The 1,054,203-nt window shown below is 36.8% G+C and overlaps 1 protein-coding gene, 2 non-coding genes and 1 pseudogene across 3 annotated transcripts; 1 reads left to right on the forward strand and 3 right to left on the reverse strand.

The window, feature by feature from the left end:
* Positions 1–89,395: 89,395 nt before the first annotated feature.
* Positions 89,396–963,506, reverse strand: DACH2 (dachshund family transcription factor 2). The gene is made up of 11 exons (XM_044235297.1): positions 962,998–963,506; positions 474,566–474,678; positions 381,389–381,520; positions 277,977–278,135; positions 257,746–257,918; positions 236,168–236,303; positions 121,943–122,091; positions 121,670–121,817; positions 116,192–116,338; positions 105,880–105,945; positions 89,396–89,881 (listed from the first exon to the last, which is right to left on the reverse strand). The coding sequence occupies exons 1-11, from the start codon at positions 963,504–963,506 to the stop codon at positions 89,832–89,834; spliced, it is 1,782 nt and encodes a 593-aa protein (XP_044091232.1). The 3' UTR covers positions 89,396–89,831.
* On the reverse strand, positions 303,873–303,952 carry LOC122897854. The gene has a single exon (XR_006382684.1). It is a non-coding gene; the product is annotated as a small nucleolar RNA SNORD55/SNORD39 (small nucleolar RNA).
* LOC122897136 lies at positions 327,767–328,317 on the forward strand (annotated as a pseudogene).
* LOC122897847 lies at positions 536,546–536,649 on the reverse strand. Its single transcript, XR_006382677.1, has one exon. It is a non-coding gene; the product is annotated as a U6 spliceosomal RNA (small nuclear RNA).
* Positions 963,507–1,054,203: the final 90,697 nt, after the last annotated feature.

The raw sequence follows: 1,054,203 nt of genomic DNA on the forward strand, positions 1-1,054,203 counted from the left end.
TTCCCTTTGAGATCAGGAACACAAGAAGAATGCCAACTCTTGTCACTCTTGTTCAACATAGTACTAGAAGTCCTAGAAACAGCAATCAGATAACAAAAACAACAACAAAAATAAAAGGTATTCAAATTGGCAATGAAGAAATCAAACTCTCTCTCTTCAAAGATGACATGATACTTTATATGGTAACACCAAAAGACTCCACCCCCAAACTACTAGAACTCATACAGCAATTCCATAATGTGGCAGGATACAGAATCAATGTATAGAAATCAGTTGCTTTCTTATACACTAACAATGAAAATATAGAGAGGGAAATTAGAGAATTGATTCCATTTACTATAAATGGAGAGCCATATGATACCTGGGAATAAACCTAACCAAAGAGGTAAAGGATCTGTACTTGAGGAACTATGGAACACTTATGAAAGAAGTTGAAGAAGACACAAAAAGGTGGAAGACCATTCCATGTTTATGGATTGGAAGAATGAACATTGTTAAAATGTCTATACTTCCTTGAGCTGTCAATACTTTCAATGACATCCCGATCAAAATTCCACTGCCATTTTTCAAGAACTATAACAAACAATCCTAGAATTTGTATGGAACCAGAAGAGACCCCGAATTGCTAAGGAAATGCTGAAAAAGAGAAACAAAAGTGAGGGCATCACGTTGCCTGATTTCAAGTTTTACTACAAAACTGTGATCACCAAGAAAGGATGGTACTGGCACAAAAAAAGACACATAGACCAGTGGAACAGAGTAGAGAGCCCAGATATGGACCCCCAATCTGGTGGTCAAATAAACTTGGACAAGGCAGGTAAAATATACAGTGGATAGAAGAGAGTCTCTTCAATGAATGGTTTTGTGAAAATTGGACAGCTATGTATAGAAGAATGAAACTCGACCATTCTCTTACACCATACACAAAGATAAACTCAAAATGGATAAAAGACCTCAATGTGAGGCAGGAATCTATCAAAATCTTAGAAGAGAACATAGGCAGTAGCCTCTTCGACACCGACCACAGCCACTTCTTTCAAGATATGTCTCCAAAGGCAAAGGAAACAAAAGTGAAAATGAACTTTTGGGACTTCAACAAAATCAAAAGCTTCTGCACAGCAAAGGAAACAGTCAAAAAAACAAAGAGGCAACCCACGGAATGGGAGAAGATATTGGCAAATGACACTACAGAAAAAGGGCTGATATCCAAGATCTATAAACAACTCCTGAATCTCAACACACACAAAACAGATACTTACATCAAAAAATGGGCAGAAGACATGAACAGACATTTCTCCAAAGAAGACTTACAAATGGCTAACAGACACATGAAGAAATGTTCTTCATTATTAGCCATCAGATCAATTCAAATAAAATCCACACTGAGACACCACCTTGCACCGGTTCTAATGGTCAAAATTAACAAGACAGGGGAAAAATGTGTTGGAGAGGATGTGGAGAAAGGGGAACCCTCTTACACTGTTGGGAATGGAAGTTAGTGTAGCCACTTTGGTAAACAGTGTGGAGATTCCTTAGAAAATCAAAAATAGAGCTTCCCTATGACCCTGCAATTGCATTAATGGGTATTTACCCCAAAGATACTGATGTAGTGAAAAGAAGAGCCATCTGGACCGCAATATTCATGGCAGCAATGGTCAGAGTCTTCAAACTGTGGAAAGAACCAAGATGGCCTTCAATGGACAAATGGATAAAAAAGATATAGTCCATATATACAATGGAGTATTATGCCTCCATCAGAAAAGATGAATACCCAACTTTTGTGTCAACATGGATTGGACTGGAAGAGATTATGCTGATTGAAATAAGTCAAGCAGAGAGAGTCAAGTGTCATATGATTTTCACTTACTTGGGGAGCATAAGGAATAACATGGAGGACATTGGGACATGGAGCGGAGAAGTGAGTTGGGGGAAATTGGAGGAGGAGAAAAACCATGAGTGTCTGTGGACTCTGAGAAACAAACTGAGGGTCTTGAAGGGGAGTGTGTTTGGGGTTTGGGTGAGCCTGGTAGTAGGTATTATGGAGGGCATGAATTGCATGGCTCACTGGCTGTGGTGCATAAACAATGAATGATGGAACACTGAAAAGAAATAGAATAAAATAAATAAATAAATAAATAAATAAATAAATAAAATGGAAAAAAAAATAGAAAATTGTGGTTTAAAATGGTGACAATACTCTTTTTGTCTTCATTTAAATGGTAGGACAGAAAATAAAAATTTTACATTACATAGAGAAATGTGATGATGCAAAAGAATATTTTTTAAATAACTTGAGCAGTACAAAAGTGTATTTCCTTTCACTATGCCTTATGCTCCTATTCTTTAAGTAGAAACTTTTAGAGATGCTACACAGGAATTTATGTACTGCTTAGGAAGATTGTATTAAAGCTCTAGTTATTTACTTATTTATTTATTTGAGAGAGAGAGAGAGAGCATCAGTGGGGGAGGGGAAGAAGGAGAAGCAGAATCCTTGCTGAGTGGGGAACCCAACACAAGGGTGGATCAGAAAACCCTGAGATCATGACATTTGTCAAAGACAAAAAAATTAACTGACTGAGCCACAGAGGCATCCCTTAAGCTTTTAAGATTATCCTCTGTGACTCTATAATTTGAATAAAAGGAGATAACTGATTATCCTCAAGCAGAAACTAGGGCGTGTGCTATAAATCAAAATATTGTAGCTTCTATGTCTTCTTGCTTTTAAATTTTATTGGTGAAGGCATCATGCTGGTGTATCTTGTGGCTAGGAGCTATGTCATATATTTAACAGAATAAGTTCCAAATCATCTTAATGAGCTAAATTATGTGGCCTAAACTATCAGGAATAAATATAAAAAATAGAAATCAAATATAAATAAGACATATAAAAGATGTAAACATGGTTCAATTTAAGGACCCCTCAATTGATGCAGAAAAAGCATTTGACAAAATCCAGCATCCATTCCTGATTAAAACACTTCAAAGTATAGGGATAAAGGGAACATTCCTGAACTTCATCAAATCTATCTATGAAAGAACCACAGCAAATATCATCCTCAATGGGAAAAAGCTTGCAGTCTTCCCGTTGATATCAGGAACATGCCAAATATGCCCACTCTCACCACTCTTGTTCAACATAGTATTAGAAGTCCTAGCAACAGCAATCAGACAACAGAGAGAAATAAAAGGTATCCAAATTGGTAACAAAGAAGTCAAACTGTCTCTCTTCGCAGAAGACATGATTCTTTATATGGAAAACCCAAAAGACTGCACCCCCAAACTACTAGAACTCATACAGCAATTCAGCAACGTGGCAGGATACAAAGTCAATGTGCAGAAATCAGTGGCTTTCTTATACACTAACAATGAAAATACAGAAAGGGAAATTAGAAAATCGATTCCATTTACTATAGCACCAAGAACCATAAGATACCTGGGAATAAACCTATCCAAAGAGGTAAAGGATCTGAACTCGAGGAACTACAGAATACTCATGAAAGAAATTAAAGAAGACACAAATAGATGGAACACCATTCCATGTTCTTGGATCAGAAGAATATACATCATTAAAATGTCTATACTGCCTAAAGCAATCTATACTTTTAATGCCATTCCGATCAAAATTCCACTGGCATTCTTCAAAGAGCTGGAACAAATAATCCTAAAATTTGTATGGAATCAGAAGAGACCCCGAATCGCTAAGGAAATGTTGAAAAACAAAAATGAAACTGGGGGCATCATGTTACCTGATTTCAAGCTTTACTACAAAGCTGTGATCACCAAGACAGTATGGTACTGGCATAAAAACAGACACACAAAGCAGTGGAACAGAGTAGAGAGCCCAGATATGGACCCTCAACTCTTTGGTCAAAGAATCTTCGACAAGACAGGAAAAAATATACAGTGGAAAAAAGACAGTCTCTTCAATAAATGGTGCTGGGAAAACTGGACAGCTATATGTAGAAGAATGAAACTCGACCATTTTCTTACACCGAACACAAAGATAAACACAAAATGGATAAAAGACCTCAACGCGAGACAGGAATCCATCAGAATCCTAGAGGGGAACATAGGCAGTAATCTCTTCGACATCAGCCACAGCAACTTCTTTCAAGATATGTCTCCAAAGGCAAAGAAAACAAAAGCAAAAATAAACTTTTGGGACTTCATCAAAATCAAAAGCTTCTGAACAGCAAAGGAAACAGTCAAGAAAACAAAGAGGCAACCCACAGAATGGGAGAAGATATTTGCAAATAACAGTACAGACAAAAGGTTGATACCCAGGATGTATAAAGAACACCTCAAGCTCAACACACAAAAATCAGACAATCATATCAAAAAATGGGCAGAAGATATGAACAGACACTTCTCCAATCAAGACATACAAATGGCTATTGGACACATGAAAAAAAGGTTCATCATCACTAGCCATCAGGGAGATTCACATTAAAACCACATTGAGATATCGCCTTACTCCAGTTAGAATGGCCAAAATTAGCAATACAGGTTACAATATATGTTGGAGGGGATGTGGAGAAAGGGGAACCCTCTTACATTGTTGGCGGAAATGCAGGTTGGTGCAGCCTCTTTGGAGAACAGTGTGGAGATTCCTCAAGAAATTAAAAATAGAGCTTCCTGATGACCCTGCAATTGCACTAATGGGTGTTTACCCCAAAGATACAGATGTAGTGAAAAGAAGGGCCATCTGTACCCCAATGTTTATAGCAGCAATGGCCATGGTCGCCAAACTGTGGAAAGAACCAAGATGCCCTTCAATGGATGAATGGATAAGGAAGATGTGGTCCATATACACTATGGAGTAGTATGCCTCCATCAGAAAGGATGAATACCCAACTTTTGTAGCAACATGGACAGGACTGGAAGAGATTATGCTGAGTGAAATAAGTCAAGCAGAGAGAGTCAATTATCGTATGGTTTCACTCATTTGTGGTGCATAACAAATAGCATAGTGGACAAGGGGAGTTAGAGAGGAGAAGGGAGTTAGGGGAAATTGGAAGGGGAGTTGAACCACGAGAGACTCTGGCCTATGAAAAACAATCTGTGGAGTTTTAAGTGGTGAGGGGTGGGAGGTTGGGGGAACCATGTGGTGGGTATTGGAGATGGCACAGTTTGTATGGAGCACTGGGTGTGGTGCAAAAACAATGGATACTGTATGCTGAAAATAAGTAAATTGATCAATTAATTAAAAAAAGAAAGCGCTCATGTAGTAGAAAGATTAGTTTTAAAATTGATTGTTTATAACAAAAAAACCCGATTTTTATTTCAGATGATTTTTTCTAAAATTATAAATATAATATATTTCTATAATTAGTTCTAAAAATACAAATATATTCTAAAATGAAATAGATAACCTTATGATATAGTAAACTATTTATAATTTAGGGTGTTTACTATGATTCTGAATGAAAATTTTAAAAGATGTTGCTTATGGCATTCATGCATCAGGTATGAGAATCACCAAAGTCCTGGTATCTAATACCTAATATTGGCTCCAAATATAATAGTACCTTATTTAAAGACAAGGGGGTTATTACTTATTTAAATCATGAAAGCATTCCATCTTATTTTATCACATTGTATTTATTTTTAGTTAAAATAACAAATTATACAAATAATATGAATTATAGTTACAATTATATAAATTATATATTTATTATATAAAATAATTCATTCATTTAAATAATAAATTAATTATTTTTCAAGACATGTGTAGTACATATAATTTAAGTAATTAATAAAATATAGAAACAAAAAGTGCAAAAACATATACAGTAGGGTCTGGAGCAAGATGATGGCAGAGTAGAAGGACCATAGGATCATCTCATAACACAAACAACTAGATAACTATCAAATCATCCCATATATCCTAAGAATCAATCTAAAGGCTGACAGAATAAACTGCATAACTAAAGAGAGAGAAGAGGCCACTCTGGGGAAAGTAATAGGTATGGAGACCTGGTTTGGGGGAGAAACAGATTGCAAGGCTACAGAGCAGAGAGAGTCCTGGTCACAGCAAAAGACAAGAGAGGAGTGAATAGGGGATTGCACAAGAATACTTGCTCAAAGTCATTGATTAAGAAAATGAAAGAGGCTGATATTCATGAGATTTTGCAATCAGCATGGCTCAAAAAGTGTGGTTTTAGAGGTGCATAGCATGGCTAGTATAAAGCCCTGAGGGTGCTGCAGTACTCCTGGAGAAAAGGCAGGCAGATAACTCTGGGGGACAGATAGCACTATTCTGAGGATTGGCTAGTACATATTGGGAGAGACCATTCCATTTCTTGGAGTGCATCTGAGAGAGGTGGAATTCCTTCTCTGAGGAAAAAATGTGCTCACAGCTTCTTTTTCCCTCCCCCACTGCTCAGCATAGACAGAGACAATTGCTGAGGGTGATTAACCCACACACTGGCTGTTTAGTATGTTTTGCCCCAATTCCCACATCCTTGTGCTCTGGTGCTACTGCCCTTCTGTGTCAAATCTGCATCAATCCCAGCATGTTGAGACTCTCCCCCAGAAGACCAGAGCAGATCTCTGCCACACAAGGTCTCAAAAGGTTGGAGTTTTAAAACTCAGACAGACTGGCTGGGATAGAGACCAAAGTACTTTGAACTCTCCAGACAGGCAAACACACTGGACACAGACATGTGAAAAGAGAAATCTGAGAAGAGCCAAGAATGTACAAAGAGAAATTATTCACTTCTCTGGGAGGGCATCCCTGAGAGCAGCAAGCATGAACTCCTCTGTCCAGAAAAAAAAGGATATGGTTGACACCGATGCCACTCCAGCCACATGGCATAAACTGGCTTCAGTAAACATCACAGCATCAACATTGATGGCCAACCTGTTTACACCAGGGCCTGCTGCTCTGCATTCTGATGGTACTGCTCTTCTCAGGCAAGTGTGCTAAGAAAGAGCAAAGCTGGTCCCTCCCCAAGAATACAAGCACTAATGCCCACATACATGATGTCTATTGACCATAGATTTCTGCAAAGCTTCAGTTCTATAGGAAACAGTATTGGGTCTATTTTAACAAGCAGAATAGAGCTCTCCACACTCTGCCCAAAGACCAAACTCACCACACTCTGCCCAATCAAGGAGAAGAGAAACTCTACAGATGACTGGCCTAAAGGTTAGAGAACCTAAAACAAGCATCAGAATGCATGCAAAACACACCATAGACACTCCCTGAAGCACTGGGCCCTGGAAATATTATGACCTCTGCTTCACAAAATCATTACTCTCTGGAGCAGAAAATATAACAGGATTTCCTAGCAGAGAGATGACTGAGACCTAGACAAAATGCCAAATGGAGAAATTTATCCCAAAAGAAAGAATGAGAAATGGTCACAGTCAGAGATCTAACAGAAACAGATATAGGTAATATTCCTGATCCAGAATTTAGAGCAACATCTATAAGGATACTAGCTTGGCTTTAGAAAAGTATAGATGACACCAGAGAGATCCATACCACAGAGATAAAAGAACAACAACAATAAAAAAAGAATCAGGCTGAAATGAAAAATTAAATAATTAAGATTCAAAACCAACTAGATATAATAAACCGAAGGATGGATGAAGTAGAGGAACAGGTAAGTGATAAGGAAGATTAAATTATGTAAAAGAATGAAGCTGAACAAAAGAGGGAAAGAGAAATCTTGGATCATGAAAGTAGACTTAGGGAACTCAGTGATTTCATCAGGTATAATAACATTTATATCATATGAATCCCAGAAGAAGAGGGAAAAAAACAGCACAAGATTTATTTGGATATAGCTGAAGTTTCCTAATCTGGGGAAGAAAACAGAAATACAAATCCAGGAGGGACAGGGAATTCTTATCAAAATCAACAAAAGCAGACCAACACCAAGATATATTCTAGTTAAACTTGCAAAATATACAGATAAAGAAAAAATACCAAATTCATCAAGTCAGAAGAAGTCCCTTATTAAAAAAGGGAGACCAATACAGATTTCTCTACAGAAACTTGTCAAGCCAAAAGAGAGGGACATTACATGTTCAACATGCTGAATGGGAAAATCTGCAGCCAAGAATACTATATCCAGTATGGCTATCATTCAGAAAAGAAGGAGAGATAAATTGTTACCCAGACAAACAAAAGCAAAAGGAATTTTTGACCACTAAACCAGTCCTGTAAGAAATAATAAAGGGGACTCATTGAGTGGGAAAGAAAGATCAAAAGTAATAATGAATAGAAAGAAACAGAAAGTCTCCAGAAACAACAACATAGCAAATAACAAAAGTATCTATCATGCTAATGGACATTAAAGAAATGTGGAACAGCCATACTTATATCAGAAAAACTATATTTTAAACCAAAGACTATAACAAGAGATGAAAAGGGGTACTATATCATAATGAAGGGGTCTATCCAACAAGAATATCTAACAAAAGTAAATAGCCACGCCACAACTTGGGAGCACCTAAATATATAAATCATTTGATAAAAAAAAAAATAAACTCATTGATAATAATACAATAATAGTAAGGGACTTTAACAACCTACTTACAGGAATGGACATATCATCTAATCAGAAAATTAACAAGAAAAATATGGCTTTGAATGACACACTGGTTCTGGTGGACTTAATAGACATATTCAGAACATTTCTTCCTGAAACAGCAGAATACACATTCTTTTTTAGTACACAAGTGAGGTTCTCCAGAATAGATCACATTCTAGGTGATGAATCAGGCCTCAACAAATACAAAAAAATTGAAATTATACCATGAACTTTTTCTGGCCATAATGTTATGGAAGTTGAAGCCAACCACAATAAAAAGAAACTGGGACGCTCACAGTTGGGTTAAAAAGTATCCTAGTAAAGAATGTATGTATCATTCAAGATATGATAGAGAAAATAAAAAATACATTGAAAAATGAAAACAAAAACACAACAATCCAAAACCTTGAAGATGTAGCAAAAAGCATTCATAAGAAGAAAGTATAGAGCAATAGAGTCCAACCTCAAGAAGCAAGAAAAATCTCAAGTAAACAAGCTATCTTTACACAGAAAAGAGCTAGGAAAATAACAATAAGCAAGCCTAAAGCCAGTAGGAGAAGGGGAAAATAAAGATTAGAGCAGAAATACATCATATAGAAACTAAAATACAGTAGAAAAAATTAATGAAACCAGGATCTGGTTCTTTGAAAGAATCAATAAAATTGATAAACCCCTAGCCAGACTTATCAAAAAGAAAAGAGAATGGGGGTTCCTGGGTGGCTCAGTGGGTTAAGCCTCTGCCTTCGGCTCAGGTCATGGTCTCAGGGTCCTGGGATCGAGCCCCATATCAGGCTGTCTGTTCAGCTGGGAGACTGCTCCCCCCTCTTTCTCTCTGCCTGCTGCTCTGCCTACTTGTGATCTCTCTCTCTCTCTGTCAAATTAATAAATTAAATCTTAAAAAAAGAAAAATAAAAGAGAATGGAACTAAATAAACAAAATCACAAATGAGAGAGGAGAAATCACAACCAAAACCACAGAAATATAAACAATTATAAAAGAAAAAAAAATTATATGTTAACATATAGGGATAAATTCCTAAAAACATATAAACATTAAAGTTGAAACAGGAAGAAATAGAAAATTTGAACATGTTAATGACCAACAAATGACATACCTGATAATGGGTAAGCATCCAAAAAATTTAAAGAACTTATCAAACTCAAACCCCAAAAAACAAATATTCCAGTTAAGAAATGGGCAGAAGACATGAATAGACATTTTCCCAAAGAAGACATGCAGATGAATAACAGACACATGAAAAGATATTCAAGTCATTCATCATCAGGGAAATACAAATCAAAACCACAAAAAACAAACAGAGAGTGACAAGGATGTTATGAAACGGAAACCCTCTGACATTGTTGGAAATTCCAACTGGTGCAGCCACTCTGGAAAACAGTGTAGAGGTTCCTCAAATAGTTAAAAAAAGAATCACCCTATGATCCAATAATTGCTCTACTAGGTATTTACCCAAAGTATGCAAAAATACTGATTCAAAGGGAGATATGCACCTTGATCTTTATAACAGCATTATCAATAGTCAAATTTTGGAAAGAACACAATGTCCATTGACTGATGAATGGATATGTATATATATGTATATATGGAATAGAATGATATATAGTACATGATACATGGTTATATAGATATATATATATGTCCTATATATATATATATAGATATAGATATAGTTATAGATATAGATATATATATATGTCCACATATATATATGTCTATATAACCATGTATCATGTACCATATATATATATATGTCTATATATGTCTATATAACCATATATCATGTACCATATATCATTCTATTCCATATATCCGTATGTACATCCATATATATATGTATGGAATGCATATTATACATATATATACACACATATATATGTGTGTATATATATGTATATATATGGATCTATGGAATGGAGATATATATATATATATATATATATATGCATGTGTATATATATGTATCTCCATGGATACATATATATACACATATATTTAATGCAATATTACTCAGCCATAAGAAGAGTGATATTTTGTCATTTGCAACAATGTGAATAGAACTAGAGACTATTATGTTAAGCAAAATAAGTCAGTCCGAGAAAGAAAAATACCATATGTTTTCACTCCTATGTTAAATTTAAGAAACAAAACAAAACAAAAGGACTAATGGGGAAAAGAAAGAGATAGGAAAACAAAGAAACAGACTCTTAACTATAGAGAATAAAGTGATGGTTACAAGAGGGGAGGTGAGTAAAGTGGATGGGTTAAATAGGAGATGGGGATTAAGGAGTGTACTTTTTGTGATAAGTTCCAAGTGTATAAAAGTGGTGGGAAGGCTAGCTGGTGCAGCCACTCTGGAAAATAGTATGGAGGTTCCTCAAAAAGTTGAAAAGAGAGCTACCCTATGACCCAGCAGTCATACTACTGGGTATTTACCCTAAGGATATAAATGTAATGATCCAAAGGGTCACATGCACACGAATGTTTATAACAACAATGTTTACAATAGCCAAACTATGGAAAGAACCTAGATGCCCTTCAACAGATGAATGGATAAAGAAGATATGGTCCATATACACAATGGAATATTATGCCTCCATCAGAAAGGATGAATACCCAACTTTTGTATCCACATAGATAAGACTGGATAGATTATGCTGAGTGAAATAAGTCAAGCAGAGAGAGTCAATTAACATATGGTTTCACTATACTTGTGGAACATAAGTAAAAACACAGAGGACATTGAAAGAAGGAGAGGAGAAGGATGTTGGGTGATATTAGAGGGGGAGATGAACCACGAGAGACTGTAGACTCTGAGAAACAAATGGAGGGTTTCAGAAGGGAGGGGTTGGGGGTTGGGTGAGCCTGGTGATGGGTATTAAGGAGGTTACATATTGCACAGAGCACTGGGTGTGATGCATAAACAATGAATCTTGGAATTATGTAGCCATCAAAACCCTGAAATCTTGCCATTTGCAACAATGTGGATGGAACTAAAGGATATTATGCTAAATGAAATAAGTCAATCAGAGAGAGACAATTATTATATGATATCTCTGATATGAGGAGTTTGAGAGGCAGGGCCGGGGGGGGGCAGGGGTAGGGAGGGATAAAAATGAAACAAGATGTGACTGGGGAGGAAGACAAAACATAAGAGACTATTAATCTCAGGAAACAAACTGAGAGTTGCTGGAGGGTGGACGGGAAGTTATAGGGTGACTGGGTTATGGACATTGGGGAGGGTATGTGCTATGGTGAATGGTGTGAATTGTGTAAGACTGATGATTCACAGACCTGTACTCCAAAAGCAAAGAATACATTATATGTTAATAAAAAACTTAAAAACTTAAAAATTAAAAAATTAAAAAAGAAAAAAAAAAAGAAAAGCATAATCAGGGGATGCCTGGGTGGCTCAGTAATTTAAGCATCTGCCTTTGGCTCAGGTCATGATCCCATGGTCCTGGGTTCGAGCCCCACATCAGACTCCTTGCCCAGTGGGGAGTCTGCTTCTCCCTCTGCTTGCTTTGCCTGCCACTTCCCCTATTTGTACCTTCTCTTTCACAAATAAATAAGTAAAATCTTAAAAAAAAGAGAAGTGCTAAAACACTAAATTGTATACCTGAATATGTTATTACACTATCTTTTAACTAACTGAAATTTAGGTAAAAACTTTAAGAAGAAAAAATTAAAATTACAAGGTATTTCTGAAGAATGGAATAGAAAGTTATGCCACAGGAGATGACATCATGTACATCAAAAAATAACATTTGAAGACTAAGAAAAAAAGCACAGTGTTTTACCACCGCAATATATGCACACCAGCTGAATATCATTTCAGGCAAAGAATTAGAAAAATATAAATGTAGATGGGTAGGTAAATAACAGGTGGATAGATAGGCTAATATAGATAAATGATGATACAAAGAGATATGACAGATAAATGGAAATATATATATGCGTGTTATAAATTTATTGAAAATAAAATTGTTTTATAAATATTGGATCCTAACACATGCATTTTAAAAGGTAAGTATTAAATGCAAGTTTATATGAATTTAACCATACAAGAAACTGAAATGAAACTGAAGTAAATGTTGAAGATTCAAATAAATGGTACTTCATCATAAGAAATTATTTCCTTCTACTAATAACTCCCAGTTTCTTTCTCCCCGACCCGCAGCCCCTAGCAACAGTTATTCTATGAGTTTGATTATTTTAGATTCCGCATGTAAGTTGTATCATAAAGTATTTTTCCTTTTTTGTCTGGTTTATTTCACTTAGTCTGTCTTACAGGTCTCCTACACAACATGTGTCCTGTAGTTAACAATACTTCATTGTATTAGAAATTAATTAATAACTTTTAATTAATAAATTTAAAATTGAAAAAATGGGTGGTTCTTCAGTTAAATGTTCTTATCACACAGAAAATTACCAGTAGTAACAACAGTAACAATGGGAGTGGGGGGAAACTTGGGGATGATGAATATATTTAAGCCATAGATCATGTTGATGGCTTTATGGATATATACTTATCTCTAAACTCATCAAATTGAATATATTAATTATGTGCATTTCTTTAAATATTTTATTTATTTTTTTGACAGAGAGACAACAAGAGAGGGAACATAAGCAGGGGGGTGGGAGAGGGAGAAACAGGCTTCCCACCAAGCAGGGAGACTGACGATGGGCTCAATCCCAGGACCCTGGGATCATGACCTGAGCTGAAGGCAGATACTTAATGACTGAGCCACCCAGGTGCCCCAATTATGTACATATTTTTGTGTGTCAGTCATGCCTCAAGAAACTGATTCTTAAAAAATGATTTTTATATTTATCTCTAAATATAAGAGAAAATACTTTTTAAAACTAGTTTTTTCATTTTGTATCTTTAACTCCTCTTTTAAAGTTTACAGAGTACCAGTTGGATCTCTGCTGTAGAAGATAGACTTTGGAATTCTGATATATTGTCCTTCTCTTCCTCTCCTGAGTTGATATTTATGGATATTTTTTACACCAACAAGATTATAACATTTACATTCTCCACTTTGTACCATGATTTTTTTTTCAATTTATTTATTTTCAGAAAAACATTATTCATTATTTTTTCACCACACCCAGTGCTCCATGCAAGCCGTGCCCTCTATAATACCCACCACCTGGTATCCCAACCTCCCACCCCCCTGCATCTTCAAACCCCTCAGATTGTTTTTCAGAGTCCATAGTCTCTCATGGTTCACCTCCCCTATGGAAAGAACCAAGATGCCCTTCAACGGATGAATGGATAAGGAAGATGTGGTCCATATACACTAGGGAGTATTATGCCTCCATCAGAAAGGATGAATACCCAACTTTTGTAGCAACATGGACGGGACTGGAAGAGATTATGCTGAGTGAAATAAGTCAAGCAGAGAGAGTCAATTATCATATGGTTTCACTTATTTGTGGAGCATAACAAATAGCATGGAGAACAAGGGGCGTTAGAGAGGAGTAGGGAATTTGGGTAAATTGGAAGGGGAGGTGTACCATGATTTTGTCTTATAATTGCAAGTTTATTTTCTTTATTTTGATTTATCTCCTAATTCACTTGATTTTATCATCAAGTAGGGGTTTTTCAAGAAGATTTCAGTAGTGTTACTTGTTAAATTATTTTGTATTTTTTTTAAGATTTTATTTATTTATTTGTCAGAGAGAGAGCGAGAGCGAGCACAGGCAGACAGAGTGGAAGGTAGAGTCAGAGGGAGAAGCAGGCTCCCTGCGGAGCAAGGAGCCCGATGTGGGACTCGATTCCAGGACGCTGGGATCATGACCTGAGCCGAAGGCAGCTGCTTAACCAACTGAGCCACCCAGGCGTCCCCTAATTATTTTGTATTTTAGAATGACTATTGCTTTCATGTTTCAACATTTTTTCCTCAGGTAAAAAATTCTTGAGTTACATTTTATTTCCTTAAGAAAAAAAAATTCTTTATCTTGAAGTTCAACCATTTCACCATGAAATATGTTCTAATGGGACCAGTCAGTATCAATTTTTTTCTGTGATCATTTGTAACTTAATTTAATGTAAACTGACTTATAGTAAGTATTTTAATACTTTTACTCATGAATATTTTTTTTAACTATAGAGACATCAATTATTTGCTTAGGAGATTTTCTTTGTCTTCTCTATATTCTTTTCTGATTCCTTGGTCTTTCAGAACTATGTTACCTATAATCTCTAAATTGTCATGTTACTAATTTGTTTTTTTTATCCATACTTGTTTTTTGCTCTTTCCAGTTAATTAATTATATAAATGTTTTGATCCTTGGTTTATTATCTTGTCAACAATCTCATTTTTTCTCTCATTTTTACTTCCTAATTTTATTTAATCCATGTTGTTCTAAAGTGCAAAGCATTTGTGGTGACTTTCTTTGTATTCCTTGGATTACATTTTTTTATTCTAGTATAGTTTCTCTGTTATTTTTACTAAAAGTGTCTTATGGGGAGCCTGGGTAGCTCAATAGGTTAAGCATCTGCCTTCGGCTTAGGTCATGATCCTGGCATCCAGCCCCACTTCAAACTCCCTGCTCAGTGGGGAGCCTGCTTCTCCTTCTGCTTCTCCCTCTGTCCCTCACCCCCCTCATGTTTGCACACTCTCATTCTCAAATAAATAAAATCTTTAAAAAATAAAGAATAAAATTATCTTACTATTTTTTTTTCTTTTGGTGTAATACATTCCCATAGTTTTCATGCCAAATATTTTTAGCTTTTTCACACTATGGAATTCCTGTAACTTTGTCTAAACATTTGTTTTTCTCTCATATAGTGTGAGTTACTTTAACGCCTTGTCAATAGTTCTAAGTATTAAGTTTTCCAAGAAGAGGTTTTTTAAGGATGGCTATTTTTGTTCTATCCATTTTGTTCTTTTCATTTATGTTCCATCCATTTTTTTTCCCATGGAGAGATGAAAGAACAATTTTGAGATTGGCTTTCCTTTCCCAAATTTATTATACCTGCTCTATCAAGATGTACTACCTAGTTGTGAAGTATATTTCATTTCCTTGATGTATATTTCTGTTTTAAATATTTTACTTATTTATTTGAAAAAGACAGAGAGAGAAAGAGAGAGAGAGTGAGTTCAAGCAGAGGAGCAGTAGGCAGAGGAAGAGGGAGAAGTAGGCTCCCCAATGAGTAGAGAGCCTGACACAGGGCTCCATCACAGGACCCCCAGATCATGACTAGAAATGAAGGCAGATGCCCAACCTACTGAGCAACAATTTACTCCAATTGTTCATTTATCTTTAGAAGCTTCACTTCTGTCAGAAAAATTCAGTCTCATAACTTCCTCTGTTTTACAATAATCTCTCCAGCATCTCTTTCTCCTAAGATAGCCAAGGTAAGGATATCCAAATAGTCTGCTTTTACACATTTGGTAAAATTAGTAAAAAACTCACAGGTTTTTGTGTATTCACCATTACACTGTCTAACCTAAAAGGATGAAGTAGGCCTTGTCATGTCCCTTTCTAAGATGTGCCCTGACACATAATTACCTTTTTTTTTTTCTTTTTGAAGCTAATTACATTGGTCTGTGCCTCTTGTTCAGGATTTACTAGACTTTTGTATTACTTTTTATGATTTTCTTATAGTTTTTACTGTTTTTCTTATTAATATTTCCTGTTTTATTAATTGTTCTTTTAATTAAAAATCTGAGCATTAGAGGGGGAATGTTTTCAGGTAGTATTTTCCTTTCCATTGAAAACTGAAAATCTGAAAATTTGCTTTTATATGGTTCAAGTCTAGAATTATTAGGAAGTGAGAAAATAACTTCATGACCCATCACTGAGAGATTTTTTGAAAGTCTAATTGTAAATAATTCCTTCTGGACTATTGTAAATTGTCTGTCAAAACATGTAATTTGTCTGCTATAAAAATAGTGGAAATCTAGATTACACAAAATTATGTGAAAAATGATGATTTTCCCATTGAACATGTTTTATGTATATAAATACTTTCAGAAGCCTTATTTTTTCCCAATTAATTTATTTTCAGAAAAACAGTATTCATTATTTTTTCATCACACCCAGTGCTCCATGCAAGCTGTGCCCTCTATAATACCCACCACCTGGTACCCCAACCTCCCACCCCCCTGCCACTTCAAACCCCTCAGACTGTTTTTCAGAGTCCATAGTCTCTCATGGTTCACCTCCCCTTCCAATTTACCCAAATTCCCTACTACTCTCTAACACCGTTTTTCCTCCATGCTATTGGTTATGCTCCACAAATGAGTGAAACCATATGATAATTGACTCTCTCTGCTTGACTGATTTCACTCAGCATAATCTCTTCCAGTCCCGTCCATGTTGCTACAAAAGTTGGATATTCGTCCTTTCTGATGGAGGCATAATACTCCATAGTGTATATGGACCACATCTTCCTTATCCATTCATCCGTTGAAGGGCATCTTGGTTCTTTCCATAGTTTGGCGACTGTGGCCATTGCTGCTATAAACATTGGGGTACAGATGGCCCTTCTTTTCACGACATCTGTATCTTTGGGGTAAATACCCAGGAGTGCAATTGCAGGGTCGTAGGGAAGCTCTATTTTTAATTTCTTGAGGAATCTCCACACTGTTCTCCAAAGAGGCTGCACCAACTTGCATTCCCACCAACAGTGGAAGAGGGTTCCCCTTTCTCCACATCCTCTCCAACACATGTTGTTTCCTGTTTTGTTAATTTTGGCCATTCTAACTGGTGTAAGGTGATATCTCAATGTGGTTTTAATTTGAATCTCCCTGAGGGCTAGTGATGATGAGCATTTTTTCATGTGTCTGATAGCCATTTGTATTTCTTGATTGGAGAAGTGTCTGTTCATATCTTCTGCCCATTTTTTGATGTGTTTGTCTGTTTCGTGTGGGTTGAGTTTGAGGAGTTCATTATAGATCCTGGATATCAACCTTTTGTCTGTACTGTCATTTGCAAATATCTTCTCCCATTCCGTGGGTTGCCTCTTTGTTTTTTTGACTGTTTCCTTTGCTGTGCAGAAGCTTTTGATTTTGATGAAGTCCCAGAAGTTTATTTCCGCTTTTGTTTCCTTTGCCTTTGGAGACGTATCTTGAAAGAAGTTGCTGTGGCTGATATCGAAGAGATTACTGCCTATGTTCTCCTCTAAGATTCTGATAGATTCCTGTCTCACGTTGAGGTCTTTTATCCATTTTGAGTTGATCTTTGTGTACGGTGTAAGAGAATGGTCGAGTTTCATTCTTCTACATATAGCTGTCCAGTTTTCCCAGCACCATTTATTGAAGAGACTGTCTTTTTTCCACTGTATATTTTTTCCTGTTTTGTCGAAGATTAATTGACCATAGAGTTGAGGGTCCATATCAGGGCTCTCTACTCTGTTCCACTGGTCTATGTGTCTGTTTTTATGCCAGTACCATGCTGTCTTGGTGATCACAGCTTTGTAATAAAGCTTGAAATCAGGTAAGGTGATGCCGCCAGCTTTATTTTTGTTTTTCAACATTTCCTTAGCGATTCGGGGTCTCTTCTGATTCCATACAAATTTTAGGATTATTTGCTCCAGCTCATTGAAGAATGCTGGTGGAATTTTGATCGGAATGGCATTAAAAGTATAGATTGCTCTAGGCAGTATAGACATTTTAACAATGTTTATTCTTCCGATCCAAGAGCATGGAATGAAGCCTTATTTAAAGACAGAAACCAAAAATTATAATCCTTCTTTGCAATCACTTATGTTTATTTTTCATTATTATTTTATTTTAGTCTTATCTATTATATTACTAATATCAAAATACTAAAATTTTTTCATGTGTTATTTTAATCTTCAGATATGATCTAGTATGGCATTAATGTCAGTAAGTAGAAAATATTTATCATATAACCATATAAAGATAAAAAGTCATATTGATTATTTTGTCTAGACTCCATGATTTCTAAATATATATTTGATTTTAATAAGAGTCATGGATTTTCTGTAAAACAGAAAACATACTGATTTGGTTTTATGCCAAAGGTTTAAATAAAAATTTAGCCCTAATGGGAAAATACAAAGTCTTATTCTATGACCCTCAACTGAGTTTATGCATTATTGCATTTGTTTTCGTAGCAGTTATATATGCATTTTATCATTTTTTCCAGTGGAAAAGTATTGTGTATGAGTTAAAAGTTATTTCTTTTTGTTAAAGATTTTATTTATTTGAGAAAGAGAGAATGAGGGAGACAGGGAGTGAGCAAGAGAAAAAAAAGAACACAAGGGGGGTGCATGGAGAGACAGTGGGACAAGCAGACTCAATGCTGAGCAGGGAGCCCAAAAACTGGACTCAATCCCAGGACACTGAGATCATGATCTGATCCAAAGGCAGACACTTAATGAACTAAGCTACCCAGTTGCCCTAAGTTACAATTTCAATGCCACCTAAAACCTAACTTAGTAGGATTTTTGACAGGAAGAGAGTGAGGTATAATTGCATTTGTCAAGAAATTTATAACTAGTAACAACTTGCACTTCTGTCTAATTAATCCATAGGATACATATTCATTTGTTTGTGTTAACAACCAAAAATGTGTAGCTTTTTAACTTCTCTCTCACATTTTTTTTATCAATTTCTACTCTGTTTGCAGTATTTGGAAAACCAGGAATCAATTTACATTAAATTTTCACAGGGGTACATGGATATCTCTGAAATTATGAGTACAAATTATTAATAAAGTCAGAACTAAGAATCTTCATTACAAAGTTATAAGTATGCTTATCCAATGCAGAAATAAAAATAGTCAAGAAGTCACTGGTGAAGTAAGAGATCACTTGGGGCGGTTAAAGCACAGGAACCGAACCAAAATGAAAATGGATAAGGATTGGAACAAATAATGTTAAAATAGATCAGGGAAAATTTGGAAGTAAAAATGTACTGTATGAAAGGAAAATATTCACCTAAAGAGTTAGAAATAATATGGTGGAAAACTGGTTTTCTATGACTTTTATCTCAAAGTTGCCTGCATTCTATAATAATAATAATAATAATAATAATAATTAATAATAATAATTGTGGTTTTGGTATATAAATTCTTGTACTACAAAATTTTTCATTCTTTATATATAACAGAAGCACCAAAAAGGAATGCTTTATGAGTTGTTCTCCTAAATAATAAATTGATTACTTTCTTTGTTGATAATCCTTGATGCTTCTACATGCTGCACACTGGAGAAGTATGCAAATAACTTAATATGATGGAAAATCCTATCTTTTTCTTTAAAAAAAGCAACATTATGAGTCAAAAATATGATAAAACACCACTGTCTGTTTCTAAATGCTTTGCATTTTAATATGGTTGAAGTTAAAACAGTAATTTAAGAGATTTTCCCTTGAGCAATGTATTTCTTTTTATATGCAATTATTCTCTGAATGTATTAGATAATGTTATGGTTCCCTCAGCTGTCTGAACATCTATAAATCATTAATGAGGCAGTAAACTGAAATAAAACTATAAAATATTTGCTTCAGCTGGCAGAGGGCTGCTTTAATTGACTTCTAGTTATTTACAATTTTTTTTCTTTTCAAATAATGATTTTAACTAATTTAAGACTTTTTTATTCACACAGAAATTATATGCTGCCTATTTATGAAGTGTATCTTATCTATGTGACAGAAACTTTCAGTTATGAACATGGGTACAGAGGTAGTATTTTTTTACTAGATCATATCCAACCCCACCTTCCTTGCTACCTTCCCTGTCAACTGAAAGGGCAGGGAAAATTGAAGTCCAGAAATGAAAATAAAACACCTGTGTCCAAAAATGAGACAAAGAGAATGAGCCCAGAGAAACATACATTTGGGGTATATTTATTGATTCTTTATATTTTTGAAGGGCAGTGCTTTATTAAGTATTTTATTTAAATTCCAGTATAGTTAATATGCAATATGATATGACCTTCAGGTGTACAATATAAGGATTCAAAATTTCTATGCATTACTCAGTGCTCTTCATTGATACATGTACTCTTTAAGCATCATTACCTATTTCACCTATACTCCCACCCACCTCCTTTCCAGTTTGTCCTCTGTAGTTAAGAGTCTCTCTCTCTCTCTCTTTCTCTCAACACTTTGCTTCTCTGTTTGGTTTCTTAAATTCCACATCTGAGTGAACTCATATGGTGTTTGTCTTTTTTTTTTTTTTTTGGTCTTTGTCTTTTTCTGGCTATTTTTCTGACCATAACTTAGCTATTGTAAAAAATTGTGCAATAAACATAGGAGTGCATGTATCCCTTTGAATTAACTGTTTCTGTATTTGGGGGGGTAAATATCCATTATTTTGACTACTGGACCATAAGGTAGTTTTATTTTTAGCTTTTTGAGAAAAATCCACATTGTTTTCCAGAATGAAAAAATTATGGTGCAATTGTACATGGGTTTATTTTCTTTAAATTCTTTTTCTGCTTCTTCATTATTGGTGTAAACAAATGTGACAGATTTATTTAAATTGTTTTTGTATCTTGCAACATTACTGAATTCATTTATCAATTCTAGCAATTTTTTGGTGAAGTATTATTAGGATTTTTCTATATAGACTATCATGATATTTTGACACTTGAAAATAGTGAAAGTTTTGCTTCATCCTGAGAAATTTGCATTCCTTTTATTTCTTTTTGTTTTCTGATTGCTATGACTAGGATTTCCAGTACTATGTTGAACAATAGTGGTGAGGGTGGACATCTTGTCTTGTTCCTGACCTTAGGGAGAAACTTTCAGTTTTTCTCTTTGAGTATAATATTAGCTATGGGTTTTTCATATATGGCCTTTATTATATTGGGTTCTATTCTCTCTAAACCTATGTTGTTGAGGGGTTTTATCATGAATGGATGATGTACTTTGTCAAATCCTTTTTCTGCATTCTATTGGAGGGATCATACAGTTAATATCCTTTCTGTTACTGATGTGATATATCACATTGATTGGTTTGTGAATATTTTGCAACTCAAGAATAAATGATTCATTTAACATATTGTTGGAATTAGTTTCCTAGTATTTTGTGGAGGATTTTTCTCTTGTTGCTTCTATTCTCATCAGTGATATTGGCATGGAGTTCTCCTTTTTGTGGTGTATTTATCTGGCCTCATATAATGAATTTGGTCCAGAAATTCCTGAATTTTCTATCTTTTTTGAATAGTTTGAGAAAGGTAGGTATTAACTCTTCTTTAAGTGTTTGGTAGAATTCCCAGGGAATTTAGTCTTAGGAAGCTCAGTGACTATAGTCAGTAATAACTCATAGGAGTTCCAGAAGAAGAGAGGTGGATTTATTTGAGGAAATTATAGATGAAAGTATCCCAAATATGAGGAGGGACACAGACTTCAAATCCAGGAGGCAGAGAGAACTCCCACCAAAATCATCAAAATCTGGCCAACATAAAGACATATCATAATAAATTTGAAAAATACAGAGAAAAGGAAAGAATCCTGAAAGCATCAAGGGAAGATAAATACCTAACTTATGAAAAAAGACAAACAAGGTTAACAACAGATCTCACCACAGAAATTTGGCAGGTAAGAAAAAAGTGGCATGATATATTCAATGTGCTGAATGGGAGAAATATGCAGCCAAGAATACTTTATCCAGCAAGGCTGTCCTCCCGAATAAGAGAAATAAGGAGTTACCCAGACAGAGTACCTTCTTCTCTCAGTCAGTTGAGCATCTCGTTCTTAATCTCAGCACAGTTCTTGATCTCAGGGCCATAAGTTTAAGCCCCTGACAAATAAAATCTAAATGAGTTCATGACCGCTAAGCTAACCCTGTAAGAAATACTAGAGGGGAGGATTTGAATGAGGAAGAAAGACTGAAAGCAATAGAGACTAGAAAGGAACAGGAAAAAATCTTCAGACACACCAACTTTACAGATAACAGCTAACATCTATGTCTCAACTTGTTCCAAAAAATAGAAATGGCACAGAATCTGTATCTATCAATAATGTTTCTGAATTTAAATGAAATAACGCTTCAATTGAAAGACATAGGGTATCAGAATGGATTTAAAAAAAAAAAGACCCATAAATATGCTGCCTGCTGGACTCATCTTAGATCTAAAGGCACCTGCAGACTGAAGGTCAGGGGATGGAGAGCCATCTATCATGCTAATAGACATCAAAAGAAAGCCAGAGTAGCCATACCTATATCACATAAAATAGAGTTTAAACTACTAACTATAACAAGAGATGAAAAAGGGCCTTATATCATAATAAAAATGTCCATGCAACAAGAAGGAAAATATTATGCCCCCAACTTGGGAGCATGCAAATATAAAGAACAATTAATAACAAACATAAAGACACTCATTGATAATAATACAATAATAGTAGGAACTTTAACACCCCACTTATAGTAAGGGACAGATATCTAAACAGAAAGTCAAAAAAGAAGCAATGGTTTTGAATGACACACTGAACCAGATGGCCTTAACAGATATATTCAGAACACTTCATCATAAAGTAGCAGAATACACATTCTTTTTGAGTACTAATGGAACATTTCCACAAATCAGGACTCAATAAATACAAAAAGATTGAGATCATACCACGCATCTTTTCAGACAACAATGCTGCAAAATTTGAAGTCAACCTCAAGAAAAAATTTAGAAAGACTATAATACATGGATGTTAGAGAACATCCTAATAAAGAATGAAAGGGTTAACAATGAAATTAAAGAAGAACTTTTTAAAAATATATAGAAGCAAATGAAGATTAAAATGTGGAAGTCCAAAGCCTTTGAGATGTAGCAAAACTGGTCATCAGAGTGAGGTATATAGTATTACTATAGTATATAGTAATACAGGTCTCTATCAAAAACCAAGAAAGGTCTTAATTACACACACTAATCATACACCTGAAGGATCTAGAAAAAGAAAAAATAATTGAAATCCAAAGCCACAAAAGAAAGTAAATAATAAAGATTAGAGCAGAAATAAATGATACAAAAAACAGTAGAACAGACCAATGAACTAGAAGGTGGTTCTTAGAAATAATTAATAAGATTGATAAACCCATAGCCAGACTTAACAAAAGGAAAAGAGAAAGGTCCCAGATAAATAAAATCATGAATGAAACAGGAGATATCACAACCAACACCCAGAATTACAAATAATTATAAGAGAATATTATGAAAAAATATATGCCAACTAATTGAGCAATCCGGAAGAAATGCATAAATTCCTAGGAACATATAAACCACCAAAATTTAAACAGGAAGAAAGAAAAAAATACGAACAGACCCATAATGAGCAAAAAAAAAAAATTAAAATTAAAATTAAAAAAATAAATCTGCACTAAGAAATCTCCCAAAAAACAAAACTCTAGGGCCAGGTGGCTTCCAAGAGGAATTCTACCAAACATTTAAAGAAGGGCTAACATCTATGTCTCAACTTGTTCCAAAAAATAGAAATGGAAGGAAAACTTCCAAATTCATTCTATGAGGCCAGCATTACCTAGATTCCAAAACCAGACAAAAACCCTAAATTCAAAGACCCTAAATAGGAGAATTATAGGCCAATATGCCTGATGTACATGGATGCAAAAACTCTCAACATGATACTAGCATATCAAATCCAACATTTCATTAAAAGAAGTGTTCACCATGATTAAATGGGATTTATTCCTTTGTTGTAAGAGTGGTTGAATGTTTACAAATCAATCAATGTGATACACATTAATAAAAGAAAGGATAAGAGCCATATGATCCTCTCAACAGATGCAGAAAAAAATTTGACAAAATACAACATCCATTCTTTATAAAAACCTTCAACAAATTAGGGATAAAGGGAATCTACCTCAACATCATAAAGGCCATATAAGAAAGACCCACAGCTAAAATCATACTTAATGGGGGCAAGATGAGAGCTTTTCCTCTACAGTCTGGAACAAGACAGGGAGGTCCACTCACACCATTGTTATTTACCATAGTACTGGACGCCAGCCTCAGCAATCAAAAAATTAAAATAAATATCATCCAAATAGGCAAGAAGAAAATCAAACATTCACTATTCACAGATGGCATGATACTCTAGTTAGAAAAACAGAGAGATTCTACCAAGTAATTGCTAGGAATTACAAAAATTCAGTAAAGTTACATGGTATAAAATCAATGTACAGGACTCTGTTGCATTTCTTAAAAATATATATTTTATTTATTTATTCATGAGAGGCAGAAAGAGAGAGGTAGAGCAGAGGGGGAAGTAGGCAGAGCAGGGAACCCAATGCAAGACTCCATCCCAGGAGTCCCAGGACCCTGGGATCATAATCCAAGCTGAAGGCAGACACTTAACTGACTGAGCCACCCAGGCACCCCTCTTTTGCTTTTCTTTACACCAGTAATGAAGCAGCTAAAAAGAAATCAAGAAATGGATCCCATTTAAATTTGCACCAAAACCACAAGATACTGAGGAATAATTCTGACCAAAGAGGTAAAAGATTTGTACTCTCAAAATTATAGAACATTTATTAAAGTAATTATAGAGGACATGAAGAAATGGAAAAACATGCCATCTCATGGATTAGAAAAATGGAATTGTTACAATGTCTCTATTGCCCAATCTATGCATTTAATGCAATATTTATCAAAATACTACCAGCATTTTCCATAGAGCCAAAATAAACAGTCCTAAAATTTGTATGGATCCACAGTAGACCCTGAAAAACAAAAGCAATCTTGAAAAAGAAAACCAAACCTGGAGGCGTCACAATTCCAGACTTCTAATTATACCACAAAGCTGTAGTAATCAAGACAGTATTGTACTGGCACAGAAAAAGACACATATATCAATGGACTAGAACAGAAAACCCAGAAATGGATCCACAACTACATGGTCAACTAATATTCAAAAAAGCAGGAAAGAATATCCAATGGGGGTGGAGGAAGCTGTCTCTTCAACAAATATTGTAGGGAAACTGGACAGCAACATGCAGAGGAATGAAACTGGGTCACTTTCTACACCAAACACAAAAAATATCAAAATGATGAAAGAGCTAATTGTGAGACAGGAAAGCATCCAAATCCTAGAAGACAGGAAGCAATTTCTTTGATCTAGGCCATAGCAACTTCTACTATTAACAACCTCTAGGCCATAGCAACTTCTACTGGAGGCAAGGGAAACAAAAGCAAAAATGAACTATTGGGACTTCATCAAAATAGTTTACGCAAAGTGAAGGAAACAATCAACAAAACTAAAAGGTAATCTAAGAATAGGAGAAGATATTTGCAAATGACATATCTCATTAAGAGTTAGTATCAGAAATCTATAAAGACTTTATCAAACTCAACACCTAGAAACACATAATCTAGTTAAGAAATGGACAGAATAGGGACACCTGGGTGGCTCAGTGGGTTAATCAGCTGCCTTTGGCTCAGGTCATGATCCCAGTGTCCTAGGATCAAGTCCCACATTGGGCTCCTTGCTTGGCAGGGAGCCTGCTTCTCTCTGTGCCTCTGCCTGCTGCTCTGTCTGCCTGTGCTCACACACTCTCTCTCCATCTCTCTCTAACAAATAAATTAAAAAAAAATCTTAAAAAAAAAGAAATGGACAGAAGACATGAATACACAATTTTCCCAAGAAGACATTCAGATGGCTAACAGACACATGAAAGGATGCTCAACATAGTTCATCGTCAGGAAAATGCAAATTAAAACTGCAATGAGATATCACCTCACACGTGTCGGAATTGTTAAAATTAATAACACCAGAAACAACGATGTTGGCAAAGATGAGGACAAAGGGGGACAACTCTTATACTGTTTGTGGGATTGCAGCCACTCTGGAAACAGTATACAGTATACAGCTTCCTCAAGATGTTAAAAATAGAACCCTATGACCCAGCAATTGTACTACGAGTCATTTACCACCTAAAGAATAAAAAATACTGATTCAAGAGGACATATGCACACTGATGTTTATAGCAGCATTATAAACAATAGCCAAATTATGAAATAAACATAAATATCCACTGATGAACAGTTAAAGAAGAATCAAAAAGAATGAAATCTTGCAATTTGCAAATACGTGAATGGAGCTAGAATGCATTGTGCCAAGCAAGTCAGTCAGAGAAAGACAAATGCCATATAATTTCACTCATATGTGGAATTTAAGAAACAAAACATATGTACATAGGGTAAGTGGGAAAAAAGAGAAGAGGAGACAAACCATAAGAGAGTCTTAATTATAGAGAACGAACTGAGGGTTGACGGAAGGGAGTTGTGCAGGAAATGGATTAGATTACTGACGGGTTTTAAGGAGGGCACTTTTGATGAGCAATCAGTGTTATATGTGATTGATGAATCACTATATCATGAGGTTAAAATCAATGTTACACTATATGTTCATTTACTAGAATTTAATGAAAATTTGAAACAAAAATAAAATAAAATAATGATAAACAGCAACATGAAAGCATATGAAAATATAAAGCTTACTTGTAAATGTAAACATATAGAAATATAAAGAATACTATAATAGTGTGTGAATCACTTTGAATTATAAGTTAATACAAGTATTAGGAATAAGCATAACTTCAAAAATTCCATAATAGTATACACAGAAAAAGATGTAAAATGGCATAGCAATAACATAAAGTGTGTGGAGAGAAACAAAATCATTGAGTTTTTGTGTGTGATTGAAGTTGTTATTATCAATTTAAAATAGAGAGTTTTAACTTATAAAAGATGCTTTGTTTTTTTTTTTTTTTGACAGACAGGGATCACAAGTAGGCAGAGACACAGGCAGAGAGGAGGAAGCAGGCCCCCTGCCGAGCAGAGAGCCCAATGCGGGGCTCGATCCCAGGACCCTGAGATCATGACCCGAGCTGAAGACAGAGGATTAACCCACTGAGCCACCCACCCAGGCGCCCCACTTATAAAAGATGTTTTATATAAGTTTCCTGTTAACCACAAAGAAAATACTTGTGGAAGATAGGCACACATAAAAAAATGAAAGTATATAATGAAATAAAAATAATTGAAATGAAAGTATATCACTACCAAAAGCATACCAGCTTATCACTAAACCACACCAAAGTATATCACTACCAGTCAATGAAATGAAAAGAAATAAAGCAAGAAAGGAAAAGAGAAATGACAAAATGAAGACAGAAAATGATAAATGGCAATCAATATTAAGTCCTTTTGTATCAATAATCACTTTAACATAAATGGATTAAACTCAAAATCAAAAGATATAAAGTGGCTGAATGCATAAGTATATAGTGTATATCACATAACATCTAAAGTTTGTATAAAAGGTGTACTTTATATTTAATGACATAGGCTGAAAATGAACTGATGAAAAAAGATATTCTACTCAAGTGGTAAGCAAAAGATAGCAGCAGTGACTGCACTTACATCAGACAAAGTAGACTTTAAGTAAAAAAAAAAAAGTCACAAAAATAATGTAGGCCATTACATAATGATGACAGGATCTATTCATCAGGAAGATGTAACAATTACAGATATATATATGCACCAAATATCAGAAGACCTAAATTTACAAAGAAAACACTAACAGAAAGAAGGGAGAAATAGTCAAGAATAAAATAACAGTAGGAGGCACCACAACTGATTCATAGAAATAAAAATTATTATAAGTGATTATTATTATAAACAATTATATACTTCCCCCAAATTGGATAACCTAAAAGAAATGAATAAATTCCTAGAAACACAAAACCTACCAAGACTGTATCATGAAAAATAGAAAACTTGAACAGACCAATCATAAATGAGAATATAGAGTTAATGATCAAAAACCTCCCAAGAAAGAAAATCCCAAGCCATATGGCTACAGAGGTCAATTCTACTTAACATTTAAACAAAAAGTAACACCAGTCATCCCCAAACTTCCAAAAAATAGAAGGGAAACTACTTTCAAACATTTTATGAAAACATCATCACCCTGATTGCAAAGTCAAAGATACTACAAGAAACCAAAATAATATTCCTGATGAAAATAAATGTAAAAATCTATAAGAATATATTAACAAAACTGAATTTAACAATACATTAAAAGAATTCTACACTAATAAAACTGAATTTAATAATACATTAAAATAATTATACACTAAGACCAAGAGGGATTAATTGCTGGGTTTCAAGGATGGTTCAAAGGATAAAAATTTTATGATCATCTCAATAGATGAAGCAAAATGTTTGACAAAACTAAATATGCTTCCATGATAAAAATGTTCAGTAAACTTGATTTAAGAGGAATTTACTTCAATATAATAAAGGCCACATATGAAAAGCCCACAACTAACCCATTTAGTGGAAAAACACTGAAAACTTTTCTCATATCAGAAAAAAGACAAGGGTGCCCATTTTGCCACTCATTTTTTAAGATTTTACTTATTTATTTAAGACTGAGCACAGAGACAGAGTGAAAGGGAGAAGCAGACTCCCTGCTGAGCTGAAAGTCTGATGGAAGGCTCTGTCCCAAGAGCGTGAGATCATGACCTGAGCCAAGGGTAGATGCTTACCCACCAGAGCCACACTGGCTCCCCAGTTGCCACTCCTATTCAGTGTACTACTAGAAATCCTAACCAGAACAATTTGGCAAGAAAAAGAAAGGAAAGGCATCCAAATCAGAAAGAGAGAAGTAAAATATCTGTCTGCAGACAACATGAAATTATATGTAGAAAACCTAAAAACTCCTAAAACAAACTGTTGAAACTAATAAATGAATTCAACAAAGTTGAGGATTACAAAATCAACAAACAACAATCTATTGCATTTCTGTACCCTACCAATGAACCCTCCAAAAAGGAAATTGAGGAAAGAATTCCATTTAAAATAGCATCAAAAAGAATAAAGTAATTGGGAATAATCTTACAGGAAGGTGAAACACCTGTATACTGAAAATCATAAAATACTGATAAAATTAAAATAACACACACAAATAAAGGAAATGATACCCATGTTGATATATTGGAAGACTAAATGTTAAAATGTTTATACTATCCAATGCTATTTTCATTAAAATCCCAGTGGCATTTTTTACAGAAGTAGAAAAACCCTTTTCTTAAACTGCAAACTTATAAGGAACCACAAAAGACGCTGAATAGTCAAAACAATCTTTAAAAATATCAAAAAATGGGCATAAGGTATGAACAAACACTTCTCCAATGAAGACATAGCCATACAAATGGCTATCAGACACATGAAAAAATGTTCATCATCATTAGCCCTCAGGGAGATTCAAATTAAAACCACGTTGATATATCACCTTACACCAGTTAGAATGGCCAAAATTAGCAAGACAGGAAACAACATGTGTTGGAGGGGATGTGGAGAAAGGGGAACCCTCTTACACTGTTGGTGGGAATGCAAGTTGGTGCAGCCTCTTTGGAGAACAGTGTGGAGATGCCTCAAGAAATTAAAAACAGAGATTCCCTATGACCCTGCAATTGCACTACTGGGTATTTACCCCAAAGATACAGATGTAGTGAAAAAAGGTCCATCTGTACCCCAATGTTTATAGCAGCAATGACCATGGTCACTAAACTGTGGAAAGAACCAAGAAGCCCTTCAACGGATGAATGGGTAAGGAATATTTGGTCCATATACACTATGGAATATTATGCCTCCATCAGAAAGGATGAATACCCAAGTTTTGTAGCAACATGGACGGGACTGGGAGAGATTATGCTGAGTGAAATAAGTCAAGCAGAGAGAGTCAATTGTCATATGGTTTAACTTATTTGTGGAGCATAACTAATAGCATGGAGGACAAGGAGAATTAGAGAGGAGAAGGGAGTTGAGGGAAATTGGAAGGGGAGGTGAACCATAAGAGACTATGGACTCTGAAAAACAATCTGAGGGTTTCGAAGGTGCGGGGAGTGGGAGGTTGGGGGAACCAGGTGGTGGGTATTAGAGAGGGCATGGATTGCATGGAGCACTGGGTGTGTTGCAAAAACAATGAATACTGTTTCGCTGAAAATAAATTAAAAAAAGAAAAAAAGAATACAAGCATGCCCACTCTCGCCACTGTTGTTCAACATAGTACTAGAAGAAAAAGCAACAGCAATTAGACAACAAAAATAAATAAAAAATATTCAAGTTGGCAAAAAAAAAAAACTCATACTCTCTCTCTTCACAGATAAAATGATACTTTACATGGAAAACACAAAAGACTCCACCCCCAAACTACTAGAACTCATACAGCAATTCAGTAATGTGGCAGAATACAAAATCAATGTACAGAATTAGTTGCTTTCTTTTCTTATATTTAAATAATTTTATTTTTATTTTGTAATTATAATTATTCAAAGCACAAAGGGAAAAATACTTAAGTGCAATATACCTCCATCCAAAAGTGACATGCCACTAACATTTCACAGTGTATATTTTGTGCCTTAGTTTTTTGTTTTTGTTTTTTCTTACAAAATGAACACCATAATATTCAATTCATTTGTTCTGCAACCCAATTAAAAGCTAATATCTTTTTTCCTTTTTCTATTTATTTTTTATTTCTTTCCAGCGTAACAGTATTTATTGTTTTTGCACCACACCCAGTGCTCCATGCAATACGTGCTCTCCCCAATACCCACCACCTGGTTCCCCCAACCTCCAACGCCCCGCCCGCTGCTTCAAAACCCTCAGGTTGTTTTTCAGTGTCCATAGTCTCTCATGGTTCACCTCCCCTTCCAATTTCCCCCAACTCCCTTCTCTTCTCCATCCCCCCATGTCCTCCATGTTATTTGTTATACTCCACAAATAAGTGAAACCATATGATAATTGGCTCTCTCTGCTTGACTTATTTCACTCAGCATAATCTCTCCCAGTCCCGTCCATGTTGCTACAAAAGTTGGGTATTCATCCTTTCTGATGGAGGCATAATACTCCATAGTGTATATGGACCACATCTTCCTTATCCATTCGTCCATTGAAGGGCATCTTGGTTCTTTCCACGGTTTAGTGACCATGGTCATTGCTGCTATAAACATTGGGGTACAGATGGTCCTTCTTTTCACTACATCTGTATCTTTGGGGTAAATACCCAGTAGTGCAATTGCAGGGTCATAGGGAAGCTCTATTTTTAATTTCTTGAGGAATCTCCACACTGTTCTTCAAAGTGGCTGCACCAACTTGCATTCCCACCAACAGTGTAAGAGGGTTTCCCTTTCTCCACATCCTCTCCAACACACGTTGTTACCTATCTGTCATGGCCGGCCTGACAAATCGACCAGGAACATGAGGGTAAGAGGATGAAGAAAAGAACTCAAGAATCAGAGAGATGGGGGCAGGAGGAGCACTGAAGAGGATGTCCAACAGTGTTAAGTTTATTCAAAGCATTAAGGCCATATATATAGTGATATTAAATCTGTGTCTACTTAACCACGAATTCTCATGATACCAGATGGCTGATGCCAGTACAAATACAGCAAACCTGAAAGTAATTTATGGGCTGTACTAGGGCAGCAAGGATCAGCAACGAACTTTTGACCCCAACCAAATTGTTCTCATTTGTTTAGCAAGCGTGTGGGATGTCATGATGGCGAGCGCACAACACATAGCACAGACCCTTTCTCAGTGCTACTCAACTTTTCCCGTCCTAAACCTTTTGTTAGGTTATTCAGACTTTAAAGGAGGCACAAGTCAGGGCCTGGATTGGTCCTCATCTCAAGCCTTATTGCAGCCTCCCACACCCGTTTTGCTAATTTTGCCCATTCTAACTGGTGTTAGGTGGTATCTCAATGTGGTTATAATTTGAATCTCTCTAATGGGTAGTGATGATGAACATCTTTTCATGCTTTTCATGTGTCTGATAGCCATTTGTATGTCTTCACTGGAGAAGTGTCCGTTCATATCCCCTGCCCATTTTTTGATATGAGTATCAGTTTTGTTTGTGTTGAGTTTGAGAAGTTCTTTATAGATCCTGGATATCAAACTTTTGTCTGTACTGTGACTTGCAAATACCTTCTCCCATTCCGTGGTTTGCCTCTTTGTTTTGTTGACTGTTTCCTTTGCTGTTCAGAAGCTTTTGATGTGATGAAGTCCCAAAAGTTAATTTTCGCTTTTGTTTCCTTTGCCTTTGGAGACATATCTTGAAAGAAGTTGCTGTGGCTGATATCGAAGAGGTTACTGCCTATGTTCTCCTCTAGGATTCTGATGGATTCCTGACTTACATTGAGGTCTTTTATCCATTTCCAGTTTATCTTTGTGTATGGCGTAAGAGAATGGTCAAGTTTCATTCTTCTACATATAGCTGTCCAGTTTTCCAAGCACCATTTATTGAAGAGACCTCCTTTTTTTCCACTGTATTTTTTTTTTCATAGTTTGTTGAAGATTATTTGACCATAGAGTTGACGGTCCATATCTGGACTCTAATCTCTTCCACTGGTCTGTGTGTCTGTTTTTATGCCAGTACCATGCTGTCTTGGTGATCACAGCTTTGTAGTAAAGCTTGAAATCAGGTAGCATGATGCCACCAGTTTTATTTTTGTTTTTCAACATTTCCTTAGTGATTCAGGGTTTCTTCTGATTCCATACAAATTTTAGGATTATTTGCTCCAGCTCTTTGAAAAATATGGGTGGAATTTTTATCAGAATGGCATTAAAAGTATAGAGTGCTCTAGACAGTATAGATATTTTAACAATGTTTATTCTTCCAATCCAAGAGCATGGAATGGTCTTCCAACTTTTTGTGCCTTCTTCAATTTCTTTCATGAACATTATATAGTTACTCGAGTACAGACCCTTTACCTCTTTGGTTAGGTTTATTCCCAGGTATCTTATGGTTCTTGGTGCTATAGTAAATGGAATCAATTCTCTAATTTCTGTATTTTCATTGTTAGTGTATAAGAAAGCCACTGATTTCTGTGCATTGACTCTGTATCCTGCCACATTACTGAATTGCTGTATGAGTTCTAGTAGTTTGGGGATGGAGTCCTTTGGGTTTTCCATATAAAGAATCATGTCATCTGTGAAGAGAGAGAGTTTGGCTTTTTCATTGCCAATTTGGATACCTTTTATTTCTCTTTGTTGTCTGATTGCTGTTGCTAGGACTTCTAATACTATGTTGAACAAGAGTGGTGAGAGTGGGCATCCTTGTTGTGTTCCTGATCTCATCAGGAAAGCTGCAAGCTTTTTCCCATTGAGGATGATATTTGCTGTGGGTCTTTCATAGATAGATTTGATGAAGTTCAGGAATGTTCCCTCTATCCCTACATTTTGAAGCATTTTAATCAGGAACGGATGCTGGATTTTGTCAAATGCTTTTTCTGCATCAATTGAGAAGACCATGTGATTCTCTCTTCTCCTATTGATTTGTTGTATCACATTGATTGATTTGTGAATACTGAACCATCCTTGTAGCCCAGGGATGAATCCCACCTGGTCATGGTGGATAATATTTTTATTTTGTTGTTGGATCCTGTTTGCAAAGATCTTGTTGAGTATTTTAACATCCATATTCATCAATGATATTGGTCTGAAATTCTCCTTTTTGGTAGGTCTTTGCCTGGTTTGGGGATCAAGGTAATGCTGCCTTCATAAAAAGAGTCTGGAAGTTTTCATTCTGCTTCAATTTTTTGAAACAGCTTCAGGATAATAGGTGTTATTTCTTTGAAAGTTTGGAAGGATTCCCCAGGGAAGCCATCAGGTCCTGGGCTCTTGTTTTTTGGGAGGTCTTTGATCACTGCTTCAATCTCCTTACTAGATATAAGTCTATTCAGGTTGTCAATTTCTTCCTGGTTCAATATTGGGTGTTTATAGTTTTCCAGAAATGTATCTATTTCATGTAGGTTGCTTAGCTTATTGGCATTAACTGTTGATAATAACTTCTGATGATTGTTTCTATTTCCTTGGTGTTAGTTGTGATCTCTCCGTTTTCTTTCATAATTTTATTAATTTGAGCTTTATCTCTTTTCTTTTGGATTAGTGTGGACAATGGTTTATCGATCTTATTGATTCTTTCAAAAAACGATCTTCTCATTCAATGATAGGTTCTACTGTATCTCTGGTTTCTACCTCATTGAACTCTGCTCTAATCTTGATTATTTATGTTATGTGTGGAGTTGGTTTTATTTGCTGTTGATTCTCCCATTCTTTCAGGTGTAGAGACAGCTGGTGTATTCTGGATTTTTCAATTTTTTTTGCGGGATCCTTGGGTGGCTATGTATTTCCCCCTTAGGACCGCCTTTGCTGTATCCCATAGGTTTTGGACCAAAGTGTCTTCATTCTCATTGGTTTCCATGAATTGTTTCAGTTCTTCTTTGATCTCCTGGTTGATCCAAGCTTTCTTAAGCAAGGTGGTCTTTAGTTTCCAGGTGTTTGAGTTCCTTCCAAACTTTTCCTTGTGATTGAACTCCAGTTTCAAAGCATTGTTTTCTGAGAATGTGCAGGGAATAATCTCCATCTTTTGGTATCAGTTGAGTCCTGATTTATGACCCATTATGTGGTCTATTCTGGAGAAGGTACCATGTGCACTTGAGAAGAATGAGTATTCTGTTGTTTTAGGGTGGAATGTTGTGTATATATCTGTGAGGTCCATCTGGTCCAATGTGTCATTCAATGCTCTTGTTTCTTTATAGATTTTCTGCTTTGATGATCTGTCTATTACTGAGAGAGACGTGTTAAGATCTCCTACTATTAATGTATCCATATCAATATGACTCTTTATCTTGATTAACAGTTTTCTTATGTAATTGGCTGCTCCCCTATTGGGGCCATAGATATTTACAATTGTTAGATCATCTTGGTGGATAGTCTGAATGATGTAATGTCCTTCTGTATCTCTGAATACAGTCTTTAGTTTAAAATCTAATTTATCTGATATAAGAATTGCTACCCTGGCCTTCTCTTGAGGCCCACTGGCATGAAAGATGCTTCTCCATCCCTTTGACTTCTATCTGGGTGTATCTTTAGGTTCAAAATGGGTCTCTTGTATACAACATATGGATGGGTCCTGTTGTTTTATCTAATCTGCAACCGTGTGCCATTTTATGGGCACATTTAGGCCATTCACATTGAGAGTGATTACTGATAGATACGTTTTTATTGACATTGGGTTACCTTTGAAGTCTTTCTTTCTGTAGATTGTCTCCATATATTTCTGTTGAATGATATTCTTAGGATTTTTCTTCTTTTATAGAACCCCCCTTGATATTTCCTGCCTTTTCGGCTTGGTGGTCACATAATCTTTTAAGCCTTGCCAGTCTTGGAAACTCTTTATCTCTCCATCCATTTTGAATGTCAGTCTTGCTGGATAAAGTATTCTTGGCTGCATGTTCTTCTCATTTAGTGCCCTGAATATATCTTTCCAGCCCTTTCTGGCTGGTAAGGTTTCTGTGGACAGGTCTGACATTATTCTGATGGGCTTTCCTCTGTAAGTAAGGAGCCTCTTTGTCCTAGTGGCTTTCAAAAGATTGTATCTACAATTATGACTTCTCAATTTTGTTAACAATTGCCTTGATTTTTTTTTTTTTTTATAATCTATAATCTCGTGGGGAGTCTGTTCTGCCTCTAGTACATGAATATCGTTTCTATTCGCGAGATTGGGAAAATTTTCATGTAGAACTTGTTCCACTATATTGTCTAAACTTCTTTCTTTCTCCTCCCCTTCAGGGATTCCAATAATTATGACGTTGAATGTTTCATGGCATCATTTATTACCCTGATTCTGTTTTCGTGGCTACTAAGCTGTTTTCTCCCAGGCTTCCTCCTGATCCTTTCTCTCTATCTGCTTGTCCTCCAGATGACTAATTCTATCTTCTGTCTCAGTTATCCAGCTTTTGCAGAATTTAGATCACATTGGAACTCATTGAGAACGTTGTGAACATCATCTTTGGATGCTTCAGTTTGGCCCTAGTCAATTCCGTTTGGTCATCCATGGCTTTCTCCAACCTAGCTATTGCCTGGATAATTGTTAGCCTCAATTCCCTTTCCAACACATTGTCTATGTTGATAGCTGTTAGCTCTGTTGCAGAAGGCCCATCCTCTGTATTTTTTTTTTTCTGTTGGGCATTCCTCCTCCTAGTCATTTTGGTGAGAGATGGCTGAATAAATGTAGCTGGATGTATTGATTCTTGTGCAGTCAAAGTGCACCCTGGAATGCTTCTGAGAAATCAAGAGTCCCCACCCAAATAAAAGAAAGAGAAAAAGAGAAAAAAGGGAATAAAAGGGAGGGGCAGAGCGAGAGACAGAGAGACAGGAAAAAAAAGAAACATAAATGAGAAGGCTCAGCCCAAATGGGCCTCAAGGTAAGATTTATGAAGTATACAAACAAAAACAGACAAACAAAAAGACTGGCAAAAGTATATGACAAGAGAAAAAAAATATATATATATAAAAGAAAAAAAATAAGAAGAACTTTGTCAAAAAAGAACCCCAAGTATAAGATTTAAATACTATCAGGACAAACACAAATACACAGAAACACTCGCAAAAGAAAAAGATGGGAGAGTGGTTATAAATTCTCAGCATGGGGGAGGAAGTTTATTTTGATTATTCCTGGATGTATCTTGATATCTTTGTTAAAGGACTCAACTTTCCTAAGATCAAGGGGGATTATAAATTGGTTTACCTATAGGGGTAGCATTGGTTGGGGAGAGGGGATTTCCTTGAAGTTTAACTCTATATGAATATCAGAAAATAAAAATTAAAAAAAGAATAAACTAAACTAAACTAAAATTTTAAAAAATTTAAAAATAGACAAGCAAAAGAAAAACAAGGGTATATGTATCAAAAAGTATAGGCTAAAAGGTTATTATGGAATTTGATGTACTGGACATCTCACTGTAATGGTAAGTAGGTTACAAAATTATCTATCTATCTATCTATCTATCTATATATATATATTAAAAAAGAACCAGAATAGTGGGAACGAATCAAAAACAAAAGTTGTATTTATGAAGTAGTGGTGATTGTTCTCTTGTAGTCTTTTTTTTTTTCTTTTTTCTTTTTTTTTTTTTTTTTTTCCTGGTTGGTTTTCTGGGGGAGGGGCCTGCTGCTTGGGTTTTCAGTCAATGATGTTCCCTGAGTTAAGTCCTCCTGCCCCCCGCAAGGGGGTGGGCTCTGAGGAAACCAGTTTCTCAGGCTTTTGTTCTCTGGGTGTTTTTATGTTTGTTCATTTCTTTTCTCTTGGCTTGACAGCTTTTGATGGTTTTTGGAGGTTTAAACTGCACCCCGACCTCCCTCTCAGAGAGAAGCCTCAGTCTGCTCCCCTGTGAGTGCTTCAGAGCACATAAATTTCCCCTTGGCCTCTGGCAGAGCAGGTTCCAAGTCGCAGTCCCTGGAGACACAGGAACTCAAAACTTGTAATCAAAACTATGGCAGCAGTGGCTGTCTGGGCAGCTCCAGACCGCTAGAGAGGTTCTAAGCAGCAATCGCACACTGAGATTTTCCCACTGGCCCAGGCTGGGAGTGCCTGGTCTTTCTGGGTCTGAGAGCACAGGGCTGACGCCTTGGCGCACCTCTCTCAGGGGAGGGTGTAGGGTGCACACTTCTCAGGCTATGAAAGCACCACGTGGGTCCGAGACCACCAGGCTGGCACCTTTGCACACCTCTCTCAGGGGAGGGTGTGGGGTGCACGCCTCAGGATCTGATAATACAGTGTGGAGATCTGCTGGCTGGTGAGGGTCCCAGCCTCTCATGGGAGCCAGACCCCATGCCTTCTCAGGCGTGCTGGAGGCTCAGGGACCAAGACCTAGCTTCTTTGCCACACTCTCTCTGGCTCAACGTCATGGGTGATTGTCCTTGGTCTGGGGACTTAAGCCTCTGTCCCTAACTGCCTCAAGTCCCACAATTTCCCCCCACAATCCTTTGCTCATTTTGAGTGCTTTCAACCAGACTCCAAATTAATGCTGGTCCCCAGATGCAGGGCACTCTCGGATTGGGGTATTACTTTCCAATGGGTGGCCTCTGGTGGCTCCCTCCCCCTTTTGTTTATCTTTCAATATCAGTCCGACATTTCCACTCTGCTTTACCTGCCCACTGGTGTCTTCTGCTCCCGTAGAGATGCAGACGTGTATAATTCTGATCTCAGGCTGATTTCATGGGTGATCAGAGTTCTTTAGTAGGTAATCAGCTCAGTTTAGGGTATAGGTTGAAATTGCACCTCCTCCTACTTCCCCACCATCTTGTCTCCCCCAATGAGTTGCTTTCTTATACAGTAACAATGAAAATAGATAAATGGAAGTTAGAGAATCAATTCCATTTACTATAGCACCAAGAACCACAAGATACCTGGGAATAAACTTAACCAAGGTGGTAAAATATCTGTACTCAAGGAATTACAGAATGCTCATGAAAGAAATTGAAGAAGACACAAAAAAATGGAAAAGCATCCCATGCTCATGGATTAGAAGAATAAACATTGCTAAAATGTCTATACTGCCTAGAGCCATCTATACTTTCAATGCCATCCTGATCAAAATTCCACTGTCATTTTTCTTAGAGCTGGAACAAAGAATCCTAAAAATTTTTAAGGAACCAGAAGAGACCAAAAATTGCTAAGGCAGTGTTGAAAAAGAAAAAAAAAAAAATCCTGGGGACATCACGTTGCCTGATTTCAAGCTTTACTACAAAGCTGTGATCACCAAAAGAGCATGGTATTGGCAGAAAAACAGAAACACAGACCAGTGGAACGGGTTAGATATCCCAGATATGGACCCTCAACTCTATGGTTAAATAATCTTCGACAATGCAGGAAAAAACATTCAGTGGACAAAAGATAGTCTCTTCAATAAATGGTGCTGAAAAAATTGGATAGCTATGTAGAGAAGAATGAAACTTGAACATTCTCTTACACAATACACAAAGATAAACTCAAAATGGATAAAACACCTCAACGTGAGGCAGGAATCTATCAAAATCCTAGAGGAGATCACAGGCAATCAGCTTTTCAACATCGGCCACAGAAACTTCTTTCAAGACATGTCTCCAAATGCAAAGAAAACAAAAGCAAAAATGAACTTTTGGGACTTCATCAAGATCAAATGCTTCTTCAGAGCAAAGGAAACAGTCAAAAAAACAAAGAGGCAACCCACAGAATGGGAGCAGATATTTGTAAATGACACTACAGACAAAGGGCTGATATACAAATTCTGTAATGAACTCCTCACCTCAAGACTCAAAAAACAGATAATCACAACAAAAAGTGGGCAGAAGACACAAACAGACACTTCTCTAAAGAAGACATACAAATGGCTAACAGACACATGAAAAAATGTTCATCATTAGCAATCAAGGAAATTAAAACAAAACCACATTGAGATATTACCTTACACCAGTGAGAATGGCCAAAATTAACAGGACAGGAAAAACGTGTTGGAGAGGACGTAGAGAAAGGGTAACCCTCTTACACTGTTGGTGGAATGCAAGTTGGTGCAGCCACTTTGAAAAACAGTGTGGAGATTCCTCAAGAAATTAAAAATTGAGCTACCATCTGACCCTGCAATTGCACTATTAGGTATATACCCCAAAGATACAGATGTAGTGAAAAGAAGGGCCATATGTACCCCAATGTTCATAGCCGCAATGGCCACAGTCACCAAACTGTGGAAAGAACCAAGATGCCCTTCAACAGATGAATTGATAAAGAATATATGGTCCGTATGTACAATGGAGTATAATCCTCCATGAGAAAGGATGAATGCTCAACCTCTGTATCAACATGGACAGGACTGGAGGAGAGTATGCTGAGTGAACTAAGTCAAGCAGAGAGAGTCAATTATCATATGGTTTCAGTTACTTGGAGCATAAGGAATAACATGGAGGGCATTGGGAGATGGAGAGGCAAGTGAGTTGGGGAAAATGGGGGGGGGGAGACAAATCATGAGAGACTTTGGACTCTGAGAAACAAACTGAGGGTTTTGGCGCGGAGAGTGTGGGAGGGTGTTGGGTGAGCCTGGTGATGGGTATTAAGGAGGGCACATATTGCATGGAGCACTTGGTGTGGTACATAAACAATGAATTTTGGAACATTGAAATAAATCAAATTAAATTAAAAAACAAAACAAAAAAATGTGATTTTATAGTTATCTGAAAATAAAAAGTTTAAAAAATCTCAATTAATAAGTTAGCAAGAAGCTTAAATAGAAATTTCTCTGAAGGCATATGAAAATATCCACAACATCACTAATTATTGGGGAAATGTAAATAAAAACAACAATGAGATATCATATCACTGGTGTTAAGGTGAATATTATTTAAAAAAGAGAGAGAGAGAGAAATGGTGAGATTGTATAAAACTGGAAACTAGGAACCCCTGAACCTTTGTACATTGTTAGTAGAAATGCAGTATTGTGCTGAATCCATGGATAATTCTAGGGAGGTTCCTAAAAAATTTTTGATATTTTATTGTGAGGCAGGTTTAAATTAATTTTTTGGTTATTCATCGTTGGTGATTGAAATACAATTGATTTATGTATGTTGATACTGCACATTGCAACTTTGCTGAATTTGTTTATCTCCAGGAGCTTTCCTGTACAATATTTGGGATTTTTCTACATATAGGAAAGTGTCATCTTGGAATAGAGATAGTTTTACTCTTTTTTTAATATTTTTACATTTTTTAATAAAAAATATAATGTATTATTAGCCCCATGTGTACAGGTCTGTGAAAAGCCAGGTTTACACACTTCACAGCACTTACCATAGCACATACCCTCCACAATTTCCATAACCTCACCATCCCCTTCCTACCCCCTGCCCCCCAGCAACCCTCAGTTTGTTTTGTGAGATTAAGAGTCTCTTATGGTTTGTCTCCTGATCCCATCTCGTTTCATTTATTCTTTTCCTATCCCCCAAATCCCCCACGTTGCTTCTCCACTTACTCATATCAGGGAGATCATATGATTGTTGTCTTTCTCTGATTGACATTTCGCTAAGCATAATACCCTCTAGTTCCATCCACATCATCACAAATGACAAGATTTCATTTCTTTTGATAGCTGCATAGTATTCCATTGTATATATATGCCACATCTTCTTTATCTATTCATCTGTTGACGGACATCTAGGTCCTTTCCATAGTTTGGCTATTTTGGACATTGATGCTATAAACATTTGGGTGCATGTGCCCCTCTGGACAACTATGTTGGTATCATTAGTGTAAATACCCAGTAGTGCAATTTCTGGGTCATAGGGTATCTCTATTTTCAACTTATTGAGGAACCTCCATGCTGTTTTCCAGAGTGATTGCACCAGCTTGCATTCCCACCAACATTGTAGGAGGGTTCCCCTTTCTCCGCATCCTCACCAGCATCTGTCATTTCCTGAATGTTAATTTTAGCCATTCTGACTGGTGTGAAGTGATATCTCATTGTGGTTTTGATTTGTATTTTCCTGATTCTGAGTGATGTGGAGAACTTTTTCATGTGTCTGTTGACCATCTGGATGTCTTCTTTGCAGAAATGTCTGTTCACATCCTCTGCCCATTTCTTGACTGGATTATTTGTTCTTTGGGTGTTGAGTTTGATAAGTTCTTTATAGATTTTGGATACTAGCCCTTTATCTGATATGTCATTTGTGAATATCTTCTTCTATTCTCTCAGTTGTCTTTTGGTTTTGTTGACTGTTTCCCTAGTTGTGCAAAAGCTTTTGATCTTGATGAAGTCCCAGTAATTCATTTTTGCCCCTGCTTCCCTTGCCTTAGGTGATGTTCCTAGGAAGAAGTGGCTGCGACTGAGGTTGAAGAGGTTGCTGCCTGTGTTCTCCTCAAGGATATTTATGAATTCCTTTTTTCATATTGAGGCCCTTCATCCATTTGGAGTCTATTTTCATGTGTGGTGTAAGGAAATGGTCCAGTTTCATTTTTCTGTATGTGGCTGTCCAATTTTCCCAACACTATTTGTTGAAGAGTCTGTCCTTATTCCATTGGATATTCTTTCCTGATTTGTCAAAGAGTAGTTGACCATAGAATTGAGGTCTATTTCTGGGCTCTCTGTTCTGTTCCACTGATCTATGTGTCTGTTTTTGTGCCAGTACCATACTGTCTTGGTGATGACAGCTTTGCAATAGAGCTTGAAGCCTGGAATTGTGATGCCACCAACTTTGGCTTTCTTTTTCAATATTTCTCTGGCTATTTGAGGTATTTTCTGGTTCCATATAAATTTTAGGATTATTTGTTCCATTTCTTTGAAAAAAATAGATGGAACTTTGATAGGGATTGCATTGAATGTGTAGATTGCTTTAGGTAGCATAGACATTTTCTCAATATTTGTTCTTCCAATCCATGAGCATGGAACGTTTTTGCATTTCTTTGTGTCTTCCTCAATTTCTTTCATGACTACTTTATAGTTTTCTGATTATAGATTCTTTACCTCTTTGGTTGAGTTTATTCCTAGGTATCTTACGGTTTGGGGTACAACTGTAAATGGGATTGACTCCTTAATTTCTCTTTCTTCTGTCTTGTTGTTAGTGTAAAGAAATGCAACTGATTTCTGTGCATTGATTTTATATCCTGACACTTTACTGAATTCCTGTACAAGTTCTAGCAGATTTGGAATACAATCTTTTGGGTTATCCACATACAGTATCATATCATTTGCAAAGAGTGATAGTTTGACTTATTCTTTGCCGATTTGGATGCCTTTAATTTCTTTTTGTTGTCTTATTGCTGAGGCTAGGACTTCTTGTTCTATGTTGAATAGCAGTGGATATAATGGACATCCCTGCCATGTTTCGTGGAAAAGCTCTCAGTTTTTCTCCATTGAGAATGTTATATGTGGTGGGTTTTTCATAGATGGCTTTGATTATATTGAGGTATGTACCCTCTATCCCTACACTTTTCAGAGTTTTGATCAGGAAAGGATGCTTTACTTTGTCAAATGCTTTTTCAGCATCTATTGAGAGTATCATATGGTTCTTGTTCTTTCTCTTATTAATGTATTGTATCACACTGATTGATTTTCAGATGTTGAATCAAACTTGCAGCCCTGGAATAAATCCCACATGGTCATGGTGAGTAATTCTTTTAATGTACTGTTGGATCCTATTGGCTAGTATTTTGGTGTTAATTTTCACATCTGTGTTCATCAAGGGTATTGATCTTTAATTCTCTTTTTGATGCGATCCTTGTCTGGTTTGGGGATCAAGGTGGTGCTGGCCTCATAAAATGAGTCTGGAAGCTTAACTTTCATTTATATTTCTTAGAACAGCTTCAGGAGAATAGGAATTAGTTCTTCTTTAAATGTTTGGTAGAATTCCCCCGGGAAGCCATCTGGCCCTGGGCTTTTGTTTGTTTGGAGTTTTTTGATGACTGTTTCAATCTCCTTAGTGGTTATGGATCTGTTCAGGTTTTCTCTTTCTTCCTGGTTCAGTTGTGGTAGTTTATATGTCTCTAGGAATGCATCCATTTCTTCCAGATTGTCAAATATGCTGGCATAGAGTTGCTCATAATATGTTCTTATAATTGTTTGTATTTCCTGGGTGTTGGTTGTGTTCTTTCCTCCTTCATTCTTGATTTTATTAATTTGGGACCTTTCTCTTTTCTTTTTGGTAAGCATGGCCAGGGGCTTATCAATCTTATTAATTCTTTCAAAGAACCAGCTCTAGTTTCATTGATTTTTCTTTTTTTCTTTTTTCTTTTTTTGTTTGTTTTGTTTCTATTTCATTGATTTCTGCTCTGACCTTTATTATTTCTCTTCTCCTGCTGGGAGAAGGCTTTCTTTGTTGTTCTTTCTCCAGCTCCTTTAGGTGTAAAGTTCGGATGTGTATTTGAGACCTTTCTTGTTTCTTGAGAAAGACTTGTATCACTATATATTTTCCTCTCAGGACTGCCTTTGCTGTGTTGCACAGATTTTGAACCATTGTGTTTTCATTATCATTTGTTTCCATGATTTTTTTTCAATTCTTTAATTTCCTGGTTGGCCCATTCATTCTTTTTTTTTTTTTTTTAAGATTTTATGTATTTATTTGACAGAGAGAGATCCCAAGTAGACAGAGAGGCAGGCAGAGAGAGAGAGGTGGAAGCAGGCTCCCCGCTGTGCAGGGATCCCGATGCGGGGCTTGATCCCAGGACTCTGGGATCATGACCTGAACCGAAGGCAGAAGCTTAACCCATTGAGCCACCCAGGCACCCCGACCCATTCATTCTTTAGAAGGACGCTCTTTTGTCTTCATGTATTTGGGTTCTTTCAAAATTTCCTTTTGTGTTTGAGTTCTAGCTTCAGAGCATTGTGGTCTGAAAATATGCAGGGAATGATCCCAATCTTTTAATACTGGTTGAGACCTGATTTATAACCCATGATGTGATCTATTCTGGAGAATGTTCCATGTGCCCTAGAGAAGAATGTATATTCTGTTGCTTTGGGATGGAATGTTCTGAATATAGCTGTGATGTCCATCTGGTCCAGTGTGTCATTTAAGGCCTTTATTTCCTTGTGGATCTTTTGCTTGGATGATCTGTCCATTTCAGTGAGAGGAGTGTTAAAATCCCCTATTATTATTGTATTATTGTCAATGTGTTTCTTTGATTTTGTTATTAATTGGTTTATATAGTTGACTGCTCCCATGTTAGGGGCACAGATATTTACAATTTTTAGATCTTCTTGTTGGACAGACCCTTTTGAGTATGATATAGTGTCCCTTCCTCCTCTCTTATTATAGTCTTTGGCTTAAAATCTAATTGTTCTGATACAAGGGTTGCTACCCCAGCTTTCTTTTGTTGTCCATTAGCATGCTTAATGGTTTTGCACTCCTTCACTTGAAATCTGGAGGTGTCTTTCGGTCTAAAATGAGTTTTTCATAGATAGCATATTGTTAGGTTTTGCTTTTTTAATCCATTCTAATACCCTGTGTCTTTTGATTGGGGCATTTAGCCCATTTACATTCAGGGTAACTATTGAGAGATATGAATTTAGTACCATTGTGTTGCCTGTAATGTGACTATTGCTGTATATTGTCTCTGTTCCTTTCTGATCTACTACTTGTAGGCTCTTTCTTAGCTTAGAGGACCCCTTTCAATATTTCCTGTAGAGCTGGTTTGGTGTCTACAAATTCCTTTAGGTTTTTCTGTTTGCTTGTTTGTTTGTTTGTTTTGTCCTGGAAGCTTTTTATCTCTCCTTCTATTTTCAATGATAGCCTAGCTGGATATAGTATTCTTGGCTGCATGTTTTTCTCCTTTAGTGCTCCGAATATATCATGCCAGGTCTTTCTGGCCTGCCAGGACTCTGTGGATAATTCTTCTGCCAATCTAATATTTTTACCATTGTATGTTACCGACTTCTTTTCCTGGGCTGCTTTCAGGATATTCTTTTTGTCATGAAGACTTGTAAGTTTTACTATTATATGACAGGGTGTGGATCTATTCTTATTGATTTGGAGGGGGCTTCTCTGGATTTTGATGCTTGTTATCTTTGCCATATTAGGGAAATCCTCTACAATAATTCTCTCCAATATATCTTCTGATCCCCTCTCTCTTTCTTCTTCTGTAATCCCAATTATTCTATTGTTGTTTCATCTTATGGTATCCCTTATCTTTTGAATTCTCCCCTCATGGTCCAGTAGTTGTTTGTCTCTCTTTTGCTCAGCTTCTTTATTCTCTGTCATTTGGTCTTCTATATCACTATTTCTCTCTTCTGCGTCATTTATCCTAGCAGTAAGAGCCTCCATTTTTCACTGTACCTCATTAATAGCTTTTTTTATTTCAAGTTGGTTAGATTTTAGTTCTTTTATTTCTCCAGAAAGGGCTTGTATTTCTCCAGACAGGGTTTCTCTAATATCTTCCATGCCTTTTTAGAGCCTGACTAGCACCTTGAGAATTGTCATTCTGAACTCTAGATCTGACATATTACCAATGTCCATATTGATTAGGTCCGTAGGCTTTGGTACTGCCTCTTGTTCTTTTTTTTTTTTGTGGTGAGTTTTTCTGCCTTTCCTTTTTGTCCAGATAAGAATATATAAAGGAGCGAATAAAATACTAAAAGGGTGGCAAAGACCCCGGGAAAATGTGCTTTAACCAAATCAGTAGAGACCCCAAATTGTGGGGGGAAGAAAGAGGGTAAGAGGAAGTTTAGAAAAAAAAATTAAAGAGGAAACAAATAAAGAAAAATATAAAAAATAAGATATATATATATATATATATTAGACTGGTGAATAGAAGAGGTCACCCACTTAATTTTGGGAGTATTTTGGTCTTTTAGAAGAAACTACCTCCCAAGATTTTAAAGAATGAAATACATATATAAGGGTAAATATCTGAATGTATGGAATATGACTATAAAGATGAAAATTTTAAAAAATTCTAAAAAAGGAGTTGCTAATATAAGTTGGTTGGGAGAATAAAGAAAAAGAAAGTGGAGAGTATTTGCTCAGGCTGGAGACTAGAACAAAGCCCTGTGCTAGAGTTAGGGTCTATGTTGATCTATTAAAAGTTGTACCATAATATTTTTAGAAGAAAAAACCCATGTGTATGCAAATAATAAAGTTAGATACAATGAAAGATATAATATGACTATAATAATGAAGGTTCAAAAAATATTTTTAATGAAAGATATTGTTAATAGAAACTAGTTAAAAAACATTAAAGAGGAAGGAGTAAAAGTTAAAAAAATTAGCAGAAGAAAAAAATAAAATTAAATAAAAATTAATTAATTTTGCAAGACTGAAGAATCATGGGGAGAAAGCCATGAATTCCATGCTTTGCTTTCTCCTCTGGAATTCTGTTGTTCTCCTTGGTAAGTGAACTTGGTCTTGGCTGGATTTCTTGTTGATCTTCTGAGGGAGGGGCATATTGTTGTGATTTTCAAGTGTCTTTGCCCGAGGAGGAATTGCACCACCCTTACCAAGGGCTAGGCTAAGTAATCTGTTCGGATTTGTTTTCAGGAGCTTTTGTTCCCTGAATGTTTTCTGTAGAGTGCTGGAGGATGGAAATGAAGATGGCAGCCTCCCATTCTCCAGCCTGGAAGAGCTGAGAGCTCGGGACCCCACTCCTCAGTGCACTCTTGGAGAAAAGCACTCAATCACTCCCATCTCCCTGGCCTCCGGCTGTGCTCCGAGCTCATGCAGCCTGTGAATAAGCTTCTCTGTCTCTGGCACAGAGCCCCACCTGGAGTCTCCAAACCCTGCAGATCACTGAGTTCTTCTGGGGGGTCTCCCTGGATCTTATGGAGTCCCTGCTCACAGAGCAGTGGTCTGTGCCACAGATCACGAGTTAAGGTAACCCAAGTTGAGAGCTCACTCCTTGGCTCCATCTCTGTAGCCAGCTTCCCCATTCCAATACCTGTGAGTTTTGTGACACTCAGCCCCAATCCTTCTGTGACCCCGCAGGACCTGAGAACACACTATTCCCACTTGGACATCACCCCGGCTTAGTTTTTGGAGAGATGTTCCTCAGTGGAGCAGACTTTTAAAAGTTCAGATTTTGTGCTCCATTCTCTGGCAGTTGTCAGGAGCCAGCCCCTCCCCCTGCAGTCTATCTTCCTGTCACTTTGGATTCACTTCTCCACCTGTCCTACCTTTCAGATAGTGGTCAATTTTCTGCTTCTAGAATTGCTGCTCTTCTTCTCTTCCTTTTATTTCCATAATATTGGCAGCAATGTGCCCACTTACATTTACAAATTTATTTATTTGAATCTTATTTCTGTTTTTTGCTGGTCTAGTTCAATGTTTGTCAGTTTTATTGATGATCTCAAGGAAATAACCATGGTTTCCTTTATTCTATTATTTTTATATTCTCTATTTAATTTATCTTTAATATTTATCATGTTCTTTCTTCTGCTACCTTTAGGCTTAGTTTGTACATCTTCTTCTACTTATTTTAGGTGTAAATCTGGTAATTGATGAGTTCTTCTTTTTCATTAGACATTTATAGATATAAACTTGCCTCTGAATATTACCTTCACTGCATCCTGTATGTTTTGATATGTTCTGTTTTTATTTTCATTTATTTTTGTTTTCAGATGTCTTTTGTGGTATCTTCTTTAATCTATTGACTTTGTTAATAATGCATTGTTTATGTTCCATATATCAGTGAATTTTCCAGTTTTCCTTTTGCTATTGTTGTCTAGCTTTATTCCATTGTGGTTAGAGAAGGCACTTTGTATTATTTCATTGTCATAAAATATGTTGCAGCTAATTTTGTGGCCTCTCACATGGCTTATTGTAGATAATGTTCTATGTGCATTTGAGAATGTGTATTCTGCTGTCATTGGGAGTAATATTCTATATAGATTTGATAAATTTAGCTGTTTTGTAGTGTGTTTTAAATACTCTATTTCCTTACTGACCTTCTGTCTGTGTTTTGTATCTATCAGTGAATGTAAAATAGTGAAGTCTTCTACTATTACTATAGAATGATACCAAAGCCAGAAAGACACTACAAAGAAAAAAAGAAAACTACAGACTGATAGCCCTTGTGAATAAAGGTGGAAATTCTTCTCAAAATTTTAGCAAGTCAAATCTAGCAACATGTTAAAAGAACTACACACAACAACAAGTGGAATATATCTCAAGAATTAAAGGTTGCTTTGACTTATGAAAATCAATAAAAGTAACAGAATATGTTAATGAAACAAAGAGAAAAACACTTCAGATCTTCTTAATAGATGCAGAAAAAGTACTTAACGTGATTTTTAAAATACTTTCATGATTTAAAAAAATCAGCAAACAAAACTGAAGGGAATTTCCTAAATTGTTAAAAAGTATCAGTGAAAAACCCACAAATAGCATCATTCTTGATGGTGAAAATTGAAAACTTTCTCCCTAAAATCAGAAATAATACAATACCCACTCATGCCACTTATATTCAACATTGAACTGGTAGTTCTAACAGTGAAATTCGTCATTAAAAAGGAAAAAAAGGCATCCAGACTGGAAATAAACCATAAACATAACTTTATTTGAAAAGATAATGATCATATATATGGAATATGTAATAAATCCACACAAAATAAAACTTCTAGGGCTACTAAATGCATTCATTAAAGTTGAAGATTCATGATAAGAATAAAAAAAAAAATGTTGTATTCCTGGGGCACCTGGGTGGCTCAGTGGGTTAAGCCGCTGCCTTCAGCTCAGGCCATGATCTCAGGGTCCTGGGATCAAGTCCCACATCGGGCTCTCTGCTCAGCAGGGAGCCTGCTTCCTCCTCTCTCTCTGCCTGCCTCTCTGCCTACTTGTGATCTCTGTCAAATAAATAAATAAAATCTTTTTAAAAAATTGTTTTATTCCTATATATTAGCAATAATCGGAAATTAAATTTGAAAAGAATTACACTTACAATACCATCAAAAGAAATAAAATACTTAGGCATAAATTTAGGTAAGGTAGTTCACATCTTCTTTACTGAAACTACAAAATATTGTGGAATATAACACAATAAAAAAATAAAAATAATAAAAATAAATAAACAAATAAATAAATACAAAAAAAGAAATTAGAGAATATCTAAATAATTAGATATCCCATGGTTTGGGATCAGAAGATTTAAGGTTATTAAATAGAAATACTTACCAAATTAATCTACACAATCAAAACAATTCTTATAAAATTCCAACAGCCTTTTATATATAAATGAAAAAAAAATTCTAAGAATCAAATGCAAATGCAAGCATCCCTGAATGGGCAAAAAAATCTTGAAAAGAAGAACCAAGTTTGAAAATTCACACTTCCTGATCTCAAAAATTATTGAAAGCTATAGTAATCAAGAGTATGGTCTTGACAAAAACAGACATATATATAGACAAATATAACAAAAGATAGGGAACAGAAATAAACACATATATACAGTAAACTAATCTTTGACAAAGGTACAAAATAAAAAAAGGTAAAATATAATCTTTTTAAAAAATGGTGTTGGTAAACTGGATATCCACATGTAAAAATAAAAAAAAATATGTTGGGGTATATGCTTTACAGCATACACAAGAATCAGCTAAAAATTAACTACATACTTAAACATAAGACCCCAAACTCTAAAACTCTTTAAGGAAGCATTGTTGTAGGTTATTATGACCTTGGATTAGGCAATAGGTTCTTAAATATGACCAAAAGCAAAGAAGAGAAAAGAAAAGGAGGAAAGAAAGAAGAAAGAAAGAAAGAATAGGCAGGTGTTCTGGTTCAAGGTGACAACATAGGAAATGAATACACACAGCATAAGGAGTGAATACACATTAGAGGGAATTAACCATAGATTAGAGGTTGTAGAAGAATGGATCAGTGACTTGAAAGGCAGGGTGATGGAAAGCACACAAGCTAAACAGCAAATTTTTTTTAATGAGAATATAATAAGAGACTCATTTATATACTACTTACAACAGACTCACCTCAGATTTGAAGATGTATACAAACTGAAAGTAAAAGGATAGAAAAAACTTACATGCAAATAGAAGCAAAAGAAAGAAAGAAAGAAAGCCAGCCAGCCAGCGTAGAAATAGTTATATCAGAAAAAAAGTAGATGCTTTTAAAAAAATGACTGTAATAGGGTGCTTGGGTGAATCTGTTGGCTAAGCACCAAACTCTTGATCTCAGCCCAGGTCTTAATCTCAGGGTGATGATTTTAAGCCCCCTGTTTGGCCCCATGATGAGCATGAAGCCTACTGAGAAAACAATCTGAAAATAAAGACTGTAAAAGAAGGACATTACATAATGATAAAAGCATTAGTCTGACAAGAGGATATAACAATTATAAATATCTATGCACCCAACACTGGACCATCTAAATACATAAAGCAAATATTAAAAAACATAAAAAGAGAAATTGATGGTAATACTATAATATTTGAGGACATTAACTTTCCATTTACATCAATAGATAGCTCAGACAGACAGAAAAACAATAAGGAAAATATGTCTTTGAATAAAACTGGATCAAATCCCAAGATGAGCAGAGGAAAGGAAATAATCAAATCACAGCAGAAATAAATGATGTAAAGGCTAAGAACAATAGAAAAAATAATGAAACCAAAGTATAGTTCTTTAAAAAGATCAACAACATTGGCAAACCCTTAGCCAGACTCATCAAGAAAAGACTCAAATAAGTAAAATCAGAAACGAGAGAGAAGAAACAGCTAAAACCACATAAATAGAAAGGAGGATAAGAGAATACTATGAAGGGCACCTGGGTGGCTCAGTCAGTTAAGAGGTTGACTCTTGGTTGTGGCTTGGGTCATGATCTTGGGGTCCTGGGACCGAAGCCTGCATTAGACTCCATGCTTGGTAGGGATTCTACTTGGAATTCTCTCTCCTGCTCCCTTTGCTCCTCCCCCCACCCACACTCTCTTCCTTTGTCTCTCTTTCTAAAATAAATAATCTTTAAAAAAAGGATACTATGAAAAATTACAAGCCAAAACACTGGTCACCCTAGAAGAAATGGATAAATTCCTAGAAATGTACAATATCTGAAAACTAAACCAGGAAAAATTAGATAATCTGAATAGGCCAATTACAAATAGCAAAACTGAATTAGTAATATAAAATTAACAAAAAACAAAAGTCCAGGACCAGAAGGATTCACAAGTGAATTCTACCAAACATCCTAAGAAGAATTAATATGTATTCTTCTCAAACTATTCCAAAACATAGAAAACAAAGAAAAACTTCCAAATTCATTCTGTGAGGCCAGCGTGACCAAAGACACCACACATATGCATAACATACACACTACAGGCAATATACCTGATAAATGTCAAAAATACTGAACAAAATATTTGCAAACAGTATACAGTGGTACATTAAAAATCATTCACTACAGTCAGGAGGGTTTTATTCCTGGGATGCAAGGATGGTTCAATATTTGCAAATCCATCAACATCATAAACCACCACAACAAAATAAAGGATAAAAATCATATGATCATCCCAATACATGCAGAAAAAAATATTTATTTTTTATTTTTTTAAAGATTTTATTTATTTATTTGACAGATAGAAATCACAAGTAGGCAGAGAGGCAGTCAAAGAGGCAGGCAGAGAGAGAGGAGGAAGCAGGCTCCCCACTGAGCAGAGAGCCTGATGCAGGGCTTGATCCCAGAACCCTGAGATCATGACCTGAGCCGAAGGCAGAGGCTTAACCCCCTGAGCCACCCAGGTGCCCCCAGAAAAAAAATATTTAACATGACTTAACATTCATTCATGATAAAAACTTTCAAAACATGGAGAAAGGAGGGATATACCTTAAGATAATAAAGATGATATATAAAAAAACCCACAGCTAACATCATCCTCAAAGGGGAAAAACTAAGAACTTTCTTTCTAGGGTCAAGTACAACATAAGGATGCCCACTTTCACCACTTTTATTCAACAGAGTACTGAAAGGTCTAGCAACAGCAGCCAGACATTAAAAAGAAATGAGTCATCCATATTAGTAAAAGAAGGCAAACTATTACTTTTCACAGATGACATGATACTGCAAATAAAAAATGCTAAAGATTCCACCAAAAAGTACTAGACAAAATAAACAAATTCAGTAGTGACAGGATACAAAATTAATACTCAGAAATCAGTAATGTTTTTATGCATTAATAATGAAGTAGCATAAAGAAAATTTAAAAAAGTAAACATCACTACTTACAATTATACCAGAAAGAATAAATTACCTAGGAATAAACTTAATCAAAGTGGTGAAAGATCTGTACTCTGAAAGCTATAAAACATATATTAAAGAAATTGAATGTGTCACATATAAATGGAAAGATATTCCATATCATTAATTAGAAAGAATTAATATTGCCACAATGCCTGTATTATTCAAAGCAATCTACACATTCAGTACAATCCCTATCAAAATACCAACAGCATTTTTCACAAAACAAGAATAAAAAACAGTAAAATGCGTATGGATCCATAGAAGACTCCCAATAGCCAAACAATCCTGAGAAAGAAAAAAGCTGAAGGTTTCACAATTCCAGATTTCTAAATATACTAGAGAGCTGTAGTAATCAAAACAGTATGGTACTGACACAAAAAGGCATATAGATCAGTGGAACAGGATACAAACCCCAGAAATAAACCCACATTTATATGGCAAATTAATCTAAGACAAAGGAGGCAAGAATATACAATGGGGGAAAAAGTATTTTCAAAAAAATGCTGCTGGGAAAACCAGACAACTACAGGTAAAACCATAAAATTCCTAGAAGAGAACTTAGGCAGTAATTTCTCAGACACCAGCCATATCAATTTTTTTTCTAGATTTGTCTCCTAAGACAATGGAAACAAAAGCAAATTTAAACTACTGGGACTACATCAAAATAAAATACATCTGCACAGTGAAGGAAGCCATGAACAAAACAAAAAGACAACCTATGGAATGAGAGAAGATATTTGCCAAAGATATATCTGATAAAAAGCTATTAACTAAAATATATAAAGTATTCAGGGGCGCCTGGGTGGCTCAGTGGGTTAAAGCTTCTGCCTTCAGTGCAGGTCATGATCCCAGGCTCCTGGGACCAAGCCCCACATCAGGCTCTCTGCTCAGCAGGGAGCCTGCTTCCTCCTCTCTCTCTCTGCCTGTCTCTCTGCTTAGTTGTGATCTCTGTCTGTCAAATAAATAAATAAAATCTTAAAATAAAATAAAATATATAAAGTACTCAAATAACTAGACACCAAAAATGTAATTCAATTAAAAATAGGCTAAAGACCAGAATAGTTTTTTTTTTCTAAAGAAGACATGGCCAGCAAACACATGAAAAAATTCTCAACATTACTAATCATCACAGAAATGCAAATCAAAACCACAGTAAGTTATCATGTCATGCCTGTTAGAATGGATAAAATCAAGAAGGAAAGAAACAAGTATTGGCAAGGATATGGAGAAAAAGGAACCCTCACACTATTGATAGGGATGCAAATTAGTACAGCCACTGTGGAAAACAGATTGGAGATTGCTCAAAAAATAATTTAAAAAAAGAGGCACCTGGGTGGGTCAGTCAGTTAAAGCAACTGCCTTCTGCTCAGGTCATGTTCCCAGGGTCCTGGAATCCAGCCCCACATTGGGCTCCCTGCTCAGTGAGGAGCCTGCTTCTCCAGCTCCCTCTGTTGCTCCCCCTTGTTGTGTGCTCTCTCTCTCTCTCTCTCTCTTTCTCTTTCTCAAATAAATAAATACAAATCTTTAAAAATATTTTAAAAAATTAAAAATAGAAATACCAAAGGACTCAGTAATTCCACTTTACCTAGGGAAAGCAAAAACACGAATTCAGAAAGATATATGTATCATTTGTTTATTGTAGCATTATTTATAATAAACAAGACATGGAAGTCAAGACATGAAAGACTTAAGTGTCCTTCAACAGACAAATGAATAAGGAAAATATGGCATCTATGCACAGCAGAATATTACACAGGCATAAAAAATGAGATTGTGCCATTTGAGAAAGATGGAAGAACCTAGAGGGTAAATGAAGTAAGTTAGACTGAGAAAGAAAACTACCACTCTATTTAACTCATATGAGGAATTTAAGAAATAAAACAAAGAAAAATAAGAAACAACTAAAACCAGACTCTTAAAAACAGAGAACAGACTGTTGGCTGCCAGAGGAGACTTAGGTGAGGGGATGGGAGAAATAGTTGGAGTTTAAGAGAACACTTAATGTGGTGAACACTGAATAAAGTATACAATTGTTGAATCATTATATTGCAGACCTGAAAGTAATATAACACTGTGTGTTGATTATACTTGAATTATAAAATAAATCAAGTAAATTTTTTTAAAATTCTGAAAATTCTTCAAGGTAAAACAAAATGGTGCTAATTAGTAATATCGAAATATAGATTACGCTGATAAAGGTAAGTGTACAGTCAGATTCAGAGGTCAAAGAGCTGAAATTACAACTGACCATGGTTTATGTTTGTTTTTGTTTTTGCTTTTGTTTTAGTTTTTTAATATGCTATTGAATTCAGTCTGCTAGTATTTTGTTGAGGATTTTTGCATCTATGTTCATCTGGAATATTAGCTTATAATTTTATTTTATGTCATGTCTTTCTGAATTTAGAGTAATGCTCGCCTTGTAACATTAGTTTGGACGTGTTTCTTCCCTTTCAATTTTTTGAAAAGTTTGAGAATTAGTGGTAATTTTTCTTCAATTGGTATAATTCACCCATGAAACTACCTAGTCCTATCCTTTTATTTGTTTTTTTTAAATTATTACTGATTCAAATTCCTTACTCATAATTGAGCAATTTAGACTTCTTATTTCTTCAATACTTCAATATTGATAGGTTGCATATTTCTAGGAATTTATTTCTTATTTATTTCTAGCAATTCGTATAAATAATTAAATTTATTTCTTAGAAATAAATAATTGGGTTATCTAATTTATTGGTATATAATTGTTGATAGTAGTCTCTGGATCTTTGTATTGCTTGATATCAGTTGTAATGTCTTTTCTTTCATTTATAATTTTATTTATGTAAATATTTTTGCATGTTTAGTCTATCTAAAGATTTGTCATTTGTTCTCTTAGTTTTATTGAGCTTTTGTTACTTTTCTATTTCTGTTGTTTTTAAATTTTCTCCTGTAGCTATTATTATTTACTCCTTTCTGAAAATTTGTTCTTTTTCTAGTTTCTCGTGGTGTAAAGTTAAGTTGTTTATTTAAGATATTTCTGTTTTCTTAAGGTAGGTGTTTATTACCATAAACATTCCTCTTAGAAATGCTTTTGTTGAATCACATAGATTTTGGTATGCTGTTTCCATTGACAAATTTTTTCAAGGTAATTTTGATTTGTCTTTGGCTTTGGTTTTTCAGAGTTAATGTCACTTACTTTTCATGTGTTCATAAATTTTCCAATTTCTAGTTTCATACCATTTTGGTTGTGTAAAGTACTTTATAATATTTAATCTTCTTAAGTTTGTTAAGACTTGTTTTATTGCTTAACATATGATCTATCCCAGCACATATTCTGTGTGCACTTGAGAAAATATGTATTCTGCTGTTGCTAGATGGAATGTTCTGTATGTATCTGTTAGGTCCATTTGGTGTATAATATCCTTGAAGTTCATTGTTTCCTTATTGAATTTCTGTCCGTATGATCTATAAATAGATGAAAGTGTGGTACTGACATACTTCTATTATTGTATTGATCTCTGTTTTTTCCCTTCAGTTCAGTGTTCCAATGTTGGATGTATGTACAGTATTACTCCTTATCTAGGGGATATATGTTTCAGAACCCCCAGTGGATGCCTGAAACCATGAATAGTACCAAACCCTATATATACTATGTATTTTGCTTACACATACAAACCTATGATAAAGTTTAGTTTATAAACCAGGCACAGTAAGAGTTTATCAGCAATAACTAATAATGAAATAAGACAATTAAAACAATACACTGTAAAAAATTTGTGTGAATGGGTCCGTTTCTTTCCCTCAAATATATTATTTTACTGTACTCACACTTCTTGTGATGATATGAGATGATAAAATGCCTGTATCATGAGATGAACTGAAGTGAATGATGTAGGCACTATGATGTAACATTTGGCTACTATCGACATTCTGTTGATACATCAGAAGGAGGATCACTTGCTTCAGATCTGTTGTTGATCACAGGTGACTGAAAACTGTGTAAAGTGGAATAATGGTTAAGAGAGGACTTCTATCTATCATCTATCTATCTAGCTCTATCTATAATTTTTATATTCTCTTGATGAACTGACTCCTTTGTTATTATATAATGGTCTTCCTTTCCTCATGCCATTTTAACTGAATGTCCATTTTGTCAATATAATTATTATCATCCCTAGTCACTTTTGTTTACCCTTTGCATGTAAAATATTTTCTCATCTCTTCACTATCAGCCTAGATATACCTTTAAAGCTAAAGTAAATCTCTTGTGAGGGGAAGAGGAGGAGGAGGGGTCCCTAAGCTGCCTCATCCCTCAAAAAGCTAGATAAATACCAAATCATTCTAAACACCCACGAAATCAATCTGAGGACTGAGAGAAAAAACAAACAAACAAACAAACACTACACCAATACAAGTAGAATTGTAGCAGGTAGGAGCTGAGCAGAGTTGATTTCGGGGACATAAGAACTGCAGGTGCTATGGGAGCTATGGAGGGGAGGCAACATTGCTTGCAGAGACTACTTCAAGATATTATAAGCAATGGAGTGCAAAATCTGAAGTTTTAGAAGTCTTTCACCACTGTGGTCATGCCTAGTTCTTCAGTACTTCTGTATGAAAGGACAATGGAATATGGAAGTGGACAGCATGGTCTGAGGACCCCTTGGGTCACATGGGGAAAAATGTCTCCCCTGCTTGGAGTGCATTTTGTAGTGGTGTCAAGGCTTTTCCTGGGACAGAAGAAAAGGTGGTAACAATGTGTTGAACTCTTCCCAGGCATAGAGGCAGGGATGTCCACTGAAGGCAGTGAGACTTGGTGACAGTTTTCTTCTCCATCTTGCCATAAACTCTGAACTGCTATGTGGTCGTGTGATGGCTTTCTTGGGATAGAAAACAAATAACAAAAGCATGGCATGAACCTCCCTCAGAGGTTCAGCAATGAGCCACACCATGCAAGATCCTAAAATTTGGAGTTTAGAAAACCAGCCATACACTTGAGGTTAAACTGCTCAGACACAGATAGGGTGAAAGCAGTGACATAAGAAGGGTGATTGTATTCTTTTCTGTGAAGGCTTCCTGAAAGAGTAGCAGACTCAAGCTCTGTCCCAGGGACAAGAAATCAGCATGAAACTGTCACCTGGCACCCATCAGCACTGATCTATCCCAGTGAGCTAAACAGAGCCACCAATGGAGACTAAACCTGCTTACACCTTGTCCTATCCCCTGCACACTATAGGCACATCTCCACTAGGGCAAGTTCTCCTGAGAGTCAGAGTAGTAGGCTCCTCCCCCAGAAGACCAGCACAAAACCCTCTCTAGAACCAAGTCTACTGATAATAGAGTGTTGAAAAGCTTCAGCATTAGGGGAAAAATGATCTAATTTATAATTTCCTTTGGGATTTTTGTTCATTTGTTTGTCTTTTTAGCTTGTGTTTTTGTTTTGTATACAGAAAGAGCAATTTTTATTTATTTTATTTTATTTTAAAATTATTTTAAATTTATTATAATTTCTTTTCTCTATCAAGCTTCTCTTAACAAGCAAAATACACTTAGGATCTAGCTTCCTTTATTTATTTTTAATTTTTCATTCTAATTTAACTTAATTTAATTTTAGTTTTTATTTCTTTATTTTTTATCTCCACAATGACAAGAGAGAGGCAGTCACCTCAAAAGAAAGAACTGGAAGAAATTATGGCCGGGATTTTAATCAATACCAATATAAGTAGGATATCTGTACTAGAATTTAAAAACAAAAATTACAAGGTAGTAACTTGGCTTCAAAAAAATTCAAAGATAATAGAGAATGTCTTACTGCAGAGATAAAAGCTCAAAGCTCATTAGACCAAAATTAAAAATGCTATAATTGGGGATGTCGGAAGATGGCGGGGTAGTAGGAAGAGGCGCCTTTTCAGCTGGTACCCCAAAGTGAGCTCATTACCTACCGAAGAACTCTGATCACCCATGCAATCAGCCTGAGATCAGAATTATACATGTCTGGATCTCTACAGGGGCAGAAGACGCCAGTGAGCAGGTAAAGTGGAATGGGAACAGCGGACTGATACCGGAAGATAAACAAAAGGGGGAGGGAGCCACCAGTGGCGACCGGTGGGAAAGTAATACCCCAATACGAGTGAGAGTGCCCTGCGTCTGGGGACCAGCATTAACTTGGAGACTGGTTGAAAGCACTCCAAAAGAGCAAAGGATTGTGGGGGGGGGGAATTGTGGGAATCGGGGCGGCTAGGGACAGAGGCTTAAGTCCCCCATCCCAGACGGCCTCCCCGGCGCTGAGGCAGAGAGAGTGTGGTGGAGAAACCAGCTCCTGGTCCCTAAGCCGCCAGCGCGCCCCAGAGCGCGTGGGTTCTGACTTCTGTGAGGGGATGGGAGCTGCGCCAGTCTGCAGAACGCGCGCTAGCCCTACCACAAAGCTCGAGATACACACGCACGTCCCTCAAGCTCCCCTGAGTTACTGAGGTCCAGCCGGCGCTCCTTGCCCGTGCCATTGTTTCAAAGCCTAAGCCGTGCACGCGAAACTCTTCCCTTGACAGAGGCGCACAAAAGCCCAGCCTGGGGCTTACGGACCAGCGCCCCGTTCTCAGTGCCCCAGACGCGCGCCCGACCCACAGCCGCCTCTGAAAAGAGGTGCGCGCAAGCCGGGCACTCCCAGCCCAGGCCGGCAGCAAAATCTCAGTGTGCGATCGATGCTTGGAACCTCTCTGGCGGTCGGGAGCTCCCAGACAGCCGCCACTGCCTTGGCTTTGGGTACAAGCAAAAGATCCTGCGCCCCCAGGGTCTGCAACTTGGAACCTGCGCTGCCAGCGGCCAAGGGGGAATTTATTCAGCTTCTGCACCCAGACTGAGGCTTCTCTCGGAGAGGGAGATCAAGGTGCGGTTTGATTTCTTCTAATACTACAAAAACCAACAAAGGCGGTCAAGGTGAGAGGGAAAATACTGAACAAGCAAAAAAACTGCCAGAGAACAAAAGCCTGAAAAAAACCAGTTTCCCCAGAGCCCACCCCCTTGAGGGGGGCGGGGGGACTCAACTCAGGAAACATCATTGACTGATAACCCACGTGGCAGGCCCCTCCCCCAGAAAACAAACCAAAAAGAAAAAAAAAGGACTACAAGAGAACCACCACTACTTCATAGGAAAACTTGTATTGTTCACTCATTTCCACTATTCCGGTTCATATTTTTTTTTTTACACATAGGTAATTTTTTAACCTATTACCATCACAGCGAGCTGTACAGTACATCAAATTCCATAATACTTCTAACCTGAACTTTTTGATACATACGCCTATGTTTTTCTTTTGCATTTTTATTTTTTGAATTCCTTTTTTTAAAATTTTAGTTTAGTTTAGTCTAGTATATTGCTTTTTATTTTTATCCTCTAATATTCATATAGAGTTAACTTCAAAGTAATCCCCTTTCCCCAATCAATACTACCCCTATAGGTAAACCAATATTTAATCCCCTTTATCTTAAGAAAGTTGAGTCCCTTAATAAATATATCAAGATACATCCAGGAAGAATTAAAACAACCTTCCTCACACACACTGAGAATTTATAAGAACTCTCCCATCTTCTTCCACCAGTGTTTCTGTGTTTTTTGTGTTTGTCCTGATAGCATATAAATTTTAAAATCCTTAAAGGGACTATCCACCAAGATGACCTAACAATTGTAAATATCTATGCTCCCAATATGGGAGCAGCCAATTACTTAAGAAAACTGTTAATCAAGATAAAGAGTCATATTGATATAAATACACTAATTGTAGGAGATCTTAACACGCCTCTTTCAGAATTAGACAGATCATCGAAGCAGAAAATCAATAAAGAAACAAGAGCATTGAATGACACATTGGACCAGAAGGACCTCACAGATATATACAGAACATTCCACCCTAAAACAATAGAATACTCATTCTTCTCAAGTGCACATGAAACCTTCTCCAGAATAGACCACATCCTGGGTCACAAATCAGGACTCAACCAATAAGAAAAGACTGAGATGATTCCCTGCATATTCTCAGATCACAATGCTTTGAAACTGGAGCTCAATCACAAGGAAAAGTTCAGAAGGAACTCAAACACCTGGAGGATAAGACCACCTTGCTTAAGAATGCTTGGATCAGGGGCGCCTGGGTGGCTCAGTGGGTTAAGCCGCTGCCTTCGGCTCAGGTCATGATCTCAGGGTCCTGGGATCAAGTCCCGCATCGGGCTCTCTGCTCAGCAGGGAGCCTGCTTCCCTCTCTCTCTCTCTGCCTGCCTCTCCATCTACTTGTGATTTCTCTCTGTCAAATAAATAAATAAAATCTTTAAAAAAAATGCTTGGATCAACCAGGAGATCAAAGAAGAACTGAAACAATTCATGGAAACCAATGAGAATGAAGACACTTTGGTCCAAAACCTATGGGATACAGCAAAGGCGGTCCTAAGGAGAAAATATATAGCAATCCAATCTTCACTCAAAAAAATTGAAAAATCCAAAACCACCAGCTGTCTCTACACCTTAAAGAACTGGAGGATCAACAACAAATCAAACCAACTCCACACATAAGAAGGGAAATCATCAAGATTAGAGCTGAGATCAATGAGGGAGAAACCAGAGATACAGTAGAACGTATCAATGAAACTAGAAGCTGTTTTTTTTTTTTTTTGAAAGAATCAATAAGATTGATAAGCCACTGGCTACACTACTCCAAAAGAAAAGAGAGAAAGCCCAAATTCATAAAATTATGAATGAAAAGGGAGAGATCGCAACTAACACCAAGGAAGTAGAAACAATCATCAGAAGTTATTATGAACAGTTATATGCCAATAAGCTTAGCAACCTAGATGAAATGGATGCATTCCTGGAAAAATATAAACTACCAAAATTGAACCAGGAAGAAATCGACAACCTGAATAGACTGATATCTAATAACGAGATTGAATCAGTGATCAAAAACCTCCCAAAAAACAAGAGCCCAGGACCTGACGGATTCCCTGGGGAATTCTACCAAACCTTCCAAGAAGAAATAACACCTATTCTCCTGAAGCTGTTTCAAAAAATTGAAGCAGAAGGAAAACTTCCAGACTCTTTCTATGAAGCCAGCATTACCCTGATCCCCAAACCAGGCAAGGACCCTACCAAAAAGGAGAATTTCAGACCATATCACTGATGAATATGGATGCTAAGATTCTCAACAAGATCCTAGCCAACAGGATCCAACAGCACATTAAAAAGATTATCCACCATGATCAGGTGGGATTCATCCCTGGGCTACAAGGATGGTTCAACATTCGCAAATCAATCAATGTGATACAACAAATTAATATGAGAAGAGAGAAGAACCACATGGTCCTCTCAATTGATGCAGAAAAAGCATTTGAAAAAATCCAGCATCCGTTCCTGATTAAAACGCTTCAAAGTATAGGGATAGAGGGAACATTTTTGAACCTCATCAAATCTATCTATGAAAGACCCACAGCAAATATCATCCTCAATGGGAAAAAGCTTGCAGTCTTCCCATTGAGATCAGGAACAAGACAAGGATGCCCACTTTCACCTCTCTTGTTCAACATAGTATTACAAGTCCTAGCAACAGCAATCAGACAACAGAGAGAAATAAAAGGTATCCAAATTGGTAATGAAGAAGTCAAACTCTCTCTCTTCGCAGATGACATGATTCTTTATATGGAAAACTCAAAAGACTCCACCCCCAAACTACTAGAACTCATACAGCAATTCAGCAACGTGGCAGGATACAAAGTCAATGTGCAGAAATCAGTGGCTTTCTTATACACTAACAATGAAAATACAGAAAGGGAAATTAGAGAATCGATTCCATTTACTATAGCACCAAGAACCATAAGATACCTGGGAATAAACCTAACAAATGAGGTAAAGGATCTGTACTTGAGGAACTACAGAACACTCATGAAAGAAATTGAAGAAGACACAAATAGATGGAAGACCATTCCATGCTTTTGGATCGGAAGAATAAACATTGTTAAAATGTCTATACTGCCTAGAGCAATCTATACTTTTAATGCCATTCTGATCAAAATTCCCCTGGCATTCTTCAAAGAGCTGGAACAAATAATCCTAAAATTTGTATGGAATAAGAAGAGACCCCGAATCGCTAAGGAAATGTTGAAAAACAAAAATAAAGCTGGCGGCATCACCTTACCTGATTTCAAGCTTTATTACAAAGCTGTGATCACCAAGACAGCATGGTACTGGCATAAAAACAGACACATAGACCAGTGGAACAGAGTAGAGAGCCCAGATATGGACCCTCAACTCTATGGTCAATTAATCTTTGACAAAACAGGAAAAAATATCCAGTGGAAAAAAGACAGTCTCTTCAATAAATGGTGCTGGGGAAACTGGAAAGCTATATGTAGAAGAATGAAACTCGACCATTCTCTTACGCCGTACACAAAGATCAACTCAAAATGGATAAAAGACCTCAACGTGAGACAGGAATCCATCAGAATCCTACAGGAGAACATAGGCAGTAATCTCTTTGATATCAGCCACAGCAACTTCTTTCAAGATATGTCTCCAAAGGCAAAGGAAACAAAAGCGAAAATAAACTTCCGGGACTTCATCAAAATCAAAAGCTTCTGCACAGCAAAGGAAACAGTCAAAAAAACAACGAGGCAACCCACGGAATGGGAGAAGATATTTGCAAATGACAGTACAGACAAAAGGTTGATATCCAGGATCTATAATGAACTCCTCAAACTTAACCCACACGAAACAGGCAAACACATCAAAAAATGGGCAGAAGATATGAACAGACACTTCTCCAATCAAGACATACAAATGGCTATCAGACACATGAAAAAATGCTCATCATCATTAGCCCTCAGGGAGATTCAAATTAAAACCACATCGAGATATCACCTTACACCAGTTAGAATGGCCAAAATTAACAAAACAGGAAACAACATGTGTTGGAGAGGATGTGGAGAAAGGGGAACCCTCTTCCACTGTTGGTGGGAATGCAGGTTGGTGCAGCCTCTTTGGAGAACAGTGTGGAGATTCCTCAAGAAATTAAAAATAGAGCTTCCCTATGACCCTGCAATTGCACTCCTGGGTATTTACCCCAAAGACACAGATGTCGTGAAAAGAAGGGCCATCTGTACCCCAATGTTTATAGCAGTAATGGCCACAGTCGCCAAACTATGGAAAGAACCAAGGTGCCCTTCAACAGATGAATGGATAAGGAAGATGTGGTCCATATACACTATGGAGTATTATGCCTCCATCAGAAAGGATGAATACCCAACTTTTGTAGCAACATGGACGGGACTGGAGAAGATTATGCTGAGTGAAATAAGTCAAGCAGAGAGAGTCAATTATCATATGGTTTCACTTATTTGTGGAGCATAACCAATAGCATGGAGGACAAGGGGCGTTAGAGAGGAGTAGGGAATTTGGGTAAATTGGAAGGGGAGGTGAACCAGGAGAGACTATGGACTCTGAAAAACAATCTGAGGGGTTTGAAGTGGCAGGGGGGTGGGAGGTTGGGGTACCAGGTGGTGGGTATTATGGAGGGCACGGCTTGCATGGAGCCCTGGGTGTGGTGAAAAAATAATGAATAATTTTTTTCTGAAAATAAATAAATTGGGAAAAAAATAAAGGTTCTAAAGGAAAAAAATGCTATAATTAAGATGCAAGCTCAAAAGGATGCCATAAAAATGTGGATGGATGAAGCAGAGTAATGAATCAGTGATACAGAAAATATAGTAATGGAAAATAATGAGTGTGAAGAGAAGAGGCAAACAAAGGTAATGGATCAGGAAGGTAGACTTTGGGAACTCAGTGCCTTATTAAAATGTAATAGCATTCATATCATAGGAATCCCAGAAGATGAAAGAGAAAAAAGGGCAGAAGTTTTATGTGCAGAAAAAAGGGCAGAAGTTTTAAGTTTTATTTATTCAGTAAATTATAACTGAAAAATTCCCTAACCTGGAGAAGGACACAGACGTCAAAATCCAAGAAGCAGAGAGAATTCACATTAAATTTGACAAAATCTGGCCATCACCAAGGCATATCATAGTCAAATAGACAAAATACATGGAGAAGAAAAGTATCCAGAAAGTAGAAGGAGAAAAAGTCCTTAACCTACAAGGGAAGACAGATCAGGTTCACAACAGATGTATCCTCAGGAAACTGGCAGGTCAGGAAAAAAGTCTCAGGGTATATTCAATATGCTGAATGGGAAAGATATGCAACCAAGGATACTTGATCCAGAAAGGCTATCATTCAGATTAAAAGGAGATAGTGTTTCACAGGGGAGTTTATGACCACTAAACAGGCCTTGTAGGAAATAGTAAAGGGGATCCTTTGAGAAAAAAAAAAAAAGGACCAAAATCAACAAAGACAACAAAGGAACAGAGAACAACACCAGAAACATCAACTTCATAGGTAAAACAGTGACACTAAATTCTGTCTTTCTATAATCACTCCAAATGTAAATGGACTAAATGACAATCAAAAAACATAAGGTATCAGAATGGATTTTTAAAATTCCATCTAAATTTTGCTTACAAGAGACTCATTTTAGACCTAAAGAAGCATACAGATTGAAAATGAGGGATTAGAGAGCCACTGATGATGCAAATGTACATCAAAAAATTAAGCCAGAGTACTTATATCAGACAAACTAGATTTTAAACTGAAGACTGTAACAAGAAATGAAGAAGGGCATTACATCATACTTAAGGGGTCTATCCTTCAGGAAGATCTAACAACTGTATAGTTATGATCCCAACTTGGGATCACCCAAATATATAAATCAATTAATAACAAATATCTAGAAACTCATTGATAATAATGCAATAGCAGGGGATGTTAACACACTACTTACAGTGATAGAACATTTAAGCAGAAAATCAACAGGGAAACAATGGCTTTGAATGACACACTGGACAAGATGACCTTAACAAATATATTCAGAACATTTCACCCTAAAGAAGCAGAATATGCATTCTTTTCTTTCTTTCTTTTTTTGTTATTATGTAATGTTAGTCACCATAGAGTACATTTTAGTTTGTGATGTAGTATTCCATTATTTATTGTTTGCATGTAATACCCAGTGCTCCATGCAATCCATGTTCTCCTAAATACCCACCTCCAGGCTCACACACACACCCTTATAAAACTCTCATTTTGTTTCCCAGAGTTTCTAGTTTCTCATGGTTCATCTCCCACTCTGATACCCCCCTTCATTTTCCCTTTCCTTCTCCTAATGCACTCCATTTGATTCCCTATGCTCCACAAATAAGCGAAACCATATGGTAATTAAATTTCTCTGCTGGACTTATTTCACTCAGCATAATCTCTTCCAGTCCTATCTATGTTGATGCAAAAGCTGGGTATTCATCCTTTCTGATGCCTGAGTAATATTCCATTGTATATATGGACCACATCTTCTTTGTCCATTTGTCTATTGAAGGGCATTTTGGCTCTTTCCACAATTTGGTTATTGGGACTTCATCAATATAAAAAAAAACTTTTATATAGCAAAGGAAACAGTAAACAAAACAAAGAGGCAACCCACAGAATGGGAGAAGATATTTGCAAACAACACTACAGACATGGGGTTGATATCCAAGATCTATAAAGAACTTTTCAAACTCAACACCCAAAAAACAAATAATCAAGTCAAAAAATGGACAGAAGACATGAACAGACACTTCTCCAAATAGGACATACAAATGGCTAACAGACACATGAAAAAATGTTCATCAGTAGCCATCAGGGAAATTCAAAATAAAACCATATTGAAATACACATTCTTTTCAAGTGCATATGGAACATTGCCCAGAATAGATCATATGCCAGGTCACAAATCAGCTTTCAACTAGTACAAAAAGACTGAGATCATGCCATACATATTTTCAGGCCACATTTTGACACTTGAAGTCAACCACAATACAAAATTTGGAATGCTCACAGATACATGGAAGTTAATAACATTGTACTAAAAAGTGAATAGGTTAACCAGGAAATTAAAGAACAAGAACAACAACAAAACTACATGGAAGCAATGAAAAATGAAAATACAACAGTCTGAAACATTTGGGATGCAACAAAAGTGCTCCTCAGAGGGATATCAAGAAAACAATCACACTTAAAATTGCACTAAAACTAATGAGACACCTAGAAATAAACCTAATGAAAGAGATAAACTAGCTGTACTCTGAAAACAATTGAACACTAATGAAAGAAATTGAAGAGGACACAAAGAAATGGAAAAGCATTCTATGCTCACAGATTGGAAGAACAATCATTGTTGAAATGTCTATGGTACCCTAAGCAATGTACACATTTAATGCAATCCCTATGAATATACCATCAGCATTTTTCACAGTTCTAGAGCAAACAGTCCTAAAATTTGTATGGAACTACAAAAATTCACGAATAGTCAAAACAACCCTGAAAAAGAAAACAAAAAATTCATCATTATTCCAGATTTCAAGCTATATTACAAAGATATAGTCATCAAGACAGTATGGTACTGGCATAAAAACAGACACACAGATCAATAGAACAGAATAGAAAATCCAGAAATTGACCCACAATTGTATGGTCAGTTAATCTTTGACAAACTAGAAAAGAATATCCAATGGAAAAAAGAGAGTCTCTTTCAAAATGCTTTTTGGAAAACTGGACAGTTACATGCAGAAGAATGAAACTAGACCATTTTCTTACACCATATGCAAAAATAAACTCAAAATGAATGAAAGACCTAAATGTGAGACAGGAAACCATCAAAATCCTAGAGGACAGCTTAGGCAGCAACCTCTTTGACCTCAGCTGTCACTTCTTACTAGACATGTCACTGGAAGCAAGGGAAATAAAATCAACAATGAACTATTGAAACTTCAAGATAAAAGCTTCTGTACAGTGAAGGAAACAATCAACAAAAAGGTAGCCTATGGAATGGGAGAATATATTTATTTGCAAATGACATATCTGATAAAGTGTTAGTATCCAAAATCTATACAAAGAGCTTAAAAAAACTCAATACCCCAGAAACAAATAATCCAGTAAAGAAATGTTCAGAAGACATGAATATACATTTTTCCAAAGACTACAACCAGTTGACTAAGAGACCCATGAAAAGATGCTCAACACCACTCATCATTAGGGAAATGCAAATCAAAACCAAGATGAGATACCACCTCATACTTGCCAGAATGGCAAAAATTAACAACATAAAAACCAACAGGTGTTGGCAAGAATGTGGAGAAAAGGGACCCCTCTTCCACTATTTGTGGGAATTCAAACTGGCACAGTCATTCTGGAAGACAGTAAACAGTTCTCCAACAAGTTCAAAATAGGATTATCCTGTAACCCAGCAATTGTACTAAGTAACTACACAAATATTACAAAAACAGATTTGAAGGGGTACATGCAGCCCCATGTTTATAGCAGCATTATCAACCATAGACAAACTATGGGGAGACCCCAAATGTCCATTGATTGTTGAATAGATAAAGATTTGGTATATATACATACAATGGAATATTACTCAGACATCAAAGAAATAAAATCCTGCCATTTGCAAGGATGTGAATGGAGCTAGATGTATTATGCTAAGAAAAAAAAAAGTCAGAGGAAGACAAATACTATATGATTTCACTCATATGTGGAACTTGAGAAACAAAACAGATGAGCATATGAAAAGGGGTAGAAACAAAAGAAAGAAAGGAAAACAAACCATGAGAGACTGTTAACTATAGAGAACAGAGGGTTGATGGAGGGAAGTGGTTGGGAGCATGTGGGGATGGACTAAATGGGAGATGGGTATTAAGGAGAGCACTTGTTCTGATGAGCTCTGGGTATTGTATGTAAGTGATAAATCACTAAATTCTACTCCTGAAACAATATTACACTGTATACTAACTAACTAGAATTTGAATAATTTTTAAATTAAAAAAAATAAATAAAATATTTTTTAAAAAGCAAATCTCTTGTAAGCAACACACTGATGGATCTTGTGGGTTTTTTTGTTTGTTTGTTTTTGTTTTGTTTTTTTAATCCATTCAGGCACTCTGTCTTTTGAGTGGAGAATTTAGTATGATTTTGTAATTATTGATAAGTAAGAATTTATTATTGTTGTTATTTAAATTGTTTTCATATTGGATTATAGTTCTTTTTTTTCTTCCTCTTTTGTTGTGTTTCTTTTTGATTTGATGATATTTTTGTAATGCTATGCTTTGGTTACTTTTTCTATCCTTTGCATATTTACTTGAAATTTTTTCTTTTCTTTGTGGTTACCATGAGGCTTACATAAAACATAATTATAGCAGTCTATTTTAAGGTGATAACAACTTATTTTTATTTATTTATTATTTTTTATATCTTAATTTAATTTTATTTTTTTCAGTGTTCCAAGAGTCATTTTTTATGCATTATTCCTAGTGCTCCATTCAATAGAGCCTTCCTTTTTTTTTTAAAGATTTAATTTATTTATTTGACAGAGAGAGATATCACAAATAGGCAGAGAAGCAGGCAGAGAGAAAGGAGGAAGCAGGCTCCCTGCTGAGCAGAAAGCTGGATGCAGGGCTGGATCCCAGGACCCTGAGATCATGACCTGAGCCGAAGGCAGAGGCTTAACCCACTGAGCCACCCAGGAGCCCAATAGAGCCCTCCTTAATACCCACTAAACAACTTATATTCAATTCCATTCAAAAACTCCACACTTTGACTTCTCCCTCCCTTGCTTTTTATGTGATTGACATAAAAATTTCTTTCTTTTGTTTTAAAGACTTAATTTATTTATTTATTTGACAGAGAGAGAGATCACAAGTAGGCAGAGAGAGAGAGAGAGAGAGAGGAAGCAGGCTCCCTGCCGAGCAGAGAGCCCAACATGGGGCTCGATCCCAGGACCCTGGGATCATGACCTGAGCTGAAGGCAGAGGCTTTAACACACTGAGCCTCCTAGAAATCCCCCAGATTTCTTTCTTTCAATGTAAATCAATTACTAATGTATTGTAGATGCAGCTATATTTTATACTTTTGGGGTTTTTAAATATTTATTTATTTATTTTGAGAGAGAGCACACAAGTAAGGAGAGGGGGCAGAAGGCAAGGGAGAAGGGGAGAAGCATACTCCCTGCTGAGTGCAGAGCCTGATGCAGGGCTTGATCTCTTGACTAGATCATGACCTTAGCTGAAATCAGGAATTAAAGCTTAACTCACTGAACCACACAGGCACAGTGATGGTTTTGTTTTTAAATTGTATGCTAGAGTTAAAAGTAATTTACACTCCAACACACAATGATAGGTTATTCTGAATTTGACTGTGTACTTAGACCTTTACCAGTGAGTTTTATACTTTCATATGTTTTCATGTTGTTACTTAGCATCAGTTTATTTCAATTTGAAAAACTCCATTTAGCTTTTTTTTTTAATAAGGCAAAAGTAGTAATGATAAAGTGCCTCAGCTTTGTTTGTCTGATAATGTCTTATTTCTTTGTCCTAGTCCTAGGTATACTGTTCTTAACTGGCAGGGTTTTTTTTTTTTTTCTTTTAAAACTGAATATATCATTCCATTCCATACTGGCTTGCAAATTTTCTGCTTAGAAAATTGCTGATAGCCATATGAGAGTGTTTCCTTCTCCATGATGAGTTGTTTTCTCTTGCTGCTTTCCATTATCTCTTTATCTTTGAATTTTGACAATTTCCTTATAATGTATCTTGGAGTGATCTTTGGGCTGATTTTCCTTGTACTTTTTTTTTTGGTATTTTGTGTGTTTGTTTGTTTGTTTGTTTTTTAACTTCCATGAATCTGAGTGTCCATATCTCTTCCGAGATTTAAAAGGTTTTCACTCATTATTATTATTTTTTAAAATATTTTTATTTTTATTTATTTTTTTCCAATTTATTTATTTTCAGAAAAACAGTATTCATTATTTTTTCACCACACCCAGTGCTCCATGCAAGCCATGCCCTCTATAATACCCACCACCTGGTACCCCAACCTCCCACCCCCCCCGCCACTTCAAACCCCTCAGATTGTTTTTCAGACACCTTTCTGTCTCTTTCTATCTTATACTTCTGGGAATTTCACATAGAATATATTAGCTCATTTGGTTGTGTCCCAAAGACTGTATGTTTCCTACACCTTTTTTCATTCATTGTTCTTTTTGCTCCTCTAATTTCAAATAACTTCCTTTGAATTCATTGTTTCTTTCTTCTGAATGATTGAGTCTGTTGTTGATTTCTACTGACCTTTTATGTCTCTGTCACTATCCTCTTCAGTTCCATGATGTCTGTTTGGTTCTTTTTCATGGTTTTCATGTCCTTATTAAACTTATCATTTTGTCCGTGCATCAGATTTTTATTTCATTTAGTTATCTGTGTTATTTCTTTCTTTCTTTTTTTCTTTCTTTTTATCATGGAGATTCTTTAAGATAATTATTTTGATTTTCCTGTCAGGTAATTTGTAGATCTCCATTTCTTTGAAGTCAAACACTGGAATTTTATTGGTTTTCTTTGGTGATGATCTATTTGTCTGAATATTCTTGCCCCATGTAGTCTTGTGTTGTTTGTGCATTTGAAAGAACAAATACTGCTTCTTATATTTACAGACTGGTATCAGCAGGTAAATACTTCATTCTGTCAGGTACCTGGACTGATGGGACTGCCCCCAGGGTCACTGTTAATCAGGATTTTAGTCAGGTCACATGGCTGTTACTATGTCTGTAGTGGGGTCTGTGGTTTGTACAACCATTACTTAGAACTTAGGTGGTCTTGTATCTGATATAGTCTCATGTATAGATGAAAAGGACTGCCTCCGGGACATTGCTTAGTAGGGTAAGTGCTATGCACAAGTCTGATTCAGGGAAATTAGGTCCATGGCTGGTAGGCCTGTTTCCAGGTGGGTGTGACTCTCATCAGAACCCTGGGAACAACCCCACTAAGTCACTGTTTAATATCTCTGGGTGACAGGACTAGACCCAGACCACAGCTGAGAAAGACTGGAACCAAATTAGTGAAAAATCAGGGACAACATCTGGGACTAAAGTCTTCAGTCTTCTCTTCAGTGTTATAGAGAGACATGTCTTCTGTCAAGTTCCTGGTCAGGTAAAACTCTCCCTGGACTATGTCTAAAATGGGCTGGAGCCAGGTCACAGGTCTGCCTCATGATCTGCAATCAGACCATGGCCAGAAGGCCTGCCTACTGGGGCATGGATGGGTAGGTGCTTTGCTGAGTCCCTTGATGATCAGAACTGCTCCAAGAACACAGCTGAGTGTGGGTGGAGCCAAGACACAGGCCACTACAATGTCCATAATCAGGACCAAATTCAGCTAGTTTGGCTTCTCCTAGGTCCCATGGCAGATTGTGCTGGTGGCAGGACCAAAGATAAATGGGGCTCTAACTAGGTACACAGGGTTTCTGAGTCTTTATCAAGGGTCACCAAAAAAATGTCCTGTGATCTGGACATGAGACTGCTTTCTAAAATAGCTTTTCTTGGTCTTGGCCTTGATCAGTGTTTTCACAATCTCCTACATGGGTCCCAAAACTCCCACAAAAGCACTTTTTCCCATGAGTAGATGTCAAATTACTGTTGTGGGGGAGTAGTAGGGGACTTTTTATTCTGCCATCTTGATCAAAATGGTATTATTTTACACAACCTAAATGTTTAAAAATATGAGGTAAGTTGAATTATTTGTACCTCTGAACTGTGTGATAGAATGAAGTAATTAAAAATATGCTGTATTGTAAAAAATGATGTAATATATTGTTATATGAAAAAAGCAAGTTCCAAAATAGTATGTACAAGTAAACTTCTGGGTTTTGGTCTGATGTGTTAAGAGCCTGTAAGTTGTCATTATTGTCCTCACAAGAAGAAGAAGGTGGACTGAAAATTAACACCTCTTCTTATATTCATCAGAAAGTTGAGGTCAAAGGACAAAAACTGCCAGTAAAATTGGAGAAATTGATATTGAGAATTACAGCTTGCCAGTAGCAGAAATCCACCACTGAAGCTAGTACTGGTTGGAACACTTAAACTCTAATTAATGAATTGCTGGAGGCTCAGGGTGGACTAACTTGAGAATTAAAAACTTCACATGTGCAGTCATAGTGGGGATCTCAAAACCCTATAAATTTTATCTCCAGGAGCCCTACCAAATCCACTTGATGAAAGTTGGAGAAAAATCCTCTCATGCTTCTGGCACAGGGAGGGAAAAGTATACATTTTGAAAAATAGCCAGAACGTTCTGTTCTCCTTAACTATGGCACATTCTCAAAAGAAACTATTCATTAAAGACTAACCCACTTTTTTTTTCCTACCAGGACTTAAATAACCTGGGGAAAGGGAGATACACAACTTCAGTCCCCTCTGGTTGTTTTGACTGACCTAAGGGAAGAAAAAAGAATCTAAGAAGCACTTGTGAAAATTACAGTCCGGGGACACATCCTTTTAAATGACTGAGGCTAGTCATAGGAGTATAGAATTCTTCCTCTCCCTCACACTATACCACCACATCAGTCTGGCTACTGTCTGATAATACTGGATTACAACTTAAAGAACCACAAGATTCAGACCTTATTTAAAAAAGGACTCTTAGGAAAATCCAAAGATAACAAGGGAAATAAAAACAGCACACTAGAGAAAAATTTAGCCTCCTCTAACTGCAGCTACAGCAAATAGTAAACAGACTATCTCCCAATCAGAAAAACAAAACCTTAACAAATGTATCAGTTCTGAATTTGAACAAAAGATTACAAGACATGCTAAAAGGCAAAAAAAAAAGAAAAAGAAAAAGAAAATACAAGTAAGTATCAAAATTAGACTAAGATATGACAGAAATTTTGGAAGTATCAACTTGATTTAAAATAATTATGATAAATATGCTAAAAATCCAATAGAAAAAGTAGACAACATGGAAAAGCACATAGATTATGTGAGCAGAGATAGACATGATAAAAAAGAATTGAAAGGATATGCTAGAAATCAACAATACTATAAAAAGTAGTAAATAATTTCAGTGGGCTCATCAGTAGATTAAACATGGCCTTGGAAAGAATCAGTGAGTTTGAAAATATGTCCATAGACACTTCTTTTTTTTTTCCAATTTATTGATTTTCAGAAAAACATTATTCATTATTTTCTCACCACACCCAGTGCTCCATGCAAGCCGTGCCCTCCATAATACCCACCACCTGGTACCCCAACTTCTCACCCCCCCGCCCCTTCAAACCCCTCAGATTGTTTTTCAGAGTCCATAGTCTCTCATGGTTCACCTCCCCTTCCAATTTACCCAAATTCCCTACTCCTCTCTAACACCCCTTGTCCTCCATGCTATTTGTTCTGCTCCACAAATAAGTGAAACCATATGATAATTGACTCTCTCTGCTTGACTTGTTTCACTCAGCATAATCTCTTCCAGTCCCGTCCATGTTGCTACAAAAGTTGGGTATTCATCCTTTCTGATGGAGGCATAATACTCCCTAGTGTATATGGACCACATCTTCCTTATCCATTCATCCGTTGAAGGGCATCTTGGTTCTTTCCATAGTTTGGCGACCGTGGCCATTGCTGCTATAAACATTGGGGTACAGATGGCCCTTCTTTTCACGACATCTGTGTCTTTGGGGTAAATACCCAGGAGTGCAATTACAGGGTCATAGGGAAGCTCTATTTTTAATTTCTTGAGGAATCTCCACACTGTTCTCCAAAGAGGCTGCACCAACCTGCATTCCCACCAACAGTGGAAGAGGGTTCCCCTTTCTCCACATCCTCTCCAACACATGTTGTTTCCTGTTTTGTTAATTTTGGCCATTCTAACTGGTGTAAGGTGATATCTCAATGTGGTTTTAATTTGAATCTCCCTGAGGGCTAATGATGATGAGCATTTTTTCATGTGTCTGATAGCCATTTGTATGTCTTGATTGGAGAAGTGTCTGTTCATATCTTCTGCCCATTTTTTGATGTGTTTGCCTGTTTCGTGTGTCTTGAGTTTGAGGAGTTCATTATAGATCCTGGATATCAACTTTTTGTCTGTACTGTCATTTGCAAATATCTTCTCCCATTCCGTGGGTTGCCTCTTTGTTTTTTTTGACTGTTTCCTTTGCTGTGCAGAAGCTTTTGATTTTGATGAATCATAAAAATATTTAATTAAAACCAAAGAAAGGGGTGCCTGGGTGGCTCAGTGAGCTAAAGCCTCTGCCTTCGGCTCAGGTCATGATCCCAGAATCCTGGGATAGAGCCCTGCATCAGGCTTTCTGCTCCGCAGGGATCCTGCTTCCCCCTCTCTCTCTGCCTGCTTCTCTGCCTACTTGTGATCTCTGTCTGTCAAATAAATAAATAAAATCTTTAAAAAAAAACAAAGAAAGATTAAATAGAGTAGGAGACAAAACAAGAGAAAAAATTTTTAAAAATTAATCTAACATAATTATGTAGATTAAACCAAATATTTTAATAATAACATTAAATATGTTCTATATACACTAATTAAAGGACATAAATTGCCAGAGTGGATTAAAAAAAAACCAAACATGTGCTGTATTTAAAATAATATGTACAATATGACTTTAATTTTTAGAAACTTTAGATCCATATCCATATCTTTATTTTAATAACAAAGAAAAACAGGATGAAAAGGATGTAACTCAAAAATTATTATAAAAGTGATTATGGGGGCCCTGGGTGGTTCAGTGGGTTAAAGCCTCTGCCTTCAGCTCAGGTCATGATCCCAGGGTCCTGGGATCGAGCCCCACATTGGGCTCTCTGCTCGGCAGGGAGCCTACTTCCCTTCCTCTCTCTGCCTCCTTGTGATTTCTGTCTGTCAAATGAATAAATACAATCTTAAAAAAATGTAAAAAATAAAAGTGATTATGTATTGGTGGTAAAGTTGTAGGTAGAATTTATTTGATTTGTCTCTACATATTTTGAAAATCATCTACAATGAAATGATATAATTTTTGTAATGAGAAAAGAACAATAAATTTTATGAAAATAGCAATGCAGGGTGCCTGGGTGGCTCAGTTGGTTAAGCATTTGCCTTTGGCTCAGGTCATGATCTCAGGGTCCTAAGATCGAGTCCTGCATTGGGTTCCCTCAATGTGTTTTTTTTTTTTCCAATTTATTTATTTTCAGAAAAACAGTATTCATTATTTTTTCACCACACTCAGTGCTCCATGCAAGCCGTGCCCTCTATAATACCCACCACCTGGTACCCCAACCTCCCACCCCCTGCCACTTCAAACCCCTCAGATTGTTTTTCAGAGTCCATAGTCTCTCGTGGTTCACTTCCCCTTCCAAATTACCCAAATTCCCTACTCCTCTCTAACACCCCTTGTCCTCCATGCTATTTGTTATGCTCCACAAATAAGTGAAACCATATGATAATTAACCTGTCCAATTTTCATTTGACTTTTTCTTATTAATTGGGAATAACTCTTTATACAATAAAAAGTTCCTAACCCTTTGTCAGTCTGTATTGTAAATACATTGCCTGTTTTCATTTTTTATTTTTGTCTATTGTTTTTCTTTAACTTCTGTTTTATAATATGTTTAATATGTAGATATGGTTGTTTAGTAAGATTTAGATTCCTCAATCTTTTCCTTTATAGTTTCTGTCTTAGGGGTTATGCTTATAGAAGCTTTTCTTTTCACAACACAGTATAGATATTAATCAATATTTGTATTGTTTCTTTCAAAAATTAGACTTCCAGATTTAGCAGTCATTACATACAAATTCCATGTAGGCACATTTAAACACATCTTGTAGTAAAAGCAAATGATTTCCAATATTAAAAAGAGTATTTACCAGTATATCTTTTAATATTCTATAACTAGAAGCATAAGTTTTTGCATAGATACAGGTTATATTATATATATTTATATCTGTATATATTTGGGCAAAGCAACATTTTTTCTCTCCTTTAGAAGCATCTGTATTGTCTGTACAGATATATGTGCACACACATGTTAATGATGTAAGTTTTTATCAGGTAATTGATGCTGTAGCCATAATTTTTCACTATATTGTTAGGGCTATATCTTTTTTTTTTTTAAAGATTATATTTATTTATTTGATAGAGAGAGATCACAAGTAGGCAGATAGGCAGGCAGAGAGAGAGAGGAGGAAGCAGGCTCCCTGTGGAGCAGAGAGCCCAATGTGGGACTCGATCCCAGGCCCCTGAGATCATGACCTGAGCTGAAGGCAGCGGCTCAACCCACTGAGCCACCCAGGCGCCCTAGGGCTATATCTTAAAACATCTTACAGCAGAAATTTTTCAGAACATCACTGTATGTACAAATTCAGTATGACTTTAATTCACTTTCATACATTCAAGGAGGAATGTTGATATAAAGTCATAACACTTTTATATATATTGCTATATTCCATGCAGCCAAACTAGACCATGTAATTGGAAGTGTGCTCTTCATAGCTGACATACATCTTTTTTTTTTAAGATTTTATTTATTTATTTGACAGAGAGAAATCACAAGTAGATGGAGAGGCAGGCAGAGAGAGAGAGGGAAGCAGGCTTCCTGCTGAGCAAAGAGCCCAATGCGGGCCTCGATCCCAGGACCCTGAGATCATGACCTGAGCCGAAGGCAGTGACTTAACCCACTGAGCCACCCAGGCGCCCTGACATACATCCTTTATATCAATTTTCAACCAAAATTCCTTTTAATAACTATTTTAATAATGTAGATCCAATAAACCTATCCTTATATCAATGATGCTGATGACTTTTAGCTTTTTAGTTAGAGAAAACTATCATTAAGTAGATGCTTTTGGCTTTTAATATGTACATAACTGGAGCTGTTTTAATTTTCAAAATGGAATCACTTAATACTGGCTAAAGGTAATATACTTTGCCTTCAGTTTTTCATTAGACTTGTTCTGTGAAGATACTCCTTTTATAGAAAAATAAATCTAAATGTATTCAGTAGCAACCCATTGTTGCAATTTGTCATTAGGCACTGTAAGATTGACCATGTTACAAATAAATATTTTAAATAGTAAATTAAATAAGAAGAAATTCTATGGAGGTGGTAATTGGAGTTATGCTTTTATGACATGAATGTTGCTGTAGTGCCTTAGGTCCTCTAAAAATGATATCTCTGGACCACAGTCATCCATATACACTATATATATATAAAATTTGGGGATATTCACCCTGAAAGAAAATCTCACTGAGAAACATTACTATTACAGGGTTCTTTGTCATCCTTGAGATGGAACTATTATTCACCATGTTTTCTTGGCAGCCTGATTCACATGGGAGTTACACAAAGGCACTGTGTGTGTTCTGAGTAGTTCATTTGAATGGCATATTTAAGAACTATTGGTTGCTCACTGATAATTCTAATTTTCTCCTTATAAAAGCATGAAAAAACTCAGCAAAACAGAGTATTGCAAGCCACTTGATTAGGTAAGGCAGAGATATTTGTACTTCAGATTGTGGCCTGTCAATATTTATCAGTAGTAAGAACCTAACAACAGTTTTCTTCTATAAAGCTTATTAATACCCTAAGTGTCATTTGCCAGTAGTTTGATGTTTAAAATTCTCGGAAAGGTAAGTTAGAAAACAATGATATACTTACCAAACTAATATCAGTGCAGTTTAGAGAAATTAAAGTGTTTATTTGAGGGGAAGTAATAAGATCACAGTTATGGGATATTATTTTTTAGTTGATTATCACAGCAAAACAGTGGTGGTTTAGAGATTTTAATATTTTTTTTAGTTTTATTTTATTTTTTCAGTGTTCCAAGATTCATTGTTTATCCACCACCCCCAGTGCTCCATGCAATACATGCCTTCCTTAATACCCACCACTAGGCTCACCCATCCCCCAACACCCCTCCCTTCCAAAACCTTCAGTTTGTTTCTCAGAGTCCACAGTCTCTCATGGTTGAAGATGTAGGTAGTTGGTTCACAAAGTTCTTCAAGAAATGTCTCCCATTAAACTTTACTTTTAATCCTTAGATTATACTAGCATAAATTCACTGGTAGTTTAGTCATAAGAGGAAATAATACTGCTCCTTTTACCATTCAGCATTGTGAGAATTGTTAGACTTATGCCCAGAGGCTTCATGGTAACATTTTTCAGAATGTTAATGAAACAGATGGGCCTGAACTGACCTTTTAGGCATGTTGAAAAAAATGAAGCACAACATTTTCTCTTACCATTTGAGCATAACAGGGACACTGTCAACTTGAAATTCAGAAGGCTGGTTTAAACTTTCTATCCTTTTTCTTTTCTTTACTTTTTCTTTTCTTTTTTTTTTACATTTTTATTGTTATTTTTATTTTCAGCATAACAGTATTTAACAGTATTCCCAGTTTTTGCACCACACCCAGTGCTCCATGCAATCCATGCCCTCTCTAATACCCACCACCTGGATCCCCCAACCTCCCACTCCCCCGCTACTTCAAACCCCTCAGATTGTTTTTCAGAGTCCATAGTCTCTCATGATTCACCTCCCCTTCCAATTTACCCCAGCTCCCTTCTCCTCTCTAACTCCCCTTGTCCTCCATGTTATTTGTTATGCTCCACAAATAAGTGAAACCATATGATACTTGACTCTCTCTGATTGACTTATTTCACTCAGCATAATCTTCTCCAGTCCCATCCATGCTGCTACAAAAGTTGGGTATTCATCCTTTCTGATGGAGGCATAATACTTCACAGTGTATATGGACCACATCTTCCTTATCCATTCGTCTGTTGAAGGGCATCTTGGTTCTTTACACAGTTTGGCGACCGTGACCATTGCTGCTATAAACATTGGGGGTACAGCTGGCCCTTCTTTTCACTACATCTGTATATTTGGGGTAAATACCCAGTAGTGCAATTGCAGGGTCATAGGGAAGTTCTATTTTTAATTTCTTGAGGCATCTCCACACTGTTCTCCAAAGAGGCTGCACCAACTTGCATCCCCACAAACAGTGTAAGAGGGTTCCCCTTTCTCCACATCCCCTCCAACCCATGTTGTTTCCTATCTTCTAATTTTGGCCCTTCTAACTGGTATAAGGTGATATCTCAATGTGAGAATTGATTCCATTTACTATAGCACCAAAAACTATAAGATACCTGGGAATAAACCTAACAAAAGAGGTAAAGGATCTGTACTCAAGGAACTACAGAATGCTCATGAAAGAAATTGAAGAAGACACAAAAAGATGGAAGACCATTCCATGCTCTTGGATTGGAAGAATAAACATTGTTAAAATGTCTATACTGCCTAGAGCAATCTATACTTTCAATGCCATTCTGATAAAAATTCCACTGGTATTTTTCAAAGAGCTGGAGAAAATAATCCAGAAATTTGTATGAAGCCAGAAGAGACCCCAAATCGATAAGGAAATGTTGAAAAACAAAAATAAAACTGGGGGCATCATGTTACCTGATTTCAAGCTTTACTACAAAGCTGTGATCACCAAGACAGCATGGTACTGGCATAAAAACAGAAACAAAGACCAGTGGAACAGAGTAAAGAGCCCAGATATGGACCCTCAACTCTATGGTCAAATAATCTTCGACAAAACAGGAAAAAATATCCAGTGGGGAAAAAAAACAGTCTCTTCAATAAATGGTGCTGGGAAAACTGGACAGCTATATGTAGAAGAATGAAACTCAACCATTCTCTTACACCGTACACAAAGATAAACTCAAAATTGATAAAAAACCTCAATGTGAGACAGGAATCCATCAGAATCCTAGAGTAGCATGGAGGACAAGGGGCGTTAGAGAGTAGTAGGGAATTTGGGTAAATTGGAAGGGGAGGTGAACCATGAGAGACTATGGACTCTGAAAAACAGTCTGAGGGGTTTGAAGTGGCGGGGGGGTGGGAGGTTGGGGTACCAGGTGGTGGGTATTATAGAGGGCACAGCTTGCATGGAGCACTGGGTGTGGTGAAAAAATAATGAATACTGTTTTTCTGAAAATAAATAAATTGGGAAAAAAAAAAAAAGAAACAAAGCAAATGGAAAAAAAAAAAAAAAAAGAATCCTAGAGTAGAACATAGGCAGTAATCTCGATATCAGCCACAGCAACTTCTTTCAAGATATGTCTCCAAAGGCAAAGGAAACAAAAGTGGAAATGAACTTTTGGGACTTCATCAAAATCAAAAGCTTCTGCACAGCAAAGGAAACAGTCAACAAAATAAAGAGGCAACTCATGGAATGGGAGAAGATATTTGCAAATGACAGTACAGATAAAAGGTTGATATACAGGATCTATAAAGAACTCCTCAAACTCAACACACACAAAACAGATAATCATATCAAAAAATGGGCAGAGGATATGAACAGACACTTCTCCAATGAAGACATACAAATGGCTATCAGACACATGAAAAAATGTTCATCATCACTAGCCCTCAGGGAGATTCAAATTAAAACCACATTGAGATATCTTTGTGTCTTTTTTTTTTAAATATTGTTGAACTTAAAGCACTATCCTCAAGAAGAAGAAAAGACAATGTCATCCTTAGAACACCTTGCTCTATGGTATTAAAAAAAAAATCTTGGTCCAATTCAGAAATTCTTTTAAAATGACAGCATCTTCAACGTCTGAAACATGAATGATTACAAACATTTGATAGAGACTCTTCTCAAAATTGGGGTATGAAGGAAAATTTTTTACTCTAAATCCCTCCACCTACATCTCTTGCTTCCTAATTTTGGCTACAACTGGAAATTCTGATTTTACCTAAATCTTTTTTTTTTAAGATTTTATTTATTTATTTGACAGGCAGAGATCACAAGTAGGCAGAGAGGCAGGCATAGAGAGAGAAGGAAGCAGGCTCCCTGCTGAGTAGAGAGCCCAATGTGGGGCTCAATCCCAGGACCCTGGGATCATGACCTGAGCCTAAGGCAGCGGCTTTAACCCACTGAGCCACCCAGGCACCCCTGATTTTACCTAAATCTAATAGGTAAATGACTATTTGCATGAGTTTCAGAAAAAATTGTTTTGAGCAGAAGGAGACTCATTTGGAGTTTATTTTGTATTAGTGGAAGTCAATATCAGCTTAAACTGGAATGTATGTCAAGGTGTTTAAGACATTCATTCTTTCACACGTAATACAATAAACATTAAAAGGGCATTGTGTGTTAGGTGCAGTGCTAAGTGTTCAATAAAAGCATGAATTCAGGGTGCCTGGGTAGCTCAGTTTGTTAAGTGTCTGCCTTCCACTCAGGTCATGATCCCAGGGTCCTGGGATGGAGCTCCACATTGGGCTTCCTACTCAGCAGGGAGCCTGCTTCTCCTCTCCCTCTGCTTTTTCTCCCAGCTTGTGCTCACTTTCTCTTATGCTGTCTCTCTCTCTCAAATAAATAATCGGGTCATGATCCCGGCGTCCTGGGATCGAGTCCCGCATCGGGCTCCTTGCTCAGTGGGGAACCTGCTTCTGCCTCTGCCTGTGCCTGCCATTCTGTCTGCCTGTGCTCGCTCGCTCTCTCTCCCTCTCTATCTCTGATAAATAAATAAAATCTTTAAAAAAATAAAAAAAATAAAAAAATAAAAAATAAAAACACAAACTGGTGATGCAACATGGGGGCTTAAGTGGGTAGGAAAAGAATCCATGAAACAAGATGGGATAGGGAGGGAGACAAACCATAAGTGACTCTTAATCTCACGAAACAAACTGTGGGTTGCTGGGGGGAGGGGGGTTGGGAGAAGATGGGTAGGGTTATGGACATTGGGGAGGGTATGTGCTTTTGGGTAAATTGGAAGGGGAGGTGAACCATGAGAGACTATGGACTCTGAAAAACAATCTGAGGGGTTTGAAGTGGCGGGGTGGTGGGAGGTTGGGGTACCAGGTGGTGGGTATTATAGAGGGCACAGCTTGCATGGAGCACTGGGTGTGGTGAAAAAATAATGAATACTGTTTTTCTGAAAATAAATAAATTGGAAAAAAAACACAAACTGGGAGTTTTGAAGGGGCTGGGGTTGGGAGGTTGGGGGAACCAGGTGGTGGGTATTAGATAGGGCACAGATTGCATGGAGCACTGGGTGTGGTGCAAAAACAATGAATACCATTATGCTGAAAAGAAATAAAAATTTCTAAAAAATCTTAAAAATACACATAGTAAAACAATAAAAATTTATGCTAATAATTTGAATTTTTTCATAGAATAGCAAATTAGAAAAAAAAATGTCAGGATATGAGAGAGACCATGGAATGCAGGAAAATCCTTCATATGTACTTTATTGGCACCTCCTTCCTGCTTTTTGAACAAGAAGTTATGCATTTTTATCTTTCACTTGGGCCCCCAAATTATGTAACTAGCTGTTGGTGTTGATTGTTTTAGACAGAGAGAACATAAGTTATAAGAAAATGGAGACATTAAATACTGTGTCTTGCTTAAGCTGCTGGGTGCATGTTTTGTATCTGAGGGAATGTAGTATGAATTGAGGAGGAAGAATAAACTTTTGTGTGCCATTCTCAATTAAGGAGGAGGCACTGAAGAATTAAGGCTAATAATAGCATGGCCCAAATATAATCTTGGAAGGATCTCTCTAGGTTTATGATGGAATGGAGTCTAATACTTGAAAGACAAGTCAGAATCTGAAACTCTCCAAATAGGAGGCAATAGGGGTCTGAACTAATATGGTGGCAATTTGGAAAGGAAATGACTTTGAAAGTTATTTCTGAAAGAGAACTGACTGTATTTGATGGCTGATTAGACGTTGATAATAAAGAAAATGAAAGATTCAGGAGATCAGGTTTGATCTCTGAAGTATCAGGTTTGAGACACGCATGATAGTTATTTCTTTAAAAAAATGATTTTACGGGGCACCTGGGTGGCTCAGTGGATTAAAGCCTCTGCCTTCGGCTCAGGTCATGGTCCCATGGTCCTGGGATGGAGCCCCACATTGGCTCTCTGCTCAGCGGGGAGCCTGCTTCCCCTCCTCTCTCTCTGGCTGCCTCTCTGCCTACCTGTGATTTCTGTCTGTCAAATAAATAAATGAAATCTTTAAAAAAATGATTTTACTGAAAGGAGCATGTTTGAAAGTAAAGATGAAAGTTTTTGTTTTGAATATATTTCATGTCCTTTATATGTTATGATGAAATGGATATATCCAGAGGACACATGGAAATATTTGTGCTCAGTAAGACAATATTTGCTACTTCAACAATAATTTTGAATTATCTGGTTCTCTAATTTTTGGCCATTCATATTCTTCAGAAGTAGCCTCTAATCCTTTTATTATTTATTTATTTATTTAAAAGATTTTATTCATTTTACAGAGAGAAATCACAGAACCCCGGGACCATGACCCGAGCCGAAGGCAGAGGCTTTAACCCACTGAGCCACCCAGGCGCCCCAGTAGCCTCTAATTCTAGAAATAAGGCAGTCTGAGAATGTAAATGTTTATTCACAAACTCCCTGGACTAAAATCACAGAATGTATTCTTCTAAGTGCTGATCTAAAAACATTCTTACTAACATTTAACCAGCTTCGGTATCTATCCTTGAGAACCATGTCACTCATGAAACATCTATTAGAGAGAGAGTTCTGAAATGCATCAAGGATATATAATGAAGAAAATACAGGAAAGTATATTCCCTTAGAAACATGCTGAATAAATATTAAGTGAAATGATGTATGCAAAGACAATATCTAGATGGTTTTAATTACTGAAGATAAAACTAGTCATTCCTAATAACCAAGAGAATAAAAAACATTTCTTCCCTTCTCATAGTTGCAAATGTCTTAAGAATTAAAGATTGGTGGCTTAACCTTGGTGAGATGTTTGAGCCCCTGAGGCACTGGACATTTTTAGGTGTTTCAAATACCCTCAAGCCCTATAGACTATGGAGAGAACACATTGTATGTGGGGCCATTTCTAATTTTTGAGAAATAGTGGATCACAGAAAAAGGAAAATAAATAATAAAGTAGAACCATTGGTGCTTTAGAAGTCCCAGCTATCAGGTGTTTTGGTGGCTTAGTTGATTAAACACCTGACTTCAGCTCAAGTTATGATCCCAGGGTCTTAAGACTTAGTTCCACATTGGGATCCCTGTTCAATAGGGAGTCTGCTTCTCTCTCTACCCTTCCCCCTACTTGTGTTCTCTCTATATTTCTTTCTTTCTATCTCTCTCTCAAGTAAATAAATAATCTTTAAAAATTTATAAAAAATAAAATTCCCTGCTACCTATCAAACCTAACAATCTTGTCCATGGGAAAAAATTAACCTCATTATGAGTTCCATAATAACCCTAAAGGATATACCAACCAGGGCATCCTTACTACCAGGATATGAAATTATTTCGGTATATGGAATTATTTCATTTCCATTTCAGTGTATTGAGTATGCTTGATCTTATCCAAAAGGCCCAGAAGCAATCCATTTCAGTGTATTGAATGATGAGCATATAATAACCAGGGTATCCTTAGTAGCAAGATATGGAATTATTTCATCTCCATTTTAGTGTATTGAGTGATGAGAGCAAGGAGTTTCATGGGGCTGTGAATGTTGTAGAAGTTTTGACTTTGACATTAACCTGGACAAGGAAGTGTATGTGGCAGAACATGGGTGAGGGTTCAGTGGGAGCATGCCCTCTCAGGTAGCAGAAAAGCCTACATCTAAAAGTAGCAAAAGGAGTGAAACTGGGTGGTAGGAAAGAAGTTGAGGCAAAGTTGAAGCCATAGTTCATATATAAAGTTCATATATAAAGGATGATCCTTTGTTATGTCATTTAGCATTCAAGGATTACCTAAAGGTGAAAGAATTAAGTTAACTGAGTCTTCAGTTGGAATGTTTTATTTCAAATGAAACTTTTTATGGCAAATGATTTTATTGATCTTTGTAGAAGCCTCTCTCTCTATATATATATAGATATATATGTAGATATATAGATATAGATATATAGATATATATGTAGATATATATCTATATATCTATATCTATATATATATATATACCTTGCTAAGAATATTTTCTTCATATTGATCAACCCACAGAATAAGGCACATTTTCTTAAGATTTCAAATATCTATAAAAATTGGTGGCAAGTGTGCCATCCCTAATTATAAGAAAACTGCTTTTAAATTAGAGGAAATTGCAAAAGTGTTATTTTATGACATGTAACTATCTCTTTTCCTATACCATCTCCATTAAATCCATCCCACACTCCTCTCAGATTAATTTCTCAAATGGGTTCCTGTTATGTGCTTATTGCTACATATTATATACTTTTTAGCATAAAATTAACTGTGGATATGATGGGCTTAATTTGTTTCAAAAAAAGCTATCCAAAGATGAAGAAATATCCTCCCATCATAACATAATGAATTACCATGATGTGGTCTGAAAAGTTCTTTAGTTGTGTTTAACCACATTTGCATTATTGTAGTGCATCCTGTTCACCACAGCTCTCTCATTCAAATAGGTAAGGGAAGAGGCTCCTGGGTGGCTCATTTTGTTGAGCATCTGATTTAGGCTTAAGTCATGATCTTGGGGTCCCCTTGGGGGAACTCCTTGTCCCTCTCCCTCTTCCTCCCCTCCCTCTCCTACTCTCAACCCCCTCCTTTGTCCCTCCCCTGCCCCTCATGGTTCTCCTGTGCACACTGTCTCTCAAATAAATAAATAAAATCTTTAAAAAAATAAAATTTTAAAAATAGGTAAGGGAAATTGCTGGTGGGGCATAAATCAATTCCAGATATTTTAATAAATATCCCTGGAAATCCTAGACAACCTTATTATTAGTAAATCAATACATTTGCTTTCCTGAAATTTCTGTCTCCCATATTTCTAATGTATCAGAACTTAAAATATGGTCTCAGGTCTGTATTCTCAGCTCTATTATCATTTAGTTTAAAACTAAAAAAATTAGAGAAAGATTGCAATGTCACTGAGATAAGACAAAAAAAAGGGAACTCTCACAAGGACACTATGAGGTCAAGAGAGGGGACTTTGTTTAAAACGTTAAAGAGCTGAGCTTCAGAATTATCATCAACATCTAGGCATTTTATATATGAAATTACTTCCACCCTTTCCAATGATAACTAATTACCTTTTACCTAACTTTCTTTTATATCTCATAATTTAGCTATTCATATTATTCAAGAGACAATTGAATCATGTGAAATTTAAAAAATGTTCCAATTGAATTTCAATAACTTATTGAGAAAGAAAAGCAGATGTGTTTAGTGTGTATATACAGTGTGTGCATATATGAATGAACATGAGTGCAAACAGGAATGAAACCATGTGGATTCATTTTACATTACCTGTAACACCTGATAGATTGCTACCATTTTTAATGAGGAATCACTTATCTGTGTGTATGATTGGGGCAAGTCTTTTTGTATAGAGTTCAATTTCAAGTGAACAAAATTTGGTTTACTATCAGTTTTACTTTCCTAATACTAAAAGCTGTCCAACAAAAGAAGTGGCTTCTTGGCATTATAATTGTTCAAATCCTAACTATGTGCCTAACTTTGAGATATCAGGTTATTGATGGTCTTCAAAGATCCCCCCACCCACCCATTAATCTAAGATTCTAAGTTATTTTTGGATCATCATCCACAAACACAATTTCCCAGATTAAGAAGGCGCAATGTTGGTGTTTGTTGGTAGAAGGAAGCTTTCATGACCAAATCTCTTAGCACTCATTTATACATGTATCATTTGGAAAGAGTGACAATTTGATCTCCAAAAATGTTAGGTAGTTTGAAAAATATGGGGAGACCCTTAGACTAGAACTATAATTAAAGATGAAGGTCCTACAATTAAGTCTGGAGGTAGGAACAGTTGTGTTCCCCCACCACTACTACATAAGCAGTGAACTTGAGGTCAGAATCCCTGAAGTTTGTATGCAGCTATTCCAGCTCCTCTCACCAGTCTAAGGATGAATGTAAATTACACAATCTCCAAAGAGAGGGGGATGATGTAACACTGATCCTCCCAACCCTAGAAGATAGGTTATACATAAGAAACAATTGATATACAATGAAACCACTGCCCTGCAATGAAGGAATTCTTGTCTTGTGCCAAATCTTTTATCAAGGCTAAGGTTCTTATTTTGTTGGAGGAGGGAAGTAGTGGTGAGGAGGAAGTTGTCGAAGGGTGGTCAAATGGCAAGCAAACCTATCCCCAGCAAGCAATCCTACTCTTCACCTCTGAAGGTGCAGAGTAGGCTTCAATCCCAGTATTTTCCTCTCTCATTTTACCCAGATGGGCCAATGAGGTGAGTTTCAAATAATCAAAAGATTCCTATAGTTTCTTCTACTTCCTAAGAAGTCACAGTTATCCACCAGTCTCAGAATCCAATTGTCCCAACAGTGCTAAGCCAGTGTGCATAACTACTACCAGATGAAGTTAAATCATAGATAGTATTTGGCATCTGGAGTCCTGAGAGTTGGGCATCAAAAGGCACAGGCTTCCTCTGGTCATTACACTATGCTTTGAATAATTCAACACTGCATATCATGTAATTGGTTATTTGGTACACTTCTTATTGTGTTATGGTGTGAGGTCATACTACGAGAGCAGGCCTGCTTAGTTAACAAAAAACCCATAGGGATCGTTCTTTCTTCTCTAGGGCAGAGAAAGAGCTTAAAGTCTTCTCAGGACTCTTAAAACTTCCATAAATAAGGATGGTGAGGAGGTGATGGTGAGAGGAAATTTCTGGAAGTGAGCAACATGGTTCCAGATTAGAAGACCTACAGTCTATGGTGAGCCAGCTGTGGAACACAACACACCTTTTATAAGACAGGGTGAGGCATAGAAGTGACAATGTGTAGGAATAAGTTAGAAGTTCTTTGGTGAACCATATTTTAGATGGACTCAAGGATTTTAGTTGGAATAGACCAAAGAGAAAGTGAAGATATTTTAGATAAACTAGGGCAGAGCCATAGTTTTGGTTTTAGTTTCTCACTGGGCTTTTTTTAAAATCTGGCCTTGGGTTTTCATTAGGTTACAATGAATATCTGGATGTACAGAAATCTTTGGTCCAGAAAAGATGTCCTTTCAACTTTCTTCATCTCTACTAAAGGTGTTTCTCAAGAAGAAACTTCTTAGAAATAACAGATGTTCAGAAACAATTTTCTAGTTTTTGATTCACCACAATCTGTTTCCCAGTGCAACCCTTCCATTTAAAAGCAAGTTTGCTAAGCACACACAGCCAGGAAAAGGCAATCTGGTGTGATTTAATAAAATAATTGAGTGCAAGAATATTGGACTGTCTAAACAAGTGAACTGAAATAAAATATATGTTCATATTTGTTCGGAAATAACTAAACCAGAGGAAGCTTTGCAAATACTGACCTAGTTCCTGAATTTTGATTTGCACTATGACTTTACTTCAATGACCACAGTTGGCAATTTGAAAATAAAAACTCAGTGACAAGTGACAAAGTCAAAATGCTTTTATTTATGCTGAAGTTTAGCAAGTACATATTTAACAAAGAGGGTGTACTTTAACTTAATATATGGCAGAACAGAGAAACAACACATATGTTTCCAGGCTCTAACACACTACTGCATTTTTTTTCCTTAAAAGACAAAAAGCCAAGCTGAGGTGGGCATAGAAGAGCATCACATATGGTCAGGTTACTTTACCCATTAGGATTTAGCTCATATTCTTTTTTTTTTTTTAGCTCATATTTTTAAACTGATCAATCAAATGCAAGGACAAAGTTTACATCATTGCATTTAAACTGTACACATGTTCCTATTTTAATGTAATATGGACTGCATAGATGCTTCATTAAACAAATCTTTGTTGATAAACACAATTGAAATAATTCCATATTGAATAGTTTCAGAGATAAACTGGAATCACAAGCATCTTCATTCATGTAAAGCCAGCGAGGACCTTTCAGGCCGAATAAGACTGTTGTGCCATTGCTAAACAGTAATAGTTACCTCCTTCAAAAAAAAAAAAAAAAAAGAAAACAAGTTAGTTCTTTGAGGAATAATTCTGATATGTGCTTAAAAATATTGAACTTCTGTTTTTTTAAGATTTATTTTATTTATTTGACACAGAGAGAGAGAGAGATCACAAGTAGGTAGGCAGGCAGAGAGAGAGGCAGAAGCAGGCTCCCTGCTGAGCAGAGAGCCCAACATGGGGCTCGATCCCAGGACCCTGAGATCATGACCTGAGCTGAAGGCAGAGGCTTAATCCACTGAGCCACCCAGGCACCCGAACTTCTGTTTTCAAGAACCTAAATGATCTGATATAACGGGTTTGATTTAGTATTGGTAAAATTTAAAAATTTCTTAACATTTCTATAGTTATGTGTCAGTTTTCAAAGATCTTTCCAGCTTTTTGCTACAGCATATGTTCTTCCCACAGCACTGAAGACCTTGAAGACTGATAAGACTGATTTCATAAAATGTGATGTCTACAGTTATCCATATTACTTTTGCTTTTTGTACATATGATATGTTCAAGATCCCTGTGACTTACCACAAAAAGAAGAAAAGAATGTCTGGTTATCATCTAAGGTAATGATAGCTTTGTGCATTTAAAACCCCCTCCCCAATTAACCCTGAGACTGTGTATACTGTGTGAAGGCATACTAGTTCTGAGTATCAGTTTAACCATGTGTTTGGTCAAACTTAAATGTTGGCAATCTTTTTAAATGTTGGCAATGAAAGGAATCCATACCATCCACATTTGATTGTGTGGATAAGATTTATATTTGGTTGCATGGAGCACTGGGTGTGGTGAAAAAATAATGAATACTGTTTTTCTGAAAATAAATAAATTGGAGGAAAAAAAAAGATTTTTATTTGGAAAAAATTTCAAAAAGAAATCCTACCTCTTTTTGTCTAACCTTGCTCTTTTCCATAGCCATGGCTTATGACCTGAGTCTCTATCCAGCTACCTCATAAAAATTTGCCTTTGGTCACAAAAGAAGAACCAGGAAAAAAAGTGTGGATATACAAATCCAACACCTATGCTTAAGAAACAAAGTCTGTGTTTGTGAGTCAAATGTATCAACGTCACACATAAAGGAGAGTACATTATCATTGCTGGACTGATATGCCTAGTTTAAAATATTAATTCAGTCTGATCAAAATTTAGCATTGTCAAGAGGAAAATATACCTTTTTTAAGCCTTGTGTATAAAATCTTTAATATATTTATTCTTTCTCAGTAGAGGTATTATGCTGAGTCAATGGAATGTTCTTGATAACAATTTAGAATGAAAAATAAAGATATGGTAAATTAATAGAAGAACAAAAGTCTGTGTTTTCAGATGACCTAGAGGGTCAAATTTCATTAGAGGGCAACCAGTTATTTTGCCAAAAAGCCTATGGATTCACTTGAAGTTTACCTAGGACTAGAAGAAAAAAAGTTTGAATTTGGGGGGACTGTTTAGTAGTCTGTCACCCCAGCAAATTGCTCTGATTCCTTTGTGATGTCTAAGAATAGTTATTCTGATAAAATTCACCAGATAGTTGCTCACTTTTCCAGTCTATCTCATCTTCTGTATACACATCCAAAATGTCAATGGAAAACTTCAGCATCAAATGGAAAATAAGATTGAATTTTATACAATGTAGCTAACGATTAAATAATGCAATATAAATTGTGAACATTACAAACTTGAAAGCAATAGCAAAACAAAATAATATCTTATAAAAAAGGTCCACAAGCACAATAAGAAATGAAAAATACAATCACCATTTGCCCTTTAGAAAAGTTGTTTCTGAAAAATCACCCTTCTTTATTATGTTTAATAACTGCCTTCAAAATAAAAAGTCAAACATATCAGCCCATACCCTTAATTAAATATGCCAGGTTACAAAACCTATCAGAAGGTATTTCCATAGCAGCTCAAAAATCCAAAGAAAAAAATAGGCTAACAGGAACAAGACAGTATTAATATGAATCAATTTTTTCTACCCAGAATACAGTAAATTAAGATTTTACAGTAGTAAACATTTTTTCTCCTAATTTAGAGGATAGTAGCAAAATAGACTCTTGTGCAGCATGCTCTATAATGTTGACATAGATTCTGTAACTGTTTTACATATACCAGTACTGAGTGATCATAAAGAAGGAGCCAATATTAACCTGCTAATTGACACTGATTCTTGGAGCAATCTCAATGTTTGCCACATTTCAATTTCAAAATGCATTTCAGCTGTAATATGAGTGATTTATCATTTAGTAGTAGCTGTCAAAGTAAACTCCTAGATAAAACAAAAACATCTGGAACCATAAATGGAGGAGAGCAGTAGCTGAATTTCAATCCAAACCAAGCATGCTCACTTCATTACGAACAGAAAACAGCTAATTAGTAATTAAATATTTCATGTTTTTAAGAGTGGTTGTACTTGCATTCCAAAAGAGATGATCTAATATGCATTCTAGATATAAATAAGATTAAATATCAGGAAAAGTAACCAACAAAACCTCTCTAGAAGAATTTTAGGGAGTTTGGGAATTTATAAGGAGCAATAAACACTGACATTTGGGAAGAGCTGACATAGATTATGGCTTTAAGATTTTCCAGATAAATATTTGGGTCCTTTCTCTTTTCTTTTTGATAAGTCTGGCCAAGGGTTTATCAATTTTATTAATTCTTTCAAAGAACCAGCTCCTAGTTTGGTTGATTTGTTCTATTGTTTTTTTGGTTTCTATTTCATTGATTTCTGCTCTGATCTTTATGATTTCTCTTCTCCTGCTGGGCTTAGGGTTTCTTTCTTGTTCTTTCTCCAGCTCCTTTAGGTGTAGGGTTAGGTTGTGTACCTGAGACCTTTCTTGTTTCTTGAGAAAAGCTTGTACCGCTATATATTTTCCTCTCAGGACTGCCTTTGTTGTGTCCCACAGATTTTCAGACCACAATGCTCTGAAGCTAGAACTCAACCACAAGAGGAAGTTTGGAAAGAACACAAATACATGGAGACTAAACAGCATCCTTCTAAAGAATGAATGGGTCAACCGGGAAATTAAAGAAGAATTGAAAAAAATCATGGAAACAAATGATAATGAAAATACAAAGATTTTCCAGATAAATAAAAGGGTGACTCAATATACACAGATGTTGTCCATTTAAAAAATAAAACGGAGGCCCATATAGTCTTCTCTTAACACAGCACTGCCTGATACAGGAATACACCATGGCACAGAAGTATGGTGTGGTCCCCTTCATACAAAAGATGAGCCTCTGCTGATCAGTTGAGTTATCTTTATTTTTTTTTCTTTTTTCAAAGTTTTTTTTTTCCAATTTATTTATTTTCAGAAAAACAGTATTCATTATTTTTTCACCACACCCAGTGCTCCATGCAAGCCGTGCCCTCTATAATACCCACCACCTGGTACCCCAACCTCCCACCCCCCTGCCACTTCAAACCCCTCAGACTGTTTTTCATAGTCCATAGTCGAGTTATCTTTAAAGAACCACACCTAGTTGTTCCGAACTCAAGAAAGTGTGAGTGTTGCCTTCTGTGGTATACATCTGAAGCTTATGAAAGGAAAAAGCTTAAAAGAGGTGTCACAAAAAAGGCAGATATGTGGGAAAAGACCAGAAGAAAACATATGTGGAATTCTTACAGTTTAATCAAAATCAATTAAACATATCTGTTTGTAAAATGACACTAGTTTTCTTTAAAGTGACTTAGTTAATTTGAATATGCTAATGTTAATTGGAATAATCTCTGCTATAGTTTAATACATGCTGTTTGACTATCAAATGATGAGACATTTCTGGATGCTATATTTTTAGTCACACCTCTCTGTTACTCAGTTCAGATATTTAGTATTAGTATAATTTTTTAAAATTGAAATTGCCTCAATCCATGATTTATTTCTTCTTTATCCATGATTTACTTCTAATTTGGCATTACTCACTAAATTAGGTTAAAACAGCACACCTACTCTACACTAGTAGACCTTCTACAGTCTATCAAGAGCACAGGAAGCCAATTCCTGTACCTTAGAAGAAATTCCTTCAGAGCATGAAATGACTGGAATGTCACAATGATATGAATTAATGTTAACATTTTAAAATGTATAGAGTATGTAACCATTCGAACAGAAATTTAATGTACTGTCACAGGGAACTGATTATTGGAGAATGGATTAAAAATTTTGTTGGCCTTTTGCATAAGGTGAACGATGGTTTTGCAATTAATTCTAGGGCAGATATAAAAATAACATTAGATTTTGCTTGGTGTAGGAAGGGCATATTAGGATGAGCCATTAAAAATATTTATCACTAGAGTGACACTTAACACATTGAAATACTGCTCTATTAGATTCTCAAGAGGTATGAAAATAATGGTGACAGGTATTTGCCACTAGCCTTTGGCAAGGCCTCCAATAAATAAACAGCTGAAGATATTTGAGACCATTTCCTGGATAATTCAAGCCAAATGACCCATTTGGTTCTGATTACTGGAACATTTTAGGCATCTGGTCATGTTTAGATCAGAAGGTGAACAATGGAAAATAACCATGATGTGACTGGTCCGTCATATCTGACTTTCTTTCTTATGTCTATAGATTCTCCAGTCTATTTAGTTGTTGATAGTTTAATAAAGAGGAAGAAGAATTGGAGATGGGAGGAGAGCAAAAAAACAATAAAAGGGGTTTATTTATAGTAGCTTGGGTATGTGTTTTTATCATTCACTTCTCTATAAATAAGGAATATGCTAGTAGAAAGGGATTAAATACTTGCTTTACCATCAACAGATCAAAGGGAGAACTATGTATGGTAAAATCTGCAAACTGAATCTGTCATTATTCCCTTAGAGAACACTACAGGCATGTTTTTGTTTGTTTTTATTCTTGTTTTTGTTTTTTAAGAAAAGTGAGCTCTAAATGAGTGGTAACAAATACTGGTCATTTGCACAAATGAGTTACTTCCTCACGTGTTCCCTGTTAAATCCCAGGTCAGCCAAATATAGAGCTATTTCACAGTAATCACAACTTAAAGTAGGTGTGCCTACATTTAAGTTTCTGTCACACCACTTAGAAATAACATTTTCTCTCTAAAAAGTTCTTGTACCTACTTACCCCATTAGGATGCTGTGTAATTAATGTGATAACATTTATGAAACACTATGAACTCCATGGAAGAAAGGGGTTATAGAAGTGTGAAGTATCATGTTCAATCATTATGATTATCCCCTAAAAACTGGTGAAACCTATTCTCTAGCACATTTTCCTTGTACGTGCAAAGTCCTATTTATCAGTAACAAACAAATAGTAATTGAAGTTTCCATATTTTAAGAAATTGAGTATTAATTCTAAAGAATTACAGCATTAAATAAAGCAAGTAAACTGCTACAGCACTCTATTTGTGCCTATGATCAGTTGGAGTTCCGGCATCAGTGTTCAGGCTGCACAGAAAAAACAATAAGACCTGGTCAAAATTTCATTATGACAAAGAAAATCCAAAATCTACTCAATGTACTTCACTGGAAACCACAAAATAGCTTTATAGTATTTTGCTGTGCTACATATGTTCAATATTTGAATAAATCTCTGTGCAATAATTATATTATTTTATTCAGTTTATCCCTGAAAAATATATTCATTGATGTGAGTTTCATTCTATTAAAAATTAAATTATACAAAGGTGAGCAGAACTGTAGGTTTACAGTAGTTTAAAGTTAAATCTTATTCTCTCAGAGTGATATTGACCATATAAAAATAGTGTAAATGATATTTCCTAACTCTAAAATATGCTAATGAGACCCTTGTGCATATTCTACTGTTTTACAACCTTAAGCAAAATGCATGACTAGCTTAAAAGCAAGGCATTAAGAAAGGTTTTCCCCCCCTTCATCATCTAAAATATGAGTAAAGATCCACACTATTTTCCCTGAGTCAAAATCTTTGTTAATGATTGCAATTTCCCCCTCAGGATGAGATTTCTTTCTCTGACAAAATGGATATTTAAAAGTAACTTCTCACTGTGTATTTGTTTGTCTGTTTATTTATTTATTTATTTATTTATTTAGAGTAGTTGACACACAGTGTTATATTAGCTTCAGGTGTACAACATAGTGACTCAACATCTCTATATGTTATTTTATGCTTACCACAAATGTAGCTACCATCTATCACCATACAAGGCTATTACAGTATCATTGACTATATTCTCCATGCTGTGCCTTTTGTTCCTGTGACTCTTTCATTCCATAACTGGAAGCCTGTGTTTTTTTTTAATTGCAAAGAAATAGTTCTATTATGTTTTTGAAGGTTTAATTTATGTTTAGAAAAAGTTATTTTTCCTCCTCGGAGCTCATGTTTTCTTTCAAGTGTTTCCTCACCACTTACTCACTTATATAAACAGTGGGATTAGGGAGTGCACTTGATATGATGAGCACTGGGTGTTGTATGTAAGTGATGATCTGCTGAATTATACTCCTGAAACCAACATTGCACTGTATGTTAATGAACTAGAATTTAAATTAAAATTTGAAGAAAAAAAGGAGTGCACTTGTTTCGATAAGCACCAGGCACTGTATGTAACTGTTGAATCGTTAAATTGTACACCTGAAACTAATATTACACCAATGCTAATACCTGGAATTTAAATAAAAACTTTAAAAAAGGCAAAGAGATTTCCTTAAGAACTGATCAGCTTCACCTGCTAAGTAGTACATTTGATGTTTTCTTTAAGTACTTTAACTAGTGATGTGTTTCTAATCTTCAAATGGGCACTATATTATTTGGCATTAAATGAGATCATATCTGAAAGACCATGTTTTTCTAACTTGAATAAGAGAGAGGTAAAACAATGGGCTGGTTAATGCTCTAATTCAGTCATAGGTTCAATCCAAATTAAATATTCAGTCAATTCTATGAGCTCTACTTCATTGTGGAAACACGTTCAGAATATAGTATCCTCAAATCAATTAAGTGATAACAGTCTGGGGTCCAGTTAGGTATTAGTACAGTAGTATAAATATGGAGCTACTAATTTGAAAACAGGAAAAGTAGAATAATACAAGAAAGGGGCAGATAATAAAGTAGCAAAGCATTTGATTACTCTTCATCTAGGGAAAACCTTGTTTTAGAGTCATTTTTAACAGGGTCTGATGTTGATTTTATAATGTGGCACTTAAAAAAAATAGAAGTTTCTTGAAAATAATAACTACTTTACTTTTTTAGCCCCCCAAATTTCTGATTTATATTTTAATCAAAACAAAAATCAGTACATGTTGTCTTTTCTTTGCAAATGGTATCACAATGGAACATCAACCTCTCTTGCTCACTTTCAACTTACTTTTTTTTGTGTGAACTAATTCTTTAATATAGTCTTTTCCCCTTTATTTACTCTCTGGTCTTTGAAAGACCCACCCTAAAAATGTGGCAAGGATACCCTTCTATTCCCATATGATGGTAAATTATAAAAAATATATTTGCTATGACTGTCTACTGAAAATAATATGTTTAAAGGAAGTTTTATACATCAATTATATGCCAAATATTTCATTCTTACTAAAATCTACACATGTGAACATAAATGCTAACTTCATATGTATTGCATTGGGCGTAGTCATAATGAAATCTTATTATCTGTCATACTTATCAGAAAGTATGGATCTAATGTATTGAAGGGGATGATAAGGCAAATATTATAATTACCATTTTACTAAAACTCAGGAAGGGATAGATTGAATTACTTCTCAAGCTTAGTAAATGAATTAGCCAATTAGTGACTGAAAAATTCTGACTACTAAACCAATGATCTTCCTACATTGTGTCTCCCACAGACCAGATATAAAATGTCAATAAAAGTACATGTGTCCGGTACACAGACCTGCAATTTTTGAGCCACACTAAGAGCTCTAGATGTACTTGAATTCTATTTTCCTGCAGAGAAAAGAAAGGAAAAGAAAGAAGTATAAATAAAAAACTAGTATTTGTGGAACACTGACTATGTTAGGAGCCATACTAAGCCACTCTAAGCACTTGAATCACATATGGAATGTCATATTCTTGCAATACTTCTTATAGATAATGCCAAGGTGAAAAGCGGTAAGTTGTTTATGCCATTTCTTTAAAAGTCTAAAGTTGTATCACCCACTTTCCATAAGTATATAATCTAAAAAATATTTTGTGAATATTTATTTATTTGCACTTTAAGAAGCATACTGTAAATATTTTAATGTAATATTTAAAAAATTTTAAAAATAAAAGTACATTTAGTATATTTAAAGTTACTTTTATGACTTTTAACTATTCCTTTTGTATATTAAACTAATAGAAAGACACTATAATCCTGATGTGTGATCAAAATATAGAAGAAAATGAAAATGAAAGTAATGGGAAAACATTGTTTACTTGAACAACATTAAAAATGACCACATCCAACATTTCCCATAGAAGATTAAAATGCAGTTACCAGGAGATTGTAAAATTTGAGTTGCAGGCTATGCCTCACCCATTTTATATGGATACTTACCAATGCTGAGATCAAGGTGATATTCATCTGTATTTTTTTGAAGAAAGTACAATCACTTAAACATTTATGGGACAGTAGGGAAATAGTGAGGAAATGTTTATAAAAATACTGCTTTCTTTAAAGTTAAAAGAGAAATCATTGAAAATGTCTAAATAACCATTTGCATTATTGAGGTAAAGTAGATTGCATCTTGAGTAAACAGATTATTACTAATGTTAACTTCTAAACATTAGACAAGTAAATTATAAACTGTGGGGATCAACATATTAGGGGACTTCAAGGAGGTCTGGATAAAATCTGAAGAATGTTTTTCTTTAAATTCACTTTAATTTCCAAAATTGATTGTTATATGGTATTATAAATGAGGAAGAAGTTCCCTATAGCAAACAAGTAAGACTTTATGCTAAAGGCCCACGGTAAAGAATCTTGACCTAAGTTACAATACTGAGGATCTGTTAAGGTCTAGTTCTGATAGATGATGTGAGTTTTTGCCACAAATAGAAAAGTTTCTTTCTATTTTTATTTCAGTTTCTCTACACAGTTTTAAATAAAAAAGAGAGCTATATGTTATTTGTGTAGTTTTTATAAGTACTACCCCAATCTCTGCAAAGTTTCAAGGCAGAAGTAATTATTTAATTAGAGTTGGTTTTAGGCTCTTTTGGTTAATTAACTACAAGATGGAGAAGGTTTCTTTCACCTAGGTCCTGCTGGATCCTATTTTTCATAGGATAATATTATAATCTAGTTAAATATACTAGCTAGATGACTAGTGATTTTAACAGTATAGATTGAAAGTGAAAATATCAACACAAATTGACAATGAGGATAACGTGTGAGGGAATTAAGATTCCTATGTTTTAGAGCCCACTATTGACAGCAAGCCAATTAACTTCTCTTAGGCGATTTCCCTGTTTATAAAGTGGAGGCTAATCATATCGTTCTTAATTATCATACAGAAGCAATCCTGGTAGAGGATGTGTGCTAAGAATGGCACAAAAACAAAATCCTCTTTCTGACAGAATTGTTACTAATGAGAGAACTAACAATAAATCTGGGCTTGCCACATTTTGCACAATGGAATAGGAAAACTTAGCCAAATATAAAACAAAAACAAAAACAAACAAAACAAAACAAAAAACCCAAAGCCTTCAAAGGGAAGGGAGACTAGAGGGAACTAGAAGGAGAGACATGTTAAACAGATTTATTATTTGAGTTCCTGGATGCATGCCTGAATCTATCCCTGGAAATTTCAGTTAAGTCACCCGATAAGTTACTTTTTTAAATTAAGCCCTCCCTTACCCTATCTCCTCAAAAGAAAAGAATGGCACAAAGTTCACCAGGCTATACAAACACTAGTCCTTGCCTTTCTTTTTTTCACTCTTCCAGCTTGAGGATTATCCAATAAGCATGTTGGCATAGAACTACAACATATTTATGTGGCTGCAACATCATTCTACCTTTTTTCTTTTATTCAACTTATTTAAAAGAAGTGGTATGACAACAATAACATATTATTACAGTTTTCTATGAAAATGCTGTGTGTTGTACACTAAAACACAAATGTGAAACTGAGAGACTTTTAATCAGAGAAAGCCTTTCCTTTTGCATTTTCCTCAAGCTTATCTGGGTTTGAGGAGGGAAAGAGTGAATTTTAAGCTTAAAAATGTGTTGTACACATACAGAGGATGGAGCATAATGTAACTGGCTAAACAATGATAAAGTTGAGTTAAACAACCCTTCCTGGATAAGAGTCAGAAAGATATTTTGATTGATGAATTAATCTGTAGACCTACAAAATGCTAAGTAGCAGAGAAACCTATTTTGGCTTGCAAATCTCACTATCTTGCTATCATTAAGCTACAATTTCATCTGTTGTATAAGTGAGATATATAACTGGAGTTGTATGTCTTAGATCTGTAGATGGGACTTTATGTTATCTTCATTAATGTGGCAGCCTTTCAGTCACTGCAAATATTCTGTTAACAATGTAGTGGTAGTTGGTTCAAGCCACCTCTTGACAACCAAACTCCAAATTACCAAGTAATGTAACCTCTTTACATCCTCCTTGGAAAGAACTAAAAGCATAATATGCACTATAACCTGGTAGTTATTTCACAGAAAAAGGTATGATATAGTCTGTGAGGTACTATCAATCGAGATAAAAATCCTGTGAAGGATGAAGAAAATGAGAGAGAAATACTTCCTGGGGGAGAAAATAAAAAGATTCGGGCCATCTAATGAATCTTACAGGAAAAAAAAAAAAACTGTTGCCTTAAAGAAAGATGTTAAAATCTTCTCTGTGGGGTGTGTGCTACAGTCTTTTTTCACTCTATGATGACAGTTGCAGCAATGTTTCTCTGAGTAGTAAAAGGCTCCTACTCTCAAAAGAAGCATTTAAGTGGGAAGAAGACCTACTTCCCACAATCTCTCTAATATCTGTCACACTATACACTTCAGAAAAGAACACTTCCACTTTTCAGTGGGAATATTAATGTGTCTATGAATACCTTACAACATAGTATAAGACATAAAAGGGGAGGGCAATTGATGATTCATGAAGATAGAGCAGGAAGTAGTCTGTGGAGCCCCAAGAGAAAGATGTAGAGCACAATGTGGTGGGACTTAGAAAAGCCTATAGAGAAATTCTACCTGCTCTCCTTTTTGTTTTTCATTTCAAATCATATACATGGGAAGTAATCATATATGATTTAATTTTTCCAGTCTCCTTACTTGTTCCTACCATCCCTTTCATTGTTATTCTAGCAGATTCTGCAATGACAATTTTAGATCAAGGGTAATTGTTTCCAATAAATACTAGCATGCCATCTGAAGCTCATTAGAGGAATATTATTCTAGGTAACCAAGTGAGCAACAAAGATAGAATATAAGGAAGTTTCAAAGGTTGAGGAAGGATAGATGTTGCTCAAATTCATTTTCAGAGAGTAGATGAGAATACACATATTCATATGTACTTCATACTCTAAATGTATATTAAAATTTCTATATGTTAATTAAGCACATATTACATTGTAAGATGTAATAAGTGTGTTTTTAGCATAGAAGTGTTAAAATTGTGTCTGTTGCTTTTAGAATCAAATGACACTTTAGTCACCTTGCTTTTAATTCTTCAGTGGCATCTTTACAATGTGCTGCATGGATGAGATCATGCTTTTCATACTTTAGAAAGGTTAGTCTATATTCTATGAACAAGATTTTACATTTTTCTGAACTGAATTTTTCTTTTCCCCCTCAGCAGGAGAAAATTTTTAGTAGGTTTATATTTTGCATCAAATTTTGGTTTACTTTTAAAATGTAGGTTAGATTTAATATCTATTTCCTGTGGTTAGTAGCAAAAGGAAGGAAAATAATTTAAGATTCCACCATATTTATGGAAAAATATATTCCAGTGTTAAATCATTCTGTGTCATGGTCAAACATGTAGGCAAAAAAAAGCAAATGTAAAAATCATTTACACAGATTGACATTCCTCTTACAAAAACAGTTCCTAATTTGTTTGTTTTTTAAATTTTGTTTTGTTTTGTTTTCCCCAAACAAATACAATGGCAGGAAAGGGAGCAATGTGTCAGCCCTTACAATTTATGATGCTATCTCCCTTGAACTTTTCTTATTATTTTATTTTATTTCTAGAAAGTCAGTTTTTGAAGGCTGTTGTGTGTTTTCTAAAACGTAAGAGCTTCGTGTTCTGGGCTTGTTTTATCTGTTATTATTAAGATGATGATGTCAATTCTTAAAATTTTAAGAACATGCACTGTCAACTGTACCAGTAGCCCCTAACAATGAAATATAGTCATATAAGAGTTAACTAAGGTATAAACATGCAAAAGGAGAAGTCTCCCTGTGATCATAAAATGATGTTATTTTCTGTTCAGCAGTTCATGTTACTGCTGTTTATGCTAATTAATTAAAGGAGCTGTTGCTATAATGTGCAAATAGGGAATCTGAGAAACTGAGAGGGCTTTTAGATCTTCAAGTGAAGTTAAGTCAATCTGGGTGCATGCAATCAAATGTAATGAAATCACTTGTCAGTGCTAAGCTTGCAAAAACTGTGAAGTCTGACTAGGGAGTAAAAGGATTATAATTAGATTTCCAATAGGATAATAACTAAATGGCAGAACACAGTAAAGAGAAAATACTACTTTGTTAGATAATGGTACTGCTGTTCAGTTTTGGTGTTTATCAGTGCACTTGTAGTTGTGCTAATTTAATTTGCTTTTATCAGCAGAAAGGCACTACACAAATGGTACTTGAATGTCATTTGAAAGAAATCATTGATCTGAAGGTGCACTTAATGACACCCAGTATGTTTATTTAATGTAGAACAGAGATTGGTTGATAAGATGGTTAATGTGCTGTCTTGCAGACCCTCAACTGAATTATGTGAATCTAGGTGAGACAATATTAGTGTTTATGTTCCACCGAATCCTTCACCTCCACCAACAGTGGACAGAGCCATCAGAGTGAGTATGTATTCATTGTTTGATCACCTTAAAATATTCAGAAGGAGTTGCTATAATAGACCATTAAAATTAGGGTTACAAAAGGTGGTTAATGCATACCTTGTCTGTCAAACAACATTCAAAGCATAAAAGACATGAAATAACCAAGCTAAAGAGATTTAGAATACATGTATGAATCTTAGTACAAAGAATCTTTTTTTTTAGTACAAAGAATCTTTGTAATAAAATCCATGCAATCATTAGCATAAAACTGTATATAGTTTTAAAGATGACCAAACAGCATTCTTCCAAGTCCTCTTTAAACTCTCCTAAGGAGATATCCCATTGAACTAATTTAACTTCAAAAGTGAGAGCACTAGCTGATTGATAGATTTCTATCCAGCAGAGCTATTGACAATAGGAAGAGAAAAGACTTCACATGCTGGAATTGTTTGCTGTGATAAAGATGAGTTTTGGAAATGGCACTGAATTGGCATGAATGAATTGACCCTCATAAACAATGCTAACAAATACTCTTCCAAGGTAAAAAATGGGTAATTGAGGAAAATGGAAAGATGAAATCAGTATCAAAATAAGTCACAAAAGATAAAAACTATAACACACAAGAGCAAATCTATTAGGAAGAATGAAAAAAATAATGGCCAAAGTTGCATTTTATGTTTTCCAGATATTACACATTTTCTGAAGTTCATAAATGCATACAAAAGTAATTTTTCAATATTGAACATCTTAAATAATAAGTAATATTACTGGGATTTTTCAGGTAATTTTTTGAATTGGTTCATTTTGTGAACTACACTCAAAATAGTTCTGATAATATTTTCAGGCACTTATCCCACTGGTTAATGAAACTTATTTTTTGCTCAAAAAATTAACTTACTTTAGGTATTAAATTGTGATTCTACTGTCATATTAAGACAGAGCATTCACTCTAGTTTTCCATAAATTGATGATGGGACATTTATCATTTATATTGCTTAAATGCTATGCTAAGAGAGATGAGAATGTGTACTTTTCCATTTTCATTACATTTATCAAGATTATTTAAATTAACCTAAAAGGCTGACATTCAATAAGTAATTGTTAACACACCGCACTTTACTATATATTCACACTACTAATGACAAATATTAGTCAATTTGATCTGTAATTTGAAAAAAAAATAATGAAAGTTATGTCCCTTGATTTAAAATATATTCTATCTTAATCCTTTTAAAGGTGTACTAATTCCCTCATATTTAGCCAGCAAAAAATAGCAGCAATTACTAAAAGTATGCTCAATGAAAATAAATATTAAATGTGCCCTACCCCAACCACAAGTTAATATACAAAAGCCATTCTCTGCAGACTTTGTTAAAATAAGAAAATTTAAACCAAATCAAAGGCTTTTGATTTATATCATCTAACTAATTCCCATGAATTAGATACCTGTTTTTAGTTGCATGGAAATGAAATAACTTTAGGACAGTAAAAATGTTTGTATATATTTCAGAGTTGGGAAAGATGTTACTACTGCAAATTAAAGACATCATATACATTAAACAAACAGCAATGGATTGAAAGTATAGGATTACAAGATAATAAATGTACAACCCACTGATGGTGTGTTTGCTTTAACCTCTCCAGTTCCAAAGCTGACCTTAAAGCCCATCAAAGGAGGAGCACAATCAAACTCAATGTTCCATAAAAGACTGGGTCTATATTTGTGTGTCACAAATTAAGAAGTCATCAAATGCTTCAAGCTTATTCAACCCTACCTTGTCCCAATATGTGACAGCAAACTCAACTAGTGGTAGCCCACAACTAGTGGAGATTTTGCTCATAAATTTAACTGTGGTGACTTGATCAGACAGACAATGAGTCTTGTCCATATTGGCTTTGGGCGCATAGATGCAACTTTTAAACTGAGGGAAGAAAGCCAGCAAGCATAAAAGGGATAAAAAACATCAAAAGCTTCACTGAATGAACAAAGCACACTTAGCAAAATTAATGCATTAATTAGATCTACTCAACCGCAGCAGAAACAGGCATGATCAGAAGATCCATGAGCTCTGACAATCCTTGTTTTGTAAAAAATGATGGGCAAGTCTACATGAGTGAGGGTTTCTAAATTTTCTGAAACTACCACATAAGTGTGGACACACAAAAGAACCCAAATGGATCTTTTAGTCACATCTAGTTCCGTTACCTTCATGTAGACCTAGTAATTACACAATGAAAAGGCATTGATTAGTTAATCCTCTAGCAAGTAACATCCATGATTGTCTTGCTTTCTGAAGTTAAGAAATCATTTTCTCATAGAGATGCCTTTACTTTTTTTATTAGAGTGAGACATTTTTCCATATTAAATATAAAAATAAAGGTAATCTGCATACAAAGAGCTAGAAAACTGCATTAAAATCAGACAAGAAAAATTCCAGTGGTTAAATTCAATTTCTCCTTTCAGATTGTTTTGCACTCCAGTGAAATTTTAAATTGACTTGTATCATCTATTCTCCTACTACCAAGTATTTTTAAATATTTTAAAGGATCTAAGCACTTATGGGAATCTTGAAAATCATGAATTACAAGTCATGTTCTTATTTCCATATTTAGATGGCTTCTAAAGTTATCTAAACAGCATTGGAATTTAGAGTTTGATAAAAATGTTGTCTAGAACTCATCAAACATATTGATAGGTTATAATTATTCTACCTGTGGTTTTTACAAATAGTAGTGAAATTTTTAAAAGTATATTGTTGTACACTTCAGAAAGGTAAATTATATTCACCATTATGCATTTTTAGAATATGCCTAACATAAGTATACATTCTTTTTAAAAAGTTAAGTGTACAAGAAATTTCCCACATTGTATATGTGAAATTATTAGTCCCTCAAAAAATTCTGAAGACTTCTCCCTCTACCATAAAGTGAGAATAATTAAACTTATTTTTTTATTTATATAGAGAATATCAACATAGGAACTCATGCCCACCCCATATCAGGCAGTTATAGAGAGGAGCTGTTTACTGTACCTTGCATAGTAGTACTATTATGAGGAGTTCCACTGTTTTCTACTTCAGTGTCTGGAATTCCAGTATCTGAAAGAAGTGACATTCAAGATTAAGGTACAATTCTATTTTATCCTGATTCCACTTAAAGTGAAACTAGTAATTTGGTCCTATGGATAGCACAAGATCTTGGATTGCATTCTTGTTATTATTTTCATATGTCTGTTTTTATTTTTTATTTTTTTATTAAAAAATTTTTTAAAGATTTTATTTATTTATCTGACAGACAGAGATCACAAGTAGGCAGAGAGGCAGACAGAGAGAGAGAGGAGGAAGCAGGCTCCCCACAGTGCAGAGAGACCGATGTGGGGCTTGATCCCAGGACCCTGGGATCATGACCTGAGCTGAAGGCAGAGGCTTTAACCCACTGAGCCACCCAGGTGCCTCCATATGTTTGTTTTTAATGGTAGGAGGGAGAATTATAAACTATAGCTGAATTCTAAAATTTGGCATATATTTTCAAGTATATAGTAAACACATCTTTATTTCATTCTCTAGAGATAATTCTTAGGAAAATAATCCTCTCAGACTATCAAGCAATATGACCTGAGTGTAGAATAAGAAAAAGATGGATACAATTGCATAAATGGAAGGTCTCTATTTTTATGCTATATTTTTCATTGTAAAATGAATGAGAGATGATGATGAGATTATCTCTATGCTAAGCACACTGAACACCAAAACACACGTTATGGTTTGTGGTCTTTATGCAGTACTGGTTATAAGGGCAAAGGGATACATGAATTGTTTTTTTTTTTTTTTAATTTATTTTTTATTTATTTTCAGCATAGCAGTATTCATTATTTTTGCACCACACCCAGTGCTCCATTCAATCCGTGCCCTCTATAATACCCACCACCTGGTACACCGACCTCCCACCCCCCGCCCCTTCAAACCCCTCAGATTGTTTTTCAGAGTACATAGTCTCTCATGGTTCACCTCCCCTTCCAATTTCCCCCAACTCCCTTCTCCTCTCTATCTCCCCATGTCCTCCATGCTATTTGTTATGCTCCACAAATAAGTGAAACCAAAAAAATTGAGCAAAAAAGAAATAAGTTGGGTTTTTCTTTTCAATTTTAAATATGAGATGTGATTATCTAAAAGCTATCTATATCCATGAAGCATAGATTTATATGAGCATATATATATATATATATATATATACATTCGCTTGGTCATCCTTGGGTAATGGGATAACAGATGTTAGTGCATCACCCAATGCCAGCAAAGATTAATATAAGAAAATGATTTGAATACAGGTACCCATCATGCTGTAGAAAGAGCGGTTTTTCCCTTATGATAGAAAAACTAGACCAAGGGAGGGGGACAAGATGGCGGGAATAGGAAGAGGCGCCTTTTCAGCTGGTACCCGAAAGTGAGCTGATTACCTACCGAAGAACTCCAATCACCCATGAAATCAGCCTGAGATCAGAATTATACACGTCTGGATCTCTACAGGGGCAGAAGACGCCAGTGGGCAGGTAAAGCGGAATGGGAACAGTGGACTGATATCGGAAGATAAACAAAAGGGGGAGGGAGCCACCAGTGGCGACTGGTGGGAAAGTAATACCCCAATCCGAGCGAGAGTGCCCTGCGTCTGGGGACCAGCATTAACTTGGAGACTGGTTGAAAGCACTCCAAAAGAGCAAAGGATCGCGGGGGGGAAATTGTGGGAATCGGGGCGGCTAGGGACAGGGGCTTAAGTCCCCGGTCCCAGACGGCCTCCCCTGCGCTGAGGCAGAGAGAGTGCGGCTGAGAAACCAGCTCCTGGTCCCTAAGCCGCCAGCGCGCCCCAGAGTGCGTGGGTTCCGGCTCCTGTGAGGGGATGGGAGCCGCGCCGGTCTGCGGAACGCGCGCTAGCCCTACCACAAAGCTCGAGATACGCGCGCACGTCCCTCACTGCCCCCTGAATTACTGAGGCCCTGTGGGCGCTCCTTGACCCGCGCCATTGTTTTAAAGCCTAAACCGCGCGCGCGCGTGAAACTCTTCCCCAGACAGAGGCGTGCAAAAGCCCAGCCTGGGGCTCACGGACCCGTGCCCCCTTCTCAGTGCCCCAGACGCGCGCCCAACCCATAGCCGCCTCTGAAAAGAGGTGCGCGCAAGGCGGGCACTCCCAGCCCGGGCCGGCGGCAAAATCTCAGTGTGGGATCGCTGCTTGGAACATCTCTGGCGGTCGGGAGCTCCCAGACAGCCGCCACTGCCTTGGCTTTAGGGACGAGCAAAAGATCCACGCCCCCAGGGTCTGCACCTTGGAACCTGTACTGCCAGCGGCCAAGGGGGAATTTATTCAGCTCCTGCACCCAGACTGAGGCTTCTCTCTGAGACAGAGATCAGGGTGGGGTTTGATTTCTTCTAATACTACAAAAACCATCAAAAGTGGTCAAGGTGAGAGGGAAAAAAGTGAACAAGCAAAAAAACCGCCAGAGAACAAAAGCCTGAAAAAAACCAGTTTCCCCAGAGCCCACCCCCTTGAGGGGGGCGGGGGGACTCAACTCAGGAAACATCATTGACTGACAACCCACGTGGCAGGCCCCTCCCCCAGAAAACAAAGAAAGAAAGAAAAAAAAAGGACTACAAGAGAACCACCACTACTTCATAGGAAAACTTGTATTGTTCACTCGTTTCCACTATTCCGGTTCATATTTTTTTATTTTTTTTTTTATTTATTTTTTTTTTTTTTTACATATAGGTAATTTTTTTAACCTATTTACCATCACAGCGAGCTGTACAGTACATCAAATCCCATAATACCTTTCTAACCTGAACTTTTTGATACATACACCTATGTTTATCTTTTGCATTTTTATTTTTTGAATTCCCTTTTTAAAAAAAAATTTAGTTTAGTCTAGTATATTCCTTTTTATTTTTATCCTCAAATATTCATATAGAGTTAACTTTAAAGTAATCCCCTTTTCCCAATCAATATTACCCCTATAGGTAAACCAATTTTTAATCCCCTTTATCTTAGGAAAGTTGAGTCCTTTAACAAAGACATCAAGATACATCCAGGAAGAATCAAAACAACCTTCCTCGCACACACTGAGAATTTATAAGAACTCTCCCATCTTCTTCCACCAGTGTTTCTGTGTTTTTTGTGTTTGTCCTGATAGCATATAAATTTTACACTTGTGGTTCTTTTTGACGAGGTTCTTTATTTGCATATATATATATATTTTTTTCTTTTTTTCTCTTGCCATATAATTGTATCGTCTTTTTATCTCTTTTTGTTTGTCCACTTCATAAATCTTACCTTGGGGCCCATCTGGGCTGAACCTTCTCTTTCATCTTCCCTTTCTTTCCTGTCTCTCTCTCTCTTTTTTCTTTTTTGTTTTTCTTTTTCTTCTTTTCCTCTTTTTCTTTTCTTTTGTCTCTCGTTTGGGTGGGGAACCCGGATTGCTCAGAAGCATTCCAGGGTGCAAATTGACTGCACCACAGTCGATACACCCAGCTACACTTGTTCAGCCATCTCTTACAAAAATGACTAGGAGGAGGAATGCCCAACAGAAGAAAAATACAGAGGATGGACCTTCTGCAACAGAGCTAACGGCTATCATCATAGACAATATGTCGGAAAGAGAATTCAGGCTAACAATTATCCAGGCAATAGCTAGGTTGGAGAAAGCCATGGATGACCAAAGAGAATTGATTAGGGCCGAACTGAAAGCGACCAGACAGGATGTTCACAATGTTAGGGCGGAGCTTAAAGCTACCAGGGAGGAGGTCCACAATGCTCTCAATGAGTTCCAATCTAATCTAAACTCTCTCAAAGCTAGGGTAACTGAGACAGAAGATAGAATTAGTGATCTGGAAGACAAACAGATAGAGAGAAAGGATCAGGAGGAAGCCTGGAACAAACAGCTTGGATCCCACGAAAGCAAAATCAGGGAAATAAATGATGCCATGAAGCATTCCAACGTCAGAATTATTGGAATCCCTGAAGGGGAGGAGAAAGAAAGAAGTCTAGAAGATATCGTGGAACAAGTCCTTCATGAAAACTTTCCGAATCTCGCGAATGAAACCAGCGTTCATGTACTAGAGGCTGAACAGTCTCCACCCAAGATTATACACTCCAAAAAAACATCACGACACCTGATAGTCAAATTGAGGAATTATAATTGTAGGTATAATCTCTTGAAATCCGCCAGGGCAAAGAGGCTCCTTACTTACAGAGGGAAGCCCATCAGAATAACGTCAGACCTGTCCACAGAGACCTGGCAAGCCAGAAGAGGCTGGAAAGATATATTCAGGGCACTAAATGAGAAGAATATGCAGCCAAGAATACTTGATTCAGCAAGACTGACATTCAAAATGGATGGAGAGATAAAGAGTTTCCAAGAGTGGCAAGGTTAAAAGACTATGCAACCACCAAGCCGACACTGCAGGAAATATTAAGATGGGGTTCTATAAAAGAGGAATAATCCCAAGAATAGCATTGAACAGAAATATAGAGAAAGTCTACAGAAAGAAAGACTTCAAAGGTAACTCGATGTCAATAAAAACGTATCTATCAATAATCACTCTCAATGTGAATGGCCTAAATGCACCCATAAAACGGCACAGGGTTGCAGATTGGATAAAACGACAGGACCCATCCATATGCTGTCTACAAGAGACCCATTTTGAACCAAGATACACGCAGACTGAAAGTGAAGTGGTGGAGAAGCATCTTTCATGCCAATGAGACTCAAAAGAAGGCTGGGGTAGCGATTCTCATATCAGATAAATAAGACTTCAAACTAAAGACTGTAGTCAGAGATACAGAAGGACACTACATAATCCTTAAAGGGACTATCCACCAAGATGATCTAACAATTGTAAATATCTATGCTCCCAATATGGGAGCAGCCAATTACTTAAGAAAACTGTTAATCAAGATAAAGAGTCATATTGATATGAACACACTAATCGTAGGAGATCTTAACACGCCTCTTTCAGAATTAGACAGATCATCGAAGCAGAAAATCAATAAAGAAACAAGAGCATTGAATGACACATTGGACCAGATGGACCTCATAGATATATACAGAACATTCCACCCTAAAACAACAGAATACTCATTCTTCTCAAGTGCACACGGAACCTTCTCCAGAATAGACCACATACTGGGTCACAAATCAGGACTCAACCGATACCAAAAGACTGAGATTATTCCCTGCATATTCTCAGATAACAATGCTTTGAAACTGGAGCTCAATCACAAGGAAAAGTTCCAAAGGAACTCAAATACCTGGAAGCTAAAGACCACCTTGCTTAAGAATGCTTGGATCAACCAGGAGATCAAAGAAGAACTGAAACAATTCATGGAAACCAATGAGAATGAAGACACTTTGGTCCAAAACCTATGGGATACAGCAAAGGTGGTCCTAAGGGGAAAATATATAGCCATCCAAGCCTTGCTCAAAAAAATTGAAAAATCCAGAACACACCAGCTGTCTCTACACCTTAAAGAACTGGAGGATCAACAACAAATCAAACCAACTCCACACATAAGAAGGGAAATCATCAAGATTAGAGCTGAGATCAATGAGGGAGAAACCAGAGATACAGTAGAACGTATCAATGAAACTAGAAGCTGGTTTTTTGAAAGAATCAATAAGATCGATAAGCCACTGGCTACACTACTCCAAAAGAAAAGAGAGAAATCCCAAATTCATAAAATTATGAATGAAAAGGGAGAGATCACAACTAACACCAAGGAAGTAGAAACAATCATCAGAAGTTATTACGAACAGTTATATGCCAATAAGCTTAGCAACCTAGATGAAATGGATTCATTCCTGGAAAAATATAAACTACCAAAATTGAACCAGGAAGAAATCGACAACCTGAATAGACCGATATCTAATAACGAGATTGAATCAGTGATCAAAAACCTCCCAAAAAACAAGAGCCCAGGACCTGACGGATTCCTTGGGGAATTCTACCAAACCTTCCAAGAAGAAATAACACCTATTCTCCTGAAGCTGTTTCAAAAAATTGAAGCAGAAGGAAAACTTCCAGACTCATTCCATGAAGCCAGCATTACCCTGATCCCCAAACCAGGCAAGGACCCTTCCAAAAAGGAGAATTTCAGACCAATATCACTAATGAATATGGATGCTAAGATACTCAACAAGATTCTAGCCAACAGGATCCAACAGCACATTAAAAGATTATCCACCATGATCAGGTGGGATTCATCCCTGGGCTACAAGGATGGTTCAACATTCGCAAATCAATCAATGTGATACAACAAATTAATATGAGAAGAGAGAAGAACCACATTGTCTTCTCAATTGATGCAGAAAAAGCATTTGACAAAATCCAGCATCCGTTCCTGATTAAAACGCTTCAAAGTCTAGGGATAGAGGGAACATTCCTGAACCTCATAAAATCTATCTATGAAAGAACCACAGCAAATATCATCCTCAATGGGAAGAAGCTTGCAGCCTTCCCATTGAGATCAGGAACAAGACAAGGATGCCCACTTTCACCACTCTTGTTCAGCATAGTATTAGAAGTCCTAGCAACAGCAATCAGACAACAGAGAGAAGGAAAAGGTATCCAAATTGGTAATGAAGAAGTCAAACTCTCTCTCTTCGCAGATGACATGATTCTTTATATGGAAAACCCAAAAGACTCCACCCCCAAACTACTAGAACTCATACAGCAATTCAGCAACATGGCAAGATACAAAGTCAATGTGCAGAAATCAGTGGCTTTCTTATACACTAACAATGAAAATACAGAAAGGGAAATTAGAGAATCGATTCCATTTACTATAGCACCAAGAACCATAAGATACCTGGGAATAAACCTAACTAAAGAGGTAAAGGATCTGTACTTGAGGAACTACAGAACACTCATGAAAGAAATTGAAGAAGACACAAATAGATGGAAGACCATTCCATGCTCTTGGATCGGAAGAATAAACATTGTTAAAATGTCTATACTGCCTAGAGCAATCTATACTTTTAATGCCATTCCGATCAAAATTCCACTGGCATTCTTCAAAGAGCTGGAGCAAATAATCCTAAAATTTGTATGGAATCAGAAGAGACCCCGAATTGCTAAGGAAATGTTGAAAAACAAAAATAAAGCTGGAGGCATCACCTTACCTGATTTCAAGCTTTATTACAAAGCTGTGATCACCAAGACAGCATGGTACTAGCATAAAAACAGACACATAGACCAGTGGAACAGAGTAGAGAGCCCAGATATGGACTCTCAACTATATGGTCAATTAATCTTCGACAAAACAGGAAAAAATACACAGTGGTAAAAAGACAGTCTATTCAATAAATGGTGCTGGGAAAACTGGAAAGCTATATGTAGAAGAATGAAACTCGACCATTCTCTTACACCGTACACAAAGATCAACCCAAAATGGATAAAAGACCTCTATGTGAGACAGGAATCCATCAGAATCCTAGAGGAGAACATAGGCAGTAATCTCTTCGATATCAGCCACAGCAACTTCTTTCAAGATACGTCTCCAAAGGCAAAGGAAACAAAAGCGAAAATAAACTTCTGGGACTTCATCAAAATCAAAAGCTTCTGCACAGCAAAGGAAACAGTCAAAAAAACAAAGAGGCAACCCACGGAATGGGAGAAGATATTTGCAAATGCCCGTATAGACAAAAGGTTGATATCCAGGATCTATAATGAACTCCTCAAACTCAACACACACGAAACAGACAAACACATCAAAAAATGGGCAGAAGATATGAACAGACACTTCTCCAATCAAGAATACAAATGGCTATCAGAAACATGAAAAAATACTCATCATCATTAGCCCTCAGGGAGATTCAAATTAAAACCACATTGAGATATCACCTTACACCAGTTAGAATGGCCAAAATTAACAAAACAGGAAACAACATGTGTTGGAGAGGATGTGGAGAAAGGGGAACCCTCTTCCACTGTTGGTGGGAATGCAAGTTGGTGCAGCCTCTTTGGAGAACAGTGTGGAGATTCCTCAAGAAATTAAAAATAGAGCTTTCCTATGACCCTGCAATTGCAGTCCTGGGTATTTACCCCAAAGACACAGATGTCGTCAAAAGAAGGGCCATCTGTACCCCAATGTTTATAGCAGCAATGGCCACAGTCGCCAAACTATGGAAAGAACCAAGATGCCCTTCAATGGATGAATGGATAAGGAAGATGTGGTCCATATACACTATGGAGTATTATGCCTCCATCAGAAAGGATGAATACCCAACTTTTGTAGCAACATGGACGGGACTGGAAGAGATTATGCTGAGTGAAATAAGTCAAGCAGAGAGAGTCAATTATCGTATAGTTTCACTTATTTGTGGAGCATAAGAAATAGCATGGAGGACAAGGGGCGTTAGAGAGGAGTATGGAATTTGGGTAAATTGGAAGAGGAGGTGAACCGTGAGAGACTATGGACTCTGAAAAACAGTCTGAGGGGTTTGAAGTGGCGGGGGAGGGGGGTTGGGGTACCAGGTGGTGGGTATTATAGAGGGCAGGGCTTGCATGGAGCACTGGGTGTGGTGAAAAAATAATGAATAATGTTTTTCTGAAAATAAATAAATTGGAAAAAAAAGAATAAAAAAACAAAACTAGACCAAGATAAGCTCAATTACTAGGTGGATTTTAAATATGTAAAAAAAAAAATAATGTCAAACCACTTCAGAATGACAAGCTCATGGCCTCAAATAATAATAATAATGAGTACACGAACATAATCCCCATTGCTACTCAAGAGATGTTATTTTTAGAACATTTGATAAGCAAGGAATCTGGCTTTCACTAAGATGTCACATTGTATAAAATATTAATATATAATTATTTTTTCTGCATCTCAACAAGTCATGGTTAGGATGAGTTAATAATATAGCACTGTATTTCTATTGATTGTGAGCATAATAATCCAAGACAGTCACAGTAAAAAAGGAATTTAACTTCTGGAAAAAAAGAATATGACCCATGTTTGTAAAAAATTCTTTAGTCATTCTTGGTATAGGACACTGAAGCACACTTTTAGTTTTATGTGTGTGTCATACATGTGTATGGGGTATGCATACATGTGCATGTAAAATTCTTGGGCTTATACTTGCTATACACACATATTAGTTAATATACATATGTATATTTAACATATCAGTTAAAAATACAAGCTGTCAATGTGCTGTGAAAGTAGAATCTGAATATTCTATGAGAAGAAATGATGATGTGGTGTTTCATAATCGAAAATGTAATAAAGGGGCACCTGGGTGGCTCAGTGGGTTAAAGCCTCTGCTTTCGGCTCAGGTCATGATCCCAGGGTCCTGGGATCGAGCCCCGCATCGGGCTCTCTGCTTGGCAGGGAGACTGTTCCCCCCCCCGCCTCTCTGCCTACTTGTAATCTCTGTCTGTCAAATAAATAAGTAAACCTTTTAAAAAAAAAAGAAAATGTAATAAGAAAAATTTTGGAATTAGGAGATTTCATGACAGAAGCATCTCTTCTCACAGAATCTCCAGGAATGTACTTAAAACATACTTTTTTTTTCATCCAGGCCCTCCTTAAACCCTCAACACTGATGTAATCTACATTAAAGAAGCCAACATCCTATAATTCATTAAAAGAGAGTACAACAATCATCAGCATATTTTAATATGAATGGATATAAAATACTCACGTTTTAGGTGCAAGGAGGTTATCAGTATTACTGCTTCTACAGTAAAAGTCAGTGGGGTTTCCTGTTATTCCTAGGCTATTTGTATCTCTCAGAATAGGGATTATTTTGACACATTTAGTTAATAACTAAAACACTTGGCCTCAAATTGTTTTTCTTTATTCTTGTACAAAGTCTGCCCCTCCCGCTCTTCGTCTTTCCTTCCTTCCTTCTTCCTTCCCTTTCTTCCTTTCTCCCTTTCTTTCTTCTCTCCCTTCCACCCTCTCATCCTCATTCTAGATCTTCCTCCCTTCCTTTCTCCCTTCCCTTCCCTTCTCTTCTTCCCCTCCCTCTCTTCCTTCCTTTCTTCCATCCTTCCTTCCTTCCTTTCTTCCCTCTCTTTTTTAAAGATTTTATTTATTTGATAGACAGAGATCACAAGTAGGCAGAGAGGCAGGCAGAAAGAGGTGGGGGGAAGCAGGCTCCCTGCTGAGCAGAGAACCCACGTGGGGCTGGATCCCAGGACGCTGGGATCATGACCTGAGCCAAAGTCAGAGGCTATAATGGAGGGAGCCACACAGGCGCCCCAAGCCACCCAGGCGCCCCCCTCTCTTTTTTAAATTGGGTTTTTTTCTTTGTATACTTTGAGTGTGAAAGTCCAAATCAGACATTACCTTTCAACATCCTCGGGCCACTGTCACCAGTAGTGGCTTGCTTAAGTGCTTGTTCCACTTGTTCCCGGCGCTTTGATTCAAATTCCAAGGCTTCCTGCAGTTTTCTCTTGGCTTTTTTCTCCTTCTTTAGACGCTTTTGCATGGTAGCTAAAACATGAAAAGGTAAGTAGTTCCCAAAACTTTGGTCAATAAAATAGGTTTGCCAGTTTTTGTGGATTATAAATCATATACAGATACAGAGAAAGACACAAACAATATCATTAGCTTCTTTTGGTTCCAATTCTCATTAGATTCAACAGTGTTCAGACATACAATTTACTTCTTTTTGCTTTCACTTTTGTGGGGCATATGTTTTTTTTAGATAAAATTATTGGGCACTTGCAATATATTGATTCATAGCAGGGTTTTAAGCATACCAATCTTCACAGTTTTTCTGAATCAGTTTTTAGAAATTGAGATAGTTTCATTGTGACAATAGAAAAACATTCAAAAACCACGCAAAATTAAATTTTTATGACATTTAAAAGATGTTAGAAGTGTTCACATATAATTAAAATATTTTATTGAACTAATTATGATGGTAATTTAAGTTTCACTTGTATATATTTCAGAGTTCAAGGTCTTTCACATAAATGACCTTCAGCTACTTCAAAATAATAATGTGCCCAGGTAAATTTATGTTTATGTGAAACAAAAATTCAGAGGTCTGAGGTATAAAATTGGAAAACTTGAAACAAAGAAACTGAGAATATATGGTTTCTGGTTTTTTTTTAATTTTGTTTTAGATATTTATTTATTTTAAGAGGGGTAAGGGACAGAGGGAGAAAAATTTCAAGCAGACTCCCCACTGAGTGTGGAGCCCCAGTGCAGGATCTATCTCACAATCCACAAGATCATGACCTGAACCAAAACCAGGAATCTGGTGCTTAACTGACTGAGCCATCCAGGCACCCCTGAGTTCTGTTATTTTTGGCAAAAAGTTTTAAATTAGGTTCAACATAAAAATATCTTAGTATTTTAATTATACTTTTTATAACCATTCATATAAAGCATTTAACAATTAATTAAATCAGAAATCTAAATTATTTAAATTATTATATAACTTAGGGTTCTTAATAATCCAAAATTTTGCTTCTAGTAAAATTATTGGCTCAAAAATATCCTATATGTTGATTCCCTTTAAATTTATGACTACATATATTACAAACAATATCACAGTGAAGAAAGAAGCAAAAAATCCGCACCTTTAGCTCAAAAGGCTGACCTATAGCCTGCATTGTTCTGATAAGGATGACATATGTGCTAATTGCTACATTCTTAAAGTGTCTCATGACTGCCTATAAATCTTGCTGACAGTTAATATGAATTGAATGATAAGTGCCAGAGAAATATTGTAAAACAATTTTATGAGTAGCTATTTGAAAAAGACATTTATGATGTAATACTCCCTGCACATCCCCTCTCCTTTGAGCATTAAGCATATAACCAACCAGCTTCATGGAATAAAAAGTACAACTCTTTCTGCCTGTGGGTCCTGTCCCTGTGCTACTTAAATAAACTTATTTAGTTGTATTGTAAAACACCTTAAGAATTCTCTCTTGAACATTGTGCTCAACATTTCCACAGCATCAGCATATTGCATTTAAAATTACATAAATAAAAATAATAGCTACTATTTATTTAGGAGTTACTATGTACCTAGCACTTTTTCTGGGACTATATCTCATTACTTTTTTGACTAGAAAAATAATAAGAATTCTAAATATATATACATATATAACTATGTTTTTATGGAATATTTACATATATATATGTGATCTCTCTCTCTCTGTCAAATATTCTTTCTATATACTTGGACGGTGGTTACTTTTGAGCATAAGATTAATTTCGCCCCTCTTTCTTTTCAATCATATGACTTCAGATAAAGAGTTCACACTTCGTAAAAAAAAAGTTGGTTATACTGGATATGAGATATTTAGGGAACTAGAAAGGAATTTAAGTGATTATCCAGTTCAACTATTGTAATAGATGAGGATACTGAGGTTCATAGAGATGAAGTACATAATTTTTTCTTAATCAGTGAGGATGACAGATTAACAGTTTCTTTTTTTTAAGATTTTATTTATTTATTTATTTGACAGACAGAGATTATAAGTAGGCAGAGAAGCAGGCAGAGAGAGAGAGAGGAGAAAGCAGGCTCCCTGCTGAGCAGAGAGCCCAACGTGGGGCTCGATCCCAGGACCCTGAGATCATGACTGGAGACGAAGGCAGAGGCTTTAGGCCACTGAGCCACCCAGGCACCCCCAGATTAACAGTTTCTTATAATTATGTTAGTCATTAGATGTAAGATGTTCAAAGTAGTGCTTAGCACATAGCAGACAGTTGATAAGCATTAGCCAGTAGTAGTACTAGTAGAAGTACTAGTAGTATACTAGTAGTAGTGACAGTAATGATAGTAGTAATGATAATGTGATATGGTAGTAGCAGTGGTATTATTATTATATCATAATAATAATATGCTACATTTATTAAGTACAAATATTTCAGAATAAGTTTGATAGTAGATATAATATTACATCTACCATATCAAGGCCTTTTTATTTTTTATTTTTCTTAAATATCTTATTTATTTACTTGAGAGTGCAAGTGAGAGAGCATGAATGGAAAGGGGGTAGAGCATGAACAGGTGTGGGGAGAACATGAGGAATGTTGTGGAGAGCATGGTGGGGAGGAGAGCTTAAGCAATGAGCCCATGAGCAGGATATGTGAGGGAGTATTATGAGCAGTGGGGAGGGGTAGAGGGAGAGGGAGAAAGAGGGAGAAGCAGCCTCCTCACTGAATAGGGATCCCAGCTCTGGGCTCCATCTCAGGACCCCAGGATCACAACCTGAGCCAATGGCAGATGCTCAACCAAGGGCCACCCAGGTGCCCCTATCATTTCTAGGTCTTTTTAAAATACAATAGATGTGATAGTAGTTAAAAGATAGACCTGAAGAGTCTATGAGAAGTTAATAAACAGAAATTGATATGAGTACAACCCTAAAAGTTAGAAGCCAATTTTAGTCTATGTAGTAGATATGCATAAGTCAATCTAAGACTGTTATTATATTTAACACATGATTATTAGATTCTTTAGTATAAAAAATTATCCTACTAAAATATGTGTCTTTATGACTGCTAGTCATAATAATATTTTGCATACCAAATATAAGAAATAAATGAATTTTTCTAAGTTTCAAAAAGTTAAGTTTTAAGTTTTTGCTTAATAGTATTTAATGAGTTTGTCAAGATAATGAGAGGTTCAATTCTTTTGTTATTTTTTTTTAAGAGTATACTTTTTTTTTAAAGGTTTTATTTATTTGACAGAGAGACAGAGAGAGAGGTAACACGGGCAGGGGGAGTGAGAGAAGGAGCAGCAGGCCTCCCATAGAGCAGGGAGCCTGATGTGGGGCTCGATCCCAGGACCCTGGGGTCATGACCTGAGCCAAAGGCAGACACTTAACCACTGAGCCACCCAGGTGCCCCTCAATTCTTTTGTTTTTAAGATTTTATTTATTTATTTGTCTGTTTATTTATGTAAACTCTACAACCAATGTAGGGCTTGAACTTACAACCTTGAGATCAGGAGTCACATGCTCTACCAACTGAGCCAACAAAGTGCCCCCATTTTTTAAAGATTTTATTTTTTAAACATGTTTAATTATTTTTAAATGCAGTAAGCAAATTTATATTTTGAACCAGACTAATAATGATTCCTAGACTTTAAGGAAAATATACAGTAAGTTTTTTTTTTCCATTTATTTATTTTCAGAAAAACAGTATTCATTATTTTTTCACCACACCCAGTGCTCCATGCAAGCTGTGCCCTCTATAATACCCACCACCTGGTACCCCAACCTCCCACCCCCCCACCACTTCAAACCCCTCAGATTGTTTTTCAGAGTCCATAGTCTCTCATGGTTCATATCCCCTTCCAATTTACCCAAAAGCACATACCCTCCCCAATGTCCATAACCCTACCTCCCTTCTCCCTACAGTAAGTTTTTAATTACTTGCTAAAACTTTTGGAATATAATATAGTACTTTGGAATAACGTAAAGTTGGTGGATTTCAGTAAACTGGAATTACTCTTCCTTTCTTAAGGAGGCATTGTCTACTTTGTGGATTTTCTCTCCCTTTCTTTGCCTCTCCTTCCCACACTTCAAATATTTTATTGAATTTTTACTTTGTGACTCTTCCATAGGAGAGTAAGCAGAGAAGAGAAGAAGTTGAAGTTCATAATCATCACTTTGCTGCTGTTTAGCATTTTAAGGTAAATGTGGAAATTAAAGGCTGAAGTGAAGTTTTAGAAATCTCTGGTTTTGATATGAACTAGTCTTTATCCATACCTGTACATAATCTAATGTCCACCCATGGTTGGAAAGTTAGTTCTATTGTGAACATTAATTCTCCATTCTCTCTTTTGTCTCCATCCCTATTTATGCTATCCTAGTTCAGTCCTCATCACCACTGCCAGGAGCAAACTCTTTTTACTCAAAAGGAGCAAATTCTTTTTACATAATTTCCTTGTTTTTAGTCTTACTCCAAGCCCTTTCTAATCTATCCCCAACACCAAAGTGGTCTAATTGAAATAAGACCAGATCATTCCCCTTGTTTATCTTTGACTACTTCCCATCACCAGTAAGACAAAATCCAAGCTAATTTTTCATATTGTTAAAAATGTCCTTCACAATTTAGCTTCTACCCTCATCTTTCTCCATTATCTCCCACAATTCACTTCATAAAATTTAGAGCCACAGTAATAACAAACTGTTTATAGTTGCCAATGTATGCTGCTTCTTGTTTTCATGCCTATGCTCACTGTTACCTCTATCTAGAATGTCTAAACCACTCAGATACTCTCATGCCATTTCTTAGCCTACTGATCTTCAAGACTCAGTTTCAAGTATCAGCATCAAGAAGCATTCGTCAACTATTCACTTCCCTACCAAGCTGCACTAACTACCTCTCTCTATATAAGCATATATACTGTACATCATTGCTCTTGCCACTTTGTCTTGAAATTAACTGGTTGGTTGTGCTAGCCTTCTAAAATACAAATCTCTCAAGGACAGGTACTGAGTTTTTTTTATCTTAAATCCCCAGAATACAGCACTATTCTTGACAAAAATTAAGCATTTCATCTACAGGAAAGTATTAGATTATCTATATCCAGGAGTATTTTATGAAATTGTGAGAAAACTAAGAATATTCATATTTTCCAAATTGGCAACTGGCCTGAAGTCCAGATCTAGTTCATTATCTTTTATAATAAATAGAAATGGTATAAATATCTTGCCATGTGGATTACACACAGTATTTGATTCTTAGCATGTCATTTTTTTCAGTAGTTCCAAACTAAATCTGAGGATATTTATACTACTCTTGAAAATATCTACAACAAAGTGTTTATTCTGTAATTGAACTTGTCAAACTTACTTCTGCTTTGAATCTCAACTGCAAGTTGTTTTTCAAGGTTTCCTCTAATTTCTCTTTCTCTATAGAGCTCCATTTGCAGTTCTTTTTTTTCTTGTTGAATCTGCTTCTCCTGGAAGTGAGCATTATCCAAAGCCACTTTCAGTAGACCCTGTCAAAGTGCAGCAAATGACATGCAGTTCATCTTATTTGTTTTAGTTTCTCAAATATGAAATAATTTATGTAGATGCTAATGTCTTGTATTACATTTATTTTGTTTATAGAAATATTGTTGACCTGAATGTTGGTCAACAGAGTCTCCACGGAGGACAGACTATCAGCAAAAATGAATGGTCCAGGGAATCCAGGAGACAGTGCCTGCCCAGGAGTCAGTTGGATTTTGTCCAAGGGTGACTTCATCATTGGGATTTGAAATGGTAATTCTTCTGGAAAAAAACAAAATTAATATCAGAATGTTCACAAATTAACAGGTCAAAATTTTCACTGTGTTTCCTTTACCTCTAAAAGTATCTATAAATATTTTGTTTCTAAAACTAGATAATGGAAAACTCTTAATTGGAAGTCATACCTACTCCCCAGTTGTATGTGTTTTTTTTTTTTTTTTCAAAATAAATGTTGGGAAATAATCAGTGAAAATGAAACAACATATACTGGTAAAGATGTATGAGACTTGGAGAAACACATTTATGATATGTTTATGAATACCTATAAATTAAATAATTAAATCACCTCCTTATAAAGCATGCATTGTTTTTTTCTTTTCAAATTTATCTGTCATCTATCATCTATCAACTCCATTGTTTAATAGCTTTATTGAAGTATAATTCATACACAGTAAAATTCACCTATTTAAGTGCATATTTCAATGATTTTGATTAAATATACAGAGTTGTGCAACCATCATCACAAATCTATCTTAGAACATCTTGATCACCCCCAAAATACCCATCATGCCCATTTACAGTTAATCTCCTTCCACACCCCCAGTGCTTGGCAATAACTAATCTACTTTCTGCCTCTATAGGACTGCCTTTTCTGGATATTTTACACAAATAGATACAATATGTGGTCTTTTATGTCTGGCTTCTTTTTCTTAGCAAAATGTTTTTGACATTCATCCATGAGGTAGTTTGTATCAGTGGTTTCTTCCTTTTTATTGCTGTAAACTATTCTATTACATGGATATGTTGCTTTTTGTTTAATGATTCACTAACTGACAAGCATTTGGATTATTTCCAGTGTTACGTTTTATTTTGAAGAAAACTACTGATGAAAAAATATTAGCTGTGATGTAAAAACACCAGTTATATCTTTTCTCCCCATTTATTTTTATATTATCTTTTCTCACATGCTCATTACTTTAACAAGATTCTCTCTTAGCTTCAGGTAAAGAGACACCAATAAAGTTATTGTTTAATAAGATGTTTTGAACCAATATACCTGATTACAAAAAGAATCTTCTCTTACACTGAGAAGCTAACTACTTGACTATGTATTTGAATTCTGACTGAATATCTTTTAGGTGAGATGTACAAATCATCAGACAGCAAATTTCCCCCTGCAATTAGAAATTGGGGCTTTTTTGACAGGGATAAAAATAAACTGCTACAAAGAAGTGATCTTCAAAAGTACCCAAACAAATCATGGCATTCTTTTTTTTTTAATTCATCTATTTATTTGAGAAAGAGAGCAAGAATAGAGGGAAGGGGCACAGGAAGAGGGAGAGAGAGAATCTTAAGCATATGCTCCACCTAGCACAGAGCCCGACAGATACAGTTCTTGACCTTGGAACCTCGAGATCATGACCCGCCCTGAAGTTAATAGTTGGATGCTTAACCAACTGAGCTACCAGGTATCCCCAAACCCTGGTTTTTTTATTATTTAAATTCAATTAGCCAACACATAACACATCATTAGTTTCAGATGTAGTGATCAACAAATCATCGGTTGTGTATTACACCCAATGTTCACCACATCATGTGCCCTCCTTAGTGCTCATCACCCAGTTACCCCATTCCTCCCCCACCTCCCCTTCAGCAACCCTCAATTTCTTTCCTGTATTTAAGAGTATCTCATGGTTTATATCCCTCTCTTATTTCTTCCCATTCAATTTTCCCTCCCTTCCCTTATGGTGCTCTGCACTGTTTCTTATATTCCACATATGAGTGAAACCATATAACTGCCTTTCTTCTATTGACTTATTTCACTTAGCATAATACCCTCCATGTCCATGCTGATGTAAATGGTAAGTATTCATCTTTTCTGATGGTGGAATAATATTCCATTGTAGATATGGACCACATCTTCTTTATCCATTCATCTGTTGAAGGACATCTTGGCTCCTTCCACAGTTTAGCTATTGTGGATATTGCTGCTACACATGTTGGAATGGAGGTGCCCCTTCGTTTTACTACATCTTTCAGAGCCTGGTATTCTTAAATGCCTTCAACAGCAATATAGGATGGCATGAATCATAGCACCTCAAACAAAATTATTCTACTTACTATATCTCTTCATTTCGGTAACTGGGCAAAAGCAAAGTGCAAAAATATGCATCTCCCTGGTCAGAAAAAATTTCAGTGACCCCATATATTATGAAAATAATTTGAGGGAAAAAAAACAAAACATAACTAGCCTTGAATCTGGACCTAACCAATTTTCACAAAAATTTAGCTATTGGTTCTGGTTCCAGGAGGGATAAGAATATGGATTTATCATATAGATAGAGCTAGTTTTTCAATTACAAGAAGCCTATACATGTAATTATGAACCACACAGATTTCATAGTCATCATGGTTTGCTCCATAGTAAATGGTATGCACCATTTACTGTATGGGAAGCTGTGGCATAGAATTGTGGGAAACTTCTATGAGATTTTTAATCGGACAGCATTATCTCTGAATAAAATGCCATTTTTTTGCTTTTTTTAAAAAAATTACTTATTTTTTAAATTTCTTTTCAGTGTTCGGTGTTCCAGAATTCATTGTTTATGCACCATACCAAGTGCTCCATGCAATACATGCCTTCCATAATACCCACCATCAGGCTCACCCAACCTCCCACCTCCCTCCCCTCCATAACCCTCAGATTATTTCTCAGGGTCCACAGTCTCTCATGGTTCATCTCCCCTTCCAATTTCCCCCAACTCCCTTCTCCTCTCCATCTCCACATGTCCTCCATGTTATTCCTTATGCTCCACAAATAAGCAAAACCATATGATAATTGACTCCTCTGCTTGACTTATTTCACTCAGCATACTCTCCTCCAGTCCTGCCCATGTTGATACAAAGGTTGGGTATTCATATTTCTGATGGAGGATGATACTCCATTGTAAATATGGACCATATCTTCTTTATCCATTCATCTGTTGAAAAGCATATTGGTTCTTTCCACAGTTTGGCGACTGTGGACATTGCTGCTATGAACATTGGGGTACAGATGGCCCTTCTTTCCACTACATCTGTATCTTTGGGGTAAATACCCAGTAGTGCAATTGCAGGGTCATAGGGAAGCTCTATTTTCTGAATAAAATGTTTTTAATAGAAATCACCATTTCCAATTTTTTAACAACTTCCATTTTTCTAAAATCTACATGGATAAAAAATGTTAAACAACTATTTTATAGAATTAACAGTTTCATATTATCTGGATCCAAAATGTTATAAAAAAACATTTGTTATTGGTCTTAAATAATTAAATAAAATATATAAATTTACCTGTTAATTTTCTCTAAGCACAAGGAGCGATAATGAACATATTCTCCAGAATTGGTTTTTATAAAACTTAAAAAATAATATTTTGACTATAAATGCATGATGGATGTGCTTTGTACAACTCCCTTAAGTCTAACTCCCTTAAGTCTAAACTCTTCCTCTCTCCCTTCCTCCCATCCTTCTTTTTTTTCCTTCTTTCCTTTCCTGCCTCCTTCTCTCCTTCCCCCCTTCCCTCCTTCTTTGCCAGTGATAGTTTAGGAAGAGGTGGAATATTCCAAAGAGACTGAACACATTAGAAATTCTGTGATCTATTTCAACTACAAAGTCTGAATATTCGCAATATGTAATGTAAAAACTAAATTCTAAAATGTTTTAAGCATCATCTCTAATGCTTTTAAAGTAGATTTCTTAACACCTAACCAAGGAATATTATGTCTTATTTTTATAGTTTGAAGTCTGTATTCAACAAGTATTTTGTTTTCCACACATGACAAGTGGATAGAATAACTTCATAATGATTTATTGATAATAATTGGGAAGGTTTTACATCTTTGTATTGATGTTTATAAATCTTAAAGTATGAATTAATTAGACTGGAAGATCTATTCTTACAAAAATGAACTGCTACAAAATTAGAACATTGACATCTTGCTGATTCAGGATAATATAATGTTTCTCCTGAATAAACATTTTGTATCAGGGGCAGAGTTCTTAAAATTAATGGATTCTTCATTATGTATCTCTCTCTACACAAGTAACTGCAGTGGTAAGAATCTGAGGGATATTCTGCAAACAATATATCCAAAAAGTAAAGCAATATATTCAGTATTCATAAAACAAAATTAAAACTACATCAAAATTGGGGTACCTGGGTGGCTCAGTGGGTTAAAGCCTCTGCCTTCGGCTCAGGTCATGATCTCAGAGTCCTGGGATGGAGCCCCACATTGGGCTCTCTGCTCAGCAGGGAGCCTGCTTCCTCCTCTCTCTCTGCATGCCTCTCTGCCTACTTGTAATCTCTGTCTGTCAAATAAATAAAATCTTTAAAAATTAAAAAAAATACATCAAATTTCCCAGAAATCTTCTATTTGGAGATGAAATAAATGCTATTGAATTGGCTGTAAGGAAGATTGCTATTGACTATGAAGACAGGTTGCATGGTCTATGGTTTGTAATGTTTCTGTACAGTAGATTGAAGTTTCAAAATAACATTACTCTTCTTTAAAGAGATGGACACAGTGAATTAGGTGTTGCTTGCCGCAGTGAGGATCAAATGCAAAAAGAATCATATTTCATCGGACCTAGTCAGCACCAGGAAAATAAATAGAAATATAAGAGGTATGCAGGCAATGATTCATTTTGATAATCTGGCCCAAGAGAGACACATAGAGACAGCACACAGATCTAAGCTTCTACTGAAAGACAAATAGGACACAGAGGGTGGGAATTGGGATGACAGAGGTCACATAGATTTTCAGCAGCAGTTTTCACACAGATGAGATAACCCTGGACTCTATTTGGCCCATTGTTCATATCCTACCTGTCTCACAAGCAATAAATTTCCTAGACCTAGAAAAGGGCAGTAAAGAAGAAGGATTCTACTTATGACTTCTTATGATTAAGTTTCCATGCTAACCAAACATGCTTTTTCAGACCAAGGTCACATTTCATGTTAAGGTCCATAATAGCCAAAATCTAGTTGAAGTGTATTATGTTTTGGTGTAAATGAGTGAAAAGTGTCAAACCATTTTTCATTTTTTTCTGATTTTAAATTACATGCTACCAAAAATGTGTAATAAATGCATTAGAAATCTATTTCAATTTTGTAATAGTTCTTCACATCTGAATGACATTGACATTCTGCTTAGAGTTTAAAAACATTCATTGTTATGTAGGCACTTATTTGGGAGGCTTGAGAAATCCTACACCGCAATGAAATTAAATATGGACAAGTACTAGAACCACCGACTGTCAGTTAAACAAGAGCATCTCTTTGTAAGCCAGGGAGAAAGGGCTTTGACTGAGCACTTTGATTTAAAAGGCTAGTGTTCAAAATGTGTCTATTAAAATCTTTATCAACACACATGATGCAATGGTATAAACTAAAAAATAAAAATAAGACAACTGCTATGTAGCTGAGGACATGAGTAACCTCTTCATTTACTGAAGCACAGTAGAAACTGATTTTACTGAGCCTGTTTGTTAAACTTACTATACTTTGTAATAGCACTTGGGAATCCATTTGCAGAACAAATTCTTATTTTTAATTTCTTCCTTAAGGCCCAGATGAATAGATGTAAAAGTTGACAAGAAATTTATTTGTATAAAAAGATAAACATATGGTAAATGCTCAGGATGAAAAAGTCCTCCTAAAAATTAAAATCAGGACTGCTAGAGATTTTCTGTATTAATGTAATGATTATTTTTCCACTTTTTCATGGAGTTTAGTCTTTCCTCTTTCCTCTGGGCTTTGAGGATTATAATACATAATTAGAAATTGAAGACCACTGACTCACTCAGCATTGAGAAAATGCAGCCACCTGTTATCAGGTCATCAGTTTTTATTCTTTAATGAATAAATTGTATTTCACTATTTAATTTGAGTGCTTTCCCCTAAATGCAGCTGCTCAAGAGTTTCTTTTCTTGGTGCCATCAGTATTACATTTGGCACAAGCATGACACCTGCTTCCATCTTCCAGATGAAGAACAATAACAATAACAAAAATGACCAACTGCTGTGTAATGATGTGACTTGCATGAATATAAGGAAGTATTCATGGTCTTAGTTGAACTATGATTCAACTATTACCCTTACCAAATGTTGAAAGGAAAAACTTGATCCCCAAATTGTTACATTTCTTTAGGGAGATGAAAAAATAAATAATGCTGGCAAATGAAAACTGAAAACTGGTAGCAAAAGGATGAAGAGTCATCAACCTGAGAAGGTGAGATACAGTACTTCTAAAACTAGTATGGCACTGTTTTATTCTGGATCCTTAGATTACCAATTTGGCATAACAGGTTCCTTTATAAATTATGAATTAGAAAAAAGTCATCTTTCAGAAAAATATTATGCTGATAACAAATATTATATCTAGTGAAGGGTTAGAAGTATGATACCCAGTCCTTGTTGTTAAGGAGCTGACACATCTTGAAGAAAAGGCAACAAGTTATAGAAGTGAACAATTAAGTGTGAAATCATGTGACAAATGTTAAGTGCCTCTCAAAAGAGAGATCAAGAGAGATCACTGCAGTCTGGAGTAAGCATTTAAACTAATCCATTTACTCTAGCTGAAAAGTGTTCCTACTGTCATTAAATTAAATCCCATGGGTTTTCTGCAAGATATCAGGTATAGCAACAAGGTTCCTTTCTCATACTAGCATTGAAAAATCTGGGTTAAACAATGATAAACATTTTTAATTAAAACAAGGTTAAGCAGATAAATTATACGGTGTTTGAGTGAAATTTGAATTTCAGATAAACACTAAATGACTTTTCAATGTAAATATGTCCAAAATACTCCATAGGACATAGTTATACTAAAAACATAATTTGTTTTTGGGTCCCCTGGGTGGCCCAGGAAATTTCAGCTCAGGCCACGATCTCAGGGTTGTGAGGTGGAGCCCCATGTCAGGTCGTTCATTCAGCTGGGAATCTGCTTCAGATTCTCTTTCTCCCTCTCCATCTGCCTCTAAACCCCCATTCATGTGCATGCTCTCTCTCTCAAATAAATAAATAAATATTTAAAATGATAATAATAATTTGTTGTTTATCTGATCCAAGTATCACTGGGCATGCTGTTTTCTTTTTTATTTGTTAAATCTATTAAAGCAAGACAACTCAGAGTCTTTAAAAAGCTAGTGCTAAATGTAAGCATATGTTACATATTAATTAAGGCAGCAGAGAGCATAGTGACAAAGAACAAAGGATCCCAAAGCTTGACTGTGTAAGTTTGAAACTCTGCTCTGTGATTTGCTAGCTCCTGAGAGAGTTACTTAATTTTTCTATGCCTCAATTTCCTCATCTTATAGATAATAATAATAATATATTATATATATTACATATATATAATACATATATTACAGATAATAATACCTATCTCATAAGGTTGTTTTAAAGATTAATGAGCTACTACTTGTAAAGTTTGTACAACAATGCCTGACCCAAAGGAAATGTAAAATAATAACAAATTAAATGGCAATTGAAAATTCCCAGGAATGGAAGAGGAGACTATAATAAAATATTTGACCACCTAATCATCCATTAACACCTCATAAAATATGTGGCAAGATTATTTTTTAGGTGGTAATGGGATAAAGGCCTGACTTCACCCTAAATGAATCCAATGTTACTTTTTCAATTATCAAATGTTTGAGGATACTTCTTAAGTCAAAGTCAGTGTTTCTTAACTGGGGTAATTTTGCAGTCCAAAGGACATATGGCAATGGCTGAAAACATTTTTGAGTGTCAAAATTGAGGGGATGGGAGTGTGTGCTACTGGCTTCTTTCTGCACTGAACTTCTACTAGAAAGCTTAATAAGCTTAATAAGATAATATGTTTATGAGTGATTTAGAATTAGCACAATACTCAACAAGGTATGTTTTATAGTTTTTATGCATTGAATTTCAGATCCCCAACTTCAGTTCTTTGCTCAAATGGCAGCTTATTATTGAAAATCTATACTGAACATCCTATTTAATATTGCAACCTGTACTCTTATTTTCACTCCCTTATAACATGTTTTCTTTTCCCTAGAAAAAATTTCACCAATAATATACAATGTAACTCATATATTTACTGTTTTTGTTATGTATTTTATGTCACTACAATATACTCTTCGTGAAAGTGGGAACTTCCTGTTTTTAAAAATTTTCCCACTGATGTCCTCTCTGTATCTACAATTAAAACTATCCCGGGTCTTCAACATGTGTGATAACTTTGGATATGCAGACTGGTAACCTTAAAAGTTGAGGTAAGATTTCTAATAATCAGATTGATTCCATTATTTCTTTCTATTCAAAAAGACAAAAGTATACATGAATATGTGATTTTAAAATAAATTTATAAGTATATGGTTAGAGAAAGGAAGAAAGGGGTGGAGGTAAAGAGTTTCTGGTCAAACTTCAGCCTTTTTAGTAAAATCAATGATTATAGATAATGGGACAAACTGAAATTTTGCAATTTTAAAAAGTAGTTGATACTGTTGTCATAACATGCCTACTTTATATTTATTGAACTTATCTACACATCCTTTGAGCAAAAAAGAGTAAAATATAAATCTTTCTGGCTCACACACATACTTTCTCATCACCTTTGAGATGATGTATTACTGCATCAAAGATAAAGCAAAACTACTCATTTTTTAAAAGTAGATCTATATTTACTAGAGCCTAGAAATTTAGAAGGAAAAAAAAAGGGCTGAGATCCAGAATGGAAAGAAATTTAATACATAGACCAGAGTTTGCTCTAAAAACTGCAAAATAGACACAAATTTCTAATATAAAGAACCAAACAGTACCTGAGGCTTATGCAAGTCCCTTCTCCAGAAAACCACCCTAGCTACTTCTGTGAAAAAGACTACACAGATAACATTAACTGAATGGGGAGTAATAATGTAACAGTCTTCATCAGAAACTGACAAACAAGAGGAAACAATGGGCACAGAGGTAAAGTGGGAAGAAAGCTGCTGTTTAAAGATGTATTCAAGAAAGAGTGGGGAGGGCACACATTTCCATCATTTAACTGACTCTTCCAGGTGATTGGGTTTTATTATGTTGACTTATCTTTAAAGTGGCCACAGGGTTGCAATAGAACCCTGCTTTTACCCTTACTAGGGCCTCCATCATCTGGCTGACTGCAGAGACTGCAAAGCAGATTTCTCATTTTGTTGCTCTGCCAGGAAATGTACAAGCCTTTTCACCAACTAGGGAATAAACCTCTCTTCTTAATCTAGCACAAATAAGGAAGAGAAAAAAAATTTTTTTTTCTGACCTGGAAATTCAAGCGCTAAGTATAAAATCACTGTTGTTGTGTTGCTTTGGGTTCGTTAACATATCTGACTAGAGAGGTTTGGTGGAAGGTACAACGGAACATGATACTAATATCAAACACTTTAACAGCCATAGTTCGTAAACCTTATCATCTGTCAGAATGTCCTGAATGTGTTTTTTTAAAAAGTTCCCAACTCCCAAAGTTTCTGATTCAGTAGGTCTAAGGTAGGGCCTGGCTACTGGAAATTCTAAGTGCCCAATTGATAGTTGATTTTGCTGGTTTGGGGACCACAGTTTGAGAAACCACTGGACTATGTAGAAAGGTCAAATTTTGCTACATTTAAAGATGATTAATATTGTCTCCTATCACAATATTTTTTTAAACTGGTCTGTACAATTTTAAGAAATAATTTCAAAATGATAACTAAATTTTGAGTATATATTTTCAGTTTTGAGAATTTTATAAAGTTAAAGACATAACAACTAGCCTCTTCTATAGATTTAGAGATTCTAAAAATCAATTTACATTGTACTGAAAAGAAGTGTATAATGGAACCTATTTGTAAACATAGAATCAGGAAACAAAATAGTAAAAAACTGTGAGTCCATGCGGATGAAAGCAAAATTCTTTTCCAAGAATGAATTTAACGTAAGCAATTGTTTAATAAGGAAATCCACAGTTCTATTCATTAATCCTTAGATACTATTTCCCTGTATTCAAGAAAGGCAGAAAGTAGGTATTCTGGCAGGATTAAGATTAAAAAATAAAGATGATTCCAAATGAGAATGAAACTTGCATGGAAATCTTGGAAAGAATAGTCTATAGAACAGTTTATAATTTGTCACCGATAAACTCTTCAATAAGAAATGAACAGATACACAGGTTTGATATTTATATATAGATATCCTCACTAATAACTGCAGTTATACCTATTTTATAATCTGTGCATAGTCATTTTTTTTTATTTTACCACCATAACAATGATAGAAAATTAAGAACACTCTTATCGTTAGTTATCTCTTTCTTCTCTCCCACAGACACACAAACCTGCACATGCATGCATGAATGCCTACACACACACACACACACACACACACTGGTGAGATTATATGCTGATTTCTTTGTTTTAGCTAAGAAATAAGAAGCCGAAGCACCAAGGTACCGTATTCTTGTGATAAAAATTATGAAGTGTTTTCCTAATAGATGAGCAATCATAATAGCAACACTGTTATAAACCTAGCCAGTTCAAGATGACACCAGTCATTTAATTATTTTACAAAGCTGAATTTTTTAATATGTGTTAATTATTAAGGTAAAACACTGCAATTTTCACATTTTTCTTTCTTGTGTAATGGAGGCATTAAGACATCAAAACAATTGTTTTTCCTCTGAAAATCTCTCAAGTTTTATCAAAGAAGTAGGCATCTATCAGTAATGCTCCAGTCAACAACCTTTACCAAATACACAATCCTACTTTGAGATGTTGTCTGTTGACATGAGAACATACATTATCCAGTGAACAAGCTCTTTTTTGTTAAAATGATTATAATTTATAAGATACAGCTAAGGGGGAAAAAGGGATAAATAGATCCCTTTTTAAATAAATAGAACATGTTAATGTGCCATTTTATTTCATGTTTTTATTGGTTATTTTATTTTATTTACCTTAAATTATTTTTATTAACATATAATGTATTATTTGCCCCAGGGGTACAGGTGTGTGAATCATCAGGCATACTCATTTCACAGCACTCACCATAGCATGTACTCTCCCCCAAATCCATAACCCAACCACCCTCTCCCTACCCCCCAAACCCCCCAGCAACCTTTAGTTTGTTTTGTGAGATAAAGAGTCTCTTATGGTTTGTCTCCCTCCTGATCCTATGTTGTTTCATTTTTTCCTTCCCTACTGCACACAACTGCCCACCCTGCCTCTCAAACTCCTCATATTAGAGAGGTCATATGATAATTGTCTTTCTCTGATTGACTTATTTCCCTCAGCATAAAACTCTCTAGTTCCATCTTATTGGTTATTTTAAACAAAAGTTACTTAAGAGAAAAAAAAAATAAGGACAGTCAGATCTTCCTCTGTTCCCCCGAAAGCAGGCAATAAATCTCCCCATGTGAAATGTACCCTCCCTGTAGCAGGGGTAAAGAGACACCATTGTCACCAGAGGTGGGAAATTTAGAGTAGAGAAGACTGTATACTTTTTACTAATTTACCACCCCAGGTCCAAACTCTGATTAGAATCCCTTATTAAATAAACTCCTAAAGTTAAGTTTTCCTTGTCTTGTGAATTCCTCACAGATTTTATTGTCTCTCTTTCTAAAAATTATAAAAACTGTCTGTCTTGGTCATTCCTTTGGTTCTCAATTTCCTTATTGGGCTTCCATGTGTGTGGAATAAAACTTTGTGGGTTTTTTTCCCTCCTGTTAATCTATCTCATCTATTTAATATTTCTTTTTTTTCAGCATAACAGTATTCATTATTTTTGCACCACACCCAGTGCTCCATGCAATCTGTGCCCTCTCCAATACCCACCACCTGGATCCCCCAATCTCCCAACCCCCGCCCCATCAAAACCCTCAGATTGTTTTCAGAGTCCATAGTCTCTCATGGTTCACCTCCCCTTCCAATTTCCCTCAACTCCCTTCTCCTCTCTAACTCCCCTTGTCCTCTATGCTATTTGTTATGCTCCACAAATAAGTAAAACCATATGATAATTGACTCTCTCTGCTTGACTTATTTCACTCAGCATAACCTCTTCCAGTCCCGTCCATGTTGCTACAAAAGTTGGGTATTCATCCTTTCTGATGGAGGCATACTACTCCATAGTGTATATGGACCACATCTTCCTTATCCATTCGTCCATTGAAGGGCATCTTGGTTCTTTCCACAGTTTGGTGACAGTGGCCATTGCTGCTATAAACATTGGGGTACAGATGGCTCTTCTTTTCACTACATCTGTATCTTTGGGGTAAATACCCAGTAGTGCAAAATATACAGTAGATACATCTGTATCTTTGGGGTAAATACCCAGTAGTGCAAAATATACAGTCTCTTCAATAAATGGTGCTGGGAAAACTGGACAGCTATATGTAGAAGAATGAAACTTGACCATTCTCTTACACCATCACAAAGATAAACTCAAAATGGATAAAAGACCTCAACATGAGACAGGAATCCATCAGAATTCTAGAGGAGAACATAGGCAGTAATCTTTTTGATATCAGCCACAACAACTTCTTTCAAGATATGTCTCCAAAGGCAAAGGAAGCAAAAGCAAAAATAAACTTTTGGGACTTCACCAAAATCAAAAGCTTCTGCACAGCAAAGGAAACAGTCAAGAAAACAAAGAGGCAACCCATGGAATGGGAGAAGATATTTACAAATGACAGCACAGACAAAAGGTTGAGATCCAGGATCTATAAAGAACTCCTTAAACTCAACACACACAAAACAGACAACCATATTAAAAAAATAGGCAGAAGGTATGAACAGACACTTCTCCAATGAAGACATACAAATGGCTATCAGACACATGAAAAAATGTTCATCATCACTAGCCATCAGGGAGATTCAAATTAAAACCACATTGAGAGGGGCGCCTGGGTGGCTCAGTGGGTTAAGCCTCTGCTTTCAGCTCAGGTCATGATCTCAGGGTCCTGGGATCGAGCCCCACATCAGGCTCTGCTCAGCAGGGAGCCTGTTTCCCCCTCTCCCTCTGCCTGCCTCTCTGTCTACTTGTGATCTTTCTCTCTGTCAAATACATAAAATCTTAAAAAAAAAAAAGAGAGAAAACCCACATTGAGATATCACCTTACACCAGTTAGAATGCCCAAAATTGGCAAGACAGGAAACAACATGTGTTGGAGAGGATGTGGAGAAAGGGGAACCCTCTTACACTGTTGATGGGAATGCAAGTTGGTGCAGCCTCTTTGGAGAACAGTGTGGAGATTCCTCAAGAAATTATTTCATGTTTTTACATTGTTCTTCTTCAGGTGCATTTTGAGTTAATTTGGAGGTCTTGTTTCAATTTTACTCTCTTCTTTTTCAATATTCATATCAAACTTAATGACTTTTTTTATTTTTGGAACTTTGTTTTATTTAGCAGTGTGTCATGGAAATACTTTTGTTCTAAAGGTACATTCATGGTACACAGTATTCTTTTTAGTGACTTCATTGTATTCAATCCTATGATGTAACCTATAAATTCTTAATCCACTTGTCTTAATCTCTGAACATTCAAAGTGCATTTTGGGTACTCTTTATGATATTTTCTACTTATTATGTATTACTATGTACTTGGTTGTGCCTTTATTTCTCTAGACTGCTGTGAGTTCCTATAGGGTAAAAACTGTGTTTCACTAATGATGTACTATATGTTGGCTAATTGAATTTAAATTAAAAAACAAACAAACTGTGTTTCAATTTCTCATTGGTCTCCAGTAATTGCTACCAAATCCACAGGAGTGGTTGGTAAAAATAGATATTATTTTTGCTAAATGTATAAATATTTCAAGCCAGAACAAAGAGTATCAACCAAACTAGTTATAATGTTGTTTCAAATTACTGGGTTTCTTGATACAATAACTTAATGACATTTTTAAAAGATTTTATTTATTTATGTATTTGACAGAGATCACAAGTAGGCAGAGATGCAGGCAGAGAGAGAGAGAGAGAGAGAGAGAGAAGGAAACAGGCTCCCTCCTGAGCAGAGAGCCTGATACAGGGCTCTATCCAGGACTCCTGGATCATGACCTGAGACGAAGGCAGAAGGCAGAAGCTTTAACCCACTGAGCCACGCAGGCGCCCCCTTAATGATATTTTTAAAGATTTTTAAAAATGTTTTATTTATTCATTTGAGAAAGAGAGACAGAGAGAGCATACAAGCAAGGGGAGAGGGAGGGGAAAAGGGAGAAGCAGGCTCCCAGCTGAGCCAGCCTGGTGTCCGATGGGGGGCTCAATCCCAGGACTTGGAGATCATGACCTGAGCAGAAAGTAGATGCCTAACCATCTAAGCCACCCAGGTGCCCCTAACTTAATGACTTTAATCAGAAACATTAGGGAGTACCTGGTGTGCATGGTATTGTGCTGTAAATTAAAATCAGTTCAAGGACTTGCAAACTGAAAAGTGTGGTAGTGATTTCTTCTAATAACTACATTAGACAATTATAAGTTACCTGTATGACAAAGAGAAATAATTCCAAAATATCTCAATCAACTAAATAATCTTCACAATGTATCATTCAGTGTAACTTCAGTGGTTATTCAAGGGTCAATCACCAAATATCCCCACTTTCTTGTTTTAAATCTTTTCCCCTAAAATGTATGAATCTTCTATTCTACTCATAATGCAATGAATATGACTGGTCTTTCTGTATCTTGGGTGGTTACATCTGTAAATTTCCGTGCCCCTATTTTAGTATAGGAAGAACCACCTCAGAGTCTTTATGGGAGGTTTAAATGAGAAAACTAAAGTGGAAGGACCTAGTATTGTACTTAGCATATGGTAGATCCTCAGTAAAAATTGGTTGGATCTCAAGCTATGCTAACCTTCTAGATATGGAATGTTTAAGAAAAAAAAAAAAAAAAGACTGCATTGAGTATACAGTGATCCCAAGATTGGCCCATGGCATTTCTTTTTCTTTAATTTCTTCTAGTAAATTGACTAAAGGACTTAGTTAATGTAGAAATCATTCATTAAGGTTTTATAGTATTTTTTTGTCTTCCTAATAAACAGACAAAAACAAACATGAAATTTTGTAACTAAAATCTCTCATATTAGTTCCAAGGTAGTTGGAAGATTTCAGGCTCACATTATTCGAGTCACATTTTATTTCCTTAAATTTAATTTAGGTGACATTTTTACCCACATGGAGAAATGCAAATTTAAGGAGAGTATGCCTTCTATTGGAAAAATCAAACAAAACAAACAAACAAAAAAAAAAACAGGAAAAATGTATCTTAAGTTTTCCTGACAAATTCAGCCTTACTTTATTAATGTTGAAATTCCTTTACCCATTATTTGTTACAAATATTTATGGATGCATATGTAATGGCAGGTGTTGAAGCAAAATCATTGCAGATATTTTTCCCTTTTACTAATAACTCTAGTATATGAGGATTTTATTTTCATCTTCTATCATAAGGTTTGAATGAAGAATATCAAATGTTTACTGAATATAAAATTTAGAATTATTATAAGATTATGTCTATGCTGACTGTGGGTCTATGCAGACAAAATAGAATTTGATGTTTTATTAGCTTGAAAGCAGTTACATATTTATATATTCCAAAGCTTGAAATGTAAAGGGGAAGATTATTTGGGTAATCCAAATGACTCTAAAACTACAAACTGATCAGAACTGCACATGTAATTTTCCAGCTCACAACTTATAGTGACAGTTTAGGTTACTCTGATTTTCTCCTCTATTCTTCCCCTATCTGATCCCATCCTTATACATACTAATAGTCAATTATATTTCTTTCTTTTTTTAAGATTTTATTTATTTATTTGACAGAGAGAGATCACAAGCAGGCAGAGAGGCAGGCAAAGAGATAGGAGGAAGCAGGCTCCCCACTGAACAGAGAGCCTGACACGGGGCTTGATCCCAGGATCCTGGGATCATGACCTGAGCTCAAGGCAGAGGCTGTAACCCACTGAGCCACCCAGGTGCCCCTATTTTTTTCTTTAGAGGAAAAAATAGTTTTAAAACTTACTTTGCACAAAGCACAACAAAAATCAACAATTAATATAAATGCAGTTATCTCACATTTTCTATTTGCATGAATGTTTAAATATTGTGAACTCAGCCAGAGGAAACTTGTAATGTGAAGAAAGGGAAATAAACAGGAAATTAAGACCTAATATCTAATGTCTTATAATACTAATATATTGTAAACAGACTTGAACAAATCAAACTTCCTGTCTCAGATTCCAATTTTATGAAATTGTTCTTTTTTAATGATTCAGTTATTTGGATAATGGCTTTAAGGATCAATATTATAACTTTGATTCCAGTGAAGTTATATTCAATTTAGTACCATATGTTATTAATTTCTACATTTGACTTGTACTCGTCTTCATGTTCACTTTGGATGACTTTAAGGAAAATGCCTCCACACCCTGAACAGCTGTATCTCTCCAGTTCCCTTAGAGAGAGTCATTTTCCTAATCTGAATTGATCACTAGCGAAAATCACTTTGGTTACTGCCCCTGTGTCCACTGTCACCTCCTAACCATTATTCAGTTACTATTTGGCATTATTCCAGTGTGAAAATACCGTATTTTTTTATTTTTTTAAATAATTTCTTATTTTTTATAAACATATATTTTTATCCCCAGGGGTACAGGTCTGTGAATCGCCAGGTTTACACACTTCACAGCACTCACCAAAGCACATACCCTCCCCAATGTCCATAACCCCACCCCCCTTCTCCTAACCCCCCTCTCCCCAGCAACCCTCAGTTTGTTTTGTGAGATTAAGAGTCTCTTATGGTTTGTCTCCCTCCCAATCCCATCTTGTTTCATTTATTCTTCTCCTACCGACTTAAGCCCCCATGTTGCATCACCACTTCCTCATATCAGGGAGATCATATGATAGTTGTCTTTCTCCACTTGACTTATTTCACTAAGCATGATATGCTCCAGTTCCATCCACGTTGTTGCAAATGGCAAGATTTCATTTCTTTTGATGGCTGCATAGTATTTCATTGTGTATATATACCACATCTTCTTGATCCATTCATCCGTTGATGGACATCTAGGTTCTTTCCATAGTTTGGCTATTGTGGACATTGCTGCTATAAACATTTCGGTGCACGTGTCCCTTCGGATCACTACGTTTGTATCTTTAGGGTAAATACCCAGTAGTGCAATCGCTGGGTCATAGGGCAGTTCTATTTTCAACATTTTGAGGAACCTCCATGCTGTTTTCCAGAGTGGTTGCACCAGCTTGCATTCCCACCAACAGTGTAGGAGGGTTCCCCTTTCTCTGCATCCTCACCAGCATCTGTCATTTCCTGACTTGTTAATTTTAGCCATTCTGACTGGTGTGAGGTGATATCTCATTGTGGTTTTGATTTGTATTTCCCTGATGCCGAGTGATATGGAGCACTTTTTCATGTGTCTGTTGGCCATCTGGATGTCTTCTTTGCAGAAATGTCTGTTTATGTCCTCTGCCCATTTCTTGATTGGATTATTTGTTCTTTGGGTGTTGAGTTTGCTAAGTTCTTTATAGATTTTGGACACTAGTCCTTTATCTGATATGTCATTTGCAAATATCTTCTCCCATTCTGTCAGTTGTCCTTTAGTTTTGTTAACTGTTTCCTTTGCTGTGCAAAAGCTTTTGATCTTGATAAAATCCCAATAGTTCATTTTTGCCCTTGCTTCCCTTGCCTTTGGCGATGTTCCTAGGAAGATGTTGCTGTGGCTGAGGTCGACCTCAGCCAAAAATACCGTATTTTTTACACAACATTGAATTTACCTCCTGTTCTAGGTTACTGACAATGGATTCTGTCTTACCTTCAGTTAAAATGACCGAATTAATGGAGAGTGAAGTGTGCCAGAGTTAGTTTATGATTCTCAAGTACAATATGTATCAAAGACTCTTGAGGGAATTTACCAATAAGCTAAGAAACCACCTAACTTTACCTAACACTGTCTCTGAAACAGTCTGATGTTTTAAGAAAAACTATCAGAGTGTAAAAGCAATGAAATAACCTCTCTGGCGGTCAGGAGCTCCCAGACAGCCGCCACTGCCTTGGCTTTGGGGATGAGCAAAAGATCCTGTGCCCCCAGGGTCTTTAACTTGGAACCTGCACTGCCAGCGTCCAAGGGGGAATTTATTCAGCTTCTGCACCCAGACTGAGGCTTCTCTCTGAGACGGAGATCAGGAAGTGTTCCAGGGTGCACCTTGACTGCACCAGAGTTGATACATCCAGCTACATCTGTTCAGTCTTCTCCCACCAAAATGACTACGAGGAGGAATGCCCAACAGAAGAAAAATACAGAGGATGGACCTTCCGCAATAGAGCTAACGGCTATCAACATAGACAATATGTCGGAAAGAGAATTCAGGCTAACAATTATCCAGGCAATAGCTAGGTTGGAGAAAGCCATGGATGACCAAACAGAATTGATTAGAGCCGAACTGAAAGCGACCAGACAGGATGTTCACAATGTTAGGGCGGAGCTTAAAGCTACCAGGGAGGAGGTCCACAATGCTCTCAATGAGTTCCAATCCAATCTAAACTCTCTCAAAGCTAGGGTAACTGAGACAGAAGATAGAATTAGTGATCTGGAAGACAAACAGATAGAGAGAAAGGATCAGGAGGAAGCCTGGAACAAACAGCTTAGATCCCACGAAAGCAGAATTAGGGAAATAAGTGATGCCATGAAGCGTTCCAACGTCAGAATTATTGGAATTCCTGAAGGGGAGGAGAAAGAAAGAAGTCTAGAAGATGTCGTGGAACAAGTCCTTCATGAAAACTTTCCGAATCTCGCGAATGAAACCAGCGTTCATGTACTAGAGGCTGAACGGTCTCCACCCAAGATTATACACTCCAAAAAAACATCACGACACCTGATAGTCAAATTGAGGAATTATAATTGTAGGTATAATCTCTTGAAATCCGCCAGGGCAAAGAGGCTCCTTACTTACAGAGGGAAGCCCATCAGAATAACGTCAGACCTGTCCACAGAGACCTGGCAAGCCAGAAGAGGCTGGCAAGATATATTCAGGGCACTAAATGAGAAGAACATGCAGCCAAGAATACTTGATCCAGCAAGACTGATATTTGAATTTGAAGAATAGTGTATATTGCTTTATAGCCTCAGCCACAACATCCCAGAGGGTACTTTCTTGTCTGGATTCTTATAATACATGTTCTCTTCCCCCATTTGCTTAAAATATGGGCTCCATGATTAGCAAAATTCCATTAATCACGTTTCACAGTTCTTGAACTTTGTCAGTTCTTCCAGTCATTTAAAATGTATAGAAGCTGTATTTTCAGGTCCCAGATGATTATTTTTACTTTATTTTCCAATGAGATAAAACATATTATAAAAGACAATTCTGCTATTATGTTTTCCCCTGCTTAAACTTCAGATATATTATATTCCCTACCACCCACTGAAGCCAAAAGGTATAGACTCAACATTAGTATTTTCACAGGTATAAAATACTCCTAATAAAATAGAGACATAAAACGGGAACAAATTACTCAGGTCCACTATAATAAAAGAGTAACATTTAAACTGTATCACTCTTATGATATTGACATTCCCATTTGTATGTTGTGCATACGTTTCAAAGCTATATACCCTGTTCAAATAGCATGGTGACTTTTTGCAATACTGCTTGTATCCAAGCAAATACAAGGTTTGTAGAAAATGCATCTAGAGAACCATAAAACTAGTGGAAACCATATATCTCCACAGTATTTTAGTACCATGAAAAATTTAATCACAGGGAAAAATGTTTTGCTATCAACATCTTAGATGCCTTATAAAAGCAATGGCTTAGGAGACAAGATGGCGGGGAAGTAGGAGGAGGCGCCTTTTCAACCTGTACCCTAACGTGAGCTGATTACCTACCAAAGAACTCCAATCACCCATGAAATCATCCTGAGATCAGAATTATACATGTCTGGATCTTTATAGGGGCAGAAGACGCCAGTGGGCAGGTAAAGGGGAGTGGGAACGTCGGACTAATATCGGAAGATAAACAAAAAGCGGAGGGAGCCACCAGAGGCGACCGATTGGAAAGTAATACCCCTAATATAAGAGTGCCCTGCATCTGGGGACCAGCATTAACTTGGAGACTGGTTGAAAGCACTCAAAAAGAGCAAAGGATCATGGGGGGTAGATTGTGGGAATCGGGGCTGCTAGGGACAGGGCTTAAGTCCCCTGACCCAGGACAGCCTCCCCTGGTGCTGAGCCAGAGAGAGTGCGGCGGAGAAACCAGGTCTTGGTCCCTGAGCCACCAGTGCACCCGAGATTGCGTGGGGTCCAGCTCCTGTGAGGAGCTGGGAGCCTCGCCAGATGGCAGAACACCGAGCCATGCTACAGAGCCTGAGACACGCATGCCCCTGACCCTCCCCTGAGAGAGGTGCGTGGAGGCCCACCCAGGCACTCTTAGACCCGCACAGTAGTTTCAGAGCCTGAGACACACATGCTCCCTAAACTCTCCCCTGAGAGAGGTGCGTGAAGGCCCAGTCTGGTGCTCTCAGACCCGCACCCTGCTCTCAGAGCCTGAGATGCACACGACCCACAGCCTCCCCTGGGAGAGGTGCATGCAAGCCTGGTGCTCTTAGACCCAGAAAGACCAGGCACTCCCAGCCTGGGCCAGCGGGAAAATCTCAGTGTGTGATTGCTACTTGGAAACTCTCTGGCGGTCTGGAGCTGCCCAGACAGCCACCACTGTCGCAGTTTTGGGTACAAGCAGAAGATCCTTAGTCCCCAGGGACTGCGACTCAGCACCTGCTCTGCCAACGGCCAAGGGGGAATTTATATGGGCTCTGCAGACACAGGAGAGCAAACTGAGGCTTCTCGCTGAGAGGGAGGTCAAGGTGCAGTTTGCTTTCCTCTAAACCTACAAAAACCATCAAAAGTGGTCAAGGCGAGAGAAAAAAAAAAAAAAAAGTGAACAAACAAAAAAACCACCAGAGAACAAAAGCCTGAAAAAAACGGTTTCCTCAGAGCCCACCCCCTTGAGGGGGACTGGAGGACTTAACTCAGGGTGAAAACCCACGTGGCAGGCCCCTCCCCCAGAAAACCAACCAGGAAAAAAAAAAAAAAAGACTACAAGAGAACAACCACCACTACTTCATAGGACCACTTTTTAAAAAATATTTTATTTATTTATTTGACACAGAGAGATCACAGTAGGCAGAGAGGCAGGCAGAGAGAGAGAGAGGGGAAGCAGGCTCCCCGCTGTGCAGAGAGCCTGAAGCAGGACTCAATCCCAGGACCCCGAGATCATGACATGAGATCACTGAGCCACCCAGGTGCCCCATAGGACAACTTTTATTTTTAATTCGTTCCCACTATTCTGGCTCATTTTTTTAAATATAGATAAAATTTTACCTATTTACCATCACAGTGAGCTGTCCAGTACATCAAATACCATAATAACCTTCTAACCTGAACTTTTTGATACATACACCTGTGTTTTTCTTTTGCATTTCTATTTTTTAAATTTCTTTTTTAAAATTTTAGTTTAGTTTAGTCTAGTTTATTCCTTTTTTATTTTTCTTTTCTAATATTCTGTACATTGACTTTGTATCCTGCCACTGAAATCAAATCGTTGCTGAATTGCTGTATGAGTTCTACTAGTTTGGAGGTGGAGTATTCTGGGCTTTCCATATAAAGAATCATGTCATCTGCAAAGCGAGAGAGTTTGACTTCTTCATTGTCAATTTGGATACCTTTTATTTCTCTTTGTTGTCTGATTGCTGTTGCTAGGACTTCTAATACTATGTTGAACAAGAGTGGTGAGAGTAGGCATCCTTGTGGTGTTCCTGATCTCAACGGGAAGGCTGCAAGCGTTTTCCCATTGAGGATGATATTTGCTGTGGTTCTTTCATAGATAGATTTGATGAAGTTCAGGAATGTTCCCTCTATCCCTAAACTTTGAAGTGTTTTAATCAGGAACGGATGCTGGATTTTGTCAAATGCTTTTTCTGCATCAATTGAGAGGACCATGTGGTTCTTCTCTCTTCTCATATTAATTTGTTGTATCACACTGATTGATTTGCGAATGTTGAACCATCCTTGTAGCCCAGGGATGAATCCCACCTGGTCATGGTGGATAATCTTTTAAATGTGCTGTTGGATCCTGTTTGCTAGGATCTTATTGAGAATCTTAGCATCCATATTCATCAGTGATAGTGGTTTGAAATTCTCCTTTTTGGTAGGGTCTTTGCCTGGTTTGGGGATCAGGGTAATGTTGGCTTCATAGAAAGAGTCTGAAAGTTTTCCTTCTGCTTCAATTTTTTGAAACAGATTCAGGAAAATAGGTGTTATTTTTTCTTTGAAAGTTTGGTAGAATTCCCCAGGGAATCCGTCAGGTCATGGGCTCTTGTTTTTTGGGAGGTTTTGCATCACTGCTTCAATCTTGTTACTAGATATCGGTCTATTCAGGTTGTCAGTTTCTTCCTGGTTCAATTTTGGGAGTTTATAGTTTTCCAGGAATACATCCATTTCATCTAGGTTGCTTAGCTTATTGGCATATAACTGTTGCTAATAACTTCTGATGGTTGTTTCTACTTCCTTGGTGTTAGTTGTGATCTCTCCCTTTTCATTCATAATTTCATGAATTTGGGCTTTCTCTCTTTTCTTTTGGATTAGTGTGGCCAATGTTTTATCAATCTTAATGATTCTTTCAAAAAACCAACTTCTAGTTTCATTGATACGTTCTACTGTATCTCTGGGTTCTACCTCATTGATCTCAGCTCTAATCTTGATGATTTCCCTTCCTATGTGTGGAGTTGGTTTGATTTGTTGTAGATTCTCCAGTTCTTTAAGGTGTAGAGACAGCTGCTTTGTTCTGGATTTTTCAGTTTTTTTTGAGGGAGGCTTGGATGGCTATGTATTTCTCCCTTAGGACTGCCTTTGCTGTATCCCATAGGTATTGGACCGAAGTGTCTTCATTCTCGTTGGCTTCCATGAATTGTTTAAGTTCTAATATTCATATAGAGTTAAACTTCAAAGTAATCCCCTTTCCCCAATCAATACTACCCCATAAGTAAACCAATTTTTCATCCCCTTTTATCTTAGGAAGGTTGAGTCCTTTAACAAAGATATCAAGATACATCCAGGAAGAACCAAAACAACCTTCCTCGCCCATACTGAGAATTTATAACCACTCTCCCATCTTTTTCTTCCACCAGTGTTTCTGTGTTTGTCCTGATAGTATATAAATCTTACACTTGGGGTTCTTTTTGATGAGGTTCTTCCTTTATTTGCATATATATGTATATATATATACATATATAATATGTATATTTATATGTGTATAGAGAGAGAGATAGGAAAGAATATATATATACATATATATGTATATATATTTATAGAAAAAGAAATATATATGTATAGAAAGAGTATATATATGTATTCTATATATATGTATAGAAAGAGAAAAAAATATATATGTATATATATTCACACATATATACATGTATATATTTTTTTCTCTTGTCATATACTTTTCTCAGTCTTTTTGTTTGTCTGTTTTTGTTTGTATACTTCGTAAATCTTACCTTGGGGCCCATTTGGGATGAACCTTCTCGTTTATCTTCCCTTTCTTTCCTTTCTCTCTCTCTCTCTTATTTTCTTTTTCTTTTCTTTTTTCTCTCGTTTGGGTGGGGAATCCTGATTGTTCAGAAGTGTTCCAGGGTGCACCTTGACTGTACCACAGTCGATACATCCAGCTACATCTGTTCAGTCATCTCTCACCAAAATGACTAGGAGTAGGAATGCCCAACAGAAGAAAAGTACAGAGGATGGACCTTCTGCAACAGAGCTAATGGCTATCAACATAGATAATATGTCAGAAAGAGAATTCAGGCTAACAATTATCCAGGCAATAACTAGGTTGGAGAAAGCCATGGGTGACCAAACGGAATTGATTAAGGCTGTACTGAAAGCGACCAGAGATAATGTTCACAATGTTAGAGCAGAGCTGAAAGCTACCAGGGATGAGATTCACAATGCTCTCAATGATTTCCAAGTTAATCTAAATTCTCTCAAAGCTAGGGTAACTGAGACAGAAGATAGAATTAGTGATCTGGAGGACAAACAGATAGAAAGGATCAGGAGGAAGCCTGGAACAAACAGCTTAGAAGCCACGAAAACAGAATCAGGGAAATAAATAAGGCCATGAAACATTGCAATGTCAGAATTATTGGAATCCCTGAAGGGGAGGAGAATGAAAGAAGTCTAGAAGATATAGTGGAACAAGTCCTCATGAAAATTTTCCCAATCTCGCGAATGGAACCAGCGTTCAAGTACTAGAAGCCAAACGGTCTCCACCCAAGATTATACATTCCAAAAAAAGATCAAGGCACCTGTTAGTCAAATTGAGGAATCATAATTGTAGATATAATCTCTTGAAAGCTGCTAGGACAAAGGGACTCCTTACTTACAGAGGAAAACCCATCGGAATAACATCAGACCTGTCTACAGAGACCTGGCAAGCCAGAAAGGGCTGGCAAGATATATTCAGGGCACTAAATGAGGAGAACATGCAGCCAAGAATACTTTAAAAGTAATGGCTTCCCACAGCACTTGTTTAAAATAAAATTAAGAGCTAGAATAGAATAGATCTTATATACTAAACTCAAATTCTTTCAACTTTCTTGATTTTTCACAGGGTTTGCTCTGAAATTTAGAAAGATTTTAAGTTCAGTGCAATCTGTATGCAAGTATGATAATTAATAATCTGACCACAAATTTGTAATATTACAATGTTTACCAAAATGAAATCAGAAAATGCATTTTTCCCTTCAACATAGGCTTTACTATTATGCACAAGATATTGTTTGATGACTGTAACTTAGCAAAGAAAAACGACATTATACATTCTTAACATGCTGTGTATGTTTGGGTAAGTTCCAAATAAACCAGAGTAAGGACAAATGCCCTATATGTTCCTCATGGTAGAGTAGATTAGAATTTAAATTAGAAGCAAAGACAGTAAATCCTAAATTTAGGATTTCTGCAGTAGAAATCTGGGGATATTTGATTTTGTTTTTATGCCTTTTTAAAAATTTTTTAGAAAATATTAGGAATTAAGTAAAAATGAAGTTCCTCACTGTTGTATCGTGCCTACTACTTAGTCCTCATAAATTTCATTTCCATATTTTTGAATGAGAACTTGTGTGTGTGTGTGTGTGTGTGTGTGTCTGTTTTCTCTCCAACAATTATAGATAAAGGGTACTTTCCACCTCCTTGTTCTATACAAAGAGTTTATTCTCTTATATGCATTTCAGTAACCAATGTTATTAACCAGCACCTTTCCTCAAAATGTACTAGTGGTTCCCAATTGTTCTTCCAAATGAATACAGATATAATCATAAAATGTAGTACCTCCACCGATTACTTTTTTATGTATCCTTTTTTTTTCAATTATGTTATGTCTAGCAAAATATTGAAGCATGTTAAACATCTTGTGAACAATGATTCTTTCCTTCATCTTGAAGGGAGAAAGAAAAAGTCTTGAAGAAAGAAAAAGTATAGTACCATCTTTGGTACTATACTATTTTGTATACGATACTATACTGTAGTTACTATGTACAGTATAGATGCAAAATAGTAGACTATACTATTGTGAAATAGTATATGAAAAATAGTATATTATACTATTTTGGTATTATAGCACCATTTTTTTTCTTTGAAAGGGAAGAAATAACTAAAGTCTACTCCAATCTGTGTTTTTAGCAATTACTTTACACTTAGCTACTGTCTTCACTTTCTTCTTTCCATTGGACACTTCCACCAGGATATTTTATCAAGACATGAAACTATTCAGAAAGCAAACCCTCACTTCATTAAGATTACTTATCATCCATATCAACCAAATAGGACTTCATATCATGATTCTTAATCATTTTTAACCATCCCTTACCAAGGTTGGAATCCCCTTAATCATTTAGACTCTTCTCTCTCTTTTGCCTCTCTCATCATATCTAATCTGTAAACAGGTCTTCTTAATACTACCTTTAAAATATGTTCTATTCTAACTACCTCACACTTGGATAGTTAGCTGGAGTCTGTAGCTCTGTTCTTTCCCTATTCTATGTCATTTTGGACACTAACACTAAATAAAAATGCCCAACATAAATTTTATACTCTGTGAACAGCCCAATAGGCCCTCAAGGACCTCCATAATTTTTTCCTACTTTTGTACTTCATCCACAAATGCTCCCTTACAAAAATTTCAGTTGTAACCAACCTGTTTGACATCCTGTTGCCTACTACACATAAAGCTTTCTCATTTCTATAATTTTTCTTCAACAAACATATCTAGAATATTAGTCCATCCCCCATATTTTGAAATATTATCTGTCACTTAAGATTTTAAATTAATGTCCTCCATCAAAGATTTTTCTGATTATCTCAGACCATATACAACTTCCCTTAAATCCTATAGGTAATTTTCATAACTTAATTAATTAATTATTAATAAATTAATATTAGTTAATTTTCTGAAGCTTTTCCTGATTATCTCAGACCATATTCTACTTCCCTTAAATCCTACAGTTAATTTTCTGAACTATATGTGTAGAAGCATATTATCTACTAAAATGTGTCTCTCACAGTGTTATTTATAGCTTTTTAGTAAATTATATATATTCACTAAATATATATAATATATATTATTTATTATATCAATGTATTAATATTAATTGATTATCAATAATTAAATAATAAAACAATAACAAATATTTATATATAAATAATAAATAATATGAATTATTAAATGATCAATATTTAATTAATATTGATTAATATATCGATGTAATAAGTAATATGTTACATATATTTTATGTATTTATATATTTAATTTTATAATCCTAAAATTTGTATGGAACCAGAAAAGACCCTGAATCACTAAGAAAAACAAAGCTGAGGGCATGATGTTGCCTGATTTCAAGCTTTACTAAACATTTATATATTAATGCCTAAGTTCCCTAATTAGACATTTACACATTAAATAATTTGAGAGTAAGGAATATTGTCTACTTATTGTTCTCTTTTTCTTCTGCAGAGACTACTATTTAGCCATTCTACACTGTCCATTTAATACATATTTGTAGTTTGATTTCTAAATTACATAGGATGGGAAACAACAAGAGTGTTTTAAAGATGTCAGGGATATCTACAGAGCACTCAGGGAGACTTAGAACACAGAAGCATAAAAGTAAATAGATACCTAGACTCTAAATCTTTGGAAACTTCCCATGATCCCCAATTTAAGGAAAGAGCACTCAACAGAATAACATCTATTTTTTTTTCTATTTGAATTTTTATTTATTTTTTTTCAATTTATTTATTTTAGAAAAACAGTATTCATTATTCTATTTTATGGATGGAATGAGATTGTTACAACTTGTGGACATGTCTAGTGACCAGAACGTCATCAATGAGGATAGGATTTTGAGATATTGATTCAATCCTGAACAAATCTCAATTTCCTAGGTCCAAACTGAATCAGTTTTTATAGGTGGAAAAGAAAATGTCTGAGTATCTTAGCATTACTTAACATTTCTTTAAACAACATTCTATGCTTGATAGAAACTATTCTCTGACAGTTGATTACATAAGGTTTTTCATACTTAATAACAGCCTGCTATTTATAATTTAAGCTGGAGTTATTCTTCAACTTTTAACATTTTGAAAAGGTGAAGTTTCAATTTGTGGTTTCTAAACTCTTGTGTACTTCTTCTTTATTACATACAAAAAGTATAATTTAATTTTGAATACTACACTTTTAAAAGAGACTAACCATAGTAGTATGGACTTAAGCTGTGTCTATGCATACTACTATTTTGATCCTTTTCACTGAACCAGTTTAGTATATAAAACATTTAGTAAACTGAGAGAAAAAGAAACTGATCAATTATCTGACAGTTGACATATTTCAGATTGAATTGATTTGTCTAATTCAATTTTAATAACAAAACTGTGTGTGAGATAGAATCAAGCACAAAACTTAAAGCCATCTTCTTCATTTCTACCTAGAAATAAGGTACATGTGTGAAATATTCTTTCTACACAAATAAAGGAATTTCTGTAGCACTTAAAATTATTCTAAATTGAATTACAACTGAGGAAATTAGTTCAATTTTTATTTTCCTTCAGTTGATTTCACCCCTCTATTTTTATCAAATTGTATATCATTTGTGAAATATGTGACATCTATTTCTAATACCTTAAGATAAAGGTATGTTTATAAATCCTTTTGGCATTTACTCTTGTATGAAGAAGAAAACATTAATTCTATGCTGCAGTATTTCTGATACAAACAAGGCATTTACACATAAACGTGTAACATTTAACTGCCTTTTGTCTCTTATCTCCAATCAGTGTTGTTCATATAACAATATCTTAAACCTGTTCAAGCTCATTTATAAGAACCAGGGTAGTGCAATTTCAGGGTCATAGGGAAGTTCTATTTTTAGTTTCTTGAGGAATCTTCAGACTGTTCTCCAAAGAGGCTGCACCAACTTGCATTCCCACCAACAGTGGAAGAGGGTTCCCCTTTCTCCACATCCCCTCCAACACATGTTGTTTCCTATCTTGTTAATTTTGGCCATTCTAACTGGTTTAAGGTGATACCTCAATGTGGTTTTAATTTGAATCTCCCTGATAGCTAGTGATGATGAACATTTTTTCATGTGTCTGATAGCCATTTGTATGTCTTGATTGGAGAAGTGTCTGTTCATATCTTCTGCCCATTTTTTGATGTGTTTGCCTGTTTCGTGTGTGTTGAGTTTGAGGAGTTTATTATAGATCCTGGATATCAACCTTTTGTCTGTGCTGTCATTTGCAACTATCTTCTCCCATTCCATGGGTTGCCTCTTTGTTTATAAGAACCAGGGTAGCATGGAGCACTGGGTGTTTTGAAAAAATAATGAATAATGTTTTTCTGAAAATAAATAAATTGGAAAAAAAGAAGGAATAAAGATAATGCGATTATTAAAAAAAAAGTGATAGAATGTCACTTTCAATTTAGATTATAAAGGTCTCTGACTTCCATTTTGGACACTCACACGCACTCTCCCTTGGAGGACTCACCGTGGGGAAGCCAGGTTCCATTTCATAAGAAAACCCTGAGGAGCAACCTACATGATAAGCAACTGACGGAAGAGGTTTCTGGGCTACAGCCAGCAGAAAACGGAGACTCACTTGAATGAATTTGGAAGCAATACTCCCCTGGTCCTCAGATGAGACTCCCACCCCTGCCAACTGCTTTACTCCAATCTCATTAGAGACCTTAAATCAGAAGATAATAAATGTTGGCTGTTGTAAGTCTTAAAAAAAAAAAAAGAACCAGGGTAGATAGAATTGCACACTGTTATTTGGGGCTTAATAGGTATTAGACTGTTTTTTTACACTTTCTGAATAAACATAATAGTTTTCTTAAATTATAACTGAAGATAATTTAAAAACAGGGATATGTTTTCCAAATAGTACATAGCATTTGGAATTGGCTCCATTGCTTTTGCAAATAAAAATTAATAATATCTGATATAGGATTTGGGGCTTCCATAGTTTTTAAAAGGTTGTTACTACCTAAAAATTAGGGGAAATGAGCCCGTGTTAACCATGCAAACAAGACAAAATCAAAATTGTCAACCACCCTTTTAAGACCTAATGTACAATGTGGTCCTTGAATATGGAAAGCCTTGTAAAAATACCCATTAGAGGTAAGGATCTCCTTTTATGAGGAAGATAAAATTGTCTCATGGGAGCCACTGTCCTTTTCTATTACTCAAACCACAGAGAAAGCTAAAATTTAACCATAATTAATAATAATAATAAATTTGTTCTTGTTTTGTGAATCATTAATAATGGTTTTACATATTTTTACATGCATAATAAAAATGATCTAGAGTTATATAAATTGAGAATAAAGATTTGGCCTAGAAAAAGGTAATGTAAATATAAATCCTCAAATATAGATACCTGGAATCTTGAAGTTCTCAGAAGTTGGAAAGTTAGCCCCACATGAAGGGACAAATGAGAGAGGGGAAAGTGTAATTAGATGTACCTTAGAATAGAGTCAGCTTATGTTAAAAAAATAAGTGGCTCCTACATATCCTTAGAATATCATTCAACTTTAATTAAGTAGGTGCTTTATCAAGACGGGAAAAAAACAGAGGAAAAACTTAAAGTGATTCTCCGGTGACTTAAAGGTGACTTCTGTGTGATACAGATATAAATGTATTTCCTTTTAATATCTGTTTCTGAGCTATTTTTCTCCCCTCTTCTCAGTAATACAGGCATTGGTCAAAGAGGGTAATCTCCATTAAGTAAGGAAAAAGGGAAATCCCAATTAGCTTGATGCATGGGCATTACTAATTAAAATAAAGAAATCATCATGGAGAAAATGAAAATGGGAAAGTAGTATAATTTAAAAATTTGCATATCATTGTAGTTCAACAATTGTGTCAAGACATATGACATGTATAAAAACAAATTCAATTCCATTGAGCAGGGTCTCAAATAACATATTCCATAATAACTGTGTGTTTGAAAATCAACAAAACCCTCCAAATACTGTACATTATGTATCATATTCTAGCCAGTGTATCTATATTTATTTCACCTTATAAAATAAACTCTAACTCTTTTTCTAGCCCTGGCAGAAAAAAATAAAAATTTCAATTTTCATTCAAAAGTTTCAAAGCAAAAATTTATTATTTTTTGGATAACTTTTTAATTCATGTATTTATTTTCAGCATAACAGTATTCATTATTTTTGCACCACACCCAGTGCTCCATGCAATCCATGCCCTCTATAATACCCACCACCTTGTACCCCAACTTCCCACACCCCCGCCACTTCAAACTCCTCAGATTGTTTTTTAGAGTCCATAGTTTCTCATCATTCACCTCCCCTCCCAATTTTCCCCAACTCCCTTCTCCTCTCTAACACCCCTTGTCCTCCATGCTATTTGTTATGCTCCACAAATAAGTGAAACCATATGATAATTGACTCTCTCTGCTTGACTTATTTCACTCAGCATAATCTCTTCCAGTCCCATCCATGTTGCTACAAAAGTTGGGTATTCATCCTTTCTGATGGAGGCATAATACTCCATAGTGTATATGAACCACATTTTCCTTATCCATTCGTCCATTGAAGGACATCTTGGTTCTTTCCATAGTTTGGCGACCGTGGCCATTGCTGCTATAAACATTGGGGTACAGATGGCCCTTCTTTTCACGACATCTGTATCTTTAGGGTAAATACACCTATTCTCCTGAAGCTGTTTCAAAAAATTGAAGCAGAAGGAAAACTTTCAGACTCTTTCTATGAAGCCAGCATTACCCTGATCCCCAAATCAGGCAAAGACCCTACCAAAAAGGAGAATTCCAAACCAGTATCACTGATGAATATGGATGCTAAGATTCTTAACAAGATCCTAGCAAACAGGATCCAACAGCACATTTAAAAGATTATCCACCATGACCAGGTGAGATTCATCCCTGGACTACAAGGATGGTTCAACATTTGCAAATCAATCAATGTGATACAACAAATTAATATGAGAAGAGAGAAGAACCACATGGTCCTCTCAATTGATGCAGAAAAAGCATTTGACAAAATCCAGCATCCGTTCCTGATTAAAACACTTCAAAGTTCAGGGATAGAGGGAACATTCCTGAACCTCATCAAATCTATCTGTGAAAGACCCACAGCAAATATCATCATCCTCAATGGGAAAAAGGTTGCAGCCTTCCCGTTGAGATCAGGAACAAGACAAGGATGCCCATTTTCACCACTCTTGTTCAAAAATTTTTTTTTTTGCCATTTAAAGCACGTGTTAAATCTCTAGAGACATGTTTCTACGTTGGCACTAGATTTTAGTGGTATTGTTTGAAGATTCATTTTTCAACCCCTCATTAAAGGCAATGATGATGAAAGAATATTATTTCTGCAGGAAAATATTGTTTACTACATTAGCATTAAATTTGTTCACAGTTCCTGTTCATTAAATAAAAAAGGTTTTCTAATGCAATAGCCACAATGTTGTGTCATAATTGGTACATGAAATACTAATATAAAAATGTTACAAGTATTTATTAGTAGTTTATAAACAATTAACTAAGACTACTGTGAACACTTGAGATGCCATCTTTTTATCACATAATCAGTAAGAATTTTCATCACATTAATTTGGACATGCTGTGTCCATCCATATCCTCATCCATCATTTACAGTAATTAGTTTGGCTGCCTTCTTATCACAGTGATAACCACAACACCAACACTAACTGTTCCTGGCTTGGTCCCTGCGGTTTGCTGATGTATTAGCTGTGATATAATCATTACCAAGCACTCAAAACTTAATGGACAGCAACTTGCTCTTTAAGTCCATATGTGCATGTGCATCTCCACTCCCCTACTTACCACTCCATAAATTTCTGGTACTGCTGTCTGCTCCAGTCTGAAGGGAAAGGAAAGAACCAAGATGCATATTTTGTTTACTTCAAATCTGTCACCTCACTTCCAAGTGATAATCTATCTGCCTTTCTTTTTTTCTACCTCTTCTCTCCTACCCTTCCCCAAAACTCATGACCTAAGTGTATGTGGTAGCCCTGCATTAGGGAATAGTTAATGGTCTATTTTGGTTATAGAAAGGAGGAGGTTTGAACGTTTATCCATGGCTCCTTCTATATATTTCTATAAAAATATACTTCTTAGGATACCACTTATCTTCTTAGCTTTTATAAAAAAAAAATCACTGAAAGAGATGTCTATGTTTGTGGTAGCCAGTTCTCTTACAAAATTACTTCAATTAAGCTTTTGCTCCCACCTGTCCACAGACACTACTCTTATAAAAGCGGCCAATTATTTACATTGCTATATCCAGGAGTCAATTATTAGGCCCAATCTTACTGGACTTAGCAACTACTGACACAATTAATCATGCCATTAAATTACGTATGTCATTTGAATTCTGAAACAGCCTTCTATGAGTTTCCTTCCTACTTCATTTACTGTTCCTTCCAAGTTTCCTCCACAAGTGCCTCTCATCTCCAAGACCTATTTTGGATTCCTGAAGTCTCAGTTCTTAGGTATCCTCTCTTTAAACACTCCTTTACATTCCTAGAACACTTAGAATGGTGTTTTGCAGACATCATAGATTCACAATGATTATTTGTTGATTATGTTTTATTCCATTCTGTCTTGCATATGGTAATAATATAAAAAGGTTGTTTTCTCTAAATTCCATAAGCAAAAAAAAAAAAAAAAACCTGTCTCACGAGTTTATCATCATCATGGTACATAAATATATCTCATATCTCATTTGTGGGCATGTAAGCATGCATATACACACACTTATAAATAATAGTTCCATTAATATAATTTCTTTTTTCAATGAATTTCCCTGGAATAAATCTCAAGTAATGACTCCTACTTACCATTTTCTTTGAAATTACAATTTGTAGCTTGTTAGTGGGAAAGCACTATGTAACGGAGTCCAGCCACTTCATTCAGAAATGCCACTGATTGTCTCTACTACTGGAATAACAAGCTTCCAAAATATAATAGCATGCAGTATGAACATTGCCCTTGGCAACACCATTAAACTGGGCAGTGAACTACTTCAAATAGCTGTGAGTGTTAAATACTAGCTCAGAAATAAGTAGGTTGATTTTAATAGCCAAATGTGCACTGCAGTCTATCTGAATATTCAAAGCACCTTTCAAACTTAGTTTTACAGAAATATTAGTGACCAGAACAAACTATTGAGGAAAGAAAAGAAAAGTAATTATTGCAACAGATGAAAGGAAACAGTAAATGAAGGCTCATGTTTTGAAAGGGTAGCAAAAACTTATCTCTTTTTAAGGAACTATCCTAAGCTCAAAGCACCACAGAGGTATTTAAGCCGTTATTAATATAGGAATTATTTTCATTTGCAAATACAATTCTCAGGGAAAATTTAACAGCTCTTCTAAGCTTGAGTTCTTAATTGAAATACCATAGAAATATTTATTTTCCAAGTAGAACTTAACTAGTAGATAAATGCCTAATTTAGACATTTTCTACAATGATGAAAAATGGGAATAAATCACAAAAAAGATAAATGGACGTGATCAGAAATGGAATAGAAAATTACAAAAGCTGATGCTCAAAGGCTCTTATATGTGGTGGTAGTGTGATGGTAAGTCTATCTGACAGTGAGATGTAAGTCTAATGAGTTTCATTGCCTCTTCCCAGTGACACCAATAAGTGACTGAGAATGTGTCGAAATAGCAAACAAAAAGACAAAGATCATTAATAATGAAACAAAACAACAACAACAACAAAAAACCACTGGTCCTGGAATTGTTCTTATTATTGCTATTGCTATTTCAACGTAGCTCAAGATGGTTCAAGATAGTTCAAGCTGTAAATTTCAATCATAAAAGTGTCAAAATAGTGAAATCATGATATTGAAAATTATTTTGAAAGAAAATGAGAAATTATTTGTTAATAAAATATATTGATCTAAAATGAGATTTGTGGGGGTGCCTGGGTGGCTCAGTGGGTTAAAGCCTCTGCCTTCCACTCCGGTCATGATCCCAGTGTCATGGGATCAAGCTCAGCAGGGAGCCTGCTTCCTCCTCTGTCTCTCTCTGCCTGCCTCTCTGCCTACTTGTGATCTCTGTCTGTTAAATAAATAAATAAAATCTTTTAAAAAATAAAATAAAATGAGATTTGTGGTAAACCAAGCCTAAACCATATTCATTATATACAAATGAAAATTTTCAGCACTTCATTCTATCTGTTTTTCTTTCAGGAACAATGCAATTTTGCTTTACTAAAATGAGTACTTAAATTTTACTCTGAAAATTCCATAAAGAAATTCAAGCAATGAGAACTAAGTTAATGACCTAGATATTCTTGTATCCCAGGTATTTGTATTTCTATCCAAGATTCTTAAACACTATGATAAACTCTTTCAGGTCTTACTGAGTTCGGAAAAAATGGAAACCCTGGGGCTCCTGGGTGGCTCAGTCAATTAAGCAGCTGCCTTTAGGTTATGATTGTATGGTCCTGGGATTGAGCCCTGCATCAGGCTCATTGTTCAGTGAGGCATCTGTTTTTCCCTCTACCCTTTACTCTTCCCCCTGCTTGTTTTTTTTTTTTTTCTCTCTCTCTCTCTTTCTGTCAAATAAAATCTTAAACAAAACAAAACAAATAACTGGAACCCTTTCAGAGCATTAAATTTGTTCTTGAGGCTTAAAAAATAAAAATGAGGTGAGCTGGTTACCCCTATAAATTGGTCCTTTGCATTAAAAAGAATCATTACCATAAGTAGAAACATTTTAAGACTGGATTTTTTAGGGAAATTTCAATTTTATAATATTTTAAGACCCTGGACAGTAGGAGATAGCACTGTGTAGTTCTTATATTTTCACAGAAACATCTGATCAAATGCTCAATGTGTGTGGACTTATATAATGATTTCCTGAGGCAATAAGACTAGAAATACAACTGTTCCATACAGTGGTAAGAAAATCTGTTCTTAGGAATTCTATAAATGTCTTTTACTCATGGTGATGTGACTACTTTAAGGTAATTCAGCCCAGGATTTTATCTCACAATGTGTGTTTAGTGAAGCCATATCAGAACACTAGTTCTATGCAATAGGAGTAGAAATATAACCTGGTATGTTTCTGGCAATCAATAGAGGAACTAGAACTCTGGCAATGTCTTTTTTCCTCTGTATCTCCTACCATTTCCAAATACAAAATTCTATCATCACTATTGCCAGGTGAAGATAAAACAAAGCACATGTGCATCATCTTTATAATAATTTCACAATTTTACTTTAGATTTAAAGTCTGCTTGTATAGCATTAATACTTCTCTAAGGTTGAAATTAGGATCAACAAAATAAAAACTGGTTTGTAAACCTAGAAAAGATAACTGAGACTGATTTCTAGTCAGTCTTGTTAACAGGACAACTAAATACTCTTAAGATGAATAGTTGTTCTACTAATTCAATCATCAAGCATTCTTGGTTGTTTTGGTGAGCCCAATATCATACTAAGCACTATGGTATTCATAATTATTACACCCATGCCAAATATTATCCTAAGCAATTCATTCATTCATTATCTCATTTATTCATTATAACAACATCATAATATTAGTACTATTATATCCTCATTTTCTAGCTGAAGAAATAGACTTTGAGAGATTAAAAACACTTCCCCAAACTACATAGCAAAGCACAAAAGTAATTTCAGTTCTGTTTGATTCTGGATTCTGAGCTCTTAATAATTGTCTCTTAACTACACAGCATAATGCCTGACTTGTACACTGCACTAATATATCAACATTTAACAAACCCATAAAGTGATATTCTGAAGAAGAACAGAAACTCTGACAATAAGGTTTTTTAATTTCCTTACAACAAAGATCCTCAGTCATGATGGCTAATAGGGATATACCTAAACTACGTGTTTAAGGAAGTAAATGGTATCCAGGAAGCCAAGATACAACAACAGCAACAACAAATAATGTATAATATAAATAACATATAAATATTATAATATTATTCCAAATAATAATAAATATTATTTATATATTTATATGTGTATATATAAATAAATAAATGTATTTTTTATTTGTTTATATATAATGTATATACTAAAGGAGAATACAGAGTATATACTTAGAACATACTTAGGAACTCAGCGACACCATCAAGCATAATAACATACATTATGAGGATTCCAGAAGAAGAGAGAAGGGGGGACAGAAAATTTATTTGGAGAAATAATAGCATAAAATTTCCTAAACTTGGATGAGTAAATAGAAATTCAGATTGAGGAATCACAGAGATTCCCCCAACAAAATCAGTCCAAGGAGGTACATAACAAGACACATAGCAATTAAAATGGCAAAAAGCAATGATAAAGAATTCTAAAATCAGCAAAAAAAAAAGACAGTTATATACAAAGGAAACCCCTTGAGGCTATGAGTAGATTTTTCAACAGAAATATTAGATGCCAGAAGGGAATGGCATGATATATTCAAAGTGCTGAAAGGAAAAACAATCTGCAGCCAAGAATGCTCTATCCTGCAAGGCTATCCTTCAGAACAGAAGGACATATAAAGAGTTTCCCAGACAAAGTTTACAGTTCATAAATACTAAACCAGCCTACAAGAAATGTTAAAGGGAATCTGTGCATGAAAAGGAAATAACATAAGAGTATGATAAGTAGGAAGACAAAGCAGTAAAATAAGTGCATCTTTAAAAAATCAGTCAAGGGACTCACAAAAGAAAGAAATAAGTATGACTCCATATAACCTAAAATGTGAGGAGGAGAAGAGTCCAGAATGGGTTCAAACTTAACCAACCATCAACAGAAGATAGACTACCATATGCAGAAGATGTTGTATACAAACCTAATGTTATTCCAAATAAAAAATCAAGAACAGATATGCAAAGAATAAAGAGAAAGAAATCAAAGTATATCACTAAAGAAAGTCAAATTATAGTAAGAGAAGAAAGGAAAAAATGGAACAGAGAAGTTCAACAAAAACAAAAACAAAAGAAATAACAAAATGCTAATGAATACATACTTATTAATAATTACTTTAAGTGTAAATGGACCAAATGCTGACATCAAAAGACATAGGATGATGGAATGAATAAATTAAAAAAAAAAACAACAACAACACAAGATCCATCTATATGCTGCCTACAAGGGACTCACTTAGTACTTAAAACACATGCAGATTGAAAATGAGGAGATGGAGAAACATTTATAATACAAATGGATGTGAAGAGAAAGCCAGGGTAGAAATACTTATATTAGAAAAATTTACTTGAAAACAAAGACTATAACAAAAGATAAAGAAGAACACTATATTACCGTTAACAGGACAATCCAACAAGACATAACATTCTAAATATACACCCAACATGGAAGTACCCAAATACTTAGAACAGTTAATAATAAATATAAAAGAACTTATCCACACTAACACAATAATAGTGGGGGACTTCAACACTCCTCTTACATCAGTGGATAGATAATCCAAATAGAAAATCAACAAAGAATGTACTTGTTGGGGCACCTGGGTGGCTCAGAGGGTTAAGCCGCTGCCTTCGGCTCAGGTCGTGATCTCAGGGTCCTGGGATCGAGTCCCGTATCGGGCTCTCTGCTCAGCAGGGAGCCTGCTTCCTCCTCTCTCTCTGCCTGCCTCTCTGCCTGCTTGTGATCTCTCTCTCTCTGTCAAATAAATAAATAAATAATCTTAAAAAAAAAAAGGAATGTACTTGTTGTGTTGAGCATTGAGTGATGTATGGAATTGTTGAACCCATATACCATACACCTGAAACTAATATAAAACTGTATGTTAACCAGATTAGAATTTAAATGAAAACAAAGAAAAGAAAATCAAGAAAACAGAGGCTTTCATAACACACTGGACCAGATTGATTTAATAGATCTATTCAGAACATTCCACCCTCAATAGCAGAATATACATGCTTTGCAAGTGCACATGGATCATTCTCCAGAATAGAAGACACACTAGGTCACAAAACAATGAATGGGCTAACCAAGAAATGAAAGAAAAAATACACAAAAACAAATGAAAATGAAAATATAAGGATCCTAAATCTTTGGGATGCAGCAAAAACGTTTCTAACAGAAAAGTTTATAGCAGCTTTGAGTTAAGATGATGAAGTAGTAAGGGGACCCAATGCTTGCCCTGTACCTCAAACACAACTAGATAAATATAAATCATTCTGAACACCTAAGAAATCAATCTGAGGACTAAAAGTACAAACTTCACATCTAGAGGCAGATAAGATATTGTGGAAGGTAGAAACTGTGGAGAATTGATTGGGGTAGAAAAGAAATGTGGGTTCTGTGGAGTGGAGGGGGCACTGATTATGGAAATAGGAAAGAGAGAAAGAGATAAAGAGAGAAAGCAGCACACAGGGGGATTACACAAGAGAGACTTCCTCCAAACCACCAACTGGGAAAAGGAGAAGGGCTGATTATTGCAAGTTTTCACAAGAGGGGAGCTCAAAGTCTGAAGTAATAAATTCTGGGCCATTGATGCATAATGCCTGGTGAGCTTAGCAGTGCTCCTATGGAGAAGGAGGGCAGAGGCCTGGGAGCAGACAGCATGGTCTAAGGATTGCCTGGGTCACGTTGGGAGAAACAGTTCCCCATCTTGGAGTGCATTTGGAAGAAGTGGCACTACCTCTCAGGGGATAAAAGAGAAAATGGGCACCATTGAGAAACCCCATTAATTAGCATAGCAGCAGAAGTAACTGCTGGAAGTAGCTAAATAGGAAGTCACATTTTGGCTGCTCTTTACTATAAACTCCCAGGCCCTGCGCAGTCATGCAACTACTGTTCTGGGACAAAGAAACAGCAGCCACAGCAGGGGAAGACCCTCCCTCAGGGGACCAGCACAGGCCTGTACCACACTAAGTCCCTAAAATTCAGAGTATTTGAAACCTAGATGCATCCTTGAAATAAAACACAACAGTACTGAGCCACTAGGCAGGCACATGGCTTGGACACAGGGTTAAAAGCACGGTTCTGCAGGAAGCCTGTGACATGAGAGTGGAGATTGTTTGCTCCTCTGTGTTGGCTTTCTTAACAGTGGCAGGTACGGGGGTGCCTGGGTGGCTCAGTGGGTTAAAGCCTCTGCCTTTGGCTCAAGTCATGATCCCAGGGTCTTGGGATTGAGCACCGAATCAAGCTCTCTGCCCAAAGCAGGGAACAGGGAGCCTGCTTCCTCCACTCTCTCTGCCTGCCTCTCTGCCTACTTGTGATCTATGTCTGTCAAATAAAAAAATAAATATTTAAAAAAATAGTGGCAAGTGAGAACTCTAATTTCTAGGGACCAGAGAGTGGGGTGATCCCAATTTTCTACCTTGCCAATCAGCAAGGATAGACTTCAATGAGAAACACAGCACACCCCAGTGGAGGCTGGAGCCACTTACACTAACCCTCACCCCTTTGTGCCCTATAAGTGTATCTTTACTACGGGAACTTGGCATTAGAACCGGTATAGCAAACACCTCCCCCAGAAGAAAAGCACACACTAAGTCTACTGATCATAGAATATTGCAAAGCTTCAACTCTAGTGCAAATAGGATCAAGTTTATTTTAAGACCACTAATTAACACCACTAATTAAATATTAACACTAATACCAAAGGACACCTAGTTAAATCCAAACATTCCCCCGTCAGGCAAGAAGAAACTCTGCAAAAGACAGACAAGAGGGAAAGAACAGCCAAAATACAACAGCAGAGCACAGACTCCGAAAAACTTTCTGAAGCACCAGGCTCAGGCTCTGAGTATTATACGACCTCTTCTTAATATATCTATTACTCTCAGGAACAGAAAATTTAGCATGCTTTCCTAACAAGAACAGTGACGTAGACAAAATGCCAAGATGGAGTATTTCCCCTCAAAAGAAAGAATGAGATGGCCATGGATCTAATCAAATCAGATATAAGTAATATGCCTGAAACAAAATTTCAAATAATAATCATAAGGATACTAGCTAGACTTTAGAAAGCACAAAAGACAAGACATAAAGGCAGTCTTTTACTGCAGAGATAGAAGACAAAAAAATCCTAGTCAGGCTGAAATTAAAAAAAAAAAAGAAACCTATAACAAGGATATAAAACTGACTATGTAATGCCAAAGAGGTGAATGAAGCAGACAAGGTGTGGTATAGAAAATAAAATTATGGGAAATAATAACTATATAAAGGAGAGGTAAAGTATTGGATCACAAATGTCAGCATAGGGAACTGAGTGACTACATTAAGCATAATAACATTCCTGTCATAGTAGTCCCAGAAAAATAAGAGAGAAAAGGGTTTTATAGCTGAAAACTTCCTTAATCTAGAGAAGGAAACAGACATCCAAATCCAGGAGACACAAAAAATTGCCACCAAATTCAACAAAAACAGGCTAACATCAAGAAGCATTATAGTAAAGTTTGCGAACTATGTATATAAGGAAAAACTCCTAAAAGCACAAGGGAAAAGAAATCCCTAAATTAGAGCAGAAGACAAAGAAAGTGAGTAGCAGATGTCTCCACAGAAACTTGGCAGCAAGAAGACAGTAGCATGGTATATTCAATATGCTGAATGGGGAAAATCTGTAACCAAGAATTCTTTATCCAACAAGGCTGTCACCCAGAATAAAAGGATAGATAGAGATTCCCAGACAAACAAAAAATAAAGCCGTTCATAACCATTAAACCAGCCCTACAAGAAATATTAAAGGGGATATTTTGAGTGGGAAAGAAATAAGAAAAGCAACAAAGGCAAGAAAAGAACAGAGAAAATACTCAGAATCACTAACTTTATAGGTCATCCAGTGGCACTAAATTCTTATCTATTAATAACTATTCTGAATGTAAATGGACTAAATGCTCCAATTAGAGATTCTTTTTTTTTAATTTATTTATTTGACAGAGATCACAAGTAGGCAGAGAGGCAGGCAGAGAGAGAGAGAGGGAAGCAGGCTCCCAGCTGAGCAGAGAGCCCCATGTGGGGCTCGATCCCAGGACTCTGGGATCATGACCTGAGCCAAAGGCAGAGGCTTTAACACACTGAGCCACCCAGGTGCCCCGAAATGCTCCAATTAAATGACATACTATATCATAATGGATTAAAAAAATAAGACACATTTACACTCTACTTACAGAAGACCCATTTTAGACCTAAAGACATCTCCAGAATGAAAGTGAGGAAATGGAGAAATATTTATCATGCTAATGGATGTCAAAAGAAAACCAGAGCAGCCACACTTGTATCAGACAAACTAGATTTTAAGCCAAAGACTGTAACAAGTGATGAAGAAGCGTACTATATCATAATGAAGAAGTCCATCTAAAAAGAATATCTAACAAATGTAAATAGTTATGCTGCAACTTGGGAACACCCAAATATATAAATCAATTAATAAAAAATAAAGTCACTGATAACAATATAATAATAGTAGGGAACTTTAACACCCCACTCATAGCAATGGACAGATCATCTATGACAAACAATTAACAAGGAAACAGTGGTTTTGAATGACACACTGGACCAGGGGGACTTGGCAGATATAATTTTAAAAATTTTTATCCTAAAGCAGAAGAATACACATTCTTTTTAAAGAATGGAAAATTCTCCAGAATAGACCACATACTAGGTCACAAATCAGCCCTCAATAGGAACAAAAAGATTGAGATCATACCATGTATATTTTCAGACCACAATGCTATGAAACTGAAAGCCAACAAAAAAAAAATTGTAAAGACCATAAATACATGGAGGTTAAAGAACACCCTACTAAGGGATGAATGGGTTAACTGGGAAATTAAAGAATAAATTTATAGAAGTACATGGAAGCAAATGAAAATGAAAACACGATAGTCCAGTACCTTTCAGGTGCAGCAAAGGTGGTTGTAAGAAAGAAGTATATAGCAATATAGGCCTACCATAAGAAACAGCAAAAGTCTCAAATACACAACTTAACCACACACTTAAAAGGGCTAGGAAAGTAACAGGAAATAAAGCCTGAAGTCAGCAGAAGAAGGGAAATAATAAAGATTAGAGCAGAAATAAATGATATAGAACAAGAAAAAGCCCCAAAGTAGAACAGATCAATGAAACATAGAGCTGATTATTTGAAGGAATTAATAAAATTGATAAACCACTAGCCAAATGTATCAAAAAGAAAAGAGGAAGGACCTTAATAAACAAAATCACAAATGAGAGAAGAGAGATCAAATTGGGCCACCTAGAAGTGGATAAATTCCTAGAAACATACCAAATACCAAAACTGAAACAAGAAGAAATAGAAAATATGAACATACCCATAACTAGCAAAAAATTGAATGAGCGATCAAAAATCTTCCAACAGACAAAAGTGCAGGGCCAGATCACTTCCCAGTGGAATTCTACTAGACATTTAAAGAATAGCTAATATGTATTCTCCCCAAACTGTTCCAAAAAGTAGAAATGGAAGGAAAACTTCCAAATTCATTCTAAGAGGCCATCATTACCTTGATTCAAAAAAACCAAAGACCTCACTAAAAAGGAAAATTACAGGCCAATATGTCTGATGAACATGGATACAAAAATTCTCAACAAGATACTAGTAGATTGAATTTAATACTATATTAAAAGAATCATTCACCACAATCAAGTGGGATGTATTCATGGGCTTTAGGGGTGGTTTAATATTCATAAATCAATCAATGTGATAAATCACATTAATAAGAGAAAGGATAAGAATCATATGATTCTCTCAATAGATGCAGAAAAAGCATTTGACAAAGTATAGCATCCCTTCTTGACAAAAACCCTCAGCAAGGGCTCCTGGATGACCCAGTTGGTTGAGTTACCGCCTTCAGTTCAGGTCATTAACCTGGAGTTCTGAGATTGAGTCCTGCATCAGGTTTCCTGCTCATCAGGGGGTCTTCTTCTCCCTCTGACCTTCCCCTCTCATGCTCACTCTCTCTCATTCTCTCTCTCAAATAAATAAAATCTTTTAAAAAATTATCAACAAAGTAGGGATGGATGGAACAACCTCAACCTTATAAAGGCCATATAAAAAAGACTCACAGCTAATATCATCAAAAGGCAAAAATGGAGAGCTTTTTCTCTAAAGTGAAGAATAAGACAAGGATATCCACTCTCACTATTATTATTATACTGGAAGTCCTAGCCTCAGCAATCAGACAACAAAAAGAAATGAAAGGCATCCAAATCATCCAAATCTTCAATCCAAAAGAAAGAAGTTCAACATACACTATATGCAGACTACATGATACTCTATGTAGAAAGTCCAAAAGACTGCACCAAGAAATTACTGGAAGTGATATATGAATTCAACAAGTCACAGGATATAAAGTCAACGTACAGAACTCTGTTGCATTTTTTTATACACCAACAATGAAGCAGCTAAGAGAACTCAAGGAATCAATCCCATTTATGATTGCAACAAAAAATATGATACACCTAGACATAAACCTAACCAAATAGGTAAAATATCTGTACTCTGAAAACTCTAAAAATAGAAAGGACACAAAGAAATGGAAAAACATTCTATGCTCATTAATCAGAAGAACAAATATCATTAAAATATTCATACTACCCAAAGAAATTTACATGTTTAATCCAATCCCTGTCAAAATACCAACATTTGTCACAGAGCTACAACAAACAATCCTAAAATTTGTTTGGAACCACAAAAGAACCTGAATAGTCAAAGAAATCTTAATAAAGGAGAGCATAGCTGGAAGAATCACAATTCCTGACTTCAAGTTATATTACAAAGCTGTAGTAATCAAATGACTGCAGTACTGACACAAAAAATAGACACATGTCTGTAAAACAAAATAAAGATCCCAGAAGTAAACCCACAATTTTATGGTTATTAATACTCAACAAAAGAGCAAGAATATGTAATGTGAAAAAGTCTTTCCAACAAATGGTGTGGGGAATACTGATCAGCTACATGCAAAAGAATGAAACAGAACCACTTTTTTTTTACACCAAACATAAAAATAAACTCAAAATGGATTTAAGATTTAAATGTATTACTTGAAACCACAAAAATCCTAGAAGAGAGCACAGGCAGTAATTTCTCAGACATCAATCCTTGCAATATCTTTCTAAATATGTCCCTTCGACATGGGAAACAAAATCAAAATAAATTATTTGGATTACATGACAATAAGTAAACAATCAACATAATGAAAATAAGTTCTACTGAATGAGAGAAAACATTTGCAAATGGCATTTCCAATAAAGAGTTATTATGCAACAGCACATCAAAAAGATTATCCACCATGATCAGGTGGGATTCATCCCTGGGCTACAAGGATGGTTCGACATTCACAAATCAATCAATGTGATACAACAAATTAATATGAGAAGAGAGAAGAACCACATGGTCCTCTCAATTGATGCAGAAAAAGCATTTGACAAAATCCAGCATCCGTTCCTGATTAAAACGCTTCAAAGTATAGGGATAGAGGGAACATTCCTGAACCTCATCAAATCTATCTATGAAAGACCCACAGAAAATATCATCCTCAATGGGAAAAAGCTTGCAGCCTTCCCGTTGAGATCAGGAACAAGACAAGGATGCCCACTTTCACCACTCTTGTTCAACATAGTATTAGAAGTCCTAGCAACAGCAATCAGACAACAGAGAGAAATAAAAGGTATACAAATTGGTAATGAAGAAGTCAAACTCTCTCTCTTCGCAGATGACATGATTCTTTATATGGAAAACCCAAAAGACTCCACCCCCAAACTATTAGAACTCATACAGCAATTCAGCAACGTGGCAGGATACAAAGTCAATGTGCAGAAATCAATGGCTTTCTTATACACTAACAATGAAAATACAGAAAGGGAAATTAGAGAATCGATTCCATTTACTATAGCACCAAGAACCATAAGATACCTGGGAATAAACCTAACCAAAGAGGTAAAGGATCTATACTTGAGGAACTACAGAACACTCATGAAAGAAATTGAAGACACAAATAGATGGAAGACCATTCCATGTTCTTGGATCGGAAGAATAAACATTGTTAAAATGTCTATACTGCCTAGAGCAATCTATACTTTTAATGCCATTCCGATCAAAATTCCACCAGCATTCTTCAATGAGCTAGAGCAAATAATCCTAAAATTTGTATGGAATCAGGAGAGACCCCGAATCGCTAAGGAAATGTTGAAAAACAAAAATAAAGCTGGCGGCATCACCTTACCTGAATTCAAGCTTTATTACAAAGCTGTGATCACCAAGACAGTATGGTACTGGCATAAAAACAGACACATAGGCCAGTGGAGCAGAGTAGAGAGCCCAGATATGGACCCTCAACTCTATGGTCAATTAATCTTCGACAAAACAGGAAAAAATATACAGTGGAAAAAAGTCTATTCAATAAATGGTCCTGGGAAAACTGGACAGCAATATGTAGAAGAATGAAACTCGACCATTCTCTTACACTGTACACAAAGATAAACTCAAAATGGATAAAAGACCTCAATGTGAGACAGGAATCCATCAGAATCCTACAGGAGAACATAAGCAGTAATCGCTTTGATATTAGCCACAGCAACTTCTTTCAAATACGTCTCCAAAGGCAAAGGAAACAAAAGCGAAAATAAACTTTTGGGACTTCATCAAAATCAAAAGCTTCTGCACAGCAAAGGAAACAGTCAAAAAAAACAAAGAGGCAACCCACGGAATGGGAGAAGATATTTGCAAATGACAGTACAGACAAAAGGTTGATATCCAGGATCTATAATGAACTCCTCAAACTCAACACACACGAAACAGACAAACACATCAAAAAATGGGCAGAAGATAAGAACAGACACTTCTCCAATCAAGACATACAAATGGCTATCAGACACATGAAAAAATATTCATCATCATTAGCCCTCAGGGAGATTCAAATTAAAACCACATTGAGATATCACCTTACACCAGTTAGAATGCCCAAAATTAACAAAACAGGAAACAACATGTGTTGGAGAGGATGTGGAGAAAGGGGAACCCTCTTACACTGTTGGTGGGAATGCAAGTTGGTGCAGCCACTTTGGAGAACAGTGTGGAGATTCCTCAAGAAACTAAAAATAAAGCTTCCCTATGACCCTGCAATTGCAGTCCTGGGTATTTACCCCAAAGACACAGATGTCGTGAAAAGAAGGGCCATCTGTATTCCAATGTTTATAGCAGCAATGGCCACAGTCGCCAAACTATGGAAAGAACGAAGATGCTCCTCAACAGACGAATGGATAAGGAAGATGTGGTCCATATACACTATGGAGTATTATGCCTCCATCAGAAAGGATGAATAGCCAACTTTTGTAGCAGCATGGACGGGACTGGAAGAGATTATGCTGAGTGAAATAAGTCAAGCAGAGAGAGTCAATTATCATATGGTTTCACTTATTTGTGGAGCATAACAAATAGCATGGAGGACAAGGGGGCGTTAGAGAGGAGAAGGGAATTTGGGTAAATTGGAAGGGGAGGTGAATCATGAGAGACTATGGACTCTGAAAAACTATCTGAGGGGTTTGAGGTGGCCGGGGGGGTGGGAGGTTGGGGTACCAGGTGGTGGGTATTATAGAGGGCACGGCTTGCATGGAGCACTGGGTGTGGTGAAAAAATAATGAATACTGTTTTTCTGAAAATAAATAAATTGGAAAAAAAAGAAAGAAGAACAAAAAAGAGTTAGTATGCAAAATATATAAAGAACTTACATAATAATACCAAAAAAATAAATAATCCATTAAAAATAGCAGAACACATAAACAGACATCTTTCCAAGAAGACATACAGATGGTCAACAGACAAATGAAAAGATGCTCAACATCATTCGTCATCAAGGTAATGCAAATCAAAACAACAATAAGATACCACCTCACTCTTCTCAGAATGGCTAAAATCAACAACACAGGAAGCAACAGGTGTTGACTAGGATATGGAGGAAGGGGAAACCTCTTGCTTTGTTGGTGGAAGATAGATACCTATAGGCAGATTGATATCTATATAGATAGTATTCAGTTGTAAAAAATAACATCTTTCCATTTCCATTGACATGGATTGATCTAAAGAGTATAATGCTAAGTGAAGTTAGCCAACCAGAGAAACACAAATACTGTATGATCTCACTCATGTGGAATTTAAGAAAGAAAACAAATGATCAAGTGAAGAGAGAGAGAGAGAGAGAGAGAGGAACCAAAAATTAGATTCTTAAGTATAGAGAACAAAGAGATGGTTACCAGAGGGGAGAGGGGTAGGTCCATGTGTGAAATAGGTTAAGGGGGTTAAATATAGACTTACCTTTTTTTTTTAATAGTGACCAAGAAGACCTTGCCTTTTTTTTCAAAGGTTTTATTTATTTATTTGACACACACAGAGAGAGTACAAGCAGGGGAAGCAGCAGGCAAAGGGAAAGGGAGAAACTGGCTCCCTCCTGAGCATGGAGCTTGATGTGGGGCTTGATCCCCGGACCCTGGCATCATGACCTAAGCCAAAGGCAGACGCACAACTAACTGAGCCACCCAGGTGACCCTAAATGTAGACCTATCTTTATGAGCAGTCAGTAATATAAGGGATTTTTTAATCACTGTATTGCACACCTGAAATCCTGAAATCCATATAATACTGTATGGCAAATACACTGGAATTAAAAAAAAAGATACCTGTGGCCTAGACCACCTGTGTGGTCTCAGATTTAAATTTGCCAAAGAGAATTCACAGAATGGCAAGTAACAGAAAAGGTTAAATTAAGATTTAACATCAATGTGCTACCCTATATTTCAATTAATAGTACCTGAAGGGAAAACTCTAAAATTCTGCCAATTATTTATGTAGATAGATTCTCATAGTATGCAATCACCCATATTTCTGGTAAGTGTCTTTCTTATTTGAGGTGTTCTAGGGTAAGTGCAAATATCATCTGAATACTTAAGGAACATTCCTTTCTTTGTGGTATTTTGCTTAATCTAGGGAGGGGGAGAGAAATACACGTTTAAATAATAGCACAAGTAAAATACAAATTAGCATCTTCCTAGGAAATAAATATTGCTTGTGAGATTCTAGCCAATGAATTAACTCCTGTTCACATCTTACATAACCCCAAATTAGATAAAGCACAGGAGTTTGGTGGTATTAATTTTCCCACAATAGTGACTTTCTATAGTCAATTAAATCCTTAAAGTTAAGGTAATTATTAAAGATAATTGTCTACAGTAATGATTCATTGGATATATCTCAAGTCTATACAAGATTAAACTGTTTTTATTGGGGGGGTATGAATGATATGTTTCAGGAAACTTGTTTCTGCTACTTTAACAATGAAAGTTTAAATGTAACACTAGAATACTTTAAATCATATTGACCAGCTGTGATTGAACATTTGATCTGTCCATCAGCCATTAATGTATTTCAAGTTTATGTATTAAGGGCAACCAATACTTTGGGAGAAAGAACTACTTGGAGAAAGAACGAATCCCTGGATTCAAGGTATTTAGAATCTTGGTGGTAAAAACAAAGATACAGAAGTTCACAAATAGTTAATACAACTCACAGAATATAACGCAGAGTAAATTCATATGAATACCAGGAAAATCTTCAAGAAATTGGGCCTAGAAAAGCTTATTAGCATTTCAGTAGATAAAAGCAGAGTGTCAGGTTTTTCTAAATTTAGTCAATGGCATGAACAAAATAACAATGTGTAATTTATACAGGTAGAAATATGTGGCACACATTTAGCAAATAGTTTTAATCTAATTTGGTGCAAAAATACAAGATAAGTCTGGAGATACAATTTGAGGACAGCTGTTAAAGGCACTGGTATATTGGAACTGGCTTCACAACAGGTTCAGAAGGTAACTATTAACATCTCTTTTCATGTCTGTATTCAGTGGCATCATGTTGTTAGCTTGAAACTGCCCATAGTAGGATAATTTTTAAAAAATATTTTATTTATCTATTAGATGGAGAGAGAGAAACAACTAGAGAGGGAATAAAAGCAGGGGGAGTGGGAAAGGGAGAATCAGGCTTCCTGCTGGGCAGGGAGCCCGATGTGGGGCTCAATCCCAGGACCCTGGGAGCATGACCTGAGCCAAAGGCAGACACTTAAAGACTGAGCCACCCAAGCACCCACATAGTAGGAGAATTTACATGATTTTGTCAAATACCACAAATCAGGGCTATTAATTGATTTGCTGATCACCATTTTCAGGGTACTACTATATTTAAGAACCTGAATGCTAGGTTCAGGGAATATCTTAGAAGATGTGTATAAGGTATGGAAGAATTTTAGTAGAAAATGGTATGATTTGAAAGTCGTTTCACTCAGCATAATCTCTTCCAGTCCCGTCCATGTTGCTACAAAAGTTGGGTATTCATCTTTTCTGATGGAGGCATAGTACTCCATAGTGTATATGGACCACATCTTCCTTATCCATTCATCTGTAGAGATTATGCTGAGTGAAATAAGTCAAGCAGAGAGAGTCAATTATCATAAGGTTTCACTTATTTGTGGAGCATAGCAAATAACAGGGAGGACAAGGGGAGATGGAGAGGAGAAGGGAGTTGAGGGAAATTGGAAGGGGAGGTGAACCATGAGAGACTATGGACTCTGAAAAACAATCTGAGGGTTTTGAAGGGGCAGGGGGTGGGAGGTTGGGGGAACCAGGTGGTGGGTGTTAGGGAGGGCACGTATTGCATGGAGCACTGGGTGTGGTGCAAAAACAATGAATACTGTTATGCTGAAAAAAAAATAAAAAATTAAAAAAAAGAAAGTCATTTCACTAGAGCTGTAAGTTAAAGCCACCATCATAGACAGGCTTTCCAAGAGAGTGTTTAGAGAAAGAAGGGTTTTGAGCAAAGACTGTTTGGAAATATCTAAAATTAAAGGAGGAAAAGGAGTTTACCAATGAAATTCATAAAAAGATTAGCCAGAAATGAAACAGAAAGAGCAAAATAAAGCCAATTCACAAAATAAATGTTTCAAGAATGAAAAGACATTAACTTGTAAAATACATTAACTTTCAAGCATCCTTAAGACTTAGAAAAGGTATTAGGAAAAAGAAGAGAAGAAAAATGACATGCTAGGGGTCACATAGAGTATTACTGTACATAGACTACATCACACATAGTTATACAAGCCTATTACACCAGATGAAACAGAAGATCACTGTGGATCAAGTGTAAAAGATGTTTTCCTAGAATGTGATTAAGGTCTAGAATAATCTTATTTTAAATAGCAATCCATATAAAAGAAAGAGGAGAGAATAAAAACTTCAAGATTTAGCACCATCATGTTAATACTATGCATTAAATGTGGTGTTGCTATGGTTTTACCCCGGAACAATTCTTACTACAACATATTTTATTATTGACAATGAGCCATCACCAAGCTTTTTAAAGATGTAAAATTGTTATTTAACATGTGTATAGTACAAAGCACTTTTTAAAAAAGATTTTATTTATTTATTTGACAAAGAGAGACAGAGCTAGAGAAGGAACACAAGCAAGGGAGTGGGAGAGGGAAAAGCAGGCTCCCCAAGGAGCAGGGAGCCCAATGCAGGGCTCGATTCCAGGACCCTGGGATCGTGACCTGAGCCAAAGACAGATGGAAAGCACTTTCATGTACATTTAACCTTCCTACCAACACAGTGTGAATTAAGTATAACTCCCATTTTACCTATGTTGTAACCAAGGCTGAGAAATACTAAATGATTTATCCAACATCAAACATCTGACAAGGAAGAGTGTGAAAACATAACTCATGCTTCTTCTTTCTCTCTCTCTCTCCCTTTCTTTCTTCTTCTACTTCTTTTTCTTCTCCTCCTCTTCCTTCTTCCTCCTACCTTCCTTCCTTCCTTCCTTTCTTCCTTCCTTCCTTCCTTCCCTCCCTCCCTCCCTCCCTCCCTCCTCTCTTTCTTTCTTTCTTTCTTTTTCTTTCTTTTCTTTCTTTCTTTCTCCCTTTCTCCCTTTCTTCTTTCTTTTGCAAGAACATGAGTATGTGGGTCGGGTGGGGCAGAGGAAGATGAAGAATCTTAAGCAGGCTCCACACCCAGTGTGGAGCCCAAAGCCAGGCTCAGTCTCAAGACCCTGAGATCATGACCTGAACCAAAATTAAGAGATGGATGCTTTAACCTACTGAGCTACCCAGGCATCTGTCAGGCCTTCTCATTCCAAGCCCAGAATAAATTCTCCTGCAATATTCCATGTCACATCTTCCCTTTGTCTTAGTACTAATTTAACTGCAAGGTCATAGTCTTTAATATAATTAAACCAAAAATTAATGACTTTAAAAACTTTCTTAAAATGTGAAGAGTGACTGAGACTGACTTCATAAGAATATGATAAGGGGATAAAACCTATCCTTTTTATTTTATTTTATTTTATTTATTTTATTTCATTTTTATTATGTTTAATTAGCCAACATGTAATACACCATTATTTATTGATGTAGTGTTCAAAGACTCATTAGTTGCATATAACCACCAGTGCTCATCACCACACGTGACTTTTACTTTTTAAAAAATATATTTCAATTTTTTTAAAATTTATTTATTTTCAGAAAAAAACAGTATTCATTATTTTTTCACCACACCCAGTGCTCCATGCAATCCGTGCCCTCTATAATACCCACAACCTGGTACCCCAACCTCACACCCCCCCATCACTTCAAACCCCTCAGATTGTATTTCAGAGTCCATAGTCTCTCATGATTCACTTCCCCTTCCAATTTACCCCAACTCCCTTCTCCTCTCTAACACCCCTTGTCCTCCATGATATTTGTTATGCTCCACAAATAAGTGAAACCTTATGATAATTGACTCTCTCTGCTTGACTTATTTCACTAAGCATAATCTCTTCCAGTCCCGTCCATGTTGCTACAAAAGTATTGATCCTTTCTGATGGAGGCATAATACTCCATAGTGTATATGGACCACATCTTCCTTATCCATTCGTCTGTTGAAGGGCATCTTGGTTCTTTCCATAGTTTGGCGACCGTGGCCATTGCTGCTATAAACATTGGGGTACAGATGGCCCTTCTTTTCATGACATCTGTATCTTTGGAGTAAATACCCAGGAGTGCAATTGCAGGGTCATAGGGAAGTTCTATTTTTAATTTCTTGAGGAATCTCCACACTATTCTCCAAAGAAGCTGCACCAACTTGCATCCCCACCAACAGTGTAAGAGGGTTCCCCTTTCTCCACATCCTCTCCAACACATGTTGTTTCCTGTTTTGTTAATTTTGGCCATTCTAACTGGTGTAACGTGATATCTCAATGTGGTTTTAATTTGAATCTCCCTGAGGGCTAGTGATGATGAACATTTTTTCATGTGTCTGGTAGCCATTTGTATGTCTTGATTGGAGAAGTGTCTGTTCATATCTTCTGCCCATTTTTTGATGTGTTTGTCTGTTTCGTGTGTGTTGAGTTTGAGGAGTTCATTATTGATCCTGGATATCAACCTTTTGTCTGTACTGTCATTTGCAAATATCTTCTCCCATTCCGTGGGTTGCCTCTTTGTTTTTTTGACTGTTTCCTTTGCTGTGCAGAAGCTTTTGATTTTGATGAAGTCCCGGAAGTTTATTTTCGCTTTTGTTTCCTTTGACTTTGGAGACATATCTTGAAAGAAGTTGCTGTGGCTGATATCAAAGAGATTACTGCCTATGTTCACCTCTAGGGGAGGTGAACCATGAGAGACTATGGACTCTGAAAAACAATCTGAGGGGTTTGAAGTGGCGGGCGGGTGGGAGTTTGGGGTACCAGGTGGTGGGTATTATAGAGGGCACGGCTTGCATGGAGCACTGGGTGTGGTGAAAAAATAATGAATAATGTTTTTCTGAAAATAAATAAATTGAAAAAAAAAAAAGACCACAACGTGAGACAGGAATCCATCAGAATCCTAGAGAAGAACATAGGCAGTAACCTCTTCGATATCAGCCACAGCAACTTCTTTCAAAATATGTCTCCAAAGGCAAAGGAATCAAAAGCGAAAATAAACTTTTGGGACTTCATCAAAATATTTCAATTTTATTTTAATTTTTGTTACATTATCTTCAGGTGTACAACAAACTGATTAGATAAACTCTGAGTTTTGGTATGCTCACCACAAACGTAGCTACCTCCTGTTACTATGCAACACTAATATACTACCATTGACTATATGCCCTATGCTGTACTTTTTATCCCAATGATTTATTCACTCCATAATTGGAAGCCTGTATCTCCAAGTCCCCTTCACCCATTTTGCATGCCCCCTCACAGCACTATCTTCTGACAACCATCAGTTTATTCTTTATATTTATGGTTTTATATCTGCTTTTTATTTGTTTTGTGTTTTAGATTCCACATATAAATTGGGTTGCTATTGTAGATATTGATTCAATAAACATAGGGGTGCACATGTCATTTCAAAGTGGTCTTTTCATTTTCTGTGGGTAAATACCCCAAAGTAGAAATATTGGATCATGTGATACTTTTAATCTTCTGAGGAACCTCCATACTGTTTTCCACAGTGGTTGCACAAATTTACATTCCCACTAACAGTGCACAAGTATTCCTTTTTGTACACATCCTAACACTTGTTATTTTTTCTCTTTTTGATTCTAGCCATTCTGAATGCTGTAAGATGATATCTCATTGTTATTTGATCTCATTTCCCTGATGACTAGCAATGTTGAACATCTTGTCCTGTGTCTGTTGGCTATCTACATGTCTTATTTGAAAAGATGAAAAGATTTCACTTTATGTCCTTGGTCCATCTTTTAATTGGATTATTTGGGTTTATTTTTTGTTTTGTTTTCTTGTTTTTTTTTTTTTGGTGTTGAGTTGTGCAAATTCTTTATATATATTGAATATTAACCCCTTACTAAATATATCATTTGCAAATGTCTCCTTCCATTCATTATGTTTCCTTTTTGTTTTGTTGGTGGTTTCCTTCACTGTGAGAAATCTTTTCATTTTGATGTAGTTCCAATAGTTCATTTTTGCTTTTGTTTCCCTTTCCTCAGGAGACGTATCCAGAAATGTGTCTCTAAGGCCAATGCCAAAGAGATTACTGCCTATGTTTTGTTCCAGAAATTTTATGGTTTCAGGTCTAACATTTAGGTTTTTAACTGATTTTAAGTTTAGATTTGTATATGGTTAAGTGGTCTAGTTTCACTATTTTGCATATAGCTGTCCAGTTTTCTAGAGCCATGTATTAAATATACTTTTGTATTGTATATTCTTGCTTCCTTTGTCACAGATTAATTGACCATATAAGAATAGGTTTGTTTCTAGGCTCCCTATTCTGTTTTATCGATCTATGTACCTATTTTTGTGCCAGTAACATATTGTTTTGATTACTACAGCTTTATAATATATCTTGAAATCAGGAATTGTGATACCTCCAGATTTGTCTCTCTTTCTCAAGAATGATTGAGCTATTTGTAGTGATTTGGGGTTCTATGCAAATTTTAGTATCATTTGTCTGTTAAATGATCATTGTTCTGTTAAAAATGCTACTGGTATTTTGACAAGGATTACATGATCTGTAGATTTCTTTGGGCAGTATGAACATTTTAACAATATTAATTCTTCCAAACTATTTGTTTGTGTTGTTTTCAATTTATTTCATCAAAGTTTGGTCATTTTCAGAGTACAGGTCTTTCACTTCTTTGGTTAAGTTTATTCCCAGATATTTTATTAATTTTGGCACAATTTATAAATGTCATTATAAATTTGATTTTCTTCTTAATTTATCTTTCTGCTACTTTGGCATGAGCATACACAAATACAACTGATTTTTGTATATTAATTTTGTATCCTGAAATTTTACGATTTATTATTTCTAATACTTTTTTGGTGGAGTATTTAGGCTTTTCTCTATATACTAAAATGTTATCTGCAAATAGTGGCAGTTTTATGTCTTCCTAACAAATTTGGATGAATTTTATTTGTCTCCTCTGATTGCTGTGGTTAGGACTTCCAATAATATGTTGAATAAAAAATGATAAGAGTGGTCAATGTTGTCTTTTACATGATCTTACATGAAATGTTCTCAGTTTATCAACATTGAGGATGATGTTGGCTATGGGTTATTCATACATGGACTATGTTATGTTCAGGCATGTACACTCTAAGCCCACTTCATTGAGAGTTTTTATTATAAGTGGATATTGAATATTGTCAAATACTTTTTCTGCATTTATTGAGGTGTTCCTATGATTTTTATTCTTCATTTTGATAACATGGTGTATCATGTTGATTGATTTGTGAATATTGAACCATCCTTGTATCCCTGGAATAAATCCCACTTGATCATGGTGAATGATATTTTTAATCTATTGCTGAATAGTTTGCTGATATTTTTTGAAGATTTTTTTAACAGAGAATATTCCTATTATTTTTTTTGAATTTATTATTTTTTCCATTTATTTATTTTCAGCATAACAGTATCATTATTTTCTCACCACACCCAGTGCTCCATGCAATCCATGCCCTCTATAATACCCACCACCTGGTACCCCGACCTCCCACCCCCCCGCCACTTCAAACCCCTCAGATTGTTTTTCAGAGTCCATAGTCTCTCATGATTCACCTCCCCTTCCAATTTATCCAAAACCCCTTCTCTCTAGCCCCCCATGTCCTCCATGCTTTTTGTTATGCTCCACAAATAAGTGAAACCATATGATAATTGACTCTCTCTGCTTGACTTATTTCACTCAGCATAATCTCTTCCAGTCCCGTCCATGTTGCTACAGAAGTTGGGTATTCATCCTTTCTGATGGAGGCATAATACTCCATAGTGTATATGGACCACATCTTCCTTAACCATTCATCCATTGAAGGGCATCTTGGTTCTTTCCACAGTTGGGCGACCGTGGCCATTGCTGCTATAAACATTGGGGTACAGATGACCCTTCTTTTCATGACATCTGTATCTTTGGGGTAAATACCCAGGAGTGCAATGGCAGGGTCATAGGAAAGTTCTATTTTTAATTTCTTGAGGAATCTCCACACTGTTCTCCAAAGAGGCTGCACCAAATTGCATTCCCACCAACAGTGGAAGAGGGTTCCCCTTTCTCCACATCCCCTCCAACACATGTTGTTTCCTTTCTTGCTAATTTTGGCTATTCTAACTGGTGTAAGGTGATATCTCAATGTAGTTTTAATTTGAATCTCCCTGATGGCTAGTGATGATGAACAGTTTTTCATGTGTCTGATAGCCATTTGTATGTCTTTACTGGAGAAGTGTCTGTCCATATCTTCTGCCCATTTTTTGATAATGATTGTCTGTTTTATGTGTGTTGAGTTCAAGGAGTTCATTATAGATCCTGGATATCAACCTTTTGTCTGTACTGTCATTTGCAAATATCTTCTCCCATTTCGTGGGTTGCCTCTTTGTTTTCTTGACTGTTTCCTTTGCTGTGCAGAAGCTTTTGATTTTGATTTTTGCATGTATATTCACCAGGGATATTGGCCTGTAGTTTTCTTTCCTTTCTTTTTCTTTCTTTTCTTTCTTTCTTTTTTTTTTTTTTTTGTGGTGTCTTTGTCTCATTTTTGTATAAGGGTCATGTTCACCTTGTAGAATGTATTTGGAAGCTTTCTTTCCTCTTCTAGTTTTTGGAAAAGTTTGAGGATAATAGGTATTAAGTCTTTAAATGTTAGGTAGAATTCATCTGTGAAGCTATCTGGTCCTGCATTTTTATTTGTTGAGGGCTTTTTGATTACCAATCTTATTATAAGTTAATTTTCTATTCAGATCTTCACATTTTTTCCTGACTCAGTTTTGGAAGATTTAATGTTTCCAGATATTTATCCGTTTCTTCTAGGTTTTCCAATTTGCTACCATGTAACTTTTAATAGTAGTCTCTTATTATCATTTGTATTTCTTTGGGTTGCTTGTTAATTCTTTTTCATTTATAATTTTATTTTTGTGTGTCCTTTCTCTTTTTTGAGTATAGCAAAGAGTTTATCAATTTTGTTGATTTTATCAAAAAGCCAACTCTCAGTTTCACAGATCTTTTTCTTCCTTTTCGAAATTTTTATTTTTATATTAGTTAACATACATGTAATATTGGTTCCAGGGGTAGTATTTAGTGATTCATCACTTACATAAAACACCCAGTGCTCATCGTAACAAGTGCCCTCCATAAGACCCATCATCCATTTACCCTATCCCCCACCCACAACCTTCCATCAACCCTCATTTTATTCTCCATAGTGAAGTCGCTTCTGGTTTGCTTCCTTCTCTCTTTTTTCCCCTTCCTATCTGCTCCTCTGGATTGTTTGCTAAATTCCACATATGAGAGAAATCATACAGTATTCATCTTTCTCTTATTGACTGATTTTGCTAATACTCTTATTGACTGACTATACTCTACCCATGATGTTACTGTTGGGGTCGATTCCACATTAAAACATGTTAACCCCCATGGACTGCCTGGGCCTACTTAGCCATAATGACTCCATGTTGCCTAGGTAGACGTTTTGTTGTCTAGAAAAGTTACTGCTCTCAGTTCCAGGTAACTGTTACTAAAACACAACACCTAAAACAAGGTAACTGTTACTAAAACACACACCTAAAACAAGGCCATTGGTAACCATTACTAAAACACACAGTTAGGAGACGTCCAATCAGCCAAAGCCACATATGCAGATGTCTGCGATTGTGCCCTATAAAAACTAGCCTGTAAGACCAAGGGGCGTCGCTCTCTTCAGAGGCGGCCCTGTCCGGTCAGTCTGACTTCTAATGCTTGGCATAGAATAAAACTTTACATAACTTTCACTTTGTCTCAGCCTCATTTCCCTGGCCAGTCAGTCTAATTTCTAATGCTTGGCATAGAATAAGGCTTTGTGTAACTTTGTCTCAGTCTCGTTCCTTTGATAATGGACCCAACATTACTAATGGCAAGATTTTATTATTTTTGATGGCTGAGTAATATCTCATCATATATATGATTCCATATATATAAAATGGATATATATATATATATATATATTCAAATTCATCAGTCAAGGAATACTTGAGTTTTTCTTTTATTTAATTTAATTTTTTCAGTATTCCAAGATTCATTGTTTATATACAACATCCAGTGTTCCATGCAATTTGTGCCCTCCTTAATACCACAGCCAGGCTCACCCAACCCCCCACTAACCTCCCCTCCAAAACCCTCAGTTTGTTTCTCAGAGTCCACAGTCCCTCATTCCCATTTCTAACAGTTCCCATTTCTCTGCATTCTTGCCAACATCTTTTGTTTCCTGTTTTTTAATTTTAGCCCTTCTGACTGATGTGAGGTGGTATCTTGTTTTGATTTTTTTCCCTAATTATGAGTAAATTTGAGCATCTTTTTATGTGTCTGTTAGCTGTCTGGATGTTTTCCTTGGGAAAAAAAAATGTCCTTTCATATCTTCTATCCATTTCTTATCTGGATTATTTGTTTCCTGGGTGTTGAATTTCATAAGTTTGTTATAGGTTTTGGATACTAACCCTTTATTAGATATATTATTTGCAAATATATTCTCCCATTCCATAGGCTGGCTTTTAGTTTTATTAATTTTTTTCACTATGCAGAGATTTTGTGTTCTTTTTGTTTTTTGTTTTGTTTCTGTTTTTAATCTTGATGAGGTCCCAGTAGTTCATCTTTTTTTAAGTATCTATTTCATTTTTTTCTGCTTTGATCTTTATGATGTCCTTCTGTGAAACTTGGCCTTTGTTTTTTTTCCTCTTCTTTGTTTCCTTCAGGTGTATTTTAGACTATATGAGATATTTTGTATTTCTTGAGGTAGGCCTTTATTGCTATAAGCTTACCTTGTGATTTCACTGCATCTCAAAGATTTTTTATTGTTCTCTTTTCATTTTCATTTTTCTCCATGTATTTTTTATTTCCACTTTGATTGCTTCTTTGACCCATTGTTTGTTTACTCTCGTGTTGTTTAGCCTCCAAGTGTTTATGTTTTTCTAAGGACTTGTGTGTGTGTGTGTGTGTGTGTGTGTGTGTGTGTCTGTTTGCTTTCTAGTTTGATAGAGTAGTCAGAAATTTTGCATGGCATGACTTCAATCTTCTTAAATTTTTTGAGACTTATTTTGTGCTCAAACATGTGTTCTGTCCTGTATAATGTTATATGTGTACTTGAAAGAATTAATATTCTGGTGTTTTTAGATGGAATTTTCTGCACATATTAAGTCAATCTGGTCTAGTGCTTTGTTGAAATACTCTATTTCCTTATTGATTTTTCTGCCTGGATGATCTAGTCACTGATGTAAGTCAGGTGTTAAAGCCCTCTACTTTTATTATAATACTATCAATTTCTCTCTTTATCTCTGTTAATATTTATGTATTTAAATACTCCAAAGTTGGGTGCATAGATATTGAAATTATGTTCTCCAATTGGAATTATCCCTTTTTCATCTTGTAATGTCCTTCCTTGTCACTTGCTACAGTCTTTGTTTTAAAGTCTATTTTGTCTGTAGTAAGTATTTCTCCTCTGGCTTTTTTTTCTGTTCCTATTTGAATGGAATATTTCTTTCCATCCTTTCATGGTCATTGTGTACATTTTTAGGTCTGAAGTTAGTCCTATAAATGGGTCTCTCTCTCTCTCTCTCTTTTAAATGCATTTCACCACCCTATGTCTTTTCATTGAAGCATTTATACCATTTACATTAAAGCATTTATTTTTTATTGTTTTCTGGTTGTTTTATAGTTTTTCTGTTCCTTGCATTTCGTCTTGTCCTCTTTCCTTGTGATTGATGACTTTCTTTACTATTATGCTTGGCTTTCTTTCTCCTTATTTTTTTTGTTTATTTATTATAGGTCATGGGTTTGTTGTTACCATGAGATTTATATATAATATCTTATGTACATAGAATTCTATATTACGTTGATGGTTATTTAATTTCAAACACATTCTATAAGAATTTCTGTTACTCTCCCCTTCAATAATTTTGTACACATTGTCAACATCTCTTTATTCAGAATTTTCTTGCTTCTATTTATGACCTCTATTTTTTAACTACAAGAAGCCCCTTTAGGGGTTCCTGGGTGATTAAGTGGTTAATTGGTTGACTCTTGATTTTGGCTCAGGTCATGATCTCAGAGTCATGAGAGCAAGCCCCATGTCAGGCTCCATGCTTGGCATAGTGTCTGCTTGAGCTTCTCTCTCCCCCACCTCCTCCCCTCTGCTCCTCCCCTTGCTCATGTTCTCTCTCTAAAATAAATAAATAAATAAATAAATAATATTTAAAAGTCTCATTAACAGTTCTTATAAGGCTGATTTAATAGTGATAAACTCTTTTAACTTCTTGTCTGAGAAACTCTTTATCTGTCCTTCAGATCTTAATAATAACCTTGACAGGTAAAGTATTCTTGGTAATAGGTGTTTTTGCTTGTTTTTGTTTTTTCCTTCAGTGCCTTGAATATATCATGCCACTGCTTTCTGGTATACACAGTTTCTGTTGAAAAATCAGCTGATAGCCTATAAGCTGTCCTTTAGTTACCTTTTTGCTTTTCTTTTGGTGATTTTAAAATTCTCTCTTTATCTTTAACCTTGACATTTTAATTATGATGTGCTGCTATTATCTTATGTTATTATGACCTCTTTGGGTTCGTCTTCTTTGGAACTGTCTGTGGTACTTGAACCTGGATGTTTTTTTCCCTCTCCAGATTAAGGAAATTTTTAGCTATTATTTCTTCAAGTAAATTTATGCCCTTTTCTCTCTTTTTTTCTCCTTCTGGGAACCTTATAATGCAAAATTTTGGTGGCTTGATTTTGTCCAAGAGATCCTTTAACCTATACTAATTTATTAAAAATTCTATTTTTTCTTTTTGGTCTTCAGTTTGTGTGCTTTTCATTACCCTGTCTTCCAGATCACTTATCCATTCTTCCATATCTGCTAATCTACTGTTGATTTTCTCTAGTGAATTTTTCATTTCAGTTATTGTATTCTTCAACTCTGATTCCTTTCTATATTTTCCACCTCTTTGGTGAGGGTCTCACTATGTCCTTTCACTCTTTTCTTCAGCCTGTGACATCTTTATGGTTATTATTTTAAATTATTTATAGGCATATTGTTTACTTCCATTTCACTTAGTTCTTTTTCTGAGGTTTTGTCTTTGTCTTGTGTTTGGAGCATGTTTCTCTATCTTCTCAGTTTTCTTGACTTTCTCTGTTTCTGTGAATTAGCTGGAACAGCTACTTCTCCTAAACCTGAAACAAATATTATGTATGGTAATCTCCTCTGTAGACTGTGCCTGTTTACCTTGCCTGGATGTTTGGAGCTGTGTTTGGTATGGGTTGGGTGTCTCCCATCACTCTATGCTGGGGTTACTGGGGTTGGATGTGTGGAAATTAAGTGTGTATAGGCTGGGTGGTTCGTGGGGCTTTCTGTGAAGAGTGTCCTGGCAGAACAACTGAAGATGAAGTCAGTGCAACCTGGGGAGTGGAGAGTTCCAGGGCTGTCTGTGTAGATGACATCCTAGCATGTTACCTGAATCTGAAGTGGATGCAAACTAGGGGATCTTGGAGTTTCACACAGAGGGCATCCTGGCAGGAGAGCTGCATCCAAAGTGGACATAGGCTGAGGCATTCCCTAAGCTCATTATACAGACAGTGACATAGCAGGATAATTGAAGCTGGAGTGAGTGCAAGTCAAAGGGTCCCAGGTCTCTACATGCAGAGTGTGCACTGACAGGAAGGCTGAAGCTGAAGTGCTTGCAGTCCATGATGTCTTGTGGTGCTCAGTACAAGGGGTGCCCTAGTGGGGCAGCTTTAGCCAAAGCAGGTGTGAGCCAGGTTGTCCTAGAGCTCTCTCTACATGAGGTACCCTAACAAGTCAGTTGCAGTTGAAGTTACGTGGACTTGAATTATTCTGGGGTGCTTTGCTCCTGTGTCTCCTTGACAAGATAGCTGGAGCTGTAGTGAGAACTGACCAAGGGTATTGCAATATGCATTACATTAAGACTACCTTGTTAGACTAGCTGAGGGTCCCCAAACCCTGCTCCTGTCCATGCTATCAAGGCAGAGGGGGTACATAAATTGTGGAGCTTGCCAGCCCCTCCAACATGGAGAGAGTTCTAGCAGCTCCCCAGTATTTAGTAAGGTTCTAGAGTTGCTTCTTTTATATTCTAGTTGTCTTTTACTGTTGCAGCAGGGTTTTTTTTTGTTTTTTTTTTGTTTTTTTTTTTCTTGTGCTTCAGGGCAGACAAATCTTGTCACAGCCCCTCAGTACTATCTTTCCACACTGCAGTTCACAGCATTGGATGTGATGATTTCCTTTTTACTGTATCTTCATTCCTTTTGCTTTTCTCTGTGTGGTCTCTCTATATTTTGTTGTGCAGAAGCTATTCAATCAGCTCTCAGTTCTTCTTCAGGGGGAACTGTTCTGTAAACAGCTGTAGATTTGATATGCCCATAAGGAGATGAGTTCAGGGTCCTCTTACACTGTCATCTTAGGCTAGAAGATACCTAGTTGTTGTTGTTGTTGTTGTTGTTGTTGTTGTTCTTCTTCTTCTTCTTCTTCTTCTTTTTCTTCTCCTTCTTCTTTTTTAAAGATTTTATTTATTTATTTGACAGACAGAGATCACAAGAAGGCAGAGAGGCAGGCAGAGAGAGAGAGAGAAAGGGAGAGAGGAGAAAGCAGGCTCCCTGCTGAGTGGAGGGCATGACACGGGGCTCAATCCCAAGACCCTGAGATCATGACCTGAGCCAAAGGCAGAGGCTTTAACCCACTGAGCCACCCAGGCACCCTGATACCTAGTTCTTCTTGTGTATGACTTTGGGCAAGACATTTTACCACTCTGGGCCTGTGTTTTTCATATCTAAAAGAGAAATTTAATAAGAGGATTTAATGAAATAATCCATGAAAAGCACTTAGAACAATGCATGGCACACAGTAAGTTCTTAATAAATACTACCTACTTTGTTTATTGCACTGTGGAAAGAAAAGGTCATTTACTGATACTCAACAGTTATTAAATGAGTTTGTAGTGCAGCGTGCAGATCTTTCTGGACTGATGGTACTTTGATAAATAACTGCTGGAATTTACCAAAACTGTTCCATATAATGTAAATCAGTGTTTTTTATGAATTTTATGAATAACTCAGTGATCTGCACTCATTACATACAGTTTCACTTTAACTAAATGTAAATAACCCCTCCTTATAAAGTCTTAATTTTTAGAGATTATTTTGTTCATGTATGCATTTTTTATGCTTGCATTTTTAAAATTTTATTATATTATGTTAGTCACATATTCACAAGTTTTTGAAATAGCTACTAAAGTCAAAATTACAATTAGAAGCCATAATGACAGGAAACAAAATTTCAAATAAAATTAGAAACTTTTTGTGGATATCAATACTTTAAAATGATTAAAAATTTGTTTTACAGGGGTGCCTGGGTGGCTCAGTTGGTTAACCACCTGTCTTCAGCTCAGATCATGATCTTCAGAGTCCTGGGATTAAGCCCTGCATCAGGCACCTTGCTCAGCAGGGAGCCTGCTTATCCCTCTCCCACTTACCCTGCTTCTCCCTCTCCCACTTACCCTGCTTGTGCTCAATCTCTCTCTCTCAAATAAATAAATAAATCTTTAAAAAATAAAATAAAATCTATTTTATAGATGTAAGCAGAGTTATGTTCAATAAATTGAATCTAGCCATTATAAGAAAAAAATATATTCTTTTAAAAATTAATTTTAGCAAACTTGTTCCCATAACAAACATCACTATATGTCAGCTTTGAAAACAGGCCAACTATTAATAGTGAAGATACACTAATCTTGGAACACAATATAGTAGAGACTGTCAATACATCTTCTTTTTGAAAACAGTTTTGCATTACTTTTATACATTTTCAAGTTCTTATCTCAAAGCCCAAGCAGTTAAACATATCTTTCAGAAATCATTATACATTACTTCTAATCATTTTCTAATATATGGTTTTATAAGAGAAATGTAAATATTAGTTACTACCAGATGCTGTTACTTAGACATACCTGTTGATAAACACAAAAAATATATTCAAGGGATAGAAAAAATAGCAGCTACTTCATTTTATTTCCATTTTGTACTTCCTTATTTTGTAGGTACCCTCATTATTTGTCCTTGTTTTTTCAGATGTCCAATTTAATGTCAGGGAGTGGTCGTTCATTTTGACCATTCCTCAGAGCTAAGAATCTTTTTCTCTACTTCTGTGATAAACAGAATAATCCTCCTAGTCAAAAGATTCCCAGATCCTAATTCCTGAAACCCAAGAATATGTGACCTTGCATGGGAAAATATAATTTTCCAGATGTGACTAAGCTTACAGACATGAATGAGATCAGGAGACTATTCTAGATTATCAGAATGGGCCCAGTGTAATCACTTGAGTCATATATGAAGATCAGAAAGATGCAACATGGGAGAATCTAAATCTAGCAGTGCTGGTTTTGAAGATGAAGGAAAAGGGACATGAGACAAGAAACATAGATGGTCTGTAGAAACTGGAAACAGCCCTTAGGGATGGCCAGTAAAAATGCAGGAACCTGAGTCCTACAACCAAACACAAGGAACAGATTCTGCCAGCAATCTGAAAAACTAGGAATAGATTATCCTCTAGAGCTACTAGAAAGTAAAACAGACTGTCAACACCTTGATTTTGGTCTAGCGAGGACCATATCAGAGTTTTGACCTACAAAAATGTATGATAATAAACTTGCATTGTTTGAGCCACTAAGTTTGAGGTAATTTGTTATGATAACAATAGAAACCTAATATACTCTTTATCATTTCATATAGGAAATAACCTCTAAAGATTTTGCTTTAATTTTCACTGAAAAGATGTATAAAGATTAAAAAAAAATTGGACCTCTTAAAGATCATCTCTCTGTTATCTGTGACTATAAAAAATGCAGCCATAAAAAATGTGGCCATTCTCATTTTTTATATACCTCATGGAGAAAATTAAAACATAATCACCTGAGTTGAATCAATTAAAATATAAGAAACTGTAGATATTTTATAATTAGTAGGAGTGTGATCCATATGCCTAAATATAAAGGTTTTCTTTTTTTTCTAAATACCAAATTTAGGCTATATACCTGGAAAGGGAATTTTAGCTAAGTATCTTGAAGTAGAAACAGGTACACTGACAAGACATTGAAGATATTTAATTATAATGTATGGCACATGAAAGATTGAAACAATTGATGTGCATCTGTTTCTATTTTTTTTAGTTCAAAATCTGATTTTAATGGTTTATTTTTACTAATAATTATGAAAGAATTCCAATAATAATAATAATAGTGGAGAAATCAGGGGTACCTGGGTGCTTCAGTTGGTTAAGCATCTACCTTTCATCTCAGATCATGATCCCCTGCTCAGTGGGGATTCAGTTTCTCCCTCTCCCTCTGCCCCTTCCCATGGCTTGTGATTTCTCTCAGTCTCTCTCTCTCTCTCTCTCTCTGTCAAATTAATAATTAAATATTTATAAAATAATGAAGAAATCATATCTTTAGAATTTATTTTTACTTTTGTCAAGATTATTTATTTGAGAAACAGAGAGAGAGGTAGGGAGGGGAGGGGAGAGAGAGAATCACAAACAGACTCTGTTCTGAGTGTAGAGCATGGCTCAATCCTATAACCTATGAGATCGAGATGTGAGCTGACATGAAGAGTTGAGTGTTTAAGTGACTGAGCCACCCAGCTGACCTTAGAACTCATTTTTAAAACAAACAAACAAACAAACAAACAAAATAGTAGTATTTTCCATATAAATAATTCTAAGTTGAAAATATTAAAAAAAAGTCTCAAATTCATGAATACCAATGCTGAGCTCAACAAAACACTGAGACTCCATATATTCCCATTTTACAGATAATGAGACTAAGGTTTAGAGAGATTAATTTGTCTAGTATATTATTGGTTAACTATTTCACCACTTAACTCAATATTATCAAGGTCCAATTATGACTAGATACAATGGCTTGTACGAAGGAAAGCTGCAACAAGTACTTAGACGTAAACTTCCCACCCCACTAGTTTGCTTCCAATAATATTTTTTTTAAGAGGGAGGTTAAGAAAGATGTGTCTTTCTTACTCTAAAATAGCCACATGCAGATAGATCCCTAATCTTTCTAACCATCATAGGGAATAGAAAATACTCAGTTTTCCCAATTACCTTGGAGATGGCTTCCCAATTTCAGTGACTAGCAAAGGACATTATGAATGAAAAGCATTCAAAGAAAGAATATGAAGAGATGGGGAACAAAGTTGGCTCTCTCTTATTTCAGCACCCACTGAGTAACAATATTCACAGGGATTTGTGAATATAACAACTTGTAGATACTGATTTAGAGATATAAGGTATTTTAGTTATTATTTGCACTGAACTAAGTTACAGCTTTCAGGTTATAGTTGTTTAAGGGAGATTTGGTGAGTTCATGAGGTGACATAGTCACTTTCTTTTATCTATTTGTGGTTAAATTATGGTTTGAATTCATGATGGTTGGAGTCTTTCATTTGTTTGTTCATCTGTTTTTGCTTTTAACAAGAGTTTTTTTTTTAACTCCTTTATTTTTAAAAGAATTTTTAAAAATAATTTTTAAAAATCTTAAAGTACCTGGATGGCTCAGTCATTAGGCGTCTGACTTTGGCTGGGCTTATGATCCCAGGGTCCTAGGATCAAAACCCATGTCATGGTCCTTGCTCAGCTGGAAGTCTGCTTCTCCTTGTCCCACCCCCCTTGGTTGTGTTCTCTCTCTCACTGTCTTTCTGTCAAATAAACTTAAAAAAAATCTTTTTAAAAAATGAATTTAAAAATCTTTTGAAAACACTTTCTTTCATTTCCCTTCCATTAAATTCCTCAGTCTCAAATGCTTGAAATATCATGACAAAATTGTCAAAAGATGAATAGCAACTTGCATTTATCCTTGAATATGTATTCCCGTTCACTTCTTTGGAGGGCAGTATATTAGACATATGGGTATAGTTATAGATAGAATGATATCAGGCTTTACACTTATCATACATATCTCTCAAAATGTATCTATATGAGCATTTGTTCTAATAATATGCTATATTTTAAAATAGATAGCTAAATGGAGTCCATATTTAAAGCTGTTCCTGTCTCTATTGACTTTTTATTAAACTACCAATTTCTTTCCTTGAGAGAAAATGCACTTTGTCTCACAAAAAAAAAAATTGTTGTTAAAATCCTGTATATATTAAAACAGAGAGAAAATCAAACAAATTAGGTAATTTTTCAAAGCAGTATGCTGAATACAAATTTAATCAAATGAGTGTACTAAAGATTAAAGTAGTTGAAATAATAATTGGCACTATCGTTTCTGTCTTCAGTGTTTCTCAATTTCTACATCTTTTTTGAAACAGTAAATATTAGATTTTCATATCGTTTTTCATTTTACATCTCTCTCTCTGTATTGTCTGGATTTCAACAAATCTATCCAAGAGAACACATGTTTAACCTGAATTCTGTATTCACAGAAGTGAACCGTTAGTAAACAGGTATATAAAAATATGGTCAACATTACTAATCATCAATTTATTACTGAAATCAGCCAAGATAAAGATTCCAAATGTAGAGGACAGTTAAGGCACTGATGGAAAAATACTCCATCCTCACTTGATATAACCCAATCCCGCTAGGCTCTTAATGAAATGTGGAATTTCTTTTGCACCCAGGATTTGAGTTCCATAAACATTTACTGGGCACACTTACATTAGCTAGATGATTTGATAGAGGATTTCTTCAGAGTGGTTTCTAACCCTCAATCAAGAAACATATTTTGAGGGTGCCTGGGTGGCTCAGTGGGTTAAGCCTCTGTCTTCAGCTCAGGTTATGATCTCAGGGTCCTGGGATCAAGGCCCACATCAGGCTCTTTGCTCAGCATGGGGAGCCTACTTCCCCCTCTGCTTCTGCCTGCCTTTCTGCCTACTTGTGCTCTCTCTCTATTTGTCAAATAAATAAATAAAATACTTTTAAAAAAGAAACATATATTGAGAAATTTTGGATAATCTCTAGTTTCTTGCTCATTAATTTAATCTCAGTTTTTCCTTTCTTAGGGAGTTCATATAAAGTATAACTACATATCTGAAGATATATCTGAAGTCCTTAGGGATATAAATTTTTTTTTTGTTTCTGTGACTCTATTACAGTGGCTTGATTCTTTGGGTATTTTAAGGCTTTTGTCTCCTGTGAGCTCGTATCTGGTTAAATTTAATTGTGAGAATCCCAAGGGCCTAAAATAGAAGATGCTTTTCTTCAGAGAAAAACCGATTGCTCAGGTTAAGATTTGGGTGGTGCTACTGATATGGGGAACCTGGCTTAATGCAGGAGTCTCCAGTTCAGCGTTCTCACCTTAGTTTATCTTGATGTCAACCCAGCTTTCCTTTAAATCTATTACTGCTTAGAGAAATTTTCTTAAACTCTTGGTTTAAATTCCACATATATTTTCTTTTTTCCTTTCATTATTCTTTTCTCCCTTCCTCTTCCCCTTTCTCTGTCTTTCTCTCTCCTTTTTTTCTGGTTCACTAGGAATTAACACTTGTGAGTACAACAATGCATTAAAAAGGATGTTCTTTTAATAAAGATTTAATTATATTGTAGCAGGGAGAGCTGTAATGTATCTAACTTGATACTGCTGAAAGCTGAACTCTCAATATATGTTTAAATGAACCAATAAATTTGTGTCACTGTGAACTTAAGCTCCCTGTATAACACATTTATGCAAAATGTTTCTTTAGAAGACACCTACCAATATACTAGAAAAAGTTTTAAAGATTTTAAAAACACATAACATTAAGTACATCTGTTAGAAATATTCATGTAACTCATGTAAATATGGAGACTCTTATGCTAAATACTAAACTCACAGAAAACAATCTCTATTTAAAGAATATATCACTTGTTTCAGTAGAATTATACAGTATCTGTGAGCTACTTGAGGACAAGAATACCCTTCATCATAACATTTCCAACACCTGAATTAATGTGAGACACAGAAAACATTTACAAAAATTAATAATTGGAATCACAGTAAGGACTCAATTTATAACCCTGAGAAAAGTATTCGTCTGTAAACTATTTTACTTATTTTAACATTGTCATACCAAATGCTAATTAGATTTCTGTAATATTCAATATTACAGTATTTTAACAAGATGAGCTCTGGTCTTTGTGACCATTAAAATCATCAAGATTTTCCTTTTTACGAAAATCTACACAGTAACTAATATATCTAACTACACTTTCATTCATAAAAAATAAAAACATTTGAATAAAATATTTAAAATATTAAAATAAATATTTAATTTTAAATATAAAATACTTAAAAACTTTATCTGGAGACTTGTAAACTATGATTATGTAAACAAATGCACCCATAAAGAATAAATAAAAAATTTGATAAAAATATTTATTATTAGAAGATTAAACCTAAAAAATTGAAGTTTTTAGTTTTAAAAATATGCATGATTAGGGGCGCCTGGGTGGCTCAGTGGGTTAAGCCGCTGCCTTCAGCTCAGGTCATGATCCCAGGGTCCTGGGATCGAGCCCCACATCGGGCTCTGCTCAGCAGGGAGCCTGCTTCCTCCTCTCTCTATGCCTGCCTCTCTGCCTGCTTGTGATCTTCTCTGTCAAATAAATAAATAAAATCTTTTAAAAAAATATGCATGATTATCCCATGATTACAATAATCAACATGTGGTGCTCTTATCTCAACATGAAATTCTTGTCTGAAGGAAAAGAATAGCTAAGTTAGAATAAATAAAAATACGTTGCAATGACTACTTGGTTTGTCACTGAAATTATAAATAAATTCTGTTGGGTCAGAATATACTAGTTTTATAAATATTAACAGCAGTTATTATCCTTACATAACAAATATTGCTAGAAAGCTAAGTAATTATGGAAGTCTTTTATTTTTAAGATTTTATTTATTTATTTGAGAGAGAGAAAGAGCATGAGTGGTGAGTAGGGGTAGGAGAGGAAGAAGCCAACTCTCTACTGAGCAGGGAGCCCAACTTGGTGTTTGATCTCATGACTCCAGCATGAAAATAGTCTGTAGCTCATAGGTCACAACTAATCTAAAATGATAATAAGACTAACATGTTGTCTAAATATAATCTAAAATGATAATAAGACAAACATTACATTTTAAAATCACACTATCTGGATGTTTCCAGTTTAATCCTTAAAAAAAAAACCTTCTAGAGAATTAATCTTCATATCACTTTTGCCTGTTGATGTTTCGGGTGTTGTGTTCCTGTTTTTATCTATCTTACCTTCATAACTGTAAAAAAATTGTTTTCTCAAAGAAGTATGATATACTTCTCAAATTGTATGATATATTTTTCCACTAATGAAATCTTTGAGATTAAAATGAAGGTAGAGAACACTTCCAACTAATTATATAAGATTAGCTTTCCAACTCATTCCATGAGACAATATACCTTAATACCAAAGCTGAAGGCATCATAAGAAAAAATAAAGCTCTACAAAAAAACCCAATTATGAATATTAGTGCAAAAAATGATTAACAAAATATAAGCAATTGAAATTCAACAGCATGTAAAAATGATTATACACCATAGCCAAGAATGTTTTATCTGAAAACAAAAAGTTTAACATACAAAAAATAGTGAAATCTCTTTTTGCAGATGACATGATCCAATGTGTAGAATACCCTAAAAACTTCACAAAACCCTGTAAGAACTAATAAAAATATTCATTAAATTTGCAAGATAGAAAAATCAATATACAAAAATCCACTGTGTTTCCATATACTAATAAAGAACAATCACACAGAGAAATTAAGAAAACAATCCAAATTACAATTGTGTCAAAAAGAATAAAATATCTAGGAATAAATTTAACCAAGATGCTTTAAGAAAAAAGAACTTGTGCACTGAAAACTACACAATGTTGTTGAAAGAAGTTAAGAAAGACACAAATAAATGGAAAGACAACTCCAGTTCATGAATTGGAGGATGTGACATTTTAAAATGTTTATATTTCCCAAAGTGATCTATAAATTCAATGCAGTCTCTATCAAAGCCCCAATGACAGTTTTTACAGAAATAGGAAAAAAGAAAAAAAAAACCTCTAAAATTCATGTGGAACCAAAAAAGATCCCAAATGTATACAGCAATCTTGAGGCAGGAAAAAAAAAACTTAAAGAATAATTTCTGTCTTAAAATCATATTACAAATCTGCAATAATCAGAGCTGTATTGTACTGGCATAAAAACAGACACATAGATGAATGGAACACAATAGAGAGCCTGAAATAAATCCACTCATATATGGTCAACTAATCTTTGACAAAGGTGCCAAGAATACATAATAGGCAAAGAATAATCTCTTCAACAAATGGTGCTATGAAAACTGGATATCCACATGAAAAATAATGAGATTAGACCCTTATTTTACATCATACATACATTCAAAATGGATTAAATGCTTTAACATAAAACCTGAGTGTGTAAAATTCTTAGATGAAAACATAGGGGGGAAGCTTCATGACAGTGGTCTAGGCAATGATTTCTTGGATCTGCCACCAGAAGTACATGAAACAAAGGGAAAAAAAAGACAATTTTGAATACATCAAACTAAAAAGCTTCTTTACCATAAAATGAAAACTCAACATAGTAAAACCACAACCCATAGAAATGAAGAAAATATTTGCAAACTATACACTTGATAAGGAGTATATTCAAAATATAAAAGGAAATCCTACAACTCAATAAAAAGTAAAAAAAAAAATAACCTGTTTTGTTTAAGTATAAGTTATTTAAATAGATATCTCTCCAAAAGAGACATACAAATGGCCTACAGGTATAGAGAAATATGGTCAACACTACATAATCAAGAAAATTCAAATCAAACCCACAATGAGATATAACCTCATACCTTTTGGGATAGTTTTTAAAAACATAACAAGCATAACAAGTGTTTATCTGGTAAAAGGTTAGTATCCGAAATACAGAAATAACTTATAGGAGAGGAGAGGCAAGATGGTGGAGGTATAGGGTACCTCGTTTCAATCAGTTCCCCAAATTTAGCTGGATATCCACCAAATCACCCTGAACACCCACAAAATCAGCCTGAGATGTAAGAATATATATCTGGATCTCTACAAGCAGAAAACATTCCCTGTCCCAAGGTAGGAAGGGTGGAGTCATGAATCTGCAGGCAGATATCAGAAGATAGGAAGAAATGGGAGGGAGTCTCCATAACTTGCTCCTAAGAAGTGACATAACACCAGAACGCAAAAGTGTCTTGCACCAGAACTGGCCAAAAAACCTCACAGAGCAGGGGTCAGGAAAGGGCTTTAGAGCAGTGCTCAAACAAGACCCAGGAGCTGTGGCTGCATGTGCACACACACACACAGACACACAGACACACACACACACACACTCTCTTTCAACTCTGGGACAGCTCGCAATTTTAGAAGCACAAAGGGTAGAGACAAGTCCAGGCCCCTGGGTCCATACCTGAAAATGTCACTGTGGGTGTGCACGACTGCAGAGCTCTATGGTTTTCAGTGGCACATACAGAAACACTGTGTGTTCTGGAGAATTAAAAGAAGAGCAGACTGCAATTTCTCTGCTCTGGAAAGAGGTTTGGGTACAGCCATTTTTGCTCTGACCCTTGGAAGAGTACAGAAAGCCCTCAAAGAGCAAAAATTAAAAAACAAAAAACAAAACAAAACAAAACAAAAAACAGTTTCCATTGAGACCAGGTTCCCAAGAGAGGGCACGACAACTCTGCTTAAGCAAGGTTTCCTGAGAAACAGCCCGGCAGACCCCTCCCCAAGAATATAAGCTGGAAGAACAAGAGGATGACAACCATAAGACTAAAATCCCAACACCAGGGGAAAATAGTATATTGAGCTCTAGTCATTGCCTCACAGCTTGTTTATTATACATATACAACTCTCTTTTTCTTTTTATTCTTTCTCATATGCTTCTTCTCTATTTTTCTTTTTATCTTTTTCTCATTTCAACTAGATTTTTAATATATCATATTTCACAGTGGCTTCTTAACTTGTATTTTTATGACTGTATTTTATAGATATATGCTTCAGTGTAGTCCCTTTCTGGAGGATTAAAAGAAGAGCAGACTGCAATTTACCTTTATGTATATACCAAATTACCTTTATGTATATATGCAAATTACCTTTATGTATATACCACTTTTACTTTCCTTATAATTTTTTAAATTGTATATATATAAATATATATATATATATATATATATTTCTCTAAAAAGCAGAACAAAATACACCCAGGAAAAACTGAAATACCCTACTTTGCCTACACTGAGAGATCATAGTCCCCTTCTCCTAAACTCCCTTTTTTTAAATTTTTTTAAATTTTTTATAAACATATATTTTTATCTCCAGGGGTACAGGTCTGTGAATCACCAGGTTTACACACTTCACAGCACTCACCAAAGCACATACCCTCCCCAATGTCCATAACCCCACCCCCCCTTCTCCCAACCTTCCTCCCCCCAGCAACTCTCAGTTTGTTTTGTGAGATTAAGAGTCACTTATGGTTTGTCTCCCTCCCAATCCCATCTTGTTTCATTTATTCTTCTCCTACCCACTTGAGCCCCCATGTTGCATCACCACTTCCTCATATCAGGGATATCATATGATAGTTGTCTTTCTCCGCTTGACTTATTTTGCTGAGCATGATATGCTCTAGTTCCATCCATGTTGTCGCAAATGGCAAGAAAACATGGATGGAACTAAACTCCCTTTTTTAATTTTTATTTTTTTTATTTTTAAAATTTTATTAATTTTATTCTTGGGTTTAATTCTGCCTTTGATTTTTTTGGTGGTGGCTTCCAACCACTCCAGATTTTCCTAGGGTGCATCTTCTTGGGTCATGGTTGATATTTTGGACTCTGTACATCCCCTCAACCATCTATCAACAGAATGACTAGGAGGAGAAACTCCCAACAAAGAAAAGAAACAGAGACAATGGCCTCTACCACAGATCTAATGGATATGGATATAAGAAAAATGTCTTTTATCTTTAGGGTAGCAATTGTGAAGTCAATAGCTAGGCTTGAGAAAACCATTAGCAACAATATAGAATCTCTAAGGGCAGAAATGAGATCTAATTAGGCTGAACAAAAATGCTATGAATGAGATGCAGTCTAAACCAGATATTCCAACAGCTAGGGTAAATGAGAAAAAATTAGTGATCTAGAAGATAAGCTGACAAAAAGAAAGGACATAAATAAGTATAGGGATAAACAACTAAAAGCCCATGAGATCAGATTTAGATTAATGGTGTCATGAAACATCCCAATGTCAGAATTACTGGGATCCCCAATGCAGTGGAGAGAGAGAGAGAGGTCGAGAAGATATATTTGAGCAAATCATAGCTGATAACTTCCCTAATATGGGGAAGGAAACAAGCATTCATATCCAAGAGGCAGAAAGGACCACTCCCAAGATCAATAAAATATACTAATACCCTGGCATATAATAGCAAAAGTTGCTAATCATAGAGCCAAGGAAGCTATCTTGAAGTCATCTGGGGGAAGAGGTTATTTACATACAGAGGGAGGAACTTCAGAATAACTTCAGACCTGTCTACAGAGAACTGGCAAGCCATACAGGGCTGGCAAGACAAATTAAGTGTACTAAATAGGAAGAACATGCAGCCAAGCACTTTCTCCAGTAAGGCTGTCATTCAGAGCTGACAGAGAGACAAAGAGCTTCCAGGACTGGCAGAAACTGAAAGAATATGTGACCACCAAGCCATCCCTGCAGAAATATTGAGTGGGATTCTAAAAAGGAAGAAAGACCCCAAAAGTAATATAGACCAGAAATTTGCAATCTATAAAAACAATGACCTTATAGGTAATATGATGATACTAAATACATATCTTTCAGTAGTTACTCTCAATATGAATGGCCTAAATGCTCCATGAGATGGCACAGGGTTGCAGATTTGATACAAAGACAGGACCCATCCATGTGCTGTCTTGAAGAGACTCATTTTGAACATAAAGACACCACCAGATAGAAAGTGAGGGGATGGAGAACCATTTATCATGACAATGGACCTAAAAACAACAACAACAACAGCAACAACAATACTGGAGTAGCAATTCTTGTATCAGACAAATAAGATTTTAAACCAAAGACTGCAGTAAGAGATGTAAAGGGATACTATATCATACCTAAAGGGTCCATCCAATAAGAAGATCTAAGAATTTTAAATATCTATGCCCCCAACATGGGAGCAGGTAATTACGTAAACCAAAAAATAACCAAAATAAAGAAACATATTGAAAATACATTAATAGTATGAGAATCCAATATTCCACTCACAACAATAGACAGATCATCTAAGCAGAAGATCAACAAAGAAACTAGAGTTTTGAAGGACACATTGGACTGATGGAATTCATAGATATATACAGAACATCCCCCCCTAAAGCAACAGAATACACGTTCTTCTTGAATGCACATGGAACTTTCTCCAAAACAGATCACATGCTGGATAAAAAATCCGGTCTCAGCCAATATCAAAAGGTTGAGATTATTCCCTGCATGTATTATGACCACAATGCCTTGAAACTGGAACTCAATAACAAGAAAAATTTGGAAGGAATTCAAACACGTGGAAGTTAAAGGGCATCTTGCTAAAGAATGATTGTGTCAACCAGGAAATTAAAGAAGAACAAAAACAATCCATGGAAACTAATGAGAATGATTACATATTTGGTCCAAAACCTATGGGATACTGCAAAGACAGTCCTAAGAGGGACATACATAGCCACCAAAGCCTCTCAGAAAATTAGAAAAATCCAAAATGCACAAGCTAATATTCCACCTAAAGGAGTTGGAGAAGGAATAGCAAGTAAAACCAAAACTAAGCAGAAGAAGAGAAGTAATGAAGATTAGAGCAGAGAACAATGAAATAGATACCAGAAAAACAGTAGGAGAGATGGACTAATAATAATAATAATAATAATCCGGTCAAAAAATGGGCAGAAGACATGAACAGGCACTCTCGAAAGAAGACATACAAATGGTAACAGAGACATGAAAAAAAATGCTCAACATCACTAGCTGTCAGGGAAATACAATCAAAACCACAAGCAATACCACTTTACAACAGTTAGAAAGCCCAAAATGAACAAAACAGAAAACAACAAATATTGGCAAGGATGTGGAGAAAGGGGAACACTCTTACACTGTTGGATAGAATGCAAGCTGGTACAGGAATAAGACAAGAATTTCCATTCTCACCACTACTGTTTAACATTATAATAAAGATCCTAGCCAGGGGAATTAGGTAAGGAAAAAAAAGACATATAATTAGAAAAGAAGTAAATTGACATTTTTAGGAGTCATGGTTTTATAATCAGAAAATCTTAAGGAATCTACAGAAAAACCATTATAACTAATAACCAAGATAAACAAGGTTGAAGAATACAAAATCAATATAAAAAAATCAATTGCATTTCTATACATTAACAGTGAACAATCCAAAATTGAAATTAAGAAAGCAATCCCATTTACAATTGAATAAAATATTGAAAAAATAAATTATTTGGGAATGAATCTTAAAAAATAAAAGTGTAAGAGATATATTTTCTGAAAACTATAAAATACTGTTGTAAGAAATTATAGAGATCCTAAGTAAGTGGAAAGACATTTCATGTTCATGGATCAAAATATTTGGTACTGCTAAGCAGCAATGGCCAAGTCGCCAAACTGTGGAAAGAGCCAAGATGCCCTTCAACGGATGAATGGATAAAGAAGATATGGTCTATTTATACAATGGAATATTATGCCTCCATCTCCAACTTTTGCATCAACATGGAAGGGCCTGGAGGAGATTATGCTGAGTGAAATAAGTCAAGCAGAGAGAGTCAATTATCATATGGTTTCACTTACATGTGGAGTATAAGGAATAACACAGATGACATTGGGAGTTGGAGAGGAGAAGTGAGTTGGGGGAAATCAGAGGGGGAGATGAACCACAAGAGACTGTCAACTCTGAGAAACAAACTGAGGGTTTTGGAGGGGAGGTGGGTCGGAGGTTGGGTGAGCCTGGTGATGGGTATTATGGAGGGTATGTATTGCATGGAGCACTGGGTGTGATGCATAAACAATGAATCTTGGAACACTGAAAAAAGTTAAATTGGATTAAAAAAAAAGATGGCAATATTCCCCAAATATGATCTACAGATTCAGTATAATTTCTAATGAATTCCAGTTGCTTTTTTAGTAGAAATTGATTGTGAAGTTTTTATGGAAATGTAAATGACCCAGAATTTCCAGATAATACTGGAAAAGAAATAAAAGAACAAGATTTGGGGACTCATATTCTGCAATATCAAAACCTACTATAAGCTTCCAGTAATCCAGCCATTGCAATACTGACATAAAGATAGACATATTTGTCATGGAATATAATTGATAGTCCAGAAATCAGCCCGTATTTTATAGTTAAGTGATTTTTTTACATGGGTGCAAACATAATCCATTTAGGAAATAAGTGTTTTCTATAAATTGTGCAGTTGGATATCCAAATGCAAACGAATGAAATCTGTTCCCTATATAACACCAAACAAAAATTAACTGAAAAGTGATAATAGATTTATGTATAAGAGCTAAAATTATAACATTCTTAGATCAAAGAATAGGAGTCTATCTTCAGGTAGTGTGTTTTTTTCCTTCAAGAATCAAAGAACGTATCTTCAAGGAGTGACATTTGGCTTTTGCAAAAGATTTATAGCTATGACAACAAAAACATATGTGGTGGGGCGCCTGGGTGGCTCAGTAGGTTGAGCCGCTGCCTTCAGCTCAGGTCATGATCTCAGGGTCCTGGGATCGAGTCCCACATCGGGCTCTCTGCTCAGCAGGGAGCCTGCTTCCTCCTCTCTCTCTGCCTGCCTCTCTGCCTACTTGTGACCTCTCTCTGTCAAATAAATAAAAATAAAAAAAAAAACAACATATGTGGTAAAAGAAAAAATAAACTGAACTTAGTTAAAACCTCTTGTTCACTGACAAATACTATAAAGTAAATGAAAGGATAATCCATAAATTGAGATAAAATATTTGCAAATCATTTGTCTGATAAGGACCTTATATATATTCAGAATATATAAAGAATTTTTTAAAGCTGGAAACATGGGGTGCTTGGGTGTCTCAGCCTTTAACATTTGCCTTCAGCTCAGGTCATGACCCTGGGGCCCTGATGCTGGGCTCCTTGAGTCTGCTTCCCCCTCTCACACTCCCCTTGCTTGTGTTGCTCTCTTGCTGTCTCTCTCTCTGTCAAATAAATGGATAAAATCTTTTTCAAAAAGTTAAAAACAAAAAAGGCAGACATTTCCATTTAAAAAAGGAAAAAAATGATTAAATAGATATTTCTCCAGAAAAGATATGTAAATAGATAATAAATTCCTCAAAAATGACCTAAGTCATTATTCATCAAGGAATAAAAATGAAAGCCATGTGTCGAGGGCAGATGCTCCAGGGGCCCAGAGATCCGTCAACCGCAGAGCTTTGTAAAATGGCGCCTGGTGATTTGCCAGAAGGTACAAAGGTTACCTGATCATAAACAGGAAGTACTACCTATTGGCTGTTGAACTATTGCTATGCTGTGGGAACTTGTAACAAGCTTAAGATTGGTGGATGCATATCGCTGTCTATGCTGATTGGCTTAGCTCCCCTATATAAGCGATGGCCATACGAAATAAAGGGCTTTTTTGAAACCCAACCGGATGGAGGGTCGTTATTATCGCTGCTGGACGGCAATAAATGGTGGCCCATATGGGGACTGGAAGCTCAGGGTGGGCTTCGTGGGCTTGGACCCCGGCACGCCCGACTCCACCTGGGATGGCGCGCTGCTCATCGCTGGCTCCGAGGCTCCCAAGCGCGGCGGCATCCTGAGCAAGCCGCGCGCGGCAGGCGGGCAGGCGCGGGCGCCGGAAAGGCCCCGAAGCACAACGCCTTCTACCACAAGCTGCAGAATTTCCTGTACAACGTGCTGGAGCGGCCGCGTGGCTGGGCATTCATCTACCACGCCTATGTGTTCCTGCTGGTCTTCTCCTGCCTTGTGCTGTCGGTCTTCTCCACCATCAAGGAGTACGAGAAGAGCTCGGAGGGAGCACTCTACATCTTGGAAATCGTGACCATCGTGGTGTTCAGTGTGGAGTACTTTGTGCAGATCTGGGCGGCGGGCTGCTGCTGCCGGTACCGCGGCCGGAGGGGGCGGCTCAAGTTCGCCAGGAAACCCCCTTTCTCCGTTTCTAATAGTGCACTGAGGTAAGTGACGAATTTATTTAGAAGAAAATTCTGGTCAGAGAAGTTTTAGGAAAGTTCACTGATTATAGTGACGATTGTAACGTAAGCTCACTGGTGTTAGTGACGATCTTGAGAAAGCTCACTGTTTTAGTGACGATAGCAGACTAGTCTTTTCTTTGCTTCTTGACTATTTCTGAAATACTATGGGTTCAGAGGTCTCAAGAATATGTATGGAAGGGCCTCTGCGGGAGTTGCTAAAAGCAAATGGAACTCCTTTGAAAATGAGAACTGCTCGGGCATTCTTGCGCACCATAGAAGGAGTCAGCCCTTGGTTCCTAGATGAAGAATTATTAAACATTCCACAATGGGAACATTTAGGGGAGGATCTTAGGAAGGTTGATAAAGAGAAACCCCTTCCATTTGGCACACTCGCTATATGGGCTCTCATATGATCCTGTTTGCTTAGCCCCAACCCCCCCGAGATTATAAAAGAAAGCCTACAAGCAGGGGAACAGGTCTTGGAGGAAGTAAAAGAGGAACGATCGAAGGCCTCAACTATAGGGGCCTCTTCAGAAGAGGAAGAAGAGCTTTCAGGGGATGAATTAGCAAAAAAATTAAGCAACTTATCTTGTGAACCGTTGCAGCCTTCAGCTCCCCCACCTTATAATCCTGAAATAAATTGTAGCTGCCCAGGAGCCTGCTCGCATGATAGACATGACGTCACTGATTGGAATTCAATAGGACAACAGTTAGACTTAGCCCTACCAGTCTTTCAAGATCAGCAAGGGAATCACATGCATCAGCCATTAGATATTAAACAAGTAAAACATCTAAAAGAGGCAGTCATGTCTTATGGCACTCAGGCTGCTTATACTATTACTTTACTCAAGACTCTCGCAGAACAAAACCTAACACCTTTAGACTGGAGTAATTTAGCGCGAGCTTGCTTGTCTGGAGGGCAATATCTTATGTGGAAAATAGCAAATCAGGATAACTGTACGGAAACTGCTCGCCATAATGCAGGAGCTGGGAATGGAGCTTGGAATTTAGAAATGCTGACTGGTACAGGACAGTTTTCGGGAAATCAAAATCAGATCAATTTTCCACCTGCAGTGTATTTGCAAATTACTACTGCTGCTGCTAGGGCGTGGAAAACCATACAACGCACAGGTGATTTACAGGGTCAATTGTCAAAAGTTATCCAGGGAAATAATGAACCATATGCAGATTTTGTAGATAGACTTATCCAAATGGCATCTAGAATTTTTGGGGATGTTGATCAGGCTATGCCTCTGGTCAAGCAATTAACCTATGAGCAAGCCAATAAATGGTGCAAAGAAGCAATACGACCCTGGAAAAACAAAGACCTAGCCTCCTATTTAAAGGCCTGTAGAGACGTAAACGAATCAGTTATCCAAGCTCATGTCATGGCAGAGGCTTACACTAATTTTACTGGTACAAAGGTTACCAAATCCCCTGGTCTCTGCTTCCAATGTAATAAACCAGGTCATAAAAAACGGGACTGTCTTCAGGTCAATAAAAAACCTGGCCTATGTGTTTGATGCAAAAAGGGAAATCACTGGGCTAGTGACTGTAGATCCACCCAAGATATCCGAGGGAATCCCCTGCCAAAAAACGGAAAACAGGGCCTACAGTCCCGGGGCCCACAAATATACGGGGCCATACAGACAATCCCTCAGAGCTACTATCCCCTTTCCAGCTCTGTAGAGCAACAAAAGGAAGCGCAGGACTGGATCTCTGTGCCTCCACCAGAGCAATATTAACTCCCGATATGGGAGTTCAGCCAATCCCTACTAGTGTCTGTGGACCACTACCCAAGGGAACTGTAGGATTACTACAGGGTAGAAGTTCTAGCGCACTGAAAGGATTACAAATTACACCCGGAGTCACTGATCCTGACTTTACAGGTGAGATTAAAATCCTTGCCTCATTCCCACAGGGTATTGTTTCTATTTCCCCTGGAGACCGCATAGCGCAATTGCTAATTCTGCCCAGCCATCATTCACATTTCCCGGCCAGCAATAAAGAGAGAGGTAATCAAGGCCTAGGATCTACTGGGATTCCATGTGCCTTCCTTACGCTAAATCTAAGAGAAAGACCAATGACCGCTTTACATATTAATGGTAAAGCATTCACAGGGCTCTTAGACACAGGTGCAGATAAGAGTATCATCAAAAGGGAAGATTGGCCAAAAGCATGGCCAATACAAAAGGCTGACCAAGCTTTGCGTGGCTTAGGTATTGCCTCTAATCCTGATAGGAGTGCTACTTTACTAAATTGGAGAGATGATGAAGGACACCAAGGTTTAGTTCAACCATATATATTAGATCGCTTGCCTGTAAACTTATGGGGTAGAGATGTCATGGAAGGCATGGATCTAAAATTAACATCGGACATACCATTTAGCAGCCCGCAAGCTAATACAATTATGCTTGCTCAGGGACACATCTGGGGAAAAGGTTTAGGGAATAATCAAAAAGGAATCACCAACCCGATTGAACCCCAAAAAAAGGAGAACCGGACGGGTCTGGGTTTTCATTAGGGGCCACTGACTATATCAAATTAACTCTGGGTCCCTCAGTGGCCCCTCTCTCAAGAAAAATTACAAGCGGCCCAGCAACTAGTCTTGGAACAATTAGCTGCAGGACATATAAGACCATCCATGTCTCCTTTTAATACACCCATATTTATCATCAAAAAGAAATCTGGAAAATGGAGAGTACTACATGACCTTAGTGATAAATGCTACCATACAACCCATGGGACCTATACAGTTAGGCTTACCATTACTGACCACCCTACCAAAAAATTGGCCAACCATCATTATAGACATAAAGGACTGCTTCTTCTCTATTCCCCTACATCCTGAAGATACCTTTAGATTTGCCTTTAGAGTCCCATCTATCAATCATGCCCACCCAAATCAAAGATATGAATGGACTGTGTTACCACAGGGCATAATACATTTTTGTTTCCCACTACCTCTGCTCAACATGTGGAATTATTAGCAGTCACTGAGGTCTTCAAGGCATTCTCCTTTTGCCCCTTCAATTTATTTTCTGATAGTAAATATGTAGTATATGCACTATCTCTGTTAGAAACAGCAGGAACTATATCTACTAGCTCTTCTGTACATACCTACTTAAGAGCTTTACAAGTTCTTATTTGGAACAGAAAGCATCCTTTATTTATAGGGCATTTAAGAGCACATTCTAACTTACCTGGGCCCCTCTCGTTGGGAAATGCCCTGGTCGATTCTGCTACTAAAGATCCACATATATTTAACTCTGTAGAAGCTGCAAAAACCTTTCATGAGAAATTCCATGTGAATGCTTCTACCTTAAAATTAAAATTCAAAGTAGCTCACGATATAGTTAAATCCTGTGAATGCTGTGTCTCCTTACTCCCTCAACCTTCTTTGGGAGTCAATCCAAAGGGGTTACTCCCTAATCACATATGGCAAATGGACGTAACACATATGCCCGAATTCGGACTCTTAAAATATGTTCATGTTTCCATTGACACTTTCTCTGGATTTATTACGGCCTCTTTGCATTCTGGAGAAAAAAACTAAAGATGTTATCGCACATTGTTTGCATTCATTCTCTGTTCTAGGGATACCAAAACAATTAAAAACAGACAATGGCCCTGGATATACCTCTACTACATTTAAACAATTTTGTGCTACATTTGAAATCACTCATGTCACTGGTATCCCCTACAATCCCCAGGGTCAAAGCATAGTGGAACATGCCCACCTAACTATTAAAAATACCTTACTTGGGGCGCCTGGGTGGCTCAGTGGGTTAAGCCACTGCCTTCGGCTCAGGTCATGATCTCCGGGTCCTGGGATCGAGTCCCACATTGGGCTCTCTGCTCAGCAGGGAGCCTGCTTCCCTCTATCTCCCTCTCTGCCTGCCTCTCCATCAGCTCGTGATCTCTCTCTGTCAAATAAATAAATAAAATATTTAAAAAAATACCTTATTTAAACAAAAAGGGGGAATAGGAGATGCATTCCGATCCCCAAGAGACAAACTATCCACTATCCTCTACATTTTAAATTTCTTGAATGTGGATAAAAACCAGCATACTGCCGCCGAAAGATACTGGTGCACACTAGGCAATTCTCAACCTAAGGTTCTTTGGAGGGACCTTCTGTCGGGTCAATGGAAGGGCCCAGACCAAGTGCTAATCTGGAGCCGAGGCTCTGTTTGTGTCTTTCCAGAGAACGTTCCATCCCCTATTTGGGTCCCTGAACGACTAGTCAAGCCAGTCTTAACACTCGGCACCAAAAGAGGCAGAAGCTCAAAAGGACGACAGCCATGGTGACGATAATCTGGATGATGATGATCCACGCACTCCTGACCATGACATCAGGACAGACCCTTTGGGCCATTGTTAAAGCCTGGCCCTATCCACTCCCTTTAACGTCTTCCTCTGCTACTTACCCCGCACTCTTAACTACTAATTTATTATGTAACTCCTCTTACAAGCACTTTTCCCAAATGTTTGAAACAAGTGTTGAAGTGCAAACTTGTTCTAAAAATATCACGTTTTTGCCTACTCCTGTTTGTATTTGCCCCCCTTTTATGTTTCTTGTCAGTAACAGTACAACCATTTCTAATAAGTTGAACTGTACGTTGAACACTTGCTTCCTTACACAATGTTGGAATGCTACAGGGTTTTCATTTACTATGATAATGCATATTCCAGTGTTTTTGCCTATGCCCATCTCTGTCCCAGAGGGAGACCTTCCAGTTTTGCTGAGACATAAAAGAGACTTTGGTATCACCACTGCCGTGGTGACAGCTGTTGCCGCCTCTGCTGCTGTCGCTGCTACTGCACTTGCCGTTGCTATTCCTACAACCAAGGAGATTAATCAACTGTCTACAAATACCGCAGAAGCTCTACAAACCCAGAGTGAAATTAATGATCATCTCGCTGTGGGTATTCTTTTTGCTAATCAGCGGATTGACTTGCTACAAGAACAAATGGACATTGTAATACAACTACTGAGTGTAGGATGCCTTCGCTCAGATACTGGACTCTGCATTACTCCAGTTGCATATGATAACCTCACTCGAGCAGCTAATTACTCCAGGGAAATATCCAAGATGCTTACAGGCAACTGGAGTGCCAGATTTGAGAATCTAACAATACAGCTTCGTGCTAATATTGTTAACGTTAATGCCAGTAAGGTAGAAGTAGCTTCAGTATCTCAATTTGTTGCCTTTATGAAAAATGTTGTAGGATGGGGGAAGCAATGGTTTGGGTTCATATCCATGGGTGGATTGCTGATATTCACTGTGGTGTGTTGCTTATGGTGCATTTGCCCCATGATGAGGATTCGTAAAAGAGACACCATTGCCATCAAACAAGCTCTGTTATCCATCGAGTCCGGACAGTCACCCCAGGTATGGCTCAGTATGCTGGATCGGTAGTCAAAGACAGGTAAGATTGTAGACGGAATATACCAACCTAAGATAGGACATGATCCTATAAGCATCATGATCCAATGACGGGTAAGGATATTCTTGGCCTTGTGACAACCTAAGACAGGCACGACCCCTGCTGAGTCTTTCCTTCTACCATAAAACAAAAAGAGGGAACTATCGAGGGCGGATGCTCCAGGGGCCCGGAGATCCATCAACCGCAGAGCTTTGTAAAATGGCGCCTGGCGATTTGCCAGAAGGTGTGTCTAGAGTGACTGATCGTAAACAGGAAGTACTACCTATTGGCTGTTGAACTATTGCTATGCTGTGGGTACTTGGTAACAAGTTTAAGATTGGTGGATGCATATTGCTGTCTATGCTGATTGGCTTAGCTCCCCTATATAAGCGATGGCTGTAAGAAATAAAGGGCTTTTTTGAAACCCAACCGGACGGAGGGTCGTTATTATTACTGCTGGACGGCGATAGCCATGAGTTAATACTTCATACCCACTAGAATGGCTATAATCAAAAAGGAAAATAATAGTAAGTATTGAAAAGGATAGGGAAATACTGGAATCCTTACATGGCTGGTAAGACTATAAAATTCTGTAGCCACTTTGGAAAACAGTGTGGCAGTTTCTGAAGGGGTTCAATGTAAGGTTACCACATAATCCAGCAATTCTACTCTTAGGTATATACACAAGAGAAATAAAAATATAAATGAATACAAAAAATTATACAAACATTTATAGTAGTATTATATATAGTAGCAACAAAGTAGAAACATTCCAAATGTCCATCTACTGATGGATGGATTAACAAAAAATAGTATATCCATAGAATAGAATAATAGTAAGACATAAAAAAGAAATAAAGTAGGAATGCAAGTTGGTGTAGCCACTTTGGAAAACAGTAGGGAGTTTCCTCAAAAAATTAAAAATAGAACTACCATATGACCCAGCAATTGTTACTGGGTATTTACCCCAAAAATAGAGATGTAGTGAAAAGTAGGGCCATATGCACCTCAATGTTCTTTTTTTTTTTAAAGATTTTATTTATTTATTTGACAGAGAGAGACCACAAGTAGGCAGAGAGGCAGGCAGAGAGAGAGAGGAGGAAGCAGGCTTCCTGCTGAGCAGAGAGCCTGATGCGGGACTCGATCCCAGGACCCTGAGACCATGACCTGAGCCAAAGGCAGCGGCTTAACCCACTGAGCCACCCAGGCGCCCGCACCCCAATGTTCTTAACACCAATGTCCACAATAGCCAAACTGTGGAAAGAGCCAAGATGTCCTTCAACAGACGAATGGATAAAGAGGATGTGGTCCATATACCTAATGGAATATTATTCAGCCATCAAATTTTGCATCAAAATGGATGGAACCAGAGGAGATTATGCTAAGTGATATAAGTCAAACAGAGAAAGTTAATTATCCTATGATTTCACTTATTTGTGGAACATAAAGAATAGCATGGATGGCATTAAGAGAAGGAAGGGGAAAATATAGGGAGAGAAATCAGAGTGGGAGATGATCCATGAGAGACTATGGACTCTGGGAATCAAAGTGAGGGTTTTAGAAGGGAAGGGGGTAGGTAGATGGGTGAGTCTGGCAGTGGGTATTAAGGAGGGCACAGATGGCATGGAGCACTGGGTGGTATACACAAACAATGAATCATGGAACACTACATCAAAAACTAATGTACTGTACAGTGATTAACACAATGTAATTTTTTTAATGGGAAAAATTGAAAAAAAAAGAAATAAATTAATGATTCATTCTACATCATGGATAGTACCTTGAAATCATATAAGTGTAGAAGCAAGACACAAAAGGACACATACTGTATCATTCTATTTTAAATATCCAGATTAGGCAAATCCATAGAGATAAAGTCAGATTAGTGGTTTTCAGAGGCTGAGGTAAAGGGAATGGGCAGTGAAAACTAATAGGTACAGGATTGGTTTGTTTGTTTGTTTGGTTTGGTTTATGATTATGTTCTTGAGTTAGATGGTAAGGATGTTTGCACAACCTTAATAATATAATAAAAAGAAAAACACTAAATTTCACATGTTAAATGGCGACCTCTCTTATATATGGGGTACATCTCAACTTTGTTTAAAAAAATAAAGGAAAGGTAGAGAGACTTATGCCTCTAAAAGATGGGTCGATATATACTTTTTTTTCCTATTCCTCCCTCTAAGTACCACTAAAAGCTCTGGGCATTTTCTATTAAAACATAAGAGCACTCTGAAAATGTACAGAGAAGGATCAGTTAGTGACACGGGTACCTTAAGAATAACACAGAAGTGATGTCCCTGGCCTTTCCTTTTGTCTCCTATATCCCTGACTGAATAAAAGAAAATATAGCAACTCAGAAAAACCAATTAGCATGCACATGCACATGTGCATGCAAATACACATGTGTGAACACACACACACACACTCCCCAAGAAAAACAAGCTCTCTAGCCAAAAGATCAGGAATGGGTAGTTCAGCAAATACTAAAAACTTTTATATAAGTACCCTACTGCAAACAAATATCCCAGAACAATTTACAGTCCCACCCCCACCATACCTGCAATGGCCAAGTGTAAAACCTAATCTTCAGGCTTGCCATGTTGTAATTAAGTGTGCCAATGACTTTCAAACTCTTTCCCCCCTCCACGCAGCAAGGATGCTGTCAGAGAAGAAGGCTCAGTGGAGATTCAGGCATGCTTAGCAGTAATGAGACCACCCAGCCTCCCCAAACACATAGTGTCAGTGGAGACTACATTGAAAGCTTGGACTTCCATCTTCTAACCAGTAATTTTCACCTTCCTAACTGAGGTGGTATCAGACAAAAAATACTGGAAAATCAAGACTGTCACCACTGCCAAGTGAAAATGAGGCTACCTGCTCTAGCAGTGTGAGGCAAGGCCATGTGGGAGAGTAGTAACCCATTCCAGACAGAGTGGTAACAACAGAATGAAGAGGCTGAACTGCTACTCCCACCCAACACTAACTTAGTACCACTTTATTCCAGGATATCAGTTGAAACAGAGTGTAAAATCTGGGATTCCATCCACACTTGGTAAAAATGAGGTAGTCTTGCCTCCATTACTCCACTGGAGCTGTGTCAATAAAGGTAAAATAAAATGCAAGATTTTAATAAGATCCAGAACCTCATAATACTTAAATTTTCCAGGTGACAATTAAAGAAAATAACTTGTCACACCAAGAAACCCAGAATATCTCAACTTGAATGACAAAAGACAATGAACACCAACACTAAGATTTCACAGGTATTATAACTATCTGAAAAGAATTTTAAAGCAGTCATTATAAAAAATGTTTCAATAAGCAAGTACAAAGATATGTGAACCAAATGAAAGAATAGAAAATATCAGTAAAGAAACAGAAAGTTACAACAAAATTTTTTTTAAAAAAAATGAAGGGGCAGCAAATGAATATTTCACTACTATAAACACAATAACCAAAACTCAATGGGGATAGAGGGAACATTCCTGAACCTCATCAAATCTATCTATGAAAGACCCACAGCAAATATCATCCTCAATGGGAAAAAGCTTGCAGCCTTCCCATTGAGATCAGGAACAAGACAAGGATGCCCACTTTCACCACTCTTGTTCAACATAGTATTAGAAGTCCTAGCAACAGCAATCAGACAACAGAGAGAAATAAAAGGTATCCAAATTGGTAATGAAGAAGTCAAACTCTCTCTCTTCGCAGATGACATGATTCTTTATATGGAAAACCCAAAAGACTCCACCCCCAAACTACTAGAACTCATACAGCAATTCAGCAGCGTGGCAGGATAGAAAGTCAATGTGCAGAAATCAGTGCCTTTCTTATACACCAACAATGAAAATACAGAAAGGGAAATTAGAGAATCGATTCCATTTACTATAGCACCAAGAACCATAAGATACCTGGGAATAAACCTAACTAAAGAGGTAAAGGATCTATACTTGAGGAACTACAGAACACTCATGAAAGAAATTGAAGAAGACACAAAAAGATGGAAGACCATTCCATGCTCTTGGATCGGAAGAATAAACATTGTTAAAATGTCTATACTGCCTAGAGCAATCTATACTTTTAATGCCATTCCGATCAAAATTCCACCGGCATTCTTCAAAGAGCTGGAGCAAATAATCCTAAAATTTGTATGGAATCAGAAGAGACCCCGAATCGCTAAGGAAATGTTGAAAAACAAAAATAAAGCTGGCGGCATCACCTTACCTGATTTCAAGCTTTATTACAAAGCTGTGATCACCAAGACAGCATGGTACTGGCATAAAAACAGACACATAGACCAGTGGAACAGAGTAGAGAGCCCTGATATGGACCCTCAACTCTATGGTCAATTAATCTTCGACAAAACAGGAAAAAATATACAGTGGAAAAAAGACAGTCTCTTCAATAAATGGTGCTGGGAAAACTGGACAGCTATATGTAGAAGAATGAAACTCGACCATTCTCTTACACCGTACACAAAGATCAACTCAAAATGGATAAAAGACCTCAACGTGAGACAGGAATCTATCAGAATCTTAGAGGAGAACATAGGCAGTAATCTCTTTGATATCAGCCACAGCAACTTCTTTCAAGATACGTCTCCAAAGGCAAAGGAAACAAAAGCGAAAATAAACTTCTGGGACTTCATCAAAATCAAAAGCTTCTGCACAGCAAAGGAAACAGTCAAAAAAACAAAGAGGCAACCCACGGAATGGGAGAAGATATTTGCAAATGACAGTACAGACAAAAGGTTGATATCCAGGATCTATAATGAACTCCTCAAACTCAACCCACACGAAACAGACAAACACATCAAAAAATGGGCAGAAGATATGAACAGACACTTCTCCAATCAAGAAATACAAATGGCTATCAGACACATGAAAAAATGCTCATCATCATTAGCCCTCAGGGAGATTCAAATTAAAACCACATTGAGATATCACCTTACAGCAGTTAGAATGGCCAAAATTAACACAACAGGAAACAACATGTGTTGGAGAGGATGTGGAGAAAGGGGAACCCTCTTACACTGTTGGTGGGAATGCAAGTTGGTGCAGCCTCTTTGGAGAACAGTGTGGAGATTCCTCAAGAAATTAAAAATAGAGCTTCCCTACGACCCTGCAATTGCACTCCTGGGTATTTACCCCAAAGATACAGATGTCGTGAAAAGAAGGGCCATCTGTACTCCAATGTTTATAGCAGCAATGGCCACAGTCGCCAAACTATGGAAAGAACCAAGATGCCCTTCAACGGATGAATGGATAAGGAAGATGTGGTCCATATACACTATGGAGTATTATGCCTCCATCAGAAAGGACGAATATCCAACTTTTGTAGCAACATGGACGGGACTGGAAGAGATTATGCTGAGTGAAATCAGTCAAGCAGAGAGAGTCAATTATCATATGGTTTCACTCATTTGTGGAGCATAACCAATAGCATGGAGGACAAGGGGCGTTAGAGAGTAGTAGGGAATTTGGGTAAATTGGAAGGGGAGGTGAACCATGAGAGACTATGGACTCTGGAAAACAGTCTGAGGGGTTTGAAGTGGCGGGGCGGTGGGAGGGTGGGGTACCAGGTGGTGGGTATTATAGAGGGCACAGCTTGCATGGAGCACTGGGTGTGGTGAAAAATAATGAATAATGTTTTTTCTGAAAATAAATAAATTGGGGGAAAAAAATCAATGGGTAGGCTCAATGGAAAGAATGGAGAGTTTAGAGAAAAGAATTAGTGGGTTTCAAGAGAGAAAAATAGAATTTATTACCTAACCTGAAAAAGAGGGAGAAAATACACTTAAAAACAAGACAAAACAAACAACACCACACACACACACACACACACACACACACACACACACACACACAAAACAGCGAAACAAGCTACAAAAGTATGTGGGGCTATATTAAAAATTCCACATTTGTCTCATTGGGGTCTCATGAAAGAAGAAAAAAATGCAAGGCTAAAGAAGTAACATCTGAATTTCCCAAATTTCTCAGAAGATAAACCAAAAGATTCAAGACTCTGAGTAAATTCCCAAAAGAATGTATATCCAAAGAAATCTTCACCAGACACATCATAGTCAAACTTTAAAACTAATGACAAAGAAAATCCTGAAAGTAGCCAGAAGATTATAATCCATTACTTATTGGAGGAAAAGCAGTTTATGCATTTGAGTGTTTCAAGTTCTTATTTAAATTCTAGTTAACATGTAGTGTAATATTAGTTTCAGGATTAGAATTAGTGGTTCATCATTTACATATAACACCTAGTGATCATCACAAGTACCCTCCTTAATACCCATCATCAATTTAGCCCATCCTCCACCTACTTCCCCTCCAGAAACCCTCAGTTTCTTCTCTATAGTTAAGATTCTATTATGGTTTGCTTCTCTCTCTCTCTCTCTCTATCTCTATCTCTATCTCCCTCTCTCTCTTTTTACTTTCCCTGTGTTCATCTGTTTTGTTTCTTAACTTCCACACTTCCACATATGAGTGAAATAAAATGGTATTTGTCTTTCTCTGACTTATTTCACTTAGCATAATCATCCTAGCTCCATTGATGTCATTGTACATGGCAAGATCTCATTCCTTTTTATGGTTGAGTAATATCCCACCACACACACACACACACACACACACACACACACACAGTGTGTATGTATGCAGTACATCAGGGTGCATATGCCCCTTTGAATCAGTATTTGTATCCTTTGGATAAAAATATAGCAGTGCAATTGCTGAGTCTTAGGGTAGTTCTGTTTTCAACTTTATAAGGAACCTCCATACTGTTTCCCAGAGTGACTGCACCAGCTTGCATTACCACCAACAGTGTAAGAGGGTTCCTCTTTCTCTGCATTCTTGCCAATATCTGCTGTGTCTTGTGTGGTTAATTTTAGTCATTTTGACAGGTGTGAGGTGGTATCTCATCATTTTTTTTAGATTTTATTTATTTGACAGAGAGAGATCACAAGTAAGTAGAGAGGCACACAGAGAGAGCAGGGGAAGCAGGCTGCCTGCTGAGCAGAGAGCCTGATGCGGGGCTCGATCCCAGGGCCCTGGGATCATGACCTGAGCTAAAGGCAGAGGCCCAACCCACTGAGCCACCCAGGGTGCCCCATTTTTTTTAAGATTGTATTTATTTGAGAGAGCATGCAAAGAAGGAAAGTAAGGAGAAGCAGACTCCCTGCTAAGCAGGGAGCCTGATCCAGGGCCCAATCCCAGGACCCTGAGATCATGACCTGAACTGAAGGCAGATGCTTAACCAAATAAGCCACCCAGGGGCCCTTCATAATGGTTTTGATTTGTATTTCCTTGTCTACGGCCATACCACCCTGAACGCGCCCGATCTTGTCTGATTTGTATTTCCTTGATGATGAGTGATATTGAGCATATTTATATGCATCTGTTAGCTATTTGTATGCCTTCCTTAGGAAAAAAATACCTTTTCATGTCCTCTGCCATTTCTTAACTAGATTATTTGATTTTGGCTTGAGTTTGATAAGTTCTTTATAGGTATTGAATACTAACCCTTTATCAGATATGTCATTTGCAAATGTTGTTTCCAGTTTTGTAGGCTGCCTTTTAGTTTTGTTGATTATTCCCTTCATTCTGCAGAAACTTTTTATCTAGGAGAAGTCCCAATAGTTCATTTTTGCTTTTGTTTACCTTGCCATAAGGGAATTATATAGAAAACAACTTCCTTCAGTATATGTCAGAGAAGTTATTGCCTGTGTTTTTTTTCTAGGATTTTTATAATTTGGGTCTCACATTTAGGTCTTTAATCCATTCCGAGTTTCTCTTTGTGTATGGTGTAAAAGAATAGTCCAGTTTCATTCCTCTACATATGGCTGTCCAGTTTTCCCAACAACATTTGTTGAGAAGACTGTCCTTTTTCTACTGGGTACTCTTTCCTGCTTTGTCAAAGATTAGTTGGTGATATAGCTCTGGGTGCATTACTGGGTTTTCTGTTCTGTTTTATTGATCTGTTTCTATTTTTGTGCCAGTACCAAACTGCAGCTGATGGCTACAGCTTTGTATAATATAGCTCAAAGTCCAGAATTCTGATGTCTCCAACTTTGCCTTTCTTTTTCAGGACTACTTTGGTTGTTCAGGGATTTTTGTGGTTCCGTTCAAAATTTAGGATTATTTGTTCTAGCTCTGTGAAAAATGCTGGTGGTATTTTGACAGGGATTACATTAAATGTGTAGATTTCTTTGGGTAGTATAGATACTTTAACAATACTTATTCTAATCCATAAGCATGGTATTTTTTTCTATTTCTTTGTGTCATCTCCATTTTCTTTCATAAGTTTTTTACAGTTTTCAGAGTACAGATCTTTTACTTCTTTGGTTAGGTTTATTCCTAGGTATTTTATGGTTTTGGTGTAAATGTAAATGGGATTGATTCATCAATTTCTCTTTCTGATGTTTCATTTTCTGTACATTGATTTTGTATCTTGCGATTTTTCTAAATCTGTATATCATTTCTGGTAACTTTTTGGTAGAGTCTTTTGTGTTTTTTACGTAAAGTATCTTGCCATCTATGAATAGTGAATGTTTGACTTCTTCCTTCCGATTTGGATGCCTTTTATTTCTTTTTGTTGTCTGATTATGAGTCTAGGACTTCCATTACTATGTTTAATAACAGTGATGAGAGTGGAAATCTGTGTCTTGTTTGAGGAAAATCTCTGTCCCCCACCTTGAGGATTATATTATTCTGGTTTTTTTTGTTGTTGTTCTTGTTTTGTTTTGTTTTGTATATGACCTTTATGATGTTGAATTATATTCCCTCTATCCTTATTTTATTGAAGGTTTTTATCAAGAATGGGTGCCATACTATGTGAATTGCTTATTTTGCACCCATTGAGATGATCATACAGTTCTTATCCTTTCTTTTATTTATGTGTATCACATTGATTTGTGAATATCGAACCACCCTTGCTGCCTAGGAATAAATCCCACTTGAATGCTGTGAATAATTCTTTTAATGTATGGTTGGATTAAATTTCCAAGTATCTTGTTGAGAATTTTTGCTTCCATGTTCATTCAGGGATATTGGCCTATAATTTTCCTTCTTAGTAGGGTCTTTGTCTGGTTTTAGAATCAGTGTAATGCTGACCTCATAGAATAACTTTGGAAGTTTTCTTTTTATTTCTATTTTTTTACAATTGTTTGAGAAGTGTGTGTATTAGCTCTTCTTTAAATCTTTAAAGAATTCTTCTGGGAAGCCATCTGTCCCTGGATTTCTGTTTGTTGGGAGATTTGTGATTAGATTCAATTTCTTTGCTGGCTATGGGTCTGTTCAGGTTTTGTATTTCTTCCTATTTCAGCTTTTATATTTTAACATATCTAGGAATTTATCTATTTCTTTCCAGTTGGCAAATATTTTGGTATCTAATTTTTCATAATATTCATTTATAATTATTTGTAGTTCTGTATTATTGGTTATGATTTCTCCCCTCTCATTTGTGATTTTATTTATTTGGAACCTTTCTCTTTTCCTTTTGCTAAGTCTGGCTAGGGTTTTATCAATTTTATTTTATTTTTTTCAGAGAACCAACTCCTAGTTTCACTGATCTTTTTTGTTGGAGTTTTTTCATATTATTTATTTCTGCTCTAATCTTTATTGTTTCCCTTCTGCTGGCTTTAGGCTTCATTTGTTTGCTTTTCTATCTTCTTAAGGTGAAATGCTATGTTGTGTGTTTGAGATTTTTCTTGCTTCCTGAGAGAAGCCTGTATTACTATATACTTCCCTCTTTGGACCACTTTTGCTGCATCCCAAATGTTTCAGACCATCATATTTTCATTTTCATTTGTTTCCATGTACTTTTTAATTTGTTTCCCTTAATATCTTGGTAAGCCAATTCATTCTTTAGTAGGAACTTCTTTACCCTGGATATATTTGTAGTTTTTCCAAATTTTTCTTTTGGTTGAATTCAAGTTTCATACCACTATGGCCCAAAAATAAGTATGGTATAATTCACTCTTTTTTGTGGTTGTGTTAAGGCCTGATTTGTGACCCAGTGTGTGATCTATTCTGGAGAATGTCCCATGTGAATTCAAAAATAATGTGCATTCTGCTGTTTTAAGATGAAATGCTCTGAATACATCTGTTAAGGTGATTTGATCCAGTGAGTCATTCAAAGTCTTCTTTCCTTGTTGATTTTCTGCTTAGATGATCTGTCCACTGCTGTAAGTGAGCTGTTAAAAATCCCTTCCTAGGGTCACCTGGGTGGCTCAGTGGGTTAAAGCCTCTGCCTTTGGCTCAGGTCCTGATCCCAGGGTTCTGGGTTCGAGCACCACATCAGCCTCTCTGCTCAGCAGGGAACCTGCTTCCCTTCCTCTCTCTGCCTGCCTCTCTGACTACTTGTGGTCTCTGTCTGTCAAAGAAATAAATAAAACCTTTAAAGAAATAAAATAAAATCCCTTCCTATTATTGTATTATTATCAGTGAGTTCATTTATGTCTGTTATTAATTGATTTATATATTTGGGGGCATAAATATTTATATCTTTTTATTATTGTTCATTCTAATATTCTATGTCTTTTGACTGGTACATTTAGTCCATTTACATTCATACTGATTGTGGATAGATATGAATTTAGTGTTATTATATTACCTGTAAAGTCAGTATTTCTTGAGATTTACTCTAATTCTTTCCAATCTTAGCTTTTTGTTTTTCTTTACCACTCAAATATTTGCCTTTAATGATTCCTGTAGGGCTAGTTTAGTGGTCATAAACTCTCATTTTTTTGTTTGTCTGGGAAACTATCTCTGCTTGTATTCTGAAGGACAGTCTTGCTCGATAAAGTATTCTTGGCTGCAAATCTTTCCCATTCATCCTATTGAACATACCATGTCACTGTCTTCTGGCCTTCTAGGTTTCTCTGGAAATATCTGCTGCTAGCCTTATTTGTCTTCCCTTGTAAGCTAGGGAATTTTTTTCCCTTGATGCTTTTAAGAGTTTTTCCTTATCTCCGTATTTTGTAAATTTTAGTACAATATGTCTTTGTGTTGGCCTGCTTTTGATGGGTGTTTTCTCTGGCTACTAGACTTATATCTAGAAAATATAAATAACTATCAAATTTCAGCAACATGAAAACAAGCAAAGCATTTAGAAAATGGGGATAAGACATGATGAGATGTTTCAACATAACTAGCCATTAGAGAAATGCAAATTAAAATCACAGTGATATCACTACACCCACCTATGAGAATAACTAAATTAAAAAAAAAAAGACAAGAAAAAATGCTGGCAAAAGATTTGGAAACCTTAGACCACTCATATATTGCTGGTGGGAGTGTAAAAATGGTCCAGCTAATCTGAATGACAACTTGTCAGTTTGTTATAATCTATACATACACTTACTACATGACCCAACAATTGTACTTTTGGGCATTTGTCCCAGAGAAATGAAAATTATATTACATAAGCACTTATAAATTGTCATAGAAGCTTTATTAATAACATGGAAAAACTGGATGCCAGATGTCCTACATTGGATTAATGGTTACACAACTACTCAGCAACAAAATGGAAAAAAATATTGACATATGCAACACTTTGGATGAGTATTAAAATAATTATGCTGAGTAAAATAAAAGTCAATCTCAAAAGTGACATAATGTATGATTCCATTTTTGAAGCATTCTTAGAATTATGGAATTATGAAGTTGAAAAACAGATTAGTGATTCTCAGAAGTTAGGGATCATGGGGTGGGGATAGACAATAATGGAATAGCAGGAGAGAACCCTGTGGTGATGGAACGTGTATAGATTTGTAATGGTGGTTACACAAATCTGTGTATGAGATAAAGTTCCATAGAAAGATACACACACAGACATACACACCAAATAATTGCATGTAAAATTGGTGAAATATGAATAAGGTCTGTATCTACAAAAAATGTAAATTTCCTGACTTTCATATTGTATTATAATTTTATAAGATATTGCTACTGAGAGATTAGTTGAAGGAAATGCAGGATCTTTCTATACTCTTTTTGAAACTTATTGTCAATCCACAATAGTTTCTAAATTTAAAAAAAATTAAATAAAGGCAAGTCAAAGAAAATTTCAAACTTTGCACAGTGAGAGTTATATAGCCAGTGAGCTTTAACTAAGGTGTGATCCTTGCTAAAAGAGAATTTCCAGTGAGATATGTACTTTCTCTCTTTTCTATTTAGAATCACTAAAAAACATAAAATGTGTGAAACTGTTCATTTCACTTTCCTTTATGTAGTTTTGCTTCATCATAAAGTTTATTGGTAATGATGTTTGTATTTTCGTTGGTGCAATACAGTGTATCTCTTATTCAAGATAATATAATATTCAGAAAATAAATTTTCTATTTCAACCAGAGTCAATATTAATTTTCAAATACCTAAATAGTAGCATTTTGTCTGAAAGTTTTGGCATAGTATCTAACATTGTCTCAGAAATAAAGAGAGCAATAGGAGGGGCAATTTGGCAGAGATGTAGAAGACCCTGTTTCAATGGGTCCCCTAAAGTGAGCTAAATATCTACCCATGAGCACTCTGAACACCCATGAAATCAGCCTGATATATAAGATTATACACTTCAGGATCTCCGTCAAGGCAGAAGACACCAGTGGAGAGGTAAAGTGGAGTGGGAACAATCAGACTGATATTGGAGAATAAACAGAAGTGAGAGTGAGCCACTACAAGTGACCCACTGGAAAGTACTACCCCAATACAAAAGTGCCCTGTGTTTGGAGACCCTCATTAACTTTGAGTCTGGTTGAAAGCACTCAAAAAGAGCAAATGATCTTAAGGGATGATTAGTGGAACTGGGTGGTCACAGGCATGGGCCTAAGCCCACAGACCCAGGATGGCCACCGCTGGTGACCACCCATGCCAGAGAGAGTGCTGTGAAGCCCTCAGGCTTTGGTCCCGGAGCCCCCAGTTTCCACTGCTTGCACCACCACTCAGCTAGGCACACTCCCACACACCTGCTGGCACATATGACAAAGTCTGGTGAGGATGCCAGCAAGCAGTCTCTAGAACTATAGCCTTTTGCGCTCTGCACTCACTGTGTGACTGGCATCTGAACTGCACTCCCCACTGGCACCTGAGAAAGCTCCATGCAGGTAATAGCCAGTGGTCTCTAGGACCAGCCAAAAGTCTGAACACTCCCAGCTGGGGCTTGGAAAACTCAGTGCACTATCTCTGATTGGGATCTCTCAGGCAGGCAGCAGTGTGTGAAACACTGAGATCTGGACCCCAGACAGCAGTCCCACCAAAGGCAAGCCACTAGAAGAGGGCTCCCTGAACCAATATCACTCGTGGTTTTAGTGGTACGGGGGTGCAGAGACAAGTGGGCACTTCAGGTGACCCCTGAGACAGTCACTGGGGACATGCACTGCCTGTGTGAGGTTACATGGCTCAGTTGAGTTTGCAGAGGGGGGAGTCTGTGTGTTTTGGACCACTCAGAGGGAAGCAGACAGAGACTTCTCCCTGAGACAGAGTTCTGGGTGCAGTTTGCACCTCCAGATAACAAAAGCCTGAAAAACTGTTTTCCACAGAGCCTAGCCTCTTGATAGGGAGCAGGAGGACTCGACCCAAACAAGACTGACTAATAAACAACTCTGCAGGCCCCTCCTCCAGAAAGCCAGCCAAAAGATGATAACAACAACCAAAGGGTCCCCATGAAACTGTAAAAACCCAGTATCAGGGGAAAACAATATATTAAGCTCCCTAAAACCTATATATTTCATAGATACAACTTTTATTTTAATTTGTTCTCACTATTCTTGTTCTTTTGATTTTTTTAAAATCTACTTACTGTTACAAGAGTTTCAATACAACATATTCCATAATAACTTTTTTCCAATTTATTTATTTTCAGAAAAACATTATTCATTATTTTTTCACCACACCCAGTGCTCCATGCAAGCCGTGCCCTCTATAATACCCACCACCTGGTACCCCAACCTCCCACCCCCCTGCCACTTCAAACCCCTCAGACTGTTTTTCAAGGTCCATAGTCTCTCATGGTTCACCTCCCCTTCCAATTTACCCAAATTCCCTACTCCTCTCTAACCTTTTAACTTGAATTTTTTCATACATATACCTGTGTTTTTCTTTTGCTTCTCTATTTTTTTAATATACATACAGATATAAGCATCAAGGTAATCCTCTTTCCCTAATCAATACTACCACTATATATTAACCATTTTAATCTCCCTTTATCTCTGGAAAGTTGAGTCCTTTAACAAAGATATCAAGATACACCCAGGAAGAATCAAAATAACATTCCTCACCCACATCAAGGATTTATAACCACCCACCCATCCTTTTCATCTGTCAGTGTTTCTGTGTATTTGTTTCTGTTCTGATATTATATAAATCTTATCCTTGGGGCTCATTTTGGCTGGGTTTTTTTTTTTTTTCTTTTTCTTGTCATTAACTTTTGTCAGTCTTTTTGGTTGTCTGTTTATATTTGTATACATTATACATCTTACCTTTGGGGCCCATTCTAGCTGGGTCTTCTTCCTTTTCTCTCTCTCTCTCTCTTTTTTCCTTTTTTTCTTTATTTTTAGTGGTGATTTTGATTGATGAGAAGAATTCAGGGTGCACCTTGTCTGGGTTGTGGTTGATATATTCAGCTACACATCCCCTCAACCACCTCTTACCAAAATGACTAAGAGGAGGAAAAATTCCTCTGTTGGGAGGACCCAACAGAGGAAAAATTCAGAGACTGTGTCCTCTCCTTCGTAACAATTTGATATGTACATAACCAGCATGTTGGAAAGGGAATGTAGGGTAAGAATTATCCAGGCAATGGCTAGGTTGGAGAAAACCATTAATGACAACACGGAATATCTAAGGGCAAAAGAGAAAGCTGCCTGGAAAGAAGTTAAAAATTCTATCAGTCAGATCCAATATAATCTAAATACTCTAACAGCTACAGTAACTGAGACAGAAGATACAATTAGGGATCTAGAGGACAAACTGGTAGAGAAAAGGGATAGGGGGGAGGCATGGAAGAAACAGCTTAGAAACCATGAGAACAGAATTAGGGAAATAAATGACACCATGAAAAGTTCCAATGTCAGAATTATTGGGATCTCTGAGGGGGTAGAGAAAAAAAGAAAACTAGAAGATATAGTTGAAAAAATTCTGGATGAAAATTTCCCCAGTCTGGGGAATAGAACCAGCGTTCATGTCCTAGAGGGAGAAATACCAGCCCCCAAGATCAACAACTCTAGAAAGGCTGTGAGACACTTGATTGTGAGACTAGTGAACGATAATTTTAGACAAGAGCTCCAGAGGGCAGCTAGGGGGAAGAGATTCCTTACATACAGAAGAACATACATCAGAATAATGCCAGACCTGTCCACAGAAACCTGGCAAGTCAGAAAGGGCTGGCAAGGCAAATTCAGGACACTAAATGAGAAGAACATGCATCCAAGAGTATGTTATGCAACAAGGTTTACATTCAAAATGGATGGAGAGATAAAGAACTTCCAAGAACAGCAAGATTTAAAAGAGTATGTGACCCCTGAGCCAGCACTACAAGAAATATTAAGAGGGGTCCCATAAAAGGAGAAATCCAAGAGTGACATAGAACAGAAATTTACAGAGAAAATCTATAGAAACAAGGACTTCACAGGCATCATGATATCAATGAAAATATAACTTAACAATAATCACTCTCACCATTAACAGCCTAAATGCTTCCATAAATGGCACAGGATTGCAGATTGGATAAAATGATAGGACCTGTCCACTTGCTGTCTACAAGAGTCCCATTTGGAACCTAAAGACACATCCAGACTGAAAGTGATGGGATGGAGAAGCATCTTTCATGGAAATGGGCCTCAAAAGAAGGATGGGGTAGGGATTCTTATATGAGATAAATTAGATTTTTAGAAAGAATGTAGTCAGAGATAAAGAAGGACACTACATCATTCTTAATGGGCCTATCCATCAAGAAGATCTAACAATTGCAAATATGTTTGCCCCTAGGAGCAACCAACTACATAAGTTGACTGTTAATCAAGATAAAGAGTCATATTGCTATGAATACATTAATAGTAGGGGATCTTAACATGCCGCTCTCAGTAATAGACAGATCATCCAAGCAGAAAATCAATAAAGAAACAAGAATTTTGAATGACACATTGGACCAGATAGACCTCATGGATATACATAGATCATTTCACCCCAAAAAAGCAGAATACTCATTCTTCTTGAGCTCACATGGAACTATCTCCAGAATAGACCCTATACTGGGTCACAAATTGGGGCTCAACCGATACCAGAAGATTGAGATTATTCCCTGCATATTCTCAGACCACAATGCTTTGAAACTGGAACTCAACTACAAGAAAAGGTATGGAAAGAATTCAAACAGTTGGAAGCAAATGACCACCCTGCTTAAGAATGCTTGGGTCAACCAGAAAATCAAAGAAGTATTTAAACAATTCATGGAAACCAATGAGAATGAAGATACATTGGTCCAAAACCTATGTGATATGGCAAAGGTGGTTCTAAGGGGGAAATACATAGCCATCCATGCCTCACTCAAAAAAAAAGGAAAAATCCAGAATACACCAGGTCTCTTTACACCTCAAAAAACTGGAAAATCTACAACAACTTAAGCTAACCCCACACACAGGAAAGGAAATAATCAATATTAGAGCAGAGATCAATGAGATAGTAACTACAGCTACAGTAGAACACATTGATGAAATGAGAAGCTGGATTTTTGAAAGAATCAATAAGATTGATAAACCACTGGCCAAACAAACCAAAAGAAAAGAGAGAGGACCCGAATTAATAAAATTATGAATGAAAAGGTAGAGATAGCATCCTACACTAAGGAAATAGAAACAATCATTAGAAATTATTATCAACAGTTTTATGCCAATAAGTTAAGCAACCTAGACAAAATGGATGTATTCCTGGAAAATTAATAACTTCCAAAACTGAATCAGGAAGAAATTGACAACCCAAATAGACCAATATCTAGTAATGGGATCGAAGCAGTGATCAAAAACCTCCTAAAAAACAAGAGACCAAGTCCTGACGGATTCCATGGAAAATTCTACCAAACATTCAAAGAAGAAATAATACTTATTCTCCTGAAGCTGTTTCAAAAAAAAGATACAAAAGGAAAACTTCCAGATCTTTTTATGAAGCCAACATTACCCTGATACCCTAACCAGGCAAGGATCTCACCAAAACTTCCAAAATTTCAGACCAATACCCCTGATGAATATGGAAGCCAAGATTCTCAACAAGATCCTAGCTAATAGGATCCAAAAGTACACTAAAATGATTATCCACCATGACCAGGAAGGATTTATGCCTGGGATGCTAGGGTGGTTCAACATTTGCAAATTAATCAATGTGATAGAGCAATTCAGTAAGAGAAGGGAGAAGAACCATATGGCCCTCTCAAAAGATGCAGAAAAAAAAAGACATTTGAGAAGATACAGTTTCTGTTCCTGATTAAAACCCTTCAACATATAGGGATAAAGGTAACATTCCTCAAATGCATAAAATCTTTCTATTAAAAAACCCACAGCAAATCTCATCTCAATGGGGAAAAGCTGACAGCCCTCCCCTTTGAGATCAGGAACACGACAAGGATATCCACTCTTGCCACTGCTGTTCAACATAGTACTAGAAGTCCTAGCAACAGCAGTCAGACAACAAAAATAAATAAAGGTATTCAAATTGGAAAAAGAAGAACTCAAACTATCTCTCTTTGCAGATGACATGATTCTTTATATGGAAAACCCAAAAGAGCCCACCCACAAACTATGACAACTCATACAGCAATACAGTAATGTGGCAGGATACAAAATCAATCTACAGAAATCAGTTGCTTTCCTATACATTAACAATGAAAATACAGAAAGGGAAATTAGAGAATCGATTCCATTTACTATAGCACCAAGAACCATAAGATACCTGGGAATAAACCTAACCAAAGAGGTAAAGGTTCTGTACTCGAAGATCTGTACAGAACACTGATGAAAGAAACTGAAGATACAAAAAGATGGAAGGGCATTCCATGCTCATGAACTGGAAGAATAAACATTGTTAAATTGTCTATACTGTCTAGAGCAATCTACACTTTCAATGCCATCCTGATCAAAATTCCACTGGCATTTTTCAAACAATCCTAAAATTTGAGTGGAACCAGAAGAGACCCCGAAATGCTAAAGAAATGTTGAAAAAGAAAAACAAAACTAGGTGTATCCTGTTGCTTGATTTCATGCTTTACTACAAAGCTGTGACCACCAAGACAGCATGGTACTGGCACAAAAACAGACAAATGGGCCAGTGGAACTGAGTAGAGAGCCCAGATATGGACCCTCAACTCTATGGTCAAATAATCTTCCACAAAGAATGAAAAAATATACAACAGAAAAAAGATAGTCTCTTCAATAAATGGTGCTGGGAAAATGGGACAGCTATGTCCCATTTTCTTACACCATTTTCTTACACCATACACAAAGATACACTTACGACCATTTTCTTACACCATACACAAAGATAAACTCGAAATGGATAAATGACCTCAACATGAGGCACAATTCTATCAAAATCCTAGAGGAGAACATAGGCAGTAACCTCTTCAACATTGGCCACAGCAACTTTTTCCAAGACATGTCCCCAAAAACAAGGGAAACAAGAGTGAAAATGAACTTTTTGGGCTTCGTCAAGATGAAAAGCTTCTGTACAGCAAAGGAAACAGTCAACAAAACAAAGAGGCAACCCATGGAATGGGAGAAAATATTCGCAAATGACAGTACAAAGGGCTGATATCCAAGATCTATAAAGAACTCCTCAAACTCAACACACACAAAACAGATACTTACATCAAAAAATGGGCAAAAGACATGAACAGACACTTCTCCAAATAAGACGTACAAATCTCCCTGATGGCTAATGATAATTAGCCATCAGGTAGATTTAAGTCAAAACCACATTGAGAGGGGTACCTGGGTAGCTCAGTGGATTAAAGTCTCTGCCTTCTGTTCAGTTCATGATCCCAGGGTCCTGGAATTGAGCCCCACATCGGGCTCTCTGCTCAACGGGGAGCCTTCTTCCCTTTCTCTCTCTCTGCCTGCCTCTCTGCCTACTTGTGATCTCTGTCTGTCAAATAAAATCTTAAACACATACATACACACACACACACACACACACACACACAAGTGCATGCACATTGAGATACCCCCTTACACCAGTTAGAATGTTCAAAAGCAAGAAAATAGTAAACAACAAGTATTGGAGAGGATGTAGAGAAAAGGGAACCCTCTTTCACTGTTGGTAGGAATGCAAGTTGGTGCAGCCACTTTGGAAAACCGTGTGGAGACTCCTTAAGAAATTAAAAATAGAGCTTTCCTATGACCCTGCAATTGCTCATCTGGGTATTTACCCCAAATATACAGATATAGTGAAAAGAAGGGCCATCTGTACCCCAATGTTCATAGTAGCAATGGCCACAATCGCCAAACTGTGTAAAGAGCCAAGATGACCTTCAACAGATGAATAGATAAAGAAGAAGTTGTCCATATATATAATGGAATATTATGATTCCATCAGAAAGGATGAATACCGAACTTTTGTAGCAACGTGGATGGGACTGGAGGAGATTATGCTGAGTGAAATAAGTCAAGCAGAGAGAGTCAATTATCATATGGTTTCACTTACTTGTGGAGCATAAGGAATAACACAGATGACATTGGGAGTTGGAGAGAAGTGAGTTGGGGGAAATCAGAGGGGGAGATGAACAGTGAGAGACTGGGGACTCTGAGAAACAAACTGAGGGTTTTGGAAGTGAGGAGGGTGAAGGGTTGGGTGAGCTTTGTGATGGGTATTAAGGAGGGCACATATTGCATGGACCACTGGGTATGGTACATAAGTAATGAACTTTTGAACACACACATAAAAACAAAATAAGTAAATAAATAACAACTAAAAAAAAGAAATAGAAAGAGCAAATCATTTGATTGAATAGAGAATATTTAAATTATTGGTGTCAACTTATAGCCCAAATTCTGCTCTAAACTGAAATTAGTCCATTTGTATAAAAAACAAACATGATAATACTTTAATTCTAGATGATATATACTTTAGATTCTTACAATCAAAGGAAGTTAAAATTATTGCTTTTCGTCTGTATCCTGTGGACTGATTTATACTGTAATGGTTTAGTGGACTCAAGTCTTGGGCTAGTTGTTAAATTTATTTTTTCACTGTTCCTGTAGAATTCCAGACTTGATCATCAATGCTTCTTATACATGTAAAGTTACCAATAAACAAATTCAAGAACACATGCAAATACAAGTACAAAATTCAAAATATCAGTAACCTCTATTCAAGCTAGTGGCTTGAGAGACCACTGGATGCCAGGGGAAGATTATCTTGCTCTATGCCTTTGCTTCCACATGGTTTAAACTACAGTGAATAGTCACAACTGCTCTACTCTAAGGAATTCCAGAACTGGGGTGCCTGTGTGACACATTTGGTTAAGCATCTGCCTTTGGATGAGGTTATGATCCCGGGGTCCTGGGATCAAGCCCTGTGTCAGGCTCACCACTCAGTGGGGAGTCTGCTTCTCTCTCTGCCTGCTGCTCCCTCTGCTTGTTCTTTCTCTTTGAAAAATTAAATTGCATGTGTTACATGGTTTTTAACAACCAATTCTGGAATTCATTTTTTCCCTAATATTTTATTTATTTGTCAATTTGTTTGACAAGGTCTGTGGAAAAATAAAATCAAAGGTTTCTCTTAACTGGTCTGTTTAGTCAAAATACTTGAGTCAAAACTAAAATATCAATTCGGTAAGTCACTTTGTACAGAGTCTAAATGGACATCACTGCCAGGAAATCCCAGACTATAGAGAGGTGGAAATGTCTGCATATGAAAATTCAAGGAGAAATTTAAATTATCGAGGCATGTATTGTTCTATCACCCAGTTTTACTTGAATGATAATTCTTCATTTTTCTAAAGTTTCCACATAATAGCAAAGGTGGCATTTTATAATTTCCAGAGCTATAAATCATTTTAAAAATAATGATGCTATTACTCAAAACAGATGTGAAAACATAGGTTTGCCACAAGTGTATTAACTGCTTACTTGTCATATTTGATGATGTTGAGACTTTTACTTTAACTTTACTTCCTTTTAATAACTCAGATTTATTGAAGAAAATGTATTTTATCTTAATATCACATATATAACTGGTAGGATTTGACATCAAATGTCTCACTTAAAGGAAAGTTTTCCACTATAACCTAGGTACAGTTTAATATGCCACTCCTATCAATGCCCTCATAAGAATGTGTGAACAATCTATTTCATTGAAATGAGTAAAACTGCCATTCCCAAAGCAAGAGATTCAGAAATACCAGTACATACTATTGTGTATTTTATGAAAAACAGTTACTGTACATTTATACTAGCATTCCAGCTTTTTTCTTTTAAGATTTTATTTATTTTTCTTGCATTTTTTCTTATATATACTTTTTTTTTAAACATATATTTTTATCCCCAGGGGTACAGGTCTGTGTATCGCCAGGTTTACACACTTCACAGCACTCACCATAGCACATACCCTCCCCAATGTCCATAACCCCCCCTCTCCCAACCCCCTCCCCCCAGCAACCTTCAGTTTGTTTTGTGAGATTAAGAGTCACTTATGGTTTGTCTCCCTCCCAATCCCATCTTGTTTCATTTATTCTTCTCCTACCCCCTTAACCCCCCATGTCACATCTCCACGTCCTCATATCAGGGAGATCATATGATAATTGTTGTTCTCCGATTGATTTATTTCGCTAAGCATGATACCCTCTAGTTCCATCCACGTTGTCTCAAATGGCAAGATTTCATTTCCTTTGATGGCTGCATAGTATTCCATTGTGTATATATATATCACTTCTTTATCCATTCATCTGTTGACAGAACACATGGCTTTCTCCCCATGATTCTTTAGAAAGATTTTATTTATTTATTTGACAGATAGAGATCACAAGTAAGCAGAGAGGCAGGCAGAGAGAGGGGGGGAGTAGCAGGCTCCCTGCTGAGCAGAGATCCTGATGCAGGGCTTGATCCCAGGACCGAGGTCATGACCTGAGCCGAAGGCAGAGGCTTAACCCACTGAGCCACCCAGATGCCCCAACAAGCTTATTTTTCATAAGACACAGTACTGTGTACTTGAGTGCTGCAGCACACAGGCCAGCCCTAAATGCCATTTTGACTTAAGGGTTTTGCAGTTCTGATAGAATCACATATATCATGTGCAGCTGGAGATTTTCCTAGAAAAGTTGTTTTACTACCACACTGTCCTTCAAATATTCATGACTTCATGGTAAAGAGGTCTCAGGAACAAATTGTTGCTGGGTTGAAATTTCAGCTTTAACTAGAATACCATTACCTGTATAAGAACTTGGGTATTTTAATATATTAAAACTGGCTTCTTCTATTCTGGCAAGTGTTCTTAAATCAATCGTTTACATCTTGGAGCCCCAGAGGGTATAGCCTTTTAGCGTTTGGGTAAGAAATGACTAAACATGTGGCAAGGAAACCAACCATGGATCAATGAAATTAAAATCATACATTATTCCAAATTCTAACTAAAATGCTCATCTATGTAATCAGGAAGAAGTTCAGTCTACAGAAGAAAGAAAAAATTTCTCCATTAACTCTTCTGGTCATGAAGTCATTTTTTCTATATACTGTGACTAGTAGAAATAGAAAAATATACCCTATGCTGAAGTACAAACAGGCCATTTGGTGATCTGATAAATTTCATGTTAGCTTATGCTTTTTAGCTTAGAGTTACTGTTTAATTCACAATGACAGACATAATGTATAGCCTATAACATATGCCAGTATGTTTTCTTTTTTTCTTATCCTTTAGCCTTTAAAACAAAATTATACTCAGTTTTTATATCAAGATAGCATGACTTTGAAATTCTTACTCTCCCTACCTTCTTTAAACTGATATTCTAAGAGAAAACTGAACACTGTGCAGAAATGATACATGTACCTCAGTGGATCAAAAGCTAGATTGGTATCACATCTATCAACACTCAGGTAAATACTTGGTTGGAGTAACTTGCTAGGCTTTCCTTTGAAATGTCCAGATAAGCATATATTTTAAAAATCTCTTTTGATTGTTGGGGGAACATCTTTTCTCCATGACAGCAACATGTTTTTTTCACACGTAACTATCAAATGGTGAGTCATTTAAACTTAGTTAACAAAGTGCATACATAATAACTTAAGAGTCAGATGTTTCTGATCAGGCATTATAAAAGGACCATTCTCTTACACCGTACACAAAGATCAACTCAAAATGGATAAAAGACCTCAATGTGAGACAGGAATCTATCAGAATCTTAGAGGAGAACATAGGCAGTAATCTCTTCGATATCAGCCACAGCAACTTCTTTCAAGATACGTCTCCAAAGGCAAAGGAAACAAAAGCGAAAATAAACTTCTGGGACTTCATCAAAATCAAAAGCTTCTGCACAGCAAAGGAAACAGTCAAAAAAACAAAGAGGCAACCCACGGAATGGGAGAAGATATTTGCAAATGACAGTACAGACAAAAGGTTGATATCCAGGATCTATAATGAACTCCTCAAACTCAACCCACACGAAACAGACAAACACATCAAAAAATGGGCAGAAGATATGAACAGACACTTCTCCAATCAAGACATACAAATGGCTATCAGACACATGAAATAATGCTCATCATCATTAGCCCTCAGGGAGATTCAAATTAAAACCACATTGAGATATCACCTTACACCAGTTAGAATGGCCAAAATTAACACAACAGGAAACAACATGTGTTGGAGAGGATGTGGAGAAAGGGGAACCCTCTTACACTGTTGGTGGGAATGCAAGTTGGTGCAGCCTCTTTGGAGAACAGTGTGGAGGTTCCTCAAGAAATTAAAAGTAGAGCTTCCCTACGACCCTGCAATTGCACTCCTGGGTATTTACCCCAAAGATACAGATGTCGTGAAAAGAAGGGCCATCTGTACCCCAATGTTTATAGCAGCAATGGCCACAGTCGCCAAACTATGGAAAGAACCAAGATGCCCTTCAACGGATGAATGGATAAGGAAGATGTGGTCCATATACACTATGGAGTATTATGCCTCCATCAGAAAGGACAAATACCCAATTTTTGTAGCAACATGGTCGGGACTGGAAGAGATTATGCTGAGTGAAATAAGTCAAGCAGAGAGAGTCAATTATCATATGGTTTCACTCATTTGTGGAGCATAACCAATAGCATGGAGGACAAGGGGCGTTAGAGAGGAGTAGGGAATTTGGGTAAATTGGAAGGGTAGGTGAACCATGAGAGACTATGGACTCTGAAAAACAGTCTGAGGGGTTTGAAGTATAAAAGGCCTTAAAGTGTAGTTTCCAATCACAAGCACAAAAAAACTTCAGGCTGATATGTAATTTATTAATATTAAATAAACAAGCTACAGGCAAACACATTTTTTTTACTACTAAAAGAATTTATCTAAAGCCAGTATAAATATATTCTGTTTAGAATATGCAGATGCAATACACAGCACTGGAATGTTAATTCAGTTGCTATCTAATATTTATATGTCCATCAAATAAGCAAAAATCATATTACCTTTATTATCCCTTTGGAATTTTTTGATGGTTGGTCCATTATCCTGATCAACAATAAGTTCCTCTCTATTGTTGGGCATCATAGCTATAAATGAAACACAAAACTGAGTAACTTCCTTGCAAAATACCCAAAGGAAAGGTAGAAAATATTATATAAATAGATCTCTTACTCCAATAACAACTAACATGAATTGTATACATCCCCATTTCTGAAACAGTGGAATCATTTATGTTGATTTGATGATTATGTAATTTAAAAATCAAGAAGCTGCTCAATCATGTGAATTTTTATTTATTTATTTTTTATTTTTTTTAGTTTTTTTATTGTTTATAAACATATATTTTTATCCCTGATATGAGGAAGTGGTGATGCAACATGGGGGCTTAAGTGGGTAGGAGAAGAATCCATGAGTTTTTAGTTTTTAAAATATTTTATTTACTTATTTGCTAGAGAGAGAGAGAGAGAGCATGAGTAGACAGAGAGGCAGACAGAGGAAGAGAGAGAAGCAGACTCTCTGCTGAGCAGAGAGCTTGATGCAGGTCATCATCCCAGGACCCAGAGATCATGACCTGAGCTGAAAGCAGATGCTTAACAGACTGAGTCGCCCAGGTGTCCCAGTCATGTGAATTTTTAAAGTGGAATTAATACACAATGCATATGTAATTGCTCACATATTTTCTTTAAATCATTTTAAATATTTGCTTTTCTAAAACTCATATGCAAATTAGCTATTTACCTGCATAATTATAATCTAGTTCCCAAAATGTTTCTAGAAAGAATTTTTCACTTAATTTAATGAGTTAAAATAATTACAGATTTAACTCATTTTATATAATTATTTTATAAACACATAGAGCAAAATTAATAGGTAAAGGATAACTTTCTGGTAACTAATTATATAAAGGCCTTTTCAGAAAACATTTATATTGAAAGAGGAAAAACATGCCAATTTTCATAGTTTATCATTTAATTCTCTTTTGTTATATTTTATTAAAATATTATGTTGCTAAGTTAAGCTCACTTGGTTAAGCATCTGCCTTTAGCTCAGGTCTTGATTCCAGGGTCCTGGGATAGAACCCCACGTCAGTCTCCCTACTCAGTGGGGAGCCTTCTTCTCCCTCTCCTCCATGCTTGTCTCTCACCCTCAAATAAATACATAAAATCTTAAAATAATTGTATTTCTCTATAAATATAATATGGTCATTTTAACCCACAAATCCTCAAACTTTTTTTTTTCATTTATAGACAATTTCACTATTATGCTCAAGACACCTGGGAATGTGCATAGACAGACTATTTACTGCCAGTGGAATTGGAAATATTTTATGTGGTTAATATATTTTTTAGGATATTACATTGCTTTAGAAGTATTTGACTTTACTTCTAAGTGTAAGATACCATTCCCTTTCAGTATATCTATCATATAGCATATTTCCTTATGTGTTCTGCTCTTAGCCAGCCCCTAATAAATAATTCTCTCTCTCATTTCTCTCCCCGACCCCTCATCAATACAAAGATTATCCTGACATAATAATGAGTGTTTTTGTTTTTTTTTCAATTTATTTATTTTCATAAAAACATTATTCATTATTTTTTCACCACACCCAGTGCTCCATGCAAGCCGTGCCCTCTATAATACCCACCACCTGGTACCCCAACATCCCACCCCCCCGCCACTTCAAACCCCTCAGATTGTTTTTCAGAATCCATAGTCTCTCATGGTTCACCTCCCCTTCCAATTTAACCAAATTCCCTACTCCTCTCTAACGCCCCTTGTCCTCCATGCTATTTTGTTTCTTGATTCATTAGTGGTCATCTGGCTATATCTGCTTCTCAGACTCCCTTAAATCAGTTGCACACAGTTTTGTTACAACCAGGTCATCTGTGTCCAAAAGCTGTAATAAAGTAAAGCTAGAAAACCATCACCTCTTCCAGGAATTAAACTTACTCCCTTAGAGCCACTAGCCTCAAGTTCTAGCTCAGTGGTTCTTAACTCTGGCTGCAGGTTAGAATCTCGTGAGGAGACACTGAAAATCAAAACAAAACAGTGCTGCCAGGCTCTATTCCAGACTAGGTAAATCAGACTCTGAGCATGTAACCTGGGCATCCAAATTTGTAAATGCTCCATAAATTATTATACTGGGAAGCCAGATTTGAGACTCTTTGGTCTTACTATGAGCCACAAACAATATATAATATTCACAGGCTAAATGAAACCTGGATAAATTTCTAAAAGGCAGAAATAAACTTCACCCTTCCCCAGCACAAATTCAGAAACTAACACCTCTGCTAATCCCTCAAATTCCTCTCCTACCCACAAAAAAACAAACAAACAAATAAAAAACATAATTTTGGAATGGCTTAAAGCAATCGCTGTTATGAACTATAAAACCTTAGATTTTATATAAAGAATGTCTTTACAGAGTAAGACTAAAACAGAAGAGAGATCAGTTTTCCTGGATTCCTGGGTGGCTCAGTTGGTTAAGCAAATGCCTTCACCTCAGTTCATGATCCCAGAGTCCCAGGATCAAGTCCCACACTGGGCTCCCAGCTCCATGGGGAGTCTCCTTCTCCCTCTGATATTTTCCCCTCTCATGCTCTCTTTCACTTTCTCTCTCTCTCAAACAAACTGAATCTTTAAAAAAAAAAGAAATACTTTTTCCTAAGGGAAATAGATATTTAGGAAATTGGATTGTATAGATACAAAAGATTAATAAATATTTTACCTGTCTCACTTGGCTCATAATTATTATATACAAAACGAGAATTTTTGCCCACTTTGCTTTCAGGGGGTTGGAAGAAGGGGGGTAGGGTTATGGACATTGGGGAGGGTATGTGCTTTGGGGTAAATTGGAAGGGGAGGTGAACCATGAGAGACTATGGACTCTGAAAAACAATCTGAGGGGTTTGAAGTGGCGGGGGGGTGGGATGTTGGGGGTACCAGGTGGTGGGTATTATAGAGGGCACGGCTTGCATGGAGCACTGGGTGTGGTGAAAAAATAATGAATACTGTTTTTCTGAAAATAAATAAATTGGAAAAACAAAACAAAACAAAACAAAAAAAACGAGAATTTTTACAACTGAATGCACTCGATAATACCTGTTTACCTAAGGAAAATCACATCAAGGGATGATAAACAATCAAGGTAAATCTACAAAGACAAAAATAGTGGTCATCCTTCACACTTCCTGAGTACTTTAAACTTCTCAAGAGTTTTCCACTAATTATTTCATTTGATTTCACAAAAATCCAGTGCATTAGGCATGGCAGTAATTATTTCCATATATAAAATAAAGAAACTCATGATGATTAAGTGACATACCCATGGTCTCATAGCTACTCAGTTCCAGAACTATGGCTAGATTCAAGTCTCTAACATACTACATCACTGACAATACTGTTTTAGTATTTCTGGGGTAGTGTCTATGGTGTAAGACTTCCAAGATAATTTTTTTTAAAAAAAGGGAAAACATGCTAAATATTTTTACCTAAGTTATTGAGATTGTGGCAAATTGTATCTTTTTTTAAGATTTTTTTTATTTATTTGACAGAGAGCTATCACAAGTAGGCAGAGAGACAGGGAGAGAGAGAAGAAGCAGGCTCCCTGCTGAGCAGAGAGCCTGATGCAGGGCTCAATCTCAGGACCCTGAGATCATGACCTGAGCCAAAGGCAGAGGCTTAACCCACTGAGCCACCCAGGTGCCCCAGAAAATTGTGTCTTGATTTACTTTTCCATCACTCTTAAATGATCAACTGTTTAAAAGATATTTTAATTTTCCTTACTCAAAGATCCTGTGAATATAGCATATGTATTATATCACATGAACTCTTAAATAACAATATGTTGAACTAACATATACTCTTCAAAGATCCCATCATATTGTTCTCAAGGAATCCAGTGACACAGTGAATGAAGACCCTTCCAGAGAAGAAACTTCTAACACTTCAAGTTTCATTTGCTGTTCATATTTCTTCAGCAATTAAAAAAAAAAAAAGACCACTTTAAAAAGTCATTTTTATTAAGGAGGCATCAACTCCTCCACATTCTTTCTCCCACTTCTATTGACTAATGAATAAATTCCCCAAAGAGTATCTTTTAATTTCTTGTTTTAGATTAGATACTTACCCATTCTCTCTGAATGGTGATCCATCTGAGAGGGAGAGCTGGACACACTGCTGCTGGGGTGGGAGGAAATCTGACTTTCAGGATGATGATCCTCTTCCAGAGAGGGAGCAGGAGAAGGACTCTCTGGGATCCGTTCCTGACACAAAAGTAAACACAATAGGGAATTTCATCTGTTCACCAAGTTTTTCAGGTTGGTTGAATCCATAACATTTGAAATTTTGACCTTTCACTTATCCCAAAAGCATGTATGCTCATGATACTTGGTCTTAAACTTGTATCTTCAGACAAATGCACATTTTTTTGTTCTTATAAAATTAATGGGATATTATGGAGGCCAAAAGAGAATGTGAAAGGGCTCAGTACCATACTGGATATACGTAAGAGGTTCAAGAAAGTCTAGTTTCCATTTTCTTTCCTAGAAAATTCATAAAGAATTATGAATATAGGTGTGCAATGAAGATTATTGTTATTGTAAACTCTTATATTTATATAAAGTATATGCCAAAGCCTGGAGAGTGATCTTACTCTCTAAGAAGATCTTCCAAAAATAAACATTTGAGAACTTAGGAATAAAACTCACAAATAGTACCATCTGGTACATATTGAGTGTTTTGGCACAAATAAAAATTATAGAAACAATACACATGAACTCTATCAGACTTTAGGAATTTACGCTAAATTCTGCCAGCAAAATGCTTTGGTAGTACCAGGACACAATGATAGGTTTCCCAAATTAACACTAAAACCTGTCAATATCAATTGCTTAGTATCATTTAGATTTTTATAATTTTAAATATGAATTGCTTAGTATCATTTAGATTTTTATAATTTTAAATATGAATTATAATAAAAATAAAACATATTTCACATATCTCTACAGTAACTGTGACAGGTCTCAAGGCTTCTATGATTATGAATATTCTTACAAAACTTTGAAATTATTCATTATGTTGATATATTGCAATCATTCAACCAATTTGATCACTAGAAAAACCAAATTTCTGTGTTTATGCCTATATGCAATAAATGTGAGAGGGTAATAGACATGCTGGGACAGATAATGTTTAACCTATAAAATATTTAATTCATCCGTAATAATTTCTTAAATATTCTAATTATATGTAATTACAACATCTGTATTCTAATTATCGTAACACTAAGAATTAGTTTGTCAAATATGTGCTTGTACATTTTCACATTGATTTTGCACGAAAGGCCTAAATTTTATTAATTCTGTGAAGAAAACTGTTGTTTATTTAAATACAGAAGTTGTAGCACAAGAGTTAAGGCTTAATTATTTCACTAGTAGAAGTTAACATTTTGCAATGTCTACAATTGTATCAGGTGGAATAGTAATAGGCAAAATAGTGGCCCCCAAAATATCCACTCCACATCCTAATGACTGAGACCTGTGAATATGTTACATCACATGTAAATATTTTATATGACATATGTAAATGGATTTTTCAAATTTGAGTGAGTCCTCTGAGATAGATAAATTACACTTAGAGGGATGTCTGGATCGTTCAGTCAGTTAAGACACTGCCTTCGGCTCAAGTCATGATCGAGTCCTACATTGGAGGGGGTTCTTGCTCAGCAGGGAGCCTGCTTCTCTCTCTGCCTCTGCTTACCACTCTGCCTGCTTGTGCTCTCTGTCTCTCTCTCTCTCTCTGATAATAAACAAACAAACAAACAAACAAATAAAGTCTTTTTTAAAAATTACACTTAGAGGCAGAAAGGGGAAGTCAGTGGGAGATGTTACAGAAGAACAATCAGAGAGATACATTTCTGCCTTTGAAGATGGATGAAGGGAACTATGAGCCAAGAAACAAGAAGCCAAGATGGCTTCTACAAGGTGAAAAAGCAAGGAAACAGATTCATCCCTGGAAGCTACAGAAAGAAATGCAGTCCTGCCAACACCTTGATTTTAGCTCCGTGATACCTATGTTAGACATCCAACTTACAGAACTGTAAGAAAATAAATTTGCATTTTTTAAACCACTGAACTTGTCATATTTTGTTATAGCAGCAATAAAACACTAATACAATTATCAATGTAGTTTTATATTATCATTTAGCATATAACTAATATCTGATCATTTTAACAAAATGATCAGACTTTTAGTATATTAGCTGCAGTATTATATCCTAATTAAATACTGATGATTATAATAAATTTATGTTATATTTAAAGGCTCTATAACTGTTGTCATACCTCAGGAAAAACAAGTCTTAAAACAGAGAAATATACATTCCATTTATATTTACTACACAGATAAATATCTAATTGCAAAAACAATGAATACTGTTACACTGAAAAGAAATTAAAAAAAAAAACATTGAGATAACACCTTACACAAGTTAAAGTGGCGAAAATTAACAAGACAGGAAACAACATGTGTTGGGGAGGATGTGGAGAAAGGGGAACCCTCTTACACTGTTGGTGGGGATGCAAGTTGGTGCAGCCACTTTGGAAAACAGCGTGGAGATTCCTCAAGAACTTAAAAATAGAGCTTCCCTATGACTCTGCAATTGCACTACTGGGTATTTACCCCAAAGATACAGATGTAGTGAAAAGAAGGGCCATCTGTACCCCAATGTTTATAGCAGCAATGGCCACAGTCGCCAAACTATGGAAAGAACCAAGATGCCCTTCAACAGATGAATGGATAAGGAAGATGTGGTCCATATACACTATGGAGTATTATGCCTCCATCAGAAAGGATGAATACCCAACTTTTGTAGCAACATGGACGGGACTGGAAGAGATTATGCTGAGTGAAGTAAGTCAAGCAGAGAGAGTCCATTATCATATGGTTTCACTTATTTGTGGAGCATAAGAAATAGCACAGAGGACATGGGGAGACGGAGAGGAGAAGGGATTTGGGGGAAATTAGACGGGGAGATGAACCATGAGAGACTATGGTCTCTGAAAAATAATCTGAGAGTTTTGAAGGGGCAGGGGTTGGGAAGTTGGGTGAGCCTGGTGGTGGGTATTATGGAGGGCACGTATTGCATGGAGCACTGGGTATGGTGCATAAACAATGAATCTTGGAACAATGAAAAAAATAAATAAAACAAAAATTAAAAAAAAATAATTGTAACACTACTATACAGCACAAAATAAAAGGAAACATATAAGCAAAGCAGAAGAAAAGAATCAAGTTTTTACTTTGTAAAAATGACACTTGTATCCTGGAGTGATGGTCTGGGGATAGACAACAAGTTATATACAGCTCTTATACCACATTCTTTTACTTTATGAGAAGACTAGTAACCCATTAGTTGTGAAAATCAACCTAAACTGTCATGATTTAAAACACATTCTTTTTAGTATATGTACACAAACACACCCCAATGAAAGGATTTTTATATATACGGTCAAAATTATTTTTTTGACTTTCACTGTTGTATAGCCTCAATGATTCTATGCCAAAATATGTATATAAAGTGTAGAACATTCCGTATTTTCTTTGAATTGTAACATTGAAAATTTGTTGAAAAAATATATAATTCAATGAACTACATTTAAATTTCATGGACACCTGAATGGATGGACAGGGACAAAGTACAGCAGTTAATAGGCAAAAATAGAACAGAACAAACAAAATCACTGTATGGTGGCAAACAGGAATCATACACACATGAGAATTCAACTGACAGTGATATTTGTTCTTGTCCACTCTGCCTAATAAAAAATGAAAGTTCATTTTGAATTAAAAAAAATTAAAAGAACATCTACACAAATAGAAATGTTATGAAAATGAGAAAAAATACAATACTGTAAAGGAAGATCTCCCAAATGCTTAAAGTTAGTAAATGATCAAATACTATAAACTCAAATAACTTACTCTTAAACTCCTTCTTTGACATTTTCAACACCATATTTGTTGAAACAATAAACTAACTTTGGGAAAACAGGATTTAGAGTGATAGCAATATTTTGCATAAAGTAATATTTTTGCTTTAAGGTTTTGTAGCCTGCACTTTCCAAATTCAGTTATTGTTTTCCTAAGGGGTCACAAAAATCAGACTTTTTTCACCATGTAAGCTGTATAAGTTTAGTGCCTTATATTGATTAAGAGTTAGGTGGCTATAATATATGTGTGTACACACACACACACACACACACACACACACATAATCTGTGTAGAGCTAGGAATGTTTAATTTCTCTTAAAATAATTAATAGTTCTATGAACAATTTATTCTATGAAAAATTTATTCTTTGCAAGTAGACAGATCCATTTTCATCCCTGTAATCGTATGCATCTATTTAGCTACTTAACTGCAATGAGCTTTGGTTCATTAGGTGGTTACTGTTGTGTCTCAGCCTAGTTAAAATTTCACAGCAAGTTAATCTGCTTTATTATAAATGAGAACACAAGTAATAATGTCCTCATCATTTGCCAAATACAGGGTTAACAGTATTTGCAACAAATCAATAAGGGCATTTAAAAAGGAAAATTACAACTCTAAAACCCCAGTCATTTTTAGTCATTGATGATTTAAATTTATTTGTCATTTATGACTTTTACAACTCTGTTACACTTCATGTAATTCATTTGGGCCCATTGACAGCAGCTGTAGCTCTTCTGAAACACTATAGGTCTTCTCCAGATTCAAAGTAGCAAAGGAGAGACATTTCCAAAACTGATACATACTTAGCCAATCAAATCCCCATTTCCCTTACAATTAGTAAAATTACCTGTAATAATAACTCAGATTCTAGCATATATTTATAGTTCAAGGATTATGCTTAAAAAGAAAGAAATATTATGGAAAATCTTAATTAGTACATACTATCCCCTCTTTTATCATACTTTGCCCCTTTTGGGAACTATATATCACAAATGGATAAAGGAGACATTCGTCATATTAAATCATTTGAAAATACATTTGAACCTTAATAAAGAATAGGGCCAATGCTTAGAAGATTCAGTTTTATACAAAGTTTAATACAGTCAGTTTGGTTTAAGATTTAGTTTATTGACAGTAAAGTATCAACTCTGCCCATTTTCATGCAGATCCTTTATTTCATCTGAGTGTATTTCTTTACATCCTTGGAAATATGGCCGCATACATGGAATGTATGAAGTACTAATAAATACGTATTAAACATGTCTTTATATGTATGTGTACATGTGTGTAGTTGCCTTTTACTAACAACTGTATCAATAAATGCTAAATTGTCACTTCTGACATTGTATTATGTTGTTATTAAGTACTCAGTGTGATCGTGTATTATATAATTTATCTTTTTTTTTCTATTTAATTGGAATTCAACTCACTGTAATTATGCTTCCACATGCTAACCTATTAATGAGTTCCTAAAGGATTTAATGGCATTTCTTTACCGAGGAGTGGCTTTTGGAAGTTTGTCTGAGTGCTAGATATTTTACTCATGCATTTGTCTTGATATTTCAAATTTAATTGATGTGCTCCTTCCATACTGTCACCAGAGTTCTGCAGAAACAGAACAGACTGTAACTTGACAGACTTTAATAATAAAATCAGGGACAGGGAAACATTGTTATGAGGAATTCCTGAGGAATTCTTGAGGAATAATTTGATACCATTCCTGAGGAATAATTTGATACCCAAATTTGGTATCTCTGAATAATAATGGATACATGACAACATATGTATCTTTACAAATCAAAGAATTAGTCTGTGGGGGCTCCTGGGTGGCTCAGCCAGTTAAACGGCTGATGCTTGGTTTTGGCTCAGGTCACAATATCGATGTCCTGAGATCAAGCCCCACATTAGGCTCCATGCTAAGAGGGGAAATCTCTTGATTCTCTCTCCCTTTCCCCTTGTCCCTCCTCTTGCTCATTTTCTCTCTCTCTCTCTCAAATACACAAATAAATATTTGTGATAAGAAAAGAATTAGTCCACTTTCCTTAATCACCAATTTACAATTTTATTAAGGTTAACATAAATGAATATGGCAGGGTTTTCATGAATTAAAAAAAAAAAACATAGGCAGATTGTGGGTGCACCTGGAACATGTAACCATGAAACAGTCCAAAATTATAGACTCAGTCTACATGTGACCTATGTTATATTAGGGCAAAGGATCCTTTCACATCTTCAGTGAGATCAGCTTGTTCTGGAAGAGGCTGACAGCTTAATAGAATCAGTCATAAAACCTGCTCATAGCTATAGGGCATTGTTTTCTTTTTCAGGTTTTATTTAAATTCCAGTTAGTTAAAATAAGGTGTAATATTAGTTTCAGGTGTAGAATTTAAAATAAAGACTCAGCTAGTTATTATTCAGTGAATTTGAAATTCAGTGAATTTGAATTATCATAAAAAAACCTTCTCTGTGTTGATTAATTTTAATACCAGATGTCCACATGCTTATGCCACTGGCCTTGTGTCCATTTCCTATCAGTGCATTAATTGCCAGCTGCTCAGTCAAACAAAAAACAGAGCTAATCAGATGATACTAGTAAACAGCCAAATAACAGCTTCTTACTTAAATTTCTCAGATTTGTTATCAGAGAAAACTATGGTACACTGATATTACAGAGTATCCCATGATGTATGGAATTGTTGAATCAGTATACTGTACACCTTAAACTAATGTAACACTGTATGTTAATTAACTGGAATGAAAATAAAAACTTGAAAAAAAATGTTTCTCCCACACACACAAAAAATAAGATACTTAAATGTCAAATAAGAAATAGGTTTTTATACCAGTCAGGTATTTTACCTATTTTGCTCTCAGGATTTTGTCACACTCAGTAATATAACTGAAGGATGAATAGCCTTGCAAACCTAATAATCATAATGCAATTTCAAGTTGCTGCTATACCTATATTAGTTATTAGATACAAATGTTACCAGCTGAGCTAATGGTGAAGGAATGTGAGGCACAATGAAAGAATATGTGCTTGAAGTAACAATATTCCCAAATGAATTTTTGACAAAAACAAAACCAAACCCCCTAAAAACAAAAGCAAAAAATATTTGTTTACAATTTGTAATGCCTTTTCCAGTTTTGGAATTAAATTCTGTATCACTCATGATCAGTTATGTTATAAATACTCCCCAAGTGTGTATTAAGGAGGGCATGTATTGCATGGAGCACTGGGTGTGGTGCATAAACAATGAATCTTGGAACACTAAAAAAATTAAATTTGATTTTAAAATATAAATAGTCCCCCAATTTTTATATTCAATAAATCATTATTTTTAATTCATTCATACAACAAACATTGTCTAATGTACCTATTGGGGATGGAAGAAGGTCTACAGATATTTTCACATGGGATGTAAATATTCATAGTTCAAACTAAAGACTAAAAAATCCACACATAAACATCCAAAGATGATTTAAAATAAAATACAAATCAGATCAATTATTATTAGAATAGACATTGCTCTCCAATCCCCGCCAGATCCCTAACTCTTTTTTATCTGCATGGAGATCAAATCAGCAATGACAAAAGAAAAAATGCTTTGTAGAGAGAGGGTCCAATGCCTGTATAGGCATCTAATGGTGGAAAAATCCTTGGTTCTGGTACTGATTAGGGTTATACAGAGGAATGTATATAAAGGAAGTTACTTCTTTCTCGGGCTAGTTCTTGTCCATGATATTAGTTTCTACTTATTAGTATCTCTATATGGATCCTTGAGTATAAACATAATACAATAAAACAAACTTTTATAATATACACTGATTATTAAATGCCAAACAGTGCTCTAAATGTGTTGACAAGCTTTGTCTCATTTGATGTCATGTTAGCACTATGAAATAGATAGAATTACTCTCACTGTTTCACTGGAAGATGAGGCAAACTGAGATACAGGTAGATTAATTTGCCTAAAGTCACATAACAAGGAATGGTGAAACCAGAGCTTAAATATCAGCAGGCAGTCTGACTTCAGAGGTCAGGCTCCTACAAATTAGGCCATACTGCCTACAATGAAATCTGCTTCTTCTTTTTGTTTTGTTTTGTTTTTTATTTATTTGACATACAGAGATCACAAGTAGGCAGAGATGCAGGCACAGAGAGAGAGAGAGAGAGGGGAGGAAGCAGGCTCCCCACTGAGCATAGAGCCTAATGCTGGCCTCAATCCCAGGACCCTGGGATCATGACCCAAGCTGAAGGCAGAGGCTTTAAACCATTGAGCCACCCTGGCACTCTTGAAATCTGCTTCTTAATTCATCTAACTTTACTAACAAACTATGATGGTTCTAGCCAGAACCAGTATATAATTCTATAAATTCTTTTGAGGTTGGAACTTATGTCCATTCCTTTTTTTTGCTTTTGACAAAGCAATGTGACATAGTCCTTTGCCCATATTAAACCTTGTAAAATCAGTGAATTCTGTGTTCTTGCCCTCTTTTCTAACAAAAAAGGATGACAATAATAATTTAGTAAGCAAATAGTCAGCAATAACTATACATTTTGGCAAATTGCAAGGCTAATTGCAATATACTTGCTGATTTTTCAGTCTGTATTATCTTTTTCCCCAAAGAATACCAGTGATTCATGACTTTTTGTCCACCCCATTTAATGCTCTAACACATAGTGCTATCCAATAAAGTTTTCTGCAATGATGAAATGTTCTATAATTGTGCTAATATGCTAGCCACAAGTGACATGCGACTATTGAGCACTTGAAATGTGGCTAGTTGCAACAGGGCAACTGAAGTTTTCATTTTCTTTAATTCATTTAAATTGAAATAGCCACATGTGGCTAATGGCTACTGTACTCAACAGTGTTGTTATGGTAGATATATTCTATGTATCTAAAAACTCTCTCTCTTCGCAGATGACATGATTCTTTATATGGAAAACCCAAAAGACTCCACCCCCAAACTACTAGAACTCATACAGCAATTCAGCAACGTGGCAGGATACAAAGTCAATGTGCAGAAATCAGTGGCTTTCTTATACACTAACAATGAAAATACATAAAGGGAAATTAGAGATTTGATTCCATTTACTATAGCACCAAGAACCATAAGATACCTGGGAATAAACCTAACCTCTTTGGTTAGGATCTATACTTGAGGAACTACAGAACACTCATGAAAGAAATTGAAGAAGACACAAATAGATGGAAGACCATTCCATGCTCTTGGATCGGAAGAATAAACATTGTTAAAATGTCTATACTGCCTAGAGCAATCTATACTTTTAATGCCATTCCGATCAAAATTCCACCGGCATTCTTCAAAGAGCTGGAGCAAATAATCCTAAAATTTGTATGGAATCAGAAGAGACCCCGAATCGCTAAGGAAATGTTGAAAAACAAAAATAAAGCTGGCGGCATCACCTTACCTGATTTCAAGCTTTATTACAAAGCTGTGATCACCAAGACAGCATGGTACTGGCATAAAAACAGACACATAGACCAGTGGAACAGAGTAGAGAGCCCAGATATGGACCCTCAACTCTATGGTCAATTAATCTTCGACAAAACAGGAAAAAATATACAGTGGAAAAAAGACAGTCTCTTCAATAAATGGTGCTGGGAAAACTGGACAGCTATATGTAGAAGAATGAAACTCAACCATTCTCTTACACCATACACAAAGATAAACTCAAAATGGATAAAAGACCTCAACGTGAGACAGGAATCTATCAGAATCTTAGAGGAGAACATAGGCAGTAATCTCTTTGATATCAGCCACAGCAACTTCTTTCAAGATACGTCTCCAAAGGCAAAGGAAACAAAAGCGAAAATAAACTTCTGGGACTTCATCAAAATCAAAAGCTTCTGCACAGCAAAGGAAATAGTAAAAAAAAAAAAAAAAGAGGCAACCCACGGAATGGGAGAAGATATTTGCAAATGACAGTACAGACAAAAGGTTGATATCCAGGATCTATAATGAACTCCTCAAACTCAACCCACACGAAACAGACAAACACATCAAAAAATGGGCAGAAGATATGAACAGACACTTCTCCAATCAAGAAATACAAATGGCTATCAGACACATGAAAAAATGTTCATCATCATTAGCCCTCAGGGATATTCAAATTAAAACCACATTGAGATATCACCTTACACCAGTTAGAATGGCCAAAATTAACACAACAGGAAACAACATGTGTTAGAGAGGATGTGGAGAAAGGGGAACCCTCTTACACTGTTGGTGGGGATGCAAGTTGGTGCAGCCTCTTTGGAGAACAGTGTGGAGATTCCTCAAGAAATTAAAAATAGAGCTTCCCTATGACCCTGCAATTGCAGTCCTGGGTATTTACCCCAAAGACACAGATGTCGTGAAAAGAAGGGCCATCTGTACCCCAATGTTTATAGCAGCAATGGCCACAGTCACCAAACTATGGAAAGAACAAAGGTGCCCTTCAACGGATGAATGGATAAGGAAGATGTGGTCCATATACACTATGGAGTATTATGCCTCCATCAGAAAAGATGAATATCCAACTTTTGTAGCAACATGGACGGGACTGGAAGAGATTATGCTGAGTGAAATAAGTCAAGCAGAGAGAGTCAATTATCATATGGTTTCACTTATTTGTGGAGCATAACAAATAGCATGGAGGACAAGGGGCATTAGAGAGGAGTAGGGAATTTGGGTAAATTGGAAGGGGAGGTGAACCATGAGAGATTATGGACTCTGAAAAGCAGTCTGAGGGGTTTGAAGTGGCGGGGGGGTGGGAGGAGGGGGTACCAGGTGGTGGGTATTATAGAGGGCACGGCTTGCATGGAGTACTGGGTGTGGTGAAAAAATAATGAATAATGTTTTTCTGAAAATAAATAATTTGGGAAAAATAAATAAATAAATAAATAAAAGTCATTGTTGGGGTACCTGGGTGGCTCAGTCCACTAATTGTCTGCCCTCAGCTCAAGTCATGATCCTGGGGGTCTTGGAATCAAGCCCTGCTTGGGCTCCCAGCTCAGCAGGGAATCTGCTTTTCCCTATCCCTCTGCTGCTCCCACTGCTCTTGCTTGCTCTCTCACCCTCTCTCAAATAAATAACAAAATTTTTCAAAAAATAAAAGTCATTGTTAACTACAATGGTTACATGGTTTACATCCATGGAGATGGGAAAATTTATTAAACTATAATCAAATATATATATATATATATACACACACACACACGTGTGTATATGTATATGTATAAGCAAATATATATGTACACATATTTGTACATATATTTATATATGTATACATATATGTTTTCAACATAGTACATGAGTTCATTTTTTCTATTTAAATATTTAATAAAAAATATAAAACTTAATCCTGCTTATTATCTATCCACATATATGTATAAATATACATACATAATATAATTTTAGAAGTATAAACTTCTAAAAGTCTCATCACTTGTCAGATCCCTAAAAAGCTATAGTTTTCTCTTCTACCTGTGAAAAGAAAATTTTTAAAAAGATGACAGAGTGGTGAATAGACAGCCATGTCTATTCTTCTTTGTGTTAGTTTTCACTATTTGAGGGCATTTGCAGGAATCCACACCTGATTACTGAACGTTTCTTACACCGAGTTAGAAATATTTACACACTGGTAGAAGAAAAAGGCCCAAATGTAATCATGTTCCTTTCAATTTGACATCAATCTATGTTAAGGTGGTATAATTTCCATTGAGAAACAAACTATGTATTCGTTAATTTTTATAGTTTTCTCAAACTTTTAGTTAATATGTTATTTTGAAGAAATAGAAATTAGCAGATAAACTAGTTTGGAAAGCTTTGTTAGTGGCTATGAAGGGAGATTGGCATGGAGCATTTGATTTGATAAACGTTTCACATTTCATATTATGTTTTAAAAAGAAGGTGTTATTTTGGAGACCGTTCAAATGAGGGCCAATTGTTAAGTATTCAGTAATTTTGTGAGCCAGGTGTTAAAATGATGGTAACTTGAAATCAGCCTTGATGGAAATATTTACAACACAGAATGTGGAAAATGATATAAATCAGAGTTTTCTTTTTTCTTTTTCTTTTCTTTTTTATTTGTTTTAAGAACCAGCTTACAGGCACAGCATTGGATGATGGCCCAAATAAAATAAAATGAAACAAACAATCATTGAATGTTTAAGTACATTAAAGGAATCTGAGGTTTTTATTTCTTTCTAATGTTCAACATTATCTGACTAGGCAAATATTAAGTATAAATAAGTACATAAATACTATATTTATTTGAGTGTCTGAGCATTCAAAGAAACACAAATAGAGTTTCATGTGGTAAAAGTACATATTAAGTACAATGCACTCAATACAGTTATCTGCCTCCCACATATTTCCTTTTGAAGAACCTAAAAATTAGAAATAAATACTGTGCAGTAACAAAACACCTACTATTAAAATATTAAACAGAGAATGTAGGAAAATTCAAATCATTATCAAGGACTAATTATGTACTATGCAGTGGCTAACTGAACATAATAAAAAGTAATGAAAAAGAGAAAGAAAATATTTTTTAAATCATTATATGTACTTTCCATTCTTGCTATGATTCAGGAACCTGGGTCTTACAGAGTATAAAACAAACCTCAAAAACATATTTTCAACATAGTACATGAGTTCATTTTGTCTATTTAAATATTTAATAAAAATATAAAACTATTAATACTGCTTATTATCTGTCCACATTAGATTATAAACCTTAAAAACCACATGATGCATAATAAGGATTCCATCATTGGAAAACAAAAAATATTGATTGACCCACAAACTTTTTAAACTAGGTATCAGTGGCTTATTCTGATTCAATTAGTTAACAAATGCCAATTGGGTCCACCCAAATTAAAATGAGGAGCTGACATGACCTATACATTAACCTAAACAGTTTTCTTATATAGTCTCAATCAGAAGAAATGTAAACATAGAAACAAGTGTAAAAAAAGTGAGATCTATGCTGCCAGAAGGAAAATTGACGTGCAGAAATATTAAAATAGTTGCTTTGATCCCTTTAATCAGAAATGCTAAGTGCTGGAAATTAAATACAATTTGTAGGCCAGTCATTTACTAACTTGATAACCTCTATTTATCATATAGTTCTAATATTCAAATCACATGCTGTAAGACCAGCTTCCAAAGGAAATTGGGATCACAGTCCGATGATCATCAGTGGTAAAGCACAAGGATCAGCTTAACATAAACTATGCTAAAGAAGAGTAGCAGGTGTTTAGAAGGACATGAATCCTTTTAATATCAAAGACTGTTGTTCCCCCCACCATCACATTTTTAAATGATAAGGAAAAAATGTAAAGTTTTACTCAAAAGTAAAAAAAAAAGATACTTATGTAAATAAGAATAATTGAAAATATGAATAAATCTGGTAGCTATTTTTGTGAACCTTCATAAATTTTAATATAACTAAGTATATATTTTGGGCTTCTGTGTAATGTGTCCTAATCTCTTTCTGTATACATTTATGATATAAATTTGTTTTTCTGCTGCTGAGCTTTAAAATGCTGAAAATAGAGGTGCCTATTTTCTCAGATGGTTAAGTGTCTGCCTTCAGCTCAGGTCATGATCTACAGGTTTTGGGATTGAGCCCTGTGTTGTTGGGTTTCCAGCTCTGCAAGGAGTCTGCTTCTCCCTCGCCCTCTGGCTCTCCTCACTGGTTGTGCTCTCTATCTCTCAAATGAATGAATAAAATCTTTAAAAAATGCTGAAAATAAGGATACAATGGAAATAGCAGCAGATCATTAACTATAGAGATGAAAGCACAGGTGACACTATAATCACATTAGATTGTATATTCTGTGGACTATCTCTCTTAATCATATGTTGAAACTCTCTCCTTAATGTGAAAGTATTTGGAAATGGGACTTTTGGGAGATAATGAAGTCATAGGATTAGGGAGCCCTCTGATAGGATTAATGCCCTTTGAAGAAGAGCTATGAGAAAATTTGCTTTCTTTCTATCTTTTCCATGTGAGAACACAGTGAGAAAGTGATCAGCTGCAAGCCAGAAAGAGCGCTCTCACCAGGAATCACAAAGTACTTTGATCTTTGACTTTCCAGTCTCTAGAACTAGGATAAATAAATTTATCATGTTTAAGCCACCTGGTCTATGGTATTTTGTTATAGCAAACCACTGAGTTAAGACAATATAATACACAGCAAAGAGAATGAATCAGGTTATTGTGGTTTTTCCTTAATTCAGAGTGGATTTCTCAGAAAGAAATCAAATTTCATAATTATAACATTTCTTACAAAATGCTCAATGTTAAATTTTCTTTTTTTTTTTTCAATTTATTTATTTTCAGAAAAACATTATTCATTATTTTTTCACCACACCCAGTGCTCCATGCAAGCCGTGCCCTCTATAATACCCACAACCTGGTACCCCAACCTCCCACCCCTCCGCCACTTCAAACCCCTCAGATTGTTTTTCAGAGTCCATAGTCTCTCATGGTTCACCTCCCCTTCCAATTTACCCAAAAGCACATACCCTCCCCAATGTCCATAACCCTACCCCCCTTCTCCCAACCCCCCTCCCCACAGCAACCCACAGTTTGTTTCGTGAGATTAAGAGTCACTTATGGTTTGTCTCCCTCCCTATCCCATCTTGTTTCATGGAAGGCCAATTGACTCTAAATGGTCAATATCATATAAAACATATGGTGACCTCAATTCAAATATTTTGGAAAACAATGAGTAATATTTTTAAAATTTCCTTTTTTTGGTGCTGAACTGCCAGGATTAAAAAAAACAGAAATCTGTAAATGTGAAAGGGAGGAAGATGGTGGTGAAGTAGGAGGACCCTAGGTTCCTTTCATTCCATGAACACAATTAAATAATGATCAAATCATCTTAAATACCTCAGAAATTGACATGAAGACTAACAGAACAAATTCCACCACAACTAAAGGTATAAAAGAGGCTACATCAAAGAAAGTAGGGTGCAGAGATGTGGTTTAGGGGAGAAATGGATCCTTGGTGCTACAGAGGAACTATGATCACAAGGAGGGAGCATGAGAGACACAAAAAGAATATTTCTCCATAGCCATTGTTTTGGGAAATAAGCTGGACTGAATTCAGTGAGTTCTTATGACCAGTGGGGCCTAATGCCCTAAAGCTTGGGGTTTTAAAGGTTAGTGGGCTTGGAGGGGATCGAGTCCTGAGGGAAGAGCTCTTCTCCTGGAGAGAAGGCAGGCACACAATCCAGGGTCAGACATCATGGAAACAGTGATCTGAAGAATGCCGGGAAACACAATGGGGAGATTATTTGCTCTTACTGGGGCATGTCCTGGAGAGTCAGCATTCACAGGGAAGCCTCTCCTGGTGAGCATAGCAAATAGAATGGAGGACAAGGGGAGATGGAGAGGAGAAGGGAGTTGAGGGAAATTGGAAGGGGAGGTGAATCAGGAGAGACTATGGACTCTGAAAAACAATCTGAGGGTTTTGAAGGGGGGGAGGTTGGGGGAACCAGGTGGTGGGTATTAGAGAGGGCACAGATTGTATGGAGCACTGGGTGTGGTGCAAAAACAATGAATACTGTTACACTGAAAAAAATAAATAAATTTTTTTAAAAAAGTCTCCACAGAGGGAAAAAAAAAAAACCTGCTAGAAGTGATAAACAGACTCAGAAAAGTCACAGTAGAGAAAATCAATGTACAGAAATCAGTTTTATTTCTACATAGCAAAAAATGAAGCAGCAGAAAGAGAAATTAAGAAATCAATCCCAATTACAATTGCACCAAAATCCATAAGATACCTAGAAATAAACTTGGCCAAAATGTGTAAGGCTTGTACTCTGAAAAGAAAACATTGATGAAGATGATACAAAGAAATGGAAAGACATTTCATGCTCATGGATTAGAAGAATAAATATTGTTAAAATGTCTATACTATCTAGAGCATTCTACATATTTTATGCAATCCCTATCAACATAGCAACAGCAATTTTCAAGAGCTAGAACAAACAATCCTAAAATTTGTATGGAACCCCAAAATACCCCAAGTAGCCAAAGCAATCTAGAAAAGGAAAAGCAAAAGTGGTGGCATCACAATTCCAGACTTTAAGTTATATTACAAAGCTATAGTGATCAGAAGAGTAAGGTACTGACACAAAAACAAATACATAGATCAAAGAAACAGGAGACAAATCACAAAAATGACCCTACAAACATATGGTCAATTAATCTTTGACAAAGTGGGGAAAAATGAGTAATAAAAAAAGGCAATCTCTTTAGCAAATGGTATTAGGAAAACTGGACAGCAACTTGTGAAAGAAAGAAACTGGACCACTTTCTCACAACAAACATAAAGATAAACATAAAATGAACTAAAGACCTAAATGTAAGACAGGAAACCTTTAAAATCCTAGAGGTAAACACAGACAGTAACTTCTTTGACATAGGATTTATCAAATTCTTTCTAAATATATCTCCTGAGGCAAGGGAAACAAAAGCAAAAATTAAGTATTGGGACTACATTAAAATAAAGGGTTTGGAAGAGATTATGCTGAGTGAAATCAGTCAAGCAGAGAGAGTCAATTATCATATGGTTTCACTCATTTGTGGAGCATAACCAATAGCATGGAGGACAAGGGGCGTTAGAGAGTAGTAGGGAATTTGGGTAAATTGGAAGGGGAGGTGAACCATGAGAGACTATGGACTCTGAAAAACAGTCTGAGGGGTTTGAAGTGGCGGGGGAGTGGGAGGTTGGGGTACCAGGTGGTGGGTATTATAGAGGGCACAGCTTGCATGGAGCACTGGGTGTGGTGAAAAAATAATGAATACTGTTTTTCTGAAAATAAATAAATTGGGAAAAAAAAAATAAAGGGTTTTACACAGTGAAGGAAAAAATGAGCAAAAGTAAAAGGAAACCTAAGGAATTGGGGAAAATATATGCAAATTACATATCGGATAAAGGATTCCTATCCAAAATATATAAAGAACTTATAAAACTCAACACCACCAAAAGGAATAATCCAATTAAATATAGAGAGAAGATATGAAGAGATATTTTTCCAAAGAAGACATACAGATGGCTAACAGATACATGAAATTATGCTCAACATCACTCATCATCAGGTAAATGCAAATCAAAAGCACAGTGAGATATCTCCTCACACATGTCAGCATGGCTAAAATCAACAATGCAACAAACAGCAGTTGTTGGTGAGGATGTGGATGAAGAGAAACACTCTTGTGCTGTTGGTAGGAATGCTAACTTGTGCAGCCACTCTGGAAAACAGTATGGAGTTTCCTCAAAGATTTAAAAATGAAACTTCGCTACACTCCAACAATTGTACTACTAGGTACTTATCCAAGGAATATGAAAATACTAATACAAAGGGATACTTGTACCCTGGTGTTTATAACAACATTATCTACAATAGCCAATTTATGGAAAGAATACATCAACTAATGAATGGATAAAAAAGTGAAAAAAATATATATATACTGTAATATATAATTCAGCCATAAAAAGATAATATATTGCCATTTTCAATTACATGGATGGAGCTAGAGAGTATTAAGTGAAATGTCTTTTGGAGAAAGACAAAATTCATATGATTTCTCTCATATATATGATTTAAGAAATAATACAAATAAGCATATGGAAAAAACGAGAGTAAGGCAAACCAAGAAAAAGGCTTTTAACTATAGAAAACAAATTGGTGATTACCAGAAGAGAGAGTGGTAGAGGGATAAATTAAATACATGATGGGGATTAAGGAGTCCACTTGCTGTGTTAAGCACTGGGTGTTTTACGGAAGTGCTGAATCTCAATGTTGGACACCTGAAACTAATACTATATTGTCTGTTAACTAACTGAAATTTAAATAAAAACTTCAAAAAATCTGTAAATATAAATAGAGAAGACATGTTTTTATTTGAATAATACCCATATCCTCCATGTAATAGTATATGAAAAAGTTTTGATATGTAGTTTTGCCCACTACCTGTAGGATTCTAACAGATGGAACTGGAAAGTGCTCTTCACCAAGAAGCATACTGAAAAATTTCTGCAAAAATATACATCATATGAGGTGTGAATCTTCTGTCCTTATAGCTTAGTATCATATTGATAACTGTTCTTGAAAGGAGTATTAGAAATTTCAATATATGGCGACTGTGGCCATTGCTGCTATAAATATTGGGGTCGCCAAACTGTGGAAAGAACCAAGATGCCCTTCAGGGACGAATGGATAAGGAAGATGTGGTCCATATACACTAAGGAGTATTATGCCTCCATCAGAAAGGATGAATACCCAACTTTTGTAGCAACATGGACGGGACTGGAGGAGATTATGCTGAGTGAAATAAGTCAAGCAGAGAGAGTCAATTATCATATGGTTTCACTTATTTGTGGAGCATAACAAATAGCATGGAGGACATGGGGAGTTAGAGAGGAGAAGGGAGTTGGGGGAAATTGGAAAAGGAGGTGAACCATGTGAGACTATGGACTCTGAAAAACAATCTGAGGGGTTTGAAGTGGCGGGGTGTGGGAGATTGGGGGAACCAGGTGGTGGGTATTAGAGAGGGCACGGATTGCATGGAGCACTGGGTGTGGTGCAAAAATAATGAATACTGTTATGCTGAAAACAAAAAAAAAAAAGAAAAAAGAAAACAGATATTTTCAAGCATAATAAAAAAATTAACAAATCTAAGGAATTTCATCATAAATTTTGTTTGAAATAAATTAGCAAAAGACAAAAAAAAGAAATTTCAATATATGAACATCAAATTGACAATTAGAAAGTTTTAATTATGTAATTTCCTTTGAATTATTTCTAAAACTAATAGTTAATTATGTAATAATATTTTTGCAAAAAATAAACAAAACATGGCAACAATGTTCACAGATATCAACTCCTTAAAAACAGAACAAAAGAAAACATTTTTTATTTCCCTAGCATCATCTGATAGAAAACATTTCCCTAGCATCATCTGATCGAAATCTACTTCTATAAATCCATAGAAAAATTTTATCAAAGAGCATTAAATAAATTGTTTTCAACTGACTTTGGTCAAAATAATTATATGAAAGTAGATCCAACTTTTGTATTTGGTAAGATTTAAATAAGCATGTTATCTAATAACAATTTTTAAAAAGCAGTACACGATTTTATGTTGTAAAAGTTCTGACTCTGCAATTGCACTCCTGGGTATTTACCCCAAAGATACAGATGTCGTGAAAAGAAGGGCCATCTGTACCCCAATGTTTATAGCAGCAATGGCCACAGTCGCCAAACTATGGAAAGAACCAAGATGCCCTTCAACGGATGAATGGATAAGGAAGATGTGGTCCATATACACTATGGAGTATTATGCCTCCATCAGAAAGGACGAATATCCAACTTTTGTAGCAACATGGACGGGACTGGAAGAGATTATGCTGAGTGAAATCAGTCAAGCAGAGAGAGTCAATTATCATATGGTTTCACTCATTTGTGGAGCATAACCAATAGCATGGAGGATAGGGGCGTTAGAGAGGAGTAGGGAATTTGGGTAAATTGGAAGGGGAGGTGAACCATGAGAGACTATGGACTCTGAAAAACAGTCTGAGGGGTTTGAAGTGGCGGGGGGGTGGGAGGTTGGGGTACCAGGTGGTGGGTATTATAGAGGGCACAGCTTGCATGGAGCACTGGGTGTGGTGAAAAAAATAATGAATACTGTTTTTCTGAAAATAAATAAATTGGGGAAAAAAAAAAAAAGTTCTGACTCTAAAGTTGCATATGAAATAGTCAAATTAGCAGTAAACAAAAATATAGTTCTCTTGCTTTAATATGTTAAAATATTTGGATTATTTAAGAAGATAATTATCCTTTCCATTTCCATCATCTTCACCACCAATAATCAAATGCTAGTTATGAGCTCCTCCCTAAGAGCCTCTTCACTCTAAATTCATGGCAAAGCTACCAAATGTCCCAAGCATTCAACCAAAATGTAGCTGGTTCACTCTGAGTAGTTATAATTAAGAAAACTGAATAAATGCATTATTGAAAAGCTATAAACATGTCTCTACTAAAATTACTTTTTCATCATTTCAATGCGAGTACTTTAAACTATACTTGGTTTCTTAATAGTTTTCTAGTTTTGTGTGGGGTCAAATTTACTTAGTAGTCACCCAATTTCAAAATCATGAGATAATTATTCCACCTTTTAAATATGTTGATATTTTTTTTTCTCAAAGATAACTGTGTTTCCTGGTTTAGCCTCTGATCAAATATTCAAACAACAAAATTTTGGATTAGCTATGATAGACTGATCGATTGAGGGCCACAATCTTTGTAAGAAGCATACTTTTACTTGGCCATGTAAATAAGTATGGAGTTCAATAAAAATTATCAATTTTCTTGTCCTTTCCTACAAAGTTTATACCACAAATTTTCCTCATTATTTTAAAAATCCCCAAAAGTGGAAGCTAATTTAAAATGAAACAAAAATATCCAGAATCTTGTATTTCCTCTGCATTTCTTTCACATTCCTACATGTACATCTATTACAATCATACCAGTATTGCCAAGGTCCAGTTCCAATCTAACAACTGTAATGCCTTTCGTGATCCTTTCCCCCTCTTTTTGACAAGCCAGGTATAATAAGTCCCTCCTCTAAATTCCTATAATACTTGTTGATATTCCTTGTCATTCATAACAGTCTATCTTGTTAGTTCAAGTTAAATGGGTACTTGTTGTTAGTGTCGCATTTAGTTTGTGAGTACTGAAAGTGAAAAACCATGTCTTCTTTACCTATATCCCATGTTGCCCAATACAACATGTATATTTCAAGGATATAATATTTCTTTCATAAATAAAAGAACAAAGTTACAAGTTAATGGGTTGCTCTTATTAACTAGACTCTTTTGATCCTACATACACTTATATTATCTCCTTACCAAAAGAAAAATAAATAATAAAGTACACATGATACTTGGAGAGAGGGCAAGAGGCCCTATGCCAAACTATAGAAGACATCATGACAGATTATAAAAAAATTATTTGTTTCATTACCCAATGATCATGAAAGTTTGGGGAAAAAAGTATTCTAATGTTGATAATGATAATTCTGTAAATTATCATAAATATTTGTTTAATGTTTAACAGTATTTAACCTATATTTTACTCAAATTATCTCTGGATATCCAATTAAGTAAGTGGGATAGATTATTACTATAATGTTTAGTATACAGTTGAGGAAACAAGCTCTTCATGCAGATTAAATGTTATATCCAAGGTTGCTGAGATAAAGTGGCAGAATCAGAATTGAAACTTAGGTCTTTCTGACTACAAGTCCTACATAGTACCCCAGAACTGCCTCCTAAACATCATAAAATGTACAGTGTTTACTTTATTTCACTCTAACAATGGTAATCATTTTTGTACACTATTCTACTGTGCCATTAGTCTTGCTATGCCTCCCACCCACTCTGCTTGTGATTGCAAGACATGAAGCTAGAATTAAAGGTGAGAGCTGTAGTCATGGAATAAAAAGAAACAAACAACAAAACACCTAAGCAGGCCAAGTCAGAAATATAATCAATACTATATGCTAATCAATTGAGTCAATGAGCTGTGTGTTTATACTGAAGATTCAGTGGTATTGCTAATATTTCCTAAAAATTTACATGTAACCAAAACCTGTGTCCTCTTCCAAATCATATTTCTTACCTTTATAACAGAAGCCCCAGCTCTGGAGAGTGGACTGTGAATCTGGGCTGCAGCAGCCATGTTGGCAATAGTATTGAGATGGTTCATTTGATTCATTGCCATGGCAACTGATGCAGGAGGTAAGCTGACTGGAAGTAGGGGATGAGGCATCATCATAAATGGCAGATCCAGTCCTAAAAGAGACAGTGCCTTTTAAATTATTACATTTAGAAAAGGGAAATCACATCACAATTGATGCTATGAAATGTTTTTTTTTAAGTATCTGGATTCATTCTTGTTGGCTTTTCTTTTAAATCAAGTTTCATTATATTCTAGTATCTCTTTGGGCAATTAATGGTACTTAGGATTTAATGTTGCTTTATACTTTAAAAAATATTCCTATATCCATCAATTTTCATCTCTTCCTTTTTTTTTGCTCTCACCATCAAAATATTTATATGACACAATTTGTTTTACTTATAAAAATAAATAAAAATCTTTAAACCAAACATCATTTTGTTTAATAGTAGCTTTCTTTTTAATGTTTAGAAGTAGCTTTCTTTTTTTTTTTGTCTTTTTTTTTCCCCAATTTATTTATTTTCAGAAAAACAGTATTCATTATTTTTTCACCACACCCAGTGCTCCATGCAAGCTGTGCCCTCTATAATACCCACCACCTGGTACCCCAACCTCCCACCCCCCCCGCCACTTCAAACCCCTCAGACTGTTTTTCAGAGTCCATAGTCTCTCATGGTTCACCTCCCCTTCCAATTTACCCAAATTCCCTACTCCTCTCTAACGCCCCTTGTCCTCCATGCTAGTAGCTTTCTTTTTAATGTTTATAATATATTGATGTGTTAGGAGCTTCTAATTTAACACCCTCTTTAGAAAATATAGTCGTGGTGCTGGTAAGAAAGGATGTAGATTCTCTAGGCTTCAGAATTATTAATAAGACTTGGAATATGTTCTTTTTAAAAGAAGATTTTATTTATTTATTTATTTATTTATTTATTTATTTATTTTAGAGAGAGAGTGTGTGAGTGGGGAGAGAAGCTGAGGGAGAGAGAATCTCAAACAGACTGCACTGAGTGTGGAGCCCAATGCAGTGCTCAATCTCATGTCCTTGAGATCATTACCTGAGCAGAAACCTAGAGTTTGATGCTTAACTGCCTAAGCCACCCAGGTTCCCCTTAGAATATGTTCTACCCTTTTAGTTATAATCTCTAAAATGAATGCTGTAGCTCTGATTTGAAACCTTTATCAATAAGGAGTAACTCCTCTACCAAAATATTCCACCTATTTTCAGTTTAATAACAAATATCAATATCATTGGCTAGTATCTAGAATTCTGTTTGTTTTCTTATGCAAGGTGAAATAGATTTTTTCCCCAATTTATTTATTTTCAGAAAAACTGTATTCATTATTTTTTCACCACACCCAGTGCTCCATGCAAGCTGTGCCCTCTATAATACCCACCACCTGGTACCCCAACCTCCCACACCCCCGCCACTTCAAACCCCTCAGACTGTTTTTCAGAGTCCATAGTCTCTCATGGTTCACCTCCCCTTCCAATTTACCCAAATTCCCTACTCCTCTCTAATGCCCCTTGTCCTCCATGCTATTGGTTATGCTCCACAAATGAGTGAAACCATATGATAATTGACTCTCTCTGCTTGACTGATTTCACTCAGCATAATCTCTTCCAGTCCCGTCCATGTTGCTACAAAAGTTGGATAGTTTTTACATATTTTTAATTTTTAATGAATATTTTTGAATTACACCTGAATTACACATTACACCTGTGGTAGCTGCAAGATATGTCATTATGAAAAGTGTAGCAAGTTAAAATAGTTGTCAACTTACACTTATGAGGTTCGGATTTGTGAGGACACATCTTTGAGCAGAGGTTAGGAAGGGTTATCCTAACATTATAGATAATAAGATCAAACTGATAAGTAAATGATAGTACTTTACAATGAACTATTACCTCAACAATAATCTTTACTTTATTTGGGCAGAAACCCAGAAACCAGTAATTTTTAACAGATGTTCTGAAACATCTTTGCCTGTAATTTCCCTAAATTATTACAGATTATAGAAATTTACAATGGACAGTGTTTATGTTGATCTCACACACAACTATCCACTCTTAATAATATTCTTTTATCTCTTTGTCATCCCCTCATTTTTTCTTGCTTCGACGACAACTGCTAGTGAACAACAATGAATCAGTAAGAAGTATTTCCAGAGTGCGCCTAAATCTCATTCCTCAAAACAATAGTAACAGTAATACAAATTCTCAAAAAACACAATTTTACGACAAAAAGCAGGCTAGAAAAAAAATGTTGTTACTTGATTTGAGGTCTGTCTCCTGGGCTCAACAATGATGGTTAAATTAATGCCATTAACAACAACAATAACAAAATATCAAAGGTATGCAATAAATAATAATAAAGCTTGTAATAAAGCTTGAAATCAGGTAATGTGATGCACCCGGTTTTATTTTTGTTTTCCAACATTTCCTTAGCGATTCGGGATCTCTTCTTATTCCATACAAATTCTTGGATTATTTGCTCCACCTCTTTGAAAAATACCAGTAGAATTTTGATCAGAATGGCATTAAAAGTATAGATTGCTCTAGGCAGTATAGACATTTTAACAATGTTTATTCTTCTGATCCAAGAGCATGAGGTAGTCTTCCATCTTTTTGTGTCTTCAATTTCTTTCATGAGTGTTCTGTAGTTCCTTGAGTACAGATCCTTTACCTCTATTGTTAGGTTTATTCCCAGGTATCTTATGGTTCTTGGTGCTAGAGTAAATGGAATCGATTCTCTAATTTCCCTTTCTGTGTTTTCATTGTTAGTGCATAAGAAAGCAATTGATTTCTGTACATTGACTTTTGGGACTTCAACAAAATCAAAAGCTTCTGCACAGCAAAGGAAACAGTCAAGAAAACAAAGAGGTAACCCACGGAATGGGAGAAGATATTTGCAAATGACAGTACAACAAAAGGTTGATATCCAGGATCTATAAAGAACTCCTCAAACTCAACACACACAAAACAGACAATCATATCAAAAAATGGGCAGAAGATATGAACAGACACTTCTCCATTGAAGACATACAAATGGCTATCAGACCCATGAAAAAATGGTCATCATCACTAGCCATCAGGGAAATTCAAATTAAAGCCACATTGAGATACCACCTTACACCAGTTAGAATGGCCAAAATTAGCAAGACAGGAAACAACATGTGTTGGGGAGGATGTGGAGAAAGGGGAACCCACTTACACTGTTGGTGGGAATGCAAGTTGGTGCAGCCACTTTGGAGAACAGTGTGGAGATTCCTCAAGAAATTAAAAATAGAGCTTCCCTATGACCCTGCAACTGCACTCCTGGGTATTTACCCCAAAGATACAGATGTCGTGAAAAGAAGGGCCATCTGTACCCCAATGTTTATAGCAGCAATGGCCACGGGCGCCAAACTGTGGAAAGAACCAAGATGCCCTTCCACGGATGAATGGATAAGGAAGATGTGGTCCATATACACTATGGAGTTTTATGCCTCCATCAGAAAGGATGAATACCCAACTTTTGTAGCAACATGGACGGGACTGGAAGAGATTATGCTGAGTGAAATAAGTCAAGCAGAGAGAGTCATCTATCATATGGTTTCACTTATTTGTGGAGCATAACAAATAACATGGAGGACAAGGGGAGATGGAGAGGAGAAGGGAGTTGAGGGAAATTGGAAGGGGAGGTGAACTATGGACTCTGAAAAACTATCTGAGGGTTTTGAATAGGCATGGGGTGGGTGGTTGGAGGAGCCAGGTGGTGGGAATTAGGGGGGGTACAGATTGCATGGAGCACTGGATGTGGTACAAAAACAATGAATACTGTTATGCTTAAAAGAAATTAAAAAAAATTTAAAAAATGGCCTCTGCACGCTCTTTTAAATTACAAGTGTTTCAGTTAGCCTTCCAAAATTACTTTGATGTATATGCATTTTTTTTCCCAATTTATTTATTTTCAGAAAAACAGTATTCATTATTTTTTCACCACACCCAGTGCTCCATGCAAGCTGTGCCCTCTATAATACCCACCACCTGGTACCCCAACCTCCCACCCCCCCGCCACTTCAGACCCCTCAGACTGTTTTTCAGAGTCCATAGTCTCTCATGGTTCACCTCCCCTTCCAATTTACCCAAATTCCCTACTACTCTCTAACGCCCCTTGTCCTCCATGCTATTGGTTATGCTCCACAAATGAGTGAAACCATATGATAATTGACTCTCTCTGCTTGACTGATTTCACTCAGCATAATCTCTTCCAGTCCTGTCCATGTTGCTACAAAAGTTGGATATTCGTCCTTTCTGATGGAGGCATAATACTCCATAGTGTATATGGACCACATCTTCCTTATCCATTCATCCGTTGAAGGGCATCTTGGTTCTTTCCATAGTTTGGCGACTGTGGCCATTGCTGCTATAAACATTGGGGTACAGATGGCCCTTCTTTTCACGACATCTGTATCTTTGGGGTAAATACCCAGGAGTGCAATTGCAGGGTCATAGGGAAGCTCTATTTTTAATTTCTTGAGGAATCTCCACACTGTTCTCCAAAGAGGCTGCACCAACTTGCATTCCCACCAACAGTGTAAGAGGGTTCCCCTTTCTCCACATCCTCTCCAACACATGTTGTTTCCTGTTTTGTTAATTTTGGCCATTCTAACTGGTGTAAGGTGATATCTCAATGTGGTTTTAATTTGAATCTCCCTGAGGGCTAATGATGATGAGCATTTTTTCATGTGTCTGATAGCCATTTGTATGTCTTGATTGGAGAAGTGTCTGTTCATATCTTCTGCCCATTTTTTGATGTGTTTGTCTGTTTCGTGTGGGTTGAGTTTGAGGAGTTCATTATAGATCCTGGATATCAACCTTTTGTCTGTACTGTCATTTGCAAATATCTTCTCCCATTCCGTGGGTTGCCTCTTTGTTTTTTTGACTGTTTCCTTTGCTGTGCAGAAGCTTTTGATTTTGATGAAGTCCCAGAAGTCTATTTTCGCTTTTGTTTCCTTTGCCTTTGGAGACGTATCTTGAAAGAAGTTGCTGTGGCTGATATCGAAGAGATTACTGCCTATGTTCTCCTCTAAGATTCTGATAGATTCCTGTCTCACGTTGAGGTCTTTTATCCATTTTGAGTTGATCTTTGTGTACGGTGTAAGAGAATGGTCGAGTTTCATTCTTCTACATATAGCTGTCCAGCTTTCCCAGCACCATTTATTGAAGAGACTGTCTTTTTTCCACTGTATATTTTTTCCTGTTTTGTCGAAGATTAATTGACCATAGAGTTGAGGGTCCATATCAGGGCTCTCTACTCTGTTCCACTGGTCTATGTGTCTGTTTTTATGCCAGTACCATGCTGTCTTGGTGATCACAGCTTTGTAATAAAGCTTGAAATCAGGTAAGGTGATGCCGCCAGCTTTATTTTTGTTTTTCAACGTTTCCTTAGAGATTCGGGGTCTCTTCTGATTCCATACAAATTTTAGGATTATTTGCTCCAGCTCTTTGAAGAATGCCGGTGGAATTTTGATCGGAATGGCATTAAAAGTATAGATTGCTCTAGGCAGTATAGACATTTTAACGATGTTTATTCTTCCGATCCAAGAGCATGGAATGGTCCTCCATCTTTTTGTGTCTTCTTCAATTTCTTTCATGAGTGTTCTATAGTTCCTCAAGTATAGATCCTTTACCTCTTTAGTTAGGTTTATTCCCAGGTATCTTATGGTTCTTGGTGCTATAGTAAATGGAATCGATTCTCTAATTTCCCTTTCTGTATTTTCCTTGTTAGTGTATAAGAAAGCCACTGATTTCTGCACATTGACTTTGTATCCTGCCACGCTGCTGAATTGCTGTATGAGTTCTAGTAGTTTGGGGGTGGAGTCTTTTGGGTTTTCCATATAAAGAATCATGTCATCTGCGAAGAGAGAGAGTTTGACTTCTTCATTACCAATTTGGATACCTTTTATTTCTCTCTGTTGTCTGATTGCTGTTGCTAGGACTTCTAATACTATGTTGAACAAGAGTGGTGAAAGTGGGCATCCTTGTCTTGTTCCTGATCTCAACGGGAAGGCTGCAAGCTTTTTCCCATTGAGGATGATATTTGCTGTGGGTCTTTCATAGATAGATTTGATGAGGTTCAGGAATGTTCCCTCTATCCCTATACTTTGAAGCGTTTTAATCAGGAACGGATGTTGGATTTTGTCAAATGCTTTTTCTGCATCAATTGAGAGGACCATGTGGTTCTTCTCTCTTCTCATATTAATTTGTTGTATCACATTGATTGATTTACGAATGTTGAACCATCCTTGTAGCCCAGGGATGAATCCCACCTGATCATGGTGGATAATCTTTTTAATGTGTTGTTGGATCCTGTTGGCTAGGATCTTGTTGAGAATCTTAGCATCCATATTCATCAGTGATATTGGTCTGAAATTCTCCTTTTTGGTATGGTCCTTGCCTGGTTTGGGGATCAGGGTAATGCTGGCTTCATAGAAAGAGTCTGGAAGTTTTCCTTCTGCTTCAATTTTTTGAAACAGCTTCAGGAGAATAGGTGTTATTTCTTCTTGGAAGGTTTGGTAGAATTCCCCAGGGAATCCGTCAGGTCCTGGGCTCTTGTTTTTTGGGAGATTTTTGATCACTGCTTCAATCTCGTTATTAGATATCGGTCTATTCAGGTTGTCGATTTCTTCCTGGTTCAATTTTGGTAGTTTATATTTTTCCAGGAATGCATCCATTTCATCTAGGTTGCTAAGCTTATTGGAATATAACTTGATAATAACTTCTGATGATTGTTTCTACTTCCTTGGTGTTAGTTGTGATCTCTCCTTTTTCATTCATAATTTTATGAATTTGGGATTTCTCTCTTTTCTTTCGGATTAGTGTAGCCAGTGGCTTATTGATCTTATTGATTCTTTCAAAAAACCGGCTTCTAGTTTCATTGATACGTTTTACTGTATCTCTGGTTTCTCCCTCATTGATCTCAGCTCTAATCTTGATGATTTCCCTTCTTATGTGTGGAGTTGGTTTGATTTGTTGTTGATCCTCCAGTTCTTTAAGGTGTAGAGACAGCTGGTGTGTTCTGGATTTTTCATTTTTTTTGAAGGAGGCTTGGATGGCTATGTATTTTCCCCTTAGGACCGCCTTTGCTGTATCCCATAGGTTTTGGACCGAAGTGTCTTCATTCTCATTGGTTTCCATGAATTGTTTCAGTTCTTCTTTGATCTCCTGGTTGATCCAAGCATTCTTAAGCAAGGTGGTCTTTAGCTTCCAGGTGTTTGAGTTCCTTCGGAACTTTTCCTTGTGATTGAGCTCCAGTTTCAAAGCATTGTGATCTGAGAATATGCAGGGAATAATCTCAGTCTTTTGGTATCGGCTGAGTCCTGATTTGTGACCCAGTATGTGGTCTATTCTGGAGAAGGTTCCGTGTGCACTTGAGAAGAATGAGTATTCTGCTGTTTTAGGGTGGAATGTTCTGTATATATCTATGAGGTCCATCTGGTCCAATGTGTCGTTCAATGCTCTTGTTTCTTTATTGATTTTCTGCTTCGATGATCTGTCTAATTCTGAAAGAGGCGTGTTAAGATCACCTACGATTAGTGTATTCATATCAATATGACTCTTTATCTTGATTAACAGTTTTCTTAAGTAATTGGCTGCTCCCATATTGGGAGCATAGATATTTACAATTGTTAGATCATCTTGGTGGATAGTCCCTTTAAGGATTATGTAGTGTCCTTCTGTATCTCTGACTACAGTCTTTAGTTTGAAGTCTAATTTATCTGATATGAGAATCGCTACCCCAGCCTTCTTTTGAGTCCCATTGGCATGAAAGATGCTTCTCCACCCCTTCACTTTCAGTCTGCGTGTATCTTTAGGTTCAAAATGGGTCTCTTGTAGACAGCATATGGATGGGTCCTGTCGTTTTATCCAATCTGCAACCCTCTGCCGTTTTATGGGTGCATTGAGGCCATTCACATTGAGAGTGATTATTGATAGATACGTTTTTATTGACATCGAGTTACCTTTGAAGTCTTTCTTTCTGTAGACTGTCTCTATATTTCTGTTCAATGCTATTCTTGGGATTTTTCCTCTTTTATAGAACCCCCCTTAATATTTCCTGCAGTATCGGCTTGGTGGTTGCATAGTCTTTTAAGTCTTGCCGGTCTTGGAAACTCTTTATCTCTCCATCCATTTTGAATGTCAGTCTTGCTGGATAAAGTATTCTTGGCTGCATGTTCTTCTCATTTAGTGCCCTGAATATATCTTGCCAGCCTCTTCTGGCTTGCCAGGTCTCTGTGGACAGGTCTGACGTTATTCTGATGGGCTTCCCTCTGTAAGTAAGGAGCCTCTTTGCCCTGGCAGCTTTCAAGAGATTATACCTACAATTATAATTTCTCAATTTGACTATCAGGTGTCGTGATGTTTTTTTGGAGTGTATAATCTTGGGTGGAGACCGTTCAGCCTCTAGTACATGAACGCTGGTTTCATTCGCGAGATTCGGAAAGTTTTCATGAAGGACTTGTTCCACGACATCTTCTAGACTTCTTTCTTTCTCCTCCCCTTCAGGAATTCCAATAATTCTGACGTTGGAACGCTTCATGGCATCACTTATTTCCCTAATTCTGCTTTCGTGGGATCTAAGCTGTTTGTTCCAGGCTTCCTCCTGATCCTTTCTCTCTATCTGTTTGTCTTCCAGATCACTAATTCTATCTTCTGTCTCAGTTACCCTAGCTTTGAGAGAGTTTAGATTGGATTGGAACTCATTGAGAGCATTGTGGACCTCCTCCCTGGTAGCTTTAAGCTCCGCCCTAACATTGTGAACATCCTGTCTGGTCGCTTTCAGTTCGGCTCTAATCAATTCTGTTTGGTCATCCATGGCTTTCTCCAACCTAGCTATTGCCTGGATAATTGTTAGCCTGAATTCTCTTTCCGACATATTGTCTATGTTGATAGCCGTTAGCTCTGTTGCGGAAGGTCCATCCTCTGTATTTTTCTTCTGTTGGGCATTCCTCCTCCTAGTCATTTTGGTGGGAGAAGACTGAACAGATGTAGCTGGATGTATCAACTCTGGTGCAGTCAAGGTGCACCCTGGAACACTTCCTGATCTCCGTCTCAGAAGCCTCAGTCTGGGTGCAGAAGCTGAATAAATTCCCCCTTGGACGCTGGCAGTGCAGGTTCCAAGTTAAAGACCCTGGGGGCGCAGGATCTTTTGCTCGTCCCCAAAGCCAAGGCAGTGGCGGCTGTCTGGGAGCTCCTGACCGCCAGAGAGGTTCCAAGCAGCGATCGCACACTGAGATTTTGCCGCTGGCCGGGGCTGGGAGTGCCCGGCTTGCGCGCACCTCTTTTCAGAGGTGGCTGTGGGTCGGGCGCGCGTCTGGGGCACTGAGAACGGGGCGCTGGTCCGTAAGCCGCAGTCTGGGCTTTTGCGCGCCTCTGTCCGGGGAAGAGTTTCGCGGGCGCGCGGCTTAGACTTTGAAACAATGGCCCGGGTCAAGAAGCGCCCCAGGGCCTTAGAAACCCAGGAGAGCTGGAGCGACGTGCACGCGCATCTCAAGCTTTGTGGTAGGGCTAGCGCGCGTTCTGCAGACCGGCTCCCATCCCCTCACAGGAGCCGGAACCCCGCGCTCTGGGGCACGCTGGCGGCTTAGGGACCAGGAGCCGGTTTCTCCGCCGCACTCTCTCTGCCTCCGCGCCGGGGAGGCCGTCTGGGACCGGGGACTCAAGCCCCTGTCCCTAGCCGCCCCCGCGATCCTTTGCTCTTTTGGAGTGCTTTCAACCAGTCTCCGAGTTAATGCTGGTCCCCAGACGCAGGGCACTCTCGCTCGTATCGGGGTATTACTTTCGCACCGGTCGCCTCTGGTGGCTCCCTCCCCCTTTTGTTTATCTTCCGATATCAGTCCGCTGTTCCCATTCCGCTTTACCTGCTCACTGGCGTCTTCTGCCCCTGTAGAGATCCAGACGTGTATAATTCTGATCTCAGGCTGATTTCATGGGTGATCAGAGTTCTTTGGTAGGTAATCAGCTCACTTTGGGGTACCAGCTGAAAAGACGCCTCTTCCTAGTACCCCGCCATCTTGTCCCCCCCGATGTATATGCATTTTATACTATACTCTGCATATGCTTTTGTTATAATGATATTACATAACACATATTAAATTAATCACTGTTTATCTTTTCCCTAAACCTTTATTTGATGTTCAACATAATACTAATCAATGGTTTAAATAGGTTTCTATATAAGGCTCTCATTTATCCAAGATAATTATAGATCTCAAGGTTTCTTTGCGTACTCAGAGTTTTCGTAGAAGATTGTTCAAGCTGTCAATTTAAAGTAGCCATTGGTTCCTCCCTTTACCACACAAATGCTTAAATAAGCCTCTATTCAATTTACTAACAGTGTAATAATCTGTCCTCAGTTCTCCAATGATTTTCAGCATCATTCCAACACCAACTGGCCATATCAAGTCATATGACTAATTAAAGTCTAATTGATATGGAAACTAAACAAAGACTACAAAGAGAATTTAACAGCCTGTTGACAGTTTAAAATATGATTAATTAAACATTTCAAAAGACTATGAAGGACCTAAAAGTTACACTTCCAGATCATGACCTGCAATAATTGTCAATTGATTATAATACCCTAGACTCTAAGCTAATATTGACATCACTGGCTAGTTTGAGTGACCTCACATGAGCTCCACATGTAAAGCATATGCAAATATTGAATTATAAGTAAATATTTTCCCAAAGTTGAAAACATTAAATTAAGAGCCATTAAAAGTACAGCACAATCTAACAATCTGGCTCATTTGGTAACATGCCAGAAATGTATAGACTTTTTTTAAATTAACATATAATGAATTATTTGTTTCAGGGGTACAGGTCTGTTAATCATCAATCGTACACAATTCACACCATTCACCATAGCACATACCCTCCCCAGTGTCCATAACCCAGCCACCCTCCCCCTCCCCCTCCCCCACCAAGCCCTAGCAGCCCTCAGTTTGTTTCCTGAGATTAAGAGTCTTTTATGGCATGTCTCCCTTCCCAGTCCCATCTTGTTTCATTTTTTCCTCCCTACCCCCACAACCTCCTTCCCTGACTCTCAAATTCCTCATATCAGAGAGATCATATGATAATTGTCTTTCTCTGAATGACTTATTTTGCTTAGCATAATATCCCCTAATTCCATTCACATAATTGCAAATGGCAAGATTTCGGGGGGTTTTATGACTGCATGGTATTCCTGTGTGTGTGTGTGTGTGTGTACATTAAACACATGTGTACATTAATGTACACGCACACATATACACACACACATATGGATAAAGAAGATTTGGTGTGTGTATACACACATATGTATACATACATACATATACATATATATTCTTTATTCATTCATCTGAAAATTGATATCTAGGTTCTTTCCATAGTTTGACTATTGTGAACATTGCTGCTATAAACATTTGGGTGCACATGCCCTTTCAGATCGCTACATTTGTATCTTTAGGGTAAATACTCGATAGTGTGATTGCTGGATCATAGGGTAGATCTATTTTCAACTTCTTGAGGAAAATCCATACTGCTTTCCAGAGTGGGCTGCACCAGCTTGCATTCTCACCAAAAGTGTAGGTGGGTTCCTCTTTCTCCATGTCCTCACCAACATCTGTCATTTTCTGACTGGTTAATTTCAGTCATTCTTTCTGGTGTGAGGTGGTATCTCACTGTTTTTGATTTGTATTTCCCTCATGCTGAGTGATGTTGAGCACTTTTTCATGTGTCTGTTGACCATTTGGATGTCTTCTTTGCAGAAATGTCTGTTCATGTCTTTTACCCATTTCTTGATTGGATTATTTGTTTTTTGGGTGTTGAGTTTGATAAGTTCTTTATAGATTTTGGATGCTAGCCTTTTATCATTTGAAAATGTGTTTTCCCATTCTGTTCATGGTCTTTTGACTTTGTTGACTGTTTCCTTTGCTGTGCCAAAACTTTTTATCTTGGTGAAGTCCCAATAGTTCATTTTTGCCCTTGCTTCCCTTGACTTTGATGATGTTTTTATGAAGAAGTTGCCATAGCTGAGATCAAAGAAGTTGTTGCCTGTATTCTGCTCAAGGATTTTGATGGATTCCTGTCTCACATTGAGGTGTTTCATCCATTTTGAGTCTATTTTTGTGTGTTGTGTAAGAAAATGATTCAGTTTCATTATTCTGCATGCAGCTGTCCAATATTTCCAACACTATTTGTTGAAGAGACTGTCTTTCTCCATTGGACATTCTTTCTTGCTTTGCCAAGGATTAATTGACCATAGTGTTGGGGGTCCATTTCTGGGCTCTCTATTCTGTTCCATTGATCTATGTGTCTTCTTTTGTGCTGGTACTGTACTGTCTTGATGATTGCAGCTTTGTAATAGAGCTTGAAGTCTGAAATTTTGATGCTGCCAACTTTGGTTTTCTTTATCAAATTTCACAGTGTAGGGATAGAGGGTACATACCCCAAAGCACAAAAGCCATCTATGAAACCCACAGCAAATATCATTCTCAATGTGGAAAAATTGAGAGATTTCCCCCTAAGGTCAGTAACATGCCAGGATTATCACCACTATCACCACCGCTAGTCAACATAATATTAGAATTCCTAGCCTCAACAATCAGACAACACAAAGAAATAAGAGGCATTTGAATCAGCAGAGAAGAAATCAAAATCTCACTCTTTGCAGATGATATGATACTTTATGTGAAAAACCCTAAAGACTCCACTCCAAAACTGCTAGAACTCATACAGGAATTCAGTAAAATGTCAGGATATAAAATCAATGTGCAGAAATCAGCTGCATTTCTATACACCAACAGAAAGAGAAAAGAAAGAGAAATCAAGGAGTTGATCCCATTTACAATTGCACCCAATGCCATAAGATACCTAGGAATAAACCCAACCAAAGAGACAAAGAATCTGTATTTAGAAAACTATAAAGTACTCATGGAAAAAAAAAAAAAAAACGAGGAAGACACAAAGAAATGGAAAAACATTCCATGTTCATGGATTGGAAGAAGAAATATTGTGGAAATGTTTATGCAACCTAAAGCAATCTACACATTTTATGCAATCCCTATCAAAATACCATCTTTTTTCAAAAGAATGGAACAAATAATCCCAAAATTTATATGGAGCCAGAAATGTATAGACTTTTAAAAGTATGGGAATTAAATTATTTTTTAAAATCACCAAAATGGGTCATTGCTTTCCTGTTAACCGCAAGGTCATCATGCTAGCTACTATAAAGCATTATTTCTCAAGCATCTTGGTATTCCAGCAACTCTTATAACTCTTATGTAAGTGAATAACACCACCCCTTCCTAGCTATTAAGGCTACAAACTTCAGTAACAGTCTAATACTCCTAAAATCCCACAGTTATTTGATTTCCAAGTCATGTTGACCTCTATAACATTTTCCCATTTCTAGTTAGGTACCAATCCTGTAATACTTGTTTTGTATGCTGTCTTTCTGGTTGGTTCTCCTATGCCATATAATTTGCCTTTCTACTCCAATTTTAGGACTTTAGTGGCTATTTAATGTCTCCAAAATAAAATACAAACTCTTCAGTTCCATTTGAAGTTACGTTTCTAGCTTTGTTATCTCAGGATATTTTTCTATGTATGCTCTACTCTAGCCTTACTGGACTAATTGCAGCACTCTACAATTTGAATTCACCTTAGCTTACTCTTATTCATGCCTCCATCTGGAACCTACCTCTTTAACCCTCCCTTCAGCAGTTTGAATATATCGTATTATTCCCTTCTGGCTTGCAAAGTTTCTGTTGAGAAATCTCCTGCTAGCTTTATGGGTCTTCCCTTATAAGTTAAGGACTTATTTTGTTTTGCTGCATTTAAGGTACTTTTTAAAAAATCACTATATTTTCCTAATTTAATTACAGATGACTTGATGTTGGCCTGCTATTGATGATTTTGATGGAAGTTCTGTGTTCCTATGGGATCTGGGTATCTCTTTCCATCCCCAGATTAGAGAAGTGGTCAGCTATTAGTTCTTCAATTTTTTTAGAAGATTTTATTTATTTATTTGGCAGAGAGAGCACAAACAGGGGGAGCAGCAGGCAGAGGGAGAGGCAGGCAAATAAAGAGAGCGCCTGAGGCCGGGCTTAATCTCAGGACCCTGGAATCATGACCTGAACTGAAGCCAAATGCTTAGCCAATTGAGCCACCTAGGCACCCTCAAATACATTTTCTGCCCACTTTCTGTCCTCTTCTTTTTCTTGGACTCCTATAATATGAATGCTATTGCATTTGATAGAGTCACTGGTTTCCGTAAGTCTACTCTCATTTTGCATAATTCTTTTTCTCTTCTTGTTCAGCTTAATTGCTTTCTATTACTTTTTCTTCCAGGTAATTAATTTGTTCCCCTGCTTCTTCTGATCAGCTGTTCATTGCATTAAGAATGTTTCTTTTTTTTCGAATTTATTTATTTTCAGAAAAACAGTATTCATTATTTTTTCACCACACCCAGTGCTCCATGCAAGGTGTGCCCTCTATAATACCCACCAACTAGTACCCCAACCTCCCACCCCCCTGTCACTTCAAACGCCTCAGATTGTTTTTCAGAGTCCATAGTCTCTCATGGTTCACCTCCCCTTCCAATTTACCCAAAAGCACATACCCTCCCCAATGTCCATAACCCTACTCCCCTTCTCCCAACCCCCCTCCCCCCAGAAACCCACAGTTTGTTTCGTGAGATTAAGAGTCACTTATGGTGGATAGGGAGGGAGACAAACCATAAGTGCATTAAGAATGTTTCTAATATGATTTATTAGACTCTTCATCTCTGATTTATTCTTTTTAACTCTTCTTTCTCTCTGGTAGAGTCTCACTGATATCTTCTACTTTTTCTCAACCTCATTGAGTTCCTTATCATTGTTGCCTTAAGTTTTCCTTCAGGCATGTTAATTATATATACTTTTTTCACTTAGATTTTAGGCTATGGCTTTATCTTGTCCTTTTATTCTTCTGTCCTGGAAATATTTAAGACTCTGCCTTCTTCTGTGCTAGAAAATGAAGTTATGTCTCCTGTTTCTGAAAGTAATGACCTTATGCAGAAAATGTGGTGTTGTGTGAAGGGCCTAGGAACATCCAGGAGTGTCGCTGGTGTGTGCTGCATGTGCTCTGCCACTGGCTGCTCTTTCCTTAAGGCCATTCATCTGCAGAGATTTTTCTTGCCTGCTGTAGGCAGTGTTTTGTCTCTCATTTGAATATGGTTGGTTTTAATTAGGTGTGTTCTGGTTGGCTTCTGAAATGAGACTTAACACTTTATTAGACTTAACCTTTATTAGAACTGAGCCACTGTAAAACTCTCTGGTAGGGTAGAGTGGTGGGGGCTATAATTTGTGCTGGTCTTTGGCCAAAGGAGCCCTCTGAGCTTGAATGAAGCAAGTGTGACTTAGTAGGACATATCCAACAGAGCACATGGGAGAGGCTTGGTGTAAGCAAGTTAGGTAGCCAGTGTTAGCACTACACTGCTCCCTGTTTATGCTGAAAAACTTGGGAGGGAAATGGTGCCAGCCAGCTCCTTCATTCTCAGAGAGGTATCACAGTGAATGCTGCCAATTAGGAAACTGCTCAGAGAACAGTGACAAATCTCTTTACTATGTGCCCCAGATGCTCTTCAGATCACTCCATGCTGCCTGGCCCTGGGTCATTTTCTTGCCTTCTCTCCAGAAACAAAGCAGTGACCTCCAGGTTCTATTCCAGGCACAGCCCCTGAACTTTCAAGCTCCAGGCCTTAGGTCCTGCTGGTTGCAAGAACTTGCAAAATTCAGTCACTCTTTTTTTTTTTTTCTCCCAAACCAGTGGCTATGGGGAAATATTTTCCTTGTGCGATCCCATTTGCTCCACTCTGTTCTGCCCTTCTCCAGGACCATGACTCCCTCACCTTTGCAGCAGCTGTGATCTGGTTCTTCAATAACCCTCATATTTGCACTTGTTACCTTCTTTGATGTGGCCTTTTCTTTCTTGTTATGGAGGGTTTTTTTTTTTCTGTCACTTTTAATGTGATTTCTGGAGTATTTAGGATGATTTGGTAGTTATATAGTCGTGTTTATGGTATGCGGTGAAACCAAGATCCTCCTAGTTTTCCATCACTTTCTAAGCTAAGTATAAATTCTTTAAATATATTGGATATTTATACCTTATGGAACATATCATTTCTAAATATATTCTTCCATTCAGTAGGCTGTCTTTTGTCTTGTTGAGGTTTTCCTTTGTTATGAAAAAGCTTTTTATTTTGATGCAATCTCAATAATTTATTTTTAAAAATTCCCCTTGCCTTATGAATCATACATAGAAAAATGTCACAACTTATGGCAAAGAAATTACTACCTGTGTTCTCTTCAAAGATTTCTAGTTTCAAGTCTCAAATTTAGTACTTTAATCTGTTTTGAGTTTGATTTTGGTGTTAGGAAGTGGTCCAATTTCATTTTTTATATGTAGCTGTCCAGTTTTCCCAGCACCATTTATTGAAGACGCTCTCTTCCCCATTGTACATTATTGCCTTCTTTGTCATAGATTAATTGACCATATATTCAGGGATTTATTTCTAGTTTTTCTGTTCGTTCCTTTGATCTACAAGTTTGTTCCAGTATCATTCTGTTTTGATTACTACAGCTTTATAATGTATCTTGAAACCCAGAATTATGATACCCCCAGCTTTGTGTTCTTTGTCTCATGATTGCTTTTTCTTTTGTGGCGCCACAAATATTTTAGTATTATTTGTTTTAGTTTGTGAGAAGTGCTGTTGATATTTTGGTAGAGAGTTCATTGAATCTCTAGATTGCTTTGTGTAACATGGACATTTTAACAACATTGGTTCTTCCAATCCATGGGAATGGAATATCTTTTCAATTGTTTGTATCATCTTCAGTTTATTTCCTTAGTGTTTTGTGGTTTTCAGGATATAGGTCTTTTATCTCTTTGGTTAAATTTATTCCTAATAAAACATCTACTTGAGGAAATTGTAAATGGATTTTTCATAAAATTTCTTCCTGCTTCTTTGTTATTTGTGTAAAGAAATGCTACAAATTTCTGGATTTTATTTTTTAGTCTGCAAATTTACTGAATTAATTTATTACCTCTAGTAATTTTTGGTGGAATTTTAAGGTTTTTGTGTATAGTATCATGTCATCTGCAAATAATGAAAATTTTGCTTCTTCCTTAACTATTTGGATATCTATTTCTTTTTTCTTGTCTGATTACTGTGGCTAGGATTTTCAGTACTCACTCGATAAAAATGAGATTAGACATCCTTTTTTGTTCCTAATATTAGAGGAAAAGCTCTCAGCTTCTTTTTTTTCCAATTTATTTATTTTCAGAAAAACAGTATTCATTATTTTTTCACCACACCCAGTGCTCCATGCAAGCCGTGCCCTCTATAATACCCACCACCTGGTACCCCAACCTCCCACCCCCAGCCACTTCAAACCCCTCAGATTGTTTTTCAGAGTCCATAGTCTCTTGTGGTTCCCCTCAGCTTCTTTTGATTAAGATGTTACCTGTGGGTTTTTCATATATAGCTTTTAGTATTTTGAGATATGTTCCCTCTACAATACCACTTTTGTTGAGAGTTTTTTATAATGAATAGGCATTAATTTTTAAAATACTTTTTCTGCGTGTATTTAAATGGTCATATGATTTTTATCCTTGGTTTGTTGATGTGGTGTATGATGGTGATTGATTTGTGGATATTGAACCATTCCTGCATCCCCTGAATAAATCCTACTTGGTCATGTTGAATAATCCTTTTAATGTATTGTTGAATGTAGTTTGCTAATATTTTGTTGATGGTTTTGGCATATATGTTCATCAGGGATATAGATCTGTAGTTTGTTTTTGTTTTTGTTTTTGTTTTTGTTTTAAATGGTTTTTACCTGGTTTTGATATCAGGGTAACTCTGGCCTTATATAATGTATTTGAATTTTTTTTCCTCTTTAATTTTTTGGGACAGTTTGAGGAGAATAAGCATTAATTCCTCTTTAAATGTTTGGTAGAGTTTGCTTCTGAAGCCATCTGGTCTGGGACTTTTTTTAAGGGGGGGTATGTTTACATTACTGATTTAGTTTCATTACGTGTTATCAGTCTGTTCAGATTTTCTATTTCTTCATGGTTCAGATTTTCTATTTCTTCATGGTTCAGGTTTGAAAGATTGCCTATCCTTCCGTTGTTGGATAAAATATTCTATAAAAGTCCATTAGAGCTAGTTGATTAATGTTGCTTTTCAGTTCAATTATGTTTTTCCTGAATTCCTGTCCTGGACCAGATAACCAGGCTCAACTTGGAATTAAGTTATATTTACTGTTTCCTGTAGCTGTTGTGTTAGTGGTAATTTCTTGTCCTCCTTATTATCTTTGGTGTGTCCTAAAGAATCCAAATTCAATTTGGTATGAGGACTTCAGTTTCCTCAGTTGCAATCCACTGTTCTTATATACAGCCTTATTGTGGTGGTGGTAATATGTGTAAGGAGGAGAAACATGATTAGATTTCAGTCTCTTAATGAGTCTGTGTCTTTAGGTTATGATTTTCACAAAGGATTTTTAGCTTTTATCTCTCTTATGTGAGAGAGGAAGACTAGAGGGGGCTAAAGTTGAGTATTTCTCTTTTCACACAGGAAATGTTAAAGGGGCTAGAGAAGTGCATGTCCCTTACCTCACATTAATGATTACAGGATGCTGGACTTTAATATATCCTTTCCCCCATAGCAGTTAGGCTCTGGTAAAACAAACTAGTTTTGGCAAAGCAGTTTCCTTTGAGGGCTGGCCTTTGTTGAGGTGAACAGAACATTTTGAGCATATTTTGAAATAGGTACTTCTGTCTCCCAGCACGAAACATGAAAGGCATTTTCTCAGGTCATCACCATGAGAACCTCAAGGTGCTCCTGGAATTAAGACTTGTGAAAGTGCAGAGACCCACTAAGAATTGGCCCCCAGGGGTTTTTATCTCTCATGGTAGGTCCAAACAGAATCTCTAGCAATTTAAATATTTCTACGAGACTCTAGCTGTGGCTTCTGCTCCCTGTAAGCTCTGATTTTCTGTATCTGCCTATATCTTCAATTTGGGGGCTATCTCTGCCCTGTGAATTCAATCTCTGATGGATTTAAAAGAGTTTTTTATCTTGCTTTGATGAGGAGTGACTTCTAAACTTGTCAGACCAGAAACCAGAAGTCTTCCAAATTTTCCTGCTTTATGAAATAAGTCAACTTTAATCAGTCCTTTTTTCAACTTCTCATAGCACAATGTTTATAACTTTCTTGGCATTTATTTATCTTTGCTTAACATTTCATTTCTATGTACCTTTCACATTTGAGTTTATAGCATTTTTAAAGTAAGACTCATTCTGTATGCTTAAAACTGACAAATTTCATTAAGATTTAAGACATCATATTAAAATATTTCAGAATTTCTCTGTTTTGTTGTTTTAATACTAAGGCTTAGTGAGAGACTGAAAATCTCAGGGAAAGAAATAATGAAAGTTTTCTCTCAGATTCCTGCTTATAAGAAAATTAGGATTTAAAAAGGAAAAGTGGTGTTTTAGTCAAGTAATGCATATAAGGCACACTTTCCTACAGAAAGACTTCTGAGTTTTTGAAGTTCCTAAAAACATTATCTAAACCTGAATTTTTATACATTAGCTAAAATTTGATTAATGAGTAATAATAATACTTATACTATAAAGAGTTCTTACTGTATGCAAGTCACTAACAGCTTTTCTTTTGTTATTTTTAGCACTCACAATAACCTTACATAATAGGCATATTTTTATTCTTCCTTTGTAGTTGTGGACTCTGTGGAGACTTGGAAAAATTAGATAAATTCTCCAAGGTCAAATAATAGCATGGAATCCAAAAGAAGTGGATTTCAAACCCAAGTTTATGTGACTATAGACAACTTTCTTAATTACTCTGTTACATGACTTCCCATGTATCTTTACTCTGCTACATGTCCTCTCAATCTATCTTTACTCTATAAAACCCACAGTTTCAAATAAATCCCTCTAAATCTATCCTTATGACTTCAAAGTGTTGAACACCATGGAAGGAAAATGTACTAATCCTGCTTGACCAAGGTTTGTAGTGGGTCTTGTGTGGTATTTTTCTCAACACACCAACTTTTGAAAGGAAAGAATACATACTGTTGGTCAGTAAGTGGTTCTGCTGCAGTGGATTGAGGGCAGGAGTACCCCCAAGGCCTGGCTGGCTAGCCAGGGCTGCATGAGCAAGTCCATGTTGGGGTCCAGGAGCAGCAAGAGAAGATTGCATCTTATCCTTATCCCAGGAGGATTCACTTCCACCTGAAAAACATTTATATGAATAGATTGTAATTTGGCAACTTTTCATGAGAGGCTTTTTGAAAATTCCCTTTTAGGGGTGAAATTATTAATCTTAATATTTAGAAAATCATTATTAAACATAGGGAACTAATTTTTATAATCTGTTCAAAAAGTTTCAATAACCTTGGATTTAAGCTGCTTCTGAGAACACTAAACAACTCTCACTAATGATATAGTTACAGGTAGTCTAAACAAATCAAGAATAATAATGAATAGTTTTGAAAGCACTAACTTGTTGAAGGCCATTAACTGACCACTATATCCTCCCATTCTGGTGATGCCAATGTGTCTCCCTCTCCCCTGGTTAAGGAACAAAGACACTTATTGAGGGCAGCAAACTTTGGTGCTGGCTCTTTGCTGTGATTTACCATAAACTCTCAACCACTGCATGGTCATGCAACTGCTCTAATGGGACAAACCAACAAATAGCAAAAGCATAGTGACCCTCTCCTATAAGATCACTACAGGTCTGTTCCATGTGGGTCCATAACGTTTAGAGTTTTGAAACCCAGGTTCATGCCCAAGATAAAACACAAGAGTAGTATACCACATGGCAGGCAGATAACTCAAACACAGACAAGGTGAAGACAAGGATCTGATGGAAGCTGGGGACAAAAGAGGGATGATTATTCACTCTTCTGTGAGGGTTTCCTAAAGAGTGATGGGTTCAAACTCTCCACTCCAGGGAGGAGAAAGGGGAGCAAAGCCATTACCCTCCCTGCAGTGCAACACAGACCAACTTCAGTGAATAACAACACAGTATCCTGCAGTGGAGACTGGAGTTTCTTGCATTAAGCCCTACAGGTGTATGTTTACTAAGGCAGATTGGCCTGAAAATCAGCCCAGAAGCTCCCTTCCCCAGAAGACCAACACAAACTCTTCACATGCACCAAATTTACTGATAATAGAGGGCTGCAAAACTTTAGCTATAGGGGAAATGGGATCTAGATTCTTTCTTTAGATCTAACTTCTTTTAAAAAGCAGACCAAACACACCTAGGTAAAACTTGCCACACAGTGGACAAAGCCCAAACACCTCCCAGTACAGACAAGAAGAAACTATGCAAAGGATTTACCTGAGGATAAGGGCAATCAAAACATAACATAAGAATGCATATAAGACCTCTGCCCTAGTTTCGGGACCTCTTCTTAGTATAGTCATTACTCTCAGGAACACAAATATAACAGGCTTTCCTAACAATTACACACACACACACACACACACACACACACAAAGAACAGTGACCTAGACAAAATGACAAGATGTGGGAATTCACCTCTAAAGAAAGAACAGAAAGAAGTAATGGCCAGGAATTGAATCAAAACTGGTATAAGATGTTTGAAACAGGGATGCCTGGGTGGCTCAGTTGGTTAAGCAGCTGCCTTCGGCTCAGGTCATGATCTCAGCGTCCTGGGATCGAGTCCCGCATCAGGCTCCTTGCTCGGCAGGGAGCCTGCTTCTCCCTCTGCCTCTGCCTGCCTATCTGTCTGCCTGTGCTCGCTCTCTCTCCCTCTCTCTCTGACAAATAAATAAATAAAATCTTTAAAAAAAAAAGGATGTTTGAAACAGATGTTAAAACAACAATTATAAGGATAGTAGCTGGGCATTCAAAAAAAAAAAAAAAACACATAGAAGACACTAAAGAATCCCTTACTGCGGGGTGCCTGGTTGGCTCAGTGGGTTAAGCCACTGCCTTCAGCTCAGGTCATGATCTCAGGGTCCTGGGATCGAGTCCCGCATCGGGCTCTCTGCTCAGCGGGGAGCCTGCTTCCCCCCTCTCTCTCTGCCTGCCTCTCGCCTACTTGTGATCTCTCTCTCTGTGCAAATAAATAAATAAATAAAATCTTCTTTTTAAAAAAAGAATCCCTTACTGCAGAGATTTTAAAAACCTAAAAAACTAGTCAGGCTAAAATTAAAAATGCTATAACTGAGATGCAAACCCAACTGGAGGCCATGAAAATGAGGATGGAAGAGGCAGAGGAATGAATCACTGGTTTAAAAGATAAAATTATGGAAAATAATGAAGCTAAACAGGGAAGGAAAAGTATTAGATCACAAATGTAGACTTAGAGAGCTCAGGAACTTCTTAAAGCATAACATTACTATCATAGGAGTTCCAGAAGAAGAGAAAGAAAAAGTGGCAAAAGTTTTATTCGAGTATATTATAGAAGAAAAGTTGCCTAATATGGGGAAGGAAACAAATAGCAAAATCCAAGGTTCATGGAGAACTCCCATTAAATTCAACAGAAGCCAGCCATCACCAAAACATATCATAGTCAAATACACAAGATATATGCAGAAAAAGAAAGAATGTTGAAAGCAGCAGGAGGGGTGGGCCCTTAACATAAGTGGGAAACACATTAGTTTCACAACAGATCTATCCACAGAAATGTGGCAGGCTGGAAGAGAGTTGCATGATACATTTTGTGTACTGAATGGGAAGATATGCAGCCAAGAATACTTTATCCTGCAATCCTGTAATTCAGAATAGGAGAGATAAAGGTTTTCCCAGACAAACAAAAAAATAAAGGAGGTCATGAGCATAAAATGAGCTCTACAAGAAATATTAAAGGGGGCTCTTTGAGTGGGGAAAAAAGACAAAAGCCAACAAAGAATAGAAAGGAACAGAGAGCATCACCCAAAACACGAACTATACAGGTAACACAATGACACTAAATTCATATCAACAATTATTCTGAAGGTAAATGGACTAAATGCTGCAATCAAATGACAGAGGACATCAGAATGGATTAAAAAACAAGAACAAGGGGCACCTGGGTGGCTCAGTTGGTTAAGCGACTGCCTTCAGCTCAGGTCATGATTGCAGGGTCCTGGGATGGATCCCAACATCAGGCTCGCTGCTCAGCAGAAAGCCTTCTTCTCCCTTTCACACTCCTCTGCTAGTGTTCCTTCTCTTGCTGTGTGTCTCTCTCTGGCAAATAAATAAAATCTTGGGAAAAAAAAATCTATACGCTGCTTATAAGAGACTCATTTTAGACCTAAAGTCACCTGCAGAGTGAAAGTGAGAGAATGGAGATTTCAGATAGGAGATTTCAGATAGGAGATGGCAGAGTTAATAGGGAGACCCTGGGCTTGTCTCATCCCATGGATACTGCTAGATCAACATCAAATTATTTTGAACAACTAGAATATCAGTCTTAAGGTTAAGAAAACATTTTGCAGAGGGGTGCCTGGGTGCTCAATCATTAAGTGTCAGCCTTTGGCTCAGGTCATGATCTCAGGGTCTTCGGTTTGAGTACCCATCAGGATTTCCACTCAACAATACTTCTCCTTCTCCCTCTTCCTATGCCTGCTGCTCTCCCTGCTGTGCTTGCTCTCTCTCTATCAAATGAGTAAATAAAATATTTTTTTAGAAAAGAAATCATTTTTCACAAAAAGAAGGAGAAAGATAATGTGACAAATGCAAGGCTCAGAGACATGAATTGGATGAGAGAAAAACCGTAGTGCTGTGGAGGGGAGGGAGCCCTTTTGGGGGAAAGAAATCAGGGAGAGAGGGAGAGAGTGCGAGAAAGAGCAATGTATGGATCATGAAAGATACTGCATGTGAGGATTCCCTGGGTCATAGTGGGATATGATGGTCCCCTTCCTAAAGAAGAAGGTATTTGCCTTTTCAAGGACAAAGAGGGTATATTGCCTCTCCAGTGCCATTCAGTGGCTGTTGAACAGCAGGGAACGAAGGCATACACAGAGGGCAGATATCCTGGTTTCACAATAGATTCTAGGGACCTGCACAGTCATGAAATTGCTTTTCTGGGACAGGATGGTGTCAGGTGCAGGGCTGTGAGGCTCTTATGGGGGAGGGAGATGGGTCTGCATGTTGTCAGGTCTTTCATATTTGGAGTTTTGAATCCCAGCCACGGACCAGAGATAAATACAGAACTGTGGTACTGGGCAATCTGATGGCCCAGGCACAGACAGGTTGAGCGCAATGATCTGACAAAAGCCTGGGACATTGGAGGGAAGATTGTTTGCTGTTTATGAGGGTCTCCTGAACAGTGGTGGCCCCCAAATTCCTCTCCCTGGGGATGAGTGCAGATTGACACGATCTTCCACCCCCACCAACCAGGCCAACAGTGTGGTTGGACTTCAGAGAAAAAACAGCCCCCCCCCACCAGTGGAGGTTGTAGTCACATACACCAAACCACTCCTCCCTGTGCCTGGCAGGGGCAACTTTACTAGGACAGGTCTGACTGTAAGCCTGAGCAATGAGCCTCTCCCCAAGAGGACCAAATAAGGTCACCCACATGTACCAAGTCTACTGATAATAGAGTGCTCCAAAGCATCAGCATCAGTTATGGTAGACAAAAGATCAGATTTTTTAAAATTCTTATTTATTTATTTTAAAAGTTTTTTTTTAATTTATTTTTTTATTTTCAGCCTAACAGTATTGATTACTTTTACACCACAGTTTTTTTTTTAAAGATTTTATTTATTTATTTGACAGAGATCACAAGTAGGCAGAGAGGCAGGCACAGAGAGAGAGAGAGGAGGAAGCAGGCTCCCTGCTGAGCAGAGAGCCCGATGTGGGACTCAATCCCGGGAGCCGAGATCATGACCTGAGCCGAAGGCAGTGGCTTAACCCACTGAGCCACCCAGGCGTCCTTTGCACCACAGTTTTTAATTTATTTTTTTTTCCTTCTCTCTCTCTGTCTCTCTCTCTCCCTCTCTCTTTCTTCTTTCTTTGGAATCAGTCTTATAGTTTTTTGTTCATTTGTTAGTCTGCTTGTTTAAGCCTCTCCTTTTGGGACAAGATCCTTTTTTGTTCCCTCTTCTTTATTCTGTCTTTGTTTTTCTTTGGAATCAGCTTATACTTGTTTTGTTTGTTTGTTTGCTTTTTTTTTTCCTTTTCCTTTTCACCTTTCTTGGATCAGCCTTTTTTTTTTTTAAGTCTTATATTAGCAAACAAATCAAAGCACACCTAGTTAAAAGTCCAAACACTTCCCACTGCAAGCAAAGAGGAATTCTGCAGAGGACTGGATCTGTGGGAAAGAGCAGCCAAAACACAAAAACAGAGTACAGCATACACCAGAAACACTTCCTGAAGTGACAGGACCACACGGTTTATGACCCTTTATTAATACAATATTACTCTCAGGAGCAAGAAACAAAAAGCTTTCATAACATGCAAGAGAGAGAAACCTAGACATAATGACAAGATGGAGGAATTCTCTCCAAAAGAAAGCTCAACAAGAAATGACAACTAGAGACTTGTACAAAACAGATATAAGCAATATATCTGAACAAGAATGCAGAACAATAGTCAAAACAATAGTATCTGGACTTGAAAAAAACATGGGGAAATAATAGAATGAAATTGGACCACTCTCCTATATCATACACAAAACGAATTCAATATGAATGAAAGACTTAAGTGTAAGACAAGAATCAATCAAAATCCTAGAGGAGGATATAGTCAGCAACCAGTTTGACATGGGCTGTAGCAACATATTGCTAGACACATCACAGAAGACAAGGGAAACTATTGGTACTTCATCAAAATAAATGAACTATTGGGACTTCATCAAAATAAATACCTTTTGCACAACAAAGAAAACAATCAAAAAAACTAAAAAGCAACCTCTGAAACAGGAGAAGATATTTGCAAATGATTTATTTGATAAAGGGATAGAATCCAAAATCTATAAGTAACTTATCAAAGTCAACACCTCCAAAATAAATAATCTGGTTAAGAAATGGGCATAATACATGAGCAGATGTTTCTCCAAATAATACATACATATGGCTAACAGACACATGAAAAAATCCTTAACCTCACTCATTAGCAGGGAAATACAAATCAAAACCATAATGAGTTATCACCTCACACAGTGTCAGAATAGCTAAACTCAACAACACAGGAAACAACAGGTGCTGGCAAGGATATGGTGAAAGGGGAACTGTCTTGTACTGTTAGTGGGAATGCAAACTGGTGCAGCCAGTCTGGAAAACAGTAGGAAGGTTACTCAAAAAGTTAAACATAGAACTACCCTACAACCCAGTAATTGCACTGCTAGGTATTTATCCAAAGGATACAAATGTAATAACTCAAAGTCACATGCACCCCAGTGTTTGTAACAATAGTATCAACAATAGTGAAATTATGGAAAGAGCCCAAATGTACATTGTCTGATTAATGGGTAAAGTAGATGTAGGATATAGATACTAAGGAATATTACTCAGCCATTAAAAAGAATGAAGTCTTGCCATTTTCAATGACATGAATGAACTAAAGTGTAGTATGCTAAGCAAATAAGTCAGTCAGAGAAAGACAAATGCCATAGGGTTTCATTCATATGTGGAAGAAAACAGATGAACATATGGGAATAGGGAAAAAAAGAGAGGGAAACAAACCATTAAGAATCAGAGACTCTTAATGATAGCAAACTGAGGGTTGTTGGAACGTGGTGGGTGGGTGTTAGGTTAAACTGGTGATGGGCATAAAGGAGGGCACATGTTGTGATGATCTGAGTGTTATATGTAATTGATGAATCATTAAGTTCTACTCCTGAAACTTTAACTGACTAGAATTTAAAATTTGAAACAAAAAGAAAAGAAAATGGATCTTGGATATCAGCACTTTATCTGTTGCACCATTTGTGAATATATTCTCCCATTCTGTGGTTTGCCTCTTTGTTTTGTTGAGCAATGTCCACAATTGACAAACTATGGAAAGAGCCAAGATGCCCTTCAACAGATGAATGGATAAAGAAGATATGGTCCATATATACAATGGAATATTACTCAGCCATCAGAAAAGATGAATAAGCAACTTTTGTATCAACATGGACAGGACTGGAGGAGATTATTCTGAGTGAAATAAGTCAATCAGAGAAAGTCAATTATCACATGGTTTCACTTACTTGTGGAACTAAGGAATAACATGGAGGACTTTAGGAGAAGTATAAGAAAAGTCAGTTGGGGGAAATTGAGGGGGAGATGAACCATGAGAGACTGGGGACCCTGAGAAACAAACTGAGGGTTTTAGAGGGGATGGGTTTGGGGGTATGGGTGAGCCTGCTGGTGGGTATAAAGGAGGGCATGTATTGCATGGAGCACTGGGTGTGGTACATAAACAACAAATCTTGGAACACTGAGAAAATAAAATAAAATTAAAATTAAATAAAACAAAATAAAATAAAATACATGGTAAAAAAAGAAAGAAAGAAAGAAAATGGTTGTGTTGGCTACCCCATCTATTTGTGTGATGTGGTTCATTCATTCAGAGGTCAGTGGTCCTGATCCTATTCTCTTTGTGGAAATGTGACATTACCATGTCCACCTGGATTACTCTATCTCATATACTGCCTAAAACACTGACTCTGTTTTGTGAAGAGGTATGGGTCTGGGTATATTGGACACTGTGTAAAATATGCACATTTACTCATTTATAAAAAATATAGAAATCACATGCTCATATTCTTAACATTCAACTTCATAAATACTTTCTCTTCTTTGAGATATTTCCAATGATTTGCTCATATGGATACCAATTTTTACACTCTGCTTTGTTACTTTAGATATCACATTTACCAAGTAAATATGCAATGGCTAAATGTAAAGACTACATAATAGTCTACTGAGTTATTATGCTATAATTTATTAAACATTGGATTTTGAGTGTGCTGTAAATTTGTCAGTATTCTGAATTATGCAGAGATACCAGGGATGTGTGCACACAGAGGAAAGACCATATAATGACAAGGGTAGAAGTTGGTTTTCTGCAAGACAAGAAAAGAGGCCTCAGGAGAATCCACACCTGCTGACATTTTGATCTTAGACCATTAGCCTCCAAAACTATGTGAATATAAACTTGTTATTTAACTTACCACTCTGTATTGTCATTGTCCTTTTGGGCTGTCATAGCAAAAACAACATAGTAAAAATAGCATAGACTGGCCAATGTAGTGTATATTGAGGAGCCACATTCTGATTCTTAGATATCCATATTCTCACTGTGACCTCCCATGGCATAAGGGATCTCTGGAGTTCCTTGAGGTCTATTTTATGAAAGTATTTATCACACTCATGACCTCTTAAAGGCCCTCCATATAAATACTATCACATTGGAGATTAAGATTTAACACATGAGGAGTACCTGGGTGGCTCAATAGGTTAAGTATCAGCAGAGTGGGAGAACCCTGTGCTAATCCAGCCCCATGTTTATGACTAGGTATCATCCACATCCAAGTCAATAAATCAGAGAGTGATTCAAAGACTGGCATAATAAACTCCACAACTAAATACAGAGAAGAAGCTGCATCTTAAAGTTTAGGGAAGTCTGAAAGGTGGAGGAAGGTTGTCTACAAAAGGGAAGTAGCTATGTGTAGGAAGAAGGCAGGGAAATTAACTCTCACACAAGGTAGCTCATATGGGGAGGATTAATGCAGATAATTTGGCTTTGAAAACCAGAGGGGCTGAATCCCATGAGTTTCTATAACCAGTGAGACTAGGACCTTAGAGCTTTAAAAGTCAGCTGATTCAGCATTGGGCTACCTGGGAGTGTGAGTGGTAACAGGGTCACCACCTTTAAAGACACAGCAACCTGCACAAAAGGACAACATAAAAAAAAGTAACTTACACAACACTGGGAACAAATGGGAGACATATCTGTTCTTACTGATTTTGGAGTGTGTTGGGGGACTTCTTTGAAAATGAGGGATCTGGCAGGCAACTTTCACTTCACCTGCCCTCTTGCATAAACAAAGGGCCACCTGTGGGCATCTGGGCAGCATAGACACTTTCTACCTAACACACTAGCAATGCACAATGTCCACAAATTCTCTGGAGGACTCACCCACTCCAAGCCTGTTAACTTCAGCTCTGAGCTCACAGAAATTTTTGTTAAGTTGCACATGCATCACATGCAGCTGCCAGGTACACAGTTGTGGCAATGTACTATGCCAAGACAACTTGCAGCACCAGCCCACATTGCTGAACCATGCTCAGTTGTGTCCAGCCATTGCCAAGCTGAGTGCCCAGCCTCACACCCACAGCCACACTGGTGTGCAAACCCAGCAGTCACACTTCTTGGGGAGATACAGCATAGGACTAATAGCTCAGAAAATTTTTTTTTTTGGTAAAAATGCTGCCTCAATCCCAATTTCTCAAGCAGGCATGCCCTCTCAAAGTTGGCCTTCGTGGGTCCCACTAACACCATAGACAGAAAGCATTAGGCAGAGTCAGTGAAGATGATTGCACTGGAAGGAAAAGTGACTCAGACACAAGAGCAGGAAATTAACAACATGCATAGGATACTCTCCTGAAGCATCAGGTTCTGGTGAAGAGGGGACACTGCACTGCAGGTCATTCCAGGACCTCTTCTTCATAAAGTCTCTACTTTTGAAAGCAGAAGACATAATTGCCTGTCTTAACACAGAGAAACAGAGAAGCAGAGAAAAAGAGGAAACTGAGAAATTTATCCCAAATGAAAGAGCAAGATAAGGCATGGCCAGATATCTAAGTGAAACAGATTTAAATAACATGTCTGAGAATTTAAAGCAAGGACTATAAGGATACTCACTGAACTTGAGAAAAGTGTGGAAAACATGAGTGAGACCTTAACACAAAGATCAGGAATAACATAGGAGAGATAAAGGACTCAATAAACAAAATGAGAAGCACATTTCCTGGAGTGAACAGCTGGCTGGACTAAGAAAGAATTAATAACATAGAGACACAACAATGGAAAGTTACCAAGCTGAACAAAAGAGACAAAAAAGCATTATACAAAATGAGAATAGACGTGAGGAACTTAGTGACTCCATCAAACATAATAAGATTAATATTACATGGGTATCAGAAGAAGAGAGAGAAAAGGGGGCAAAAACTATTTGAAGAAATAATAGCTGAAAACTTCCCTAGTCTGGGGAAGGAAATAGACATCCACATCCAGGAGACAGAGAACTCCCCTCAAAATCAACAAAAACAGACACGACACCAAGACATATTGTAACTAAATTGGGAAAATATAGTAACAAAGAAAAAAATTAAAATCAGCAAGACAAATGAACATGGTAACTTACAAGGGAAATCCATAAGGCTAGCAGGACTTCAGCAGAAGCTTGGCAAGCCAGAAGAGAGTGGCAAGATATATTCACCGTGCTGAATGGGAAAATTCTGCAACCAAGAATACTTTATCCAGCAAGGTTATCATTCAGAATAGAATAGGTAGTTTATCAGACAAACAAAAACTAGTTCATGAGCACTTAACCAGCCCTGCAAGAAATATATAAGGGGACTGAGTGGAAAGGAGAACCCAAAAGTGACAGTATCAAGGTAGGAAGCACAAAAGTAGTAAAAATGAATATTTATGAAAAAAACTAAAATCACAAAATTAAAATATAAATATATATATTTTTTTAATTTTGTGATTTTCTTAATTGATTTATATATAATATATATTTTTTAATTTTGTGACTTAAGTGATTTTTTCATAAATATTCATAATTTCAAAAATATTCATTTTTCATAAATATTCATTTTCATAAATATTCATTTTTACTACTTTTGTGATTCCTACCTTGATACTGTCACTTTTGCTCTCTCTCTCTCTCTCTCTCTCTATATATATATATATATATATATATATATATCAATATATACCTAAAACATGGGGACGAGAGGGTAAAAAAATGGATTTAAAATTGAATGACCATCATGTATATTGAATATAGACTGTTATATGTAGAAGGGGTTATACACAAACCTGATGATAACCATATTTCAAAAACCACTAATAGCGTGCAAAGAATAAAGGAAAATAAATGCAAATATATCACTAAAGAAAATCAGCAACCCACAAAATAGAGAAAGACGAAAGGATCAGAGAAAATCTTCAGAAACAGCGACAAAACAAATTATAAAATGGCAATAAACATGTATCTATCAATAATTACTTTACATGTAAATGGGATAAATGCACCAATCAAAAGTCTCCAATGGATTTAAAAAACCAAGAGGATCTATGTACTGCCTACAAGAGACTAATTTCAGATGTAAAGACAAAGACTGTAACATGAGACAAAGAAAGACACTATATAATAATAAAGGGAAAAACCCAACAAGAAAATATAACAATTGTAAATATTTATGCACCCACACAATAACAACCCAATGCATAAAAGAGTTAATAACAAACATAAGGGAACTAATCAATAATAATACAGTAATACTATGGGGCATTAACACCTTACTTATATCAGTGGACAGATCATGCAAACAAGAAATTAACAAAGAAAAAGTGACCCTAGACAGGTGTATTGAACAGATATATTCAGAGCATTCCATCCTAAAACAGCAGAACATTTTTTTTCAAGTGGCCATGAAACATTCCACAGAATAGACCACATATTAGGACACAAAACAAGCCTCAAAACATTCAAGATGATTGAAATCATACAATGTGTCTTTTTTGACCACAACATCATGATACTATAATTCAAACACAAGAAAAAATCTGGAAAGAACACAAATACAAAGAGGTTAAATAATATGCTACTAAACAATATATCAACCAGGAAACTGGTCGACCAGGAAATAAAAGAAGAAACTTTTTAAAACTCTGAGAAACAATCTGAGGGGTTTGAAGTGGCGGGGGGGTGGGAGGTTGGGGTACCAGGTGATGGGTATTATAGAGGGCACGGCTTGCATGGAGCACTGGGTGTGGTGAAAAAATAATGAATAATGTTTTTCTGAAAATAAATAAATTGAAAAAAAAATACATGGAAACAAATGAAAATGAAAATGCAATTGTCCAAAACCTCTGGGATAAAGCAAAAGTGGTTCTAAGAGGGAAGATAATACCAATAAATGCTTACCTCAAAAACCAAGAAAGATCTCAAATAAAAAAACCTTACCTTATACATAAAAGAGCTAGAAAATAAACAACAAAATATAAAACCATTGGAAGGATGAAAATAACATTTGATTATAGCAAAAAGAAAAGATTTAGAAACTTGGGTGAGGGGAGGAGAAAGGACCCAAATAGATGAAATCACAAATGAGGAGAAATAAAAACCAACACCATAGAAATACAGTTAGAAGAGGATATAATGAAAAACTGTATGTTAACAAACTGTACAGTATAGAAAAAAATGGATAAATTTCTAGAAACACATAAACTACCAAAACTGAAACATAAAGAAATAGGAGATGTGAACAGATTGATAAGCAGCAAAGAAATTGAATCAGTAATCAAAAAACTCCCAACAAACAAAAGTCCATGATCAGATGATTTCACAGGACAATTCTATGAAATGTACAAAGAAGAATTAATACCTGTTCTTCTCAAAATATTCCAAAAAAAAAAGAAAAGGATGGAAAAATCCAAATTCATTCTATGAAGCCCACATTATCCCAATATCAAAACCAGATAAAAACATCATTAAAAAATAAAAACTGTGGAGGAGGGGCAAATGGTGGAGAAGTAACAGACCCTGTTTCAATTAGTCCCCTAAAGTGAACTAAATATCTACTAGAACACTCTGAACACCCATGAAATCAGGCTGAGATGTAAGATTATACACTTCTGGATCTCTATGGGGGCAAAAGACATCAGTGGAGAGGTAAAGTGGAGTGGGAATGCTTGGTCTAATATTGGAGGATAAACAGAAGGGGGAGGGAGCCACCATAAGCAACCCATTGAAAAGTAATACCCCAGTACAAAAGACCAGCATTAACTCAGTGTCTGGTTAAAAGCACTTACAAAGAGCAAAAGATCTTAAGGGGTAACTGGTGGAATCAGGCAGTCATGGGCAGGGGCCCAAGCCCATGTTACCAGGATGGCCACCACTAGTGAATACCCATGCCAGAATGAGCCCGGTGGGTCCTTCAGTCGGTGGTCCCTGAGCCCATGGCTTTCCACTGCTTGCACCACAGCTTGGCTGGGCACCCTCCCACCTGCACCTGAGAGAGCATGGTATGGGCAACGGGTAGCAGTCTCTAGGACCACAGCATTCCATGACCTGTGTGACTGTGGGGTCTGAGTGTACCCAGTGAGGGCCTGGACTCCAGACACCAGTCTCTGCAAAGGCAGCCACCAGAAGAAGGCCCCCTGGACCAATATCACTTTAGTGGCACGGGGGTACAGAGGCAAGCAGGGCGCTCAGGTGAACACTGCGACAATGGTTGAAGTGTGCACCACCTGTGGAATGTTGCACTGTTCAGCAGAGTTTGCAGTGGGACAGTCTGTGTATTCTGGACCACCCAGAGAGGAACAGTCTGAGGATTCTCTCTGAGGCAGAGGTCTGGGGGCAGATTCTTTCCTTGCTCTGACGCTCTGAAAAGCCACAAAAATCCACCAAAGAACAAAAATCTCCAGAGAACAAAAGCCTGGAAAAAGTTTCCACAGAGCTCACCCCCTTGATAACCTGAAGAGCAACTCAAACCAAGCAAAACTGACCAGGGAACAATGCAGCAGGCCCCTCCCCCAGAAGACAAGCCAAAATAGCAAGAGGACAACCACCACAGGGTCCCCATAAAACTGTAAAACCCCAGCATGATTGGAAAACAATATATTAAGTTCCTGGTATTGCCCTAAAACCTGTGTATTTCCTAGATACAACTTTTTTTTTTTTAATTTCATTCTCACGATTCTTGTTCTTTTCATTTTTTTAACCTACTTACCATTACAACTAGAGGTTTAATACAACACATTCTATAATACTTTTTAACTTGAACATTTCTCTTACCTATATCTGTGTTTCCTTTTTTTAAATATACATATAGATATAAGCTTCAAGGTAATCCATTTTCCCTATTCAATACTACCCCATATATAAACCAGTTGTAATCTCCCTGTATCTCTGGAAAGTTGAATCTTTTAACAAAGATATCAATACACCCAGGAAGAACTGAAATAAACTTCCTTGCCCATATGGAGGATTTATAACCACCCTCCCATCTTATTCTTCTGTCAGTGTTTCTGTGAATTAGTTTTGTTCAGCTATTATATTAATCTTATTCTTGGGTTTCATTATGACTGAGTTTTCTTTTTTTTTTCTACTTACTCTCTCTCTTTTTTACTTATTTCTTTTTGGTGGTGACTTCCAATTGCTCCAAAACTTTCCAGGGTGTTCCTTGTCTGGATTATGGTTGATATATACAGCTATTCATCCCTTCAGCCACCTCTCACCAAAATGACTAGGAGGAGGAACACACAACAGAGGAAAAATCCAAAGACTGAACCATTAGTAACAACATAACATCTCTAAGGGCAGAAGTGAGAACTGATCTGGCAGAAGTTAAAAATTCTATCAATGAGATCCAATCTAATCTAAATACTCTAAGAGCTAGGGTAACCAAGGCAAAAGATAGAAGTAGTGATCTAGAGGACAAACTGACAGACAAGAAGGATCAGGAGGAGGTCAGGAAAAAAAAAAGCTTAGAAGCCACAAAAACAGAATTAGGGAAATAAATGATATAAAAATATAAAAAATATAATAAAAATACCTGAGAGAACATATAGATAGTGAGATAGATCTATTTATAACAAAGAACACATCTTTTTCATAGCTGCATTATTTTGATATTATATTATATTAATCATAGTATATGCTTTCCATATAATAAAGAAACAAATTCAAGAAAACAATGCCAAAGCATGATGGAATGTAATCAGACATGGATACAGATTTATGAGTGTGAAACACATGATCTCAACTCTCTATGAATTGAGTCCTCTGCCTTCAGCTTAGGTCATGGTCTCAGGGCCCTGGGATCAAGCCCCACATCAGTCTCTCTGCTCAGCAGAAAACCTGCTTGCCCCACTCTCTCTGCCTGCCTCTCTGCCTACTTGTGGTCTCTCTCTCTGTCAAATAAGTAAATAAAATCTTTTAAAGAAAAGAAATATCCTGTTTTAAAACCAAGAGAAATGAGTCATTATGAGTTAAATAATTAAAATAAATTTACTTGGAAAAACCACTAAAAGAAAATAATGATGAATGTAGTTAAGATATCCACTAAAATTTTATGTGGTCAAGGAGAAGCAATATTTATTTGCTTTCTAAATGGCCATTCAGTGCACCATAGGCAGGTTAGTAATAATAAAAAAGTGTCCCATAGTTGGACACAAAATATTCCTTTGAATACATTTTTCGAAGAAAGAAATATAATATTGTGTAAAATTATTTAATGTTAATCATTTAACTGCTGTTTTTTTACTGTATCAGGCAAATGTTTCAAAAACATGATTATACATTCTACAATAAGAGCTAGATGATCCTTAGTCATCTTTAACAAGTTTTATTTTATGAGGAACAGTGCAATAGTTAAAAAAGTTTTAGAACCTTTTAGTTATGTTTCAGTATTCATTTTCAAAATTTAGCAATAGATGGAGGTACAAAATTGATCTTAAAAATAATACAATTTATGTTTGGAATTTTTAATTACAATTGAATTTTTACATTATTGAATTATTTGAATTGCTCTCTTCATGGTATGTATGATATGCTCAGAAAAGAAGAATAGAATTTAAACAAATTAATCTACTTTGCCCATTCAGTTGCATAATTCAATTTATCTTTAGAATGGGATTCTCTATTGTTCTTAGCCTACTAAATCACAACACAAAACCAGCATTAAGCTCAGACTCATTCTTGTAAGAATGAAAGGTTAAATATGCACTGACACACCACACATCTTACCTTTTGAAGGTTGGCAGTGCCGCAAAGTTAGCAAAAGATGTCTGGTACTTTTGGCCAATTTGCAAACTTTTGTTTCCAAGGGTGACAATTGGTCATAATGAATACATATAAAAAATAATATCACCTATGCCTCACACTGAAAGCGAAGTATTTATGTTACATTTTAATAGTAACTTTTCAAAGATATATAAAATAATATTAGCAACAGAGTTATTGACATTATAATATTATAAATGTTTGGAATTGTCTACAATACTTTTTTGCTTTAAGCTGTCGACAGTAATAATGTTTTTCCCAGGCTGTAGAACAGAAAACAGCACAGATCCAAACTCTAAAAGTGGGAAGAACTTTTGATACATCAGTGTGGGGACAATTTATCCTATGCTTTCACACAAATTTCCTAAACTGCCCCAACCTAATGGTGCACAATACAAACTAGCCTTGGAATTTGAGTTTGAAATAAGGAGCCTCAAGAGTAAGCTTGGGAAGAAAAAGCTAGATACTATTATTTTCCAATTCAATTAACAACTCAACACATACATTTTTACTTCATATACCCCTGATACATTTTATAAAGTAAATATGAAAAATTAAAACTATTGAAGAAACTGAGATGAAAAGAAATATTTCTGGGACATCACTTGGATAAGTGTAGGAGATAGATGATGATGCAAGATACAGTTACCCAAGAGTACTCAAGAAGAGAAAGATAAAAGGACATAGAGATCTGGAAGTAAGAATGCCATGGAAGCGTTAGCTTCATAGTTTTGTCCACTTTCCCCTTCTCTGTCACTGACCAAAGGGATCAAATTTGTGGTCATTCCATTGAATTCAGCATCTACTGTGTATATGACAGAGATATCCACTCCCTATGCAGGGATATGTTATAGAAAAGGTCAAAGATAGGGGCACCTGAGGGCTCAGTGGGTTAAGCTGCTGCCTTCAGCTTGGGTCATGATCTCAGGGTCCTGGGATACAGCCCCACATTGGGCTCTTTGCTCAGCAGAGAGCCTGCTTTTCTCTCTCTCTCTCTCTCTCTCTCTCTCTCTCTCTCTCTCTGCCTGCCTCTCTGCCTACTTGTGATCTTTCTCTGTCAAAAAATATATAAAATTTTTTAAAAAAAGAAAGAAAACATCAAAGTTAAATCCACTAGCTCTTCTAAGAAACTCTTTGGCTTGATGGTAAGATAAACTAAAGTGGCCTATTTTATTATTTTATATTTTACTTTAAAGGTTGCTATTTATTCATTATTTATTTCACCCATTGAATCTTTGTAATAGTATCTATGGATCATACGCTTCCAAAGAGAAAATTCATAAAAACATACTTGTTATGTAAATATTTTGGAAACCAACAAATTTGTTGATCAAATGAAAAAGAATTTCAGATTTCTAATATTGATATTTTGTAAATGATGCAAAGAATGCTTTTTATTCTGTTTTATTTTTCCCAAATAATTTAAATGTTTCCTCACTCATGTGTTTCTTTTTTTTTTGATGTTCACTTTGTTTTCCAATTTTAAAAACATATTTTCATTTCAGAGATAGACACAATAAGTACTGCACAGTCTGTCACTTGATAGAAAAGAAAAATGGTATTATATCTTTGGATACAGAATATGTGTTCCTTGTTTCAAATTAAAATAGGCCATTTATTATCCTAAATATCATGACAAAAAAGGATTTCATGGCTACAGTGCTCAGTGGGAATACACTCTCTAAAAATATATTAATCTTTTGAGATGTGAACACCTGCACCTTTGTATTTTTTCTTTAAAATATGCATTACATTTTTACTCTGTACCACCTTGATTATCTTTATAAAAATATTAACAGCTTGCATCCTTATACCAATGGCCAGTTACAAATTCCAAATATTTTGTCACGTTTCTTATGAGCAATGCCATCTGTTAGAGGTGGCATTTCATGCCTATTTACCCTGACTCCCTCCAAGAATTCATCTGCCACTATCTAATGCTGCCTGAATAAAGCAGATTAAGACTCTGATACAACAGAGACTATTGATAATTTGGTATAATTGGGAAGAAATGAAGATAAATGAGGCTGAGGATGGAGAGGCAATTAGTTGAGCTGCCTGTACAGCTGTGTTCTCAGCCTAGCTCCCCTGGCCTTTTCTTCAGTGAGGTATGTGCAAATTAACCATAATGACAAATACACACTTCCCAAAGCTCTTGAACTTTGTAAAACTTGAGAATTCACTTTTCACTTCTGATAACTGAGTTGTTTGGTAAAGTTGCTTTAACATGATCTCTTAAATGTCCACATCACACAAGACTATTGCACCTGCTATATTTTAGGAATAATCCACCTTATTTCCTTGTTTTCGGTTGATGCCAGGCTACTGTTTACAACCTTAATACATTGAGGATCTAGAGCCAATTTTGCCTTAATTGTGGTCCAGTGTTTAGGACAGAATGGCAATGCTTTCTTTTTTACATGATTAGAAGCCAAGAGACAATGAAAAGAAGCTTCTCTTTTAATTTTAGGAATATAGTCTGCATATAGCATCCTTTTTGAGGGTGAAAATGTAGGGCCAGCTATACTAACCAACTCTAATGGATCTTTAGATATTGGCAAAACGAATATTTTCATGGATTAAATTTACATATTTATATTAAGGTCATTATTATTATGCTTCCTAAATGAAAATGGCAACTCAGTAAAAATTAACTACAAAAAATATTAAGGCTCTGAGTAACTTAACCCTAAGATCCCTTTTCCTAACCACAAAAATAGTTATACCAGGTATTCGGTTAAGATGTTATCATAGGAGGGGCGCCTGGGTGGCTCAGTGGTTTAAGCCTCTGCCTTCGGCTCGGGTCATGATCTCAGGGTCCTGGGATTGAGCCCCACATCGGGCTCCCTGCAGGGAGCCTGCTTCCCCCTCTCTCTCTGCCTGCCTCTCTGCCTACTTGTGATCTCTCTCTATATATCAAATAAATAAATAAAAATCTTAAAAAAAGATGTTATCATAAGAACTAAATATTTTGAAGTCTGTCATTTTAGTTGGTAGATTTTCCTCTATTTTGTCATTGAAATTATTCTTATTATTTCTTGTGTTTAATAAAAAATTATATCACTATGTGTCTCTCTATTGTCAGTCCTTGTGAGAAAACAATAAATCTGCACTAACAGATTTTGAATATGTAACTGTACTAATAGACTGTAAGGTGATGGATTTCTCCCCACATTACAAAAAGGATGCATCAAGAAAATAAACACTTCCTCAATTTTGATTTGTTTCACTCAAATAAGAAACTAGCCTAAAATTATTTATGTCAAAACAAACAGCATACTAATTTCAAATGCTTGTCAACTCAGGCAAACGTGTCTAGTATGATGACTATATTTATATCCTTATTTCTTGAATATAGCCACATTATCCTTTTGATACTTTCTATCTGATCCTCCCAAAATGGTAGCCATTAGTCAAATGTAGTTATTTATATTATTTAAACAAATAAAATTAGTAATTCAATTCCCCAATCACACTAGCCACATTTCAAGTACTATATTAGTTACATAGTGATTATCATATGGGACAGCATGGAAAACAATTTTTATCATTACAGAAAATTCTGTTGGTCAGTACTGGTCTCTATTTCAGACTTACTATTTCCCCATTAACACAGATTAGTGAGATTGAGCTTTGGGCAAAACTACAAATTTAAGAACAGATAAATCAAATACTGAATCTTCAATTTATAAAAGAGTTCAGGAGATGACTGAACGGCTCAGTTGGTTAAGAGTCTGACTCTTGATTTTGGCTCAGGTCATGATCTCAGGGTCATAGGATTCGGCCCTGTGTTGGGCTCCACCCTCAGCACAGAATCTGCTTGTCCCTCTCCCTCTGCCCCCCCCATAAATAATAAAATCCTTTTTAAAAAGAATTCAGAATTCCTTTAATTTCTTCAGTAGGAGAGAAAGAAACTCCAGTTTAAATAACCTCAGTTGATAAACAATTAGAAACATATTATGGTGTGTTCACAAACCAAAAATGTATTTTTGAGACTTTAGAAAACATTAGCAAATGTTATTCTTTTTTTTCCTTATGCTGTGTCTTTTATTCCTATGAGTTACTCATTCCATTACTGGAAGCCTGTATCTCACTTTCTCCTTCACATATGTTGCCCATCCCCTGACAACCATTATTTATTCTTTTTATAGGTCTGATTCTGCTTTTTGTTCACTTACTCATTTTTTAGATTCTACATGAGAGTGAAATCATATGTTTTTTCTCAGTCTGACTTATTTCACTTATCATAATAGCCTCTAGGTTCATCCATATTGCCACAAATGGCAGGATCTCATCCTTTTTATGGCTATGTAATGTTCCATTGTAATATTCCTTAGCTAAATCAGTGCCATTTTATCCACAATTTACCTCAAATGAATCCATTAACCAATATATATAGTGTGACAATGACAAGCCCTCAAAAAGAAGTCTTAGGTTATCAGTTCTGATATTCTGTGATAGCAAAACAATAATACACTAAAATTTCTAGGGACAGTTTTAGAAAAAAATAATCTGATTTGGTGGACCCAAAATATTATATGTATTAGTACACTAGTTCATCATACTATTTAATGTATGCAGTAATATAATTCCAAAGAAAATCAGAGCACATTAATATTTTCATCAGAATTTTTTAAATTGAGATGTGCCTTTTAAAGGAATTTACTGAGCATTTAATTTTTTTTTTCATTCAATAGGTCTTAATTCTTTCATACAGGATTATGTTTGTGAGATTCATTTGTGTTGTAGGGAATAATTAATAGTTAATTTGTTTAATTTTATTGCTGTATTGTATTCCATTATATGATTATGCCATTATGTACCCATTCTTCAGATGATAAACAGCTATGAAAATTTTTGTATGTGTATCCTTTTTTTTCCAATTTATTTATTTTCAGAAAAACAGTATTCATTATTTTTTCACCACACCCAGTGCTCCATGCAAGCCGTGCCCTCTATAATACCCACCACCTGGTACCCCAACCTCCCACCCCCCCGCCACTTCAAACTCCTCAGACTGTTTTTCAGAGTCCATAGTCTCTCATGGTTCACCACCCCTTCCAATTTACCCAAATTCCCTACTCCTCTCTAACGCCCCTTGTCCTCCATGCTATTTGTTATGCTCCACAAATAAATGAAACTATACGATAATTGACTCTCTCTGCTTGACTTATCTCACTCAGCATAATCTCTTCCAGTCCCATCCATGTTGCTACAAAAGTTGGGTATTCATCCTTTCTGATGGAGGCATAATACTCCATAGTGTATATGGGCCACATCTTCCTTATCCATTCATCCGTGGAAGGGCATCTTGGTTCTTTCCATAGTTTGGCGACTGTGGCCATTGCTGCTATAAACATTGGGGTACAGATGGCCCTTCTTTTCACGGCATCTGTGTCTTTGGGGTAAATACCCAGGAGTGCAATGGCAGGGTCATAGGGAAGCTCTATTTTTAATTTCTTGAGGAATCTCCACACTGTTCTCCAAAGAGGCTGCACCAACTTGCATTCCCACCAACAGTGGAAGAGGGTTCCCCTTTCTCCACATCCTCTCCAACACATGTTGTTTCCTGTTTTGTTAATTTTGGCCATTCTAACTGGTGTAAGGTGATATCTCAATGTGGTTTTAATTTGAATCTCCCTGAGGGCTAATGATGATGAACATTTTTTCATGTGTCTGATAGCCATTTGTATGTCTTGATTGGAGAAGTGTCTGTTCATATCTTCTGCCCATTTTTTGATGTGTTTGTCTGTTTCATGTGGGTTGAGTTTGAGGAGTTCATTATAGATCCTGGATATCAACCTTTTGTCTGTACTGTCATTTGCAAATATCTTCTCCCATTCCGTGGGTTGCCTCTTTGTTTTATTGACTGTTTCCTTTGCTGTGCAGAAGCTTTTGATTTTGATGAAGTCCCAGAAGTTTATTTAAGGAGACTAATGTTCCGAGTTTATAATGGAATTCAGAGACTAAGTTACAGTATAAACAATTTTGATTTATAGACAGTTTTTTTCTATAAATACATTATTACATAATTTTATATATTTTTTCCTTTTTTATTTCTTTTTCTTTTAATTTATTTATTTTCAGAAAAACCGTATTCATTATTTTTTCACCACACCCAGTGCTCCATGCAAGCCGTGCCCCCTACAATACCCACCACCTGGTACCCCAACCTCCCACCCCCCCGCCACTTTAAACCCCTAAGATTGTTTTTCAGAGTCCATAGTCTCTCATGGTTCACCTCCCCTTCCAATTTACCCAAAAGGACATACCCTCCCCAATGTCCATAACCCTACCCCCCTTCTCCCAACCCCCCTCCCCCCAGCAACCCACAGTTTGTTTCGTGAGATTAAGAGTCACTTATGGTTTGTCTCCCTCCCTATCCCATCTTATTTCATGGATTCTTCTCCTACCCACTTAAGCCCCCATGTTGCATCACCACTTCCTCATATCAGGGAGATCATATGATAATTGTTGTTCTCCGATTGATTTATTTCGCTAAGCATGATACGCTCTAGTTCCATCCATGTTGTCGCAAATGGCAAGATTTCGTTTCTTTTGATGGCTGCATAGTATTCCATTGTGTTCCAAAGTAACTGATTTGTAATTTGTGCAGTGTCATTCCTAAGCCAGCATCTTGATCCATTCCTCTGTTGATGGACATCTAGGTTCTTTCCATAGTTTGGCTATTGTGGACATTGCTGCTATAAACATTCGGGTGCACGTGCCCCTTTGGATCACTACGTTTGTATCTTTAGGGTAAATTCCCAGTAGTGCAATTGCTGGGTCATAGGGCAGTTCTATTTTCAACATTTTGAGGAACCTCCATGCTGTTTTCCAGAGTGGTTGCACCAGCTTGCATTCCCACCAACAGTGTAGGAGGGTTCCCCTTTCTCCGCATCCTCGCCAGCATCTGTCATTTCCTGACTTGTTGATTTCAGCCATTCTGACTGGTGTGAGGTGATATCTCATTGTGGTTTTGATTTGTATTTCCCTGATGCCGAGTGATATGGAGCACTTTTTCATGTGTCTGTTGGCCATCTGGATGTCTTCTTTGCAGAAACGTCTGTTCATGTCCTCTGCCCATTTCTTGATTGGATTAGTGTCCAAAATCTATAAAGAACTTAGCAAACTCAACACCCAAAGAACAAATAATCCAATCATAATTTTTATATTTTTAAGTTACAAAGACATCTGATTTAAGAACTACAGCACCTAGTTTTATTGTTATGTATTTCAACATCTATCATGATTGCAGTTATTATTGACTAGATAGTAGACTCATAGAACATTAATATATATCATTCCAACCTCCCAACTGATGATTAAATTCCCACTGAAAGGTCAGCCATCCTCGTTCTGCCTCCCTTAAGTCTCAGTTTCCCTTTATGTAAAATGATGGAGTTGAGCTGGATGATCTCACAGGTACATTCCAGCTCTGACATTCTATAATTCTGTAAGTTGTTTCTAAAATTAAATATTTATTTTCAAATAAGTAGTGTGAAAAAAAAAAACAAGAAGTTAAACACAAAATTTTGGGGAGTGCTTACCTTTGGTGGAGAGGCAGAAGTATAGGAAAAGGGATGGACACATAAATAGATGCAAGGTTTTGATAATGTTTTATTTCTTGAGTTACATGGTATGTTCACTAAAAATTATTACTATACTTTATAGCTTACATATGTGTTACCTATTTTTTATACTGGAAATATTTTTAAAATTATAATAAAGGGAAAAATACATACAATAGCCTTTGGATACTCCATTGGGTCCTAAGAAGCAAATTATGTAATAGTACATTGTGTTACATGAGTATGTAGAGCAAGACTTCTTTAAGCAAATACTGATGGGATAGGAGTAGATGATGTGTCCAGATTCTGAGAGTGTACAAAACTAACTTGAAACTGCAATTTCTTTATGAGATAGAAATCTTGTACTTTCAAATAAGACAAACCTAAATCCAGAAAAGTAACTGATTTGTAATTTGTGCAGTGTCATTCCTAAGCCAGCAAAGATAAACACTGAACACCCAAAATATTTCTGCTGAAACTGATACTATTTATCCTCAATTAGCTCAACATCTTAATGAGTAAACTTGATTTATATTGAACATCACTGTAGTATTGTTTTATACTGAACATCATTCTAGTCTGCTCTTTTGACCATTTAGCTGTAAAAGATGAAAAACAACCACACAGGGGCACCTTGGTGGCTCACTCAGTTAAGTGTTGAGTTAAGCCAAGGCTTTGGCTCAGGTCATGATTTCATGGTTTGTGGGACTGAGGCCCACAACTGGCTCCATGCTGAGTGGGGACAGTCTGAAGATAGTCTCTATTTGCCCCTCCCCCCACTTGCATACATTCTGTACACTCAAATAAATAAATCTTTAAAAAATACATATACACCTGCAAAAATCAGTTCAAGATAGAACAAGTTCAACGATGGAGCCTTTACAACCTTCTTTTCTGATGGAACACATGGACATTTACAATGAATTGTGACTTTCAAAGTTGACAGATGAGATTGTGTCTAGTAGGGATGAGTGATTTCGCTCTCTCTCTTTTTTTAATATTTCAGGGGATGTTCTGTCTTTTTTTAAAGATTTTACTTATTTATTTAACAGAGAGATAGAGGGAGAGAGGTCATGTAGGCAGAGCAGCAGGCAGGGGGAGAGGGATAATCAGGCTCTCGGAAGAGAAAGGAGCCTGATGCGGGGTTTGATCCCAGGACCCTGGTATCATGACCGGAGTGGAAGGCAGCCACTTAACTGACTAAGCCACCCAGGAACCCCGGTTTCTCTTTTGAGAGTATGTAAAGGTGACTTTTAAATAACAGTAATAAATTATGCCCTCTGAATGCATACGTAAAAATGGACCAATGATGAATTTTGGCTGTCACTGAGAGTGCAAAGAAAAAAGCAGAAGGTCGCAAGAAGTCTTTACAGTTCTGGGGAAATTTATAAGGAACAAAATGATTCAAATATTCTTCCACTTTTTGTGTCAATATTAATAAGCTAAAACTAGCTAAAATGGTATTTCTAAGTTAATGTATTTTTCCTAATACAATGCACAGATTTTAACAGATAAGCTAATGTGGAATATAGCTGATCCTAATTGAATTAGAAACTATCACGTATATACAACTAGGATCATTGAGAACAGTGGTGCTAGAAAATAATTCCATCTGTTTCTATGTTTTTTTAATTTTTTTTTAATTTTTAAATTTTTTTTTTTTAGAGATTTATTGAGAGAGATCACAAGCAGGCAGAGAGGCAGGCAGAGAGAGAGGAGGAAGCAGGCTCCCTGCTGAGCAGAGAGCCCGACGCGGGGCTTGATCCCAGGACTCCGAGTTCATGACCTGAGCCGAAGGAATCTTATCCAACCCATTTTATACTCATATAGTATATATGAAATAGTTTGTCACTGTACTAAATAAAATTCAATTATGTCACTAAAAATTAAACATTCAATGCAAGTGAATATGCATTAAACATTTGGATTATGAGGCTGTTACTATTCACATCTTTAATACGTCTTTTTGAAAACACCCTATTCCCATTTTTGTTACTACCAATTCTATCTACACCAAATGGCTAAATAGCATTGACTCCACAACTTAACCACAATAAGGGGTGAATGAAAATATGCTGGTTAGTTTGGTCATCACAATATTGTCCATACTCTATTCTTTCATGTTATACATAAGAAGAGAAACAGATTCTAATTTGTGCTTATAGTAGCAGTATATTTCAGCTGAAATTTCTTTTTTTTAAAGATTTATTTATTTATTTATTTATTTGGCAGAGACAAGTATTTGACAAGTGGGCAGACAGGCAGGCAGAGAGAGAGGAAGAGAAGCAGGCTTCCTGGTGAGCAGAGAGCCTGATGTGGGGCTCAATGCCAGGAGCCTGGGATCGTGACCTGAGCTGAAGGCAGAGGATTTAACCCACTGAGCCACCTAGCGCCCCTCAGCTGAAATTTCTTAAATGATCTTTTTTCCCCACATGCTCAGATCTCCAAGGTTGGCTCCCCCATTGCACATTCAGGAGTTTACAGCATTACCAAGGTATCATCACCAACTAAATGATCATTTGTTGTTGTTATTTTTCTTTTTTTAATTTAAATTTGATTAGCCAACCTATAGTACATCATTAGTTTCATATGTAGTTGTCAATAATTCATCAGTTGCCTATAACAACCAGTGTTCTTCACATCGTGTTAAAAGATAATTTTTTAGATGGACAAAACTGAGATTCACACAGATGAGAATTAAAATCATACCATCAATTAGTGGCTGAACTGCTAAAACCTGCTTCTCTTCATCAGTCAGAAAGATATACAGAAAGGTGTGTTCACACTAGGACACAGGACCAGGATAGGGATCAAGCTCCAATTGGAAACTAGGGTAGATTTTATAGGGGATATGAAGGGGGCACCTCTCCTGTGAGAGAAAAACAATCTCCATTCCTTTTTTTAAGTTTTTTTTTATTATTATTAACACATAATGTATTATTTTCTTCAGGGGTACAGGTTTGTGAAACATCAGTCTTACATAATTCATGCACTCACCATAGCACATACCATCCCCAATGTTCATATCCAGCCACCCTATCCCTCTTCCCCAGCCCCCAGCAACCCTCAGTTTGTTTCCTGAGATTAAGCATCTCTTATGCTTTGTCTCCCTCCCTGGTCCCATCTTGTCCATATCCATTCTTAAAATAAGTGATCACATCTAACATTTGATTTTCAGAGCATGACATCGTGAGAGAATGATATAAAATTTCTTTGAAACAAAAAGGTCCATGTAATCTGTGTAAATATTACAATTTTCGGAAAATCTTTCTCCTTTTCCTCCCACACACATTTCCCATAATTAAGTTAAAAATTAAGTAAAAGATGGGCACAGGTCCTAATTTACTCTATCTATACACTATCCAAGGTTACTAAATAACCATTACACATACTGGGAGTTTATAATAAAAATGTCTAGTATTCTGTACAACATTTTTAACTTTTGAAAGTGCTTTTGAGCCATTATTCCATTTTATCTTCACAATAGTTCTGTAAGTATCTCCAGGGAAAACACTATCTTATTATCCTTAACATTAGTGTCACAGAGAAGGCAATCAATAAATGTTTATTGAATGACCACATGAATTAAAGGAAAAAAGAATAGATAGGGTGGATCTATACATGAGTAAACATAACACTTATGTTACTTATTTTTAGGGTATTTTTGACAATATATCTATAATGTCTCTCAAAATCTATATTTGTACTGATGTCTTAAATGGCTAAAAGTATAATCTCACACTTATACTTCCTTAGTATTAGAGTTTTAAAGTTGTTTCCCTTCTGTCTTACATTGAGTTCTTATCTTTAGGACTCTCCTAATTCAGTATAGTTTGTATAACTAAATTCAACTAAGCCTGATGAGATTCCCCGAGTATTTCCACAAATAGTTGAAAAAAATGTAGATATGCCTAGGCTTTTTCTTTAATTGTTTATTTTATAGACTATTCTAATCTGGCATTTCTGTATTTTATTTTATTTGAGCTTTTTTATATTTGCTATCATGACTTTCCACAGATTCCCAATGACTCCATTCCAGCCATTACTTGAATTTTGCTTGTGGTATATCTAGGCTTTTATTGGCTTGGTTTATGTTGTTTCAATTTCTTCTAGCTTTATATCTACTAACCAACACCCACTACTGCCCTCTTTCATTTATCCCAACACATGATATCAAAAACTATTAGCAACATATAAAAATATCTTATACTCAAAAGGAAGAGTTAAGATAGTAGACCCTATTCTTTTTTTTTATTTATTTTTTATTTATTTTTTTTTAGTAGACCCTATTCTTGCATCATCACTTGAACACAGCTAGGTAAATATCAAATTATTCTGAACAGCCAATAAATTGATCTTAGGACTGACAGAATTAACTTCAAAATTAGAGGGAGATAAGGTATCATATCATTAAAGATAGTAGATGTGGAGATGTGATTTGGGGGAGAAAAGGATCTCAGATGCTGCAGATGGGAGGAAGCCCTGGTCACAGAAAGAGGCAAGGAAAAAAAAAGAGACAGAGTTAGAGAAATATCAGTGCACAGGGGATTTGCACAGGAGATCACACAGGGGAGACAATTCCCCAAAGCCACTGACTGTGAAAACAAGAGGTTGATTATCATGAGTTTTTATGGGCAGCAGACCACAAAAACAGGAGTCTTAGAAGTCTGCACCATGGCTGACATTGAGCCTTCTGGGCACAGCACTGCTCCTGTGGAGGAGGGCAGAGGCCCAGGAGCAGATGTTTTCATTAGAGACTCCCCTGGGAGGTACTGGGAGAGACAGCTCCCCCTTCTATGAGTGTATTTGGGAAAGATAGTATTGCCTCTCAGGAAAAAAAGAATGGATGGGCACCATTGTGCTACCCCACCCCTTAAGTTTAGGAGTAGAGACACCTGAGGAGGGCTGCTAACCTGCACTCAGACATTTTGCTATGCTTTACTCTAAACTCAACTCCTGCACACTGGTGCAACTGCCCTTCTGGAATAAACTGGCACCAGCTCCAGTGTGGCAAGTCCCTCTCCTAGAAGGCCAGCATGGATCCTCACTGCACCAGGTCCCTAAAGCTTGGTGTTTTGAAACTCAGTCTGTGTTTCTGAGATAAAACACAGGTGTACAGTGATGCAAGGTGGGCAGATGGCCCAGACATAAAAAGGGTGAAGGCAGGGATCTAAGATGTATGTGGGAAACATGAGTAAAGATTATTTAATCTTCTATGAGGGCTTTCTGGACAGTGGACAAAAGCAAAAGATGAGGGAGAGGGCTGGTGTGATTTTTCTCTCCCACCCATCAGCACAGACTGACTTCAGTGAGCAGAACAGCACCAGAAGAGAACAGTGGAGTTTGCCCCATCTGTGCACTGCAGGTGTTTCTTTACTAGGGCAAGTGTGAGAACCAAAGCAACAAGCCCCTATCCCAGAAGAACAGCACAAACACCCTGCACACATGAAGTCTACTGACCACAGTGAAACACAGCATCAGAGTGCACACAGCATACACCAGAGACACTTCTTGAAGTACTGGGTACTGGACAATATATGGCCTCTTCTTAATAAAGTCATTAATCTCAGAAGCATGAAACATAACATACTTTCCTAACACAGAGAATAAGACAGAAACCTAGAAAAATATCAAGGGAGGAATCATCCCAAAGGAAAGATCAATAAAAGGTCATCACCAGGGATCTAATTAAAATAGATATAATATTTGTGATCCAGAATTTAAATCAGCAATCTTAAGATTATTAGCTGGCTTGAGAAAAGCATTCAGGATAAAAGAAAAAATGCTATAACTAAGGTGAAACTGACTAGATGTAATGACCATAAGGATGGAAGGAGAAGAGAAAAGAATAACTGATATAGATTATAGGATTAGGCAAAATACTGAAAAGAAGATGGAAAGAAAAATATTAGATCCTGAATGTAGACTTAGAGAAGTCAATGACTCCATAAAGATTAATAGCATTTAGATCATAGGAATCTCAGAAGTAGAAGAGAGGGAAAAAGAAGTAGAAGGTTTAGTTGAACAAAATGTAGCAAAAAACAAATCCCTAATATGGGGAAGGAAACAAATATTCCAATCCAGGAGGAAGAGAGAACTCCCATCAAAATCAAGAAAACAGGACAACATCAAGAATATCATATTAAAACCTGCAAAATACAGAGATAAGGAAAAACTCCTAAAAGCAGCAAAAGAAAAGACATACCTAAATTACAAGGGAACACAATTAAATTACCAGTAGATCTTTCCACAGAAACTTGGCAGGCAAGAAGAAAGTGGCATGATATATTCAACACGCTGAATGGCGAAAATATGCAGACAAGAATATTCTCTCCTACAAGGCTGTCATTCATAATAGAAAAAGAAATAAGGAGTTTCCCAGGCAAACAAAATCTGAAGAAGTTCATGATTATTAAATCAGCACGTCAAGAAATATTAAAGGTAGCCCTTTGAGTGATAAAGACCAAAAGCAACAAGGACAAGAAAAGAACAGAGAAAATCTCCAGAAAAACCAACTTTACAGGTAATACAGTGACAATAAATTCATATCTATCAACAATCACTCTGAGAGTAAATAGACTTAATCTTTCAATCAAAAGATGTAGGGTATCAGAATGGGGAAAAAAAAGAACAATCTATATGCCATAATAGACTCATATTAGACCCAAAGACACCAACAGATTGAAAGTGAGGGAAGGGAAAACCATTTTTCATGCAAATGGACCTCAAAAGAAACCTGAAGTACCAATACTTATGTCAGACAAACTATATTTTAAATCAAAGACTGTAATAGGAGATGAAGAAGGGCACTATATCAAAATAAAGGGATATATCCAACAAGATCTAACCATTGTAAATGTGTATGCTCTCAACTTGGGAGCACCCAAATATATAAAACTAATAAAAAACATAAAGAAATGCATTGATAATAATACAATAATAGTAGCTCTTTAACATCACACTTACTTCAATGGGCAGATCATCTAAAAAGGAAATCAACAAGGAAACAAGTGCTTGGAATCACATGCTTGACCAGATAGTCGTAACAGATGTGTTAAGAATACTTCATCCTAAAGTGGCAGAATACACATTATTTCAGAGTGCACATTATCCAGAATAGATCACATATTGGGTCACAAATCAGGCCTCAAGATATAAAAAAAGATTGAGACCATGACATGCATATTTCCAATCACAATGTTATGAACATGAAGTCAGGCTTGAGAAAAAAAAAAATTTGGAAAGACCACAAATAAATGGAGGGTAGGGAACATCTTACTAAAGAATGAGTGGGTTAACCAGGAAGTAAAGAAGAAATTTTAAAAGGACATGGACATAAGTTAAAGTGAAAACTAATGGTACACAACCTTTGGAATGCAGCAAAAGTGGTCCTAATAGGAAGGATATAGCAATACAGTTCTACCCCAAGAAGCAAGAAAAGTCTGAAAATGCAACCTTAGACTTAAAGGAGCTAGGAAAAGAACAACAAATGAAGCCTAAATCCAGCAGAAGGAGGGAAATAATAAAGATTAGAGCAGAAATAAAGATGTAGAAAAAAACCACTAGAACATATCAGTGAAACTAATTCTTTGAAAGAATTAATAAAATTGATTAACCCATAGCTAGACTTGTCAAAAGAGAGAGAGAGAGAGAGAGAGAGAGAGAAAGGACACAAATAAATAAAATCACAAAAGAGAGAAGAGAGATCACAACCAACACCACAGAAATACAAACAATTATAAGAGAAATTATGAAAAATTATATGTCAATGAATTGGATAATTTGGAAGAAATGGACAAATTCCTAGAAACATACAAACTACCAAAGCTGAAACAGGAACACATAGAAGAATTAGGCAGACCCATAACCAGCAAAGAAATTGAATCAGTAATCACAAACCTCCCAACAACCAAAAGGCCAAGGACAGATGGATTTACAGGGGAATTCTATCAAAAAATTAAAGAGTTATTGTCTATTCTTCTCAAATAGAAAGAAAACTTTCATTGGAGAAGTGGAGACATATGGCTATCAGACACATGAAAAAATGTTCATCATCACTAGCCATCAGGGAGATTCAAATTAAAACCACATTGAGATACCACCTTACACGAGGTAGAATGGCCAAAACTAGCAAGACGGGAAACAACATGTGTTGGAGAGGATGTGGAGAAAGGGGAACCCTCTTACACTGTTAGTGGGAATGCAAGTTGGTGCAGCCACTTTGGAGAACAGTGTGGAGATTCCTCAAGAAATTAAAAATAGAGCTTCCCTATGACCCTGCAATTGCACTCCTGGGTATTTACCCCAAAGACACAGATGTCGTGAAAAGAAGGGCCATCTGTACCCCAATGTTTATAGCAGCAATGGCCACAGTCGCCAAACTATGGAAAGAACCAAGATGCCCTTCCATGGATGAATGGATAAGGAAGATGTGGTCCATATACACTATGGAGTATTATGCCTCCATCAGAAAGGATGAATACCCAACTTTTGTAGCAACATGGACGGGACTGGAAGAGATTATTCTGAGTGAAATAAGTCAAGCAGACAGAGTCAATTATCATATGGTTTCACTTATTTGTGGAGCATAACAAATAACATGGAGGACAAGGGGAGTCAGAGAGGAGAAGGGAGTTGGGGGAAACTGGAAGGGGAGGTGAACCATGTGAGACTATGGACTCTGAAAAATAATCTGAGGGTTTTGAAGGTGCAGGGGGTGGGAGGTTGGGGTAACCAGGTGGTGGGTACTAGAGAGGGCACGGATTGCATGGAGCACTGGGTGTGGTGCAAAAACAAGGAATACTGTTATGCTGAAAATAAAAAAGAAAGAAAGAAAGAAAGAAAGAAAGAAAGAAAGAAAGAAAACTTTCAAACTCATTCTAAGAGAATAGCATTATCGTGATTCCAAAACCAGAAAAAGACCCCACTAAAAAGTAGAAGTACAGGCCAATATCCAGGATGAATATAAATGCAAAAATTATTAAAAAATACTAGGAAATCAAATCTTAACTGTAAATTAAAAGATTAATTCACCATGATTAATTAGGATTTATTGTTGGGCTGCAAGGATGGTTCAATATGTGTAAATCAATCAATATGATACATCACGTTAATAAAACAAAGGATAAAAATCATATGATCCTCTCAATAGATGCAGAAGAAGAATTTGAAAACATACAGCATCCATTGTTGATGAAAACCCAAACAAGTAGGGATAGAGGGAATATATGCAACACCATAAAGGCCATATACAAGAGACCCACAGCTAATATCCTTATTGGGGAAATATTGAGAGCTTCTCCTTTATGGTCAAGAAGAAGACAGGCATGTCCACTTTCACCAATGCTATTTAACAAAGTACTGGAAGTCTGAGCCTCAGCAATCAAACAAAAAAAAGAAATAAAAGGCATCCAAATCCAGACTATGGAAAGAACCAAGATGCCCTTCAATGGATGAATGGATAAGGAAGATGTGGTCCATATGCACTATGGAGTATTATGCCTCCATCAGAAAGGATGAATACCCAACTTTTGTAGCAACATGGACAGGACTGGAAGAGATTATGCTGAGTGAAATAAGTCAAGCAGAGAGAGTCAATTATCATATGGTTTCACTTATTTGTGGAGCATAAAAAATAGCATGGAGGACAAGGGGCGTTAGAGAGGAGTAGGGAATTTGGGCAAATTGGAAGGGGAGGTGAACCATGAAAGACTATGGATTCTGAAAAACAATCTGAGGGGTTTGAAGTGGCGGGGGGGTGGGAGGTTGGGGTACCAGGTGGTGGGTATTATAGAGGGCACGGCTTGCATGGAGCACTGGGTGTGGTGAAAAAATAATGAATAATGTTTTTCTGAAAATAAATAAATTTAAAAAAAAGGCATCCAAATCAGCAAGGAAGAAGTCAAAGTTTCTTTTTTCCTTCCTTCCTTCCTTCCTTCTTTCCTTCCATTTTCTTTCTTTCTTTCTTTCTTATTTACATTAGTGAGAGAGAGAGAGAAAAAACACACAAGCAAAAGGGGATGAAGGAGAGGGAGAAATAAACGAAGTAGATTTCATATTGAATGCAAAGGCTGGCACAGAGCTTGATCTCCCTATCCTGAGGTCATGGCCTGAGCTGAAATCAAGAGTTGGTCACTTAACAAATAGAGCCACCCATGAGCCCCTCAAATTTCAATTATTTACAGATAACATGTTACTCTACCAACAAATTGTTAAAACTGATACACGAATTCAGTAATGTCACAGGATACAAAGTCAGTATACAGAAATCTGTTGCATTTCTATACACCTATAATGAAGCAGCAGAAAGAGATTTCAAGGAATCCATCCCATGTACAATTGCATCAAAACACATAGAATACTTAGGAATACATCTAACTACAGAGGTAAAAGATCTGTACCTTAAAAACTACAAAATATTTATAAAAGAAATTGGAAATGACACAAAGAAATGGAAAAATGTCCCATGTTCATGGATTGGAAGAATATTGTTAAAATGGCTACACTTCCCAAAGCAATCTATGCATTTATTGTAATACCTGGGGCGCCTGGGTGGCTCAGTGGTTTAAGCCTCTGCCTTCAGCTCAGGTCATGATCTCAGGGTCCTGGGATCGAGCCCCATGTCGGGCTCTCTGCTCAGCAGTGAGCCTGCTTCCCCTTTTCTCTCTCTCTGCCTGTCTCTTTGCCTACTTGTGATCTCTCTCTATCAAATAAATAACCTATAAAAAGTCATTTAAAAAAACAACAAAATATTTATAAAAGAAATTGGAAATGACACAAAGAAATGGAAAAACCTCCCATGTTCATGGATTGGAAGAATATTGTTAAAATGGCTACACTTCCCAAAGCAATCTATACATTTATTGTAATACCTATCAGAATACTACCAGTATTTTTCACAGAACTCTAACAAATAATCATAAACTTTGTATGGAACCACAAAAGACCTCAAACAGTCAAAGCAATCTTGAAAAAGAGAAACAAATCTGGAGGAAAAACAAGGTATATTACAAGCTGTAGTCATCAAGACAGTATAGTACTGGCACAAAAAAAGATACACAGATTAATGGAACAGAAAAGAAAATCCACAAATTGACCAACAATTCTATGGTTAACTAATCTCTGACATACCAGAAAGGAATATCCAATGGAAAAAAGATAGTCTCTTTAACAAATGGTGTTTGGAAAACTGGGCAGCCACAAGAATGAAACTGGACTTCTTACACAATGCATAAATTGAATTCAATATGGATGAAAGACTTAAATGTGAGACATGAAACTATCAAAATCTTGAGGCAGCAACCTGTTTGACATAGGCTATGGCAATGTCTTACTAGACACATTGTAGAAGGCCAGGGAAACAAAAGCAAAAATGAACTATTGGGAGTTCATTAAAATAGATTTTGCATAGCAAATGCAACAATTAAGAAAGCTTAAAGGTATTGGAAGAGATTTTGCTGAGTGGAAGAGATTTTGCTGAGTGAAATAAGTCAAGCAGGGAAAGTCGATTATCATATGGTTTTGCGTATTTGTGCAACATAAGGAATAACACAGAGGACATAGGGAGATGGAGAGGAGAAGTGAATTGGGGGAAACTGGAGGTGGAGATAAACCATGAGAGACTGTGGACTCTGAGATACAAACAGAGGGTTTTGAAGGGGAGGGGGTAGGAAGTTGGATGAGCCTGCTGGTGGGTATTGCATGGAGCACTGGGTGTGCTGCATAAACAAAGAATTCTGGAACACTGAAAAGAAATTTTAAAAATAAATAAATAAAAATTTAAAAATAATAAGAATGAAAGTATAGATTGCTCTGGGAAGTATGGACATTTTAACAATGTTTATTCTTCCAAGCCATGAACATGAAATGGTCTTCCATCATTTTGGGTCTTCTTCAGTTCCTTTCATGAGTGTTCTGTGATTCTCTAATTTCCCTTTTATAGATTCCTTGTAGTGTATAAGAAAGTAACTGATTTCTATGCATTGATTCTGTATCCTGACACATTACGGAACTGCTGTATGAGTTCTAGTAGTTTGGGGGTGGAGTCTTTTGGGTTTTCCATATAAAGTATCATGTCATCTGCAAAGAGAGAGAGAGAGAGAAAGAGAGAGAGAGAGTTTGACCTCTCCTTTTCCAATTTGAATACTATTTATTTCTTTTTTTTCTGATTGCTATTGCTAGGACTTCCAGAACTATTTTGAACAGTGGTGAGAGTGGGCATCCTTGTCATGTACCTGAGAGCGGGAAGGCTCTCAGCTTTTCCACATTGAAAATTATATTAGCTGTGGGTTTTTCATAGATGGATTTTATGAAGTTGAGTAATGTTCCCTCTATCCCTGTACTCTGAAGAGTTTTAATCAGGAACAGATGCTGTAGTTTGTCAAATGCTTTTTCTGCATCAATTGAGAGGACCATGGGTTCTTCTCTCTCTTATTGATTTTTTTTTCTATCACATTGATTGATCTTCAAATGTTGAACCACCCTTGCATTTCAGGAATAAATTCCACTGGGTCATGGTGGATAACTATTTAATATACTATTGTTGGATCCTATTAGCTAGGATCTTGTTGAGAATCTTGGCATCCATATTCATCAGGGATATTGGTCTGAAATTCTTTTTGGTGGGATCTTTGCCGGGCTTGGGGACCAAGGGAATGCTGGCTTCATAGAAAGAGTCTGGAAGTTTTCTTTCTGTTTCTATTTTTTGAAGCAACTTCAGGAGAATAGGTAATATTTCCTCTTTGAATGTTTGGTAAAATCCCCCAGGAAATACATCAGTTCTGGGACTTTGGTTTTGGGGGAGGTTTTTGATCACTGCTTCAATCTCGTTACTAGATATTGGTCTATTCAGGTTGTCAATTTCTTCCTGTTTCAGTCTTGGAAGTTTATCGGTTTCCAGGAATACATCCATTTCTTCTATGTTGCTTAAAGTATTGGCATATAACTGTTGATAATAATTTCTTATGATTGTTTCTATTTCCTTGGTGTTAGTCATGATCTCTCCCCTTTCATTCATAATTTTATTAATTTGGGTCCTTTCTCTTTTCTTTTGGTTTATTCTGGTTTATCAATCTTATTAATTCTTTCAAAGAACTAGCTTGTAGTTTTATTTATGTATTCTACTATATCTATGGTTTCTAACTTATTGATCTCTGCTCTAATCTTAATTTATTTCCCTTCTTGTTTATAGGGTTGGTTTAATTTGTTCTCGATTCTCCAGTTCCTTAAGGTGTAAAGGGAGTTGGTGTATTCAGAATTTTTCAATTTTTTTGAGTGAGACTTGGATGGCTATGTATTTCCCCCTTAGGACCTCCTATGCCATCCCAATGAAAATACCATGCACATTTTTCAAAGTGCTAGAACAAACAATCCTAACATTTATATGGAACCAGAAAAGACCCTGAGTCATTAAGGAAATGTTGAAAAAGAAAAATAAAGCTGGGGGGTATCATGTTGTCTGATTTCAACGTTTATTACAAAGCTGTGATCACCAAGACAGCCTGGTACTGGCACAAAAACAGACCCATAGACCAATGGAGCAGAATAGAGAGCCCAGATATGGACCCATAACTCAATGGTGAAATAATCTTTAACAAAGCAGGAAAGAATATTGAAAGGAAAAAGTCTTTTCAATAAATGGTGCTGGGAAAATTGGACAGCTATGTACAGAAGAATGAAACTCGATCATTTCCTCTTTCCATACACAAAGATAAACTCAAAATGGATGAAAGACCTCATTGTGAGACAAGAATCTATCAAAATCCTAGAGGAGAACATAGGCAGGAACCTCTTTGACATTGGCCACAGCAACTTCTTTCAAGACACATCTCCAAAAGCAAAGGAAACAAAAGCAAAAATAAGCTTTTGGGACTTCATCAATATCAAAAGCTTCTGCACAGCAAAGGAAATAGTCAACCAAACAAAGAGGCAACCCACGGAATGGGAGAAGATATTTGCAAATGACACTAGAGACAAAGGGCTGATATCCAAGATCTACAAAGAACTCCTCTCCTACCCACTTAAGCCCCCATGTTGCATAGTATTCCATTGTGTATATATACCACATCTTCTTGATCCAGAATCCATGAAACAAGATGGGATAGGGAGGGAGACAAACCATAAGTGACTCTTAATCTCACGAAACAAACTGTGGGTTGCTGGGGGGAGGGGGGTTGGGAGAAGGGGGGTAGGGTTATGGACATTGGGGAGGGTATGTGCTTTTGGGTAAATTGGAAGGGGAGATGAACCATGAGAGACTATGGACTCTGAAAAACAATCTGAGGGGTTTGAAGTGGCGGGGGGGTGGGAGGTTGGGGTACCAGGTGGTGGGTATTATAGAGGGCACGGCTTGCATGGAGCACTGGGTGTGGTGAAAAAATAATGAATACTGTTTTTCTGAAAATAAATAAATTGGAAAAAAAAGAAAAAAAAAAGAACTCCTCAAACTCAACACCCAAAAAACAGATAATCACATCAAAAAAAAAAATCTGAGGGGTTTGAAGTGGCGGGGGGGTGGGAGGTTGGGGTACCAGGTGGTGGGTATTATAGAGGGCATGGCTTGCATGGAGCACTGGGTGTGGTGAAAAAATAATGAATACTGTTTTTCTGAAAATAAATAAATTGGAAAAAAAATGGGCAGAGGATATGAACAGACACTTCTCCAATGAAGACATACAAATGGCTAGCTGACACATAAAAAATTTTCATCATCATTAGCCATCAGGGAAATTCAAATCAAAACTGCATTGAGATGCCACCATCCACCAGTTAGAATGGCAAAGATTAACAAGGCGAGAAGAAAACACATTCTGGAGAGGATGTGGAGAAAGGAGAACCCTCTTACACTCTTGGTGGGAATGCAAGTTGGTGCAGTCACATTGGAAAACAATGTGGAGATTCCTCAAAAAATTAAAAATAAAGCTACCCTATGACTCTGCAACTGCACTAGTGGGTATTTACCCCAAAGATACAGACGTTGTGAGAAGAAGGTCATCTGTACCCCAATGTCCATAGCAGCAATGATCACAGTCATCAAAATGTGGAAAGGGCAAAATGCCTTTCAACAGATCAATGAATAAAGATATGGTCCATATATACAGTGAAATATTACTCAGCCATCAGAAAGGATGAATACCCAGCTTTTGTATCAACATGGAAGGGAATGGAAGAGATTATGCTGAGTGGAATAAGTCAAGCAGAAGAAGTCAATTATCAAATGGTTTCACTTACTTGTGGAACATAAGGAATAACATGGAGGGCATTAGGAGAAGGAAAGTAAAAGTGAATTGGGGTAAATCAGAGTGGTAGATGAACCATAACAGACCATGAAGAAGACATCCAGATGGCCAACAGACACATGAAAAAGTGCTCCATATCACTCGGCATCAGGGAAATACAAATCAAAACCACAATGAGATATCACCTCACACCAGTCAGAATGGCTAAAATCAACAAGTAAGGAAATGACAGATGCTGGCGAGGATGCGGAGAAAGGGGAACCCTCCTACACTGTTGGTGGGAATGCAAGCTGGTGCAACCACTCTGGAAAACAGCATGGAGGTTCCTCAAAATGTTGAAAATAGAACTGCCCTATGACCCAGCAATTGCACTACTGGGAATTTACCCTAAAGATACAAACGTAGTGATCCAAAGTGGCACGTGCACCCGAATGTTTATAGCAGCAATGTCCACAATAGCCAAACTATGGAAAGAACCTAGATGTCCATCAACAGAGGAATGGATCAAGAAGATGTGGTATATATACACAATGGAATACTATGCAGCCATCAAAAGAAACAAAATCTTGCCATTTGCGACAACATGGATGGAACTAGAGCGTATCATGCTTAGTGAAATAAGTCAAGCGGAGAAAGACAACTATCATATGATCTCCCTGATATGAGGAAGTGGTGATGGACTTTGAGAAACAAACTGAGGGTTTTAGAGGGGAGGGGGTGGAGGGATGGATGAGCCTGGTGGTGGGTATTAGGGAGGGTACGTATCACATGGAGCACTGTGTGTGGTACATAAACAATCTTGGAACACTGAAAAAAAAATAAAATTAAATTTTAAAAAAAGGATGCTGAAAGGTAACCTAAGGAATTGGAGAAAAAAATCACAAATGACATATTTGATAAAGTGTTAGGATCCCCCAAACATATAAAGTACCTATAAAATTCAACACCCATACAATAAATAATTCAATTAAAAAAATGGGCAGAAGCAATGAATATATATTTTTCCAAAGAAGACATACAGGTGGCCAACTGACACATGAAAAGATGATCAACATCACTCGTTATCAGTGAAACAGAAATCAAAACTACAATGATATATCACCTCACACCTATTAGAAAGGCTAAAATCAACAACACAAGAAACAACAGGTGATAGTTAGGATGCAGAGAATAGGGAAACCTATTGTACCATTTGTAGGAATGCAAAGTGGTGCAGCCACTCTGGAAAATAGTATGCAGATTCCTCAAAAAGTTAAGAATAGTACTACCCCATGACCCAGCAATTGTCCTAGTAGGTATTTACCCAAAGGATACAAAAATACTGATATTTAATAGCAGCATTACCAGCAATAGCCATATTATGGAAAGAGCACAAGTTCCTTTTGATAGAAGAATGGATAAATAAGTAGTATACATATACAACTGAGTATTATTCAGACAACAAAAAGAATGAAATCTTGCCATTTACAGTGACATGGATGGAGCTAGAGTGTACTATGTTAAGTGAAGTTAAGTCAATCAGAGAAAGACAAATACCATATGATTTCACTCATATGTGGAATTTAAGAAACAAACAGATGAACATAAGGGAAAGGGAAAAAAAAAGAAAGGGAGACAAGCCACACTTGTTTTCAAGTGTAGAAAACAGAGGGTTGTTGGTAGGGAGGTGGGCAGGGGGTATGAGCTAAATGTGTGATCTGTATTAAGGAGGGTAGTTCTGATGAGCACTAGGTGTTTTATTTAAGTGAAGAATCACTAAATTCTACTACTGAAAATAATATCACACTGTTAACTATAAACTTAAATACAGACATGAAAAATAGAAAGTACAGATCTTATATTCCAGTACTTTCAGCTTTTTAAAAAAAAATTTCTCCAAATTCTCTATGATCACTTTTTTATATTACCTGTCATGCCTAAAACCTGAATTTCCCTGTACTAATAATGCTCCATCACTAAGACAAATCTATCTTTTAAATTAGAAGTTACCCAAAATAATCCATTGTTAAGAACTACTGTAATAGACTGACTTTTCTTGGAATAGTTAATCACAGTAACAAAGTTAATGTTTTCCTTTGAAATTTCTAAGTCAAAACTTACTACAGAACTTTTCATTTTAACTATATATATATGTGTATATATACACGTGTGTGTGTGTGTGTTGATATTTATAATATATTACAGAAAGGGAGGTAAACTGCATATCTTTTGTTTTTAATCTTAAACACGGATTTTATAATTGTTGCTTTGCCACTGATATGATCTTTGTTTTTTTTGTTTTGTTTTGTTTTTTGTTTTTGTTTTTTTGCAAAGAAGGAGTAGGAAACTCAGTAATGGGCTAACGTTTCATCAAAAAAAAAAGCTAGTTATCATAGCAAATAAAGATTTTGTTCACCATTATCAAACTGAAATCTACTTCATTGCTTTGCAATGTGAGCAGAGTCATGAACCCACCGTTTGGGGAGATTTCTTTTCTAATTGCATTGTGTTCCTTACCCACTATGAAGTCACCAAAATCTATTAACCTGTATACTGATGAAACCATATGTGTTATTGCTTTAATTTCTTTACCATGAGTTATTTTCTCATGGAATAATGTTGGCTTTGGAGTTTAAAGTATTTTATTTGACTATATAGTATCTATTTGAACTTAGCCAAATTGCTGAGCCTCTTTGGGCTTTGGTTTCTTCAATTCCCAAGAATGTAATAATACCTGTTCTACTTACCTTGCAGAATTTTTATGATTATCAAAGGAAATAAATAGGTGAGAAACTGCTTTGTGAGCCAAATTGCTAAACAAACTTGGGTTTTCAAGGAAGTTCCTCACAATATGTTTTTATCTTTTGCCAAGTCATGGATCTACTAAAAAGAGTCCAACGCATGAATTAGAAAGCAAAGGAATACAATAACAACTGAATTGATCATTATATACTATTGAGTATGTACAATCAAAATCTTCAAGAATGTGTTCAAGCATTCTTGCTACCATAAATGTCAGTAATACATATGTTTTGAAGGGAAGATAAAACCTATCCATAACACATTTCTTTGTAAGATTTTTGTAGCTCCTGGAGTCCATTAGCATTAAACAGAAAAAGATCTAAGACCTGCAAACATTATTAAATCTTTAGTGACCAGAATGATTTGTGACAGTAGCATTTACTGATAATGAAGAAAATGATGTACAGAATAGCTATTGCACTCAGTCTGTATAGTATTCAAATTCTTTGGTTTGTGAAGATAAAACTGTTATTTAAAAGAGAGTATTATTTTGTATGATCATACTAATGTATAATACATACTTCAGTAATATGGTCTCTAGCACTTAATTAAACTTCTTAATTTAGTCTTTGTAATAATGTTCAAAGATCATTATCAGGAACAAAGCAACAAATCTAAAACCTTTGTTTCCTAAAATTAAACACAAGGTACATGTTCTTTCCTTCTGCCACTCAAGTCAGAATATTGAAAGTAACACCAAAACATTTGGATAGGAAGTTTTTATTAGATCTTATTTTCCGTCTTTTTAAAATCAATTTATTTGTTCTTGCACACATCTCCTGTCAATAAATAGAAAAATGATATAGATTTAGGAAAATAGTGGTCTCAGTGTAACATCTCTCATGTTATTATTCCAGTATCATCTGTTACAAAGTAAGAACAATTCCCACATCTAATTACAAACAGGATTTCAGAGTCATTAAAGAAAATACATTTCCATTGGTGCTGCCATCAGATGATAGAGAAAAACTGAAGATTAGTTCATGTTCCACCTCTGCTTTTCAAGCTTTAAATATTTAGACCTCTGTACTCAGACACCATAAATTTGTGGAAGATCAGCAAGGTGATAGACATGTAAAAATGCTTCATTCTAAATAGTTTAACTGTGTTACTTGCAATTTGTCATTAGTTTTTCTTCCATTGCCTTTAGTTCTGATAGTAAAAATAACAAGAAATGGAAAGATTTCTACCATTTTACATGGCAGGTGCCTGGAGGTATGTCCTTGCATTCTACAAAGAATTGTTCTAAATACTTCTAAGTAAATTAGGTACAAGAAGACTTACATATGAAAATGGATTACTTGAAAGTAGGTAATTTTGATTCAATAAGACAAAGTTTTTTTTTTTTTCCCTGCTATTAAAATGCAGTGCCAGGATGACATGATTCTTTATACAGAAAAACCAAAAGACTCCACCTCCAAACTACTAGAACTCATACAGCAATTCAGCAATGTGGCAGGATACAAAGTCAATGTACAGAAATCAGTGGCTTTCTTATACACTAATGATGAAAATACAGAAAGGGAAATTAGAGAATCAATTCCTTTTACTATAGCACCAAGAACCATAAGATACCTGGGAATAAACCTAACCAAAGAGGTAAAGGATCTGTACTTAGGAACTACAGAACACTCATGAAAGAAATTGAAGAAGACACAAAAAGATAGAAGACCATTCCATGCTCTTGAATCAGAAGAATAAACATTGCTAAAATGTCTCTACTGCCTACAGCAATCTATAGTTTTAATGCCATTCTGATCAAAATTCCACCAGCATTTTTCAAAGAGCTGGAGCAAATAATCGAGAAATTTGAATTGAACCAGAAGAGACCCTGAATCACTAAGGAAATGTTGAAAAACAAAAATAAAACTGGTGGCATCACGTTACCTGGTTTCAAGCTTTACTACAAAGCTGTGATCACCAAGACAGCATGGTACTGGCATAAAAACAGACACATAGACCAGTGGAACAGAGTAGAGAGCCCAGATATGGACCCTCAACTCTATGGGAAAATAATCTTCAACAAAACAGGATAAAATATACAGTGGAAAAAATACAGTCTCTTCAATAACTGGTGCTGGGAAAACTGGACAGCTATATGTAGAATAATGAAACTCGACCATTCTCTTACACCGTACACAATAATAAACTCAAAATGGATAAAAGACCTCAACGTGAGACAGGAATCCATTAGAATCCTAGAGAGGAATATAGGCAGTAACCTCTTCAATATCAGCCACAGCAACTTCTTTCAAGATTTGTCTCCAAAGGCAAAGGAAACAAAAGCGAAAATAAACTTTTGGGACTTCATCAAAATCAAAAGCTTCTGTACAGCAAAGGAAACCATCAAGAAAACAAAGAGGCAACCCACAGAATGGGAGAAGATATTTCCAAATGACAGTAAAGACAAAAGGTTGATATCCAGGATCTATAATGAACTCCTCAAACTCAACACACTCAAAACAGGCAATCATATCAAAAAATGGGCAGAAGATATGAACAGACACTTCTCCAATCAAGACATACAAATGGCTATCAGACACATGAAAAAATGTTCATCATCACTAGCCCTCAGGGAGATTCAAATTAAAACCACATTGAGATATCACCTTACACCAGTTAGAATGGCCAATATGAGCAAGACAGGAAAAAACATGTGGTGGAGGGGATGTGGAGAAAGGGGAGCCCTCTTACACTGTTGGTGGGAATGCAAGTTGGTGCAGCCTCTTTGGAGAACAGTGTGGAGATTCCTCAAGAAATTAAAAATAGAGCTTCCCTATGACCCTGCAATTGCACTCCTGGGTATTTACCCCAAAGACACAGATGTCGTGAAAAGAAGGGCCATCTGTACCCCAATGTTTATAGCAGCAATGGCCACAGTCGCCAAACTGTGGAAGGAACCAAGATGCCCTTCAACAGATGAATGGATAAGGAAGATGTGGTCCATATACACTATGGAGTATTATGCCTCCATCAGAAAGGATGAATATCCAACTTTTATAGCAACATGGATGGGACTTGAAGAGATTATGCTGAGTGAAATAAGTCAAGCAGAGAGAGTCAATTATCATATGGTTTCACTTATTTGTGGAGCATAACAAATAGCATGGAGGACAAGGGGAATTAGAGAGGAGAAGGGAGTTGGGGGAAATTGGAAGGGGAGGTGAACCATGAGAGACTATGGACTCTGAAAAACAATCTGAATGGTTTGAAGTGGTTGGGGTGGGAGGTTGGGGGAACCAGGTGGTGGGTATTAAGGAGGGCATGGATTGCATGGAGCTCTGGGTGTGGTGCAAAAATAAGGAATACTGTTATGCTGAAAATAAAAATTAAAATAAAGAATGAGTTCTTGAACAAAATACAAATAAGTAAATAAATAAATAAATAAATAATGCGGTGCCAGTTTTTAGAATGCAAGAAAGGTTATAAACTAAATAAATAAAGTAGATCATACAGTATGCCTAAATGGTTTAAATGCAAACTAAGAGATACATATTTTCTTCTAGTGAAAGAAAATATTAATGCTTCAGGGAGGACTATATCCTGAAGGAAGTATTTAGAATGACTGAAGTACACAATCAATAGCATTGTATTTTGTTACAGCTTTTCTTATGGAAAGTCTGTTTAGATAGTCCAAAGAGACTTTTAATGTTTTGCTATTCATAGTATGTTAAGCCATACAGTTCATAGAGACCAGAGGTTTTCTACACTGAAGGAAAATAAATATAACTGATCTTGTTCTATATGTATAGGAGAGAGAAATCTTCTCCTTTCAGTTTTAACTCTTTTAAGACCAATGATAAGCCCAATTCACCTTCCATCATATATTAATGATTTTACCATTTTATTGTGGGGTGGCTGTGGACCAGGGCTACTTTTTTTTTTGACATGTGCTGTTGAGATGCATCATATAGCATTTCAGCACTATCTAATGTGTATTAATAAGTGTATTCTAGTTAAACTAGAACTCTAGAAAAGAAGCAGAGGGTTGACAATGAAACAGTATCTGGATTATTAGTTTTTTTAAATTTATTTATATGTAATCTGACCTAGATGGCCACTCCTACGTATGTAAAGAACACTTCTCTTGCTCCCTTCTGAAATTAAAGTGCCAAAATAACCATTTACTTTATACACAAAGGAAGAATTACCATATTTGTTACTGACCTTAAATGTCATCCACTTCTTATTTTGATATGTAAAAAGAAACAGAGGGTTAGCTACAGGAAGAGAATTGCTTCTTGGCAGGCATGTTTCTAGCACCCAGATTTTCTAACATCCAATAATCATTTGGCTTATTCTGCAACCTTGTAACTTAGTTTCAAATGCATCCCCTTATTTTTCCTCCTTTCCAAACCATCCTGATAGTTCTTTTTTCTTGCTTGACAGAAAGGATTCAGCCTGATCAAATGTAATCTAGTTATCTACAATCTACACAAATACTTTATAAATTGAAGCATGTACCAAATGCATTTTATAAATAATTATAATGGATATTGATAACATCCAAGATGGGAAATAATCAGAAATAGGAAGATTTTGGCTAGGAGGCACATGTCTCTCTTCATTTTCTCTTTTCTCTCTCTTTCTCTGTCTCACACTTCCAGAAACATTATTATAGTATTTGAATTCTATTAATATATCCAGCAGTTAATTCCAAAAGTAGACACAGATCATAAATGCAGTAAAAAGAAGATGGTGACGAGGAAAAGGAGAAGATAGAGTTGGAAATATCATTAAGAAACAGAAGCTAGGCACAAGTGGTGATTTAGACCATTTCACAGGTCAACTGAAAATATCAGTTGAGCTCCTTGAGTGTTTCACTTTCTGTCATTTTGTCAATAGGTCTTCCAGATAATGGTGATGATTATGAGTTTTATGAAAATTTTAAAATCTTGTAAATCGATACTCCTACCTAAGCCATCCCCTATGGAAAACAAACACACAAGATTTTACAAAAAGAAAGTTTAACCATCCATGTGCCAAAGTAGGCACATCTGTCTCCATAGAAAGACTAGAGACCCAGAAATCAGGGGTGTTTTACAAATTACTCATGGGGTGCCTGGGTGGCTCAGTCAGTTAAGCATCTGACATTTGGTTTCAGATTAGGTCACAGTCTCAGGGTTATGAGACCAAGCTCCATGTTGGACTCTGCATTCAGTGCAGAATCTGTTTGAGAGTCTCTCTCTCTCTCTCCCTTTGTCCTCCCTCAAATAAATAATTTTTTAAAAAATTACTCCTATACATTATTTCCAGTGGTAATATCAAAATTTTATGATTATTTACTGAAGTAAGGTGCAATTTTAAATTGGACCACCTCAGTAGGAATCCAACTTTTACAACCTATCTTGAGACTTTTTAGAAATATAGTGACACAAGAAAACTTATTTCCAATTCTTGCCATTATTCCCAGTTAGCTAGTTATGTGATTTTTCCTTCACTGACTATAAATTAGCAGCTAAAATAGAATAGAAACTTTTATTAAAATAGAAGATTTTATTAAGCTAATATGGAATAGAAGATCTTTATTAAATGTTCTGATACAGAGAAAATTAAACTTATAAATACACAGGGATTTACAGAGAAAAGTCAGTGTATAACCATAGCATAGAAAACACTAAGATCACTAGACTGAAGGCATAGAAGTTTTGTTTCTATTACTACTAATTTTCTACTATTATTAAATTGTGTAACTTTAAGGAAGGCACTGGATCTTTTTTTACCTTTCTTTTCTATAACAATAGGAAGAGTATTGGCTTCTTACTTGCCTCACAAGTATATCATAAAGGCATGAGGAGGTCAATAATTATATTTTGGCAATATATATATTTTAAAATAATTAAAGTGCTGATATGTATATATCATTTTTATATTAGTAAAGAATAAATTTCTCCATGATTATAAATGATATGCTATTGTAGTTAAAGCACTTAAATGAAGCGTTTTCTCCTGTTTGCCAAAAAGAAAATACTTTGTTCATTGGATAAATGTGTAAAAATAATACATATCTTAACACCCCAAAACACTCCTGGGAAACCTGCGCAGCACACACAAAGATGAAAAACAGTCTTTCTTTGGTCTTGTCATCTTTAACACTAAAATAATAGCCTATACATTTTGCTTATTTAGAATAAAAGACCTACTTCCTTTGCCTTTTGAAGCACTTGAAAATTAAAAAAAGAAAAACTAAAAATGCTGACCGCATAATAGCTGGCTATTCATGGTGGGTATAGAACATGAAAGGTTACAGTATGGATCTGTGCCTATGCATTTCTTTCAACTTCAGCAGCAATCTCCTGCTTCTGCTAACTTGGCAATCATACAGCTGACAGATTTCTGAGTTTTCTAAATAATACATGTACTTTTCTTCTAACACGTCAGTGCACAAGTATCAGTTCTGCCCCAGTGTTGTTCATGATGCTGATTCGACTTGACAGCATTCCATTAAACCAGTGAGTTGTTTCTTCTTCTTCTTCTTCTTCTTCTTCTTCTTCTTTTTCTTCTTCTTCTTCTTCTTCTTCTTCTTCTTCAGGGTTCCTTAAATATTCCTCTGAATGATGTATTTGTGGTTTTTTAAACAGATTATGAAGGAATCACATTTATAAGAAAACTTCATGGCAGATACAATCAGAAAAAAAAAGTTAAAAAACAGTAAAACTTTATAACAAAACACTTTTCCATTTCTCTTGATTCCTCAAATGTCACCCTTTTCCCTCCCTCAGCCCTAAAATAAAATCTCTACATTTCAAAACTCTGAACTTCTAAGGAAATACCACTGAAATATATAGTACTGCTTAGTATCTCTCTTGGGAAAGCAAAAACACATTCATTAAATCATGCATGTTAACTTCAGTGTCTACACAAGGAAAACAAATGCTTTTTTCCTTATTCAGTCCTTTATGAAATCAGGACTTTATGAAAGTCCTTTATGAAACCAGGACAATCCACTGATGCTCCATTGATTATGTGCAAGCAGTATAAAGCAGTCTAAAGCCAGAAAGTATGAAGAGAAGTGCATTTGTGCTCTATTTTTAGAATAAGGTAAATATTTTTTAGAGCAGTTGCTGCCCCATAAAATGTAAACCTTAAACATCTGGAGAAAAGAACTTTTGCCTCATGGTTAAAATGATTGAGATGTAAATAAGTCCAAGGGGGTTTTAAAGGCTTCTTTCAAATTTCTACAAGCCATTTAAGATAAATACTAGGATCTTATAATGCTCTCCTAGAGAAGGAACTTGTAACTATTCATGACCCAGCTGGTGAGACTTGACAATTTGATTCAGATTGAAAAAGAAACCTGGTTTGGGAATGCATCAGGTAAAGTAGACAAGGACGCTGTTTGCACGTGGAGAGTAATACTTACGAAATGTCTTTAATTTTGTTGGCAAGAAAGAGAAGTCAACAATCTTCAATAAAATTTAGAAATACTTTTCCTTATAAAATGTTCTGGGTTCAAAAAAGAGGTAAAATTTGAAACAAGCAGAGTTAAGTATTTGGGTCCCCAGATCCCCTCTTTTGTACTAGTTGTACACAATCTCTATCCATTAGGCTTTGTCCAAGGAACTCCCTCCTTTCATCAGCACCAACTCTCACACTTTCATTCACACTAATATGTAAACAACTAATAAATGTGAAAATTATAATACCCTAGGGAAATTTAAAATGAACTTTGTACTTTGCATTAGAGAAATACTAAGAGAGTTGACAATACCAGAAATATTGTGTTTTCCCAGATATCATTAAACATTTTTACTTACAGATAGAATCACCCCTGGTTAAGTTTCTTATACTAATTGATTAATTAAATCTGAATTTGCTAAAGAAAATATGTTTTTTGAGAATCCATGCCCAATCACCTTCCCTCAGTACGTCAGAAACCAAAACCCTGACACATGAGTGAAATATTTCCTACAGTGAGTGTCTACATTAAGGTTCTATATTGGGTTTCTACACTGAAGTCAGTGGCCTTAACTGAGATTTCTAGAAAGTTTCTCCATCTCTATTTTTTTTTTTATTCCTGGAGAGAAACTGATTTTCACTGTGTGCACTCAGGCATTTTTTTTTTCTCCCATATATACTTACTGCTGATTTATTAATAAAATTTAAGCATAAATATAGTCAGAGTATTTTGATAAATAATTACTTATGGTTAAGCATTATCCTTTTATTAACATAATATATATGTTTATATGTATGTGTACATAACAAATATTTATAAATGTTTGTGTGTGTCCTCTAGCTGCCATCTTATATCCCCATGTGTGTGCACCTTATCTCAGCTGGTCCTCCTATGACCACCTGAGCACCAATCCTAGTGCCACAGGTGGTCCCATTTTCATGCCAAAGAGATGAAAGAAACTATCATAAACCAGGAGAAACACACCAAACTTCAAGCACAAGTGTGCATTGGTGGGAAAAGAACTGCTCACCAAAAGAGGGGGTTCATAAAACAAGTACAAGAGATGATAAAAACAAAACAAAACAAAAACAAAAACTTCAGTCCTTCCTAAAGAAGTTTGGGGTAATATCTCTGGTATTGAATATGTTCATAAACCAAGGAACAGTGATCCACTTTAACAACCCTACCGTTCTGGCATCCCTAGCAGCAAACACTTTCACTGTTACAAGCCATGCTGAGAAAAAGCAGCTGACAGAAATGCTACCAAATATCTTAAGCCAACCAGATACAGACAGTCCAACTAGTTTAAGAAGACTGGCTGAAAAAAAAAAAAAAAGAAGACTGGCTGAAGCTCTGCCTTAGTAATCTGCAGATGGAAAAGCACCACTTGCTACCAAAGAGAAGGATGATGATGAAGTTCCAGATCTTGTGGAGGATTTTGATGAAGCCTCCAAATGAAGTAAACTGAATTGAGTCAACTTTGGAACAAGATAAAACTTGAAGAAGTTACTAGGAGCTGCTATTTTATGACTGCTTTTTAAAATCTTGTTCATAGATCTGATAAAATCCAGATTTCTATTATTTTTAAACCCAAGCCCCTTGGACACTTAAGTTTTTTTTCAGTTTTTGGCTTATTCACAATTCATTCTTTGCAGTTAATTAAGCAGAAGAACCCTGGGAATAAAGTTTGAAACAAAATTTAAAAAGTTATTTGCCTGTACTTGAGGAACTACAGAACACTCATAAAAGAAATCGAAGAAGACACAAAAAGATGGAAGACCATTCCATGATCTTGGATCGGAAGAATAAACATTGTTAAAATGTCTATACTGCCTAGAGCAATCTATACTTTTAATGCCATTCCAATCAAAATTCCACCGGCATTCTTCAAAGAGCTGGAGCAAATAATCCTAAAATTTGTATGGAATCAGAAGAGACCCCGAATCGCTAAGGAAATGTTGAAAAACAAAAATAAAGCTGGCGGCATCACCTTACCTGATTTCAAGCTTTATTACAAAGCTGTGATCACCAAGACAGCATGGTACTGGCATAAAAACAGACACATAGACCAGTGGAACAGAGTAGAGAGCCCAGATATGGACCCTCAACCATATGGTCAATTAATTTTTGACAAAACAGGAAAAAATATACAGTGGAAAAAAGACAGTCTCTTCAATAAATGGTGCTGGGAAAACTGGAAAGCTATATGTAGAAGAATGAAACTCGACCATTCTCTTACACCGTACACAAAGATAAACTCAAAATGGATAAAAGACCTCAAGGTGAGACAGGAATCCATCAGAATCCTAGAGGAGAACATAGGCAGTAATCTCTTTGATATCAGCCACAGCAATTTCTTTCAAGATATGTCTCCAAAGGCAAAGGAAACAAAAGCAAAAATAAACTTCTGGGACTTCATCAAAATCAAAAGCTTCTGCACAGCAAAGGAAACAGTCAAAAAAACAAAGAGGCAACCCACGGAATGGGAGAAGATATTTGCAAATGACAATACAGACAAAAGGTTGATATCCAGGATCTATAATGAACTCCTCAAACTCAACACACACGAAACAGGCAAAAACATCAAAAAATGGGCAGAAGATATGAACAGACACTTCTCCAATCAAGACACACAAATGGCTATCAGACACATGAAAAAATGTTCATCATCATTAGCCCTCAGGGAGATTCAAATTAAAACCACATTGAGTTATCACCTTACACCAGTTAGAATGGCCAAAATTAACAGAACAGGAAACAACATGTGTTGGAGAGGATGTGAAGAAAGGGGAACCCTCTTCCACTGTTGGTGGGAATGCAAGTTGGTGCAGCCTCTTTGGAGAACAGTGTGGAGATTCCTCAAGAAATTAAAAATAGAGCTTCCCTATGACCCTGCAATTGCACTCCTGGGTATTTACCCCAAAGACACAGATGTCGTGAAAAGAAGGGCCATCTGTACCCCAATGTTTATAGCAGCAATGGCCACAGTCGCCAAACTATGGAAAGAACCAAGATGCCCTTCAACGGATGAATGGATAAGGAAGATGTGGTCCATATATACTATGGAGTATTATGCCTCCATCAGAAAGGATGAATACCCAACTTTTGTAGCAACATGGATGGGACTGGAAGAGATTATGCTGAGTGAAATAAGTCAAGCAGAGAGAGTCAATTATCATATGGTTTCACTTATTTGTGGAGCATAACAAATAGCATGGAGGACAAGGGGCGTTAGAGAGGAGAAGGGAATTTGGGTAAATTGGAAGGGGAGGCGAACCATGAGAGACTATGGACTCTGAGAAACAGTCTGAGGGGTTTGAAGTGGCGGGGGGGGTGGGAGGTTGGGGTACCAGGTGGTGGGTATTATAGAGGGCACGGCTTGCATGGAGCACTGGGTGTGGTGAAAAAATAGTGAATAATGTTTTTTCTGAAAATAAATAAATTGAAAAAAAAATTAATTGCCTAGTTTTAAAAAAAGTGTGTGTGTAATTTTGGGTGTGATAATTCCCTTGAAAGGGCTTTTATTTAACTATTTTAAGGTTTAGGATTAAGGCTTTTGTCTTTCCATACTGTAAGCCAGAAGATAAAGGAAAAGTCCTAAGAATATAATAATTTCCCTGAGGACATACCTGAATCCATAAACAATGTATTTTTTAAAGGACATGTACTGTGATGATCACTGGGTGTTATACTTACCTAATAAATCACTGAACATTGCATCAAGGACTAATTATGTACTATACAGTGGCTAACTGAACATAATAAAAATTTTAAAAATTAAAAAATTTAAAAAGATTTTGTTTATTTGAGACAGACAGAGAGAGAGAGCACAGAAAGGGGGAGGGACAGAAGGAGAAGCAGGCTCAGATGTGGGACTTGGTCCCAGGACACTGAGATCATGAACTGAGCTGAAGGCAGATGCCCAACCAACTGAGCCTCCCAGGCACCCCCATAACAATGTATGTTAAGAAAGTTCAGTCACTGACAAACTTCCCAACATGTAACTCCGCTTCTTGTTCTCCTGTTCATGATATTTCAGCAGGAAAGTCTTGTGAAAGCCTCTCCCCACACCTGGAGTCAAATAGTCATGTGTTTATCTCTGGTAGTAAAACTCTTTGCACTCTTCTTGGACTCAATTTTTGTCCCTTAAACAATCTTACCTCCACCTGACCAGTAAGTAGGCAAGGGTTGGAATGCTAGGTTAATTCTAGAAAGAATGTTCAAAATCATTGGTTTTGATGAAATGCTGCTATAATGAACCCTTTGTGGTATGATTTATTTCTCTGTTCCATATCAATATACTATAAAATTTTAAAAAGTCAGAAGTCAGTTCTTCTCTCCCTACCTCAACTAAAATATCATATATCATTTCTTACTCCTTGAAGTAACAATCTTTTCTATTTTCAACATTCGTGGGGGCACTGGAGTTTCTGCTATCCAGCAGGATCAGCTTTCCTGTTAAAAAGGGAATTGTAATGTTGGAATATCATGAAATCTGCACAACAAAGGACAGAGTTCAGAGTAGCTAGGATATGTATGATCAATTACAATCTATTTTTTGAAACTATCTCTGAATATGTAATCCAGGAATTTCACTTTGGGAATATAAAATATTACAGACACTTCAGAAAATAATTTGGCATTTCTTTAAAATAGTAAACATAGAGTTACCATTTGACCCAGAAGTTCCACTTGTAGTTATATACCCAAGAGACATGAAAACATATGTCCACCTAAAACCTTGCACGTGAACATTTATAGTAGCATCATTTATAATAAGCAAAATGTAGAGACAACTTAAATGTTCATCAACAGATTAATGGTGAAACAAAATATACTCTCTTTATATGATGGAATATTATTCAAGCATTAGAAACCAAGACATAATATTTTCAAGTTTCATCCATGTTGTAGCATTTATCAGTACTTCTTGGTTTCTAATGCTTGAATAATATTCCATCATATAAAGACAGTATATTTTAAAAAATACATTGTTTATGGATTCAGGAATTTCAGAAAGAGAATTCAGGCTAACAATTATCCAGGCAATAGCTAGGTTGGAGAAAGCCATTGGTGACAAAACAGACTTGATTAGGGCAGAACTGAAAGCCACCAGGGATGATGTTCACAATGTTAGGGCAGAACTGAAAGCCACAAAGGATGATGTTCATAATGCTCTCAATGAGTTCCAATCTAATCTAAATTCCCTAAAATCTAGGGTAACTGAGACAGAAGATAGAATTAGTGATCTGGAGGACAGACAGATAGAGAGAAAGGATTAGGAGGAAGCCTGGAACAAACAGCTTAGAAGCCACTAAATCAGAATTAGGGAAATAAATAATGCCATGAAACATTCCAATGTCAGAATTATTGGAATCCCTAAGGAGAGGAGAAAGAAAGAAGTCTAGAAGATATAGTGGAACAAGTTGTCCATGAAAATTTTCCCAATCTTGCAAATGGAACCAGCGTTCATGTAGTAGAGGCAGAACAGTCTCCCCCCAAGATTACAGATTCTCGAAAGTCCTTGAGACACCGGATAGTAAGAATGAGGAATTATAATTGTAGAGAAACTTTCTTGAAGGCAGCTAGGACAAAAAATCTTCTTACGTACAGAGGAAAGCCCATCAGAATAACGTCAGATCTATCCACAGAAATGTGGCAAGCCAGAAAGGGCTGGCAAGATATATTCAGGGCACTAAATGAGAAGAACATGCAGCCAAGAATACTTTATCCAGCAAGACTGACATTCAAAATGGATGGAGAGATAGAGTTTCGAAGACCAGCAAGGCTTAAAAGAGTATGCGACCACCAAGCCAACACTACAGGAAATATTAAGGGGGGTTCTATAAAAGTGGAAAAATCCTAAGAATAGCATTGAATAGAAATATAGAGACAATCTACAGAAAGAAAGACTTCAAAAGTAACACAATGTCAATAAAAATGTATCTTTCTATAATCACTCTCAATGTGAATGGCCTAAATGCGCCCATAAAATGACACAGGGTTGCAGATTGGATAAAATGACAGAATTCATCCATATGTTGTCTACATGAGACCCATTTTGAACTTAAGGATACATCCAGACTGAAGGTGAAGGGATGGAGAAGCATCTTTCATGCCAATGGGCCTCAAAAGAAGGCCGGGGTAGTGATTCCCATATCAGATAAATTAGATTTTAAACTAAAGATTGTAGTCAGAGATACAGAAGGACACTACATAATTCTTAAAGGGACTATCCACCAAGATGATCTAATAATTGTAAATATCTACGCCCCCAATATGGGAGGAGCCAACTACATAAGAAAGCTAATAGATCACATACTGGGTCACAAGTCAGGACTCAAGTGATACCAAAAGACTGAGATTATTCCCTGCACATTCTCAGACCACAATGCATTGAAACTGGAGCTCTATTGCAAGGAAAAGCTCGGAAGGAACTCAAACACCTGGAAGCTAAAGACCACCTTGCTTAAGAATACTTGGATCAACCAGGAGGGCAAAGAAAAACTTAAACGATTTATGGAAGCCAATGCGAATGAAGACACGTCACTCCAAAACCTATGGGATACAGAAAAGGCAGTCCTAAGGGGGAAATACATTGCCATCCGAGTCTCCCTTGAAAAAAATTGAAAAATCCAGAATACACCAGCTGTATCTACACCAACTGGAGAATCAATAGCAAATTAAACCAACTCCACACACAAGAATGGAAATAATCAAGATTAGAGCAGAGATCAATGAGGTAGAAACCAGAGATACAGTAGAACGTAACAATGAAACTAGAAGATGGTTTTTTGAAAGAATCAATAAGATCGATAAACCATTGGCCACACTAATCCAAAAGAAAAGAGAGAAAGCCCAAATTCATAAAATTATGAATGAAAAGGGAGAGATCACAACTAATACCAAGGAAGTAGAAACAATCATCAGAAGTTACTATCAACAGTTATGCTAGTAAGTTAAGCAACCTAGATGAAATGGATGCATTCCTGGAAAACTATAAACTCCCAAAATTGAACCAGGAAAAAATTGACAACCTGAAGAAACCAATATCTAGCAACAAGATGGAAGCAGTGTTCAAAATCCTCCCAAAAAACAAGAGCCCAGGATCTGACGAATTCCCTGGGAAATTCTATCAAACTTTCAAAGAAGAAATAACACTTATTCTTCTGAAGCTGTTTCAAAAAATTGAAGCAGAAGGAAAACTTCTAGACTCTTCCTATGAAGCCAGCATTACCCTGATCCCCAAACCTGGCAAAGACCACACCAAAAAGTAAAATTTCGGACCAATAACACTGATGAATATGGATGCTAAGATTCTCAACAAGATCCTAGCAAACAGGATCCAACAACAAACTAAAAAAGATTATCCATTATGATCAGGTGGGGTTCATCCCTGGGTTACAAGGAGAGTTCTACATTCGCAAATCAATCGATGTGATAGAACAAATCAATAAAAGAAGAGGGAAGAACCACATGATCCTCTCAACTGTTGCAGAAAAATCATATGAAAAATCCAGCATCCCTTCCTGATTAAAGTGCTTCAAAGTATAGGTATAGAGGGAACATTCCTGAACCTCATCAAATCTATCTATGAAAGACCCACATCAAATATCATCCTCAATGGGAAAAAGCTTGCAGCCTTCCTGTTGAGATAAGGAACACAACAAGGATGCACAATCTCACCACTCTTGTTCAACATAGTATTAGAAGTCCTAGCAACAGCAATCAGACAACAAATACAAATAAAAGGTATCCAAAATGGCAATGAAGAAGTCAAACTCTCTCTCTTTGCAGATGACATGATTCTTTATATGGAAAACCCAAAAGACTCCATCCCCAAACTACTAGAACTCATACAGCAGTTCAGCAACGCCAGGGATGGGGGAGTTGGAGAATTGCGGAGTGACTCCTAATGGTCACAGGATTTCTTTTGAAGGTAATGAAAAATGTCTGGAATTAGATAATGGTGATAGTTACTATGAATATAGTAAAATAACTGGGTTGTACAATAAAAAGGGTAAATTTTGTTACGTGTGAATTGTATTTTAATAAAACTCATAAAAATTTCACTTTGTGACAAAATGGATGGACTTTGATGGCATTATGCTAAGTAAAATAAGTCAGATGGAGAAAGACAAATACTGTGTGATTTCACTTTATGTGGAATCTAAAAAACAGAACAACTAAGCTCATAGATACAGAAAACAGATTGATGTTTGTGAGATGAAGGAATACAAAAGGTACAAACTTCCAGTTATAAAATAAGTCATAGTGATGTAATGTACAACATAGTGCCTATAGGTGATAACAGAATACTTCATATTTGAAAGTTGTTAGATGAGTAAATCTTAAATGTTCTCATCAAAAAAATGTAACGATGTATGATGACAGGTGTTAAATAGATTTATTGTGGTGATCTCACAACATATATAAATGTCAAATCATGCTCTATAGTTAAAACTAATATAGTTATATGTTGATTACATTTCAACAAAGAAATGTTATATAATTGTTTTCTAGTCCCAATGTGCAGAATATTTGGAGCTGATAGATTAACATTAACCTGAGTCACAAAAGAATAGAAACTTTTGAACAATTTACAAGATTTCTGTATAATAAAAGCTGATTTTTCAAGACAAAAATCCCCTCACTTTAGATACTTAAAAACTTTTAACTTCCCACTAAAGACACAAGTGTTAATTGAACTTGAATTCAATGCATGCAATAGGTCATCACATACACTGGTCATATTCATACAGCAGTAATAATGATATCCAATATCATAGAACCAGAGGGAATTACAGTTTAGAAAAAAAAAGTTTATTTCTATATTCCTTACACTAATATGTTCACTAACTGTGAACATTCACTAAATGTGAAAGAATGTTTAATGTTCCCAGGTGTAAAAGTTTATGCATATTAAACTGCCCTTTATAAAGGAAATATAAATTAAAAAGTGCATAACGACTATTTTAATTTTTATACACATATACACTCTTAAGAGGTAGATATGTGTTGTAAATCAGGTTTTGAAATCTGGCATGGTAGTAAGCTAAGCAATTTACTATTGAATTTCTTTCAAGTTCAACTCATTTACAAAATTTTATTTTTAAAATAAAATATAGCAATAATCAGCTATTGTAAACCCCATTTATGAACACAATCTCCCAAGTAACATATACATGACAACTCATTTACAATAATTTCTCCAAAGGTTTCAGAGGAAGGAATTAAAATTCTATTTTTCTTGGTCTAGTTTAAGAGCTATTCCTTATATTTTCCCTTTCTGTTTTTTGTCACCTGTTTGTTTAATCTTTAAGCAAAATATGTGTTTCTTAGAAGATACTGCAAATCGATTTGCAAATACCTTGTAGAGAACAGTATGGTGGGTAACACTTAGCATAACTTCCTAAAGATCAAGACTTGTCAGATGAAACTAATCTCCTTCTGTGACAGAATTACAGCCTGAGGATAAAGGGAAAGCAATAGATATAATTTATTTTGACTTTAACGAGCTTTTGAGACCAGTCTTAACAAGTGGCTCATCAATAAAGTGTGAAAATCCAGGCAGGTCACATGGCTAGAGAGAGTTCCCAGAAGGCAGAAGGGGAGCACTCAAAGGTGGTCACCCCTGAATTAATGTCAGTATGGGGCAATGATAAAAATATCTCATAGATCCCAAAGGGAGTCAAACATTTTTATCAGTGTCCTTAACACAAATATAGGGTATTTTGATCAGGTGACACTAGAATAAAACTTCTGATAATGGGTTCAGAATCCAAAGTGACATTGCCACATGGAAGACAAAATAAGAGAAAAATTATATGGAATTTCAGAGCACTGGATTCAGGAGAGTACCCATTAAATAAACATAAGTTAAACAGATAAAGGAGACAGAAAGATGTTCATGTATCATAGAAATGAAGATTAGAATTCAAAAACAATAAAAATTATTTCAAACTCCCTCATTTTAATTAAGGCACAAAAATAGAACAGGACTTGTTCAAATCATAAACAGAACAAAACTGTAGCAGAAATACATGTTTAGAATTAATGTGCAAAAACTTAAAAATGCTTAAAGAGCTTAACATGTAGAAATGAAGACAGGAGATCCAACAATGGCTAGATTCTCCCTCAGAAGTGGATTTCTGCCCTTTGCTCAATTAATAGTCTATTTGGGGGAAGGAGGAAAGAGTAGTATTAAGAATAAAGACAAAGAATTATTAATGTCTGAAAACTAAGATCAATAAGGAAAGATCACATTGTTTTGAATTATTCATAATGAAAAAAGATAATGCTTAGGCTTAACTTGGAGGTGTTTTTATGCAAACTACCTTAATAACACTGACAGAACAAGTTCTTAATCCACTATATCAGTTTTTAAGAGTAGACATAATAAATAATTCTCCATTAGTCAGAGTTTCTTATGCCTAGGGTAAGTTTTTGAAAGATCTTTAAAAACACAATGGATTCTGGGAGACCCTGGCTGGCTCATTTGGCAAAGCAAGCTCTTAATCTTTGGTATTGTCAGTTTGGACCCCACATTGGGTGTAGAGACTCTTAACTTTAGGAAATAAACTGAGGGTTGCTAGGGTGGAGGTGGATGGCGGCATGGGGTAATTGGATGATGGGCATTAAGGAGGGCACATGATGTGATGAGCACTGGATGTTATATGCAACTGATGAATTACTGATGTCTATATCTGAAACAAATGAAACTAAATGTTGGCTAATTTTATTTAAATTAAAAAACAGTGGGAAAGCAAATAAACAAAAGAAACCAATTGGTTCTTCTGGCCTACATTCCTTTTTAAAGGGCTATAGGCATGAAAGTAAGATGGATAAAGTGCCCAATTCACAATTCTATAAGAAAGACATCTAAAACCAGTTCTCAGCATCAGGATCCAAAAAAAAAAAAAAAAAGCATGTTTCACTGGATTCTCTAGAACCATCTTGTTTCTTATCTAAAGAAGTGTTTGGATGACATGAAGAATGAAGGTAACTTTGGGATTTTCTATTTCAACTTTGGAAGTTAATCAACCTTATATAATTTGATTCTTTTCACTATAGGCTATATTGTCTAAAACATAAAGTGTTCAACATATGCTCAGAAGATAAACCAACACAAAAGTCAGAACAAGCAGGGACTCAGAGGATAAAAATTTACATGATTAACATCTTGGGTTCTCTAGAGGAAGTCACCGTGCACAGTTCTTACTGAAAAATAAACAATATAGTTGAAAAATACTTTGCTTATTTCTACTTCCATTTATTTCTAAATGGGCAATCCTTGAAGTCTTTGTTATATTAAAAAAAAAGGATCTGCTTCTGTATAATTATATTTCTGATTTGACAGCTACAATTATAATCATTCCAGCATCTATTTCCTACAAACTCCCCACAGCCATTACATTTAATGATTAATTATAAAGCTCCATGAGCAATAAGACATATACTAATTTCCTAAAACAATAAAAGACAGAATTTCTCATTTGGAGCTAAATGAAACATGAACACATTGTTATTCATGCTGAAATCTTGATGCAAAGTCATGGTGCAGCCATTACAGAAGCTATTAAACAAAATCTCAATCAAAGAAACTATAGGTATGCCTTCAAAAGAGAAAATACTGTTTTGCCTAAGAAATTTCTAACATCTAAGCTTGCTTCCTGCCCCCTCCCCCACGATTTGGTGTCCCTTCTGATTTGGTTAAAGCACATTTTCCTGGGATCTGTGCCACCCTTTTAGTATTTTATTTACTCCTTCATATTCTTATCTGGAAAAAATGACAAGGCAGAAAAATTCATCACCAAAAAACAAAACAAAACAAACAAACAAACAAACAAACAAAAAAACAAGAGGGAGTACTGAAGACTAGGGACCTAATCAATACAGACATTGGAAATATGTCAGATATAGAAATATGTCAGAATGACAATTCTCAAGGTTCTAGCCAGGCTCAAAAAAGGCATGGAAGATATTAGAGAAACCCTCTCAAGAGATATAAAAGCCCTTTCTGGAGAAACAAAAGGACTAAAATCTAACCAAGTTGAAATAAAAAAAAAAAAAGCTATTAATGAGGTGCAATAAAAAATGGAGGCTCTCTTCAAGCTCTCTGCTCAGCAGGGGGCCTGCTTCCTCCTCTCTCTCTGCCTGCCTCTATGCCTACTTGTGATCTCTCTCTGTCAAATAAATAAATAAAATCTTTAAAAAAAATAAAATAAAATAAAATAAATGGAGGCTCTCACTGCTAGGATGAATGAGGCAGAAGAAATAATTAGTTATGTAGAAGACCAAATGGCAGAGAATAAAGAAGCTGAGCAAAAGAGAGACAACTACTGGACCATGGAGGGAGAATTCAAGAGATAAGTGATACCATAAGATGAAACAACATTAGAATATTTGGGATTACAGAAGAAGAAGAAAGAAAGAGGGGAGCAGAAGGTATATTGAAGAGAATTTTTATAGAGGATTTCCCTAATATGGCAAAGGGAACAAGCATCAAACTCCAGGAGGTGCAGAGAACCCCCCTCAAAATCAATAAGAGTAGGTCCACACCCCGTCAACTAACAGTAAAATTTACAAGTCTTAGCGACAAAGAGAAAATCCTGAAAGCATCCCGGGAAAAGAAGTCTGTAACATACAATGGTAAAAATATTAGATTGTCAGTTGACTCATCCACAGAGACCTGGCAGGCCAGAAAGAACATGCATGTTATATTCAGAGCACTAAATGAGAAAAACATGCAGCGAAGAATACTATATCCAGCTAGGCTATCATTGAAAATAGAAGGAGAGATAAAAAGCTTCCAGAACAAACAAAAGCTGAAAGAATTTGCAAACAACAAACCAGCTCTACAGGAAATATTGAAAGGGGTCCTCCAAGCAAAGAGAGAGCCTAAAAGTAGTAGATCAGAAAGGACAAGAGACAATATACAATAACAGTCACCTTACAGGCAATATAATGGTACTAAATTCATATCTCTCAATAGTTACCCTGAACGTAAATGGGCTAAATGCCCCAATCAAAAGACACAGGACATCAGAATGGATTTAAAAAAAAAACCCATCAATATGCTGCCTACAAGAAACTCATTTTAGACCCCAAAACACCTCCAGATTTAAAGTGAGGGGGCGGAAAACAATTTACCATGCTAATGGACATCAGAAGAAAGCTGGGGTAGCAATTCTTATATCAGATCAATTATATTTTAAGCCAAAGACTATAATAAGATATGAGGAAAGGCACTACATCATACTCAAAGGATCTGTCCAACGAGATATAGCAATTCTTATATCAGATCAATTATATTTTAAGCCAAAGACTATAATAAGATATGAGGAAAGGCACTACATCATACTCAAAGGATCTGTCCAACATAAATATCTATGTCCTCAACATGGCAGCAGCCAACAATATAAACCAATTAACAACAAAATCAAAGAAACACATTGACAATAATACAATAATAGTAGGGGACTTTAACACTCCCCTCACTGAAATGGACAGATCATCCAAGCAAAAGATCCACAAGGAAATAAAGGCCTTAAATGATACACTGGACCAGATGGACATCACAGATATATTCAGAATGTTCCATCCCAAAGCAACAGATTACACATTCTTCTCTAGTGCACATGGAACATTCTCCAGAATAGATCACATCCTGGGTCCTAAAGCAGATCTTAACCAGTATCAAAAGACTGGGATCATTCCCTGCATATTTTCAGACCACAATGCTCTGAAGCTAAAACTCAATCATAAGAGGAAATTTGGAAAGAACCCAAATGCATGGAGACTAAACAACATCCTTCTAAAGAATGAATGGGTCAACTAGAAAATTAAAGAAAAGTTGAAAAAATTCATGGAAACAAATGATAATGATAACAGAATCGTTCAAAATCGGTGGGACACAGCAAAGGCAGTCCTGAGAGGAAAATATATAGTGATACAAGCTTTTCTCAAGAAACAAGAAAGGTCTCAAATACACAACCTAACCCTACACCTAAAGGAGCTGGAGAAAGAATAAGAAAGAAACCTTAAACCCAGCAAGAGAAGAGAAATCATAAAGTTCAGAGCAGAAATCAATGAAATAGAAACCAAAAAATAATAATAATAAAATAAAATAATAGAACAAACCAATGAAACTAGGAGCTGGTTCCTTGAAAGAATTAATAAGATTGATAAAACCCTGGCCAGACTTATCAAAAAGAAAAGAGAAAGGACCCAAATAAAAAAAAATCATGAATGAAAGAGGAGAGATCACAACCAACACCAAAGAAATACAAACAATTATAAGAACATATTATGAACAACACTACGCTAACAAATTTGACAATCTGGAAGAAATGTATGCATTCCTAGAGACATATAAACTACCACAACTGAACCAGGAAGAAATAGAAAACCTGAACACACCCATAACCAGTAAGGAGATTGAAACAGTCATCAAAAATCTCCAAACAAAAGACCAGGGCCAGATGGCTTCCCAGGGGAATTCTACCAAACATTTAAAGAATCAATTCTATTCTCCTGAAACTGTTCCAAGAAATAGAAATGGAAGGAAAACTTCCAAACTCATTTTATGAGGCCAGCATCACCTTGATCTCAAAATCAGACAAGGATCCCATCAAAAAAGAGAATTACAGACCAATATATTTGATAAACACAGATGCAAAAATTCTCACCAAAATACTAGCCAATAGGATCCAATAGTACATTAAAAGGATTATTCACCACAACCAAGTGGGATTTATTCCAGGGCTGCAAGGTTGGTTCAACATCCACAGATCAATCAATGTGATACAATACATAAATAAAAGAAAAAACAAGAACCATATGATACTCTCAATAGATGCTGAAAAAGCATTTGACAAAGTACAGCATCCCTTCCTGATCAAAACTCTTCAAAGTGTAGGGATAGAGGTCACATACCTCAGTATTATCAAAGCCATTATGAAAAACCCACCACAAATATCATTCTCAATGGAAAAGAACTGAGAGCTTTTCCGTTAAGGTCAAGAACTCAGCAGAGATGTCCATTATCACCACTGCTATTCAACGTAGTACTAGAAGTCCTAGCCTCAGCAATCAGACAACAAAAAGAAATTAAAGGCATCCAAATTGGCAAAGAAGTCAAACTATCACTCTTTGCAGATGATATGATACTATATGTGGAAAACCCAAAAGACTCCACTCCAAATCTGCTAGAACTTGTACAGGAATTCAGTAAAAAAGGGCTAGCATTCAAAATCTATAAAGAGATTAGGAAACTCAACACCCAAAGAACAAATAATCCAATCAAGTAATGGGCAGAGACATCCAGATGGCCAACAGACACATGAAAAAGTGCTCCACCTCACTCGATACCAGAGAAATACAAATCAAAACCACAATGAGATACCACCTCACAACAGTCAGAATGGCTAAAATTAACAAGTCAGGAAATGACAGATGCTGGTGAGGATGCATAAAAAGGGGAGCCCTTCCATACTGTTGGTGGGAATGCAAGCTGTTGCAACCACTCTGGAAAACAGCATGGAGGTTCCTCAAAAAGTTGAAAATAGAGCTATGCTACGACCCAGCAATTGCACTATTGGGTATTTACCCTAAAGATACAAATGTCATGATCTGAAGGGGCACATGCACCTGAATGTTTATAGCAGCAATATCTACAATAGCCAAACTATGGAAAGTACCTAGAGGTCCATCAACAGATGAGTGGATAAAGAAGATGTGGTGTATATATATACAGTGGAATACTATGCAGCCATCAAAAGAAATGAAATCTTGCCATTTGTGACAACATGGATGGAACCAGAAGGTATTATGCTTAGCAAAATAAGTCAATCAGAGAAAGACAAGTATCATATGCTCTCCCTGATATGAGGAAGTGGAGAGGCAACGTTGGGGGTTTGGGAAGTAGGAAAAGAATAAATGAAACAAGATGGGATTAGGAAGGAGACAAACCATAAGAGACTCTTAATGTCACAAAACAAACTGAGTGTTGCTGGGGGGAGGGGGGAGGGAGAGGGTGGTGGGGTTATGGACATGGGGGAAGGTATGTGCTATGGTGAATGCTGTGAAATGTGTGAACCTGTTGATTCACAGACCTGTACCCTTGGGGCTAATTATAAGTTTATTTAAAAAAGTACTTGTCAGTAAGATTGTAAATAATACATGCTTTATAGTTAATCTAAGAATACAATTAATTAAAACGTTCCAGTTATGAAACATAGTATTTCCTCAAGCCAAATCCTCAACTCTTACCCATGTTCTAGAGGCAGGCTGAGAGTTCTGAGAACCACTATTTCAAAATGACCATCCTGGGAAATTCATTGTACAGCCTCCTTACATCGTTTAAGGCCATCCATTTTCTCATTTCATTTTCAGATCATTTAAAGACCACTTGGATTACTACACGCTACACCTGAATTTCTTTCTGATTCTCTTTATTCATAAGAAATTTCCTCTTTCTCTATATTCCCATAGTACTTTGTTCCTTTCATTGATTTTAATACATTCCATTTCAGAATACAGCCATTCATAAATTTAGTTTTTTTAATTTCTTCTCCTAGGTCACAAGCATCGAAAGGCAGTTAATTTTGTCTTTTCTCACCATTGTATCCACATATTGCCTTTTTATTATTGAAATATTATAACTTGTGTATGAAAGCTGAATTTAGTAAAGAATCATATTCAAGAATTACTCTAACCTCTTAAAGAGTATCTTATTAATGGTCATTATCCACACTGATCATTTCACTCACATACTGGACCTTTATGAAATATGAAATATGAAATTTCTATCATTTGCTAGTCACTTCAACTACACCACTGGAATTAAGTGCAACCAAAATAAACTAAAATAAAATAAAATAAACAATAGACCATAATCTAATGCTCAGCATCTAGGTCACCACACAAGTCATATAGAACATTCAATATATTTTCCTAATATAATATTTCACAACCTAATTGACTGAATATTATCACTGCATTGACCTAATTGGATCTAGTACTTATCTGTAAATAGAGACTTAATGATTCTCCTTACCTTTGGTGTGAGTGTCTGACTTTCCATTTCTACTTGAACCACAAACATTCAGAAAGACTATGCCCGGGGCGCCTGGGTGGCTCAGTGGGTTAAGCCTCTGCCTTTGGCTCAGGTCATGATCTCAGGGTCCTGGGATCAAGCTCCACGTCAAGCTCTCTGCTCGGTGGGGAGCCTGCTTCCTCCTCTCCCTCTGCCTGCCTCTCTGCCTACTTGTGGTCTCTCTCTCTCTGTCAAATGAATAAATAAAATCTTAAAAAAAGAAAGACTATGCCCATTAATAGTAATCAGCCCCTAAATGCTGTTAATTGATATCCTCCTTGTCAATATCTACCTGCTTCTTTCCCTTCTTGGAAGGCACTAAAAACATTTATAACCATGGAAATCAAAACAAGAGAAATTGAGCACAGTGTTTGATCTCAAACAAATTAAAGAAAATCACCAATTTAAATCCTGTGTTAGAATACCCAGAGAGTATCAAAGACACACTAGTCCTTTGGAATATCAAAAAAAAAAAAAAAAATCAGGGAGGGGCGCCTGGGTGGCTCAGTGGGTTAAGCCACTGCCTTACACTCAGGTCGTGGTCTCAGGGTCCTGGGATCGAGCCCCACATTGGGCTCTCTGCTCGGCAGGGAGCCTGCTTCCTCCTCTCTCTCTCTGCCTGCCTCTCTGCCTACTTGTGATCTCTCTCTGTCAAATAAATAAAATCTTTAAAAAAAAGTTTATAACCATGGAAATCAAAACAAGAGAAATTGAGCGCAGTGTTTGATCTCAAACAAATTAAAGAACATCACCAATTTAAATCCTGTGTTAGAATACCCAAAGAGTATGAAAGACACACTAGTCCTTTGGAATATCCAAAAGAAAAAAAAAATCGGGGGGGGGGGGCGCCTGGGTGGCTCAGTGAGTTAAAGCCTCTGCCTTTGGCTCAGGTCATGATCCAGCATCTGGGATCCAGCCCCGCATCAGGCTCTCTGCTCAGCGGGGCTGGATCCCAGAGAGAGATCTCAGGCTCTCTCTCTCTGCCTGCCTCTCTGCCTACTTGTGATCTCTTTCTGTCAAATGAATAAATAAAATCTATAAAAAAATTCAGGGCACATATTGCATGGAGCACTGGGTGTGGTACATAAACAATGAATTATGGAACAATGAAAATAAATTTAAAAATATAAATAAAAATTTTAAAAAAAACAATTCAGATCCAAAATTCTTAATATGAGTTTCCATTTGCAGATAATCACCTGTGAAACTAGCTTATTTTTTTCAATGAGCAGAGATTTCATTTTCCCACAATTTTCCCACATTCATTGAAGTGGAATGACAAATAAAAATCTTATATATTTAAGGTATACACTTAATAATTTGATATAAATATACATTGTGAAATAATCTCTATAATCAAGTTAATTAACATATCTATCACCTCACATAATTAGCATTTTTTTCTTCTTTTTGGGTAAAAACATTCAAGATATTAGCAAATTTCAAGTAAACAAGTATCTTTAACTACAGTCACATTGTACATTAGATCCCCAAAACTTATTCACCTTGCATGACTGAGACATTGTATACCTTGACCAACACCTCCCATTTCTGCACTCTCCAGCCCTTGGTAACCGCTATTCTCTGATGTTGACTATTTTGGAATTACATGTAAGAGAGATCATGTAGTACTTTGCCTCTCTGCCTCAAGGTTTTTGTTGTTGTTGTTGTTGTTGTTGTTGTTGTACACTTAGTATAACATCCTTGAGATTCAGCTATGCTATTGTAAGTGGAAAGATTTGCATTTTTATGGCTGAATAATATATTCCAGAATATATCATATTTTCTCTACTGATTCATCTTTAGAAAGACATTTAAATTGCTTCCACATCTTGGTTATTGTGGACACTACTGAAATGAACACAGGAATGCAGATGTCATTTTGAGGTCCTGATTTCATTTTCTTCAGATTCATACCCAGAAGACAGATTGCTAGATCTTAAGGCAGTTTTATTTTAAATTTTAAATTTTAATTTTAAAATTTTGAACTACTATACTCTTTCCCATAGTGATTGTACCAGTTTACATTACCAACAGTATGCAAGAGTTTCCTCTCTCCACAACATTGTCAGTACTTTCATCTTTTTGTTTTTCTGATAAGAACAATTCTAACAGGTGTGAGATGATATCTTATGGTGTTGATTTGCATTTCTGCAATGATTAGTGAAGTAGGGCACCATTTTAAATACCTGCTTGTGATGGTATGTCTTCATTTGAGAAATGGTTATTTAGCTCCATTGTCCATTTTTAAAATGGATTATTTGGGGTTTCTTTTGGCTATTGAATTGAGTTCCTTATTTATTTTGAATTTGAGCCCCTCATTAGATATATAGATTACAAATATTTTCTCCCATTCCATAGGTTTCCTTTTCACTCTGTTGATTGTTTCCTTTGTTGTGTAGAAGCTTTTTAGGTTTAGGAAATCCCATTTGTCTATTTTTTACTTTTGTTGCTTCTGCTTTTTCTATTATAACAGCAACAACAGCAACAAAAAATCATTGTCCAAGTCAATGTCAAAAAGCTTTTCTTCTTATATTGTATCCTAGTAGTTTTTTTCAGGTCTTGCATTTTAGTCATCCTCCATTCTGAGTTGATTTTTGGATACGATGTGAGATAAGGTTCAATTTTATTATTTTTCATAAGGATACACTGTTTTCCCAGCACACTTATTGGAGACTATCCTTTCGCTGTTTTGTGTTCTCAGAAGCCCTGTCAAAGACCCACTTATTGTAAATACATAGATTTATTTCTGTGCTCCTAATTGTGCTCCAATAGTCTATGGGCCTGATTTTATGTCAGTATCATACTTTTTTGATTACTAAAACTTTGCTGTTTATTTTAAAATCAAGCACTGTGATGCCACTAGCTTTCTTCTTTCTCAATCATGGTTTTGCTATTCAGGATATTTTGTGGTTCCATAAAAACTCTAGAATTTCTTGTTTTATTTCCATTAAATATGCCATTGTAATTTTGATAAAGATCACAACTGAATTTGTAGAATACATTGTGTAATATGGATATTTTAACAATATTTTCCACTATGACTGTGGGATATTTTCCCATTTATCTATGTCTTAATTTTCTTCACTAATATTTTGTAATATTTGGTGTACAAGACTTTCATCTCTTTCATTAAGTATATTCCTAAGTATTTAATACTTTTTGTTGCTATTGTAAATGAAATGGTTTCATTAATTTCCTTTTTAGATAGTTTACTATATGTGTATAGAAACACCACTAATTTTTTTTAAAGATTTTATTTATTTATTTGACAGAGACAGATCACAAGTAGGCAGAGAGGCAGGCAGAGAGAGAGAGGAGGAAGCAGGCTCCCTGCTGAGCAGAGAGACCGATGCGGGACTCGATCCCAGGACCCTGAGATCATGACCTGAGCCGAAGGCAGCGGCTTAACCCACTGAGCCACCCAGGCGCCCGAAACACCACTAATTTTTTTAAAGAATTTTTATTTTATTTATTTGACAGACAGATCACAATTAGGCAGGGAGATAGGCAGAGAGAGGAGGAAGCAGGCTTCCTGCTGAGCAGGGAGCCTAATGAGCGGCTCGATCCCAGGACCCTGGGATCGTGACCTGAGCCAAAGGCAGAGGCTTTAACCCACTGAGCCACCCAGGTGCCCCGAAACACTACTATTTTTTATATACTGATTTTATATACTGAAACTTTATTAAATTCATTTATTGGTGATATTTTTGTTATTGTTCACTCTTTAGAATTTTCTACATATAAGACCATATCATAGGATTACATATAAGATTATCTCAAATAGAGGTAATTTTACTTCATCTCTGCAATGGTATTTTTTTATTTATTTCTCTTCCCTAATTGCTCTAGCTAGGACTTCCAGTATTATGTTGAACAGAAGTGTTGGAAGTAGACACCCTTGCCTCCTACCAGAATATAGATGGAAAGCTTTATGATTTTCTGCACTGGATAAAGTGTTAGCTGTGTGCTTTTTTTTAAGATTTTATTTATTTATTTGATAGACAGAGGTCACAAGCAGGCAGAGAGGCAGGCAGAGAGAGAGAGAGGAAGGGAAGCAGGCTCCCTGCTGAGCAGAAAGCCTGACGTAGGGCTTGGTCCCAAGACCCCGGGATCATGACCTGGACTGGAGGCAGAAGCTTTAACCCACTGAGCCACAGGTGCCCCAGCCTTGTGCTTTTAATGTATAGTCTTTATTTTGTGAGTTAAGCTACTTCTGTACCTCTTTTGTTTAGAATTTTCATCATGAATGGCTGTTGAGCTTTGCCAAATGCTTTTTCTGTGTCTATTAAGATAATCATGTGGTGCTTTCTTTCATTTTGGCCTTTTATCACACTCATTGATTTGCATTTCTTAAATTTACCTTGCATCCCAGGGATAAATCCTTCTTGGTCATGGTGTATTCTCCTTTTAGTGTACAATTAAATTTGGTTTGCTGCTATTCTATTGAGAATTTATGCATCTAATTTAACTGAGATATTGACCTTTAATTTTTCTTGTATTTTTTATCTGTTCTCTTTTAAATGTAAGCTTTATTTTATTTTTTCAGTGTTTTTTATAAAAGATTTATTTTTTTCCAATTTATTTATTTTCAGAAAAACAGTATTCATTATTTTTTCACCACACCCAGTGCTCTATGCAACACATCCCATCCATAATACCCAGAAGCAGGCTCACCCAACCTCCCACCCCACTCCCCTCCAAACCCTCAGTTTGTTTCTCACAGCCTGCTGTCTCTCATGGTTCATCTTCCCCTCCAATTTCCCCCAACTCACTTCTCTCCATCTCCCCATGTCCTCCATGTTATTAATTATGCTCCACAAATAATCAAAACCATATGATAATTAACTCTCTGCTTGACTTATTTCACTCAGCATAATCTCTTCTGGTTCTATCCATGTTGATACAAAAGTTGGGTATTCATCTTTTCATCTTTTCTGATGGAGGCATAATTCTCCATAGTATATATAGAACATATCAGCCTTCCCTTTGAGATCAGGAACACAACAAGGATGCCCACTCTTGTCACTCTTGTTCAACATAGTATTACAAGTCTGAGCAACAGCAATCAGACAACAAAGACAAATAAAAGGTATTCAAATTGGCAATGAAGAAGTCAAACTCTCTCTCTTCACAGATGACATGATTCTTTATATGGAAAACCCAAATGACTCCACCTCCAAACTACTAGAACTCATACAGCAATTCAGTAAGGTGGCAGGATACAAAGTCAATGTACAGAAATCAGTGGCTTTCTTGTACACTAATGATGAAAATACAGAAAGGGAAATTAGAGAATCGATTCCATTTACTATAGCACCAAAAACCATAAGATACCTGGGAATAAACCTAACCAAAGAGGTAAACATCTGTACTCAAGGAACTCATGAAAGAAATTGAAGAAGACCCAAAAAGATGGAAGACCATTCCATGCTCATGGATCAGAAGAATAAACATTGTTAAAATGTCTATACTGCCTAAAGCAATTTATACTTTCAATGCCATTTTGATTAAAATTTCACCAGCATTTTTCAAAAAGATAAAGCAAACAATCCTAAAATTTGTATGGAACCAGAAGAGACCCCAATTTGCTAACGAAGTGTTTAAAAAGAAAAACAAAACTGGTGGCATCACGTTGCCTGATTTCAAGCTTTATGACAAAGTTATGATTACCAAGACAGCATGTCCTGGCACAAAAACAGAAACATAGACCAGTGGAACAGAGTAGAGAGCCCAGATATGGACCCTCAGCTCTATGGTCAAAAAATCTTTGACAAAGCAGGAAAATATACAGTGGAAAAAAGATAGTCTCTTCAATAAATGGTGTTTGGAAAATTGGACAACTATGTGTAGAAGAATGAAACTCAACCATTCTCTTACACCATAGACAAAGATAAACTCAAAATGGATAAAAGACCTCAACGTGAGGCAGAAATCCATCAGAATCCTAGAGAACATAGGCAGTAACCTCATCAACATCGGCCATAGAAACTTCTTTCAAGAAATGCCTCCAAAGGCAAAGGAAACAAAAGTGAAAATGAACTTTTGGGACTTCACCAAGATCAAAAGCTTCTGCACATCAAAGGAAACAGTCAACAAAGAAGCAACCCACCGAATGAGAGAAGATACTCGCAAATGACAGTACAGACAAAAGGTTGATATCCAAGATCTACAAAGGACTCCTCAAACTCAACACACACAAAACAGATACTCATGTCAAAAAATGGTAAGAAGACATGAACAGACACTTCTGCAAAGAAGACATACAAATGACTAACAGACCTATGAAAAAACGTTTATCAACACTAGCTCTCAGGGAGATTCAAAACCACATTGAGATACCACCTTGCACCAGTTAGAATGGCCAAAATTAACAAGACAGTAAATAACATGTGTTGGAGAGGATGTGGAGAAAGGGGAACCCTCTTACACAGTTGGTGGGAATGCAAGTTGGTGCAGCAAATTTGGAAAACAGTGTGGAGATTCCTTAATAAATTAAAAATAGAGCTACCCTGGGGCGATTGGGTGGCACAGTGGGTTAAAGCCTCTACATTTGGCTCAGGTCATGATCCCAAGGACCTGGGATTGAGCCCTGAATTGGGCTCTCTGCTTAGAAGGGAGCCTGCTTCCTCCTCTCTCTCTCTCTCTCTCTCTCTCTCTCTCTCTCTCTCTGCCTCCCTGCCTACTTTTGATCTCTGTCTGTAAAATAAATAAATAAAATCTTTAAAAAAATAGAAGTACCCTATGACCCTGAAATTGCACTACTGGGTATTTACCACAAAGATACAGATGTAGGGAAAAGAAGGGCCATCTGTACCCCAATGTTCATAGCAATAATGGCCACAGTCGCCAAACTGTGGAAAGAACCAAGATGCCCTTCAATGGAAAAATGGACAAAAAATATTTTATTTATTTATTTGAGAGGAAGACCAAGAGCGCACAAGTTGTGGGGAGGTACAGTTGGAGAGGAAGAAGGTAACTCCCTGCTGAACAGGGAGCACAACAATTCATCCCAGGACCCTGAGATCATGGCCTGAGCCAAAGGAAGAGGCTTAACCGGCTTAACCAATTTAACCACCCAAGCACCCCATTTAACTCGCTTTTTTTAAAAAATTTATTTTTTTATTTATTTTCAGCATAACAGTATTCATTATTTTTGCACCACACCCAATGCTCCACGCAATACGTGCCCTCTATAATACCCATCACCTGGTACCCCAACCTCCCACCCCTGCCCCTTCAAAACCCTCAGATTGTTTTTCAGAGTCCATAATCTCTCATGGTTCACCTCCCCTTCCAATTTCCCCCAACTCCCTTCTCCTCTCTAACTCCCTATGTCCTCCATGCTATTTGTTATGCTCCACAAATAAGTGAAATCATATGATAATTGACTCTCTCTGCTTCACTTATTTCACTCAGCATAATCTCTTCCAGTCCCGTCCATGTTGCTACAAAAGTTGGGTATTCATCCTTTCTGATGGAGGCATAAAACTCCATAGTGTATATGGACCAGATCTTCCTTATCCATTTGTCCTTGCAGCCTTTGGAGACATATCTTGAAAGAAGTTGCTGTGGCTGATATCAAAGAGATTACTGCCTGGAGCGCCTGGGTGGCTCAGTGGGTTAAAGCCTCTGCCTTCAGCTCAGGTCATGATCTCAGGATCATGGGATCAAGCCCTGCATTGGGCTCTCTGCTCAGCAGGCAGCCTGCTTCCTCCTCTCTCTCTCTCTCCCTCTCTCTCTCTCTGCCTGCCTCTCTGCCTACTTGTGATCTGTCTGTCAAATAAATAAATAAAATCTTAAAAAAAAGATATTACTGCCTATGTTCTTCTCTAGGATTCTGATGGATTCCTGTGTCACCTTGAGGTCTTTTATCCATTTTGAGTTTATCTTTGTGTACGGTGTAAGAGAATGGTCGAGTTTCATTCTTCTACATATAGCTGTCCAGTTTTCCCAGCACCATTTATTGAAGAGACTGTCTTTTTTCCACTGTATATTTTTTCCTGCTTTGTCGAAGATTAATTGCCCACAGTTGAGGGTCCATATCTGGGCTCTCTACTCTGTTCCACTGGTCTATGGGTCTGTTTTCATGCCAGTACCATGCTGTCTGGGTGATCACAGCTTTGCAGTAAATCTTGAAATCAGGTAGCATGATGCCCCAGTTTTATTTTTGTTTTTCAACATTTCCATAGCGATTCGGGTCTCTTCTGATTCCATACAAATTTTTGGATTATTTTCTCTAGCTCTTTGAAGAATACCGGTGGAATTTTGATCAGAATGGCATTAAAAGTATAGATTGCACTAGGCAGTATAGACCTTTTAACAATGTTTATTCTTCTGATCCAAAAGCATGGAATGGCCTTCCATCTTTTTGTGTCTTCTTCAATTTCTTTCATGCGTGTTCTGTAGTTCCTCGAATACAGATCCTTTACCTCTTTGGTTAGGTTTATTCCCAGGCATCTTATGGTTCTTGGTGCTATAGTAAATGGAATCGATTCTCTAATTTCCCTTTCTGTATTTTCATTGTTAGTGTATAAGAAAGCCACTGATTTCTGTACATTGACTTTGTATCCTGTAACATTGCTGAATTGCTTTATGAGTTCTACTGGTATAGGGGTGGAGTCTTTTGGGTTTTCCATATAAAGAATCATGTCATCTGCGAAGAGAGAGAGTTTCACTTCTTCATTGCCAATTTTGGATACCTTTTATTTCTCTTTGTTGTCTGATTGCTGTTGTTAGAACTTCTAATACTATGTTGAAAAATAGTGGTAAGAGTGGGCATCCTTGTCGTGCTCCTGATCTCAATGGGAAGTCAACAAGCTTTTTCCCATTGAGGATGATATTTGCTCCGGGTCTTTAATAGATAGATTTGATGAAGTACAGGAACGTTCCCTCTATCCTTATACTTTGAAGCGTTTTAATCAGGAACAGATGCTGGATTTTGTCAAATGCTTTTTCTGCATCAATGGAGAGGACCATGTGGTTCTTCTCTCTTCTCATATTAATTTGTTCTATCACATTGATTGATTCGCAAATGTTGAACTATCCTTGTAGCACAGGGATGAATCCCACCTGGTCATGGTGGATAATCTTTTTAATGTGCTATTGGATCATGTTTGCTAGGATCTTGTTGAGAATCTTAGCCACCATATTCATCAGTGATATTTGTCTGAAATTCTCCTTTTTGGTAGGGTCTTTGCCTGGTTTGGGGATCAGGGTAATGCTGGTTTCATAGAAAGAGTCTGGAAGTTTTCCTTCTGCTTCAATTTTTTGAAACAGCTTCAGGAGAATAGGTGTTATTTCTTCTTTGAAAGTTTGGTAGAATTCCCCAGGGAATCCGTCAGGTCCTGGGCTCGTTTTTTGGGAGGTTTTTGATCACTGCTTCAATCTCATTACTAGATATCGGTCTATTGAGGTTGTCGATTTCTTCCTGGTTCAATTTTGGGAGTTTATATTTTTCCAGGAATGCATCCATTTAATCAAGGTTGCTAAGCTTATTGGCATATAACTGTTGATAATAACTTCTGATGATTGTTTCTACTTCCTTGCTGTTAGTTGTGATCTCTCCCTTTTCATTGATAATTGTAGATATAATTTCTTGAAAGCCGCTAGGACAAAGAGGCTCCTTACTTACAGAGGAAAGCCCATCAGAATAACATGAGACCTGTCCATAGAGACCTGGCAAGACAGAAAGGGCTGGCAAGATATATTCAGGGCATTAAATGAGAAGAACACACAGTCAATAATACTTTATCCAGCAAGAATGACATTCAAAATGGATGGAGAGATAAAGAGTTTCCAAGACCAGCAAGGCTCAAAAGACTATGCAACCACCAAGCCAACACTGCAGGAAATATTAAGGGGGGGGTCTATAAAAGCAGAAAAATCCTAAGAATAGCATTGAACAGAAATATAGACACAATATACAGAAAGAAAGACTTCAAAGGCTTCAAACACGATGTTAATAAAAACGTATCTTTCAATAATCACTCTCAATGTGAATGGCCTAAATGGACCCGTATAATGGCATAGGTTTGCAGATTGGATAAAACGACAGGACCCATCCATATGTTGTCTACAAGAGACCCATTTTGAACCTAAAGATACATCCAGACTGAAAGTGAAGGGATGGAGAAGCATCTTTCATGCCAATGGGCCTCAAAAGAAGGCTGGGGTAGCGATTATCATATCAGATAAATTAGATTTTAAACTAAATACTGTAGTCAGAGATACAGAAGGACACTACATCATTCTTGAAGGGACTATCCACCAAGATGATCTAACAATTGTAAGTATCTATGCCCCCAATATGGGAGCAGCCAATTACATAAGAAAACTGTTAATCAAGATAAAGAGTAATATTGATATGAATACACTAATAGTAGGAGATCTTAACATGCCTCTCTCAGAAATAGACAGATCATCGAAGCAGAAAATCAATAAAGAAACAAGAGCATTGAATGACACATTAGACCAGATGGACCTCATAGATAAATACAGAACATTCCACCCTAAAACAATAGAATACTCATTCTTCTCAAGTGCACATGGAACCTTCTCAAGAATAGACCACATACTGGGTCACAAATCAGGACTCAACCTATACCAAAAGACTGAGATTATTCCCTGCATATTCTCAGATTACAATGCTTTGAAACTGGAGCTCAATCACAAGAAGTTTGGAAGGAACTCAAACACCTGGAAGCTAAAGACCACCTTGCTTAAGAATGCTTGGATCAACCAGGAGATCAAAGAAGAACTGGAACAATTCATGGAAACCAATGAGAATGAAGACACTTCGGTCCAAAACCTATGGGATACAGCAAACACAGTCCTAATTGGGAAATACAGCACCATCCAAGCCTCTCTCAAAAAAATTGAAAAATCCAGAACACACCAGCTGTCTCTACACCTTAAAGAACTGGAGAATCAACAACAAATCAAACCAACTCCACACATAAGAAGGGAAATCATCAATATTAGAGCTGAGATCAATGAGGTAGAATCCAGAGATACAGTAGAACGTATCAATGAAACTAGAAGTTGGTTTTTTGAAAGAATCAATAAGATCGATAAACCACTGGCCACACTAATCCAAAAGAAGAGAGAAAGCCCAAATTCATAAAATTAACTTGCTTTTTAATCAGTGTAATGCTGGGAACATAAAGTGAGTTTGGAAGTGTTCCCTCTTCCTCAATTTTTGGAAGATTTAAGAAGGATTGGAGTTAATTCTTATTAATTCTTCAGTAGAATTCACCAGAGAACCCATGTGGACCTGGGATTATTATTTTTTTTATTTTTGTTATTGTTGGGAAGTTTTGGATTACTGATTCAATATTCTTACTAGTAATTTATCTAGTCAGGATTTCTCTGTCCTCTTCAGATTTGGCAGGTTATGTATTTCTTTTTTTTTTTTTTTTAAAGATTTTATTTATTTATTTGACAGAGAGAGATTACAAGTAGGCAGAGAGGCAGGCAGAGAGAGAGAGGAGGAAGCAGGCTCCCTGCTGAGCAGAGAGCCCGATGCGGGACTCGATCCCAGGACCCTGAGATCATGACCTGAGCCGAAGGCAGCGGCTTAACCCACTGAGCCACCCAGGCGCCCCAGGTTATGTATTTCTAGAAATTTATCTGTTTATTCTAAATTATCATTGGTTAATGTGTAATTGTCCTGTATAATCTCTTGTCGTCCTTTATATTTCTGAGGCATTGTTGTAATGGCTTATCTTTCATTTCTGATTTTTGTATTTGATTCTTTTCTCTTTGCTCCTTAGTCTAGCTAAAGTTTGTTGATTTTGTTTTTTTTTCAAAAAAACAACTTTCAGTTTTGTTGATTTTTCTATTGTTTTTTAATCCTCCACTTGATTTCTTTCTGTTGTAATCTTTATTTTATCCTACCTTCTGCTAACTTTGGGTTTAATTTGTTCTATTTTTCTACTTCCTTCAGGTGTAAAATTGGGTTGAGGTTTTTTTTTTCTTTTTTAATGTAGGCATTTATCACTATAAACTTCCTTCATAGTACTACTTTTGCTATATCCCATAGTTTTTTTAATGTTTTATTTCATTTTCCTTTGTCTAAAGGTATTTTTTAAGTTGCACTATTTTTGTTTTTTTAATCTTTTTTATTTCTTCTTTGACTTAATGGCTATTCAAGAGAGCATTGTTTATTTTCTATATAATTACACATTTTCCTTCCTCCTTGTTGTCATTGATTTTGAGTTTTCATTCTATTGTAGCCAGAAAGAATACTTGGTATGATTTCAAATTTTGTAAATTTGTGAAGATTTGTTTTGTTATCTAACATGGGATCTATCAAGAATGTTGCAAGGGCACCTGGGTGGCTCAGTGGGTTAAGTCTTTGCCTTCAGCTCGGGTCATGGTCTCAGAGTCCTAGGATCGAGCCCCACATCAGGCTTTCTGCTCAGTGGGTAGCTTGTTTCCCCCCTCTCTCTCTGCTTACTTGTGATCTCTCTCTCTCTCTCTCTCTGTCAAATAAATAAGTAAAATCTTTTTAAAAAAGAATGTTGTAAATGTACTTAAAATAATGTGAATTCTGCTGTTGGGTAGGCCATTCTGAATATGTCTGTTGTGTTCATTTGTCCATACAGTTGCTCAAGATGACTTTAATAGCTTTTTATTTATTGATTTTTGGTCTAAATGCTCTATCCATTATTGTAAGTGGAGTATTGAGGTCCCTTGCAATTATTGCATTGCTGCAAATTTCTGACTTCAGGGCTGTCAATGTTTGCTTTATATACATAGGTGCTCTGATGTTGAATGTACATATATTTATAAATGATATCACTCCCTGTGGAATTGACACTTTTAATAATTTGAAATACCTTCTTGTTTCTAGAAACAATTTAAGACATAGTCTATTTTGCCAGATATAATTATGACCACTCTTGCTTTCTTCTGGTTACCATTTGCATTGTATGCCTTTTTTTATCTCTTTGTTTTCAACCTATGTCTGTCATTAAAACTTAATTGAATCATTTGTCAATGGCATATTGTTGGACCTTATTTTTCATTGCAACACTTGTCTATTCATGCTTTACATTTTCCAATTATATACAATTACCGTGTAGTATTTTTAAAATTTTATTAAAGTATAATTAACACACAATATTATATTAGTTTCAGGTGTATGATACAACGATTCAAAAATTCTATACATTCCCCAGTGCCCATCAAATAACTGTATCGTCCTAACACCCACTTCTCTGCTGGTACCTAATTGTACTCTGTATTTAAAGGTCTAATGTTTGTCTCTTTTTTCTTTGTTCATTTGTTTTGTTTCTTAAATTCCACATATGGGTAAAATCTTATATTTGCCTTTTTTTTGGCTTACTTCATTTAGCATTATAAACTCTAGGTCCAACCGTGTCTCAAATGGCAGAAATTACATTCTATCTATGACTAAGTAGTATTCCGCTATACAACTATACCACACATTCTCTCTCCAACCATCTTGCATTTAACATGAGTTGCTTCCATATCTTTGATGTTATAAATAATGCCCCAGTAACTATGGGGGTATGTATATTTCTTCAAATTACTGTTTTTGTGTTCTTTATTAAATGCCCAGCATTGTGTTTACTAGATCATATGGTAGCTATTTAAAATTTTTTGAGGGACCTCCATATGTTTTCTGTAGTGATTGCAAAAGTTTGAATTCCCACCGACAGGGGTCCTTTCTCTCCACAGTCTCACCAATACTTGCTGTTTCTTCAGCTTTTGATTTTAACCACTCTGACAGATGTGATATCTCATTGTGCTTTTGCTTTATATTTTCCTGATAATGAGTGATGTTAAGCATCTTTCCATGTGTATGTTGACTATCTGGGTGTCTTCTTTGGAAGAATGTCCATGTCTTCTGCCCATTTTTTAAATTTTTAAAAATATTTTTATTATGTATTTTAGAGAAAGAGAGACAGAGACAGATAGAAAGCGCACACATGAGTGCAGGGAGGGGCAGAAGGAGAGACTCTTCAGGCAGACTCCCCACTGAGTGTAGAGCTCCACATAGGGCTCAATCCCATGACCCATGAGATCTCGACCTAAGGCAAAACCAACATTCAGATGCCCAACGAACCGAGCCATCCAGGCATCCCCTGCCCATTTTTAAAATGGATTTTTTGTTTTCCTTGTGTTGAGTTGTACACATTATTTATATAATTTGGATACTAACCCTTTATCAGGTATGCCATTTGCAAATAACTTCTCTCATTCTGTAGGTTGCTTTTTAGTATTGCTGATTGTTTCTTGCACTGTACAGAATTTTTTTTTAATTTTTTATTATTTAAAACTTTTTATTTTGATACAGTCCCAATAGTTTATTATTGCTTTGGTTTCGCTTGCCTCAGGAGACTTATCTAGAAAGATCTTGTTACACCTGATGTCAGAGAAATTATTGCCTGTGCTCTGTTAAAGTATATTTTCAGGTGTCACATTTAGGTCTTTAATCTATTTTCAGTTTCCTTTCATGTATGGTGCAAAAAAGTGATCTAGTTTCTTTCTTTTGCCTACTGCCCAGTTCTCCCAGCACCATTTGTTGAAGAGTCTTTCCCATTGGATATTCTTGACTCCTTTGTCGAAGATTAATTGACCAATTAATCATGGGACTGTTTCTAGGATTTCTATTCTGTTTCATTGATCTAGGTATCCATTTTTGTGCCTGTACCTTAGTGTTTTGATTACTACAGCTTTGTAATATAATTTGAAGTCTGGAATTGTAGTACTTCCAGCTTTGCTTTTCTTTGTCAAAGTTGCTTTGGCTCTTCATGGTCTTTTGTGGTTCCATACAAATTTTAGAGTTGTTTCCTCTATTTTTGTGAAAAATGCGTTTGGTATTATGGTAGGGATTTCATTAAATCTATAAATTGCTTTGGGTAATATAAACATTTTTAAATATTTTTTCTTCCAAGATATGAGCATAGACTGTCCCTCCATTTCTTTGTGTTATCTTCAATTACTTTCATCAATGTTTACATATTTCAGAGCACAGGTAGTTCTCTTTGGTTAGGATTCTTCCTAGATATTTTTTTTTTTTGGTGCAATTGTACATGGGATTGTTTTCTTAATTTCTCTTTCTCCTGCTTCATTATTATAGGAATGCAACAGATTTCTGTACATTGGTTTTGTATCCGGTAGCTTTACTGAATTCATTTATAAGTTCTAACAGTTTTTCACTTGAGCCTTTCAAGTTTTCTATATAAGGTATCATGTATCTGCAAACAGCAAAAGTTCTACTTCTTTCTTACCAATTTGGATGTCCTTTATTTCTTTTTATTGTCTAATTGTTGTGGTTAGAACTTCTGATACTACGTTGAATAAAATTAGTGAAAGGGAAGATCCTTGCCCTGTTCCTGATCATGGGAAAAATCTCTTAGTTTTTCACCATCATGTATGATGTTAGCTGTGGGTTTTTCATGTACAACCTTTATTACTCTGAGATATGCTCCTTCTAGACCTATTTTCTTTATGATTTTTTTGGTATGTTGCATGTATTATATACTTTATTCTTATGAAGAACTGAGCTAGAGAAAATAAAATGTTAAAAAAATCATAAGGAAAATAAATTTACAGTACTGTATTAAAAAAAAAAAAAAAGCAAACAAACCGGCATTTAAGTGGACCCATGCAGTTCAAACCTGTGTTGTTCAAGGGTCAACTAGATTTATTCCTTGAATGCATGTTTTACTTTGCCAAATGTTTTTACGCTTCTACTGAAGTGATCTTATGGTTTTAATCCCTTCTCTTGTTGATGGAATATATCATGTTGATTGATTTGTGAATACTAAACCATCCTTGTAGGCCAGGAATAAATCTCAGTTGATTGTGAATAATGATTTTTAATGTATTGTTGGATTCAGTGTGCTTGTATTTTGGTGAGGATTTTTGCATCTATGTTCATTAGAGGCATTGGCCTGAGTTCCCTTTTTATTGTGATGTCTTTATCTGGTTTTGGTATGAGTGATACTGGCCTTATAGAATGAATTTGGCAGTTTTTTCTCCTCTTATTTTTTGGGGAAAAACGAGGAAAATGGGTATTAATTCTTCTTTAAATGTTTAGTAGACTTGACCTGTGAAGTCATCAGGTCCTTGGTTCTGTTTGTTGGAGTTTTTGGATTATTGATCCAATCATTGTTGGTTATTGGTCTGTTCAACTTTTCTATGTTTTCCTGCTTTAGATTTAGTAATTTATGTATTTCTAGGAATTTATTGATTTGTTCTGGTTATCCAGTTTACACACATATAATTCTCCAAACTATTTTCTTACCATCCTGTTTTTCTGTGATGCCAGTTTATTTCTTCTCTTTTCTTCTTATTTTGTTTATTTATAAAGTCTTCTCTTTCTTTTTATGAGTCTGCTAAAGGTTTATTGATTTTGTTGATCTTTCCAAAGAAATAGATCCTGGTTTCATTGATCTGTTTTACTTCTATTTTAGTTTCTGTATCATTTATTTCAGCCCTAATCTTTATTATTTTCTTCTTTCTGCTGGTTTTGGGTATGTTTGTTCTTGCTTTTTTTTTCTTTTAGGTGTAAGTTTAGTTATTTCTTTGAGTTTTCTGGGTTCCTGAGGTAGGCCTGAATTGCTATAAACTTCCCTTTTCTCATTGCATCCCCCAAATTTTGGAACTCTGTCTTTTCATTTTCATTTTTCTCCATATATTTTTAAATTTATTCTTTTTTTCCAATTTATTTATTTTCAGAAAAACATTATTCATTATTTTTTCACCACACCCAGTGCTCCATGCAAGCTGTGCCCTCTATAATACCCACCACCTGGTACCCCAATCTCCCACCCCCCCACCACTTCAAACCCCTCAGATTGTTTTTCAGAGTCCATAGTCTCTCATGGTTCACCTCCTCTTCCAATTTACCCAAATTCCCTACTCCTCTCTAATGCCCCTTGTCCTCCATGATATTTGTTATGCTCCACAAATAAGTGAAACCATATGATAATTGACTCTCTCTGCTTGACTTATTTCACTCAGCATAAACTTATTCTTGATTACTTAGTTGACCTATTCATTGCTTAGTACAATACTATTTAACCTTCATGTATTCATGCTCTTTCTAGATTTTTTTCTTGTGGTTAAATACTACCTTCATAAAGTTATGGTTAGAAAACATGCATGAGGGGCACCTGGGTGGCTCAGTGGGTTAAAGCCTCTGCCTTCAGCTCGGGTCATGATCCTGGGATTGAGCCCCATGTCAGGCTCTCTGCTCAGCAGGGAGCCTATTTCCTCCTCTCTCTCTGCCTGCCTCTCTGCCTACTTGTGTTCTCTGTCTGTCAAATAAATAAATAAATAAAATCTTTAAAAAAACATGCATGATATACCTTTGATGTTTTTAATTTTTGAGACTTGTTTTGTGGCCCAATATGTGATCTATTCTGTAGAATTTTCTGTGTGCACTTGAAAAGAATGCGCCTTCTGCAGTTTTAAAGTAGAATGTTCTGAATATATTTATTAAATCCATCTGGTCTATTGAGTCATTCAAAGCCACTCTTTCTTGGTTTTCTGTTTGGATGATCTGTCCATTGATGTAGGTGGGATGTAAAAGTATCCTACTATGATTCTGTTACTACCGAATTAGTTAGATCCTTTATATTTGTTGTTAGTTCTCTTATACATTTGGGTGATCACATGTTGGGTGCACAAGTATTGACAATTGTCATATCTTCTTGTTGGATTGTTCCCTTTATTATTATATAATGTCTTTGTCTCTTTTTTTTAAAAAAATTATTTATTTATTTATTTATTTATTTATATTTTCAGCACAACAGTATCATTATTTTTTCACCACACCCAGTGCTCCATGCAATCCGTGCCCTCTATAATACCCACCACCTGGTACCCCGACCTCCCAACCCCCCGCCACTTCAAACCCCTCAGATTGTTTTTCAGAGTCCGTAGCCTTGTTACAGTCTTTGTTTAAAGTCTAGTTTGTCCAATATAAGTACTGATACTCCAGCTTCCTTTTGCTATCTATTTGGATTATAGTGCTTCTCCATCCCCTCACTTTCAATCTGCAGGTGACTTTAGGTCTGAAATGAGGCTCTTTTAGGTGCTATACAGATGGGCCCATTTTTTTAATACATCCTATCTGTCTTTGTATTTCAATAGGAGCATTTAATCAGTTTATATTCAAAGTAATTATAAATATGTATTTATTGCAATTTTAAAATTTATCTTGCAGTTGTTTTCATAGAACTTCCCTGTTCCTTTCTTCCATTGGTTTCTTCTCTCACCATAAGTTGGCTTTCTTTAGTGATATACTTGGATTCCTTTCTCTTTAATTTTACAATATCTATTACTGGATTTTAATTTGTGGTTACCACTAGGTTTGTATATAACATCTTCTGCATATAGCTGTCTTATTAAGCTGATGGTAACTTAAATTTGAAATAATTTTTCAGATTTCTTCTCCCTACCCTTTAGGTATATGGTGTCATACCTTATATCAATTTATTATGTGAGTTCATTGACTGATTTTAACAGATATATTTATTTTTACTGATTTTATGTTTCTTGCTTTTCTTACTCTTATTTATGGTCTTTCCAATGAAAGTCTTCTTTAATATTTCTTGCAGGGTTGGTTTAGTGGTCATGTATTCTCTTAGCTTTAGTTTGTCCGGAACACTTTTTTTAAAGATTTTATTTATTTTTTTGACAGAGAGATTCACAGCAAAAGAGAGAACACAAGCAGGGTAAGTGGGAGAGGGAGAAGCAGGCTTCCTGACAAGAAGTGAGCCTGATGCAAGGCTCTATCACAGGACTCTGGGATCATGACCCGAGCTGAAGCAGACACTTAATGACTGAGCCACCCAGGCACCCTGTCTGGAAAATTTTTTATCTCTCCATTTATTCTGAATGATGGTCTTACTGGATAGAACATTGATTTAGCTGCAGATCTTTTTTTTTTTAATTCAGCACCTTCAATATATTATGCCACTGCCTTCTGATCTGCAAAGTATCTTTTGAAAAATCCACTGATAGCCTTATGAGGCTTATGAGAGTTCCCTTCTAGGAAACTCTTCTGCTGCTGCTTTTATTTTATTTTATTTGTATTTCTTTGAAAGTTTTTTCTTTTTAAATGTATTTTTTATGTTTTTATTTTTTTATTGTGCTATATTAGTCAAAATAAAATACATCATTAGTTTTTGATGTAGTGTTCCAAGATTCATTGTTTACATATAACACCCAGTGCTCCATGCAATATGTGCCCTCCTTAATACCTACCACCATGTCGCTTTTAATATCCTCTCTTTATCAGTAAATTTTCCATATTAATTACTATGTGTCATGGTGTGAAACTCCTTGGGTTGGTTTCTTGGGGGATCTCTGTACCTCCTAGAATCTGATTTCTTTTTCTTTCACCAGATTAGGAAAGTTTTCAGCTTTTATTTTTTTGAATAAATTTCCTGTCCCATTTTTTATACTCTTCTTTTGGGAAACTGTAATGTGAATGTTGTTACACTGGATAAAATTGCTGAGTTCTGCAAATCTATCCTCATATTCCATAATTTTTTTCCTTTCACCTACTCAGTTTGATTGCATTCCATAACTCTTACCTGCAGGTTGCTAATTTGTTCTTCCATTTCCTCTACCATACTATTTATTCCTACTAGTTTTTTTTTTAATTTTTATTTTTTTAATTTATTTTCAGTGTTCCAGAATTCATTGTTTATGCACCACACCCAGTGCTCCATGCAATATGTGCCCTCCATAATACTAGTATGTTTTTACTTTTATTCTTATTTACTGTGTTATCCATCTCTGATTTGTTCTACCATTTTTTCTATCTCTTTGTTAAGAGTCTCATTGATGTTCTCCCCTTTTATCTTAAGTCCAGTGAGTATTCATATATTCACTTTCCTTTTTTAAAAATTTTAATTCAAATTCTGGTTAGTTAACATACAGTGTAATATTAGTTTCATATATAAAATTTAATAATTGTGGAACGCCTGGGTGGCGCAGTTGGTTGGACGACTGCCTTCGGCTCAGGGCGTGATCCTGGAGTCCCGGGATCGAGTCCCACATCAGGCTCCCAGCTCCATGGGGAGTCTGCTTCGCTCTCTGACCTTCTCCTCGCTCATGCTCTCTCTCACACTCTCTCTCTCAAATAAATAAATAAAAATCTTAAAAAAATATAAAATTTAATAATTGAATATATAGAACACCTGGTGATTATCATAACAAGGGTCCTTCTTAATTCCCAGCACATATTTAACACATCTCCCCCCCACCCTCCATCAGGAAACCATCAGTTTGTTCTCAATACTGAAGAGCCTGTTTCTCGATTTGCATCTCTCTCTTCTTTTTCATATGCTTGTTTTTTTTCCTGATTTGTACATTCCATATATGTGTGATATCATACTATATTTGTCTTTCTCTTACTGACTTACTTTGCTTGGTATAATACTCTCTAGCTCCATTCATGTCATTGCAAATGGCAAGCTATCATCTTTTTATGGCTGAGTGATATTGCATTGTGTATATATAACATTTCCTCTTTATTCATTCATTAATTGATGGACACGAGCTGTTTCCAGATTTCAGATACTGTAAATAATGCTGCTATAAACATTATGGTTTATTTCCTCCTTCAATTTTGTATTTTGTATTATTTGGGTAAATATCTAGTAGAGCAAATGTTGCATCATAGGGTAGTTCTATATTTAACTTTTTGAGCAACATCCATACCGCTTTTCCATAGTGGCTGCACCAGTTTCATTTCCCACCAACATTGCAGTTGGTTCCCCTTTCTCCGTATCATCACCAACACATACTGTTTTGTGTTCCTGGATGTTGATTTTAGCCATTATGACAAGGGTGAGGTAATATCTCATTATAGTTTTGATGTGAATTTCCCTGATGATGAATGATGTTGAGTATGTTTTCATGTATCTGGTGGCCATCTGTATACCTTCTTTTGAAAAATATCTACTGATGCTTTCTGCCTATTTTATTTTATTTTTAATTTGGAAATATCTTTATTTTTTTAATGTTCAGGGATTCATTAGTTGCATATAACACTCAGTGCTGATCACATCACATGCCCCATTTAACACCCATCACCTAGCTGCTCAATCTACCTACTCACCTCCCTTTCTACAGCCCTCAGTTTGTTTCCCAGTGTCAAGAATCTCTCATGATTTGTCTCCCTGTCTGATTTCTTCCCTTTCAGTTTTCCCTCCCTGTCCCTATGATCCTGGGTGCTATTCCTTATATTCCACATATGAATGAAACCATGTGATAATTGTCTTTCGCTGATTGACTTACCCTCTAGTTCCATCTGTGTCAATGTAAATGGTAGGTATTCATCCTTTCTGATGGTTGAATAATATTTCATTGCATATATGTACTATAGCTTCTTTATCCATCCATCTGTTGAAGGACATCTAGGTTCCTTTCGTAGTTTGGCTATCATGGACATTACTGCTATGAACATTGGGGTGCATGTCCCCCTTTCTTTTTACAATATCTGTATCTTTGGTGTAAATGCCAAGTAGTGCAATTGCTGGGTCATAGGGTAGCTCTATTTTTAAACTTCTTGAGGAACCTCCATACTCTTTCCCAGAGTGGCTGTACCAGCTTGTATTCATACCAACAGTACAAGAAGGTTCCCCTTTATCCACATCCTTGCCAACATTTCTTGTTTTCTGTCTTGTTAATTTTAGCCCTTCCAACTGCTGTAAGGTGATATCTCATTGTCTTCTGCCTATTTTTTAAAAGATTGTTATTTATTTGACAGACAGAGACCACAAGTAGACAGAGAAGCAGGCTCCCCACTGAGCAGAGAGCCCAAAGCGGTGCTCTATCCCAGAACCCAGGATCATGACCTGAGCTGAAGGCAGAGGCTTTAACCCACTGAGCCACCCAGGTGCCCCATCTTCTGCCTATTTTTATTTGGATTATTTGTATTTTGGATGTTGAGTTTTATATTTCTTTATATATTTAAGATATGAAAATCTTAATGTCAGATGTCATTTACAAATATCTTCTCCCATTCCATAGGTTGCTTCTAGTTTTGTTCATTGTTTCCTTTGCTATGCAGTACTTTTTATTTTGATAAAATCCTAATATTCTATTTTTGCTTTAATTTCCCTTTCCTTAGGAGACATATCTAGAAAGAAGTTGTTATAACCAATGTCAAAGACATTACTGTTTTTGTTCTCCTCTAGGATCTTAATGGTTTTCTACCTCGAATTTGGGTTTTTCATTCATTTTCAATTTATTTTTTCTGTATAGTGTAAGAAGGTGGTCCAGTTTCATTCCTTTCCACATAGATGCCCGGTGTTCCTAACACCACTTGTCAAAGAGACTTTTTCCCACTGGATCTTCTTTCCTGCTCTGTTTAATATTAATTGAATATATAGTTGTAGGTTCATTTCTGGAATTTCTATCCTGTTCCACTAATCCACGTGTCTATTTTTGTGCCAGTACCATACTGTCTTGGTCACTACAGATTTGTAATATCACTTGAAGTCTGGAATTGTGATGCCTTCACATTTGATTTTCTTTTTCAAGGTTGCATTGGCTATTCAGGTCTTTTGTGGATCCATACAAATTTTAGGATTGTTTTTCCTAGCTCTGTGAAAAATTCTATTGGTATTTTGATAGAAATTGCCTTAAATGTGTAGATTGCTTTGAGTAATATAGACATTTTAACAATGTTGTTTCTTCTAATCCATGAGCGAGGAATGTTTTTTCCATTTCTTTGTGTCATCTTCAGTTTCTTTCATCAGTGTTTTAAACTTTTCAGAGTATTAAAGTTTTACCTTTTTGGTAAGGTTTATTATACCTAGGTATCTTGTTGTTTTCAGTGCAATTGCAAGTGGTATTGATTCCTTGATTTCTGTTTCAGATGCTTCATTATTTATATACAAATGCAGCATATTTCTGTAAATTAATTTTTTATCCTGCAACATGGCTGAAATCTGGTATCAGTTCTAGCAATTTGTGGTGGAGTCTTTTGGGTTTTCTATATATAGGATCAGGTCATCCTCAAATAGAAAAAAATTTCCTTTCTCCCTTGTCAATTTGGATAGCTTTTATTTCTTTTTGTTGTGGGATATCTGAGGCCAGGACTTCCACTAATATGTAAATAACAGTGGTGAGAGAGGTTATCCCTTTCTTATTCTTGACTTTAGAGGAAAAACTCTCATTTTTTCCCCATTGAGGATGATATGAGCTGTATTTTTTGGGTTTTTTGTTTGTTTGTTTGTTTATGGGCTTTATTATTTTAAGATATGTTTGCTCTAACCCTACTTTGTTGAAGGCTGTTATCATGAATGATGTACTTTGTCAAATGCTTTTTCTGCATCTGTTGAAAGGATCATATGGTTCTTACCCTTTCTTTTTTTAATACAGTGTATCATATTGATTGATTTGTGAATATTGAACTACAATTGAAGCCCAGGAATAAATCCCACTTGATTGTAGTGAGTGATTGTTTTAATGTAGTATGGGATTCAGATTGCTAGTATTATTGAGAATTTTTACATCTATGTTCATCAGGGATATTGGCCTGTGTTCTCTTTTTTAGTGGGGTCTTTATCTGATTTTGTATCACAGTAATGCTAGTTTCATAGAAGGAATTTGGAATTTTCCTTCATTCATTTCCTGTTTTTGTTTTGTTTTTGTTTTTGTTTTTTGGAACAGTTTGACAAGAATAGGTATTATGTCTTCCTTAAATGTTTGGTAGAATTAACACTTCAAGCCATCTAGCCCTGGACTTTTGCTTTTTGGGAGTTTTTGATTACTGATTCAATTTCTTTACTGGTCTGTTCAAGTTTTCTCTTTCTTCCTGCTTCAGTTTTGGTAATTAATATGTTTCTACGAATCTATCTGTTTCTTCCATGTTGTCCAATTTGTTGGCATTTAGTTTTTCATAATATTCCCATAAGGGGGCATTTTTTGTGGTATTAGTTGTTATTTTTCCTCTCTTATTTGTGATTTTATTTTTTTAAAGATTTTATTTATTTGACAGAGAGAGAGAGAGATCACAAGTAGGCAGAGAGGCAGGCAGAGAGAGAGAGAGAGAGAGAGAGAGAAGCAGGCTCCCTGCTGAGCAGAGAGCCCCATGTGGGGCTTGATCCCAGGACCCTGGGATCATGACCTGAGCCAAAGGCAGAGGCTTTAAGCTGAAAGACCCCGCGTATAGACACCCTTCCCCCAGCCATTGATTAACTAACTGCTTTCTTGCTTTTCTGTAATCGCTTGGCTTCACCCTTCCCCTGTTAGACCCTTCCCCCAGTTGTTAATTATTTAACCGCTCTTTTGCCTTTCTGTAACCGCTTGGCTTTTTTTTTTTTTTTCCCAATTTATTTATTTTCAGAAAAACAGTATTCATTATTTTTTCACCACACCCAGTGCTCCATGCAAGCCGTGCCCTCTATAATACCCACCACCTGGTACCCCAACCTCCCACCCCCCCCCGCCACTTCAAACCCCTCAGACTGTTTTTCAGAGTCCATAGTCTCTCATGGTTCACTTCCCCTTCCAATTTACCCAAATTCCCTACTACTCTCTAACGCCCCTTGTCCTCCATGCTATTGGTTATGCTCCACAAATGAGTGAAACCACATGATAATTGACTTTTAAGGTGTGACACTGGTCTCCTGTTTGAACAAGATACCTTCTGCTAATAGCCGAAGCATAGGCAGGGGGCCACATAGTCACGTAGGCAGGAGGCAGGGGGCCACATAGTCACGTAGGCAGGAGGCAGGGGGCCACATAGTCACGTAGGCAGGATGCATCTTTGCTGAGTAATAAGGTCCAACTCCCCCTCCTCACTCCCCCTTCCCGCCTTTTTCTTCGCACGCGGGTCCTCCAAAGCCAATCCGCAAACACCAAGTATGCCTTTTTCAAATGTTCAAATTGTCAGCCAATCAGCCCTGCCCCATCCAAAACTTGTTTGTACCTGTCTATAAAAATCCTGCACCACCCCAGCCTGGTGTGCTCAGCTAGCAGGAGCTGCTGACCACCCGCAGGCGCCTGCGCTACAATAAAGAACCTCTTGCTGCTTGCATCCTGTGGCAGTGTTGAATTCTTGGGTAAGGGGATCCGCGGGTCTTAAAAACCCACTGAGCCACCCAGGTGCCCCTGTGATTTAATTTTTTGGGTCCTTTCTCTATTCTTTTTCGCAAGTCTGGCTAGGGGTTTATGATTTTTTAAAAAACTTTTTACAAGGAACTAACTCCTCTTTTCATTGATCTTTTTTACTATTTTTTTGTTTGTTCCTAGAGGATTTTTTATGCACTAATTTTTATTATTTTTTCCTTCTGACAGCTTTAGGCTTCATTTGTTTTTCTTCTTCTAGCTCCTTTAGGTGCAAGTTAGGATATTTGAGATTTTTCTTGCTTTTTAACATATGCCTGTATTGCTATATATGTCCCTCTTATAACCACTTTTGCTGCATCCCAAAGGCTTTGGACTACTGAGTCTGCATTTAATTTGTTTCTTTTTTTTTAAATTTCATCTTTTATTTCCTGGTTGACACATTCATTACTTAACAGGAGGTTGTTTAACCTCCATGTATTTGTGGTTTTTCCAGTTTTTCTTGCAGTTTACCTCAAGTTACATAGCTTTGTGAACAAAAAATATGCATGGTATTTTTTCAATCTTTTTATAGTTTTTGTGGCCTGATTTGTGACCTAGGATGAGATCTATTTGGAGAATGTTCCATGTACACTCAAAAATAATGCATATTCTGCTGCTTTAGGATGGACTGTTCAATTATATCTATAAAGTTCAACTGGTCCAATGTTATTCAAAGCTATTGTCTCTTTTTTGATTTTAGGTGATTGTCTATCGAAGTAAGTGTAGTGTTAATGTCCCCAACTATTTTTGTATTATTATTCTTTATATTTGTTATTAATTATATATATAATAATGTATATACATGTATATTATATATATTATATATATGAAGATTTTATTTACTTATTGGACAGAGAGAGAGAGAGAGAGTGCATAAGTAGGGGGAGGAGAGAGGGGGAGGGAGAAGCAGGCTCTCAACTGAGCAAAGAGCCCGATGTGGGACTCAATCACAGGACCCCAGGGTCATGACCTGAGCTGAAGGCAGATGCTTAACTGACTGAGCCACCCAGGAGCCCCCTTAATTAATTATATTTGTTCTTTGTTTTATATTTGTTATTTGTTTATATTTGTTATTTATATTTGTTTTAAATTTCTATATATTTTAATTTATACTTATTTGTTATTAATTGTATATTTGTTATTAATTGTATATTTGTTATTAATGGTTTTTATATTTGTTTTTAATAATTTTATAGATTTGGCTGCTCCCATGTTGAGTACATAAATATTTATAATTATTGAATCATCTTGTTGGGTAGTCCCCTTTATTATGATACAGTGCCCTTCTTTATCTCTTTTTATAGAGTTTATAGTATCTCTTTATAGAGTTTAGTTTCTCTGATATAAATATGGCTACTGAAGCTTTCTTTTAATGTCCATTTTTATGACAAATGTTTCACCATTATTTCCCTTTCTATCTGCAAGTGGCTTTAGGTCTAAAATGAGTCTTTTGTAGGCAGCACATAGATAATTCTTTTTTATCCATTCTGATACCCTATATCTTTTTATTGGAACATTAATTTCATTAAAATTCAAAGTAATTTTTTTAATAGAGAGTCATTTGGGGAGGAACAAAGGGAGATGTAGAGAGAGAATCTTAAGCAAGCTCCACACTCAGCACAGAGCCCAACATGAGGCTTAATCCCACAACTCTGAGATCATGACCTGAGCTGAAATTAAGAGTTGACACTTAAACAACTGGGCTACCCAGGGGCCCCAACATTCAAAGTAAGTATTGATAGCTATGTATTTAGTGTCATTTTATTACTTGTTTTGTCATTGTTTCTGGATATTTACTCTGTTCTTTCTTGTCTTTGTCACTTTTGGTCTCTCTTTTCCACTCAAAGAGTCCCTTTAATATTTCCTGTAGGTCTGGTTTAGTGGTGATAAACTCCCTTAGATTTTGAGTGTTTGGGAAACTCTTGCTCTCTTCTTTTATTATAAATTATAGCTTTGCTGACTGTAGAAGATTATGCTGAGATTAAACCTTGCTGGATAGAGTAATCCTCACTGCAGTTTTTCCCATTCTGCACTTTGAAAATATTATGCCACTCCCATCTGTCTTGCCACGTTTCTGTTGAGAAATCTCCAGCTAACTTTATGTGTCTTCCCTTCTTTGCCTTGCTGCTTTTAATATTTTTTTTTCTTTATCAGTATATTTTGCAAATTTAATTACCATATGTTTTGTTGTGGGTCCACTTCTGTTGATTTTGTTTTGAGTTCTCTGTGCCTCCTGGATTTGAATGTCTTTTTCCTTCCCCAGATTAGAAAGTTTCAGCTATTGTTTCCTCAATTAAGTTTTGTGTCCCCTTGTCATTCTCTTCTTCCTATGGGACTCCTGTAATATGGATGTTATTACATTTGAAAAAGTCACTGAATTCCCAAGGCTGTTCCTGTGTTCCATACTTCTTTCTCGCTATTGTTCAGCTTTATCATCCTCTGTTATTTTATATTCTTCTATATCACTATTTATTCCTCGGCTTCTACCAGCCTTGTGTCCTTTGCATCAAGCTTTTTTCCAAACTCAATTATCACATTTATCATTTCTGAATATTTATTTTTTAACTCTTATTTTTGTGGTAAGTACCTCCCTGAAGTCTCCATTCTTTTCTCAGTCCCGATGAATATCCTTTTGACAGTTGCTTTAAATTCTCCATCAGACATGTTACTTACATTTATTTTGCTTAGATTTCCTGTTTCATTTGGGACAAATTCTTCCCTCTTGACATTTTGTCTAAATTTCTGTTTTCTTCTATGTGTTAGAAAAGCCCATAATGTGTCCTTTTTGTGAGATTAGTATCTTTATGGAATGAAGGCCATATAGCTTCCAGGGTCCGGTGCTTCAGGAATCATCTTTGTTATGTGTTGCATACACACTGCTATTGTATTTTGACTGTTTTATCCTTCAGGCCCATTGTTTGCAGAATTTCTTATTGACTGAAGTGGGCAATGTTTGGTTCCTGGGTAGAATGTGGAGAGTTTTAATTAAGTGTGCTCTTGTCTGCTTGTGGAATTAGAACTAATACTATTTTCATTAGAACTGAAGTCCTGCAGAATTCTCTGGTCAGGAAACGTGGTGTAAGGAGGGGTTTCTGCTCGCCTTTTGGTGACAGAACCCACTGCACTGAGAATGAAGCAGTCTTTACTGAGAAAGGCAGTCCAACCAGAGCACAGGGGTATTGTTCTTGAATTAAGCAAGTTAGGCAGCCATTGAGGGTGCTACATTGGTTCTGTCATGTGGCTCCTGCTTTATGCTGAGGGGCGGGCAAGGAAAAGATACTGCCCAGCTCCTTTGTCCTTAGAAAGACTTCTGGAATGCTTCCTTTCAGGGATGCACTCCAACATGGGAAATAGTCTCCCCAGTATGTGTCCTAGGTGTTGGTTTGGCAGGATCTGGGAGTGCAGGAGTGCAGGAGAAACAATAGAAATGACCCCTGGGTCCGAGGTCTTCCAGCCTCCTCCCCCTCCCTTTCCTTAACCCTTGAATCTCCTGCCAAAAGGATATATGCCCAGGTCACATCTCCATAGGTAACCTGATACCTATGCAGGAAACAGAGGTATCAGGAACCCCCCACCCCATACCCTCTGATCACCAAATACCCTACCATATATGGATGTGAGCCCATGCCCTACCTTGGTCTGATAAAAGACCCCCACCAACTCCCTCTCAGTGCGATTTCCTCAACTTCTCCTTTCCAAGTCATGGAACCTCACCCAAGAGTGCCAACCTCCTCCTGGCACAACTTTCCTGGCTCCCCTTCTCCCGAGCCCTGAAACTTCACTGGAGAGTGCCTTTAATAAATCTTGCCTTGCACTCACCTTGCCTGGTGTTGTGCTTACCTCACCTGCGAAACTTTAAACTAGGCACACATCAGATAGCTGTTCCCATGGCTTCTGCCACAGGTTGTTTGTTTTCTCTCCAGGAATATGGCAGTGCCCTCAAGGCTCTGTCACAGCCATGTCCTCTGACCTTTAAACCTCCAGTCTTTAACCCTGCTGGTTTCAAGAACTTACAAAAATCAGCACCTCTTTTTTGCCAGCCAACAGCTTTAGGAAAATATTCTCCTTGTGTGTTCCCCTGTGTGCTCTTCTGTCTTCCCTGTGACCATGGATCCCACCTCTCCTCAGCACCTACTATATCCTCCCTATACTATGTCTTCACACTTCCTACCTTCTTCAAGGTGTATTCTCTCTTTAAATGTGTAGTTTATTCTGTCCATCCTCAGGTTAATTTCTAGGGTATTTAGAATGATTTGATAGTCATCTTATTGTGTTCATAGGACAAGAGGAGCATAGGTTCCTCCTACTCCTCCACCATCTTCTCTTTTCTCCCCTCTTATGATCATTACTTTAAATTATCTATCAGACATATTACTTATATCCATTTCACTTAGGGCTCTTGTAGTTTTGTCTTGTTCTTTCATTTGGGAAATATTCCTCTGTCTCCTCATTTTCTCTGACTCTTTGTGTCTGTTTCTCTGTGTTAGGAAATATTAGCTATATCTTCTGCTCTTGAAAGTAGTAGCTAAGATTTACACTTTTAATAAGGTGGTGCTGGTCCTTTGCCAAAAAGGACCTTGTATCTGCTGCAGATACAAGGGCCAGCCTGGTCTACTCTGCAAACTACACAGAAATGGAGCTCACTGTGCTGCTAGTTTTGTGCACTGGTCTTCTTCCACAGGGGACTCACATCAGCTGTGTATGTACACTGAGGCCAGCTGGGGCCACTAAGTCAGGGCACATAGTGTCTACATATTTTGTACACCTGTCATATTTCATAGAGAATGCACAACTGCTGATGAGCTTGGGGAAGCTGGTGGATGCTCTGCAAATTGAGTTTGGATGGGCTGCATAATGCCTGCAAGTTCTGTGCAACAATCCTGTTCCACAGGGATCAGGCCACCACTATGAAGGTCTGGGTTAGCTGGGGTCTGATTCACAAAGTGTGTGAGTGAGGCTCACGATTTTAACAAGTTGCAAAGTGACTGGGCACTGCTGAAGGACTGAGGCCCCACAAAGCATGCAGTTGGGAGATGTAGTGTTGGCAAAGTTTGCATGGGTCTTCTGGGGGAGAGGACCCATAGCACTGGTACCGAGGCAGGCCAGGATAAGGGATGGGGGTGAAGTGTAACTGAGTTTCCATGTGAATACCTATGCTGTGCTAGTTCCCACAGGTAGCTGTGTGTGTATGTGGAAGTTTGAGGAGGGAAATGGAGCCTACCAACTTCTTTGTTCCTGGAGGAGTCTCCCAAGTGAAAACTGGCTCTGGGACCATGCTCTGTTATTAGTAAATAACTCTACCATATATTCTACGTATTATTCCAAATTGCTAGTTCTATGCTGCATCTCACAGGCAGTTTTTTGTGCTGTCTCTTAAGATGTAGGAACTCAGTTTCTTCTGGTTCCCCCAGAGCAGAACTTGCTGATTTTTAACATTCCAGGATTTAATTCCTGCTGCTGTATGAACTCATGAAATTCAGCCTCTCTGGTTTTTAGAGTCAATTCTATGGGTATTTTCCTCCCTGTGTAGCTCCGTGGTGTGAGGGTCTGTTTCTCTCCCCTCCCTGAAGCCATGGCTGCCACCCAGAAATGGCCCACAAGTTCATTTATCTCCCCACTGTGTCGCCACCCTTCCTACACTCTTTGATGTGGTCTCTTCTCTCCATTTAGTTGTAGAGTTTGTTCTGCCAGTCTTTGTGTTGTTCTCTGGGTTATTTACATTGATCTGAGTGTTATCTAGCTGTATTCATGGAACAAGACAAGCTTAGGGTCCTCCTGCTCCACCATCTTGCCCAAAAGTCTGTATGTTCTTCTTCTGTCAAAAATGCTGTTGGCATTTTGATAGGGTTTGCATTAAATGTGTATATTGCCTTAGGTAATACAGACATTTTAACAGTATTGGTTCTTGCTATCCATGAGCATGGAATATCTTTCTACTAGCTTGTGTCATCTTCAATATCTTTTATTAATGTTTTCTGGTTTTCAGAGTACAGATCTTTCACCTAAGGAGCTCAAGTTTATCCCCAGATATTTTATTATTTTTGGTGCAATTTTGTATGGGTTATTTCTTAATATATCTTTCTCAATTTCATTATTAATGTATAGAAATACAACAGAATTCTGTTTATTATTGCATGCTGCAACTTTACTGAGTACATTTATAAGTTCTAGTACTTTTTAAAAGTAGAACCTTAGAGTTTTTCTATGTATGGTATTGTCATCTGCAAATAGTGGGAACTTTGTTTATTCCTTACCAATTTGAATCCTTCTTATTTCTTTTTCTTGTTTGATTGCTGGGATTATGACTTCCAGTACTACACTGAATGAAAATAGAGAGTGGTCATCCTTGTCTTGTTCCTGATCTTAGAAGAAAAACTCTGTTTTTCACCATTGAGTAAGGTGTTAGCTGTGAGTTTTCATATACAACCTTTATTATGCTGGGGTATATTGCCTCTAAACCTACTTTGTTGATGGTTTGTACCATGAAGGAATATTGTACTTTGTCAAATGCTTTTTGTGCATCTATTGAAATGGTCATATGGTTTTTATCATTTCTTTTGTTAATGTGATGTATCACATTGGTTGATTTTATATTGAACCACCCTTGCATTCCAAGAATAAATTCCCACTTGACTGGACTTTTTAATTTTACTCTTTAAGGCAGTTGGTGCATTTTAATTGGTTGGTTTAATCCATTTATATTTAAGTAGTGAATAGGTAATGACTTACACTTCCCATCTTGTGAATACTTTTTTGGTTTAAACTTTCTCTGTCCTTGTCTTCTATTGTGGCCTTCCATTGTTATTTGTTAAGTTGTTTTGATAGTGATTTGCTTTGATTCTTTTGAATATCTATCATAGTTTTTAACTTCCTGTTTAACTTGGGTTTGTATACAATATGTATATTATTTATATATTTATTTATTTATTTAGGTAGAAGCAGACTCCCCAGTGAGCAGGGAGCCTGATGCAGGACCCTCTGAATATGACCTGAGCTGAAGGTAGATCCTTAACTGACTCAACCATCCAGGGGTCCCTGCAATGATGTTATTTCTAAACAAGTTCACGTTCTGGGGTGTTAGGGGTGAGGATTTCAATATATCTTTTTTTTAATTAAATTTAATTTTTTTTCAATTTTCAATATATCTTTTTAAGGGCACAATTCAACCCATCAGAAAAAGTGAGTTAAAAATATTACAGATGCCAAATGCTGGACCCAGACTCATTTGGTCCCTTCTTTCCTGAGTTGTTCTCACACTACCTGGGTTGATCAGTTTCTCAAATTACTTACAGAACTCTGTAGTGTTTAGCAACTACTCAACTGCCTTGCACTTCAATAAAATTTTTATTTTAAGTAGATAATAATTTTACTTCTTTTTTTCCCCTTATATTCAGTTAGCAGGTATACAGTACACCATTAGTTTATGAAGTAGTGTTCAACTAATGAATCATTGAAAAATTTAACTTCTATTACATACAAAAATTCTCCACTTTTACTTTCCTACACACCTTTTTTGTTTTTGTAGTCAGAATTTGCTTCTTATATTGTGCATTCATTAGCAAATTTTTGTCTTTTCATTTTTATTTTTATATTTTATTTATTTTGTTTTTTAAATTTCTTTTCAGTGTACCAGAATTCATTGTTTATGTACCACACCCAGTGCTCCATGCAATATGTGCCCTCCATAATACCCACCACCAGGCTCACCCAACTTCCTACTCCCTGCCCCTTCAAAACTCTCAGATTGATTTTCAGAGTCCATAGTCTCTCATGGTTCATCTCCCTCTCCAATTTCCCTCAACTCACTTCTCCTCTCCATCTCCCCATGTCCTCCACGTTATTTCTTATGCTCCACAAATAAGTGAAACCATATGATAATTGACTCTCTCTGCTTGACTTACTTCACTCAGCATAATCTCTTCCAGTCCTGTCCATGTTGATACATAGTTTAAAATTTTCTTTTTTTTTATTATGTTCAGTTAGTTACTGTATAGCACATAATTAGTTTTTGATGTAGTGTTCAGTGATTTATTAGTTAAGTACAATTATTTATGCACCATTACAGTGTTACATTAACCTGTATTTATCTATCCATTTACCTTTTCCAGTGATATTTATGCATTCCTGTGATTTAACACTGCTGTTTTTATTGTGTTTTCATTTTATTTTAAGAACCCCCTCAAGCATATCTTGTAAGGGAATTCTAATGGTGACGAAGTACTTCAATTTTTGTTTATCTGGAGAAAACTTTTTTCTATATTTTTGAAATATTTTTCCAGTTACTGTATTTTTGGTGATGTTTTAGTGCTTTAAATATACCATCCTATTCTCTTCTGCTCTGCAAAGTTTCTGCCAAGAAATCTGCTTATTGTCTTATGGTGCTTTCTTCATATGTAACAAATTGACTTTTCCCTTGATACGTTCAAATATTCTCTCTGTCCTTGATCTCTGACAATTTGATTGTAATGTATCTCAGTGTAGTCTTCTTTGGATTGATCATATTTGAGGATTTTTGAGCCTCATTAACCTAGTTATCAATTACCCTCCCTAGATTTGGAATTTTTCAGTAATTATTTCTTTAAAAAAGCTTGTTTCCCCCTTTCTCTCTCTCCCCCCCAAAACTCCCATAATGCATATATCAGTGCAAGAGAAACAATATAACCTGATATTCTGTAAATCCTGTAGGCGTACTTTCCCCTATTTCATTTTTTTCCTATTTCTACTCTGAAAAAAATTAAATTACCTATTTTCAAGTTTGCAGTTTGTTCCTTTTTGATTGACTGTGTCTTAAAGTTTCTATCATATTTTCTGTTTCTTTCATTATATTCTTCAACTCCAGAATTTCTTCCAGAATCTCTTATTGACTTCTATCTCTGTTGAACTCCTCATTGTGTTCATGTATTGTTTTCCTGATTTCCTTGAGTTATGTTAAATGTGTTCTCTTATAATTTATTCAGCTTGCAGAAAACAATTATTATGTAATTATTATTTGAATTCTTTGTCAGGCAATTCACCACAGATCTTCATTTCATTAGGGTTAGTTTATTTTAAAAAAAATTGTTCCTTTTGCGTGATGTTTTATTGATTGTTTTTCTTCTCTCTGACTTTGCATTGCTATCTGCATATTTGAGACAGTAGCATCTCTTTCAGATTTTATGGACTCACTTCAGTAAGGAAAGACCTTCATGTGCAGGTGGATACAAAGACATTGACTGGGTGGGGTGTGGCAGCTCTGGTTCTAGGACAGTGAAATGACAGCTCCAAATTTAGAAATGGGAAGGCACAACATTGTTGACTTTGTGCAATTCCATCAGCTGAGATCGCCATTGGCAAAGACTGCCAGGTTCTTTGACAGACAAATCTGTGGTTGTCTGTGGTGGCAGTGAGGGCTGCTGGAGTTGTTGGAGGCCATGGCATGGTTGGAGTCAAGGATCAAACCAGGCCCTGTCTTGTGCCTCCTTTAAAGGCTGAATAGCTGACCTAAAGGCTTAGGTCGATATAGTCGAGTAACACTAAGGAAGGGTCTGTGCTATGTGTCATGTGCTTGCCTACGTGACTTCCCACACACTCTCCCTACAGAAGGGAACAATGTGGTCAGGGTCAAGAGTTCTTAGTTGGTCCTTGTTGTTCCTGTACCTCCCATAACCCACTCTCTGGTTGATTGTCTTGCTAATGGCATTAGCCGAGACTACCTGGCATCACGAGATTTGCTTGTAGTTAATGTAAACTTGTTATAAGAACTTGCAGTCATCTGACTAGATACTGATGTATTGCTCCTTCTATTGTGGTCTGCCTTATAAATGCTTGTAAGATGTGGAATAAAATTGGCACTGTTGGACATCATCCTCAGTGTCCCTCCTGCCCCCATCTCTTTGTCTCTTAATTTCTTTTCACCATCCTCTTACCCTCATGTTTCCTGGTCAATTTGTTGTGCCAGCCGCAACTTGGAGTCCTCAGTGGAGAAGACTGCTGAGGTCTACCTGTTCTCCAATAACCCATGAGGGGAAGTTATGACGAAAGGGATCTCTCCTGATAACACACTCTAGTGTGCATATACACACAAGACAGTAGTGCTCATTTATAGACTTCAAAAATCTCAGGGACGTCATATAAATATGTATTATTATTATTTTCATCATTATAATTATTTTTATATTTGCTTATCTTCAGTACATCAAGATAAGGATAAATTGCCATCTTCAAGCTCAAACACAGTGGCTACTCTACTTTCATTTCTACACCAAATATAACATTATACACAGATGGAAACCTAATACTTTATTTTATCACAATGATGGATGGATGGAGTTATGACAGATTATATTTAGCCAGGATAATTAACTACTTAGGTAATCAGTACATCTCTCAAAATGTCTTTATTGTCCTGTTATAAAGTAACAACTTAGAAATTTTGTACAGTTTTTCATAATCTGGTATACCTAAGAAAAATATGACAGAAATTACTGCTTGAACTCCCATTAATTTTTATTGGTAAAAAAATATTTTTATATACAAGAGGTTTCCTGTCAAATGTGGTTATTTCTAAGACACTATAAGATTTGAAACCCGATATGAACTAAAAGGTGTTAGGACTAGGAAACTGATCATCAGTTTATTAGTGTATCCTCATGATAAAAACAACTTTTATTTGAAGGGTTTGATAAAATAAAATTTCTGCTACAAAACAGCATTAAAGAGGAGGAAGAATGTAAATAAAACAGACTCTGGACTTAACCAGATATGGGATTGAAATGTACCTCTGCCACTTACTAGCTCTGGGACTATGAGCAAAGCTGAACCACACTGTACCTTTGTTTCCTTATTAGCAAAATAGAGTATTGAAAATGCCTTTTTTTTTCTGGAAATTTGGTAATAATTAAATATGTTAGCACAAGAGATAGATGAATAAATGCTGCACAACATTGAGATTACAATTAATAATTCTGTATTATATACTTGAAAGTTGCTAAGGGACTAGATCTTATAGGTTCTCACCATAAGAAATAATAATTTGATGTGATGGTGGTGTTAGATTAACGCTATGGTGCTATCATATTACAACAGATAAGTGTAACAAATCAACACATTTTACACTATAAAATTACACAGTGTTATGTGTCAATTATATCTAAATTAAAAAAAAACATAACTAAAGAACAAACATGGGAGACAGTACATAATAACTGGTAACTTACTGTTATTATTCTTTGCTTAGTACCAATTTTAGTATTACCTATGTGTTGCTTACAGTTGCCACAAATTAAATAAAATAATGCATTTTTCCATTGATTTCCTGCTGTGAACACTGGTTGAAGCCCAGCCCTCATTCCATAATTCACTCTGAATATTTTAATTTTAGATGAGGAGAGCTACACTGTATTAAAGTCAGAGTATTTTATTATACTGAACTGAGTCAGTTATTTCCCTCTTTAATTACCCTGCTTTTTTCTCTCTAAAATAAAGTCCCACTGTGCTTGAAATTCTAGGAACCTAAAAGAAGAGAGATAAGACTGCCACCAATCTACCTATCACATTATATTTAATTTAGCTACAGAATTAGATCAGAAACCTATGGCTTCTAAGACTATCTTTGGTTGCCCTTTCTTATGTCCCAATAAAATTAAGCCATAATTATTTATTTAATTATTTATGTATCCATTAATGTATGTTGATATCTATAATCCAAGTTACTTTCAAAAGAGATCTGAGGGGTAGTCTTATGATCAAAACCAAGGTAAAATTATCACAAGATAAAGGAGAAAAAACAACGGGCAAGAAGGGAGAAGATATTCTATTCCACAGGCATCTTTCTCTTCCTTTCTTCTGTCTTTTTCTTTTCTTTGATTTCTCTTTGTTCTACTTCTTTTCATTAGCCCTTGCCAATGACCTGAGTATGCCAGCACCTTTGCTTAGCTAAGGAGGTGGTAGGCCACCTAAAATTACTGCAGGTAAGCCAAGGTGGATTTTCAGAACTCTCAGTGGTACAGTGTTGAGAGAAAGTTAAAGAAGCCTGAGGTGAAACTGAAGGGGACAACTTTTTACAGGCAAAAGGTAAAGTAGCTAACACTATAAAAATTAGAAATTGATTCCACTACAAAAACAATGAAGGTAACTGATTCCTGAAATTTAATTCTGATTTTAATGGTTTTCTAGTTTCACTGTACTAGTTAGAGGTAGGGTTAACCATCCTTATGCAATAACTGCTCAAAATCAAAGTATACAAATTATTCTCTCCTCTCCCTCTCATACTTTCTCTCTCCAATCTCAGAATACATTAGTGAGAGTCACCTATATTGTAGTCCTGAAGACACTCACCAGTATTAGAATTAAGATCATCAGGCTCTGACTCAGTCCCATTTTGGTTTCCATTTCCCTGAAGAGTGTTTATTGCCATAAGCTTCATCTTCTGCAGCTTCATTGCCTCAGCCATTGCTGCAGCTGTTATACCTAAAACCAGAACAATCCCTTTTAAAATGAGGACCATTTCTTAATGTAATTTAAAGCTGGATACATTTCTTTAACAGACCTATGATTCATAGAACAAACCAAAAGAAATACCTTATCTAATCTGTGAACAATGTTCTTTACCAAGTAATGTTCAAGTAATGTTCAACTCCTGTTTTTTTTTTTTTAGTTTGTCTTACAATGGATAGTTTAAAAATCTACAAAATAATTAAATAAATATTAAATTCCATATAAAATAACATTGTCAGAGAAAGCACTGTGCAATACTTGAAGAAATTACTTTCTAGTGAATGTATTGTTGGGACTTCTGCAAAAGGATGAGCTGTCTTCCCTGTGAGAATTACCTTAGAAGGGAGGGGGAGAGAGGAGGGAGAAAATGATTTCAGATTTTCTTTGTACCTTTTACCGTTCTCTTGCTTATACACTGAGGAACTAAATAAATGAAAATATGACAAGTAATCTCTGAAAATATGCCAGCCCCCACAGTATAATTACATTCTTTTGTATTAATATAAATTAGTGTACCCCAATGTTTATGGCAGAAATACCCACAATGACCAAAATACGAAAAAAAGTCCAGATGTCCATCAACAGATTAATGGATAAAGATGTGTGTGTGTGTGTGTGTGTGTGTAGATAGATAGATAGATAGATATGAAGAATATTATTCAGACATAAAAATGACATGTTGTCATCTGCAACAATGTAGATAGAGTGTAGATAGAACTAGAGGGTATTATGCTAAGTGAAATAAGTCAGAGAAAGAAAATACTATATAATTTCATCCATATATGGAATTTAAGAAACAGAACTGATGAACATAAGGAAAAGGAAGGAAAAATAAGTTAATATAAAAACAGAGAGAGGAAAACTATGAAACTCTTAACTATAGGAAATAAACTAAGAAGGGTAAGCCATAGCAGGACTGCCACCCATAAGAGCACAGCAGCATATGTGGAATCGCAACATGAAATTGGCAGTTTACAAAATGCTGGGGGAAAGCAAGAAACAGATCTTTTCATACTGATTTAGTAGCATATTGGGGGACCTTGAAAATGAGAGAACTGGGGAGAAAGCAAGATGGTGGAAGAGTAGGGGACCTAATTTCATTTGGCCCCTTGAATTCAGCTAGATAACTATCAAACCATTCTAAACATCCATGAATTCAGCCTGAGATGTACGGAAAAAAATATCTGGAACTCTAGAAGTAGAAAAGTGTCTGCTTTTTGCAAGGCAGGAGGGGTGGAGAAGTGAATCTGAAGGGAGATATTGGAACATAAATGGAGAGGGGAGGGAGCCTCCAAAAGTTGGCTACCAGAAAGTGATGTAGTCCCAGATGACAAAATCAGAACTGTTAGAAATATGCTCCAGTGAGAGACATCCCTGTATGAAAGGGGCTCATGGGATGAAAGGGGCAGAATTCTAAGTGGGTCAGTGTGGTTTCAGCATCCCAGGGGTCACAAAACTAACAGGGGTGACTGAGCCAGTAAGTGCCCATCAGTAGAGTGAGGAGACTGGTTACTGTCAGTTAGCTGAGTAGGGGGTAGGGGTGGAGGTGGGTAAGGGCTCTCAGCTCAGTCACCAAAAACTGCAAGCCTAGCCCAATTGGATGGCCACTCTCTGCCTGTGCACCGAGAAGTAGAATGATACTCAGGGACCCTCCACAATCCCCTGGGAGTAGTGGAGCAAGTATGTGCATCATCCCATGACATCTCTCAGTGCCAAGGCCCTACAAAGGGCATTAGCGCAGTATCCTCAGATTCCCCCCAGAAGGACAGCCATGGGTACACACCACAGGAGTCTGCAGAGGTTAGCACAAACAAAAGTGAAGATTGTTTGTCTCAGAGTATTTACTGAGAAGGAGAGACTGTGATCTTTTGGTTCTGAGGCTAGAGATCAGGGCACGGTCATTTTTATTTTGATCCTCTAAAGAGGCACAGAAAGCCTTCAAGGAAAAAAAAAAAAAGCCACACAGAAGACCAGCATAACCTGAATTCAACCCTCTGGCAAGGGGTGGTGCAACTCTGCCCAGGCAAAGAAACCTGAGGAGCAGAACAGCAGGCCCCTCCCCTAGAAGAGCAAATGCACAAGTTTACAGATCCCACAAGACTGTAAATCTCCAGTGCGGTGCAAATAGTATACAGAGCTTCATGACTTTTCTCATGATTCATTTATCTTTTAGTCTAAATTTTTCCAATTCTTTTTTTCCCTTTTTAACTAGTTTCTTATTTTATCAACTCTTCCTTTTTAAGACAATTTTTAATTTTTTCAAAGATTTTATTTATTTATTTAACATGGAGAAAGCACAGCAGGCAGAGCAGCAAGTACAGGGAGAGGAAGAAGCAGATTTGCTGAGCAGGGAGCCTGATGCAGGGCTCTATCCCAGGATGCTGGGATAATGACCTGAGATGAAGGCAGATGCTTAATGACTGAGCCATCCAGGCACCCCAGAAGCTTACAAATTATAGAGAAAAAGGGAATCTTGAGAGAAGCTCAAAACAAGAGGATCTTTAGAGAGGGAAGAACATCAGACTGACATCATACCTATCCACAAAAACCTGGCAGGCCAGAAAGGGATGGCATGATATGTTCTAGGTACTAAATGGGAATAACATAAATCAAAGAATACTTTATTCAGCAAGGCTATCATTCAGAATGGAAGGAAGGATAAAAATCTTCCAGGATACACAGAAACTGAAAATTTGTGATCACTAAATGAACCCTGCAAAAAAAATTAAAGGGGCTCTTGTAAGTGAAGAGAGGACCCAAAAGTAACATAGATGAGAAAAAAGAAAAAAAAAAAAGACAATCTACAGAAGCAGGGACTTTACAGGCAATACAATGACACTAAACTCATATCTTTCAATAGTTACTCTGAATGTAAATGGGCTAAATGCTCCAGTCAAAAGACATAGGATAGAAAATTGGATGAAAAGGCAGGACCCATCCATATGCTGTCTATAAGAGACTCATCTTAGACCTACAGACACTTCCAGACTGAAAGTGAAGGGGTAGAGAAATATTTACCATGTTAATGCACCTCAAAAGAAAGCTGGGGCTGCAATCCGCATATGAGAAAAATTAGATATTAAACTGAAGACTGTAGTAAAAGAAGATAAGTATCATACTTGAAGTGTTTATCCAAGAAGAAGGTCTAACAATTATAAATATTTATGCCCCCAACACGGGAGCAGCCAATTATATAAACCAATTAATAACCAACAAGAAGAAACACATTGGTAATAATACACTAATAGTAGGGGACGTCAACATCCACTCACAGCAATTGACAGATAATCTAACCAGAAGACCAACAAAGAAACAAGGACTCTGAATGACATATGAACCAAATGGACTTCACAGATATATATAGAACATCCCATCCTAAAAGAACAGAATATTCATTCTTCTCAAGAGCACATGAAACTTTCTCCAATATAAATCACGTACTGGGTCACAAATCAGTTCTCAGCTGATAGCAAAAGATTAGGATTATTCCCTGAATATTTTCAGACCACAATATTTTGAAACTTGAACTCAAACACCAGAGGAAATTTAGAAGGAACTCAAACACTTGGAGGTTAAAGAGCATCCTACTGAAGAATAAATGGGTCCACCAGGAAACTAAAAAATAATTTTTAAAAAATCATGGAAACTAATGAGAATGAAAACACATCTGATCAAAACCTATGGGCTATAGCAAAGGCAGTCCTAACAGGGAAGTACATTGCAATATGAGCCTCTCTCAAAAAATTAGAAAGATCTCAAATACACAAACTAACATTATACCTAAAGGAGCTGGAGAAATAACAATATATAAAGTTTAAATCAAGAAGAAGAAATAGTAAAGATTAGAGCAGAAATCAATGAAATAGAAATCAGAATAACAGTAGAACAAATAAACAAAATTAGAAGTTTCTTCTTTGAAAGAATTAAAAACATTGATAAACCTCCTGCCATACTTACTTGAAAGAAAAGAAAAGGACCAAAATTAATTAAATCATGAATGAAAGGGGAGAGATCATGACAAACAGAAGGAAACAGACAATTTTAAGAATATATTATGAGCAAAAAATATGTCAACATATTAGGCAATCTGGAGAAATGGATGCATTCTTGGAAACTTACAAAATACCAACACTGGAATAGGAAGAAATAGAAAATCTGAGTAAACCAATAAATAGCAAACTGAAGCAATAATAAAAACCTCCCAAAAAAATAACAGTCCAGGACCAGATAGCTTCACAGGGGAATCCTACTAGACATTTAAGGAATAAATAAAACATTCTACTGAAGATGTTTCTAAAAATACAAATGAAAGGAAAACTTCCAAACTCATTCTATGAGGCCAGCATTACCTTGCTCCCAAAACCAGGCAAAGACTCCATCAAAAAGGAGAATTACATACCAATATCCCTGATGAATATGGTTGCCAAAATACTCAACAAGATACTAGCCAATAGGATCCAACATACCTTAAAATATTTTTTCATCAAGACCATGTGAGATTTATTCCTGGGATTAAGGGTGGTTCAACATTTGCAAATAAATCAACATACTAAAGCACATTAATAAAAGAAAAGATCCTCTCTACTGATGCAGAAAAAGCATTTGACAAGATAGAGCATACTTTCTTGATTAAAACTTCAAAGTATAGGGATAGAGGGATCAAACCTCAATATCATAAAAACCACCTATGAAGAGCCCACAGTGAATATAATTCTCAATAGTGAAAAATTAAGAACATTTCCCCTAATGTCAGAACATGGCAGGGATGCTCACTCTAACCACTGTTGTTCAACATAGTACCTAGCCTCAACAATAAGACAACAAAAATAAATAAAAAATATTCAAATTGGCAAAGAATAAGTTAAACTCTCACACTCCACAGATGATATATAATACTTTATGTGGAAAACCCAAAAGACTCCACCCCAAAATTGCTAGAACTCATACAGCAATTCAGCAAGATAACAGGATACAAAATCCATGCACAAAAATCAGTTGCATTTATATAAATAATGTGACAGAAGAGAAATTAAAGCATAGATCCCACTTACAACAGCACCAAAAACCATAAGATAATTAGGATAAACCTAATCAAAGAGGTAAAAGATCTATACCCTAGAAACTACAGAATACTTATGAAAGAAATGGAGGAAGACAATAAGAGATAGAAAAACATTCCATATTCATGGATTAGAAGAATAAACATTGTTAAACTATCTTTGGTACCCAGAGAAATCTACATATTCAATCAACCCCTATCAAAATACCATCAACATTTTTACAGAAGTATAACAAACAATCCTAAAATTTGTATGGAACCAGAGAAGACCCTGAATAGCCAGAGGAATGTTGAAAAAAGAGACAAAACATGAAAGACTGTGGACTCTGAGAAAAAAACGGAGGGTTTTGGAGGGGAAAGGGGTGGGAGGTTGGGTGAGCCTTGTGGTGGGTATTATGGAGGTCATGTATTGCATGGAGCACTGGTTGTGGTGCATAAACAATGAATTATGCAACACTGAAAAGAAATCATAGCGATTCGGGGTCTCTTCTGATTCCACACAAATTTTTGGATTATTTGCTCCAGCTCTTTGAAGAATACCGGTGGAATTTTGATGGGAATGGCATTAAAAGTATAGATTGCTCTAGGCAGTATAGACATTTTAACAATGTTTATTCTTCCGATCCAAGAGCATGTAATGGTCTTCCAACTTTTAGTGTCTTCTTCAATTTCTTTCATGAGTGTTCTGTAGTTCCTTGAGTAGCGTTCCTTTACCTCTTTGGTTAGGTTTATTCCCAGGTATCTTATGGTACTTGGTGCTATAGTAAATGGAATCGATTCTCTAATTTCCCTTTCTGTATTTTCCTTGTTAGTGTATAAGAAAGCCACTGATTTCTGCACATTGACTTTGTATCCTGCCACGTTGCTGAACTGCTGTATGAGTTCTAGTAGTTTGGGGGTGGAGTCTTTTGGGTTTTCCATATAAAGAATTATGTCATCTGCAAAGAGAGAAAGTTTGACTTCTTTATTACCAATTTGGATACATTTTATTTCTCTTTGTTGTCTGATTGCTGTTGCTAGGACTTCTAATACTATGTTGAACAAGAGTGATGAAAGTGGGCATCCTTGTCTTGTTCCTGATCTCAATGGGAAGGCTGCAAGTTTTTACCTATTGTGGATGATATATGCTGTGGGTCTTTCATAGGTAGATTTGATGAGGTTCAGGAATGTTCCCTCTACCCCTATACTTTGACACACTTTAATCAGGAACGGATGCTGGATTTTGTCAAATGCTTTTTCTGCATTGATGGAGAGGACCATGTGGTTCTTCTCTCTTCTCATGTTAATTTGTTCTATCACATTGATTGATTTGCGAATATTGAACCATCCTTGTAGCCCAGGGATGAATCCCACCTCATCATGGTGGATAATCTTTTTAATGTTGTGTTGGATCCTGTTTGCTAGGATCTTGTTGAGAATCTTAGCCACCATATTCATCAGTGATATTGGTCTGAAATCTTCCTTTTTGGTAGGGTCTTTGCCTGGTTTGGGGATCAGGGTAATGCTGGTTTCATAGAAAGAGTCTGGAAGTTTTCCTTCTGCTTCAATTTTTTGAAACAGCTTCAGGAGAATAGGTGTTATTTCTTCTTTGAAAGTTTGGTAGAATTCCCCAGGGAATCCGTCAGGTCCTGGGCTCGTTTTTTTTGGGAGGTTTTTGATCACTGCTTCAATCTCATTACTAGATATCAGTCTATTGAGGTTGTCAATTTCTTCCTGGTTCAATTTTGGGAGTTTATAGTTTTCCAGGAATGCATCCATTTCATCTAGGTTGCTAAGCTTATTGGCATATAACTGTTGCTAATAACTTGTGATGATTTTTCTACTTCCTTGGTGTTAGTTGTGATCTCTCCCTTTTCATTCATAATTTTATGAATTTGGGCTTTCTCTCTTTTCTTTTGGATTAGTGTGGCCAATGGTTTATCGATCTTATTGATTCTTTCAAAAAATCAGCTTCTAGTTTCATTGATATGTTCTACTCTATCTCTTGTTTCTACCTCATTGATCTCAGCTCTAATCTTGATGATTTCCCTTCTTATGTGTGGAGTTGGTTTGATTTGTTGTTGATTCTCCAGTTATTTAAGGTTTAGAGACAGCTGGTGTATTCTGGATTTTTCAATTGTTTTGAGGGAGGCTTGTATGGCTATGTATTTCCCCCTTAGGACCGCCTTTGCTGTATCCCATTGGTTTTTGACCGAAGTGTCTTCATTCTCATTGGTTTCCATGAATTGTTTCAGTTCTTCTTTGATCTCCTGGTTGATCCAAGCATTCTTAAGCAAGGTGGCCTTTAGCTTCCAGGTGTTAGAGTCCCTTCTGAATTTTTCTTTGTGATTGAGCTCCAGTTTAAAAGCACTGTGATATGAGAATATGCAGGGAATAATCTATACTGCCTAGAGCAATCTATACTTTTAATGCCATTCTGATAAAAATTCCACTGGTATTCTTTAAAGAGCTGGATCAAATAATCCAAAAATTTGTATGGAATCAGAAGAGACCCCGAATCACTAAGGAAATGTTGAAAAACAAAAATAAAACTGGGGGCATCACGTTACCTGATTTCAAGCTTTATTACAAAGCTGTGATCAACAAGAGAGCATGGTACTGGCATAAAAACAGAAACATAGACCAGTGGAACAGAGTAGAGAGCCCAGATATGGACCCTCAACTCTATGGTCAATTAATCTTTGACAAAACAGGAAAAAATATACAGTGGAAAAAAGACAGTCTCTTCAATAAATGGTGCTGGGAAAACTGGACAGCTATATGTAGAAGAATGAAACTTGACCATTCTCCTACACCATACACAATGATAAACTCAAAATGGATAAAAGGCCTCAATGTGAGACAGGAATCAATCAGAATCCTAGAGGACAACATTGGCAGTAATCTGTTCCATATCAGCCACAGCAACTTCTTTCAAGATATGTCTCCAAAGGCAAAGGAAAAAAAAAAAAAAACAAATAAACTTTTGGGACTTCATCAAAATCAAAAGCTTCTGCACAGCAAAGGAAACCATCAAGAAAACAAAGAGGCAACTCAGAGATTGAGAGAAGATATTTGCAAATGACAGTACTGACAAAATGTTGATATGCAGGATCTATAAAGAACTCCTCAAACTCAACACACACAAAACACGCAATCATATCCAAAAATGGGCAGAAGATATGAACAGATACTTCTCCAATCAAGACATACAAATGAGACACATGAAAAAATGTTCATCACTAGCCCTAAGGGAGATTCAAATTAAAACCAAATTGAGATATCACCTTATACCAGTTAGAATGGCCAAAATTAGCAAGACAGAAAACAATGTGTTGGAGGGGATGTGGAGAAAGGGGAACCCTCTTACACTGTTGGTGGGAATGCAAGTTGGTGTAGCCTCTTTGGAGAGCAGTGTGGAGATTTCTTAAGAAATTAAAATTAGATCTTCCCTATGACCCTGCAATTGCACTTCTGGGTATTTAACCCAAAGATACAGATGTCATGAAAAGAAGGGTCATCTGTACCCCAATGTTTATAGCAGCAATGGCCATGGTCACCAAACTATGGAAAGAACCAAGATGCCCTTCAACGGATGAATGGATAAGGAAGATGTGGTCCATATACACTATGGAGTATTATGCCTCCATCAGAAAGGATGAATACTCAACTTTTGTAGCAACATGGACGGGACTGGAAGAGATTATGCTGAATGAAATAAGTCAAGCAGAGAGAGTCAATTATCATATGGTTTCACTTATTTGTGGAGCATAACAAATAGCATGGAGGGCAAGGGGTGTTAGAGAGGAGAAGGGAGTTGGGAGAAATTGGAAGGTGGGGTGAATCATGAGCGACTATGGACTCTGAAAAACAATCTGAGGGGTTTGAAGTGGCGGGGGGTGGCAGGTGTGGTACCAGGTGGTGGGTATTATAGAGGGCACGGCTTGCATGGAGCACTGGGTGTGGTGAAAAAATAATGAATACTGTTTTTCTGAAAATAAATAAATTGGAAAAAAAAAAGATATGTCTCCAAAGGCAAAGGAAACAAAAGCAAAAATAAACTTTCGGGACTTCATCAAAATCAAAAGCTTCTGCACAGCAAAGAAAACAGTCAAGAAAACAAAGAGGCAACTCACGGAATTGGAGAACATATTTGAAAATGACAGTAGAGACAAAAGGTTGATATTCAGGATCTATAAAGAACTCCTCAAACTCAACACACACAAAACAGATAATCATATCAAAAAATGGACAGAAGAAATGAGCAGACACTTCTCTAATCAAGACATAGAATTGGCTATCAGATACATGAAAAAATGTTCATCATCACTAGCCATCAGGGAGATTCAAATTAAAACCACATTGAGATATCACCTTACATCAGTTAGAATGGCTAAAATTAACAAGACAGGAAACATGTGTTGGAGGGGATGTGGAGAAAGGGGAACCCTCTTACACTGTTGGTGGGAATGCAAGTTGGTGCAGCCTCTTTGGAGAACAGTGTGGAGATTCCTCAGGAAATTAAAAACAGAACTTCCCTGTGACCCTGTAATTGTACTACTGGGTACTTACCCCAAATATACAGATGTAGTGAAAAGAAGGGCCATCTGTACCCCAATGTTTATAGCAGCAATGGCCACAGTCGCCAAACTGTGGAAGGAACCAAGATGCCCTTCAGCGGACAAAAGGATAAGGAAGATGTGGCCCATATACACTATGGAGTAGTATGCCTCCATCAGAAGGGATAAATACCCAACTTTTGTAGCAACATGGACGGGACTGGAAGAGATTATGCTGAGTGAAATAAGTCAAGCAGAGAGAGTCAATTATCATATGGTTTCACTTATTTGTGGAGCGTAACAAATAGCATGGAGGACAAGGGGAGATGGAGAGGAGAAGGTAGTTGAGGGAAATTGGAAGGGGAAGTGAACTGTGAGAGACTATGGACTCTGACAAAAAATCTGAGGGTTTTGAAGGGGTGGGGGTTGGGAGGTTGTGGGAAACAGGTGGTGGGTATTAGAGAGGGCACGGAATGCATGGAGCACTGGGCGTGGTGCAAAAACAATGAATACTGTTACACTGAAAAGAAATAAAAAAGTGCTAGTTATGGAAAGAATGTCATAGGAAGAAAAGGGACAGTATAGTCAATGATACTGTAATAGCACTGTATGATGACATATAGTAGCTACTTTGTGGAGAGCACAGCATAATTTATAATTTTGTCAAATCACTATGTTGTACATCTGAAACAAATGTAACTGTCACCTCTACTCATAAAAATAGAAAAAAAGTAAATGTTGAAGGAAAAATACTGTATTAATTTTACAGTCTTGACCACTTATCTGGGTATATTGCCATCTTGAAAGTTCTAATTATTATAAAGTTTGGCTAAAAAATAACAGTTGTGTATGAGTCAGTCAAGTTTGTCATTGCAAACAAGTGTCATATTAATTTGAAAGTTAATATTAAAAGTATAACAGAAAAGGTTTTCACACTTCCTTGGGATATAAAATGTCACATACAATAAAATGTTTGTTAATTGCAAAGAAAGCCAAAACTAATCTGAGAAATAAATGGGACATAAATGTTGAACCAAAAGTCCGTATGTAGTTGTTTAAATAGCCCTATGTTTTGTCTTATTTCAGTCACTAGCTCTATCTTCACAGACAAGTCTTTTATTTTCTTTAGACTTCAGTTTTCAGTATGCACTGTTATGTCCAAAGTCCTTCCTAAGTTCATTATCTATTGGTCCACTTCTATAACACACCACTCAAACATCACATATTATTATTGTTGGTGTTATAAGACAATTAAAAATGCCGGCATCATAACCAATTTCAAAAAATATATTCGTCATATAAATACATTTGCTTATTTCAATTTGTTTTACCTTAAAGGAATCTGCACCTCTTAAGTTTCAAATTTTCTCAGTTAACCCTTTATGTGTATTAAATCATCTATACTTGTCATAGCAGCCAGTGATATTCAAGAGCAGTCAACAAACCTTAAGACAATAGAAGGAAGAACACTTAGATAATTAATCATTTTTCCATTCTGAAATATGGTACAAAATCCAAGTTATTGCCTCATTGGCATAGCTTTTCTATTTGTTATCAGTTATAAATGTTGGAATTACCTGAGTGATTGTTTTCTCAGAAAACCATAATGTAATCTCAAACCTAATACTTCAACAATCATGTGCTAATTAAAACTGCAATTATATTTTTGCTCAAACAAAATGACTTAATAAACATTATCACAAACTGTTTACCCTTCCCAAAAACAATTTATGCTCACTAATACAATTTCCCATTAAAACTGCTGCCAGGTAAATTAAAAACTCTTGAAATAGTAAGTAAGTGGGAAATTAATTCAACAGTTTAATCTAGACCTAATAACAGTTGCAAGCTCAAAAGAAAAAAAAAAAGATTGCTACAGCAGGGAGTTAATTAACAGCTTATTCCCCATTTGATAAAAGTAATTCTCTCTAATTTCAGTGTAATTTACCTCAATGTAATATAAAACCACAAGCTGCTTCTTGTGCTGTTAAATATTAGGTTTGTCCTGTGGCCACAATGACAATAAAAGTCAGCAATATCTTAATAATAAGAAGCTATCTGCTAAATGCCCACAATTAAAGATGTAATATGAAATCTCCAAACAGCAGCAACCATGTATATTGCCACATAAGCAGGGGTTGCAGTTTAAATTTCAACTACATTTAATTGCTCCACCTAGTTCGAGGAAACAAGTGTGCCATGTAAAAAGTAAGCAGTTTATTGGTTTCATATATAGGGAAGCACGAGAATATGGGTGATGAATTTATCTAATTCTTTCCATCCCTTCCACCACTGACTTAGCATGATTATCATCTTTCTATTTAGACTATTGCACAAATCTACGTAGTATCTCTGTCCCCGGTCCACACTCCAATCTATCTTCTCTATGGCCACTTGCACAAATCTTGTCTTGAAACTTTATTGGTTATAAACTTCACTTACTATTATTCATGGGATAAAGTTGAAACTATCTAGCATGGTATAAAATTCCTTTCATGTACTGACCCTAATCTATCATTAAAACCTTGTTTATCAACTTCAAAGATAAAAAAAAGACAGATTCTGCTGCCTGTAGTAACTTTTCCTGGTTTATCCAGCTTTTCCTGCTTATCTACTACCTCTTCTGTGAAGTTTTCTTTGACACTTGCTATGAAAATTTAGTCACTCCCTTTTTCTATTCTGTTACAACACTTCAGATTCCTCCATCATTCTACTAATTGAGTTATTTTTTATTTCTGTTAATATGCGTGTCTCTATTAGGCTAGCAGTTTTCAAAGTGGAGTCCCTGGACTAGCAGTTTCAGCATCATCTGGGATCTTGTTAGAAATACAAATTTTCAGATATCATCCCAGAACTACTGAATCAGAAACTCCATGGGTGGGGCCTAGTAGTGTGTTTTAATGAGGCTGGTGGACAGGACACTTAGAATTATTTAGATTGTGAGCATCTTGAAGACATAGGAAAAAAGCTTATTCAATTTTTAAATCTTCATTTGATGTATTATAGCACATAGTACTGAAAAGTACATTTTGAAAGATAGAGTTATAGGAAGATGAAATAAATGGTATTCAAAAATGAAATCTTTGAGAAGCTATGGAAATACAAATAACTTCCATACTGCCCTTTTATCTAACTAAAATTCGAAAGCCATGTTTCTCTGAGTAGATTCTTTATTTTAAATAATGAAAATTAAATTACAAAATAATGAAAAAGCAAGGAAATATCAATATATTCATTCCTCTTTTGCAACAAAAGATAAATCCCACAGAAGTATTTTTGTATGTTACTGATATTCTTAAAAAGTTAATATAGTTAACCTTTCAATATAATTAATACAGTTAAGAGTTATTATACTTATTTTACTGTTGAAGAAAACAAGACTCAGGTAGCTGAAATGATTTCAAGATAGAATTAGAACCCAGGTTGCCTGAAAGCCATATGCTTCTTCCACTTTATTATTCTTCTCCCATGCTTGTACAGATTCAGTTCCATTTACTGTGTGTATTAACTTCTGTCCTTGTACAGATTCAATTGCATTTTAGTGTGTATGGACTTCTTTCAGACACTATGCTTGGGTGTATGTACTAAAGAATGGGTAGCATTTGGATACTTGATAAATTAAAAAAACAAGTCACTCTAGGTTGGGGTGATAACACAATAAAAACAGATGTGGTTTAAGCCAAGACATATTGAAGAATGAGTAATTGATGAATAATTCACTTTGGACAAGAATGGGAGATGAGACTGGAAAGATAGACTGGGATTGGATGTAATTACTATCCTATTCCAAAGTGGAGTTTGAACTTTACTCAGTAGGAAGCCAGTTTGTCTCTTTTGGAACAGAGGTTGCCAAGATAGGAATTTTAAACAGATTTATCTGGCAACTATAAGCAATTGTACTGAAGGAGAGAGGGAGGCGTAAAAAGTGTCTAGAATTTTGGCTCTAGTTAGAGGTTGTAATAATCCCAGTTTGAGGATGTAAGGGCTAAGCTAGAATATCAGCATTGACAAAAGAAAAAAGTGATATATGAGTTCCTTGTCTGCACATAATTAGAGTGTGCTGACTCTCTCCATTGTTTATAAAATCTTTGCTAATCATTTTGTGCAGGGTTTTTTTTTTATTTTAGGTTTTTTTTTAAAGATTTTATCTATTTATTTGACAGAGAGAAATCACAAGTAGGCAGAAAGGCAGAGAGAGAGGAGGAAGCAGTCTCCCTGCTGAGCAGAGGGCCCGATGCGGGACTCGATCCCAGGACCCCGAGATCATGACCTGAGCCGAAGGCAGCGGCTTAACCCACTGAGCCACCCAGGTGCCCCTTTTTTAGGTTTTTATTTAAATTCCAGTTAGTTAACATGAAATGTAATATAAGAGCCAGGTGTAAAATATAGTGATCCAGCACTTCCGTACAACACCAGGTGCTCATCACAAGTGCCCTCCTTAATCCCCATTACCTATTTAACTCACCCCCCACCTCCCTTCCCTCTGGTAACAATCAGTTTGTTCTCTATATCTAAGAATCTGTTTCTTGGTTTCCCTCCCTCTTTTTCTCCCTTTGCCCATTTGTTTTGTTTTTTAAATTTCACTTATGAGTGAAATCATGTGGTATTTGTCTTTCTCTGAATGACTTATTTAATGTTGCATAATACTCTCTAGCTTGATCCATGTCATTGCAAATGGCAAGATTTCATTCTTTTCTTGACTGAGTAATATACCATTGTGTGTGTGTGTGTGTGTGTGTGTGTATCTATATATCTATATCTATCTATCTATCTATCTATCTCTCTCTCTATATATATATATACCATATATATACCACTTCTTTATCTGTTAATCAGTAGTTGGACACTGGGCTATTTCCATGTGGCCATTGTAGATAAGGCTGCTATAAACATCAGGGTACATGCATTCCCTTGATTTAGTATTTTTGAATGCTTTCAATAAATCCATAGTCATACAATTACTGGATCATAGGGTAGTTCTATTTTTGACTTTTTGAGGGACATCCATATTGCTCTCCTAAGTGGCTTCACCAGTTTGCATTACCACTAACAATGTAAGAGGGTTCCCCCTTCTCCACACCCTTGGCAACACCTGTTTTTTTCTTGTGATGTTGATTTTAGCCATTTTAATAGGTGTGAAGTGGTTCCTGAGTAGTTTTGTTTGTATTTCTCTGACATTGAATAATGTTGAGTATCTTTTCATGTGTCTGTTGGCCATCCGTATGTCTTCTTTGGAAAAATGTCAATTCGTGTCCTATGCCCATTTTTTAAATTGGATTATTCTTTTTGGGAGTTTTGAGTTTTATAAGTTCTTTATATATTTTGGATACTAACCCATTATCAATTTTGCCATTTGAAATTATTTTATCCAATTTTGTAGATTGTCTTTTTAGTACTGTTGATTGTTTCATTTGCTGTGCAGGGTTTTTGTTTGTTTGTTTGTTTGTTTGTTTTTGTTTTGTTTTTTAATTTTGATGAAGTTGTAATAGCTTATTTTTTGCTTTTGTTTCCCTTGCATCAGGAGACATACCTAGAAAGAAGTTGCTATAACCAATGTGAGAAGAGTTTATTTCCTGTGTTCTCTTCTAGAATTTTTATGCTTTCAAGTCCCATATTTAGGTCTTTAATCCATTTTGAATTTAGGATTTAATCCATTTTGAATTTGTTTTTGGTTATGGTGTAACAAATGGATCTAAATTGATTCTTTTGCATGTTGCTGTCCCATGTTCCCATCACTGCTTTTTGAAAAGACTGTCTTTTTCCCATTAGATATTCTTTCTTGCTGTGTCAAAGATTAAATGTCCATATAGTTGTGGGTTCTTTTTTTCTGTGTTTTTGTTCTATTCCATTGAACTATGTGTCTGTTTTTGTGCCAGTAACATACTATTTTAATCAATAGAGCTTTGTAATGTAAGTTGAAGTCTGGAATTGTGATTCCTTCAGCTTTGCTTTGCTTTTTCAAGATTGTTTTGGCTATTCGGAGCCAAATACAAATTTGGTGTTTCCATACAAATTTGAGGATTGTTTTGTTCTAGTTCTATGAAAAAAATGGTGGTATTTTGATAGTGATTACATTCAATGTGTAGGTTGCTTTGGATGGTATAGAGCTTATCATTTGTTGAAAAATAATAGTTTTTAAAGAAACTAATGATTGAAGACTATTTACAATATCAGTCATTTATTAAAGGTAGGTGCTGATTGCTTAATAGCTATTTTTAATTAATGTATTTCTATACTCCAAAAATTACACCTGGAAATTAAGTTACAAAGTGAAAGTTTAAATTAAACATGCTTTTTAAAAAATGATTTTATTTATTTATCTGACAGAGAGAGAGAGAGAGCACAAGCAAGGAGAGCAATAGAGGGAAAGGAAGAAGCAGGATCTCCCTAAGGAGAGATCCCCATGCAGGGCACAATCCCAGGACACTGGAATTGTGACCTGAGCTGAAGGTAGATGCTTGACCAACTGAGTCACCCAGGTGCCCGAAACATCTTAATATGAAAGTACATTTTACTCCAATTAACTGTTCTTAAGAATATACTAGCAATGTCAAATATAGACTTAATAAAATATAAGTGTTAGTTTTGACTACACTTCATTAAAAAAGCCCTCATACCTCAAAAAATAAATGAAGAAAAGCTGAATGAATGTTTGAATGAATGAATGTTTTTAACATTCACCTGAACAATATAAAAGAGCAAAGAAGCTTTTACTTCTGAATCAACTTTTTTTCTTAAAGATTTTATTTATTTATTTAACAGAGAGAGATCACAAGTAGGCAGAGAGGAGGCAGAGAGAGAGAGAGGAGGAAGCAGGCTCCCTGCTGAGCAGAGAGCTGGATGTGGGTCTCATTCCCAGGACTCTGGGATCATGACCTGAGCCAAAGGCAGAGGCTTTAGCCACTGAGCCACCCAGGTGCCCTGAATCAACTTTTTTAAATATATATTTTTTTAACTCATTCACTGTATACTTAACAGAATTCAAAAAATTTTTTTAAATGATTGTTAAATCACACCCTGCCAGACACTATAGGCAGTCTCAGCCAAAACCCATGCCACCCCCAATGCGGCTCCCAGAGTGGGGGGTTGGGGAGAAACAGCCCTACCCACCAGTGTGCCTGTGACCATTACAATTAGGTCTCAAAATCAGGCATGCTGGGGAATAGTGGTGCCTACCACCACACCCAGAACAGTCAACCCAGCCAAAGCCAGAAGTCACAAGCAGTCCACAAAGAGGACACCCCTGGAATACCTGGTCCTGGTAACTAAGCAGGGGTTCATTTCTGGGCCCCACGGGACCCCTCCTACATAAGGCCACTCTTAAATCTCACCAGGAGATTTAGCTTATGATTCACAGAAACACAGAGCATGAGAAAAAGGAATATGCTCCAGATGAAAGAACAAGATGCCACCTCAGAAAAAATAAATAAAAATAAAAATAAAAACAAAAACAAAAACAAAACAAAACAAAAACCTAAATGAAATGAAGATAACAATCACCCTGATAAAGAGTTCAAAGTAATGGTCATAACAATACTCACTAAGCTGGTGACCAAAAGAGATGAACTTCAACAAAGAGTTAGAAAATAAACAACCAAAGATGAAGAATACTATAATTGAAATGAAAAATACACTAGAGGGAATTAGCAGCGGATTAGATGATGCAGAACAGACCATCAGTCTGGAATACAGGGTAAGGGAAATCACCCAAGCTGTCATCAGAAAGAAAAAAAAATTAAAAAATGGGAATAGTTTCAAAGAATTCTGGGCCAACATCAAGTGTACTAACCTTTGCACTATAGGGGTTCCAGAAAGAGAAGAGAGAGAAGAGGCAGAATACTTATTTGAATAAGTAATAGCTGAAAGCTTTTACTCTAATATCAGGAAAAAGACAAGGATGCTCATCTTTTTTGACGATTTTATTTATTTATTTGAGAGAGAGAGAGAGAGAGAGAGGCAGACAGACAGGGAGGAAGACTCTGAAGCAGACTCAGCTCTGAGCACAAAGCCTAACACTGGGCTCAATCCCACGACCATAAGATCATGACCTGAGCCAAAACCAAGGTGGGTGTTCAACTGATTGAGCCTGCCTGGCACCTCAGGGATGCCCACTTTTGCACTTCTATTCAACATAGTACTGGAAGTCCCACCCATAGCAATCAGACAATAAAAAGAAATAAAAGGCATCCAAACTGATAAAAAAGAAACAAAATTGTCACTATTTGAAGATGACATGACTCTATATAGAAATCCCTAAATACTCCTCTTAAAAATCATTACAACTAATGAATGAATTCAGTAAAATTACATGACACAAAATTAATATACAGAAGTTTGTTTCATTTCTGTAAACCAATAACAAACTATCTAAAACAAATGTTTTTAAACATCTCATTTACAATGACATCAAAAGAATAAAATTACTGAAATTAAACTTAAGAAGATAAAAGACCTATACTCTGGAAATGGAAATGGATAAAAGAATTTGAAGATGACACAAATAAATGGAAATATTTACTTTAATATTAATATTATTTTATTAATTAATTATGCTAAGTTAAACAATTCATAAGACAAATACCATGATTTCACTTAATATGTGGCATGTAAAAGACAAAACAAAGATATAAAACAGAAACAGTCTCATAAATACAGAGACAAACTGGTGGTTGCCAAAAATAGGGGATGGGTGGGTGAAAAAAATGAAGAAAATTAAGAAGAATAAACTACAGTTACAAAATAAATAAGTCATGGGGATTAAAAGTAAAGCATAAGTAATATAGTCAATAAGATTGTAGTAACTTTGTATGGTGACATTTTATAATGTATAGAAGGTCTAATCACTATGTTGTATACCCAAAACTGATATAATATTATATATCAATTATACCTCAAGTGAAAACAAAGGATTGTTATATCCAGGTACATCTTAAGCAAAATTCATACATATTATTTTGTTTCAAAGATGTCAAAATTTGAATTGGCAATTTTGAAATAATGAGATTAAACATCATTGTCATGTTTACTGGTATACTTCTATAACTAGCCAATGTGTGTCATTTGTTCATTTTCCTATTCTAGACATTCATATTTTTCTAGATTTCTATGACCTCATAATACATTATTTTTCACACCTTCTTATCATATTCTTAAATATTTATCTGCAATTATGTTTTTAAAAATTTATTTAAGTTCCAGTTAGTCAATGTACAGTGTAATATTAGTTTCAGGTATACAATATACTGATTCAATCCTGCCATACAACATCTGATGCTCAGGTTAGCAAGTACACTTCTTAATCCTCATTAACTATTTTACTCATCCCCCATTCACCTCTCCTCTGGTAACCATCAGTTTGTTTTCTACACTTAAGAGTCTCTATGTTGACTTGCCTCCCTCTATTTTTCTCACTTATTGTTCATTTGTTTTGTTTCTTAAATTCCACATATGAGTAAAATCATGTGGTTTTTGTCTTTCTCTGACTGACTTATTTTCTTAGTATGATGCTTTCTAGCACCATCAATGTCATTGTAAATTGTAAGATTTCATGCTGTTTTATGGCTGAGTACTATTCTGATGAATGTGTGTGTGTGTGTGTGTATTTACCACTTCTTTACCAACTCATAAGTCAATGGACACTTGGACAGTTTCCATAATATGGCTATTGTAGCTAAGGTTGCTATAAAGGTCCATGTATCCCTTTGAATTAGTATTTTTTAATTCTTTGGGTAAATACCTAGAAGTGCAATTGCTGGATCATAGGATAGCTCTATTTTTAGCTTTTTGAGGAACCTCAGTACTGTTGGCCAGAGTGGCTGCACCAGTTTGCATTCCCATCAACAGTACGAGAGAATTCCCCTTTCTCCACATTTTCACCAGCACCCAATGTTTCTTTGGTTGCTGACTTTAGCCATTCTAATAGGTGTGAAGTGATATCTCACTGTAGTTTTGATTTGTGTCTCATTGATGATGGATGATACTGATCATCATTGCATGTGTCAGTTGTCCACCTGGATTTCTTCTTTGGAAAAATATATATTCATGGCTTCTGCCCATTTTCTTGGATTATTCATTTTGAGGCAATGAATTATATAAGTTCTTTATATATTTTGAATACTAAGCCTTTACCAAATATGTCATTTGCAATTATTTTCTCCAATTCCTTGGGTTGACTTTTGGTTTTCTTGATTATTTCACATGCTATGCAGAAGCTTTTTATTTTGATGAGGTTGTTAATAGTTAATTTCTCCTTTTGTTTCCCTTGACTCAGGAGACATAATTAGAAAGAAGTTGTTATGGTCAATGTCAACGAGTTTCCTGCCTGTGTACTCCTGTAGGATTTTTATGGTTTCAGGTGTCACATTTAGGTCTTGAATCCATTTTGAATATACCTTTGGAGTAGGGGGTAAAAAAGTGGTCCAGTTTCATTCCTCTTCATGTTGCTGTCCACATTTCTCAGCACTATTTGTTGAAAAAACTGCCTTTTCCACATTGGATATTATTTCTTGTTTTGTCAAAGATTAATTGACCATGGAATTGTGAGTTCCTTTCTGTGTTTTCTATTCATCTATGTGTTTATTTTTTCCATCAGTGTTATACTGTTCTGATTATTACAGCTTTGTAACATAGCTTGAAGTCCAGAATTGTGATGCCTCCAGCTTTGTTTTACTTCTTCAAGGCTGCTTTGGATATTTGGAGTCTTTTATGATTTAATATAAACTTTAGGATAGTTTCTTCTATTTCTGTGAAAAATATTATTGCTATTTTGATAAAGATTGCGTTAAACCTGTAGATTACTTTGGATAGTATAGACGTTTTAACAATATCTGTTCTTCTAGTCCATGAGCCTGGAATGTCTTTCCATTTTTTTTGTGTGTCATCTTCAAATCCTTTCATCAGTGTTTTGTACAGATCTTTCACTATTTGGTTAGGCTTATACCTAGGAATCTTATTGGTTTTGATGCAATTGTAAATGGGATTGATTTCTTAATTTCTTTCTGCTGCTTCATAATTGACATATAGAAATGTAACCGATTTCTGTATGTTGATTTTGTATCCCGTGAGCTTTCTGAATTTATCAGTTGTAGCAAATTTCTGGTGGAGTATTTCAGGTTTTCTACATAAATTATCATGCCATCTGCTATTAGTAAAGGTTTGGCTTTTTCCTTGCTGATTTTGATGTCTTTTTTGTTTTTTTCTTTTTTGTTGTATGATTGTCATGGCTAAGATTTCAAGTACTACATTAACTAACAATGGTGAGAGTGGACATTTTTGTCCTATTCCTGACTGTACAGAAAAAGCTCTCAGTGTTTCCCCATTGAGAATGATATTAGTAATGTTTTTCTGTATATGGTTCTAATGATGTTGAGGTATATTCCCTCTACACCTACTTTGTTGAGGGTTTTTACCATAAATGGATATTGTACTTTATCAAATAATTTTTCTGCATCTATTGAAAAGATCTTATCATTTTTATCCCTTCTTTTATTAATGTGGTATATCATGTTGACTTATTTGTAAATATTGAACTATACTTGCAACCTAGGAATAAATCTCATATGATCATGGTGGTTGGTGTTTTTAAATGTATTTTTGGATTCAATATGTTACTATTGAGAATTTTTGCATCCATTTTCATCAGAGGTATCAACCTGTGGTTCTCTTTTCTCATGGAGTCTTTTTGTGGTTTTGGTGTCAGAGTAATGCTGGTCTCATAAAATGAATTTGGGTTTTCTTTCCTTTTCTATTTTTTGAAATAATTTAAGAAGAATATGTATTAACTCTTCTTTAAATGTTTGGTAGAACTGGCCTGTGAAGCCATCCAGTCTTAGACTTTTGTTTATTGGGTGTTTTTTTGGTTACTGATTTTCTTTTTTTTTTCCCAATTTATTTATTTTCAGAAAAACAGTATTCATTATTTTTTCACCACACCCAGTGCTCCATGCAAGCTGTGCCCTCTATAATACCCACCACCTGGTAGCCCAACCTCCCACCCCCCTGCCACTTCAAACCCCTCAGACTGTTTTTCAGAGTCCATAGTCTCTCATGGTTCACCTCCCCTTCCAATTTACCCAAATTCCCTACTCCTCTCTAATGCCCCTTGTCCTCCATGCTATTGGTTATGCTCCACAAATGAGTGAAACCATATGATAATTGACTCTCTCTGCTTGACTGATTTCACTCAGCATAATCTCTTCAAGTCCCGTCCATGTTGCTACAAAAGTTGGATATTCGTGGATAAAGTATTCTTGGCTGCATGTTCTTCTCATTTAGTGCCCTGAATATATCTTGCCAGCCTCTTCTGGCTTGCCAGGTCTCTGTGGACAGGTCTGACGTTATTTCTGATGGAGGCATAATACTCCATAGTGTATATGGACCACATCTTCCTTATCCATTCATCCGTTGAAGGGCATCTTGGTTCTTTCCATAGATTGGCGACTGTGGCCATTGCTGCTATAAACATTGGGGTACAGATGGCCCTTCTTTTCACGACATCTGTATCTTTGGGGTAAATACCCAGGAGTGCAATTGCAGGGTCGTAGGGAAGCTCTATTTTTAATTTCTTGAGGAATCTCCACACTGTTCTCCAAAGAGACTGCACCAACTTGCATTCCCACCAACAGTGGAAGAGGGTTCCCTTTTCTCCACATCCTCTCCAACACATGTTGTTTCCTGTTTTGTTAATTTTGGCCATTCTAACTGGTGTAAGGTGATATCTCAATGTGGTTTTAATTTGAATCTCCCTGCGGGCTAATGATGATGAGCATTTTTTCATGTGTCTGATAGACATTTGTATGTCTTGATTGGAGAAGTGTCTGTTCATATCTTCTGCCCATTTTTTGATGTGTTTGTCTGTTTCGTGTGGGTTGAGTTTGAGGAGTTCATTATAGATCCTGGATATCAACCTTTTGTCTGTACTGTCATTTGCAAATATCTTCTCCCATTCCGTGGGTTGCCTCGTTGTTTTTTTGACTGTTTCCTTTGCTGTGCAGAAGCTTTTGATTTTGATGAAGTCCCAGAAGTTTATTTTCGCTTTTGTTTCCTTTGCCTTTGGAGACGTATCTTGAAAGAAGTTGCTGTGGCTGATATCAAAGAGATTACTGCCTATGTTCTCCTCTAAGATTCTGATAGATTCCTGTCTCACGTTGAGGTCTTTTATCCATTTTGAGTTGATCTTTGTGAACGGTGTAAGAGAATGGTCGAGTTTCATTCTTCTACATATAGCTGTCCAGTTTTCCCAGCACCATTTATTGAAGAGACTGTCTTTTTTCCACTGTATTTTTTTCCTGTTTTCTCAAAGATTAATTGACCATAGAGTTGAGGGTCCATATCAGGGCTCTCTACTCTGTTCCACTGGTCTATGTGTCTGTTTTTATGCCAGTACTATGCTGTCCTGGTGATCACAGCTTTGTAATAAAGCTTGAAATCAGGTAAGGTGATGCCGCCAGCTTTATTTTTGTTTTTCAACATTTCCTTAGCGATTCGGGGTCTCTTCTGATTCCATACAAATTTTAGGATTATTTGCTCCAGCTCTTTGAAGAATGCCGGTGGAATTTTGATCGGAATGGCATTAAAAGTATAGATTGCTCTAGGCAGTATAGGCATTTTAACAATGTTTATTCTTCCGATCCAAGAGCATGGAATGGTCTTCCATCTTTTTGTGTCTTCTTCAATTTCTTTCATGAGTGTTCTATAGTTCCTCAAGTATAGATCCTTTACCTCTTTAGTTAGGTTTATTCCCAGGTATCTTATGGTTCTTGGTGCTATAGTAAATGGAATCGATTCTCTAATTTCCCTTTCTGTATTTTCATTGTTAGTGTATAAGAAAGCCACTGATTTCTGCACATTGACTTTGTATCCTGCCACGTTGCTGAATTGCTGTATGAGTTCTAGTAGTTTGGGGGTGGAGTCTTTTGGGTTTTCCATATAAAGAATCATGTCATCTGCGAAGAGAGAGAGTTTGACTTCTTCATTACCAATTTGGATACCTTTTATTTCTCTCTGTTGTGTGATTGCTGTTGCTAGGACTTCTAATACTATGTTGAACAAGAGTGGTGAAAGTGGGCATCCTTGTCTTGTTCCTGATCTCAACGGGAAGGCTGCAAGCTTTTTCCCATTGAGGATGATATTTGCTGTGGGTCTTTCATAGATAGATTTGATGAGGTTCAGGAATGTTCCCTCTATCCCTATACTTTGAAGCGTTTTAATCAGGAACGGATGTTGGATTTTGTCAAATGCTTTTTCTGCATCAATTGAGAGGACCATGTGGTTCTTCTCTCTTCTCATATTAATTTGTTGTATCACATTGATTGATTTGCGAATGTTGAACCATCCTTGTAGCCCAGGGATGAATCCCACCTGATCATGGTGGATAATCTTTTTAATGTGTTGTTGGATCCTGTTGGCTAGGATCTTGTTGAGAATCTTAGCATCCATATTCATCAGTGATATTGGTCTGAAATTCTCCTTTTTGGTAGGGTCCTTGCCTGGTTTGGGGATCAGGGTAATGCTGGCTTCATAGAAAGAGTCTGGAATTTTTCCTTCTGCTTCAATTTTTTGAAACAGCTTCAGGAGAATAGGTGTTATTTCTTCTTGGAAGGTTTGGTAGAATTCCCCAGGGAACCCGTCAGGTCCTGGGCTCTTGTTTTTTGGGATATTTTTGATCACTGCTTCAATCTCGTTATCAGATATCGGTCTATTCAGGTTGTCGATTTCTTCCTGGTTCAATTTTGGTAGTTTATATTTTTCCAGGAATGCATCCATTTCATCTAGGTTGCTAAGCTTATTGGCATATAACTGTTCGTAATAACTTCTGATGATCGTTTCTACTTCCTTGGCGTTAGTTGTGATATCTCTCTTTTCATTCATAATTTTATGAATTTGGGATTTCTCTCTTTTCTTTCGGATTAGTGTAGCCAGTGGCTTATCGATCTTATTGATTCTTTCAAAAAACCAGCTTCTAGTTTCATTGATACGTTCTACTGTATCTCTGGTTTCTCCCTCATTGATCTCAGCTCTAATCTTGATGATTTCCCTTCTTATGTGTGGAGTTGGTTTGATTTGTTGTTGATCCTCCAGTTCTTTAAGGTGTAGAGACAGCTGGTGTGTTCTGGATTTTTCAATTTTTTTGAGCAAGGCTTGGATGGCTATATATTTTCCCCTTAGGACCACCTTTGCTGTATCCCATAGGTTTTGGACCAAAGTGTCTTCATTCTCATTGGTTTCCATGAATTGTTTCAGTTCTTCTTTGATCTCCTGGTTGATCCAAGCATTCTTAAGCAAGGTGGTCTTTAGCTTCCAGGTATTTGAGTTCCTTCGGAACTTTTCCTTGTGATTGAGCTCCAGTTTCAAAGCATTGTGATCTGAGAATATGCAGGGAATAATCTCAGTCTTTTGGTATCGGCTGAGTCCTGATTTGTGACCCAGTATGTGGTCTATTCTGGAGAAGGTTCCGTGTGCACTTGAGAAGAATGAGTATTCTGCTGTTTTAGGGTGGAATGTTCTGTATATATCTATGAGGTCCATCTGGTCCAATGTGTCATTCAATGCTCTTGTTTCTTTATTGATTTTCTGCTTCGATGATCTGTCTAGTTCTGAAAGAGGCGTGTTAAGATCTCCTATGATTAGCGTATTCATATCAATATGACTCTATATCTTGATTAACAGTTTTCTTAAGTAATTGGCTTTTCCCATATTGGGAGCATAGATTTTACAATTGTTAGATCATCTTGGTGGATAGTCCTTTTAAGCTTTATGTAGTGTCCTTCTGTATCTCTGACTACAGACTTTAGTTTGAAGTCTAATTTATCTGATATGAGAATCGCTACCCCAGCCTTATTTTGAGTCCCATTGGCATGAAAGATGCTTCTCCACCCCTTCACTTTCAGTCTGCGTGTATCTTTAGGTTCAAAATGGGTCTCTTGTAGATAGCATATGGATGGGTCCTGTCGTTTTATCCAATCTGCAACCCTGTGCCGTTTTATGGGTGCATTTAGGCCATTCACATTGAGAGTGATTATTGATAGACACGTTTTTATTGACATCGAGTTACCTTTGAAGTCTTTCTTTCTGTAGAATGTCTCTATATTTCTGTTCAATGCTATTCTTGGGATTTTTCCTCTTTTATAGAACCCCCCCTTAATATTTCCTGCAGTGTCGGCTTGGTGGTTGCATAGTCTTTTAAGCCTTGTCGGTCTTGGAAATTCTTTATCTCTCCATCCATTTTGAATGTCAGTCTTGCTGGATAAAGTATTCTTGGCTGCATGTTCTTCTCATTTAGTGCCCTGAATATATCTTGCCAGCCTCTTCTGGCTTGCCAGGTCTCTGTGGACAGGTCTGACGTTATTCTGATGGGCTTCCCTCTGTAAGTAAGGAGCCTCTTTGCCCTGGCGGCTTTCAAGAGATTATACCTACAATTATAATTTCTCAATTTGACTATCAGGTGTCGTGATGTTTTTTTGGAGTGTATAATCTTGGGTGGAGATCGTTCAGCCTCTAGTACATGAACGCTGGTTTCATTCGCGAGATTCGGAAAGTTTTCATGAAGGACTTGTTCCACGACATCTTCTAGACTTCTTTCTTTCTCCTCCCCTTCAGGAATTCCAATAATTCTGACGTTGGAACTCTTCATGGCATCATTTATTTCCCTAATTCTGCTTTCGTGGGATCTAAGCTGTTTGTTCCAGGCTTCCTCCTGATCCTTTCTCTCTATCTGTTTGTCTTCCAGATCACTAATTCTATCTTCCTTCTCAGTTACCCTAGCTTTGAGAGAGTTTAGATTGGATTGGAACTCATTGAGAGCATTGTGGACCTCCTACCTGGTAGCTTTGAGCTCCGCCCTAACATTGTGAACATCCTGTCTGGTCGCTTTCAGTTCGGCCCTAATCAATTCTGTTTGGTCATCCATGGCTTTCTCCAACCTAGCTATTGCCTGGATAATTGTTAGCCTGAATTCTCTTTCCGACATATTGTCTATGTTGATAGCCGTTAGCTCTATTGCAGAAGATCCATCCTCTGTATTTTTCTTCTGTTGGGCATTCCTCCTCCTAGTCATTTTGGTGGGAGAAGACTGAACAGATATAGCTGGATGTATCAACTCTGGTGCAGTCAAGGTGCACCCTGGAACACTTCCTGATCTCCGTCTCAGAGAGAAGCCTAAGTCTGGGTGCAGAAGCTGAATAAATTCCCCCTTGGACGCTGGCAGTGCAGGTTCCAAGTTAAAGACCCTGGGGGCGCAGGATCTTTTGCTCGTCCCCAAAGCCAAGTCAGTGGCGGCTGTCTGGGAGCTCCTGACCGCCAGAGAGGTTCCAAGCAGCGATCGCACACTGAGATTTTGCCGCCGGCCCGGGCTGGGAGTGCCCGGCTTGCGCGCACCTCTTTTCAGAGGCGGCTGTGTGCTGGGCGCGCGTCTCAGGCACTGAGAACGGGGCACTGGTCCGTAAGCCCCAGGCTGGGCTTTTGCGCGCCTCTGTCCGGGGAAGAGTTTCGTGCGCGCGCAGCTTAGACTTTGAAACAATGGCGTGGGTCAAGAGGCGCCCCCGGTCCTTAGAAACCCAGGAGAGCTGGAGCGTCGTGCGCGCGCATCTCAAGCTTTGTGGTAGGGCTAGTGCGCGTTCTGCAGACTGGTGCAGCTCCCATCCCCTCACAGGAGCCGGAACCCCCGCTCTCTGGGGCGCGCTGGCGGCTTAGGGACCAGGAGCTGGTTTCTCCACCGCACTCTCTCTGCCTCCACGCCGGGGAGGCCGTCTGGGACCGGGGACTTAAGCCCCTGTCCCTAGCCGCCCCGATTCCCACAATTTGCCCCCGCGATCCTTTGCTCTTTTGGAGTGCTTTCAACCAGTCTCCAAGTTAATGCTGGTCCCCAGACGCAGGGCACTCCTGCTCATATCGGGGTATTACTTTTGCACCGGTCGCCTCTGGTCGCTCCCTCCCCCTTTTGTTTATCTTCCGATATCAGTCCGCTGTTCCCATTCCGCTTTACCTGCTCACTGGCGTCTTCTGCCCCTGTAGAGATCCAGACGTGTATAATTCTGATCTCAGGCTGATTTCATGGGTGATCGGAGTTCTTTGGTAGGTAATCAGCTCACTTTGGGGTACCAGCTGAAAAGACGCCTCTTCCTAGTACCCCGCCATCTTGTCCCCCCTGATTCAGTTTCTTTGATGACTGTCAGTCAGTTCAAGTGTTTTATTTCTTCCTATTTCACTTTTGGTAATTTAAATGTGTCTAAGAATTTTTCCATTTCTTCCTGGTTGTCCATTTATTTCCATATATTTTTTCATAATATTCTCTTATAACTGTTTATATTTCTGTGATGTTGGCTATTTCTTCTCTTTAGTTTGTGATTCTATTTATTTGGGTACTTTATCTTTTTGATAAGTCTGGCTAGAGGTTTATCACTTTTATGGATTTTTTCAAAGAATCAGCTCTTAGTTTTATTTATCTGTTCTATTTCTTTGTTTTGTTTTGGGTTGGTTTCTATACCATTTATTTCTACTTTAATCTACATTATTTTCTTTCTTCTGGTTTTTCCTTAGTTTCTCTTCTTTTTTCTAGCTGTTTTAGGTGTAAGATTAGATTGTGTATTTGAGATTTTTCTTGCTTCTTGAGATAGTCCTTTATTGCATATAATTTCCCCTTAGAACAGTTTTTGCTGCATCCAAAAGATTTTGAACCATTTTGTTTTCATTTTAATCTGCTTCCACATATTTTTTATATCATCTCTGATTTTCTGGTTGACCTATACATTGTTTAGTAGCATGCTCTTTAGCCTCCATCTTTCCAAACATTTTCATGTGGTTGACTTCTAGTTTCATAGTATTGCATAGTATTATAGTATTGCAGAAAAGTTTCATGGTATTATTTCAATCCTTTTGTATTTGATGAGGCCTGATTTGTGACCTACTATGTGATCTACTCTGGAGAATTTTTATGCATATTAGAAAAGAATGTATGTTCTCCTGTTTTAGGATGGCATGTTCTGAAGATTATATATATATATGTGTATATACACATATATATATAAAATCTCATCTGGTCCAGTGTGTCATTCAAAGCTATTGTTTATTTGTTTTTGTTCTTTTTAGATGATCTGTCTATTGATGCAACTGGGTTATTGAAGTTCCCTACTATTATTGTGTTATTATCCATTTATTCCTTTATATTTATTATTAATTGTTTTATATATTCAAGTGATCCCATGTTGTGTGCATAAATACTTAACAATTGCTAGATCTTCTTGTTGGTTATCTCCTTTAATATGATATACTGTTCATCATCTCTTGTTACAGAGTTTATTTTAAGATAGTTTTATCAGTATTAAGTACTTCTACTCTGGCTTTCTTTTAGCATCTGGTGGCATGAAAAATGTTTCTCCACAACCTCACTTTAGAAGTGCAGTTGTCTTTAGGTCTAAAATGAGTCCCTTGTGGACAGTATATAAGTGGGTTTTGTTTTTTCATCCATTTGACACCTTATCTTTTGATTGCAGCATTTAGTACATTTACATTCAAAATAACTTGATAAATATGTATTTAGTCTCATTTCCTTATTTGTGTTGTCATTGTTTCTGGAGATTTTCTCTGATCTTTTCTTATTTTTGTCACTTTCTATTTCTCCTTGCATTCAGAGTCCCTTTTAATATTCCTTACAGGGCTGTGTAGTGGTTACGAACTCCTTACTTTTTGTGTGTCTGGGAAACTCTTTATCTTTCCTTCTATTCTGAAATACAGTTTTCCTGGGTAAAGTAATCACGGCTGTGGATTTTTGCCATTCAGCAGTTTGAATATATGATGCTCCTCTCTTCTGGCTTGCCAAGTTTCTGTTGAAAAATCTCCAGCTAGCCTATGGGTTTTCCCTTGTAAGTTAAAGACTTTTCTTTCTTGTTGCTTTTTAAATTTTTCTTTTATCACTATATTTTGAAAGTTTAATTACAATATGTCTTAGTGTTGGCCTGCTTTTGTTTATTTGATGGGAGTTTTCTGCGCCTCCCAGATCTGGATGTTTGTTTCCTTCCCCAGATTAGGGAAGTTTTCTTCTATTATTTCTTTAAATAAATTTTCTGCTCCTTTTTCTGTTTTTTTTTTTTTTCTTCTCACAGTTGATGGAGTCACTGAATTCCCTAAGTCTATTCTAGTGTTCCCATATTCTTCTATATATTGTACAGCTTCAGTATTTTCCATTATTTTTTTATGTCACTAATGCAGCTACCTACTTTTTCCAGCCTGTTCTTCATTGCATCAAGCCTATTTCCAATCTCATTTATTGTATTTTTTATTTCTGACTGATTCTTCTTTAACTCTTTTCTGTGTAATTGTCTCTTTGCATGTCTTCTATTCTTTTCCCAAGCCCAGTGAGTATTGTTATGTTTGGTGCTTTCAATTCTCTATCAGAATGTCTAATTATCTGTTTTGATTAGATCTCTGACTATGGCCTTATCTTGTCATTTCATTTTAAATAAATTCCTCTGCTTTTGCATTTTGTCTAAGACTCTGCCTTCTTCTCTGTTAGAAAGGCCAGTTATGTCTCCTGCTTCTCAAAGTAATGTCTTTATGAAAATGAAGTCATGTAGTGTACAGGGTCTGGTGCTTTACAGAGTGCTTCCAGGGTGTGCTGCATGTACTCTGCTATTGCTATGGCTTTGTGGCTGCTCTTTCATACTAGTCATATGCAAAGGCTCTCCTTGACTACTTTGAGCAATGTTTAGTCCCTGGCCTGAATGTGGAAAGTTGTAACTAGGTATCCTCTGATCTGCTTGTGAAATGGGAACTGTCAGCACCTCCACTGGAACTAAGGCCCTGCAAAACTCTGGTTCAGAGATAGGGACTAGGCAGGTAGTTGGGCTTGTCTTCTGGGGGAATGGCTTGCCACTTTGGAAATGAAGCAAGCTTGATTGAGAAGGACAGTCTGCCCCATGGCAAAGGGTGGGTGAGGCTTACTGTAGGTAAGTTAGGCAGGCTACTAAGCTGCCTAAGCTGCTAAACTACTAAGTGCTAAGCTGATTCCCTTAGGTGGTTCCATATGTATGCTGAGGGGTGGGGGAGGAAAAAGATGCCATGAGCTCCTTTATTCCTGGAGAGACATCTCTGTGAATGCTGCCTCTCAAGGAAGTGCTCTTAGAATAGGGAATAATCTTTCCTCCTGTATGTCCCAGGAATTTTTCAGATTCCTATTCACATGCTGCCTGCCTCTGCTCATTTTTCTCTGCCTTCTTTCCAGGAGAAACATAGTACCTTCTTATCTCTATCCCACCCAAGCTTGCAGACCCTTAAAACTCCAGTCTTTAGAAGTTGTGTGGAAAGGGACTTGTGCTGGTCTTCTTGGAGAGGGGCCAAACACATTGGGAGTGAGGCAAGTTTGACTAAGAAGGGAAGACCCACCAGAGTACTGGGGCACAGGTTTTGGTATAAGCAAGTTAGGCATCCAGTGTAAGAACTGAGCTGATTCCTTCCTGTGGCTGTATGTTTATGCAGAGGGGTAAGGGAAGAAAATGGCATTGTTTCCTTTGTTCCCTGGGAGGAGTCTCCCTGAACACTCCCTCTCTGGGAAGTGCTCCTAAAATAGTGAATAATCTCCCACCCATTCTCCAGCTCTTTTTCAGATGCTCTTTCCATGATTTCTGCCCCCAGGGTTGTTTGCCTTCTCTCTTTCTAGGAGCAGTGCAGTGCCCTCCAGGCTCTATGCCAGTCAAGCCAGCTGACCTTTAAAACTCCAGACGTTAAGCCTTGCTATTTACACAGGTCATGAAATTCAGCCCTTCTCACTTTCCAATCCAATGGATTTGAGGATATGTTCTTCTTGTGCATTCTGCTAGTTGTTTTAGTCTTTTTTGCCCTTCTCCATGACTATGGCTCCTTCCCCTCAACAGCACCCACAATCCATTTCTCCTCCAAACCATATCCCCATACTTTCTACCCTCTTTGATATGGACTTTTCAACCCTTTAGTTTTGGAGTTTGTTCTGTAAGTCTTTAGGTTGATTTCTTTGTTGTTAAGATGATTTGATAGTTATCTAGTTACATTTATGGGATGAGGTGAGCCTTGGGTCCTCATACTCTTCTTCCATCTTTCTCTCTTCTATTCATACATTTTAAGTAAGACTTCAAATATTTTTTTACATGTTATCAAAATCCCATGAAAACTATACTTCAAAATTGTGGAGAACATTATGAAACCTGTCTGAGACTATTTCCTAGTAATTGCCTTACAGAAATTAAAAAAAAAATTCTACCAGGAACACTACATACATTATGGAATTAAACTTTGCTGTATTAAGGGAAAAGGTTATTGTGATTATTACAAATATATCACATATAATTTGAATATAATGTTCCAAAAGAAAAGGACTCATACCTGTATATCACAAAATATACAAATGCCTCTTAAGATGTCTAACAAAATATGTAGAACATGAGATTTTGATTTCCAACTGTCAACATAAAGAAATGCAAGTGTGTGGCATCTGATATCTGACATCTTACACTATAGCTCATCCAGTTCTGTAGGTACAATCTAATCTTATTAAATGAATGTGTGTAAGCATACATATCTCAGCGATTCCACTGCAATTTCCTAACAAAATTTAAGGGACATTCTGTAATAGGATAACAACTCCTGAAGGAGGTTACCAAATCACTAAAAAGATGCTCCCAATTACAGTAATATATGCAAATACTAGTTATTTTTAAAAATTTTTATCTTAATTTCAGGTTTTTATTGCTGCATAAATATATAATTTCATTATTAAATATTTTAAGATGGTAAAACACTTTGTCCCATTCAAATGACAAATAAAATTCAATGTGCATATAAAGATTCTATTGTGCACCTTCACTGTCCACATATATGCACAATGATAAAAATGATTCTGTTAATATTAGTTAAATCTGATTCAGAAATTTAAAATTTTGTAAGGAACTGCACAGGGATTTGTTTCAGAGATGGACAGAAGAAACTATTTGTTTAAACAAAAGTGAATAATCTCTCATTTAAGAATTTTCATTTAACAAAAGATATGTCCCATTTATAAAGCTTTAGTGTTTGTACTTCTATTAAGAAAGATTTAATAAGAGGAGTAAAATTTCATTAAAGCTCATCTTATTTGATATTTCTTCATTTGTGTCTCATTTTTAAATCATAATAATTGTTTGGTACCTGTTAAATATGTGGATTATAATGTATTTTGGATGTTTCCTAAATGGATTGCAACATTGAAGTATTTCAGAACTTCAGAATCAATGGATGTGGAGGTTGCTAACCTAAACCCACCCAAGCACAGTTGCTTATTCACATTCACTAAATGTATTAGCTGAAATAAGCATAATAAATGAAAGAGAATAAAAAAAAAACAATTTCACACTAAGTGATGGCTTGACTTATAGGAAGTGGTCGTTCTGATGGCCTAAGGCATAGCATTAGTTTTGCCACTCAATAATTTGACTGATTCATTTGAGTAGCCAGAAGAGGACATTTTCTGCCTGATTTCAGTGTAATCAAGTCACCTGCTCAGCAATTGCTAGGGCCAAGTCAGTTTCATTCCACTAAGCACTGAAACTGTGCAGGGAGTAAACAGAGCATCCTTCTGCATATATGTGCAGAACTACTGAGCATTAATGATAGTAGCAATCAACTCTTGTGCTTTCCTTTCTATGTAATATATAAAGCGAAAAAGTTAGTCATTTCCTTCCTCAAGTAACCACTTATTCCAATCAGTGAGTGCTAGTGGCAGGTTTACTTCCTTTACTAATAGATTTTAAATTTATGGTTTTAAAAAATAAACTAGTAAAATAAAATCAACCAGAAAATGTTCAAAGAAAAACATTGTGACACCATATATCCTTCAAAATTAAATCGTGTCAATAATGTATTTTATTCTAAGCAGCTATGATGTATATGGGTGTGTGTGTGTGCTCTGTGGCACTTTAGGTTTCATTTATTCTAAAAGGTGACTAAGCTGGCACCATCCCAATATAATGCAAGACAATACATCAAATCACAAGATCAAAATGATCTTAGGAACAATAAAAAAATAATGACTTACAAATACAAACTTTAACTCATAAATGGTAACCTTTATAAAATGAAGTTCCATTTATTACCAATGAGTAATAAACATTCCCACTGACCAATAAAATTATAAGTACCATTTAAGGAAACTCCTATAGTTCATTTTAATTTTCATGCACTTAGTAAGTCTCACTTAAAGTTTCATTGAATGCATATACATTTGCTTCCACGAGTTGACATTTTTCTTCAACATACTGGAGATTCTTTCTGGAATGTCAAATGAGCATCAAACAAAACTACTAGATTAGAGTATTGGAGAAATCTACATTGCTTTTACTACTTCACTAAAAACAAGTGCATCTAATCTATAGGCACATAGTCCAAATTTTTCTATCTTGAGGAAAAGATAGTTCTATGGGCCCAGTGTTCAGGTAAAGTGGCTTGAAGAGTGAGACTCACACAAAAAGGACAAGGGAGAAGAGGGTCAAGTATTACATTGCTAATATTAACACTATGTAAAACTGGACACAGTTCAACTGGTTTATAACTTACCAAAAAATGTAGATAGAGATGGCAGACTATTAGTAGGACTCTAGACTTGCCTCACACCCTGAAACACAGCTAAATATCAAATCATCTTTAATATTTAATAAATTGATCTCAGGATTGACAGAAAAAACTACACAACTAGACAAAGAAGAGATGACCTTATGCAGATACGTGAGGAGAAAAGAATCATGACTGCTATAGAGAGGAAGGATGCTTGGTTACAGATAGAGGTGAAAGAGAGAACTTCACACAGGAAAAACACTTGCCCCAAAACACTGATTGAGAAAAAACAGGGGTTGATTTGCATGACTTTTTGGAAACAGAAGGGCTTAAAGACAGGAGTTTGAGAGGCACTGCATGACTGATGTGGATTCTGGCAGGTGCTGCAGTGCTCCTGTGGACAGGTAGGGCAGATAGCCCAGTAGCATACAATGCAATATGAGGATCCTCTGAGATGCAAAGAGAGACACAGTTCCCCCTAGTTGCAGTACATGTGGGAGAGGTGGCATTGCCTCTCAAGGGACAAAAGTTCAGGCAGGAGACATTGCATTCCCTTCCCCTTAAACACAGGGACAGAGATACTTGCTGAGGTTGACTAACCTGGATTCAGGCTTTTTTCTGACTTTAGACTAAACTCAAAGATCCTGCATGTTAGTGCAACCACCCTTCTGGGAAACCAGCACCAGTTCCAGTGGGGTGAGACAATCCCCTAGAAAACCAGCATGGGTCTGAAATGTGCCAGGTCCCTAAAGTTTGGAGTTTTGAAACTTAACCAGTTTGCCTGAGATAAAACATTACACTGCAGAATAGGCAGATGGCCCAGACAAAACCAGGGTGAGGGCAAGGATCTGTTAGACAGCAGAGGGGAGATTGCTTATTCTTCTCTGAGGGTTTCCTGTACAGTGGCAGGTATAAACTCCCCTCTCCAGAGATGAGCAAAAGGGCTGGTGTTATTTCCTTTCACTACTCTCACCATAAACTAACTTTAGCTAACAGCTCAACACCAACAAGATCATCCTAAACCACTTACACCAAGACCTGCCCTCTGGCACTCTGTAGGTGTTGCTTTTTTTTTTTTTTTAAGATTTTATTTATTTATTTGAGAGAGAGAAAGCACAAGAGAGAGAGAGAGAGGCGGGGGGAAAGCATGAGAAGAGAGGAGCAGAGTGACATGGAGAGGCAGAATCCCTGCTGAGAAGGGAGCCAGAAATGGGGCTCAATCCCTGGACCCTGAGATCATGACTTGAACTGAAGGCAGATGCCATGCTGGCACCCCACATGCTGCTTTACTGGGGTAAATGTGTGTGAGAACCAGAGCATCAGGCACTTCCCCCAGAAAACAACCACAGACCAACTGCACACATCATGTCTACTGACCATAGAGTGCTATAAAACGTCAGCTCCAGTGGAAATAGCATCAGGTGTTTTCTTTTTCGTTTTTTTAAAGATTTTATTTATTTATTTACTTACTTGTCAGAGAGATAGAGAGAGAGAGAGCACAGGCAGGCAGAGAGAGAGGGAGAAGCAGTCTTTCTGCTCTGCAAGGAGCCCAATGTGGGGCTCTATCTCAGAACCCAGGGATCATGACCCAAGCTGCAGGCAGCTGCTTAACTGACTGAGCTACCCAGTTGTCCCAGCATTGGGTCTTTTCTAACAAGCAGACCAGAGCACACCTAGTTACAACTTCCTACACTCACCAAGTTCCAAACACTCTCCACTACAGCAAGAAGAAACTCTGCAGAGGGCTGACCTGAGGGAAATAGCAGTCAAAACACAGCAAGAGAGAATACACAGCATACATCAGAAACAATTCCTGAAACATCAGACCCTAGATAATATAAGAACCATTCTTCATAAAGCCAATACAATCAGGAACAGGAAACATAACAAACTTTCCTAACACATAGAGGAAGACAGACACATTAAAAAAATGTCAAGACTGGGGAATTCACCCAAGAAGAAAGAACAAGAAATTGTGATGTTCAGGGATACAACTGAAATACATATAAGTAATAAGCTTGATCCAGAATTTAAAACAAAAATCATAAGGATACTAGCTGGGCTTCAGCAAAGCATAGAAGACACCAGGAGCTCCTTTACCTCAGAGACAAAAGACCTAAAAACAAGTAAAATTGAAATAAAACTTGCTATAACCAAGATGTAAAACTGATTGGTATAATGACTACAAGAGTGGAAGATGCAGAGGAAGGAATAAGTGATATAGAAGATAACGTTGTGTAAAGGAATAAAGCTTAAAAGAAGACAGAAAGAAAAATATTGGATCACAAATGTAGACATAGGGAGCTGAGTGATTCCATAATGTGTGGTAACATTCATATCATAAGAGCCCCAGAAGAAGACAGGGAAAGAGAACAGGAGGTTTACTGGAGGAAATTAGAGTTGAAAACTTCACTTCCCAATATGGGGAAGGAAATAGGCATCCAAATCCAGGAGACACCGAGAACCCCCATCAAAATCAACAAAAGCAGGCCAACAAAAAGACACATTGTAGTGAAATAAATAAATAAATAAATAAATAAATGGAAAAAATCATACAAGCAGCAAGAGAAGAGAAGCCCCTACTTACAATGAAAGAAAAATCAGGTTAGCTGATCTCTCCACAGAAACATACCAGGCCAAAAAAAGTGACATGGAAATTTTCCATTGCTTTCTATTCTTTGAAACAGCTTAAGTAGAATTTAAACATTTCTTCTTTAAATGTTTGGTAGAATTCCCCTGGGAAGGCATCTGGCCCTGGATTTTTATTTCTTGGGAGGTTTTTAATTATTGCTTCAATTTTGTTACAGGTTATTGACATATTCAGATTGTTTATTTCTTCCTGTTTCAGTCTTGGTAATTTATACGTTTCCAGAAAGGAAAACACTTCCTCCAGGTTGTTTAATTTTTTGGCTTATAGTTCCTGGTAATAATATCTAATAAGTGCTTCTATGTCCTTGGTGTTAGTCAGGATTTGTCCACTTCCATTCATGATTTTATTGATTTGGGTCCTTTCCTTTTTCTTTTGGATAAGTCTGGCCAGAGGTTTATTGATCCTATTAATTCTTTCAAAGAACCAGCTTCTAGTTTCACTGATGTGTTCTACCTTATTTCAGGTTTCTAATTCATTGATCTCTGCTCTAATCTTTATTTCTCTTCCCCTGCTTGGTTTAGGTTTTAATTGCTGTTCTTTCTCCAGGTCCTTTAGGTATAAGTTTAGCTTGTGCATTTGGGATTTTAATACTTTTCTGAGAGAGGTTTGGGTGGACATGTATTTTCCCCGTAGGGCTCCCTTTGTAGTATCCCATGGGATTTGGACAGATGTGTTTTATTCTCATTAGTTTTCATGAATTGCTTAATTTCGTTCTCAATTTCCTGCTTGACACAATCACTTTAGCAGGATACTCTTTTACATCCAAATGTTTGAATTCCTTCCATTTTTTTTCTTGTGGTTGAGTTCCAGTTTCAAAGCAATGTGGCCTGATAACAGGCAGGGAATAATCTCAGTCTTTTACTATGGGTTGAGACTTGATTTGTGACCCTGTATGTGGTCTATTCTGGAGAAGGTTCTGTGTGCACTCAAGATGAATGTGTATTCTGTTGTTTTATGGTGGAATGTTCTGCATATATCTAGAAGTCCATCTGGTTCAATGTGTTATTCAAAGCTCTTGTTTCTTTGTTATATGCTTAGATGATCTGCCCATTGCTGAGAGTGGGATGTTGTGGTCTCCTACTATTTTATATTATTATCAATATGATTCTTTATTTTGGTTAATGGTTTTTGTAGTTGGTTGCTCCCATGTTGGGGACATACATATTTACAATTGTTAGACTTTCCTGTTGAAAAGACTCTTTAAATATGATATAGTGTCCCTCTATATATCTTACTACAGTCTGATTTAAAATCTAATTTGTCTGATATGATAATTGCCACCCCAGCTTTCTTTTTTTTTAATATTTTATTTATTTATTTGACAGGGAAAGAGATCACAAGTAGGCAGAGAGGCAGGCATAGAGAGAGAGAGGGGAAGCAGGTTCCCTGATGAACAGAGAGCCCAAGGCAGGTCTTGTTCCCAGGACCCTGAGATTATGACCTGAGCCAAAGGCAGAGGCTTAACCCACTGAGCAACCCAGGCACCTCACTAACCCAGCTTTCTTTTGAGGTCTATTGGCATGATAAATGGTTCTCCATCCCTTCACTTTCAATCTGGAGGTATCTTTAGGTTCAAAATGAGACTCTTGTAGACAGCATATGGATGGGTTCTGTCTATGTATCTAATCTGTGGCTCTGTGCTGTTTCATGGGAGCATTTAGGCCATTTACACTGAGGGTAGCTAATGAAAGATAGGAATTTAGTGCCATCATATTGCCTGTAAAGTCCCTGTTTCTATAGATTGTCTCTGTAAATTTCTGGGCTATATTACTCTTGGGGGTCTTTCCTTATATAGAAGCCCTCCCTTAAAATTTTCTGTAGGGCTGGATTGGTGGTCACATATTCTTTCAGTTTCTGCCAATCCTTGAAGCTCTTTGTCTCTCCATCCATTTTGAATGACAACATTGCTGGATTGTAGTATTCTTGGCTGCACGTTCTTCTCATATACTACCCTGAATATGTCTTGCCAGCTCTTTCTGGCTTGCTATGTCTCTGTGAATAGGTCTGAAAGGATAAAGAAGTGGTTTATATATATGATGGGATATTACTCAGCCATCAGAAAGGATGAATGCCTACCATTTGCATGGACATAGATGGAATTGGAGGAGATTATGTTAAGTGAAATAAGTCAAGCAGAGAAAGACAATTATTGTATGGTTTCACTCATATGTGGAGCATGATGAACTGCATGGAGGACCATAGGAGAAGGGAAGGGAAACTGAATGAGAAGAAACCAGAGAGGGAGACAAACCATGACAGCCTCTGGCCTCTAGGAACCAGACGGAATTACTGAAGGAAGGGGGTGAGGGGAGATGGTAACTGGATGCTGAGTATTAAGGAAGGCATGTGTTATGATGAGCACTGGGTGTTATACACAACTAATGAATCACTGAACACTACATAAAATGATGTATGCTGGATAATAAAAAAAAAATAAAGTGTCATGAAAAAATTAAAGGAAGTGGCAAGATATATTCAATATGCTGGATGGGAAAAATCTGCCCCCAAGAATACTTATCTAAAAAGGCTTCTATTCAGAATAGAAGATAAGATATAGATTTTCCAAAACAAACAAAAACTGAAAGAATTCATGACCACTGAACCAGCTTTCCTAGGAATAGTAAAAGGGACACACTGAGTGAGAAAGACAAAAAGCAACAAAGAATAGAAAGGGACAGACAAAATCTCCAGAAACAACTACATAACAAGTTATGCAATGGCACTAAATTCATATCTTTCAAAAATCACTTTGAATGTAAATGGACTAAATGCTCTAATAAAAAAAATCATAGGGTGTTAGAATGGATAAAAAAGAAAAGTAAGACCCATCTATATGCTGCCTGCAAGAGACTGATTTTAAACATAAAGACACCTGAAGATTGAAAGTGAGTGATGGAGAAACATTTATCATGTTAATGGACATCACAAGAAATCCAGACTAGGCACACTTATATCAGATAAACTAGGTTTAAAGCACAGACTGTAACAAAAGATGAAGAAGACCAGTACATCACAACAAAGGGATATATCCGACAAGAAGAACAAACAATTGTAAACATTTATACCTCCAACATGGGAGCACACAAATATATAAAACAATAAAAAATACAAAGAAAATCATTGATAATATAATAGTATTAGGGGACATTAAAACCCCACTTATGACAATGGATACGTGGTCTAAGCACAAAGTCAACAAAGAAACAACAGCTTTTAATGACAGACTGAAACATGGACTTAACAGATATATTCAGAATATTTCATCCCAAAGCAGCAAAATAAACATTCTTTTCAAGTGTGGATGGGATATCTCAAGTACAAAAAGGCTTGAGATCATACCACACATATATTCAGATCACAACATTGTAAAATGTGAATTCATCCACAAGAAAAATTTGGAAAGACCACAAATATAAGCAGGTTAAATATAGCCTAGTGAAGACTGAGTGAGTCAACAAGGATGCCCTACTTTTAATGTATTCATAACAATATGACTACCTTGATTAACAGTTGGCTTATGTAGCTGGCTGTTCCTGTATTCAGGGCATATATACAACTGTTAGATCTTCTTGGTAGATAGACCCTTTAAGAATGATGTAGTGTCCTTCTTTATCTCTGACAATAGTCTTTCTAATTTATCCGACATAAGAATTGCTACCCCAGTTTTCTTTTGAGGCCTATTGGCATATCAACATGAATGGGACTGGAGGAGATTATGCTTAGTGAGATAAGTCAAGCAGAGAAGGTCAATTATTGTACAGTTTCACTTAGTTGTGGAGCATAGGTAATGACACGGAGGACATTGGGAAATGGGGAGAAGTGAGTTGGGGGAAGTCAGAGGGGGAGACAAACTATGAAAGACTGTGGACTCTGAGAAACAAACTGAGGGTTTTGGCGGGGAGAGAAGAAGTGGGAGGTTGGGAGAGCCTGGTGGTGGATATTAAGGAGGGCATGTATTGCATGTAGCACTGGGTGAGGTGCATAAACAATGAATTTTCAAATAAATAAATAAATAAAATTTAAAAAATAAATATATAAAACCTAAAGCCAGCAGAACAAAGGAAATAATAGATACCAGCAGAAATAAATGATACAGAAAAAAACAAGCAAACAAACAAAAAATGAAACAGTAGAACAAGCCAATGGAATCAGGAGCTGGTTAATTGAAAGAATTAACAAAATTGATAAATCCCTAGGCAAACTTATGAAAAAGGAAAGAGAAAGGACAGAAATAATTAAAATCATGAATAAGATAGAAGAGACCACAACTAAGACCACAGAAATAGACACAAAAGAGAAAATTATGAAAAATTATATAGAAACACATTGGGCAATCTGGAAGAAATGGCTAAACTACTAGAAACACAAAAATTACCAAAACTGAAACACGATGAAATAAAAAATTCAAAGAGACCATAACCAGCAAAGAAAGTGAGTCACTAATTGAAAATCTCCTGAAAACAAGTCCAAGATTGGATATCTTTCCAGGGGAATTGCACCAAACATTTAAAGAAGAGTTAATACTTATTCTTTTCAAACTGTTCCTCAAAAGAGAGAGAGAGAGAGAGAGAGAGAAGAGAAATGGAAGGAAAACTTCCAAATTCATTATATGAGACCAGCATTGCCTTCATGCCAGAAACAGAGAACAACACTACTAAAAAAGAGAATTAAAGGTCAATGTCTCTCATGAACATGGATGCAAAAATTCTCAACAAAATACTAGCAAATCAAATCCACCAGTACATTGAAAGAATCATCCCCTTTAATCAAGTGAGATTTAGTACTGGCTTGCAAGTGTGGTTCAATATTCAGGAATGAATCAACATAATACACCACATTAATAAAAGAAATGATAAGAACCATATGATCCTCTCAATACACGCACAAAAAACATTTGATAAAATATAGCATTCATTCTTGAAAAAACCCTCAAAAAAGTATGTTTAGAGAGAACATACCTCAACATTATAAAGGCCATATATGAAAGACTCACAGCTAATACAGTTATCAATGGAGAAAACTGAGAGCTCTTCCTCTAAAGTCAGGAACAAGAGAGAGAAGGCCACTCTCACCATTGTTATATAACATAGTAGTAAAAGTCCTAGCATCAGACAAAAAAAAAAAAAAAAAAAAGAAAAGAAAAGAAATAAAAAGCAGCCAAATTGGCTAAAAGTCAACCTTTCACTATTTGTAGATGACATGATACTCTGTGTAGAAAACCTGAAAGACTACTAAAAATTTTCTAGAACTAATGCACAGATTCAGAAACACTGCAGAAGAAAAAAATGTACAGAAATTTGTTGCATTTGTATAGAACGATAATGAAGCAGCAGAAAGAAAAATCAAGAAACTGATTATATTTACAATTACACCAAATACTACAAGATAAAGAAGAATAAACCTAATCAAAGAGGTATTGAATCTGTACTCTGAAAACTATAGAACACTGATGAAAGAAATTGAAGATGACACAAAGAATGGGAAAAACATTCCATGCTCATGTATTGGAAGAGTAAATATTGTTAAAATGTCTATACTACATTGGGGCACTTGAGTAACTCTGTTGGTTAAATGTCTGACTCTTGGTTTTGCCTCAGGTCATGATCTTGGGGTCACGAGACTGAGCTGCACATCAAGCTCCATGTTCAGCATCACATCCGCTTCAGATTTTAACTCTCCCTCTTGCTCTCTCATTCTTTCTCAAATAAGTATTTGTTTTAAAATGTGTATACTACCCAGAGAAATCTACACATTAAATGCAAACCGTATCAAAATACCACTAACATTTTTTACACATTTAATGCAAATCCTATCAAAATATCACTAGCACTTTTCACAGAACTAGAACAAACACTCCTAAAGTTTGTACATAATCACAGAAGTCTCTGAATAGCAAAAACAATCATGAGAAAGAAAAGCAAAGCTGGAGACATCACAATTCTGAACTTCAAGTTATATTCCAAAGCTGTTGTGATCAAAAGAGGGTGGTATTGGCACAAAAAGAAATACATAAATCCATGGAACAAAATAGAAAACCCAGAAATAGAGCCACAGCTATATGGTCAACTAATCTTCGACAAAGCAGGAAAGAGTATCTAATGGAAAAAGACTGTCTCTTCAATAAATGTTGGGAATTCTGGACTGAAACATGCAAAAGGAAGAAGACTTTCTGCAAAAGTCCAGAAAAAACTGGACTTACAGACCACACAAAAATAAATTCAAAATGTATGAAAGGCATAAATGTGACAGGAGACCATCAAAATCCTAGAGAACACAAGCAGCAACCTGTTTGACATCTGCCATAACAACTTTTCACTATATACATCTCTAGAAGCAAGATAAACAGAAGCAAAAATTAGCTATTGGGACTTTAACAAGATAAAATTTTCTGCACAACAAAGGAAAAAATCAGTAAAAGTAAAAGGCAACATTTATAATGGGAGAAGTTATTTGCAAAATGACATATCTGATACAGGGTTAGTATCAATGGAGGACAAGGGGAAATGGAGAGGAGAAGGGAGTTGAGGAAAATTGGAAGGGGAGGTGAACCATGAAAGACCATGGACTCTGAAAAACAATCTGAGGGTTTTGAAGGGGTGGGGGTGGGAGTTTGGGGGAACCAGGTGGTGGGTATTAGAGAGGGCACAGATTGCATGGAGCACTGGGTGTGGTGCAAAAACAATGAATACTGTTACGCTGAAAAAAATTTTTAAAAAGTATATAAAAACTTAACACCCAAAAAACCAAATAAGAAATTAAGAAATTGGCAGCATACAGGTTGTCTGGATGGTTCAGTCAGTTGAGTGCCTGACTCCTGATTTCAGTCAGCTCAGGTCACAATCTTATGGTTGTGGGATTGAGCCCAATATCAGGCTCCTTGCTCAGCAGGAAGTCTAGTAGGCATTCTCTCTCCCTCTTCCTCTGTCCCTCTCCACCTCCCTATAATAATTAATTAATTGATTAATTAATTGGAAAAAGAAATGGGCAGAAGACATGAGTAGACATTTTTCCAAAGGAGACATCTATATGGTCAACAGACACAAGAAGAGATGCTCAAAATCACTCATCATCAGGGAAATACAAATCAGAACAAGGAGATATTGACTCACACATGTCCAAATGGCTAAAATTAACAACAGAAGAAAAAAATTGCTATCAAGAATGGGGAGAAAAGGAAGCCCTCTTACACTGTTGGTGGGAATGCAAACTGGTACAGCCATTCTGGAAAACAGTATGGATGTTCCTCAAAAATTTAAAAATAGAACTCTCCTACTATCCAACAATTACACTACTAGGTATTTGCATAAAATATACAAAAATACTGATTTGAAGGGACACATGAAAGCTGATGTTTATAGCAACATTATCAACAATAGTCAAATTATGGAGATAGCCCAAATACCCATTGACTGGTGAATGGATAAGAAAGCTGTGGTGGGAATAGATTTTATTACGCTAAGGGAAATAACTCAGCCAGAGAAAGACAAATACCATGTGATTTCATTTATATGTGCAATTTAAGAAATGAAACGGATGAACATAGTTGGGAAAAGAGAAGAAAACCATAAGACAAACTCTTAACTATAGAGAACAAACTGAGGGTTGTTAGAGGGGAGGTAGGCAGGTGGATGGGTTAAATGTGTGATGAGGAGTAAAGAGGGCACTTGTGATGACCACTAGTTGTTGTATGTAAATGATGAACCACTAAATTCTACTCCTGAAACTAATATTATGTTATATGTTATCTAATTGGAATTCATATAAAAGCTTGTAAATAGAAAAAAAAACAGGAAGAAAGAGAAAAAAACTAAAGGGTATACTAGTTATTGGCAAAGAATAGCTCAGAGGCATATTTCCCCATCATTCACAGTTTAAATTGGAGATGGTAAAGAGGTTTCAGATGAAAGAGGATAATTCACTAACCAAGACACTGAGAATTGACTATTTTAGGTGGATAAACCTACTGGCAGAATTCTGGAAAAGCTGTATTTGAAAGGCATAGAAAATCAATCTTCATATGATTTATTCCCACATTAATTGATCCATTCAAGGGAAAATAAAACTGCTACAAAAATAATTGAAAAATAGCACATATTATTAAATTCCACCTTAAATACTGCTATTTTAGCCAATGTTTTATTTCACAGTCTGTGATATGATTATCTTCTTTCCTCTAGACATTAAGTACATAATCTTACAAACTATCTATATTAATAAAATGAAATGGTGATCTTGTTTAATGTCATTAGACAGTGTAGAAATACTCTTTGAACATGCTAAGACTTATAAAACGTCTTTCCTTTATTGAGGTTATTCTTTCCTTTCAGGATTCGTTTTTTAATTTGTTCATACTCAGTTACAAAAATATTATGCAATATTATATGCTTTTAATAAAATTTATTTTTCCAAATAAGTGTCTCATTCTTAATTTAAAACATAGGTGTGGAAAATTAAAAAGAAACCATGAATCTAACTTACTAGAATAGACTGAGATTTGACAAAGAATATTGTTATTTACAAAAAAATGTCTCTAATTCATGTAAAATTTTTGCTCTTTGTTTTGTTTTTAAGACTGGAGGGATTGCATTAAATTTTAAGTTATTTTTGTTGTGTAGAAGAGTTATTGAAATGGCAAGATAAATCTGACATCTTATTCTTGCTCTACAGAATTTGGCTTTCTTTTTCTTTTTACACGTCCAGTACATAAGAAAACAAGGAGAAAGAAACAAAAAATAATAATAATAATAAGAGTGAAGCTCGGGTGACAGAGTGTCCTACATCTTTATATCACTGTCTCTGCAAACAAATTTTTCAAAGTGAAATAATGAGGCAAGTATTGGATGGATATGAGGATTTTATTCTAACATATAAATATTTCCAGAAGAAGAGTTAAGATGGCAGAGTAATAGGAGGTCCTTATTTTTGCCTTTTCTCTCCAACACAGACAGATAAATATCAAATCATTCTGAACACCCAGGAAATTGATCTGAAGACTGAGAGACCAAACTCCACAACTAAAAGTAGGAAAAAAGTCACAACCTGGAAGCACAAATGGACTTTAGCAAGTGGGACAGCATCCTCATTAGAGGCCTGAACTGCTTAAACCAAGCCCCTCCCCTTCATGATCTGTATGGGCTTTTATTACAAGGGCAAGTGTGCCAGAGAACCAGAGCAGCAGGCACCTTGCCAAGAATACCAGAACAAATGCACCAGGTGTATTGATAAGAGAGTGGTACAAAGCTCTAGGAGAAACAGGACCAGGCCCAGGTTTATCTAACACAAAAAGACAGAGACCTAGGCAAAATTCCAAGATGGAAGAACTAATCCCAAAAGAAAGAACAATAGGTCATGGTCAGGGAGCCAATAAAAAACAGACATAAGGGGGGCGCCTGGGGGGCTCAGTGGGTTAAGCCTCTGCCTTCGGCACAGGTCATGGTCTCAGGGTCCTGGGATCAAGCCCCGCATTGGGCTCTCTGCTCAGCAGGGAGCCTGCTTCCCTTCATTACTCTTTGCCTGCCTCTCTGCCTACTTGTGATCTGTCTGTCAAATAAGTAAATAAAATCTTAAAAAAAAACAGATATAAGTAATATGCCTGAACAAGATGTTAAAAGAACAACCATCAAGGATACTAGCTGGACTTGAGAAAAGCATAGAAGACACAAGGGAGTCTCTCTTACCACTAAGATAAACGACCTAAAATCTAGTCATGCTGAAATTAAAAAAAAAAGTACACTATAGCCAAGATGCAAAACCAACTGGTTGTAATAAAAACAAGAATCGAAGAAACATAGGAATGAATATGTGATGTCGAAGATAAACTTAAAGAAATAATGAAGCTGAAAAGAATACAGAAAGAAAAATATTGGATCATGAATGTAGACTTTGGGAACTGAGCAATTCCATAAAGTATAGTAACATTCATATCATTGGAGTCCCAGAAAAAGAAAAGAGGGGAAAAGTGGCATAAGGTTTGTTTGGACAAATTATAGCTGAAAACTTACCTAATGTGGGGAAGGTAACAGTTATCGAAATCCGGGAGGTACAAAAAACTCCTACCAAAATGAATAAAAGCTGGCCAACATCAAAATATATTGTAGTAAAATTTGCAAAATACTGAGAATAGAAAAGAATCAAAAAAGCAGGAAGGGAAAAGAAATCCCTAACCTAAAAGGGAAGACAAATCAGGTTGCCAGCAGAGCTACTGCCAGAAACAAGGTGGGCCGGAAGGGACTGGCATGATATATACAACATACTGAACGGGAAAAAGAATATGCAGGCAAAGATACTTTAATCAGCAAGACTGCTATTCAGAATAGAAGGTTACATAAACAGTTTCCCAGAAAAACAAAAATTAAAGGAATTCATGACCACTAAACAAGCCCTGCAAGAAATATAAAAGGGGACTCTGAGTGTGAAGAAAAGACCAAAACCATCAAAGATTAGAAAGGAAAGGACAAAATCTCCAGAAACACTGACTTTACAGGAAATATAATGGCATTAAATTCATATCTATCAGAAATCACTCTGAATGTAAATGGACTAAGTGCTCCAATCAAAAGACACAGGGTTAACAAAATTAAAAAAAAATCTACATGATGCCTACAAGAGACTCATATATATATATATATATATATATATATATATATATATATATATATATATATATATATATATATATATATATATTTTTTTTTTTTTACCTAGAGATACCACCATATTGAAAGTGAGAGGATGGAAAAACTTCTCTCAAGCAAATGGATGTCAAAAGAAGCCAGAGTAGCCACACTTCTATCAGACAAAACAAGGAATGTAAAAAGTAAGGAAGAATGGCATTATATCCTAATAAAGTGGTCTATCCAACAAGATCTAACAATTTAAGATAGTAATTACCCTAACTTGGGAGCACCCAAATATATAAATCAACTAATAACACACATAAATAAACTCATTGATAACAATACAATAATAGTAGGGGACTTTAACACCCCACTTACAGCAATGGAAAAGTCATCTAAGCAGAAAATCAACAAGGAGACAACAGCTTTGAATGACACACTAGACCGGAAGAACTTAACAAATACATTCAGAACATTTCATCCTAAAGCAGCAGTATATGCATTCTTTCTCAGTGTATATGAAACATTCTCCAGAATATATGACATACTGAGTCACAAAACAGCTCTCCTAACAAATACAAAATTATGGAAATCATACCAGGCATATTTTCAGACCACAATGCTATAAAAGTTGAAGGCAATAGCAAGAAATAATTTGGAAACACCTCAAATACATGGAGGATAAAGAACATTCCTACTAAGGAATGAATGGGTTAACCAGGAAACTAAAGAAGAATAAAAAATACATGAAAGTTAATGAAAATGAAAATATGACAGCCCAGAAAATTTGAGATGCAGCAAAAGTGATCATAACAGGGAAGTATATAGCAACACAGGCCTACCTCAAAAGCAAGGAAACTCTCAAATATATAAATTAAACTTATACCTAAAGGAGCTAGCAAAGAAACAGCAAATAAAACCTAAATCCAGAAGAATATAGGAAATAATAAAGATTAGAGCATAAATAAATGATATAGAAACAAATATATATTTTTTAAAATTTTATTTTAAAATTTATATATATATATATATATATATATATATGAACAGATCAATGAAACTAAGAGGTGGATTATTTGAAAGAATTAATAAAATTGATAATACCCAATGCAGATTTATGAAAAATAATGAAGAAAATATCCAAATAATTAAATGAGACAGGAAAGATCACAACCAACACCACAGACTAGAAACAATTAAAATTGAAAATTATAAAAAATCATGTGACAACAAATTAGACAAGCTTGAAGAAATAGATAAATTCCTAGAGACATACAAGGTACCAAAACTGAAACAGGAAAAAAAATAGAAAATTTGAAAAGATCATAACCAGCAAAGAAATTGAATCACTAACCAAAAATCTCCCAAAAAACAAAAGATCAGGACCAGATGGCTTCCCAAGGGAATTCTATCAGAAATTTAAAGAGTTAATATGGTTTCCAAACTGTTTTTAAAAACAGAAACAGTTCCAAACTGTTCCAAACTTTTCCAAAAAATAGAAATGGAAGGAAAACACCTAAACTCATTGTCCAAGACCAGCATTACCCTGATTCCAAAACCAAAGACCCTACTAAAAAAAGAGAACTAAAGGCTAATCCCCCAGATGAACAAGGATGCAAAAAAACAAAAACAAAAAACCGCAACAAGATGCTAGCAAATCCAATCCAATAGTACATTAAAATAATCATTCACAGGCACCTGGGTGGCTCAGTGGGCTGGGCCTCTGCCTTCAGCTCAGGTCATGATCTCAGTGTCCTGGGATCAAGCCCCGCATGGGGCTCTCTTCTCAGCAGGGAGCCTGCTTCTCCCTCTCTCTCTTTGCCTGCTTCTCTGCCTACTTGTGATCTCTCTGTCAAATAAATAAATAAAATCTTTAAAAAAAAATCATTCACCATCAAGTAGGGTGTATTCCTGGGATCCAAGGGTGGTCCAGTATTTAAAAAATCAATCAAAATGATATACCACATTTATCAATGAAAGGATAAGACCCATATAATCCTCTAAATAAATACAGAGAAATCATTTGACAAAGTGCAACATCCAGTCTTGTTAAAAACCCTCAACAATGTAAGTTTAGAGGAAACATGGGAACGTACCTCAATATTTTAAAGGTATTTATTGCAATCACATAACTAATATCATCCTCAATTGGAAAAAAAAATTAGAGTTTTTCCTCTAAGGTCATGAAAAAGACATCAATGTTTACTCTCACCATTGTTCTTTAACATTGTACTGGAAGTCCTAGCCTTAGCAATCAGGCAACAAAAATGAGGAAATGGCAGCCAAAACTGGCTAAAAGTCAAAATTTCACAATGTACAGATGAGATGGTACTCTGTGTAGAAAATCCAAAAGACTGCACCTAAAAATTTCTACAACTTTCACATGAACTCTGCAAAATCCCAGGATATAAAATCAATATATAGACTATGTACTCTGAGAAACAAACAGGGTTTTAGAGGGGAGGTGGATAGTGGGATTGGTTAGCCTGGTGATGGGTATCAAAGAGGACACATATTGCATGGAGCACTGGGTGTTATTCGCAAACAATGAATCATGGAACACTATATCAAAAATTAATGATGTATTGTATGGTGACTAACATTACATAATTTTTTTAAAAAATCAATATATAGAAATCTGTTGCATTTCACTACAGCAACAACAAGGCAGCAGAAAGAGAAACTAAAGAAGTGATTCTATTTCCATTTGCACCAAAAAAACCCCACAAGATATGAGGAAGAAACCTAACCAAAGAGGTAAAAGATTTGTACTCTCAAAACTATAGAACAATGATGAAAGAAAGTGAAGATGACACAAAGAAATTGAAAAATATTGCATGATCATGGATTGGAAGAACAAATATTGTTGAAATATCTTCATGACACAAAGCAACCTACACATTTCATGTAATCCTTATCAGAATGCCAAAAGCATTTTTCACAGAGCTAGAACTAACAATCCTAAAATTTGTATGGAACCATAATATACTCCAAAGAGCCAAAATCATCTTCAAATAGAAAAGCAAAGCCAGAAGCACCACAATCCCAGATTTTGAGCTATATTACAAAGCTCTAGTAATCAAGACAGTATGGTACTGGCACAAAAATAGAAACAGAGATTAATGAAACAGAGTAGAAAACCCAGAAAAAGACACACAACTATATGGCCAACTAATATTTGACAAAGCAGGAAAGCATAGCCAATGGGAAAAAGCAACAACAATCTCAAAAAATGTTGTTGCGAAAACTGGACAGCAACATACAAAAGAATGAAACTGGACCACTTTGATACACAAAAATAAACTCATGAATGAGGATGAAAGACCTAAACATGAGATGGGAAACCATCAAAATCCTAGAAGAGAACACAGGTAACAACCTCTTTGACCTCAGCTGTGGCAAGTTCTTGCTAGACATGTCTCTGAAGGCATGGGAAACAAAAGCAAAAATGAACTATTGGGACTTCAAAATAAAAACTTCTGCACAGTGAAAAGAACAATCAACAAAACTAAATGGCAACCTTTGGAATGGGAAAAGATATTTGCAAGTGAAATATCTGATAAAGGGTTAGTGGCCAAAATATGTAAAGAACTCTTCAAAATGAACACACACATGCACAAAATAATTCAGTATAAAAATGGGCAGAAGATATGAATAGACATTTTTCCAAAGAAGACATCCATATGGCCAACAGACACATGAGATATTCAATATCACACAGAATTAGGAAAATCTAAATCAAAACTACAATATCACCTTACACCTGTCAGAATGGCTAAAATTTATCACCCATTTGTTGGCAAGGATACAAAGAAAGAATACTCAAACTATTGGTGGGAATGCAAACTGCTGCAGCCACTCTGGAAAACAGTATGAAGGTTCTTTAAAATTTTAAAAGTCGAACTATCTTATGACCCAGCAATTGCACTACTAGGTATTTATGCAAAGTTTGTAAAAATACAGATTCAAAGGGGCACATGGAAGCAGATTATTATAGTAGCATTATCAATAATAGCCAAGTTATGGCAAAAGCCCAAATGACCATTGACTGACTGATGAATGGATAAAGAATGGATGAAGAAGTTAGATATAGATATAGATAATACAACACACACACACACACACACACACACACACACACAGAGGAATATTACCCAGCCATCAAAAGTAATGAAATGTTGCTGTTTGTGGTGACATAGAATTATGTGACATAGATAGATAGTATTATGCAAAGTTTGAAATAAGTAAGTCAGAAAAAGACAAATACCATATGATTTCACTCATATGTGGAATTTAAGAAACAAGACAGATGAACATAGGGGAAGGAAAAAATGGAGAAGCAAACAGACTCAACTATAGAGAACAAACTGAGGACTGATGAGTAGAGGTGGGAAAGGGATGGGCTATATGGGTGATAGTATTTGTTCTGTTGAGCACTGGGTGTTACATGTAAGTGGTGAAAAACAAGATTATACTCTTGAGATCAATATTACACTACATGTAAACTAATTTGAATTTACATAAAAAATTGAAAATAAAATGAAAAATTAAAAACACTTCCAAATTCATCAGATATTGATTAGTTATCCCCTAACCCTGAAAAAAAAAAAAAGCTTTTTTTTTGTTTTGTTTTTTAACCTCTCTGGGGTTGATTATAAGCTCCTGAGCCAGGACTCCTGAGCTGAAATCTTATGGCTAATATTTATAGAAGATTGATTCTTGAAAATGTCACATTACCTTCTAAGTCCTGTGGCACAATTCTTTTATCTATAACAGAATATTGGAGCACCTGGGTTAAGCATCTGTCTTCAGCTTGGGTCATGATCCCAGACTCCTGGGATTGAACCTTGTATTGGACTCTCTGCTTATCAGGGAGTCAGTTTCTCTCTCTCTCTCTCTGCCCCTCCCCCTGCTTGTGCTTCTCTCCCTCTCACTCTCTCTCAAATAAATAAAAAATCTTTAAAAAAGTTTAGAATATTAAGAATACCTATCTCCATAAATGGCATCCATAAGATTTCAACTCAGGAGTCCTGATTTCAGAGTTTTTACTATTAACCTGTGTGTGTTTAAAAAAAATAAATGAAATAATGTATGTACAGCACATTATCAGGCATATAGAATATTCAGTAAACTTTGTCTATCACTTCTTTCTCCTAAATATAATTGGAAATAAACATTATTATTATTATTATTGAGTTCATCTTTGACTTATTTTTAATAATAATTTTAGAACAAAATCACAGTTTTCTCTTTTGCATTTTCCAAACTAAGGTGAGTAATTTTAACCCAGCGAGACATGGGTTCTTCCTATCAAGGACAAAGAATTAGTAAGTGACCAATTTTACTTCTTCTTTTTAGTCTATCTTATTTAATTACATATTTCCATATGCATATTTCAATTTAACAAACACATACACAGAATATATTAAAGGCAATAAACCATGTTAGATAGAAGCAGGGAAGAGAAATAGGAGGGATTCTGACTATGAGACTATAAAGTATGGTGGTAGGAAAGTAAGCATTATTCAGAATAGATCTAAAGAAGCACTATTACAGAAGACAAAACTGCATGGAATGGAGCACACATTCTAATGTCATCAAGTAACAATTACATATTCTCATGCATTTTGTAAACTCAATACAATAAAAATGAGAACCTGAAATGTTTTTAGTTAAAAATTTTAATACAAGAAAGGTGCAATTGTAAGTGAAATTGATTCTTTAATTTTATCTTCTGCTGCTTCATTATTGATGTGCTGAAATGGGTTATTATAAACAATCTATGAAGAACTTTCAAACTCAACACCCAAAAAACAAATGACCCAATTAAAAAATGGGCAGAAGCCATGAATAGACATTTTTCCAAAGAAGACATCCAGATGGCCAACAGACACATGAAATGATGCTCAATTTTACTCATAATCAGGGAAACAGAAATTAAAACTACAATGAGGTATTACCTCACACCTGTAACAATGGCTGAAATCAATAATACAATAAAGAGGTATTGGTAAGGTTGTGAAACAAAGGATAGTCTCTTGCACTACTTGTGGGAATGCAAACTAGTACAGCCACTCTGGAAAACAGTATGGAGACTCCTCAAAAGTTTAAAAATAGAAGTACCATATCAGGAGGAGTCAAGATGGCGGAGAAGTAGCAGGCTGAGACTACTTCAGCTAGCAGGAGATCAGCTAGAGAGCTCATCTAAAGATTGCAAACACCTGCAAATCCATCGGCAGATCGAAGAGAAGAAGAACAGCAATTCTAGAAACAGAAAAACAACCACTTTCTGAAAGGTAGGACTGGCGGAGAAGTGAATCCAAAGCGACGGGAAGATAGACCCCGGGGGGAGGGGCCGGCTCCCGGCAAGCGGCGGAGCAACGGAGCACAAAATCAGGACTTTTAAAAGTCGGTTCCGCTGAGGGACATAGCTCCGGAGGCTAAACCGGGGCGAAGCCCACGCGGGGTTGGCGTGACCTCAGGTCCCGCGGGGTCACAGAAGGATTGGAGGTGTCTGAGTGTCGCAGAGCTTGCGGATATTGGAACGGGAAAGCCGGCTGCAGAGACAGAGCCGACAGAGCCGACAGTAAGCTCGCAGCTTGGAGTTGCCTTGAACCGGTCGCAAGCTTGGTGAGCTCGGAGCGCGGCCGGAGGTTAGGCAGACGTGAGTTACTAGGAGCTGTTCGCTGAGGGCGCACTGGGGAGCGGGGCCCAGGGCTCTCGGCTCCTCCGGGCCGGAGACCAGGAGGCCGCCATTTGTATTCCCGTCCTCCGGAACTCTATGGAAAGCGCTCAGGGAACAAAAGCTCCTGAAAGCAAAGCCGAGCAGATCACTCAGCCCGGCCCCTGGTAAGGGCGGTGTAATTCCGCCTGGGGCAAAGACACTTGAGAATCACTACACCAGGCCCTTCCCCCAGAAGATCAACAAGAAATCCAGGCAAGACCAAGTTCACCTACCAAGGAGTGCAGTTTCAATACCAAGGAGAGAGCAGCAGAATTCCAGAGGAGGAGAAAACAAACCACGGAACTCATGGCTTTCTGCCTGTGATTTTTTAGTCTTGCAGTTAATTTAATTTTTTTCTTTTTCATTTTTTTTCTCTTCTTCTGCTAAAATTTTTTATAACCTTTACCCTTTTTTTAACGTTTTTTTAACTAGATTATCTAATGTATATATATTTTTTTCTTTTTTATACTTTCTTTATTCATTTTCTTTTTTTTAATTCATTATTTTTCTTTTTTTCTTTCTTTATTTTTGAACCTCTTTTTATCCCCAAATCAGAAGAGATCTTAATCTCTTCAATCTTTTTTTTTAATTCTTTTTTAAATTCTTGATTGAATTTTTAATTCAATCTCTTTTTTTAATTTTTTTTTCTTTTTTTTTTCTTTCTTTCTTTTTGAACCTCTTTTTATCCCCAAATCAGAAGAGATCCCAATCAGAAGAGATTTGGAGATCCCAAACAAAGGAGATCCCAATCAGAGGAGATTCCTCACTCAATCGTGAGAGGGGAGAAATCCCCCCTCACGATTTGGGATCTCTTCTGATTTGGTTAAAGCATATTTTCCTGGGATTGTTGCCACCCTTTTAGTATTTTACTTCCTCCTTCATATACTCTTAGCTGGACAAAATGACAAGGCGGAAAAATTCACAACAAAAAAAAAGAACAAGAGGCAGTACCGAAGGCTAGGGACCTAATCAATACAGACATTGGTAATATGTCAGATCTAGAGTTCAAAATGACAATTCTCAAGGTTATAGCCGGGCTTGAAAAAGATATGGAAGATATTAGAGAAACCCTCTCCAGAGATATAAAAGCCCTTTCTGGAGAAATAAAAGAACTAAAATCTAACCAAGTTGAAATCAAAAAAGCTATTAATGAAGTTCAATCAAAAATGGAGGCTCTCACTGCTCGGATAAATGAGGCAGAAGAAAGAATTAGCGATATAGAAGACCAAATGACAGAGAATAAAGAAGCTGAGCAAAAGAGGGACAAACAGCTACTAGACCATGAGGGGAGAATTCCAGAGATAAGTGACACCATAAGACGAAACAACATTAGAATAATTGGGATTCCAGAAGAAGAAGAAAGAGAGAGGGGAGCAGAAGGTATACTGGAGAGAATTATTGGGGAGAATTTCCCCAATATGGCAAAGGGAACGAGCATCAAAATTCAGGAGGTTCAGAGAACGCCCCTCAAAATCAATAAGAATAGGCCCACACCCCGTCACCTAATAGTAAAATTTACAAGCCTTAGTGACAAAGAGAAAATCCTGAAAGCAGCCCGGGAAAAGAAGTCTGTAACATACAATGGTAAAAGTATTAGATTGGCAGCTGACTTATCCACAGAGACCTGGCAGGCCAGAAAGAGCTGGCATGATATTTTCAGAGCACTAAACGAGAAAAACATGCAGCCAAGAATACTATATCCAGCTAGGCTATCATTGAAAATAGAAGGAGAGATTAAAAGCTTCCAGGACAAACAAAAACTGAAAGAATTTGCAAACACCAAACCAGCTCTACAGGAAATACTGAAAGGGGTCCTCTAAGCAAAGAGAGAGCCTACAAGTGGAAGATCAGAAAGGAACAGAGACAGTATACAGTAACAGTCACCTTACAGGCAATACAATGGCACTAAAATCATATCTCTCAATAGTTACCCTGAATGTAAATGGGCTAAATGCCCCAATCAAAAGACATAGGGTATCAGAATGGATCAAAAAACAAAACCCATCTATATGTTGCCTCCAAGAAACTCATTTTAAACCCGAAGACACCTCCAGACTTAAAGTGAGGGGGTGGAAAAGAATTTACCATGCTAATGGACATCAGAAAAAAGCAGGAGTGGCAATCCTTATATCAGATCAATTAGATTTTAAGCCAAAGACTATAATAAGAGATGAGGAAGGACACTATATCATACTCAAAGGGTCTGTCCAACAAGAAGATCTAACAATTTTAAATATCTATGCCCCCAATGTGGGTGCAGCAAACTATATAAACCAATTAATAACAAAATCAAAGAAACACATCAACAATAATACAATAATAGTAGGGGACTTTAACACTCCCCTCACTGAAATGGACAGATCATCCAAGCAAAAGATCAACAGGGAAATAAAGGCCTTAAATGATACACTGGATGAGATGGACATCACAGATATATTCAGAACATTTCATCCCAAAGCAACAGAATACACATTCTTCTCTAGTGCACATGGAACACTCTCCAGAATAGATCACATCCTCGGTCCTAAATCAGGACTCAACCGGTATCAAAAGATTGGGATCATTCCCTGCATATTTTCAGACCACAATGCTCTGAAGCTAGAACTCAACCACAAGAGGAAGTTTGGAAAGAACACAAATACATGGAGACTAAACAGCATCCTTCTAAAGAATGAATGGGTCAACCGGGAAATTAAAGAAGAACTGAAAAAAATCATGGAAACAAATGATAATGAAAATACAACGGTTCAAAATCTGTGGGACACAACAAAGGCAGTCCTGAGAGGAAAATATATAGCCGTACAAGCTTTTCTCAAGAAACAAGAAAGGTCTCAGGTACACAACCTAACCCTACACCTAAAGGAGCTGGAGAAAGAACAAGAAAGAAACCCTACACCGAGCAGGAGAAGAGAAATCATTAAGATCAGAGCAGAAATCAATGAAATAGAAACCAAAAAAACAATAGAACAAATCAACCAAACTAGGAGCTGGTTCTTTGAAAGAATTAATAAAATTGATAAACCCTTGGCCAGACTTATCAAAAAGAAAAGAGAAATGACCCAAATAAATAAAATCATGAATGAAAGAGGAGAGATCACAACTAACACCAAAGAAATACAAACTATTATACGAACATACTATGAGCAACTCTACGCCAACAAATTTGACAATCTGGAAGAAATGGATGCATTCCTAGAAACATATAAACTACCAAAATTGAACCAGGAAGAAATAGAAAGCCTGAACAGACCCATAACCAGTAAGGAGATTGAAACAGTCATTAAAAATCTCCAAACAAACAAAAGCCCAGGGCCAGATGGCTTCCCGGGGGAATTCTACCAAACATTTAAAGAAGAACTAATTCCTATTCTCCTGAAACTGTTCCAAAAAATAGAAATGGAAGGAAAACTCCCAAACTCATTTTATGAGTCCAGCATCACCTTGATCCCAAAACCAGACAAGGATCCCATCAAAAAAGAGAGCTATAGACCAATATCCTTGATGAACACAGATGCAAAAATTCTCACCAAAATACTAGCCAATAGGATTCAACAGTACATTAAAAGGATTATTCACCACGACCAAGTGGGATTTATCCCAGGGCTGCAAGGTTGGTTCAACATCCGCAAATCAGTCAATGTGATAAAACACATCAATAAAAGAAAGAACAAGAACCATATGATACTCTCAATAGATGCTGAAAAAGCATTTGACAAAGTACAGCATCCCTTCCTGATCAAAACCCTTCAAAGTGTAGGGATAGAGGGCACATACCTCAATATCATCAAAGCCATCTATGAAAAACCCACCGCGAATATCATTCTCAATGGAGAAAAACTGAAAGCTTTTCCACTAAGATCAGGAACACGGCAGGGATGTCCATTATCACCACTGCTATTCAACATAGTACTAGAAGTCCTAGCCTCAGCAATCAGACAACAAAAGGAAATTAAAGGCATCCAAATCGGCAAAGAAGAAGTCAAATTATCACTCTTCGCAGATGATATGATACTCTATGTGGAAAACCCAAAAGACTCCACTCCAAAACTGCTAGAACTTGTACAGGAATTCAGTAAAGTGTCAGGATATAAGATCAATGCACAGAAATCAGTTGCATTTCTCTACACCAACAACAAGACAGAAGAAAGAGAAATTAAGGAGTCAATCCCATTTACAATTGCACCCCAAACCATAAGATACCTAGGAATAAACCTAACCAATGAGGCACAGAATCTATACTCAGAAAACTATAAAGTACTCATGAAAGAAATTGAGGAAGACACAAAGAAATGGAAAAATGTTCCCTGCTCCTGGATTGGAAGAATAAATATTGTGAAAATGTCTATGCTACCTAAAGCAATCTACACATTTAATGCAATTCCTATCAAAGTACCATCCATCTTTTTCAAAGAAATGGAACAAATAATTCTAAAATTTATATGGAACCAGAAAAGACCTCGAATAGCCAAAGGGATATTGAAAAAGAAAGCCAAAGTTGGTGGCATCACAATTCCGGACTTCAAGCTCTATTACAAAGCTGTCATAATCAAGACAGCATGGTACTGGCACAAAAACAGACACATAGACCAATGGAACAGAATAGAGAGCCCAGAAATAGACCCTCAACTCTATGGTCAACTAATCTTTGACAAAGCAGGAAAGAATGTCCAATGGAAAAAAGACAGCCTCTTCAATAAATGGTGTTGGGAAAATTGGACAGCCACGTGCAGAAAAATGAAATTGGACCATTTCCTTACACCACACACAAAAATAGATTCAAAATGGATTAAGGACCTCTATGTGAGAAAGGAATCCATCAAAATCCTTGAGGAGAACACAGGCAGCAACCTCTTCAACCTCAGCCGCAGCAACATCTTCCTAGGAACATCGCCAAAGGCAAGGGAAGCAAAGGCAAAAATGAACTTTTGGGATTTCATCAAAATCAAAAGCTTTTGTACAGCAAAGGAAACAGTTTTCAAAACCAAAAGACAACTGACAGAATGGGAGAAGATATTTGCAAATGACATATCAGATAAAGGACTAGTGACCAAAATCTATAAAGAACTTAACAAACTCAACACCCAAAGAACAAATAATCCAATCAAGAAATGGGCAGAGGACATGAACAGACGTTTCTGCAAAGAGGACATGCAGATGGCCAACAGACACATGAAAAAGTGCTCCATATCACTCGGCATCAGGGAAATACAAATCAAAACCACAGTGAGATATCACCTCACACCAGCCAGAATGGCTAAAATCAACAAGTCAGGAAATGACAGATGCTGGCGAGGATGCGGAGAAAAGGGAACCCTCCTACACTGTTGGTGGGAATGCAAGCTGGTGCAACCGCTCTGGAAAACAGCATGGAGGTTCCTCAAAATGTTGAAAATAGAACTGCCCTATGACCCAGCAATTGCACTACTGGGAATTTACCCTAAAGATACAAACGTAGTGATCCAAAGGGGCACGTGCACCCGAATGTTTATAGCAGCAATGTCCACAATAGCCAAACTATGGAAAGAACCTAGATGTCCATCAACAGATGAATGGATCAAGAAGATGTGGTATATATACACAATGGAATACTATGCAGCCATCAAAAGAAACGAAATCTTGCCATTTGCGACAACATGGATGGAACTAGAGCGTATCATGCTTAGCGAAATAAGTCAAGCAGAGAAAGACAAATATCATATGATCTCCCTGATATGAGGAAGTGGTGATGCAACATGGGGGCTTAAGTGGGTAGGAGAAGAATCCATGAAACAAGATGGGATAGGGAGGGAGACAAACCATAAGTGACTCTTAATCTCACGAAACAAACTGTGGGTTGCTTGGGGGAGGGGGGTTGGGAGAAGGGGGGTAGGGTTATGGACATTGGGGAGGGTATGTGCTTTTGGGTAAATTGGAAGGGGAGATGAACCATGAGAGACTATGGACTCTGAAAAACAATCTGAGGGGTTTGAAGTGGCGGGGGGGGTGGGAGGTTGGGGTACCAGGTGGTGGGTATTATAGAGGGCACAGCTTGCATGGAGCACTGGGTGTGGTGAAAAAATAATGAATACTGTTTTTCTGAAAATAAATAAATTGGAAAAAAAAAAAAAAGAAGTACCATATCATCCATCAATCACACTACTGGGTATTTATCCAAGGAATAGATAAATACTAATTCAAAGGGATACATGCACCATGATGTTTATAGCAGAATTATCTACAATAGTCAAATTATAGAAGCAGCCAAGTGTCCATCAACTGATGAATGGATAAAGAAGATATGGTATATATGTATGCACATATGTGTGTGTATTAAAATATATGTAATCATGTATATACATATATAATCATATATGATGAGAGAGATCTATGGTGGAATATTACTCAGCCATCAAAAAGAATGAAATCATGCCATTTGCAACATTGATGGAGCTAGAAAGTATTATGATAAGCAAAATAAATCAATTAGAGAAAGAAAAATACCACATGATTCCACTCATATGTGGAATTTAAGAAACAAAACAAATGAATAAAGGGGGAAAAAGAGAGAAGGAGGCAAACCAAGAAACAGACTCTTAACTACAGAGAACAAACTGTTACCAGAAGATGGGTTAAATAGGTCGTGGGGATCAAGGAATGCACTTATGGTGAGCACAGTGTGTTGAATCACTATATTATACACCTAAAACTAATATTACATTATATGTTACCTAACTGGAATTTAAATAACTTTTAAAAAATGCAAGAAATGATATATGTTTTGCCCATAATTAGGTTTAACAAAACACTGTAAACATTTTTGGAATACATGTCTTTTTCACAGGTAAGCATTTGGTCATGAATATTTCAGTGCTTTGGCTCAAAGACAAAAAAGAGGGAGATGATATTCATTGTTGAATGGAATCTTTGTTTGGTCCTAACATTCCTGGATGTCAACCAGGCATCCCATCAGCATTCATAAACATATGGACTATTACTTCTCTATCACAGTAGTTACCATTAATTTATTGTATTTTTATGTGTGAAGACCCACATCTTTTTCACAGCCTGTCAGAATAGCAACAAATTATAGCAATCATAACACTAAAAATTACAACATAAAGCAAATATTTATCTAGTTTAGATTTTATAATTTTGAGACCAAATGAATCAGCTCTATGCTACATTAAATAAACTAGCAAACTCTTGCCATGTTCCAGGTAAGGAACAGCTATCCATCCAGTGACTTAATTTCCAGATCAGCAGGTATAATTTGGATATTCACCAGAAGATGTGACTCTACTAAATTAGCCAGCAGAAGAGATCAAGACACATATCATCATTCTTCATATTTGACAATGATTGTGCTGATGGCGCTACTTTTTATGCATACAAATGTGGTTACAAAAATGGATCTGAAGCCAGTACTGGCTTTCACAAAAGTTAAGTGATGCAGATTTTCTTTACATCACGGTTACAGCATTTGTCATCAGAATCGTTCACATTTAACATCCTGTTTCTCAGTTTGTGATCTTCCTGGCATTTTATTTCAGATACTAGACTTTGTGTAGACTGCTAAATGATTTACAGGTACTGCCTGCTCCTGATTTTCTTCAAATGTAAAAAAGAGAGGGCGCCTGGGTGGCTCAGTGGGTTAAGCCTCTGCCTTCGGCTCAGGTCATGATCTCAGGGTCCTGGGATTGAGTCCCACATCAGGCTCTCTGCTTGGCAGGGAGCCAGCTTCCTCCTCTCTCTCTCTGTCTGCCTCTCTGCCTACTTGTGATTTCTCTCTGTCAAATAAATAAATAAAATCTTTTAAAAAATGTAAAAAAGATGTCAATTGAGAGACATTTAGGATTATCTGAAAATTGGCAGGTAACAACTACCCAGTCACAGAAAAATGATGAATCAAACACATTCTCTAAAATACGAAGAAAAAAAGCAAATAATATTACGTTCAAACATAGATTTTTTTTAAAGATTTTATTTATTTATTTGTCAGAGAGAGAGGGAGAGAGAGCACGAGCACAGGCAGACAGAGGCAGAGGGAGAAGCAGGCTCCCCGCCGAGAAAGGAGCCCGATGTGGGACTCGATCCCAGGATGCTAGGATCATGACCCGAGCTGAAGGCAGCTGCTTAACTAACTGAGCCACCCAGGCGTCCCTCAAACATAGATATTTTTAAAGAAGTTGCTGTGGCTGATATCGAAGAGGTTACTCCCTATGTTCTACTCTAGGATTCTGATGGATTCCTGCCTCACGTTGAGGTCTTTTATCCATTTTGAGTTTATCTTTGTGTACGATGTAAGAGAATGGTTGAGTTTCATTCTTCTACATACAGCTGTCCAATTTTCCCAGCACCATTTATTGAAGAGACTGTCATTTCTCCACTGTATATATTTTCCTGCTTTGTTGAAGATTATTTGACCATAGAGTTGAGGGTCCATAATTGGGCTCTCTACTCTGTTCCACTGGTCTATGTGTCTGTTTTCATGCCAGTACCACGTTGTCTTGGTGATCACAGCTTTGTAGTAAAACTTGAAATCAGGCAACGTGATGCTGCCAGTTTTGTTTTTCTTTTTCAACATTTTCTTAGCAATTTGGGGTCTTTTCTGATTCCACACAAATTTTTGGATTGTTTGCTCCAGCTCTTTGAAAAATGCCAGTGGAATTTTTATCAGAATGGCATTGAAAGTATAGACTGTCTCCAAAGGCAAAGAAAACAAAAGCAAAAATGAAGTTTTGGGACTTCATCAAGATCAAAACTTCTACACAGCAAAGGAAACAGCCAACAAAACAATGAGGCAGCCCACAGAATGAGAGAAGATATTTTCAAATGACAGTACAGACAAAAGCCTGATATCCAGGATCTATAAAGAACTTCTCAAACTCAACACACACAAAACAGATAACCATGTCAAAAATTGGGCAGAACATATGAACAGACACTTCTCCAATGAAGACATGCAAATGGCTATCAGACAAATGAAAAAAATGTTCATCACTAACCATCAGGGAGATTTAAATCAAAACCACATTGAGATACCACCTTACACCAGTTATAATGGCCAAAATTAACAAGACAATAAATAACACGTGTTAGAGAGGATGTGGAGAAAGGGGAACCCTCTTATACTGTTGGTGGGAATGCAAGTTGGTGAAACCACTTTGGAAAACAGTGTGGCGATTCCTCAAGAAATTAAAAATAGAGCTTTCCTATGACCCTGCAATTGCACTATTGTGTATTTAACCCAAAGACACAGATATAGTGAAAAGAAGGGCCATCTGTACCCCAATGTTCATAGCAGCAATGGCCACGATCACCAAACTGTGGAAAGAACCAAGATGGATAATGATGTTGAACATTTTTTTCATATGTCTGTTAGCCATTTGTATGTCTCTTTTTTGGGGAAGTACATGTTCTTGTCTTTTGCCCATTTTTTAAATAGAGTAGTTGTTTTTTGGGAGTGTTGAGTTTGAGAAGTTCTTTATAGATTTTGAATACAAGCCCTTTATTTATAATGTCATTTGCAAATATCTTCTCACATTCTGTGGGTTGCCTCTTTGTTTTGTTGACTGTTTTCTCTGCTGACCAGAAGTTTTTTATGTTGATGAAGTCCCAAAAGTTCATTTTCACTTTTGTTTCCTTTACCTTTGGAGATGTATCTTGAAAGAAGTTTCTGTGGCTGATGTCTAAGAAGTTACTGCCTATGTTCTCCTCTAGGACTTTGATGGACTCCTGTCTCACAATGAGGTCTTTCATCCATGTAGAGTTGATCTTTGTGTATGGTGTAAGAGAATGGTTGAGTTTCATTCTTCTATATAGCTGTCCAATTTTCCCAGCATCTTTTATTGAAGAGACTGTCTTTTTGCCATTGGGTTTTTTTCCTTGATTTGATTTGTCAAAGATTATTTGACCATAGAGTTGAGGGTCCATTTCTGGGGACTCTATTGTGTTTCACTGGTCTATATGTCTGTTTTTGTGCCAGTACCACACCGTCTTGGTAATCACAGCTTTTGCATGAAGTTGGGTAACATTATGCTCCCAGCTTTGTTTTTTGTTTTTTTCTTTTTTCTTTTTCTTTTTCAAGATTACCTTGGAAATTCAGAGTCTTTTCTGATTCCCCACAAATTTTGGGATTGTTTGTTCCATCTCCTTGAAAAATGCCAATGATATTTTGGTAGGGATGGCGCTGAAAGTGTAGATTGCTCTGGGAAGGATAGATATTTTAACACTGTTTTTTCTTCCAATCCATGAGCATGCAATGTTTCTCCTTATTTTTGTTTTCCTCAATTTCTTTGATAAATGTTCTGCAGTTTCTAGAGTATAGATGTTTTACCTCTTTGGTTAGGTTTATTCCTAGGTATCTTATGGTTCTTGGTGCTATTGTGAATAAAATCTACTACTTAATTTCTCTTTATACAGCTACACAATTAGTTTATAGAAAAGCAACTGATTTCTGTGCATTGATTTTGTATCCTGCCATATGGCTAAATTGCTGTATGAATTCTAGAAATTTGGGGGTAGAGTCTTCTGGATTTTTCATATCAAGTATCATGTCATCTGCAAAGAGGGAGTTTAACTTCTTTTTTGCCAATTTGAATGCATTTTCCTTCTTTTTGTTGTCTGAATGCTGAAGCTAGGACTTCTAATACTATGTTGAACAATAATGGTGAGACGAGATCCCTGTTGTGTTCCTGACCTTAAGAGAAAAGATCTCAGGTGCTCCCTATTGAGAATGATATTCACTGCAGGCCTTTCATAGATGGTTTTTATGATATTGAGAAATATTCCCTCTATCCCTACACTCTGAAGAGTTTTAATCAGGAACAGATGTTGTATTTTGTCAAATTCTTTTTCTGAATCAATTGAAAGGATCATATGGTTCTTTTCTTTTCTTTTTTGATGTGCTCTATCACATTGGTTAATTTGGGAATATCAAACCACCCTTGCAAAACTAGAATAAATTTTACCTGGTTTTGATGGATAATCCTTTTAAGGTAATGTTGGATCCTACCAGCTAGGATCTTGTTGAGTATTTTGACATCATTGTTCATCAGGGATATTGGTCTATAATTCTCCTTCTTGAAGGGGTCTTTGCCTGGTTTGGGGATCGGGTAATGCTTTTCTCATAGAATGACTTTGGAAGTTTTCCTTCTGTTTCTATTTTTTGAAATAACTACAGTAGAATAGGTAATATTTCTTCTTTCAATTTTGGTAGAATTCTCCTAGGAAGCCATCTGGCCCTGGATTCTTGTTTCTTGAGAGGTTTCTAATTACTGCTTCAATTTGTTACAGGTTATTGGTCTAGTCAAATTGTTAATTTCTTTTTGTTTCAGTCTTGGTAGTTTATAAGTTTACAGAAAGGAAAACACTTCTTCCAGGTTGTTTAATTTGTTGGCATATAGTTCCTGGTAATAATCTCTAATAGGTGTTTCTATGTCCTTGGTGTTAGTTAGGATGTGTCCACTTCCATTCATGATTTTATTGACTTGGGTCCTTTCCCTTTTCTTTTGGACATGTCTGGCCAGAGATTTATCAATCCTATTAATTCTTTCAAAGAACCAGCTTCTATTTTCATTGATGTGTTCTACCTTATTTTGGGTTTCTAATTCATTGATCTCTACTCTAACCTTTATTTCTCTTCCCCTGCTTTGTTTAGGTTTTATTTGCTGTTCTTTCTCCAGGTCCTTTAGGTATAAAGTTAGCTTGTGTATTTGAGATTTTTCTACTTTTTTTTTTTTTTTGAGAGAGGCTTGAATGGCTATATATTTCCCCCTTAGTACTGCCTTTGCTGTATCCCATAGGTTTTGGATCAATGTGTTTTATTCCCATTAGTTTCCATGAGGTATTAAGTTCTTCTTTAATTTCCTGATTGACACTATTATTATTTAGCAGGATGCTCTTTAACTTCCAAGTGTTTGAATTCCTTACAATTTTTTTCTTGTGATTGAGTTCCAATTTCATAGCATTGTGGTCTGAAAATATGCAGAGTATAATCTCAGTCTTTTGATGTCAGTTCAGACCTGATTTGTGACCCTATATGTGGTCTATTCTGGAGAAGATTCCATGTGCACTCAAGACAAATGAGTATTATGTTGCCTTAGGGTGGAATATTCTGTATATATCTAGAAGTCCATATGGTCCAATGTGTCATTAGAAGCTCTTGTTTCTTTGTTGATCTGTTTAGATGATATGCTCATTGCTGAGAGTAGAGTGTTGAGGTCTTCTGCTATTAATGTATTATTATCAATGTGATTCTTTATTTGGTTAACAGTTGGCTTACGTAGTTGTCTGCTCCCCTTTTGGTGGCATAGATATTTACAATTGTTAGATTTTCTTGTTGGAAAGACACTTTAAGTATGATATAGTGTCCCTCATGTCTCTGACTACAGTCTTTGGTTTAAAATCTAATTTGTCTGATATGAGTATTACTACCCCAGCTTTCTTTTGAGGTCTGTTGGCATAATAAATGGTTCTCTATCCACTTACTTTAAATCTGGAGGTATCTTTAGGTTCAAAATGAGTCTCTTAAAGACAGCGTATGGATGGGTCCTATCTTTGAATCTAATCTGTGGCCCTGTGCTGTTTCATGGGAGCATTGAGACCATTAACATTGAGGGTAGCTATTGAAAGATAGAAATTTAGTGCCATCGTATTGCATGTAAAGGCCCTGTGTCCATAGATTGTCTCTGTAAATTTCTGATCTGTATTACTCTTGGGGGTCTTTCTTCTTTTATAGATTCCCCCCTTAATACTTCTTGCAGGGCCATCTTAGTGGTCACATATTCTTTCTGTTTCTGCCCATCTTGGAAGCTCCTTGTGTCTCCAGCCATTCCGACTGACAGCATTGCTGGATAAAATATTCTTGGCTGCATGTTCTTCTTATTTAGTACCCTGAATATGTCTTGCCAGCTCTTCCTGGCTTGTCAGGTCTGTGGAAAGGTCTTAAATTATTCTGATGTTCCTCCCTCCATTCTTAAGAAATCTATTTCCCCTAGCTTCCCTCAGGGAAGCTTTTTTGCTCTAAGATTAGCAAGTTTTACTATTATATGTTGAAGTGTTGATCTATTTTTATTGATCTTGAGCAGGGTCTTCTCTGCCTCTTGGACATGAATACTTTTCCTTCCCCAGATTAAGGATGTTCTCAAATATGATTTGCTTAAATATACCTCCTAGTCTTCTCTCACTCTCCATCACCCACCCCCAGGGATCCCAATAATTCTGACATTGGAACATTTCATGGCATCATTGGTCTCTCTAAGTTTAATATAGGGCTTCAAGCTCCTTATCCCTATCCTCCTTGGCTTCCTTCCTTCCCTCTTTCCTTCCTATCAGCTTATCTGCTAGATCACTAATTCATTCTTCTGCCTAATACACCCTGGCTTTTAGAGTACCCAGTTTAGACTACATCTCATTCATAGCATTCTTAAGTTTGGCCTGATTAGAACTCATTGCTGCCCTTAGAGATTCTATATTGTCACTAATGGTTTTCTCAAGGCTTGGTTTTGACTTCCTAATTGGTACCCTGAAGTCTATCTCTGGCATTTTACTTATATCCATGTCAATTAGGTCTGTGGCAGAGACCATTTTCTCTGGTTTATTCTTTGTTGGGAGTTCCCCCTCCTAGTCATTCTGCTGAAGGATGGTTAATTAATGTACACAGCCCAAAATATTAACCACAACCTAAGGAAGATGCATCCTAGAAAAATCCAGAGTGGTCAGAGGTCACTACAAAAAAAAAAAGCCAAAACAAAGCCAAAATGGAACACAAGTATAAAATTTATAAAATTAAGGAAAAAAAATAAATTATCATAATTTTTTTTAAAAAAATGGGATGAGGGAAAGGGTGGCTATAATCTCTCAGTGTGGACACAGTAGGGTGTTTCAGTTGTTCTTTGGCATATTTTGTTCAGTTTGTTAGAGGACACTATCCAAAATTACAGGGAAAGTAAAACCTGTGTAAAACCACTGTTTCTCAGGCAACCCTGCTTGGACAGAGTAGCCCTGAGTAGCCCTGCCCCCTGTGTAGGGAAAGCTTTGCTCAGTGGAAACCAATTTTTTGAGCTTTTGTTCTGAGTAGCTTTCTGTGCCTCTTCTGAGGGTCAGAGAACAATGGCCCCACCCAGACCTCTCTCCCAGAGTGTAGAAATTGCAGTCTGCTCTCTTCACAAACCCTCCAGGACACAGTCTCCATTTTTGTATGTGCTATTGAAAACTAAAGCCTCCCATGGTGCACACCCACTGTGACTCTCTCAGAGGTTGTCCCAGGGGCCTGAATGTATTTCTGTCCTTTATACTTTTAATACTTCAAGTGGCCATGAGTTTGTGTTGCACACCTGCAGCTCCTGGATCCTGTCTGGGTGATATTTTAAAGCCCTTTCCTGGCTGTTGATGCTCTGTGAGTTTCTACCTGGTCCCTGGTACAGGACACTTTTATGTTCCAGTGTTGTACAACTTTCCAGGAGGCAGCTTAAGAGGCTCCCTCCACCTTCTGTTTATCTTCTTGTATCTCCCTTTAGAGGCCCTTCCTACCTCTGGACAGGCAGTGTTTTTCTGCTTGTAGAGATCCAGATATATATTCTTACATCTCAGGTTGATTTCGTGGGTGTTTATTATGGCTTGGTAGCTATCCAGCTAAATTGAAGGGACCAGTAGAGACGAAATCCCCTACTTCCCCACCACCTTGCCTCTCAGACTGAACTGTTTAATATACTTAGATCATATTCCCTTTTAAACTTTATCTATCTTGCCTAAAGTGTGCTATTCATTTTTAACTTGCTTCATATGCAAGTCTCTTGATGTTCTTGGTCATTTTAGTTATCTTTTTCATGATCCAACAGATATTCTGATCCTAATATAAGACAAATGTACATATATCAAACATCAGGCCGGGGCACAAGTTGTTGTTGTTGTTGTTTTGAAAGGATATAAGCATAGAAATGAAAAGTCCACTTCCATAAATCATACATTCTTCACTAAAATACACACCAGAAAATGTTTAAATTGAAACTTCATTTTTATGTTGACAGTGTGATGGAATACCATGCCTTTTTCACAGTTTAAGGACAATATTTTTTGACATTTATTAATCCATTCATCTAATTACTTTAATTATGCTTTTAATCCAACTCACACTTTCACAATGGTGTAATATCTTATTAATTTTTCCTGGGAAAGCAGATTAAGTCTTTTATCCCTTGTGACCAAAGTATCTAAGCCCAAGCGTGTATGCTCTTTTCATAAATCCCTTCACATAAGTGAATTCAAAGAAAAACTATTGAAGTTGCTTTTTTCCTCCAGGAAAAAATCTACTTCAGCGTTCAAGTGTGACCCTTGATTAAAAAGCCAATTGTGTAAAACAACAAAATCATAAACAGTATGATTGCAACTTTTAGCTTGCAAATATTTATCTACTTCTAGCTTAGGCTCACCTTAGAAGAAATTGTGAACTACTGAGAGTTCATTTCGGTCACATTTCTACTTTCTCTATTATTGGCTTCTTTCTTCCTCTTCACAATGCCAAGGTCAACAATGCCACACAGAACCAAACCATTAATCACCCCCCAAAGGATATGTCCTTCACCTGGTGCTCAGTCTCCATTCCTCATTGACTATTAACCTACACTTATATAAAAATGGGTATCCATTTTTAAAAAGGTCACATGATTAAATAAAGTATAACTTATTTTAATTCAAAGATTAACCTTTAAACAGGGGGCAATATTTGGTGCAAATGCTTGAATTCAGGATTCAGGGATAATTTCTTAAATGATGCATTCCTTTACATTCTAAGACCAACCAAACCGAGTGATAGCAATGATATGGGACACCTGGAACTCCTGTATACTACTGATAGTAATGTAAAAAAATACTAACAACTTTGTAAAACAGTTTTAAAGTTTCTTATAAACTTAAGCATATTGTTATTAGGCAAACAAATAGTCCCACTGCTATAACTATTCTAGAGAAATGAAAACATATCCACAGGGGAAAAAATGTGCAAATGGAGGCTTAAAGCAGTGTCATTCATTACAGCCTAAAACTTGGCAACAACTCAACTGTCTACAAGAGGGAAATATATGAGTAAATTATGGTATATTTATACCATGGAATACTACTCAGCAATAAAAATGAAAGAACTGTTAATATGCACAACTTGGAATCTCAAAATAATTGTACTAAATATAATAAACCAGACAAAACATAGTGCATATTCTAAGATTCTCTTCACATAAACTTTAAAAAATGCAATTTATAGTGACAGAAAGCAGGTCAGTGATTGCCTGGGAAGCAGAGGAAAGAAAAGATGCTAAGAAAGTTTAGATAATTGTCCTGATGGTTTTGTGGCTATGCACATATGTCAAAATATCAAATTGTACATTTAAATGTGTACGTTTATTCTATGACAGTTGTGCAACAAGAGACAAAAAAATATATATCCTAGCCCCTTTGGATCACAAAATTTGCATCTTTAGGGTAACTACCCAGTGGTGCAATTGCAGGGTCATAGGGTAGCTCTATTTTCAACTTTTTGAGGAACCCCCATACTGTTTTCCAGAGTGGCTGCACCAGCTTACATTCCCACCAACAGTATAGGAGGGTTCCCCTTTCTCCACATCCTCGACAACACCTGTCATTTCCTGACTGGTTAATTTTAGCCATTCTGAAGGAGCATAGATGTCCATCAACAGATGAATGGATGAAGAAGACGTGGTACACACACACACACAAACACACACACACATTCACACACACACACAGGAATACTAGCTACTAGCAGCCATCAAAAAAAGGGAAATCTTGCCATTTGCAACATTGTGGGTGGAACTAGAGGGTATTATGCTAAGCAAAATAAGTCAATCAGAAAAAGATAATTATCATATGATCTTGAGTATATATACTCAAGAACTGTCACAGGAACAATTTATTACTTTCTCTGCAGGAAAGGTGAGTTGTAGTCATTCAGAAGATTGTGTTTATGTTTAATGGAATGAAAAAATTATAACCATATCTAATTATATTAGCTACCCCACATTGTAAAACAGTGTAAGAAAAAAAAGGAAAGGAAAACTTTAAGGTTTTATTTCATGGAAGTTATACAGTCACCAACACTTAATTACATGAATTGACTTCTGAAACACCAAATATCTTACCTATCATATTTAAATAGTTCTGATATAACCCTGAAGATTTCTAGCCTAAATTTTCAATACTAATATTTTTCTTGAGATATATAATTCAATATATTTGTAAAATTATGTTATTAATGGTCCAGAGGCCTGGAATTTGAAATTAATGGCCAAGACTCTTAACTATAGAGAGCAAACTGATGGCTACCAGAGAGGAGGTTTGTGGGTGGTAGGATAAATGGTGATAAGAAATAAGTGATGAGAAATAAGGAGTGCACTTGTGGTGAGCATGGGATACACTATGAAAGTGTTGTATACTACACACTATGTTGTACAGCTGAAATGAATATTACACTGTATAGTAACTAACTAAAATTTAAAACTTAAAAAAATAAAATATATATTGTAAAGGGAAAAAAAGAAATTAACAGTCAGGAGACCTGGGTCCACACTTCGCTGTCTCTGAGATTTGGGCCAAGTCAGTTACCTTATTGAAAACTCATTTTCTTCATCCATTAGTTGGAAATATTAATGCTAAGTTTACAGGACTGCTGAGAAGATCAAATAAAAAAAATTGAAAATAATTCTTTCTAAACTTAAATTTTAGCTACATGCATACACATAGAGACCTCATAAAGTACTTTTGAAAAGTACTTTTTACTTTTTATTTTTTTACAGATTTTTAATTTATTTATTTGACAGAGAGGAAATCACAAGTAGGCAGAGGCAGGCAGAAAGGCAGGCAGATAGAGAGGGAGAAGCAGGCTCCCTGCTGAGCAGAGAGTCTGATGTGGGGCTTGATCCCAGGACCCTGGCATCATGACCTGGGCTGAAGGCAGAGGCTTAACCCACTGAGCCACCCAGGTGCCCTGAAAAGTACTTTTTAAAAGCACTATATAGATTATCATCATTATCATTATCATCATCCTCACCTCCAACACCACCATTGATAATGCTGTAAAGTTTGCTTAAATTCTAAGTTTTCTCCTCTACTTACATTTGAAATAAGCAATGGGTTCTACTCTATGGAACATTCATGCAAGACAAAAGTAATTGACAGGAGTCTAAAAAAATTGGGTACAGACATTTTTATGTTAAGAGATTTATAACACATACAGAAAAAACCCATTAGCACAGAAATTGAAATTTAGGAAAACCAGATTTAATTAAGAGAATGAATGGGGTTCTTATTATCAAACTGGTGTAGTTAAGCTTTTTATTTAGTGGAGAAACTAAAATTGAATACTAAATAGAAACTCCACACTACATTAGAAAATATTAGTAATTAGGGCAATTGTCTTACTACACAATAAATAACTTAAAGAAATGTAATAACATAAAAGCAGTTAGTATTTGTGTGACATGAACTATGCTTTATAATATCCCTCATTCAAAAACCTAAAGGCAGTCATAGAAACAGACATGTTTTAAGTTAACCATCAAAAAGGGTTTTTTTTTCCCCCAAGTTGATCTCTCCTTTTTATATTCACCAAAGAACAGCAGCCTAAGACGTTTCTGTTCTCTTCAAGACCACTTCTTAACACCTAAATGGAGAATATGAAATCCATCATGAAAAAGAAGGGACACTGTTTCCAGCAATGTGATCAAGCTAATGGGCATTATTATTATACCATAAAGAGGACATCACACTGCCAAGACTTGGTATGGTTCTACTTATGGTTCTGTCAATTCTGAGTTGAGTGTTGTAACTACTATTAAGGCATTGTACCTTCACTGGTTTAAGGACTGGTATCTTCACCAGGGATTTGGAGGACAACTGAAATTCATAAAAATATTTTGCCACAATTGAGCTAGAATAAAAAAGAAAAACAGCTGAAGAATCTGCTACCTTTTAAGAAAGGAACACTACATGAATTTCACCTGAAGCACTATATTACTCCCTTGTAAGCTGTCAGTTTATATCTCTCTCAAGCCAAATTCCAAATCTGTCTATTTGAAATGCTTTGTAAGTTGAAGAAAGGGGAGCAGTCATCTTTTGGGAAATTCAAAGGCACACACAGCTAATCCATCTCTTCAGTGTGATCCAAGGATATTAGCACTTCTACAGAGCTGCAGAGAAAGATGGTGATAATATTCCCTCTTCTTTTTCTCCCTAAAGACCAAAAGATTTTACCCCAAAAATACCAGAAAATTAGATTATTATTTATTAATGTGCTATCAGTAATTAAGATATGAATTCAACAATAGGAACAGAGACTGAGACATGAGACATTCAGAATATCAAGCAGTTCAATATATGAAGGCAAAACACAGTCAAATTTCATCATTTTTTAATAAGTAAGGAAAAGGTAGGATAAAATTTGGGAAAACTCTGACTCACAAAATGAATTTTATTTTAAGGTGTTATAATGTTCTTTCATATTGTTTGATGCAAAATAAAAAATATATGTTAAATAAAAAAAGAATGAAATGAAATATATGTTAAATAAAAAGAAATGAAATAGAAAAATATATATCAATAGATATATATATGTATATGTATAGTATACATATGTATATATGTATGTATAGTATGTATATGTAATATACTGTGTATATACTACAGGTAATTACTATGTATATATATATATATATACTATAGGTAATTACTTATTACATTATTTACAATTAATTATTACATATTATATACATATATAATACATTATATATGTATATACTATAGGTAATACTATACTATATGTATATATGTATATACTATAGTAATTACCTATAGTTAGTTGTTCTCTCTCTTTAGCTCAGCTTCCTTCCTTTCCATCAACTTGTCTTCTATGTCACTAACTCTCTCTTCTGCCTCATCTACCCAAGCTGTTAGAGCATCCAATTTAGACTGCTTCTCCACTGTAGCATTTTTATAGTAATTACCTATATTTTTATAGTAATTACCTATAGTATATATATATACTATATATACTAAATATGCTATATACTATTTCAACTGATATATATATATATATATCTATAGATACAGATATATGATATATCTATATAGATATATATCAGTAAAATAGAGATAGATACTATACCTATCTATAGTTACATAGGTGTAATAAGTAAATAGATATCAGGCAATATTTTCAAGAATAGATCCTATGTGTCCTATTTTAGTGAATAAAGGCCTCTCATCAATAATTAGTATCTTGACTACTTGTATAGAATCAGATCTTGCCTTTTGGGTCCCTAAGTAAATTTAAACCTCTCCAGTATTTTAACCCTACACCAATGCACACACTCGTGTACTTTTCTTTATTGTTTATAGTTTTGCTTTGCTAAGTCAAATATTTTTATTAATTCTAGAGACTTTAGCATAGCCACTGTCTGAATTATTTCAAATTCTGAATTAGTGGAGTTTGAATGAATCAGGTTTTGTTATATAAAGATGTACATGAAAAACTATATGGATAATTAAAGAACTCTTCTTAAATCAAAGGATAATAATCTCTGTGCAGAAATGAGATCCAATCAGACCAAACATCAAAATGCTACAGTGGAGAAGCAGTCTAAATTGGATGCTCTAACAGCTTGGGTAGATGAGGCAGAAGAGAGAGTTAGTGACATAGAAGACAAGTTGATGGAAAGGAAGGAAGCTGAGCTAAAGAGAGAGAACAACTAACAGCCCATGAACAAAGACTATGAGAAATTAATGATGCCATGAAACATGCCAACATCAGAATTCTGGGGGTGCCTGAGGGTGAAGAGAGAAAGGGTCAGAAGGTGTATTTGAGAAAATCATAGCTGAGAATTTCCCTAATTTGGAGAGGGAAACAGGCATTCATGTTGAAAAGGTAGAGAAGACTCCTCCCAAGATCAACAAAAATAGATCAACAACACCAAATATAATGGTGAAGCTTGCACATTTCAGAGATAAAGAGAAAATTCTGGAAGTAGCTTGAGACAAGAGGTTCCTAAACTACTGAAGCAGAAACATTATACTTACATCACACCTAAACACAGAGAACTTGAAGGCCAGAAAGGGCTGACATGACATATTCAGGGTACCAAATGAGAAAAACATGCAGCCAAGAATACTTTATCCAGCAAGGCTGTCATTAAAAATGGAAGGAAAAATAAAGAGCTTCCAAGACAGAAAGAATTTAAAACAGTATGTGACTACCAAGCCGGCCCTGCCAGAAATATTAAGAGGGATACTATAAGCAAAGAGAGAGCCCCAAAATAACATAAAGCAGAATAAAACAGAGACTATCAACAGAAACAGGAACTTTATCATTAATACAATGGCATTAAATTTACATCTTTCAATAGTTACTCTGAATGAAAAGGAGCTAAATGTTCCAATCAAAAGACACAGGGTATCATGTTGAATAAGAAAAGCAAGAACCATCCTTATGCTGTTTACAAGAGACTCACTTTAGACCTCAAGACACCTCCAGACTGAAAGTGAGAGGATGGAGAACCATTTACCATGCTAATGGACTCCCCCCCCAAAAAAAGAAAAAAAAAGCTGGGTAGCAATTCTCATATCAGACAAATTAGATTCTAAATGAAAGGCTGTAGAAAGTGATGAAAAGGACACTATATCATATTTAAAGGGTCTATCCAACAAGAAAAATCTAGCAATTATAAATATTTACATCCCTAATTTAGGAACACCCAATTATATAAACATATTATTAACCAAAGTAAAGAAACACAGAGATAATAATACAATAATAGTAGGGGACTTCAACACTGCACTCACAGAAATGGACAGATCATATAAGCTGAAGATAAACAAGGAAACAAGGGTTTTGAGTGACACATTGAACCAGATGGACTTTACCAATATATACAGAGTATTCTGTCCTAAAAAGCAACCAAATGCACATTCTTCTCAAGTGTTCATGAATCTTTCTCCAGAATAGACCACATACTGGGTCACAAATCACATTCCAATTAATGCCAAAAGTTTGGGATTATTCCCTGTTTATTTTCAGACCACAATGCTTTGAAACTTGAACTCAATTACAAGAAGAAATTTGGAAGGAACTCAACACTTGGAGATTAAAAAGAATCCTACTAAAGAATAAATGCGTCCACCAGGAAATTTAAAAAAAAAATCATGAAAGCTAATGAGAATGAAAACACAACTGTTCAAAACCTTTGGGATACAGCAAAGGTGGTCCAAAGAGGGAAGTGCATTGCAATACAAACATCTCTCAAGAAATTAGAAAAATCTCAAATACACAAGATAACTTTACACCTAAAAGAGCTGAACAATAATGGAAAATAAAGCCCAAGCAAGCAGAAGAAGAGAAACAATGAAGATTAGAGCAGAAATCAATGAAATAGAAACCAAAACAACAGTAGAACGAATCAACAAAACTGGAAGCTGGTGCTTTGAAAGAATTAATAAGATCAATAAAACCCTAACCAGATTTATCACAAAGAAAAGAGAAAGGACCCAAATTAGTGAAATCATGAATGAGGGAGGAGAGATCATGATGAATGCAAAGGAAATACAAACAATTTTAAGAACATTTTGTGAGTAAGCATATACCAACATATTAAACAATTTAGAAGAAATGGATGGATTCCTCGAAGCTTATAAATTACCAAAACTGAAACAGAAAGAAACAGAAGATCTGAACAAACACATAACCAGAAAGGAAATTTAAGCAATAATCAAAAACCTCCCAACAAACAAGCGTCCAGGGCCAGATGGCTTCCCAGGGAAATTCTCCCAAATATTTAAGGAAGAAATGATACCATTCTAGGAGCTGTTTCAAAAATAGAAATGGAAGGGAAACTTCCAAACTCATTCTATGAGGCCAGCATTACCTTGTCCCAAAACCAGACAAAGTCTTCATCAAAAAGGAGAATTACAGACCAATATCCCCTATGAATGCAAATATACTCACCAAAATACTAGCCAATAGGATCCAACAGGACATTAAAAAGATTATTCACCATGATCAAGTGGGATTTATTCCTGGGCTACAATTTGAAAATCAATCAATGTGGTACATCACATTAATAAAAGAAAGGACAAGAATCATACGATCTTCTCAATTGATGCAGAAAAAGCATTTGACAAAATACAACATCCTTTCTTGATTAAAATTCTCCAAAGTGTATGGAAAGAGGGACTATACCTCAATATCATAAAAGCCATATATAAAAAGCCTACAGCAAATATCATTCTCAATGGGGAAACACTGAGAGCTCGTCGCCTTAAGGTCAAGAACACAACAGAGATGCCCATTCTCACCACTTTTGTGCAACATTATACTAGAAGTCCTAGCCTCAGCAACAGACAACAAAAAGAAATAAAATGAATTCAAATAGACAAAGAATAAGTCAAACTCTCACTCTTCACAGATGACATGATACTTTATGTGGAAAACCCAAAGGACTTCACCCAAAAATTGTTAGAACTCATACAGCAATTAAGGAACATGGCAGTATATGAACTCAATGCACAGAAATCAGTTGCACTTCTATACATAATAATAAGACTGAAGAAAGAGAAATTAAGGTATGGAGCCCATTTACAATTGTCCCCAAAACCATTAGATACCTAAAAATAAACTTAACTGAAGTGGCAAATGATCTGTACTCTAAAAACAACAGTACACTTATAAAAGAATTGAGGAAGACACAAAGAGATAGAAAAACATTCCAGGCTCATGGATTGGAAGAGTAAATATTGTTAAAATGTTTTTGCTACCCAGAGAAATCTATATACTCAATGCAATCCCTATCAAAATAACATCAACATTTTTCACAGAGCTGGAACAAATGATCCTAAAATTTGTGTGGAACCAGGAAAGACCTCAAATAGCCAGCGGAATGTTGAAAAAGAAAGCCAATGCTGGAGGTATCACAATGCCTGACTTCAAGCTCTGTTTCAAAGCTGTGATCATCAAGACAGCACAGTACTTGCACAAAAACAGACACATGGATCAATGGAACAGAATAAAGAATCCAGAAATGGACCCTCAAGTCTATGGTCAACTAATCGTCAACAAAACAGGAAAGAATAGTCAATGGAAAAATAACAGTCTCTTCAATAAACTGTGGTGGGAAAATTGGACAGGCACATGCAGAAGAATGAAAATGGATCATTCCTTTTCACTACAAAGACAAATTCAAAATGGCTGAAAGACCTAAAGAGACAGTAATTCATCAAAATCTTAGAGAAGAATACAGATAGCAACCTCTTCGACCTCACCCACAGCAACTTCTTGTTAGATACATCATCTCCAAAGGCAAAGGAAACAAAAGCAAAAATGAACTATTGGGACTTAATCAATATAAAAAAAAAACTGCACAGCAAAGGAAACATTTAGCAAAACTAAAAGACAACCTACTGAATGGAAGAAGTTATTCACAAATGACATATCTGATGATGGGCTAGTATCTAAGTTCAATAAAGAACTTATCACACTCAACACCAAAAATCCAATCCAGTCAAGAAATAGGCAGAAGATATGTACAGATATTTCTCTAAAGAATACATATGAATGACTACAGACACATGAAGGAATGTTCAACTTCACCAGCCATCAGAGAAATACAAATCAAAACCAAAATGAGATACTACCTTACACTAGTTAGAATGGCCAAAATTAACAAGACAACAAAACAGCAAATGTTAGTGAGGATGTGGAGAAAGGGGAACACTCTTACACTGTTGGTGGGAATGTAAGTTGGTGCAGCCATTCTGGAAAACAGTATGGAGAATCCTTAAGAAATAAAAATAGAGGGCACCTGGGTGGCTCAGTTGGTTAAGCAACTGCTTTCAGCTCAGGTCATGATCCTGGAGTCCCAGGATTGAGTCCCACTTCAGGCTCCTTGCTCAGCAGGGAGTCTGCTTCTCCCACTGATCTTTCTCCACTCATGTTCTCTCTCTCTCTCATTCTCTCTGCCTCTCTGTCAAATAAATAAATAAAATCTTAAAAAAAAAAAGAAATAAAATAGAGTTACCCTATGACCCGGCAATTGCATTACTGGGTATTTACCCCAAGGATACAGATGAAAGACAGCCACATGCCACCGTGTGTTGAAGAGACTGTCTTTTCTCCATTGGATATTCTTCCCTGCTTTGTCAAAGATTAGTTGAGCATAGTGTTGAGAGTTCATTTCCAGGCTTTCTATTCCGTTCCACTGATCTATGTCTATTTTTGTGCCAGTACAGATATTTCTACAGAGAAGACATCCAAGTGGCCAACAGATACATCAAAAAAGTGCTCAACATCACTTGTCATCAGGGAAATAAAAATAAAAATCGCAATGAGATACCAATCTACACCAGTCAGAATGGCTAGAATTAACAAGGCAGTAAATGTTGGTAAGGATTTAGCAGAAGGAGACCCTCTTACACTGTTGGTGGGAATGCAAGCTGGTATAGCCTCTCTGGAAAACAGTATGAAATTTCATCAAGAAGTTAAAAATAGAGTTTCCTACAACCCAGCAACTGCACCACTAAGAATTCACCCCAAAGATACAGATGTAGTAAAACAAAGGGTCACCTGACCCCAATGTTCATAACAACAATGACAAAATAGCCAAACTGTAGAAGGAGTTGAATGTCCCTCATCAGATGAATGTGTATGGAAGATATTTTACATGCACACACACACACACACACACACACACACACACACACACTGGAATATTATTCTGCCTTCAGAAAGGAAGAATACTTACCTTTTACATCAACGTGGATGGAACTCAAGGGTATCATGTTAAGTGAAATAGGTCAGAGAAAGACAATTATCATATGGTTGCATTTATATGTCAACTATAAGTACCAGTACAGAGGACCATAAGGCAAGGGAGGGAAAACTGAATGGGAGGAAATCAGAGAGGGAAACAAACCATAAGAGACTTTTAACTCTGAGAAACAAATTGAGGATTGCTGAAAGGGAAATGGGTGGGGGCGTTGGGGTAACTGGGTGATGGGCATTAAGGAGGGCACATGATATGATGAGCACTGGGTGTTATATGCAACTGAGAAATTGTTGAATACTACATATGAAACTAATGATGTGTTACATGTTGGCAAATTGAATTTAAATATTTAAAAAAGTTAGAACAAGTTCTTTAACTTAGGCAAATTTAGAAGAGTTCAGAGGGGCTTCTCCTCATATATGACTCAGGAGCAGGAGGTACTAGCAAAAACTGTCCAGTAATTAGTCAGTTGTATGCAAAATTATACACACAGCTATATAACATTATCTCTTTCTGTTCAAATATATATATTGGAACAAAATGTATTTGTGAACAAATATATATTTGAACAAAATTTGATAAATATATCAAATTTTGTTTTCCATATATATATATATGGAAATATATATATAAATATATATATATATATATATATATATATATATATATGTGTGTGTGAGACACCATCACCTGAAACCAAATAGTACCATAAAACATTTCAATAATCATTTGGTAGAATAATGGACAAACCTCAACCCATATAGACCATATTAAAAAATCAACTGGGTGTGATAAGCAAAGGGTGTAATATATAAGTGAAGAATCACTAAATTCTACACCTGAAACTGATATTATATTATATGTAACTACATGGAATTTAAATAAAAACTTGAGGGGTGCCTCGGTGGTTCAGTCAGTTAAGGATTTGGCTCTTAATTTGGGCTCAGGTTGCAATCTCAGGGTCATGGGATCAAGCCCTGAGTTGGGCTCCACACCCAGTGTCAAGTCTGTTTGAGAGCTTCTCTCTCTCCCTCCCACTCTGTTGCTCCTGCCACTCAAGCTCTCTCTCTCTCAAATAAAAAAAAAAAATTCTTGGAACAACAACAACAAAAATAATCAACTGGAATTTGAATAAAAACTTAAATATATCAACTGAATTCTTCATAATTATTTTTAAACAAAATTAATGAAAGTTAGGTTTAAAATGTTTAGTAAGTATCATGTCAAATGTGAAACCTTCTGATAACTAAATTGAGAATTGATTCTCAATTATATTTATGAATAAAGGAGTAAAGTGGGATGTCTAATCTTAAAAATAATGAAAAAACAGAATTATTCCTACTTGGTTTTACAGAACATTTTTCTTCTTACATTTGACTATAGGTGAGCAGGATATTCTTGGGCATGTAAAATAAATTCATGTAAATTAAGGAGAGGAATTACTATAGAGCTGGGCATGTTCCTCTTGCTCCTGTTTAACTTTTTTTCCACTTTATATCTTTTAAACAGAAGCCCCCATGCCTTTTCCCACTTAATACCTTATCTATTTCTATCATCTCACTCTGGGCACAAGCAAAGACTTAAGAACTGAGGATTTTTCCTTCGATGTCTCTCATTGTGATAAATCCAAGTTGTAGGAGGGTAGGCCAAGGCCTTAATCCAAGGAAGGAGGCATCAAGGAAAGTGAAATATATGTGCCAAGTAAATTAGGAGGAGGGGAAAGCTTCAAACTGGGTTTTTACATTGTAGTATAAGACATCATAATGTCGAGGAAAGAGTATGGACTCTGGAGTTCAAAAGAACCGTGTTTGAAACCCAGTTCTGCCATTCAATTGTTTTGTGACCTTATTCAAATAATTTAAACTCAATAAGCCATAAAGTTCTCACTTGAAAAATGAAAACAATATCCAAAAGTCTACAATGAAGATCAAATGAAGTGCATAAAAAATATAATAAAAACACAGATGGAGGCAAACCATAAGAACCTCTTAAAAATAGGGAAGAAAATGAGAGTTGTTGGAGGGCAAGTGAGTAGGTGGATGGGGTAACTGTGTGATAGGCATTAAAGAGGGCACTTATTGTAATGAGCACTGGGTGTTGTATCCAAGTGAGGAATCACTAAATTCCACCTCTGAAACTAACACTTAACTAGAATTTAAATAAAATCTTGACGTCTTTTATCAATTTCGAGTTTATCTTTATGTACGATGTCAGAGAATGGTTGAGTTTCATTCTTCTACATATAGCTGCCCAGTTTTCCCAGCACCATTTATTGAAGAGACTGTCTTGTTTCCACTGTATATTTTTTCCTGCTTTGTCGAAGATTATTTGACCATGGAGTTGAGGGTCCATATCTGGGCTCTCTACTCTGTTCCACTGGTCTATGTGTCTGTTTTTATGCCAGTACCATGCTGTCTTGGTGATCACAGCTTTGTAGTAAAGCTTGAAATCAGGTAATGTGATGCCTCCAGTTTTATTTTTGTTTTTCAACATTTCCTTAGCGATCCGGGGTCTCTTCTGGTTCCATACAAATTTCTGGATTATTTGCTCCAGCTCTTTGAAAAATACTGGTGGAATTTTGATCGGAATGGCATTAAAAGTATAGATTGCTCTAGGCAGTATAGACATTTTAACAATGTTTATTCTTCCTATCTAAGGGCATGGGACTTCATCAAGACCAAAAGCTTCTGCACAGCAAAGGAAACAGTCAACAAAACAAAGAGGCAACCCACGGAATGGGAGAAGATATTTGCAAATGACAGTACAGACAAAAGGTTGATATCCAGGATCTATAAAGAACTCCTCAAACTCAACACACACAAAACAGACAATCATACCAAAAAAATGGGCAGAAGATATGAACTGACACTTCGCCAATGAAGACACACAAACGGCTATCAGACACATGAAAAAAAATGTTTATCATCACTAGCCATCAGGGAGATTCAACTTAAAACCACATTTAGATACCAACTTACACGAAGTAGAATGGCCAAAACTAGCAAGACAGGAAACAACATGTATTGGAGAGGATGTGGAGAAAGGGGAACCCTCTTACACTGTTGGTGGGAATGCAAGTTGGTGTAGCCACTTTGGAGAACAGTGTGGAGATTCCTCAAGAAATTAAAGATAGAGCTTCCCTATGACCCTGTAATTGCACTACTGGGTATTTACCCCAAAGATACAGATGTAGTGAAAAGTTGGGCTATCTGTACCCCAATGTTTATAGCAGCAATGACCACGGTCACCAAACTGTGGAAAGAACCAAGATGCCCTTCAATGGACGAATGGATAAGGAAGATGTGGTCCATATACACTATGGAGTATTATGCCTCCATCAGAAAGGATGAATACCCAACTTTTGTAGCAACATGGATGGGACTGGAAGAGATTATGCTGAGTGAAATAAGTCAAGCACAGAGAGTCAATTATCCTATGGGTTCACTTATTTGTGGAGCATAATAAATAACATGGAGGACAAGGGGAGTTAGAGAAGAGAAGGAAGTTAAGGAAAATTGGAAGGGGAGGTTGAACCATGAGAGACTATGGACTCTGAAAAACAGCCGGAGGGTCTTGGGGGGAGGGGGGTAGGTTGTGGGAACCAGGTGATGGGTATTATGGAGGGCACGTATTGCATGGAGCACTGGGTGTGGTGCAAAAACAATGAATACTGTTATGCTGAAAAGAAATAAAATAAAATCTTGATAGAAACGTAAGAATAAAAACCACAACACTTAACACCCATGCCTTGTATATAATACAACCTTAACATATATTATATATTTTCCTCAATATAAGACACTAAAGTTTACTTAAGAGTAGGTTAACTTCAAAGCAATTTTTAAATATTTTTTCTCTTTCATCTACACATTCCCTCAAAATCAGGACATGGATCTGATTATTTACCTGGTACTATTTCTAGGCTCTGTCAATGCATTTCATAAGTTAAGAAATAAATTACCATTTATTGAGCACCAAGATATATTTCCAGCACAATTACCCCCTCAATATTTTTTTATATGCACAGGACTACTTTATTCTTGTATCAGAATTTGTTTATATATATTTAGTCTAAAAAATCATTTTCTCCCTTCAATAGGTAGACATGGGACATGCATGCTTAAAAAACTTGACCTAAATCTCACAGCAAGCAAGAAGCTATTCGTTCACCTAAAATGAGGGTTATAGCATCACAAACATTTAGAAAGGGACAGACATGTGGAGCCAAGAACGTGTCTTTCTTTTTTTTTTTTTTTAAGATTTTATCTATTTGACAGAGATCACAAGTAGGAAGAGAGGCAGGCAAAGGGAGAGGGGGAAGTAGGCTCCCCACTGACCAGAGAGCCTGATGCGGGGCACGAACCCGGGACCCTGAGATCATGATGTGAACCGAAGGCAGAGGCTTAACCCACTGAGCCACCCAGGCACCCCAAGAATGTGTCTTTCTGATCTGAGATGGGTTCACTTACATACATTAAAGAAGGCAATAAATTAAATTACTGCTTAACGGAGTGAGCTCCAAAATATGGAGATTCTTTTAATGGTCATCAGAGTGAAAAGGAAAGGTTGGTTGGATCTCTCTACTGATGACAACTTCTAAGGTACTGTGGGAAACAAACTCAGGGAAATCCTGAGGGGTTTTATACTTTTTATCCTCTAGCCATTAATCATTTTTTTTTACATTGGGTGCACCTTGCCTGGATTGTGGTTAATATATTCAGCTATACATAACCTCAACTACCTCTCACCAAAATGATCAGGAGGAGGAACACCAAAAAGAAGAAAATTAAGAGACTATGACTTCTGCCACAGAACTATTGGATATGGACATAAACAATATGTAGAAAATAGAATCCTGGGAAATAATTATCCAGACAATGGCTAGGTTGGAGAAGACCAAAAGGACAACATACAATTTTAAGGACAGCAGTGAGAGCTGAACTGACAGAACTTAAAAATGCAATCAATGAGATCCAATATAATCTAAGTACTTTAACAGCTAGGGTAAATGAGGCATAAGATCAAATTAATGATCTAGGAGACAAACTGATAGAAAAGAAGGATCAGGAGGAGGTTTGGAGCAAATAGCTTAGAAGCCATGAAAATAGAATTAGGGGAATAAATGGCACCATGAAACATTCCAATGTCAGAATTATTGGGTTCCCTGAGGTGGGGGAGAGAGAGGACTAGAAGATATAGTTGAACAAATCCCAGATGAAAATTTCCCTACTCTGGGGAATGGAACAAGTGTTTGTGTCCTAGAGGCAGAGACGCCACTCCTGAGGTCAAAGAAGGTAGAAAGACTTCCAGACATGTAATTGTGAAATTCACCAACTATAAATTCAAAGATGTCTTAAGGAAAGCCAAGGGGAAGACATTCCTTATGTACAGAGGGAGGATCAACAGAATAACATCAGACATGTCCATAGAAACTGTCAAGCCAGAAAGGGCTGGCAAGATATATTCAAGACACTAAATGAGAAAAACATGCTGTCAAAAATACTTAATCCAGCAAGGCTGACATTCAAAGTGAATGGAGAGATAAAGAGCTTCCAAGATCAGCAAGGTTCAAAAGAGTATGTGACCACCAAGCCGGCACTACAAAAAATATTAAGGGGGGTATACTATAAAAGAAGAAAGAGCCCAAGAGTGATATAGAACAGAAATTTACAGAGACAATCTATGGAAGAAAGGACTTCACAGGCAAAATGATGTAAATAAAAACTTAATCATTCAATAATCACTGTCAACGTGAATGGCCTAAATGCTCCCATAAAATGGCACAGTGTTGCAGACTGAATAAAATGACAGGACCTGCCCATATGTTGCCTACAAGAGACCCATTTAGAACCTAAAGATACATCCAGACTGAAAGCAAATGGGTGGAGAACAATCTCTCATGCCAATGGACCTTAAAATAAAGCTGGGGTAGCAATTTTCGAATCAGATAAATTATATTTTAAGCTAAAGACTGTAGTCAGAGATACAGAAGGACATTATATCATTTGTAAAGGGTTTATCCACCAAGAAGATCTAACAACTGTAAATATTTATGCCCCCAACATGGGAGCAGCCAACTACATAAGACAATGGTTAATCAAAATAGAGACATACTAATAAGAATACATTAATTATAGGGGACTTCAACACTCCACTTCCAGCAATAAACAGGACATCTAACCAGAAAATCAACCAAGAAACAAGAACTTTGAATGACATACTGGACCAGATGGAACTTTTAGATATATACAGAATATTCCACCCTAAAACAACAGAATACTCATTCTTCTTGAGTTCACATGAAACTTTCTCCAGAACAGACCCCATACTTGGTCACAAATCAGGGCTCAACTGACACCAAAAGACTGAAATTATTCCCTGCATATTCTCAGACCACTATGGTTTGAAACTGGAACTCAACCACAAGAGTTTGAAAGGAATTCAAACACTTGGAAGCTAAAGACCATTCTGCTCAAGAATGTTTGGATCAACCAGAAAATCAAAGAACTTAAACAATTCACGGAAACCAATGAGAATGAAGACACTTTGGTCCAAAACCTATGGGATATGGCAAAGGTGGTGCTAAGGGGGAAACACATAGCCATCCAAGCATCACTCAAAAAAATGGGAAAATCCCAAATACACCAAATCTCTCTATACCTTAATGAACTGGAAAATCAGCAACAAATTAAGTCTACCCCAAGAAGAGAATGCTCAAGAAGGGAAAATAATTAAGATTGGAGAAGAGATCAATGAGTTAGAAACTAGAGATACAGTAGAACACATTAACAAAACTAGAAGCTGGTTCTTTGAAAGAATCAATAAGAAAACCATTGGCCAAACTAATCCAAAAGAAAAGAGAGAGGGCCCAAATTAATAAAATTATGAATGAAAGGGGAGAGATCATGACTAACACCAAGGAAATTGAAAAAAATCATCAGAAATTATCATCAACAGTTACAAGTCAATAAGGTAAGCAACCTTGAAGAAATTGATGTATTTCTGGAAACCTATAAACTTCCAAGAACGAAAAAGGCAGAACGAAACAGGCAGAAATTGACAACCTGAATAGACCAATATATAGTAACAAGATTAAAACAGTGATCAAAACCTCCCAAAATACAAGAGTCCCAGACTTAATGGATTCCGTGGGGAATTCTAACAAACATTCAAAGAAGAAATAATGCCTATTCTCCTGAAGCTCTTCAAAAAAAAAAAAAAATAGAAATAGAAGGAAAACTTCTAGACTTTTTCCATGAAGCCAGCATTACTTTGATCCCCAAATCAGGCAAAGACCCCATCAAAAAGGAGAATTTCATACCAATATCCCTGTTGAATATGGAAGCCAAGATTCTAAACAAGTTCCTTGCTGATAGGATCCAACAGTACATTAAAATCATTACCCACCATAGCCAGGTGGAATTTCTCCCTGGGATGCAAGGATTGTTCAACATTCGCAAATCAATCAATGTAATAGAAAAAATCAATAATAGAAGAGAGAAAAACCACATGGTACTCTCAGTTGATGCAGAAAAAGCATCTGTTCCTAGAGAGGACCTATAGAGCATCTGTTCCTCATTAAAATGATTCAAAGTATAGGGATAGAGGGAACATTCCTAAACTTCATAAAATCTATCCATGAAAAACCCACATCAAATATCATTCTCAATGGGGAAAAGCTGAGAGCCTTTCCCTTAAGATTAGGAGCACAAGAAGGATGCCCCCTGTGGCCACTGTTGTTCAACATAGTACTAGAAGTCCTAGCAACAACAATCAGACAACACAAAGAAATAAAAGGTATTCAAATTGACAAAGAAGAAGTCAAACTCTCTCTCTTCACAAATGACATGATACCTTATGTGGAAAAGCCAAAAGACTCCACAATCAAATTACAGAAAGGCAGGAATTTGGCAGGACACAAAACCATTGTACAGAAATTGGTTGATTTCTTATACCCCAAAAATGAAAATATAGAAAGGGAAATTAGAGAATCAATTCCATTTACAATAGCACTAAGAACCATAATATACCTTGAAATAAACCTAACCAAAGTGGTAAAGGATCTGTACTCGAGGAATTACAGAACACTGAAAAAAGGAACCGAAGATTCAAAAAGATGGGGGAAAAAATTCCATACTCAGGACCAGAATAATAAACATTGTTAAAATGTCTATGCTTCCCAGAGCAATCTATACATTCAATGTCCTCCCAATCAAAATTCCACTGGCATTTTTCAAAGTGCTGGAACAAAAAAATGCTAAACTTTGGATAGAACCAGAAGAAGCCCTGAATCACTAAGGAAATGTTGAAAAAGAAAAACAAAGCTGGGGGCATCACATTGCCTGATTTCAAGCTTTACTACAAAGCTGTGATCACCAAGACAGCATGGTATTGGCACAAAAACAGACACATAGACCGGTGGAACAGAGGAAAGAGTCCAGATATGAATCCTCATTTGTATGGTCAAATAATCTTCAACAAAACAGGAAAGAATATCCCCTGGAAAAAAGACAGCCTCTTCAATAAATGGCACTGGGGAAATTGGATAGCTATGCATAGAAGAATAAAACTCGACCATTCGGGCACCTGGGTGGCTCAGTGGGTTAAGCCACTGCCTTCGGCTCAGGTCATGATCTCAGGGTCCTGGGATCGAGTCCCGCATCGGGCTCTCTGCTCAGCAGGGAGCCTGCTTCCCTCTCTCTCTCTCTGCCTGTCTCTCCGTCTACTTGTGATTTCTCTCTGTCAAATAAATAAATAAAATCTTTAAAAAAAAATCAAACTCGACCATTCTCTTACACCATACAGAAAGCTAAACTCAAAATGGATGAAGAACCTCAACGTGACACAGAAATTCATCAAAATCCTAGAGGAGAACATAGACAGTAACCTCTTCAAATCAGCCACAGCAACTTCTTTCAAGACACTTCTCCAAAGGCAAAGGAAACAAAACCAAAAAAGAACTTTTGGGACTTCATCAAAATCAAAAGCTTCTGCACAGCAAAGGAAACAGTCAACAAAACAAAGAGGCAACCCACGGAATGGGAGAAGGTATTCACAAATGACACTACAAAGGGTTGATATCCAAGATCTATAAGGAACTCTTCAAACTCAACACCCAAAAAACAGATAATCATATCAAAAAATGGGCAGAAGACGTGAACAGATACTTCTCCAAAGAAGACATACAAATAGCTAACAGACACATGAAAAGATGTTCATCATTAGCCATCAGGGAAATTCAAATCAAAACCACATTGAGATACCACCTGACCAGTTAGAATGGCAGTCACAAGACAGGAAATAACAAATATTGGAGAGGATGTGGAGAAAGGGGAACCCTCGTACACTGCTGGTGTGAATGCAAGTTGGTGCAACCACTTTGGAAACCAATGTGGAGATTCCTCAAAAATTAAAAATAGAACTACCCTATGACCCTGCAATTACACTACTGGGTATTTGCCCCAATGGTACAGATGTAATGAAAAGAAGAGCCATCGTACTCCAGTATTCATAGGTGAAATGGCCATAATAGCCAAACTGTGGAAAGAGCCAAGATGCCCTTCAACAGATGAATGGATTAAGAAGATGTGACCCATATATACAATGGAATATTACTCAGCCATCAGTAAGGAGGAATATCCAACTTTTTTTTTTTTTTAGATTTTTTATTTGTTTATTTGACAGAGAGATCACAAGCAGGCAGAGAGGCAGGCAGAGAGAGAGAGGAGGAAGCAGGCTCCCTGCTGAGCAGAGAGCCCGATGTGGTTCTTGATCCCAGGACCCTGAGATCATGACCTGAGCCGAAGGCAGCGGCTTAATCCACTGAGCCACCCAGGCGTCCCCACCAATTTTTGTATCAGCATGGGCAGGACTGGAGGAGATTATGCCGAGTGAAATAAATCAAGCAGAGAAAGTCAATTATCATATGATTTCACTTACTTTTGGAGCATAAGGAATAACACTGAGGACATTAGGAGCAGGAAAGGAAAAGTGAATTGGGGGAAATCAGAGGGGGAGACAAACCATGAGAGACTGTGGACTCTGAGAAACAAACTGAGGGTTTTAGAGGGGAGGGGGGTGGGGGGATTGGTGAGCCTGTGGTGGGTATTAAAGAGGACATGTATTACATGGTGTACTGGGTGTGGTACATAAACAATGAAATTTGGAACACTGAAGCAATAAAATTAAATTTAAAAATAAATAAATAATAAATTAAAAATTAAGAAAAATAAAAAATCATTTCCTGACCCTCAAAGCCTTAACAGTAATTCTTTTTACCTATAGCAGCTTTTATAGTTTTTATTGGGGCACCCAGGTGGCACAGTTGGTTAAGCAGCTGCCTTCAGCTCGGTTCATGTTCCCAGGGTCCTGGGATCAAGCCCCACATCGGGCTCCCTGCTCAGGAGGTAGTCTGCTTCTACCTCTCCCTCTGCCTTTTGCTCTTCCTACTTGTACTCTCTTTTTGTCAAATAAGTAAATAAAATCTTTAAAAAAAAAAAAATATATATATATATATATATATATAGTTTGAAATAGAGAGAATGTGATCATGTGGAGGGTTGGAGGGAGAAAGAGAAGCAAGCTCCCTGATCTGGAGCTTAATTCCAGGACCCTGAGATTATGAACTAAACTGAAGGCAGATGCTTAACAGACTGAGCCACCCAGGCACCCCACATAGCATTCCTTTAAAAATTAAACAAAATACTGTGTGAACTGGGATATATAAATTTTTGAAGCAGAAATGGGGAATCTGGGAGAAGATACTTGCAAATGACAGTACAGATAAAAGGTTGATATCCAGGATCTATAAAGAACCCCTCAAATTCAACACACACAAAACAGACAATCATATCAAAAAATGTGCAGAAGATATGAACAGACACTTCACCAATGAAGACATACAAATGGCTATCAGACACATGAAAAAAATGTTTATCATCACTACCCATTAGGGAGATTCAAATTAAAACCACATTGAGATACCACCTTACACGAAGTAGAATGGCCAAAACTAGCAAGAAAGGAAACAACATGTATTGGAGAGGATGTGGAGAAAGGGGAACCCTCTTACACTGTTGGTGGGAATGCAAGTTGGTGCAGCCTCTTTGGAGAACAGTGTGGAGATTCCTCAAGAAATTAAAGATAGAGCTTCCCTATGACCCTGAAATTGCACTACTGGGTATTGACCCCAAAGATACAGATGTAGTGAAAAGAAGGGCTGTCTGTACCCCAATGTTTATAGCAGCAATGGCCATGATCACCAAATTGTGGAAGGAATGAAGAAAGATGCTCTTCAATGGATGAATGGATAAGGAAGATGTAGTCCATATACACTATGGAGTATTATGCCTCCATCAGAAAGGATGAATACCCAACTTTTGTAGTAACATGGACGGGACTGGAAGAGATTATGCTGAGTGAAATAAGTCAAGCAGAGAGAGTCAATTCTCATATGGTTTCACTTATTTGTGGAGCATAACAAATAACATGGAGGACATTGGGAGATGGAGAGGAGAAGGGAGTTGAGGGAAATTGGAAGGGGAGGTGAACCATGAAAGACTATGGGCTCTGAAAAACAACCTGAGGGTTTTTAAGGGGTTGGGGATGGGAGGTTGGGGGAGCCAGATGGTGGGTATTATGGAGGGCATGTATTGCATGGAGCACTGGGTGTGGTGCAAAAAACAATGAATACTGTTATGCTGAAAAGAAATAATAAATAAATAAATAAATAAATAAATAAATAAGAAACGGGGAATCTGATTTACTTCCCCAATTCCATGTGGTGGGAAGATACAATTCCATGTCAGCAGGTAAGGAAAGTCCTTTAACGTCACTTCAGAAACCACTGGTCTACAGGGAAAATTCTAATCTTCTAAACTTGATAAATAAAAAGCTAAGTTCACAAGTTTGCTTTTCTGCACCCTTTCTATTCTAAACATATTGCCTATGAATCTCCTACCTCAAATAGATTCTGTAGTCTCTTCAGCTTATTTGTTATTCCCCCTAACACACTAGGCTTTCTCATGAGTGTTTATCTGCCTGTAGTTTTCTCTATGCCTAGAATGTTTTTCACTGTTTCTCCTCCTGTTCAACATTCAGTCTACAAAACATAGATCCAAAGTTTCCATCTCTCTGTGTATTATCCAACTTACCAAACTGACTTAGTTGTTCCCATCTCTGTGATCTTAGAGCTACTGGTATGTACTTTTATTATAGTCTGTATCACATTTTAGTGCAATTATTAGTTTATATGTTCTCTCTACTTCTACTGTTGACAAAGACTGCTACTCATATAATTTTTCATTACTTTAGACAAAATCCCAATACAGCGGGTGCTTTATAAAATTTTGTAAGGATAAAGGTATAAAGATCTCACTGTCATTAAATTCCTTTTCATTTTCTACCATGTAGTAACTGTAATAATTTTTAAATTTCAGTTAGAGAAATAGTAAGCTTTTTTAATCATTTCATGCACTTTTAATTTTTTTGCAGAGAATAAAAATGTTCAGTTCTAAAGTATAAAACTAGTATTTTTAGGGGAGCACTGTTTATCACAGTGTTGATAAACACTGAATTATTATTTAAGACAATGACCATTTGGACGTTCTTCTTTTCTAATCATAAGGCTTCTTTACCAAGGGTACATCTTCTTTGTGCTTTTTAGCCTAGATTAAAACTGGACAAGATACACAAATGTTTAAAACCCTTGTAAAGAAAGAAAAATATACATTACTGAGACATATAAGTAAGTAGATGCTCTGTATTCTATAGAAGGCTTTGAGACAAAGTTGGTTTGTCTAGCGACCCTCATCCCTGCCCCCAGCATACAAAAATACACATACAATAAGGCCTTGAAAGTGATTTCTTGCAAGGAAATGACATTTTTTTAAAGAGTCATGTCCACTTGATTTGAGTCACTAGAGTAACAAAACTGTTTTCAAGAATACTTTAAAAATTCAATAATGTAACCTTTAGTACAGCTTGAAAGGCTCTGAAGGACAAGGCAATTAGATCAATATTAGTTTATTTCTAATGCTGGGCAGCATGAACAGACAAGGCTGATCATCAGATGGGTTTTATTACCTGTTGGAGTGGTAAGTCCTGGTGATAAAAGGCTGGGGACTGAATGGGGCAGAAGGCGAGCATTGTCCTGCAACACTCCCAAAGAACGCTTAGGAGGCCTGCCAGGCCTGGAACTGTTGAAAAAAACAAACACAAAAACAGACAAAAACAAAGATTAGGTTAAAAACATGCTCCTTTTGGAAATATCATCAGTTGCAGTATTTGCTTCCTCAACTTTGTTTAATTACCAAGTGATAGAATTTTATTTTAAAGACTATTTTCATTGAGTACCAGAAGACCAATACCTTCCTTCTTACTAAATTTCCCAACATAGTTATGGCAAACATTTAAACCATAAAAGATTAATTTTATTTTAGATTACATTTCAAGGCAGCACTTTGCAATACAGATTACTTGTTTGAGAAACCCAAAGTTATCCCCTGTCCTTAAAGCTACATTTGATCCCAAGTATTAATACATGCTACTGAGACCTGAGATAGTGACTAACAGAATTCAGATAGTATAGAATGGGAAATGATTCTCTGCACAGAGAGGTAAAGAGGTAAAGAGCTAAGAGACGGAGAATAAGATGTGATTTTTTATTATTATTCTTTTTTTTTTTTTTTTTTTAGCATTTCCACAGCTGCCAGGAGACCACCAGGAACAAAGGGCTCCCACTCTCAGTAGATTTTTTAAAATCTACCTACTTTTTAAACCAGGCTGTATAACCAGTGTTAGGGTATGGAGTTGACGACCCCTCAATTAGACAGAGAACACTCTCGATAATGCAAGTCACAGAGCGAGGCTCATTTCCAGCTAGCTGGTGTCCAAGTATCTGCCCGGCGCAGCAGGTTTCAACAAGGACCCCGAGTTCTCAGAGCCAAGGGTTTATATAGCATTTTCAAGGCACTTTTTCATAGCTATAGCCATCTCTTGCACCACACTTTGAGAGTTTAACTTTGTTTAGCTTTTCGCCACCCTGGTGTCACCCTGGCAGTTAGGTGAGATTTAGGTTTAGAAGAAATTTAACTTCATTTACATTTCCCTCCGCCTCAGCCTCCTTCAGTTTTATGGTGGGGAGGGCAAAATCAGGCCTCAAGGAACTGAGCCATTTGTCCCTGGAAATTAGGCTATTAAGAAGACAGCTTCTTTGTTGTAAATCACTGGGACATTTGTAAACCAAGGGAGACTCCTGTCTTGCAGGATTGTGATCTCTGCAAGTTAACTATTTGTTTTTCATTAACATCTGGTCCCTGTGGTGTACCACCTAACCGCCCTGGTGGTAGGTGATTAAGTTGTTTTTTCAGGTTTTAGCTAGTTCCTCTTATCTCAAGTCATGCACGCAGTGTTGGCCAGTTAGGGACACTTAGTAAAATGGCTTCCTGGCCTTGAGGATGTCCATTCTTATGCTAACCCACTCTTACAGTGCAAGGTGCCAGGTTTTGCTTTGTCAAGACCACTGTACTTATGTCAGGGCTAGACTTGAGGTGGGTACAGCCTTGTTTTTCTTGGCCTCCACACCTGGAGCTGGTTTCTGGAAGTTGTTTTTAAGTCCCCTGGGAGAAGGGGAGCAGGGACAGTTTAAGGGTTAAACAACAAAGTTATTGTTTAACCTTAATGGAAGCCTCTGGCTAAAATAAAAATATAAAATAGGACCTTACACCAGCAGTGCACTCCCCTGGAGTGGCTGTACTAAAAAAACCTGCCATGTTTGTTATGTAGGCTGTTTTTTCTCACCGATTTTTAGTGCTTTTAGCTGATGAGTTGAGGCTAAACTTAGAGCATTAACCTGATCTATTCCATTTGCACATTTTTCACCGTGGTATGAGCAGCTCAGGAATTGCAATTACAATTGTTAATCCATAAAATAGAAAGTCAGTGTCTGGCTTCTGTGACTTTAGTACAGTCAGTGTACTGACTGTATTATTTATATCATTTGGACACTGTCACCACAATGAAGAGACTTAAGTCATTGAACATTAGGATCAAGTTTTTCTCAACTCATCCATTATGTCTCCTATATTACTTTCTAAAGTTCTCCAAGATATTTCCATTGCTTTTTGTAAAAATGCAGTTTAAAAGCTGAATAATGGGGTTTTTGACAAAATACTAAACCACTATTTTAAATAACCCAAGCCACATAAAACTGTAAGACTCAGATAGAGAACACATCCAAAAATGACCTTTGGTTCACAAAAAAGTTTAAGTTAAATATTACTCTATCAATTTTACAGTAGCAAAGTGCTCCATCAATGTAAGACAAACACAGCTTTTTAAATGAAGACTACTTCTAGCACTCTTACACAGAGATACCATTACCCAATTCATTTTTCACACACTGTGCTGGTGTTATTTTCTTTTATTGTACATCAATATTGTATATCAGTCTAGCATGAAAGATTCTGTTTTTCTCATTCAATGTTTCAATTTTATAAACTGACTCTCCCCTGCTTCTTTCTACTTGATTCTGAGCCATAACTTATTTTATTTAATTCAGGATTGTTATCCTGTTTGCCCTTACCTTGTTTTATGGCTTCCACTTTTAAGGAAGAGATAAGAGAAGAGCTATTTACTTCAAATGCCCTAAAGGATCCCAAGATTATTGAACAATGTTCATCAATGTATATACAGTCATTAGAAGTTAAATAATCATCACCAAACCTGTATACTAAGTGGTTCTTTGTCTTTTCATTTGACAGAAAACAAGCCTACCAACTTTATTCAAGTCTACCCTATTACTTTGTACTTTTTCCAATGTAAACATTGCAGCACTGTCTTCATACCCAGCATCACTTTCAGACTGAATCCTGAGTTAGGCAGCTTGATGTTCCTTATATTTCCATATAATGAGCCAGTTGTTGACAGTGCACATTGAAATTTGTTCCAAATTTCTAGGTAAGCTCACAATTTGAAGTAGCTCTTTTCTAATAAGCTGACTCAGGTTTGAGAGGCATTAAAGATTTCTCAGGTGGTTCTACCTTGAATTGCAAGATTTGAAAAAAAAATTGGTAAAATTTCCCACCATCAGATCTATATTGGAAAATTCATAGCTTATGTTATAAATGGCTTGGTAGTATTGACCACATATGTTATAAACCAATAGGACCATATTCTCCATCCTAACATCTTTTTCAGTTGGTTGGTTGGTATGATTAATTGAGTCTTCCCAGCAAGAACGTATGCTCTGAGAAGGTTGTTTATATCTCTGGGTTTGTCACTGCATCCTGAGCAATTCTAATGGTATCTACACACATCAGGGCTCAGTAAATGGTTAATTAACTCAGTTAATAAGATATATTTCACTGTTGCTACAGTTTCCAAATATCCTTAAATTGCTCTATTCTCCCTGACTACATGAATAGCAAATTGGTTGCATCATTTAATCATCAGATAATCGTTTTTAAGTCTTGGACTCCACAATAATTATAGGAGCTTCAAAATATGATCCACTTGAATCTGACTATGTACAAGATTAAAGAAGGTTAGATGTCACTATGTACAAGGTTAAAGAAGGGTAGGTGTCAATACCACTTCAAGAACCACTTGAGGACTAAAGGTCCCTGGAGTTATACATATGCAGTGACAATATCACTTATTCAATCATCCAGTAAACACTTTATCATTCAGTAAACAAACATGCTCTAGGTGCCCAACCACTGTTTGTCTGGCATGGTATTAAATATAAGGATTATAGAGATTAAAATGGAAGCTTGACAAAGGCAGCAGTTTTGGTCTCTTTGTTTATTGATATAATGTGAACACCTAGAACAGCTTCTATTTTTTAGGTGTTTATGGTCTAGTGATAGAGATGTGTTTCTGACCTGTTGTTTAAAATTTTGATTAACTCTTTAGTTTGATATCCAAACTTAAATTTATCAGTGAGAAAACATCACATTCAGATGCTTTTGTTTCTATTCTTGGAAAGAATACTTGGACCCCTAGAATAAATTAATTAGAATCAAATTTCCAAAACTGTTTTATAATCAATAAAGTTCCATACTAATAGAAGATAGTTTTGTTAAAAAAAAGAAGACAGTTTTATTTTTATCTTTAGGCCTAATGATCCTCTCTAGTAAGAAACTCCTAGCACTCCTAGCACAAGTTCCTGTATTTTTTTAATTTAAATTCAATTAGCTGACATATAGTACATCATTAGTTTTTGATGTAGTGATCAGTAATTTATCAGTTGCATATAACACCCAGGGCTCATCACATCTCGTGCCCTCCTTAATGCTGCATTTTTTTTTCAAAGAACATAAGCCTAACATGATGCAAGACTATGGAGGACACTGTAGAAAGTTGGAAAAGATCATTCATAATGTATGATCCTCTTATACTTCTTATCTTTAAGAGCTTTATTAGCATCAGGCAGATATTTACTTATTAATCAAGACAAACAAATAACAAACAATGAGAAAATTGTTATTTGGATGACAATTTAATCAGCATAGGCTGAAAGGTCCATCATTGCAGCATCCTATCTCTGCTGAAATATTTACTGTGTTACTGATTTCAGTAATGCTTTATTTTACAGGAAACAAATAACCATGTAATTACTCTTTGATTGAATGATAATTGCTTGTTGGCAATTATTTGTTTTCTGTTTAATTACAAAGTTATTTGCACTCTGTAAAATAAAACATCTTTAAAAAATTTCCCACTCAAATGACTCAGTGGTTGTATCACCCTTGAACACCATAAACAAAACTTAAGGTACAAGGCACACAACCCAATAAAGCCAAGTTTTTACTAAATAACTCAGGTAAATCTTTAAGAGTTTCAGATTATAAAGTCAACATTAGATTACACCTAATTAATGAGTGGTTTGTAGGGAAATTATATAAAAAAATCAAGATTTTCTTTCAGTCCAGGTCATTCTTTAAGATAATTTATCCTGATATGTATTTCCCCTTTATTCTGTAAACTTCTTTAGAAGAAATAAGTCAGCTTCCTGAGATAAAAGATAAACCAACTCGAAATATATATCTGCACTATTTCATATTTATGCACTTGAAGTGGATTACCAACAGAGCATTACCTCACAGTTTATAAACTTCATAGACTTGATGGTTTCCTAAGAGGGAAATTCAACAGGTCTTCTGGTATAAATAAGATATATCCAAGATATATCTGTTCCATGGGGTAATAGATAATGTAACTAATACTTTGTTCATTAAGATTTTGCAGTTTCACTGTTGGAGTTATTTTTCCAACATGTTAGCTGCCCTTTTGTATATGAATCAAGGAATAAGCAACAGAGTAAGGTGATTTTGTTTTTCAAAGAAAAAAAGTCTTATTAATAAATTAGTGATGACAAGAGCTTACAGGATATTTAATACCAAACATATAGTCAGTATATGATATAGTGAGGAATCACAAGTCACGTCATCCTTTCCAATGAAAGCTTAGCTTACTACTTTTTTTTCCAATTTATTTATCTTCAGAAAAACAGTATTCATTATTTTTTCACCACACCCAGTGCTCCATGCAAGCCGTGCCCTCTATAATACCCACCACCTGGTACCCCAACCTCCCACCCCCCTGCCACTTCAAACCCCTCAGACTGTTTTTCAGAGTCCATAGTCTCTCATGGTTCACCTCCCCTTCCAATTTACCCAAATTCCCTACTCCTCTCTAACGCCCCTTGTCCTCCATGCTATTTGTTATGCTCCACACATAAGTGAAACCATATGATAATTGACTATCTCTGCTTGACTTATTTCACTCAGCATAATCTCTTCAAGTCCCGTCCATGTTGCTACAAAAGTTGGATATTCATCCTTTCTGATGGAGGCATAATACTCCATAGTGTATATGGACCACATCTTCCGTATCCATTCATCCGTTGAAGAGCATCTTGGTTCTTTCCATAGTTTGGCGACTGTGGCCATTGCTGCTATAAACATTGGGGTACAGATGGCCCTTCTTTTCACGACATCTGTATCTTTGGGGTAAATACCCAGGAGTGCAATTGCAGGGTCATAGGGAAGCTCTATTTTTAATTTCTTGAGGAATCTCCGCACTGTTCTCCAAAGAGGCTGCACCAACTTGCATTCCCACCAACAGTGGAAGAGGGTTCCCCTTTCTCAACATCCTCTCCAACACATGTTGTTTCCTGTTTTGTTAATTTTGGCCATTCTAACTGGTGTAAGGTGATATCTCAATGTGGTTTTAATTTGAATCTCCCTGAGGGCTAATGATGATGAGCATTTTTTCATGTGTCTGATAGCCATTTGTATGTCTTGATTGGAGAAGTGTCTGTTCATATCTTCTGCCCATTTTTTGATGTGTTTGTCTGTTTCGTGTGGGTTGAGTTTGAGGAGTTCATTATAGATCCTGGATATCAACCTTTTGTCTGTACTGTCATTTGCAAATATCTTCTCCCATTCCGTGGGTTGCCTCTTTGTTTTTTTGACTGTTTCCTTTGCTGTGCAGAAGCTTTTGATTTTGATGAAGTCCCAGAAGTTTATTTTCGCTTTTGTTTCCTTTGCCTTTGGAGACGTATCTTGAAAGAAGTTGCTGTGGCTGATATCAAAGAGATTACAGCCTATGATCTCCCCTAAGATTCTGATGGATTCCTGTCTCACGTTGAGGTCTTTTATCCATTTTGAGTTTATCTTTGTGTACGGTGTAAGAGAATGGTCGAGTTTCATTCTTCTACATATAGCTGTCCAGTTTTCCCAGCACCATTTATTGAAGAGACTGTCTTTTTTCCACTGTATATTTTTTCCTGTTTTGTCAAAGATTAATTGACCATAGAGTTGAGGGTCCATATCAGGGCTCTCTACTCTGTTCCACTGGTCTATGTGTCTGTTTTTATGCCAGTACCATGCTGTCTTGGTGATCACAGCTTTGTAATAAAGCTTGAAATCAGGTAAGGTGATGCCGCCAGCTTTATTTTTGTTTTTCAACATTTCCTTAGCGATTCGGGGTCTCTTCTGATTCCATACAAATTTTAGGATTATTTGCTCCAGCTCTTTGAAAAATACCGGTGGAATTTTGATGGCATTAAAAATATAGATTGCTCTGGGCAGTATAGACATTTTAACAATGCTTATTCTTCCGATCCAAGAGCATTGAATGGTCTTCCATCTTTTTGTGTCTTCTTCAATTTCTTTCATGAGTGTTCTATAGTTCCTCAAGTATAGATCCTTTACCTCTTTAGTTAGGTTTATTCCCAGGTATCTTATAGTTCTTGGTGCTCTAGTAAATGGAATCGATTCTCTAATTTCCCTTTCTGTATTTTCATTGTTAGTGTATAAGAAAGCCACTGATTTCTGCACATTGACTTTGTATCCTGCCACGCTGCTGAATTGCTGTATGAGTTCTAGTAGTTTGGGGGTGGAGTCTTTTGGGTTTTCCAAATAAAGAAACATGTCATCTGTGAAGAGAGAGAGTTTGACTTCTTCATTACCAATTTGGATACCTTTTATTTCTCTCTGTTGTCTGATTGCTGTTGCTAGGACTTCTAATACTATGTTGAACAAGAGTGGTTAAAGTGGGCATCCTTGTCTTGTTCCTGATCTCAACGGGAAGGCTGCAAGCTTTTTCCCATTGAGGATGATATTTGCTGTGGGTCTTTCATAGATAGATTTGATGAGGTTCAGGAATGTTCCCTCTATCCCTATACTTTGAAGCGTTATAATCAGGAACGGATGTTGGATTTTGTCAAATGCTTTTTCTGCATCAATTGAGAGGACCATGTGGTTCTTCTCTCTTCTCATATTAATTTGTTGTATCACATTGATTGATTTGCGAATGTTGAACCATCCTTGTAGCCCAGGGATGAATCCCACCTGATCATGGTGGATAATCTTTTTAATGTGCTGTTGGATCCTGTTGGCTAGGATCTTGTTGAGAATCTTAGCATTCATATTCATCAGTGATATTGGTCTGAAATTCTCCTTTTTGGTAGGGTCCTTGCCTGGTTTGGGGATCAGGGTAATGCTGGCTTCATAGAAAGAGTCTGGAAGTTTTCATTCTGCTTCAATTTTTTGAAACAGCTTCAGGAGAATAGGTGTTATTTCTTCTTGGAAGGTTTGGTAGAATTCCCCAGGGAATCCGTCAGGTCCTGAGCTCTTGTTTTTTGGGAGGTTTTTGATCACTGCTTCAATCTCGTTATTAGATATCGGTCTATTCAGGTTGTCGATTTCTTCCTGGTTCAATTTTGGTAGTTTATATTTTTCCAGGAATGCATCCATTTCATCTAGGTTGCTAAGCTTATTGGCATATAACTGTTCGTAATAACTTCTGATGATTGTTTCTACTTCCTTGGCGTTAGTTGTGATCTCTCCCTTTTCATTCATAATTTTATGAATTTGGGATTTCTCTCTTTTCTTTCAGATTAGTGTAGCCAGTGGCTTATCGATCTTATTGATTCTTTCAAAAAACCAGCTTCTAGTTTCATTGATACGTTCTACTGTATCTCTGGTTTCTCCCTCATTGATCTCAGCTCTAATCTTGATGATTTCCCTTCTTATGTGTGGAGTTGGTTTGATTTGTTGTTGATCCTCCAGTTCTTTAAGGTGTAGAGACAGCTGGTGTGTTCTGGATTTTTCAATTTTTTTGAGCAAGGCTTGGATGGCTATATATTTTCCCCTTAGGACCGCCTTTGCTGTATCCCATAGGTTTTGGACCGAAGTGTCTTCATTCTCATTGGTTTCCATGAATTATTTCAGTTCTTCTTTGATCTCCTGGTTGATCCAAGCATTCTTAAGCAAGGTGGTCTTTAGCTTCCAGGTGTTTGAGTTCCTTCGGAACTTTTCCTTGTGATTGAGCTCCAGTTTCAAAGCATTGTGATCTGAGAATATGCAGGGAATAATCTTAGTCTTTTGGTATCCGCTGAGTCCTGATTTGTGACCCAGTATGTGGTCTATTCTGGAGAAGGTTCCGTGTGCACTTGATAAGAATGAGTATTCTGCTGTTTTAGGGTGGAATGTCTGTATATATCTATGAGGTCCATCTGGTCCAATGTGTCGTTCAATGCTCTTGTTTCTTTATTGATTTTCTGCTTCGATGATCTGTCTAGTTCTGAAAAAGGCGTGTTAAGATCTCCTACGATTAGCGTATTCATATCAATATGACTCTTTATCTTGATTAACAGAGTTCTTAAGTAATTGGCTTTTCCCATATTGGGAGCATAGATATTTACAATTGTTAGATCATCTTGGTGGATAGTCCCTTTAAGGATTATGTAGTGTCCTTCTGTATCTCTGACTACAGTCTTTAGTTTGAAGTCTAATTTATCTGATATGAGAATCACTACCCCAGCCTTCTTTTGAGTCCCATTGGCATGAAAGATGCTTCTCCACCCCTTCAACTTCAGTCTGCGTGTATCTTTAGGTTCAAAATGGGTCTCTTGTAGACAGCATATGGATGGGTCCTGTCGTTTTATCCAATCTGCAACCCTGTGCTGTTTTATGGGTGCATTTAGGCCATTCACATTGAGAGTGATTATTGATAGATACGTTTTTATTGACATCGAGTTACCTTTGAAGTCTTTCTTTCTATAGACTGTCTCTATATTTCTGTTTAATGCTATTCTTGGGATTTTTCCTCTTTTGTAGAACCCCCCTTAATATTTCCTGCAGTATCGGCTTGATGGTTGCATAGTCTTTTAAGCCTTGCCGGTCTTGGAAACTCTTTATCTCTCCATCCATTTTGAATGTCAGTATTGCTGGATAAAGTATTCTTGGCTGCATGTTCTTCTCATTTAGTGCCCTGAATATATCTTGCCAGCCTCTTCTGGCTTGCCAGGTCTCTGTGGACAGGTCTGACGTTATTCTGATGGGCTTCCCTCTGTAGGTAAGGAGCCTCTTTGCCCTGGCAGCTTTCAAGAGATTATACCTACAATTATAATTTCTCAATTTGACTATCAGGTGTCATGATGTTTTTTTGGAGTGTATAATCTTGGGTGGAGACCGTTCAGCCTCTAGCACATGAACGCTGGTTTCATTCGCGAGATTCGGAAAATTTTCATGAAGGACTTGTTCCACGATATCTTCTAGACTTCTTTCTTTCTCCTCCCCTTCAGGAATTCCAATAATTCTGACGTTGGAACGCTTCATGGCATCATTTATTTCCCTGATTCTGCTTTCGTGGTTTCTAAGCTGTTTGTTCCAGGCTTCCTCCTGATCCTTTCTCTCTATCTGTTTGTCTTCCAGATCACTAATTCTATCTTCTGTCTCAGTTACCCTAGCTTTGAGAGAGTTTTGATTAGATTGGAACTCATTGAGAGCATTGTGGACCTCCTCCCTGGTAGCTTTAAGCTCCGCCCTAACATTGTGAACATCCTGTCTGGTCGCTTTCAGTTCGGCCCTAATCAATTCTGTTTGGTCATCCATGGCTTTCTCCAACCTAGCTATTGCCTGGATAATTGTTAGCCTGAATTCTCTTTCCGACATATTGTCTATGTTGATAGCCGTTAGCTCTATTGCAGAAGGTCCATCCTCTGTATTTTTCTTCTTTTGGGCATTCCTCATCCTAGTCATTTTGGTGGGAGAAGACTGAACAGATGTAGCTGGATGTATCAACTCTGTTGCAATCAAGGTGCACCCTGGAACACTTCCTGATCTCCGTCTCAGAGAGAAGCCTCAGTCTGGGTGCAGAAGCTGAATAAATTCCCCCTTGGACGCTGGCAGTGCAGGTTCCAAGTTAAAGACCCTGGGGGCGCAGGATCTTTTGCTCGTCCCCAAAGCCAAGGCAGTGGCGGCTGTCTGGGAGCTCCTGACCGCCAGAGAGGTTCCAAGCAGCGATCGCACACTGAGATTTTGCCGCCGGCCCGGGCTGGGAGTGCCCGGCTTGCGCGCACCTCTTTTCAGAGGCGGCTGTGGGTCGGGCGCACGTCTGGGGCACTGAGAACGGGGCGCTGGTCCGTAAGCCGCAGGCTGGGCTTTTGTGCGCCTCTGTCCGGGGAAGAGTTTCGCGTGTGAGGCTTAGACTTTGAAACAATGGCGCGGGTCAAGAAGCGCCCCCGGGCCTTAGAAACCCAGGAGAGCTGGAGGGACGTGCGCGTGCATCTCAAGCTTTGTGGTAGGGCTAGCGCGTGTTCTGCAGTCCGGCGCAGCTCCCATCCCCTCACAGGAGCCGGAACCCACGCACTCTGGGGCGCGCTGGCGGCTTAGGGACCAGGAGCTGGTTTCTCCGCCGCACTCTCTCTGCCTCCGCACCGGGGAGGCCGTCTGGGACCGGGGACTTAAGCCCCTTTCCCTAGCCACCCCGATTCTCACAATTTCCCCCCCAATCCTTTGCTCTTTTGGAGTGCTTTCAACCAGTCTCCAAGTTAATGCTGGTCCCCAGACGCAGGGCACTCTAGCTCGTATCGGGGTATTAGTTTCGCACCGGTCGCCTCTGGTGGCTCCCTCCCCCTTTTGTTTATCTTCCGATATCAGTCCGCTGTTCCCATTCCGCTTTACCTGCTCACTGGCGTCTTCTGCCCCTGTAGAGGTCCAGACGTGTATAATTCTGATCTTAGGCTGATTTCATGGGTGATTGGAGTTCTTTGGTAGGTAATCAGCTCACTTTGGGGTACCAGCTGAAAAGACGCCTCTTCCTAGTACCCCGCCATCTTGTCCCCCCCCTTAGCTTACTACTTTTAAAGAAATATTTGTAACATTCTGGGACAAACTGAGAAAATTGCTGAAGATATGAGAGTACTCCTCTGACCTTCAATGTGCTTTTCAAATTAAATAAGACTCTTTTTGCCAGAACAGTAAAACTTTTAATTGCATCACGGATTAATAATAATCTCTTAGGACTGACATTTATTACAACATTTCAAGGATGCCGGTAGTAGTTAAACTCTACCTGACCTTTCAGTGTTTATGAAGAGAAACAAACTCTGACCTCACAGCAACCTGAATCCATCTTCTCTCAGTGTTGGCAAACTGATAATTTGTCTAACTATTGCACTGGATTGTATTCCCCACCAGATCAAAGGCAGCAGCAACCAATTCATCAAGTGGGATAAAGTCATCCATGAAAAATGAGCAATTAACATTAATCATATATAAAATTGTTCAAGTTGATAACTAGAACCTGGTCACTATAGTAACTCTCATAAAATGGTCCTCATGTTAAGCTGGGCATCAACTGGCCCTTGGTTCATGGGAACTTAAAGTGTGGCTCATCATTTCTCTAGGAGCTATCAATATACAAAGAACAAAAAACAAACAAACAAATAACAACAGCAAAAAAAAAACCCACCAACCAGAAGCAAGACCACTTATATTCCATTATCATTTACTTTTTTTTTCAGTTGTTTGTTTGTTTTAGTGTAGTTGATACATAATAGTCTAAGGTATACCTTTTTCAGTTCTTATAGGCAATCCAAAATTCAAATTTGTATATGTTAAACTCATCATCACCAGCACTCCATTAGAGTTAGGGAAGCTATGGAAGTTATCTTTAACATAAGGGTGTTCAAGGGAAGAAGAAAACCTCCACTTGTGAGTGGGTCAAATATTACAATATCGGGGATCATGTAGATCAATCTGTTTATGCATTTATATTATAATTGTGATTAATTGAATTATTTATATCTATTATCTTAAATTATAATCTTTAATTTCCTTGCTAATGCTGAGTTTCTGTTTTTCCTTCAGTAAAAAAAGAAATCTGATGTAATAGACAATTTAAGAGTTGACTACTCATTTGATAGAAAGTATGACTGTGAAGCTATTTTATACTTAATTTACCTGACTTTGTTCCCTATTTAAATTAAATGGGCCCCAGGCCTGGTTTTTAGCACCTTTAAACAAGTTTAATTTTTGTCATAAATTAAGTGAATTCTAATAAAGATTTTAATATAATTAATAAAGACTATATAACAGAAATGTTGGCATATGGCTTTAATTCTTAGTGGCTTCCTTTTGTTCCACTTGTGTAATTTCTATTAACTTCAGTGAAATGAATATACCTTAGTAAATCTTAGAGTAAATCAAATTAAATAAACATTTCCCCTTCTAAAGTGTATCATATCCCTGTCAAATACTTTTTTTCCTAAGGAAAGGCATTCTTGAATTCAAAAAGTATATCACTGTGCAAAACCTTTGATATTAAGAGAATGGATAAGAAGTTAACATTCATATTTGGATATATTCTGCTAGTATTTCAAATTCAACATATGTCTCCCCAAATCCAACTCTCTAATCCTCCCTCTCTTGTCATTAGTACAGGCATGCTCTCCTATTGATTGCTGAAACTACAAACATGAGGGCAATTTTGATCCTCCCTCAAGACACCTGGGAGATTCAGTCAGTTAAGCATCTTCCTTCAACTCAGGTCATGATCCCAGGGTCCTGGAATCAAGTCCTGCATTGGGCTCCTTGCTCAGCAGGGAGTCTGCTTCTCCCTCTGCCTGCTCTGTTTGTTCTGCCTGCAGCTTTCCCTGCTTCTGCTCTCTCTCTCTGACAAATACATGAATAAATACATCTTTAAAAAATTGTTGATCCTCCCTCTTCTTCTCTCTTATTTTTCAGTCTCCAATATCTTTGCTGCATTGCAATATGTGTTGCAGATTTCCATCTCCATCTATTGCTAATTCCCTAATTTAGGCCCTCATCACTTCATGCCCAGGTTATTTTTAATGGTTCACTTCATTGTTATAATTCATTCCTTGTAAACTATCCTGTGAAATTTGGTGAAACGTTCCTTTAATTATGTCATCTTTTGCTCTAGAACCTTCAATACTTCCAGACCGCATATAAAACAAAGTCTAAATGCCTAAACCAGGCAATCTCCTCAAATATATATTTCTTCCCTTTCTCTAATTACTTCTTAAATGAGTCTTCTATTCCAACTGGAAGAGTTGTTTCACTGTCTGCTAAACATAGTATTTGGCTCTAGAACCCTTTAACTGTGAAACATTTTCAAGGTATCAGTTTCTTGGAGACCTACTTTAAGTTCCACTGCCTTGGGAAAGTTTCAGTATAACCTGCTGTAACTGCTGCTGCTTTTCTGAAAGGCCACTGGCTTTTACTTTATATCATCATTTATAGGTATTCTTAAATGGTTAACACAAAGGGCACTTTAGTGAACCTGTTCCAAATAGCCAAAATACTGTTTTATTTTGTTTTGTTTTATGTCTGGCAAATGAAGTCTCATTGGTTATTGTCTCAGTCTGTATATAATCCTACAATGATCTCAGTAGTTAACATTTCAAATTTGAATGTCAATCAGAAAATAGAGGAACATGACCTTAATATCACAACTCAGGAGAGCTTAGGAAGTTGAGCAAGACCTTTAGGAATGCAATCACTATTAACCTGATTGCATTAGTCTCTACAGGTAGGGATATAGCCTGGAAGTACACATTCAACTGATAAACAAAAGTGCCAGGGGTTTTTTTTGTTTGTTTGTTTGTTTGTTTTTGGTTTTGTTTTTGGGGTTTTTTTTGCTGATTTTTTTAAAATTTTGCATGAACAAATATTAACAAATCATACAAAATAATAATGTAAACAATCTTAGATATTCAGTGTTTTGTAGTAGAAAGCACTAGAAGTGAAATCTAAGTTCTAATTCCAGTTGTGGTAGGAAGAATTCTAAAATTCCCCTCCATCCTGAGAGACTTCTAGGCAAAATCACCAGAACTGTGAATGTATTATAGCTGAGGTCATTACAATTACATGGCAAAAGGGATTTTGCACATGTGATTAAGTTAACTAACCAGGTGATTTGATTTAATCAAGGAGAAGATTATCTAGATGGATCCAATCCTTTAAAAACAGAAAGGAAGTGCCAGAACATACCATTCCTGGTTTGAGGATAGAAAAAGCCATGTATCAAGGAATGCATGTAGTTTCTAGAAGCCAAGTGCAATCCTGGGCTGACAGTCAGCAAGAAAATAGGCATGCAAACCCTAAAATTGAACTACATTCTGCCAAAAACTTCAATGTGAATAGATTCTTACCAAAATCTTCCAGATTAAGAGCCCAGCCTATCAGCCCTTGATTTCAACCTTCCAACACTCTAAGAACCCACTCAAGCCTCTCTAGATTTCTGATATATAGAACTGTGAGATAATAAATGAATGTTGTTTTGAGTTGCTAAATTTGAGGCAACTGGTTATACAACAGAAAACTAGTTCACCAGTTCTGCCATTATTGAGATAAGTGATCTCAAGCAAATTACATGACTATTCTAGATGTGCTTTCTCACTTTAAGATTAGAGATGTAAACTAAATATGAATCTGATCATTAGAACTATGTTATATTTCTGGTCTAATTCAGATAATTCATTAACTTCAAAGTATGCACAGTTTTCCTCTTTCTCGTCTGTATATTTTAGCTTATATTTTAAGTTATATTAAGTTTCTGGATTGATTCTATGGAAAATTACCCAAAAAAAGAACAAAATGTGTGCATAATGTCATAGTATTATCTTCACCTGATAGTTGTGTGTAATTGGTCAATATATATGAATACTGGTTTGGAAAGCTGAAAGTGCTGTACAACTTGAAGAAAATTCTGATACTGCAACATGGATGATCCTTGAGGACATTATGCTGTGAGAAATAAGGCAGTCACAAAAAGACAAATATTGTATAATTCTACGTATATGAGGTAAATATAGTAGTAAACTTATGAAAATAGAAAGTAAAAAGGTGTTTTCCTGGGGCCAGGGAAGGGGTGGGAGGTGGGGGATGCGTAGTTATTCGATAGGTATAGAGTTTTAGTTTTGCAACATGAAAAAGTTCTAAATGGGAACTGGGGTTCGGCTCAGGTCATGATCTCAGGGTCTTGGGATCAAGGCCTGCGTTGGGCTCTCTGCTCAGCGGGGAGCCTGCTTCCTCCCCTCTCTCTCTCTCTCTGCCTGGCTTTCTGCCTACTTTTGATCTCTGTCTGTCAAATAAATAAATAAAAATCTTAAAAAAAAGAAAAGTTCTACAAATCTGTTGACAACAATGTGAATATAGCTAGCACTACTTCATTGTACACTTGAAATGGTTAATACTGTACTAAAATGTATTTTACCACAATTTTTAAGGTGCTATACAAATAAAAGGAATATTGTTACTCTGCTTGCAGTTATTAATACTTAAAATTTCCATGGAAATCATTTTGAATGTCAAAAAAATTCTATCCAAAGAAACATACTCTGTCATTTACATATCAGAAAAGTAGAATTCTCATCTGAATGTTAGTACTAAAAGAATTACCAACTCTCCCAACCATCTCCTACCACATACTTTATTTACATCCCAAGAAGTTCTTACTACTAAAGCATTAATTCTAGAGTTCAAGCTTTATATTTTAATTTCACAATTCTAAGTATTCTTAAGGCAACTGAAATACATGTTTAGATATACATAGATTTCATTCTCATTATTTTCCCTTTCCCATCCCTTACTTTGGCAGGAAAACATTTTTTAGGTATTTCTTATCACCACAAAAAACTTTGCCCCACATCTCTTTACTGTTTTGAAATAATTACAATTTTCATCAAAGAAAGAATAGATAAGTTCACAGGAAATAGAGAACTCAATTCTAATTTTTGTTATAGATTGTGGCACGATTATGAACAAGTTGCTAGATTTTAATAAATGGGATGGAGAGTTTTAAGTTTTCCATGGCAGTGGACATGTTTATGACTAACTAGATGGTCTCATAACGTTCTCTGCCCTCCCTCACTTTCATTTTGAAGTCAGGTAAGTTTGGATAGTTTCAAATGCAACAAGTAAATCTTGAGACAGAGCTGCCTGGTTACAGAAAAACATACTTTTCCAAAAAGTCATTTTTCTCCCTAAATCATGGTTTCCACAAGGCAGCACAATTTGATAGGCCAGCAATGTACTGTGAAATCAGTTTGTGACTCTGAGAAACTCAACCTCTCTATGCTTCAGTTTCATCATCTGCTAAATGTGTTCTGAAATGATTTGATTGAAGGAATTAAGAGGAATTAGAAATTCTTTTCTCTAAAATCCTCCATAATTAAGTAATGTGCAAGAAGGGGAAAAGAAACAGCCAATGTGTGAACTTCTTTATGCAGAATTTTCCAATATAAATAGATTCTTATTTTATAAGTAGTGGTGTGTGACATCATACAATTACTTTGATAATGTTTTAATAGGAGTATCCCTGAAGCCATTTTATCCTTTTTTTTATATTTTTTCCAATTTATTTATTTTCAGAAAAACAGTATTCATTATTTTTTCACCACACCCAGTGCTCCATGCAAGCCATGCCCTCTATAATACCCACCACCTGGTACCCCAACCTCCCACACCCCCGCCACTTTAAACCCTTCAGATTGTTTTTCAGAGTCCATAGTCTCTCATGGTTCACCTCCCCTTCCAATTTACCCAAAAGCACATACCGTCCCCAATGTCCATAACCCTACTCCCCTTCTCCCAACCCCCCTCCCCCCAGCAACCCACAGTTTGTTTCATGAGATTAAGAGTCACTTATGGTTTGTCTCCCTCCCTATCCCATCTTGTTTCATGGATTCTTCTCCTACCCACTTAAGCCCCCACTTCCTCATATCAGGGAGATCATATGATAGTTGTCTTTCTCCACTTGACTTATTTCGCTAAGCATGATATGCTCTAGTTCCATCCATGCACGGCAAAGGAAACAGTTAACAAAATCAAAAGACAACTGACAGAATGGGAGAAGATATTTGCAAACAACATATCAGATAAAGGACTAGTGTCCAAAATCCATTTTATCCTTTTTTTAAAGCTGTTCTAAGTCAAAAACATTATCACGTTACTTAACTCCTAAAAAATATCCTTTTACCTCACTGTCTTCAAGCAAACAAAATTGCCAAATCCAAGAGCTGGCAAAGATTATTTTCCTATTTTCCTCTAGATTCCCCTCTTCCCTATAAGAGAGAAACTTCTCGTAAAATCATGGTATTTTCCTCCATAATCATAACTTCTGTCTTTAACCATAGAAAAAAATTAAGTCAATGTAATTTGCATAACTGACAGTCTGCTTTTTAATATTCCTTCATAAGTGCATTTGATTCCCACAAGAATGTTTTACCACTTTCTGAAGGAAATGAAATTAATAACACCTACAAGTAATGTGAGTCTCCATTTCAGGTGAGAATCTCTTTGATACTACTAATGATGAGTTGATCCTATAGTTCCTACTAGCAACAAGACGAGGTTGCAAAAAGGGCAATCCTTTTTTTTTTTCCCCTTGAGGTAGATCCTTTATCTTATAATTCAACTGTCAATACCCTAAAGGTTACTATTTTTTTTCTTTTCTCCCTCTGATAGGACTTCACAACAACCTAAACCCTAATCCCAGTCCTAGACTTAATATTGAAATTTAGTTGTGAATTGAATACCCTGCCAATCCTGATAATATACAGAGTTCCCTATTCTGGCCATAGATGGCCACTTTCCCAACCTTATTCATGCACAGAACCCTAAGTCAGGCCACAGACAGCCATGTGTATGGCCACAGTCCCCACTATTAAGGATAACTTAATGTTCACAGTACGAAGCAGAGGAAAGGAGAAAAGGAGAAAGGAGAAGTGGGAGGTCAACACAGGCCTGCTCCACATGGGGCCTCAATTCATTGTGCATATCTTTTCAAGGATGGGTAGGAGGCATTTTTATTATGAAATACAATACATTCATTTCCGGTTCCTAACAACAGGATGCCAATCAGCAGACTATAATTCAAAGATCCATCTTCTTTGTTATAAAGGAATTGGGAACAGTGGGAGGCAGGAAGAGTTCCCAGCAAGAGGTGGAACTGGCAGTGTGGTTTGAGGATGAGGAAACCAAACCTATAGAAGGAGGAACCTCAAAAAGTCTGCCTTTCTTCTTACATTTTCTCTGAAGCAGGGATTTATCCTACTGCAACAGTTGCTGTTTTGTTTGTTTGTTTGTTTGCTTGCTTCTGTTTTAACTCCTAGTGTCAGAGGGAAAAAATTCAAATCATACTTCATGTTCTTGAATTAAACAAAGCTTATTCCATACACAAAACATTGACAGTAGAAAAATAATCAGGACAGACAGTAGAAAAATTAATCAGTCCAGAAACAAGCTTATCTCTATGTTATCTTTGGATTCAAATATTGTACAGGCCTTTAAGAATAGGATAGGCTTTTATGTACACATTCTGGAGGGCTAAACCCACAGCACAGTTCAAGGTTAGAAAATGTACTGCTACAGCTCAATGTGGAAAACCATAGTTTTACTGTGAGAAAATGAACATATACTAACTCTAATGTTCACTGTTTAATACTTGATGTCATAAAATGTATCCCCACATACAGGGAGGGAAAGGGAGTAAGAAATTTAAAAACCTTTTCAACATTTAGATGAGGGAATTGTATTTATAAATAAGAAATAAGTGTATGTGTTTATTCTGTGTTTTTGTTTTTTCTTTGTATCATTCCTTTATCTAGTCCATTACTCTTATATTAATATTATTATAATTATTTTACTAGAAAATACATTCTGTGAAATAATCTCACAGTGTATGTACTCATTGTCTTTGGACTTTCTGGGTGTTATTTATGCTATGTTTTGAGGAAATGCTATTTTCTGGCTTAACAGACCTAAACAATAACAAATATACTGTTAAATAATACCCCCTCAAGGCAGGAGAAGTTAGATAGAAATAAACATTTCTACTCTAAAATTGAAAGTTTTTCATCACTGATAACTTTTTCTAAGATATATTCAACTGACATACTCCCATTATTAATTGCTAAATACAATTGAAAGACTATCCTAAGCAGTAAAAACTTGTTAATTATTTCACCTTTCTGAGAAAAAAAATAATTTCAAGGTCAAAATCATGGAAGATTAAAGTTCTTAAACACTTTTGGCAATTTAACCCCATCAGTGGGGCATACAGAGAACACTGTAACATTCACCTCCAGAAAGAGCTAGTGATGACCCTCACTCTAACACTCCTTCCATTATCAGAGCAGCAAGACATTCCCTGCAAGTGTACAGCAATTTCCTCCTTTTAGGTATCACAGGAATGTAAATTAAATTCATCTCAGCACCATAGTTAAGTGAGCAGTTTGTCCCACTCTGCCTATTGTAAAAACTTAGAAGTAAATAAACTATAGTTACTTGTCTAGACTCTACATTTCTTGTTGATGGAGACTGTATCTTATTGTATATGTATCGCATGTTTGTTTCTAACATAGTTCTTGGTACAAAGTAAACATCAACTAGGAGGGAAAGAAGGAAGGAAAGAAGGAAGAAGGAAGTGATGGAAGGAGGGATAAGAGAATTATTTCTAATAATTTTAATAATTTTTTGCCAAAATACTTTGTACCATGCCATTTAAGCATTTTTGTGAATTTCCTTTGAAACTTTGGAGGTAGAAATAAGATCTAAATACATTGATTTTTCTCCTGAACTCTCCCAGAACTGGATTAAAATATCAAACTTAACAGTTGGCAAGGTTACTAATTAGTGCAACAAGAGACATGCATACTGAATATTTTTGCAATCTGAATTTAGAAAGGAAAATTTTTGAAAAGTGGCAGAACAAAAACTGAAAAAAATGTTTTTCCTTAGTTTCCTATTTAAATGACAAGATTGATTCTGTTTCAAATGCACTTGGTTAGAAAAGTCAACCACAAGTTTAGCGTAAAAACTGGGGAAGCAAGTGCAGCAAGGTAACAGTCTCTATTTAATTCCCAATTCACATTAAGCCACAGGAAAATTAATCATTCCAAATAAGCATCATCATAATAGTAAAAAAGGAAGAGGTTTTTAATTTCCCTAAACTCTGCTGAGCAGCTATTGTATCCTTTATCTCCCTGCCTTCCAGAAAGTTAGTGGTTCTGTTTAACTTCAACTATTCATTAACCCTTCAGTTACAAAATATTTGAGATGATTTTCAGTGAATATTAGCTGCTAGAGAGTACAAACTCTCTGGCAGCTTACTTTAAATTCCTGCAGTAACATGAGCATTTCACAAAACAATCTTTACAACTGAATACATTATAATTTACACATTACATACAACAGGGTTTTGCCTTAGGCCTGTTGCCAAGAATAATCATTATACATTTTTTGTCCTTTTGTAAAAGAATCATTATAAATGTGAAAGTGGGAGGAAAGTAAAAGTGTTAAAAAAGCATTTAAAATAATCTCCATTTAAATACAGGAAGGCCAATGAAGAAGAGAATTTGGTGAAGGTGGCAAATCAATATTTGGAGTGAAAGGTAATACATCATGTGCAAAGCATGACATAGTAAACTGAAGGTGTGATAGTCTAACTGTCCTAAGCACAACCAGCCTGCCTTTGTGCTGAAAGAAAAGGAAAATTCCTCAATGGATTTTATTGGCAAAAAGCCAGCAATGAAATACACATGCAAAAGGTTACTAACTGCTTCTACTTCCCATGAGTTGGAGCTATCTAACAATTCAGCAACTATATTTTCCCAGAAGATAAATAGTATGCTCATTTAATTTGTCTTTTGTTACAGCCTGAATGTGTAGTCTAATCTTGGAGTGGCTTCCTCCACATTACAGGTGTTTCCCTTTTGCTAATTACAATTAACAGTGCAATTGTTGGTGCTCTAAAATTGGTGGTTAATCACCTCTGACTAAGAGTACTACAGAAAATCTAAGTAAGCTGTATTTCAGATAAATTGCAATGAATACAAGATATTTCCATTCTCTGTTGAAACATTACACTGGAAGTTTGTGGCCTATTTTTCAAGATTTCTGCTTTTTAAAAACAATTTAATTCCTTAAAGGAGTAAGCTTGAGTATTAGATAGGAATAAAGGATGTTCCTAAAGGAAGTATGTCATATTATTTAGAACCTCAAGTCAAAATCAAAGACATTGGGATTTTGCCCAAGTCTTGCTGCTTGTATTGTTGGGCATTTCTTTAGTTGTTGTTTTTCTCCTCCTGAAAGGTGCTGATTAATGTTAAAGTTTACAACCTCCTGTGAATAAGCATCTGTAACTCAAAACAATACTTTGAGTATATAGAGAAATATTATCTATTACCAAAGCAATGAATATTGGGTTTAAAGAGAATACAGACAAAAACATGAACTCCAGGAGTCCATCCTGTATGTATGTGTATGTATATATATGTACATAAACTGAAAATAAGGACCTAAGTGAGATAAAAAGACCCTGAATTAGATCCCTTGTCTGTCATGTGTGCATTGAAAGCAGTGATGTGCTCGGACTAACATGTACTAGCTTACGAGCATCAATTGTGTGTGTTAACTCCTAATTTCTCATTGAAGATCTCATATTGGTAGCTCGAAATAGGCCATGGTAGAAATCAGCAAATACTACAAATCAGGGCTCTACTCCCATGCTAACCTCCAGCCAGTTGTTAAACATTTACCAGCACACAGCTGTCTGAAGGGAAAGCATTGATGTCATGTTTTCTAAATCAAGTAATTCATTTGAAGTTTGCATTTTCATTTTTTATATAATTGAAGATGAAACCATTCTATCTGCAATGAAAGATCATGAAGGCATTATAAAGTACCTTAAGTATAGGAAACATATCTATGTACCAAAACATACGGAAAGCTGTTTTCCTCACATTTAGTAGCCATGAAAATGAGTATAGGGGCATGAATCAGATTTGGAACTGCCATTATTATCACTCCAATCTTGAGCAAATCACCTAATTTCCCTGGGCTCTATATTTGAAGATGAAGATGCCAGTTTAAATAAATTCTATTCTTTATGTTTAATATTATAAGATCTTTGTGATAATAACATAGAACCTTCACTTACCTCCATACAGGTCTATTTTTCCTGTCTTTTTGTGGGCGGAGATACCAGTCAAGATGGCTTATAGAGAACTCAATAGCAACTCCCACCCATTTGGCATCTTAATTTTTTCTTTTGATCTTCCTACATTATCAATAATTCTCTTCTGTACATTAACTACCCACAAAAGCAAATGGAGTAAATGCTCAGCACACAGAACAAATAACGTTATGAGCAACAATGTCCTTAATTCCAGTTAAGATTAGCTATTTCAAATTCAAAATTATTTTTTTTATAATCTGGGTAGGATATTTCAAAAGAAATAAGCTGTGGGGCACCTATGTAGCTCAGTCAATTAAGCATCTGACTCTTGATTTCAGCTGAGGTCATGATCTTGGGGTCCTGGGTTTGAGCCATGTTTGGGCTCTATGCTCAGCAGGGAGTCTGCTTGGGATTCTCTCCTTCTCTCTCTTCCTCTGCCCCTCTCTTTTCTCATATGCCCTCTCTCTATCCCTTTCTCTCTCTCTCCCCCCACAAAATAAATAAATATATTTTTTTTAAAAAAGCAAAAGAAGTAAGTTGCCTATGTGTATCCTGATAGTTAATGCACATTGTTACTAAGTAAGGTTTTTTATATCATGCAAACATTTAAAATGTTATCCAATTTTTAAAGCTATTAATGTATCATCAAATAAATACAAAACATATTATAGGCTTCTATAACCAGGGACAAATATTTATAAGAAACACATAAATCAGAACTGCTTTCAGAGTGACAAAAGCAAGAATTAATTTTTTTCAAGATTTTATTTATTTATTTAACAGAGAGAGAGGCCACAAGTAGGCAGAGTGGCAGGCAGAGGGATAGGGAGAAGTAGATTCCTCACTGAACAGGGAGCCTGATGTGGGGCTGAATCCCAAGATTCTAGGATCATGACATGTCAAGTGAATAAATAAAATCTTAAAAATAAAAAAAGAATTGAGTCTAGATGGCAGAGAAGTAGCAGCCTGAGACTACTTCAGCTAGTAGGAGATCAGCTAGATAGCTTATCTAAAGATTGCAAACACCTACAAATCCAACCGCAGATCAAAGAGAAGAAGAACAGCAATTCTAGAAACTGAAAAACAACCACTTTCTGAAAGGTAGGACTGGTGGAGAAGTGAATCCAAAGCGAAGGGAAGATAGACCCCGGGGGGAGGGGCCAGATCCCGGCAAGCGGCGGAGCAATGGAGCACAAAATCAGGACTTCTAAAAGTCTGTTCTACTGAGGGACATCGCTCCAGAGGTTAAACTGGGGGGAAGCCCACATGGGGTCAGCATAGCCTCAGGTCCTGCAGGGTCACAGAAGGATCGAGGGTGTCTGAGTGTAGCAGAGCTTACAGGTATTAGAACAGGGAAGCTGGCTACAGAGACAGAGCCGACAGTGAGCTCACAGCTCGGTGTTACCTTGAACTGGTCACAGGCTCAGTGAGCTCAGAGTGCAGCCAGAGGTCAGGCAGAAGGGAGTTACTGGATGCTGTTCTCTGCGGGCGCACTGAGGGGTGGGACCCCAGGCTCTTGGCTCCTCCGGGCCAGAGACCAGGAGGCGGCCATTTGTATTCCCATCCTCTGGAACTCTATAGAAAGTGCTCAGGGAACAAAATCTCCTGAAAGTAAACCGGGCGGATTAGTCAGCCCGGCCCCTGAAAGGGCAGTGCAATTCTGCCTGGGGCAAAGACACTTGAGAATCACTACAACAGTCCCCTCCCCCAGAAGATCAACAAGAAATCCAGCCAGGACCAAGTTCACCTACCAAGGAGTGCAGTTTCAATACCAAGGAGAGCAGCAGAATTCAAGAGGAAAAGAAAGCAAAGCACAGAACTCATGGCTTTCTCCCTATGATTCTTTAGTCTTGCAGTTAATTTTTTTTTTCTTTTTCATTATTTTCTCTTCTTCTGCTAATTTTTTTTTAATTTTTACCCTTTTCTTTTTTAACAATTTTTAACTAGTTTATCTAATATATATATATATTTTCTTTTTTATACTTTTCTTTATTTGTTTTCTTTTTTTAATTATTTTCTTTTCGTTTTGTTTTGTTTTTTCTTTCTTTCTTTCTTTCTTTCTGAACCTCTTTTTATCCCCTTTCTCCCCCCTCACTATTTGGGATCTCTTCTGATTTGGTTAAAGGATATTTTCCTGGGGTTATTGCAACCCTTTTAGTATTTTACTTGTTCCTTCATATACTCTTATCTGGACAAAATGACAAGGTGGATAAATTCATCACAAAAAAAAGAACAAGAGGCAGTACCGAAGGCTAGGGACCTAATCAATACAGACATTGGTAATATGTCAGATCTAGAGTTCAGAATGACAATTCTCAAGTTTCTAGCTGGGCTCAAAAAAGGCATGGAAGTTATTAGAGAAACCCTCTTGGGAGATATAAAAGCCCTTTCTAGAGAAATAAAGAACTAAAATCTTACCAAGTTGAAATTAAAAAAAGCTATTAATGAGGTGCAATAAAAAAATGGAGGCTCTCACTGGTAGGATAAATGAGGCAGAAAAAAGAATTAGTGATATAGAAGACCAAATGACAGAGAATAAAGAAGCTGAGCAAAAGAGGGACAAACAGCTACTGGAATACGAGGGAAGAATTCGAGAGATAAGTGACACCATAAGAAGAAACAACATTAGAATAATTGGGATTCCAGAAGAAGAAGAAAGAGAGGGGAGCAGAAGGTATACTGGAGAGAATTATTGGGGAGAATTTCCCCAATATGGCAAAGGAAACAAGCATCAAAATCCAGAAGGTGCAGAGAACACCCCTCAAAATCAATAAGAATAGGCCCACACCCCGTTGCCTAATAGTAAAATTTACAAGTCTTAGTGACAAAGAGAAAATCCTGAAAGCAGCCCAGGAAAAGAAGTCTGTAACATACAATTGTGAAAATATTAGCTTGGCAGCAGACTTATCCAGAGAGTCCTGGCAGGCCAGAAAGAGCTGGCATGATATATTCAGAGCACTAAACGAGAAAAACATGCAGCCAAGAATATATATCCAGCTAGGCTATCATTGAAAATAGAAGGAGAGATTAAAAGCTTCCAGGACAAACAAAAACTGAAAGAATTTGCAAACACCAAACCAGCTCTACAGGAAATATTGAAAGGGGTCCTCTAAGCAAAGAGAGAGCCTACAATTAGTAGATCAGAAAGGAACAGAGACAATATACAGGAACAGTCACCTTACAGGCAATACAATGGCACTAAATCATATCTCTCAATAGTTACCCTGAATGTTAATGGGCTAAATGCCCCAATCAAAAGACACAGGGTATCAGAATGGATAAAAAAACAAAACCCATCTATATGTTGCCTACAAGAAACCCATTTTAAACCAGAAGACACCTCCAGGTTTAAAATGAGGGGGTGGAAAAGAAGTTACCATGCTAATGGACATCAGAAGAAAGCGGGAGTGGCAATCCTTATATCAGATCAATTAGATTTTAAGCCAAAGACTATAATAAGAGACGAGGAAGGACACTATAACATATTAAAGGGTCTATCCAACAAGACGATCTAAAAATTTTAAATATCCATATCCCCAATGTGGGAGCAGCCAACTATATAAACCAATTAATAAAGTCAAAGAAACACATTAACAATAATACAATAATAGTAGGGGACATTAACACTCCCCACACTGAAATGGACAGATCATCCAAGCAAAAGATCAACAAGGAAATAAGGGCCTTAAATGACACATTGGACCAGATGGACATCACAGATATATTCAGAACATTTCATCCCAAAGCAACAGAATACGCATTCTTCTCTAGTGCACATGGAACATTCTCCAGAATAGATCACATCCTCGTTCCTAAATCAGGTCTCAACCAGTATCAAAAGATTGGTATCATTTCCTGCATATTTTCAAACCACAATGCTCTGAAGCTAGAACTCCACCACAAGAGGAAGTTTGGAAACAACCCAAATACATGGAGACTAAACAGTATCCTTCTAAAGAATGAATGGGTCAACCAGGAAATTAAAGAAGAATTGAAAAAAATCATGGAAACAAAAGACAATGAAAACACAACGGTTCAAAATCTGTGGGATACAACAAAGGCAGTCCTGAGAGAAAAATATATAGTGGTACAAGCCGTTCTCAAGAAACGAGAAAGGTCTCAGGTACACAACCTAACCCTACACCTAAAGGAGCTGGAGAAAGAACAAGAAAGAAACCCTAAACCCAGCAGGAGAAGAGAAATAATAAAGATCAGAGCAGAAATCAATGAAATAGAAACCAAAAAAACAATAGAACAAATCAATGAAACTAGGAGCTGGTTCTTTGAAAGAATTAATAAAATTGATAACCCCCTGGCCAGACTTATCAAAAAGAAAACAGAAAGGACCCAAATAAATAAAATCATGAATGAAAGAGAAGAGATCACAACTAACACCAAAGAAATACAAACTATTATAAGAACATACTATGAGCAACTCTACGCCAACAAATTTGACAATCTGGAAGAAATGGATGCATTCCTAGAAACATATAAGCTACCACAACTGAACCAGGAAGAAATAGAAAGCCTGAACAGAACCATAACCAGTAAGGAGATTGAAACAGTCATTAAAAATCTTTAAACAAACAAAAGCCCAGGGCCAGATGGCTTCCCAGGGGAATTCAACTAAACATTTAAAGAAGAACTAATTCCTATTCTCCTGAAACTGTTCCAAAAAATAGAAATGGAAGGAAAACTTCCAAACTCATTTTATGAGGTCAGCATCACCTTGAACCCAAAACCAGACAAGGATCCCATCAAAAAAGAGAGCTATGGACCAATATCCTTGATGAACACAGATGTGAAAATTCTCAGCAAAATACTAGCCAATAGGATTCAACAGTACATTAAAAGGATTATTCACCACGACCAAGTGGGATTTATTCCAGGGCTGCAAGGCTGGTTCAACATCCACAAATCACTCTGCTCAGTGCAAAGCCTGCTTCTCTTTCTCTCTCTGCCTGCCTCTGTGCCTACTTGTGTTCTCTGTCAAATAAATAAAGTCTTAAAAAAAAAAGAGTTGGATGCTTAACATCCACAAATCAATCAATATGATACAACACATCAATAAAAGAAAAAACAAGAAACATATGATACTCTCAATAGATGCTGAAAAAGCATTTGACAAAGTATAGCATCCCTTCCTGATCAAAACTCTTCAAAGTGTAGGGATAGAGGGCACATACCTCAATATTATCAAAGCCATCTATGAAAAACCCACCACAAATATCTTTCTCAATGGAGAAAAACTGAAAGCTTTTTTGCTAAGGTCAGGAACATGGCAGGGATGTCCATTATCACCACTGCTATTCAACATAGTACTAGAAGTCCTAGCCTCAGCAATCAGACAAGAAAAGGAAATTAAAGGCATCCAAATCGGCAAAGAAAAAGTCAAACTATCACTCTTCGCAGAGGATATGATAGTATATGTGGAAAACTCAAAAGACTCCACTCCAAAACTGCTAGAACTTGTACAGGAATTCAGTAAAGTGTCAGGATGTAAAATCAATGCACAGAAATAAGTTGCATTTCTCTACACCAACAAAAAGACAGAGGAAAGAGAAATTAAGGAGTCAATCCCATTTACAATTGCACCCCAAACCATAAGATACCTAGGAATAAACCTAACCAAAGAGGCTAAGAATCTATACTCAGAAAAATATAAAGTACTCATGAAAGAAATTGAGGAAGACACAAAGAAATGGAAAAATGTTTCATGCTCCTGGATTGGAAGAATAAATATTGTCAAAATGTCTATGCTACCTAAAGCAATCTACACATTTAATGCAATTCCTATCAAAGTACCATCCATCTTTTTCAAAGAAATGGAACAAATAATTCTAAAATTTATATGGAACCAGAAAAGACCTCGAATAGCCAAAGGAATATTGAAAAAGAAAGCCAAAGTTGGAGGCATCACAATTCCGGACTTCAAGCTCTATTGCAAAGCTGTCATCATCAAGACAGCATGGTACTGGCACAAAAATAGACACATAGATAAATGGAACAGAATAGAAAGCCCGGAAATAGACCCTCAACTCTATGGTCAACTAATCTTCAACAAAGCAGGAAAGAATGTCCAATGGAAAAAAGACAGCCTCTTCAACAAATGGTGTTGGGAAAATTGCACAGCCACATGCAGAAAAATGAAATTGGACCATTTCCTTACACCACACACGAAAATAGACTCAAAATGGATGAAGGACCTCAATGTGAGAATGGAATCCATCAAAATCCTTGAGGAGAACACAGGCACCATCCTCTTCGACCTCAGCCGCAGCAACATCTTCCTAGGAACATCACCAAAGGCAAGGGGAGCAAGGGCAAAAATGAACTATTGGGATTTCATCAAGATCAAAAGCTTTTGCACAGCAAAGGAAACAGTTAACAAAATCAAAAGACAACTGACAGAATGGGAGAAGATATTTGCAAATGACATATCAGATAAAGGACTAGTGTCCAAAATCTATAAAGAACTTAGCAAACTCAACACCCAAAGAACAAATAATCCAATCAAGAAATGGGCAGAGGACATGAACAGACATTTCTGCAAAGAAGACATCCAGATGGCCAACAGACACATGAAAAAGTGCTCCATATCACTCGGCATCAGGGAAATACAAATCAAAACCCCAATGAGATATCACCTCACACCAGTCAGAATGGCTAAAATCAACAAGTCAGGAAATGACAGATGCTGGTGAGGATGCGGAGAAAGGGGAACCCTCCTACACTGTTGGTGGGAATGCAAGCTGGTGCAACCACTCTGGAAAACAGCATGGAGGTTCCTCAAAATGTTGAAAATAGAACTGCCCTATGACCCAGCAATTGCACTACTGGGAATTTACCCTAAAGATACAAATGTAGTGATCCAAAGGGGCACGTGCACTCAAATGCTTATAGCAGCAATGTCCACAATAGCCAAACTATGGAAAGAACCTAGATGTCCATCAACAGATGAATGGATAAAGAAGATGTGGTATATATATACACAATGGAATACTATGCAGCCATCAAAAGAAATGAAATCTTGCCATTTGCGACGACGTGGATGGAACTAGAGCGTATCATGCTTAGCGAAATAAGTCATGCAGAGAAAGACAACTATCATATGATCTCCCTGATATGAAGAAGTGGTGAAGCAACATGGGGGCTTAAGGGGGTAGGAGAAGAATAAATGAAACAAGATGCGATTGGGAGGGAGACAAACCATAAGTGACTCTTAATCTCACAAAACAAACTGAGGGTTGCTGGGGGGAGGGGCGTTGGTAGAAGGGGGGTGGTGGGGTTACGGACTTTGGGGATGGTATGTGCTATGGTGAGTGCTGTGAAGTGTGTAAACCTGGTGATTCACAGACCTGTACCCCTGGGGATAAAGATATATTATATGTTTATAAACAATAAACAATTTTAAAAAAATAATAAATTGTACTTGTATTATAATAATAGTTATAACAAAAACATGGAAGTCTATACATCAAAATATGATTTAATTTAAAATATTATGTAATATACAACAATGACAATTATTAAGAATCTTTTCTAACACTGAAAACATATTTGCCAAGCACTGTTTGTATCTTTATACAAATTCACTCCATTTAATCCCAATTTTATGAAATAGGTACTATTAGTGCCCCATTTTCCAAAAAAATAAACATGAATCAAAGTTGTTAAATAACTTACATGATGTCACACAGCTTGAACTACTATTTGCCTATGTAAGTCTAGAGCTGTGCCGCTAAGGTAACCACCAGCCCCATGCGGCTGTTGAGCATTTGAAATGTAGTGAATCCAAACTGAGATGTTGGGATTTTGAAATTTTGATACAAAATAATGATGCTAAGTATATCATTAATATTTTATATACTAAGCATTGCAGTGATATTACTTTGTATATACTGGGTTCAATAAAACATGTTGCTAAAATTATTTTCACCTACTTCTTTTTCTTTTTAAATGTTGCCACTGGAAATAATAAAATTAGGGATGCCTGGATGGCTTAATCTGTTAAGCATCAGACTCTTGGTTTTGGTTGGATTCAGGATCTCAGCGGTCATGGGATCAAGCCCTGCATCAGTCTCCATGCTCAGTGTGGAGTCCCTTTCCCTTCCCCTACTTGTGCACACACACTCTCTCTCTCTTGTTTTTAAATTAATTTTATTTTCTTTGTGTGTGTTCCAAAATTCATTGTTTATGCACCTCACCCAGTGCTCCATGCAATACATGCCTTTCTTAATACCCACCACCAGGCCCACCCAACCCCCCACACCCCTACCCTCTCTTGATTGCTCACTGTCACTCTAAAACAAAGAAATATTGTATCAACAGGGACAAGACTGGAAGAGACTATGCTGAGTGAAATAAGTCAAGCAGAGAGAGTCAATTATCATATGGTTTCACTTATTTCAGGAGCATAAGAAATAACATGGAGGACATGGGGAGATGGAGAGGAGAAGAGAGTTGGGGGAGATTGGAGGGGGAGATGAACCATGAGAGACTGTGGACTTTGAAAAACAATCTGAGGGTTTTGGAGGGGCAGGGGGTGGGAGGTTGGTTGAGTCTGGTGGTAGGTATTATGGAGGGCACATATTGCATGGAGCACTGGGTGTGGTACATAAACAATGAATTCTGGAACACTGAAAAGAAATTTTAAAAATATAGATTTTTTAATAAAAAGGGTATAAAATGAAAATGGCACATAGGGATCATATTTGTGGCCTACATATTTCCTTGGGACTATACTGGTCTAGCATATATTTTCTTACATCTGTAAATATTAGTGCATCAAATGATGCTTTTGTTTTCTAAATCTTATTTCATTGACATAAAATGAAAGAATAGTTACCAGAAAAGGTGAGATAAAATGAATACAGATAATGGTAGTACTAGTAATTCAGAGTCAGAAAAGAAATATGCATAATGGTTTATATCTGAAAAAATATGAAATTAAACATATTGATTAGAAGATATCAACAATAGGAGTCAGGTACCAATCACAGCTCTGTTACAATACTTAATTTATTCCACTCATCTTCATTGTGACATTTCTTATATGCTAGTCTGATGATCTCATGTAGCTCTCCAATTTAAAATTTATATGAGGTGTTATTTTCTTAACCATATTTGTTATTTTCTTAATTGACTGCATCTTTATACTTACTTACATATTCATTGATGCTTTAAAAAAGTGTTGGGCATTTAGTAGGCATCCATTAACTATTTGTAAGTTTTAAAAGTTGATCCAGAGAGGAAAACATCTAATTTAGGATCATACACAAATCAAGAGCAGTTCTTAAAAATAAACAAATAAATTCTACTCCTTTATGCCTTTCTTCATTTGATAAAGCCTTTTTTCATGTATTCAAAATTTCACAGCAATGTCTTCCTGTAATGTTGTTATACTATTTGCTCACTTAAACCCATATGGGTTTCACTGCCATTCAGAACTGGGCAGAAATCAGCAGCTATGGTCAGGCTAGACCAGGGCCAGCACTCTCTCTGTTTAGGTCACACTAATGGGCTGAAAGCATCTTATAGCTTTCTAAGTCAAATGGCACAAAATAGACCTCCAAGAATTATGACCTGAGTTTGATTTTGGGGCCTTGCTTTAGAGATTGTTTGTCAAGGCAATGAAGATGCTCCCAACTTAGTCTCACTCTAAAGTCCAAATGAAAAGGTCTCTAGGAACTGATGAAATTGTCCAGCTTATACTCTTAGACTATCTATTGCATTAATATTATAAAGGCCATTATGTTTAAGTAAAATTCCTTAGAACTCCATAGCAGTCTAAAGTTTTGAGCCACAGATGACAGTAAGGGGAAAAAAAACACTACTCATGGTTCACTTAGTGTTTATATTATATTATATTTTTCCTCATTATAAAACTAAACTCAAGATAAATATATTTTTACTTGCACAGTGAAACTGAAGCAAACAGGGAAATTATTTAAATTTGTTGTAGAGATGATTGTGTTGTAGCAGAAAAAATTTGAATACATCATAATTGCTGGAGGATACAGTACACATACCTGGCAATATTTAATTCAGGTTAAAATAACATGATTGTTTTGTTTCTTTTTATTCAAATAAAATTAAAAATTAAGATAATTTGCTATTAGAAAAATAAAAATAGAATATGGGTCATCATTTTGATGTTTGAAGACACATGTATTCAATTTATGTTTTACTGAAATGCAAAAGGTAGGTTATATGACACTTAGTAAAACTTTGTCATCTTGTAGATTAATAAACTGAAAGCCAAGAGGGGTGAGATGATCAGTTAAAAGTTACTCGACAAGTAAGCTATAAAGTCAAGGCTAAAATCTATTTCTATTTCTTCTAGTGTTCTTTCAACTGCACCACACTATCATTTCTATTTAGTCTTTTTTAAACTTTGAGGGCATCATTTTAACACTTATAAAGACAACATTTTCAAAATGTTTTCACTGTTTTCATGGTCAAAATACATTCTCAAAATATTTCCATAGGGAGATGGGTGAGAAGGAGAGACACTCTTTCTGTGAAAATAAAGTGTGGAAACATTTTGAAATTGCTGTGAGAACATTTGACTGCCTTAACAGCCTTAAAGAAAACATATATTTTGGCCACAGTGACAAAACCATTTGTTTCCTTTGGAAATGCTTGCTACCAAAATAAAACTTCATTTTTTCATATAGAAGCAAATATTTTCTTCAATAAAATATTTTATATGTTTGTATAAATTACTTTAATACAGATTATGACCACTCTTAATAACATCATTGTATATAGAAGTTGTTTTGTAAATAAATTAGGATCCTTGTACTTTAAAACTTCCCTTACTATACAGATTTAATATTCTTAAGTAGCACCTGTATTGGAAAAAAACATCTACATGAGTGATTAGAAACTCAGTCACCCTGTTAAAGAGCTTGTTCCATACAATGATTATGTCCACACAAGTGAAAACATCTGGAGTAAAAGACAATGTACACATCAAATAGCCAGAGGATAGACTGGCTGATTAAACTTCACATTTCAGGTTACAATTATATTTTCTTGTGGAATTATTCTAAGGATTCCTATCAAATGAGTGCATAAGACATATTAAGAAACTCAATTTGCTTCTATATGGAGTTTCTATCTGATATCTAGGCTGATTTCAAGGTGTTTTATGTAGGCATTTTGGCTAATAGATGTAACTCTAATCCTCCAAATCCAGTCACATGTAATTATGCTAATGAATCCACACATATATTGATTGAATGGACCTGCTTATGTCTACAAAAGATGAGCACAACTCTATTTTAAGAGTCCACTGAGGAGCTAAGGTAGTGGAGTCCTAGGAGGACCCTAGGCTTGCCTTGTCCCTAGAGCACAGCTAGATAATTGTCAAATCATTCTGAACACCTAAAAAATCCATCTAAGGGCTGATAGAACAAACTGTACAATTAGAAGGAGAAAGGAAGCCACATTGTGAAAGATAGGAATGCAGAGATGTGGTTTGGGGAAGAAAGGGATCATACATACTATTAAAGGGAGGGTGTCCTTGGTCACAAAGAGAGGCAAAAGAAAGAAAGAAATACACAGGGGATCACACAAGGAAAACACATCCGCAAAGCCATCAACTTCAAAAATGAGAAGAGTTGATTTTTGTATTTGCAACTATCAGGGCTTAAAAACTACAGTTTTAGAGGTCCATGGCATGGCTGGTGGACCCTAAGGCATTGCATTGTTCCTGTAGACACGGCAAGCAGGTAACCTGGGGGCAGAGGGTGCAATCTGTGGATAACCTGAGATGCACTGGGAGAGATGGTTCCCCCTTCTTCGACTCCATCTGAGAGAGGTGGCATTGCCTCTCCAGGGACAAAGTAGCTGAAGGATGCCATTTCCCTCCCTCACCCTTTGCCCCTCAGCATACGTGGAGAGACACCTCCTGAGGGGAGCTAACCTGGATACTGGCTCTTTAGTGTGCTTTGCTCCAAACCCCATATTCCTGAAGTCTGGTGCAACCACCCTTCTGGGTCAAACCTGCATTAACTGTGGTGTAGTGAGACCCTACCTAGAGAAGACCAGTATAGATCCCCACTACCAGATCCCTAAAACTTTGAGTTTTAAAACTTAGTAGATCTGACTGGGATAGAAGATAAAGCAAGCAACCTAGACACATACAGTGTGAAAACAGTGATCTCAAAAACACCTACAACACGGAGGGGAAATTATTTGCTCTTCTGGGAGGACTTTGCTGACAATAGTGAATACCAACTCCCCTCTCCAGGGACAAAGGAGCTGGCTGGTACCATTTCCCTCCCCTCATATTCAGCATAAACTATCTTCAGTAAACAACACAGAGCCAACGCTAGGTACTTAAATTGCTTTCACCAAGACACAACCCTCTGTACTCTGCTCATACTGCTTTTATTGGGCAAATGTACCTGAAAGCCAGTGCAGTGGGCCCCTCTTCCTGAAGACCAGAAAAAAATGACAAAACACACCAGATTTATTAACCATAGAGTTCTGCAATGTTTCAACTCTACTGGAAATACCGTTTATAACAAGGAGCTCAGAGAACACATAATTAAAACACACCACACTCTGAAAAAGGTCCAAACACTCCCCACTGCAGGCAAGGAGAAACCCTGAAGAGGACTGACCTAAGGAATAGAGCAGCTATAATATAGCAGTAGAGTTCCTGCAGCATACACCAGAGAAACTTCCTAAAGAACAAGGCCAGGACATTTATTAAAAAAAAAAAAAAAAAAAAAAAAAAAAAAAAAACTTTTTTTTTTTTTTTTTAAAATAAAGCCATTACTCTCAGGAGCAGGAAATTTAATTGGCTTTCTTAAGAAACACAAGAATACATAGACCAAGAAAAAAAAATGACAAGATGGAAGAATTCATCTCAAAAGAATGAACAACAAAAGGTTACATACAGAGATCTCGTCAAAACAGATATAAGTAATACATCTGATTTAGGATTTAAAGCAACAATCAAAAGGATACTAGCTAGGGGCACCTGGGAGGCTCAGTGGGTTAAGCCTCTGCCTTTGGCTCAGGTCATGATCTCAGGGTCCTGGGATTGGGTCCTGAATTGGGCTCTCTGCTTAGCAGGGAGCCTGCTTTCTCCTCTTTCTCTCTGCCTGCCTCTCTGCTTACTTGTGATCTCTTGCTGTCAAATAAATAAATATTTTCTTTTAAAAAAAGGATACTAGCGGGGCATGAAAAAAGCATAGAAGACATCAGTGAGTCCCTGGCCACAGAGATAAAAGAGCTAAAACCTGCCAGGGTGAAATAAAAAATGCAGTAACTGAGATTCAAAACCAAATGGATGTACTGGCCACACAGATGGAAGAAGCACAGAAACAAATAAGTGATAGAGAAGATAAAATTATGAAAAATATGTACCTGAATAAAATAGAGAAAGAAGAATGACAGATCACAAAAGTTGATTAGGGAATACAGTGATCCCATGAAACATAATAAAATTTGTATCATAAGTGTCCCAGAAGAAGAAGAGAGAAACTGAGGCGGAAGGATTATTTCAAGAAATTATAGCTGAAAAATTCCCTACTGTGAAGAAGAAAACAGACTTCCAAATTGAGAAAGCACAGAGAACTCCCACCAAAATCAAAAAAAGTCAGTCAACACCAAAACATATCAGAGTTAAATTTGCAAAATATTCTGATAAAGAAAACGTTATAAAGGCAGCAAGACAAAAAGTCCCTCACAAGAGAAGACAAACAAGGTTATCAACAGATTTCCCCACAGAAATGTGAAGAAAGTGGCATGAGATATTCAACATGCTGAATGAGGAAAATATGCAGCCAAGAATACTATACCCAGCAGGGCTATCATTCAGAAGAGAAGGAGGGATAAAAGGTTTTTTAGACAAACAGAAACTAAAGGAGTTCAGGTCCACTAAACAAACCCTGCAGGAAATATTAAAGGATAATCTATGAGTAGAAAAAAGCCTAGAAAGGGACAGAAAATCTTCAGAAACAATGACGATACAACCAAATAAAATGGAACTAAATTAATCTCTATCAATAATTACTCTGAATGTAAATGGACTCAATATTCCAATCAAAAGACATAAGGTTACAGAATGAATTAAAAAAAAAAAAAAACAGGGGGCGCCTGGGTGGCTCAGTGGGTTAAAGCCTCTGCCTTCAGCTCGGGTCGTGATCCCAGGGTCCTGGGATCGAGCCCCACATCGGGCTCTCTGCTCAGCAGGGAGCCTGCTTCCTCCTCTCTCTCTCTGCCTACTTGTGATCTCTCTCTGTCAAATAAATAAATAAAAATCTTTTAAAAAAAAAAAAACAGGAAGGAGGGGAAAGATGGCAGAGGACTAGGAGGTCCTATTTCAACCAGTCCCCTGAATTGAGCTAGATATCCACCAGGGCACTCTGAACACACATGAAATCAGCCTGAGATGTAAGATTATGCACTTCTGGATCTCTTTGAGGGCAGTGGATCCTCAGTGGAGAGGGTGAACCTTGCCTGGATTTTGGTTGATATTTTCAACTATACATCCCCTCAACCACCTCTCACCAGACTGATTAGGAGGAGAAACCCCTAAGGAGGAAAAATTCAGACTGTGACCTCTGCCACAGAGCAATTGGATATGGATATAAGCAAGATGTCAGAAATAGAATTCAAGGTAACAATTAACCAGACAATGGCTAAGTTGGAGAAAACCATTAGTAGGACAGAAGTGAGCTGATCTGACAGAACTTAAAAATGCAATCAATGAGATCCAATCTAATCTAAATTACTCTAACAGCTATGTTAAATGAGGCAGAAGATCAAATTAGTGATCTGGAAGACAAACTGATAGGAAAGAAGGATCAGGAGGAGGCCTCGAACAAACACCTTAGAAGACATGAAAACAGAATTAGGGAGACATATGATGCCATAAAACATTCCAACGTCTGAATTATTGGGATCCCTAAGGGGGTGAAAAGAGAGAGAGGACTAGAAGATACAGTTGAACAAATCCTAGATGAAAATTTCCCTAATCTAGGGAATGGAACAGTGTTCATGTTAAGGCAGAGAAGATGCCCCCAAGATCAAAGAGGGTAGAAAGATCTTCAGACATGTAATTGTGAAATTCACCAATCATAAATTCAGAGATGTCTTAAGGGCAGAAGGGCAGAAGAGACTCCTTATGTACAGAAGGAGGACCATCAGAATGACATTGGATCTGTCCACAGAAACCTGAAGAGCCAGAAAAGTCTGGCAAGACATATTAAGGGTACTAAATGTGAAGAATTTGCTGCCAAGAATAATTAATCCAGCAAGGGTGACATTCAGAATGGATGGATAAATAAAGAGCTCCCAAGATGAGCAAGGTTCCAAAGAGTATGTTACCACCAAGCCAGCACTACAAGAAATATTAAGGGGGGGTATACTATAAAAGAAAAAAGACCCCAATAGTGATATAGAACAGAAATTTACAGAGAATCTATGGAAACAAAAACTTCACAGGCAAAAGAATGTCAATAAAAACTTATCTTTCAGTAATCACTCTCAACATTAATGGCCTAAATGCTCCTGTAAAATGGCACAGGGTTGCAGACTGGATAAAATGATAGGACTCATCCATACACTATTTACAAGAGATGTATTTTGAAGCTAAAGATACATCCAGACTGAAAGTGAAGGGGTAGAGAACCATCTTCCATGCCAATGAGCCTCAACAGAAAGTGGAAGCAGTGATTCTCATATCAGATAATTTCGACTGTAGGCTAAAGACTGTACTCATAAACACAGAAGGACACTACATCATTCTTAAAGGGTTTATCAAACAAGAAGATCAAACAATTATAAATATTTGTGCCCTCAACATGGGAGCAGCCAACTACATAAGCCAACTGTTATTCGAAATAGTCATATTGATAAGAATATGTTAATTGTAAGGGATCTTGATATGCCACTGTCAGCAATAGACACATCATCTAAGCAGAAAGTCAAAAAAGAAACAAGAGCTTTGAATGACACATTGGACCAGGTGGATCTCATAGATGTATAAAGAATACGCCATCCTAAAACAACAGAACACTCATTCTTCTTGAGCGCACATGGAACTTTCTCCAGAATAGACCACATACTGGGTAACAAATCAGGGCTAAACTGATACCAAAAGACTGAGGTTATTCACTGCATATTTTCAGACCACTATGTTTTGAAACTGGAACTCAACCACAAGAAAGAGTTTGGAAGGAATTCAAACACTTGGAAGCTAAAGACCATGCTGCTCAAGAATGTTTGATTAACCAGCAAATCAAAGAAGAACTTAAACAATTCACGGAAACCAATGAGAATGAAAACACTTTGATCTTTCCAGGATGCACTCCTGGAAACCAATAATCTTCCAAAACTGAATCAGGAAGAAACTGACAACCTGAATAGACCAATATCTAGTAACAAGATTGAAGCAGTGATCAAAACCTCCCAGAAAACAAGAGTCCCAGACTTGACAGATTCCCTGGGGAATTCTACCAAACATTCAAAGAAGAAATAATACCTATTTTCCTGAAGCTGTTTCAAAACAATAGAAATAGAAGGAAAACTTCCAGACTCTTTCCATGAAGCCATCATTACTTTGATCCCCAAGCCAGGCAAAGACCTCATCAAAAAGGAGAATTTCAACCCAACATCCCTGATGGATACGGAAGCCAAGATTCTCAACAAGATCCTAGCTTATAGGATCCAACAGTACATTAAAATGATTATCCACCATGACCAAATATGATTTCTCCCTGGGATGCAAAGGGGTTCGCAATGCAAGGGTGGTTCACAGATCAATCAATGTGATAGAACCAATCATTAAGAGAATATAGAGAAGAACAACATGATCTGCTCAATAGATACAGAAAAAAACATTTGACAAGATAGAGCATCTGTTCCTGATTAAAACTCTTCAGAGTATAGGGATAGAGGGAACATTCCTCAACTTCATAAAATCCATCTATTAAAAACCCACAGAAAATTTCCTTCTCAATGGGAAGTCCTAAGAGCTTTCCCATTGAGATCAGGAGCATAACAAAGATGCCCACTCTGACCACTGTTGTTCAGCAGAGTACTAGAAGTCCTAGCAACAGCATTCAGACAACCAAAAGAAATAAAAGGTATTCAAATTGACAACAAAGAAGTCAAACTCTCTCTCTTCGCAGATGACATGGTGACTTATGTGGAAAACCAAAAATACTCCACACCCAAATTACTAGAACTCATGCAGCAATGCAGTAATTTGGCAGGATACAAAATCAGTACACAGAATTCAGTTGCTTTCTCATACAATTACAATGAAAATATAGAAAGGGAAATTAGAGAATCAATTCCATTTACAATAGCACCAAGAACCAAAAGATACTTTGGAGTAAACCTAACCAAAGTGGTAAAAGATCCATACTCCAGGGATTACAGAACACTTGTGAAAGAAATTGAAGACAGAAAAAGATGGAAAAACATCCCATGCTCATGGATCTGAGGAATAAACATTGCTAAAATGTCTATGCTGCCCAGAGCAATCTATACTTTCAATTTCATCCTGATCAAAACCACCAGCATTTTTCAGAGAGCTGGAACAAACAATTTAAAAATTTGTATGGAGCCAGAAAAGACCTTGAGTCTCCAAGGAAATTCTGAAAAAGAAAAAAAAAAGCTGGCAGCATCACATTGCCTGATTTCACAGTTTATTATAAAGCTGTGATCACCAAGATAGCATGGTACTGTCACAAAAACAGACACAAAGACCAATGAAACAGAGTAGAGAGCTCAGATATGGACACTCAACTCTATGGTCAAATAAGCTTCAACAAAGAAGGAAAAAAATATCCAGTGGGGGAAAAAAGACAGTCTCTTCAATGGGTGGTACCAGGAAAATAGGGCAGCTATGTATAAAAGAATGAAACTCGACCATCTCTTACACGATACACAAAGATAAACTCAAAATGGATGAAAGACTTCAACATGAGACAGGAATCCATCAAAATCCTAGAGGAGGAATCCATCAAAATCCTAGAGGAGAACATAAACTGTAACCTCTTTGCCATTGATCACAGCAACTTCTTTCAAGACATGTCTCCAAAGGCAAAGGAAAAAAAATCGAAAGTGAACTTTTGGGGCATTATCAAGATAAAACAGTTCTACACAGCAAAGGAAACAGTCAACAAAACAAAAAGGCAACCCATGGAATGGGAGAAGATATTCGCAAATGAAAGTACAGACAAAGGGCTGATATCCAAGATCTATAAAGAACTTCTCAAATTCAATACCCAAAAAGCAGATAATCATGTCAAAAAATGGGCAGATGACATGAACAGACACTTCTCCAAAGAAGTCATACAAATGGCTAGCAGACACATGAAAAGATGTTCATCATCATTAGCCATCAAGGAAATTAAAATCAAAACCACATTGAGATACCATCTTACCAGTTAGAATGGCAAAGAGTAACAAGACAGGAAATAACACGTGTTGGAGAGGATGTGGAGAAAGGGGAACCCTCATACACTGTTGGTGGGAATGCAAGTTGGTGCAACCACTTTGGAAACCAGTGTGGAGGTTCCCCAAAAATTTAAAATAGAGCTAGCCTATGACCCTGCAACTTCACTACTGGGTATTTATCCTAAGTAGTGAAAAGAAGGGCCGACTGTACTTCAATGTTCATAGAAGCAACATACACAATAGCCAAACTGTACAAAGAGATGATATGCCCTTCAACAGACAAATGGATAAAGAAGATGTGATCCATATATACAATGGAATATTACTCAGCCATCAGAAAGGAGGAATATCCAACTTTTGCATCCACACAGATGGGACTGGAGGAGATTATGCTCAGTGAAATAAGTCAAGCAGAAAAAGTCAATCATCCTATGGTTTCACTTACCTCTGGAACATAAGGAGTAACATGGAGGACATTAGGAGAAGGAAAGGAAAAGTGAAGGGGGGGAGTCGGAGTGGTAGATGAACCATAAGAGATTGTGGACTCAGAGAAAAAAAAACTCAGGGTTTTAAGGGAGGGAGGAGGGGGATAGGTGAGGCTAGTGGTGGGTATTAAGAAGGGCAAGTATTGGGGCGCCTGGGTGGCTCAGTGGGTTGGGGCCTCTGCCTTCAGCTCAGGTCATGATCCCAGGGTCCTGGGATCAAGTCCCACATCAGGCTCTCTGCTCTGCGGGGAGCCTGCTTCCTCCTCTCTCTCTCTCTCTGTCTGCTTGTGATCTCTGTCTGTCAAATATATTAAAAAAAAAAAAAGAACCTGGATCTTTAAAAAAAAAAAAAAAAAGAAGGGCAAGTATTGCATGGAGCACTGGCTGGTATACATAAACAATGAATGTTGAAACACTAGATCAAAAACTAATGATGTATGTTGACTAATATAACAATAATTTTTTTAAAAAAACCACTAGATTGACTTATATGTTAATTACAAGAGAGTTAGTTTTGATTTAAGGACACCTGCAGATTGAAAGTGAGGGGGTGTAAAACAATTTACCATGCAGATAGACATTAAAAGAAAGTCTGACTTTCCATATTTATGTCAGAGAAACTAGATTTTCAACCAAAGACTGTAACAAAAGATCAAGAAGGTTACTACGTCATAATAAAGTCATCTATTAGACAAGAAGATCTAACAATTGTAAATATTTATACCCCTAACTTAAGAGCACCCAAATATGTAAAACAATGATAAACATAAAGGATTTCATTGATAATAATACAATCACAGTAGGAGACTTCAACACCACACTTACAGCAAATACACATATCATCTAAGCAGAAAATCAATGAGGAAACACAATCTTTGAATGCAATACTGGACCAGACAGACTTTAGAGATGTATTCAGAACATTTCATCCTAAAACAGAAGAATATATATTCTTCTAGAGTGCACATGGAACATTGTCTATAACAGATCATGTACTGTGTCACAAATGAGGACTCAATAAATACAAACAAACTGGGATCATGCCATGCATGTTTTCTGACTTGAAGTATACCACAATAAAAAATTGGAAAAACCACAAATACATGGAGGTTAAAGAACATCTTAGCAAAAAAGGAATGGGTTAACCAGAAAATTAAAGAAATAAATGAAATAAATGGAAAAATGATAACAAAAATATGACATTGCAGAAACTTTGAGATGAAGTAAAAGCAGGCATAAGAAGGAAATAAATAGCAATAAAAACCTACATCAGAAAGCAAGAAAAGTCTCAAATACATAACCTAGCCCTATACCTAAAGGAGCTAGAAAAAAACAAATGAAGAATAAAGTCAAAAGGGGAAATAATAAATATTAGAGCAGAAATAAAAGAAAAAGAAACAAAAAACCCAGCAGAACATAACAAAGAAACTTAGAGCTGGTTCTTTGAAAGAATTAATAAAGTTGATAAAACTCTAGCAAGGCTTATGAAAAAGAAAAGACAAGGCACCCAAATAAATAAAGAGGTAAAGGATCTATACTTGAGGAACTATAGAACACTCATGAAAGAAATTGAAGAAGACACAAAAAGATGGAAGACCATTCCATGGTCTTGGATCGGAAGAATAAACATTGTTAAAATGTCTATACTGCCTAGAGCAATCTATACTTTTCATGCCATTCCGATCAAAATTCCACCGGCATTCTTCAAAGAGCTGGAGGAAATAATCCTAAAATTTGTATGGAATCAGAAGAGACCCCGAATCGCTAAGGAAATGTTGAAAAACAAAAATAAAGCTGGCGGCATCACCTTACCTGATTTCAAGCTTTATTACAAAGCTGTGATCACCAAGACAGCATGGTACTGGCATAAAAACAGACACATAGACCAGTGGAACAGAGTAGAGAGCCCTGATATGGACCCTCAACTCTATGGTCAATTAATCTTCGACAAAACAGGAAAAAATATACAGTGGAAAAAAGACAGTCTCTTCAATAAATGGTGCTGGGAAAACTGGACAGCTATATGTAGAAGAATGAAACTCGACCATTCTCTTACACCGTACACAAAGATCAACTCAAAATGGATAAAAGACCTCAACGTGAGACAGGAATCCATCAGAATCTTAGAGGAGAACATAGGCAGTAATCTCTTTGATATCAGCCACAGCAACTTCTTTCAAGATACGTCTCCAAAGGCAAAGGAAACAAAAGCGAAAATAAACTTCTGGGACTTCATCAAAATCAAAAGCTTCTGCACAGCAAAGGAAACAGTCAAAAAAACAAAGAGGCAACCCACGGAATGGGAGAAGATATTTGCAAATGACAGTACAGACAAAAGGTTGATATCCAGGATCTATAATGAACTCCTCAAACTCAACCCAAACGAAACAGACAAACACATCAAAAAATGGGCAGAAGATATGAACAGACACTTCTCCAATCAAGAAATACAAATGGCTATCAGACACATGAAAAAATGCTCATCATCATTAGCCCTCAGGGAGATTCAAATTAAAACCACATTGAGATATCACGTTACACCAGTTAGAATGGCCACAATTAACAAAACAGGAAACAACATGTGTTGGAGAGGATGTGGAGAAAGGGGAACCCTCTTACACTGTTGGTGGGAATGCAAGTTGGTGCAGCCTCTTTGGAGAACAGTGTGGAGATTCCTCAAGAAATTAAAAATAGAGCTTCCCTACGACCCTGCAATTGCACTCCTGGGTATTTACCCCAAAGACACAGATGTCGTGAAAAGAAGGGCCATCTGTACCCCAATGCTTATAGCAGCAATGGCCACAGTCGCCAAACTATGGAAAGAACCAAGATGCCCTTCAACGGATGAATGGATAAGGAAGATGTGGTCCATATACACTATGGAGTATTATGCCTCCATCAGAAAGGACGAATATCCAACTTTTGTAGCAACATGGACGGGACTGGAAGAGATTATGCTGAGTGAAATAAGTCAAGCAGAGAGAGTCAATTATCATATGGTTTCACTCATTTGTGGAGCATAACCAATAGCATGGAGGACAAGGGGCGTTAGAGAGGAGTAGGGAATTTGGGTAAATTGGAAGGGGAAGTGAACCATGAGAGACTATGGATTCTGAAAAACAGTCTGAGGGGTTTGAAGTGGTGGGGGTGTGGGATGTTGGGGTACCAGGTGGTGGGTATTATAGAGGGCACAGCTTGCATGGAGCACTGGGTGTGGTGAAAAAATAATGAATACTGTTTTTCTGAAAATAAATAAATTGGAAAAAAAATAAAATAAAATGATGACTGAAAGAGGAGGCATGACCAACACCAAAAATATAAACAATTATAAGAGTATATCATGAAAATTAGTGCCAAAAAACTGTGCAATCTAGAAAAAAATGGATAAATTCCTGAAACATACAAACTACCAAAACTGGAACAGAAAGAAATATAAAACATGATCAAACTGATAACAAGTAAAGAAATTGAATCTGTAATCTAAAATCTGCCAACAAAAAAGTCCAGCACCAGAGGGTTACCCTGGGGAATTCTATCAAAGAGTTTAAGAATTAATAACTATTCTTATCAAACTGTTCCAAAAAGTAGAAATGGGAAGAAAATTTCCAAACTCATTTGATGTCAAAAGACCCACCCATAGAAAAGAGAATTTCTTAAGAATATCCTTCAAAACAGGGATGCAAACATTCTTAACAAATTACTAACAAATTGAATCCAATAGTACATGAAAAAAATCATTCACTTCAATCAAGTGAGATTTATTGCTGTGCTACAAGGGTGGTTCAATATTTGGAAATCAATCAATTTCATACACCACATTAATAAAAGAAAAGATAGAAACCATATGATCCTCTCAATAGATGCAGGAAAAGCATTTGACAATATACTGCAACCATTCTTGATAAAGACCCTCAACAAAGTAGGGATAGAGGGAATATACCTCAACATCATAAAGGTCATATACCAAAGACACACAACGAATACAACTCTCAATGGGGAAGAACTGAGAGCTTTCCCTCTAGTCAGGAGCAAGATAGGGATGTCCACTCTCACCACTGTTATTTAACGTACTGGTAGAAATCTTCATCTCAGCAATCAAACAAAAAGAAATAAAAGCAACGAAATCTGTAAGGAAGAATTCAATCTATTAGTATGTACAGATAACCTGAAATTCTATATAGAAAAACCAAAATAGAGAGAGACAAGATGGCGGGGAAGTAGGAGGAGGTGCCATTTCAACCTGTAACCTAAAGTGAGATGATTACCTACCAAAGAACTCCAATCACCCATGAAATCAGCCTGAGATCAGAATTATACATGTCTGGATCTCTACAGGGGCAGAAGATGCCAGTGGGCAGGTAAAGCAAAGTGGGAACGTCGGACTTATATCGGAAGATAAACAAAAGGGGGAAGGGGCCGCCAGAGGCGACCCATTGGAAAGTAATACCCCTAATACGAGAGTGCATCTGGGGACCAGCATTAACTTGGAGACTGGTTCAAAGCACTCCAAAAGAGCAAAGGATCATGGGGCAGGGTAAGTTGTGGGAATTGGGGCAGCTAGAAACAGGGGCTTAAGTCCCCAGACCCAAGGCAGCCTCCCCTGGTGCTGAGCCAGAAAGAGTGCAGCTGAGAAACCAGGTCTTGGTCCCTGAGTTGCCAATGTGCCCAAGATTGCAGGGGTCTGGCTCTTGTGAGGGGCTGGGAGCCATGCCAGACAGCAGAAGGCCGAGCCCTGCTACAGAGCCTGAGACACGTGCGCCATTACCCTCCCTGAGATAGGTGCACAAAGGCCCACCCGGTGTTCTTAGACCCGCACCATTGTTGTAGAGCCTGAGACACGTGCCACAAACTCTCCCCTGAGAGAGGTGCGTGAAGGCCCAGCCAGGTACTTTCGGACCTGCACCCTGCTCTCAGAACCTTAGACGTGACACGAGCCACAGGCTCCCCTGAGAGAGGTGTGTGCAAGCCAGGTGCTCTTAGACCCAGAAAGACCAGGCACTCCCAGCAAGGGCCAGCGGGAAAATCTCCGTGTGCAATTGCTGCTTGAAACCTCTTCGGTGGTCTGGAGCTGCCCAGACAGCCGCCACTGCCAAGGTTTTGGATGCAAGCAGAAGATCCAATATCCTCAGGGACCGCGACTTGGAACCTGCTATGCCAGCGGCCAAGGGGGAATTTATATGGGCTCTGCAACACCCACAGAGGAACAGACTGAGGCTTCTCTCTGAGAGGGAGGTCAGGGTGCAGTTTGCTTTCCTCTAATCCTACAAAACCATCAAAAGCGGTCAAGGCGAGAGAAAAAAAAAAAAAAAAGTGAACAAACATAAAAACCTCCAGAGAACAAAAGTCTGAAAAAACCGATTTCCTTAGAGCCCACCCCCTTGAGGGAGGCGGGATGACTTAACTCAGGGAACATCACTGACTGAAAACCCACATGGCAGGCCCCTCCCCCAGAAAACCAACCAGGAAAGAAAAAAAAAGACTACAAGAAAACAACCACCACTACTTCATAGAACAACTTTTATTTTTAATTTGTTCCCACTATTCTGGCTCATTTTTTATATAGATAATTGTTAACCTTTTTACCATCACAGTGAGCATTCCAGTACATCAAATTCCATAATAACCTTCTAACCTGAACTTTTTGATACATACACCTGTGTTTTTCTTTTGCATTTCTATTTTTTAAATTTAATTCTTTTTAATTTTAGTTTAGTTTAGTCTAGTTTATTCCTTTTTGTTTTTATTTTCTAATATTCATAGAGAGTTAAACTTCAAAGTAATCCTATTTCCCCAATCAATACTACCCCTATAGGTAAACCAATTTTTAATCTCCCTTTATCTGAGGAAAGTTGTGTCCTTTAACAAAGATATCAGGACATCCAGGAAAAATCAAAACAACCTTCCTCACCCACACTGAGAATTTATAACCACTCCCCCATCTTTTTCTTTCACCAGTGTTTCTGTGTTTTTGTGTTTGTCCTGATAGTATATACATCTTACAATTGGGTTTCTTTTGATGAGGTTCTTCCTTTATTTGCGTATATATATATATATTTTTTTTGTTATATACATTTATCAGTCTTTTTGTTTGTTTTTGTTTGTATACTTCATAAATATTACCTTGGGGTCCCTTTGGGCTGAACCTTCTCTTATCTTCCCTTTCTTTCCTGTCTCTCTCTCTCTTTTTTTTCCCCTCTTTTTCTTTTCTTTTGTCTCTCATTTAGGTGGGGAATCCTGATCGCTCAGTAGTGTTCCAGGGTACACCTTGACTGCAATATGGTTGATGCATCCAGCTACATCTGTTCAGTCATCTCTCACCAAATGACTAGGAGAAGGAATGCCCAAAAGAAGAAAAATACAGAGGATTGACCTTCTGCAACAGAGCTAACGGCTATTGACATAGACAATATGTCGGAAAGAAAATTCAGGCTAACAATTATCCAGGCAATAGCTAGGTTGGAAAAAGCCATGGATGACCAAACAGAATTGATTAGGGTCGAGCTGAAAGTGACCAGACAGGATGTTCACAATGTTAGGGCAGAGCTAAAACTACCAGGGATGAGATTCACAATGCTCTCAATGAGTTCAATCTAAACTAAATTCTCTCAAAGCTAGGAAAACTGAGATAGAAGATAGAATTACTGATCTGGAGGACAAACAGAGAGAGGAAGGATCAGGAGAAAGCCAGGAACAAACAGCTTAGATCCCACGAAAACAGAATCAGAAAAATAAATGATGCCCTGAAATGTTCCAACATCAGAATTATTGGAATCCCTGAAGGGGAGGAGAAAGAAAGAAGTCTAGAAGATATAGTGGAACATGTCCTTCATGAAAATTTTCCCAGTCTCACGAATGGAACCAGCGTTCATATACTAGAGGCAGAACAGTCTCCGCCCAAGATTATAGATTACAAAAAAACATCAAGGCACCTGATAGTCAAAGTGAGGAATCATAATTGTAGATATAATCTCCTGAAATCCGCTAGGACAAGGAGGCTCCTTACTTACAGAGGAAAGTCCATCAGAATAACGTCAGACTTACCCACAGAGACCTGGCAAGCCAGAAAGGGCTGGCAAGATATATTCAGGGCACTAAATGAGAAGAACATGCAGCCAAGAATACTTTATCCAGCAAGACTGACATTCAAAATGGATGGGGAGATAAAGAGTTTCCAAGACCGGCAAGGCTTAAAAGACTGTGCAACCACCAAGCCAACACTGCAGGAAATATTAAGGGGGTTCTATAAAAGAGAAAAAATCCTAAGAATAGCATTGACAGAAATATAGAGACAATATACAGAAAGAAAGACTTGAAAGGTAACAAGATGTCAATAAAAACGTATCTATCAATAATCACTCTCAATGTAATTGCCTAAATACACCCATAAAATGGCACAGGGTTGCAGATTGGATAAAATGACAGGATCCATCCATATGTTGTCTACAAGAGACCCATTCTGAACCTAAAGATACACCCAAACTGAAAGTAAAGGGAAGGAGAAGCATCTTTCATGCCAATGGGACATAAAGAAGGCTGGGGTAGAGATTCTCATGTCAGATAAATTAGACTTTAAACTAAAGACTGTAGTCAGAGATACAGAAGAACACTACATCATTCTTAAAGGGACTATCCACCAAGATGATCTAACAATTGTAAATATCTATGCCCCTAATATGGGAGCAGCCAATTACATAAGAAAACTGTTAATCAAGATAAAGAGTTATACTGATATGAATACATTAATAGTAGGAGATCTTAACATGCCTCTCTCAGAAATAGACAGATTATCAAAGCAGAAAATCAATAAAGAAACAAGAGCATTGAATGACACATTGGACCAGATGGACCTCATAGATATATACAGAACATTCCACCCTAAAACAACAAAATACTCATTTTTCTCAAGTGTACATGGAACCTTCTCAAGAATATACCACATACGGGTGACAAATCAGGACGGAACCAAAACCAAAAGACTGAGATTATTCCCTGCATATTCTCAGATCACAATGCTTTGAAACTGGAGCTCAATCACAAAGAAAAGTTCAGAAGGGACTCAAACACCTGGAAGCTAAAGGCCACCTTGCTTAAGAACGCATGGATCAACCAGGAGATCAAAGAAGAACTGAAACAATTCATGGAAACCAATGATAATGAAGACATTTCACTCGAAAACCTATGGGATACAACAAAGCCGGTCCTAAGGGGGAAACACACAGCCATCCAAGCCTCCCTCAAAAAAATTAAAAAATCCAGAACACAGCAGCTGTCTCTACACCTTAAAGAACTGTAGAATCAACAACAAATCAAACCAACTCAATACATAAGAAGGGAAATCATCAAGATTAGAGCTGAGATCAATGAGGTAGAAACCAGAGATACAGTAATATGTATCAATGGAATTAGAAGCTGGTTTTTTTGAAAGAATCAATATGATTGATAAAACATTGGCCGCAGTAATCCAAAAGAAAAGAGAGAAAGCCCAAATTAATAAAATTATGAATGAAAAGGGAGAGATCACAACTAATACCAAGGAAGTAGAAACAATCATCAGAAGTTATTATCAACAGTAATATGCCAATAAGCTAAGCAACCTAGATGAAATGGATGCATTCCTGGAACATATAAACTCCCAAAATTGAACCAGGAAGAAATTGACAAGCTGAATAGATGGATATCTAGTAACGACATTGAAGCAGTGATCAAAAACATTCCAAAAAATAAGAGCCCAGGACCTGATGGATTCCCTGGGGAATTCTACCAAACTTTCAAAGAAGAAATAACACCTATTCTCCTGAAGCTGTTTCAAAAAATTGAAGCAGAAGGAAAACTTCCTGACTCTTTCTATGAAGCCAGCATTTCCCTGATCCCCAAACCAGGCAAAGACCCCACGAAAAAGGAGAATTTCAGGCCAGTATCACTGATGAATATGGATGCTAAGATTCTCAATAAGATCATAGCAAACGGGATCCAACAGCACACTAAAAAGATTATCCACCATGACCAGGTGGCATTTATTCCTGGGCTGCAGAGATGGTTGAACATTCGCAAATCAATCGATGTGGCAAAAAAAATAATAAAGAAGAGAGAAGAACCACATGGTCCTCTCAATTGATGCAGAAAAAGCATGTGACAAAATCCAGCGTCTGTTCCTGATTAAAACGATTCAAAGTATAGGGATAGAGGGAACATTCCTGAACTTCATAAAATCTACCTATGAAAGACCCACAGCAAATATCATCGCAATGGGAAAAAGCTTGAAGCCTTCCCGTTGAGATCAGGAACAAGACAAGGATGCCCACTCTCACCACTCCTGTTTAACATAGTATTAGAAGTCCTAGCAACAGCAATCAGACAACAAAGAGAAATAAAAAGTATTCGAATTGGCAATGAAGAAGTCAAACTCTCTCTCTTTGCAGATGACATGATTCTTTATATGGAAAACCCAAAAGACTCCACCCCCAAACTACTAGAACTCATACAGCAATTCAGCAACGTGGCAGGATACAAAGTCAATGTACAGAAATCAGTGGATTTCTTATACACTAACAATGAAAATACAGAAAGGGAAATTAGAGAATCAATTCCATTTACTATAGCACCAAGAACCATAAGATACCTGGGAATAAACCCAACCAACGAGGTAAAGGATCTGTACGTGGAGAACTAAAAAACACTCATGAAAGAAATCAAAGAAGACACAAAAAGATGGAATACCATTCCATGCTCTTGGATCAGAAGAATAAACATTGTTAAAATGTCTATACTGCCTAGAACAATCTATACTTTTAATGCCATTCCGATCAATATTCCACCGGTATTTTTCAATGAGCTGGAGCAAATAATCCTAAAATTTGTATGGAATCAGAAGAGACCCCGAATTGCTAAGAAATGTTGAAAAACAAAGATAAAACTGGGGGCATCACGTTACCTGATTTCAAGCTTTATTACAAAGCTGTGATCACCAAGACAGCATGGTACTGGCATAAAAACAGACACATAGACCAGTGGAACAGAGTAGAGAGCCCAGATAGGGATCCTCAACTCTATGGGCAAATAATCTTCAACAAAACAGGAAAAAATATACAGTGGAAAAAAGACAGTCTCTTCAATAAATGGTGCTGGGAAAACTGGACAGCTATATGTAGAAGAATGAAACTCGACCATTCTCTTACACCGTACACAAAGATCAACTCAAAATGGATAAAAGACCTCAATGTGAAACATCAGAATCCTAGAGGAGAACATAGGCAGTAATCTCTTTGATATCAACCACAGCAACTTCTTTCAAGATACGTCTCCAAAGGCAAAGGAAACAAAAGCGAAAATAAACTTCTGGGACTTCATCAAGATCAAAAGTTTCTGCACAGCAAAGGAAACAATCAAGAAAACAAAGAGGCAACCCACAGAATGGGAGAAGATATTTGCAAAAGACAGTACAGACAAAAGGTTGATATCCAGGATCTATAATGAACTTCTCAAACTCAACACACACAAAACACATAATCATATCAAAAAATGGGCAGAAGATATGAACAGGCACTCTCCAGTGAAGACATACAAATGGCTATCAGACACATGAAAAAATGTTCATCATCACTAGCCATCAGGGAGATTCAAATTAAAACCACACTGAGATACCAACTTACAGCAGTTAGAATGGCCAAAATTAGCAAGACAGGAAACAACATGTGTTGGAGGGGATGTGGAGAAAGGGGAACCCTCTTACACTGTTGGTGGGAATGCAAGTTGGTGCAGTCTCTTTGGAGAACAGTGTGGAGATTCCTCAAGAAATTAAAAATAGAGCTTCCCTATGACTCTGCAATTGCACTCCTGGGTATTTACCCCAAAGATACAGATGTCATGAAAAGAAGGTCCATCTGTATCCCAATGCTTATAGCAGCAATGGCCACGGTTGCCAAACTGTGGAAAGAACCAAGATGCCCTTCAACGGACGAATGGATAAGGAAGATGTGGTCCATATACACTATGGAGTATTATGCCTCCATCAGAAAGGATGAATACCGAACTTTTGTGGCAACATGGATGGGACTGGAAGGGATTATGCTGAGTGAAGTAAGTCAAGCAGAGAGAGTCAATTATCATATGGTTTCACTTATTTGTGGAGCATAACAAATATCATGGAGGACAAGGGGAGTTAGAGAGGAGAAGGGAGGTGGGGGAAATTGGAAGAGGAGGTGAATCATGAGAGACTATGGACTCTGAAAAACAATCTGAGGGGTTTGAAGCAGTGAAGGGTGGGAGGTTGGGGGAACCAGGTGGTGGGTATTAGAGAGGGAACAGATTCCATGGAGCACTAGTGTGTCTCAAAAATAATGAATACTCTTATGCTGATAGTTAATTAATTAAGAAAAAAAGAAAAGAAAACCCAAAATATCACCAAAAAACTGCTAGAACTGATACATGACCTCAGTAAAGTTGCAGGATACAAAATCAACATATAGAAATCTGTTGCATACTTGGTGTATAGTAACACCAAGAATGAAACAGCAGAAGGGGAACATAAGAAAACGGTCCCATTCTCAATTGCACCAAAACCAGTAAATTACCTAGGTATGAACCTGACCAAATAGGTCAAATACCTATACTCAGAAAACTATAAAAACACTAATGAAAAAAATTGAAAGAGGCCCAAAGAAATGGAAAGATATTCCATGCTTATAGATTGGAAGAACAAATAATTTCAAAATGTCTATACTACCCAAAACAAGTATACAGTTAATGCAGCCCTAAGAAATCACAAGCAGCATTTGTCACAGAAGTAAAACAATCAATCTTAAAATTTATATGGAACCACAAAAGACTCTGAAGAGCCAAAGCAACCTAGAAGGAGAAAAGCAAAGTTGGAGGCCTTGGAATTTCAGACATCAAGTCATGAAGCTGTGGTGACCCAAACAATATGGTACTAACACAAAATTAGACACATAGATCAATATAACAAAATAGAAATACCAGATATGAACTCACAACAAATTGGCCAGTTAATTTTCAACAACGTAGGAAAAGAATAAAGAGTCTCATGAATAGTAGTTTTGGGAAAACTGCACAGCAAGATGTGAAATAATGAAACCAGACCACTTTTTTACAACAAACACAAAAATAAATTCAAAATGCATTAAAGACCTAATTATCATTCCTGAAACCACTATAATCCTAGAGGAGAACACCGGCAGTAACCTCTTTGACATTGGCCACAGCAACTTCTTTTTAGATATGTCTCCTGTGGCAAGGGAAATGAAAGCTAAAATAAACTAATGGAACTTCACCAAAATAAAAAATTCTTTGCATAGTAAAGGAAATAATCAATAAAACTACAAGGCAACCTATGTAATGAGAGAAGATATTTGCACATATCATATCTGATAGAGGGTTAATATCCAAAATATGCACAGAACTTATAAAACTCAACACCAAGTAAACAAATAATCCAATTAGTAATGGGCAGAAAGCATGAATAGACATTTTTACAAAGAAGACATACAGACAGCCAACAGACCTTGAAAAAATGTTCAACATCACTAATCAGGGAAATACAAATTCGAACTACAGTCAGATATCACCTCACATCTGTCAGAATGGCCAAAATCAACAACACAAGAAACATCAGGTGCTGACAAAGATATGGAAAAAGAGAACCCTCTTGCATTGGTGGGAATGTGAACTGGCACAGTCATTCAGGAAAACAGTTATGGAGGCTCATCAGAAAGTTAAAAATAGAACTACCCTATGAGCCAACAATTTCACTTCTAAGTATTTACCCAGAGATTACAAAAATACTGATTCAAAGGGATATATGCACCTTACTATTTATAGCAGCATTATATATACAATATCCAAATTATGATAAAAGCCCAAATGTCCACCAACTGATGAATGGATAAAGAAGTGTGTGTGTGTGTGTGTGTGTGTGTGTGTGTGTGTAGTGTGTATGTGTGTTTGTATGTGTAGAAATTTTGCCATTTTCAATGACATAGATGGAATTAGAGAGTATTATGCTAAGTGAAATAAGTCAGAAAAACAAATACAATATGATTTCATTCATATGTGGAATTTAAGAAACAAAGCAAACAAGCAAAGGGAAGAAAAATTAGAAAGAAAGTAATGGATTCTTAATTATAGCAAACAATTTGATGTTTACTAGATGAGAGGTGGGTGGGAGAATGACTTAAATAGGTAATGGGATTAAGGAGTACACTTGTAAGCACCAGGTGTTGTATGGAAGGGTTTTATCACTATATTATATACATGAAACCAATATTACCTGTAGGTTAATAAACAGGAATTAAGAAAAAACTTGACAAACAAAGCAATATGGAAGCCACCCCTATGTCCATCAGTAGATGAATAGAGTAAGAAGAATTGTATATATATATATGATGGAATATTGGTAAGCCATGAAAAAGAATGAAATCTTACCACTTATTACAACACGAATGGACCTAGAGGATATAAAACTAAGTAAAATAAGTCAATCAGAGACAAATGCCATATGGTTTCACTTATAAGTGTCAAGAATCAAAACAAATGTACAAATAAGTAAAAAGAGAGACAAACAAACAACAACAACAACAAAACCCAAAGTTTAAAATATAGAGAACAAACTGGTGGTTGCCAGAAGGGAGGTAGGAGAGGATGGGTTAAGTAGACAAAGGGGATTAAGACTATACTTATCTTTTTTTTTTTAGATTTTATTTATTTATTTGATAGATCACAAGTAGGCAGAGAGGCAGGCAGAGAGAGAGGAGGAAGCAGGATCCCCACTGAGCAGAGAGCCCGATGCAGGGCTCGATTCCAGGACCCTGGGATCATGACCTGAGCCGAAGGCAGAGGCTTTAACCCACTGAGTCACCCAGGTGCCCCATGACTATACTTATCTTGATGAGCACTAAGAAATATAGAATTATTGAATCATTATGTTGTATACTTGAATCTAATGTGACACTGTATGTTAATTATACTCCAATTTTTAAAAGTACATGTTAAAATTTGGCATCCATACATTCTGGTCCGTACAGAGAAGAAATTAGAAAATTTTAGTCTCACAATTTTCCAAGACAGCTCTTCACTATTCCTCCCATTTCAGATCTCGGTTAAGGAAGAGCTTTATTCCATTGTATAGCCCTTTACTATAAGTTTTGTTACTGTTGCTGGATGATTAAAAGGAAAGAATAATACTGACAAATTAACAACTGTTATATGTCAAGCATTATGCTAGGGTTTACATCAATTTCATTTAATTCTCTGAATAGTTCCATAGCTATTATCCTTATTTTAAGATGAGAAATTAAGCCTTAGAAAGGCTTATTTGCTGAAGGCCAGCCAGCAGGTCCAGACTTATAGCCCTCATCTGTCTGACTCTAAATCTACTCTATAGTATGCATATATTTCTCTATCTAGTTTAAGACAAATGACTTTTCCTTCCTTAATTTCTATAAATAGAAGAGCACATCCTCAGAGTTGAAGAAATAAACTCAACCATAACAGAACAAAATAGGCAAGAGACTAAAGGGAAAATTGTTCATAGTAACTTCATTTGGGGCTTGAAACATTTTATATCTCCATGATTTACCAAACTTGGATGAAGGCAATTCAGACAAAGGGAGCTAGGACTTCACTCTAGAAGTAATTTTTAAGTTACATGAAAGATACCAAATAAGTGGCCTAAAAGTTCACAACTATGAGCTTAGCACAAATAAAAGGAAAGGGGAGATGATTAAAAAGCAAAGACTGTAATAGAAGAAAACTAAGGAAAAGTGGAACCAGTTCAGAGGGAATCAGTGAAGTCTATGGAAGAAAGGAGCCCTTAGCCAGGTCTCAGATTGGGTGGGACCCAGACAAGAAGATACATGACAGACACATTCCGGACTAAATCATGGAGGTGGAAATGAAGCTGTCTTGGGATCAGAGAAGATATAGGCCTGCCTGTTAAAAATGAGGTGATAATGGGAACAGTGGAAATAAATAACAGTAAGTTTCATAGGGCCTTATAAGTGCCAGACACACTTCTAAGTGCTTTATATTAACTCACCTCATTCTAGCAAAAATCCTGAAGCTTAGGCACTGTTAAACAATCTGCCCAAAATCACACAAATCACACAACAGGTAGGGACACAACTGAGATTTAGAACCCATAAAGCATGATTCCAAAGTTTACTAACCACTACAATGAACTACTACAATGATACATTAGAAGATACATAGAAAATACATTAGAAGAAATATATATTCAAGTGAAGAGGTATAGGTAGTCATTTTTTATGTAGTCAAAAATTGAGCTTTACAATGTAAGTTATGAAGAAGCAAATATATGGGAAATACAAGTAATACTAAGCAAAGCCTGTAACTGGTCAAGATAGTTATATATATATATATATATATATATATATATATATATCTTATGGGCAATGTGATTTACTATAAACTATAAATAATTTCAAATACATTTTAGAAGAATTAACAGTATTTACAGAACACTTTAAGTATATCTATTGAATTTATGTTGTTAATTTATAATCTGTTCACATAAATTAAGTGGAAGAAGTATTCATAAATTTAAAAGATTTTTAATTAGCTTCTTTTTATCCTAATCTGCATATTACATAAGGTTTAAAATACTATTCTCAAACAGAAGTCATAACTACTTACACAAATAGCTACATCTATACACACTACATATTTAAGAGCAAAAGGGGATTGCTTTATCTCCATCAACTCTATTTTAGCTATTTTGAAGGTAATAATATGTAGAATGTCATATACAATATTAAAGTTTCAACAATATGGGCTAAGAAATGTGATTTACAGTTAACCATTGTTCAACATGGCATACTAAAATATATGGTTTTATCTGAAATATGTTTAAAAATGTTGCTTAAAGTTTAAGACATAAATTTTCAAACCACATATATTTTCTCTATCATATATGACAAAGTGCAGACATTGTAATATAGCAGTAGTATTTTTATAATTAAAGATAAATGTCTTTCTTCTTTAAGTACATTGATTTTTCCATTAAACAATGAACACTTATTAGGGAAATGTGAATGATGTGCATAAAATTATGATTTAAACCTTCCCCCACTTCTTACTAAAGATAGCAGCCAAAAACTGGAAAAAGTCAGGGTACCTTTAAGGATATTTAATTAAAATCTAATCCCACATTCTTAAAAGCTCACATAAATTAAGCTGTCATTCAGGAGATTTATGCATTCACATTTACATATTACATACAATCCATCAATTACTCACGTTTGAAAGCAATGCCTTTCCCAGGGTGCTGAACTGCCAACAGTTCCAACAGGCACAAGCAACCCACAAAACCATACCAACTGGTACCTTGGAGAAAGCTATTTCCATTTGGCTTTTCGTTCGCACATTCAGAGTTCCAAGCATGCTTAGAAAACAATGACTATGGACTCTGAAAAACAATCTGAGGGGTTTGAAGTGGCGGGGGTTGGGAGGTTGGGGTACCAGGTGGTGGGTATTATAGAGGGCACGGCTTGCATGGAGCACTGGGTGTGGTGAAAAAATAATGAATACCTTTTATTTCTCTCTGTTGTCTGATTGCTGTTGCTAGGACTTCTAATACTATGTTGAACAAGAGTGGTGAAAGTGGGCATCCTTTTCTTGTTCCTGATCTCAATGGGAAGGCTGCAAGCTTTTTCCCATTGAGGATGATATTTGCTGTGGGTCTTTCATAGATAGATTTGATGAGGTTCAGGAATGTTCCCTCTATCCCTATACTTTGAAGCGTTTTAATCAGGAATGGATGTTGGATTTTGTCAAATGCTTTTTCTGTATCAATTGAGAGGACCATGTGGTTCTTCTCTCTTCTCATATTAATTTGTTGTATCACATTGATTGATTTGCGAATGTTGAACCATCCTTGTAGCCCAGAGATGAATCCCACCTGATCATGGTGGATAATATTTTTAATATGCTGTTGGATCCTGTTGGCTAGGATCTTGTTGAGAATCTTAGCATCCATATTCATCAGTGATATTGGTCTGAAATTCTCCTTTTTGGTAGGGTCCTTGCCTGGTTTGGGGATCAGGGTAATGCTGGCTTCATAGAAAGAATCTGGAAGTTTATATGGAAAACCCAAAAGACTCCACCCCCAAACTACTAGAACTCATACAGCAATTCAGCAACGTGGCAGGATACAAAGTCAATGTGCAGAAATCAGTGGCTTTCTTATACACTAACAATGAAAATACAGAAAGGGAAATTAGAGAATCAATTCCATTTACTATAGCACCAAGAACCATAAGATACCTTGGGATAAACCTAACTAAAGAGGTAAAGGATCTGTACTTGAGGAACTATAGAAAACTCATGAAAGAAATTGAAGAAGACACAAAAAGATGGAAGACCATTCCATGCTCTTGGATTGGAAGAATAAACATTGTTAAAATGTCTATACTGCCTAGAGCAATCTATACTTTTAATGCCATTCCGATCAAAATTCCACCGGCATTCTTCAATGAGCTGGAGCAAATAATCCTAAAATTTGTATGGAATCAGAAGAGACCCCGAATCGCTAAGGAAATGTTGAAAAACAAAAATACAGCGGGCGGCATCACCTTACCTGATTTCAAGCTTTATTACAAAGCTGTGATCACCAAGACAGCATGGTACTGGCATAAAAACAGACACATAGACCAGTGGAACAGAGTAGAGAGCCCTGATATGGACCCTCAACTCTATGGTCAATTAATCTTTGACAAAACAGGAAAAAATATACAGTGGAAAAAAGACAGTCTCTTCAATAAATGGTGCTGGGAAAACTGGACAGCTATATGTAGAAGAATGAAACTCGACCATTCTCTTACACCGTACACGAAGATCAACTCAAAATGGATAAAAGACCTCAACATGAGACAGGAATCCATCAGAATCTTAGAGGAGAACATAGGAAGTAATCTCTTTGATATCAGCCACAGCAACTTCTTTCAAGATACGTCTCCAAAGGCAAAGGAAACAAAAGCGAAAATAAACTTCTGGGACTTCATCAAAATCAAAAGCTTCTGCACAGCAAAGGAAACAGTCAAAAAAACAAAGAGGCAACCCACGGAATGGGAGAAGATATTTGCAAATGACAGTACAGACAAAAGGTTGATATCCAGGATCTATAATGAACTCCTCAAACTCAACCCACACGAAACAGACAAACACATCAAAAAATGGGCAGAAGATATGAACAGACACTTCTCCAATCAAGGCATACAAATGACTATCAGACACATGAAAAAATGCTCATCATCATTAGCCCTCAGGGAGATTCAAATTAAAACCACATTGAGATATCACGTTACACCAGTTAGAATGGCCAAAATTAACAAAACAGGAAACAACATGTGTTGGAGAGGATGTGGAGAAAGGGGAACCCTCTTACACTGTTGGTGGGAATGCAAGTTGGTGCAGCCTCCTTGGAGAACAGTGTGGAGATTCCTCAAGAAATTAAAAATAGAGCTTCCCTATGACCCTGCAATTGCACTCCTGGGTATTTACCCCAAAGATACAGATGTCGTGAAAAGAAGGGCCATCTGTACCCCAATGTTTATAGCAGCAATGGCCATGGTCGCCAAACTATGGAAAGAACCAAGATGCCCTTCAACGGATGAATGGATAAGGAAGATGTGGTCCATATACACTATGGAGTATTATGCCTCCATCAGAAAGGATGAATATCCAACTTTTGTAGGCACATGGACGGGACTGGAAGAGATTATGCTGAGTGAAATAAGTCAAGCAGAGAGAGTCAATTATCATATGGTTTCACTTATTTGTGGAGCATAACAAATAACATGGAGGACAAGGGGCGTTAGAGAGGAGTAGGGAATTTGGGTAAATTGGAAGGGGAGGTGAACCATGAGAGACTATGGACTCTGAAAAACAGACTGAGGGGTTTGAATTGGCGGGGGGGTGGAAGGTTGGGGTACCAGGTGGTGGGTATTATAGAGGGCACGGCTTGCATGGAGCACTGGGTGTGGTGAAAAAATAATGAATACTGTTTTTCTGAAAATACATAAATTGGAAAAAAATAATGAATAATGTTTTTCTGAAAATAAATAAATTTAAAAAAAATTAAAAAAAGAAAACAATGACTACAGTTTGATGGATTCCACTGAACTAAATTTGTTTGAGAGAGACCATCATTTTACTTAAATTTGGCGCAACTGCATAGTAGCAGCAATTCAACAGCCCTTCTTGTATTCATGGCAGGTTTTAAAATTATGCTAAAGATAAAGAATGATTCCTGAACTTCAGCACCGTCAGACAAAGCAATTAAGTTCAAAATATTCTCCTGAAGTTAATAGAAGGTAACCATTTATTTAGCATGGCATATTTTAATAAAGTAAAAAAAAAAAGTAAAAGATATATACCTGTGTGTGTATACATACATAATACATGTATACACGTATACATTAGGAGAGGGGAGGTGAAAATACCAAAGTGCAGTGGTTCATTCAGAACACTTGGAAGGATTTAAGATATGGCAAAAATAAAATGCCCATAACTTTTCCAAACTGCAGTTTTTCCTAAATACTATTTTTGGGAAGAAAATGGCAAGTCTTTATTTCATAATATCATATCTACAAACAAATATATGCAAAGACACATTTTCTCCATGAGCTATAAGCTGTTACAAAATACCTTTAACTTTTCATACATACTGAGAAGAGAGGTCACTCCACTTGTTCCAAAGGGAAAATGGCATGCTTATAAGACACCACATATAAGAAAAAGAAGGAAGCAATCTAAATGACATAACAGGGTAAGGTATTTCCAGCACAGATCAACAACTACCACAATATATTGCATGAGTATATGTCTTAATGTTTAATGTATTTGTTTTAGAATTCCAAACTGGCTGTAAAAAGTGACCCTTGAGCTCAGGGATCTATCTCCTTTCATACATAATCACTCCCCCTCCCTTTCTAAAATTTGCCACCAATCTCCTTATCAGTTGGATGTCCAGAAAACTCCCAAAACCAATAGCAACTGGAAAATTTAAATGATCTTCTCACAGTTATTTTATATAAGTTGTAAGCCTATGTATTAGTGAGAATGTATACTGCAGTAATAGTCAGCAAATGATTTATAGAAATTCAAGTCCATAAAGATATTTTCAGTGCCCACTATTAAAAGGATTTGTGCTAGATGTTGTCAGAAATATAAGGTACATTATACATGGTTGGAGCTCAAGGTCTAATAAGAAAGATATACACATATGCTAAGGACTAAAATACTGACATAAACAATGCATGTGGAGCACAAAAGAGAACTATTCAACCTGAGATCAAAGGAGGTGGCATTTGATCTGATCTTTAAGGATGAGAAGAATAAATATGAAGACAGTTTTATAAATATACATGCCTTGTAGAGGGACCATGCAAATAATTCTCTATATCATTCCAATTTCAATATGTGTGCTGCTGGAAGAAACACAAAATCAAAACTAACTTGAGGATCTCCTAATGTTCAAAGCAGAAAAAAAGACCAATAAGTATATGTGAAATAAACATCATACTTGTAGTTTTCTACTGTTTTCCATGGTATACAGATAGTTTAGTATAAACTGCTTGTATGTATATAACATTGACCATTAACCAATCTTGAAGTCCATTGGGTATTAGTTTGTTGCTGGACATTAGTTAGAATATTAAGATAGCAGTAACAGTGGGTTTAGTCTATAGGAAAATAGTATTTGCTTTCTATTTCAACTTGAAAATCCTGCTTTCCTCCTAACAGATAATACTAATAGGTATATATTACTTTTGTCATATAAATTTAATGCAAAACTTTAGGCAGAATTTTTACTATCTGGAATGGGAATAGATAGTACTATAGAACAAAATATTAAATGTGTATGTGTAATGATACTCTCCTGGCTATAATTTAACCCTGAGGGAAAATATTTGAACTTGGTTCTGCACAAAAGAATCTCTCACAGGTTATCAGTTTCAATTAACAGTGTTAGCAAAATAATTGATACTCAATGTGTCCAGTGTTCCAGCATTCAGTACTAAGTTCTTTTTTATTATTTTTTATTTTTTTAAATTTATTTGACAGAGAGAAATCAAAAGTAGGCAGAGAGGCAGGCAGAGAGAGAGGGGGAAGCAGGCTCCCCGCTGAGCAGAGAGCCCGATGCGGGGCTTGATCCCAGGACCCTGAGATCATGACCTGAGCTGAAGGCAGAGGCTTAACCCACTGAGCCACCCAGGTGCCCCCAGTACTAAGTTCTTTACGTCTTCTTCAAATCTTCCACTTCTAAATCCTATTAAACCTAGATGAGTTTTAATTATGATTGAGGAGCTAACTGTAGTTGCATTATAGTCAGAAAAAAATGTATGCAGATTTTCAGAATAATTATTCATTACAACAAACTGATTCAATAATATCTAAAGTATTTTATTTTAAAAAATTAAGATTTTTATTTATTTATTTATTTATTTGACAGAGAGATCACAAGTAGGCAGAGAAGCAAAGGCAGGGGGGGAGCAGACTCGCTGCTGAGCAGAGAGCCTGATCCAGGACTCGATCCTAGGACCCTGAGATCATGACCTGAGCTGAAGGCAGAGGCTTAACCCACTGAGCCACCATGGTGTCCCTAAAGTATTTTATTTTAACTAATGCAGTGTAATAGGGGCACATACAACATAAGGATACTATACCTGAACAGCTAGTGTCCATTTACCACTGTAATTTTTTTTTGCCTTACAAAACACAGGTCTTAAATCATAACTCCTATTTACAGCTAAAAATTGTCTTATATTAGCTTACCCTAAGTGAAGAATAATGTATTATACCAGCCAAATGTCCTTCCTCAAAAAAAAAAAAAGACACGTTTCCCCTTTCTTTCAGGAAAAGTAAATGTTAAATGCTATACCTTCAATAACTTTTTTTTTGTTGTGTTTTGATCTTCAGAGGCACACAACCCTAATATAGAATTGGGTTTTATTGAATCATTACAGAAGAGACTGTCATTTCTTATGCTTACTGTGGTAAGTTCCTAATTTCTTAAAGAAAGGAAAATGTTTCCTTGTTGAAAAACCATAGCAGAATTCAAACCAAAGAGAATACAAGTTCTGTTAATAATAAAACTTCCATAATTCAAATAACAAGACTGACATTTTACCAGATATAGATCAATCCATTCTAAGTTATCATTATACTAAACATTAATTAAAACCATCAAAATCCTAGAGAACACAGGCAGTAACCTCTTTGACATCATCTGTAGCAACTGTTACTGGGTATGTCTTTGGAAGAAAAGGAAACAAAAGCAAAAATAAACTACTGAACTTCATCAAGAAAAAAAGCTGCACGACAAAGAAACAAATCAACAAAACTAAAAGTCAACATTTTGAATGGGATAAGATATTTGCAAATGACATATCTGATAAAAGGTTATTATCCAAAATACATAAAGAATTTATAAAACTCAATACCCAAAAAAAACAAATAATCCAGTTAATTGGACAGAAGACACAAATAGACATTTTTCCCAAGAAAGCATTCAGATGGCCAACATGAAAGAACATGAAAGAAGGTCAATATCACTCATCATCAGGGAAATACAAATGAAAACTACAATGAGCTATTACTCCACACTTGTCAGAATGGCCAAAATTGGGGCACCTGGGTGGCTCAGTGGGTTAAAGCCTCTGCCTTCAGCTCAGGTCATGATTCCAGGGTCCTGGGATCAAGCCCCACATCGGGCTCTCTGCTCAGCAGGGAGTCTGCTTCCTCCTCTCTCTCCCTGCCTCTTCTGACTACTTGTGATCTTTGACTGTCAAATGAATAAATAAATAAAATCTTAAAAAAAAAAGAATGGCCAAAATTAACAACAAGGAAACAGCATATGTTGGTGAGGATGTGGAGAAAGGGGAACCCTTTTGTACTCTTGGTGGGAATACAAACTGGAGTATCCACTCCAGAAAAACAGTATGGAGGTTACTCAAAAAGTTAAAACCAGAACAACACTATGACCCAACAACTGCATGTCTAGGTATTTACCCAAAAGATACAAAATACTGAATCAAAGGAACAAATGCATTCCAATGTTTATAGCAGCATTATCAATAATAGCCAAATTATGAAAAGAGTCCAAATGTCAACCAATTGATGAATGGTTAAAGAATCTGTGGTGTGTGTGCGTGTGTGTGTGTGTGTGTGTGTGTGTATTTCCTCAGCCACAAAGAATGAAAACTTTCCACTTGCAATGATGTGGATGGAGCTAGACAGTATTACACTAAGTGAAATAAGTCATTCAGAGAAAGACAAATACTGTATGATTCCACTCCTATGTTGAATTTAAGAAACAAAACAGATAAACATAGGGGGAAAAAGAGAGGCAAACCATAAAAGAGACTCTTAAATACAGCGAACAATCTGAGGGTTGCTGGAGGGGAGGTGGGTGGAAGGATAGGTTAACTGGGTAATGGATATTAAAGAGGGCACTTGTAATAAGCACTGGGTGTTGTATGTAAGTGATGAATCAGTAGATTCCACATCTGAAACTAATGTCACACTCTTTGTTAGCTAATCAGAATTTTAAAAGGTAACTAGTGAATTAAAAAGCTATTGTAAGTCAGAAATAAAAAGGAAAAAATTCTCTCACTCATTATAAATAAATTATATTAAGGTGGAAAAGCTCACAATGTTTTCACCATTCTGAGTTTATTTCTAAATATTTTATTTATTTATTTGAGAGAGAGTGACAGAGATAGTGAAAAAGAGCACAAGCCAGGAAGATAAGGAGAAGCAGACTCTGGCTGAATAGGGAGCCTAACTGTAGGGTGGGACCTGACCTGAATCATGACCTAGGACCTAGGACCCTGGAATCATGACCTGAGTTGAAGGCAGACACTTAACCAACTAAGCCATCCAAGTGCCCCTATTTTTAAACATATCTTATGGATAGAGATAGTGTAGACTATTTTATGCTAAGAATGTATGAACTGAATTAGATAACTGCTCAGTTTAGAGAATATTTTAGCTTTGTTCCAGTTCAATAGGTATAGAAAAAAATCTGTAAATTCAATTCCATTTCTAACCACATCATTGGATTTAAAAAAAACTAGCTCATCTTATGGTTTAGTAAAATAATAATGATAATAATATGGATGATTAGATCCTAAAAATTACTGAGGCTTACTGAGTTTTTTACATAATCAGTTGGCTTAGGTCAAACCCTTGTTTTAGATAAAAACTAATCTAAACTAATAACTAATGACTAAATTAAACTAATGACTAAATTACAGCACTGTGCAAAAATGTCTTCTTCTCATATTTAACATGCATTTTAAGCAGAGCATCCTTCCACACTGTATTTTCATTTTATTTCCTCTCTATATTTTATATCTAACAAAAGTACCCTAAAATTAACTTACACAATTAATATGCTGTATAATATTTGTCTTCCAGAAAATGATGAACTTATATGACATATCACTAGATGCACAACTTCAGTGTTGGAAAAGACATCACCTAATAAGAAAGATAAATGCTTATCAATGGTGAAACTCTATCATATGTTGTTTAGGCAAGAAGATAATTGAAAATGACAAGAAGCATGTCAATCAAAATATAGAGATATTAAAAGTGCTCAGATACATCTATTGATAGTCCACATTGTGCTAAAGGAAGCACAATAAGCAAAGTATTTTTCTAAATTACAACTTTAAGGAATGTCATAATTCTTTCCCCAGGCACAACTAAATGTGAAGCCTTTTACCACTTGTTTGGCAACAGTCTCACCTTAAGCACCCATTAATTTTACCATCCATAATTCTGTTTCAATCAAAATAAGATTAACAGTGTTATAAAATAAGATTAAATCTGTAACTTACAGAAAGCATCTGTCAGGCTAGAGAGACAGAAATTAGGTAGGAAACTGATATTGTTAAATTCCCATTGTCAAAATTGGAGGGTATGGCAGTAAAAATCTCAATTCATTTATTTGATATGGCATATGTTTATTGAATTATTAATATTTGCTGTTGATTAGCACTCAGTATAGATATAGTAGAATTTGGAAACTGTATACACACACACATGCACACACAGATAATATGTATATATACACACTTCTATATCAGCAGAGCCTAGTAGAATGCATGGCACATGGTAAGCAAATGAACATGGAGGACGGGAAGGAAAAATAAAATGGGATAAAAATAGAAAGGGAGATGAACCATAAAAGACTCTTAATTATGGAGAACAAACCGAGGGTTGCTGCAGGGGAGGTATATAGGAGATAGGGTAACTGGATGATGAGAAGTAAGGAGGGCACTTTATGTAATGAGCACTGGGTGTTATATGTAACTGATGAATCACTAAATTCTACCCTGAAGTTAATAATACATGACATGTTAACTAACTTGAACTTAATAAAACAAAAAAAAAATAGGATAAAGACAAATGTCAGATGGTATGCCAAGAAATAATAACAAAAAAAAACAAGATGAATAAAATGGGGAATGTTTTACAAAATCTCAAATATAGTCAAATAAAGAGGAGAGCACCCTAAATTATATTTAAGTATATAGAACATTACTGTAGTCAGCAATACTCCAACACCAAAATTTAAATTAGTGGCTTTGTGTATTTCATAGTATTTTGCCTATATTCTATTCTATTTCATTATCTAAGCACTGATGAACTTGACCCATAACCTTTCAACAGTTACTGTACATTTTTAGATTGAAGATACTGTCCAAATAAGAATGCAGTAACCGAGAGTTGCTCTGGTAATTCTTTTACATTTTTCTTTTTTTTTTTCTTTGAATATAATTTACATACAATGTTACATTCATTTCAGGGGTACAACTTAGTGATCTGGCAAGTTTATATATTATACTATTTAACACAATTGTAGCTACCATTTATCCTGTTACATCGATATTATACTATCATTGACTGTATTTCTTTTTTTTTAATTTATTTTTTTCCAATTTATTTATTTTCAGAAAAACAGTATTCATTATTTTTTCACCACACCCAGTGCTCCATGCAAGCCGTGCCCTCTATAATACCCACCACCTGGTACCCCAACCTCCCACCCCCCCCGCCACTTCAAACCCCTCAGATTGTTTTTCAGAGTCCATAGTCTCTCATGGTTCACCTCCCCTTCCAATTTACCCAAATTCCCTACTCCTCTCTAACACCCCTTGTCCTCCATGCTATTTGTTATGCTCCACAAATAAGTGAAACCATATGATAATTGACTCTCTCTGCTTGACTTATTTCACTCAGCATAATCTCTTCCAGTCCCATCCATGTTGCTACAAAAGTTGGGTATTCATCCTTTCTGATGGAGGCATAATACTCCATAGTGTATATGGACCACATCTTCCTTATCCATTCATCCGTTGAAGGGCATCTTGGTTCTTTCCATAGTTTGGCGACTGTGGCCATTGCTGCTATAAACATTGGGGTACAGATGGCCCTTCTTTTCACGACATCTGTATCTTTGGGGTAAATACCCAGGAGTGCAATTACAGGGTCATAGGGAAGCTCTATTTTTAATTTCTTGTATTTCTTATGCTGTGTTTTTATTCCTGTCACTTTTTCATTATAACTGAAAGACTGTATCTCCCCTGCCTCAACATCTGCCCCCTTCCTGTCTTACAACCATTAGTTTCTTCTCTGTACTTACAGGTCTGATTCTCCTTTTCCTTTCTTAATTTTTTTTTTTTTTAGATTTCACATATGAGTGCAATCATGGTTTTTGTACTTCTCAGTCTGATTTATTTCACTTAGCATAACACCTTAGATCCATCTATGTTGTCCCAATGGCACAATCTCATCTCCTCTATGGTTACATAATATTCTGTTGTGTATATATTACATATTTTCTTTATCCATTCATATATTGATGTACATTTAGGTTGCATCTATATCTTGGCTCTTTTAAACAATGCTGCAATAAGCATAGGAGTGTATATATATTTTTTGAATTACTCTTTTCATTTTCTGTGGGTAAATACCTAATAGTGGAATTATTAAATCACATGGTATTTGTATTTTTAATTTTTTGAGGAACCGCCATATTGTTTTCCACAGTGACTATACCAATTTACATTCCTACCGACAGTGTACAAGTGTTCCTTTCCCCCACATCTTTACCAACACTTGTTATTTCTTGTCATTTTGATTCTAGTCATTCTAACTGGGGTAAGGTGATATCCCATTGTGGTTTGGATTTGCATTTTCCTGATGATTAGTAATATTGAGCATTTTTTCATGTGTTTGTTGGCCATCTCTTTACCTTCTTTGGAAAAATGTCTGTTCAGGTCCTCTAATCATTTTTTAATTTGATTGTTTGCTTTCTTGGTATTAAATTGTATAAGTTCTTTATGTAATTTTGATTATGAACACTTTATCAGTTATAATTTGCAAAGTTATATAATTTCTCCCATCCAGTACTTTGCTTTATAGTTTTGCTGATTTTACTTCACTGTGAAAAAGCTTTTTTTAAAATTTAAATTCAGCTAACCAAGGTAACAACATTAGTGTTTGATATTGATGTACTTCCAATAGTTTTTTTTTTTACTTGCTTAGGAAACAGATCTAGAAAAATATTGCCATTGCCAGTGTCAGAGAATTTACTGCCTGTCCTGTCTTCCAGAATTTTCGGTTCATGTCTCACATTTAGGTTTTTAATCCATGTGGACTTTATTTTTGTGTATAGTGCCAGAAAGTAGTCCAGTTTCATTCTTTAACATGTATCTGTCCAGTTATCTCAGCTCTCTTTATTGAAAAGACTGTCTTTTCCCATTTTATATTCTTTCTTCCTATGTCATAGTTCAATTGGCCATATAATCATAGATTTATTTATGGGCTTTCTCTTCTGTTCCATTGAATGTATCCATTTTTGTGCTAATACCATGCTGTTTTGATTACTACAGATTTGTAGTATATTTTGAAATCTGGTATTGTGATATCTCAGCTGTGTTCTCTCTCAGGATTGCTTTGGCTATATAGGGTCTTCTGTGGTTCTATACAAATTTCACTGTTACTTGTTCAAGTTTTTGAAAAATACTGTGGCATTTTGATAGGGATTGCATTGAAACTTTGCAAATCAATCAACATCTTACACCACATTAACAAAATGAAGGATAAAAATCATATAATCATCTGAATAGATGCCTAAAAGCATTTGACAAGAATCAACATCCATTCATATTGAAATGTTGAAAATCAGCAAAGTGGGGTTAGAAGGAACATATCTCTACATTATGGACTCTGAAAAACAATCTGAGGGGTTGGAAGTGGTCGGGGGGTGGGAGGTTTGGGTACCAGGTGGTGGGTATTATAGAGGGCACGGATTGCATGGAGCACTGGATGTGATGAAAAAATAATAATAAAAAAATATATGAAGAACTCACAGCTAACATACTCAATGCTGAAAAACTAAGATCATTCCAGCTAAGTTCAGGAACAAAACAAGAATGTCCACTCTCACCACTTTTATTCAACATTTTACTGGAAGTCCTAGCCACAGCACTCAGACAAGAAAAAGAAATAAGAGGCATTTGTATTGGTAAAGAAGTTAAACAGTCACTAAATTCAGATGGCATCATACTATACACAGAAAATCCTAGAGTCCATAAAATAACTACTAGAAGTAATAAACAAGTTCAGTAAAGTGGCAGAATACAAAATTAATAGCCAGGAATCAGTAACATTTCTAGACACTGATAATGAAGTAGCAGAAAGAGAAATTAAAAAAACACACACACACATTAACAATTGCACCAAAAGGAATAAAATACCTAAGAAAAAACTTAACCAAAGAGGTGAAAGACCAGTGTATGTAGTCCAAAAATCACAAACCACTGATGAAATAAATTGAAGATGACACAAACACATAGAGATATTTAATACTCATGGATTAGAAGAATTAATATTGTTAAAATATTACATTACCTGAAACAATCCACATTTTTCATTCTTAAGCAGAACTGGAATTTTATAATCACTTCTGTTTGCTGATAACAAGAAACAATATCAAGTATCTGATTCCAGTTTCCCCAACGTGTAAAAAGTTACAGCTGTATGACCTTGAAGAAGACTCATTAACTATAATCTATCATTGTAAAGTACCTACCCCACTTCTACCATCCAACAGTTCACCCATGTAGCCTGCTATTTTTGCCTGAAATATTAGTTTTGCATTTAGAATGTGCAGCTATGGGGAACCACATAGCACAGTCTTCAGCACTTCCAACCCTCTTGCCCCAAATTGGCAAAATAAAATGTGTCTCTCAAGGTCTTCATGGTTACCTTCAAGGATCATGGTATAGGAAATCAATGACATATAGGCAAATCAAATGTATTATTTCATATTTGTATTCAACTATACTGATAGCCCCAACTGCAAAGTTTTTCAGGTCATCTGTCCTGAAAAAAAAAAAAAACATTGTAAAGGAATATATTAAAGCAAAGCTTCTATTGAGATTAAAAACGGAAAACTCCTTCTGAGGTAATCAATACTTTAAACCATCTTTTAAAAACCAAAAGGAATCAAGTTAGGGTATGGAAGCCTTAACACATTAATTTTCATCCACAATATTATATACATATCTCTTTCAGGCTGTCAAAATTATGACAAATTTCACTGGATCTGCTGCCCCTTACTTCAAGGAGCCTATAGGTATCTGTCAAAATTTATGGTATCTGAATGTGGACTCCACAACTTAGGAATATCACAAGTTCAAAACCATCCTTTTGGGTGCTCTGAGCATCTAAAAATGACAAGATGGACACCAGAGGCTCCTTTCAAACATGAGCTGCTAGGAACATGCAAGTATCCCTATGAGTATCAGGACAGAGGGTTCACAAAGGAGGCAGATGTAGTTCCTCTCTGTTTTGGACATGAATATCCACATGCAAATATTTACCTCTACCTTTTTCCTTGAAAAGATAGAAGAGTTCCAAGTATATTCACAATCCCCATTTACAGTTTCTAATTTGTTGGAGTTTTATGACATTATCAAATATTTGGCTATTTGTCTATGTGAACTTTAAACTGTACTATATTTCAAGTTTTGTATTTTCACTAGAGTAAAAATCAAATACTGTCATGGAAAATCCCTGAGAAAAACTATCCATATTCTTTCTTACAGAGAAAAATGGCAATATAAATTTATTAAAATTAGTTTTGAATTATGACTGGTAGATACTTACAAGCCAAAAACATACTGAATCCAGTTCTATTCTTAATAGTATATATTTCTGCAGTGCCTGAGTGGCTCAGTCCATTAAGCAGCTCCCTTCAGTTCAGGTCATGATCTCAGTGTCCTGGGATAGAGCCCCACATCAGGCTCTCTGCTCTGTGAGGAGTCCACTTCTCCTTCTTCCTCTACCCCTCCCCCCAATCTTGTGCTCTTTCTCTCTCTCAAATAAATAAAACCTTTGAAAAATACTATATTTTTTTATTAAGAGATTTTGACTTTCAATCATTTCAATTCATTGTTGGTCTTCCTATTCTTTTTTTTTTTTAATTTTTTTTTTAAATTTATTTGACAGAGAGAGATCACAAGTAGGCAGAGAGAGAGAGAGGAGGAAGCAGGCTCCCTGCCGAGCAGAGAGCCCGATGCGGGACTCGATCCCAGGACCCTGAGATCATGACCTGAGCCGAAGGCAGCGGCTTAACCCACTGAGCCACCCAGGCGCCCTCTTCCTATTCTTAACAGCCAAAAGCTTTGTCCCTCTATGACCTCTCTACTATTATCCCCCATCTTTATCTATACCTGTCTTAAGGCATTTGTACTTCTTCTGTTTTATTGAAGTAACAAATACATAAAAGCATGTGCCATTTCTCCCACTAGATTCATCAAGAGCCAGGGAGGATCTAATTCTGTGCCTACATATATTCCCATAATGCCCAGTACAGTTCTTTGAATATTATCATATACATGAAAATATATTTATAGATATATAATGGGTTCAAAGATAGTTAACAATTTTCTCAAAGTACAATAGGTAACAGGATTGTTCAAGGAATAGGATATTACGGCTAGTGTCTGTAACTGAGTCTTACCATCAGAATCTGCTCAAAAGTGACAATTTAAATAATTCTTAAAGTCTTGTCATTTAATATTGTTCCAAAATATGAACAATTTCCTAGTTTGTAAATACAAGTTTATAACAAAACGGGATTTTTCTCAGATGAACAGAAATCTTGCTATAGCTTATAGTCATACTCTGAACATAATTAACCATTATGCCATTCTAGAGATGCAGAAAACAAATAAAATTGGAATGAAATGAGTACTGATTTCAAGATATTTCTTGAATTATCTTATCATGCCATGTCCTTAAAGATAAATAGAATTCCACAGAGAAATTTAACTGCAGATTTAAAGTATTTTTCAGTTAATCATGGCTTTATTTTACCATTACCAAGCATTTCCTGCCAGCCCTATAAATGAACAAGACATCCAAATATCATTTAAATATATATACTATGTAAAAGTGTGTATATAGGGGGGCGCCTGGGTGGCTCAGTGGTTAAGCCGCTGCCTTCGGCTCGGGTCATGATCTCAGGGTCCTGGGATCGAGCCCCAGATCGAGCCCCGCATCGGGCTCTCTGCTCGGTGGGGAGCCTGCTTCCTCCTCTCTCTCTGCCTGCCTCTCTGCCTGCTTGTGATCTCTCTCTGTCAAATAAATAAATAAAATCTTTAAAAAAAAAAGTGTGTGTATATATATATATAAAAATGTGTGTGTATATATACATAAACATATATATTTTGTATATATAACCATTGTGATAAGAAACAATTTACAATAATAAATAGGCATTGTTCAATTCTTTATGAAAATTATTGACTTGTACAATTATTTACAAAAAGGCATAAAGAATGTATTAATTAGGTGGACAATATGTGTGCAAACCCCCTCTTGCAAAAATGTTCTCATTGCAATGGGAAAATCATATGATGCCAACTGATTTTCTAATTTCAGTTTTGTATTCTCTGTGGTCATCATCTGCACTGATTTCACCATATGCATTCTTCTTTTGTGTCAATGTAATGCAAAAATATGACAACCAAATCATCACTCCCAAGGAAGGAATGTGCTCTATTCTAAATGAAAATGCTTATATTATGCAAAAATACACCAAAGAGAAATGAAAAGAAACTATTCAAATCCTCAGATGGGTGCCAGGAAGATGGAAGAGTAGAACACTAAATATCCTATGTTTACAACTAGATATCATTAATATACAAGTTAATAAACCAGAAAGCAATCCAAAGACTAGCAAAACAAACTCCAAACTAAATGTAGAGAGGAAGCCACATCAGAGAGATTTGGAAGGTCAGAAATGGTGCTGCATGTAGGAAGGAGAGAACTGCCATCCCTGAGAGGAAAAAGCACCAGGGAACCCACACAGGAAAAACAAATATCGAGCCTTGAAAACCAGAGGGGCTGGATTCTGTGAGTTTTTATAACCAGTGGGACTTGAGGCTGGAGCTTTAAAAGTCAGTGGAATCAGCACTGGGTGAGCCATGAGGGCTTCTTTTCCAGGTCTCCACCATTAAAGAAACAACAGCTCAAAAAGAGACAACAGAAAGAACAGCTTGCAAAATGGGAGGGAGATCTATTTATACAGATTTCAATGTATGTTGGGGGACTTCTCTGGGAACAAAGAGCTAGAAGTCATCATTTTTACCCCCCAACCCCCAGCATAATCACAAAGTCACCTGCAAAGGCAGCACAGCAGACACTTGCTACCCAAACTGCTGGCAGAGGGCCATGCCCACAAGTTCTCCTGAATTGTGGGATCAGCACAATTTTTGTTAATGCTGCACACCACACCCAGCAGCTGCACACAAATGTGGCTTTCCTCAACCACTGCACTCCATGCCTAGCTAACATGCACACAGACACCACACAGCACGACCACCCACCAGGTGTAGACACTGGGCTCAGCCACTGTGCACAAAAGTCTGTAGGCCCCTGGCCTACTGTGCAATATGCCTGCACCTGCTGTGCTTTAGGGAATCACCTAGGACTAACAGTTCATTGTAAATTTTCAAAATACTGGCACCCCAACCCAGAGCCCTTCTACTGTCATGCCCTAACAGAGCCATCCTGCCTGAATCTCACTAACATTGCAGAGAGCAAACACAATGCCTAACAGGCAAAGTCAGTCTAGACATCTAGACTGAAAGGAAAAGTGACTCAGACACAATAGCATGACATAAGCAACACACATGGAAAGCTCTCATAAAGTGACAGGTTCTAGTGAACAAGAAATACTGCAATTCAGGGCATTACAGGACCTCTTCTTCATAAATCCATTACTTTCAAGAGCAGAAGACATAGTTAACTTCCCTAAACCAAAGAAACACACACAAAGAAGTAGACACAATGAGGAGACAGAGGAGTATTTCCCAAATGAAAGAACATAACAAAATCACAGCAAGAGATTTAACCAAAGAGAAATAGGTAATATGCCTCATGCAGAATTTAAAGTAATCATCATAAAGACACTCACCGGAATACTGAAGGAATAAGAGAACCCTAGGATCTTCTAGGCCTATGGACACAACGAGATAACTATCAAACCATCCTAAATGTCCCCCAGAAATCAATCTTAAGACTCACAGAACAAACTCCACAACAAAAGGGAGAGAAGATGTCACATTGAAGAGCTTAGGTAGTGCAGAGACATGGTTTAGGGCAGAAATGGATCATGGGTGCTGCAGAGGGGAGGAAGCCATAGTCACTGAGAAGGGTGAGAGAGAGAGAGAGAGAGAGAGAGTGAGAGAGAGAGGGGAGCACATAGGGGAACACAAAAAGGGGATGTGTCCTCAAAGCTACTGGCTTGGAAAATGAATAAGGATGAATTTTGTGAATTCCTGCAACCATCAGGGCTTAAAGTCTAGAATTGTAAAGGTCAGCAGGCTTGACTGAGATACACCTGGAGGGCACTGTCCTCTTCCTAGAGAGAAAGCAGGAAAACAACTCAGAAGCAGACAGTGTGGAAACAACAATTTGAAGAAACAACTCGGGCACATAGGCAGGAGATTATTCACTCTTCTTGAAGCATGTCCCTGAGAGATACCATTTATGGAGATGCCTCTCCAGGAACAAAGCAGGTGGCTGGCACAACTTAAGTCGCTTACCCCTCAGCATAAGTACAGAGCCACCTGCAGGAAGCAGACCAACACTCTCACTGGCTGCCTACTTGTTTAGACCAAGCCCTACCTTCCTGAGCTCAAGCTGAACTATCTTTCTTTGTCTTCTTCTTCTTCTTCTTCTTCTTTTTTTTTTTTTTTTGATTTATTTGACTGACAGAAATCACAAGTAGGCAGAGAGGCAGGCAGAGAGGGGGAGGAGGCAGGCTTCCCACCAAGCAGAGAGCCCAATGTGGGGCTCGATCCCAGGACCCTGAGATCATGACCTGAGCCAAAGGCAGAGGCCCCAACCCACTGAGCCATCCAGGCGCCACTAGACTACCTTCCTAAGTCAAGCTTGCCTCAGTCCCAGCCCGGAAAACCCATCCCCAAGAAGACAAGCAAAAACTCTTGTCCACACCACCTCAGCCAACCAGAGAGTTCTGAGGGCCTTAGTTTCTTGTGGAAGAGGTAGTAAGTCTCATTTACAAGCAGACCAGAACTCACCTTTTTAAAACACACCACATTCATACAAGTTATCAGAAAGTATTGACAGCAAGCAATGAGGATCTCTGCAGAAAACTGGCCTGAAGGAAAGAGCAGCCAAAAACACAACAGCACAGGGCATGCAACACACACTGGAGGCACTCCTTGAAGTGCCAAGTCCTGGGTACTACAGGAACTCATCTTCCAAAGGTCATTACTTTCCAGAGAAGCAGATATAACTGGCTTTTCTAACACAGAGAAGAAAGCAGAGACAGAGGAAATTATCCCAAATGAAAACAAAATAAGGTCATGGCCAAAGTTCTAGGTGAAACAGATATTAGTTACAAGCAAGATGGAGAATTTAAAGCAATAATCGGAATGTTACTAACTGGCCTTGAGAGAAGAGTATAAGAAATGAATTAGACCCTTACCACAGAGATAAAAAAGCTTAGAAATTACTAATCAGAAATGAAAAATGCAATAAATAAGATTAGAAACAAGCTTGATGCAATTAACAGGATGCTGGAAGAAGCAGAGGGAAAAAAATCACATAAAAGAAAACAATGGGAAATAATGAAACTGAACAAGAGAGAAGAATTGTGCAACATGAGAATACACTTAAGGAAATCAGTAACTATATTACATGTGATAACGTTTGTACTGTAGGAGTCTAAAATGAAGAAGACAGAGAAAATGGGGTAGAAAATGTATTTGAAGAAAAAATAGCTGAAAAATTCCCTAATCTGGGGAACAAAAAGTCGTACAGATCCAAGAGGAATAAAGAACTCCCATTAACATCAACAAAAGCAGGCCAACACCACAACATATTGTAATTAAATTTACAAAATACAGTGATAAACAACAAAAAAAATTAAAAGAGGAAAAGAAAAGAAGTCATTAACTTACAAGGGAAAACCCATAAGTCTACCCAGAGATATCTCAACAGAAATTTGAAAAGATAGAAGAGAAAGGCATAATATAGCTGAAGTGCTGAAAGAGAAATATATGCAGCCAAGAATCCTCTATCCAGCAACATTATCATTTATAAAATAAGGTGAGGTAGAAAGTTTCCCAGACAAAAACTAAAGGAGTTTATGACCCCGAAAAGCCCTGCCAGACATATTAATGGGAGCTCTTTGAGTGGAAAGGAGAGGCCAAAATTGACAAAGACATGAAAGGATCAGAGAAAATCTCCAGAAATGATAAAACAAGTAACAAAATGACACTAAATAACTATCTATCAATAATTATTTTGAATACAAATGAGTTAAGTGATCCAATCAAAAGGCATAGGTGTCAGAATGGATTAAAAAATCAAGACTCATCCAAATTCTGCTGACAAGATATTCATATCAGACCTAAAGACACCTGTAAATAGAAAGTGAAGAAATGAAGAAGTTTTTATCACACAAATGAATGTCAAAAGAAAGCCAGAGTAGCAATATGTACATGGGACAAACTAGACTTTAAAATGAAGACTATATAACAAGAGATAAAGAAGGGAACTACTGGGGTTCTTGGGTGGCTCAGTCATTAAGCATCTGCTTCCAGCTCAGGTCATGATCTCAAGATCCTGGGATCAAGCCCTGTATCAGGCTCCCTACACATCAGGAAACGTGCTTCTCTCTTTCCCACTCCCCCTGCTTGTATTCCTTCTCTCACTGTTTCTCTTTGTGTGTCAAATAAATAATAAAACCCTAAAAAAAGGACATATATTATAACAAAGGGGACAATCAAGCAAGAAGATCTAACAATTGTAAATATTTATCTCCCCAATACAGAAGCACACAAATATACAAAACAATAACAGACATTAGGGAACTAATTGAGGATAACAAAATAATAGTAGGAGAGCTTAATACCCCAGTTTCATCAATTGACACAACATCTAAACAAAAACTCAAGAAGGAAACAATAGCTTTAAATGACACACAGGATCAGATGGACTTAGTAGTATCCAAACATTAGGGAGCTAACTGAAGATAACACAAAAATAGTAAAAGAGGTTAATGCCCCAGTAACATCAATTGACACATCATCTAAACAAAATAATCAAAAAGGAAACAATGGTTTTGAATGACACATTGGATCAGGTGGACTTAATAGATATATTCAGTACAGTCCAGCTTAAAAACCGCAGAATACACATTCTTTTCAAGTGTACATGGGACATTCTCAAAAATAGAACAAATGTGAGGTCACAAATTAGGCCTCAACAAATACAAAAAGACTGAGTACACACCATAAAACTTTTCTAACCACAGCATGATGAAACTATAAGTCAACCACAAGAAAAAAATTAGAAATATCACAAATACATAGATGTTAAACATACTACTCAACAATGAATGGATCAAGCAGAAAATCAAAGAAGAAGTTAAAAAATACCTGGACACAAATGAAAATAAATATGCAATGATCCAAAATATATGGGATACAGCAAAAGCGGTTCTATGAGGGAAATATAGAGCAATAAAGGGCTACCTTAAGAAGCAAGAGAAATCTCAAATAAACATTCTCATGTTGTATCTGAAGAACTATAAAAAGAAACATGAAACCAGTGAAAGGAAGGAAGTTCAGAGCAGAAATAAATGATATAGAGGCTAAAAGACTAATAGAACAGACCCATGGAATCAGGAGATGGTTTTGTGAAAAAGAATTAATAAAATTGATAAACCTCTAGCTAGAATTATCAAAAAGAAAAGATAAAGGACCCAAATAAATAAATTCACAAATGAGAGGGGAGAAATAAAAACCAACACCACAGAAATACAATTATAAGGAAACATTATGAAAAACAATATGTCAACAAATCGAACACATGGAATAAATGGATAAATTCCTAGAAGCATATAAACTACCAAAGATGAAATAGAAATAAATAGGAAATTTGAACAGACAGATAACCAGCAAAGAAATTGAGTCAATAATTAAAAACTCCCAAAACATAAAAGTCAAAGGCCAGATAGCTTCAAAGGAGAATTCTACTAATCACTAAAGAAGATTAATAACTATTCTTCTCAAAATGATGCAAAAAATAGAAATGGAAGTAAAACTTCCAAACTCATTCTATGATGTCAGCATTACCTTGATACCAAGGCCAGAAAAGGACTACATCAAAAAAAAAAATAATTACAGGCTAATATCCCTGATGTGCATGAATGCAAATATTCTCAATAAAATATTAGCAAAGTGAAGCCAACAGTACATTAAAAGAATCACTCACCATAATCAAGTGTGATGTATTCCTGGGCTCCAAGTGTAGTTCAGTATTTGCAAATAAGTGTCATACATCACATTAATAAAAGAAAGGATAAGAAAGTTATGATCCTTTCAATAGATGCAGAAAAAGCATTTGACAATGTATAACATCCATTCATGATAAAAACTGTCATACAAAATAGGGTTAGAGGAAACATACCTCAATATCATAAAGGCCATCTATGAAAAACTCTCAGCTAACATCATTCTCAGTGGGGAAAAATCTAAAAGTTTCACCTCCAGGGTCAGGAAAAAGACAGGAATGTTCACTCCCACCACTGTTGTTCAACATAGTACTGGAAGTCCTAGACACAACAATCAGACAATAAAAAGAAATAAAAGACATCCAAATCTCTAAGGAAAAAGTAAAACCTTCACTATTAGCAGGTCACATGATATTTTATATAGAAAGCACAAAAGACACCACAAGAAACTTCAAGAAATGATGAATAAATTCAGTAAACTCATAGGATATAAAATCAATGTGCAGAAATATGTTGGAGTTCTATACACTAATAATGAAAATGTAGAAAGAAAGTTAAGGAATAAATTCCATTACAGTTGCACCAAAAACAATAAGATACCTAGGAATAGGAATAAACCTAACTAAAAAGATTAAAGAACTGTACTCTGACAACTGTAAAACACTAATGAGAGAAATTGAAAATGAAGCAAAGAAATGGGAAAACATCCCATGATCATAAATTGGAAGAAGAAATATTGGTAAAATATCTATACTACCCAAAGCAATCTACACATTTAATGCAAACCCTATTAAAATACCACCTGCATTTTTCACAGAGCTAGAAAAAACAATCCTAAAATTTATATGGAACTACAAAATATCCTGAATCAGCCAAAGCAGGTTGAAAAAAAAGAAGAGAAGTTGGACACATTGCAATCCGAACTTCAGGTTATATTAAGAAGCTGTAATGATAAAAACAATATGGTACTGGCACAAAAATAGACACATATTAGTGGAAGAGAATACAAAACTCAAAATTAAACCCACAACTATATAGTATAGTATAATATAGCATAGTATAGTATAGTATAAAGAACAAAGCAAGAAAGTATATCCATTTAGAAAAAGAGAGTCTCTTCAACAAATGGTGTTGGGGAAAATAGGACAGCAATCTGCAAAAGAATGAAACTGGACCACTTTGTTACATGATACATAAAAATAAATTCAAAATGGATAGAATACCTAAATGTGAGACCTAAAACCATAAAAATCCAAGAGAAGAACACTGGCCATAACCACTTTTACCTAGGCCATCATAACTTCTTCTAGATATGTCTCTGGAGACAAGGAAAACAAAAGCAAAAATAAACTATTGGGATTTCATCAAAATAACAAGATTCTGCACAGTTGAGAAAAAAAATCAAACTCTAAGGTAACCTGTAAATGCGAGAAGATATTTGGAAATAGCATATCTGATAAAGGATTATTATCCAAAATATAAAAAGAACTTATAAAACTCAATACCTAAAAATGAATAATTCAATTAAAAATGTGCAGAGGATATGAATAGATATTTTTCAAATGAAGATGCTCAGATGACCAACTGACACATGAAAAGATGCTCAACTTCATTCATCATCAAGGAAATAGAACTAAAGTGAGACATCAGCTCACACTTGTCAGAATGGCTTAAATCAACAACACAAGAAACAAGAGGTGCCAGCAAGGATGGGGAGAAAGGGAAACCCTCTTGCACTGTTAATGGGAATGCAAACTGTTGCAGTCACTCTGTAAAAGAGTATGCAACTTCCTTAAAAAGTTAAAAATACAACTACCCTATGGCCCAACAATTGCACTACCACATATCTATCGAAAGGTTAAAAAACACTGATTCAAAGAGACACATGCACACTAATGTTTATAGCATCATTATCAACAATAGTCAAATTATAGAAAGAGCCCAAGTGTGCACCCATGATGAACTGATAAAGAGTAAGTGGCAAATCTATATCTATATCTAATCTATATCTATATATCTATATAATACACATATATAGAATATTATATATGTATTATATATATATATGCATAATATGTATATAGAATATTACTCAGCCATAAAGAAAAAAGGAATTAATCTTGCCATTTGCGATGACATGGATAGGGGTAAAGTATTATGCTAAGTGATAAAAGTTGATCAGAGAAAGACAAATACCATATGAAAATACCATATGATTTCACACATATGTGGAATTTAAGCAACAAAACAAACAAGCAAAAGGGAAAAATAAAGAGAGAGAGGCAATCCAAGAAACAGAATCTCAAGTATAGAAAGCAAAGTGATGGTCACCAAAAGGGAGGTGGGCTGAGAAATAGGTTAAATAGGTGATGGGGACTAAGGGGTGCACTTGTTATGATGAGCGGTGAGTGTTTTATGGAAGGGTTAATCACTGTATTGTAAGCCTAAAATTAATATTTCATTGTATGCTAACGAACTGGAATTTAAATTACAACATAAGAAAACATGGAAAAATAAAGATACTCACTGGACTTTAGTAAAGGGTGGAGGACATCAATAAGACCCTTGACAAAGAGATAAAAAATAACATATCAATACTTTTAATGCCATTCCAATCAAAATTCCACCGGTATTCTTCAAAGAGCTGGAGAAAATAATCCTAAAATTTGTATGGAATCAGAAGAGACCCCGAATCGCTAAGGAAATGTTGAAAAACAAAAATAAAGCTGGCGGCATCACATTACCTGATTTCAAGCTTTATTACAAAGCTGTGATCACTAAGACAGCATTGTACTGGCATAAAAACAGACACAGAGACCAGTGGAACAGAGTAGAGAGCCCAGATATGGACCCTCAACTCTATGGTCAATTAATCTTCGACAAAACAGGAAAAAATATACAGTGGAAAAAAGACAGTGTCTTCAAGAAATGGTGCTGGGAAAACTGGACAGCTATATGTAGAAGAATGAAACTTGACCATTCTCTTACAGCGTACATAAAGATAAACTCAAAATGGATAAAAGACCTCAGTGTGAAACAGGAATCCATCAGAATCCTAGAAGAGAATATAGGCAGTAACCTCTTTGATTTCAGCGACAGCAACTTCTTTCAAGATATGTCTCCAAAGGCAAAAGAAACAAAGGTGAAGATGAACTTTTAGGACTTTATCAAAATCAAAAGCTTCTGCACAGCAAAGGAAACAGTCAACAAAACAAAGAGGCAATTCATGGAATGGGAGAAGATATTTGCAAATGACAGTACAGACAAAAGGTTGATATCCACGATCTATAATGAACTCCTCAAAATCAACACACACACAAAACAGACAATCATATCAAAAAATGGGCAGAAGATATGGACAGACACTTCTCCAATGAAGACATACAAATGGCTACGAGACACATGAAAAAATGTTCATCATCACTAGCCCTCAGGGAGATTCAAATTAAAACCACATTGAGATACCAACTTATACCAGTTAGAATGGCCAAAATTACCAAGACAGGAAACAACATGTGTTGGAGAGGATGTGGAGAAAGGGGAACCTTCTTACACTGTTGGTGGGAGTGCAAGTTGGTGCAGCCACTTTGGAGAACAGTGTGGAGATTCCTCAAGAAATTAAAAATAGAGCTTCTCTATGACCCTGCAATTGCACTACTGGGTATTTACCCCAAAGATACAGATGTAGTGAAAAGAAGGGCCATCTGTAACCCCAATGCTTATAGCAGCAATGGCCACGGTCACCAAACTGTGGAGGGAACCAAGATGCCCTTCAATGGATGAATGGATAAGGAAGATGTGGTCCATATACACTATGGAGTAGTATGCCTCCATCAGAAAGGATGAATACCCAACTTTTGTAGCAACATGGATGGGACTGGAAGAGATTATGCTGAGTGAAATAAGTCAAGCAGAGAGAGTCAATTATCATATGGTTTCACTTATTTGTGGAGCATAACAAATAGCATGGAGGACAAGGGGAGATGGAGAGGAGAAGGGAGTTGGGGGAAATTGAAAGGGGAGGTGAACCATGAGAGACTATGGACTCTGAAAAACAATCTGAGGGGTTTGAAGGGGTGGGGGGTGGAAGGTTTGAGGAGCCAGGTGGTGGGTATTGGAGAGGGCGCAGACTGCAAGGAGCAGTGGATGTGTTGCAAAAACAATGAATACTGTTACGCTTAAAATAAATTTTAAAAAAATTATCCCCCTTTCTTCTCCCACTGGTATTGGATCTCTTCTCATTTGGTTAGCATCATTTTATGGGGTCTTTTCCACTCTTTTAGTATTTCATTCTCGCTTTCAGATATTCTTATCTGGGTAAAATGACAAGGAAGAAATCTCCCCACAAAAAATTTTAAAAAATAGAACAGGAGGCAGTACTGATGGCTAGGGACCTAATCAATATGGACATTGGTAATATGTAAGAACTAGAGTTCAGAATAGTGATTCTTAAGGTGCTAGCTGGGCTCAAAAAAAGCATGGATGATATTAGAGAAACACTTTCTGGAGAAATTAAATCCCTTTCTCAAGAAATAAAAGAAATAAAATCTAACCAAGTTGAAATAAAAAAGTCTATTAATGAGGTGCAATAAAAATTGGAGGCTCTTACAGCTAGGATAAATGAAGCAGAAGAATTAGTGATATAGAAGACCAAATGATGGGGAGTGAAGAAGCTGAGCAAAAGAGAGACAAACAACTACTGGAACATGAGGGTAGAATTCGAGAGATTAGTGATGCAATAAGACAAAACAATGTATTTTTTAAAGATTTTATTTATTTTTTGACAGATAGAGATCACAAATAGGCAGAGAGAGAGGAGGAAGCCCTGCCGAGCAGAAAGCCCGATGCAGGGCTCGATCCCACGACCCTGGGATCATGACCTGAGCTGAAGGTAGAGGCTTTAACCCACTGAGCCACCCAGGCGCCCCGAGACAAAACAATATTTTAATAATTGGGATTCTAAAAGACTAGGAAAGAGAGAGGGGCAGAAGGTACATTGGAGTGAATTAGAGTAGAGAATTTCCCTAATATGGCAAAGGGAACAAGCATCAAAATTCAAGAGACACAGAGAACACCCCCAAAATCAATAAAAATACATCCACAACTGTCATCTAATACTAAAATTTAGAAGTCTTAGTGACAAAGGAAAAATCCTGAAAGCAGCTCGGGACAAATAGTCTGTAACATACAACAGTAGAAATATTAGATTGGCAGTTGACTTATCCACAGAGACCAGGCAAGCCAGAAAGAAATGACATGATATATTCAGAGCATTATATGAGAAAAATGAACAGCCAAGAATACTATATCCAGCTAGGCTATCATTGAAAATAGAAGGAGAGATAAAAAGCTTCCAGGTCAAACAAAAATTAGAAGAATTTGCAAACACCAAACCAGCCCTACAGGAAACGTTGAAATGGGTCCTATAAGCAAAGAGAGAGCCTAGAAGTAGTATATCAGAAATGAACAGAGACAATATACAGTAATAGTCACCTTACAGGCAATACAATGGCACTAAATTCATTTGTTTCAATAATTACCCTGAATTTAACCCACTTAGGGTTAAATGCCCCAATCAAAGGACACAGGGTATCAGAGTGGATAAAAAAAAAAAAAAAGCCCACCTATATACTGTCTTCAAGAAACTCATTATAAATCTAAAGATACCTCTAGATTTAAAGTGAGGGGGTGGAAAAACGTTTACCATGTAAATGGACATCAAAAGAAAGATAGGGTGGCAATCCTTATATCAGGTTAATTATATTTTAAGCCAAAGACTATAATAAGAGATGAGGAAGGACATTATATCATACTCAAAGGGTCTGTCTGACAAGAAGATCTAACAATTTTAAATATCTATGGCCCTAACATGGGAGCAGCCAACTATATAAACCAATTAATAACAAAGTCAAAGAAACAAATCAACAATAATACAATAATAGCAGGGGACTTTAGCATCCCCCTCACTGAAATGGACAGATCATCCAAGCAAAAATCAAGAAGAAAATAAAGGCCTTAAATGACACACTGGACAAGATGGACATTACAGATATATTCAGAACATTCCATCTCAAAGCAATAGAATACACATTCTTCTCCAGTGCACAGGGAACGTTCTCTAGAGTAGATCACATCCTGTGTTACAAATCAGGTCCCAACTGGTACCAAAAGATTGGAATAATTTCTTGCATATTGTCAGACCGCAATGCTCTGAAGCTAGAACTCAATCACAAGAGGAAAGTTGGAAAGAACTCCAATACATGGAGGCTAAAGAGCATCCTACTAAAGAATGAATGGGTCAACCCGGAAATTAAAGAAGAATTGAAAAAAATCATGGAAACAAATAAAAATGAAAACACAACTGTTCAAAATCTGTGGGACACAGCAAAGGCGGTCCTGAGAGGAAAGTATAGAGCAATGCAAGCCTTTCTCAAGAAACAAGAAAGGTCTCAAGTACACAGCCTAATCCTATACCTAAAGGACCTCAACAAATAACAACAAAGAAAGCCCAGATCCAGGAGGAGAAGATAAATAATGAAGAGCAGAGCAGAAATCAATGAAATAGAAAACAAAAGAACAAATCAACAAAACTAGTGTAGGGATAGTGGGTATATACCTCAATATCATTAAATCCATCTATAAAAAACTCAAAATGAATACAATTCTCAATGAAGAAAAACTGAGAGCTTTTCCCCTAAGTTCAGGAACATGGATGGGATGTCCATTATCACTACTGCTATTCAACATAGTGCTAGAAATCCTAGCCTCAGACAACAAAAAGAAATGAAAGGCACCCAAGCCAGCAAAGAAGTCAAACTCTCACTCTTTGCAGATGATATGATACTTTATGTGGAAAACCCAGAAGACTCCACTCAAAAACTGCTAGAACTTCTACAGTAAAGTGTCAGGATGTAAAATCAATGTGCAGGTGTGCCTAGGTGGCTCAGTGGGTTAAAGCCTCTGCCTTCGGCTCAGGTCATGATCCCAGGGTCCTGGGATTGAGCCCCACATCGGGCTCACAGCTCAGCAGGGAGCCTGCTTCCTTCTCTCTCTGCCTTCCTCTCTGCCTACTTGTGATCACTGTCTGTCAAATAAATAAATAAAATCTTTAAAAAAAATAAATGCGCAGAAATCAGTTGTGTTTCTATACACCAACAGCAAGACAGAAGAAAGAAATTAAGGATTCAGTCCTATTTACAATTGCACCCAGAACCATAAGATACCTAGGAATAAACCTAAACAAAGAGGCAAAGAATCTGTACTCAGAAAACTATAAAGCATTCATGAAAAAAATTGAGGAAGACACAAATAAATGGAAAAATGTCCTATGCTCATGGATTGGAAGAACAAATATTGTGAAAATGTCTATGATACCTAAAGCAATCTACACATTTAATGCAATCCCTATCAAAATATTATCTTTTTTTAAAGAAATGGAACAAATAATCCTAAAATTATATGGAACCAGAAAAGATCCCAAATAGCCAGAGGAATGTTGAAAAAGAAAGCCAAATTTGGTGACATCACAATTTCAGACTTCAAGCTCTATTACAAAGCTGTAATCATCAAGAAATTATGGTACTGGCACAAAAACAGACACATAAATAAATGGAACCGAATAGAGAGCCCAAAAATAGACCCTCAACTCTATGATCAGCTAATCTTCAACAAAGCAGGAAATAACGTCTAATGGAAAAAAAGACAGTCTTTTCAAAAAATGGTGTTGGGAAAATTGGACAGCCACACACAGAAAAATGAAACTGGACAATTTTCTTACACCACACACAAAAATAGACTCTAAATGGATGAAAGACCTCAATATGAGAAAGGAATCCATCAAAATGCTGGAGGAGAACATAGGCAGCAACCTCTTTGACATCAACTGCAGCAACATCTTCCTAGGAACAGAGCCAAAGGCAAGGGAAGCAAGGGCAAAAATGAACTGCTGGGACTTCAACATCAACAGCTTTTGCACAGCAAAGGAAAAAGTTAACTAAACCAAAAGATAAGTGACAGAATGGAAGAAGATATTTGCAAATGACATATCAGATAAAGGGCTAGTATCCAAAATCTATAAAGAACTTAGCAAACTCAACACCCAAAGAACAAATAATCCAATCAAGAAATGGCAAAGGATATGAACAGACATTTCTGCAAAGAAGACATCCAGATGGCCAACAGACACATGAAAAAATGCTCCATATCACTCAGCATCAGGGAAATACAAATCAAAACAACAATGGCTAAAGAAATCAAAATGAGAAAGGCTAAAATTAGCAAGTCATGAAAGGACAGATGTTGGAGAGGATGTGGAGAAAGGGAAACCCCTCCTAAACTGTTGGTGGGAATGAAAGCTGGTGCAGCCACTCTGGAAAACAGCATGGAGATTCCTCAAAAAGTTGAGAATAGAGCTACTCTATGACTCAGCAGTTGCACTACTGGGTATTTCTCCTAAAGATAGAAATGTAGTGATTTGAAGGGGCACATGTATCTGAATGTTTATAGCAGCAATGCCCTTAATAGCCTAACCATGGAAAGAACCTAGATGTCCATCAACAGAAGAATGGATGAAGAAGATGTGATATAGAGATCTATCTATCTATCTATCTATCTATAGATACATAGATATCTACACACACACACACACACACACACACACACAGGGAATACTATGCAGCCATCAAAAGAAATGAAATCTTCCTTTTGCAATGACATGAATGGAACTGGAGGGTATTATGTTGAGCAAAATAAGTCAATCAGAGAAATACAATTATCATATGATCTCCCTGATATGAGGAATTTGAGTGGCAGAGTGGGGTGTTGGGAGGGTACGGAAGGAAAAAATGAAATAAGATGGGGTCAGGAGGGAGACAAACCACAAGAGACTCAATCTCACAAACAAACTGAGGGCTTCTGGGGAGGGTGGTTTGGAGAGGGTGGTTGGGTTATAGACATTGGAGAGAGTATGTAATATGGTGAGTGCTGTGAAGTTTGTAAGCCTGATGGTTCACACACCTATACCCCTGTGGCTAATAATACATTATATGTTAATAAAAATATTAAAAAAGTAAAATTGAAAAAATATTTTGAACTAAATGAAAATGAAAATACAACTTATCAAAAGTTGTGGAACATATTTACCCCAAAGACACAGGTATAGTGAAAAGAAGGGCCATACACACCCCAATGTTCATAGCAGCAATGTCCACAATAGCCAAACTGTGGAAAAGAGCCAAGATGTCCTTCAACAGATGAATGGATACAGAAGATGTGATTGAGGGCGCCTGAGTGGCTCAGTGGGTTAAGCCGCTGCCTTCGGCTTGGGTCATGATCTCAGGGTCCTGGGATCAAGTCCCGCCTCGAGCTCTCTGCTCAGCAGGGAGCCTGCTTCCCTCTCTCTCTCTCTGCCTGCCTCTCTGTCTACTTGTGATCTCTGTCTGTCAAATAAAAAAATAAAATCTTAAAAAAAAGAATATGTGATTGATATATACAATGAAATATTACCCAGCCATCAGAAAGAATAAATACCCAACTTTTGCATCAACATGGATAGGACTAGAGGAGATTATGCTGAATGAAATGAGTCAAGCAGAGAAAGTCTATTATCATATGGTTTTGCTTACTTGTGGAATATAAGGAATAACATGGAGGACATTAGAAAAAGGAAAGGAAAAATGAAGGGGGGAAATCAGAGGGGGAGACAAACCATGAGAGACTGTGGACTCCAAGAAACAAACTGAAGGTTTTAGATGGGAGGGGAATAGAGGATGAGTGAGCCTGGTGTTGGGTTATATGGAGGGTACATATTGCATGAGCACTGGGTGTGGTGCATAAAAAATGAATCTTGAAACACTGAAAAAATAAAATTAAATTTAAAAAAATGACTTTACTGAGAACACAATGGTACTAAATTCACACCTATCAACACTCCAAATGTCATGGACTGAAAGCTACAATCAGAAGACATAGTGTGTCAGAATGGATGAAAAAATCGACACCCATCTATATGCTGCCTGCAATAGACTCATTTTAGATCTAAAGACACCTGCATATGGAAATAGGAAATGGAGAACCATATATCGTGCAAATGGACACCAAAAGAAAGCCGTAGTAGCCATACTTACATCATATAGATTTTTTAAAAATATTTTTTTCCAATTTATTTATTTCAGAAAAACAGTATTCATTATTTTTTCACCACACCCAGTGCTCCATGCAAGCTGTGCCCTCTATAATATCCACCACCTGGTACCCCAACCTCCCACCCCCCCGCCACTTCAAACCCCTCAGATTGTTTTTCAGAGTCCATAGTCTCTCATGGTTCATCTCCCCTTCCAATTTACCCAAAACCACATACCCTCCCCAATGTCCATAACCCTATCCCCCTTCCCCCAACCCCCCTCCCCCCAGCAACCCACAGTTTGTTTCGTGAGATTCTCCCTCCCTATCCCATCTTGTTTCATGGATTTTTCTTCTACCCACTTAAGCCCCCATTTTGCATCACCACTCCCTCATATCAGGGAGATCATATGATACTTGTCTTTCTCCGCTTGACTTATTTCGCTAAGCATGATACACTCTAGTTCCATCCATGTTGTCGGATTTTTTAAAAATATTTTATTTATTTATTTGACAGACAAATTTCACAAGCAGGCAGAGAGGCGGGCAGAGAAAGAGGAGGAAGCAGGCTCCCTGCTGAGCAGAGAGCCCAATGCAGGGCTCGATCCCAGGACCCCAGGATCATGACCTGAGCTGAAGGCAGAGGCTTTAACCCACTGAGCCACCCAGGCACCCCCATCAGATAGATTTTAAACCAAAGACTGTAACAAGACATGAAGAAGGGCACTATATCATAATAAAGGGATCTATCCAACAAGAAGATCTAATAATTGTAAATATTTATGGTCCCAAGTTGAGAGCACTGAAATATAGAAAACAATTAATAACACAAGTAAATAAACTCATTGATAATAACACAATAATATTAAGGGATTTTAATAGCCCACTTACAGCAATGGCCAGATTATCTAAGGAGAAAATCAACAAGGAAACAAAGGTTTTGAATGCACATTGGGCCAGATGGACTAACAGATATATTCAGAACATTTCATCTTAAAACAGCAGAATACATATTCTTTTTAAGTGTATGAGAGAACCTTCTCCAGAATAGATCACATACTGGGTCACAAATCATTCCTCAACAAACACAAAAATATTGAGGTCATACCACACATATTCTCTGACCATAGCACTATGAAACCTGAAGTATATCACAAGAAAAAATTTGCAAAGAGCATGAATACATGGAAGTAAAGTAATATTCTACTAAGGAGTGAATGAGGTTAACCAGGAAATTAAAGAAGAAATAAAAAATACAAATAGAAACAAAGGAAATGAAAATATGACAGTCTAAAACATTTAAGCTGCAGCAAAAGTGATCCTAAGACAAAAGTATATAGCAATAAAAGCCTATCTCAAGAGGTAAGAAAAAACTCAAGTTCACGACCTAACCTACACCTCAAGGAAGTACAAAAACAACAGGAAATGAAGACTAAATCCAACAGAAAAAGAAAATAATAAAGATTAGATCAGAAATAAATGATATAGAAACAAACAAAAACAGTAGAACAGATCAATGAAACTAGGAACTGCTTCTTTAAAAGAATTAAGAGTATGTGCTATGATGAGTCCTGTGAAATGTGTAAGCCTGATGAGTCACAGACATGTAACCTTTGGAAAATAATACATTATATGTTAATAAAAATAGTTTTAAAAAATGTCATCAATAAAAAATTCAATAGATGAGCAGCCTTTGCCAAAGTAAAACTTTAAAAACTAGTTCATTTACAGAATTAGAGATAATGTTTGTTCACGAATTAGTATGTAAGTGGGACAAACACAAGGTTATGTGACTTACAGGACACTAAACTGCTAATCTTTATAATAAAAGATTTTGTTCATAAAAAAAAAAATTGATCACCCCTAGCCTGACTTATCAAAAGAAAAGAGAAAGGACCCAAATAAATAAAATCATGAATGAGAAAGGAGAAATCACAACCAATACCACAGAAATACAATCAATTATAAGAGAATATTATGAAAACTTAAGTGCCAACAAATTAGGCAATCTGGAAGAAATGGATGAATTCCTAAAAACATATAAACCAAAACATAAAGACATAGAAAACATGAACAGATCCATACTCAGCAAAAAATTGAATTGATAATAAAAAAAATCTCCAAGAAAAAAGTCCAGAGTCAGATGGCTTCCCAGAGAATTCTACCAGATAATTAAAGAAGAGCTAGTACCTATTTTTCTCAAACTGTCCAAAAAATAGAAATGGAAGGGAAATATCAATTCCTCATTCTCTTAAATAAATAAATAAATAAATAAAATTTTAAAAAATAATTTATCAAACTCAACACCCAAAAAACAAATAATGCAGTTAAGAAATGTACCCCATAACAAAAGAGAAAGGACCCAAATAAATAAAATCATGAATGAAAGAGGAGAGATCACAACTAACACCAAAGAAATACAAACTATTATAAGAACATACTATGAGCAACTCTATGCCAACAAATTTGACAATCTGGAAAAAATGGATGCATTCCTAGAAACATATAAACTACCAAAATTGAACCAAGAAGAAATAGAAAGCCTGAACAGACCCATAACCAGTAAGGAGATTGAAACAGTCATTAAAAATCTCCAAAAAACAAAAGCCCAGGGCCAGACGGCTTCCCAGGGGAATTCTACCACACATTTAAAGAAGAACTAATTCCTATTCTCCTGAAACTGTTCCAAAAAAAAGAAATGGAAGGAAAACTTCCAAACTCATTTTATGAGGCCAACATCACCTTGATCCCAAAACCAAACAAGGATCCCATCAAAAAAGAGAGCTATAGACCAATATCCTTGATGAACACAGATGCGAAAATTCTGACCAAAATAATAGCCAATAGGATTCAACAGTACATTAAAAGGATTATTCACCATGACCAAGTGGGATTTATCCCAGGGCTGCAAGGTTGGTTCAACATCCACAAATCAGTCAATGTGATACAACACATCAAAAAAAAGAAAGGACAAGAACCATATAATACTCTCAATAGATGATGAAAAAGCATTTGACAAAGTACAGCATCCCTTCCTGATCAAAACTCTTCAAAGTGTAGTGATAGAGGGCACATACCTCAATATCATCAAAGCCATCAATGAAAAACCCACTGAAAATATCATTCTTAATGGTGAAAAACTGAAAGCTTTTCCACTAAGGTCAGGAACACGGCAGGGATGTCCATTATCACCACTGCTATTCAACATAGTACTAGAAGTCCTAGCCTCAGCAATCAGACAACAAAAGGAAATCAAAGGCACCCAAATTGGCAAAGAAGAAGTCAAACTATTACTCTTCGCAGATGATATGATACAATATGTGGAAAACCCAAAAGACTCCACTCCAAAACTGCTAGAACTTGTATAGGAATTCAGTCAAGTGTCAGGATATAAGATCAATGCACAGAAATCAGTTGCATTTCTCTACACCAACAACAAGACAGAAGAAAGAGAAATTAAGGAGTCAATCCCATTTACAATTGCACCCCAAACCATAAGATACCTAGGAATAAACCTAACCAAAGAGGCTAAGAATCTATACTCAGAAAACTATAAAGTACTCATGAAAGAAATTGAGGAAGACACAAAGAAATGGAAAAATGTTCCATGCTCCTGGATTGGAAGAATAAATATTGTGAACATGTCTATGCTATCTAAAGCAATCTACACATTTAATGCAATTCCTATCAAAGTACCATCCATCTTTTTCAAAGAAATGGAACAAATAATTTTAAAAATTATATGGAACCAGAAAAGACCTTGAATAGCCAAAGGGATATTGAAAAAAAAAAGCCAAATTGGTGGCATCACAATTCCGGACTTCAAGCTCTATTACAAAGCTGTCATCATCAAGACAGCATGGTACTGGCACAAAAACAGACACATGGATAAATGGAACAGAATAGAGAGCCTAGAAGTAGACCCTCAACTCTATGGTCAACTAATCTTTGACAAAGCAGGAAAGAGTGTCCAATGGGAAAGACAGCCTCTTTAATAAATGGTGTTGGGAAAATTGGACAGCCACATGCAGAAAAATGAAATTGGACCATTTCCTTACACCACACACAAAAATAGACTCAAAGTGGATGAAGGACCTCAATGTGAGAAAGGAATCCATCAAAATCCTTGAGAACACAGGCAGCAACCTCTTCGACCTCAGCCACAGCAACATCTTCCTAGGAACATCGCCAAAAGCAAGGGAAGCAAAGGCAAAAATGAACTATTGGGATTTCGTCAAGATCAAAAGCTTTTGCACAGCAAAGGAAACAGTTAACAAAATCAAAAGACAACTGACAGAATGGGAGAAGATATTTGCAAACGACATATCAGATAAAGGACTAGTGTCCAAAATCTATAAAGAACTTAGCAAACTCAACACCCAAAGAACAAATAATCCAATCAAGAAATGGGCAGAGGACATGAACAGACGTTTCTGCAAAGAAGACATCCAGATGGCCAACAGACACATGAAAAAGTGCTCCATATCACTCGGCATCAGGGAAATACAAATCAAAACCACAATGAGATATCACCTCACACCAGTCAGAATGGCTAAAATCAACAAGTCAGGAAATGACAGATGCTGGCGAGGATGCGGAGAAAGGGGAACCCTCCTACACTGTTGATGGGAATGCAAGCTGGTGCAACCACTCTGGAAAACAGCATGGAGGTTCCTCAAAATGTTGAAAATAGAACTGCCCTATGACCCAGCAATTGCACTACTGGGTATTTACCCTAAAGATACAAACGTAGTGATCCAAAGGGGCACGTGCACCTGAATGTTTATAGCAGCAATGTCCACAATAGCCAAACTATGGAAAGAACCTAGATGTCCATCAACAGATGAATGGAACAAGAAGATGTGGTATATATACACAATGGAATACTATGCAGCCATCAAAAGAAATGAAATCTTGCCATTTGCGACAACATGGATGGAACTAGAGGGTATCATGCTTAGCGGAATAAGTTAAGCGGAGAAAGACAACTATCATATGATCTCCCTGATATGAGGAAATGGTGATGCAACATGGGGGCTTAAGTGGGTAGGAGAAGAATCCATGAAACAAGATGGGATAGGGAGGGAGACAAACGATAAGTGACTCTTAATCTCACGAAACAAACTGTGGGTTGCTGGGGGGAGGGGGGTTGGGGGAAGGGGGTAGGGTTATGGACATTAGGGAGGGTATGTGCTTTGGGGTAAATTGGATGGGGAGGTGAACCATGAGAGACTATGGACTCTGAAAAACAATCTGAGGGGTTTGAAGTGCTGGGGGGGGGGTGGGAGGTTGGGGTACCAGGTGGTGGGTATTATAGAGGGCACGGCTTGCATGGAGCACTGGGTGTGGTGAAAAAATAATGAATACTGTTTTTCTGAAAATAAATAAATTGAGAAAAATAAATGTACCCAAAAGAAAACAAAAACAAAAACAAAAACAAAAAACAAAATTACATTTCTTTTTGAATAAAAGGTTCTATGTCAAAAAAAAAAGAAATGTACCCCATAATATGGGGTGTCTGGGGTGACTCAGTCAGTTAAGTGTCCTACTCTTGGTTTTGGCTCAGGTCTTGATATCAGGGTGATGAGATCAAACCATATTTTGGGTCCTGCATTCAGCCTAGTGTCTTCTTAAATCTGTATCTTCCTCTCCTTATTTTTTTAAGATTTTATTTTATTTTATTTGACAGAGAGAGAGATCACAATTAGGCCGAGTGGCAGGCAGAGAGAGGAGGGAAGCAGACTCTTCGCCAAGCAGAGAGCCTGATGTGAGGCTAGATCCCAGGACCCCAAGATCATGACCTGATCCGAAGGCAGAGGCTCAACCCACTGAGCCACCCAGGTTCCCCTTCCTCTCTCTTTGTCCCTACCCCTGTTTGCTTCTCTCTCAAAAAAAATGAATAAATCTTTTTAAGAAATAAGCCAAAGACATAAATAGACATATTTTTTTCCAATTAAGACACCCAGATGGTCAACAGACACATGAGAAGAGCTTAGCATCACTCATCATAAAGGAAATACAAATAACACCAGACACGTGTAAGAGTGGCTAAAATTAACAGCACAGGAAACAATAGATATTGTCCAGGATGCAGAGAAAGGGGAACCCTCTTACATTCCTGTTAGGAATGCAAACTGGTGCAGCCACTCTGTAAAACAGTATGAAGGTTCCTCAAAGAGTTAAAAATAGAATACACTACAATGTAAAAATTACACTACTAGGTATTTATCCATAGGATATAAATGTTGTGACTCAAAAGGGCACATGCACCCCACAATGTCCCCAGTATCCAAAATATGGAAAAAGCCCAGATGTCCATAGACAGATGAGTGGATAAAGAACAGGTGGTAATAATAAAAATGAACTTTTGGGACTTCATCAAGATCAAAAGCTTCTGCACAGGAATGGAATCCATCAAGAAAACAAAGAGGCAACCCACGGAATGGGAGATATTTGCAAATGACAGTACAGAAAAAAGGTTAATATCCAGGATCTATAATGAACTCCTCAAACTCAACACACATGAAACAGGCAAACATATCAAAAAATGGGCAGAAGATATGAACAGACACTTCTTCAATGAAGACGTACATATGGCTATCAGACACATGAAAAAATGCTCATCATCACTAGCCCTCAGGGAGATTCAAATTAAAACCATATTGAGATATCACCTTACACCAGTTAGAATGGCCAAAATTAACAAAACAGGAAACAACATGTGTTGGAGGGGATGTGGAGAAAGGGGAACCCTCTTCCACTCTTGGTGGGAATGCAAGTTGGTGCAGCCTCTTTGGAGAACAGTGTGGAGATTCCTCAAGAAATTAAAAATAGAACTTCCCTATGACCCTGCCATTGCACTCCTGGGTATTTACCCCAAAGATACAGATGTCGTGAAAAGAAGAGCCATCTGTACCCCAATGTTTATAGCAGCAATGGCCATGGTCGCCAAACTGTGGAAGGAACCAAGATGCCCTTCAACGGACAAATGGATAAGGAAGATGTGGTCCATATACACTATGGAGTATTATGCCTCCATCAGAAAGGATGAATACCCAACTTTTGTAGCAACATGGACAGGACTGGAAGAGATTATGCTGAGTGAAATAAGTCAAGCAGAGAGAGTCAATTATCATATGGTTTTACTTATTTGTGGAACATAACAAATATCATGGAGGACAAGGGGTGTTATAGAGGAGAAGGGAGTTGGGGTAAATTGGAAGGGGAGGTGACTCATGAGAGACTATGGACTCTGAAAAACAATCTGAAGGGTTTAAAGTGGCGGGGGGGGGTGGGAGGTTGGGGTACCAGGTGGTGGGTATTATAGAGGGCATGGATTGCATGGAGCACAGGGTGTGTATGCATACACACATAATGGAATATTATTCGGCCATCAAAAAGAATGAAATTTTATCATTGCAATCATGTGGATGGAACTAGAGCGGATTAGGCTAAGCAAAATAATTCAGAGAAAGACAAGTATCATGATTTCACTTGTATGTAGAATTTAAGAAAAAAAAAACAGATGAAGATAGAGAAAGAATAAAAAAAGAGAGGCAAACCATAAAAGAGACTCAACAATACAGAACAACTGAGGGTTGATGGACGGGAGCTGGGCAAAGTGATGGGCTATATGGGTGATGGGTATTAAGGAGGGCATTGTTGTAATGAGTTCTGGATGTTATCTTTAAGTTGTGAATCACTAAATTCTACTCCTGAAAGGAATATTACACTATACATTAATTAAATAGAATTTAGATAAAAACTTGAAACATTAAAAATAATAATAAAATTATATAAAATAATAAATATAAGAATAACATAATCTGTCAATACTCTTAAAAGAAATAGCCAATCTGAAGACATATATCTATTAAAGAAATTGGTCAATAATTACTAAACTTAGAAATAGACGGCACAAAGCCTGAGGTGGGTTTACTGATGAATTCTACCAAGCCATTAAGGAAGTAGTTATATCAATTCTCTAATACATGTTTCATAAGATAGAAGCAAAAGAAATACTTCTTAACTCATTCTAAGAGGGCAGCATCACCCTAACATCAAACTAGACAAAAACTTTATAAGAAGACTACAAACTATATCTCTCATGATATCTCAGCAAAATATTAGCATATAAAACTCAATAATGTACAATAATAATTTTACCCAAGACCAGGTGTGTTTTATTCTGGATCTGATTCAACTTTTGAGAATTCAATGTACTCCATCACATCAACAAACTAAAGAAGAAAACTGCATGTGTTGTATTGTACTCAAATGTTCTCTACTAAAAAAAAAATAAGCAGAAGAAAATGTAACTGGTCTCAGTTCCATTTTGCCATGGGAATTTATTCTTGAACAAGATGAAAACAAGAATTAACTGCTTTTGAGAAAAAGTTGAACACTACTGAAGGGTTCCACATATATCCTTAATTTAAAATGGTAGTTGATAAAAGGTTGTTTTTTTGAGAAAAAAATCTTTTTAAAGAGTTTATTTATTTATTTATTATACAGAGAGAACAAGCAGGGGGAGCAGGAGGGGGAGAACCAGGCTCCTGGCCAAACAAGGAACATGATGTGAGGTTTGATCCCAGGATCCTGGGCCTTGGCATCCAAGTACCCAAGATAAAAGTGTTCTTATGAATATAAATTCTGAATCTTTAATATTGCATCAACAGAAATTTTAGAATTATCATATAATCCAGTCGAAAATCTATAATTCAAAGGACTGCTCATATTTCATAATACATGGTAAACTAATTAAGTATTGACTAATTGCCCTGATCTCCCTCAGGGTAATTATGAAAGATATCATAGCAAGGTATTTTGAAATATATTTACTAGTATGTCAGGTTCATTTAAAAATCAGGTAGTACTCATAAATTATTATGGAATAAGAATATTAATAAATGCAAAATGCCACAAACTTAGTGGAGACAGATTTCTCTTCTTTGGATCACTAATACCTTGTTAAAACACAGGCATAACCAACTTAGTGTTATTTTGTATATTCAGAGTTTCATTTATTTGTAAAAAGGGTAGCTAAGCCACTTTAAGAACAAACTGAGAGTTTTGGAGGGGAAAGGAGTGGAGGGATAGGTAAGCCTGGTGGTGGGAATTAGGGAGGGCACGTATTGCATGGAGCACTGGGTGTGGTGCATAAGCAATGAATCTTGGAACATTGAAAAAATAAAAAATTAAAAAAAAGAATGAGGACACAACCCTGTTCTGTCATTTCTGGGCAAATTTCTGTAAGTAGAGTATAAAAACTGGCATTCTACTAAATGCAAACACATTTATGTATACTGAGACAGTGTCATAGGCCTTTAGAAATAATATAAATTCAACCTTCTCTCTAAATCTGCAATTGTATTTTCCTTTCATAATTAATCCAAAATAGTCCCTATTTAGGTGTACCAAACCAAACCAAAAAAAAAAAAAAAAACCACAACTGGGATATTTCTTTGAAGTCACCCTTCACAGGTTTTTGAGAACTTAATATTGAATATTAATCATATTTGTTCTGATTCAAGTCAAATTCAAGTATTAATATTTTATTTTTAGGAGCTGCTAAAAGACAAACAGATTTACTAAAAGTTCAAATTAATATAAGCTTGGAAATACACAAGTTTTCAATATAAGCTGCTGATAATTTCTGAAATACCCATATCTAATCACAATTTAGAAACCTTGCTGCTGAAAATCCTTGACAATTATGGAAAGTAACTGTCACAACAAAGGCTAGAATTGAGAAGTTAGAAGTTTTTCAGAGATGTGTACCAATCATCACATTATGAGTCACAGCTCATTTATGGCACATATTTATGGCACACTCATTTATGGCACAACTTATCACATGACACACCTTTAATTTAGCTCTGATGAATGATAGTTTTTTCACGAAATTCCATTTGAAGAGAATTCAAGGAAAAAAACAGTGATAGGAGGAAGGGAGTTTTATGGATACACATGATAAAGACAAAACAGAACCTGGTCATATATGATATAGATAGGTTAGATATTTCTGCAGCTGTACTTTAATCTTGTCAGATTACAAAGTGAGTTTACATAATAAAATATCTTTCTATATTTCTACTTGAATCACAGAGTTATATGTGTTTTTTATGATAGATAAATGAAACATCAAGATAAGTAATTTTTTTATTCTGGGAGAGATTGAAAAAATATTATACAGTTATCAATCAGAATGTCATAAGTGAAAAATAACTTAAGTTTTGTAAAGGCACAACTTTTAAAATAAGAATAAAATTGTATGCATGCATATAAGCAAGCAAAAAATATTATAAAAGTAGCTTTCGGGGAGGAGTCAAGATGGCGGAGAGGTAGCAGGCTGAGACAACTTCAGCTAGCAGGAGATCAGCTAGATAGCTTACCTAAAGATTGCAAACACCTACAAATCCAATCGCAGATCAAAGAGAAGAAGAACAGCAATTCTAGAAACAGAAAAACAACCACTTTCTGAAAGGTAGGACTGGCGGAGAAGTGAATCCAAAGCGATGGGAAGATAGACCCTGGGGGGGAGGGGCCAGTTCCTGGCAAGCGGCAGAGCAAGGGAGCACAAAATCAGGACATTTAAAAGTCTGTTCCGCTGAGGGACATCATTACAGAGGCTAAACCAGGGTGAAGCCCATGCAGGGTCAGCATGGCCTCAGGTCCCACAAGGTCACAGAAGGATCGGGGGTGTCTGAATGTCGCAGAGCTTACAGGTATTAGAATGGGGAAGCCAGCTACAGAGACACCGACAGTGAACTCAGAGCAAAGGGTTACCTTGAACGGGTCGCAGGCTCGGTGAGCTCCAAGCGTGGGCAGAGGTCAGTCAGACGGGAGTTACTGGGCACTGTTCTCTGAGGGTGCACTGAGGAGTGGGGCCCCGGGCTCTCAACTCCTCCGGGCCGGAGACCAGGAGGCCGCCATTTATATTCCCGTCCTCCGGAACTCTACGGAAAGCACTCAGGGAACAAAAGCTCCTGATAGCAAAACCCAGCAGATTACTCAACAAGAAATCCAGCCAGGACCAAGTTCACCTACCAAGGAGTGCAGTTTCAATACCAAGGAGAGCAGCAGAATTCCAGAGGAGGAGAAAGAAAAGCACGGAACGCATGGCTTTCTCCATATGATTCCTTAGGCTTGCAGTTAATTATTTTTCTTTTTCATTATTTTCTCTTCTTCGGCTAATTTTTTTTAACTTTTACCCTTTTCTTTTTTAACATTTTTAACTAGCTTATCTAATATATATATTTTTCATACTTTTCTTTGTTTTCTTTTTTAAATTCTTTTCTTTTTGTTTTGTTTTGTTTTGTTTTTGTTTTGTATTGTTTCTTTCTTTCTTTCTTTCTGAAGCTCTTTTTATCCCCTTTCTCCCTCCTCACGATTTGGGATCTCTTCTGATTTGGTTAAAGGATATTTTTCTGGGGTTGTTGCCACCCTTTTAGTATTTTACTTGCTCCTTCATATACTCTTATCTGGACAAAATGACAAGGCAGAAAAATTCACCACAAAAGAAAGAACAAGAGGCAGTACCAAGGGCTAGGGACCTAATCAATACAGATATTGGTAATATGTCAGATCTAGAGTTCAGAATGACAAATCTCATGGTTCTCGCCGGGCTCGAAAAAGGCATGGAAGATATTAGAGAAACCCTCTCGGGAGATATAAAAGCCTTTCTGGAGAAATAAAAGAACTAAAATCTAATCAAGTTGAAATAAAAAAAGCTATTAATGAGGTGCAATAAAAAATGGAAGCTCAGGATATAAGATCAATGCACAGAAATCAGTTGCATTTCTCTACACCAACAACAAGACAGAAGAAAGAGAAATTAAAGAGTGAATCCCATTTAAAATTGCACCCAAAACCATAAGATACCTAGGAATAAACCTAACCAAAGAGGCACAGAATCTATACTCAGAAAACTACAAAGTACTCATGAAAGAAATTGAGGAAGACACAAAGAAATGGACAAATGTTCCATGCTCCTGGATTGGAAGAATAAATATTGTGAAAATGTCTATGCTACCTAAAGCAATATACACCTTTAATGCAATTCCTATCAAAGTACCATCCATCTTTTTCAAAGAAATGGAACAAATAATCCTAAAATTTATATGGAACCAGAAAAGACCTCGAATAGCCAAAGGGATATTGAAAAAGAAAGCCAAAGTTGGTGGCATCACAATACCGGACTTCAAGCTCTATTACAAAACTGTCATCATCAAGACAGCATGGTACTGGCACAAAAACAGACACATAGATCAATGGAACAGAATAGAAATCCCAGAAATAGTCCCTTAACTCTATGGTCAACTAGTCTTTGACAAAGCAGGAAAGAATGTCCAATGGAAAAAAGACAGCCTCTTCAATAAATGATGTTGGGAAAATTGCACAGCCACATGCAGAAAAATGAAATTGGACCATTTCCTTACACCACACACGAAAATAGACTCAAAATGGATGAAGGACCTCAATGTGAGAATGGAATCCATCAAAATCCTTGAGGAGAACACAGGCACCCACCTCTTCGACCTCAGACGCAGCAACATCTTCCTAGGAACATCGCCAAAGGCAAGGGAAGCAAGGGAAAAAATGAACTGTTGGGAATTCATCAAGATCAAAAGCGTTTGCACAGCAAAGGAAACAGTTAACAAAATCAAAAGACAACTGACAGAATGGGAGAAGAGATTTGCAAACGACATATCAGATAAAGGACTAGTGTCCAAAATCTATAAAGAACTTAGCAAACTCAACACCCAAAGAACAAATAATCCAATCAAGAAATGGGCAGAATTATTTGCTCCAGCTCTTTGAAGAATGCCGGTGGAATTTTGATTGGAATGGCATTAAAAGTATAGATTGCTCTAGGCAGTATAGACATTTTAACAATGTTTTTCTTCCGATCCAAGAGCATGGAATGGTCTTCCATCTTTTTGTGTCTTCTTCAATTTCTTTCATGAGTGTTCTGTAGTTCCTCAAGTACAGATCATTTACCTCTTTGGTTAGGTTTATTCCCAGGTATCTTATGGTTCTTGGTGCTATAGTAAATGGATTCGATTCTCTAATTTCCCTTTCTGTATTTTCATTGTTAGTGTATAAGAAAGCCACTGATTTCTGCACATTGACTTTGTATCCTGCCACGTTGCTGAATTGCTGTATGAGTTCTAGTAGTTTGGGGGTGGAGTCTTTTGGGTTTTCCATATAAAGAATCATGTCATCTGCAAAGAGAGAGAGTTTGACTTCTTCATTACCAAGTTGGATACCTTTTATTTCTCTCTGTTTTCTGATTGCTGTTGCTAGGACTTCTAATACTATGTTGAACAAGAGTGGTGAAAGTGGGCATCCTAGTCTTGTTCCTGATCTCAATGGGAAGGCTGCAAGCTTTTTCCCATTGAGGATGATATTTGCTGTGGGTCTTTCATAGATGAATTTGATGAGGTTCAGGAATGTTCCCTCTATCCCTATACTTTGAAGCGTTTTAATCAGGAACGGATGTTGGATTTTGTCAAATGCTTTTTCTGCATCAATTGAGAGGACCATGTGGTTCTTCTCTCTTCTCATATTAATTTGTTGTATCACATTGATTGATTTGCGAATGTTGAACCATCCTTGTAGCCCAGGGATGAATCCCACCTGATCATGGTGGATAATCTTTTTAATATGCTGTTGGATCCTGTTGGCTAGGATCTTGTTGAGAATCTTAGCATCCATATTCATCAGTGATATTGGTCTAAAATTCTCCTTTTTGGTAGGGTCCTTGCCTGGTTTGGGGATCAGGGTAATGCTGGCTTCATAGAAAGAGTCTGGAAGTTTTCCTTCTGCTTCAAATTTTTGAAACAGCTTCAGGAGAATAGGTGTTATTTCTTCTTTGAAGGTTTGGTAGAATTCCCCAGGGAATCCGTCAGGTCCTGGGCTCTTGTTTTTTGGGAGGTCTTTGATCACTGATTCAATCTCATTATTAGATATCGGTCTATTCAGGTTGTCGATTTCTTCCTGGCTCAGTGTTGGTAGTTTAAATTTTTCCAGGAATGCATCAATTTCATCTAGGTTGCTAAGCTTATTGGCATATAACTGTTCGTAATAACTTCTGATGATTGTTTCTACTTCCTTGGAGTTAGTTGTGATCTCTCTCTTTTCAATCATAATTTTATGAATTTGGGCTTTCTCTCTTTTCTTTTGGATTAGTGTAGCCAGTGGCTTATCGATCTTATTGATTCTTTCAAAAAACCAGCTTCTAGTTTCATTGATACGTTCTACTGTATCTCTGGTTTCTCCCTCATTGATCTCAGCTCTAATCTTGATGATTTCCCTTCTTATGTGTGGAGTTGGTTTGATTTGTTGTTGATCCTCCAGTTCTTTAAGGTGTAGAGACAGCTGGCGTGTTCTGGATTTTTCAATTTTTTTGAGCAAGGCTTGGATAGCTATATATTTTCCCCTTAGGACCGCCTTTGCTGTATCCCATAGGTTTTGGACCAAAGTGTCTTCATTCTCATTGGTTTCCATGAATTGTTTCAGTTCTTCTTTGTTGGAATCAGAAGAGACCCCGAATCGCTAAGGAAATGTTGAAAAACAAAAATAAAGTTGGCGGCATCACCTTACCTGATTTCAAGCTTTATTACAAAGCTGTGATCACCAAGATAGCATGGTACTGGCATAAAAACAGACACATAGACCAGTGGAACAGAGTAGAGAGCCCAGATATGGACCCTCAACTCTATGGTCAATTAATCTTCGACAAACAGGAAAAAATATACAGTGGAAAAAAGACAGTCTCTTCAATAAATGGTGCTGGGAAAACTGGACAGCTATATGTAGAAGAATGAAACTCGACCATTCTCTTACACCGTACACAAAGATAAACTCAAAATGGATAAAAGACCTCAACGTGAGACAGGAATCTATCAGAATCTTAGAGGAGAACATAGGCAGTAATCTCTTTGATATCAGCCACAGCAACTTCTTTCAAGATACGTTTCCAAAGGCAAAGGAAACAAAAGCGAAAATAAACTTCTGGGACTTCATCAAAATCAAAAGCTTCTGCACAGGAAAGGAAAGAGTCAAAAAAACAAAGAGGCAACCCACGGAATGGGAGAAGATATTTGCAAATGACAGTACAGGCAAAAGGTTGATATCCAGGATCTATAATGAACTCCTCAAACTCAACCCACACGAAACAGACAAACACATCAAAAAATGGGCAGAAGATATGAACAGACACTTCTCAAATCAAGACATACAAATGGCTATCAGACACATGAAAAAATGTTCATCATCATTAGCCCTCAGGGAGATTCAAATTAAAACCACATTGAGATATCACCTTACACCAGTTAGAATGGCCAAAATTAACAAAACAGGAAACAACATGCGTTGGAGAGGATGTGGAGAAAGGGGAACCCTCTTACACTGTTGGTGGGAATGCAGGTTGGTGCAGCCTCTTTGGAGAACAGTGTGGAGATTCCTCAAGAAATTAAAAATAGAACTTCCCTATGACCCTGCAATTGCACTCCTGTGTATTTACCCCAAAGACAGAGATGTCGTGAAAAGAAGGGTCATCTGTACCCCAATGTTTATAGCAGCAATGGCCACAGTCGCCAAACTATGGAAAGAACCAAGGTACCCTTCAACGGATGAATGGATACGGAAGATGTGGTCCATATACACTATGGAGTATTATGCCTCCATCAGAAAGGATGAGTACCCAACTTTTGTAGCAACATGGACGGGACTGGAAGAGATTATGCTGAGTGAAATAAGTCAAGCAGAGAGAGTCAATTATCATATGGTTTCACTTATTTGTGGAGCATAACAATTAGCATGGAGGACAAGGTGCATTAGAGAGGAGTAGGGAATTTGGGTAAAGTGGAAGGGGAGATGAACCATGAGAGACTATGGACTCTGAAAAACAGTCTGAGGGGTTTGAAGTGGCGGGGGGGTGGGAGGTCGGGGTACCAGGTGGTGGGTATTATAGAGGGCACGGCTTGCATGGAGCACTGGGTGTGGTGAAAAAATAGTGAATAATGTTTTTTCTGAAAATAAATAAATTGGAAAAAAATATTAAAAAAAAAAGAAATGGGCAGTAGACCATGAACAGACATTTCTGCAAAGAAGACATTTAGATGGCCAACAGACACACGAAAAAGTGCTCCATATCCCTCAGCATCAGGGAAATACAAATCAAAACCACAATGAGATATCACCTCACACCAGTCAGAATGGCTAAAATCAGCAAGTCAGGAAATGACAGATGCTTACGAGGATGCGGAGAAAGGGGAACCCTCCTACACTGTTGGTGGGAATGAAGCTGGTGCAACCACTCTGGAAAAGAACATGGAGGGTCCTCAAAGTATTGAAAATAGAAGTGCCCTATGACCCAGCAATTGCACTACTGGGTATTTACCCTAAAGATACAAACGTAGTGATCCAAAAGGGCACGTGCACCCGAATGTTTATAGCAGCAATGTCCACAATAGCCAAACTATGGAAAGAACTTAGATGTCCATCAACAGATGAATGGATAAAGAAGATGTGATATATATACACAATGGAATACTATGCAGCCATCAAAAGAAATGAAATCTTGCCATTTGTGACAATGTAGATGGAACTAGAGCGTATCATGCTTAGCAAAATAAGTGGAGAAAGACAACTATCATATGATCTCCCTGATATGAGAAAGTGGTTATTCAACATGGGGGCTTAAGGGGGTAGGAGAAGAATAAATGAAACAAGATGGGATTGGGAGGGAGACAAACCATAAGTTACTCTTAATCTCACAAAACAAACTGAGGGTTGCTGGGGGGAGGGGCGTTGGGAGAAGGGGGTGTGGGGTTATGGACATTGGGGAGGGTATGTGCTTTGGTGAGTGCTGTGAAGTGTAAACCTGGCGATTCACAGACCTGTACCCCTGGGGATAAATATATATGTTTATAAAAAAATTAAAAATTAAAAATTAAAAAAATTTCTTCTAATGGCAGCTCTAGTACATTGTGCTTTTCAGATAACATTTTTTCCATTTCATCTAAGTTGCTGAATTTATTGCCATAATTTTTTCTTATGCTAACCTTCCTCTTATTATTCTTTTAATGTTTCTAGGATTTGTGATGATGTCTTATCTTTCATTTCTGACATTGGTAGTTTATGTTTCTATCATTTTTTTCTCAATCAATCTTGTTATGCTTTATCAATCTTATTAAACTTTTCAAGGAATAAAAAAAGTAGCTTTCCATACATGAAAGCATTAAAAGCTAATTAATCAAATCCTGCACACTAAAAGGTACGTTTTTTCTTTCATACAGGTATGAAATTAATCAAAATAGCAAATGTGTTAAAAAAATTACAGCCTGATAGCACAGCTATAATTAATGTCCTCCTTTAGGCTGTGTTACCTGATGCTGCTGGTTACCTTCCATGAGCACTGCATCATTCACACACCTGTTCTCACAAAGTTTTCACCCAAGAATATATGTGATATTTTTCTGCATTGTTTGAATCTTCTTTGATAAATACAGTAAACTCTTGATAATTTTCCCTGTCTTTTGTTCTTATTTCTTATCACAGTAAGTACCTGATAATATGCCACCATTGAGAAATTAAATGTAGGGTGAACTTACTAGCCTGATTTTACAGAACCGTTCAACTATCTAGCTACATACTTTAAAAAAAAGACATAAAAAGTGAACTTAAACCATGCATTTGCTACCACAACTGCAGCTTGAGTGATTCTTCCACCCAAACCATCTATTAAAGCTACCAATAACTTGAAAAATGATGTTTTATCTCCTTTTATTTTCTCTACCTATGTGCTAGTGAAAGCCTAGCACACTGCCTGGTATATGGAAGGTATATGAAAAAAAAATTAGAAAAGGAAAGTTAAAACTACTCTGGATAAATCTGAAACACCCAGTAAATTTATCAAAGAATTTGTAATACTATATGAAAGGTTTACATATTTAACCATGTGGACCTAAGCAGGCAAGGTTTGTCTAGATACCTCTATAGGAGATAGCAACCTATAATCTCATGGATTAGGGCTGAAATTATTTCTTTAACTGACATGTATATATACTCTTCCTGTTTGCCAGATATTGTCCTAAAGGCTTTACAGATAATAACTCCTTTAATTCTTAAGACATCCTTAGAGGTAAGTTTTATTATTATCACTATCCTTATTTTACAGATTAAGAAACTGAAAGACATACAGTTTAAGCAACTTGTCCAGAATCATAACACTAACAAATGATGAATCTAGGGTTAGAGTCTCCCCAGTCTGGCTCCAGAGCCTGTGTTCAACCACACACTATGTGCCTTCTAAGAATAATTTTACTGATATTCTTAAATTCTCCAGTGACAAAATTTATCCTGTGGTATTAACAGTTTCATTTTTATAATGTGATTCAAAATCCACAAGCACAACTTTAAAGTAGGGTAAGGCTCTTATCTAGCCATATAAGTATAAAATTTTGTAAAACTAAAATAAAATTCCAAGTGGAAGTAATTTCATAGATTGTGTTCTTTAGATATTTACAATAATAAACCCACAGGATAGAGAAAAACAAGTCTAATAAAAAGTTTCATTCTAGGGCACCTGGGTTACTCAGTGGGTTAAGCCACTGCCTTCAGCTTAGGTGATGATCTCAGGGTCCTGGGATCAAGTCCCGCATCGGGCTTTCTGCTCAGCGGGGAGCCTGCTTCCCTCTCTCTCTCTTTCTCTGCCTGCCTCTCCATCTACTTGTGATCTCTGTCAAATAAATAAATAAAATCCTTTAAAAAAAGTTTCATTCTATAAATATATGTAACATTTTGAGTCTCCAATGTACACCTTTATGTGTAAGTCACACACAACTAAAATATCTGTAATCAAGATATTTGCCTAAAGAAAAGATATTTGCCTGGATTGTGCTAAGTGAAATAAGTCAGACAAAGACAAACACTGTATGGCCTCACTTATATGTTGAATCTAAAAACAAATTAATTGAAACAAAGAATAGAATGTTGTTTACCAGAGGCTAAGTGATTGAATAAATGTGGAAAAGTTGGTCAAAAGGTACAAACTTTCAGTTATAAGATGAATAACTTCAAGGGATTCAACATATAGCATAGTGACTATAGTTAACAGTACTATATTATATAGTTGGAAAATGCTGAGAACAAAGCTTTAATGTTCTCACCATAACAAGTAATAAGATAGTAATTAAATGAATTGAAGGATGTATTGACTAATCTTACTATGGTAAACATTTCCCAATACCTATGTGTGTTAAATCATCATACTGTACACCTTAAATTTACAGTGTTATACGACAGCTCTATCTCACTAAAGATGGAAAGAATAGACATTTACCTGGGATGTCTGAACACCTAAATGTTCTTCCAAGTTTTACATGAATGACATTTCTTCTGAGTCTGATATTCTGATCCTTCTTATCTTTCTCAATGTACATTACAGGCTATAGAGGGAACTACATAACGACTTTCAATAATGGCAGAAATTCTCTTTTATGAGAGAGGATTACTGTCACTTAGTACTAGGGGAAACAGAACGCTGAGCTCATTTGGTGGTTTTTTACTTAATATTCTATTCTAATTTGTTCAAAACTGTAGCTGTGAAAATATCATGGGAAGATGTAAATACTCATTGAATTCTTTTTTTCTATAAACAAAATGGAAAACAAAACCCTGTTTATTTCCTGTCACTCAAATTTTTCCAAGTTATTCAAAGTTATTGAATATTTCAGCTGACTTTAGGGACTTTGTGGACTTCTCTGATGGAGCACATTTCAGTGGCAGCCAACAGAATACCCTCAGTGTGCTTGTCAATCCAAATAAAACTGGAAGATAGATTTCTTTTTTGTTAAAATTCATTTTCTCTGGACCTTAAAACTTTTTATTACAGACTTGACAATCTAGAACAAACGATTTTTCACCAAGACTGTAAAAGCTCAAACTAAATATGGAAAATTCTTTTGTTAATTCAAAGCGTTTTTAAAGTTTTTAATTCTACTTATTTAATATACAGTGTTATATTAATTTTAGGTGTACAATATAGTAATTTAACACTTATGTACATCACACTGTGCTCATCACAAGTGCACTCCTTAATCCTTATCAACTATTTTATCCATCCCCCCACCCACCTCACATCTGGTAACCAGCAGTTTGTTTTCTATACTTATGAGTCTTATTCTTGGTTTGACTCTCTCTTTTTTTCCCTTTGCTTGTTTGTTTTATTTCTTAAATTCCACATATGAGTTAAATCATATGGTATTTGTTTTTCTCTGACTGACTTATTTAACTTAGCACACTACATTTGAGCTCCATCCATCCACATCATCCAAATGCCAAAAGTTTGTTTTCATGGCTGAGTCATGTTCCATTACACACACACACACACACACACACACACACACATATACCACTTCTCTGTCCACTCATCAGTTGATGGACACTTGGACTGTTTCCATAGTTTAGATATTATAGATAATGCTTCTAATAAACATTGGGGTACATGTATCCCTTTGAAATAGTATTTTTGTATCCCTTGGGTAAATACCAAGTAGTGCAATTAATAGATAGTATGGTAGTTCTATTTTTGAATTTTTCAGGAATCACCATACTGTTTTCCAGAGTGGCTGCACCAGTTTGCATTCCTATCAACAGTGCATGAAGGTTCTCTTTGTTCCACTGCCTTGTCAACCTATTGTTTTTTGTATTACTTGATTTTAGCCATTGTGACAGGTGTGAGGTGATAACTGATAGTTTTGATTTGTATTTCCCTGATGATGAGTAATGTTAAGCATCATTTCATGTGTCTGTTGGTCATTTGGATATCTTCTTTGGAAAAAAATGTGTATTCATGTCCTCTGCCCATTTTTTAATTGGATTATTCATTTTGGGGGATATTGAGTTTCATATGTTCTTCATGTATTTGGATACTAACCCTTTATCAACTATGTCAGTTGCAAACATGTTCTCCGATTCTGAAGGTTGCTTTCTAATTTTGTTATTTGTTTCCTTTGTTATGTAGAAGCTTTTTATTTTGAGAAGTCCTAATAATTTATCTTTGCTTTTGTCTTCCTGGTCTCAGGAGACATACGTAGAAAGAAGTTGCTATGACTGATGTCAAAAAGGTTACTTTCCTGTGTTCTCCTCTAGGACTTTTATAATTTCATGTCCACATTTAGGTTTTTAACCCATTTTTAATTTATTTTTGTATCTGGTATAAGAAAATGATCCAGTTTCATTCTTTTGCATGTTTTCCCAATGTCTTCTTAGGTCTATCACAAAGAGAACAGTAAGTGGTATCTTTAAAAGTTCAACTTTATGAGTTGTTTTAAAAAGTTTAAGAAAAATGTATGACCTGTGCAAAATTCAAAACAGCCACTGTTCAGGCACTTGTGTGGCTCTGTCAGTTAAATGTCAGACTCTAGATTTCAGCTCATGTCATGATTTCAGGGTCCTGGAATCAAGCCCTACTTTGCGTTCTGCTATCAGCAGGGAATCTGTTTGTCTCCCTATCCTTCTGCTCCTTACCCTGCTTGCTGTCTCTCTTTCCCACTCAAATAAATTTTTAAAAAATGTTCAGAACATCCACTGTCTACTTATAGTACTAATTATACAACTCGTCTTACGCAAGTAATCTAATCATTAAAAGCCTTAAATTTTAAGAGACTGCAGAAATGAGTTCTGGTATTATTCTCATTACACTGTTCTTGTGTAGTTTCTATTACATTTGTTATGATTTTGTGGTGATGTAATGATTTTATAACAGAGTTGCTGAGTCACTCTCTATAGCGCATTGACTCATACATTTAAATAATTCTACCATTTCATTCACTATGCTACTTATGACAATCATCACATTCACATTTTCTGTCTGTTCTTCCATATTCTCAGTTGGATACAAGTCTTCAAAAGCTCACATTATTCTTCCCTGTAATTGGTGACTATATATTATGAAAAATATTGTAGGATTTAAAGACATTTGAACACAACATTCTAAATGAGACACTATTTGTTTCATTTTTCTTTTTGGCCTCTTTTCTTCAATTTGTTCTACAAATTATTCTGAGAACTACATAACCCAGTACTTCATCCTTAAATAATTCCATACAAATTTGGCTAAATAATAATGATCCCAATTTTCTCAGGCACACAAATTTATGTAAGTCTGGCCATACACTTTTTTAAAAACCATCATGAGGAGAATGTAATTTTGCCTTCTGCAGCTTCTGGTCTTTCCTTGGAGAAGCTATCAACCCATTTAAAATTTACTATATATGATTGCTATGCCTATATTATTCACTCTTGAGCCTAAATAACAGAGGAATTTACTCAATGAAATCAATAGTTAAAATTGAGACAACTTTAAGGTAGCAAACTGCAGAGTTTAGTCATTCACAACAGAATGAATGTTTACACAGAAAGCAACAAGCACAGCAGCTGCAACTTTGAATAGGATGACAGGCAAAGTTTTCTAGGTAACAAAAATCAGGCCATATTTTCACCATTTTTTTAAGACTTCAACATCCCCTAAATTGACTTTTGGCTAAGATCAAGTGTAAATTGACTTTTAGTATGTCTCTTATCATTATTGGTTGGAACAGATGAATAGATTTTGAGTTACACTGGGACACTGTCTGTCCTGTGTGTGAATGGGGCTGAAAGATGAGAAGCAGCAAGAGAAAGGTGTTTTTTTCTGGCCCTTGGCCTTCCATGTTTCATTTTTAGAGAAGGTGAATCAGGACAAGATAATCTTTCAATCAAATATGACCAGTAAAATAATAGGTATTTTCATTTCTTGGGCTCCAGGAAGTGCACTGATGGATTAGACACTTAATGATCAGTTCTCTTCTATGAGGACAGTCCCTAACTACCACACACAGAATAATTGCCAGATTTAGAAATAATTGAATTAAAACAGTTTGGAAAATCACTCTTAGATAAAAAGAAATACAATGTGAGTTATATATGTAATTTTAAATCTTCTAATAGTCACATTTTTAAAAAGACAAAGAAATCAGTGAAATTAATTTTAATATTTTAGTTAACCCCATATAAAGTCCACCATATAATCAATACTAAAAGTTATTAATGACATATTTATATTCCTTTTTTCATATTAAGTCTTTAAAACCTAGTGTTTTAAAGTGTGTGTGCTTCACCCTTACAATACATTTCAGTTTGGGCTAGCTACACTTTAAGGACTGAAGAGCCACATAAAGCTAGTTACTACCTAGTGCTGGGACACAGCAGGTTTAGAGCCACACAATATAAAACTATCATACAAACTATAAAATGTATTACACAAAATATAATGCAAACTATAAATAATTTTAGTAATACCAGATAAGTCAGCCTACACTTCCTCAAACCTTGCCACAGTATTGCATAAATTGAAAGTAATCTGTCACTAGAGTTCATTGAAATCAGATGAATTCTACAGTAGCCTGTTTGAAAATATTCTGCATTTTGTTGCAGTACTGACACAAAGAAAATTCTTTTTCTTTTTTAAAATTTTTATTTTATGTATTTGACAGACAGACATCACACAGAGGCAAAGAAACAGGCAGAGAGAGGGGGGGAATCAGGATCCCTGCCGAGCAGAGAGCCTGATGTGGGGCTCAATCCCAGGGCCCTGAGATCATCACCTGAGCCAAAGGCAGAGGCTTCACCCACTGAGCCACCTGGGTGTCCAAAAATTCTCATTTTCATCTCCAAATGTTTTATTCCTTTGTCTGATTTATCTTTATGAAATTCTAAAAGTTCTATGTTTCAAAAAAGAAACAACATCAATCTAGAAATCCACTTCAAAAGTCATTTTATTGACAACAATGGAGGCATTTAGAAGCCTTGTCTTTTTCCTTTGAATTATATTATTAAAGATTAGAACTTCATCCTCCAATACATCTGTAGATTACATTTGAAATCACTGTTTATTTCAATACCCCAAGTGTTTTTCTTTTCTCAAATCAAAATAAGATTTTGCTTACTTGAATCTCAGTGGACACAATTTATAGAAAGTATAAGAGAGGAATGCAATGGGTAAAAAAATAAATAATAGGGCTAAGTGAAAGTCAATTCACAGAGAGATTTTTCACACTATTTATATAACTTTGTTAATATCCCAATTTTTGTATTCATCAGAAAAGAATATAAAGTCTGCTATGCATTTTTCCAAGTTCACAAAATCTAAAGTTTTATGGAGCACAAATTGAGAGACAATCTAAGCTACATATTCAACAGCCTGTATATGCAATATACCATGCCAGGTGCTAAGGGATACAATGAAAAGCAAGTAGATCTGGCCCTGAATTAATGGAGTCTCCAAGCTACCCTTCATTGATATAAAGGGGGAGAATTACAAATTAATATTAGTTTCAAATTATAAAATACATTAATAAAAATAATAAGTTTAAGGACTAGTTCTGATAATACTGATACATGAATTTCTAAACAAGTCTAGTTAATTAAAATATTGATATAGTTTTTAAAAAAGTAAATAACAAGCTTAAGAATAGAAATTTAAAGAATATATTATATATCCTTCTCTGACACAAAAATTTTATATCAATATTTTTTTCCAATTTATTTATTTTCAGAAAAACATTATTCATTATTTTTTCACCACACCCAGTGCTCCATGCAAGCCGTGCCCTCTATAATACCCACCACCTGGTACCCCAACCTCCCACCCCCCCGCCACTTCAAATGCCTCAGATTGTTTTTCAGAGTCCATAGTCTCTCATGATTCACCTCCCCTTCCAATTTACCCAAATTCCCTACTCCTCTCTAACGCCCCTTGTCCTCCATGCTATTTGTTATGCTCCACAAATAAGTGAAACCATATGATAATTGACTCTCTCTGCTTGACTTATTTCACTCAGCATAATCTCTTCCAGTCCCGTCCATGTTGCTACAAAAGTTGGGTATTCATCCTTTCTGATGGAGGCATAATACTCCATAGTGTATATGGACCACATCTTCCTTATCCATTCATCCATTGAAGGGCATCTTGGTTCTTTCCATAGTTTGGCGACTGTGGCCATTGCTGCTATAAACATTGGGGTACAGATGGCCCTTCTTTTCACGACATCTGTATCTTTGGGGTAAATACCCAGGAGTGCAATTGCAGGGTCATAGGGAAGCTCTATTTTTAATTTCTTGAGGAATCTCCACACTGTTCTCCAAAGAGGCTGCACCAACTATATCAATATTTTTAATGCTAAAAAAGTTTGTTTAAATAACTAAAGAAGAAAGTGCTAAGATATCTTTTCACTCTAGGCCACTCATTTCACTGTTTCCCACGAAAATGTAACAGACATTTTCAGTTGGCTGCAGAAATTGTATTTCCAGAATTAGACCAGCCCATAAACTCATAACATCATCAATAGTAATTAGTCACCCATTGCTAGTAGGCCAGCAATCAAAAAGGCATTAGCAGTGGTGGCTTTTATAAAAATAAAAACCAAACAAAACAGCACTTTAACATGTGAATTCAATAACATCATGAAAATACACAACTATAAATTATCATAAACTTAATGATCTATATTTATGTTTGTTGTTTTATTTGAATTTTTCTACTGACATTTCTTGAGAGAATACACATGATATCAACTTCAGTGGTTGTTATTTAATCTTAAATTTTCTAGTTTTATTCAGGATTTTATGCAGTATGTTTACATTATATTTAAGCTCTTGTCTTTTTAATGTTTAGGTTGTGTAATATGGGAACTAGTAGTTCTATTTTATCTCTCTTGATATATATGCAATATACCATGCCAGGTGCTAAGGGATACAATGTAGTTTGTAGTTTTACTATAGTTTTATTTTATTATGTTATGTTGGTAACCATACAGTACATCACTAGTTTTTGATGTAGTGTTCCATGATTCATTGTGTATAACACCCAGTGCTCCATGCAATACATGCTCTCCTTAATGCCCATCACTGGGCTAATCCATCCCCCTCACTCTCCCCCAAAATCCTCAGTTTGTTTCCCAAATTCCATAGCTTTTCATGGTTTGTCTCCCCCTCTGATTCTCCCTCTTAATTTTCCCCTTCCTTCTCATAATGTCCTCCATGCTATTCCTTATGTTCCACATGTAAGTAAAACCATATGATAATTGTATTCTCAGTTTGACTTTTTTCCCTTAGCACAATCCCACCCACTTCCAGCCATGTTGATGCAAATGGTGGGTATTCATCTTTTCTGATAGGTGAGTAGTATTCCATTGTATATATGGACCACATCTTCTTTATCCATTTGACTGTTGAAGGGCATCTCATCTCCTTCCACATCTTGGCTATTGTGGACATTGCTGCTATGAACACTGATCTGCATGTGGTCCTTCTTTTCACTGTGTCATTGTCCATCTGTATCACTGGGGTAAATACCCAGTAGTGCAATTGCTGGATCAGGAAAAATATCCAATGGAAAAAAGACAGTCTCTTCAATAAATGGTGCTGGGAAAATTGGACAGCTATATACAAAAGAATGAAACTGGACCATTCTTTTATGGCATACACAAAGATAAAGTCTAAATGGATGAAAGACCTCAATGTGAGATGGGAGCCCATCAAAATCCTAGAAGGGAACATAAGCAGTAACCTCTTTGACATCAGCCAAACTGACTTCTTTCAAGACATGTCTCCAAAGGCAAGGAAAACAAAAGCAAAAATGAGCTTTTGGGACTTAAAGATAAAAAGATTTTGCACAGCAAAGGAAACAGTCAACAAAACAAAAAGGCAGCCCGAGGGATGGGAGAAATTTGCAAATGACACTACAGATAAATGGCTGGGTCCAAGATCCATAAAGAATTTCTCAAATTCAACACTCAAAAAACATACAATCAAGTCAAAAAAGGGGAAGAAGACATGAACATACACTTTTCCAAAGAAGACATCCAAATGGTTAACAGACACATGAAAAAAATTTTTATCATCCTTAGCCATCAGGGAAACTCAAATCAAAACCACATTGAGATACTACCTTACAACAGTCAGAATGGCAAAAAATGACAAGGTAAGAAACAACAAATGTGGGAGGGGTTGTGGAGAAAGGGGAATCCTTTTACACTGTTGGTGGGAATTCAAGTTGGTAGAGCCACTCTGGAAAACAATAGAAGTTAAAAATAGAACTACCCTATGAACCAGCAATTGCACTACTGGGTATTCACTATACTTTTGAAATAAACAAGTAGTCTTCTGGTGGCTCAGTGGGTTGGTCCGCTGCCTTCGGCTCAGGTCATGATCTCAGGGTCCTGGGATCGAGTCCCGCATCGGGCTCTCTGCTCAGCAGGGAGCCTGCTTCCTCCTCTCTCTCTCTCTCTGCCTGCCTCTCTGCCTACTTGTGATCTCTCTCTGTCAAATAAATAAAATAAAATATTTTTAAAAAATAACTTTTAAATAATGTACAAAGTTCTGTTTAGGTGACTTGGGGTTTGAAGAACCCTATAAATCTTTCCATTGCTTAACCCAGAAAGCTTTCAACATCCGTTTCTGAAATTCAAGAAATATTGACACCACCTCAATCTTTTGCCTTCCAAACTAAACTCCTAACCATTATCTTTCCTGGATGTAGAACAAGGAAACTTAAGTCCAAACATGTACATAAAAATTTCCTTTATATTGTAAATTAGGCCATTTGATTCTGATTTTTCTAGCTTTGGTTCTTTTTAATTTCCATTTCCTGAACCAAGTTAGTAAATATTTTATGGTATTTGTTTCTTACAGATTATACATTTAAAACTTCATTTATATTTGAAAGTTATTATTATTTAATGACAAACATGGTTAGAATAACATTTCTTATAAACAAACTTTTCTTAGGGATCTAAAATCAACTTCATTTTCTGCAAAGAAAAATCTAAAGTTTAGAGCATTTCCAAGTAACAAGCAAACCATAGTCTCTGAACCTGTGGATGCATTTCCAAGACACTGCAGAACAACTGCTGTTCCTAACTGTTATAGTCCCAGAATGGATTTTTTTCACAGACAATCCACAGCATACTAAAACCAAATTTATTTCATAGAAATAAAACACTGATTAAAAAAAAAAAAAAAACTATCGGGCGCCTGGGTGGCTCAGTGGGTTAAGCCGCTGCCTTCGGCTCAGGTCATGATCTCAGGGTCCTGGGATCGAGTCCCGCATTGGGCTCTCTACTCAGCGGGGAGCCTGCTTCCTCCTCTCTCTCTCTCTGCCTGCCTCTCTGCCTACTTGTGATCTCTCTCTGTCAAATAAATAAAATCTTTAAAAAAAAAAACTATCAAAACTCTTTCCCTAAAGTAGTACTAATCCTCAACAATTTTCTATTGATTGGAGCCTCTCATCCTGAATTTATAAACTATTTTACCCAATCTCCAGCCTTATTTCTAGAAAAAAATCTAAAATCTACATCTCTCCCTTAAACATAAAACAGTACTTTGTGAACCAGTTAACATGTATGATGCATTTCGAACATACAACCAAGCTTAGACTTCAATCCACAACATAGCCTGTCTTTAAAGTTAAAGGACAGACTAAGGTAAGAGTAAACTGCTCTTGCAAGTTATTAAATATAACAAAGAGCTCCTATCATCTGGATTGAATTCTTTTGAATGATATAAATGGAATCATCAGGCAAAAAAAATAACTAAAGAAAATTCAAAAAGGGATGTAGTCTACATATTTTACTACTGCTTCTGCATTTGGCTGATAGGCACTCTACAAATGAAATCTATATAAAAATCAAATACATCAACTCTTCTAGAGGATCTAAACTGGATTTAACTTATTCTTATTAAATGTTTTTCTAGTTTCTTATTTACTTATTTCTGCTTTGTTCTCATTGGCTTTAATCCTGTTTTGTAAATAAAAGCAAATGAAAATATTCAGAATGCACAAATACCTTGGGGAGATGCTATACCTAGTCTTTTTGTTTTGTTTTTTTACCTTTTTTTTACCTTTTTTTTTTTTTACCTAGTCCTTTTGAAGTCAGTCTGAGGAATGAGAGTTAGACTGACAATACTAGTTCTATAAGCCAGCATTCTGATAAGCATAATGAATTAAAATATTTTAACCATGATGACAGGAAATTATCTTCTCTCTGAAAGAGAAACCTGGAGGCAGAGAAGGAAATATAGGCATACTCTTTAAAATTTTGCAATTAAAAAAAAGGACCACATCTAGAAATAGAGGGATTATATAACTGCATAAATTTAGCAAAGTTTTCCAGGGTTAAGAATACAATACATTACAAAGTTATCTAATAAATTTTCTACAAAAAACTTTTCTTTACTAATTATAGCTTCTAAAAAAATTCCTTCTGGTGATTAAATTTTTTTTTAGAGAAACATCCTCAACAATATAGCCAAATCAACCCTCAGAATTGGTGTGACTTGTTCTTAAGTAGAGATAGAAAGCAAGTCCGAGTTTAAGGAAAGGCTATAGTTTAAGAGTTTAAGGAAACTCTTATAGTCAGAGTTTAAGGAAAACCCACAAGGGAGAAAGAGGGCACACATGGAGTGGGGAAAAAACTGCTAGGAACATGTGGATATACACCCCCCCACATACCCACACATATAAGCAATGTCACCCCCATCAAAAGATGGAAATTGCAGCAGTACCATCAAATTTAGTACGGTAATAAATGTGATTTTGCCTAGCTAACTTCGTCCACACACCAAGTCTATATAGAGATGAAATATTAGCTCAAGATTCATCATTCAGTTTCATCACTAAAGTATCTGCTATTTGAAAGTCAGCATTATTACATGATATTTCCAATATACCAGTCTCCTAAGCATGCAGTTTCAAAATATTAGCATTCCTTAGTGTAAATTTATTTTTTATCTTAAACCAGTCCACTTTCTGCTCATGCCAGTTCTTATAATCTCCAACTTGTTCTTTCACCCTTTAGCACCACTGAGCTTAGTTATTTGCTGCTGTCAGGAAAGCTGTCATCCTAGCACATTATCTAGGTCACACTGTACCTTAAACCTTTACCTAACCCTAATTTATCACTTTGTTTAATAATGTGTGCTTCATAATTCTTAACCAGAACTCTTTAGACTAACTAAAGCTGATATTTTAATCCTGAACCCTTAAATATAACAGGTTCACTATGACAACTTCCTCTCCTCTTCTTTAAGGGCCTCACCCAAATTCCACAAGAAAATCTATTGCTAGGATTCCAAAAATTTCCAAACCATTCCATTGATATTCCTACTAATAATTCTTAAATATTCTTCCCCTTCCTTATAGGAAGAAAAAGGAGAAATCATTTTCTTATATCCAGATGAAATCAGCAATTAAACTCTCAAAATTAATTGTACCTCTTTCTACTCCCAAATGAACTTACCTACTATTTTCATATCTAAAATACATTTTTCCTTCCCAAGCATGTAATGTAAACATTTTACCTATTTGCATACTTCTTCAATGTTTTTATACTTTCTCATATCCTTTAGGTGTTGACATACATCAGATTTGTCTTCAATTTCAAAATCCTTCAGGAAGATATCACTGTATTCAGATTATCTACACAACTTCTAGCGAGCATGTAAATATAGCAAACACAGGCATACTGGATGGTGTTTGATATGATAAAGATGATGAACCTAATCCTTATGATTATTTTCTATTATATATCATTCTTAGCAGTATGACATTATTTTTAATAGTTGCATGAAATCTTTTTATTTTATTTTATTATGTTATGTTCATCACCATAGAATACATAATTAGTTTTTAAATTTATTTTTTATTTTCAGCATAACAGTATTCATTATTTTTGCACCACACCCAGTGCTCCATGCAATCCGTGCCCTCTATAATGCCCACCACCTGGTACCCCAACCTCCCATCCCCCTGCCACTTCAAACCCCTCAGATTGTTTTTCAGAGTCCATAGTCTCTCATGATTCACCTCCCCTTCCAATTTCCCCCAACTCCCTTCTCCTCTCTAACTCCCCATGTCCTCCATGCTATTTGTTATGCTCCACAAATAAGTGAAACCATATGATAATTGACTCTCTCTGCTTGACTGATTTCACTCAGCATAATCTCTTCCAGTCCCCTCCATGTTGCTACAAAAGTTGGGTATTCGTCCTTTTTGATGGAGGCATAAGGAAACAGTCAAGAAAACAAAGAGGCAACCCATGGAATGGGAGAAGATATTTGCAAATGACAGTACAGACAAAAGGTTGATATCCAGGATCTATAATGAACTCCTCAAACTCAACCCACACGAAACAGACAATCATATCAAAAACTGGGCAGAAGATATGGACAGACACTTCTCCAATAAAGACATACAAATGGCTATCAGACACATGAAAACATGTTCATCATCACTAGCCATCAGGGAGATTCAAATTAAAACTACATTGAGATAGCACCTTACACCAGTTAGAATGGCCAAATTTAGCAAGACAGGAAACAACATGTGTTGGAGGGGATGTGGAGAAAGGGGAACACTCTTACACTGATGGTGGGAATGCAAGTTGGTGCAGCCACTTTGGAGAACATTGTGGAGATCCCTCAAGAAATTAAAAATAGAACTTCCCTATGAACCTGCCATTGCACTCCTGGGTATTTACCCCAAAGATACAGATGTAGTGAAATGAAGGGCCATCTGTACCCTAATGTTTATAGCAGAAATGGCCATGGCTGCCAAACTGTGGAAAGAACCAAGATGCCCTTCAACGGACGAATGGATAAGGAAGATGTGGTCCATATACACTATGGAGTATTATACCTACATCATTAGTTTTTGATGTAGTGTTCCATGATTCATTGTTTGCATATAAAACGCAGTGCTCCATGCAATGTATGCCCTCCTTAATACCCATCACTGGGCTAAGCCATTCCCCTCATCCCCCTCCCCTCTAAAACCCACAGTTTGTTTCCTAGAGTCCATGGTTTGTCATGGTTTATCTCGCCCTCTGATTTTCCCTACTTCATTTTTCCTTTCCTTCTCCTAATGTCCTCCATGCTATTCCTTATGTTCCACATGTAAGTGAAACCATATGATAATTTTCTTTCTCAGCTTGACTTATTTCACTTAGCATAATCCCAACCCATTCCATCCATGTCGATGCAAATGGTGGGTATTTATCCTTTCTGATGGCTTAGTAATATCCTATTGAATATGTGGACCACATCTTCTTTATTCATTTGTCTTTTGAAGGGCATCTTGGCTCCTTCCACAGTTTCGTTATTGTGGAGATGACTGCTATGAACATTGGGGTGTATGTGGTCCTTCTTTTCACTACATCCATATCTTTGGAGTAAATACCCAGTAGTGCTATTGCTCAGTCATAGGGTAGCTCTATTTTTAACTTTTTGAGTAATCTTTACACTCTTTTCCAAAGTGGCTGTACCATCTTGCATGAAATCTTTGAGGGCAGTAGAGCAGTATAGTAACTACTCAAGTCTAGTAATGGTTGGCTGGTGATTTGAAAAAAAGTTATTTGCAATTTAGCATTTTACTTATCATTAATATAGACTGTTTTTTAGAACATTGTATTAAGCCAAAGCAAAGGTGTTTGTTTGTTTGTTTGTCTGTTTGCTTCTAAGATTTTATTTATTTATTTATTTGACAGAAAAAGAGAGAGCACAAGCAGGGGAAGTAGCAGGCTGAGAGAGAGTGAGAAGCAGATTCCATGCTGAGGAAGAAGCCCAATGAAGGGCTGGATCCCAGAACCCTGGAATCATGACCTGAGCTGAAGGTAGACGTTTAACTGTCTGAGCCACCCAGATGCCCCAAAGCAAAGCTTTTGATCACTATATGGGCCAGCAATTACAGATTGTCTCCCAACACCAGTCAGCTTTGAGGTAATATAAACATAGATAAACCAAAACAAAATAATTCTTTAAAAAACATTAAAGCATGACTCAAAAGGGTGATTTTTGTCAAAAAAATGGGCATAAGACATGAACAGACACTTCTTCAAAGAAGACATACAAATGGCTAACAGACACATGAAAAAATGTTCATCATTAGACCTCAGGGAGATTCAAATCAAAACCACATTGAGATACCACCTTACACCAGTCAGAATGGCCAAAATTAACAAGACAGTAAACAACAAGTGTTGGAGAGGATGTGCAGAATGGGAAACCCTCTTACACTGTTGGTGGGAATGCAAGTGGGTGCAGCCACTTTGGAAAACCGTGTGGAGATTCCTTAAGGAAATAAAAATAGAACTACCCTGTGACCCTGCAATTGCACTACTGGGTATTTACCCCAAAGATACAGATGTCGTGAAAAGAAGGGCCATCTGTACCCCAATGTTCATAGCAGCAATGGCCACAGTTGCTAAACTGTGGAAAGAACCAAGATGCCCTTCAGCGGATGAATGGATAAAGAAGATATAGTCCATATATACTATGAAGAATTATGCCTCCATCAGAAAGGATGAATACCCAACTTTTGTACCAACATGGATGGGACTGGAAGAGATTATGCTGAATGAAAAAAGTCAGGCAGAGAGAGTCAATCATCATATGGTTTCATTTATTTGTGGAGCATAAGGAATAACATGGAGGACATGGGGAGATGGAGAGAAATGAGTTGGGAGAAATTGGAGCGGGGTACAAACCATGAGAGACTGTGGACTCTGAGAAACAAACTGAGGGTTTTGGAGGAGAGGGGTTTGGTGGTTTGGGTGAGGCTGGTGGTGAATATTAAGGAAGGCACATACTGTGTGGAGCACGGGGTGTGATGCATAAACAATGAATCTTGGAACACTGAAAAAAATAAAGTTAAAAAAATGATGCTTCTAATGTATAAAGGACCATCAATTATGGGGTAGCCTTTCCCCATATGTATCACAAAAGTTTCAAATATGAAAATGCTATTCTATCAACCTCTTCTAGAAAAGGAAAGAAAACTATAGTCAAAGAAGGCAAATAATGGATTCAAAATATAAAACAAACCAAGCAGAAACAGTGTTTTAAAACTATCCTGTCAGTTGATTCAGGGAAAAGGCAAAGAAAAAGATCAAGTAGAAACTTGGATCTGTAGCCTTTTCCCCATAGAATATTTACTTGACTCATTCTACAAATATACTATATATGTCAGTTCCCTTCCATTCTATGCTAACTTAACAAAAAGTCTCTTCATTTTAAGGATGTCATATTATTAAATACGAATAAAAAATGAACTTTATGTACACAGTGAGAGTTTATTCCTTGAATTTTCATTGTAGTTCCTACATGCACAGTATTGGTATAAATTTAACTTCTTCAGCTTTATTCTGACCCATTGTCTCAATCCTCTCCAGGGGGTTTACCTCATTTTGTGTTTTCCATTAAACTCTGAAGCTATTTACATGGCTATAATGTCAATGATGTAAGAATTTATGTATTATAAATGTTATCCTCTATGGCTAAGCAGGTTTTGTTTTCAGTACAACCAGCTGGAATAAACAAATTATAAGCAATTCTTCCACATGTCTAAGACTTTTCCCCCTCCAGCTAAAAGCTAAGTAGCATTCAAAACAAAGAATTATTTTTATAAGTTGATTTCACAGAAGGTGATACCAGTATATTCATACTACAAAATATATTTTAATTACTTTAGAAATTAGTTATGTAAATTAATACTCTGAAAAAAACTTCCACTAATTAACCCTCATTTCCAAATAATAAATTTCTGTTTTGAGAATTTGGGTTTATCTTCAAAGGGGTTAAGAAGGCAAATAAAATTATTTTACCAGGTCCTCACTCAAAAAATTCTAACCTGTTTCTCTTTCTCACCAGACAGAATTGGTCTTCATTTCTCAGACACATCCTGTGCTTTCTCATTAGTTCACTCAGTGCAATTCCCTTCATCTGGAATATCCTTAATCTTAATTTCCACTCAATACAAATCAATCATCCTTCAAGGTAATACTCAAATGTTATGTTTTAAATCTTCCCTCAGCTATTAATAACCCTGGCATCCTTGACCTGTCAATCTAAGGAACTCTACTGAGAACCACCTAATTCCTGGGCCTGCCTTAAAGATCCATGACATAACCCATGTTAAACTACTTATTAAATTATGAAGCACTATGCAGGTGTAAACTATTGTTGTAACCACTCTAGAAATACTTGCTAGATACATGAATAAATGCATCTGTGTATAACCATGAACTATTTTCTTAATTTTCAAGCTATACAAGGAGATACCATAAAGTTTACATTCATAATTTACTTGCATTGGAAGTCTGGGTGCAAGTATACATTATGAAGTATTGTGTGCTTTGGTACATGATAAATTGTGAGAAAGGGAAAGTCTAGAAAAGAAACATACAGTTTTATGCTTGTATAAGTAGATGAAGATTAGCTTCCACCATCAGTTCCTAAAAACTCCTACATAATAAATAATTATTTATATTTTTCTTTGGGTTTGATTCATTATATGAAAAAGTCATTGAAAAAATTTAAGGGCAGCATACAATATACTAAACTTCTTTAAAACTGTTCAAGACATTTTATTAAAAACATTAAAATATGATCAAATAACATGGAGGACATAGGGAGATGGAGAGGAGATGGGAGTTGAGGGAAATTGGAAGGGGAGGTGAACCATGAGAGACTATGGACTCTGAAAAACAATCTGAGGGTTTTGAAGGGGTGGGAGGTGGGAGGTTGGGGGAGCCAGGTGGAGGGTATTAAGGAGGGCACGTATTGCATGGAACACTGGGTGTGGTACAAGAACAATGAATTCTGTTATGCTGAAAAGAAAAAAAAAGAAAGTCTAGTTAATGGAATGTATTGATGAAGAAAAACACAATTCAGTATGTTGTCAAATTGTTCTGAACTTGTGATAATGGCTTCAGAGGAACCCTTGACTGAACTCTAATCACTGTAATTCTTGTGTTGGATTTGTCAATGTAGGCATGCTCTCTTATGTAAGCATGAACTGCCACACAAACTCTCCATGCTTCTGTTACCCATATTCTGTATTTTGTAAACTTGTTGTGAGACTTTGAATATTTATAAAACTTTTATGTATAACAAAAAATGATCAAAATTATTGAAATCTAAGAGAGAATTTATAGACTGAAAACTTTGATTAATTTATGTCTTACTGAAGCAAATGACTTTAAACATTTACAATTTCTTTTGTTCTTTCAGTTTTAAATAAATGTAAATGAAAAATATGTTTATTAATTTCTGATATTAAGCATTATGCTTTAGGTGCATGTGAATATGATTGAGGGTTATACAGAGGTTAAATTTTCTGTAATGCAATTATAGCATAAGATAAGTGTCTGGAAAAGCATCAAGTTCTTTTTTATGTAAATGTGTCCTATTACAAAAAGAAAATGTTTGGGGACAAATACATGTACAGTAGTTGTGATTTTATTAGGCAAGGCAAAAACTACAAAATATTTTAATGAAGCCTTCCCTAAATATTCTAATTTATAATTCCATAAGGAAAAGAAAGTGTGCATGTCTGTGTCTATTACAAAAATTAGGGCACCTGGCAGCTCAGTTCAGTTAAGCAGCTGACTCTTAATTTTGGCTCAGGTCATGATCTCATGGTCGTGGAACTGAGCCCCAGGTTAGGTTCAATGCTCAAAGTATAGTCTTCCTGTATCTCTCTCACTGCTCCTCCCTCTGCTCTCTCACACACACGTTCTCTCTCTCTCTCAAATAAATAAAATAAATAAATATTTCAATAAATTTATTAATGGGTGCCTGGGTGGCTCAGTCAGTTAAGCATCTGCCTTCAGCTCAGTCATGATCTTGGGGTCCTTGGATGTAGCCTCACATCGGGCTCCCTGATCAGCAGGGAGCCTGCTTCTCATCTCCCTCTGCCACTCCCCCTGCTTGTGCTCACTTGCTCTCTCTCTCTATATCTCTCTCTTTCAAATAAATAAACAAAATTTTGGAAAAAAGGTATTAACAGTTAGCCTCCTCATTTATGCATTACAAGACCATAAAGTCATCAGTGATGTTTATTACTAGCCAAAAGCAAACTATCTTATTCAGACACCTAGAGAATAAAAAAATAAAGACACATAAATTGCAGTTGCTTATTTAACTGGTATATGGTACTGGTATCATGCATTTACTGGCAGGCCTTCCTCTCATTGAGATAAATACGATTGACTAGCCACTTTGCCTTATTTGTTAACTGTTTTCATTTTCTATCAGGAACTGAAGCCAATAGGAAAACTATATAACTAAAAATGCTCACTGCTAGTGAGACTGCCACTTATTGAACACTGATTTATGTCAGGTCCCACTTAATCTTCACATAGGTACCCTTCAAGATACGTACTATTTTCATTTTGCAGCTAAGGAAACTGAGCTCAGAGAGTTTAGGGAACCTGCCCCACCACAATAGCTAGATGAAATAGTGCAGGGATTTTAACAAAGAATTCTCTGATGCCAAAGACTGTGCCGTTTGTACAGACCATGCATCTTTTTGCCACTATTATAACTAGAAATGCAACTGGAAGAGTCTCAAGTTTTTATCAAGTAACAGAAAGCTCATTTATAATAAATGCACACACACACACACACACACACACACACACCCCTCAGCCAGACTCTTTATCTATTTTTAATTAAATTTATTTATTTTCAGCATAAAAATATTCATTATTTTTGCACCACACCCAGTGCTCCATGCAATCCGTGCCCTCTATAATACCCATCACCTGGTACCCCAATCTCCCATCCCCCTGCCACTTCAAACCCCTCAGATTATTTTTCAGAGTCCATAGCCTCTCATGATTCATCTCCCCTTCCAATTTACCCCAACTCCCTTCTCCTCTGTAACTCCCCATGTCCTCCATGCTATTTGTTATGCTCCACAAATAAGTGAAACCATATGATAATTGACTCTCTCTGCTTGACTTATTTCACTCAGCATAATCTCTTCCAATCCCGTCCATGTTGCTACAAAAGTTGGGTATTCATCCTTTCTGATGGAGGCATAATACTCCATAGTGTATATGGACCACATTTTCCTTATCCATCCGTCCGTTGAAGGGCATCTTGGTTCTTTCCATAGTTTGGCGACCATGGCCATTGCAGCTATAAACATTGGGGTACAGATGGCCCTTCTTTTCACTACATCTGTATCTTTGGGGTAAATACCCAGGAGTGCAATTGCAGGGTCATAGGGAAGTTCTATTTTTAATTTCTTGAGGAATCTCCACACTGTTCTCCAAAGTGGCTGCACCAACCTGCATGAAGGGTACCTATGTGAAGATTAAGTGGGACCTGACATAAATCAGTGTTCAATAAGTGGCAGTCTCACTAGCAGTGAGCATTTTTAGTTATATAGTTTTCCTATTGGCTTCGGTTCCTGATAGAAAATGAAAACAGTTAACAAATAAGGCAAAGTGGCTAGTCAATCGTATTTATCTCAATGAGAGGAAGGCATGCCAGTAAATGCATTTATTCCCACCATCAGTGTAAGAGGGTTCCCCTTTCTCCACATCCCTCCAACACATGTTGTTTCCTGTCTTGCTAAATTTGGCCATTCTAACTGGTGTAAGGTGATATCTCAATGTAGTTTTAATTTGAATCTCCCTGAGGGCTAGTGATGATGAACATTTTTTCATGTGTCTGATAGCCATTTGTATGTCCTCATTGGAGAAGTGTCTGTTCATATCTTCTGCCCATTTTTTTATGTGATTGTCTGTTTTGTGTGTGTTGAGTTTGAGGAGTTCTTTATAGATCCTGGATATCAACCTTTTGTCTGTACTGTCATTTGCAAATATCTTCTCCCATTCCGTGGGTTGCCTCTTTGTTTTTTTTTTGTTTTTTTTTTTTTTTTTTTGACTGTTTCCTTTGCTGTGCAGAAGCTTTTGATTTTGATGAAGTCCCAAAAGTTTATTTTCACTCTTGTTTCCTTTTCCTTTGGAGACATATCTTGAAAGAAGTTGCTGTGGCTGATATCAAAGAGATTACTACCTATTTTCTCCTCTAGGATTCTGATGGAGTCCTGTCTCACGTTGAGGTCTTTTATCCATTTTGAGTTGATCTTTGTGTACGGTGTAAGAGAATGGTCGAATTTCATTCTTCTACATATAGCTGTCCAGTTTTCCCAGCACCATTTATTGAAGAGACTGTCTTTTTTCCACTGTATATTTTTTCCTGTTTTGTCGAAGATTAATTGACCATAGAGTTGAGGATCCATATCTGGGCTCTCTACTCTGTTCCACTAGTCTTTATCTATTTTTAAAATAGATATAAAATGTAGCAAGAAACACATTATATGTATATATATATATATATATATATATATATATATGTGTGTGTGTGTGTGTATACATGTAAGTATATTTGTATTTGATATATAATAAACATATAAATAAATAAACAAATATAAATAAATATGTATATAATAAATCCAATTGAGGCATTAAAAATGCCTTAAATGAAGATGCCTTAAAATTAGAGGATAATCTCTTCCAGTCCCGTCCATGTTGCTACAAAAGTTGAGTATTCATCCTTTCTGATGGAGGCATAATACTCCATAGTGTATATGGACCACATCTTCCTTATCCATTCAGAGAGTGTCAATTATCATATGGTTTCACTTATTTGTGGAGCATAACAAATAGCATGGAGGACAAGGGGCGTTAGCAAGGAGAAGGGAATTTGGGTAAATTGGAAGGGGAAGTGAACCATGAGAGACTATGGACTCTGAAAAACAATCTGAGGGGTTTGAAGTGGTGGGGGGGTGGGAGGTTGGGGTACCAGGTGGTGGGTATTATAGAGGGCACGGATTGCATGGAGCACTGGGTGTGGTGAAAAAATAATGAATACTGTTTTTCTGAAAATAAATAAATTGAAAAAAAATTAGAGGATAAATTACTTGAATCCATTCACAATTAAAGTCAATTTTCTGAGCTGTATTCCTCTCACTCTACCTAATCAATATACCCAGCCAATCTCAAGAACTTAAACTGACTATTCATTTCTTTAAATAATTTCAAAGTCACATTTATCTTCATCTCTTTTTGGAATTTCATTCCAAAAGGTTTTCTGGGGGACATAAGGGTTTCTGTACATACAATCTTGTTAAATTCTTAAAACTATGTCCTTTGCTCTCCTATCTTTTGTTTGATTTTTCTGTATTTCCCAGTTATGACTCCCATTTTGGTCCATCTGCTTCTCACTAGGAACCAGCAAACAAATTTGACTACAAAGAATATAAGTAAAACCAGACTGAGAATCTTCAGAAGAGGAATGAAACTAATGAATTTATTTTCTTCCTTCTCCTCAGAAACTTGGTAGTTTCTAGAGGCAGTAATAACCTCTTTAGATACATCAAACATTTTGGTAGAGTTTCTCAGTGCATCAGGTGGATAACTCTCCCAAACAACCTCTAATAATTTCCTCCTAGTAGAGAATATATTATAAATACCCCTTGTTGGAAAATCTAACTAGAGTCAATGTACAATGGCAGCCACACATTTTCTCCAAATAAAGTTTTGTACTGAATACAAATCACTCTGGTGACATGTTATTTTTTATAAATCTTAGGGAAACCTTAAAAGTATTTTCATATGACACAGAAAGTTGAATGTCAGTACCAAGAATGAAGTGGAAGGGAGACAGTGAATGAGGAAGTATTTTAAGAAAAACCTACATCAAGCCAAACCCAAAAGCAAGGTGATCTCCTGAACTAAAATTAAAAAATTAATGATGTCCTGTTGTCTGAAGTTATGATGGTATTAAAATAGAAAGAATATAATGGGAAATCATAATTCATTTTTTTCTTACCACAGGAAAAATCAAAGAAAAGATAATTTGGAATTACACAAATGAAAACAAATATGAAGTGATTTTCTTCCAATAGGATTCTGTTCTCCAGTGACAGATGCATACCATAGAGAGCAATGAGGACACTACATAACTTCATTAAGTATTTCTAAACAAGTTCTCCATAAATGAGGTCTGGGTTGAAAAGGGGTGGCTTAGTCGTTAAGCTCAGGTCACAGTCTCAGCGTCCTGGGATCAAGTTCTGCATTGGGTTCCCTGCTCAGCAGGAAGCCTGCTTCTCCATCTCCCACTCCCCCTGCTTGTATTCCTTCCCTCACTGTCTCTCTTTCTCTCTCTCTGTTAAAAAAAAGGGAGGGGGGAAGAAGATAAAAATCCCAGCTCTGATAATCTCGATCTGCTTTGCCTCAACTTTTCTATCAATGCTAGCCTATTTAATAAGACACATGTGCTTAATACATATTGGCAATGAATCTAAACAAGAAGGAGCACATTGTTTTCTTAGAGACTAATACTTGATACACTTACCAAGGCATACCAAGCTCATGAAACCATTTTCATGCACTAGCACAACTTTAACAATAAACTGTATGATTAATATAAATGGATAGACCCAGAAAGTGTGGCAGAAAAATGGGTTGTACCATAAGTTAAAGGATCTCCAAAACAAGACACAACAGGGACACTGTGGAGGTTAGAATAACAAATATGTTGTCAGGGAAAATACAGTAAATTTGAACATTCTTTGGGAAAGAAAAAGGTGAGAAAAATAAGCATAATCAGGGTCTGCATCCCAGTTCCAAACTCATTTGGTTTGGGATTTGAGGCAACAAATTTCATATTGATATCAGGAACTAATCAAATGACTTATATGAACTCAATAGAAGGAAATCCATCATCAAAAAATCCTAACTGCCGAAAACTGTACTAGAAGACTATTTTTTCTAATTCCCAGACATAGTAGGATGAAACTGATTTAGTTTCCCATGTTTTTCTGGAAGTTTGTGTAATCCCCACTATATCCACAGAGTAGAAAACTATTAGAAAAGCAAGTAGTCAGTTCCAACTGGGAACAGCTGTTATTTTCCAATTAAAATTCACAAGACCAAAATATTAATTTATTAAACAACAATGTTTAATTTAGGCAACCAAAGCAACATTTTCTAGCAAAGCATTATTTTTGAAAGGAGGCTGTCATGATTATTTGGCATAAATAATTTAAAGTGACAAAACAGGGGAGGTGAATCACAAGAGACTATGGACTCTGAAAAACAATCTGAGGGGTTTGAAGTGGCGGTGGGGTGGGAGGTTGGGGTACCAGGTGGTGGGTATTATAGAGGGCATGGATTGCATGGAGCACTGGGTGTGGTGAAAAAATAATGAATACTGTTTTTCTGAAAATAAATAAATTGAAAAAAATTAAAAAAATATTTATGTTCATGCCTTTTACACTGAAAAAAAAAGGTGACTTGATTTGCATTTGTAATATGTGCTCAAGTTCATATCCTGATAAGTCCAGCTAAGTAAAAAAAATAAAAGTTTACTGTTGATATGCAAACAACTTCATCCCATATTTAGAAATAGCTATGTAATATGAATCCAAATATAAAGGATTGTTCCTTAGTAAAAACTGAACTTCATTGGCAGCTTCCCAAATATTTCATTTAGTAAAGTACTGTTGTTCTAGACAGTGGGAAGATTATCTTTTGTTATCAAAGAAACAAGTTAATAAATTGACAATAACAAAGTGACGTATCTGTCAAAGTTTATAGATAAGAATTTCAAGCTATGGGTTATCAGCCTAAAGTACTGACACTGTTCATATATCATAGCTCCCCAACACACTCTGTCAGCATTGTTTATTTTCAGTCAGGGGTTAAATAATGACCATTACTAAGAAAGTCTTTGGGCAACTACCTGTTTATATCTGAGCAAGTTTTCAGTTGCTTTTGTTTGTTTGTTTTTGTTTGGACAGATGATATTTGTCAAGTTGAAACGTGCTTTACATCAACTATATGAAAAATATCAGTCTTATTCCCTTTCTTATATTTTCTATATTACTCTCAGTACATCCATATGAAGTGCCACTCTGCATAGCTACTGCTGTAAATGCTTTAGTCATCAGTGGTCATTTAATTATGAATAGTCTTTTAATCAGCTACCTCACACATTATATCTATGTAACCTGAGATGAATAATAAAATGTGTAATGGTCTATAAAATCAATTAAAATTATTCAACCTGGTATGAGTAACTTGATGAATCCTCAGCAAGGAAAAGTGATGTTCAGTTCCCTTTATTCAACAGATAATTAGCCAAATATTCTTCTCCCTTACTAATCTCAAAATTTAAACTACTTACCCAGAGCATCCTGGAGGAATAAAAGAAGGTAGCCTCTTACAGGACCTATAAAGACTCAATATATTTCTAATTAATTTAATATCACCTCCTGCCTCAGTTCAAATATTTCTTTTGCTCAGTTCATATTTATTCAATGATTAAGTTATTTATTTTAGTTATTTATTAGGCATCTACTAATATATATGCACAATATTGGACTTAGTCCTTCAGAAGGTTATAATACAGTGAGGAAAATAAAAGATATATGGTGTATGTGACTAATTGCAGTTCAAAGGCTGTCTTGTGTTTAGGTCCTAATAGGAACAGCTAGAAAGTGCACATCCCAGGAGAACTCTACCCAGATACATTCTTCCTATTCTACTTCAACTGGACTCTTATTTCTCAAGTCCCAAGATCCTCACACAAATGCAGCTAGTTTACTTGTGAGGTTATCATAACTAATTTTTAATTAAAGCCCCTATCACAATCCCAGTAAAATGATCTAATATGCTACTTTCAGTATAAAATACAGTATCTATATAAGAATAATACTTTTTGAGAATTTGTTCCCTCATCTGAAAAAGAGAAAAACAATATCTATTATTGTCCTTTTCACATGGATAGCCTGAGAAATAGATGGATTGGGAATTACAGAAAGCTGTATAAAAGAAAAAATGCAAGTCAAAGAAGAAGCATCATTGTCAATTGTTCAACCAGTACTCAAGAACTCTTCAAATCTGCTGAAAAATCCACATCCATCCTTGAGATGGAATATTCTGCCTATCCTTCTCATACATAATGCTCACTTTCTTAAAACTTGGGGCCTCAAGGCCCCAGAAAAAACTGTCTCAATTGACATCACATTTGTCTCCCTTTCTTTCTCTGCACCTTTGCGTACGGTATACCCTCATTTAGAAGCATATAAACTATGGAGTATTATGCCTCCATCAGAAACGATGAATACCCAACTTTTGTAGCAACATGGATGGGACTGGAAGAGATTATGCTGAGTGAAATCAGTCAAGCAGAGAGAGTCAACTATCATATGGTTTCACTTATTTGTGGAGCATAACAAATAGCATGGAGGACAAGGGGTGTTAGGAGAAGGGAGTTGGGGTAAATTGGAAGGGGAGGTGACTCATGAGAGACTATGGACTCTGAAAAACAATCTGAGGGGTTTGAAGTGGTGGGGGGGTGGGAGGTTGGGGTACCAGGTGGTGGGTATTCTAGAGGGTACGGATTGCATGGAGCAGTGGGTGTGGTGAAAAAATAATGAATACTGTTTTTCTGAAAATAAATAAATCAATTTAATTAAAAAAAGAAGCTCTTCCCCACTCATTAGCAATTGAATACAGTTCAACATTCAACAAAATCTCAATGCCATTTCCTTTTCCACGGTGTTACAGGGAGTTATAGAACACAATGATCTCTCTTGCCTCAAAACTTTTGTCTGTACTAATCGTGTCAAATTTGTAATCCCAAACAATGGATTGAAATTTATAGGTTTTATGTTATATTAATAAGAAATGCCACACCTTGAGACACCTGGGTGGCTCAGTTAAACTTCCTACTCTTGGTTTCCTCTCAGGTCATGATCTCATGGGCGATGGGATGGAGCTCAGCATGGGGCTCAATGCTCAGTGGGGAGTCAGCTTGAGATTCTCGCTCTCTCTCTCTCTGCCCCTCCCTCCACTCTCCACTCAATTTGTCTCTCTCTCCTTCTCTCTCTAAAATAAATAAATCTTCTTTAAAAAGGAGAAGAAAAGAAGAAAAGCCACCCTTGGTCAATTGAGTACTGAGGGATAGGCACTTTGATTGCATTATATCTTCTCACAACAAGGCAATAATGTAGATAATATTATTATTATTTTATATAAATAAGAAAATTGAGGCTCAATGAGATTATGTATGTGGCAAAAGATCACAAAGCAAGTGGCAGAGCTGGGGATATAAATCTGGACCTATCATGCTCATTCAAGTTTGGTAGGTTGTTTTCCCGGGTAGATTTCTAACCTTCAAGCTTTATTCCCTGCACCTACCAGTGCATTATCAGTTCTCAATACTGTTGATGAATGAATGGATAAATGCACTTATTTATCACATTAGTATAATAACTAAAACTTTTCAGGCTAAATCATTTTAGTTCAAGATTCTGTGCACAAGTAGCTTTACTCTAGGTGGCCAGAAAAGAAGAAAAAAAGTACCTATACATCTGAAACCAATTCTAAAGTTTATCTTTCATGAGTGGATTCACATGTATTTTCCCCCTCTACAGTTGCTTTCTGGGTCTTTGAAATTCTTTGGAAGAATTTCAAGTTCAGAAGTTGTCATTAAAAACAATCTAGAGTAAATAATTTTAATAAGATTTTAAAATCAGGATCTAAAACTCTTCTTTTGACCATGGGCCAGATATATATGCCATTCTCTTCAGAAAATATAAATAGGGATATAGATCTGTTTCTGGTGTTGGAACGTTAGTAAAAATCTGAAACATATTTTTCCCAGCTCTTGACCAAAGTTTATTATATGAAGCAATCATTCTCTCATATCTTCTGGACATATCTTACCATTTCTGTACTAACATAAAGTATGTCTATATCTTAATCCATGTTGATGTGAACTAAAACCATGCCAATTTCATGAGCAGCACATCAAACAAACTTCTTAATTAAATTTACAATACCAATAATACCATGTTTTACTGTTATTTTAGTAATGAAAGTTCTATAAACATCTTTTATTCCTATAATTCTATTATTTTCCCTTGTTATAAAAACTCAAAGTGCTTTTTGGATAAAGCATTTTCTTATTTAAGGAGAAATTATAAACCCTACATTTAACATATGTCTTATTACTTAAACTTGTTAAAAACTCATATTGCCTGCAGGAACATAAGACATTTTTACATTTATTTTTAATTGCTTAAATAACTCATGGCAAAATTATTCCTTTTTTTTTTTTTTTTTTTTACCAAACACAACTTGTCCTATACTAATAGATTGTCAAAATGGAGTTAAGTATAGCATTTTGGAATATTTTCATTATATCATTTAGTGCACTGGGTAAAAGAAGTTCTCTTTCAGGGTCTTAGGATTCATTCTGTTTTAACAGAATAAAGTTTTCTTTTCTTCTTTTTTTTTCAACCTATACTACTAAACTTTTTTAAAAGCAATCTTGCTCCTCTGAAGAATAAACCAGGGATGTTATGAATCATCACTTTTTAAAAGATTTATTCATTTATTTGAGACAAAGAGACAGAGAGAAAGAGAGAGAGAGAGAGAGAGAGAGAATGTTGGGGAGGGGCAGAAGGATAGGGTGAGAGAAACTTAAGCAAAGTCCACGCTGAGTGGAACCTGATGTAGGGCTTGATCTCACAACCCTGATACCACAACCTGAGCCAAAACCAAGACTCCACCAGTTAACCAACTATACGACCCAGACACTGCTGATTCATCATTTTAAAAGGTGACTATTTGTGAAGTTTTTCTGCCTATACAAAGAACTTCTGTACATTGACCTTACCCTTGCCCCAGGAACTTACAAATACAACAAGGCAAATACATACAAAACCTGAAGAGTTAATGCATTCCCACACTCTCATTCAGTCCTACTTATTGGACTTGCTACTTGAGTGAATAAGACCACAGTTAAAAGCATTATTATGTGGCTAAAATGTATCAGCCTACTAAATTGTTATCTTTTTACTCCCCCACACTCCTCATGCTACTGGACTATAGACTAAGTAAGTATTTTCCTTGCTCCTCATTATTCACTCCAATCTATTTTCACTATCTCCATAAAACAATCAGCTCTGAATCCTATATTATCAAAGTATATTCTCAAACAGTGCTTTTTAGAAGTCATCTACTGATTTATAGGTGATTCCTTCTAATTCTTTGAAATTTCACAACCAGGGTCATTCTCTAATTTTATAACTATTCTTATTATAACCCTTGATTTATTTTTTAAATATCTATTTATTTGAGAGAGGAAGGCAAATGGAGAGGGAGAGAAAGATGGAGAGAGTCTGCTTGACTCCCCACTGAATGTGAAGCCCAATGTGGGGCTCAACGCAGGGCTCGATCTCAAAGGGCTTCATCTCATGAGGCTTGATCTCACAACCCTGAGATCATTATCTGAGCAAAACTCAAGAGTCAGACACTTAACCAACTGAAACACTCAGGCACTACTGTAATCCTTGTTTAGTTATTGTAATAGATGAGGTCCTTCTACAGTATAATTCTGTTAAAACGAAGTAACATCATGTCACTGCTATTTTCAAAACCCTTCAATGATTTTTCATTTCTTTAAAAGTAAAAGCAAGAGTGTATATATTCTGGACCCTTGTCACTTTTGTCTAATCTTCTAACACTGGATCCCTTATTCACTTTGCTCCAGTCACACTGCCCTTCTTGCTGTTCTTGAAAAAGTCTGTCAAAACTCCTGCCTCAGGATATTTGGGCTTACTATTCCTATGTGTGGAGGGTTCTTCTACTAGATGTCCTCATGGCTGATTCCCTCCCATCTTTCGTATCTTTCCTTAAAAGTCACATCTATAAAGGCTTCCACCAAAACTTCAATTCATTCCCTTTCTCAAACTTCAAATCTGCCTTTCCACCTTTATTTTTCTCTTTAGGACTTATTACTATATAATATTATGTATATTTTACTAGTTTATCTGTCTGCTGTTTTTCTTCACCCACTAAAACAAATTCTTTGTGTAAAGGGATTTTCTTCTGTCTGCTTTGTTCATACTGTATGTTTATTACCTACACTAGTACTTGGGATGTATAGGTACTCAAATGTTTTTTAATAAATTTAAAGAAAGACTAAATATGAGTGATGCACAAAAAGAGTATAAGAAGAATTCAAAAAAGAGAGAATATTTTCGGGTATTCCCTTCCCTTCAAGGAAGGGTCCATGAAGGAAGTGACTTATAATCTAGACCTTAAAACATGAAGGAAGCAGAGAATACAGTTACAATAAAAGGCATTTTCCTCTTTATATTTCAAGAAACTGAATTTAGCTTTGTTTAAATACCAAGTTGTTTAAATAAAAGGTTTAATAATAGGATGTTTTCTCTTTTATGATGTTTTCCATATGTTTAAATTACATCTATTTTTATCCCTTGTCCCTCACCTCTTCTAAAAAGTCAACCAAATATTGATAGATATTTATGGAATAATACTGCCTTACTAGTTTATCTTTTTTGGTTACTTCTAGCCAACCAAATATCACTGCTTATTGATGCATGTTCATGAATGGCGCAATAAATATCTACTTAAGTGTCTGCCTTCAGCTCAGGTCATGATCCCAGGGTCGTGGGAATGGGCCCTATGTTGGGCAACCTGCTTCTGACCTTACCACCTGCTTGTACTCTAGCACTCTCTCTCTCTCTCTCAAGTGAATAAATAAAAAATCTTTCAAAAAAAATAAAGCATTTCTCAACTTCATGTGAAAAATGTTCACATGCCTAATAACTAGTCAAATCAAAAAAATTATCTCAAATGCCAAAAAATAACTTGATTAATTATTTATACCTTAATTAAGGCCACTGAACACTTGGAAAGGCTCTGCTTTTATAAGATTAGAGTGAAATTACTTAGAAGGAAATATTGTAATATATTAGAAGTTATTTCTTCCAAATGGGGATTCATTTGTCCTTTGACACTATATGCTAGAGCTTGTCATTATAAATCAGAAAGTAGGCTCGTGAAACCTTTCAGTTAAGATTCACTTATTATACTGCTCTGCTTATACATGTAGACCAAAGCCAAAATATGTCCTTAAGATGTACACGTGAAGTCCCCATTGAATCCAGGAGCAGTTACATTCACATCTATAGTAAAACAAGGTTAGTCCAACCAGAGATCATGCCCACATATAATAACTAAATTACAAATATAAAACACTTCCCTAACCACAATGCAGTTTATTGAATTACTGAATCAAAGCAGAAGTTCACACTGTAGTCCTTAAGTTATATAATGTAACTATAATAATTTCCAAACATTCTTGGGATATATTTTTTAAAGATTTTATTATTTGACAGACAGAGATCACAAGTAGGCAGAGAGGCAGGCAGAAAGAGGAGGAAGCAGGCTCCCTGCTGAGCAGAGAGCCTGATGCGGGGGCTCGATCCCAGGACCCTGGGATCATGACCTAAGCCGAAAGCAGAGGCTTTAATCCACTGAGCCACCCAGGTGCCCCTTGGGCTATATTTTCTGAACTTAATTCTGAATACTTAACTACAGGATGTTTTACACCTTACATCTCAAGGGAAGCCACAAGGAATGTGTATTCCTGGAAATTCATGGATGTTGGTTATTTTTTAAAAATCATCTTTTATGAGATCTTTTAATGAATGTTTCTTCTGTGGTTTGGCATTAAAAGAAAATATTCTTTCATAGTTTATAAACAACAGACTTTTCACTGTTACTCAATAACTTGAAAATATCTAATTATTCAAAAAAACCCTTTAATCAAGTATGCTTTCCCATAATAATGAAATCTGACTAGCATGAACTACATATACTTTTTACTTAAATTCAACTTTTTATTTTGAGATAACTATGGATTCGCATGCAATTATAAGAAATATACAGGGAGACTCAGTCTCTCACCCATTCATTCTTTAGTAGGATGTTCTTTACCTTCCCTGTATTTGCAGTCTTTTTTTTCTTGTGGTTGACTTCAGGTTTCATAGCTTTGGGGTCAGAAAATATGGATGGTATGATCTCAATCTTTTTATATTTGTTGAGGCCTAACTTGTGACCCAGTATGCAATCTATTCTGGAGAATGTCCTATGTACACTTGAAGAAATGTGTATTCTGCTTCTTTAGGATGAGAGGTTCTGAATTTATTTGTTAAGTATCTGGTCCAGTGTGTCATTCAAAACCATTGTTTCCTTGTGTGATTTTCTGATTAGGTGATCTATTGCTTTAGGTGGGGTGTTAGAGTCCTTTATGATTATTACATTATTATCCATGAGTTTCTTTATGTTTATTATTATGTGATTGATTTATCTATTTGGTGCTCTTAAATTGGGGGGCATAGCTATTTATAACTGTTAGATCTTCCTGCTGGATGAACCCCTTAATTATGATATAATGCCCTTTATCATCCCTTGTTACAATCTTTAGTTTAAAAATCTAGTTTGATAAAAGTATGGCTATTCCAACTTTCATTTGATATCCATTAGTATGGTAGATGGTTCTCCTTCCCGCACTTTCATTCTGGAGGTGTCTTTAGTCTAAAATGAGTCTCTTATAAGCAACATACAGATGGGTCTTGTTTTTATCCATTCTGCTACACTATAATTTTAATTAAAGCATTCAGTTCATTTACATTCAGAATAATTATTGATAAATAAGAATCTGGTGCCATTGTATTACCTGTAAATTTAGTGTTTCTGGAAATTTCCTCTGTTCCTTTCTAGTCTTAGTCACTTTTTGTCTTTCTTTACTACTTAAAAGGTCCCTTTTAATATTTCTCTCAAGGCTAGTGTAGTGGTCATGAACTCCTTTAATTTTGTTTGTTTTGAAAGCTCTTTATCTCTCCTTCTTTCTGAATGACAGTCTTGCTGGATAAAGTACTCTTGGCTACATATTTTTCCCCAAGAGTAAGTTGAAAAGTTGAATATATCATGCCACTTTTTTAAAAATTTATTTTTTACTTATTTTAAGCATAAAAGTATTCATTAATTTTTCACCACACCCAGTGCTCCATGCAATTCATGCCCTCTAAAATACCTGCCACCTGGTACCCCAACCTCCCACCCCCCACCACTTCAAACCCCTCAGATTTTTTTTCAGAGTCCATAGTCTCTCATGATTCACCTCCCCTTCCAATTTCCCCCAACTCCCTTCTCCTCTCTAACTCCCCATGTCCTCCATACTATTTGTTATGCTCCACAAATAAGTGAAACCATATGATAATTGACTCTCTCTGCTTGACTGATTTCACTCAGCATAATCTCTTCCAGTCCTGTCCATGTTGCTACAAAAGTTGGGCATTCATCCTCTCTGATGGAGGCATAATACTCCATAGAGTATATGGACCACATCTTCCTTATCCATTCATCCATTGAAGGGTATCTTGGTTCTTTCCATAGTTTGGCAACCATGGCCATTGCTGCTATAAACATTGGGGTACAGATGGCCCTTCTTTTTACATCTGTATCTTTGGGGTAAATACCCAGGAGTGCAATTGCAGGGTCATAGGGAAGTTCTATTTTTAATTTCTTGATGAATCATGACACTTTTTTTCTGGTCTGCCACATTTCTGTAGAGAGATCTACTGCTAACTTCATTTCTCTTCCTTTGTAGGTTAGGGGTTTATTTTCCTTTGCTTCTTTCAGTATTCTTAACCAACTGAGCCACCCAGGCACCCTGCTTTCAGTATTCTTTCCTTTTCTCTATATTTTGCAATTTGTACTTACAGTATGTCTTGGTGTTGGCCAGCTTTCGTTGAATTTGATGGGAGTTCTCTGTGCTTCCTAGATTTGGATAATGGTTTCCTTCCTCAGATTAGGGAAGTTTTCAGCTACAAAGTTCTCAAATAAGCCTCCTTCTTTCCCCTGTCTTCTTCTGGGACTCCCATGATATGAATGCTAGTATGCTTTACGGAGTTGCTGAGTTCCCTAAGTCTACATTCATGATCCAATACCTTTCTTCCTCTCTTCTTTTCAACTTCATTTTTTCCACAACGTTATCTTCTACCACTGATTCATTCTTTCACTTCATCCATCCTCATTGCCATTTCATGCATTCATTTTTGCATTTTGGTTATAGCATTTATATTTCAACCTGACTAGTTTTTACTTCTTTTATCTCTGCATAAAGGGATTCTGTAGTGTCTTCTATGTTGTTATAAAGCCCTGCTAGTATTTTTATGATTGTTTCTTTCTATTCTGGTTCATACATATTACTTATATCTGTTCTGATTAGATCCCTGGCTGTGACCTCTTCCAGTTCTTTGTTTTGGGATTCTTTGTTTTCAGGTCCTGGCATCTTCCCTAGAACTCTATCTACCCTGTGTTAGGAAAACCTGTTACATTTTCTGCGCCTGAGAGTAATGGCTATACTAAGAAGAGGGCATATGCTGTCCTAGGCCTGGCACTTCAGGAAGTTTTTGCGGTGTATGTTTTTTTTACTCTGTTGTTGTGGTTTGGCTGCCTTTTCCCTCAGATCAGTCTTCTGCAACATTTCTCATTGCCTTCATTGTGTTTTGGACCTGGCTCTGTGTATGGTAAGTTTCTTGCTTTGGTTTTCTTGTTAGAAACGTCTAGATCCTTTTTCCTCTAGAGCTGAAGCTTTGTGGAACTCTGTGACCAATAACTTTTGGTGCATGTGGGGTATCTGTGCTGGTTTTCTGGGGGAATGACTTAATGCACTGTTTCTTGGGCCAACTTGCCTTTGTAAAGATACACCTGAAGGACCACATCTTCGTTATCCATTCGTCCGTTGAAGGGCATCTTGGTTCTTTCCATAGTTTGGCAACCGTGGCCATTGCTGCTATAAACATTGGGGTACAGATGGCCCTTCTTTTCACGACATCTGTATCTTTGGGGTAAATACCCAGGAGTGCAATTGCAGGGTCATAGGGAAGCTCTATTTTTAATTTCTTGAGGAATCTCCACACTGTTCTCCAAAGTGGCTGCACCAACTTGCATTCCCACCAACAGTGTAAGAGTGTTCCCCTTTCTCAACATCCTCTCCAACACATGTTGTTTCCTGTTTTGTTAATTTTGGCCATTCTAACTGGTGTAAGGTGATATCTCAATGTGGTTTTAATTTGAATCTCCCTGAGGGCTAGTGATGATGAACATTTTTTCATGTATCTGATAGCCATTTGTATGTCTTTATTGGAGAAGTGTCTGTTCATATCTTCTGCCCATTTTTTGATATGTTTGCCTGCTTCATGTGTGTTGAGTTTGAGGAGTTCATTATAGATCCTGGATAAGGAAGATGTGGTCCATATACACTATGGAGTATTATGCCTCCATCAGAAAGGACGAATACCCAACTTTTGTAGCAACATGGATGGGACTGGAAGAGATTATGCTGAGTGAAATCAGTCAAGCAGAGAGAGTCAATTATCATACGGTCTCACTTATTTGTGGAGCATAACAAATAGCATGGAGGAAAAGGGGTGTTAGAGAGGAGAATGGAGTTGGGAGAAATTGGAAGGGGAGGTGAATCATGAGAGACTATGGACTCCGAAAAACAATCTGAGGGGTTTGAAGTGGTGGGGGGTGGGAGGTTGGGGTACATGGTGGTGGGTATTATGGAGGGCACGGATTGCATGGAGCACTGGATGTGGTGAAAGAATAATGAATACTGTTTTTCTGAAAATAAATTAATTTATTAAAAAAAAATGATACACCTGCAGGGTTTGGTGTAAGCTACTTCAGCTTCCACTGGGGGTGCTATGTTTCTCATTGAAGTCTGTTGATGCTGATGGGCAGGAGGAAAATGACATCACCTCACTATTCATCACCAGAGAGGAGAGTTCATGCCCACGACTATTCAGGAAGCTCTCACTGAAGAGTGAAAAATCTCCCTTCTTTTATCCCTGGATTTCATCTATGTCCAAGCCATCCATCTGCCTGGCAGCACAGTATTTCTGTGTTTTATATTGGGCATATGGCTGGGTTTCAAAGCTCCAAATTTCAGGGACTTGTCACAGCACAGATGCATGTCTATTCTCTGGTGGAGGGTCTCACTGCACTGTGGCTGGTGCTGGTTTGTCCCAGAAGAGTAGTTGCATGACTGCACAGGCCTAGGATTTTATGGTAAAGCACAGCCAAAAGCTGGCTTTCAGGTTAGCTGCCTTCAGCAGACACCTCTGCTGCTGTGTTATTTAATGGAGCTGCTCAATTGTGCCCACCTTCTCTTTTGTTCCCTGAGAGGCAGTGTCACTATTCCCAAATGCACTCCAAGGCGAACTCTTTCTCCCCATGGCATCCAAGGCACCCTCAGACCATGCTGTCCTTTCCTGGACCTCTGCCTTCTCTCCCCACAGGAACACTGTTAAGCCCTCCAAGCATGACCCCAGTGATGTTGTAGACCTCTAAAACTTCAGACTTTGAACTCTACTGCTATAAAAACTTGTGATAGTCAACTCCAGTCCCTTTCCCAGTCAATGATTTGGGAAAAGTGTTTTTCTTATTCAATCCCCTGCACACTGTGTGCACTCTCTCTCTCTCCTCTGTCCATAATCAGGGCTCCCTCCCCTCTGCAGTACCTGCAGTTCTGTTCTCCCCCACATCAACTCTCTGCAGCTCCTACCTTCCACAATGTGACCATTTTTCCTCCCTCTAGATGTGTAGTTTTTTCTCTCAGTCCTCAGATCAACTTCTTGGGTATTCAGAATGATTCAATACTTATCTGGCTATGTTGCAGGGAAAAGGAAAGCACAGAATCCCCCTATTACTCCACCATCTTAACTCCTCCCTCAAATACATTTTAAATTATTCAAATTACTTACTACTTACCCAGTTTAAAATGATTCTCTGTTCCATTTCATAAAACACAATTGACATTCTTTGAAAAGATTAAGAGCACTAATACTGAATATAAGTGGGAGAACACATTAATTCTGAGTCAATTACCACACCTCTGTTGATGATTCCCCAAATATAACAGAAATAATAATAACTAATTATCATGACTTAATGTTTATTTAATAATTTCTACATGACAAGAAAGGATGAGTAAGCCACAGACCTACCATCAAGGAACTTACAATGTAAATACATATGCAACTATGGGCAGTATGTGAGAGATGTCAGAAGTGGCTAAATTATGATACTATAGGAATTTAGAGGAGGAAGGTGATAATCTTTCCCTGGAATCATCATAAAAGGCTTCATGGGAAAGGTGGTAGATGTATCACATTTCATTTCAAAAGGCAGAGGCCAAGGAATGAAGGACACTCATAGCAATGCAAATAATAAAAATAGTAATAATAACAACTGAATTTATTAAGTGTTAACTATACATCAAACTATGAGATAAGTGCTTAACATATATTAACTCATTTAATGCTTACAACCACCCAATCAGGTAGATACTCCTACTTTCCCCATTTTACAGATAAATTGAGGTTAAATTATCACAGAATTAATACATTCACCCAGACTGAAGTCAATTTCCAACTGCTTATAGTCATTACTAAGTCAATGAATATAGGTTCTCATGATCTGACTCGAGATTAACCTTCCTTCCTAAATCTGTCATTTCTGTCCCCATTTCCACACTCTACCTGGTTTGTAGAAATCTTCTGTCATGATCCCCATCAAATAATTTACCTAGAATTTTCCCTTTGTTGTCATCCCCAAATATGTGTCTTCCTCTTCATTCCCATGGCTATTATAATCACCCAGATCCTTACCATCTTTGTTTAGCTAGGTATCCAAATCCTCCTCTAGTCTAGGTACTTCTTTAGCAAGCATTTATTGCATCTTGAATAATATGCTGAGCAATAAGGATACAAAGATGAATAAAACATGCTTCCTATACTCAAGGAGTCTAGGTGATAAGCATATATAGGAGAGTAAGCAGGTGAAGCAGAATGGTCAGAGATATGGGGGGAAAGGGGAACAGAGTGTGTTCCAGGTCGAGAGAACAGTGTTAATAAAAATCTGAAAGTGAGAAAGAAAATGGAATGTTCAACAACACCAAAGTAATTGAATTGATAGTAAGGGAACAAATAGCAGAGATGAGATTAAAAAGTAGGCAGTGATTAGATTCTTAAAGGGTAGCATTTCTCATTTCTCTACCTCAACAATATTGATGTTCCAAGCTGGGTAATTTCTTTGTATTTGGGGAACTTCCCTGGGCATTATAAGATTTAGCAGGATTCCTGTTTTCTACCCACTAGATGGCAGTAGCACTGCCTCCTCCCCCACCCAACCCTCAATCCATGACAACCAAAAATGTGTCCAAATATTGTCAATTGTTCTATCAGAGCAAAATCATCTTCAGTTGAGAACCACTGGTATAAGGCCTTTGAAGTCACATTTAATATATTTGGACTTTTCCCGAAGATCAGGAGGAGTAATGGTGTGCCACAGTGTAGAGGAGGGAGAAATTCTCACCATCAGTTAAGAATGGAGGTAAAGATGTAAATAAGGTGAGTATTCAATATCTAATGTTGTTCGTATTATTCCCCAGTGTTATCACTTCAGTGTAAGTGGGACAGAGTTCTACAAAATTCCCATAGTATGCTGTAATTATTTGTATCTGTGTACCTTTGTTCACATGGGCTCTCAAAACCAAGAATAATGCACTTTTTTGACAATTCAAATTTCCTAAACTCATTTATGGTCTGAGTTGGAATTTTATTACCTCCTGCCTTATTGTCCTTTATGCAACAATTTCAAGATTTTCACCTTATCATAAATAGCTTTAATTCTTATGCCTTAAGTCTATATATATAATACTGTATCACACTTTTTTTCTTTTCTTCCAATTTTTATTTAAATTTAAATTAGTTAACATATACTGTAGTTTTGGTTTCAGGAGTTAGTGATTATTTACACACTTTCTTAATTTAGTACTTTGGGTTTATTCTCAATTGATTCATGTTTATAGCTAGTCAACTGAATTATAAACTCCTGGAAAGTAGAGAAAATGTGTTCTCCATCTTATATATATTAAAGACCACTGAGTCTCTCGGAGGGGGGGACAAGATGGCGGGGTAGTAGGAAGAGGCGCCTTTTCAGCCTTACCCCAACGTGAGCTGATTACCTACCAAAGAACTCCGATCACCCATGAAATCAGCCTGAGATCAGAATTACACACGTCTGGATCTCTACAGGGGCAGAAGACGCCAGTGGGCAGGTAAAGCGGAATGGGTACTGCGGACTGATATTGGAAGATAAACAAAAGGGGGAGGGAGCCACCAGAGGCGACCGGTTGGAAAGTAATACCCCAATACGAGGGAGAGTGCCCTGCGTCTGGGGACCAGCATTAACTTGGAGACTGGTTGAAAGCACTCCAAAAGAGCAAAGGATCACGGGGGGAAATTGTGGAATCGGGGTGGCTAGGGACAGGGGCTTAAGTCCCTGGTCCCAGACAGCCTCCCCGGTGCTGAGGCATCGAGAATGTGTCGGAGAAACCGCTCTTGGTCCCTAAGCCACCAGCGCACCTGAGAATGCTTGGATTCTAGTTCCTGTGAGGGGATGGGAGCCGCGCCAGTCTGCATAACGCGCACTAGCCCTACCAAAAAGCTTGAGATACGCGAGCACGTCCCTCATGCTCCCCTGAGTTACAAAGGCACGGCCGGCGCTCTTTCACCCACACCATTGTTTCAAAACCTAAGCCGTGTGCCCGAAACTCTTCCCCTGACAGAGGCGCACAAAAGCCCAGCCTAGGGCTTATGGACCAGCGCCCCGTTCTCAGTGCCCCAGATGTGCACCCGACCGATAGCCGCCTCTGAAAAGAGGTGCGCGCAAGCCGGGCACTCCCAGCCCGGGCCGGTAGCAAAATCTCAGTGTGCGACTGCTGCTTGGAACCTCTCTGGCGGTCGGGAGCTCCCAGACAGTCGCCAATGGCTCGGCTTTGGGTACGAGCAGAAGATCCTGTGCCCCCAGTGTCTGCAACTTGGAACCTGCTCTGCCAGCGGCCAAGGGGGAATTTATTCAGCTTCTGCACCCAGACTGAGGCTTCTCTCTGAGAGGGAGATGAGGTTGCGATTTGATTTCTTCTAATACTACAAAAACCATCAAAGGCGGTCAAGGTGAGAGGAAAAAAAGTGAACAAGCATAAAAACCGCTTTTTATGCCTGAAAGCCTGAAAAAAAAAAAAGCAGTTTCCCCAGAGCCCACCCCCTTGAGGGGGGCGGGAGGACTCAACTCAGGAAACATCATTGACTGACAACCCACGTGGCAGACCCCTCCCCCAGAAAACAAACCAAGAAAGAAAAAAAAAAAAAAAAGGACTACAAGATAACAACCAATACTTCATAGGAAAACTTGTATTTTTCACTCATTTCCACTATTCCGGTTCATATTTTTTTTTACACATAGGTAATTTTTTTAACCTATTTACCATCACAGCGAGCTGTACAGTACATCAAATTCCATAATACCTTTCTAACCTGAACTTTTTGATACATACACCTATGTTCTTCTTTAGCATTTTTATTTTTTGAATTCCTTTTTTAAAATTTTAGTTTATTTAGTCTAGTTTATTCCTTTTAATCTTTATCTTCTAATATTCATATAGAGTTAAACTTCAAAATAATCTCCTTTCCCCAATCAATACTACCTGTATAGGTAAACCAATTTTTAATCCCCTTTATCTTAGGAAAGTTGAGTCCTTTAACAAAGATATCAAGATACATCCAGGAAGAATCAAAACAACCTTCCTCGCACACACTGAGAATTTATAAGAACTCTCCCATCTTCTTCCACCAGTGTTTCTGTGTTTTTTGAGTTTGTCCTGATAGCATATAAATTTTACACATGTGGTACTTTTTGACGAGGTTCTTTCTTTATTTGCATATATATATATATTTTTTTCTTTTCTTCTTTCTCTTGCCATATAATTGTATCAGTCTTTCTATCTCTTTTTGTTTGTCTACTTCATAAATCTTACCTTGGGGCCCATCCAGGCTGAACCATCTCTTTCATCTTCCCTTTCTTTCCTGTCTCTCTCTCTCTCTCTCTTATCTTTTTTTCTTCTTCTTTTTCTTCTTTTCCTTTTATTCTTTTTTTTTCTTTTCTTTTGTCTCTCATTTGAGTGGGGAATCCTGATTGCTCAGAAGTGTTCCAGGGTGCACCTTGACTGCACCAGGTTGATACATCCAGCTACATCTGTTCAGTCTTCTCCCACCAAAATGACTAGGAGGAGGAATGCCCAACAGAAGAAAAATACAGAGGATGGGCCTTCTGCAACAGAGCTAACGGCTATCAACATAGACAATATGTCGGAAAGAGAATTCAGGCTAACAATTATCCAGGCAATAGCTAGGTTGGAGAAAGCCATGGATGACCAAACAGAATTGATTAGGGCCGAACTGAAAGCGACCAGACAGGATGTTCACAATGTTAGGGCGGAGCTTAAAGCTACCAGGGAGGAGGTCCACAATGCTCTCAATGAGTTCCAATCTAATCTAAACTCTCTCAAAGCTAGGGTAACTGAGACAGAAGATAGAATTAGTGATCTGGAAGACAAACAGATAGAGAAAAAGGATCAGGAGGAAGCCTGGAACAAACAGCTTAGATCCCACGAAAGCAGAATCAGGGAAATAAATGATGCCATGAAGCGTTCCAGCGTCAGAATTATTGGAATTCCTGAAGCAGAGGAGAAAGAAAGAAGTCCAGAAGATATCGTGGAACAAGTCCTTCATGAAAATTTTCCGAAACTCGCGAATGAAACCAGCGTTCATGTACTAGAGGCTGAACGGTCTCCACCCAAGATTATACACTAAAAAAAAAAATCACGACACCTGATAGACAAATTGAGAAATTATGATTGTAGGTATAATCTCTTGAAAGCCGCCAGGGCAAAGAGGCTCCTTACTTACAGAGGGAAGCCCATCAGAATAACGTCAGACCTGTCCACAGAGACCTGGCAAGCCAGAAGAGGCTGGCAAGATATATTCAGGGCACTAAATGAGAAGAACATGCAGCCAAGAATACTTTATCCAGCAAGACTGACATTCAAAATGGATGGAGAGATAAAGAGTTTCCAAGACCGACAAGGCTTAAAAGACTATGCAACCACCAAGCCGATACTGCAGGAAATATTAAGGGGGGGTTCTACAAAAGAGGAAAAATGCCAAGAATAGCATTGAACAGAAATATAGAGACAGTCTACAGAAAGAAAGACTTCAAAGGGAACTCAATGTCAATAAAAACGTATCTATCAATAATCACTCTCAATGTGAATGGCCTAAATGCACCCATAAAATGGTACAGGGTTGCAGATTGGATAAAACGACAGGACCCATAAATATGCTGTCTACAAGAGACCCATTTTGAACCTAAAGATACACACAGACTGAAAGTGAAGGGGTGGAGAAGCATCTTTCATGCCAATGGGCCTCAACAGAAGGCTGGGGTAGTGATTCTCATATCAGATAAATTAGACTTCAAACTAAAGACTGTAGTCAGAGATACAGAAGGACACTACATAATCCTTAAAGGGACTATCCACCAAGATGATCTAACAATTGTAAATATCTATGCTCCCAATATGGGAGCAGCCAATTACTTAAGAAAACTGTTAATCATAATAAAGTGTCATATTGATATGCATACACTAATCGTAGGAGATCTTAATACGCCTCTTTCAGAAATAGACAGATCATTGAAGCAGAAAATCAATAAAGAAACAAGAGCATTGAATGACACATTGGACCAAATGGACCTCATAGATATATACAGAACATTCCACCCTAAAACAGCAGAATACTCATTCTTCTCAAGTGCACACGGAACCTTCTCCAGAATAGACCACATACTGGGTCACAAATCAGGACTCAACCGATACCAAAAGACTGAGATTATTCCCTGCATATTCTCAGATCACAATGCTTTGAAACTGGAGCTCAATCACAAGGAAAAGTTCCGAAGGAACTCAAAACCTGGAAGCTAAAGACCACCTTGCTTAAGAATGCTTGGATCAACCAGGAGATCAAAGAAGAACTGAAACAATTCATGGAAACCAATGAGAATGAAGACACTTCGGTCCAAAACCAATGGGATACAGCAACGGTGGTCTTAAGGGGAAAATCTATAGCCATCCAAGCCTCGCTCAAAAAAATTGAGAAATCCAGAACACAGCAGCTGTCTCTACACATTAAAGAACTGGAGGATCAACAACAAATCAAACCAACTCCACACATAAGAAGGGAAATCATCAAGATTAGAGCTGAGATCAATGAGGGAGAAACCAGAGATACAGTAGAACGTATCAATGAAACTAGAAGCTGGTTTTTTGAAAGAATCAATAAGACCGATAAGCCACTGGCTACACTAATCTTAAAGAAAAGAGAGAAAACCCAAATTCATAAAATTATGAATGAAAAGGGAGAGATCACAACTAACGCCAAGGAAGTAGAAACAATCATCAGAAGTTATTACGAACAGTTATATGCCAATAAGCTTAGCAACCTAGATGAAATGGATGTATTCCTGGAAAAATATGAACTACCAAAATTGAACCAGGAAGAAATCGACAACCTGAATAGACCGATATCTAATAACGAGATTGAAGCAGTGATCAAAAACCTCCCAAAAAACAAGAGCCCAGGACCTGACGGATTCCCTGGGGAATTCTACCAAACATTCAAAGAAGAAATAACACCTATTCTCCTGAAGCTGTTTCAAAAAATTGAAGCAGAAGGAAAACTTCCAGACTCTTTCTATGAAGCCAGCATTACCCTGATCCCCAAACCAGGCAAGGACCCTACCAAAAAGGAGAATTTCAGACCAATATCACTGATGAATATGGATGCTAAGATTCTCAACAAGATTCTAGCCAACTGGATCCAACAACACATTAAAATGATTATCCACCATGATCAGGTGGGATTCATCCCTGGGCTACAAGGATGGTTCAACATTCGCAAATCAATCAATGTGATACAACAAATTAATAGGGGAAGAGAGAAGAACCACATGGTCCTCTCAATTGATGCAGAAAAAGCATTTGACAAAATCCAACATCCGTTCCTGATTAAAACGCTTCAAAGTATAGGGATAGAGGGAACATTCCTGAACCTCATCAAATCTATCTATGAAAGACCCACAGCAAATATCATCCTCAATGGGAAAAAGCTTGCAGCCTTCCCATTGAGATCAGGAACGAGACTAGGATGCCCACTTTCACCACTCTTGTTCAACATAGTATTAGAAGTCCTAGCAACAGCAATCAGACAACAGAGAGAAATAAAAGGTATCCAAATTGGTAATGAAGAAGTCATACTCTCTCTCTTCACAGATGACATGATTCTTTATATGGAAAACCCAAAAGACTCCACCCCCAAACTACTAGAACTCATACAGCAATTCAGCAACGTGGCAGGATACAAAGTCAATGTGCAGAAATCAGTGGCTTTCTTATACACTAACAATGAAAATACAGAAAGGGAAATTAGAGAATCGATTCCATTTACTATAGCACCAAGAACCATAAGATAACTTGAAATAAACCTAACTAAAGAGGTAACGGATCTGTACTTGAGGAACTATAGGACACTCATGAAAGAAATTGAAGAAGACACAAAAAGATGGAAGACCATTCCATGCTCTTGGATTGGAAGAATAAACATTGTTAAAATATCTATACTGCCTAGAGCAATCTATACTTTTAATGCCATTCCGATCAAAATTCCACTGGCATTCTTCAAAGAGCTGGAGCAAATAATCCAGAAATTTGTATGGAGTCAGAAGTGACCCTGAATCGCTAAGGAAATGTTGAAAATCAAAAATAAAGCTGGCGGCATCACCTTACCTGATTTCAAGCTTTATTACAAAGCTGTGATCACCAAGACAGCATGGTACTGGCATAAAAACAGACACATAGACCAGTGGAACAGAGTAGAGAGCCCAGATATGGACCCTCAACTCTATGATCAATTAATCTTCGACAAAACAGGAAAAAATATACAGTGGAAAAAAGACAGTCTCTTCAATAAATGGTGCTGGGAAAACTGGGCAGCTATATGTAGAAGAATGAAACTCGACCATTCTCTTACACCGTACACAAAGATAAACTCAAAATGGATAAAAGACCTCAACGTGAGACAGGAATCTATCAGAATCTTAGAGGAGAACATAGGCAGTAATCTCTTTGATATCAGCCACAGCAACTTCTTTCAAGATACGTCTCCAAAGGCAAAGGAAACAAAAGCGAAAATAAACTTCTGGGACTTCATCAAAATCAAAAGCTTCTGCACAGCAAAGGAATCAGTCAAAAAAACAAAGAGGCAACCCACGGAATGGGAGAAGATATTTGCAAATGACAGTACAGACAAAAGGTTGATATCCAGGATCTATAAAGAACTCCTCAAACTCAACCCACACGAAACAGACAAACACATCAAAAAATGGGCAGAAGATATGAATAGACACTTCTCCAATCAAGACATACAATGGCTATCAGACACATGAAAAAATGCTCATCATCATTAGCCCTTAGGGAGATTCAAATTAAAACCACATTGAGATATCACCTTACACCAGTTAGAATGACCAAAATTAACAAAACAGGAAACAACATGTGTTGGAAAGGATGTGGAGAAAGGGAAACCCTCTTACACTGTTGGTGGGAACGCAAGTTGGTGCAGCCTCTTTGGAGAACAGTATGGAGATTCCTCAAGAAATTAAAAATAGAGCTTCCCTACGACCCTGCAATTGCACTCCTGGGTATTTACCCCAAAGATACAGATGTCGTGAAAAGAAGGGCCATCTGTACCCCAATGTTTATAGCAGCAAAGGCCACAGTCGCCAAACTATGGAAAGAACCAAGATGCCCTTCAACGGATGAATGGATAAGGAAGATGTGGTCCATATACACTATGGAGTATTATGCCTCCATCAGAAAGGATGAATACCCAACTTTTGTAGCAACATGGACGGGACTGGAAGACATTATGCTGAGTGAAATAAGTCAAGCAGAGAGAGTCAATTATCATATGGTTTCACTTATTTGTGGAGCATAACAAATAGCATGGAGGACAAGGGGCGTTAGAGAGGAGAAGGGAATTTGGGTAAATTGAAAGGGGAGTTGAACCATGAGAGACTATGGACTCTGAAAAACAGTCTGAGGGGTTTGAAGTGGCGGGGGTGTGAGGTTGGTGTACCAGGTGGTGGGTATTATAGAGGGCACGGCTTGCATGGAGCACTGGGTGTGGTGAAAAAATAATGAATACTGTTTTTTCTGAAAATAAATAAATTGGGAAAAAAAATGACCACTGAGCAAAATCTTTTTTTTAAATTTTATTTATTTATTTGACAGACAGAGATCACAAGTAGGCAGAGACACAGGCAGAGAGGAGGCAGTGATGAGGAAGCAGACTCCCCGCCGAACAGAGAGTCCGATGTGGGGCTCGATCCCCAGACCCTAAGATCATGACCTGAGCCGAAGGCAGAGGATTAACCCACTGAGCCACCCAGGTGCCCCAAGACCACTGAGCAAAATCTTGAGCCAATGTAATTTTAATTAAATTAAGAATCATGTACTCTTGTGTATTTCTCCACCACCTAGAAGAAAATTCAGAATCAAAATTAGTTAACTTTTTACATTAACTGAGGTAAATCATTATGACATTGAATGATAGACGGTATTTTCTTAACTATTAATTGAGAACAAAATTATAATAGTCAGAGGTAACTAAGGATTTTACATCATTTCATTAAATGTATAAATAAAAAATATTAATGCAAAATACCAGCGATCCTTCTTTATATAATTGGCTTATCCTGGAAATGAGTATATGGATTTTTATTCTCACAAAGACTAAAATTTGATAAGAAATAAATGCTTGGAAAATTCCTTACATGCATATTTTTTAAGACCTCATGTATAAAAGCTAGGCTAATTTTGATATTCATGCTTATGTTATATTCATATCATTTAAGTTGGGTAGTTTCAGTATTTTACACCCAATACCTCCAATTGTTGATGTTTTTACAACTCCTTATAAATCATGGACGAATTCCACCAGAAAGGACCTCAAAATGACTATCTAATCTAACCCTTTGTTTCAATCAAGTAGGTGGCCAAACAATCCAGGATACTTTCAAGGTCCAATGACAAAATTTTTCATTTTTGATAAATTGACAATAAAAGCAAGGCAGGAAGTTCATTTTATTTCCAATATTTTAAATAACCTCAGATTGTTTAACAGAAAAACTGATAGAGAATCTCCTACAAGTAACACTAACATGTTATTTCTTAGCCTACCAAACATACAAAAGTCATTCTATAATATCCAATTACCTATTTATTCCACTTTTAAAGACCTCAGCATTAAAATCAAATTTTAAAAATCATCTTTCCTCTGAGCTTAGAGCTAGTCAATATACAGTCCACTCCCTTTCTCCTTCTCCCACCTTTCTTTATAAGGGTATTTTCAGACACTGTAACTTTAAAGAACCTAACAGCTTATGCTCAAACTTAAAAGAAGCATTACAGATTTTCTTTGAAAACTTAAGTGACAGAAAAAAATCTGTCCATTTTCAGCTACTGAACATATTTACTAGTTTAACAGAGATTTTTTTTTTTAACCAAAGACTTTGCCAGCCTTCACTTTGTCAGATGAATTTAGAATCTACAACACTTCTACCCTGCATGGAATAAGATCTAATGGATTAAGATACAAGTAGGCTTTCATGTATGTCATGTTGGAAACTTTTTACAGGCACCCACATGTCCCTGATATAAAAGTAACCAAGGGGTACCAATGATGAAAGACTTTATTGCCATGGTGTCATCACATAAATCATCAACTATTGTCTGTTATTATGAGTGTGACAGCCACATACAATCATAAACGGATTTGCATTTTCACCTAGTTTGAAATCTTTTTTTCCAGATATCATTTGCTTTGTAAAATAAATGTCATGATAACCATAGACTACGTAAGCTTGTTATGATATGTTCAAGCATTCTCTCAGACTTTGTCAGTTTTGCATTTTGGCATCCCAACCTCTTTTGCATTATTGAGTTGTTTATCCTTATGTGTCATAAATGTATTTCTAAACATGAGTATATAGCATAATAGGCTAAAGCCAACAGAAGAAGTGCAACTCTTTGGTTGCTATGACAACCTAAACTGATCAATTTCCTGTCACTGTTTTAAAAGAGGCACTCTCCTGTGGGCATAAATACTAATTACAAATGCAAGCCATTTGCTAACATGTTCAGTTTACAGATTTAAGCAGCTCATGCCCAATTTATCATTTAACATGTCCTCCCACATTTGTAGTGTGGTACAGAATGAATAATAACTTCACTTGTTTACAGAATTTTCAATTTAATTTCACTAATTATTTTTGCAGTTGCTGGAACTTAGCTGTGATGCTACAAGTTCAGTAAACTTAATGGATTTTCAAAGCACAAGTAGAGATTTATAAATATAAAGTTGAAATATTTTGCTTAAAACTCCTTCCTATAAATAGTTATTTTAAAGAAGGAGTTTATATTTTATGTAGGAAACTTGCAAATCTTTCAAGAGCGGATGAGTGTCTTGTACCACAATTTATTCATGTCAATTAAATTAAGAGCTAATATATTTGGCTAAAACCTGCAATGAATAATTTTATGAAAGTTGATACGCTGAATGGGAAATCTCACTTTTAAAAGAAAGTAGTAGATTCAGGAAAAAAAAATAAAAAATTCCATCATGCAATGCAGTCATAGTACTATATGATCTTTTTTTTTTTTTGAGAGAGCACACATATGTGCAAGCCTGAGTGATGGGGGGAGCGGTGGAGAGAGAGAGAGCAAGAGAATCATAAGCAGGCTCCAGGCTCAACACAGAACCCCATACAGAGCTTGATCTCACAACCGTGAGATCATGACCTAAGCTAAAATCAAGAGTTGTATGCTTAATTAACTTATCCACACAGGGACCCCCATAGTACTATATAATATAATATTAAGTGCCCCCCTTCTCTACCCACACACATATTTTATACAAGCCTAAAATTAAAATTTATACTTCATCTTTTGAGAGATGGAGAAGGAATAAGAATAGGAATAAGAGCAATGCTACAAATTGTTAAAGTATCTTTGCAGAATTTCTACCTCTGACCAACATCTAGAAAATGTAGGATACCATTATCCTATATAGCTTTTTGAAAGTAAAGCACTTCTATTTTTCAGCACCCATTAATTTCATGACAAAGCTTTGCTATATGTATCATTATGATTTATATATTAAGAGAACAAAGACCTCTAAACTAATCTTTTCTATTTTCTCACTAACTTATAAGCCTAGAATTTGATTTAAATATTTATTTTTACATTTTAAATATTAAACTTAATTTAAGCATTGAATATTTAAATAATTAAATAGTTTTACAAATTCCAAAACTGAATGGGTTCTTCCTTAGGTGACTTCAAATAATCACCTAACATTTCTAGAAACGCTGACAATTTCTCAAAATCAAATATAATAAGATGTTCTAATTGTTTCTCTGAAAAAAAGAAGCTGATACCTAAAAAGTTTACGTCTGGGAATACCTACAGAATGCATTACTTTGTGAGGGATTAGACAAAATGAATGATGTGAGATCCCTGTTCCTGTTATTATCTGTACACTACTCACCAAAATATATTTCTTAACAAGGCCTGCCCTGCCACCCTCATCGCAGGTCTACCCAATAACTACTGTTAACCAACACAAATTAAACATCCAAATAAGGTAAAAATTCATTAGTTGGTCCCCTGTGGTTTCCCAGAAAAGACAAAGCACTTCCAATTGATTCTAAACCCAGCAGCTGTAGCCTCCAAACTCTAGGGCTCTGAAGGCTTTCTGACAGCCTGTGCTCACAGGTGCTTCTCTTCTTATAGCACTAGCTCACTGACTCTGCAGCAGGAATTTCACATCACCACAGTGTTGAGGTGAAAACTCCAGTGCCCTGATTAAAAAAAAAAAAAAATCTGCTGTGCTTGAAGTAATGAAAACTAATCTGAATGCAGCCAGTAATTGGCTGTGAGCACATTCTCGGCAAACAAAGGCTGGCATCACAAAGTTTTGTTTTTGTTTTTGTTTTTTTTTGCATATATAGAGCCACTTCAACTGTGTTTCTACCTGCATTTTTGTTAAATGGACACCTAATTTCAAAAAAAAATTTATAGAATATCTTAACTGCTATTTAGCACTTGGTGAGAAACAAAATAAAGTAAGAAATAGTAAATACCATTTAATTGCTCAATAAATATTTATTGACTATTGAAGATTAAATGTCAGGAAAATATGCTAGATACTGGAGATAAAAGTAGACAGTAAAACAAAGGCATGGTTCCTACCTTCATGGTGCTTATGACATTTTCACAACATTTTAGCATTTCCAAAACATTTTTACATAATTTTGCTCAAGTTTTGCTCTTCACAATAATTTCATGAGGGACATTCACAGATCCATTTTACAGACAGGAAAACAGAGACTTACAGATGTTAACTGATTTGCCTGTGATCATAGAACTAGTTGTTGGTACAGTAAGGAATCAAACACAAGATATCTGACTACAAATTTAGGGCTCTTACCACTATAGCAGCATTTCCAAAAATGTTTCATAGAAGGCTGTGTCTGAACAAAAAGTTTCCTTTAATGAAAAAAGACTGAAAAGTCTTGTGTATTATACTTCTGCCTACAGGTTCATAGAGCAGATTAACAAATTATAGGCTCTGAGAAGAGCTGTGATGAACAAATTTTTATTTGTATTTAACAGCATGTTTTCTGATCTTGTTTGACTACAAAACCTCTCTGAGGGAAAAAAAAAAAGAATCCGTGGTGACGCAGGAACTGATGATAAACTACTAGATTGGATACAGAGTGGGGGTGGGTTGCAGAAAGGAGGTATTTTGGAGAGTTGCACAATACATTTCTAAATCCATACCTAACTATGAATGTTTGTGACTGCAGAACACTGCGAGGTATTTTATTTTTTTTAATTCTCTCCTCACTAAATATTATGAAAGAAAGGGCAGATGTGTGTGGTGAAAGAATGAAGCCTGTATGCATTATTAAAATGATAGAAATTCAGGGTACCAGCAAGAAAATGGAACTGAGAGAGTTCCCCTAACCCTCTTTCTTAGCCACCTCAAGTACTTGCTCAGAATTGAAATGATCAAATTGTCCCTTAACCAAAACTTCCTGTAATGGCTGGTTCTATGACTAGGGCAAAAAATATACAAGATGAGCCTGAAGCATTTTGTAGTGGTAGAAAGCAAGAAAATGCTAAAAAAAAAATCCATGATGATGAGAGGAGGTAAAAAATACACACAGACAACTGAAAGAGCTCCTACTGGTCAAACCTAGAAAAACTTAAGCAATAAAATAAATATCATAGTATTGGATTATAATCCAAAGTACAAAATAAATACCTGAGTCCCTACTGAAATAAATGATTAAATAAATAAATAAATCACAAATTATAAATAAGGAAGAAGGAACAACTCTCCCATGCAGAACTCTAAATAAATTCTACTGATACTCTGTCCTTAGGAAAGTGAAGCAAGGGTACCATGAATCTCAGTCAGTCAAGTCTCAACTCCTGGTTTCAGCTCAGGTCAGGATCTCACAGTGGTGGGATTGAGCCCCAAGTAGGCTCTTCGCTTATCATGAAGTCTGCTTGAGATTTCTCTCTCCCTCTGCCCCTCCCCCCACTTATGGTCTTTCAATCTCTCAAATAAATAAATAAATCTTAAAAAAAAATGTGAAGCAAAACTCCCTATCCTTTAACTGTGGGCTGCACATAGTGATGTCCTTCCAAAACTTCCAGAGCAGTATAAAGAGGGAAAGGGAATAAGTAACTTTACAGTAGAGAAACCTAACAAATACTACATGAGCTGGGTGATCAAGGCCAACTGCAACAATAATAAGTTATAATGATAGTGTGTACCCTTGTTATGATGCAATGATGTGATGAAAAGTCCTCTTTACCTCTGTGGTCTTCTGCCCCCAAACCCAATTTCACGATGAGAAAAACACCAGACACATCCCAATTGAAGGGCATTCTACAAATACCTGACCTATACTCCTCAAAACTGTCATGGGCGTCCAAAACTAGGAAAGTCTAAACTGCTATAACCAAGAGGAGTCTAAGTAGACATGATGACTAAATGTAAGGGTATCCTACTTCCTGGAACAGAAAAAAATTAAGAAAACAGTGAGGAAGTCTGAATAAAGTCTAAATTTAGCTAATAATGGTGTATCAATATTTCTTCAATAATTGTGACAAATTGATTCATTAATTATAATATGTTAACAATATGAAAAATGAGTCCAGAGTGTATGAAGATTCTCTGTACTATTTTTATAATTTTTGTGTAAATTTAAACTTGTTCTAAAATTAAAATTTGATTAAAAAAATACTGCTTTTAACCACCTTGTTTGTGCCCAGTCCAACTTTATTAAAAACTCCTTTATCTCTACATGAATTGGAGTTTAATGTATCTCCAAAAAACACAAGCAGTGATTTCTGAAGCAGGAGAACTGAACAAATACAAATTAAGGAAAGCACAGTTTGTTTTTTAAGCAACCAAAAGTAAATATGTATACACCTTTTGCAAATGTGCTGCCTGAAATAGATGTCCTAAATCCTTTCAGGTAATGTTCAGTAGGTGCTTTACTGCCAAATGTAAATCATGATCAAAAACTAAAAACCACTTTATACTTAATATTTTAGATATATCAAGATGTGATTTAATGAGTATTTGTAAAACTCTTATAGCATAAAGAATATAAAACTACAATTAGCCTAAATAAAAAAATAGTGATTTTTGTTATTTAATTTTACTTTAAAGCATCATAACTGTATGGTAATATATTATTTGGCTAGAACTAGCCATTTAAGATGAAAATGTCCAGGGCACCAGGGTGGCTCAGTCTGTTAAGTGTTCAACCCTTGGTTTTGCCTCAGGTTATGATCTCAGGGCCCTAAGATGGAGCCCAAGTAGGGCTCTGCATTCATCATGGAGTCTGCTTGTCCCTCTCCCTCTATTTGTCCCCCTGCTCTCTCTTTCTTCCCAGAATGAATAAATAAAATCATATTAACTAAATGAAAATGTCCAAATCATTTGATTTTCAACAAATAAAAATAAAATAATTTTATTTTATTATCTAAATAAAAATATTGTCTGTAGGGAGAATATTTTATAATGATGTATCAATTCAAAATGCTTTAAATTCTCCTACTTGCAACAAATCAAAGCATGTCTGCTGTTACTAAAAGCCTTCAGTATTTTATATGTTTTAACAGCTTTTATGTATTTTTTTTAAAAATCTGGAATACTGTATATATCAGATGATCTAGCACTTTACATATTGTAGATTATGAATAATATATCATTTACATAAATCACTTGATTGAGTTACATATTTTTTACATCTCAGTTTTCTAACAGATTTATTTAAAAACAATATTTAATGTTTTATGGCTTAATCATTTTTTACTTGCCTCTTCTTGAATGTTAGAATTAGTTAAACAACAAAAATTCCAGATGAAAATCCAAAGTTAACAGTAAATCTTCGGAGTCTTAATATGCTGAGAGAACTCTTTCAGCAAATATATTCATGGTATTGAAAACTTAGTATTAACAAAAATACTAAACAGGACTAGTCTTCAAAGCACGTCACATGTGTCTATCTGCAAGACTGTAGAACACATCGCCATGGAACATAATTCCTTCAAGGACTACAAACCAAAGAACGGCCATTTTGACATAATAGTCCCATTTCTTAACATTATTTTGCAGCATTCATCAAGATGTATTATAAACCCTAACAATTTAGGAACAATACAGTGCCTTTTTAAATGCATTCATACTGAGTCTTAGAATCAACTCCGTTTAAGCAACTAGTAAATTAACACTGACAAACTTAAGATTAGGGCTATACAATTTTAGAAAATGTCACCACTATCTTTGTAAAATAATGATATGTTCCCCATTGCATAATAATAGGTGGTTATCAGCCTTTCTTTTTTATCCTGTCTCAGTCATTTAGTTGAATCCAACCAGCACCCTCCAGAGAAATTCATGGTCTGTCACCTTACCCATTGGTGTCTAGATTTATGGATATTTTAGCAGTCCTTCATTTTCACATCACTAGGCAACTCTTCTAAGTTAAAAAAAAAAACAAAAACAGACTTCACCTGAACATTCAGACAAGTATCCTACTACAAAGTCCATTTTCCTTTTATAATTCCACTTTCTTTTCATTTATGTTAAAGAAACTACAGCCTGAGACCTAATGTATTATACCTTCACATTACTAAATGTAACACACAAAAAATTACACATTATTATTCTATACATGGCCAAGAAATGTTAGTATTCACAGGATTATGGTAATTAAGTCTTCCTTCACTTTGGGTGATGTGACACTTGCTTGACTATAATGTCAATCCACTTAAAGTCTGGTAAACAACATTTTCTGAGTCACTCTGCATTACATTTCCAACTGTGAGCAAAATTACAATGTCAGAGTGGACAAGAATGTAGGTATTCCCAAGGAAACTTCAAGGAAATGACTTGCTCAAGGTTTAAACTGGGTTTTCAATAATACCCATACTATATTATAGTATTATTATTTAGATACCATCCATGGAAAAACACATGGGGATTCTTGGAGAGAGAGACAAAGATAAAAATGCCCATTATTTTGAAGTTTTGTAGATGAAAGATAAATGTTGCTTGCCAAGGGTTTGTTTAGGCTAACAAAAGTGTAGTAGTCCATTAAAAAAGAAGGAATATGGAGGAGTCAAGATGGTGGAGAAGTAGCAGGCTGAGACTACTTCAGCTAGCAGGAGATCAGCTAGATAGCTTATCTAAAGATTGCAAACACCTGCAAATCCATCGGCAGATCAAAGAGAAGAAGAACAGCAATTCTGGAAACAGAAAAACAACCACTTTCTGAAAGATAGGACTGGCAGAGAAGTGAATCCAAAGCGACGGGAAGATATACACTGGGGGGAGCGGCCGCTCCCGGCAAGTGGCGGAGCACAAAATCAGGACTTTTAAAAGTCTGTTCCGCTGAGGGACATCGCTCCAGAGGCTAAACCGGGGCAAAGCCCACGTGGGGTCAGCGTGGCCTCAGGTCCCACAGAGTCACAGAAGGATCGTGGGTGTCTGAGTGTCGCAGAGCTTGCAGGTATTGCAACGGGAAAGCCAGCTACAGAGACAGCCGACAGTAAGCTCGCAGCTCGGGGTTACCTTGAACCGGCCGCAGGCTCAGTAAGCTCGGAGCGTGGCCGGAGGTCAAGCACACAGGAGTAACTGGGAGCTGATCTCTGAGGGCGCACTGAGAAGTGGGGCCCCGGGCTCTCGGCTCCTCTGGGCCAGAGACCGGGAGGCCGCCATTTGTATTCCTGTCCTCCAGAACTCTACGGAAAGCGCTCAGGGAACAAAAGCTCCTGAAAGCAAACCCCGAGCGGATTACTCAGCCCGGCCCCTGGTAAGGGCGGTGCAATTCCGCCTGGGGCAAAGACACTTGAGAATCACTACAACAGGCCCCTCCCCCAAAATATCAACAAGAAATCCAGCCAAGACCAAGTTTACCTACCAAGGAGTGCAGTTTCAATACCAAGGAGAGCAGCAGAATTCCAGAGGAGGAGAAAGCAAAGCACGGAACTCATGGCTTTCTCCCTGTGATTTTTTTTAGTCTTTCAGTTAATTTAATTTTTTTCTTTTTCATTTTTTTCTCTTCTTCTGCTAAAATTTTTTTAACTTTTACCTTTTTCATTTCTTAACGTTTTTAAACTAGTTTATCTAATATATATTTTTTTTCTTTTTTATATTTTTCTTTATTCGTTTCCTTTTTTAAAATTCTTTTCTTTTTTTTCTTTCTTTTTGAACCCTTTTAATCCCCTTTCTCCCCCTTCATGATTTGGGATCTCTTCTGATTTGGTTAAAGCATATTACCTGGCGTTGTTGCCACACTTTTTGTATTTTACTTGCTCCTTCATGTACTCTTATCTGGACAAAATGACAAGGCAGAAAAATTCACCACAAAAAAAGAAAAAGAGGCAGTACCAAAGGCTACAAACCTAATCAATATGGACATTGGTAACATGTCAGATCTAGAGTTCAGAATGACAATTATCAAGGTTCTAGCCGGGCTCGAAAAAGGCATGGAAGATATTAGAGAAACCCTCTCGGGAGATATAAAAGCCCTATCTGGAGAAATAAAAGAACTAATATCTAACAAAGTTGAAATCAAAAAAGCTATTAATGAGGTGCAAAAAAAATGGAGGCTCTCACTGCTAGGATAAATGAGGCAGAAAAAAAGAATTAGCGATATAAAAGACCAAATGACAGAGAATAAAGAAGCTGAGCAAAAGAGGGACAAACAGCTACTGGACCACAAGGGGAGAATTCGAGAGATAAGTGACACCATAAAACGAAACAACATTAGAATAATTGGGATTCCAGAAGAAGAAGAAAGAGAGAGGGGAGCAGAAGGTATACTGGAGAGAATTATTGGGGAGAATTTCCCCAATATGGCAAAGGGAACGAGCATCAAAATTCAGGAGGTTAAGAGAACGCCCCTCAAAGTCAATAAGAATAGGCCCACACCTCGTCACCTAATAGTAAAATTTACAAGTCTTAGTGACAAAGAGAAAATCCTGAAAGCAGCCTGGGAAAAGAAGTCTGTAACATACAATGGTAAAAGTATTAGATTGGCAGCTGACTTATCCACAGAGACCTGGCAGGCCAGAAAGAGCTGGCATGATATATACAGAGAACTAAATGAGAAAAACATGCAGCAAAGAATACTATATCCAGCTAGGTTATCATTGAAAATAGAAGGAGAGAAAAAAGCTTTCAGGACAAACAAAAACTGAAAGAATTTGCAAACACCAAACCAGCTCTACAGGAAATATTGAAAGGGGTCCTCTAAGCAAAGAGAGAGCCTACAAGTGATAGATCTGTAAGGAACAGAGACAATATACAGCAACAGTCACCTTACAGGCAATACAATGGCACTAAATTCATATCTCTCAATAGTTACCCTGAATGTTAATGGGCTAAATGCCCCAATCAAAGACACAATGTATCAGAATGGATAAAAAAACAAAACACATCTATATGTTGCCTCCAAGAAACTCATTTTAAGCCGGAAGACACCTCCAGATTTAAAGTGAGGGGGTGCAAAAGAATTTACCATGCTAATGGACATCAGAAGAAAGCAGGAGTGGCAATCCTTATAACAGATCAATTAGATTTTAAGCCAAAGACTATAATAAGAGATGAGGAAGGACACTATATCATACTCAAAGGGTCTGTCCAACAAGAAGATCTAATAATTTTAAATATCTATGCCCCCAACGTGGGAGCAGCCAACTATATAAACCAATTAATAACAAAATCAAAGAAACACATCAACAATAATACAATAATAGTAGGGGACTTTAACACTCCCCTCACTGAAATGGACAGATCATCCAAGCAAAAGATCAGCAAAGAAATAAAGGCCTTAAATGACACACTGGACCAGATGGACATCACAGATATATTTAGAACATTTCATCCCAAAGCAACAGAATACACATTCTTCTCTAGTGCACATGGAACATTCTCCAGAATAGATCACATCCTCGGTCCTAAATCAGGACTCAACCGGTATCAAAAGATTGGGATCATTCCCTGCATATTTTCAGACCACAATGCTCTGAAGCTAGAACTCAACCACAAGAGGAAGTTTGGAAAGAACCCAAATACATGGAGACTAAACAGCATCCTTCTAAAGAATGAATGGGTCAACTGGGAAATTACAGAAGAATTGAAAAAAATCATGGAAACAAATGATAATGAAAATACAACGGTTCAAAATCTGTGGGACACAGCAAAAGCACTCCTGAGAGGAAAATATATAGCGGTACAAGCCTTTCTCAAGAAACAAGAAAGTTCTCAGGGACACAACCTAACCCTACACCTAAAGGAGCTGGAGAAAGAACAAGAAAGAAACCCTAAACCCAGCAGGAGAAGAGAAATCATAAAGATCAGAGCAGAAATCAATGAAATAGAAACCAAAAGAAAAAACAATAGAGCAAATCAACGAAACTAGCAGCTGGTTCTTTGAAAGAATTAATAAAATTGATAAACCCCTGGCCAGACTTATCAAAAAGAAAAGAGAAAGGACCCAAATAAATAAAATCATGAATGAAAGAGGAGAGATCACAACTAACACCAAAGAAATACAAACTATTATAAGAACATATTATGAGCATCTCTACGCCAACAAATTTGACAATCTGGAAGAAATGGATGCATTCCTAGAAACATATAAACTACCAAAATTGAACCAGGAAGAAATAGAAAACCTGAACAGACCCATAACCAGTAAGGAGATTGAAACAGTCATTAAAATCTCCAAACAAACAAAAGCCCAGGGCCAGACGGCTTCCCGGGGGAATTCTACCAAACATTTAAAGAAGAACTAATTCCTATTCTCCTGAGACTGTTCCAAAAAATAGAAATGGAAGGAAAACTTCCAAACTCATTTTATGAGGCCAGCATCACCTTGATCCCCAAACCACACAAGGATCCCATCAAAAAAGAGAGCTATAGACCAATATCCTTGATGAACACAGATGTGAAAATTCTCAGCAAAATAGTAGCCAATAGGATTCAACAGTACATTAAAAGGATTATTCACCATGACCAAGTGGGATTTATTCCAGGGCTGCAAGGTTGGTTCAACATCCACAAATCAGTCAATGTGATACAACACATCAATAAAAGAAAGAACAAGAACCATATGATACTCTCAGTAGATGCTGAAAAAGCATTTGACAAAGTACAGCATCCCTTCCTGATCAAAACTCTTCAAAGCGTAGGAATAGAGGGCGCATACCTCAATATCATCAAAGCCATCTATGAAAAACCCACTGCAAATATCATTCTCAATTGAGAAAAACTGAAAGTTTTCCGCTAAGGTCAGGAACACGGCAGAGATGTCCATTATCACTACTGCTATTCAACATAGTACAAAAGTCCTAGCCTCAGCAATCAGACAACAAAAGGAAATTAAAGTCATCCAAATCAGCAAAGAAGAAGTTAAATTATCACTCTTCGCAGATGATATGATACTATATGTGGAAAACCCAAAAGACTCCACAAAAATAGCACAAAACTGCTGTTACTTATACAGGAATTCAGTAAAGTGTCAGGATATAAAATCAATGCACAGAAATCAGTTGCATTTCTCTACACCAACAACGAGACAGAAGAAAGAGAAATTAAGGAGTCAATCCCATTTACAATTGCACCCCAAACCATAAGATACCTAGGAATAAACCTAACCAAAGAGGCTAAGAATCTATACTCAGAAAACTAGAAAGTACTCATGAAAGAAATTGAGGAAGACACAAAGAAATGGAAAAATGTTCCATGCTCCTGGATTGGAAGAATAAATGTTGTGAAAATGTCTATGCTACCTAAAGCAATCTACACATTTAATGCAATTCCTATCAAAGTACCATCCATTTTTTTTCAAAGAAATGGAACAAATAATTCTAAAATTTATATGGAACCAGAAAAGACCTCGAATAGCCAAAGGGATATTGAAAAAGAAAGCCAAAGCTGGTGGCATCACAATTCCGGACTTCAAGCTCTATTACAAAGCTGTCATCATCAAGACAGCATGGTACTGGTACAAAAACAGACACATGGATAAATGGAACACAATAGAGAGCCTAGAAGTAGACCCTGAACTCTATGGTCAACTAATCTTTGACAAAGCAGGAAAGAATGTCCAATGGAAAAAAGACAGCCTCTTCAATAAATGGTGTTGGGAAAATTGGACAGCCACATGCAGAAAAATGAAATTGGACCATTGCCTTACACCACACACGAAAATAGACTCAAAATGGATGAAGGACCTCAATGTGAGAAAGGAATCCATCAAAATCCTTGAGGAGAACACAAGCAGCAACCTCTTCGACCTCAGTCGCAGCAACACCTTCCTAGGAACATCGCCAAAGGCAAGGGAAACAAGGGCAAAAATGAATTATTGGGATTTCATCAAGATCAAAAGCTTTTGCACAGCAAAGGAAACAGTTAACAAAATCAAAAGACAACTGACAGAATGGGAGAAGATATTTGTAAACGACATATCAGATAAAGGACTAGTGTCCAAAATCTATAAAGAACTTAGCAAACTCAACACTCAAAGAACAAATAATCCAATCAAGAAATGGGCAGAGGACATGAACAGACATTTCTGCAAAGAAGACATCCAGATGGGCAACAGACACATGAAAAAGTGCTCCATATCACTCGGCATCAGGGAAATACAAATCAAAACCACAATGAGATATCACCTCACACCAGTCAGAATGGCTAAAATCAACAAGTCAGGAAATGACAGATGCTGGCGAGGATGCGGAGAAAGGGGAACCCTCCTACACTGTTGGTGGGAATGCAAGCTGGTGCAACCACTCTGGAAAACAGCATGGAGGTTCCTCAAAATGTTGAAAATAGAACTACCCTATGACCCAGCAATTGCACTACTGGGTATTTACCCTAAAGATACAAACGTAGTGATCCAAAGGGGCACGTGCACCGAATGTTTATAGCAGCAATATCCACAATAGCCAAACTATGGAAAGAACCTAAATGTCCATCAACGGATGATGGATCAAGAAGATGTGGTATATATACACAATGGAATACTATGCAGCCATCAAAAGAAATGAAATCTTGCCATTTGCGACAACATGGATGGAACTGGAGCATATCACGCTTAGCGAAATAAGTCAAGTGGAGAAAGACAACTGTCATATGATCTCCCTGATATGAGGAAGTGGTGATGCAACATGGGGGCTTAAGTGGGTAGGAGAAGAATAAATGAAACAAGATGGGATTGGAAGGAGACAAACCATAAGTGACTCTTTTTTTTTTTAAAGATTTTATTTATTTATTTGACAGAGAGAGATCACAAGTAGGCAGACAGGCAGGCAGAGAGAGAGAGGAGGAAGCAGGCTCCCTGCTGAGCATAGAGCCCGAAGCGGGACTCGATCCCAGGACCCCGAGATCATGACCTGAGACGAAGGCAGCGGCCCAACCCACTGAGCCACCCAGGCACCCCCATAAGTGACTCTTAATCTCACAAAACAAACTGAGGGTTGCTGGGGGGAGGGGCGTGGGGTTATGGACATTGGGGAGGGTATGTGCTTTGGTGAGTGCTGTGAAGTGTGTAAACCTGGCGATTCACAGACCTGTACCCCTGGGGATAAAAATATATGTTTATAAAAAATAAAAGATTTAAAAAAGAAGGAATATAAAAAAACTAAAAAATAAATAAGAAGGAATATTACAAAGAAAAAGAGCAAATTATTTTGTAAATAAAGATACATTTTCATCTCAAATATAAAGAGCACTTTTTAGAAACACACATAATAAAGGCAATACAGCAATGCTTATATTACCACCTTTCTGGGTTTTTTTTAAGATTTTATTTATTTATTTGGGAGAGAGAAAGAGCTTGCACTGGGGAACATGAGCAGGGGGAGGGGTAGATAAAGGAACAGACACCACCCTGAGCAGGGAGCCCAGAACCCTGGGATCATGACCTGAGCTGAAGGCAGACACTTAACTGACCAAGCCACCCAAGAATTCTCCCCAATTTATTTTTTAAATAAACACTCAGCAGCCATAATACTTATTTTCTTAAAGTAATGATCTTTCAATAGTTGTGTTAAGCACCTAGTGTGTTATGTCCAAAAAGTGCTGTTGAAAACTAGCTTAAAGGCTTTATGATATCTTGTGTTTTAATTGACTTATTTAATGTTTATTGAAAAAGTTAGATAACCTAATTAAATCTCCACATAGGATAGGTAGGATCTAGGCAATTTGGCACAAGTTTCTCTGAACTTGTGGAAGTAACAGAGAAAGCAAAATAGTGGTTTTTCAGGGTATGCTTAAACTGTAAAATTGGGTGTTCCAGTTAGCAAAAATAGCAATGGAAGTTCTTAAATAGGAGTCTCACAGTCAGTTCACAAATAGGCTAAAGTAGGTAAAAGCCCTCAAAAGCAACACATGTGGGATTCTCCAGGCTTATTATCACATTTGAACAATGAGGTACACATGTGTGAATTGTATTAATCTGGAGATCATCTGAACAAAGTGTATGAACCACAGTTTTCTTGTAATATCTGATTTGAAACACTGTAGGAAGTCAGTTCACTTCCCAGGAATGCCATTATCAAAAGTTTTTCCCAGGATTGCTTACAGAGAAGTCCCTAAAATGTCATCATAAGAGATTAACTGATTTAGATTTTGTTTGCCAGAATTGTCACCTTCCACAAGTAGGAGCTTCACTAAAAACATAACTATATTCATTCATAGATTTCATTTTTAAAGTAGTTATAAATAATAGGTATTCTGTGATAGAGGTAAGATATACTTGTATGTGTAAATGTGTGATGATACTTGGGTGTGTTTGTGTAGTACATTGGTAATTCTTGAAGTTTAAGTAGAATCAGTTTCAACTAACTATCTTTTTTTTTACACTGTATTTATATGTTGGTCAGAGAGAGAGAGAGCACAAGCAGGGGGAGCAGAAGGTAGAGGAAGAAGCATGCTCCCCATTGAGCAAGGAGCCTGATGTGGGACTCAATCCCAGGACCCTGGGATCCTGACCTGAGCTGAAGGCAGATGCTTAACTGACTGAACCACGCAGGAGTCTCCCAACTTGCTACCTTTTATAATTTAATCTCATACAGTATTAGACAGGTTTCTAACTGGACATTCTTTCCAGTACATGTGGAATCTAAGAAACTCCAAAAGCTCTTTGTTAAACTCCAGGGTACAGATCCAGCTCATTCTAAAAAAAAAAAAAAAAAAAAAAAAACTCCCCAAACACAAAATCCAATTAGTTACCCTCCATCCAAAAAGAAGCACAGAATATATGGAATAGTGAATCTGAGTCCTCCTTCTAAGTAGCTATGTACAGGACCATAAAAGAATACTTGGAATCAAATCTTAGGTAAGTTGAAAATATTGAAGACCCTTTTCTCTGAATCTGAAATATATGTAAAAAGAACTTGAGAAGAAACACAAAACCATAATAAATTGTAGTTGGACTTTCATTGTATGTCAGCATTTGTAACGTGATGATTCAGAATGAGAAACATTGAAGATTAACTCAAGATGGTGTGTGACTAGTGTCTAGTCATAGTGCTGAGATCCTGCTCCAATCTTCTATCCTACCTCCTACCTCCAACTGCCCTTCAATTAAGAGAAACACAAAGACAAGTAGGATAAATAAGATAAATATGATCTTAACTATGACAGAGAGTGCTATAACACTTCACAAATTGATAAAATTCAATTTTATCTTTATGTTTTATGTAAGTAAACTATAGCTTCAGGAAAAAGGGAACATACGCATTATAGATCAAATGTTATAATATGTCTTTAAGAGACTGTTTAGTCCAACATCCTAATTTTACAGATATGGCAACTGAGGTCCCCAGCCACAGAGTTATTTTCAGTGTTGTTTTAAGTCCATGGAGTTCTGACTCTTTCCAGAGCTCTTCCTGCTATACCACACTCTCATCAAATGAGTCTTTATGGGAAAGTTCTTTGTAACCTAGAAAACACTTCACAAATTTTAAATAGTATTTTAGTCATATCTGAACTACGTATCTTTTTAAATGAAGAATAAAAACACAAATAGTTTCAGTAAGCATTGTCATGTGCCTTAAGTGATCAGAATTAGTGTTTCATCTCTGGATATAATCATGAAAGAGAATCAATAAAAAGAATTCTTTTTTCTTCAGAGAAATTTTTTCTTAAAAATATCTACCACAGGGGTGTCTGGGTGACTCAGTCAGTTAAGCGTCTGCTTTCAGCTCAGGTCATGATCTTGGGGTCCTGTGATAGGGCCTTGAGTCAGGCTCCTTGCTCAGCAGGGAGTCTGCTTTTTTCTTTCTCCATCTGCCCCTCCCCCACACTTGTTCCCTCTCTCTCTTTTTCTCTCTTTCTCGCTCAAATAGATAAATAAAATCTTTAAAAATAATTCTACTACATTGGTAAAATGTGGGGAAATAGGAGTTCTTGTTTAATACTAATGGGAGTGTAAGTCAGAACAATTTTGGAGAGCAATTCAGCAATAACTACTCAATTATAGCCCACAACTCAATGATTTTACTTCTAGGTTTATTCCCCAGAGAAATTCTCCCACAAGGGGACAAGAAAATATGACGTCCATTTACAACACTGTACGTAATAACAAAAATTTAGGGAAAAAACCCTAAATATCTATCAATATAGTAAAGAATAATCAAACTGTGGTATACTAATGCAACTAAATAGTAGAATGGGTGATTAAAATATAAATGAACTAGATCAGCATGTATCAACATAGATAAATCTAAAAAACATAATGTAAAAACAGTGATTAAAAAAGGATAGTATAGTACCAAACCATTTAGGTACATTTTAAAAACAAAACAAAACAAAACAAAAAAACTGACACTGCATATTGTTTGTGCATAAATAACACATGCAATAAAAAAAAGAGCGATAATTCACACAAATTTTAAAACTGTAGTTAACTCTAATGAAGGGTGGAGGAGAAAGGAAATTAGTGTTAGTTAAATCAATAATGCCTTACAGATACATATTTTTTTAAATAATGTGCTCTGAATGAAATGTAATGTAGCAAAATGTAGACTTCGTTATTGGTCCACAAATGTCTCTATTTCTTGCTCTTTCCATTTGAGCTATTTTATAATCAAACTTGCTAATTTATTACACAATCAAAATGATGCTACCAAAATTGATTTCAGAATAAGAATGTCATTTTCCAGTAAATCAGAATATACATACACACACACACAAACACACATATACATACATATGTCCATATGTCCATATAAAATGTATTGATCTAACATATATGATCTTTGTAATCAGACTGCCTTGATTCAAATGCTGGCTCTGGTATTTGTAGGTTTTGTGGCCTCAGATAAGTCATTTAACCTTCTCTGTGCTTCAGTACAATCTTCTATAAAATAAGGATCACAATAATAGCATCTAGGGGCGCCTGGGTGGCTCTGTGGGTTAAGCCTTTGCCTTCGGGTCAGGTTATGATATTTGGTCCTGGGATTGAGCCCCATATCAGGCTCTCTGCTCAGTGGGGAACCTGCTTCCCCCCCCGGCTCTCTGCCTATGTGTGATCTCTCTCTGTCAAATAAATAACTAAAATCTTTTAAAAATATAATAGCATCTACCTTATAGGGTTGTTACGAAGATTAAATGAACAAATAACCTGGGATATAATGTCTGAAAAATGTTAGATATTATTATGTTCTGGTAAAAATAAGAATATCAGTTGTTGATCAAAATTTTTCCTGAATTACATTATTTATGTCTATACTGGTTAAATGTATCAACTAATCATTCATCTCTTAAATTCTCTACCTCAAGGACTAACCAATTAACTAAGAATTTCCAGTTGTTAGGGTTTTTAGGCAACAGATTTAATTAAATAGTATATTTAAAAATGGTTCATCCCTATCACACTACAGATTACTTGTGGTCAAAACTACCTGGTGATCCAAAAAGGGGAGTACTGACTACCCAAATTTTATTTAGGTAAACATCACCTGTTTTGCACATTGTCATATGTATTGATCATTTGTCCAACAATTTCTTATCTTTCATATATGTCTGTTTAAATACACAACTAGAATAGTTTGTTGACCAATGGGAGGTTTTTTTTTTTTTAAGTTAGTACTTGAGATTGTGCATTCTTTTCTTTCTTTCTTTTATCACTTTTCCCTTTTTTTAAAAGTCCTCTGATAAGCTTCTCATCAGAAAGGACAATGTTAACTGACTACCCTTTTTAAAAAAATATTTATTTATTTATTTGACAGAAAGAGATCACAAGCAAGAGGAGCAGCAGACAGAGGAAGAGGGAGAGGCAGGATCCTCGCTGAGCAAGGAGCATCATGTGGGGTTCAATCCAGAATCCTGGGATCATGACCTGAGCTGAAGGCAGGTGTTTAACTAACTGAGCCATGCAGGCTCAGACTAAGGATTTATGGTGCAGATCGTAGGGGCCTTTAAAGCAATGAAGTGTTTTTTTTTTTTCAAGATTTCATTTGTTTATTTGAGAGGGAAAGAGAGGGAGAGAGTGTGGGCACACAAGTGGGGTGGAGCAGGGGTAGGGGCAGAGGGAGAAGGACAAGTCAACTCCCCTCTGAGCAGGGATCCAAATTCTGGGCTTGGTCCCAGGACCCTGAAATCCCACCTGAGCTGAATGCAGCCACTTTAACAGAGTGAGCCACTCAGGCACCTCTTCATGTGGATTGTCTTAGGTCATCTTCACAAGGACCTTGTGGAGCAATTATTTCAATTTTATTTATTTTTATTTATTTTTTTTATCAATTTATTTATTTTCAGAAAAACATTATTCATTATTTTTTTTTCACCACACCCAGTGCTCCATGCAAGCCGTGCCCTCTATAATACCCACCACCTGGTACCCCAACCTCCCACCCCCCCGCCACTTCAAACCCCTCAGATTGTTTTTCAGAGTCCATAGTCTCTCATGGTTCACCTCTCCTTCCAATTTACCCAAATTCCCTTCTCCTCTCTAACGCCCCTTGTCCTCCATGCTATTTGTTATGCTCCACAAATAAGTGAAACCATATGATAATTGACTCTCTCTGCTTGACTTATTTCACTCAGCATAATCTCTTCCAGTCCCGTCCATGTCTCTTCGATATCAGCCACAGCAACTTCTTTCAAGATACGTCTCCAAAGGCAAAAGAAACAATAGTGAAAATAAATTTTTGGGACTTCATCAAAATCAAAAGCTTCTGCACAGCAAAGGAAACAGTCAAAAAAAAACAAAGAGGAAACCCACAGAATGGGAGAAGATATTTGCAAATGACAGTACAGACAAAAGGTTGATATCCAGGATCTGTAATGAACTCCTCAAACTCAACACACACGAAACAGGCAAACACATCAAAAACTGGGCAGAAGATATGAACAGACACTTCTCCAATAAAGACATACAAATGGCTATCAGACACATGAAAAAATGTTCATCATCATTAGCCCTCAGGGAGATTCAAATTAAAACCACATTGAGATATCACCTTACACCAGTTAGAATGGCCAAAATTAACAAAACAGGAAACAACATGTGTTGGAGAGGATGTGGAGAAACAGGAACCCTCTTACACTGTTGGTGGGAATGCAAATTGGTGTAGCCTCTTTGGAGAACAGTGTGGAGATTCCTCAAGAAATTAAAAATAGAGCTTCCCTATGAGCCTGCAATTGCACTCCTGGGTAGTTACCCCAAAGATACAGATGTCGTGAAAAGAAGGGCCATCTGTACCCCAATGTTTATAGCAGCAATGGCCACGGTCGCCAAACTATGAAAAGAACCAAGATGCCCTTCAATGGATGAATGGATAAGGAAGATGTGGTCCATATACACTATGGAGTATTATGCCTCCATCAGAAAGGATGAATACCCAACTTTTGTAGCAAAATGAAGTGTTTTTTTTTCTTTCTTTTTTTTCCTAGAAAGTTTGGAATTTAATTCTTTTCTTTTTAGACAAATACACTTTTGGATTGCCAGTAATGAAAGGGGCATAAAAATGTTAAAAGCACTGTAGCACAGCAGATTATGTGCTAAAATCCAGGGCAAGACAGATAAACAAGTGAAGTCTCAGACCAATCAGTTACCTCAAACAAAAATTTCAGAAGACAAACTTTTGTTTTATTTTTGCCAATGCCAACCAAAACTTCAAATGAAGTTTTGTTGTGTTAACTACTTACATTTCTTTTATTTCCTTAACCATTTTTAAAAATCAAGGAATTTTGCTAGAAGAAATTGGGAATTTGTTGAAAGGCAAGTCAACTTAAAATTAAATGAACACATGCTATGTATATGGCGTTTTTCCTATTAAAGCACCATGAATTAGGCTTTAAATAGAAGCCTTAATTATGTTATGTGACAGAACCTATATTTAAATGCTCTCTTTGGACATGGCAGTAATGATCTTTTATGCTTTATTTCACTGATAAATAGGAAAGTAGAAAATTCATAATTTTATCTTAATTTTCCAAGCAAGTTAAGGGAAAATTATCTTGGCTATTTCCATGTAGTAAAGAAAAATCACGAAGCACATAATCACAATTTTGAGTATCAGGAAAATTGTTTACAAACATTCTACTTATTTTTAATCCACTTTACATGAATTTTCCATTGGATAAATTTATAATATACTGTGATTTTTTTTTTAAATTCCAATACCTAGAGTACTTACAATTTAAGACAGAGATCTCTGGAAGAGATTATGCTGAGTGAAATAAGTCAAGAAGAGTCAAGTATCATATGGTTTCACTTACTTGTAGAGCATAAGGAATAACATGGAGGACATTGGGAGACGGAGCTGAGAAGTGATTTGGGGGAAACTGGAGAGGGAGACAAACCATGAGAGACTGTGGACTTTGAGAAACAAACTGAGGGTTTTGGAGTAGAAGGCGACAGGGGATTGGGTGAGCCTGGTGATGGGTATTATGGAGGGCATGTACTGCAGAGAGCACTGGGTGTGGTACATAAACAATAAATGCTAGAACACAGAAAAGAAATAAAATAAAATGGAAAAGTAAATAAAATAAGATAAATAAAATAAAATAATAGAGATAGCACAACTGGCAGGGAATTAGCAGGAATTAGGGAATTTCGTATAAAAGTCTGCATTACTGGCTTGTCTTAAAAACTCAGAGTTTATCAGTATTGGGCCTACATTCCCACATGGTGGCAATCAGCTACACTGGTGGGAATGCAAGTTAGTGCAGCCTCTTCGGAGAACAGTGTGGAGATTCCTCAAGAAATTAAAAATAGAGCTTCCCTATGACCCTGCCATTGCACTCCTGGGTATTTACCCCAAAGACACAGATGTCGTGAAAAGAAGGGCCATCTGTACCCCAATGTTTATAGCAGCAATGGCCACGGTCGCCAAACTATGGAAAGAACCAAGATGCCCTTCAATGGATGAATGGATAAGGAAAATGTGGTCCATATACACTATGGAGTATTATGCCTCCATCAGAAAGGATGAATACCCAACTTTTGTAGCAACATGGACAGGACTGGAAGAGATTATGCTGAGTGAAATAAGTCAAGCAGAGAGAGTCAATTATCATATGGTTTCACTTATTTGTGGAGCATAACAAATAGCATGGAGGACAAGGGGCGTTAGAGAGGGGTAGGGAATTTGGGTAAATTGGAAGGGGAGGTGAACCATGAGAGACTATGGACTCTGAAAAACAATCTGAGGGGTTTGAAGTGGCAGGGGGGTGGGAGGTTGGGGTACCAGGTGGTGGGTATTATAGAGGGCACGGCTTGCATGGAGCACTGGGTGTGGTGAAAAAATAATGAATAATGTTTTTCTGAAAATAAATAAATTGAAAAAAAAAACAGCTGACACCTTTAGAAAGAATACATACTCTCCAGGTCACCCACCACTCTCTGCTGCTTATGGCCTTTTATTTACAGCCTTGTGTCAGTAGGCATTAGAGTTTGCTACTCTCCTGTTTCTCTGTAGTTAATGTGAATGAATCAGTGCATATACTTTTAAGAACATTTCATGATTTTTCTCAGATTACAACAAATATAAAAATTCATAGCATACATATGTACATATGTAATGTATGTTCTAATTTATCTAAAATAAATCTATACAGTTATAATCTACTATTATAATTAATTAAGTGAAGAGAATATTGCATTAATTTGTATGTCATTTAACCAGGAAAATCGAAATAAAATGAAAGTCATTTCCAATGTCTGAATTCAATTGCATTCATTTAAATTTTTTTAAAAAGCATTTACTTTCAATATCCCAAACCTAAACTCAAAACTCAAACCCTGTAAACTTTTTTAGTTACAATCATTCATTAATGAAATCTAATGGGTTCTTGTCTCCCCCAGCACTAAAGTTACAGTGTAATAGAAAGTTTGGCACTTAAGAAGGCACAACCACTGCTTCAGGTCACTTGGGTATTATTTAGTGTGCATGATATTTAAAAGTAATATCTAGTATAGGAAATGTTCCGGATATTACAAACATCATCATAGTGGTTTTTAGTTTCTACATTGAAAATTCATATGGTGTGGTCCCCATATCTCCCATAATCTTATGTTATTTTTGTTGTAGAAAAATATGGATAAAACATTATCAAGGGCAGCCCTGAATAAATTGGAAAAAAGTCACCAAAGGGTGATTTAACCTGAGAATTGTATATGGAAGAGAAGAGGGGCACTATTGGCCAGCAATATCAAATACACTTTTGTACTTTATTACCATGGGTTGTCCTTTTCCCTTGCTTCTCTGAGTTAGTCCATTATTTTCCTCATTACAACCTAAAAGGTATAAAGCCTAGAGCAATATGGTATTGCAATTCAACTGAAATTGTCATAGATAATTTTTGTCATAGATAATTTTAAGAAGTTTCAAGCATAAATCTTCTTAGACTTCCAAATTTTTTTAAAAATGTATTTTTAGAAAAAATAGTTTTGAATATTTTACAACTACTAGCATGCTTACAAAATATATCCATGCCTAATGCTTAGAACAACTCCACAAAATTAGATGGCCTATGTTTTTTTCTTTATTGCTATAGCACACTTAATAACCTGCGCTGCCCTGCAAAAGTGAATGTACCTTCCTAAGCACTCGGAAGTTATGCAGTGAGTGAATCACCTTCTTGTTATTTTACATAGGTGTCATGGTTTTTGTGCCCGTGACACTTACTTGACCCACATGAACTTTGCAGACTTTCCCTAGCTTCTGCCTTAGTTCCCAGGAAAGGAGTTGTTCCCTGTGGGTGGAAATCACCTCTCTACTGCATGAACCTAGGATCTATTCCCAGTTAATAGATATGAATGATTACCGTCAATAACGAAACTGTGGATACCAAATTAACTAGTGCCCACAAATGGATAGATAGGGTCCAATTAGCTATTTGGATTTCATTTTTCTTATTATTAACTAAGGATAAAGAAAGATTCGACATTTGTTCTGAAAATTCAAATGGCTCTACTTTCGTACCTTAATAAGTACAGTACAGGGAACAAAATTATTGAAGTTGGGCTGAATCTGTACAGGCTCCAGGACATTCCCAGGAAGTTGATTTATAAAAAAATACATAAATACCTGTTAACAGCTTGTTTTCTTGTCATTTGCCTCTTCCTTCTAAAAGGAGAGTATAGCAAAAAATAAATAAATAAAACTGGTTAATTGAGATTTCTGGTTAGTAAGCTTCCAATTAATCAAGGTTTTATTATATTTCACAAAAAAGCTTCTTCAATTCTTCAAGAATTTTAGATAGGTTACACACAATGAAACACCAGCAGGGAAGAGCACAAAGAAGGTAAGAAAGCCTGAATTGTTATTATATAGTGTTTTAAATATATGGACAATACTATTGTATTTCTGGTCTAATACCCACTAAGTAAAGAATAATTTGAAATGTCATGTGATTTATGGCTTTGCCATATATGAAGGCAAAGAAATAAGGTTATAGATTTCTGTTCCAAAAAAAAGTGGCCTTGGGTCATAACAATTCCTAAAAAAGATTCAGCAGTATTATGTCTTCTTCCTTTCTCTCAAGAGCCTTCTTCCCATCCTAATGGGTATTCCAATATATTTAGGAGGAAAAAAATCCTAGGACAGAATCCTGTCCTAGGATTTTTTTTTTCTATTTTCTATTTGGCCAACAGGATGATTAAAATGAGCCAATATCACTGCTATGCCTTAATTTTCTAAACATGGAGATATTAATCACACAGCTCATTATATACTTATTTCTGGAACAATAATGAACCATCTTACATCCTTCCCAAAAGGATTACACACACACACACACACACACACACACACACACAGAGTCATACACACACCACACAAAATAAATACTTAAAAATGAGATTAATAAAAACCCACAAAATTTTTTCCTCCCATACCCCCCAAACCCCCCATTCTGCCTCCTATCAGGGAGATCATATGATAATTGTCTTTCTCTGATTGACTTATTTCCCTCTCTCACAAAACAAACTGAGATTTGCTAGAAGGAGTGGGGGTATGGAGAGGGTGTTTGGTTATGGACATGGGGGACTGTATGTGATATGGTGAGTGCTGCAAAGTGTGTAAGCCTGATGATTCACAAACCTGTACCCCTGGGGCAAATATGTTAATAAAAATAATTTAAAAAAAATTAAAAACCCACAACATTATCTTAATTAACAAAATAAACATTATTTCCAATAGCACAGTATTTCCTAGTGAAGAACAATAAAATCTAAACTAACATACTGCTTTTGGGGAAGATAGCAGAGTAGGAGGATCCTTGTCCCCTACTTGTCACTTCATCCTGTGATTACACCCAAATAACATCTGCATCAGAGTTAATAAACCAGAAAATGAGTGAAGACTGGCAGAATAGACTCTCCAGAGCTAAATGTAAAGAAGCCACCTCAAAGAGGGTAAAAAGGTAAAGATAAGGTCAGGAGGCAAATTGACCCCCAGGATTGTTCATGGGTGGGAAGGATACCTTGAGCGAGGAAAAGAGAGAGGAACAGTACCACAGGCATTAGGAACCCACACTGAGAAGATGAATCCCCATAATATTTGGCTTTGAAAACCAGCAGAATCTGTTTTGTGAGTTCTTACAATTAGTGAGGCTTATCATCTGGAACTTTAAAATTCAGCCACTCCACTCTGGGAGAGCCAGAGGATGACTGGAACCTTAGTTTTTGCCCTTAGGCAGTACTATAAACAGACCCACTGAAAAGTAGCACTAGAAAAACAGTTTTTAAAATGTCTAGGGAATACAGGAAAGATATTTATTTACTAATCTCAGAGCATGTGCTGGTGGAGGGATCTTTTGACGACTCATAGAATGAAAGAGCTGGTAGGTGTCATTTCCCTCCACTTCCCCAGAGCCTATGTACCCAGACAACCGTGGGAACAAGTGCAGGATGAACACTCTCCACAAATCTTGCCTGATCCCTGTCTTCTACAGACCATCCACTCCATCCCAGACTGGGCAGTTTTCCCAGGGTGGCTGGAGGTCTCCTCCTTCAGTGTAATGGCATAGACCTTGTTGGCACTATGTGCCCCACTGCATTTTCCCCCTTGGACATGCCCCTTCCAACATGCCCTTGGCAGGAAACCATCCAAAGGAGTGCCACAAGCCTGGCAGAGTGAAGCAAACCTGACGGAGTTCAAAACCACTCCAAAGGGACTCCTGCCCCAAGGAAAGACGAAGATAATCACAAATACCATTCTGACTGCAAATTCAGTAGTGGGCTGGGGAACACACATCTGGACTGACTGAAGGGCCTGCCCATCAATGACAGTTTTTCAGGGGACAAGACAGGGAGAGCACCCTGTAGTTTGGTGCTGCCACAGCTCTGGTAAATACCTGGTCTGATTAAACTCAAGCCTAAGGTGGCCCAGACTTGCTCCCTAACAACAAAGGGACCAAACACTTACCATGAGACAAAGAGAGCCACTGCAGACAACTGTGATAAAGGCAAAGTAGGGTACGTGCAACAAACATAGAAGACATGCCTGAAGTGCCAGGTTATGGTGAACAAGGAACATTGTATTGCAGGCACCACAGGACCTCTTCTTCATATGGCCACTTTCAATAGGAGACATAGCTGACTTTCATAACACATAGAAACAGACACAGAGAGTTAGACAAAATGAGGAGACAAATATGACATGAAAAGGGGGAAAATCACAGCAAGAGAACTAAATGAAACAAAGACAAGTAACATACCTGATAGAGAATTTAAAGTAATGGTCATAAAGAGATACTCACTAGACTTGAAAAAAGAGAGCCTTAGTGAGACCCTTAAACAAAAAGATAGAAAACACACACACACACACACACACACACACACACACAATCAGAAATGAAGAACTCTGCTGCTCTCCTTGCTTGTGCCCTCTCTGTTAAATAAACAAACAAATAAATAAAATGAAGAAATGAAGAACTCAATAACTAAAATTTAAACACACTAGAATAAAGACTAGACTAGAGGAAGCAGAACAGAGCAGAGACATTGAGGACAGAGTAAAGGAAAGCAATCAAGCAGAATGTGAGAGAGAAAATAATAATAACAAATGAAAATAGACTTAGGGAACTCAATTACACAATAAAGTACAAAAAGATGACCATTATACGGATCCTAGAAAGAAAAGAGAGAGAAAAGGGGACAGAAAATGTATTTGAAATAATAAGTGAAAATGTCCAGAATATGGGCAGGGAACAGAAATCCAGATATAGGAGACACAGAGAGCTCCCAATAAAATCAACCCAAGGAGGTCCACACCAAGATGCACACTTATTAAAATGGCAAAATGTGGTGATAAGAAAGAATTTTGAAAGCAGACAGAAAAAACATCACATTCAAGGGAAACTCCATAAGACTATCAGTCTTGTTTTGTTTTGTTTTTAGCAGACACTGCGGGGTGGGAGGTTGGGGTACCAGGTGGTGGGTATTATAGAGGGCACGGCTTGCATGGAGCACTGGGTGTGGTGAAAAAAAATAATGAATAGTGTTTTTCTGAAAATAAATAAATTGGAAAAAAAAAGGCATGTCATGATATATTCAAAATGCTGAAAGAAAACAAAACCTGCAAACAAGAATACCCTACCCAGTAAAACTATCACTCAGAATAGAGGAAGAGATGAAGAGTTTCTCAGATGAAAGGTAAAGGAATTCATCACCACTAAACCAGCCTTCAAGAAATGTTGAAGAGGACTCTGAGTGGAAAGGAAACCTCTGGGGAGGAAGGAGTGGAAAGTAAGAGTAATAAAAGTAGGAAGCACAAAAGCACAAAATTAATTATAGCTATAAAAATCAGGCAAAGAATTCACAAAATAAAAGGATATAAAGTATGACACTATCTATCTAAAATGTTCATGGAAGAGGAGAAAAAATGTAATGATTTTAGAATGGGTTCAAACTTAAGCAACCACCAACTTAACATAGACTGCTATATGCATGAGATGTTATATACAAGCCTAATGGTAATAATAAAAACTGGTAATAAGTAAAAAATAAAGGGAAAGGAATACAAATATATATCACACACACACACACACACACACACAGCCAGCAATGCATGAGAAAACAGTAAGAGGAGGAAGAGAGAAAAATCACAACAAGTAACAAGCAATAAATACATACCCATCCATAATGACTTTGAAAGTTAATTGACTGTATGCACCATTCAAAAGACACAAGGTAAATGGATAAAAAAGCAACATCCATTTATGTGCTGCCAATAAGAGATTCATTTCAGACATAAAGACAGTTTGCAAGTGAAAGGATGGAACATTTATCATGCAAATGAAAGTGAAAGGAAAGTGAGGGTTATAATGCTTATATCAGACAAAATAGACTTTAAAACACAGACTTTAACAAGACAAAGAAGGACACTACATAATCATAAAGAGAAGAGTTCAACAGAAGATATAACAGTTGTATTTTTGATCCAACATGAGAGCACCAAAATACATAAGGCAGCTGATAACAAACATAAAGGAAGTAATTGATCGTAATATAATAAAAAGGTATCTTAATGGCCCACTTACATCAATGGACAGATTATCCAAGAAAATAAAAAAGGAAACAGTAGTTTTGAATGATACATTGAACCAAATGGATCTAACAAATACATTCAGAACATTCCATCCCAAAACAGTAGAATACATATTCTTTTCAAGTGCACATGGGACATTTTCCAAAAAAGATCACAAAACAAGTATCAACAGATTAAAAAGACCAAAGTCACATTATGCATCTTTTCTAATGACAATGCTATGAAACTAGAAATCAACCACAAGAAAAAACCTGGAAAGAACACAAATACATGGAGGTTAAATAACATACTACTAAATGATGAATGGGTCCACCAAGAAATCAAAGACAAATGAAAAATATATGGAAAGAAATGGAAATGAAAACACAATGGTCAGAATAATTCCAGATGCAGCAAAAATGATTCTAAGAGGAAGTTTCTACCAATACAAACCTGTGTCAAAACACAAGAAAAATCTTGGGGCACCTGGATGGCTCAGTGGGCTAAACCTCTGCCTTTGGCTCAGGTCAGGATATCAGGGTCCTGGGACTGAGCCCCACACTGGGCTCTCTGCTCAGCAGGGAGCCTGCTTCCCCATCTCTCTTTGCCTCTCTGCCTACTTGTTATCTCTCTCTCTCTCTCTCTCTCTCTCTCTGTGTGTGTCAAGTAAATAAATAAAATCCTAAAAAAAGGAAAATCAAGAAAAATCTCAAAGAATCTAACCTTACACCTAAAGAAACAAGAAGAACAAACAACAACCAAAAAGAGTAGAAAGAAAGAAAAAATAAACAGAGCAGATATAAAAGAAATAGAAACAAAAATCATTGGAACCAGGAGCTGGTTCTTTAAGAAGATCAACAAAATGGATAAAATTTTAGTCAGACTCATCAGGGGAAAAAAGGGAGGGGGGCTCAAATAAAACCAGAAATGGAAACAACAAATAGAAATCAACACCACAGTAACACAAAGGATCATAAGATTATGAAAAATTTTATGCTAACAAATTGGACAACCTAAAAGAAACAAATTCCTAAAATATATGAGCTTCCAAAACCGAATCAGGAAAAAATAGAAAATTTGAATAGACAACTATTAGTAATGAAATTGAATTAGTAATCAAAAAATTCTTAACAAATACAAGTCCAGAACCAGATGGCTTCACATGTGAATTCTACTAAACATATAAAGAAGAGTCAATACCTAGTCTTTTCTAATCTTCCAAAACAAAGAAAAGGAAGAAAGATTCCAAATTCATTCTATGAAGCCACCATGACTCTGATTATCAAAACCAGATAAAGAGAACTATAGGCTAATATCTCCAATGGACTTAGATGCAGAAATCCTGAGAAAAATGTTAGCAAGCCAAGTCTGATAATACATTTTAAAAAATCATTTACTTCGATCAAGTGGAATTTGTTCCTGGGATACAAAGTTTGTTCAATATTCATGAATCAACATGATGTATCACATCAATAAAAGGATATATAAAAACAACTTTGACACTTCAATAAACGCAGAAAAAAAGTATTTCAAATCCATTCATGATAAAAATACTCAACAAAATAGGTTTAGATCAAACATATCTCAATGTAATAAAGGCTTTCTATGAAAAAGCTGCAGCTCACATCATACACAATGGTGAAAAACTGAGAGCTTTTCCCCTAAAGTCAGGAACAAGACAAGTATGTCCATTCTTATCACTTTTATTCAACATAGTGCTGGAAGTCCTAGCCACATAAATTAGACAACAAAAAGAAATAAAAAGCATTGAAATCAACAAGGCAGAAGTATGATACCATATATAGAAAACCCTAAAGATTCTACCAAAGAAACTACTAGAACTGATAAATAAATTCAGTAAGGCTGCAAGATACAAAATGAATATACTGAAATACATTGCATTTCTGTACACTAATAATGAAGTAGCAGAAAGAGAAATTAACAATCTTATTTATATTTTCACCAAAAGGAATAAAATACCAAGGAATTAAACTTAATCAAGAAGGTGAAAGACCTGTACACTGAAAACTAAAACACTGGTGAAAGAAATTGACGATGACAAAAATGTCAAGTCTATAGGGAAGTATATACTTCCTACAGATTTAATATGTCCCTAACAAAATATGAACAAAATTTCTCACAGAACTATAACAATCCTAAAATTTGTATGGAACCAAAAAAGACCCTGAATAGCCAAAACAATTTGAAAAAGAAGAACAAGACTGGAAATATCACAATCCCAGATTTCAAGATATACTACAAAGCTGTAGTAATCAAATGGTATGGTACTGGCACAAAAATAGACACATACATCAACAGAACAAGATAGAGAGCTCAGAAGTAAACCCATGGTTATGTGGACAATTAATCTTTGACAAAGGAGGCAAGAACATAAATGGAAAAAGGCAAATTGTGGTGGGAAAACTGGACAGCATCACGCGAAAGAATGTAACTGAACCACTTTCTTACACCACAAAATAAACTCAAAATGTATGAAAGACCTCAATGGGAGAACTGAAACCATAAAAATCCTAGAAGAGAGCACAGGCTATAAATTCCCTGACACTGGTCATAGCAACATTTTTTCTAGATATATCTCCTGAGGTGAGGAAACAAAAGCAAAAACAAACTATTGAGACTACATCAAAATAAATAGCTTCTGCACAGCAAAAGAAACATTGAACAAAACTAAAAAGCAACTTACAAAATGGGAGAAGTTATTTGCAAATGACATATCCAATAAAGGATTAGTATCCAAAAGATACAAAGAACTTATAAAACTCAACACCCAAAAACAAATAATCCAAATAAAAAATTGACAGAATACATGAAAGACATTTCTCCAAAGAAGCATCCAGATGGCCAACAGACACATGAGAAGATGCTCAAAATCACTCATCATCAGGGAAATGAAAATTAAAACCACCATGAGGTATCATCTCATACCTGTCAGAATGGCTAAAATCAACAACAAAAGAAAAAACAGGTGTTGGTAAGGATGTAGAGAAATGAGAACACTTCTCTTGGTGGGAATGCAAACCAGTGCATCCACTGTGGAAAACAGTATGCAGGTTCCTCAAAAAATTAAAAATAGAGGGATGCCTGGTTGACTCATTCAGTTAAGCATCTGCCTTCAGCCCAGGTCATGATCCCAGGGTCCTGGGATCCAGCCCTGCATTGGGCTCCTTGTGCAGAGCAGAGCCTACTTCTCTCTCTACCTGATGTTCCCCCTGCTTTGTGGGCTCTCTTTCTCTCGTTCTCTCTCTCCCTTTCTCTCTGATAAATACATATATAAAATATTTTTTAAAAATAGAATTACCATATGATCCAGTAATTCCACTGCTTGGCATTTATCCAAAGACTACAAAAACACTAACTCAAAAAGATATTATGCACCCCTATGTATATTGCAGCATTATTTACAATAACCAAATTATGGAAGCAACCCTAGTGTTCATCAATAGATTAATGGATAAAGAAGATAAGGTATATATAGATATTGGAATAGTACTCAGTCATGAAAGGGAATAAAAGAGAAAGAGAATAAAATCTTGCCATTTGCAACAACATGGATAGGTCTAGATGATATAATGCTTAGTGAAATAAGTCAATCAGTGAAAGACAAATATAATATGATTTCCTTCATATGTGGAATTTTAGAAACAAACAAAGGAAAAAGAGGGAAAAAAAAACCCGAAACTCCACAAACAGATGGTTACCAAAGGGGAGGTAGGTGGGGGAATGAGTGAAATAGTTGAAGAGGTTTAAGAGTACACTTATCCTGGGGCACCTGGGTGGCTCAGTGGGTTAAAGCCTCTGCCTTCGGCTCAGGGCCTGATGTCAGGATCCTGAGATCCAGCCCCGCACTGGGTTCTCTGCTCAGAGGGGAGCCTGTTCCCCTTCCTCTCTCTCTGCCTGCCTCTTTGCCTGCTTATGATCTCTGTCTGTCAAATAAATAAATGAATAAATAAATATGTTTAAATAATAAAGAGTACACTTATCCTGATGAGCCCTGAATAACGGAGAGAATGGTTGGATCACTATATTATACACCTGAATCTAATATATCACTCCATGTTAAGTGTACTGGAATTAAAATTAAAAATGAAAAAAGTACATAAAAATAAAACAACACACTTAAAAAATCTAAGGACTTTAATTTGGTTCTTTTGAGCTCTAGTGCACTTTTTAGTAGTACAGAAACAGGAACCTCTCTAAAATGCCCACAACAAATACATATGGTTTGTTCATCACCCCTCTGTAATCTCTTGCAGTAGCATTTTTTTAAGTCTCCTTTCAGTAAGTCAGTCAGGGAAAGACAAATACCATATTATTTCACTCATATGTGGAATCTAAGAAACAGAACAAATGAACAAACAAAAAAAAGAGACAAAGAGATTCTTAACTAAGAGAATAAACAGATTGGTTACCAGAGGACAGGTGGGTGGGACAACGGTTGATAGGTGAAAGGGATTAGGAGCACTGGGTATGGTGAAAAAAATAATTAATACTGTTTTTCTGAAAATAAATAAATTGGAAAAAAACGTAAAAAAGAAGAGTATTATAGAGGGCACGGATTGCATGGAGCACTGGGTGTGGTGAAAAAATAAATACTGTTATGCCAAAAATAAATTTAAAAAATTTTAAAAAGAGTATTCTTATTATAATGAGTAGTGAGTATAGAATTGTTGAATCACTATATTGTACGCCTGAAACTAATATAACACTGTATGTTAATTTTATTTGAATTAAAAAAAATTAAACTGAAAAATGTCTCTCTCTCTCTCTTTTTTTTTTTTTTTTTTTTGCTGTTTGCTTGTTTTGAAAGGCAACTGCTTTTCTGCTTAAAGGTCTGCAGAAATATTTCTAAATAAACCATAAATGCAAACATGTATCTGGGGTTGCTAGGAAAAGGGAGGCAGGAGTGAAAGAAGGTGAAACATTTTTTCACTTCTTATGTTCTTCAGCTTGACTGCTAGAACCATTTGATTTTGCTTTATAGTTCATTCACTCAAACTGTTTTGAAATGACTCTTTTTTTGAGAGAGAGAGATAGAGGGCAAAGGGAGGGGCAGAGAGAGAGGGAGAGAGAGGATCTCCAACAGGTCCCAGCATGGAGCATGTCATGGGACTTGATCTCATGACCCTGAGATCATAACCAGATCCGAAATCAAGGGTTGGATGCTTAACCAATGGAGCCACCCAGGCACTCCAAAATGACATTTTCTTAAGGTAAAATATACTCATACATACCAAGTCAAAGGTAAAGTGTACTTTCTTAACACAATGGGATGCATAATATTGGACTGGAGGACTTATATTTCCTTTTTACCAGAGATCCCCCCTTTTTTCTATATGTAGAAAAAGTTCTGAACTCAAGAGAATTTTTTTGGCTATTACCATATATATATATATATATATATATATATATAAAGTCAAAAAATCATTTAAATATTCTGTGACTCGAGATTCATAGATTAAGTTTAGACTTTACAATTACCAAATACTAAAACATTCTTGTTAGAATTATCTGACAAATATATAAATGCCCATGAATTAACTGCTCTTTTATTAAGAATTTAAAACTTTCTTGGAATTTTTGGAATTTTTTGGAATTAAAACTTACTTGACTTTAAAAATTGTTTCATGGGGCGTTTGGGTGCCTCAGTCATTAAGCATCTGCCTTCAGCTCAGGTCATGGTCCCAGGATCCTGGGATCAAGCCTGGCATTGGAATCTCTGCTCAGCGAGAAGCCTGCTTCTCCCTCTCCCACTCCACCTGCTTGTGTTCCCTCTCTCACTGTATCTCTCTCTGTCATTTAAATAAATAAATAAATCTTTAAAAAAATAAAATTGGGGGCACCTGAGCAGCTCAGTGGGTTAAGCCTCTGCCTTCCGCTAAGGTCATGATCTCAGGGTCCTGGGATTGAGCCCCACGTTGGGCTCATGGCTCAGCAGGGAGCCTGCTTCCCCCTCTCTCTCTGTCTGCCTTTCTGCCTACTTGTGATCTCTCTCTGTCAAATAAATAAAATCTTTTTAAAAAATAAAAAAAACTAAAAATAAAGAAAATAAAATTCTAAAAAATTCTTTCATTTGACTTGTCAAGTGTAAGAACGTATTTTACAATACTACCTAACTCTAGTTATGGTTCTAGGACTTTAGGGTCTACAAGTTAAACTCACATAATTTACTTTTAACATCTACTTGTGATTTCTCTCTGTCAAATAAATAAATAAAATCTTAAAAAAAAGAACAAAATAAAATGTGATTTTTATACTTCTGAATTTGTTCATTCTGCATGTCAATTTATTTATTTTAGATTTCCTTATACTTTGACAAGTAATTAACATTTTGGAAAACTTCACTGAACAAGCAGGTGATGCTACAAAATACCAGATCAGTATAAACAGTATAAACAGTTCCCATCTGTGTTTCCTGGAGTTGGCCTAGAATGTTTCCTATCCCCGTCTAATATCTCTTAGCCTCTTCTAATTACCTTTTTGCTTCCTCTCCTCACTTCTAAGTCTGGCTGTAAAATTTAAACCATGAATAAAGGGCCTGAAATTCCCTAGAACTTATCTTTGTGGCTGAAGTATGCATATGATCATATTCTTGTGAAAATACTGACAAAACGGGGCTACACAAGTTCAAGAACACTGGGCCAGATACCATACTCAATATGTAACTACTGCCAATAGAATTATTACTTTTCCACAACATATGGTGATAAGTAGTAAGGGTATCTACACAGCTTACCAGCTTCAATAATCATCAATATTGCACAGCATTAGAACACCAATTTTCCTGACTACAGAAAGACTGTCCCCCACATAGAAGTTATAACTAGATGTTGAGTCAGCACTGGCTTAGACACAAGAATTAAACAAATGAAAGAAGGCTATATTTTGGATTTGTCAGGATCATTTTTACCCCATACAACTGATAAATACATTTTCATACTTTGAGTCTTTTAACTTGTAGTGTGTGATGCAAGGCAATAAAGTTAATGGCAATGACTGTTACCCAGTACCCCTCTCTGACTGAAGTTAGTTTAGTAGAATCAGAGATACAGAATTCTTACTTTTGAAACCAAAACTTAGACCACAGAATCACATTTATCAATTGAGAAACAGCATACAAAACACATGACAAGAGGCAACAAAATATCAGAAAGTGAGAACACCAGCTAAGAACTCATAGAATCATTGGATTTAGGTTTTTTAGTCATTTTGAATATAAATTGAAAATTCGCTATCAAATACCACTAGTAAGTCCTATCTCTGATGTGAGAGTAACTAAATAAAGTGCTATATTCACTAATACTCAAATAGGGAAAATTACTTAGAGTCTGAGAAAGAAACTGAGGGTTTTGGAGGGGAGGGGGTTGGGCGGTTGGGTGAGCCTGGTGGTGGGTATTATGGAGGGCACGTATTGCATGGAGCACTGGGTGTGGTGTATAAACAATAAATTTTGAATCACTGAGAAGAAATAGAATAAAATAAAATGAAAAAAAGAGCATTTTACAGATATGGCCATCCTTTGAGATAAACTACTCCAGTGGATTTGAATCTGGACTCTAAAGAAAAGTAAAGTGCAGGTGGTTAGTAGAAGGAAATAGAAGAGGGAGCCATTCCTTTTCATCCCTTCAATTAGTAGTGAAGCCCTTCTTTTCCCTACATGATATATTGGGAGTCTGAACTGTTACACTTTACTACCCACCACCACCACCACTTGACGGCTTAGAAAATTAGCCCCTGAGATTTTAAATTTTTTGGCCAACATTACATAGAAAATTAGTGTCAGAAATCTCCTGACTCCTAATTCAAGATACTGCCCCTGAATTCATCACCCTGCTTCCCCTATATATTAGGGGAACCACATTTTGAACTCTCCACCAAATATTATCATATCTGTTTTATTCTCATGGGAACATAATAAAATTGACAAATGTGCTATACATTTAGATAGTAGAAGAGATAAGACAAGATCTGTGCCCCTTGATCTCTAAGCAAGTGCTTTTTCTATACCACACTACTTTTAAAGCAAAGCCTGGAAACTGAAAAACCAAGGCTGCCAAATGTATTTTGCTTGGTCTGCCCAGAGCTATGAAAATCTGAGAAATTTATATAAAATCTGAATTTCCAGCAGACTCTAAAAGAATCTTCTGAAATATCTGGTCCCACATATTTACTGGCTCATCACAACTATATGAAGTAGAAAAGCAATGGCTACCCACAGACAGAACATGCCCTCTTCTGTCCCCTGCATAATTGAGGTCCCACAATGTCCTGTGATCTTACATGTGGCCCTCTTAATTAATTTATGTTATTTCCCTGGTTCCAGTAGGAATTTGAGTTTTACGGCCACTATTTTTCTTAAAGATTTTATTTATTTATTTGACAGAGATCACAAGTAGACAGAGAGGCAGGCAGAGAGAGAAGGGAGGAAGCAGGCTCCCCACCGAGCAGAGAGCCAGATGTGGGGCTTGATCCCAGGACCCTAGGATCATGACCTGAGCTGAAGGCAGAGGCTTTGACCCACTGAGGCACCCAGGTGCCCCTTATGGCCACTATTTTAAAGTTCATAGATATAATTGACTTCAAACATCACTCAATTTCCTCATAGAAAATATGAGATATCTGGAAACTTCCATACATGTGTACACTATTGATGGAGGGTACACTAAAAGTGCTAGATTGTTTATCTACCTAGAGTCATATGTACTTTCTTTAATTAGGAAAGACAAGCCTTCAATCCTTGAAGTAGAACCTTTTTACTATTTTCTCATATACAAAAAAAAACCTAAAGCAAGCTGTGTTAAATTAAAATAGATTTAATTAGAAACCCTTATTATACTCCAAGAAACCTTATCATTCAATCAGAGTAATAGTCATATATTCAAAATTCTAGCAAATCAATAACATGTTTCTTATGTTTTGATATATGTATACATTATGAAATGATTGTATACCTCAAATATATACAATTTATGTCAATTATACCTCAATAAAGCTAGAAGAAAAATATTTCTTGTGCTTTGAAATAGGAGCCAGCTGTTAACCTGGAATGTATTTTGCTATATTTTGGGGATTACTAAATTACCCTTTACATGGTTCCTTAAACATACAAGATCTTTTAGTCATGTAACTTCTTTTTCTGGCCCAATATGATAAACAAAATATTGGTTGGGAACAAATGTAAAAAATAAATAGAACATAAGTCAAACAATGCTTTGTCCATCCTCCCAACTTCATCCGTAATATACAAATGGCCAGTAAAGATAAATTGATAAAACATTTTTAAGTTCTCTTTATAGATGTGATTAAATGCAACAAATCAGCTGTTGCATTTCCACAGTTGGAGATTTTAGGGAGCTTTTCTCTTACTCTCTTAGCTAATAACTTTATTCATTTTATATGTCAACTCTCACTCCATAGCAGCAGTTATAAAGCTATTTAATCTCTTTAGTAATCGCAGAATTTTTTAGAAGTATGTAGGCTAAGAAATATTACTGAAAATGTATTTTATTATAAAAGTATAAAAATAAAGGCCTGGATATGTTAGGCTTATTTAAGTTGTTGGAAGACATCCAAGCAAAATCTGTATTACTTAATTCCCCAAAGACACATTCTTCTCATTCAAGACCCAAACAATTAAAACTGACCATTTTCTTTCTTTCAGGAATTTATTTTTCCTTGAACGATTTAGGAATAATAAAACTCTTGGTCATATTAAATATCTGCTTCTTTTGAAAGACTTTGGTGCATAAACTTGACTCTTTTAAACATCAGTGAGTTTAAAATCAGAATCTAGAGAAAAAAGAAAAAATGAATATGGGATGGGGTAATAGCAAAGATAAATAAACCTATGACATTTTAAAAAAATGTATACAAAAGGACGCTTCAGGATATATATTGTATTAACAAAGGCTGTCAATATAATTTTAAAAATACAAAACTCTATGCCAATTGTATCTCACAGATGATCTTTTACACGAACAGAACTTTGTCAATCCAGTCTGTAGAGTCTCAATAGATTCAGTGATATTTCCCATATTACCTATGATAATAAACAATCTCAGAATTACAGTTGAGAATATCAATTGTGTTTTTCATAGCAATGATCGTAAAAATAAGAATAACATGTTCTTTTCACAATACAGTAATAATTATAGTCCGTATGCACAATATGAGTATATGTTCTATCAAGGAAACCAATTACATATCTTTAGTGGTACTATAAATGCATCTGAAATGGGTTTTTAAATAATATATTTCCACATATTCAAACTCAAAAAATCAGTCACATAAATGAATTGATTATTGAATAGCTTACCTGAAATCATTTATATTGTATAAAACTATAAACATCCCTCAGAATCTTCATATATTTTTAATCTCTTAATACTGTGGCATCTTTGTCCACAAAAATTCTGTTGGAAATTTTTTCTTTCATTGTCTTGCTATCCATGTTTGTAGATTTGGCTAAAGACACAAAGAGAGACCCTTTGAATCTTGTCTTTGATCTATGGGCCTTCTACCCAGTCTTTTATTTGGGCTTTTTAAAACACTGAATACTAGTTATAGCTCATGTCTTCTAGTTGATCATCATGTCTTGTTATTGCATGTTCAGAAAAACTCACAGAAAGCACTAAGGAAATGTTCCAGAAGCCAAACAAAACATTTATTGTAGATATATATTAAAATCCTTAAAACATTGGACAAAATAACTTTTTTACAAGCCTCTAGTTGGCTTTAGGCTTGATGGTTTGATATCATACTGATATGATAATAAGTTGAGCCACTTCCTAAATAGTATGCTGCCTATGTAGAGAAATCAGTAGCAGCCTCCAATTTGGAATTGCTAAAATGGTGTTTCCTTCATAGCATTTATAACAATGTGTAAATCTTTTATCTATTTCATTGTTTTAGATCTATCTTCCCTATGAACATGCAATCTCCATCTAAGAATGTGTCCACTGTTTCACTCCAAAACCTAAGAAAGATGCTGGCACAGAATGGGCAGCCAGTAAATATTTGTCAAATAAACTGAATGTTTATTTCAGGTGTATGAAGGGACATTTTATTCATTCAAATTCGTTATTGTAGAGTCTTAAAACTCATTTTCATAAAACATATTTTAAGAACCTATTTCCACTATGCAGCATAAATTTAATCATTGATGGTGATGCTTAATTTATATAAGAATAACCATGGTGCTTTAGAATCTGAGTAAACTTTCCCTGAGCACCTAAAATTGATCAGAAACATCATGAACCCAAACTTAGCTAATGACATCAAATATACTGAATTATTGATGAAAAAATATATATTCATTATAAAGTTACTCAGAGAGAAAAATATTTTAAAAATTTATTTTAATTATACCTTGACTTTTTTTAACATTTGGATTGTTTAGTGACACTTAAATTAGATGTAAAATGCTGACCGTTCTGTAAGTAGAACTCAGCTAAGCTGTTCCTAAGAAAATGATTTCATATGCCAGTTGATCATTCTTGGTCATCCTATCTGGTTTAGTCTAGCACAGATCAAGACAATCAAGCAAAGGAATCTTGGCCTAGACATACTTTCAGTGTATTACTAAAAGGCAAGAGTGGAAATGAAGAGGATTACTTAAAGTCTATTAAATCCCTTAATATTCATCCCCCTTAATGTAATCCCCAATGAGGGCTACTCTACTATCTAAAATAAAATAAAAATTAAAATAATAAAATAAAAAGCATGTTCTACATGAATTAAGATCCCAGTGGTGTTACTTAAAGCTACAAATGATTATCTTTTGAAAAAGTAGATCTCATTTATGTGTCTAAAATCTTATGTTAAATAACATCTTACTGTTACACAGATTTACAGTTAATGAAGCATTTATTCTTTACTAACGAATGAAGTACAACTATTCTGTGTACAAAGTGGGTTTGATATATTGTTCCACTTTTAAATACCTAGAAGCTGAAACTGGAGTCTTTAAAGTCTGATTCCATGCCTTCCACTTTTTGTTGTTTACAATATTTATCTATGAGAATATGACTGAAATACTGTTTTGATAATTTCTTTGATCATCTTGTCACTTTCCTGGCATGTAAAAAACCAACTTCTTTAAGAATTAAAGAAAGCTCTTTAAACATATTTATAACTGATATATAACAATTTGTTTACTGATCCCATGGAGGTCACATTTATCTCTTCATCCTATGAATATCAACTTCTTAGCTTAGTATTTATTCTACAAATACTTACTAATCAACAACTATGTACAAAAGGTCTTTGCTATGGGCTCAGTAGAATACAAAGATTTTTAAGCATGATTCTCAATATCAAGAATATTATAACCTAAAAAAAGTGATAAATCATAGTCCCAAATTATCACACTGAAAGCCTGTGAATGATAAACCACACATTCCTGAATAGAGTAGGCACCCAAGAATATATAATGAACAATTGTTGAATGAATGGTTGATATAAACTAAGTGATATGAGAATTTAGAAGAAGGTATCCCTTTTACCTGAAGTGGTAAGTCATTGTAGAAGAGAAGAAATTTGATTTGAATCTTGAAGATAGATTTGAAAAACAAAGACAGAAAAAGGACAAAAACACTTTAAGAAATTGCAACTGACAAGATGTGAAGAATGAATTGTTACAAAAGAGTTTGAAGGTGAGACCAGAGAGGAGGTTACTACAATGTTCTCAGCATGAAATGACCAAGTTGATAGAGAAGAAGATCCGATAGAAGGGGTATGTGTAGCAGAAGTCTAAAGCTAGCATTAATATGATTGGAAGCCTAAATTTACATGGAAATAGCATATAGAATAGAGCAAAGAACTTGGAGTTTATGACTTTTTTCCATGACAAATTATTTTCCAACTTGCATAAAACCAAGTTAAAAATTAATTTTCAAATAACCACCTTCTGGAAGCAATAGTGTTAACAGAAAGAACACCGAACAATGCATAAGGAGACTTGGGTATTAGTCTCAACTATGAAACTAACTAGCCGTGTAACCAGGAACAAATGACTTCCCTTCTTACATACCAGTATCCCAATTTGCAAAGCCAGGGTTGTACAAATTGACCTCTGTGGACCATTATAACTCAATACTCAAATAACTCAATAACTCAAATACCCTATGGTTCTCTTATTCCTAAGTTGTTGCTATTTTCTTAAATTATAGGTAGATTAAAATGAAATCCCTCTAAAAAGTTAGTGGCAACTGCAGATTAGTTGCCACTCTTTAGATATACTATTTTTATAAACAGTTATTGGAATGTCTGTTACTGGTATTCAGTTAAAGGCATGTCCTTTCTATGTTTCAGAAAAACATTGAAAATTCTTCAGACATTTTACTTCTTTTTAAAAAAAAAATCCAGAATACACCAGCTGTCTGTACACCTTAAAGAACTGGAGAATCAACAACAAATCAAACCAACTCCACACATAAGAAGGGAAATAATCAAGATTAGAGCTGAGATCAATGAGGTAGAAACCAGAGATACAGTAGAACGTATCAATGAAACTAGAAGCTGGTTTTTTGAATCAATAAGATTGATAAGCCATTGTCCACACTAATCCAAAAGAAAAGAGAGAAAGCCCAAATTCATAAAATTATGAATGAAAAGGGAAAGATCACAACTAACACCAAGGAAGTAGAAGCAATCATCAGAAGTTATTATCAACAGTTATATGCCAATAAGCTAAGCAAACTAGATGAAATGGATGCATTCCTAGAAAACTATAAACTCCCAAAATTGAATCAGGAAGAAATTGACAACCTGAAGAGACCGATATCTAGTAACGAGATTGAAGCAGTGATCAAAGACCTCCCAAAAAACAAGAGCCTTGGACCTGATGGATTACCTGGGGAATTCTACCAAACTTCCAAAGAAGAAATAACACCCATTCTCCTGAAGCGATTTCAAAAAATTGAAGCAGAAGGAAAACTTCCAGACTCTTTCTATGAAGCCAGCATTACCTTGGTCCCCAAACCAGGCAAAGACCCTACCAAAAAGGAGAATTTCAGACAAATATCACTAATGAACATGAATGTTAAGATTCTCAACAAGATCCTAGTAAACAGGATCCAACAGCACATTAAAAAGATTATCCACTATGACCAGGTGGGATTCATCCCTGGGCTACAAGGATGGTTCAACATTCACAAATCAATCAATGTGATAGAACAAATTAATAAGAGAAGAGAGAAGAACCACATGGTCCTCTCAATTGATGCAGAAAAAGCATTTGACAAAATCCAGCATCCATTCCTGATTAAAATGCTTCAAAGTAGAGGGATAGAGGGAACATGCCTGAACTTCATAAAATCTATCTATGAAAGACCCACAGCAAATATCATCGCAATGGGAAAAAGCTTGCAGCCTTCCCGTTGAGATCAGGAACACGACAAGGATGCTCACTCTCACCACTCTTGTTCATAATATAGTATTAGATGTCCTAGCAACAGCAGTCAGACAACAAAGAGAAATAAAAGGTATCCAAATTGGCAATGAAGAAGTCAAACTCTCTCTCTTCACAGATGACATGATTCTTTATATGGAAAACCCAAAAGACTCCACCCCCAAACTACTAGAACTCATACAGCAATTCAGCAACGTGGCAGGATACAAAGTCAATGTACAGAAATCAGTGGCTTTCTTATACACTAACAATGAAAATACAGAAAGGGAAATTAGAGAATCGATTCCATTTACTATAGCACCAAGAACCATAAGATACCTGGGAATAAACCTAACCAAAGAGGTAAAGGAACTGTACTCAAGGTAACTACAGAACACTCATGAAAGAGATTGAAGAAGTCACAAGAAGATGGAAGACCATTCCATGCTCTTGGATCAGAAGAATAAACATCGTTAAAATGTCTATACTGCTTAGAGCAATCTATACTTTTAATGCCATTCCGATCAAAATTCCACCGGTATTCTTCAAAGAGCTGGAGCAAATAATCCAGAAATTTGTATTGAACCGGAAGAGACCCCGAATCTCTAAGGAAATGTTGAAAAACAAAAATAAAACTGGGGAGATTAAGAGTCACTTATGGTTTGTCTCTCTCCCTATCCCATCTTGTTTCATGGATTCTTCTCCTACCCACTTAAGCCCCCATGTTGCATCACCACTTCCTCATATCAGGGAGATCATATGATAGTTGTCTTTCTCCGCTTGACTTATTTCGTTAAGCATGATACGCTCTAGTTCCATCCATATTATCTTTGAAAATAGAACTGCCCTATGACCCAGCAATTGCACTACTGGGTATTTACCCTAAAGATACAAACGTAGTGATCCAGAGGGGCACGTGCACCAGAATGTTTATAACAGCAATGTCCACAATAGCCAAACTATGGAAAGAACCTAGATGTCCATCAACAGATGAATGGATAAAGAAGATGTGGTATATATACACAATGGAATACTATGCAGCCATCAAAAGAAACGAAATCTTGCCATTTGCAACAACATGGAAGATTTCGTTTCTTTTGATGGCTGTATAGTAAACTTTTGAAAATCAGTTTGAATTATATTAAACTGCGGTTATGCAAGCCACATTGTTATCACATATGGAAATTTACCTCACCACCTTGCTGCATGAAAATATCAACAGGATCATGTATATGACCAAAATATTTTAAAGCTAACCATATCATATTCTAGTGTAAATTTTTAAAGGATATGGAGCTGTCAGAAGGATCTTGAGACAGAAAATTTTCTTTGCAATCTATTTGAAGCTCTAAGAACACCTTCAAAAAAAAATGAGGTCTGATGTCAATTTCTTCTTTCTATTACCTTTTAAAAAAATGATTTAAAAAATCTGATTCTGAGTAAAGCAGTTAAATTTGATGTTGAAATCCTAGATTATAGGATATACTTAAAATATAATCTAAACATACACATGTCTAGTTAGAAAATTTTATTAACATAATATTGTGCTATTGAATAAGAATACATTTTAAATAATCTACATTAAATATTTATTAATTAAATATTTTTAAATTTAATTTGACTTAGTTTAATTTTTTTTAGTTTAATTTTTTAATTTTAATTAAATATTTTTTCTCAGGGCACCTGGGTGGCTCAGTCATTAAGCAACTGCCTTCAGCTAAGGTCATGATCCCAGGGTCCTGGATTGAGCCTTTCATCAGGCTTTCTGCTCAGCAGGAAGCCTGCTTCTTCCTCTCCCAGTCCCCCTGCTTGTGTTTTCTCTCTCTCTCTCTGCCAAATAAATAAAATCTTTTGTGAAAAAAAAGGTTTCAAATATTTTTTTTTCCTCTGGAACCCATTTTGTTTTGGGTTGAAAATTGACCAATATCACATACTAGTTTCTGGGCTTATTTTCCTATATTTGATGCAACCAAAAAGTCAGGGAAAAAATGAAGTGCTAAGTGTCAAGCTTCTGCTATCTCACCAAAGGATTTTTGCTAAATATCACTGGACTGCTCTCAACTAAGCTATTATTGTGATTTTTTAGTATACAAATATTGTCAAAATTAAAAATAAGTCCAACTGTACAATACAGAAAATACTACTGAAAAATCATCTAGTTATATACAGTATTTTAGAGTCACTGTCTTTTTAGAGTTCAGCAACTTCATAACATGTTAGAGTGATAAGCAATTCTGTTTTTATTGGTTCTAGAAAAGGAGAGATTACATATGTTAGAAAATATGGAAGTATATGTTTTCTTTTCATTTAAGAAAATTATTAGAATGAAGTGGGGAAATGTACGAAAATTAAGACTTTTCTGTCCTTTGTAAACAAATACCCTCAAATTATCCATATGTTTAACTATGTAACTCTTATGAATATTTTTTTCAAAACAATTCTTCTATTTGAACTTACTTGTTTTATTTAATATATCATCTTAAATTTACTTTAATTTCTTTTAAAGGTTTCGGTTAAAACTCATCACCTTTACACTTTATTTTTTTCAAGTACGGTTAATCAAAATTTCCTTTTGTTAATTTTTTTTAAAAGTTCAGTATTGCTAACATACACTGCTATATGAGTTTCTGATGTACAATACTGTGATTCAACAATTCTATATATTGCTCAGTGTTCATCAGGTTAAGTGTGCTCTTAAATCCCTTCATTATTTCACCCATTACCCCACCCACTTCCCCTCTGGTAACCATCAGTTACTCTCTATAGTTAAGAGTTTGTTTCTTGTTTTGTCTCTCTTGCCTTTTTTTTCCCCTTTGTGCATTTGTTTTTTCTTAGAATTCCACATATGAGTGAAATTATATGGTATTTGCCTTTCTCTGTCTTATTTCAGTTAACATTATACTCTAGTGTTATCCTTGCCAATGCAAATGACAAGATTTCATTCTTTCTGATGGCTAAATAATATTACATATATATTATATATTATAATATTATACATATTACATTATTTATATATATATGTATATGAATGGAGACAGAATATGTATATTCTGTTGATGGGCACTTGGGCTGCTTCCATAATTTGTAAATAATTGTAAAAACTGTAAAAATGCTATGGTAAACATAGAGGTGCATGTATTCCTTTGAATAAATGTTTTGTATTGGGGGATAAATGCCCAGTAGTGAGATTACTGGATCTTAGGATAGTTCTATTTTTAACTTTTTGAGGAACCTCCATAATATTTTCCACAGTGGCTATGCTGATTTACACCCCTGTCAAAAGTGCACAAGTGTTCTTATTTTTCCACATCCTTGACAACAATTGTTGTTTCTCGTGTTCTTGATTTTAGCAATTCTGACAGGTGTAAGGTGATAGCTCATTGTAGTTTTGATTTGTATTTTCCTGCTTATGAGTGATGCTGAGCACCTTTTCATGTGTCCATTGGCCATATGGATCTCTTCTTTGGAGAAATGTATGTTCATATCTTATGGTTATTTTTTAAATGACTAATTTATTTTGGGAGTTTTGAGTTTTAGAATTTCTTTATATATTTTAGATACTATCACTTTATCAGAAATGTCATTTGTAAATATCTTCTCCCATTCCAGAGGTTGTCTTTTAGTTTTGTTGACTGTTTCCTTTCCTGTGCAGAAGCTATTTATTTTGATGTAGTCCCAATAGTTTATTTTTGCTTTTGTTTCCCTTGCCTCAGAGATATATCTATAAAAAAAAAAGGCTGCTATGTCCAATGTCAGAAAAATTACTGCCTCTGCTTTCTTCTAGGATTCTAATAGTTTCAGGTCTACATTGAGGTATTTAATCTAGTCTGAGTTTATTGTTGTGTATGGTGTAAGGAAGTGGTCCAGTTTCATTCTTTGCATGTAGTCATCCAGTTTTCCCAGCATCATTTGTTGAAGAGGCTGTCTTTTTCCCACTTCATATTCTTTTCTTCTTTGCCAAAAATTATCTGACTATATAAAGGTCAGTTTATTTTGGGGCACCTGGGTGGCTCACTCTGTTAAGCATCTGTTTCTGGCTCAGGTTGAGATCCCAGTATCCTGGGATCAAGCCCCATTTCAGTCTCCCTGTTCAGCTCAGTCATGTATTTATCTATAAATAAAATCTTTTTATAAATGGGTTTATTTATGGGCTTTCTATTCTGTTCCATTGAATTATGTGCCTGTGATTGTGTCAGTACCGTAATGTTTTGGTGACTACAACTTTTTAGTATAACTTAAAATCTGGAATTGTAATACCTTCAGCTTTGCTTTGATTTAGCCTTTTTTCTTTAAGATTTTTTTTATTTATTTGACACAGAGAGAGAGAGAAAGAAAGCAGAAGCAGAGGAGCAGCAGAGGGAAAGCGAAAAGAAAGCTGTCTGCTAATTAGGGAGCCCAACTCAGGGCTTCACCCCAGGACCCTGGATCATGTCCTTAGCTGAAGGAAGATTCGTAACCAAACTAAGACACCCAGCTGCCCATTTTGCTTTGTCAAGATTGTTATGGCCATTCAGGATCTTCTGTGATTCCATACAGATTTTCAGATTATTTGCTCTAGTTCTGTGGAAAATGTTTTTGGTATTTTGATAGGGATTGTTATAACTGCATAGATTGTTTTGAGTAGTATAGATATTTTAACAATATTTGTTCTTCCAATTCATGAGCATGGAATATCTCTCACCTTATTAAAAAAAGATTTATTTGTTTATTTGAGGGAGAGAGAGAGAGTGGGGTGGAGGGGCAGAGGGAGAGAATCTTCAAGCAGACTCCCCACTGAGTGCAGAGTCCAACTTGGAGCTGGATTCCATGACCCATGAGTTCTGAGCCAAAACCAAGAGTCAGAGACCTAACTGACTGAGCCACAGAGGCACCCCTTGTTTGTGTCATCTTCAATATCTTTCATCAGTGTTTTCAGGATACAGGTCTTTCATCCCCTTGGTTAAGTTTATTCCTAGGAATTTTGTTATCTTTGATGTAATTATAAATAGAATTGCTTTCTTAATTTCTCTTTCTGTTGCTTCATTACTTGTGTATAAAAATGCCACAAATTTCTGTACATTCATTTTGTATCCTGCAAACTTAATGAATTCATCAGTTCTGGTAGTTTCTTTGGTACAGTCTTTAGGAATTTCTATATATAATATCATGTCATATGCAAATAGTAGAAGTTTTACCTCTTACTTGCAAAGTTACTGCCTTTTACTTCTTTTTTGTTTTCCAATTGTTGTGGCTAGGACTTCCAATGCTGTGTTAAATAACTGTGTTGAGAGTGGACATTCCAGTCTTGTTCCTGACCTTAGGAGAGATGTCCTATTTTTCACCATTGAGTATGATCACCTTTACACTTTAGACTTTAGCTAGTCTTGTTTTTTTAAGTTTATTTATTGGCGATCTACATTTTTTCTGTCAATTCTGTATATATATTCATATTTTAATCATTTCCATTATTAAAATTAATGCCTTGAAGTTGTTCTCTTTCTGTCTCTGAATTTATACCTCACAGTATAACTAAATTCTTGGATTATAAATTCTATGTTCATCTTTCCTGGATCATAATGACTTCTTTTTAAGACTCCCAACAGGACTCATATTTGAATATTTAGGTTTAAAGAGTAACTAGCATTGTTGTAAAGAGTAGCACTTCTTAAACACAATAGATATTTGCTGAATGAAAAGCAAGAGAAACCTGAGGATTTTTGTGACATAATTTCAGTATGCCTTGTTATAGGTATAATCATTTGTAGAGAAGGAGATTTATTAAAATGGATCAGATGTTTATTTACTTTTTCAAAATTATTGCAATTATAACCATCAAGATAATATCTCATAAGTTAATTTTTTATATTTGAATTTAAAATGAAGGTTTTTTTTAATTCTGCAAAATAAATCCTTTTTTCTGCCATATTTAAATGAATACCTAAAGGGAAAAAAATGGATATAATTTATTCTGTGTTCTTCTGTTCAACTGAATTTTCATTTTAAAATATTAATCATTCTGTTAAATGGTATGTTAAGCACTGTGTCTAGAACATTTTACAAAAAGGAGCAGTTCATTAAATTCATATATTTTCATAATACATAAATATGCTTGTATCTGATGAATAAAAACATTATAAAGCCTTAGTGCACCAGTTTAGTTCGCTGTATCTCAACACCTTACAAATGAAGCCCTTAAACTGTACTTAATTATAATATTAACTTGTTTTATAGAAAGGAAATGTTAACAAGATGAATAATAATCTTGCTATGATTATATAGACTGAAACACCATTAAATCTCTTTAAGGGGTGATCCTGTCATAAAATATCAAGGAAACTATTAGAGTTCTCCTTTTGAAACATTAAAAACAAATACTAAAATTTTCAAAACCAAAAATTCATATGTAAACTGAAAAATGTGTCATTATTCCAATAACCACCACACTTAGATATTAATCACATTTTAAAAAATGAATATTAGGTAATATTCACAATTGCCTGTGGGAACCTTAAATACTCCAATTAAAACAGCAACAATAAAGATAAGCAGTGGGACTACACAGAAAACAATAAAACTATGTACTATTTTACAAATTACATATTGTTGCTGAAAAATGTTTAAAAAGCAGGTATAATTTTTAGAAAAAAGGTTTATTTATTTGAGGGAGGGTAGGGGCAGAGGGAGAGGGAGAAAGAGTCTTTTATTAATTTTTATTGTGTTATGTTACAGATTCCTCAAAAAATTAAAATGGAGCTACCCTATGACCTGGCAATTGCACTACTAGGTATTTACCACAAAGATACAGATGTAGTAATAAGAAGGGCCACATGCACCCCAATGTTCATAGCAGCAGTATCCAAAATATTTAAACTGTGGAAAAAGCCGAGATGCCCTTCAACAGACAAATAGATAAAAAAGATGTGGTCCATATATACAATGGAATATTACTCAGCCATCAGAAAGGATGAATACCCAACTTTTGCATCAACATGGATGGGACTGGAGGAGATTATGCTAAGTGAAATAAGTCAAGCAGAGAAAGTAAATTATCATATGGTTTCACTTACTTGTGGAATATAAGGCATAACATGGAGAACATTAGGAGAAGGGAAAAAAAAGTCTACTGGGGGAAACTGGAGGGGGAGACAAACCATGAGAAACTGTAGAGTCTGGGAGAAAGAATCTTAATTAGACTCCCTGACACCTATTGTTTCTTGTTTCATTGATTTCAGCCACTCTGACAGATGTCAAGTGGTATCTCATTATGGTTTTGATTTGTATTTCCCTTTTGATTTGTATTTCCCTTCTTTCATGCGTCTGGTGACCATCTGGATGTCCTTTTTGGAAAAATATCTATTCATGTCTTTTTCCTATTTTTTTAAAGATTTGTTTATTTGGGAGAGAACAAGAGAGGAGGGGGGAGGGGCAGAACTATTCACAATAGCTTGAGAGTACACATTTTGTTGATACTATAGAATGTAAAGGTATGCTTTTACATAATAGGTTTTTAAAAGATTTTATTTATTTATTTTAGAAAGAGAGGGAGACTACAGTGGGTAGTGGCAAAGGAAGAGAGATAATCTCAAGCACACTTTACACTGAGCATGGTATCCAACTTGAACTCAATCTCATAACCCTGAGGTCATGACCTGAGCTGAAACTAAAAATTGGACACTTAACTGACTGAGCCATACGGGCACTGCTCCTTATAGGTTTTTGAAATGCTGAAACTTTTGTTGATATATATTCTTGAGGAAAAAAAGAAAACACGTGTTGAGAAGAAATGTCCATTTTAATCCATGTGCTCTGTGTGTTTGTGTGTGTGTTTGTGCTTATTTCCCCCTTATATTCTATCTCTCAGTCCATTGTTTTATAGAAAGATGTTAACAGAATAGACGTGTAAAGAACAGGGGGACTATCCTTGGGAAAAAGATCATTCTGCAGGGTGACAGTGATCATGATACTGAAACATCTGATTGAACATTATTATACTATAAATGTTTATATTGCCTAAAGGAATAGAAGACATACAAATATATAACACATTGGATGCCATTATATGGGTGTTATATAAACAATGAATATTTCATTAGAGGAAAAAATCTTAGAGAACCCACAAATAAAAAATGAACAGAAGAGTCAAATGCATTCACTAGATAGGCAGAAGTAATCATTCTGGTCAGCTAAAATCAGAATTTAACACTTTCTTACCTTCCTCTTAGTTTCAATATAATCACACAAGTTTATGCTTTCTTTCCCTGGTCTAAGGATATTAGAAAATTTTGTGTTCTAGGGTAATACAAAATGTCGTAGATTACAGAAAATGGGATGTTTTAAATGTATAGTATCAGAATGTGTCTCAGCTCACAGGTGACATTTCTATATGAAACTAGTAATGGCAATATATTCCATCTTCACTTCTCTTTTGACTTTGCCAATTCTTTATTTTAAGTACAACTCAAGCCCTTGTGTGGGACTTGAAGTCAAGACCACAAGAACAAGTGTCACATGCTGTACTAACTGAGCCAGCCAGGTTCTCCTGCACTTTTTTTTTTTAAGTTGATAATAGCATTTTGTTTTTCCTGACAGAAGATGGTGGAAGAATAGGGGACCTATGATTCATCTGGTACCTTGAATTCAGCTAGTTATCTATCAAATCATTCTGAACACCTGTGAATTCAACCTGAAATCAAAGAAAAGAACCCTTGCAACTCTACAAATAGAAAAGTGACCACTTTTTGCAAGGCAGAAGGTGTGGGATGATAAACTGAGAGGAGAAGGAGCCTCCATAAGCCAGGTACTGGGAAGTGAAATAGCAGTGAAGTGAAAATCAGAACTTTTATAAGTCTGCTCCTGTGAGGGACAGCATTACCTGAAAGGTGCTCAGATGGCAAAGCAGTGAAGAAATTTAGGTGGGACAGTGTGTTTTCAGGATCCCCAAGGTCACAGAAAGAATGGGGGTGCCTGAGCATGGCAGAGTTCCCAAGCATTGAAGTAGGGGTAACCAGCTACAGTTAGTGAGCCATGGAGTGACCTCCCAGATAGGTGTTGCCATAAGCTACGGACCAACCCAGCATTGGGCAGGCAACCAATCTCCAAGCAGGGGCTCAGCAAGTAACAACCACTGGGAGACCCTGTACCTTCCCCTGGGAGGAGCAGCACAGGAGCACACACAATCAGGAAACTGTTCCCTGAGCAGGACCCCAGCAAGCTTGGGGTGCAGTGAAATCCCTCTCCCCCAGGAGGATTGGTGTGGGTGTGAACTGCAGGAGTCTGCAGTTTGGCACACAAAAAAGGGACTGGTTTTTATTCCCACCACTAAGGAGTGGGGCAGTAATCATTCAGCTCCAGGGCTGGAGATAGGGGTGCTGCCATTTTTACCTATTTTCATCCTTTAAAGTGGCATGAAAAGACTTCAGGGAAGAAAAGCCACATAGAGAAACCAGAAGCAGTGTATACTGAGCCTAGCCCCTGGCAAGGGGTGGTATAACACCACCAGGCAAAGACACCTGAGACTCAGTACAATGGGCCCCTCCCTCAGAATACCAGCGTGAACGTCAGTTGAATACCAACTTTTTGGATCACTCATAACTGAAAATACCCTGGGCTAGGGGAAATATTATATAGAATGCAAGCTTTTTCTCATGAATCTTTACTCTTTAAGATTGAATTTTTTTTCATTTTCCTTTTTTTCCCTTTTCAACTGGTTTCTTATTTTATCAACTCTTTGATTTTAAGTCTTTTTTATTTTGTATTTATTTTTTTTAATTTAATTTTTTTAATTAAATTTATTTCTTTTCAGCATAACAATATTCATTATTTTTGCACCACACCCAGTGCTCCATGCAATCCGTGCCCTCTATAATAACCACCACCTGGTACCCTGACCTCCCACCCCCCCACCACTTCAAACCCCTCAGATTGTTTTTCAGAGTCCATAGTCTCTCATGATTCACCTCCCCTTCCAATTTACCCCAACTCCCTTCTCCTCTCTAACTCCCCATGTCCTCCATGCTATTAGTTATGCTCCACAAATAAGTGAAACCATATGATAATTGACTCTCTCTGCTTGACTTATTTCACTCAGCATAATCTCTTTCAGTCCCATCCATGTTGCTACAAAAGTTGGGTATTCATCCTTTCTGATGGAGGCAAATACTCCATAGTGTATATGGACCACATTTTCCTTATCCATTCATCCACTGAAGGGCATCTTGGTTCTTTCCATAGTTTGGCGACCATGGCCATTGCTGCTATAAACATTGGGGTACAGATGGCCCTTCTTTTCACTATATCTGTATCTTTGGGGTAAATACCCAGGAGTGCAATGGCAGGGTCATAGGGAAGTTCTGTTTTTAATTTCTTGAGGAATCTCCATGCTGTTCTCCAAAGAGGCTGCACCAACCTGCATTCCCACCAACAGTGTAAGAGGGTTCCCTTTTCTCCACATCCCCTCAAACATATGTTGTTTCCTGTCTTGTTAATTTTGGCCATTCTAACTGGTGTAAGGTGATATCTCAATGTGGTTTTAATTTGAATCTCCCTGATGGTGAGTGATGATGAACATTTTTTCATATGTCTGATAGCCATTTTTATGTCTTCACTGGAGAAGTGTCTGTTCATATCTTCTGCCCATTTTTTTATATGATTGCCTGCTTTGTGTGTGTTGAGCTTGAGGAGTTCATTATAGATCCTGGATATCAACCTTTTGTCTGTACTGTCATTTGCAAATATCTTCATTTTTACATTTACATTTTATAGATACATTCTCCATTTTGGACTTCCTTTCACTATATTTAATTATAAAAATAAATTTATATACATATATAAGTCTACATTTTTGGGATTTAATGTCTTCTAACAAAGAGACCAAAATATGCCCAGGACCAAGTGGATTACCTTGTTTTGTCCACCTGTGAGATTATAATGCCTTTTTTCATCTGTTTTCTTTTCTTTTTTAATTTCTGACTCTGCAGATTTGTCTAGTGTGTATTTTGCTGGGGTCATGGTTGATATTTTTTATTTTGTTCTCTTGTTCTTCTGGACAAAATGACTAAGATGAAAAATTCACAGCAAAGAAAAGAGCAAGGGCTAATACTCTTCTCCTATAGATCTAATTGGTATGGATATAAGTAAAATGTCAGAGTTGGAATTCAGGATAATGATTATAAAGTTATTAGCTGGATTTGAAAAAAGGTCTAAAAGATACTAGGGAATCTCTTAGTACAGAAGTAAAATCTAATCAGCCCAAATTTAAAAATTCTTTAACTGAGATTCAGTCCAAAATGGATGTTCTAACAGATATGGTAATTGAGGCAGAAGAGAGAATCAATGGCATAGAAGACAAGATGATGGAAAAGAAGGAAGCTGAGGAAAAGAAAGAAAAACAACTATGAACCATGAGGAGAGACTTCAAGAAGTCAGTGATATGATAAATCATATATTTAATAAATCAATATTAAATATTAATTTAAATATTAAATAAATTTAATAAATCAATATTAGGATTTTTGGAGTCCCAGAGGAAGAAGAAATAGAAAGGGACAGAAGGTATATTTCAGAAAATCATCCCTGAGAACTTCCCTAATTACCTAATCTGGGGAAGGAAGCAGGCATTCAAGTTCAGGAGGTACAGAGAACTCCCCTCAAAATCCATACAAAAAGATCAATACCTGTACATATAATAGTGAAGTTTGAAAATTTCAGAGATAAAGAGAAAATTCTGAAAGCAGCTTGATAAAAGAGTGCCTTAACCTACAAAAAGCAGAAATATTAGACTGGCAGCAGACCTATCCACAGAGAACTGGCAGGCCAGAAAGTGCTGGCATGATGTATTCAGTGTACTAAATGAGAAAAAGATGCATCCAAGAATACTTTATCCATAAAGGCTGTCAGTCAGAATGGAAGGAGAGATAAAGAGCTTCAGGACAAACAGAAACTAAAAGAATTTGTGATCACTAAACAAGTCCTGCAAGAAATATTAAAGGGAATACCGTAAGAAAAGAGAGAGCCCAAAGTGACATAGACCAGAAAGAAACATATAGAATCTACAGAAACAGGGACTGTATAGGTAATACAATGACACTAAATTAATATCTTTCAAAAGTTACTCTGAATCTATATGGGCTAAATGTTCCAATCAAAAGACACAGGGTATATGATTGGACAACAAAGCAACACCCATCCATACGCGCACTCGACAAGAAACTTGTTTTAGACCCAGAGACACCTCCAGATTGAAAGCTAGGGGGGGTGAAAAATTTATAATGTTAATGGCCATCAAAAGAAAGCTGGGGAGGGGTGCCTGAGTGGCTCAGTCTTTAAGCATCTGCCTTTGGCTCAGGTCATGATCACAGGGCCCTGGGATCAAGTCCCACATCACACTCTATGACCTGTGGGAAGGCTGCTTCTCCCTCTTCTACTCCCCCTGCTTGTGTTCCCTCTTTTGCTGTGTCTTTTGCTGTCAAATAAATAGAAAAGAAGAGAAGAGAAAAGAAGAGAAGAGAAGTGAAAAGAAAAGAGAAAAAAGAAATCTGGGGAGGTAATCCTTCTATCAGACAAATTAGGTTTTGAAGACTTGAAACCTAAGATCGTCCTCCTTAAGAAGGTTTGGGTCAGGGACGCCTGGGTGGCTCAGTGGGTTAAGCCGCTGCCTTCGGGTCAGGTCATGATCTCAGGGTCCTGGGATTGAGTCCCACATCCAGCTCTCTGCTCATCAGGGGGCCTGCTTCCCTTCCTCTCTCTCTGCCTACTTCTCTGCCTACTTGTAACCTCTGTCTGTCAAATAAATAAATAAAATCTTTTAAAAAAAATAAAAAGAAATTTTGGGTCAACCAGGAAATCAAAAGGAACTTAAACAATTCATGGAAATCAAGGAGAATGAAAACACACCAGTCCAAAACGTATGGGATACTGTGAAGGCAGTCTGAAGTGGAAAATACATAATGATTCAAGCCTTATTCAAAAAACAAAAACAAAAACAAAACAAAACAAAACAAAAACAAAAAAACAAAAAAACACTCCACAAACAAAGATCCTGAATTCACCAAAGAACTTTACACCTTAAAGAACTGGAGGAAAAAAAACAACAGATGAAGCCTAAGCCATGCATAAAAAGAGAAATACTTATGATTAGAGCAGAGATCTATGAATTAGAAACTAGAAATACAGTAGAGCAAATCAACAAAACTAGAAGTTGGTTCTTTGAAAGAATTAATAAGATTAATAAACCACTGGCCAGACTTATCCAAAAGAAAAGAGAAAGGACCTAAATTAATAAAATTATGAATGAAAAAGGAGAGATCACGACTAACACCAGGGAAATAGAAACAATCATCAGAAATTGTTGTCAATAGGAGACAAGATGGCAGGGAAGTAGGAGGAGGCGCCGTTTCAACCTGTACTCTAAAGTGAGCTGATTACCTACCGGAACTCCGATTACCCATGAAATCAGCCTAAGATCAGAATTATACACATCTGGGTCTCTACAGGGGCAGAAGACACCAGTGGGCAGGTAAAGCAGAGTGGGAAGGTTGGACTGCTATCGGAAGATAAACAAAAAGGGGAGGGAGTCACCAGAGGTGACTGATTGGAAAGTAATACCCCTAATATAAGAGTACCCTGCATCTGGGGACCAGCATTAACTTGGAGACTGGTTGAAAGCACTCAGAAAGAGCAAAGGATCACAGTGGTGGGGGAGGGAATTATGGGAATCAGGGTGGCTAGGGACAGGGGCTTAAGTTCTCAGACCCAGGACTGCCTCCCCTGGTGCTGAGCCAGAGAGAGTGTGGAGGAGAAACCAGGTGTTGGTCCCTGGGCCGCCAGCGCCCCCGAGAACACGTGGCTCCTGTGAGGGGCTGGGAACCTCTCCAGACAGCAGAATGCTGAGCTGTGCTACAGAGCCTGAGATCCAGGAGTGCCTCATCTTCCCCTGAGACAGGTGCAGGAAGGCCAAGCGTGGAAATTTTAGACCCTCGCCATTGTTTCAGAGCCTCAGATGCATGCGCACCCCAAACCCTCCCCTGAGAGATGTTCGCGAAGGTCCAGCCTGGTGCTCTCGGACCTGCGCCCTGCTACCAGAGCCTGACACCCAGGCAAGACCCACAGCCTCCCCTGAGAGAGGTACGTGTAAGCCCGGTGCTGGGTCCTGCCTGACACACAGGCAGGACCCACAGCCTCCCCTGAGAGAGGTACGTGCAAGCCCGGTGCTCTTTGACCCAGAAAGACCAGACACTCCCATCCAGGGCCAGAGGGAAAATGTCAGTGTGCAATCACTGCTTGGAACTTCTCTGGCGGTCTGGAGCTGCCCAAACAGCCACTGCTGCTGTGATTTGGGGTACAAGCAGAAGATCCTGTGTCCCCAGGGACCATGACTCAGAACCTCCTCTGCCAGCAGCCAAAGGGGAATTTATACGGACTTTGCAGCACCTACAGGGGACCAGACTGAGGCTTCTCTCTGATAGGGAGGTCAGGGTGCAGTTTTCTTTCCTCTAAAACTACAAACACCATCAAAAGCGGTCAAGGTGAGAGGGAAAAAAAAAAGTGAACAAACATAAAAACCTCCAGAGAACAAAAGCCTGAAAAAAAAGTTTCCTCAGAGCCCACCCCCTTGAGGGGGGCAGGAGGGCTTAACTCAGGCAACGTCATTGACTGAAAACCCACGTGGAAGGCCCCTCCTCCAGAAAACCAACCAGGAAAGAAAAAGAAAAAAAAAAATAAAAGACTACAAGAGAACAACCACCACCACTTTATAGGAAAACTTTTATTTTTAACTTGTTCCCACTATTCTCAACCATTTTTTAATATATAGATAATTTTTTAACGTATTTACCATCACAGTGAGATGTCCAGTACAACAAATTCCATAATAACCTTCTAACCTGAACTCTTTGATACATACACCTGTGTTTTCCTTTTGCATTTCTAAATTTTTATTTCAAAATTTTAGTTTAGTTTAGTCTAGTTTATTCCTTTCTTATTTTTATTTTCTAATATTCATATACAGTTAAACTTCAAGGTAATCCCATTTCCCCCAATCAATGCTACCCCTATAGGTAAACCAATTTTTTTAAGATTATTTATTTATTTGACAGAGACACAGCAAGAGAGGGAACACAAGCAGGGGGAGTTGGAGAGGGAGAAGCAGGCTTCCCAAGAAGCAGGGAGCCTGATACAGGGCTCGATCCTAGGACGCTGGGATCATGACCTGAGCCGAAGGCAGACACTTAATAACTGAGCCACCCAGGTGCCCCAGTAAACCAATTTTTAATTTCCCATATCTTAGGAAAGTTGAGTCCTTTAACAAAGATATCAAGATACATCCAGGAAGAATCAAAACAACCTTCCTTGCCCACATTGAGAATTTATAACCACTCTCCCATCTTTTCTTCTACCAGTGTGTCTGTGTTTTTGTTATTGTCCTGATAGTATATAAATCTTATACTTGGGGTTCTTTTTGACAAGGTTCTTTCTTTTTGTTTGTCTGTTGTTGTTTGTATACTTCATAAATCTTACCTTGGGGCCCATTTGGGCTGATCTCTTTTATCTTCCCTTTTTTTCCTATCTTTCTCTCTATTTTTTTTTCTTTTTCTTTTCTTTTTTCTCTTGTTTGGGTGGGGAACCCTGATAGCTCAGAAGAATTCCAGGGTGCATCTTGACTGCACCACAGTTGATACATCCAGCTATACCCATTCAGTCTTCTCTCACCAAAATGTCTAGGAGGAGGAATGCCCAGCAGAAGAAAAATACAGAGGATGGGCTTTCTGCAACAGAGCTAATGGCTATCAACATAGACAATATGTTGGAAAGAGAATTCAGGCTAACAATTATCCAGGCAATAGCTAGGTTGGAGAAAGCCATGAATGACCAAACGGAATTGATTAGGGCCGAACTGAAAGCGATCAGGGATGGTGTTCACAATGTTAGGGCAGAGCTGAAAGCTACCAGGGATGAGGTTCACAATTCTCTCAATGAGTTCCAATCTAATCTAAATTCTCTCAAAGCTAGGGTGACTGAGACAGAAGATAGAATTAGTGATCTGGAGGACAAACAGATAGAGAGAAAGGATTAGGAGGAAGCCTGGAACAAACAGCTTAGAAGTCATGAAAACAGAATCAGGGAAATAAATGATGCCATGAAATGTTCCAATGTCAGAATTATTGGAATCCCTGAAGGGGAGGAGAAAGAAAAATGTCTAGAAGATATAGTGGAACCAGTTCTTCATGAAAATGTTCTCAATTTCACGAATGGAACAGCCTTCATGTACTAGAGGCCGAACGGTCTCCACTTATGATTCTAGATTCCAGGAAAACATCAAGGCAACTTGTAATCAAATTGAGGAATCGTAACTGTAGATACAATCTCATGAAAGCTGCTAGGACAAAGAGGCTCCTTACTTACAGAGGGAAGCTCATCAGAATAATGTCAGACCTGTCCACAGAGACCTGGCAAGCCAGAAAGGGCTGGAAAGATATATTCAGGGCACTAAATGAGAAGAACATGCAGCCAAGAATACTTTATCCAGCAAGACTGACATTCAAAATGGATGGAGAGATAAAGAGTTTCCAAGACCGGCAAGGTTTAAAAGACTATGCAACCACCAAGCTGACACTGCAGGAAACATTAAGGGGGGATCTATAAAGGAGGGAAAATCCTAAGAATAGCATTGAACAGAAATATAGAGACAATCTACAGAAAGAAAGACTTCAAAGATAACACGATGTCAATAAAAACGTATCTATCAATAATCACTTTCAATGTGAATGGGCTAAATGTGCCCATAAACAACACAGGGTTGCAGATTGGATAAAACGAAAGGACCCATCCATATGTTGTCTACAAGAGACCCATTTTGAACTTAAAGATACAACCAGACTGAAAATGAAGGGATGGAGAAGCATTTTTCATGCCAATGGGCCTCAAAAGAAGGCCAGGGAGGCAATTCTCATATCAGATAAATTAGATTTTAAACTAAAGACTGTAGTCAGAGATCCAGAAGGACACTACATCATTCTTAAAGGGACTATCCACCAAGATGATCTAACAATTGTAAATATCTATGCCCCCAATATGGGAGCAGCCAATTACATAAGTAAACTGCTAATCAAGATAAAGAGTCATATTGATATGAATACATTAATAGTAGGAGATCTTAACACGCCTCTCTCAGAAATAGACAGATAATCAAAGCAGAAAATCAATAAAGAAAAAAGAGCATTGAAGGATGACACATTGGACAAGATGGACCTCATAGATATATACAGAACATTCCACCCTAAAACAACAGAATACTCATTCTTCTCAAGTGCACATGGAACCTTCTCCAGAATAGACCACATACTGGGTCACAAATCAGGAGTCAACCGATACCAAAAGACTGAGATTTTTCCCTGCATATTCTCAGATCACAATGCTTTGAAACTGGAGCTCAATCACCAGGAAAAGGTCAGAAGGAACTCAAACACCTGGAAGTTAAAGACCACCTTGCTTAAGAATGCTTGGATCAACCAGGAGCTCAAAGAAGAACTGAAACAATTCATGGAAACCAATGAGAATAAAGACTCTTTGGTCCAAAACCTATGGGATACAGCAAAGGCGGTCCTAAGGGGAAAATACATAGCCATCCAAGCCTCCCTCAAAAAAATTGAAAAATCCAGAATACACCAGCTGTCTCAACACCTTAAAGAACTGGAGAATCAACAACAATTCAAACCAAATCCACACATAAGACGGGAAATAATCAGGATTAGAACAGAGATCAATGAGGTAGAAACCAGAGATACAGTAGAATGTATCAATGAAACTAGAAGCTGTTTTTTTTTTTTGAAAGAAAAAATAAGATTGATAAACCATTGGCCACACTAATCCAAAAGAAAAGAGAGAAAGCCCAAATTCATAAAATTATGAATGAAAAGGGAGAGATCATAATGAACACCAAGAAAGTAGAAGCAATCATCAGAAGTTATTATCAACACTTATATGCCAATATGCTAAGCAAACTAGATGAAATGGATGCATTCCTGGAAAACTATAAACTCCCCAAATTGAACCAGGAAGAAATTGACAACCTGAATAGACCAATATCTAGTAACGAGATTGAAGCAGTGATCAAAAACCTCCCAAAAAACAAGAGCCCTGGACCTGATGGATTCCCTGGGGAATTCTACCAAACATTCAAAGAAGAAATAACACCTATTCTCCTGGACATGTTTCAAAAAATTGAAGCAGAAGGAAAACTTCCAGACTCTTTCTATGAAGCCAGCATTACCTTGGTCCCCAAACCAGGCAAAGACCCTACCAAAAAGGAGAATTTCAGACCAATATCACTGATGAATATAGATGCCAAGATTTTCAACAAGATCCCAGTAAACAGGATCCAACAGCACATTAAAAAGATTATCCACCATGACGAGGTGGGATTCATCCCTGGGCTACAAGGATGGTTCAACATTCGCAAATCAATCAATGTGATAGAACAAATTAATAAGAGAAGAGAGAACCACCACATGGTCCTCTCAATTGATGCAGAAAAAGCATTTGACAAAATCCAGCATCCCTTCCTGATTAAAAAGCTTCAAAGTAGAGGGATAGAAGGAACATGCCTGAACTTCATAAAATCTATCTATGAAAGACCCACAGCAAATATCATCGCAATGGGAAAAAGCTTGCAGCCTTCCCGTTGAGATCAGGAACACGACAAGGATGCCCACTCTCACCACTCTTGTTCAACATAGTATTAGAAGTCCTAGCAACAGCAATCAGACAACAAAGAGAAATAAAATGTATCCAAATTGTCAATAAAGAAGTTAAACTCTCTCTTTTCACAGATGACATGATTCTTTATATGGAAAACCCAAAAGACTCCACCCCCAAACTACTAGAACTCATACAGCAATTCAATAATGTGACAAGATAAAAAGTCAATGTACAGAAACCAGTGGCTTTCTTATACACTAACAATGAAAATACAGAAAAGGAAATTAGAGAATTGATTCCACTTACTATAGCACCAAGAACCATATGATACCTGGGAATAAACCTAACCGAAGAGGTAAAGGAACTGTACTCAAGGAACTACAGAACACTCATGAAAGAGATTGAAGAAGACACAAAAAGATGGAAAACCATTCCATGCTCTTGGATTGGAAGAATAAACATCGTTAAAATGTCTGTACTGCCTTTCAACGGATGAATGGATAAGGAAGATGTGGTCCATATACACTATGGAGTATTATGCCTCCATCAGAATGGATGAATACCCAACTTTTGTAGTAACATGGACGGGACTGGAAGACATTATGCTGAGTGAAATAAGTTAAGCAGAGAGAGTCAATTATCATATGGTTTCACTTATCTGTGGATCATAACAAATAGCATGGAGGACAAGGGGAGATGGAGAGGAGAAGGTAGTTGAGGGAAATTGGAAGGGGAGGTGAACCATGAGAGACTATGGACTCTGAAAAACAATCTGAGGGTTTTGAAGGGGTGGGGGGAGGAGTTTGGGGGAACCAGGTGGTGGGTATTTGAGAGGTCGCAGATTGCATGGAGCACTGGGTGTGGGGTAAAATCAATGAATACTGTTACGCTGAAAACAAAAAAAAAAAAATAAAGAAATTATTGTCAACAACTATATGCCAATAAATTAAGCAAGCAGGAAGAAATGGATGTCTTCCTGGAAACCTATAAACTACCAAGACTGAAAAAGGAAGAAACTAACAACCCGAATAGACCAATAACTAGTAACGAGATTGAATCAGTGATCAAAAACCTCCCAAAAAACTACAGCCCAGGACCTGATGATTCCTTGAGTATTCTAGGAAACTTTCAGAGAATAAATAGTACTTATTTTCCTAAAGCTATTTCAAAAAAATAGTAACAGAAGGAAAACTTCCAGACTCATTCTCTGAGGCCAGCATTACCTTGATCCCCAAACCAAGTGAAGATCCCATCAAAAAGGATAATTTCAGACCAATATCCCTGACAAATGTGATGCCAAGATTCTCAACAAGATCCTAGCTAATAGGATCCAACAGTACATTTAACGGAATATGAATCATGACCAGGTAGGATTTAACCCTGGAATGCAAGAGTGGTTCAACATTCACAAATCAATCAATGTGATAGAACACATTAATAAGAGGAGAGAGAAGAACCATATGGTCCTCTCAATTAGGCAGAAAAAGCATTTGACAAAATACAGCATACTTTCCTGATTAAAACCCTTCAGAGTGTAGGGATAGAGGGAATATTTCTCAACTTCATAAAAACAATCTATGAAAAGGCCACAATGAATATCATTCTCAATGGGAAAAAGCTGAGAGCCTTTCCCTTAAGATCAGGAACACAAAAAAGATGCTGACTCTCACCACTATTGTTCAACATGGTACTAGAAGTCTTAGCAACAGCAATCAGACAATGAAAAGAAATAAGAGGTACTCAAATTAGCAAAGAAGTCTCTTCACAAATGAAAACCCAAAAGATTCCACCCTTAAATTATTAGAACTCATACAGCAATTCAGTAGTGTGGCAGGATACAAAATTAATACACATAAATCAGTTGCTTTCCTATATTCTAAATCAATACACAGAAATCAGTTGCTTTCCTATATCCTAACTATACTATATTACTATATACTAACAATGTCACTGCAGAGAAATTAGGTGAAGTTTTCTATATTTTAGAAACTACAGAAGGCTTGTGAAAGAAATTGAAGAAGACATGAAAAGATGGAAAAATATTCCATATTCATGAATCAGAAGAATAAACATTGTTAAAATGCCCATCCTCTTCAGAGCAATCTATTCTTTCAACACCATCCTGATTGAAATACCCACGACATTTTTCAAAGTGCTGGAACGAACAATCTTAAAATTTGTATGGAAACAGAAAAGAATCTGAATCCCCACGGAAATGTTGAAAAAGAAAAAGCTGGAAGCATCACGTTGATGAGCTGAGGGAAGAAAGAGCTCCCAAGAGGGATTTTTCCCTAATCATTTTTGCTATCAAACTGCTGGGTACTCTTTTTGACTGAGATTCTCAGGGTGTTTCTGCGACAGCATTTGATAAGCCAAATGACAAGAGGATATAAAGAAGGGGATTATCAGTTAGCAGTAAAGTAGGAGGTGCCTTGCCACAACTCCATATTTGCTACCCAGGTCTGATGTGTGTGTGTGTGTGTGTGTGTGTGTGTGTGTGTGTGTGTATGCTTAAAGGGTTAATTTGGAAAACACATTTCTGTTTCAACAAAATCTACTCTGGCTAGTACTATAAATAAGTCCATTTAACAAATGGAGAAAGTGATTAGAAGAACCACACATACTCAGAGAACATTAGTAATAACGATCTAAAGTGAATATTTTCTATCTCTTACAATTTGATTAAAAGTTAGGATTACTTCTAATGATATGTTTTATATGTAGAAACATTGGTATTAAGCCAATATTAAATAACGGACTATACTGTAACTTGACAAAATTCTGCAGAGGAAAAACAAGGGAGTGGGGTGGAGGGAAAAGAGAAAGGGAGGATAAGGAAATATAAAATAGAATGTGTAAAGGAGAAAGCAATCCATAAATCTAGTCTCCTTACTATCTGTAATTCCTATCACGACACCCACACAAACCTTCTGTCCAGTAAACTCCTATTATCCTTTAATGCTCAGGTCAGGTGTTACCTCCTCTGTAACTGTTCTAAGGACTGTTCTAAGTCATTTGTTTTGGACTGAAGGAGAGAAGATTGCTATCAATACTTTTGCCTGATGGATGTGCAGAAAAAAAAAAAAAACAACGGGAATTCGTAAACAGGATCTCTATTGGTATTAGCCAATCAATTCATTCCATTTAATCAAGAATACATAGGTCTAGCAATTCAGTTTCACCCATTTCTTTACAGGCAAAAGCAAGAATGAGTTTAAGAAGAAGGATGAAATACTAAAGCATTACCTCATTAAAGCTATGTGCTTGGAAAAGCCATGAAAAAGCTTGGTAAAAATGGTATTGCTCCATTGTGTTTATTTAAATACATGAAGAATGTCACATAATACAATTTTTCTCAAAAAATAAGAACATTGGGGTACCTGGGTGGCTCAGTCTTAAGCTTCTGCCTTCAGCTCAGGTCATGATCCCAGGGTCTTGGGATCGAGCCCCGCATCGGGCTCTCTGCTCAGCAGGGAGCCTATTTCCTCCTCTCTCTCTCTGCCTGCCTCTCTGCCTACTTGTGATCTCTGTCTGTTAAATAAATAAATAAAATCTTTTAAAAAATAAAATAAGAACATTACTTTTTGGACCTAATCCTGTAAGTCATACTGGCTTCTGTAAGAGGAACACTAACCTATATGATTCCTTAGATTCCTAGAGAAATCAGGTTGCTTCCCATGTGTAAATTATTGAGTGCCCAGACAGTTTAAAGCTCTAAAGGAAGGAAGAAATTTTCTTTTTACTATTTCCTAAAACTAAAACACAGAACCAAGTGACTAATGATTTGTAATACTGCTCATATATAGAAAATAATAAATGCAGGGACTTTATAAATACAGATTTATTTATTAAACATAATAAAAACAAGTTAATGTAACTAAGAAAAGGCACTAAGAAAATCAACTCAGAGGGCCACCATTCAGCTTAGCTTCCATGGTTCATTAGCTCTGGGTTACATTTATAAAAATAATACTGGGGGAAACGATGCAGAAGAATCTCAATAAGAAGATTTCACAGAAAAACAAAGATTACTGTGAATACTGTAAAAAAGCAGCTTCCCACTCAAACTTAACACCTTAATCACAATGAAATCAATTTGACATGTAAAAATATTTAACCAAATATCTTGGAAAAGTCAATTTGCACCTTTACATTTAAAAAAAATTAACAGGTACCAAAATTCAAAGCTGAGCAGAATAGAGCTATGTTTATAATAATAAAAATGTTAAAGATGGGAATGCTTTTTTTTAAAGATTTTATTTATTTATTTGACAGACAGAGATCACAAGCAGGCAGAGAGAGAAAGAGGAGGAGGCAGGCTTCCCACTGAGCAGAGAGCCCGATGTGAGGCTCAATCCCAGGACCCTGGGGTCATGACCTGAGCGAAAGGCAGAGGCTTTAACCCACTGAGCCACCCAGGAGCCCCCAGAATGCTTTTTTGAAAAAGTCCAAATTCTCAGGTTCACAGGAGCTAATATAAGTTATGTTCACCTTATTAAGTAAATGTTTCCTTTATTCTATCTTTGAAAGCCCATTTTGTTAGATTTCACAAAAAGAAAATGTTACCTCCACCTAAAAAATCTAAAATACACTACAATTTACTTTATTAAAAATTAGTAAACATGAATTTTGCAGCCATGATATGCACAAATGATTTTGTTAAAAGAAAAAACAAAATACAATGAACTTATGAGTATAGAAGTGACATAAAAAATGAAATATGCCTTTTTACCCTTGTAAGACTTATTTTACTGGTAATAGCAAGGTACACTGAAAACAAAGGGTAAACAGTTTTATAATCAATGGCTTTCAAAGGAACATTTTAAACAATAAAAAATCATTGGACTGTTTAGGTCAAATGAGAACCTTAAAGAAGAATTGAAACTGAGGCTACATCCATGTTACATCTGATTAAACTATGGTGATGGCATTCACAATATTGGTTTGATGACTCATGCCTATTACCCAACAAATGCACTTCTAATACTCAAGGTTAAAAACCTAAATATCCTGAGTCAATACCACAAAGTGTAGATCTATCATGCTAAGTAAAGAAAAATAAGAAATAGCATTACTCATAAGTCCAATGACAAAACATGTCAATTTTATCAACATTCCAAGATGATAAAGGTCTGAGTAAGTTTATTCCTAGATTCTGTCTATACATAATATAATCTTCAACTAAGATAAAGACAGATGATGGCACTCTGATATGTAGAGTTCTTTTGCATTAGATGCCATGAGCATAATTCTCTCTGGAAATACATCTGCCATGAGTGTGATTCTCTCTTGAAGTACATCTGTATTAATCATAATGGATGGTATTATGAGTGTATCTGGAGTACTTTCCTGAATATATGTTCAGAAACTGTGTATTTATAAAAATTAGATTTCAAGAGCATGAAGTGGTCTTCGATCATTTTGTGTCTTCTTCAATTTCTTTCATGAGTGTTCTGTAGTTCCTCGAGTACAATACCTTTACTTCTTTGGTTAGTTTATTCCCAGGTATCTTATGGTTCTTGGTGCTATGGTAAATGGAATCAATTATCTAATTTCCCTTTCTGTATTTTCATTGTTAGTGTATAAGAAAACCACTGATTTCTGTACATTGACTTTGTATCCTGTCACATTATTGAATTGCTGTATGAGTTCTAGTAGTTTGGGGGTGGAGTCTTTTGGGTTTTCCATATAAAGAATCATGTCATCTGTGAAGAGAGAGAGATTGACTTCTTCACTGCCAATTTGGATACATTTTATTTCTCTTTGTTGTCTGATTGCTGTTGCGAGGACTTCTAATACTATGTTGAACAAGAGTGGTGAGAGTGGGCATCCTTGTCATGTTCCTGATTTCAATGGAAGGCTGCAAGCTTTTCCATTGAGGATGATATTTGCTGTGGGTCTTTCATAGATAGATTTTATGAAGAAGAATAAACATTGTTAAAATGTCTATACAGCCTACAGCAATCTATACTTTTAATGCCATTCCAATCAAAATTCCACCGGTATTTTTCAAAGAACTGGAGCAACTAATCCAGAAATTTGTATTGAACCAGAAGAGACCCCGAATCGCTAAGGAAATATTGAAAAAAAAATAAAACTGGGGGCATCATGTTACTGGATTTCAAGCTTTACTACAAAGCTGTGATCACCAAGACAGCATGGTACTGGCATAAAAACAGACACATAGTCCAGTGGAACAGAGTAGAGAGCCCAGATATGGACCCTCAACTCTATGGTCAAAGAATCTTCGACAAAACAGGAAAAAATAGACAGTGGAAAAGAGACAGTCTTTTCAATAAATGGTGCTGGGAAAACTGGACAGCTGTATGTAGAAGAGTGAAACTCAACCATTCTCTTACACCGTACACAAAGATAAACTCAAAATGGATAAAAGACCTCAATGTGAGATAGGAATCCATCAGAATCCTAGAGGAGAGCATAGGCAGTAATCTCTTCGATATCAGTCACAGCAACTTCTTTCAAGATATGTCTCCAAAGTCAAAGGAAACAAAAAAGAAGATCAACTTTTGGGACTTCATCAAGATCAAAAGCTTCTACACAGCAAAGGAAACAGTCAAGAAAACAAAGAGGCTACCCACGGAATGGGAGAAGATATTTGCAAATGACAGTACAGACAAAAGGTTGATATCCAGGATCTATAAAGAACTCCTCAAACTCAACACACACAAAACAGATAATCATATCAAAAAATGGGCAGAAGATATGAACAGATATGGACAGACACTTCTCCAATGAAGACATACAAATGGCTATCAGACACATTTAAAAAATGTTCATCATCACTAGCCCTCAGGGAGATTCAAATTAACACCACATTGAGATGTCACCTTACACCAGTTAGAATGGCCAAAATTAGCAAGACAGGAAACAACATGTGTTGGAAGGGATGTGGAGAAAGGGGAACCCTCTTACACTGTTGGTGGGAATGCAAGTCAGTGCAGCCACTTTGGAGAACAGTGTGGAGATTCCTCAAGAAATTAAAAATAGAACTTCCCTATGACCCTGCCATTGCACTCCTGGGTATTTACCCCAATGATACAGATGTCGTGAAAAGAAGGGCCATCTGTACCCCAATGTTTATAGCAGCAATGGCCACGGTCGCCAAACTGTGGAAAGAACCAACATGCCCTTCAACGGATGAATGGGTCAGGAAGATGTGGTCCATATACACTATGGAGTATTATGCCTCCATCAGAATGGATGAACACCCAACTTTTGTAGCAACATGGACGGGACTGGAAGAGATTATGCTGAGTGAAATAAGTCAAGCAGAGAGAGTCAATTATCATATGGTTTCACTTATTTGTGGACCATAACAAATAGCATGGAGGATAAGGGGCGTTAGAGAGGAGTAGGGAATTGGGGTAAATTGGAAGGGGAGGTGAACCATGAGAGACTATGGACTCTGAAAAACAACCTGAGGGGTTTGAAGCAGCAGGGGGTGGGAGGTTGGGGGAACCAGATGGTGGGTATTAGAGAGGGCACGGATTGCATGGAGCACTGGATGTGGTGCAAAAACAAGGACTACTGTTATGCTGAAAATTAAAAAAAAATTAAAAATTAAATAAGTAAAAAAAGGCTTAAGTATCAATCCTTTATACTTGGAAGCAAAAGGTGAGGAGTTAAATAAGATCTTCAACAGAAAGCTTAGATTGTAAATATTAAGGAAATTTTCTCTGTAGTATAAACTAGTGAGCGATGGGGGAAGCATGCAGTATTCAAAGTGTTTCATTCATATAATGAAACCTGTATTAGTGTTTAAATCCAAAATGCTGATATCACAGCTGCAATAAGAACACTTATGTTTCTTTGAAAGATGATGGTAAGTCTTTAGTTATTATACCAATCATAATTAGCAGATGGTCAAAGAAAAGTACGTTTAAAAAGTTGCCCAGAGGGTTATATAAACCAACAAGCCAAACAGCTGGCAGCTGGTCCATGAAATCAATAATGAGAAAATGAATTCTACTGTATTTTTGTCTTCATTGTCTAGTTGAAGACAGCAAAGACAAAATAAAGCAAGAGGGAACTTATGAACTTCTCTAATTAGAAAGAGACAAACTTCCTGCAGTGAGTCTGTAAAACTACAGAAATGAAGTGTGTGTGTGTGTCTGCAAGTGTACCCACGTGCTGAGTGGAGAGAAGTATGGAGATAAAACTGCCCTTTCTGACTACTTCAGTAACTGCTGGGGGTGATTCATTTTATATTTTATGGCCTAAAAAAATCTGAATTACAGTTAATCAGAGGAAAATATTCAAGAGATGAAATAAACAATACTAATGGAATAATGATCATTTTGATATTGAGGGTTTTCCTTCACTTGTTATTTTTCTAATTAATTTCAGTAGAATTTCTTAAATTAAAACATTCCCACAGACCATCACAGATACCTCCAAAACTGGCTAGTAACTACTTCTACCAGAGGGATCACTCCTCTAAAGTTTTTCTTATTCTTTTCACTGATAATTCTTCATTATTTAAGGAAAATTGCAAATGAAGCTGTGTCTTTTCAATTACAAACAAGTTCTCCCTGAAAACACTATGTCTGAAGAGCAATAAACAATTAAGACAGGGCATTAAAACAATCTGAGGGGTTTTAAGTGGTGGGTGGGTGGGAGGTTGGGGGAACCAGGTGGTGGGTATTAGAGAGGGCACGGATTGCATGGAGCACTGGGTGTGGTACAAAAACAATGAATACTGTTATGCTGAAAATAAATAAAAAATAAATTTAAAAAAAAGACATGACATTAAGATAAGAAAAGTAAATAAAATTATGTTCATGTTTATAACTCTATATTATACTTAAAAACTATTATAAAAATTATTTGTAAAGTCACAGAGAATATCCTGAACTCTAACATGGAATAGTCTATGTGCCCAATGATTGTATTCAGTCAAGTATCTCCCATAAATTCTGGGCATAAAACCACCACTAGGGGCGCCTGGGTGACACAGTAGTTAGGTTAGAGCCTCTGCCTTCAGTTCAGGTCATGATCTCAGGGTCCTGGGATGGAGCCCTGCATTGGGCTCTCTGCTCAGCGGGAAGCCTGCTCCCCCCCCTCCTTCTCTGCCTGCCTCTCTGCCTACTTGTGATCTCTGTCTGTCGAATAAATAAAATCTTTAAAAAAAAACCACCAAAAAATTCCTCAATAGAGAATCTGAATTTTAATTTATATTTACCAAGGAAAATGTTATTTGAATGGGGAAAAGGGAAAAACAATGTTAAAACTTTACAAAGGTTGATATCCAGGATCTATAATGAACTCCTCAAACTCAACCCACACGAAACAGACAAACACATCAAAAAATGGGCAGAAGATATGAACAGACACTTCTCCAATCAAGAAATACAAATGGCTATCAGACACATGAAAAAATGCTCATCATCATTAGCCCTCAGGGAGATTCAAATTAAAACCACATTGAGATATCACCTTACACCAGTTAGAATGGCCAAAATTAACACAACAGGAAACAACATGTGTTGGAGAGGATGTGGAGAAAGGGGAACCCTCTTCCACTGTTGGTGGGAATGCAAGTTGGTGCAGCCTCTTTGGAGAACAGTGTGGAGATTCCTCAAGAAATTAAAAATAGAGCTTCCCTACGACCCTGCAATTGCACTCCTGGGTATTTACCCCAAAGATACAGATGTCGTGAAAAGAAGGGCCATCTGTACCCCAATGTTTATAGCAGCAATGGCCACAGTCGCCAAACTATGTTAAGAACCAAGATGCCCTTCAACGGATGAATGGATAAGGAAGATGTGGTCCATATACACTAGGGAGTATTATGCCTCCATCATAAAGGACGAATATCCAACTTTTGTAGCAACATGGACGGGACTGGAAGAGATTATGCTGAGTGAAATCAGTCAAGCAGAGAGAGTCAATTATCATATGGTTTCACTCATTTGTGGAGCATAACCAATAGCATGGAGGACAAGGGGCGTTAGAGAGTAGTAGGGAATTTGGGTAAATTGGAAGGGGAGGTGAACCATGAGAGACTATGGACTCTGAAAAACAGTCTGAGGGGTTTGAAGTGGCGGGGGGGTGGGAGGGTGGGGTACCAGGTGGTGGGTATTATAGAGGGCACAGCTTGCATGGAGCACTGGGTGTGGTGAAAAAATAATGAATAATGTTTTTCTGAAAATAAATAAATTGGGGAAAAAAAAACTTTACAAACTGATGTTTCAGATATATAGACAGAAAATAAGAAAGAGCTTTGTAGTATAGAGATAGTACAGCCCTTTCCAACTCCAGTCAGTGTTTTTATTTCATTGGGTTTTATTTTAACATGAAAGTCTAACATACCCCTCCAACCTACACTGAATGTTCTATTTTATAAGATTTTGTCTTCAGAAACTAATGATACTCAGAGATCTACCTTATTTCATTTTTATGACAAGTAATGAATAGTTTTATTATGCACACAGGGACTCTATTTGTCCTGAGATATGGAAATGACACTTCCTGTAGGTATCAGGGATAGGATAATAGAATTAATGTTAAGTTATTTGTTTTTGGCCAAGGAATGTTTTCTATAGGAAATGAAACTTTGGCCTTCAGCCTGCACAGAGGAAGATATGGAAACAAGATGAATTTATACCCTAACTAGGGTTTGGGCAGATTATTGTGCTCTATATACTACTACTCAAGCAAACATGTTTTACCATAATAACAATTTTGACATAGATTAGATTAAAAGGAAAAGGGGTGTCATTTTTTTATGTTACTTGTACTTGAGTTTCAAAGTCATCACAATCTGGTTTACATTTAAAAATATATGTAAACAAGGTATTTTCAGTACCCCAATATACCTTCTGTTATTCATATAGATTCTACATAAATAAAGCACAACTATCATTATTTCTAAGTTTTTACTTAAATTCCAGTTATTTAGTATAAGTTTTAAGTATACAGTATAGCGATTACACTTCCAAACTCCACCAATTGCTCATCACAAGAAGTACAATCCTTCATCCACATGACATATTTAACCCATATTAAATCCAGAGTGGCTGCACCATGTTGCAAACCCACCAACAGTGAAAGAGAGCTCCCTTTCTCCACATCCTTGCCAACACCTGTTTCTTGTGTTGTTGATTTTAAGCATTCTAACAGGTGTGACGTGATATCTCATTGCAGATTTGATATGCACTTCCCTGATGATCAGTGACATTGAGCATCTTTTCATGTGTCTGTTGGCCATCTGTGTGTATTCTTTGGAAAAATGTCAATTGATGTCATCTGCCCATTTTAATGGGATTATTCCTTTTTTGGATGTTGAATTCTTTAAATATCTTGGATACTTACCTTTATCAAATATGTAATTTACAGATACCTTCTCCTATTCCAAAAGTTGCCTTTTGGTTTTGTTGATTGTTTACTTTGCTCTGAAGAAGGTTTTTATTTTGATGTAATCTTAAAGTTTATTTTTGTCTGTGTTTCCCTTGCTTCAGAAGACATATCAAGAAAGAAGATACTACAGCAGCCATCAAAGAACTGACTGGCTCTGTTGTCTTCTAGGATTTGTGTGGTTTCAGTTCTCCCATTGAGGTCTTTAACCCATTTTGACTTTATTTTTCTGTATGCTGTTAGAAAGTGGTCTTGTTTTTTTTTTTTTCTTTTGAATGCAGCTGCCCAGTTTTCCCAATACCATTTGCTGAGGATAATATCTTATTCACACTGAATATTCTTTCCTCCTTTGTAGAAAATTAATTGACCATGTAGTTGTGGGTTCATTTCTGTGTTTTCTGTTCTGATCGATTCATCTAGGTGTCTATTTTTGTGCCAGGAACATACTGTTTTTGATGACAACAGCTTTGTAATATAACTTGAAGTCTGGGATTGTGAAGCCCCCAGGTTTGCTTTTCTTTTTCAAGGTTGCTGTGATCATTCAAGATCCTCTGTAGTCAAATACAAATTTTTAGATTATTTGTCCTAGTTATATGAAAAATGATGGTGGTATTTTGATAGGGATTGCATTAAATGTGTAGATTGTTTTGTGTAGTATTGACATTTCATTAATATTTGATTTTACAATCCACAAGAATATAATGTCTTCCCATTTCTTTGTGTTGTCTTCAATTTCTTTCATCAGTGTTTTACAGGTTTCAAAGATAGGAGTTTAATTCTACCTTGATAAGGTTTATTCCTAGGTATAATATTGTTTTTGGTGCAAGTGTAAATGGGATTGATTCCTTAATTTCTCTTTCTGCTCTTTCATTATCAGTGCACAGAAATGCAAGAGATTTCTTTTTGTTGATTTTCCTATCCCATGACTTTCCTGAATTTGTGTATCAGTTCTAGCAATTTTTGTCTTTCAGGCTTTCCACATAGAGCATTATGTCATCTGTGAAGAGTGAAAGTTTTCCTTCTTCCTTGCTGATTTGAATGCCTTTTACTTATTTTGTTGTCTGATTGCTGTAGGTCGGACTTCCAGTACTGTGTTGAATAAAAGTGGTGGGAGTGGATATCCATGACTTATTCCTGACAGTAAAGGAAAAGTTCTCAGTTTTTCCCCATTTAGGATGATATTTACTGTGGATTTTTCATCTATGGCCTTTATTATGTTGACATATGTTTTCTCTAAACCTACTTTGTTTTTTGAGAGTTGAGTTTGAAAAGATCTTTATAAATCTTGGATACTAGCCCTTTATCTGTAATGTCATTTGCAAATATCTTCTCCCATTCCATGGGTTCCCTCTTTGTTTTGTTGACTGTTTCCTTTGCTTGCAAAAGTGTGTTTTTTGTTTGTTTGTTTGTTTTCTTTTGTTTTTGTTTTATCTTGATGAAGTTCCAAAAGTTCATTTTCACTTCTGTTTTATTTCCCTTCGGAGCTGTATCTTGAAAGAAGTCACTGTACCTGATGTCAAAGAGGTTACTGCCTATATTCTTCTCTAGGATTTTGATGGATTCCTGTCTCACATTGAGGTCTTTCATCCACTTAGAATTTATTTTTGTGTATGCTGTATGAAATCATCCTGTTTCATTCTTCTGTATATAGCTGTCCAATTTTCCCAGTACCATTTACTGAAGATACTGTCTTTTATTGGCTGGATAGTCTTTCCCAATTTGTTGAAGATTTGTTGACCATACAGTTGAAGGTCAATTTCTGGAGTCTCTATTCTGTTCCATTGATCTGTTTCTCTTTTTGTGCCAATACTATGCTGCCTTGGTGATCACAGCTTTGTAATATAGCCTGAAATCAGGCATCGTGATGCCCCCAGCTTTGGTTTTCTTTTTCAACATTCCCCTGGGGATTCAGGGTCCTTTCTGGTCCATACAAATTTTAGAATTATTTGTTACAGCTCTGTGAAAAATGCCCATAGTATTTTGATAGGGATTGAACTGAAAGTGTAGATTGCCCTGGGCAACATAGACATTTCATAATGTCTATTCTTCTAATCCATGTGAATGAAATGTTTTCCATCTCTTTGTGTTTCTCAATTTCTTTCTTAAGTATAGCTCTTTCACCTCTTTGGTTAGGCTTATCCCTAGGTATTTATGGTTTGAAGTGCTACTGTAAATTCAGTCCAAAAATGGGCAGAAGACGTAAACAGACCCTTCAATCCAGTCAAAAAATGGGCAGAAGTCCTGAACAGACATTTCTCCAAAGAAGATATACAAATGGTAAACAGACACTTCAATCCAGTCAAAAAAATGGGCAGAAGACCTGAACAGACATTTCTCCAAAGAAGATATACAAATGGCAAACAGACACTTCAATCCAGTCAAAAAATGGGCAGAAGACCTGAACAGACATTTCTCCAAAGAAGATATACAAATGGCAAACAGACACTTCAATCCAGTCAAAAAATGGGCAGAAGACCTGAACAGACATTTCTCCAAAGAAGATATACAAATGGCAAACAGACACATGAGAAAGTGTTCAATATCACTAACCACAAGAGAAATACAAATCAAAACCACAATGAAATATCACCTTATACCAGTTAAAATGGCAAAAATTGACAAGACAGGAAACAACAAATGTCAGAGAGGATGTGGAGAAAGAGGAACCCTCTTACACTGTTGGTGGCAATGCAAGGTGGTACAGCCACTCAACAAAATACTAGTAAACCAAATCCAATGTATTATTGGATAAATTTTTATTGTATTAATAAAAAATTCACCATGACCAAGTGGGATTTATTCCTGAGTTGAAAGGGTGTTTTCTCATTAGTCAAGTGGTACAGTATTTTCTCATTAGTCAAGTGGTACATCACATCAATAAGAGAAAGGATAAGAACCATATGATCATTTCAATAGATGTGGAAAAAAATTTTACAAAGTACAACATACATTCATGGTGAATCACAAGAGACTATGGACTCTGAAAAACAATCTGAGGGGTTTGAAGTGGCGGGGGGTGGGAGGTTGGGGTACCAGGTGGTGGGTATTATAGAGGGCACGGATTGTATAGAGCACTGGGTGTGGTGAAAAAAATAATGAATACTGTTTTTCTGAAAATAAATAAATTGAAAAATTTTTTTAAAAAAGCACTCAACAATTTTTTTTTTTATTTTTTATGATTTTTTATTATGTTCAGTTAGCCAACATCCTTAGCCATCATTAGTTTTCGTTGTAGTGTTCAATGATTCATTAGTTGTGTATAACACCTGGTGTTCATCAGCACACGTACCCTCCTTAATACCTATCACGTGGCTACCCCCATCTCTCCACCCCTTCCCTTCAGTAACCTTCAGTATGTTACCCAGAGTCCGGAATCTCTCCCTTCTCCTATGGTCCTCTGTCCTGTTTCTTATTTTCCACATATGAGTGAAATCATAAGATAATTGTCTTTCTCTCCTTGACTTATTTCCCCTAGCATAATCCCCTCCAGTTCCAACCGTATCAATGAAAATGGTAGGTATTCATCCTTTCTGATGGCTGAGTAATAGTCCATTGCATATATGTACCAAATCTTTATGCATTCATCTGTTGAAGGGCATCTCATCTTCTTCCAAAGGTTGGCTATTGTGGACATTTCTGCTATGAACATTGGGCATGTTGCCCTTCTTTTCACTACATCTTATCTTTGGGGTAAATATCTAATAGTGCAATTGCTGGGTCATAAGGTAGCTCTATTTTTAAGTTTATGAGGCACCTCCATACTGTTTTCCAGAGTGGCTGTACCACCTTGCATTGCCAACAACAGTGTAAGAGGGTTCCCCTTTCTCCACATACTCTCCAACATATGTTGTTTCCTGTCTTGTCAATTTTTGCCATTCTAACTGGTATAAGGTGATATTTCATTGTGGTTTTGATTTTTATTTCTCCTGTGGTTGGTGATATTGAACACTTTCTCATGTGTCTGTTTGCCATTTGTATATCTTCTTTGGAGAAATATCTGTTCAGGTCTTTTACCCATTTTTTGACTGGATTATTATTATTATTATTATTATTATTATTATTATTTTGGTTGTTGAGTTTGAGAGGTTCTTTGTAGACCCTGGATACCAGCCTTTATCTGTAATGTCCTTTGCAAATATCTTCTCCCATTCCATTGGTTGCCTATTTGTTTTGTTGACTGTTTCCTTTGCTGTGAAAAAGTTTTTTTTTTTTTTTATCTTGATGAGGTCCCAAAAGTTCATTTTTCCTTTTTTTTCCCTTGCCTTTGGAGAGGTGTCTTGAAAGAAGTCACTGTGGCTGATGTCATTGAGTTTATTGGCTATGTTCTCTAGGACTTTGATGGATTCCTGTCTCACATTGAGGTCTTTCATCCATTTCGAGTTCATCTTTGTGTATGGTGCAAGTGAATGGTCAAGCTTCACTCCTCTGTATATAGCAGCCCAATTTTCCCAGCACCATTTGATGGGAGTTCTCTGTGTCTCTTTGACCTGGATGTCTGTTTTCTTCCCCAGATTATGGAAGTTTGCAGCTGTTATTTCTTCAAAGAAACTTTCTCTTCCTTTTTTCTCTATCTCTTCTTCTTCTGTGACTCTTATGAATATTATTATGTTTGATGAGTCACTAAGTTCCCTAATTCTCTTCTCATATTCTGTAATTCTTCATACTCTCTTTTGTTCAGCTTCACTACTTTCCATTACTTTATCTTTTAGGTCATTAATTTATTCCTCTGTTTCTTCCATCCTGTTGCTCATTGTATCAAGTGTGTTTTTAATCTCACTTATTGCACTCTTAACTTGTGATTGTTTCTTTTTATACACTTTCATCTCTGTGGTAAGGGTCTCCTGATGTCTCCTATTACTTTCTCAAGTCCTGTATCTTTGTTGCTTTAAATTCTTCGTCAGGGATGTTATCTTTATCTGTTTTCCTTATGTCTCTGGCCACAGACTTATCTTATTGTTCCATTTCGAATGAATTCTCCTGTCTTTGTATTTTGTTGAAATCTCTGTACTCTCTGTGCAAGAAAGGCCAATTATACCACCTGCTCCTGAAAGTAATGGCCCTGTGAAGAAGAGATAGTGTAGTGACTAGAGCCTGGTGCTTCAAAAATATCTCTAGTATGTGCTGCATTCCTTGTGTTGTTGGGTTTTGACTGCCCTGTCCATCAGTCCGGTCACCTGCAGAGGCTATCCTTGCCTGCAGTGGGTAGTGTTTGGTCCCTGGCTTAAATGTGGCAAACTTTAACTAGGTGTGGTCTTGTCTGCATGTGAAATGAGACATCTCACCAACTTCACCAGAAGTGAGGCCTTGCAGAGCTCTCTGGTCATGAGCTGTAATGTGGGCAGGGGTTTGTGCTGGTCTTCTGGGGGAGGGACACACCACTCTGAGACTGAGGCAAGGTTGACAGAGAAGGAAAGTCCCATCATACAGCAGAAGGCTGTGTCTTGGTGTATGCAAGTTAGCCAATGTCAGCACTTCACTACTTTCAGCAGGTATCTCTGTGCTTATGATGAGGGGTAGGGAAAGAAAATGACACTGCCATCTCCTTTGTTCCCAGAGAGGTGTCTCCATAACACCTTTTCCATGTCAATGGCTCTGGGGAAACATTCTCCTTGTGAATTTCCCTGTGTGCACCAGTCTCTCTCATCCTTCTCTGTGCCCATGGCCCCTCCCCTCTGCAGCATGCATGATCCATTTCTCCCCTTAAACATGTCTCCACACTTCCTACCTCCTTCAATGTGTCCTCTTATTTTACATCAGTTGTAGAGTTTGTTCTGTCACTCTTCAGATCTAGTTTTGTGGTATTTAGGATGATTTATAGTTATCTAGTTGTGTTCATGGTAATAGACAAGCCTAAGGACCTCCTACTCTGCCATCATCTTCCTCACAACTATCAGTTTGTTTGTTTGTTTTCCTGTTCAGAAATACTTTCTTTCAATCATGCAATATATAAAATGCAAATTACCAGCACCGAGCATTATTCATTCCTGTTCATATATTTAGAAATCTTGAAATATGCTTCTGAAACAGTTTGCAACAAACTCATAAACTAAAATCCATTAGACTAATAGCAACAAAATGTCTCATATCATAAGGGAAAGGTCCACATCCTTGGTTAAGCAGGAGACTTGCATAAATACAGTTAAATACAGTTTTGCCTTTGGCAGTTGGTGTGAGTTGAGGCTGCATAGTCCATTACGCCTCCTAATAAACTTGGCTAATTCCTTGAATTCTACTGAAGAATTCATTTTAACTCTAGAAAGTTGAAATTTTCATTGAAAAAGAATTTATTCCTTTTTTTGTTTCTTAATCATGTTTTTTCTTTACTCTTCTTCCTTATTTCCTTCACTTTTTGCTATCTCCTTTCCTCTATCTTTTCCTTATCTTCTTTCTTTCCTTTCTTCTTCCTTCTACTTTTATTTCTGCAGTGAACCAAAAAACACAACTTAATCCTTGTCAGGAAATCTATCTGTCATGTATGAAATAGTAAACTCACAGCACAGGGCTATTAAAATGTGGTTACTGGAAATGGAGTAAGTGTGACAAAACCACAACACTTCTATTTTCGTGAGCCCATAAGAGTAAAGAAACCACAACTGATAGAGCAACTACATCAGGATACAGACATCAATATCCACCTACCATGGTTGAAAAATTAAAGTAAAATTCAGCCTCTGAATTGACTCCATTTCAAAGAAAGATGGGAGAAACTTTATAAAAAATAAGAAACAGCTTGAAAAGTTAAATGATTTCAGATGAAAGGAAGGGTAACATCATTGTAATACTGCTCACTCATGTGAGTCTCTAGGATTCCTAATCATAACTATGCTACAGTCTCCAAAAGACAGCATCAGCAGCAGAAAATACTTTTAAATAGGTCAATATCAATAAAACCTTGATTTTTGTTGCTCCTTTCCATTGCGTTCTTCTGCTTTAATAGCTTTTTTATGCTTTTTTTCAATTTATTTATTTTCAGAAAAACAGTATTCATTATTTTTTTCACCACACCCAGTGCTCCATGCAATCCATGCTCTCTATAGCAACCACCACCTGGTACCACAACCTCCCACACCCCCGCCACTTCAAACCCCTCAGATTGATTTTCAGAGTACAGAGTCTCTCATGATTCACCTCCCCTTCCAATTTACCCCAACTCCCTTCTCCTCTCTAACACCCCTTGTCCTCCATGATATTTGCTATGCTCCACAAATAAGTGAAACCATATGATAATTGACTCTCTCTGCTTGGCCTATTTCACTCAGCGTAATCTCTACAAGTCCCGTCCATGTTGCTACAAAAGTTGGGTATTCATCCTTTCTGATGGAGGCATAATACTCCATAGTGTATATGGACCACATCTTCCTTATCCATTCGTCCATTGAAGGGCATCTTGGTTCTTTCCACAGTTCGGCGACTGTGGCAATTGCTGCTATAAACACTGGAGTACAGATGGCCCTTCTTTTCATGACATCTGTATCTTTGGGGTAACTACCCAGGAGTGCAATGGCAGAGTCATAGGGAAGTTCTATTTTTAATTTCTTGAGGAATCTCCACACTGTTCTCCAAAGAGACTGCACCAACTTGCATTCCCACCAACAGTGAAAGAGGGTTCCCCTTTCTCCACATCCCCTCCAACACATGTTGTTTCCTGTTTTGTTAAATTTGGCCATTCTAACTAGTGTGAGGTGATATCTCAATGTGGTTTTTTTTTAATTTTTTTTCCAATTAATTTATTTTCAGAAAAACACTATTCATTATTTTTTCACCACACCCAGTGCTCCATGCAAGCCATGCCCTCTATAATACCCACCACCTGGTACCCCAACCTCCCACCCCCCTGCCACTTCAAACCCCTCAGACTGTTTTTCAGAGTCCATAGTCTCTCATGGTTCACTTCCCCTTCCAATTTACCCAAATTCCCTACTCCTCTCTAATGCCCCTTGTCCTCCATGCTATTTGTTATGCTCCACAAATAAGTGAAACCATATGATAATTGACTCTTTCTGCTTGACTTATTTCACTCAGCATAATCTCTTCCAGTCCCATCCATGTTGCTACAAAAGTTGGGTATTCATCCTTTCTGATGGAGGCATAATACTCCATAGTGTATATGGACCACATCTTCCTTATCCATTCATCCGTTGAAGGGCATCTTGGTCCTTTCCATAGTTTGGCGACTGTGGCCATTCCTGCTATAAACATTGGGGTACAGATGGCCCTTCTTTTCACAACATCTGTATCTTTGGGGTAAATACCCAGGAGTGCAATTGCAGGGTCGTAGGGAAGCTCTATTTTTAATTTCTTGAGGAATCTCCACACTGTTCTCCAAAGAGGCTACACCAATTTGCATTCCCACCAACAGTGTAAGAGGGTTCCCCTTTCTCCACATCCTCTCCAACACATGTTGTTTCCTGTTTTGTTAATTTTGGCCATTCTAACTGGTGTAAGGTGATATCTCAATGTGGTTTTAATTTGAATCTCCCTGAGGGCTAATGATGATGAGCATTTTTTCATGTGTCTGATAGCCATTTGTATGTCTTGATTGGAGAAGTGTCTGTTCATATCTTCTGCCCATTTTTTGATGTGTTTGTTTCGTGTGGGTTGAGTTTGAGGAGTTCATTATAGATCCTGGATATCAACCTTTTGTCTGTACTGTCATTTGCAAATATCTTCTCCCATTCCGTGGGTTGCCTCTTTGTTTTTTTGACTGTTTCCTTTGCTGTGCAGAAGCTTTTGATTTTGATGAAGTCCCAGAAGTTTATTTTCGCTTTTGTTTCCTTTGCCTTTGGAGACGTATCTTGAAAGAAGTTGCTGTGGCTGATATCAAAGAGATTACTGCCTATGTTCTCCTCTAAGATTCTGATGGATTCCTGTCTCACGTTGAGGTCTTTTATCCATTTTGATTTGGTCTTTGTGTACGGTGTAAGAGAATGGTCGAGATTCATTCTTCTACATATAGCTGTCCAGTTTTCCCAGCACCATTTATTGAAGAGACTGTCTTTTTTCCACTGTATATTTTTTCCTGTTTTGTCAAAGATTAATTGACCATAGAGTTGAGGGTCCATATCAGGGCTCTCTACTCTGTTCCACTGGTCTATCTGTCTGTTTTTATGCCAGTACCATGCTGTCTTGGTGATCACAGCTTTGTAATAAAGCTTGAAATCAGGGAAGGTGATGCCTCCAGCTTTATTTTTGTTTTTCAACATTTCCTTAGCGATTCGGGGTCTCTTCTGATTCCATACAAATTTTAGGATTATTTGCTCCAGCTCTTTGAAGAATGCCGGTGGAATTTTGATCGGAATGGCATTAAAAGTATATATTGCTCTAGGCAGTATAGACAATTTAACAATGTTTATTCTTCCGATTCAAGAGCATGGAATGGTCTTCCATCTATTTGTGTCTTCTTCAATTTCTTTCACGAGTGTTCTATAGTTCCTCAAGAACAGATCCTTTACCTCTTTAGTTAGGTTTATTCCCAGGTATCTTATGGTTCTTGGTGCTATAGTAAATGGAATCAATTCTCTAATTTCCCTTTCTGTATTTTCATTGTTAGTGTATAAGAAAGCCACTGATTTCTGCACATTGACTTTGTATCCTGGCACATTGCCGAATTGCTGTATGAGTTCTAGTAGTTTGGGGGTGGAGTCTTTTGGGTTTTCCATATAAAGAATCATGTCATCTGCGAAGAGAGAGAGTTTGACTTCTTCATTACCAATTTGGATTCCTTTTATTTCTCTCTGTTGTCTGATTGCTGTTGCTAGGACTTCTAATACTATGTTGAACAAGAGTGGTGAAAGTGGGCATTCTTGTCTTGTTCCTGATCTCAATGGGAAGGCTGCAAGCTTTTTCCATTGAGGATGATATTTGCTGTGGGTCTTTCATAGATAGATTTGATAAGTTTCAGGAATGTTCCCTCTATCCCTATACTTTGAAACGTTTTAATCAGGAACGGATGTTGGATTTTGTCAAATGTTTTTTCTGCATCAATTGAGAGGACCATGTGGTCCTTCTCTCTTCTCTGGTTAATTTGTTGTATCACATTGATTGATTTGCGAATGTTGAACCATCCTTGTAGCCCAGGGATGAATCCCACCTGATCATGGTGGATAATTTTTTTAATGTGCTGTTGGATCCTGTTGGCTAGGATCTTGCTGAGAATCTTAGCATCCATATTCATCAGTGATATTGGTCTGAACTTCTCCTTTTTGGTAGGGTCCTTGCCTGGTTTGGGGATCAAGGTAATGCTGGCTTCATAGAAAGAGTCTAGAAGTTTTCCTTCTGCTTCAATTTTTTGAAACAGCTTCAGGAGGATAGGTGTTATTTCTTCTTTGAATGTTTGGTAGAATTCCCCAGGGAATCCGTCAGGTCCTGGGCTCTTGTTTTTTGGGAGGTTTTTGATCACTGATTCAATCTCGTTATTAGATATCGGTCGATTCAGGTTGTCAATTTCTTCCTGGCTCAATTTTGGTAGTTTATATTTTTTCCAGGAATACATCCATTTCATCTAGGTTGCTAAGCTTATTGGCATATAACTGTTCGTAATAACTTCTGATGATTGTTTCTACTTCCTTGTCGTTAGTTGTGATCTTTCCCTTTTCATTCATATTTTTTTGAATTTTGGATTTCTCTCTTTTCTTTCGGATTAGTGTAGCCAGTGGCTTATCGATCTTATTGATTCTTTCAAAAAGACAGCTTCTAGTTTCATTGATACGTTCTACTGTATCTCCGGTCTCTCCCTCATTGATCTCAGCTCTAATCTTGATGATTTCCCTTCTTATGTGTGGAGTTGGTTTGATTTGTTGTTGATCCTCCAGTTCTTTAAGGTGTAGAGACAGCTGGTGTGTTCTGGATTTTTCAATTTTTTTGAGCAAGGCTTGGATGGCTATATATTTTCCCCTTAGGACCGCCTTTGCTGTACCCCATAGGTTTTGGACCGAAGTGTCTTCATTCTCATTGGTTTCCATGAATAGTTTCAGTTCTTCTTTGATCTCCTGGTTGATCCAAGCATTCTTAAGCAAGGTGGTCTTTAGTTTCCAGGTGTTTGCGTTCCTTCGGAACTTTTCTTTGTGATTGAGCTCCAGTTTCAAAGCATTGTGATCTGAGAATATGCAGGGAATCATCTCAGTCTTTTGGTATCGGCTGAGTCCTGATTTGTGACCCAGTATGTGGTCTATTCTGGAGAAGGTTCCGTGTGCACTTGAGAAGAATGAGTATTCTGCTGTTTTAGGGTGGAATGTTCTGTATATATCTATGAGGTCCATCTGGTCCAATGTGTCATTCAATGCTCTTGTTTCTTTATTGATTTTCTGCTTCGATGATCTGTCTATTTCTGAAAGAGGCGTGTTAAGATCTCCACGATTAGTGTATTCATATCAATATGACTCTTTATCTTGATTAACAGTTTTCTTAAGTAATTGGCTGCTCCCATATTGGGAGCATAGATATTTACAATTGTTAGATTATCTTGGTGGATAGTCCCTTTAAGGATTATGTAGTGTCCTTCTGTATCTCTGACTACAGTCTTTAGTTTGAAGTCTAATTTATCTGATATGAGAATCGCTACCCCAGCCTTCTTTTCAGTCCCATTGGCATGAAAGATGCTTCTCCACCCCTTCACTTTCAGTCTGCGTGTATCTTTAGGTTCATAATGGGTCTCTTGTAGACAGCATATGGATGGGTCCTGTCGTTTTATCCAATCTGCAACCCTGTGCCGTTTTATGGGTGCATTTAGGCCTTTCACATTGACAGTGATTATTGATAGATACGTTTTTATTGACATCGTGTTACCTTTGAAGTCTTTCTTTCTGTAGACTGTCTCTATATTTCTGTTCAATGCTATTCGTGGGATTTTTCCTCTTTTATAGAATCCCCCTTAATATTTCCTGTAGTATCGGCTTGGTGGTTGCATAGTCTTTTAAGCCTTGCTGGTCTTGGAAACTCTTTATCTCTCCATCCATTTTGAATGTCAGTCTTGCTGGATAAAGTATTCTTGGCTGCATGTTCTTCTCATTTAGTGCCCTGAATATATCTTTCCAGCCTCTTCTGGCTTGCCAGGTCTCTGTGGACAGGTCTGACGTTATTCTGATGGGCTTCCCTCTGTAAGTAAGGAGCCTCTTTGCTCTGGCGGCTTTCAAGAGATTATACCTACAATTATAATTCCTCAATTTGACTATCAGGTGTCGTGATTTTTTTTTGGAATGTATGATCTTGGGTGGAGACCGTTCAGCCTCTAGTACATGAACGCTGGTTTCATTCGCGAGATTCGGAAAATTTTCATGAAGGACTTGTTCCACGATATCTTCTTGACTTCTTTCTTTCTCCTCCCCTTCAGGAATTCCAATAATTCTGACGTTGGAACGCTTCATGGCATCATTTATTTCCCTGATTCTGCTTTCGTGGGATCTAAGCTGTTTGTTGCAGGCTTCCTCCTGATCCTTTCTCTCTATCTGTTTGTCTTCCAGATCACTAATTCTATCTTCTGTCTCAGTTACCCTAGCTTTGAGAGAATTTAGATTAGACTGGAACTCATTGAGAGCGTTGTGGACCTCCTCCCTGGTAGCTTTAAGCTCCGCCCTAACATTGTGAACATCCTGTCTGGTCGCTTTCAGTTCGGCCCTAATCAATTCTGTTTGGTCATCCATGGCTTTCTCCAACCTAGCTATTGCCTGGATAATTGTTAGCCTGAATTCTCTTTCTGACATATTGTCTATGTTGATAGCCGTTAGCTCTGTTGCAGAAGGTCCATCCTCTGTATTTTTCTTCTGTTGGGCATTCCTCCTCCTAGTCATTTTGGAGGGAGAAGACTGAACAGATGTAGCTGGATGTATCAACTCTGGTGCAGTCAAGGTGCACCCTGGAATACTTCCTGATCTCCGTCTCAGAGAGAAGCCTCAGTCTGGGTGCAGAAGCTGAATAAATTCCCCCTTGGCCGCTGGCAGAGCAGGTTCCAAGTTTCAGACCCTGGGGGCTCAGGATCTTTTGCTCGTCCCCAAAGCCAAGGCACTGGCGGCTGTCTGGGAGCTCCTGACCGCCAGAGAGGTTCCAAGCAGCGATCGCACACTGAGATTTTGCCGCCGGCCGGGGCTGGGAGTGCCGGGCTTGCGCGCACCTCTTTTCAGAGGCGGCTGTGGGTCGGGCGCGTGTCTGGGGCACTAAGAACGGGGCGCTGGTCTGTAAGCCGCAGGCTGGGCTTTTGTGCGTCTCTGTCCGGGGAAGAGTTTCTCGCGCGCGGCTTAGAGTTTGAAACAATGGCGCAGGTCAAGAAGCGCCCCGGGCCTTAGAAACCCAGGAGAGCTGGAGGGACATGCGCGTGCATCTCAAGCTTTGTGGTAGGGCTAGCGCGCGTTCTGCAGACCGGGGCAGCTCCCATCCCCTCACAGGAGCCGGAACCCCCGCGCTCTGAGGCGCGCTGGCGGCTTAGGGACCAGAAGCTGCTTTCTCCGCCACACTCTCTCTGCCTCCGCGCCGTGGAGGCCGTCTGGGACCGGGGACTTAAGCCCCTGTCCCTAGCCGCCCCGATTCCCACAATTTGGCCCCGCGATCCTTTGCTCTTTTGGAGTGCTTTCAACCAGTCTCCAAGTTAATGCTGGTCCCCAGACGCAGGGCACTCTCGCTCGTATTGGGGTATTACTTTCCCACCCGTCGCCTCTGGTGGCTCCCTCCCCCTTTTGTTTATCTTCTGATATCAGTCCGCTGTTCCCATTCTGCTTTACCTGCTCACTGGCGTCTTCTGCCCCTGTAGAGATCCAGACGTGTATAATTCTGATCTCAGGCTGATTTCATGGGTGGTCGGAGTTCTTTGGTAGGTAATCAGCTCACTTTGGGGTACCAGCTGAAAAGACGCCTCTTCCTAGTACCCCGCCATCTTGTCCCCTTCCTTTTTTTTTTTTAATTTTAATTTTTTTCCAATTTATTTATTTTCAGAAAAACAGTATTCATTATTTTTTCACCACACCCAGTGCTCCATGCAAGCCGTGCCCTCTATAATACCCACCACCTGGTACCCCAACCTCCCACCCCCTGCCACTTCAAACCCCTCAGACTGTTTTTTCAGAGTCCATAGTATCTCATGGGAGATTTAAATTAAAACCACATTGGTGGATTTAATTTAAATCTCCCTGAGGGCTAATGATGATGAACATTTTTTTATGTGTCTGATAGCCATTTGTATGTCTTTTTTTTTAAAATTTATTTGACAGACAGTGATCACAAGCAGGCAGAGAGGCAGACAGAGAGAGAGGAAGGGAAGCAGGCTCCCTGCTGAGCAGAGAGCCCGATGTGGGCTCAATCCCAGGACCCTGGGATCATGACCTGAGCCGAAGGCAGAGGCTTAATCCACTGAGCCACCCAGGAGCCCCCATTTGTATATCTTGATTGGAGAAGTGTCTGTTCATATCTTCTGCCCATTTTTTGATATGTTTGCCTATTTCATGTGTGTTGAGTTTAATGAGTTCATTATAGATCCTGGATATCAATCTTTTGTCTGTACTGTCATTTGCAAATATCTTCTCCCATTCCGTGGGTTGCCTCTTTGTTTTTTTGACTGTTTCCTTTGCTGTGCAGAAGCTTTTGATTTTGATGAAGTCCCAAAAGTTTATTTTCACTTTTGTTTCCTTTGCCTTTTGAGACATATCTTGAAAGAAGTTTGTTGTGGCTGATATCGAAGAGATTACTGCCTATGTTCTCCTCTAGGATTCTGATGGATTCCTGTCTCACATTGAGGTCTTTTATCCATTTTGAGTTTATCTTTGTGTACGGTGTAAGAGAATGGTTGAGTTTCATTCTTCTACATATAGCTGCCCAGTTTTCCCAGCACCATTTATTGAAGAGACTGTCTTGTTTCCACTGTATATTTTTTCCTGTTTTGTTGAAGATTCTTTGACCGTAGAGTTGAGGGTCCATAATTGGGCTCTCTACTCTGTTCCACTGGTCTATGTGTCTGTTTTTATGCCAGTACCATGCTGTCTTGGTGATCACAGCTTTGTAATAAAGCTTGAAATCAGGTAACGTGATGCCCCAGCTTTATTTTTGTTTTTCAACATTTCCTTAGCGATTCGGGGTCTCTTCTGATTCCATACAAATTTTAGGATTATTTGCTCCAGCTCTTTGAAGAATACCGGTGGAATTTAATCAGAATGGCATTAAAAGTATATATTGCTCTAGGCAGTATAGACAATTTAACAATGTTTATTCTTCCAATCCAAGAGCATGGAATGGTTTTCCATCTTTTTGTGTCTTCTTCAATTTCTTTCATGAGTGTTCTGTAGTTCCTCGAGTACAATTCCTTTACCTCTTTGGTTAGGTTTATTCCCAGGTATCTTATGGTTCTTGGTGCTATGGTAAATGGAATCAATTCTCTAATTTCCCGTTCTGTATTTTCATTGTTAGTGTATAAGAAAGCCACTGATTTCTGCACATTGACTCTGCTTTTACAGTTTTAAAAAATAGTTATTTGTGTTTCCATTATCTATCCTCTACATAATATATTGAAGAATTTTTTTAAATTATAGCTTCCATGAACATCAATATAATGGATTTATTTCATAAATTTAACTTGTTAATCCTTGTGATGTACTCTTAATCTACAGCTAAATCTTTAAAGATTTATCAGTTTTCTTGAAGCCTCTAAGCCCCAATTCTAATGCCTAAGTGTATTATTAATGCCCAGGGTAGTATTATCAATTTAATTGTTATTCTTGACCTTTATTATTTGGGCTACATTCTTTCTTTTCCTCTAGATAATCAGTGACTACAGCAAATGCTTTCTTTTGAAAAAATGGATAGTTCTTCCATTGAATATGATTACAAGCCTCTATGCATTGTAACTTACTAAGATTTGAATCATTCTACAGTACTGAACACAGAGGATGCAAATTGGAACTGAGACTAGAAACACACTCAGATCAGTTGAAAGAACCTAGTCTCTAATTTCCCAAACAAGAACTGCTGTTGGAAGCTTGGTATGTGAACTACGTGAAGAGATGTCAGACAGTTTCCTTCCTAATCAATCTCCCACAGCTCCCTTTACAATCTCTTCCCCCAACACAACCACTTTTCGTTACTTGTAAATTAAATAACTCTCCAACAGAAGTAGATTCTCTTTCCATTCAGTAATGGATGTTTGAGGAGTTAAGATTGTGGAAAGTAAGAGGATCCTATGCTTGCTTCATCCCCCAAACACAGCTAGATAAATACCAAATCATTCTGAACACCCAGGAAATTGATCTGAGGACTGAAAGAACAAACTACACAACTAAAGGGAGAAAAATGGCCACACAGTGGAAAGTAAGAGATGCAGAGATGAGATTTGGGAGAGAAAAGGTATGCCAGTGTGCAGAGGGGAGGAAGCCCTGATCAGGGAGAGAGGAGAGAAAGAGAGGGAGAAAGAGTGAACAGAACACAGGGCATTACACAAGAAAAATACATCCCCAAAACTACTGATAAGGAAAAACAGAGGCTGATTATTGTAGGTTTTTACAAGCAGTAGAGCTCAAAGCCTAAAGTTTTAGAAGTCCACACTATTACTGGGTGGACCCTGATGGTATAGATTTGCTACTGTGAAGGAGAGAAGAGGCCGATGATCTGGGTCACACTGGCAGAGAAAGTTCCCCTTCATGGAGTGCATTTGGAAGAGGTGGCACTGCTTCTCCAGGGACAAAAAAGCAGGCTGCCACAATTGAACTACTTTGGTCATTAGCATATGAGCAGAGATGCCTGATGAGTAAAGCTAACCTGGACTCCAGCTCTTTATTGTACCTTACCATAAAGTCCAAGTCCATGTGCTTTCATGTGACTCCTTTTCTTAAACAAAACAGCACTAGCCCCAGTGTGGTACGACCCTCTCCCAGAGCATTAGCATGGGTTTGTGTCATACCATGTCCCTAAAACAGGAGTTTTAAAACTCAGACAACACACCTGAGATAATATGCAGGAGTACTGCCTTGCCATGTGGGCAGACACCTTAGACACATACAGGGAGAAGGCAGGAATCTGAGGGATGTCTGGGACAAATGAGGGGAAATTATTCACTCTTCTATGAGAGTTTGCTGAATAGCAATAGGTGCAAACTCTGCTCTCTGGAGATAGCAGAGACACCATTTCTCTCTCACAAATCAGCAGAGGGACTTCAGTGAGCAGCACACCACCTCACAGTGAAAACTTGATCTTCTTTCCACCAGGCCTCACTCCCATGTGTTGTTGCTTCTGAACTACAGCAAGTACTCTTAAGAGTCAAAGCAGCAAGAGGCCCCTCCCCAGAAGACTAGCACAATCTCCCTACACACAACAGATCTGCTGATCATAGAGTGTTGCAAAACCTCACTTCTAGGGGAAATAGGACCTAGCCTCTTGTAATAAGCACACCAAAGCACACCTAGATAACAAAACTTGCTACACACTGGATGAGGTCCAAATACTCTCCACCACAGGCAAGGAGAAACTGTGCAGAAGACTGATCTGAAAGGAAAAGGAAGAAAAACACAATAGAACAGTGCACACAGCATATATTAGAAACACTTCCTGGGTTCCAGGCACTGAATAGTGAAAGACCTATTCTTAATATAGCCGTTACTTTCAGGATCAGAAAATATACAGGCTTTCATTGCAAACAGAAGACACATCCCTAAACAGAATACCAAGATGGGGGTAATTCACTCCAAAATAACAAGTACAGATCATTTCCAGGGGGTTAATCAAACAGATATAAATATTATGACTGAACCAGAAATCGAAACAATCATACGAATATTATCTGGGCTTCAGAAAAGCATAAAAGACTCCAAGGATTCCCTTAGGGAAGAGATAAAAGATCTAAAACCTAGTCAGGCCAGGCAGCTGGGTGGCTCAGGTGGTTAAGCGACTGCCTTTGGCTCAGGTCATGATCCCGGAGTCCTGGGATTGAGTCCCGCATTGGGCTCCCAGCTCCATGGGGAGTCTGCTTGTCCCTCTGACCTTCTCCCCTCTCATGTTATCTCTCTCACACACTCTCTCTCAAATAAATAAATAAAAATCTTTAAAACCTAGTCAGGCTGAAATTTTTAAAAATGCTATTACCAAGATGCAAAACCAACTGGATGGAATGACCACAGGATGGAATGAAGCAGAGAAATGAATAGGTGATATAAGAAACTATGGAAAAGAATGAAGCTTAAAAAAAGAAGGAAAGAAAAATATTAGATCACCAGGGTAGACTCAGGGAATGCAGCTATTCCATAAAGCATAACATTTATATCATAGGAGTCACAGAAGATGAAGAGAGGAAAAAGGGGGAAGAAGGTTTATTTGAACAAAGTTTAGTTGAAAACTACCCTAATGTAGGGAAGGACACAGACAACAAAATGTAGGATATACAGAGAAATCTCATCAAAATAAACAAAATCAGGGCAAAAACAAGATATATCATAGTAAAATTTGCACAACACAGAGATAAGAAAAGAATCCTGAAATCTGAAAAGAAAATACTAACCTAAGGGAAGATAAATGAGATTAGTAGCAGTTCTAGCCATAGAAATTTGGCAGGTCAGAGGACAGTGATATGATATATTCAGGTGTTGAATGGCAAAAATATGCAGCCAGGAATACCTTATCCAGCAAGGCTCTCATTCACAATAGGAGAGATAAAGAGCTTCCAGACAAACAAAATCTAAAGGAGTTAGTGACCACTAAACCAGCTCTGCAAGAAACATTAAAGGGGACTCTTTGCATGGGAAAGGAAGAACAAATTCAACAAAGAGTAGAAAAGAAGAAAGAAAATTTTCAGAAATACTGACTTTATGGGTAATACAATGGCACCAGCTTTGCATCTCTAATCATTCTGAATGTAAATGGACTAAATGTTCCAAAGAAAAGACATAGGGATAAAATCAAAATGGATTAAAAAAAAAAAAACCATCTATATGATGTGTACAGGAGACTCATTTTAGAGCTAAAAACACCACAGATTTAAAGTGAGGGAATGGAGAAACATCAATTATGTAAATAAACATCAACAGAAAGCCAAAGTAGCAATAGTTATATCAGAAAAACTATATTTAAAACAAAAGACTGTAACAAGCAATGAATTAGGGCACTATATCAAAATAAATAGGTCTATCCAATAAAAAGATTTAAAAATTATAAATAGTCATGCACCCAACCTGGGACCACTCAAATATGTAAATTAAATTAATAGCAAACATAAAAAAAAAAACTCATTGATAATAATATAATAATAGTAAGGGACTTTAACACCCCACTTACAGCAATGGAGAGATCACCTAAGCAGAAAATCACTTAACGAAACAATGGCTTTGACTGACACATTGGACCAGATGGACTTAACAGATATATTCAGAACATTCCATCCTAAAACAACAAATTTACAAATTCTTTTTAACAGCACATGAAACATTCTCCCGAATAGATCACATACTGGATCACAAATCAAGCCTCAACAAGTACAAAGACCGAGATCATATTATGCATATTTTGAGACCATAATGCTATGAAACTCAAAGTAATCACAAGGAAAAAATTGTAAAGACCACAAATACATGGAGGTTAAAGAGTATCTAACTAAATAATGAATGGGTCAACCAAAAAACTAAAGAATAAATAAAAGAACACATGGAAGCAAATGAAAATGAAAACATGACAGTCTAAAACCTCTAGGATGCAGCAAAAGCAGTCTTAATGGGGAAGTACACAGCAATGAAGGCATACCTCAAGAAGCAAAAAAAGTTTCAAATGCACAACTTAACCTTACAACTAAAGGAGTTAGAAAAGGAATAACAAATAAAGCTTAAGGACATCAAAAGGAAAATAATAAATATTAGAACAGAAATAAATGATATAGAAACAAAAAATACACAGTAGAACAAATCAATGAAACTAGGAGCTTGCTCTTTGATAGAATTAACAAAATTGATAAACCCCTAGCCAGATTTATCAAAAAGAAAAGAGAAGGATCCAAATAAATAAAATCAAAAAAGAGGAGATATCACAAGTAATACCAAAGACATTCAAACAATTAAAAGGGAATATTATGAAAAATTATATGCCAGCAAACAAGGCAATCTGAAAAAAAATGGATAAATTCCTAGAAACTTATAAACTACCAAAACTGAAATGGGAAGAAATAGAAAATTTGAACTGACACTTAACCAGCAAGGAGTTGAATCAGTAATCAGAAATCTCCTAACAAACAAAAGGATAGTGTCTGATGACTTCCCAGAGGAATTCTAGCAAGCATTTAAAGAAGAGTTAATACTTATATTTCTCAAAATTTCCAAAAAAATAGAAATAAAAGGAAAACTTCCAAACTCATTCTACAAGACTGATATCACCTTGATGCCAAAGCCAAAGACATCAGTAAAAAAGAGAACTGCAGGCCAATATCTCTCATAAACAAGGAAATCAAAAATTCTCAACAAGATGCTAGCAAATAGAACTCATAGAACATTAAAAAAAATTACTCACCATGATCAAGTGGGATTTATTCCTGGGACACAAAGTTAGTTCAGTACTTGTAAATCAATCAGTGTGATACACCACATTAATAAAAGAAAGGATAAAAATGATATGAGTCCCTCAATACATGCAGAAAAAATCATTTGACAAAGTAAAGCACACATTCTTGATAAAAATCCTAAACAAAGTAAGGATAAAGGGAACATACCTCGAGATCATAAAGACCATATAGGAAGCACCCACAGCCAATATCATCCTCAATAGGGAAAAACTGAGAGCTTTTCCTCTAAGGTCAGGAAAAAGAGATGTCAACTCTCACCATTTTTATTTAACATGGTACTGAAAGTCCTAGCCTCAGTAATCAGAAAACAAAAAGAACTAAAATGCATCCAAATCATCAAAGAATAATTCGAACTTTCACTGTTTGCAGACATGATACCTTATGTAGAAAACACAAAGTCTCCACCAAAAAAATCCAAGAACTGATTCACAAATTCATCAAAGTTTCAGGATACAAAATAAATGTGCAGAAATATATTTCATTTCTATACACCAATAACAAAACAGTGGAAAGAGAAATCAAGAAATCAATCCCATTTACAATAGCACCAAAACCCATAAGATACATAGGAGGTGAACCAAAAAGATGAAAGATCTGTACTCTAATAACTATAGAAATAACACTTATAAAAGAAATGGAAAATGACATGGAAATGGAAAGAAATGGAAAAATTGTCCATGCTCATTGATTGGAAGGACAAACATTGTTAAAATGTCTACACTACTCAAAACAATCTATACATTTAATGCAATCCTTATGAAAATAACATAAACATTCTTCAACAGTCCTAGAATAAACAATCCTAAAATTTGTATGGGACCAAAAAAAAAAAAAAAAGAACCCAACTGGCCATAACAATCTTGAAAAAGAAAAAGCAAAGCTGGTGGCATCACAATTCTGAACTTCAAACTATATTACAAAGCTGTAATCATCAAGACACTATGGTACTGCAACAAAAACAGACATATAGTTCAAAGAACTGAAGAGAAAACCAAGAAATGGACTTATAAACATATGGCCAATATCTTCTCCCATTCCGTGGGTTGCCTCTTTGTTTTGTTGTCTGTTTCCTTTGCTGTGCAGAAGCTTTTGATTTTAATGAAGCCCCAAAAGTTTATTTTTGCTTTTGTTTCCTTTGCCTTTGGAGACATACCTTTTTTTTCCAATTTATTTATTTTCAGAAAAACAGTATTCATTATTTTTTCACCACACCCAGTGCTCCATGCTAGTCGTGCCCTCTATAATACCCACCACCTGGAACCCTAACCTCCCACCCCCCCACCACTTCAAACCCCTCAGATTGTTTTTCAGAGTCCATAGTCTCTCATGGTTCACTTCCCCTTCCAATTTACCCCAAAGCACATACCCTCCCCAATGTCCATAACCCTACCCCCCTTCCCCCAACCCCCCTCCCCCCAGCAACCCACAGTTTGTTTCGTGAGATTAAGAGTCACTTATGGTTTGTCTCCCTCCCAATCCCATCTTGTTTCATGGATTCTTCTCCTACCCACTTAAGCCCCCATGTTGAATCACCACTTCCTCATATCAGGGAGATCATATGATAGTTGTCTTTCTCTAAACATGATACGCTCTAGTTCCATGCATGTTGTCGCAAATGGCAAGATTTCATTTCTTTTGATGGCTGCATAGTATTCCATTGTGTATATATACCACATCTTCTTTATCCATTCATCTGTTGATGGGCATCTAGGTTCTTTCCATAGTTTGGCTATTGTGGACATTGCTGCTATAAACATTTGGGTGCACGTGCCCCTTTGGATCACTACGTTTGTATCTTTAGGGTAAATACCCAGTAGTGCAATTGCTGGGTCATAGGGCAGTTCTATTTTCAACATTTTGAGGAACCTTCATGCTGTTTTCCAGAGTGGTTGCACCAGCTTGCATTCCCACCAACAGTGTAGGAGGGTTCCCCTTTGGAGACATATCTTGAAAGAAGTTGCTGATATCGAAGAGATTACTGCCTATGTTCTCCTCTAGGATTCTGATGGATTCCTGTCTCATGTTGAGGTCTTTTATCCATTTTGAGTTTATCTTTGTGTATGGTGTAAGAGAATGGTCCAGTTTCATTCTTCTACATATAGCTGTCCAGTTTTCCCAGCACCATTTATTGAAGAGACTTTTTTCCACTGTATATTTTTTCCTGTTTTGTTGAAGATTCTTTGACCATAGAGTTGAGGGTCCATATCTGGGCTCTATACTCTGTTCCACTCATCTATGTTTCTGTTTTTATGCCAGTACCATGCTGTCTTGGTGATCACAGCTTTGTAGTAAAGCTTGAAATCCAGTAACGTGATGCCCCAAATTTTATTTTTGTTTCTGAACATTTCCTTAGAGATTCGGGGTCTCTTCTGGTTCCATACAAATTTCTGGATTATTTGCTCCAGCTCTTTGAAACATATGACCAAATAAACTTTGATAAATCAGGAAATAATATCCAATGGAAAAAAGTTTCTTCAATTAATGGTGCTAGGGAAAGTGGACAGCAACTTGCAGAAGAATGACACTGGACCAGTTTCTTACACTATACAAAAAACAAAGTCAAAATAGATGAAAGACCTAAATGTGAGACAGGAAAACATCAAAATCCTAGAGGTGAACATGAGTAGCAACCTCTTTGACCTTGGCCCTAGCAACGTCCTACTAGACACATCTCTCAAGGCAAGCGAAACAAAAGCAAAAATGAACTACTGGGAATTCGTCAAGATAAAAAAACTGCACAACAAAGGAAACAATCAACAAAGCTAAAACGCAGCCCATAGAATTGGAGAAGACATCTGCAAGTGACATATCTGATAAATAGTTAGTATCCAAATTCTATAAAGAAATTAATCAAACTCAATACCCACAAAACAAATAATCCGGTTAAGAAATGGGCAGAAGACATGAATAGACATTAGGAATTTTTCCTAAGAAGACATCCAGATGACCAAAAGACACATGAAAAGATGCTCAATATCATTCATCAGCAGGGAAATACAAATCAAAACCACTATAAGATATCCCCTCTTATCTGTCAGGATGGCTAAAATTAACAGCACAGAAAACAACATATGTTGGTGAGGATGTGGAGAAAGGGAGATCTTTCTCACACTTCTGGTGGGAATGCAAGCTGGTATAGCCAATATTGAAAATAGTATGGAGGAATCTCAAAAAGTTAAAAATAAGACTACCCTGTGATCCAGCAACTGCACTACTAAGTATTTACCCAAAGAATACAAAAATAAAGGTTTAAAAGAGCACATGATGTTTATAGCAGCATTATCTTCAATAGCCAAATTTGTAGAAAGATCCCAAAACAAATAATGAACTCTTGCCATTTGCAATGACATTGATGGAGCTTGAGAGTATTTTGTTAAGCAAAATATGTCAGAGAAAGACAAATACCATATGATTTCACTCATATGTGGATTTTAAGAAACAAAATAGATGAACATAGAGTAAGGAGGGAAAAAAACCAGAGCGGGAGGCAAACCATAAGGAGCTTATAACTATAGAGATCAAACTGAGGGTGGCTTGGAAGGGACAGGGCAGGTGAGGGACTAAATGGATAATGGCTATTAGTGAGGGCACGTCTTGTGATGAATACTGCATGTTATATGTAAGTGATAAATCACTACATTCTACTCCTGAAGCCAACATTACACTATATGTTACCTAACTAGAATTTAAATAAAAACTTTAAAAATAATAATGGATACTTGACATTTACCTCCTGGATAAAGAATGATCCAATACTCAAATCCAGCAGTAGTTTAAGGCATCCTAAAAAAATCACTCAAGCCAAAAACATTTGCTGGATAGAAGTTAATGTTTTTACTGAATTTTATTAAGTGTGCAGGTGACAAGGTGATAAAAACATTTCAAAAACTTTTTTAAAGGGATTTATAAGGGTTGGCAATTACGTAATTAGGTAAAGATAATTTACAATGTTTATTAAAACATTTAATCCTGTCAACAAGTTCCTGATATAACATGCATTAAAAAAAAGAAAGAATTTAATGTTGTGATATCAGGGCATTTCATTAACTATGTTCTAGAGTTTCATTTAACCTCATGAAAGAAAGAAAGACAGGTACATATAATGAATCTGTACCATATTGACATTTTTTATAAAAACTTTCAGAGATAATTTTTTAAATTATTGCAGATCTTCAAATTCTTTCCTTCCTTTTTTCTGATTTCCTGTCAGTCCTGCATCAAACTTATGAGGCTGTGTGGTACAGGGATAAAGGGTATGGACTATGAAGCCAGAACTGGAAATCAGGAAATTCCATTACTTATTAATCATGTAACTTTGAGTACACAAATGCACCTTCTTGTGCCTCATATTCCTTATCTATAAAATAGGAATAATAATAATAGCATTTATTTCATAGACCTGTTGCTTACATTCAACAAGCTCAAAATACGCAAAAGCACTCAGGTTAATGCCTGGCAAATAGTAAGGAATGTAAGTGTCTGCTAAAATGATTATTCTTATAACCCGACTATCATTGCAATAACATCAAAAGGAATTTGTTTTCATTTGCTTTTTGGGGATAGAAAATCTTTAAAATCTACTTACAAAATGAAACTTCAAAATTTAGAAGTTTGCACAGGTGAGTTTCCGTGCTCTGATTTCTTTTGAATCAATGTAAAAAGGAATAAGTTCTTGCTCTGTCAGATACTGTAATTGCTCTGAGAAATAGTACCAGATTTAAAGATACTTCTGGTTTCATATTGTGCCAGCTAATGAAATTCATATTAATGCTAATTTCAAATTAATTTTAAAATACTTATCAAAGGGCTGGCATTTGAGCAAGATTAAACTAACAGAATCTTATACCTCATTAATTTCTCCAAAATATGTGTTGTTCTTTGATATGTATTGGTAAAACAGTGGTACATCAAGAAGTGGTCAGGCTTTTAATTTAAGTCATCCTGGGCCCTGTTGCCTATGTTTAAAATTGTCTTCTTTTTTACTAATTCTTATTGTAAGCTTTTAGCCTCTCTTCATAACCCCCTTGCTTCCAATTCAGACTAAATGATCACACTTGCTATTGTTAAGAGTATGAGAAGGTCAGCAAGGTCATTCCTTCCCATAGACGCACTAGAGAATTCATGCAAATATATGAAGTAAAGCCTTTACTGCATTTTCCCTCAATAAAATGCAATCTTTTGATGACACAGCCTTTTGAAATTATCCAGCAAGCTTACCTTCTTTCTTACGTGTGCATAGTTTTTGCAAATGCAATTACTTCACCTTTGAAGGTTTATTTCATTTGAGATTTAAGGAATGAGATTAAATGATTCTTTGCTAAGTATAAATTCAAAAATTGGAGATCAACAGAATGAAAAAAGAGAAAGTGAAAATAGGAGTCTAAACTAGAGATACTAAATCATAGAGTGGTTTATTTCTGGACTTTGAATAGTTTAAATTAAAAAGTACTTTCTGTATTGTGTTTCCTTTTTATTGCATGAGTTACTGTAATATTAATTTATAATTTATTAGTGAGCATAAATTACTAAAAGCATAATTTAATAAGCATAAATTAATAAATTAATAAGTATAAATTACTAAATAAGCAAAAATAGTAAATAAGCTTAAGGATAAATTACTAAAAGTTTGTTTAAAACTGTAGCATTAAGCAAAATATAACCCATGCACAAACACAAACATGCTTTTCTTATCCTCATTTATTTCCTATGATACAATTGTATAAATTTGATGGGATGAAATGAATAGATTATGGTATGTTGTATTGATAGAATTATCAGATAGAAATTACCATTATGCAATTTTAGTCTTCTCTTAACCAAATGCAAAAATACAAAGAAATATTCAGAATTTAAATCTATCTTTTAAAAAAATGTTCAGCTCATCATAATTGCTAAGACCACAGCTAATCCTCTGATGAGAACAGTATAGTAGTTTCCATTTTTATTTATTTATATTTATTTTAGAGATGCCAGTGTTATGTGACTACTGATAACATTTCTTTACAGAACTAAAAATGACTCGATACATTATCTTAAGACACATATCCAAAAATAGTAGCAAACACAGATGCTATAATCATTAATTTGCAGATCAACTAACTCATTCAGAAGTTGTGTTCAGTAGTTAAAGTGGAATTATAATCAAAATTATCTTCATTTTACTCATTAGGTATTAAAGTACTTATTGAAATACACTGCTAAGTATTAAATCTGATCATACACAAATAGAATGAATAGCTGGTAGTGTGAGACCACACCAATAATTGTGATATGTAGATACAATTTAGTATCCTGGAAAAAGTATTTATTGGAAAGTGGTATTTATTAACTGGATACTACTGAACTTGAAGAACCAAAGCATTTTCAAAATAAAATCATATTATTATTATTTTTTAAAATTTATTTTTTATTTATTTTCAGCATAACAGTATTCATTATTTTTCTACCACACCCAGTGCTCCATGCAATCTGTGCCCTCTATAGTACCCACCACCTGGTACCCCGACCTCCCATCCCCCGCCCCTTCAAAACCCTCAGATTGTTTTTCAGAGTCCATAGTCTCTCATGGTTCACCTCCCTTCCAATTTCCCCCAACTCCCTTCTCCTCTCTAACTCCCCATGTCCTCCATGCTATTTGCTATGCTCCACAAATAAGTGAAAACATGATAATTTCTCTCTGCTTGACTTATTTCACTCAGCATAATCTCTTCCAGCCCTGTCCATGTTGCTACAAAAGTTGGGTATTCATCCTTTCTGATGGAGGCATAATACTCCATAGTGTATATGGACCACATCTTCCTTATCCATTCATCCACTGAAAGGCATCTTGGTTCTTTCCACAGTTTGGCGACCATGGCCATTGCTGCTATAAACATTGTGGTACAGATGGCCTTTCTTTTCACATCTGTATCTTTGGGGTAAATACCCAGTAGTGCAATTGCAGGGTCATAGGGAAGCTCTATTTTTAATTTCTTGAGAAATCTCCACACTGTTCTCCAAAGAGGCTGCACAAACCTTCATTCCCACCAACAGTGGAAGAGGGTTCCCTTTTCTCCACATCCTCTCCAACACATGTTGTTTCCTGTCTTGCTAATTTTGGCCATTCTATCTGGTGTAAGGTGATATCTTAATGTGGTTTTAATTTGAATCTCCCTGAGGGCTAGTGATGATGAACATTTTTTCATGTGTCTGATAGCCATTTGTATGTCTTCATTGGAGAAGTGTCTGTTCATATCTTCTGCCCATCTATCAAACCATTCTGAACGCACACACATTCAACTGAGATGTAAGATTTATCTGGATCCCTACAAACAGAAAAACAACTATTTTTTACAAAGTAGGAGATAAAGAACTTTGGATCTTTGGGTGAAATATCTGGTGATAGGATAGATGAAGGGGGGACAGAGCCTCCATAAACTGCCCACTGGAAAGTGATATAGCACTGGAGCCAAAAATCAGGACCCTTGGAAATCTGCTTTAGGAAGAGACACCCCTTTCTGAAAAGGGCACAGGGGATGAATAGGGCAGAAGTCCATGTGGATCATTCTGGTGTCAGGATTCCAGGAAACTCAGAAAGAATGGGGGAGTCTGAACTGATGGAATTGTCCAAAGAGTGGAGCAAGGAGACTGGTTATGGTCAGCAAGCCCAGAAGGGACTCTCAGCTCTGGTTACCATAAATCACAAGTGGATCCAGTAGGGAAGACTGCTGTCTGCCTGACCACGCTGAAAAGGACTAGAAGGTGAGGGTTGTTTAACATCCTATGGGAGATATAAAATGAATTGCAACCATGACAGGCCAACAGCTCTCAGGGTGCTTTGGCCCGTAAAATGGCAATGGGGCATCTCCCACCATGACCTGGGAGCTATGGAAACCTGGGATCTGCAGAAAAGGGTGCACATGAGAGCCAACAGCTTCCAGCAATTTGTAGTCACAAAGTGCAGAGACTCTCAAGGGTCCCCATACCTCCCCCAGGAGAGGGGCAGCAAGTGGGACCCACAGGATTTGGTGGTTTGGGGGCACAAGTAGGCCATGCTTATGATTGTTCAATAGCTCTCAGAGCAGCGTGACCACTGAAGGGACATTGGTACAGCATTCTTTCTGAATACTGTGAACTGTGGAAGAAGGTGCACCTGTGAGCCCAGGGTCACTAGCAATTCCCAAAGTAACAAAGCATAGAGATGCTTGTGGGTCCCAGTAACTCCCCCTGGAGAGGTGCATGGGCACGAATAGTGAGTGTCTGTGGAGTTTTGTACACAAAGAAAAGGAAACAGACCTGGAGGATTTATTGGAGAAAGGGGGCCAAGAACATGTGGCTCAAGACTAGAGATTCTCTCACAGCCATATATTCTCTGACCATCTAAAGAGAAGTGGAAAGCCCCAAGGGAAAGAAAATCCACACAACTGACCAGCTCACATTAAGCCCATGTCCCTGACAAGGCATTAGAAAACTCCACCCAGGAAAAGAGACTGAGAAGCCAGGCAGCAGACCCCTCCCCCCAGAAGACACATTGGAAGAACAGGTGAATGATAAGCTTATTTCCCAAATGCTGCAAAATTCCAGAACAAGGGGAAAATAATGTATGGAGTACCAGGTGTTCCTTCATGACTCATTTATACTTCAGGCTAAAATTTTACATTTCTTTTTTTTATATTTCCTTATTCTTACTTTTTTTCTTCTTTTTCACCCTGTTCCCATTTCAGATAGATTATTTCCCAACTTATACCTTTAAGTCACTTTTAACTTTTTTAATATCTACAGTTTATGTATTTATGACCCATACTGGCCTATTTTCCAATCTATTCAATTTTATTGAAAATATATATACATATGTATGTATATATATATTCTGATTTCTTTGCAATTTGCAGATATATTACCTTTTAACACACTGACGAAAAATCAAGCAGGAATAGGTAGATCACCCTGCTTTGTCCACCCTGAAATATTATAATCTCTCCCTGCCATCACCCTGTATTTTTTGTTTTGTTTTGTTTTAGATCATCTTGCTTTGGTTGTGTACTTGTGGTAGTTTTCGACCACTTTGGATTTTTTCTAGGGTGCATTTTGCTTGGGTAATGGTTGATATTTTGAATTCTGTTCACTCATTGAACTATCCCTTGACAGAATGACTAGGAGGAGGAACTCTCCACAAAGAAGAGAACCAGAGACAATATCCTCTGCCACACAACTAATGGATGTGGATATAAGAAAGATGTCAGAGCTATACTTCAGGGTAGCAATTATGAAATCAATAGCTAGGCTTAAAAAAAAGCATTAGTGATGATATAGAATCTCTAAGGACAGAAATGAGATCTAATCATGCCAAACATAAAAATCCTATGAATGAGATGCAGTCTAAACTGGACACTAACAGACAGGGTAAATGAGGAAGAAGAGTAAATCAGTGATCTAAAAGATAAGCTTATAGAAAGGAAGGAAGTTAAGGAAGCTAGGCATAGGCAGCCAGTAGCCAATGGAAATAGACTTACAGAGATCAAAGACTTACTTTTATGACATCATTCATAAAAGTTCCAATGTCAGAATTATTGGGATCCCTGACAGGATAGAGGGAGAGGACTCGAAGTTATATTTGAGCAAGTCATAGCTGAGAACTTCCTTAGTCTGGGGAAGGAAACAAGCATTCATTTCCTAGAGGTAGAAAGGACTCCTTCCAAAATCAATAAAAATAGATCAACACCCTGACATATAATACTGAAGCTTTCAAATCTTACAGCTAAGGAAGCTATCCTGAGAGCAACAAAGGGGAAGAGATTTCTTATGTATGGAGGGAGGAACATCAGAATAACATCAGACCTGTCCACAGAGACCTGGCAAACAAGAAGGGCTTGACAGGATATATTCAGGGTACTAAATGAGAAGAACATGCAGCCCAGAATACGTAATCCAGGAAGACTGTCATTCAGAATGCATGCAGAGATAAAGAACCTCCAGGACAGTCAGAAATTGAAAGAATGTGTGTCCACCAAGGCAGCCCTGCAAGAAATATTAAGGGGAATTCTATAAACAAAGAAAGACCCCAAGAGTAATATAGACCAGAAATTAACAGACACAATCTATAGAAACAGGGGCTTCGCAGGTGATACAATGACAGTGAATTCATATCTTTCAATATTTACTCTCAATGCAAACAGGCTGAATGCTCCCATGAAAAGACACAGGGTTTCAGATTGGATAAAAAAGCAATACCCATTCATATTCTGCCTACAAGAGACCTATTTTGAACCTAAAGATAACTCCAGATTGAAAGTAAGGGGATGGGGAATCATATAACATGAGAAAAGACCTCAAAAGAATGCCGGGGTAACAATCGTCATATCTGACAAATGAGATTATAAACCAAAGATTGTGGAAAGAGATGTAAAGGGACACTATATCATACTTAAAAGGTCTATTCAACAAGAAAACCTAACAGTTGTAAAGATCTAGGCCCCAAAACGGGAACAGCCAATGACATAAACCAACTAATAAGCAAAACAAAGAAACATATTGATAAGACGCTAATAGTAGAAGACTTCAACACTCCACTCACAGCAACAGACAGATTGTCTAAGAAGAAGCTCAACAGAAGCAACAGTTTTGAAGGACACATTGTACCAGATGGACTTTATAGATATATCCAGAACATTCCATCTTAAAACAACAGAATAATCATTCTCGAGTGCACATGGAACTTTTTCCAGATCACATACTGGGTCACAAATCACTTGGAGGTTAAAGAGCATCTTGTTAAAGAATGAATGAATCAACCAGGAAATTAAATAATAATTAAATAAGAAATTAAACAACTCATGCAAACCAATGAAAACGAAAATACACTGTTCAAAACCTATGGGATATTGCAAAGGCTGTCCTTAGGGGGATGTACATAGCCATCCAAAAAGAAGAAAAATCCCAAAAGCATATGCTAAGCTTACACCTAAGGGACCTGGAGGGAAAAAAAAGCAAATAAAGCCTAAACCAACAAAAAGAAGAGAAATAATAAAGATTAGAGCAGAAATCAATGAAATAAAAACTAGAAGAGTAGAACATATCAACCAAGCTAGACACTTGTTCCTTGAAAGAATTAATAAGATCAATAAACCTCTGGCCAGACTTATCCAAAAGAAGAGATAGCAACAACCAAATTAATAAAATCATAAATTAAAGGGGAGAAATCACAACCAATATCAAGGAAATAGAGACAATAATTTGAACTTATTACCAGCATCCATATGCCAACAAAACAGGCAATTTGGAAGAAATAGGTGCATTCCTGGATACTTATAACTCTAAGACTGAAACAAGAAGTAGACAATCTGAACAGACCATAAGCAGAAAAGAAATTGAAACAGTAATAAAAACCTCCCAAGAAAAAAGAGTCCAGAGCCAGATGTCTTCCAAGGGGAATTCTACCAAACATTAAAAAAAAAGAAATTAAACCTAGTCTACTGAAGGTGCTTCAAAAAAATAGATATAGCTGTCCAGTTTTCCCAGCACCAGCTATATGTGGAAGAATGAAATTTGACCATTCTCTTACACCATACACAAAGATAAACTCAAAATGGATAAAAGACCCCAATGTGAGACAGGAATCCATCAGAATCCTAGAGGAGAACATAGGCAGTAATCGCTTCGATATCAGCCACAGCAACTTCTTTCAAAATATGTCTCCAAAGGCAAAGGAAACAAAAGTGAAAATAAACTTTTGGGACTTCATCAAGACCAAAAGCTTCTGCACAGCAAAGGAAACAGTCAACAAAACAAAGAGGCAACCCACGGAATGGGAGAAGATATTTGCAAATGACAGTACAGACAAAAGGTTGATATCCAGGATCTATAATGAACTCCTCAAACTCAACACATATGAAACAGGCAATCATATAAAAAAATGGGCAGAAGATATTAACAGACACTTCTCCAGTAAAGACATACAAATGGCTATCAGACACATGAAAATATGTTCATCATCACTAGCCCTCACGGAAATTCAAATTAAAACCACATTGAGATATCACCTTACACCAGTTAGAATGGCCAAAATTAACAAGACAGAAAACAACATGTGTTGGAGGGGATGTGGAGAAAGGGGAACCCTCTTCCCACTGTTGGTAGGAATGAAGGTTGGTGCAGCCTCTTTGGAGAACAGTGTGGAGATTCCTCAAGAAATTAAAAATAGAACTTCCCTATGACCCTGCAATTACACTCCTGGGTATTTACCCCAAAGATACAGATGTAGTGAAAAGAAGGGCCATCTGTACTCCAGTGTTTATAGCAGCAATGGCCACGGTCGCCAAACTACGGAAAGAACCAAGATGCCCTTCAACGGACAAATGGATAAGGAAAATGTGGTCCATATACACAATGGAGTATTCTGCCTCCATCAGAAAGGATGGATACCCAACTTTTGTAGCAACATGGATGGGACTGGAAGAGATTATGCTGAGTGAAATAAGTTAAGCAGAGAGAGTCAATTATCATATGGTTTCACTTATTTGTGGAGCATAACAAATAGCATGGAGGACATGGGCAGTTAGAGAGGAGAAGGGAGTTGGGGGAAATTGGAAGGGGAGGTGAATTATGAGAGACTATGGACTCTGAAAAACAATCTGAGGAGTTTGAAGTAGCGGGGGGGTGGGAGGTTGGGGTACCAGGTGGTGGTTATTATAGAGGGCACAGATTGCATGGAGCACTGGGTATGGTGAAAAAATAATGAATACAGTTATGCTGAAAATAAATAAACTAAATTTAAAAAAATAGAAATGGAAGGAAAACTATTGGAGCCAGCATTACCCTGATCCCAAATGCAGACAAAGACCCCATCAAAAAAGGAGAATTACAGAACAATATCCCTGATGAGCATGGATGCCAAAATACTGAACAAGATCTTAGCAAATAGGACCCAACAGTACATTAAAAGTATTATTCACCATGACAAGTGGGATTTATTCCTGGGATGCAAAGGTGGTTCAATATTCACAAATCAATCAGTGTGATACATCACATTAACCAGAGAAGAGACAAGAACCATATAATCCTCTCAATTAATGCAGAAGAAAATGACAAAATACAGCATAATTTTCTGATTAAAATGCTCCATAGTGTAGAGAGCGGAACATACCTCAATATCATAAAAGCCATCTATGAAAAACCCACAATGAATATAATTTTTTAAAAGATTTTATTTATGTATTTGACACAGAGAGAGAGATCACAGGTAGGAAGAGAGGCAGGCAGAGAGAGGAAGGGAAGCCGGCTCCCTGACAAGCAAAGAGCCTGACGTGGGGCTCGATCCCAGAACCCTGGGACCATGACCTGAGCCGAAGGCAGAGGCTTTAACACACTGAGCCACCCAGGAGTCCCTGAATATCATTGTTAATGGGGAAAAATTGAGCAATTTTCCCCTAAGTTAGGAACATGACAGAGATGCCCACTATCACCACTTTGGTTCAAGATCTTCCTAGAAGTCCTAGGCTCAGCAATTAGAAAACAAAAAGAAATAAAAGGCATTTAAATTGTCAAAGAAGAAGTCAAACTCTCTTCACAGATGACATGATATTTTATACAGAAAACCCAAAGATTCCGCCCCCAAATTACTAGAACCCATACACCAATTCAGCAATGTAGCAGGATAAAAATAAGAGCAGAGAAATCAGTTACATATCTATACACTAACAATGTTGCTGAAAGAAGAAAAATTAAGGAATCAATTCCATTTACAATAACACCAAATACCATAAAATACCTAGGAATAAACCTGCAAAGAGATAAATGATCTATACTCTAGACACTACAGAACACTTATGGAAGAAATAGAGAAAGACACAAAGAGATGGAAAAACATTACATGTTCAATGGATTGGAAGAATAAACACTGTAAAGGTATCTATCCTCCTCAGAGCAATCTACACTTTCAGTGCAATACTTATCAAAATACCATCAACATTTTTCACAGAGCTGGAACAAACAATCCTACAATATGTATGGAATGAGAAAAGACCCCAAATCTCCAGGCAATTGTTGAAAAAGAAAACCAAAGATGGGAGCATCTTTATTCCTGACTTCAAGCTATATTACAAAGCTGTGTTCATCAAGACAGCATGAAATTGGCACAAAAAACATATATGTAGATCAATGGAACAGACTGGAGACCCCAGAAATGGACTCTATCATCAAATAATCTTTCACAAAGTAGGAAAAAATATCCAATGGAAAAAAGACAGTCCCTTCAATAAATAGTGCTGGGAAAATTGGATAACCATATGCAGAAAAATGAAACTGGATCATTCTCTTACACCATACACAAGGATAAACTCAAAATGGATGAAAAACCTAAATGTGAGACAGGAATCCATCAAAATCCTAGAGGATAACACACACAGTAACCTCTTCAACACTGGACACAACAATTTCTTTCAGTCTTCAAAGGTAAGGAAAACAAAAGTGTAAATGAACATTTGCCACTTCCTCAAGATAAAAGGCACAGTGAAGGAAACAGTCAACAAAACAAAGATGCAACCCACAGAATGGGAGAAGATATTTGCAAATGACTTTGAGGATTAAGGGTTGGTATCCAAGATCTATAAAGAATTTCTCAAATTCAACACCCATAAAACAAATAATCTAGTCAAGAAATGGGCAAAAGACATGAACATATACTTCTCCAAAGAAGACATATGAATGTCTAATGAACACGTGAAAAAATGGTCAACATCACTAGCCATCAGAGAAATTCAAATCAAAACCACAATGTGACACCACCTTACACCAGTTAGAATGACAAAAATTAACAAGGCAGGAAAAAACAAATATTGGCAAGGATGTGGAGAAAAAGGATCCCTCTTAAACTGTTGGTGGGAATGCAAGTTGGTACAGCCACTCTGGAAAAGGGTATAGAGATCCCTAAGACATTAAAAATAGAACTACCAGTTTGTTGAGGAGAGGGGCAAGATGGCGGAGAAGTAGGAAGTGCTATTTCAACTGGTCCACTAAAGTGAGCTGATTATCTACCAAAGCACCCTGATCACCCATGAAATCAACCTGAGATTAGAATTATACACTTCTGGATCTCTACGGGGGCAGAAGATGGCAGTGGACAGGTAATGCAGAATGGAAACACCAGACTGATTTCAGAAGATAAACAATAGGGAAAAAGAGCCACCAGAAGCGACCCATTGGAAAGTAGTACCCCAGTATGAGAGTGCTCTGTGATTGGGAACCAGCATTAACTTGGAGTCTCGTTAAAAGCACTCAAAAAGAGCATAAGATCTTAAGGGGAAATTGGTGGAATCAGGCAGTTAGGGACATGGATTTAAGCCCATGGGCCCAGGACTGCCACCACTGGCGCTGTGCCAGAGAGAGTACAGTGAAGAAGTAAGCCTTGGTCCCTGAGCTGCTGGCACGTGTGAGAGCATTTGGGTGGCGGCAAGTGTGAAAGAGTCTGGTATGAACGCCAGCAGGCAATCTCTAGAACCACAGCCTTTTGCATTCTGCATGCACACTGCGCAACCAGGGTCTGAATTGTGCTCCAAACCCTACCCTGAGAGAGGTCTGTGCAGGCACTAGCTGATGCTCTCTAGGACCAGCGAGAGTCTGAATACTCCCAGCCCAGGCTAGCATGAAAATCTCAGTGTGCTATCTCTGGTTGGGAACTCTCTGGTGGTCTGGATCTGCACAGACAGCCTCTGGAAGCCAGCTCTTTGGACTAATATTCTCATGGTTTTGGGAGCACCAGGGTACAAGTGGGAACTCCTGCAACCCCTGAGACTGTGGCAGGAGACCCTTCTGCTGATGGCAGAGGGGGATTTTACGTGCTCTGGAGCACCCAGAGGGGAATAGCCTGAGACTTCTCTCTGAGATGGAGGTCTGGGTGCAGTTTGCTTTTCTATAAAAAAAGCAAACTCCAAAGAACTGCCAAAAGCCACCAAGAGGAGGAAAAAGAAAAGAAAGCAAAACAAACAAACAAACAAAAAACCTCCAGAGAACAACAGCCTGAAAAAACGGTTTCCTCAGAGCCCAGCCCCTTGGATGGGGGAGTCGGAAGACTCAACTCTAGCAAGACTGCATGAAAAACCACGTGGCACAACATTCCCCCAGAAAGCCAGCACCCCCCAGCACAAAAAAAAAAAAAAAAAAAAAAAAAAAAAAAAAACCAAGAGGACAACCACCACAGGATCCGTATAAAACTCTAAAACCCCAATATCAGGAAAAAAGAAGATATTAAGCTCCCAGTATTGACCTAAAGCCTATATACTTCATAGATACAACTTTTATTTTTAATTCGTATCCACTATTCCATTTCTTTTTTAATTTATTTATAATTTATTAACCTATTTACCCTCAGAATCAGAGGTTCAGTTCAACAAATTCCATAATAACCTTTGAACTTAAAGTTTTTGGATACATATAGCCATGGTTTGTTTGTTTGCTTGCTTTTCTAGTTTTTTTTTAATATTCATATAGAGATAAGCTTCACCGTAATCCTCTTTGCCCAGTCAAAACCACCCCTATATATAAACCAGCTTTAATCCCCCATTAACTCAGGAAAGTTGAGTCCTTTAACAAAGATCTCGAGATACACCCAGGAAGAATCAAAACAACTTTCCTTGCCCACACTGAGAATTTATAACCACCCTCCAATTCTCTTCTTCTGTCAATGTTTCTGTATATTTGTTTTTGTTCTGGAAGTATGTGAATCTTATACTTGGGGTTCATTTTGCCTGGGTTCATTTTTTTCTTGTCATTTACTTTTGTCGGTCTTTTTGTTGTCTGTTTTGTTTTGATTTTTTTTTTTTTTGTATACTTTATAAACCTTACCGTTGGGGCACATTCAGCTGGGTCTTCTCTTTTCTTTTTTTTTTTTAATTTTTTAAATTTATTTTCAGCATAACTGTATTTATTGTTTTTGTACCACACCCAGTGCTCCATGCAATCCGTGCCCTCTATAATACCCACCACCTGGTACCCTGACCTCCCACCCCCCGCCCCTTCAAAACCCTCAGATTGTTTTTCAGAGTCCATAGTCTCTCATGGTTCACCTCCCCTTCCAATTTCCCTCAACTCTCTTCTCCTCTCCATCTCCCCTTGTCCTCCATGCTATTTTTATGCTCCACAAATAAGTGAAGCCATATGATAATTGACTCTCTCTGCTTGACTTATTTCACTCAGCATAATCTCTTCCAGTCCCATCCATGTTGCTACAAAAGTTGGGTATTCATCTTTTCTTTTTTCTTTTGTAATTTCTTTTTCCTGTCTCTTGCTCTCTCTCTTTTTTGTTTTTTTTTTCCTTTTTCTTCCTTTTTGGTGGGGACTCCTGATTGCTCAAAAGCCTTCCAGGGTGCACCTTGCCTGGACCACAATTGATACATCCAGCTACACATCCCCTCAGCCATCTCTCACCAAAGTGACTAGGAGGAGAAATGCCCAGCAAAGGAAAAGTTCAGAGACTGTGTCCTCTTCATCAGAGCTATTGGATGTGGACATAAACAGTGTGTGAGAAAGGGAATTCAGGCTAACAACTATCCAGGCAATGGCTAGGTTGGAGAAAGCCCTTAATGACAAAATGGAATTGATTAGGGCAGAAGTGAAAGCCACCAGGGAAGATGTTAACGATGCTATGAATGAGTTCCAATCTAATCTAAATTCTCTAAAAGCTAGGGTAACTAAGGCAGAAGATAGAATTAGTGATCTAGAGGACAAACTGATTGAGAAAAAGGATCAGAAGGAGGGCTGGAACAAACAGCTTAGAAGCCATGAAAACAGAATTAGGAAAATATATGATGCCATGAAATGTTTCAATGTCAGAATTATTGGAATCTCTGAGTGGGAGGAGAAAGAAAGAAGACTAGACAATATAGTTGAACAAATTCTCCATGAAAATTTTCCCAATCTGGGAGATGGAACCAGTGTTCATGACCTAGAGGCAGAAAGGTCCAAACCCCCCCCAAGATCAAAGAATCTAGAAAGACCTTCAGACACCTGATTTTGAAAATATGAATTATAATTTTAGACAGGAGCTCTTGAAAGCAGCTAAGGGAAGAGATTCCTTACATACCAAGGAAGGTCCATCAGAATAACATCAGACCTATCCACAGAAACCTGGCAAGCCAGAAAGGGCTGGCAAGATGTATTCAGGGCACTAAATGAAAAGAATATGCAGCCAAGAATACATTATCCAGAAGATTGACATTCAAAATGGATGGAGAGATAAAGAGCTTCCAAGACTGGCAGGATTTAAGAGTATGTGACCAACAAGCCAGCACTACAAGAAATATTAAGGGGGGGTTCTATAAAAGAGGAAAAAACCCAAGAATATAACTGAACAGAAATTTATGGAGATAATCTATAGAAAAAAAGACGTTACAGGTAAAACAATGTCAATAAAAACGTATCTCTCAATAATCAGTCTCAATGTAAATGGCCTAAATACTCCCATAAAATGGCACAGGGTTGCAGATTGGATAAAACGATAGGACCCATCCATATGTTGTCTAGAAGAGACCCATTTTGAAACTAAGGATAGATTCAGACTGAAAGTGAAGGGTTGGAGAAGCATTTCCCAATGGGCCTCAAAAAGAAGGCTGGGGTAGTGATTCTCATATCACATAAATTAGATTTTAAACTAAAGACTGTAGTCAGATATAGAAGGACACTATATCATTCTTAAAGGGTCTATCCACCAATAAGATCTAACACTTGTAAATATTTATACCCCCAATATGGGAGCAGCCAACTACATAAACCAACTGTTAATCAAGATAGAATCATATTGGTACGAATACATTAATATTAGGGGATCTTAACACACGACTCTCAGTATTAGACAGATTATCCAAGCAGAAAATCAATAAAGAAACAAGAGCATTGAATGATACATTGGACCAGATGAACCTCATAGTTATATACAGAACATTCCACCCCAAAACAACAGAATACTCATTCTTCTCAAGCACACATGGAACTTTCTCCAGAATAGACCACACTGGGTCACAAATCAGGACTCAACTGATACCAAAAGACTGAGATCATTCCCTGCATATTTTCAGATCACAATGCTTCGAAACTGGAGCTCAACCACAAGAAGAAGTTTGGAAAGAATCCAAATACCTGGAAGCTAAAGATCACTTTGCTTAAGAATGCTAGGATCAACCAGTAAATCAAAGAATAACTTAAACAATTCATGGAAACCAATGAGAATGAAGACACTTCAGCCCAAAACCTATGGGATACAGCAAAGTTGGTCCTAAGGGGGAAATACATAGCCACCCAAGCCTCACACAAAAAACTGAAAAATCCAGAATATACCAGCTCTCTTTACACCTTAAAGAACTGGGTAATCAAAAACCTCACACACAATAAGGGAAATAATCAAGATTAGAGTAGAGATTAATGAGATAGAAACTAGAGAAACAGTAGAATGCATCAACGAATCTAGAAACTGGTTTTTTTAAAAGAATCAAGAAGATCAATAAACCATTGGTCAAACTAATCCAAAAGAAAAGAGAGAAAACCCAAATTAATAAAATTATGAATGAAAAGGGAGAGTTTCACAACTAACACTAAGGAAATAGAAACAAACATAAGAAATCATTATCAACAGTTATATGCCAACAAGTTAAGCAAACTAGATGAAAAGGATGCATTCCTGGAAAACTATAAACTTCCAAAACTGAATCAGGAAGAAATTGACAACCTGAATAGGTCAATATCTAGCAACAATATTGAAGCAGTGAACAAAAAACCTCCCAAAAAACAAGAGCCCAGGACCTGACAGATCCCCTGGGGAATTCAACCAAACTTTCAAGGAAGAAATACTACCTATTCCCTGAAGCTCTTTCAGAAAATTGAAGCAGAAGGAAAACTTCCAGACTCCTTTTATGAAACCAGCATTACACTGATCCCCAAGCCAGGCAAAGCCCTCATCAAAAAGGAGAATTTCAAAGAAAGCCGAAGTTGGTGGCATCACAATTCCAGACTTCAAGCTCTTTACAAAGCTGTTATCATCAAGACAGTATGGTACTGGCACAAAAACAGACACATAGATCAATGGAACAGAATAGAGAGCCCAGAAATAGACCCTCAACTCTATGGTCAACTATTCTTTGACAAAGCAGGAAAGAATGTCCAATGGAAAAAAGACAGCCTCTTCAACAAATGGTGTTGGGAAAATTGGACAGCCACATGCAGAAAAATGAAATTAAACAGTTTCCATACACCACACATGAAAATAGACTCAAAATGGATGAAGGACCTCAATGTGAGAAAGGAATCCATCAAAATCCTTGAGGAGAACACAGGCAGCAACCTCTTCGACCTCAACTGCAACAACTTCTTCCTATGAACATCGCCAAATGCAAGGGAAGCAAGGGCAAAAATGAACTATTGGGATTTCATCAAGATCAAAAGGTTTTGCACAGCAAAGGAAACATTTAACAAAACCAAAAGACAACTGACAGAATGGGAGAAGATATTTGCAAACGACATATCAGATAAAGGGCTAGTATCCAAAATCTATAAAGAGCTTAGCAAACTCAACACCCAAAGAACAAATAATCCAATCAAGAAATGGGCAGAGAACATGAACAGACATTTCTGCAAAGAAGACATCAAGATGGCCAACAGACACATGAAAAAGAGCTCCACATCTCTCGGCATCAGGGAAATACAAATCAGAAACACAATGAGATACCACCTCACACCAGTCAGAATGGCTAAAATTAACAAGTCAGGAAATGACAGATGCTGGCACTGACAGATTCATATTGTGAAAATATGAATGGATGCAGAGAAAGGGGAACCCTCTTACACTGTTGGTGGGAATGCAAGCTGGTGCAACCACTCTGGAGAACAGCATGGAGGTTCCTCAAAAAGTTGAAAATAGAGCTACCCTGTGACCCAGCAATTGCACTATTGTGTATTTACCCTAAAGATACAAATGTAGTGATCCAAAGGGGCACGTGCACCTGAATGTTGATAGCAGCAATGTCCACAATAGCCAAACTATGGAAGGAACCTAGATGTCCATCAAGAGATAAATGGATAAAGAAGATGTGGTGTATATATATACACAATGGAATCTATGCAGCCATCCAAAGAAATGAACTCTTTCCATTTGTGATGATGTGGGTGGAACTAGAGGTTATTATGCTTAGCGAAATAAGTCAATCAGTGACAGACAATAATCATATTATCTCCCTGATATGAGTAAATTGAGAGGCGACGTGGGTGGTTTGGGGGGTAGGAAAGGAATAAATGAAACAAAATGGAATCTGGATGGAGAGAAACCACAAAAGACTCTTAATCTTACAAAAGAAACTGAGGGTTGTTGGGGGTAGGGAGGTAGGGAGAAGGTTGTGGGGTTATGGACATTGGGGAGGGTATGTGCTATGGTGAGTGCTGTGAAGTGTATAACCTGGAGATTCACAGATTTGTCCCTTTGGGGCTGAGAATACATTATATGTTTATTAAGAAATTTAAAAAATTAAGAAAAATAATTTCAGACCAATATCCCTGATGAATATGGATGCCAAGATTCTCAACAAGATCCTAGCTCATAGGATCCAACAGTACATTACAACGATTATCCACCATGTCCCGGTGGGATTTATCCCTGGGTTGTGAGTGTGGTTCAACACTCACAATTCAATCAATGTGATAGAACAAATCAATAAGAGAAGAGAGAAGAACCACATGGTCCTCTCAATTGATGCAGAAAAAGCATTTGACAAAAGCCAGCATCTGTTCCTGTTTAAAACACTTCAACGTATAGGGATAGAGGGAACATCTCTCAACTTCATAAAATCTATCTATGAAAAACCCACATCGAACCCACATCCTTTCCTTAAAGGAAAAAGCTGACAGCCTTCCCTTTGATATCAGGAACACGACAAGGATGCCCACTCTCACGACTCTTGTTCAACATAATATTAGAAGTCTTAGCAACAGCAATCAGACAAAAAAGAGAAATAAAAGGTATTCAAATTGGCAAAGAAGTAGTCAAATTCTCTCTCTTCGCAGATGACAAGATACTTAAATGGAAAACCCAAAAGACTCCACCCTTAAACCACTAGAACACATACAGCAATTCAGTAATGTGGCAGGATACAAAATCAATGTACAGAAATCAGTTGCTTTTTATATACTAACAATGAAAATACAGAAAGGGAAATGAGAGAATAAATTCTATTTACTATAGCATCAAGAATGATGAGACACCTGGGAATAAGCCTAGCTGAAAAGATAAAGTATCTCGAGGAACTACAGAACACTCATGAAAGAAATTGAAGAAGACACAAAAAGATGGAAGACCATTCCATGCTCATGGATTAGAAAAATAAACTTTGTTAAAATGTCTATACTGCCCAGAGCAATCTATACTTTCAATGGCATCCCGATCAAAACGTCACTGGCATTTTTCAAAGAGCTGGGGAAAACAATCATAAAATTTGTATGGAATCAAAAGGGACCCCGAATTGCTAAGAAAATGTTGAAAAAGAAAAACAAAACTGGGGGTATCATGTTGCCTGACTTCAAGCTTTACTACAAAGCTGTGATCACCAAGACAGCATGGTACTGGCATAAAAATAGACACACAGACCAGTGAAACAGAGTATAGAGCCCAGATATGGACCCTCAACTCTGTGGTCAAATAATCTTTGACAAAACAGGAAAAAATATACAGTGGAAAAAAGACAGTCTCTTCAACAAATGGTGCTGGGAGAATTGGACAGCTATGTGTAGAAGAATAAAACTTGACCATTCTCTTACACCATACACAAAGATAAACTTGAAGTGGATAAAATTGAGGCAGGTATCCATCATAATCCTAGAGGAGAACATAGGCAGTAACCTCTTCAAAATCAGCCACAGCAACTTCTTTCAAGATATGTATCCAAAGGCAAACGAAACAAAAGCGGAAATGAACTTTCGGGGACTTCAACAAGATCAAAAGCTTCTGTACAACAAAGGAAACAGTCAACAAAGCAAAGAGGCAACTCACAGAATGGGAAAAGTTATTCGCAAATGACAATACAGACACAGGGCTGATATCCAAGATCTATAAAGAACTCGTCAAACTGAACACAAAACAGATAATAATGTCAAAAAATGGGCAGAAGTCATAAAAAGACACTTGCCAATGAAGACATACAAATGGCTAATAGACCCATGAAAAAATGTTCATCATCAATAGCCATCAGGGAGATTCAAATCAAAACCACATTGAGATACCACCCTTACACCAGTTAGAATGGCCAAAATTAAAAAGGTAGTAAACAACATGTATTGGAGAGGATGTGAAGAAAGGGGAATCCTCTTACGCTGTTGGTGGCAATGCAAGTTAGGGCAGCCACTTTGGAAAACAGTGTGGAGATTCCCTAAGAAATTAAAAATAGAGCTTCCCTATGACCCTGCAATTGCACTACTGGGTATTTACCCCAATGATACAGATGTAGTAAAATGAAGGGCCATCTGTACCCCAATGCTCATAGCAGCAATGGCCAAAGTCACCAAACTCTGAAAAGAACCATGATGCCCTTCAATGGATGAATGGATAAGGAAGATGTGGTCCATATATATTATGGAGTATTATGCCTCCATCAGAAAGGATGAATACCCAACTTTTGTAGCAACATGGACGGGACTGGAAGAGATTCTGGTGAGTGAAATAAGTCAAGCAGAGAAAGTCACTTATCATATGGTTTCACCTATTTGTAGAGCATAAGGAATAACACGGAGGACAAGGGGAACTGGAGAGGAGGAGGTGGGGAAAATTTGAGGGGGAGAAGAACCATGAAAGACTGTGGACACTGAAAAACAATCTTAGGGTTTTGGAGGGGAGGGAGGAAGGAAGGTTGTTGAGCCTGGTGGTCAGTATCATGAAAGACATGTATTTCATGGAGCACTCGGTGTGGTGCCTAAACAATGAATTCTGGAACACTGAAAAGAAATTAATAATATAAAAAATATTTTAAAAAATTAAAATTAGGGGGGGACAAGATGGCGGGGTACTAGGAAGAGGCGTCTTTTCAGCTGGTACCCCAAAGTGAGCTGATTACCTACCAAAGAACTCCGACCACCCATGAAATCAGCCTGAGATCAGAATTATACACGTCTGGATCTCTACAGGGGCAGAAGACGCCAGTGAGCAGGTAAAGCGGAATGGGAACAGCGGACTGATATCAGAAGATAAACAAAAGGGGGAGGGAGCCACCAGAGGCGACCGGTGGGAAAGTAAACCCCAATACGAGCGAGAGTGCCCTGCGTCTGGGGACCAGCATTAACTTGGAGACTGGTTGAAAGCACTCCAAAAGAGCAAAGGATCGCGGGGCCAAATTGTGGGAATCGGGGCGGCTAGGGACAGGGGCTTAATTCCCCGGTCCCAGAGGGCCTCCCTGGCGCTGAGGAAGAGAGAGTGCGGCGGAGAAACCAGCTTCTGGTCCCTAAGCCGCCAGTGGGCCCCAGAGCGCGGGGGTTCCGGCTCCTGTGAGGGGATGGGAGCTGCGCCGGTCTGCAGAAAGTGCACTAGCCCTACCACAAAGCTTGAGATGCGCGCGCACGTCCCTCCAGCTCTCCTGGGTTTCTAAGGCCCGGGGGCGCTTCTTGACCCGCGCCATTGTTTCAAAGTCTAAGCCACGCGTGCGCGAAAATCTTCCCCGGACAGAGGCGCACAAAAGCCCAGCCTGCGGCTTACGGACCAGCGCCCCGTTCTCAGTGCCCCAGACGCGCGCCCGACGCACAGCCACCTCTGAAAAGAGGTGCGCACAAGCCGGGCACTCACAGCCCGGGCCAGCGGCAAAATCTCAGTGTGCGATCGCTGCTTGGAACCTCTCTAGCGGTCGGGAGCTCCCAGACAGCCGCCAGTGCCTTGGCTTTGGGGACGAGCAAAAGATCCTGCGCCCCCAGGGTCTTTAACTTGGAACCTGCACTGCCAGCGTCCAAGGGGGAATTTATTCAGCTTCTGCACCCAGACTGAGGCTTCTCTCTGAGACGGAGATCAGGAAGTGTTCCAGGGTGAACCTTGACTGCACCAGAGAGGATATATCCAGCTACATCTGTTCAGACTTCTCCCACCAAAATGACTAGGAGGAGGAATGCCCAACAGAAGAAAAATACAGAGGATGGACCTTCTGCAACAGAGCTAACGGCTATCAACATAGACAATATGTCGGAAAGAGAATTCAGGCTAACAATTATCCAGGCAATAGCTAGGTTGGAGAAAGCCATGGATGACCAAACAGAATTGATTAGGGCCGAACTGAAAGCGACCAGACAGGATGTTCACAATATTAGGGCGGAGCTTAAAGCTACCAGGGAGGAGGTCCACAATGTTCTCAATGAGTTCCAATCCAATATAAACTCTCTCAAAGCTAGGGTAACTGAGACAGAAGATAGAATTAGTGATCTGGAAGACAAACAGATAGAGAGAAAGGATCAGGAGGAAGCCTGGAACAAACAGCTTAGATCCCACGAAAGCAGAATTAGGGAAATAAATGATGCCATGAAGCGTTCCAACATCAGAATTATTGGAATTCCTGAAGGGGAGGAGAAAGAAAGAAGTCTAGAAGATATCGTGGAACAAGTCCTTCATGAAAATTTTCCGAATCTCGCGAATGAAACCAGCGTTCATGTACTAGAGGCTGAACGGTCTCCACCCAAGATTATACACTCCAAAAAAACATCACGACACCTGATAGTCAAATTGAGAAATTATAATTGTAGGTATAATCTCTTGAAAGCCGCCAGAACAAAGAGGCTCCTTACCTACAGAGGGAAGCCCATCAGAATAACGTCAGACCTGTCCACAGAGACCTGGCAAGCCAGAAGAGGCTGGCAAGATATATTCAGGGCACTAAATGAGAAGAACATGCAGCCAAGAATACTTTATCCAGCAAGACTGACATTCAAAATAGATGGAGAGATAAAGAGTTTCCAAGAGTGGCAAGGCTTACAAGACTATGCAACCACCAAGCTGACACTGCAGGAAATATTAAGGGGGGTTCTATAAAAGAAGAAAAATCCCACGAATAGCATTGAACAGAAATATAGAGACAGTCTACAGAAAGAAAGACTTCAAAGGTAACTCGATGTCAATAAAAACGTATCTATCAATAATCACTCTCAATGTGAATGGCCTAAATGCACCCATAAAACGGCACAGGGTTGCAAATTGGATAAAACGACAGGACCCATCCATATGCTGTCTACAAGAGACCCATTTTGAACCTAAAGATACACACAGACTGAAAGTGAAGGGATGGAGAAGTATCTTTCATGCCAATGGGCCTCAAAAGAAGGCTGGGGTAGCGATTCTCATATCAGATAAATTAGACTTCAAACTAAAGACTGTAGTCAGAGATACAGAAGGACACTACATAATCCTTAAAGGGACTATCCACCAAGATGATCTAACAATTGTAAATATCTATGCTCCCAATATGGGAGCAGCCAAGTACTTAAGAAAACTGTTAATCAAGATAAAGAGTCATATTGATATGAATACACTAATCGTAGGAGATCTTAACACGCCTCTTTCAGAAATAGATCATCGAAGCAGAAAATCAATAAAGAAACAAGAGCATTGAATGACACATTGGACCAGATGGACCTCATAGATATATACAGAACATTCCACCCTAAAACAGCAGAATACTCATTCTTCTCAAGTGCACACGGAACCTTCTCCAGAATAGACCACATACTGGGTCACAAATCAGGACTCAGCCGATACCAAAAGACTGAGATGATTCCCTGCATATTCTCAGATCACAATGCTTTGAAACTGGAGCTCAATCACAAGGAAAAGTTCCGAAGGAACGCAAACACCTGGAAGCTAAAGACCACCTTGCTTAAGAATGCTTGGATCAACCAGGAGATCAAAGAAGAACTGAAACAATTCATGGAAACCAATGAGAATGAAGACACTTCGGTCCAAAACCTATGGGATACAGCAAAGGCGGTCCTAAGGGGAAAATATATAGCCATCCAAGCCTCGCTCAAAAAAATTGAAAAATCCAGAACACACCAGCTGTCTCTACACCTTAAAGAACTGGAGGATCAACAACAAATCAAACCAACTCCACACATAAGAAGGGAAATCATCAAGATTAGAGCTGAGATCAATGAGGTAGAAACCAGAGATACAGTAGAACGTATCAATGAAACTAGAAGCTGGTTTTTTGAAAGAATCAATAAGACCGATAAGCCACTGGCTACACTAATCTTAAAGAAAAGAGAGAAATCCCAAATTCATAAAATTATGAATGAAAAGGGAGAGATCACAACTAACGCCAAGGAAGTAGAAACAATCATCAGAGTTATTACGAACAGTTATATGCCAATAAGCTTAGCAACCTAGATGAAATGGATGCATTCCTGGAAAAATATAAACTACCAAAATTGAACCAGGAAGAAATCGACAACTTGAATAGACCGATATCTAATAACGAGATTGAAGCAGTGATCAAAAATCTCCCAAAAAACAAGAGCCAAGGCCCTGACGGATTCCCTGGGGAATTCTACCAAACCTTCAAAGAAGAAATAACACCTATTCTCCTGAAGCTGGTTCAAAAAATTGAAGCAGAAGGAAAACTTCCAGACTCTTTCTATGAAGCCAGCATTACCCTGATCCCCAAGCCAGGCATGGACCCTACCAAAAAGGAGAATTTCAGACCAATATCACTGATGAATATGGATGCAAAGATTCTCAACAAGATCCTAGCCAACAGGATCCAACAGCACATTAAAAAGATTATCCACCATGATCAGGTGGGATTCATCCCTGGGCTACAAGGATGGTTCAACATTCGTAAATCAATCAATGTGATACAACAAATTAATATGAGAAGAACCACATGGTCCTCGCAATTGATTCAGAAAAAGCATTTGACAAAATCCAACATCCGTTCCTGATTAAAACGCTTCAAAGTATAGGGATAGAGGGAACATTCCTGAACCTCATCAAATCTATCTATGAAAGACCCACAGCAAATATCATCCTCAATGGGAAAAAGCTTGCAGCCTTCCCATTGAGATCAGGAACAAGACAAGAATGCCCACTTTCACCACTCTTGTTCAATATAGTATTAGAAGTCCTAGCAACAGCAATCAGACAACAGAGAGAAATAAAAGGTATCCAAATTGGTAATGAAGAAGTCAAACTCTCTCTCTTCGCAGATGACATGATTCTTTATATGGAAAACCCAAAAGACTCCACCCCCAAAATACTAGAACTCATACAGCAATTCAGCAACGTGGCAGGATACAAAGTCAATGTGCAGAAATCAGTGGCTTTCTTATACACTAACAATGAAAATACAGAAAGGGAAATTAGAGAATCGATTCCATTTACTATAGCACCAAGAACCATAAGATACCTGGGAATAAACCTAACCAAAGAAGTAAAGGATCTATACTTGAGGAACTATAGAACACTCATGAAAGAAATTGAAGAAGACACGAAAAGATGGAAGACCATTCCATGCTCTTGGATCGGAAGAATAAACATTGTTAAAATGTCTATAATGCCTAGAGCAATCTATACTTTTAATGCCATTCCGATCAAAATTCCACCGGCATTCTTCAAAGAGCTGGAGCAAATAATCCTAAAATTTGTATGGTATCAGAAGAGACCCCGAATCGCTAAGGAAATGTTGAAAAACAAAAATAAAGCTGGCGGCATCACCTTACCTGATTTCAAGCTTTATTACAAAGCTGTGATCACCAAGACAGCATGGTACTGGCATAAAAACAGACACATAGACCAGTGGAACAGAGTAGAGAGCCCAGATATGGACCCTCAACTCTATGATCAATTAATCTTCGACAAAACAGGAAAAAATATACAGTGGAAAAAAGACAGTCTCTTCAATAAATGGTGCTGGGAAAACTGGGCAGCTATATGTAGAAGAATGAAACTCGACCATTCTCTTACACCGTACACAAAGATCAACTCAAAATGGATAAAAGACCTCAACGTGAGACAGGAATCTATCAGAATCTTAGAGGAGAACATAGGCAGTAATCTCTTTGATATCAGCCACAGCAACTTCTTTCAAGATAGGTCTCCAAAGGCAAAGGAAACAAAAGCGAAAATAAACTTCTGCGACTTCATCAAAATCAAAAGCTTCTGCACAGCAAAGGAAACAATCAACAAAACAAAGAGGCAACCCACGGAATGGGAGAAGATATTTGCAAATGACAGTACAGACAAAAGGTTGATATCCAGGATCTATAATGAACTGCTCAAACTCAACCCACACGAAACAGACAAACACATCAAAAAATGGGCAGAAGATATGAACAAACACTTCTCCAATCAAGAAATACAAATGGCTATCAGACACATGAAAAAATGCTCATCATCATTAGCCCTCAGGGAGATTCAAATTAAAACCACATTGAGATATCACCTTTCACCAGTTAGAATGGCCAAAATTAATAAAACAGGAAACAATATGTGTTGGAGAGGATGTGGAGAAAGGGGAACCCTCTTCCACTGTTGGTGGGAATGCAAGTTGGTGCAGCCTCTTTGGAGAACAGTGTGGAGATTCCTCAAGAAATTAAAAATAGAGCTTCCCTATGACCCTGCAATTGCACTCCTGGGTATTTACCCCAAAGATACAGATGTCGTGAAAAGAAGGGCCATCTGTACCCCAATGTTTATAGCAGCAATGGCCACAGTCACCAAACTATGGAAAGAAGCAAGATGCCCTTCAATGGATGAATGGATAAGGAAGATGTGGTCCATATACACTATGGAGTATTATGCCTCCATCAGAAAGGACGAATATCCAACTTTTGTAGCAACATGGACGGGACTGGAAGTGATTATGCTGAGTGAAATCAGTCAAGCAGAGAGAGTCAATTATCATATGGTTTCACTCATTTGTGGAGCATAACCAATAGCATGGAGGACAAGGGGCGAAAGAGAGGAGTAGGGAATTTGGGTAAATTGGACGGGGAGGTGAACCATGAGAGACTATGGACTCTGAAAAACAGTCTGAGGGGTTTGAAGTGGCGGGGGGGTGGGAGGTTGGGGTACCAGGTGGTGGGTATTATAGAGGGCACATCTTGCATGGAGCACTTGGTGTGGTGAAAAAATAATGAATACTGCTTTTCTGAAAAAAATAAATTGGAAAAAAAATAAAATTAATTAATTAATTAATTAATTAAAAAAATTTACCCCCCCAATTTTTCAAATAAATAAATAAATATAATAAAAATAGAACTACCTTGGGGGCGCCTGGGTGGCTCAGTGGTTTAAAAATAGAACTACCTCATGACCAGGGAATTTTACTTCTAGGCATTTACCCCAAGCTACAGATGTAGTGAAAAGAAGGAGCACATGCACCCCAATGTTCATAGCAGCAATGTCCACAATAGCCAAACTGTGGAAGAAGCCCAGATGTCCTTCAATCGATGAATTGAATAAGGAAAATGTGGTCCATATATACAATGGAATATTACTCAGCCATCAGAAAGGATGAGTAACCACCTTTAGAATAAACATGGTTGGAAGTAGAGGGGATTATGCTAAGTGAAATAAATCAAGGAGAGAAAGATAATTATCATATGATTTAACTCATATGTGAAACATAAGGAATAGTATGGAGGACTACAGGGAAAGGGAAGGAAAACTGAATAAGAGCAAATTAGAAAGCAAGACAATCCATGAGAGACTCTTAATTCCAGTAAAGAAACTGATGGTTACAGAAGGGAGAGGTTGGGGGGATGGAGTAAGTTCAAGATGGGCACATGGTGGTGGCACATTATAAAGGAGGGCACATGGGGTGTTATATGCAAACAATGAATAACTGGACACTACATCAGAAACTAATGATATACTATATGTTGCTTAAATGAACATAATAATAAAAACATTTTTAATTAAAAAAGTAGAAAACACAAAAACAGTGAAAATAAACACTTGTATAGGAAATGTCAAGAACTCACGAAAGTAGATATAAAATATAATAATATATACAAAAACATGGGCAGGAGAGGAGAAAAGAATGGGTTCAACCTTAAGCAACCATCCACTTAATATAGGCTGCTATATGCAGAGAAGTTTATATACAAACTTAAGTGTAACCATATAGGAAAAAAAACACTAATGAACATTTTAAAAATGAAGAGAAAGAAATCCAAATATAACCGTTAAAACATGAAAAAGAGAAAGGCTAGAAAGAATTACAGAAAACTTTTTTTTAAGATTTTACTTACTTATTTTGGAGGGAGAGAGAGTGAGTGACCATGCAAAGGCAGGGATAGGGAGATCCAGAGAGAGAGGAAGAAGCAGGCACCCCACTGAGCAGGGAGCTTGACATGGGACTTGATCTGGGATCATGACCTAACCTGAAGGCAGACACCTAACTGACTGAGCCACCTGGTCACCCCAGGATCACAGAAAATCATAGAAATAACCACGAGAGACTATGGACTCTGAAAAACAATCTGAGGGGTTTGAAGTGGCGGGGGTGTGGGAGGTTGGGGTACCAGGTGGTGGGTATTATAGAGGGCACGGATTGCATGGAGCACTTTGTGTGGTGAAAAAATAATGAATACTGTTTTTCTAAAAATAAATAAATTGGAAAAAAATAAATAACCACAGAACAAGAAACAAAATGGCAATAAATACATATCTGTCAATAATTTCTTTGAATATAAATGGACTAGTTTCTCCAATCAAAAGACATAGGGTGAAAGAGAATGGTCAAGATTCATTCTTCTACATATAGCTGCCCAGTTTTCCCAGCACCATTTATTGAAGAGACTGTCTTTTATCCACTGGATACTTTTTCCTGTTTTGTCGAAGATTCTTTCACCATAGAGTTGAGGGTCCATATCTGGGCCTCTACTCTGTTCCACTGGTCTATGTGTCTGTTTTTATGCTAGTACCATGCTGTCTTGGTGATCACAGCTTTGTAGTAAAGCTTGAAATCAGGTAACGTGATGCCCCCAGTTTTATTTTTGTTTTTCAACATTTCCTTAGCGATTCGGGATCTCTTCTAATTCCATACAAATTTTAGGATTATTTGCTCCAGCTCTTTGAAGAATACCGGTGGAATTTTTATCGGAATAGCATTAAAAGTATAGATTGCTCTAGGCAGTATAGACATTTTAACAATGTTTATTCTTCCGATCCAAGAGCATGGAATGGTCTTCCAACTTTTTGTGTGTCTTCTTCAATTTCTTTCGTGAGTGTTCTGTAATTCCTTGAGTACAGATCCTTTACACTTTGGTTAGTTTTATTCCCAGGTATCTTATGGTTCTTGGTGCGATAGTAAATCGAATCGATTCTCTAATTTCCCTTTCTGTATTTTCATTGTTAGTGTATAAGAAAGCCACTGGTTTCTGTACATTGACTTTGTATCCTGCCACGTTGCTGAAATGCTATATGAGTTCTAGTATTTTGGGGGTGGAGTCTTAATGGATAAAAGACCTCAATGTGACACAGGTATCACCAGAATCCTAGAGGAGAACATAGGCAGTAATCTCTTTGCTATCAGCCACAGCAACTTCTCTCAAGTTATGTCTCCAAAGGCAAAGGAAACAAAAGCGAAGATGAACTTTTGGGATTTCATTAAAATCAAAAGCTTCTGCACAGCAAAGGAAACAATCAACAAAACAAAGAGGCAACCCACTGAATGGGAGAAGATATTTGCAAATGACAGTACAGACAAAAGGTTGATATCCAGGATCTATAATGAACTCCTCAAACTCAACACACACAAAACAGACAATCAGATCAAAAAATGGGCAGAAGATATGGACAGACACTTCTCCAATCAAGACATACAAATGGCTATCAGACGCATGAAAAAATGTTCATCATCACTAGCCATCAGGGAGATTCAAATTAAAACTACATTGAAAAATGGGCAGAAGATGTGAACAGACACTTCTCCAATCAAGACATACAAATGGCTATCAGACACATGAAAAAATGCTCATCATCATTAGCCCTCAGGGAGATTCAAATTAAAACCACATTGAGATATCACCTTACACCAGTTAGAATGGCCAAAATTAACAAAACAGGAAACAACATGTGTTGGAGAGGATGTGGAGAAAGGGGAACCCTCTTCCACTGTTGGTGGGAATGCAAGTTGGTGCAGCCTCTTTGGAGAACAGTGTGGAGATTCCTCAAGAAATTAAAAATAGAGCTTCCCTATGACCCTACAATTGCACTCCTGGGTATTTACCCCAAAGATACAGATGTCGTGAAAAGAAGGGCCATCTGTACCCCAATGTTTATAGCAGCAATGGCCACAGTCGCCAAACTATGTTAAGAACCAAGATGCCCTTCAACGGATGAATGGATAAGGAAGATGTGGTCCATATACACTATGGAGTATTATGCCTCCATCAGAAAGGATGAATACCCAACTTTTGTAGCAACTTTTGTAGCAACATGGAAGAGATTATGCTGAGTGAAATAAGTCAAGCAGAGAGAGTCAATTATCATATGGTTTCACTTATTTGTGGAGTATAACAAATAGCATGGAGGACAAGGGGCGTTAGAGAGGAGTAGGGAATTTGGGTAAATTGGAAAGGGAGGTGAACCATGAGAGACTATGGACTCTGAAAAACAGTCTGAGGGGTTTGAAGTGGCGGGGGGGTGGGAGGTTGGGGTACCAGGTGGTGGGTATTATAGAGGGCACGGCTTGCATGGAGCACTGGGTGTGGTGAAAAAATAATGAATACTGTTTTTCTGAAAATAAATAAATTGGAAAAAAAACAAGGATCAATAAAAATATGACTGTATGAAAAAAAAAACTACATTGATATATCACCTTACACCAGTTAGAATGGTCAAAATTAGCAAGACAGGAAACAACATGTGTTGGAGGGGATGTGGAGAAAGGGGAACCCTCTTTCACTGTTGGTGGGAATGCAAGTTGGTGCAGCCTCTTTGGAGAACAGTGTGGAGATTCCTCAAGAAATTAAAAATAGAGCTTCCCTATGACCCTGCCGTTGCACTCCTTGGTATTTACCCCAAAGATACAGATGTCATGAAAAGAAGGGCCATCTGTACCCCAATGTTTATAGCAGCAATGGCCACAGTCGCCAAACTGTGGAAAGAACCAAGATGCCCTTCAACGGACAAATAGATAAGGAAGATGTGGTCCATAAACACTATGGAGTATTATGCCTCCATCAGAAAGGATGAATACCCAACTTTTGTAGCAACATGGACGGGACTGGAAGAGATTATGCTGAGTGAAATAAGTCAAGCAGAGAGAGTCAATTATCATATGGTTTCGCTTATTTGTGGAGCATAACAAATATCATCGAGGACAAGGGTTGTTAGAGAGGAGAAGGGAGTTGGGGTAAATTGGAAGGGGAGGTGAATCATGAGGGACTATGGACTCTGAAAAACAATCTGAGGGGTTTGAAGTGGCGGGGAGGTGGGTGGTCGGGGTACCATGTGGTGGGTATTATAGAGGGCACGGATTGCATGGAGCACTGGGTGTGGTGAAAAAATAATGATACTGTTATGCTGAAAATAAATAAAATTTAAAAAGACATAGAGTGAGACAATGGATAACAAAATAAGACCCATTTATATGTTCCCAAGAAGGGATTCATTTTATATATAAATACATCTCCAGATTGAAAAAATACCTGTCATTAAAGTGGATGTCAAATGAAAGCCAGAAGAGCAATATTTGTTTCAGATGAAATAGGTTTTAAAACAAAACCGTAACAGGAGACAAAGAAGACTACTGTGTAATAAAAAAGGAAACAATCCAACAAGAAGACAAAACAATTGTAAATACGCCCCCAACACAGAAGCACCGAAATACATAAAACAATAACAACATAAAGGAACTTATCAACAATAATACAATAATAGTAGGAGACTTGAATACACAACTTATATCAAGACAGAGCATCTTGTGCTCGCTTCGGCAGCACATATACTAAAAAAAAAGACAGAGCATCTGAACAAACAACAAGGAAACAATGGCTTTGAATGACACACTGGACCAGATGGACTTAACAGATACATTCAGAACATTCCATCCTAAAACAGCAGAATACATATTCTTTTCAATTGCACAGAGAACATTCGTGAGAAGAGATCACATATTAGGTTAAGAAAAAAAAAAAAAAAACAGCCTCAACAAATTCAAGAAGACAAAAGGCAGCCATGAACCTTTTCTGACCACAATGCCCTGAAACTAGAAGTCAAACAAAAGAAGAAAAATTTAAGATGTTATTTATTTATTTGAGAGAGTGAGAGATACATAGAGGGAGGGAGAGAGAGAGAGAGAGCATGAGCAGGGGGATAGGTAGAGGGAGAAACAGATTCTGCTGAGTGGGGCGCCTAACTCAGGCCTTGATCCCAGGACCCTGAAATTATGACCTGAGCTGAAGGCAGATACTTAACTGAGCCACCCAGGCACCACAAAAAATTTTTGAAATAACACAAGTACTTGCAGATTGTATAACATGTCACTAAACAACAAATGGCTCAAACAAGAAATCAGAAAACAAATTTTTAAAAAATACATGGAAACAAGTGAAAATAAAAACACAATGGTCCAAAACCTCTGAGATCCAGCAAAAGCTGTTTTAAGAGGGGTGGTTATACCAATACAGGCCTATCTCAAGAACCAAGAAAAATCTTAAATAAGCAACCTAACCCTACACTTAAAGGAGCTAGAAAAAAGAAAAAACCTAAAACCAGAAGGAAGGAAATAATAAAGACTACAGCAGAAATAAATGGTACAGAAACTAAAGAAGCAATAGATCAATGAAACCAGGAGATGGTTCTTTGAAAAAAAATCAATAAAATTGATAAAACTGTAGCCAGAGCTATCAAGAAAAAAGGAGAAAAAACTCAAATAAAAACAATCACAAATGAGACAGGTAAAATAAAAACCAACAATAGAAAAATACAAAAAAGTATTAAAGAGATGAAAAACTAAGGAGAATTTCAGACCAATAAAACTGATGAATATGGATGCAAAGATTCTCAACAAGATCCTAGCCAACAGGATCCAACAGCACATTAAAAAGATTATCCACCATGATCAGGTGGGATTCATCCCTGGGCTACAAGGATGGTTCAACATTCGTAAATCAATCAATGTGATACAACAAATTAATATGAGAAGAGAGAAGAACCACATGGTCCTCGCAATTGATGCAGAAAAAGCATTTGACAAAATCCAACATCCGTTCCTGATTAAAACGCTTCAAAGTATAGGGATAGAGGGAACATTCCTGAACCTCATCAAATCTATCTATGAAAGACCCACAGCAAATATCATCCTCAATGGGAAAAAGCTTGCAGCCTTCCCATTGAGATCAGGAACAAGACAAGGATGCCCACTTTCACCACTCTTGTTCAACATAGTATTAGAAGTCCTAGCAACAGCAATCAGACAACAGAGAGAAATAAAAGGTATCCAAATTGGTAATGAAGAAGTGAAACTCTCTCTCTTCGCAGATGACATGATTCTTTATATGGAAAACCCAAAAGACTCCACCCCCAAACTACTAGAACTCATACAGCAATTCAGCAGCGTGGCAGGATACAAAGTCAATGTGCAGAAATCAGCTTTCTTATACATTAACAATGAAAATACAGAAAGGGAAATTAGAGAATCGATTCCATTTACTATAGCACCAAGAACCATAAGGTACCTGGGAATAAACCTAACCAAAGAGGTAAAGGGTCTGTACGTGAGGAACTACAGAACACTCATGAAAGAAATTGAAGAAGACACAAATAGATGGAAGACCATTCCATGCTCTTGGATCGGAAGAATAAACATTGTTAAAATGTCTATACTGCCTAGAGCAATCTATACTTTTAATGCCATTCCGATCAAAATTCCACCGGCATTCTTCAAAGAGCTGGAGCAAATAATCCTAAAATTTGTATGGAATCAGAAGAGACCCCGAATCGCTAAGGAAATGTTGAAAAACAAAAATAAAGCTGGAGGCATCACATTACCTGATTTCAAGCTTTATTACAAAGCTGTGATCACCAACACAGCATGGTATGCCAACAAATTGGAAACCTAGAATTGGAATAAATGGATCAATTCCTTGAGAACTGAAAGGAACATATAAACTACCAAAATTGAAAAAGGAAGAAATGGAAAATTCAAACAGACTGACCACCAGCAATGAACTTGAATCAATAATTAAAAAATTTCTAAAAGATAAAGTCCAGGACCAGATAGCTTTGCAGCCAAATTCTACCAAACATTTAAAGAAGTGTTATTACTTATTCTTCTCAAAATATTCCAAAAAAATTTTTAAAGGGAAGGAAAACTTGCAAAATCATTTTATGAGGCCAGCAATAACCTGATACTAAAACCAGATTAGGACTACACTACAAAAGAAAACTACAGGATAATATCCCTGATAAACATGGATGCAAAATTTCTCAACAAATTACTAGGAAATGAAATTGAACAAACATTAGAAGAATTATTCACCATGACCCAGTGGGATTTATTCTTGGGTTGGAAAGGTCATTCAATATTCACAAATCATTTCAACACAATACACTAAATCCATAAAAGAAAAGATAAAAACCATATGAACCTCTCAATAGATGCAGAAAAAGCATTTGACAAGGTACAATATTCACTCATGATAAAAGCTCTCAGTATCGTAGGCTTAAAGAAAACATACCTCAACATAATAAAGGCCATATATGAAAAACCCACAACTAACATTATCCTCAATGGGGAAAAACTAGGAGCTTTCTCCATAACGTCTGGAACAAGATAAGGATGTCCAGTCTAACCACTTGAACTCAACATAGTACTAGAAGTTCTAGCCACAGCAGTCAGACAACAAAAATAAAAGGAATCCAACTTGGTAAGGAGGAACTAAAATTTTCACTATTTGCAAATGACATGATACTATATAGAGAAAACTGAAAAGACTACTCCCAGAAGCAGCTAGAACTGATCAGTGAATTCAATAACGTCACAGCATACAAAATCAATGTACAGAAATTTCTGTACACCAACAATGAAGTAGCATAAAAAGAAATTAAGAAAAAAATCCCTTTTGCAATTGCATCAGATGCCATAAGATACATAGGAATAACCAAATCAAAGAGGTGATAAACTTGTACTCAGAAAATGATAAAACACTGACGAAAGACATTGCAAACAACACAAAGTAATGGAAAGAAATTTCATGTTCATGGATTGGAAGAACAAATATTGTTTAAATGTCTATACTACCCAAAGCAATCTACACAGTTAATTCAATCCCTACCATAATGCCAAAAGAAATTTTCACAGAGCTAGAACATTCCTAAAATTTGTATGGGACCATAAAAGGCCCCAAATAACCAAAGCAATCTTGAAGCAAAGCAAAGCTGGATACAATTCCAAACATCAAGTCACAAAACTGTAGTAATCAAAACAGTATGGTACTGGCACAAAAACAGACATATAGGTCAACAGGTCAGAATAGAAAATCTAGACATAAACCCATAAGTATATGGTCCATTAATCTTCAACAAAGCAAGAATATCTGATGGGGAAAAGATAGCCTTTTCAACAAATGGTGTTGGGACACAGGACAACAACATGCAAAAGAATGACACTGTACCACTTGCATATACCACACAGAAAAATAAATTCAAAATATATGAAAGATCTAAATGTGACCTCAAACCATAAAAATCCTGCAAGAGAACATAGGCAGTAACTTCTTTGACAATGGTCATAGGAACTTCTTTCTTTATGTGTCTCCTGAGGCAAGGGAAACAAAAACAAAATAATTGGAAGGGGAGGTGAACCATGAGAGACTATGGACTCTGAAAAACAATCTGAGGGGTTTGAAGTGGCGGGGGGGGGGGTGGGAGGTTGGGGTACCAGGTGGTGGGTATTATAGAGGGCACAGCTTGCATGGAGCACTGGGTGTGGTGAAAAAATAATGAATACTGTTTTTCTGAAAATAAATAAATTTAAAAAAAAACAAAAAACAAAAAAACAAAAAAAATAATAATCTATTGGGACTACTTCAAAGTAAGAAGCTTCCGCACAGTGAAGAAACAATGAATAAAACTAAAAGGTAACCTACAGAATCGGAGAAGATATTTGAAATTGACATATGAGATAAAAGATTAGTATCAAAAATATATAAAGGATGTATGAAATTCAACACCCCCCAAAATAATCCAATTTAAAAATGGACAGAAGACATGAACAGAAATTTCTCTGAAGAAGACATCCAGATGACCAAAAGACACATGAAAAGATAACCATCATCACTTGTCATCAGGGCAATGCAAATCAAAACCACAATGAGATATCCCCTCACACCTGTCACAATGGCTTAAATCAACAACACAAGAAAAAACAAGTGTTGGTGAGGATATGGAGAAAACCCTCTTACACTGTTGATGAGAATGCAAACTAATGCAACCACTCTAGAAAACAATATGGAGTTTCTTCAAAAAGTTAAAAATAGAGGGTATCTGGGTGGCTAAGTTGATTCAGCTCTGGACTCTTGGTTTCAGCTCAGCCAGGCCCTCACAGTTGTGGGCATGAGCCCTGTGTCGGACTCCATACTCTGCATGCAATCTGCTTAAGATTCTCTTTCCCTCTCTCTGCCCCTCCCACTTGTGCTCTCTCTCTTTAAAATAATTAATAAGTCTTTTAAAAAACAAACTTAAAAACAGAACTACTGTATGGTCAAATAATTGCACTGCTGGGTATTTACCCAAAGAATACAAAAATACTAATTCAAAGGAATACATGCACCCCAATGTCTATATCAGCATTATTTACAATAACCAAGATATGGAAGCATCCTATGTGTCCATTTGTTGGTGAATGGATAAAAAAAGATGTGGTATATGTATACTGTGGAATATTATTCAACCATAAAAAATGGAATATTGCCATTTACAACTACATGGATGGATCTGATGAGTATAATGCTAATGGGAATAAGTCAGTGAGAGAGAAATACCATCTGATTTCACTCATATGTGAAATTTAAGGAACAAAACAAATAAGTAAAGTGAAAAAAGAGAGAAATAGGCTCTTAATTGTAGAGAAGAAACTGATGGTTACCAGAGGGGAGGTTGGTGGGGTGTTTGGTTAAATAGGTGATGAGGATTAAGGAATATAGTTGTGATGAGCACAGGGTGATGTATGAAAGTACTGAATTACTTTACTGTACACCTGAAACTAATATAACACTGTAGTTAATTAATTAGAATGAAAATAAATAAAATAAATCAATAATAAATAAATATATACTCTGCTTAATCAATTCCTATAACAGAACTACTTTATTGTCCCAGATTTGTTCTCTTACTTAAAATGGGGGTTAATAACAAGAAGTTTCTCACCTGAACCAACTGATCTGCTTAATATATTGGCAGGTACCTGCTCAGGAATGTTCTGTTTTTCTTGCTCTTACCTGAGTCACCAATGACCACTATTCTAGTTGTTCTCTCACAAAACATAAAATTTTCTCTATTTTCTAAAGAAAATCACTTCCACTCAGGTCTCAAACCCTAGATCAAAGTAAAACCATCTCAAGAATGTTCCTGAACATAGTAATTCCACACCAACTACAATGCTATAAATATCTTCTAAACACTCAGATCAATGTTAACAGTGGTTGCAATAAATGAGTCCTAGTGAATTCTAATGTAGCTCAAAATCCCTCTGGCTGTTGACAGGTTATCATCAAATAAATATCCCTTAACGTAATCCAAAATAATTTTATAATTCTCTATTGTCCTTGAAGACAGCCTCCTCTTCAGTAATTTTTCTGTAAACAGAATTCTCACACAGACTCACAAAGCCCTCTACACCACAATCAAATCAAAAGCTCACTAACCCATGGAATGGGAGAAGATATTTGCAAATAACAGTACAGACAAAAGGTTGATATCCAGGATCTATAATGAACTCCTCAAACTCAACACACACAAAACAGACAATCATATCAAAAAATGGGCAGAAGATATGGACAGACACTTCTCCAATCAAGACATACAAATGGCTATCAGACACATGAAAAAATGCTCATCATCACTAGCACTCAAGGAGATTCAAATTAAAAACACATTGATATATCACCTTACACCAGTTAGAATGGCCAAAATTAGCAAGACAGGAAACGTGTTGGAGGGGATGTGGAGAAAGGGGAACCCTCTTACACTGTTGATGGGAATGCAAGTTGGTGCAGCCTCTTTGGAGAACAGTGTGGAGATTCCTCAAGAAATTAAAAATAGAGCTTCCCTATGACCCTGCAATTGCACTCCTGGGTATTTACCCCAAAGATACAGATGTCATGAAAAGAAGGGCCATCTGTACCCCAATGTTTATAGCAGCAATGGCCATGGTCGCCAAACTGTGGAAAGAACCAAGATGTCCTTCAATGAACGAATGGATAAGGAAGATGTGGTTCATATACACTATGGAGTATTATGTCTCCATCAGAAAAGACAAATACCCAACTTTTGTAGCAACATGGACGGGACTGGAAGAGATTATGCTGAGTGAAATAAGTCAAGCAGAGAGAGTCAATTATCATATGGTTTCACTTATTTGTGGAGTATAACAAATAGCATGGAGGACATGGGGAGTTAGAGAGGAGAAGGGAGTTGAGGGAAATTGGAAGGGGAGGTGAACCATGAGAGACTATGGATTCTGAAAAACAATTTGAGGGGTTTGAATTGGCGGGTGGGTGGGGGGTTGGGGTACCAGGTGGTGGGTATTATAGAGGGCATGGATTGTATGGAGCACTGGGTGTGGTGAAAAAATAATGAATACTGTTATGCCGAAAATAAATAAAAAATAAATTAAAAAAATAAATAAATACAGATATGCAACATTAAAAATAACAATAATAAAATAAAATAAAATAGCCTAGCTGAGGAAAAAAAAAAAGCTCACTAATACTCAAAAAAAGCAAGGTCAGAATTTTTTTAAGAAAAAATTCCCTGATTAATGCTGAGAGCTACACTACGTTTAGACAGGGTCATGTCCCCAGGCATCCATTTAATCAAATTTCTCTGCTGTCTGTCCCAGTGGAGCCATCACAACAAGAAACTCTCTCAATGAAAAAAGGTGGGGGTAAGGGGGAATAACCATACTTCACATCTCACATTGTTTACACAATGTTAAGTAATTATTTCACTCATCCACCATTACTGGCCATGGACAGACAAGTTACCTCCTTGGAGATTCTGAAAAGTCTATTCAGCTATATATAGCCCATTTTGGTTTTTTTCCTTTTGAAGTGAAGCTAACTGCTTAATTTAGAGACTTATTCGTGAATACTAAAGTATTCTAAAGTATACTTTGTCTGTGCTAAGGATTTCACTAATTATATTTATCATATAGATATACTCAGTTTCTCATTATGAATGTCACTGTTTCTCAAGTATTCTAGAGCAATACTGTATAATTTCTCCAACCTCATCAAACCATTTTAATACTTAAAGATGAATAACCTTACCCATCCATACCTACATAATAAACCTATTTTCCCAAAGAATTGTGTCTGTGTTTGAGTGGCCAAATTATTATTTTCCAGGAGTTTTTGATAACACTCTGATCTTTAATGCAGCTCTTCTCCATGGCAAAGAGCAGGAATGTGGCAGGCAGATAATAAAGAATTACAGTCTGCTTTTATTTAATAGCTCTATCAGTCAGAGTAGTAGAGATGGATAAAATAATAAACTAATCACCCAGTCCTTCCTAATTGCTGCCCTAAAAATCAAGAAGAGAAATAAAGGCTAGAAAAAAAATTACATCTAATTTCAGTTCAAAAATTGAAAGCAAATGATTTGAAATTTAAGTATGAGCAGAATCCTCTAAAATCCAAATGGAAACAGACTACAAAACATGCTGTTTAATGACTGAAAAGAAATCTGAGAAATGTTTTCCCATAATTTTGGAGAAGTAAACATATTCATACCACTTTATTCATGTTTGGAGGTAAAGAGAAAAAAGTTCAAAGAATTTTTCTCATTAAAAGCAAAGCTACAAAGGAATTTGATAAACTTCCTAGAATTTTTGTTTGAAAACTCAATTTTAAGTGAGTACATTTCTCCTTATTTTATCTACAAATTTCACTTGGTTAATGGTCATCTACGAAAATAAAATGCAAGTGAATGTTTCTCCCAATGAGATGCTCAAAATATCACATTAGATAATTATAATCTCTCAAGTAAAATACATCCTTCTCTTCTAAGAAACTTAAAACACAGGGTAAAACTGAACCAGAATATCTATATTTCCACTCTGGTACAACTTCCATTACCAAAATGGAAAGAGTGCCCAACTTTATTCATAGAGGCAGATTAAAACTACAAGGTTAATGTAGCTGGGTGTGAATGCAATATTTTTGTGTTTTTGCATGCGGCTACAGTAAATATTTCCAATGAGGAAGGAAAAAATAAAGAAGAAACCCAGCTAAAGTCGTGAAGGAGGAAGAAAAAAAACCCAAGGATTTAAATATGGGGAAAGGCAGGGAATTTTAAGGAAAACTGAAAAAAATAAAAATGTAGGAAGGAAAACAAAAAATACTGAAATATTTATTTAATGTGATTTTGAAAAGAATTATTTGTTCCAGTTACCCTTACAGTGATGAAGATAAATGAAATAATAAAGGAAAACTGAGAATAACCTTGATACACCAGAAGGAATACTGGGATGAATCTCAAAAACTAGGTTCCAATGGCTGTTGCCAAATAGCTGAGCTATCAAAGGCAAGTCATTTCACTTTTCTAGATTTTGTTTCCTCGTCTACAAAATGAAAGGTTGAACTAAATGATCTCTGAAGTCCCTTCTGTCCCTTAAACAGTAAAAATTCTGAGATACCTGAAACTACTGAAAAGCTTTAATGTTTTCATTACTGACTTTTCCCTATCTTTTTTCTTACACTCATGATAACTTCATTCTGTAATAGGAGCAGAGGAAAAATAATCCATTCTTAACAACTTCACTATTTGATATTGTCACTTAGTAAAGAACATCGATTAATCAAGAATTATTAATCAGTGGGAAATTAACAGGAGTCTCAATCTAATATTTCTTTTTCTCTCAAAGTGTAGGATGAAATAATAGCTTGAGAATAATATATGTGTCATGAAGGAAAGAAAAGCCAGTGATGGGGAAATCACAAAAATATGAAAGTGACTAGAAAGAGGGTATTTATATTTTACATTTCCTTTCCTTTCAAGTTTCACCATCCATTTTTTTAATTGCCAAATATTTCATAGTTTCAACTGGAGGAATATTGGGCAGATGTCTAGAGCAAAGGGTCAGTACAAAGAATACCAAGTCCCTTATCTAGTTTGTATCTAATAGTAGAGAGTCCTTATTTTAAAAAGGCAATTGTGTTATTTTATCCCTCAGGGTGTTTACTTATTCAAGTTGCAATACATATTTCATTTTCATCCACTTACACAAATTTGATTAGCTATGGTGGTGTCTGGCACACAGCCCTCTCTTGAAAAATATCTGTTAAATGAATGAATGGATGAATGGACCAGTTGATGGATATATGGATGGATTGATCATGATTTCCTTCATTTGGCTCCTTGATTACTCACAAAGGATATTGGAATTTTTCTGAACACACCCAACCTGAAATTTATTACTTCATTATCCAGAAGAAAGGTCCCTTAGGGAATAATTTTTTTTTAATTTAAACAAGGGCCAAAGATTGTACAGCTTGACACTTCCTGTCATTCACATTGCATTTTGTGTAAATAATGATCATAAAGTATTTCGAGGAAGTAGCATGAAAATATGGGGAAGTTAAATTCCTCAGAAGTAGTCATTCACATACTTACATTCAGTAGATATTTTACATACATTATTTTTTAAGGATTTATTTATTTGACATACAGAGATCACAAGTAGGCAGAGAGGCAGGCAGAGAGAGAGAGGGAAGCAGGCTCCCTGCTGAGCAGAGAGCCTGATGCAGGGCTTGATCCCAGGACCCTGGGATCATGACCTGAGCCAAAGGCAGAGGCTTTAATCCACTGAGCGACCCTGGTGTGCCTTACATGCATTATTTAATGAAGTTCTCCAACTCTAAGGATTAGATCCACATCTATCTACTACAAAGCTTCCATTTTTCTACTGTACTATAAAAGTCTGGGGGGAAAAACCCTGCTCACCTTGTTTTAATTAAAGAATTTAATTGAAGAATTAAAGAATAACAAAACATTCTCTTATTTTAAACCTGAGATTTCCCTGAGCAGTTCAAATAAATTACACTTCTTCTAAAGTTGGAAATGCCTTGTGAAAGATTTTACTTCTCATGCCCAGTTGCAAATGACAAAATACTGAAAAGTAGTAATTGGCCTTAATAAAATGGCACCAACTTGATTATATAACATCCTTACTATACCAAATGGTTATAAGGAAAGTTGTTTTTTTTTTAAGATTTTATCTATTTATTTGACACAGAGAGAGAGATCACAAGTAAGCAGGGAGAGAGGCAAAGAGAGGAAGGGAAGCAGGCTCCCTGCCTAGCAGAGAGCCCGATGCGGGGCTCGATCCCAGGACCCTGGGATCATGACCTGAGCCGAAGGCAGAGGCTTTAACCCACCGAGCCACCCAGGTGCCCCGGTTATAAGGAAAGTTTAATGAAAATAATAAAAATCAACATTTATGAAAAGATGGTTTCATTAAAAATACATTCAAATTTATTATTCATTTGACTAAAACATAATTCAGTCTTCAATAAAAACTAAGCCTCCAATATTATATCACAATTCAGTAAAAGCATTTCCAAGGACAATCAGATAATACATTATAGGTACACTCTTGAGTCATTAAGTGGTATTGAAAGAATCTAGGTATTACATCTCCCTCTCTCCCTCTCTCTCTCTTTCTCTCTTACTCTCACTGCTGCTCTTTCTTCATTTCACTCATTTTATTGAGATTTTGGTGGCAGCAATAGAATACAGAATTGAACATGAGGTCTCTGGCCAATGCCTAGAGTGCAGATAGCTAGTGTATATTGACATGAAAACCATATTCTTCAGATACCAGAAATTCTCACAGCAATACTGACATTATATGAGCTTTAAATATACCATCAATCTTCTATCATATTTTTTAAGTCAACGTTGAATCATTTTAGGTAGACAGATTCTCCTTTGCTGTTCTGCCCCCTTTTCAGTGCTGTATATTCAATAAACTTCTCTATTTTGTTCTTCCTTGGGTGAATTCTTTCACTGCCCCTGTACTTCTTTCCACCCAATTGATTGTCCCCATATTCTGTGCCCTATATGGGACCCTCTTGGCTCAGGACTCTCCCCGGATTCTCCACGTATTTCTTGGGAATTTCCCTCAGTAGACTGACTCTAGTATTCCTTGTGGAACTGATAATGTCCACTGAGGTCATCCCTTGGTGAGAATCCAAAGCCCCAGGGGAAGTCTGCCAAAAGGGTGAGGGATTTCCACTCTTGCCCTTCAGAGGGATCCTTTTTTCCCTCTCCTTTCTCTTTTCAGCTTTTCAGTCTATCCCTAGTACACTTCAGACAACAGAAGATGTCTGGCCAGGGTGGATCCCTGGTGTGGTATGAAAGCAAACAATTTGGACTGCCTGTGCTAGTGAGGGTGAAGAACCCCTTTCTTCTCCTCTCTCACTCTGTCTCTTCTGAGGTCTTCATTTGCAATGTGCTTCTTTTGGAAAGCAGTCCCTTTGCGTATTCCCAGAATCTAGCTGCCATCTTGATATATAGGCAAAACCTGTTCTTGCGGTCTGAGTGTTAACTCATCCTCCTCCTTTTTTTTGACCCAGCTTGGCCAACCACTGTCCAACTTTCCTTATTGCAGGGGATGTCCCAGAATGGCTTGTTTTTGTATTTGCCACAACCCTCTCCTTGGTGGGATGCCTCAATACAGTCAGTTGCCCTGAATTAAGTCCTGCCTTTCCATCTCAGTGGGATACCCTGATTGAAATTGTGACCACGAATCAGACCTCCATTCCTTTTGGTGGGACGCCCCTTTGGGAATTGGCAGCTGGTCTTTCCCACCATGGGACAAATCCCTTCTATTACTTTGGACTCACCCTTGGGCTATATTCTTAAGAAATAGAACTAATTTTACCCCCCTCCAAGGCCTGAGGAAACACATGTCTTATTTTTAGGCAAAGTTTCTTGACCTCAGTAAAAACTCCAAGATCATGGCCCCTCCAAGGAACCCCCTTTTTTTATAGTACTATTTTCCAGCTTGATCTTTTTCACTGGAACTAATCCAAATGGTCAGAAGTCCCATATGTGCAAGACTCCATGGCATTGTTCCAAAAGTCCTAACCTCCAAAAAACCGTATAATGTGTCTTGCTTGGTTCCATGGCCCATCTGACCCTATGAATAGCTATAGAACCTGAAACTTGGAAGTTTTGCTAAGTTAAATGAAAAATTGGGTCCAATTCATCGGATATCTAAGTCTATTCCAAATAATATAAAATACTAAAGCACTGATTAATAAAGAGAAAGTTTATCTGCTTTTGACTACTTATTGCAGAGAAATTAAAGATAAATGGGTCTGTTGAAAAACATGCTTTCTGTCTTATTAAAAAATTGTACTATAAAAATGCATGTTCCGGGGAGGAGTCAAGATGACGGAGAAGTAGCAGGCTGAGACTACTTCAGGTAGCAGGAGATCAGCTAGGTAGCTTATCTAAACATTGCAAACACCTACAAATCCAACAGAAGATTGAAGAGAAGAAGAACAGTAATTCTAGAAACAGAAAATCAACCACTTTCTGAAATGTAGGACTGGTGAAGAAGTGAATCCAAAGTGACAGGAAGATAGACCGCAGGCGGCGGAGCAATGGAGCACTAAATCAGGACTTTTAAAAGTCTGTTCCGCTGAGGGACATCGCTCCAGAGGCTAAACCGGGGTGAAGACCACGCGGGGTCTTCATGGCCCCATGTCCCGCAGGGTCACAGAAGGATCAGGGGTGTCTGAGTGTCGCAGAACTGCAGGTATCAGAATGGGGAAGCCAACTACAGAGACAGAGCCGAGGAGTGAGCTCTCAACTCAGGGTTACCTTGAACTAGTTGCAGACTCGGTAAGCTTGGAGGGCAGCCAGTGGCCAGGGAGACAGGAGTTATTGGGCACTATTCTCTGACGGCACACTGAGGAGTGGGGCCCCAAGCTCTTGGCTTCTCTGGGCCACAGACTGGGAGGCTGCCATTTTCATTCCAATCTTCCCAAACTCTACAAAAAGGACTCAGGGAACAAAAGCTCCAAAAGCAAACCTGAGCAAAATTACTCAGCCCGGCCCCTGGTAAGGGTGGTGCAATTCCACCTAGGGCAAAGACACTTGAGAATCACTACAACAGTCCCCTCCCTCAGAAGATAAACAAGAAATCCAGCTAGGACCAAGTTCACCTACCTAGGAGTGCAGGTTCAATACCAAGGAGAGCAGCAGAATTGCAGAGGAGGAGAAAGCAAAGCACTGAACTCATGGCATTCTCCCCATGATTCTTTAGTCTTGCAGTTAATTTATTTTTTTCTTTTTCAATTTTTTTTCTTCTTCTGCTGGATTTTTCAACTTTTACGCTTTTCATTTTTAACGTTTTTTTAACTAGTTTATCTAATATATATATATTTTTATATTGTTTCTTTATTTGTTTTCTTTTTTTAATTGTTTCTTTTTTTTCTGAATCTCTTTTTATCCCTTCTCCCCACCACGATTTGGGGTCTCTTCTGATTTGGTTAAAGCGTATTTTCTTGGGGTCTTTGCCACCCTTTTAGTATTTTTTTAAACATTTTATTTATTTATTTGACAGAGAGAGATCACAAGTAGGCAGAGAGGCAGGCAGAGAGAGAAGAGGAAGCAGACTCCCTACAGAGCAGAGAGCCCAATGTGGGACTCGATCACAGGACCCTGGGATCATGACCTGAGCTGAAGACAGAGGCTTTAAACCACTGAGCCACTCAGGTGCACAGCCCTTTTAGTATTTTACTTTCACATTCATATACTCTTATCTGGACAAAATGACAGGGCGGAAAAATTAACCACAAAAAAAAAAAAAAAGAACAAGAGGCAGAACCGAAGGGTAGGGACCTAATCAATATAGACATTGGTAATATGTCAGATCTAGAGTTAAGAATGACAATTCTCAAGGTTCTAGCAGGGCTCAAAAAAGTCAAGGAAGATATTAGAGAAAACTTCTGGGGAGATATAAAAGCCCTTTCTGGAGAAATAAAAGAACTAAAATCTAACCAAGTTCAAATAAAAAAAGCTATTAATGAGGTGCAATAAAAAATGGAGGCTCTCGGGGCACCTGGGTGTCTGAGTGAGTTAAAGACTCTGCCTTTGGCTCAGGTCATAATCCCAGGGTCCTGGGATCGAGCCCCGCATCGGGCTCTCTGATCAGTGGGAAGCCTGCAGCCTCCTCTCTCTCTCTCTGCCTGCCTCTCTGTCTACTTGTGATCTCTGTCAGATAAATAAATAAAATATTCTTTTTAAAAAATGGAGGCTATCACTGCTAGGATAAATGAGGCAGAAGAAAGATTTAGCAATATAGAAGACCAACTGACAGAGAATAAAGAAGCTGAGCAAAAGAGGGACAAACAACTACTGGACCACGAGGGGAGAATTCGAGAGATAAGTGACACCATAAGATGAAACAACATTAGAATAATTGGGATTCCAGAAGAAGAAGAAAGAGAGAGGGGAGCAGAAGCTATATTGGAGAGAATTATTGGAGAGAATTTCCCTAAGATGGCAAAGGGAACAAGCATCAAAATCCAGGAGGTGAAGAGAGCCCCCGCAAAATCAACAAGAATAGGTCCACACCCTGTCACCTAAGAGTAAAATTTACAAGTCTTAGTGACAAAGAGAAAATCTTGAAAGCAGCCCAGGAAAAGAAGTCTGTAACATACAATGGTAAAAATATTAGATTGGCAACAGACTTATCCACAGAGACCTGGCAGGCCAGAAAAAAACTGGCATGATATATTCAGAGCACAAAACGAGAAAAACATGCAGCCAAAAATACTATATCCAGCTAGGCTATCATTGAAAATAGAAGAAGAGATTAAAAGCGTCCAGGACAAACAAAAACTGAAAGAATTTGCAAACACCAAACCAGCTCTACAGGAAATATTGAAAGGGGTCCCCTAAGCAAAGAGAGAGCCTAAAAGTAGTAGATCAGAAAGGACCAGAGACAATATACAGTAACAGTAACCTTACAGGCAATACAATGGCACTAAATTCATATCTCTCAATAGTTACCCTGAATGTTAATGGGCTAACTGCCCCAATCAAAAGACACAGGGTATCAGAATGGATAAAAAAACAAAACCCATCTATATGTTGCCTACAAGAAACTCATTTCAGACCCGAAGACACCTCCAGATTTAAAGTGAGGGGGTGGAAAACAATGTACCATGCTAATGAACATCAGAAGAAAGCAGGAGTGGCAATCCTTAGATCAGATCAATTATATGTTAAGCCAAAAACTATAATAAGAGATGAAGAAGGACACTACATCATACTCAAAGGATCTGTCCAACAAGAAGATCTAACAATTTTAAATATCTATGCCCCAAACGTGGGAGCAGCCAACTATATAAACCAATTAATAACAAAATCAAAGAAAACATCAACAATAATATAATAATAGTAGGGGACTTTAACACTCCCCTCACTGAAATGGACAGATCATCTAAGCAAAAGATCAACAAGGAAATAAAGGCCTTAAATGACACACTGGACCAGATGGACACCACAGATATATTCAGAACATTCCATCCAAAAGCAACAGAATACACATTCTTCTCTAGTGCACATGGAACATTCTCCAGAATAGATCACACCCTGGGTCCTAAATCAGGACTCAACCGGTATCAAAAGATTGGGATCATTCCCTGAATATTTTCAGACCACAATGCTCTGAAGCTAGAACTCAATCACAAGAGGAAATTTGGAAAGAACCCAAACACATGGAGACTAAACACCATCCTTCTAAAGAATGAATGGGTCAACCAAGAAATTAAAAAAGAATTGAAAAAATTCATGGAAACAAATGATAATGAAAACACAATGGTTCAAAATCTGTGGGACACAGCAAAGGCAGTCCTGAGAAGAAAATATATAGCGGTACAAGCCTTTCTCAAGAAACAAGAAAGGTCTCAGGTACACAATCTAACCCTACACCTAAAGGAGTTGGAGAAAGAACAAGAAAGAAACCCTACACCCAGCGGGAGAAGAGAAATCATAAAGATCAGAGCAGAAATCAATGAAATAGAAACAAAAAAAAAAAAAACCAATAGAACAAATCAATGAAACTAAGAGCTGGTTCTTTGAAAGAATTAATAAGATTGATAAACCTCTGGCCAGACTTATCAAAAAGAAAAGAGAAAAGACCCAAATAAATAAAATCATAAATGAAAGAGGAGAGATCACAACTAACACGAAAGAAATACAGACAATTATAAGAACATACTATGAGCAACTCTACACCAACAAATTTGACAATCTGGAAGAAATGGATGCATTCCTAGAGACATATAAACTACCACAGCTGAACCAGGAAAACATGAACAGACCCATAAGCAGTAAGGAGATTGAAACAGTCATCAAAAATCTCCAAACAAACAAAAGCCCAGGGCTAGACGGCTTCCCAGGGGAATTCTACCAAACGCTTAAAGAAGAACTAATTCCTATTCTCCTGAAACTGTTCCAAAAAATAGAAATGGAAGGAAAACTTCCAAACTCATTTTATGAGGCCAGCATCACCTTGATCCCCAAACCAGACAAGGATCCCATCAAAAAAGAGAACTACAGACCAATATCCTTGATGAACACAGATGCGAAAATCCTCACCAAAATACTAGCCAGTAGGATTCAACAGTACATTAAAAGGATTATTCACCACGACCAAGTGGGATTTATTCCAGGACTGCAAGGTTGGTTCAACATCTGCAAATCAATCAATGTGATACAACACATTAATAAAAGAAAGAACAAGAACCATATGATACTCTCAATAGATGCGGAAAAAGCATTTGACAAAGTACAGCATCCCTTCCTGATCAAAACCCTTCAAAGCGTAGGGATAGAGGGCACATACCTCAATATTATCAAAGCCATCTATAAAAAGCCCACTGCAAATATCTTTCTCAATGGAGAAAAACTGAAAGCTTTTCTGCTTAGGTCAGGAACACGGCAGGGATGTCCATTATCACCACTGCTATTCAACATAGTACTAGAAGTCCTAGCCTCAGCAATCAGACAACAAAAGGAAATTAAACGCATCCAAATCAGCAAAGAAGTAGTCAAACTATCACTCTTCGCAGATGATATGATACTATATGTGGAAAACCCAAAAGACTCCACTCCAAAACTGCTAGAACTTGTACAGGAATTCAGTAAAGTGTCAGGATATAAAATCAATGCACAGAAATCAATTGCATTTCTCTACACCAACAACAAGGCAAAAGAAAGAGAAATTAAGGAGTCAATCCCATTTACAATTGCACCCAAAACCATAAGATACCTAGGAATAAACCTAACCAAAGCGGCTAAGAACCTATACTCAGAAAACTGTAAAGTACTCACGACAGAAATTGAGGAAGACACAAAGAAATGGAAAAATGTTCCATGCTCCTGGATTGGAAGAACAAATATTGTGAAAATGTCTATGCTACCTAAAGCAATCTACATATTTAATGCAATTCCTATCAAAATACCATCCTTTTTTTTTTTCAAAGAAATGGAACAAATAACCCTAAAATTTATATGGAACCAGAAAAGACCTTGAATAGCCAAAGGAATATTGAAAAAGAAAGCCAAAGTTGGTGGCATCACAATTCCAGACCTAAAGCTCTATTACAAAGCTGTCATCATCAAGACAGCATGGTACTGGCACAAAAACAGACACATAGATCAATGGAAAAGAATAGAGAGCCCAGAAATAGACCCTCAACTATATGGTCAACTAATCTTCGACAAAGCAGGAAAGAATGTCCAATGGAAAAAAGACAGCCTCTTCAATAAATGGTGTTGGGAAAATTGGACAGCCACATGCAGAAAAATGAAATTGGACCATTTCCTTACAACACACATGAAAATAGACCATAATGGATAAAGAACCCCAGTGTGAGAAAGGAATCCATCAAAATCCTTTAGGTGAGCACAGGCAGCAACCTCTTCGACCTCAACCACAGCAACATCTTCCTAGGAACATCGCCAAAGGCAAGGGAAGCAAGGGCAAAAATGAAGTATTGGGATTTCATCAATATCAAAAGCTTTTGCACAGCAAGGAAACAGTTAACAAAACCAAAAGACAACTGACAGAATGGGAGAAGATATTTGCAAACGACATATCAGATAAAGGGCTAATGTCCAAAATCTATGAAGAACTTAGCAAACTCAACACCCGAAGAACAAATAATCCAGTCAAGAAATGGGCAGAAGACATGAACAGCCATTTCTGCAAGGAAGACATCCAAGATGGCCAACAGACACATGAAAAAGTGCTCCACATCACTCAGCATCAGGGAAATACAAATCAAAACCACAATGAGATATCACCTCACACCAGTCAGAATGGCTAAAATTAACAAGTCAGGAAATGACAGATGCTGGCGAGGATGAGGAGAAAGGGGAGCCCTCCTACACTGTTGGTGGGAATGCAAGCTGCTGCAACCACTCTGCAAAACCGCTTGTAAGCTCCTCAAAATGTTGAAAATAGAAGTGCCCTATGACCCAGCAATTGCACTACTGCATATTTACCCTAAAGATACAAACGTAGTGATCCAAAGGGGCACGTGCACCCAAACGTTTAGAGCAGCAATGTCTACAATAGCCAAACTATGGAAAGAACCTAGATGCCCATCAACAGATGAATGAATAAAGAAGAGGTGGTATATATATATATATGTATATATATATATATATATATATACACACACAATGGAATACTATGCAGCCATCAAAAGAAATGAAATCTTGCCATTTGTGATGACGTGGAAGGAACTAGAGGGTATCATTCTTAGCGAAATAAGTCAATTGGAGAAAGTCAACTATCATATGATCTCCCTGATATGAGGAACTGGAGATGCAACATGGGGGGGTTAAGTGGGTAGGAGAAGAATGAATGAAACAAGATGGGATTGTGAGGGAGACAAACGATAAGTGACTCTTAATCTCACAAAACAAACTGAGGGTTGCTGTGGGGAGGGGGGGTTGGGAGAAGGGGGGTGGGGTTATGGACATTGGGGAGGGTATGTGCTATGGTGATTGCTGTGAAGTGTGTAAACTTGGTGATTCACAGACCTGTACCCCTGGGGATAAAAATATATTATATATAAAATATATCTTTTTTTTATATATTTTTTTATTTTATACATTTTTTTTATAAATATATAATTTTTTTTAAAAAAGCATGTTCCTAAAAACTATGAAGTATATTCATAAATTTACCAGTCTAAAGAATCCTAATGTAATGCGCCACAAGTGGTTACTACTTAGTTTTCCCAGGAGACTAAGCTTTGTAAGAGTTAAAATTCTGCTAAGTGTAATTAAGACTGATCTAAATGATAAGGAAAGCATATAGGAAAGTATGTATGTAGGAAAGTAGGACACGTGTAAGAAAGGTATAGGAAATGAGAATACGTTTTGTTGAGGGAGAAAGAAAATAATATTGTCCAAAAATGAGACTGGTTATTTGGAGAGAAAAGGCTTGGGACAAAATCTGAATGCAAAAGAAACATATAGAAGGTTTGTGAAGGGAAAGCCTTAGAAAAGAATTTTATGTGGTCAAGATGGACTAAGATTGAATGGTTTTAAAAGTACACTGGTAGGAGATTAAAATTCTTCTTTACTCTCTGTTAAAAAGACAAATTTTTTTAGATTGTTGGTCTGCTCTTGAAAAGAAAATGTAAATATAGTTTTTTTTTTCCTTTTTCTGTCTGGATAACCAAGGTTTCTGTTTTTTCTTTATCAGATCTTTGATTACTTATGTTAAAACCTCTCAATAATAAAGAAGCAAAGTTTTGCTAACAGGTGTGTAACTTCCTGTATAATCTCTTATTGCCACCTTGGTTAACTTATAGAAAATATATGAAATTCCTGAAGTTTCACTATGTTCTGGTAGAAGGTCATTACTTAAATTATTGAAATGTTATGTGTCACAGAAATAACTGGATTTCCTTGTCAGCTACATTATAATGAGCTACCATATCAGAACTTTAACCATGTCCATCTCTGAGGGTTTTGGTTTCCTGCCATTTAAGTTATTATTGTTCTGATGCTCTTGCAAAGTGAGTTTTGTCTTCAAGGGGATTCATGAAAAGGACTTTTAATTTTTTGACAAATACATGTATTTGATATCTTTAAGATCATAAAACTGAACTGGGTAAAAACTTCCACAACTAATGAAAAAGTTGTATCCAAACAATTAGAATTGGTAATATGGGATTAAATTAATTGAGAAAGATGATTATAGTTTTTGGCTCTTGTTTGAAACATTGCTGCTTCTCTAATGTTTTGTTCCTGCAGATTAAGGAAATTTACTCTTAAGATATCCATGATATATAGAAATGTGATAAAGTATTCCTTTGTGAACAAATTGAAACATTTAACATTTCTCCCTACCTGAACCCTCCAAAATTTAGAAACTCTCAATGAGTATTCTTTCTTCCATGGCAATTATAATTATTTATATAAGTTCAAAAAGAATCTGTTTTCCTTGCAACAGGACACCATTGGAAACATTGGTTATTTTACCAAGACTTTGACTGGAATGTCATATTTGAGAGTCATGCATTGACTCAGATATGATTAGACAGCTCTAAGGAATTAAGGCTGACTTTGTGGAGCCAATAAAGCCCCTTGGAAACATTGGCCTGATGCCTTGCTTACAGGGTTCCCACCAGCCTTATCAGATGAGTAAAGAATGTCAATTCCTGGGGTGACTGAGTAGCCCAGTCAGTTAGGCATCTGACTTCAGCTCAGGTCATGATCTCAGGATTCTGGGATCAAGCCCCATGTGGGCCTCCATACTCAGTCAGGAGTCTGCTTGTCCCTCTGCCCCCACCACTCTTGTTCTCTTTCTCTCTCTTTCAAATAAATAAATAAAATCCTCAAAAAAAAAAAAGAATATCACTTCCTGACAGGTGCAGGAATCAGGATATTTTATTTTGGGAACGTTGAGAAAAGGAATTCTGCACACAAAGGACATAGTCAACAAAACTGAAAAACAACCTACTGAGTGGAAAATATATTTGCAAATAACATGCAAATAACATGTATAAGTATATTAAAACATCATGTGGTGCACCTTAGAAAAACACTGCATTGTACAACCTAAAATTATACAATTTTTACTTGTCATTCATAACTCAATAAAACGGGGGAGGAGAGGGAATCATCCAGTCTATTTCACTGCCCAACTGACACTTGAATTCTCTCTTAAACATCCCATAAATTGGTCATTCAAATTTTATTAAAATAAGATTAGCAATCCAGGTCTCCTGATTCCCATCCCAGTGCTCTTTTAAGTATATTGTCCAAGGATATCCCTTACTGATTCAAGAATATGGACTCTAAGGATGGGCTGGGTTTGAATCACACATTTACAACATACTAGTTGCATACTATAAGCATGAGGAAGAAAGTGTCAAGGGAGAACAACTTATTGTTTAACCTAAGGCAAGCTACTTAACCTCTCTCTGCCAAATTTCCTATCTGCAAAACACAGATAATACTGGTACCTCTTTCATATGATTTTGGGTGAACTATATGTTTTAGTATACGTGATATTCTTAAGGCAGTGCCAGGAACATAGTAAACTTTTTTTTAGTAATTATTACTTCTTCTTCTTCTTATTATTATTATTATTATATTATTATTATTATTATTATTCTTTCAAACTTGCATAACACCACCAACCCAGAGCCATATTACCAGTGAGTAATATGTGACTCTTTAATATCCCCTAAAATATATTTGAATATAAACATTCTTTCTCTCTACTCAGGAAAAAAAATATGAACATTCTTTCTCTCTATGTAGAAAAAAAAAAACTACATAAGACAATATAAGATATATATAGATGTATCTATATATGTATAGATATAGATAGAGATAGCTATATATCTATATATGTACCTTATATTGATATATCCTGATATATATATATATATATATATCAGGAAAAAATAAAACTATATATCTATCTATCTATGGAGATATATATATATATATCTATGGAGATATATATATAGATATTTAAAGAAATCTGATTTCTTTAAAAAATAAAATTTCTTTAAAAATAAAACTATATATATCTATCTCCATATATATATATATATATCTCCATATATATATATATATATATATATATTTAAAGAAATCTGATTTTTAACAATTCATTGATCTTATAGCCTGGGCAGTAACTTGGAATAAACTTTCTGACTCTGGGAACCAAAGAGAAAAACTTCTCCCCAGCACAACTGGGAGTTTTTAAGCACATTCAAAAGAAGATATAAAGAATGAGATGCAAGAAAATATAAAAAGAAAAAGACCAAATCACCATTATAAAAGTCGTGCTCAGATCCCAGGAGAAAGTTTCAAAAGTACACAATTAATTGTCTGAAATTCAGGCCAATGGAAGCAGTAGGCATCTAAACATTTTTTTACAGGTTTTTTATATAAGTAAATATCAACTACCAAGTGCAAACTCAAGGCTAGATCACTCCACACATAAACCTATTAATAATCTATTTGTAGAGAAGTCTGTCCTTTCCTAAATTACATAAACTGGGAAGTTTCACAGCAGGAAGAAGTCAAATACTGAAGAGATCTACTTTCTAATTTGGGCAAAGTTATGAAATCAAAGATTTTGTCTACAGCTATTTAGATTAATCTAAATACTAAAGTTGTAATTACAGCTGTTTGGAAGTAATTACTGGTTTTATCATTCATTTTAACATAAAAAGTTCCTCTACTCTATAGTACATCTGTGCAAAATGTTTGACTAAATACATTGTGCTCCCCCAGAGTATGGAGAGGGTTATGGAATTTTTAAAAAGAGAGAGAGAGAGATAACAAAAATGTAAAACCAGACCCTTTTCCCTTCATGTATCCAAATGAATTAAGTAGAAGACATTTCAGAAATATATAAATAAATAAATAAATAACAAAGCTTGGTGAAGTAATAAGGATGTTATCTATATATTAACACTAGGTCAGGTGGTAGTTACTAATTCTTATGTATTTTAAAGCTTTGTAAAATATGAGGGAAGAAAGAAGAGAGTAGAGGATAAGTGGGCTCAAATAAATATGGATACAGTGATCTCCTGTAAGCATAGACATAGCTTTTAAAAATTTCAGAAATCCTTTTTTTCTATGCTGTATTGGGAACAATTAACATAGTGCAGGTATGCTGATAAAATAAAAATTCCAACCATGTAACAAAAATGTACTTGACAACTTGTATATTATGTAATTATCACTGTCATTTTATTACTGTTATTAATTTATTAGTATAATTGCAATTTTTTCAATGTCATAATGTGATAATAAAGGACTTGTCATTACTAAGTTAACCTCTGACAATCTCTGACATCAGGGGAAGTAGTTGCACACTTTCAGTCCAAAATGAGCTGTCAGTTACCACAATGACATTTTGATGACTACATTAGCTTGTAATTAAATGTCTCAACAAACTTCTGCTTTTGATTGACAGGTAGTTAAGACTATCGTTGTCCACAGGGCAGTTTCTTTATATTTCAAGAACAATTTTCTTTATATTTCAAGAATAATCTTTAACACTGAAACAGGAAGACAAGATTTTAAAAATCAAAATGTCTTTGATAATGTTTTTATTAATGTATAGCTAGCATTGGTAAAAGCATAGAAAATTATGCTGTTCTTTATATCTACTGCCCAGTCCATTGTGTTGGAGTGAAAACTACAATTAAGAAATTTCTACGGTGTTCTTAGCTAACAGTTTTGAAGTATAGAATAATTTCATTACTCCTCTCTCCCATGTCCAATTTTTCCATGATTGAAATAATTGAAAACCACAAGCAATGGATGCCTGTAAATGCTTGATGATCATTATTCCTCTCAACCATTCTCAAGTCCAGTGTGTTAGTTCAATGTGCTAAGGGTAAGAGAGATTAAATATAACACATACATTGAATTCCTTCTTTTTTCTGTTACCTTCCTTGATATATGAACCACTAAAGGAATCCATTGCATACAACATTGCTCACAATACCAACATTAACATTTGCATTGTTTCAGATTGAAGGAAAACATTTTCTAAATTAGGTTAAATATTTGCTCCGTTTTAATAATTCTAAAATCATAGGAAAATAAACGGCAGAAAAGCTATCAAAATAGAATTTTTTTGTACTATACCCAAAGATTATTATAAATTGTATAGTCAAGAATCCAAGTACAAAGTGACTGAGAAGTTAAATTAAGACAAGCTAGTTGAGGGGCGCCTGGGTGGCTCAGTGGGTTAAGCCTCTACCTTCAGCTCAGGTCATAATCCCAGGGTCCTGGGATGGAGCCCTGCATCAAGCTCTTTGCTCAGAAGGGAGCCTGCTTCCTCCTCTCTCTGCCTGGATCTCTGCCTACTTGTGATCTCTGTCAAATAAATAAACAAATAAATCTTAAAAAACAAAAGACAAGCTAGTTGGATTTTGGTTATTTTCATTATACCATTAAAACTTTTTTTATTTAAAACCTGGTATATTCATAAAGGAAACTTTTTAAAAATAAGGATCTCTCATAATAAAATAAAAGTAACATAATATGAGAAATCCTACCAGTAAAGTGAAATCCCATTAAAACTAAACATTATCCAAACTGAATTAAAGATATCTTTTTTTCAATTAACAAAATACAATTTTCTTCCACAAAGAAGGAAACTTTAGTTCCTTCAAGTTTCTTCATTAAGTGTTCTATTTAGGGTTACTGCATTTTTTTTAAGATTTATATTCTATTTAGGATTACTGCATTTTATTTTTTTTTAAGATTTTGTGTATTTATTTGACAGAGACACAGCAAGAGAAAGAACACAAGCAGGGGAACCGTGGCCATTGCTGCTATAAACATTGGGGTACAGATGGCCCTTCTTTTCACGACATCGGAAAGAACCAAGATGTCCTTCAATGGACAAATGGATAAGGAAGATGTGGTCCATATACACTATGGAGTATTATGCCTCCATCAGAAAGGATGAATACCCAACTTTTGTAGCAACATGGACAGGACTGGAGGAGATTATGCTGAGTGAAATAAGTCAAGCAGAGAGAGTCAAATATCATATGGTTTCACTTATTTGTGGAGCATAACAAATAGCATGGAGGACAAGGGGTGTTAGAGAGGAGAAGGGAGTTGGGGTAAATTGGAAGGGGAGGTGAACCACGAGAGACTATGAGCTCTGAAAAACAATCTGAGGGGTTTGATGTGGCGGGGGCGTGGGAGGTTGGGGTACCAGGTGGTGGGTATTATAGAGGGCACGGATTGCATGGAGCACTGGGTGTGGTGAAAAAATAATGAATACTCTTTTTCTGAAAATAAATAAATTGGGGAAAAAAAAAAAAAAAAAGAACACAAGCAGGGGGAGTGGGAGTGGGAGAAGCAGGCTTCCCTCTGAGCAGGGAGCCAGAGGCAGGGCTTGATCCCAGGACCTCGAGATCACAACCAGAGCTGAATGCAGTTGCTTAATGACTGAGCCACTCAGGTTCCCTGGATTACTGCATTTTAAAAAAATATAGATGGGAATTTTTTTTAAAGATTTTATTTATTTATTTGACAGAGAACACAAGTAGGCAGAGAGGCAGGCGGAGAGAGAGAGAGAGAGAGAGAAGCAGGCTCTGCACTGAGCAGAGAGCCCAATGCAGGGCTCAATCCCAGGACCCTGGGATCATGACCTGGGCTGAAGGCAGAGGCTTTAACCCGCTGAGCCACCCAGGCGCCCCTAGATGGGAATTTTTTTTTTATCTTTTTTTTCCAATTTATTTATTTTCAGAAAAACAGTATTCATTATTTTTTCACCACACCCAGTGCTCCATGCAAGCTGTGCCCTCTATAATACCCACCACCTGGTACCCCCAACCTCCCACACCCCCGCCACTTCAAACCCCTCAGACTGTTCTAGATGGGAATTTTTAAAATAGGTTTTATGTTGTTGCTCTCAGCAAACTGAAAATTTCAATAGAAAAAGCTACTTGCATGCAAACACATACACCCTTCTCAAAATGCTAACAGATGGAGGAGGCCAAATGGAGAGAAATGCTACAAATAACCATGATTTTAATCTGAGCTCTATGTGGATGCACATTGTCTGGAAACATTTGCTTCTTCCTTTGAACAAGTAATGACATCTTTTTCAAGTTATGGAATAACCTGACTTCTCAGAATGTGAAACAAATTTTTGGGAGGCAATTACCCTTTTCCCCCACTATGTGTAAAAACTAGCCTAAAGCAACCATCACAACTCCCAGTTGTCTTGAATATTCTTTTGGTAATCATAGCACACAGATCTTTGTGAGTTACCAAAGTTAAATTAATGCCAATATTATATTCAACAAAAAGTACTAAGCAACGATTTTGTGCATAATACTTTCATAGTCACCACAGAGTTTAATATATGCACATTAATCATTGTATGTACATGTCACTGAACCTGAAAAAGCAGAAGTAGAATAAAAATTCCCATGTGGGGAGGTGAAAAGTAGAGAGAGGCAAACTCAACTGCAATATAACATAAGAATCATAATAAAACAATTGAAAATGGGATTGATTCACTGATTTCTCTTTCTGCTGCTTCATTATTGGTGCATAGAAATGCAACAGATTTCTGTACCTTGATGCTATATCTTGCTACTTTGATGAACTCATATATTAATTCTACCAATATTTTGGTGCAGTCTTTCAGGTTTTCTACATAGAGTATTATGTTATCTGTGAAGAGTGATATTTTGACTTCTTCCTTGATTTGAATGCCTTTTGCTTCTTTTTGTTATCTGATTAGTGAGACAATGACTTCCAGTACTATGTTGTTTTTTTTTTTTTTAATTTTGTTTTATCTTTTCAGTATTCCAAGATTCATTGTTTAGGCATCACACCCAGTGCTCCATGTAATACATACCCTCTGTAATACCCACCACCAGGCTTACCCCACCCCCCAACCCTTTCCCCTCCAAAACCCTCAGTTTATTTCTCAGAGTCCACAGTAGTCGCTCATGGTTTGTCTCCCCCTCCGATTTCCCCCAACTCCCTTCTCCTCTCCTTCTCCCAATGTCTTGCCTATTATTCTTTATGCTCTGCAAGTAAGTGAAACCATACTTTCAGTACTATGCTGAACAGTGGTGAGACCTGATATCCCCGTCATGTTGCTGACCTTGGGGGAAAAACTCTCAGTTTTTCCCCATTAAGGATGATATTACTGTGGGTCTTTCATATATGGCCTTTATAAAATTGAGGTATTGATCACTTTTACAACTGTATCAAAACCATAAGATACTTGGGAATAAACCTAACCAAAGAGGAACAAGATCTGTACTCTGAAAACTATAGAACTCTTACGAAAGAAACTGAAGATGACAGAAAGAAATGGAAAAACATTTCATGCTCATGGGTTGGAAGAAAAAAATACTGTTAAAGTATATATACTACCTAAAGCAATCTACACTTTTGATATATTCCTTATCAAAATAAAACCAGCATTTTCCACAAAGTTAGAACAAACAATTCTGAAATGTGTATGGAACCAGAAAAGATCTTGAATATTCAAAGGAATATTGCAAAAGAAAACCAAAGCTAGAGACATCACAAAGCTGTAATCATCAAGAGAGTATGGTGCTGGCACCAAAAGAGACACATAATTCAATGGAAGAGAATAGAGAACCCAGAAATGAACCCTCAACTCTATGGTCATCTAATCTTTGACAAGGTAGGAAATATTATCCAATGGAAAAAAGACAGTCTCTTCAACAAATAGTGTTGGGAAAACTGGACAACAATATGCAAAAGAATGAAACTGGACAATTTTCTTACATCGCATACAAAAATATATTCAAAATGGATGAAAGACCTAAATATGAGACAGGAATCCAACAAAATCCTAGAGGCAAACACAGGAAGCAACCTCCTTGACCTTGACTGCAGCACTGTATTACTAGACACATCTCCAGAGGCAAGGGAAATAAAAGCAAAAGTGAGGACATCATCAAGAAAAAAAAAATCTTCTGCATAGCATATGAAACAACAAAACTAAAAGAAAACCTACAACATGGGAGGATTTTTGAAAATGACATATTGGATAAAGTGTTAGTTTCCAAAATCTGTAAAGCACTTATCAAACCCAACACCCAAAAAATAAATGATCCAGTTAAGAAATGGGCAGAGGAGAAGGGAGTTGGGGTAAATTGGAAGGGGAGGTGAACCACGAGAGACTATGGACTCTGAAAAACAATCTGAGGGCTTTGAAGTGGCGGGGGGTGGGAGGTTGGGGTACCAGGTGGTGGGTATTATAGAGGGCACGGATTACATGGAGCACTGACTGTGGTGAAAAAATAATGAATACTGTTTTTCTGAAAATAAATAAATTGAAAAAATTTAAAAAAAAGAAACGGCCAGAAGGCGTGAACAGACATCTTTCCAAAGAAGACATACAAATGGCTAACAGACATATGAAAAAATCAACATCACTCATGATCAGGGAAATACAAATCAAATACAAATCAAAGCCACAATGAGATACCACCTCACATCTGTCAGAATGGCTAAAATATATTGGGGAGGGTATGTGCTATGGTGAGTGCTGTGAAGTGTGTAAACCTGGTGATTCAAAGACCTGTACCCCTGGAGATAAAAATACATAATATATTTATTTTTAAAAATCAATCAATAAATAAATAAATATTAAAAAAAACATTAAAGAAGGAGAATTCAAAATAATAACCTAAAAAAAGAATGACTAAAATTAACAGTATAGTAAAGAACAGATGTTGAGAAAGATGCAGAGAAGGGGAAACATTCTTAACACTGTTGGTGGGAATGCAAAGTGGTATAGCCACTCTGGAAAAGAGTATGGAGGTTCCTCAAAAAGTTAAAAATAGAACTACCTTACAGCCCAGCAATTACATTAGGAATTTATGCAAAAGATACAAAAATAATGATTAAAAGGGGAACATTGCACCCTAGTATTTATAGCAGCACTATCATCAGTAGGCAAATTATAGAAAGAGCCCAAATTTCCATCGATTGATGAGTGGATAAAGATGTGAGATATATATAACATAGGAGAAGGAGACAAAAAAAAAAAAAGAGGGTGAGGCAAGCCGTAAGGCACTCTCAAGTCTGGAGAACAAAGAGTGTGGCTGGAGGGGAGGTGGTTAAGGTGATGGTCTAAAATGGGTGATAGACATTAAGGACAGCATTTGTTGTGATGAGCTGAGGGTGTTATATATAAGTGATGAATCACCAAATTCTACTCCTGAAACAAATATTATATTAACTAATGTGATTTTAAATAAAATCGTGGAAGAAAAAAAAATGACATTTTTATCAGTTCTAATTTGCTTTTAAAATAAACATGGATTTTTTTTAAATCATAATAAAGCTGCCTCTTATTTATGGTAGAAAATTTGATCCAGAATAACTTAATTATTAAATGTACTGACATCACCCATTCTCCTTTAATAAAAGATACTGTTTATTCATGAAAAATAGCTGTCTAGATTATAAAAGTAAAGCTTGAGGTCATTAAAATACGTGAGTACAAAGTGGACAATTATTTAAAAAGAAAGACGTTGACAGAGCCAAGAGGAACTTTCTAAACTCACCAGATCTCAGAACGTATAGATACAAATTAAGAAATAATGCACCTGGTTATCTGAACTTTCTGATTAGCATTTATTTCAGAAAAGGGGGCATTTGCTATATATTTGCCAAAAAATTACAAGAATCACAGAATCCTAGAATTGGCAGCATAGGGTTGAAAAGTCAGGTTGTTTGGAAATATTTGGGAGATACTTTGGTTTGTCAAAAAGATTAGGAGTTGTTATTAATTAGAGGCCAGATGTGTGTCCTGCAATGTGCAAGGCAGTCTCACACATGGAACAATTGCCCTGCCTCAAGGTCAATTGCTCCTCCATTGAAAATCATCTGGTCCAACCACTTTTAAAAATTAGTAAATTGTTGGGAGGAGTCAAGATGGCAGAGAAGTAACAGGCTGAGGCTACATCAGGTAGCAGGAGATCAGCTAGATAGCTTATCTAAATGTTGCAAACACCTACAAATCCAACGGGAGATGGAAAAGAAGAACAACAGCAATTCTAGAAACAGAAAATCAACCACTTTCTGAAAGGTAGGACTGACGGAGAAGTGAATCCAAAGCGATGGGAAGATAGACCGCAGGGGGAGGGGTCGGCTCCCAGCAAGTGGTGGAGCAACAGAGCACTAAATCAGGACTTTTAAAAGTCTATTCCACTGAGGGACATCGCTCCAGAGGCTAAACTGGGGTGAAGCCCACACGGGGTCAGCGTGGCCCCATGTCCCGCAGGGTCACAGAAGGATCGGGTGTCTGAGTGTCACAGAGCTTGCAGGTATCAGAACGGGAAAGCGGGCTATAGAGACAGAGCCGAGGAGTGAGCTCTGAGCTCGGGGTTATCTTGAACCGGTTGCAGGCTCGGTGAGCTTGGAGCGCAGCCAGAGGCCAGGGAGACAGGAGTTCTTGGGCGCTATTCTCTAAGGGCACACGAGGAGTGGGGCCCTGAGCTCTTGGCTCCTCTAGGCCAGAGACTGGGAGGCTGCCATTTTCATTCCCGTCCTCTAGAACTCTAAGGAAAGCATTCAGGGAACAAAATCTCCCGAAAGTGAACCTAAGGGGATTGCTCAAACTGGCCCCTGGTAAGGGTGGTGCAATTCTGCCTAGGGCAAAGACACTTGAGAATCATTACAACAGGCCCCTCCCCCAGAGATCAACAAGAAATCCAGCCAGGACCAAGCCCACCTACCTGGGAGTGCAGGTTCAATACCAAGGAAAACAGCAGAATTCCAGAGGAGGAAAAAGCAAAGCACTGAATTCATGTCATTCTCCCCATGATTCTTTAGTCTTCCAGTTAATTTGGGTTTTTTTTTCTTCAATTTTTTTTCTTCTGCTACTAGATTTTTTTTAACTTTTACCCTTTCATTTTAACTACTTTATCTAATATATATATATATAATATATATATATAATATATTTTACCCTTTCTTTTTTAACTACTTTATCTAATATATATATATATATATATATATATTTCTTTTTTATATTGTTTCTTTATTTGTTTTCCGTTCTTAAAGGTTTGTTTGTTTGTTTGTTTTTCTGAATCTCTTTTTATCCCTACTTCCCACCACGATTTGGGGTCTCTTCTGATTTGGTTAAAGCGTATTTTCCTGGAGTCTATGCCACCCTTTTAGTATTTTACTTGAACCTTCATATACTCTTATCTGGAAAAAATGAAAAGGCAGAAAAATTAACCACATAAAAAAGAACAAGGGGCAGAAGCGAAAAGTAGGGACCTAATCAATATAGACATTGGTAATATGTCAGAACTAGAGTTAAGAATGACAATTCTCAAGGTTCCAGCCGGGCTTGAAAAAGGCATGGAAGATATTAGAGAAAACATCTGGGGAGATATAAAAGCCCTTTCTGGAGAAATGAAAAAACTAAAATCTAACCAAGTTGAAATTTAAAAAGCCCTTAATGTGGTGCAATCAAAAATGGAGGCTCTCACTGCTAGGAGAAATGGGGCAGAAGAAATAATTAGTGATGTAGAAGACCAAATGACAGAGAAAAAAGAAGCTGAGCAAAAGAGGGACAAACAACTACTGGACCACGAGGGGAGAATTCGAGAGATAAGTGACACCATAAGATGAAACAACATTAGAATAATTGGGATTCCAGAAGAAGAAGAAAGAGAGAGGGGAGCAGAAGCTATATTGGAGAGAATTATTGGAGAGAATTTCCCTAAGATGGCAAAGGGAACAAGCATCAAAATCCAGGAGGTGAAGAGAGCCCCCGCAAAATCAACAAGAATAGGTCCACACCCTGTCACCTAAGAGTAAAATTTACAAGTCTTAGTGACAAAGAGAAAATCTTGAAAGCAGCCCAGGAAAAGAAGTCTGTAACATACAATGGTAAAAATATTAGATTGGCAACAGACTTATCCACAGAGACCTGGCAGGCCAGAAAAAAACTGGCATGATATATTCAGAGCACAAAACGAGAAAAACATGCAGCCAAAAATACTATATCCAGCTAGGCTATCATTGAAAATAGAAGAAGAGATTAAAAGCGTCCAGGACAAACAAAAACTGAAAGAATTTGCAAACACCAAACCAGCTCTACAGGAAATATTGAAAGGGGTCCCCTAAGCAAAGAGAGAGCCTAAAAGTAGTAGATCAGAAAGGACCAGAGACAATATACAGTAACAGTAACCTTACAGGCAATACAATGGCACTAAATTCATATCTCTCAATAGTTACCCTGAATGTTAATGGGCTAACTGCCCCAATCAAAAGACACAGGGTATCAGAATGGATAAAAAAACAAAACCCATCTATATGTTGCCTACAAGAAACTCATTTCAGACCCGAAGACACCTCCAGATTTAAAGTGAGGGGGTGGAAAACAATGTACCATGCTAATGAACATCAGAAGAAAGCAGGAGTGGCAATCCTTAGATCAGATCAATTATATGTTAAGCCAAAAACTATAATAAGAGATGAAGAAGGACACTACATCATACTCAAAGGATCTGTCCAACAAGAAGATCTAACAATTTTAAATATCTATGCCCCAAACGTGGGAGCAGCCAACTATATAAACCAATTAATAACAAAATCAAAGAAAACATCAACAATAATATAATAATAGTAGGGGACTTTAACACTCCCCTCACTGAAATGGACAGATCATCTAAGCAAAAGATCAACAAGGAAATAAAGGCCTTAAATGACACACTGGACCAGATGGACACCACAGATATATTCAGAACATTCCATCCAAAAGCAACAGAATACACATTCTTCTCTAGTGCACATGGAACATTCTCCAGAATAGATCACACCCTGGGTCCTAAATCAGGACTCAACCGGTATCAAAAGATTGGGATCATTCCCTGAATATTTTCAGACCACAATGCTCTGAAGCTAGAACTCAATCACAAGAGGAAATTTGGAAAGAACCCAAACACATGGAGACTAAACACCATCCTTCTAAAGAATGAATGGGTCAACCAAGAAATTAAAAAAGAATTGAAAAAATTCATGGAAACAAATGATAATGAAAACACAATGGTTCAAAATCTGTGGGACACAGCAAAGGCAGTCCTGAGAAGAAAATATATAGCGGTACAAGCCTTTCTCAAGAAACAAGAAAGGTCTCAGGTACACAATCTAACCCTACACCTAAAGGAGTTGGAGAAAGAACAAGAAAGAAACCCTACACCCAGCGGGAGAAGAGAAATCATAAAGATCAGAGCAGAAATCAATGAAATAGAAACAAAAAAAAAAAAACCAATAGAACAAATCAATGAAACTAAGAGCTGGTTCTTTGAAAGAATTAATAAGATTGATAAACCTCTGGCCAGACTTATCAAAAAGAAAAGAGAAAAGACCCAAATAAATAAAATCATAAATGAAAGAGGAGAGATCACAACTAACTAACACCAAAGAAATATAGACAATTATAAGAACATACTATGAGCAACTCTACACCAACAAATTTGACAATCTGGAAGAAATGGATGCATTCCTAGAGACATATAAACTACCACAGCTGAACCAGGAAAACATGAACAGACCCATAAGCAGTAAGGAGATTGAAACAGTCATCAAAAATCTCCAAACAAACAAAAGCCCAGGGCTAGACGGCTTCCCAGGGGAATTCTACCAAACGCTTAAAGAAGAACTAATTCCTATTCTCCTGAAACTGTTCCAAAAAATAGAAATGGAAGGAAAACTTCCAAACTCATTTTATGAGGCCAGCATCACCTTGATCCCCAAACCAGACAAGGATCCCATCAAAAAAGAGAACTACAGACCAATATCCTTGATGAACACAGATGCGAAAATCCTCACCAAAATACTAGCCAGTAGGATTCAACAGTACATTAAAAGGATTATTCACCACGACCAAGTGGGATTTATTCCAGGACTGCAAGGTTGGTTCAACATCTGCAAATCAATCAATGTGATACAACACATTAATAAAAGAAAGAACAAGAACCATATGATACTCTCAATAGATGCGGAAAAAGCATTTGACAAAGTACAGCATCCCTTCCTGATCAAAACCCTTCAAAGCGTAGGGATAGAGGGCACATACCTCAATATTATCAAAGCCATCTATAAAAAGCCCACTGCAAATATCTTTCTCAATGGAGAAAAACTGAAAGCTTTTCTGCTTAGGTCAGGAACACGGCAGGGATGTCCATTATCACCACTGCTATTCAACATAGTACTAGAAGTCCTAGCCTCAGCAATCAGACAACAAAAGGAAATTAAACGCATCCAAATCAGCAAAGAAGTAGTCAAACTATCACTCTTCGCAGATGATATGATACTATATGTGGAAAACCCAAAAGACTCCACTCCAAAACTGCTAGAACTTGTACAGGAATTCAGTAAAGTGTCAGGATATAAAATCAATGCACAGAAATCAATTGCATTTCTCTACACCAACAACAAGGCAAAAGAAAGAGAAATTAAGGAGTCAATCCCATTTACAATTGCACCCAAAACCATAAGATACCTAGGAATAAACCTAACCAAAGCGGCTAAGAACCTATACTCAGAAAACTGTAAAGTACTCACGACAGAAATTGAGGAAGACACAAAGAAATGGAAAAATGTTCCATGCTCCTGGATTGGAAGAACAAATATTGTGAAAATGTCTATGCTACCTAAAGCAATCTACATATTTAATGCAATTCCTATCAAAATACCATCCTTTTTTTTTTTTCAAAGAAATGGAACAAATAACCCTAAAATTTATATGGAACCAGAAAAGACCTTGAATAGCCAAAGGAATATTGAAAAAGAAAGCCAAAGTTGGTGGCATCACAATTCCGGACCTAAAGCTCTATTACAAAGCTGTCATCATCAAGACAGCATGGTACTGGCACAAAAACAGACACATAGATCAATGGAAAAGAATAGAGAGCCCAGAAATAGACCCTCAACTCTATGGTCAACTAATCTTCGACAAAGCAGGAAAGAATGTCCAATGGAAAAAAGACAGCCTCTTCAATAAATGGTGTTGGGAAAATTGGACAGCCACATGCAGAAAAATGAAATTGGACCATTTCCTTACAACACACATGAAAATAGACCATAATGGATAAAGAACCCCAGTGTGAGAAAGGAATCCATCAAAATCCTTTAGGTGAGCACAGGCAGCAACCTCTTCGACCTCAACCACAGCAACATCTTCCTAGGAACATCGCCAAAGGCAAGGGAAGCAAGGGCAAAAATGAAGTATTGGGATTTCATCAATATCAAAAGCTTTTGCACAGCAAAGGAAACAGTTAACAAAACCAAAAGACAACTGACAGAATGGGAGAAGATATTTGCAAACGACATATCAGATAAAGGGCTAATGTCCAAAATCTATAAAGAACTTAGCAAACTCAACACCCGAAGAACAAATAATCCAATCAAGAAATGGGCAGAAGACATGAACAGCCATTTCTGCAAGGAAGACATCCAAGATGGCCAACAGACACATGAAAAAGTGCTCCACATCACTCAGCATCAGGGAAATACAAATCAAAACCACAATGAGATATCACCTCACACCAGTCAGAATGGCTAAAATTAACAAGTCAGGAAATGACAGATGCTGGCGAGGATGAGGAGAAAGGGGAGCCCTCCTACACTGTTGGTGGGAATGCAAGCTGCTGCAACCACTCTGCAAAACCGCTTGTAAGCTCCTCAAAATGTTGAAAATAGAAGTGCCCTATGACCCAGCAATTGCACTACTGCATATTTACCCTAAAGATACAAACGTAGTGATCCAAAGGGGCACGTGCACCCAAACGTTTAGAGCAGCAATGTCTACAATAGCCAAACTATGGAAAGAACCTAGATGCCCATCAACAGATGAATGGATAAAGAAGAGGTGGTATATATATATATATATATATATATATATATATACACACAATGGAATACTATGCAGCCATCAAAAGAAATGAAATCTTGCCATTTGTGATGACGTGGAAGGAACTAGAGGGTATCATTCTTAGCGAAATAAGTCAATTGGAGAAAGTCAACTATCATATGATCTCCCTGATATGAGGAACTGGAGATGCAACATGGGGGGTTAAGTGGGTAGGAGAAGAATGAATGAAACAAGATGGGATTGTGAGGGAGACAAACGATAAGTGACTCTTAATCTCACAAAACAAACTGAGGGTTGCTGTGGGGAGGGGGGTTGGGGAAGGGGGTGGGGTTATGGACATTGGGGAGGGTATGTGCTATGGTGATTGCCGTGAAGTGTGTAAACCTGGTGATTCTCAGACCTGTACCACTGGGGATAATAATACATTATATGTTTATAGAAAAATAAATAAATAAATAAATAAAATTGATAAATTGTTTGCAAGGAAATTGAGTGCCTTGCTTTTTTTTTCCATTTATTTATTTTCAGCATAACAGTATCATTATTTTTTCACCACACCCAGTGCTCCATGCAATCTGTGCCCTCTATAATACCCACCATCTGGTACCCCATCCTCCCACCCCCCCACCACTTCAAACCCCTCAGATTGTTTGTCAGAGTCCATAGTCTCTCACGATTCACCTCCTCTTCCAATTTACCCCAACTCCCTTCTCCCTTGCTCTTGATCCCACAGATAGTGGAGTTGTACTAAAATCCACTTCCCCAGACATGGCATAGGATGTTAACTGGCACCTGGGTTTTAAATATATTTGTGCTGTTGTTCTTTAAGATACACTTAGTTATTATGAGAAGTAAAGAAATACATAGCAAAAAAAGAGATATAATGCAACTTTACAATGGACTGAACTGGCAATACATTTATGATTACATATCCTCTTGCCCAATGAAGAAGGATTGCCCTTATCTTTGAACATCAGTTACACACTCACAAAAAAATTTAAGCTGAAATTCTTTTTCTTCAAAAAATTATGGAAATTAAGTAAATCTATTTATATACTGAAGGTGCATAAAGACACAAAAAATATGAATTAGCCAAGCATCCCTCAGCTAAAATATTTTTTGCCATCATTTTACAACTTGAACCTCCACTTGATACCATTCCTATGAAAATAAATCAGACACTGGAACCATTGATACAATTAAGTGTTTTCAAATTGAAAAAAATATTTACAGAAACATTTTGAACAAAGAATTCAAGAGTTTTGGACGACTGTTTCATCTGCAAAGGGATCATTTTGTAGTTCTATTGAGATAATACTACTCCATGTAGTTATATTGTCATTCAGCTAAAAACCTAAGATACATAAAATGGACTCACACATATCATTTTATTATAAAACTTTATAAAGACATTAAAAAACACTTGGGCAAAGAGAGAATCAAAAATGTCTCTCTGAAGCCTCTCTTTTATCTATAATATATTAGGTGTGCAGAAAAAATAAGGTTCAAAGAGGAAGCAAGTAAAATATACCATGTTTCATTAGACTGTAAATCAGCCTCAAATGAAAATTCTTAGGAGAAAGAAGCAGATACTAGAAGTAGGCCAAAAAAGTCAAAACACTAGTGGAAATTATGGAATTATATCATTTTGGATGACAGCCACTGTATCAGGCAGTTCCATCTAATAACGCTGCAATATGCTACCACATTCAAAATTTTTTAGGGCTAAGAAGAAATTCCATATATGTAACATGTTCAGGAACCATACTATGACTTGTTATGAAATGGATATTTATTATATGGATATTTAATTTATACAAATATTACTTTTGTACTAGGCTAATGACAATGAGTTTCACTATGGACTAATCCTGGATTACCTGTGGAACTATCTTGTAAAATTTTTTTTCTTATTCATAGGGCATTTACACATCTCAGTTTATCTGAAACACTCCTTTCTGATTTATGCCAGCTGTACTGATGTAATTATTAATGGTAACCCCTTTTAACCTCATAAGTACTCTGGTAGGAAGATAAATCATATGCCCGGCCACTGGCGAAAAATAAATATCTAGAATTATCTACTACAGGAAAAATATTCACTTCCTCCTTTATCTAGAGATTGTTCTTCACACAGCAGTATGAGTACAGTATGAAACATTTTCTAAGCCATAATATGGCATTACCGCTGAGGATTATCACTCACATTTCAACTACCACCATTTCACACACTTACCCTGATTCACTTGCAGCAGAGTAATTTAACAGCCTCCTACATTCTGACTGAATTCCAATAAATTTTCTGTCATTAATCTTGTCAGAAGAAGGTTTCATTTAGAAGGCTTCTGAAATGTTCCACATAAAATGAAATCATATAATCACAGGGCTACCTATTCCTAGTACAACTAACTTTCTGTGATAGGGTTGCGATATACTTTAGTGTTCAGGCAGCTGCTCATATACCAATACAACTGACAAATTAATTTTTTATACCAGAAAGCAGAAAGGCACTTGCTATCACTGGGTGGTAATACAGGTTGTCAAATCATATTGGGAGCCAGATGTGACTCCCAGGCTGTGGAACATGGTGTTGTTTGTTGTTTGGCCTTTAGAAGGATTTATCTAAGGTCAGAGTGCTTTTTTTTCTTAAAAAAAAGTCTGTAATATTCTGAAAATTAGCCTACTTATCACCCTATTATGAGGTTACCAGATTAACACAGTGTGTGGGTAAAACTGAAGGGTTTTCATTGGCTTAACTTCTCAAATTATTTGTTTCCATATATGACTGTATATGTTTCTGTATAGGACTCTGAAGCCAGTAGTTTGTAAATGGGTGTGTGTATTCTGCAATGTATGTGTATGTATGGGCTACGTCCCTTTCCCTTAGTTTACTGTCTTCCAACATGATACTGCCAGTAACATCTGTTTTAGCTTCTGTCTGTACATATTCCTCACAACCTGAACTCTTAAGAAGAAACTCAAGTTTATAAAATTACTAAACCCAGTAAAATATTGTGATAATTCTGTTATTTATGTAATTAATTTTCCTAGATCCCTCTAAGAACTATTTTTAAAGTTTTTATTTAAATTGTAGTCAGTTAACATACACTATAATATGAGTTTCAGGTGTACAATATAGTGATTCAACACTACCATACAACACCCGGTGTTCATCACAAGTGATATCCTTAATGCCTATCAGCTATTTCAGTGATCTGCCCCCCACCCCAGTAACCACCAGTTTCTTCTCTACAGTTAAGATGATTTTTGGTTTGCCTCTTATATCCTTTTTCTCCCCATTTACTTTTTTGTTTTGTTTCTCAAATTCCACATTTGAGTGAAATCATGTGGTATTTATCTTTCTTGGACTGACTTATTTTGCTTACCAAAATATTCTCTACCACAATCATGTCATTACAAATGGCAAGACTTTATTCTTTTTAATAGCTAATTTTGAGGAATTTCCATACTGTTTTCCAGAGTGGCTGTACCAGTTCACATTCTGACCAATAGTGAACAAGGATTTCTTTTTCTCCACATCCTTGCCAATACTTCTTGATTCCTGTATTGTTGATTTTAGCCATTCTGACTGGTGAGAGGTGATATCTCATTTTAGTTTTCACATGAATTTCCCTGATTATCATTGAGCACCTTTTAATGTTTCTATTGGCAATCTGTATGTCTTCTTTGGAAAAAAATGATTATTAATGTAATCTGTCCATTTTTAAATGGATTATTTGGGTTTTTTTGGTTTTGAGTTTTACAAGTTCTTTATATTTTTTTAATACTAACATATTATGATATATCATTTGCAATTACCTTCTCCCATTCCATAAGTTCAGGGTTTTTTCTCTTTTTTTTTGTTTCCTTCACTTTGCAGAAGCTTTCTATTTTGATGAAGTCCCAATAGTTTATTTTTGTTTTTGTTTTCCTTCCATCAGGACATATATACAACAATAACAAAAAAGTTGCTATGGTTGATGTCAAAGAGGTTACTGCCTGTGTTCTCCTCTTGGATTCTGATGGTTTCTTGTCTCACATTTAGGTCCTTAATACATTTTGAACTTATTTTTGTGTATGGTAAGGAACACATACACATATTTTGTGTATGGTAAGGAAGTGACCTAGTTTCATTATTTTGCATGCTTTCCCAATGTCTTCTTAGATTTGTCACAAAGAGAATAATAAATGGTATATTTATAAGCTCTAGTCATCAAGATATTATGGTAATCATACAAAAATAGAAACATAGGTAGATAGAAAAGAAAAGAAACACTAGAAATTTAACCTAGAAGTTTATGCTCAATTATTCTTCAACAAAGCATGATGGGAATTATTGCCTGCATATTTTCAGATCACAATACTTTGTAACTTGAACTCAATCACAAAAGGAAATTTGGATGGAATTCAAATACTTGGAGGTTAAAAAAATCCTACTAAAGAATGAATGTAGGGGGTTGTCTAGGTGACTCAGATGGTTAAGTGTCTGCCTTTGGTTCAGGTCATAATCTCCAGGTCCTGGGATCAAGCCCCACATTGGGTTCCCAGCTCAGTGGGAAGTATGCTTCTCTCTCTCTCTCTCTCTCTGCTTCTCCCCATTGTGCTCTCTCTGTCTCTCTGTCTCTCTCTCAAGCAAATACATAAAATACTAAAAAAAAAAGGAATGAATGGTTCAACCAGGAAATTAAAGAAGAATTAAAATAATTCATGGAAACAAGTGAAAATGAAAACACAACTGTTAAAAACCTTCAGGAATGCAGCAACGGTGGTATAAAGAAGGAAGTAAGGGGGCACCTGGGTGGCTCAGTGGGTTAAAGCCTCTGCCTTCGGCTCGGGTCACGGTCTCAGGGTCCTGGGATCAAGCCCCGCGTCGGGCTCTCTGCTCAGTGGGGAGCCTGCTTCTCTGTCTCTCTCTCTGCCTGCCTCTCTGCCTACTTGTGATCTCTCTCTCTGTCAAATAAATAAAATCTTTAAAAAAAAAAGGAAGTAAGTATATAACAACACAAGTCTTTCTCAAAAAGTTAGAAAAGTCTGAAATATACAAGCTAACATTCCACCTAAAGAAGCTGGAGAAAGAACAGCAAGTAAAGCCTAAACCAAGTAGTAGAAGAGAAATAATAAAGATTAAAGTAGAAATCAATTAAAAAGAAATGAAAAAAACAGTAGAACAAAACAATAAAACTATAAACTCTTTCCTTGAAAAAACTAATAAGATTGATAAACCCCTAGCCAAACTTATCAAAACCCCTAGCCAGACTTATCAAAAAGAAAAGAGAAAGGACCCAAATTAATAAAATCTTGCATGAAAAAGGAGAGATCACAACCAAGACTAAAGAAATACAATTTTAATAACATATTATGAGCAACTATATGCCAAAAATTAGGCAATCTGGAAGAAATGGATGCATTTCTAGGAACTTATAAGCTACCAAAACTGAAACAGGAAGAAATAGAAAACCTAAATAGACTCATAATCAGCAAGGAAATTGAAAAAATAATTTTTAAAAAATTCTCCCAAAAATAAGACTCCAGGGCCAGATTGCTTCCCAAGGAAATTCTATCAAATATTTAAAAAGGACTAATACTTACTGTCCTGAAGCTGTTTCAAAAAATAGAAATGGACAGAAAACATCCAAACCCATTCTATGAGGTCAGCACTACCTTGATCCCCAAACCAGACAAAGACACCATCAAAAAAGAAAATTACAGACCAATATCCTTGATGAACATGTATGCCAAAATTGTCACCAAAATATTAGCCAACAGGATCCAATAGTACATTAAAAGAATTATTCACCATAACCAAGTTGGTGTTAACTCTGGCCTGCAAGATGGTTCCACATTTGCAAATCAATCAGCATGATACATCACATTAATAAAAGAGTACAAGACCATATGATCCTCTCAATTGGTGCAGAAAAAACATTTGAAAAGATACAGCATTCCTTCTTGATTAAAACTTTCCACTGTGTAGGGATAGAGGGAATATGCTTCAATATCATAAAACCTAAATACAAAAAGCCCACAGCCAATCATTCTCAAGAGAGAAAAACAGAGATATTTTACCCTAAGGTCAGGAACACAAGAGAGATACCCACTCACACCACTGCTGTTCAGCATATTATCAGAAGTCCTAACCTCAGCAATCAGACACAAAAGGAAAAAAAAATATGCTTTCAAATTGGCAAAGAAGAAATCAAACTCTCACTCTTCACAGATGACCTGATGCTTTATGTGGAAAACCCAAGACTCCACCCAAAATTGCTAGAGCCCATACAGTGATGGCATACACCATGGCAGGATACAAAATCAATGCACAGAAATCAGTCGCATTTTATACACTAACAATGAGAGAGAATAAAGAGAAAGTATGGAATCAATCCCATTTACAATTGCATTCAAAATCATAAGATACCTAGGAATAAATCTAACCAAAGAGGTAAACAATCTGCATTCTGAAAGTTACAGAAACACTTATGAAAGAAATTGAAGAAGAAACAAAGAAATGGAAAAACATTCCATGTACACTGACTGGAAAAATAAATATTATTAAAATATCTATGTTACCCAGAGCAATCTACACTTTCAATGCAATCTCTATCAAAATATCATTGATTTTTTCAAAGAGCTGGAACAAATAATCATAAAATTTGGATAGAACCAACTGAAACCCTGAAAAGCCAGAGGAATGTTGAAATAGAATACCTCAGTTGGTGGCATCACAATGCTGGACTTCAAACTACATTACAAAGCTGTGATCATCAAGACAGTGTGGTGCTGACACAGGAGCAGACACATAGATTAATAGAATAGAATAGAGAACTCAGGGCGCCTGGGTGGCTCAGTGGGTTAAGCCGCTGCCTTCAGCTCAGGTCATGATCTCAGGGTCCTGGGATCGAGTCCCACATCGGGCTCCCTGCTCGGCAGGGGTCCTGCTTCCCTTCCTCTCTCTCTGCCTGCCTCTCTGCCTACTTGTGATCTCTCTCTGTCAAATAAATAAATAAAATCTTTAAAAAAAAAAGAATAGAGAACTCAGAAATGGACACTGAACTCTATGATCAACTGATCTTTGACAAAGCAGGGAAGAATATCCAACAGAAAAAGGGCAGTCTCTATAATAAATGGTGCTCAGAAAATTGGACAACCACATGCAGAAGAATGAAACTGGGCCATTCTCTTCCACCACACACAAAAATAAATTGGAAATGGATGAAAGACCTCAATGTTAGACAGGATTCCATCAAAATCCTAGAGGAGAACACAGGCAGTAACCTCTTCAACTTGGCCACTGCAGCTTTTCCTAGACACATCTCCAAAGGCAAGGAAAACAAAAGCAAAAATGAACTATTGGGACTTCATCAAGATAAATAGCTTCTGCAAAGCAAAGAAAACAGTCAACAAAACTAAAAGGCAACAGACAGAATGGAAAAATATATTTTCAAATGATAAATCAGATAAAGGGCCAGTATTCAAGATCTAAAAAAAATACTTATCAAAATCAACACCCAAAAAACAACTCAGTCAAGATACGGGCAGAAGACATGAACAGACATTTCACCAAAGAAGACGTGCAGATGGCCAAGAGACACAGGGAAAAAATGTTCCTCATTCCTCAGCAACAGGGAAATACTAATCAAAACCACAATGAGATACCACATCACACCAGTCAGAATAGCTAAAATTAATAAGACTGGAAACATCAAATGTTGGTAAGGGTGTGGAGAAAGGAAAGCCCTCTTACACTGTTGGTGGGAATGTGAGCTGGTATAGCCATTCTGGAAAAAAAGTATGGAGGTTCCTTAAGATGTTAAAATTGAACTCCCTAAAACCCAGCAATTGCACTACTACCCCAAAGTTAAAAATGTAGTGATAAAAACAGATCCTGCACCCCAATATTTATAGTACCAATCAATGTCCAAAATAGCCAAACTGTGGAAAGAGCCCAGATATACATTGGCAGAGGAATGGATAAATATGTGGTATATAGTGTATGCATGTGTGTGTGTGTGTGTGTGTGTGTGTGTGTGTGTGTGTGAAAACTCAGCGACCAGAAAGTTTGAATACTTACGATTTACATTGACATATATGAAACTGGAGGGTATTATGCTAAGCAAAATAAGTCAGTCAGAAAAAGAAAATTATCATACAGTTTTACTCCTATGCGGAATATAATAAAAAGCACAGAGGATCATAGGAAAGGAGAGAAATTGAATGGGAAATCAACAGAGAGGTAGACAAACCATGAGAGACTCTTAACTATAAAACAAACTGAGCATTGTTGGAGAGGAGGTGTATGGGGGAATGGGGTGATTAGGTGATGGGCATAAAGGAGGGCATATGATGTGGTGAGCAATGGGTGTATACACAGCTGATGAATTATTAAACACTACCTCTGAAACTAATGATATACTATGGATGTTGGCTAATTGAATCTAAATTAAAAAAAAACAAAAACAATCTTTCATAGTTTGCCTCTTTTTCCCACTGTGTTCATTTATTCTGTTACCTAAATTCCACATATGAGTGAAATCATATGGAATTTGTCTTTCTCTGACTGACTTATGTCACTTACTATATACTACACTCTATCTCCAACCAAAGATTTCATTGTTTTTTATGGCTGAGTAATATTACATTTTTTATATATACCACAACTTCCTTATCCATTTATCAGTCAATGGACATTTGGGCTCTTTCCATAATTTGGCTACTGTTAATAACGATGCAATAAACATTGAGGTGCATGTGTCCCCATGAATCAGTATTTTGTATCCTTTGTGTAAATACCTAGTAGTTCAATTTGCTGGGCCTTAGGATAGTTTGGTTTTTTGTTTGTTTATCTGTGGGTTTTTTTTTTAAGATTTTAGTTATTTATTTGAAAGAGAGAGAGAGAGATCATGAGTAGGAGGGAAGGGCAGAGAGAGAGGGAAAAGCAGACTCTCCAATGAGCAAGGAGCCCAATGTGGGACTCAATCCCAGGACCCTGAGATCATGACCTGAGATGAAGGTAGACACTTAACCAACTGAGCCACCCAGGTGCCAAGGGTTGCTCTATTTTTAACTTTCTGAGGAATCTCCATAACATTTTCCAGAGTGGCTGAATCAGTTTGCATTCTCACCAACAATATAGAGAGTGCTCCTCTTCCTCTACATTCTCCTAAACATCTATTGTTTCCTATGTTGTTAATTTTAGTCGTTTCGACAGATGTAAGGTGATAGATATCTCATTGTAGGCTTGATTTACCTTTCCCTGATGATGTGTGATGTTGAGCATCTTTTCTTGTGTCTGTTAGCCATCTGTAAGTCTTCTGAAAATTGTCTATGTCTTCTGCCCATTTCTTCAGGATTTTTCTTAGGAGGGGATGTTGGGTTTGATAAGTTCTTTATAGATTTTGGATACTAGCCCTTTATCAGTTATGTCATTTGTAAGTATCTTCTCCTATTCTAAAGGTTGCCTTTTAGTTTTGTTGATGGTTTCCTTTGAAAAAGGAGCTTTTTGTCTTGATGAATTTCCAGCAGTTAATTTTGCCTTTTATTACTGCCTCTGGAGATGTATCTAGTAGGAATTTGCCTTGGCTGTTGTCATAGTTGTTACTGTCTCTGTTCTCCTCTATGATTTTCATGGTTTCCTGTCTCATGCCTTTCATGCATTTTTATTTTCACTCATGGTGTAACAAAGTGGACCAGTTTCAGTCTACGTGTTGCTGTCCAGTTTTCCCACACCATTTGTTGAAAAGACTATACTTTTTTCATTTAATATACTTTACTCCTTTGTGGAAGATTTGACCATATAGTTGTGTGTCCATTTCTGGGTTCTCTATTCTGTTCCATTGCTCTATGTTTTGGTTTTTGTGCCAGTACCATAATGTATATTGGTGACTACAGCTTTGTGATATACCTTTAAGTCCAGAATTGTGACACCTCCATCTTTGCTTTTCTTGTTTAAGATTTCTTTGGCTGTTCAGAGTCTTTTCTGATTCCATAGAAAGTTTTGGATTTTTTTTTTCTAACTCTGTCAAAATTACTGATGGTGTTTTGATAGGGATTGAATTAAATGTGTAGATTGCTTTGGGTAATATATACATTTTAACAATATTTGCTCTTCCAACTCATGAATATGTGATGTTTCTCCATTGTGTTCGTGTGTGTGTGTGTGTGTGCATGTGTGTGTGATCTTCAATTTCTTTCAGTGGTGTTCTACAGATCAAAAGATCTGTACTTTTCAGAGTACAGATCTCTTACATCCTTGGTTAGGTTCATCCCTAGGTATATTATGGATTTTGGTGCAATTATAAATGGAATCAATTCCTTAATTTATCTTTCTGCTGCTTCATTACTGTTTATAGAAATGTAAAGAATTTCTGTACATTAATTTTCTATCCTGTGACTTGGCTGAATTAGTGTAACAGTTCTAGTAAATTTTGTTGCAGTCTTTTGGGTTTTCTAAATACACTATCATGTCATCTACAGGTAGTGAAATTTGACTTCTCCCTTGTCAGTCTGGATGCATTTATTTCCTTTTGTTGTCTGATTGCTGTGCCTTGGGCATCCAGTAGTATGCTAAATAACAGTGTTAAGAGTCAACATCCCTGACTTGTTCCTGACCATAGAACAAAAGCTCTCAGCTTTTCCCCATTGAGGATGGTATTAGCTGTGGGTTCTTCCTATATGGCCTTTATGATGTTGAGGTATGTTTCCTACTTTGCTGCGAGTTTTTATCAAAAACAGACTTGCTTCTCAAATGCTTTTTCTGCATCTACTTTTATTAATGTAGTATATCATGTTGATTGATCTGTGAATATTGAACCATCCCTGCAACCCAGGAATAAATCCCACGTGATCATGGTGAATGATTTATTTGGATTCAATTTGCTACTATCTTGTTGAGATTTTTTTAAATTTTTTTTTCAATTTATTTATTTTCAGAAAAATATTGTTCATTATTTTTTCACCACACCCAGTGCTCCATGCAAGCCGTGCCCTCTATAATACCCACCACCTGGTACCCCAACCTCCCAACCCCCCGCCACTTCAAACCTCTCAGACTGTTTTTCAGAGTCCATAATCTCTCATGGTTCACCTCCCCTTCCAATTTACCCAAATTCCCTACTCCTCTCTAACGCCCCTTGTCCTCCATGCTATTTGTTATGCTCCACAAATAAGTGAAACCATATGATAATTGACTCTCTCTGCTTGACTTATTTCACTCAGCATAATCTCTTCCAGTCCCGTCCATGTTGCTACAAAAGTTGGGTATTCATCCTTTCTGATGGAGGCATAATACTCCATAGTGTATATGGACTACATTTTCCTTATCCATTCATCCGTTGAAGGGCGTCTTGGTTCTTTCCATAGTTTGGCGACCATGGTCATTGCTGCTATAAACATTGGGGTACAGATGGCCCTTCTTTGTTGAGAATTTTTATATCTATGTTCATCTGGGATATTGGCCTGTAGCTCTTTTTAGTGGAGTCTTTGTCTTGTAATTCTGGCCTTGTAGAATGAGTTTGGAAGTTCTTCTTCCATTTTTCCTTTTTGAGAGAGTTTGAGAATAGCTATTAATTCTTCTTTAAATGCTTGGTAGAATTCCCATGGGAAGTCATCTGGTCCTGGATTTTGTGTGTTGGGAGATTTTTTTATTGTTAAAATTTCTTTGCTGGTTATGAGTCTGTTCAAGTTTTTTTTTTTTAATTTCTTTCTGTTTCAGTTTTGATAGTTTATATGTTTCTAGGAATTTACCCATTTCTTCCAGATTGCCCATTTTATTGACAAAGAGTTTTTCATAATATTACCTTAATAATTCTTTGTGGTGTTGGTTGTGATATCCCCTCTCTCATTTATGATTTTATTTATTTAGGTCCTTTCTCTTTTATTTTTGATAAGTCTGGTGTTAGTCTTCATTTGTTGTTCTTCTTTTAGCTCCTTTAGGTGAGAGGTTAGGTGGTGTATTTGAGATTTTTTTTTGTTGTTGTTGTTGTTATCGTTTCTTAAAGTAGGCCTGTATTGCTATATAGTATCTTCTTTGGACAACTTTTTCTGCATCCCAATGCTTTTAGATTTTTGTTTTCATTTTCCTTTATTTCTATGTATTTTTAAGTTTCTTTTTTAATTTCCTGGCTGGCCCGTTCATTGTTTATTAGCATATTGTGTCATCCCCATGTCTTTGTAGTTTTTACAAAGTTTTTCTTGTAATTGGTTTATTGTTTCATGGTGTTGTGGTCAGAAAAACTGCATGGCATGATTTCAATCTTTCTGTTTCTCTTTAGGCCTATTTTGTGACCTGGTATGGGAACTGTTCTGTAGAATATTCCATGTGCACTTGAAAAGAATGTGTATTCTTCTGTTTTATGATGGAATGTTCTGAATATATTTCTTAAGTTCTTCTGGTCCAGTGTGCCATTTAAGCCATTATTTCCTTGTTTATTTTCTGCTTAGATGATCTGTCTGTTATGTAAGTGGGGCTGATACTGACCCCCTACTATGTGTTATCAATGAGTTCCTTTTCATTTGTTACTATTTGTTGTATATATTTGGGTGCTCCCATGTTGGATGTATATTTACAATTGGTTTATTTTCTTGTTGGATTGTCCCCTTTATGACTATATAAAATGCCCTGCTCTGTCTCTTTTTCTAGTCTTTACTTTAAAGTCTAGTTTGTCCAATATAAGTATTGCTACTCTGGCTTTCATCTGACATCTATTTGTGAAATAAATGGTTCTCCATACCCTCATTTTCAATCTGCAGGTGTCTGCAGGCCTAAATTGAGTCTCTTGTGGAGCACCTTGCTGGTTCAGTCAGTGGACCATGCAACTCTTAATCTCAGGGTTGTGAGTTTGTGGGCTACATTGGGTGTGGAGATTACTTAAAAAATAAGCTTAAAGAAATAAAAAAACAGACAGGTAAGTAAATAAAATTAGTCTCTTGGTGGAAGATGGGTCTTTATTCCTTTTCCTTTCTGACACCCTATGCCTTTTGTTTGGAATGTTTCGTCTATTTACTTTCAGAATAATAGTTGATAGATATGTATTCAGTGCCATTTTATTACTTGTTTTGTCTATTTTTCTGGAGATTTGATTTAATCTTTTATTGTCTTTGTCATTTTTGGTATCTCTCTTTCATTCAAAGAGTCCCCTGTAATATTTCTGGCAAGTCTGGTTTAGTGGCCATGAACTCCTTTAGATTTGTTTGTCTGGGAAACTCTTTATCTCTCCTATTCTGAATGATAACCTTCCATGATAGAGTGTTCTTGGATGAAGATTTTCCCATTCAGCACTTTGACTATATCATGCCACACCCTTCTGGCCAAGTTTCTGTTGAGAAATCTCTAGCTGGTTTTATTGGTTTTCCCCTGTAAGTTAAGGATTTCTTTTGCTGCTTTCAAGATTTTTGTTGTTGCTGTTTATTATTATATTTTGGAAATTTAATTACAGTATGTCTTGGTGTTGGTCTGCTTTTGTTGATTTTGATGGGAGTTCTCTGTGTCTCTTGGATCTGGATGTCTGTTTCCTTCCTCAGATTAGGAAAGTTTTCTGTTACTATGTTTTGAAATAAATTTTCTGCCCACTCTTCTCTCTTTTCTTCTTTTGGGACTCCTATAGTACGAATGTTAAAATTTTTGATGGGGTCACTGAGTTCCCTAAGACTAGTCTCATTTTCCATAATTCTTTTCTCTCTGTTGTTCAGCTTCATTATTTCCCATTATTTTTTCTCCTAGGTCACTAATTCATTCCTCTACTTCTTCCAACCTGCTGTTCACTACATCAAGCTTGTTTCCAATGTCATTTACTACATTATTTTTAATAGAGTCTCTTTAACTCTTTTATATCTATGGGAAGGGTCTTCCTGAGGTCTTCTTTTCTCAAGCCTGAGTCTTCTTATGACTATTGCTTAAATTCTCCTTCAGGAGGTGCCCGAATGGCTCAGTTCGTTACACATCTGCCTTCAGCTCAGGTCATGATCCCAGATCTTGGGACTGAGCCCCACATCAGTCTCCCTGCCCAGCAGAGAGTATGCTTCTACCTTTGCCTCTGCTGCTGTCACTGCTTGTGCTCTGTGTGTGTGTCAAATAAATAAAACCTTTTAAATGAATAAATGGATGGATGAATGAATGAATGAATGAGTGAATGAATGAATGAATTCTCCTTCAGGCATGTTATTTACATCTGTTTTGATTGGATCTCTGGCTGTGGGTTTATCTTATTCTTTCATTTGAGATAAATCCCTCCATCTTGGCATTTTGTCTAAGTCTCTTCTTCTCTGTGATAGAAAAGTCATTTCTGTCTCCTGCTTCTGGAAGTAATGGCATTATGAATAAATCATGTAGTGCCCAGGGTCTGGCACTTCAGGGAATGTCTCTGGTATATCCTGTGTGTGCTGTGCTATTATGCTTTTGCTTCTCTAACCATCTGGCCAGTCATCTGCAGAGGCTCTCACTGCCTGTAGTGAGCAGCATTTGGTCCCTGGCCTGAATGGTGCACATTTTTAGAAGTGCTCTGATCTGCCTGTGAAATGAGCCCTGACACCAACTCCACCAGAACTGAAGCCCTGCAGAACTCTCTGGTCAAGAGACCTGGTACCCAGATAAGGGTTTTTGCTGGCCTTCTGGGGGAGGAGCTTATTACAATGGGACTGAGGTCCCATTGACTTATAAAAGCAGTCCTGCCAGAGCAGGACTCTGTTCTAGGGGGTGTGGCTTGGCGAAATCAAGTTAGGCAGCCACTGCTGGTGCTGAACTAATTCCTGTAGGTGGCTCTGTGTTAATACTGAGAGGTGGTGGGAGAAGGGGGCAAATGGCTCTTGCCAGGTCCTTTGTTCCTGGAGAGGAACACTGCATCTCAGGGACATGTTCTGAGAAGAGCAATCTCCCCGTCATTGTTGTGTGCCCTAAGTGTTTTTCAGATTACTGCTTCCAAGCTGTCTATCCCCAGGCTGTTTGCCTGCCTTCTCTTAAGGTCACTGCAGTGACCTCCAGGCTCTATCCAAGGGAATACTGTTGATCTTTAAACCCCAGGCTTTAAACCCTGCTCATTGCAGGAACTCACAATATTCAGCCCCTCTCATTTTCCAAGCCAAATTGCCAGGGGAAATGTTCTCCTTGTGTGTTCCGCTGTGTGTTCCTCTCTAAGAAATATGTTTAATCACTGTGAAATATATTTATAAATTTCAACATCTCCATTTTAAATAAAAAAGATTCCAACTTCATGAAGCTTATCGTCAAACCAAAGGAAATCACAATACAATGAGGGTCTAATAACAAATTGCTTAATAATAAGAAGTGAGAATATTCTTCGAATATAAATTTATGGAAGACTCTGCCATTGATTCTTACATTTTATAGGCAAACTTGGACATATGATGTACTATTCAATTTGACTAATATAATTGAGGTGTTACATTTGTAACAAATTATATCAAATACATCATGAACTAAGATATTTCACAAATAATTTTCACAAATAATTCTGTTTAAAAAGTTATTTTAAATTATTATTCCACCTAGGAATATGGGGGCATTTTCGATTTATTTTTATATATTTTTATTTTTTTAACTCAAGTATAATTAACATACAGTGTTATATTAGTTTCAGGGGTACAATATAGTAATTCAAGAATTCCATACATTACTCAATGTGTTCATCAATGTGTTCACTCAATGTGTTCACAATAAGTGTATTCTTAATTCACTTCACCTGTTTCACCCATCCCCTCTGGCATCCACCAGTTTCTTTATATTTAAGATCTGTTTTCTGTGTGTCTCTTTTCCTTTGTTAATTTGTTTTGTCTCTTAAACCCCATATATGAGTGAAATCATACTATATTTGGCTTTGACTTATTTCACTTAGCACCTCTAAATCTATCCATGTTGTTGTAAAAGGCATGATTTCATTCTTTTCTGTGGCTGTAATTAAATGATTCTGAGTATCAAACTATAATTAAAATTCCTGTCATTAAACATAAAATCATTTTTGAAAGGACAATATAAAACATTGTTATGATATTAACTTTTTTAATGGAAAGTTTATTGAACTACAAAAGTTTTAAGTTACACAATAATGTTTGTTGTATAAACCATTTATGTATATTACTTTATTATGTGCAAATCAGGAGGAAAATATTCAGCAACTGCGATGCATTCTTTATTCGGCCTATTTAGTTCTCTCAACCCTGACCTGCAAGGATCACATTGTCTAAAATATGCCAATAGAAATGCGCAGTCAAGTGTCTCATTTAGTTTTACTATATCCTGCTGTGCTGCTTTCAATACACTATTACATGATTACCTCAAGCCTCAAATAATTTTGTATTCATTGAAGATGATTTTTATATTTATATTTTTATGATGTCCTTTATTATTTTTATTAATTCTTCCCCCAACACCTCTAGCCTTTTCAATACTATATGCCTTCAGTATCTACATAATTTAAAATGTTAACTTGATTGAAAATTTAAAGTGCCAGCTCATTTTTAATTTAAATTTAGTTATTTAACACACAGTGAGCGCCTGCTTATTTTAAAACTGATCCTAAAACAATGTTACAACTCAGGTTTGCAAAAGAAAGTGTACCCCTAAATCTTTTTTTGTCCAGTACATTCAGCCTGAGTGGTCAGTTTTATAATTGTTTCCATCAAGTTTTGGAACTGGATTGGATTGAAATTGCTTTCCATCTTGTTCAAAATTATACCAAGAAAAAAGACACTATACATCAGGTTTCCTTCCAAACAATGTAGGTTTCCTCTGTTTAGAAAAGTGTGATAATTCATCAGTAATTTAACCTATGGACATTTGAAGGTTGGAGAGTACCTCTAAGGGGCTGTTGACCTTCAGCAACTGAAAGAATTAGCACTTCAGCCACAGTCAATATATATTTATATTTCTGTTGGGACTATTACAACTTTGCAAGTAATGCTGACCTTGAAACTTCTAGTACAGGATGCACATGAATAATGTTTCCTAAAGGAAAATACCAAAATAGGATACTTAGATCCAAAATGCACATTCTGTAAATGATCAAAAGAAAGTATTTTGAACATTAAAATCAATGCTGAAAGAAATAAGCATATTATTCCTATGACCTGGTGGGTTTCTCCTAAATATGTGTCTGACTAGAATACCAGTAGGCCAGAATCATAAAATTTGGAAATGCCATATTTCTGATATTCCCAAAGTTTACTGACGTCAAGAGCTTGGCTTGTTTTCATGTGAACTGATCTTATTTTTATTTCTTAAAGTACCATAATACTATAGATCTCACAAAAATCATTATATCCCTTATTGACTATATCAAAAGCATGTTTTTTTTGTTTTTTAATCTGGATAAAACTTAAATAGTGAAATGCTAAAAGTTTTTTTTAGTAATTTTCCATTATATCTGATAAAATATTTGTTTTGGAGACTTTTTTTTCCTACTAGCTATAGTGTGCATCCTGATCAGGGACCAATGGGAATAGGTATATTCCTTTAGAATGCTGAGGAATTACTTAATATATAACAATTTAGGTGTGCTAAATAGAGTACACAAAGAGGAAATTAACATGTAACTAACACCTAGTAAGTAATGGAAATCCTAGGAGAATTGGCTGGGCATCCTGTTCAAATAAAGCAGGAGATTAAAGAAAAAAAAATAAAAGAAATGCTCATTCTTTTAAAAACAAATAGGAGTGCAATTGCAGGGTCATAGGGAAGCTCTATTTTTAATTTCTTGAGGAATCTCCACACTGTTCTCCAAAGAGGCTGCACCAACTTGCATTCCCACCAACAGTGGAAGAGGGTTCCCCTTTCTCCACATCCTCTCCAACACATGTTGTTTCCTGTTTTGTTAATTTTGGCCATTCTAACTGGTGTAAGGTGATATCTCAATGTGGTTTTAATTTGAATCTCCCTGAGGGCTAATGATGATGAGCATTTTTTCATGTGTCTGATAGCCATTTGTATTTCTTGATTGGAGAAGTGTCTGTTCATATCTTCTGCCCATTTTTTGATGTGTTTGTCTGTTTCGTGTGGGTTGAGTTTGAGGAGTTCATTATAGATCCTGGATATCAACCTTTTGTCTGTACTGTCATTTGCAAATATCTTCTCCCCTTCTCCCATTCCGTGGGTTGCCTCTTTGTTTTTTTGACTGTTTCCTTTGCTGTGCAGAAGCTTTTGATTTTGATGAAGTCCCAGAAGTTTATTTTCGCTATTGTTTCCTTTGCCTTTGGAGACGTATCTTGAAAGAAGTTGCTGTGGCTGATATCAAAGAGATTACTGCCTATGTTCTCCTCTAAGATTCTGATGGATTCCTGTCTCACGTTGAGGTCTTTTATCCATTTTGAGTTGATCTTTGTGTATGGTGTAAGAGAATGGTCGAGTTTCATTCTTCTACATATAGCTGTCTAGTTTTCCCAGCACCATTTATTGAAGAGACTGTCTTTTTTCCACTGTATATTTTTTCCTGTTTTGTCGAATATTAATTGACCATAGAGTTGAGGGTCCATATCTGGGCTCTCTACTCTGTTCCACTGGTCTATGTGTCTGTTTTTATGCCAGTACCATGCTGTCTTGGTGATCACAGCTTTGTAAAAAAGCTTGAAATCAGGTTAGGTGATGCCGCCAGCTTTATTTTTGTTTTTCAACATTTCCTTAGCGATTCGGGGTCTCTTCTGATTCCATACAAATTTTAAGATTATTTGCTCCAGCTCTTTGAAGAATGCCAGTGGAATTTTGATCGGAATGGCATTAAAAGTATAGATTGCTCTAGGCAGTACAGACATTTTAACAATGTTTATTCTTCCAATCCAAGAGCATGGAATGGTCTTCCATCTATTTGTGTCTTCTTCAATTTCTTTCATGAGTGTTCTATAGTTCCTAAGTACAGATCCTTTACCTCTTTAGTTAGGTTTATTCCTGGGTATTTACCCCAAAGATACAGATGTCGTGAAAATAAGGGCCATCTGTACCCCAATGTTTATAGCAGCAATGGCCACAGTCGCCAAACTATGGAAAGAACCAAGATGCCCTTCAACGGATGAATGGATAAGGAAGATGTGGTCCATATACACTATGGAGTATTATACCTTCATCAGAAAGGATGAATACCCAACTTTTGTAGCAACATGGACGGGACTGGAAGAGATTATGCTGAGTGAAATAAGTCAAGCAGAGAGAGTCAATTATCATATGGTTTCACTTATTTGTGGAGCATAACAAATAGCATGGAGGACAAGGGGCGTTAGAGAGGAGTAGGAAATTTGGGTAAATTGGAAGGGGAGGTGAACCATGAGAGACTATGGACTCTGAAAAACAGTCTGAGGGGTTTGAAGTGGCGGGGGGGTGGGAGGTTGGGGTACCAGGTGGTGGGTATTATAGAGGGCACGGCTTGCATGGAGCACTGGGTGTGGTGAAAAAATAATGAATACTGTTTTCCTGAAAATAAATAAATTGGAAAAAAAAAAGTATTAAGGAGCACTTGGGTGGCTCAGTTGGTTGGCCGGCTGACTCTTGACTAGGCTCAGGTCATGATCTCAAGGTGTGAGTTAGAGACCTGAGAGGGGCTCTGTGCTCAGCATGGAGCCTACTTGAGACTCTCATTCTTCTTTTCCCTCTACCTCTCTCCTTGCTCACATGTTCTCACTCTTTCTAAAAATGAATGAATGAATGAATGAATGAAAGACTAAACAAACAAATAAATAAATAAATAAAATCTTTTTTAATAAAAAGTATATATTAAGCTTCAAAAAAAAACAAATAGGAAATTAATGTATAAGGCTAATAGAAACTAAAAGTAAAGTTAGACCTTCTCAAAAACAAACATATCTATATATTATTGGTAAAAATACATAACTTTTTACTTCTACAATTTCATTTTCCTAAAATACACATACAGATAACTGAGGCTTTTCAAAAAGTCTATGAATGGTAACAGAGACATGAATGCATAGTTTTTTTAAAAAGAAAATAGAAATATCTCTATTATCAAAATATTTGTTTATCTGTTGAGTGGCATTGAGTCATTTGTATGTCTCTCATTGGGATGCTATCTTTGCTAGAAAGAGAGACAACCACTTGTGATGACTCTTTTGTGGTCCTGTCAACATTAAAAATCTTTAGTCTCCCACCTCACAAAATGATTTTAACACAGTCAACACATACACCAAATTAAGAGAGCCACAGACTTGGTATATTGATACAAGCCACATTGTTCCATTGAGAGTCTGGCCATATGTACAATGTTAGGGAAAGATTTTGTTTATTCAAAAAAAGATTTTCAACTAATTTTATGATATGGAATCATTAAATAAATCTTTACAGGTACTTTTCTCTACTGTGGACGAGCTTGCTTGAGTTGACTTCTGAATTGATCCACACAAGTCAACTCAACAGCAATCTAAACCTAGTTGCTCTTCAGTGGTACTGGTTTATGCCATTTTTGCAGTACCTCAGAAAAATCTAGAGATCTCGCCAACATTTTAAAAGTGTCTAATCCATGTCAATCCAAATTATCTTGGTAATGTTCACACAATACTGTTTTCTTTTTTCTTTTCTCTTTTTTTGGTTGCTATTTAATCTCTAGCTGATTTCAGAGTGACATCTACAATGAATCTAATAACCTTTTTACTGTTTATTCTTCCATTCTCTCTGAATCCAAGATAAATTTTATCACCATTTACTTCTTTCATAGCTTCCTCAAAATTTTCCCTTCTTTTAAAACAATATATTTAACATGGTAAGCATTATTTTAAGGATAATTGGAAATGTGCCAAGACTTTTATATAACTTGTAACAAAATCATGATAAAATTCAAGGTAGCATATATAAGTTCTTGCATTTAAATCCATTGGTTCTGGAGAATAGAATGTAAGATTTTAAAATGTCATTATTCTACTCAAATCATGTAGTTTTTGTCCTCCTTATAAACTGAAAATTTATTTGCACCCCAGAGCTGTGTACCTTACTTTTCTCTGCCTAACCAACTCCTACTCATCTCCCATGGCTTAGATTCTATACAGTTCCCATCTTTAATAAAAATTCCATTGTCAAATAAATTGAATAAACATATATTGAGGTTCCTATTATGAGTGAAGCACTATGGATAGGCATTAGAGGTAAATAAAATAATAGAAACATTGTGTTACAATATTCTGTGCATATAAAAGGGAAAAATCAAATCTAACCATAGGGACCCATCGAAAGAGTAACATTTGAATTACTCTTGAAATATTACAAGCAGAAATTTGAGCAGGGAGTGGGTCAGGGAACACTGACAAGGTGAACTATAAAGCTTAAAGAACAGCATCAACAGCATTAACAAGTCAGAGCATCAGATGAGCTTCAGGGGCCTTAGTGGAACTATTTCATATCAAGCTCTTCTCTGGCCACCTATAGCACTTATTTGCTGTAGGGCTGTCATGTATTCTTTTTTGTATATCTTGATGCAAAACACTATAAGCTCAGCAAATGCCAAAATATCTTATATTTCTTATAAATTTCCCCTACAGTATCTATTATGGAGTGGGCACATAGTAGACAACCAAGAAATAGCTATTAATTGATTCCAATGGAAGGCTTTATAGATATCTCTCTAAATATTAATTTATTTTGTTTCTTTTTTTAAAAGAAATTATTTTTCCCTCTTCAGGGAGCCCATAAGCACCCAGAAAGGATTTTCATGTTAAAAGTGAAGCACAGATGAAACCTGCACACTATCAAAAAAAATGGAAAACTGTATTTTAAATACTATTGACTCTATACCCTGTCTTCCTATTACTCAAATATAATAATGCATTTGGGAAGCTAATCAGTGAGTTAAAAGAAAAGCTGCTAAAATATGTACAAGTGTAAAGAATGAAAAGATTTTATTATCTGCTTATGCTCCTAAAGTATCAAAATCAATGGCTATTGAGGAATTAACCTTATAAATTTATAGAAAAATCCAACATGTAACTAATCCCTCATCTAACTAACCATTTATTGCAATCCAAATGATTTCTAGAGATGCTGGTGAATTACGTTCAACTCATGATGCTTTTATATAGAGTTATTTTATATACATAAAATTTGGAGAAACTCAATAATAATTGTCTCAGTTTCCCTTTGAACTTGCTCCATTATCAGAGGCCCCTGCTATAGTCTCAAAAAGAAATCTATGTGTTGTTTCTTTTCTATTTTTAATGTCTGTGTAGAAACAATGGCTTTAATATTTAAAATCATATTTTGTATCAAAGTCAAAGAAACAAAGTATTAGATTAGGAATCAGGAGACTTAGGTTCCAATATCAGCCTTCAGAACTCAACAAGTTCTTTGCTCATTTGTTTTGCTTCTTAAATTCTACATATGAGTGAAAGCATCTGGTACTGTCTTTCTCTTATTATTTCCCTTAGCACTGCATTCTCTACCTCCATCCATGTCACTGTAAATGGTAAGATTTCATTTTTTATGGCTGAATAATATTTCATTGTGTATATGTACTACATCTTCTTTTTTCCATTCATCTATTGATGAACACTTAGGCTGCTTCCACAATTTAGCTATTGCAAATAATGCTGCAATATATAGGGGTGCACATATCCCTTTGAATTACTGTTTTTGGATTTTTTGGATAAATACTGTTTTTCAGCTGAGGCACTGAGAAGCTAAGCAACTTGACGAATGTCACTTGGTAAGTAAAAGGTGAAGCTTAATTGAGGGCTTAATACTATGCCAGTGATAAGCAGTACTCTTTAGTGACTGTTACTATTAGGTACAAAGTTACTTAGTGTGATTACTGGATTGTAGGTTAGATGTATGTTTAACAATATGATTTCACTCATGTGTGGAACTTAAGAAACAAACAAGTTAGTGAAAGAAAAAGAAAGAGAGAGAAACAAACTAAGAAACAGACACTTAACTATAAGGAACAAACTGATGTTTATCAGAGAGGATGTGGGAGGGGAGACAGGTGAAATAGGGGATGGGGATTAAGAAGTGTACTTGTTGTGATGAGCACTGGGTAATATATGGAATTGTTGAACCACTACTGGAATTAAAATTAAAAAAAAAAACCCTCAACAAGTCACTCAACTTTGTACTGACCAAAATACACCCATTTGGAAACATGAATTTCTGCAATCGGCATGCAGCCCTACTCCTAACACAACTTGACCCCCATTTGAAGAACCTTCTGATTATAAATTAGAAAATAGATGTGAAATTTGGTTAAGTCTTCAGGAAAAAAAAATCTAATTAACTGATGGATTTCATCTTGGTTTGTTTCCAGACATTTTGGGGAGTGGGAGGAGAACTGATTTTCTTCACTTTTCTGAAAAGTCTTACATTTAGAATCAGCCATCCCATTCAATTAAGATTCAAACCTAATAGAAAGTAATACTGAATATATAAAACCAAGGAGAAAAGCCCTAAAGTCTCAGAGTAACTTTTAGCACAAAATGGCAATTCTCAAAGAATCCAATCAGAGAGAAACAATAAATGCTGTGGTTTCAGCTCATTCTACTCTAGTTAAGCAGGTTGGTGCCTAACATGTCATTTCTATATAAATTTTGTCCCACTGTAATATACTTCTAAGCTTTAGTTGTGCCTTCGGTAAAAGAAAATGCCAGGTCCTGTGGATGGGAGTTAAAGAAAATAATGCACCCAGTAAACTGCTGAGGGCAGAAAATTTTCTCCCTGCCCTAACAGGAGGAGACCAGTATATTCCCTGAATCATGAGATTTGAGTATCTGTATTGTCAAGAGCTTTCATTTTTTTAAAAAATAGGCAGACTACTGTCTGAGTCACTAAAATGCATGGCAGTAGAGTTTATCTACTAAAAGCTCAAGCCAAATATGGTAATGTAACAAAAAGAGCTCTCATCAACACTTAAAACTGTCCAAAGACAGCAGCAGTAGAATGCACAACACAAGGCTATAAGACAACTTAACCACAACTTCAAATAACCTCTTGGATAAAATCTACATATTAAGCAATCATCATTGTTTGTAACATTAGTCCTTAGAAAATTATCTCTAAGATAAAGAGTTTCCAAGACAGGCGAGGCTTAAATGACTATGGAACCACCAAGCCGACACTGCAGGAAATATTAAGGGGGGTTCTATAAAAGAGGAAAAAAATCTACAAATAGCATTGAACAGAAATATACAGACAATCTAAAGAAAGAAAGACTTCAAAGGTAACATGATGTCAATAAAAATGTATCTATCAATAATCACTCTAAATGTGAATGGCCTAAAAGTACCCATAAAACATCACAGGGTTGCAGATTGGATAAAACGACAGGACCCATCCATATGTTGTCCACAAGAGACCCGTTCTGAACTTAAAGATACACCCAAACTGAAAGTGAAGGGATGGAGAAGCATCTTTCATGCTAATGGGCCTCAAAAGAAGGCCAGGGTAGCGATTCTCATATGAGATAAATTAGATTTTAAACTAAAGACTGTGGCCAGAGATACAGAAAGACACTACATAATTCTTAAAGGGAATATCCACCAAGATGATCTAACAATTGTAAATATCTATGCCCCCAATATGGGATCAGCCAATTACATAAGAAAACTGTTAACCAAGATAAAGAGTCATATTGATATGAATACATTAATAATAGGAGATTTTAATACGCCTCTCTCAGAAATAGACAGAACGTCAGAGCAGAAAATCAATAATGAAACAAGAGCATTGAATGACACATTGGAACAGATGGACCTCATAGATATATACAGAACATTCTACCCTAAAACAACAGAATACTCATTCTTCTCAAGTGCACATGGAACCTTCTCAAGAAGAAACCACATACTGGGTCACAAATCAGGACTCAATGGATACCAAATAACTGAGATGATTCCTTGCATATTCTCAGATCACAATGCTTTGAAACTGGAGCTCAATCACAAGGAAAAGTTCCGAAGGAACTCAAACACCTGGAAGCTAAAGACCACCTTGCTTAAGAATGCTTGGATCAACTGGGAGATCAAAGAAGAACTGAAACAATCATGGAAACCAATAAGAATGAACACACTTCAGTCCAAAACCTATGGGATACAGCAAAGGCGGTCCGAAGGGGGAAATATATAGCCATCCAAGCCTCCCTCAAAAAAATTGAAAAATCCAGAACACACCAGCTGTCTCTACACCTTAAGGAACTGGAGAATCAACAACAAATAAAACCAACTCCACACATAAGAAGGGAAATAATCAAGATTAGAGCTGAGATCGATGAGGTAGAAACCAGAGATACAGTAAGAACATATCAATGAAACTAGAAGCTGGTTTTTTGAATCAATAAGATCGATAAACCATTGGTCACACTAAGCCAAAAGAAAAAAGAGAAAGCCCAAATTAATAAAATTATGAATGAAAAGGGAAAGATCACAACGAACACCAAGGAAGTAGAAACAATCATCAGAAGTTATTATAAATACTTATATGCCAATAAGCTAAGCAACCTAGATGAAATGGATGCATTCTTGGAAAACTATAAACTCCCCAAATTGAACCAGGAAGAAATTGACAACCTGAATAGACTGATATCTAGTAACGAGATTGAAGCAATAATCAAAAAACACCCCCCAAAAAAAACAAAAAAAAAAAAACAAAAAAAAAAAACAAGAGCACAGGACCTGAGGAATTCCGTGGGGAATTCTACCAAACTTTCAAAGAAGAAATAACACCTATTCTCCTGAAGCTGTTTCAAAAAATTGAAGCAGAGGGGCACCTGGGTGGCTCAGTGGGTTAAAGCCTCTGCCTTCAGCTCAGGTCGTGATACCAGGGTCCTGGGATCAAGCCCCACATCGGGCTCTCTGCTCAGCAGGGAGCCTGCTTCCTCCCCTCCCTCTCAGTGCCTATCTCTCTGCCTACTTGTGATCTTTGCCTGTCAAATAAATAAATGAAATCTAAAAAAAAAAAAACTTACAAAACAGGAAACAACATGTGTTGGAGAGGATGTGGAGAAAGGGGAACACTCTTCCACTGTTTGTGGGAATGCAAGTTGGTGCAGCCTCTTTGGAGAACAGTGTGGAGATTCCTCAAGAAATTAAAAATACAATTTCCCTATGACCCTGCAATTGCACTCCTGGGTATTTACCCCAAGGATACAGATGTCGTGAAAGGAAGGGCCATCTGAACCCCAATATTTATAGCAGCAATGGCCACAGTCACCAAACTGTGGAAAGAACCAAGATGCCCTTCAACAGATAAATGGATAAGGAAGATGTGGTCTATATACACTATGGAGTGTTATGTCTCCATCAGAAAGGATGAATACCCAACTTTTGTAGCAACATGGACGGGACTGGAAGAGATTATGCTGAGTGAAATAAGTCAAGCAGAGAGAGTCAATTACCATATGGTTTCACTTATCTGTGGAGCATAACAAATAGCTTGGAGGACAAGGGGTGTTAGAGAGGAGAAGGGAGTTGGGGTAAATTGGGAGGGGAGGTGAATCATGAAAGACTATGGACTCTGAAAAACAATCTGAGGGGTTTGAAGTGGCAGGGGACAGGGAGTTTGGGGTACCAGGTGGTGGGTATTATAGAGGGCATGGATTGCATGGAGCACTGGGTGTGCTGAAAAAATAATGAATACTGTTTTTCTGAAAATAAGTAAATTGAAAAAATTTTTAAAAAATTGAAGCAGAAGAAAAACTTCCAGACTCTTTCTATGAAGCCAGCATTACCCTGATCCCCAAACTAGGCAAAGACCCTACCAAAAAGGAGAATTTCAGACCAATATCACTGATGAATATAGATGCTAAGATTCTCAACAAGATCCTAGCAAACAGGATCCAACAGCACAATAAAAATGTTATACACCAGGGGCGCCTGGGTGGCTCAGTGGGTTAAAGCCTCTGCTTTAGGCTCAGGTCATGATCCCAGGGTCCTGGGATCGAGCCTCACTTTGGGCTTTCTGCTCAGCGGGGAGCTGGCTTCCTCCTCTCTCTCTGCCTGCCCCTCTGCCTACTTGTGATCTCTGTCAAATAAAAAAATAAAATCTTTAAAAAAATATATTATCCACCATGATCAGGTGAGATTCATCCCTGGGCTACAAGGATGGTTCAACATTTGCAAATCAATTAATGTGATAGAACAAATTAATAAGAGAAGAGAGAACAACATGGTCCTCTCAATTGATGCAGAAAAAGCATTTGACAAAATCCAGCATCCCTTCCTGACTAAAAGGCTTCAAAGTATAGGGATAGAGGGAACATTCCTGAACTTCATCAAATCTATCTATGAAAGACCCACCCCAAATATCATCGCAATGGGAAAAAGCTTGCAGGCTTCCCGTTGAGATCAGGAACACAACAAGGATGCCACTCTCACCACTCTTGTTCAACATAGTATTAGAAGTCCTAGCAAAAGCAATCAGACAACAAAGAGAAATAAAAGGTAATGAAGAAGTCAAACTCTCTCTCTTTGCAGATGATATGATTCTTTATATGGAAAACCCAAAAGACTCCACCCCCAAACTACTAGAACTCATACAGCAATTCAGCAACGTGGCAGGATACAAAGTCAATGTGCAGAAATCAGTGGCTTTCTTATACACTAACAATGAAAATACAGAAAGGGAAATGAGAGAATCAATTCCATTTACTGTAGCACCAAGAACCATAAGATACCTGGGAATAAACCTAACCAAAGAGGTAATGGAACTGTACTCCAGGAACTACAGAACACTCATGAAAGAAACTGAAGAAGACACAAAAAGATGGAAGACCACTCCATGCTCTTGGATCGGAAGAATAAACATCGTTAAAATGTCTATACTGGGGGAAGACAAGATGGCGGTGAAGTAGGAGGAGGCACCCATTCAACCTGCACCCTAACGTGAGCTGATTACCTACTAAAGATCTCCAATCACCCACGAAATCAGCCTGAGATCAGAATTATACATGTCTGGATCTCTACTGGAGCAGAAGACGCCAGTGGTCAGGTAAAGCGGAGTGGGAAAGTCGTACTGATATCGGAAGATAAACAAAAGGGGGAGGGAGTCACCAGAGGCGACCCATTGGAAAGTAATATCCCAATACGAGAGTGCCCTGAACCTGGGGACCAGCATTAACTCGGGAGACTGGTAGAAAGCACTCAAAAAGAGCAAAGGATCACCGGGGAGGAAATTGTGGGAATCGGGGTGTTAGGTTCGGGGCTTAAGTACCCAGTCCCAAAACAGCCACCACTGGTGCAGAGCCAGACAGAGTGTGGCAGAGAAACCATGTCTAGGTCCCTGAACCACCAGCGCGCCTGAAAGTGCGTGGCGCAGGCTCCCGTGAGGGGCTGAGAGCCTCGCCAGCCAACAGAAGCACAGCCTTTTTGCAGTCCCCACGTGAGTGCCCTGCTGTGCCATCAGAGTCCGAGTCGTGCCCCGCGCCCTCCCCTGAGAGAGGTACACACAAACCCCAGCCCGGTGGTCTTGGACCTGAAAGAACAGGCACTCCCAGCCCAGGCCAGTGGGAAAATCTCAATGTGTGATCACTGCTTAGAACTTCTCTGGTAGTCTGAAGCTGCCCAGACAGCCGCGGCTGCCACTGTGGTTTTGGGTACAAGCAAAAAATCCTGAGTCCCCAGGGACCGTGACTGGGAACCTGCTCTGCCAGCGGCCAAGGGGGGATTTATATGGGCTCTGCAGCGGGACTGAGGCTTCTCTCTGAGAGGGAGGACAGGGTGCAGTTTGCTTTCCTCTAAACCTACAAAAACCATCAAAAGCGCTCAAGGCCAGAGAGAAAAACAAAAGTGAACAAATATATAAACCTCCAGAGAACAAAAGCCTGAAAAAACCAGTTTCCTCAGAGCCCACCCCCTTGAGGGGGGCAGGAGGACGTAGCTGAGAGAACTTCAGGGACTGAAAACCCACGTGGCGGCCCCTCCCCCAGAAAACCAACCAGGAAAGGAAAAAAAAAAAAAGACGACAAGAGAACAACCACCACTACTTCATAGGACAATTTTTATTATTAATTCGATCCCACTATTCTGGCTCATTTTTTATATAGTTATTTTTTACTATTATATAGATAATTTTTAACCTATTTACCGTCACAGTGAGATGTCCAGTACACCAAATTCCACAATAACCTTCTAACCTGAACTTTTTGATACATACACCTGTTTTCCTTTTGCATTTCTATTTTTTAAATTTCTTTTTTTTGTATTTGAGTTTAGTTTAGTTTATTCCTTTTTTTAATTTTTATTTTCTAATATTCATATAGAGTTAAACTTCAAGGTAATCCCCTTTCCCCAATCAATGCCACCCCTATAGGTAAACCAATTCCTAATCCCCCCTTATCTTAGGAAAGTTGAGTCCTTTAACAAAGATATCAAGGTACATCCAGGAAGAATCAAAACAACCTTCCTCACCCACACTTGAGAATTTAAAACCACTCTCCCATCTTTTTCTTCCACCAATATTTCTGTGTTTTTATGTTTATCCTGATAGTATATAAATCTTACACTCAGGGTTCTCTTGACGAGGTTCTTCTTTATTTGCATATATATATGCAAATATATATATACATATATATTTTTTTTCTCTTGTCATATACTTTTATCAGTCTTCGCTTGTCTGTGTCTGTTTGTATACTTCATAAATCTTATCTGGGGGCCCATTTGGGCTAAACTTTCTCTTTCATCTCACCATTCCTTCCTGTCTCTCTCGTGCTCTCTTTTATTTTATTTTCCTTTTCTTTTTCCTCTCATTTGGGTGGGGAACTCTGATTGCTCAGAAGCATTCCAGGGTGTACCTTGACTGCACCACAGTCGATACACCCAGCTATACCCGTTCAGCCATCTCTCACCAAAATGACTAGGAGGAGGAATGCCCAACAGAAGAAAAATACAGAGGATGGACCTTCTGCAACAGAGCTAATGGCTATCAACATAGACAATATGTCGGAAAGAGAATTCAGGCTAACAATTATCCAAGCAATAGCTAGGTTGGAGAAAGCCATGGGTGACCAAATGGAATTGATTTGGGCCGAACTGAAAATGACCAGAGATCATGTTTTCAATATTAAGGAAGAGCTGAAAGCTATCAGGGATGAGATTCACAATGCTCTCAATGAGTTCCAATCTAATCTAAATTCTCTCAACGCTAGACTAACTGAGACAGAAGATAGAATTAGTGATCTGGAGGACAAACAGATAGAGAGAAAGGATCAGGAGGAACCTTGGAACAAACAGCTTAGAAGCCACGAAAACAGAATCAGGGAAATAAATGATACCATGAAACGTTCCAACATCAGAATTATTGGAATCCCTGAAGGGGAGGAGAAAGAAAGAAGTCTAGAAGATATAGTGGAACAAGTTCTTCATGAAAATTATACAAATCTCGTGAATGAGACCAGCATTTATGTACTAGAGGACGAAACATTTCCCCCCAAGATTACAGATTCTCGAAAGTCCTTGAGAAACCTAATAATGAGAATGAAGAATTATAATTGTGGCAGAATCTCTTGAAAGCAGCTAGGACAAAGAAGATCCTTACTTACAGAGGAAAGCCCATCAGAATAATGTCAGACCTATCCACAGAGACCTGGCAAGCCAGAAAGGGCTGGCAAGATACATTCAGGGCACTGAATGAGAAGAACATGCAGCCAAGAATACTTTATCCAGCAAGACTGACTGTCAAAATGGATGGAGAGATAAAGAGTTTCCAGGACTGGCAAGGCTTAAAAGACTATGCAACCACCGAGCCGATACTGCAGGAAATATTAAGGGGGCTTCTTTAAAGGAGGAAAAAGCCCAAGAATAGCATTGAACAGAAATATAGAGACAATCTACAGAAAGAAAGACTTTAAAGGTAACACGATGTAAATAAAAACGTAGCTATCAATAATCACCCTCTATGTGAATGGCCTAAATGCACCCATAAAAAGGCACAGGGTTGCAGACTGGACAAAACGACAGGACCCATCCATATGTTGTCTACAAGAGACCCATTTTGAACCTAAAGATACACCCAGAATGAAAGTGAAGGGATGGAGAAGCATCTTTCATGCCAACGGGCCTCAAAAATAGGCTGGGGTAGCGATTCTCATATCAGAAAAATTAGATTTTAATCTAAAGACTGTAGTCAGAGATCCAGAAGGACACTACATCATTCTTAAAGAGACTATCCACCAAGATGATCTAACAATTGTAAATATCTATGCCCCCAATATGGGAACAGCCAATTACATAAGAAAACTGTTAATCAAGATAAAGAGTCATATTGATATGAATATGTTAATAGTAGGAGATCTTAACACGCCTCTCTCAGAAATACACAGATCATTGAAGCAGACAATCAATAAAGAAACCAGAGCATTGAATGACACATTGGACCAAATGGACCTCATAGATATATACAGAACATTCTACCCTAAAACAACAGAATACTCATTCTTCTCAAGTGCACATGGAACCTTCTCAAGAACAGACCACATACTGGGTCACAAATCAGGACTCAATGGATACCAAAAGACTGAGATTATTCCCTGCATATTTTCAGATCACAATGCTTTGAAACTGGAGCTCAATCACAAGGAAAAGATCGGAAGGAACTCAAATACCTGGAAGCTAAAGACCACCTTGCTTAAGAATGCTTGGATCAACTGGGAGATCAGGGAAGAACTGAAACAATTCATGGAAACCAATGACAATGAAGACACTTCAGTCCAAATCCTATGGGATACAGCAAAGGCGGTCCTAAGGGGGAAATATATAGCCATCCAAGCCTCCCTCAAAAAAAATTGAAAAATCCAGAACACACCAGCTGTCTCTACACCTTAAAGAACTGGAGAATCAACAACAAATAAAACCAACTCCACACATAAGAAGGGAAATAATCAAGATTAGAGCTGAGATCGATGAGGTAGAAACCAGAGATACAGTAAGAACGTATCAATGAAACTAGAAGCTGGTTTTTTGAAAAAATCAATAAGATCGATAAACCATTGGCAACACTAATCCAAAAGGAAAGTGAGAAAGCTCAAATACATAAAATTATGAATGAAAAGGGAGAGATCGCAACGAACACCAAGGAAGTAGAAAAAATCATCAGAAGTTATTATCAACAGATATATGCCAATAAGCTAAGCAACCTAGATGAAATGGATGCATTCCTGGAAAAATATAAACTCCCAAAATTGAATCAGGAAGAAATTGACAACCTGAATAGACCAATATCTAGGAAAGAGATTGAAGGGTGATCAAAAACCTCCCAAAAAACAAGAGCCCAGGACCTGATGGATTCCCCGGAGAATTCTACCAAACATTCAAAGAAGAAATAACATCTATTCTCCTGAAGCTGTTTCAAAAAATTTAAGCAGAAGGAAAACTTCTTGACTCTTTCTATGAAGCCAGCATTACCCTGATCCCCAAACCAGACAAAGACCCTACCAAAAAGGAGAATTTCAGAGCAATATCACTGATGAATATGGATGCTAAGATTCTCAACAAGATCGTAGCCAACAAGATCCGACAGCACATTAAAAAGATTATCCACGATGACCAGGTGGGATTCATCCCTGGGCTACAAGGATGGTTCAACATTCACAAATCAATCAATGTGATAGAACAAATTAGTAAGAGAAGAGAGAAGAACCACATGGTCCTCTCAATTGATGCAGAAAAAGCATTTGACAAAATCCAGCATCCTTTCCTGATTAAAAGTCTTCAAAGTATAGGGATAGAGGGAACATTCCTGAACTTCATCAAATCTATCTATGAAAGACCCACAGCAAATATCATCCTCAATGGGAAAAAGCTTGCAGCCTTACCGTTGAGATCAGAAACACGACAAGGATGCCCACTCTCACCACTCTTGTTCAACATAGTATTAGAAGTCCTAGCAACAGCAATCAGAAAACAAACGGAAATTAAATGTATCCAAATTGGTAATGAAGATGTCAAACTCTCTCTCTTTGCAGATGATATGATTCTTTATATGGAAAACCCAAAAGACACCACCCCCAAACTACTAGAACTCATACAGCAATTCAGCAACGTGGCAGGATACAAAGTCAATGTACAGAAATCAGTGGCTTTCTTATACACTAACAATGAAAATACAGAAAGGGAAATTAGAGAATTGATTCCATTTACTATAGCACCAAGAACCATAAGATACCTGGGAATAAACCTAACCAAAGAGGTAAAGGATCTGTCCTCAAGGAACTACAGAAAACTCATGAAAGAAATTGAAGAAGACACAAAAAGATGGAAGACCATTCCATGCTCTTGGATCAGAAGAATAAACATTGTTAAAATGTCTATACTTCCTAGAGCAATCTAAACTTTTAATGCTATTCCGATCAAATTCCACAAGTATTCTTCAAAGAGCTGGAGCAAATAATCCTAAAATTTGTATGGAATCAGAAGAGACCCTGAATCGCTAAGGAATTGTTGAAAAACAAAAATAAAACGAGGTCATGACGTTACCTGATTTCAACCTTTACTACAAAGCTGTGATTACCAAGACAGCATGGTACTGGCATAAAAACAGACACATGGACCAGTGGGACAGAGTAGAGAGCCCAGATATGGACCCTCAACTCTATGGTCAAATAATCTTCGACAAAACAGGAAAATTTACAGTGGAAACAAGACAGTCTCTTCAATAAATGGTGCTGGGAAAACTGGGCAGCTATATGTAGAAGAATGAAACTCAACCATTCTCTTACACCATACACAAAGATAAACTCAAAATGGATAAAAGACCTCAATATGAGACAGAAATCCATCAGAATCCTAGAGGAGAACATAGGCAGTAATCTCTTCGATATCAGCCACAGCAACTTCTTTCAAGATATGTCTCCAAAGGCAAAGGAAACAAAAGCGAAAATAAACTTTGGGGACTTCATCAAGATCAAAAGCTTCTGCACAGCAAAGGAAACAGTCAAAAAACAAAGAGGCAACCCACGGAATGGGAGAAGATATTTGCAAATGACAGTACAGACAAAAGGTTGATATCCAGGATCTATAAAGAACTCCTCAAACTCAACACACACTAAACAGACGATCATATCAAAAAATGGGCAGAAGATATGGACAGATATTTCTCCAACCAAGACATACAAATGGCTATCAGACACATGAAAAAATGTTCATCATCACTAGCCATCAGGGAGATTCAAATTAAAACTACATTGAGATATCACTTTAAACCAGTTACAATGGCCAAAATTAGCAAACAACATGTTAGGAAACAACATGTGTTGGAGAGGATGTGGAGAACGGGGAACCCTCTTCCACTGTTGGTGGGAATGCAAGTTGGTACAGCCTCTTTGGAGAACAGTGTAGAGATTCCTCAAGAAATTAAAAATAGAACTTCCCTATGAACCTGCCATTGCACTCCTCGGTATTTACCCCAAAGATACAGATGTAGTGAAAAGAAGGGCCATCTGTACCCCACGTTTGGGGGGGTACACAGCAATGGCCACGGTCGCCAAACTGTGGAAAGAATCAAGACGCCCTTCAATGGATGAATGGATAAGGAGGATGCGGTCCATATACACTATGGAGTATTATGCCTCCATCAGAAAAAATGAATACCCAACTTTTGTAGCAACACGGACGGGACTGGAAGAGATTATGCTGAGTGAAGTGGGTCAGGCAGAGAGGGTCAGTTAGCTATGGCTTCACTTATTTATGGAGCATAACAAAAAGCATGGAGGACATGGGGAGATAGAGAGAAGGGTGTTGGGGTAAATTGGAGGGTGAGGTGAATCATGAGAGACTGTGTACTCTGAAAAACAATCTGAGGGGTTTGAAGTGGCGGGGGGGCCGGAGGTCGGGGTACGAGGTGGTGGGTATTATAGAGGGCACATACTGCTTGGAGCACTGGGTGTGGTCAACATATAATGATACTGTTATGCTGAAAATAAATAAATAAATAAATAAATGTCTATACTGCCTAGAGCAATCTATACTTTTAATGCCATTCTGATCAAAATTGCACTGGCATTTTTCAAAGAACTGGAGCAAATAATCCAAAAACTTGTAAGGAATCAGAAGAGATCCTGAATTGTTAAGGAAATGTTCAAAAAGAAAAATAAAACTGGGGGCGTCACATTACCTGATTTGAAGCTTTACTACAAAGCTTTGATCACCAAGACAGCATGGAAGTGGCATAAAAACAGACACATAGACCAGTGGGACAGAGTAGAGAGCCCAGATATGGACCCTCAACTTTATGGTCAAAGAATCTTTGACTTATCAGGAAAACATACACAGTGGAAAAAAAGACAGTCTCTTCAATAAATGGTGCTGGGAAAACTGGACAGCTATATGTAGAAGAATGAATCTCGACCATTCTCTTACACCATACACAAAGATAAACTCAAAATGGATAAAAGACCTCAAAGTGAGACAGGAATCCATCAGAATCCTAGAGGAGAGCATAGGCATTAATCTCTTCGATATCAGCCACAGCAACTTCTTTCAAGATATGTCTCAAAAGGCAAAGGAAACAAAAGCAAAAATAAACTTTTGGGACTTCATCAAGATCAAAAGCTTCTGCACAGCAAAGGAAACAGTCAAGAAAACAAAGAGGCAACCCACGGAATGGGAGAAGATATTTGCAAATGACAGTACAGACAAGTTGATATCCAGGATCTATTAAGAACTCCTCAAACTCAAAACACACAAAACAGATAATCATATCAAAAAATGGGCAGAAGATGTGAACATACACTTCTCCAATGAATACATACAAATGGCTATCAGACACATGAATAAATGTTCATAATCACTATCCCTCAGGGAGATTCAAATTAAAACCACATGAGATATCACCTTACACCAGTTAGAATGGCCAAAATTAACAAAACAGGAAACAACATGTGTTGGGGAGGATGTGGAGAAAGGGGAACCCTCTTACACTGTTGGAGGGAATGCAAGTTGTTACAGTCTCTTTGGAGAACAGTGTGGAGATTCCTCAAGAAATTAAAAATAGAACTTCCCTATGATCCTGCCATTGCACTCCTGGGTATTTACCCCAAAGATACAGATGTCTTGAAAACAAGGGCCATCTGTATCCCAATGTTTATTGGCCACGGTCGCCAAACTGTGGAAAGAACCAAGATGCCCTTCAACAGATGAATGGATAAGGAAGATGTGGTCCATATACACTACGGAGTAATCTGCCTCCATCATAAAGGATGAATACCCAACTTTTGTAGCAAGATGGACGGGACTGGAAGACATTATGCTGAGTGACATAAGTCAAGCAGAGAGAGTCAATTATCATATGGTTTCACTTATTTGTGGAGCATAACAAATAGCATGTGGGACAATGGGAGTTGAGGGAAATTGGAAGGGGAGGTGAACCATGAGAGACAATGGACTCTGAAAAACAATCTGAGGGTTTTGAAGGGGCGGAGGTTAGGAGTTTGGGGGAACCAGGTGGTGGGCATTATAGAGGGCACAGATTGCATGGAGCATTGGGTGTGGTGCAAAAACAATGAATACTGTTACGCTGAAAAAAAAATAAAAAATTTTAAAAAAGAAGAAGATTAGGAATTCCAGTAAAGCTACAGAGTCTGATAAAAAAAAATCAAAAAGAAAAAAAAGAAAATTATCTCTACTATTGTCTATATTTGGCTCAGATAAGTAACTTTGTACATAATAGTAACAGTCACTAAGGAGTACTGCTTATCACTGGCATAGTATTAAGCCCTCAATTAAGCTTCACCTTTTACTTAGCAAGTGACATTCATCACGTTGCTTAGCTTCTCAGTGCCTCAGCTGAAAAACAGGGATAATGATAATACCTTCTTCAAAGGATGTTGTGAAGATAAATGTGTTAATAGATATAAAGCACTAAGAAGAATCCTTGGCACATGGTGACTATTCACTAAATGTTAGCTACTATTTACTAAGATTACTTTTAATTTGCACAATGGCTTTTCTAAAGGAACTAAGAAATTTGAGATTATTATATTTCTATTTCATGAATAAAGCAATGAATTACGTCTATTACACTATAGTGCTTTGGTACATAATAAAACAAATTTAACAAGGCTCTTTTCATCCACAGAGCTGGAATCATTACTTTCTTTGAAGAAAAAATTTCTTTATGTTTTCTAATGATTTTTCTCCTCTTCCAATTATCCTCATCCACCAATATTCTCCCAACTATAAACACAAAGAAATGAACAATTTGCATGTAACGGCTGACCTCAAAATTTGGAGTGTTAGAATTTAGACTGGCAGAGTGAAATCTGTAACATTCATGTAATAAGTAGTTGTGTGCTACTTATACTACCCATGAAGCCAGTGTATGGTAAGATTTTGGTCTACAATGAATTGAACTATAATATTTAGGGCCAGAAAATGGGGGAAGTTATTTAACATACTAAGCCAGGAATGCTTTTTAAATATTGAGATAATGAATATGAATAATTATTTGGCGCACTACCATAATGGCTTTCTTATAGTACAAATAGTATAAGAACTGGAGAACATTATGGCTGAAAGGGATCTTAAAACCACTGATTCTGACCACATTTACAATTGAGGTAAAGAGGCCTAAAATGATTGAAAGAATAGTACAGTGACACATAAATAGTGGGGACATGAAAAAACATACTAATTAATCTTTGAGAAGGCATTCAATCAGTCTTCATTTTAGGTACTGATTTTCAAGAAACTTAAAAAACATTTTTCAAAACAGCAGCTTTTGAAATTTTTAGATTTCAGATTTTCAGATGTCAATCAAGAAAGTCTTCAGATGCTTATTTATATTTAAATAGATTATCTTTGCTGGTCTCTATATGGACACATATTTCAACAGCAGAAGTAGTTCTGTTGAATAAGGTTGGTTCACTTATCTCAGTTTTCTAGCACTTACTGTAATACTCTCGAACATTTAGATACTGAATACTCAGTATATGTACACAGAAGATTTCATCCACAGTAATAACTGATATATTCCTTTCAAAAATTATAAATCAACAGTGAAGCTAATCATTAGTATAAATTCATGATCATTTATCAATATAAACATAATTAAGCAAGTAAATTGACTTAAATTTGGCTTTAAAGATTTAGAAAAATATAATTTAGAATGTAATCAGAGATGCATCATTATAATTATTTAAGACTACTATCAATTTTTTCATCCACAGAAGATATGAATATCACAGACAAAAAAAGAAAAGTGAGGTCAATATTCTGTAAAACATTTTATAGAGATAAATTTATATCATTGGCAAACAATATTATTAACTGATTATTAAATGCAATATAACTGATTGTTATAATCTTGGTCAGGAACATGTTTTATGCACTTTTACAGGGATAATATAGTTCATTCTTTATAATTCCATGAGGCAGGAACCATATAACATGTTGAGAAAACTGAAGTACAGAAAAATTAAGTACCATGTCAAAGCTCACACTCCAACCTAGTGGCAAAGCCAGGATTCAAATCCAGGCAGTCTGTTTCAGCACCTACATTATTAACAGCTATGCTATGCTGTTTCCAAATCATGCTAAAAATTTACATGCAATGCACTGCATGAAATACTGCATGAAGCCATGTAATGGAGTAAAATTATATACTTTGTTATTATCAATTGTCATTATCTTATTTTATTTTTTAGAATTCCAGTGTTGTAATGGACTTCAAAATTATTCAAGTTTAATCTCTTCATTCTATGGATGAAGAAACTAAGGTTCAAGGAGGTTCTGAAATTTTATTGTTTAAGATCATTTCATTAACTAAGAGTGAGCTGACAATAGTACTCACCCTTGTTTCCTACACAGTTAATATAGACTACGTATGAAAGTGAAATCTAGGAGACTGACCCTAGAATAGTGGTGCTTTTCAGTGCACTCCCCAGACCAGAGGCCTCAGCACCACCTGGGAACTTCTTAGAAATGCAAATTTGAAGACCTACAGAACATCTACCAAATCAGAAACTTAGTGGTGAATTCCAGCAATCTGCATTTCAGCAAGACCTCCAAGGTTCTCTGATGCATGACAAAGTTTGAAAACCACTGGTCTAGAACCTGGTTTTCCTCTAAACTGAAGCTATAGATTTGGACAACTTCATTTTTTAGTTGAAATCCCTTCAGTTATACAAACAGAATGAGAAAGTATCCCTTTCATCTACTCCTATACACACAGATTTTATTTTTATGTATAGAGATATATGTAAAGTACTGTTTACAATATACACATACATAACCTGATCATGCTTACAAACACAATGACTAACACATAATTAAAACTATCTATATACTAACACATAAATTTGTATAACCATGTTATTTATATGTATTAAGTAGATAGTTCTGCCATACCCAAGACATATTTCCATTCCAATGTCCATGCTCACCTACCTTTAAAAAGAAAACCTTTCCCTCTACCAAAGTGCCTCTTTTAGACAGTAAAATGCCTCCTCTTTTCTCTCTGATCTTAGCATCTGCAGACTACACTGTAATAGGGACACTTCTTTCATAACATGCAAAGTTTCTAAAATAGCAGTGACTCCAAGAAATGTGCTAAATAGGGGGTGCCTGAATGGCTCAGTCAATTAAGCATCTGACTGTTGATTTTGGTTCAAGTCTTGGGATCAAACCCTGTGTCAGGCTCAGCAATGAGTCTGCTTCTCTCTCTCTCTCCCCCTCTCCCACTGCCCCTCCCTCCACCTGTTTGCACTCTCTTTCTCTCTAAAATAAACAAATAAATCTTTTAAAAATGTGCTAATTAAAAGAAACAAGAATGTATGATTCAAGCTTTAACTGTTTATTCGTTCATTTTATATTAGGTACAAAAGTACTGATTCAACCAACATTCAAAATGTTGATTCAAAGACAGAGTGTGCCCATCAGATTTCCTTTATTCAGACAGTAATTCTTAAAAAGACAAAGCAGTAATGTTACTAGAATTCTGTTTCAAGGGTTTAAAGATCCTAATTACCAAAACAAAAATTAATGTTTTTGTTTTCAGTAAACTTTACCTTTGGCCTTTGCTCTATGAAAATCTATCAGCAACTGAAAAAGGGAAAAAGTGATGTATTTCAAAACACAAAGCTTGAACCTAGTCATTTAGAAAGTTAATACAACATGAATTATTGGATAAATATAAATTTTTCCTTAACAAAAGGAGATCTCTATACTCAAGGAAGACTGGGAGCATGTGTTTTACCACTCATTCATCTCACACTAGTGTTGCCTATGTACATTCATTTATAAAAGGAACTGCTTCTATTGAAACATGGGAGCATAAGGAACTGTTACACTCTCTCTCCAAAATGCACTGATTTTCTGTATATTTCAATGCTGAGCATATATATTAAAAAGATTTTAATCTAAATATTTATTTATTTTTCCTATTTAAAACTATTTATTTATTTTAGGTTTTTATTTAAATTACAGTTAGTTAAGATGCAGTATAATATTGTTTCAGGTGTACGATATAGTGATTCAACACTGTTATACAACCACCAGTGCTCATCTCAACAAGTGTCCTCCTTAACACCCATCACCTATTTAACCCATCCCCCACTGTCCTCCCATCTGGTAACCACCAGTTTGTTCTCTAGTTAAAAGTCTGTTTCTTGGTTTGCCTCACTTTTTTTTTCTCCTTTGTTCATTTGTTTTGTTTCTTAAATGCCACATATGAGCAAAGTCATATGGTATTTGTCTTTCTCTGAACTGAATTATTTTGCTTAGCATAATACTCTCTAGCTCCAACCATGTTATTGCAAATGGCAAGACTTCATTCTTGTTTATGACTGAGTAATATTCCATTGTCTATAATAAAACCTTTAAGATGGCTTTTAATCTAATGGCCATGGACATTACCACCCCATTTCAAATCCCCATGTATCTTCATGACTAGAGATACTAGTTCAGCCCTCTTGTTACCGTATCCCCAGGTTTGTATTTCAGGAAAAATCATGATAAATATCATGGGAGTTTTTCCCACAGAGAGCCAAGAATTTGGGAAATCTTTTTCTCCAGTCTAAAAGAAACCAATTAACTGGCCTTCATAGTGAGGGACAAGTCTACATAGAATAGTGCCATGAGCTGTGAAACAGAATGCCAAGGTTCTAGTCCCAGTTTCAGGCAAGTAACAGATTGTTAAGAGTTAAAGGTAATAAGCCACTCTCATATTACAAATAAGACAACTGAGGTAAGCAGGTTAGCTTACTGGAGCCAAATGACCAGATTAGCAGCAGAACTCATTTCCTGATGTCTAGCTCATCAATACTTTTTATAACACCATAATACTTCTCTTTAAACAATATTATTTATAATATTCCCAACTCTTATAAAAATAGAAATCTTGAAAAGATTTTGGATTGTTACACAAACAGATACACATAGTAACTCATTGGTTCAAACATAAGAGAACAGTTGTGCAGTATTTTCAGGTTCTTAAAAGTTCATGAGTTTGACTATTTAACATAGATTGGAAAAAACTAGTGGAGATATTGGACTTTAATATCAAGTATTTAATCTGCAGTTTCACAGATAAAATGCTGAATATCTTTGTACTACCTAGCAAAAACGGAGTTTGCAAAACTGCAAAAAAATGGCAGGTGGAGGGGGGGACAAGAAGGCGGGGGAGTAGGAAGCGGTGCCTTTTCAGCCAGTACCTCAAAGTGAGCTGATTACATACCAAAGAACTCCGATCACCCATGAAATCAGTCTGAGATCAGAATTATAGACGTCTGGATCTCTACAGGGGCAGAAGACGCCAGTGGGCAGGTAAAGAGGAATGGGAACAGCGGACTGATATTGGAAGATAAACAAAAGGGAGAGGGAGCCACCAGAGGTGACTGGTTGGAAAGTAATACCCCAATACGAGCGAGAGTGCCCTGCTTCTGGGGACCAGCATTAACTTGGAAACTGGTTGAAAGCACTCCAAAAGAGCAAAGGATCACGGGGGGAACTTGTGGGAATTGGGGCAGCTAGGGACAGGGGCTTAAGTCCCTGGTCCCAGACAGCCTCCCTGGCGCTGAGGCAGAGAGAGTGCGGCGGAGAAACCGCTCTTGGTCCCTAAGCCGCAAGCGTGCCCGAGAATGCGTGGGTTCTAGTTCCTGTGAGGGGATGGGAGCTGCGCCGGTCTGCAGAAGGCACGCTAGCCCTACCACAAAGCTTGAGATACATGCGCACATCCCTCGTGCTCCCCTGAGTTACAAAGGCCCAGCCGGCGCTCTTTGACCCGCGCCATTGTTTCAAATCCTAAGCCGCACGCCCGTAACTCTTACCCTGACAGAGGCGCGCAAAAGCCCATCCTGGGGCTTACGGACCAGCGCCCCGTTCTCAGTGCCCCAGAAACACGCCCGACCCATAGCCGCCTCTGAAAAGAGGTGCGCACAAGCCAGGTACTCCCAGCCTGGGCCGGCGGCAAAATCTCAGTGTGCGATCGCTGCTTGGAACCTTTCCCGCGGTCGGGAGCTCCCAGACAGCTGCCACTGCCTTGGCTTTGGGTACCAACAAAAGATCCTGTGCCCCCAGGGTCTGCAACTTGGAACCTGCTCTGCCAGCAGCCAAGGGGGAACTTATTCAGCTTCTGCACCCAGACTGAGGCTTCTCTCTGAGAGGGAGATCAGGGTGCAGTTTGATTTCTTCTAATACTACAAAAACCATCAAAGGCGGTCAAGGTGTGAGGAAAAAAAGTGAACAAGCATAAAAACCGCCAGAGAACAAAATCCTGAAAAAAACCAGTTTCCTCAGAGCCCACCCCCTTGAGGGGGGTGGGAGGACTCAACTCAGGAAACATCATTGACTGACAACCCACGTGGCAGGCCCCTCCCCCAGAAAACAAACCAAGAAAGAAAAAAAAAAAGGACTACAAGAGAACAACCACTACTTCATAGGAAAACTTGTCCTGTTCACTCGTTCCCACTATTCCGGTTCATTTTTTTTTTTAAACATAGGTAATTTTTTATCATATCAGCGAGCTGTACAGTACATCAAATTCCATAATATCTTTCTAACCTGAACTTTTTGATACATACACCTATGTTTTTCTTTTGCATTTTTATTTTTTGAATTCATTTTTTAAATTTTTAGTTTAGTTTAGTCTAGTTTATTCCTTTTTATTTTTATCCTCTAATATTCACATAGAGTTAAACTTCAAAGTATTCCCCTTTCCCCAATCAATACTACACCTATAAACAAATTAAACCAATTTTTAATCCCCTTTATCTTAGGAAAGTTGAGTCCTTTAACAAACATATCAAGATACATCCAGGAAGAATCAAAACAACCTTCCTCGCACACACTGAGAATTTATAAGAACTCTCCCATCTTCTTCCACCAGTGCTTCTGTGTTTTTTGTGTTTGTCCTGATAGCATATAAATTTTACACTTGTGGTTCTTTTTGACGAGGTTCTTTCTTTATTTGCATATATATATATTTTTTTCTCTTGCTATATACGTGTATCAGTCTTTTTATCTCCCTCTGTTTGTCTATTTCATAAATCTTACCTTGGGGCCCATCTGGGCTGAACCTTCTTTTTCATCTTCCTTTTCTTTCCTGTCTCTCTCTCTCTCTCTTTCTCTCTTTTCTTTTTCTTTTTCTTCTTCTTTTCTTTCTTTTTCTTTTTCTTTTCTTTTGTCTCTCATTTGGGTGGGGAATCCTGATTGCTCAGAAGTGTTCCAGGGTGCACCTTGACTGCACCAGAGTTGATACATCCAGCTACATCTGTTCAGTCATCGCCCTCCAAAATGACTAGGAGGAGGAATGCCCAACAGAAGAAAAATACAGAGGATGGACCTTCTGCAACAGAGCTAACGGCTATCAACATAGAGAATATGTCGGAAAGAGAATTCAGGCTAACAATTATCCAGGCAATAGCTAGGTTGGAGAAAGCCATGGATGACCAAACAGAATTGATTAGGGCCGAACTGAAAGCGACCAGACAGGATGTTCACAATGTTAGGGCAGAGCTTAAAGCTAACAGAGAGGAGGTTCACAATGCTCTCAATGAGTTCCAATCTAATCTAAACTCTCTCAAAGCTAGGGTAACTGAGACAGAAGATAGAATTAGTGATCTGGAAGACAAACAGATAGAGAGAAAGGATCAGGGGGAAGCCTGGAACAAACAGCTTAGAAACCAAGAAAACAGAATCAGGGAAATAAATGATGCCATGAGGCATTTCAACATCAGAATTATTGGAGTCCCTGAAGGGGAGAGGAAAGAAAGAAGTCTAGAAGATATGGTGGAACAAGTCCTTCATGAAAATTTTCCCAATCTCGTGAATGAAACCAGTGTTCATGTACTAGAGGCTGAACGGTCTCCACCCAAGATTATACATTTCAAAAAAACATCACGACAGCTGATAGTCAAATTGAGCAATTATAATTGTAGGTATAATCTCTTGAAAGCCGCCAGGGCAAAGAGGCTCCTTACTTACAGAGGGAAGCCCATCAGAATAATGTCAGAGCTGTCCACAGAGACCTGGCAAGCCAGAAGAGGCTGGCAAGATATATTCAGGGCACTAAATGAGAAGAACATGCAGCCAAGAATACTTAATCCAGCAAGACTGACATTCAAAACGGATGGACAGATAAAGAGTTTTCAAGACCAGCAAGGCTTAAAACACTATGCAACCACCAAGCCGACACGGCAGGAAATATTAAGGGGAGCTCTATAAAAGAGGAAAAATCCAAAGAATAGCATTGAACAGAAATATACAGACAGTCTACAGAAAGAAAGACTTCAAAGGTAACTCGATGTCAATAAAAATGTATCTATCAATAATCACTCTCAATGTGAATGGCCTAAATGCGCCCATAAAATGGCACAGGGTTGCAGATTGGATAAAACGACAGGACCCATCCATATGTTGTCTACAAAAGACCCATTTTGAACCTAAAGATAAACCCAGACTGAAAGTTAAGGGATGGAGAAGCATCTTTCATACCAATGGAACTCAAAAGAAGGCTGGGGTAGCGATTCTCATATCAGATAAATTAGACTTCAAACTAAAGACTGTAGTCAGAGATACAGAAGGACACTACATCATTCTTAAAGGGACTATCCACCAAGATGATCTAACAATTGTAAATATCTATGCTCCCAATATGGGAAAAGCCAATTACTTAAGAAAACTGTTAATCAAGATAAAGAGTCATATTGATATGAATACACTAATCGTAGGAGATCTTAACACGCCTCTCTCAGAAATAGACAGATCATCGAAGCAGAAAATCAATAAAGAAACCAGAGCATTGAATGACACATTGGACCAGATGGACCTCATAGATATGTACAGAACATTCCACCCTAAAACAACAGAATACTCATTCTTCTCAAGTGCACACGGAACCTTCTCCAGAATAGACCACATACTGGGTCACAAATCAGGACTCAACCGATACCAAAAGAGTGAGATTATTCCCTGCATATTCTCAGATCACAATGCTTTGAAACTGGAGCTCAATCACAAGGAAAATTTCCGAAGGAACTCAAACAACTGGAAGCTAAAGACCACCTTGCTTAAGAATGCTTGGATCAACCAGGAGATCAAAGAAGAACTGAAACAATTTATGGAAACCAATGAGAATAAAAACACTTCGGTCCAAACCTATGGGATACAGCAAAGGCAGTCCTAAGGGGGAAATACATAGCCATCCAAGCCTCCCTCAAAAAAATGGAAAAGAATCCATCAGAATCCTAGAGGAGAACATAGGCAGTAATCTCTTCGATATCAGCCACAGCAACTTCTTTCAAAATATGTCTCCAAAGGCAAAGGAAACAAAAGCGAAAATAAACTTCTGGGACTTCATCAAAATCAAAAGCTTCTGCACTGCAAAGGAAACAGTCAAAAAACCAAAGAGGCAACCCACAGAATGGGAGAAGATATTTGCAAATGACAGTACAGACAAAAGGTTGATATCCAGGATCTATAAAGAACTCCTCAAACTCAACACACACGATACAGGCAAACATATCAAAAAATGGGCAGAAGATATGAACAGACACTTCTCCAATCAAGACATACAAATGGCTATCAGACACATGAAAAATGTTCATCATGATTAGCCCTCAGTGAGATTCAAATTAAAACCACATTGAGATATCACCTTACACCAGTTAGAATGGACCAAATTAACAAAACAGGAAACAACATGTGTTGGAGAGGATGTGGAGAAAGGGGAACCCTCTTACACTGTTGGTGGGAATGCAAGTTGGTGCAGCCTCTTTGGAGAACAGTGTGGAGATTCCTCAAGAAATTATAAATAGAGCTTCCCTATGACCCTGCAATTGCACTCCTGGGTATTTACCCCAAAGACACAGATGTCGTGAAAAGATGGGCCATCTGTACCCCAATGTTTATAGCAGCAATTGCCACGGTCGCCAAACTATGGAAAGAACCAAGATGCCCTTCAACAGATGAATGGATAAGGAAGATGTGGTCCATATACACTATGGAGTTTTATGCCTCCATCAGAAAGGACGAATACCCAACTTTTGTAGCAACATGGACGGGACTGGAAGAGATTATGCTGAGTGAAATAAGTCAAGTAGAGAGAGTCAATTATCATATGGTTTCACTTATTTGTGGAGCATAACAAATAGCATGGAGGACAAGGGGCGTTAGAGAGGAGTAGGGAATTTGGGTAAATTGGAAGGGGAGGTTAACCATGAGAGACTATGGACTCTGAAAAACAATCTGAGGGTTTTGAAGTGGCGGCGGTTGGGAGGTTGGGGTACCAGGTGGTGGGTATTATAGAGGGCACGGATTGCATGGAGCACTGGGTGTGGTGAAAAAATAATGAATACTGTTTTTCTGAAAATAAATAAATTGAAAAAAAATGGCAGGTGGATATAAAGTGGTAGGTGAGCTGACAATCCACATCAGAAAACAAGCTACTTAAGAACATTCCCACAACAAAAGTGTGTAAATATCTATTCATTAGAATAGTTTATGATAGCTGCCAGAAAAGAGCCATTCATGTTATTGAGTGTGCCTGAACAATTGCAGTTTTTTTGTTTATTATTCTATAATGGGTTTTATTTTTGGCTTTTTATTATTGAAAAAAAATGTTATAATAAATTAACTTAATATTCACTGTCCACATAATATTTTCACTTGAGATTTAATTTTTTAAAAACATTTAGCATAATTACCAATATCTTTGGAGTCACTTTGTAGTCAGACTTACTAATTCTGACCAGATAATATTATAATTTTAAAGAAAATTTTTTGTCAACAGAAATAGAACTAATATTTGATATTGTGCTTATAAGAAAAATCATATCCAAAATTCATTTGGAAAGATCAAAATTTTAACAACATCACAAATGAATATGGTGAAATGAATAGTATATTTTATATTTATATTCTCATGTTGCAATAGATTTCATGTGAATATTTGTTTCTGTTTGAAGTACGTAATTTATTTTCCCTCAGCTGTCAGGTATAATTGGTATACACAAACTACACATATGTATATTATGTATATAATTTGTATATATGTATATAATTTGATATGACTGGACATATGTATACACTCAAGTTACTATCACCATACTCAAACTTATCCATCACCTCCAAGTCTCTGTGTCCCTTTGTTGTTGTTTTTTAACAATTTCAATTTTTAGAAATATCCTATAACTCATTAGTTCAGAATGTCCTCTCCCAGGTGCAAATTGGTAATTTGACTTTCTGAAGTCTTATTTTAGTCCCAGTTAGTTAACACACAGTCTTATATTCATTTCAGGTGTACAATATAGTGATTCAACAATTCGATACATCACCCAGTACTCATCACAAGTGCACTCCTTAATCTCCATCATCTATTTCAACAATCCCCCCACCCACCTTCCCTCTAGTAACCATCAGTTTCTTCTGTGGTTAAGACTGTTGTTCTTATTTTGTCCATCTCTCTTTTTTTCCCCTTTGCCCATTTAGTACATCTGAGTTTATCTTTTCTTTTTTCTACAGATTTGCTAGCTTTACTAAAATCTATGTGCTTCTATCTAGATGAATCTAGGTTTTCAAGTTGCTACCAAATTCTAAATCACAGAAATATTTAAGCATATATTACATATAAATCATATTCAGAAAATTGTTTTGTTTTCATGTGACAGAAACCCAAGAGAGAAGCATATTCTTTTGCTTTTTAAAATATTATTCAACCACTTATGACTTCTTTATAAAATTATGCTCCACTTAATCTGTAACAATCAACTGTCCTTTTAATTTTGTATCTAAAAAACCTAAAAGAGATGGAAGTTTTGCAGCAATGGGGAAGAAAATAAGGCTCCTTTTATCCAAACCAAAAGAGCTGTACCTAATTGTTTCTCACATGTCTTAAAAAGGTCCCAACCTTGGTTCCTACCTGATGCAAGCACATGTGATCTGTGTTAGTGCGTAGTCACTGGTAATAAGTGGTTAGATTCAGATAATGAACAGCAAAGACAATGGTATCCTGCTGGCAGCCTGGAAGGGAGCTAAACATTCTTATTCAATGACATATCCCAAAGTAAGGACACCATTTTTAGTAGCTTGAAATACCCCCCAAAATGGGGTTTCTCTTTTACTCAACTTAATTCTTAAAAAAGAAAAACCTTAGTATTTATTTTAATAAAATCGGAGAAAAAAGCATATCAAGTTCCTATAAATGATTTTCATTTATATATATCTACATAAATCTATATAAATGATCTCCTTCATGGATGCAATCTGAATTCACAGACATGCTGCATTTAATCCAAATCAACCTAAAATTAAAATAATTAAGACAAAATAGTCTTGCAATGCATATTCTTCTAACATCATTCTTTAAAGCTATTATAGGTAAGTGAGATAAAGCCCATTTTAAAAGCATCGGCTATGTAGATGTTGAACATAAGCAGTAAATCCACTTTTCTAAATTGCCCCATTTATTTTATTTAATCCTTCTTTCTGTAATTAGGAGGACTGAAATACACATGCATAGTTGCTTTCCTTTGACACCATTCTTTTATTACTGTCTCTTTCTCTTACATAGTACCCCACAGCAGCTGGCCTATTATTGTGATGCTTTTCCTCCTATCTTTTTCTTTACTGGTTTCCCTAGAACAAATAATTAAAATGTACTTACCTTCCACTGCTTTGACTACAACTAAGGGTGCTTTGGGTGCATATATCTGGGAGTGGGGTTGGAGGGGACTATTACTGTAGAGGGGAGCGGGGATTGTTTGTTTCTTTTTATTTTATTTCTGAAGTGACATATTGATGTTTCAGATAATAAATCATTCCAATTTGTTCATCCCTGCAAGCAATGGTTTTAATCTTCATTTATGACTTGCAAAGTCCATTTTGTTAGAAGCATTTGATAAAATACTGAATTACCTTTTTTTTTTTTTTTTTTTTTTTTTTAACGCTGTAGTTCAACTGCTGTGCTGATAAAAGGCTCTGGCTCAGAAGATAAACTGAAAATAATTCCTGAAGAACAAATGTCAGAGGCGGTATACGATGAATGGGATTTTTTTTTTTTGGAGCAGATTATTCCCTCACCAAAGTGACAGGGTGGTTCAATATTTATTTTGTTGAGAATGTCATTTAGATATTGTTTGACACCTGCTCCCTCTAGTCAGCTACTCACCACATTACAATTTCAAGGGACTTAAAAGTGATATTTAACTTTATGTCTACTAAGAAAAAAGAAACCAGTCTATAAACTGAGACTATGCTCCTTGATAGAATGCAAATTATTTAAATAAAAGGAAATAAAATCTATTCACTTTTGTTGGTTTATATGGGAGATGAATATTTAAGCCTTGGCACTCATTCCTGCCCTTAGCTTTCAAGTATTTATTTTTGAGATCATATTTGAAACCTTGCCAAGAACAACTACTTGCTCATTCATTAAATTGCCTTTTTCTAGCAATCTACTATTGAAAATGACCACTTTACCCATCCTACTTCTTCAATTTTCCTTCATATGCATACTTTAGGTGGCATTGCTCATTGGCTAAAAAGACAGCTCACAGTGCAGAAGGATATAATAAACTAACTTTCTTTAATAGGAAAAGTCTTATTTTATTTAACTTCATTTGCTCAAGCTGAAAAGTTCCTATTAAGTACTCAGCAAATGGGAATAGTTATCATTTCAAGTATGGGCCCCAGAATGCAAAATATTCCACTACGCATCATCTTCTCAGGAATTCCTCTCCATCCTCCACTCCTAGTCAATCACTTTAGACAATTTCAAATCCAGCACTTTTTGCTGTGAATTTCAAGTAGTCAGAAAGTGTCTTCAGATGAAAACAAGTCTTAATCCCTGAATCACTCTTCAGAAAGTTGCATGGCAGTAAAAAACAAAAAAAAAATGAATTAAGAAGAAAGGGGATAAAAAAATCATTAGAAGAAGAGGAACTAAAGAATTAATTTGTGAAGTTTTCTGTTTGCTTTAACACCAATTGTTTTGATGCAATTGCTTTATTTTCCACTAAATCTCCCTGTATTAAATCATTAAACTACCCCAGTGACAAAACACGTCACAGATTTGTATATTACCTCTACTGGAAACTACTACATTCAAGAAAAACACAGAGACATTACAGAGTGAAGAGGTGTGAACATTTACTTACTAGACATGTAACTCTTTGGCTCTTAGAACACTTCTGAAGAATATGGGTGCTCTGAGCAGGAGAAGTAGTTGAAATTGAATCAACAAAAGGCAATGCAGATGACAGAAGCAATCAATTTTTTTCTACTAAGTACATCCACTAAAATTACTGGAATCATCAAAGACGCTGTTATGCAAAGATAAGTATGAGTGGAACCAATATTGCCAAGAATGAAGATTGAGCATTCTGAATTATATCCTCTATTTTTACTTGCTGGAATATTTTAGGTATATTTGCAAACACATTAACTCCTTCCCTTAATAGAAGACAGCATACTGTGAAAAACAAAATGTCTTTGAGCCCCTTTATGGGTTCAAATCTTCATAAGCTGGCCATGAAACAAGCCAGTTATTCTCTCAGAGGCTTTAATTTTTAATCAGCAAAACTGAATTAATAATAGCTTATCCAGGGGTATACAAGCATTAAATGAGATTTTATGAGTATGTAAAAGGACCCAGCATAAAATAGCAACTAAATAAATTCATACTGAACAGATTTATTTTATTAAATTAAATAAATGGTGCATGGTTTATTTTTTAGAATTTAATTTCAAAAATTGCAATCCTTATACTAAATGTTAACTCTAGTGGTTTGAAAATATGCTTACTGCAAAGATTCCCAAAGGAGTTTACTTATTGGGAGAACCTAGCTCAGTGACTAGTATAAGCATTCCACAGTTCTTGCTAAGCATTAATGGGTTTTACATCTGTTATCTTCACATAGGAGAGGGTCTTGAGAATATGAAGTTTGTGGGGCATGATCTCATTCTCAAGAACAAAACAACTTCAATCCTCTATCACTAAGTTAAAGATTCTCCACACTAATGTGATTCCCATTTAAAAGGAGAAAAATAAGGTCAGTTTGAAGTCCATAAGCTGTTCCAAAAATATTACCATAACTATTAAGTTTTGTCTGGTTTAAACTGCTTAATCATAAGGTTTGATATGCAAAAAGAGAGGTATACAAAGAATTTACCTATCTGAAATAGATCTTTTTTGAAATATATTGAAAAAATAAGTAGATCAATTTAAAGCTGACCTATGTCCACTTCAAACTTGAGAGATTTTTTAATAATATATTTCCATACTTCAGATATATCAAAATTTCAAATAAAAATAAGCAGGGGGTGCCTGGGTGCTTTAGTCAGTTAAGCATCTGCCTCTTGATTTTGGCTCAGGTCATGATCTCAGAGTCATGGGGGTGAGTCCCACATCTGGCTCCATGCTCAGCTGGGAGTGTCTGCTTATCTCCTTCTCCTTCTGTCCCTTCCCTGCCCCCCTCAAATAAATAAATTAATTAAAAAATAGAAAGGAAAATGAACAGAAAGAAAATCTCTTATTTACTATAATCTATACTTAATATTGCATCAATATGATCATGACTATCAAATAAAACTACATGAATGGATAAGAGGATTATTTAAATATAAGGGTGTTTGTCATGAAGAAACAAGGTTAATTAGCAGAATTCAGATAAAATAAATTGCTTTAAACTTCTTAATGTTTAACTTGAGTTTTATCCAGACTTAGAAATACAGAATGATCCCACAACATCAAGTCATTGGACTTAACAAATGTTGCAGTGCTTATTATGAACAAGACACTGGGCTAGCAGTTAACTTCCCTCCTCCTCCACACTCAGTATTGTCAGATGTGGTCCTTTAAAAGATCTGTTATTGCTTTTCACTTGCCTCTCAGAGAGCATTAAAGATAATGAATCATTGTGTTTCCAAATATTTCTTATTTTCCCTTAAACTTCCTGTAGTTCACTACAGACATCATTACTTCTCTGCTAGTATAGTGATTCTGTTCATCATGCCTGAACCAACTACAGAACAGAGATTAAATGCAACCTATATCCACAGAAATCATTGAATAAATGAATCATGAAATTAATATGTAAATTGTGTGTTTAACCTCTATTTATATAGCACTGTCTGTCACCATGTTGTAAATCTAAAACTAATTGCAAATTCACAACTCTGCAAAAAGAACACCATGGTAAAAGCTTGACATATTTATTAACTAAATGTTGAACTACACTAAATAAGTAATTAACAGTAATACCAGAACAGGGCTAGAAAATTATATTTAAGTACAAACGTCACCTGTATGAAATGGCTAAAACTATTTCAGAATAGATTTTGATATCAGTCAAAGAATACTGCTATTTAATTTTTGACATACAAATTTATTTCCATTTATTCATAATTCCATTAATGTGCTTGTCACAATCATCCACAGAAATAAAAGTTCCTTTTGATTTGTTTCCTTAAAGAAAAGAAAGATTCCCAAAAGATTAAGTGACAATAAGCCCATTCAAAGATTAGCCTCAACTCAGCACATTAATAACATTTCATATTTGATATACAGATAAACAACCAAAAATAAGTAATTTTTAATTTTTTTTAATTTTATTTATTTTCAGCATAACAGTATCATTATTTTTTCACCACACCCAGTGCTCCATGCAATCCATGCCCTCTATAATACCCACCACTGGTACCCCGACCTCCTACCCCCCCGCCACTTCAAACCCCTCAGATTGTTTTTCAGAGTCCATAGTCTCTCATGATTCACTTCCCCTTCCAATTTACCCAACTCCCTTCCCCTCTATAACACCCCTTGTCCTCCATGTTTTTTGTTATTCTCCACAAATAAGTGAAACCATAAGATAATTGACTCTCTCTGCTTGACTTATTTCACTCAGCATAATCTCTTCCAGTCCCGTCCATGTTGCTACAAAAGTTGGGTATTCATCATTTTTACATGCATTTTAGTGATGTATTGAATAACATTATTTAAATTTTTAATGGATATTACCACAACCAACATAAGTACTTATGAAAAAGCATTTCATTCTATAAATAACAAGTTACTAAAAAAATACAACTTCGAAGTTAAACATGGCACAGAGATATGTACACAAGAAAATGTATTAGAATAAGTATTCTTATCCCTTCATGCATTTTGTTCATTGATTTTAAGAGGATATTCTCATTGTTAGCTGCTATACTTCTAATCTGAGTTTCTATTAAAGTGCTATATTTTTTTCTTTTTTTTTCTTTTTTTTTGTTTTTAAGAAAGTATTTATTTAGACTTGTTCTCTAAGGCTTTTAAAAATGATAAGCAGTGATCAGTGGTGAATTAAACACATTTCTTTTTATATTCACTGGCCTGATCACATGGTTTTTTTATTTTATTTTATTTATTTTATTTTTTTATAAACTATTTATTTCAGAAAAACAGTATTCATTATTTTTTCACCACACCCAGTGCTCCATGCAATCCGTGCTCTCCACCCGGTACCCCAACCTCCCACCCCACAACCACTTCAAACCCCTCAGATTGTTTTTCAGAGTCCATAGCCTCTCATGGTTCACCTCCCCTTCCAATTTCTCCCAACTCCATTCTCCTTTCTAACACCTCTTGTCCTCCATGTTATTTGTTATGCTCCACAAATAAGTGAGACCATATAATAATTGACTCTCTCTGCTTGACTTATTTCACTCAGCATAATCTCTTCCAGACCCGTCCATGTTGCTACAAAAGTTGGGTATTCATCCTTTCTGATGGAGGCATAATACTCCATAGCGTATATGGACCACATCTTCCTTATCCATTCGTTCATTGAAGGGCATCTTGGTTCTTTCCATAGTTTGGCGACCGTGGCCATTGCTGCTATAAACATTGGGGTACACATGGTCCTTCTTTTCACTACATCTGTATCTTTGGGGTAAATACCCAGGAGTGCAATTGCAGGGTCATAGGGAAGTTCTATTTTTAATTTCTTGAGGAATCTCCACACTGTTCTCCGAAGAGGCTGCATCAACTTGCATTCCCACCAACAGTGGAAGAGGGTTCCCCTTTCTCCACATCCTCTCCAACACATGTTGTTTCCTGTTTTGTTAATTTTGGCCATTCTAACTGGTGTAAGGTGATATCTCCATGTGGTTTTAATTTGAATCTCCCTGAGGGATAGTGATGATGAACATTTTTTCATGTGTCTGATAACCATTTGTATGTCTTGATTGGAGAAGTGTCTGTTCATATCTTCTGCCCATTTTTTGGTATGTTTGCCTGTTTCATGTGTGTTGAGTTTGAGGAGTTCATTATAGATCCTGGATATCAACCTTTTGTCTGTACTGTCATTTGCAAATATCTTCTCCCATTCCGTGGGTTGCCTCTTTGTTTCCTTGACTGTTTCCTTTGCTGGGAAGAAGCTTTTGATTTTGATGAAGTCCCAGAAGTTTATTTTCACTTTTGTTTCCTTTGCCTTTGGAGGCATATCTTGAAAGAAGTTGCTGTGGCTGATAACGAAGAGATTACTGCCTATGTTCTCCTCTAGGATTCTGATGGATTCCTGTCTCATGCTGAGGTCCTTTATCCATTTTGAGTTTATCTTTGTGTATGGTGTAAGAGAATGATCTAGTTTCATTCTTCTACTTATAGCTGTCCAGTTTTCCCAACACCATTTATTGAAGAGACTGTCTTTTTTACTAAAGTGCTATATATTTTTTAAGATTTTATTTATTTATTTGTCAGAGAGAGAGAACAAGCAGGCAGAGAGGCAGGCAGAGGGAGAAGCAAGTTCTCCACTGAGCAAGGAGCCCGATGCGGAACTTGATCCCAGGACCCTGGGATCTTGACCTGAGCCAAAGGCAGCCACTTAACTGATTGAGCCACCCAGGCATCCCAAGGTTCCATATTTAAAAAGCATGCATGCATGAACTATAGGATATGGTACTTAAAATATTCATAATAGATAATCTTGACTGTAATGAAAAATACCCACACTTCAGTTGGTATGGGAACATGCAGATAAGAGACAAAAACTGATCTAATTAAATCAGATTCACTGATTACATTTACAAAGGGCAAAATAGAAAAAAAAATTCATCTAAAGAAAATTGTTTCCTAAGAGTTTTACACTTGAATAAATGTGTCCTCTGTTTCCTTATGTCTGGGATGCCCAAATACTTTTAAAAATCTAATGTGCAAAGTCAAACTAAAAAATATGAAAAATTTCTGAAAAAATAATTTAAGTCATGAATTTGAAGCAATTAATGAAATGAAGCAATTAATGAAGTATGAAAATGAAGCAATTAATACTAAGAATTCTTAAGTTGGCATCTTGTCTTAGAAAATACTTTTTGTTCAAAATACAATAAATGTCATTAGTATTCCCCGATCCTTGTAGATAGCCTGTACTGAGATATCCAGTCTCTATTGCATAACTGTCATCATCACCACAGGCATGCATTCTTAACAGTTAACTGGAATTAGCAGGATACTGCATATCTGTAAGGTAGAGTTTCTCCGGGTTTAAGGCTACGTAGCTCCTATCAGAGCTGAACCCAAATCTGTACCATTTCTAACCAAACAATAAAGTAAAGCAAAGTCCCTCATCCCAGGAATCCTAAATAGAAGAGAGTGAGAGAGAGAGAGCAAAGAAGAAAACATCATAGCTAATCACTTCAAACAAGCAGAAAAAAAAACATAACCACAGCATTTTTAATATAGTGTTCATTAGAATGAAAATGCAATAATTGGTGTTATTTTCCTTGGTTTTCTATATTAAAAGCAAGAGATGGTCCAATATATCATATTCTGTTTCAAGTATAATCTATCAACTAGATGCCATGATGGACAGAATTGAAGGAACAAAAGAAAGAAGACCATTTCTTAGAGAATACAGATAACACAAAAGTGGAGTAAATGTGCTAAGGCAAGTTAAGAGTTTAGCACATTGCCTAAAACATGACTAGAACCTAATAAATATTAGATATAATGACAGAAGTGATAAGATAACAACAATATCTAAAACTACAGTATAATCTATATGCCTATTAATAAAATACTTAAGGACTACATCACACCATCATTTAATAGCATGTTTCTGAAAATTATTAAAAATGTGGCAAAAATATTCATAATATGAAGTTAAAAAAGAAAAAGAATGGAGAAATATGTATATTTTATAATCCCAATTTTGTTTAAATAAACATGTATGTTCCTCTTCAAGGAGTTAGAATTTGGCATTTTAGAGCTAACAAATATGATACGAAATCCCTACATAGATCAATTAGTATCCTTACTGATGCTCTTCTTATTCCCCTAAAAGGGGCATATAAGTCTGGCATACATGATTTTTTCCTACTAGTTTTGTCTTCTCTTAACTTATTTTTTTAAAGAAAATCACTATGTGAGAGAGAGGTTAAAATGGTGGAGGAGTAAGGTGACCCTAAGGTTGCCTTCTCCCTTGAACACAACTAGATGAATATCAAAAATAATTCTGGGGGCGCCTGGGTGGCTCAGTCATTAAGTGTCTGCCTTCGGCTCAGGTCATGATTCCAGGGTCCTGGGATCAAGCCCCGCATCTGGCTCCCTGCTCAGCAGGAAGCCTGCTTCTCCCTCTCCCACTCCCCCGTTTCTGTTCCCTCTCTCGCTGTGTCTCTCTCTGTCAAAAAAATAAATAAAATTAAAAAAATAATAATAATTCTGAATGCCCAGGAAATCAAACAGAAGTCTTCAAGAACAAAGCTGCATCTCTACAGAGAAAATGACCTACAGAAGATGGAAGAATTTGCCCCCAAAAGAAAGAACAAGAAGAAATGAAGGCCAGGGATTTAATCACTTCAGATATAAGTAAGGTGTCTGAGCTAGAATTTAAGCAACATTTATTAGGAAAATAGATGGATGAAGAAGAGGAACAAATCTGTGCTATAGATAGTAAAATTATGGAAAATAATGAAGCTAAAAGGAAGAAGGAAACAAAGGTAATGGATCATTAAGATGGACCTAGGGAACTCAGCCACTTATTAAAACAGACTGCCATTCCTATCATAGGAGTCCCAGAAGATGAAGAGAGAGAAAAGGAAGCAGAAGGTTTATTTGAGCAAATTATAGCTGAAAACTTCCCTAATCTAGGGAAGGACACAGACATCAAACTCCAAGCAGCACAGAGCACTCCCATTAAATTCAACAAAAACCAGCCATTACCAAACCATATCGTACTCAAATTCACATAAAAACACAGACAAGGAAAGAATCCTGAAAGTACAAAGGGAAAAAAGTCCTTAACCAGGGTACACAGATCAGGTTCACGGCAGAACGTGCTGGAAACTTGACAGGCCAGAAGCAGGGGCAGGATATATTCAACATGCTGAATAGGGAAAAAATGCACCATGAGTACTTTATCCAACAAGGCTGTTGTTTAGAGGAGAGATAGAGGATCTTAGACAATCAAAAATTAAAGGAGCTCATGACCAGTAAACCAGAACTGAAAGAAATATTAAGGGATATGGTTTAAGTGGAGGAGAAAAAGACCAAAAGCAATGAAGACTGGCAAAGAACAGAGAATATCAGCAGAAACACCAAGTTCACAGGTAATACAATGGCACTTAATTCATATCTTTCAATAATCGCCCTGAATGTGAATGGACTAAATGCTCCAATTAAAAGACACAAGGTACCAGAATGGATAAAAAAATAAGATCCATCTATATCCTGCCTACAAAAGACTCATTTTAGACCTAAATACACATGCAGATGGAATCTGAGGGGATAGAGAACCATCTTTCATGCTAGTGGACATCAAAAGAACCAAGATGCCCTTCAATGGATGAATGGATAAGGAAGATGTGGTCCATATACACTATGGAGTATTATGCCCCATCAGAAAGGACGAATACCCAACTTTTGTAGCAACATGGACGGAATTGGAAGAGATTATGCTGAGTGAAATAAGTCAAGCAGAGAGAGTCAATTATTATATGGTCTCACTTATTTGTGGAGCATAACAAATAGCATGGAGGACATGGGGACTTAGAGAGGAGAAGGGAGTTGGGGCAAATTGGAAGGGGAGGTGAACCATGAGAGGCTATGGACTCTGAAAAACAATCTGAGTGTTTTGAAGGGGTAGGGGGTGGGAGGTCGGGGTACCAGGTGGTGGGTATTATAGAGGGCACGGATTGCATGGAGCACTGGATGTGGTGCAAAAATAATGAATACTGTTATGCTGATAATAAAAAATAAATTTTAAAAAGTCCATTATAAAATCTGAATTATATTTTAGCTGAAACATACATAACAGTAAAGAAGCCACCAAAAATAGAATTTACAGATATTTCTAGGGAAAAAATTCACAAATCCTAAAAACAAAAAAAGAAAGAAAGCTGGAATACCCATATTTATATCAGACAAACTAAATTTTAAATGAAGGACTATAGCAAGAGATGAAAATGGGCATTGTCATAATAAAGGGGTCCTTCCATCAAGAAGATCTGACAATTGTAAATATATATGCCCTCAACATGAGAGCAATCAAATATAAAAATCAAGTAAAATAAATGTAAAGAAACACACTGATATAAATAGAATAATAGTAGGGGACTTTAACACCCCATGTATAGCCATAGACAGATCATCTTAGCAGAAAATCAACAAGGAAACAATGGTTTTGAATGACACACTGGACTGGCTGGATTTAACAGATAAACTCAAGAGATTTTATACTAAAGCAGCAGAATACACATTCTTATTGAGTGCACATAGGACATTCTCCAGAATAGATCATATACTGGGACCAAAAAAACAAAACAAAACAAAACAAAAACAAAAACAACTGCCCTTAACAGGTACAAAAAGATTGAAATCATACCATGCATATTTTCTGACCTCAATGCTATGAAACTTGAAGTCAACCACAACACAAAATTTTGAAGTGGTGGGGGGGTGGGAGGTTGGGGTACCAGGTGGTGGGTATTATAGAGGGCACGGCTTGCATGGAGCACTGGGTGTGGTGAAAAAATAATGAATACTGTTTTTCTGAAAATAAATAAATTGGAAAAAAAATTTTTGAAAGACCATAAATACATGGAGGTTAAAGAACATCCTACTAAAGAATGAATGGATTGACCAGAAAATTAAAGACAAAATACAAAGGTACATGGAAGCAAATGAAAATGAAAGCATATCAGTCAAAGACCTTTGAGATGCAGTAAAAGTGGTCCTATGAGGCCTACTTTAAAAAGGAAGAAAATCTCAAATACACTAACTATACTTAAGAGGTTAGAAAAGGAATAGCAAATAAAGCCAAAAGCCAGCAGAAGAGAAGGAAATAATAAAGATTAGAGCAGAAATAAGTGATACAGAAACAAACAACAACAACTCAGTAGAACAGATTAATAAAACCAGAAGCTGGTTCTTTGTAAGAATTAATAAAACTGATAAATTCCCAGCCAGACTTATCAAAAAGAAAAGAGAAAGGAGCCAAGTAAATAAAATTACGAATGAAAGGGGAGAGATCACAACCAACACCACAAAAATACAAACAATTATAAGACAATATTATGGAAAATTATATGCCAACAAACTGGGCAATCTGAAAGAAATGTACAAACTCCTAGAAACATGCAAACTACCAATACTGAAACAGGAAGAAATAGAAAATTTGAGCAGACTCATAACCAGCAAAGAAATTGAAACAGTAATCAAAAGTCTCCCAGCTAACAAAAGTCCCGGGCTAGATGACTTCCCAGGGGAACTCTACCAGATATTTAGCAAACAATGAATCATGGAACACTACATCAAAAACTAATGCTGTACTGTATAGTGACAAACAAAATATAAATAAATAAATAAATATATAAAATAAGAGGTTAAAAAAATAAAATTTAAATTTAAGAAATTAATTTAATTAAGTAAATAGAGGAAAGTTAATACCTATTCTTCTCAAACTGTTCCAACAAATAGAAATGGAAGAAAAACTTCCAAACTTAGTCCATAAGGCCAGCATTACCTTGATTACAAAAACGAGACAAGGGTCCCACTAAAAAGAATTACAGGCCAATAACCCTGATGAACATGGATGTAAAAATTCTCAACAAAACACTAGCAAATTAAATTCAACAGTACAATAAATAAATTATATAGCATGGTCAAGTGGGATTTATTCTTGGACTGCAGGGGTGGTTTAATATTTGCAAATCAATTGATATAATACACCACATTAATAAAAGAAAGGATAATGAACCATATGATCCTCTCAATTAGATGCAGAAGAAGTATTGGACAAAACAGCACCCACTTTTTTTTCCAATTTAGTTATTTTCAGAAAAACATTATTCATTATTTTTTCACCACACCCAGTGCTCCATGCAAGCCGTGCCCTCTGTAATACCCACCACCTGGTACCCCAACCTCCCAACCCCCCACGACTTCAAACCCCTCAGATTGTTTTTCAGAGTCCATAGTCTCTCATGGTTCACCTCCCCTTCCAATTTACCCAAATTCCCTACTCCTCTCTAACGCCCCTTGTCCTCCATGCTATTTGTTATGCTCCACAAATAAGTGAAACCATATGATAACTGACTCTCTCTGCTTGACTTATTTCACTTAGCATAATCTCTTCCAGTCCCGTCCATGTTGCTACAAAAGTTGGGTATTCATCCTTTCTGATGGAGGCATAATACTCCATAGTGTATATGGACCACATCTTCCTTATCCATTCATCCATTGAAGGGCATCTTGGTTCTTTCCATAGTTTGGCGACTGTGGCCATTGCTGCTATAAACAGTGGGGTACAGATGGCCCTTCTTTTCACGACATCTGTGTCTTTGGGGTAAATACCCAGGAGTGCAATTGCAGGGTCATAGGGAAGCTCTATTTATAATTTCTTGAGGAATCTCCACACTGTTCTCCAAAGAGGCTGCACCAACTTGCATTCCCACCAACAGTGTAAGAGGGTTCCCCTTTCTCCACATCCTCTCCAACACATGTTGTTTCCTGTTTTGTTAATTTTGTCCATTCTAACTGGTGTAAGGTGATATCTCAATGTGGTTTTAACTTGAATCTCCCTGAGGGCTAATGATGATGAGCATTTTTTCATGTGTATGATAGCCATTTGTATGTCTTGATTGGAGAAGTGTCTGTTCATATCTTCTGCCCATTTTTTGATGTGTTTGTCTGTTTCGTGTGTGTTGAGTTTGAGGAGTTCATTATAGATCCTGGATATCAACCTTTTGTCTGTACTGTCGTTTGCAAATATCTTCTCCCATTCCGTGGGTTGACTCTTTGTTTTTTTTTACTCTTTCCTTTGCTGTGCAGAAGCTTTTGATTTTGATGAAGTCCCAGAAGTTTATTTTCGTTTTTGTTTCCTTTGCCTTTGGAGACGTATCTTGAAAGAAGTTGCTGTGGCTGATATCAACATGGTATTTGAAGTCCTAGCAACAGCAATCAGACAACAGAGAGAAATAAAAGGTATCCAAATTGGTAATGAAGAAGTCAAACTCTCTCTCTTCGCAGATGACATGATTCTTTATATGGAAAACCCAAAAGACACCACCCCCAAACTACTAGAACTCATACAGCAATTCAGCAACGTGGCAGGATACAAAGTCAATGTGCAGAAATCAGTGGCTTTCTTATACACTAACAATGAAAATGCAGAAAGGGAAATTAGAGAATCGATTCCATTTACTATAGCACCAAGAACCATAAGATACCTGGGAATAAACCTAACCAAAGAGGTAAAGGATCTGTACTTGAGGAACTACAGAACACTCATGAAAGAAATTGAAGAAGTCACAAATAGATGGAAGACCATTCCATGCTCTTGGATCGGAAGAATAAACATTGTTAAAATGTCTATACTGCCTAGAGCAATCTATACTTTTAATGCCATTCCGATCAAAATTCCACCGGTATTCTTCAAAGAGCTGGAGCAAATAATCCTAAAATTTGTATGGAATCAGAAGAGACCCCGAATCGCTAAGGAAAAAACAAAAATAAAGCTGGCGACATCACGTTACCTGATTTCAAGCTTTATTACAAAGCTGTGATCACCAAGACAGCATGGTACTGGCATAAAAACAGACACATAGACCAGTGAAACAGAGTAGAGAGCCCAGATATGGACCCTCAACTCTTTGGTCAATTAATCTTTGACAAAACAGGAAAAAATATACAGTGGAAAAAAGACAGTCTCTTCAATAAATGGTGCTTCCCTGTTCTGATGCCACTTCAGTAGTGATCCATCAGTCCCAACAGCAGGGCTAACGGCAACACCTGCTTCTATGCGCATTTTTCATCTTTATCACAGAAAAACGTCTTGCACAGATTCTTCTTTAGACAAACTGTGAAAATATATTTTCCACATTTTTTGTTTTACAAACCTCTTCCCTCACATATATATTTGAATGACCTACCACATACTTGGCAGTAGAACTTAAGTTGTACTTACTTTTCTTCCTTCTCTTTTTTATGAGTTCCTCTTTAGTTCTTGTGAAATATCACAAAAAGTAAGTAGAGAAGCTACATTTGCAGAGTATGACAGATACAGTGAATCAAGAAATGATTTAATTACTATTAGAAGGTCACTGAAATAGATGCAGGGATCCTCTTTTAAAAGCCTCCTTGCCAGAGTCGAATTTTATTCCTACCTATTTTATTCCTAAAGTTTGGCCTCTGATGCAAATTACTGAAATAAGCCTTTTAATTACTCTGCAAAAATATTTAAGAGCAGACATAAAAGAGGGAGAGAGCATCATATGAGAATCTTCAGTTTTTAGAAAGGCAATGAATAAAATAAAGAAAAGTTTAACAAATATAATCCATGTTTAGGTAGTCAGAAATAATTCTGAAGATTAAACTTGTCTTACTCTGTTATAAATGGAAGAATATTAAAATGATGCTGTTATACATCTCCGTTTATATGATCATTTATAATACATCCTCAAAAATCATTTAAACATGTTAGAAAAAATAAATCAATTGTCAGAAACTTCCAATTTACTGATGTTCTGAGATGTAGATACTATATTCAAAGTAGAATATATTTGATAAAACCTGATCTAAACAGTAGGTTTGATGTCCCCTTTATACTCAAGGTTTGTTCTTGGAGCTAATTCTTTTTAACTTAGTATTCTCTTATTTATAATATTCATAGAGAAATTTAAAAATCCAATAAATCACACAAAATGTTTTAATAGATTTAATAGATTTAATAGATTAATAGGATTTAATAGATTTCTCTGTAAATACTAGATTTAATAGATTTAATAGGATTTAATAGATTTAATAGATTTCTCTGTAAATACCAGAAGCATATTTATTAGTGTGTCAAAAATAGAGATAACATAATTTAAAATTATCTGTGTCACCCTTTCTTCTGGTATCATCTCCATCAAATCAAAGGATGTCAAGGTGAGAGAAAAAAAAAGTGAACAAACATAAAAACCGCCAGAGAACAAAAGCCTGAAAAAAAACAGTGTCCTCAGAGCCCACCCCCGTGAGGGGAGTGGGAGGACTTAACTCAGGAAACATCATTGACTGACAACCCACGTGGCAGTCCCCTCCCCCAGAAAAAAAACCAAGAAAGAAAAAAATAAGAGAAAAAAAAAAAGGACTACAAGAGAACAACCACTACTTGACACTACTTGTACTGTTCACTCGTTCCCACTATTCCGGTTCATTTTTTTTTTTTTTTACACATAGGTAATTTTTGTAACCTATTTACCATCACAGCTAGCTGTACAGTACATCAAATACCATAATACCCTTCTAACCTGAACTTTTTGATACATACACCTATGTTTTTCTTTTGCATTTTTATTTTTTGAATTCCTTTTTTTAAATTTTAGTTTAGTTTAGTCTAGTTTATTCCTTTTTATTTTTATCCTCTAATATTCATATAGAGTTCATATATTCATAACTCTATTCATATAGAGTTAAACTTCAAAGTAATCCCCTTTCCCCAATCAATACTACCCCTATAAACAAATTAAACCAATTTTTAATCCACTTTATCTTAGGAAAGTTGAGTCCTTTAACAAACATATCAAGATACATCCAGGAAGAATCAAAACAACCTTCCTCACACACACTGAGAATTTATAAGAACTCTCCCATCTTCTTCTTCCACCAGTGTTTCTGTGTTTTTGTGTTTGTCCTGATAGCATATAAATTTTACACTTGGGTTTTTTTTTTTTTTTTGACGAGGTTCTTCCTTTATTTGCATATATATATATTTTTTTCTCTTGTCATATACTTGTATGAGTCTTTTTGTCTCTTTTTGTTTGTCTACTTCATAAATCTTACCTTGGGGCCCATCTGGGCTGAAACTTCTCTTTCATCTTCCCTTTCTTTCCTGTCTCTCTCTCTCTCTCTCTCTTTTTTTTTTCTTTTTTCTTTTTCTTTTCTTTTGTCTCTTGTTTGGGTGGGGAATCCTGATTGCTCAGAAATGTTCCAGAATGCACCTTGACTGAACCAGAGTTGATACATCCAGCTACATCTGTTCAGTCATCTCCCACCAAAATGACTAGGAGGAGGAATGCCCAACAGAAGAAAAATACAGAGGATGGACCTCCTGCAACAGAGCTAACAGCTATCAACATAGACAATATGTTGGAAAGAGAATTCAGGCTAACAATTATCCAGGCAATAGCTAGGTTGGAGAAAGCCATGGATGACCAAACAGAATTGATTAGGGCCGAACTGAAAGCGAACAGACAGGATGTTCACAATGTTAGGGCTGAGCTTAAAGCTACCAGGGAGGAGGTTCACAATGCTCTCAATGAGTTCCAATCTAATCTAAACTCTCTCAAAGCTAGGGTAACTGAGGCAGAAGATAGAATTAGTGATCTGGAAGACAAACAGATAGAAAATATCAGGAGGAAGCCTGGAACAAACAGCTTAGAAACCAAGAAAACAGAATCAGGGAAATAAATGATGCCATGAAGCATTCCAATGTCAGAATTATTGGAATCCCTGAAGGGGAGGAGAAAGAAAGAATTCTAGAAAATATAGTGGAACAAGTCCTTCATGAAAATATTTCCAATCTCGCAAAAGGAACCAGCGTTCATGTACTAGAGGCTGAACAGTCTCCACCCAAGATTATACATTTCAAAAAAACATCACGACAGCTGATAGTCAAATTGAGCAATTATAATTGTAGGTATAATCTCCTGAAAGCTACCAGGGCAAAGAGGCTCCTTACTTACAGAGGGAAGCCCATCAGAATAACTTCAGACCTTTCCATAGAGACCTGGAAAGCCAGAAAAGGCTGGCAAGATATATTCAGGGCACTAAATGAGAAGAACATGCAGCCAAGAATACTTTATCCAGCAAGACTGACATTCAAAATGGATGGAGAGATAAAGAGTTTCCAAGACCAGCAAGGCTTAAAAGACTATGCAACCACCAAGTCGATGCTGCAGGAAATATTAAGGGGGGGTTCTATAAAAGAGGAAAAATCCTAAGAATAGCATTGAACAGAAATATAGAGACAGTCTACAGAAAGAAAGACTTCAAAGGGAACTCAATGTCAATAAAAATGTATCTATCAATAATCACTCTCAATGTGAATGGCCTAAATGTGCCCATAAAATGGCACAGGGTTGCAGATTGGATAAAACGACAGGACCCATCCATATGTTGTCTACAAAAGACCCATTTTGAACCTAAAGATACACCCAGACTGAAAGTTAAGGGATGGAGAAGCATCTTTCATGCCAATGGAACTCAAAAGAAGGCTGGGGTAGCGATTCTCATATCAGATAAATTAGACTTTAAACTAAAGACTGTAGTCAGAGATAAAGAAGGACACTACATAATCCTTAAAGGGACTATCCACCAAGATGATCTAACAATTGTAAATATCTATGCTCCCAATATGGGAGCAGCCAAGTACTTAAGAAAACTGTTAATCAAGATAAAGAGTCATACTGATATGAATACACTAATCGTAGGAGATCTTAACATGCCTCTCTCAGAAATAGATCATCGAAGCAGACAATCAATAAAGAAACAAGAGCATTGAATGACACATTGGACCAGATGGACCTCATAGTTATATACAGAACATTCCACCCTAAAACAACAGAATACTCACTCTTCTCAAGTGCACACGGAACCTTCTCCAGAATAGACCACATACTGGATCACAAATCAGGACCCAACTGATACCAAAAGACTGAGATAATTCCCTGCATATTCTCAGATCACAATGCTTTGAAATTGGAGCTCAATCACAAGGAAAAGTTCAGAAGGAACTCATCTCCTTAATACAGTAAACATGAAGAATCCGACCAGGCCTCTGGAGGGCTTACATGGCATTTATGAATTTATCTTTTCTTTAACTTTCTGTTCATCTCAGAGCTTTCTGTGTTTCAAAACCCATCTGGTTCTTAAACTAAATATGAATGTAAATAGAGAATAAAGGAAAACATTTTTCTGTAGACATTTCTCTAAGAAGATTAAACTTGAATCAGATGTTTATAAAAAGTTCCCTTAGAATTTTTTTTTAAAGATTTATTGTTTATTTGAAAGAGAGAGAGAGTGGGAATATGAGCAGAGGGAGGGACAGAGGGAGAAGGAGAGCATCTCAAGCTGACTCCTTACTGAGCATGGAGCCCAAAGCAGAGCTTGATCTCAGGACTCTGAGATCATGACCTGAATGGAAATCAAGAGTCAGACACTTAACCAGTTGAGCCGCCCAGTTGTACATCCCTTAGAATTCTTAAACTGACACCACAAAGGCCTATTATTTGTGTCAAACTGTGTCAAAATTGACTTTGTGTCAAAACTGGTTGATAACTTTATTTTCCAGAGATATTTACATGTTAAACTTGAGCTCACTAATCTTGTTTGAAGGGTTTATCTAAATTTCTCAGTTTGCACAGCATACAAAAAAGCAATATATGTTGATCGTTTGGACAATAACAAGATAATAGAAGAGAATTTTGGAAGTAGGCATTTAAGAGGAGATAAGATTGCCAATAAACAATTGACAATAAAATTGTCAATTTCAAACAGGTTAAAGTATTTCTTCATTAATGTGACTTAGATGAAATCTGCTTTTACATCTTTGATATTTTCATGAGGCTATGAAGGCAGACCACCTCCAAGTCTCATTTAATGTATTTGTCTATTTTTAATGGACATTTTATATGCTTTACATATGTTGTTTTAATAACTTTTTTAATACACAGCAGGTGAGGGGTATTTTAATTTTAATACTCAGAAGGTGAGCCTGGGTGGCTCAGTTTGATAAGCTTCTGCCTTCAGCTCAGGTCATGATCTCAGGGTCCTGGAATCGAGTCCTGCATCAGGCTCTCTGCTTGGCAGAGAGCCTGCTTCCTCCTCTCTCTCTCTCTGCCTGCCTCTCTGCCTACTTCTGATCCCTCTCTGACAAATAAATTAAAAATAAAAAAATAATGTTTAAAAAAATACACAGGGGATGTGAATACACTGTATTACTGTGAAGACAATGCAAGCAAATAATTATCTGATGCCTGTAGCATCTATAAAGTTAGGAGTCAGAACTCCTACAGGAAACATGCTTTGTTGAAATGAACTGGAAACCTCATGTTGCGGCCAGTAAGTTAATCATCTGATTTCCAAGGTAGGCTATCCTTTATTTTATCTTAGAAATAAACCGACAGCAGTGAGGCATTCACAATGATGCTATTATGATTAATCCTGCAGTCTCAGATGTTAATGCCTCATTTACCTTTAAAAGCAGATCTAATAACCCAGAAAGATCAATATTATAATCTCTTTATTTGGTGTTAAATTACTGTGGACTCATTGAATTATTATATTGCAGAGGTTTTAGAGTGACATTAACTTAAACATGAAATACGTATTATTTGGCACAGTATATCCTAATTTTCCTGATCTTGAAACTCGATGGTTATCTGTAAAGGCAGTTTATAGTAAGAATGTGTACTGATCACTGAGATAATATTTTCAAAGCTTGTAATGACTTAAAATGAAGAAAATAAGAAAAAGATGTATAAAACACTTTGATACTGTTCAACATGCCTAAAATATACAATATTATTAATTGTTTTTATAACTCTAACTAATTTTATGTATATCCATAAAAGAATTTGAACCTATTGCCCAAGAACAAATCAATACTCTGACTGGGGTAGAAATATCCAAGTGATAGGCAAGTATTTGATATTCCTCCTGAACTAGTACCAAAGCAACAGAATTTCAGTTGTCAAATATAACTAGCTAGTACACATACATGATCTCACTGCTGACATTTTAATTAGCTTTTCTTTAATAATCCTTAATAGTCACATTTACTTTTTTAATTCCTTTGTCATGGAGAAGAAGAATGGATGGTCAAAAATTCATAGTGAGGGACGCCTGGGTGGCTCAGTTGGTTAAGCAGCTGCCTTCGGATCAGGTCATGATCCTAGCGTCCTGGGATCGAGTCCCACATCGGGCTCCTTGCTCGGCAGGAAGTCTGCTTCTCCCTCTGCCTCTGCCTGCCATACTGTCTGCCTGTGTTTGCTCTCTCTCCCTCTCTCTCTCTGACAAATAAATAAAAAAAAAATCTTTAAAATAAATAAATAAAAAGAATTCATAGTGAGTTTTTTTTCAATTAGCAATAATCGAGCCTCGGATAAACCCCATTGGCTACGATACTGCCACTATTTCCTCAAAGTAAGAAAATAAGTAACTAATTGGGAGCAGCCAATTACTTAAGAAAACTGTTAATCAAGATAAAGAGTCATATTGATATGAATACACTAATCGTAGGAGATCTTAACACGCCTCTTTCAGAATTAGATCATCGAAGCAGAAAATCAATAAAGAAACAAGAGCATTGAATGACACACTGGACCAGATGGACCTCATAGATATATACAGAACATTCCACCCTAACACAACAGAATACTCATTCTTCTGAAGTGCACACGGAACCTTCTCCAGAATAGACCACATACTGGGTCACAAATCAGGAGTCAACCGATACCAAAAGACTGAGATGATTCCCTGCATATTCTCAGATCACAATGCTTTGAAACTGGAGCTCAATCACAAGGAAAAGTTCCGAAGGAACTCAAACACCTGGAAGCTAAAGACCACCTTGCTTAAGAATGCTTGGATCAACCAGGAGATCAAAAAAGAACTGAAACAATTTATGGAAAACAATGAGAATGAAGACACTTCAGTCCAAAACCTATGGGATACAGCAAAGGCGGTCCTAAGGGGAAAATACATAGCCATCCAAGCCTTGCTCAAAAAAATTGAAAAATCTAGAACACACCAGCTGTCTCTACACCTTAAAGAACTGGAGGATCTCCACACTGTTCTCCAAAGAGGCTGCACCAACTTGCATTCCCACCAACAGTGGAAGAGGGTTCCCCTTTCTCCACATCCTCTCCAACACATGTTGTTTCCTGTTTTGTTAATTTTGGCCATTCTAACTGGTGTAAGGTGATATCTCAATGTGGTTTTAATTTGAATCTCCCTGAGGGCTAATGATGATGAGCATTTTTTCATGTGCCTGATAGCCATTTGTATTTCTTGATTGGAGAAGTGTCTGTTCATATCTTCTGCCCATTTTTTGATGTGTTTGTCTGTTTGGTGTGGGTTGAGTTTGAGGAGTTCATTATAGATCCTGGATATCAACCTTTTGTCTGTACTGTCATTTGCAAATATCTTCTCCCATTCCGTGGATTGCCTCTTTGTTTTTTTGACTGTTTCCTTTGCTGTGCAGAAGCTTTTGATTTTGATGAAGTCCCAGAAGTTTATTTTCGCTTTTGTTTCCTTTGCCTTTGGAGACGTATTTGAAAGAAGTTGCTGTGGCTGATATCGAAGAGATTACTGCCTATGTTTTCCTCTAAGATTCTGATAGATTCCTGTCTCACGTTGAGGTCTTTTATCCATTTTGAGTTGATCTTTGTGTACGGTGTAAGAGAATGGTCGAGTTTCATTCTTCTACATATGGCTGTCCAGTTTTCCCAGCACCATTTATTGAAGAGACTGTCTTTTTTCCACTGTATATTTTTTCCTGTTTTGTCGAAGATTAATTGACCATAGAGTTGAGGGTCCATATCAGGGCTCTCTACTCTGTTCCACTGGTCTATGTGTCTGTTTTTATGCCAGTACCATGCTGTCTTGGTGATCACAGCTTTGTAATAAAGCTTGAAATCAGGTAAGGTGATGGCGCCAGCTTTATTTTTGTTTTTCAACATTTCCTTAGCGATTCGGGGTTTCTTCTGATTCCATACAAATTTTAGGATTATTTGCTCCAGCTCTTTGAAGAATGCCGGTGGAATTTTGATCGGAATGGCATTAAAAGTATAGATTGCTCTAGGCAGTATAGACATTTTAACAATGTTTATTCTTCCGATCCAAGAGCATGGAATGGTCTTCCATCTTTTTGTGTCTTCTTCAATTTCTTTCATGAGTGTCCTATAGTTCCTCAAGTATAGATCCTTTACCTCGTTAGTTAGGTTTATTCCCAGGTATCTTATGGTTCTTGGTGCTATAGTAAATGGAATCGATTCTCTAATTTCCCTTTCTGTATTTTCATTGTTAGTGTATAAGAAAGCTACTGATTTCTATGTGTTGGAGAGGATGTGGAGAAAGGGGAACCCTCTTCCACTGTTGGTGGGAATGCAAGTTGGTGCAGCCTCTTTGGAGAACAGTGTGGAGATTCCTCAAGAAATTAAAAATAGAGCTTCCCTACGACCCTGCAATTGCACTCCTGGGTATTTACCCCAAAGATACAGATGTCGTGAAAAGAAGGGCCATCTGTACCCCAATGTTTATAGCAGCAATGGCCACAGTCGCCAAACTATGGAAAGAACCAAGATGCCCTTCAACGGATGAATGGATAAGGAAGATGTGGTCCATATACACTATGGAGTATTATGCCTCCATCAGAAAGGACGAATATCCAACTTTTGTAGCAACATGGACGGGACTGGAAGAGATTATGCTGAGTGAAATCAGTCAAGCAGAGAGAGCCAATTATCATATGGTTTCACTCATTTGTGGAGCATAACCAATAGCATGGAGGACAAGGGGCGTTAGAGAGGAGTAGGGAATTTGGGTAAATTGGAAGGGGAGGTGAACCATGAGAGACTATGGACTCTGAAAAACAGTCTGAGGGGTTTGAAGTGGCGGGGGGGTGGGAGGTTGGGGTACCAGGTGGTGGGTATTATAGAGGGCACAGCTTGCATGGAGCACTGGGTGTGGTGAAAAAATAATGAATACTGTTTTTCTGAAAATAAATAAATGGGGAAAAAAAAACTGGAGGATCAACAACAAATCAAACCAACTCCACACATAAGAAGGGAAATCATCAAGATTAGAGCTGAGATCAATGAGGTAGAAACCAGAGATACAGTAGAACGTATCAATGAAACTAGAAGCTGGTTTCTTGAAAGAATCAATAAGATCGATAAGCCACTGGCCACACTAATCCAAAAGAAAAGAGACAAAGCCCAAAACATAAAATTATGAATGAAAAGAGAGAGATCACAACGAACGCCAAGGAAGTAGAAACAATCATCAGAAGTTATTATCAACAGTTATATGCCAATAAGCTAAGCAACCTAGATGAAATGGATGCATTCCTGGAAAAATATAAACTACCAACATTGAACCAGAAGAAATCGACAACCTGAATAGACCGATATCTAATAACGAGATTGAAGCAGTGATCAAAAACCTCCGAAAAAACAAGAGCCCAGGACCTGACAGATTCCCTGGGGAATTCTACCAAACCTTCAAAGAAGAAATAACACCCATTTTCCTGAAGCTGTTTCAAAAAATTGAAGCAGAAGGAAAACTTCGAGACTCTTTCTGCGAAGCCAGCATTACCCTGATCCCCAAACCAGGCAAGGACCCTACCAAAAAGGAGAATTTTAGACCAATATCACTGATGAATATGGATGCAAAGATTCTCAACAAGATCCTAACCAACAGGATCCAACAGCACATCAAAAAGATTATCCACCATGATCAGGTGGGATTCATCCCTGGGCTACAAGGATGGTTCAACATTCACAAATCAATCAATGTGATACAACAAATTAATATGAGAAGAGAGAAGAAACACATGGTCCTCTCAATTGATGCAGAAAAAGCATTTGACAAAATCCAGCATCCGTTCCTGATTAAAACGCTTCAAAGTATAGGGATACAGGGAACATTCCTGAACCTCATCAAATCTATCTATGAAAGACCTACAGCAAATATCATCCTCAATGGGAAAAAGCTTGCAGCCTTCCCATTGAGATCAGGAAAGAGACTAGGATGCCCACTTTCACCACTCTTGTTCAACATAGTATTAGAAGTCCTAGCAACAGCAATCAGACAACAGAGAGAAATAAAAGGTATCCAAATTGGTAATGAAGAAGTCAAACTCTCTCTCTTCGCAGATGACATGATTCTTTATAGGGAAAACCCAAAAGACTCCACCCCCAAACTACTAGAACTCATACAGCAATTCAGCAACGTGGCAGGATACAAAGTCAATGTGCAAAAATCAGTGGCTTTCTTATACACTAACAATGAAAATGCAGAAAGGGAAATTAGAGAATCGATTCCATTTACTATAGCACCAAGAACCATAAGATACCTGGGAATAAACCTAACCAAAGAGGTAAAGGATCTGTACTTGAGGAACTACAGAACACTCGTGAAAGAAATTGAAGAAGACACAAATAGATGGAAGACCATTCCATGCTCTTGGATCGGAAGAATAAACATTGTTAAAATGTCTATACTGCAATCTATACTTTTAACGCCATTCCGATCAAAATTCCACCGGCATTCTTCAAAGAGCTGGAGCAAATAATCCTAAAATTTGTATGGAATCAGAAGAGACCCCGAATCACTAAGGAAATGTTGAAAAACAAAAATAAAGCTGGGGCATCACGTTACCTGATTTCAAGCTTTATTACAAAGTTGTGATCACCAAGACAGCATGGTACTGGCATAAAAACAGACACATAGACCAGTGGAACAGAGTAGAGAGCCCAGATATGGACCCTCAACTCTATGGTCAATTAATCTTCGACAAAACAGGAAAAAATATACAGTGGAAACAAGACAGTCTCTTCAATAAATGGTGCTGGGAAAACTGGACAGCTATATGTAGAAGAATGAAACTCGACCATTCTCTTACACCATACACAAAGATAAACTCAAAATGGATAAAAGACCTCAACGTGATACAGAAATCCATCAGAATCCTACAGGAGAACATAGGCAGTAATCTCTTCGATATCAGCCACAGCAACTTCTTTTAAGATATGTCTCCAAAGGCAAAGGAAAGAAAAGCGAAAATAAACTTTTGGGACTTCATCAAAATCAAAAGCTTCTGCACAGCAAAGGAAACAGTCAAAAAAAAAAAAAAGAGGCTTGCAAATGACAGTACAGAGAAAAGATTGATATCCAGGATCTATAATGAACTCCTCAAACTCAATCCACATGAAACAGACAAACACATCAAAAAATGGGCAGAAGATATAAACAGACACTTCTCCAATCAAGATATACAAATGGCTATCAGACACATGAAAAAATGCTCATCATCATTAGCCCTCAGGGAGATTCAAGTTAAAACCACATTGAGATATCACCTTACACCAGTTAGAATGGACAAAATTAACAAAACAGGAAACAACATGTGTTGGAGAGGATGTGGAGAAAGGGGAACCCTCTTACACTGTTGGTGGGAATGCAAGTTGGTGCAGCCTCTTTGGAGAACAGTGTGGAGATTCCTCAAGAAATTATAAATAGAGCTTCCCTATGACCCTCAATTGCACTCCTGGGTATTTACCCCAAAGATACAGATGTCGTGAAAAGAAGGGCCATCTGTACCCCAATGTTTATAGCAGCAATGGCCACAGTCGCCAAACTATGGAAAGAACCAAGATGCCCTTCAATGGATGAATGGATAAGGAAGATGTGGTCCATATACACTATGGAGTATTATGCCTCCATCAGAAAGGATGAATACCCAACTTTTGTAGCAACATGGACGGGACTGGAAGAGATTATGCTGAGTGAAATAAGTCAAGCAGAGAGAGTCAGTTATCATATGGTTTCACTTATTTGTGGAGCATAACAAATAGCATGGAGGACAAGGGGTGTTAGAGAGGAGAAGGGAATTTGGGTAAATTGGAAGGGGAGGTGAACCATGAGAAACTATGGACTCTGAAAAACAATCTGAGGGGTTTGAAGTGACGGGGGGTGGGAGGTTGGGGTACCAGGTGGTGGGTATTATAGAGGGCATGTCTTGCATGGAGCACTGGGTGTGGTGAAAAAATAATGAATAATGTTTTTCTGAAAATAAATAAATTGGAAAAAAAAGATAGAAAATAATACTAATATCTTTGCTTTACTGATTTTATCACATTATATCCTATATTATTTCTATAATTAATTTTGTTTTATAGTCCTGCCTTAAATCCTTTATCAGACTATATCTTACAGATACTGTAAAACTACATTAAATAAGATTACATAATATACATAACATAAAATATGAATGTATTTCTTGTTTCATGTTCAGTTATTCACTGGTTATCATATAGTGTTACCCAACAGAAACTAAGATTTCCTTTCTTCCTGTAATAATTTTTAGTGGTAATCTCACTATCTTACATTTGTAAAATCCTAATAATACTGTACTATGTTTACAGAGCATTTTAAATTTACAAATTATTTTAATGCTTATGATGAATATGTAAGGTGGTAACAGTGAATATTTCTCCTCATTTTACAAATAAAGAAGCTAAAATCAAGAGAAGTTAAGTGATTTGTATAATATTACACAAATAGCAATTGACCCTGCCATCTAAGAACTAGAAATTTTCTGCCATTTATTCCATTCTTCCACCAAAATACACTGCCTCAACAACAGTCTAATCCAATGTATCTCCTTATTCCATCTATAATCTAGTTATAACTCTGTCTTTTCAAAATATTTATCCAGTATGAGAAGTAGTATTAATAGTATTACAATAATCAATTCACTCCGAGGTTGATTACACAATAGAAAGGCGTTTGTCCTCTTTTTAAATGCTTTGTAGACATGCAATAAACCCAGATTGATGTAACCAGTGCTCTTGAGTGACTTTGCAATGTGGTCTCTCTTCCAACCTAATGACAGATTAAGTCCTTGAAGGAATAAACCCCACCTCTTATTATGAGATAATCAATTCTTAAAATGCATTACAGTGTAGATATGACCTACAAATACTGCTTTGTGAGTATAGAATATTCATTGAATTTCCCATATAGTCAAATATTGACATACAGTAATATAAAAAAATGAGTAATTCTACACTGTCAACTCAAAAATTCTAATGAATATTAAAATATCAAATATAATTCTACAAAAATACAGCCAACTGCTTAAAATTAGGGTAATGGGGTAGAAATGTAAATAATGTCATGGTTTCAGAGAGAAAAATCTAAATGGATTCCATGACAATGTCACCCCACAGTTAATTTATGACCTAATTGAATATTCTATTACAAATTAACCTTCATAAGCAATGACCAGATATCTCCCAAACTCTCTTTCTATGTTTTAAATACAGATTTACCATGATGAACTGAAAAAGATATAACCAGAGAACATGGAAAGCACACATTTCTTTGAAGGATCCCTGAGTTGCGAACACCAAAGAAAACATTCTCTACCTCTACAAATCTACTTTCTTTGAGTAGTGGGCAACTTACCACACTGAGGCAAACTGTTTAAGAGTCTCATGCTCTACCTATGAGCTAGCCGGACACACGAGGCAAACTGTTTAAAGCTGATGAAAAATTATCTGTCCTAAAGAGGTACTGATCAGAAAAGATGGTTGACAGAGTATCTATCTCTTCACTGCCATCTAGTCTGAAAAACAATCTGAGGGGTTGGAAGTGGCGGGGGCGTGGGAGGTTGGGGTACCAGGTGGTGGGTATTATAGAGGGCACGGATTGCATGGAGCACTGGGTGTGGTGAAAAATTAATGAATACTGTTTTTCTGAAAATAAATAAATTGAAAAAAAATAATATAAAAATAAAAAAATAAAAAAAATTCGGGAAACAGGGTGCCTCAGTGGCACTGTTGGTTGAACATTTGACTCCTGGTTTCAGCTCTGGTCCTGATATCATGATTCTGAGATCAAGTTCCACTTTCCACTCTGCTCAGCATGGAGTCTGGCTGAGTTTCTCTGCCCCCCCCCGCTCATGCTCTCTCTCTCTCTCTCTCAAATAAATAAATTAATTAAAAAATTTGGGAAGGGATAAAGAACAAGAAATAAAATAACAATACTCTGACACAGCAGCCACAATGATGAATGTATTCTCTCAGTACATTTAGTTGCAAAATGTCTTTAGCCCGAAGAACTTCAGTTTGATAATAACCAACTGTAACATTTCCTAAAAGTTTCACAGACTTTCCAGATATATAGCATACTTGTTGATCACTTAAAAACAACCTAAACTTGAAAACTTTCTGGTGTGGTGCATGTATGCTTAAAATTAAGAATTGGGTTTAATCAGGTTAATCTTTCAAGACTATTAAAGATTTCATTTCCAAGACAAACACTAGCTTACAGGGCTGGTTTAAAATGACAGTTTAAATAGAATCAGTTTTGGAAGTTGCTTGTTTTGTTTGTAATTAGTCTGATGAAAAGACTGAAATGAAGTGAATGGCATTGAGTTACCCCATGGAGAAATGACAAGACCACGCAGTGGTTCTTTCCAGCCAGGGGACTCTACAATTAATATCAGATTATCACTTACAGATGTTCACTGAATATAATTTTCTTTATTTAAAAACCCCTTTGCAGACACATATTTTCCCTTCTGATAATTTTATTTTTTTAAAGATTTATTTATTTATTTATTTGACAGAGAGAAATCACAAGCAGGCAGAGAGGCAGGCAGAGAGAGAGAGGAGGAAGCAGGCTCCCTGCTGAGCAGAGAGCCTGATGCGAGCCTCGAACCCAGGACCCTGAGATCATGACCTGAGCCAAAGGCAGCGGCCTAACCCACTGAGCCACCCAGGCGCCCCCTTCTGATAATTTTAAAAGACTCCATTACACACCCATAAGAATGTTTAAAATGAAAAGATGGATAATACCAGATGTAAATAATAAAGTAAAGAAACTGGAACTCACACTCTGCTTGCTGGTGAGTCATAAAGCTCTATGGCAGTATCTATAATGCTTAAAATCAGAATATCCTAATATAGATATCAAATGAGTGCTTATGTCCACCAAAGACAGGAGGACAAACACATGAATGCTCATAGAAACACTATTCATTACAGCCCTAAAATGGAAACAACCTAAGAGTCTATCAATAGTAGAATGAATAAATTTTTATATATTCATATAATAGACTATTATTCACCAATAAAAAAAGAACAAACTAATGTTACACATAAAAATATGGATTGATCTTACAGACCTAATAGTAAATAAAAGTAGCCAGATACAAAAGACTAAATACACTGTGATTCTATTTAGATGAAGCTCAATATAGACAAACAAATACATGAGGATAAATATCAGAATACAGCTGATTCCTTGGCATAGTGGTGTTATCTAAAATGGAGTAAGAATGGGACTGCTGGGGTGCTGCTGATGTTCTAATTCTTGATCTGGGCGCTGGCTTCACAAACACAGGTATGCTCCTCTTGTGAAAATTAATGAAGTTGTATACTAATGATCTGTGCCCTCCTCTGTATGTATATTACATTAAAAGGAGGAGAAAGAAAAAGAAAACTAACAACCTGAATTAGTTACTTCATAGTTCACACCAGCAACCATGACTGCTTTATTCCATTTCTCTGACATACATTAATACAGTATTAATTATGATATAAACTATGATGGATAAGATCTGGTATTGCAACCTTACTCTTTTCTCTATTGCAGAAAAGAGAAATGGCTCACTGGTAACGAAAATGCAAATCCTAATGATTTCTCTTTGTTTTCCTTTGATTTTTAGTACTTCCCAATTTCTAGCAGTCACCACATTAAACCTCATAAACATACACACACTAAAGTCACTTTGTCACAGCTGAATTATCTTATCATGATTTACATTTGCTTGTTTTGTTTAAAGAACAATGTTAATATTTTTCAAATGAAAACCCTCTTATTGAATTTTAATATAAAATTCAGTTATCCCACTAATCAACTGAACTCAAGATGAAAGCAAACATCCAATATTGGAAACTTTTAAAAAAATGTATATTTTGATTAATTTTATGTTGTTGCTTTATGTACTGTAGGGACACACATTTATTATACCATACAAACTATTATTATATCTGAATTATTCTTTTATCCAAAGACAGATAAAATCAGAAGCAGTGAGCAATTTTATTAAAGTCAACACTTTCCAAATGTTGAGTTTTCATTATGTAAATACAGTACTGTTGTAGTAGTTTAATAAACAGGCAATGACTTTTGCTGGAACATTATATTTTTCAAAGTTTAAGAACAGGTTTCATAACCATAAAAACCTGCTATTTGGAATCTGCTTCTTTGCTATGAAGGACTTGATTACTTCCTTGCAAGAATGTATCACATGCATCTAGTGACACCAGAAAGCCATGAAAATATTTGAAGGCTTTCAAAAGAGGCAATAAAACTATATTTTAAAATTGATAGGAAATTTTTGGAGAAGCATGGAAAAATGGTGGAGTAGGAGGACCCTGACCTCAGCTTGCCTCCTGTTTTCAACTAGATATCATCCACATCCAAGTCAACAAACCAGAAAGCAATCTAACAACTGGAAAAACAAACTCCACAAATATAAAGAAGCTGCAGCTGAAAAGTTAAGAGGGTCAGAAAGGCAGAGGAAGTCTACTACTCAAAGGAGGGAGGGAGCTCTGCAAACAGAGACAACAGAGAAAGGCCCATGTACCAGGGAGCTCACAAGGGGAAAACTAATCCCTATAACATTTGACTTTGAAAACCAGGGGGGCTGAATTCCCTGACTTTATAAACCCATTGGTACTTGGAGACCAGAGATTTAAAAGTCTGCTGACTTTGCACAGGGTGGGGAAGCCAGGAGGGTGAGTGATAGCTGAATCACCACCATTAAAAAAAGGACAGCAAGAGTGGTGAAAGTGGGCATCCTTGTCTTGTTCCTGATCTCAATGGGAAGGCTGCAAGCTTTTTCCCATTGAGGATGATATTTGCTTTGGGTCTTTCATAGATAGATTTGATGAGGTTCAGGAATGTTCCTTCTATCCCTATACTTTGAAGCGTTTTAATCAGGAATGGATGTTGGATTTTGTCAAATGCTTTTTCTACATCAATTGAGAGGACCATGTGGTTCTTCTCTCTTCTAATATTAATTTGTTGTATCACATTGGTTGATTTGTGAATGTTGAACCATCCTTGTAGCCCAGGGATGAATCCCACCTGATCATGGTGGATAATCTTTTTGATGTGCTGTTGGATCCTGTTGGCTAGGATCTTGTTGAGAATCTTTGCATCCATATTCATCAGTGATATTGGTCTGAAATTCTCCTTTTTGGTAGGGTCCTTGCCTGGCTTGGGGATCAGGGTAATGCTGGCTTCATAGAAAGAGTCTGGAAGTTTTCCTTCTGCTTCAATTTTTTGAAACAGCTTCAGGAGAATAGGTGTTATTTCTTCTTTGAAGGTTTGGTAGAATTCCCCAGGGAATCCGTCAGGTCCTGGGCTCTTGTTTTTTGGGAGGTTTTTGATCACTGATTCAATCTCCTTATTAGATATCGGTCTATTCAGGTTGTCGATTTCTTCCTGGTTCAATTTTGGTAGTTTATATTTTTCCAGGAATGCATCCATTTCATCTAGGTTGCTAAGCTTATTGGCATATAACTGGTCGTATAACTTCTGATGATTGTTTCTACTTCCTTAGCGTTAGTTGTGATCTCTCCCTTTTCATTCATAATTTTATGAATTTGGGATTTCTCTCTTCTTTCAGATTAGTGTAGCCAGTGGCTTATCGATCTTATTGATTCTTTCAAAAAACCAGCTTCTAGTTTCATTGATACGTTCTACTGTATCTCTGGTTTCTCCCTCATTGATCTCAGCTCTAATCTTGATGATTTCCCTTCTTATGTGTGGAGTTGGTTTGATTTGTTGTTGATCCTCCAGTTCTTTAAGGTGTAGAGACAGCTGGTGTTCTGGATTTTTCAATTTTTTTGAGCAAGGCGTGGATGGCTATATATTTTCCCCTTAGGACTGCCTTTGCTGTATCCCATAGGTTTTGGACTGAAGTGTCTTCATTCTCATTGGTTTCCATGAATTGTTTCAGTTCTTCTTTGATCTCCTGGTTGATCCAAGCATTCTTAAGCAAAAAAAAAAAAAAAAAAAAAAAAAAAAAAAGGACAGCAGCCTGCATGGAGATGCAACAACAACAACAAAAAAAAAACCAACAGTTTGCACAACACCAGGGGTAGAGAGAAGACAGATTAGACTGAAAGTTGATGGTCTTTTAAATTTGAACCCATTCTTTCCTTCTGTCCTCCACATTTTTGTTATATGTTATTGATTTTATATCCTTTTTTGGAGTTCCCTGACTGATTTTTTATAGAAATACTCATTTTCACTGCTTTTCTTTTTCCTACATCTATACTCTCATTTTTGGTGTCCCCCTTCCATTTAAAGTGTTCCATTTAAAGTGTTCCCTTTAGTATTTCTTGCTAGTCTGGTTAATGGTCATGAACTTTTTTAGTTTTTGTTTGTCTTGGAAACTCTTTATCTCTCATTTTATTCTGAATGGTAGCCTTACTGGATAGTAAGTAATACTTACTATGACAGAGATGGCCAACAGACACATGAAAAGATGCTCATCATCACTCATCATGAGAAATGAAAATCAAAACTACAGTGAGGGGGAGGAGGGGCAAGATGGTGGAGAAGTAGGAGACGCTGTTTCAACTGGTCTCCTAAAGTGAGTTAATTATCTACCAGAACACTCTGAACACCCATGAAATCAGCCTGAAATGTAGGATTATATACTTCTGGATCTCTACGGGGCAGAAGATACCAGGGAGAGGTAAAGTGGAGTGGAAATTTCAGACTGATATTGGAGGAAAAACAGAAGGGGAAGGGAGCCACCAGAAGCGACCCATTGGAAACTAATACCCCAATACGAAATTGCCCTGTGATTGGGGACCAGCATCAACTTGGAGTCCAGTTAAATGCACTCAAAAAGAGCAAAAGATCTTAAGGGGCAATTGGTGGAATCAGGCAGTCATGGGTATGGCCTAAGCCCATGGACCCAAGACTGCCACTGCTGGTGACCACCCATGCGGGAGAGAGTGCAGTGGAACCTCCAGTTCCTGGTCACTGAGCCCCCGGGGTTGCAGGGCTTGCACCACCTCTTGGCTGGGTGCACTCCCACCTTCTTATGAGGGAGTCTGGTGTGGGTGCCAGCATGCACTCTCTAGAACTATAGCCTTTGCACTCTACAAGCACACCGCAACTGGGGTCTGACCCACTCCCCACCCGCATCTGAGAAAGCTCCATGTGGGCACTAGCCAGTAGTCTCTAGATCTGGCCCAGGGTCTGGATGCTCCCAGCCTGGGCCTAAAGGAACTTAGTGTGATCTCTGGTCAGGATCCACTGGCAGTGACCTGCGCAACCATGAGGTCTAGACCCCAGACAGCAGTCCCGGCAAAGGCAGTCACTAGAAGCAGGCTCTCTGGACCAATATCACTTGGGTTTTTAGTGGCACTGGGGTGCAGAGACAAGCGGGAGCTTCAGGTGACCCGAGACGGTGGCTGGAGAAGTGCACTGCCTGTGAGAGGTCGCATGGCTCAGCAGAGTTTGCGGAGGAGGAGTCTGTGTGTTCTGTACCATCCGGAGGGGAGCAGACTTAACCTTCTCTCTGAGATGGAGGTCTGGATGCAGTTTGCTCTCCACTAAACCCATGAAAAGCCACAAAAAGCAGTCAAAGAACAAAAACCTCCAGAGAACAAAAGCCCGAAAAACTGGTATCCATAGAGACCAACCTCTTGATAGGGAGCAGGACAACTCAATCTAAGCAAGACTGACTGAAAAACAACATAGCAGGCCATTCCCTGGAAAGCAAGCCAAAAGCATGAGAGGACAACAACCATAGGGTCCACATAAAACTATAAAACCCCAACATCAGGGGAAAACAATATATTCAGCTCCCAATATTGCCCTAAAACCTGTGTATTTCATAGATACAACATTTATGTTCAATTCGTTCTCACTATTCTTATTTTTAATTTTTTAACCTACTTACTGTTACAAATAGAGGTTTAATACAACATATTCCATAATAACATTTTAACTTGAACTTTTCTCATACATATACCTGTGTTTTTCTTTTCTCTTCTATTTTTTAAATATGCATATAGATATAAGTTTCAAGGCAATCCTCTTTCCCTAATCAATACTACCCCTATATATAAAACAGTTTTAATCTCCCTTTATCTCTGGAAAGTTGAGTCCTTTAACAAAGATATCAAGATACACCCAAGAATAATCAAAATAATCTTCCTCACCCACATTGAGGATTTATAAACGCCCTATCATCCTTTTCTTCTGTCAGTGTTTCTGTGTATTTGTTTTTTATGGTATTATATACTTATCCTTGGGGTTCATTTTGGCTGGGTCCTTTTTTTTCTTGTCATTTACATTTTTAGGTCATTTTGTTTGTCTGTTTTTGTTTGTATACCTTATAAATCTTACTTTTGGGCTCATTCTGGCTGGGTCTTCCCTTTTTTCTCTCTTTTTTTTTCTTTTTTTTTTTTTTTTTTTGTCGTGACTTCTGATTGCTCAGAAGCATTCCAGGGTGCACCTTGTCTGGATTGTGGTTGACATATTCAGCAATAAATCCCCTCAACTACCTCTCATCAAAATGACTAGGAGTAGGAACACCCAACAGAGGAAAAATTCACCTCTGCCACAGAACTATCAGATATGGACATAAACAGTATGTCATAAAGGGAATTGGGGTAGCAATTATCCAGGCAATGGCTAGAATGGAGAAAACCATTAGGAACAACATAGAATCTCTAAGGGCAGGAATGAGAGCCGATCTGGCAGCAGTTAAAAATGCTATCGATCCAATCTGATCTAAATATTCTAACAGTTAGAGTAACTGAGGCAGAAGACAGAATTAGTGATCTAGAGAAAAGAATTAGTGATCTAGAGACAAACTGACAGATAAAAAGGATCAGGAGGAGGCATGGAAGAAACAGCTTAGAAGCCATGAAAACAGAATTAGGGAAATAAATGACACCATGAAATGTTCCAATGTCAGAATTATTAGGATCCCTGAGAGGGTGGAGAAAGAGAGAAGAATAGAAGACATAGTTGAACAAATTCTGGATGAAAGATTTCCCAGTCTAGTGCATGGAACAAGTATTCGTGTCCTAGAGGCAAAAAGAACATCCTCTAATGAATACAGAAAGACCTCCACGCACTTGACTGTGAGACTGATGAATCATAAATTTAGACAAGAGCTTCTGAGGGCAGCTATGGAGAAGAAATTCTTTACATACAGAGGAAGGTCCATTAGAATAATATCAGACCTGCCCACAGAAACCTGGCAAGCCAGAAAGAGCTGACAAGAAATATTCAGGGCACTAAATGATAAGAACATGTAGCCAAGAATACTTTATCCAGCAAGGCTGACATTCAAAATGGATGGAGAGACAAAGAGCTTTCAAGTCCGGCAAGGTTTAAGAGTATGTGACCACCAAGCCGGCACTACAAGATATACTAAGGAGGGTTCTATAAAAGAAGAAAGAACCCAAGAGTGACATAGACCAGAAATTTACAGAGACAATCTATAGAAACAGGCAACGTGATGTCAATAAAAATGTATCTTTCAATAATTGCTCGCAACATAAATGGCTTAAATGCTCCCATAAAATGGCACAGGGTTGCAGACTGGATAAAAAGACAGGACACGTCCATATGCTGTCTACAAGAGACACATTTCAAACCTAATGATACATTCAGAATTTAAGTGAAGGGATGGAGAAGCATCTTTCATGCCAACAGGCCTCAAAACAAAGCTGAGATAGTGATTCTCATAGTAAACAAATTAGATTTTAAGGTAAAGACTGTAGTCAGAGATAAAGAAGGACACTACATCATTCTTAAAGTGTCTATCCACCAAGAATATCTAACAATTATAAATATTTATGCCCCCAGTATGGGAGCAGCCAACTACATAAGCCAACAACTAATCATGATAAGGAGTCATATTGCTTTGAATACATTAATAGTAGGGGATCTTAACATGCCACTCTCACTGATGATCCAAGCAGAAAATCATTAAAGAAACAAGAGCATTGAATGACACATTGGACTGGAAGGACTTCATAGATAAATACAGAATATTGCACCCTAAAACAACAGAATACTCATTCTTCTCAAGCACACATGGAACTTTCTCTAGAACTAACTACATACTGGGTCACAAATCAGGGCTCAACCAACACCAAAAGATTGAAATTAGTCCCTGAATATTCTCAGATCACAATGCTTTGAAACAGGAACACAACCACAAGAAAAAGTCTGGAAGGAATTCAAACACTTGGAAGCTGAAGACCACCCTGCTCAAGAATATTTGGATCAACCAGGAAATCAAAGAAGAACTTAAACAATTCATGGAAACCAATGAGAATGAAGACACATCGGTCCAAATCCTATGGGATACAGCAAAGGTGGTCCTAAGGGGGAAATACATAGCCATCCAAGCCTTGCACAAAAAAAATGAAAAATCCAGAATACACCAGCTCTCTTTACACCTTAAAGAACTGTAAAACCAACAACAAATTAAGCCAACCCCATGTACAAGAAAGGAAATAATCAAGATTAGAGCAGAGATCAATGAGATAGAAACTAAAGATACAGTAGAACACATCAATGAAACTGGAAGCTCGTTCTTTGAAAGAATCAATAAGATCAATAAGCCACTGGCCAAACTTATCCAAAAGAAAAGAGAGAGGACCCAAATAAATAAAATTATCAGTGAAAGGGGAGAAATCATGACTAACACCATGGAAACAGAAACAATCATCAGAAATTATTAAGAACAGGTATATGCCAATAAGTTAAGAAACCTAGACGAAATGGATGCATTCCTGGAAACCTATCAACTTTCAAGACTGAACCAGGAAGAAACTGACAACCTGAATAGACCAATAATCTAGTAATAAAATTGAAGCACTGATCAAAACCTCCCAAAAAACAAGAGCCCAGGGGGCTCTTGGATGGCTCAGTGGGTTAAGGCCTCTGCCTTTAGCTCAGGTCATGATCCCAGGGTCCTGGGATCGAGCCCCGCATCGGGCTCTCTGCTCAGTGGGGAGCATGCTTCCTCCTCTTCTCTCTGCCTGCCTCTCTACCTACTTGTGATCTCTGTCAAATAAATAAAATCTTAAAAAAAAAAAAAAAAGGACCCAGGACCTGATGGATTCCCTGGAGAATTCTACCAAAAATTCAAAGAAGAAATAATATCTGTTCACCTGAAGCTGTTTCAAAGAAATAGAAGCAGAAGGAAAACTTCCAGACTCCTTCTAAGAAGCCAGCATTGCCCTGATCCCCAAACTAGGCAAAGACCCCACCAAAAAGGAGAATTTCAGACTAATATCCTTGATGAATATGGATGCCAATATTCTCAACAAGATCCTAGCTAAAAGGATCCAACTGTACATTAAAAAGATTATCCAACATGACCAGGTGGGATTTATCCATGGGATGCAAGGGTGGGTCAATATTTGCAAATCAATCAATGTGATAGAACAAATCAATAAGAGAAGAGAGAAGAACCACATGGTCCTCTCAATTGACACAGAAAAAGGATTTGACAAGATACAGTATCTGTTCCTGATTAAAATGCTTCAACATATAGGGACATGGGAAACATTCCTCAACTTCATAAAATCTATCTATGAAAAACCCACATCGAATATCATTCTCAATGGGGAAAAACTGACAGCCTTCCCTTTGGAATCAGGCACAGGACAAGGATGCCCACTCTTGCCACTGTTGTTCAAAATAGTACTAGAAATCCTAGCAACAGCAATCAGACAACAAAAAGAAATAAAATGTATTCAAATTGGCAAAGAAGTAGTCAAACTCTCTCTTCGCAGATGACATGATACTTAAATGGAAAACCCTAAAGACTCCACCCCCCAACCAATAGAACTCATATAGCAATTCAGTAATGTGGCTGGATACAAAATCCATATACAGAAGAAAACAGTTGCTTTCTTATATAGTAACAATGAAAATACAGAAAGGGAAATTAGAGAATCGATTCCATTTACTATAGCACCAAGAACCATAAGATACCTGGGAATAAACCTAACCAAAGAGGTAAAGGGTCTGTACTTGAGAAACTACAGAACACTTATGAAAGAAATTGAAGAAGACACAAAAAGATGGAAGACCATTCCATGCTCATGGATCAGAAGAATAAACATCTTTAAAATGTCTATAATGCCTAGAGCAATCTACACTTTCAATGGCATCCCAAACAAAATTCCACCAGCATTTTTCAAAGAGCTGGAGCAAACAGTCCTAAAATTTGTATGGAACCAGAAGAGACCCCAAATTGCTAAGGAAATGTTGAAAAAGAAAAACAAAACTGGGGGCATCACGTTGCCTGACTTCAAGCTTTACTACAAAGCTGTGATCACCAAGACAACATGGTATTGGCACAAAAACAGACACATAGACCAGTGGAGCAGAGCAGAGAGCCCCGATATGGACCCTCAATCCTATGGCCAAATAATCTTCGACAAGGAATGAAAAAATATACAGTGGAAAACAGACAGTCTCTCCAATAAATGCTGCTGGGAAAATTGAACAGCTATATATGGAAAAATGAAACTCAACCGTTCTCTTATTCCATACACAAAGATAAACTCAAAATGAATAAAATACCTCAACATGAGGAAGCAATCTATCAAAATCCTCGAAGAGAACATAGGCAATAACCTCTTCAACATCGGCCACAGCAACTTCTTTGAAGATATGTCTCCAAAGGCAAAGGAAACAACACCAAAAATTAACTTCTGGGACTTCCTCATGGTCAAAAGCTTCTGCACAGCAAAGGGAACAGTCAACTAAACAAAGAGGCAACCCACAGAATGGGAGAAGATATTTTCAAATGACACTACAGAAAAAGGGCTGAATATCAGATCCATAAAGAACACCTCAAACTCAACACCCACAAAACAGATAATCATGTCAAAAAATGGGCAGAAGACATGAGCAGACATTTTTCCAAAGAAGATATACAAATGGCTAACAGACACAGGAAAAAGTGTTCATCATACTAGCCATCAGGGAGATTCAAATCAAAACCACATTGAGATACCACCTTACCCCAGTTAGAATGGCCAAAATTAACAAGACAGTAAACAACAAGTGTTGGAGAGGATGTGAAGAAAGGGGAACCCTCTTACACTGTTGGTGGGAATGCAAGTTGGTGAAGCCACTTTGGAAAACAGTGTGGAGATTCCTTTAGAAATTAAAAAATAGGGGCACCTGGGTGGCTCAGTGGGTTAAGCCTCTGCCTTTGGCTCAGGTCGTGGTCTCAGGGTCCTGGGATGGAGCTCCACATTGGGCTCTCTGCTCAGCGGGGAACCTGCTTCCCCCTCTCTCTTTCCCTTTCTCTCTGCCTTCTTGTGATATCTCTCTCTCTCTCTCTCTCTGTTTAATAAGTAAATAAAATATTTTTAAAAAAAGAAATTAAAAATAGAACTACCCTATGACCCTGCAATTGTACTACTGGGCATTTACCCCAAAGATACAGATGTACTGAACAGAAGGGCCATATGTACCCCAATGTTCATAGCATCAATGGCCACAGTAACCAAACTGTGGAAAGATGAAAGATGCCCTTCAACAGACAAATGGATAAAGAAGATATGGTCCATATATACAATGGAGTATTGTGCCTCCATCAGAAAGGATGAATACCAACTTTTGTATCAACATGGATAGGACTGGAGGAGCTTATGCTGAGTGAAATAAGTCAAGCAGAGAGAGTCAATTATAATATGGTTTCACTTACTTATGGAGCATAAGGAACAACACGGAGGACATGGGGAGATGGGGAGGAGAAGTGATTTGGGTGAAATCAGGAGGGGAGACAAACCATGAGAGTCTGTGGAATCTGAGAAACAAACTGAGGGTTTTGGAGGGAAGGAGGTGGGTGGTTGGGTGAGACTGGTGGTGAGTATTAAGGAGGGCATGTATTGCATGGAGCATTGGGTGTAGTACATAAACAGTAAAATTTGGAACGCTGAAAAAAATTAAATTAAATTAAGAAAAAAAAAACACTACAGTGAGATATCCCATCACACCTGTCAGAATGGCCAAAATCAACAACATAAGAAACAAAATGTACTGGTGAGGATGTGGAAATAAAGAAACTGTCATGAATGTTCTGTTGGTGGGAATGCAAACTCTTGCAGACACTCTGGGAAATAGTACAGAGGTTCCTCAAAACCACTAAAAATATAATTACTGTATGATCCAGCAATTGCAATACTGGGTATTTACTCAAAGAATAGAAGAACATTAATTCAAAGATATAACATGCACTTGTATGTTTATAACAGCATTATTTACAATAGCCAAGATATGAGAGCAGCCCAAGTGTTCACTGATTTATGAATGGATAAAGAAGATGTGGTGTATATATATACTTGGAATGTAATTCAGCCATAGGAAACAATGAAATCTTGCCATTTCCAGTGACATGGATGGAGCTACGAAGTATAATACTAAGCAAATAAATCAGTCAGGAAAAGACAAATACCATATGATTTCACTTGTATGTGGAATTTAAGAAAGCAAAGAAAAGAAAAATAAGAGAGTCAAAGCAAGAAACAGATTCTTAATTATAGAAAACAATCTAATGATTACTAGATGAGAGGTAGGTGTTGGGGTTTAGGGAGTGTGTTGGTTGTGATGAGCACCAGGAGATGTATGGAAGTGAAGTACTATATTGTACACCCGAAGCTAATATAACACTATGTTAACTGCAATTGAAATAAATACTTTAAATTTAAAAATAGTGTAATTTGAAATAATAAATCACATTGACACTGTAATACATATTCAATTAATTGAAATAAAAATAAGTAAACTGTTTCTCATATGGAATTTATGATGAATACACACATGTAAGAAACACATAGTATGAACACTCATAATTTATTTGGAATACTCTTAGCACATCCATTTGTAAGAATACCAAAAAAGAAAGAAAAATGAGAATCCCAAACAGACTTGTGATTTTTGTAAAGAAATTTGGACCTCTTTTGACCTTCATTTTTCTCTTGCAAAAATCGCCTTACATGAAAAATGTATAAAAGTAATGCAACTCCATACTGGGGCTTTAATCTCTAGTCACTTCCATAAAAGAAAAGCAGATCAGAGAGTATAACTTTCCCTTATCATACAGATCATCTCCTGTGTTGACAAAAGAAATCCTGTTAGTTTTTCTTAGACAAATGTGACCCCAACCTATTATGACATTTTATTTTTTCAGCTGTGCTACAACCATGAAATCTAGTACTTTTTAAGCTGCACTATACCAACCCATAAAACTTTTGCATTGAAAGCTGCAAGCTTCCAGACATTTAAAAGCACAATTTTTCTTCACTGCAAGACCCAAGTCACCTAACTGATAAATTTTTTAATTGAATTATAACTCACTTGACTGTCTTATCTATTCAAAACTGTCTTGGTCTTTATAGAGTTCTCAGGAACTTTTCAACCCTTCTGAAACGAATAGCAATTCTGACTTTGGTGGTACTTGGCCTTCTTATGTCTGTATTCATTACATGTATTTTTTAAATAAGGCATTAGTTCTTTCACTTCTAATATGATGTTTCGGAGAGGGGGGAAATCGTGCTTGCTCTTTTCTTCAACTATGAATATTCATCAGTTAAAACAATTTGAGGACTGGAGTCTTTGGTATCCTGTTTTAGGACCTGCTAGCCCTAGAATCTTTGCACCTTTAGCCTGGATTTATAGCTCTAATTCAGCTATCATGTTATTCAAAACCCTAGCTTTAAATATCTGCCACATAGATAATGAGTAACAAAACGAGAGTATAACTATTGTGCCTTAAAAGAAAAGCAATAAACCATTCTGCTTGCTCTTCTTCATGTTCTTTAATTCATTTCATTTCATTTTAACTACCCAGAACAATTTCACCAGCCATTAGCCTGGAATGAACCTTACAAAGGCTGATTGTTTTTATCAAGATGGGTCCCACCTGAAACTAATACAACACTGTATGTTAACCAATTGGAATTTAAATAAAAGCCTTAAAAAAAAGATGGGGGAGCCTGGGTGGCTCAGTGGGTTAAAGCCTCTGCCTTCAGCTCGGGTCATGATCTCGGGGTCCTGGGATCGAGCCCCGCATCGGGCTCTCTGCTGGGTGGAGAGCCTGCTTTCCCCTCTCTCTCTGCCTGCCTCTCTGCCTACTTCTGATCTGTCTGTCAAGTAAATAAATAAAATCTTAAAAAATATATTAAAAAAAAAGATGGGTCCCAACACTCCCTCCTGTTCCTTTTCATAAGTTTTGGCACAAAATGTGTTACTTTAGAGCTCCAGGCTTGTTTTTTTCAAAGGAGAAAACTTGTGAAGCAAAGGACAGACAAAAGTCAGATCCAGATTCAAAAACCCCAGAATAATATCGACTAAGAATTTTGAATTTTGTGTCACATTTTATAAATTAAGACCCCCCCCCACACACACACTTTATGAAAAACAACAACAACAGGGGGAATCTCTTTGGTAAATTCTAAAACTAGGTAATTCCCAGTTTAAATCTGAAATAAAAACACCCCAAGCCGCTAATTACCAGTCATGAAAATAAGCTAGTTCAAGAATTTTCTTTAAAGAACACTAGCATTGGACTTCTCGCTCAGTGGGGAGCCTGCTTCTCCCTCTTCCTGCCACTCCCTCTGCCTGCAACTCTCCTTGCTTGTGTGCATGCTCTCCCTCTCAAGAATAAATAAATAAAATCTTTAAAAATCATTTATTGTATTTTAAATCCAGAATGATATATTTATACTTCTGGAAGCAGGTGATCAGCATATTTGGAAATACAAACTGGCTCTCATTTTAGAGTGTTCATGGATTGCATGCAAAATTAATAATTTTATTGGAGAAATATTAAGGCTAGGAAGTGAACTAAAAAGTGAACAGCAAGTTATTGCTGCTTTTGTTTACAAATATCTCCATGCCCTCTCAGGACTGCCAGCTCTCACCAATCATTTAGAACCTCACTGAAGGCTTTTGCCACATGCACAAACTGATTATCCAAATATAGGGGTGAATATGGAGCTGGGTATTGCATTAGAAACAACAAACAGCTTTGTGGAGTAAACATATTCATTATCTGTAATGCTAGTAACAAGAGAACTCTTTAGACTTTCTTGAAGACCATGCATTTTCCTGTTTTTGAACTCCAAAAAATGGTTGTACATTAAATCATTATTTCAGAGGGATGAGTAACAGAATGCTGAACATGTTGGAAAAAATTCCAGTTGTTTCCAACATTTGAGGAAATTAGACTCTTAAATTCTTTATTAATTATATTTGCAAATTTTGTCACCCAAATAATGCAAAAAGAAAAATTCTAACTTTTCATGAGCCACCTCACTTTTTAAGTTATTAACTATCATTTTAAATAGAAAAATAAGGATGGTTATTAATCTTATCCTGGAATTTCTAGGTAATTTGTAACATCTACTGGTATTTGTACAATTCAATGTGGAAAGGTGCTGGTCTGTGATTAATAAGGTACAGAATACACATACATCAGTGTTAACCACCAGATATGTATGGAGTATATTTTTCAGGCAAGATACAGTGAGCACACCAGCAAATACAGGACAAGAATCAAATAAGTTCTCATGATAATTCTCAAGACTGGTTTTGTTTTGTTTTTGAAAGATTTTATTTACTTATTTGACAGACAGAGATCACAAGTAGGCAGAGAGGCAGGCAGAGAGAGAGGAGGAAACAGTCTCCCCACTGAGCGAGAACCCAATGCGGGGCTCGATCCCAGGACCCTGGGATCATGACCTGACCCAAAGGCAGAGACTTTAACCCACTGAGCCACCCATGTGCCCCAAGTTTTTCTTTTTTTTTTAAATGACCAAAACTTAACCAAAAAATGCACATGTTCTTAAATAACTTCTTTGATTCATCCTTAGATAAATGGGCATATCTCAGCCCATTTTCACTTCCTAAAAGGAAAAAAATAGAATAAAGACAGAAATTCACATTATTTCTAAATGACAGCTTTCTTTCCTATGGGAAAGGGCAAAAACAAGATCAATAGTGCCAAAACAAAAGAAACACTACTCCAAACATGCAGAGAAGACTGACCGAGAAAGCTATGAAACTAGAATTTCAAAGAGAACCCACTTTGATAAATGAAGACACATCTTACTACATCATTAAAACATACAAGCTACACAGCAATACACCAAGTCCCTACTTCTCAACAGATGGTCAAGCACCTGAAAATGGGAACATCAGTCCAGCATTCAATGCTTTACAATGCATGCACAATGAAAGATAAATAACTACAACCCCAACAGTCAAATGAACAGCAAAAGGCTATTTCTCCTTAAAGCACAGGTCTCTCTTTCCCTTTGAGAGACAAACTGTGATATCTCTTTCTGTTGGACCTTCCCTTGAAAACAGAAGCTGTCAGGATGGTCTATGAGCTGATAGTAAACTTGTCATTATAAGACCTCCCAATTCTATTTTCTGTATAAGAAAAAGGTTTTTGTCTCACCTAACATTAAATAAATGATTGGAAGAAAAAAATATGTTCTTTACTATATATACATATAAAAATAACATATACTTACTTACACAATATACATAATTATGTAAGGTTAATCATAGGCATCATATTCAGAGTATACTTGAGCTCCAGGAATGGAATTCATTGCTGGAACATCATGCTAATGTAGATTTAACAAAAAGATATCAGGCTAAAATTTTAAAAGGCACCAACAGAAACCACTCCAGAGGTAAAAAACAGTTTTTGAGATGTGAAAGGAAACTGTTCTAGGACATTAGGTTATACATGAAAAAGTATGAAGTTCAACAAGGTGATTATACTTCAATCCCTTATTATGTATAGAATAAATGGCTATCATGAAAGACCTGTGATTATCAGGGAGGTATTATTGAAGTCTTACGGTTTACAAAGCAATAAATTACTAGTTCATCCATGAGTTACATTATGACCATTTAATAAGGCGCTTTCTTTTGAAATAGCCTCCACTTAGTAAGCAGGAGCTTGTAGGAATGCTGACAATACTAACTCCATCTTTAACTCTCCATCTTGTTCATGGCCTCTCTTGAGGCTATGTATTCTGGGTCCTGAGGAGATTAATATACATACTTTAGAAATGCCCACCAAGGCATGTGGCCCTCCATAAATTTGTTAAAGGTAACATAGTCTCTAGCCTTTCTGACACACAGGTATTCCATGAGATCTAATGAAAGGTTAGCTGTTAGGTTGCAAGCAAACCCTGTGAGGTGCATGCGAATCCTTTGATCCCACTATAGTGCCTTTCGGCACCTTCTCTCAATCTATAAAATCTGTGGACTAAGGTCTGAACTTGGCAGAGAATAGCTGCCTTCCCAATCCTCCATCAGTAAATTACACTAAATAAAGTTGTGTAAACTGTATATAGTTGCCTGCCTGGTTTTCTGGTCTCAAACTGCCTTTTCAGTGGGGAGGACAGTCTCTCCTCCCCCACTCCCTTTGAACAGAGCTGTAGGTATTTGGTGGTGTGGTTTTTGAGGAAGTTCACATTACATCATAACACAAATTTTGTATGCTCTTTCCTAGACATTAAACTTTTCTCCCTGCTCCCACACATATCACTTTTTTATTGTACATTCTGAAGCATTTTCTGCTGTTTGTCATTTTCAACTTTGGCTCTTATAAATTCACCTCCCTTCATATAGAAATGTTGTAATTTCCCTTCCTTCTTTCATGTTATGTTCTCGGACTTTTCCTTCCAATGCTCTCCTGGTTAGTGGCCATTTTCCTTGACCCAACTCTTTTGGTTAAGTAGCTTGCTTTGTGTCCCATTTGTTAGTGCTGCATTAATTCTCCTTTTAGCATCCGGTTAAAATTGTGAAATTAAGTCTACCTTTTGAGACTCTCTAACTACCATTCTATTGCCACCTTCTCACTCCTAGTATCAGTCCCAGTGTCTTTCTGTTATCGCTGATGGCCTAAACCCTCTCACCCAATGACTGAGCCCATGTGCCAGAACTCGCTTCAATATCTAGTCCCAATATGGTTGCTGTGTATCCAATTCCCAAAGGAATCTACTCACTACTTACTGATACTTACCTTGATCTCCTTCTCATATTTATTGTTGGCTATTAGGTCATCTATTTATGTGTTGTTGTTAAGGTTGATCTCACCCATCTTTTATTTCCAGAATAGTATTCTGAATATATGTGCAGATTCTTGCTTTTAGGAATCACAGTTCATCTTCTAGAACTAACCCATTACACTAGCCTCTCACAATTTGAAGCAATAATTTCTAGAGACCCACCCATCCTGTTAATATTTGAGAGGATTGAGAGATTTCTCTTCCTATATTTTAATAAAGTTAATGTACTATTTTCATATACAGCAAATTATTTCTTATATAGCATAGTCTACCTGATATTATGGGCTGAATTTTGCCCATTAAAAGTCATATGTTGGGGCACCTGGGTGGCTCAGTGGGTTGAGGCCTCTGCCTTCAGCTCAGGTCATGATCCCGGGGTCCTGGGATCAAGCCCCACATTGGGCTCTCTGCTGGACAGGGAGCGTGCTTCCCTTCCTCTCTCTGCCTCTCTCTGCCTACTTATGATTTCTCTCTCTCTCTCTCAAATAAATAAATAAAATCTTTTAAAAAAAAGTCATATGTTAAAACCCTAAGCCCCAATGTATCTGTATTTGGTGATAGGGCCTTTAAAGAGGTAATTAAGGTTAAATGAGGTCATAAAAGTGGGATCCTAATCCAATACAACTGGTGTCAATATAAAGGGAGGAAGAGACACCAGAGTTCTCTGTCTTTAGCAGAGCAAATACACAAAGAAAAGTCCATTAGAGAACATTAGGGAGAAACTAGACATCTGAAAGCCAAGGAGAGAGCCTAAAGAGAATCCAGACTTGCTGACACTTTGATCTTGGATATTCAGCCTCCAGAAGTGTGAGAAAATTAATTATTGTTGTTTATGCCACCCGGTCTGTGGTATTTTGCTATGGCAGCCTCGGTAGACAAATATACCTGATTTTATGGATCAAAGTATTGCTCTACTTTGCTATTTATGTTAAAATATTAATATAAATATACCAACTATTGAAGGGCAAGGATCATAAATTGTTACCCTCAAGAAATAAGAACTAAAACTCACTACAGTGTTATATTCTCATTTAATTTTTATTTTAATGTAATGGCATTCTATACCTGAACTTTGTTCACAAATTGTGTTAAAGATAATTATTTCCACTATTCATGCTTTAACTTACCAAATATTTTTATTCAAGGGTAGTTTGGTTACAAGCCCTTTTTCACTAAACAACATTTTATATATATATATATATATATATATATATATATATATATATGATTCTGTGGAAGATTCCCTAGAGATCAAAAATCTTCTCTCAGCAATTGCTACCAAGGGAATCCATTTCATATGAGTGCTATCCCTTGAAAATGATGCATAAACTCAGGCCTTACATTCTAAATACATTAACTCACATTCTGAGTTTGTACAGGTGTTTCATTAGAAAACTAGCATTAAGTAGTGTAACAGTGCCAGTTATTACTAAAATCATGTGTTAAAGGAAAACATATGAAAGTGGAACAGCCATGAGTTCCGTGGTTTGGACAGCTTCCCCGGTGAATTCTACCAAACATTTAAAGAAGAACTAATTCCTATTCTCCTGAAACTGTTCCAAAAAATAGAAATGGAAGGAAAACTTCCAAACTCATTTTATGAGGCCAACATCACCTTGATCCCAAAACCAGACTAGGATCCCATCAAAAAAGAGAGCTATAGACCAATATCCTTGATGAACACAGATGCGAAAATTCTCACCAAAATACTAGCCAATAGGATTCAACAGTACATTAAAAGGATTATTCACCACGACCAAGTGGGATTTATCCCAGGGCTGCAAGGTTGGTTCAACATCCGCAAATCAATCAATGTGATACAACACATCAATAAAAGAAAGAACAAGAACCATATGATACTCTCAATAGATGCTGAAAAAGCATTTGACAAAGTACAGCATCCCTTCCTGATCAAAACCCTTCAAAGTGTAGGGATAGAGGGCACATACCTCAATATCATCAAAGCCATCTATGAAAACCCCACCGCAAATATCATTCTCAATGGAGAAAAACTGAAAGCTTTTCCACTAAGGTCAGGAACACAGCAGGGATGTCCATTATCACCACTGCTATTCAACATAGTACTAGAAGTCCTAGCCTCAGCAATCAGACAACAAAAGGAAATTAAAGGCATCCAAATCGGCAAAGAAGTCAAATTATCACTCTTCGCAGATGATATGATACTATATGTGGAAAACCCAAAAGACTCCACTCCAAAACTGCTAGAACTTGTACAGGAATTCAGTCAAGTGTCAGGATATAAGATCAATGCACAGAAATCAGTCGCATTTCTCTACACCAACAACAAGACAGAAGAAAGAGAAATTAAGGAGTCAATCCCATTTACAATTGCACCCCAAACCATAAGATACCTAGGAATAAACCTAACCAAAGAGGCTAAGAATCTATACTCAGAAAACTATAAAGTACTCATGAAAGAAATTGAGGAAGACACAAAGAAATGGAAAAATGTTCCATGCTCCTGGATTGGAAGAATAAATATTGTGAAAATGTCTATGCTACCTAAAGCAATCTACACAGTTAATGCAATTCCTATCAAAGTACCATCCATTTTTTTTCAAAGAAATGGAACAAATAATTCTAAAATTTATATGGAACCAGAAAAGACCTCGAATAGCCAAAGGGATATTGAAAAAGAAAGCCAAAGCTGGTGGCATCACAATTCCGGACTTCAAGCTCTATTACAAAGCTGTCATCATCAAGACAGCATGGTACTGGCACAAAAACAGACACATAGATCAATGGAACAGAATAGAGAGCCCAGAAATAGACCCTCAACTCTATGGTCAACTAATCTTTGACAAAGCAGGAAAGAATGTCCAATGGAATAAAGACAGCCTCTTCAGTAAATGGTGTTGGAAAAATTGGACAGCCACGTGCAGAAAAATGAAACTGGACCATTTCCTTACACCACACACAAAAATAAACTCAAAATGGATGAAGGACCTCAATGTGAGAAAGGAATCCATCAAAATCCTTGAGGAGAACACAGGCAGCAACCTCTTCGACCTCAGCCGCAGCAACATCTTCCTAGGAACATCGCCAAAAGCAAGGGAAGCAAAGGCAAAAATGAACTGTTGGGATTTCATCAAGATCAAAAGCTTTTGCACAGCAAAGGAAACAGTTAACAAAATCAAAAGACAACTGACAGAATGGGAGAAGATATTTGCAAACAACGTATCAGATAAAGGACTAGTGTCCAAAATCTATAAAGAACTTAGCAAACTCAACACCCAAAGAACAAATAATCCAATCAAGAAATGGGCAGAGGACATGAACAGACGTTTCTGCAAAGAAGACATCCAGATGGCCAACAGACACATGAAAAAGTGCTCCATATCACTCGGCATCAGGGAAATACAAATCAAAACCACAATGAGATATCACCTCACACCAGTCAGAATGGCTAAAATCAACAAGTCAGGAAATGACAGATGCTGGCGAGGATGCGGAGAAAGGGGAACACTGCTACACTGTTGGTGGGAATGCAAGCTGGTGCAACCACTCTGGAAAACAGCATGGAGGTTCCTCAAAATGTTGAAAATAGAACTGCCCTATGACCCAGCATTTGCACTACTGGGTATTTACCCTAAAGATACAAACGTAGTGATCCAAAGGGGCACGTGAACCCGAATGTTTATAGCAGCAATGTCCACAATAGCCAAACTATGGAAAGAACCTAGATGTCCATCAACAGATGAATGGATCAAGAAGATGTGGTATATATACACAATGGAATACTATGCAGCCATCAAAAGAAACAAAATCTTGCCATTTGCGACAACATGGATGGAACTAGAGCGTATCATGCTTAGCGAAATAAGTCAAGTGGAGAAAGAGAACTATCATATGATCTCCCTGATATGAGGAAGTAGTGATGCAACATGGGGGCTTAAGTGGGTAGGAGAAGAATCCATGAAACAAGATGGGATAGGGAGGGAGACAAACCATAAGTGACTCTTAATCTCAGGAAACAAACTGTGGGTTGCTGGGGGGAGGGGGGTTGGGAGAAGGGGGGTAGGGATATGGACATTGGGGAGAGTATGTGCTTTTTGGTAAATTGGAAGGGGTGGTGAACCATGAGAGACTATGGACTCTGAAAAACAGTCTGAGGGGGTTGAAGTGGCGGGGGGGTGGGAGGTTGGGGTACCAGGTGGTGGGTATTATAGAGGCACAGCTTGCATGGAGCACTGGGTGTGGTGAAAAAATAATGAATACTGTTTTTCTGAAAATAAATAAATTGGGGGGAAAAAAAGAAAGTGGAACAGACATCTTATTTCTACTAATGTGTATATGTGTATTTGATGGACATTCAAACTATTTTTCCAAGTTCTATCAGGATAACAAAGAAGATATGAGAGCAGATCAATCCTGTATGTATTTCTTTAAATATCCTTCTATCATGTTTCTAGTAATTACAACCTAGGGATGAAGACTGAGGTTTTGTGGGACTGGGGAAGTGTTTCCCTTTAAGCATATTTTTTTTAAATAAAATGGCATTTTAACCTATATTATATGGGCTACAAATAATATAAAAATACTTGTTCTTATTCAAATCTCAGAATTTATATAATGTGTAGATAGTAATGTGAAAACACAAAAGGAGTAAAAAGGGAGAGAAAATGGAAGCCCTTACAAATGTTACATCTCACAATTAAACTACATCTTGTGATCCACAGAATTTTGCTTTATTCCCCTGTAGAATTCATGCAATTACAGACTTCAATTTTACCATCAACATCACACTTTAATACAAAGGATAATCAGAAAGCATTAACCATGTGATAAATGTGATAGTGCTGATAACTATCATAAGTTAACCAATACTGCTGAATTTCCTAATTCTCATATTAAATGACAAGGAAATTTGCTACTGATAACCAATTTTAGAAAATCAGTAACTAGGTAAACAGTTTCCAACAATCGAGGGGAAATTAATAGGCAATTCATCAATTATTTTAAGGATACCATTTGTAAAATCACTAAATATAATTCAAAAGTTAGTATAACAAGACAAATACTTATCAAAAAATACTTTTTCTATAAAATTATCAAAAAAAAACTAAAACCAAAAAACTTAAGATTTAAATGTTTTCAAGGTGCAATAAATTCATATATTCCCCTTGGATGTTTTATTTACACACTATCTTAGGTATAACATACTGCATAATGTTCATGGCTTCTCATACTAGTTGTGATACTTTGGGCAAACCACCAGAGCAAGAGTGAGAGACAGAGATAGAGAGAGAGACAGACAGAGAGACAAGGACAGAGAATAGGAGAGAGACAGAAAGAGATTAAAGAGATGCACCACTCTATATTTTATCTAAATAATCCTACCTGGAAACCCAACATGAATAGAATTGCTCTAACTGATATGCTTTATAACAGTCAGACCCAACCCTGATGGACCCTGATGTACATGACCTTGGAACTCCAAGAACAACAGTTGTAAAAACATTAGATCTGTCCACGTATGGCTATGTAATATGAAAGTTTTCATGACATCATATTTATTTTTTGTATCCACTCTGTTTACAATTCCTAAACAGACTCTTAACTATAGAGAACAAACTGATGGTTACTGGAGGGGAGGTCAGTGGGGGGATGGGTTAAACAGGTAATGGGGATGAAGGAGTACACTTATTGTGATGAGCAGCAGGTATTGTATGGAAGTGTTGAACCACTATATTGTACACCTGAAATTAATATTACACTGTATTTTTATTAATTGGAATTTAAATAAAAACTTTTTAAAAATTTACTAAAGGGCTTTTAAATTTTTTTTCTTGGGGTGCCTGAGTAGCTTATTCAGTTTAGTGTCTGCCTTTGGCACAGGTCATGATCTCAGGTCCTGGGATCAGGCTCCACTTTGGGCTCCCTGCTCAGCAGGGAGTCTGCTTCTCCCTCTGCCTGCCCCTCCCCCTGCCTGACCCTCCCCCTGCCTGTGCTCTCTTTCTCTCTGTGTCAAATAAATAAGCAAATTAAATTTTAATTTTTTTTCTTTTTCTTTTTTATTGAAGTATAATAAACATATAATGTTGTATTAGTTCCAGGTATACAATTTAATGATTCAATGATTCTCTACATTTCTCGGTGCTCATCAAGATAAGTATACTCTTAATCTCCTTTATCTATTTCACCCATCCCCCCACCCATCCTCCCCTCTGTCAACCACCAGTTTGTTCTTTGTTTGTTTATTTTCAACATAACAGTATTCAATGTTTTTGCACCATACGCAGTGCTCCATGCAATTGGTACCCTCTCTAACACCCACCGCCTGGTTCCCCCAACCTCCCACCCCTCACTGCTTCAAACCCCTCAGATTGTTTTCCAGAGTCTAAGTCTCTCATGGTTCATCTCCCCTTCCAATTTGCCCCAACTCCATTCTCCACTCTGACACCCCTTATCCTCCATGCTATTTGTTGTGCTCCACAAATAAGTGAAACCATATGATAATTGACTCTCTCTGCTTGACTTATTTCACTCAGCACAATCTCTTCCAGTCCCGTCCATGTTGCTACAAAAGTTGGGTATTCATCCTTTCTGATGGAGGCATAATACTCCATAGTGTATATGGACCACATCTTCCTTATCCATTCATCTGTTGAAGGGAATCTTGGTTCTTTCCACAATCTGGCGACCGTGGCCTTTGCTGCTATAAACATTGGGGTACAGATGGCCCTTCTTTTCACTACATCTGTATCTTTGGGGTAAATACCCAATAGTGCAATTCCAGGGCCATAGGGAAGTTCTATTTTTAATTTCTTGAGGAATCTCCACACTGGTCTCCAAAGAGGCTGCACCAACTTGCATTCCCACCAACAGTGGAAGAGGGTTCCCCTTTCTCCAAATCCCCTCCAACACATGTTGTTTCCTGTCTTGCTAATTTTGGCCATTCTAACTGGTGTAAGGTGATACCTCAATGTGGTTTTAATTTGAATCTCCCTGAGGGCTAGTGATGATGAACATTTTTTCATGTGTCTGATAGCCATTTGTATGTCTTCATTGGAGAAGTATCTGTTCATATCTTCTGCCCATTTTTTGATATGATTATCTGTTTTGTGTGTGTTGAGTTTGAGGAATTCTTTATAGATCCTGGATATCAACCTTTTGTTTGTACTGTCATTTGCAAATATCTTCTCCCATTCCATGGGTTGCCTCTTTGTTTTCTTGACTGTTTACTTTGCTGTGCAGAAGCTTTTGATCTTGATGAAGTCCCAAAAGTTTATTTTCGTTTTTGTTTCCTTTGCCTTTGGAGACATATCTTGAAAGAAGTTGCTGTGGCTGATATCGAAGAGATTACTGCCTATGTTCTCCTCTAGGATTCTGATGGATTCCTGTCTCACATTGAGGTCTTTTATCCATTTTGAGTTTATCTTTGTGTACGGTGTAAGAGAATGGTTGAGTTTCATTCTTATACATATAGCTGTCCAGTTTTCCCAGCACCATTTATTGAACAGACTGTCTCTTTTCCACTGTATATTTTTTTCTTGTTTTGGCGAAGATTAATTGACCATATAGTTGAGGGTCTATATTTGGGCTCTCTACTCTGTTCCACTGGTCTATGTGTCTGTTTTTATGCCAGTCTATATTTAAAAATAAACTTATTCTCTGGTTTTTTAATCTCTTTTTTGTTTGTTCTTTTGTTTTGTTTCTTAAATTACACATATGAGTGAAATCATAAGGTATTTATATTTTTCTGACTTATTTCACTTAACATTATCTCCTCAAAGTCCATCCATATTGTTGCTAATGGTAAGATTTCATTTTTTAAATGGCTGAGTGATATTCCATTATGCCCATGAGTGATTGCTGAAGCTGTTAGAATGAAAACTCAGAAAGCCATATAGGTTTTATAGGTAGGTGGTAATCAATTAATGGAAAAGAAATTATTATTAGTGCAGGAGTTCAAGTTTAATACTAAAGACAATTTTAAAATCACTAAAATAGTCACTAAAGACTGTTAAGGAAAATAAAAGCATGCCATACAATTTTCTGAAATGATTATCCTAGAAGCAACAGGAAGGGTACACCAGAATAATAAGGGAATCAAAAAGCCAGGAGGCTATTTTGACATTGTAGTTACTAGGTATTAGGAATGGCTGTAAATAGAAAGTAAGGAAGGGCAAAAAATTGGAGGAAAGGTGTCAAAACACAGCAAAGGGTGAATGAGATGGAATCATAGAGGTATTATACACAATTATAAAGAATACATACAAAAATTATATCTAAAACTAATATTAATATACACAGTTAAGAAAGCTGATTTAGAGAAGAAAATTCTAAACCCTGTCTGGGGATATGAGAACAGGACTAAAGGCAGCCAAGTTTTTAAACAGGAAAAACGAAAACTTTTGTTTCTGGAATTTGAGGATCATTTTAAACAAGTAATAGTTTAAGTCATGATCTCTTCAGGGCAGTGAATATTGAGGTAGAAAAACAGAGAGCCAACAACAGAATTTTTTATTCATTAGGTATGGAGGTACAGTGGGACCAGAAAATGATGAAGAATAATCAAAGAGATAAAAGAAAACCAGAAAATTGTATTGTCACAGAAAGCAAGGAAGAAAGATTTTTAAGCTTTTCAAAAGCTGCTGAAAGGAGAAAGGAAAATGAGATTAGAAAAAAATTACTTGAGTTTTTCAGTTTTCCACTAATATGTAAATGTTATGGTGCTATAATGAAAAATAATTCATTCTGAAGGATAAAGACTGTCATTACTGATTGTATTTAGAAAAATGAAATACATGATTAGAATTTAATTCAAAAAAGTGTGATTTGAAAATGTTATGAGTGGAAGCAATGTTATTTGGAAAGGTCTTTATCTAAATAACTAGTTTAGATACATAAATTCTTTTTTTTAAAGATTTTATTTATTTATTTGTCATAGAGAGAGAAGCGAGAGCAAGCACAGGCACACAGAGTGGCAGGCAGAGGCAGAGGGAGAAGCAGGCTCCCTGCCAAGCAAGGACCCTGCTGTGGGACTTGATCCCAGGACCCTGGGATCATGACCTGAGCCGAAGGCAGCCGCTTAACCAACTGAGCCACCCAGGTGTCCCAGATACATAAATTCTGATTAAATATCACATTGTAGATAAACTTCATAGGCAAGTACGTAGTCTACCATTATCCTTTGTTGATCAGTAGCACCTTAATTATGTTCATTTCTTTTCTGAATCAACTTTTTTAATGTATTTAATTTTGATTCCTCAATCTCACCACAGAAAATGTAATTTAGGTCACTTACTTCTACTTTCTTTAGAAATTGGCCTTGGAGATTAACAAAATGCTATCAGGAGATTGCAGTGAAGAATATAAAGAGCGTGTGTAAAGGTGTATAAATAAATTTTTTTTTGTATGGAACTAAGTCGCATACTTTGAAGTAGGTACAACTCTATTATCTCCTGGTAAAATCTGTGGCAAGTAAACTGTAACTTCAGCCATTTGACACTTCATTGTGTTCAAGATTCCCAAAACACAGATCTTCCTACCCTGAGAGCATTTATTCATTACTGAAAGCATACATTTGACATTTGTTTAGTGGAATTTAACCTACTTAAAATTATTACAATGAGAATTGAATCTTCTAGTTGATGGGAAAATACAGAGGTCTATATATAGTTTATAATGTTAAAACCACAATAGAAAAAAGCAAAAGGAAAAACAATGTTTCCTCCTAAAAATACCAAACAACAAAATGTGAGGGGGATGGTAAATCCTGCTTTAACTGTTAATCTCTATTAACTTCCAATTGTAAAATTTCAAGTCATGATACTGAGGTATATTCTCTCTAACACTACACTTTGAAGAGTTTTAATCAAGAAAGGATGCTATACTTTGTCAAATGCTTTTTCTGCATCTATTGAGAGCATCATATGGTTCTTGTCCTTTCCTTTATTAATGTATTGTATCACATTGATTGATTTGCAGATATTGAACTACCCTTGCAGCCAGGAAAAAATCCCAAATGGTCGTAGTAAATAATCCTTTTAATGTACTGTTGGATACTATTGGCTAGTATATTGGTGAGAATTTTGGCATCAATCTTCATCAGGGATATTGGTCTGTAATTCTCCTTCTTGGTGGGGTCTTTGCTTTGGGGATCAAGGTAATGTTGACCTCAAAGAAAGAGTTTGGAATTTTTCCTTCCATTTCTATTTTTTGAAACAGCTTCAGAAGAATAGTTATTAGCTCTTTAAATGTTTGGTAGAAGTCCCCTGGGAAGCCATCCAGCCCTGGCCCTGGATTCTTGTTCGTTGGGAGATTTATGATTACTGCTTCAATTTTTTTTTGCTGGTTATGGGTCTGTTCAGGTTTTCTATTTCTTCCTGTTTCAGTTTTGGTAGTTTTTAACTTCCCAGGAATGCATCCATTTCTTCCAGATTGCCTAATTTTTTGGCATATAGTTATTCATAATATGTTCTTATAATTGTATTTCTTCAGTATTCTGATCTCTCCTCCTTCATGATTTTATTTATTTGTGTGCTTCTTTTTTCTTTTTGATAAGTCTTGCCAGGGGTTTATCAATCTTATTAATTCTTTCAAAGAACTAGCTCCTACTTTCGTTGATCTCTTTTACTGTTCTTTTGGATTTTATTTCATTGATTTCTGCTCTAATCTTTATTATTTCTCTTCTCCTGCTGAGTTTAGGCTTCATTTGCTGTCCTTTCTCCAGCTCCTTTAGGGTAATGTTAGCTGGTGTATTTGAGACCATTCTTGATTCTTAAGAAAGGCTTGTATTACAGAGGGCATGGCTTGCATGGAGCACTGGGTGTGGTGAAAAAATAATGAATACTGTTTTTCTGAAAATAAATAAATTGGAAAAAAAATTTTAAAAAAAGGCTTGTATTACTATATACTTACCTCTTAGGTCTCCCTTTGCTGCATCCCAAAGGTTTTGAACAGTTGTACTTTCATTTTCATTCGTTTCCATGATTTTTTTTTTTATTCTGCTTCAATTTCCTGGTTGACCCATTAATTCTTTAGTAGGATGGTATTTAGCCTCCATGTTTTTGTGTTCTTTCCAAATTTTCTCTTGTGATTGAGTTCAAGGTGAAAGCATGGTGCTCTGAAAATATACAAGGAATGATCCCAATCTTTGGTTACCAGCTGAGCCCTGATGTGTGATCTAGTATGTGATCTATTCTGGAGAATATTCCATGTGTACTTTAGAAGAAAGTGTACTCTGTTACTTTAGGATGGAATGTTCTGAATATATCTCTGAACTCCATCGGGTCCAGTGTGTCACTCAAAGCTCTTACTTCCTTGTGGATCTTATGCTTAGATGATCTGTCCATTGCAGTTACAAAGGAGTATTAAAGTTCCCTACTATTATTATATTATTATCAATGTGCATCTTTGATTTGGTTGCTAATTGGCTGCTCCCAGATTATGGGCATAAATATTTACAATTATTCGATCTTGCTGTTGGATAGACCCTTTAATTATGAATATAGTGTCCTTCCTCATCTCTTACTACAGTCTTTGGTTTAAAATCTAATTTTTCTCATGTACGGATTGCCACTCCAGTTTCTGTATGATGTCCATTAGCATGAAAAATTGCTTTCCTTATCCATTCGTCCATTGAAGGGCATCTTGGTTCTTTCCACAGTTTGGCGACCATGGCCATTGCTGCTATAAACATTGGGGTACAGATGACCCTTCTTTTCATGACATCTGTGTCTTTGGGGTAAATACCCAGTAGTGCAATTGCAGGGTCATAAGGAAGTTCTATGTTTAATTTCTTGAGGAATCTCCACCCTGTTCTCCAAAGAGGTTGCACCAACTTGCATTCCCACCAACAGTGGAAGAGGGTTCCCCTTTCTCCAAATCCCCTCCAACACATGTTGTTTCCTGTCTTGCTAAATTTGGCCATTCTAACTGGTGTAAGGTGATGTCTCAATGTGGTTTTAATTTGAATCTCCTTGAGGGCTAGTGATGATGAACATTTTTTCATGTGTCTGATAGCCATTTGTAAGTCTTCATTGGAGAAGTGTCTGTTCATATCTTCTGCCCATTTTTTGATATGATTATCTGTTTTGTGTGTGTTGAGTTTGAGGAATTCTTTATAGATCCTGGATATCAACCTTTTGTTTGTACTGTCATTTGCAAATATCTTCTCCCATTCCATGGGTTGCCTCTTTGTTTTCTTGACTGTTTACTTTGCTGTGCAGAAGCTTTTGATCTTGATGAAGTCCCAAAAGTTTATTTTCGTTTTTGTTTCCTTTGCCTTTGGAGACATATCTTGAAAGAAGTTGCTGTGGCTGATATCGAAGAGATTACTGCCTATGTTCTCCTCTAGGATTCTGATGGATTCCTGTCTCACATTGAGGTCTTTTATCCATTTTGAGTTTATCTTTGTGTACGGTGTAAGAGAATGGTTGAGTTTCATTCTTATACATATAGCTGTCCAGTTTTCCCAGCACCATTTATTGAACAGACTGTCTCTTTTCCACTGTATATTTTTTTCTTGTTTTGGCGAAGATTAATTGACCATATAGTTGAGGGTCTATATTTGGGCTCTCTACTCTGTTCCACTGGTCTATGTGTCTGTTTTTATGCCAGTCTATATTTAAAAATAAACTTATTCTCTGGTTTTTTAATCTCTTTTTTGTTTGTTCTTTTGTTTTGTTTCTTAAATTACACATATGAGTGAAATCATAAGGTATTTATATTTTTCTGACTTATTTCACTTAACATTATCTCCTCAAAGTCCATCCATATTGTTGCTAATGGTAAGATTTCATTTTTTAAATGGCTGAGTGATATTCCATTATGCCCATGAGTGATTGCTGAAGCTGTTAGAATGAAAACTCAGAAAGCCATATAGGTTTTATAGGTAGGTGGTAATCAATTAATGGAAAAGAAATTATTATTAGTGCAGGAGTTCAAGTTTAATACTAAAGACAATTTTAAAATCACTAAAATAGTCACTAAAGACTGTTAAGGAAAATAAAAGCATGCCATACAATTTTCTGAAATGATTATCCTAGAAGCAACAGGAAGGGTACACCAGAATAATAAGGGAATCAAAAAGCCAGGAGGCTATTTTGACATTGTAGTTACTAGGTATTAGGAATGGCTGTAAATAGAAAGTAAGGAAGGGCAAAAAATTGGAGGAAAGGTGTCAAAACACAGCAAAGGGTGAATGAGATGGAATCATAGAGGTATTATACACAATTATAAAGAATACATACAAAAATTATATCTAAAACTAATATTAATATACACAGTTAAGAAAGCTGATTTAGAGAAGAAAATTCTAAACCCTGTCTGGGGATATGAGAACAGGACTAAAGGCAGCCAAGTTTTTAAACAGGAAAAACGAAAACTTTTGTTTCTGGAATTTGAGGATCATTTTAAACAAGTAATAGTTTAAGTCATGATCTCTTCAGGGCAGTGAATATTGAGGTAGAAAAACAGAGAGCCAACAACAGAATTTTTTATTCATTAGGTATGGAGGTACAGTGGGACCAGAAAATGATGAAGAATAATCAAAGAGATAAAAGAAAACCAGAAAATTGTATTGTCACAGAAAGCAAGGAAGAAAGATTTTTAAGCTTTTCAAAAGCTGCTGAAAGGAGAAAGGAAAATGAGATTAGAAAAAAATTACTTGAGTTTTTCAGTTTTCCACTAATATGTAAATGTTATGGTGCTATAATGAAAAATAATTCATTCTGAAGGATAAAGACTGTCATTACTGATTGTATTTAGAAAAATGAAATACATGATTAGAATTTAATTCAAAAAAGTGTGATTTGAAAATGTTATGAGTGGAAGCAATGTTATTTGGAAAGGTCTTTATCTAAATAACTAGTTTAGATACATAAATTCTTTTTTTTAAAGATTTTATTTATTTATTTGTCATAGAGAGAGAAGCGAGAGCAAGCACAGGCACACAGAGTGGCAGGCAGAGGCAGAGGGAGAAGCAGGCTCCCTGCCAAGCAAGGACCCTGCTGTGGGACTTGATCCCAGGACCCTGGGATCATGACCTGAGCCGAAGGCAGCCGCTTAACCAACTGAGCCACCCAGGTGTCCCAGATACATAAATTCTGATTAAATATCACATTGTAGATAAACTTCATAGGCAAGTACGTAGTCTACCATTATCCTTTGTTGATCAGTAGCACCTTAATTATGTTCATTTCTTTTCTGAATCAACTTTTTTAATGTATTTAATTTTGATTCCTCAATCTCACCACAGAAAATGTAATTTAGGTCACTTACTTCTACTTTCTTTAGAAATTGGCCTTGGAGATTAACAAAATGCTATCAGGAGATTGCAGTGAAGAATATAAAGAGCGTGTGTAAAGGTGTATAAATAAATTTTTTTTTGTATGGAACTAAGTCGCATACTTTGAAGTAGGTACAACTCTATTATCTCCTGGTAAAATCTGTGGCAAGTAAACTGTAACTTCAGCCATTTGACACTTCATTGTGTTCAAGATTCCCAAAACACAGATCTTCCTACCCTGAGAGCATTTATTCATTACTGAAAGCATACATTTGACATTTGTTTAGTGGAATTTAACCTACTTAAAATTATTACAATGAGAATTGAATCTTCTAGTTGATGGGAAAATACAGAGGTCTATATATAGTTTATAATGTTAAAACCACAATAGAAAAAAGCAAAAGGAAAAACAATGTTTCCTCCTAAAAATACCAAACAACAAAATGTGAGGGGGATGGTAAATCCTGCTTTAACTGTTAATCTCTATTAACTTCCAATTGTAAAATTTCAAGTCATGATACTGAGGTATATTCTCTCTAACACTACACTTTGAAGAGTTTTAATCAAGAAAGGATGCTATACTTTGTCAAATGCTTTTTCTGCATCTATTGAGAGCATCATATGGTTCTTGTCCTTTCCTTTATTAATGTATTGTATCACATTGATTGATTTGCAGATATTGAACTACCCTTGCAGCCAGGAAAAAATCCCAAATGGTCGTAGTAAATAATCCTTTTAATGTACTGTTGGATACTATTGGCTAGTATATTGGTGAGAATTTTGGCATCAATCTTCATCAGGGATATTGGTCTGTAATTCTCCTTCTTGGTGGGGTCTTTGCTTTGGGGATCAAGGTAATGTTGACCTCAAAGAAAGAGTTTGGAATTTTTCCTTCCATTTCTATTTTTTGAAACAGCTTCAGAAGAATAGTTATTAGCTCTTTAAATGTTTGGTAGAAGTCCCCTGGGAAGCCATCCAGCCCTGGCCCTGGATTCTTGTTCGTTGGGAGATTTATGATTACTGCTTCAATTTTTTTTTGCTGGTTATGGGTCTGTTCAGGTTTTCTATTTCTTCCTGTTTCAGTTTTGGTAGTTTTTAACTTCCCAGGAATGCATCCATTTCTTCCAGATTGCCTAATTTTTTGGCATATAGTTATTCATAATATGTTCTTATAATTGTATTTCTTCAGTATTCTGATCTCTCCTCCTTCATGATTTTATTTATTTGTGTGCTTCTTTTTTCTTTTTGATAAGTCTTGCCAGGGGTTTATCAATCTTATTAATTCTTTCAAAGAACTAGCTCCTACTTTCGTTGATCTCTTTTACTGTTCTTTTGGATTTTATTTCATTGATTTCTGCTCTAATCTTTATTATTTCTCTTCTCCTGCTGAGTTTAGGCTTCATTTGCTGTCCTTTCTCCAGCTCCTTTAGGGTAATGTTAGCTGGTGTATTTGAGACCATTCTTGATTCTTAAGAAAGGCTTGTATTACAGAGGGCATGGCTTGCATGGAGCACTGGGTGTGGTGAAAAAATAATGAATACTGTTTTTCTGAAAATAAATAAATTGGAAAAAAAATTTTAAAAAAAGGCTTGTATTACTATATACTTACCTCTTAGGTCTCCCTTTGCTGCATCCCAAAGGTTTTGAACAGTTGTACTTTCATTTTCATTCGTTTCCATGATTTTTTTTTTTATTCTGCTTCAATTTCCTGGTTGACCCATTAATTCTTTAGTAGGATGGTATTTAGCCTCCATGTTTTTGTGTTCTTTCCAAATTTTCTCTTGTGATTGAGTTCAAGGTGAAAGCATGGTGCTCTGAAAATATACAAGGAATGATCCCAATCTTTGGTTACCAGCTGAGCCCTGATGTGTGATCTAGTATGTGATCTATTCTGGAGAATATTCCATGTGTACTTTAGAAGAAAGTGTACTCTGTTACTTTAGGATGGAATGTTCTGAATATATCTCTGAACTCCATCGGGTCCAGTGTGTCACTCAAAGCTCTTACTTCCTTGTGGATCTTATGCTTAGATGATCTGTCCATTGCAGTTACAAAGGAGTATTAAAGTTCCCTACTATTATTATATTATTATCAATGTGCATCTTTGATTTGGTTGCTAATTGGCTGCTCCCAGATTATGGGCATAAATATTTACAATTATTCGATCTTGCTGTTGGATAGACCCTTTAATTATGAATATAGTGTCCTTCCTCATCTCTTACTACAGTCTTTGGTTTAAAATCTAATTTTTCTCATGTACGGATTGCCACTCCAGTTTCTGTATGATGTCCATTAGCATGAAAAATTGCTTTCCTTATCCATTCGTCCATTGAAGGGCATCTTGGTTCTTTCCACAGTTTGGCGACCATGGCCATTGCTGCTATAAACATTGGGGTACAGATGACCCTTCTTTTCATGACATCTGTGTCTTTGGGGTAAATACCCAGTAGTGCAATTGCAGGGTCATAAGGAAGTTCTATGTTTAATTTCTTGAGGAATCTCCACCCTGTTCTCCAAAGAGGTTGCACCAACTTGCATTCCCACCAACAGTGGAAGAGGGTTCCCCTTTCTCCAAATCCCCTCCAACACATGTTGTTTCCTGTCTTGCTAAATTTGGCCATTCTAACTGGTGTAAGGTGATGTCTCAATGTGGTTTTAATTTGAATCTCCTTGAGGGCTAGTGATGATGAACATTTTTTCATGTGTCTGATAGCCATTTGTAAGTCTTCATTGGAGAAGTGTCTGTTCATATCTTCTGCCCATTTTTTGATATGATTATCTGTTTTGTGTGTGTTGAGTTTGAGGAATTCTTTATAGATCCTAGATATCAACCTTTGTCTGTATTGTCATTTGCAAATATCTTCTCCCATTCCATGGGTTGCCTCTTTGTTTTCTTGACTGTTTCCTTTGCTGTGCAGAAGCTTTTGATTTTGATGAAGTCCCAAAGTTTATTGTCACTTTTGTTTCTTTTGCCTTTGGAGATGTATCTTGAAAGAAGTTGCTGTGGCTGATAGCGAAGAGATTACTGCCTATGTTCTCCTCTAGGATTCTGATGGATTCCTGTCTCACATTGAGGTCTTTTATCCATTTTGAGTTTATCTTTGTGCACGGTGTAAGAGAATGGTCGAGTTTCATTCTTCTACATATAGCTGTCTAGTTTTCCCAGCACCATTTATTGAAGAGACTGTCTTTTTTCCACTGTATATTTTTTCCTGTTTTGGCGAAGATTAATTGACCATATAGTTGAGGGTCCATATCTGGGCTCTCTACTCTGTTCCACTGGTCTTTGTGTCTGTTTTTATGCCAGTACCATGCTGTCTTGGTGATCACAGCTTTTTAGTAAAGCTTGAAATCAGGTAGTGTGATGCCCCCAATTTTATTTTTGTTTTTCAACATTTCCTTAGTGATTCAGGGTCTCTTCTGATTCCATACAAATTTTTGTATTATTTGCTCCAGCTCTTTGAAGAATACCAGTCCATATATACGATGAAGTATTATGCCTCCATCAGAAAGGATGAATACCCAACTTTTGTAGCAACATGGACGGGACTGGAAGAGATTATGCTGAGTGAAATAAGTCAAGCAGAGAGAGTCAAGTCATATGGTTTCACTTATTTGTGGAGCATAACAAATAGCATGGAGGACATGAGGAGTTAGAGAGGAGAAGGGAGTTGGGGGAAATTGGAAGGGGAGGTGAACCATGAGAAACTATGGACTCTGAAAAACAATCTGAGGGGTTTGAAGTGGTGGGGGTTGGGAGGTGGGGATACCAGGTGGTGGATATTATAGAGGGCACGAATTGCATGGAGCACTAGGTGTGTTGCAAAAATAATGAATACTGTTATGCTGCAAATAAATAAATAAAATAATTTTTAATAAATAAATAAACATATGACAAAAAAAAATAATAACTGCTTTCCATCCCCTCACTTTAGGTCTAAAATGAATCTCTGGCAGACAGTATATTGATGGGTCTTGCTTTTTATTTAATTTGTAAACCTGTGTCTTTTAGTTGGGGCAGTTAGGCCCCTCACATTCAGAGTAACTACTGAAACATGTGAATTCAGAGCTAATGTATTACCTGTAATATGACTTTTACTGTATATTGTTTCTGTTCCTTTCTGGTCTATATTATTTTGGGCTCTCATTGCTTAGAAGATCCCTTTTAATATTTTTTCTAGACTGGTTTGGTGATCACAAATTCTTTTAGTTTCTGTTTGCCCTGGAAAATTTTTATCTCTCCTTCTATTTTGCATGGCATCCTAGCTGGATAACGTATTCTTGGCTGCATATTCTTCTCATTTAGCACCCTGAATATATCATGCCAGTCCTGTCTGGCCTGCCAGGTCTCTGTGTATAGATCTGCTGCCTCTAAGATAGGAATACAGCAGGGCTGTCGACTATCATCACAGCTGTTCAGCATACTACTAGAAGTCCTAGCTTCGGCAATCAGACAACAAAATAAATGTAAGAAATAAAAGGCATCTGAATTGGGAAAGAAGTCAAACTCTCACTCTTTCCAGAAAACATGATACTCGATGTGGAAAATCCAAAAGACTCCACACTAAAGTTGCTAGAACTCATACAGGAATTCAGGAATGTGGCAGGATATAAAACCAATGCACAAAAGTCAGTTGCATTTCCATACACTAACAATGCAACAGAAGAAAGAAAAATCAAGGAATCCATCCCATTTACAATTTCACCAAAAACAGTAAGATATCTAGGAATAAACCTAACCAAAGAGGCAAAGGATCTGTACTCAGAAAACTCTACAACACTCATGAAAGAAACTGAGGAAGACACAAAGAAATGGAAAAATGTTCCATGCACATGGATAGGAAGAAAAATATTGTTAAAAAGTCTATGCTACCTAGAGCAATCTATACATTCAATGCAATCCCTAACAAAATACCATAAAGTTCCTTCACAGAATTGGAACAAATAATCCTAAAATTTTTATAGAACTAGAAAAGACCCTAAAGAGCCAGAGGAATGTTGAAAAAGAAAATCAAAAATGGTGGCATCACAATTCTGGGCTTCAAGCTCTAGTATACAGCTGTAATCATCAAGACAGTATTGTACAGGCACAAAAACAGACACATAGATGGATGCAACAGAACAAGGACTCCAGAAATGGACCCTCAACTCTATGGTCAACTAATCTTCAACAAAGCAGGAAAGACTATCCAGTGGTAAAAAGATAGTCTCTTCAACAAATGGTGTTGGGAAAATTGGACAGCAGAAGAAAGAAACTGGACCATATTCTTACACCATACAGAATGATAAACTTAAAATGGATGGAAGATCTACATGTGAGATAGTAATCCATCAAAATCCTGAAGGAGAACAAAGACAGCAACTTCTGTGACCACAGGCACAGAAACTTCTTGCTAGACATATCTCCAAAGGCAAAGGGAAATAAAAAACAATAATGAACTACTGGGGTGTCATCAAGATAAAAAGATTTTTCACAGCAAAGAAAACAAAACAAAAAGACAACTGACAAAATGGAAGAAGATATTTGCAAATGACATATCAGATAAAGGGCTAGTATCCAAATCTATGCAGAACTTATCAAACTCAACATATAAAGAACAACCAAATTAAGAAATGGGCAGAAGATATGAACAGACATTCCTCTACAGAAGATATCAAAATGGCCCACAAGCACATGAAACAATGCTTCACATCACTTGGCATCAGGGAAATTCAAATCAAAATCATGATGAGATAGCAGCTCACACCAGTCAGAATGACTAAAATTAACATGTCAGAAAATGACAGATGTTGGTGAGGATGCAAATAAAGGAGAACCCTCCTACACTGTTGGTGGGAAGACATGGTGTTATAGCCACTCTGAAAAACAGTATGGAGGGTCCGCAAAATATGATGAAAATGGAGCTATCCTATGACCTAGCAATTGCACTACTGGGTATTTACCCTCAAGAAACAAATGTAGTGATCCAAAGGGGCACCTGTACTCCAGTGCTCATAGCATCAATGTCCACAATAGCCACAATATGGAAAGAGCCCAGATATCCATTGGCAGATGAATGGATAAAGAAGATGTAAGATATATAATGGAATATTACTCAATCATCAAAAAAATGAAATCTTGCCATTTTCTATGACGTGGATGGAAGTAGAAGGTATTATGCTAGTGAAATAAGTCAATTAGAGAAAGACAATTATCATATGATCTCACTAATATGTGGAATTTAAGAAAGAAAGCAGGGGATCATAGGGGAAAATAGGAAAAAATCCAAAAGGAGGAAGACATAGAGGGAGACAAACCATAAGAGACTCTAAATCATAGGGAAACAAACTGAGGGTTGCTAGAGCACAGTGGAGGAATGGGTTAACTGGGTGATGAACATTAAGGAGGGCATGTGATGTTATGAGCACTGGGTATTATATAAGACTGATGAATCACAGACTTATACCTTGCAACCGATATATTATATGTTAATTAATTAAATTAAAATTTAAGAACATGTTTAAATTTAAAAAAATTCAAGTCAACCTGGTTTGATAAATCAAAAACTATCATAGTTTAGGAATACATACATTAGTTATACATTATAACAACACAATTTAGGGTGCTGTTTAAGTCATAAATACATAATAAATTATCACATTTGTCTTAAACAATAAAATTCCCCCACCTAAAATACTCAGGACATTAGTTAATAAAATCCACTATAAATAAAATAATTTTAATTTAATAACACAATTTATTCAGTACTCAATGGGAGAAGGTAGCCATATTAGAAATGTAAAAGATTAAACAATGTACATTTTTTCTTTTTTTTAAATTTTTTAAATAAATTAATTTATTTATTTTCAGAAATACAGTATTCATTATTTTTTCACCACACCCAGAGCTCCATGCAATCCGTGCCCTCCATAATACCCACCACCATGTACCCCAACCTCCCAACCGCCGCCACTTCAAGCCCCTCAGATTGTTTTTCGGAGTCCATAGTCTCTCATGGTTCACGTCCCTTTCCAATTTCTCCCAACTCCATTTTCCTCTCTAACACCCCTTGTCCTCCATGCTATTTGTTATGCTCCACAAATAAGTGAAACCATATGATAATTGACTCTGCTTGACTTATTTCACTCAGCATAATCTCTTCCAGTCCCGTCCATGTTGCTACAAAAGTTGGGTTCTCGTCCTTTCTGATGGAGGCATAATACTCCATAGTGTATATGGACCACATCTTCCTTATCCATTCATCCGTTGAAGGGCATCTTGGTTCTTAACATAGTTTGGCGACCGCGGCCATTGCTGCTATAAACATTGGGGTAGAGATGGCCCTTCTTTTCACGACATCTGTGTCTTTGGGGTAAATACCCAGGAGTGCAATGGCAGGGTCATAGGGAAGCTCTATTTTTAATTTCTTGAGGAATCTCCACACTGTTCTCCAAAGAGGCTGCACCAACTTGCATTCCCACCAACAGTGTAAGAGGATTCCCCTTTCCCCACATCCTCTCCAACACATGTTGTTTCCTGTTTTGTTAATTTTGGCCATTCTAACTGGTGTAAGGTGATATCTCAATGTGGTTTTAATTTGAATCTCCCTGAGGGCTAGTGATGATGAACATTTTTTCATGTGTCTGATAGCCATTTGTATGTCTTCATTGGAGAATGAAGATATGTCTGTTCATATCTTCTGCCCATTTTTTGATATGTTTGCCTGTTTCGTGTGTGTTGAGTTTGAGGAGTTCATTATAGATCCTGGATATCAACCTTTTGTCTGTACTGTCATTTGCAAATGAAGAAGTCAAACTATCTCTCTTCGCAGATGACATGATTCTTTATATGGAAAACCCAAAAGACTTCATCACCAAACTACTAGAACTCGTACAGCAATTCAGCAACGTGGCAGGATACAAAGTCAATGTGCAGAAATCAGTCGCTTTCTTATACACTAACAATGAAAATACAGAAAGGGAAATTAGAGAATTGATTCCATTTACTATAGCACCAAGAACCATAAGATACCTGGAAATAAACCTAACAAAAGAGGTAAAGGATCTGTACTTTAAGAACTATAGAACACTCATGAAAGAAATTGAAGAAGACACAAAAAGATGGAAGACCATTCCATGCTCTTGGATTGGAAGAATAAACGTTGTTAAAATGTCTATACTGCTTAGAGCAATCTATACTTTTAATGCCATTCCGATCAAAATTCCACCGGTATTCTTCAAAGAGCTGGAGCAAATAATCCTAAAATTTGTATGGAATCAGAAGAGACCCCGAATCGCTAAGGAAATGTTGAAAAACAAAAATAAAGCTGGCGGCATCACGTTACCTGATTTCAAACTTTATTACAAAGCTGTGATCACCAAGACAGCATGGTACTGGCATAAAAACAGACACATAGACCAGTGGAACAGAGTAGAGAGCCCAGATATGGACCCTCAACTCTATGATCAATTAATCTTCGACAAAACAGGAAAAAATATACAGTGGAAAAAAGACAGTCTCTTCAATAAATGGTGCTGGGAAAACTGGACAGCTATGAGTAGAAGAATGAAACTCGACCATTCTCTTACACCGTACACAAAGATAAACTCAAAATGGATAAAAGACCTCAACGTGAGACAGGAATCCATCAGAATCCTAGAGGAGAACATAAGCAGTAATCTCTTCGATATCAGCCACAGCAACTTCTTTCAAGATATGTCTCCAAAAAAAAAAAAAAAAGATATGTCTCCAAAGGCAAAGGAAACAAAAGCAAAAATAAACTTTTGGGACTTCATCAAAACCAAAAGCTTCTGCACAGCAAAGGAAACAGTCAAAAAAACAAAGAGGCAACCCACGGAATGGGAGAAGATATTTGCAAATGACAGTATAAACAACGTACCTTTAATTGTAGAGTTTATGAAGTGTTTTTTTTTTAAATTTAAATCCAATTAGCCAATTTATAGTACATCATTAGTTTCATGTGTAGTATTCAATAATTTATCAGTTGCATTTAATACCCAGGGCTCATCACATCACATGCCCTCCTTAATGCCCATCACCCAGTTAACTCATCCCCCTACTCACCTCCTATCCAGCAGCCCTATTTGTTTCCTATAGTTAAGATCTTGTCTCTTGCAGTTTGTGTCCTTTTCTGATGACTTCCCATTCAGTTTTCCCTCCCTTCCCCTATGATCTTGTGCTTCTTATATTCCACATATGAGTGAAACCATATATTAATTGTCTTTCTCTGATTGAAGTATATCACTCAGCACAATACCCTCCAGTTCCATCCATGTTGATGTGAATGGTAAGTATTCATCCTTTCTGATGGCTGAGTAATATTCCCTTGTATATATGAACTACATCTTCTTTATCCATTCCTCTGTTGATGGACATCTCAGGTCCTTCCACAGTTTGGCTATTGTGGACATTGCTGCTATGAAGGTGCCCCTTTGGATCACTGCATTTGTATCTTTGGGGTAAATACCTAGTACGGCAATTATTGAGTCATAAGGTAGCTCCATTTTTAATGTATTAAGGAAACTCCATACTCTTTTCCAGAGCAGCTGTACCAGCTTGCATTCCCACCAGTAATGTAAGAGGGTTCCCCTTTCTCTACATCCTCACCAACATTTGTTGTCTCTTGTCTTGTTAATTTTAGCCATTTTGACTCCTGTGAGCTGGTATCTCATTGTGGTTTTGATTTGTTAAATGAAATAGTTTAATTATTGAGTTATACATGCATACAAATGCATATATAAAAGCCTTGGCTTATTTATGCAAAGATTTTCAACATTGTAGCCTATTTAATACTGTACATAAAACATTAAAATCCTCACAAAAAATGCATTGCCACTGACTATTAGCTCTTCAGAAGTAAAAGTAAAATAAGAAGGGCACCTGAGTAGCTCAGTCAGTTAAATGTCTGACTCCTAATTTCAGCTCAGGTCATGATCTCAGGGTCATGAGGTGGAAGCCTGGCATCAGGTGGAGAGTCACCTGAGTTTCTCTCTCTCCCTCTCCCTCTGCTCCTCCCATGTCCACTCATGCACTCTCTCTCTCTCAAATTATAAATAAATAAATCTGTTTTATAAAGTAAAATAACAACAATAAGGTATAAAGTTTCAAAAGAAAATCGGTTGCTACCTTGCAAATTGACTTGATCCTTGACCTTCTCCCAAACAAACTAATAACAAGTTTATACACATAAATACTGCTAGGTCTCTTCTAGGAACTTTTGAGATCCAAATGTTTTCTTGATTTAGTAATTTTTTTTAAAATACCTTGTAATCAATTAACTGTATCTATAAACTGGACAGAGTCAATGTTATTTGCAAACAAGTCTAGCAACAGAAATTACTGTGTTTGCCATACAATCACTACAAAATCACTTCTGTAAACTGCTGCTTAAAATAAAATAAAATAGGTAAGTGATGCTTTGGAACTCACAGTTTTGAGTATATACTTTAGATGAAAGCCTAAAAGTCCTACATTTAAATTCTTAAAAAAATGTGTAGAATTGGCATTCTCAACGCTACTTTGCCAAAATAAAAGGCATACAAATAACACTACAAATATTCAAAAATTGTCATTTAGTTAACTTGAGGCAAATTCTGGAACTTTAAAGAGGGGAGTTAATACAATGACTACAAATGATCACTGTTCTTTTGACCTTCTTCCCTTTAATGTTGATTTTCTGTATCATTCATAAAAACAAGAAACTGCTGATTCCCATCAGAACTATGTCAGAGCCATAAACTCCCCTCTGATTCCCAACTCATATGAAACAAATTAGCTATCATTTAATGAAGCAGCTATGCTAGGATCCCAGTGTTCCAAAGAAATCTGCCTCAATAGTATATACTCACGACAGAAGCATGCTAATAAATGCCAACACCTAGTCTCAGAGTCAAGACTTACTTAAAAGGAAAAAACTATAAAAATATGCTTGAGTCAAAATCCGCAGTAATTTATAAGGAGCAAATAACCAGAACAGCAAACTTTTTGTATATAGAAAGAATGTAGCTACCACCCCAACAATGTATCTCAAATGACTTCATTGTGTGCTAAGTAGAGATAAAATACTTTATGTTTGATCATTTCTTTTAAAAGCTCCTTTTTTGGGATTCATCAGAAGGGAAAAGCCCCAAGGTCACCTGTCAATAACAGAACAAACCCTCAGTAAATCACAGTGCTTCACAAATAAATTCCTCATCAGTAATTAAAACCAGGCCTCTCTGGCCCTGTGTTATCAGCTCATCAAATTCATTGCTCATCTAGAATAACAGATCCACATCTGCAGTCATTACAGCATGCCAGATAAATCAATCCTCTCAATGATGCTTTGAGCCATCTCTTCTCCCTCTTAACCAGCCTGATATTTATTTCCCCCTGACACTTCTGACATTCTATTTACTGTAGGCAAATGGAACTCATACAGCACCTTGTAATGGCTTTACCAAATCCCATTGTGGGGCATATCTTGAAAGACTGATGGTTGCAATAAACAAGGTTTTATGGTGTAAGTGTGTGCTTCCAACTTTTTTTTCCCCTAGAATTTGACTTTTGCTGTGAAGGTTTATTATACTTGATTGCAGGTGCAAGACTAGTAGCCATTTAGAGCTTTGTTAACTAAAAGTCAGCAAAAAATTTTTGAGCTGAAGTCAGTGTTTCTTGTCTTTCTTTTATTTTCTTTTAAATTAATTCTCTATCAAAGGAATCTTAAACAGAAGTTTGCAGAGTCCAAGTCCATAGACTAACAACAATAGAGATACTATTAATTCACTCTTTTGTTTTTTGAGATTTTTTTAAAAAGATTAAATATCACAAGGTTAAAAGAAGGAGGTGTTTAAATTATTATTCTTAAAAGGATAGAATTACACTGAGAAAAATGATACACATCCTATGTGCAAAAAATTCAGGCATTTTAATATCAAATAGCTTTTATGAACACAACATAACAAGCAATTCAAGGAAATCTAAATAGGAATCATGCTTTTGAATAAAATGGGAATTTTTAGAGAGCCCCCCCTTTTTATATTCACAAATGAACCAGTACTGTGACAAAAAATAAAACTAGAAATTTTAATAGTTGTGTTACTCTAGTCAGCTAGACAAATTTTGGGTGGCTCTGCACAAACTACTCCTCACTGAGCTGCACTACTTTTCTTGACAGCAATTACAAAGGACTCAAAGAGACTTGCATTAAATTAATGAGACTCACATTAGACACCATGTTAGTGGAGCTCCCCATTGGCATATATTAAACTCATTTTGTTACACCACAATAATATTTGAAAGAAGAACTATCAACTTCTCTGTTCCTTCCTTTTCTTCATGAGCACAAAACTAAAGCACATAGTAGGTTGTGAATGCTGAGACTACCTTCTGAAAATTGATTTAAAAGGACATGATATAGTATTTTCCTTAATGAAAATTCTGTGTTTATCACTCTATCATTTATGTGTACTGATTCTACTGTTCTCAGAAGCCAAAGTCTGAATATATTGTATTTTAAAATAATATCTAAAGTATTGAGTTGCTGGGCCAGGATACACAAGTGAGAGGAGGCATGCCCCTCCTTTGTAGGCCTTCTGCCACTGAAGTCAAGCAGGGGAAAAAAAAGACACAAATTCTAGGTTAAAACTTTAAGGAAGCGTGTGTTATCTGCACTAAAATGGAAATTATGCCTGAGTTTTCTTCGTACTCCAAGGAGTACAAACAATAAGGATATTCTGAGTAAGACAAATCTGCCTTCTAGAGTTAATCACATAAAGCCCTCCAAAAAATAAAACGTGTAATTTCTGCCTTCACTTAACACTGCACATAGCATTAACCTCAAAGCAAAGTCCAATTTTGACTGATCCTCCAAATTAGGGAAATGTCCAAGAAAACAACAAACTTGGCTTGAGAGTTTATTTGTATTTATGGTGGGATAGATTGGGTCACCAAACTCATCAAATCCCTTTACACACACCTTGCAAGGTGTTATTCATTCAAAGGCTGGTAGGGGACCTTTCATCCTAGACATTCTTTCCCAATCTTGATTGGCTAAAGAAGTTAATCAAAAGAAACAAACTCCCTGTCTTTATATGCTGTTGTCTTACCTATAGCTAGAAGACAGAAACCAAAGAAACCCTGGACTAAATGAGGTCTTAAAAATTACAGATGAGAAAACTGATATGCCAAGGAGTGGAACTGATGTGCCTGAGGTCACACAGCTGGATAACAGAAGAATGATGGAAACAAAGAGCCAGCACCTGGAGCCTCACTCCTATGAAATAGTAGATGTGATCTTTAATAGCTTCAACTGTCATGCTTTGTGTTGGTCCATGTCAGCATCCTGCTTTCTTACACTATACCTGAAGAAATGGCAGGACTCAGCTAAAGAAACTTGTGATCCATTCTTCCAAGCCTTCTGAAAGAAGGAACAGGGAAGTACCACTTTTGAATTTTCAGCACTAAACCCAATTCCTGGCACACAGTTGGTGTTCAATAAATATCTGTTTAAGGAGGAGGGAATATAGGAAAAAGATATATGCCGAATTCCTTAACTACATACTAGAGAGAAGACTTCACCTCTCTAATTTATTTATACATGATACGCTAAGACTGTCCACAAAGATGTCAATCAGAATAAAGAAGTGCTAAAAAAAAATAATAAAGTAGTGCTAATAATCATTATGGTTCTTTATATTTGAGAATATCAAAAAAAAAGAAAGTGACAAACCATAAATGACTCTTTTTTTTTTTTTCCCAATTTATTTATTTTCAGAAAAACAGTATTCATTATTTTTTCACCACACCCAGTGCTCCATGCAAGCTGTGCCCTCTATAATACCCACCACCTGGTACCCCAACCTCCCACCCCCCCGCCACTTCAAACCCCTCAGACTGTTTTTCAGAGTCCATAGTCTCTCATGGTTCACCTCCCCTTCCAATTTACCCAAATTCCCTACTACTCTCTAACGCCCCTTGTCCTCCATGCTATTGGTTACTCTTAATCTCACAAAACAAACTGAGGGTTGCTGGGGGGAGGGGGGTTGGGAGAAGGGGGTGGGGTTATGGACATTGGGGAGGGTATGTGCTTTGGTGAGTGCTGTGAAGTGTGTAAACCTGGCGATTCACAGACCTGTATCCCTGGGGATAAAAATATATATTTATAAAAAATTAAAAAAAATTATTAAAAATAAAATAAAATTAGGAGGATAATAGCAGTAAAATAGCTGTATAGTCAACCTCACCAACCATCTCCTGGTTATTGGGTGACACTCTTTGCAGGTGTTGCATTATCTTTCTGCTGTGTCTGAAGTTTTATAAATATATTAGGCTATTAGTACAGTCTTCTTTATCTTATAGGCTATTCAAATTCTTGTACTTCAAAAATAAATCATTTTTTAGAAAAGAAAAAAAAAGAAAGTAAAGTTTCATAACATCCTGTATGATAATTAAATATTATCATCTACATTTTATAGAAGGTAAATTCAGGAACAAAAGTGTGAAATTGGATATTCACAGTCAAATAGGAAGTTTATGACAAAATTGACAATGTAATCCATGAACCCTGATCTTATATGCTTAACACAAACAATTGTACCAGTTATAATGGCTGTGTGATGATAATAAAAGCTACCTTTTATAATACTTTTCCTGGTAGAAGTTCAAAGTCCTCCACAAAGACACAGTCTGCCCAGTAGTTTTGTAAATACCAATCTATAGATGGACAAAGAGAAGTAACCCTGTCTTTTTCTAAGTGAGGAAAGAGATTTGGAAAAACTAAATGACTTTGCCATGGCTACATGTTTGTAAATTCCGGGGTCATAACTTCAACTGTGTCTCCTCTTATTTGGCTTCCAGTGTCTTTCATTATGCCTTTCTGGTGAGGGAATGCATATACTTATATTTTAATCATTCAGAAGACAAGGGTGCAAATCATTTTCTATTTTACAAATGCAGTGAGTACTTTACCAACAACGTTCATTAGACAGGCAGTACAGGGACTAGACAGACCCACACAACCATCATCTGGTGCCAAAGATTCTCAGTGAAGTGCATTCTTCAGCATGTGCCAACAGAACACTAACTAGGAGAGGATTTAAAAAACAAGTCAGTCTACTTTCTTCCTTTTGGAACATGCCCCACTGAAAATAACTTAAGAACAAGTTGAATGTATATACCAAGGAGTGAAAATTCATATGTAACATTGACTTAACAGAATGATAAAATGGGTGTGGTTCATCAGGAACCTAGCAAGGGATTGATTAGGATTTGGTTTTCTACACATGTAAGACAGACCACATTAGCTTTTCTACCATTTATCAGCAGTAGAACCGCAGGCAAGTTATTTTCCCTCCCTATAAAAATTAGGGAAAATCCATTTTACATAACAGTTTTATGAAGATTCAGTGAGAGAATAGATGTAAAAACACTTTGTAAAGCATGAAAGCTATTGATTTGGAATAGGCAGCAGATAAGAGCTGATAAACTCCATTACAAACTTTTAGGGATAAGGAACCACATCTTAGTGATCTTCAAAATTTCAAAATTCCTTGTTCAGAAGGAACATTATACACAGTTTGCATCTATTCATTCATACATTTTTCATTCACTCAACAAACCTATTTATTGAATTGCATTGTTAAATTGAATGAAATAAAATATAGAAAGAAAACTTATTCTCTATCCCCTAAGGCTATCACTCTGGTACCTTTCAAATCATTTTCAAATGATTGTTTTAAAGTATCCAAGGGCTAGAGTATATAGTTCTGCTTTTATTGTAAGCAAAAGCATAAATCATTTATGAATTGCTTTCCTTTTTAATAAGGAGGGAAATTGCTGTAATATGTGTCATATCCTCATGCAAAAGCCTCATTTCTTTTTTTTTCCCAATTTATTTATTTTCAGAAAAACAGTATTCATTATTTTTTCACCACACCCAGTGCTCCATTTCTTTATCACGGTCAGCTACATAGGGCTTCCTTTCAAGTATATGGAATAGGTAGTTGTTTATATCGCACAATTTGAGGGGCACTTAGGTTATGATTCCTGCCCCCAGACACCTCCCACAGCTTCTTGGTCTTATTTAAAAAAAATCTTTGCATTAAGGACTCTTTTCTGGACCTTGAAAACTTCTATCTTCAAGATTCCTATGGTAAAATTCAAATAACTCTAGAAGCTACACCTTGAGCTACAATGCTTTTTGACTTTCATGGCTGACAGCAAAGCCCTGAAATAGCATTTCCCAAAGGAAACTCTGAGAAACATGAATTTTAGGAAAGGCTCTATGAAAAGAAAAACATTCTACAATCAAAAAATTAGAAAAGTCTGATTTTTGTATTTTCCACTTAGATACACAAAAACATGATACAAATTAGGATTTTACAGGCTAAAGATTGTAAGTACTACCACTCAGAAACTTATTTAGGTTTCCTAGACATTTCAAAATGAAACTTCCTCTCATTTGCAGGGTCAGGGTCAGGGTAGGGGAGGAGATAGTTCTTTAAAACCTTCAAAACTGGGCACCTGGGTGGCTCAGTCAGTTAAGCAGTTAAGCATCTGCCTTTGCCTCAGGTCATGATTCCAGGGTCCTGGAATCAAATCCCATATAGGCTCCCTGCTCAGCAGAGAGTCTTCATCTCCCTCTCCTGCTTGTACACGCTCGCTCGCTCTCTCTCTCTCAAATAAATAAATAAAATCTTTAAAAAAAAAAAACTCTGAGACTCATTTTTTGCTTACAGACATAGAAATATATTTTATAAAAGTGGAACACAACTCTTACCAGCTAGGGACCCCTGGATAAGTCACTTATTTTCTGTTGAGTTTTGGTTTTCTTGCTTATAAAATAGGCACTGGATTTCAAGAATCCAGTGAAATAAGGCATGTGAAATTCGCCTTAGAATTTACAAATGATTCCTCATTCTTGTTACCTTTTATTTTATTGTAATATATATATATGTATATATACTATATTTATCATATAAGGTCTTGTGCTAGGCAGCAAATTGTTCTCTCTAACTGTACTCTTACATATTGCTTTAAATCCAATCCAAAAAGTTTTCCTGCACTGATTTTTGCTGCTTTTAAATTTTAGTGTAAATTAACCATTGCCAAGGTGTGAACACTTTTTTAGATTAGGTCACAATAATACCCTGGACATCGATTCCCTACTTTCCTAAATTTTAAGTTTTCCTGAACTCATTCAAAAAATTTAATGTCCCTAGGCCAACACACAAAGGCCTATTTAATGTATCATGTACCTGAAGTAATAGTTCTTTTTCTAATAGACCCAAATACTACTGAAATCGGGTCTTTAGACACTGTGTGGCCCAGTCCTGGGGAGTACTTGGGGGCAGTCCTATAAAGAGCAACACAACCAAACACTATTGCTTTTATGTCATAGATTGTAACCTATTGAGACTTCAATTACAGAAAGAGCATCATTGCTTAACAACAACAGAGGTTTGAAATTACAACGTTTTTCCACAGGAAAATTGATTCAATGAAGGTTTTTGGCATATCTAGTCTGTGGCATACACAGTTCTAGGTTCTGGGGAGAGAACAATGAACAAAGCAAACAAAAGTCCTATCTTCCTGGAACTTAAATTTTAACGCAAGAAATTCTTTCAGCCAAAGGAGCCATGAACACATCTTCAGTTAGGTCTCGGCAAGACAGGGCAGACACTTTAAGAAGTAACTTAAATATGCTCCACATCAGCTTAAATAAGCTGCTAATAATAATAATAACATTAAATACTAGTGGAAGGAGCAGCAACAACAACCATCACCACAAGAACCACTGCTCCTCATTTCTGAAGCCAGGAATTAGACTAAGGGCTTAGAAATGGGACTGTTTCCCTAGCTTTCCTGGGCTCTACACCACCCTCCTTCATAATCCCATTATAGCCCCTTAGACACCCACTTCTCTTTTAGACAATCCCCCTCCCCAGTCCATTCTCATTTCACAACTCCAGTTTGATTAGTAAAACAAATGTGTGACTCTTAAATACTATCTGCTGAAGAATAACTCAAGGAATTCAATAAAAATACATATTCCTGGGTCTTGCTAAGAAATTGAAATCAGAAATGAAGGGAATTCCTGACACTAAAATAAACTAGCTGTCATCCTTAGAGAAGTTAAAGTTTTTCTTCCTCAAGTATCAGTGTCCTCAGCTACAAATCTGAGTGTAATAATATATTTTCTGTCAACTTCAGAGGGCTTTTTTGAGGACTACCTAGGGTAATTAAAAGCTTTTCCAAATGTAATATTTTAATTAAGAATACTATAAATCTGTCTAGCAAATCCTTTTATCAGGCATATTGAAAAGATAAACATCAATCCAGTTCTGTTCATATGATAATAATTAGAAAATTTCTGAATATCTCTACCTATTTCTTGTTGTCAGTAACAAGAAGCCAATGTATAAATTCTTTATGGTTTTACGTGAAAAACAGAATTGTTTTCTTGCCCTTTGAAGCATTAAAAATCATTTAATAGTGAATCTAATAACTCTTTAAAGTTACTGGAATGGCAGCTATGGAAATAAGAAAATAAAGCCTATCTCTATGATGATATTAATATCTTCTAGTCAGGAGCTTTAATCAATCCCATCAGACAACAATTTAATGACGCCTTTCTATGTATAAGGCACTGTGCACACTTCTGAGTCACAAGACCTAAAATGGCTTATTTTCTTTACCTAAAAAGGCTCTCCAGTTTTTCATTCAGTCACCAAATCCTGTCGATGTTAGTTCTGGGATGGTTGTCCAACAAATCCTTACTCCATTCTCATTGCCACTGCCAAGTCTTCAAAATCTCTTCCTCATGGCAATCTCCTAGATACCTTTCCGGGCTCTAGTCTCCTCTTCATCCCAATCTTTCTTCTTAGAATACATTTTTCCAACTTCTTTAGGATCTGTAGGCAGTTTCCCCATGCATTTACTCTACACCTCAATTACACCAAATTACTCAGTCTCTCTCGAACACATAAGGTACTTCCATAAATCTGTACTTTCTCTGGCTTCTTCTTTCTCCTTGCAATGCCCACTCTTTCCAAATCTGACTGAAAAAAAAATCCTACCCATACTTTAGGAATAGCCATTTTTGGGAAACTGAATATCCCAAGTTGGGATCAGTAACTTCCCCATCACCGTTGCCATGGCACTTCCTATATCATTACTATGCCTCTATCACATAACTCTGTAGCATCATAGTTAAGTACTTATTTACTGCTCCCACTTAATCTAATCCCATCCTCTCTCCCTCCATAAAATAAAGTATATGCTCCTTCAGCATAGGGATTATATTTCATTAACCTTTTTATTCCAAGTAGCTAGAACAGAGCATGCAGTTGGTACTTAGTAAATGAAAACTAGGATGAGAAAATAATATGTAGTTTCTGTCTTCAAGTTGCTTATAATTTAGTGAAGGGAAGGATAAAACAAATGTAAAAATGTATATTGATGTTTTGAAAACCTACAGTCAAATTTTTAATTCAATTTTTCCAATCACTCAGAGAAGTAAGTAAAATGGTCGTTATCCCTCTATTACAAATAAACAGGGCTGACAAAGGATAGGTGACTTGCCCCACACTACACAGTGAATTAGAGAGGGACAAGAGTTTACTTTTCTCCACATCCTCACCAACATTTGTTATTTCTTGTCTTTTTGATTATAGCCATTTTAACAAGTATATGGTTATATTTCACTGTGATTTTTATTTGCATTTCCCTGTTAATTAGTGATGTTGAACATCTTTTCATGTAACTGTTGGCCATTTGTATGTCTTCTTTGGAAAAATGCCTATTCAGATTCTTATATATAGTTGCTGGAAATTTAAATTGATTTGAATCAGTGATCAAAAACCTCCCAAAAAACAAGAGCCCAGGACCTGACGGATTCCCTGGGGAATTCTACCAAACCTTCAAAGAAGAAATAACACCTATTCTCCTGAAGCTGTTTCAAAAAATTGAAGCAGAAGGAAAACTTCCAGACTCTTTCTGCGAAGCCAGCATTACCCTGATCCCCAAACCAGGCAAGGACCCTACCAAAAAGGAGAATTTTAGACCAATATCACTGATGAATATGGATGCTAAGATTCTCAACAAGATCCTAGCAAACAGGATCCAACAGCACATTAAAAAGATTATCCACCATGATCAGGTGGGATTCATCCCTGGGCTACAAGGATGGTTCAACATTCACAAATCAATCAATGTGATACAACAAATTAATATGAGAAGAAATAAGAACCACATGGTCCTCTCAATTGATGCAGAAAAAGCATTTGACAAAATCCAGCATCCGTTCCTGATTAAAACGCTTCAAAGTATAGGGATACAGGGAACATTCCTGAACCTCATCAAATCTATCTATGAAAGACCCACAGCAAATATCATCCTCAATGGAAAAAAGCTTGCAGCCTTCCCATTGAGATCAGGAACAAGACTAGGATGCCCACTTTCACCACTCTTGTTCAACATAGTATTAGAAGTCCTAGCAACAGCAATCAGACAACAGAGAGAAATAAAAGGTATCCAAATTGGTAATGAAGATGTCAAACTCTCTCTCTTCGCAGATGACATGATTCTTTATATGGAAAACCCAAAAGACTCCACCCCCAAACTACTAGAACTCATACAGCAATTCAGCAACGTGGCAGGCTACAAAGTCAATGTGCAGAAATCAGTCGCTTTCTTATACACTAACAATGAAAATACAGAAAGGTAAATTAGAGAATCGATTCCATTTACTATAGCACCAAGAACCATAAGATACCTGGGAATAAACCTAACCAAAGAGGTAAAGGATCTGTACTTGAGGAACTACAGAACACTCATGAAAGAAACTGAAGAAGACACAAAAAGATGGAAGACCATTCCATGCTCTTGGATCGGAAGAATAAACATTGTTAAAATGTCTATACTGCCTAGAGCAATCTATACTTTTAATGCCATTCCGATCAAAATTCCACCGGCATTCTTCAAAGAGCTGGAGCAAATAATCCTAAAATTTGTATGGAATCAGAAGAGACCCCGAATCGCTAAGGAAATGTTGAAAAACAAAAATAAAGCTGGCGGCATCACCTTACCTGATTTCAAGCTTTATTACAAAGCTGTGATCACCAAGACAGCATGGTACTGGCATAAAAACAGACACATAGACCAGTGGTATAGGCATTATAGAAGGAAGTACAGTATTTTTTTTGAGATTTTATTTATTTATTTGACAGACAGAGATCACACATAGGCAGAGAGGTAGGCAGAGAGAGAGAGAGAAGCAGGATCCCTGTTGAGCAAAGAGCCTGATGTGGGGCTCAATCCCAGGACCCTGAGATCATGACCTGAGTCAAAGGCAGAGGCTTAAACCACTGAGCCACCCAGGCACCCCTGAAAAGGACATTACTTTAACATTAGTCTTGCTTATAGTCAGCAGACCAGTCTTCCTCTAACACCGTTCTGATCCTCAAATTACAGATTTGTTATTATTACTTGCTTGACAATATTCTATGTCTTTTCACTGACAGCAAAATAAAGTTCAAATTCCTTAAAATGGAAAGAGTTTCTGGTCCTCCTTCAATGTAACTTTCTTTCATCACTTCCCACAAGTCTTTCCTCAAATACCATGTACCATACAACTCATTAAATTTCTCTCTATTCTTCAGATAACCCATGCTCCTTCACACATCCATGATTTTGTATATGCTCTTCTCTCTGGTTTACTCTACTTATGAAGATGAGGAAAACTTATTATCAATACAGAATCTCTATTGACATGGGAACTTCTGAATTAGTATAGCAGGACATTGATTATACACGATTATTATATTCTCTTTAAAACAAAAATAAAATACTTGAATAGTGTGAATATGTCTGTCAATTTGCTATGAGTATCAAATTCAACAATTATTTTATGAATAATTCTTGAGCACCATTTACATTTAGACTCATGGGCTCATTGGTGTTACTAATTGTATGCCATTTTAAGGTTTTTGATTTCAGAAAGGCAGGGTCAAGTATGTAAGATAAAGCAAATGGTATCTCTGACATATCAAATGTATGCAAAAACAAGAACTTCTATGATGGCATCTCTATCAATTTGATTACATGATAAAGACACTGCCAACCTTTGTGGACTCCTAAGAATTTACTACATAAATTCTTGCTACCCATAAAAATTGACTGTCAACTTGAGATGGTTAAAAAGTACTCTAGTATAGTGATCCATCTGTTAGTGGATTCCCTTCAGCTTGATTATTTTTAATTTAGTAATTTGAAACCTCAGTCACTTGTTTGCAATATCTCCTGAAGGAGTTGGCGAGTTATTGGAAGGCAAGTAGAAATCAAAGATGGTGGAATGGAAAGTACCCCAAGATTAAGCTTCGTCACAGTAAGGCTACAGTGTATGGAGTTTTGGAAGGGACAAAAGTAGATTGACCACTTGTATTTGTCTATTTAGGAAAACTGTGGGTTTTATGCAGTGTTTCTGTTCACAGGATAGAAAGCTGAAAAATTATTTATGATTTTTATCACCTGTATTGGGTATAGAAAGATGATAAATGAATAGGTGAGGAATTAACAATTTTTCAAAAGGTACAGTGTATCTTCTCTTTCATTAATATTCTTCTATAACAATGAAACAAGCTTTAAAAGCCCATATGCATTGATGTCCGCACTGCTCAAGAGTTTGCCGTCCTAACGGTCAGACAATATCCTACTCGAGCTATATCATGCATTAGATTGTTCTTATCCTTCTTCCCAGACTCAGAAATACTCCCTTTCCTTTCTATGGTTGATCCATCCAAGAATGACATAAAGCTGTATTTCATGTCATGCCACAACTTTATTAAAATGCATTCTCTTTTTAAATTGTTTATTTTCCTTTATGGACCTTCATTAATTATGCCTTTCTTCTTGAAAACCTTATGTGCTTTTAGTTTTATGATTGTATACTGTTCCTAATTTTTCTCCTAATGTGTCCCATTTTCTCTCTACTTAATTTTGTTCATTTTAAATGTGATTTCAAGCAACTTAATAACTACTTGTTTGTTTAAATGGAATTCGTCTTTTTTTTTCAAAACACTTTTTAATTCGTCCTACCAAATTTACATTTATCCTTAACTAAATATAAAACAAACAAATCCAATTATGTGATTATACTAAATATGCTTACAGTTTTCCCACCAGGTACAAATTTCCTTAGTATACACAAAGAGATGGAAAGGACAGCCAATATGTAGATATTTCTCAATTAATTGTGATATCCCAAATAATGCGCAGTTAAGAGTTATTCATAGTTCTATTTGGAAAGCATTGTTTTAATTTTTATGTTTTTAAGGTGGAAGTAATACGTTTATTTGTGTAATGTACATTCAGCTCGTTTATTAAGTATTTAGTCAGCATCTGTTATGTGGTTAGAAATAAGAATTCAAAATTTAATTTGAAATGACCCCTGCCTTCAAAGAACTCATCCTTCAGATTGGGAGAGTGTCCCAATAGGTAAGCAGTTATGAGATAATTTTGTTTATCTCTCTGCCTATGTAAAATCATCATGTTGTATACTTCAAATATACACAATTTTTATCAATTATTCTTCTTAAAACTGAAAAAAATTAAAGAAAATGAGAAAGGAACAAACTAGAACCTCAGTCACTTGGCTCAGTGTAAGTACATATTTAGTCTAAAGAAGATAAAATCATAGCAAATTCACTTGCCCAAGTGAATTTGGACTGATTTTAGTAGGTATCATGCTAGACCTACTCTCAGCCTGCCCAAATAAAAAATACTTTAATCTATTAAAACTAAATACTACTAAGTAAGTTATTTATCTTATTTAGTAGTCAATAATTTCTCATTGTCATTCTATAAAATTATTCATGTTACACATTTAATAGTTGCTTCCCTAAAGAGTAGTTTAAGAAAGTACAATAGCAGAGTATTTTAGAATGAACAACCAACTGAAATAAATAACTTAAGCTAAGTGCATAAAATAGTATTTTTCAAATTTTTCTACTTAGTTATATCTTAAAGGGAGACTATATTTTAGTGAGTTTATACACTTCTTTGTGAAGAATATGCAGGGTTTTTCCCAAGATGTTCTAAATTCCCCAACATAAGATGGGTATTCACTCTAACCAATTTTAACCATGGCTTTTATACTTTTACAAAACACAACTCAATGCTAATTAGTTTCCCTCAGTCAAATTTGCTGAATTGGGGCAGTCTGGTTTCTTTCCATGGCACACAGAATTGTAAACAATTCCATCAATTTGCCAGTTTCAAGTGATATACATGAGATTACTAGTGGGGCAAGAAAATCACTTCACAATGATGCTAACAACAAAGTTTGTTATGAATAATTAGCAGAATTCAGTCTATTCCCTTTGACCTATATTCACTTTAAAAACAAATTCAAAATTAGTATCTTTATAATATGAATGTCGTATACAAGCATTTAAAGAAAACAGTCGGGGCCGCCTGGGTGGCTCAGTGGGTTAAAGCCTCTGCCTTCAGCTCAGGTCATGATCCCGGGGTCCTGGGATCGTGCCCCCACATCAGGCTCTCTGCTCAGCAGGGAGCCTGCTTCCACCTCTCTCTCTACCTGCCTGCCTCTCTGCCTACTTGTCATCTCTGTCTGCCAAATAAATAAATAAAATCTTTAAAGAAAACAATCGGGCCCCTGGGTGGCTCAGTCAGTTGAGCAGCTGCCTTCTGCTCAAGTCATGAGCCCAGGGTCTAGGACTGAGTCCCACATTAAGCTCCTTACTCAGCAGGGATCCTGCTTCTCCCTCTCCCTCTGCCTGCTGCCCCTTCTGCCTGTGCTCGCATGTGCATGTGCACACGGGCTCTCTCTCTCTCAAATAAATAAAATCTTTTAAAAAATTTTTTAAAAAGATAAAGAAAACAATAGAGTCATTCACAAATGGTAGATGGAATCTGCAGTTGTCTTGTGACTAGCTTCACATACCTCTTAGCATATAAACTGTCTAAAGGAGTTCTTAGTACCTAGAAAAAATAATTAGTAAGGATATTACTGTTCTTTTAGTGTATTTACTTCTTTTTTCTGGTGAAGTTTGGTTTACTCCTTAAGAATAGTCAAGAATTGGGCTGAGGTTATAAAGTGAGCAGAATTCTCCAAATACAGCTGTCTAAAACAGCTATCTACCCTAACTTAACTATATTGTTACAAACCACATTAAACATAAGATAGCTTCCCGTTACATCCAGAAAAAAATAGTATCTACCTCCTAAGCAAGAATGTTGTAAAGAAAGGGTTAAGAATATCCACTGTTTAAATAAGGAGAAAAAATAATGCAGCCTCGTTTTGACCTATGATATTTGAGCCTACAGATTAAATGCTTTCCCTTGTAGATTAATACCACCACTTATTTTGTTGTATTTCATTGAAGTATCAATATTAGTACACCATCTTTGTCTTTAAGGAATGCAAAAGTAGGAACTGGCAACACTATCAATAAATGCATGGATTTTAATTTATTTCTCACATAGGAGGTAATGGAAAAAAGAAGGCAGGCAAATTTTTAGTGTACTGAGTAAAAAAATCTACATGAGCTTAAGTTACAATTATGTTAGATGTTTAATTATATATCACAATATTGTCTTTCTCTTATTCAACAGATCATTATTTTCTGGAAAGTAATGAGCAAATAGGATTTATTTTCCACTAATGTTTCATGGAATATCTGATTTTACAAAGAAGTCAATGAAATAGAATTCTTACTCTGAAATGAAATTTCACCAGAGGGCACTATACTGCATAAAAAAAGATAAGTCAATTTTTGCAGTGCATAGTTTAAACATATAAGATAAAAGAGACTGATTCTCCACGCTATCCCAAAATAAATGAAAAGCAGACTCTTCATAAATAACTTAAAACATCCTTTCCTTTTATAAATGTCTATATAATCTAAAGAGTGTATTATATGTTTAGACAACAAATTCTATTCCTTTGTTTCCTTTGTGTGCACATATTGCTTACCAAATAGGATTCTTTGAAGGTAGGACACAGGAACAGGTCATTTACTAAATACATTAGTGAAAACTTCTTGGTAAATATATTTTAGAAGGTCATGGTGGTGTTAACCAGGACAATTTATAGCAGCAATCCACCAAATCTCTACTCCATGTCCCATAAAGGAAGACTGCGTCTTTTTCAAATATTACTCTGGTTAAGTACCGTTAACTGAACACCCACTATGTATAGGTCTTGTGCTAGGCTATACACAATACACACACATACACACACACACACATTATATAAAATACTGAATTTTTCACTATATCACATGATTTGGGAAATATTTCTCACTGTTAAACTAAAGCTGGTTGCAAACAGATTGAATAGTAAAAACTAAAAGCAGCTAGTCTTATCACCTAATTTTTAATAAATTATTCACCATAATGTTCCAATCAAACTTAATACTTACTAAGCACTTCCTATATGTAAGGCATTGTTTTGTGGAAAAAAATCAAAACGCACAAGGCTTATACTGATTTCCAGGAGATAATAACCTAGAAAGCAGCAATCAGATGCACAAAGTGCTCTTTTCTCTGGCTATGTTTTTGGGGGATTTTTCTTCAAATACAATTGTTTATGTCAACACTACTCATAATAATGAGGATATGGAGTAATACTTTTGACCATTGTTCTATGAAACTTGCCTATGTATAAATCTGAGAGTGCAATGAATAGATATTACACACATATTGGATACTGACAGAGGCAAGGCAAAATGAGACCCTAGCAATAACAGTGCCATTGTGAGTATGGGCCAACATTGCCTCACACACAAAACCCAAGTCAGGAAGTCAGGAAGTGTTGAAAACCACAGTAAGAATAAAGAGGAATCAAAGTCAAGTAATACTAGTGAAGAGACATTTAAAACATAAGTTTTGAAGTAGTTTTGCTAGGGTAACAGACACGTCTTAGTGCAAAGGAACGGGGAGGAATTTCCAGAAATGAATGCATCTTGAGTCAAGCAAATTGAAGCAGATTAAAATGTCTGCAGAATAGGCTCCATGATGCAGAATAATGAGTAATGACATTGGTCAAATATGCAGAGGTTGAAAAAAGGAGGAGTTTTACAGGGGTTTATGTTATGAGCATAAAAGAACAAAATGGTAGAGATCTACATAAGAGTCTAGAGAAGAGATGGTTATCTCGGGTTATCTCAGAGAAGAATCAGCAGGATTTGGTAGTTTGGGTAGTTTGGATATGAAAGATGAATAAGTGAAGGGTTTTTTTAAATTACCGTAAGTTTAAAAGTCTAGGGGGTTAGGTGACCCTATTACTAAGATGGAAAAATTAGAAAGAGTGACCACCTGGTAATGGGAAAATGATAAATTTCATTTGTATTATGTTTCAATGCCAGAAGCACATTAAAATATGAATGTGGAAAGTATATGAATGTTTTAATATTTTGTATATTCTTACTCCAACCATAAGCTATATAATATTTTTTTGTAAAAAACAACTGGATTTTATATTTATTTACCAGATCTTCTCCACTTTAATCATAAACTTTTCTCTTACTTGAAAAACCCTAGGCATGTGATACTATACTTTTATCTACTTATATCATTAGTATTGCTTTTATTTTTTTTAATTTTTTTTCCAATTTATTTATTTTCAGAAAAACAGTATTCATTATTTTTTCACCACACCCAGTGCTCCATGCAAGCCGTGCCCTCTATAATACCCACCACCTGGTACCCCAACCTCCCACCCCCCCGCCACTTCAAACCCCTCAGATTGTTTTTCAGCGTCCATAGTCTCTCATGGTTCACCTCCCCTTCCAATTTACCCAAATTCCCTTCTCCTCTCTAACGCCCCTTGTCCTCCATGCTATTGGTTATGCTCCACAAATAAGTGAAACCATATGATAATTGACTCTCTCTGCTTGACTTATTTCACTCAGCATAATCTCTTCCAGTCCCGTCCATGTTGCTACAAAAGTTGGGTATATAATATTTTTACTGAGAATTCTGGCACCATAGCCTAAGAAAATTCTTATCTATATTCTTTTCATTTTCTTACTTGATGAATAATGCATGCTATTTAAGGGCCTTCAGACTAACTAACATACATAATACTTTATGTAACTCATTCCAAAGCTGTTAAAGAGCCATGCAGGCTACTATTATTTTAAACATGCTTAGCTATAATGTGCACTTGTCCATTATTTTAACCAATCAGTATGATATTCTTTTTTAAGAAGATTTATTTATTTATTTTAGAGACAGAGAGTGCAAATGAGTAGGGGGAGGGGCAGAAGGAGAAAGAGAGAGAGAGAATCTCAAGCAGGCCCCATGCCCAGTGGAGCTTAAAGCTGGGCTTGATCTTACAACCTCAAGGTCACGACCCTAGCCGAAACCAAGAGTCAGATGCCCAACACACTGAGCCACCCAGGTGCCCCAATATGATAGAGTATTAATAAGCAATTAAGTAAATAACATTTGTTCACTGACATGGTTTAAAGGTGAATGCAACCAAAGCCCCCTAACAGTCCAAGTTTTCTTCCTACTTAGATTCTAATTCCAGTGACAAAAATAGCAATGAGGATGGCCTACTGCACTTAGACATTTCTGCTCAAGCTAAAAGATAACAAAATCAAAATGTCTTGACTAGTAGTTTTGTATAATTTCTAAATATTTGCATATGAATATGGAGTAGGTCTCCATAGTATTTTGCACAGAATTCATCTACATTAATCCTTAATCTTCTCAGAGCAAATTTCAGCATTTTACAGAAATGTTGAAGACTTTCCTAGTCCGTTATAACAACTGTCCACTGATCATACAAAGAGTCTCAGAATCACTTCTGTTAATCATTTCCTAGGTTTTCTGGTAAGAAAGCCAAGCGAAAAATGTGTACTGTCTACCAGGTACTCAGTCATATGACATATACTGTGGGAGAGACAACAGAGCTTAAGGCATGTATTAGTTTCCTATTGTGACTATAATAAGCTACTACACATTCAGTGGCTTAAAAGAACACAAATGTCTTCTCTTATATTCTGGAGGGCAAGCTCAAGGTATCTCCCCTGGTTCCTTCAGGATTGAATCCATTTCCTTGCCTTTTCCAGTTTCTAGAGGCTACCTGCATTCCTTGGCACAAAGCTCTTTCTTCACATTACTCCAAGCTCTTGCTTCCATTGTTGCATCTCCTACCTCCAACCTCAGTTTTATAAGGACCCTTGAGATTATAGCAGGTCCCCTCAGATAATTCAGGATAATCTCTTCATTTTAATTTTAAAGTCCTGAACCTTAATCACATTGGCAAGGTCCTTTTTGTCATGTAAGGTAACATACAGGTCCAGGGAATAGGATGTGGACATCTTTGGGAAGCCATTATTCAGCCAACCACAGGGTACATAGTTATTAAACACAAATTGATGCCAAATACCTTATCTGGTAGACTCAGTGGTGTAGCCACAGAAGAACACTTTATCATAGGCACCATCAAAGAACAGTTCCTTACCTGTAATTAGACCAAAGTTTGAGAGTAGAGGGCAACAGAATTCTTCCGACCTACTGATTCACCCTGAGTTTCAATCACTATCTTCTCAGCAATTATACAGCGAACCAGAGAAAAGAGAATGGACTTAACAACTCATGCCAGTTATACTCTCAGGAAAAGATGGATAGTCTGAACTTACTACTGAGTGTCCCTTTCATTTTATCAATCATACAGATATTTTAAAAAGCCTAAAACGTGTCAGACCACACAAAATTTCATAAGACCCTATTCATTGGGGTTAAATGGGCTATCTAACCAGGGGTGCTTGGGTGGCACAGTCCATTAAGTAACTGACCCTGGTTTCAGCTCAGGTCATGATCTCAGGATTGTAAGATCAAGCTAGCATCAGGCTCTTCCCCTGCATCAAGTTCCTTGCCCCACATGGGGATCCACACTCAGCATGGAATCTGCTTAAGACTTCCTCTACCTCTCCCTCTGTATTTCCGTGCCCCTCCTCCATAAATAAATAAGTAAATCTTGAAAAAAAATGTGCTATCGATCTTTTACTACTGGCATACCATTTCCTTACTAACAGTTGCTGGAAGATAGGTCAGTAGCTATCTGAAAACCTTTGTAGAAATGTGGGACAAAAATTCAAACCTGGGAGCTCATTATATATTTTATCTGATCTCTTTGGTATATCTTGCCTCTAACCCTACTACTACCCTTTTGATATTCTATGTCCTAGAGTTTCCTTCTTCCTCATAGTGGAATTTCATATACATTCTGGTAGCCTTAGTCTACATTGGAAAAGTTTTATAAAAGTGTTCCCAAAATCCATCTAAAACTCAGTAAGTTACCTTATTAGTTACTACTGAATAGGATTACACATCAACTAAAACACTTTGCAGTTTCCTATTTATATTGTAAGATTTGAAGTAGAGACCGTATCTAAACCTTTTTCTACACACTCTCATAGTGTTTTATGCTATGCCAAAAATTTAGGAGAAATTTTCCTCTCATGGCACCAATTATAATCTCAAGGTAGTTGGCACCTCTGACCATGTTTTCCCAATACTCAGTCAAACATCTCACTCTGCTCATGAAACACCTCTCATTAAATTTTATTGTTACCCTATATAACCATGATACTTTATTAACTATTGCTAATAAGCTATTCCAAGATCCCTAAGTAAATTGAGCTACACAGCAATGAAAATTATATAGGAAATATTGTCCAAGTGATTAGAGGACTCAAAGTCAGTACATTGCCATTTCTTTTCTACTACTGCCAGTTTGGTTTTGATAAGACATTTTAATCTTTCCAAGATTTGGTTCCTCCTCCATTTGCAAAATAAGTTGACAAAGGTATATAAAATAACTTGACAAAGGTATCATAAAAAGATATGTGTGAGCAAGAGAGTTCATATATGCCCTACAATTTAGATTCACCACTATTATTAAGAAAATGGTAATTGACTTACCTATCCTATACCCCAGCCTGGGGTCTAGACCCCAATTTGTATGGATTCTCATTATTCCTCTCCCCAATGTGCTTCCTTTGCAATATTGTACAAAACAATTCTCTCATTCTCCTTGAAGTCATAGCAAATTGCATAATTAAATCCTGTGCAGTGGAGACATAAGACTTTTTCCAGTTTATAGCTACCTATAAATATTCTACTAAACATTCAACAGTCTAAATTATTTTTTGGAGAACTATTACCACCTGTCTTCAAAAGCACCATTTTATCTTTTAAAGGCAGTGGACAAGAGAAACAGAACAGTGGTAGGTTCAATGACTTTGTTTCCCTCTGAAATATATTCTTCATTATTTGGGATGTCCACTGATAAGTCCAACGAATAAGTTTATCTTTATTTATCAAAATAAATGGATATTCATCTTCCAGATGACAGTCTCTATCCCATCTGTAACCAGAGCTTGAATATTTCTGAAGAAAACTAGTGTTTGCCAATACTAGCACCCCTTTAAAATGTAAAAGTAGATACCAATGATCAAGATGTGTTCCATATTCTAAGAAACCAAGAGCAGATACTTCAATTTTATGTCCTTACCTCAAATATCCTTTCCTCAAGCCTGATCCAGTTGATGCCATAATTTAAAGATGTTTAATTAATGTATTTTTTTAGTTAGGATAGGATTATGTAATCAAAAGAGCCAGGGTTCAGTGTCAGTAAATTCCTGGCTCTGCACTAGTTCTTTTTACCTAATTTCCCTTAGCTTCAGTTTTCATAACTGTAAAAGAGACTAGCAATAGCAAACTCCTATGATAGCTATGAGGATTAAATTGGGTAATGATCAAAAAGATCCAAGGACAGTGCCTGGCCCACAGATGCCACTCAATAAATAGAAATTATTATTATAACTTCAAACCTATAAAAAGATGGCAGGTTTCCTTCTTTCTAGAAACTTTAATCTACACATTTTCATTTAATAATAGTATAGCAGCCATGTCGATGTTTGAGCATAGATACATGGTAATGGATGCCATTTATTAAATCAGATTTTAAAATAATGTTATTGGCACTTAGAAAGTTATTCAAAATTAATTTAGTAACTGCTATATATAGCATATATATGGAAGAAAGCTATATAATGTTCTATCTTTAACAAATGTCACCCTGGATAGTTTATTAGAACTCTGAAAATGCTTCAAGCAAACCTCAAAAGCCCCCATAAAAAAGATAGAAATTAATCACTACTACCAAACTTGTATCAACTAAGAGCAGATTCTAAAGAGCTGAGTATGCCAGAAAGTTAAGCATGTATTGGGTAAGGAATCAGGTTCTTCAGAAAACTAAGAGACACATTCTTCCTTGTCTCAGCCTCTTAAACTAATTCCCTAGAAATTACAGGCTGGGGTTATACTCTGTTGCATCTCATTAAGATTGCCTACCTCTACACAGAATAAAGGACTGGAGAAAAAGGAAAAGTCAGATAAAGGAGAAAATCATTGAGAAAAGCTATTGATTGTACTTCCCTATACTCTTAGAAAGTTGAGAAGGTTGCATCTTACAGGTAAGGTTCATCAGAGACATATAGTCTTTATTGCCAGATCATATACCAAGTTGCCATATATGTATGGCAATCTTGGGTTTTTCACTCAACATTCCCAATTACTGAAGAGGAGGAGAAATAAAACAGAAGCAGATTAATTTTTCATACTTCCTATTCCTGTAAGTCCTTCTGAGGCATATCACAAGCTTAGCTTTATAGTTTGGAATTTTAAGCAAGTGATGTTATAATTCTGACTATAATAAAACAGTTGATAAACATCTCTGAGTTTTTTTTTTAATTCTCACAGAATATAAGCCTCCTGCATAGAGAGTACTTAATTTCTCATTTGGTGAATAATCACCTATTTTATTCCTCCTTATTCTAGTCCTTGAATGAAAAAAATACATATAGTGGAAATTTAGATTCAAATTATTCTGTAACTTTCTTGAAAATATTTAAAAATTACTTAATTGCTCGATACTATGTTTTATAATCTATTTCTCATAACCTTAGGATTCTGTAGAAGTGCTCTCAGAACCCAGGAGGTGTGGGTAGCACTTAATGATGTGACTGAGTTAATAGAGATGTGGAGACAATAAAAGGAGATCTCTTATTAAACTTTAATGTAAATGATAAAATGATAAACCTTAAAGATATTTATTTTAGTATAATAAAATAATAAAAATGAGTGTGAATACAAATGTTCTATCATTGTTATACAAATGACATATTGTGGAAAACTTAAGAAGTAAGGGATTATAAAATCAATTACTACTATTTCCAAATATTTAAACCATTCTTCTTGGTCTCCTTTAAAACAAAAGCAATATCTGTTTAATTTATTTTGACATTTTGGAAAACCTTAGCAATGACTTTCAGGATTAACTCAATCTCAAAAATAGAAGTATTAACAGGGACATATTCAGTTAATTGTTTTTTTATCATATGATATAGCACTGCACCACTTTTTCTGGGTGGGTGGGATGTAATAATCATGTTAGTTTCCAAAGGAAAAAGAGAGATAATGCTTCATAGGATAGCAATGGAATAAGTTTTAAAGGACTCACCCTTCATCTCCACAAGATAACCTGGCCCTTCTGAATTTGGTGCAATCCTTAAGGCAGTGGTCTCTTCACTGTAGAAATCTATAAATCTATATTCCTGTCTTCTACAGGGATACATGTCAAACCTCCAGAACAAAGTCCCAAAAAAATCAACCTTAGAATCAATAAGATCGATAAACCATTGGCGACACTAATCCAAAAGAAAAGAGAGAAAGCTCAAATACATAAAATTATAAATGAAAAGGGAGAGATCACAACGAACACCAAGGTAGTAGAAACAATGATCAGAAGTTATTATCAACAGTTATATGCCAATAAGCTAAGCAACCTAGATGAAATGGATGCATTCCTGGAAAACTATAAACTCCCAAAATTGAACCAGGAAGAAACTGACAACCTGAATAGACCAAGATCTAGTAATGAGATTGAAGCGGTGATCAAAAACCTCCCCAAAAAACAAGAGCCCAGGACCTGATGGATTCCCTGGGGAATTCTACCAAACTTTCAAAGAAGAAATAACACCTATTCTCCTGAAGCTGTTTCAAAAAATTGAAGCAGAAGGAAAACTTCCTGACTCTTTCTTTTTTTTTTATATTTTTTGTATTTTTAAATTTTTTTTCAATTTATTTATTTTCAGAAAAACAGTATTCATTGTTTTTTCACCACACCCAGTGCTCCATGCAATCTGTGCCCTCTATAATACCCACCACCTGGTACCCCAACCTCCCAACTCCCCACCACTTCAAACCCCTCAGATTGTTTTTCAGAGTCCATAGTCTCACATGGTTCACCTCCCCTTCCAATTTACCCAAATTCCCTTCTCCTCTCTAACGCCCCTTGTCCTCCATGCTATTGGTTATGCTCCACAAATAAGTGAAACCATATGATAATTGACTCTCTCTGCTTGACTTATTTCACTCAGCATAATCTCTTCCAGTCCCGTCCATGTTGCTACAAAAGTTGGGTATTCATCCTTTCTGATGGAGGCATAATACTCCATAGTGTATATGGACCACATCTTCCTTATCCATTCATCCGTTGAAGGGCATCTTGGTTCTTTCCATAGTTTGGCGACCGTGGCCATTGCTGCTATAAACATTGGGGTAGAGATGGCCCTTCTTTTCACGACATCTGTGTCTTTGGGGTAAATACCCAGGAGTGCAATTGCAGGGTCATAGGGAAGCTCTATTTTTAATTTCTTGAGGAATCTCCACACTGTTCTCCAAAGAGGCTGCACCAACTTGCATTCCCACCAACAGTGTAAGAGGGTTCCCCTTCCTGACTCTTTCTAAGAAGCCAGCATTACCCTGATCCCCAAACCAGGCAAAGACCTTATCAAAAAGGAGAATTTCAGACCAATATCACTGATGAATATGGATGCTAAGATTCTCAACAAGATCCTAGCAAACAGGATCCAACAGCACATTAAAAAGATTACATGACGAGGTGGGATTCATCCCTGGGCTACAAGGATGGTTCAACATTCGCAAATCAATCAATGTGATAATTATTAATTTTAATAAGAGAAGAGAGAAGAACCACATGGTCTTCTCAATTGATGCAGAAAAAGCATTTGACAAAATCCAGCATCTGTTTCTGATTAAAATGCTTCAAAGTATAGGGATAGAGGGAACAAGGGCACCTGGGTGGCTCAGGCTGTTGAGGGATAGAGGAAACAACCTTAGAATATCTGATAAGTTAAACTCATTGGCTTCAATTACCTAAATAAAGAGCTTAAACATTTTTTTCCCAATAAAAGCAAATAAACTGTATTTTGTTGCCTACAGTCAACAAGCAATGATATTAGAGGTGTCTGGGTGGCTCAGTCAGTTAAGCATCCAACTCTTGATTTCAGCTCAGGTCACAATAAGAGTTGTGAGATTCAGCACCAGATCAAGCTCCACACCCAGCATAGGGCCTGCTTTAGATTCTGTCTTGGCAAACCATAAGAGACTCTTGGCTACAGGGAATGAACTGAGGGATGCTGGAGGGGAGGTGGGTGGGGCGATAGAGTAATTGGGTGATGGGCACTGGATATAATGACCACTGGGTTTGATACTGCAACTGATAAATCACTAAATTCTACTCCTGAAATTAGTAATAAACTATATGTTAACAAACTTGAATTTAAATTAAAAAAAAAACTCTCTCTCCCTCTGCCCCTCTCCCCACTCTCTCCCTCTCTAAAACAAAAGCAAGGATGTTAAATAAATGCCTATAAACAGTTGTCATCAATATAGTAAGGACATGCCATGTTCCAATAGATAATAGCAGCTGCTGGTGATCAGTCGGTCTTCTCAGTGAACTAAAGTAGCACATGCAGAAGAATAAGCTCAACAAGAAATAGTAAAAAAAAAAAAGAAACCAACAGCACTGGTCTCAAGAACTTGAGAAAAATGATCAGGTGTGATCCACAAATGTTTATGTTCTATTTAAAACACATTTCTTAAGATTTTGTTCTCAAACACATGGGAAATGGTTTACATTATATAAAGAAAATACCTCAGAGTTCACCACAATGACCAGTTAAAGGACAGAATGCAAATCAATAAAAGACCATAGTAAAAGGACATAAATGTTATGATTTCTGACTCCTACAAATGGACCTATAGGAAATAATTTTAGGAAGCTCTAAAATATACACAGTAAGCTTATTTTCTTTCATTTCTACAACATGATTTATTATGTTTTTACATTATTATAAGAACTACATCAATGTATAATGTTTGACATGGTTGCTAAGGAACATGGATAATATGATTTATTATTAACATAGTTATTGTTAACACAATAAGTATTTGTTATCAAAAAAGAGATAATATCTATATTGTATAGAATAACTATGGCCACAACTAAATAGAACTACTGTGCTAAAAACTATATACAATCAATGTCTGGAAGCAGAAGCACAGAGCCACAGTCAGATTTTGCAAATACATATCTAAAGATCACGTTGGAATTTAAACTTCAATTCCCCACTTGGAAGACTATATTCATTCTGGGTTTGTGTATATCTTGACTTTGTTTAATTTTTCATGGAAAAGGGAACTGCTTCTGTTAAAGTAGTCCGAAAAATCTAATGCATGTTCCAAGTCAAGGTGCAGTCCCATTTCTTTGCTGCAAATTATCCTCCCTGGATTAAAAGAGTAAGCCAACTCCTTCACTGAGTGAAAAAAATAAAAACCCTAGGTCCCTTAAATGTTCAAGAATTAAGGAAACCTAACACTTGACTTACTAAGAATTTGAGGTTAATCTCAAAAAAGATGTTATCAGAGATAAGGAATTAAATCTCCTGTCAAAAGATGGCACATGTCAGGTCTATGTATAGTATATATATGAGACTTCCCACCTCTTTTCATACCAAATACAAAGACTGATCTAGTACACATTACTGTACCTTCAGTGGTTTCACTGTCCGCTCCCATTTTCTGCTTTGTGCATTTGTCCCTCTCCTGATTTAAAACCATCCCTTTAACACATCATTCCTAATTAGATGATTAGTGCTTGGAAGGGCAGAAGATAAGTCATTTGCATAATTTAATCATAAAAAGAAGTTAAAGATACAGATTTTGCTGTTAGTTTGTACAATTATCTTCTTCAGCCTGGGGGGCTGAGATATTAATGTGATTAAACAGTATTTCTGCAAACAGGCAACTGTGTGTCCTCTATTAAAGGAAGGCTGGAGGCAAATGAAAAATTAATTTTAGAAGACAATCAATTTCATTCTACATGACTGTAATAAATAACAGCCCATCTGCAGATGACTCATTAAGCCTAGGGTGGGTACATGTGTCACAAACTCTAAATGACACAGAAGGCTGAATTTTCCACCAAAATAGAACTAGTAATAAATGGCCTACCAGCTGCCGTATCAGCCTAGAAAGTCAACATACAAGAATTTCCTAGAAAATAAAGTGCATACAGTGTCACTCACAGTCAACCAGTTAATTTAGTACTGGTTGCCAAAATTTCTGAAAACTGGATAATTTTATTCTGAGGTTTGACCTTTTTCTTAAGTTCTGAAAGTACATATACATGTGGGTTCACGCATATTAGTGGGATACCACATTCAGTAATGAAAGTTAATATTTACTGAACTCATATTTTATGAACATAATCTCATTTAATCTTAACAACCCCATGAGTGATGTAACTAATAGTATCCCCATTTTTAGAAGAAAAAACTGAGGCTTGAATGGTCATAAGTTTAGAAAGTACTGGAATTAGAACAGATGGGGGTATCTGAGACAGAATAGGGATTCCCTAGGTTTCTGTTGTTCAAGAGGAGCTTCAGTCAGAATCAGAAAAATAAACCCTTTCAGTATAACAATAACTTTCCTTAAAATATGAATATTTCCCAAAGCAAAAATTATAATAAATCATACTTACACTGTCTAACAAACTGAAAATATTTTGAAATTTACATCCGTGTACTATATCAGGCATTATGAGTGATAAAATGACATACATCGGACTATTGCTGAATTTGAGGAATTTAGAAACTAGTAGGGAGAAAGAGAAAGCATATGCGGCTTAAAACATAACAATTTGGAGAAAGAAGAAGAACAGGAGTAGGAGAAAAGTTACTTGCAGATAAAATTTCATAGAAGCAAGAGATCACTGCAGGTGATAAGGGAAGTTCTCATGGAGAGGTAAGACTTCAGCTGGATCTTTATTTTTTTTTAAAGATTTTATTCATTTGTCAGAGAGAGAGAGGGAGAGCGCGAGCACAGGCAGACAGAATGGCAGGCAGAGGCAGAGGGAGAAGCAGGCTCCCTGCCGAGCAAGGAGCCCGATGTGGGACTTGATCCCAGGACGCTGGGATCTTGACCCGAGCCAAAGGCAGCTGCTTAACCAACTGAGCCACCCAGGCGTCCCCAGCTGGATCTTTAAAGATGGTTTTCAGTTCTTGAGGGAAGGCAATTCCTCTTGGAATCTCAACCTTAATGTTTTCTCCTATCATTTTCCTTAGGCACTTCATATTACACCAGTGCACTTCCATTTAGGTTTTTTTTTTTTTTTAAGATTTATTTATTTATTTGTTAGAGAGAGAGAGAGAGAGAACACAGTCAGGCAGAGGTAGAGGAAGAAGCAGGCTTCCAGGTGAGCAATGAGACCGATGCGGAACTCGATCCCAGAACCCCAGGATCATGAACTGCGCCAAAGGCAGACACTTAACCAACTGAGCCACCCAGACATCCCACTTCCACTCAGTTTTAATAAGCCTGTCAATGATTCACACTTGAATAAAATAGTCATCTGAAGTTTAATCTCATCCAATTTGAAATGTCAGGCAGGATCAGTAATCATTTGTTTCTCTGCTTTGCTTTTGTATAATAGATACTATGATCATAGTGCCTAAAACAGTCTTTCTACAACACCTTGGACAGCCTATCCTGATGGAGATAATCCAGTATCAAGTATATGTACATGCTTCTTTACAGTGCTATATAAAGAAGGGAAACAGGCTATTTTTTTTAAGATTTTATTTATTTATTTGACAGAGAGATCACAAGTAGGCAGAGAGGCAGGCAGAGAGAGAGGGGGAAGCAGGCTCCCTGCCAAGCAGAGAGCCTGATGCAGGGCTCAATCCCAGGACCCCGAGATCATGACCTGAGCCGAAGGCAGAGGTTTAACCCACTGAGCCACCCAGGTGCCCCAAAACAGGCTACTTTAAATCAACCCAACAGAGCTAAAATCAAGTTTTAACCAGGGAACCGCTTTCCCCCCTCTCAAATAAGAGTCTTCATAGCAGATGTTACTACATCTGGTTTCCCTTGCTTTGCTCCAGCTGTGGAAACTAAAACTCACTCAGAATCAGTGACAGAATATAATGGGAGTTTGCAAATGCTGACAAAACCCTTCTTCCCAACCACTTTATTAAGATGCCAAGTGAATGGTTTGGCAAAAGCTCCACCAGAGAAACTTCATTTCCCAGATACTTAGCAAGGAGTTGCTATTGATATCACCAACTTCTTAGCTTTACTCTGCAATTATTTCACATGAGCACCTGATTTAAAGTTTAACACTTTCTTCATCACCAAACCTGCGATGTCACAGAAATCCAACCAGTAGTCAAAGAATAGCTACAAAGAATAGCTAGAAGTAGTAACTACTGCAGGAGCTGTTTAGGTAGCTTAGGTAAATAATGCATGAATCAGAGAATAGCAGATGTCAAAAATAGATATTGATTGGGTTTCTGCAATTCTGAATGCATTATGAACCATCTATAGGTAAAGAAGCATGACTGCTAGTTCTGTGCTGTACCTAGCAGATTGTTATAAAATACCAATGTACTGAAATGAAAGTGGGAAGTTAATTTACTCTTCATGAATATATGACATAATAATAGCAACAAACACATGTCCTGGGACTGATAATGTTCCTGATAGAAAACTCAGTTCATTGCTAAAATTAACAATATAGGAAAGAACAGGTGTTGGCAAAGATGCAGAGAAAGGGGAACCCTCTTTGCACTGCTGGTGGGGATGCAAACTGGTGCAGCCACTGTGGAAAACAGTATAAGTTTCTCAAAAAGTTAAAAACCGAGGGGGCACCTGGATGACTCAGTTGGTTCAGCACTGGACTCTTGGTTTCAGCTCAGGACATGATCTCAGGGTCGTGAAATTGAGCCCCGTGTTGGGCTCCACACTCTGCATGGAGTCTGCTTAAGATTTTATTTCTTGCCCAAAGAATACAAAAATACTGATTCAAAGGGGATACATGCATCCTGATGTTTATAGCAGCATTATCAACAATAGCCAAATTATGGAAAGAGCCCAAATGTCTATCAACTGGTAAATGGCTAAAGAGTGTACACATACACACATACACACACACACACACACACACAGACACACACACACACCATGGAATACTGTACAGCCATCAAAAAGAATGAAATCTTGGCATTGCAATGAGGTGGATGGAACTGGAATGGGTTATGCTAAGCAAAATAAGTCATAGAAAGACATATACCATATGGTTTCACTCATATGTGGAATTTAAGAAACAAAACAGATGAACATAGGGGGAAAAAAGAGGCAAACCAAGAAACAGACTCTTTTTTTTTAAGATTTTATTTATTTATTGGTCAGAGACAGAGAGAAAGAGAGAGCGAGAGCAAGCGAGCACAGGCAGACAAAGAGGCAGGCAGAGGCAGAGGGAGAAGTAGGCTCCCTGCCGAGGGAGAAGCAGGCTCCCTGCCGAGCAAGGAGCGCAATGCGGGACTCGATGCCAGGACCCCGGGATCATGACCTGAGCTGAAGGCAGCTGCTCAACCAACTGAGCCACTCAGGCGTCCCAAGAAACAGACTCTTAACTACAGATAACAAACTGATGGTTACCAGAGAGGAGGCAGATGGGAGGATGGGTTAAACAGGTGATAGGCATTAAGGAGGACACTTGCTGTGATGAGCACTGGGTGTTGTATATAAGTGATGAATCACTAAATTCTACACCAGAAACTAATACTGCACTGTAGGTTAACTAGTTAGAATTCAAATAAAAACTTGGGGGGAAAAACTTAGTTCATAATAAAAATGAATTGTCTTATCTATTATAAAAAATGTTTAAAAAGATTAAATAAACCAAACACAATTTAAATTAAAGAACATTATTTTTCACCATATTCTTTTTTTAAAGATTTTTATTTATTTATTTTACAGACAAAGATCACAAGTAGGCAGAGAGGCAGGCAGAGAGAGAGAGAGGAGGAAGCAGGCTCCCTGCTTGAGCAGAGAGCCCAATGCAGGGCTCAATCCCAGGACTCTGAGATCATGACCTGAGCTGAAGGCAGAGGCCTTAACCCACTGAGCCACCCAGGCGCCCCTATTTTTCACTATATTCTTAAGACAGTTTAAGTAAAGTACAGCATTCTCATGGCAAAATGGGTATTGTTAGAGTAAATATTCAAACTTTCATAATACAATGAGGAACACTTTTTAAATTTTCATCAATTTGAGTTTGCTAAGTTCTTAATCCCAATAACTTTAATTTAAAAATTTGAGAAATTAAGTTAAAATAGTTTTTTAACAAAGTAAACTCTGATAGCATTACTATGTGTACTACAAAATTTGAAATGCAATACATTGACTCCTCTCTTAATCCTTAGCGATTTCAATGTACCACGTATAAATACATGATATGACCAACGTGCTGGCCTTTCAGTTTCTTGACTTCCTTTCCTCTAAATATCTTGCCCTCTTTACTTCAGCCACTCATGCCCATGGTCATACTCTAAACCTCATAATTTACCAATAACTGCAACACTTGCGTACTTTTTAATTTTGTGCATCCTACTCTCTGACACTCACTACATCTCTCTGGTTCACACCTTCTAGTACTCCTACTCCAACAATCCTTTGACCTTTTCTTGGAACCTCCAATTCATTGAAACTACCATCTTTTCACTGTCTCTCACATCCTTGATGTCCTCTTTTTTCCTTAGCAGTTTAAAAAGCATTGTCACCCATTATAATCACTTTTTGCATAAACCTTCAACTCTCTGGCCCCCTCTGGTTTTGTTATATTCATACCACTTAGCAAAATCATAAATCTCATTAAAACCAATTTTTGCCTACTTTGTACCAGTACTGATGCAGCTTTGTATAAGTGGAATTAAAGCACACCACCACACCAACCATTTTGAATTTATGATCATACATCAGAAGGTGTTTGATTTTTCCTGGGAATCATACCAAACCTCTTTAAATAGTTCATTCTCCTCATATAGATTGCTATTTTGTACTCTCTTTTTCTCCTCAAACCTCCAACACTGCTTTTCCAGTCATCCCAACTAATAGAAGGGACTTCCACAGAGTCCCAAAACCAGATCAACCAGAATTTCCATTTACATACTCAGGCTTCCCATCTGTAGATGCACTAACCTTGCTCTTATCTAAAACTAATGACTTCACCTGTGCACTGGAGCCTATCCACTCTCTCTTACTCAAGAATATCATTTCAGCAATACTCCTCTCTCTTTCCTACATAATTTTTTTAAAATTTCTACTGGAAAATTGCTGACTGCACAATGCTATTATGTCTTCCATCTTGACCCACTGATCCCTGCTTTCAAGCTACTCCCTCCCACCTTGAGTTGTATGCTATCTTTGCAGCAAATCCCCAGCAAGAGTTGTCTATACTCTGTCTCCAATTCCTCTCCTTCTATTCTCTCTTAAACACATGTCACTCGACTTTTCATTCATGTATTTCCACCCATACTGCTCTTAAGATCACCAGTGACTTCCATTGTCACATCTAATGGCCAAATCTTGGTCCTCATGGCTTTTTGCTGATTCACAGCATTTGATATGGTTGATCACTCCTTCCTTTTTGATACATTTTCTTTGCTTAGCTTCAGGACACCATTTTCTCTTATTTTGTTTTGTTTTCCCATTCTACTGGATTTTCTTTCTGAGGCTTTTGCTGATTCCTCCTCTTCTTCATCATCTTTGAGTTGATGTGACTCAGGACTCAGTCCTTGAAACTTGCCTCTTTTCTATTTACTATCACTCCTGTCCTATGTTTATACTGTCTCTTCCAAATACCAAACTTCTTTAACCAATGGCCACTCTATATCTGTGCTGAAAAAGCAAAATCATCATCATCATCATCATCATCATCATCTAAAAGCTAACAAGTATAAAACTGAACTATTGAACTTTCTCCCCCAATCTGCTCCACATATAGCCTTCCCCTCCTGAAATTATGGAAACTGAATCTTCTCAGTTGCTCATACCAAAATCTTGGAGTTATTCATGACTGTTTTCTTTCTCTCACACTCAGTGTCTAATTCATCAGGAATCCTATTGGTTTTACCTTCAAAACCTACCCACAATCTAATTCTAACTACCCCTACTCTACCACTATGGTCTAAGCCACCACCATCTCTCTCCCAGTTCATTGCAAAGGCATTCTGACTGCTTGCACCCTTGCCCTACTTTAATTAATCTTATTCTTAACCTGCAGCCAGAGTGATCCTTTAAAAACCTAAGTCAAATCTTGTTATGGCCTTGCTCAAAACTCTGCAGTGACTCCTTATTTCATTCAAAATTTTTAAAAAATGGCTTAAAGAGTCCTGTATGACCCCCACCATTACCATTATAATCTTATTCCTACTCTTCATCCCCTCAACTCATTCCACTCCAGCTCACTAGCCTCCTTACTGTTCCTCAAAACTGCTAGTTATGCTTCTGCTTTAGGACTTTTGATCAAACTGTTTCCTCAGTCTAGGACACTCTTTCTTCAGATTTTGCATAGTTAACTTCCCTCCCTTTCAAGTCTGTTAACAAAGCTCATATTTTCAAAGAGGGCTGTAACTCATTCTATTTAAAACTTCAACCAACTTCAATTTTCCCCATATCCTCACCTAGCTCTATTTGTTCCATAACACCTCCACCTTACCACCTTCATACAATATAATTTAGTTCTTTATCACGCATAGGGTTTATTGTCTTCCTCCATCCACATTACCATACCCTAGAATATAACCCCCTTTCCAAGAGCAAGGAACTCTATTTTTTTAAGATTGTATTTATTTATTTGACACAGAGAGAGACAGAGAGCACAAGTAGGAGAGAGGCAAACAGAGGGAGAGGAAGAAGCAGGCTCCCCACTGAGCAGAGAGCCCAATGCGGAGCTGGATCCCAGGACCCTCAGATCATGACCTGAGCCCAAGGTAGATGCTTAACCAACTGAGCCTCCCAGGTGCACCAACTTTGTTTATTTTTAATAGATGTATCCCAAGCACCTAAAAGATGCCTGACACAGAATAGACATGCAATAGCTATTTTATGGATGAATTAATAAATAAATGAATGACATAATCTTTATGTGTGTATGCCCTGCTCTACAATAAAATTTAAAGCTCTCAAAAGGTACCCACAGATCCTAGCACAGTATTCTGAACACAAGAGACAATTTATATTTTTTAGTAACTAGTTCCTGGGTTTGTTTTTTGTTTTTTGTTTTGTTTTGTTTTGTTTTAAGAAGAGAGCACAAGCAGGGGCATTGGCTGAGGAAGAGGAAGGAGCAGGCTTCCCGCTGAGCAGGGACCCCCCCGCCGGGATCTCAACCTGAGCTGAAGGCAGATACCACCCAGGTGCCCCTAGGTCCCAATTTCATCAATTCCTTCAACATTGTGCTTTGATGAACTACCACAGTCTCTATACACTTTCTGGAATTTCTATTATTCCTTTCACTTTTCCATTCAAAAATGCTAAGTTTTTATTGGTTCCTAAAACTCCCTGTACATACATATCAAATTAAGTCACCACCCAGAGAGTCTAGTCACTGCATTTCTGAAAACTTCATCATTAAGCGGCAGAATACCTAAAGACATTCTAGGGAAGCTCCTGTGTAGTGCTTGTCTCTCCTACTAGTTTGCTTATTTCTAATTCCCCCTCCTAGTTTTTCCATAATTCTATGAATAACTGGAACAATTCACTACCTAAGTAAACCTGTTTGCTCATATTCATCTAGCAAGACTTTCCGTTTCAGAGTCAGCATACCAAGTACAGCATACCAGAAGAGGTACAAAAGAAGACTTAGAATCAGGAATGGCCCTGCCTGTACTAGATTATATGGCCTCAAGTAATTCCCTTTAGTTGCCTACAGTTCAATTTTCTCACCTAAATTCACGATCAGGGGACTTGCCTCATTGAGTTGCTTTGGGAATAAATGCAGATAGTATATGAACAAGCTCTGAAGCCTGTGAGCTTCTGCAGAAACAAGAGGTACTATTATTCCCCAGAAGCACTGTAAGTTTCATTATAACAATAGATGATACTGATTTAGCATGGAGTGAAAAAAATCTAAATAAGATTAAGTGATCCCCAGAAGTACCATGTTGTAAAATGATCAGCCATCTGTTTACAAAAATTCAGAAATTTCAAAACAAAATTGTAAAAGCAGACTATCCTAATGATCAGATGAAACAAGCTAACATATATGAAAGCACTATATAAACTATGTACCAGTATATACATGTAAAGGTTTTACTATTATACCAAGCTAGTAATTTTAAACTTCCAGATATATTTTCAGGCAGAAGGCATGGAGGAAATATTTAAACTTTACTGTTCTTATTAAATACAAAAATGACAAAAATGCCACTTTGATGTTCTTTTTTTTTTCATTTTTTTCCAATTTATTTATTTTCAGAAAAACAGTATTCATTATTTTTTCACCACACCCAGTGCTCCATGCAAGCCGTGCCCTCTATAATACCCACCACCTGGTATCCCAACCTCCCACGCCCCCGCCACTTCAAACCCCTCAGACTGTTTTTTGATGTTCTTTAATTCAAATTTTAATGTTCATTAAATAAATCTTGAATGCAGTGTTCAAATTACTTCTTAAAATGCACACTTAGCTACTATTGAATACAATAAAAACTTCACACACATACCCAAAGGCAAAATGTAACCCTTTTTAAAAAATTCAGTCAACATGTGCTTTTTTTTTTGACTTTTATTTTTTTATTTATTTTTTTTAAATTAAATTAATTTATTTATTTTCAGAAAAACAGTATTCATTATTTTTTACCACACCCAGTGCTCCATGCAATCTGTGCCCTCTATAATACCCACCACCTGGTACCCCAACCTCCCACCCCCCCCCCGCCACTTCAAACCCCTCAGTTGTTTTTCAGAGTCCATAGTCTCTCATGGTTCACCTTCCCTTCCAATTTCCCCCAAATCCCTTCTCCTCTCTAAGACCCCTTCTCCTCCATGATATTTGTTATGCTCCACAAATAAGTGAAACCATATGATAGTTGACTCTCTCTGCTTGACTGATTTCACTCATCATAATCTCTTCCAGTCCAGTCCATGTTGCTACAAAAGTTGGGTATTCATCCTTTCTGATGGAGGCATAATACTCCATAGTGTATATGGACCACATCTTCCTTATCCATTCATCAATGGAACTAAATCTTGGTTCTTTCCATAGTTTGGCGACCGTGGCCATTGCTGCTATAAACATTGGGGTACAGATGGCCCTTCTTTTCACGACATCTGTGTCTTTGGGGTAAATACCCAGGAGTGCAATTGCAGGGTCATAGATATGCGCGCACGTCCCTCATGCTCCCCAACATGTGTTTTAAAAATGTGCTATGGCAAGCTAAATTCAGGCTAACAGACCAGTAACAGTAATGGAACTTACAGAAGAAATCTAAATGGATGCTGTATAAAATATTTTTGAAATTAAATTAACATTTACTAGCATAGTGAACAAATATTTTAGTGACAAGATGTATTCAAATATTTTGCTATGGTTTCAAATGCCACCAGCTTACCTCAAACAGAATGACATTTCCACATTTGCCTTTAGTGTTTACATATGTATTTACAGCTAATATTTTTTATGCTTTCTGTGCCTGTTCATGAATCTGCTTAAAATACCCACTAAAATAATATGAATTCAATTAAAGGGGATAATTCATTTAAAAACTCTTGTGAAAGGTCTTCATCAGTCCACACTATACTGCCTACCTCTCATCTGTCAGCTAGTTCCTGATCCATTCAATATTTCCATGAGAAATATTTTTTCATCAAGTTTTCTCCACCCTTATTTAGCTTCATTCCTTTGTCCATGCCCACATGCAACTGCATCAATGCTAATGTGACCCAAATTACAGTACTCCTATCTTTAAAGCAAGAGCCTTCCTAATCAGGGCACCTAGCTGGCTCAGTCAGTGGAACGTGCCACTCCTGATCTCAAACTTGATCTTAATGTACCCCACACTGGGTGTAGAGATTACTTAAAAATAATAAAATCTTAAAAAAAAAGCCTTCTTTACCGGACAGAAAACATTAAACGTGTGAGCTCCACTGTGTCTATTTTGATGGAACAATAATCCATGAGACAAATACCACTATTAAAGAAAAATATCTAAAAGGGGCATTACTTGAGTTTTATGTACATTTAAACACTGAAAGCACTCTTGAAAAAGAAACAACATTTGGAAGAGCAATTATTCAATTCAATGGAACTAAATCATAAAGATTAAGAAAAGCTTTAGACCCTGGCAGCATGGAGATTAGGGAAACTTCACACAACCTTATGAAAAAGAACATGTCCCTAAAATAACAAAAACTTGTTAGTCTTTTGGTATGACAAGGACACATCTAAAACAACTGAAACATAAGAAAGTAGATATGTGGGGTGCCTGGGTGGCTCAGTGGGTTAAAGCCTCTGCCTTCTGCTCAGGTCATAATCCCAGGATCCTGGGAACGAGTCCCGCATCGGGCTCTCTGCTCAGCGGGGAGCCTGCTTCCTCCTCTCTCTCTGCCTGACTCTCTGCCTACTTGTGATCTCTGTCTAACAAATAAATAAAATCTTAAAAAAAAAGTAGATATGCCACACATACTTCTATCAGCTAAGCTCTGGAGTGGTTACTACACTCTTCAGAAGAGGTCAAGGTGTTCAACATATGCCCATCATGTGCCCATCATCAAAGTGACCATTCTTGCAGGACGTGACCGGCATTAAGAATATGATGTTCCGGGCACCTGGGTGGCTCAGTGGGTTAAGCCACTGCCTTCGGCTCAGGTCATGATCTCAGGGTCCTGGGATCGAGTCCCGCATCGGGCTCTCTGCTCAGCAGGGAGCCTGCTTCCTCCTCTCTCTCTTTCTGCCTGCCTCTCTGCCTGCTTGTGATCTCCCTCTGTCAAATAAATAAATAAAATCTTTAAAAAAAAAGAATATGATGTTCCATTTCTTAAAACTGTAAGTTGAAAATCGATTAAAGGTTCTCGTCACAGAATAGAACACTTTACATAAATGATTTAGGGCTACACTCATCAATGTGCTTTAACCCAAAAGCCATTTTCTCTGTCAACAAATGCTGGTTTAGCTTATGGAAGACAGTTATTTAGGGTACCTAAGCATAGGAAAGCATGTTGAAATCAACAATTGGCTCCATGCAGTTTTCCAGGTTTTGATCTGCTAATAGCTGTAATGACTAATATATCCATTAAGTATACAGAACTTTCCACAAATAACGTAAGAATAAATTCAAGCCAAATATACTGCTTTAGTTAATGAACAACATGATCCAGTACACTGCTGTTAACTGTAACATGTATGTTCTATGTCTGCTTGTGTTTTATTCACTTTAGGTATTTCCTATATGAAGCATTTAATTTCAGATTTAATTCAACCTTAGCACGTTTTGAGGCTATCTCCCCACCAGTAAATACTTATAAAACATAAATACAATTTGATAGTAGAATAAGCAAAATATATTTAGACAGGTAAATATGCCATAAACATTTTAAAATGCACTTCAAAGTCTAATTAATGTTACTTTACTTTTCCATAATTTTGAATTGCATACATCATTTGCTGTTCTTTGCATTAATGTAGATTAGCTGAGAGTTAACCACGTAACAATAAAACTCTCCCCACATAATCTGGAGATAAGAAAAATAAGAATTTGTCTAGTTCTTAAGATCACTACTTTCCCTTTGATAAGTAGCCTTGTACAGATGAAGAGTATGTACTTACTAAATATTTGTTGAAATGAAGTGACAAATGAAATAACTTGGAAGATATTCTATACATATATGTATGTATGTTTATAATGTTTGTAATACTTATATATGTGTATATAATAATGCATTATATGTGCATATATAATGTATATAATAACACATAATACATAATTATATGTAAATTAATCTATTATCAGTTAACTTTATATATATACACATATATAGTGTGTATGTTCAAACTGAATATTCTAATTGGCTTATAAAATGAGACATAAAATCTGTGTACTATGCATAAAATGAACTATGCAGTAATTTTTTTTCTATGAAAAAATTCCCCTTTTGTCTTCCTCAAATAAAAACCTGGAGGCTACTCATTAATTCTTTTACAAAATAAATTTAGAAGTTTAGCAGATCATAGGCTATTTTCAAAGCAGCAGGCTTATTTTTAATATTAAACATTTAATTAACACATGTTTGCAAATAATCTTGCAAAGCAAAGCAAACTCTAAGCTTCAGGATCTACTTAAAACTCTAACACAAATGAAAGAATGCATTTTAACATGGGGGAAAACCTTGTTTTTTAATCCACAACTGCACATTTTACTACAAAAACATGTCTCACGGAATGACTAATTTAATGAATTTTTAAGGGCTCATATCGTAAGGACTCAGCAAATATGTCAGAGAAAAGATACTAAAGTCTATTAACTATAGCCATTCTTGAGCAGAAATACCTGTTTTATTCCAATCTCCTCTTGCTATGTATTGTATTTATAACATGAGTAATTCTATACATTCATAAAACTAAAATATTTTATTTTATATCTCAGTAACTATTTTTAGTTGATTTTTTCTGGTATTATTCTAAAAACTAAAAAAAAAAAAAAAATCTATCATTTACCGATACAACACAAGGCAGATACAAGAAAGGAAATTGAAGTGTTCAACAATGGGTATGTGGCAAAAAATTTGTAACCACAAAGATTTCACAATTTAGCAAATGTAATAAAGGGGACAGATATATGGTTTAAGGACCCTAAGCTAAAAACAGCAGGATTCTAGAATGTAAGCCCCATGACAGAAGAGACTGTTGTCTTCATTCTGTTTGCAGCAACTAAAACATTGGCACCACATAGTATACACTACACACACACACACACACACACACACACACACACAGAGTAATGGCAGGTCTAATCATAAGATCAAAATGATTGTGAAGAGGTTTTTATTTTATTTTGAATCCAATAATTAAACTGATAAACTGAGTTTTCCAAATGTCTACAGATTGAAGACAACACTGCAAAAAAGATGTCCTGTGGAGAACTGTTTCAGTTGAAGTACTGAAGTTTCTGTAAATAAATTTCCTTGGATTGAATTCAAAAGGGGAATCATATTATACCCTTTTGTTCATAGTGTTATATGGAGCAAGCCTTCAGGGTCTATATGGCTATTATCCTTCCAGAAGGATCAAGGCCTAACATACATAAATAATAACATTTTTTAAAAATAACATTTTATGGATGGTCATATTAAAGTTTTTATATAGTTTTTGTGAATTTGGTGTGCTTTAATATGGCACTAAACTCAACATTCTTAAAATGAGTAATATGTAAGTTGTACCTATGTAGCCTATTACCTAAAGCCAGTAAGAGAAAGTATAATTAAATGATAATTATACATATGTTTCTAAATGTTTTTACTTCAGTATAGCAGAGTATCTCACAATTGATACATAATGTAGATAATGCATTCAGTAAATATAATAAAATAAATTTATTCCAATATTGTTTGTGATGTTATTACTATGCTCGTTTAGACAACTAAGTAAGAAACAAGACTTCTTCCAAAATAACTAAAAGCTCAGAATCTAACATATTGCTGTAAGCTATAACAGTTATAACTGTTAATCCAATACACCTTTTATACAAAACAATAAACACATGAGTGGAAAAATAGCACAGATGTTCATCTCTAATGCAATTTCCATTCAATTTCCTAAGTGTGGTCCCTGTGTGCAAACTAGCTTAACATTATGTTTAGCTTGCAAATTCTTTTAATAAATAATGAATGCAATAAAAAACTAGGAGATCAATGGCAAGCTGAGAAATCATAAAAAAAAAAGCCTTTTGTGTTCAGGCTGTTGCCCATTTTCAAACTTTAATCCAGAGACAGATCAATATCACTTTTTTCTCCTTTTTAACTCATCACATAAATAGCAAATATACTAAATGTAGCCTAAACGCTGTTACAAGTTAACAGTTGCCAGCAACCTAATAAGATCATTAGCCACAATGGCAACTGAATGTTTTATACCTTAACATACACACTACATTATACACTATTAAGCAGTCAACTTGTTTAAGAATAAAATGTTTACGGCTTGCATGGAGCACTGGGTGTGGTGAAAAAATAATGAATACTGTTTTTCTGAAAATAAATAAATTGGAAAAAAAAAAGAATAAAATGTTTATATAGCAATAAAAATACTGTATTTCATTATTTTTTAACTTTCCTACACTATAAATATATACATATATATATATATATATATATATAAAATTTCAGTAGCATAATTACTTCAGTAGTATAATTACAAAGTAGTATAATTACAAAGTTTTCACCATGATTTGCTCTAATAAAATAAATAATTTAAATGGGTCAAGACAGTACATATATATGAGCAGTTTATACCTCAGGGATCCTAGATGAAAGGAAATTTCATTCTTCAAAATTAATTACATCTGAAAGTAATAAGTTATTCCTTTAAATGGATGGGGGGATACATCATGTAAATTCATGTTGCACTGAATGGCTCTTTAGATTGTCCAGGAAAAAAGTTCATCATAATACTTAGGTATTTGTGTTGTGTTTCTATTCCTGAGCTATACACAGGGAAGGAGGAGAACCCTCTTCTTACCAACCCTTATTGGATAAATATGCATTTTCTATTCCTGAGCTATACACAGATAAGGGAGGAGAACCCTCTTCTTACCAACCCTTATTGGATAAATATGCATTTTCTGTTTGAATGATCAAAACTAAACTGTTAATAGGGGTGGTACTGATATCAAATAGTATAAATCCAAATAGCTGGGAATAATTTTACGGTAGTAGGCTTGTCTTACTTACTAATTCTTGCCTATTCATAATATTAGAGCATATTCTGTGGGTTTTCACTAAAGGAAATATCAAGAAGTCACTCTTACTTTAAAGATATATTTCAGTTCAAAATCTTAATTTCATATTTTAGATTTTGATAGCTTTATATGTATACTTATACATATGTATACTTAGTGAAAAGTTTATGGCCTGGTTACAAATGGTTTTATAATGGAATTAAAATTTCAAGATTAGTATCTTTAATAACTGCATACCCTATGTAACTATTTCCTAGCTTTTCAAAGGAATGGCAATTTGTGCAAAGAGTTCTGATGAGGAATAAATGTGTGTTTGTACATGACTGTACTCATTTAACAAATGTGAATTAAGTGCCTAAAATATACACAATATTGGGCTTAATGAAGTTTTGCAATGAATATTACTAAAGTTAAAATTTACTCCTTAGAAATTATTATTACAAATTGAAGCTTTTTTATGTAATAAATTCAGTTCTTTTTTAAAGATATCATTATAGGTAGTGAAAATATGTCCATTTGCTCTTTACTTATATCCAATTTACCTATATTATATTCACATTCTCAATATAATAATTCCATCAATGCTAATAAATAAGTTAAGCTCTAAAGAAAGATGTGGCTAAAAATGATCATGAATACATTCCCATGTTTCAAGCAAAATTTGAAAAAAAAACACTCCTGTACATAACTTCATTAAACTTCATTATAAATTTCTCTTTAAACTTAAACTATAGATCATAGCCTATATCTTAATCTTCCAAAAGTAGCCTAACTTTGGAGATAAAATTTCTCCTGAAGAATTTGAGACCTCAAATAGTATCAATTAACAGTGTTTCCTGTTTTCCTATTTTAATAAAACTGAAAACATTATGATGGAAAAAATATTATAAATGCTGCAAAGAGGAACTACCTCTAAAAGCTGGCTTATTTTAATATATATATTCTTCAGAAACTTGAACAAGAGAAAAATTGAATCTCCTTTTAAAAATTTGTATTTTCAAATATAATAGATTAACTAAAAAGTTATAACACCCACAACATTCAATTCAAAATATTTCACAACCGACAGAATTGACTGTCTCCTAAAACCAAGGTAATGAATCTTTGGGTTAAATGATATAAATTATGGTCACCATATTTAATGCAGGTAGGTAATAAATTTCACTAGAGTTATAATAAAGTTCCTTTTTGTGTGCCTATGCTTTTCTACAGTTCGAGAAATTAAATTATAAAAGTAGCATTTATGGGCGCCTGGGTGGCTTAGTGGGTGAAGCTTCTGCCTTTGGCCCTGATCTCAGGGTCTTGGGATTGAGCTCTGCATTGGGCTCCCTGCTCAGCTGAGAGACTGCTTCCCCTCCCCACAACTCTGCCTGCCTCTCAGCCTACTTGTGATCTGTCTGTCAAATAAATAAATAAAAATCTTTAAAAAAAAAACACCCTTCTGTAATCAATTTGGATATAGCATTATTCTATTTATAGTGACACTTTCAATGTCACTAATCATAATTTCCAATCATATATTACTTATTCTCATTTTTCCTACCATGATTAAATATTAATGTGGGGGCACTTTTAAGCAACTACACTATACTTAGGTTTTAACATATTAATTTCCACCGTTTTGGAATAGCTAATATAGCATGAAAATTAAGAATCTTTCCCATGAAGAAACTCATGGGATGATATTGATTTGATATTTTTCTCTGATTCCTACATAAAATAAAATGAATTTAGTTGTTCTAGCAGAAAATGGAAAAAGGGATGCTGCCATTTTAAAAGCTTCAATCTCTTTGACATTGCTGGCAGTGTATGGGAACATTAATGCATCTGTCATGATAACAAGCTAAGAATAACATCTAGACATCAAACCGAGCAGAGAATCCATCTGAAGTGATTCATTCAGATCTGTCTCATTGATTTATTAAACACAGGGCAACATCTGCAGCCTCACACAGCCGCTTGGCGAAATTAATGCAAGATCAATTCAAATGGAAAAAAGTGTAAAAGAGATAAATCAAAACACAATTTGCATGCAGTTCCACAATCAGGCTTATTGGGTGCAAATGCTCAATTTCCCTTCTAAAGCAAATGTGTTTAAATGTTGTTTTATCATTTTAGAATTGTATGATCTGAAGTGACAGTGAAGAGTTTTGCAGGTTGAGATGGTGAAAGGGAAGAAAAGGAGGGGAAAAAAATGCTACCGAAGACCTTTTGAACATGCAACAATAATATCATTAATACCTAATTGTTTTGCTTTTGGGGAAAGGTTTGATGTCCTTTCTCCAAAAACAATATTTTTAGTTTTGGTCCATTAGGGTGGTTTCAATACATATTTGAAATGTATAACGTGGATAAACCTAAATCATTTGTATCTCTAAGCACACCACATGAAGTGACCCTGAAGATCTAGATTGTCAAATGAAACATAATATATTGTGATTAAGGTTTCTCACAATTATATTTGCCTGCTAGAAGCACTTTTAAAGCATGTAAGAATTTCATTCAGACAGAATCAGATTACTTAAGAAAGCATCAAATAATTCAGACAATATTTTCGACAGGTATTAGGGGTTTCTTGTGTGAAACCACATAAAACAATGTCTGAAGATCATCACTTCCTAATTATTGGAATACTATATATTGAGGATAATAGTACACATAAATATCCCAAGAAATTCTCCATCATAATGTGCATAATATCTTTAATATAATATCTATCACCTAATAAATGAGTGCTTGGACAAATATTAAATCCAACTCAAGTATTTAGATAAATACAAGTATTTAGATAAATTGCTTATGTAGAAGTGTGCATTTAAAATGGATGTACAGGGGCGCCTGGGTGGCTCAGTGGGTTAAAGCCTCTGCCTTTGGCTCAGGTCATGATCTCAGGGTCCTGGGATCCAGCCCCGCATAGGGCTCTCTGCTCAGCAGGGAGCCTGCTTCCCCTCCTCTCTGTCTCTCTCTGCCTCTCTGCCTACTTGTGATCTCTGTCAAATAAATAAATAAAATCTTTTAAATAAATAAATAAATAAAAGTAAAATGGATGTACATGTGGAAGTTCTGTGCACTGGCATAGGACTGAACCATTTTAACTATAATCTTTACATCATTCTAATAAAAGACAACAATGACGACTAAGTAACTGCTTTTAATAGACAAACCGACCATCCCCTCATTATCCTATGAAATAAAATGTCTGCATTTACCGCCCAGATTAATTTCTAAAATCTTTTTATTCTGCAAATGTTGTCATAAAAATTATAGCCCAAGAAAGTGATGCAAGTTCTTCAAAAATTTGACTTTGTGTAACTCTCCTATGAATGAAAACATCAATTTTTAAAGTAAATTGCTATTCTGTGTGGATTATGAACTATATTCACCGAGTGTCAATACAAAGCCAAAATCGTTGAGGACTTACAAAAACTGTATTTCTTGTATTTGAACGTATTTTTAAATTATTTTAAAGTCAGAGTTCACATAAAGTTATTCTATGAATGATGCCCATTTTTATTCTGTTCACATGGTCAAACTAACAATCACAATTGGATAATTTAAATTTTAATTTAAAAACACTGAATTTTACTCATTTGAATATATGTTGACTCATGTCTCCAAATACATTTAAATGTTTTCTTAATCATACATTCTTGTTTCTCTAAGCATTCATTTACACATAAATGACTGAATAACATTTAATCAGTTGATCCTCAAATACTGATCATGAAATCTAACAATGTTACTTTTATATAGATAGGTAGATAAAAAGAGATAACACTAAAATGTGCTGGCTGATTTTTCACATTTACTGAATACCAATTTTTAATTGAATATTACTGAATACCAATTTCTTTAAAGATTTTATTTATTCATTTGACAGACAGAGATCACAAACAGACAGAGAGGCAGGCAGAGAGAGAGGAAGGGAAGCAGGCTCCCTGCCAGGCAGAGAGCCCAACGTGGGGCTCGATCCCAGGACCCTGGGATCATGACCCGAGCCGAAGGCAGAGGCTTTAACTCACTGAGCCACCCAGGCACCCCTGAATACCAATTTTTAATTGAATATTTTATTGTTGCATTAAACTTTGAAGAATTTAGTAAGAAAAATCCATTGCATAAGAGTGAGATTTTTAGGCATTTGCTAAAATGCCTAAACCTGCCTTCTCTGATGTCAAGAATTCCAAGTTTTGTTCCACAAGACATTAAATAGAAAAATTACAGTGCCTTAGCTGAAAAAAAAAAAAAGACCTAAAACAAGATAACTTTTGCCACTTGGTTTTGGTCTTTTCTTTCATTTTCTTAAAAATCTTCAGAATAATCTCCCTACAATTAGTTTCTGAAGTAAAAAAAAAAAAATCAAGGAAAAAATATTGCATAGCCCTTTGGAATTGCAGGGATGAAAAGTTTGATTTATTTAATAGAACAATGTATAGTCAAGATTTTTTTTTCATCTTAACTATTCTCTAGTAGCAAAGGCAGGTATTATTTTCCAACTTCTTTTCTAGGAAGACAAGTTTGAATATTTTGAAAATTAGCTAATAACAAAACAGTATAAAGCACTGATAGAGTTCTTGTGACTCTCAGTATTTTCAAAGAAACAATCATGAATGTATTTTATTCATTCACCTTTCTTCCATGCACATTAATAAAAATATGTCCCCAGTCAAATGAACCCAAATACCACTTAGTGGCAATACATTAAGGTCTTTGAAAATGACCAATTTGAAAATAGTCTATTTTGTGTCTTCTGGAATAGTGTAGGAAGCATTCCAAATTAGAATACCCTAAGTCAGGACTTGTACTCTCCCTTAGTTAACTGACAGAGAGGGGAAGAAATGCTTATTATTATTATCACTGGGTGTGGTGAAAAAATAATGAATACTGTTTTTCTGAAAATAAATAAATTGAAAAAAAAAAGAAATGCTTATTATGTAGGAAAAGAAAATTGCCAATGACACCATTACAAAAAGGCCTCCCATTGAACAATACATTATGGAAATTCATTCATCGGGAGATAAAGATGAATCTCTTTTCTCAAATAAGAATAGGATATGAGAGTTTCCAGTCACTGAACATATATATACTTTTTCCTTGCATCCCCCTTTAGCCAGAAGAGTTAAGTCATGAATCCTCAGTGACAATCCTCTTTAGCCAAGTCTCCATTGATTCATCGCTCATTCCTTTGAGCATCTCTTCAGGCTCTTCTGATCCATCTTTCACCTCTTCTCATAGCATCATTCTGCTCATATCCTACATCTCTTTTCTCTTACTGGCTTCATGTCTTATCTAACTTATTTTGTCTCTCTTGAGTCTCATTCCTATTTACATTCCTCACCTTTCTTTTCACTGACAAGAAAAGTCATAGAAATGCTGAGCTAAATAATAATTTCACAATTTTATAAAATCATTCAGATGTTGAGAATGATTTAAGGTACACATTTCTGTAAATAATGTTACCTAAAGTCATAAAGCATCCATTATAAGCATTATCATGTTTTGAAGTTTTTAACATGGTTATGAGGGCATTTTGCAGTGATAAAATTTGGTAATGTTATTTTACCATTAAGAAGATTTCTCCCAGATATTGTGGAGTGTTCGTTGTCCTTGTTGTTTTTCCTATCTAGAAATAGCAATATAGGTGTATTTCTGGTAGTTTTCCTCATCTCCATTCATGGGCTGCATTCTTAGAATATATTTCTAATATTTCTAGAATAAATTTTTACAATCATATACTGTAACACTCGTAACAAACCTATAGAAAATGCATGTTAATCACCAACATACCCATAAAGAAATAAATGCAAAAGGAGACACTGGCATCGTATCTTATACATATTTCTTCTTATATTTTTAATATTCTCCTATTGTCTTTATATATGCATATACACAAAAGCAATATAAGCCCTCCAAAAAAGTTAGCATTGTAAATGCTATGATAAGGAGTAAATAAAACTTAACTGAATTAAAATAATAACCTAAAAACATATCACACAATAGGGTCCAAAAATACTATAAGAACACCTCCCTCTTGATATAGAGTAATTTATCATTTTTCCCTTCAGCAAGTAGCTCTTATAAAAATTAATTAAAGAAAACTTTCTACTTAGAGGAAAGCATCAAAGTCACATTAAAATACTAATCTATTTTTAAAAATGAAAGTCATAGATTTTGCTCAAGGATGTGTAAATTAGTTATTAAAGTAGGACAAATTTCCTGTGTGTAGTAATTGTCCCACCTTAATAGTGGGTGTTTGTAAGAGAGAAGCAGGAAGGGAGTGAGGAGGAGAGAAAGGGGGGAGAGAAGGAGAGGGGAAAGATAGGATTTCAGTTCTGCAGTTGTTTAAATGTGTCTTTTTGAATTGGCAACACATAAATTAGATGGCCCTCATCTGAAGGTCCTGGTAACTTTCTGAGTTTCTGTATTTGTAAAGTGCTTTGTGGTCAAAATAAGATTTCTGTTCTACTCTTACAACTTATAATTGTTTATTTTATCAAGGGAGCAGTTATCCTTTCTGTTTTAAGACCATCTATCTACCTTAAGAAAATTTTATCTAAATAACCAGGTTTGTAAACCCCAGATATGAATCACTTAGAAGTTCTCATATAAACAGTTTTCTGTTTAATTGCCAGAACACAGGACACTGTGGAGGAAAAAAGGTTACCTTGTAAGTTCTGTAGCATTACCTTATTGTAGCAGTCATCAACAGTTTGTCTACAACGTGTCAGTATACTTGAACTCTACATAGTAATTTGGATTTTACCACAGATGTTGACAACTGAGTTCCTTTAAGTTGGTAAAAAGGGGTTCCTATGATTTAAAGTTGCACTGTGAGAAAGTCTACCTCTGCAGAAGTTTTCTGCAAAATGATCAAAAGTCGTGCTGTTTTACAACAAAACCCTTTGCTCCCTTTAACCTGATGATGGTTTGTTTCTTGGTTTGTACGCCAAATGTGTACACACCTACCAGATGTCACCACACTGGAGATGGAATAAACAGTACAAAACTAATTCACAGGTCCTTAAAAAATCAAATAATCTTGAATATAGTTTATTTTACTTTCTTTTTTAAACTTAGAAAGATTGAATACAATTTGCTTATGGACATATGCCACTGAACATTTATTCTACTGTCCTATGAAGGAAGTACACTTACAACCACAGAAGCTGGTCATCATCACTTAAGAAATCCTCTCTTTGGGGAAAAATATTCCTATCAACTTCTGGCCTGGGGAGAAGAGCTGGAAGCATCCTCTCCAACTTCTCCTTCAACCCTCATCCAGTTCCCAGCCCTAGGTTTTCATGCCCCACATTGCCCCCCTGCAGATGACCCAAAAGGGACGATCCCAGGAGCGTGATATCTGTCGTCGTTCTTTTTTAAAAAATGGGATCCATTGACTTTACTGTATTGTGAACAGGGGAGCTTTGCACAACGGGCATATGCACACGTCCTCATAGGCACGCTCTCTCTTGAACGCGCTCTCTTGCTCTCTCTCAATCTCTCTGTCTCTGTCTGCTCTCACTCACAAAAACACGCGAGCGCGCGTGCGCGCGCACATTTATCCACACACCACCACAACCACCACCATCACACACCCCACCTACTCTCACAACAAACACACATGATGGGGAACGAATCACCCTCTGGGATGGATCCTAGACTTCCGACCCTATCCATCCCCCAAATGCTGTGTTCTGGATTGCTAGCTCAGAAGCCCAGTTTACAGCTCTGCCAGCTTTCTCCCCTAGAAAGTCCCTGGTGTCTGTGTTCAGGAGAAAGAGAAAACCTATTCGACCCGTACGGCCACAAAAGAGTAATGAAAACCACGTAGAGAAATTAACAAATAACCACAAGCAGCCAGTGACCCACGCAAGATATGGGCAAAAAGCTGTAAAGCTTCAGTAGAGGAGAGCAAACTGAAGTTTGTGCGGGGCTTATCTTGGACCCAAGCCCTGCCACTGAGCGAGGACTAGACGGGATGGGCAATTAGTTCTTCTAGTCCTCTTTCCCCACCGACTTACAGTAGAGGCAAGCTAGTTAAGACACTCTGCAAAGTTGGATGAGAGTGATGAAACATGCAAAAGAAGGCAAAGGGGAGGGGGAGAACAAACTAAAAAATGAACATCTCACCTGGCATTGGTGCAATCGGTGAACAAAGTTTCAAAGTCTTTTCTGGTGATGAGTTTGCAGCGGTTCACCCCAGGCTGGATGGCCCCCAGACCGCGGAGGATCCGGACCTGCTCCACAGTACACACCACGGGGGATATGTCCAGTCTTTTGAGCTTGGTGTATACCGTGTGCAAGCCTCCCACCAGGTGCTTCAGGAAGAGATCAAAGACTTGCGGCAGGCAAATCAGTTCCTGACCGTCCATCAGGAATGAAGCCACCTTAACACCGTGCATGTCGACCATCCTGCACTCGTTGGTATTAGTGTTGCCGCTGCCTCCGCTGGCTCCACCGATCCCGCCAACACCAGCGCTGCCGCTGTGGTTATTGGCCATGAAACTGTTGATCATATTATGTGTGAGACGAGAAGGCTCTCCAGGAGTCGAGTACGAGGTTTCTGCCCGAAATAAGCCCCCTGGGATGCTGGCTCCGCTAGAAGTTGCAGAGATCACCGGGGGTGCGGAGACAGCCATGGTCATTCAGTCTCAAACCGTAGGTCTTCGGGCCCTGTTTTTTCGCCCCGTTTCCTGTAGGTCGGCTCGCACTCGCTCCCTCAGTCTCTCGCGCTCTCTCTGGCGCGCTCTGCTCTCTCCAAACTGTTCTCAAGTCTACAGGAGCCAGTCTCACACGCTCACGCTCACCCACCACCCAAGGAACAGCGAGTAGCCCAGACGCGCGGCTGTCCAAGAACCCACCCCCAACACACCCCCTTCCGAGACTGGCAGCATCCCCCAGCCAATGGATCCCAGCCCCTTCGGCTCCCTAGCGCACCGAATGGCTGCTCCCCTCAAGGAGGTGGAGACTCCCTGGCCGGCCTCCCAACTACCTGAGGCCTTTCTGGGTTCGCTGGTTAGGGAGGATGGAGCCTGAGAAGGGGGCGGTACAGTTCCTCGGCTTCTAGCCTAGCCGTCAGACTGGAGAACGGCCAATTATCACGCAGAGCTCTCCAAGTGGCGGAGGCTACAAGCCCCTCCCCCTCCATGCCCCACTGGCTTTGAGGTGGGAACACAAAAGCGGGATTCCAGTACGTCCTTCTCGCAACCCTGTGCCACCCTGCACCTGGGTTCAATTCAAGAAAGGGTGGTGACCGCTCCAATTCCTTTTGCACATTGCTCCCAAACTCTGAGGGGCTGAGATAGCTTCGCCCTGCTTCCAGGAGAAGCACGCGAGTGAGTTCAGAAGTAAACAGTTCCGGCCATCTAGAGCTCTTAGTGTGAGTTCTCCGATACCGGCGCACAGAGGAACCAGCATCCAAAAACGCGCTCAAATCGGAGTTGCAGGTTGCTAACCCGCTCCTGCGCACTATTAGCAGGCGCAGTGAACCTGTGATCACATGGGAAAACAGGCTGAGGGACTTCGGTTTGGGGTGGTGGACAAATGCCTTATTTTACAAGTACTTCCATCACTGTCCTGGAATAAACTCAGTCTCCATTCCTTACTTTCAAGATGATCCTGCCCCATCCCTGGCTAAAATTGAAAGGAAAAGTTCCCACATGACTCAAAACAGTCATTACAGAATATGAGAGAAGAACAAGGGTTTGCGCTCTTTAATACTGCATTTTCCCCCTTGTCTGTGGGCTTTGACTGTCCAGTAATTAGAGCTCCACGTCCTGCACTGTAGCTCAAGATTCCTCTTCCCCCACATGTCAAGTGCCCCTGAACGCACTACTAGAGCTAATGATAAGCAAAATGTCTAGGCAAGGTACATTCCAGGGAAAAGGCATGGTCTTTCCCACAAAGCATATGGCAGTTAGATCACTGTAGCAAAATTGTTTTAAGACTCCTTTTCCAGGTTTTGATTCTCTGAAATCAAGGTATTTCCTTTCCTGTGTTTCTTTCCTTTACAGGCTGTTATCAGATAGTGAAATCCATGCTTGGTTTTAACCAATGATATAGCCAAGGCAACTTCTCCAATATCTTTCCAAAATGTACATAATTTTATATCCTTACTAAATTCTTTCTAGATCTCTTTGTACTTAGAAGTATCAAGAAATAGGAGTGGGTGAGCTTCCCCCTCCCCTCAATAAGACATAAATAATAAATAATTATTTATTATTATAATAAATAATAATAAATAAAATAATATAAATATATTATATATAATATAATATAACATATATAAAATATAAATAATATAATAAATAAAAATAAATAAAACATAAATGTCCTAAATTGGATTTTTCTGCCTCTCCCTTCAACATATTTTCTCCTTTTGTCATTTCATCACCAAGTAGTAAAGAACTACCCTTTGAATTGCTTCATACTGTTATAATGTTTAAAAAGACTTTATTATTTTTTAATTATTATGTTCAATTAGCCAACATATAGTACATCATTAGTTTTTGATGTAGTGTTCAACAAGTCATTAGTTGCATATAACACCAAGCGCTTTATTTAGAGGGAGAGAGAGAGAGAGAGAGCACTAGCAGGAGGGGAGAGGGAGAGAGAGAGAGAATCTCAAGTGGACTTCCTGCTGAGGGTGGGGCCGGGCTAGATCTCATCACCCTGAGGTCAGGACCTAAGTTGAAATGAAGAGTCAGATATTTAACTGACAGTGCCATGCAGGTGCCCCTACCATTATAACTTTAATTGTATGTAGTTAAAATGCTAAGAAGTTGTAATAGTTGCTTTAGGATTACAGTGATTAGTGACTGTAACATAATAGAATAGAATGCATGCAACCACAAAACACTTTTAAAAGGGAGTAAATCATTTTTGCTAGTTTGCTATTGTGGGAAGAAAATAGGAGCAAAAAAAGTACAATTGAAAAGGGATATCAGAGGCAGAAAAATCTTCCACAAAAAGTACAAGTTTTCAAAAAGAATAAAAAAGCACTGGCAGAAATGTTTTTATTTACCAGTTTTTAAAAAGATAAATCCTAAGCTGTGTTCAACAGGCATTTTGACAGAAATGGCTATTAAGCTGTTTGTTAATATAACTTACCTCTGATAACTGTAATTGAAATTGTTGGATAAGTGTGAGTTAATAGGAAAGTTGTTTTCCCATTTTTTTTCTTTTTTTGGAAATTCCTCTAAATGCATTAAAAATCCTAAGACCAAGCTACTCCCCGTATACAGCTGCACTCACAAATCCTTTTTATTTGCAAAGTGATTTGGATTTTTCAGCAATAGGACATTTATACATATATTATGATGTTTCAAATTTATAAAATGCTGAAATATAAAAAGGAAAGGTAAAACATTTGGCTGCAATCCCTATTTGCAATATTGAAAAACAAATGCACTTTGACAACTTTAAAAAAGACTCAAACTAGATACGTCTTACATGTTTAATGTGATCTTTCAGATAGGTAGTAATATTTTATATTCTTTTATTTTTTAGATAAAGAGAGCACAAGTGGGGAGAGGGGCAGATGGAGAGGGAGAGAGAGAATCTTAAGCAGGCTCCATGCCCAGCATGGAGCCCAATGTGGGGTTCAATCTTACAACCCTGAGATCACCACCTGAGCCAAAATTAAAAGTCAGATTCTTAACTGACTGAGGTACAGGTACCCCTGTAGTAATATTTTAATTATTACCAGAGATTAAGATTCAAATTCTAGTAAAAATACTAGCAAGTAAAATTGGCCATTGATCATTTAAGGGTTAAAGTCCCTCGGAAGTCTGTCAATACTCAAAAGACCCTTGGCTTCATTATTCAAATACCCTCCCATTAGCAGTCTTCTAGAAAATAAACTTGGTAATTGTCTTCAGGGATACTTGAAATTTAAAGATTTAGTCATTTAGATCTAAGAAGCCAGATGATGTCTCCTTGGGTTTTCTTGATATTTTGATTACTCTCTTTCTGTTACTACTACTTCACCTCTTATTATCTATGCTTTGAGACTGAGATGAATTCCACATGGAGAGTTTGTTTTTATCACTGACTTTCATGTCTTTCATAGGTCTAACACTTTTCTAAATAAGGCTGGGTTTCTACAAGGCCAGAGGAATCCTTGTGCATCAACACCCTGGAAGTTGGAATTTCTTTTTTTTTTTTAAATTTATTTATTTATTTGACAGAGAGTGAGAGAGAGCACAAGCAGGCAGAGCAGCAGGCAGAGGGAGAGGGAGAAGCAGGCACCTTGCCAAGCAAGGAGCCCAACATGGGGTTTGATCCTGGGACCCTGGGATCATGACCTGAGCCGAAGGCAGTTGCCTAACCAACTGAGCCACCCAGGCACCCCTGGAAGTTGGAATTTCATGAAACAATATAAAATCATAAAAGCTGGGGCACCTGGGTGGCTCAGTGGGTTAAGTCTCTGCGTTCAGCTCAGGTCATAATCTCAGGGTCCTGGGATAGAGCCCCTCATCAGGTTCTATGCTCAGGAGGGAGCATGCTTTTCCCTCCGTCTCTGCCTGCCTCTCTGCCTACTTGTGGTCTCTGTCAAATAAATAAATAAAATCTTTAAAAAAATCATAAAGGCTGCAGGAAGCAGAGTACCCTTGGGAGATGACTCTCCATGGAGAGAGGCACTGCACCAAAACTAAGAAAATACTCAAGGGGGTGTGAATTATTTCCAGACAAGAGCAGATCACCCCAACAAGTAAGAACAAAATTAGTACAGATATCGTATCTCATCAGAACAAGTTCTATATGCTCCTATTCCAGTGGAATGATTTGGGGCCTAAATGTGGCTTCTCAGACTCTGAAATGTTATAATCTCCCAAGATTTAATTAGCAATTTACATGTGCTATTAATTCATATTTGATTTGGAGGAAAGTGTGCTCATTTGTGACTTTTAGATCAGATATTCCATTTTGACATTATCAGTGAGATGCAGATGCTATTTTAATTAAAAATAAATATATTGGCGGGGGGGGGTGGGAGGTTGGGGTACCAGGTGGTGGGTATTATAGAGGGCACAGCTTGCATGGAGCACTGGGTGTGGTGAAAAAATAATGAATACTGTTTTTCTGAAAATAAATAAATTGGAAAAAAATGACATTTAAAAAATAAATAAATAAATAAATAAATAAATAAATAAATTGGCAATCTTACACAGGATTACAAAATGTCCAGAACCATTTAAAGGAGCTGGTTTTCAGAATGGGCATTCAAGCAAAACCCAAGGTCATAAATAGAATTATTTTAAACCCTCAGCCAACTGACATCACAGCCTCTGATATGGGCTCTAATCAGAATCTCTTAGGAGCCCTCTGAGGTTCATTTTTAGGCAAATAGAAGGAAATGGATTAGAATTGTCAAATCACTATGTTGTACACCTGAAACTAATATAACTTTGTATATCAACTATACTTCAATTAAAAAAATTGATTTAGTAAGGCAATAAATGTGAAATGAAAACATTCATATAACTGAGAATTTAACTGGCTAAAGCCTATAGATATAGCCCTATTCAATGGAATATATGTTCTCTTAGGAAAGTGGCTATAAACTGACCTTCTATAACATAAATTCTTTTTCTCATTCCATTCAGTGTTAAATTAAAGATGTGTTCCAAGGAAGCAAAGATGGAATATGGGGATCTCTGGAGCAAGAAGAAGACTGGTCAAAACCCAAGGAATAACAGTTAAAATCAGATGCTTAGAAAAAAATCAGATGCTTAGAGGAAAAATGGACGTTTAGTAACTGAAATATAAAAAGGGAACTCTCAAAGCATCTCAGAAAGTATAAGGGCTTGCCAACTTTTAAGATATCGTACCCCAAACTGCACTGCTCTAGGGGAGAAAATGAGTCTCCTTTAAATTCCATCTATATCTCTCACTGTATTGTTCCCCTTTAAACCTTCGGCTTTTAAACTGTTCAAATTCAAGCCATTCTAACTTCAGCTGGACTCCCACTGCTACTTAGTATCCTTTTATTCATTTTGTGGACTCCCTATTGAATTCCCTGAGGCAGCTACTCCAACCCTTTCTTACTCTTTGCAAATCACCCTCCCCCTTGCTCATCAGTTATCTCCCCCTACTTCTCTATGATTTTACCACAAAAGTATTCAGTGGGAGATGCCTCATCCTCCCTTCTCTCCTCCCACAGAGGTTGTCCCCCCCCCATATTCTCTCTTATATTCTCCTCGTTCATCCTTCAGAAAATAAAAAAAAGTCTCCTCTACTCCCCTCACTGATGCTCTTGACCCTTCTTACCTCCTCCAAGTCATGAATCAGGCAGTTTTTTCCCTACCACTCTCTTTGGCATCTCTAATATCTCTCCCTCTCTACTTCTTCTTTCCCCATTTACTATAGAAAATGTGCAAGGCTAGGAAACTTAAGACAAAAACTTTCCTCAAACCTAAGGTTCTCTGCCTGGTTCTCTGGACCACCAGCATCAACATTAGTGAATACTAGATAGAAATGCAAATTGCTGGACTCTACCCAGGAACTCCAGAATGGGATACTCTGGAAGTGAGGCCCCCAAAATCTGCATTTTAACAAGCCCCATGATTCTGATGTGGTAAAAGTTTGAGACCTACTTGCTCTGGAGTTACCAAACATTCAAGTACTTTTTGAAAAGCTAAAATTGTTTCTCTTCTTCCTTAACAATAAACTTTCATGCTTTAACCTTTTACAATTTGTTTTATGCTCACCACTTGGCTGAAACTATTTAAACAAAGGTAATTACTGGTCTAAATGCCAAATACAGAATTTTTTTCTGAATCCTCGTCCTTTGATATTCTACAGCTTTTTACATTACTGGCATCATTCTTGAACACCTATACCTTGGCTTTCATGAGTCTCCAACAATCTGTTTCTTCTCTTTCCTACACCCCTTTTCTTTTTCATGTCCTCACTTTTGACCCTGAAATCTTAAAATTCCTAATGTCTATACGCTTATTTGTGGCAATTGCATCAACTTTCTATAGTTGCAACAACCACTGCTTTACAGATTACCCCAAATCTTATTTCTAGCTTTCTTAAAACTCTCCTGGAGAATTGGGCATTTCCATTTGAGTGTCGCATGGTCACCTCAATCTCAGCATGCCTCAAACTGATGATCTTGACTTCCTTCAAATCTTTTCTTTGTTTTTCATTTCCAATATTTCTTAATGCTCTCTCCATGCTGCTAGTCACCTAAAATAGCAACTCGGGAGACAACTTTGATTTCTCTGTATCCATTATGTCCCCATCCAATTAGTCCCTATTTTTTGTGAATTCCCTCTCAGCAATAGCTCTCTCTTCTATTCCTTTCCATTCTCAGTGTTGCCACCTTAATTTTGTCCATTGATTGTACCATCACAACAGTTAACTTCTTAATCTCTTCACTTTCAGGTCCTTCTTCCTCTGATCTAGTTAGCATACCAGGTTATTTTGTCTAAAGTTTCACTTTACAGTTTAAAAATCTTCATTACTACACTTCTGGCCACCAGATAAATTACAAACTCTTTAAAATGATGTTTAACTCCTTTTTTAATTTACCTTTCATCCTTTCTTCCAATACTCAGACATGTTGCATTGCACTGGTAAAGGGATATTTCTTTCCTCTACTCTTGAACATCTTATACCTTCCCACCGTGGGGCTAATGTTTGTCATTCTTTCCACAAGTTGCTGCACACTTTCTCATCTCCATTCATCCAAAACTGAGTCATCCTTTAAGACTACTCCAGTTCATCCCCCCAGACTTCCCTCATTCCTTTTTCCCAGATAGAAATGGACTCTCTCTTTTCTGAGCTCTTTTAACATGTTGTGTCTTTCTTAACACAATTAGGACATGTGCCTTGTATCAGTTTTTTATATCTTACAGTCTTGGGTCCTCTCCCAGAATAAGGTTCAGTCAAGTTAGGAATCACAAGTATCTTAGCCAAAATGCTATTTCAAGTGCCAACCACAGTGCCTGGCACATTAGAGGTTCAGATAAATATTTATTAAATGAAAGAGTATGTGAGTGAGGCAGGTTGGGAAAGCCAGGTGGTGGGTATTAAGGATGGCACGTATTGCATGGAGCACTGGGTGTGGTGCAAAAACAACGCATCCTGTTATGTTGAAAAGAAATTTAAAAAAAAAGAGTATGTGTGTGATACTCATTTATAAACTGTTAAGCAACAAAAATATTTATTATTACAAATTCTTAAGTAGTCTAAGAGGTTAGTGTGCATTAAACAGTTGTGTTTTTTGTTAAAAGACTGATTATTTTGCCTATTAGTAGTTTCTGGATCCTTTTAGTGATGGTTGTCTTCTCATATTACTTAAGAATTATTTCAATTTTTATCTATCTAAAAAGTAATTTCCTCACAAAAGCTTCAAGTGTGATAAATTTGTATGTTGTGTTTGTTTCTATGAACTCTAAAAAGTTTATGTTATACATTTGTAATGAATATGTAACAAAATTTCAATAAAATACATTTAAATCTCTGTTTGAAGCCTTATTAATTTTTTATAGTCTATATGTTTTGTTTTATTAAGGATATATTCATAGAGGAAGTATGTCATCTCCCAGCTATTTCAAATCAATGCTGGGGGATGCTAAACAACCCAGAGCTAATGTATAAATTTGCTACTATATGCAAAATAACCAGCTCTAACTTGAGGGAAAAAAGTCCTCCTCTTGAGTAGAAGAGAAATCAGTACCTTTCTCTTATCTGGGGAAAATATTAACATGAGGGAGTATTTGTAATTCCAGCAGCATCAGAACACCAGGCAATTGTTGCCTTTTGTTGTTGTTATTTTTCTTCTGGAAAAGATGAGTAAAGAAAGCAAGAACTCTTAAGTGTTGTTATTGAGAACATAGCAAAAAGGCTTTCCCTGGGTTTTGCTGGAACTATCCAGACATATGACTGAACCATTTTTGGCTGAATTCATATAGCTAAGAAGCTCCAGCACTTCATCACCAAGCCAGCGTAAAGTTGAAAATCAACTCCCAGTAATATATCCACATACCAGCTAAGGGTTGGGTTAGTTGTGTAAAAATTTAGTCATAATAAAATTACTATATTGCTATTTATATAATTAACATTTATTGAATGTTTTCTTTGTGCAAGCTTTTTGTTAAAAAACCTTTTGTGCATCATTTTATTTAATCTTCATGACCGCTCTACAAAGCAGATTCTATTATTATCCCCATTTCTCACATGAGGAAACTGAGTCTTAAAATGACTAACTTGTCCAAGGTCACACTGATATGAAGTGGCTGAGCTTCTAGAAACCCAATTCTTAACCACTGCACTATTTCTTTAAAAATATTACTCTACACTAAATTTAAAGTTAGGACATTTTAAATATAAAATTGCATCTTTAATAAATAAGCTAAGAAAATGATTTTAAGAATTAGGGGGAGGTTTATAGCATTGGAAAAAATACCTATCTGAATCTTAGACAAAGCTTTCATCTTAGAGTTTAAGCCATTCTCCATATGGTGGCATAAACTATAAATTGCAGCTTTCAGCTTATTTTTTTGAAACGTTAATAGAACAACTTTCAAAGTTTACATTTGAAACCCCTAAGTTCTGAGGTGGTAGAAAATGGCACAAAAATGTATACACACTTTCCAGACTGTAAGGGCCTATTTAGCCAGAGTGATTTCATCTCGGTTAAACAGTGCTTTTGTTGTTTATGCAGTAAAACTTAAACTGATCCTGCTGCCCCGCAGGGGAACTTACTTAAAAGCAAGTCCAGGAAACCAGTAAAATGTGGTTGACCAGTCCCTGATAACAGAGCCCAAACACAAGGGCAGGGCAGGTCAGGTGGAGATAACAGAGCCCGAATGCAGGGATGAGTCAGGCCAGGTGGAGACATCCAATCAGTTGAGCGCGCATACTGTCTCCCTAGCTGCCAAGGAGTGTGGGCCCCGCCTTTTGGGCGCCAATTCTGACCAAGGTGATAGGCTAGTTCAAATAGCTACTATGGGGTGAATTGTAATTCAATTGGCCACCCGTGTGTGACCTAGCATGACTGTGCAGCTTTCTCTGTGTGTTTCAATCTCATTGGCCACCTGTGTGTGGCCAGACTCAACCACATGGCCTTTGCTCTATAAAAGTTAGTCTGTGAGGCTGGGGGTCATCACTCTGTCTGTAAGAGGCAGCCCCGAAGGGTCAGTTTGATTCTCAATGCTCGGCGCGAAATAAAGCTTTGCTTGACCTTCGCTTTGTGATCAGTCTCACTCCTTTGATCAGGGACCTAACACAGACTACTGAGAAACTTTCAGTAAGTCTAAAACTTGCCTTATATTCAGCCAATGAAGAGGAACACTTCATGAAAATGAACATAAACCCAAGACATACCATTGCAGTAGGAGGAGTACCTGTACTTGTTACTTTACAATTTGGTGCTTTATTCACTGAGTGTTGCCTAATTAGGGCGCCACAGTACAGTAATCCCTCCACAACTATAAAATCCCTTCAGGTCAAAACTTGGTTATTCCTCTGTGAGAAGGCTAGGAAGGGGAGTAAGAAAGTGGAGTCTGCAACCAGACTCCCTCTGTCCAAACTCGGGCTCCACAATTAAGTAAGTTGCAATTATTTGGGACAAATTATTTGACCTGGTTGTACCTTGGTTTCCTTATCTGTAAAATCAGAAAAATAATAATTGTGCTTCTTCACAGGGTTTTGGGAGATAACAAGAGTTCATGTACACAATGAATGTAAAGTGCTTAGAATAGTGCCTGTCACATAGTTAAGTATTATTCCTGTTAACTATTATCACTTATCTTTGAACTTTTTTTTCAAAATTTCAGTTTCAGTATATACAAACTGTGACTCCCTCAACTTGGAATAATTAGTAAAGGCAGGAAAGAGGTAGGCCAACAAGTAGTAACAGAAAAGGAAAATGAGCAGAAAGCAAAGTCAAAGTATACAATTCTGCACTGCAGGCTGCGAGAGATACAAGAAGCAGAGGGAAAGTAACCCAAGCCATAGAATTGCATTCAGGTATCTGAGGAAGGAGGGAACTGAGATATAGGCAAGATCTGACAACATGTTTTGTGGGAAGAACAGTTGAAACATAACTAACTCAGCTAAATGAAGTCATTTAAAAAAAAACTCCCATAAAGATTCTTTTCATCTCAAACTTCCAGGGGTCTATACTTCTCTGGTATCTGCAGCTTGGGAAAACAATAGGGAGTCAGGACACCTGAAAGGCCTTGAACACTTGCATGGGGAGGAGACACAAAGGAGCACTATTACCATCTACTAATGTGAATACAACCATCATTAAAGTGAAACAAAGTGGTAAGCTGCTCCTTGAAACCACAAGAGTGGAGGGGAAAATAAGGAAATCCTGAACCATTTCTTATGAGCAAAGTATGACAAATGAACACTGATTGTCCAATCCTTGGTATTTGTCATTTATAATGTAAAAAAAAAAGGCCTTGTAAGTCTGTCTCCTAATGTGCCAGAGTCATTATCTCAGTTTAGTACATTTAAAATTAATTTTTAAAGGCTTTTAGGTGCACCTGTGGGGTCAGTTCTTTTAAATCTGGATGCTTAAAGTTGTAAGTTCCTCAAATATGACTTCTACTAAAGAGATTTTGAGGAAATTTGCCCTCATGGTTGGAGAGGACTTAACTGTTACACTTCTTGCCTACTTTTAACTCCTTATTTGTGATTTCCAGGGATATCAGAAGAGAAGATGGTAGCACTGTGTATGCATTCACAATAAAGCACACATGCTGCTTGATTTTAAATTATGATAAAAATGTGAATAATATATTCTCCAGGAACATATTATATGAAAAAGGGAACCTACTTATATTCTTCATTTATTTGTTGACTGAACCTCATCTTGTCCATTTATCCTTAAACTACTTAGTTCTAATGGGTCTTATGCATGAAAATAACTGGTACTGTACTCCTCTCTGTTGTCTGGATTCCAGAATCATGCTGATTTCATAGTTGTGACAGAATGATCAGTTTAATCTGTGAAGGTCCACTCATACATTAGTTTTCACCAGTTCCTATCTCCACCATTTCTTCTCACAGTCACACTTAACCCAATCTCAAAGCTCCCAAAACGCAGGAAAGGATAGGAGACATATTTGCCAGAGAGACCCTTTGCTTATACTCCTGCTTCTTCTCAACTCTGTTGCAATATTGCCATCAGTTCCATCAAGTGGATAAATTTGTTGGTAGAAAAAAACAAGCCATACCTTTGCCTTGTCCATTAAGGAGCAATTCTCAGTTAATTTCCAAGTTAAATGTAGACATGGAATATTGTTTTAATGTCTTAATTTGCCCGGGTGCTGAAGTCGAATTGAGAATACTGACAGTGGACTGGAAGTCAAGGAGAGCCTGAAGTATATACATTATAGTCTTCATTAGAGTTTTCTCTAAATGCATACATGTTCTATGTTTTTGTAGATAATAATTTATATAGGTTGTAAGGTATATGGAAAAACTAACAGGCAATAGGGCTCTAGAAAGAAGATTATTCAAGTATGAAAACCCAAACAGTACACGTTTACAATTAAGTGAGATTTACACCTCCAAAAACAAGGGGAAAAAATAGGAAAATGAGGCTGTCATTTCCCCCACTCTAGAGTGTTGAGTGATGATGATTTCTTGTTTGCTTATACTTAATGCAATCTGTTGTATGATTCTAAAAATAATTATGAAAATAATTTCCTCTCAGAACTAAAAAGAAAACTATTGCTTGTGGTGTGGAATTCAGGTGATGGTGATGCGAACAGTTTCACTGTGGTTTTGGTTTTACTAATATTATTGGAATCAAATTAAATTTAATGGAAACCTTCAAAGTAGAAAAAATAGTGTCTTATGTTATAAGGAAAATAAGCACCCTACCATCTCCAGGGACCTACATCAAATACAATGGTTTGCTTTTTAAATTCATTTATATATACAAGTCTAGGTTGAGCCAGATACCAAGCCAATGGACTACGTGGAGCCTATGGGAAAGTAGGAGGAATAATTACCTAGGGTAGCCCTAAGTAATGGAACTTGTTTCCATTATGAACTTCCCTCTACCAGTTACCCTGATCACTCCATCCTGCTCCCTGGGCCTGGCCCCAGTGAACCATTACATTCTGTTCTCACTACTCTCCTACAAGTCAAACTGTTACAGTCAATATCCTCTAAGCCCACCTTTCTCTTCCATGCCTCCAATCCTTTATGGATGCTGTTTCTCTGCCTAAAATTTTATTTCTCAGCTTATGAAAATATACATTTCAAAATATTTAGTCTGTCTTAAAGTCTTCCCTGACTGCCACAGGGAAAGGTGATACTATCTTCTCCAGAAACCCATAGAATGTATTTTAATCATAATTTTTTTTACATTTTCCTCAAGATCAGCATTTAGACAACAAATACTTGTTTTATTCCTACTAAGCACAAAGTGTTCTATTAGGCATTATGCAGAGTATGTATTTAAGGGCTGAAAGCTGTGCAATTCTAGGAAGTGAAGAATCATTGGCTGCCTGAGAGATAGATAATTGAGCAGTGTATTAAAATTAATGCAATCTTGCTCAAAAGCTCATATTTCTTATGCATTCTTTTAAAGAAGACTTAAAATCAGCTTGATATTAATATTCTGATTGCATTCTTATTTCAGTCTGGATCAACTCTTATTACTCAAACTTAATTTTGTTTTTAAATAACACTGATGAACTCAAATGTCTGCATATCAACAGAAAAATGATCCAATCTTCTGTGTAATTAAGTGCATTGTATTTATGTGTGCATAATGTAAAATCAATAAATAATGAATTACCACTGATTGTAATTGAATGTTTCCATAATTTTATTGTCAGCTATGATAAATAATCAGTACACTTATGGAACATTAAATTAATTAGTGTGTCATTTCTATTACATACATCAGCAGTGAAGTAATGCAGTGACATATGTTTTTAATGTTTTAAAGATGGAATATCATTTAAGTAGAAGAAGGAGTTACTAGAGATATTTTCAGTAACTGGCATTTTTCGTAATATCTTCAAGGAGATCTAATAAAGGCAATCATACTTCTTACAGTAAGTACATTTTAATCCACTATCAATTATGAGTAACAATACTTGGGCATAAACCCTTTCTTTCTGTGGAAGTAAATTGAGGAATTCTTTTGTTACATTGCCCTATAAATTTGAAAGTTTATCGATTAGTAATGGTTGGCTATTCTTCGGCCACACTTAGAAGCTGCAGAGTAAAGATATAGGTATAGTATAATAAAGCCAAAAAAGAACTGGAGAATTTTATATTGAAAGCCAATTTGTAACATTTTGTAATCAGTCCTTTCACAAAAGCTATACTGATTTATATTGTTAGTATACAAAGCAAACAATGACAAAGGAAAGCTCATATGGGATTATTGGATAAGGTCAATTAAACACTGCATTTTGCAAGTGAATATAAATAAAAAGCTCTTATCTAAGGTAGGATTGCTGGATTTGGCAAGTAAAACACACTGAAATATTTAGAATATACTTATAGAAAACCTTATTCATTGCTGATCTGAAATTCAAAATTAACTATGTTTCCTGTGTGTTTGTTTTCTAAGTCTAGTAACCCTTACATAGGGTCAATCAGAAAAGGCTGCTCAGGTGAGGTGATACTTGAGTCATCATGAAGGATCATTTGAGGTTGGCTAGGTAAAAGTGGGTGGAAGGATGGGCAAGGAATTTGAATCAGACACATGAAATTAATAATAAATATGGCTGAGAATAGGAGTGTGAGAGAGTGATGAAAAGTGGAAGTGAGCCCCACAGTTTATTTAGAAAATTAACTTCTAATACCACAATGATAACCAATAAGAGGGACATTACTTAATTTGAATCTCCAACCCTTTTCTCCAAGTTCACAGAGAAGTCCAAAAGTTCAAAAATGAATATACCAACTCTGGAAGAAGTCTGTAGTCTATCATATAGCTGCCACAGCAGCAGTTGTACAAAAAAACAGTTGCTTACAAGAGTACAAAGCTCTTCTTTGTCCAGAATTCTTTCTCTTCTTTCAGAACCTTCAAAAGGTTTCACCTTGCTCTGTGGGAGCTAATCAGCCTTTGATTTTCTCCAGTAAGGAATCCTATTGCTTCTCTTTTCTTTCAACATGTCACATTCCACATTCTATGCAACTGTTTCCACCTGTCAGGATGTCAGGTCTCAATGTAATTTTATGGCTGGAGTAGGAAATTTGAGTGCTCCAAAAGGAAAATTTTCACCAATAACTGATGGTTGATGAAAGAACCAAATGTTCTTTAATGTAAACCGATGTTTGTATCTTGCTTGCATATTGCCTTCTGAAAAGTTTTGCTTTGAGCAGGAACTGTTGTTCATCTCTCCACTCACTAAAATCTCTCAGTATGAGGCCTTTATTATGGCACATCACACTTGTCTCCATTGTCCTGGGAAGACTCTTCATACAAAGTATAAATTCCAACTGATATCACTCATCATGAGGTGTCTCAAAAATTCATTTCAAACTCAGTAAGACATGCATTTACAAATAGCTTATCTAAACTCCCTACTTCAAATATAGAGACAGAGGGATGCATTTTGAGCCCAAAATGTCTGAAAAGAAAGAAAACATCAAGTGGAAGATGCGACCTCCTTTTAAGTAAAAATCATGTGCTTCTATCATTAACAATGACTTTAAATCATTCTGTTTGGAATTCAGATACTAAACATCTGTATACAAGGATGATGTATGAATATGAAAATGCCCTGTGTTTTATTATATGACATTTTTATATTCTTCTAATTCATTATTTGGTTCTAATTCCATACATATGCAAAAAAGGGATCTAAAACAGTTTCAATTCTCTTGTAAACCATGGACTATATCTTCAATACAAATAAAAACAGTCACACACACACACACACACACTCTCCTCCATCCTCCCTTTCCCAACAAATACACAGTCATTCTACCACTACCACTAAAATCTTGATCATGGGTTGCTATGTATCTTTATCTTTGGTGAAAGCAAACAAAAATTTCCATTTTACTGCTTACTGAAAGAAACCCATCCTGGCGTTACCACCATCTAGTGACAAGCAGGGGTATTTAATCCTTTGATTTTTCAAAACTAAATTGCCAAAATTTTAAAAAGTAAAATAAAGTGGAAATAAACAAGAAAATGAATATACAGACTCTGGAAGAAGTCTGTAGTCTATAATACAGCTGCCACAGTATTGTTTGACTGTAAATTAAGGTAATTATTTTTGTTTTCAAATAAATTGGACTCCTTCCAGGTTTCTAACATGTTAACATTTTACTTTATGACAAAAATGTAACTATACAGATTATGTATTCTTTTGCATCTTAAGCTTATTGAAATTCTATGCTGAAATAATATTTTTATTGACTAATTGTTTTCAGTAATAATGATTTGCTATTTTTAAAGGATGTGCTTACATCTGTAGCTCTTATCCTGAGAAGTATGTGTGTGCGGGTTCCTGAGATGTTGTCACAAACGATTTCCTTGCATTCATTACTACATAAATATTGCCTTGAAGGAAAAGAGTGTTAACGTTTGGTAAAATACTTTAGAATTCTTTCAGAAATAGGCTATTAAATAACTTATGCTAAAAATATCTGTAAAAAATCTGTAAAATATTCTAAAAATATCTGTAAAAAAAGCTATGTAGGTGTCACAAAACTTTTTTTAAAACAGTGCCTACTATCGGTTTTAAGAGTCACGTGCATAATAAACTCCATCTGGAAAGTGACCTCTTGTTTAAACTAGGAAACACAGAGATACTGCAGAATTTCTGTTCAGTCTTTTTACAAATCAAATGCAGCCCTATTGACTACAAATAGTATCTTCCATGTAGATGTCCAAATTTTATATAGAACTAGTTTTTAGTATCAAATAGTGCCTATTTAAAAATCATCTGTCCTGACAATTAAAAATACAAAGAATTACATACAATATCTTTGATTAGTTCACTTTTCCCTAAGGAACAAAATAAAAATATCTGCCTTGGATACTGATCACTTCAAAGGGGAATTTAATCACTTCGTCCAATTGAAGAACTGCTTGGGGTGCCTAGGCCAGTTCTTTTGTCTCTGCCTGTATGGAAAACCCTTAAATATGAATGTGCAAGTTATGGGTCTTTAGGTTAGCAACCACTTTTCATTCCCAGTCACTAGGACCAAGTCTCATTAATCTATGTCTTATAAAAAGTTACAGAGGTCACATTAAAATGTGTGTAATGTAATGGTTTCTCCATCTGGGCTAGAAAGGAAAACAAAAGTAAACAGTGGATTTCTGAGGTTTAGCTAGTTCATAATTTAATATCAAAACTGAATTTAGGGGGCACCTGGATGGCTCAGTGGGTTAAGCCGCTGCCTTCGGTTCAGGTCATGATCTCAGAGTCCTGGGATCGAGTCCTGCATCAGGCTCTCTGCTCAGCAGGGGGCCTGCTTTTCTTCCTCTCTCTCTACCTGCCTCTCTGCCTATTTGTGACCTCTCTCTGTCAAATAAATAAATAAAATCTTTAAAAACAAACAAACAAACTGAATTTAGAAAGTATCACAATATTACTAAGTCATAATATTAGGAATGTAAAATCAGCTGCTGCCTTAGAAACAGACATCTACTAATTGATTAGAATGTTTAGTCTATGGTTAGATTTTATTTTAAATTATTTCAAATTGAATATATACAATATGATTCAATTATGTGGCTATTTGAGAATTATAAAACTTTATTTCCCAGATTTAAGAGGCAATCTATTTGGACCATATAAAATATTCAAAGCAATATAAAGTGGTCTTTGTTCCTGGTCATTTTTCTCTGTTCTCAAATTTGTGATTTTGCCTCCTAAGTGGAATCTAAATTGAAAAATAGTGAGTATCTGTGGTGTACCCTGGATAGTGTATAACACTGCTTTAATGTATGCAAATAATGTGATGGGAATTATGTAATGGTTTCAACATTAGGAAAATCCAAATCTGTTATGTTTAATGTGAAAATGAACAGAGCATTAAAATGATTAAATTGAACAAGTACAGATACCTCAAACATCAGAAGCACCTCTTCTCAGCTTGATTTTTTAAATGACCATTGTCTCATCTGTATTATGAGAATGTTAATTTTTTGGAAAAGTGAAATTACCTAAGTAAGATATTAATATAACAAGAGGAATCATAAGAAGAAACGTTTTTCTTTAGGTATATAGACACAAATCATTTTTTTTCAGGTATCCAAAAAGCATCACTGAGAATGCTATAGTAGTAATTTAAAGGACAGCAAAATGCTCATTTCTCCAAATATTTATGTTAGTTTCTTCACTTCTAAGCTAGACATTTTGCTTTCAATTTAAAAGGCATATTTTGAATCTACTCAGCATTTCTTATTTAAAATCAGCCGTGTAGGTCAGGGGTTGGGCCTACAATAATACATCAGAGGGAAACCTCCCATGTGTTAACTCTGGAGTAGGACATTTTGTTTTAGTATTCTGAAAAACTAGTGAAAACTTTATTATTGTAACCTATGGCACCATAAGGCAAGAATTAGACTGAGTGTTAATTCTTAAATTTAAGACAAAGACAATAAATTTAAAATCAGTCAACTCTGATTGTCTAAGTAATCTGAGGCAATTACGCTCAGAGAAAATGTTCTGAACCCACTGACTGAGATCCTAATAGAGAAACCGTATTAAGAGGATAGGAAGTCTTGGGGCACCTGGGTGGCTCAGTGAGTTAAGCCTCTGCCTTCGGCTAGGGTCATGATCTCAGGATCCTGGGATCAAGCCCTGCATTGGGCTCTCTGCTCAGCAGGGAGCATGCTTCCTCCTCTCTCTCTGCCTGCTGCTCTGCCTACTTGTGATTTCTCTCTGTCAAATAAGTAAATAAAATCTTTTTTTAAAAAAAGAAGATAGGAAGTCTTAAAAATGAAAATTTCTTTATATAACTAAAAAAAAAAATCCTCATGTAAAAGAAGAGTGAATATAAAGATGATGTGACCGAAGAGGGAGATTTCAGATGAGCTCCAATTATAAAAGGAGGCACACAAAAGATGGAAAAATATACTTGACAAATATTTTTAGAAGGCACATATATGCTATCTATACACTATCTGGAAGGTTGAAGCCAAGGAAGGGATGAGAACTACAAAATTAGAAGAAAAACTTAAAACTACCAAAAGTGCCTTTTAAAAAGTTCTATTTGGAGTAAGAACAAAAAAGGGCTACACCAATATGTTTCTCAGAGTTGGGATGTTTACTTAAAATGCAGATTCCAAATTTCAGGAATTGACCCAGGACCCAAATGTCCAGGAATGGACACATTTTAATTAATTTCCCGGGTGAATTTGTTTAAATTTTTCAAAGCAGAAAGTGAATACTGGTTTAAAGTCAAGTAATGCTAAAAGACATGCAGTAAATAATAGTTACCTTAGCCAATCCATTCCCAAAACCTTCAAAATTCCTCCTTAAAGGTACTACCTTTCAAATGTTTTGGCATTTACCTCCACATTTCTAAGTAATACGCCATATTGGGATTTCTTATTTTTTTAAAGACTTTATTTATTTATTTGACAGAGAGACAGTGAGAGAGGGAATATAAGCAGGGGGAGTGGGAGAGGGAGAAGCAGGCTTCCTGCTGAGAAGGGAGCCCTATGTGGAGCCCCATATAGGGTCCCAGGACCTCGGGATCACTACCAAAACCGAAGGCAGACGCTTAATGACTGAGCCATCAAGGCATTCCCATATTGTGATTTCTTGATTAATCACGTTTATATATTACCTTTGACTTCTTCTGATAGTAGATAAAGATTTAGGTCTGTTACACTACCACCTATATACTTCCCCTCCTCCATACTCTCTTTAGTTATATCTCAATTTAGGGAAAAATAATATTCAGTGTTTACATTGACATGATCATATACATCTTATTTGTAGTTGAGCCCATTAGTATACTATGATTACATTCCTTTCTCTAACAGTTTCTTGTTTTCCCAAATATTAGTAATTGTCTCATATATGCTTGGATCTTATGCAAATATTGCTAATGCTACCCAAATATTCCAAAATTGTCTCAATACTATTTTCCACATAAGCAAATACATCAGGTAATTCCTCAATACCTATTTTCCCAGAAGTCTTCCCTCTTGAAGCCTTTTGCCTTTATGCTCTGCTTCAGGTTATCTTGTCTCCACTGTTGCATGTCTATCATTCTAGGAATTCCCTTTACCATTATCCTGTGTTGGATCCCTTGTTCCTTTAATCTTCCCATTTATTGATTTACTTCTTCTTTTTTTTTTTTTTGGTAGGCTGTATCTTCTAGTCACTTTTTGAGTGCTACATAGAAGGTACTTTTTGAGTCCTGTCATGTCTGAAAATACCCTTATAGCTAACAATCAGCTTTGCAGCTTCTCATTTTTAACATGAATGGCAAGCCAAATATTACTAGCTTTTTAAGTAATACCCTTGCTGTAAGAAAAACAGAGGCCAAAATAAACAGTGAAAATTTGGAGAAAGAAAAAAAAATGAGAGTCAAGGCTAGGAACAAAATAAAACTTAAAATATATCAGTAATATGCTCAGACAAGTGAGAGACATTGCAGCTATGAAACAAGAACAAAATAACTATAAAAACAGTATTCAGCACACAAGACTTAGATCCCTGAAATTTAAAATATGGCGAAAAGAGGATCAGCCCTCTCTGGTTGGTTAATATCACATTACTGGATATAGCCTAGTGTTCTCAAAGTGTACCTGAAAATTACCTGGAGACTGTAGGTTGAACATGGTGGAAAGCTCAAAGATGGTTATCCATTCTTCCCTCCCCAAATCCTATTAAAATATAGTGAGAAAAGATATTTAAGCCTTAATTGTGACAAAGACAAAAACAGAGAAGGGAAATAGAAGAAAAATAAAGACCGGGCTAGGAACAGAAGAAAACTACAAAAATCATAATTACTATCCTCAGAGAGATAAAGGAAGATGTAAAGTAGATAGAGGTATGGTAAACAACTTAGCCTATGGCAGAGAATGACATACACAGGCTCACTTTTCACTGGACTATTTCTGAGCAATCATTTCGGCTTCCTCCGAAAGCTTGTTAACACCTCTTCTCTGTTCTTTGTATCCATGGGTAAAGTTTGTAGATGCATAAGCCTCAAGGCCAGCTGATTAAGAAGTTAGACAAGCAGAGCTCTAAAATGTCACTATTTAGAAATCTTGAAAAATAGACATCTTAATCTTGATGGTCTAATTTATTAATCTTTTCCTTCATGGTTTGTGCCTTTTGTGTTCTGTTTAAGAAATCTCGGGGCGCCTGGGTGGCTCAGTGGGTTAGGCCGCTGCCTTCGGCTCAGGTCATGATCTCAGGGTCCTGGGATCGAGTCCCGCATCGGGCTCTCTGCTCAGCAGGGAGCCTGCTTCCCTTCCTCTCTCTCTCTGCCTGCCTCTCCGTCTACTTGTGATTTCTCTCTGTCAAATAAATAAATAAAATCTTTAAAAAAAAAAAAAAAAGAAATCTCTGCCCACTCCAAGAGGTCATGAAGATATTTTCCTATGTTATATTCTACAAGTTTTATTGTTCTACCTTTCACACATATTTATATTTTCAGTCCTCTGAGAATTGATTTTTTTATGGTGTGAAATAAGGGTCTTTTTCATGTGGCTATCAAAATGACCTACTTAACATTCTTTACCCATTGCACTTCGACATTGTCATAAATCATGTCTGTCTTTAGATTCTCTATTCCTTTCCTTACTCTACTTGTCTAAACATGTGCCAATGCCATACTACTCTAGTCAATATATATTAATGGTAGGTCTTGATAAATGGCAGTTTTGTTTTCTTAATCCTCTTTGAGGTTGTTTTTCTTGTCTATTCTTGGCTATTGTTTGGCTTTTGCACTTCCAATATAATTTTGAGATTCAATTTGTCAGTTTCTACATAACACTTACTGGGGTTTTCATGAGAGTCAGATATATCAATTTGCAATGAGTTGGCTTCTTTACAATTTTGAGTCTTTCAATTCACGGACATGCATATCCCACTATTAATTTTGGTCTTTATTTTTTTTCAATACTATTTTATAGCTTTCTGTGTAGGATTTTTGCAATCCTTTGTTAGATTTCTTAGGTATTCAATGCTATTGTAAAAGATGTAATTTCCCCCATATTTTAACAATGAGATTTGTATATTCACCTTGTATCAAGAGAACTTATTAAATTCAATTACTACTTCTAGCATATGTGTGCAGGTTTTCTGGGATTTTCTACATACATAAGAGTGTCATGTACAAATAATAATGCCCTTATTTTTTCATTTCTGACTCTTACCTTTTTACTTATTTTTCTTGCTTTATTGCACTGATTTAGGACATCAGTACAATGTTGAATGTAAGAGTGATAGCAGTTAATCTTGTCTTATTGCCACTCTCAGGAGGAAAGCTTTCAATATTTTACCATGAAGCATGATCATTGCTGTAAGGTTTTATACTATTGATCAGATAAAGGAAGTGCTATTCTATTCCTGTTTTGGTAAAAGTTTGTGAGTTCTTTATTACAAATAGATGTAGAATTTTAACTTTAACCCATCAATTGAGATTATCACAGGGTTCTTCTAATTTCTCTTTTGTCATTTCTCCTTAATTAATTTTTATGAATTTAATTTATAATAAATTGATTTTTCTTTACAAAAGTTAATTTTTATCATTAAAATAGATTCAATATTCAATAAGCTCATGTTAAAGTACTTTGAAAAAATATTAAATGCACTATTGGAAAAGATAGCACTCTTAAAACTAGAACTATCGAAACTTTGATATATTGAGTAATTACTATTTTCTCTACACTTGCTAAGAATGAATTTGTTGAATTCCAAGTCAAATGTGGATTGGTAATTTTCTTTAAACCTTAGTAAGAAAGCTTACTAATGTTTATTTTTTATACCTGCCTTTAAGCATTTCAGGATTTTTAAATTTTAGTTCTTTTCATCACAGAAAGTTGATAAATGAAAACATGTTTTAGACTACTTTATGGATTTATCCTACCTTATTAAATGACATAAATACTAAAAATAAATATGTCAAGGACAATGATGCAGAAATTCAGTTCACCACAAAAGCAAGGATTTGTAGCTCTATCACTTGGTATACTGAAAGTCATACAAATGCCCCTGTTTTCAACTTAAGAAAAACAATGTTGGGGTGAAGGAAAGCAGGCACACCATCCTTATTTCAAGATTGATGATTCTTTTAATTGCTTCATGTATACTCATCACATGATCAAAGTAGGACCTCCCTAGTTGGCAGCCCTTTTTTAAATTTAACTCAACAACTCATAGAAGTTGTAACTGTTTCTCAGTGCACTCTCAGTACAGCAGAAGCAAGTGTATAGCATGCTTATGTTAAAGGGCCATCTAACGTTTCTTTGTGGGAACATCAAAACCCATCATGGACGGGACTGGAAGAGATTATGCTGAGTGAAATAAGTCAAGCAGAGAGAGTCAAGTATCATATGGTTTCACTTATTTGTGGAGCATAACAAATAGCATGGAGGACATGGGGAGTTAGAGAAGAGAAGGGAGTTGGGGGAAATTGGAAGGGAAGGTGAACCATGAGAGACTTTGGACTCTGAAAAACAATCTGAGGGGTTTGAAGTGGCGGGGGTTGGGAGGTTGGGGTACCAGGTGGTGGGTATTATAGAGGGCACAGATTGCATGGAGCACTGGGTGTGGTGAAAAAATAATGAATACTGTTATGCTGAAAAAAAACATTCAGGCAGACAATATGGAAAAACTGCTCTCTATACAAAGCTTTTAAACATAAGTTGTCTCAAAGGAACATCTATTAGAATATTAGAGTATTATTTTATTTACATATGGTTTTACACATCATTTCCACCCTCATCAGACTCTCTAAGTATACTCTCATAGTGTAACCTTTATGGAGTTTTAGTTATTTGTTCTATCACCAGGAATGTGATGTTCCCAATAATGGTGTGAAAAAGCACTGACAGGTGAAATGTCCAAATCATGTTTTATACCTGCTATATTATTTGGTCTGGCTTATTATTCAGGAAAAATAATTAAGACTGTGAAATAGATACTATATAAAAAAAGGAATCAATTTACACCAGAAAATTTAATGATGCTTTCTCTTTAATAATGTCCTTCCTCATTCTTTTTTGTTTGGTACATATGAAGATTTACCAATAGATACCATATAATACTGTTAGAAACTTAAGACCTAACAAAACATTTTCAGTCTATGAAAAGTGTCAACAGTGTCAAGCCTAAAGCTGTAAAGAAATCCTGTCAGTCCTTCAGCTTTATTTATGGGTCACTGAGATGAGTCTTAGTTTTATTTGGAACACCTAACTGGCATGTTACATACTGGTACAAGCTATACTAAATTGCATTTGCTTAGAGAGAGATATTGGTTCTTCAAATTAAAATTCCAGGTGAAAAAGTGCTATGTTCCCTTCTCATAAGGAATATATACTAAGGGCCTTTTTGTTCTCCACAGTGACTTCAAGCTTTTAACATTGTTGGCAAAATTTAATTGTATACATTTAAAAAATACATTTTTATGATAACACTATCATGTAAAGGTCAATTTTCCAAAAATGTTTGTGAAGGAATTTGTAATTTTATAAATAGTTCAGCTATGTATTACCCTGTTAAGTTTAGTTATCTTCCTATAATTAAAAGTGATCCTTTACATTCTACTGGAGATGTAATATTACAAACACTGATAACTGTACCCTTGTTACCTGGTTCTCAAGTGAAGGGAGAGCTTGTAATTGCTTGATATGTTTACTCAGCTCCTACTAATGTGAATAAGCATTCTCCGAGGATAAGGAAAAATATTATAGGTTGAGCATATGAAATACTTACTCGATAAGTTTAATCTGCAAAGAGATGTGAAATTCTTCCTGATACTACAAGAACAGCAATTATAAGAGGCTTTGGTAAACTAAATATAGAGGGAAAGAATTGAAGATTGGAGTAAACAATCTCTCCATCACATCCCAGCAATAAAAATCACCACTATTTTGGTAATCTAGCTTGAAAAGTTTTGATACTTTTAATGTAGTGCAATGTTGTCACAATACTAAAACACAATAAAACATGTTGCCAATTAAATTTAAAACTGATAAATACAAAGATGATAATTGAATTTTGTGGAGGAGCACTTGTAGAATAGGAAACATCTTTTGAACTCCCTTCTTCCCCTATTTATTTCAGGTTTTTAAAATAAAACTTGTTGAGTATCTTTGGGACTCATTTTTTAAAACTCTGGAGTAATTTTTGGGCACCTGGGTGGCTCATTCAGTTAAGCATCTGCCTTTGGCTCAGGTCATGATCCCAAGGTCCTGGGATGGAGCCCAACATTGGGCACCTTGCTCAGCGGGGAATCTGTTCTCCCTCTCCCCCTTCCTCTGTCCTTTCCCCTGCTTGTGTTCTCTCTCAAATAAATAATAATAATAATAATAATAGTAATAAAATCTTTAAAACTCTAAAGTAATTGGATTTCCAAAATCATCTTTAGAAAGAGGGACCTAGGTAGATGGATAAAATCTCTGCACAATTCTCTTCTACTCACATGGTGAATGACTGAATAGGTCAACCTTTCCATGGCCCTGAATGCAGGATAATATCATCAACCCATGAAAGCCTGAGATAGAGCATATTCACCTACAGGGCCTTGCTTAGCCTTGGAGCAGTCACGTTGTAGCTATTCCCAACACCTCTAAAAGACATCACAAGATAGACTTTTTTTTTTTTATCATTCATGCATCAACTCCTTTCTTTTCCTTCTATCACTGTATAAACTTTTTTCCCATGAGAAAGATAAATAGGAGTTAATTATGCTCCTAAATGCTATAATATAGACATTTATATATCCTAGATCAAAAAAGGTAAATTACATGCACTCCCAAGGTTACTTCTTTTTACACTACAGTCTTTTCCCCCCTAAATAACCAACTTCCTTTAATTTTCAACTATGTCCAAAACTTCCTTAATCCTCATACTAAATTAATGCTTAAAGATTTAAGAAAGTTATTCCACCACCTCTTGCAATGTATTTGAAATGGAAAAACAATTGCATAATTAAAGTTTTTTTAAACAAAATCATAGTGAAGTCTCAATTTGCAACTAGATTTAGCTGGGGTCTCCATTGAGAATTTAGGCTATGTATTTTCTAGATATTAAGCATGTCTGGAGATATGATGGAAATGAGTTGCCTATGGATCTATTACATGCAAGTCTTGGGGAAAAATTCAAATCAAAAGAGGAAAGAATCAAATCACATAAAGACGGTACAAAGGAATGGATGGGGAGGTACAATTCTAAATATAGCCCCAAGATTGTCTCAGCATGGTCCCCTGGCTTAATTCCTTGTGGACCCAGGGCCAAAGTTTCACATATGGAGAATGCAATAAAAGAATAAAAGAGCTGCTTCTGTAAATGCTTAAGAGGGCTGAACAATACTTCTCTGTACCCTACTTAGTAGGATATCACACCAATGAAAGCAGAGGGCACTTTCTCTTGTGGGGTTAACTGCCAAACCACAGGATGGACAAAATATTGGTGTTTTGGTTGGCTTCAGTGGGTATGGGTGCCTGAGGAGGCATTGGGATAAACTTATGTGTTGTAAACGTGCATATAAAGCACTTAGTGAAGTTTCCGACACAAAATACATATTCAGAAAATGGTTGTTTAATACAGTAACAGCACTATCAGTGAGTGTTATGGGCCAAATTCACATCAGAATGTGATTGTATTTGGAGATAGGGTCTTTAAAGAAGTAATTAACTTAAAATGAGGTCATTAGGGTAGATCCTAATTCAATATGACTGCTATTCTTATAAGAAGAAGAAATTTGGATACAAACATATGGAAAGGGAAGATATGTAAAGACACATGGAGAAGACCTACAAGCCAAGGAGAAAAGCCAGGAATAAATCTTTCCTTCATAGCCCTCCAAAGGAACCAACCCCACTGATGTTTTGATCTTAGACTTTGAAGTCCCCATAATTATGAGAAAATAATTTCCTGTTGTTTAAGCCACCCAGTCTGTGGTATTTTGTTATAGATGTTATTAATTCACTGGGCATTGGCAGCAAAAGGATACATCATGCAAAGATAAAGGAAAAGAAGAAAATGTGATAGCTGATATGACCAGTTCCTAAGCATTCATTCACTCATATTATATTAATTCAATAAATTTTGTTTGGTCATTACTATATGCCAGACATTATTCTAAGTGCTAGAGATTCAAAGCCCAACAAAACATTGCCTCTACTGGCAAGGAACTAATAGTCTTGTGTGTGTGTGGTCATTTGGAAGTGAGAAAATAGGAAAGGCAGAAGGAGATGATGAGATGAGAGAAATGAGATGATGGAAAGGGCATAGGGCAGTAAATAAGCAAATTAATGATTATAAGTCCATAATCAGCATTATGGGAAGTAGGGCAATGTTAGGCATAAGGTTTTATGGATGTATAAAGGCAGGCCATCCAATCAGGATAGGTCAGGAAAAGCTTTCCAAAGGAGATGTCTCTTGAATTAGGCACTAATGTGTGAACAGGAGTTAGATAGACAAAAATAGAGAGGAAGCGAATTCCTATTTAAGATATACCACCCCTAAACATTCTTCTCAAACTCCTTAAACTACATAGGGAGGTTCTGTAATAGTTATAAGGGAAATATCAGAAAAAAATAGTTTTATTGCTCTTCTGATGATATGACTTTTATCCTCAGGCTGGAATGGCCTAGAAAATTCAGGGAATTTACACATGTGCGGCAAAGTTCAGTTTTTTATTCAAATTAATTGAAAGCTCCACAAACATTTGTGTATGCTGAGAAGGCTCAGTTCATGAAGTGTAATTTTTGCTTTATAATTAGTATATTGAGCCCTGAAAAAAAGAGACTAAAAATAAATTTTAACTAATATTCCAGTGACATAAAATTATTTTTTATGATTCTTTTGCCAATCTCTATGTAAGAGTTCATTTATCCTCCTCTGGATTTCAGCATCTGATTTGTATCTAATTCAGTCACTTTTCAAAATAGTCTTATTGATGAGATCTGAAGTCATACTGAATAATACATGCACCAACATTTTCTAGTATCTTATTTTGTGTACAAGTAGCACTCCTACATACTCAAGAACCAACTAATATCTCTATATATCAGTTTTCTGTCTATAAGAAAGTTGATATTTTTTCCAAGCAAAAATGGCAAAATATATTTCAGCACAAAATAGCTGTTCTAGTTTTATATTATATCTAAAGAATGAATAATGTGTACCTAGGAGCTGAAAAGAATAACAGCATCTTTGAATAGTTCAGAGGTGAAAGAACACGACTTTCATTTCATTTATTTTTTAAGTTCCATTATAGCTGACATATAGTGTTATATTAGTTTCAGGTGTACAATATAATGATTCAATAATTCTGTACATTACTCAGTGCTCATGAAGATAAATGTAGTCTTTAATCCCCCACACCTATTTCACCTCCTCACCCCTATAACCATCTGTTTGTTCTATATAGTTAAGAGTCTGGGTTTTTAATTTTTTTTTCCTTAGTTCATTTTGTTTCATATATCCCACTTTAGAAATAATTTTGTATTTGTCTTTCTTTTTTTAATTTTTTTTTAGTCAGAGAGAGATCACAAGCAGGGAGGAGGGTCAGAGAGAGAGGGAGAAGTAGATTCTCTGCTGAGCAGAGAGCCTGATGTAGGGCTTGATCCCAGGACCCTGAGATCATGACCTGAGCCCAAGGCAGACACTTAACTGATTGAGCCACCCAGGCGTCCCATGTATTTGTCTTTCTCTGTCTCACTGATTTCACTTAGCATAATGCTCTTCAGGTTGTCAAAAATGGCACTATCTCATTCTTTTTATGGTGGAGTAATATTCTGTTTTATCTATCTATCTACCTATCTATCATCTATCTATGTCACATCTTCTTTATCCATCCATCTATCGATGGGCACTTGGGTTACATCTATATCTTGGCTATTGTAAATAATGTTACTACAAACATTGGAGTGCATGTATCTGTTTGAATTAGTGTTTTTGTATTCTTTGGGTAATTACCCAGTAGAGCAATTGCTGGATCATATGGTAATTCTACTTTTAAGGTTTTGATGAACCTCCATATTGTTTTCCACAGTGGTTACACCAGTTTGCATTCTTACCAACAATAGGATGGTTCCTTTCTCTCCACATCCTTCCCAACACTTGTTTCTTGTGTTGTTGATTTTAGCAATTCTGACAGGTATGAGAAACCACTGTGGTTTTGGTTTGTATTTCCCTGATGATGAGTGATGTTGAGCATCTTTTCTTGTGTGTTAGACACCTCTGTCTTCTTTGGAGAAACGTCTGTTCATGCCTTTGACCATTTTTTAATTGGATTACTTGGGGTTTTATTTGTGTTGAGATGTATACCTTTTTTATATATTTTCTATAGTAACTCTTTACTAGATATGTCCTTTGCAACTATCTTCTCCTATTCTATAGGTTGTTTTTTAGTTTTTTTATTGTTTCCTTTGCTGTGCAAAAGCTTTTTATTTTTATTTTTAAGATTTTATTTATTTATTTATTTGGGAGAGAGAGAGAGAGAATGGGAGCAGGGAGAGGAGCAGAGGGAGAGGGACAAACAGACTTCATGCTGAGTGTGGAGCCCAGTGTGAGGCTCAGCGTCACCACCCTGAGATCATGACCTGAGATGAAATCAAGAGTTGGACACTAAACTGACTGAGCCACCCAGGCATCCCAGAGGCTTTTTACTTTGATGTAATCCCAGTGTTTTACTTTTACTTTTGTTTCTCTAGCCTGAGGAGGCATATCTAGAAAAATGTTGTTACAGCCAATGTCAGAGAAATTACAGTGTGTGCTTTCTTCTAGTATTTTTATGGTTTTGCATCTCACATTTAGGTCTTAAAGAAGACAAATTTTTTAAAAGATTTTATTTATTTATTTGACAGACATAGATCACAAGTAGGTAGAGAGGCAGGTAGAAAGAGAGAGAGAGAGAGAGAGGAGGAGGAGGAGGAAGCAGGCTCTCTGCTGAGCAGAGAGCCCGATGTGGGGCTCGATCCCAGGACCCTGAGATCATGACCTGAGTGGAAAGCAGACGCTTTAACCAACTGAGCCATCCAGGCACCCCAAGAAGACAAATTTTAAAAAGGAAAGCATGAAAGAATTAAGGTGACAGGTGCTCCTTGCTGTCTCAGTCATAGAACATGTAACTCTTTTTTTAATTGAAGATTTTATTTATTTATTTATTTATTTGAGAGAGAGAGAGAGTCTGAGCAGGGGAAAGGGCAGAAGAAGAGGGACAAGCAGACTTCTTGTTGAGCAGGGAGCCTAATGCAGGGCTTTATCCCAGGACCCCAAGACCATAATCTGAACTGAAATTAGATGCTTAACCAACTAAGCCGCCTAGGCACCCCAGAATGTGACTTTTGATGTTGGGGTTGTGAGTTCAAGACTCACATTGGGGCCTGTAGAGATTACTTAAAAATAAAATCTTTTTTAAAAAAGGAATTAAGGTGACATGCAAAATAAACTAACATTTTATTCCAAATCAGTCATTTAGGCTCATAAAGGTAGTGATGATGATTACGATGGCAAAATTATAGTTAGCTAAGATATCAATTTTAATTCATTCAATTTATTTTACAAATAGAAAAAATCATTTTTCTTTCTCTTCCTCATAGAAATGTGACCATTTAAAAATAGGTCTTGCCAGTCTCCTTCTAATAAACTGCTTCAGGATGAAAAACTGAATAGTCATTGTTTCAGTGTCAAAGTTTTCATTGGATGTTTTGACTTCTCTGGAAGACTCATGATGCTTGGCACAGTTAATCTTGGAACTTCTGGAATTAGGCTTATCGTATATTCCATTTTTGTTTTCGATATAGCCTTGCAAGATGTTTTTCCTTACTTTACCAGGTCCTAACCTACCATAATAATTTGCCCTTTTATTTGGACAGACACCATTCATTCTGAAAGGATAGAGGATGAAAACAGCTGAACTCTCGAAAATCAGTCTATTTCAGACAAAATTCTGGCAGCTTGAGACTCTTCCAAAACTCTGTCAAAGACCTAGAAACAAAACAAATGCTGGCTTCAATTTGATTAGACTTAGTATATGAAACAGAAAATAATGCAAATAAGAGCTATAATAAAATTCTAAATTATATGAGAGGGAAAAAAAGATGACTTTCAAGCTTCTCCAGTTCAGGTGATAGAAGGATAGATTTTGGGATATCTGAAGAAATGCAAACAAAATTCAAAGCATAGGACATAAAATGATTATTGAGGGACAATGTTATATTCTTTTAAAGAATTAGCTTTTGGGGCACCTGGGTGTCTCAGTTGGTTAAGCAACTGCCTTCAGCTCAAGTCTTGATCCTGGAGTTCCAGGATAGAGTCTCAGGTTGGGCTTCCTGCTCTGCAGGGAGTCTGCTTCTCCCTCTGACCTTCCCTGCTCTCAAGTGCTTGTGCGCTCACGCGCGCTCTCTCTCTCTCTCATTCTCTCTTTCAAATAAATAAGTAAAATCTAAAAAAATTTAAAAATAAAGAGATAACTTTTAAAGGGTTCTCCTCCAAACCACAAAATAAAAAATCTTGTTTTCATAGCTAAATTGGAAATATTGGGAGAGAGTCCAGAATGATAAGCTTTGTCTTACTGTTTGTTATGGAAAGCAGACACATAAATGCCTGGCATGAAAGGAAAACTTGGTTCAGTCAAATACATTCTGTTCAGGAAGAGTGCATCTGTGTGAAAATATGACCCTTATGCTGCCAAGTTTAGCAAAATCTAAGGTAAGCTGTCAAGGAAGTGCTAAAAGCAGCTTTAACTTACACACCCAGTTGTTAAAGGCATTCAAAAATAATCTAAAGGAGACAACTTATAATACATTCTTTAGTTAATTCCCCACTTTTTCTGACTTCCTTTGTCTCAATTTAGACACTAGATAAATGTATTTTTCCTGAAAGAACTGGAAACATGATGTCCAACTTGAAACTTCTGTTTTCAACATTCTGGTCTGCATGTCCCGGGGTTCTAAAGTTTTAATATGTGTTTATATCCTTTGTTAGTTTAAAATAATTGTCTTCTTCAACAAATCTGAGTTTGCAAGAACTCGTTTCATATGAGGTCTTTATGGCCTTTTGTTTGTGGCTTCCCTTGAAGGAGTCCAAGTGAAGATATTGCACATGGAAGACATCAATGATTTAGCTTTATGAACCACTTTAAATTCTTTTAAATTTCGTGATGAAATGCATGGGAAAAATTTTTAAAGAGTATAAATAGTTTCAAAACTTTAGGGATAGCAAAGATCATTTATGGTCCTGGATAATTTTATTTTTCAGGATTAGAGGAAGGTTAAAGATATTTTTAAAATTTCCCTAATTTTCTCATTTCTTAAAAAGCAGACAATGTAAACTTCAAATTGGAGATTAGCTATGAGTCATACAGAGTTTTCAGTACAACAAAACTAATTATATATGGTTTGGGTAAATGTTAGTTGATTACTAAGGGTGGATTCAATACTTGTGATCAGAGTTTTGGTGTACTTGCTGTGATGGGTTGGAGAAAAAATATAGCAGCAGTCACAAACTCATGTGTTTACAGGGGTCTGGCAGGTAATAAAAATGAATAGAGATGTCTAGTATAAGAACAAATTATATTGAAACAGAAAGCAATTGTGTTCTTCCTATTTACTACTTTTGATTAAGATACAACTACGGGTTTTATGTTTGTTTTCCTTTGAATTACTTTAGGAAAAACAACAATGCAAACAAAACAAGAAATAGCAACTAACATTTAGATACAAATGTGTTAATGTACAAGATTTGGTTATGCATTACTAGTTTGTGATTTCTGGTAGAGTAAAACACAAAAATTGTCAGGCAATCCAGACACTGTAATATTAGGCACACAGCACCATCTGCAAAGGACACTTGCCAAGAAGTTGACCTTGAACCTAATTAAATCTCTAGAGTTAACTTCCATTTTTAGAAATATAAAGCATAGAGGAACAAACAAATGAAATGACACCTCAAGGAAAAAGATAAATCTACAGTGTGGAATATTCCATACAAATAACTAAGGTGGTTATTCCAACAAGTCAATGGCAGGGAAAACAAAGGTGAAGAGAACATAACTGCTCTAGATTTAAAGAAACCACACAATTATCATTCCAATGTAATTGTGGATCTTATTTTTATTCTAATGCAAACATCCATTTTTAAACAATCAGGACATTTATTTATGGGCTAGATACTAGATAATATGAAAAAATATTTTTAATTTTCTAGGCATAATAATGGCAATGTGGTTATATAAGAGTGTCCATGATATTTAGAGATATATACAGAAGAATGTAGAGGCAAAATAATGGGATGTCTGGGCTTTGCTTTAAATATTTAGGAAAAAAGAGAAAAGCAAAAAAGGTAGATGAAACCAGTGAGGCAAATCTTGATAATAATGGAGTCTGTAATGGGCATATGGGGATCCATTGTACTATTTTTTATTTTTTTATTGAAATTTGACATTTAAAAATTTAAAACTACAGAAAGTTCCACTTTCAGGTGTGATAAGACTCCACCTAACTCTCCACCTCCATCCACTGTATAAAATAATTATAAAACCTGGGTATACAACAAAGAACAGATACATGAATGTACTGGAGAATGAAGAGAAGTGTCTGCTGGGTTTGCAGTACAAGTTCACTTGGAGGAGGGTGACTAGTAAATTCCTATTGCTGAGGTTTTTAGCCTGAGGCTAACTGCAGTCTACAACTGGCTGGGATTCATGCAGGAAAAAAACCAAAACCAAACCAAAACAAAAAACCACAATCAGTCTCTCTTTGGCCTATAAAACATGAAAATTGAACCCAGGAAAATTTGAGTGCTGAAGAGAATGGAAGACTCCTACAAGGAAAAGAACCATACTGCAGATCCCCAAACTCTCCACCCACATTTCTGACTGAATTCAGGATTAGGCATGTATGGGACAGCCTGAAAGCATCTCAGCTAAAGACCATCTAATTCTAACGAGATGACCCCATTTTATTTTTGTTTTTCAACATTTCCTTAGCAATTTGGGGTGTCTTCTGATTCCATACAAGTTTTTGGATTATTTGCTCCAGCTCTTTGAAGAATACCGGTGGAATTTTGATCAGAATGGCATTAAAAGTATAAATTGCTCTAGGCAGTATAGACATTTTAACAATGTTTATTCTTCCGATCCAAGAGCATGGAATGGTCTCCCATCTTTTTGTGTCTTCTTCAATTTCTTTCATGAGTGTTCTGTAGTTCCTCAAGTACAGATCCTTTACCTCTTTGGTTAGGTTTATTCCCAGGTATCTTATGGTTCTTGGTGCTATAGTAAATGGAATCGATTCTCTCATTTCCCTTTCTGTATTTTCATTATTAGTGTATAAGAAAGCCACTGATTTCTGTACATTGACTTTGTATCCTGCCACGTTGCTGAATTACTGTATGAGTTCTAGTAGTTTGGGGGTGGAGTCTTTTGGGTTTTCCATATAAAGAATCATGTCATCTGCAAAGAGAGAGAGTTTGACTTCCTCATTACCAATTTGGATACCTTTTATTTCTCTTTGTTGTCTGATTGCTGTTGCTAGGACTTCCAATACTATGTTGAACAAGAGTGGTGAGAGTGGGCATCCTTGTCATGTTCCTGATCTCAACGGGAAGGCTGCAAGCTTTTTCCCATTGAGGATGATATTTGCTGTGGGTCTTTCATAGATAGATTTGATGAAGTTCAGGAATGTTCCCTCTATCCCTATGGAAGAGATTATGCTGAGTGAAATAAGTCAAGCAGAGAGAGTCATTTATCATATGGTTTCACTTATTTGTGGAGCATAACAAATAGCATGGAGGACATGGGGAGATAGAGAGGAGAATGGAGTTGGGGAAAATTGGAAGGGGAGGTGAACCATGAGAGACTATGGACTCTGAAAAACAATCTGAGGGTTTTGAAGGGGCGGGGGTGGGAGGTTGGGGTACCAGGTGGTGGGTATTATAGAGGGCATGGATTGCATGGAGCACTGGGTGTGGTGCAAAAATAATGAATACTGTTATGCTGAAAATAAATAAAAAATAAATTTAAAAAATACCATCTAATTCTAGACCAGAGATTGCAAACTAGCAATTCACGGGTAATCCCTACATACAGACTCATTTAAATCCAATCTGAACAGACTTTGAAGTGTGAAGTTCAAGCCCAAGCCTCACTTCAAAAAAATCACCTGCTAAAACAAAGGAAACAACATTCAATAGGGAAAAATAACAGGATCCAAAATCTCCACAATTTAACATTCAAAATATTTAGAATAAAGTAGAAAATGATGAGTCATATAAAGAACCAAGAAAATGGAACACATCCAAAAAAGAAAAAAATCAATTAGATCTGACACCAAGATGAATCAGTGTTGGAATTAATATACAACAATTTTTGGTAAAAATGAAAATCTTCTTTGTATTTCTTTCAGTTAGTGGAAACAGATACCAATATAGGTCTTCCCTTAGAGCAAAGTGCTAGAATGTGAACTTTCAAAAAGTGGGGATACCAGTATTATTTGTTCTTTATACTTCACATTAGATCATTTTAATCAATCTAACTTTAAGTACATCCACTCATTCCTTTGCCATTTACATTTAGCTATTAAGTCTATTCTGAAATTTTAATTTCTGAAAATATATTTTTCAATTCTAACATTTCCATTTACTACTGTCCTATTGTTTCTCCTTCTCTGCTGGAAGTTTCACTTACTGAAACCATATTTTACTGACTTCATTGAGGATGGTTATTAAAACCAGCTAAAAATTGTTTTTCAGTATTCATTTGTAGTCAGCTGTTGTAGAAGCAGCACATGCCCAGAGGACTGAGAGTGGCACTACCAAGCTCTTTTCCTGAAGACCTGTACTCAGCCTCTCAGCACCAAGCCATCATAGCTTTGCACTATGTCTATGAGCATCTGAGTTTTGTCTTGATTTATTTTGTACATCAGTTAGTATGATGTGTCCCAAAGTGTCAGAAAAGCTAACGTTTTTCTTTAAAAAGAGGTTATTCTGGGCATCTGGAATGCTTAAAATATTGCCATATGAATTAATGGTAATTGCTTCTTCATTCCATGTTATTTCAACTTACAAAATGTTTCATAGGAATACTCTACCTTTGGGTAGTGGGGGAAATCTATAATGTAATACTAAAAAGCTCAAATAAATCAATAAAAGGCAAGATAAGGGGGAATGAGAAATGAGAAACAGAGGCAGCAAGTTGAAAACAAAAAACAATGGTAAAATCCAACACATGCCAATAATTACTTTAGAAATTACTGAATGAAACACTCCAAGTAAAAGGTATAAACTGTCAAAGTGGATAAAAAGAAAATAATACCCAACTATACACTGTCTGAAAGTGATAAAAATTTCAATAAAAAGACATAGGTTGAAAGTAAATAGATGTAAAAAGATATACTTTACAAACAGTAAGCCAAAGAAGACCAGAAGGGCCATGTTGATCAGATGAAACAGTTTTCAGGATGAAATATAAGTGAAAAAGAAAGACACTTCATAGTGCTGAAATGTCAGTTCATCAGGGAGATATAAAAATTATAAATCCATGTGCCCCCATGGAACAGCTTCAAAATACAAGAAGAAATAAGTGACAAAAATAAAGGGCAAAATAGATCATTCCACAATCATAGTTGGATAATTTAATAGTCTGTAGTAGTTATCTATTGCTGCATGACAAGTTACCTCAAAATTTATTGGCTTAAAACAACAAGCATCTATTTCAGAGTTTCAGTGGATGAAGAATACCTTCTTTGGTATTTAATGCTGCTCATGACCTCAGGAAAGGCACACTAGCATGTCCAAAGCTGTCTAAATAAAATACCAAATAGAAGAGAGGAATAAAAGACTATAAACCAGCTAACCATTCTATAGTCAATTCATGAAGTTTAGAATTTGGATAGTGACAGCTAACTATATTAGGATATATTTCTAAGAATAATAAAGGAAGTGGCACTTGAATTAATGGCTCCAGGTACTTTGAACTCTTTTCTTTGTATATATAATTGTGTTATAGAAGGGAGCTAGGTCTAGCTAACAATATGAAAGGGGATAGTGAATTCTCATCCAGCTCTACTCATTGGAAGATGCAAGATGGCAGTATAAGAACCACTTGAGTCTCCGTTGCTTGAGAAATGAAAATACAGTCTCTGAAGTAAACTCTCCTCTACCATTAATGGATTTTCTATACCAGAGTTTCTTAACCTGTGAGCATTGACAATTGGGATCAGATAATTCTTTGCTGAGGGAGGTGGGGCAGTGACTGTCCTATGCAGTGTAGATTTAACAGCAATCCATGGCCTCTACCCACTAGATAGGCCTCAATAGCTTCCCACTCAGTTATAAGAAGCAAAAGTGTTTCCAGTGTTTCCAGACATTGCCAAATGTCTCGTGGGAGAGTAAAATAATCTCTCTTTGAGAACCACTTCCTTAGACAGTACTTTTCAAACTGAGAGTCACAACCTTTACTGGGTACTGAAATCAATTTAGTGAGTACCAACTAGCATGTTTTAATAAAATCAAATTGAATAGAAAATATCAAAAAAGAAGAAAATATCAGAGTATTTAGAGTGTAGTACATGAGTGTACTTATTTATATATTGTATGTGTACTGTGTTGCTATGTGAAATCTAATTTTTTTTCTTAACCTCGATGTCTCTCTATAAAAAAAACCAATATGCTTATTATATGCCTAAGTAAAAAGATATGAATGAGTCGTTTCTTTTAATATTCAGAAAAAAGTCATTTTTTTTGAAAACTCTAAAGGAATTATAGAAATTCTAAGACATTAGATGAGACATCAAAACCCAGTTTACTGTGACTCTCATTATTCATATCAGAACTAAAGGATTCCTCTGGACTCTTATCATTATGCTGTTCTTTCTCCTTTCCAATTGACCCCTTCTATTCTACATGATTGTCCTTAATTTTTCTATATAGAGTTAATCCTTGAACAACAAGGGGCTGAGAGGCACTGATGTCCCCACCTCCATGCAGTCAAAAATCTGAAAATAGCTTTAGACTCCTCAAAAACTTAACTACAAATAGCCTGCTATTGACCCGAAGCCTTGCTGATAATATAAACTATTGATTAACACATATTTTATGTATGTATTATATACTGTATCTTACAATAAAATAAGCTAGAGAAAATAAAATATGATTAAAAAATCACAAGGAAGAGAAAATATATTTAGAGTGTACTGTAAAAAAATTGACACATAAGTGGACCTGCACAATTCAAACCCATGTTGTTCAATGGACAACTGTAGTTTCAATAGAAACACACTGTGGGTTGCTGCCAGAAAAAAGTTTGAAAGCAACTTTTCCCAGAGCACAGCTGAGAGCACTCAATCAGAATGGCTGCTTTAAGGTCATAGACTTTATCCTAGCTAATCTAATAGTGTATGATCCTAGTATGAACTTCCATCCAAGCTTGAACAGGCTTCATTATGCCCTTCATAAATATGCTCTTGTTTCACTCTCTTTATGTCTATTCTCTTATGGTTCTTCCTGAATTCATTTACTTATCAATAACATCAATCTTTTAAGGTCTCTGCAAGTCATCTGTAGTATAATATCTGACATTCCAGTATAAAATAATCCCTCCTTTTGAGGCACCTGGCTGGCTCAGTTGGTTAACTGTCTGCCTTTGGCTCAGGTCATGATCCCAGGGTCCTGAGATCTAGTTCCACATCAGGCTCTTGGCTCTGTGGAGAGCCTGCTTCTCCCTGTCTCTTTCCCTCTGCCTGCCACTCTATCTACTTGTGTTCTCTCTCTCTGTCAAATAAATAAATAAAATATTTTTAAAAATATTTGTTCCCTTCTCTGAATACTTTTGTACTTTTTGTCTGTACCATAAAAGTTCTCTTAGATGATGTGATTGGGAACCATGTTTTGGAGGTTATTATTTAAAAATTAGTGAAAGATGTGACATATTTTAAACATTTTTTGAAACATAAATAATACAAATGCACTTTTTTTCATTTATTTATTTTCAGCATAACAGTATCATTATTTTTTCACCACACCCAGTGCTCCATGCAATCCATGTCCTCTATAATACCCACCACCTGGTACCCCGACCTCCCACCCCCCTGCTGTTTCAAACCCCTCAGATTGTTTTTCAGAGTCCATAGTCTCTTATGATTCACCTCCCTTGGCAATCTTTTGACATAAGTGCCAAGGTTTTTTCTATGAGAATATGTCTGCCAACTGATGTTCTGTACAGTCAGTTACTATTTCAGTTTGTTTCTTTAAAATAAAGAAAAAAAACTAAAGGCATGTGTAAATAAGTCTATATGTAGAATTCTTCAGACTACAATGATTTTTCTCACTCTGACACTTTTCCCCTAATTCAACAAGTTTTTTTAAAGCAACTAAACTTTATTCAGTCCTTATGAAGTATTTGACTTAATTTTCATAAACTGACTCTCGATAAGTATACAACCAGTAAAGCAAAATTGTGTAGGTAACCCAGAGCATTCTAGCTGTGAGGATTCAGTATGCTGTGGTCATTAATGCATGTGTCAGGAAATGAATGGCAAGAGAAGGACAGGTTTTCATAGTCGATTACCATCTTCATCTTTTCTAGACTTCTACTATCCCAATACTGCCCCAAAGAGAAGTATGGATAGAGAAAGAGCAGAGTAAATAGTTGCTCACACATGAAGTCTCTCTCCCAAAGTAGCACCTTAAAGGTAGTAACTGTACATTGACCTAAAAATTGCTTAGACTAGTGTTTTTCAAACCATCTGTTAAGTAATTTAAAAAAAAACTATTTATATATATTTATTTTATATTTACATATACTCGTATATATTTATATATCATATATTTATATACATGTATATATTATTACATTCATCATACATAAAATTACTCTGCTAAATTACTACAAAAGTTTCTAAATATTTACTCTTAATTTCTGTACATATCCCAGGTTGGTAATGGTTCAGGGACAGGAACTAATCAAAGGACCTCACTTTGAGTAGCTTTAGAATAGAAGCTAAAGAAGAAGAGAAGGGTTGGGAAGATGGTAGAGTAGAAGGATGGCTCTAGGCTTGCCCCATCCCTTGAACACAGCTACATAAATACCAAATCATACTAAACACCCAAGAAATCATTCTGAAAATGGAAAAAACAAACTGCACAACTAGAGGAAGAAAAGAGAACACATTGTGGAAGGTAGGAAGTGCAGAGCTATGATATGGGGGAGAAATGGATGAAAGTTTCTATGGAAGGGAGGGAGCCCTGATTATAGAGAGGTGAGAAAGAGAGAGAGAGAGAGAGAGAGAGAGAGAGAGAGAAGTGCACAGGGGATAGCACAACGAAAACACTGGGAAAAAGAGAGTGGCTGATTATTGTGAATTTTTACAACCAGCTGAGATGAAAGACTGAAGTTTTAAAAGTCCCAACCATGGTTTGTGTTGAGTCATGTGAATGCTGCAGAGCTCTGGTGGAGAAGGAGGACAGAGGCACAGAAACAGAAGGTGCAATGTAAAGATCCCCTGCACACACTGAGAGAGACAATTCCCCCCACTTAGAATGCATCTGGGAGAGGTGGCTTTGCCTCTCAGGGGACAAAAGACTGGGCCCCACTGTGTTCCCCCACACCTTAATCAGAGGGGCAGAGACACATGCTGAGGGTGGATAACCTGGATTCAGGCTTTTTGCAGCACTTTATACTAAACTCCAAGTTCCCACATGTTGATATGACTGCCCTTCTGGGGCAAATGGGCACAAACCCCAGCACAACAAGACCCTCCCATATAGGACCAGCACAAGCTATCCCCAAAGTTTAGAGTTTTAAAACTCAGCCAGCATGCCTGGGATAAAAGACAGGTTCACTGCACTGCCAGGAAGACAGATGGCTCTGACACAGACAGGGTGAAGACATGGACCTGAGGGACACCTGAGACACATAAGGGGGGTATATTCACTCTTTTCTGAAAGCTTCATGGACAGCAGTGGGCATGAACTCCCCTCTCTAGGGATGAGGGAGAGGGCTAGTGCCATTTCCTCCCCCACCCCCACCTACTAACATCAGTAGACAGCACAGCACCAACAGTGGCAGCTTACACCATTTACATTAAGACCCATCCCCCTGCACTCTTCAGGAGTTGCATTACTACAACAAGTGTTCTGAGAACAAGAGCAGCAGGCATCTCCCCCAGAAGACCAACACAAACCACCCCATACCGTAGAGGTACCACATCTACTGACTATCGAGTGCTATAAAGCTTCAGCTCAAATGGAAATAACATCAGGCCTTTTTAAACAAACAGAGTAGAGCACACCAAGTTAAAAATCACCACACTCTGGCCAAGGTCCCATCACTGTCCACTTCAGGCTAGTAGAAACTACAGAGGACTGACCTGAGGGAAAGAGCAGCCAAAACACAGTGGCAGCATGCACACAACATACACCAGAAACACTTTCTGAAGAGCTGGGCCCTGGATAGTATATGACCTCTACTTCATAAAGCCATTGCTCTCAGAAGCATGAAACATAACAGGCTTTCCTAACACAGAAGAAAACAGAAACCTAGATGGAGAACAGAAACAAGATGGAGGAATTCATTCCAAAAGAAAGAACAAGAAAAGGTCACAGCCAGGGATCTAAAGGAAAAAGATCTAAATAATATGCCTTATTCAGAATTTAAAACAACCATAAGGATATTAACTTGGGAAAATCATAGAAGACACCAGGGAGTCCCTTATCACAGAGATGAAAGACCTAAAAACTAGTCAGGCTGAAATTAAAAAATGCTATAACTGACATGCAAAACTGACTAGATGTAATGAGCATAAGGATAGAAGAAGCAGAGGAATTAATAAGTGACAGAGAAGATAAAATTATGGAAAATAATGAAGCTGAAAAGAAGGAGGAAAGAAAAATATTAGGTTATGAATGTAGACTTAGGGAACTCAGCAAATCCACAGGTGTAGTAACATTTGTATCCTAGGAGTTCCAGAAGAAGAGAGGGAAAAAAGAGTAGGTTTATTTGAAGAAAACTTAGCTGAAAACTTCTCTAACCTGGGGAAGAAAACAGACATCCAGATCCAGGAGGGTGAGAGAACTCCCAGCAAAGTCAACAAAAGCAAGCCATCGTGAAGATATATTATAGTTAAATATGCAAAATATAGAGACAAAAAAAAAAACCCAAGAGGAACAAGGAAATGAAGTCCCTAATTTACAAGGGAAGACACATAAGGGTAGCAGCAGATCTGTCCACAGAAGGGAATGACATGATATATTCAACATGCTGAATGAGGAAAAAAAAATGTAACCAAGAATGCTTATTCCAGCAAGGCTTTCAATGAGGATAGAAAGAGAGATAAAGGGTTTACAGACAAACAAAAATATACCACTAAAGAATGAATGGACCAGGGGTGCCTGGGTGGCTCAGTGGGTTAAGCCTCTGCCTTCAGCTCAGGTCATGATCTCAGGTTCCTGGGATAGAGTGCCACATCAGGCTCTCTGCTCAGCAGGGATCCTGCTTCCCCCTTTCTCTCCGCCTGCCTCACTACCTACTTGTGATCTCTCTCTCTGTGTCAAATAAATAAATAAAATCTTAAAAAAAAAAAAAAAGAATGAATGGGCCAACCAGAACTCTAAAGAAGAAACAAAAAATACATGGAAACAATTGATTATGGAAACATGACAGTTCAAAACCATTGAGATGCAGCAAAAGACATCATTAGAGGGAAGTATATGGCAATAAAGGCCTACCTCATAAAGCAAAAAACAAACAAACAAAAACTCAAATATGCAACCTAAGTTGAGACCTAAAGTAGCTAGAAAAAGAACAATAAATTAGGGCACCTGGGTGGCTCAGTGGGTTAAGCCACTGCCTTCAGCTCAGGTCATCATCTCAGGGTCCTGGGATCGAGTCCCGCATCGGGCTCTCTGCTCGGCAGGGAGCCTACTTCCTCCTCTCTCTTTCTGCCTGCCTCTCTGCCTACTTGTGATCTCTCTCTGTCAAATAAATAAATAAAATCTTTAAAAAAAAAAGAACAATAAATTAAGCTTAGGGCCATAAGAGGAAAAATAATAAAGATTAGAACAGAAATAAATGATGTAGAAAAAAACAAACAAAAGAACCCAGTAGAACAGATCAATGAAACCAGGAGCTTGTTCTCTAAAAGATTAATAAAATTGATAAACCTCTAGCCAGACTTAGAAAAAAAGAGAAAGGACTCAAATAAATAAAATCACCAACGAGAGAGGACAGATCATAAACAACACCACAGAATACAAATAATTATAAAAGAATGTTATGAAAAAATAAGTGTTAACAAATAGGGCAATATGGAAGAAATACATAAGTGTCTAGAAACACTCAAACTATCAAAACTGAAATAGAAAGAAATAGAAAACTTGAACAGACTGGTAACTAGCAAAAAAATTTAATCAGAACTCAAAAATTTCCCCAAAAAACAAAAGCCCAGGGCCAGATGGCTGCCCAGGGGAATTCTACCAAACATTTAAAGAAGAATTAATAACTATTCTTCTGAAACTGTTCCAAAAATAGAAATGGAAGACAACATTCAAGTTCATTCTATGAGGTTAGCATTACTTTGATTCCAAATCCAGAAAAAGACCATATTAAAAAAAATTACAGGCCAATACATTGATGAACATGGGTGCAAAAATTCTCACCAAAATACTAGTCTATAGGATCCAACAGTACATTAAAAGGATTATTGACCACGACCAAGTGGGGTTTATTCCCAGGCTGCAAGTTTGGTTTAATCAATGTGATATAATACATCAATAAAAAAAAGAAGAACAACCATATGATACTCTCAATCAATCTTGAAAAAGCATTTGACAAAGTACAGAACCCTTTCTCTTTTCTTAAGACTTTATTTACTTAATTTGACAGAGAGAGAGACAGTGAGAGCAGGAACACAAGCAGGGGGAGTGGGAGAGGCAGCAGCAGGCTTCCCACGGAGCAGAGAGCCTGATGTGGGGCTCAATTCCAGGGCCCTGGGATTCATGACCTGAGCTGAAGGCAGATGCTTAATGACTGAGCCACCCAGGTGTCCTAGAATCCTTTCTTGATCAAAATTATTCATAGTGTGGGGATAGAGGATACATACCTCAATATCATAAAAGCCATCTATGAAAAACCCACAGTGAATATCATTCTCAGTGGGGAAAAACTGAAAAATTTTCCCCTAAGGTCAGGAACACAGCAGGGATGTCCACTATCAATACTGCTATTCAACATAGTACTAGAAATACTAGCCTCAGCAATCAGACAACAAAAAGAAATAAAAGGCATCTGAATTGACAAGTCAAACTCTCATTCTTTGCAGATTATATAATACCTTATCTGGAAAACCCCAAAGACTCCATCCAAAACTGCTAGAACTCATACAGGAATTCAGAAGAGTGTAAGGATATAAAATCAATGCACAGAAATCAGTTGCATTTCTATACACCAACAGCAAGGCAGAAGAAAGAGAAATTAAGGAGTCAATTCCATTTACAATCACACCCAAAACCATAAGATACCTAGGGATAAACCTAACCAAAGAGGCTAAGAATCTGTACTCAGAAAACTATCAAGTACTCATGAAAGAACTTGAGGAAGACACAAAGAAATGGAAAAATGTTGCATGCTCATGGATTGGAAGAACAAATATTGTGAAAATGTTCATGCTACCTAGAGAAATCTACACATTTAATTCAATCCCTATCAAAATGCCATCAACTTTTTTCAAAAAAATGGAACAAATAATCCTAAAATTTATATGGAACCAGAAAAGACCCCAAAATAGCCAGAGGAATGTTGAAAAAGAAAGCCAAAGTTGGTGGCATCACAATTCCAGACTTCAAGCTCTATTACAAAGCTGTAACCACCAAGAAAGTATGGTACTGGCACAAAAACAGACACATAGATCAATGGAACAGAATAGAGAGCCCAGAAATGGACCCTCAACTCTATGGTCAACTAAGCTTCTATAAAGCAGGAAAGAATGTCCAATGGAAAAAAAGACAGTCTCTTCAACAAATTCTTTTGGGAAAATTGGATAGCCACATGCAGAAGAATGAAAGAGGACCATTTCCTTACACCATGCACAAAAATAGACTCAAAATGGATGAAAGACCTAAATGTGAGACAGGAAAACACCAAAACCCTTGAAGGGAACACAAGCAGCATCCTTTTCCACCTAGCCCCAGCAACTTCTTCCTAGGAACATTGCCACAGGCAAGGGAAGTAAGGGCAAAAAGGAACTATTGGGACTCTATCAAGATCAAAAGCTTTTGCAAGAAATTAAAAATAGAACTTCCCTATGACTCTGCAATTGCACTCCTGGGTATTTACCCCAAAGATACAGATGTCGTGAAAAGAAGGGCCATCTGTACCCCAATGTTTATAGCAGCAATGGCCATGGTTGCCAAACTATGGAAAGAACCAAGATGCCCTTCAATGGACGAATGGATAAGGAAGATGTGGTCCATATACATTATGGAGTATTATGCCTCCATCAGAAAGGATGAATACCCAACTTTTGTAGCAACATGCACGGGACTGGAAGAGATTATGCTGAGTGAAATGAGTCAAGCAGAGAGAGTCAATTATCACATGGTTTCACTTATTTGTGGAGCATAACAAATATCATGGAGGACAAGGGGTGTTAGAGAGGAGAAGGGAGTTGGGGTAAATTGGAAGGGGAGGTGAATCATGAGAGACTATGGACTCTGAAAAACAATCTGAGGAGTTTGAAGTGGCGGGGGTGGGGGTTGGGAGGTTGGGGTACCAGGTGGAGGGTATTAAAGAGGGCACGGATTGCATGGAGCACTGGGTATGGTGAAAAAATAATGAATACTGTTTTTCTGAAAATAAATAAATTAATTTAATAATAAAAAAAAGCTTTTGCACAGCAAAGTAAACAGTCAAGAAAACCAAAAGACAACCCAAAGAATGGAAGAAGATATTTGCAAATGACACATCAGATAAAGCACTAGTATCTGAAATCTATAAATAACTTATGAAACTCAACCCTCAAAGAACAAATAATCCAATCCAGAAATGGGCAGAGGACATGAACAGACATTTCTCCAAAGAAATGGCCAGTAGACATTTGAAAAAGTTTTCAGTATCACTCAGCATCAGGGAAATACAAATCAAAACCTCAATGAGATACCACCTCACACCAGTCAGAATGGCTAAAATTAACGAGTCAGGAAACAACAGGTGTTTCCAGGATGCAGAGAAAGGGGAAACCTCCTACACTGCTGGTCGGAATGCAAGCTGGTGCAACCACTCTGGAAAGTAGTGTGGAGGTTCCTCAAAAGTTGAAAATATAATCTCAGGAAACAAACTGAGGTTTACTGGAGGGTTGGGGGGAAGAGTAAGTGTGGCTGGGTTATGGACATTGGGGAGGGTATGTGCTATGGTGAGTGCTGTGAATTGTGTAAGATTGATAAATCACAGACCCGTACTCCTGAAACAAACAATACATTATATGTTAATAAAGAATTTATTTTTTCAAAATCACAATATTCCTTCCTAAAAAGAAAACAAAACCATTGGCCCAAGATGGAGTCACTTATGTTAGGCCAACTCACCAAACAAGGGCTCAATGCCTAAACTGCAGTTTCAATTTTCCCCAGAAGTATAGTATCACTGGTTAGGACCTAGGAGCTAATCTGCCTCAAGGGCCCTCTCAATCCCCTACCTCCCCTAAGGAAGATGAGGTAATCTGCATGATAAAACCCCTGCTCTTCCCCCTAAGGGAAGGTGACCTGCTGGAAGCAATCCTTTCTTTTCTTTTGCTAATAACTTTTTGCCCAGCTTCCTTCTTATAAAAATCTTCCATTCTGTACAACTGCTCAGAGCATGTCTCTACTTGCTAAACCGGATGCTGCCCTTTCATGAATCGCCAATTAGATAATTAAACTTAATTGGCTAAATTTTGTTTTTTTCAACACCACTGTGCTTATAAAGATAATTATTAGGAATGTTCTTCATTATTTTGAGTTTTAAAGAGTTTATGCTCTTTGCTGCTAATGTTTTTGAGATACTTTTTGAACAAAGGATTAAGTGAAACCACTCACATTACAGTTATTTCTTTAAAATTCTGTAAGCTCCAAGAAGGTAAGGGCTGTTTTTCCAGCTCATTGTTATATCTCCAGCATATGTTACAGTTCTTGACACATGGAAAATATTCAGTAAATGTTTGTTAAATAAATAATACCACATTTTTTAAAAAGATTTTATTTATTTATTTGACAGACAGAGATCACAAGTAGGCAGAGAGCCAGGCAGAGAGAGAGTAGAATCAGGCTCCCCATCCGGCAGAGAGCCTGATGCAGGGCTCGATCCCAGGACCCTGGGATCACGACCTGAGCTGAAGGGAGAGGCTTAACCCTCTGAGCTACCCAGGTGCCCCAGTACCATACAATTTTTAATGGGATAGCTATAATTTGTTTGTATTTAGAATGGAACTTCTTAAAAGCAGGGTGTGTGGATTTGGGGGTCCCTAGTGTATTTAACCTTATGCACATATCAGTACCCACTATCACTTGTAGGCAATGGAATGCTGGTAAATGTGCATGGTGTAAATCTCCCACCAAGGTTGGTTTCACACTACAACCTGACATCTCTGAATGTGGAGTTGGGAAGAGATGTGTTTATTGGCTCTCAGGAGCCAATAAGTACTGGCTCCAGCATATCACTGCCCAGGAGATGTTAATCCCCACTTACTCTGTCCTAACAAGCTTTGAATATTGAAACCTCCTAATTGTAGATTTAATATCCTCCCTTCCCAAAACAATCCTGAGCAAGTCTGGTGTTTTACCAGGAGCTCTATTTCCACTAGAAGATGCGAGTCTGTTATTAGTATTCTTTTTTTAAAAGATTTTATTTATTTATTTGACAGAGATCACAAGTAGGCAGAGAGCAGGCACAGAGAGAGGGGGAAGCAGGCTCTCTTCTGAGCAGAGAGCCTGATACCAGGCTCACTCTCAGGACTCTGAGTTCATGACCTGAGCCCAATGCAGAGGCTTAAACCACTGAGCCACCCAGGCACCCCTGTAATTAGTATTCTTGCTGTGTCCCAGTAGTTTTCAAAGTAAAATCCCAAGACAAGCAGCATCAGCATTACATGGGAACTTTCGACAAAATTCCAAGGCAAATTATTTGTCCCCACCCTAGTCCTATATATCCAGTTAGAAACTCTGGGGATTAGTGAAATCCATCTTTTAAGCCCTTCAGGTGATTCTGATACTCAAGTTTGAGAACAACTGCCCTAATCCAATATTCAGTAGGGCTGAAACAAGCTCCTCACACACCTGCTTTTTAAACCAGGTGCAATCTTTTCCACCTATACCCACATGTAATTTCATTCACTTTGACTTTATTTCTGCTCCTTTCAATGATCTTTAGTCCACTTATCTGAATGGATTAGTGTTTTGGCCTAAACCACAAATAAAACACTTGAGAATTACGTACAGATGCCAGCAGAGACGGAAACAGTTATCTATACCAAGGACAACAATGTTAGTCTTCTTAGCCCATTGCAACTCCTTCTCCTGTAGCCTTCCAGTAAACTTCTACACTCCACAGATTTTGCCTCTAGGTTGAAACATCTGGAAAACTTACACAAACATGATAGTATTTTTTTTCTGTTGCCTACTTTTCCTCACAAATCCTCTAAACAGGTAATCTAGGTATGATTTTATCTTTGAGAGCCTCTAAAACAAAATGTAGACTTAAGAAGGATCCCTAAAACAGTTGTACAAAGATTAAAATATAATGAAGCTGTGTCTCCAATGATGACTTTATTAGTTGTCATCCTATTCAAGCACTAAATCCTGGGACCTCATCCTAGAAAAGGCACTTCTCAGGGGCTTCCTCTTTATCCTGTCCAGGTCTACTATAGAAGTATAGGATATATTTTAATAGGATTTATAAATACAAAGCACTAAAAAAAAGAGAAAATATTTAAAATAAGATAAAGATATATTTTAAGTCTACCAGAAACTACCAATAATAATATAAATCAGTAAAGGCCTTCAGTTCTGAAATATGAAAGAAAATAAGAGTATATTAATAGAAATTGAATTTTAATGTAAGTTTAAAATGCCAACAAAGGATCTAAGATGGTGGAATATTAGGAGGACTCTAGGCTCATCGTGTCCCTCAAACATAACTAGATAACTATCAAATCCTTGTAAATACTTCAGAAATCAACCTGAAGGCTGACAGAACAAACTCCACATCTAAAGAGAGAGAAGAAGACACACAGAAGAAAGCAGGAAGTGTGGAGACATGGCTCAGGAGAGATAGAGATTGCAGGTGCTGAGAAGGGATAGGAGCCATGGTCATAGAGAAGGGCAGGAAAGACAGGAGCACATAGAGGAGTACACAAAGAGAACATTTCCCCAAAGCCAAAGGCTGGGAAAACAAAAGGGGCTTATTTTTGTGAGTTCTTGCAACCAGCAGGGCTTAAAGCCTGGAGTTTTAGAGGTTGGCAGGCTTGGCTGGGATAGAGCCTTTGGGTCCGTTATCAAAGGAATGAGACTGAGACAAAGTTATGCAAAGCCTTATTCTATGCCAAGCATTAGAAGTTAGACTGACCGGCCCAGGGAACGAGGCTGAGACAAAGTGAAAGTTATGTAAAGTTTCATTCTATGCCAAGCATTAGAAGTCAGACTGACCAACCAGGGCTGCCTCCAAAGAGAGCGACCCTCCTTTGGTCTTACAGGTTAGTTTTATAGGGCACAACCTCAGACCTCTCTGTATGTGGCTTTGGCTGATTGGATGTCTCCTACCTGTGTGTTTTAGTAATGGTTACCCGGAACCGATACTAGTAACTGCTGAGGTGTTTATTAAACAACAAAATGGCCTTGTTTTAGGTATGTGTTTTAGCAATGGTTACCCAGAACTGGTATCAGTAACTGCTGAGGCATTTATTAAACAACAAAATGGCTACCTAGGCAACATGGAGTCACTATGGCTAAGTAGGCCCAGGCAGGCCCTAGGGGTTTAACAGGTTTTAATGTGGGATTGGCACCAACAGAGCCCTGCAGGTGCTGTCCTATTCCTGGAGAGAAGGCAGGCAAACAATCCAAGGGCAGAAGGCCTGGGAATAGAAATTTGAAGAATGCTTGGGGGCACAAAGTGGGAAGATTTTTTGCTCTTCTTAGAGCTTATCCCTGAGAGGCAGTGTTCAGGGAGATACTGCTGTGGGGACAAAGGATCCAGCTGGCCCCATTTCCTTCACCCACTGCTAGGCATAAACACAGAATCAGAATCAACCTGTGGAAATCAGCTCAGGTACAACACTGGCTGCCTGGCTTACTTACACCAAGTCCCATGCCACTGTGCTCTGGTATGACAGCCCATTTTGGTCAAGCTTGTCTCAGTCCCAGCATAGTGGGGGACCCTCTTCTGGCAGACCAGCACAGGTCCCTCCCCATGCCATGTCCCTAAAACCTGGAATTTCAGACGGCTACAGGCTTGGCTGGGTTAAAGCCTGGATGCCACTATACTGCTCCTGGAGAGAAGGCAGGCAAACAACTGGAGGCAGACAGTATGAAACAGCAATCTGAAAAATGCCTGTGACACACAGTGTGGAAGATTACTCGCTCTTCTTAGAGTGATTCCTTGAAAGGCAATGGGCACAGAGATGCCTCTCTGGGGACAAAGGAGCTTTCTGGCACCATTTATCTCCCTCACCCCTTAGCATAAACACAGAACCACCTGGAATAAGCAGCACAGCTTTAACGTTGGCTGCTTAACCTGCTTACATAAAGCCCCACAACCCTGTGCTCTGGTGATACTGTCCTTGGTCAAGCTAGCTTCAGATCCAGTGTGGTAGGTCCCTTTCCCAGAAGACCAGCAGTAATCCCTGCTGACATCACATCTCCTGACTAGAGACTTCTACAGGTCTTCAGTTCAATTATCAGGTTTTATTTAACAAGCAGACCAGAGCACACCTGGAATCATCACATTCTGCCAAAGGACCAAACACTGCCCACTGCAGGTAAAAGGAGCCTTTGTAGATGAATGGTATGAAGGATAGAGCAGCCAAACCACAGCAGCCAAGTGCACACAATACATACCAGAGACACTCCCAGAACCACCAAATTCTGGACACTATATGAGCTTTTCTTCATAAAGCCATTACTTTCTGGAGCAGAAAACATAACAGGCTGTTCTAACACAGAGAAAAAAGGCAGAGACTTAGACAAAATGCCAAGATGGAGAAATTCATTCCAAATGAAAGAACAAGAAAAGCCCACAGCCAGAAATATAAGTGAAACAGATATAAGTATAATGTCTGTTGGAAAATTTAAAGCAACAATCATAAGGATGCTGACTGGGCTTGAGAAAAGAATGGAAGACTTCAGGAGGCCCTTACCCAGAGATAAAAGAATTAAAAAACAATGAGTCTGAAATGAAACTGTGATAACTAAAATTGGAAACACACTTGATACAATGAACACAAGCCTGCAAGACACAGAGGAATGAGTAAGTGATATAGACGACAAAACAGTGGAAAACAATGAAGCTGCACAGGAGAGAGAAAGAAGTATGGAACACAAGAATAGACTTAAGAACACAGTGACTCTATCAAATGTAATAACATTCATATTATAGGAGTCCCAGAAGAAAGGAAAGAAAAGGGGACATAAATTTTATTTGAGGTAATAATAGCTGAACACTTTCCTAATCTGGGGAAGGAAACAGGCATCGAGATCCTGAGGCTCAGAGAACTCCCATGAAAATCAGTAAAAACCAGGAGAGAAGAGCTAAGATGGCAGCACAGTAGGAGGACCCTAGGTTTTCCTGGTGCTTTGAACACTCTAGATACCTATCAAATCATTCTGAATACCCAATAAGTCAACCTGAGGACTGGTAGAAAACACTGCATAACTAGAAAAAGAGAAAAGGCCATATTGAGGAAGGTAGGGAGTGCAAAGATGTGGTTTGGGGGAAAGACTGATCGTCTGTGTTGTGGAGGGGAGGAAACCCTGGCCATGGAGAAAAGTGAGAGTGGAGTGCACAAGGATACACACAAGGAAAACATTTCCTCAATGCTATTGGCTGGGAAAATGAGAGGGGCTGATTTTTGAGAGTTTTTGTCACCAGCAGAGCACAAAGACTGGAGTTTTAGATGCCCCTGGGTTTGGCTGGGATAGAGATCAGAGTACACTGCCCTACTCCTGGAGAGGAGGCAGGCAAGCACCACAAGGCAGACTATACAATCTGAAGATTGCCTAAGATACATAGGGAGAGACTGCTCATACTTTTTGGAGCACATATGTGAGAGGTGGCATTGCCTCTCTGGGACAAAAGAAGAGGTGGTTATCATTTCCCTCCCCTGCCCCTCGGCATAGGTGCAGAGACACCTGCTGAAAGCTACTAAATGGGACATGGGCTGTTTAGCCTGTTATGCTCCAAATCCCATTCCCCTGTGCTCTGGGATGACTGTATCAAAACTGCATCAGTCCCAGTGCAACAAGACCCTTTTCCAGAGGACCAGTGCAGGTCCCCACCACACCAGGTCCCCAACATTTGGAATTTTAAAAAAGCAAAGTGAGTGGCTAAGATATGACCCAGGGTACACTGTGCTGTTTTAGGCAGACAATCAACCCAGAGACAGACAGTGTAAAAACAGTGATCTGAAAAAAATGCCTGGGATGCACAAAGGGAAACTATTTTCTCCTCTGAAAGTGCTTCTCTGAGAGCTTTAAAAACAGACTCCCCTCCCTGGGAACAAAGGAGATGGCTGGCACTAGGCCCTCACCCACACCTCAGCATAAACCAATTTAGTTAACAGCACACCATAAACACTGCTGCTAACTTGCTTACACCAAGTCCCACTATCCTGTGCTCTGCTGATACTGATTTTCTTGGGCAAATGTGACTAAAAATCCATGCATTGGGCACTTTCCCTAGAGACCAGAAAAAAACACACTCTGTGTACCATGTCTACTGACCACAGAATTCTACAGTTTCAGTTCTACTGGAAATTGCATAAGGTCTCTTTTAATGGGCAGACCAGAACACACTTAAAATATCACCACACTCGGGCCAAGGTCCAAACATTCCCCAATGCAGGCAAAAAGAACCTCTTCAGATAACTGACCTGAAGGATACAGCAGCCAAAATAGAGTAGCAGAGTGCACATGGGGCCAACCAGAGACAATCCCTAAAGAGTTGGACACTATATGATCTATTTTTAATAAATCCATAATTCTCAGGATCAGGAAACATAAAAGGCTTTTCTAACTTACAAAAAAAAAGATAGAGACCTAGACAAAATGCCAAGGTAGAGGAATTCATCCCAAAAGAAAGAACAAGAAAAGGTCATGACCAGGGATTTAATCAAAACAGACATTAGTAATATGCCTGATCCAGAATTTAAAGCAACAATCATAAGGATATTAGTGGACTTCATAAAAACATGGAAGGCATCAGGGAGACCATTACTGCAGATAAAAGAGCTAAAAAAAATCAGGCCAATATGAAACATGTAATAACTAAGATTCAAAACCAACTGGATGTAAAGACCACAAGGAAGGAAGAAGCAGAGGAACAAATAAGTGATACACAATAAACAATTATGGAAAATAATGAAGCTGAACAAACAAGAGAAAAGAAAATATTGGATCATGAGGATATACTTAGGAAATTCAGTGATTCCATCAAATGCAACATTGTATCATAGGAGTCCCAGGACAAGAGGAAGAAGGTTTATTTGAGGAAACTATGGCTAACAATTTCCCTAATCTGGGGAATGAAACAGACTTGCAAATCCAGGGGGAACAGATAAATCCCTTCAAAATCAACAAAATCAGGTCAAAACCAAGACATACTGTAGTTAAATTTTCAAACTATAGTGATAAAGAAAACTCCTAAAAGCACCAAGACAAAAGAAGTCCCTAAATTACAGGGGAAGACACATAAGGCTAGCAACAAATCTTTCTACAGAAATCGCAAGCCAGAAAGACGTGGCATGATATATTCAACATGCTGAGTAGGAAAAATATGCAGCCAAGAATATTCTATCCAGCAGGCTATCATTCAGGATAGAAGGAGAAATAATGAGTTTTTCAGACAAATGAAAACTAAGGGGGTTTTCACCACTAAACCAGTCTCACAGAAAATATTAAAGGGGACTCCTTGAGTGGGAAAGAAAGACCAAAAGCAACAAAGACTAAAAAGGAACATAGAAAATCTCCAGAAACAATTACAAAACAAGTAATAAAATGGCACTAAATACATATCTATCAATAATTGCTCTGAATGTAAACAGACTAAATACTCTAATCAAAAGACAGAGGGTGTCAGGATGGGAAAGAAAACAAGACCTATCTATATGCTGCCTACAAGAGATTCATTTTAGACCTAAAGACACCTGCAGATGGAAAGTGAGGTGATATGGAAATATTTATCATGCAAATGAATGTCAAAAGAAAGCCAGAGCAGCAATACTTATATCAGACAAACTAGATTTTAAACCAAAGACTGTAACAAGAGATGCAGGGCACTATATCATAATAAAGGGGAGTATCCAATAAGACAATCTAACAATTGTAAATACTAATGCCCCCAATTTAGAGAATAAAAATACGTAAAACAATTAAAAACAAACATAAAGGAACTCATTGATAATAATATAATAATAGTAGGGAACTTTAATACCTACTTACATCAGTGGACAAACCATCTAAGCAGAAAATCAACAAGGAAACAATGGCTTTGAATTACACTGGACCAGATAGACTTAACATATATTTGGAACACATAATCTTAAAATAGCAGTATACACATTCTTTTCAAGTGCACACAGGACTTCTATTGAACAAATCACATACTAGGCCACAAATCAAACCTCAATAAGTACAAAAACATTGAGACCACAAGATGCATATTTCTTTTCTTTAAGATTTTATTTATTAATGAGAGAGAGAGAGAGAGACGGTATGAGCAGGGAGAGGAGCAGAGGATCCTGATATGGGGCTCAATCATGGGACCCTAAGATCATGGCCTGAGCCAAAGGTAGATGTTCAAGTGACTGAGAAACCCAGGCAACCCTGATGCATATTTTCTGACCACATCCCTAGGAACTTAAGGCCAACCATAACAAAAAATTTGGAAAGACCACAAATACATGGCGGTTAAAGAACATGCTACTAAAGAATGAATAGGTCGGGGCACCTGTGTGGCTTAGAGGGTTAAGTCTCTGCCTTCAGCTCAGGTTACGGTCCCAGGGTCCTGGGATCAAGTCCCACATCAGGTTCTGTGCTCAACGGGAGCCTGCTTCTTTCTCTCCCTCTGCCTGCCATTTCCTGTTTGTGCTCTCTCTCTCTGTCAAATAAATAAATAAAATCTTAAAAAAAAGAATGAATAGGTCAACCAGGAAATTAAAGAAATCTAAAAATACATGGAAGAATTGAAAAATGAAAACATGATACCCCAAAACCTTTGGGACACACTAAAATCAGTCCTAAGAGGAAGCATGTAGCAATACAGGCCTACCTCAAAGAAGCAAGAAAAATCTCAAATAAACTACAAAACTTTACACCTAAAGAAGCTAGATAAAGAATAACAAGCAAAACCTAAAGCCAGTAGAAGAAGGGAAATAAACACTGGAACAAAAATAAATAATATGAAAACAAGAAACAACACAACACAAAACAAAACAAAAACAGTAGAACAGACCAATGAAAGCAGGAGCTATTCTTTGAAAAGATTAATATAATTGATAAACACCTAGCCAGACTTATGAAAAGGAAAAGAAAAAGACCCAAATAAATAAAATCACAAATGAGAGGAGAAATAAAAAGACCACAGAAATACAAATAAATATAAGAGAATATTATGAAGAATTCTATGCAAACAAATTGGCCAACGTGGAAGAAGTGGATAAATGCCTAGAAACATATCAACTACCAAAACTGGAATAGGAAGTAATAGAAATGTGAACAGACTAATAAACAGCAAAAAAAAAAAAAAAAGAATCACTAATCAAAAATCTCCTAACAAACAAAAGTCCAGGGCCAGATGGCTTGAAAGGCAAATTCTAAAAACATTTATATTTTTATTCTATTTTTTAGGGTTTTCTTTATTTAAATTCAAGGCAGTTAACATACAGTGTATTATTAGTTTAATGAGTACAATTTAGTGATTCATCAGTTTCATATAACACCCAGTGCTCATTATGTTAAGTGACCTTCTTTTTTTTTCCCCCTTTTCTTTCAAAGACTTTACTTATTTACTTGACAGACAGAGATCACAAGTAGGCAGAGAGGCAGAGAGAGAGGAGGAAGCAGGCTCCCTGCCGAGCAGAGAGCCCGATGTGGGGCTCGATCCCAGGACCCTGGGATCATGACCTGAGCCGAAAGCAGAGGCTTAACCCACTGAGCCACCCAGGTGCCCCGTTAAGTGACCTTCTTAATGCCCATCATCCAATTACACCACCCCCCACCTACCTCCCCTAAAGCAACCCTGTTTGTTCCCTATACTTATGAGTCTCTTATAGTTTGCCTGTCTCTCCATTCTTATCTTTTATTTTTCCTTCCCTTCCCCTATGTACCTGTATGTTTTGTTTCTTAAAATTCACATATGAGTGAAATCATCTGGCATTTGTTTTTCTCTGACTGACTCATTTCACTTAGCATAATATACTCTAGTTCCATCCACATCATTGCAAATGGCAAGATTTCATTCTTTTAAATGCCTGAGTAATATAACATTATACATACATACTACCTGTTCTTTATCTATTCATCTGTTGATGGACATCTGAGTTCTTTCCATGTTTTGGCTATTGTGGACATTGTTGCTACAAATACTGAGATGCCTGTGTTCCCTCAAATCACTATTTTTGCATCCTCTGGATAAGTACCTTGTAATGAAATTCCTGGGTTAAAGGAGAGTTCTACTTTTTACCTTTTGAGGAACATCCATACTGGTTCCAGAGTGGCTGCACCAGTTTGCATTCCCACCAACAGTGTAAGAGAGTCTCCCTTTCTCCACATTCTCATCAACATCTGTTGTTTCCTGAATTTTTTTAAAGATTTTATTTATTTATTTGACAGAGAGAAATCACAAGTAGATGGAGAGGCAGGCAGAGAGAGAGAGAGGGAAGCAGGCTCCCTGCTGAGCAGAGAGCCCGATGTGGGACTCGATCCCAGGACCCTGAGATCATGACCTGAGCCGAAGGCAGCGGCTTAACCCACTGAGCCACCCAGGCGCCCCTGAATTTTTAATTTTAGCCATTTAACTTAATTTTATACCTGACTGGTGTAAGGTGGTATCTCATTGTGGTTTTGATTTGCATTTCCCTGATGATAGTGATATTTAATATTTTTCATATGTTTGTTAGCCATTGGTATGTGTTCTTGGAAGAACATCTTCAGCCTATTTCTTAACTGGATTTATTTTATTTTGGGGGTGTTGCATTTGATCCATTCTTTATAGATTTTGGATAATAGCCTTTTTCTAATATGTTATTTGCAAATATCTTCTCCCATTCCATTGGTTGCCTTTTAGTTTTGTTCATTGTTTCCTTTGCCATGCAGAAGCTCTTTATTCTGATGAAGTCCCAATAGTTCATTTTTGCCTTTGTTTCCTTTGCTTCTGGACATGTATCTAGAAAGAAGTTGTTGTGGCTGAGGTCAAAGAAGTTGTTATCTGTGTTCTCTTCAAGGATTTTGATGTTTTCCTGCCTCCCACTTAGGTCTTTCATCTATTTCGAATTTATTTTTTTATAGTATAAGAAAGAGGTCCAGTTTCTTCTGCAAGTGGAAGTCCAGTTTTCCCAACATCATTTGTTGAAGAGACTGTCTTTTTTCCATTGGATATTCTTTACTACTTTGTCAAAGATTAGTTGGCCATAGAATTGAGGGTCCATTTCTGGGTTTTTTATTCTGTTCCATTGATCTATGTGTCTGTTTTTGTGCTAGTACCATGCTGTCTTGGTGATCACAGCTTTGTAATATAACTCGAAATCAGGCAATGTGATGTCCCCAGCTTTGCCTTTTATTTCTTTTTTGTTATCTTATTGCTGCTCCTTGCACTTCCAGTACTACATTAAGTAACTTCTCAAACTCAACACTCAAAAAAACAAGTAATCCAGTCAAAAAATGGGCAGAAGACATGAACATGTACTTCTCCAAAGAAGACATATGAATGACCAACAGACTCATGAACAAATGTTCAACATCATTAGCCATCAGGGAATTTCAAATCAAAACCACAATGAGATACCACTTTACACAAATTAGAATGACAGAAATTAACAAGTCAGGAAACAACAAATGTTGGAGAGGATTTGGAGAAAGGGGATCCCTCTTACACTGTTAGTAGGAATGCAAGCTGGTGCAGCAACTCTGGAAAATAGTATGGAGGCTCCTCAAAAGACTAAAAATAGAGCTACCCTATGACCCAGCAATTGCACTACTGGATTTTTACCCCAAATATACAGATGTAGTGAAAAGAAGGGGCACATGCACCCCAATGTTCATAGCAGCAATGTCCACAATAGCCAAACTGTGGAAGGAGCTGAGATGTCCAACAGATTGAATTGATAAAGCTGTAGTTCATATATGCAATAGACTATTATTCAGCCATCAGAAAGGATGAATACCCACCATTTGCATTGACATGGATGGAATTGGAGGGGATTAGGCTAAGTGAAATAAGTCAAGCAGAGAAAGACAATTATCATGTGGTTTCACTTATACGTGGAATGTAAGGAATAGCATGGAGGACAGTAATGAAGTGAAAAATGAAGGGGAGGAATCAGAGGGGGAGATGAACCATGAGAGACTATGGACTCCAGGAAACAAACTGAGGATTTCAGAGAGGAGGGTGGGTCAGAGATGGGTGTTAAGGAAGGCACGTATTGCATGGAGCACTGGGTGTTATATGCAAACAATGAATCATGGAACACTACATCAAAAACTAATGATGTACTCTATGGTGACAAACATTTCATACTTAAAAAAAAAGAAACAAAAGGCATCCAAATCAGAAGGAAGAAGTCAAACTTTCACTATTTGCAAATCCCAGGATACTCTATTTAGAAAACTTGAATGACTCTACCAACAAAATTGCTAGAACTGATACATGAATTCAGTAAAGTCACAGGATAAAAAAATCAGTGTACAGAAATCTTGTATTTCTGTACATCGATAATGAAGCAGTAGAAAGAGAAATTAAAGAATCAATTCCATTTACAATTGCACCAAAAACAAGAAGATATCTAGGGATAAACCTAACCAAAAAGGTAAAAAAAATCTGTACTCTGAAAAGTATAAAAGAAATTAACACAAATAAATGGAAAAACATTCCATACTCATGGATTGGAAGAACAAATATTGTTAAAATGTCTATATACCAACAGCAATCTACATATTTAATGCAATCCCTATCAAAAATACCAACAGAATTTTTCACATAGCTAGAACAATCCATCTTCAAATTTGTAAGGAACCTAAAAAAGACTACCAATAACAAAAGCAACCTTGAAAAATAAAAGCCAGAGGCATCACAATTCTGTACTTCAAGTTATCTTACAAAGCTGTAGTGATCAAGACCTTATGGTACTGACACAAAAAACCAGTCACATAGATCAATGGAACAGAATAGAAACTCCAGAAATGAACTCACAACAATGTGGTCAGTTAATCAGTTACTAAAGTGGGAAAGAATGTCAAATGGAAAAAAGACAAATGGTGTTAAAAATGGTGTTAAACATTTGTTTAATTGACATTTGTTGGTGCCCAACAAACGGTGTTAAAAAACTTGACTGGGGGTGCCTGGTGGCTCAGTGGGTTAAAGCCTCTGCCTTCTGCTCAGGTCATGATCCCAGAGTCTTGGGATCAAGACCCACATCAGGCTCTCTACTCAGCGGGGAGCCTGCTTCTCCCTTTCTCTCTGCCTGCCTCTCTGCCTACTTGTGATCTTTGTCAAATACATAAATATATCTAAAAAAAAAAGAAAAAGAAAAACTAGGTTGTAACATGTAAAATATGGACCATTTTCTTATACTATAAACAAAAATTAATTCAGTGAGCACAGGGTGTTGTACACAACTAATGAATCATTGAACACTACATCAAAAACTAATGCTATAGTATATGTTGGCTAACCGAACATAATAAAAATAATTAAAAAAAAAAGAAAGACCTAATGTGAGACAAGAAATTATTAAAATCCTTGAGGAGAACGCATCTTTAACATTGGCCATAGCAACTTCCTACTAGATATGACTCCTGAGGCAAGCGGAACAGAAGCAAAATATTGTAACTTCATCAAAATAAAAAGGTGGTGCACAGCAAAGGAAACACTAAGGAAAACTAAAAAGCAGTCTATGAAAAGGGAGAAGATATTTGCAAATGACATATCTGATGAAGGGTTAGTATTCAAAATATATGAAGAACCTATACAGCTCGACACCCAAAAAACAAAGAATCCAGTTAAAAAATGGGCAGAAGAAATGAATAGACATTTTTCCAAAGGAGATATACAGATTTCCAACAAACACATGAAAAGTTTCTCAGTAGGGTGCCTGGGTGGCTCAGTCAGTTTAAGCGGCTGCCTTCAGCTCAGGTCATGTTCCTAGGGTCCTGGGTTCGAGTCCCGCATCTAGCTTCCTGCTCAGTGGAGAGCCTGCTTCTCCTTGTCCCCCTGCCCGTTGCTCTGCCTATCTGTGCTCTCTCTCCATCTCTCTGTTAAATGTTTCTTTAAAAAAAAAAAAAAAAGAAAAAGAAAAAATTTTCAGCATCACTCACCATCACGGACTTGCATGTCAAAACTACAATGAGATTTCAATTCATAACTGCCAGGATGGCTAAAATTAATAACACAGGAAATAAGTGACATGAAGATGTGGTGAAAGGGGAATGCTCTTGCACTGTGGGTGAGAATGCAAACTGGTGAAGCCACCATGGAAAACAGCATAGAAGCTCCCTAAAAAATTATAAATAGAACTACCCTAAAATCCAGCATTTGCACTACTAGGTATTTTCCCGAAGAATACAAAAATACTAATTTAAAGTGATACATGCACCCTGATGTTTATAGCAGCACTATCAACAATAGCCAGATTATGGAAAGAACCCAGGTGTCCATTGACTGATGAATGGATAACAAATATGTGGCATAGACACACCCATACACTGTGGAATATTATTCATCCATAAAAAAGAATGAAATATTGCCATTTGCAACAATGTGGATGCCCCTAGAGTATTATGCTAAGAGAAATGTCAGTAATAGAAAAATAAATGCCAGGTGATTTCACTCATCTGTGGAATTTAAGGGAAAAAAAAGAAATGAACATGTGGAGGTGGGAAGAGAAGAAAATCAAGAAACAGACTCTTAACTATGAAAGACAAATTGATGTTTACCAGAGGAGCAGCTGGTTGGGTGGCAGGAAGGGTTAAATAGGTGATGGGTATTAAGGAGGGTACTTGTTATGAAGAACACCAGGTGTTGTATGTAAGTGTTGAATTAGTAAACTCTATACCTGAAACTAATATTATACTATATGTTAAGTAGCTAGAATTTAAATAAAACATTTAAAAAAGAAGAAATGCATTATCAAAAAGTCTGTGAGGAGTAGTATTTTGTGAGCTTATAACTACCACACCCACCATAATGTTCTGAAGGTAGAATCCAGAAGACTTCAAGAGAATTTAATAAAGTATATAGATTAAAGTAAGATGCTTCCACAGGACTAGCTGAACAAACAAGCTTATGGCTTTAGGAGCAGGAAGAAACTGGGGACAGGTGAAAAATGACTCTTCTGCAGATAATTGGGAGTAATGAGTAGACATCCTGTTTTTCTTCTTGAAGACTTGAAAAAGCTAAGCCACTTGGGAAGAAATAAAATGATTAAAAAGCCCTATTAGTAAATAATGAATAATATTTTTGTGGATTTTTAAAACCTTAGATGGGAATCTTACTTTTACTTTTCTGAAATCAGTTTTATTCCTAAAATTTTCAAAAAGTATAGCTTGGAAAATGAATAAAATATATATTTCCGATGGGTTGTTTCATTCTGTCAAATTGTAGATAGATATCTCAAAACAAATTTATTTACTGTGCTTGTATGTGTGTGTTCATGTATGTATGTGAAATGAATAAGTTTACGAAGGGATTAAAAACATATCTATGGAAATCAGGCAAGTAATATAAATAAAGTGAGATATCTGAGACAGGATCGGTAGGAACTGTGGTGAACTGGAAAGCAGATATGCTACTCAATTCAGTTTCCCTGTGGGACTATGGATCTAGTACTGCCATATCCCCTGCATTTTCAAGAAAGACTCAAAACCTATTTTTACATAAATGCTCCATATTTTTAAATATTGGCAAATATTCTTTTGTTGTTATTTTCAATACTGTGCATGCCAAACAAAATAAATAAAAATCCAAGTTATTAGTCATCAATTTAAATTCTAGCATTCATTCATGCAAGAAATAGTTACTGAAGTTCTAATATTAATCAACACATACTGATCTCCAAGGACAAAAACAGAAGGAAACAGACAGCATATCTTCCCACATGCAGTTTATCAAACTAAGAGCAGAGTGGGCAACACAATTTATAACAATGCTTCTCATGTTCCTTGTTCATAAATGTTGACAAGAGCAGAAGAGTTTCAGTGGAACTCATATGGAAATATACATGCATTTCCATGTGTCATTTTTTCTTCCTCTTCTTTGGTAAATAATTATTAAGTTATATATAATTAATTATTATTTTTTAATTCTGCACTGTTTTCTAGGGAGTGTAGATACAGGTAAATTCGGGGACATTTATTTGTTGAGCTCCTGCGTGTGTGTATGTATAAATCATGAGCTAATATTCTGAGATGTTTCATTTCTACTGCCTCTACTCCTTCTATACATTAATCTTTTCCACTAATCTGGCAACAGAGATAGCTTTCTATATGTCCTGCACTTGCTTGAAGGATGAGCCTGTCTTAGAATAAATGTTAATTAAACTGCTGATTGGATTTTGAAACTTGCAGCACACATGGTAATTTTAAAGCCAGTGCATTTTGATTTACAAGAGCCAAGTATGATTAATAAATAAAAATATTTCTGGAATTCTAAAATTTACTTATGGGACCAAAACTGGGAACAAGGACTTTATGTCATCAACCACTAAGTGAGATTTTTGTTTTGCTTTTGCGTTTTGGATGGTTAACCCATACTACCAGAGACCATTGTCTAGCTTCCCAAAAATGTAGTATCCTAAGAGGTACAAGTCTCACTGGGATGTGCCGTGGCAACAGACTAGCAATGGCAGTAAGAGATGTTCAGGAAGACAGACTTCAGGGCAGCATGCATATAACATGGTGCATGGAAAGCAACTATGTGCTCTAGAGCCCACGAGCAGAGATCAAGACAGTGCTGATAGAACTAGGTGTAAATATACATACAATAAAAAGCAGGACATGATAAATTCAAATTATGCACTGACCGAAGTTAAAACTAGGTGACTGAAATACATTAAGTTTGCAGGTTTAGGTTTTTTCTTACCAGTTGTGAAAAATGAGATTCATGAGCTAATTTGAATTATAGTAAAATAAAAGTCCTGAGACTTCATATATGACTTTTAGAATAGGGAAATTTATATTTACTACTTGAGTTTGGAAGAGCTGAGGCAAACTACAACAGTACTACTTAAGAAAGGAGCAAGAATTAAAGGTCCAAAGGGAAAGATTTTGGATCAAAGAACATCCAAGTCGGCAAAACGAGACAGTAATAATAAAGACTGAAAGTGAAAAGGAAGGAGGAGATGGAAGAATCACTGTTCCCCATCCAACACACACACACACACACACACACATGCACAAATATTGATGTACAATTAAGGAAACTTGGAAGGAGACATATGTCTACTGACAAACTCTATGCAATGTGCAATATGTGATCCTTTCTGAATTCCCGCAAATATTCAGTAAAACGCAATACAAAAAAAAGCAAACAAAAACAACATGTTCAATAAGATTAGAATTCTTGTGAATGCCAATGAAAAGCTCAAGTTTTCCATCAAGGTTTGTTGGAAGCCAAATTACAGTCGCACTATACAAATGGGGTGTGTAGCCAATGAGTGGACTTTAAAAAGTTATTTGTGAGAGAGTTCAATATAGGTATTATGTCTCAAATGTCTTCGGGCCTCTCTAAACATCAGCTATCTACTCTGAAAAATGAATATGAAGATATCTACCTTTTAAAGTTACTCAAAGGACTAGAGATAATGTATTTTAAATGCCAAAAATAAAAAAAATAAAGTACCTAAGATAGTGTCTGGCACAACAACTTTATAAGAAATAATGGCAATTATAGGGAGGAGTTAGATGGCAGAGAAGTAGGGGGACTCTGGGCTTTCCTGTCCCTTGAACACAGCTGTATTGAGGTCAGATCACTTGGACACCTAGTGTCGGGGACCGCCTCTGGCCGGGAAAATCCCCGCCATTACAAGATGGCGCTTGGCTCACTGCCAGCAAAATACGCTGCAAGTAAACAATGAACTTTCTGGTGAAGCCCGCCTAAAGGAGGACATAGTCATTGGCTGTTTCAAATTTAATCAGCATAGTAACAGGACTCTCATTGGCTCTCCCCATTGCTTGGCCCCTTATTGGTCACCCTGCTCGCTGATTGGTCACGTAAACGTATATAAGTGTGTAGACTTGCGGAAATAAAGAGAGAGAAGATACATCTGAACCGGGGCTTCTTCTTGTCCTTGCGGGTCGAGGGCGACAACCTAGGAGATTGATGTGAGGACTGGGAGAAGGATTTCCATGGTTGGAGGGAGAGAGCTTGTCAGGTGTGAGGTGCATAGAAGTGAATTCGGTAGAGAAAAAATGTGGTGCCATGGAGGAAACTGTTTCTACAGAGAGAGGAAAGGGAGAGAAAGATAGAAGGGTTAAGAAAGTGCAGTGCTGGGTTCACACAAGATGAAACTCTCTTTGGACTATGGACTGGGGAGCAAGGGGTACAGAGCATTGCAGGTTTTTTATAAATAGCATGTGGAGCTCAAACTCAGATTTTAGAAGTGTGAGACTTTCACCAGAGCTGTTGCCTGTGATCCTGTGGGGAAGGAGGGTGCACACAAAGTGGTGTAGGGATCTCCTGGTTTACACTGGGAATTTTTCCCTTCCTGGAGTACATTTGGAAGAAGATCGAGTGCTTCTCCAAGGACAAAAGACCCTGCAGGTACCAGCAAACAATCTTTTATGGGAAGGGGACAGAAGTGCACGCAGATGGTATATAACTGGTTTGCTGCTTTTCACCTCCCATACCATAAATTTCATCCACTGTGCAGGAGTGGGGCTATTGTTCTGGGACAAAGGACACCAAAAACAATGTGGCAAGGCTCTTCTCTGTAGGAAAGGAGCAGGTCCGCTCTGTCTGGCCTCCCTTAAGATTTGGAGTTTTGAGCCCCAGCCATACACCAAAGATAAAACACAAGAGAGCTGTGGGGCCAAGTGTGCTGATATCCCTCACTTTTCTGTGAGGGCTTCCTGAACGGCAGGAAGGTGTGAGATCTGTCCAGGGATTAAAAAGCGGAGTGACTCCATTTTCACCCTTACTGGCAACATGATGGGACTTCAGTGAGCAACACAGCGGCCCCTACTTGGGGCTTGTGCCACTTACACCAAACTGCTGCCCCACCCCCAACCGCCCCATACATGGGAAATGCATATTTATGGGACAGATCTGTGGTGGAAATAAGACCAGGTTTTAGTTTTATATATTTATTTTCTTCGGAATCCAACTTTTAAGCTTTTAGTTTCTTTATTTCTATTTTTTAATTTTTCATTCCTTTTTCTCTTTGTCTTTTGGATCAGGCTTCTTGTCCTTTTTTTTTTTTTTGCTTTGTCCTTTCTTCTTCTTTGGAATCAACATTTTAGGTTTTGATTTGTCTTTTTTTTCCCATTTCCTTTCCATTTCTATTTTTCTTTTTCTCCAGGCTTATTTTTTTGTTTGTTTTTTGTTTTGTTTTTTTTTTTAATTTTTAAAAATTTTTTTATAAACATATATTTTTATCCCCAGGGGTACAGGTCTGTGAATCACCAGGTTTACACACTTCACAGCACTCACCTCAGCACATACCCTCCCCAATGTCCATAACCCCACCCACCTTCTCCCAACCCCCCTCCCCCCCAGCAACCCGCAGTTTGTTTTGTGAGATTAAGAGTCATTTATGGTTTGTCTCCCTCCCAATCCCATCTTGTTTCATTTATTCTTCCCCTACCCCCTTAAACCCCCATGTTGCATCTCCAGTTCCTCATATCAGGGAGATCATATGATAGTTGTCTTTCTCCAGTTGACTTATTTTGCTAAGCATGATACCCTCTAGTTCCATCCACGTCATCGCAAATGGCAAGATTTCATTTCTTTTGATAACTGCATAGTTTTCCATTGTATATATATACCACCTCTTCTTTATCCATTCATCTGTTGATGGACATCTAGGTTCTTTCCATAGTTTGGCTATTGTAGACATTGCTGCTATAAACATTTGGGTGCACATGCCCCTTTGGATCACTAGGTTTGTATCTTTAGGGTAAATACCCAGTAGTGCAATTGCTGGGTCATAAGGTAGTTCTATTTTGAATTTTGAGGAACCTCCATGCTGTTTTCCAGAGTGGTTGCACCAGCTTGCATTCCCACCAACAGTGTAGGAGGGTTCCCCTTTCTCCGCATCCTCGCCAGCATCTGTCATTTCCTGACTTGTTAATTTTAGCCATTCTGACTGGTGTGAGGTGATATCTCATTGTGGTTTTGATTTGTATTTCCCTGATGCTGAGTGATATGGAGCACTTTTTCATGTGTCTGTTAGCCATCTGGATGTCTTCTTTGCAGAAATGTCTGTTCATGTCTTCTGCCCATTTCTTGATTGGATTATTTGTTCTTCGGGTGTTGAGTTTGCTAAGTTCTTTATAAATTTTGGACACTAGTCCTTTATCTGATATGTCGTTTGCAAATATCTTCTCCCTTTCTGTCAGTTGTCTTTTGGTTTTGTTAACTGTTTTCTTTGCTGTGCAAAACCTTTGGATCTTGATAAAATCCCAATTGTTCATTTTTGTCCTTGCTTCCCTTGCCTTTGGCGATGTTCCTAGGAAGATGTTGCTGTGGCTGAGGTCGAAGAGGTTGCTGCCTGTGTTCTCCTCAAGGATTTTGATAGATTCCTTTTTCACACTGAGGTTCTTCATCTATTTTGAGTCTATTTTTGTGTGTGGTGTAAGGAAATGGTCCAATTTCATCTTTCTGCATGGGGCTGTCCAATTTTCCCAACACCATTTATTGAAGAGGCTGTCCTTTTTCCATTGGACATTCTTCTCTGCTTTGTCGAAGATTAGTTGACCATAGAGTTGAGGGTCTATTTCTGGGCTCTCTATTCTGTTCCATTGATCTATGTGTCTGTTTTTGTGCCAGTACCATGCTGTCTTGATGATGACAGCTTTGTAATAGAGCTTGAAGTCCAGAATGGTGATGCCACCAACTTTGGCTTTCTTTTTCAATATTCCTTGGGCTACGAGGTCATTTCAGGTTCCATATAAATTTTAGGATTATTTGTTTCATTTCTTTGAAGAAAATGTATGGTACTTTGATAGGAATTGCATTAAATGTATAGATTGCTTTAGGTAGCATAGACATTTTCACAATTTTATTCTTCCAATCCAGGAGCATGGAACATTTTTCCATTTCTTTGTGTCTTCCTCAATTTCTTTCATGAGTACTTTATAGTTTTCTGAGTATAGATTCTTAGCCTCTTTGATTAGGTTTATTCTTAGGTGTCTTATAGTTTTGGGTGCAATTGTAAATGGGATTGACTCCTTAATTTCTCTTTCTTCTGTCTTGTTGTTGGTGTATAGAAATGCAACTGATTTCTGTGCATTGATTTTATATCTTGACATTTTACTGAATTCGGGTACAAGTTCTAGCAGTTTTGGAGTGGAATCTTTTGGGTTTTCCACATATAGTGTCATATCATCTGCAAAGAATGACAGTTTGACTTCTTTGCTGATTTGAATGCCGTTAATCTCCTTTTGTTGTCTGATTGCTGAGGCTAGGAGTATGTTGAATAGTACTAGTACTATGTTGAATAGCAGTGGTGATAATGGACATCCCTGCCGTGTTCCTGACCTTAGTGGAAAAGCTTTCGGTTTTTCTCCACTGAGAATGATATTTGCGGTGGGTTTTTCATAGATGACTTTGATGATATTGAGATACGTGCCCTCTATCCCTGCACTTTGAAGAGTTTTGATCAGGAAGGGATGCTGTACTTTGTCAAATGCTTTTTCAGCATCTATTGAGAGTATCATATGGTTCTTGTTCTTTCTTTTATTAATGTGTTGTATCACATTGATTGATTTGCAGATGTTGAACCAACCTTGCAGTCCTGGAATAAATCCCACTTGGTCGTGGTGAGTAATCCTTTTAATGTACCGTTGAATCCTATTGGGTAGTATTTTGGTGAGGATTTTCACATCTGTGTTCATCAAGGTTATTGGTCTGTAGTTCTCTTTTTTGATGGGTTCTTTGTCTAGTTTTTGGATCAAGGTGATGCTCGCCTCATAAAGTGAGCTTGGAAGTTTTCCTTCCATTTTTATTTTTTGGAACAGTTTCAGGAGAATAGGAATTAATTCTTCTTTAAATGTTTGTTAGAATTCCCCTGGGAAGCCGTCTGGCCCTGGGCTCTTGTTTGGCGATTTTTGATGACTGTTTCAATCTCCTTACTGGTTATGGGTCTGTTCAGGCTTTCTATTTCTTCCTGGTTCAGTTGTGGTAGTTTTTATGTCTCTAGGAATGCATCCATTTCTTCCATATTGTCAAATTTGTTGGCGTAGAGTTGCTCATAGTATGTTCTTATAATCGTCTGTATTTCTTTGGTGTTAGTTGTGATCTCTCCTCTTTCATTCATGATTTTATTTATTTGGGTCCTTTCTGTTTTCTTTTTGATAGCTCTGGCCAGGGGTTTATCAATCTTATTAATTCTTTCAAAGAACCAGCTCCTAGTTTCATTGATTTGTTCTATTGTTTTTTGGGTTTCTATTTCATTGATTTCTGCTCTGATCTTTATTATTTCTCTTCTCCTGCTGGGTTTAGGGTTTCTTTCTCCAGCTCCTTTAGGTGTAGGGTTAGGTTGTGTACCTGAGACCTTTCTTGTTTTTTTTGTTTTGTTTTGTTTTTGTGGTGAGTTTTTCCACCTTGTTATTTTGTCCAGATAAGAATATACGAAGGAGCAAATAAAATGCTGAAAGGGTGGCAACAACCCCAAGAAAATATGCTTTAACCAAATCAGAAGAGATCCCAAATCGTTAGGAGGGATAAATTGGGTAAAAAGGGGTTCAGAAAGGAAAAAAGAAGGAAAGAAACAATTAAAAAAAGAAAACGAATAAATAAAAAATATAAAAAAGAAATTATATATATATATTAGATAAACTAGTTAAAAAAAGTTAAAAAAGAAAAGGGTAAAAGTTAAAAGAAATTTAGCAGAAGAAGAGAAAAAAAATTGAAAAAGAAGAAAAAATAAAATTAACTGCAAGACTAAAGAATCATGGGGAAAAAGCCATGAGTTCCATGCTTTGCTTTCTCCTCCTCTGGAATTCCGCTGCTCTCCTTCGTATTGAAACTGCACTCCTTGGTAGGTGAACTTGGTCCTGGCTGGATTTCTTGTTGATCTTCTGGGGAGGGGCCTGTTGTAGTGATTCACAAGTTTCTTTGCCCCAGGTGGAATTACACCGCCTTTACCAGGGGCCAGGCTGAGTAATTCGCTCAGGTTTGCTTTCAGGTGCTTTTGTCCCCTGATCACTTTCCATAGAGTTCTGGAGGACGGGAATGAAAATGGCAGCCTCCTGGTCTCCAGCCCGGAGGAGCCGAGAACATGGGGCTCCACTCCTCTGTGCACCCTCGGAGTACAGTGCCCAATTACTCCCGTCTCCCTGGCCTCTGGCCGTGCTCCAAGCTCACCAAGCCTGCGACCAGTTCAAGGTAACCCCGAGCTGAGAGCTCACTCCACGGCTCTATCTCTGTAGCTGTCTTGCCTGTTCTAATACCTGCAAGCTCTGTGACACTCAGACACCCCCAATCCTTCTGTGACCCTGCAGGACCTGTGGTCACGCTGACCCCGTGTGGGCTTCACCCCAGTTTAGCCTCTTGAGCGATATTCCTCAGCGGAACAGACTTTTAAAAGTCCTGATTTTGTGCTCCGTTGTTCCGCCACTTGCCGGGAGCTGGGCCCTCCCCCCGCAGTCTATCTTCCCATTGCTTTGGATTCACTTCTCCGCCAGTTCTACCTTTCAGAAAGTGGTTGATTTTCTGTTTCTAGAATTGCTGTTCTTCTTCTCTTCTATCCCCTATTGGATTTGTAGGTGTTTGCAATCTTTAGACAAGTTATCTAGCTTATCTCCTGCTAGCTGAAGTACTCTCAGCCTGCTACTTCTCCACCATCTTGATCCTCCCTCCTCCAGGCTTATTTTAACAAACAAACCAAAGCATATCTAGTTAAAGTTCTAAACACTCCCTATTGCAAGTGAAGAGGAGCTGTGCAGATGACTGAACAGTGGGAAAAAGCACCAAAAAGGCAACAGCAGCGTGCACACAACATACACACACCAGAAACACTTCCTTGAGTGCCAGTCCCTGGACAGTGTATGCTTCCTTTTTAATATAACATTACTCTCAGGTGCAGGAAACATTACAAGCTTATAAAGCATGCAAATAACAGAAACTTATCCGAAAGTAGAACATAGAGGAATTCTCCCCAAAAGAAAGGTCAAGAAGAAATCACACCCAGTGACTTGTTCAAAACAGAAACAGACATAAGCAATATATCTTTTTTAATATAATTTTTTTCAGTGTTCCAAGATTCATTGTTTATGCACCACACCCAGTGCTCCATGCAATATGTGCCCTCCTTAATACCCACCACCAGGCTCACCTATCCCTCCACCCTCTCCCCTCCAAACCCCTGTTTGTTTCTCAGAGGCTGAAGTCTCTCATGCTTTGTCTCCCCCTCTGACTTCCCCCAATTCACTTTTCCTTTTCATCTCCTAATGTCCTCCATGTTATTCCCTATGCTCCACAAGTAAGTGAAACCATATGATAATTGACTCTCTCTGCTTGACTTATTTCACTCATCATAATCTCCTCCGGTCCCATCCATGTCTTAAGAGAATTTAGAACAACAGTCATAAGATTACTAGCTGGGCTTGAAAAAAGTATACAAGACACCAAATGGGGTGTCTGACTGGGTCAGTTGGTTAAGCATCTGTGTTTAGCTCAGGTTATGATCCCAGGGTTCTTGGATAGAGCCCCACATCAGGCTCCCTGCTCAGTGGAGAGTCTGATTCTCCTTCTGTCCCTCCCTCCTCTCATGCTCTCTCGCACTCCTTTTCTCTCTCTCAAATAAAATATTTTTAAAAAACTGTAAAAAAGAAGAAACCAGAGAAATCCTTGCTGTGAAGATAAAAGACCTAAAAACTAGTAAGTCTTTAATAAAAAATACTATAACTGAGATGCAAAAATGACTGGATATAATCACAACAAGGATTGATGAATCAGAAAACAGATGAGACAGAAGATAAAATTATAGAGAATAATGAAGCTGAAAAGAAGAGGGAAAGGAAACTATTAGATCACAAAAGTAGCCTTAGGGAAATCAGCAAATCCACAAAGTGAAATAATATCTGTATTATAGAAGTCCCAGAAGAGGAAGAGTGGGAAAAGGGGGCAGAAGGTTTATTTAAACAAATTATAGCTGAGAACTTCCCTAATTTGGAGAAGGAAACTGGTATTCAAGTCTAAGAGGCACAGAGAACTCCTCTCAAAATCAACAAAAACACTTCAACACCATGACATATATTAGGGAAACTTGCAAACTACAAAGATAAAGAGAGAATTTTGAAAGTGGCTAGGAACAAAAGTCCTTAACCTATAAGGGTAGACACAAGATTATAGGCAAACCTGTCCACTGAATCTTTGCAGTCCAGAAGACATGGCAGTAAATATTCAAAGTGCTAAATGGGGAAAAAAAATGCAGCCAAGAATACTTTATCTAGCAAGGCTTTCATTCAGAATAGAAGAAGATCTAAACTTTCCAAGACAAGTAAAAACTAAAGGAATTTGTGAACACTGTAACAGCTCTGCAAGACATTAAAGGTAAAGGAAGACCAAAGGTAACAAAGAATATAAAGGAACAGAGACAATATACAGGAAGAATGACTATACAAGTAACACAATGGCACTAAATTCGTATCTATCAATTATTACTTTGACTGTAAATGTACTAAATGCTCCAGTCAAAAAGCATAGGTTATCAGAATGGATAGAAAACAAGACCCATCAATATGCTGCTTATAAGAAACTCATTTTAGACACAAAGATACCTTCTGATTGTAAGTGAGGGTGTGGAGAACCATTTATTGTGGTATTAGACATTGAAAAAAATTGGAGTAGCCATACTTATATCAGACAAACTAAATTTTAAGCCAAAAGACTGTAATATTTTTTAAAGACTGTAATAAGATGGAGAAGAGCACTATATTGTAATAAAAGGGTCTATCCAATAAGAAAATCTAATGATTGCAAGTATTTATGCCCCTAAGTTGGAAGTACCCAAATAGACAAATCAATTAATAAAAAAAACTCGTTGATAATAATACAATAAGGTAGGGGAGTTTAATACCCCACTCCCAGTGATGGACAAATCACTGAAGCATGATTAGAAGATCAACAAGAAAACAAGGGCTCTGAATGACACACTGGACCAGATGGATTTCACAGATATATTTGGAGTATTTCATTCTAAAAAAGAGCAGAATACACACTCTTTATGAGTGCACACGAAGCATTCTCCAGAATAGATCACATACTGGGTCACAAATGGGCCTCAACTGCTACAGAAAGATTGAGATCATACCATGCATATTTTCATAACACAGCGCTTTGAACTTGAAATAAATCACAACATAAAAAATTGGGAAAGACCACAGATACATTGAGGTTAAAGAACATCCAACTAAGTAATGAATGGGTTAACCAGGAAGTTAAAGAAGTGATGAAAAGAGATATATGAAAGCAAATGAAAATGAAAATACAATAGTCCAAAGCCTTTGGGATACAGCAAAGGCAGTCCTAAGAGGGAAGAATACAGCAATGCAAGTCTTCCTCAAGAAGCAAGAAAAGACTCAAATATAAAAAGACACCTTACACCTAAAGGAGCTGGAAAAGGAAGAGCAAATAAAGCCTTATAGAGCAGGAGAGGGGAAATAATAAAGATTAGAGCAGAAATCAATGATATAGAATTAAAACAATCAGTAGAACAGATCAACAAAATTAGGAGCTGGATCTTTAAACAAAATTGATAACCCCTTAGCCAGATGTATCAAAAAGAAAAGAGAAAGGATCCAAATACATAAAACCATGAATGAAAGAGGAGAGATCACAACCAACACTAAAAGATATACAATTATAAGAGAATATTATGAGCAATTATATATGAAAAATTAGGCAATCTGAAAGAAACAGTTAAATTCTTAGAAATATACAAGCTACAAAAATTGAATCAGGAAGAAATAGAAAACCTGAATAGACCCATAACCAACAATGAAATGGAATCAGTCATCAAAAATCTCCCAACAGGGGGAGGAGTCGAGATGGCAGAGAAGTAGAAGGCTGAGACAATATCAGGTAGCAGGAGATCAGCTAGATAGCTTATTAAACCATTGTGAACACCTACAAATACAACAGGAGATCGAAGAGAAGAAGAACAGCAATTCTAGAAACAGAAATTCGACCACCTTCTGAAAGGTAGGACCGGCGGAGAAGTGAATCCAAAGCGACGGGAAGATAGACCGCAGGGGAAGGGGCCAGCTCCTGCCAAGTGGTGGAATAATGGAGCACAAAATCAGGACTTTTAAAAGTCTGCTCCACTGAGGGACATTGCTCCAGAGGCTAAACTAGGGTGAAGCCCACGTGGGGTCAGTGTGGCTCCAGGTCCTGCGGGGTCACAGAAAGATCAGGGGTGTCTGAGTGTTGCAGAGCTCGCAGGTATTAGAGCGCAGAAGCCAGCTACAGAGACAGAGTTGAGGAGTGAGCTGTCGACTAGGGGTTACCTTGAAACATAATCTGTGGCACAGGCCACTGCTCTGTGAGTGGGGTCCCCACAAGATCCAGGTAGACACCCCCTGGGGGAGCTCAGGGATCTGCAGGGTTCGGAGACTCCAGGCAGAGCTGTGTGCCAGAGACAGACATGCTTGATCACAGGCTGAGTGAGCTCGGAGTGCGGCCAGAGGCCAGGGAGACAGGAGTGATTGAGCGCTTTTCTCTGAGAGCTCACTGAGGAGTGGTACCCTGAGCTCTCAGCTCCTCTGGCCAGAGATTGGGAGGCCGCCATTTTCATTCCCATCCTCTGGAACACTACGGAAAGTGTTCAGGGAACAAAAGCTCGGGAAAGCGAACCTGAGCAGGTTAAGTAACCTGGCCCCTGGTAAGGGCGGTGAAAATCCGCCTCAGGCAAAGACACTTGAGAATCACTACAGCAGGCCCCTCCCCCAGAAGATCAACAAGAAATCCAACCAATACCAAGTTCACTTACCAAGGAGAACAGCGGAATTCCAGAGGAGGAGAAAGCAAAGCATGGAATTCATGGCTTTCTCCCCATGATTCTTTAGTCTTGCTGTTAATTAATTTTTTTTAATTATATTTTTTCTTCTGCTAAGTTTTTTTTAACTTTTACCCTTTCCTCTTTTAACGTTTTTTAACTAGTTTATCTTAACAATACCTTTCATAAAAAATAATAATAATCTTTTTTGAAGCTTCATTATTATAGTCATATTTTATCCTTCATTGTAACTAACTTTATTTTTTGTATACACATAGGGGTTTTTCTTCTAAAAAATTTGGGGGTACAACTTCTTCTAATAGATCAAAATATACCATAAATCTAGCTCTGGGATTGTTCTAGTCTCCAGCCTGAGCAAATTCTCTCCACTTTCTTATTCTTTATTCTCCCAACTAACTTACTTTATCAACTCCTTTTTTAGAAATTAATTTTTTTCATCTTTATAGGCATATTCCATCCCTTCATTGTGCTTACCCTTATATATGATTTTCATTCTTTAAAATTTTGGGAGGTCTCTTCTAAGAGACCAAAATACTCCCAAAATTAAGGGGGTGACCCTGTTCTAGTCACCAGTCTAATATATATATATATATATATATATTTATTTTTCTTTATTTGTTTTTTTTTCTAATTTTTTTTCCTGAACTTCTTTTTATCCCCTTTCTCCCCGCCCACATGATTTGGGGGTCTCTTCTGATTTGGTTAAAGCACATTTTTCCTGGGGTCTTTGCTACCCTTTTAGTATTTTATTTGCTCCTTCATATATTCTTATCTGGACAAAATGACAAAGTGGAAAAACTCACCACAAAAAAAAGAACAAGAGGCAGTACTGAAGGCTAGGGAACTAATCAATACAGACACTGGTAATATGTCAGATCTGGAGTTCAGAATGACGATTCTCAAGGTTCTAGTCGGGCTTGGAAAAAGGCATGGAAGATATTAGAGAAACCCTCTCTGGAGAGATAAAAGCCCTTTCTGGAGAAAGAAAAGAACTAAAATCTAACCAAGTTCAAATTAAAAAAAAGCTATTAATGAGGTTCAATCAAAAATGGAGGCTCTTACTGCTAGGATAAATGAGGCAGAAGTAAGAATTAGTGATATAGAAGACCAAATGACAGAGAATAAAGAAGCTGAGGAAAAGAGAGACAAAGAAATACTGGACCATGAGGGGAGAATTCAAGAGATAAGTGATACCATAAGGCGAAACAACATTAGAATAATTGGGATTCCAGAAGAAGGAGAAAGAGAGAGGGGAGCAGAAGGCATATTGGAGCGAATTATTGTAGACAATTTCCCTAATATGGCAAAGGGAACAAGCATCAAAATCTAGGAGGTGCAGAGAACCCCTCTCAAAATCATTAAGAATAGGTCCACACCCCATCACCTAATAGTAAATTTTACAAGTCTTAGAAACAAAGAGAAAATCCTGAAAGCAGCTTGGGACAAGAAGTCTGTAACATTCAATGGTAAAAATATTAGACTGGCAGGAGACTTATCCATGGAGACCTGGCAGGCCAGAAAGAACTGTCATAATATATTCAGAGCACTAAACGAGAAAAACATGCAGCTAAGAATACTATATCCAGCTAGGCTATCATTGAAAATAGAAGGAGAGATAAAAAGCTTCCAGGACAAACAAAAATGAATTTGCAAGCACCAAACCAGCTCTACAGGAAATATTGAAAGGGGTCCTTTAAGCAAAGAGATAGCCCAAAAGTAGTAAATCAGAAAGGAATAGAGACAATATACACTAACAGTCACCTTACAGGCAATACAATGGCACTAAATTCATATCTCTCAATAGTTACCCTGAATGTTAATGGGCTAAATGCCCCAATCAAAAGACACAGGGTATCAGAATGGATAAAAAAACAAAACCCATCAATATGCTGCCTATAAGAAACTCATTTTAGACCCAAAGACACCTGCAGATTTAAAGTGAGGGGGTGGAAAACAATTTACCATGCTAACGGACTTCAGAAGACAATGATGAATCACTACATGCTATCCCTGAAACTAATATTACACTCTATGTTAACTAACTAGAATTTAAATAAAATCTTGAAAGCCAAGAAAATGGCAAAAATATTATTATACCTCATTGCACTTAACTTCTAAAATCATTACACATTATTCAAAATTAGACATTATTCAGCCATTTAAAAACCTTAGTTTTAGCTCATTTGATATAAAAGAACTTGTTTTCAATCTACCTTTGTCAATGTCTTAATCAGCAGAGATTTTTGATGAATCACATAAAAATCCATATATTGATGAAATCAAGGGGAAAAACAAACCATGAACTCACACCTTTCAGAATGACTAGTATCAAAAATACAGGAAATAACAAGCATTGGTGAGGACTTGGAACAAAGAGAAGCCTCATGCACTATTGACAGCAATATAAAATGTAATTTAATGCAGCCACTATGGAAAACAGTATGAAGATTCCTGAAAAAATTAAAAATAGAAAGGCATACAATCTAGCAATTCCACTTCTGGATATATTTCTGAAGAAAATGAAAACACTAACTGAAAAAGGAATAAGCACCCCCATGTTCACTGCAGCATTATGTACAGTAGCCAAAATCTGGAACCAACCTGTGTTCACTGATAGATGAATGAATAATATATATATATAATAATATATAATATATTTTGAATAATATGTATATTGAATAATATATTGAATATATTCAATATAATTGAATAATATATATAAGATAATATATATTATTCATTCATCTATCTGTGAACACAGGTTGTTCACTGTGAATGATGAATGGATGAAAGGATGAATTCATTCATCTATCAGTGAATATATATATATGTGTGTATATATATATACACACATATATATGTATGTGTGTATATATACACATTTATCCATACATATGTCTGTATATATAGAGGGGTAGGGAGAGGCACACACACATGCTGGAATGTTACTCAGCCATAAAAAATAATGAACCCTTGCCATTTATGACAATATGGATAGACCCAGAGGGTATTATGCTATGTGAAATAAGTTGGAGAAAGACAAATACTGTTTGATTTAACTTATTTGTGGAATAAAAAAACAAAATGAATAAACAAAAAAAAAACCAGAAACAGACTTATAAATACAAAGAACGAACTGGTCATTGCCTGAGGGGATATAGGTAGGGGGACAGAAAAATCAGGTAAAGGGGATTAGAAGGTACAAATTTCCAGTTATAAAATAGATATCACAAGGATGTAATACACAGCATAGGGAATATAGTCAATAATATTCTAATTATATTTGGTGATCGATGCTAACTAAACTTACCATGGTGATCATTTCATAATGCATATAAATGTTGAATCACTATGTTGTCCATCTTATATAATATTGTATGAACTATATTTCAGTAAAAAAATAAAAAATAAATGACTGTGAAAGGCATTTTGTAATTGGGTCACATGTCATGTCCCTCCCCCATTTCACCACCCCAGCAAAAGCTGAAAGAAAGTTCAACTCTGTGCAGCAATAAACTTGACATGTTTATCAATTAAAGTATAACTTAAATTTTTAAAATTGCACAGAAAATTTTAAAATTGAAACAATTTTGAAAATGGAAAAACTGGCTTTATCACCTATATCAAGAATATATGTTTTATTACTTTAAAAATCTTTACATGATGAAATAAGTATAGACAGGTTTATTGAGCTGTAGCCACACAGACCTCTTCTTTTTTTAATTTATTTTTTATTTATTTTCAGCAGTATTCATTATTTTTTCACCACACCCAGTGCTCCATGCAAGCCGTGCGCTCTATAATACCCATCACCTGGTACCCCAACCTCCCACCCACCCCCCGCCACTTCAGTCCCCTCAGATTGTTTCTTAGAGTCCATAGTCTCTCATGGTTCACCTTCCCCTCCAACTCCCCCCAACTCCCTTCTCCTAACTCCCCATGTCTTCCATGCTATTTGTTATGCTTCACAAATAAGTGAAGCCATATGATAATTGACTCTCTTTGCTTTACTTATTTCATTCAGCATAATCTCTTCCAGTCCCGTCCATGGTGCTACAAAAGTTGGGTATTCATCCTTTCTGATGGAGGCATAATACTCCATAGTGTATATGGACCACATCTTCCTTATCCATTCGTCCATTGGAGGGCATCTTGGTTCTTTCCACAGTTTGGCGACCGTGGCCATTACCGCTATAAACATTGGTGTACAGATGGCCCTTCTTTTCACTACATCTGTATCTTTGAGGTAAATACCCAGGAGTGCAATTGCAGGGTCATAAAAAAGTTCTATTTTTAATTTCTTGAGGAATCTCCACACTGTTCTCCAAAGAGGCTACACCAACTTGCATTCCCACCAACAGTGGAAGAGGGTTCCCCTTTCTCCACATCCCCTCCAACACATGTTGTTTCCTGTCTTGTTAATTTTGACCATTCTAACTGGTGTAAGGTGATATCTCAATGTGGTTTTTATTTGAATCTACCTGATGGCTAGTGATGATGAACATTTTTTCATGTGTCTGATAGCCATTTGTATGTCTTCATTGGAGAAGTGTCTGTTCATGTCTTCTGCCCATTTTTTGATATGATTGTCTGTTTTGTGCATGTTGAGTTTGAGGAGTTCATTATAGACCCTGGATATCAACCTTTTGTCTGTACTGTCATTTGCAAATATCTTCTCCCATTCTGTGGGTTGCCTCTTTGTTTTTTTGACTGTTTCCTTTGCTATGCAGAAGCTTTTGATTTTGATGAAGTCTCAAAAGTTTATTTTCACTTTTGTTTCCTTTGCCACACAGACCTCTTAACTATTCTTCAACCATATCCTGACTTTTATGATTTAATCTCACTGAATATTTCCATCAGCCCTCTGACCAGAAGGAAGATTACTTCCTTTGCATGTCCATACCATTTTGTTTATTCCTTTATCGTGGCCTTTATCACCTAATTGCTGGTATTATAAATTATTTATGTGTCTCTTTATATACTCTGCTAGTTTCTTGAACCTAGTAAGTCTATTCTATATATCTTTAAACTCTAACAATTTTTGACTCATTTTAATATATATACTCAGATAAATGATGTAAACATATCTTAAATAAACTGATCTCAAGATTTTTAAATAACCTTTGTTTTATGTTAAATGTGAGGATATTAGTTTGAAGTTCTACTATTAGACCCAAGGACCTAGGGAAATATAAATAAAAATCATAATAAGATGCTATTTCACATCCAGTAGGATAGCCAGCATAAAAGTCAGATAATAACAAGTATTAGAGAGATATGGAGAAATAAGAACCCTGACATAATGCTGGTGGTGATGTTCAATGTTTCAGTCACTTTAAAGAATTTATTTATTTATTTGACAGAGAGATATCACAAGTAGGCAGAGAGGCAGGCAGAGAGAGAGAGGAGGAAGCAGGCTCCCCGCTGAGCAGAGAGCCTGATGCGGGACTCGATCCCAGGACCCTGGGATCATGACCCGAGCCGAAGGCAGTAGCTTAATCCACTAAGCCACCCAGGTGCCCCGAAATTGTACTTTCTTAATATGGGAAGGAAACAGAAGCCAGAAGCCAGGATCCCCGTTTATGTCCTGGCAGACTGCAGTCTATGTACAATACTACTCCAAAGGATGCCATTTACATAGATCACAATGTGAATAATGCCTCCTAAAACTGAGCAATGTGATAGACTTGATAAAACCTTCTTTCACTGCCTTTCTCTATTTATCTAGGGTTAAGTTTGACTTGTCTTAACTTACCCTCACATGCACTCCACAATATATTGACTGGTTTGTTCCTATTTTTAAGTCTCCCAAATTCATTCTCCATATTTTCACCGACAACTGTTATTCCTTGTGTTGTTGATTTTAGCTGTTATGTCAGTTGTGAGGTGATATCTCATTGTGGTTCTCATTTGCATGTCCCTGATGGTAAGTGATGATAAACATCTTTTTGTGTGTCTGTTGGACATAGGATGATTTCTTTGGAAAACTATCTGTTCATTTCTTCTGCTCACTTTTAAATTTGATTATTTGTTTTTGGGGTGTTGGGTTTTATAAGTTCTTCATATATTTTTGATACTAACCCTTTATCAAATATGTCATTTGCTAATGTCTTCTCTGATTATGTAGGCTGCCTTTTAATTTGTTGATTGTCTCCTTTGATGTAAAGCTTTTTGTTTTCATGTAATTCCAATAGTTTGCTTTTGCTTTTGTTTCCCTTGACTGAGAAGACAAACTTGTTATGTCTAGAAAAAATTGTTAGAGCTGATGTCAGAGAAGTTACTGCCCGTGTTCTCTTCTAGGATTTTTATGGTTTCAGATATCATAGGTAGGTCTTCAATTCATTTGGGGTTTATTTTTGTATATGGTGTAATAAATTGCTCCAGCTTCATTCTTTTGCATGATGCTGTCCAGTTTTCTCAACAACATTTTCTTTCTTTTATTTTAGAGGTAGGGGAGGGACAAAGGGAGAGGGATAGGGAGAATCTTAACCAGGCTCTGTCCCCAGTGTGGAATCGGATGCAGGGCTTGACCTCACAATGCTGAGATCATGACCTGAGTTGAAATAAAAAATTGGACACTTAACCTACTGAGCCACACAGGCACCCCAATACCATTTTCTGAAGAGACTTTTTCCCATTGGATATTCTTTCCTGCTTTGTCAAAAACTAGTTAACCATATAATTATGGGTTTATTTCTGGGTTTTCTATTCTATTCCATTGATCTATGTCTTTAATTTTGGGCCAGTACCATACTGTCTTGTTCACTACAGCCTTGTAATATAACTTCAAGTCCAGAATTGTGAAGCCTCCAGCTTTGCTTTTCTTTCTAAGGTTTCTTTGGCTATTCAGGGTTTTGTTTTTGTTTTTGTTTTTGTTTTTTGTGGCTCCATACAAATTTTCAGATTGTTTGTTCTAGTTCTGAAAAATGCTGTTGGGATTTTGATAGGGTTGTGTGTGTGTGTTTTTTTAAAGATTTTATTTATTTATTTGACAGAGAGAGATCACAAGTAGGCAGAGAGAGAGGAGGAAGCAGGCTCCCTGCTGAGCAGAGAGCCCGATACGGTACTCGATCCCAGGACCCTGAGATCATGACCTGAGCCGAAGGCAGCAGCTTAACCCACTGAGCCACACAGGCGCCCCGACAGGGTTGTGTTAAATGTGTAGACTGCTTTGGGTATATAGATATTTAAACAGTATTTGTTCTTCCAATCCAGGAGCATGGTCTGTCTTTCCATTTCTTTATGTCATCTTCAAGTTCTTTCATCAGTGTTATATATTTCAGAGCACAGGTCTTTCACCTCTTTGGTTAGGTTTACTCCTAGGTATTTTATTATTTGGGGTGCAAATGTAATTGGGATTATTTTCTTAATTTCTCTTTCCACTGTTCGATTATTGGTGAATAGAAATGCAAAAGATTTCTGTACATTGATTTTGTATCTGGCAACTTTACTGAATTCATTTATCAGTTCTAGCAGGTTTTATTTGGTGGAGTCTTTTGGATTTTGTATGTTTAGTATCATGTTATTTGCTAATAGAGAAAGTTTTACTTCTTCCTTACCAATTTGGATGCCTGTCATTTTATTTTGTTGTCTGATTTCTGTGGCTAGTACTTTCAGTACTGTGTTGAATAAAGGTGGTAAGAAAGGACATCCTGGTCTCATTTCTGACTTTAAGGGAAGATCTCAGTGAGTTTTTCTCCATTAAGGGTTATGCTGGACTGTGGGTTTTTCATATATGGCCTTTATTATATTGAAGTATATTTCCTCTAAACATACTTTGTTGAGGGTTTTTACAATGAATGAATGCTGTACTTTGCCAAAGGCTTTTTCTTTATCCATTATCAAGATCATAAGGTTATTATCCTTTCCCTTATTGGTATGATGTATCACATTGATTGATTTGCAGATATTGAATCACCCTTGCAGCCTAGGAGTAAATCCCACTGGATTGTAGTAAAGATTTTTAATGTATTCTTGGATTAGCTTTGCTAGCATTTTGTTGAGGATGTTTGCATCTATGTTTATCAGAGATACTGGTCTGTAGTTCTCTTTTTTGTGATATCTTTATCTGGTTTTGCTATCAGGGTAATGTTGGCCTCATGGAGTGAAGTAGGTAGTTTTCTTTCCTTGTCTATTTTTTGAAATAGTTTGAGAGGGATAGGTATTAACTCTTCTTTAAATGTCTAATAGAATTCACTTATGAAGACATCTGGTCCTGGACTTCTGTTTCTTAGGAGAATTTTTGGGTACTGATTCAATTTCTTTGCTGTTTATAGGTCTGATCACATTTTTCCCCCTGTTTCAGTTTTGGTAGTTTATATGTTTCTAGGAATTCACCCATTTCTTTTAGGTTGTACAACTTGTTGGCATAGGGTTCTTCATAATATTCTAATTATATTTCTGTGGTCTTGGTTATTTGTTCTCTCTCATTTGTGATTTTATGTGTTTGAGTCCTTTCCTTTTTTTTCTTGATAAGTCTGGCTAGATATTTCTCAATTTTATTGCCTTGTTCAAAGAACCAGTTCCTGGTTCCATTGATTTATTTCATAGATTTCTATTTCTATTTTAGTATCTATATAATTTATTTTGCTCTAATCTTTATCATTTCCTTTATTCTGCTGGTTTTAGGTTTTGTTGTTCTTTTTCTAGCTCCTTTACACATAAAGATGGGTTGTTTATTTGAAATTTTCCTTTCTTCTTGAGGTATGTTTATATTACTAAAAACATCCCTCTTAGAACACTTCTGTTGCATTCTAAAGATTTTAGACCATTGTGTTTTTGTGTTCATTTGTTTCCATGGATTCCTTTTATTCTTTTATTTCCTCATTGATCCATTCATTGTTTAGTAGTTTGTTATTTAACTATTGTATAATTTGTGGTCTTTCCAGATTCTTTCCTGTAGTTGATTTCTAATTTTGTAGGATTTATGGTCAGAAAAGGTACATGATATGACTTTGGTCTTCTTGAATTTGTTGAGGCTTTTCAAATTTTATTTTTAAGTAATACCTACACCCAATATGAGGCTTGAACTTAGAACCCTGAGATGAAGAGTTGCATGCTCCACCAGTTGAGCTATCCAGACACCTCTGTTGAGGCTTGTTTTGGGGCTAATATCTCATCTATTGAGGAGAATTTTCTGTGTGTACTTGAAATGAATGTATATTCTGCTTTAGGATAGAAGGTTCTGAATATAACTTTTAAATCCATCTGGTCTAGTGTGTGATTCAAAGCCTTTATTCTTGTTGATTTTCTGTTTAGGTGATTTGTCCATTGATGTAAGTGGGGTGTTGAAATCCCCTACTATTACTGTATTATTAGCAATTATATCCTATACTTTTGTTAACTTTTTATATATTTGAGTGCTTACCTATTGGGTGCATAAATATAATTACTATATCTTCTCATTGGATTGTTTCCATTATTATTATATAATGTTCTTCCTTGCCTCTTGTTGTAGTATTTGTTTTGAAGTCTATTTTTGTCCAATATAAATATTCCCACTCTGGATTTCTTTTGACATTCATTGTATGGGAAATGGTTTTCTATCTCCTCCATTTCAAAATGCAGCTGTCTTTAGGTCTAAAATAAGTTTTTGTAGGCAGCATATAGATAGCTTTAATTTTTCTATCCATTCTGTCACCCTCTGTTTTTTCTAATTTGAGTGTTCAGTCCATTTATATTCAAAGTAACTATTTGTAGATATGTATTTATTGCCATTTTATTACTACTTTTCTGGGTGTTTCTGAAGATTTTCTCTGATTCTTTGTCTTTCTCTCTTTCATGGTTTGCTGATTTTCTTTAGTGATATATTTTGATTTCTTTCTCTTTATCCTTTGCGTATTTATTAATAGTTTTGATTTGTGGTGACCATTAGGTTTGTATATGACATCTTCTGTGTATAGCCATCTATATTCATTTGCTGTTCATTTAAGTTTGAACCCATTCTTTACTCCTCACTTCCTCACGTTTTAGGTATATGGTGTCATATTTTACAACCTTTTTTATTTTGTGAGTTTCTTGACTGATTTTTATAGAAATATTTCTTTTTATGGCTTTTTGTGGTTTGTACTATCACTTTTGGTCTTCCCCTTCCATTCAACATGTCCCCATTAATATTTTTGCAGGACTAGTTTGCTGGTCCTGAACCCATTTTTTTGTTTGTCTGGGAAACTCTTTATTTTTCATTTTATTCTGAATGATAGTCTTGCCGGATAGGATAGAGTATTCTCAAATGGAGATTTTTCCCATTTAGTACTTTGAATATATCATGTCACTCCCTTCTGGTTTGGAAAGTTTCTGCTGAAAAAACCACTGATAGCCTTATGAGTTTTCCCTTGTTGTACTACTTTTAAATTTTTTTCTTTGGTGTGCCTGGGTGGCTCAGTTGGTTAAGCATCTGCCATTGGCTCACATTATGATCCCAGGGTCCTGCGATTGAATCCCATGTCAGGCTTCCTGCTTAGCACTGGACTTACTTCTCCCTTTCCTTCTGCCCCTCCCCTGCTAATGCTTGCTCACTCTCTCTCTCTTTCAAATAAATAAATAAAATCTTTATTTTTTTTTTCTTTATGAGTATATTTTGTCAATTTCATTACCATATGTCTTGGTGTGGATCTGCTTTTGTTGAATTTGTTGCTGCTTCTTTGTGCCTCCTGGATCTGGAATATCTGTTTCATTCAACAGATTAGGGAAGTTTTTACCTATTATTGCTTCAGATAAATTTAATGTCCCCTTTTCTCTCTCTTCTTCTTCTGGGACTCCTATAATATGAATATTATTACATATGATTGAGTCACTCATTTCCTTAAGTCTATTCTCATTTTACATAATTCGTTTTTCCCTCTTTTGTTCAGCTTGATCACTTTCCATTACCCTGTCTTCCAGGTCATTAATACGTTCCTCTGCATCTTTCAGACTGCTGCTCATTCCATCAAGAATATTTGTTATTTCATTTATTGAGCCCTTTATCTCTGCTATGTTATTCCTTATCACTGTGTTAAAGGTCTCACTGATGTCTTCCACTGTTTTCTCACGTGCAGCAAGTATCTATGATCATTATTTTAAATTGTCTCTCTGGCATGTTACTTTTATTTGTTTCACGTAGATCTTTGGTTGCAGACTTGTCATGTTCTTTCATTTGGGACAAATTCCTCAGTCTTCTCATTTTGTCTAAGCTCCTGTGCCTGCTTCTCTCTGTTAGGTAAGTCAGCTATGTTTCCTGTTCTTGAAGGTAATGGCCTTATGGAGAAGAGGCTCTATAGTGCCCTGCTGTGTAGTGTCCCCTCTTCCCCAGGTCCTGGTGCATTAGGAGTATTTCCATTGTGGGCTGCATGTATACTGCTGGCTGCTTTATCCTTCTGGCTATTCATCTACAAAGGCTCTCTTTGCTTATTGTGGGCAGTATTGGATCTCTGGCCTGAATATAATGCATTTTAACTAGGTGTGCTATGGTCTGCTTACGAGATGAGACCAGTTATCACTGCTGCTGGAGCCAAGGCCCTGAAAATATGAATCAGGAGATGGGGTGTGGGCAGGTGTTTGGGCTTGTTTTCTGGGGGAGGAGGCCTGCCATGCTGGGACTGAGGCAAGTGTGACTGGGAAGGAGAGTTCCACTAAAGTGTGGGAGGTAGGGCTTGGTATAAGCAAGTTAGGTGGTGAGTGTCTGCTCTGTGATGGTACTCACAGGTGGTTCTGTGCTTATACCAAGAGGCAGGGGAGCAAATGGCACCTGCCAACTCCTTTGTTGAATATTGAGTCTCTGGAACATGATCTGAGATAAGCAACTAACCTGCCTACCATGTGACCCAGGGACCCTTCTGATTGCTGTTTCCATACTGTACACCCATGGGCTGTTTGCCCTGCCTTCTCTCCAAGAGTAGCCCAATGCCTTCCAGGCTCTATCCGAGCTGAGCCTTACCTTTAGAACTTCAGGCTTTAAGCATCACTGGTTGTGAGAACTCATAAAATTCAGCCCCTCTTGCTTTCCAAGGAAATTGCTATGGGGATTCATTTCCACATGCACTCCCTTGTGTGCTAGTCTTTCTCTTGCCCTTCTCAACTGTGGCTCCCTCCCCACTATAGTGCTCATAATCCATTTCTCTCTCAAACCACATCTATGCATTTCCTATTTTCTTTGATATGGCCTTTATCTACCTTTAGTTGTGGAGTTTGTTCTGCTAGTCTTCAGGTCAATTTCTGGGGTATTTAAGATGATTTGATAGTTGTCTAGTTTTATTTATGGGACGGCATGAGCCTAGTGTCGTCCTATTCCACTGCTATCTTCCCCTCTGGTAAAAGCCCTTTTTGCTTAAGCTAGTCTGAGTTGGGATTCTGTTGCTTGAAATTAAAATAGTCTCCAGTAATATAGGGCTTAACACAAAGAAGATATATCTTCCAATTTCAGAGATCCATAAACTTTGCATGAAGCAGATGGCAGCTTAGAGGGATTCTGAAGGAAATGTGTGTTTTTACAGCAAAGATAGGAAAGATAAATATTTTTCAGTGAGAGGAAACAATTTTAAGAAAGATACAGAAATATAAAAATACTCAGGGAAGAGTGAATTGGCCAGTTTTGCTGAACCATAGTATAGGTAGTAGAGAAGTAGTGGTATATAATGCTAGGAAGATTAGATTAAGGCTTGATTTGACTAAAACATTTGGGATGGAGAGGTGAATAGATTTTTTTTGCTTGTAGCTGTATCAGTTCTCTTTATGAAACAACATGATGGAAATACCATCTTCACGTGGTTATAGTGCTTTATTGTTCTACTAGCTACCAATTGTTGAACAAGAAGTCACCTAAGAAATACATGTCATAAAAAAAAACTTTTATTATCTCACAGTTTCTAAGAGTCAGGAATGAAAAGCAGCTTGACTGAGTGGTTCTGTTTTGGGGTCTCTCATAAGTTTTAGTCAGGATGGCAGCTGAGGCTGTAGTCATCTGAAGGCTTAACTGGAGATGGAAGATCCATTTCCAATCACTCACTCAGCTGCTGGCAAGAAGCCCTGGTTCCTTGCTGCGTATGTGTGAAAGTTATTACCATATATACCTCTACAAAGAGTTGTTGGAATTCTTCATGAGCTGACAACTGGCTTTTCCCAGAGCGAGTGATCCTAGATAGATTAAGGTGGAAACTGCAACGTCTTAAATGATCTGTCTTCTAAAGTCACACTCCATCATTTCCATAACTCCTATTTGTACACAGGTCAGCTGATTTTATGGAAGGTACTGCACAAGGACATAACTGCCAGGATATGATGCCCACTGATGCCCTTTTGGAGGCTGGCTGGCTGTCACAGTGTTGATTTTCCTATCTTGATGAAAACTGTAATTAGTATTTTACTGTAGGGTAATTGGGACTGAAATTGAGGTTTCACCATTAGTTCAGCTTATTTCATGTGTTTTGATAGTTATACAAATTTTCCCCAGACTCCATATGATACTATGCTTATATTGGGACCACTGTATGGAGATTTTGAATGCTGGGTTGAATTGGCATTATTTGTTTTATGTTCAATCATTTCATGATGTCCTATTAATATGTTAATACATCACTTAGAACTCTAAATTTAATATTAAAAAATACAAAAACCAATAATGCAGCCACAGAGATTCCTAACCATGAATAAATGGGCAAAAAGAATTGAAATATGCTTCCTTAGAGGTATTCAAAATAGAATAGCTTTTTCCAGTTGCCTAGAACAATTTGGCTGTGAACTGGCCTGAAGGCAAAGGATCGATCATTTTTTTAAAAATATTTTATTTATTTATTTGACAGAGAGAGAGAGATCACAAGTAGGCATAGAGGCAGACATAAAGAGAGAGAGGGAAGCAGGCTCCCTGTTGAGCAGAGAGCCCAATGCGGGGCTCGATCCCAGGACCCTGAGATCATGACTTGAGCCAAAGGCAGAGGCTTTAACCCACTGAGCCACCCAGGCACCCTAGATAGATCATTTCTTAAAATCTGTTTTCATCCTTTGATTTCTTGATCACTCTTTGGACTTGAATTAGTATTTCTAGTATTTGAATAGTGCTAATAAAATCCACTTTAAGCTGTAATTTTCAGGTAGAGAAATAGTTTACAAAAAAAAATCTAATTTCTTCTTATTTTGTAGGGCCTGTGTGATAATATGTTCTTGGCTACATGGACTTTAAGTATTCAAAATCTAAACTTTTTGGTCTCAATATTAATCCAGGCTACCTAAAGAAAATGGGGTGTTAGTGTAAGGTTACACAGGAATTAAAGGATAAAAAACAAAATGAAATTGATCTTTATGGGACAGAGGCCACAACTCTTCTCTCACAAGAGCAGGAACTTGTTCCTGCCCTCCTGGTACCTGCACTCTTCTCTCTGGATCTCCACTTTCCTTTCTCTCTACCAGATGACTTCCTCTGGTACTTATCTTGATCATGTCCATACAAAAGACAGGAGCCTCACATAATGGCTGCTTCAACCCACTTTACATCAAGACAAATCAATATTTTGTTTCAGATTTTGTTATACTGCATCTTCTATGTCATGTATTTAGAATTCTGAAAAGGGAAACTGACTGGCTCAGGTTACCTTTTTAAAACAGGACTCCAGTTTAGGCATAAATATTTGCAAGCCATGGTTTCTCTTGGGTCAGCTTTATTTTTTGTCCTCCAATCAACTATGGCTGGAGGCTTGAAGCCATGTGGCATTTATAACATGGCTGCTGCCTTTTGGCAGGTGTGTAGGAGAGGGAGCATCCATGAGAAGGTACAGTGACAGTGGTAGATATTAGTATTACAGAAATATGGAGAAAATTCCTGCTTTTTAATAGGGATTCCTCTCCACACTTTCACTTTGTACCTTTATAGAATAAAAAATTTAGTTCAAATGATCTCATTATAGTCAATCTTGTCACAAAGTTAGTCCAAACATGAAATGACTTTCAATTCCTAATGTTTTGAGTCATACATTGACTTAATAAAGCATTATCTTTGATGATTAGAATAAATAAAAGCTCTGAACTTAAGATTATTCAACAATTTCCTGATAAAGACTAATTAATTGAAAATGTTTTACATTGAAACACAACATGAATGCATTGTAGTAAGAACTGTACTGATAAAATACAAATAATAGAAGAGACTATAAGTACAAATTATAGAATATTTGAAAATTTTACTATGAATAGCAATGTTAAAAATCTTGATGTGAGGGTGCTTTGGTGGCTCAATTGGCTAAGCATCTGCCATCAGCTCAAATCATGATCCCAGGATACTGGGACTGAGTCCTGCATCAGTCTCCCTGCTCCATGGGGAGCCTTTTTCTCCTTCTGCCTCTGCCTCTCTCTCTCTGCCTCTCTTAAATCAATAAATACAATCTTCACAAAAATTTTTGATGTGAGGTCTTTTCAGCAAATTTGGGAGGAATAGTATACCCTCTGATGTTAAATATATCTCTATTTTATTTTATTTTATTTTATTTTACTTTTTTTTAAGATTTTATTTCTTTATTTGACAGAGAGAGATCACAAGTAGGCAGAGAGGCAGGCAGAGAGAGAGAGAGAGAGGAGGAAGCAGGCTCCCCGCTGAGCAGAGAGCCCGATGTGGGGCTCGATCCCAGGACCCTGAGATCATGACCTGAGCCGAAGGCAGCGGCTTAACCCACTGAGCCACCCAGGCGCCCCTATTTTACTTTTTTAAGTAGGCTCCATACCCACTTTGGAACCCAATATGGGGCTTGAACTCACGACCCTGAGATCACAACCTGGGCTGAAAACAGGAGTCAGACATTTAACCAACTGAACCACCCAAGTACCCCTAAATATATCTTTGACTTCTTATAAAAAATGAAAAATCAAATATAATTAAAATGTGAATTCATCCCATATAGCAGATTGCCATGTGTTTTCTGAATTTTTTACTTTGTGCGACCATATAGAAAATTTACTATGCTCAAACTTTGGGGATAATAAAATGAATTAATTTATTGGATGATGAAATGCAAATGAATAGTATTTATGCTTAATCTTTTCAATATGTGTGCCTGAATATGTTTAAACAATTCTAATTAACTGGATGTTAGTAAAATAAAATATAGGGAAACTTTGCAATCAGGCCATTGAATATTCAGTTAAATTATGTTGGTATGCACTTCTATTTGCTTCTAATGCTAAGGAGCTATTGGTAAGATAAATGTTTATTATGCAGACATTTTGTGGTCTGTTGTGCAGAAAATGTTTAATCCAATATTTGATTTACTCTGTTTAATTTTCCTTATTGAATGTGCTTATCCATCCATGCAAAATTCAGTATGCTGCTTTCTATTATTATTATGACATTACAATTAAACAGCTAAAAAAAAAAAAAGAATAGCAAGTCTATCTATAAACATTCATGAAATTCCCCCCAAATTACTTATGTTTTTTTCATTTTGTTTTACAAGGACTATGAAAAAATATAAATGTATTCTGAATATTTCTGTATTTCTAAGCTGACAAACACAATAATACACATCACTTTGTTACTAAAGCTAGTACCTAAAACATATTTCTAATATAGTAGAAATGATTGTTGTCATGACATTGAGTATATTTTAAAGGTAAAAATGAACCTGAAAGCAAAGAACCTGAATTTTATACAACAG

Source organism: Neovison vison, chromosome X (genome assembly GCF_020171115.1).
Source record: "Neovison vison isolate M4711 chromosome X, ASM_NN_V1, whole genome shotgun sequence".
Classification (NCBI taxonomy): domain Eukaryota; kingdom Metazoa; phylum Chordata; class Mammalia; order Carnivora; family Mustelidae; genus Neogale; species Neogale vison.

Excerpts from the sequence above, each read along its gene's own strand:
- DACH2 (XM_044235297.1), bottom strand. The coding sequence starts at position 963,506 with ATGGCTGTCTCCGCACCCCCGGTGATCTCTGCAACTTCTAGCGGAGCC. Across the intron at positions 474,679-962,997 it reads ACCGATTGCACCAATGCCAG|TTCCAGGCCTGGCAGGCCTC; the intron begins GTGAGATGTTCA and ends TTTTTTCAACAG. Across the intron at positions 89,882-105,879 it reads TAATAGTACTACTATGCAAG|GAGGTAACTATTACTGTTTA; the intron begins GTACAGTAAACA and ends TTTTTTTTGAAG.